Genomic DNA, 1034520 nt, shown 5'->3' with positions numbered 1-1034520 from the left:
AAACATAAGCATCCAACTTCCTCAGCTTCGTTTGCTTCATTACTCAAAGTATACTCTTTCCTCTGTCTTTTTCTTATCCAGTTTAAAAATTTCCATTAAATTACATTTTAAAAAAAATGTCAGAACACTGGGGAAAATGACAGGACTCTAAGTTCAGCAAGAATTTTATATCAGTAACTTGCCTAATGTAAAAACCAGAAAGGAGGAAAGTAAAGTGGGGGAAAAAACATTTAAAGTTGAATCCTTATACCCAAAGGAAATGGAGTTTTAAGTCACAGAATTTGCCTCTATGTCACAACTTCAGTGCTTAGCGAGGATCCCTTCCTTGCTAACATCTTGAACTTTTTCATTTCTGTCTTCATCAGGGATGGCTGATGTGTATTAAAAGAATTCTCAAGCTTGCTCGAATAAAGAGGAAGGTAATTTCAGGTTACAAGAAACACCTGGTTTAAGAAGAACATGAACTTTGGAATAAGACAGAATTGAGTTTGAATCCTATCACTACCAGTCACTAACCATGGGACTTGTGGGAGCACACTACTTAAGCTCTCCAGGTCTCAGTTTTCTCAGCTGTAAAATGGGAATAGTAATAGTTCTTTCTTATAGGGTTGTTTGAGGATGAAATGAAACAATGTATGCACAATGCTGTATGGTTGTGTGTTCAGAAATATTAGCCATTGTTTGTTTATTGGATACTGAGTTTGGATACTGAGTCTTCATGAAGATGGAAATGAAAAGTTGATAGGAATGGAAAATACTTCTGTGTCCGGAATTGGTTCCTTCCTGTGGGTGCTTGGTCTCACTTCAAGAATGAAGCTGCGGACACTTACGGTGAGTGTTACAGTTCTTAAAGATGGTGTGTCTAGAGTTTGTTCCTTCAGACGTTCAGATGTGTCCAGAGTTTCTTCCTTCCGGTAGGTTCGTGGTCTCGCTTGACATGAGGAGTGAAGCCGCGGACCTTCGCAGTGAGTGTTACAGCTCTTAAAGGTGGTGCGTCTGGAGTTGTTTGTTCCTCCTGGTGGGTTCGTGGTCTCACTGACTTCAGGAGTGAAGCCTCAGACCTCAACAGTGAGTGTGACAACTCATAAATGTAGTGCAGACCCAAAGAGTGAGCAGCAGCAAGATTTATTTTGAAGAGCCAAAGAACAAAGCTCCCACAGTGTGGAAGGTGACCTGAGCGGTTTGCCGCTGCTGGCTCAAGTGGCCAGCTTTTAGTGCCTTATTTGGCCCCACCCACATCCTGCCAATTGGTGCATTTTACAAGTGCTGATTGGTCCATTTTACAGAATGCTGATTGGTCTGTTTTTACAGAGTGCTGATTGGTGCGTTTACAAACCTTTAGCTAGACACAGAGCGCTGATTTGTGCATTTACAATCCTTTAGCGAGACAGAAAAGTTCTCCAAGTCCCCACCCGACCCAGAAGCCCAGCTGGCTTCACCCCTTACTTCCATCTCTGTGGGGCCACGCATTCATTCATTTTTGTCTCCTTTGTAGTCTTTCCCTTTTTTCTTTTAGTATTTTCTCTCTCTTGAGGGAAGTACTCAGTTTTCTATTCGTGTCTCTTGACCGACATGGTCCAATGGAACCGCTAATCCTAAATCTACTTGACTATATTTTGGTGCCCATCAACAATTGACTATAGATTATCAATATCTTAGTTCAAACTAAGTTCAGTAAAGACAATCTGATTAGCTGCTGGTCAGCCAATGGATGAATACTCTAGGTCAATTTTTCACTCATAACGTAGTCAAGCTAATGGTTAAGTTGTTGACTTTTAAGGTCAAATAAGTATTGCCATTCATCCTGACTTTGAGACACACCATGGTTCCTTCCACCACCCTAGGTCCTCTGGCCGGTAGTTTCAAGGCCTTGAGTAAAATGCTTTCCTTGTCTAAAATCCAAAAGATCTGTTACTTAATATGTTTAGGCTTCTTGTAAGGTCTGCAAACCTTTCAAAGGGACATTTCAAAAGCTTCTGGACTTAGATAATTGTGTCAAAAGGGAAACAGCTGTTTCTGTATTTGCAGAGAAGAATGAAATTAAACAAATGCAGAGAAGAGGCTCGTGTATAATTAGAATTGGATTTTAGCAGTGTTTGGACTCACCACCCGGCAGCTTGATTCTTCTCTATCCAACCTCTTACCATTTCTTGATTCTGTCTCACGCTGTATACCCATCTTTCATTTAGCATTTCCCTTACGTTTCACTGGAATCCTTCGCTTCTTGCTTCATAGCACATTTCCCCGTCCTTAGACTTTATCACCACTTCTTTCCTTTCAAGTTTCTTTTGTTCATTTGCTTTTTGTTTGCATTGTCTGTTGCGCTTTGCTTTTGGCTAAGAGAAAGATAAAGAAGAAATATAAATTCTTACATTGTTTTTGTTTATTTCTGGGAACAATCATTTTCTCATTTTCTGTGGTGAAATCTCACAGGCCTCATTCAAGCCAGTTTCAAAAACACAGTATTAATCTCTTGCTGTTTACATGTAAGCAATTTCAGTGAGTTTTCTAAATGTTTAAATACATGGTCAGAAGCTGTGGTTTACCTCCCAACTTTGTTTGGAAAAAACAAACTAAAACAGCAAGGCTTTTTCTCTTTAGCCTTGGTTCATGACCACTGAGTTTCTCCCTTGAATCACATTTTCATCATTCTGTTGTATCTTGAATGTTGTAAAGTCACAAGTAACTTACTCTGAAAATCTCTAAGTTCACATCACTCAGAAAATATTTACGTATGGTTATAAAGGTGTGAGCATTTTTACTTTTATTAAAATATCAGCAACTGCGGATCAGCAGTATTTTTAATTAGTTTGTCCCATAAATATTTGTTGAGCACCTACTAAGAACTAGAATCAAAAGGAGGAAAAAAATGTAGAGGGTAGATACATACTGGCAGTTGTTTAATGGAAGAGTAAAATAATAAATAGGTAAATTGCACAAGTGTATGAATTTCCATATGATTGTGGAATAATTATGCTAACGATTATTAGAAACTTTTACACATTGATTTTATCCTTAGAAGAGGAAAGATCACTGAATACAAGAGTTTTGAATGTTCTTTATTCATTTAAAAAACTAACTAAATTTCAATCTTAATGTGAAATGTTAACTTATGTCCACTTTGTATTCACACATTTGACAGTTATTTTCTGAGTCTCTCTTATGAATTATGTTTGGGCTCTGCTTTACAAATACAGTGATATTAAAAAAGTTGTTTATTGCTGAGTCAAGAATTAGGCAAGTAATCATGTACATATATTTTTAAAAATTAAGTTCAATGTTATGAAGAAAAAGTAAAGAAGCTGTGAGAGCATCACAGTAGAACTAATTTGGTTTGCGGTGTTATGATACTCAGCAGCATTTAAGCTTGATTCAGACAGGCCTGGGGGCAGATCTGACTGCACTACTTACTGGGTTTATGACAAGACCTCATCTGTGAAATGGGCACCCAAATAAATATTTCCTATTTCGACGGCTTATTGCAAAGATGGAACAAGCACTTATCCATAGAATAAGTGCCTTTAAAAAGTATTCTTTACTGATAATTCTAATAAGGCAAGCAGACTAGGAATCACAGAACAAGAGGTAGAAAAATAGACATATCTGGAAGCATCTATGCATTCAAAATCCCAGTGCAGGCAATGATGACCTGAATATCAGGCACTGTCAAGCTGTCCTTTATTCTGAAAGCCAGTGTCTCTGTTTTTGAATGTTATGGCTCCATTTCATCTTGATCCTGAAGTGGGGTGGGGGCGAGGCGGGCAGTGTGGGCATCTGTGTGGGCCTGATCGTTGTGTTTTACATCCGTTTCCACTGTTATCTGCACATCATCCATCTTGGTCCTTGACGTGCCTTGAAATATGAGCTTGCCTCCACCAAGCCTCTCTTCACATTCTCCTTTCCAAAGCTATAAGGAAAACGATTGCTTTTCAAATGTATTTGGGGCTTCGGGAAGGTAATAGCATGGACAGCCTGAGACCCAAATGCCCTACTGATTTCTTAAGCATGCAACTCGGAGACAGGCAGGCCAGCTGCTGCACACGGTCCTTTGTGAGGTCAGGTCTAGGAGGCCCTTTCCGTTCCCCAAGCCCAAGAAATGGTTTTGCAAAACTCAGCAAGAATGAGGCAGCTTCTTCACACATCAGTTTCTTCCTTATCCTGTGTCAGAGCTCTTAGAAAAGATGAGTGATGAAATATGTAGGTGCAGAATTCTGTTATATTCATGGGAGTATTATTCTGCATTCGTTAATGGTTTTGAAATAAAGACAAAAGCAGTAATAATAGCCATCATTTTTGAAGCACCTACAACATGCCGAGAAACATGCCAAACAGTGTCCTGGCATGCTCCTTTTTTGTTGTTACAACCTCATGGAGAAGGAACTATCATTATCTGCTTTTCAGGCATGAGGAAAACTGATGCTCAGAGCGACTGTCCCTCATCTAAGGCCTTCCAGTTCATAAGTGGCAGAGCTAGGTTCCAGCCAGGTCTTCCTGTTGGGTCCATTAGAACACAAGATAATGAGATGGTATCCATTGTTGTTTATACTCAGTCATTCACTCACTCACTCCACAATGATTTATTTGTCGAGTACTTATTATCCTCCAGACTGAATTCTTGGCAGTGGAGACTGAGCAATAAGAAACAGGCAAAATCCTTACCCACATGAAGCTTATATTTTGGTGGAAGGAGACAGAAAATAGACAAAATAAGTAAATTTTATAGTGGCAAATGATAGATGCTAAGTAGAGAAATTAAGTAGGAGGGGGCATGGCCTACTTTTAAATAGCGACACCATTTATTATATTTCAAACCTAAAGCTTATTCAGGGACTGACACTGAGAATGCACTTGATATAAGTTCTTTTCCTTCCTCCTGAGGGAATCTCCGGCAGTTTCATCTAGCAAATATACAAGCCATTTGTACCTTGGCCCCCAAATGCATAGATATTCATAAATATCCTGGAATTAGTGTGTTCTTTCATAGGCACCTGTCTCATGAAAGTTACTAAGTATGGAAATAAGTGCTTTAGCCTTGGAAATTCCATAAAGACCTCTTTTGGTTAAGAGCTGATGTTGAAATGGGTTTGGACATAAATGCTGTTTTTCTATCCAGAATAAGTTTGAAGATATATACGTGATGGTAAAACGGAGCTGCCAGATGAATTTTCTATTTGCTTAAAATCCGCCAGCAAAATTTACTAGTGAAGAAAAGCCCTGGTCATGATTCCTACATCTTCCCAATACCCTGAAAAAGAAAAACCACAAAATCAATTGTTTGAGGCTCAAGTTTGCATACTTTCCTCCTAGAATTCAATTAAAAAAAAAAAACAACTTAAAGCAACATAGAAGATGGCAAATATGGGCCTTATACACATGTGCATACACACCCACATGTGCATACATACATACATACATATGTTCCAATTTTCAGCGTTTCCCCAACTGTAACAGTAAGAATTTCTAAGATCATTGGGACCATTTCAATATGACTATCAACGTGAATTTGTCACTCAGGAAAGCACTTGTACTAAAGTAAACTTTTCTACCATTTTTGGAAAAAATGGTCAAATGAACAGCATAGATAAGGTAGCAGGAGGTATGCATAGCTTTTTAAAATCAAACTGTTTTAAAGTGATTGGTACAACCCAAGCACCAGCCCCTGGCCTATAAAGAATGTGCTAAGCGCAAATGATTTTTATCTCTTAGCAGCTCCAGTGGGACCTTGCAGTCCTTTTAAAGTCATTTGTTGTTAGTCTCTGTCTTGAAAGCAGCACCACTACGTGTCCTTAAGAAGTGTCCACACTTCAGGTTTTCCAGTGATTTCAAGTGGCCATCACCCGGTTATTCCTAATTAGTGAGATTTGCTACTTGTGGGCTTTACCGTAGCTGTATGTGAATGTCCTACAAATGACTGGTCACAGATTTTTAACATCCACATTCCACCTCCCTTCAGGTGCTGGCTTTCAGCCTGCCTTGCCCTTTTGCCAGTTTTAAGAGTTAGGTAAGTAGGTTTAATTTCTGTTTCAATATCTCCAGCTGTTTTTGAATCATTAATTCTGCTTTTACTGCAGTAGATTTCCTATTCATTACAGAATAAAAATGAACATGCCTCGGGTATTTCACATTCTCCCGGCCTTCTTTTGTCAAAAAAAAAAAGCCGCTTCTGTACCTCCTAAAATTTAATGTATTCTCTGAGCTAATTTGTGTCTGGTGGTAATATGCTTCTGTTGCTAAAAATCAAGTTACTTCACAGATTTGACCCATTTTATTTATTGAGCTCAAAATTTTCAAGCCCTTCCCAAATTGGTCAATAATATGGACCATACTGTGAACCATGCCAGAAAGTAATTCTGTACTTTCATCGAGAACCATTTCCTCCCTAAGTTTCACATACTATTATATCATCCACCCAGGAGCAATTAAATTCTTATGGGAAAACCTGGCCTTTCACTAGCGAGATGAGGAAAAAATAAGAGGCAGTTAGATTAATAGGAAAATAATGCTGTTGTTGAAGAGAAACTTGGTAAACTATATAGCAAGGGTCAAAAACTCAAGTCTTTCCAAGGGATTGGTCAGTGACTTAAAGGTTTCACCCAGTCCAGGCAAAGGATATCAGAGGCCAGTGGGCAAGGTTGCACACAGGAGACTGAGTGCTCCATTTGACTCATTCGAGTTCAACATTTAAAGGCACAACAACTAGCAGCAAGAGATGCAGGTTGAACAAATCACACCTGTGGGCCATTAGCTTAGAAAACCAGCTAACTTCTAATGATTTGGGCGAGGTTAAGGAATAGGCCATTTAGATAGCTGATATTATAGATAACCAACTCCTAAATGACTTTCCAAATCACTTGTATTTGTCTTTAAGGCTGGATATTATGCAACTTGTTATGCTGTTATTTGGTGTTAGTGTAAGGCTATTTCCAGAGCAGAGCAAAATGGCCTCTTGATGTCAGAAATTCATTCTACTTGATCTTGGAGGAAAGCTATCCAAATGCCAACCTGTGTACTACTCCTTTCTGCATCTCACAGTTTTATAACCTAGCTCCACAAGCCCTCTTGTTCTGTAGCATTCAGCCTGACAACTCAAACCTTTGGAAAAAAAAATCACATGTATGTGTACCTATGTACATATATCATTGTTCTCACAGATAATGCTGCACTTTCTATCCACATATGGATTTCAGAGAAATTGTCTCTTTCACAATACTTCCTTTCACTCTTGCCATGTATGTCTCTAGTAGACAAAAAGGTCATGAATCTGGAAAAATGCCCTTTCATAGACAAGAAATATATTCAGGCTTTTTTTTTTTTTTTTAACATGTATTGAAACCAGACCCAGGAAACTGGAGGCAACTTTAATCATCATGTCAATTAAATGGTAGGGTGTTATTGTCTGTACGAATGAGATGTGCTTCTTGAATTGATGAGTAAAAAATTCCTCTGTAGTGGTTCTCATCTTGCCATTAGCACCTCCATCCCTTAGAGTGTCAACATTTTGTATATTACCTCTGATTCCTCAATAATATACTCAAGATAGCACACCCTGGCTTCACGTTTTGCTTTTCCTTTCAAGTCTATGTTGTCAAAACTTACCTGTCTGGTAGCATTATTAAGCTTTGATATGTGCCACGTACTATGCTTTGCATATATTAGCTCATTTAAAAATGTCTCAATTCAGTTACATGGAAATCAGTTCAAGAGATCTATTGTACAACATGGTGAGTACAGTTAATAACAATATATTATATTCTTGAAGATTGCTAAGAGGGTGAATGTTGTGTTTTCACCACAAAAATAATTATGAGAGCCAATAAAATTTGTTAATTAGCTAGAACTGGTCATTTCACAATGTATGTATACTTCAAAACATCATGGTGTACATGATAATTACATATCATTTTACCAACTTAAAAAACCAAAAAAGTTTAGTTAATAAAACAAAAAAATTAAAAATTAAAATATAAAGATGTTTCATTGTGAAATACACAAAAATACAAGTTATAGGAACGTTTTTGCCAAATGGTTAAAAAGTAAATATCTATATCCACACAAAAACCTGCTCATAAATGTTTATGGCAGCTGTATTCATGATTGCCAAAACTTGGAAACAACTAAGATGTCCTTCAGTAAGTAAATTGATAAATAAACAATGGTACATCCAGGGAACAGAATATTATTCAGCAACAAAGAGAAATGAGTGATCGAGCCACAAAAAACCATGAAGGAATCTTAAATGCAAACTGCTAAATGAAAGAAGCCAATCTGAAAACGATACACACTGTAGAATTCCAACTATATGACATTCTGGAAAAGGCAAAACCATGCGTTGGAGGAAGGGAGGGATGAATCGACAGAACACAGAGGATTTTAGGGGAGTGAAACTATTCTGTATGATACTATCATGGTGGATACATGTTGTTATACATTTGTCCAAACTCACAGAATGTACAACATGAGTGAACACTAACATATACTATGGACTTTGGGTGATAATGATGTATCAATGGAGGTTCATCAATTGCAACAAATGTACCAGTCTGGTGGGGGATGTTGACAGTGAGAACTGTTGGAGTGAGGTGGGATAGGAGGTATACAGGGGCTCTGTATTTGTGCTCAATATTTCTGTGAACCTAAATCTGCTCTAAAAAGTAAAGGTTATTAAAACAACAACAACAACTTACCTGTCCTCTGTCCCGTTCCATCAGATCCCACAAGTGAATGGCTGTGGGTGGCTGAATGTTACCCATCCTAGAGAGCATGTTGATATTTTAAGGCAGGATGAGAGATACTTTCTGGCAGGCCTCATATTGTATCTATATAAGTTAGTAATTATTTTTCTTAAGCAGAGGATTATCTCCAAGAGATGTAAAATACAACATGATGAAGTCTTTCTCCCTCAGCCAAATACCCCTTAGAGCAACAATGCTCAAAGTATAGTCTCCAGCCCAGCAGTATCAGCGTCATCTGGGAACTGGTTAGAAATGCAAATTCTTAAGTCCAAACACAGACCTACTAACTCAGAAACTACAGGTAGCAGTGGTGGGGGTGGGGTGGAGTGGGAGGGCACAATCTATGTTTTCATCAACCCTCTAGGCAATTCTGAGGCATATTAACCTTCCAGAACTACTTGAGAGTATTTCCCTCCATAGCTCTGCAGGTAACCTGTTTTTTTTCCACCAATCTCCCCAGCCAGATCGTAAATTCAAAAGAAGAGGGCTCACCTACTTGTTTATCATTAAACCCCAAGCTCTAGCATTAATGCCTGGCACATAGTAGGTGCTCCATGTATACTTGTTGAGTGTATAAACAAATAAATACATGAGTGATTGGCTAAATGCCTAATCCTCAGTGAGACATGGCAAATACACACTGTAACTTTCCTAGCCCATTATGCAGGCACAATACTGTGGGGTTAAGTAAGGATTCATATGAGCTCTACTGCTTGGGTTTATATCTTTGCTCCATCTATCAACTCTATAACCTTTGGTAAACCCCACCTCTCTTTGGATGTTGATTTTCTCGTCTGCAATATGGGGATGATAATAGTGTCTTAACCTCGTAGGGTTGGCTTTTTTTTCTGTTTATAAGATTAAATAAGTTGTGGTAGCGATTTTTGTTATGATTTTAGCACCATGGTTCTCTCTTTCCCAAGTGGTAGCCAGGACACTCTCCACCCAAACCTGCAGCAACTCTGACAAAGGTCTTAGTAGAGTTTGCCCTGCCCCTTTGTTAGCATAATATTGAGAGAACTAGAGTCCTGCAGACCTCAATCCAACTCCTATTTTGTAATTACCCACATCACAGTTTATTCTGTCATTTATTGCTGCTATTACTATTTACATTGCAGATAATGCATTGTGGAAATGTTTAAGTGGAATCTTTTAATCTGGTTGGATAAACAATATCAATGATCTGATATGACTTCCATGGTAAAGCCTTTCCAATCTTTTCTCACTTCTTGCTAGAAATGAGAAACCTATATTCCTATTACCTTTACTAAGACCTCAAACTGTTGTCATGGTTAAACCATTAAAATACAAACAAGTTTTTTTTTTTTTTTCTTTTAGCTTTTGCCACATGTAGTAATGTGCTATTTATTATCTCTTTCTGACTAATCCTCATTTTGTTTTTGATGCTCAGCATTTTCCTTTCTGTGGAGAGCCATAGATTTGGCAGAAGCTCAAGGAAAGGCTGAAAATACTTCTTAGAAACTATTTTAATCCCAAACAGTTAACGTTTGGAGAACAGGTTGAAGCATATGTAATATAGGCACCAAAGCATAGGCAATTATCTCCAAAGGGCAATAAGGGACAGAGAATAAAGGCTGTAGTGCCCTGAGGTCGAGGGTAAAGAACCAGAGAAATGCCTTCTTTGACTTCCCAAGGGTCACAGTGTCAACTGAAGAATGAAATGATAAGACAAATGAAAAAGCTCGATAACACCCAAATGGGTGTATTTATTCACATAGCTCATACCTGACTACTGGAGCTCTTTTCTTGTCCGCTGACAGCCATTCTGAGCATTATAACAAGATCCAGAACTGGGTGTCTAGAAACCCTAAGGATGCTCTGGACAGAGTGGATGAAAGGTGACAAGGCAGAGGGGAATGCGTGCAGAAGTTTTGGCTCAAAAATCATGTGACTTTCAGAGGTTCTTTGTGTTGGCTTGAACCTTTGCACAACACAAAGACAATATAGTTCCTGTTTAATGTTTCTGAAGATAGAAGTGGATGTCCCAGAGTTAGGATTGCCTTCTAATTAAATAATGCCATTTGTGATGTCCTTGCAGCATTTCATCGGACAGGATGAGCTGCCTCTGCTCTTCCTTCCTGTAGTTTCATCCTGCCATTTAACCACATGCATTTACACACACACACACACACACACACACACACACACACTCCTCAGTAAAGCACTACCCATTACAGTATTGCTGTAAGGCAGTATTAGTTATTATTCAATGTCTGCAATGCAGCTATTATACAATGTGAATTTCAGGAAGGACATACACTATCACAAACATAACACCAACTTGCAGGATCAGTTAAGAAAAATATGAGCTAAGGAGGCAAAAATCCTTGCTTAATATTACAGAGAAATTATGATAAGCTGTGAAAAAGTTCCATAGGTTTTTGTTGCACTCAAATCTTTCCTTTAGGACCAACTTCTATGAAAATATACTACGCCTGGAATTTGCCCTGTCAAAGCCAGACATATTTTTTTAATTGAGTCTTGCTTTGAGAGTAGTGAATTTTTTTCATCTGTAATTTGCTTTTTATGTGAAGGGAGAGATGTTCTGTTTCTCTTCTTTGGGGGGGTTGTCATATTCCTGTAAAAACAATCAATGTTGGATCATTTATCTCCTGCTCCATCAAGCTGTGATGTGGGATGTAAGTATGTGTATGTTCGCAATATAGATTTTTCATTGCTATACTTTATAGTCATATTATTGGCGAGTGGCCCTCATTTATTTTCCAGACCATTTTGAACCCGATGACAACTCTTTAGTCTTTGTTTGTTAACTGTGTCCTGCCTGTCCACCTTTTCATGTAGTAATTGCTTTCACGGAATAAAACAGAAATGGAGTATTGCTTTGTTTAATATTTTTCAAATCAAATACATCATAGCACAACCATCTGTAAAAATACATTTCAGCTTTCATCAAATTCTGCTACAGTTTTTTTGAGGATTAATAATTCCTTCACATGGGTGTGTTTCTATGGCTAATGTAATATTTTTGAACAAAGACTAGGTTATATTTATGTTCTGGCTTAGGTAAAAAAGAAAATGGCTTGTTGAAGAAAAAAATAATAGAATATTTTCACCCTAAAATTTTGTTACTTGCAGAACAAGTGCTTTTAGAATGAAAAATATAGTTGGGAAGCTTTTCTTGGTGAAAAATGTGGGAGTAAAATCATATTCACTTTTTCTGCATGTAGAGCAATTCTCTAGCAACAGGAATATGACTCCTAGTCACATACTAACACAGTGTGAACTGCCTGGTTTCCTTCCAAGGTCCCTTTCCTTGATTGGTTCTGGGGAAGGAGGTTTGTGTCTCAATTATTTTTTGTTGGCAACAGTGGTCCCTGTCTTTTCTGCCTGTCTTTGTCTCTTATATGCCATTCTCCTCCCCTTTCCTTACCCAAATCTTCACAAAGCCACAGCCGTTGCAGGTACCCAGGCTGGGAGGTGGGGCAGGCTGTGGTGGAGATTGCAAGATCGTGTAGAACATGAAGCAACTAGAATTTTATACAGAGACATCACCATCTTTCAAAGTTCCTTGGCAATTGCTTTGTCTTAGTTTGGGCTGCTATAACAGAGACCACTGACTTACGGTGGCTTATAAACAACAAAAATTTATTTCTTACTGTTTCAGAGGCTGGAAATCCTAGAGCAGGTTGCCAGCATGGTTGGGTTCTGATGAGGGTCCTGTTCCAGGTTGCAGACTGACGACTTCTGGTTGTATCCTCACTGGGGGAAGATGAAAGGGAGTTCTCAGGGGCCTCTCTGATAAGGGCACTACTCCCATTCATGGAGACTCTACCCTCATGATCTAATCAATTTCCAAAGCCTTACCTGCAAATGCCATCATTTTGTGGGTTAGGATTTCAACATATGTTTTTTTGTGTGGGACACAAACATTCATCCCATTGCATTCCATCCTTAACCCCCCACCCCAAATTCATGCTCTTCTATATGCAAAATACATTCATTCCATCCCAACATCCCCAAAAGTTGTAACTCATTCGAGCATCAACTCTAAAATTCAAAGTCTCACCTAAATATCTAAATCAGACATAAGTGAGACTTGAGGTATAATTCATCCTGAGGCAAAATCATTCTCCACCTGCGAACCTGTGAAATCAAACAAGTTATGTGCTTCTAAAATCCACTGGTGGGACAGGGATAGGATAGGCATTCTCATTCCAAAGGGATAAATAGGAAAGAAGGAAGGGGTGTTAGTACCAAGCAAATCTAAAACCTAGCCAGCCAAGCCCTATGATATTTTAAAGACTTGAGAATAATCTTCTTTACCTTCATGCTCTGCCTTCCAGACCCACAGGGTGGCAACATCACCCCCATGGCTTTGTGGGACATTGCCCATGTCATAGTTCTCTGGGCTCATGCTCCCAACAGGAATTTCTCACAGAGGCTGTTAGAGTCTTAGGTTCTGAATTCCCATTACGTTGCTACAGCTCCCAGTGGAGGTCCTGAGTTTCCCCTGGCTCCCCTAATTCTCTTTCTGGGTGTTTTGAGAGGAAACAGAATACACTCGAGTTTGAAAACTGAGGAGAATTTAGTAAAGGTCATAGGCCGAGTATAGGGGAACAAATTATGTACAACCATTTCTTTCTTAACACTTGTTTTGAAAATACAGATTTGGTCCAAAGTCATTGATGTATGCAGGGAAAATTTGTGCATAATTTTGTATTTGCTTATGTGTGATTTCATCCATAAGAAACATTAAGTGAACACAGAAAACTATAACCAGGTGAACCAAGCAGTGTAGGGATACACAAAATGCAAGCACTTCAAGCGTCCACCACCATCCACCCTCAGTTCATCACATTCTTGTGAGCCACGCCCACACACATCCTATGTGACAACTTTCCCTGGGACTCCAGATAACCCATTCTCACTACTTCACAATAGCTCACGAGGTGCACCTCTCCCCATGCCCACTCCATAAGCAAATGCAAGGTTTTTCTTAAGGCTGAGTGCCATATTTCTAGTATTTATGTCTTTCTTATTCAACAAGTATAACACTGTACCATTTTTATTAGGTTCCTATCTTCTTAAAACATGTCACAGATGTTGTTTTTGTGTATTTGCCTCTGGCCCCATTTTGCCCTAAGTCCTGTGGTTTTTATTGCACAGTTTTATATGTATGATGATTTTCAAGAATGCCCGTATCGCTTTATAGCAGAACTGACTTTATGTTGAAGCACCCTGTGGCTGGCAACAGCAGGGAGCTATTACCACTCTTAGGTCTGAAGGAGGAGAGCAGAGAAGATGTCATGGGAATCCTGAGGGGGAGAGGGACCCTGCAGGAGAAGGATGCCTTGCTTCCACAAATGCCAAGTGCTGCTAGCCCGTGAAGCAGCAGATGGAGCGCGTGGGGAATAAACACCCCGACCTCACTTTCCAGTCGTTGGCAGTTATCGCATGTTGGCAGAACCCTGCTGGAAGCCAGTGGGCTCAGGAGTCTGTTGAATGCAGTCTCCTGTGGTCAGATGAAACACAGGGCAGAGCAGGGTGGGGAAATGGATATGGAGGCTTCCCTTGCCCAGCGCCACTGGGGAAATTTTAATTATTTATTATGTAGATGAGCTTTATTTTTCTTTTTCTAGATCTCTCTTATCTGGTCGGGAGGGTTGAGGGGTATTTTCAATTCTTTTATGTGATGTTCGGTAAGGTGCAACCACAAGAGGAGACAAGGAGCGGCTCAGGAAAGCAAAGTGTGTTATACTAACAGGTCCTAAAGATGGGGCATACCACGCAGGGACACAGAGGCAAGACAGCATGGTGGTCATGAGGCAGGAAACAGAAACACAAAACAGGGGGTGGACTGGGGCCATGGTCCCTGGGGATTTCCATGGGAAAGGCAAGGCAGGGCAAAGTGAACAATTTAGGACTAGCTGGTTTGAGTAATTTGTGGTGGGTTCTAAATTATAGAGGTGGTCCCTAGTTGCCTGGAATCTGGCTTTGGGATGTTTAGGGCAGAGGAATATAGTCTCCTGGGGTGTCTGGGCCAAATAGAGAAGCCCAGGCTCTGGGCTGCAGATTGGTTAGTTTGCATATCAAAGGCATGCCTGGCTGAGCTCTCCCTATCTCTAAGAGCTGGCTATTCCTGGGACAGGCAGTCCCTCCCCAGCTAGAAAGGTTTTTTTTAACATGTCAAAACGTCAGAATATATAGAAAATAAAAAACATATACAATACAAGGAAACTCATTGATGTGTTTTTCTAAACAAGGGAGAATTTTCTGCCAAAGAAGAGAAACTGCACTCTTCTCAAGTCAACCAATTCAAAGTAGCCAACTTAAAAAAAATACATTTTTCCCACTTCTTGTTAAATATTCACACTTATCTTTATTTATGGTCATTTCCATAGGAACCGCTTTCTGAAGGCAAATATGTTTTCATCTTGAATGCTGGAATAGTGATGAAACACAGCAGAATTTTGCTGAGATTGATTGGTTAACGTTAAATAATTTGTTACCTTTTGTGCTTGGTCAATATAGTGAGAAGATATTTCTGAAATTTCAACTGCGTTTACAGCTATGAAAATAATGTTTCGGGGGGAGTGTTTTTGGCATCTTGTTGTTTTGGTAATGTATTTCTCTTCTTCAGTCATGCTGAGGTGTAAGAGAAAAATACTGAAGAATTGGGATAATTCACTTGCCTGCATACCTCCCCTTGAATAAGGAGATTAATTTTTTAATAGTCATATTACAAGACAACTGCCACTTTAATCTTCAACTACTGGGGTGGGAGGAAAGTAGCTTAAAATGAGCCCCTGTAGGGGCTGCCAATTTATCAGTTGCCCCAGCTTGATCTGAAATTCAGAAGAGACCATGAGCTCAATCTCAAAGGTGATTATACAAAAGGATGTGAAAACTTAAACCAATTTGTCATTGATTAGGATTTGTCTTCCCTGTCCTGCAACAAGCCTGTCAACAAAAGGAGAGAGATTTCATATGGTCACATAGAGCTGAGATGTTTATGGAAAAAAAATACAAAAACTTTAATCTTCAAAAGATGAGTAAAATATATATTTTAAAAATTTCCCCGTTTCCTTTTTTTTAAAAAAAGAGGCTCATGTCTTATTTTTTCATAAGTAAAATTTATTTCAACATTAGCCTTAATTCACTATGTTATATGCTAAGGTGAAGCAGGAAGCTCATATTGGTTAACTGATGACTGGGGAAAATGATTTAAGGATATTGGCAGTGTTAATAGGGATAACGGAGATGAAGTTTTACATGCTATTGGAGGTTCATAGACTTTTACAAGTTGAGATACAGCTCACATATCATAAAATCCACCTTTTTAGTGTACAATTCAATGTTTTTTAGCATTTTCACAATGTTGTACAACCGTCACCACTATCTAATTTCACAACATAGACTTCACCCCCAAAAGAAACCCAATACCTTTAAGCAGTCACTCTTCATTCTCCCTACCGCCATCCCCTGGCAACCATCAGTCTACTTTCTCTCTCCGTGAATTTGCCTATTTTGGACATTTCATATAAATTGAATCTTGTCGTATATGTCCTTTTATGTCTGACTTCTTTCACACAGCATACTATTCTAAGAGTTCACCCACTTTGTGTTATGTTTCAGTATTTCATTCCGTTTTAATTGCCAAATAATATTCCACTGGATGGATATACCACATTTTATCTATTATTCAATTGATGAAAACTTGGTTCTAGTTATAAGCTATTATGAATAATGCTGCTATGAACATTTATGTACAAGTTTTTGTGCAGACACATATTTTTATTTCTCCTGGATGAATATATCCAGTAGTGAAATTTGGGGCCATATGATAATTTTATGTTTACCCTTTTGATGAACTACCAGCCTATTTTCCAAAGTGGATACAAAATCTTATGTTCCCAATAGTATATGAGGATTCCAGTTTCACCATATCCTTGCCAGCATTTGTCAGTGTCTCTTTTCTTTATAAGCATTTTAGTGAATATGAAGTCATATTTCACTGTGGTTTTTATTTGCATTTCCATAACGGCTAACAATGTTCAGAATCTTTTCAAGTGCTTTTTGGTCATTTGTGTATCCTCATTTGTATATTTCTCTTTGGAGAAATGACTGTTCAGATCCTTTACACATTTTAAAATTTGAGTTGTCATTTTATTGTTGTATTATAATAGTTTTTAATGTAACATAGATACAAGTTCTTTATCAGCTATATGATTTGTAAATATTTGCTATCATTTTGTGGATTGTCCTTTTACTTCTTCAGTGGTGCTCTTTGAAGCACAAAAGTTTTTAATTTTGAAGTCCCACTTATCTATTTTCTTTTGTCACTTGTATTTTCATGTTTTATATATAAGACAATATTGCCCAACCTAAGATCTTGAAGGTTCTCCTAATAGTTTTATAGTGTCATCTCTTATATTTAATCTGTGATCAATTTTAATTTATGTGTATGGTGTGAGAAAAAGATCCAACTTTATCCTATTGCATGTGGATATCAAGTTGTCCATTTGATATCCAAGTTGTCCATTTAAAGTACTATTTGTTGAAAATACTGTTTTTTTCTCCATTGAGTTTTTGGGCCCTCTTGTTGAAAATCAACTGATTATACATACAAGTTTCTAGACTCTCAATTGTTTTTCATGTCATGGAATGTAGGAATTACACACTCAAATGATTGTCAAGGACATTGAGGCAGATGACATAAATCTCTTAAATGTAAGACCTAATGCCATAAAAACCCTGGAAGAAAACCTGGGCAATACCATTCAGGACATAGGCATGGGCAAAGACTTCATGACTAAAACACCAAAAATGATGGCAACAAAAGACAAAATTGACAAATGGGATCTAATTAAACTAAAGAGCTTCTGCACAGCCGAAGAAAACTATCATCAGAGTGAACAGGCAACCTACAGAATGAGAGAAAATTTTTGCAATCTGTCCATCTGACAAAAGGCTAATATCCAGAATCTACAAAGAATTTAAACAAATTTACAAGAAAAAAAAACAAACAACTCCATCAAAAATTGGGCAAAGGATATGAACAGACACTTCTCAAAAGTGTCTGTGGCCTTGTGTTCTCATTGTTCAACTCCCACTTATGAGTGAGAACGTGCGGTGTTTGGTTTGTTCTTGTGTTAATTTGCTGAGAATGATGGTTTCCAGCTTCATCCATGGCCCTACAAAGGACATGAACTCATCCTTTTTATGGCTGCATAGCATTCCATGGTGTATATGTGCCACATTTTCTTTATCCTGTCTAACATTGATGGGCATTTGGGTTGGTTCCAAGCCTTTGCTATTGTGAATAGTGCTGCAATAAACATATGTGTGCATGTGTCTTTATAGTAGAATGAATGATTTATGCAGCCAACAAACATATGAAAAAAAAAGCCCAACATCACTGGTCATTAGAGAAATGCAAATCAAAACCACAATGAGATACCATCTCACGCCAGTTAGAATGGCGATCATTAAAAAAGTCAGGAAACTACAGACGCTGGAGAGAGGATGTGGAGAAATAGGAATGCTTTTACAATGTTGTTAGCTCAACCATTGTGGAAGACAGTGTGGCAATTCCTCAAGGATCTAGAACCAGAAACACCATTTGACCTAGCAATCCCATTACTGGGTATATATCCAAAGGATTATAAATCATTCATTCTACTATAAAGACACATGCACACATATGTTTATTGCAGCACTATTCACAATAGGAAAGACTTGGAACCCACCCAAATGCCCATCAATGTTACACAGGATAAAGACAATGTGGCACATATACACCATGGAATGCTATGTAGCCATAAAAAGGATGAGTTCATGTCCTTTGCAGGGCCATGGATGAAGCTGGAAACCATCATTCTCAGCAAATTAACACAAGAACAAACCAAACACCGCACGTTCTCACTCATAAGTGGGAGTTGAACAATGAGAACACAAGGCCACAGGAGGGGAACATCACACACCAGGGCCTGTCAGGAGGTGGGGAGGTAGGGGAGGCATGGCATTAGGAGAAATACCTAATGTAGATGACAGGTTGATGGGTGCCACAAACCGCCATGGCACGTGTATACCTATGTAATAAACCTGCATGTTCTGCACATGTATCCCAGAACTTAAAGAATATATATATATATAAAAGAAATAAGTTATGACTAATGATGCAAATAGTAGACTATAGTGGAACAGAGCAGTAACTTCTAATCAGGAGAGTCAAGCAAGTCTTCACATTGTGTGGACATCTGCACATCCAGGGTGACAGATTAGCACTCACCAAGATGAAAACATGCAAACACGTGGAGACGCAGAGCTAATGGACTCCATCTACACTGTGTTAAATCAGGTCAAAGATTAATGAAAAAAATTTGACCATTCTGAATGTTTACCTGTTTATCATCAATCAACTACATGTTTGATGTTTAAATAAGCAATTGGGTAATTGATGGGATTTTACTTTTAATTCAGTTGTTCAGAATAGCCAATAACATACAATTTGCTAAATGTTGAGAGAAAACTTTATTGCACTCCTAATTTATTTTCAAGTCACAGAGGGGAATTTGGAAGTAACCAAGGGGTTGTTTGGAGAAAGTGAAGTTGTATAAGATGGTCAAGCCTTCTTTCTTGGTTTCACAGAGAGGTACTTTGGGTATTTACAAATTATGTTTACAGCAGGTTGTTTTTACTGCTCAATAAAATTATTGTGTTTTCTTACTTTTGCAGAAGACCTATTTTTCTTGAATTTCTCAGAAAAGGTGGTATGCTAATCTGAGAAGCAGATGCCAAGGTGAAATTAAATGAGCAAGGATTTAATTAGCAGAATCATCTGTGAGGGAAAATGGGGCAGGAGCTGGTAAGGTTGGGAGAGCCATCAGAGAGTAAAATAAATCTGCCCTGAGTGACTGCAGAAGGAAGGAAGGTTGGGTCTAAGTTTCTTAGACTGTCATGCTGTCTAATGAAGTTTTGGCAAGGACATTGGGGAAATCTTTGAGCCAAAGATGCCTGTTATAGGAGTACCAAGTCTCCCAGGAATAGGACTGCTTTAGTATCTCTACCATGCCCAGTCACTATCCAGGAGCAGCTTGTGAAAGCATGGACTGGGTGCAAACATGGTGGGGGATTTCAGACTGTGGCCACTGACTATTGGTGAATTATACTCCTTGTAGTTGAAGTCTGCAAGGAGTATCTCATGGCAGTCAAAAATGGTGATTTCATTAGGATACAGATTAGCTGTCATAAGAGACCCCAAAATACTGTGGCTTAAGCAAGAGAGGATTTTATTTATTCCTCAAACTGGAAGCTCAAGCTGAATACTGGGGATCTGGGTTCCTTCTATCTTGCTGCTCTGCCATTATTCACATAATGGGTGGTGGTCCAAGATAGCTCACCACCATGTCTGCCTTCCAGCCCACCGAGTAAAAGGGAGAGAGAGGAAGGGAGGCTATTGCCTTTCCCTTGAAGGGCATGAGCTGGTGGGTACCTCCTTTCTTCTAATATTTTATTTGCCAAAACTCATACTAATTTGTATTAGTTTCCTATGGCTGCTATAACAAACTACCATAAATATAGTGGCTTAAAGCAACAGAAGTTTATTCATTCACAGTTCACTTTTTTAGGGATTGAACTCAAGGTATCAGCAAGTCTGTGCTCCTTCTGGAGACTGGAAGGGAGCCCCCTCTTTGCCTCTTCCAGCTTCTGGTAGCTATTGCATTCTGCATCACTCCAGTCTCCACACTGGTGGTCACATTGCCTTCTCTTCTGCTGTACGTGATGTTCCTCTGCTTCCTTCTTATAAGGGCATTTGTGGTTGCAGTTAATGCCTCCCTGGATAAGCCAGAATAATTTTCCCATCTCAAGATCCTTAACGCAATTGCACCTGCAAAGCCCCCGTTACCTTATAAGGTAACATTCTTAGTTTCCAAGGATTAAGACCTGGCTATCTTTGGAGGCTGATACAGTTTGGCTGTGTCCCTACCCAAATTTCATCTTGAATTATAGTTCCCATAATCCCCACATGTCATGGGACGGACCCAGTGGGAGGTAATTTAATCAATCATAAGGGTAGTTACTCTTATGCTGTTTTCATGATAGTGAGTGAGTTCTCATGAGATCTGACAGTTTAGTTTTATAAGGCGCTTTTCCTCCTTTTGCTCAGCACTTCTCCTTCCTGCCACCATGTGAAGGACATGTTTGCCTCCCCTTCTGCCATGATCGTAAGTTTCCTGAGGCCTCCCCAGCCATGCAGAACTGTGAGTCAGTTAAACCTTTTTCCTTTATAAATTACCCAGTCTTGGGTACATCTTTATTAGCAGCATGAGAGCAGACTAATACAGACATCATAATTCAGCCTACCACATCAGTCATTTGGCCACACTTAGCTACATGGGAGCTTGGGAATAATAGTCTTTTGCTGGGCAGCTATGCATCTATCATAGGTTAGGGGATTCTTTCAGTAAAGATAGAGGAGGAGAATAAATACTGGGTTTCAATTTTCTTTCTCAGAAGTTTCTTAAAGGTATTGTAGTTTGAATCTTAGAGTAAAAAGCTTCACATCATCAACTCCAAGTTATGCATTTCATTGAGTACTTTGAGATCCAAGAGATGTTGGAGTGAAAGTAAATTTCTTTTGCCTGTCCATCATTTATTATTCATTCCCCACTTTTTCTTGTAACATTACTCTGATTTTCCTTCAGGCAAACACCCCCTCCCAAATTGTAGTTCATATAATATGTGGTGCATGTACCCGAAACCTGGCCAATTTGAATTTTGCATTGATTTGAATTTGAGTCTGAGATCTAAAGGGGTTTTCCAAAGACCATGGGTCTTTTATGGGAACTATTGGGAATGGGGTGCTCTCTTTCCACTGGGATAGCTAAACTAATAGACATAAACTGGAAGTGCTAGTAACTATCTTCCCATAGGATGTGAAAAGCCTGCCTGAAAGTGAAGCCAACCTACAGAAAAAGAGGAGCTGAGAAATAGGGGTAAGGGGGAACATGTTCGTCATTTAGGTGCCTAGATCTAGCCACAGCTGAACCAAATATACCCCCATGCTTGTATGTGAGCCAGTAAATGGCTCTGCCCTACCATTACTTTCACTTGTTCTTTTGCCGGTTGGATTGGATTGTGAAACTTGTAACCAAGAGGCCCATCTACTGAAAAGTGAAATGATGTGCTAATGGAAATATGTCAAGTGTTAAGCAAAGTCAAGGCTACAATTCATGTTTTCTTTTAAACTACTCTCTTTTGACTTTCCTTCATTTCACATAATGGCTGTTGACCAGTTTCTTTTTATTGCACTTTTGATTTTTAAAGATGGCTTGAGTTTTTATGTGATTTCCTCTCATCTAGCCTACAAGTTTCAACAGTTCACGAAAAAAAAATTATTGACAAATAAAAGTTGTGACAACATTGAATACCCTAGTTTAGTTTGGGAAACAAGAAAGGCAAAGAGAGTAATTTCTGGAAACCGACAAGAAGTAAGGAAGAGATTGATGACCTTTTTTTGTTGTTGTTTCCAGCAGATTTATAATGCAATAAAAAATTTGTTCTGCAATCATTTAGCCCATGTGGTCGATATTAAACGTTTTAGTCAAACCCGTTCATGTCTTCAAGAGGCTCTGAAGCTTTTTTATTTAAGTTGAGGATGCTGCTAAAATGTTGAACTCAACATTCCCCCTGAAGTTCTTTCAAGACTGTTATTGTGAATAGTTCAGTTTTAAGAAATTCCAGATGAACTGTACAAACCAAGATGAAAGATGAAGCATAGCAGCAGCTGCGCACAAGAATTATGCAGAAGTATGCAAATTGTAACCCCAGTGATGATGGAAATGTTAACCTTATGTTTCAGTAATAATAACTACTCTGATCTAATAGTGAGCCAAAAGGCGCAAAGGGCATTTGGAGCTAAGAATTAGTAAGTAAAGAAAGCTTTTACCTCCTGCATGACATCAGGTTATTTGTCTGAAATACCTTATTGTTTAGTGCAATTTGCCACAGAAATATTAACAATGACATGTTCATGGCATAGGTACTTGTCATTAAATGTAAACCTGTTTTATAGAATTTTGAGCCCTGAGCTCCCATAAAACAGGGTACTGATTTATTTTTATAGACGCTGAATCCTTGAACTTAATAAACCTTCTGACAGTGTTAGAATTCTGTGGCACTTATAGGTCAATCCTTTCTATGTCAAGAGGGGAAAAAAGAAAAGCTAAGGAGTTTGAGAAAATGGCAAAGAGAGGGTTCTAGAATTGGGAAAGTGCTAAAACATACTGGAAATAATAATTGCCGTCGCTAATTGAGTATGCACTGCATGCCAGGCACAATAAAGTACTTTATAGTTATGATATCATTAAGACCTCAGAATAGCCTTATGGGTTGGAGAAAAATAGAGGCCTCCCTAAGGTTTCAAAGCTGGAAAGAGATGGGACAAGATCTGTTCAGTTATATCGTAGCTCTTAAATGTTTTGATAGAGTGTCAGCACCCTCAAACGTCATCTTGCAACATTATGCCAGAAGCTAGGATGCTGTGTTTTCCTCTTGTGTAACCAAAGTTTGTCAGGTGGACTTTGGAGTACCTTCCTGTTTTCAAGTCTTTCTGTTTTGATTTCTTTTAGGTATTGAAAATCAATGTTTATTTTGTAAGCAATTAAATACATTATTTTATGAAAATAAAATAGAACACTGCAAGTATGTCTTGAGTTTGCTTTGTCTACCATCTCTACCTTGTTCCCTCACTTCCTTTTTGCTGGAACTCCATCCTCACCAGCCCCTAAGATTCATCTTGGTCATGCTTGACACCTATTTCTCAGGCTGGGAAAGTCTAGAGAAGCTCTCCAGGAGGACTCTAACTAGATCCTGTCTTTCTCAGAGCCTCTTAGCTGTTTGTTCTATAGTCTTCACTTTGCTCCTTTCATGTCATGATCTGATGATTTCCAGCTCCTGCCATCATGCTGACTTCCAGCCAGTAGGGAATGAGAACAAAGGAAGAAGAGGGCGGGTTCATTTTCTTTAAAGATGCAAACTAAAGGATACCTGTATGACTTCTGGTCACATCTCTACTACCCAAAGCAAAATTACTTGATTGTATCCCTTGTGTGTTGGTGTAGAGTTATGGTGGATAGTGCTAATAGTTTCCCAGTATCCATTCTTCCTTTACCTTTTCAATAATGGATTCTCCAAATTTTAGCTAGACAGATAAATGACTTCCAGGTGACAGTCTCCATTCTCCAGCCTTCCTTGCTGCAGTTGTAGAATCTAGCCAGTACCTTCTTCTGGCCTGACAATTATGTTTCAAAGCTGACTAGGCAGCCTGTGTGGCTGACCACCTTGGAGTTTCTGTAACACATTACCGATTGCAAATTAGACCTCATCCTCCGAAATTTCTGGAACAAACACCTGGGTGGCTCTGGCCTCCGTGTATGCTCAGCATATGGCCACCCTAGCTGCAAGAGAGGCTGAGAAATATTATCCTTAGTTGGAAAGCATATGCTCATCTAACATTTTGGGTGGGTTTTTTTTTAATAGAAAAAGAGGTCAGGATGGAAATTGGTTAATCAAAACATATGCAATGCAGTTAGATCAATACTCCAGGGTGAACTTTGTAGCCATAAATATATCTATTCAAAAAGAAAACAGAAAAGTAGTGAGCCCAGAACTCAACTCAATCTAGAAAAAGAAGTTATTCCCTAAGAAAGTTAAAAGAAGAAACTAATAAAGGGCAAACATTAGTTAAACAGAAAACAAACAAAAAAGATGGTAATCAAAAACGAAGTCCAGTTGTTTGAAAAGGTGAAAACAATAAAGTGGAGAAGGAGAACAAACATCTGGCAAGACTTAGAAACAAAGACAGAAGGCACAGAAAAAACGGGGTATAATTAAATATGAAATAGTGACTTAAAATATTGGAAGGGTAATTATAATTTGATGCTAACAAATCTGAAAACTTATGTAAAGTTGACTCTTTTTCTAGAAAAAAATTTAGGTTACCAATATGACATGAGTGAAGAAAAACAATTTATGAAGCTGTCAAAGAACTTGATTTAGGAGTCAAACATCTATCCATCCTCACTTCTGACTACTCCCAGCCCCCTGCAACTCACGGCCCAGACCATTTTTAAGTTGAGTTTTATCACACAGTCAAAAGAATAGGTAACTTCTAGCTTCTACAAATTGTTTGACTCTACCAAAGAAAAACTTCCCCAATTCTGGTTTTGAGAAAACAGTATTCTTGGTTACTGTAGTTGATGCTGTGGCAAATTGCCTAGATCTACCTTTTACGAACAGGGCATACATTCCGCCAGCTGCTGGGAATGGTGGCTACTGGCCATGCACAGCTGAGTCTCTTTCCAGGAACTGCCTTTTGCTGGAAGGACCTGCCTTGTCCAAAATTACATTCTTTCCCCGGGGAGAGCCAACTTCCAATTATTGGTAGATATAATGGCACAAGGGCCTGGCCCCCTTGAATCAGTTTGAGACAACTTTGAAAGACCATCTTAGTTCTACCACTGAGGCTTCCACTGCACCTACATCACAGTTTAACTCTACCCTCTGCCCTTGATCTGATAGGGATTGTTACTGAACTTAGCTTCCTGAATAAACTTCCTGCACTTACATGTCTGCCCCAGAGTTTGCTTCCTGGGAAACATGACTGAAGACAATAACAAAACTGGACAAGGATAATAGGAGAAAGGAAACTTATGGGCTGGTTTAACAAATACATTGTGATGAAGTTGGTTTTTTTCTCAGGACTCTAGACAATGTAACATTTGAAATCTGGTAATGGACTTCAACAGCAAAAGCAAAGAGAAAGACTGGATGTTTGTCTCACTAGCAGAAAAAGAATTATTATAATTCAGCTTCAATTAATCAGAATTTTAAAAAATTCTTACCCCTATCTTATGAGAAAAGCCTGGCAAATTCTAATCTAGGGGCATCCTTCACTAAACCTCACCAACACTCCTCTAAACTGTCAAGGTTATGAACAGCAAGGAAAGTCTGAAAAACCCATAGCTGAGAAGAGCCTAAGGAGACATGATGAGAAATCTAATGTGGGATCCTGAAGAGGATCCTGGAACAGAAAAAGGACATTGGCAAAAACTAAGGAAGTCTAAATGAACTGTGGATCATAGTTAATCATAATGTATCAGCATTGATTCATTAATGATAACAAATATTTCATGCTAGTGTAACATGGTAATAAGAGGGGAGCTTGGATGTAGGGTATGAGAGAACTCTCTGTACAAGCTTTTCAATTTTTTTTTTTTTGTAAATTTGAAATGTCCTAACAAAATCTATTTAAAAAAAAAAAGACTGAAGGGAATTATACCAATATTAGTGGCTGTTTTTATCTGGCTTGTTTTGAAGATAAGATAATGCTTATAGGTCCGGGCACAGTGACTCACGCCTGTAATCCCAGCACTTTGGGAGGTTGAAGTGGGTGCATCACCTGAAGTCAGGAGTTCGATACCAGCCTGGCCAACATGGTGAAACCCCGTCTATACTCAAAATACAAAAATTAGCTGGGCACGGTGGCAGGTGGCTATAATCCCAGCTACTTGGAAGGCTGAGGCAGGAGAATTGCTTGAACCCGGGAGGTGGAGGTTGCAGTGAGCTGAGATCCTGCCACTGCACTCCAGCCTGGGTAACTTGAGAGTGAGACTCGGCCTCAAAAAAAAAAAAAAAAAAAAAAAAACGGATAATGCTTATAAAGTGCTTAGCACAGAACCTGACATATAGTGAGCATTCAGTAAACCTATTAATATGACCTGCTATTGATTATATCTTCTTTATACTTTTCTATGTTAAAATTTTTATTATAAACAAATATTGCATCGGTAATTTCTTTTTCAAAGAAGAACGACTCCTAGGATACTACCTGATATGCTCTGAAGAGAGAGTGAGGCAACTCAATGGCACCTGGAACTGCTCATTGAAATCTCACTTGGCCCCTCAATTCTAGAAGCCAGTGTCTTTGCAAATGATAATGGGAGGATTTCCTGTTATGTTAAGTGCTCCCAGAAGGTCTAGCCTTTCTTGAAATAATTCTCTTGTTGAAGGATTTTGGAGGAATTCATTCTTCCTAGGAGTCAGTGTGGAGGTTGATTTTACCCCTAAGGCAAGCATCAAGAAGGACCACTCCTCCTACAAGTGTTGAACTGTGGACAAGGTTGGTTGCCACCATCTTCATGACGTCATGCACTAAGTCCTCTGAGGCTGGAGGGTACAGGGGTGCTGGGTGCTCCAGAAGACAAGAATGCCTGGAATGGCAATGATGAAAGCATGCTAGGAAATGATAAAGTGATAAATAAAGGAACTTCTAGGAAGCCCTATGGATCCATTTGAGGCTGAATGTGAGAAGGGAACTAAAGTTGCAACGTATAGGTCAGGCTGCAGCACTCTGGGGGCTTGCTAGACAGGAGTGGCGAAAGCAGGTGTGAGCATGGCCCACACTTAAGAAACAATATGGTGGTTAGGGCCAAATGGGAAGGAAAGAATCACGGGAGGATCACTTATTAAATATATTTTTTTGTATCTTTTGATAAGCAGACTTATTTACCAACTTCTAGTGGATAATCCCATGCTGCAAGTGGAAACAAAGCCCAGAAAACAGCCAATCCAAGCCAGAAATCCATTGTATACTGCCACATGTTAGGACCACTACGGTCTCACAGCACCGAAAATAGCAAAATGGTACCACAGGCCCAGCTCCCAATCCCTGGAGAACTTCTACTCATCACCCTGGAATGACTCAGTGAGGAGCATTGGTCCAAGCTAACCTTTAGAAAGCAACATAAACAAAATATTCTTTTGCCAATTAAGGTACCATCTCTATCTCTTCTACTTTCTCTTCTATCATTTTATCCTTTTTTCTACTATTAAACTGAAACTGTCATTAAAAAGTTTGTGTACAAGTCCTCAGATATCTGTACTTTATTAATATTTTAAACATTTTTAATAAGGAACTGAATGATGTGATGGAACTCGCACTAGAAAAAATAAACTTTCTTTTTTTAAAATTATACTTTAAGTTCTAGGGTACAAGTGCACAATGTGCAGGTTTGTTACATATGAATACATGTGCCATGTTGGTGTGCTGCACCCATCAACTCGTCATTTACATTAGATATATCTCCCAATGCTATCCCTCCCCTCCTCCCCAACCCCATGACAGGCCCCAGTGTGTGATGTTCCCCAACCTGTCTCCAAGTGTTCTCATTGTTCAATTCCTTTGAGTGAGAACATGCGGTGTTTGGTTTTTTGTCCTTGTGATAGTTTCCTGAGAATGATGCTTTCTAGCTTCATCCATGTCCCTACAAAGGACATGAACTAATCATTTTTTATGGCTGCATAGTATTCCATGGTGTATATATGCCACATTTTCTTAATCCAGTCTATCACTGATGGACATTTGGATTGGTTCCAAGTCTTTGCTATTGTGAATAGTGTCACAGTAAACATACGTGTACATGTGTCTTTATAGCAGCATGATTTATAATCCTTTGGGTATATACCCAGTAATGGGATGGCTGGGTCAAATGGTATTTCTAGTTCTAGATCCTTGAGGAATCACTACACTGTCTTCCACAATGGTTGAACTAGTTAACAGTTCCACCAACAGTGTAAAAGTGTTCCTATTTCTCCATATCCTCTCCAGCACCTGTTGTTTCCTGACTTTTTAATGATCACCATTCTAACTGGTGTGAGAGGGTATCTCATTGTGGTTTTGATTTGCATTTCTCTGATGGCCAGTGATGATGAGCATTTTTTCATGTGTCTGTTGGCTGCATAAATGTCTTCTTTTGAGAAGTGTCTGTTCATATCCATCACCTAATTTTTGATGGAGTTGTTTGTTTTTTTCTTGTAAATTTGTTTAAGTTCCTTGTAGATTCTGGATATTAGCCCTTTTTCAGATGAGTAGATTGCAAAAATTTTCTCCCATTCTGTAGGTTGCCTGTTCACTCTGATGGTAGTTTCTTTGCTATGTAGAAGCTCTTTAGTTATTTAGATCCCATTTGTCTGTTTTGGCTTTTGTTGCCATTGCTTTTGGTGTTTTAGACATGAATTCCTTGCCCATGCCTATGTCATCAATGGTATTGCCTAGGTTTTCTTCTAGGGTTTTTATGGTTTTAGGTCTAACATTTAAGTCTTTAATCCGTCTTGAATTAAGAAAAAATAAACTTTCTTAGTCAATAAAAAAATGTATAGCTAACATTATATTAATGGTTAAACATTAGAAGCATTCCTTTTAAGGAAAATATAAGCAAACATTGCCCTTGGACATTATCCACATTTAATATTAACTGGACATTCTAGTTAACTAAATAAGGCAAGAGAAATAAAATATAACAAAAGTAAAATGGAAGATACAAAATTATTTATTTGCATATGATTTTTAACTTTGCAAATCCAGGAGAATCTGCAAACTAGCAGTAGTTAGAGAATTCAGTACATTGTTTGGATAGAGGATCAATATACAAAAACAATAGCATTCTTGCTTTAACCAATTAGAACAATTAATAATACCACATTCAAAAATCTGTACAGCCCTTTAAAGCAAACGCGAGAAATGATATGCAAGAACTTTTAAAAAAGAATTCTAAAATTATTGAAAGATATAAGACAATCCTAACTGAGAAACCACATTATTAAATAACAAGACTCAATATCATACCCATATCAATCCTCCTCAAATTGATCTATAAATTCAATGTAATACAAATTCAAGATCTGTTTAATAAAAGGGATTGTTAAGTTCTGGTACTTAATAAGGCTGTACCACTTTTACCTCACCTCTTCTTAAAAATCAGCATGTACATGTCATGGGCTGCTTTTTTTTAAAAAAAAAAAAAAAGGGTACAGATAGAGTGATACTAAAAAGTAGCCTCTTGTTCTCTTTTGCCACTGTAATTATTTCCAAATAACATACAAATATTTAGAAAAGATTGTTTCTCAGATCCCCAAATTCATTGTAATTCTCAAGCTGTGTTGAGAGGATTGACTTCAAAGAGAAGAAAAGTAATAATTAAAAACATGCGATTATCATTTTTTAAAAATAAAAAAGTCTTTTTGGATCTATGACAGAATTATGCCATAAAAATAATAGCTAGCATTTAGAAAACACTTTCTATGTGTCAGGCAGTGTGCTAAAAGCCTTATGTAGATTTTCTCATTTATACCTCAAATTAATGTGTCATTATTAATTAGTCTCGATTTATTGGTGAGAAAATGGAAACTTCGAAAAATTAGGGAACTAGCAAGGTCACCTAACACATAACCAACTTAAGGAACAAGGAGTCTAAAAAACAGAGTTGGGTTTTTAAATACAAAGTGGCACAGCCTCTTAAGCATAATTCCCCATATATTGCTTGTGTTAGAAAACAAGATAAGTTGGGGATTAAGAGACTTATATCCTCATCCAAGCTGGATGGCAGTATACTCAGAGGCTTTGTTCTGAGTCTGTCTGTTCATGCACAAAAATCGTATTAAATGCCTAATATGCACAGGACACTAATAGAGGTACTAGAAGAACATATAGTCCCTACCCTTTAGGAATGGACAGCCTTTTAAGGGAGGAAAGGGAGTGTAGTAGTGACTATTGTTTCTCTGGAGAAACATCTATTTAAGTCCTACAGCCTCAGTTGTGACTTTCTTCATGCACAAAATCTAATGTGAGTATCTTATTCTGAATGGTTAATACTTCCTCCTCTTGGCAGTGACAGAACTGAAAATTCCCGAGACATTTCCCATTAAATATATTAAGCATTCAAGACAAATGCATTGGTAATTCTGCTCAAGATACATAATTATCACATGGGAATTATTTATGAAGCATGGATGTCAGCAGATAAAGTTTTGAGTTAGAATTGAGTACGAAAATCTTCAGGTTAGAACACAGTGTTGTGTCTCCATTTTTAGAGGAGAGTGAAAAATGTAGTTAGACTTTTGAAAATGTGGACGTTTTTAAAAATGACTGTGACTATGAATTTTATTCTAGAATTATCCTTTGATACTTAAAAAAGAAACACACATTTGGATTACTTACATATCTGTAGACACAGCAAATTATATGATTTCTTCACCCTAGTTAAGTCAATCCTAATCATGGTACACAGCATGCATTAGCGGGGTGGCTTCTCTCAAGTACCTATTATGAGGTTAGCTCATCCTCCCGGCCAAAACTGTTTTATGAGCTTCCTCTGAACAAAGTGTTATTTTGCCAAGTCAGTCACAGGCCACTGCTTGGTTGTGTTTCAGGTCAGGAGGTGGCACATTCTTTTACGACCAGGCCCAAGGTCATTTTCTCATATCACAGATGCCATGTATCGTATTCTAGATCAGTGGCCCTCACCCTGGAGTGATTTTTCCCTCCAGAGTACACTGGGTAACGTCTGGCAACATTTTTAGTTGTTACAATGGGGGTGGAGGTGGAGAGTGCTCCCAGCATCTAGAGGGTGGAGGCCAGGGGTGCTGCTAAACATCCTGCAGTGCATGGGACAAGCCCCCACAGCAAAGACTTATCTGGCCCAAAATGTCAGTAGTGCTGAAATCAAGAAACACTGCTCTGGAAGGAGAGCATGGCACAGTCAGTTAACATTTTTTTCTTTGTTAGTATACAGACGGAATACTAAGAATATTTAACACATTTGAATTTAGGATTCAAGCTACATTGTCCAGTGTACTACGTAAATTGAACCCATGGCAGGGCAGGTTAGATATGTGAGAAGTGCTTTCCTAATCGATTTAACCTGTCCATGATCTTTGGTCATGGCATGGAGGCCAACCATAGAACAAGCCCTTCATTTTTTAGAGGGCAAGATTTTCCTAGAGCCTCACTCTTCTCCTTTCCCACTGCAGCTCTGTCCATTCAGCAAGATCCTAAGGATTGTGTTCAACTTAGGATTGAACACAGTCCTAACTGTGTTGTTATTCAACACAGATTTGTTCAACAGAATTTTATGTGATGATGAAACATTTTCTGTGTGTGCTTTCCAGTATAGTAGCCATTAGTTACATGCAGCTATGACATACTTGAAATGTGGCTGGTATGCCCGTGAAATGGATTTTTAAATTTTATTTAATTGTAGTCCATTTAAATGTCAATGTAAAGAGCCACATGTGCTACTGGCTACCATATTGGACAGTGTAGGTTTGACATCTTCACACCTCTCTAGGTCAAACCTTCCTTGGGGCTGAAGTCAGGCATAGATTGTCATCATTGTCAACTTCCTCCCATTTTGCTTCTGAATCTTTGGAGAGGGATATATGGGCCCTGAGAGGGAAGGTGGACAAAGAGGTTCCCATGTGACTTGGCCTCCAAAGAAATATCTGCAAAAAAAAAAAAATCAGATATTTTGAACTCTCAAAGTTAGACTCTTGGAATTTACAAATCTGTATGATATATATAGCCTGTCTTCTATAAGTAATTTTGCTAAAGGTTTCTCTGTCTGTCTTAGACTTGTGATTATATGAGTACCCTTCCATTAGAGTGATGGAACCTGGTTCTTAAAGAGAAGACTGGGTCTTCCAAGAGTAAGAGATTGTTATTCCCACAGAATTAGTGAGCACATTATATTTTTCCTTCCCCCTCTTCCAGCAACATTCTTTGAAGTTTGCCTCCCCAACCACAGCCTCCCTCTCATTTCCCCCCTTTCACCTTCACCTATTTCTTCTTTTCTCTCTCTTTCTCTCTTGCTATTTCTTTGATTACAAATCCTCTACCACTCAGCCCATGATTATTTCTTCTACTTTAAGAAAAAACTTCGTTAAATACTCTTTGGGATTCCATGTCTATGCCTAACTAACAGAAAAGAAAATATCTGTAACTGTGCCATCTCCCCCTACAGGATAAGATAACGTGGTTGTCTGGAATTGTTAGTTTGGGTCCTCTGAGAAGCAGATGCTATGACAGGATTAGATGTGTGAGCATTTTATTGGGGGAAATGCCTGTGAAGAAAAATGGGGAGGAGCTGGAGGAGGCAGAAGGAATCATGGAACTGCCCGCAGGTCTCACCCTGTGAGAAGAGGGGAAATGGAGGAAGGCTGTGTAGGAAGAGTCTTGACTACAGTGCTCTTCTGCAAGGCTGAAAAGGGATCTTTCAGCTAAAGCTGCTCATTAGAAGAGCTCTTATATCCCAGGAATGAGTCTGTCTGAGTGTCTGTGCTGTGCCCAGTCACTGGCTAAGAGCCACTGGGAAGAATGGCTTCAGTGCAAATATGCAGTAGGTGGCTTAGAAGTTATGGCTGGTGATCAATAACATCTGTCCTCCATGAAGTAGGGGGTCTGAGATGTATGTGGCCAGCACATCTGGGTTAGACCTAAGCTGTCCTGGACTTGGAGAAAACAGACAGGGCTGCTTATACCATGAGCTGCATCCAAGAAGTGTTTCATGACTGATAGGGTAAAATACTTCTTAGTTTAGAGGAAACTTATAGAATATTTTTGGCCATTCTCTTTCCTGCATTGTGCATTATGAGATCCTTTCAGTTTTTCCCAGCCTCCAGGCTCTTGCTCATGTGTTCCTAAGCACACACATTCTTTCTGCCTGAAGTGAGTCTTCTGCAACCGTTTCCCCAGACCAATTGCTTCAAATTTCCACTAACCTTCTCTCCACAGGAGAGTACGGCTGACTCCCAGACTAAAGTAGATGCCCTCACATCTCTCGGGAATTCTTGTAGCCTAAGTTATTTTTCTGTATTTAATATTGTCCTGTTGTCTACTAAATATATCACCCATGAAGCCATAAGCTGTAGCTGTCTCATATTTACCACTGTATTCCCAGGGCCAGGCATAGAGCTGATTAATACTTCTTGAATGAATGAATACTTTGTGCAAGATGTGCTAAAGTAAAAAAAAAAAAAAAAAAGATGTATAAGGCAGTCTTCATTCTCAAACTTCTTACAATCTAGGATAGGTTTCTCAGCAGATGGTGGTGCAAAACTATCAAAATTAATGAAATAACTGAATTAAAGGGCTTTTCAGAAGACTTAAGGCTTTAATTTCCTAAGTTAAGAGTTGTATAGCAGATAGTTAAAATTCTACCAAGTCAAAATCTTATCAAGCCCACTTTCTTTTTTTTATTTTTATTTTTATTATACTTTAAATTTTAGGATACATGTGCACAATGTGCAGGTTTGTTACATATGTATACATGTGCCATGTTGGTTTGCTTCACCCATTAACTAGTCATTTACATTAGGTATTTATCCAAATGCTATCACTCTCCCCAACCCCACCCGACAGGCCCTGGTGTGTGATGTTCCCCAACCTGTCTCCAAGTGTTCTTATTTTTCAATACCCACCTATGAGTGAGAATATGCGGTGTTTGGTTTTCTGTCCTTGTGATAGTCTGCTCAGAATGATGGTTTCCAGCTTCATACAGGTCCCTACAAAGGACACGAACTCATCCTTTTATATGGCTGCATAGTATTCCATGGTGTATATGTGCCACATTTTGTTAAACCAGTCTATCATTGATGGACATTTGGGTTGCTTCCAAGTCTTTGCTATAGTGAATAGTGCTGCAATAAACATACTTGTGCATGTGTCTTTATAGTAGCATGATTTATAATCCATTGGGAATATACCCAGTAATGGGATGGCTGAGTCAAACGGTATTTCTAGTTCTAGATCCTTGAGGAATCACTACACTGTCTTCCACAATGGTTGAACTAGTTTACAGTCCCACCAACAGTGTACAAGTGTTCCTATTTCTCCACATCCTCTCCAGCACCTGTTGTTTCCTGACTTTTTAGTGATCGCCATTCTAACTGGTGTGAGATGGTATCTCATTGTGGTTTTGATTTGCATTTCTCTGATGGCCACTGATGATGAGCATTTTTTCATGTGTCTGTTGGCTGCATAAATGTCTTCTTTTGAGAAGTGTCTGTTTATATCCATCGCCCACTTTTTGACGGGGTTGTTTGATTTTTTTCTTGTAAATTTGTTTAAGTTCTTTGTAGATTCTAGATATTAGCCCTTTGTCAGATGGGTAGATTGCAAAAATTTTCTCCCATTCTGTAGGTTATCTGTTTACTCTGATGGTAGTTTCTTTTGCTGTGCAGAAGCTCTTTAGTTTAATTAGATCCTATGTTTCTATTTTGGCTTTCATTGCCATTGCTTTTGGTGTTTTCATCATGAAGTCCTTGCCCATGCCTATGTCCTGAATGGTATTGCCTAGGTTTTCTTCTAGGGTTTTGATGATTTTAGGTCTAACATTTAAGTCTTTAATCCATCTTGAATTAATTTTTGTATAAGGTGTAAGGAAGGGATCCAGTTTCAGCTTTCTACATATGGCTAGCCAGCTTTCCCAGCACCATTTATTGAATAGGGAATCTTTTCCCCATTTCTTGTTTTTGTTAGGTTTGTCAAAGATCAGATGGTTGTAGATATGTGATATTATTTCTGAGGGCTCTGTTCTGTTCCATTTGTCTATGTCTCTATTTTGGTACCAGTACCATGCTGTTTTGGTTACTGTAGCCTTGTAGTATAATTTGAAGTCAGGTATTGTGATGTCTTGAGCTTTGTTCTTTTTGCTTAGGATTATCTTGGCAATGTGGGCTCTTTTTTGGTTCCATATGAACTTTAAAGTAGTTTTTCCCAATTCTGTGAAGAAAGTCATTGGTAGCTTGATGGGGATGGCATTGAATCTATAAATTACCTTGGGCAGTATGGCCATTTTCACAATATTGATTCTTCCTATCCACGAGCATGGAATGTTCTTCCATTTGTTCGTATCCTCTTTTATTTCGTTGAGCAGTGGTTTGTAGTTCTCCTTGAAGAGGTCCTTCACATCCCTTGTAAGTTGGATTCCTAGGTATTTTATTCTCTTTGAAGCAATTGTGATTGGGAGTTCACTCATGATTTGGCTCTCTGTTTATGCGTTATTGGTGTATAAGAATGCTTGTGATTTTTGCACATTGATTTTGTATCCTGAGACTTTGCTGAAGTTGCTTATCAGCTTAAAGAGATTTTGGGCTGAGACAATGGGGTTTTCTAGATATACAATCATGTCATCTGCAAACAGGGACAATTGGACTTCCTCTTTTCCTAATTGAATACCCTTTATTTCTTTCTCCTGCCTGATTGCCCTGGCCAGAACTTCCAACACTATGTTGAATAGGAGTGGTGAGAGAGGGCATCCCTGTCTTGTGCCAGTTTTCAAAGGGAATGCTTCCAGTTTTTGCCCATTCAGTATGATATTGGCTGTGGGTTTGTCATAAATAGCTATAATTATTTTGAGTTACATCTCATCAATACCTAGTTTATTGAGAGTTTTTAGCATGAAGGGCTGTTGAATTTTGTCAAAGGCCTTTTCTGCATCTATTGAGATAATCATGTGGTTTTTGTCTTTGGTTCTGTTTATGTGATGGATTACATTTATTGATTTGCATATGTTGAACCAGCCTTGCATCCCAGGGATGAAGGCATCTTGATCATGGTGGATAAGCTTTCTAATGTGCTGCTGGATTGGGTTTGCCAGTATTTTATGGAGGGTTTTTGCATTGATGTTTATCAGGGATATTGGTCTAAAATTCTCTTTTTTTGTTGTGTCTCTGCCAGGCTTTGGTATCAGGATGATGCTGGCCTCATAAAACGAGTTAGGGAGGATTCCCTCTTTTTCTATTGATTGGAATGGTTTCAGAAGGAATGGTACCAGCTCTTCCTTGTACCTCTGGTAGAATTTGGCTGTGAATCCGTGTGGTTCTGGACTTTTTTTGGTTGGTAGCCTATTAATTTCTGCCTCAATTTCAGAGCCTGTTATTGGTCTATTCAGAGATTCAACTTCTTTCTGGTTTAATCTTGGGAGGGTGTATGTGTCCAGGAATTTATCCATTCCTTCTAGATTTTCTAGTTTATTTGCATAGAGGTGTTTATAGTATTCTTTGATGGTAGTTTGTATTTCTGTGGGATCAGTGGTGATATTCCCTTTATCATTTTTTATTGTGTCTATTTGATTCTTCTCTCTTTTCTTCTTTATTAGTCTTGCTAGTGGCCTATCAATTTTGTTGATCTTTTCAAAAAACCAGCTCCTGGATTCACTGATTTTTTTGAAGGGTTTTTTGTGTCTATCTCCTTTAGTTCTGCTCTGATCTTAGTTATTTCTTGCCTTCTGCTAGCTTTTGAATGTGTTTGCTCTTGCTTCTCTAGTTCTTTTAATTGTGTTGTTAGGGTGTCAGTTTTAGATCTTTCCTGCTTTCTCTTGTGGGCATTTAGTGCTATAAACTTCCCTCTACACAGTGCTTTAAATGTGTCTCAGAGATTCTGGTATGTTGTGTGTTTGTTCTCATTGGTTTCAAAGAACATCTTTATTTCTGCCTTCATTTCGTTATGTACCCAGTAGTCATTCAGGAGCAGGTTGTTCAGTTTCCATGTAGTTGTACAGTTGTGAGTGAGTTTCTTAATCCTGAGTTCTAATTTGATTGCATGTCATCTGAGACACAGTTTGTTATGATTTCTGTTCTTTTACATTTGCTGAGGAGTGCTTTACTTCCAACTATGTGGTCAGTTTTGGAATAAGTGTGATGTGGTGCTGAGAAGAATGTATATTCTGTTGATTTGGTGTGGAAAGTTCTGTAGATGTCTATTAGGTCTGCTTGGTGCAGAGCTGAGTTCAAGTCCTGGATATCCTTGTTAACTTTCTGTCTTATTGGTGTGTCTAATGTTGACAGTGGGGTGTTAGAGTCTCCCATTATTATTGTGTGGGAGTGTAAGTCTCTTTGTAGGTCTCTAAGGACTTGCTTTATGAATCTGGGTGCTCCTGTATTGGGTGCATATATATTTAGGATAGTTAGCTCTTCTTGTTGAATTGATCCCTTTACCATTATGTAATGGCCTTCTTTGTCGCTTTTGATCTTTGTTGGTTTAAAGTCTGTTTTATCAGAGACTAGGATTGCAACCCCTGCTTTGTTTTCGTTTTGCATTTGCTTGGTAGCTGTTCCTCCATCCCTTTATTTTGAGCCTATGTGTGTCTCTGCACATGAGATGGGTCTCCTGAATACAGCACACTGATGGGTCTTGACTCTTTTTCCAATTTGCCATTCTGTGTCTTTTAATTGGGTCATTTAGCCCATTTACTTTTAAGGTTAATATTGTTATGTGTGAATTTGATCCTGTCATGATGATGTTAGCTGGTTATTTTGCTTGTTAGTTGATGCAGTTTCTTGCTAACATTGATGGTCCTTACAATTTGGCATGTTTTTGCAGTGGCTGGTACCGATTGTTCATTTCCATGTTTAGTGCTTCCTTTGGGAGCTCTTGTAAGGCAGGCCTGGTGGTGACAGAATCTATCAGCATTTGCTTGTCTGTAACGGATTTTATTTCTCCTTCACTTATGAAGCTTATTTTGGCTGGATATGAAATTCTGGGTTGAAAATTCTTTTCTTTAACAATGTTGAATATGGACCCCGACTCTCTTCTTGCTTGTAGAGTTTTTGCTGAGAGATCTGCTGTTAGTCTGATGGGCTTCCCTTTGTGGGTATCCTGACCCTTCTCTCTGGCTGCCCTTAACATTTTTTCCTTCAGTTTAACCTTGGTGAATCTGATAATTATGTGTCTTGGGGTTGCTTTTCTTGAGGAGTATCTTTGTGGTGTTCTCTGTATTTCCTGAATTTGAAAGTTGGCCTGCCTTGCTAGGTTGGGGAAGTTCTCCTGTATAATATCCTGAAGAGTGTTTTCCAACTTGGTTCCATTCTCCCCATCACTTTCAGGTACACCAATCAAATGTAGATTTGGTCTCTTCACATAGTCCCATATTTCTTGGAGGCTTTGTTTGCTTATTTTTACTTTCTCCAAACTTCTCTTCTCGCTTCATTTCATTAATTTGATGTTCAATCACTGATACCCTTTCTTCCACTTGATCGAATCAGCTACTGAAGCTTGTGCATGTGTCACGTAGTTCCTGTGCCACGGTTTTCAGCTCCATCAGGTTATTTAAGGTCTTCTCTACCCTGTTTATTCTAGTTAGCCATTCGTCTAATCTTTTTTCAAGGTTTTAAGCTTCCTCGTGATGGGTTCGAACATCCTCCTTTAGCTCGGAGAATTTTGTTATTACCAATCTTCTGAAGCCTCCTCTGTCAGCTCGTCAAAGTCATTCTCCATCCAGCTTTGTTCCGTTGCTGGCGAAGAGCTGAGATCCTTTGGCGGAGAAGAGGCACTCTGGTTTTCAGAATTTTCAGCTTTTCTGCTCTGGTTTCTCCCCATCTTTGTGGTTTTATCTAACTTTGGTCTTTGATGATGGTGACCTACAGATGGGGTTTTGGTGTGGATGTCCTTTTTGTTGTTGTTGATGCTATTCCTTTCTGTTTGTTAGTTTTCCTTCTAACAGTCAGGTCCCTCAGCTGCAGGTCTGTTGGAGTTTTTTGGAGGTCCACTCCAGACCCCATTTGCCTGGGTATCACCAGCAGAGGCTGCAGAACAGCAAATATTGCAGAACAGCAAATGTTGCTGCCTGATCCTTTCTCTGGAAGCTTCCTCTCAGAGGGGCACCTGGCTGTATGAGGTGTCAGTCGGCCCCTAATGTGTCTCCCACTTAGGCTACTCGGGGGTCAGGGACCCACGTGATGAGGCAGTCTGTCTGTTCTCAGAGCTCAAACACCATTCAAGCCCACTTTCATAATAGATAAAACTAATAATAAATGCTTTATCTGCATGTAAATGAATATTCCTAGGAGGAGAGTTTTATTTATTTTAAATTTTTGTGTTTTTTTAGTAATTTCAGCTTATTTTAGATTTGCGGGTACATGTGCAGGTTTGTCACATGGGTCTATTTCATGATGCTGAGGTTTGAGATATGAATGATCACATTATCCAGGTAATGAGCATTGTAGTATACTCATAGTACTATGCCCAGTTGTTAGTTTTTCAACCCTTTCCCACCTCTAGTAGTCTGCAGTGTCTACTGTTGACATCTTTATGTCCGTGAGTACCCAGTGATTAGCTCTCACTTATAAATAAGAACATGTACTATTTGTTTTTTTTTTTCCTGCATTAATTCACTTAAGATAATTATCTCTGGCTACATCCATGTTGCTGCAAAGGACATGATTTCCTTCTTTTTATGGCTGTGTACTTCTCCAGGGTGTATATGTAGCACATTTTCTTTATCCAGTCAACTGTTAATGGGTACCTGGGTTGATTCCCTGTCTTTGCTATTGTGAGTAGTGCTGCGATGAACATATGTCTATGTGTCTTTTTGGTAGACTGATTTATTTTCTTTTGAATATATACCTAGTAATGGGATTGCTGGATCAAATGGTAGTTCTATTTTAAGTTCTTTGAGAAATCTAGAAAGATAATTTTAGATGGCATTAAGGAAAGTGACAGTAATAATTGCATTATGTCAATGATACCTTCTTGCCCACTGAATCTGGCCCTGTCACAAGCCAACCAATTATCTTTTTCTTTTTAAGACGATTTAAGATAAAGTTTCTGTTACTCATAACCAAGTAGTGTGCTGAATAAAACACAATAGGAAGAGTGTGAATTATTTAGGAGCATGCATTTTTTTCAGTATAACATTGAAAGCAGATATTAAATGTAAGTAATGAATGTACTAAGAATCATTGCATAAATAAATAACGCTTTACAGCTTCATAACTCTCCATAGTTTATAGAATGCATTCACATACAGTCTGTTCACAGTTGCTATATAAGATGGGCAGTGATTGTCAGTCTTCATCCAGCTTCATCCAGAGACTTCTTCAAAGTCAATGAAAGTCATGTGAATAATCATCATCAAAACGCAGCTCATGTTCCTCCTAACACTTCCATTAGTTCCTAATGACCTTTTGCTAGAAACTCCATGAATCAATGGTTCTAGGTTGCTATGACCATCTAACAAAAGATACAAGTAAATAATGTATATTAAGAATAATTCAAGTGTGTATGTGTGTGTTTCACTGTAAGGTGAACAATACAAAAAAACTTATCTGATAATCTAGACAACATTCATGTACAGCTGCCATTTTTTAAAAACCTGGCAAAAACTTCGAAAAGAAAATATTATTAGTCCTTTTAAAGAGGTGCTTAACTAGCAGTATTTAGCTTTGATCTCATGATCCAAAGTAAACTCAACAACTTTTCTCAAAGAACCAAGACTTTGAAATTAGATCATTGACTTCCAAAATCTTGGCCAAGAAATCTGACATGTAAACTATCTTCTGCTCCATTTATCTAACGTGAAGAGATGAAGGTCCAAGATGAAACCTGGCAGGATTTGAACCCAAGGTTCCAGGAAGTCTAAATGAGCCTAAGATTATGTTTGGCTGAGAATTGTTCCCCCTGGCAGGGAAAACACACAGCTTCAAGCCTGTTGATGCTGACAAAGCTTTTTAAGATAAGGGATTAAAATGCTCCCTAAAAGCAGAAACTCTTGGTGTCTGCCTCAATGCAACAGGTAGATAATTCCAAAACACTTGTGAAAAAGGTCTTTGTTTGGGATATACTCTCCCTGGAAAGGAACAAGGAGCTTATTTATCTGTGACCGAAAAAGAAAAGAAAAGGGCAAGCAAGCAACTTCTTTCCTTCTTTAATAAGAGTAAGGTCCAGGGAGAGAGACAATCTCACACTACTCTGAGAAACAGTTAAAAGCAGGCAATTTTCTCCTCCCTCAGGCTCTGTGGTTAGGTGGTTAAAGTCTGAACCAAAGAGAAAGACTAGCAGCTTCTGTTCACAGCTTAGATAATCGTTTCCTGTTTGTCCTTAGGCAGATTGCCTCATCATTTTCAGGAGCCTTGATTAAGAGTGTCTCAATTTACCCATCTAAAATAATAGCTGTTTCATCAGGGGTATTGCGGTGTTTAATTAAAGCTTGTGAAGGGTACTGAGATTCTCAGATAAGACTCTGTGTAAACACTAAGTAATGTATGTCTGCATATATACAGATATAAGCTAGGCCTGCAAAATTGAATTTATCTGACAAATTTTTTTCATCCCATCAACCTGCCTCAAACTAGTTTTATTGCCCCAGACTTAGAATAAAAATTCCTTCAGGGCAGTGTACTCCAAGAATTGCCAAATGCTTAGATAAGGTGCCTTGGTAAAGCTTTAAGTGTCCCAGCCAACTTTAGGTCACCTACCTTCTTACAGTGCTTCCCAGACCTCAGGTATTCATTTCACAATTTCATAGATTTTACTGTTTCTGCTTACCACCTGTACCATTGTTTAATATTTTCTAAATGGGATACTTATTTGCCTTAAAAAGTTTATTTAAGGCAAAAATTTCATGTGACTATTGTGCATAGAAAACAAGTGCTTTTCAATAACAAAGGCATAGAATCAACCTAAATGCCCATCAATGGTAGACTGGATAAAGAAAATGTGGTACATGTACACCATGGATTGCTATGCAGCCATAAAAAAAGAACAAGATCATGTCCTTCGCAGGAACATAAATGGAGCTGGAGGTCATTATTATTAGCAAACTAATGCAGGAACACAAAACTAAATACCAAATGTTCTCACTTATAAGTGGGAGCTAAATTATTAGAACACATGTACACAAAGAGAGGAGCAACAGACACTGGGGCCAACTTGAGGGTAGAGGGTGGGAGGAAGGAGAGGATCAGAAAAAAATAACTATTAAGTACTAGGCTTAGTACCCAGGTGAAAAAATAATCTGTAAAACAAACCCCTGTGACAGAAGTTTACGTATTTAACAAACCTACACATGTACCCCTTAACCTAAAATGAAAGTTAGCAAGAAGAAAAGAAAACAAGTGTTTTCTAATATACATTAATTTAAGTACATATCTATTCAAAATTTTAAAAGTTTACTCATGTTATTTAAAAATTATCTTGTATATCAATAGTTTATGCATATCATATTTAGATGAAGTAAAAAGTAAAAGATCATTCAAAATTGCATATAATCTGCAGATGATTTATGTTTTATATATATAACACATTTTGATGCTATTCTTTTTGGCAGCTTTATCAATGAGCTATTGTAGTGTAACAAACTACAGAGGTGTAGAATAATAATAATTTATTATTCTTTAAGGGTCTGTGGGTTGGCTGGGCAATTCTGCTGCTCTGAGCCAGGTTTGGCTGATCTTGGCTGGCCTTGGTCACACGTCTGTGATTAGCTGGCAGATTGGCTGGGGCTGGCTGGTATAGGATGGCCTCAGTCACATACCTGGTGATTGTCCAGCTCTTGTCTTAGGGCAATGCAGTGACTGGATCACATGTCATTCATCTTTCAATAGACTATTCTAGATGTTCCCAGATAGGGTTTAGGGTTCTAAGAGAAAGCAGAAGTTGCAAGGCCTCTGGAGGACTAGGTTTGGAAAGAGAACCACCTAGACTCTCCCACATTTTACTGGCTAAACAAAATTACAGTGCCAATTTAGAGTGGTTATGGTGGGGTCCAAAACTCTTTAGGGTTCCATATTCCTCCTAGTTTTACACCAAGCCATCCCTAGGCTGTGGCCGTCATCCTCATGCTCCAAGTAGCTGCTGGAGTTCCAGCCATTACATGCTGAGTTTGACCAGCAGGAGGCTGCAGGAGGCTGGATAATGGTCCCTCAAGACATCCATGTCCTAAGTTTTACAACCTGTGAATATTACCTTATATGGCAAAAGGGACTTTGCAGATGTGATTAAATTAAGGATCTTCAAATTGAGAGTTTATCCTCAGTTACACAGGCAAGAATAATGCAACTACAAGTGTCATTGTAAGAGGGAGGGAGAGGGAGACTTGATTGTAGCAGAGACAGTAGGCAACATGATGACCAAAGTAAGATACGACACTGTTGGCTTTGAAAATAGAGAAAGGAGACAAGTAATGCAGCTCTGGAAACTGGAAAATGCAAGGAGATGAATTCCTCTCTAGAGTCTCCAAAGGGAGCATGCCCTGATGACACTTTGATTTCAGCCCAGTGAAACTGATTTTGGACTTCTGAACTCTAGAACTGTAAAATAATAAATCTCTTTTGTTTTAAACCACCAAGTTCGTGGTGATTTCTTATAGCAGCCACAGGAAACTAAAGCAGAGGCTCACTAGATGTTCCACATAATACTTCCATTTTGACTCATTGGTCAAAATTTGGTTACATGGCTACATATAGCTGCAAGGGTGCCTGGGAAAGGTTTTTTTTTTTTTTTTTTTTTTCCTGGATGTCATTAGTGCCTCCTAAAGAAGAAGTGAATGCTGTTGGAAAACAACTCATCATGTCAGCCACAGATGGAGAGACAGTAATCAAAGTACATTCAATATATACTGAACATTTAACAAATGTCAGGTATGTTCTGGGTTCTGGTTATACACTGGTGAACGATAGAGGCGAAATTTCTGCTCTCATGTAGCTCATATACTAGAGAGGGAATACAGAAAATGAACAAAGCTATAAATATATAATGTAAAAAGGGATGTACGCTATTAAAGAAATAAAGCAGGGGCTGAGTATAGAGTTGGGAGTTTCATGGCTATTTTGGAAAGGATTTTACAAAAGAATATGAGAAGCATCCTGTCATAAGTTAATAGGGTGTAGTAGGCCAGGTGGTCAGCTGGATAGTAACTGCTGTGACTAAAGGTATTTGAAATCAAACTTAGAATCTGCTTCCAAAATGACAATGTGAGGAGCTCTGTGGCTCTCTGCCCAGTGGAACAACCATAATTGATAAAAAATATTTTTTTAAGAAGCTAAAGTCTCTGAAATTGTTATAATGGCATATAGCAGATGATGCAATATTTTTTTAAATCGACTAAATCTTATTAAGAACAATGAGCATCTGTAGCATTTGAGTCATGACCTACTCTCTCCCTATCCTCCCTCCCCTGCCCCACAGTTCAATGTGGCAGAAACTCCATTCCAAAAAGATGTGGCCAAGAAGATAGGGTACCCTCCTCTCTAAGCTCCAAGTCAAGTGGTGTAGAATCTTCCCTGGAGGGGCAGGTTTTTAGCATTTCTGATTCTCCTGTGCTCTGTGATACAGAGGCTAAATTCCAGGTAAGTGTGAATGAGAGGTTGGGGGATTCCCTTTCTCTACTCAGCCGCCAATCACAGGACAGAGGCTCTACTCAGTTATAGCAAGCTGAGAATACTATAGCTCAGATGACACTCAACCCAGATCTCTCATAGATAGAGGTTTTAGGTCAGCTGCCAGCAAAGGCTAGTCCAGAAGACCAGAGGCTACTTCCCTCACTCAGTGTCCTGCTCATAAAGCAGGAGTGTCTCTTCAAGAGAAATGGGCTGCTCTTCCCAATCCTAGCTCCATAGAATAGGTACAGATGTTTTGCCAAGGGAGACAGGTATATGAACAGAGTTCTGAAGTCTTCCTCATAGGAACTGACTTTATTTGGAAGAAAGTGTGGTAAAGAAAGTTCAAGCCTAAGGGTGATCTCAAAAACTTGGAGATTTTTCGTGGTAAGGAGGCTGGTTGCAACATGAGAACAACAAACTAAACTATAGACCAACTAGTTTATTGAAGAGAACCAGGGAAAAAGCTAAGAAGAGCCATACTTGGATCAGAACAAACGTCGAAGACTGGATTTAAAGCCTACCCTTGCAAAGGGGGCCTGAATTTATTTGCATCAGACTATGGGGCACTTTATGCTCCAGGAAATTGCCAAAAAATAATAGAGCAGTGAATCAGCAATTAGTGGAGCCTAACAGCTAGGTGTGATACCAACAGAAGCAGACAGCTTAACAGAAAGTTCAGAAAAATAGACAGTGAAAGAGAGCCCTACTAAAAACACTCTCATCCCAGTTTAACTGTGGGCATGCCCAAGCTTCTTAGTAAAGAGCAACAAAGTTGACAAGCTCCCTTTGGCAAGTCTGATCATGAAAAAAAGAGAGACAGAGAGAAGACACTGATTGCTAAATTAAAGATTGGAGGAGGGGTTATTACCACTAACTTCACAGAATAAAAATGATTACAAACATATATTATAAACAATGGTATATCAGCAACTTAGATAACCCAGATGAAATGGACAAATTCCTGGAAATATACAAAGTACCAAAACTACTCAAAAAGAAATAGGAGAGCTGATTAGATCCATAAAACACAAAGAGATTGAATTCAGGAGTAACAAAGTTCCCACACACACACACACAAAAAAGCCAGAACCAGATGAATTCACTGGTGAATTTTACGAAAACTTAAAAAATTAATATCAATTATTCACCAAATTCTCCCAAAATATAGAAGAGAAAAGAATATTTCCCAGATCAGTCTGTGAGGGCAGCATTACTCTGATACTAAAATCTGACAAAGACATCACAAGAAAACTACAGACCAATACTTCTTACGAATATAGACACAAAATATTCAACCAAATACTAACAAACTGAATTCCATAATATATAAAAGGGGTTATATTCCATAACAATGTGAGATTTATCCCAGGAATGCAAGTTTGGATGGACATCTAAAAATCAATTAATATAATATATCAGTAGAATCAAGAACAAAAAACATATAAGCATTTTGATAGATATAGAAAAAGTATTTGACAAAATTCCAGATCCCTTCATAACAAAAGCAATAAGAATAGAAGGAAATTTCCTCTACCTGACTAAGGGCACGTACAAAAACTCCACAGCTAACAGTTTATTTATGTATGTATTTATTTATTTACTTATTTCTGAGACAGAGAGTCCTACTCTGTTGCCCAGGCTTCAGTGCAATGGCATTATCTCAGATCACTGCAACCTCTGCCCCCCGGGTTCAAGCGATTCTCCTGTGTCAGCCACCCAGGTAGCTGGGATTACAGGCACACACCACCATGCCTGGCTATTTTTTCTATTTTTAGTAGAGATGAGGTTTCATCGTGTTGGCCAGGCTGGTCTCGAACTCCTGACTTCAAGTCATCTGCCCGCCTCAGCCTCCCAAAATGCTGGGATTACACGCGTAAGCCACTGCGCCCAGCTGCTAACAATATATCTAAAGGTAAAAGATGGAAAGCTTTCCCCCCAAGATCAAAAACAAGACAAAAATATCCACTTATGCTATCTCAACCTTATACTTGAGGTTCTAGTCAAGGATATTAGGCAAGAAAAAGAAATAAAAGACATCCAAATTAAAAAGGAAAAGTAAAACTACTTGTATTAGCAGATGACATGATCTTGTATATAGAAAACTCTAAAGAAACTATTAAAACTAATAAATGAGTTCAGCAAGTTTGCAAGACACAGATCAATATTCAAAAATCAACTGTATTTGCACACTGTAGCAGTGAACAAACTGAAAATGACATTAACAGATTAAATCCATTTACAATAGCATCAAAAGAGTAAAATATTGAGAAATAACTTTATGAAAGAAGGACAAAATTTATACTCTGAAAGCTATAAAACAATGTTGAAAGAAATTACAGATAACCTAAATAAATAGAAAGTCATCCCATGTTCATGGATTGAATTACTTAATATTGTTAAGATGTCATTACTCCCCAAAATGATTCATAGATTCAATGCAATCCTTTTCAAGATCCAAAGTAGCTTATTTTTTTTTGCAAATATTGACAAGGTGATCCTAATGTTTATATGAAAATTCATGGAACCCAGAACAGCTAAAACAATCTAGAAAAAATGAGAAAAATGTTAGTGGATTCATATTTTGTTGCTACAAAAATGTAGCAAGTGGATTCACTTGCTAAAATGCCAGTAATCAAGACAGTCTGGTACTGGCATAAGGATAAACATATACATGAGTGGAGTTGAAATGAGAGTCTGGCAATAACACACCACATTTATAGTCAACTGATTTTCTACAAAGGCATCAGAAGAATTAAATGGTAGTAAGAATAATCTTTTCAACAAATGATGCTGGGAAACTTGATGTCTGCCTGCAAAAGAATTAAGTTGGCCGTTTCCCTTACATCTGACACAAAAATGAACTCAAAATAGGTCACAGATCTAAAGGTAAGAATTAAAACTATAAAACTCTTAGAATAAAATAATCTTTGTAACTTTGCTAAGCAATGTGACACCAAAAGCACAAACAACAACAACAAAATAAATAACTTGGACTTAATCATGATTAAAAGCTGTCTCACTTAAAGGACACCATCAAGAAGGTAAAAAGACAACCCACGAAATGGGAGAAAATATTTGCAAATCATATATCTGATAAGTGACTTTTACCTAGATCATATAGAGAGCTCTTACAACTCAACAATAAAATGACAACCCAATTAAACAATGGGTAAAGATGCAAATAGACATTTCTCCAAAAAATATATACAAAATGTCAATAAGCACAGGCAAGGATGCTCAACATTATTAGTTATCAGAAAAATGCAAATTAAAATTATAATAAGCTACCACTTAACACCCATTAAGATGGGTATAATAAAAATTACAAATAATAACATGTTGATGATGATGTGGAGAAATCAGGATTCTAATACACTACCAAAGGGACTTTAACATTTTGAAGCTGCTTTGAACAGTAGTCTGACAGTTCCTCAAAAGTTTAAACTTAGAGTTACTATATGATCTAACAATTGCACTCTTAGATGTATACCCAAGAGTAATGCAAACATATTTACACAAAAAGTTGTATACATATAAATGTTTATAGCAGCATCATTCATAATGGCCAAAAAGTGGGGGAGAAACCCCCAAATGTCCATCAGTTGAAGAAAGGGCAAATAAAATGTGGTATATCCATATGATGGAATATTATTAGGCCATTAAAAATTATAACATGTTACAGCATAGATAAACCTTGAAAACATGCTGTTAAGTGAAAGAAACCAGTCAAAAATGCCCACATATTGTAAGATTTCATTTATGTAAAATATCCAGAATAGGCAAATATATAGAGACGGAAATTAGATTAGTCATTTCCTAGGCCTGTGGGATTTAGCTAAGGTAGATGGGGAGTGACTATTCACTGGCATAGAGTTTCTTTGGGGAGTGATAAAAATGTTCTAAAATGGACTGTAGTGATGGTTACACAACCTTGTACATATACTAAAAACCACTGAATTTTACACTTTGTAAAAGGGTGAATTGTATCATATGTGACTTACATGTAAGTTTATATATATATAAGAGAATATGCTAGCTAAAAGAAAACTAAATAAACTACAATAACAAAAAACACATCTGGGGTTATATTCAGCCCATGCATAACCAAATTGTGGTGCCTAAGGTAGAGTCTTTATAAGATCCCCTTCAACTTCAGGATGTTCATTTTATGGTAGAGAATCCTAACCTAGGAAAAAAGGAATTAATATCTGGTATACAAGACCAAGAAGGGATTATATGTATTCAGCTGACTAGCCTTAAAGAAAAACAAGGAGTAAAAGCTATGCATAATTGACCAAGCGGAGGAAAAAAAAGTTGGCTTCTAATCTCAAACTTCAAACAACATGGTCTGAAGCCTAAAATTTTCTCCATGGCTGAGAACATCTGATCTTATGAACCGAGTGGCAGGAAGGGGTTTCTTGGGAGGAGCGAGCAGTTCTGTGTTGATCAGGCGTTCTCAACCGTGGAGAAAATTTTAGTCTTCAGACCATGTCCTGTTAAGTTTGGGATTAGAAACCAACTCAGTTTAGAAATACGAGTCCTGGCTAGGCGCGCTGGCTCACGCCTGTAATCCCAGCACTTTGGGAGGCCAAGGTGGGTGGATCATGAGGTCAGGAGTTCAAGACCAGCCTGGCCAACATGGTGAAACCCCGTTTCTACTAAAAATATAAAAATACAAAAAAATTTGCCGGGCGTGGTGGCGGGCACTTGTAGTGCCAGCTACTCAGGAGACTGAGGCAGAGAATTGCTTGAACCCGGGAGGCAGAGGTTGCAGTGAGCCGAGATCATGCCACTGCACTCCAGCCTGGGTGACAGAGTGAGTGAGACTCCATCTCAAAAAAAAAAAAAAAAGAAAAAAAGAGAAAGAAAGAAAGAAAAAAGAAATATGAGCCATTGGTTCAAATTCAGGTACTGCCAACCATTATTATAAACTTGGACTTACCATCCCCAGGCCTCAGTTTCCTTATCTATGAAACAAGACAATCAGTGCTATTCTGAAAACTTGTTGGGAGGATTAAATAAATATGGTTACTAAGTGCCTGACATATTAATTTCCATCCATCCTTTTTTGTGTTAGAAAACCAAGCCATAGAGTATAAAATGCTACAGAAAAAATATTTCTTCCAATTCACTAGCATGGATCCAAATCTACCATCCTGTTCCATATTGCCATTTCTCCCTTTTAAAAAATTCACTATGTACGGTCTTTCTGTATTCTAGGGGAAGCCTAATTGGTTATCAGCATAAGAGTATGTGATTTAGAAAATAGTGTTATTTCATCTAAGTGAGAAAGAATTCTCTATCACCACCACTACTACTACCAAATAGCACCAACCTGCTGCCTCTGGATTTCTCTCTCTCTCTCTCTTTTTTTTTTTTTTTGAGATGGAGTTTTACTCTGTCACCCAGGCTGGAATGCAGCGATGCAATCTTGGCTCACTGCAACCTCTGCATCCCAGGTTCAAGCGATTCTCCTACCTCAGCCTCCCGAGTAGCTGGGATTACAGGTGCCCGCCATCACGCCTGGCTAATTTTTGTAGTTTTAGTAGAGACGGGGTTTCAACATGTTGGCAAGACTGGTCTCAAACTCCTGACCTCAGGTGATCCACCTGCCTCAGCCTCCCAAAGTGCTGGGATTACAGGTGTGAGCCACTGCACCTGGCCTGGATTTCAAAGTAAATTGGGATAAAGGACAGAAAATGATTTCCCCAGACAAAATAAAATTCAGCTTTGAACCTGTAAGGTTTCTAAAGAATAATCTGGTATTAAATCCTGTGCATGCAGCCAAGTGCTGCAAAGAAGAAGTACAAGGTGTTGCTGGAGAATATAGAGCAGGAGGACCTAACTTTGCTCAGCTGGGTCTTAAAGGAGCTGCATCACCATTTCTGCTTCCCCACCACTCCCCACCGAACAGTTTGAAAGTGGCCTTTTTGAAGATGGTCTTTTAAGCAATCATTTGCTGTCTTTAAAAAGTTTTAAATGGCTGTCTCAGTAAAAGTGAAATCAATATTCCTTCATCCTGGGCTTTTAGCAGATAATGTCTCCCCATAAATCATGAGCATAATGACATTGGAATAATTCATCATCTCATTACATTTACAGATGATGCGCCACATTGTTCTGAGGCGAAGGTTATCTTCCCTGCCTGGGACTCCATCCAGAAACAAATAAAAGACCAAGGAACCTGATTATTTCATGGTCCGTTTATAGAAGTTGTTGTGGATCAGTTTTCTGTCTGTCAGCTATTTTTTCTTTACAGTCCTTCCTTGAACTCACTGCAGGGATATATCCTTCTAGCTCAAGAATTTCAATAACCTTTAAAACTTTATTTGTTGAAGAGGCTCTTGTCTAGGTTGAAGATGTTCTGTGGGCTTCTTTTTCTATCAGTGCCAGATCTAAGGTCATTGGTAAAACAGTCAAGGATTTATTGAGCAGCTACTATTTGTCAGGTTATGGCACTGGATGCTGACGTGTTCTGTTCTCGTTGAATGTACCATCACAGAGGGGAAGATGATCAAGAACTCTTTACAAATAATCATACCATCATTGCTAGTGGTAAGTACTGGAGAAGGGACACAAAGGGTGCTATTAATAAAAGAACCTTCTACTTGATCGGGTGGGGCATGAATTATAGAAGGCAGCTCTAAAGCAATACTTAAGATCTAAACGTTAGGTATATGATACCTGTGGACTCAATACTTGATGAAGGACTGGATGAATGAACAAAAGCAACAGCAAAGAAGCAAGGGAATGGATACATAGTTCAGATAATGGCTCTAGATGTCGAGGACTCATTCTTTACCCAGTCAAGAAGAGCTGAATTGGTAACTGTCAATGAAGATTTGCGTAGACCTGTGGCATTATCCCTTTAGCACAAACCCTTACTATTTATACAGACTGCTGAAGTCCTGGTTTGGGTAAGTGCTTCAGAAGTAAACAGACTTGAGTGTACATGTCAGTTACCATGTTTGGTTAATTCCATTGAAGCTTTTAGTATTAATTTCTGAATCCCAATTTCTTCAACTGTATAATAGGAATAATGAGACCTCTTAAGGCTGCTGTGAAGATGAAAAGAGAACATGTGTACCAATGCAGGAAGATACAGGGATTAAGAAGCTAGGCTGCGTTCCCTAGCAAGTTTTGTTTGAATCCCTGCTGGGCCACTACCTAGCCATGTAACCTTGGCAAATAGCTATTCTTTAACATAACATGTATGTTCCATAAAATCACTACATTATGCTAAATTGGGCAATACAAACCACAGAGCTTATGAGGAAAATGGGGCTCAGGGCACAACACAAAACAACTTTTTCAATGACATGTTAAAAAAAAGATAGAAACCTAATATTAAAAGAAAAACTTTAGATAAATTAAATTTAGTAGAGTTTATTTCAGCAAAGAATGATTCATGAATTGGGAAGCCCCCAAAATTTGACTTAAGTAATTTTACTAGACAATGAGTGTTACTTCTTGGTGAGCAAGGGATTTGACTTGTTACACAGGAGAGCTTGAGAAGGCTTCATGCAGCCATGTGGGGGGCAGTCAGTATTTATAGACAGAGTAAGGAAGTGAGGTGTAACAATAGCCTGATTGGTTATAGTTTGGTAGTTTGCCTTATTTGACATGGTGTGATCATTTGGCAGCCTGTAATTCGCTGAAGCTCAGCCGCTATGATGGGCTGAGACTCAGCTATTTGTCACAAGAATATACTTGTAAGTTAGGTTGCATTTTGATACATATGGACTCAAGATATGGAGACAGCTTTAGGCCAAATTTAATTTAACGCTAAAAAAAAAAACCAGTAGACAACTTTACACTTGATAAATAGCTTTAAAAAACCATAAATACAACAATAAATATGGCACTCCACCTGGAAAAAGACCTAGGGTTTGCCTATGGAAGTGAGGTGGAAAGGGTTGCAACTTGCCAGCTACTGTGAAGTGGCAGGAGCTGGTTATCTGGAATCCTAGGGAAAGTTGTAGCACCAGTTGAGGATGGCGTGGCTCATAACGCGCATCAACCATGTTGGAACAAACGTGCATTGTAGCAGAATCAGATGTGCTTATCCTTGCTCTGCCTCAGTTCTCTCATCTGTAAATAAGAATGATCATGGCACCTGCCTTGTAGGGTTGTTATAATCATGATTATACTAGATGGTTCCAGGTAAAGTGTTTAGCACTGGGTCTGGCATATAGGTTTGGTGTCTTTCCCTTGGGCATTTATCATTCCATCTTATGTTAAATTTCACTTAAAGAATTTTACTAGAGGGCTGGGTGTGATGGTTCACACCTGTAATCCCAGCACTTTGGGAGGCTGAGGCAGGTGGATTACTTGAGGTCAGGAGTTCGAGACCAGCCTGGCCAACATGGTGAAACCTGTCCCTGCTAAAAATACAAAATTTAGTTGGGTGTAGTGGCAGGTGCCTGTAGTCCCAGCTACTCAGGAGGCTGAGGCAAGAGAGAATCTCTTGAACCCAGGAGGTAGAGGTTGCAGTGAGCCGAGATCGTGCCACTGCACTCCAGCCTGAGTGACAGAGCGAGACTCTGTCTCAAATTTTTTTTTTTTTTTTACTAGAGGATAAGTGTTACTTCTTGGTGAGCAAGGAATTCAGCTTGTTGTGCAGAGCCTGACAAGGGCTCACAAACCTACACAGTCATGATACCTATGCGGGGTCTCCTACTCCTGTTTCTCAAACAGGCCTGAGAGGGGAGGCTGAAGACCATTTCTTCCTGGGGAGGAGGCAGGGAGGAGAAATGGCAGCCATGGCTCCCTAGACTCAAGGAAGAGACAAGGACCACAGGTAAGTGTTCCCAGCCCACCAAGAGAGCAGTTCTATATTAGCCATCGCCTCCGTTCCTACTGTTCCTGTGCATGGTGCTGGAGTTGAGTCATATAACCTCTCATTAGCTGTAATCCACTTCCTGGTGACTCTCCAAACTGAACCTGAATTCAAGAGGTTTCCCTATCAGTTATCACAGTTGGCCCAGCCTGCCCTGAAACCCAGATAGGTAATTTCATCTTTCATCTGTCCTCCTTCCTGAGTGTCTGCAGACAACTGGCTAAGAACAGATATGACGGGGCCAGGGCATGACTCACAGGGTTTTGTTGGCTGAGCTAGAGAACAAAGAAGACCGGCTTGTGTGAGGAACATGAGAGTTGTTTTCAGGACACTCCTGAGGCATCAGTGCAGGGGGCTGTGTGGGCTTCCCTGGTGTGGTTTGCTTCCAGCTAAATCTCCTACAAGCTCCTGAGTCATATACTCCTGAGTCTGTATGTTTCTTCTCCATGGGTTTCTACTCCAACCTGTGTGCTTGGAGGGTACAGTGCTGCCTCCTCCTTAGCCTCCATCCCTGGAATGCCTCATTTTACAGGAGATACCCCACTCTCCTTCCAAGAGTGACCTCAACCCCTACACCTCCATTGCCACCTTCTATTGTCACTCCTGGCTCTGAATTCATCCCTTGTACCCTTACCAATAGCCCCTTGACACTTCATCATGTATGTCTCTGGGACCCCAAGTTCTTTGATCATTGTCTTTTACTGTAACCCCACCTCCAATCATCCAAATAAGAATAGAGGGGTGGTGATTAAGAGCACAGTCTTTGGAGGCAGAAAAATCTAGGCTGGAATTCTGCCTTTTCTGCTTATAAGGGGAAAGACACTTCACTTCTCCAAGAATTAACTTTCTTATCTGCAAAATGGGAATAGTGGTGCCTGCCTCCTTGGGGTTTCTGAGGATTAAATGAGTAATGTCTGTGAAATACACAGAATAGCACCTGACAGATTAAATACTCTATTAATGTAGCTGTTGTTATTGTTAAGATGCTTAACTTCTTATGAACAGTGGCAGTGGCATTGCAGAGCTAAATCTACACAGTAGGAAATTCACAAATATTTATCCAATGAATGAATTATCACTCATCATTAATGTTGAGTGTTCAGTCCGTATATTTTATATGAATGATGCATCCATTCCATACATTTTTTAACAAACCATACTTACATTTGCATTTTATTTTTATTTTTTAATTTCAATAAATTTATGGGGTATAAGTACACTTTTGTTACTTGCGTAGATTGCATAGTGGTGAAATCAACACTTTTATAAAGGGTATCCATCACTCGAATAACTTACATTGTATTCATTAAATAGTTTTTCATCATCCACTCCCTCACCCTTCTGAGTCTCCATTGCCTATCATTCCACATTCTACATCTACATGTACACATTATTTAGCTTCCACTTATAAGTAAGAACAGGTGATATTTGTCTATCTGTGTTTGACTTGTTTCACTTAGATAATTACCTCCAGTTCCATCCATGATTCTGCAAAGACATGATTTCATTCTTTTCTACAGCTGAAGAGTATTCCATAGTGTGTGTGTATAGATAGATAGATGATAGATAGATAGATAGATAGATAGATAGATAGATAGATAGATAGATAGATAAATAGTCATTGCCCCCTGGAGTTTCAAATCCAACAGAAGAAATATAGTTCAGGGAATTTCACATTCTTGACTTTTTCCCCTGTGCAATTGTCTCCTCATGGAATTTTGGCACACATTTACTTAAAAATACACACACACACACACACACACACACAGTATTTGAGCATATCGGGGAATAAAATATAGAACTTGTCTAGCAAAATGATTATATATATGTATATATATATATATATATACACACACACACACCCATCCCCACCCCCTATGTATGTATACATATACACACACACCACATTTTCTTTATCCAATTATCCATTGATAGACAATAAGGTTGGTTCCATATTGTAGCACTTAGTGCTGTAACAAATATATGTATGTATCTTTTGAATATAATAATTTTTTTCCTTTGGATAGATGCCCAGCAGTGGGATTGCTGGATCAAATAATAGTTCTACATTCTTAGAGATCATTTAATATGTGCCAGACTCGAGAAGGGAAAGAGGATATAGGAGTAAAGAGGATAGATAGTCATTGCCCCCTGGAGTTTCAAATCCAGCAGAAGAAATATAATTCAGGGAATTTCACATTCTTGACTTTTTTCCCCTGCGCAATTGTCTCCTCATGGAATTTTGGCACAAATTTGCTTAAAAAAATACACACACACACACACACACACACACACACACACACACACAGTATTTGAGCATATCAGGGAATAAAATATAGAGCTTGTCTAGCAAAATGATAAGTGACATAGTCAAAATATTGATGAACTAACGGGTGAATGGCAAATGCCAAAGCCCTGAAATCAATTAGGCAGCATCACTAAAGGTCAGCTACCAGAGTAATTCCACCCCTTGTGGCCTGCCTGGTTTTCATGAGATTTGTGGTCTGCAGGATTATAAGGTTGGACTTAGAGGCTGCCTTATCATTTTGACTGGATTCCCCATTTAATGGAAAAGGCCTAGTCACATTCAGGAAATATTAGTGAATGGTTTTTAAGATGAAGGAATTAGCTTAATTGGTTGAATACACATTAGACGGAGCAGTGTTTCTGAAAGTATGGATTCCAGGGGACAGCATCCAGTATTGTTTTGGTTTTGTTTTGTTTTTAACAGGTATCTCCAGTCGATTCTGCACAGGTAGTATACACAGAGTATAGTTTGAGAAATACTGCTTTAGAAAAGGTAGATGGATTTAATTCCTGAAAGTCATAAAAATATGGTCAAAATGGGTGTGAGCAACACCGTTAGGCAATCTGAATGAGAGTGGGTGTAAATTTGTACAGTGAGAATTACATCTAGGTGGAGAAATGACTTGGAAGCTTGAGTTGCAGTCTGGATTGCTCCACATTTACATTTTCATACATCCCAGAAGTACGGAATCCATTTCCTCAAACTTTAAGGTTTATTAACTCAACCTTGGTCTCACAGTGCCTCCATAGCACTTTGGAGATAGAAAATACTAAAAAGACTTCTTTGAAGGGCTTTTCTGTTGATTTGGGAGAATAAGGCATGTTCATAAGGCTTTTAAATAACAGCATGGGTTAGCAGATAATTAGTTGTTGATATGAACCCTAGAAATAATCAGTGTAATGGGAATTCAGAAGTAGGAGAGTTCTGGTCCAGCCAGCAGACTAAAGGCAGGCCATGTTGAAGGTGAGGGACTGTATGAGCTCTATAAGGGATAAAGGGTGTATCCAGGAAGAAAGTGACACTAGGGTATCCCTTGTGGGGACAAGAGCACAAATTCTGTGGGAAAGCGTTGGAAAGAGTTGGCTTGATATTTCCATCAGACATTGGTTCTCAGAGGGAATATGACTATCAGAAGGCTTTTCAGAAATCTTTGGGAGTGATTTAGGTTGTCACAACTGGGGAGATACTACTGTCATTTAATGAGTCAAGTCTGGAAGTTGCAGGCATCCTGCAATATGTGAAGTAGACACAGAAAATAGTAAATTTTCCTGAGTCCTGGATGACTTTCAGATGTCCTGCTGGACATTCATGTGGTTGAAAACCTGCATATATTTATTTTATGTATAGCCTAGACTACATGATTGATAGATATAGATATAGGTATATAAACAATGCTTTAGTATTATTATATTTTCCAGGACTGCAACTACAGAGGATAGGTTGTAGTTGACTACCTTCAGAGTTTTACCAAGCATTGTTCACCATTTCAGAATATCATATCACCAATCAACAATGACAGCACCACTCATGGAAATTTCACTTTGAGAAGTGGTTTGAGTTTGTAGCTGTCAGACTCACGGTAATTCTATGCATGTATATATGATTGTCCTTAGTTCTTATTTCAAACAGTCAAATGGAAAGTGAAGGAATGAACAATATTCTGTGTGTATTCTAACTTTTCAAAAATCAACAATGATTTTATATAAATGGATGCAAAGATCAGTATGTTTCTAGTGTAATCATGCCTGAGCACTTATATTTTAAAATGTTATTTTAAGTTAATTTTCCCTATTTCTCCTCTATCTTGTAGTGAAGTCATCATGTTAATGTTTTTCAAACTGTTGGTTATGTTGTCAAATATTCATAATAGAAAGGAGATGTAGGGCTTGATAAGCATTAAAAACTCCTGGATTAAGAAATCAAATCTGAGAATTACAAGATCATATTTGCTTAAATTCACTGTAGTGGGGGCTGGGATGGGCATGGAGTGGGGTGAACTTCTGTTCAGCTTTACATCTTTCTCCCTAGTGCTGCGATAACTGGTTTGCTCAAATACATCAATTTTTAGTAATTTATTTTAGCAAGAGGTAGGTAGATAGGCTTTTTATATTTTTTCAATATTTAAATTATTTATATCTGGTGTGGATGTTTATGGAATAACGGATTTGGCCAAGGAAGTGGCTGTTGTATGGCTTCTTTATCAGCGTCTTCAGTGCATCAAAATGCTTTCCTTCTGTTTAAATACCATAGCTGCAGAGGGGTCTCTGCTGAGAAGTATTATCTTAATAAGCCATTTTTGTGATAAGAACACACCCCAACAGCCTTTCCCCCAGTTCAGCTTATGTTCTTAAGCTCTACAGAGAAGTTTCTCTTTTTTCTTTTTACAAACTAAGCAACGCTTTTCCCCTGAGAGATGGCTGAGGCTTCCCAGAACTCCATGCTTCTCCAGAAACTATCCCTCAGGCAAGTCTGAGGTCCACTTAAACCAAACTTTGGCAAGAGGGAGAAATCTCATGTTTCCTCAAAGATAAAATGAAGTGGCAAGGCATGGGGGTAAAGTCTCCAATAGTTGGAGCTAGAAATTGTTCATAATTATGATGAGAGATTTGGTGTCAGGATAAATCTTAAGCCTGGTTTCCCAATATTCGAGGATGGCAGGATGTATCACAGGGTCTTGTAAGATTTTACCAGGAGAAAATAAATGTATTGCTTTCACTTAGAAAACAAGTATATTTTATGTGTCGCTTTAATAAACAAGAGAATAAAGTCATAAAAGCAATAGTGATCAGTTACAGAAACACGAGCTGCATATTGCTGGTTAGGTGTTTAATAAAAAGATCATGTAGACCCAGGCTCAAAGATCCCCCAGTCGTTGTTTAAGATGGATTTCCATGCTGAGGGCTAAATAACCAGGAAACAGTAAATGTGGTGCTCATTTTATGTTGAGATTGCACCCAGATGCCATCTTTGCTGTTCTTGGGCCTGACATACCCATTAAGGAGAGGTTGTTTAGACCAGAAATGGTACGCTAAATAAATAAAGCTTATTGGTGGTAAGGATGCAGCTTTGATTACTCTGAAAATTAGGCATTTTCACCAAGAAAACGCTTTTTGTAATTTGATATACTCAAGAATTTTGATCCAAGAATCATTTCAGGGTGGTTGCCTGCTGCTGAGTACATCAAATAGACTGACTTTGGTTTAGGTTTTGGTTTTCTAGGAAGCTGTTCTGGCATCAGGTAGACGTTGGCTAAAACTGTCAACTGGGCAATATTCAACAGTATGGTCATGTTTAAGAGCTTGGGCTTTGCAGGCTAATAGATTTGGGTTTAAAACCCCAGACTCTACTCATGAACTAGGGGTCTTCTGGAAAGTTACTATAAAAGCAACAACAATGACAACATTGTATTATCGACAATTTTAAACATAAACAAAATTAGAGAAAATAACTCAGTGGTCTTCTGTGTACCCATCACTAGCTTCAAAAATTGTCAATATTTGGAGCAAGTTACTTAACCATGTTCTCATCAGTAAAATGGAATTCACAATAATTCTCACATTCAAGAGTTCGTGTAGGGATTATAAAAGCAATAGTTTATATATATTACCTTTAAGCACAGAGGCTGAATATAATAAATGCTCTCAAAAGTTTATTCCATTTTGAACTAGGAATACCTTTGGTTTAAAGACACAGCAACCTATGCTGAATTAAAAGTAGGATCTTTGTGGTTTTACTGGCCTTTAGAATTTCACAAAGAATATAGCCCCTTAGCATAAAATGATTAGATCTTGTATTTAAAAAATAACCCCCCAGATGGTACAGGGATCTGATGCTGATCTAGCCAAGGCTGTGTCTCGGCAAAAATTCGAAATGACCCATGAAAGGCAAAAACTTCCTTAAAGAAGATGATACTGTCCTTGAAAAAAAAATTGTTACAACAAAACAAAAAGTTTGTGGCTAGAAACTCTTACCCCAATGAAGGACTATCCTTTCTGCTCAGGTCTACAGGCCACCAGTACTATAGATGACCTCAGAGTGAATAGCAGTCCTGCCATTTCCTTTTGGCTATTCTCAGAGGCCTTTATGGCAGTGAGGGAGAGCATTCTTTTGGTGCGAGAAATAGTTACTGCTCTTGGGTTAGACTAAGAAAGTTTTGCTGAGCTTCAGGATCCAGAGTGATTAATTTACAGAAAGCGCTCAAGGGCCTATCAGAAGGGGCTTCCCTGCCAGGAGAGGTGTTGGGGGAGGCTAGTTTTCTAGGATGAAAACTGAGCTGCTTTGCCGAGTAGATCAGAAAAGGGGGTCCACTGGGGGGAGAAATGTAGTTTTAACCTTGATTTGTAGTGATTATTATGACCATCAAAGGGTCCTTTGGTAGGGCAAATAAGGATATAGAATTTTAAAAATCTACAAATTGGGTTATTTATTTTGGAGCCAAAAGCAATTTAATTTTAAAATGGGAGCAACACCATAGAAAAAATACTTTTAGGTCTTATCCTTCCACTTATACTGGTGTGACCTTGAACAAATTCCTTAACCTATCCTATCTTCAGTTTCCTTGTCTATAAAATGGAGATTGTAATAGTCTTCCTACCCTGAGGTTTTTGCCAGGGAGAAAGAGATAACACAGGTAAATACATGTGCATTGCTTTTAAATACTAGGTAAAGACTCATATCATCATCATCACAATCATCATCGTGGTCATCATTAGTATTATTACTATTTTGGTGAGTTGATCAATGATGCTACTGGATGGAGAACTTTTTCTGAATGGCATTTCTCTTGCCGTTGGCTTGGACATAGGCAGGTAAACTCAATGTGGAAATTTTGATGCAGTAATTATTTGTTTTTCTTGTAGCAAATTGCAGAGAATCCACACATGTAAGGACCGTGCACTAACTGATTGTGCCACTGGAGCTCCATGGAACCCATACATAAAGCACACCTCTTCTCTTCTCCTTGGCATCCAACCTGCTGGCTCTACATCTACTTTCAACAATGAGTCAAGGCTGTACCTGGCAAGATGGAAATTCAAAATCAACAACGAAAGCTATTTATTTTGGTTTTGATCCTAGCCCTGGGCCTTTTACTAAGTATTCAGAACTGATTTAATGAATGAAAAAATGAATGAATGGTATACATTTCCATTGTCTATTCTGCTTCTTTTCCCTAGGGAACTGTGTTAGGCCATGATTTCCTTGCTGTTTTTTTCATATGGTTGTTTTATTTGCACAAGGCTAAATTAAATCAACTAGTTCCATTCATGTATTTCTCTCTTGTTTTATAACCACCTGATTTCTTATTTTTATTTAAACAGAAATTAAATAGTAAAAACTTTGGAGTATTTAATTTTACTTAATTAAAAATTGTTTTAAAAAATAAACATTTACCTGAAATGAGTATTGAATTTTGAAAAGCACCTTCAACAAACCCCTTTTTGGATGAGTTCAATAATGGTTGAAGAGGGCACAATTCATGGTGAATGAATTTGAAAGTGTAATAGATTTAAAAGTGTTTTAAAGGGGCTAATATAGAAAAGCCCAGACAAATTATTCAGGATTTAAGGATATTATTTAGAAAACATGCTTTCTTGTATGACTGTTTCTTATTCTTCTCTTTTGTGGTTGCTTGAGCACCACTAGAGTGACTCTGTTATAATGGAATTGTTTAACACAAAGTATGCTGAGCAGTTAATACTTTACAACTATATTTTAAGGTAGTATTGTTATGCTTTTTAAATCATAAATTTAAAAATAAGCCTCAGAGATATTGAATATCTTGTCCAAGTTTGCACCAGTGGAAAGTTACAAATCCAAGGTTTGTGTCCTGATTTAACCGGCTCTGAATTCCAGATTCTAAATTTGCTATCGAGCAGAGAGTGATTTGCACTAGAAAAGTAAATTGTTTTCCCACTTAGGCAGACTTCTCACATAAGTAAAGGACTTGTGAGATCTTTAACTTTACATTGCCTTTACATTACTCTGGTCTAGTCAGTAAATAGTCAAATGATTGCCCATTCTCCAAAGTTAATTGGCCAGTGAGAGAAATAAGATCAGGACCTACAGCCTCATATTCTTGAGATCTCCTTTAGTGACAAATCAGAGATGATATCTTTCTTGTTAAGAGCAGGTAAATTTTTGCAACTATTCTGTGTGTTGAAACAAATAAAAAATAGATAAATTGTAATTTTTAGTAAAAATATTCATAGGCCATAATTCAAATTAGAGTTGCAGGAAGAGTAAGTGGGAGGTAAAAAAAAAAAAAGGAGAGTGAACTTCTGATTCATTTGGCAGTGAATAGGGAGGGAAAATAACGTGTTTGGGCTATAACTGGGAGGGAAGGATATTGAAAATAATACTAAGTGAAGGTTGGAGATTAAACACTCTCTTCCCCCAATGTCAGTGGTGGCCTAGTCCCAACTTCTCCTCTCCTTCCTCACCAAATTACCTCTCACCATGGTTACCTCCACATTCCTAAACAGACATTCTTTAGTCTTCATCTTAGTTGTCATCCGAGCATCACTGGTACTATTGCCTACTGTTTCTTCCCTTTCCCTGATTTCTGGGCACAATTCTCTCTGTTTTTTTTTCCTAGTGTTCCTTGTCCGCCTTTGTAGGTTCTTTTTCTTTTACCCAGCCATTAGCTGTTGGAGGTCCTAGGCCCTCTGTTCTTACTCTAATTTCTCTACCCAGTGATCTCATCCACCCCTGTGGTTTCAAGTTGCATATATACTCAGATGACTCATGGTTTTATCTCCAGTCTTCATCTTGCCCTTAACTCCAGACCCATATATCAACTGTCTACCTACCATCTTTTGAATGCCTTGAAGGTACCTTGCATTCAGCATGTCCAAGACTGAGCTCATGATCTTCTCTCCCAGGCCTGGTCCTCTTCCAGGATCTCTCTCGCTGAACAACACCACTGTTCTGTCTACTTGCTCACGCAGAAGCCAAACAGCTAATCTCTCCCTTAACCCCCTTATTCATCACCAAGTTCTACTCATTTCACCGACTAAATCTCTCTTGAATCTACCTACCTCTGTCTACCTCCTTGGCCATCACCTTAGGCCATGCCACAATGGTGTCTTTTCTGAGCACTGCAGCTTATCCTTGGGCTGATCTACCTGCATCCACCCTGACCTCTCTACCATCTTGTCTCTACCCTGAATTTTTCAAAATGTAAATTGCATCACGTCACTCCCAAGCTTAGAATCCTTCCATTATTTTTCATTCTTCTTAGGACACAGTCAGAAATCGGCCCCATAGCTCACCAGGTGCTACCTAGTCTAGGGCAGTGGTTCTCAAAGTGTAGTCTTGGAATACATCAGCATCACCCAGTAGTGTGTTTTGAAATTCAACATCTTACGTCTCACTTTAGATCTGCTGAGTCAGAAACTCCGGGGAAGCGGTCCAACAGATTGTGTTTTCACAAGCCTTCCAAGTGATTCTGATGTATATACTCAAGTCTTGAAACCACTGCTCTAGGGCCCAGCTACCTTTCTGGCTATATACAGTCTCTTGCTCTCATGTTCCAGACTCTCATAGCTTGCTTTTATTCCCTCATTAAGCATACGTTTCCTCCTACCACAGGGCCTTTGCACAGCTCTTCCTTGTTCCTTGAACACTTCTCCTTCTTCTCCTTCTCTGGTTAACATCTACTCCTCCCTCAGGTCTCAGCTCAATAAAGCTGCCTAGGACCAATTTCTCCTAATGATATATATTGCTCCTTTATAACACTTAAAACAGCTGTGTATTTGTCATTTTTGTGTGGTTATTGATTAACATCTATCTCCCCTACTATACTATAAACACCGAAAGAATTGAGATGGTATGTGTTTTTGTTTATTATCTGCACTATTTAGTTCTAGGATAGTAATAGTACATACTCAGATATTTGTTGAATGAATGAATGAATGAAGCTTCCTGTATAGTCTCTGCCTACTGTTTGAGAGCACAGGCATATTGGAATCCTCATGGGCAGCTCCCAGTCCCCTCATTTTATAAAGTGGAGATACCTACCTCATAGATTGGTTGAGGCAATTATATGAGGTAATACATAAACAAAACCTAGCACAGGGCCAGACACACAAGTCCTTCATAAATCTTAGCTCTGATCATTATTATTATTATACTCTATTGTTATTATTTCAGTTTCCATACTCTCCCTCAATCATAATGGTTGAGTGTGGTTGAAACCAAACAATATAATTCTTGGTAAATATGTACATTTTAAAATTATAAGATGAAAATAAATGGTTGTACATTTTCTCCATTTTTTAAAAAAATTATGTATCACCCAATGTATTTGCCCCAGAAAGCTCTTGTTAGCCCGGTCACTGGTTTCTAATGCCATTCGTTTATTAATTCAGTTATGACTATTAATAATTCAGTTATGATTTATTCAGTTATTAATGCAGTTATGACCAAGATGGGCAGGGATCCACATGGAGTTCACAGTCAAGTGCAGAATAAGATATTAATAGTCCAGTGGGGAAATACTTCACCACAGTGCCAGTGAAAATGATACAGACAAATACAAGGTCCTATGTGTTTGTGAAACTGGAGGACCAATAGGCAAAGAGGGGATTTTCCACCTTGAGACCACCTTTGGCTTTCAGATAGAAGTCACCTGACATAAACCAAACTAACCAATTAGTATTCATGGCAGCATATGATGCAAACAAATAGGTGAAGTCGATGCATTTCTCCCAATCTGAATCAAACTGGTCTCTGTATGTGTTAATTTGGTGTGTTCCTATGAACGAGGTTTCCGTGAAAACCAGCTAAAAGGGGAACAGTGCTGAGAGCAGTGGCTCACACCTTTTATTAGACCATTTTCATGCTGCTGATAAAGACATATCTGAGACTGGGTAATTTATAAAGAAAAAGAGGTTTAATGGACTCACAGTTACACGTGGCTGGGGAAGCCTCACAATCATGGGAGAAGGCGAAAGGCACATCTTACATGGTGGCAGGCAAGAGAGAAGTGAGGCAAAAGGGGTTTCCCCTTATAAAATCGTTGGATCTCATGAGACTTATTCACTACCGCATGAATTCACTACCACATGAATTCACTACCACACTTATTCACTACCACATGAACACTATGGGGGAAACTGCCCCCATGAATCAAGTATCTCCCACCAGGTCCCTCCTACAACACATGGGAATTATGGGAGCTACAATTCAAGATGAGATTTGGGCGGGGACACAGCCAAACCATATGACGCCTATAATCCCAGCACTTTGGGAAGCCAAGGCAAGTGGATTACTTGAGCTCAGGAGTTTAGGCTTGGAAAAGGAGAAACCTCGTCTCCACAAAAAAAATTACAAAAATTAGCTGGGCATGGTGGCACATACCTGCAGTCCCAGCTATTTGGGAGGCTGAGGTGGGAGGATTGTTTGAGCCCAAGAGGTTGAGACTGCAGTGAGCTGTGGTTGTGCCAGTGCACTCCAGCCTGGGTGACCAAACGAGACCCTGTCTCAAAAAAAAAAAAAAAAAAAAAAAAAGGAAGTGGGGAGGAATACAAGGGAAAAACCAGGTGGGAATCCTGCATTGTCAAGATGCCTCCCAGTTGCTCTCTATGCACACTTAGCATTTGAAAAGTATTCCTTTCTAGGCCCTCTGCCTGATTTCCCTTTGGCTGGCTCTGATTTCTTTACCACTCTGAACACCTGGGGCCAAGGCTCTTTTTCATAGTAGTTTGAAAGCAATCCTTTCTCTTTCTTTTTACTCAGTTTGATCCAGGCCTTAATCTTTGAACAGCATCAAATATTCTTTGCCATTTGATAAAGCTGGGGTTGGAGGAATCCAGAGTTTTCAGAAGCAGGTCTTGCGTTACCATTGAAGATCCAGTGAGTCTTTCAGCAAGACTAACTCTAAATCATCCAGGCTCAATTAGTTCATTTCAAAGAAATACCCAGGTGTTGTTTGACCTTCAAACATATGGACTGCTGAAGTAAATGAAAGTCTTACCTGTTCCCATAATGCCGAGGGAACTAGAAGGGGCAATTCTTTTTCATATTCTCTGAGTTTTGAGGAGGGATTATTAGGTTTGGGCTAAATGAATTATTTGCTTTAGTAATATTCTCAGCAGTGAGCTGCAGTTGCCTTTGCTGAGGGAAAAACCAGATGTGAGCTGTCACTAAGCACCACTAAAATAGGGAAAGGTATGGGCCACTATAGGTGGAGCTTGTGTTTTGAATCGCGGGACCAGCAGACTAGGCTATGTTGAGAAGTAGTGAGGTAAGTGTATGTTTGAGTGTAGTGTGAGGGTTTCAGTCACTTGACAGCAGGGAAACGTTGGTCGTGTGGAACCAGGGCGGCTTTTTTTTTTTTTTCCTTCCTTTTTTCCTGTGTTAGGAGTGGGTGCTGTCCTTTAAGACTAAGACTCCTGACTTGGTATGCAAGGGGTTTTTTTTTTGGTGCTTGTTCAGACTGTTCTATCCAGAATTGTTAGGGTTTTAGTGTAACAACCTATAGCCTTGTACCTTACATATTTTCTAAGAATTGGAGCTCTGTTGAAATAATTGTCCAGTGGCCAAGTGTATGTTTTTGGAGCAAGAAAGACCTGGTTTCAAATCATAATCCCTCCCGCTTATTAGCTGTTTGACAACAGGAAAGTTGCTTAACTTCTCTGAGGCCCAGTTTTCTCAGGTATAAAATAGTGCTGATAATATTTTAGCATTTCACAAAGTACATCTCAATGAAATTTTAATTTGCATCCAATCAAAATGGGATTTAATTGTCAAATACATCTGGAAAACCCTTTAGACTGTTTTCCTCTATCTTAGATTTGATAATGCATATTTTCAGATTAAAGTCCCTGGGAACTTGTGCAGGAAATGAAACTGTTTAACTCCAAATGTGAAAATGTAGTTAAGATCAAGAGGCTTTTTCTTTTGTAGAAATACAAATGATCTCATAGCATGGTTGTAAGGGTTAAATAAAAATTTAATATAAATGCTTTCCACGGTATCTGGGTCATAGTAATCAAAAGTAGCGAGAATTATCAGTGTATAATTATTATTGAAGATTTTTGTCTTCAAAAACCGAAAACTAAATTTGATACACCTGGGTTTTTACTGCAGCCATTAACCATATCAGCATTTGCCAGTTGGAAGTTTACAGAATTCAGCTCTCACTGGTGGCTAATGGGATGGTTGTGATTTATTGAGTGCCTACTGTGTGTCAAGGAATCCATTAGGTACCTCAGTAGAGAGTCATCAATATATTTAATGGTCCCAACTACTCGACAAGCTAGATATTCTTTCGTTCATAGATGTGGAAATTGAGACTCAAAAATAAGCGCACTGCCCAAGGCAGTGTAGACACTCAACTGTGGAGTTGGGAAATTAGCTTGATTTGTTTGGACCAAAGCCCTTGACTATTCTCAGCTGGGATTCTACAAACCCTGGAAGATCTGTGAGGGAGGCAGTGATCTGGAAGATACTGGCGAAAAGCCTAATTGAAATCAACCACTTGACCAACGTGAGGCAGCACAGGACTAAATGTGTTGGGAAGGTCACACTTCAGCCATACCAAAAATGTTTCCTTTATGGAATTCAGCTTGTTCACTCATCCCAAAGACTTGCACACATCATTCCCTTTGTCCAAAGCTTTCTCCCTGTGTTGTCTTTCTTGGCTCTCTCTCACTTATCCTTCAAGTCCTGGGACTGATGTACTTCCTCCAGAAAGTCATTCCTAACTCTCCAAGTCACAGGCAATGCCTCTTCCATAGACTCCCTTAACACTCTGCACTTGCCTTGTCACGGCTCTTTGTCACTGTCATGGCTTTCACTTGTCCATCTTCCCAACAAACTGCGAGCATGAATCAGGTCTCTGTCAGCATTGTGTCCCCAGCATATCACACATAGTACTGCATAGACATTTACTGATGAATGAATGGTGTTCATTCAAAACCTCTATGGGAAAATTTTTTATACCTTAGATTAATAAGAAGTGAAACAATACTTTGTTGAATAAATATCACCTATTTTGTATGCAAGAGCTTCAAAAACATGATTTAATGGAATTTTTGGCAATAGAATGTTGAAAATCCCTGCATTAAACAATGCCTGCTACTAGACTGTAAGGAAACCTTTGTACTACTGTGGAGATTGTTGAGACACATGGCCTGTTTTGGCTGAGTCTGTAGAACAGTGCACAGTTTTCCAGGTTCAGAAGCTCATTTTCTAACAGGCTTCTGAGTTGGAGGTTGTAGAGGCATGCAGTGGCGTGATCTCATCTCACTGCAACATCTACCTCCCAGCTTCAAGTGATTCTCATGTCTCAACCTCCCAAGTAGCTGGGATTACAGGTGCATGCCACCACACCTGGCTAATTTTTGTATTTTTAATAAAGACGGGGTTTCACCATGTTGGCCAGGCTGGTCTTAACTCCTGGCCTCAAGTGATCCATCCGCCTCGGCTTCCCAAAGCGCTGGGATTACAGGCATGAAGCACTGTGCCCAGCCTCTCATTCTTATAATACATTTTTAAATTCCTGGTTGTTATTCCCATTACAGCTGAGGAAGCATAGGCTTTGGGAAGTTTTGCAACTTGACAAAGACACACAGCTAGAGAGTGGTGGAGCCAGCATTCAAATCCAGGTCTGTCTGCCTCCGAAGTCCATTTTGCCCCACTTATGCTGCCCTGTCCTCTAAGATATGAGCTTTCTTCTCCATGGGAGTTACACTGACAAAGTAATTAGTACTGGATCTTGGTGAATAAGTTCCCTCTGGAAATTGATCTTTGCAGCAGAAGGGTCCAGTGAATTTAAAGTAAAAATCAAGGCAAATGCTGCTTAAAAGCTCAGTATTCTTATCCTATTTAGGCTCTTGTGTCATCTCCTCAATGCCAAAAATATTCTGACGGTGACAACAAGAAATATTTCTTAATGTCAGAACACCTATTTCCTTGGTTAATTCTGAATCTGCACTTCGCCTTTGAAATCTTATTCTCCTTAGGTTCCATTTTTTTTTCTTGTTGATTGAGAGTACCGGATGTTAGGCTTATTCTAATTTGACATTAGTTATGGTTTTGTATGCAGGGAATCACCCTGGTTTTAAGGGCCTGCCTATCTCAAAGTTGATGGATTATTTCCTGCAAAGATTTCCATAGATGAATTCTTAGAAGAATTCGATTTTGATCTTACCTACTTCATGGCATAGCTGGAAGGCAAGGGGAATGTGGGAGATTCCCTTGAGCACATTCTCAAAAAGTGGCATATTTTCAATCATATATTATGGTAATATCTTGACACGTTAGTTGTTTCAGTTAAAATGAAAAGATGTTAGGGAAGCAACATGAAAGCAAAGGGCAAACCTGTTCGATATGTGGCAAAAACATCAATGACCAAATGATGGGATGTTAGAAAAGCTAACCAAAGCCTGTCATCATTTGTGATGTGTGCGCCTCACCACAAAGGCCAAAGGCGTCCTTGCTCCCTGGTTGTGACCCCTAGCTTCAGAACCTGACCATGCAGCCCATCTGCCCGTGCAGCCGGCTGTGACTAACAGGCAGTAATGAGGATCAAGTGCTTGGCACGGGGCAGGGCACAGCACTACAGCACTAAAGGGGGATTTTTATTCTGTCCATTTCAATTCCTTGAGATGATCTATTCTTATTTGGCTTCTACGTTCTAAAGGTTTAATTGCGGGATTGAGTCTCCTTTTGATGATTCACAGGCCAGTGGCTGAAGGAGTGGGCCTTCCCAGGCTTCATTCCTGTTTAAATGAAGAGACTCATTTTTCTCAGTTTCTCAAAGCTTTGTCTGAGGAATCCCTCCCTGCCTGAGATTCACCTGGAGTACCTTTTTTTTTAATGTCAGCATTTACAATACCTGCGTTTGGAGAGTGAGTTTAGAACAAGCTCCTCAAGGGTGACTCTTAGCAAATCTTCAGCCTTATGACCACTGGCCAGGATTCAGAGAAGGGAGGAGCTGGGAGAGGCCTGGGAGGTCATATAGTCAGTTAATCCCTGTTATTTGACAGATGAGGAAGCCGAGGCACAGAGCAGAACCAAAGTTGTTGACAGAGCTCATGCAAGACCTGAGTGTGGGCTCTTCAGATCTCTCCCAGGCTCCAAGGCCAAAATCACCTTTCTACACTGTAGTTGACATTTCCTTTACAGCTGTGTGAATTTGTTTTATAAGCCTATATTTTATAAGGAAGAAATGGTAACTTATTTAAGTGTCCATTGCAGTACCATCCCCTTTTAATCTCAAGCAGTAACATCTCAACCTATTCAAAATTGCTTTGTGATCTCTCATTGTCTTCAGAGTAGAGTTCAAGTAGGTAACAGCCCCTCTCTGTGACTGGCACTTACTTCTTCAAAGCATCTGTCATTCCTGTCCTCTCCTCCACCTACTTCACACTCTACTCTCCAGATAATAACTTTTTTCAGTTTGAGAAAGCCATATTCATTCCTCTCAAGGGTTAACACATGTATTCTCTCTGTGCTATTTTTCTAGCAAAGCTCTTTTGGATGTCAGGTGATAGCTTTTCTCCTCTGGGAAGCTTTCTCTGACCTCCCAAGTGTGGGTTACAGACATTCCCAGGAACCTACCTTGCACCCTGTACAGCTCCTTTCAAATGGATTGATACCGTGTTGCAATTGTTTTTATGCTTTTCTCCCCAAATATATTTTATGCTCTATAGGACAGGAAGCATGTTTGATTGAAGTGTACCTAGGACACAGTACCTGGTACTGAGAGGCAGCTAATAAACTATACACCAAATAAATGGCGGGATTGGTAAATGGTAGAAGGTGAGGTGGGTTAGGGAAAGCTGGGGTCCATCATGAAAGGTTTTGGTTCTGAGTGGAAGATGCTTGTCTGGACCTAGTCCATGACAATGATCCATCCGAGGCTTCTTGATGAGGGTGTGGGAGGAATATTACCCTGGCAGCAGTGAGGAGCTTGGCTGGGAGTGAGAAGAAGCTAGAACCACATAAGAATTATGATGTGGCTGCCACAGTCCAGACTTAAGGCCGTGACAGTCAGGAGCAGGCCTATGGCTGTAGGAATGATAAAGAAATGAATGCATCCCAGAAATGCTGCTTGTGAAAGAATCAAGAGCACCTGATAGAAGAGAGTCAAAGATCATTTCTAGAGGGCTCATCCTTTCTTTCACAGATTCATTAATTTATTAATTCAGCAAACATTGATTGAGGTATAAGGCACTGGTATATAGCAGAGAATAAAACAGACATGCTCCTTGCCCTCCTGTAAGTAAGACAGATACTAGATAAGTAAACAAACCAAAAGAAAGAGTGCTTAATATAACCAGCAAGGAATCAACTTCATGAATGAAATCCGATAATTCATGTAAAGCACTTGGTACAGTGCTTGCTTGGCATGTAGTAAAAGCTCAGTAAACATTATCAGGTTCCTCTCCTCCACCAATCATCTCGTGAAAATAGAGGGATCTCCTGTTGTGTCTCATAGCCATTAAATGAATCACAATAATGGCTGCCATATATCAAGTGCCTATTACATACCAAGTTCTATATCATGGGCTTTGCATGTACTATCTTCTTACAACAACCTTGTAAGATAGCTACAATTATTCTTTTTCAGATAAAGGAATGAGAAGCTAAAATAAGTTAATTTTCAAAAATTTCCAGGGCTAGTAAACAGAAAACCTTAGGCATGTTTATCTCACAAATTCTCTTCCCTTTCCATTGTCACAATATGTTTACTGTCAACTAGTGTTTTCACCATCTGCTTTATGATGGATCTGATGGGCTCTTTAGACTTAGCTATCCACTCAGGCAACTGAAAGAATGTACAAGTAATAAGCAGCAAATGGAAGCAATTACATATGGCTCAGCTACCCACATCCAGGCATGGACAACTGTGTGGTCCTTCCTGACTTCCAATGTACATCTTTGAACTGAGAAGACATTTGAATAGAGTCATTCTGTGATTCTTTGAAGAAAGTGTTTATTTCTGTATGTTTGGAACTCTTAGACCATAGAGCATCTACAGTATTGTTTAAGTCAAATTGTGAGTGCCTACAGTGTTAGGACAAAGAGTGTAGACTCTGTTGAAGTCCTGTCTTTAGTAGACTGTGAAATCGAACAGGTCACTTAATACATTCTAAGCCACATTTAGTTATTTATAAAGTTGGAACAAATAGGATCATAACAGAAACAGTATCTCATAGGATGCATTTAGGATTTAATGAGTAAAAATGAAGTATATTCTTAGCTCCTGGCAATTTTGCATTTAGCAATATCTGGAGACATTTTTGGTTGTCACAACTTGGGGAATGCTACTGGTGTCTAATGAGTAGAAACTAAAAATGCTGCTAAATATCCCACTTTGCAGGAGACAACTCCCTCAACAAAGAATTATCCAGTCCAAAGCATTACTAGTGCTACTAGTGCCAGGGTTGAGACACCCTGATGTATATCCTAGGAACACTTGGAAAATCCCCTTGGAAACACTCAGATGCATGGTACCCAGATGAAAATACATCTAGGGTATTGACTAAATATTTCACTTTTCATCTAAATATTTTGAAGTCATGAAAAGAATATTTCCATTAGTCCATTTGGGATGTAGTGTGGGGTGGTAAATTTCTTTGTCAGTTGTTTAAGAGTTTCACAAAGCTGAATTTGCATCAGACTTTAAGCTCTGTTTCTTTCATTTCACGAGTGGCTCATATATTAACATCACTTTGGGAATGGAGGTTTATTTGTTTTTATGTAGTTTTGTGTAACTTAAAAGCATCTTGAATTATTAAACCAGTTATTTTCCAGGCCTGCAAATGTTTTCAGCATGTCGCCCTATTTCCCTGAGTCAGCACATACTATTGTGTCTTGGAAGATCTCAGTCAAAACCATTTCCTTAAGATGTTGCTATTTTTCTTTTGGATTATTATATTTGGGGTGCTCATTCTGACCAAAGAAGGCATGTTTCTCCCAGATCTCCTCATTCAAGGACCTATTGGGAATTCTGCTCAGGGTGAAAAGGGTACGGACCATAATTTCAGGCTAAAGAGAATCTTAAGGGGTCATTTAATACTTTCCCCCGATGCACTGGACTCTTGCTTACTTCTTACTTCCAGCCAGCAGCCAAACCATAAGGTAAATCTTCCAGCTCACATTTTATGAGACAATAAGAGTACTTTGAATTACAACTAAAAAACTCTTTTTCTGCTTCAGAGCCAAATGCTTTTACAAGAGGCAGAAAAAAAAAAAAGAAAAAGAAAAAGAAAAAAAACCCACTCAAGTCAAACTGATGAAAACCAGTCAAAATATATCCTTGTTGTGGCTGATACAGCGCTCCTGGCTGATCCCAAAACACAGAAGGCGTCTTCAGGCACCACTCTCCACACTGACTGAACTAGATTTCTGTGTCAACTGCTTGAAAGCTGCAGTCCTACACCACACATTTCCTGAGATTATTATTGAAAATTATCAGACCTGTTTTGTTCATTACCAGGAAGCTGAAAAATGACTTGCAAAAAGAGGCTGAAAGCTTTCTACAAGCCAGTACAGGCTGACTTTTAAGTAAAGCTCTTGAATCCATCACGCAGGGGCTAAAGCCTCAGGGAAGTTATCCTTCATAATAACTCCATGGAAATTTCTACTGAAATCCGTGGGCCCCCTAGGGATGGTTAGTCCCCCCCCGCCCCCATCTAACTTTGTTCACTTAATATGCACTCATCTCATATGATTTGCTTTTAAGGAGCAAATGTGTTCATTCTTAATTTTTATTTTAAACAATATTTACTCATGCAGAAGCAAGAGAAAGAGATTTTCCCCCTTGATGTCAAGAAATCTGAATTCTGCTTAAGGAAATCATGCAATTATACCCTGTGAGAACCGAAAAGGACCTAGCTCATCATCCAACTGAGTTTTGTAGACCCAGAGAGGCTCCTAAGATACCCAAACTAATTATGCCTGAATGGGGAATAACGGAGCCCAGCCAAAGATCTTTGTGCTGTAATACACATGGCACCCGAGGTCTTACTGATGTTAATTGTTCTCTTTGTTGTTTTCATCTGAGACTAGACTGTCCTGCTCTTATTTCTCCCGATATTCCTAACAGTTCATTAATAATCCCTGTCCCCTTCTCACCCATCTGACTTTGAAGAAACTGAATTCATCTAGGCTTTGATTAGTGGTAATTATTTACCTGTCAGACTCCAGCTGGAGTACATCACCAAAGCTGAGTCACATAGCTTTGCTTCCAGTGACTGCTTTCAAACAATTAAATCAGAGAACCACCTGTGTAAATATGTAATATTTGGCGATAAGAAAATGATTAGGTGATGGAGCCTGAACTGAACTCGTGAAAAATACTGAATATTTCTCCCTCGGGCTTTTAACACATGCTTTTAAGCATTTCTGATCTCAAGAACAAGGTCAGGTTATTTTCCCACCCTTCCTACACCTTGTTTGTTTGGAAAATGTAGCTAATCTAATATCTCTAGATTTGGTTTGTTTGAAAGCATTACAATTTTAAGGGAATCATCTCATGTGGAAGCTGAAAGAGAGGTTGAAATCGGGTGAAACACTAACCAGTAATTTTCTTTTTCAAAGCCAAAATGTCGATCTCAACATATAAACCGACAATGGAAACTCATTTTGGACAGTGATATCTGTCCTTATTTGTATTTAGGATTTCTATGGTGGGATTGCAACGGTAGGATCATGGAAGGAGCAAGAGCTGTTGTAGTCAGATAAACCAGGGATTTGAATCATCACTTTAGCACCTAGTAGCTATGTGACCTTTAGCACATTTTGAGCCTAGGTTCCAAATCTGTTAAAAAACAAACAAAAAAAGACATAATTCCTAACCTTATCTACCATGCCATGCCACATGTAAAGTACTGAGCTCTCTGCCTGCTAAGCAAACATCCACTCTGCCCCCGCTCCAGAATAATAGACGAGAAAAATCTGTCCTCTTTAGCAAGCCACAGTCTTAAATCATTGCTGATTTTTAAAAGTTGCTTTTTGGTGGAGAACAATAAGCAATAAGTGATACCACCAGAAAGCAATTCTAAAGTTTCCTTCTTTACTGTCAAACAGTACCCTGCCCTACGTTTGGCATTTGTTCCTTCTTTAACAGAAATTCATGTAGACTAACCATAGAAAATATCTTTTCAGTTCTATAGTTGGACATCGAAAAATACCATACCTGACTATCAGTTGCTTAGGTTTTTGCTGTTTCAATCCGAAAATTTTTGGCAGAAGGGCATTCTCTGGGTGGGACTTTATGGACCCACTCCTGTTGTATTCCATTTGCATTTATGGGTCATCACTTTATGCAAAGCTCAAAGCCCTGTTTCCTTACTTCCTAAACTCTGTGATCTTGGACAAGTTATTCTTTGTGCTTGGGTTTCTTCAACTGCAAAATAGAAATGGAAATAACTAATGAGTAGGATTATTCAGAGAACTCAGCGGGTTACACGGAAAGGACTTAGAATAGTGATTTGAACAGAGACAACAGTCAATTTTATTCTTTTCTTTTTTTTTTTTTTTAACATTTTGGATGCAGGCGGTACATGTGCTTGTTTGTTACATGAGTATATTGCATATTGGTGGGGATTGGGTTTCTAGTGTATCCATTAGCCAAATAGTGAATATTGTACCAGGTAGGTATTTTTTCAACCCTCACCCCTAACCTTCCTCACTTTTGGAGTCCCCAGTGTTTATTATTTCCATCTTTATGTCCATAGGTACTCATTGTTTAGCTCCTATTTATAAGTGAGAACATGCGGTATTTGGTTTTCTGTTTCTGAGTTAGTTCACTTAGGATAATGGCCTCCAGCACCATCTATGTTGCTACAAAGAGCAGGATTTCATTCTTTTTTATGGTTGCATAGTATTCTATTTTATATATATTCATATCACATAAAATAGGGTATGTGTGTATGTATGTACATATATATACACACACACACACACATACATACCCTATTTTCTTTATCTAGTCAACCATTGATGAACACATAGGTTGTTTGCTATTATAAATAATGCTGTGATGAACATACAAGTACAGGTGTCTTTTTGATATAATAATTTCTTTACGTTTGGGTAGATACCCAGTAGTGGGATTGCTGCATCAAATAGTAGTTCTATTTTTAGTTCTTTGAGAAATCTCCATACTGTTTTCCATAGAGGTTGAACTAATTTACATTCCCACCAGCAATGTATATGTGTAACCTTTTCTCCATATCCATGTCAACATTGACAACAAGAAATAAACGTTAGTTGTAGTTGCGGTTGCTGTTATTACCGGGACAAATGTAGGCAGCTAACAAGAGTTGGTGTCATGGAAAGAGCTAGTGTACACAGCACAGTATTCAAACTCCCAGTCTTGCCAAGTCAAAAAAGTCACTGCTAAAAATGTTATCCTCTTTCATAAAAGTCATTTGCAGTTTCATTTAGTTTTAATGCGGTGTTCTATTTGGGGTTTCTAAATATGACAGTGAAAAGTGAGAAAGACTTCTATGAAATATTACTGTTATTTCTACAGGCAGGTCCAATTGCATTTGGACCTTGACTCCAAAATTAATCACTGACTTCAAGTTGACACACTCGTGAGGGAGTAAACAGCAAAAAGTTATAAAAAGTTGGATTTATTTACCATCACTTTTTAAATGAATATTTTGAACAGCAGTATACAAGGTTTGAGGATATAAACGTGTCTCCTGCTGACTTGAGCATCTAAGTTGCCCACAATTACCTGATTATTTTGTCACTTTGATGGTACCTTCTATTTTTGGTGAGCACTTTGCTTGTTTCTAGATAGGTTTTACTAGTATAAAACATAAACATCCTAAACACCCCCAAATTTTCTGAGGCCAAAAGATATACATTAAGTTGTGACAGGAGAGCTAATACAGATTCGTAGAAGGCTGTGAAAGGAGTTTTAAATGCAAAATATTAAGAAGGATCACTCTTTTTGGAGTGCATCCTTTCACCTCCTAATCTTTTAAGGAAACTGATCAGTACTAAATGAAAAGATGTGGTGCGATGAATTGCTTCGGAACAGAAAAAGCACTTTAAATGATTAGGCTTCCTACACACCTTAAAATAAATTTACTCTGAAATTCCCATTAGATCCCTTTGAATTCACAGGGCAATATGGTCTGCTTGTTTTGTTTAACAGCTATACATTCCCAAGGGTGTTAACGACTCATTGTGCTGGAGTTGAGCTCTAATATTCTTCTTCTCTGAGGCCTTATCACTTATACAGAGTCTGTTGATTAACTCTGTATAACAATATTCCAATTGTCCAATTGAGTAGGCCGTATTATATGAATCTCAATAATAACACCATAAATCTAAGCAGAGAAAGAGAGGGTGCACTGATAAATGTAAGTGCATGCACTGAATTTCTGAAATGTATTTTCTCATTCGGCATTTCAATGCCACAGTATAAACACCCAAATGTTCTTTCTGTACATTTATCAATGTATAATTCTTTACATTTGGGATGCTTTCATAAACATTGGTCCATTTTGTAGGAAATTGAAGAAATCATTCTAATTCCACATTTTGGACACTTTATAATTAACCTAAAATTTTTTCATCTGGTTTAAATATTCTGCCAACTCCTCTTGCACCTTACTTCCTGGTCAATTCCCACATAAATTTCTGCAGCTGCAAACTGCCAGGCTGCTATCGATTCTATGACTCCTTGCTAAAGGTTACTAACTTCATCAACAGTAATGCTATAAACTACATCTGTTAAGATTCTCTTATTCCTTGCCGCTAGGTCACAAGGTACCTTTGGTTTCTGGCTGCTTAATGTTGTTGACATTCATTTTGTCCATCATTCTACAAAGACTATAGAACTGAATTATTGTTGGATACTATTACCAGGCTGACACACTTTCAGCTTCTGGATCATGAGCTGGAACCAAAAATCTGACGTTTTTGGCAACAAAACCCACAGTGTATTATCTTTGGTCCAAAAAGCTTTCAAATAATGAAAGTATGACTACAGCTGTTCAATCTTATTCCAAGTTTCTTTCTGCCTTCCTTCACCCATGCACCCATGACATTCGGATGCATAGACTTGGGAAAACATTCTTAGTTTTTATTCAGAAGAAAAATATAGAGTTGTTAGAGATCTGTGTAAGCAAAAATTAAATGAAGCATCATGGCATTAATGTGAGAAGATTATAGATAGATTCGTAGATCTCAATTCGTATGCTACAAACTTTTCACAGGTTTGCCACCTGATTGGGAACAGTCTGTGCAGTTTTCTTTTTGTACCTCTGAGGTTATTCACTGTCATGACAACTGTCACTAATTATGTTTGTCTGAGATGGTCATGAAGCATGGTGGTGGTAGTGGGGCTGAAACTAGGAGTAGGAAAGGACAGACAGCGTAACACAAATCTGAAAAGAAAAACTGAAAACATGCGTGACATGAAAGATGTGTGGGTGGAAGTCTGTAGTATCTTTTCCCTAGAAGGGTATAAATATGCAGACCTTATTAACTTTATTGAAGTATAATTTACATGAGACAAAATCAATGTATTTTAAGTGTCCAGTTTAAGTTTTGATATATGCATACATATGTATAATGATCACCAAAATCAAGACACATAAAATTCCCAATTCACTAAAATATTATCTTCTGTTTCTGCCCAGGCAACCTCCCACCCTAACCCCAGCTGCCATTATATTTTGTATCAATAAAGACTAGATTTACCTATTTTAGATCTTCAAACAAATTGAGTCATATGATGTGTACTTTTTGGGGATTGGGCACTTTTACTCAGCAAAATATTTTTGAGATTCATTCACATTGTGTTCAACAAGTGTTCATACATAGGTAGACAAGCAGTCTGTGTAGCAGACATACGTTTTTTATTTTTCTTGGGCTGATACCTAGAATAGGGGTTGGTGAGTTATATGATAAGCATGTCTTTAACTTTATAAGAAACTACCAAATTGTGTTCTAAGATGTTTATACTATTTTACACTCTCACTACCCATGTATGACATTTCCAGTACTCCTAAATCCTCTCCAAATCTTGGTAATATCTGCCTTTTTACATTTTAGCTATTTTAGTAGGTGTGTAATGGTATCTCATTGTGGTTTAAAATTGCGTTTCTATGGTGACTATGATGTTAAGTATCTTTTAGTGTTTACTCACCCTTATATTCTTCTGTGAAATGTATGTTCAAATCTTTTGCTCCTCTTAAAAACGTGGTTGTCTTTTTATTATTGAGTCATAAAAGTTCTTCTTATAGTCCAGATACAACTCTATGATGTGCATTGTGAATATTTTCTTTCAATCTTTGACTTGACTTATTTTTTAATGGTGCTTTGTCAGTAGCAAAAGTTTTTGCTTTTGAGGAAATCTAACAATTTGGTCTTTTTTGGTTAGTACTTTTTATGGTCTAAGAAATCCATTATGGCCAGGCCATAAAATTTTATTGTTTTAGCTTTTACATTTAGTTCCACAATCTTTGTCTAGTTTACTTTTTGCGTGTGGTAAGGGGTAGGAACCAAAGTTAGTCTTTTTCAATACAGTCTGATTGTTACAGCACTAATGGTTGAAAAGACTATACTTTCCTCTCTGTTCTATTCAAGCTCACTGACCTTTTTCTTCTGCAATATCAAATGGTTATTGCAACTATCTAGTGAATTTTTTCACTTCAGATATTATATTTTTCTGCTTTAGAAGTTTCACTAGGTTCTTTTTTACAGTTCGCATTTCTCTCATTGCATTTATGTTTTTATACACATACTTAAACTACTGATAGCTGTTTGAAAGTCCTTGTCCACTAATTTTATCATCTCTCTCACTTCTGGGTCTCTTTCTGTTGATGCATTTTTCTCCTGGTCATGGAAAGTAAATTTTTTTTAATTTCTTGTGTGTCTAGTAATTTTTTTATTGCATGTTGCTAAACATTGTGTTACAGTATTGATTGTCTGGATTTAGTTTTGCTCCTTTAAAGAGCATTGTGCTTTGTTCTAGCAAGCATTTAAATTTCATGTAGATTAGCTTAATCTTTTTGAGATTTCTAAAAAGTTTTATTAAAACAAGTATGGAGTACAGTAGCTTCCCCCCCCCCCCCATGGGGAATACTTTCCAAGACCCCCTGTGGATGCCTGAAACTGAGGACAGTACCCCCTGAACCTGATTGCTATTGATTGGAATGCCTCTCTGTTCATGTCTTGCACCCACAAATGTAACTCCTTTTCCATCTTAACTAAGCACTTTGCATGAACTGTGGTGGTAACTTTTGCAGTTTGAGGTGCAACAGCAAAACTAGCGAATATCTTTTTCCTTCTTCACAATTCCCAGGATAGAAGATGTGTTCTTACTGTAGATCTCGGCTGCCTCAGCACGACTTTTTTTTCCTTATTAAGTCAAGAACTTTCACATTTTTACTTAAAGGAAGTACTTTGTGGCTTCTCTTTGGCTTATCCAAATTGCCAGCATCGCTATTCTTGCATGTGGGGGCTGTTATTAAATGAAACAAGGGTTACTTGTGTATAAGCACTGCGATACTGCCACAGTCATTCTGATAACCTAAGTGACCAATGGGAGGGTAGCATATACTGGACAAAGGGATGATTCATGTTCTGGGTGGGACAGAGTGGGATGGCTTGAAATTTCGTTATGCTACTCAGAACAGTGTACAATTTAAAATTTATGAATTGCTTATTTCTGAGATTTTCCATTGAATATTTTTGGACTGAAGTTGACTGTGGGTAACTGAAGCTCCAGGAAGTAAGACTGTGGATAAGGGGGAGCTACTGTAGTTTTTATTGTAGGGACAATTTTGCATTACTACTGAGGCATGAATATTTTGGGGTCTCTACTAAATGATGCATGAATTCAATTGTGTGTCTTGACTTTGGCTGGAACTTGAATATATTTCAGTTCAGGAGGAGATCTGGTAGTTGTTCAGTTTATAGTTCTTCAATAATTGTCTTTCCAAGTACTGTTCTTTCACTTGTGGAGTCTTACCCTATATAGTTTCATAATCAGCCAAAAACTCAAGAACATCCTTTGCATATTCTTTTATTTTTATTTTTATTTTTGAGACAGAGTCTCACTTTGTCACTCAGGCTGGAAATGCAGTGGTGCGATCTTCACTCACTGTGACTTCTGCCACCTGGGTTCAAGTGATTCTTGTGCCTCAGCCTATGAGTAGCTGGGATTACAGGTGCCTGCCACCATGCCTGACTAATTTTTTTTTTTTTTTTTTTTGAGATGGAGTTTTGCTCTGTCTCTCAGGCTGGAGTGTAGTGGAGCAGTCTTGGCTCACTGCAACCTCCGCCTTCTGGGTTCAAGCGATTCTCCTGCCTCAGCCTCCTGAGTAGCTAGAATTAACAGGCATGCACCACCACGCCCAGCTAATATTTGTATTTTTAGTAGAGAAGGGGTTTCACCACGTTGGTCAGGCTGGTCTCGAATTCCTGATCTTGTGATCCACCTGCTTCGGCCTCCCAAAGTGCTGGGATTACAGGCAGGAGCCACCACATCCGGCCATGCCCGGTTAATTTTTGTATTTTTAGTAGAGACAGAGTTTCACCAGGTTGGTCAGGCTGGTCTTGAACTCCTAGCCTCAAGTAACCCCCCCACCTCGGCCTCCCAAAATGCTGGGATTACAGGCGTGAGCCACCGCACCTGACCCCTTTGTGCGTGTTTCTTGAGCTCTTTCCCTACATAGCTCCTTCCTTCCCCATATTCTGCCCTACAAAGTCCAGTCATTTCAGCTTTCCCAATATTGATCCCTGTCTCCTCTACTTAGTGAGGCCCCATGTTTCACCTGAGTTTTCCTTTCCAGAGTAGCAGTTCAGACAGTATCTCCAGGCAAAAAATCAGGGCAATTATAGGCATCACCTCATTTCCTTCCTTTTTCTCGAGGATCATAGTTTTGTGCTGCCTATTGTCCAAAAACAGTGGCTTCATATATTCTATCCAGTTCTCTAATCGTTTATGATAGATGGTCTCTTTAATGGCAGCTAGCCCATTACGGTCAGAAGCAGAAAAAGTATATTTTTTAGAAGTACAACTAAGGCAATTATTTTACCATAAACAGGAATAAAGGGCCCTCAGCTAAATGGTATGGTCACTTGAATTGTGACTTAGTTCCTTTGAGAGCACTAGTGAAAGTCGGGTTTTAAGATACGTGCCGTAAGTACTGACAAAGAGGCCTGTTTCTCAAATAGCAATTGCTTGTGTCCTACCATTGTGGTTTGTGCTACATCTGTGTAGAACTTGCATTATAATTTACTTAAAATATTTTCTTTAAGTTGACTTCCTTGTACCTTAAATTTATGTGAAAAGTAGACTATAATATGACTATAAATGAAATTGAGAAACGAATTCTGTTTTTATAATGTACATTAAATTAAGCAAATGACTCTTTACAGAGGGGGGAATAAAGAGTCCCTGGACTACTGAAGTCATCTCATATCACTTAGTACTTTTCTACACCTGGTTATACTCAAACAGATCACATAGGCACTGAAGGAAGATGTGAGATGGGTGATGGAGATGAAAAAGGAATGGACATTTTTCATTTATCATTTCTTATAGCAACATACAATTTTAAAACTAGAATAAGCTTAGAAAACATCTAATCTAACTGACTCATCTCACAGATGAGAAAACAGTCTTACAGATGGACTAGCTGCTTTCCAAAGTCTCACCACTGGTTAATTAATTCAACAGGTACTTAGCAACAGATACTAAGTGATGGACACTCTTTTAGGAGCTGGGAATACAGTAGTAAATGAAGCAGACAAAATCCTTGTCTTCTTAGAGTTTACATTCTAGCGATGAGTAGAACCCCTTTCCTTGGGTCTGTGTTCAGTTGTGTATTATTTTAATAGGCTACAGACTACAAAGGACAGCACCTGAACACTTCAATAACTGTCCCCATCTTGTCCTTCAGCACTTTTAGGAATCAAGTTCTTCTCTATGTAAAATCAGCCCAGTTTTATAATTATCTCAGTCTAACCTACCTGGAATACACCAACTCACTTCATATTTCCTAATGGAGATACATACCATGCTTTTAAGCTTTATCCCTATAAGAAAAAAATATCGATCATTTTTACAAGAAAGTATCCACGACCTATCACATCATTTAGAATTTTCTTGAGTGTAGGTGGCCTCTGGTTGCAATACATATCAGCCTGTAGACAGGGTCTGTTGGCTTCGTATCTCACATAGCTTTAGGATCGTGTTCCTACCCTATTTTGATCTCTCTTTGTGTATCACTTACCCAAGGTGTTTGTGCTGTTTATCCATACAAGCTCCTATATCCCAGTCCTGTCTCCATTTAGATCTGGAAACTCTTACCCAACCAAGCCCCTTCTGGTCTGAGGAAAAGAAGACTCTACTTTGACATTCCAATCTTGAAAGCCGACTCTGTTCCCGACAGCTTCAATGTTTTTCACAGGCATAACCACCCCCAGAGAGGCAGAAAAGGTAGGATGGAAGAAATCATCAGAAATGAGTTTGGGCACGCAGTTGACTCTCCTTTTTGTCTTTAGATCAGTGGAATTAGTGAACACTGCTATGAACTCATGGAATTTTCAGGCTTCAGAATTCCCAGACGTCTTCAAGTTGTCTTTGAAGAATTCTTACTTTACAATGTGTGTTTTTCCTTAGAAAAGGAGAAAAACAGAGTGTATTTTGTTAGTGGGATAGCTAAAATTTGAGGATAACTCCCTTTTATTATGGGATTGCTATGTCTCAGGCATGATGTTATGTACTTTATCATTTTCACCTTCACGGCAATCCAGTGATATATGAATTAATTATATGTGACCTCATGCTACAAATAAGGAAGTAGAATCTTGGAGAGGCCACTTAGTTTCACTAACATCAAATAACCAGTATATGATTGGGTCAAGATCCAGTTCCATTTGCTACCAGTGAAAGCCTTCTACGATACAGCTCATTAATATCAGTGTTGGGGTAAAAATTATAAATATAAAAATATGTGTAAAACATTAAATGTAGGGTTTTTCCTCATACAATCATCTGTAGCTGAACAAACTGAGTCAGAATCTGAAATTTGTCTCAAAATCACTAAGTAAAGTGGTGATCTGAATTAGAATCCTAGTCTTTCAAATTTTATTCCAAGCTTCTTTTCAACACAGCATTTTAATTCCAGGAAAAAAAAAGATTCAAATTGAATTGGCTGGAATTGTTTGGTTAAAACTCGGTGTTTTTACAGTTAAAACCTAGAAGATTTTTTTATGATGCCAGTATTATAACTCTGCTCTTAAATCCTCTAAATTCAACAAATATTTACTCAAATATTGAGTGACATTCAAATATTTGAATGTCTCTTATTGATTATATTATATTTTTTATTGCTACCTGGATATCCCAAATAAACTGTTCTATTGCCAGACCAAAATAAAAGATAAAATATATTTTTTCAAATTCAAAGAAGTTGTCTTTGGTCTATCTAGACTATCCATTATCCTGAAAGATGTGTAGATGTTTAATAGGTGAGAATAAAGTAGAAAATGCCTTTTTCCTCAAAGTGTTCTGTTGGGATGTGCCAAATGAAAGAAAAAAATCAGTTTAAGGAGCCACATAATCATTAAACAATCTTGTTTCAGTCACTATCACTGCAAATGCAATTAAGGCCAATTCTCCTGAGTCTATGCTAATGGGAGGAGGGTGTAACATGCATGGTTGACAGGCTCAGATAATCTGAATAACTGATTTTCAACAGTTCCCCCTACTAAACCTATTTACCAGCGTTGCTAGCAGGTAATGGAAACTGCCGATTCTCGTTTCCTTCCTCTCCTTCCCACACCCGGTGCCCCAACCCAGTTACCCTTTGATGGAGATGTTAGTGAGCAGTGAATTGGCCAAAAATCTGTGAGAGGAAGAAGAAAGAAGGAAAGTTGATCAATCTTCAAATAAATAAAAGCTATTTTTATGTGATGCTTCTGCAACGGAAGGTCCTGCCACACGTAGAATATTGTCTGGGTTAATGTTCTTATCATACATACTTGTACAATAAACCCACTTCAATAGTTTTATTAAATTCATATAGGTAAGCAAAATAGCAATTCACTTTCTTCAAAAATATTAAAAGTTGCAGATATGGTTGAAGTTTCTTTTGAATTTACCCTCAATCTCTCAGATCTGCCTCCTTACTCAAAAGGAGCCGCATCACTCTGATATCTACTTATTATTATACAAAATGTCCAGCTTTTTATCCAGGTTTTTTCTATGAATTTACATAGAAATTTAGTCAGAGAAAATAAGCATATTCTTTTGTTTTTACAGTAATAATAGCCTACCTACATAGTTTAGCTGTGTGGGGTGACACTGTTATGCATTGCCCTAATCTCCCTTCAGTGAAGGACTCATTGCCTCATCAGGCAGCACTTCCAGCAGACTGTCTGCATCTCTCAGCCCCTTCTTGGACCACTTCTGCCGCAATAGCCCCCTCACCCTCAGGCTCACCCCTGCAGAGACAGGCAATGGTCAGTGGCTGATCCAGTTCCATTTGGTACCAATGTACTAGTTCCCATGCAAGCTCATTGTAAGACTATAAATGTCTTGCCATGTTGGCCAAAACTGGGTTAACTCAGAAAGATCTTCCTAGCCTCACAGCTGCCTGTGGGGTGGCTGAGGTTGCTGTGGAGCCCACATCATAACTCAGCTTCTCCCTTTGGCCAATCCTGCTTCCTTAGATGCTGATGCCAAGAATTTTCCTAACGTACTTCCAGAACAGTAACTTCCATCTCATAGTCGGCTTCCCAGGAAACCATCCTATGACATGTCACCTGCTTAGTTTTTCACAGAATATGTCCTGGAAGGCCCATTTGCTAGTAAACATAGACCTATCTCATTATTTTAATCTTGTATTTGTGTCAGAACTGAGATGTTGTTCATCAAAGCCCTGGTTCCCTATGTCCCTGAACCTGCATCTAGACTACATCATGATTAACTATGCCCGAATTAGTGTGTTCTAGCCAATGGGCTGTGGACAGAAGTGATATATGGCACTCCCAGGCCCAATCTGTTGAAACTTCATGAAATTTTCCACATCCTTTCTCGTCCTCCATGTGCTAACTAGATGAAAGGATCTAGCAGAAGTTTCCAAGGTCCTAGGAAGAGCAGAGCCACAGAAAGCTGGGTCACTGAATCACCACATTGAAGGCTACCCATGAATCTCCACTTCAAATTGTTAACCTGTTGAAATATGTAAGGGCATTTCTTACAGGAATTAGCCTCTCCTACTTAAAAGCGAAAGAACTCTTTGGGTGTTTCCAGTCTCTCACTGTTAAAAAACACATTGTTCTGAGTATTTTGTATATGTCTCCTTGGGTGCAAGTGTTTCTCTGGTGTAAATAGTAAAAACAGAAGTGGACTTGCTAGGTCTTGAAATACACAAGCTTTAAAATTCAATCAATATTTTTGTACCATTTCCCAAAGTGGTTATACTAATTTGTATTCCTACTAGGAGTGCATGGAAATATCTTTCTCATAGCTTTCAAATGTGGGACTATGCCAGGGACTCTACTAAGTATTTTACCTGCCTTTAAAATATTTGAGCCTCAAAGTAACTCTGAAGTGTACATTTCTATTACTTAGCTCTGCTTTTCAGATGAGAAAACTGAGGTCAATAATTTATAGCTGAAAGAGCTAAGATCTAAACCTAAGGTTGTCTGACTCCAGATTTAGAGCTAGATTTCTTTTCTCTTACGTTATATTGCTTATATACAATTCTCCTTCAAAGTTAGAAGCTGTCAGGCAAATTATTTATTAAATGTTATACTTCATTGGGGAGAATTAAGGACTGTAGTAGTCTTTGTGCATGGGGATTAATTGGTCATGAGGAGGTATCATTCATAAATGTCAAGGGTTTATTTTCGTGGGTCAGACAGTATGCAGGAGGGTTAAGCCTTCCATCTCAGCTTTGAAAAAAAAAGTATAAATGTATATAGATGTATAAGTCATTTAAAAGGCTTTTCTAAGAAATAAGTAAAATAAAAGCTAATAAAATCTGCATTCCGGGTGGCTGCTTGCAAAGTGGCTATAATTACTTGGCCAAATCACATCTTGCTCAGTGTTCCTCCCTGAACTTCCTTTGTCTTCGAATTGAACATAATGCAGAGGAGGTGTGTGTGGGTCTGGGACAAGATGGAATTTGGACCAGCTGTTTTCAAAGGTTACATTAGAAACTCAAAGGCTAAAGGGGGTTACTGTGAAAACTGCCTTCTAAAGTGGGAATCTCCCCATCGTGTCACGTGCCTGTACCAAGAACTATGGCGGGGGTGAAACTGGAAACACACAAATCTTCACAAGATGAACAAAATGTTAGACCCTATAGACAAGGCACAGGGACACATTTGACTTCCCAAATTCCTTCCATTTTTGTGGTTTTTGAGGTTACAATAGAATTCAAGTCTCTCTGGGTTCATGTTCATCTAGTTTTGACAAAATATGACTTCCTGTGTCAGTGAAAGAAGGTTTTGATTTACAAAAAAAGAGGCAATTAGATGAAATAATTTAACTAACTGTGAATGAATCAAAGTTAGATTTTTCTTGAAATATGCAGGGGTCAAAAATCTGGGCATGAAACAAGCAATGGACCAATTTGGGGTTTCCTTGGGTCTTACCATGTTGAAAATCCCTGAGTTCCTATAAATACCAAATTTGTTAAGGGGCAAGAAGGCAGAGCAGACAAAGATAAAGAGGGCTAATTGGGTATATATAATTGCTGGGCAGAAAGCTTAAATTTGGTCTCTTAGGCAAATGTGTCCCTTTAATGCTGTTATCTTCTTTCTTTAATGATAAACGTTCATTCATTTAGCCAACATCTATTGTGCTTACTACACGTCAGGCACAGTTAGACATTTGTTCTACATTGGGGGGTGAAATAAACATAGACTTACAGTCTTTGAGTGGACAGAAGATGAAATATATAAGTCAGCACAACTATTCCTAATTAAGTATTTGCAAACTGAGACAGTTGCTTTGAAAAAAGTAATTGGGGTACATCAATGAAGAATGAAAGGAGAGACCTGTGTAGATAAAGTCCTCAAGGGAGACGTGTCTGCAGAGGCACAGTTTGAATGGAGACAGATGCAGAATGAGTCAGGGGTGAAATTTCTCAGGCTGGTAGGCTGCTCACATGAAGACTCTAGGACAGGGAAGAGCTTGGGATAACTGGAGGCTAGAACATACTTGGACAGTGGCTCAAGCAGGAGGTGGAGAGGAAAGCAGGGGCCAAGGAGTTCCAGAGAGTGGAATGATCCTGGAGAGTCTTAATCACAGAGATGACACAGTCAAATTCACATTTTAAAAATATCACTCCAGCTGCAGTGCTCACACTGTATTCGAAGGAAAAAATGGTTGAGAAAGTACGATGGAGGTAGGGAAGTGACATAATGGGTGACTGCAATAGTTGAAGTACTGCAAGGCAGAGGAGCAAAAGTGAGATGTATTTGTGTATCTGTTACTTTGTCATTGGATGTACTCATTTGGACCTCTGTCAAAGCTGCCATGAAAGTGAAATGCTGTATGAACTGACTGTATAGCATGAATCCCATTAAGCTTTCTCAGGAAAGTATACTCAGGCAAGCTGGAAGGCCGTTACTTTGGCTTCAAGCTCTGACGATTGTCAGAGACAGAGTATCCAAAGTGCCTAGATCTGCGATTATAGCAACGTGCAGAACTTCTGAGATTTTGCAAGTGTTCCTATGTGACATGTGGTGCATGAGGTTGCCATGGCAGTGAGCTCCTCCAGCAATGATATTAGGAGGTATACTTGCCTGAGTCTCTTTTCTGTTTCCATGTCATGAGATTGAATGGAGAAGGCAGAGAGTAACAAGTGTAATGAGATTCTGATTTTTCTATGTTTATGCTCATGGAATATCTGAAAAGAAAGGAAAGCATGGCATCTATTTTTTCAAATGGCAGTGTGTGGGGGCTTAGGAGCTGTTCATTTTAAAGCTCCAGTGGAGATTTTTGACTGGCTTTTACATATTCCACTGTTTGTGGATATGCTCCATCACAAGCAGACATTTTAAAAGCTGTAGTGGGCCAAACTTTGTTTTATTTTAGTATTTGTCCACCAAAGATGTCCATGAAATTTCTAATGTTTATTTGTGAACTGTTTTGGAGAAAGTAGGGAATTGGAAGCCCTGCACAGTAGAATTGCCAGGCACTGGTTGAACATGTATTTGAGATCTGTAGCCATGAATTTAAAGTGATGCCAATCAGCACTTTTGCTTTTAAATAGCTACAATGTCTTCTAACGCAAATAATATCTTCAATAGGAAATTGATTTATTGCCCATGGTATCTTTGGTTTGAGGTTTTCTTTTATTGAGTGACAAATATTTTTTGAGCATCTATTTTGAGCCAAACACTGTATGGACAAAATAAGCTAAGGGGAGCAGAATGAGGAAATAAAAAGGACAAAAGACAGAACTTAGGGATAAAAAATAACTCAGGAAAAGGAACTTTAAAATCCCCTTGCGTTCACTTCTCAGTCTTTCATTTTCCATCTGCATCACCTTAGATGAGTCACTTAATCTGTACTTTTGTTGATCACTTTAAATTTGAAGCCTTAACTAAACTACAGAATCTTTAGTGGCCTTTAAGGGAAAGATGTAATCAAAATGCTAGGCATGACACATATATTATATTTCACATACCTCTGAAACAGATAATCTTAAAAGATCTTGGTATCATTTACTAGGTAGCCCCAGCAAATAACTTTGATAAAGTTCTCCCTAGAGGTTGAGAAATTGGTGGGTTTTTTTGTTTCCAAAAGAAAAAAAAAAGAAGTTGCTGTTTGGTGGGCTTATTTGCTCTGAATTTTTGCTGTCTCACCTAGAAAATCAGCATAGAAACTTGGGAACTTGAGAGAGAGAGAAAGGGAGAGAAAGAGAGAGAGAGAGACAGTGTATCTGTGTGTGTGTGTGCACGCGTGTGTGTGTGATGTTGAGTTAAATGTGGGCAATGTTAGCCATTTGTCTTTTTTTACACCAAAATTAAAAAGCACTTAGAACACAGGAATCAAAGGCCCACCTCACTGGCTTTTACTTTCTGAGTTCCCATGCTGACATAATCCCAAATGCTAATTTAGTCAAGTATGGCTAATCCTCAAGAAGCCTCAGCAGTCAGCCATGTCATTCAGTGCCACTTTACAGAACTCTCAATTTAATTTTTCAGATTTGTCAAGGAGAAGGATAAAAGTGTGTTCACCCTATAAAGTAGAAACCACACTGAAGGACCTGCAATAATGTAGAACTTCCTATCATCCCTGATGATGCACCAACCTTTCCAACTCCATTATCTAGAGCTGTGGTTCTCGATCAGAGGCAATTTTGTCTCTCAGGGGACATACACAATGTCTAGACACATTTTGATTTCCGTGATTGGGAGGTAGAGGTAGGTAGAAGCCAGGGATCCTGCTAAACCTCCAAAAATGCACAGGATAGTCTCTTACAACAAAATTCTCTGAACCGAAATGTCAATGGTGATAGTGCTGAAGTTGAGAAACTCATGTCTGAATTGCCCCTTAACCCCATGATCAAATATGTCTGTTTCTTGGGATTGTAAGCATGCTAAAAGAAAAAGCTGGCTGGGTGCAGTGGCTCATGCCTGTAATCCCAGCACTTTGGGAGGCTGAAGCAGGTGGATCGCTTAATCCCAGGAGTTCAAGACCAGCCTGGGCTTGTCTCTATTAAAAATACAAAAAATTAGGCCTGGTGGCATGCACCTGTGGTCCTAGCTACTTGGGAGGCTGAGGCAGCAGGATTTCTTGAGTCTGGGAGGCAGAAGTTGTGGTGAGCCAAGATCATGCCACTACACTCCAACCTGGGCAATAGAGACTCTGTCCCCCACCCCCTCCCCAAAAAAAACTAAAAAATTAATTTAGATTTTAACAGGTATACCAATAGCTTTCTAAAGCAAAGTGCTTTCTAGTTTGTAAAATCAAATGTAAAACATGGTCCATTTACAATACAAATGATATCGTTTATACATATAAGATATTTTATAGTATGCAAAAACAGAGTCACGTATCAGTCAGTTCAAACTGTAAATTTGTTGTGACTCCATCACATTGAAATTTCTACTGCTTTTTTTTTTTTTTTTATCTTTTATTTTGAGATGGGGTCTTGCTTTGTCGCCCAGGCTGGAGTGCAATGGTGTGATCTTGGCTCACTGCAACCTCTACCTCTCGAGTTTAAGCAATTCTCCTGTCTCAGCCTCCTGAGTAGTTGGGATTACAGGCATGCATCATCATGCCTGGTGAATTTTGTGTTTTTAGTAGAGATAGGGTTTCACCATGTCGGCCAGGCTGGTCTCAAATTCCTGACCTCAAGCAATTCAACCACCTCAGCCTCCCAAAGTGCTGGGATTACAAGTGTGAGCCACCACTCCTGCTTCTACTGCAGTTTTGATTTACGTTATCAGTAATAATTGGAAAGGTTTTAGGATATTTTAAGGTAGCCATATATTATTTTGTATACCTTGAGAAATTACATGTATTTTCTCAACAAAAATCTTTCCTTGGGAAGTGACTTCTTTTGCTACTAGCAATTTTTAAACATTGCTGTTGTCATGGTAATGTCTAATTATTATTACAAGTAAATTCTCCAGATCTAAATTTGGGAACATGCAAGACATTCTCCAAGAAAGAAAAATAAGTGGTAAAATGTCTTAGCCCTTCTTCCTTTTGTTGCATGGTTGCATTCAGGTCATTTAATTCTGCCCATGACATCAAGAATGCCTATTTTTATGAAAAGTTGGTTTTACAGCAGGAAAATTGGCCCACCTCTCAGTTATGATGCCTGATGATTCATGGTTGTTAGATAACTCTTTCAGAACACAACAGATTTGATTCACTGATGGAGTTTGCATTCCACAGCATCTCTTAGGATCTTTATGGGGGTCATGGATTTAGATCTTTTGTTGTGTTTGAACTCCAAGATGTTCAGTCCTACTTTCTGCAGTCGCTGAGGGCAACTGTAGAACTGGCAAATAAGCAACAGTGTGAATTGAGGCAAGGTGGTGCTACCCATGAAAAGAACCAGGGGCCACAGAGGGTCTCAGCTCTTAGTAATAGAGGCAGAGATTGCCCCTGAGAAGGGAAAGAAGCACATGCCATAGAGAAAGGAGGCTATAATAGGGGTAATGAAAATGTAAATAGAATGGCTTAAACTTTTTTTTTTAATTATACTTTAAGTTCTAGGGTACATGTGCACAATGTGCAGGTTTGTTACATATGTATACATGCGTCATGTTGGTGTGCTGCACCCGTTAACTCATCATTTACATTAGGTGTATCTCCTAATGCTATCCCTCTCCCCTCCCCTCACCCCATGACAGACCCCATTGTGTGATGTTCCCCACCCTGTCTCCAAGTGTTCTCATTGTTCAATTCCCACCTATGAGTGAGAACATGCAGTGTTTCGTTTGCTGTCCTTCTGATAGTTTGCTCAGAGTGATGGTTTCCAGCTTCATCCACGTCCCTACAAAGAACATGAACTCATCCTTTTTTATGGCTGCATAGTACTCCATGGTGTATATGTGCCACATTTTCTTAATCCAGTCTATCACTGATGGACATTTGGGTTGGTTCCAAGTCTTTGCTATTGTGAATAGTGCCGCAATAAACATATGTGTGCATGTGTCTTTATAGCAGCATGATTTATAATCCCTTACGTATATACCCAGTAATGGGATGGCTGGGTCAAATGGTATTTCTAGTTCTAGATCCTTGAGGAATCGCCACACTGTCTTCCACAATGGTTGAACTAGTTTACAGTCCCACCAACAGTGTAAAAGTGTTCCTATTTCTCCACATCCTCTCCAGCACCTGTTGTTTCCTGACTTTTTAATGATTGCCAGAATGGCTTAAACTTTCTAAAATCACATAGGCATATTCTCCAAGTCTGTTCTTGGATAGCCAAGGTTTCCAGACCTCAGGGGTGTATCAGTGAGGGCTGCTAGAAAATTCTTTCCTGCACACAACTCACTCGAGTTCCTGATTCTTATATTTAGATCTGTACCTAAGGGCTAGTTTTTGGTCATCGTAAGGCAGATCACATTTTGACAAACTGATCCTGTGCATCTGCTACATTCTTTATTTCCCGAGTTCTGCAGATACCATTCATCAAACTAAAGTGCAGAGAAAACACTGAACTAGGAATACATTGTTAGATGGATCCCCAGTTCAGAAACTTAAAAATGTGGGGGAAAAAATTTGTCTTATGATAAGGTACTTATGGGCTACTGGAGACAGTTACATTAAGGATATAGCTTTAAATTCGACTGCCTTGGGTTTAAATCCTGGCTCTGCCATGGATGGATGAACTTGAATAAGTTATTTAACCTCCCTGTGCTTCATATTTCTCGTCTTTAAATCAGGATCATAGGAACTCCTTCCCAATTTTTTAAGAGACTCAAAATAATGTTCATCAAGCATCAATATTCGCATCATTGTTCTAAGATCTGGGCTAGAGATTCAAAATATGACAATTGTCAATACACAGAAACTAGGTACAGGAGTAAACATGGTGATTAAGAATTTGGAACTTGATACCTGGGTTTCAATTTCAGCTCTGCTACTTCCTGGCTGTGTGACCTTGGGCTTATTTAACCTCTAAAGGCCTCAGTTTCCTTACTGGTAATGACAATATCACTGACTTCCAAGAGTTTTAAAAATCTTTAAATTAATTAATGTAAGCATTAAATTAACTTATATAAATGAGTTTAATATTTGGTATATGATATTCAATAAAATTATGTTTAAGCATAATTTTAAACAATTTTTTTTAGAAAATGAAAAATAGTTACTGTGGAACAATATACATACAATTTACTATTTAACCATTTTTAAGTGTACAGTTCAGTGGCATAGTACATTTGCATAGTTATACAACCATCACCACTATCTATCTCCAGAATTCTTACATTATCCCAAACTGAAACTCTGTACCCATTAGTAATAACTCTCCCTTTCCCCTTCCCCCCCATCCCAGCTCCTGGTAACCACTTTCCGTCTCTGAATTTGCCTATTCTAAGTACCACCTTTAAGTGGAATCCTGCAATATTAGTTTTTTTGTGGCTGGCTTGTTTCCCTTGGCATAATATTTCCAAGGTTCTTCCATTCTGTAGCATGTGTACAATTTCATTTAAGGCTGAACAATACTCCATTGGATGAATATACCACATTTTGTATATCCATTCACTTGTTGATGGACATTTGGGTTGTCTCCACCTTTTGGCTGTTGTGAATGGGCTGCTATGAACACTGATGTATACTATCCTTACTGAAGTACAGCAACAGGGAGTGTGAGAGAGAGGGAGCCCCAACATTGAATGGGGCAGGCAAAGGAAGATGCTCTTTTAGAAAAGCGAGAGTCTTTGAAGGCTTGTAAGTACAGGTAGGGTTTGATCACATTCACAGGAGGTTTGTAAAACTTGTCAAGGGTCCGATTGAGGACAGTGGCATTGGTCTCAGGGAAGAGTGAATATATATGTTCACTGAAGAAGTATCACAAAAAGAGATCATACCAGCAAGAAAGACCATAAATCAGAACTTCACAACCCCTTTGAGAAGGATTTCAAATTCCATGCTAAGCCTATTACATCACAACTTTAATCTTCATTGCTGCCCCAAGAAGTATCATCTCTACTTAGTAGATGGGGGAGCAGCATCATTCTGTAACTTCAACAATTTCCAATAACTAGCAAGAGGTCAAACTGACATTTTATCCCAAGCCTGCCTCCTCCTAAAGCCAGGGTTCAAAAAGTAATGTGTTCAATGCCAGTCCTGAATGAGACAAGAACTCATTTCACATTCAGCAAAGACTCTTCTGAAGGCTTGTCTCTGGCCTGATTCTCTCTCAGTGATTTCTGCCCTTAAGGCATTTCCAGAATCAAAGGGAGCCCTTTGAGTGTCTAATGAACTTGACACATTTGTATTCATATATTTTTAGTTTGCCAAGGGGACCTGAACAACAGCTCAGCATCTGATTTCCCTGATCTTTTCTTTACTAAATTTTCAAGTTATGCTCTATGGATCACAGCACAGTAAAAGCCATACAAAGAACAGATCAGAGGCTGGGAATTTTCCTGACCATCACCCCCTCAGTATGAGTTTCTATAAAACAAGGTAATTCAGGAAAGAAAATCACTTCTAATTCATTATTTGCTCTTCAAAAATATGGATGTTTATAAATCAAGCATGTGGCACAATTGTGACACATACCATATAATTTACTACTTGCAAGTCAATCCCTAAAATTCCATTTCCTCCTGGGAAATTTCACTCATTCACTCATGACCAGTGAGAGACACATGAGTAGCCTACACCCTGCCTTTATTTCCTTCTAGAATACTTGACACATGACAGATTTGTGGGTGACTCCTCAATAATTAAGGTGTTACAACAAGTTGAAAAGCCATTTCAAGGGATGCAATAGGTAAAAATAATTTTCTTTCTATAAAATGGTTATGATGCCAGGTATAATTCTTTAATGTGATATGACTGTTTTTGCATGCTATAAAATACCTTATATGTATAAAAGATATCATTTGTATTGTAAATGGACCATGTTTTAAATTTGATTTTACAAAGTAGATAGCACTTTGCCTTAGAAAGCTATTGGTGTACCCTGTTAAAATCTAAATTAATTTTTTAGCTCCTTTTTTTTTTTTTTTTTTGAGACAAGAGTCTCTATTGCCCAGGCTGGAGTGTAGTGGCGTGATCTCAGCTCACCACAACCTCTGCCTCCCAGACTCAAGAAATCCTCCTGCCTCAGCCTCCCAAGTAGCTGGGACCACAGGTGCATGCCACCAGGCCTAGTTAATTTTTTGTATTTTTAATAGAGACGTGATTTTGCCATGTTTCCAAGGCTGGTCTTGAACTCCTGGGATCAAGCGATCCACCTATTTCGGCCTCCCAAAGTGCTGGGATTACAGGCGTGAGCCAACACACCCAGCCAGCTTTTTCTTTTAGCATGCTTACAATCCCAAGAAACAGACATATTTGATCATGAGGTTAAGGGGCAATTCAGACATGAGTTTCTCAACTTCATTACTATCACCATTGACATTTTGGTTAAGAGAATTTTGTTGTGAGAGACTATCCTGTGCATTTTTGGAGGTTTAGCAGCATCCCTGGCTTCTACCTACCTCTACCTCCCAATCGTGGAAATCAAACATTGTGTATGTCCCCTGAGAGACAAAGTTGCCTCTGATCGAGAACCACAGCTCTAGATAATGGAGTCGGAAAGGCTGGTGCATCATCAGAGATGATAGGAAGTTCTACATTATTGCAGGTCCTTCAGTGTGGTTTCTACTTGGAAAGAAGAGGTATGAGCTTCTGTTTACAGAGGGCCTTGAATTACTCTAATCATCAAATATTCATGTTACAAAAACCCCGCAAAATACAAGTTTCTAAATAAATGTCAAGAGTTCAGATGGCATTCAGTGAATGATTCCAAGAGGAGCACAGTGTTTCTTTAATTAAAAGCAAGCAAAAATGATAACTAATTAAATGTCATGATGCAACAGGGAAATGTGGGAAAGAAAGAGCTCTGTAGGAAGCTGTACCAGAGAAATCGAATCTGAATTTGAGGACAGAGGCCTATATGGAAAGTTAAGGGCAACTTCCACTACTGCAGAACCAGGTTCAAACAATACCAAATAGTAAAACACTAGCAAAAATGCATCCATAGAAGGGGAGCTTTAGCATCCTTTTAAAGGGAAGGAAACCACAGTAAATTTAATTGCCAACATATGTTGCTATTATTAAAAATAATAATAACTAGCAATGCATGAGTGCCTCCTCTGTGCCAGGGAGTTTGCTAAGCACTTTACTGAACACTATCTCACTGAATTAATCTTGTGTGGAGGGCACTAGCCAAGCACACAAAATTCTTTTTTTTTTCTTCTTCAAGAAATTGATAGTTTGCATATCTAAAAAAGCATTGAATGAGTCTCAGAGGAAAACTTGGAATGTTGCTGAATTGGTATTGTTTTTATCTTATGTTATGTAACGGGAAAGAGTAGGCAGCACCACAATTTTTTCGTTATTCGAAAGCTATGAAGCTTTGGCCCTAGTCACTAGGTCTCCACTGCCATTCCTTTTTCAAATAGCTGCCATGAGATAATTCCACGAGGAGGCACAAATGAAGGCATATAAGTTTAAGTGAGATTGGACACAGGTCTCCCTCCTATCCTGAACTTGCTCTGAACCACTTGACTGGAACATCTCCTGTGCATCCTGGGTGCACTGCCCTTTGCAAATTTCCCTTGTTGTTTTGATCTGAACTTTGTGTCCGATTCCACATCATCACTCCCCGGGATATTTCTACCCAGGTTGAAAACTCACATCCCACTTCCAGGCATCTGCTTCATGTTTCCTGGATGGCCCAGTAATGTGTTTGTTTAGCTCACTTCTAGTTAGGCTATAGATTTTGCCAATGGCCTTTTAAACACCGGCCTCAGAATGTTTGTTTTTTTAAGTTTTTGTCTTATCTCACTTCCTCTTAAAAGGCCTCACTTTTCACAGCTTGGCTGAAGCCTGAATAAGCAGCTCTTCTGTGAGCTCTGCCTAGATATCTTGCCAAAATGTGGGGCTAAACTATTTGCAGTTTGAAAATCATAACCATTTTGCATTGTAGTATTTCATCAAATGGCCAAGAGAACAATCCAAGATCATGGACAAAAGTACAGTAAACTGCCTTAGTAGTGGTCTGTCTCTCCACACCCCGGTCTTACAAGTGCATAGTTGTGTGGAGTGCGCTGATTCTCAAATGCATGGGAAGCACCTGGGGAACTTGTTGAACTGCAAATTCCCAGTCCACATCCTCAGAGATTCAGACTCAAAACAGCTGCAGGGGGTGGGGGGTGGGGTGTCTCACGGAGCGGGGCTGGAACTCTGTCTTTTTAACAAACACTCCCCTCATCGTTTTGATGAAGTGGTTTGTAGATGTGAACATTGAAGAAAACCCCAGTAAACTGGTAAAAATTGGACACTTGAATGTCTCAGATCTGGCTTTGATTCCTAGCTAGGCCACTGTCTAGTTGAGTAAAACTTCTGAACTCCAGTTTCTCTCAAAAGTTGATGAAATGAAAACATTTGTGAGAATTCAATGGGCTTGACACAATGTGAACATTTAATGGTAGCTTTTATTTTTAAATCATTGTTTTCTAAAGAAACACAAAAGAAAGGACCATAGCTACAAACTTATTAATAGTCTTCTATGAGGAGAAATTGGTCTTTAGTTTGTAAACATAAAGGCAAAACTTGAACAAAAGCATCAAGGATAGAAAGCAAATGTCTAGCTCTGTTATTCCGATGATATACAGCACATATCTGGAGAGGGTGGTACCCTCTCCAGCCTCATCTCCACTCAGTATCCTTCTGGAGGTGTCTTGATTTCCTTTCCTCAGGGAAGTGGCCTTCCTGACCCCTATGTTAAATACACAGCGCCAGTTCCTTCTTCCTGATGCCTTCATTATGTGTTATTGTTAATTACTAGTTGATGTCTGTCTTCCTGCTAGTCTGAGCTCCACCAAAGGATGGGGTCTTGTTGCCTACACATAGCCTTATTTCCAAGGTTCATAGTATGAGACTGATAACATATATTTTGTGAGAACAAATAATCGTAAGAATTTTTTTTTTTAATTCAGTTATGGAATGGAAAGTCTTGGGGGATACCGCCTTACTTGTCACAGCTGATCCATTCAAAGGGACCACTTGGATATCTTGCCAAGGAAATCAGTGAACGTAGTGACTCTTAAGTTTTTTTTCCCAACTGGCCAAATCGTTTTCTGGAGCACCTAAAGGAAATCTTGGGCAGTTTCTTGAAGAAGGACAAAGTCCTAATGAAGAGCTCTGTTTTGCACTTTGCATGGAGCTAGACAAATTGCACCTGGAAACACCAGATGACATCATCAATTTTAATCAGGTCTCAGTGAAACACCTGAAGGTACTATTTAAATGATGTACTGCTTCAGCCCACAGGACCTCCAAACGGTGAAAGGGAGAATTAATGGGGTAGGGACAGAATGATTTTATTTATCAATCTAGTCCCAGCTCTGCTGTATTCAAATGTTTTTTTCCTTATTCGTATGGAGAAATTTTAACTGGGCATTAATATCCCCATAGAGGAAAGGTGATTCGCCAGCTGAAAGAATTAAGCTTTCTACCAGACCTAGTCTCAAAAGTTGGAGAAACTGCAAAAATCACACATTATTTCAAGTCTGGAAAAGCTGAGCTAATATTTTTTTTCTCCATTGTCTTTCCTTTTCTGGTTCTGGCCCCAAACAGAAAGCCCCTTTTATACCCTTTTAAATGTGTTTCTAGGGGGAAAAAGATACTTTCCAAGTGGAAGTAGAAACAGAAAATAAATGCAAAATTCTATTTCTTTTGGCATGTAGACTTCATATGAATTCTGCTCAGATGGCTGGAGTTTCCATTACTGCAAAATAAAGGGCTACCTGGAAGCTTAGAGAAAGTGAGATTAAGAGGCTACATGATTCTTAGCCCTATGTTCTTAATCAATTTAGTTCTTATTACAACTTAACTAGACTTCATCAACAGAACAATCCCTGTTACCGAATATTTATATTCCATTTACAAAGAAAATCAGCAAAGTAACAAGAAATCACAGTTATATGTAAAGGGAGTATACATGTCTAAAATATATCTTCATTTATTTGGCAAAGTCATGAAGCTGCCATTTTAAAGAGAATTCTGCATGTTCCTCTATTCATTTACTTGAGACTATTTGTTTTCTTTCTTCTGAGAAAAGAAAAATACACTGAAAAAGAAGACAAACTATTTTCTGGCGAAGTGCTAACTGCTCCAGCAACAGACTGCCTCTGAGTTCCGGGAAGTCATTTTGCAAAGGCTTTGGACTCAGGTGGATGAAAGCCCATTAGTAGTTTCAGCTTTATCAGGCCGATCGCTTGCCATAAGTAAAAGAAAAAAGCCAGTGTGGGGACAACCATATCATCAGGTGGGAGAGGATCAGAACCCATTCTACATCACACATTCAGTGAAGCGTGGGTGCAGCAGTGAGAGAGAGATTACTGTAGCAATTTGCAGAGCGTATTCCTCAGGTGATATTCTATGGTCGAAAAGCTTTGGCGCAATAGTTCTGTGCTATTTCTACTTGTGGAAAGTCGCAATATATTTTTGTCAGTTACAGGCCCTAGGAATTCCTGAAATGACATATACCTTTTAAAAAACTTGGTTTTCCCCAAATTCATCTGACTCTTTACTTTATAGCACACCTATTAACAGTAACGGGCCTTCCACTGAAAAATAGTACCTTGACCTATAAGCCCCTCTCCAACTCCCGCCCCCTGGCCCTTGTTTTTTGTTTTTGTTTTTTTTTTTTTTTTTTGGACTTTAATGAGAGGATGACCTATGGTAGTTCTAATGCTTCCTAGTTCTTTATATGTCTTTTTACATGGAAAAGGGTAATAAAAATCATAGTAGTTGCATGCTAATGGCTATTAACATCTTTTTCCCACTTAATGTTTTCTTACTTTCTTTACCTGCTATAAAAATATTCCGTGAATTCCTCTATTTTACTGATTTATGAAGTGCCTGCTGTCAGAAGTGCTGGCCCAGCGGTGAGACCATTACCTCTAGGGCTGAGGGGATCAATAGCATAGGGAAAACCAGCATACCATGGCTCAGCAGTTGGGAAATTCCACCCTGAGGAGCTAACATGTATGCAGCGGTTGAACCCACCTGGCTATTGGGAATGTGTGTGTGCTGACTCTGGAGTCCTCTCCACTCACCATCGTTTGGTGTCTTCACGTACCTACTTTTTCCGAGTGTGAGATCAGATCTGAGCACTATGATTGGTGCCTTCTGTTTCACTGCCCACCCCACCCAAAACACTTTACAGGGTTCTGGTACTGTATCATTCAAATGACTACCCTCATTTCCTGTGTTAGGTACATTTCATTTTTCCTGTCTTGGTTTCTATAAGAGGCAGCAGAACAGATGCAGGAGACCTGGGGGATGATCTACCAGCAATCCCTGCAACATGTGGAGGATTTTCACTTCCTTTCAGTTTGGAGCAGGCTGTTCTCAGAGGATCCCTTCACCTTCCCCCACCCCACTGCCCTACTTACTTCCAAAGCAGACAGCCAGAATTCGATTTCACTATCAGAGCTACGCCTGCTGGGAAAGGGGAACCAAGTGGGTGGCCACTGATAGGGAAAAGTTATATTCAAATGGGCTTATCGGAGCTGGTAGGATTCCAGGTGTTTTCCAGATACACATATTAACGAATACCACATTTCTTCTTTCCATTTTGAGATCTCTAGGCTCTTTTTTCATTATTGTTTCCCAGTAGAATATATTGTCTCCTTTTATTTCCTTCAAAAGTAATCCATATTCATTGCTCAGAATTAAAACTATACAAATGAGCAAAACAAAACAAAAATTGCTCATAAAGTCACCACCCAAATAGAATCATAGTTAACATTATAATGTGTTTCTCCCAATCTTTTTTCATGCATTAGCATTCAAAGTTTGTTTTAAAACATTGAAGTATTTGTGCATAATGTATGATAAACATCATCTCCCACCTAAATATATATCTCAATTATCTTTAGAAGCCATGAAATATTCTTCTATAATTTCTAGAGGCTGTATAACCTCTCTTCTGTGTGCAGTGATGTATTTGATCCCTTCTTTTACATAATCCAAAGTAGTGATTCAAAGTATGGGGTTTCCCCCTATAATAAACATAGTTATAGTTAATACTTTATAACAAAATATTTGTGTACACATCCTTGATTTTGTACTATTTTTGCTTCATTTATTATGAAATAGAACAAACACACAGGAAAGTACATATACATACATTTTTATAGTTAGTTGAAATAATTATAAAAATAAATACCAATATAATTACCAATCCCAGCTCGTAAAAGATCGTGGCCAGCAGTCCATGAGCCTGTCTCCTTCAAAACTCCCTCCTGTTCTTCTGGAGGGACTACCATTGTGATTTCCTTTTTCATTTTACCTCTTATAAATGAATCCCCCAAAATGTTCATTTTTGAACTTTTATGGATATGGATTCATATTTTTGTGTCTGGCTTCTTTGGTTCAATATATGTTTGTTAAACTTATCTATGTAACTTGTTCATTTTCATTATTGCATAGCATACCATTGTATGAATATGCCATAATTTTTCCATTCTATGCAGGATGGGTATCCCAGATTTGCACAATTACAGGCTACAATAATCCTAGGGCATGTGTGTACCCATTTTTCTAAAGTACACACCCAAGATTGAAATAATTGAGGATAAGTTGTCTTCAGCTTGAGTAGACAACAAAAAAAGTACCATTTACACCAGCTGTGTATGAGGGTTCCCAATATTTTACATTCTCTCAACATTTGGTATTTTCAATTTAAAGTGATTTGTCAATATTAGATAAGCAAAAGTATTTCATTTTTGTTTTTATATACATATTCCAGATTCATAATAAGGTTGAGAACCTTTTCATGCACAGAATTTATTGGTCATTTGAGTTTCCTCTTTTATAAAGGAAGAGACTGGAGTCTTTTGCAGTTTTTTTTCTATTGTATTGTGCCTCTTGTGATTTAGAAGAGTTCTTCATACCTTCTCAAAAGGAGCCCTTTGTTGGTTATACAGGTTTCAAATATCTTCTCCCAATCGATGGCTCATCTTTTCAATCTTTTAATAGTTATCTTTCTGATGAACAGTTTTTTAAAAATGTAGTAAACTCTATAATCTTTTCCTTAGAGTCAACACTTTTTGTGTTTTAAGACATTCTTTACTACTTTTCACTCATGAAAATGTTCCTCTATATTATTTTCTAAGTTCTATAGTTTATCCTCTCCTATTATCCTCTTCTATTCTAAACTAGTTGGATTATTTTGTGTATTGTGTGAAACAGGTGTAACTTTTTTCTCATCTTTTGAAAAATAAAAATGTGTGAAAATCATTTTTTATATTGTGTAAAATAGATGTGTGATTTTTTTCTCTTTTAAAAAATACACGAATACTCAATTTTCCTGGCAATATTTATTAAAGTCTGTACTTTCCCTACCAAACTGCCACGTAACCACTGCCATACAGCAAATGGCTGTAACACAGGTCTGTTTCTGAACTTGCAATGTTCCACTGGTATTTTGGCCTATCTCTGACTGCAGTTACTTCTAACTTAATAGTCACTCTTGATACCTGGTAGGGGATGTCCCCTCATAGTGTTCTTGTCTCTTATTTATCCTTTGAAACTCCATATACATTTTAGAATCAGCTTGTTGTGTGCAAAAAAATTGGGGAATTGCATTGTGATTTCATCAGAGGACAATTTATATATTTACAATATCGAGGCTCCCAATCTATGATCATTTATCTAGGTATTCTTTAATACCTATTAATAACATTTCATAATTTTACTCAAGTCTTGCAACTCTTTTGTTAGACTTATTCTCACATATTTTTGATGCCATTATGAATGCTGTCTTTTTAATTGTTTATCTTCTGGTTTCTAGTATATAGTACTATAATTGATTCTTGTGTATTGATTTTCTATCCAGATTTTATCTCTTAGTCAAAATAATATATCTGAAGTTTCTTTGGGATTTCATACATATAAAATAGTATCATTTTAATAAGACAATTCTGGTTTTTCCTTTCTAATCTTTATGCTTTTTCTTTTCTTTGCCTCACTGCAGCGACTGGAACCTGCAGTATAATTCTGATAAAAAGTGGTAATAGTGGGCATTTTTGTCTTTATCTTGATCTCAAAATGGGGATTTGCTATCACTTATAATGGGGTGTTGTGGATTTTTTGTAGATGCCTTTTATCAGATGAAGGAAATTAACTCTCTGATCCCAAGTTTTGCTTCAGAATTTTTTAAAATCATGAATAAATGTAGATTTTTTTTCCAAATGGGTTCTCTGTAAGCTTAAAGATAACCTTATACATTTTTTCTTTTAATATGTTATCGTTGTCCATTGTTTTACAACAAACTATGCAAGTAGTAAGTGGATTGAAATAACTACCATTTTTATTATGTTTCACAAATCTGTGGGTGAAAGGGGTCAGCAAGATGGTTCTTTTGCTTTTGTTTGGGTGCTCTCTTGCCATTGTAGTGAGACAATATCTGGGGCTGCAAACATCTGGAAGTTTAATTTGGATGTGGGACTGTCCAAGATGGCCCATTACATGTCTGGTGCCTTGGTAGGGATGGCTAGAAGTCTCAATATAGCTGGTATAATGAAATGACTGAGGCTGTCCTTTCCATGTAGTCTCAGACCTCATTCTCTCTACGTGGTCTTATAAGGTCTTCCCAGCTGGATAGGTGAACTTCTTACATGGTGGCTAAGGCATCCCCAAGTGCAAAAGTAACACTGCCAAGCCTTCTTGAGGCATGTTTCTGGAATAGGCACAGCTTCTCTTCTGCCATGTTCAATTGGTTATAGAAGTCACAGGCCAGCCCATATTCAGTGAGTGAGGAATTTCACAGGGATGTGATGCCAAAGGTCACCTTTAGAGACTATTACAATATATTAATGTGGTGAATTATAGCAATTAGCTTTTCTAATGGCTCTTAACCTTACATACTTGGGAGAAACCCGATTTGGTCATCACAAAGAATTATCTTTAAGCCTACTATATTACTTGCTTAGCTTGGCTCATTTTGATTTTTTTATCATAATACATTTCAAGAAAAATAGTAAATCATCTTTGCCCTAAAAAGAATCCGGTATAATACTTGATATGGTCTGGCTCTGTATCCCCACCCAAATCCCATCTTGAATTGTGATATGAATTGCAATCCCCACGTGTTGGGGGAAGGACTTTGTGGGAGTTGATTAGATCTTGGGGTGGTTCCCACCTGCTGTTCTTATGATAGTGAATTCTCAGGAGATCTGATAATTTTATAAAGGATTTTCCGCCACTTCACTCTGCACTTCTATCTTAAGCTGCCATGTGAAGAAGGACATGTTTGCTTCCCCTTCTGCCATTATTTCAAATTCCCTGAGACCTCCCCAGCCATGCAGAACTGTTAGTCAATTAAGCCTCATTCCATTATAAATTGCCCAGTTTCAGGCAGTTCTTCACAGCAGCGTGAAAAGGGACTAATACAATACTCCTATATGATGAAAGTAGTTGAAACAGCAAGTTCTCTCCTTTCTGAATATATGTCCTGAGACTAAACTTCCTTGATTTCTCCATGGAGGGGATAGGACATTGGGCCAATCTCATTGCTCCCAGCCTGGCAGGCATCAGAACCTTAGAAGCCATGATTTCACTCAGTGAGTCACTGTCACATTGGCACATCCTGTTCCCTGTTGATGGTGCCACCTTTTACACAAAGGTACTCAGCACATCCTGCACTGGCAATGAGATGAGTCTCCCTGGTTGCTCCTTCCTCTATGCGACCTCACAATGATTGCATTGGAAGGATTATGACAGCAACTTCCTACAGTCCCATGGTGCCCAACAAATTGAGGGTGACTCAATGCCTCAGACAAGGAGGTAAATGTTTCTTTTCAATGATTGTAATCGTCACTCTTTCGTGTTCCCTCTTCCCCACAGTTGCTGATACTATATTCCATTATGTTTATAAAAATATTAAGGGACATTAGTATAAGGTGATTAGGATAATATTTAGTTACTATTATAATATATTCTGTTTGAAATACTATAACTTAAGATGTACCAGACATTGCACCACAGGCTTTATACATTGTGGTGGACAAAACATGGCCAGAAATTTATCAACATTTCTGCCATTGAGAGGTAAGTCTCTGACATTTCCCTTTGGAGCCAGTTGAGCACTGTAACAGCAGTGAGCAGGAGGATATGGAGAAGCTATGCTGTGACTGTTTCCAGGGCTTAATAGACTAGCAGCTTTTACTTCCTGTCTCTTGGAACATTCACTCAGAGAAAAGCCAGCTGCCATATGAGAAGTCAGCAACCTTGAGCCCACCATGCTGTGAGGAAGCCCAAGGTAGCCACAAGAGAATAGAGAAACCTAGCTAGACACCATCAGCTATTCTAGCCATCCCAGCCCAGACACCAGACATATGAGTGAAGAAGCCATCAGGTGATCCAGGCTTAAATTCCCACTGCCTGCAACCACGTAAACGACTCTAAGGGAGAACTACCTAGCCGAGTGTATCAACCCCCAGAACCATACAAGATCAATTGTTTTGAGCCACTAAATATTGGGGTAATTTTTTTTTTTTTTTTTGAGACGTTGTCTCACTCTGTCGCCCATACAAGATCAATTGTTTTAAGCCAGTAAATATTGGGGTAGTTTTTTTTTTTTTTGAGACGTTGTCTCACTCTGTCACCCAGATTGGACTGCAGTGGCGTGATCTCGGCTTACTGCAAGCTCCGCCTCCCGGGTTCAAGCCATTCTCCCACCTCAGCCTCCCGAGTAGCTGGGACTACAGGTACATGCCACCACGCCTGGCTAATTTTTTGAATTTTTAGTACAGACGGGGTTTCACCGTGTTAGCCACGATGGTGTTGATCTCCTCACCTTGTGATCCACCCACCTCGGCCTCCCAAAGTGCTGGGATTACGGGCCTGAGCCACCTTGCCCTGCCCAGAGTTTTATTATTACTAAAATCAGTTTCCCCGAGCATTTGAGGAGCAGAGGTTTTGTGTGTTCTGTTTTTTTTTTTTTTTGAGACGGAGTCTCGCTCTGTCACCCAGGCTGGAGTGCAGTGGCGCAGTCTCAGCTCACTGCAAGCTCTACCTCCGAGGTTCACACAATTCTCCTGCCTCAGCCTCCCCAGTAGCTGGGACTCCAGGCGCCCGCCACCACACCCGGCTAATTTTTTTGTATTTTTAGTAGAGACGGGGTTTCACGGTGTTAGCCAAGATGGTCTCGATCTCCTGACCTCGTGATCCGCCTGCCTTGGCCTCCCAAAGTGCCGGGATTACAGGCTTGAGTCACCCCACCTGGCTGGTAATTTTTATGCCTCAATAGAAAACAAGAATATTTGTTATTTCATTTTCACTAAATCTCTGTGAGATAGGGCTGTCATTATGCTTATTTTACAGATGAGGAAACAGAGATTAAGTGATTTCCTCCAGTCCAATTAAATTATAATAGAGCTGAGATTCGAACTCCAGCCTATGTGATTCCAAAGCCTGCAGGTGTTTAGCAGGCATGGTGCAGTAATTTTCATCCTTCTTTTAACAGATATAAAAGCAGTATTGGTTTGTGCTCATAGGATATTTGCAGCCTGCTAAGATAAAAATGACAATAATGACAGCAAAGGAGGGAATATTTGGTGAATTTGATTGATTTTATAAAAATAAACTATGTTCCTATTCTAAGACTGAATGTAGTGAGGGAGACTTATGTGAAAATTTGGAAAGTGTGAGGGAGGCGGTAAGGGAGAGTTCATATACCATGCTAATTTGTCTCCTAAGCCCCATGTGCCTTTTCTTATAAATCAAAGTGCTCCCATCAGTCAATGGGGATTTTGATACTTAAGGTAGTATCAACAATCTGGATCTTTCTTTAGTCCAAGCATTTTAGGGCTATCTTTAGTGACTAGCAATGTTTGGTAGCTCTAGATTTAGAGTGTTACTGAATTCAATTAAGAAAGAAGATGCAAGAGGCCCAGGAAAAGATCACTTCACGTTTAGTAACAACTAATAAGTGGGTCTCAATTGGGATGCACATGATAATCACCTGGAGAGCTCTGAAAACTCATGATGCCTTGGCCACACCCCAACAAATTACACGGGAATCTCTGGGAGTGGGATCCAGGCATCAATATTTATTTCAAGGTCCCTAGATGATTCGAATGTGCTGCTGAGGTTGAGGGCCAATGCCCAGTAGACTAGATTTGGGAGCACTGAAAATGCAGTCCTGTAAGACATCTGCTCACCAGCCCTCCTCCTTCCTATCTTAGTCTCCTCTCTCTTGGGTCCAGAAGTTGATTAATTTGTTCATGTGACAGTTATTTAGTGAACATCCACTACGTGCTAATTTGGAGTCTTATTGATACTGGCATAAAAGATTATAGGAGGAGAAATCAGCCATTTTATGGATAAAGATAAGTTGAATTTTGGTCTTGTGTTTGAGGTGCTGTGGGACCTCCTGGTAGAGAGATTCAGAGAGTACAGATGTCTAAAGCTGAGAGTGAATTAACTGGACTGCAGTTTAGGGTGAATGAAAATCCTAAGTATGAATATGGTTGGTTTTGGATGCCACTGGATATATCCCACTCTTGTGAGGAGTAGTTGCTCAATATGGGTAGGGGTCCCACAACTAGGGCAGTGTGAAAAAAAAAATCACATCTATGGGGAAGACGGGTGATGCGTGCCATAGAACTTGAAAGAACTCCTCTTCCAGGCAATTCTCATGTGTGTCCCCAAGAACAGTACCAACTCTGCTCCTTCCCCTCCAAAAACTCAAGTAAAATGTAACTGAAAACCATTGCATTAGAATATAGGCCATGATTCATGTGACTGGTAAGGTCTTTGAGTAGATATTTTCCCACTGTTAAAGTTATTTAAGACATTATCTCTTCCACTATCTTTTTTATGGTCTGTAAAGACCTAAGCAATCTGGTTCTCAGCTACCACAGGATGTCATTTCCTTCTGTGCTTTACTCCTCACTCATTCCCTTTGCTACAGCCACCCTGACCTTTCTATGTGTCTTTTGAATATACAAGGCTCATTCCTATTTGGGGACATTTGCACTTATTACTCTTACTGTTTAAGATTTTGCTCCCCCAGATCTTCCTGTAGTTCCTCCTGTCTTAGAATTAGGGTGTCACCCCCAAACCCAGATATCACGTTCTTAGAGAGGCTATGTCTACATACTATATTGACACCCTATTTTGCCTTCTTTATAGCTACATATTTATACCTAAAACCTTTTTAAAAATTATCATTTTGTTTGTAGTATTGTTAGTTCTACAAGGACAAGACTTGTGAATTTCTAATTTCTAGTCCCAAATTAGTACATAGCAGATGACTATTGAGTAACTGTTGAGTGAATGAATGTATGAGTGAGTGAATGAATGTATGAGTGAGTGAATGAATAAATGGTCCCCTGACACAGGAGAGAGGGGACCAAGAAAGGAAGGAGGAGGACTGGTGAGCATGTGTCTTACAGGACTAAATTTCTAGTGCTTCCAAATCTAGTCTACTGGGCAATGGCTCTCAACCTCATTTACACGTTAGAATCATCTAGGGACCTTGAAATAAAGTGCTGATACCTGGATCCTACTCCCAAGATTCCAGTGGGTCTCTTGCACTTTCTCACTTAAGTGAATTCTGAGGCTCTAAATCTAGACCACCAAGCAATACTAATCACTGAAGATATCCCCAAAACACTTGGTCTAAAAAGAAAGATCCAGTCTACTGCTATTTATGTTAAATATCAAAGTTCCAATGACCGGTGGGAACTTTTTGGTTTATAAGAAAAGATATACAGAACTTTTGTTAGAGGACAAACATAGGAATGGTAAATGAGACAAATTCAGAATTTTCCACGTCAGCATCTGCCTTGGTCATTGAACATTAAAATAGAATAGGGAGAGTAACTTAACAGTCCTCCTGGGAACAGGAGTGGGTTTTGACATTTTGAAGGTCACATCTCTGTCCCCAAGGGAAGCACAGAGGAAAAGGGAATCAGGTTCACTCCCTAAGCCCATCTCTTGCCTTGTATGGGAAAGGTACCAATGGCATTGATGGAGCCTGTGGAGCACCATGCTGATTGAGAAAAATATTAAAGCAGCGAAACTCTCTTTTCAAAGGGAATCAAACTGTAATCCCAATTTCTAAAACTGATCAAAGAGGAGCAGTTCTGTTTGAAATAGAGTTTGTAGCCTGGAGGCCAGCTCAGTCCAGGCTGCCTCACACAATCCCTATCCCCAGGTGGCCCTGTAAGACTGAAGCCTAAGGCTCTGCCAAATGTAATTTGAAAAACACTGTTCCAGACCATGCTTCCAAGAGGAGCAGTTGTACATTTCTCCTGGTTCGGAAAGCCTCCCATCAGAAAAGCTAAACTAATGACTAATAGATAAGGGGTAGTGTGGTTTCTTTGGTATCAGTGTTGATCATGGTATTGAGATTAACCAGGTTGGACCCTTTCTAAGGACATTTCAATGTACATAAGCATCGTTCCCATAGAGTGTCACCAGCATCCCTGGGCATATACACTACCAACTTAGCATCCATACAGAAAGAAAGTAAAATGTAGATTCTGATTCAGTGGATTTGGGACAGGGCCCCAGCTCTGCATTTCTGATAAGGTCCCTTGTGCTGCCATTGCTTTGAATACTAGGGTTTCAAACCAGAATTGGTGCATTGGAATCTCTTGCGAGACTTCTTAAAAATGCAGATTTTTGGCCCCATCCCAGAGCTTCTGGATCCAGCTCTCTGGTTATGGGTCTGGAGGTTTTTGTTTTTAACAGGCTCCCAGGTTTTTCTGATATTCACTATATTTGACAGCTATACTCTAGTATGTGTTTACTTACATAGCTTACTCTTGAAGAACCCAGGAAGAGAATCTGAGACTCAACAACTGGCAGTGCTGGAGGGGGGTTTGGAGATCATCTAGCTTACCCTCGTTGATTAGAAAATGGAGGTCCCAAAGGGCAAACAGTTCTGCCAAGTGTCTGTCACCAACTGGCTTTACAGCAAGCAGATACCAGAATGAAAGCATCTGACTTTCTAATCCTCGGTTTCCCCTAGAACACAATTGGCCTGCGTTTGTGATTGCTTCTCTATCTGTGCTGTTTATGAGGCCAGAGACCTTGTTTTCTGCTGTATTCCCAAAGTCCAGCACAGTCCCAGGCACAGGGAAGGCACTAAGTAAATATTACTGTTGTGTCCTCCTCCTATGCTTGGGCCTAATCAGTTACTTCCAAAATTTCTTATTAAAAGTTCTCAAGTGATAAAAATAAAAATTCTACAGCTCAGGAAAAGCAGGGAAAATTTTTATTTATTTATTTTTTATCTTTTTATTTTTTATTTTTTAAATATCAAAATATTTTTTTTTAATTTTTTTAAATTTTATTATTATACTTTAAATTTTAGGGTACATGTGCACAATGTGCAGGTTAGTTACATATGTATACATGCGCCATGCTGGTGTGCTCCACCCATTAACTCGTCATTTAGCATTAGGTATATCTCCTAATGCTATCCCTCCCCCTCCCCCCACCCCACAACAGTCCCCAGAGTGTGATGTTCCCCTTCCTGTGTCCATGTGATCTCATTGTTCAATTCCCACCTATGAGTGAGAACATGCGGTGTTTGGTTTTTTGTCCTTGTGATAGTTTACTGAGAATGATGATTTCCAATTTCATCCAGGTTGCTACAAAGGACATGAACTCATCATTTTTTATGGCTGCATAGTATTCCATGGTGTATATGTGCCACATTTTCTTAATCCAGTCTATCATTGTTGGACATTTGGGTTGGTTCCAAGTCTTTGCTATTGTGAATAGTGCCGCAATAAACATATGTGTGCATATGTCTTTATAGCAGCATGATTTATAATCCCTTGCGTATATACCCAGTAATGGGATGGCTGGGTCAAATGGTATTTCTAGTTCTAGATCCCTGAGGAATTGCCACACTGTCTTCCACAAGGGTTGAACTAGTTTACAGTCCCACCAACAGTGTACAAGTGTTCCTATTTCTCCACATCCTCTCCAGCACCTGTTGTTTCCTGACTTTTTAATGATTGCCATTCTAACTGGTGTGAGATGGTATCTCATTGTGGTTTTGATTTGCATTTCTCTGATGGCCAGTGATGGTGAGCATTTTTCATGTGTTTTTTGGCTGCATAAATGTCTTCTTTTGAGAAGTGTCTGTTCATGTCCTTTGCCCACTTTTTGATGGGGTTGTTTGTTTTTTTCTTGTAAATTTGTTAGAGTTCATTGTAGATTCTGGATATTAGCCCTTTGTCAGATGAGTAGGTTGCGAAAATTTTCTCCCATTCTGTAGGTTGCCTGTTCACTCTGATAGTAGTTTCTTTTGCTGTGCAGAAGCTCTTTAGTTTAATTAGATCCTGTTTGTCAATTTTGGCTTTTGTTGCCATTGCTTTTGGTGTTTTAGACATGAAGTCCTTGCCCATGCCTATGTCCTGAATGGTAATGCCTAGGTTTTCTTCTAGGGTTTTTATGGTTTTAGGTCTAACATGTAAGTCTTTAATCCATCTTGAATTAATTTTTGTATAAGGTGTAAGGAAGGGATCCAGTTTCAGCTTTCTACATATGGCCAGCCAGTTTTCCCAGCACCATTTATTAAATAGGGAATCCTTTCCCCATTGCTTGTTTTTCTCAGGTTTGTCAAAGACCAGATAGTAGTAGATATGCAGCATTATTTCTGAGGGCTCTGTTCTGTTCCATTGATCTATATCTCTGTTTTGGTACCAGTACCATGCTGTTTTGGTTACTGTAGCCTTGTAGTGTAGTTTGAAGTCAGGTAGCGTGATGCCTTCAGCTGTGTTCTTTTGGCTTAGGATTGACTTGGCAATGCTGGCTCTTTTTTGGTTCCATATGAACTTTAAAGTAGTTTTTTCCAATTCTGTGAAGAAAGTCATTGGTAGCTTGATGGGGATGGCATTGAATCTATAAATTACCTTGGGCAGTATGGCCATTTTCATGATATTGATTCTTCCTACCCATGAACATGGAACGTTCTTTCACTTGTTTGTATCCTCTTTTATTTCGTTGAGCAGTGGTTTGTAGTTCTCCTTGAAGAGGTCCTTCACATCCCTTGTAAGTTGGATTCCTAGGTATTTTATTCTCTTTCAAGCAATTGTGAATGGGAGTTCACTCATGATTTGGCTCTCTGTTTGTCTGTTATTGGTGTATAAAAATGCTTGTGATTTTTGTGCATTGATTTTGTATCCTGAGACTTTGCTGAAGTTGCTTATCAGCTTAAGGAGATTTTGGGCTGAGACAGTGGGGTTTTCTAGATATACAATCATGTCATCTGCAAAGAGGCACAATTTGACTTCCTCTTTTCCTAATTGAATACCCTTTATTTCCTTCTCCTGCCTAATTGCCCTGGCCAGAACTTCCAACACTATGTTGAATAGGAGTGGTGAGCGAGGGCATCCCTGTCTTGTGCCAGTTTTCAAAGGGAATGCTTCCAGTTTTTGCCCATTCAGTATGATATTGGCTGTGGGTTTGTCATAGATAGCTCTTATTATTTTGAGATACGTCCTATCAATACCTAATTTATTGAGAGTTTTTAGCATGAAGGGCTGTTGAATTTTGTCAAAGGCCTTTTCTGCATCTATTGAGATAATCATGTGGTTTTTGTCTTTGGTTCTGTTTATATGCTGGATTACATTTATTGATTTGCATATATTGAACCAGCCTTGCATCCCAGGGATGAAGCCAACTTGATCATGGTGGATAAGCTTTTTGATGTGCTGCTGGATTCCGTTTGCCAGTATTTTATTGAGGATTTTTGCATCAATGTTCATTAAGAATATTGGTCTAAAATTCTCTTTTTTGGCTGTGTCTCTGCCAGGCTTTGGTATCAGGATGATGCTGGCCTCATAAAATGAGTTAGGGAGGATTCCCTCTTTTTCTATTGATTGGAATAGTTTCAGAAGGAATGGTACCAGTTCCCCCTTGTACCTCTGGTAGAATTCAGCTGTGAATCCATCTGGTCCTGGACTCTTTTTGATTAGTAAGCTATTGATTATTGCCACAATTTCAGATCCTGTTATTGGTCTATTCAGAGATTCAACTTCTTCCTGGTTTAGTCTTGGGAGAGTGTATGTGTCAAGGAATTTATCCATTTCTTCTAGATTTTCTAGTTTATTTGTGTAGAGGTGTTTGTAGTATTCTCTGATGGTAGTTTGTATTTCTTTGGGGTCGGTGGTGATATCCCCTTTATCATTTTTTATTGTGTCTATTTGATTCTTCTCTCTTTTCTTCTTTATTAGTTTTGCTAGCAGTCTATCAATTTTGTTGATCCTTTCAAAAAACCAGCTCCTGGATTCATTAATGTTTTGAAGGGTTTTTTGTGTCTCTATTTCCTTCAGCTCTGCTCTGATTTTAGTGATTTCTTGCCTTCTGCTAGCTTTTGAATGTGTTTGCTCTTGCTTTTCTAGTTCTTTTAATTGTGATGTTAGGATGTCAATTTTGGATCTTTCCTGCTTTCTCTTGTGGGCATTTAGTGCTATAAATTTCCCTCTACACACTGCTTTGAATGCGTCCCAGAGATTCTGGTATGTTGTGTCTTTGTTCTCGTTGGTTTCAAAGAACATCTTTATTTCTGCCTTCATTTCGTTATGTACCCAGTAGTCATTCAGGAGCAGGTTGTTCAGTTTCCATGTAGTTGAGCGGTTTTGAGTGAGTTTCTTAATCCTTAGTTCTAATTTGATTGCACAGTGGTCTGAGAGATAGTTTGTTATAATTTCTGTTCTTTTACATTCGCTGAGGAGAGCTTTACTTCCCAGTATTTGGTCAATTTTGGAATAGGTGTGGTGTGGTGCTGAAAAAAATGTATATTCTGTTGATTTGGGGTGGAGAGTTCTGTAGATGTCTATTAGGTCCGCTTGGTGCAGAGCTGAGTTGAATTCCTGAGTATCCTTGTTAATTTTCTGTCTCATTGATCTGTCTAATGTTGACAGTGGGGTGTTAAAGTCTCCCATTATTATTGTGTGGGAGTCTAAGTCTCTTTGTAGGTCACTCAGGACTTGCTTTATGAATCTGGGTGCTCCTGTATTGGGTGCATATATATTTAGGATAGTTAGCTCTTCTTGTTGAGTTGATCCCTTTACCATTATGTAATGGCCTTCTTTGTCTCTTTGGATCTTTGTTGGTTTAAAGTCTGTTTTATCAGATACTAGGATTGCAACCCCAAAGCAGGGAAAATTTTTAAAAAACGTATGGTCCAAAGTAAAAATAGCAAAGTTCTTTTAAGAGTCTGAAGATATAATAGTAAGCATTAAGAACATGGTCTATGGGAGGAAGAGGGGATGACTCTAGAATATAGCTCTGGCTCCAATATTTGCTAATGTGTAAATTTTGCTCAGCTACTCTGAGTCTTGGTTTGCTCATGTGTAAATTGGAGACGTTGGTAGATCCTATGTCATGGGGTTTTATGAATATTTAACTGGTAAATATAAAATGTTTAACATGGTGCCTCGTACACAGTAAGTGCTTAATCCAGCAATTGTCCTGTTGATCACAAAAGCAAGATAATGGCCAGGCATGGTGGGTTACGCCTGTAATCCCAGCACTTTGAGGGGCTGAGGCAGACCGATCACCTGAGGTTAGGAGTTTAAGACCAGCCTGGCCAAATGGTGAAACCCTGTCTCTACTAAAAATACAAAAATTAGCCAGATGTGGTAGTGGGCACCTGTAATCCCAGCTACTTGGTAGGCTGAGGCTGTAGAATCACTTGAACCTAGGAGGCAGAGGTTGCAGTGAGCCGAGATTGTGCCTCTACACTCCAGCCTGGGCAACTGAGCGAGACTCCGTCTCCAAAATAATAATAATGATAATAATAATAATAATAATAATAATAATGATTCCATCAGTTATACCAGAAGCTAAAGTATTATGTTCCCCTTGCCAATTGCCTACTCATAAGAACTGAAGATAGATCATCTCTGAAGTGGTCATGTACAATGTATAGACCGTAGGATGGCAGTGATCAAATGTGGCTTGGCACTGCTTCCTACGAGTACCTTTCTAAGGCATAGCGTGTCACCTCTACAGGGTCAAGTAGCTACTGAGATGCTGAGGAACCAAGTTACTGAGCTGAGTCACTCCTAGGTGGCCAAGATGGCAGGAGGGCTGAATTCTCCACCTGGGACTCTTTGCAGGGTCCAAACATTGACTAGCTCGCTTAGAGGTGGGGCAAGGGCTCCTTGAGCAGTGTGTTTCACTCTGTAGCCAGACAGTATCAGAAGATATTTTTAGCCCAATTACTAAATGGAGAAATGTGAGTTTGAAATGCATGCCTCAGGAGTTCACTCGGGTAACGAGACTGTGTGATTATGACTCTCAGGACGTGTGTTTCCTTCACATGTCCCAGATTTTCAGAATAGTTCTGATTTTCGAACATTCTTTTCCACACTTCTATTAGTAAAATCCTGTTTGAGCAGATATCCTGATTCTATAGGGAAGTGGTTGGGAAAATATGGTCACTGTAGACCAAGATAGAGATCCTATTAAAGACTTGGTGGTTGAGGAAAAAGTGCCACATACTATAAATAGGTATGTCTTCCCCTTTACCTCACTGATGAGTCAGAAGTGACAGAAACTAACTCCAACTGGGTTTGGCAAAAAGGGAATTTACCAGCCTTGTGACGGAAAAGTCCAGGGGATGCATGGCTGGCTGGATACAGATTCCCGAACCATGATCCAACCGACCTGCCTCTCTTCACCTCTTCACTCCTTCCTCTGCATTGGTTTCATTCTCAAGCAGATTCCTTTTGGGATGTCCCCAGCAGCCCTGGGGGCGTATCCTGCCAGCTTAGCTTCCACAGAGAATGAAAGTGACTTTCTAAATTACTTCAGCAAAAGCTGAAAAAATTCCCTCTGGCTGGACCTGGGTCATTTGTCCCTCCCACCCCCACCCGTCCAGGGAGCAGTTTCTGCAACACCTTAAACGCATAACCTAGAAGATTCCTCAAAGGACAGCAAGGTTTCGCTATCAAAACAGGGACAGCATGAACACTGGGTAGGGAAATGTAATAAATGTTCTTTCATCCTCTCCCTCTGAGTTGGGATTCTGCTTCCCACTATTTCTTTATGCTTAGTTGTCCTAGAATAAAGTTCCTTCACACACCATTGTCATCTACCTGCAAGAGATCTACCTCTTGCCCACAAATGGTATTCATTTGACCTCCCTTTAATTTCTCTGTCTGTGCCCCAGGAACCTCAGTGAGGGTTGGTTCTGCCTGTTGACTCTTTCACCGCTTGTGTAAGATATTCTTTCACACCTGCTCCTTTTCGCCTTACCAGTATACATAAAAGTTTGTTACTAAACCCCCACAATCCTCTTCTAACAGTGGAAGGAAGGAAGATGTCTGTAGCTGCAGCCAGCTGGGAAGAGCTGCTTTTAGGATTTCACAGGGGAAGAAATAGAATTTTTCTACCATATGCAGTATCTGCGGCAAACTACAGAATGGGCCTACAGTTCCTCTTAGCTCACCAGAGCTCAGAGCAAGTGCTCCCCAGTGATCTGCCTGGATCCAACTTGGAAATTTTATTGAGAGAGCTAATTAGATCTGATCTTGCAAACGAGAACTCTGCTACCCTTGTGTGGAACAATTTGCTTTATTAAATGAGAGGTGATGTGTGTATGTTGTATACTTAGCACGTTAAGATTCACAGTTACACAGATGGCGGAAGAACTCCAAGATTGCCCAGTGCTTAACATGTAGCTGAATGTCAAAAGGTTTCAACAGGGTTTCAGAGAGCAAAACAGGGATATTTTTATAAGATATACTTTTCTACCCAGCATAGCACATCAGAGCTTCCTGTGGGATGGATTAAAAAGAGGTAACCTTTATGGACTACTTGTTGTGTCAGACACTAGGCAGAACCCACTCACTTCTCTAAAGCCCTTATAGGGAAGGTACTATTATTATTCCTGTTTTTCAATTAAGGATACTGAGGCACTGTGAGGTTCACTGAAAGCTGGACTGTGAGGAAGATTCAGGCCGTCGGACTCCAGATCCCAAGCTCTAACATACTATGTAGGTCTGATACGATGATCATCTCTAGAGATGATCCATGGTTACCTACCGTTTTCTTAATTTAATTTTTATTAAATATTTATTGTATGCCTTCTTTAAGATAGATATTAGATGTGTTCAATGCTCTGAAAATTTTTGAGAGGTAAGTCCCAGGTAGCACTTGAGATAAAAAGCAATAACTAAAATCTGTTGAATACTTACCAAGTATCAAGCTTGTGGTAAGCACTTTACAGGTTTTCATTCTCTCATGCATTTAATCCTCCTACAATCTTTCTTAGATACTCTCCCCATTTTAGAATAAGGAAACCAAGGCTCAGAGAGGAGAGGAAACTTGCTAAAGGCACCCAGTAAGTAAGTGACAGAGCTGGGAGTTGAACCCAAGTATTTTGACACCATAGCCTTTGTTTTGACTTCTCTTCTACTCCACACCACACCACACCAACCACATCCTACTGGCCACTGGCAAGGACCAATGATGCCTTGTAGAAACCAATCAGTTTTCCACTCAGTATTCCTCAGTCATCATACAAGAGTATTTTTCCTTTTTTTTTTTTTTTTTTTTTTTTTTTGGTAAGCCATCACCTAGCAAAACTTTAAGTGGTAGGTGGTAGGTATTTCATTTTTAAATTCAGTTGCAAAAGGAAAATTTTTTGAAGAATGAGAATTTTATCGCTGAGGAAAGTGACAGAATGCTTACACTATCAGTTCATTTAACAAATTTCCTAAGAGGTTGCCAGTGCCAGGCTCTGTGCCAGGTGTTGGGATGCATGTTAAGACACAGGCAGTACCACAAGAATGAATACAGTTTGGTGTTGAGTTTTAAAGCAGAGGGAGGGCCAAGGTGCCTTACAGTCCTGTTCTGAGCTACCCACAACAGCCAGCAAACTGGGTCACCTGCAGCACGTAATGGAAGACTTGTTATCTTGTCACAGGGATCACATTTTTCAAAGTTGTATGCTTAGACTAAGAATAATTCTGGTTGCAAAATTTTAAAAATATAGCCTATCAGAGATTTAAACAAGTAATAGGTTAACTAGGCAGTTGACAGCATTCGTTCATTGCTCCACAATATCACCAGGTCCCTTCCATCCTGTCTACTCTAAATTCAGCTGTTGGTTTTTCCTAGTGATGTGTTTTACCTTATTATCTCAAGATGGGTGCCGTAGCTCCAAACAACATCAAGGTAGGAAATGGGCAACAGAGTGGTATTGAAAAATATCTTTTCCTGTAGAGGCATTCTCCTTTTTATTAACAAAGAAAAAAGCTTTTTGCATCCCAGAAGACTGCCTTCCCATCTCATTGGCCAGAACTAAGTCACACAGCGATGCTTATCTGCAAAGGAGGATGGGAAAGAAGCAAGTGTCCAGCTTTTTTCCAGTCTCTTTTGTGCAGATTGGACAAGGAAGATAGATATGGCTGAGTTATTTAACCAATAGTTTCTGCCACAATGTGAAAGAATGTGATATATCTGAAGCATCTTTAACCACATAATTACAAGTTCTGTGACCACAAAAACATTTAATTGGTCAGTTTATTGGAGTCAATAATGTAGAAGTGGGTCACATGTTGGAGGCTGGGAAATTCTTGCATTGTTGCTTGTGAGTTTTGAAGACTCTCACCAGGGACATTAATGGATGGAATATTGGGAGCTTAGCTCTTCCTACTAGAGTTGTAAAAGGGCAGAACTGTTTTTCATAACCTAAGACTGAACAGCATCTTCCAAAATTAGCTTCGGACTGGGCAGCAATTTCAGCTAAACTCCATGCAGCTTTTAAAGCTTTGTATTAATTATAGCTTAGGTACTGTGGAATAGCACTGACTTTGTAATTTGTGAAGCTCAGTGCAAAATAAAAATATGGAACGTCTTGTTTAAAAATTATTAAGTATTTAAAGATAGCAAAAGCAAAGTACTAAACCAAACACGGGACACTGTGCGACTGTAGAGATTCCACATCCACGAAGCTGGGCTGGCAGAGGGCAGCTGGTTCACAGGTGAAGTCTTGACTTGCAGGAATGATAAATTGAAGTGCCTGGTTACAAGTGTGGGGTCTGCTCCTCAAAAGTATGGCATGGTGATTAATAGTTGATGCTTTCAAACAGGCCCACTCTGTATTCTAATTCTGCTACTTAATTGTGCAGTGATTTTAGAAACTTGTTTAGTCTTTCGAAAATTGTATTTCCTGGCTGGGTACAATGGCTCATACCTGTAGTTCCAGCACTGTGGAGGCCAAGGCAGGGGGGATCACTTGAGGCCAGGAGTTTCAGACTAGCCTAGGCAACATAGTGAGATCGCAGGTCTACAAAAAAATTTAAAAATTAGCCGTGTGTGGTGGCATACACCTGTAGTTCTTAGCTACTCAGGAGGCTGAGGTGGGAGGATCACTTGAACCCAGGAGTCTGAGTCTGCAGTGAGCTATGATTATGCCACTGCACTCCAGCCCGGGTGACAGACCAAGACCCTGTCTCTTAGAAAAGATTCCATTTCCTCTCTTAAAAAATGGAATCTTAAAAGATTCCATTTCCTCTTAGAAAGGATTCCAATTCCTCATGGAAATCACCACAGAATGCTTTCTTTGTGTTACAACCCATGGTGCTAGTGTTCTTAGGAACACACTACGGGAAAGTGTGGTGTTAACACACAAGCAGGGAGTTTATGTCTTAGGAGCTATTTTCTTCAGTCTAGAGTAGACTGGAAGAGTTGATCTAGTTATTTGCTGTTTGGGTTTTCTTTTTCCTTCTAATCTGTGGTGTGATTTATAAGAAAAGTCTTAGAGAGGCATCAAAATGAAATCTCATTTGATTTTGCACATAAGGAGCTACTTTTTTTGAAAAGAGTAAACTTGAGGAAGTTTGGGGAAATCAAAGACGCAGTCACTCCACCAGTGCACTGATAATATATCTGTATGAAAAATAAAGTGCTTAGACATCAGCTGGGTGTTGCTATGCATTTAAATGCTTCTTATAGAGTGACATTTAGATAAGTGCCTAAAAATTTCACTTTCAAAGGTATGATGCTATAAGACTCATCCTAAGATTGAAAGTCCTTTGTGGTTAAAAAAAAAAAAATCACTGCTTTTCTGTGGCTAGCACACACTGAGTAATCAAATGGAGAACTTCATGGAATAAATACAATAGTTGACTTCTGCTAAAAACGTTTTGAAAAGAGGAAATGGGGACTTTCTGCTCTTTGACATACAAAGCACATTGCTGTCTAATGGATTCCACAGTAAAAGCAAAATCCAAACAAAGCAGCATCTTTTTTCTCTAACCTACATGCAATGTAAGTGAGATTCCAAGTATGCAAATGGTGGGAGGAAAGAAATGCATTTTCACTACCCCAGTTATTACATATGGTTGAGAATATGAATAGTAATTGCCCCTGAATTGGAGGATTAACGTGCACTACTTTTTTTCTCCTTTTTAAATACTCCAGTCAGTCTGATTTTTATTTACTATTTCTTTGATTCTTTTTCTGTAAAAAGTAGTGTTGCCATTAGAGTAAAAAATATAAGCTCCCTCTATCCAGGCCAGTTGTCTCTTTCTAGATGTCAGTAAGACTGTCTCGTGTCTGTCATAAGCTCAGTTTTTAAAGTAAGCCATGACTTCATTTATTCTTTTAGTCCAAGTGTGAGTAAAATTGGTGCCATTTTACAGCAATTTCTGCAAAGCGGGCACTCCAGAACCCCAGTTTTGAATTCTGAGTCTACAGACCTGGACACCCACCCTCCCCCAACCCCATCCTTTTGACTGAGCCCTTACTATGAGTTAGTGTGTAAGTCTAACTCCCCCACTTCACCATTAGACAGGTACCTTGTCTTACTTGTCTTTGTGTCCCCCTCCACTCCTCCCCAGGACCTGAGCCAGTGTTCCATCCCAAGTAGACATTAGATGTTTGTTGACTACTTCACTACTTCTGTAGGGATTGTTTAGGGCACTGTTGAAAGAGTAGGGAAAATGGCTTTAGAGCCACATGTGAGAAAGGAGGCTTGGTTCAATCAGCTGGAATGAAGTAAAGTGGGACGATAAAGGATGTTTGAAGAACTAGGAGGGGAGGACACTAGGGAAAAAAATGCAGAGGAGAATTCTGTGATCAGTCTTTGGAGTTCAATTTATCAAGACTGTCAACCTCAAGGCATTAACAGTGATACCATCTCAAAAATCTTAGATTGCACAATCTACTACAGTTGTCGGTAGCCACAATATGGCAATTTAAATTAATTAAAATTAAAACAAAAAATTCATTTTCTGAGTCATACTAGCTGCATCCCAAGTGCTCAGTAGCCATGCGTGTCTAGTGACTGCTGTATAGGACAGCACAGATGTAGAACATTTCCATCATCTCAGAAAGCTCTGCTGAACAGCATTGTTCTTAGGGATGATAACATCTCCATTTTGTTTTACCCTTTGTTTATTTATTCTACAAATATTAACTGAGTACCCACTTTGTTCCTGTCACTGCACTGAGAACCAGCTGAAATGCTTACAAGCATAGACCCTGGAGCAACCTAGGTTAGCAGCTCACTCACTGTGTGATGCTGGGCCGGGTCACCCATCCTCCCAGTGCTCTAGTTTAATCAGCTGTAAAATGAAGTTAATAAAAGTATCTACCTCATAGGGTTGTTGTGAAGATGAAATGAGTGTGTGCTTTTGCATGAATGTGCACATGTGTGTATATGTATATAAATGTATATACATGTGTATATGTATATGCATATTTTTGTGTAAATATGTGTATGCATATACATATATATTCACATATATTTTAGAACATTTCTTGCACATACTTAATGCTTGGTAAGTGGGAGGTCTTATTATTTGTAAGTGTTTATTTCAGGGTTCTTAACAAAACAACTATGAGGTTCTTGCTGTCCTGGAGTTTACCATCTAGTAGGAGCAGCAGAGAATAAATCATTAAACAAATTAATAATTACAAACCATGTCAAGAATTGTAAAGGAAATGAATGGGCTGAAACAACAGAGAATAACAAAGGAGAAGCCACCTAGAAAGCATCTTAGAGGGGGTGACATTTAAGCTAAAACAAGAAGAGAAGAGGAGGAATGCCAGCCATGCAAAGGGAGAAGGAGGAGAGTGTTCCAGGCAAAGGAAAGCACGCTAGCAAAGAGGACCATGTGACTATAATACAGAGGTCAAGGGAGGGCCTTCAGATGAGATTGGAAGGAGAGATAAAGAGCAGCCAGTTCCTACAGGGCTGAAGCCAGGGTTAAAGCGTATGTCTAGGGGAAATATACATACAGTGATCACTCGGAGGGTAGTGTGAGGCACAGATTGGAGGGGCAGTGAGAGTGAAAGCAGAGAGCCCATTAAAAGGCTATTTTAATAGATCAAGTGAAGGGGAATGATTCAGAGTCAGTAGTCATGGAACTGGAGAGAAATGAGCAGTTTCTAGGCATATTTGAGAGACAGACCCAATGAAACTTTCTAATGGATTACATGTGGTTGACAAGAGGGAGGCATTAAGGCTGATGCTCAGGCTCTGAGTTGATTAACTGGGTAGATGGTGGTTTCATTTACTGAGATAAAGAAGGCCTGAAGAGAACATTTATGAGGAAGAAAAACCAAAACTACTTGATGACAAGTAGTCTGCTGGATATGGAAGTCTGGTGTCCAGGTGAAAGGCTAGGTTAGAGACAGGCACATGGGTATCATGAGCTCATAGATGACATTTAAAAGATAGGACAGAAAACCAACTTCTGGCATGATGGAAGGGGGAGACCAGCAGACTTTCTCCCCCATAAAGCAACCATTTACTTAAAGAAAATTATAGTTTTAAAAAATCATTTAAAGCTTCTGGAAATTGTCCTACAATAATTGGAGAAATATACACTCAAGTATATTTACTAAATCTCAATAAGAACAGTGATAGTCTGTGACATTTGAGACATGACACTTCTCTGCCAGGTCCATCTTATGGAATCATCTGGGAAGGAGTGGACTGCTAACGTTTTCCATCCTCCCCTACAAGCCCCACGTTACAGAAGCTCTATTCAGAGAGGACTAGTGCTCCTTCCACCTAGCCCCCACTTTAAGGAGAGCAGTTATAGTTCAGACGTGGCAGGCCAAGAATTTTGCACTCCAATCATTCTTGATCAGCTTGCTGGTAGGACAAGAGTCCCATATTAGAAGGGTCAATCTAGAAAAACCACGGGCCACTATCATTTCCTAATGTCTGCTCATAGAGCAGTTTCGTCACTCTAGCAGTAGGCTTCTCTTCCCACCCTGAGCTCTTTGGCAGTGGCATAGAGCTTTAGCTGAGGGGGAAAAGCAGGTTGCTGTAGCTCTGCCTGAGGAGACTGACTTCATTTGGAGCACAGCATGGAGAATTTCATTTCTAGAGTGCTGTCAAAAACAAGGGGAATCTTGGTAGAGAGAAATTAAGAGGGTGCTCATAGCTCCATAATACAAGCACAACAGAGCAATTAGAGGTCTACTAGACTGAATCATGGGAAGAAACAACCTAGAAGAGTCCTCCTGGGAGCACAGTCGGCCTTGGGGGTTGGAAAGGCTGTACATGAGTGATTGGTTGTACCTACTTGGGAGCATCAGAACAGGAAATGAAGCAAATCTGAAAAATTTCCCATGCTGCACACAGATCCATCACAAAAAAAACAACGCAAGCTGGCACTGGCACTATGGATTAAAGATAACCTCCAACTCAACACTGGCTGAATAGTAACCTACTGTAACCCTGAAGCAACTCCTAAGAGCTATGCTTCAAAATAAAACCACATGAATCCCTAACAATCTGGAAGATTGTGTGTATGCTCAAAGCTGCACCATCCTAGGAGTGAATGGGGGGGGGGGGGGGGTGGGCAGGGGGGAAACAAAGCGACTAGTTCCTGGGTAGACAGGGAGCAAAAGTGTAAACTTCTTCACCTGTCAGAGCAGCCTCCAAGTTACTTATATGTCTAGTGGTAAAGGGCAAAAATTTAATTGCCAAGGGGGTAACTTTTAATCAATAAGTGGCTTACATGCCAATTCATGAATGATCCTAAATCACTCAGCAAAAACTTTTAAAAAAAGTAAATAATATGAGGAAGGACATCAAAGGCTGCACACTAGAGGGAAAAACACTTCATAGGGTTAGTTAACTAAGTCATTAAACAAATAAATCAATGACATGGAAAACAGCAGCAATATCAACCCCTTAGGTGCAGAGGGGTGGGGGATGGACAGGAACTGGAATCAATATCCAGAGTTGCTACAGTATATTATCTAATATGTCCAATTGTCAACAAAAAATGTATAAGACATTTAATGAAGGAGAAAAATGGGACTCATGTTAAAAGAAAAAAAAGCAGTCAAAACTAACTGTTTAAATAAACTTAGATATTTAAAACTTTAAAGCAGCCAGTATAAATATGTTCAAAGAACTATAGGAGAACATGTTTAAAGGATTAAAGGAAGGAATGAGGACAATGTCTTACCCAATAAAGAATATCAATAAAGAGACAGAACTTATAAATATTTTTTAAAGAGCAAAATAGAAATTCTGGAGTTAAGTATAACAAAATTTAAAAAACACTAGATGGGCTCAGAAGTAGATTTTAGCTGGCAGAAGAAAGAATCTGCAAATTGAATATAATAAAGATTACCCAACATAATAAAAAAAGAAAAAATAATAAAGAAAATGAACACGGCATCAGAGAAATGTGGGACACAATTAAATATATCAACATACAAGTAATAGAAGTACCAGAAGAAAAGCACAGAGAGAAGGTAGAAAAACTCAAAATAATAACTGAAAACTTCCCAAATTTGATGAAAAAAATTGCTTATCCAAGAAACTCAACAAATTCCAAGTTGAATAAATACAAATAGACCACACTCAGACACATAATAGTGAAATATGTGAAAGTCAAAGTGAAAGAGAATGTCTTGAAAGTAGTAAAAGGTGAATCACTCATCACAAACAAACTCCAATGGGATAGATGGCTGACTTTTGATCACAAACAATAGAGGCCAGAAAGCAATAAAATGATATATTTAAAATGCTGAAGGGAAAAAAACTGTCTACCAAGAATTGGCCAAATTATTTTTTAAAATGAAAGGCAAAATACATCCTTTCCTAGATAAATAAAATCTGAGGGAATTTGTTGCTAGAAGACCTGCCTCACGAGAAATGCTACAAGAATTTTTGTAGTCTGAAAACCAAGTGACATCAGACAATAATTTGAATCCACACAAAAAACCAAGGAATAGCAGTAATGGTGTAAAAGACAGTGTAGAGGGATGTCACTGTGTAGGTGACAAAGTAGGAAGCTCCAAAAGTCAGTCCCTCCACTGGAAAAAAAAAAAAAAAAACAACTATTGAGAAAGAGTTAATTGTCAGAATTAACTATTTTTAAAATCTAGAGCCTGGTCAAACACTTGCACTGTCCAGGGGAGTGCTTGAAGTAATATATTTTGGTGAAGTTTAGCATTTCATGGAGTAGCTACCATCTCTTGTTCCCTGGGGCAACTGGTATCTGTGTGGATGACAGTTCATGTTCCTGGTGTGGCTTGCTATTTCCAGGTTGGAGATAAGAAGCGTGTGCTTCAGAGATCAGGGTTGCATTTTTTTTTTTTTAAGGGTCATCTGTTTTGATTTGCCTCGTGGATCACTGAGGGACTAGGGCAGGATTTAGCCATTGTTTCAGCCCCCTTGGACTGAAATGGCCTTCCAGGCAGCATCGGTCAGGGGGAAGTTAAAAGAACAAAACACCTTATTTACTCTTTCTTTATTGGGTTAAAATATCCAACAGAGTCTCTGCCAGGCCATTGGCTGACTGCTGAGATAACAGAATAGAGACATCAGTGCCACACCTGACAAGGGATATAGTCTTTGCAACACAGTTTAGGAAAGTCACTAAACAAACAGATGACTGCACTTCTCAATGAACAGCATCAGCAATTTCTGGAAAAGGAAGATAATCTGACTTCAAGAGTTACCCCATTACAATGTTCAAAATGTCCAGTTTTCAACCAAAAAGAACAAAGCATACAAGGAATCAGAAATGTGTGGCTCACAGGGAAGAAAAAATGAGAGGAAACATCCATGAAGAAACCCAAACATTGAACATACCAGAAAAAGACTGTAAATCAGCTGCATTAATATTTTCAAAGAGCTGAAAGAATCCAGGGATAAAGAACTAACAGATATCAGGAGAACATAATCTGAACAAGTTGTGGGGTACATACTTAACACAGAACAATCAGTTGTGTTTCTATATGCTGGAAATGAACAATTTAAAAAGAAAAAAATCCTTTTGACAATAGTATGCAAAACTATAAAATACTTAGGAATACATTTATCCAAGGAGGTGAAAGACTTATATACATAGAACTACAAAACATTGCTGAAAAAATAATTAAAGAAGACCTGATTAAATGGAAAGCTGTTCCATGTTAATAGACTGGAAGATTCAATGTTGTTAAGATACCAATATTCTCCAAAGTGACCTACAGATTCAGTGCATCCCTATCAGAATTCCAGTGGTCTTCTTGCAGGAATGGAAATGCCAATCCTCAATTTCATATGGAAACATGAGGAGCCCCAAGTAAACAAAACAGTATTTTAAAAGTTGAAGAACTCACATTTTCTGATTTCAAAACTTACTACAGAGCAACAGTAATCAAAACACTATGGTATCAGCAGGACAACAGACATATGGGCCAATGGAAAAAAAATAAGGGTTCAGAAATAAACCCAAACATCTATGGTCAATTGATTTTCAACAAAGTTACCAAGACCATCCAGTGGGGTAAGAATAGTCTCTTCAGCAGATGGTGCTAGGACAACTGAATAAGTACATGTAAAAGAATGAAATTGGGCCCCATCTCACTATATATGAAAATTAACTAACAATGGGTCAACAAACTAACTATAAGAACTAAGAATATAAAGCTACTAGAATTGTAAAGCTTAGGGACACATCTTCATGAACTCATTTGGCAGCAGGAGATTCTTAGATTTGACATCAAAAGCATGAGGGACAAAATAAAATATAGAAAAATTTGACTTCAGAAAAATTAGACACTTTGGGGCATCAAAGAACATTACCAAGAGAGTGAAAAGACAATCTACGAAGTGGAAGAAAATATTTGCAAATCATATACCTGATAAGGGTCTATTTAGTAATTAGAATACATAAAGAACTCTTACAACTCAAAAAGACAAACAATCCAATTCAAAAATGAGCAAAGGGCTGGGTGCAGTGGCTCACGCTGTAGTCTTAGCAATTTGGGAGGCTGAGGCAGGAGGATCACTTGAGCCTGAGAGTTAGAGACCAGTCTGGGCAACATAATGAGACCCCATCTCTACAAAATAAAAATAGAAAAATTAGCCAAGCATGGTGGTAGTTTGTGCTTGTAGTCCCAGCAACTCCGGAGGCTGAGGTGGGAGGCTTGCTTAAGCCCAAAAGGTTGAGGCTCCTGTAAGCCATGGTCATGCCAGAAACTCCAGCCTGGGTGACAGAGTGAGACTCGATCTCAAAAGAAAAAATAATGGGCAAAGGACTTGAATAAATATTTATCTAAAGAAGATATACCAATAACCAAACACACATAAGAAGATATTAAACCTCATTGGTCATTAAAAAAATGTAAATAAAAACCACAGTGAGATACCACTTTACATCCCCTAGGTTGGCTATGGAAAAAAAAAAAAACAGAAAATAATGTTGGCAGGATATGGAGAAATAGGAACCCTTGTATATTGCTGGTCAAAATGTAAAATGGTCCAGATGCTAGGGAAAAGAGTTTGGTGGTTTCTTAAAAAGCCAAACATAGAACTACCATACGACCCACAAATCCATTGCTAGGTATACATCCAAGAAAAATGAAAATATTGATCTGCACAGAAACTTGTACGCAAACGCTTAAAACAGCAGTATTCATTATGCCCAAAAGGTATTATAGAAATGTAAACAATGCAAATCTCCAATAGGTAAATGGATAAACAAATTATGGTATATACATACAATGAGTATACATTAAACCATAAACAGGAAAGAAGTACTGACAGGTGCTAAAACACAAATGAACCATGCCAACATTATGCTAATGAAATAAACCAGACAAAGGTCGCATATTGTATATTCCTTTCACATGAAATATCCAGAATAGATAAACCTATAGAGACAGCAGATTAGTGATCACTAGGGGATGGGAGAAGATGAGTATGGGAAGTGATTGAGTACAAACTATGATGATGAAAAAATTTTTTTAAATGTATTATAATTTATTTGTACGGATGGGGTCTCACTGTTTCTCAGGCTACTCTCAAACTACTGAGCTCAGGCAATCCTCCCACCTCGGCTCCCCAAAGTGCTAGAATTACAGGGGTATGCCACTGCACCCGCCAAAATAGTTTTGTTGTTTTTGTTGATTGGTTTGTTTTTGAGACACAGTCTCGCTTTGTCGCCCAGGCTGGAGTGCAGTGGCACTATCTCGGCTCACTGCAACCTCCATCTCCTGGGTTCAAGAGATTTTCCTGCCTCAGCCTCCTGAGTAGCTGGGATTACAGACGCTCGCCACCATGTCCGGCTAATATTTCTATTTTGTGATTTTTGTAGAGACGGGGTTTCCCCATGTTGACCCGAAAAAGTTTTCAAACTAAAGAAGATGGCGGATGCAATATTATGTGAATGCACTAAATGATATAGAATTCTGTACTTCGATATGTTTAATTTTATGTTATATGAACTTCACCTCACTAAAAAAAAAAAAAAAAAAAAAGATTAAAAAGTCAACGTAGGCTGGGCGTGGTGTCTCGCACTTGTAGTCCTAGCGCTTTGGGAGGCCTAGGCAGGCAGATCACTTGAGGTCAGGAGTTGAAGAGCAGCCCGGCCAACATGGTGAAACCCCATCTCTACTAAAAATACAAAAAAATTAGCCGGGTATGGTGACTGACGACTGTAATCCCAGCTACTCGGGAGGCTGAGGAAGGAGAATCACTTGAACCCGGGAGGTGGAGGTTGCAATGAGCTGAGATCACGCCACTGCACTCCAGCCTGGGTGACAGAGACCCTGTCTCAAAAAAAAAAAAAAAAAAAAAATAGTGAATGTAGCTGCACATTCCTTCTCCCTTTTTCTCTTAACTGATTTCAGAAGAAATGTGTTTATATAAAACAATGTGCATATAACTGTATTGTTGGACTTACAGTGTATGGAAATGTAGTACATCTGAAAACAACAACACAAAGGAGATGGGTGTGAGCAAAGCAGCTTTGGGAAATGATACCAGATGATGTCTCGAGTCCATAGGAAGAAATGAAGTGAATTATAAATAGTTAAGATCTACATAATAAACTATAAATATGTACTTGATCTCCTCCTTCTTCCAGGTTGTGTAAAATACATAAGATTATATAAAGCAATAATTATTTTAATGCACTATTGGGTTTATAGCATATAAACTGAATATATTGAACAATAATATTATAAAATGGGGAGAAAATAGAGTTGTATAATAGCAGTAAAGTCTCTGTTTCACTGGAATTAAGTTAGTATAAATATGAAGTAGATTTTGATAAGTTAAGATGTATATTATAGGCCCAAGAGCAAACACTAAGAAAATAATTCCTTATGAAAAATTATTAAATAATTAAAATGTTATACTAGAAAATATCGATTAATCATAAAGGAAAACATTAAAGGAGGAACAGAGAAACAAAAAAGAATTGAGGCATAGAAAGCCAAAAGCAAAGTGGCAGAGGTAAATCTAGCCTTATCAATAATGCCATTAAATTTAAATAATTACAAAATCCATTTGAAAGTTGGAGATAATTGGATTGAATTAAAAACCATAACAAGGTCCAACTATATGCTGTCTACAGAAAACACACTTGAGATTCAAAGATACAAATAGGATGCAAGCAAAAGGATGGAAAAAGATATCATGAAAACAGCAACCATAAGCAAGATGGAGTGGCTATATTAATATCATACAAGAGATGTTAAAACAAGAACAAAGAAAGGGTGAGATCACCCACAGAGAAGGTAGTGGTAGAGAAGAGCAGGTTTGGGGTGAAACTCTGGATTCTCAAATTTAAAGGTAGGATGGAGAGGTAGGATCTTGAAAAGGAGACCCCCAAACTATATTTTTCCAGGCTATGATGTAAGCACACAAGTTAGGATCCTTCAGTGTCAACCCTAAGAACATAGCAGTTGAACCACTCTGCTCACACATTTATCCTTTTTTTTTTTTTTTTTTTTTTTTTTTGAGACGGAGTCTTGCTCTGTCGCCCAGGCTTGAATGCAGTGGCATGATCTTGGCTCACTGCAAGCTCCACCTCCCAGGTTCACGCCATTCTCCTGACTCAGCCTCCCCGAGTAGCTGGGACTACAGGCCCCCACCACCACGCCTGGGTAATTTTTTGTATTTTTAGTAGAGACGTGGTTTCACCTTGTTAGCCAGGATGGTCTCAATCTCCTGACCTCGTGATCCAACCGCCTTAGCCTCCCAAAGTGCTGGGATTACAGGCCTGAGCCACCATGCATTGCCTACCCACTCTTGACTGAAGAGTCAATGAAAGACATGAACAGTGACTTCCCAAAAGCAGAGAAATATAGTAACAGCTGGAACTAGAAACTACGATCTCTTCTCCTACATCACACACGCTCATACATGGCAATGATACAGATGTACTGTTTAACGTTTCCTTCTTCTCTCATATGAGCTCACCAAATCTGCATCACTGTTTTGGGAGCCCCCTAAAGGTCAGATATGTAGAGGTGCAGCCTGCCTGGGACTCTGATAGAAAGGTTCAAATCAATTGAATTAGCTTGGGTTGACCACACATTAGGTATGTCATTGTGGATGACTGGTTAACTTTCCTGAATCTTAGTTTCCCTATCTGTGACATGGAAAGACCCACACGGTGAGGGAGGTATGATTATGAAGAATGAATGAAGAGCACAGGATCCCTTAGAGTTCAGCCTACATTCCAGGAGCCAAAAAGATTTGAAAACCAGTCACTCTCTCCAACTGTTAAAGGGTAGCATGAAACTTTCAAGAGGTAATGCCTCAGCAGTGAGAACTTATTTCCGTAAATAGAAAAATAATTTGGAAGATTCCAGTGAAAATACCGTGCTATGTGTCAGATGCCAAAGAAGAGCCACCACAAAATTCCCACTGTTTCTGACAGCTAACCATAATCCAGGATTTATTAATATCTACTATAGAATGAATGCACAACAAATCTTGCCATGAAAATGCCAGAAAATTAAAGTGATTTTTGGCACGTAAGTGTGTTATAACCTAAATGGCTAAAGACATCGGGTAAATGCCCTTGTGTGTTTTTATTTGGGTATACCATCTATACAGTCAGGGTGTCTCATCCTCAGAAGCAAAGAGAGTTCCAATAAAGATTAGCCCAGCTTTTATCCTACATAACCCATTTGCCCCTTGCTGTTCACTGTGATAAGAATTCTACCCCAGTGCAATTGTAGATATTACTGCAGCAGCATCAGATTGGTTTCGTAACAACAACAAAAACCAAAACAATAATTGTTTTTAGAATAAAAAATCAATATCATCTTAAACACAAATTAAGCCAGCTCTCCTGAGAACATGAGCAATGATATGGGAAGAGATTAGACAGTTTGGGAAATCATAGGACCCTCCCCCCCCATAGACTATACCATAGAGTCTGATGCAACTTGCACATGCAGAATAACTGCAACTTGGGCCAATTTTCAGCTTAAGGAATTTTTATTGGTAACATCCTATTGCCAGATACCATGGAAGACTGAGCTAAACGTTGTGTTACTTGCAACCTACCATATGTTGTGCCATTAGCCTGGGCTCCAGAGTTAACCCATATATTTTAGTCTGTTCCAATTCTAGGAAATTGGGAGCAATCACAATCAGAAGGATTCTGATTTTCACTGGAAGACAGATTTGGGTGATGCCAAGTACTTTTAAAATATTATCACTGCCAGTGGAAGGAAGAAAATTGCAGATAGAGTAGAAGTTTCTGCTTTCATGCTGAAAAAACAGAACATTAAGATACGAACAAGACTAGAATAGTTAGGTGCTAAATAGAGTGATCTTGACTCATTATTTGATAGTGCTGTCTATAGGACTTTATAAGTGAAGTAAATTGGAGTTCTTAATGCACTTTCTTGGAAGAAATTGTCTCCTCTTGGTTTTAGATGGCTGATGGGGAGTAAGAAGCATCATTTATTTAGAAGAAACTGGGAGGGGGGAGAAAGAAAGCAAAGGTAATCATAATACATTTGATTGCTATTATTCATAAAATTGCTATTTTAGGGTGTTTTGTTTTTTGTTTTTTGTTTTTCCTTTTTTGAGGCAGAGTCTCACTCTCGCCCAGGCTGGAGTGTAGTCGTGCAATCTCGGCTCAGTACAACCTCTGCCTCCCGGTTTCCAGCAATTCTTTGCCTCAGCCTCCCACGTAGCTGGGATCACAGGCACCTGCCACCATGCCCGACTAATTTTTGTATTTTTAGTAGAGACGGGGTTTCACCATCGTGGCCAGGCTGGTCTTGAACTCCTGACCTCGTGATCCACCAGCCTTGGCCTTCCAAAGTGCTGGGATTACAAGCATGAGCCACCACGCCTGGCCTTTAGGCGGGATTTTTAATGGTGCTAATCAACTCTTCAATTAAACAACGAGTACTATTTAAAAAGGGAAAAGGAATTTACTGACATTTATAGGAATTCTTTTTTCTCTTCCTAGCAAGAATAGATGCTCTATTCTTGCCTGTATACGGGTTTTTCTTCTTGTAAGTTGACATTTGCAATTTATGGATATTATATTAAAATATATTAAAAATATAATGTCCTTCTTTTCCTGAATGATAGGAATCAGCTTAGCATGATGCATTTCTTTTTGGTATAAATAAAGGGTAACGGTTGAATTTATGAAAATCAATCTAAAATCACAATTTATTTTGATTAGAGCTGAATCTTTTCTTGAGTTTTCCTTATTACATTATAAGTCCTTTATCCTTTACATCTCTGTTCATTAATGCATGAAGCCAAAAATCATTAAGAGTGCTGCCTCACTATGAATTACTGGGACTAGCTTTCTTTGCTAGAGTTTTATACTGACAATAGCTTCTAGAGTTATAACATTTTCATTATAACTGCTCATGTTAACTGGCAAGCATTACATCATTGTTGACAAGTCTCCAAATCAGAGTGACTGCTGAGTGTATCCATTCAACAAAAATATCATTGCATATTGTTTTGAAGAATAGCCTTAAGAGCAGAAGTGTATCTCATCTTACCAAATGCTTTCCCCATCTTTAACTAGTTATTCTTTCTAATAACCTTATGACAGAGTCCACTATGAACATGCCCACTTGAAAAAAGGAAGAAGAGGAAACATTCTACAGAAAGAGCTGTGTCAGAGGCTACATGTTGCCAGTGTCATGTTCTGTTGGGAACAGCTGCCTTTCAATGATTTGCCTCTTTCAATGGTCAATTATGTTCCAGAATGGCTGATCAGATCAATAATAGTTCTTAAATTGCTGAGGAATCTGAGGCTGGGTTGACAGTTAAGAACATCCTCTCCTCCTCATTTCAGTCAAATCAATCAGCCACAGACCTCCTACAAGGTAACAAAATTGGCAGGGCTGTGAGGTCTGATATTCCAATTGTCCTTCCAGGGAGGAAAATCATCCCTGGAGTCTCAGAGTCACAGACTCTTATACTTTAAAAGAAATATCCAGTGGTTCTTAACCATATCTTGGATCATGGACTCCTTTGAATCCAACACAAGCCATGTATGGCATCTCTTTCCCCAAAAATACACACAAAATCTTCCTGTAATTAAAGCTCATTCATGAAACTCACCTTTGCTTTTTCAGGTGATGAAATACAGACTCAAAAAGGTGAAGTTACATGCCCAGGTTCACATAACTTCCAACCAGGGCCCCCATCAAATTCTCTACTGATACCTCTTGAGAGGTCTGAGGTAATAAGGTCTTCTTCATCTGTTCTAGGAAACAGTACTCTGGTTCTATATAGTTCAGCTTCATTCATGCATTTAACAATATGTGTTGAGTCCTAGAGCCAGGCACTCTGCTAGTTCATTCTCATCTTCCACAGCACTGGTCCCACAAACCAAAGAAGAATCAAAATGGCAGTCTTACATGTTGATTTTACTTGTTGGAAAAGTTACAGAGAATGCTGTTTTGCTGATTCTTTTTGTCAGATGAGGAAAACAGACCTCTAAAACAGGTCTAACTTGCCTTAGAATCCTTAATGTACCTCTGGTACTTTTAGAATCAAACCCAATTCTCTGCCTGGTGTTAAAGACCCATTCATACATGTAAAATTTTATGTTCTGTCTCATCTTTCCAGATTCCTGTACTGAAAACCACTTTGCTTAAGACACATATTCTACTCTGTACCAAATCATTAGAAAAAAATCAGTACTATTCTTTATTCAAGTGATTCCCACCCAGAAATCACTATAGCTTTATCCCTCCTTCAAGGCCTGAGTCCTATCACCCTTTCTCTCTGAATCCTATCCTGATCACCTGACTCAAAATCTCCACCTCCCCTTTTCCTCATAATTCCTGTAGCTCATGTGACTATGTCCACTTGGAGGATAATGGTTGATAGTCCTGTTTTATTTCTTCATGCATATATGACTTAGCACCACTAAGAATGTCTATTGTTCATTATATACCCAACTTCCCTTGATAGATTGGTTCAAATGAAGTCTCATAAAAAATGGCCTCCCTTCAAAGGAGTCCCAAATTATTTCTATTTTTAGTAATTGATGATTAACAGAAAGCCCAGTCTATCCACATGTTGAAATCCTGGAGTCTGCCTTCAATGTGGATCCATTGGCCAAGAATATGCTTCTCATTTTTATTTTCTTCCAGAGTCCAGAAAACCTTGGAAAGCTGCCTTAAGCGGTGATGGAATGAAAAACCAGACCAAACCAGGCAGACATGGGTTCTTCTCTAAATGAACATTCCATAAGCCCAACACAGAGCATCTTCCATTTCAGTGCTCAGCCCCCAAATGCCTCCTGGTTATAATTAAGTACTTCAAAGTTTTCCAAACACCCTTTTAGAAATCCGGTCCCAAATAAAAAATAATGTTCAATCAGATGTAAATCATCGCACAGCAGGGCAGGAGAGGCATGGAAAGTGGTCATCCGCACTTGGACTAATCAGCAAGTCTAGTCCCTTGATGAGGATTTTCATTTTCTCATTTGTCATTCTAGCCACTGAATTCTCAAGTGGCCAATTTGTTCCCTATTAGTAATCAGCTAGTTATTTTTCTTCTCATTTCTCTCTCTGGGATTGTTGGACTGTTTAGAGCAATTCATCACCCATTTGGGACTAATCCTTCTGTGGAGGGAAGTGGGGGACGGAAGCTGTTATCCTAGAGAAGATAAAGTAGAAGACTATTTCCCCATTTATATTTGGTTGTTAAACAATGATTTCCCCAATGAGGTAAGTGAAATAATGACATAACTGCCTAAGAGTGAAACAATGAAAGCTTTAGGGGTAGGTGCCTTATGCAATGGAAAGTATCCCCGGCTGTGAAGTTTGTTACTCCGAAATGACTTGTTCTTAGATTGTCTTTACAACCCCCAAGGGTGCATCATCTTACATTCATTACCTAAGTTTGGAGGAAGCTGCATCTATGAAAATTATAAATGCAGAAAGGAGAGTTTTAAATATGTATAATGCATTGGTGGAAGCAATTTTACCCCATCAAATAGGAAAAAGGTAGCCTTTGAAGGTTGTTTTGTCTGCAACAAGGAAGTTCGAACGTTCTTCCATTTGTTCTCGCCAAGTCTTCTCGATTACAGCATCTCACTTTGGTTTGCCTTTTGTCCTCTCTTCCTCCCTCCAGCAGTTGCTGTCTCTCTCTGTCTCCGATAAAATCATTTCCAAACGTTTTCAGGGATTCCATTTTCCTAAGTTCACGTCAGGTGCCATGGAAAGGTTGACCCCACCACTCATTGCAAACATGTCTCTGGTGTCGGTGCATTTTCTAATTAGTGGGTGTCTAAGTTGATCTCTCAGATTACCTTCGGTCCTTCTGAAGAACCTAATTTCAAACCCTCAAGGCTGACTGTGTTCACCAGAGCCAAAGGTTCACATTTCCGAAGTCCATGTTCAGCCTTAAGAAAGATGTTAGTGTGACACAAATTGGCATTTTCTTGGCATGTTTTTTTGCTCACAGCAAATTCTTTATTCCTTGGAAGGAAGCTGAGAGTTGAAAACCCCTTCTAGCTATTTCCTTAGAGACACTCTGAATTCGGGCAGCAACATGATCTGAATCTTGAAATGTTTATCTTCCTCCACCATTTTTCATTTCTTGAATCCTTTCTTGTGTCCTTTATTCTTCATATAAACATCCACATATGTAACTTCACTTTTAGGTGTGTCTAGCTATAAGGAAAATCAAAGGAGGCAGAGAAAGCACGTTTACACACCCCATATCGAGTGTTCTTGCTTTTCATCTGCCAATTCCCTCCACGCATGGCTGTTTTCACAATGGGTGATATCACCCAACAGCTGTCTTGGACTGGAAACTAAAATGCTTGTATAATTTCAGTTTTTTGTCTTACCTACTTACATTTGTCCCTTTTCCAAAAACACTAAAAAAAATAAAAAAAAAGAATAGTTGCCTTCAGTGGGAAATTATTCCTATAACTGAAAATAAGTTGTTTTATAACTTACTCTGCTAAGGTTTTGTTGTAATTGCCCCTAATTCTAAATTTGCTTTCGAGAATCATTAACTGTGATTATATGGACATGAGTTTTTATATTTGGTATTTGATAAAACAAGAAAATTGATTTTGTAAAAATCTGTTTTCCATCTGCCATTTGTGAGCAGGAAATGGGTGGAAAGAAGTAATGCGTTACCTGCCTGGTGTTCTCAGGCTGACCTAAACCAGAACTTCAATATCTCATGTACTGCCTATTGGTTGTTTAGCCTATGGATTTGCTGAACCCAGTGAGCAGAGATCTCTGTGCCTCATTCTAGGTAATTAATCTGGTTATTTACTGATGTCCCTCGACCTCGCTCCTCTGAAAACAGCAGGTTCCTTCATTATCACCAGAAATTGCTTCCTCACTAAAGTCTTGATTTCTGAGATTCTTATTAGGTTGGTGCAAAAGTAATCGTGGTTTTTGCCATTACTTTTAATACTTTTCTACCTGTTTTTCCATTGTCTTATCTTGGGTCCCATCCTCATTTCAATATCTGTCCGCTGACCCTTTCCCCTGCTTTGAACATTATGTTATTCCCAAAAAAGTGTACTCATGAGAGAGAGTGAAGATCTCCAATGGGTACCACTCCTGAAATCCACAGACTACCACTGTTTCACAGTGGGTACCTGCAGACATTGCTTACTGCTCCACAGATTTTCACAAGTTAAACAAATCTATTTAACCAGCACCTAGATCAAGGACAATTTCTGAATTTTTATGGCCGCTGGACAGAATGTCTGTTGAAACTAATAAAAAATGGGGCTTATATTTTGTCTCTTTATTCCATTTGTAATCATTCAATTTTCTTGAATTTAAAAAAATGTATTGGCCTGTGAATGGTTACAAATAAATAACCAAACAAAATGAAATAAAACTGGTCCTTCGCCTCTGATCATTTGAAAAGAACTGATCTAAATGACCTGAGAACCCCTATCAGATTTTGTGTCTGGTTATTTTCAGCTGCTGATTTGAGCTTTCCTCTGAGAACCAGCCCTTCACATGAGGCCCAGCTCTCTGAACAGTCAGGATAACACCCCTGCTCATCAGAGGCTGCTTCACTCTCCCAAGAGTCCATGTCTGTGGCCTTAAATAGAGTTAACACAATGGGTCTGTTCAAGGCCTTGAGTTGATTTCCTTGGGGTCCCTGCCTTGCAAATATCAGTGGGGCTTGGATACAACAAGGAAAAGAGTCCCTGGCTGAAGGCCAACCTCGAGTGTAATGATTACATCATAGTATACACTATAGAAATTATCTTCCTGGTTCTTATATAGAAGCTGACAGTCAGTACTGGACTTTTCCTCCTCATGTGCCAACATTATCTGCGAATGTCAACTTTTCCTGTTGTGAATGGGTACAAGTTGTGATATTGCCATTCAAGGACTTCCAGTAGCAGTAAGAGGAAAATTACGAAGCAGCTCCCCTCAGAGAGGAAGTGCCTTTGCAAACAGGTCGTCAGTCATGAGCATAGTGGCTGCCTCCTTCCTCCCAGGAAAAGCCCTGCCTCCTAAATTGCTGACTCTCTCCTCACAGGCTGTTTGGATTGGCATGACTGTAGGATGTGTGATAAGAGGCAGCGTTTGGCGTATTCCTACTTATCCTACAAGCACTTTGGGAAAGAATTAACTATGTGTATTTTCCTGGAAAGACATAATTTCCGTTGCTCATTGATTGTGTCTTTAATTTATAACAAATGCCTTGAAAATGGGACACATGTGATGTTATAAGCCTTCTACAAGCCTCATTCTCTAGGTTTTTTAATTCCTTCAGGAATGAATTATTAGAATGGAAGAGGTGAGACACAGAGGCATAAATTTGGAAGAGCTCTTTCTGATCAGCTAACAAATTTCTCTCCCATTTTTTGGATGGTAAAACTGAAGCCCAGAGAAGGCATGTGACTTGACAAAGATGAGTTTCCAAAATACAAATTTGATTTCAGGGCTTTATGTTTTTATTTTTATTTTCGTAAGCTTGTGATGCAAGTAGGATATACCTACAAAAAAGTTACATGTAGCAACTGTAAAACTCAACACAATTCATAAACACATCCAGGCAACCAGCAACCAGATCAAGAAGCAGAACAATCCTGAGCCTGACAAAGCCTTTATAATGCACCTAATTTACTGCTTCCTCCTAAGGGTAACAACTATTCCACCTTCTAGTATCATGTGTTATTTTTGCCTTTTAATGAACTTTCAATAAATGGAATTAGAGTGTGTTACTCTTGAGTCAGGCTTCCTTCACTCACCACTGTCAATGAGATTGATCCATTATTACATTTCATTTTAATGCATTGCTTTTTATTGCTATATGTCATTCTTTTGTGTGAATATAGCAGACTATTCATCTTTTCAACCACTGATGGACATTTAGGTAGTTTTCAGTTTAGGCCACTTAATGGCACCACTAAGATTATTCCTGTACATATCTTTTGTGGAAATATGTATAATTGGATTGGGTTTTACTCCTACTTTGTGTCTAATGATGCTCCCCAAAAATGTTAATAGAAGCAACTGTCAAAATTGTGTGCAGGTGTTTGAGGTGTATGAGACTGTTCCTGCATGCATTCCTGTCTGTGCCAACCATCCAAAGGGGACCATTTGAGGAATTACAGTAGCCTTATTACAGCCACCAATATAACATTTGTGGTTGGGAATATTTGCAAGTACTCTTAAAATCCAAAATAATCAGTTGACATTTTGTTTATCTCGAATTGTGAGTGATTTCATTATTAGCTTTTATTTTTATTTATTTTTAATTACAACTAATATATAAAATCATTCTTGTTCCATACACATGCTTAACAATAATACTAACGCTATAATATTGGCATCATGATCCCAAGGATTTTGGTCCGTTCATCACAGGGGTAGCATCAGTGCCTGGCAGAGAAGATGCTAAATAATATTTTTTGAATGATGGGTTGTTCTCTTGGCTATTGCTCTCCATCCCTAGAACTTCCCCAGAAGTAGTCTCATCTTTGAGTCTTTTGTGTACCTCCGCACTGTTTTTTCTATACAATCGTGTGTGTGTGTGTGTGTGTGTGTGTGTGTGTGTAATTGGATGATGCCATGCTGTATGGGTTTTCTAAATTAACAGTATGTCTTATGCATTTTATTTGTTGTCAGTCATAGAAATTTACCTTTTTGTGAGCTGTGTAATATTCCATGGTATGACATATTACATTTCTGCAATGTCCAATTTTGGGCACCATAAATTATGCTGCAGTGAACACTCTTGTGAATATAAGTGTTTCCTGGTGGTAGACAGCAAGAACTAGAATTGCTGGCTCACAGGTGATATACATTTTTAATTCTTTCAAATCACCTTCCAAAATAGCCATTCCAATTCATCCTTTCATTGGCAATCTATGGAAGTACCTGTTTCTCCTCACCTTCACTATGATCGATATTATCAAAACTCAGAAGTTTTTGCCAAAATGATATGTAAAAAACATCATTTAATTTTAATTCCCTTCCATACTACTGATGTTGGGCATCTTTTTGTATATTTGTGAATGAAGTGCAAGTTTGACTCAAGCTTGCTGCAAAGATCAAATGCATAGGAGTAAGTAAAGCCTGCCATTCCCCCATCAGGGTATCTCTTTATGGCCATGTTCTTTATCCTGATTGTCACGGCTGTTAAGAATCCTAGATAATCCCTAGATTTTTCTCCACCCAAATGCTATGAGTATACAAAAGCGATTTAAACATTTCTTCAAAATCCTGGGGGACAGACAGGAGGGCGTCTTGACCTATCCAATTTATTGGTACAAAGCAAAACATTTGGAGAATGAATTTTCCAGTTAATTATTCTAGTGCTTTCTCTTTGTACCAGGAACTAGAAGAAGAAAAAATGTTGTACTATGAGGTTTAACTATCTGCCACCATAAGGAGTCTCAAGCTGCAACAAAACCTGCAGTGAGCATTTTGATTATATTCCTGAATGTTGGATTCATTACCTAACCAACATTAAGGGCAGAGGTTCCAGAGGCTAACTGCCCAGCCTTTAATCCCGGTCTTTGCTGGTTTGCAAGACTGGGCATATTGAATGAAGTTTGGGAACTTCTGTTTCTCTCTTTCATTTTCTATCAAATAGAGCAAATAATAAAACCCACTTGATGAAATCATTGAGAAGACTAATTGGTCAATATAAATGAAAGGTGCTTAGCACAAAGCCTGGTATATATTCAATATTCAATACACGTTGTTATCGGTAAGGTTCATTTTGATTGGATCTTTGATCAAGGTTTGAATTGGAACTCAGAAAATGTTCAGTTCTTTTCTGCTCTTATACTAGGGAAGAAGATCACTCTAGTGTGCCCTCCACAGTTCATCTATCAGTTTATCCTTACTTGGGATAGAAGAGGCCACGTTGGCCTTTCTTGTTAATCTTATACACAGCTCCTTGCAGGTTTTAGTTTAGGACATGCAAATGAGTATATAATAAATGAACCTGCCAGGCTGCTAAATCTCATATGAATTTTTACCCAGAGCATAAATTGATACAAGTTTCTCAGGCCTTGACTTCATAAGCCCTTGGCTGACATTTTCGGTGGCAATCTAACACCTTGCCAGAAAGTGTCTTCAGTTTAAATAAAATGAAAAAAGATGGGCTTAATTCCAATAACAGACCCAGTAAGGCCAGAAGTTGGTTCCAATTTTTATTGTCTCATAAGAACCTCACCTTCTGGGCCTTGACTCAGAACCTCTCCATAACTGCCTTGCATGCAGGATAGAATAACCAGAGGCTCACAGGAAGGGAATCCTGAGAGAATGAAGTCAGGCCCCAGCTGCCCTTCTTCTCAGCTTCCCCAAAGTTCCTGTTCCTTGAGTTCCAACCACTATTGGTTTTGGTGATGGGGCTGAGTTGATACCCAAGGGTCTGCACGGTACCATTTGAGAAACACTGAGAAAATGCTCTCATCCCATCTCATCACCACTCATTCCAGAACAGGCTGTTCATGTGGAACTCCTTCCCTGTGAAAATCCTAAAGAGGTTAAGATGCATCTTCAATCAGAATCTTGGACAATGTGAGTGTTTCTGAGAAGAGAAACATGAGAAATTATTGTTATTCCATCAATACTTCATGTATTCATTCATGCAGTTATTCCCCCTCTCTTTGTGAGGGCTTAGGCAATGACTGACACAACGCTATAGACCAAGGGGACCAGCAGTTAACAAGGCACACATAGTTCTTTCCCTATATTGCTCCATCTAATGGAGAGACAGACATTGGACAAGCAAATACATCAAAGTGTGATGAATGTAAAGGAGGTACCAGGAAGGGCCCCAAAGGTCTGGGGGTTTGGCCTTGACTCTAAGCAACCTGGATCATCTCTCCCGGTGTGTGAGTCTACACCGTCATGGATGCTATCATACATGCTGCCCCTAGTGAGGATTTTATCTGCTGTAGGGCACTGGAGCATGCAGCCAACTCTGGACTCCAGAGCAATTTATTAAGGTCTCATTACAAGGTCACTCTTGGGGTCCCTGTCACAGGATCACATTGTAGGTAAAATAATCATATAATAAGGCTTTTCTGCACATTCACCTTGGAGTAAACTTAAATCCAAGGTGAGACAGAGAAAAAAGAAGGTGACAGAGAGGAAAGAGAACAATAGAGACAGAGGAACAGGAGAGAGACAGAGGTAGGGTAGGGTGTGATCATCATATACCTATAAACGAATCTGGTATCAAGCATCCTTTCCTTGTCAGGGAAAAAACATGGGAGTTTGACTCTGGACACTTGGACATGAATCATACTCTCATCCTTCTCTGGCTTTGACCTTGGACAAGTTACTGAGCTTCTGTGGTCTCTGTCTCCTCATTTGCAAAATAGAGGTTTAAATCACCACATCCCATTAACTAGGTTGTTTTGATGCTTGAATGAGATTAAATAAATTAATGGCCATGAACAGTGCTTTCAAAACATGAAACTGTTTTAACAAATACAAGCTGTCCTCATGCTATGTGAGTATTTAATATATGTATGTACAGTGGGTGCAAGGAACAGAATCTATGCCTTTGGGGTTGGCTTGGGGTAATAGGGTGGACCGAGACTGTGAAACTCTGGGCTGCCCAGAGAGGATTCTACCATCCTTCTCCCCAGCTGCTGCTGCTTCATTATTTCCAAAGTATATTTCTGTGGTGCTCCTAACTTTCAAAGTACTCATGTCATTTCACATTCATGCCTAAATGTCTTGGTACGATTTTTATTGAATGACCAAATTCACTCAAGCAACTCACTTCTTTTCCTTATAGACTTCTAAGTGGATGTCATTTACTTACAATATTTATATTGTATTATATTTTCATGAGTTTACCACTCATGAAGCTGGAGGGAGACAGAACACAAGTGTAGGCTGAGTAGAACTGCATTCAGCAAGTCCCCTTAGATGATGAGCTCCTAATGTCCACAAGAAGGAGGAATTGCAGCATGAGGAAAGGAGGTCAGACTTGGGGAAGCATGCTGACGAGAGCCACATTTGCCAAGTCCAGAATGAGACTCCAACAAGTTTATGAACAGTTCCTTCAAAAGTGTGCCAGAAAGATGCTTAGCCTCTAGCACCTGGGGTTCCACCATTCCTTGGTGAAAGAGCAACGCTCTTAGGGAGCTGAGGGCAATGAACTTCCAGAAACCTTGCATTTTTCTGACATTTGGAATGGTATAGCTCTTAGGAACTGCATCTTCACATCTGTCTGCTATCACCACTAAAGAAAGAAATGTCAAAACCATGTAAAAGAAAATTTAGGATGTGTAAGACAGAATGCATCACAGGGAAAACTGAGCAGGTCAACCAGGCCGCCTACAGGTGTGAGCACCGAGACTCAGCATCCTTGTCTCAGGGAGTGATGCAGGGTGACTTCTTCAAGTCAGGGCTGGCTGGCTTTGTGCAAGGGTGAAAGGAACATAATCTATACCTTTGGGGTTGGCTTGGGGGCTGTGCATCTCCACTCAGCAGCCCTCAGCCTCCCCATACTCTTTGTCAGTCCAAGAAAGAATGGAAGCTTTGTGGTCGTCAAAAGAGCAGGGGCTAAGGAGCTGGAGGAATGGAGTTTAAATCCTGGTCCCATCACTTACTAACTGATATTGAACAATCTTAGTTTTTTTAAAAAATTATTTTTATAGATACACAGTCTCCCTCTCACCCAGGCTTGGGTGCAGTGGCACAGTCATAGCTCACCATAACCTCAAACTGCTAGGCTCAAGCAATTGTCCTGCCTTGGCCTCCAGGATAGCTGGGACTATAGGTGCGTGCCACCATGCTTGGCCAATATTTTAATTTTTTGTAGAGATGGGGTCTCGCTATGTTACCCAGGCTGGTCTCAAACTCCTGGCTTCAAATTATACCCCTGCCTTAGCCTCCCAAAGTGCCTGGATTACAGGCATGAGCCACTCTGCCCAACTTGGACAATCTTTTTTATTCTTGCTGAGTCTCAATTTCCTTATCTGAAAAATGAAGATTACATTATTCTTATAGGGTTCAATTAGAAATTATGGATAAAGTGCTTAGCACAGCCCCTGAGACATAGTAGGTGCTTAATCAATAGTAGTTTTATTCACTCACTCATCCATCCAATCATTTTAAGGAGGCAGCCCGAACGTGGCATAACATAGCATAAAGACCTCTTAAAAGTCTTCCCTTCTTTCTGCAAATGTGACTTTATAATCAAGGCCTGTTCAGACCACTTTGTTTGAATTGGAAACTTGCATCACAGATGCCATGTCCACAGTCTCGCACCCACTCCCCATCCTTTTTGCACTGCCCTTTTTTTTCCCCTTAGCACTATCTCTCTCTCTCTCTTTTTTTATTTTTTGAGGCAGAGTTTTGCTCTTGTTGCCCAGGCTGGAGTGCAATGGTGCCATCTCGGCTCACTGCAACCTCCACCTCTTGGGTTCAAGCAATTATCCTGCCTCAGCCTCCCAAGTAGCTGGGATTACAAGCATGTGCCACCACGCCTGGCTAATTTTGTATTTTTAGCAGAGACGGGGTTTCTCCATGTTGGTCAGGCTGGTCTCGAACTCCCAACCTCAGGTGATCCACCCACCTCGGCCTCCCAAAGTGCTGGGATTACAGGCGTGAGCCACTGTGCCTGACCTAGCACTATCACTTTCTAACAGATTACAGAACTTAGATTTGACCTGTCTCCTGACAGAATCTAAGTCCCACAAGAACATGCGTCTTTGTAATATATTCCTTGCAATAAGGAAAAAAAAAAAACAAAAAACAAAACATGGTACATACAAGGTGCCCAATAAATACCAGTTGAATGTGCTAAGGAAGGCTCTGAAATCATTGATTAAACCTGGTTCCAATGCGGTCTTCCCTCATACAGATGTTTGTAACATTTGGCATATTACTCTTCCCCTCACTTTTCTCCCCTGATGATACTGATGACGATGATTTCAATCCCTTGGAGTCCAGAGAACTAAATGAGATAATGTCTGTAAAGCACTAGAAATAGCATCTGGGGCCTAATAACTGCTAACTAAATGAAAGCTATTAAAATGAAAACTTTCATATTTCTTGATTTTCATGCTAGTGGAGACACACAAGCACTCATCCAGTCATTCCCAGAAACATTCACCCCTTGTCTTATTCTGAACTCCCTTCCCCAATGTGTGTTAAGCAGCCAATAATGTGAATTCCACCTCCCTTCTGTGCCCCTCCAGTCACCCATTTCCTGAGAATCACAGACAGCATGATGGCCAATGAAGAAATCCAGAGATTATCACAGATATTTGGCTCCATCATGTTTGACTAGTGCTGGGATCCAGACAGTGTTACTGCTCAGAAGTTTATCATCAGCAAATCACAGGACTCCTATGGATCTATCTTGCAGTGGAAGCCAAAACCATGGTGACTGCCTTCAAGGAGTTTATCAACCAAAATTTTCTCAAGAGTAGAACAAGGCCAACAGCCATCTTAGTCTGCAAATGTGTGTGTGTGTGTGTGTGTGTGTGTGTGTGTGTGTGTGTGTTTGCATGGACTACATCATTGGAGACTGAGGGTGTGCAAGAGCCAGACAGGTCTCCAGCTCATTCTAGCTGACAGAGACAGCCTGCAATTTCTTCCTAGATCCTGCCCCCAGTATAAAAACTTTAAGGCAGAAAAACACAATGAATTACAAACAAGTCCTGTAGACTAAGTTCAAATCTCAGCTCTGTTGTGTGTCTTTGGGTAAAACACCCGGCCTCTCTGAAGATTAATTAATAAATTAGAGACAGGGTCTCACTGTGTTACCCAGGCTAGAGTGCACTGGCATGATCATAGTTCACTGCATCCTCAAACTCCTGGGCTTAAGCGATCCTCCCACCTCAGCCTCCTGAGTAGTTGGGGCTACAGGCATGCACCACTAAAGCCTGGCTAGTTTTATTTTTATTATTTTTTATTTTCTAGAGATGGAGTCTTTCTCTGTTGGCAAGGCTGGTATTGAACTTCTGGCCTCAAGTGATCCTCCCACCTTAGCCTCCAGAGTGGCTGGGATTACAGGCATCAGCCACAGCACCTGGCCTGAAAATAATTATAACAGGCAACATGTGTTGCATACTTACTACATGCCAGGTGCTTTACATATATTGGTCATTTGTTCAGCCATTTGTTCAACCAATATTTATGGAGTGCCAGCTTCACACCAGGTGCTGTGGATACTGTAATGAACAGGACAGCACGACTTCCTATCTTATTGAACTTTAGTAGTGGAGACAGAAAGCAAGTAATCCGTTGCACATCTCTTTAATCATAATTAGATATGTATTCATTAAAGAACATGTATTAAGCCTCATACTACTTAATCAATGAATTGTGATCACTGTCACAAAGCAGGAGTATATGAGGTGTTCTCTGAAAATGTATCCTGGGAGGGTGGGTGGCTCGACTGGTCTGAAAGCTCAGTCAAGTCTTTTCAGAAGAAATGACATTTTAATTATAAAATTGAAGGATGAAGAGGGTTAGCTGTGTAGTCCCATTTTGCAGATAAAGAAACTGAAGGTTAGAGAAGTCATATTACTTGTTCGTAAAACCACAGTTAGCATTTGATGGATTTCAAATTTGGAGCCTGGTTTTTCTAATTCACATCTGTGGTTCTTTCTATCAGGCTAGTGAAAATGTATCCTGGGAGGGTGGGTGGCTCGACTGGTCTGAAAGCTCAGTCAAGCCTTTTTAGAAGAGATAACATTTTAATTATAAAATTGAAGGATGAAGAGGGTTAGCTGTGTAGTCCCATTTTGCAGATAAACAAACTGAAGGTTAGAGAAGTCATATTACTTGTTCATAAAACCACAGTTAGCATTTGATGGATTTCAAATTTGGAGCCTGGTTTTTCTAATTCAAATCTTTGGTTCTTTCTATCAGGTTAGTATATGTCAAATTTAACACCAACGATTTCTGCAAAATCTGCGTGCTAGGGTTCCTTCAAGAGATTCTGATTCAGGTTGAGGGTAGTGGCTCTTGCCTATAATCCCAGTACTTTGAGAGGCTAAAGGGGGAGGATCACTTGAGGCTAGGGGTTTGAGACCAGCCTGGGCAACATAGCAAGACCCTATCTCTACAATTTTTTTTTTTTAAATAGCAGGGCTTGGTGGCACACACCTGTAATCCCAGCTACTCAGGAAGAGGGGACAGGAAGATTACTTGAGCTCAGGAGTTGGAGGCTGCAGTGAGCTATGGGCATGCCACTGCACTCCAGCCTGAGCAACACAGTGAGATCTTGTCTGTATTTAAAAAGAGAGATTCTGACTCAGTAGGTCCAGGGAAACAAGGAAAGTGAAGGCATATTTAAAAGAGCTTCCCAAGTGATTGGGATGCAAAACTCTAATAATACCACTGTCTAGGTCTTTCTGCGTCTCTACCCCAAGACTTAGTGGCAGCATAATATTTTGCAAGAAAATACCACTGGGAATGAAGGCTCCACCCTATCACTAATGGTCTGTGTGATCTAAAGGAAGTTTCACATTCTCTGGTCCTCAGTCTCTCCAAAAGAATATGAGTCCGTCAGTACTTCCCAGTCCTTACTGTACATTAGAATCAACTGGAAAGCTTAAAAAAAAAAAAATCCTGTGCCCCACTTCCAAATAACTGCAAATAACTGCTCCAGAATCTCTGGGGAAAGGACCCAGGCAGAGATATTTACTAGAAGTTTCCATTTGATTTAGCACTAGATGATCTCAGAGGTCCCCTCTGACTTGGAAATCCTCTGCATCTACAAAATCCTTCATCCCCTCCTGCCTGGAGAATCGAGAATGAGGGAGACATGACGGAAGCTCAGCTTAGGGGGTGGGGAATGGGGGAGCAATGCATTGCCAAGACCTGCTGCTCCATGCTGGCAGTGTCTTTGTGAAAGTAGTAACCTTTTTTTTCTGACTGATTTATGTGACAGTTGGAAAGCAGTCCTCAGAACAGCCTGTTCCTCCCCTCAGTGCTATTAACATAAATATGTGCATGGGGCCTTCAGCTCCTGCTTCTCTCTGTGTACAGGAGGCTTAAGGGGCCTTGAAAGCCGGAGGCCGAAGAGAAATCAGAGGAGAGGAAGTGTTGTTAGAGGCAAAAGAATGAAAAGGGGAAAAGGACAGGACGTTGCTAAGAGACAATGTCAAGCTGGGCCATGGGATTAACAGCCAGTATCAAAGCAAGTACTTAATGGTATGTTCTTCTAGTAGGGCCTTTTCCAAGCACGAGCGAAGGGTGAGATTATCAAAGTAATTCCATTCCAAATTGGGCGTAAAAGGCCCCTTTCCTTCTTGGGTAGGACCAAAATGTTAAGTGAAAATAAAGAGATTTGTTTAAAAAATTATATCTTCCAGCTTGGGGTAAACTAGATTCTTCACTGTGGAATTTCTCTGGGTCTTTAATATGCTAATAAGCATTGAGAGTCACTGAGAGTAAGTCGGAATTTGCACACATGCTGAAATAATTTGCAACCTTTTCATTTAGAGGGCTCAAGTGTTTTCCAAGACATATTTGGGAAGCCCAGGTATAAAAAACAACTAATATTTAATATTACTGTGCTAACTGTCTGAGATGAATTATTTCATTTAATCTAAATGACGATCCTATGAGTGAGGTTCTTTTGTTTCTTTCTTTGCACAGATGGAGAAATTAAGGCATTGAAAAGTCACTTGCCCCAGATGACACAGCTAGTGGACAGTCGAGGAAATGTGGGCTCTGGAGCTGAATCACGATCTAGATTCAAATCTTGGTCCTGCCATTTGCTGTTGGGACATGTTTAGGCAAGTTAACTAACCGCTCTGAGCCTCGGTTTCCTAACTGCAAAGTGGAGAGAATAAAATGTACCTTGGAGAGTTGCTGCAATTGGCAATAATGTATATAAAGCATGTAGTAAATATCCCATAAATAGTTATAGATATCATCATTGTCATCTTTTCTTTAATGTTCAAAAAGGGAGTTTATAGTGGTATCCAGAAAAGAACATATGCTTTGATTAAATAATGAAAAAAAAATCAGCAGTAGAATTAGACATGTATCACTCTTGCTGTTTTGGGTGCCAAACCTGCTTCTTCTCAGTCACCAGCTGGCATTGAAGCATTCTCCTTTGGGTCATATAAATGGGGATGTGGCAGGCTTGGGGGCCTCATGGGGTGGAGTTGTGATTGGGACCAGGGGTTTGGGGAGGAATTGTTGGCTCCTATCTGGCTGACCATCAGCGTCCTTGAGGAGCTTGTTAAAACATATTCCTAAGCCCTGGCCATTGTGCTTCTGAGTCCATGGGTCTGTGACGGCTCCTGGGAATATGTAGCTTGTGAGAACTTCCAGCTGATTCTGAATATTGGCCTGCTTTTAAAACCACCGGACCTGATGAAGACTTGGAAAACCTTCCTGCTCAGTTACCCTGTGAGCACTCAGAGGAGCCTGCTATGGTTATTTTCAGAGTCCAGAGAGTCTGCGGCCTTTCTTTGAGCAAGAATCCAATATCATGGCAATTGAGGAACACATTTTCTCTATGTTTTGTGGTTAGTACAGTGGCCTGGGTAGGTGAAATAAAGGACCGTGTGAGAAGTGGTTCATTAACGATAATAGCATAGTCTTGGGCACCAAACAGGCCTGGGTTCAAATCCCAGCTCTGGGTAAGGGAGGGAGATATGCCACTGTTCAGTCAGGACAGTGGCAATAGCATAAGGAGCATAGCGGGTGCGTGCCCACCCTGGAAAGCCATGATGTTACGAATTGTTACTGTCTGTGCTGTCACCTTCATGATACAAATGAGAAGCCCAGCAGTATCTTGAATTACATTTTAGTAACTGTTTTCAAGACAACAGGAAATAAAAACATTTCTGTATTCTTATATATTGACATATTTTCTTTTCTTGAATAAAATGCAAGTAAGTTGTATATTAGTCGCTGGCTTTAAATTAATCTTGATTTCACTATCGACTAGACCGAAAATTCACTAAGATATTTCATTTTTTTTCTTAAAGTCATGATTTCAAGCCTCCTAAATATTTATACCAGCCTTTTCTTCTTAGGGAGAAAGAGAGAGGGCTAACCTTGGCCGCTGTTGTCAGCTTATAGTTTTAACATACTCCCTGAAATATTTCATACTTGGAAATTAAATTCTTGTTTAAAATATCACTATAATAAAGTATGTTCTGAGAAAAAAATCAATCTCAGCGCTTCCTTTTGCTAGCTGTGCCATCAGAGGCAATATTCTTAAACTCTCTAAACCTTAGTTTCTTCATTTCTAATTCAAGAATAACTCTGTTCCCAATTTTAATAGGTTTCTAGAAGGATTAAGTAAGATAACCCAAATCAAGTACTGGTATCATTTTGTCCAAATTCAGTTTACTTATAATCTGTATGTCTGTGGACAAATCACTGTGCCCTCCTGTGTGTCATTTTCCTCATGTGGGAAATAGGAATAAGGATACCTAACCATAGTGTTGTCATAAACATTAAATGAGAAATTACTACATGTAAAACACCTAGCACCTCGCTTGACGTACCAAAAGTATTTAACAAATGCTAGCTGATGTTATTTTTAAGACTGACAGGTGTTCTTTGTACTTGGGTCTCTTAAGTCATTCATTCATTTGAAAACACATGTCAGGAACCTCCAATATGAAAGAAAGCACTTGATATAAATTCTTCTTCATGCATTTGGCCACCCTAAAAACACAGTGCCTTAAACGTATGATGTTACCTCTTTCTGCTTTTAGGAGGGCATCCCAGGAGAAGGCAGAGTCCAGGAGGCGGATGTTGGGAAGCAAATCCTGAACTCATCAAGTCCCATAGTCCCTTTGTCTGTGGACCTTCTGCCAGCGTCTTCTGTAAGGTACGTTCTTTTACCCATGGTTGAGTACCACTGTGCACCATGCTAGGTACTAAGAACAGATTGATAAACTAATAGGCATGATCTCTGCCCTCATGGAGGTTCTAGGTAAGAGAAAGGACTCCCCTTTTCTTGGAGTGCAGAGGCTGGAAGTTAAGAGGTATATTCGGGAGAGGCCAGACAGGTGAGTGAAAATGACATGTTTAAAGAACTGAAAGAAAGTAACTATGGCTGAAACATGACAGGAGAGAGGGGATGCGGAGAGAAGAGATTGGAGAGGTAAATGTAGGTCCCATATGCAGGGTCTTCAAAGCAAAGGACACTGACAACCCATTGCAAGGTTTTGAGCAGAAGGTGGCGTAATCAGATTCGGGTTTTAGAAAGACTACTCTGGCTGCCTTGTGGGGAAGAAAAAAATGTATGTATGGAGTGGGATAGAGGAGGGGTACTTAAGTTTTATTATGTCTGATGGCACAATAATTGCTCCATCATCTTGGGTTGAACCCAAGGGTAGTTGGGGAGGTAGGAGAGCAGGAGAGTGTAATGTCAAATATGGCCATCACTTACTGGCATTGAGAAATATGAGGTATAGTGCTCAATAGATATTACATGTGTTTCTTGTGGTAGGCCAACAGTCCCCACCTCCTGCTATTCACACTCTTATATACTCCACTCTTTTTGAGGGTGGACTGGATCTAGTGACTTCCTTCTAGTGAACAGAATACATCAAAAATAATGAGCTGTCACTTCCACACTTGCGTTTAAAAAGACTGTGGCTTCCACCTTCTGGCATTCTCTCTGTTGCTGTCACTTACTTGGTCTGATGAAGCTCTCTATGGAGAGGCCCACATAGCAAGGAATTGAGGGCAGCCTCCAGTGATCAGCCAGTGACTACTGAAGGTTTCATTCCAACAACCTATGAGGAACTGAATCCTGCCAGCAATCAGTGACTGAGCCAGGAAATGGATCCAGCCCCAGTTGAGAGGACTATGGCTCTAGCTGGCACCTTCCCTGTAGCCTGGGCAAGACCCTGAAACAGGATTCAGGTAAACTGTGCCTGGCTTCCTGACCCACAGAAACTGAGAGATCAGAAATACGTGTTGTTTTAGGATGCTAAGTTTTAGGGTAATTTGTTACACAGCAACATAGAACTAAGACACTACTATATGATGTCACAGAAGGCAAGAGAGGTACAGTATTGAGAAGAGAAAGTGACTAGCATTGTCAAATGTGACAGGGAGATCAAAGATAACCCAGGATGGTAAGGAACGAGAAAGCATTGAGTCTGGCAAGTAGGCAGGTAGCATGATTTGCAAGGAAGAAGTGAGAGTACGCTAGGTGGGCTGGGGTAGAAAAGGTAGGAGGCAAGTCATCCATGGATTCATGTTTAGATCCTATGTGATGCAACCCAATGTAAAAAACCATTACTGCTGCAGGTGGAAGTATGGTCTTGTGAGGATGAATAATGTGATCTGTTTTTGCTTTCTATTTCTTGTTCAAATTCTTGCTTCAATCTTATGATCCTGAGCTTCTAAAAACTCTCCTAAAGGCATCTATTAATGAATTTAGCATCTGACTTTGCAGTGCCGATCCAACTTCTTCATTCTCTTTCTCTGGATTCTGTTCCCCGGGATACACTTCCTGTGCCCCCGAAGTGCGTCTTTTCTACGCATGATCTGGTGTCTTTGGAGCCAACTTGGAAACAATGTGGAAAATCTATCCACGGTGACCTGGGAGTGTGAAGTCTTGACAGAGAATCAAGTTCAAGTTGCTTGAATTTGTTACCTAGGAAAAACTTCATGGACTGTCACATGACACCCCAGGTATCTCCCCTCTCTCTAGCCTTAACTATTCCCATTCAGCTCAGAGCAGGGGATTTGGAGATATCACTTAATTGATGTGTGGCTTTGAGGAAATGACTACCTTTCTGAGCATCAGTTTCGTCTACTGCAAAATGTTGGTAGGAATATATCTTTCTCTTGGGGTTGTTTTGAGGAGAATGAAAGGAGCTGACATGTATAAGTAGCTGAGCAAGAGCTTAGCACAAACCCTTTTCTGAACCCCTTGCTGCCGTGATACGGCAGCTAACCTCGAGTTTGCTTACCTGCATGGCAAACTCAAAAGCATTCTAGAGACTGCCAGGCCAGCTGCCTGAAACATGTCATAAACAGCCAGGGGAGGCAATTTGCTTTCAAAGAGAAACAGACAGAAGGAGTCAAAACAAGACCGTGAGCAGTGGGTCCAGCCCCAAGCCAGGGCAAATTTGGCACTTGGCAGTAGCAACAGCAAAATGTGCACCGCCCAGAGAGTATGCCTCTGCAGGTCCTCACAAGTTCAGGACTGTCCTGAAACCTGTATTCTTCACATGCTTGTGGAAAAGATCTGTCAGGGTTACCCATGGTACCTGGACTGACCTATTTTTAAAACTAGAGTTGCTTGGAATTACCTTGCTCTAATTTGATTTTTTTTAAATGCCATAAAGGCCTACACCTTCTTCTGTCAACAGAGTTTGTTTTCTCTCTTTAATTCTCTCTTGAGGGGTGTGGAACAGATACAAGGGCTGCCTGAGAAAAGTATGCAGGACACTAAACAGCTGTCGCTAGCACTTCACGGCACAAAAACTTAGAAAATGACTTGATGCTGGCTGCTGGCATATGAGTTGCCATTCAGGAGTCTTCCCTGGGATACTTATTTTTGTGTTTTCTTTCTTAGAGATAGTTATTGAGTTCCTGGAACATAGATCCTGGCCTCGTACCCTGGATTGTGATGTGGCTGGCTCCATTTCATTGTTGAATTTGCGGGTATCTAACTGATTGCCTCTTCAGAGAGGCCCTCCCTGTTAGCCCTATCTAAGCTCTTACCCAAGTCCCCTTCATAGTTACTTGCTATCTCAATAACCTGTTATATTGTTGTCTTAGCACTATCTGACATTTGTTTATACTTACTGCAGTAAGTTATCCATTGCTCCCCATAGAATATAGCTCAGTGTGGGCAGCAACTTCATCCAACCCACTCATCTCTATATCCTCACCTACCCTATGGTGAAGAAATGATTATTATTATCTCCACTTTACAGATGAGGAAACTCAGGCTCAAATAAATCAGATAGGTTTCCCAAGTTCATAGAACTAGTGAGTGGTAGAACCAGGATTAAGATCAGGAAATATGGCTGCACTGTCCAATATGGTAGCCACTAGCCACATATGACTATTGAGAACTTGAACTGTAGCTAGTCCAAATTGAGATGTGATATATACTGGATTCAGTATGGAATATATACTGGATTCAGTATGGAATACATACTGGGTTTTGAAGACTCCGTACAAGAAATTTTTAAAAATATCTCATTATTAATTTTTATATTAAATGGTGAAATGATTATTTTTTATATACCGGGTTAAACAGAACATTAAAATTAATCTCAATTATTTCTTTTTACTTTCTAAAATGTGGTTACTAGAGGTCTTAAAATTACATATGTGGCTCAAGTTGTATTTCCACTGGACAGCATTGGTCTATACCTTTAATTACTTCACAGAGTATGACCTGAAATGTTGGTAGACCTGAAATAGTGTCTCCATTAGTGCTAATGGTGGCAGTAAAATTCAGACAGCCATCCAATTTACAATTCCCTCTTCTGCTTTCTAAAGTTCACCTGTTAAGAAATAAAAGCAGTTGTTCTTTAACCCACATACATTAGGTATCTACTCTAGGCAGACTACTGTGCACGGTGCTTCTTAATGCAGTTAGAACCTGAATTAATCAGGAAGAGACAGAAACCCAACCTGAACTACTTTAAGCAAAAGAATAAAATGGGACGATTAGTTGAAAGAGTCTTGGGGTAGCTCATATATTTCAAGGATGAGCTTAATGAACAATGCCAGAGATGGGACTCAAAATCCATTCTCTCCCTCTCTCAGTTCTACCTCTTTCTGAGTGTTGGCTCCATTTCCTTATATCACCTTTTCCCCATGGCCAGAGGCAGGATTGATGGCAGCTTCCAGGCTCACTTCTTCCCACATTCATCATCAGAGTCAAAGGGGTAACTCTGGTGTCAACTTCAGACAGGACTCGCATTGGCCTATGTTGATCATGTCTGGGTCTCTTGGGCCAATCCTACGTGGGGCATGATGACTGGCCTAGTTGGGCCACATCCTCACCCATGTAAACAGGTGGGTGTGTTAAACTGATAGGCAACTCCCATTAAAACCAAAGGATTGAAGTCAAGGAAAGAATATTTCCCAACTCAAAGGGGCTTCTTTCTTGATGAAAGGAGATAGGCTGAACATACAGAATGATGGATTCTCAAAGTCTTTCTTGACATCATTGTCTTCTTTGTGGGAATGAATTTGAGAAATTATACAAATCTTGGCTAAAAGTAAAAATAAAGACATTACTGCTGAGACTCCTAAGATATTAGAGAAATTCATTAGAAAAATACAAAGAGCATAGAAGTCCTTTTGTGGATGGCATACAAAAATAAATAAGCATCTCAAGCATGAAGATCCCTGTAAAGGTGCCTGCCTTGGTTGACAGCGGTAGGTCAAGCCTGTAATCCCAGCACTTTGAAAGGCCAAGGTGGAAGGATTGCATGAGGCCAGGAGTTAAAGACCAGCCTGGGTAACATAGTGAGACTTCCTCTCTACAAAAAAATAAAAACATTAGCCAGGCATGGTGGCAGGCACCTGTAGTTCCTGCTAATCAGGCTGAGGTGGAAAGGTGGCTTGAACTCAGGAGGTTGAGGCTGAAGTCAGCCATGACCACCCCATTTCACTATGGGAAGAGAAGGGAAGAAAACACACACTAGCCTAAGTGACAGAGCGAGGCCCTGTCTCTAAAAAACAAAGTGCCTGGTTGCCTTTGTCCATTATGACTATGTTCAAGGCGGCAACTACTGAATGCAGGGACCGGAACAATGAATGTACTTGACTTCTTATCATTGTTGGAATATTGCTTCTAACAATTTATTGAGCATTAACAGTGCGGAACATAGTATTAAAAACAGTTCTGGTCTAGTAGATGAACAATCTCATCTAGGTAATATGTTCTGTTGAACAACGTGCCCCTGAAATATCCCTTTAGAGGAACTAAAAACTCCCACTCACAGTCCGAATGTCTCCCTTTTTCTCAGAAAAGAGACTTGTTGGTTCTTACAGAAGAAAAAGTTGTTCTTCCTCATTCAGGATTCAGATCTCCCATTTTCAGCCTCATGATATAAAGCTGTCAGCCTTATTGTCAGCTAATCACCAACTCCAACGTCCAGGAGCTTATCTTTCCTTTTTCACTTAGTCATGGGAATGACTTTTGGACACATTTCATTAAAGCTGAGAAAAAGAGAGATTCAGGACTTGAAACATAATTCAGGTTGAATATGCAGACACTAAAGAGATCTTGGAATAATTTATAAGCCAATCCATCCATGCCTGGGGAACCCAATGGGTATCTTGAAATACATTTATATTTACATCTATGTTAGCTTCATAGAGATATTTTTAAAAGCGTGTGCTCATATTCATTATTTACTTTTTTCTTTATTTCTGGAAAGATATAGTACGAGTTTACCCTCTTATTTTTTTTCTGGTTGGCTCCTCAGTTGCACAAAAAGACAAAGATGTGAAACTCAAACTTTTCAACCCAGATGATGGGTCTTGCCTAAACTGGAGTGGTAGAAAGAGCTGCTCTTTTGCTATGCATGCCTGAAGCATTATGAAAATAACAGTCAGCTTTCTTGGCTGGAAAGCTCTCATTTGGGGGGAAAAGGGCAGGGAGGGGAGTTGTCTTAGGAGGTAACTTGGGGCTGCTGTTCATTGTACCTAATCATCATCTTTGTAGGAGTCTCTGAGCCCATATTTCCAGTATCTCACCTTCTCTGTGCTTCCTGGAAGCCAGGGACAGGTGGGCACAAGAGACAGCCTTTATAGAAATAGGGTGAAATGAGTTTCCTTTAGAAGTGTGCTGTGGTCAGAGAAAACTTGGGAGTTTTGTTTGTATTAGTCCTCATTACAGTTTTCTGATTTGTGGCAAATGGATGCTTTATACAAATCACTAAAAATTAGTTATCTAATGTGTGTAACATCTTTGGAATGAAGATCAATAGATATATTTTAAAAAGTGGCGGATGGTGGTTAGGAGATGTGTTTTCCTCCCTGGAAACTTTCATGATTTATTAAGTCTGTAAATTAAACCTTTTTACCCTCTCCTTTTAAATCCTGGCTAACTGGTACCTAGGCTTTCTGGCACAAGATGCGAATCTACATGTCTAGCTTTGCAGGTAGTGGTGACTCATTGTTATAACCGAATGGGAGGGAAGAAAAAACACACACAAAAGTTCTCCATCTTACTGCAGAACACAGAATGTCATTTTTGGAACAGTCAGTAATTTCTAGTTAAACACTGCCAGGTTTATCTTAAAGGGACCATTGCATGATCTTGCTTGTGTTCATTTATGATTTTTGTATCTGAGGTTATTTCAAATCATAAGAAAGGAAAGGAATTGACTGTTCATACAAATAGCTGACTATCCCTTGTAATTATTTATTTGCCTGCATAAGATGACATCTATGATGCTAACGGTCATAAGAGAGGAATACCCACTTCACGATATTCCTTGAACTGTTCACTTTAATTTTGGACGTTGAAGGAAACCAGAGCTGTTAGCAATAAAATTATCTGTTAAACTTTTTCTGTTCTATTTCAGATATTTTTCGTATTCTAGCAGATTTAAGAGAAGATTTCTTCTAAGATGTGCCCTGTAACTATGCCTTAATGTTCTGGGAATCTGGAAAACAAATAATGTACTTGTCTTTATCCAGAAGTGAAAGAAGAAATAATTTGGTATTAAATGACTAAGACTTTTCTTCTAATAATGAGCACTGAGCCATGTGGATCTCAGTTGTCAGTAACTCCCCAAGTATAGGGCAGGCAGTTCAGGATTCGGAGTTTCCCATCATATTCCCACCTCATGGTCTTTGCACATGCTGTTCCCTCTTACCTACAACTCCCTCCCCACTCTAATTTCTTCAAATATCTCCTACTCATCACTTCTCAATTTAATGAAACTTCCCTGACATTGACTAGTCCTCATGGCATACTATAATTTTTCTTAGGAAAATTTATAATCCATTAATAAGGTAAGCATTTATAGAAGAGAAAGCGCTTCCTTTTCATTCTGGATGCATATCCCCCATTTTCAGCCTCATGATATAAAGCTGTCAACCTTATTGTCATCTTATCACCACCTCCAATGTCCAAGAGCTTATCTTTCCTTTGTCACTTCACTGGGAGTTACTATTGGGACAGTAACTACTCACTGGGACAGTTGAATATTGGGATGGTTACTATTAAGCAGGGATAGCTACAGTGCCGAGTACTGTGCCTCACACATAGTAGGTCCTCTATAAAAATTTTATTGATCAAATTAATCAATTCACTGCTGTTCCATTTAGTTCTGGGGCAAAGGATCCCAAGCTTAGAAATAACTTGTAAGTAGATCCAAGCTAGATCCCAGACACCCCTTAGAGGTCAAATTGTCCATCCTTTGCCTCCAGACAAGGCTGTATCTGGTCTTGTGATTATTCAAAACTTCCAGCCCACAATCCAGGCTTTGATAGGTTCTACCAAGGGTACCATCTCTGCCCAACACTGCTTCCAGTGCAAGCTCTGAAAACTGTCAGTATATATTGGTGCCTAAGAGAGCCAACCTTCAAGATGGCCTCCAATAATCCTCACCTCCTCTTAGTTACTCCTTTGTACATTTCCCTCCCAGTGAATTAAGTCTGGTCTATGCTGACTTCTGAAGCTATTACGTGACTTCAGGGCTAGGTAATAAAAGAAGGAATTGCAGCTCCTGCCTCAGTCTCTTAGATAACCAGCTTTGCCAAAATCCAGCCACTATGCTGAAAGACACACGAGCAGCCCTGTGGAAAGTCCCATGTAGAAAGGAACTGAGGCTTCCACCAGCACCATCTTGTAGCCATGTGAGCAAGCCACCTAGGAAGTGGATCCTCCAGCCCCAGAGTTTCCTAAGAACACTAAGCTCATAGTTTCATTGACCCAAGTAGAAATAGAAATACAATGGAGGTGGTTTCAGATGCTTCGTATCTTGTCAATATCCTCTTCAGAAGATAGAAAGGCAAGAAAGTTATTTTTGCTCATCATATGTTGGTTGAGAAATCATATGATGAACATTCATTACAACCAGAATAATGCAATAAATTCCCTCTTCTCTCTCTATTCAATTAAAACCAGCTTCTTCGGTCAATTATAGGTTCAAAAGCTTTAATCCATTCAGCAAGCTTGTCTTTATATATTTCACCATTATTTTCTAATGCTCAGAACACTTCAGTCAAAGGTGGCCCTGTAAATTCTTCTTCACTTGGCAAGTAGACTCTAAATTTTCTTTCAAGAGAAATTTCTGTTTTCCCAAACTTTAGTCACCTAAAGTATAGGCCAGACACAGCCATGGACAGAGGAATAAATGTGATCTTTGTGAAAGCCAACACAAAGTACCTTATTCCATTAAAAATGGTGGAAGGGGCCGGGCACAGTGGCTCACACCTATAATTCCAGCACTTTGGGAGGCCAAGGCAGGCGGATCACGAGGTCAAGAGATTGAGACCATCCTGGTGAACACGGTGAAACCCCGTGTCTACTAAAAATACAAAAAAATTAGCCAGGCATGGTGGCGGGCGCCTGTAATCCCAGCTACTTGGGAGACTGAGGCAGAAGAATGGCATGAACCCAGGATGCAGAGCTTGCAGTGAGCGGAGATTGCGCCACTGCACTCCAGCCTGGGCGATAGAGCGAGACTCCATCTCAAAAAAAAAAAAAAAAATGGTGGAAGGTGGGTCTCATCTACTCCTGGCATGAAAAATATTGGGTGTTGTGTGGATGCCTCATACCCTGTACATTTCATCCCATTTTGTATCACGAAACACTTCTGCCTCCTTTTTATTTTCATTTTTCATTCTTTCTAGCAAGAAGTCTTATTTTCCTTTCTGTCCTTTAGGCTTGCCTTGGCAGGGAGCACCTGTTTATTTGTCAAGGATGTCCTGGCCAGCCTGTCCTCCTAGAGACCCCACATTATGCCCCATGCTTCAGGGTCAGTAGTCATTTGATTTGTTCCTTTTACAGTTGTATCTTTATTTTCTTATTATAATAATACTTGCTTATTATAAAGATAAATACCACACAATACAGAAAGATAAAAGGCAGAAAAAAATCACTTCTGTTCCCTATGGTTAATAGTTTGAGTTTAGGCTTCTATGGTGTTAGAAATAAATTTTTGGTGCCGCAAAAGAAATAATACTCGAACGTAAATTTAATTTCTCAGCAAGGCAATTTTACTTCTATAGAAGGGTGAGTCTCGTGGATTGAGCAATGGTGAGAGCACAACTGAACAAGGGAGGGGAAGGGGTTCTTATCCTAATGCAGCTAATCTCTACTGCTGTGTCTTTCACCTATTGGCTAGGGTTGGACCACACAGTCTAAGCTAATTCTGATTGGCTATTTTAAACAGAGCAGGAGTATGAGCTGGAGTGGCAGGGTGAGTAGTTTGGTGGGAAGGACAGTTACAGAACAGGTAACTAAAGGTGACTCAGGTCAGAGCAGGTGACTAGGAGTGATTCAGAATGGAGCAGGTGACCGGGGGTGACTCGGGATGGAGCTAGGTGATAGAGGTTAGAAGGGGGTTTACTGAAACTAGGGGCAAGGAGACATAAAGAATGAGGAAGTTAAACTTTAAAATGAAGAACAAAGAACAGGGGAGCTGAACATACTGACACATTGGTTCTTTGGAGAGGATCCCAGAACTCATTGTACTTAACAATTTATAGGCTAAAACCTTTGAAGAGGAATTTATTATATCCTACAACGTTGTTTTTTCTTTTGTGAGTATGTATTTATGTATAAAGAAAATGTTTCCATAAATGGAATCATTTAATTGTATTCTGTAACTTACAAATTTTTTAGCAATGTATTGGAGACATACTTATATAATAGCAACGTCATACTTTATTGCCTTATTTAGGTGCTAGACAAGTTCTCAAAAGAGCACCATGAGACAGTTACTATTAATGGTCCCATTTTATAAATACAGCAGTTGAGTGTTAGAGAATTTAAGTGACTTGCCTGATGCCACAAAACTCACAGGAGGGAGCTGGAATTCAGCCTCCAGATGTTAAGGGTCTAAATTCTTAGCTGCTACACATGTCAGTGTTTAGAAATGCAACTCTTGCTCTTCAGAGTAGTACATACCACTAATGCCCTTCACATGTGCCATGTACCTTCACTGGCCTTCTGCTCTAGACCCTTGACTTGTTTTCCTTTCCTCTCCTGTGTACCCCTGAATTTACTGTTCCCTTTGTCTACTTTCCCAAGCTTGTTACATTTTTGCTTTATTTGTTCACTCTGAATAGCATTTCCCTTTTCTTGGGGTGTGTTTTGACCTTAATAAACTGGTGCTAGGCTGGTTTTGACAACGACAGGGAGAAGCTGAGGACTTTATACAATTTGGGGGTCCTATTCAAGAGGACTACAAACCCTATTATCTTAGGAATCAGTAGATTTAATGAATAATGTTTCCTTTTTTCCCTCCTACTCTAATTTTGATTCTGCTCATTCCTAACCCAGGTCACTGTCTCCTCTTGAACTTTCACTAACAATGCCTTGGGTGTGTCCATGAAGCTCTTAAATTCTCTTCCCAAGAAAGGGAAAGAAGAAAAGCATCATTATGTGTGGGCTAGAGTGTGTCGGGGGGATGGTAGGGGAACTGGGGGCACAAAGAGGTGAACCCACTGGGCTTGGTTTACGGACTAGGAAGCCAGGGTAACGGCCCTCCTAAATCTGTACTGTGTCATGATCCAAGGGCACTCCCAGCCTTAACCCAGTCGTTTGGCCTATGAGAACACTGTCTGAGAATGAAACCTAAACCCTCAAAGAAAAGGCAGGACTTAAGGCCTCACTGCTGGCACAGAGTAGTGTGCAGTTTTCCTCCTGGGGGAAGCAACAGACCATCACAGCAACCACAAGATGTTGGAAATGGTGGCTTTGCAACTGGCTTGGTGGCAGAGAGCTCCAGGCTCCTCACAGTGCATCCTCTTTTTTTATAAGTGGCAGTTAGGTTGCAGCAGGCTGCAGCCTCTGAACCATCACATCCCAGATGGATTCCATTTCTGGGAGTTACCAAATGGTCCTTATAGAGTAGCATTAATCACACAGCGTTCAGAGTTGACTATTTTTTCAATGTAGCTATAAAGATAAAGGTATTGAGCAGGAGGAGATTATCATAAGTAGCTACTAGGTATGACATTCAGTGTTAGCTGCAGTCAACCGATAGTGGCTACTACCCAAAGTAATGTGTGTATATAAGGATTCTGCAGCCACTTCCAGACTCAAAGGGAAACAGCTCCATAATCAACTAGTAATGTCTGCAACAGCCATGGGTGAAGAGCATGGTTGCATGTGTGTGTCATGTATTTGTCATAAGAATATGTTATGGAATGGTAAAGATCTTCCCAAGGTGTCCAGAACATTAAAACTTTTCAGTAAATGGAAGTTATACAGACATATCACTGAGGATTATAGCACCATAAAATATTACCAGGGCAAAGGAAAAAACAAGTATGTTGACAATCCTATTGCTAAATGTAATAGTGATTTTGAAGATGCCTTTTCCTTCTTTTGATACTGACTGGTTTTACTGTTCTAGGTGACTGTGCCTTAAATTTTAGGATGTGTTCTGCCACCAATAGAAGTTGAGGCTAAGCTCCAAACTCCTATCTTGACAAATATGTTCTTCGTTATAAAACCTGGTATGCAATAACATGGCTCACATACTCACTACGGGTGAAGATGTGAAGATCCACTTTATTTTAGTTGTACGCCCTTTGGGAAAATTGTGTAAGGACCCTGAGGCTCAGTTTTCTCATTAATTAAATGAGCGTATTTAATTTACATGATTGTCATGAGATTACATTTAGATAATCTGATCTTCGTGAAAAAGCTACAGAGATACTATTATTCTACGGTATTAACATTTTCATAATTGTTAATCGATTTATGCACATAACTTCTGAATTTACTTGGGCTAGAGGAACAAGTGAAAACAAATGTCTAGACCTGAAAATAATAATAGTGGTAGGAGTTACCACTTACTCATTCACTAAGGCCCACTCAGGACTGGGAACGAGATTAGTTCCCACCTTATCATTTAAGGGCAGGGTTGCCAGGAAAAAATATGGGATGTCCAGTTAGTTTTAATTTTAATTTCAGATAAATAATCAGTGGGACATATCTATATTTTTAAAACTATTTGTCATTTATTTGAAAATCAAACTCAACTAGGCATCCTTTAAAAAAAAAAAAAAACAACAACTAAGCAGTAGCTATAATCTAGGGCTTGTGAGAGTTTTTTTGTTTTGTTTTGTTTTGTTTTGTTTTGTTTTTTTGAGATGGAGCCTTGCTCTGTCGCCCAGGCTGGAGTGCAGTGGTGCAATCTCAGCTCATTGTAAGCTCCGGTTCCCGGGTTCAGGCTATTCTCCTGCCTCAGCCTCCCAAGTAGCTGGGACTACAGGTGCCTGCCACCACACCCAGGTAGTTTTTTGTAGTTTTTTTTTTTTTTTTTTTTTAGTAGAGACGGGCTTTCACCACGTTAGCCAGGGTGGTCTTGATCTCCTGACCTCGTGATCCACCCACCTGGGCCTCCCAAAGTGCTGGGATTACAGGCGTGAGCCACAGCACCCGGCCGGCTTGTGAGAGTATTAAGAGTTTGTAAACATAAACTACTTAGAAGAGTGACACTCATGTAGTAAGCATGTGATAAATGTTAGCAATTAGAGAGACAGCCCCATATCAAGGTTACAAGGAGAGGCTCTGGAGCCAGACAGCCTGCACCAAATCCCAGCTGGGCCACTTATCAGCCGGGTAACCTAGGGCAAGATACTTTACCCCTCCATGCTTGAGTTTCCTCACCTAGAAGGTGGGGAGAATGACAGTCCCTTCCTCATAGGGCTATTGTGAGTGTCACTGAGTTAATATGTGTGAAGGTTTTAGAAAAGCACCGAAGACAGTGAAAGCCTCCAAAAATGATAGCTCTTACCATATTACTGTCATTGCTGTTCTTATCTGTTTAACTGGCCCTAAGATTTGAGTATTTATGCTTATTGTAATAAAGGAATCCATACCTGCTGCCTAACAGAAAGTTTTGGGACAACTAGGAAAGTGTTACCTCATCCCCAATTCACAAAGGATGTAAACAAGACCGTAGAGGCTACTAACTTGCCTAAGGTCACACAGCCAAAGCTGGGGTTCAAATCCCTGACTGTCTGACTCTAAAACTGAATCTCTTTCCACTCCTCTGAGGAGCTGAGATCTATGATCTATGGGGTGGCAATAACACCGTCTATTAGATGTGTGAGATTTTGTAATTCTGGAGAATGGTATCTAAATATTAGAATAATATTATAGTTCATTATGTTTATTTATAAAAAATCAAAATATTCTAAAGCATTTTATCACCTTTGTTCTTCTTCATGCCTGAGATGAACAGAGCAGGGATTATTGTCACCCCTAGGTGGCAGGTGGGGAGTCAGAATCCAGGAAGGTGAAGTGACTTGTTCCGAGTAACCCAGCAGAATAAGGAGGGGCAGGAATGACCAACATCCTTGGTTTCAAAGCCCATGTTTGTTTTCTGACCTGTGTCATTTCCTTCATTATAAACACATTACTCTGTTAGAGCTTCCAGCATGGTCTGCTTTGGTTGTTATTAAATTAAGTGTGGCATCCACATCCAAAGACAACTGGAGTGTTCTGTATTAGAAAAACTCCCCCATGTTGGATTTTTTTTTCCCGGTTTATCTTCAAATAATAAAAAACAAATAATTCACAAATCCAGGGGAGGGATTAGCAAAACAAACTTTGCTGTTATTTTTGAGCTATAAGGAGAGCAAGTAAGCACCATAATTATTAGCAAATGTTCTATAGCCTGCATTATCTCATCATGCTAATTATAAAGCAAAAGCCACTTCACCTTCAATTTTCTTTAGAAATCACAGGTATAGGCCAGGGGCTGTGTCTCACGCCTGTAATCCCAGTACTTTGGGAGGTCGAGGGGGGCAGATTACCTGAGGTCAGGAGTTTGAGACCAGCCTGACCAACATGGACAAACCCCATCTCTACTAAAAATATAAAACTAGCCAGTCATGGTGGTGCATGCCTGTAATCCCAGCTACTCGGGAGGCTGAAGCAGGAGAATCGCTTGAACCCGGGAGGTGGAGGTTGCTGTGAGCCAAGATGGTGCCCAACAAGAGGGAAACTCCGTCTCAAAAGAAAAAAGAAAAGAAAACACAGGTATAATTCCTACCATGTTCTTACAGGATCATAACTCCAAATGGTCATTTGGCAGCTGAACATATTCTGTGAATCTGTTTTTGGATTCCTGAAACTATTGCCCATGCAGTGTGTCTCTAGATCACTATTAATATATAATAGGCCCATCCTTAAATTTCTTTACACTTAAGGAAAAGGTAGTAAGACATTTATGGAAAAAGCTGATTTTGGAGACTTTACGAGGAAAGGGCTGTGAAAGACCAGTCAGGAGTCCAAGCTGACTTAAGACCAAAGTCTGTCAAAGCTGAGGGTCTCCAGTCTGGCAGCATGGCGCTGAGCAGGAAAGGAGCTGACAATCAGTAAATGTCACGGGATAGTTTCTTGCCCTGTGAAATTCTTCCTGCAGGGCAGAGGATGGTGGAGGTGGGGGTGGGAGGCAGCAGAAGTTCTCTATCCTCTCTCAGAAACACTTGGATGCTAATCATAGGTGGTAAATTTTATAACAGAATCAGGAAAGAAAAAAGTGTTAAAATTTGTAGATCAAGGCCCCTTTTTGTTAAAAAAAAAAAACTTTGTATGCAAGAAAATAAGAGGAAAGAAAGACTGAAAGGATGTATACACAAATGGAAGGGGCGTTCCTTCTGGAAGGCTGGCCAAAATTGCTTTACTTGCAAGTAATAGAATGCCAACTGGAACTAGTTTAGGCAGAAATAAAATAAGAGAAAGTATATTACCTTATGTAATTTTTTGGCTCATATACAGAGGCTACTAATTTCACATATGACTAGATTCAGGTCTTCTGTCTTTGGGGATCTCTCACTCCTTACCCTTCTTTGTCTCCATCCAGAAAGCTGTTCTCTATTGTTCACCATCAGAAGCTTCAAACTTAATCATATGTCTTCCTGGTTCCAAAAGGAAAGATCATGTTTCAGTAGCTCCAACAAAAGTCCCAGAGGAGAGTCTGCTCCATTGGTCCATGCCTGCATCTGGGTCATGTCCACGAAAACCATATGGATCAAGCAGGATTGCTATATAATCAGGAGAATTGGTTCCCAAAAGGGAGGGATGCAGGCACATAAAGATCATACAGCCTCTACTCTGTGATTTTCATCTGCTTTTTGCTAGACTATTTTAATATAATTTTAATGAACCTATATTATTTTATAATAAGGTTTAAACATTTTAAAATTTATTTTGAAAGATACTGTGATGTAGAATAAAGGATCTAGGAGATTCTAAGCACCCAGGAGATACTATACTTCTAATGCCTACAAACGCCTTTCAAGAAAATGGACACCAGTTTACCTACAGCATAAACCATCAGAGTTTGCCCAAGAGAGCCTGCTACCCTGGCTACAGTTAGTGGGAGGGGAGATAATCACCCTAATCTAATGAAAATAGCACTGTCCTGTCTACTTGTGTTAACTCATTTAAATTTCTCATAAAATCCATCACTGGTAGGTACCACTGATATACACCTTTTACAGATGAGGAAACTGAGGCCCACAGAGATGAAGCAAACTGCCCAAGGTTAAGTATAAGTAAGAGGTGATGCTCACACTCAAATAGAGCTTCTGTCTAGGGGGTTGTTGAAAACAAGATACCAAGGAAAGGACCTAGAAGTAAAGGGGACAGCCAAAGCCAAAGGCAAAGGTAGTGAAGACGGGAGAACGAAGCTTCTTTGGAGGGGATGTCAAACTACCCAGCTCTCAGAACTGTTATTCTAGCCTGAGGGACAAGGGCCCATTGTTCTAGCACCTCGTAAGCTGTTTTCCTGTCCTGTTCACTTCCCTGTTCCTCTTCATAATACTCCATCATCTGACATAGTGTGGTCTCTTCCTCACAGCCTGAAAAAACCCAACTCATGAGTGTGACAAGGGACACATGTAGTCCTACATGCCTCTGGTTGGCCTAACTAACTGCCATCAAGTAAGAGAAAGCCAATGAGCCTTTTCGTTTCTCTTCCCTTGCTCTCCTGAAGTTTCTTGTTTGAACATCTCTTCTGACACAGATTTCATTCCGCCTGGTATTACCAGGTGGTCAGATGTTTCCTTCTGCAAGACATCATCTTTAGGATAGAACCTGTGCTTTACTCATTCCTGTATGAGTTCAGTTCTCAATACATACCAGGGACCCAACAACCTCTTGTGATGTAAAACTGAGGTTTGTGTAGGTCCCCAGTGGTGATCCCATGGATGAGAGATCTCTGCAAGGATGTCTGTCTCTCCAGAGACCAAGAGTTGCCCTCTCCTTCCGTCTGTTCTCCTGGCCTTGACCTTGCCAGATAGTGAAGAATCAGCCTTCTTTTCCATACAGAACTAATTGCACTCCCAACACAGATCCTTTAATATTGTCCTCAGGGGCCAGGCCCAGGTGAAGCTTTGTGGCTGCACCACTGGGAATCCTGCCTCCAGAGCCACTGACTAGTGGTCCACAAGAGAACTGCCTGGAGGATGCCTTGAGGGCTGGATAGAGGCCACCCACTGGCAAGGTCAGATTTTGTACACTCCTTCCAACGAGAAGTAGGCCCCAGCAAGACTGTTCCCTGTTTCTTTAAACTACTGCCTTTTGGCACTGGGACACAGGGCCTTTGAAGGGCAGGTTGACTTTCAGCTTTTAGAGACTGGTTGTAATTTGTGAGGCCACTGGAGATCTTGATGGGAGATGCTGAAGAACAGGATGAGACAATTGGCATGGCCACATGGAGAAAGATCTCAATGAGTTCCTTCTGAGGGTTCCTTGGACATCTAGGAATGTGGGAGCATCACTGGGTGTTCACCAAATGTTCTTAGATGCTTTTTAAAGCTGTTTTTTAAGATCAAGGAAATGGAAGACAAAATGCGTCAAATTTCCACCCAATAATTTCTGGCTGCAGCCTTCTTTGCTAATCTTTTCTAATCTCACCCTGCCCTTCACTTATAATACTGCAGGTTCTTCTTTTCATTCCTCAAATATTCTAGTCTTGTTCCCATCGCAGGGCCTTTGCACTTGCTGTTTCCTCCTCCTGCGATGCCTTTCATTCTGACACATTGCATCAAGGCAGTGCCAGCTCATATTTCAGCTCCTCAAAGATGCCATTCTGGATCACTCAACCTAAAGTAATTCTCTGCCAGCTACATTCTCCCTCATTATCCTCTTCATAATCCTTCATAATCCCACCAGCTACAGTGATTTTCTCTGTTGGTTTGTTGACATTATCTGACTTCACTAACATGTAAGTTCCTTAAGAGCAGGATCCTTGTAGCTCGATGTCAATGTCACCATCCATAAGGCTCAGTTACTATGCCATTCTCCCTGCCTCTGGCTGTGGGAAAGATGACTTTCCTCTTTCACAGACAGATCAAGTTAGAGCCTGGCCCTTAGTTTGGAGCCTTAGAAGCCTTTTTGATGTAGCATCCCACAAGCTATGATTTTCCAGGGCTATTTCTGCTGAGCCATGAGATTTATTTGTTTGTCATTTGGTGGCATTTACAGGAATTCCTTTTGGAGTTTGACCAGCTATAGCCTAATGTTGGCTCTGTATGTCTAACTAAATGATAGCTTCTTGAAATTCATGGAACTGCTCAGATGTCTCGGGCATTCTGTTTTCCAAATTATGTTCCTCAAGTACTACTTCCTCAGGTATTACTTGGTGTCCCCCATGAAAAACAAAAAGGCAGAGGGGGACATCTGTGCAACAGACACTGTCCCATTAGTCTCTCCTCAGCACTCACAGTTCCTGTGCATGATGACTCAAGTGCTCTGTTGGAAGCAACTGCTAGTCTCAGCTTAAAGTTGTTCTTGGGGTGCCAGGCAGGGCAGTCTGAAAATGCCAGTGAGTTAGCACCCCTGGAAGCAGCCCTCGGTTTATGATTAATGAGGGCTGTTAGCTACTCGGCATCCTCACTCCTCCTGTAAACACCTCTGAGGCGTGTTCTTCCCAGTCATCCCTAGCAAGATTGAGTACCAGCTGTCCACAGAGGTAAATCTGCTTATTAACATACCCTAGGTCAGTGTCCTGCCCTTTCCAATTTCACTTTCTGTCTCCCCTTATAGTGCTTCCTACAAATTCACCTCCCAAATGAAACTCCTTCCACTTAAATCTTTATTTCAGGATCTGCTTCTGGCACATTCTAGTGTAAGACAGCATTCTACAGCCAAACATGGCCAAATAAACTTAGAAAGAATCAAGCAAAGTCACATTATTTTCTTTTTTTTTTTCTTTTTTCCCCTGCAGGACCTCTCGGCTTCTCTAATGTGCTAATATGCATTGTGAAATTCCATTTCCTTTATTTGGCCATGGAGATCGAGGTGGTGGTGTCCTTTTTCACAAGGTAATGTGTGGAATCAGTGAGCCTTAGAGAAAGACTTTTTAGGAAGCACTTACTCCGCTTCTCCACCAAAATGTATATTTGGGGACAGTTCGGTGGACTTGAAGCTTCATGTTGTCAAAGAAGTAGTTTGAATGCAATAGCACTACCTCCAGAGCCCTCCACAGATTCTCTTGGCAAAAATGGCAAGTGCAGATGCAAGCTTCTGTTCTGAAAGGAACACAGGATGAATGAGTCTTTCAAAGCCCCTTCCTTCCTAAAGTTACCCACAGTTTAATTGAGAAATTTCACTCATCTCTTTTTCTTCCCCCTTGGTCATGCTGAATTAGAAATGAGCTGATGGGAACGGACCATATTAATAGTTAAAGAATTGAGAAGGATATTCACTAATAAGTCAGTCATCCACAGTGTGGAGGGGGAATATGGATGTGAGGGAATCATGGTGTCTCCCTCCATCAAGAAGAGGTGGGTGTCAAACTCATAGTTACAAAATGAACTAATCCCCATCTAAGAAGTGCTCTAAATGAAAGTGCAGGTTGCCAAGAGAGTATATGTCAAGAGCACTAAGAAGGCTTCCTGAAGCAAGTGACATTTAGAAGGAGTGAGTGTTGTGAGGCAGCACTAAGGCTGGGGATGGGAAGGACTCAGACTCTCAGGGAAGTGATCAGTGGGACCTGACTTCCAAAGGCTACTTGAAAAGTGTCGAACCTCAGTCTGGTGATGTGAGCATGGCCAGATCAAGTGCGTGTACATATTTTGTGAGCTGAAGTATTAAACATTCCTTAGTCTCTGTACATACCCTCATCTGCAAAGTAGGAATAACAATGGTACCAGCCTCATAGGGTTATAAGGATTAAGTGAAATTAATACATGTAAGGCCATTAGCAAATTGCCTGCTACATAGCAGATGCTCAATGAATGTTATTGTATTATTAATTTATATATTGTTTATGCTTTCTCAGTAGGAGAACCAGGATTTAAACTCAGGTCTTTCTAACTTGAGTCCTCTCTATTAATTACTATGATGTATATCCTGGCTTGATTTTATGTAATTTCGCAAAGAAGATTTTGTGGATTATTATGTAGCCCTCAAACAGCCTAAGTTTTTAAAAATATTTAGGAATTAAGTATCTACAAAAATGGTCACAAGATTTTTAGTAACAAAATGCATTCTGCAAAAGTTTATACACTATGAATCACAATTTTATTTTAAAAAATATTTAGAGTAAGACCAGATTTTTAAAAATAAAAATGGTAAAAACATTATTGTTAGATCATGGAATTGTGGGTGATTTTCAAAAAATAATCTTTAATAAAGCTTTTATGATTGTTCACTCAAAAGGTGAAAAGCCTGCTGAAGTTCCGGGTTTCCTTCTTGGCCCATTACTTAGGAATTACTCATTTCCCCATTTTTGGAAAAAAAAAAAAAATACATGTGTGTACGACCCATTTCCTACCAGGAATTGATTTTAAAAAAACTATGAATCAAGCTTGAAAAAGAGTTAAGGCTAGTTGACTGTGCTTCCGGGTCTATTTTAAAAGGAAAGGGATGCTTTTCCACTTTTAAGGGAATTCAGTGAAAAAGTACAGGAGTGGTCCATTTCCAGTCCTGGCAAGCAGATCAATGTTCAGAGCATCTGTGGATCAACTGGCTGGCACAAAAACAGAGCGGCTAGATTAGCTTCATCACCTTACTCAGTGGCTTAGCTCAAACGCTTAAGGCATTTTTCAGAGTGCATTGGATCCAGGACTGAGTTTGGATAACACCTTAGAATTATTAAAGAAATCATATACACACCTTGGTTTTTGTCCCAGAGAGAAAACATGGGCCCCCAAGGCCCTGTTTCCCCTTTGCAAGGTGTTAGCTGCAAACATGCCACCAGCAGACTGTGGGTTAGACCAAGCATAAAGCATTCCTCAGGCTTTTCAAGGAACACAATAGCACATGATCCCTTTGAGATTTGAAGTCCATCTTCAAGCATCCATCCATTCTTCTTCTACCTACATACATCATCAGATCAAAATGTGCCCCAGACTGAGAGCTGAAAAATGTTTGGTAAGGAAACTGCAGCGGTATTGAGTCAGAATGTCGAGGCAGCACATGCAGCTTTAATTTGGATTAGGATGACCCAGATAAAAAAAAAAAAAAATTATGTAGTCTTTCCAGATCCGCCGTCCTCCCCATCCACAAAAAGGTGTAGCTGCAATTTCCCAACTTTTGTTCCCCAACAGGTAACTTTTTTAGCATCCTAAAGAGCATCGCAACAGGCAGTCTTTTATTAAATGCCTACTATGTTCATTTATTGCAAAGGTATGCCTCAAACGGGGAGAAACTGGTAATTTTTCTAGCAAGCAGACTCTTGGCAAATGTTTCTGAGGTAAATCAGGATTTATTTGAAGCTTAAGACAGAGGATGTGGGCTCCAGATGGTACTTGTATGAGTGCAAACTTTTAAGTAAAACAGGGCTGACCTCAGAGTGTAAGGAGCACGTTTTTGCAGATTATTAGACCATCCGTCACTTGAGGACATTTGAATAATGTCTTTCATAGGAAATTGGGGAAATTATGTGCCTCTTTTTGAAGGTTTCAGTTCTGAAAGAATATGCTAATGAGGCATTCATTGATTTCAGAAGGTGGACCCTCACGGTATGTAAATGGAGTGCTGAAATCCTAAAAAATGCATGATCCCCCTCAACAACCATGATCAATCGCTGCATTAAAATAATAAATAAATGAAAGACTATTTCCATGTGTTGGTGTAGAAAGCATATGTACAATGGCAGGCTCCAGACATTCAGGGCAGATCTACTGAAGTTCTACTTGGAAGATCCCAAAGCATTTTGAGAGACAGGTAAAAGGTATACCTTGAGGACTTTGAAATCAACAGTCACATCCCTGGAATGCCTTGATTTAGACTCAGAAGCACAATGGTTTTTTTTGCTTTAAACATCCTTCTTTCCCTTTCCTCCTGGATGAATCTTTTTCACTCTTCAAGATTTTCTTGGACAAAGCCTTGTTCACCCAAGGTGTCACCTGCTTTTCTCCATGACAACCCCACTGTCATTATATGGCTGCCTCCCCACATGCCTGTGAGTACCCTGATGTCTGGGAACAAGTCTTACTCCTCTCTGTACCACATAGCACCTCTCACAGAGGCCACACAGAATACAGCCTAAGGTGGTTCTGGCTGAAATAAACTAAAAAGGGAGAAAGACTTCTCCAGGACATTAATCAGTAATTCGTTTCTCATTTCTTTTCTTTTGTGGACCCAAAGAGACACAATGAGAGACACTTGATGATTACCTAGGAAAGTTTTGGAATAAAGCTCAGGAGTCACCTGGCAAAGTTCTTGAAAGCTAGTATTAGGCAGTAGTACAGTCATATGGATGCATGGCATTTGGTAGTCAAACAGGTTTAAACTAAAAGTACTTACATTTGATCCAACAAAACTTTTACTAGGTGCCCATTGTGTTACATAGTAGACTGTGTACAGGGTGCTGGATTGAGGAATATGAGCGGGCCTGCCACTGGATTCTCATAGTCTCCCAGCAAAAACTAAAAGGGAGGTAAATAACGAAAATATAATGTCTTATGTGCTATTAATAGAGTCATAAACAAGGTACTATAGCAGAGATTCAAATAGATGTCGGCTGTTAACTATAGTCATTTTGTTGAGACTGACTGCTTTGGAATACTGTATTGAAGATTCTCCTGTCCTTGAGTTTCACTGAAAAAGGGAGCTGTGATCAATTAGTAATGTCTGCCAGAAATGGAAGTGAGGGGATTTGTGGCTCAACTGCCATGTGTTTATCATCAGAACCTTACCTGTAGAAGAAAGGGTAACAGAGAAGACATCCAGGAGGAGTAGGTATTTGCATTCTATAGCATACCATATTCTTAAATTGAGCTAAAGAGTATTAAGAGGGTAAACTCAAGCACAATATAATTTTTAAAGAGTTTATATGAATAAATAGTGATTCATGAATCCAGGAACTCCAAACCAAAAGTGGTTCAGAAACTCCACCAAGGGAACACAAGGGGGAAGAAGCTTTTATAGGATGAACATGGAAGTAGCGCAGAGAAAATATTTCACTGGTTACAGTTATACAGTTGCCTTATTTGATCAATCCCCGGAAAGTCTGTAGTTATATAATCCTAAGTTTGTTTGCTGCTTCTTACTGGTTGAGCTTAAGTTCTATTTTTCTCTAATATAGGCATTTTTAAGAAATAGTTCAAATTAAGTTTCACTTATGCTTGCAAATCACGCAAGGTTGAGGCCTAACTGGCTTTGTCCACTCAGGTATTCTTCAGGCCTGGTTCCCATTTTAAATTTGCTTTAACGAGGGTCATGTCAAAAAAGCAGACAGTCAAGTTTAAATCCATACTTTGCTTTCTGCAAGTTACTAAGCATTTCTAAGCCTCATTGGCCACCAAAGTGAAGTGGAGGCAATAATACATCCTTATTGTGTGGATTAAATGGGGAAACACCTAGCAAAAAGCCCAGCCCTCAGAAGATGCTTAAAAAATCATAGTAATTATTGCTACAATGATTATGGACTTCCTAAACTTCCTTGGTATGATGACATCTCAGCTTTGCTTTCTGCTCACTCAAATGAAAGACTCATTTGCATTTGAAAGTGCAAGAAAATGGTTAAATTTTTATCTCATTAAAACCACAAACTCAGTGGACAAGACAGGAAGAGATAAGAGAATGAACCGCTTTCTTTCTGGCACAGTTTAGCAACACAAAAATAATCCTCATTCCCAAAGACTCCCTTTTAAAGTACATCTTGTCTTTTTAGCAGGTAAACTCTGTGAAAGCAGGGATTATGTCTCACATGGGTTTTGTAGATCCTCAGCCACACATTGTGGGTGCTTAGTAAGTGATAAAGATCAAAATAGCCCAAGAAAATAGGATGAGTATTAAAATTATTTCATTTAGGGAGTAGAAGTTGTAAAAACACCAAAGTTCAAGTATTTAATGTTGGCATATTACCTAACAGTTTTTTTCTCTATATAATTATTCTTCTTAAATAGCATAGATAATAGGACAAACTCATATATTTGGCACTAATAACAACCACTGAGAAATAATCCATTTTATATGCCATGCAAATAAGCCCTATATTACATAGTGGTTAGATACTGGGAGATATAGATAGTGAAGGTTTACCATGTGTTTGATTTCACCGAAAACTAGAACTGCATTAGATCATGCAATACTTGGTGATGATCCTTTGTCATAGGTACTGTTATCTTCTAAAGGTTACAGATAACAAAACTGAGGTTTAAAGTAATTTCAAGGATTTGATGCTAGGTGCTTCTGATTCCAAAGCCCATGCTCCTTGCCCCTTATACTTGGGGTCCACAGTCCTCCAAATATGTGTGAATAATTTTAATGTTTGCAGAACATTAAATGGAAAATATCTTAAGGTTTACTATTTTAATAATTCAACAGTGTATCTTTGTATGTCTCACTATATCCATTCTGTTAATTCAGACTTTTACCTATAAGGTTTGGCTAAACTACACCTAGGATGACTAGCAAATTATGACTATGAGGGCATCTAGTTAAATGATGACACATTATGCACACTTAATAAATGACTTTCAGAATGAATGGTCAGTTGAATAAAAACATTTTGTTCAGTACATATTACTATGCAAATATCTACATTATCATTTCCAATAAGTCTGTTGTTTTCTGATGTTCTTAACCACCAAATTATTTCTCAACTGTTTCTGGAATTTAACTTATCTTTATCAGCACATTGTCAGCTCTGTGAATTTGAGCACATACTGTGTCTAAAGTCATCACTGGCCCTCTAATGATATTTTTAGAGGTGTGGATCACTTCCTTTTTGGTTAAATGGACACTACTTTGGGAAATTAGTTGATTCATATAAATGGACATACTTTTTGGCAATATGACAATAATTACTTAATTTCAAAATCTATTGTCTACCATAAAAAGTAAACTTGAGGCTGTTCTTGTGAATATCAGTGATTCCACATAAATACAACCCACAGCTGCTTTATCAAGTTAGATACTTAAAAAATTACAGTCTGAAAACATGGAGGCAATATATATTGCCTAATTCAACACTTATTTGAGTCTATAACATGAGTTAATAGATGTTTACACTTTTCATGAAGGAAAAATTCAGTCATTATTCCCAATTCATTCCTGATTCAAGGACAGGCATTGAAGTCCCTTTGTGTATGTTCTCAATGTGAAAAGTAGTTCTGTTCCATTGTGTTTAAGTAAGTGAATGTGAATATAATGGGTATTTGGCATGCTCAGGAAATATGGTATTCTAGTTAATCCAATCTAAAGTTTCTGTACATACTATTTGTGGATGATCACGTGCCACAGGGGTTGAATGCAATACAACACCCTGAAAAACTGTTTCCTGAGGACTCTGATTTTAGTTAAGATGGAATAAACACATATCACGCAGTTTCTCCCATTGATTGGAACCAAAAACTCTGGACAAAATGCATAGAACTTTGGAGAACTCTGAAAAGTAAGCAGTAGCAAATAGATTGAGGAAGGAAACCAGAATTCTATGTACAATTGAGAGCATACATCTCCTGGGTATTTTCCTTCCATGTCTCCCAGCCTGTGCTCAAAGGCAACATGAATCCTGAAATAGAGTTCTCAGAAGTGCTAATAGGTGATCCCTGGCTAAGTAATGTCTACTCATTAGCATAACACGGAGACTCCTGAGATAACATCTCCTACTGTCCCAGGAGCTGTCAGGGCCTAACTTTCTCACGTTTTCTCACTAGGAAACTATGTCCTTTTGGCTTTATGGAGGAAACGCTGTTTTAGGGAGATTGCCCTCCCCACCCCCTCAATTATGCTGTGTTGAGTGTTAGAAACAATAACTCTGATTCATGTTCAATTTATTAAGGGCTTATGATGTTTTAGGGACTGTAGTGGGGGTTTTATCTAATTTAATGCCCCTGGCAACCCTCTTCTTTAGGTGTTATTAGCTAGAAAAAGAGATGCTCAGGGAAGTAAAGAAACATACTCGCAATCAACAGCTAGTAAACAGTAGAAGAAAATTGAAATCTGGCGCTGTCTGCCTCCTAACAAGTCCATGGTTGTAGTTCTCTACATTATCATGGCTGGAAGGAACTCACCCATGGGCTAGTTTCTCAGCTGCTTCAGTCCTGAATGTACATTCTAAGCTTAAATAGCCAAACAGAAACAAGATCAATTCCCTGTCCAGCCGGCTGGAATGAAGCACCGGCATAGAATCGCTACCTGATTCTCTGTGCACTTCACACTGGAGAGTGAACTTTGAGTGCAAACACATTATTTATTTCATAAAGTGGAGCAAGGACAGCTGTGCTATTCCTCTCCTTAGGCAGATGGAGTCTTGTTCTATTACTAAAGATGCTTCTTTGTCACAGGGCAGAGGTCTGACGGTGCCATGCCCCCGTCCAGGAGCCCTTAGAGGCTTCATGCTGAAGGCCGTGTGCTCCACTCCCACACTCTGAGATTCTGCACAGCCTCCAAGGCTTTGGGAGTCTGGAAAGGTCCCATTCTCCTCCTAAGCCTTGCTCAGTGCAAGGAACAGAGCAGCCACTCAGCCAATGCAGGTTAATTTGAAGAGATGTTAGTTTTCCTCCCTGCCTGCCCCTACCTCCCCCAGCACAAATATAAAACTATCCCAGCTTCTCAAAGCAAGTCTCTTTCATGTAAAGTAATGAAGTAGTAGAGGAAGGATACACCAAAAGTGAATGCATTTGGGGAGGCAAGAGAAGAGTTATGAATACATGATGAGGCACAGCCTGAATTCGTAAGAGCCAGGGAAATGGAAGTGTGGTAACAACCTCCACCCGGTAAGGGTGTTCCAGGAAGGCTTCCTGGAAGGACTTGCATGTGAACTCCCTAACCTGGTGTTCTTCAGACTGTGGGTTGTGACCCTAGGGTGAGGAAATCATTTTGGTGAGTCATAAGCAGAGTTTTCTTCTAAATGAAACTGAATAAATAGAATGGAGGCTGAGTATATTACTAGCTCACAGCATAAAATATGTTTCTTTCTGAGGGTTGTGGTCCACAAAAGTAGGAAACCTATTGCCCTATCTTTTGTCTTCTGAGAAGTTGCTCTACTCCTATGATGTAAATTCACCAGCTCCTGCTGACCATGATCTTTCATTCTGCTCAAAAGTGGAGATATGGTATCACTTTCTTGTCTTCAAAAAATCACCACTCTTCATGTTTATGTTGTGTCCAATCCTACTGGAGGGTGTTTTATTAATGAAGATAAGGGATAACACATATGTAGACCAGTACTAGGCAATTTATACACATGACCCACATGTAATCCTCACGTCACCTTTTTCTAACCCCGTAATAACCTCGCAAAGCATGGTTCATCCTTTCCATTGCACTGATGAGAACACTGAGGGACAGGATGAAGGTTATTGCTAATCACTTGCTAGGAAGTAAGTGAGCTGAGATTTGAACTCCATTCTGTCTGACTCTGATGCTAGTGTACAGCCCCAATAATTATTATGCTGAGTTTATGATGCAGCAGTACGGATTTGTAAAATCCATTAGTGTTGCCCAGTAAGACTGAATAACCTTCTGTTTTCTATCTTTGGAGGCCTGTAAATTCCAAGTTATTTCTGAGAAGAATGAAAATATGCATTTTCTAAAATGTTGGTATCTCAGTTCCATATCTCGGATCCAATATCCACTTCTCTTTACCTTCAGTGCCCGTCACCCTGGTCCATGCCACCACCAATCTCCTGATAGCCTAACAGCCTCCCAACTGGTCTCTTCAGTCTAGTCTCTTCTGAACTTTTTGAAGTACAAACTCTGCAGTGGGTTTTCTTTGCTCTTGCCATAAAGACCGTATTTGCCAGATGGCTGTGTGTCTCCATGGTCTGACCTCCCTTTCCTTACCAGCCTCATTTTGTATCAGGCTCTTTGCTTTTATAATCAAGCAGGACTTCTTTCAGTTGCTCTATCATGCTTGTTCCCTTCTGCCACAGGGCCTTCACATATGCTTTTCCTTCTGTTGACATCATTCTCCAAACCAGTCCCTTGCTCCCTTCATCTGCATAACTCCTGCCCATTCATCAGATCCCATTGATTTTACCAGGTCCTGATAGAAGAGTTCCTTGTCTTCCCTGTAGACAAATAACCTATGACATGATCTCAAGGCACTCCTGAGTCTTTGCTTCATTGCGCTGTTCACTGTAATTTTACCTTCATTCATATGATTCTTTGGTTGATGTCTATCTCCCCTCCTGAACAATGAGCTCCATAAGGGCAAAAATTGTGCATGTCTACCTTTTACTCCCAGGGTCTAGAACAGTGTTTGGCTCGTAGAGCAAAGAGTAAGGCATTCAACATTGAACTTATCTGACCTCTGTAGAAGCTCTAGGTGCTCAGATTTGGCCATAAGCAAATCAGAGAAAGGAGATCAAGGGCAAATCTCCGAGGGATTAAACAGCCAGATTTAGTAGTAGGAAGAGCCTTCTGAGTATAAACGTTGATGTCTTGGAGCCCTCATATTTATGGTTTCTCCTCTATTTGGTTTGGACACAAGATATTCCTCTGTCTCCTTCGAGTACTCTCATTTTCTTATTTAGGAATTTAATGAAGTCTGCACCTAAAATGCTACAAACAGCTGGGGGTAGAAGGGTATCTGGTTTATGGCACTGAGAGAAATGTTCACTGTGTACAGATTCATGTGGCCACAAAACTTTCTGTGTGTATAACTCCAAGGTGAATTTGCATGGGGCTCTATTAGCCTAGTCTCAAATTTCAAGCTGCTCCCTTGGTTATGTATCTCCTAAGGGAATCTAAGAAGAGGAAGTAGAAAAAAACAGATAAGACTTCTCCCCTCCATGAGCAAAGAAAGGCATCTTTTCCAAGCAAGCTTCTTATCCCAGCCACCAGTAGACCCTGTTGAGAAAATACTATTAATAATAAATAGTAGTCTTCATAATCATTATTATAACAGTAGCCTTCACTGGACTTTTTTTTTAATGTGCTAAATGTTTTGCCTGAATTTTCTTATTTAATATTCACAACCATCCTAGAAGGGGCTGCATTTACTCAGGAGTAGACTACTTAGAGAAGCCAAGCTCACAGGACCTCAAGACCACACAGGAAGCAACAGGTGGTAAGGGGATTTGAAATTAGGCGAACCATCTTTCTGTCCCCTTGCTCTTGACCACTGTTTTACTGCCCTCTTTCAGTCTTTAACGATTTCTTTAATAAATCTTTCATTTGTTGGCATTTATTGTGTGACAGGCACCGGGGATTCAAAGGAAAGTAACTTATAGATGGCCCCTTCCCTGGGTAAGTTTACCACCCTTTGGGGACAGATCACCAAAATCCTCTTCCTTGCTGACACCCATTGAGCACTTCCTGTGAACCAGGCTCTGTGCTAAGCCCTGTACCTGGGATATCTTATTTAAGCCTCAGAACTCTTATCTCCAGGTAGGTGCTAATATCACACCCTTTTTCAAGATAAGTAAATGGAGGCCTCAGGTAAAATAACTTACCCAAGGGCCCAGAACAAGGAAGCAGCTGGCTAAGATGGAGCCCCAAGTTTATCTGACTTTGTCAGATGCCTGTACTTTCTACCACCACACTAACTTGCAGAAATGTGGAGAATGTACAAACAGAGGAACCTCCAATGCACTTTGAAAGTACAGGGCAGGACAAGCTCAACTCTGTCTGAAAGAGCCAGAAAAGCCTTCCTGTGTAGATGTTTGGGGTAAGTTTGGCCTCTACCTTCCTGTTTAAATACACTTCACAGCTGGCAAGAGGTGGAAGTGGAAGAAAATAAAAGCCAATGTGCAGACATTCCTAGAGGACATATTTGTGTTCAACATTAGAACTTTCTGATAATTATTGTAGAGTAAAAATAGAAGGGGCTGTTTGGGAAGTAGTAAGTTCTCCACCATTAGAGGTATGAAGAGGGAAACTGAACTATCATGCTGAGGATACTTGAGAGATTGAGGCACAGGGTGGATAGTTGGATTAGATCAGGGGTAACCAGTTTAGCTGTGCATATGAATGGGTGGGTGATTTGGTTAAATACCAGTTCCTAGGCTTTCCCACTAGACATTCTGGGTCAGTAGGTCAGGAAAAGATCCCAGGAATCTGCATTTGTAACAAGCTCCCCGGGTGATTCTCAAGGGCACTGTATTAGTCCTTTTTCATACTGCTGATAAAGACATACCTGAGACTGGGTAATTTATAAAGAAAAAGAGATTTATGGACTCACAGTTCCATGTGGCTGGGGAAGGCCTCTCAACCACGGCAGAAGGCAAAAGGCACATTTTACATGGTGGCAGACGAGAGAATGAGAACCAAGTGAAAGGGTTTTGTATAAAACCATCAGATCTTGTGAGATTTATTTACTACCATGAGAACAGTATGGGGGATGCCATATGCCCCATGATTCAGTTATCTCCCATTGGGTTCTTCTCCACAACACATGGGAATTATAGGAGCTACAATTCAGGATGAGATTTGGGTGGGGACACAGCCAAACCATATCATACATGGTCCTTGTGGAGTCACACAGCCACAGAGGGCTAGATGACCTTTAAAATCTTTTTCAATATTGAGGTTCTCTAAACACATGTTTCCTAGGATGTATTCCATGGAATACTCTGCCTCTAACAAGAGAGACAAATTTCTATTTTTTTTTTTTTTTCTGAGGCAGAGTCTCGCTCTGTCACCCAGGCTGGAGTGCAATGGTGTGATCCTGGCTCAATGCAACCTCTGCCTCCTGGGTTCAAGTGATTCTCCTGCCTCAGCCTCCCGAGTAGCTGGGACTACAGGCACCTGCCACCACGCCTGGCTAATTTTTGTATTTTCAGTAAAGATGGTGTTTCACCATGTTGGCCAGGCTCCTGACCTCAGGTGATCCACCTGCCTATGCCTCCCAAAGTGCTGGGATTACAGGCGTAAGCCACCGCGCCCGGCCAGATTTCATCCTTTAAAAGCCAAATAGTGAAGACTTCAGGCTTTGTGGGGTTTTTGTAACAACCACTCAACTTACTATTGTATTAATAGCATGAAAACAACCATAGACAATAGATAAATGAGTGGACGTGGTTGTGTTCCAGTAAAATTTTGTTTATAAAAATAAACAGTAGACCAGATTTGGCCCAGAGACCGTAGTTTGCTGACCCTTGGCCTGTGAAAATAAGTTTGTAAAAAGCTATAAGTCATATCCCTTCATGAATACTCATGGTATATGTTAGCATCTTAAAGGTTCTGAAAAGACCTGAGAAGTAGAGAGACTTGTTTAATTAACCCAGAATTTCTCAAATGTATTTAACCACAAAACTCTCTTAGTACATAACACTCACATCCTAACACACTTTGGGAACGACTCATTTATGTCTTATAAGTGGGCAGCATACAAACCATTTGCATAGACTGTTTTCTGAGAGGTTAGGAAGGAAATGTCTGTAAAATACATGCCTTACCCAGCTCACTGGTGCCTAAACTTGACTCATAAGAGATGGTGTCCGTGGTTTAGGGTGATGTGCCCATATTAAAATGAAAACACTCACAACGTAAATGCAATTGGCAGGTTTCTTCTGCAGAGGTGGTTTTGAATGCAACTGATGAAACAGAGGACATAAGAGTCATTTGGAAAGGGATGACACCATGTGGGAAAGGAAGAGCAAAAAGGAAAGTGAAAAATAAAAAGACTTATTCAGCATTTGCTGCATGCCTACCACTGGACTGAGGCCTTTATCTAGATCCATCGTTTCCAACTGTGGGGCAATTTTGCTTCCCAGGAGACACTTGGCAATGTCTGGAGACATTTCTAATTGCCATAATTGAGAGTGTAGTGTACATACAGTGTTAGGATGTGGCAAGTAGAATCCAGGGATGGCATTCAACATACTACCATGCACAAGATGCCAACCTCCCCCAGTAAATTACCCAGTCCCCAATATCAATAGTGCCACTGTTGGAAACCTTGATCTAGATTTTCTGATTATCTAGAAATGTTGAGAATAGGGCAAAGAGAAATTTAATCTTTTCTCCAGCCTTCTCATAGTTAGTGATGGTTTGAGCCACACTCTTAAACACTCACATTCAATTAAGCTTGGCAAAGACAAATTTCACTTCCTTAGTCATTGATAGCCCATGGCTCTAAGCGGTCCTATCCACAGCTCCTTCACATCACCATCTCCTCTTGCCACGCTGTCCCTTATCTTTTGAGGCTCCTGATACGTTAGGTACCTACATCCAATCTTATCCATGTCTTCAAAATTTATCTCCAATGACCACTAAAATACTCCTTAAGACTTGAACTCCATCTGCTGCCAGCCTGACCAGTTATGTTCAATTACGTTTGTGACACCAGGCAAATGACTTTAACTTAAGGGTCTTGATTTCACCATCTGTAAATGGAAATGATGACAATATGTGCCCTTTCTACCTTAATTCAATTCCACCCAAGCATAAGCCACAGGCTCAGTACTAAGCTTGGGGAGTTGGGGGATGCAAAGAATGTGAAACCTCCCAGGGAGAGTATGCTGAGGGGAGGGGAGAGGATCTTTAAGGAGGCGGCAAATTCCTTGTTTTTATAAGCCAGCCCAGCTCCAGTTTTCCAGCAGCCTCCAAGAATGCTGCAGAGTGTGAGAGTGGGCTGAAGAGGGTCTGGACAACATCACCGAAGGGCAATCATTAGCCCTGGTATTTGGCCTGGGGATAGAGGGAGCTAAGAAGTCCATGTGTGGCAGCACATTATGAAGTTGAAAGTTTCTACTAGAACTGGCTCTCCAAAGGGCAATCAGTAATAAACGTGATTTGGACTTGTTAGGAGACATCATCAGAACTGACTTGGTCCCCAGAACTCCAAGCTATTCTCTCTGGTAATTATGGAACATGAAGCACTTGTACTTTATTTTTATCACGGCTAAATTGAGCAATCAATTTCAGACAGTCCATGAATAAGGAGGTTGCTTCTGGGAAGATGATCCCCATAGATTATCATTAAGCACTGAAACTGATGCTTAGAAAATAAAGCAACAAGATGGCAGGAATGTTTAAAATGATCCCTCATGGAAGACTCGTCTTTCCCCTCCCTTGCTAATCTCCTGCCTGCTTTTGAGCCTGTCAGCTGTATTTCCCTCTTTCCATCCATACAGACTCTGGCTGTTCAACTACTTCATAGTGAGAGGAGAAACTCCTGGAATTGGAAATGACAAAAGAGAACCCACGATGATGATGGGACTTTCTTTTCAGAATCTCAGATCCTCATGGAAATGAGTGATTGCTGAGCATTACGCTCTTGGTGCTCACAAATACTAGGAATTAAATCGTTGAAAAAGCATGGCCCACAAATGGCTGCTTCCCCTCTTCCCAACCATTAACAAGATAATAAATACAAATATGGTGCTAGTGTGGGTGGAGGGCGTCTGACTGGGGAACACATAGGGGTCACTGAGGCGCATGCCCAAGGAGACTCATGGAGACTGACTGGCACATGTGAATTCGGACATGAGTTTGGTCAGTTATCTCGTAGCAAAAGATGTGTCATATGTTACGGATCTGTGTGATAAGTCGTGTTTCCCTTGACTGCTGTGCTGAGTCCCACTCCTTCTTGCTTTTCCTAAGTCTTTTCTATAGTTTCTAGAAACACAATAAGGGGAATGGAAAGACATATAGATTGAAACAGATAAAACTTGAGGTTGATATCTTGGCTGGGCCACTTATTAACTAGGTCTCAGTTTTCTTAACTGTTCAGCAAGGAAGTGTTACTTAGTTCATCGGATTCTTGTGAGAAATAAAGGAAATGATGTATGTTAAGGGCCTAGATTATACTAGGTACTCAAAAACGGTCACTGTTATTTTTTAGTCAAATAAAAGTGAAATGATATTGATGCTGTAGTGAAATCTCTCTATTAAAGATACCTAACCATATACCCCATAAAGGAGAGCTGGTCGTTATTATACCCGGTAACAAGTAACAAACAGAAGTGATTATAATTTCAACTTGTCACTTTTTCTAGAGCCTCTGACCATTCAAACTTTTTTGCAGTGCAAGAAAGAAGGCAGGAATACCTTAGTACATGGACTTACAGGGATTCAGATTTGATTGTAGATAAACGATTTTTAAAAGAATTCTTGTAAACACGGGGTTAACAGCCCTCAGGAGTGCAGTTGATCTGTTTCACGTTATCATTTCTTGATTTCTTAAAACCAGTGACTCAAACTGGGCTGCCCTTTTAGCCTGGGAAATCCCTAAGGCGGAAACGGAGGGGGAAAAAGCCCTTTGTGATTTTTCAAAATGAATCACCAGTGATTAGGGCTAATTTCAATGCTGGATTCATTCAAGTATGTTACCTTGAGAAGTGGAAGCACCCTTGCCTTTCCCTTTTCCTTTCTTTGTTCGCCTCCTAGGCAGGACTCACTCACTTCCACCCACCCCTCACCTCTCACACAAAGACCTTCAGAGTTGGGAAGCTTTAGCAGCCTCCCTAGGGAAGAGTCTAACGGAACCTGCTCACTCCAGCCCCACCCTCTAGTCTCTTCTGGCAGGTGTTAGTTGGCTAAGTTTTCCCTCTGTGCAATTTTGATGTTTTGCTTTTCCTCTCTTTCTGTAACCCCTGCCCCTCCACCATTAGCTAGGTAATCATCATTGTTCTGTGATGTTAGCAAATGCTTGGGTGGGTGAAACCTGCCCTTGTGATGAAGAGGCTCTGAGAATCCTTGGCTAATTGTGTTAAAGTCAAAGAAAGCTCTTTACAGATCCATAAGTAAGCTTTAGAGCTGGATAGAAAAACGAGGAAGAAGACATAAACAAGGGCATCCAGTGGGATTCAATTAGGCTAGGCTTCTGCAGTGGTCTGTTTGGACCACTTGGAGATGTGTTGAGGAGAAGCAGAGCTGTGATTTTCCTTCCCATCTTCCTGCTTTCCCTCTGTTCCAGGGAATAGACACAATAGTGCTTTGAGGAGGGAAAGCTAATGTTGAGACAGAATTTTTAAATTCAATACAGCATGACTCAATTCAGCCAACCATCCCTGAGCACCAGTTCTTGGAGTTACGTGGCTGGTTCAGACCCTGTGCCTGCCATCCTAGGGCTGCCTCCTAGGAAGGGAGAAGGACATGAAGACATTTATGTTAAGAACACATCTGCCTGTTAATGGCCCACCTGGTGCTCAGAAAATATGAACATTCACCCCACCTGCACAAATTCTGATATAAAACCATAGCAAGCAAACTATTATTTACTTACTATTTTTCTTTATTCTCTCATTTTAAAATTTAGATTCATCCTGATCAATATTCTCTGGGAAATTATGGGCAGGATATATGGTTACAATGTTACAAATGCACATTAAAATAAATGAATAAGCAAGTAAACCTGTTCATCTGTGCACCCTGTACTCAAGGCACCTTATATATTCTTAGCAATGTCACAGGGAATCATTGCCATGTGATGTGCTGCACATAGGTACCTGACAGAGGTCTTCCAGAGGCTGATGGAAATGGAACCAGGGAGCAGGGCAGAGGCAGAGAGAGGAAGAAACTGGAAGATGGAGGACTTCCCTGAGAGCTCTGAGCTTTCATCCTCAGGACCCCCATGGGAGTTTCCTACGGATTTCTGGTAGAGAAAAGTGCTCCAGACAAAAGTGACAGACAGCACTAAGCTTAAAGTACTAGGGGAAGGAGTAAGGAAAGGAGTAGAAGATTCATTAATTCATTCCATAATGAGGAATGAATTCATTAATTCATTCCATATTGGAATGAATTTTTATATATATATATGAGATATATATATATCCCCTATAAAGTAGGGGAACCTACTTTGTAACCACATGTCTGCCCGTCTGTTAGTTCTCTACATGATACTGGGAGGCTATACCAGGAAGTATGATAAATGGTCTTGCTCTCAAGTTGCTTGCAGTCAAGTTAGACAGGTGACACACACAAACACACACACACACACACACACACTCTCTCTCTCTCTCAGGCATCCAGAGATAAGCATTCAAAGAGAATGTATGCTTAAGGACCAAAATAGCAACACTGAGAGTTACTGCGAGTTCAGAGGAAAAACTTCTGTAGATAGCACAGGCTGAGAAAGGCCTCCCAAAAGTAGGGGGTCTTTAAAGAATGGAGCAGAACTTGGAGAGTAGAAGTAGTTCAGGCTGGAGAAACACATCAGAAGCAACAGCTGCACATGTAACCTGTATCCCCCTCACTGCAACCTTGGATTGGACCAATCACAGCTTCTAATTCCAGTTCTCAACCCAGTGTCCCGAATGGATACTAAAGGGTCTGTGAATTCATAGACAGGCAAGCGTTTTGTGAATTCACATGTGTGTTTTTTCTGGGGGGAGTATTTCTAGTTTTCATCAGATCCTCCATAGAGCGACTCAAAATCACTTAGGAGTTTTTGTGAGTTTATTCCAATTTATGTCTTTATTATCACAAGAATCCATTTTGTTGTTTCTTTACATAGCACTTTTTTTTCATTACAAGGAGAATCCAGTTTTCACAAACCTGAAGGGAAATAAAATTTCTCACAGTGATTAGATTAGCGCCCAAGGCCACTTAGTGAAACCAGGCCTCCCTGGCAAGGTCAAGCTCTAATGCTCATCCATGCTCATAACCAGGGATTCTCTGCTTAGTCAAGTTTCCCACGGAGAGAATCAACATACGTCCTGACTCAGTCTCACCTCCCCTGTTAGGGCTTCTTATATTCTCAGCTTGGTGAAACTCCACTCCAAGTATTTTGTCTTGTCACTGACCATGACTTGAATGTTAATTTTTTCCCTTTGACAACTGCCTTTGTTAAACATCATGCTCTACTCAGCATAGCCCATCCTTTGGAACCTGAAGAAAGTAAGCATGCTTTAAATATTTTCAGCCCAGCCCATGTCTTTAGCATGATATTTCATTACAGTGGCAACACACAAACCGTACATTCAAAAATGGCATCTCTATTTTAAAATCAGTATTTATATGAACCTGCTTGCAAATCCACTGCTTATACATGATTTTTAAATGGATTACTCTTCTTTTTCTATTTATTATTCAAAAGTAGGGAGAAGATGATAACCAAGCCTTATGTTTTCATTTCCTAATTTCATTCAACTCATGGCCAATCTTGTTTCCTATTAGCACCTCCCACATACTGTCCAAACCCAGATTATTTTGAAGCAAATGTTACGTATCATATAATTTGCCCTTAACTATTTCAGCATTATACAAGATTTTAAGTAGACTTTGTTATTAATAGTATGGGCCACTTGCCAGGTCATGGAAAAGTCTTGTGACAGTGGCATGTGAAAGAGTTTGTGTAAACAGGGCCCTACTTATTTCCCTAAAACATTTCTGTTTGGTAATTTCGATGGGTTAAAAGTCTCTTTGCTAATAACGTCTGCTATACTTTTAAGAATCACTGGTGCTGTAAATTACAGTTTTAGTCAAGTCCATTCAGTGCAATTAAGTAAGTAAAGTCAGTTCTGCTATAAGACTTGTTTTGAAATCATGAATTTGTTCCAACGGTATTGATATATTAGGGAACAATTTGAACATAACTGGATTTCACGTTTGCTTATACACAATTTCATCCCCTGGAAACACTAGATGAATGCAGAAAACTGTACCTAGCTGAACTGCACCTGATAGGAATACACAAAATGCATACACCTCCACCATCTGTCATCTATCTCAGTCCACCACGTTGTCATGAGCCACACCATGCACATCCAGTGCTGCAACTTTCTTTCTGATTCTAGATAACCCCCTCCCACCACTTCACAATAGCTCAAAAGCGGCAACCCTTTCCACTTTGACTTCCACAGGCAGATGCCAAGTCTTTGACAAGGAAAAGTGCAATATTTATTGTATCTATGCATGTCTTAACCATTTAACATGGGTTAAACTGTGCTACCATTTTTTGTTGTTGTTGTTAATTCCTATTTGTTTTGTTATTTATTTATTTATTTATTTATTTATCCATCTCACTCTGTTGTCCAGGCTGGAGTGCAGTGGCACGATCTTGGCTCACTGCAAGCTCTGCCTCCCGGGTTCACGCCATTCTCCTGCCTCAGTCGCCCGAGTAGCTGGGACTATAGGCTCCTGCAACCGTGCCCGGCTAATTTTTTGTATTTTTTTTTAATAGAGACAGGGTTTCACCGTGTTAGCCAGGACAGTCTCGATCTCCTGACCTCGTGATCTGCCTGCCTTGGCCTCCCGAAGCGCTGGGATTACAGGCATGAGCCACCACACCTGGCCTGTTTTGTTTTTTGATGTGTCATTGACAAGTTTTTGAGTTTTGTGCCCTCAAACCTAGGGTTTCTCAACCTCAGCAATGCTGATATTTTGGGCTGGATAATTCTTTGCTGGAGGAGCGGGGTGGGGCTGTCCTGTGCATTGTAGGATGTTTAGCAACCACCCTGGCCGGCATCTATCCACTAGATGCTAGTAGCCCTGATTCCTCTACTCCCCAGTGTAGCACCCCAAAGTGATTATAGACATTGCCAAATATAGCCTGAGGAGAGAGAGAAAGTCATGGAGGATTGTGAGTGGTTGAGAACCACTGCCATACCCCATCTCCCATGATACCTGTGGTGCTTTGCCTAGCATGATGATTTTTACAAATTCATATATCTTGTTATAGCAGAGTTAATTATACATATTATGTGAGTGCCTCTGCATGAGTCTTCATATTAATATTATCTACAGTGTGCTATCAGATTCCACACACTTTGCATTGAGCTCAAAATGTAAATCCCTGAATTAAGGGACTCATTGACCTCCAACAACATCTTTACTTTCAAAGTACATAGACCTTGGACCATATAAAAACTTATAACAAAAATAATATTAGTAACAATAGCTATCATTTATTGGGTCCTTCCTAAGAGCCAAGCACTATGCTGCTAGCATCTATATTCAGTGTTGCACTTAACCTTTACAAGAGTCCATTCTGGAAGCCACTATCTGTCACCCCCACTCCTTACCAGGAGAGAATTCTCAAAAGGAAAACTGAGTCCCTGAAGAGTGGAGTGACTTGCCTGAGGTCAGCCATCTAGCATGAGAACAAGAGGCATCAAGGTAGAGTGTCTCTACTTGTGAAGTCAACATTGTCATGCCTCTGGAGCCTCCTTACTTAAGGATATCAACAACTATTTACTGAACGCCTACTTCTTTTATCAAAGTAGTGACTATAACACTAATAATACAGCTCATAGCCAAAAAAGCCAAAATGCTCAACCAAAGGGGCTGAGCTCAGTAAAAAATTATCTCACATTACTACACTGAAATCGTATGCTAACACTAAAAATATGGTTGTAGAAAAAAAGAACTAATTATATGGAAATATGTCCATGCTTTATTTATCCAATAGCCTGTGTATCTATTTTTACAAAGAAAAATACTAGAAGGTTTTATCTCAAATCAGGAAGCACTATTATCTCAACATGCTAGGATTACTAATGATTTTCTACCTCTTCATTTTGCTTAACCATATTTTTGAAATGTTTAGCCATGCATATGTATTACTTTTATATATATATATTTTAAACACACATGTTTTTAAAGACAGAATTAAAGCTCAAGATAGCACAAGAGATAATAAAAGAAGAACTAGACATTTAATGAGTTCAAGTTGGATTACATTCTAGAATACAGAAAGAACTTGCAGATGTGATTACAAAACCACTGTCAGCAATCTTAGAGAAATCAGAGACTGGGAGCAAGGCCAGGGAATTGGAGACAGGAATATGTTATTCCAGTTTTCAAACATGAGAAAAATGTGGATTCTAGAAACTATAAGGCAGTGTATCTAGAATTCATAATCTTATTATTATATACATTTTATGAACATTTAGGAAAATGAGTTCAGCCAGAGACGGCTGGGAGCGTGCAGAGGTTCAAGTCATCCTGGGATAAATTTATTTCCTCTTTTAGTAGTTTATTTTTGATAGATCAATAAAATATTCCAGACAGCATGCACTGTAATTCCAGCAAGAGCATTTGATAAACAGATATGTGCTTACCCTTTTGGAAAGCGTGGGCTAGATCATAATTTGATGAGTTGGATTCACAGCTAACTGAATTATTAATAATTACTACCAGTGACTGCAAACTGCCTGAGCCAGGTACTGCGCTAAGCCTTTTGCATACACCACCTTGCCAGATGGGTGCCATTGTTATTCCTACCTTTGTAGATGGATAAATGGAGGCTTGAAGAGACTGAGTCATATTATTGAGGACCCAAAGCATGTAAATAAAAGAGTTAGGATTCATGCGTTTAACTACACTACTCTTTTTGCCTTTCTAATAAATAAATAGGGATTGAACTGAGGGCTCTAATTGGAGACCACAGGTCTTCATCCCATGGAATATGTTGATTAATGCCTTGGAAGAGAATGTAGAACTGATATTTGTCAGATTGGCAGATGACATACAGCTAGGAGATGATTTGTCCCTCTCTTGAATTCCACTCCATTTCCTTTGATTAAAGGAATGGACTTCCCAACTGGAGGGGCTGGGTCAGAGTGCTGGAAGTCGGCCTGGTAAGGGTAGGGGTAGAAAACAAACTCCAATCTTTTTCTTCCAAAAATATATCTTTAAGGTCACCGTGAGGTTTGGCCTTTTCAGTACTTTCCATGGACATTTTGCCTGAATAAGAAAGAGGCCTTTGGCCCGTTTATTTCACTAGTTCTTTCAGCTGCAAACAAATCTTTGGCCAAAGGAAAAAAATCTTTCTGGCTCTAAAAATAAAGGATTTCTCTCGTTTTAAAACTTTCTCCCAAAATTATTTGTTATGGAAGGTGGAAGGAATAAAAGAGGAAAAGAGAGAGAAAAGAAGAGGAGGGGGTTAAAAAAAAAGCAAGTCAGGGAGAGAATGAGGAAAAGGAAAAAAGTCAAAGGAAGAAAGAAAGGAGAGAGAAAGAATGAGAAAAAGAAACTTCTTCCTTGTGTAGTATAATCAAATTCTTCTTTAAGGCAGCAGGGCAAAATTAAAGGGGTTGCAGTTTCCCCAGCTGTTTGGTCTGGGATGCAGTATAAACAAGTCTGCCCCTCATCTGGCCCCCAGGAGGCTGAACCTCAGCAGAGCCTGAACCCCAGGCTGCCAAACCACCATGAATTCTCTGGAGGAGTCCCCTGCTTGCTGAATCAGCAGGAGCAACCAGGACAACTTGACTGTTTCCCATTTTAATTCTTCTGAGTGCCAATAGCATAGTATGCAGGTGAAGGGTGATGTCCTAGAACAATCAAGGTCAGCTCCGATTTGGAAATTGGAACACTGCTCTCAGATCCTTCCTGACTCTACAGAGCTTGAGTTTGCAGCAAGATTATTCTTAGCTGGTGTTAGAAATGTGCATAATGAGGATTTGGCCAGGCTTATAATCCAGGACGTGTGCTCTATTGGACTTAACTTTATTTTCTTCTTTGTCAATAGTACATCCTAGCATATTTGCATCAATGGAATGCTCTACAGTTATTTTTAAACAATGATAGAGACTATAGAGCACTTACTTGGGATGAAAAGATGCCTGCAGTATATTGGTTTCCGGAGCACACGTGTAATATGACACAGTTAACATCAGTCATCTCTGGTTGGGAAAATTGTAGGTGGTTTTTAAATTTTATGTTTTTCTGTATTGTTTGCACTTTCTTTTTCTTTTTTTTTTTTTTTTACTAATCATAGCTAATGTGTATAGAGGGCTTTCTGTGTGTTGGGTGTCATGCCAAGTATTTCATGTGAATCATGTCATTGGATCCTTGCAAGAGACATATGAGTTAGGTATTATTATCATACTCTTTTACTGCTGAGGCAACATACTTAAGTCCCTTGCTCAAAGTTACGCAGACTGAAAATGCCGGAAGGTAAGACTCAAACCCAAAACCCACACCAAAGCCACCATATGAGGATTTTTCCCAAAAAACAATAAACGATTTAAAGGTAAGTGTATCCTGATAATTGTTTAAACCAGTTTTCAAACAAAATGCAGCTATTTAAAATGAGCTGGTTGACCCATAGTTAATGATATGCAAAATGTTCCTGATCCTTGATTATGTAGAAAAGTAGGCTACAGGGATCATTCTGTTGTATGTGTCTGTGTGCCTGTGTATGCCTCTAAACATAAAAGTATGAATTCTAATATGTTAAGAACTACTCTTTCAATGTTGGAATAAAGATAATTTTAGACTCTTATGATTTATAGTGTTTGTGAAATTTCTATAATAGCGAGTGTTACATTTAGAGTAAGGAAACATAAAGGACAGAAGGTAGTCCACCTGCCTTTCTGACACCCCAGCGTAGCTACTAAGACCCCGCCTTTCAAGAGAGCTTCTTGAATAATAGCTTGCCCTTTCCTTTTCTCTCTCCTGGGACCTGCCACTCCATGGGCTCTAGCCTTCTTTGGCAAGAACTTGGGCAGGTGCCTTAGAGACAAGGAACAGAATCCATGACATGCATGGAGTTGGCAGAGCCCTGAAAGATAAGCCTGCCTCCAAAGTTTCACATCTCCCTTTTGTTTGTCTGCACTTCGTGGTGGTTCACAGAGGCCAAGGCCTGGCTTGTCGAATAGGGCTTGTTAGAGACAAAGACTCTTGAATCCCAGGGCTTAGGATGGAGGGTGTGGCACTGGACAACTGGACATTTAAAAATCATGTCATAATTTCTGCAAAGGCTTCCATGAATAGCAACTGAATAATTTCTGTAACATCTGAAGGAGAGGCCATGTATCAGGGAATGGGATTTAATGTGAACCAAGTGACCTGCACTTACATAGGCTGTGCCCTTTGGTGAAAATGCATTCATTCATTTGAGAAATATTTATTGAATGCCTACTATATGTAGAATACTGTTCCAGGTGCTTGGGAGGCAGGAGGCAACAAAACTAAGTCACTGGGATACCTATGTTATATAGCCCTTCTACCATCTGTCTCCTTAAAGGACACCTACTCATGCTTTGAGACCCAGAATTTTAGATCTAACCTGGAGACTTCCATGATTGCCTGAAGGAAAAGGGTTAGGCACACTTTTCTTAGATTCCATGGTTTTGTTTGGCACTATATATATATATATATATATATATATATATATATATAACCTTTGTTCATAGTAATATAACCATTTGTTTATGTGTCTTTTTCTCCAAGACCATGGGCTTGACACATGGCTTGAAATCCAGTTTTCAACACTCAACTAGCTCTGTAACACTGGGTCACTTATTTAACTTCCATGAGACCCAATTTTTTCATCTGTATTATAGAGATATTAATATCTACCTCACAAGTATGTTGTGAGATTTACAAGACAAATGAAAACCTGTTCATAGAGAAACAGTAATATTTCAAACAGTGAATATTTAAAGCACCTTATTCCTAAGAATACCAAATCAAAGCCAAATGTCTTTCATCTAATGAATGGACCATTGAACTGTGCTATATCCATTCTACAGATACTACTAGACAATAAAAAAAATTGACACATTCAACAACATGGATGAACATCAATATATTATATTAAGTCTACATACAGTGGGATTCCATTTATGTGACATTCCTACAAAGGTAAAACATAGGAACAGAAGAGAGATGAATGGTTGTTTATGTGGCTGACTAATAATGAGCAAAAAGGAATTTTTTGAGATGATGGAACTTTTCCTTATATTAATTATGATGGTAGTTACACAACTGTATGCATTTTTCCTTACTCATAGAACTGTACATTAAAGAACTGTGTTGGATATGTTGGGTGGATGAATAGAAGGAAGAAAGCAAGGAAGAAAAGATGTGCAACTTGAAACTTCAGGGGATTTAATGTCTCTGAACCTTTTACCAATAGGAAATGAAAACCAATGAATAGATTCTCCAACCATATACATGACCTCTCAGAAGACATGGTCCCACAAGAACAATTGATCTCACTTGATACCAAGAGTCAGCTGACTCAGTGATGCGCCCTCCTGTTTGATCTTGTTCCTTCCTTGCACATTCAATTTTTTACTCACTTCTGCTTCTTGGCATGGTATTCCCTAATAAAATAGCACAAAAGTATTTGCTCCATGCTTTGCTTTGCAAAGAACTTAGAAAAAGGCCCTCTGCATGGCTATGTAACTGGGTTCTTGCCAGTAGAAATGGGAGCAGAAACTATATGTGTGGTTTTGGATTCTGGGCCTTCAACCTGTAGACATACTCTCCTTCATACTTCCTCTCCCCCTTCCTGTGAGCTGTAACCAACTTCCTCTCCCTCTTCCTGTGAGCTGGGTAATAGGACCCAGACTTAAACATGCAGACAAACCCAGCCACTTAAGAGATGGCGGAATAACAGTATGGAGGGAACTTTGGCTCCTGGAGGATCTTGTGGAAAAGAGACCCTCCCAACTTGGATGACAGTTCATCTCAGGACTCTACATAAGAAATAGATACCCATATTATTTAAGTCAGTGTTTTTAGGGGTCTCTTTATTCTAGCAGCATAATTTTACCTAAACTGAAACATGTGATCTTATACTTTATCATTGAAATTGCAACAATTTTAGGGATGAAAGGGGTTATATTAATAATGCTGGTAAAGAAAAGATAAATACGGTAGACATCCTAATTACCCTGATGCAATCTTTACACATTACATGAATGTACAAAATATCACATGTATCCCCCAAATATGTACACCTATTAGGTACAAAAATATGCAAATGTTAAAAAGAAATAATGCTGAGACAATAGGAGTAAATTAGTCTCCCTATCTAAAAGCAACCTCAAACTTCTTCTAAGAAGATATTTTACCTGGTTTTGTACTTATTACCAGAATTGGGAGGAAGGATGGAGAGTAACACTAACATTAATAGCAGCTAACCAAGTGGGGTTGTTGGCCAGAAAGTTACTAGTGTTTGTATACAGAGGGTTTATAGGAATTTCCATTCCCAGGAGATACGCATGTGGCCATTGGTAGCCCTGAAGATCCATGTACATTGGAATCCTAGATAAGCCTAAAAGGATTTCTAACCTGTCTGGCAAAATGTTAAGAGTAAGAGGAACCAAGGATACCTTCATTTAGATTTGGGTGGAGAGGAACCTGTAAAGTAGATCTTGAGACAACATTCACAGGTAGACAGATATGAGGCAGTCCATGGCCCAGTATCACACCTTGGAGTTGAAGTCCTACAGCCCATTTCAGACCATCTTTGAGACACGGTGGCCCCAGAGTGTTGCATTAGGGGCCAGTTGACAAAGTGCTTCATTGAGCTTGAAAGATAGGTGTGTTCCTACAGCTAGAAATTGACTAAATGAAAATGGCAGAAAATCTAGAAAACCCTAGTGCCCCATTGGTAACTGCAGAGATGGCAGTTTGGTGAACCTCAGAGCTCAGTTCTACACCAGTTTCTCCTCTTTCCTTCCTTTCTCCCTAGATGGTCACACACATGTCCATCAGAAACATACATTACTAACTTAATGAAACAAGTTTTCTCTTTAAAGATGCTAAACATGCCACCAGAAAAATCAAGCCATTAGATAAACATAGAAAAATAGTAATAGTTAAGAATACATTTTTTAAAATTTTCACAGCTCTGTGCTTGTGAAATTATTTCCATTACTTAAAAATAGTGGAATGGCTTTTGAATCTTCTTTATGAGGACTAAACACTTATCCACACAAGTTTCCTTCCATTGCAAACCCTGCTGATGAGAAAATTAGGATTATTGTTAAACCCACATGCTCAATTTGACCTTAAATCTATTAATAGTATTTTTGTTCTGTTTTCCACTCTCTTTCCTACTTCTACCCAATCTCATCACTACATGATGCAATGTAGTCTGAGATAGGCCCATATCAAGCAAGTTAAATTTTAGATAGACTAGTAGCTACGGAAAAGGCTATCTATAGGGCCACATTATTAAAGTTACTAAGCAGTTAGTTGGAGAGAGGAAATGTTAGCATTCAGATGCAAGAAATTTTAAAATCATACTTTGCCAAATAAAACTGTTTCCTTGGAGCTAAATAAATATTCTCCCAAGGACAGACCTGAGGACTCAGACAGCTGCATCTATTTATGGTTTCCCCTGTGTTTCCCTCTCTCCTCCAAATCCAATCAGCTGTACAGAAAGCAATGAGGGTTCCTTTATTAAGCCTCCCTATTCCCAGCAAGGGACAGAAGTAGTGAAACAGAGAGCCAGCTGCCATTGAAATGTTCCAGCCATCTGCTTCTTCCTTATTTTTCCCCTTTTCTGTACACATTTAAATGTTCTTCCTTGTTTATCTATTTGTAGGGAGCAGATGGAATCATCATCATCATCACCATATTACATTTACTGAACACCTACCATGTCCTAAGTACCATGTTAGTAGCTTCCTATAAATTATCTCATGTAATCCTCACAAAATTAATAATGTATTATTGCCCTATTTTACTGATGGTGAAACTGAGGCTTAGGAACTTTAAGAGACTTGACAAAGGCTACACAATTATAAGTGGTATCTTCTAACCTTAAGCCTCTCTCTTTTGAAAGAAATTAGGGCTACAGTGATAAATCTTCACAAAAATTTTAAAGTAGGTAAAAGTATTTTTAGCACTCTTTCAATACCCTCTTTTCAAGCCATGTCAACACTCTACTGCCCTCTACCACCTTTCCCCAAACTGCCGAGGATCCAACAGTTCCAAAAGTGTGCTTTCTTAGTGGTGTTTGCATTAGAGTACGAGCTTCTTAAAAAACAAAGTTGAAAGATCCAAATAAATAAACTCTAAAGGCTGAGGTTCAGTCCATGCCAACAAGTGACAGGGAGGGTCTTTGTAGGTTGCTGGACCTCCCCAAGTCTTCTTTGGTGACTCCCGGTGGATAGCTGCTATTCTCAAAATTTTACCAACCCTGCACCCTTAGCAATGTCAAGTTTACACATAAGATTTCTGAAAATAGGCTACACATCAAACTTTCCAGTTCAGCAAAACGAGAACAACAATGAACATCCTTTAAGACCACTGCTATGATTCCACAGTATTTTGAAGGGAGTGGCAAAGGCAGTTTTTTTTTCAGTAGGGTAGAAAAATTCAGATCCCTGACTTTGTTATGATTCAGTGAACAAGGTGGTTGTTTTCTAGCAAATAAAAATGTATTCTTTGGAAACTCTTCTTCCTCGGGTCCCTAGGACATGCCCTCAATCTGCTGTTGAAAATCTAAAGCATTCCAGTTGGCAGAACAATAGACTTTTCTCTTGGTGGACTACTGTGAGTTGAGTTTGGACAACGATTGTTCTGTTTCCAGAAAGTCACTGGAGAGTGGGGAAGAGGGGACTTGGAAACTCAGCCAGGTGTTAGACACCTCCTCAGGGGGTCCTTTTCTGCCAGGATCTGAAATCCCAGCCCTGAAACAGACCCTGCTGACTTTCCCTAAAGTTTTGACTTTATTAAAGAGCCAGAGGCAAGGGATTTTTTTTTTTTCCATGCACAGTCCTTCAGCTCTGGAATTCTGGATCTGACCTCCGGGTTTGAGAGAACTTGAATACATCAACCTCTAAGACACGATGTAGCAATAAAGTGCTCAGTTGTTTTTCTTTCCATAGCCTTTTCTCATTTCCAGGGAGAGAGGTTGAATTAGAGGGGCATTTGGGATGTTACTGGGCTTACAAGCAGGTTGTGGAAAACAATATCACCCTAGGGGTTTTTCTATGATAGGTAAATTTTTCTCCTTCACTAAATGAATAATTAATGTTGTTTTAATATGGAACTGGCCCTTAATGCAGACAATTTATATGCATGAGTGCCCCCTTTTTCTCTCAAACTAGCTGGGTTTTAAATTATATTTTTGAAACCCACTAGAAGGACGGTATAAAATATGTAAACATTTGGGTGGTCTGTTGATATTCACAGACCACATTTGAAATTAACTAATTTGCCTTCTATGAGAAACAGACTTTAGTGCTGTTCAAAAAGCTGGAGTTTTGAAATTAAGTAGCTCAAGTTGCCTTTGCCTATTCTCCAACTTGCTTAGGTTGTTGTTTTAATGGCAGCATTTACTAATGAAGGGAAGGAGGTTGCCAGAACTCAGAACCATGACAGGCCTCCTATATAAAGAGAATTTCAACCACCAGGAGTGAATAGGTAATTAACCATATATTTGACTCTAGGTTTTTAAAACATAGTTATTCTCTCTCTTTCTCTAGAGTAATGGTTCACCTATCTCTTGCCCTGGGAGGCTGACACCTGTAGACTGCATCTCAGGCTCTCCTTGGCCAGCTAGCTTCAAGTTGAGTTCAGCTAGAAAACAACCCTGACAAGGAAGTGAGAAGGTGGGAGAGACAAGTTGGAGGATTTCTGCCTGCCTTCCTCAAATTCTGAAACAATACTTCCTCCCCTATCTTCAGCCCAAGGGATGCTCATGACTGCTTAGGTTTGTCAGTCTCTGGGTGCCTCGCTACCTCCTGTGTGTTTCCTAAGCCACACCCTTACCTCCATTCATTAAAAAATTACTACTTCAACCAACTTACGGGGTAGTGATGCATCCTGTTGACTGCCGGGATCCAAAAAAACACTCAACTGGCTTTTTTCCAAGAAGCCTAAGCAATACTAGGAATTGGCCTCTTTATGATGACCCCAGAGTTGGATCAGTAATAATAGCACTGGGAGTTAACAGTTACTGAGTGCCTGCCATGTTCCCACGCAGTATGCTAAGCAATGTATGGGAAGAATCTCAGGAAGTAGAGGCTGAACAAGTTTCTTAAAATAATGGGCTATAGGGAGCAGAAACCATTTAAAGGGCACTGACAGCCAAAGACTATTTATGTCCAAGGGAAGGACTCTTGAGTAATATGGTAATACTCTTTTGAGTAATATAGTATGGAGACTAATAAAATAAAAGTAATACTAAAGGATCCTTTCAGGGGACTGGGTAAATGTGAACAAGAGGAGTATTTTAGCAAAAATTCTTTCACTTAATACTTGCTACGAATTTACCATTAGCTCTCATTCCATCTAGTGGTAATGCCAGCACTATTCAGCCCCACCACTTCACCTGGTGAAGACATTAGTGTTGGAGCAATGGTATTTTTGTTTTATTGAGATAAGATATAATTCACATGCCATAAAATTTACCCTTTTAAATACAGGTTCAGTGGTTTTTAGAATATTCACCGAATTGTGCAGCTGTCACCACTATTGAATTCTAGAACGTTTTCATCATCCCAAAAAGCAACTCCATACCCATTAACCATTACTCTTCATTCCCTCTCCTCCCAGCCCCTCGCAATCACTATTTCCTGTTTCTATGGATTAGCCTAGTCTAACATTTCATATAAGTGGACAAAGAATACGTAGCCTTTTGTGACTGGCTACTTTCTTTTTTTTTTTTTTTTTTTTTGAGACGGAGTTTCGCTCTGTCGCCCAGGCTGGAGTGCAGTGGTGCGATCTCGCCTCACTGCAAGCTCCGCCTCCCGGGTTCACGCCATTCTACTGCCTCAGCCTCCCGCGTAGCTGGGACTACAGGCGTGCGCCACCATGCCCGGCTAATTTTTGTATTTTTAGTAGAGACGGGGTTTCACCGTGTTAGCCAGGATGGTCTCGATCTCCTGACCTCGTGATCCACCCGTCTCGGCCTCCCAAAGTGCTGGGATTACAGGCGTGAGCCACCGCACCCGGCCACTGGCTACTTTCTTATAGCATAATGTTTTCAAGGTTCAAGCATGTTATAGATTCAGTACTTCATTCCTTTTAATGGTTGAACAATATTCCATTGTATAAATATGCCATAATTCATCAGTTGATGGACATTTGCATTGTTTTACCTTTTGGTTATTGTGACTAATGCTGTTATGTACATTCATACATAATAGTTTTTTCCATTCTCTTCGGAACCAAGACTGCCCAGCATCTTTTAGGGGCACAATTCCTCCTTCATACTGTGGAAATCATGGTCAGCTCCTCTGGTTCAGATGTGCTTGATTTCAACTATTGGCCCCAGGGGTGGTCATGTGACCCAGACTAGCCAATGAAAGTATTTGATTCCCATGACTGTGGTGATTGGCTCATTGTTAGGGGTGCGTTTGAAGATGAGCCAATCAGTGTCCTGTGCTGGATGGATATGGCTGCATAGACACAGGTAGAGGGTGAGCTCTTTCTGTGTGGTAGCTAAACTAACTATCTCCAATGCAAGCATTCCGTGCCAGGAAGAGGGTCTGCTGAAAAGATGGAGAGCACTTATGACATCATTTGAATGCCAGAGTCCAGAGAGAACAAGGTAGAGCACTTATGACATTTGAATGCCAGAATCCAGGTGGGACTCGTCAGATCTGTTGAGCTTGGACTTCCTTCTGAGTAATGGGAGTCAGTGACAAGTATATGGGACTAAAAGATTTACTATTTGCTTGTTTCTCCTCCTATCCTAACTTCTTGAGAAATCTACAGGCACACATAATGGTATCTCCACACTACCATCGGCAAAGCAGCAGAACCTTGGTTATATGCCCCTTGGGGGCTGGGCCTGGGAGAGGGATTCTCCTAGAGAATCTCTCAGGGCTGCTTTGGGTTCTTTGGAGAGGCATTTGCTTATGAACTTCCCTTCTCTGGGATCTATATACTAACAGTCAAATTGCTTTAAATTATGTATTCTAGAAGGCAGAGAAAACAACTCCTCTGCCCCCATCCTAGCCTCTTTCACTTTCTCTTGAAATTCTTTTTCTTTCTTCTTTCCCTCTACCAGCAATAATTTTTCAAAATGGCAAATTCTGGTAAGTTTTAGGTAGTGTCTGGTCATTGTTTGGGTAGTGGTAGTGGTGGTGGTGGTACTGGTACTGGTATGTATATGTTTCTCTGTATCTTATTTGATGTTCTTGATTCTTCAAAGTCAATTAAAATAAGTTTCATTTCAGAAAAATTGAACCCATAACCTAACATCTATCACGGATGCCATACTTTCCTGTCTAGGGTATGTGTACTTCTGATGATACCCTGAGCTTAAGAATAGGTAAAGTCAATATAAATATGGCACATCTGTACTGGATGCATTTGGGAGGAAATTATGTACAAATTAAAATGAAAGCGTGGAGGAGAATGCAAAATTCTTATGAATTTTCAAAATCAGATGGGAGATGTTAGATGTTGCCTTTTCAATGAATTACTTTATGGAATTCTGGGTTTCCTGAAGTGATAACAAGAATAACTGGTATTGATCCAGTCCTTACTATGTGCCAGACATTATCTAATTTCATCATCACAAGTGCCCTATAATCTAGTTATGATTTTTATTTTATAGATGAGGAAACTGAGGTTCAAAGAAATCAGATAAGTTACTCAAGGTCCCACAGCTAGTAAGTGGTAGAGTGTTGACTTTAATCGTGTTATGTGTGATGTCAAAATCTTCTTAGTCACAATATTAAGTTGCCTCTCTGTATATGCAACTTTTATTTTTACTTTATGTATTTCTGTGGGCTCATTACTTTAAAAAATGAAGCTATATAGTATTATACAAAATAGAGAAAGATGCAGGGCGTGGTGGCTCACGCCTATAATCCCAGCACTTTCGGAGGCCGAGGCGGGCAGATCACCTGAGGTCGGGAGTTCCAGACCAGCCTGACCAACATGGAGAAACCCCGTCTCTACTAAAAATACAAAATTAGCCAGCCGTGAAGGCGCATGCCTGTAATCCCAGCTACTTGGGAGGCTGAGGCTGGAGAATCACTTGAACCCGGGAGGCAGAGGTTGCAGTGAGCTGAGATCATACTATTGCACTCCAGCCTGGGCAACAAGAGTGAAACTCCATCTCGAAAAAAAAAAAAAAAAAGAGAGAGAAAGAAAAGTTTCCACCCCCCTCCACTCTTTCTGTTTTAGTTTGTTTCTACTACTTTCTTGTGTATCATCCTGACAGTAGCCTCTGTGGACCTTGACCCAGCTTTTCAAAGTCTGGACTCAATCTCTGTGCCATACTGCTGAGTTGTTGGAAAAGCCAAGAAGCACTTACATAAATTTTGCCAAGAGAACAATCTACCCAATATTGAATTTAGAACCTATTTAAATCAAATTCCTACCGGGTGCATCTGTTCAATCCCTTTGTCAGAGTATAATTTTTAAAAAGTTAGAAACATGATCCTCTCACATATATGGTGAGCACATGTCAAGGATTTCTTTAACTCAGTAGCAAGGAAGAGAGGACACAGCAGGATGACAAAGCTGGTTTAAAGGAGGATATAAAAAACTGATATATATTTAGTCAGTTAAAAATCCTGGAACAAGATTGCAAATTTAGATGCAAAATTGGTTAATTTCCTTTAAGGCAAAAAAAGAAAAAGAAAAAGAGTAACCTGTAGGGCTATCTTTCCTTCTGGATAAAAGTGATTTACATCTCTAGAGAACAAAAGTCATTTGCAATTAACAGCCTTCAACCAGTTAAAGTCTAACTTTACAGAGTCTGAGCTGTAATTAATAGTCAATTTTAAGGGAACCTTCCCTTCCTTTAGAGCAGCTGTCCAACAGAAATTTCTGCAATGACGGAAATGTTCTCTAGCTGTGCTTCCTAATGTGATAGCCACCAGCTTCATGTAGGCATTGAGCCCTTGATGTGTGGCTAGAATGACTGAGGAACTAAATTAATTTTATTTAATTTTAATTAATTCAGGTTTAAATGACTAGTGGCTACCGTAATGAACAGCGCAGCCTGAGAGAGTCATATGACCCTTGTGTGGCTTGTTAGAATAGTTAGTATGACTTTGAAAGGCTCACAGTAATCTTTCTGCCTGATTTCCAAGTTTAAGGGCCTTTTCCTGACACCTTTTGCTCTCCTACAGTTTCTTCAATCAACCCTTATTTTTCTTTGCTGTGAGGACCAGGAAGGAACCAATCTGTTTAAAAACTGTTGCCCGCTGGTGGCTCCTTGCCAGGTCTGAGATAACACTGATGGTCCCTCTGAGGGCTGAGGACGCATTCCCCGGTACTGCAATCAGAGCAGACGCATGTGCAGCTGTGGATGGAGGGAGCTGACGTGTTCTCTCCGGGAGCAGAGGAGCAAATGTCACGAGAAAAGCCCTTGAAAATGGTTCTCATCCCTTTCTCCATCGCAGACAACCCAGAATAAACTGTTCTGAAATGTTGACGTTTAATAATATTAATATTAGTAATGGCTGGGAAGGGCTTGTGGTAAGGAGATTCCAGGATAAATAGGTCACTGGGTTTTCATTGCTTATCAATGAAGTTCCCAAAAAGATCTTTTTTAAGGAAATAGGCTCATGTAAACTTTTTTTTTTAAAAAAACGAAGGAAATACATTGTCTTTATAATAAGGCAATGCGAGAGGGATTTTTGTTGATTTGTTTTGAGGAACTATTTATAAAATGATGAAGATTTTAAAAAATAAAAAAGGCCGAGCATGGTGGCTTGTGAATGTAATCCCAGCACTTTGAGAGGCCAAGGCAGGAGAATCGCTTGAGCCCAGAAGTTCAAGATCAGGCTAGGCAACATAGTGAGACCTTGTCTCTAAGAAAAATGAAAAAAAAAAAAAAAAAAAAAAAATTAGCCAGGCATGGTGGCACACACCTGTGGTCCCAGCTACTCGGGAGACTGAGGTGGGAGAATGGCTTGAGCCCAGGAAGTTGGGGCTGCAGTGAGCCTGTGATTGCACCACTACACTCGTGACAGAGCAAGACCCTGTCTCAAAAAAAATAAAAATAATTTAAAAAGAAAACAAAATTGAGAATCCTCTGCTGGTCCCTGTTAGGTCTTACTCAGAAAGCGACATAGGTGAATTTTATCTTAGGAAAATGTACTGCTACTGTGTTTCCAGCTGTATCAGTGCATTCTTACCTTCCCTAAATTAAAAGCCCATCACTGCTAGCTCCTAAGGACTCCTTGCAGTGCCCCCTTTTCAATGCCACTTGAGCATCACGGTTCTAGCAGTTAAGTCTGGCTTGCTTTGCACTGTAAAATTTGCCTGCAAATAGCTTGGTGGTCTGCCCTGGATTTGCCAGGAGCCTGTTTCTTGAAAGGGGCTTAAGGCACAAGGCTGCTGAGTTTGGAAACATTTTGCCAACCCTGGCAGCCTCTGTGACTCTATGATTTCTTTAATGTTCCCGTCTTTCTCATTTCCCTAAATAAACTGAAGCCTTTACTGGAAGGTCAAGTAAATGTTACTGTGAATCACTACTAGTAGAGGCTCCAGAAAAGGGAATCCTGGTTGCTCTCAAATAATCTTGAAATTTCACTCTTTTAATTATTTTTAAGCCCCTGTTCTTTAAAAAAAACTGTAGAAACATATGTAACATATATAAACCAAAATGTCTACTGATTTTCAGGCTAACTGAAGACTAACTAGAAATAAGTTTATTGCCCCAATGCTGTTGTTCAGAAGCTTTCTGATATGTTCATTCACCTTCCTGCCTTATTAATCAGAGTAAACATGATGAACTGTATATTTCTATGTAACATCATATACCATACTAATTTTCACTTGCGTTCTCAATATAATTTATCTTTTTGGGAATTGGGCATTGAACTACATTAAGTAGTTTGAATATCTCCCCTTGAATATGTTGAGGGAATCTTTTGAAATCAACTTTGTACTGTCATTTCATTTTCTTTTCCTATACAGCTAAGATTTATTGAGTGCTTACTGTGAGCCAGACAATGTGATAAGTGTTTTAAATGAATGATCTATTTTAATGCTTTTTAAAAATCAACATTGACTTAGTAATAGTATTTTCCCTTTATTAAAGATGAAGAAACTGAGTTCAGAAAAGTGAAGTGACTTACCAAGGTTACTCAGCCAGTAAGTGTTGAAATCATAACTAAACTGTAGCTGTGTTTGACCACACAGCCTTGCTTACAACTCACAAAAGACTTGAGTTCCATTCCCAGCTTTGAACTTTATAGACCAAGTAATTCTTGACCTCCCCAGGCATCTTCATTTTTATTTATAAAATGAAGGTAATAGTGCCTCCCTTCCAAAGTTGGGGTACTAAGACTTGTGAGAAATTATTTCCAAACTCTAAAATGCTAAATACACGTAATGTTATTGCTTTTACATGTTTATTAGCTAGCGATGTCTTTAGTTAACTGCATTCTAATTAATATATTATGCTTAGATTATAGATGGGAAGCCTCACTATTAGCTAGCGATGTCTTTAGTTAATTGTATTCTAACTAATTGATATACTATGCTTAGATTATAGGTGGGAAGCCTCACTATCTACCGTAGGGCAGAAATTGGTACAAGACTTCCTGGCTTTGGACTTGATCCAATGTGGCCTAGTTATTGAATTACCACAAGGAACTCAATTAAAGGTGGTCTGGCTAATGAAATAGGCAACTCACAGCTTCTAGTACTGGTCCTGGTTTTGACTCTCTTATTCTCTTAATATTTACAAAGTGTGTGAATATTCAGTAATCCAAATAATTTTTTCATTAGCCTTTGAGATTTTTCTGTCTTACTTGTGTTACAAAGTATGAAAATATTCAGTAATCCAAATTTGTTTTTCACTAGCCTTTCAGATTGTCTATTATGGTGTTTGTTTTGTATCTGTTTAGGTGGGCTAATTAGCATAGTTAGTAATAACACTTTGAAGGGGCTCACAGTAATCTTTTTGCTTTATTTCCAAGTTTGCGATAATTTTTCTTAGTATCTTTGTCCCTCCTACATTGTTATTTTTATCCCAATTATTGGAATGGTCTTCCTAATTTTGAATGGGATTTTTTATGACCTATGATTCTCTTTTCTGACAAAGAGCAAAAAACAGCAAAATGGACTTTTTTTTTTTTGTTTTGAGATGGAGTCTCGCTCTGTCGCCCAGGCTGGAGTGCAGTGGCACAATCTCAGCTCACTGCACGCTCCACCTCCCAAGTTCATGCCATTCTCCTGCCTCAGCCTCCCGAGTAGCTGGGACTACAGGTGCCTGCCACCACGCCTGGCTAATTTTTTTTGTATTTTTAGTAGAGACAGGGTTTCACCGTGTTAGCCAGGATGGTCTTGATCTCCTGACCTCGTGAGCCGCCCGTCTTGGCCTCCCAAAGTGCTGGGATTACAGGCTTGAGCCACCGCGCCCGGCCAGCAAAATGGACTTAATGCAAATCAACCTGCATGGGCCATGCATTCTTTGGAAGCTCTAATGCAATGTTCCTGAAAGCAGAGAGATGCCACTAAGAAATAATCTTGTTTTCTAAAGGTGGCCTTGGTAGGGTGAATTTTTTTTTAAGAACATTACAATTCAACATGTCAAGGGATTGTTTCACACAGTATTGATATTTAGCTTTTAATTTTTTCTATTTAGAAAAACAAATGCCTTCCTAGTTCAAACAATGGCTTCTTTAAGGAAAACTGCAGACAAAGTGATTAAGTCACTTGGAGCTGAACTTCCAGGCAGCACTGCTGAATATTCATGATGTTTAATTTTTAAATCTCTCTCAAATGGAATTCCATGGAGACATCAGACTTCATCAACTAAGAGGCAAATCAGTCAAACATATCCACAGCCATTATCAGAGAATATGATTCATACTGTGTGCATTCCCTAGTCAGCCACTTTTGAAGATACGGTGATAGAGTCTGCACCATCAAATAACTTACTATGAGCAAGAGGATACTGATAGTTGCTACCTATATAAACATTTGTAGAAACAAAAATGAGAGATGCCTGTGACTGTTTGGGTTGAGGGGAACCATTAGAAGCCAAGCCATATTTTCTACTTTCTCAACAGATTTGGCTCCTCTTGCTTTTTTTGTATAAAGTACTTTCAACTAAGTGAAACAAGAGGTTTAACAAAGTCTCAACACTGGCTATCATCTAAGGGCAAGAATAAAAACTCTATTTGGTTCTTGTATTCAATCACCTGACCTCCATGTCTGAGACATACTAGCAGTAAACTAACAGAAAACAATGGTTAAACAAAATACAAAAACCAGCAACATTTAGCTTGGACTGTACATCAGGGAGAGGTTAAACAAAATTTATGGTCAAAGAAGTATTTATCCAGTAAATCCTACTAGTCACCATTACAAACTTGATATTAAAAATCCCACCCATGACTGTAAACTAGTTCAACCATTGTGGAAGACAGTGTGGCGATTCCTCAAGGATCTAGAACTAGAAATCCCATTTGACCCAGCAATCCCATTACTGGGTATATACCCAAAGGATTATAAATCAAGGTGCTATGAAGACACATGCACAGGTATGTTTATTGCGGCACTATTCACAATAGCAAAGACTTGGAACCAACCCAAATGTCCATCAATGATAGACTGGATTAAGAAAATGTGGCACATATACACCATGGAATACTATGCAGCCATAAAAAAGGATGAGTTCATGTCCTTTTTAGGGACATGGATGAAGCTGGAAAACATCATTCTGAGCAAACTATCGCAAGGACAGAAAACAAAACGCTGCATATTCTCACTCATAGGTGGGAATTGAACAATGAGAACACTTGGACACGGGGTGGGGAACATCACACACCAGGGCCTGTCATGGGGTTGGGGGAGCAGGGAGGGATAGCATTAGGAGAAATACCTAATGTAAATGACAAGTTAATGGGTGCAGCATACCAACATGGCCCATGTATACATGTGTAAAAATCCTGCACGTTGTGCACATGTACCCTAGAACTTAAAGTATAATAAAAAATAATAATAAAAAGAATAAGAGAAATGGTGGTGTGTGTGTATGTGTGTGCATTTTTTAAATAAATATTTTTAATTCTTTTAATTATTGAAAACTAAAAAAAAAAAATCCCACCCTCGTGTTTAGGAAACAGTGATAGAGCCAAGTGAAGATAAACAAAACTGCCCATCTGCTTTTATTTAAAAAGATATTCAACTTTCCTTATTAAATATTGTAGGTCTGTTTAGAATGTAACCAACACATGCCTTTTTGGGAAAAGAAATCCAGAAGAGAAAATGTAAGCCCTTTAAAATGACAACATACCGTGTAAAGAAGATAAACCATTAGAAATTTGATTACGCTGACTTTTTTTTTTTTCATTTCTGAAAGGGGAAGAATGTCTTGATTGTTTTTGCTGACTATAGAAGCAAGACCTACTTCTAATCATGTTTCTTACTGATGAAGTCTCAGAGGACAGTGGAGGAGATCGATCTTATCATGATAGAACTTCCTTTTTGATATGATTGATACAGAAAAGCTGAAGCCTGTTGGAGGCTTACAGCCTTCAGAATATACATCAAACATCTCCTTGGCCCATATGGTGCCCCTGAGTTGCAGGCTTTGAGGAGTTCTTTAAACACCTCTCCTCCTTTTCCAGGCTCTGTGTCCACATCAGAATGCTCTGCATCCCCATCAGAACGTTGTGTACCATGGAGAAACAATTTAAATAAATCATGTAATAAAATGACCTTTCCCAAATCACGTTTTGGCGAGAAGATGCTTTTTACAGCTGTCTCTTTGCTCTCCCTGCAGATGCCAACAACAGTGGAACTTTTACAAGTCCTACTAGAAGTTTGACATCCAGTTGAATTCAATTCTGGGGGAAGCTAAATTCAGCATGCTTCCTTTTCACATTTTTTGGCAGATTGAAAATATATACTGCCAATGAACCAGAGTGTGTACAAATAATATCTTCAGCCTTAGAGTTTGCTTGTGAAGAGAAGACAGTTCTGGGAGAAAGACCTTGAGGAGGGAATATAGAGAGGGATTATTTATTTATTTACTGGACTTGTTTATTGGCTTGGTTAAGATAGCTGATTATGTTGTCCTGGGAATTTTTGACCACGGTGATATGTAAATAAGGAAACGACTTGAAAAGTGATATGTAAGGCCTCTGATACATATGAGAAGTGATGGAAAGTGATATGAGACAGTCCCACGTATGCCAGGAGCTGAGACACAGCCACTGAGGGGTTTATTTTCTACAAGTGGTAGTGTTTTGTGGAATATCTGACAGACCACACTATTTGTCAACACAACCTAATCCACATGTCACACAACATTTCCAATATGTTTTCAGAATATGGCCTATTCATGTTGATTACCAGGAAGGTCAAAATTCCCAGAAATCCAGCAATACCCAAAGGGTAGGCTGTAAAGGATGAGAAAAGCAATTCCAGAGAATGCCTGTCGCTTTTTTGTTTGTTTGTTTGTTTGTTTTACTCTCAATTTGCTAATTCAGGTTGTCTGGGCCACTGTATGGCACTGGAAGAAGAACAAGAAAAAGAAGTTGAAGTTATAAACTCTCTCTCAAAGCAGTTCTAGAATGTTCCTTCTCCTTTGCTGTCCTAGTCACTATAAGTTCTTTTGGAAGGAGGTGGGGAATAAAGTCATGATTAAAGAAACAATCTTTACTTCCTTTGTCTTTTCTTATAGTGGCCAAGCCAGTGATCATGTATTAGAAACCATGAGTGCTCTCTTCCTTCTCATTCTCCTCATCCTCTTCCACTTGTTTTCCCTCTACAATTCTCTTCACTTCTTTCCCTCTTTCTCTCCCAGTTCTTCTTCTGTTTCCAATTCCTCTTCTTCTCAAAGTTCTTTGAATGTTCTCACTTCTTCGAATTCTCCTCCATTTCCTTCCAATTCTCCTAATTCTTCTCCTTCTCCTTCTCCTTCTTCTTCCTTCTCTCCCTTTAAGCCTCAGCTTCCATGAATAGTTTACTCATTTGCTAGTTTAGAAATGAAATCTGCTATAGATTTCCACAGAATCTCAGAGTAGACCTAGTAAAACTAGGCTGAAACAGAAGAGTCCATACACCATCACTCCTTCTACTCCTGCCTCCATGGCTTTCTGCATGATCAGTAAGCTAGTTTCTTATTTTTTGGGCCATTTCCACTAGAAACTGTTACAAACTGTACAAGGAAAAAGTGGAAAGAGCAGAGTCTTAAAACTGCAAGTGGACTGACTGTATTTATTAATGAACAACCTTTCTTTCAAATGGAAAAATAACAACTTTCTGTTTTTCACACTAATTCATTATAAATAGACACCTATTCTTGTGTTGTCACTTTCGAATTCAGTTATACCTTGCATTGAGAAGATGATAAAAGATAATCAGTGGCAATTATTTAATAAATGTCCTAAAATAGATAAAAATGTTATCTAATAAAAAAATGCTTCTCATTAAAGGACACTGATCTACTGGCTAAACTCTAGTTTTGACTACGTAACATTGCCAAATACAACAAGTTCTCATCTAGAAAAATGAGAATTTCATGAGATTCAATGTAATAGGCTGACTTTAGGTAAAATGATGATTTGGGCTAAATGTCTTCAGGGTCTTCCAAGTCCTAGACTAGGGCCCACAAGGAGTTGATCCTTGACTCTTATACTGAATCCATTAAGAGTCCTCAGACTTGGAGTCTTTTCTCTGTATGTTGTGAATATACGCAGTTCACATAAAGGTGACAGTTGTAGGTTAACAGCTAAACTTTTACTAGTCTGGTGAGTATTTGAATTGCAAGAGGAGAATCAAAGCCCTAACCCAAAGACATACAATTCTAACAGCTGTATTTGAAGATAGATATGATATTTTATGGGATTATATATTGTTGAAGCTAGAGTCAAACTTAAGTACCATTTTATACAAACCCTCCATTTAAAAAATGAGAAAATGCAAATGTAGATACACCATGAGTGTTAGGACTAGACTGTCATAGGGTGGCTGATGGTGCAAGTTTCGTTGCTACTTCACTTTCCTTAACTCTATTCCACACACCCCGTGCCTATTTTCTAGTCCTTTTTCCCTCCTGACTGCAAATTGCAGATTCTACCTCTATTCAGAAGGAGTGGGAGGAAGGAGGAATAGGAGAAAATAGAGCCATTTTCCCTGGCTCTGTAATAAACATTTTTCATTCCAAGATAGCAAACTAAACACAAGCTACAACCTCTTCCGCCAACCTCGAATCTTCCAGAAATGCCAGCAAACATGTTTTAAATGAGTTTGTACACAGGTGCACTACAAAACTAGAGAGGAACTCTCCATGGGCCATAAACTGTGAGGAATCCCTAAAAGGTAGAAATTAGGTAATATCAGATTGCGAAGTAAAACTACAGCCCAACACATGTCTGGGACAGTCCATTTATACTCTTCCAAATTCCGTCTCTCCCTCTTCAACCAGAGCTGAATCTGACACCCAGTCCTTCCCTCCTCAAAGCCTTCCTTGCCTTAGAACTCTCTTTACTGGCTTGTTCTACACCAGTTTTTATCCACCTTCTTTTCATCATCACACCCTAAGAGTAAGGACTTTTTGCCCCCATGAGCCAATTTTTGCCCCTTAGGGATGGTGTTTCTTCTCTTGAGAATGTCTTATACCCCAAGGATCATCACAGAGCTTCTTTTAGAAGATGCTCTGAAAGGACAGGTTCTCTGACTCTTCTCAAGCTATACCATGGAAGTGAACAATATTTCTGCTCCTGTGGATGGCCAGCTCTGGGTGAATGGTTGTCGTATATGTGAATAAAGTCTTTTTTCCTTAAATGGCTTCAGGGGAAAATTCACAGGGAAAAAATCCAAGCACCAAAACATGGTTTAGAAACATATACTCTTTGTTTTAATTTTCCTCTGGTGTCCCCAGGACATGCTTTGCAGAGATGACTACTTCTGGATAATCTATAGCATGTAGCTATCAGCGTATTAAAAAACAAACTCATTGGTGGTAGGCAGCCTCTAAGATATCCTCAGTGATTTTTTTCCTTTCGGCGTTCATGACCTTGTTTAATCCTTTCCTTCTCCTTGCGCATGGGCCAGACTTACTGACTGGCTTCTAACACACAATTTTGCGGAACTGATGGTGGTATGTTTGGGCTCTGTGTCCCCACCAAAATCTCATATCCAGTGCTGGAGTTGGGGCCTGGTGGGAGGCGAGTGGATCATGGGGGTGGTTTCTCATGGTTAGCACCATCCCCCTTGGTACTGCCATGGTGACAGTGAGTTCTTACTAGATCTGGTTTTTATGAGTGTGTAAGTATCTCTGACCTCTGTTTCTTCCTCCTGCTCTGGCTATGTGAAGCTGCCTGCTCCCACTTTGCCTTCTGCCATGAGTAAAATCTCCTTGAGCCATGCTTCCTGTACAACTGTGCTTCCTGCAGAACCATGAGCCAAGTAAGCCTCTAAATCTCTTTGAGCCATGCTTCCTGTATAACTGTGCTTCCTGCATAACCACAAGCCAATTAAACAGTTTTTCTTTAAAAATTACCCAGTCTCAGGCATTTCTTTATAGCAATGTTAGAACAGACTCATACAGATGGGATGTCACTTCCAAAATTAGGTTATAAAAAGACTGTGGCATCCATATTGAGTTATCCTTGTCCCTCTCCCTCTCCCTCTGTTTCTTAAATTGCACACTCTTGGGGAAGCCAGCTTCTGTGTTACGAATAGTGCCCTGGATGCCCACATGGTGTCTAACTGAAGCTTCAGACCAACAGGCCTATGAATGAGATTTGAAGCAGCTTCTTCTGCCTGTATCATGCCTTATATGACTGTTATCTGGCTGATACCTTGATTGCAGCCTCATGAGAAGACCCTGAGCCAGAATCACCAAACTAAGTCCTTTCAGATCCCTGACCCACATAAAGTGTGAAATAGTTTGTGTGTTCTTTTAAGCCCCTAAGATTTGAAAAAGTTTGTTATCAGCAATAGATATCTAACACATTCAAATTAATTTCCGTGTTTTTTTTCTTTCCTCCAAGATTATTTATTATTCATTAGCTAGTGATATGGTTTGGCTGTGTCCTCACCGAGATCTCATCTTGAATTGCAGTTCCCATAATCCCCATGTATTGTGGGAGGGACCAGGTGGAGATAATTGAATCATGGGGGCCGTTTCCCCCATCCTGTTCTCATGATAGTGAGTTCTCTTGAGATCTGATGGTTTTATGAGGGGCTTCTCCCTTCGCTGGGCACTCATTCTTCCCCTTCCTGCCACCATGTGAAAAACGACGTGTTTGCTTCCCTTTCTGCCATGATTGTTAAGTTTCCTGAGGCCTCCCCAGCCATGCTGAGCTGTGAGTCAATTAAACCTCTTTCCTTTATAAATTCCTTTATAAATTTCCTTTATAAATTATAAATAAATTAGTCTCAGGCATGTCTTTATTAGCAGTGTGAGAACAGACTAATAAAGCTAGTCTGACTGTTTTGTATTAGTTAGATGTCTATTTCTTTTAGACAGACATTGGAGATAGGACTAAATGTTTTACCAAGGCAAAAATAAATACCAGCACATCAAATTAAAATTTAGTTTCCCATGTTATTAGTACGAGAAAAGTGATAAATCTGGTGGAACAAAATGTGACTAGTTCAAATAGAAGTAACCATACTTGGTTGTCCTTTATAAAGTTTTATTATTATTATTTCAATAGTTTTTGGCGAACAGGTGGTGTTTGGTTACATGGCTAAGTTCTTTAGTGATGATTTCTGAGATTTTGGTGTACCTATCACCCAAACAGTGTGCACTGCACCCAATGTATAGTCTTTTATCCCCCATCCCCCTCCCACCCTTCCCCCTAAGTCCATTATGTCATTCTTATGTGTGTGCATCCTCACAGGTTAGCTCTCTTTTATGAAAGTGAACATATGATGTTTGGGTTTCCATTCCTGAGTTACTTCACTTAGAATAATGGTCTCCAAATTGCTTGAACCCACAAGGTGAAGATTGCAGTGAGCTGAGATTGTGCCACTGCACTCCAGCTCGTGTGACAGAGCGAGACTCCGTCTCAAAAAAAAAAAAAAAAAAAAAAAAAGGAATAATGGTCTCTAGTTCCATCCAGGTTGCTGAAAATGCCATTATTTCATTCCTCTTTGTGGCTGAGTAGTATTCCATAGTATATACGTACATATGACATGTATGTCTATATATGTCCACATTTTCTTTATCCACTCATTGGTTAATAGGCAGTTAGGCTGGTTCCATATTTTTTCAATTGTGAATTGTGCTGCTGTAAACATTTGACTATGTAAGAAGACTTCATGAATTCCACTCCCAACAATTCAACATTTCTTATTATTTGGTAGAGTCTGAGGAGTTCATTACCTTTGCATCTTAAAGAGTTAGTTAAGAAAAGTACAGCATAAAAAGATTGCAACGGTAATGTCCACCAGCTTATAGGAATAGTTTTTTCCCCTGAAACTACAGTAGCCCCTTGACCTGTAAGTAAATGAAAAACTATATTCAAAAATCCCTCATCTGTTCATCAAACTAGGCCCAGTGAGTTCTCCACATGGTTGTATTTTTGCCCAGTTGATATCATTTTATATTTTCTGCACTCCAGTTTGATTGATTCATTCATTCATCAAGTATCACAAAGATAATGACTTTCTTTTTTTAACTCATATTTTAATTAAAATATTTTATTAATTCAGAATTATCTCTCCCTTCAATAACTCTAAATTAGTGAGTTCTTTCTTTGAGACCATTTTGAATATTTTTCTTTTTTGGGGGCTGGTGGTGTTGGACTGGTTTGATTGATTTCCGTAGAACCTGTTTCCTTTTTTTAAATGGCTACTCAGAATTTTTCTTTGATGAACAAGTAACCTAGAAAATATCCAGAGATACTGGCTGACTCGTCATATTAAAAATATATATTTTGTTTAGCAAGGCTGTGAAGAATGACTCATTCATAATCTGGCTTAATGAATCAACAAGGCCAAAGGACACAGATAACACTATGTCCCTTGTTCAAATGCAGCAAGCAGAGATACTGGTGTGGAGGAGAGCTAGGTGTGGATTTACATGTCAGAAGAAATATCTTCTTCACCACTGATCTGCAGCTCACCTGCATCTGGGCAAGTGACCAAAAGCTTTGACATTTTGCAGACCTGAGTCTGAAACTTGGCTATACCCCTTATTATCAGGTTATCCAAACTCTCAGCCTTTTTTGCATCTTCAAAATGAAAGGAAATAATTCCCCCTTCATACTGTTATGAAGTTTAGATGAGATGAATGATGTAATACTTAATTCTTTACCTGGGGCCTGATACATTGTAAATGCATGGTGAATGACCACGTTATTATGTAAATGGTGAACTTGAACTCTGTTTCTAATAGACAGGTGACTTCTCAGGTATCAATCATTGAAACAGAAATTGAAGAAATGAACTATTTTACTCCTCTCCTCAATGCATTAGTTTTAAATCTTACGGAATTTCCTTTATAATAGGTTTTAAAAAAGTTCAAAGATTAGTTCACATAGCCCAATCTGCTGATGATTTTATACTCAGAAAGTTACATTCAACTCAATCCTACAAACCAAGGAAAATATCAAGGACAAGAATAAGTTGATTGTGGTTTCCCTTGAAAGCCCAACAAACCACCATATTTGTTTGTTTTTTTTAAAGCAATGATAGGTGCAAACTTTAAAACTACTAATTTACTTATCTTTCTAACTTTCTAACTAGTAGTCTGAGTGTAATAGGGCCAAATGCTTATTTAGACAGTTGAGATAGAAACGTCCAATAGTTTACTGACAGTTGTCCAAATTAATGTGTTTTAATTATTTTCATTATAATTGATCTAAGTTTTTGATCCTATTTTTATAGAGACATTTAAAATCCTCCCTTATTAATTGCTTGCCTCATCATTTGCGTACACTCTCAAGGCCACTCCAACAAAACCTGGGCAATAAAGCAGAATGATGACTTTCTGTATTAAGTTAGAGTCTTGTTTGTTTCTAAACAGTTTCTAAGTCCCCAGGGTTTGTTGTCTTAAGAAGTCAAATTTGTCATTGTCTCCAGACCTTGAGCTATCTAAACATGGAAACCCAAGTTCATGGATAGGGTAATAGAAGAGCAAGCAGAAATCTTGATTTCCAGGCTTCCAGTTGCCACATCAGCTCATCTAGACATCAGTTTAAGGGCAGAGTAAGGACATTTGAGTCCAAAAATTCCTTTAATCCACTTTTATTATCTACTAAATTCTTAACCTACAGTATTTAACCCTCACAAAATTTCATGAAAATATATTCTATTTTTTTAAGTTTCTTTTACCAGTGGGAAAAGTTAAACTCAAAGTATTTAAAGCACTTTCCTGGAGTTCCCACTCAGCTCATAACCCTTAGGCTGGATCTAGAACATTGGTTCTCAGCCAGGGATGATTTTGCTCTCTCTTTCTAGGGGACACTTTGTACTGTCTGGAGACATTTTTGGTTGCCACAAGTGGAGGAAGGTGCTACTGGTGACTATGAGTAGTGGCTGCTAAACACCCTGCAAGGAATGCACAGAATAAGTCCCTGTAGCAAACAATCAGCCAGCCCAAAATGTCTAGTGCCAGAGCTGAGAAACTAGAGTTCTGGTGGACAGAGCACTGTCTACCAGAACTTTCTGTGATGATGGAAATGCTCTACTAGACACTTGAAATGTGGCTAGTGTGACTGAAAAACTATAAATTTATTTAATTTTAAATAACTTAAATTGAAATAGCTCCATATATCCAGTGGGTATTCTGCTGGACAATAAAAGTGTTATTTGATATATTATTACTTCCTCACCTATACAATGTTATAATCATAACAATTTTATTAGGTTGTTCTAAGAACTGAGATTAGTAGGTATGCAGTAAGTTATTAGCTGCTATTTTAAAATTTAAGTAAGTCCATGTATGCATACTAATTATGCTGTTACATATTTATATTCTATGTACATATACACATGAATGAAACAATTTCCAAAGAATGGTCTCAAATAATAACTGCATGTTTTGATATTCCACAGACTATTAAAATGCACCAACCCAAGGTCTCCAGTGCTGCTGAGTCCCCCTGTGTCACCTCCTGCAACTGCCACAGTTGTCAGGAGCTCAAATATTAGAGACCTTCTTCATTAGGTCAGTGAGTATCTAAACTTTAAAAAATAAATTAAGGGGTAATTATTAGCTTGCCCCCCATCCCACCAAGGCCAGATTTCCTTAAATGTCAGTAACTTGGTAAATATAAATATGGTTTGATTTTTAAAAGCAACATTTGTGTGAGCTTTTTGGAAGCTCACCTTTTTTTTTTTTTTTTTTTTTTTTTGAGTCTTGCCCTGTCACCAGGCTGGAGTGCAGTGGCGCAATCTCAGCTCACTGTAACCTCTGCCTCCTGGGTTCAAGCAATTCCCCTGCCTCAGCCTCCCGAGTAACTGTGACTATAGGTGTGCGCCACCACGCCGGCTAATTTTTTGTATTTTAGTAGAGATGGGGTTTCACTATGTTGGCCAGGATGGTCTCAATCTCCTGACCTTGTGATCTGCCTGCCTCAGTCTCCCAAAGTGCTGGGATTACAGGCGTGAGCCACTGCGCCAGGCCTGGAAGCCCATCTTTCAATGGCTTCTAGCCTGAAGGCCTAGCCCACTTCTGCAGTTTGAAGGTGTCTCTGGAAGACAGGCAGAATGGCCCATCAACACTGTTTGCACGAGGATGAAAGGATCTTGGTGGGCATACCAACGACTGAGCACTTTGAGGCTGGCAGTTGGGGCTGGACTCAGATCTCTGCTGCTGGGGAATAAGGTCAATCCTTACATCTCAAGACTTACCTTTGTCAGGCAAGGGGCTCAGTCTGTAACGAGTCTGGGCACACAAACTTGATACGGGAATAAGGACCAGTTAGATTCTTCTGGCCTCAATGTTCTAATGCTCTTTGAGCATAATTTCCTTTGGAATATAGGGTTTGAACTCAAAAAAAGGTTGGGACCAAAGAAGAAATCAGAATAAAAATAAATAGGGTCATGGCCTTTCTTTTCTTCTCTTCCTTTGAGTTTCAGCTTAACTATCACCCCTCTAGAGACTTCCAACCTCACCCTCTGCCCTTTTGTTATTTTATCTCCTTATTAGTTTCCTTCGTAGCACTTTCAAGAATTAGCAATTATGTATTTGTAGAGTTATCTACTTAGTTTCTCTCTGTCTCTCTTACTGGAGTATAAGCTCTGTGAGGGAGGAGACTATGTCTGTTTTATTCACCATGGTGTCTTCATGACTCAGCACAGTGCCTGGAACACACTAAGATGAGTAAAAAAATAAATGTTGGATGAGTGAATAAATGGAAACAAAATTAATTTGGGTTTAAATGCTACTGATGACTCTTCTGATTGGAATAAGCCACAAAAAGCCGTGAAAATATTAATATATTTTTCCATAATCCTGGAAAATAATGCTCCCAACTTGTGTTCATTTTTCCTGAATCTCAGAGCACTTTGATTCAGAAGTATTTACCAAATTGTAGTTGTCCCTAATTCCAGGATCCTGGCACAAGGTCTCTGGGGATGAGGCCACCATAGAAAGAATTATTTGAGCAATTATATGAGACATGTAAAGATCAAGCCCAAAGTCCGCACAGCCCTTAGTTCCTAAGGATTTCATGTCTGCCAAGAGCAAAAGAGAATATGGGAGTTGCCAAGCATTATATTGCCTCCCACCAAAGTCCCTATTTGGGTCCCCTTAGATATATAGTTGCTGAGACTTTCTTTCTGTTCACAAACACTCACAATGAGCCTACTATACACATTGGGTCAGGAGTCGGGGCTGAGTTACAAAGAATACCCAGTAATACAGGTTACGGTTAAGCTTTTAAGCCTACAGATCTGGGTTGAATTCCAAAGTTGGGCACTTACTGGGGACTTTGGATAAGTTACATATACCCCCATCCCTGTGATCCCTTATCTATAAACTGGGGTGATCATAGCACATATTTCCTACTGTTGCGATGAGCTTTCAGTGAGTATCTCTGGTTAAGCATAGATGCAGAGTGCCCAGCACATAGGAAGCACTCCATACATCCTAATCATATGTGATAATTTTAAAACTTGACTCCAGACTCTTTGGTGTTCTTCCCATTGCAAATTGGAGCTATGTCTCCTCCTCTTGAATCTGGAAGTTCTTATGAGTGCTGTAGCAACAGCCTGTGGTGGAGATGACAGTTTGTCTTCCAAAGCTAGGTCAAAAAGACATCAGCCTCCACCTTGCCTGCTAGAAGCACTGATCTACCTTGGAAGAAGTTCCACTTCCCCAGTGCCACCATGCTGAGGAAGGCACATGGAGGACCTCTGGTCAAGAGTCCCATCTTAGTCCAGTCTTCCAATCATTGCCACCAGGATGATAGGCCATGCTGCTTGGAAGTAAGCACTCCAACGCCAATTGTTCATTGCCCCAGCTAGTCGAGTTAACGCCCGCTGAGGCCCCAGACACTGAGAAGCAGACTCAATCCACCCAACCTTTGTAGTCAGAATTTCTTATCCATAAATTCCAAGAGTATAATAAAAAATTGTTTTATGCCACTAGGTGTTGGAATAATTTATTACCCAGCAATAGGCTGTGGAACACTACAATCACTATTCACTCAATATTACAAACAATTGTGATAATTATTAAGAGTAGTCCCAATTATACCATAATCACTAATAATTACTGTCAATAATTGAGTAGATTATTATTCTTACCACCTTGTATTCATTCACCCTTCTCCTGAGAGAAGCCTAGAGATGCCTGGAACTATTTTACCTTTGCTCCTCCTACAACGCCTTTCCCACCTGCCAATCTTTTTCTAACTCACCCTTACTCATCCTTTAAGATCTCAGATCTGGCATCACCACCTCCAGAGAGCCCACTCCCCATCCTGGGTCAGGCCTCCTCTGTAATGCTGCAGTGACCTGTGAGTTTTTCTTTGCACATTGCACACTGCAGTGGCTCCATTATACTAAGAATTTATGTGAGCTCCCTGAGGCAAGGCACTGACTCGTTAATAATATTATTTTCCCAAGGGCCTTCCGTTTGCACAGGAAAGACAGGATGAGGTAGAGGCAGAGGTTGAGAGCACAGGCTGTGGATCTAGACTGCCTGGGTTCGAAGCTTGGCTCTGCTACCTACCAGCTGTGTGATCTTCCATCTGCTTTAAACTGTGTGTGTGTCCCATGTGAAGGAAGCTTCATTCATAAAGTTTCTTTTGCTTCAAAGATTAAAAGCTTGAAGGAATAGAGAGCATTTGGATCAGTACTGAACATATAAGAAGTCTTCAATTAATTACCCTTTATTGATTACAAAATTGTACCTGTTGGTTTGGCTCTAGACAGAGGGGCAGGCCTTCCATCTCATTTTTCTTGTTCTGTCTGCAGTTTTCTCCTCTAGGTATTTGATCTGCTCTATTTTTGTTTGTTTAGCCTGGGATCTACCAGTAATTCCCAAATCTAGCTGTATACTCTAACCTTATCTGGGGAATTGATTGGAAAAGCTCAGGCACTGCTTCCAGTGTTTCTACACAAAGTGATACCAGGGAACCCATAGCGTTAACAAATTCACTCAGCAGTACTGGGGATGTGGCCCAGGGTTAGGGCCAGCATTTGGGAACATTGACCTAGAATTTCTATCCCGTTTAAATGTTACTGCTTTATCTTTCTCAAATTTTCAAGCGGGCATCCCATACACACAATTTCCTCTTCATATGGCAAACTGAAGTCTGTTTAAAACAAACATCCAAATGCCATTTCAATCTCTTTTCACAAGATATCCCTTTTCTCATCTAATTTTGTCCCCTTCACTGGTAGTTAGTAGCTGACCCTGTTCTTGTTCACTAAAAGAGCTGACCATTTGTGGTCAAACAGCTGGTGGCCTCTTTTTTTCTGGAGGGAGTGGGGTGGGAGAGGAGTAAAATTGCAAATAAGGGTGTTAAGGCTGTTTTCTAAAAGAGCCACTCTCTTGGCACATTCTGTGCTTCTCTCTACCAGAGGAGGGGGAAACTGGGGCTTATTCATAAGGGAATGAATAAATGGTCAGACTCACTTCAGAGTCAGATGCTAATCCTCTTTTCAAGTGGGAAATGCTTTTTTTCTATTTCCTATTTGTTTATGAATTTCACAGCATATATTCCTAAAACACCATTCCTGGAGGGAGGTGACCTGTAATTTTGTCAGAATTATATTACCCAATCACCTTAAGTCAGTATATATTTTAGATAGAAGAGAGATAGCAGAAAAACAATCCTTAGAGCACACCTGTGAGACCCTTTGAATAGCGCTTTGTGAATGAATTGCCCTTTATCTCTTTCCCAAATGATGCTATCACAGCTTAACTGGCACTAACACAGCTGTTCACAGCTGCACACAAGATGTTAGCAAGAGCACAATGTCAACCATTTGTCCTCGTGTGGGGCAGCTTAATTTATTTCCTTTGAGGATGAAGTCTGATACTCTGTTCTAGCAAGAATCCAATCAGCAAATCTAAAAGACATTCAGAGGTCAGATTTAAGGGATGAGATGAGATTCTGTTTCTGACTCTTCTTGTGGCTGTCTCCCCCTGCCCCTCAAAACCTACCGAGTTGAGAACTGATCTTGATGATGAATTTGTTTTTAATAGACCCTGAGCAGGAAGTGAACTGAGGTGGAAAAAATGTTCTTATTATTTGAGGGAGAACCATAGCCACTCTTCACCTCTCAGCTGGGTCAGCTGATGCCAGAATGCTCTTCACGTACCAATTAAATGCAATGTGAGATATATATATAGATAGATATATAGATATAGAGCACCTACTGCATGCCAAGCAAATGTGCAGGACCAAAAAAGGCAATAAAAAGTTTTGATTTTCATTGGAATTTAAGTTTCATGTCTTGCTCCTGAATGCCTTTAACATGCCTGGCACAGTTTAGATGTTCAATAAATGTTGAATAAATGAATAAATAATGCACTCTGTAAATCAATCTCATAAGCCAACCCAGATAGATTGGTAGCAGCTGCCCAGAGGGCTGTACCAAGAAAAATCCTGAGGCTATATTTAAGCTCAGTGGGAAATGTGACCTGATTGATTAGCAGTGTCTGTCAAGGGCAGAAGAGGGGTGAAATCAAGTGTGTGATATATTCGCCTTTTGGGGGCTAAACATAAGTAATATAGCTATTCTTACCCTCCCTCTCACTGTATCTTTAAAAAAAAAAATTTCTTTTCCTTCAATTTCTAAAACAAGCTAGGTGGCTGTCATGGTCTAATCAGAAATAAAAATCTTCTGCAGTCATGGCCCCTATCTATTCTGAATCCATCATTCTTTCTCCACTCAGGAGGGAAGAGCAAATATATCGGGGTTTGAGTCATTCAAAGAGACTGCTGAAGGAAATTCTATTTCACTACTGTCACAGTGTTCACTGCATCTTGTTAAACAGAAAAACATAAAAATATAAAACTTTAAATCTCACCCTCAATTAACTCAGCTTCCCTGTTGCAATTCACTTTATCAAAGCCAGAGGAGCAAGTTCTGACACTACTTACTGGGAGAAGATGTTGCAAAACAACATATATTTTAGATGTTGTCTTGAAATTCGTAAAATGGTCTATCCAACTGACCCAGAGCTCTAGTGGAGTGACACTGTGCAAGTAATTTGGCAAAAAAGTTTCACTAACAGCTAACCTCTAGTTACAGAAGCCATGCCAGTTTGCCTGATCTTTAGGCAATTAGATCCAAAAATGTGGCAACAAAACACAGCCAACTTTTTTCTTTATACACTTTGGTTTGAATTTGTGATAACAAGTATGTGTTACTTTATAAATGGTAAAAAAAGAATTCATATGGATATAAATAAAATACATATGGATGTATTTTAAAAGGCAGTGTTTCTAAAAAGATATCTTTCTCTGAGGTTAGAACAAAATGAACCAAAATATTCAAAAGTGGATGTTTTTAAATGGTATTGCAAGTACTTTTATTCTTCTTTAAAATTAAGCAAGAAAAGTGATAGAAAAGCTATATTAGAATATGAAAGCAAGAGGATGTAAAGAATGAGGTTGATATCCATGTTGTATAACAAGTTATTACTATAAAATTAATGTGACATAATACTTGATTTGATAAGATTCTACCTTTTCCTGTTTTTGTTTCTAAAACTATTTGCTAAAAAAGTAAATAAGGGTGAAGAAAGATCAGCTTCAAGTATATCTAAATTCAGAAGTTTATGTATTCTGGGGATTTGGTGGAGATTCATATCATGGGACAGATACAACACTGGAGACTATAAACAGGAGTCAATCTAATTTGGTATTCTGAATATTTCCTTTTTAAGATTTGACAACCAAATGAATATACAACAAATATATAATTGGCTCTCAAGCACATTAAGAAAAATGCTACATAATTCATTAGATACAGTAGTAGATATTGGAAATGTGTCAAAATTTATTCTAAAGTGCCAACATTTTCACTTACATAAAAGAAATCACTGCATAAAAATTGTTGCCCATAGCCCACACCAATAGAAATATAAAATTCCTTAGCTACAAACTAGAGATGATGAAAAAAGGAAACTACATAATGTGGCAGACTAGAAAAAGACTAAACTTTGCACAAAGCATCAATCTCGAGACCTAATTAGTGCCCCTTGGAAACTAGTTTTTCAATTAGAGATTTGAATCAATGCCAGAGACATGAGAATGAATTTGGAAAATGTGCTTCCATCCACCTTTTTTAGCTTGAGGATTTCAGTTACAAGAAAATGTACCAAGAAAATAAAAATCTATTACAGAAGAGAGAATCCTTGACAGACCAATGAAGATAAGAAGGAAATCTTTTGTGTTCCAAAACCCATGAAGGAAGTCTTAAAGACTTCAGTAGACAATAGTTAAAGGAGAGAAGGAGAAAATAAACCTATCTAATGTGTAAACTCCAAGCTATTCAGAGCAGGCCTCTTCAGACCTTCTACGTATTGATTTGGCCTCAGGATTATCATAGGGGATGATGAAATATCATTGTTGATGGAGCAGGATGGTACTTTGGAAACTTGCTTTGGGTCCTCCTTGAGTTTTCCTACTATTAAAGAAGGTAGACAGGCCTCTGTGTTCTCTTCCCTCATGGGGTTTGAGTTATATGGCAGAAAACAGAATTTGCCTCAAGAGAACCCTTGCTGCCTGTTTTTTTTTTTTCCTTTTTTTTCTTTTTTTCAAAAGTCTGCTTATTGATTAGGCCACTATTATTTTGGTTCTTCATCACTTGTAATTGAACCTAATTCTATTAATAAATGAGATTGAAATTACTATCAACCTGAACAGATGGTAGTTCAAAGTAAATTTAATTTGGTTTTAGAGAAATGGTGTTAAATTATTTTTGCATAACAGAGCTTGGGATATAATACCTGTTCTTGTTCTAATAAATTTAGAAGAAGGTACACTTATCCTGGAGATAGTCCCAGTACAACTAAAACTTCAGTATGCATAAGAATCACCTGAAAAGTGTTAAAATACAGATTGCTGGGACCTAGCTCAGAATTTCTAATGCAGAAGATCTTGGTAGGGATAAGAACTGCATTTCTAACCAGTTCCCAGGTGATGCCGATACTGCCGGCCCAGGACATAGTTTTGAGAATCGTTTTTCTAGATCAATTCTCAAACTCTCTGAAATAAAGGACAAGTTTTATTTTGTTTTTCAATCTGACCTGAACTGATGCTTTTGTAAAATACAAGAAAAATAAATTACTAGAAAAGTGAAATAATGTAAAGGTAATACAAATACAAGCCCCATTTTTAAAATTATCATTTGGATCCAACAGACATAAAATTATGCTGCAAATTATTATAAAGGTTTCCAAAAGCTGACTCTCAATGTCTATGCTGACCTGATCTTGGACTGGTTTCAGAAAGTAGACAGATTGGCCCCAGATCCCTGGCCCACTATAGCACTCCCAGCCTGACTGAGAAGTATTGGTTTAGAGGCTCTTCTGATTCTTCCTGTCTTGGAAATTTCTGGAGTAGAATCCAAAGACCTCAAGCCTGGGCCCAAATCTTCTACCCTGACCAGCAATCATTAGCAGTCTTTTTTTCTTGATGACAGTGATATAAAAGAGGTGATTTGTTTGAGGGCTGGTTCAATAATACAGAGAGCTTCCTTTTCTCTTAGAACATTCTAGAGCAGCCTCCACTGACAAACCTTCAAAGGAAGTTCTCAGCAAACAAGCAATTGTCATCTGATCTCTGTCCCTACAATGGGATCTTCACTTTGAAAGCACTACTGACCAATAATTGGCAACATATTTTGAGCACTCACTATGTGCCAGGAACAATAATAAATTGCTTATAATTAATGTGTGTGCTTTACAGGTATTTTCTCTTATAAGTTGCCAACAACTTCACACAGCAAGTGTAATCATCATATTCATTCACAAAGGGGAAAAAAGGAGACCCCAGAAAGTGAAATAACTTGCATGAGATCATACAGTGGGAAGTGGGCACTTACACCCAAGTCCCATGTGTCTTCAGGGACCATGTTTTTAACCTGCAGGCTTTACTTCTCATTTCACCCAAGATCCTCTCTTGCAGAAATCCAGGACAGAGCAAGCTGTGTACTTTGTGCAAAGCATCCTGGATAGGAAGCACGAGACCCAAGCTTAAGTCAGGACTCTGCCCACAACTAGCTAAGAGCCTAGAAGTCATTCTCCTCTTTGGGCATCATTGAGTCCTCATCCATAATTTTCTTCAAGAACTAATGTTCCTTGAAGGGTTATAAGACATTCTAGAACAAATGAGCTCTGTGGTCAAATAAATTTAGGAAAGACTGAATAGAATATCACCCTCTGTCAGATTCATATTGCCTGCATATTAAAGGATCTTGACAGGGCTCAGAGCATAATACCCCAAAAGATGGTACCTTAGCACACAGGAAGTTTAAGCTGAAGGAAACTGGAAAAAAGCCACAGAAGCAGGAAGGTCTCTCTGACCTTCTCTCCAAGCTCTTCCCCTCCCTTCCAAGCAGGCCATAAACTTGAATTCCTGATGCTTTTATTCCCTGAAGCAGGCCATAAAACCAAGGGAGGTTACTCTCTGGCCCTCTTCCTTTCTTCTCCACTAAAGGCTCTGTGACAGTGTCCTGCCCTATACCCAGGGGAAAGGGAAGTCACATGGATGCCAAAAAGAAATCCGAACAAACAGGCCTTGCCGAGAACACCCCACCCCATTTATTACCATCAGACCATACCTTTTTGTCTTCCAATCATACTTTGGCATGACTGTCCATAAACATACATGGTTTCCCCTGTTGTCTTTGCATCTTCATTTCTGAAGGCTCCTGTGTCACAAAAAATTTATATTGAATAAATCTGTATTTATAGTAATACAAATATAAATGTGTTTATGTTAAATATATGACATTAAATACATTTGCTTTTCTTTTGTTAATCTGTCTTTTGTCATAGGGGTCTTGGCCAAGAGCCTAGCGATGTACGAGGAAAAAATAATTCTTTTCCTGAATCCTTGCCCTCTAAAAGACCCTATGGTAAAAACGGTTTTGATTTTATTAAACCTAGCATTTCCCAAAAGTTATTGATCAGAGAAATTCTTTTTCATACAACAAATATCTTAAATAACAGTGGATGTTCATGGAACGTATTTCTGGAAGCAATACTCAAAAGTTCTGAAATTCTGTGAGTCTACTCCTGGTGTTCCTGCTCACATAGAATGCGGTGTGGCAGGAGGAGGGGAGCCAAAAATAATAACAAAAACAATAATAACAGCTAGACCTTATGGTACGTGCTATCATTAACTATGTGCTGGACTAGAAACCCAGACACTATTCTAAATGCTTTACATCTACTAACTTAATCCTTATAACCACCCTATTATAATAATTATAGACATTATTATCCCCATTTTGCAACTAAGGAAATTAAAGAGAGGCCCCAAAAAGAGCAATTATATGTTTCTCAAACTGAATCCTTTCATGAGACTTAGGTTTTCCCACATGCCCTAAGAGTGTCAAGAACTGAAATAGAAGCAAGCCGTTTATATTTTATTTTGTTGCCCAGTGTGCTTTATTTGCATACCAAAAGCATGCTGATGTGACTGTAATCTACACTGTTGAATGTTTCTGACTTCCTTTTAGTCTCCCTATGTTTAGCATGGTTCACACTCATTACTCTCTTGATCAAGTTACAGACAAAAGCAGGCTCCAAATTAGGCCTATTAAGATTTGTTTTTAATGAGGAGATAATTTTTCTAACAACACAGGCCAGATTCATGTGGGTATGATTACAAAATCAGGCCATATTGCAGAAAAGAAAAGAAAAGAAAAGCAGATTTTTGCCTGGTCTTCAAATAATTTCAGCCAGCCTTGATTAACTTGATGACACTTGAAAGCACAAAGCAAATATAGGATCTGGGACTTTGGAGTGATGAAGCAATCACATGGCCTCTGCTCTGTTGTGACAGTGCGAAAGTTTCTGTGTCAGGGATTAGAACTTCTTAGAAGGCAAATGCTCAGATTTAAAATATTAGAAATCACAGAGGAAAAGATAAATGCATTCTTTCCACCAGTGTGAGCTTTAGAAAGCAAGCTGTCTCGCTTTCCTTAAATTCATTTGCCAGTCCTTTTTGTCATTCAGGAAGAAATGCCCTGCTCTGTGTGACTGAGGAAAAGGATTTGATAATTAACCCCAAGCTTTTGGGGTCTCTTTGCATGTGTTTTATTTTCATTTTAGTTATAATATAATAATGTAAAAATAATCTGCATACTCACTTTCTAAAATATTCTTTGCCCAAATCATTTCTACATATATTTGTAGCCCCTGCATACTCATTTTGTAAGTATTGGCTTAAGAAGTCTTTATCTGGTTGGGTGCAATGGCTCATATGCCTGTAATCCCAGCATTTTGGGAGGCCAAGGTGGGAGGATCGCATGAGCCCAGCAGTTTGAGACCAGCCTAGGCAACACAGTAAAACTGTATCTCTACAAAAAATACAAAAAAATTAGCTGGGTGTGGTGGCATGCACCTGTAGTCTCAGCTACTCAGGAGGCTAAGGTGAAAGGATCACCTAAGTCTGGGGAGGTTGAAGCTGCAGTGAGCTGTGATTGTGCCACTGCACTCCAGCCTCAGTGACAGAGTGAGACCCTGTCTCAAAAAATAAAAAATAAAAAATCTTTACCTGTACCATAATAAATACTTAAATTATCTCTTTATATTTAAAATCTACCTAAAGTATCCATTTATCTGACACTCTTTTACAATAATATGTATAAGGAGAATTGATTTGGGCCATCATGCCCCAATTTTGGTCCAAAGCCTCTTTCATCTCTCATTGTAGCACCACAGTGAAGACAGTGACAAGCCTCATTAAATATTTAAAGTTGTTGAGCAATTTCAACTTGTTAAAGTTGTTTGTGCAAAACTGAATTTAGCCTGAATGTCAAGGAATAGTTCTTAACCACAGGCAGGAGATCGAAAAGAAACCTTTAGCAAGACCAATGCTTAGAACACAATACATGACTCTACATGTAGAACTGACACAGCCAAATGGCTTATTCGTTCTGTATTAACATGGTGGAAACCATCATGTAGCATCTGGGGGCTGAGTGAATGAATCACAGGAAAAAAAAAAAAAAAAGGCCGAGAACAGAAGGCCAAGTCTAACTAGTCCTTGAACAGCATCACACCCCCTACACTCCATCCTGACACACACACAACCACACACTCTCACACTCACAAGTGAGTCAGCATGATCACTTGTACAAGGCAAATGTTCAATAAATGTAGTCTCATTTCAGTTCCGTAAATATCCTCGTTTCTTTCCGGATGTAGTCCTTTCACACAGTATTTTGGATTTCTAGAACTCTCTTTACCCAAACATTATATGGCTCACTTTTTCTCTGTCTTTATTTTTCAGCTCAAATAAATCAGAGCAGCTTTTCCTGAGCACACTTCCTAAAAAGCATCTACCCAAACCCTGTTATTCTCCATCTCCTCTCCTTATTTATCTTCAAATATAACACTTACTTGATTTATTCTTTTATTAGTTTTGAACCTGTACCCCTTATTCCAGGGTATGATCTTTGAGGGTAGAGAAAATATCCATCTTATCCACTGCTGTATCTCCTACCCATAATGTGATAAAAGAGACACTTCATGTTTTCTTTACTTGGAAGAATGTATTTTCTTGCTTATCTCTCATTGACCATTTTGATTTTCACTTCCTATTATAAATTGACCTCACTGGAGACAAAAGTTGAGTTTTATGTGGATCCCAACCATCCTTTAATAAATGCCTGTAACCTCCTTCCCCATATATTTTGAGTGTGATTTTACCCACTGTCTCTCAATGAGTGTTGTAGGTAAAGATGTTGGAGAACTCTATCCTTAGAGACTTCACTTAATATTTCTCCCAGATGAACTGACTGCCTCACAAAAGGACTCTTTGTCTTTTGAATTTAACCGGCTCTTTGTCTAGGCTGGCATCCAGCACCACAGGAGTAAAATGTCAATGCTCTCTATTTAATCAATGTTTTATTCTTGGCTTGTATTTCAATAGGGGGGATGAAACAGCAATTCAAATGTCATTGCAGATATATTTTTTGTCCCTTTTTCATTCCGGGTCTATGTTATGTGAATCTCAATAATTTAGAATTTATTTTCAATCTGTACAAATCCCTTGGAGAAATGTGCTATTCATTTGCTAAAAGACACAACAGCTGTGTTGACCTGACACCAAAACCAAGACTGTCTCTCCCCCAACCCAAAGGGTCATTTTATTACATTCAGCATTTTTTTTTTAAGTCAAAATTGCCAGACTCTAGTGTTTCAGACCAATGGTCCCCTAGGTTCATTTTGTGGAAGACTAATCTATAGTGATATTTGGGCAAAAATTGTTGCAATGGGCCAGAGATTTGAGAAACAGAGTATTTGCATATTTAAGTTCTGAGAATACCTGATAGAAAATCACCTAGCTTAATTTTGTTTAACTTTTAGGAGTTTCCTCATTTATTTGACTGTAGCAATGGTTCACGAACTGTGGTCCCCGTGCCACCTGGGAACTTGTTAGCAATGCAAACGACTGGGCACCACTCCAGACACAGAATCCAAAACCCTACAGGGAAAGGGAGACTCGGCGATCTGTTTTCAGAAGTCTTTCAAGTGATTTTGATAAATGCTTAAGTTTGAGAATTATTGGAATGTGGAATCCTTGTATTCGGACCAGCTTTTCAGATATTGGAACCATTATATTCAAATCATCTCGGGAACTATTCAGTCGGTCTGGGGTATGGCCTGAGATTCGGCACTTCTCCCAAGTTCTCAGGTGATGTTGATGCTGCAGGATGGTGGAGCACACTGTGAGTAACGTGGTCTGAAGATACTTCCAAGCTAGCACAGGCATGGCTGACATGCATGGGGATGAATACTTAGAAAGGTTCTTACCATAGAAACTATGGGCCAACTGTCTCCTATGGCCCATCAGACCAGCCCTTCGTCACCTCTCTGTGTATGTTTGATGAAGGATGAGTGGAAATGACAACTTGATGCTCCTCACCTGGCCACACCAGGTGTTCAAAGACAGACACATGGGAAAGGAAGTGGTAAGGCCAGACATTCTTGAGTATGGGAATTTTTCTTGCACTTACAAGTAAAAATTAGTAGCTATGTGGTCTTGGGCAGCTTACATAACTGTTGAGAGACTCAAGCTCCTCATCTGTCAATTGCAACTATTAATGGCACCTGTCTTGGTAGTTGTATTGAAAGTTACCTATGACATTGTTGTAAAATGCTTATACTGTGGTACATAGTAAATACGTAAATGATGATGATGATTCTATTAAACTGAAATATCCTAAAGTCAGACTTATAATTCAATAGAAAAAAAGGTTGTTGGCCAGGCGCAGTGGCTCATGCCTGTAATTACAGCACTTTGTGAGGCCAAAGCAGGAGGATCACTTGAGCCCAAGAGTTTGAGACCAGCCTGGCCAACATGGCAAGACCTTGTCTCTACAAAAGTTTAAAAAATTAGCCAGGTGTGATGGTGTGTGCCTGTAGTCTCAGCTACTCTGGAGGCCGAGTGGAGAGGCTTGCTTGAGCTCAAGAGGTCGAGGCTGCAGAGAGCCATGTATATGTACTCCAGCATGGGCAACACAGCAAGACTCTGTCTCAAAAAAAAAAAAAAAAAAAAAAGGATTTTGAAGCAAAGGTCAAATTATCTTATTTTTCCTTCATTCCTGGGGAATGCAAATGACCTACTTTCACCTTGATTCCCTTCTTACAGCTCTGTGTGCTAAAACCACCTACCTAGGTATCTACTAAATTGTTAATTGTGTGGTTTGTTAGTAGAATTGCCGCTGATTCTTATTTTCTTCTTTATAGTATGACTGTGATAAAAAATAGTCTTATATAAAGGTTGACAACTTGCCTCATCTCAGGACATTCCAAGGGAGATTCCAGGTCTTTTCTTGTGTGGATCTAGGTAATGGGTAAGTCAGCCACATAGAAGAGGTTACAAGGATCTAGCTGGGAAGGCCAGAGAACCACGTGAAGAAGAAATGAGTTGATAGGTGCTAAAGCATAGGCAGGGAGAGGAGGATCTAGCTGGGAAGGCCAGAGAACCACGTGAAGAAGAAATGAGTTGATAGGTGCTAAAGCATAGGCAGGGAGAGGAGACAGGACAGCTAGCAGGGGTCGGAATGTGGGGTCAAGTTGGAGGGAGAAGAGAGATTGTGAAAGAGTAACTGTTGTCTGCTGTGATGAAAGCAATTAATAGATGGTGCAGAGGGAATTGAGGGCATTTCGGTGGTCATGAACAACAATTTCCTGTCTCCATATCTCTTAGAGAGATTTTGGTGGAAAGTTAAATTTATTTTCATTGATTTTTGGATGTCAGACTTGTGCTTTTGTTGAGTGTGACAACATGTGGAGACTGACCTTTCAGTCATTTTCAATAATACCAAATTGCAAAGTAATACCTTGGCATTTTGGTATTATTTCAGTAATGTGTTTCCATATTTTAAAAATATAAGTATTTATTACATTTGTAATCAGAAAAAATAAGAACCCTCACTTTTAATAAAAGAGTTATCCCCTTACATTTTAAACACCCAAACTTGTCTAAATTAGTGAATCTCAACTCACACTATTTCACCTTCCCAAGGGACATCTGGCAAGGTCTACAGACAGTTTTGGTTGTTTCAGCTAGGGGTTTGTTAGTGGCTTCTGGCAGATAGACGCTAGGAATGCTGTTAAACATCCTATAATCACAGGACAGCCCCCATAACAAAGAATTGTCTGGTCCCAAATGTCAATAATGCTGAGTTTAAGAACCCTGGTCTAAATTATTAAAGACTTCCCTCCTTGATTCCAACTCCAGTGCATGATCTGAATATTTCCTCTGGATATAATTTATGCACTTTCAATAATCATAATTCAAAGGGGAAAATATTCTGTATATCAGATAAGAAACATTAACTATCCTTAGGCAACTTTTTCTTCCACCTTATCTGAAATAGTAAGTACCGTGAATAAACTACCAATTTTGTCCGGAGACTCGTACTACGATAATAAAATAACCAATGAATAAAATATCCAATTCTACAATATCAATTAGTTTGGAAATGTTCTTGCCAGTAACAAAATTCAGTTCAGAAATTTTCTTGCCAGTAACAAAATTCATGCTGACCTTTATCTGATTTGCATGGCCGGTGTTTTCCATGAAACTGCCATCTGAAGGAGATGTGGCCAAGCATTTGAAGAGGCAGTGAGGCCAACTGAGTAGAGCCTTGTCTAGTCCTGAGTTTGTTTCTAGGCCCAGCTCTACCACCAGTGAGCTCGTATCCTTGGGCAAGTCACATTGCTTCTCTGAACCTCAATTGCCTCATCTGCAAAATTAACAGGAATTGGATTATATTCACCCTAAGGTTTCTTCTGGTTCACTCTAAACTCTAGTTGAGTGCCTTCTCCATGAGGAATAATGCCTCTCAGTTGGCCTTTGAAAGGGCATCAAATAAAGTTCAGGTCAGCCTCAAGTTCAAGGAAGTGTTTGTGCTATTTCTGAAAAAAATAAGAAATGGACAAGAGTATGGCAACTTGCCACTGGCAAAGCGAATATATCCAAATGGAAATTTAGCATTTTCCTCTGCTAAGACAAATCTGCATCCAAGTAGAATTTGAAAAATGGAAAAATGTAGATTCCTGCTGAAAACAATGAATCAACATTAACATCTGTTGGAATTCTTTTTTTTTTTTTAAGGTCAGGCCACACCATATTATAAACCATGGTCAGTACTTGTTCACTCCCCTTATTATCCCCCTTCCAAAAACAAGTAAAATGACAAATTTTTTAAAAACAACATAAAAACAATTTGCATTGACTTCATTGTAACAGAATGTAAACCAAAACACATCTTTGAAGTTTCCTGTACAGATGGCTTGCCCCTGCTCTCCCATGGTAAATGCTAAGCAAAAAAGTGACTGAACCACAGGAAGTTGAGGGGAGACCACAAATATCTAACACCACAGAGATGGCCCAGAAATGCCACTGACAAACATGAAATACATTAAACCAATGCATCTTTTCATAGCAGTCCCTTTCTGGGTCGTTTGAGGCAAATCTTTTTAATTTGAACTTGTTGGTAGGTTCTTAAGTATCAGCAATAGGACCTGCTCTCTTGAGCCCATTTTTCTAGTGAGAGAGATGGATTTGTGCTGCTTTGTTGATGGCTGACACCTGGTTCCCATGGTGGCTTGTAGCAGGCATTAGTAAGGCTTCCTGAGGTCTGGAGTCATGCTGGGCAAACTTCTTTGACCTCAACATATAGAAATATATTTGAAGTCATTACCCAGTAAAAATGCACACACAACCACACGAGCTCACACAGTAATCTACATACAGTAATCTACATAAGACTTTCATGAACCAGTCCCCTTACATGTGCCAGATGCTGTAATGTTTATGCTGTTTCATTTTTTTCTTCTTCCTTTTTTTAAGTACTGGCCACACTCCATTACATTAATTTCATGACCCACCTTGAAAAAAAGTGATGCCAATCTTTTAATATAATTTTTAGTAATACTAATGATGATTGGTACAAGGTCTTATCTCACCTCTCTGTCCCCAAACCAAACCATTCTCTGTCCAATCTTCAGAGTGATGTTTTCAATGTGTAAAATGTATCATGTATTTCTTCTGCTTATAACTCTTCACTGGTTCTTCCTTGTCCTTAGGATACATGCTTTAAGGCTCATTGGTACATAGTTACCACTCATCCTTTCCAGCTTTAGCTCTTCTACCCCATCCCTGCCCTTGCCTTTCCCATAACACATAGCCACATACAGAGTTCCCCAAAGCATCACAGCCTCTTGGATCTATCTTGGATTTATCCTGTATGCCAGTTCCTTCTGCCCGGATAATTGTCCCTACCCTACTCTCCCATTGCCCTCTCATCCCTCAGGCTGAAATGCCTGCCCTTCTTAATTGGGTCCCATGTCTTTGATCCTTTCATAACAATGACACAGGCTGCATAAACACATACAGAAAAGTTGAATAAACCATGCAAGAACTGAATCTTGAACTGTCTGACTTAGAGCAAGCATCATAGAATTTTTAAGCAAAAAGGGACCATAAAAATTATTAAGAGAAGTGGTTGCCAACTTATGCTCTTTATATTCAGGGGTCAGTGATGGCCACAATGAGTGTCTGAGTACTGTGGTTGAATATTTTAGAAAGTCCAGGGGAAAAGTACCCACTAAGATGTGATAAGAGTGAGCAGGGAACCCAACCTAAGATGGTGAAGAATATTCCTTCCCATGAAGGAATGATTCTAACGTGAGTCATACACGTTTCCCTCATTGTACTTGGTACTCCCCAAACTTATTGTTATTTGTCTGCTATATATTATCCACCTCCCTTAACTGCAATGTGTGTTAAATGGGACTTGGACTGTTTTGTTGGCCTCTATAGCCCCCTGGCCTTGTGGCAGAGTTTGGCAAACTATGGCCAACCAGCCAAATCTGACCCACTACCTGTTTTTTGTAAATAAAGTTTTATTGGAACACTTCCAGACCCACTGGTTTACATATTGTTCGTGGCTGCCTATGTGATAAAACAGTGAAGCTAAGTAGTTGTGTCAGACACTGTGTGGCCCTCACAGACTACACCTTTTACTATCCGGCCCATTATGGAAAATATTTGTCCATTCCTGGCCTAAACCACTGACTGAGAAATATAAAGTGCTTAATAAACACTGATAGAATGAAGCAGTGGAAGAAGAAATGAATACACGTGGATACAGAGTGTAAGAAAATGCAGATAAATCAAACCTGTGAAGGGGATAAGAGTGTGCTTAGATTTTTTTTTCTTTTTAATCCTGTTATATTTTGTTTAACAATATAGGTGGAGCATCCCTAATCTGAAACTCCAAAATCTGAAATGCTGTAAAATCTGAAACATTGTGAGCACCAGCATGGTGCTCAAAGGGGATGCTCACTGGAGCATTTTGGATTTCAGATTTTCAGATTAGGGATGCTCAACCCATAAGTATAATGCAAATGTTCCAAAATCCAAAAATATTTGAAATCCAAAACATTTCTGGCTCTGAGGTGGAGATTTGCATGGGGAGGGCATGGGGTTGAGGGGAAGAATTCTCTTGAGATGAAGCTCAGTGGGAGGTTGCACGAAGGAGAACTGGGCAGAAGGAGATGCTGAATTATAATGCAGTCACAACACGGACTTCAGTTGCTCCCAAGGGAAGCTCTGAAACTAGGATAGTCCCTCAGGTCATCTGACATCAGGGGACTGGGTCTTTATACACCTCTCCTTGCCCTTCCACCCCATGCACATTTTGACCAGTTACTGGATTGTGAGCTCTAGAGAGTTCACATGGCCTGGCACAAGCCACCATTTAGCTGAGGACAACTCCCAGAGAGAGAAACTACAGTATCCAAGACTCTGAGCTTCCAGCGGTTGGAGGTCAGAGGAACCCCAATCCTTTAGGAGGAATCCGAGCAGCATACAGTGGCATCTATCACTCTTACCATCTCTTCATCCTTAAACATTTATGAAGATGATATTTTTCTCCCATGTCACATGCAGCTGATAATTGTGTTTGTGTGTAGTTTTGTTGGTTATTAGAAAAGGGTGGCATATTCGCATTAAAAAAGGGCATGTGTTGACAAAAAATAGACCTATTGCTTTAAATTCATCTTGCAAGTGGTTTTCATTGAAATAGCAGGAAACTAATGTCCTTTTAAAACTTTATTAAAATCATCTGGATATACTCAACCTAATAAAAGCACAGTGCACGGCTGCTGGACTTCCTGCAGCTTTAGATATGGAGCAAAAAGAGGCCTAAGTGATATTGTACATGTGAAATTGTATAGAAAGATGTCATTAGCTTAAAAAAATGTCCTTTATGAAGCAGATTCACAAATAGCATTTCTGCTCCATTTCCGGTGGCATGACTTTTGTGTCTGTTGGCATTTTGTTGCAGTTGGCCTCTTTTCTCTATGTGTACATATACATCAGTGCCATTTTATCAGGCCTGCTGCCTCATCTTGTTCAGTCCAAGACATTTCACCTCTCGCTCAAGAAAGATCAATTATGAAGCAAACCTTACAAAGAGCTGTATCATCCTGAGCTTCAGAATAATTTTATTTCCTCTCCCAAATAAAAGAGCAAGTTGCACCTTCATCATAATTTGATGCTACTTAACCTAGCCATGTTAATGGCTAACTGCAAAAAATGGGAGTTCTGGGAGGGACAGGGTAGCCATATTTAATGAGGTCACTCAAGTGACCATGTCTCTTTCCAGGGTGTTTCATCTATTTTACCAAGTTCTGGTTAAAACAAAGAAAAGTCAGATTTTCCACCCTGTTTTGAGTTGCTTTAGAAAAATACCCCCACTTTAATATTCATTAAAGACATAAATGCATGTAAATTCTTACGTGCCCCCAAAATCCAGCATGCAACCTCAATTGCATTTGATTCCAGGGCTTTGAAATGCAAAGAAAAACACCAAACACAGTGGGGTAAAAGTCTTTTGCAACAGGGAACTAGGAGGAAGTCTTGAATAGCACTACTGTGGCCAACATACACAAGCTTAACATTACTTTTTGAACCTATGGCTATATGCATTAAGATGAATATTTTGCCTGTGAAAAATTAATGTCCCAGAGCTCTTATAACCATTGTTTCTTTGTGAAATGGAGTAGGCAAAATGACTTTTTTAAATGCACCCTTTTGGCAAATAGATTGCTTCTCCTCTTCTGGCTTATGCTACTAGTTGGAGAAGCCCCAAAGGACCATTAAGCAAATGAACAAATAGGTACAAAAGAACCAACCAGATTCACAAGAGCATGAAGATGGATGAAGTCAGTGAGCGAGACCAATTTTTGTCCTTGTGTGAAACAAATAAAATGTCTCTTCTATTTTCTTTCTTTGTTTTTTTTTTTTGATCTTTTAAAAATGTAAAGGCTCATTAATCTTTTCTTGGCTAATAGAGTTTTAAATAAAGAAGGCTTATTATGAAGGCTAAAGTAAGAAGAGCTAAGCTAAGGAGGAGGTTGGAGCTGGTCTGGAAGCTCTGTGAGTTATCAGATAAATGTTATGTCTAGAGGAGAGACTAAGACAACCAAGCCTCATGGGGCCACATATCAATTTAATTTTGATGAATGACCAGGTCGGTCAATATTATTTACATTACTATGCAAGTTGGGTCTGTTCCATTCATGTGTGGACAACCCACGTAGTCTGCTGTAAAATAGCTTTGCACGTAATCCCCACGGGCTTGCTTTCCCCACTGTTAACTTACAATTAGAAGGGCAATTAGTGATGAGGGCACTTTGCTTTTGAACTGAAAACAAAAACATGAGCAAACCACTCAGTAATCTAGAGTTGCAGCAATTCTTCAACCACAAGGCCTCCAAATTATATTCTCAATAATTTACATAGGTGGTAGCATTACTTTTCAAATTTTGTTTCTGCTTTTTAAAATATATATATAGTTTGAGTATCCCTTATCCAAAATGCTTGGGACCAGAAATGTTTCAGATTTTGAATATTTTTGGATATTGGCGTTATACTTATGGGTTGAGCATCCGTAATCTGAAAATCTGAAATCTAAAATGCTCCAACAAGTGGTGCTCACAACGTTTCAGATTTTGCAGCATTTCAGACTTTGAATTTTAAGATCAGAGATACTCAACCTATATTGTTAAACAAAATATAACAGGATTTAAAAAGAAAAAAATTTCTAAGCACAGTCCTATTCCTTTCACAGTTTTGATTTATCTGCAGTTTCTTACACTCTGTATCCATGTGTATTCATTTCTTCTTCCACTCCTTCATTCTATCAGTGTTTGTTAAGCACTTAATATTTGTCAGTCAGTGGTTTAGGCCAGGGATGAGCAAATATTTTCCATAGTGGACCAGATAGTAAAAGGTGTAGGCTGTGAGGGTCACACAGTGTCTGACACAACTACTTAGCTTCACTGTTTTATCACATAGGCAGCCATGAACAATATGTAAACCAATGGGTCTGGAAGTGTTCCAATAAAACTTTGTTTACAAAAAACAGGTAGTGGGTCAGATTTGGCTGGTTGGCCATAGTTTGCCAAACTCTGCCACAAGGCCAGGGGGCTATAGAGCCCAACAAAGGAGTCCAAGTCCCATTTAACACACGTTGCAATTAGGGGAGGTGGATAATATACAGCAGAAAAATAACAATTATTTTGGGGAGTAACAAGTATAATGACGGAAATGTGTATGAATCATGTTAGGATTGTAGTATTACTATTACTACAGTTCAGTGCTAGGCTTTACTCAGTATGATTTTGTGAATGCTTTCTGTGTAGCTACTCAATCTTCCGATTTACTAATGTCTGTGACCTCCTAATATCGTGCCCAGTTGCTATCCCATATTTCACTTAATCCTTCCACTATATTGTACATTTAATTAAACCTAACTTATGAGAATACACATACAGGAGCAAATCAATGCATAATGTGTTCATCTGATAATAAGCTTTTTCTCAATTATTTATTTCTGCTTCTGCCAGAGAAGCCCAACATTCTAGATCAGGAAAAAGGCACAAGTGAGGAAAGCCAATGTAGAAAGTGTTTGCCCTGCGCTAAGAAAGTTTTAGTTAGCTTCCAGTTTCCTAAAATTTCAGGGTGTAAATCAGGATGCAGATGGCCAGAGGGCCCAGAGACAGGGGGTAGACCAAGGGGACCTCATTCTCACTTCCCACTCAGGGCCAGTATATTGCTACCAGGCAGCAGCCCCTCAATATTTAATCCAATAAGAACACAATATCTCAGAGAAAGATGCTCATCTTCAAACCCATCAAGCACTGCTTGAGTGCCAACTGGATGCAAAGCTCAGTGTGTGGCCCTATAGAATGGAAGGATATACTGATGAATATGACAAAGCTCTTTCTCTCCAGGTAGATACAGGGACCTGCAGAGGTCAGGTTGTTGGAGGCCAACTATGTCAAATAATAGAATATGGGGAAAGTAAACCTTTCCTTCCTTCTGCTCAATGTTCAGCAGAGAGGGAGGGCTTCACACCCCACCCCTCAGGAAGGAGAAGTATGGGAGCAATGCTTCTCTTCCAGTCATCTCATTGGCTCTTCCCGTGGGGAGAGGAATAACCTCTCTATTAGGGGGTTTGAAGAGGCATGTATGGAGCAGTGCTTTCTAAATTCTCCTCATAAATATTGATGATGATAAACATATATTGGAGTTTCTATGTTCCAGAGATCAATATTTGCACTCATTCAATCCTCACACTTGTCCTAGCAGGTAGTACGACTATCATTCCCATTTTACAGATGAGGAGACTGAGTCATAGAAACACTGAGAGACTTGCATTGCTGCTTGGCTGGTGAATGCCACAGCCAAGATGACTCACAAAGTCTAGCTCCAGGATTCAGGCTCTCAACTTCTCTGCTCTGTGATTCAGCTGAGGAAGGAGCATGTTCTCCTCAGTTTTTCCCTGATATAAGTATACCTGGGTGAGGACCAGGGTTCATGTCTTGCTCATACACTTTCTGAGGGAGGCAAAGGAGAAATTATGATGTACAGATATACAGGTTTCATATTGTTATCTGTACCAATCACTAGATTTGGCAGAAAAGCCAATCCACATTCTTGAAGTTAGCAATATCAGCAATAAAACTAATAATTTCATCTCTCTTGGTTTGACACCTGTATCTGTTTACTCAAATTTTGGTACCCAACTTAGAGGGAAAGGGATGTAATTAAATCTCATCCTAAACCCCAGTGTAATATAGGCATGAGTAATAGCAGTAGTAAAAAGTAGTTAATAATAAGTATGATCTTGCAGGCATTGTGCAAAATACTTTAGATATATTCTCTCTTTGAATCTTTGCCACAATCCCATAGAGGTAGGTACTACATGATATGGAAGAGGACAGAGGGCTTAAATTTGAGGTTGACAAATGGGCTTTTGATACATAAAAGGGCAATGACTGTTTTATTAGCTATGTAATATATTAATAGCCAAATGCAGTACTTGATTTCAGTGATCTTTGATGTTTACTCACATAATTCTGCCTTTCACAGAGTCACTCGCAATAGTTGATAATTAATATTGCCTGAGAGCACTCAAAAGTCAAAATAACTCAGAGCTACTGGCCAATAAATAACAAAGAGTGAGATTAGGGCACGACATTCCATGTGAAAATCTCTCTGATCTGTCTACTTATCATATTCTTTGGCATTGCCCCAGAGCAAGCCACCACTACCTCTCACGTGTGTTACTGCAACGGCCCCCATCTTGTCAACCATATATGTTCTTGTCCATGTCAAATGCCTTCTCCATAATGCAGATAGTGCGATGTAGCTAAAGGTCACTCTCTTGCATGGGACATCCAATGTCTTGCAATTTTTCTTAGGATGAAGACCAAAATTGTCAACACATTCTCCAAAACCCTGAAAGGTCTGGTGCCTGACTGTCTTTCTAGCCCTGTCTCCTCCATCTCCCATTTCTGCACCCGGGCAGAATTCCTTGGCTATCCTGTGCTCCTGCCTGACCTGCTTATTGTTCCCTCTTTGTGAAACATTCTCCCCAGTCCCAGTATTCACATAATATAAATATACTTAGTCTTCAGGCTTCAACTTAAATACTGCTTCCTCAGAATTTCTTTCCTGCCAGTCCAGAAAAGTAGGTCTCACTGTCAGAGGTCCATAGACTATCCTGTTCCTATACTTCATAGCACTTATTTAAATTCATAGTTATGTGATTTTTGTAATTATTCATTTTTTGTAGGCCCTTATCTAAAATAAATCTCCATGAGGGCAAGATCAAGTCTGTCTTGCTCACTGCTCTATTCTCAATGCCTAGCCTGGAACAGCACCTGGAACACACTCATCCAGTAAATATTGTTTAGTTAAGGCCACTGAATGTGGTTGCGCAGGCTGTGTACTGCTAAGCTCCAGGGGCTTCATCCACATAGACAATGATATGAATGGTGCTGCCTGGAGATGCACAACACAGCAGTCCTGTATTGAGTGAAGGAATGAATACATGAATAAATAAATGGATAAGTGAATGAAACCATTGGTCATTGGTGCAGAATTGTCTCATTGGGGAAAACCAAAATTTGATGTCCAGTATTTCCTAAAATCTACAAAATCCTATGCAGTGGTATATGCCATCACGTATGTCTCACAGAAGCAATTATTTTGGTATTTTATGCGTTCTGAATGAGATCTCTTTTACCCTCATTTGAATTCCTCATATACTTTTTCATAAACTAGAACTTGGTTCACAGTCCTCCAGGCACCAGTAAAAAGTCCCACTTTCACTTTTTAATTGTACAGGGACCTCATTTTTGACTTGCAGGTGAAAAAGCTGAAGCTGCATTCCATTTGTGAGCCAAAGTACATTTTTAATGTGGTAGTTTTATTCAATGGGACCCACGAGTAATATCTGCAATGTATTATAATATGCTGGTAAATTATATACAATCACGGGGGTAGGGGGGAAGTGACATCCAGAAGAATGTAATGGATCATGGTACAAGAGCTGGGTTAACTAAGGCAGGGGATTTCAGATGACTCTGTGTCTATTGGTAACAACAAATTTTGGCCATGACACCAGTCTCCAAGTTTTGCCACAGAGCTACATTCTGTTTCTGACTCCAGGCTTTCTTGCAGCAGAAATTGAGCCATGATTGTTACTAATACCAGTTATTAATAAACTTATAAAGGGCAGTGGGTTAAAAAATAAAATGAGAATTCTGTATGCATTTGAGTTCACTGAACCATGGTTTCTTAGGACCAGGAATCGCTGTATCATTCCAATACTGTCACCTTTCATTTTACCTTATACCTCATATTCCTGAATTCTCCCAAAATGCTATAAGCTCTCTGAGGTCAAGACTCATGCCTTGAATTTGTTTTTGTATGTAACTCACACAGACAACAGTATCTTACATATAGAGGGTTTGCAGGTCTTGATATTCATAAGATGGTTGAATGAAGCTATTAAACCAAACGACTTAATTAAACCAGACTTAAACTTTCACACTGCTTCAGAACGTTACTACAATGATATTTTGAAATGAAGAACAGAGCATTGACTTGAGCAAGTTTCTCCTCTAGACTTTACCCATGAGATGGTAGACATGCCATACCATCCAGAAACCGCTGCAGGAATGAAGGGATTACTCTCCCAGTTACTGGGAGTGTTGTCAGAAGCCAACACTTGGTTGTTGACCATCTTTGCAAAAAGACTCTGCTGAAGAGAGCACCTTGCCCTTCTTGGGGTAGCCTCAGCCAAAAACTAGTAAACGCCGGTGTAGAAAGGCCATCCTCCCTCTCTGCAACTCTGGACAATTCTGAAGGGCCACCCCAGCTCTAGAGCTTCCAATGGGATCAGCTGAGGCCTTTGTTGAGACTGTAACACAGCCCAACTTCTCCCTCTGCCCATCCCACCTCTGTCCCATTCCAATCCACAAGTGTTGATCCCTGGAGCACTCCCTAATAAGCTTCCTGAATGCTAATATTTGTCCTAAAGTTCGTTTCCCAAAAAACACAGCCTACAACCCAATGCCTCTGTGCTTTAAGAGAATCAAACAAAAAGGAATCAATTAAAGGAATATTTTTTCCCCATTAGAAAAATCTAGGAAAGACCAACATTATAATTGGAGAAAGCAAGAGATCTTGGTAGCAGCTGCGGCAGAGGGTTGAAGTCACAGTCTTCGTGTAACACAATGCAACGGCTCTTTCAGAGCCAGGAGTACCAGGCAGCGTTTTCCTACCATGCACGAGAACGCTGCTCTCAAGACCACATTAGGAATTTAGGAAATTATGGTGGTCGACAAAAGCACACCCTTAATTATGGGCAGTGTCAGAGTTCTTGTGTTTCTTAACCTCCAGAAAACCATTCTCCTTTAATGCTTGGTTGTTGTCTTTTGATATGCAATTCCACAAAATAGGCACGAACAAGACAGCTCTTCAAGGAGTCTCCAAGACACAAAGGATTAAAAAGTAATTATAATTATTATGATGAAATATAACTACTGATAACCCTAGTATAATTACTTTTAATAAACTATTAATATTATAACAACTGATGATGCTTTTGTATAGGAGTCAGCAAACTACAGGCCAAGGGAGAAATTCAGGCCACCATGGGCAGAATCCAGCCACATCCGATCATTTACAGATTGTCTTTGGCTGCTTTCATGCTAAAATGGCAGAATCCGGTAGTTGTGACAGAGACTATATGGCCCAGAAAGCCTAAAATCCTTACAATTTGGCCCTTCACAGAAAAAATGTGCTGACCTTTACTCTAATACAATAACATTTAGTGATCCTGATAAGAGTATTAAATGAAATAAGAAAATTTTGTTGAAGGAAAAGTAACACGTTATGTATACATGCCAAAAAAAAAAGCAAAACAGAAGAATTATCATCTCTGGGCATTGAGATTAGAGGCAAATCTTTGCATTTTTTTCTTTTTGCATTTTTGTATTTTCATGAGAAATATACATTGCTTTTATAATAAGAAAATCAATAAATACTACTTGTATTTTCTAAAAAAAAAAAAAAAGAGGCTGAGCATGGTGGCTCGTGCCTATAATCCCAGCCCTTTGGGAGGTGGATCGCCTGAGCCTAGGATTGCTTGAGCCTAGGAGATCAAGACCAGCCTGGGCAATATGGCAAGACCCTGTCTATAAAAAAAAAAAATACAAAATTTAGCTGGGCATGGTGGCATGCGCCTATGATCCCAGGTACTCAGGAGCTGAGATGGGGGGATGGCTTGAACCTGGGAGGTGGAGGTTGTGGAAGGCCAAGATCTCACCATTGCACTCCAGCTTGGGTGACAGAGGGAGTCCTTGTCCCGCCCCCAGCCCCCCCTAAAAGTATTATATATATATATCTATATATATATATACATATCATGTTAAGTGTTTTTTCTTCCCCACCGTTTAGGATTTTGCTATTGGCTAGCTGGGTGTACAGAAGCTCTGAATTTGAGAATGCTAAAGGATTTGTTTCTCAACACCACCTCGTGTCTAAGGAAAATATGTAAACAATGCAATGTAGAGAAGTCAGCCAGCTACTGGATTAAGCAGCCAGTTGGTCATCAGAAGTTTAGAAAAAACAATAGCAACGCTGGGTTGTTTTTGCGACAGCTGGCTCCATTTGGTAAGCTTATACACACTATGCTAGGAAATATGAGTTATTCAGCCTCTGGTTTGTAATGCTTTTTAAATTTCCCAGTAGAAAAACAGCCTCCATTTTCCAAAGCCAGGATATTTCTCGACTATAAAAATAACACAATGGTCATACTAGTACAGCTAACTATTTTTGAGGAATTATTTTTATTCCTCAATAAATATTTTTATTACTTTTTAAAATTTTTATTTTTAAAATGTTATTTTCATTATTATTATTATTTGTTGAGACAGGGTCTTGTCACATTGCCCAGGCTACTCTTGAACTCCTGGCCTCAAGCAGTCCTCCCACTTCAGCCACCTGAGGTGCTAGGATCACAAACATGAACAACTGCGCCCACCCTTGAGCAATTTTTTTAATAAACAGCAAGCCCCAAGCTAGGGACTTTGTACCAGCATCCTCTCAACAAAATGATGAGAAAGAGTCTATCAGCCTATTTTTTACAGATTAGGATACCAAGCTTCAGGCAAGTTGAGAAGGTGTCCAAAGGGCCACCAGCTAAGATGTGGCTCAGCCAGAAGTCAAGCCATCTCTCTGAGTCCTCACTCATTAGCTGTCCTGCCTCCTGACCATTTGCATGTTCCACAGCATAGTTATAACCCTAACACACACCTTGGTGGAAAGGGATACCCTAACATACATCTTGGTGGAAAGGGATAGTCAGCACTAAAAAATATTTGCATAATAACCAAAAGACTATGCTCTTTAACCTGTTAAATAATGACTAGCACAAGGAAGTGGGAGCTGCAGTAGTAAGAAGTGTTGGGAGATAATGATTTTCACGTATCAAATTACTTTGGGACAGCATTTTTTAGAGTTATATAAAGACAATAGCAGACTCATTCTATATGATACCAAAACACTTATTTTAAATAACAGTTTCAGGAAACTTCTTAATATAAACATGATTTCTTTACTCAAATATTAAATTTTATATAGCGTTATATAGAAGTCATATTTGCTGATTCCCATGCTTAATCTATTACATATTATCGTCATATAGAAAAATATCAGAATATGACTTATATTTCCATTTTCTTCCATTCTCTCAGGCATTTTACAGTGATGAGTTTTTGCCCACTGGGAACTGGGTTTTTGTTTTTGTTTTACTATTTGAATTAAAGTAAATATCATCGTATTTCCAATTTAAAAACCATGGATCTGTGTAGATGCCAGTAAATGTACATGTTAAATATTGATCTTTTCTTAGTAACAGAATGGGTTTTTGACATTTTGAAATTAATATTACTTAGCCATACTAAATGAAAAGTTTTCAAATCCTTTGATCTTATAGATATAATTACTTATTTTATATCCTTCTAGTATGCATTAATTTAAAGAGAAAATAAAATATTGGTTTGGAATTAAAATGGAAATGTTTATAGTTTCCCCTCAAAACATGACAGTAGGCATTTCCATTTAAAGTACACCAATATTAATAGATTAATAAAAATAGAAAATAAGTTTAAAACTTCACAACTACCAGGCTTGACAAAATGCCAACAAAGAAGATGCTTTATCACTATTTTCATTTTCTAGAAGAGATGCCTGAGGCTCAGAGAGATCAAGAAACTTGCCCAAGATCACACAGCCACTAAGGAGGAAACCTAGATGTAAATTCAAGTATATCAGACTCTAGGGCAGGGTTTTTCTCAGCCTCAGCACTATTGACATTTGGAATGGATAATCTTGTGGTTTTTTGAGGGGGTGCTGTGCATTCATTGTAGGATATTTAGCAGCATCCCTCACCCCTACTCATTCGATGCCAATAACACCTTCTCCTCTTACCCCAAACTGTAACAACCAAAAATGTCTCTAGACATTACCAAATTCCCCTTGGGGACAAAATCACCCCTGGTTTAGAACCACTGCCTTAGAGCTCCTGTCTTAAGCACAGTGTTTTTCTGCCTGCCTTTCAATACAGGTCAAGGTCACCCTTGCAGAATGGACCCCTGGCAAGCTTGTCATAGTCTATGCACATCTGAGCCTCAGCCAATTTAGTTTCTACCTCATTTTACCTAGAAAGGAAATGCCCGGTGCCCACACTCTGGGGTGGTTTGGGATATGAACTCAAAGCTAGGGTTAATTAAAAAAAAAATGAATTGCCTTCCTCTTATTACCAGAAATGTGAACTAGAACTGAATCCATGTGCTTGGGGATGAGATTGTTAAGAAGTGAGGGGAGTGGGAAGACTCATTTGAGTTCAGAGTACTCACTATTTCACATAGAATTAATCTGATGAAGAAACAGAATAAGAATTGCAAAGTCATCAAAGATGATGGCTTTTCTTTATGACCCTTGGCGCCAGAACAAAGAGCCTATTTTTTGTGGGTTTTTTGGATTTCCAGAATAAAGAGAATAAAAATGTTTAGGTAATGTTTGGATGGTTTAGAGACTGTGCGTACATTAGTGATAGGTCAGTTAATATCGAACAGTTCAAAGAAGCAATTATTTTAATTTATAAATCACTTCAGAGGTAGGGAGCTGCCATCCATTAATGTGGTTTTTACAAATAAGAGAGCTCATGGTTGTGTGTGTTTGTGTGTGCACTTCTCCCCATGTCATTCTATCTGGCCTGAATTTTCCAACCAGATTGCATACCTCCATGATTAATGTATTTGTCTCTAGAGCGCTGCCAAACACATAAAGCATTGAATCTGCAATTTGACCCTTGGCTGAGACCACCCTATTTTTTGAGTTTTCGCTGGGCTGAAAGGTACCACCACGGACAATGTTGCTTCCAGAACTGACCTTCTTATGTTACACTCTAAATGGCAAGGTCTGTGAGCTAAGACTCCCCAGGGGGTTACAATGCCTCCTGGTGATCGTGCAACAAGGAAAGGGGGCCAAAGTGACTTCTGGCATGGTGGGCCTAGCAGACACTCGACAGCTGGTGAAAAGTCTCCAAGCTGAAACTTAGAGATTTCCTAAATAAAGCATCCCTTTATTTTATTTTATTTTTAAATCACTGAGGCTGGATGCAGTAGCTCACACCTGTAATTCCAGCACTTTGGGAGGCCAAGGAGGGAGGATCACTTAAGCCCAGAAGTTTGAGACCAGCCTGGTCAACATAGCAAGACTCTATCTCTACAAAAAATTGAAATAAAAAAGTTAGCCACATGTGGTGGTGACTTACTGTAGTCTTAGCTACTTAGGATGCTGAGGCGGGAGAATTGCTTGAGGCCAGGAGTTTGAAGTTGCAACGAGCCATGATCGTGCCACTGCACTCCAGCCTGGGTGACACAGGGAGACCCACTCTCTTAAAAAAACAAACACTGAGTGACAACCAAGTGCCAAAATCCATGCTCAACACTAGAGGTATGCAAGACAAATGCAACCTAATGAGAGAGGCAAGCTAGGAAGCTGGAAACAGGAAACAACTGTGTAGTCTGAGTGCTGTAGTGGGTAAAGAGGCAGGAGGAGCCCAGATTGGAGACAGGATGATGGCTGGGGAAGCTTCCAGAAGGAAGAGACCTCGGCTTCAAAGCTGAAACATGAATTGGTGTCTGTGTGTTGAATTGGGGGTGTGGGTGGGAATGGGGGTGTTTCAGGCAGAGGGAAGAGCATGTGCAAAGGCCCAGAAGCAAGAGAGAACATGGTGACTTCAGGAAGTGGAAGGAAAAGTGGCAGGAGCCTGGAGAGGAAGAGAATAGTGAAGCTAGAGGTGTGAGCACAGGCAGGATTGCAAAAGATTCTCCAAGGCATGGTAAAGTTTGACTTTATCTTAAAGGCACTGGCTTGTGATGAAACTGAGGAATGACATGGTCAGGTTGGTGAAAACCAATAGGAAGAAGGCAAAGCAGCTGTGGGGGAAGAGGTGAAGGGATTGGAGCAGGAGGGTGGTACATGGCTTCCATCAGTGAGTTCAAGAACTGGAAAGAAGGAGCTTGTAGATGATGTGTAATGGAAATAAGAGAATTTAGTTGAGACTAAAAGAGATTGAGCTAATAATAAATTCACTAATAATATTTCCCATTATAAATGTTCCTTTCCCTTTTAACTTGGGTACTTCTATTGTAAAAACACCCCCGTACCCCCCACCCTCAAAAAACAGTGATATAATCTTCATTTCTGTCCTTGGTTTCATTGCTTTAAACTTCCAAGTATTTATTGAGCATCTACTACATGTCTGGTGCTGTTCTAGGTGCTGATCAGAGACCATTCTTGCTTCCCAGGAGGTTTCCTTTTAGTCATGGAGACCGTGCTATATGTCACAGGGAAACAAAGCACAGGTATCCAGACAGCAATCAGTGCTGTAAAGATGAGAAATCATAAGGTCAACTGGGAGCGGTGGCTCACACCTGTAATCCTAGCATTTTGGGAGGCCAAGGCAAGTGGGTCACTTGAGCCCAGGAGCTTAAAACCAGCCCGGACAACATGATGAAACCTTATCTCTACAAAAAATACACACACACAAAAATTTAGCTGGTATGGTGGCACATGCCTATAGTCCCAGCTACTCGGGAGTCTGAGGTGGGAGGATCGCTTGAACCTGGGAGGTCGAGGCTGCAGTGAGCTGTGAGTATGCCACTGCACTCCAGCCTGGGTAAGAGGTCACGTGAAAGGTCATGCCCAGCACAGAGAAAAGACTCTGAAAAGGTGACATTTTAGCTGAGATAGGATCAAAGATGAGCCAACGCTGAGGAGATCGTGGGGAGAGTATTCCAGTGGAAGGGACAGCAAAGGCCTTAAGATGGGAATGATCATGACCTTTTGGGGGACTAGAGAACTGATCGGCACACCATGGAAGGCCTTGTGGACCATGGTAAGCCATTCAGATACTATTTTGAGGGTAGTTTTAAATCTCGGAGTCAGTGCCTTTTTATGATTAGACATTATCAAATTCATTCCAATAGCTGGAAAAAATAAAGTTCTTTGAGCTGTGACACATCCTGGTATTCAATAACAAAACTTTTTTATTATGGGATTTCTACTTTCTACCTCCAGATGATAAAACTCTTGGTGCAATGCATTTCATGGGGAAAGAAGGCTAGATGGTCTGATTTACAGCTCTTAATTGGAGTAATGATCATTTGTAACCAAAGCCCAGGCTGCTGGGCACTGGCCAATTGCCCCAGCCATTTCTCTTAGGAAGAGCAAAACCATGCTCCACAGTCCATCCAACTCTCCACTTAGAGGCAACATACCCAATCCGAGTGGGACTTTTCTATGTGCTGGCCAGCTGCCTCATCAGTAAGTAATTCAGTTCTGTAATCACACCCAAAATGTTTAGGCAACTGAAGTAATGAGGAAGAGATCACCCACAGGAATGTGTATGTTCCAAGGACCCGCTCGTGTGTTGCCAACTCTCCTGCCCCAGCGTGGAATGACGGCAAGAACGTGCATTTGCAGGGAGAACGATGTGGGTGTCATCTGGGTTCCACTCCGCACTGGTTGTGTGGCCTCAGGAACAAAACAACATCTCTCAGCTCAGCTTCCCCAGTCTATACGATGGAGATAATAACACTAACACAACTATGATGAGAGAAAACCCAGGAAACTATGATCACGCTCTCCATAGAGTATATTTTCTCATACTTACATGGCAGCTTTGCTTCATTGGGTTCCACTTTTTCAGCAGAATATTCGGCTCGACAGTCTCCAAATAAAACACTGATATTTCTTGTGCAGCCAGTGTCCTCAAGGGGAAATGAGAGTGGAATGCTATTAACTTCGCTTCATTTGATCATCACCAAAGGGTGGTGGTTCATCAAAGCACTGTTTATAAAGGGAATCTTGAGATTCTTTTTCTGATGAAAGACTTACCTAAAAGCTATTGTTTGTTGCTGAAATCCTATCAGTGTCTAGTAAAATTTAAAAATATAAAACAAGGAGGAGGTTGAGAGGAAGAATTCTCAGAGAAGTTCAATTATATCTGGCTCATCTCTAACAAGTTGCATCGTACTGTTATGAAAACATCACGGTATTACAAAATGTTTGTGAATGTACTATTAAAATTGTTTTTTGTATTCCAATGGCATTATTTCACCACATGAAAATCAAGAACTTTGGCTACAGTGGCAAATAGGTTAATAGCTTTCTGCTTGGAAATTCAAATAGTTGGTTTTTCAGGGGTAGGGTAAACTTCAGTATTAATACCTTCCACCTTTTCCTTCTAAAGTTACATTTTGGCCAGATGCAGTGGCTCACGCCTGTTAATCCCAGCACTTTGGGAGGCCAAGGTGGGTGGATCACGAGGTCAAGAGTTCGAGACCAGCCTGGCCGGCATGGTGAAACTCTGTCTCTACTAAAAATACAAAAATTAGCCAGGTGTGGTGGCGGGTGCCTGTAATCCCAGCTACTCAGGAAGCTGAGGCAGCAGAATCGCTTGAACCCAGGAGGCAGAGGTTGCAGTGAGCTGAGATTGTGCCATTGCACTCCAGCCTGGGCAACAGAGTGAGACTCCATCTCAAAAAAATAAATAAATAAAAATTAAAAAAAGTTACGCTTCATGGTAGTTAATCTCAGTAAACCGGGCAGTGGGATGGTGTATGACATTGGAAGAAATACAGATGGGAAACTGCTTTGCAATTATCTGCTAATGCTTTACACGATTTGGATGTAGAGCTGCATAGTTGACATCTTGGGCTCTGGAATTAGAAAGACTGCAGTCCAAACCCCAAATCCACCCCTTTCCTGCCCTTTGACCTTAGGACAAATTACTTATTATTGCTAAGCCTCAGTTTTCTTATCCGTGCAATGAGTATAATAACAATAATAGGGTAATCATATTTACCTTAAACATTATGATTAAATTTTAAAATTATAAGGCTCCACACTACTTAGAATAGAACCTGAGGCCATGGCACAGTGGCTCATGCCTGTAACTCCAGCACTTCAGGAAGCAGAAGCAGGCGGATCACTTGGGGTCAGAAGTTCGAGACCAGTGTGACCAACATGGTGAAACCCCGTCTCTACTAAAAATACAAAAAATTAACCAGGCATGGTGACACATGCCTGTAATCCCAGCTGCTCCAGAGGCTGAGGCAGGAGAATCACTTGAACCTGGGAGGTGGAGGTTACAGTGAACCAAGATTGTGCCATGGCACTCCAGCCTGGGAGACAGAGCGAGACTCTGTCTCAAAAAAAATAAAAATAAAATAAAAAATAAACAAAAACCAAAGAAAAGTTAGAATAGAACCTGGTACATAATAAGTGTTCAAAAAAGCATTAACCATGGTTCACACCAATTAACTGTGTTACTTTTAGCAGGTTACTTTACCCACCTGGACTTTAAATTCCTCATTTGTAAAGTAGAAGATTTGGACTAGAATTGGTTTCCCAAATGTAATCTTTCTTATACAGCCTTCAAAATTTTTGCCATTTTGGGGGGAAAATAGTCCCTCAATATAGCATTGAAAGGAATAAAGTCATACACACAGATATTCAGTATGCCTGTGTAAATCTGTAAATTTAAAATCAATCTGTAATTTAACATAGGTGTATTGGCTTTACTTTAGTAGGATAAAACATTATACTTCCCATTCTGAAGATCTTGTTACTGGAGGATTGACCCATTCGTGAGCATACCTGGGCACCATGCCTGTATCAAGTAGATTATCGGTACTCTGCATACCTTAGGCTTATCTGAAGCAATCGTAGCTAGTTATCTTTTTGATTCAAATATCCATCAATATAAACACATGTGAAACCAACAGTAGACGTAGGAGCTGAGAGCACAGACTCTGGAGCCAGTCAGCCTGCCTCAAAATCCCAGTTCTGCCACTTGCTAGCTTTGTGATGATGGGCATGGCATTTAACACCTCTGTGCCTCAGTTTCCTCATCTGCAACATCCAGACAATGTGAGTATCTACTCAGAGTGTTATTGTGAGATTTTACATGACTTAATAGATGTAAAGTGCTTAGAACAGTGCCTGGTCCCAGCACCTAGTAAGCAAGATATGCCTACCCACATAGGAAATATATCACACTTTCACACCATCTTGGATCATATCCATATTCCATTTTGGATCTGAAGTCTTTAAGGAGTTGAGACAGATCTAGGTCCTAATTCTGTGTACATGGAGTAGACATTTGATATGTCTGGCTTAGATTTTTCCTCCTATAAAATTACTATAATACTGTCTCCCGCTAGGTACTTCCTAAGTGTGGTAAGGTCCCTTATGGGTCTGTATTGGAACAGCTTTCACCCCTACAACACGTGACAGTAGATGATCTTATTGTTAACTTATGACCTCGTGACTCTTCATCCTGAGCAGAGGATCAACGTGAGAACCAAATGCTGGTTGGTGACTCTCCACTGCTTAAGCAAAACCACAGGGGAAAGAAAGCCATTTCTCTTGCTATGGCTTTTCCGCCAAGAAAACTGAAGAAAATTAGACATAATGTGAATTCCATATGTCCAAATATATTACTACCCCATTTGGTCATAAAAAATCAAGTCTCTCTGACCTACCATATTTGAAACCAAATCACATATATCTGAGACTCGGATCCTTTCTCTAAATCTTCACACACCTGCATCATGTTGACATCCAAAATAAGCATGATGCATTGAAACAGGAGAGATTTCTGACCGAAAGTAAGCTCCACAAGGATAAGGGAACCGATATGCCTGGAGACTGGAAGTAAAACATGCAGACAAGGTGGTGTGACAAATAGATTCCAGCTTAGTATGTATTGGGAGAAATTCAAGGGACAAATCAAGTGTTTAAATTATTCAAGGACAATTGCTATGTGCTTAATTACTATGTCTCACATGAGAAAGTTTTGTAAATCACAATGAACTGGTAATTACACTCTCAGACACACTGCAGCAAGTTTTAATAGACCACCGAGGCCCTATACCTCTCAGCCTGAATGTGGTCAGGTTTCGTTCTGGGGAATACACGAGTTACCGGGTCAGAACTGTAAGCAGATGGACAAATCCAATCTAAGGTGGCAAAAAGGGATGATTCAGAATGGAGCCAAGTGCTGGGCACACGGTCTTATCCAACGTTGTTTTTTTCAGCTTGAAAAGAGATGCTCTAAAGTCAAGAGAATGTGTGTCATTGGGTTTCACTTCATCTGTTACCCAGCTGATTATGTTTGGGATGATGATTCCCTCATCAGAGATTACCTGATTCTTCAGAATCCACTTACATGTTTTCCACAACCACAGTTGAGGTTGTAGACTGTCCGTTTCTAACAAAATGTGGTAATTTTTTAGATAGGGGAATTATAGGATATAGATAATGTATAGTATATATATACACTACAATTTATATATAATATATAATATAAATATAATTTATATGTAACATACAATTTATAATTTAGTATATAATACATATTATACACTAAATTAAAACCCATCCAATTAAATTTGACATCATCTTTGGTCATGGCTGGTGGAATTTGGAGTGTATAACACCCTCTTCCAATACCTTCATTTTGAAACTAAATCTCCCTCACTCACAGTATTCCATAACTAGTGAATAATATTCATTATTAACCTGAAGATAATAGTGAATTAACTAGAATGAGTTCATCTCTCAGTTCCACTGCAGCATCTTTCCAGCATTTCCCTCTCTGAGATGATCTTTTTGCTCTTTGCACCTGCCTTGGCCCAGGCAGGTGAGACCATGAGGTGTTCTTGGCAGGCATAAGGTTCCTGAATGTTCCTCAGAGAACTTAGTTCTATTGTTCTAGACCAGAGCTGCCTGCCCCATCCTTCTAATGAAATCACATTTTGCTTAAATCAGTCAAAATCAATATCTGTCTCTTGCACTCAACCCCATCTCATATTTAAAAAAAACTAAGCAAAATGTCATATATACATTGTGTATGTAATATATAACTACGTATTATGTGTATATATAATATTTATTGAGAATATATCATGCTAAGCACTATTCTAAGCTCTTAGCATGTAGTTATTCTTTTATGCTTACAAGTTTATGGTGATAATCTTCTCTGCACACATTTCAGCACTTCCATTTCGATTCCCTGATTTTCAATGCATTGATCTCTTTCCAACATACTTTATCATTTTCTTACTAGGTTTATTGCTTGTCTGTTTCCCTCCACTGGAATGGAAGCTCACTGATATATCTTAAATGCCTAGGACAGTCTCTGACACATGGCAGGGGCTCAATAAATATGTCTAATTAATTAATTGGCTAATTAATGAGCTACATTGCTATTGTTTAATTCATTACAAATATTTCTTTAAATCTACAAGTTTCTCTGACTCACCTTGCAGGACCTGCTTACATAAAATGTTTGTTCCCCTCTTTAAAGCTTTTAAAGTATGGGCTAGATTTTCACATCTGTGCCCTTGCCCAGCAACAGGGGACTAGATCAAATGACCTCCTGAGAGCTGTCTGGCCCCTGACATTCTAATTCAATTCCACTTAAATGTCCTAAAAGTAATTTGTGGAGAAATTCTTTTCTTCCTCCTCTCCCTGATTGGAGTATACATTTATCTAATTATTGCCTTCGTAGATTGACCTAGCTTTTAAGAAGCACCGTGTTGGCTTTTATGCATTTTCTCTAAGCACTCACTTTATAAAACTAAGAGACTAAAGATTCAGCTCTCTAGGGAATTAAATTGCATTCAAATAAGATTAAGGATTTTTTACTCACAAAAGCAAGGACAGAGGCTGAGAATTGTTCAATTGTTCAATTGTTCAGCAAACTAATCCAGACATATTATTCACAAAAGGGACTCAGAATTGGTCAGAGAAGAAAAATGGCTGTGGAGGGAGGGGTGGGCTGGATTGAGTTAGGGGAGGCTTCTTCTTTCCAGGGCTGAAACCCTCTCCATTACTTCTAGATGGTGGATGTGTTTCGTTTCTAAATGGAGTTGGTTGGGCCCAATATCTTTTCACTGAACTCAGTGCAAGCCTTAGATGAGATTTTGCAAGCGCAGCAGGTGGTTAGTTCCTCTAAAGAAGCATTAGATTGGTGAAGTGGCATCAGGTGGAGAAACAGTGTTAATGTGTATCTAAGGAAGGTAGTCTGTCACCGCTTGGTTTGGAGCAAGATTTCTTAACCTCTTATGGGCCATGGATTCCTCAGAATAATGCTTTAAATTGCATAAAATAGGTAGCATAAGATCGCCAAGAAACTAATTAGAAATATATTTGTAAAAATATATTTTAATAAACAGGTCAGTATCTACATATTTATCAATACATTAAATATCAAGAGCTAGTAGTAGGACTGATAAAAACTATAGGTTTAAAGTATGGATGAGTTTAAATGATAGTGTGAAGTATCTCGACAATTGGAATGCGATATGAAAGTATCTACAAATTATAGAAGTGCTAAAGTCACAGGTACAGCTAATACTACTGTCGTTTGTTGCCTGCATTCATCATTGAAAGAAATGCTAAATCTCAGACGTGAATAAAAATAATGATGTAATTTTTCTTCCCATTCAAGTTCATGGACATCCTCCAACTTCTTCCCCAGATTAAGAACTCCTGCCGTAGAGGTTGGAGTGACAGAGTCCGTGAAGCCTCTGCTCTAAGCAGCACACCCAGCTTCACTGTGAGATGCCTGTGCTTGCCAACATTTCTTCTAACTATTCCTAGTCCAGTAAGAAAATGTTCTTGCTGGCTTAGGTCAACAATGAGAAAGCTTGAAAAGTTGGAAAACTATCAGTACCTGCCATGTCTGCTTTACACTTAATGAAAAGGCCTCTTTAGACTGGCAGGCAAAGGCCCCAAAGTTGTCGTAATTGAATAAGGAAGAGTTTTGGCACTGGAGTGACCAACTTGTCCTGATTTGCCCAGGACCGTCCCTGTTTTAAACAGGAAGCCACATGCTTCAGGAACCCCTCAGTTGCCAGTAAACCTGGATGACTGGTGGGTGCTTTGGAGTCAGAAATAACAGTGTGATCTTGGTCAACTTACCTATCTCTCTGAACCTCAGCATCTTAATCTCAAAATGGGAACAAGAAGACCTAACCCACAAGGTTCTAATAAGGGTTAAAGGTGGTTAAATTTACACAGTGCTCAGCACAGAGTCTGTCACATTGTAAGCATTCAAGAAACAGTGGCTATTGGTATCAATGCTGCTGCTGTTACTCTGTTAACTTCCTTCACTCTGCTGGAGTCCATCCCCTAGGAAGAGCCTCACCTTCCTTTATGCCCACGTAAATCGCATGCAGCCTTGAAGATCCCCTGAAAGTCCACTTTTTCATAAGAACTTGCTAATATTGTGTGCATTGATAAAACAACGTTTTGGGTTGAATCATAAGAAACTGACAGTTTTGTAGGACAAAAAGAGTCAAATACTAATAACATCACACAGTTCAACCAATTCTTTCCAATTAAGATAATTTGTTAAATGCTTAAGTAGAATTATTTTTAATGTGTCATAAACTGCATTTAAAAATTCACAAATCAGAGAAACTATAATTTTGCAACTGTATTTGCTTGAGAGACAGTAGCCATCGTGTATCCCTTGCTTTGTGGCAATGTATACCATACCACTTTGTATTATTCTTATATGCATATATCTTGGGCATAATCTCAGCCATGTAATATTCTCCTATATCTTTTACAATATCCAGTGTTACAAAGAAACATATTAATTGTGGACTATTGAAAAGGGGACTTTAAATGTCACAGAGACTAAATGGAAAATGTATATAGCTGATGTTTGGGGCTCAAAGGAACATTATTAAAGAAGCCCCACTCACCCCACCCCCCGGACAGGTGTGGTAGCTCACGCCTCTAATCCTAGCACTTTGGGAGGCTGAGGCAGGAGGGTTGCCTAAGACCAGGAGTTAGAGACCAGCCTGGGCAACATAGTAGGAGAAGTCTTACTACAGAAAATCAGAAAACTAGCTGGGCATGTGGAGGCATGCCTGTAGTCCCAGCTGCTCAGGAGGATGAGGTAGGAGGATGAGGTGGGAGGATTGCTTGAGCTCAGGAGGTCGAGGTTGCAGTGAACCATGAGCCATGATCATGCCACTGCACTCCAGCCTGCACAACAAAGCAAGACCCTGTCTCAAAAAAACAAACAACAAACAAAGAAGGCCCCCAACTAAATCTCTGGAGTGGCACTGCCCAGAATAAGGGTCCTAGCTTCAGGTGGTTATTGAACACCTGAAAAGCAGTTAGTCTGAATGAAGATGTGCTATAAGTGTAAAATACACACTTAGTAGTAAATAAAGGATGTAAAATACATCATTAATAATTTTTATAGTGATAACGTCTTGAAATAATTTTGACACACTGCACTAAATATATCCAATATCATTATAAATCTAGAATATATCCAAAAATATAGAAAAATATTAAACTTCACCTTTTTGTTTTGGCTTTGTTTAATGTGGCTACTACAATATTTAAAAATTCATTTGTGAGACAACCCAAATATCCATCAACAGATGAACAAATAAACAATGTAGAACATACATGCAAGGGAATGTTAGCCTAAAAAGGAATGAAATTCTGATACACTTTACAACATGGATCATCTCTCAAAAAGATTAAGCTAAATAAGTCAGAGGCAAAAGCACAACTATTGTATGATTCCATGATGTGCGGTGCCTAGAATAGGCAAATCCGTAGAAAGAGAAAGAACAGATGTGCCCGGTGTGCTGGGGGAGAAGGGAATGGAGAATTATTGTTTAATGGGTACAGAGTTTCTGTTTGGGGTAATGAAAAAGTTCTGGAAATGAATAGTGGAGATGGTAGTACTACATTGTAAAGTGTACTTAATGCCATTGAATTGTATGCTTACAAATAGTTAAAATGGTAAATTTCATATGCATATTTTATTGCAATTTTTAAAAATTCATATGTGGCTCACATGTGTGGCTCACATTCTATTTCTATTGGATAAAGCTGCTCCAGAGCTTAACAAAGGGCCAGGCAAATGTGCCCTTCCATCTGAGATACTGGTGGTGTTTAGGAGCCCAGCCTTGGAGTCAGAAGACCTTAGGGTTTGAGTTCTGATGGCTAAAAAACCTTAGTCAATCCCAGAGCCTCTGACAACCTCAGTTTCCTCATCTGCAAAATGGGGATTATAAAAACATACCTCATCATTTTAAGTTTAGGGTTATTGTAAGGGTCGTTGTTTTCAGTTAGAAACTGAAAACAAGTTTAGAGTTGTGATAAGAGAATGTATGTAGAGTGAGGAGTAGAAACACAGGAGGTGCTACTGAACGGATGGACTCAAGGCCCAGATGAAAGCCGGGCCTTCCATTTTGATCGAGACCTAGCTCTTTTGCAAATGCCTGGGAAACAACCCAAAAGCCTCAGTAGCATTCCACTTACCTGAAACCTTCATCAGTAAATGTGTCCCCCTTTCCGGAGGCTGTGGAGAATGAGTTCAGGTCTACCCCTTATCAATAGCGCTCATTTCAGAACCTCCCTTTCCTATTGTCCACAGGCACATCACCTCATAATGTGATATATGCTTTCCTAAAAATCCTCTGTTGGGCAAAAGTAAGCCCTAACAATAACCAAGATCATGTTTTATAAGGTTAGGGACAGACCACTAAAAACTCACCCACCTTCGTAACCAGAACACTAACAAAAACATTTGGTCTACGGGGACTAACCCAGGCAGGAAACTTAGCATGGCTGCAGGCTGCTGTGACGGATCTTAAAAATGTACTCATATACATGCACACACTCACACATAAAGTGGGAATTCTGGCAGTGCCTTGGCTATAGCAGCACTGGCAGGTGCAAATGGAAGTGGAGCTCTGAGTAGTGGGGCTGCCATTGAGATGGGCATGGGAGGAAGTACAACCTGCCATGAGCTGAGACCTGAGCAAGGCTGGGGGTGCCCATCTCTGAGCCCCAGGTGTGGGGATGTGTGTTAAAATATTCTTCAAAAACAACTGAAATGTCTCCTGCTGTCAATACAGAAGGCCAAGCTGAGGACATTTTCCTTTTTTGCTGAAGCTTTCAGTTGGACTCCTGCTAGTCCAATTCCCCTTGCCTAGGAGAAAAACATCACATATGAACCAATGTCTTCTGCATTACATGAAGGACATTCCCCTATTATGGTAACAGATGGCCTAATTCATATTACAGAACCACACATGTCTGTATTTTCTTCATGCCAAGGGCAACACTATATATATTATTCTACTTAATATTCACAATATCTCTAATAACTTGTGCTACTATATGCCCATTTTAAAGTTGATTACTATGTTCAAGGATCTCACATTAGCTTTGGGATTCACATTCATTCAACTTATCTTGAAAACCATCCTCTTAACTACCACACTGTATTTTCTGTCATTTTAGACATTTGGGTTATGACAAATGTGACCAGATTCGTTAGCAGATTTTAGAGTCAACCTTGCCTTAAGCTCACCCTTCAACAGACTTCTCTTCCCCTTTCTGAATTCACTGTTAATCATATATTATTACTGGAGGTAGACTAAATGATCCAAGCATATATATATTTTTTTTCTCTAAAATACTTGGGGGAGGTGGAAGCTGTGTATCGTTATCTAAGATCTTTAACTCTGAGGCTATGATTGAGTTTATCTCTTGTCATGTATGAACATGAAAATCATTAGGTTATAAGTTTTCTGTGTGCTACTAAGATTTCAAATGGTGAGCTAAATAGAAATGCATCCAAGTAGAACTGGGTGTATGCCCCGACTACCCAATCAGTTACTTTTATTATTCATAATATGCAAGTACGGTGAATACAGCCATACTTAACCAGTATGGCCATACGTATGGTTAAGTATTGCTGTATTCTTAAATTTAAATATTTCTTTAGTAGTGGGTAAACAGCCACTGCCCAAGCCCTCCAAACCGTCCCCTCTACCACCTTAGCTTCTCTGGCCTCTTCTCTGTGTCCCCTAAACCTTCACATATTTCAGGAACAAAATGCCTCACTTCCTAAGGGAGGTCCATTTCTTCAGCTAGCATCCATTCTCAGTGGCATATTCCTCTACCATACTGCCTGTTAAATATTTTCAGTATTTCCCCTGCCTGATTCTCATTCTATAGCTATAGAATGTGCCTGAGATCTCAGTGGCCCATTTTTATATTGACAGATTAGGGAAAATACAGGGAAGTGAAGAACTGGAAAATAACCTGACCCTGCCTAACAATTAATGTGTTATTGGAGTATAGGGGTATATGTTTAAAATAGTTTAAATTCATTTATGTAAAGTCTCTTAATCCAGGTTTAAAAAGTCACATGAACTAGCCAAATTTAGCCTGCAGATGAGTCTCTTGAGTGGCCAAGAGAGTGCACAAATATCGAATTCACTGATTAAGCCAAAAGAAATGCATTTATCACTACTTCTGTCTACTCTTTTATCTTGTCCTACTCCTCACCTGGACATTTGGAATCCCAGCTTGTTCCCGGTTTGAAACCCTTGTTATAAATACATATAATGCTATATCCGTTCTGGTAGTGTTTACTTATCCATGCAGGCTGACACTCAGCATACTGTACATGACTTGCACTGTGATGCTTCTATTTGGTATTAAGAAATGGATGTGCAAGGCTACATGCAGAACAGGTCTAATTAGATTTGATTCATCTCTAATTTTATTATCAATGAGCATATTTTGATGATTACATTAAGTCTTCTTAACTTCAGGGCAGACAAATTCTCATCTCTTCCTTTGGACTGGTTTTCCTTCCCTCATTTCAGTAATGAGATGATAACTCATCTCAAAGAGTCTATGTACCCCCTAAGTCTTCGTGCCATTAAATGAAGCCCATTTGAGAGTGGGGGATGGGATCTAGGTCACTAGGGTAGCTTCTGGCTTCGGGCCACCTCCCTGGATTATTCAAGTGGAGCCAGAGTTGGTGAATGTCCAACCACAGACATCCAGAACCAAGGCCAAGGGGGAGACGCTGGTTTGAAATAATTGCAGAAACCACCACTGGCGCCACTGACTTGGAAGCCCCGAGTGGAACCACATGACTTCAGTTCAGGCCCAGGTGCCCCTTGACCCACTAGACAGCACCCTTGTGTTAAATATGAAAGGAGCTCCGAGGAGCTAAGACCTAGTGTAAACCTGGTCCTTTGAGTCACTCCTCTCAGCTACCCTGCAAGAGGTTTTAGAAAGCTTTGGGATTTTCAGAATAAACAGCAATTCCCAACCTCTAATTTTCCCCTTGCTGCACTCTTGTAATTATCCTATTGGTGTTAAGCTGATTGTATGTTTTTGGTATATTTACTGAGTACCTATTATGCACAAAGCACTGTGAGAGTCCTGGTAGGGGGCTACAAAGGTGAACAGGACACAGATCCTGATCTTCCAGCATGGTAAGTTTCATTTGGAGCTGACCTGATAGTGGAGGCTGGAAGGAAATCTTCAGAAGAGTTCTAAGGCACCAGTGAGAATGGGCGGGAGAGAATGCTGAGATCATGTCATGATGTGTACTCTGGCACATCAAGGGCGGGTGGCAGAGTATCCTCCCTGACCAACAGCCTAATAAGAGAGACAGCACTCTTAAAATCACCCACACATTTATAATCACATACAAGACAGAGAAAATAATCACTACAATTTACTTTGTACCAAATACATGCAAGATGTTAGGTTGGTGCTTAGTAAGTGTTTACTCTCATCTCTTAAGAATACTCGGCATTGTCTCATCTTGGTCACTAATAACTATTTTTATACCCTGAATTTGACGTGCATGATCTTCATGGTTATCCCAGCTCTGGATGCAAAGATACAGACTCTTACCTTTTTCAGTGTGACATAGGAAAAGTGCACTAGCAGTTAGAAGATTCAGATGCTCATAAACCATTTGACATTTACAGCCCCTGGCTTCCAAAATGTAAAATATTAGGGGCAACCTGATGATTTCTCAAGTCCCTTTCAGCTCTGCAAGTCCTATCTCATTTCATTAACGTGTGGATGGACTTAACAAAAGTAGCTGACATAAAATGACCAGAACCATATGCACTCTTCTCTCCATAAATATCCAAGAACCCTAATTGTTTGCTGTCATCCTGAGAAAGAAAAGGGGTATTGCTCAAGTGACCCCACACAATTCGTCTGGGTAGGTTTTGGAGTCTCTTAGGTCTGGAGAAGATACAGTCAGGAAAGTTGCCTAGGGTACAATGACCTTAGCACACAGAGTAAAATGAGAGAGTTATTTGTCTCTAGTAGTTGTGACCAGGTCACTGAAGGCATGTGGGGGGAATATGTTCTGATAAAGGCTACAAAATTCTTAACACTTTTAATTATGTTTGAGGCACATAGCATTATAGAACCAGCTGAGTCGGCATTATTGAAAACCTTGTCAGCTGCCAGTCAGTGACCCAGCCAGCCAAGGAAACTCTTGGGAAAGTTTGCTCATTTCTTTATTCAGGCTGTTTGTCCATCCATGTAATTTTAGGAGTCTTCTTTCGAGCAATCCAATAGCCGTTAATCCTAACAAACAATAGCTTTTTAATTCCAGATTTTCCTTCATCACATAAGAGTTAGGCTAGAAGATAGCGAGGGACTCTTCTGCTTCCATTTTTCTAACCTTTCCAGAATACCGTTTTAAACAAATACAAGGGCATTTGGTATGTGGCAGCAGGAGGGTATATTTCATTTTCTTAGATGAACATCGTAGATATTATTCCTTAGTTAAACTGTGTTGGAAAACACATTAAAACTTAAAGATCTAGAGGGTGTCATTTTATTGTATTGATTTTATATCATTTTGATGCATATTTACATTTGAGCTGAAACAGCAGTTCTTAGGTTAAAGAAAACAGGTTTTGAAAGCTATAACTCTCTAAGCTTAATATTAAATTGTGTAGGTTAGGGGGAAGGAATTTGCATTACTTCGTGGGTAACTGCTTACGTTCTAGTTGAAGTGGGAAAGAAAAACCCCAAAACGTGCTTTGGTAAAGTCACACATTGATACTTGTGCCAAGGACAGCAGTTCATGTTTCAGAATGTCAAGTGTAAGGAACAGGCCGGCCTACAATGATATTAATGTCTTGTCTCAGAACACAATAGCATTCCATTAAAAGATAGTCCCTTGGTGTTTTAAGTGTGTCAGTCAGACATAAGGTTTGGTTCCCTCAAGAAACCTTTTGGGCTAGGTGCAGTGGCTCATATCTGTAATGGGAGACTAAGGTGGAAGGATCATTTAAGGCCAGGAGTTCAAGACCAGCCTGGTCAACACAGCAAGACCCTGTCGCTATTAAAAAAAAAAAAAAATAGCAAGTCATGGTGGCACATGCCTGTAGTCCCAGCTACTTGGAAGGCTGAAGTGGGAGGATCCCTGGAGCCCATGATTTTGAGTCTACAGGGAGCTATAATTGTGCCACTGCACTCCAGCCTGGGCAACAAAGCAAGGCTCTGTGTCTAAAAGCAAACAAAAAAAGAAAGACAGAAAGAGAAGAAGGAAGGGAGGGAGGAAGGGAGGGAGGGAGGGAGGGAGGGAGGGAGGGCTTTTGAAAAATAATGTCTGAGACAGAGAAGCAAGCTTTAATTCCTTAATCTTAACATTCTGTTCTGCTACTCAGTCAAGGAGAGCCCAGCATAGCCATCCAAAAAAAAAAAAAAAAAAAAAAACTGAACAGAGAATAGAAAGATCTGAGAAAGGGAAAGCCATCTCTTTCTTTCGTGCTATCTTATCTTTTTCTTCCTTCATCCATTTGCCCTGTCTTTTCATCTCTTAGCCCCTCACGATGTATAGGGAGAAGTCAGCTGCATGAATATATTAGGTGAACAGCCAGCAATCATGGGATTTGTCAATCTCTACCAAGTCAAGATAGGTGTCTCAGTTATCTATTGCTGCATCCAAAGCTTCTGAGCTTAAAATAACCATTTTATTTGCTCATGATTTTGGGTCAGCACTTTGGGCTGGGGTCAGCTTGGTGGTTCTTCCAGCCTCACACACAAAACTGCAGTTATCTAGCTTAGGCTAGATGGCCCATGGTGACCTCACTCGTGTGTGGGGTTTGATGCTGGCTGTAGCTTGGCTCACATATCTCCAGAAAGATACCCTGGCTTCTTCATATGGTGACAGCATTTTGAGAGACAAGCTCCAATGCATAAGCCTCTGCTTGCATTACATGTTTTGATGTCCCAGTGGCCAAAGCTCAGTGTGAGAGGTGACTGTACAAGGGCACGGAGACAGAAAGGCATGTTTCATTGGGGACCATAACTGAATAACCTACCACAGTAGGCAAGAGTAGATGGCAGAAACAAACTTTTTATAATTGACTTATGTAGCATGGGTAATGGAACAGAGGAAACAGACTCCAAGACTTGGGATACTGCCTCTGGTTTTGGCTTCTGAAAATACAAAGGAGAATGATGCTATCATTTTTTCTGAGTCCAGGCTCTATTTTCCTTAAATATTCATTTCTGATGGGTCTGAAATAGTTTCCAGATATTTCCAAAAGCACCTGTTATGCATAGTGAAAGAAAACAAAACTTCCTTTTTTCTTGAGTGAGGTCATGGAGTGCTATTGCTGTGAGCAGAAAGATATAAGTCTAATGTTTTAGGAGTCAATTATTTAAAAAGCTAACAGTGGCATCAGTGACCCACTCCTGGGAGATCAAAATGGGGAAATTTCCTTGGTATGCCCACTAACCTGAGCTTTCCAGCTATGTAATGGACGTTCTAAAACATACTTGCTTAAGAAAGATTTGTCAAAGTCACCATGTGTAAGATCAGAGAATTGCAAAGTTGAGAAGAATTTCAGCAGTTTCCTCTTTGGTAGTCAACTTGTGGTCTAAGTTATTCAAGACAGATGGACCCTCATTCCATTTTAAAGTCTTAAACTGATGTTTGCCTATTGCCAAATTCCTCTCCCCCATTACACATCCTTTTGTTATGATATAAAAGAAATAGTAATCTCTGGCTGTTTGATCTGTTTATAAACCTATACAAGATAAACGGAACCTGGAAATGTTTTAGAATTTGGCCAAATCCATACAGGTCTTGTCATAAAAGACAGAGAGACAGAGAGAAAAAAAGAGAGAGAGAGAGGGATCCATTCATATGCAACATATCTTCCATAATCAGACTAGCATTTAATTTAAGATGCATGTGCCTCTTCTAAAAATTTCCTCATGTATATAATAACAGGAGCAACAAGTAACATTTATTGTGTGCTTATTGTGTATCAGGAAGTGGAAAGTGTGCCTTGGAATTTGGGATTTCAGCATAGAAGTTGTGTGTCAGGCTAGGTTCATACTGAACAGTAAGCTCACCAACAGATAAGGGAGATATTAACAGAGAAATACAAGCCAATATAGCAGCCATTAGGGACTGGGCAAATATCAGTCCCATCATTTTATAGCAAAATGGAAAGCCATGGGCCAGGAAGGAGATTTGTAGTGATTATTATATTGTGAAAGTTTTTTTCCCAAAAAATATCTGAACATACTCAACAAAATTTTGCACACAATTTCTGGGGTTCTCGCAGAGAATGAAACCTAATCATGGGCACCTTGGACTCCTGGATTAAGAAAAAGAAGGAAAGAGAGGGAGCCTGATTCTTACAAGGAGCCTTCTGTACGGCAGGCACATGACATACGTATCAACTCTCCTTCACAGTGGCTTTAAAAGACAGAGCTGTGGTCCCCATTTGGCAGATAAGGAAAGTGAAATTCCCCCAGAAGTTAAACATCTACAGAGATCACACAGCTGACAGGTAGTAGGTAGGGATTCAAAATTGCCTCTTCCTGTTTTCACAGTCTTAGCATTTGAATCTACCATGAAAGATCAAAGAGAGATTGAAAGACTAAAACACAACAGGGACAGGCATTTTTACAAGAGACAACTTATATTAGAAACTACCTAATTATCCCACAATAGTTACCATTAAATATATCATGACTCATCCATACAAAGGAATATTGTACAGCATTAAAAGTCATATGTTCACACAGCATTTAATGATATGGAGAAATGTTCACAATAGTTAGATCACAGAGTAATATTTACATATGAATATTCAGCATAGTCTACACAGTCATGCATCACTTAACAATGGGGATACATTCTGAGAAATGTGAGAAATGCAACATTGTGTGAACATCATAGAATGTCCTTCCATAAACCCAGATGGAATAGCCTACTACACACTTAGGCTGTATGGAATAGCCTATTGCTCCCAGGCTACAAACTTGTACAGCATGTTTGTACTGTAGGGAGTACTGTAGGCAACTGTAATACATTGATTGGTAAGTATCTATGTGTCTAAACATATCTAAACATGGAAAAGGTAATGTGTTGCGCCACAATGTTATGATGGCTACTGTGTCACTAGGTAATAGGAAATTTTCAGCTCCACTATAATCTTATGAAATCATCATCATATATGCAGTCCCTCTTTGACCAAAATGTCATTATGTGGTGCATAACTGTATATGTAATGTGTGTCTATACACACGCACACACACACACGCGCATGCACAAAAACACACACTTACGGAGAAAACTTTGACAATGGAAAAGAAGCTGTTTTTGTTTTCTTATTCATTCATCCTTGTATTACAATGATCACTTATTATTTTTTTTTTTTTTTTTTTTTTTTTTTGAGACGGAGTCTGGCTCTGTCGCCCAGGCTGGAGTGCAGTGGCGCAATCTCAGCTCACTGCAAGCTCCGCCTCCCAGGTTCACGCCATTCTCCTGCCTCAGCCTCCCGAGTAGCTGGGACTACAGGCGCCCGCCACCACGCCCAGCTAATTTTTTTTGTATTTTTAGTAGAGACGGGGTTTCACCATGTTAGCCAGGACACTTATTATTTTTATAATCAGAGAATAGTCCATCTTTTTTAAGTTGAAGTATAATACTTAGATGTTCTATTTTCTGAAGGAAGCTGGAAATGACTGTAGCACTATCCCTTTTCAGTGATGGGAAAACTAAGGCCCGAGCAAGTGACCTAAATTTCAACAGGAGCTTGCATAAAATTGGTTGCAATGTTGTAATGTATAGCATAGTGTTCTATTTTTCCTTTTTATGGGTCTTATGGAGGAATACAACCTCATCTGGAAAACAAAATATTCTTGAACTGAAGCGTTGTTCTGAATCTTCGTGGTTACCATGTGTATATGAAAACTAATGTAGGGATGTAATTAGAAAGACAGTTTGCCCAGGCCCCTGCGAACTCTGTGTATTGTCCTTCCCTTCTGTAGTCCTTCAGTGCATCTCACCAAGGGGTTGAGGGCAAGGGGCATCCAGTTTCACCCCATCCAAGATTTGAAACCATGAGAGCAAGGAATCCAGCTTCCATTTTGGAAGGCAATTTATTGAAAGGGGCTCTTTCGTAAGAATCTCCTTCCTGTACACCCCTTCTAGAGCCTGAGGCAGCTTAACAGCCAAACACCCAAGGGGCACAACTTCCTGAGAAGAACCCACCAAACAGACTCTTCCTGACAAATGTTACAATGGATAGATTTCATCTTCTGGAGAATATTCAAATATGTGTACATTTGTTTCCCTAATTGTTGTAAATATTTACATTGTCCTTATCAGTAGATTATATTACATATTTATTTAGAACTATCATTTACAGTGCTCTCCTCTAATTGGGAAATGAACCAGCTGTTTGGCACTTAAAAGAACATGTCATGTCCTCTTTGAGTGATCACTTAAAGAGGACAGGGATTATAAGTATTTACTTTAGGATTTCTAAAATAGGGCTGACTGGTTCTAGGCAGAAAGAAAATGATTTCTTAGGAATCTTCTGCTACAATAGATTATAGAGATATATGGGAACCGTGATGAATGAAAGAGCAGTTACTTGGGATTAAATGGCATTTGTCGCCAATTTAAATGGGACTGAGCAATTGTATAGCTGGTGTTTGAGTTTGAATTGTGCTATTTACTTGGTCACAATCCTTCCTGTTGGGTGTGTAATAGTGTTTATGCAAGTCCATGGGGTCACTTCTTGATTTGCTAACTAGTTTGCCTCTTAGCAGCTCAAGGGAACTCTCTTCAAAATTGATTGTTTATTCCAAAGGGGAAAAAAAAGCTCTTTTAAGTTATTTTTGCCATTAATTCAAATTATAAAAACATAAAAAATAAAATGTCTAAAGTTGTTTTAAATGGTTAATTTCCATTATATAATGATATTGTATATAAGTGGGGGAAAATACTTAAAACCAAGTGTTTTATTTAATTAAACTGGATGGAAAGCCAACACTTCTGCTAATATTTATCTACAGGAACTGTAAAATGCATGGTGAATATTGGCTTTTCTGGCCCTGCCCACGTAAAAATGTATTGTTCATATATGAAAAACTGACTATAGTTCGGGGAAAAAGAACTAAAAGTGAGTTCACACTCAATGCAGCTATGTTAATGTAAGAGGAAATAGTTGTGTTTACTAATGTATCTAGTTTACAGAGTGTGAAATTTAATTGAAAAATCTTATATGAATAGTTTATTGTATACAAAATGTGTTTACTTAAGAAAATTTAAGCATAGAAAATTTAAATAATTTGTATCAACATTGCCTTCCAATCCACCATCATTATCAAATTATTTCAGATTATCTTTAAGGGGAAACGGTTTTGCACCCAGTGGTAAACATAGTTTAGTACTCCACTTTCAAGGATTGTGGGGGTTGTGTGTGAAGTGCGGAAATAACTCACCACTTTAGTTCATGGTATTAGACATTTTTGAGTAATAGCCAAAGAGTTCTTGTCAGTTTCAGGAATTTACTGAGTACATACTTTCACTTTTCAGAAGTGGGCTTGGAATCAAACTCTTAATAGAATGAGATCTAAAGTCTGTGTCATAGACTCCAGAAATGGCTTGAGGGCTCTTTTAAAAATTTCCACACACTGGGAATGTTCAAAAGAGTCAATAAAACTAAACTTTGGAGCCAAGCGGTCATGGTGGGAAAATGACCACTTAAAGATTGCCAACAGAAAAGGCGGGCATGTTAAACTTCAAACAGTGATGGAGAAAACAGACAAGACGTATGGCATAGTAGTTCCCAATAGGGCTTCCAAGTCAGCAGTCCTGGATCAAAAGTCAGACTCGTCTTATTTAGGTTGTGACCTGGGACAAATTACAAAATTCTCTCAAAATGATTTATCTTTCCTCTGCAACCAGTTTAATAGCACCATGTACCTCCCGCTGGTAGGCAGTATTTAATGCAGTTGTAAATGTTACATTTGCTTCTGTGGCTCTTTGCTTGATATTTGTCTCCTCTTTTAGACATTATGTTACTTTGAGTCAAGGCCCCTGTTCATCTTTATATTCCACAGCACCATTACATGCCCTGCACTCAGTATGTATTTGATGATGATTTCTTGAATAACACCTGGTTTCTCTGGAAAATTGTGGACAGCAAATGAAACAATTAATGTAGAGTGTTTATCTTTATGGCTACACAGAGTAAGTCTTCAATGCATGTGAAATACCATTATTATTATTATTATTATTATTGGTATAAGTGTCTGTTAAATTAATAAATGTCAGGATCTTTCAGAATAAGGCTCATTATGCAATTCAAATTTGGAGGACTAAGGAACTATACTTTATTAATTCATTTTGTATTGGTCAGGTCTAATGAAATCGCTGAAGTCTGGTTTCTGAGCCAGAAAGGCAATTCATCAATTTATAATAAAAGATATATTTTTTCTAGGGGTCAGGACTTCCTGAAATCAAGGTACTTGAAGCACAGAATTAACAGTCAGAAGGTTGCTTGTGATCTCTGAATGTTATTGCAGGATGTATGATACAGGCCAGAGACTTAACCTGATTCCACTATCATTTGTACTTTTCTGGTGGTTGAAAAGTTTGTAGCCACCAAATCCCAGAACTTTCTCTCTCTCCTTAGACAATGAAAGACAAATACTGGCGTATCTGTCTTATTTATGCCTAATATAATTTTGAAACAAAAAACGTAGAGATATCATCTGTCTCCTTATACCCAATACCCATTTTATAGATAATGAAAGTGAGTCTCAAATAATTGACTTTTCCAAGGAAACCTAGACAAATTCCAGGACTTGAGCCTGGTTTCCTAACTTCTAGTCCTTCCAGTTCACTATTCTGCTTTATCTAACATTCCCTATTGTAGTAGTCTTAAAAATGCACCTCCCCCCAACATTATTCATGTACTAATCCCTGGAATTTTCAAATGGTGCCCTATATGGTAAAAGTATCTTTGCAGATGTGATTAAAATATATATCCGAGATGAGATTATCCTGCATTATCAAAGTGGACCTTAAATGCAGTCACATGTTTCTTTATAAAAGGTAGGCAAAGGGAGATCAGAAACATGTAGAGGAAAGGGTGACATGAAGATGAAGTAGAGAGAGATTTGACGATGCTGGCATTGAAGACTGACATGACATGGCCACCTTCAAAGAATGCAATGCAGGAGCCACCAGAAGCTAAAAGAGGCAAGGAATAGATTCTTCCCAAGAGTGTCTAGGGGAGGGAGGGCCTGCCAACACAGTGATTTCAGCTCTGGGTTCAGACTTTTGTCCTCAAGAACTATGAGAGGTTACATTTCTTGCTGTTTTAAGCCACCAAATTTGTGGCAATCTGTTACAACAGCCACAGGAAACTAATACACTTATAAAAACAGAAGTTATATTTTCCTATTTAAAAAATCATAGATGCCAGGTGCAATGACTCACACCTGTAATCCCAGTGCTTTGGGAGGCTAAGGTGGGAGGGTCACTTGAGGCCAGCAGTTCAAGACAAGCCTAGGCAACATAGTGAGACCCCATTTCTACAATTTTTTTTTAATTAGTCGAGCATGGTGGCATGCACCTGTAGTCCCAATTACTCAGTAAGCTGAGACAAGAGGATGGCTTGAGCCCAGGAGTTCAGAGCTGCAGGAGCTGTGAAAGTGCCACTGCACTCCAGAATGAGTAACAGAATGAAACTGTCTCTAAGTAAATCAATAGAAATCGATAGAAATAAAATAAAATGAAAATGAAAAATCCTAGGCACATGATATAACTACAGGACAAAAAAAGATTTCATATACAGACAGTCATGGAAATTTCACACAATTCTCTGTCTAAAAATCACCTTTTGTAGCATAATGTTCCAGTTAGGTGGGCTATATTGTGTATTGTACAAATATTTACAAGAGATTCTTGCTGATGAGTTTTTTTTTTAGATGCCTTTAGGGGACACACTTGTCTTACAAGCAATGCATATGTGATTATTATTTATTATGTTCCTTTTGCAAAGAACTAATCTCATGATATTATGTTGACATTAGTAGCTTTAGTTTCAGAGAATAATTTTTTGAAAACTTTCTCTAAAACCTGGGTTTACTCCCTTTGGAGGAACCACACCCCAAATTATCCCCATAGCAAGAGTCTCTCACCATTCTTCCCATGCACAGATTCAAATGCATTGCATAATCTTGGCTTGTATGTAATTGGATGATTTTTTTTTACCTTAAGAAAAATACCACTTTTTAACCTTAAATCTTAAACATATGCAACCCAGCATTGTGAAGAATGTGGTAGTATTGGTTGAATATTAGTAGGCTGTGTCTTGTTTTATAAGAAAGCACAGTTATTTAAAGTAAATGTCAGAACAAAAGGGTATTTATGGCTAAAACTAGATGTGTTTTAAAATAACTTTAAACTGAGAATAGTATTTTTAAATAGCCAACAGGGTACTGGAGCAAAGGCTTTGTGATTATTAATAGTTCACATACTTCTAGGCATTAGCTTTCAGTGGCAATCAGATTTTATCTTCTGGAGTTATATTGTTTTGTTTATGTTTATTGAAAGTACCATATGGAAAATATAGGGAACAAAGTTAATACAACTTATACAATTAACTCACAAATAAAAAACTAAATATTGTGACAAAGTTTGTCTACTCATCTGTTAGATATTTCATCAGAGGAACCATCAGAGAAAAATCTGACATCCACCCACTAAAATAAGGAGAAAATACTCACAGGAAAATGGGGAGGAAATGAAGGTTATGTTCTCTTAAAGAACAGCAAGAATCATCTGTTATTTCAACCCTAGGAAATTGTCATTTTGTAGGTCAGAAAAATGGTAGAATGTTAACAATTCCCTGTGGTTAAATTTAGTAGTCTGCTTGAAATCCAATGGCTTCGGATGGTATGAAAGTGATCTTATTCAAAGTTATGCCATGGACACTTGACTCGTTATGATGTTTCTCCACTTTGACCCTTTGAACCAATGTACCTTTCATTTACAAGTGACAGGGTTTTTTTATAGGATTTGGTGTCAATATTTAAAGACAAGAGTGGAGGGTTATTTATTGGATATTATTTATCCAAAAAGATGGGTTTTTTGGCTTTTGAAATGGCTAACCTATATGGAACAATTTTGAGACTCAAAAATGATCAAAAGCCCAATCCCTCTGCCCCCAACCCAACCCAGGGAGAAAAAAAATCTTCAACTGTTTTCATACTGGGTTCATTATCAGGTCATTTATAATCTGTGAAATCCAAGTGAAGGACACACCACCATGCTCCAGAAGAAAGTATAGGTCTTCTTAAGAAGGTAATTATTTTAAACATTAGCTACATTTAAACAAAATGTTTCCATTCAATCTGGGGAATTTTCCCCCTTATCTAAAGAATTACAAGTTCATTTATCTCAGTTGACTTTTTTTCTTTTTTTTAATCTTTTTATTTTATTTTATTTTATTATTATTATACTTTAAGTTTTAGGGTACATGTGCACAATGTGCAGGTTAGTTACATATGTATACATGTGCCATGCTGGTGTGCTGCACCCATTAACTCGTCATTTAGCATTAGGTATATCTCCTAAAGCTATCCCTACCCCCTTCCCCCACCCCACAACAGTCCTCAGAGTGTGATGTTCCCCTTCCTGTGTCCATGTGTTCTCATTGTTCATTTCCCACCTATGAGTGAGAATATGTGGTGTTTGGCTTTTTGTTCTTGCGATAGTTTACTGAGAATGATGATTTCCAAATTCATCCATGTCCCTACAAAGGACATGAACTCATCGCTTTTATGGCTGCATAGTATTCCATGGTGTATATGTGCCATATTTTCTTAATCCAGTCTATCATTGTTGGACATGTGGGTTAGTTCCAAGTCTTTGCTATAGTGAATAATGCCGCAATAAACATACGTGTGCACGTGTCTTTATAGCAGCATGATTTATAGTCCTTTGGGTATATACCCAGTAATGGGATGGCTGGGTCAAATGGTATTTCTAGTTCTAGATCCCTGAGGAATCACCACACTGACTTCCACAAGGGTTGAACTAGTTTACAGTCCCACCAACAGTGTCAAAGTGTTCCTATTTCTCCACATCCTCTCCAGCACCTGTCGTTTCCTGATTTTTTAATGATTGCCATTCTAACGGGTGTGAGATGGTATCTCATTGTGGTTTTGATTTGCATTTCTCTGATGGCCAGTGATGGTGAGCATTTTTTCATGTGTTTTTTGGCTGCATAAATGTCTTCTTTTGAGAAGTGTCTGTTCATGTCCTTTGCCCACTTTTTGATGGGGTTGTTTGTTTTTTTCTTGTAAATTTGTTAGAGTTCATTGTAGATTCTGGATATTAGCCCTTTGTCAGATGAGTAAGTTGCGAAAATTTTCTCCTATTTTGTAGGTTGCCTCTTCACTCTGATGGTAGTTTCTTTTGCTGTACAGAAGCTCTTTAGTTTAATTAGATCCCATTTGTCAATTTTGGCTTTTGTTGCCATTGCTTTTGGTGTTTTAGACACGAAGTCCTTGCCCATGCCTATGTCCTGAATGGTAATGCCTAGGTTTTCTTCTAGGGTTTTGATGGTTTTAGGTCTAATGTTTAAGTCTTTAATCCATCTTGAATTAATTTTTGTATAAGGTGTAAGGAAGGGATCCAGTTTCAGCTTTCTACATATGGCTAGCCAGTTTTCCCAGCACCATTTATTGAATAGGGAATCCTTTCCCCATTGCTTGTTTTTCTCAGGTTTGTCAAAGATCAGATAGTTGTAGATATGCGGCATTATTTCTGAGGGCTCTGTTCTGTTCCATTGATCTATATCTCTGTTTTGGTACCAGTACCATGCTGTTTTGGTTACTGTAGCCTTGTAATATAGTTTGAAGTCAGGTAGCATGATGCCTCCAGCTTTGTTCTTTTGGCTTAGGATTGACTTGGCGATGCGGGCTCTTTTTTGGTTCCATATGAATTTTAAAGTAGTTTTTTCCAATTCTGTGAAGAAAGTCATTGGTAGCTTGATGGGGATGGCATTGAATCTATAAATTACCTTGGGCAGTATGGCCATTATCATGATATTGATTCTTCCTACCCATGAGCATGGAATATTCTTCCATTTGTTTGTATCCTCTTTGATTTCATTGAGCAGTGGTTTGTAGTTCTCCTTGAAGAGGTCCTTCACATCCCTTGTAAGTTGGATTCCTAGAGCTATCTATGACAAACCCACAGCCAATATCATACTGAATGGGCAAGAACTGGAAGCATTCCCTTTGAAAACTGGCACAAGACAGGGATGCCCTCTCTCACCACTCCTATTCAACATAGTGTTGGAAGTTCTGGCCAGGGCAATTAGGCAGGAGAAGGAAATAAAGGGTATTCAATTAGGAAAAGAGGAAGTCCAATTGTCCCTCTTTGCAGATGACATGATTGTATATCTAGAAAACCCCACTGTCTCAGCCCAAAATCTCCTTAAGCTGATAAGCAACTTCAGCAAAGTCTCAGGATACAAAATCAATGTACAAAAATCACAAGCATTCTTATACACCAATAACAGACAAACAGAGAGCCAAATCATGAGTGAACTCCTATTCACAATTGCCTCAGTTGATTTTTTGAGGGGCCCTCATCAAGTTAAGGATGGCATCATGTTTATCCTTAATGTCAGGGCCAGTCAGGGCCCCAGTAGGAAAACAATGGTAAAGTCAAATTGGGTAATTTGAGGAGAAATTAATAAAGGAGTAATTAGCAAAGTTGAGGGCAGGGGGTAGGGACAGCACAAGGGATAGTGCCATGCTGTGAGGCTAGTAATGGTCAGGGTGCTGTGTATGCTTCTGAGCCTTAAGGAACAATGAAAGAAAGTGGTTATCAGGAGAGAGAAGGGGAGTGAAGAAAAGAATGGGAGGTGGGTGGAGAAGGCTGTCTGACAAGAACTCCGATAAGTTTACAGGAAGAGAATTTTTGGAAGATGAACTCCAAATTGACTCTATTTCCTCCCTGCCTCTCTTGCTGGCTTCCTATTTCTTTGAACCTACTTTTAGGTAGAGGGAATGGGAATCAGTTACTGCAGTCCTAAAAGGGCAGCCTCCCAGGGTGCTGGGCACAGAAAAGAATAGTTACGCACAGCCCAATCAGAGCTTCCAATGCTGTGGTCAACAAGTAGTCACTATGTGTGTAATAAAACAAATCAATTTCATGCTCTTATTAGAAACAGTGTGGGTATATACAAAGGAGGAGCGGGAAGAGAGAAAGTAACTGGTATTTAGTGAGTGTCTATTATATCCCAGACACCATTTTGGGTAATTTCCGTGTGTGAACTCAGTTAATTCTCACAAAGACAATATGCAGTGTATAGGTCACCCTCCTGCAGATAAAAACATGAAGGCTAAAATATTTAAATTACTTCTCTGTTGTCATACAGCCAGTAGGTGGCTGAGCTGGGATTCATACCAGGTCTGACTGAATTCAGAGTCTCTGCTGATTTCACCATTGTATGTAATGTGTCCATGCTTATGTATAATTTGACAGCTGAAGGCTTATATATGTGAATATTCAGTAAATACATATATACATCAATGACAGGGAAACATTTCAGGCCTCAAAGGTCAGAAATGTCATATTTGTATCAACCTGTAAGTCCTCAATACACACTGGTCTAACGTTCTCTGGAATGTACCACCCCCTTAGAAATCTCTGAGTATATTTAAACATTGCTCCCTCTGCCTAGAATGCCCTGTTCCAGCCTCCCCCTTATCCTTCAAGGCCCACCACAGATGTTGTCTTTTCTGAAATCCCTCACTGATGTCTAGATTTTCAGAATTAATGGCTTTTCATCTGTGTTTTCCAAATATCTCACTTGAAACACCTACCATCATTAGGTTTTTGTGAGAGTAAGTAGTGTATGTGTCTCCTTCCTTAGCCTGGGTAGTAGACATTTATGAGTTCTGCCCTCACAGCCTCTATTCCCCCTTCTTTGGGTGTCAGTATCCTGGGTTTCCTTTGGGGAACCACCCCTCCCGCAAGCCCCATCCCTGTGGTTAGGTTAGAGCTGCCTCTACTCCAACTCCAGGACTGGGCACAAGATCCAAGCTTAGCCAATCAGAGCAACACCTCATCCTGGACTCAGTGATTGTCTCAGAACTGGGTCCATGACCCAATCACAGCCAATCAAGGAATGTTAGCAAGGAGACCCTGGACTTCCACTGGAATGAACAAGAGAAAGGAGCTGGGGGAGGGGGCAAGGGGAGTCTTTTTCTTTTCTTTTTTAAAAAAATGTCTACTAGAAGATATAAAATCTGGAGCCACCACATAGAGAAAGCTTGTGTAGAAGTGAAGCAGACAGAGAGGACAGAGGAGTAAAAAGACTGGAAGAGGCCAAATGCTGATGACATTTGCTTGAACCATTTGGTTTGGCTAGCACTGCCTCAGATTTTCTGAGTAAATGAGCTGATACATTTAAATCTTCAGATACTTACAACCAAAAAATCCTAACTACAACTACCTAACAGAGCATCTGTTGTATTGGACATGCTCAGAAAACGTTCCTTAAAGTACACAGAACCCTTGAAAACTGACATCTGCCTGTGCATCCAGGTCCTAAAACTAAAATCAAGTGGATAATCAGGTTTACCCTCTTCCATTTGGTTTTCAGACAGACAGTACTTGAAACATGTTTGCTAAAGACAGACAGAACTTCACATTCTCCTCCAGCACATGACACAATCAGGGGGAGATGCACTGTGCTTAAATAATGCATGAGGTAGCAAGGGCCAAGCCTGATGTATCAAGGTGTTGAAAACTGATGATGAGCCTGTCGCTTTTTTCTACCCATCTGCTAAGCTGCCCCCATGGATTATTTGTCAGTTTCTGTGAAGGAAAATGTTTGGGATGCTGACTCTGTAGGAAAATAAAATTGGGATTTTCCTTTCTAGTGTCTTGTTATTGTCCCTTACCCAAATGCATCTGTCCCTGGGCATTCTCCCCCAACAATAGTAGATAATTTCTTGGTGAATCTGAACAGCTCACAATTATTCCCTTCATTTTCACCTAATCCAAAGCAAGGAACTAACAGAAGCTACGCTTGGAAATTTTGCAGCCCACTGGACCAAGGGTGGGAGCCTGAAGTGAGCTGGGTCATTTTTCCCCAGGAATTTGAAACTAGAGCAGAGATAGAGAACAGAATGGATTCCGTCATTCCACATGGTTGGAGCTCTAACAGATGGCCTGGGGAGCTGTGGGTGGGCATCCTTCCCCACCATGCGGGATGAGGAGCAGAGATTGTGAGTCTGCTGAGGCAAAGAAATAAAGCAGATGTGGAGATAGAAGCAGAGAGGAAGAGCATGTTGCCTATTCTAGTATTTCCTGAGCCCTCGCTGTATTTCTGCTTACACTTCCATTGCAAAATCTCTCCATCTTTACACTAGATCCTCATTTTGTGAGTAAGCTAATACAAGTTGATGTCTGTTCCAGGCAATCAAGAAAAAAAAAAAAACCCTCATACATTAGCCGAAAAATTCTTAAGATGGGAAATCACCCAGGTGAGAAGAAATATCCCAGTTGAGAGAAACAAAACAAAAATTATCAAAAAGAGTTGGCAACAGTCATTCCAAAACCATTAAAGAGACGTCACTCAGCTCTAAGAAGAGAAAAATAAAGCTTCACAGTTGGCCAGCTGTGCAGAACTGAAATAGCATGGACCTACTCCATGAATTCACATAGTTGCTGAAAGTGAATTCCTTCCTGCAGCCTTCAGCCTTGCAGCTGAGCCATGAAATGTATTCCCAGTTTAAAATTCCTTTCCAAGTGCTATCCCATGACTTCACAAAGTTGTCTGCACACAAGAGCAACTCTCAAGCTGAGAGATGTCATGTTTGCATCATCGCTGACATGTAGACAAGTATTCAGATGGCCCATTAAGTAAATGCCCCTTACAAGTATGGGGCACATCTGCTGGTTTGACAGCCTTTCTCTGCCTCTATAAGTTGGAAATCCCCAGCCTGGCTCATTAAGGAGAAACAGGCACGATTATTGTGTCAAAACACATTAGTGTATTTTATTCTGCCATTGCAGTTGCTTTTTGGCATTTGATGAAGCTAAAGAGATTTCAGGTTATGAAATCTGCGTTTCCTGCTTGTCTTTGTTTCAAAATTATATGTGGGATGATGTGGAAGAGGAACGTCAGTTAAGCTTCTGGACAATTCTCCCCAACCCACGAATGAATTGACATTATTATAAAAAAATCTGTCCCTGCTCCCTTTTTCTTGTCTGTTTGCTGAGCAGATGAGCTATTGGAAAAAACAGAAAACATGTCCCTTTTTCTCCTCCAAAAAAAAGATAACATTTCCCTTACTTTAATTGTAAGATGATTATCCGTATTATTTGACATCCTTTTAAAATATCTGGATAAAAGTGCAAACAACACGTTAATGAATTCTACAGATGATACTAAATTGGGAAATGCTGTTTTTCTTATTAATGACAACAATATATCAGGCAGCCATACCCAACAATAGCATCTGTGAGAGGGAAGGATGAAGTAGAGAAAGTCACATTTGTGACAAAGGCAGAAGGAGCCATGCAAAATTAAAATTAAAATATAAAACCCAGATGTGTGAGTAGTGGACAGGTGAGCCTTGAAAACTTGTCAAACTAATGTGGCCATGTAATGGATGGACACTTAGAGAACTGCGTGCCCTGGGGACTGAGAGCTGAGCTATTTTTAGTTCCACAAGTAGAGGCATTGTGTCTCAGAACAGATAGTCTTTTCTTCCAGAACTTTAATAAGACCGCACCTGGCATAGGGTGTTCAGTTCTGGAACAGCACCACATGATGTACAAAAAAAAAAAAAAAGAATCCTTATATGTAAGATTTCAGGCTTTCTTTTTCTAGAAAGTAATGTAGCCACTTTTTTTTTTAGTAATTCCTAGCAGTAAATTGGCTGTTTTTACTAATTTGGTTCATCCTTGAGAGTATGAGAAAAATTGGATGCCTATTAAGCACCCCAAAATGAACACATTTAAATCTAAACTCTGGTCCCTTCCCTGATACCTCCACTGAAACCTGCCCTTTCCTCAGTCTTCCTGGCCTTGGTTCTTGGAATTCCATCCCTCCAGTTACCCCGGCTTTAGAATAATCCTAGACTTAATTGTTTTCCTCAAACCCCAAATCCCATATATCAGCAAATCTTGGTGGTTCTTGTTTCGGAATAGATCCAGAATCTGACCATGTCTCACAATCTCCACTGCTACCACACTGATCACCAGGATTCCTCTGATCACATCACTTCTCAGAAGTCTCCAGTGGCTTCCAAATCAGGGTGTCCAGGCCCGTATGATGCAGTGTGGCACTTCATTCCTCTTAGATCACATCTTCTACACCTGCCTTGCGCACTCAACTCAGCCACACTAACACACCTGGCAGAATCTGGTTATGTCTTTATAAATGCGATTTCCTGGTCTTAGAATTCTCTCACCCAGATATCCACATGGTTCACTCCAAAATCACCTCTGTAGTGAGGCATTTCCTGACTGGGAAGGGAAACTGCAGCCCACACTCACACCCCAGGCCTTCTCCACTCTCCCTGCTTTGTCTTTCTTCATTGTCCTTCTTATCAGCCAACACACTATATATTTTGCTTATTTATTCATTGTTTGTCTCTCCCATGATATACACACCCAGAATATGCATTCCTGTTGTTTGATTTTGTCTGTTTCATTCCCACACCTAGAACCGTGCCAATTGCACAGAAGGGGCTCTATAAATATTTGCTTGGAAAGCTGAATGCAACTGGATGCCTGCTGCTAACGTTCGTAATCAAAATACTTGATCAGAGTGAGCAAATTCTAAAAAGTATCTAAGTTCAAATCCAAAGAGCAAATCTATGGCAGAGCTAGGAATAATTTCAAAGTAACTTCCTTTGTCCATACAATGCAAGTACACTCCTTTCAGAGGCTAAATAGAGTTTTCTATACTGGCATCATCTCTAGCTAGATTATTGATCTGAAATTTGTTTAATCAGAGGGAATATATTTACAGAAGCATGTAATAGCTAAGGTAAATAGGCTTTTAAAAATCTCACAAATGGGCTGGACGCAGTGGCTCACACCTGTAATCCTAGCATTTTGGGAGGCCGAGGCGGGTGGATCACCTGAGGTCAGGAATTTGGGACGAGCCTGGCCAATGTGGTGAAACCCCATCTCTACTAAAAATACAAAAATTAGCTGGGTGTGATGGTGCATTCCTGTAATCCCAGCTACTTGGGACGCTGAGGCTGGAGAATCGCTTGAACCTGGGAATCGGAGGTAGCGGTGAGCCAAGATTGTGCCACTGCACTCCAGCCTGGGCTGAAGTCTCAGAAAAAAAAAACAAAACAAAAAACCCTCAGAAATATGGACAGCAAAGCTTGGAAAAGTGAATCTAGTGGAAAGAATACTCACTCACAAATTAGACAAGAGCTAACGGATCTGTGCCACCTGTTTATCATTCATAACACCCCTAGAATGTAGGAACTGTTTCTATATTGCTTATAAAACTAGTGCAGACAAAGTGGGAATAATTTGCCCAAGGTCCAACATCTCTTCCTATATGCCCATCAATGACAGAGTGTATAAAGAAAATATGGTACGCATACACCATGGACTACTATGCAGCCATAAAGAAGAATGAGATTATGTCTTTTGCAGGAACATGGGATGGATGGAGCTGGAGGTCATTATCCTTAGCAAACTAACCCAGGAACAGAAAACCAAATACTGCATGTTCTCACTTATAAGTGGGAACTAAATGATGAGAACTCATGAATAGAAAGAAGAAAACAACAGACGCTGGGGCCTACTTGAGGGTGGAGGATGAGAGGAGGGAGAGGAGCAAAAAAAATAACCACTGGGTAATAGGCTTCGTACCTGGGTAACAAAATAATCTGTACAACAAATCCCCATGACATGAGTTTATTATCTACATAACAAACCTGCACATGTACCCCTAAATGTAAAATAAAAGTTTTAAAAGACCCAGAGATAATAGGATATACCCAGGCAGGCCTGGCTCCAGAGCCCATGTTCTCATGCACTAGGTAGGATCCTCAAAATTTTGCTCTCAGGAACCCCTTACACTCCTAAAAAGTATTAAGGACCCCAAAGAGTTTTATTTATATGTATTATACCTATCAATATTTACTGTATTCAAGCTTAAAACTAAGAAATTTAAAAATATTTCTTTATTCACTCACTTAAAAATAACAATAAACTCCTATGTTAACATAAATAGCACATTTTTAAGAGAAATAATTATATTTTCCAAAATAAAGCATTTGGTACAAAGAGTAGCACTGTTTTACATTTAACATCTGGATTAATAGAAGACAGCTTGATGATCATATCTGTTCTGCCTTCAGTCTGTTGTGATACCTGGTTTTGATTGAAGTAGATGAAAAAGATCCGACTTAGAGACATAATTGGAACAGAGGGGAACTGTTTAGTAGCTTTTTTAGATCATTGTAGCTGTTCTTCTTTAATAGTACACAAAACTTGAAAAGTGATATTTCATAAAGGTTAGTTGTAATGTGGAATCTAAAACCATGTCAATGAACTTTCCAGACCCAAAATCCATGGGTCCATTTTATATTTTCAGCAGTTCTTTTACCCATGCATGATTTTTAAACATTATACAATGGACATTTGGAAGCTCTTGGTTCACTGAGCTTTACAGATCTTCACCCCCCGCCCACCACCAATTTTTTAAAACCAGTCTGTTAATGTCAACACTACTCTTATTTTAAAAGGGCATCAAGAACTAGGAAGCTGACAAGCTCATAGTAGCAGATCCAAGTTTTCCAAAGTTCTAATTTTTGCTTGAAAGCTCTCATGATATTATTGGCAACAATTACTTCTGGGGTGTCATCCCAGAGGCCTTTATGATAATTGATCTATCACATATTTCCAGGCATTTGTTTCCAGTTGCAGTTATGTTTTTATCTTCTGAAACTTTATCTGTGTGAGTGTATTTATAAGAAATCCTTGGCTGGGCCTGGCGGCTCCTACCTGTAATCTCAGCACTTTGGGAGGCCGAGGATAGAGGATCACTGGAGCCCAGGAGTTAGAGATCAACCTAGGCAACATGAAGAAACCCTGTCTCTACAAAAAAATGCAAAAGCAAATTAGCCAGGTGTGGTGGTGTGCACCTGTAGTCCCAGCTACTTGGTAGTCTGAGAGGTGGGAGGATCTCCTGAGCCTGGGAGGTGGAGGTTGCAGTGAGCCAAGATTGCACGACTGCACTCCAACCTGGGTGACAGTGAGACCCTGTCTCAAAAAAAAAAAAAAAAAACCAAAATAAAAACTCTTATATCTAGGGAAAAAGCTACTTCGACTTACACAATTAACATCACTAATAAAAAATTATTTTGCTAAAGATTGACAGCTTTACTCACCATTGCTTTTGAGTCGTCATTACAAATGTCAACACAATTTTCAAAAGGTAAATAACATCTTAGTGTTAGTATGAGAATAGTTTTGATGACCTGCCCCCTGAAAAGGCCTGCAGACTACACTTCGAGAACTGTTGCACTACACTAAACAACCTCTCAAACCCATGCCCTACCTCTTACGAATTTTGCCACTTACCCTTCTCCAAGTTTCATTGTCCCACCAGTAAAATGCAGATATTAATATATAACTCTGATCTTGCAAAATAATCATTTCTTAAGCCTTAGCAAAGTATGTGGCAGACAGAAAGTGCTTGAAAAGTGGTCACCGTCATGACCACTGTCCAAACCCCAGGCAAGTTACTGGCAAAGCTAGGGCCCAAAGTCATGTTTCCTCATTCCTGCCCAGAGCCTTCGCTGCTACATCACACCAGCAGGAGCAGAACAGTTCCCAATATGGCTGCTGTTAAAACAAGGAGCTAAGAAGCTGATACAGTTGATTCAGCAGTCTTTCTGGTTAAAGTCCTGGATGATAACTTGAAGCAGTTAAATGGTTCTGTGTTTGGGTAATGAATTTGCTGTGTGCTAGCTGTGTGACCTTGTGCAAGCTCTCTGAGCCTCAGGTCTCTCCACCGTAACATTGGATAACAACAGCACCTACCTTAGGAGGTTGCTGTGAGAATTAAATGAGATAATGGACAGATATATACCTAGTACTGGCCCAAAGGAAATGTTCAAATCATGGCTAGCTGCTCACTATGATGATAATAATGACTACTGTTATTATCTTCATAGCTCAATACCCTTCCTCAGGGAAACCTTTTCCAGCCCTCTAATGAAGGCACCTATTTTAAGATCTCATAGCACCTGTACCCCTTCTTCATTAGATTTACTACAGCTGCAATATTTCAATATATGATTATTTGATTAAAGTTTGTCATACATACTAGGCTCCAAACTCAGTAAAGACAGGCACAGGGTCTGTCTGCTCACCATTTTATCCCCAACATCTGGCACATTGCCCAGCACAAAGCGGGTTTCAATAAATACCTATTAAAGGAAAAAATAAAACAATTAATTTACTAGATTGGCAAAGCATAGCTTTACTCCATTATATAATTTATCTGAACTTCCTCCAGCACTTGTCACTCAAAGTGATCTGCAGACCAGTAACAGTACCCTAACCCGGAAGCTTGTTGGAAATGCAGAATCTATAGACATATGGAATCAAAGTGTGCATTTTAACAAAATCCACAGGTAATTCATATGGTCATTAGAGTTTCAGAAGTACTAACCCTTGACTGCTCTTCACTAATCTTAAGAGAATGAGAGAGAGGGAGAAAGGAAAAGAAAAGAGAAGATAATCACCAAATTTTCTGAGTAAAACAGCACTCACTTCCAAAATTCCAGGTCTCATTCTATTCCTAATACAAATATTAGTACAAACATTACCATTTCTAAAAACCAGCTGCATTTTTTTCTCAGCCCCAGCCAGGCTGCTTTTATTTTCTATTCACATATGATTATTTTCCAGAGACTATTTTGGCCTCCGTTGAATAATTTATTTCAGAAACTTTACATCCAAAAATATTCTCTGGAGGAGACAGAAACACCATCTGTGCCTGATCCTGGAAAAACAGCCCCCAACCATGAAGTAGGGGTGTCATTTTAGAGTTGCAAAATTTGAATTCCTGTTTGTCCACCACAACCTCAGAAAGAAGAGAGAAAAATACAGCAAAACCCCTTCTGCTATTATAACACCAAACCAGTGCTCCAATAGCCCTAAGAGATTTATAAAAATATGCATGTCATCCATTTGACCCTTGGAAAAATTATAATCTAGCTTTCTAATGAAAAGGTTATTATTTTTAGGATTTATTCCCATGCGTGAATGGTAAAGCATATCTATCATTGGATAATAATATACAAGAACTTCAAGGGTTCTGAAGAATGGTTCATTTTCCTGTGTTCTATCTTATATAATCTGTGGGGCCTGACTTCAAAATTCCCTTTGCTGCAATGTCCTCTCCTCCATAGGGTAGAAATGTGCCTGGCCAGAAGCAAAACACTTCACTGGATTGGGTGCTCCCTCCCATCACTGCATTGGCTTGGTAAGACCTGAGCCGGAGAGTTGGTGATGAGCAAATGGCACTTGAATTTATTGCTGCACATTCTCCCGCAGCTTCTTGCTTGCCTGGGACTCTTCTTTCTCTGACTCTCTCCCTTCCATCTCCTACAGATGTGGGGAATACCTGCTTTGAGAAATAAAGAAGCTGCTGAATCTATAGAATTAGGCTCCATAGAATCAACTCCTATGTGGGTGTTCCCCTGCGGTCGTGGAGCTCCCACCCATAGCTTTTTACATGCGTTCTCGTTCTCCCAGGGTCGCAGGCATAGACATTTGTTGAGAAGATGATGATGGGATCTAGGGCACAAGATAGAGACCCAAACTGAAATCAGAGCTGTCCTGATGGTCTAGTCTAAGCAGGTGAGCCAAGGGGACCAAGGGGCCTTTGCCCCATCTGTAGACACATCAAACAGAGTATCACTGATTGGTTGGAAGAGGGCAGTTACAAGCCACCTCAGTGTAATGTAAAGAAATTGGACTTTGGAATCACATACCTCATAATTTGGATCCTGGCTCTCATTCTTGCTAGCTAGGCTTCCTTAGCAAAATTGTATTTTATAATCTGAGCCAGGTTTTCCTCACTAAAAAAAAAAAGGTATATAATATCCCTTCATGGGGTTTTGTATGGATTAAAGGAGATTCTGTGACATAATGCACCTGGCATGCAGGCAACTCTCAAGGAGAGCTGGTTGTCCTTCCTCTCCCCTTTTCACTTCTCTGCTGAGGGTACCATGATGTATTTTCCTTGCCCCTGAAAGTGCTGATTGGAAAAGAAAAGAAGAAATAGGGGAGGAGCACAGGAAAAGCAGAAAAAGAAAAGAAGAAACTTCGAGCTAGTACTTATCTGCAAGCATGACTTAAAAAACTTGACTGTCAAAGTAGCTGTTGTTCTTGAAGTAGTGTTTAAAGTCTACCTTAGGCTTGTTTATTATTTAATTTTTTCCTCAATATCTCCCCAGTAATTTGAGCATTATTCACATTTTAAAAGCCAGGGTTGCCTCTCCTGCATAATTACTATTGAAATAAACTCTCTTTTCTGGTAGTCAGACATATCATTATTGGTCCTAACCAGAGTTCAAGAAGAGGATGACCGTAGCTCAGAGTCAAAGCTTTGAGTCTTGCTCCAGTGGTACTGGGGCCCCGTCCCAATAAGCCACCTCCTTGCCATCATACTCAGGCTGCTTTATCAGAGAAACAAGGTCAAGAAGAGGGAAACACTTGGAAAGATTGATGGGGAGCCAGAAAAGGAGGCTTAATCCATGGAGTTCTTGGCGCCAGTCATCACAGACAATCTCTAAATTGTAGCCAAGAGAGAATACCAGTCTCAAGATGTCTGTCAGCCTTGCTTCTACAGACAGTGGTGTTTCAGAAACTAAAAGTCTAAGCTGACAGGAAGGGAATCCTCCTACAGTCTTTTGGTGCATTGTTGATGAATGAAGTTGGTTTGCCTGGTGAGGGCAAGAGGGGTGAGCTATGTGGACTGAAAAACAAAATGGAAAGTTAAGGGTAGTTTAGCAGCTACAAGAATCATCCACAGGCTATTATAGAGGCTGGCTGACTTTGGCACCATTCTATTCCAGAAGTCCTAACCATCTGGAATGTTACACTAGTTAAAACATTTCTGTGAACACTTCAGTTGTTTTAGTATGATCACACCACCGCCAGCAGGCTCATCATACTTTAATTTTATCAAAAATAGCAAGACCTGTTGATTTACGTAACTTTTCATCCTGAGCCACAGTTTAGTCTCCCTGTAGGTTTTCTAACCTAGTGGTTTAAACCTACAGCTGGACATTGGAGTCACCTGGGGATCCCATGCCCAAGCCATTCCCCGTGTTAATTATTAATATATCTGACTCTTTCAGGGCAAGACACAGGCATCAGGATTTGTTTTTAAAGCTTCCCAGGTGATTCTCGTGTGAAACCAAGTTTGCAAACCAGAGTCATAGTTTAAAGGTGGTGAAAGTGGATGGGGGAGTGAACAGACCTAATACAACCATGAAATAACTCAGGCAGCATTCTCAATATTGATCACCCTCTTACTGGGCAAATTAGGGAGGCAATACAAAAGTTGTCTGTGTCTTTTTGCATATTTTTTGTAAAGTCAGATTTGCATAGGGTGAGTGTCAAGTTCTACAAGGATTATAGTATATCTGTCCAGAACTCTGACCTTTTAAAAAAATTTTTACACTTATACCCATGTTCTCTGTATCAGGCACAATACAAGTTGCTAAGGATGCGATGATGATGATGATGATGAAACATGGAGGTAAATATTATTAGCATTTCCCTGCGATGCATGAGATTTGAAGAGGTTCAGTATTTTGCCTAAGGTTACACAGCTAGTATATGTCAGTGGGGGAGGCTTTAAGCCAGGGATTTGAAATCTCACTTGGCATGCAATGATGAATTAGGCAAATACGGCACTGTCCCACTTTTTAATCAGAGTTTATTATTCTATTTTGGCATCACCAGAATTAACCCAATGGTAGGCCTGTGATATTTTGTATAAAATATTTGCTGAATCAGATATTTTCTCACCCTCTCAGCCTAGTACGGAAAACAGATACATACATGATGATTATAACATAATGTATCAATGGATGCCCAAAGTATTGTCAGAGGAGAAATAAAGGGGCAGTTAATTCTGCTTAAGTGGAGAGGATGGTGTCAGAGGAGGCTTACAAATAGGAGGGTGTTTTTTGGAAGGCTTTAAAGACTGAACAGGAGTCGGTCAGATACAGAAGGAGGAAGGATGCTGAATGGAAAGAACAGAAAGACCAAATACACAAGAAAGAAAGTGTGAGGCACACTGGAGAAATGATCAGCCTGTATCAGTGTTAAACTAAGAGTGCTTTGGAATCGCTTGGAGGCTTGTTATAAACACAGGTTGCTGGGCCAAATCTCTGAGGCTTCGGATTTAGTAGGGCTGTGTGAGACTGAGAATTTGCATTTCTAATGACTTCTCAGGTGCAGCTGATGCTTCTTGTCCAGGGATCCACTTTGTTGGGAACCTGTGGTGTATATAAGAGCATCATCTGGAAAGCCCCACAGCTTTTGTGTACATGAGAGGCATGCCAAGGTCAGCAAGACTTGCACCAAAAGCAAATTCCCCAAAGAGATGAGGATCTTCTTTTCCTGCAAGGAGTGGAGGTTAAATGTTACTGTTGGTTTTGGGAGCAATTCATACTGAAGCTGTCCAGTGGGAGGAAACGGGAAAACCACAACTTGGGACTGAGACAAGGGAAGCTGGGATTTTATCGCATCTCTGCCCCATCAGTGCCCCTATTCACAGGCTAGTGGGGCCTGAGGCTAAGGAGTTGAAACACACTAGCTCTTTGTTGAACTGGTGAGTGTTTGTGGCACTTTTTGCAGGGAAGATGGCATTTTTCACAGTTCTTCCTCCATTTTTGGCCCTGTGGGCACTGACCATAGGTGAGTTCCTGTGTTAATCACCAAAGTGATCTGTTGACCGTCAGTGCCCGGCCATGAGGGCTGAGGGGATGTGTCGAGAATGTTTTCGTGCAGAGAATGAAGAGGGTAGAGGAATGTCAGGCTATGTTGGGTGGGACTGGGACAGATGACAGCCTTGTGAAATTCTTTTTTTCCCTGCTTCTAATTCAATTACCTTGCTTTGCTTCTCTCATTTTCCAGGATAGAAAAACTTAGGATGCATCCGCCATTGTTCTCCAAACCCTTTAAATGGGATGAGCAACTTGGAAAGGTCAGCCTCCAAGGATGCTCTCTATTTCTCTCTCTCCACCCCATCCACCTAGGACAGACAAAACCAGATCTGGAGGTCATATTTGTCCAATAATTGAACAGGTGGCATCTAGCTCCAGTACTCCCTGTATCCACTGGGTTGCTTTGCCAGGTGACAGCCATCAGAAGTGTGCATTACATTCCAGACAGGGACCCCTCTAAGCCCCACCATAACTGCCAGGAGTGACAGAGGAGAGTGGGAATCACCTGCCAGAGACAGGGAAAGAAAACAAAATCATGAAGTTTGGATTCTGTGTTCCAGCTTTGTTTTCTTCATAATGCAGTTCCCCATGACTCCATTGCAATCTTCTGGAATACTTCTAGAAACCCGCTTAGTAGTCTGCGGAGTTACTTGGCCAATATTGTCCTGGAGATAGTTACATTGCAAGGTTTTAATTTTCCTGCTGTTAAGCAGGAAGCAGGGAGACAGAATCATCACCTAAAAGGTAAATATTCCCTAACACAGGGTGAGCATGGTGCTGTGGTTTGCACTGGAGGCCTGTGCTCCATTTCTCTGGAGGATGGGATCTTTATTATCAAGATTATTGATGAGACTCTGGCTTCCTTTCCAGAGATGAAGTATTTTTGTCATCATGTCTATTATCCCTCACAAGAACCCAATTAGAAGAGATTGCCTCAACAGAGGAGGCTGATTAAATTCACAGATTTATTGCAATACTACTTTGGGAGTTGTGGAAAATGAGTTTCACTGCTAAGCTACCTTCCTTTAAAAAAAAAAAAAATCAAGCTGTGAGCCTGCACCTTGAATTATCCGTCTATAACAGATCATAAAATACCCATAACCTTGCATTGCAGCTTATTCTTCCCCAGAGAGGCTCAAAATGCTTCTTCCAGGCTCATAGTACCTCCCCAAAGAGCAGGTGATGGATTCTATGTTCATGGGACACAAGGGGAAATTCTGATCCAGCAGTAGGGTAGAGAAGACAGAGACCTGCTGCCTGTAGACTAAAGAAAAAAGTCAAGCTTTTAAAGAATTAGAGTTAGCTATATTCAGAAGTCTTACAAGGACTATAGACTGAGGCTGGGTATTAATTCAGTTCATAATAAGGCAATATTTCAATTCACAGTTTACATATAGGTGGTGAATATTCAGTACGTGCAAAATCATGGCAACGTTTGGGTGTGAGAAGACATCTGGGTAGAGATTACAGAAGAGTAATTACTAACTCGGCCATGTTACCTTGAGTGTGAAAAAAGGCAAGGACTAGGGCCCTTTACTTCTTAAAGAGTATAGTGACTCAGGCAAGAGACATTGCGGGTGTGTGGGTTTTGTCTTCAGAGCGTCCCCCCGGAGAGCTGCATGTTGTCAGAGTTAAGGGCTTTGTGAAATTATGCTGCAAAGCAGAAATGACCAAACATAGATTCTTACATTTGCTATTTTGTCTCACACCTGGATACGGGTCAAAAAAGAAGACTTTCCTTTGCAAAGTTTGCAACCAACTTGGGCAAGGAGTCTTTGTTTTAGTTGGGTCCCAGAAAAGCTGCTGTTAAGTGGCAATGATATATACATAATCTGATTCTCCATAGAAATGATGACTGTACTGATGCTGCAATCAATACTGTCCCCAAAACTCATGCCGCAATGTTACAGGAGTAGCCACAAGCACCACTGTCAAACTTCTAATTTTCTATTCAAGACAGCCCCTTTCCCCCAAAGTCTTCTGTTTATTTAAAGCAGCATTTCCCAAACTGTTTTTAGCAGAACCTTAACCTCCCAGGGTGTTCTGAAGGAAAAAACAAGGTTTTATGGAGGTAAATTTTGCATAGTACTGTATGCTCTATACCCCTCAAGATCCTTACTAACATACTAAAGATAAGAGCTAACTCTCAATGAAAATCTACCTGAAGCCAAACGCTAAGTACTTTTTATAGGTTTTATGTCATCAAATCTTCAAAAAACAATACTCTGAGAAAGGTATTAATTTATCCCATTTTACACATGTGGAAATTGAGGTTTGGCGTGGTTAACTGAGTTGTCCAGTTAAAGGTAAAAAGGCAAAAGGTGGAGCCAGGTTTGAAATCTACTCTCATTCCCAAGTCTGTGCTCTTAATTGCTAAGCTTTATCTTCTTCCCATTAACTAACTATACAGACACTTTCTTATATTGCTGTTAATGTCTTTTGCATTACTGCTTCTTTACACAAATGAGTCCTTTCCTAACTGTAGCAGTTAGTCATCTTTTATCTTTTTTTTTGTTTTGTTTTCATGTCATTACACGGGCCAGCTCAGTATCATTTTAGGTAGTATCTTCCCTCAACATCAGGCATTTCCATTCCCATCTTATTTGGCCTTCGTGTAACCGCTTCAAGCATGCTTTAGTGGATTTTCATCTGTATCTTCGACAGTTTATGGATAAACAAAGATGTAAGGAAGACAGGATGTGACTGAGTTTATTTACCCTGCCTTTGGCAAAGGAGGCTTTGTTCAGTAAATGAAAGTCAGTAAAAAGTAAAAGTAGGATAAAAACTGATGCCAAGGGTATATAGCTAGCTCTCCATGTTATGTAGGATATGGATTTCTTCCTACATACCTTCTACATACCTTCCTACATACCTTCCTACATACCTTCTTTGAGGTCTTTGTAATTAGTAGATAAGTCGTTTTATTGTGAGAGGTAGGACAAGGAGAGGGAGAGAGGAAAGAGTGATTTTGTACCCTTCAGTTTTATCTGAAAGTATTCACTAAACTTGGGAACCATGTTGACCCCTAATGGCCTTACCAAAGCATATACTTGCTCAGGAAATGGGCTTTTTGAGAGGAGAGAAGAGAAGAATGTGAGTTATTAGCAGTGGCCCTGTCTCAGCAGGGGCAGGGCCAAAAGGAAAAAGTACTAGAAGTGTTATCTGTGGTTCCATTAGATTGCACACGGTTCCTAATCTCCCCTATCATGCTTGACCCTTATTAAGTCAGCTTCCTTCTATAGCTCTGTGTTCTCTGAGAGCCCACATACGATAAGATTAACCCTCTCTTTCCCCCCTTGATCATTCAGGACTAATTTCGTGAGCATCTACACTGTCCTCAGTGTGTCCTTTATACGCAGGCCAAATGCCCTGTGTGGCTTGCATCATGTTTGAGGAAGTGTTTTGTGGCTGAGACTGTGCTTAATGCTCTCTAGGGATGACTGATCTCCTTCCATCTTCCCGACGGTCTTACCACGTACAGCCTGTTATGAGCTGTGCTTTAGGAAACAGTCCACTGAGTCTGAGAGAGGAGAAATGACCTGAAGGACACTCAGCTAGTAGGGCGTAAGCAGGGACACCAACCTCACTCCTTTGATTCTGAAGCCTGCACCCGTTATGACTATCGCATATCCCTGCCTCCCACATTACATGATACGTGAGTGAGAGCTCCTCCACTGCCATCCCATTCTTCCTGCAGGGTATTCTGTTTGGGAAATGTAAAAAAAAAGAAAAAAGGAAAAAAGAAAACTGACTCATGTATTAAGAGCAAATGTTATTACTAACTAGGTAAGTGGGACCTCCAGTGCTGCTAGGAAAGAAATAAATCAATCAGGTGATCATTAATTTTGGAGGAAATACTAATTATAGGAATATAAATTCTTCTGGGTAAAATTGCCAAGAACACCAATGTTGCCTGAAGCCCAAACAGACCTTCTCTAGTTTTACACTGTGATTGAGATACTAGAATTCACTTTTATTTCTCTAGCTTTGCAAAAGGTACTTGGAACTGGTCTGAAATGTCATTTAATTTTCTCAATGCATACAGTAAGCCACCTTTTAAAACACAGGTAATCTCTCATAATTAGGGAAATACCCATAAAGGAAGAGATGAGGGTGGGGACAACTATACTGCCGTTTCGTTGTTGTTGTTGTTGGTTTTTTGTTTTGTTTTGTTTTGTTTTCTGAGACAGGATCTCACTCTGTCACCCAGGCTGGAGTGCGGTGGCACAATCATGGCTCACTATAGGCTCTAGCTCCTGGGCTTAAGCAATCCTCCCACCACAGCCTCCTGAGTAGCTGGGACTACAGGCGCACACTACCATTTCCAGCTAATTTTTGTATTTTTTGTGGAGACAGGGTTTTATCATGTTACCCAGGCTGGTCTCAAACTCCCGGGCTCAAGTGATCCACCGCCTCCGCTTCCCAGAGTGCTGGGACTACAGGTGTTGAGCCACTGCACCTGGACTATACCGCTTTCTTACATTAAACACTTTGAAAATTAAGCAGAAGCTATTCAGCAACAAAAAGAAATGAACTATTGAGCCACACAAAGTCATGGAGGAAAGTTCAATGCATATTGCTATGTGAAAGACATCCCTCTAAAAAGGCTATTTTATATATATATATATATATATATATACTGTATGACTCCCAACTACCTCACACTCTGAAAAAGGTAAAACTGGAGCCAGCAAAAAGATCAGTGATTCCCCAGGGGATGGGAGGGAGGGATGCACAGGAGGAACACAAGAGATTTTTAGGGCAGTGAGATTCTTCTGTATTGTACTATAATGGAGGATACCGGTTATCATATATTTGACAAAACCCATAGAATGTACAAGCAAAGAGTGAACCCTAATGTAAACTGTGAACTTTAGTTAATAACGTATGGCTGTTGGCTCATCAATTGTAGCAAATGTATGGAAACAGAGATGAAAGGGGTGAGAGAAGATGGGAACTCTCTGTAATTTCCCTTCAATTTTTCTCTAAACCTATAACTGCTCAAAAAATAAAAGTCTTAATCAAAAAAAAATTAGAGCAGAAGAGAAGCACATTATTTCTCAGCATCATAGCATCTCTGTAGATGATGGTCTCCTTGTCATGCGGGAAAGATCCTCTCAACACATTATAACAACTCATTGCTCTTACTGTGACAACCAAGGAATATACGAGAGGCCAATTTAAACATCTCAGTGGGTTGGAAGGACAAAGCAGACTTTGTGTCACAACAGAATTCATCTCTTGGAACGTGGAGATGGCAGGAGATAAAACAATACTCTTTATCACCGGCAGATTAACCGGCAAGGACATGTTCTTTCTGTTTATCCTATAGGCTCCAAAGGACAATGAGCCTTTTGTCTTTACACCTGTTGCGGGGAAGGAGCCCAGGACAGAGGTGTGGTGGGGTTTATGTGAGGCCACGCAGTTCAGGTTTCTTACCTGCGTCTCTGATGGTACACCCTGTTTCATAAAGGAACTTGGAGACTTAGCCCTCAGCGTTTGAAGGGAAAGGAGCAGGTCCAGGTGTTACTTGAGGAGAAAGCGAAAATATACAAATCCTTGTTGGAGAGAAATATAGCAAAGTTGCGTCATGCTTCAGCTTTCAGCCAGACATCAGGGTTTCTTGGGGGTCTTGCTCTTTCCTTATCCTCAGCTTCTCACTCAGCACATGGTAAAGGCTGGACAGAGGCTTCCTGAATGAATGAACCTCGAGGACTTTGCTTTAAGAAAAGAGTATGGAAAAGTGATTTGTCAAAATTGACACCAGGTTTATCCAGCTGTTTCACTAAAGTTTCCAGATACCCATTTTTTGGTGGGACTGTGTGCGTTGATGGCTTCCTTCATTCTAAACCCTTGCTTGTAATGGGATCTGTTGGTTTTGACTGGCTTCTTCAGGAACAAACCTTCCAATTTCCTTTGAGGTAACCAGCCTTTCCCCTATTCTTAGTATGGGAAGTCGGAACTTAATAATTCCTTTTAACACTTTCTTTTTTCCCTGGAAAGCTGCTGGAGTTGCATCTGTTCAGCCGTATCATCCCAAGGGGATGGTCTGTGGCCTCAGCTCAGCCAGAGCACTGTCTTCCTTTGCTGTCAGTAGGATCAGAGAAGGACACATAACTCAAGTTGGACCCATGAGAATTCCACCTGAGATTTTGCTGGAATTATGTGAAGTGTTCTTTTTTTGACTGGGATTAATAAATTAGCAAAACGTAAGCCTAGAGTTCTGAAACCAGCCAAGCCTAAAGTCAACACATTTCCTGGACCCTTAAACAATATCAGCCACTAAATTCCTAGGACTTCAATTACCTTACAATGATTATAATTTACCAATGTGTCCATGTATTCTCCCTTATATTGAAATTCTAAGTCTCCATTGTTCTTTTACATGATGTCCTTCAGATTATAATTTAGAGGGGAAATTCTAACTGGGAGATGGTCTGCCCAGAGCCTCAACCACTGCCTGGTCTAATCACACCTCCAAATGGACAAAGAGAATATCTGAAATGGAGAGCCTTACAAACACCACTTCCAAATTCCAATAAAGGCAGAATTCTTTGCTGAACATCTCACTACACCATGAATTCAAAACAAACTGTGGCTTAGACAAAGTTGGCATGGGGTAGAGTCCTGCTGAACAGATTGAGACATCAGAGAATGGGCCCTTGGGCCATGCCTGGCACACGCTCCGAGGACATGGCCCGATGCCATGGCTCCCTCTCTGTCTCAATGCTCCATTAACACCTGGAGTGGAACTCAGGAGCTACGGCAGCTTGTACTCAAAAAATGACCTCAGCATTCATGGATGGGCTTGAAAAATGAAGAGCAATGTTCTGTATCTCTTGACCCCACTCTAGCCATTAAATCTAGTAAGAACTAACACCTATTGTGTGTTGCTGGACCAAGCAAGGTACAGAGTATTTTTCTGGCATCAGCCCCTCTAACCCCCCTCACAATCCTGTGTGGTATACGTCAAATGGGGCCTAGAAAACCTAAAGAGCTTGCCCTGGATCACTCAGCAGGGCTCAGACCAGGTAGAAGGATCCAGGTGCTCAATCACAATATTGACTGTTCTTTGTAGCAAAGAATAAAAATGGTGCCTGGATCATGGCTTTAAAATTGTGAAAATTAATGTTACAACTAGGAAGAAGCCTCAAAATCACTTAGCATGATGGAAAAGCTGAGGTACAGGGAATGACATGACTTCCCCAAAGTCACACAGCAAGTTAAAGCACTAGATGATGAAATCTGGTCCTGGTCCACCAATTCTTTCTCGGCACACACCCTGTTGTTTTAGGATATATGCACACCACACCACATAACCAGTTATTCAACAGGCATTACCAGTACAGATGCACAGATATCAAAGTTCTAAAGTATTTCCAGACCAGGTAGCAAACTGCACTGTCCAGAGACTATCTCCTTCTCCCCTCATAATTCCTGACCTCCCCACAATTCATCAATTAAAGGGTTAATGTTTAGCATTGCAGGGGGCCCCCAGGACCCTGCTCCATCCCAATGGCCAGCATCCACTCTGAGTAGTCAACACCTCTGCTGTTTCAATTAAGTATTTTTAATATGAGTCTTTCACTAATACAAAAGCCAGCACGGATTATGGGAATGTCATGGGTGAATTGCAGGCCACATCTCAGTCATTAACATTGTTATCTCAAATATAAGAGGTAGACAAAAGCTTATAATGCTAACTGTGCCCAAGACAACAGGGAGAGGCCAGAATGAGGAAAGTTCATCTCTGGCATTCAGGGACTCTGGAGGCCTTTCCCTCCTCTTCCAGGCAGCATTCAAGGGTGCTAGGTTAAGAGATGCCCTCCCTGCAGAGAGGAAAAGTTCAGGGTGTCTGAATTGTCTATGGGAGGCAAGACAGGTCTTGCCTCTCTCACCTTCCCTGTTTCTTTCTGGATGGCAGAGCCATCCCTCAAGCCATGGGAGCTAAACTGACAACTGGGAAATACAAGGACAGGGAAGCTTGCCAGACACAGGGACATGCAGGCCAAGGCTCCTTTCAAAGTCAGCGGGAAGTAGAAATACACATCATCTCTGCCAGTGACTAGAGACCAAAAATGACCAGTGGAGCCACACTTGCTGACTTTTCTTAGCTGCAGAGATGGAGAAATGAATTGCTTATGGAAATGAGGCCCTAATGCATATCTTGCCCACCGTAAGTCAAGTGTGCCCTGCTAGCCAGTCTGAAACCGCCTAGATTCTAACGGTCTGCCTTCATAAGATGATGGTATATTGGTCAGTTTTCACACTGCTATAAAGAACTACCTGAGACTGAGTAACTTATGAAGAAAAGAGGTTTAATTGACTCATAGTACCGCAGGCTGTTAACAGGAAGCGTGACTAGAAGGTCCCACGAAACTTACAATCATGGCAGAGGGCAAAGGGGAAGGAAATGCATCTTATCATCTTACCATAGCAGCAGGAGAGAGAGCGAAGGGGGAAGTGCCACACACTTTTAAACCATCAGATCTTGTGGGAACTCACTATCATGAGAACAGCAAAGGGGAAATCCGCCCCCATGATCCAATCGTCTCCCACCAGGCCCCTCCCTCAACATTGAGAATTACAATTCAACATGAGATTTGGGTGGAGACACAGAGCCAAAACATAGGAGACAGTTAGCAGAGGCCTGACTGAGATTATTGCTGTCTTAAGACCCTGAGTATTGTGGTGTTACAAAGCAATGGATAATGTTTCAAAGCAATGGATAAGGTGATGTCTTTATTTGCATTTAGCTTTATGATTGCATTGGAACTACACTGTATTTATTACAGGATAATGAGAAACGAATCAAGGCAGACTTAATAAACGTATGTCAAACAAGGGATAAAGTTTTCCTGTGGTTTAAATAGAGAAACGTGATAGGAAACTGGCTCATCACACCCAACTCAGTGTTTCAGATGGGCTGATCTCAAATGAATCTATTTTTTCTAAGTGAGCATCTATACTTTTAAAATTGATACATGGTATTTGTACATGTTTATGGGCTACATGTGATATTTTGTTATGGGCATATAGTGTGTAATGATCAAATCAGGGTATTTAGCACTATCCATCACCTCAAGTAGTTACCATTTCTTTGCATTGGGAATATTTCAAGTCCTCTCTTCTAGATATTTATTTTGAAATATACAATAGATTGTTATTAACTATAGTTACCCTACTCTGCTATTGAACATTAGGCCATATTCCTTCTATCTAACTGTATGTTTGTACCCATTAACCAGTCTCTCTGTATCCTCCCCTCAACCCCCACACCCTTCCCAGCTTCTGGTATTTGTCATGGTACCCTCTGCCTTCAAATGAATTTTTGTTCAGTCAAAACCATGCTCATGGCCTGGCACAGTGGCTCATGCCTGTAATCCCAGCATTTTGGGTGGCCGAGGCAGCTGGATCACTTGAGGTCAGGAGTTTGATACTAGCCTGGCTAACATGATGAAACCCTGTCTCTACTAAAAATACAAAAATTAGCCAGTCATGGTGATATGCACCTGTAATCCCAGCTACTCGGGAGGCTGAGGCAGGAGAATCACTTGAACCTGGGATGTGGAGGTTGCAGTGAGCCAAGATTGCGCCAATGCACTCCAGCCTGGGCAACAGAGCAAGACTCTGTCTCAAAACAACAACAACAACAACAAAACCACCATGCTCATGTAGCAAACAGCTACTAGGTTTCAGCAAAACAACTTTGCAACTACATTTAACAAATGCAGTCATTTTTTATTTTATTGGTTTTGTGTTGCTTTAATTTTTCCTCTGATTCAATTTGACCTTTATAATTGTTTACATCTAGTTTTATATGTATACATTTAAGTAACACAAAATGATTCAAGTCAACACCAGAGACCTACAATTATTTTTTCTTTAAATGAAATCTTAAGTTTGAGAATCAGTAAGAAAGGCATAGGTATCTGTAACATACGAGCATCTCATTAACCACTGTTAAATGAAGCACTATTCATCCGAGAGCATTCTTCATAATTGCCCACATATGAAGCAGTTCAGTTGTACATCTTGGGGTTAGTGTATGCACATTTAAATCTCCCAGTTTAAGCCTTGTCTGAAATCCCTGTTAATGACAATGGTTTTCTAAGAATGTTAGTACATAGAGCCCTACTTTTTTGATTGACAGTCATTTACTCCTCCTGTTTACCAGTTGATTGTTTATTACCATAATAACAATACAGGTTAAGCATCCCTAATTTAAAAATCCAAAATCTGAAATGCTCCAAAATCCAAAGCTTTTTGAGGATCATCATGACACCACAAACGGAAAATTCCACACCTGACCTCATGTGATGGGTCCCAGTCAAAACAAAGTCAGAGCTTTGTTTCATGCACAAAAATATTTAAAGTATTATATAAAGTTACCTGCTATTTGTATAAGGCATACATGAAACATAAATTCATACAAATATGAATTTATATATACCAATATTCCAAAATTAAAACCCACAACACTTCTGTTCCCAAGCATTTGGATAAGGGATACTCAGCCTGTAATACCAATCATTTATTGCAGTATGGAAATACTTGCACAAATATGGTGTTAAACATTTTATCTATATTATTTCATTTAACCCACACAATTTACTCAATGACTTAAGTAAAATTGTCATTTTAGAGACTTAGAAGGATGGTCATTTGTCCAAAGTTAACTGGAAATGAAGGAGCTGAGATTGAACCCAGGTATGTCTTCCTTTACCAACTCAGTTTTCTAACTACTTTAAATTCTCTCTGTTGTCCTTACTTTCTGGGTTTACCATATTTCCATAAAGCTAAGTTGTCATCAGTTGTAAGACGACAGTCTATTGTGTATGTGCCAGTACAGTGAGCACAGGCTGACAAACTATAACACTGAGCTTTATCACTAGAATTTTTATTTCACATTGATCAAAAGTGCTCTATTTAATAAACAGTCCTAGTGAGATATATATAATATATATATATATTTTATCTAACATTACTTCTGTGCATGTGAAAAAAAAGAAAAGCAGAGAAGTCCAGCTTTTCTGAATCATTTTTTAAATCAAGGTCACCAGTGTCTGTCTCTTCACAGCATCATTCTCCATGTCAACAAGGGCATTGATGATGCAGTGTTTCTTAAAAGAATGTTCCATTATTGAATCTAAAGTTTTCTTCCAATCTGCTGTCATTCTTTCCACAGGTTTTGATATGTATGTGCAGGCAAAGTCAACACTTCTTATTCAAATATACAAAATACACATCTTGGAGTCAATGAAATATGATATTATTATGCTTACTGTAGACTATGTTAAAAAATCATCCACAAATGTAAGGAGTATTTTACAATGTTTTGGTTACACTGGGCACCTAGATCTAATATCAGATTTTAGCCTGCTAAGAATCATTAGAATGTATTTATGTTCCTTTACTTACATTATCTCTGTTTATTGAATGCTTATGATATATTGGTCTGGAGTCTTCGCATGCATTAATTCATTAAACTCAAGGAAGAGGTACATTGTCCCACTGAAGAAAATAAGGTCAGAGAGTTTAGATAACATGTTCAAAATCACATTGCTGCTTAAGTGGCAAAGCTACAATTTGACTTCAATCTCTCTAACACCAAACTCCATTCTAGTAACTACCACGTGACACTGCAGTCCACATAAACACACACATTGGTAGTGTCAGAACTGGCAGCTGATATTAATGGTCCTTATTATGTGCTGTGTAATAAGCTATTTCTACTTCCCTTAGCCTTCCTTCTGCCTGCATGTGAGTCTATAAAGTATTATGAACACGAATTTTTGTTGACTCCTGTCCCCAAAGCCAAATATGAACAGTAACCCTCGGGGACTGATCTGGAGGTAATGGGCCAGTATTTCCTGCATCCTGGCAATGTATCACTCCCCTGACCATCTTGCTTTAAAGGTTTCTCAGAATTATCTATAAAAATGACCATAGTCCTGGCTGTTTTATAGTACTCTTACAGGAGATAGGCCCATGCATTCCCTTTTTTAAACAAACGATCAGAAAATTTCATTTTGGCAATCATTTTATAGGAAATTCACGTTGGTTTCTTTACATGTTTATGGCCCAAAATATGAAAGGAAAATATGCAGTTGTTTTATGTTGCACTCAAAGCAAAAGATTTCATTACTTAGCTGCTGTGCAATATAGCCATACTTACGTCATTATTTTCCCTTTAAAAAGAAGAAAAATAATTTCAGAGGAACTCTGACCTCATTTTATATTCTGGAAGTCAATGGCACGAATAGTTAGCAATACTCCTAAACTTTTTGCTATGGAAGTAATGAATCTAGGAACTACTTTGAAAATCAAGTGAAACAGCTTTTATAATGTTAGGTCAGGGATTTGGGAAACCTTTATTTAAAGGTTCCTCACGTGGTAGCTGTAAGGAGTCTTTTAATAATTCAGTCCAAGAGTTTAGAAACAAGAATAGGATATCCGCCATTTCTGGAGCGTGTAAATTAGACTTGGTTGGAGAGACGTCAGCTTTATCTGTGAAAGCTTTGAGATACTGTGAACCAATGTCTAGCCAAATGGAATGCGTCACTTAAGAAGATTTGCATATTCTTTCTCCCAAGTGCCCAAGTCTCAGTGTCTGTCACTACTGTCTCCTTAGCTGCCCATATAGAAAATTATTCTCAATATTCCCCTCTTATTTGATACCTATATCCAATCGATCTTTGAGTCTTACTAATTCCACCTCCTCAATAACTCCCTAATCTGCCTACTTCTCTCCATCCTGACTGTCAATACTTGCAGTCACCACCATGGCTCACCTGGACAACTGACCCAGCTTTTACCTCATCTAACTGATGCTTTCTGCCTCTGGTCCTGCTTTTTGTGAAGGAAAAAAATCTAATTATATCACTCCCTGGCTTAAACTCTTCAGTGACTTCCTGCAGCTCTCAAAATAAGGCCCCAAGAGTATCATACATTGTCCAAGTCTCCTAATGATGAGGCCCCTGTCAAATTCCCAAGCCCCATTTCTCTCCCTTCTTCTTACTCCCCTGTTTCCCTGCTCCAGTCAAATGGAACAACTTTTAGCAACTCAAATATTCTACCTTCAGGTTCTTTTTTTTTTTTTGAGACGTAGTCTTGCTCTGCAGGCTAGACTGCAGTGGCGCGATCTCGGCTCACTGCCAGCTCCGCCTCCCGGGTTCACGCCATTGTCCTGCCTCAGCCTCATCAGTAGCCGAGACTACAAGCGCCCGCCACCATGCCCGGCTAATTTTTTGTATTTTTTTAGTAGAGACGGGGTTTCACCGTGTTAGGCAGGATGGTCTCGATCTCCTGACCTCGTGATCCGCCTGCCTCTGCCTCCCAAAGTGCTGGGATTACAGGCGTGAGCAACCGCGCCCGGCCCGTGAGCCACCGCGCCCGGCCGATCTTCAGGTTCTTACGCATGGGGTTTCCCGGCCTAAAATATCTGTCTGTTTGAAGGGCAAGGTTAGATTTTACATCCTCTTAGGATGACTTCCGCCATGCCCAGGCTGGTTTCATGCCCCCTGCCCTGCGTTCTTACTTCTTTATGATTATCCTATCACTTCGTGGATTCTATTATAATTACCCACGTTTGTGCCTCCCCTACCAGCCATAAATTTCTAGAGAGAAGAAGCAGTCTCTGACTCACTGTCATATGACGGGGCAGTGATTTCCATACTTTGTACAGCACTGATGGTACAGAGAATGATTTCACAGATGCTCTCTTTAAAGCTTTTTAAAATTGTTCTACTTTTTGAAATACATACTTTCTCTTTATAAAAAGTGGTGTTTGTTTTCTTCAAGAACCTCAGATGCACAGAAGTAGATTAACTACAATACTTGTTCTATGACACAGCCATTATTGGTCCTTGCATCACCCACTTATATTTATATTGCTAGTTATTTTATACCGTAATCAGTACCCCTAAACTCACCATGCAAGAGAAAAGCTAAGATCTTCACAGTCGTGGACATTATTCATCTACCGATACCACACCTGTTCGGTCCTTTTGCACCCCTCTATCTGACCCTGTGTGCTATGCTCACCGTTCTCTTGCCTTCTTTTTAAATTGTTTAATTGCCTCTGTATTTATCTCTAAGCTTTTTCCCTTATATTTGGTTGTTTTAAACTTTATAAAAAGGGTATCATGCTTACACAATATTTAGGAACTTTTTTCACTTAATATATTGCCATATTGTTGATGTTGCTGCAGGTCATTTAGTTTGACTGCCATATTTCATTCCATTTATGAATATACCACAGTTTATGCACCCACTCGCCGATTGATGAGCACCTGGGTTGTCTACAGGCTTTTGTCATTGTGAGCAGCAGTGCTCTGAACACTCGTGTGCATCTCTCCTGAGTGTGTGTAAGCTTTTCAATGGGGTAGAACTGCTGGGTCAGAGAGTATAGGAATAATGGATAATGGATATGGAGAGGGGATAACGGGTATGGATAATGCCAAACTCGAATCCAATCGGATGGCACCAATTTGTACTCCTACCAGTAACGAATATGAAATGCTGTGGTTCTACATCCTTTCCCATACGAGGCATTGTCAGCCTTTTTTACATTTGGGCCCCTCAAGTATCTATAAAATGGTATCTCATCTAATCTTGATTTGTATTTTCCTGGTCACTAATAATACTAAAAATTTCTTCATGCATCTGTTGCATACATGTGTTTATCTCTTCTGTAAAATGCCTATTGCTGTTTTGTGCCCATTTTTCTTTTGGCTTGTTTGTGCTACTCTTACTGATTTTTAGTCACTTTAACATATTTTGATTTTAATTATTTGTAGATTGTGTGTACCTAGGTATTGCAGATTATCTTATCGCAGTCTGCAATTTACCTTTCAGTATCTTTAAGTTTTCGTAATGAATAAAAGTTCTTACTATACACATTTATCAATCTTTTCTCTTATAGTCAACTATTCTTTGTGTCTCCCTAAAGAAATATTTCCCAACTAGTATTGGTTTTCTTTTTATAAAAGAGTAATATAGCATTTGCTTTAAAACTACATTTGAGTAAAAAGAGACATTTTAAAGAAAAACTAAAATGCTCCAAATTATACACAGTATATAGCACAATTCATAATAGTGATGTGTAAATGATTGAAGTTTGGGAGACATTGACCATGTTCTCATAAATAGTATAAATTTATATTGAATGAATGAGTTCAGTTATACATGCAGTAATTCAATTAACATATGTTGCAAATGATTCTCTCAGAGTTTCTATGTTTGAGACCCCAGCTGGATCCTCTAGAAATGTTTGCTAAAACTATTTGAAGACACTCATCTAAGAGGGGTGTGTATGTGTGTGTCTGCGAACTGTGGGTATGTATAGAAGCTACAAAAGTAGTAGAAGAGAAGCAAAGGCTATATGAGAGCTAGGTGAAACCTTAAGGATGCTTGTTTTATGGTACATATGTGAAAACCAAACCTAGACTTATCCAAGTTCAGGAACAGGTTGCACCAGAGTGGGATTAGAGTATTGCTTAGTCATTGACTCCCAGCACCTCCCCTGGTGAACTTCAGCCATAAGGATATGCTTCTCAGAGTGAGCAGTAAGTCTTTGCATTTATCAGCACTGAAGGCTTAGTTTGCATGTTTTTTTCCTTCTCTTTCCATATCAAAAAATATGCAATTCCTAGTCCTTTGCATTGAACTCCATACCTCACATATGACAGTCAACAATACCAAAGTAGACTTTTCCATAATACGGCAGTGAGTGAAATTACCCAGCTCCTTAACTCATGAAGTAGGTTGCGGTGGAGGTTTCTGTATTTGAGCTGCTTTTGAACTAGAACCTACCGCTGTCCACGCTTCCTTAAGGTGTTAGGCACATCATAGGCATTCAGCCAGAACTTGCTGGAATGGACTAAAATACTCTGTGGAAACAGTCAAACTAATAAGAACATTCACCTTCCAAGTTGTTTAAACACATGGCTTATTTTTGAAAGACAAAAAAAAATGTGTAAAAGAAACTAAAAAATAGGAATGATCTCAGTTGATCCTCATGGTGCTAGGGAAATGGTGTTTTTGGCAGGCTGTCATGTGATTAGATTGGGCCATTTTTCCCCTTTTTCTAAGATTATATTTTCGGGACATCTTGGTACTGGCATTTCTTTACTGACTCATTTGAAAGAGACATACATATATTGTAAACATTATGTCTAGAGCTAAAGAAAGGAAAGAAATAGAATTAAATGCTTCTCTATCTTAAAAGCTACCCATGACCTCAAGTCCACCCCAAATGGACCTACCTGTCTGTTTCTTTTTCTCTCTTTAGCTCTTACGCAGGACAAGGCGGGACACAGCAACATGGTCATTTTGATGTAAAATTGGAATGTAAAATGCTTTTTTCAATCTACTTTTTACCTAAAATATGAGAATAACCAAACTCTCTGAGGCTCATTTTGTGACTCACCCACCCTATACCCATTGCTCCTACCCTCTTCCTTTGAGGGCAAATGTAAGACCCAAGGCAGAGGCAACAGGAAATTGGGTCTGAGGGATGGAGTGAGGATGTCTGTTTTTTTCCTCACTTTGATAATATTTTCAATATGAAAGTTTAACAATGTATTTTTTAATTTTACATTTTATTGCATTTTATGGCTGGATACGGTGGCTCATGCATGTAATCCTAGCACTTTGGGGGTGAGGTTGGAGGGTCGCTTGAGCCAGCAGTTTGAGACCAACCTGGGCAACATGGTGAAACCTTGTCTCTGCAAAAAGATACAAAAAATTAGCCAGGTGTGGTGGAGCACACCTGTAGGCCCAGCTACTCAGGAGGCTGAGGTGGAAGGATCACCTGAGCCCAGGGAGGTCAAGCCTGCAGTGAGCCGGAATTGCACCACGGCACTCCAGCCTGGGTGACAGAGTAAGACCCAGTCTTCAAAAAAAAATTATAACATTTAATAATGTAAAAGTCTATATACTCACATCCATGTAATATACAGAATATTGTTATATACACCCTGTGTACCCATCATCCAGCTTAAGTAATAAAACTTTTCCAGTCCTTCTGCAACTGCCCATATCAATCCCCCTCTCCTCTTATTTATTTCTTCAAAAATGTTTATTTGAGTGACTATTATGTATCAAGTAATCTTCTAGGAACTGGAAAACAGTAACATTAAAAATAAAACAGACAAGAAGCCGCAAACTCATGGAGCTCTTATGAAAGGAAACTACTATTCTGAATTTTGGGTTCATCATTCTCTTTTTCTTCCTCATACTTTTCCTATGTGTATAAGAATTTCTAAACAATTTATGTCACTTTACTATCATACTGCATGAGTTCTTCTAAGTTTTGTTTCTTTCACTTAATATTTTTGTGCATGAAGTTCGAATTCATTAATGTTCAGTTTTCATGGTCTTCCATTATGTGAATATTTCAGTTTATCCATTTTCCTGTTTATGGATATTTGGATTATCTTTAGTTTCACTATTGCAAACAATGCTCCTATGAAATGGTATCAACCATTTGAATACAGGTAGCCCTTGACCAACACAGGAGTCAGGGGCACCACCCGCATCACAGTAAAAAATCCAGGCATAACTTTTGATTTCCTTAAAACTTCACTACTAATAGCCTGCGGTTGGCCAGAAGAAGCCTTACCAATATCATAAACAGTCAATTAACATATAAATACACTAGTATCTACATATATTTTATGCATTCAGGACATACCTTTTCTTAATTTTTGCAACATTTCTAGGCTACGTGGTTTGTCTGTGAGTTTTTTCAAATTGTTGCAAATCTCCAAAAAATTTTCCAGTATATGTATTGAAGAAATGTGCATGGAAGTGGACCCATGCAATTTAAGCCTATGTTGCTCAAGGATCAACTGTATACCACAATGTGTTTCTCCATTCTGCTATTGATAGACATAAGGGTTGTTCTCACTTGTTGCCTATTATGAACAAAGCTGTTGCTGACATTAGTCTTTTAGTGGGTATATGTTTTCATTTCTCTTTGTTAAAGCCTAGGAGTGAAATTGCAGTGTCATATGGTAAATGCATGTTTAACTTTATAAAAAACTGCCAAAATGTTTAAAAAGAAAAAAAGCTGTACCGTTTTACACTCATAGTTGAAAGGTATGGGGGGGTCCCAGTTGCATCCTTGCCAACACTTGCTATTATTAGTCATTTTAGCTCTAGCCATTCTAGTACTGTGAAATGGCATCTTGTTGTGGTTCAGTGTGCATTTTCCAGAAGGCTAGTGATGTTGGGTATCTTTTCATGTGTTTATTAACTTTATATCTTCTTTCATAAAGTGCCTTTTCAAGCCTTTTGCCTGTTTTTTTAATTGAATTGTTTGTCATTTATTATTGAGTTTGGGAGTTCTTTATATAATCTGAATCATATATTCCAGATACAAGTCCCGTGTCAGAGTCGTGTATTAAGAATATTTTCCTCCAGTCTGTGGCTTGCCTTTTGATTTTCCTAAAGGTATCCTTTGAAGAGTAGAAAGTTTTCATTTTGATAAAGTCTAATTTATTTTTTTCCTTTATTTTAATCTAAGAAATCTTTGCCTATTCTAAAGTTAAAAAGAAATCTTTTAATCTACAAATATTATAGTTTTGGCTTTTATATTTAGACCTAAAATCCATTTTGAATTAATTTTGGTTTATGGCATGAGGAAAACATCAAAATTAATTTTTAATATGAATGTCCAGCTGTTCCCACATCAGTTATTATAAGAAAAAAACTTTACTTTCTCAATTTAATTACTTTAAAACCTTTACAAAAAATCAGTTGTGGGTATGCGGGTCTATTTCTGAATTTTCTTCTGTTCCATTGATCTATATGTCATTTCTGTTTCAAGACCACATTGTCATGATGTGAGCTTTATAATAAGCCTGAAAATTAGGTAATGTAAGTCTCCCAACTTTGTTCTTTTTGAAAATTGTTTTGGCTATTCCTGGTCATTTGTGTTTCTGTATAAATTATAAAATAAACTTGTTAATTTCTACATAAACATTTCCTGATATTTTGACTAGGATAGCACTAAATCTGTAAACAAATTTGATACAACTAACATCTAAACAATAATCAGTCTACCAATCCATGAACACAGTATGTCTCATTATTTATCTAAGTCTTTTTCAATTTCACTCAGCATGCTTAACGGTTTTCGATGTGGACATCTTGAACATGTTTCATTCGGCTTCTTCCTAGATACTGGCATTTTTTTAATGCTTTTGGTTTACCTTTAAGATAACCTTTTAAGTTTGAAATATTTTTAGACTTACAAAAAATTGTGAAGCTAGCACAGAGAGTTTCCATATACTCTATGGGAACCAATATATAACCAGTTTCCCCTGTTATTAATATCTTACCTTAGTGTGGTACATTTGTCACAATTAATTAATCAAGATTGAGAAATTATTATAAACTAAAGTCTATACTTTATTTAGACTTCCTTAGTTTTTACCTAGCATCCTTTCTCTGTTCCAGGATCTCATTCAAGGTACCATATTACATTTAGTTCTTATGTATTCTTAGGCTCCCCTTGGCTGTGACAATGTCAATTTACTTTTTATTATCTTCACAATATTATAATTTTTCTCCAAAATGGTAGGGATACTGAATATCTGCGTGTAAGAGAATAAAGCTGGACCCCAACCTCATACAACATACAAAAATTAACACTAAATGTATCAATGACCTAAATATGAAAGCTAAAACCATAACACTCTTAGAAAAAAGCATAGGACTAAATCTTCGTGATCTTGGATTTGGCCATAGGTTCTTAGATAAGATACAGCAACAAAGTAGAAAATAAATAAACTAGACTTCACCAAAATAAAAACATTTTTGTAATTTCAAAGGCCATTACCAAGAAAGTGAAAAGACAGCCTATAAAATACAATAGAATATTAGTAAATCATATATCTGGTAAGGATCTAGCATGGAGGGTATATAAAGAGTTCTTACAACTCAACAATAAACAACAAACCAATTTAAAAGTACACGAATGCCTTGAATAGACATTTCTCCAAAGAAGATATATCCAACCAAGAAATGGACAACAAGTACATGAAAAGACATTTTATATCACTAAGCATAAGCAAAATGTAAATCAGATACACAATGACAGCTACTTCACACCTACTATGATGGCTACAATCAAAAAATGGAAAATAAAAGTATTGGTGAGAATGTGGAGAAATTGAAACACACATACATTTTTGGTATGAATGTAAAGTGGCGCCAGACACCATGGAAAACCATTTGACATTTCTTCAAAATGTCAAATATAGAATTACCATGTGATCCAGCAATTCTCTTGTTAGGTATATACCTACAAGAATTGAAAAAGGTACTCAAAGAAGTACATGTACACGCATGTTCATAGCAGCACTATCCACAATAGCCAAAAGGTGGAAACAACCCACATGTCCATCAACAGATGTATGGATAAGCAAACTGTGGTATATACATACAACAGAACATTATTCAGCCTTAAAAAAGAAAGAAGTATTGATACATGCCACAATGTAGATGAACCGTGAAAAGATTCTGCTAGGTGAAAAAGGCCAGACACAAAAGGTCACATATTATCCCATTTATAGGAAAAACCTATAGAGATAGAACATAAATTGTGGTTACCAGGGGTCAGATTTGGGGAGTAGAGGGTGACTGATTCCCAGGCACATGCTTTCATTTTGGAGTATGAAAATGTTTTGGAACTAGATAGAGGTGGTGGTTGTACAACATTGTTAATGTACTAAATGCCGCTGAATTATTCACTTTTAAATGACTAATTTTATATTATGTAAATTTAACCTCAATAAAAAAAACTTAAAAAATGGTAGGGATGTTTGTCTATTTGATCACTGCTGTATCTCTAGCTACTTTAAGAGTACCTGACATGCAGAAAGCCCTCGATAAATATCACTGAATGAATGTAATACAGCACCTGTTTTTTAAGCTTAGGAATTGTATTGCATAGCTGTAGCTTTAAAAAAAAGATTAATTTACCTCCATAAAAAATTTCTAAACCCAGACGTGAGTTGTAGCAAACATTCAGCAGCCACAGTTTCACAGAAACATAGAAGATAGACCCAGATGCTGGAAAACAACATTCGCATCCGCTGTCATTCCTGTTTCCTTTTGCTTTTCTTTTTTTAAAAAAATTTGATTTTATTTCCCCTGCTTACTTTTTCTTTTTTTTTTTTCTTTTATTATTATACTTTAAGTTTTAGGGTACATGTGCACATTGTGCAGGTTAGTTACATATGTATACATGTGCCATGCTGGTGCGCTGCACTCACTAACTCGCCATCTAGCATTCGGTGTATCTCCCAATGCTATCCCTCCCCCCTCCCCCACCCCACAACAGTCCCCAGAGTGTGATGTTCCCCTTCCTGTGTCCATGTGATCTCATTGTTCAATTCCCACCTATGAGTGAGAATATGCGGTGTTTGGTTTTTTGTTCTTGCGATAGTTTACTGAGAATGATGATTTCCAATTTCATCCACGTCCCTACAAAGGACATGAACTCATCATTTTTTATGGCTGCATAGTATTCCATGGTGAATATGTGCCACATTTTCTTAATCCAGTCTATCATTGTTGGACATTTGGGTTGGTTCCAAATCTTTGCTATTGTGAATAGTGCCACAATAAACATACGTGTGCATGTGTCTTTATAGCAGCATGATTTATAGTCCTCTGGGTATATACCCAGTAATGGGATGGCTGGGTCAAATGGTATTTCTAGTTCTAGATCCCTGAGGAATCGCCACACTGACTTCCACAATGGTTGAACTAGTTTACAGTCCCACCAACAGTGTCAAAGTGTTCCTATTTCTCCACATCCTCTCCAGCACCTGTTGTTTCCTGACTTTTTAATGATTGCCATTCTAACTGGTGTGAGATAGTGTGTCATTGTGGTTTTGATTTGCATTTCTCTGATGGCCAGTGATGATGAGCATTTTTTCATGTGTTTTTTGGCTGCATAAATGTCTTCTTTTGAGAAGTGTCTGTTCATATCCTTTGCCCACTTTTTGATGGGGTTGTTTGTTTTTTTCTTGTAAATTTGTTAGAGTTCATTGTAGATTCTGGATATTAGCCCTTTGTCAGATGAGTAACTTGCAAAAATTTTCTCCCATTTTGTAGGTTGCCTGTTCACTCTGATGGTAGTTTCTTTTGCTGTACAGAAGCTCTTTAGTTTAATTAGATCCCATTTGTCAATTTTGGCTTTTGTTGCCATTGCTTTTGGTGTTTTAGACATGAAGTCCTTGCCCATGCCTATGTCCTGAATGGTATTGCCTAGGTTTTCTTCTAGGGTTTTTATGGTTTTAGGTCTAACATTTAAGTCTTTAATCCATCTTGAATTGATTTTTGTATAAGGTGTAAGGAAGAGATCCAGTTTCAGCTTTCTACATATGGCTAGCCAGTTTTCCCAGCACCATTTATTAAATAGGGAATCCTTTCCCCATTGCTTGTTTTTCTCAGGTTTGTCAAAGATCAGATAGTTGTAGATATGTGGCGTTACTTCTCAGGGCTCTGTTCTGTTCCATTGATCTATATCTCTGTTTTGGTACCAGTACCATGCTGTTTTGGTTACTGTAGCCTTGTAGTATAGTTTGAAGTCAGGTAGTGTGATGCCTCCAGCTTTGTTCTTTTGGCTTAGGATTGACTTGGCGATGCAGGCTCTGTTTTGGTTCCATATGAACTTTAAAGTAGTTTTTTCCAATTATGTGAAGAAAGGCATTGGTAGCTTGATGGGGATGGCATTGAATCTGTAAATTACCTTGGGCAGTATGGCCGTTTTCACGATATTGATTCTTCCTACCCATGAGCATAGAATGTTCTTCCATTTGTTTGTATCCTTTTTTATTTCCTTGAGCAGTGGTTTGTAGTTCTCCTTGAAGAGGTCCTTCACATCCCTTGTAAGTTGGATTCCTAGGTATTTTATTCTCTTTGAAGCAATTGTGAATGGGAGTTCACTCATGATTTGGCTCTCTGTTTGTCTGTTGTTGGTGTATAAGAATGCTTGTGATTTTTGTACATTGATTTTGTATCCTGAGACTTTGCTGAAGTTGCTTATCAGCTTAAGGAGATTTTGGGCTGAGACAATGGGGTTTTCTAGATATACAATCATGTTGTCTGCAAAGAGGGACAATTTGACTTCCTCTTTTCCTAATTGAATACCCTTTATTTCCTTCTCCTGCCTAATTGCCCTGGCCACAACTTCCAACGCTATGTTGAATAGGAGTGGTGAGAGAGGGCATCCCTGTCTTGTGCCAGTTTTCAAAGGGAATGCTTCCAGTTTTTGCCCATTCAGTATGATATTGGCTGTGGTTTTGTCATAGATAGCTCTTATTATTTTGAAATATGTCCCATCAATACCTAATTTATTGAGAGTTTTTAGCATGAAGGGTTGTTGAATTTTGTCAAAGGCCTTTTCTGCATCTATTGAGATAATCATGTGGTTTTTGTCTTTGGCTCTGTTTATATACTGGATTACATTTATTGATTTGTGTATATTGAACCAGCCTTGCATCCCAGGGATGAAGCCCACTTGATCATGGTGGATAAGCTTTTAGATGGGCTGCTGGATTCGGTTTGCCAGTATTTTATTGAGGATTTTTGCATCAATGTTCATCAAGGATATTGGTCTAAAATTCTCTTTTTTGGTTGTGTCTCTGCCCGGCTTTGGTATCAGAATGATGCTGGCCTCATAAAATGAGTTAGGGAGGATTCCCTCTTTTTCTATTGATTGGAATAGTTTCAGAAGGAATGGCACCAGTTCCTCCTTGTACCTCTGGTAGAATTCGGCTGTGAATCCATCTGGTCCTGGACTCTTTTTGGTTGGTAAGCTATTGATTATTGCCACAATTTCAGAGCCTGTTATTGGTCTATTCAGAGATTCAACTTCTTCCTGGTTTAGTCTTGGGAGAGTGTATGTGTCAAGGAATTTATCCATTTCTTCTAGATTTTCTAGTTTATTTGCGTAGAGGTGTTTGTAGTATTCTCTGATGGTAGTTTGTATTTCTGTGGGGTCGGTGGTGATATCCCCTTTATCATTTTTTATTGCATCTATTTGATTCTTCTCTCTTTTTTTCTTTATTAGTCTTGCTAGCGGTCTATCTATTTTGTTGATCCTTTCAAAAAACCAGCTCCTGGATTCATTAATTTTTTGAAGGGTTTTTTGTGTCCCTATTTCCTTCATTTCTGCTCTGATTTTAGTTATTTCTTGCCTTCTGCTAGCTTTTGAATGTGTTTGCTCTTGCTTTTCTAGTTCTTTTAATTGTGATGTTAGGATGTCAATTTTGGATCTTTCCTGCTTTCTCTTGTAGGCATTTAGTGCTATAAATTTCCCTCTACACACTGCTTTGAATGCGTCCCAGAGATTCTGGTATGTTGTGTCTTTGTTCTCATTGGTTTCAAAGAACATCTTTATTTCTGCCTTCATTTCGTTATGTACCCAGTAGTCATTCAGGAGCGGGTTGTTCAGTTTCCATGTAGTTGAGTGGTTTTGAGTGAGATTCTTAATCCTGAGTTCTAGTTTGATTGCACTGTGGTCTCAGAGATAGTTTGTTATAATTTCTGTTCTTTTAAATTTGCTGAGGAGAGCTTTACTTCCAAGTATGTGGTCAATTTTGGAATAGGTGTGGTGTGGTGCTGAAAAAAATGCATATTCTGTTGATTTGGGGTGGAGAGTTCTGTAGATGTCTATTAGGTCCGCTTGGTGCAGCGCTGAGTTTAATTCCTGGGTATCCTTGCTGGCTTTCTGTCTCGTTGATCTGTCTAATGTTGACAGTGGGGGTTAAAGTCATAATGTGTGGGAGTCTAAGTCTCTTTGTAGGTCACTCAGGACTTGCTTTATGAATTTGGGTGCTCCTGTATTGGGTGCATATATATTTAGGATAGTTAGCTCTTCTTGTTGAATTGATCCCTTTACCATTATGTAATGGCCTTCTTTGTCTCTTTTGATCTTTGTTGGATTAAAGTCTGTCTTATCAGAGACTAGGATTGCAACCCCTGCCTTTTTTTGTTTTCCATTTGCTTGGTAGATCTTCCTCCATCCTTTTATTTTGAGCCTATGTGTGTCTCTGCCCGTGAGATGGGTTTCCTGAATACAGCACACTGATGGGTCTTGACTCTTTATCCAATTTGCCAGTCTGTGTCTTTTAATTGGAGCATTTAGTCCATTTACATTTAAAGTTAATATTGTTATGTGTGAATTTGATCCTGTCATGAAGATGTTAGCTGGTTATTTTGCTCGTTAGTTGATGCAGTTTCTTCCTAGTCTCGATGGTCTTTACATTTTGGCATGATTTTGCAGCGGCTGGTACCGGTTGTTCCTTTCCATGTTTAGCGCTTCCTTCAGGTGCTCTTTTAGGGCAGGCCTGGTTGTGACAAAATCTCTCAGCACTTGCTTGTCTGTAAAGTATTTTATTTCTCCTTCACTTATGAAGCTTAGTTTGGCTGGATATGAAATTCTGGGTTGAAAATTCTTTTCTTTAAGAATGTTGAATATTGGCCCCCACTCTCTTCTGGCTTGTAGGGTTTCTGCCGAGAGATCCGCTGTTAGTCTGATGGGCTTCCCTTTGAGGGTAACCCGACCTTTCTCTCTGGCTGCCCTTAACATTTTTTCCTTCATTTCAACTTTGGTGAATCTGACAATTATGTGTCTTGGAGTTGCTCTTCTCGAGGAGTTTCTTTGTGGCGTTCTCTGTATTTCCTGAATCTGAACGTTGGCCTGCCTTGCTAGATTGGGGAAGTTCTCCTGGATAATATCCTGCAGAGTGTTTTCCAACTAGGTTCCATTCTCCCCGTCACTTTCAGGTACACCAATCAGATGTAGATTTGGTCTTTTCACATAGCCCCATATTTCTTGGAGGCTTTGCTCATTTCTTTTTATTCTTTTTTCTCTAAACTTCCCTTCTCGCTTCATTTCATTCATTTCATCTTCCATTGCTGATACCCTTTCTTCCAGTTGATCGCATCAGCTCCTGAGGCTTCTGCATTCTTCACGTAGTTCTCGAGCCTTGGTTTTCAGCTCCATCAGCTCCTTTAAGCACTTCTCTGTATTGATTATTCTAGTTATACATTCTTCTCAATTGTTTTGAAAGTTTTCAACTTCTTTGCCTTTGGTTTGAATGTCCTCCCATAGCTCAGAGTAATTTGATCGTCTGAAGCCTTCTTCTCTCAGCTCATCAAAGTCGTTCTCCATCCAGCTTTGTTCCGTTGCTGGTGAGGAACTGCATTCCTTTGGAGGAGGAGAGGTGCTCTGCTTTGTAGAGTTTCCAGTTTTTCTGTTCTGTTTTTTCCCCATCTTTGTGGTTGTATCTACTTCTGGTCTTTGATGATGGTGATGTACAGATGGGTTTTTGGTGTGGATGTCCTTTCTGTTTGTTAGTTTTCCTTCTAACAGACAGGACCCTCAGCTGCAGGTCTGTTGGAGTACCCTGCCTGTGAGGTGTCAGTGTGCCCCTGCTGGAGGGTGCCTCCCAGTTAGGCTGCTCGGGGGTCAGGGGTCAGGGACCCACTTGAGGAGGCAGTCTGCCCGTTCTCAGATCTCCAGCTGCGTGCTGGGAGAACCACTGCTCTCTTCAAAGCTGTCAGACAGGGACATTTAAGTCTGCAGAGGTTACTGCTGTCTTTTTGTTTGTCTGTGCCCTGCCCCCAGAGGTGGAGCCTACAGAGGCAGGGAGGCCTCCTTGAGCTGTGGTGGGCTCCACCCAGTTCGAGCTTCCCGGCTGCTTTGTTTACCTAAGCGAGCCTGGGCAATGGCGGGCGCCCCTCCCCCAGCCTCGCTACCGCCTTGCAGTTTGATCTCAGACTGCTGTGCTAGCAATCAGTGAGACTCCGTGGGCGTAAGACCCTCCGAGCCAGGTGCGGGAGCGCCGTTTTTTAAGCCTGTCGGAAAAGCGCAGCATTCGGGTGGGAGTGATCTGATTTTCCAGGTGCCGTCTGTCACCCCTTTCTTTGACTAGGAAAGGGAACTCCCTGACCCCTTGCGCTTCCCGAGTGAGGCAATGCCTCACCCTGCTTCGGCTCGTTCATGGTGCGCGCACCCACTGACCTGCGCCCACTGTCTGGCACTCCCTAGTGAGATGAACCTGGTACCTCAGATGGAAATGCTGAAATCACCTGTCTTCTGCGTGGCTCACACTGGAAGCTGTAGACCAGAGCTGTTCCTGTTCCGCCATCTTGGCTCCTCCCCCCCCCCCCCCCCCGCTTACTTTTTCTAGAGAGCTGAAATTGCAGACCATGGCTAACTAAGACTACTGACATTCCACTGTCTTCCTACCAAGTATATCCCAACAAGTATAAACTTTATTTGCTGTATTTACTATAAACGAAACACTATGTGCTTGTCTTAGCTCAGGCTGTTGTAACAAAATACCATAGACTGAGTAGGTTAAACAACAGGAATTTATTTCTTACAGTTCTGGAAGCTGGAAAGTTCAAGATCAAGGTGTTGGCTGACTTGGTTTCCCAGGGAAGGTGCTCTTCCTGACATGCAGATGGCAGCCTTCTCATTGTATCCTCATATAATGGGAAGGGGTGAGAGGTGGGGAAGCTCTTTAGGGTATCTTTTTATAAGGGCACTAATCTCATCATGAAGTACCCATCCTTATGATGTCATCTGAATCTAATTATCTCCCAAAGGCACTATCTCCAAATACCATCACACTGAGGGCTAGGGCTTCACCATATGAATGTGGGGGCAACAAGTTTCAGTCCATTGTGGTACAGCAAAGCTGAGCTATTTTATAAGCTATTATGAGTACTGTGGATTAGCCTTGCCAAGAACTACATAAATAAAACAAGGCAGAACACAGAGCAAGGCAGTTATTCAAAATATGTAGAGATAAATACAGCAGGAGTCTTATTTAGCCTCTACTTTTATTTTTAGCATTTATGATGTGTCAGGCACTCAAAGTGGTACTTTTTTTTTTTTTAATTCTTTAAGTTCTGGGATAAATGTGCAGAATGTGTAGGTTTGTTGCACAGGTATACATGTGCCATGGTGGTTTGCTGCACCCATCAACCCTGCATCTACATTAGGTGTTTCTCCTAATGCTATCTTTCCCCTTGTCCCCCACACCCCGGTAGGCCCCAGTGTGCGATGTTTCCTTCCCTGTGCCCATGTGTTCTCATTTTTCAGCTCCCACTTATGAGTCAGAACGTGAAGTGTTTGGTTTTCTGTTCCTGCGTTAGTTTGCTGATAATGATGGTTTCCATCTTCATCCACGTCGCTGCAAAGGACATGAACTCATCCGTTTTTATGGCTGCATAGTATTCCATGGTGTATATGTGCCACATTTTCTTTATCCGGTCTAACACTGATTTTGGTTGGTTCCAAGTTTTTGCTATTGTGAATAGTGCCACAATAAACATATGTGTGCATGTGTCTTTATAGTAGAATGATTTATAATCCTTAGGGTATATACTCAGTAATGGGATTGCTGGGTCAAATGGTGTGTCTAGTTCTAGATCCTTGAGGAATTGCCACACTGTCTTCCACATTGGTTGAACTAATTTACACTCCCACCAACAGTGTAAAAGCATTCCTATTTCTCCACATCCTCTCTAGTATCTGTTCTTTCCTGACTTTTTAATGATAGCCATTCTAACTGGTGAGAGATGGTTTCTCATTGTGGTTTTGATTTGCATTTCTGTAATGACCAGTGATCACGAGCTTTTTTTCATGTTTGTTGGCTGCATAAATGTCTTCTTTTGAAAAGTGTCTGTTCATATCCTTCACTCACTTTTTGATGGAGTGGTTTGTTATTTTCTTGTAAATTTGTTTATGTTCCTTGTAGATTCTGGATAGTAGCCCTTTGTCAGATGGATAGATTGCAAAATATTTCTCCCATTCTGTAGGTTGTCTGTTCACTCTGATGATAGTTTATTTTGCTGTGCAGAAGCTCTTTAGTTCAATTAGATCCCATTTATCAATTTTGGCTTTTGTTGCCATTGCTTATGGTGTTTTAGTCATGAAGTCTTTGCCCATGCCTATGTCCTGAATGGTATTGCCTAGGTTTTATTCAAGGGTTTTTATAATTATTTAAATCTTTAATCTATTTTTTTTTTTCTTTTTTGAGTCAGAGTCTGGCTCTCTTACCCAGGCTGGAGTGCAGTGGCGCAATCTTGGCTCACTGTCAGCTCCGCCTCCCGGGTTCATGCCATTCTGCTGCCTCAGCCTCCCGTGTAGCTGGGACTACAGGCACCCGCCACCAGGCCTGGCTAATTTTTTGTATTTTTTAGTAGAGACGGGGTTTCACCGTATTAGCCAGGATGGTCTCGATCTCCTGACCTCGTGATCCGCCCGCCTCGGCCTCCCAAAGTGCTGGGATTACAGGCGTGAGCCACCGTTCCCGGCCCTTTAATCTATCTTGAGTTGACTTTTATATAAGGTGTAAGGAAGGGGTCCAGTTTCAGTTTTCTGCATACAGCTAGGGAGTTTTTCCAACACCATTTACTAAATAGGGAATCCTTTCCCCATTGCTTGTTTTTGTCAGATTTGTCAAAGATCAGATGGTTGTAGATGTGTTGCATTTCTTCTGAGGCCTCTATATGTATATTTTGGTACCAGTACCATGCTGTTTTGGTTACTGCAGCGTTGTAGTATAGTTTGAAGTCAGGTAGCATGATGCCTCCAGCGTTGTTCTTTTTGCTTAGGATTGTCTTGGCTATATGGGCTCTTTTTTGGTTCCATATGAAATTTAAAGTAGTTTTTTTCTAATTCTGTGAAGAAAGTCAGTGGTAGCTTGATGGGAATAGCATAAATCTATAAATTACTTTGGGCAGTATGGCCATTTTCACAATATTAATTCTTCCTATTCATGAGCATTGAATGTTTTTCAATTTGTTTGTGTCCTCTCTTATTTCCTTGAGCGGTGGTTTGTGTTTCTCCTTGAAGAGGTCCTTCACATCCCTTGTAAGTGTATTCCTAGGTATTTTATTCTCTTTGTAACAATTGTGAATGGGAGTTCACTCATGATTTGGCTGTCTATTGTTGGTGTATAGGAATGCTTGTGACTTTTGCACATTGATTTTGTATCCTGAGACTTTGCTGAAGTTGCTTATCAGCTTAAGGAGTCTGAGGGCTTTTTTAGATGCGGTTTTCTAAATATACAATCATGTCATATGCAAACGGAGATAATTGGACTTCCTCTTTTCCTATTTGAATACCCTTTATTTCTTTCTCTAGCTTGATTGCCGTGGCCAAAACTTCGAATATTATGTTGAATAGGAGTGGTGAGAGAGGGCATCCTTGTCTTGTGGCGGTTTTCAAAAGGAATGCTTCCAGCTTTTGCCTATTTAGTATGATATTGGCGGTGAGTTTGTCTTAAATAGCTCTTATTATTTTGAGATACGTTCCATCAATACCTAGTTTATTGAGTGGTTTTAGCATGATGGGATGTTGAATTTTATCAAAGGCCTTTCTGCATCTATTGAGTTATCATGTGGTTTTTGTCATTGGTTCTGTTTATGTGATGGATTGTTTATTGATTTGTGTGTGTGAACTAGCCTTGCATCCCAAGGATGAAGCCGACTTGATCGTGGTGGATAAGCTTTTTGATGTGCTGCTGGATACGGTTTGCCAGTGTTTTACTGATGATTTTTGCATCGATGTTCATCAGGGATATTGGCCTCAAATTTTCTTTTTCTGTTGTGTCTCTCCAGGTTTTGGTATCAGGATGATGCTGCCCTCATAAAATGAGTTAGGGAGGAGTCCTTCTTTTTCTATTGTTCAGAATAGTTTCAGAAGGAATGGTACCAGCTCCTCTTTGCACCTTTGGTAGAATTCGACTGTGAATCTGTCTGGTCCTGGGCTTTTTTTGGTTCATTGGCTATTAATTACTGTCTCAATTTTGGAACTTGTTATTGGTCTATTCAGGGATTCAACTTCTTCCTGGTTTAGTCTTGGGAGGGTGTATGTGTCCAGGAATTTATCCATTTCTTCTAGATTTTCTAGATTATTTTCATAGAGGTGTTTATAATATTCTCTGATGGTAGTTTGTACTTCTATGGGATTAGTGGTGATATCCCCCTTATCATTTTTTATTGTGTCTATTTGATCCTTCTCTCTTTTCTTCTTTATTAGTCTGGCTAGTGGTCTATCTACTTTGTTAATCTTTTCAAAAAACCAGCTCCTGGATTCATTGATTTTTTTGAAGGGTTTTTCGTGTCTCTGTCTCCTTCATTTCTGCTCTCATCTTAGTTATTTCTTGTCTTCTGCTAGCTTTTCAGTTTGTTTGCTCTTGCTCTTCTGTTTCTTTTAATTGTGATGTTAGCATGTTGATTTTAGATCTTTCCCACTTTCTCTTGTGGGCATTTAGTGCTATAAATTTCCCTCTAAACACTACTTTAAGCTGTGTCCCAGAGATTCTAGTACATTGTGTCTTTGTTCTCATTGGTTTCAAAGAACTTATTTATTTCTGCCTTAATTTCATTATTTACTCAGTAGTCATTCAGGAGCAGGTTGTTCAGTTTCCATGTAGTTGTGCGGTTTTGAGTGAGTTTCTTAATCCTGAGTTCTAATTTGATTGCACTTTGAAACCAACGAGAACAAAGACACAATGTACCAGAATCTCTGGGACACAGCTAAAGAGACTCTTTGTTATGATTTCCATTCTTTTGTATTTGCTGAAGAATGTTTTACTTCCAATTATGTGGTCAATTTCAGAATAAGTGTGAAGTGGCATTGAGAAGAATGTATATTCTGTTGATTTGGGGTGGAGAGTTCTGTAGATGTCTATTAGGTCTGCTTGGTCCAAAGCTGAGTTCAAGTCCTGAATATCCTTGTTAATTTTCTCTCATTGATCTGTCTAATATTGACAGTGGGGTATTAAAGTCTCCCACTAACATTGTGTGGGATTCTAAGTCTCTTTGTAGGTCTCTAAGAACTTGCTTTATGAATCTGGGTGCTCTTGTATTGGGTGCATATATATTTAGAATAGTTAGCTCTTCTTGTTGCATTGATCCCTTTACCATTATGTAATGCCCTTCTTGGTCTCTTTTGATCTTTGTTGGTTTAAAGCCTGTTTTATCCAAGACTAGGATTGCAACCCCTGGTTTTTTGTTTTTTGTTTTTGTTTTTGTTTGCTTTATATTTGCTTGGTAAATCTTCCCTTATCCCTTTATCTTGAATCTATGTTTGCTTTTGCATGTGAGATGGATCTCCTGAATACAGCACACCGATGGGTCTTGACTCTTTATCCAATTTGCCAGTCTGTGCCTTTTAATTGGGGCATTTAGCCCATTTACATTTAAGGTTAATATTGTTATGTGTGAATTTGATCTTGTCATTATGATGCTAGCTAGTTATTTTGCCCATTAGTTGATGCAATTTCTTTGTAGTGTTGATGATCTTTACATTTTGATTTGTTTTTGCAGTGGCTGGTACCAGTTTTTCCTTTCCATATTTAGTGTTTCCTTCAGGAGCTCTTGTAAAGCAGGCCTGGTGGTGACAAAATCTCTCAGCATTTGCTTGTCTGTAAAGGATTTTACTTCTCCTTCACTTATGAAGCTTAGTTTGGCTGGGTATGAAATTCTGAGTTGAAAATTCTTTTCTTTAAGAATGTTGAATATTGGCCCCCACTCTCTTCTGGCTTGTAGGGTTTCTGTTGAGAGATCTGCTGTTAGTCTGATGGGCTTCCCTTTGTGGGTAACCCGACCTTCTCTCTGGCTGCCCTTAACATTTTTTCTTTCATTTCAACCTTGGTGAATCTGCTGATTATATGTGTTAGGATTGCTCTTCTTGAGGAGTATCTTTGTAGTGCTCTCTGTATTTCCTGAGTTAGAACGTTGGCTTGTCTTGATAGGTTGAAGTTCTCCTGGACAATATTCTGAAGTGTGTTTTCCAGCTTGGTTTCATTCTCTCTGTCACTTTCAGGTATACCAATCAAATGTAGGTTTGGTCTTTTCACATAGTCCCATATTTCTTGGAGGCTCTGTTCATTCCTTTTCATTTTTTTTCCTCTAATCTTGTCTTCATGCTTTATTTCATTAAGTCGATCTTCAATCTCCGATATCCTTTTTTCCACTTGATTGATCCAGCTATTGATACTTGTGTATGCTCCATGATGTTCTCGTGCTGTGTTTTTCAGCTCCATCAGGTCATTTATGTTCTTCTCTAAACAGGTTATTCTAGTTAGCAATTCCTCTAACCTTTTATCAAGGTTCTTAGCTTCCTTGCATTGGGTTAGAACTGCTCCTTTAGCTCAGAGGAGTTTGTTATTACCCACTTTCTGAAGCCTACTTCTGTCAATTTGTCAAACTCATTCTCCATCCAGTTTTGTTCCCTTGGTGGTGAGGAGTTGTGATACTTTGGAGAAGAGACATTTTAGTTTTTGGAATTTTCATCCTTTTTGCACTGGTTTTTTCTCATCTTTGTGGATTTATCAACATTTTGTTGTTGCTATTGGTGACCTTCATATGGAGTTTTTGTGTGGTTGTCCTTTTTGTTGATGTTGATGCTATTGCTTTCTGTTTGTTAGTTTTCTTCTAACAGTCAGGCCCCTCTTCTACAGGGCTGCTGGAGTTTGCTGGTGGTCCACTCCAGACTCTGTTTGCATAGGTATCACCAGCAGAGGCTGCAGAACAGCAAAGATTGCTGCCTGCTCCTTCCTCTGGAAGCTTCCTCCCAGAGGGGCACCCACCAGAATGCCAGCCAGAGCTCTCCTGTATGAGGTACCTGTTGGCCCTTGCTGGGAGGTGTCTGCCCATCAGGAGGTACGGTGGTTAGGGACCCACTTGAGGAGACAGTCTGTCACTTAGCAGAGCTTGAGCACTGTGCTGGGAGATCCACTGCTGTCTTCAGAGCCGGCAGGCAGGAATGTTTAAGTCGCTGAAGCTGTGCTTACAGCCACCCCTTCCCCCAGGTGCTCTGTCCCAGGGAGATGGGAGTTTTATCTATAAGCCCCTGACTGGGGCTGCTGTCTTTCTTTCAGAGATGCCATACCCAGAGAGGAGGAATCTAGAGTGGCAGTCTGAGTACAGTGTCTTTGTGAGGCTGCAGTGGGCTCCACCCAGTCCAAATTTCCTGGCAGCTTTGTTTACACTTTGAGGGGAAACCCGTCTACTGAAGTGTCAGCAATGGTGGACACCCCTCCCCCAACCAAGCTCAAGTGTCCCAGGTTGACTTCAGACTGCTGTGCTGACAGTGAGAATTTCAAGCTAGTAGAGCTTAGCTTGCTGGGCTCCATGGGGGTGGGATCCCCTGAGCAAGACCTCTTGGCTCCTGGCTTCAGCCCTCTTTGCAGGGGGGCGAACGGTTCTGTCTTGCTGGTGTTCTAGGCACCACTGGGGTGTGAAAAAAAAACTTCTGTGGCTAGCTCAGTGTCGTACAAATGGCCGCCCAGTTTTGTTCTTGAAACCCGGGGCCCTGGTGGTGTAGGCACGCAAGGGAATCTCCTGGTTTGTGGGTTGCAAAGACCATGAGAAAAGCATAGTGTCTGGGCCAGAATGCACCATTCATCATGGCATGGTCCCTCATGGCTTCCCTTGTCTAGGGGAGGGAGTTCCCCAACCCCTTGCACTTCCTGGGTGAGGCGATGCCCTGCCCTGCTTCTGCTCACCCTCCGTGGGCTGCACCCACTGTCTAACCGGTCCCAGTGAGATGAACTGGGTATCTCAGTTGGAGATGCAGAAATCACCCGTCTTCTGCATTGGTCTCACTGGGAGCCACCATCTGGAGCTGTCCCTATTCGGCCATCTTGCCCAGGAATCTAGAAGTGGCACTTTTAATACATAATATAACTTAACTTTCATCTTGGTATTCCTATTTTTAGATGAGGAAACTAAAATTCATAGAAGTTATGTAACTACCCTAGGGTCACACAGGAAGAGGCAGTACAAACATTTGAACTTAGGACACTCAAACCCTGAATGTTGGCTTCATTCTATTTTTTGTCACAGTGCTTCTTCACAAAGTGGAGTTTGTAGTAACCAGCAGCCCCAATTCTTATATCAAGGTCCCTTGATCAGAATAAAAAGATGTCAAGTTCCAACACATTTTAGGAGAGGTCTCTGATAGGACTTGTGGGTGTCACACACCAACCTCCAGGCCAAAGGTCAGAGTACTATGATTTTATACTCTCTTAAAAGAAAGTGAAGACTATTTGAGAGATCTAAAACAAAAACATTCTTGCATCTCATATTTGTGTCAGGCCATAGTTTAAAAACATCTGCCAAGTAACACTGTTCATTAAAAACACAATACAATAAGCATTCAGTTTGTTGGTCAATGCTAGTGTGATGAGGAGGGCTCCGGTCTATTGGCAAACAACGTGATAGAATATACTGGAGGTCAGGCTGCTCAGTCTCTCTCTCTCTCTCTCTCTTTCTTTCTCTCTCTCTCTCTCTCTCCTCTCTCTTCTCTCCTCTCTCTCCCCCCCGTCCCCCTGCATCCTCAGGTAAGCTGTTTTCAGCCCAAATACCCCTTTTCTAATCTTTCTTTGGCCTTGCAGTGCTGGTTTTGCTTGTAGAACCATGAACCTTCTAGTTTTAAGGCCTGATATTCACATTCATAGCAGGGAATGTATATATTCCATGCAATGCCCAGCTTAATCTAGCCAGAACTTCACAGAGGGAAATGAAAAACTAAGTCATTGCTGAGTGAATTGAATTCATATAATGGAAAATGGAATAAAAATACAGCTTTTAGCTTTTGCTGGGTCAACATAACTTTAAAGTAATAGAAACTGGGTTATAATTGAGTTCATTTGATCAGTGTAGCTGGAACTTTCTTAGCCTTTTGCAACCCATGCTTTTTTTGGGATAAGCCTAAATATCTCACACCAACCTTCAGCGTTTCTGAAATATACCCCTTGCAGGGAGGGGCTCACCTCTTCCCTCTTCCTCCATTAAATCATTGTAACTCTGAATATAGACTCCTCTTCTATATATCACTACATTGCAAGATTTGACAACCTTTACTTTCCCTCAATTATATTATAAAAATTGTAAGTTGTTTTAAAATTTCCAACTATTGGCCGGGCGCGGTGGCTCACACCTGTAATCCCAGCACTTTGGGAGGCTGAGGTGGGCATATCACGAGGTCAGGAGATTGAGACCACGGTGAAACCCCGTCTCTACTAAAAATACAAAAAATTAGCTGGACATCGTGGCGGGTGTCTGTAGTCCCAGCTACTTGGGAGGCTGAGGCAGAAGAATGGCGTGAACCCAGGAGGCGGAGCTTGCAGTGAGCCGAGATTGCGCCACTGCACTCCAGCCTGGGCGACAGAGTAAGACTCCGTCTCCAAAAAAAAAATAAAAAAGAAAAAAGAAAAAGAAAAAAAAATTCTAACTATTAAACTACAATATTGATGATGCTCTTAGAACCTCCCTGTTCACTCCATATCCCACCCATGGAGAGGAGGGTTTGATATGCCTCCCCAGGAAGAAGTATTCCTTCATTGAGGGTCACAGGTAGGACATGCTTGTTAATAATACTTGCTGATTGTAGACTCTACTTTTCCCCTGATATATTACCTTTTTGTAAACTTCCTCAAGGTAGTTTCTGAACCTCAGTTCCTTCCATGTAAAAGACACACAGCAAAACTTGAAAAGTTTGTTATGAAAATTCCTGGGATTATCTGTGGAAAGTGCTTGGCACAGTGTCTGCAATATAGTACATGTTCAATGAACGCCAGATAATAGTGATCAGGGCTGCTGTGTACAGTTGTATGAGCTGTACTATACAGCTCCAGGGGTTGCAAATTTAACTATGATGTGAAGGATGGCCCCTGGAATTGGGATAGGTAGGAAATGACAGTTAGATGGATAGACAGATAAATAAAAATATCTATGTACATTCATCCCTTGGTGTTGGCAGGGGATTGGTTCCAGGATCCTTGCAGATATACCAGAATCTTCACATACTCCAGTCCTGAAGTCAACCCTGCAGAATCCACATATATGAAGTCAGCCCCCTGTATCTGCAGGTCTCACGTTCTGCAATTACTGTATTTTTGAGCCGCATTTGATTGCAGATATGAAACCCAAGGATACAGAGAGCTGACTGTATTTATTGAAAAAAAAATCCATGTATAAGTGAACCAGGACAGTACAAACCCATGTTGTTCAAAAGTCAATTGTATATGGATTACATAATACTATAGTCCCTGCTTATCTACAGGGACTGCAGTGTGGTTTCAGTTACCTGCTATCAACCACAGTGAAAATAGGAGAGTACAATACAGTAAGATATTCTGAGAGAGAAAGAGCACATTGACATAAGTATCTTGTTGTAATTGTTCTATTATTGTTGTTAATCTTTTACTGTACCTAATTTATAAATTAAACTTTGTCATAGGTATTGTATGCATAGGAAAATCATAGTATATATAGTCTTTCAAACTATCTGTGGTTTCAGGTATCCGCTAGTGGTCTGGGAACATGTTCACTAAATAATAGGTAACTACTGCATATTAAAAATACATTATATATAATTAATATATAATATTAATATATAATTATATAATTGTATATAATTAATATATCATATATTTGTACAATGAACCTTATAAATTGCCAAAGAACAGGGTGACTGATTTATTAAGACTCATTCTCTATTCCTGCTGTATAGTATCATCATCAGAGCCAGGAAGTCCCAACCAGCCAAGTATGTAGTATCAGGCCAGCAGGATCAAATCCAAATGATCTCCCAAGCCAGTGCTTGAAAAGGAACAGCATTTGTGACCCAAAACGAAAGGGGGTATAGAACTGAGGCATTCAAAAGGGGCCATGTGAGGTCTTCTGCACACTTTCAGGCTCCCAAAGAAAGAGTTTAAGTCATTTTAAATATTGGTTGTTTAGACTGGGATGATACTGAGAACAACATGCTGCTATTATTGCAAAGACCGCTGCCCAGAGGAGAGCAGCTCTATCTGCCTGGGCTAGGAGCAAGTGCCTGCCCTTCAGCCTGTGGGCTGTGAGTGTTTCGTAACTTGGGGATGCTTCCGTTCATGCTGGAGACGTGTGACATGAAAACACTTTGAAAAGATGGGACAAGTCGAGGAAGGAGAGTCTGGAGAACATTCAATTTGCCACAGGCTTCCTAGCCATGTGTTTTATGGCATGAGACACTCCAAGCAGAATGTGACATTTAAGGAAGTAAAGGGAGTCTGTGACCAAATAATATTAGTGTGGAAGATTCTAATTGGGCTTCCTATGTAGCCGAAGATCAAATACTTCCAACTAGTGGGAAGTGAATTTCCCAGATTAACCACACATGAAATGATACTGCTGCTCACTTCTCCTTCCTGCTCACCTAATTTGCTGTTACTCAAATATTGCCAAGGTTGGCCTTTCTCAGCAGGAAATATCTAAGCCATTCAATTCCATTTCAAAGAACGTTTATTACTTACCTATTATGTGCTAGGTAAAGGGGTGGAAATAGGGCAAAAATAAAAAGAAGTAGATCCTCCTTCAAGGAGCACACTATCCATTCAGACAATCAACAGAAAAAGAAATGCTTGCAAAATGGCAAGTATGGACTTTAATAGTGATGCCAACATAGTTCTTCCAGAGTGATGGGCAGCAAAAGAAAATAAAACATGGATTCCCAATTTATTGTTATATTAAAGTTAGAAAGAAACTGATGCACAAAGAAATTGTGGACCAAAGCAGAACCATCTTTGTTCAGGGAAAAGATATTTGAGGCATTTTCATGAAAGATGTTCATCAATTGTTTTGAAAGAATTGTGTTTTTGCTTGCAAAACCGCATTTTATATCTACATGGTAAAATCACTTTGCCTTAGCCATTGCATCCGTGATTAATTAGTTAATGAATAAGAAAATCATGCTTTAGCGGTATCTAATTTCTTGAGTGAGCTCAATTTATTTGGGAGGAAATGTGTCCAGAGAGAGCATTTTAAAAAATCTTTTTCCGCAGTCTTATTTTCCAATCATCCAGTCCTTTCATCCTTCAAAAGTAATCACTGCTTTCAAAGAAGAATGGCAAAAATGGCTGAGTTCAGACCTGGGTAAATGAAAGGTTATCCTCTCAGTTTAATATGCCTGACATTTTAAAGAATGATCCAGTGGAAAAGACAGGATTGGACATTTTAAAATAAATCTACCAATTCCAAGGTTAGACAAGGAACTCAAAACATAGCTCTGTCGTGTCTATCCCAGGACTTTCATTGATTTGGCCTGTTTTGTGGACAACCTGTTGCCCTCAGTTATGGCCCCCAGATTAGTATATCTGCGCACTCTCAGACCTTGCCTCCTGTTGTCTGGACATAATAGCAGAACCCAGTTCTTTCCCTATGAACAAAATGTTATTCTTTGTGATCTGAAGACATCATAGCAAAACTCAGGAAATCAAACCATCAGCTGAGCACGTCCAATAAAAATGATTACCATTTATCAAGTACCTACTGTAAGCCAGGCGTGGTGTTTAGATACTCCACGTAAACAATTTAGGCCAGGTGCCGTGGCTCATGCCCGTAATCCCAGCACTTTGGGAGGCTAAGGCGGGCGGATCACTTGAGGTCAGGAGTTTGAGACCAGTCTGGCCAACACAGTGAAACTTCGTCTCTACTAAAAATACAAAAATTATCCAGGCTTGTTGATGCATGCCTGTAATCCCAGCTACTCCGGAGGCTGAGGTATGATAATTGCTTGAATCTGAGAGGCAGAGGTTGCAGTGAGCTGAGATCACGTCCCTGCACTCTAACCTAGGTGACAGAGTGAGACTTTGTTTCAAAAATAAAAAATAAATAAACATAATTTTTATGTTGAGAGTGCTCAGAGTATAAAGCCCGTTTTACAGTTTAAGACACAATTTTATGTTGTGTCTTGTACAAAGTCAGATGGCCAATAAATGGCAGAGTTGAATTACAGACTATGTCTGCTAACTTCATGGAAATACAGTCAACTAGATGAAAGCAGGGCAGGTGCAGAGGCTCACATGTGTAATCTCAGCACTTTGGGAGGCCAAGGCAAGAAGATCGCTTGAGCCTGGAGTTTGAGACCAGCCTGGGCAACATGGTGAGACCCCATCTTTACAAAAAATTTAAACATTAGCCAGGTAAAATTACCTGGCTCATGCCTGTATTCTCAGCTTGTTGGGAAGTTGAGGCGGGAGGATCACTGCAAGCCCAGGAGTTTGAGGGTGCAATGAGTTATGATCATGCCACTGCACTCCAGCCTAGGTGAGAGAGTGTGACCCTTACCCTGTCTCAAAAGTAAATAAAATAAAGCAAAAGTAGGTAAAAGCAACAGGATATATATCTAGGTATATATCTAGGCTCCTGACATTAATAAATATGATCTATTTCTACCCCAAAGTTTGGCCCTGAAGTAAATAAACATCTCAGCTACACTGATCCCCCACTGAGATGCTACTTAATATAAAACATGTGCCTAGAATAAGACTCTTCTGTTATAGGGTAGCAAGACTCTATACTAACATCTATAGAGCATCCATTATATACAAGATAATGGATGGGAAGCTATGCTGGGAAATATAGGACACAGAGATGGGGGCTCTATGGCTTATCATGTAATTAAAGAATAAATTATCATAGACCAGTGACAGGATATCTACACACACACACACACACCAGGGGTGGGGTATATTCATTCTTTCATTTATTCAACAAATATTCCTTGGGTGCTACTTTTTGAGCATTTGAGCCTGTGTTTACTCACCTCAAAAATAAGGACAATAGATTCCTTGCCTGCTTTCATAGGCAAGGTAAGGATCTAATGAAGTAATATGTGCAAAATCATTTGGATGACTCTAAACTGTCCCACTGCCACACACTTAGTATTACCGTAAGGCTATCTGCACAGGGTAAGAACATGCAGTTTTGGAACAACCACGCTAGAGTTTGAGTTCCACTGCTAGGTGACTTAGGGACATGTGTGTCCTTGCTGTAAACTGCCATCTCATAAGGTAATCTGTGAAATGTTTGTTCCTTAACAACAAAAGTACCTGATAAACACTACCATTATGAGGACTCTGGACACAAATGTGACACCAAAAGTATCACTCCAAAGATGAGAGCTGCCCAATATATCAGGAAAAGAGCATGTATTTGGGATTCACAAGGACTAAATCTTGGCTCTGCCACTCACTGGCATGAGACCTTGGACATGTCATTTAAACTATTTAAACCTTCATTTCTTCACCTATAAAATGGATGAATTAATATCAGTCTCATAGAGTTTCAGAACACTTACATGAGAATATGGATACAGAGCACTGGTGTAATTGGAACTGCTGGATAAATGGCGTAAGCCGTATGTTGGGTGAACATGGCTCCTGACATTAATAAATATGATCTATATCTGGTTTCCCCATCTCTTTCAATTTGAATCAGTGAAAGTAGTCTTGGGAAAGCTGGAGAGAATGGACAGAGCACGGCTTCCTCTCAGTATCTCTTACCTTCCCTATTACCTTCTGTGTGTTAACTCCTATCTGGATAGAAAGGTTTGTACATGGCAGGGCAACTTCTAGGCTAGCAGGAAAGCAAAGCATCCACTATTGCAGGTAATCCCTGTGACCCCTTTCTCAACCTCTAGGTCTTTAGTGGGAATCTCTTCCTGATGAGGACCCCTCCAGGCAATCAAGAAGAGCCCATACCAACTTTCTCTCACCTGTCTTATATCTGATCCTTGGGAAATGCTCACGCATCCCTTTCCCAGCATATTCTGGAAATGCAGCCTGTGACAACATTCTCCCCATGATAGCATCAGAGGAGCTGGTTAACACTTCTTTCACCTTTAATTCCCTGAAAGGAGGAGGTCCCTGGGCCACAGTTCTTTTAGTCAGAGTTTTCAGGCCTGAGTTGGACACCAGTCATGTAAATCTTCCAAGCACAGAGGGTACAATTCAAAGCTCTCCAGGGGGCCCTTAAAGATAGATGATAAGTTCATAAATGAGTGCGGCTGTGTGGAATCACATTGTATTTATGGATGCTGAAATTTGAATTAAAGTTAATTTTCACATCATAAAATATGTTTTGATTCCCCACACTCCACTCCAGCCATTTGAAAATGTAAAAATCATTCTGAGCTCACAATACAAAACCAGGCCATGGGCTGGAGTTGACTTGCCTACCGTAGTTTCCTGACCCTGGGTCACATGATAGTAGTTGTACCCCTCTCCCAAAAAGCAAAATGAAGGATAACACAGCACATATTTGCTTGCACACAAAAATCGCTTTGTCAATCTGTTTACACAATCCCACTCTCCATAATTTGGCTTCTTTTGATATCCTCAAAGGTGGGGCTTGAGTGCTATTTTTCAAAGGTGGTGCTATTTTTCAGATTAGAATCAGTATTCTTAGATTCAAAGAGACCTCAAGAGGGTAGGGAGTGGAGGTGAAGGGTGGTCTGTCCAGAGTACTGGATCAGTTTATTGTACATTTTATTTAAAAATCTATCTGGATTTGTCTTACTCACCCTGTTATTTTGAATCTGTCGTACTGACACACCTCAGCTGAAACTCAGGCAGCATTCCATTCCAAAATCGCGCAGCAGTAGCCATGGCTGCCACTCTCGTCACTGCTGTCTAAAATCTATGGGTAAGAGGACAAGAAAGATCAAGTGGGGCAAGTGATGGCACTTTCCATTTTCTTCCATTTCCTTGCTTTAGGTAGATGTAGCTGAAGATGTTGATTCAAAGTGACCAGGAAGAAGCAAAATTATTCTATTTACCTATCCTGGTGTATCTTCTCTTCTATCCCAGAAGTCTGTCCAGGGTGAGATTTGAGGGCACTTTGTCCCCCTGTTGTTGATACAGTCATCCTCGGGAATGTTGGCTTTGGGGAATAATGTGACATCTTGCAAGTTTTGACATCATTCCTCAGAACAGACTCTGGCACTAGGATCAGTTGTCATCACTCTTTACAGGACCAAGATATTTTTGTTCTATGTGGACTCATTTTTGTGTATTTTCAATAGCAGGTTGGTTTTAAACATATTTAAGTAACAAACATATATCTACCCCTGTGGAGGCCATTTTTGCCAAGTCGACTACTCCAATACCAAGCTTCTTTCTGCTCTATGTTTTTAACCTTGGTGGAGACCATGTGATTTACACTAAGGAAAGACAAGGCTCAACTTAAAAGGAAAATGATGGAGTCTGGATTTTTTGTATCCATCTCTTTTTCCTTCTGGAAGCATTACTGTGTTACAATAAAGCTGTAGTACATCTAATGGATATTAATGTGCTTCATATCACAATGATATGAAGCAATTTCTGGGCCACATTTTTATCTGAATATTCATACTTTAGCATCACATAAGATCTGTCTTCTGACAAGTTCAAAGCACTGTAGAAACGTTACTTCATTAATTTGCTCCACATCTCAGAGAGTTAGGAGGGGACAGAAATAATTTTTCTTCCTTTTGCAGGTGATGAAGCTGAGGCCCAGAGAGGTTTTGACTGAAATAGGGGTGCACAGCCAGTGAGCAAGAAGCTTTCAATATAACTTCATTTACCAGCCTATGCACCTTTTTGTTTTATGTTATGATGGACGCTACTCAAAACACAACCACAGAATAACTTCACATAAACAAATGGACTTAATGAAAAATTAAAAGAAAAAAATTGTATCAACATTCCAAATCTGTGAAACAGTGGTGCTGTTTTTCAGATTAAAATCAGAATTTTCAGGTTCAAAGAGACCTTAGAAATCAAAAACTTATTGCTCTTTTATTTTATACTGGGGAAAATGAGACCCAGAGGGAGTAAAAGATGTTCCCATGTTGTCCAGCTAATTGCAGGCAAAAAGACCAGTTCTCCTGACATTTTGTGACCTTTCTACTAGAATCAGGATGACAAATACACTTTCCCATTCTGTGCCTTAGCAGACATCAATAATCGATCATCCTATAATTTTCTGTAAAGCTCTGTCAGGCAGTCATAATGAATTACTCAGAGTTGACACTAGAAATAAAACCTATTTGCCATTCATGATATTAAAATGCTGAATACAATTTTTAAAGCTGCTGATTTTTGATGGGCACATTGTATATGCCAGGCATGGTACATGTAGTATTTCACTGCAATCTCACAACATCTCAATGAGGTTGGCATTATTACAGATTTGAAAACTAAAGTTAAGAGAGATTCTATAACTTACTCAAGATCACACAGCTAGTAGGTAGTAGATTAAAGATCTGAATCTAGGTCTTAAAAATTCACATATATACGCACATACACATACATACACATACACATGTATATGTACACACACGTATACACACACATACACATGAATTTCACTTAAACCTTCTCTATTTATTTTGAATACTCTCTTTTGAATACAATTTTTAGATCATCTTCATCCTATTTTTTCCCCTTCTCTTATCTTAACTTTGGATACGTGAGTTTCTTTTTCCTTGCTGAATTTAACAATGAGATGAGATGCTCCAAGTTCACTAAATTTGAAATTCAAAGCAATTCTCTATTTTGCAGTCTCCACTCAGTTGTGATTTGCTGTAGGTCAGAAACGGCCTCTTCCTGAAAGGCGAATTTGGTAGCACAAATAAACTATCTTTTGTTGGAGATGCGTTGTGTGGCCTTCTCTATACACTACTCCCTCACCCCATCCATTTCCAAACCGCTTACACAACTTCCTCTGCTTCCCTATCCTCAAAGGAACATGAACAAACTCGGCCCTGCTGTGTATGGCATTTTAAATGGAGCTGGGGCCAGGCCAAAATAAAGTATTCCAGCATTTTCTAACAATTCACCAACAAAAAGACTGAGAAGGATTTATAGCAAATTTCAGTTATATGTAAATATCACCAGGGTAGCTTAAGAGATGAGGTATGAATTCTCACCCTTTTGTTTTTATCTTGCTCTATCAAAAGGGAAAAATAAAAATAAAAACCAAGACCTAGGAGAAGTGAAAGTTACACTACCTAAAAGGATTTTTAGCTGTCTCTAAATTAGTTAACAGTCCACCCAAGTCTGCAGGAAAATTTCAAGGAAGATCACAACAAAATGCCGTTTCCTGGACCCAGAAATAAATCCACAGCGATGATCTTTCTTCAGTAAATGTGACCAGTTTCTGGTGGTGACCCAGCTTGGCTCCTGGACTAGAACTTGGGAATTCCCATTAATGCCTCACAACATTAGCACATGGCACTGGGCCTGCTTACTAACAAAAGGACCCAGCTTTTAAACACTGTGGGTCCCTCTCTGTTGCTTGTATCTGAAGTTAAAGGAAATAAATGGCCCCAAATGATCCTCTTCTAAGAGTAAACTACATTTATCTTCCCGGTAAAGAGGTGAAAACAAACATCCTTAGTGTTTGCATATTGAGAGCTGAGATTCTAGTTTCTCTGGTGGAAGCCAAGCACTTGGTTTGTTTCTAGACTGTATTTAAACAGCTTCAGATGCCTGGTTTTACCTGGTTTCTTAGAAAGATAAACTGACTCCAGGCCCCCAAGGGTGTTGACTGTAACAGCCTGCTTTGCCAATGTAAAACATAAGCTACTGCAAAGAGTTCATCCTATCTGAAGGCTAGGGCGTCATCAGCAAACAGTTTATTCTGCACCTTGTTAATACTGAGAGGTATTTAATGTAAACTCTGAATTATTAAAACCCCATGTGGCTTTTAGAAACACAGCTGCACCTCCCGGTGTCTAGTTGAAGTTCCCTTGTTTGGTCTCTAACAAAATCATGTAGCAGTAATGTGTTGGGAAGAAAAGGTAAATAGTTCTTGATTTCCTAATTTTTTTACAGCTGTGTTTGTAAACACGTGGTTGTTTGGTTTGGTAGGCGAATGCCATTTGAGATGCTTTGGTTCAATCATATGGCTGCCATCACTCAGGAAGCCCTGAGTCCACACAGACAAACTGCAAGGAAAATCTAATCAATATAGACAGCCAATCTAAGTTATTGAACAGAAATACATATATACGGATATACATATAACCTATACAGATAACATATTAAGACTTAGGGAAGAGAAACAGAGAGACAGAGAAAGAGCGAAAGATTGAGATTCCTCCTGTGACCCTTTGACAATGTGGAAAGACTCCTCAGGGGATGTAGCACTGGGGGTAGATATTGTATGGCATTTCAGCAGGCATAGATGAGAGAGAGGACATACATGCCCCTGCAACATGATTTTTAAAGAAAAGGTTTGGATGTCTGTGTGTAATTTATACACCTGTTTCTCTATCTGCGCCCTTCCTAGTTTTGTTCTGGCTTTTCTTTTGATACCCTAATATCCTTTCTACACTTTCATATTTTTCCCAAACTGTAATTATAGGAGTTCTGTCCTTGTGGGCATATTTGTGTCCTCTATAACTCTGTACACAAGATCATTGTGCCCTGGAGTATGATATGAGTTTAGTAAACATTTATTTAGTTAAAATTGTCTACCGTCTACTTCTCGTCCCTTCCTTTCTATCCGCACTCTAACTGCTGTCACTCACCCATGGTTTGGACGTAAGATGTGATCCACAAACATTTGATGAAAACATGGATGGAGCAACTTGGTGACAGTGATATTAGGAAACAGTGCCCGTAGCTCTGTAAACATGACCACCTTGTTATATCAAGTAGTGTGTGAGATGTTTGGTTCTTGGAACAGAATTCTAATACCCAGGCGCAGGCTGAACTTTTGCTGTTTGTAATCTGATTGAGTAATCTCAACAACCCTATGAAGTCAGAACCATCCTCTTGGCATTGTAGGTGACACAAATAAAGCTATAAGAGGGGAAATTGCTTGCTCAAGTTCTCTAAGATCATACACAAGGGAGCCAGGAGTTGTACTTCTGCACATCTCACTTTAGGTCCAGAGTTCTTGTCTGTTCAACAATGAAGGCATTATTTCAAGATTCTATTTTATTCCATAGCAAACGAAGTACTAACTAGACCTCTCCTTAAAGAACCCCTGATCCCTATGTAGTATATAAGAAGAAGAGCAGAAGCAGAAGAAGGAAGATTGTCTTAGTCCATTTGGGCTGCTATAACAAAAATGCTATAAACTTGGTTATTTACAAGCAATAGAAACTTATTGCTCACAGTTCTGGAGGCTGTGCAAAGTTCAAGATCAAAGTGCCAACAGATTTGGTGTCAGGTGAGGGCCTGTTCCTCATAAGCAGCACCTTCTATGTGTGTCTTCTCAGGATGGAAGGGTAAAGGGCTCCCTCAAGTGCCTTTATAAGGGCACTAATCCCTTTCATGAGGGAGCAACCCTCACCACCTAATCAGCCTCCAAAGGCCCCAACTCTTCATATCATCATTTGGGAGTTATGTTTCAACATATGAATTTTAGGGAGACACAGGCATTCAGACCACAGCAAAGGTAGAAGGAAAGAGGGGGGATAGAGTATCCGCCTCAGTCAAGTGCCTGAGCTGGCTCACATATGCATACATTTTCTCCAGACAGTTTTGTTCCCACATGAGTTGCTTCCATACACTTCCAGCTGCTTAGTGAATACAATAGTGCAGACAATTAAAAGTTTATCAAGTGAAATCTAAGTGGGAAGGCAAAAGGTGCTGGAGAATGTATTGCAGAGTCATCTCCATGCAACAACCACAAGCAACACATCCCCATTTGTGGATGTATTGCATGTGGTTTTTCCTGCCACTGTTGTGATTTCTGAGTGCATAATTGAGAGCTGTCTGTAAAATAGTTTGGATATCTGTCCCTGCCCAAATCTCACGTTGAATTGTAATCTCCACTGTTGGAGGTGGGGCCTGTTGGGAGGGGTTTGGGTCTTGGGGGTGGCTCCCTCATGGCTTGATGTTGTCGTAGAGATAGTGAGTTCTCACAAGATCTGGTGGTAAAGTGTGGCTCCTTCCCACTTCCCCTACACTGTCTCTTCCTCCCTCTTGCTCCTGCTTTTGCCATGTGAAGTGCAAGCTCCTGCTTTGCCTTCTGCCATGAGTAAAATTTCCCCGAGGCTTCCCCAGAAGCAGAGCAGATGCTGGTGCCAAGCTTCCTGTACAACCTGTAGAACCGTGAGCCAATTAAATCTCTTTTCTTTATAAACTGTCCAGCCTCAGGTATTTCTTTAAGGCAGTGCAAGGATGGCCTAATATACCTCCCTTCTCTCAGCTTCTGATAGGGCAGTGGTACTCCCAACAGCACTGTGAAAAACAAGGTTTGGCCTCAAGTGTCAGCCAGGTATACAGCTGTCTATGAAACTTTATTGTAGAGAAATCTTTGCTTCCTCCATCCACTCTGAATGCCCATTTCTTGCAAGTTGGACCAACTTCTATCTTCTAGACAAGGTTCAAATCCAATTGGCTAATACCTTAGTTATCATTGAACGCTTGACAGGGATTATCAGAACCCTGTCTATTATTCAGCTGAATAGAAGGCCTGGCTTATGACCAAGAAGGGCAAAGGAGGCATGGGAAAGTGCTCCATACCTGCCTGCACCAGGCTTTGCTGCAACAGCCTGCCTGTTATTAAAAGCTCCAACTTTTGAGGTTCCTGTCTGGGGAGATGAGAATGTTAAAAGTGAAGTAACTTTCATGAATTTAAGTTGGAAACATTTTAGCAAGTTTTACATTTAGTAACTTTATAAGTGAAGGAATCAAAAATATGCCTTTAGCAAGAAAGTTTTGTTCCTTTAAATAAAGAAGCAAAAATAAAGCCCCAAAGATATTGAACATAGAGGATAGCTATTAATTATTTTGTAAAGGTATACAGTAGTTCACATTCAGAGATACAAAATATATTTTTTCCCTTTTGTCTCATCCTTAACTTCACCTACTGCAGGTGTGATCTGTCTCTATCCTTTTCCATGTCCCTTTCATAGCGTGACTATTAAACTCGCTTCTTACAATCTGACCCCTTGCCAGGCAAAATCAATCCCTTGTATTTCTCTGCATCCCCAATGGCCCTGCTACATCATGCATTGAAAGGAAAGTCACTTTGAAAAAGGGCAATGAGATTCCTTGCACTGGGCCCAGTTCTTCTGTTACTATTAAATTAAACTGTTTATCCCATTACTGCCACTCAAATTTCTGTCTGGAGGCTGAAGGGGCTGCAAGTGTCAAGTGGAGAAATTGGATCCTAAGCCCCCACTCCCCCTGCTCCTACATTATGCATAGGACCAGGCAGCCCTGAGTGGGGAAGGACAAGACCATGGCAGACTGGAGGGCCACAAGGTCATGTGGGTATCCCCAGGCCACCAGGGCAAGGTCAGGCAGTTTTGGACACTTACACTGGCCTGATTCCAAGAGGCTAAATATTTTGAGAGGTGGAGGAGGGGAAAATGGGACGGAAAGGAAGCAGTCCACTTTCAACCCATCCTTCGCTCACTGTACTCCACTGCAGAGTGAACTTTCAAGAAAGCAAACTCGATCAGCCCTGCCTCTGCTTAAAACTTTCAAGGATCCTCTTGACTTTTGAAGAATCATAATGTGGCCATAGCCCACATCTCCGGTCTGGCCATTCCTGCAATTCCGAGGACTCACTGCGCTCTCTTTTATCTCCCTGTTTTGGCACAGGCAGTCCCCTCTGTCTTGGCCTCCCCAGACTTCTCAGCCTTGTTTGGTTAATTCCCATGCATCCCTCGTGTCTCAGCTTTGGTATTGCCTCCTCTGGGATACCTCCTCAGATCCCACCACCATCTTCCTATTCTGGGATATGCACTATGGTCTGTATCGCGAATTGGAAAACTTTCTCTAAAGATCCAGATAGCAAATATTTTAGGTTTTGCCTTGCAACTACTCAGTTCTGCCATTAATGTACAAGAGTCTATGCAAATGAGTATATTCGTGTTTTATTAGAAGTTTATTGACAAAAACAGATGGTAAGCTGAATTTGGTCCATGGGCTGTAGTGCGTCAATCCCTACTTTATATTTTTGTAGTTTCTTAAGATTTAATCTATTCAGACCTTAACCAGAGAGCATGAGCATCTTGGGGACAAGGACTAAGTAAGTCATCTCTTCACTCCCAGATGACCCAAGGCACGCATGATGTCCGATGACAGTTGAGTGCACACGTGTGTGGATGAAGAAACTGGGAAGGTTTAGTCAATCAGTCAATTGATCTTCTATGACTACTTCCCTCTTTCACAAGCAGTCCTCTCTCTTAGTATTTTCTAAAATATTAAAATTGTCTTTGGATTTGGGGTAGAGAGGAGGGAAGTGGAGTAGTTAGCAAGAAGCTTGTCCTTTTCTGTTCTCTGAAGGGGAAACAAGGACACAGGAAATTTCTTCCTGTCAAATCTCCAGGCCCTGAATAATTGGCTCTTCAAAAGATTCCAGATTATACTTGGTAGGCCTTCCAGCTCCCAGATTGCTGGCAGGATCTGGTCAGCATCATTCCTTGGGCCTACACATCAGGGCTGTCAACGAACGATCTGACCCCTCCAATATCTTGTTGAGGCACATTTTTGTCCATTGATCCTGTTGAATTTCCAGCAAATCTGGGTAGCTCCTGGGCAAGCACTTCTGGCTGTTTCTTTATGCAGTGATAACTAGCTATGGTATTTAAACAGGCCTGGGTATCTCCAGGGACCTTATGGGGAGTAAAGGATTCCCATCTGTCCCCCAGTAGCTCACAACCAAATGAATTTTAAAATGCTCTCATTCTATAGCAACCACCACTACCACTATCATAACAGAAACCACCTCCTAAAGCTCTTTGGAGGGGTAGAAGGAAAGAGAAGAAAGAATGGCAAAAGGATGGTGAATTTTTGCTCTTTTTCCCTGCCCAGTTCACGTCCCCTTTTTTCTGGTGTAAGTACCTTTGTTTTCATATGGGAAATCACTCCTTTACTCCTTTCTCTCTCTCAGTTCATATGGTCTGTAGAAGATGAGACCTAGCACTATGATCGAGAGGTGTGTGCATGATTCAGGCCTCGCCAGTCTGTGTGTTCTATCTCCCTGGCTAGAGAGGCTATTTCAGAGGGATTGGCCTGTGGCCCAAGTCAGGCTCATCAGAACAATTTTTGGTACTTTTGGTGGAACTACTGGGAAAACTTAGGTGAACTAAGGGGATACTATATAAGTTAAGAGTAACCAGCAGCCACTTAGTCAAAATAGGTGGATGCAGGGTTGAGAGACAAAGAAAGTCAGAGTTCTAATGGAATCTGAGCCCCTGATCCAGCCTTACCTGAACCTTGACATCCCCCCTGAACTTTTCAGGATTGTGAGCCAATAAACTACCACCTTTGCTTCAGTTAGTTAGAGTCAGGTTTCCGGCACTTGTGACTAAAAGAATCTTCACTACTAGAGGGAGTGTTTATATACTCAAAGTACTTAAGACAGAATGTTCTAACTTACAAAAGCTTGGGATTCCCCATTCTAAGAATAGAATATTCCGCCATCAGGTTGGCTAGTACTTCATTTTGACGCCTCCTCCTGTGATAAGCAAACATGTAAGTGGTGACCCACTTTCTTGCATGGGACCTTTGTTAGAGCCAAAGATAGACTGGAGATAATTTGGGTCCATGAAGTTAAATGCATTAGGAGCCAGATGCAGTGATGTGCACCTGTGATCCTAGCTACTTAGGAGGATGAGGTAGGAGGATCACTTGAGCCCAGGAGTTTGAGACCAGCCTGGGCAACATAGTAAGACCACATCTCAAAATGAAAAATAAAAAATAAATGTGGCAGAAATGGCCTCCACTGATCAGTCATGGATATTTCCCTTTAGAGTCATTGGGTAGTAAAGCTGGAAGAGACCTTAGACTATCTGGTCTGGCCTCCTCATTTGACAGAGGAGGAAACTTATACCCCTGGAGAGAATGTTTACTGAAGCTGCGTATATACTTTAGCGGCCAAGCCAGCATTAGAATTTAGGTATCCAGACTCATCCCTTGATAAAAAGCCTGCAACTGTGTGCAGGCTTAGAGAGGTGCCATGGGAGATGAAAAGGAAGCTGCATGTGGAGTCAGAAAAGGTATGCATGACCTTGGACAAGTCACTTGATCCTTTGAAGACCCAGCTCCTTATTGGGAGATTAGGGATGGAATTAGCTCTTTGCATCTCAGAGGGATGTTGTGATGAACAAGTGGTAAGTTATGGATAAAAGTGCTTTATAAACTCAAAAGTATGATTTTTGCATTCAGCCAACAAATGATTGGAGGTCTACTCTGTGCTTGATACACATATAAGGGTCAAACAATGCATGAAGTCATGCTCATATGAAGCTTACATTTTAGCACAGGGAGACGGAATAGACAAAACAGAAAAACGTTAAGTCAGGATGTGTTACGAAGAAAAATAAAGCAAAGAAAGAGGTACAAGGGATACACATGTAACTAGGCTGGGCAGGGAAGCCTCACTGGGAAGATGACAGTGGAGCATCACCTACCTAAGGAAGGAGAGAGAACCAACCCTGCAAATGGAAGAAGCTGCTTTGTAAAACACACCTTCCTTCTGTGAAGTCATACTTTCTTAATGAATTCCAAACTCTTGTATCTACTTGGTCAAATAGCAGTAAGCTTTGCTCAAATATATGTCTGATTGTACTTACCAAAGTGGCAATAATAATAAGTAGAGGAGATAAAATAATAGGTAGAGGTTTGGAGCATGGGAGAGTATAAATTGGCATATTCTTTCTTGAGGGGAAATTTAGCAATAGATCATTTCTATTCTTCCATCCAGAATTTCTCCTTCTAGGCACTTGGACTAAGAAAATAACATAATTACATGTTACATGATTTTTTGTAAAAGTAATTACTTTAAAATGGCCCTGGAGAGTCCACAGTTCTTTCAAAAATGTGTGCAATGACTTGGCTACAAAAATATTCATTATCTCAGCATTATTTATAACAGTACAACATTTGAAACATCTTAAACATCCATCTCTTTGGAATTGGCAATCAAATATGGTATTTTCACCAGAAATTCCAGGAATGGCTCAGTTTGGGCTGACTTGGCTTATGGACCCATCCCTAAACTAGTCTTTATGACCAGGAAAACAGAAATTACTGCTTGGTAAGAAGCAGTTCTATGCAGCCATTAGAAATGATATTGTAGACATTTGTCTGTATTTGTCTAAACATTATTCACTTAAAATGGGTGCATTTTGCCGTCTGTGCATTTTATGCTCAATAAAGTTTATCAAAACAAAAAAAGTGAAACTATAGGATTATTTATGGATGTTATTATTGTTCACTTATTTTAATAAATTATTCATTTAATTAATTCATTTAACCAATCTTTCTATGAATGAACACTTAGCTTTAACTCTTTTGCAAATCTCAAATGTTGTCATTATCTTTCCTTAATGTGACTCTTTTGACACATATGTAAATATTTCTCAATGACAGGATGCCCAAAAATGAAATTGCTAGGTCATAGGATATATGCATTATTAGCTTCGTTTCACATTCCTGTATTTCATACATGCTACAGTTACATGTTGTATGACACATTTTTCGAAAAGTGACCATTTGGTCAACAAAGTTTGTCCAAAACAAACAAAAAGGTGAAATGATAGAAGTACTTGTTTACATGAGAGATTTTTATTTGGGAAAAGCATAAATCACAAAATGGATGCACTATATTACCTAATATATGTCACATATAGGTTAAAGCAAAGTCTAGAAAGATAGACTTCAAAATATTAAAAAATGTTCTGACTAGCAGGCTTACAGATTATTTTTATTGTCTTTTTTATTAAGTAATTTTTTACTGGAAAAATTAAATCATGCTCCTGGTTTCAAAAACATCATAGTACAAATGAATACAAAACAACTCTAGCTCTTTCAAATAACCATTTTTTTAATAGTTTCTCAGGTATTCCAATTTTTTCTATGCATATACAAGCACATATCTGGGCATCTGAGGCTTTCTTGATATAAATAAGCCTCTTGTGTATACAAATAGAAGCAAACTGAATACACTATTCTGTAACTTGATTCTTTTTCCTAATTCATCTTAACTATCAATCAATATCAGCACTTATAAATAAATCTGGGTCATCTTCAAATGATTGCAAATTATTTCATTGTAGGGATGTACTATAATTCATTTAACCAATCTTTTTGTGAATGAACACTTAGACAGTTTTAACTCTTTTGCAAATCTCAAATGTTGTCATTATATTTCTTTAATATGCCTCTTTTGGCACACGTATAAATATTTCTCAGTGATGGATACCCAAAAATTGAAATTGCTAGGTCATAGGATATATGGATTATTAGCTTTGTTTCGCATTCCTATATTTCATATGTGCTACAGTTACATGTTATATGACACTTTTAAAAAAAGTTACTTTAAAATGACATTGAAGAGACTAACACAGTTCTTTCAAAAACCCTCACTTAGCTAAACGATTTTTCCTTTGACCCTGCGAGAGAAGGGCCCATGTGCTGGACCTGTAGAACCATGCCCAAAGGACACATTCTTATTAGTTTGCCAATTATTATTATTGGTTTGAGAGGATGACGGGCTGGAATCTGAAACAACAGCCTCAATATGTAGTCCATCTTATCATGCCAGAAAATCTCAGGACTCATTACCAAGGATGTACACCCATTTAGTAAAGCAGCCAGGAAAGACAAGCTGTTGACTGGAGGAAATGGGAAGGTACTGCTATATCTTTGGCATCAAAATTGCCCTGAGAGAGGCAAAATGGTCAAAAACCCATAACACTTTCACAGCCTATTAAGAGTGGCATGACAGGCTTGGCGGAGGCTAAGAAAAGAAGAGATAAACTTGCCTGAAAATGAAAAAAGTGGTGGGACTGAAATGCCATAGACCTTCATTTGTTCAGGCAGAACAGCTTAAAGTTATTGAATCTGATTGCCAAGCAATGTAAATGAGCCAGGGTTGAGGCAACATACAAGTGACAGACAGACAATTCTCATTGCAGCTGGGATCTTAGCAGAAATCTGTTAATTGTGTGTTCAGGGATAACATCAGAAAAGGGCATTAAAACAACTGTCTAAACAGGATGAAATGAAAGCATATTTGGCATGTTCCCTCAAAAGACAGGAGGGCAAATGTTGGCAACTTTCTTCAAATGGTGAGAGGAGTTTGCTCAGAACAGCCAGACACGGGATTAAAATAACGTGATCCAACTAATTATTTTCCACTCCTCGGTATGCCTCTTAGGCCGATAATCTTTTTCAGCCTGTTTAAAAATATATTGTTTGCTTTGTGATTCCACCTCTAAAAATTGTTTGGTTTGCAGTATGTTTACACTGATACCAGAAACTAATCTGAGAAGATTAAGTTACATGAGGAAATAACTCAGATATTAGATTAAATACACTGAGAGCAGTAGAGCGTTTTCAAAATAACTGATAGAATGAAAAGCTTCAGATATGAGTGGACATTTTCTGTGCTGCCCAATATAGGAGTCACTAGTTATATGTGGCTGTTTATCAAGTAATTAAAATTAAATTAGAAATTCAGTTCCTCAGTCACACAACTCACATTACAAGTGCTTAACAGCTATATGTGGCTACCGGCTATTGAACAGTGCAGATCTAGAACATTCTTCTCTTCATAGCAAGTCCTATTGGACAGCATTGGATCAGACTTTGGAAATAATTCTCGAAAACTCTTGTTTGTCCTGCTCAATTTCCACAGATTCCACCCATATTTTCTGAATACCACCACTAGTTGCCCCCATCTTATTTTCTTGCCTCGCACATCACCTGGTGAAAGAATATGAACAGCAATCACTTGACTAACTGGAAGCTCTTGGAGGGCAGACGTGATGTCCCATCTACCATGCCTAACACAATGCGTAGAACAAAATCAGCTTTCACTGAACGTTTATTGAATGATTTACCGATCCAATGAGGAAGGAATAAAAAAGAGAGAAAGTATCTCATGTCAGAATTCAATTTATTATTCTAGACAAAGTATCATCTTATTAAAGGATAGATATCAAATGATAAGTCAGAGTTTAAGCAAGGGTAATTGGACATTAGAGACAGCATTGCTCTCAGACCCTAGTACAGCCTTTTTAATTATACTTCTATAGTCCAAAATATTTTCTACCTAAAAATTGGATTATTCTTTCCCCAAGGGAAATATCAACACAGAATGCTACTCTGAGCCTCCTTTAAAAAAAAAATTCATTCTCCTATTTGATTTTGCGCTTAATCAGCAGCCTTCCGCATTTCAGTTCACTTTCAGAAGATAATGTAATTTCCCCAAATTCCAGAACCTAGAGGGCCTACTTCACGGTACCATCTATGTAACACTGAATTTTATCAGAAAATGCTGTCCGAATCATCTCATTGAACAGGCTGCATTTACAATGGTGTTCCATCAACAGATAATCCCATGCCTGATCTGTGGGCTGTCCTGCCAGTGAAGAAGCTGGTGGCTCTGGAAAGAACACAGGCCTTGCACTCTCCAGATATGGGTTTGAATTTTGGCTGTCACTACCATCTGTGCAAGTTATTTAACTTCTACATGTCTTGGTTTCTTCTTTCATGCCACTTACTTTGGAGTATTTTTGTTAAAATTCAAAATAATGCCAGCAGTGCACTACCACCTTCAAAAGTGACTGACCCATAGTAGGCCCTTAATAAATGATAGCTGCTCTTACAATTATGATTGGTAAATAACTTGGATCAAAGAGCATGGTTTTCCTCAGATGAACATCTTTTTTTGAAACTTGTCCCTGGATTTAAAATTCTAACTCCCTTTTGAATTCTTCCATCACCTACAAATGAATAACCTACCAACTTCAGTTTATCTCTTACTTGCTGTTTCACCCTAGGTTGCATAACAGGGTGTGATGGGCAGAATTCTAAGATGACCTCATGATGCTCACCCCTTCGTGTTACTCCTGTGTTTACATGGTAAAATAATTTTGCAGATGTCATTGAGGTTCCTAATCAGTTGACTTTGAAATAGGGAGATTGTCTGGCTGGGCCTAATTCAATCACATAAATTCTTTCAAAGCAGAGAGTTTTCTCCAGCTGGTGGCAGAAGTTAGAGAGAGTCACAATATGAGAAGAATTTGATGCAAGAGACATACCCCATTGCCTGCTTTGAAGTTGCAGGAGGTCTTGTGGGGAGGATCTGAGAGCAGCCCCCAGGATCTGAGAGGAAATCACAAGCAGGCAACCAGCAAGAAGAAGGTGACCTCCATCCCACAGCTGCAAGGAACCGGATTCTGCAAAATTAAAATGAGCTTGGAAGTGGATTCTTCCCAGAGCCTCCAGGTAAAACTCCAGTCAGGCTGGCGCCTTGATTCCAGCCCTGTGAGACCCTGGGTAGAGAACCTCTACAGGTAGCCACCAAGACTTCTGACTTACAAGACTGTGAGCTAACAAATGAGTGTTATTTTAAGATGCTAAATTTGTAACATTTTCTTTCAAAACTATAGCACGCTAATACACAGGAGGTGGAGGTGGGATGTAGAGAGAAAGAATTTGGAGTGAAAGAAGACGGGGGCAGCTCAGAAGAGAGCAAAGAGAGAATGGCAGAGATTGTGACACGGCAAAAGTAAATGAAAATGGAGCTGGGCTGGGCGCGGTGGCTCATGCCTGTAATCCCAGCACTTTGGGAGGCTGAGACAGGAGGATCACTTGAGGCCAGGGGTTTGAGACCAGCCTGGGCAACATAGTGAGACCCCTGTCTTTACAACAATAAAAAATAAGAACCAGGTGTGGTGGTATGTGCCTGTAGTCCCAACTACTTAGGAGGCTAAAGTTGGAGGATCCCTTGGGCCTAGGAATTCGAGGCTGCAGTGAGCTCTATGATCATACCACTGCACTCCAGTCCTGGAAACAGAGTGAGACCATGTCTTTTAAAAAGTAAAAAATAATAAATACATAAAAATAAATCAATGAAGCTGTAAAAACATTACCTTTCATAGTAAGTGTAAGATTGTGCAATGTGCAAAAATCACAAGCATTCCTGTACATCAAGAGTTAAGCCGAGAGCCAAATCAGGAACAAATTCCCATTCACAATTGCCACAAAAAGAATAAAATACCTAGGAATACAGCTAACAGGGAGAAGAAAGATCTCTACAAGGGAGAACTACAAACCACTGCTCAAAGAAATCCTATTAAACTACCATTGATATTCTTCACAGAACTAGAAAAAACTATTTTAAAATTCATACGGAACCAAAAAAGAGCCCAAATAGCGAAGGCAATCCTAACCAAAAAGAACAAAGCTGGAAGCATCATGCTACCTGACTTCAAACTGTACTACAGGGCTACAGTAACCAAAAGAGTATTGTACTGACACAAAAACAAACATGTAGACTAATGGAACAGAATAGAGAACATAGAGAACCCAGAAATAAGACCATACACCTATAACTACCTAATCTTTGATAAACCTGACAAAAACAAGCAATGGGGAAATGATTCCCTGTTCAATAAATAGTGCTAACTGGCTAGCCACATGCAGAAGACTGAAACTGGAACACTTCCTTCCACCATATAAAAAAATGAACTCCAGGCTGGGCGCGGATTACACCTGTAATCCCAGCACTTTGGGAGGCTGAGGCGGGCAGATCACGAGGTCAGGAGATCAACACCATCCTGGCTAACACGGTAAAACCCCGTCTCTACAAAAAATACAAAAAATTAGCCGGGCATGGTGATGGGTGCCTATAGTCCCAGGTACTCGGGAGGCTGAGGCAGGATAATGGCATGAACCTGGGAGGCAGAGCTTGCAGTGCGCCGAGATCATGCCACTGCACTCCAGCATGGGCAACAGAGTGAGATGCTGTATCAAAAAAAAAAAAAATATTTACTCCAGATAGATTAAAGACTTAAATGTAAAACCCAAAACTATAAAAACCCTGGAAGACAACCTAGGCAATACCATTCAGGGCACAGGCACAGGCAAAGATTTCATGATGAAGATGCCAAAAGCAATTGTAACAAAAGTGAAAACTGACAAATGGGATCTAATTAAACGAAAGAGCTTCTGCACAGCAAAAGAAACTATCAGCAGAGTAAACAGACAGCCTACAGAATGGGAGAAAACTTTTGCAAACTATTTATCCGACAAAGCTCTAATATCTAGCATCTATAAGGAACTTAAACAAATTTACAAGAAAAAAACAAACAACCTCATAAAAAAGTGGGCAAAGGACATGAAAATACACTTCTCAAAATAAGATATATATGTGGCCAAAAACCATATGAAAAAAAGCTCAACATTAGTGATCATTAGAGAAATGCAAATCAAAACCACAATGAGATACTGTCTCACACCAGTCAGGATGGCTATTATTAAAAAGTCAGAAAATAACAGATGCTGGTGAGGTTGTGGAGAAAAAGGAATGCTTATACACTTTTGGTGGGAGTGTAAATTTGTTCAGCCATTGTGGAAGACAGTATAGTGATTCCTCAAAGACCTACAGACAGAAATACCATTCGACCCAGCAATCCTGTTACTGGGTATATACCCAAAGGAATATAAATCATTCTATGATGAAGACATATGTATGTGTTATGTTCACGGTAGCACTGTTCACAATAGCAAAGACATAGAGTCAACTTAAATGCCCATCAATGGTAGACTGGATAAATAAAAGGCGGTACATACACACCATGGAATACTATGCAGCCGTAAAGAAGAATGAGATCATGTCCTTCGCAGGAACATGGGTGGAGCTAGAGGCCATTATCTTTAGCAAACTAACACAGGAAGAGAAAACCAAACATCACATGTTCACACTTATAAGTGGGAGCTAAATGATGAGAACACATGGACACAGAGGTGAACAACAGACACTGAGGCCCTTTGGAGAGTGGAGGGTGGGAGGAGGGAGAGGATTAGGAAAAATAACTAATGGGTACTAGGCTTAACACCTGGGTGATGAAATAATCTGTACAACAAACCCCCATGACACAAGTTTACCTATGTAATAAACTTGCACTTGTACCCCTGAACTTAAAATGAAACTTAAAAAAAAAGTTACTTGGGAAAAGTTAGTCCTCAAATAGTCAAGTTACAGTTATAAAAATAAAAATGAATTACACATTCCCAAAAAATAAAAATAAAAAACATGAGGGATTGTGAAAGTGCAGAGAGGCAAACCTTGGATTTGCCTAGAGACAGAAAAGTATGTCATAACAGAGGGAAGATGATGTGAAGACAGCAGGGAGAACACCACATGAACTTGAAGACAGCCCTCTACAAGTCAAGGAAAGAGGCCTGAAACAGAACCTTCTCTTACAGCCCTCAGAAGGAAACAACCCCGCTGATATGTTGATCTCAGACTTTGAGTCTCCTCATGGAACTATGAGACCATGAATGATGTTGTTTAAGCCACCCAGTCTGTGAAGGTTTTCTTTTATGGTATCCCTAGGAAATTAACATGAAAATTTGTTTCAGTTTGCTAGGGCTGCCATAGTGAAGTACCACAGGTGCCTTAAACATTAGAAACTTCTTTCTCTGTTCTGGATGCTGGAAGTCTGGGATCAAGGTGCCAGCAGGGCTGGTTCCGTCTAAGGGCTGTGAGGAAAGGGTCTATTCTAGGCCTTTCTCTTGGCTCATAGATGGCTGTTTTCTCCCTGTGACTCTTCACACTATCTTCCTCTGTGCTGGTCTCTTTGCCCAAATTTCCTGTTTTTACAAGGACACCAGTCATACATACCGGATTAGGGTCTACCCCAACGACCTCATTTGAACATGATTACCTTTGTAAAGACGTATCCCCAAATAAGGTCATATTCTGAGATACTAGGGTTTAGGACTTCAACATATGAGGTAATGTGAATTTTAAGGGTAATATGTTTAAAATATATTAAAATACTTGCGGCTATAAAGGAAGTTTGTGGTAAGCAGAACCTCATGTTGAGATGGCATGACCTGAAGCCCATCTCAATACTGCTGACTCTGTGACCTTGGGCAAGTCACGTCACCTCTCTGTACCTATTTCCTCATCATTAAAATGTTATCCTTTCTAACACTCAACTATGTTATTGTATTTTATCATATTCTATCATGCTGTGCTTATTAAGGTACTTAGCGTTATGCAGAACCACAGAGTGAAATGAGACCATTTAATTCAGCAATCACTTAATGCATACCTTCTATAAGCCAAGCACCATGCTAGGTGATGAGGACACAGAAATGGGCCTAGAACAGCACTTGACATAAAGAAGCTCTCAATCTGGGATGAGTACAGTGGGTCATGCCTATAATCCCAGCACTTTGGGAGTCCAGGACAGGAGGATCACTTGAGTCCAGGAGTTCAAGACCAGCCTGGGTGATATTATGAGACCCTGTCTCTACAAAAAATTTAAAAATGAGCCTAGAGAGAGACCTTGTCTCAAAACAATAACAACAATGAAAACAAAAACAAAAGAAGGTGGACTCTAGGTGTCAGATTTTTAAATTGGCAAATGAAAGAAAGTCAGCACATTAATTGTGAGAACTGGGTATATAATAACTCTCCTTTTCACTCTAAAGTCAGTGCACAAATTTGGAAGGATTCTAAACCTTCTCAGATCAGAAGAATGAACACTGTGAAAGTGGTGTTACTGAGCAAATTGTGTTCACTGCCCAATGTGCACAGAAGCCAAAACTGTGGCACCAGCTTTTGAGAAAAGAAAGGGTGTACTGCAAAGCCAACTGCCAAGGAGACAGGAAGCACAGCTCAAATCTATTCCCTACAATGTTTTAAGGAGTTGGAGGACAAGAGAAAGGAAATAGAAATGTTGGCTTGGCAGGGTCTTCAAATTTGGAGGGCTTCAAATTTGATCATCTGCGGTAAGGTATGTTGAGGCAGATTTTAGCCCTGGGTGTTCTGGGCCAATGGACCCCTCACTTTTGTAAAAGTTCCAGAGTTCAGGTGCCAGTTATGTTGTTTCTGAGGCCTTCTTGGTTCCATGAGGAGAATGGGAAAAGGTCTTCTTGGTTCCAGGAGGAGAGTCCTCAGTTCTGGGTATTGTTAGAGGCCAAAGCTTTTCCTATTGCACATGTCCTGGCTACATGACTTACAGGCTTGGCTCTTATACCTGCAAGGTACCTTAACATTCTGTTATCAACAGAGTAGGGCCAGTTTGGGCTGGTCCTGCAGTTACAGGGTCACAGTTGGAAGGGAACTAAAATGTATTCATGACGGATTATATATCAGATAGTTTACGTCCATCCTTTTCTAATACTCATAATTATTCCAGGCAGAATTTGTCTAAGAAAAGCCAAATCCAAGAGCTAAAGTCAAGGGAGAAAAATCAATTTCTACAGCAGTGGTATTTTGGGAAATTTCTGTTATTTTTACCTTATATCTAAGCATAGTAGAACCACTGAAAAAAATTATATTTTTAAAGGCACCATACATGAGCATAAAAGCTACGTGCAACCTAAATGCATATAAACACCAATTTCAGCTTTACCGTCTGTGAGTCAAAGTTTAATGGCCAATCTTAAACAGACAAATAGGAGCAGAGTAACCGTTGGAAAAGATCAAGATTGGATTTAGAGCTGGAAGGGCTGAAATCTGCCCTAGACATTTCTAATGACTGCTGCACAGATGATAAGTGATCTGTGTCTTAGTTACAGACTTGAAGGTAAATTGGACCCATTAAAGGATAATTTGGGAAGCAACAGTGATGATGATAATGCTAATGCGGCAATAATAGCATTCCACTCTGACCTTGGCTGGGTTATGGTTCCAGCCAGCTTCCTGCAAGCCCAACCAGTTAGCTTGCACTAGCTTTCAACTGCTAATCCTCATAGCATCTACGTTCATCCCCAGAGTTGCTGAGGGGCAACCTCCTACCTCTGAAATGAGAAAATAAACATGACAATGAGACCTTCAATGAATGCCCACCCATGGTTATTGTGAAGGTTTTGGGCCCGTCTGTTCAGGACAGATTTAAGGGGCCTTTGCCATTTACTGAAAATCCATGTTGAACAGGAAGACTTATTGGAGCCAGTGATTCTAAAACAATAAATACAAAGGACACGGAGTCAAGTCCAAACCCACACAAAACCGCCTGGCAGGTTGCAGAGCAAATCTAAACACACAGCCTTCTCCAGGAGCAAACGTAGAAAAAAACCACCATGCTTTTGTCTTTCCATCCCAACTATTTATAAACATTCTTTTAGCCAAGCTTCAGTTTTAGCTAACTTTCATGCAGGATTTCTACATTTATCTGGAATTAAAAACAAAAGATTACCTTTATCAATGCATTCAGACAAATCTAGGTTTGTTTTTTCACTTTTTTTTTTCACCCAGTAACAAACCTGGGGTCAGAAGTTTGGAAATAAATTGAGGGGCAATCATTTTGTGGACTAGAAATACGGTGCAATAATGGATTTCTCTGATAAGGAAAAAAATACAACACTCACTCCTTATCATCTTCTTTCTCCATTCCTGATCTTCTTCATTTTTCCCCTTGTAAGGCTTTTTATTTTTGGTTGCATTTTCAAACAGATAACTACTTACTGTCATAGGCTATTTATCCTCAGTGAAAGGTTGAAAAAGGTACAAAACACACCCCGCAACTGTACTTGCCAATAATTTCTGGATCTGTTTGGGGCTGATCTCATCCTTATCCTCCCTCCAGCACCCATCAAAATAATGGATTGTATAAATTCTCACTAGCGATGCCGGTATGAATAGTAACATGCTGTGGTAGGGATTTTTTGCTTTTCTCTGATTAATAGGTATTCAGGCATCATAGTCCTTTCACTGTTTTCTTTAGATTAGGGGGAAAGCTGGGCGCATAGGGTTGGAGTCTGAGGGAGAAAGGGGAGCTTTTTGGATCATGATGGAAGGAGTTGCTGTAGTTTACTTTCCTCTTGCAATTTCACCTGATAGACAGTACAACTCGGCTATGGAGAACATGGACCTGAGATCGGACTGACCTGTGTTAAGTTCTTGCTCAGCAAAGAGCCACATAACCTCTTCTCAGTCTCAGTTTCCTCTCTGGGAGGTAGGCAATTAGTCCCTACCTCACAGGAATGGTGAGAGGTCTAAATGCCATAATGCCAGAAAGCCATTAGCACAGTGCCTGCTGCCTGTACACCTCTGTGCCCTTCAGGATCCCTGGGAGCCTGGTCAGTTCCTAAAGTGAGCTCTTCAGTCCAGCTGTGGTTAACTAGATGCTGAAAGGGGGGCAAAGAAGAGCTGCCAATTGCTGAAGGAAGGAGAGGGCTATTTTAGGTTTTAATAGAGGGAAGAATTAAGAGAAAACTTGGGTGCTGGTATGGTTTGGCTGTGTCCCCACCCAAATCTCACCTTGAATTGTAATAATCCCCACTGTGTCAAGGGTGGGGCCAGGTGGAGATAATTGAATCATGGGCGTGGTTTTCCCCATACTGTTCCCATGGGACGGAATAAGTCTCATGAGATCTGATGGTTTTACAAATGGGGGTTCCGCGGCACATGCTCTCTTACCTGCTGCCATGTAATACATGACTTTGCTCCTCATTTGACTTCCACCATGATTGTGAGGCCTCCCCAGCCATGTGGAACTGTGAGTCAATTAAACCTCTTTCCTTATAAATTACCCAGTCTTGGGTATGTCTTTATTAGCAGCGTGAGAACAGACTAATACAGGTGCATAGGCACTAAAAGTGATAATGGAATTACTTTCCTGGATTGAACTGAAAATGATGTCACCCTTAAATAATGAGATTCAGAAAATATAATTAGTATAGAGTTTATTTCAGCCCCTAATGGAAGATGGCCATCCCAGAGCATAGACTCAAGTTGCCTTGAATATACTTTGATTAGCAACAGTTATAAATGGCTTTTTAAGGAAAAAATGAAGAGGCAGTTCCTAAGATGTTTACCAAGAATTTACATTAAAATAACATAAGCTATTGATTGGCTATATACATTGTTCTCTGCATCACAAATTCCAGAAACAAGAAGATAATGGGTAAGGCCACTATTAAATAGGAACAAAATGCCTATAAGCAATTGCTCCCGGACATGTGTGTGGAAGGGTGTCATGAATGAAGTCCCATGTTCATGTTTCTCTGAGACTGATAAATTTTACATAACTCACATAACTCAGACTCCTCTGAGCTATTTTTCTTTTCTCAATGTTTACAAATTTGTGGTCAGATTTTCAAAAACAAGCATGATAAACTATGGACAAATTCTATTCTCATCCTCAAATTGTCAAACAGAATCATTACAGCTCAGTAGTTCTCAAAGTTCAGTCCTTGCAGCAGCAGCACCAAGGGGCTTGTCAGAAATACAAATTCCTAAGCCTGACCCCTGACCTAATGAATCAGAAGTTATGCATGTGGAACCCCAAAATCTGTGTGTTAACAAACCCTCCAGGTAACTGTGATGAACCTTAGAGAAACAACTACCTTTTCTTTTCCTCTTTCACTAAATTCCTAACTTAAGAAAAAATCCTCACTTTTCTAATCTGACAGCTGGTGGAGTGAGGCTGAGCCATCCTTGAAAGAAAGTTTTTAGAATAGGTGTAAGCAAGCAGAGCTTTATGTCTGTGTGCCAGAAGTGATTGGTTTTTCTGAGGAGCAATTAAATCTAAATAATCAGACCTCTTCTGAAAGGCTTTCTACATATGGATGCTAAATGCAGTTCAACCAACTTAATAGTATGTTTATTCACTCTATGCTTTGCTTTGTTTGTTAGAGATTAGCACTAGGAATTAGTAGAGAGTAGGCTTTTAATCCATGAAAACACTGTCACCAAGAGTAAAAGATGCAGAAGTGCAAAATGTTAATCTCCCTATGGGTACCAGCCGTAGAGTCAGATTTGCGCCATGCCTAGCTCTAGGGATGGGCCCCAATGAACTAAATGTAGGGTAATCCTCTCTCCCTTACCATAGTGTTCAGCCAGGAAACCCAGCCTGGCCAATTAAGACAGGTATTCCTGTAGCCACCAGATCAGAGTAGTCCAAGGTGGAGGTGGGGGTAGGGGAGTATTGCTAGAATTAGGACACAGAACCTCCATGTTAACAGTGTGTGGAGGTGGGGAGCTGTCTAGCCCCCAGGAAGGATGGCTACCTGCTGACAAAGTTGACATGGCATCCTAAATGTCAGTTGCTAACTATTATCAATATCCTTCCTCTCCTCACCTACCCAATTCTTGTAGAGAATAAGATGTCTATAAGAGCTTATGAGCAGGGCAGCCTATGGGAAAAAATAAATAAATAACTTGCCACAGAGACTAGAGAGAAGGAAATACTCAAGAATTTCCAAGAAAAAGAATCAGAAGAAAAATGATTGGAAAAAATGTCTACTGACCTGGTTGGTAGTAAAAATTCTAACAATAAAAAATCTTGAGATAGTAATTCAAACGTAACTCTCCCACCTTACCCATGGGAGGGATGGGAGGGATGGGGGTGGTTAGGCAAGCTCTCAGGAGGAGGTGAAGCTCTTGAGATGAAATCTGAATAATAACGCAGAATAGAAGGAAAGACCCTCCTAGCAGGCAGAGATCCTGAAGCAAATGAAAACATGCTAAGTTAACGACTGGAACATTACAAAAGAGCCAGAGGGACTAGAACAGAGAGAGTGAGAAGCATGGTACAGGACATTTGGCACATAGATATGAAAAATGATTATGGAATTGATCTCCCCTATTGACGTGATAATTGTTCAAGAGATGGTCAAGGGCTAGATCACACAGGCCTAGGCCATGTTTTGGTCTTTATCCTAAGAGCAACAAGAAGCTAGAAATTGAAGGGTAGGTGAGGTATTATGATCAGTTTTGGAGGGAGACAAGTCAAATGCCTAGTTCTCATCACTCAATGACAGACTGTTGGAAATGGTGTAAAGACTTTATGACATCTCACACTCTTAGCAAGAGTCCAAAGGGTTTCTGCAATGGCTATGATGATTCTTCAGGTTGACTACATATTTGAGGAAAATAGAGACAAGTTCGCTTCCAGGTACAGGAAGCCCCAAACAGACAAACCACCCCAAAATTTGTTACTAGTCCTTCTTGGCACCAGACCCTGCCATAGCAATGAGTTGCTGCCCATCTGATGAAAAAGACATTCCCAACTGAAATTTTTCTGCTGTGGCTCTAGTCCACAGACCTGCAGCTAGCTCACCAAACCAACGTTGTGTCATCTGAAAACACCAAAGTAATTTACTACCTCCAATAACTATTTTCCTCCATTTTTGTTTTTCTTTGCATATTCATGTTTCTAAAACTAACGTGGGACTCAGAATCATTATACACATTTAATGAAAGATTTTCCTTTACCTGATGTTAAGAAAAGGATGTCTTATAATTCATGATATCTTAAGGAAATGCCACAGAGTTAATGATGTTGATTGTTTAACTCTCTCTTCTCATTTTAATAATGTGTTATATTGCACATTTTTCTCACTGATCTGCCTCTTTAGTTCTTTTCTCTTCCACTGAGCAGTGAGCTCCTTTAAGGACAGAAACTGTGTTATTCATTTTGGTGTATTTCCTGTTCCTTCCAACAAATAGTACTGACTACGACCTGACACATAGTAGGTGTCAAATATTTTTTGAGTAAATGGGTGAACCAATAAGTGATCAATAAAATCATAAATGAGATTCAAGAATATCCTTAAAAAATCTCTTGAAAAAATATAGATTTCTTTTTTCTCTGAAATATGGGCTGAATCTGTAATACCCAACCTTTTTTAGTAGTTACAATAAAACAAGCACTGTGCTGTGCTGTGTATGCAATGTCTCATTTAATTTGCAAATGAATCCTCAACTGACAGTATCATTTTTTTTCACTTACTAGCATATATACTGAGATCAGTGATTATTTGTTCAAAAATAGCCAGCTGTAAGTAGAAATGCCATTTCTCAACTCGGGCCTAGCTGACTTTGCAGCCTATCCTCTTAGGCACTGTGCTGAAATATTTAAAATGCGCCCATTTCAGACCTAAGCTTTAAAATTTAAAAAAAAAAAAAACAGATTCCTCTGAAAGTCCAGTCTTTGCACCTTTTTCCATTCTTCTGGTATTACAGTGATGATGGGATCTGGTTGCTGAGTCAGGAACACTCCACGGTAAGGCATGGATTACCTCCAGTTCCTTTGTTGCATAAAGACCCAGCTCAGGAAAAGATACACATGGTAATAGAACTGTTTGCATATTTCCCTCTATCCAGGGGATTTTCTTTTATCCTATTCCAAGTGGGTGAGGTTTATCTTCACATTTCAACTTTGAATGCAGAAATGTATTCTTGCCAAATCAGACACCGCTTTTCCTTTGGAAAGAAAAGTGGAAAGAATTACAAGACACCATAATGAGATGATGGTACAAAATATGCAGCCTAGATTAAATTTAATGGGGAGATACCAATATGTATTTAGATTATATGCCAAATCACATTCCCTGAAATATGCTGCTAGGAACTGCTGGTTGTTCCCTAATACTTTCTCTGTAGTCAGAGACATCTGATTTTTAGCGGGATTCCTGACCACCCAAAACAAAAACCATACTTCTCAGAGCTGGGGGCCACATGGTTGGGGCCAGGTATCTTAAGTCTAGCCAACAATCCATAAGTGAAAGCATCATGCAGCAGTTCTTTTTTTTTTTTTTTTTTGAGACGGAGTCTCGCTTTGTTGCCCAGGCTGGACTGCAGTCCTGGCGCAATCTCGGCTCACTGCAAGCTCCGCCCCCGGGTTCACGCCATTCTCCCGCCTCAGCCTCCCGAGTAGCTGGGACTACAGGTGCCGGCCACTACGCCCGGCTAATTTTTTTTTATTTTTTATTTTTTTATTTTTATTCTTAGTAGAGACGGGGTTTCACTGTGTTAGCCAGGATGGTCTCGATCTCCTGACCTCGTGATCTGCCCGCCTCGGCCTCTGAAAGTGCTGGGACTACAGGCGCCCGCCACCACGCCCAGCTAATTTTTTTTTGTATTTTTAGTAGAGACGAGGTTTCACTGTGTTAGCCAGGAGGGTCTCGATCTCTTGACCTCGTGATCCACCAGCCTTGGCCTCCCAAAGTGCTGGGATTACAGGTGTGAGCCACCGTGCCGGCCCAAGCGGCAGTTCTAACAGCCTTTCTGAAAGGTCTGCGGCAGTGCTTGTTTTGCACCATCTCTTCATCTCTTCTGATGGCTGGAATTTTAATGAGATAGCAGGAAGTAAAGCAGCCATCCTGGACCATGAGGTCAGCTTGAGAATGGAGGTTAGACACAGTGAAAAGAAATAGAAAAAGTCTAGGTACCTGAGATCTTTATGAAATAGAACTTTTAAAGCAATTCCAGTCTATCCTCCAGATTTTGACATGAGAGAGAAATAAACTTCTATTTTGTGTAAACTATTATTAGCAGTTTAAAAGCTTAAGCCAAACCTAATCCTAACTGACACACATGCCAACAGCATTCAGAAAGCCCTTCATGGTAAAGTGGTCCTAATACCAAGTTAGTAATAACGGCCTGCCTACAAATATGAGTGTCAAACTTATACCATCCTTATAATGAAGTCCTGTTATCTTTCTTTTAAGATATGGATATTTTATGCAATTGCTACTTGGAATTATGATGGAAATACTGGTCATTTATTGAGGGGCTATGAAGTTACAGAATCAATAGAAAGATAAATAAATGGAACACCAAAAGAAAAATCAGTAGTTCAGCTGCTGAGTAAAAGGCAAGAAGGAGAGTCACCTAGGAATTAGGGAAATAAACAAACAAGTAAAAAACTATGTTAGTCCAACCAGAAGTGGAATTTGGGGATGGGTGCAGTGGCTCACACCTGTAATCCCAGCACTTTCTTTGGAAGGTCAAGGTGGGAGGACTGCTTCAGCCCAGGAGTTGTAGACCAGCTTGGATAGCATAGCAGGACCCTGTCTCTACAAAAAAATTTAAAACTTAACTGGGCATGGTGGTGCATGGCTGTGGTCCGAGATGCTCAGGAGGCTGAGATGGGGCAATCACTTTAGCCCAGGAGTTCGAGGGTACAGCAAGCCAAGATTGCATCACTGCACTCCAGCCTGAGCAACAGAGTAAGAACCTATCTAAAAAAAAAAAAAAGAAAAAAGAGTGGAATTTGGAAGCAAGCTTGGGTCAGCCCACTGAGATATGTCTAGAAATCTGTCTGTAACAATCTGCTTTCTACACCTGAGAAAAGAGTAAGGGTGGGGGCTTGTAAAGCTGTTTTTCCTCATCTGACCCCATCTATTCTCTACAAGAGCTGTTCTCAAACTGGGGATTCTATTAAAAATGCAGATGCTGCTTCAGGAAACCTGAGTGGGTCCCAAAAATGTGCCTTCCTAAAAAGCTCAGAGATGATGCTCATGCTGCCAGTCCATCTACAGACCAGGCTTCGAATAGAAAGGCTACACAACTGCCAACAAGATTTCTTTGAAAACTAAATCAGATGGTGTCATGCCCTGCTTAAAAGCCTCTATTGGCTTCCACGGCAATTAGAGTAAAACCCAAGCTCTTTTCTGTGCCCCAGGAGACCCACCAAGACCTGGACCTGGCACTAGCCCAAATCACTGACCACATTTCTACCCACTCCCTGCCTTGTCCACACTCCTCCAGCCACACTGGATTTTCTTCTTGCTCTAAACATGCCATCCTTATCTCAGGACCTTGTTTCATTTTTTATTAAAGGGCACTTATCAATATCTGGAATTCCAACTTAGTCTGAACCTGTAGAATATAAACTCTTGGAATTTAGTCTATAGTATGTACCATTGTATTCTCAATATGTAGCACAGTGCCAGCTACAGTAGGAATTCAATACAAATGAATGTCAGAAGCTAAAGGTTGGATCACAAAAATAGTGAAAGTAATTGATCCTAGGGCACAAAAATTTAGTGGACAAAAGGATCTTGAAGACTGAATGATAATGCCCTTATCTGCAACACACACATGCGCGCGCACACACACACACAGCGTACTGTCCTAGAAGAACTGACTCCAATTTAAGTCAATCCCTACAGCAAACAGCATCAGAACCAAACTCCCAAACTCACAGTAGATGATTCATCCCCAGAAATGTCTGACACAACAAAAGTCCATGACAACAAATGCAGCTGAACACTGCCGTGCTGTTTGTTGTAAGTGCTGGCCTTTGAGCCCCAGGGAAATGCTTGTGTGATACTGACGATTTCTGTGGCAGAGGAGATTGAGCACAGGGTCACCCCAACTGAGATGAATCTCTGAATGTGGCACCATTTCCCAACAAAGCCCTCCTGAAGAGAGTGCACCCAACTCTTTCTTCCTGCCTCCTTACTTGTAATGCTCTAAAATCCAAACAAACATACACAGTCCAGAAAGGTTAGCCAGCTCGTGCCATGGAAAATGGCCATCACGTGTTTTCTTTCGACTCACCCCCCATTCCCTTCCCAAGGGTGGAAATAAAACATTTTGAAGGTCTGAGAACATTCAAAACAAGCCATCATTTAGAAGTAACGACTGCTCATGCTATGCACATAAATAAAAATCCATACTAAGCTTAAACACATTTATAAGGTCTTCGTAAAGACTTTGCCGTTTCTCTATAAATGTCCAGAAAGATTAATTAAGAGCAGGATAGCTCATCCATCTAGATTGATTAAACATATATTTAAGGGTCAGACTGGAAACAATGCCTAGATACATTAACATACAATTTTCCCACAGTCATTAGTCTATTTATTTTACTGGCTGACAATATTTCTGGAATTAAGTCATTGTTAATCTATGTCTGAAAGGAGTGATGAGACCACCCAACTCCCCATCCAAGAAACCATCTTCTCTCACTTTCCAATACTAGCATTCTTTCCCCAAATTTTCAGGCTCCCTTAAGCTTGGGAAGGAATCAAGATATCACAGTATACGGAGAATGTGCTGCATTCCACTCTCAGCCCACTGCCTCTTCCATTAGTCCTCTGCACAAGGTCTTTGCCCTCTCAGAATTTATGTCTCCCTTTTTTACACTGTCTCTTTTCATCAGGGCACATTTTCCAAAAGTCATTTGGGAAGTAATGTACCCTTTCCAAAAGCAAAGCATTGAGTACATGCTAATGTTTAGACCTAAAAAATAATGGCTAACCATGTGCAGCATAGCGTGTTACATCCCTCATGCCCTTTATCTCAATTAATATTCACAATATGTCTGCAAGGAGTCTGGAATGTAAGTATTCGTATCCCTATCTCACAGGTAAGGGAAATGGAGGTTCAGAGGAATGGAAAATATTGGCTCTTTTCACCCAGCTAGAAGGGAGGGAGTCAGGCCTCACATCTGACTGAGTTGGAGTGTCAAGCCTATGCTCTTGACTCCGGGGCCCTGTTGTCTCACAAATGCCATATTGAGTCTGAGTCAGTTCTGCTTCTCCGAGGTAGGCCTCTGGGGCTCCAGGGTGAGCAGTGGAGGACTGGGAATACTTTCTTCCCATCTGTGCCCCTAGTAGGGGCGCATGCACACTCATCATGTATCCAGACACATTTGTTGATTCTTAAAACACACATTACTTTGGTAATTTTCCTTTGGCTGGTCTTTGGTTATGGTGGCCAACTCTCAAACTTTATCTAAGCCATGTTTATTAACATAACTTTTAGGAGGTTTCTTAAAGAGCTGATCATACTTCCAGACTGACCACACAGTTCTAAAACAAGTCTACCAACACAGCTCTAAAGAAAACAAGACACTCTGAGTAGAAAGTAAAAAGAACCAGGATGTAATCTCCCTCATGAAGGTAATGCAAGGCTGGATTTGAGGGGAAGGCTTGGGTTCAGGTCCCCAACCCACCACTGTCCTGGAGCGAGCTAGTTACCTTCTTTAAGCCTCAGTTCCTTTATCTGTAAAAAGAGGTGGCTAATTTATAAGGCAGTTGAGAATATTAAACGAGATAATGAAGGCAAGGCAAGAAGTACCATGACTATCACATAGTACATGCTCAATCAATGAGAACTATTATTATTATTGATCCCTGCATTCAGTTCCAGGTAACATAAATAATAAATGGTGATCATGGCTGGCCATCTATGGAAGGTTAACTATGTGTCAGGTGTTGTTCTAAGCACCTTACTACCTTAACATGTAAATGCTCACAACAGCTCTGTGAGGAAGTGTTATTATTCCCGTTTTACAGATGGATATACTAAGGTCCAGAGAAGTTAACTTACTTGCCCAAGGCCACATTGCCAGTCTTTCTCAGTGCCTCCTTTGGAAACAGGCACTTTAGCTTCAGGATGCGCTCTCTTAACCATAATGCTACGCAGAAAATAGTTACACAGCCATAAATCCAATGGATAAATTACTAAAATAGAAGAGGCAAGATGCCTTAAGATAGGCCCATATGTCTCCGTTCCTGCTCTTCCTCCCCTCCCCTACCCCACTATTTGATTTTTTAGCCAACATGTAGGTAAAGAGAAAATGGAGGGGAGGTGTGTTCCAGAGCTTATTCTCAAAAGTGGAGCCTCTTCAACAGTTTTTAGGATAGTATGATGATATCATGGTTGCTAAGACAACAATGAAAAACCATAGAGAAGCATGATGAAAGTAAAAGTGTTATACACAAAGAACAGTGGCGTAGGCCCTGCATTTCTCCAGTTTAGCCCATCTCCCAGGCTCACTCTCCCCATGAGAGACCTGATATACCTCTGCCCCTACCTCCTCCTCACCTCCAACCATCAACTTGCCCCAGGCCTCCAGTTTCACACAGCTGATTCCTATTTACTCACCAGATCTCAGCTTAGACCTCACTTCCTCCAGAAAGCCTTCCTGGACGCCCCCCCCCCCCCCCCCCCCCCGCATGCACACTCCACTCTGTCAAGATTAAGTGGCTTCTCCTGTGCTCCTGTAGCATCCATCACAGTTTTGTCAGTTCCTATTGCCATTTCTGGGTCTTTTAATAGTCTACAAGCTCCATGACAGCAGGTTCTACATCCAGCAGGCATTCTTCTATATCCCCAGAGTCTAACTTTTTGCCTGACAGATAATTAGACACTTCAGGTAATATACATTGAATGGTACCTTTGCCAACTACAAAGCATGTCACTTATTTTAAGGTTCAGAACCGTGTAATAAAATTATTAAAGATCAAGTTTTTTCATGATCTGAAAGAGATATAGACAATTTCAGAAGAGTAGCAGCAGCCAGTCTGTTTTTTATGTCACTAACTACTATAGTGAAGGTTTAACAGCATTTGCTTCCGGAACATTTTTCTCCAAAAAGACCCCCAAAATTCCTTCTTCCATTACTTAAAATTATTCTACTTCATTTGGTTCGTTGTGAAGATAGTGTTCAGGGGCTTAATTTTGACACTTCTCATTAACTTTCTCTGCTCTGGATTTAATAACACCAGCTTCTTAAACTTTCCCTTATAAAAAATTATTGATAATTTCCATCGCTTCCCCACTTCTCCATATTATTTATCTCTTAACTCTGACTGTTAAATGTTATTAAAAAAAACAAGTTTGAAGTTCATATTCTAAAATTTGTTCTTTGAAGGCTTAAAGACAAAAAAATAAAAACAAAAAATAAAAGTCCACATCTGTTTATCTACAAAGTGAGGAGTAAGATAAGGGTTCAGTTAATGGTCATTTGTCTCAGTTAGTCTAACCAATTTTTTTTCCTATTTGAGGCTCATATTTTGAAACATGCTGTACTTTCTACAAAGTTCTAGAAGGCAGAGATGACGTTCTATTGAAATATTAGAAATCAATAGTAGATATTAAGATATTAGAAATCATTCTATATTCTTCAGAATGGCTGTATTTCAAATATTCTGTTTTTCCATGAGTGGACTCAAAAGCATCATATCCATTTCCTAATTTGAGGCTCAAAAAATATTGTCAGCCTACACATGGCATACAGTCTCTAGGTAATGACATTAATCTCAATAGTCAACAGTGATTGCAGTCTCCGTCTATGGCTGGTGCTATGTTAGCCATTCCATAGGTATTATCTCTTTTAATCATTAACATTTTTAGGAGACAGAGATAGATGCTACTTGTGTCCCCATTTACAGATGAGAAAATCAAGGCTCAGAAAAACGTACACAGAATCACCCATCAGTAAATAGCAGGACAGGGATCCAACAAGCCTGTCTTAGAGCAGGCTCTAAGCTCTAGGCACTCTACTTAAGGCTCTGGAAGCATTCATTTGGGGATTTTCTTAGTCTGTTTTTCATGTGACCTCATCTGGCATCATGCTAACAGTAGATTCATCATAATAATTTGATTCTGACATGAGGAAGCAGAACTGTATTTTCCTTCTTGCTTTTATATGTTTTATATATATATATACACACACACACACACACACACACACACATATATATATAGAGAGAGAGAGAGAGAGAGAGAGGGAAGGTCTCACCATGTTGCCCAGGCTGGTCTCAAATTCCTGACCTCAAGTGATTCTCCCACCTTGGCCTCCCAAAGTACTAGAATTACAGATGTGAGCCACCACGGAACTTTCAAACTTCATTGGTAACACTATAAAATGGGTCAGCCATATTGGCAATCATGTTGTCAATATCTAGAAGTCCTGGGGAGATGAATATCCTGCAGTTCAGCCATTATTCCCTGGGTAGTAAGGCAGATACAACTGGTCAACTGATCCAGCTTCCTTGTACACCATCCTGCCTTCTAGAAAGTTTCCTAGAATTGGCTAAGGGGCAAACCATGTGACACTGTGCTGGCCAGTGGGGTGTAAGTGAACATCATTCTGCCTCACTGAGTGGGGTTTCTAAGAAAACTTGTTTGTGAGGACAGTATGACTAATTGCTCTATTGGCCTTTTGCTCCTTTTCCTTATTCCTGACTAGAACATAGACATGATGCCTGGAGGTGCTGGAACTATTTTGTGACCATGAGAAAAACCAAACCTGATGATAAATGTGCACCTGTTAAAGATGGCAGACCAGAGAGAAGGAATAAACCTGGATCCCTCTGGCATCACTGAAGTGCTGTGACAGTCCTGAGATACCTATTGCTATGTTAGGAAGAATATGTGCCACTAATCCACTCATAGTCAGAGTTCTTTTCATGCATGGGCACAAGGTGACATACATAAATGTTTGTGATATGAAAACTTGGAAACAAGCTTAAGCTTAATGCTCATCAATAGGGAAATGGATACATAAATTGTGGCATATTCATGCAATGAAATACCACATAACAACTAAAAAGAAGTTGATTTGGCAGGGCACGGTAGCTCACGCCTGTAATTCCAACACTTTGGGAGGCTGGGGAGGACAGATCACCTGAAGTCAGGAGTTTGAGACCAGCCTGGGCAACATGGTGAAGCCCCGTCTCTACTAAAAATACAAAAATTAGTTGGGCATGGTGGTGCATGCCTGTAATCCCAGCTACTCCAGTGGCTGAGGCAGGAGAATCGCTTGAACCTGGGAGATGGAGGTTGCAGTGATCCAAAATTGCACCACTGCACTGCAGGCTGGGTGACAGAGCAAGAGCCTGTCTCAAAAAAGAAAAAATTTAAAAAGAGTGAATTAGATCTACACAGATAATTCTTGAAACCATAATGTAAAGTGGAAAAGGGAAATTGTGGAATGACGTGTTCAGTACAATACCACCTAAAAATATTTTTAAAACACATAGAACAACTCTATATATTGTATGGTTATGTGCACATAGACTGAAAGTATAAAAACAATGATATGGAGGAAACACATCAACTTTACGGAATGAGGAAGGGGATGAAATTGGGAAGTGATACAGAAGTCACTTCAACTGAACATGTAGTATTTTATTTCATAAGAGTAATCTGAATCAAATATGCCAAAAATCTTAACATTTGTTAAATTTGGGTGGTGGCTATGTGAGTATTTGCTAAGTAATTGTCTGCATTTTTCTATTTTAAATGCTTTACAATTTTAAAAATTAAATGAAAAAAGAAACAGACTACTTTGCCAAATGTAAGGTGACCGGTAAAGCAGTATATTTTATTATTGGCCATTATTGGTATTTTGGTATATGACATTACCATTGACCAAGAAGGCTGCATTGAGGAGTGAACTTCCCTTGGACCATGAAAAAAAAGGAGAATGAGAAGATGGTTAGGCAACAGTGTCAGGGGATGTTATGAACTAAGTTGTGGCTTCTCAAAATGCTTATGTTGAACTCCTAATCCCCAATGTTACGGTGTTTGGAGATAGGGCCTTTAAGGAAGTAATTAAGATTAAATAAGGTCCCTGGGATGGGCTCTTCATCCAACAGGAAGAGAAAAAGACACCAGGAGCATGTGCACACAGAGAAAAGACCATATGGGGACGGAGCAAGAAGGTGGCCATCTGCAAGCCAAGGGGAGAGGTCACAAAAGAAACCGAACATCCAGCCAGGCGTGGTGGCTCACGCCTGTAATCCCAGCACTTTGGGAGGCCGAGGCGGGCGGATCACGAGGTCAGGAGATCGAGACCATCCTGGCTAACACCGTGAAACCTGTCCCTACTAAAAATAGAAAAAATTAGCCGGGCATGGTGGCGGGCGCCTGTAGTCCCAGCTACTCGGGAGGCTGAGAGGGGAGAATGGCGTGAACCTGGGAGGAAGAGCTTGCAGTGAGTCCAGATCCCGCCACTGCACTCCAGCCTGGGAGACAGAGCGACACGCCATCGCAAAAAAAAGAAAGAAAGAAAGAAAGAAACCAAACCCCAATACTTGATCCTAGACTTCCAGCCTCCAGAGCTGTGAGAATATAAATTTCTATTGTTTAAGCCACCCAGTCCGTGGTATTCAGTATGGCAGCCCTAGCAGGCTAATCCCGGGGGGCATGTCTAGTACTGTGCTTCTCAATAGGAGATGTTATTGTGCAATGAGGGAAGCATTAGAAATTAGGGGTGGAGGTATTTTTTGGTGGCACAGAGACTGGGAGCGGAAGAGCCATTTAAAGGGCAGGGACCAAGGAGGCGAAACCTCTGTTAGTGCCCAGTTTAGTCCTCGCAACGAAAAATAGTTCTGTATACCAAATGCCTTGAAAATATCATATAGGACACTCATATAGGTGGAACACCTTTATAATTACCTAAAGCTACATAAAAATGGGCTAGGTGATATACATTAAATTTTCCAGAAAAGTAACTACTCTATAGATGGAGAGGATTTCACTTTGTTTTCTTCAGAACTTTGCCAAAAGGTACCACCATTTTGAAAAATCATATCACTGACAGTAATACCCTTAATGATGTTTGAATTGTCCACATAACATAACATATCCTTATCAGTCTTCATCTCTAACTGTTGTATACAGTAGGAGTCAGCAAACTATGGTGAGCTGGCCAAATACAGCCTACCATCTGTTTTTGTAAATAAAGTTTTATTGGAACGCAACCATGATCACTTATTTACATATTACCTATGGCTGATTTCACACTACAACAGCAGAATTGAGTATCGCCCACAAAGCCTAAAATATTTACTATCTGACCCTTTGCAGAAATGTCGGCCTACCTCTGGTATAAACAATGATTCTACATATAGTACTAACATCCAATTATTCCTGTACCTAATCTAGTTGAATCTTAGAAAATTTACCTATTAAAATATGCATGATTGTACTACAAGTTACTTCTCCTTTAAGTTCTCCTTTTTGTTATAGCTAGTACATTATGAGGTTTTTTTTTCCTTGCAATTGTGTAGATTTCTATGTATCTGTGAAATTCATCTCAGGACAGTGAAGGTGGGGTGGGGAGAGTGTTTCTAAATATTCTCAGTGAGTTAAGAACAACTCTTCTAGACCCAGTAAACAAAGACCATAAAGGACAAAGTAGAGTCATATGATTAAGGAAGAAAATTGAAAACAGATGTCATGCTGGAAATGAACTGACTATAATCTCCAGGAGGGAAGCTACTAGGTTTATTTGTACCTCTCTTAAATCAGGGCCTAGTGCACAGAAGGTGCTCAATAAATACTTGCTGAATGACTCAATGAATGGAGGGATGGCTGAGACATATGGGTGACTGAAGGGAAAAAGACTGGAGTAGTGAGATTCTGTCCAGTGCAGTCATCAAGCAGACTCTCAATGGTCATTTGCTGGGCAATTAGTAGAGCAAACTCCTTCCCACAAGAGGTAACTGACTAGACTAGAAAATTCTCTAGATCCTTGAAGCTCCATTTCTTTCCTTTTTTTTTTTTTTATTATACTTTAAGTTATGGGGTGCATGTACAGAATGAGCAGGTTTGTTACATAGGTATACATGTGCCATGGTGGTTTGCTGCACCCATCAACCTGTCACCTACATTAGGTATTTCTCCTAATGCTATCCTCCCCTAGCCCACCACCCCCCGACAGGCCCTGGTATATGATGTTCCCCTCCCCATGTCCGTGTGTTCTCATTGTTCAACTCCCACTTATGAGTGAGAACATGCAGTGTTTGGTTTTCTGTTCTTGTGATAGTTTGCTGAGAATGATGGTTTCCAGCTTCATCCATGTCCCTGCAAAGGACATGAACTCATCCTTTTTTATAGCTGCATAGTATTCCCTGATGTATATGTGCCATTTTCTTTATTCAGTCTATCATTGGTGGACATTTGGGTTGGTTCCAAGTCTTTGCTACTGTGAATAGTGCCGCAATAAACAAACATGTGCATGTGTCTTTATAGTAGAATGATTTATAATCCTTTGGGTATACACCCAGTAATGGGTATATATATCTCATGCCAATTAGAAGCTCCATTTCTAAGGTTGAGATTTAACACATCACAGATGCAAGGCTCATTACCTGGAGCAGCAAGAACCTCGTGTAAATTTTGGACCCGAATATGATCTAAAGCTGTCAGGATCTGCTGGGTTTCCTGAACTCATCCCTCAACCAGTTACATGAAGCAAAATAAAGAGGGAGGAGGGTGTGGTAGTTAAATATAGAGACTCTGGAATCCAAAACAGACCTGGGTTGGAAGGTAGATTAATGGTAAAGATGGACACAAATATTTCTCATATACTTGAATGCACATCCCTTTGAAATGATGTTGCAGAGCTTTCCATCAGGAGGCAAAGTCTACTGCTCCACCCTTGGATCTGGGCTGGTGGAGTGATTTGCTTTGACCAACAGAATGCTGTCTGACTTCTGTGCCTAGGCTTTAAGAGGTCTTGTAGCTTCTGCCTTGACTCTCTCTGAATGTGCAGCCTTGTGTGATAAAGTTTGGGCTAGCTCAGGGATCAGCAGAATATAGCCCATGAGCCCAATCTGGCATGCCTCCTGTCTGTAAACAAAGTTTTGTTGGAATCCAGCCATGCCCATTTGTTTCTGCATTTTCTATGATTTATTGTATGCTACAACAGGAGGGTTGAGTAGTCCCATCAGAGATTGAATGCCCTGCAAGGCTGAAAATACTATCTGGCACAAGAAAAGTTTGCTGACCCCTGGTCTAGGTGCTGGAGGATGAGACCCCATGAACAGAGAAGCTATCCTAGTTTAGGTCTCCCAAGAATAAGTAGCTCCCAGTTAAGCTACCAGATAAGTACAGTCCCATGAGTAACCCCAAGTGAGATCAGCAGAAGAACGGTCTAGATGAACTCAGCCCAAATTGCACACCCATAGACTCATGAATAAATATAATGGTTGTTTTAAGCCACTAAGTTTCGGGTTGGGTTATTCTGTGACAAGAGGTCACCAAGAGCGTTGTGGCCTTGGCTTTTCCATTAAGTGTATGTAGCAGGAAGTGTTGGTTCTTAACAAATTCTTTGATGTTCACTACTTTGGTGCAGGCTGGCTGGCTTCCAACTACCAGTATCTGGATCTCTCAGGCTGGGGGCTTTCTAGGAATCCCTGGTAGGAGTTTTGTCCAAACCGAAGAATGAACACACCACTTCCACACCATCCACCCTTAACCAATGGACTGGCAGAAGCTGGTGTAAAAATATACTCCAGATTTCTCATCCTTTGGAAGGGGTGACTCTGGGGTATCTGTTCTTACACTGTTTTCCAGAGTTTCCCTGTGGATTGACACTCTGGTTTCTCACGGGTATATTATGCCCTATATTAGCAACCTTCTCTTCCATGTCTAACTTTCCCATGGCCCTACTGGTACTTCTGAACATCTCAAATAAGCTCTTTTCACTTGAATCCTTGTCATGAGTTCTGCTTCAAGGCAGAATATAAACCAAGATACCGTGTAACCTGGGACAAGTTTCTTTATCTCCCTGAACCTTGGCTTCCTTATCTGTAAAATGGGAGTAATGAGAACAATTATATTATGGGAAGTGGCAGTGAGGATTTATTTGAGATAATACCAGTAAAGCCACAAGCACTGCCTATGGTAGTGATGATGTACAGATTGAATATCCCTAATCTGAAATTCAAGATCCAAAATGCTCTAAAATCTGAACATTTTTGAGCACCAATATGATGCCACAAGTGGAAAATTCCACACCTGACCTCATGTGACAGACCTCAGTCAAAATATAGTCAAAACTTTATTTTATGCACAAAACAATGAAAAGTGTTGTATAAAATTACCTTCAGGCAATGAGTATAAGGTGCATGTAAAACATAAAAAAATCATGTTTAGACTTGGCTACCATCCCCAAGAGATCTCATTATGTATACACAAATATTCCAAAATCTGAAAAAATCTGAAATTAGCAACAGTTCTGGTCCCAAGTATTTTGAATAAGGAACACTCAACCTGTACATCATTGCTACCATGAGCAGTGCTGGCTGCTTTACTATCATTATCTCAAACAATTACTCACAACCATTTCCCATGATATAATTATTCCCATTATTCCCATTTTGCAGATAAGGAAACTAAGGTTCTGGGAGATAAAGCTGAGGCTCCTCTCTCTGCATGGACTCATGGTCAAGACCCCTCTAAAGATCCAGAATACTATTTAAAGAAAATCAAATACAGGCATGCGTCACATAATGATGTTTCAGCCATGACGGACTACATATGTGATGGTGGTCTCATAAGATTATAATACCAAATTTTTACTGTACCTTTTCTATGATTAGATACACAGATAATTATCGTTGTGTTACAATTGCCTACTGTATCCAGGAGAGTACCATGTTGTACAGGTTTGTAGCCTAGGAACATTAGGCTATACTATTAGGATAGTAGGCTATCCCATCTAGGTTTGTTAAGTACACTCTTTGATATTGGCTGAACCTCAAAATCACCTAATGACACATTTCTCAAAACATATCTCTGTCATTAAGAGCCATGTGACTGTACCATTGTAGGGTGGCAGAGAGGCAAAGGACTCCATGAATTCAGCCACGGTGTGTGTGGGCTTATTCTGTCTCCCCAGTCACGTCCCAGTTCAGAAGTCTGAGCCCCGCGTGACAGATCAGTGTCTGAGGGACACCGTGGCTCCTGAGTTCTGAGTTGGCACGCTGGGCTGGAGCCTGCTGCGTGCCTGACCACAGGAACCTGTCTCTGACAGGAAGAAGGAATATAGTCAAGGAAGTGTGGCAGACCTGACTCCAGACAATTGGAAAAACATCACCGTGCCTCACAGTGGAAGGTGAGTATGACTTCAACTGTGGCCTTAAAAAGAAATGGGGGGAAGGCAGGGAAAATGTTTTTCCTCTCCCTTTCAATAGAGAAGTTTATCTACCTAAAACCCTGTACTCCTTCTAACAGCCTATAAATACACACCCAAACCTGGAGAAAAAATTAACAACACACTTCTGCCCCACCTGGCATGTTCCATTTGCTCTGGTTCCTTCTGTTCTTGTTTAAAGGTTGGCTCCTTAACTCTCTTTGCTCATGACTTGCCCCAAGACATTCAGAGGTGTCTAGGGGAGAGCTGGTCTGCAGAACTTGCTCAGAATGTTCAGCTGGTCCCCACATCTGGATGAAAGGGCTCTATCAGACCCAAGATGAAGAAGCAGGAGGTAATGAGAGCAGAGTCGTGGATCACAGCCAGGCCAGGAATAATGGCAAAGCTATAATTACCCTGTAAGACTTCGGATGGAAGTGACTATTTTAGAACCTGACAACATCTCAATGACATCTTGGAGTCACATTCGGGAAAGCCCCTTCTTGCCACTGTTGTCTTCTTGTCATGCAATAGGATGTCAGTGTCGGGGACATTTCCTATCAGAAAACCATCAAGGGCTCTGTATAGCACTTGGAGAAGCTTAAAAGAGTGCCATGGTGTATAAGCCTTGGCTCTGGCTAAAAATGTTATTATTTCTCCCTTTCAGGAGAAAATATTTTCATTCTGTTGTTCATTGAGTCAACACGATTTGGACAGTTTGTGGCCATGGGCTCTCCGATCACAGAACATAAAGTCTTTACCATGTATCTTGGTATAGCCACACATCTATTTCTCAGCCTTATAACTGTTAGTTGCTTGGGGAATATCTGTGGTGGAAAATAGAATGTGTTTGGGTTATGCAGCCAGAGAGCTCCTTGAAAACTTTAGGTAATCCAGCCTCTCAGAGCCTGTCAGAGCCTCCGTTCCTTCATCTGTTGACACTGTGAACGCCTTTCCTCCCCTCCTAAGGCTCTTTTAATATAAAAGAGGAATTTTTGTGTCCATAAATAAAGTTTTGTGGGAACATTAAAAAAAAAAGAAGTGTAAAAGGAGAAAGGGGGGGGGGAAATTCCCAGCACATACTATGTGCCCAAGGAATGTGAGTTCCTATCATTACAGCATCCCTTATCATTCTTTAACATGTAGGAAAAAGAATATGGAGGTGGGTAGGGAAATGGCAAAGCAAACATAGACTATTGGCTGAGCACAGACTCTTAAGTTAGACTACTTGGGTTCAAATATTAGATTTGCTATATCCTATTTGTATTTTCATGGGTAGTTTACTTCATCTTTTCTTACCTCAGTTTCCTCAACTATGAGGCAGTACAAGGACTCAACTTACAAGATTGCTATAGAAAATCACACAAATGTGGCACAAAGTCTAGACAGAGTAGCCACCAGTAGAGGATAGCTGCTCCCATTAGTATCATAATGATTATTTAAAAATTATTATTATTGAAGACCAGTCTTTTTTCATGCCTAGGAACTTGAGCTGTCAATCACAGAGCAGGTACTTGGCAGCCATACAGAAGGACACAGTGCAGTTGGTAGCAATCGGGTGACTGTCCCAGACCAGTACACCTGTGTGAACATGGTGTCATTACAACCCTGGCGGCTCCCAATCAGCTGTGTAAAGATCAGCAAAAGAAATGCATTACAAATTTTACTTACGGCATCAATGTATATAAAGGCTTCTATTGGAAAAAATAAATTGGGCCAGAAACAAGATTATTCAGACCAAGCACACTTTCACTTCTTTGCATTGTGAATCATTGTTTTCTGAGTAGGAGACAATGGAGTGGATTGCAGCTAGTCACGCCTGAAATTACCCAAGACCTTGTGCTAATGATAATGATAAGCAATAATGATGATATGATTGCAGATAATGTTAACTGACTACTTATGCCATATGCATTACTGCATTTAAGTACCTAGTTTTTTAAATCTGATACTCATCAGCTTTCCCTGTATTATCTCACCTGATAGAAGGAGGGAGAATATTCTTATTGTCCTTATTTTACAGATAAGATGACTAAAGCTCAATGAGGTGAAGTAACATGCTCATGGTCACACACTGGTATGTGACATCTGGGAATCTGAACTCAGCCCTGCAAGAAATAGGAGTCTCAAGTTTTATCTGTGCCAAAGCCCATATTTTGGGTATGCCCTGACTGGCAGAGCATGGAGTGAGAAGACAGATTTCCAGAGTGGACCTCATTCATCGTTTCCTTCCTTTCCCAGAAAACTTCTAAAGAAGCTGGGAAGTGCTGAGAAGTCAGTAGATTAGTAAGTCAATTTCTTGATCCATCACAACCAAGAAGCAGTTTAATGGGCAGAAGGATACTGTATACCTAGTGATGAAATAGCGATTTAAAACCCTCACATTTGCATAGGGATTTGCACTTTGCAAAGAGCTTTATCTATGTCCTCTCACTGATCCCTTAAAAAATGAACATAAAACCACTGGAGACACAAGAAGAACTGGCAAGGAAGAAAACAGCTTAGAAACTCTAATATGCAGAAGTTACATATGAATGACTATTCAACCCAGGGCTTTGCAAATGTGATAAACACATGTTGATTTACCGAATAGCACAGTTACACTTACTGTAGTCTATTTTTTAAGAAGAAATGATTTTAAAGGACCTGGATTGCCCATTAGTTGTATGTCTGCAACACATTGTGGAAAGTTAGCCAGAAGAAACACTTCATCTCAAAGAAGTCACTGGGTTTCTTGCACATTGCTGAGCAGCTCTCTCTGCCACTCTCTTGGTGTGTACCAAGGACATCCAAACAACATCACTAGTAACCTAAGAAAATTCAAGTTGAGAAACCTGCTGGGCCTGAGGAATTATGATGTAAAATACATTCCAAAATCATCTAGCAGCAATGTTTTTAAAATGCCCACTTTAAAAAATAACATTGTTACCCAAATAGACATCTGTTCAACACCAATTACTCTGCCTACTAGCACAGATGGTTTTGGAATTTGTAGGATCAATAGGAGGAGGAGGTAAAGTGGAGGCAGAAACAGGGAGCCAGGAAGGAGATCTTGTGTGTTAGGCCAATCCTTTTCAAGATACTGACCAAGGGGGCAAAAGCCATACAGCAAAGGAACTGAGCTGTGTAAAGCCTGCTGCATTTAGTCACTAGCCAGGGCTGGGTATGCATGGAGAGGAGGTAAGACACAGCCAAGAGCCCTTTCGGCCATACTAAGGAGAACTTAGGTATTGTCCTGTAAGCTCTAAAGAGTCAATGAAGAGATTTCAAAACAGAAGTGGCAGGATCAAGATTTGCTTTCAAAAGATTGCTCTGGCAGTGATGTAGCAGTCAAAGAGAGAAGGCTGTCGTCTGCTGTGTTTGAAGACCACGGTCCCAGCACTTTTAGCAGCCACAAAGAGCTTTTTAGAGCTGGGGACTTCTTCCATCGAATGCAGATCAGGAATAACTATGCCTGGCATTTGCATAGGCCCTTTTACTTCTAAAACTCTCTGTTTCAGTTCACCAAACAACAATTTGGGGAGGTGGGCCAAGTGGAATTATCCGCCATTCACAGATTGGGAAGCATCTGTAAGTAGCTACAGAACCACAGAACAATTTCCAGTTAGAGTAATTGTGTGCTACCTCTGCCACATTTAAGATTGGAATTTGACTTGTGTGGCTAGAAAATAAGGCATGTTTAAAACTCTGGGGAAAAAAAAGAACCTTCAATGTCCATAAGTAGAAATCAATACTAAATAATAACCTTAAAAACACTGGTTTCAAAAAACAAAAGACACACACAGCATACCTGAAAACCAAAAGGCTGCTAGCTAGGGATCTGTTTTGCAAATTTAAAGACATTTGATGGAAAGTACTATAATTTTGTGCATCTAATATGCATCGCTTTTTAAAATATGTTCAAATATAGAAGTTAAGCTTGCCTAATTGTGCACATTATAACTCTTATCAAATTCTGCTTAGACTTAGCTTAAAAACCATTCCAAAATGAATTACAAGTGAAAGCCAGTGGTGTAATTCAGTTTGTTTGAAAATCTGAGCCCCAGAGGAGCTGATGGAAGTCCCAGTCCGGAGGTGTGAGAACCAAGAATGCCAGCATGCAAAGACAGGAGAAGATGGGTGTCCCAGCTCAAACAGAGATCAAATTTGCCCTTCCTGCACCTTTTTGTTCTATTTGGGCCCTCAATGGATTGGATGATGCCCACCTGTATTAGTGCTTTCCTGTACTCAGTCTACTGATTCAAATGCTAACCTCTTACCAGCAACACCCTCACAGACACATCCAGACATAGTATTTTAGCAATACTCTGGGCATCCCTTAGCCCAGTCAAGTTGACACATTAAAATTAATCATCACAACAAAAGAATGTCCTTCAGCTTCAGCTCACCACCTCTTTCTGCACTTTCTCCAAAACATATCTATCTATATAGTCACAGCTTAGAAAAAGAGAGAATGAAACATCTTTAACATACAGTAGAATTAACATATTGAACTTTTGGTTTCAGCAAGATGAACCAGAAAAGCATTGGGCCAGGTTTGTAACATGGATCTATATAGTCAACAGAAATTCCAGGTGGAAGTAAACCAGAAAGGCTGTTAATGCTCTTAAGCAGCTTCCAGAGTGGAAGAGCAGTGTGTTTAGATTAGGCTTGGTCACGTATTTTCTCTAGGCCTGAGTTCCTACATTGTAACATGGCCCTCAGGGCCCTAACTAATCTGGCTCCTAGCTGTATCTCCACCCTTTGCTGTTACCATCCTTTCCCTCACTCACTCATCCTCTGCCACGAGGGAGATCTAAATGTCTCCTGGACATGCCAAGCACACTCCAAACTCAGGGCCTTTGCACTTGCTGTCTTCACTGCTTAGAAACAGCTGTTCCCTCAAGTATTTGTAGGCTTACTCCCTCACTTCTTTCAAGTTTCTGCTCAAATGGCCTTTCTGCAAGAAGCCTTCCCTTGGTCCCTAAGAAGAATCTGCTACCCCTTAACTGTCTATCTGACCTTTCATGTCTGTTTTTCTTCACAGCATTTATCTCTACCTGACCTTATTTATTTTCCTGTTTATTGTCCACTCCTGCTAGAATGTAAAATCTGTGAGTGCCAGAACTTTGTTCTCCTCCCAATTCCCCAGATCTTCAAAGCGTGCCAGTAAACAAGTGGAAGCTCAATAAATAATTGTAGAAGGGAAGAAGGGAGGGAGGAAGGGAAGGAAATCTCATTGCTCCATTTTTTTCATCTAAATTTCCAAACTGGAACCATATTTCTAAATTATTTCCATTGACTGGTCTATACTGGTCAATTAATTGATTAAAATAAGTAATAATAATTACCTCCTTTTAAAATTTTTTAAATTTTTGTTTGTGGTAAAATATACATACCATAGAATTTACCATCTTAACAGTTTTAAAGAGTACAGTTTAGTAACATTAAGTATGTTCACAGTGTTGTGCAACCATCAGCATCATCCTTCTCCAGAACTTTTTCATCTTGCAAAACTGAAACTTTAAACCCCATTAAAGGATAACTCCCCCATTCCCCGCTTCTCAGCCCCTGGCAACCACCATCCTACTTTATGTCTCTATAAATTTGACTTCTCTAGATATCTCATGTAAGTGGAATCATACAATTTTTATCTCTTTGTGACTGGCTTATTTCACTTAGCATAATGTCCTCCAGCCTCATCCATGTTGTAGCACACGTCAGAATCTTCTTCCTTTTCAAGCCCAAATAATATTCCATTTTATGTATCTTCCACACATTGTTTATCTATTCATCTTCCGATGGGCACTTGGGTTGCTAATTATTATCTCTTTCATTTATAATGTGCTTTTTGAGTTACAGAGTTTCCAAAAAGAACCTCATTCTGGTCACATTCAATCACCATAGGAATTTCACAGAGCACCTCAGAAGTCAAAAAGGGCCCAGGTCTTTTCTTTTTTTGAGGTCTCTAGTATTTTTTAATGAAGAAATGCCCAGTATGGATGAGACACATACCAGCAGCCAGGGTGGAAGTCAATAGCTTTAACTCTTCTGACCTCTACCAGTGTGCTCAAAGCCCTTCCAAGTAAATTAGGATACAAGTAAAAATAGCAAGCTTCTACGTAAATGCTGCCTGAAGGGGAGACCCCAGCCCAGGCTTCCCATTGCACTTCTTCCAAATCAGCTAAAGACATTCTAGAGCTGCCCCAGTCAAGAAAAAAATAAGCTACATACTTAAATATTACATTAAGCAGATTAATACTTTTAACAGAAGGAAAATGCAATGCACCATACTTGTGCTAAAGCAAGACAATTGCAGAATTTACAAAACATACATATTAATTTTTAATATACCTAAAATTAATAGTGTGGTCTAGCAATGGAACAAAAATCTAAAGCAATATAATTAACTTCTTTCCATCTTAATTTTTCTAAGGAACATTAAATGAAACTTCATTTGCTGATTATGTCAAACATCTATATTTGAGACTCTTTACAAACATGAGACTTGTTCAGTGACCTTTCTGACACCACTGTTCTGGGTCAAGAGATCTATCCCTGATTTACAGATGGGGAAACCGAGCCTCAGGAAGGTTATCACTTGTTCAAGGTCAACACAGGGAGGATCCAAACTGCCACTTACACTTAGGTCTTCCAATAGCAAGTTCTTAGACTCTCCACTATACAAGCCTGCAAAACAACATGTCTGAATGTAACAGGCTAATTTTTCCACCTCCTTTTACTGGCTGCTTTGCTATTAAAGTCATTCTATACTGAAATTTCTTTTCATTTAAGGCTCATTTAAAAGGGTAATTTTTTGTCTTTGTTTTTGTTTTAGCCCAAGCCATGAATATTTTGAGGCTAGCTTCTGAGAAATAAACAATACCTTTCCCCACAAAGTGGCCCTACATGCTACCTGGAAGCTCAGACCTCATTTTAGGAAATACAACTTAATTTAATGGGGTGCAAGGAGGCAGGTTTGGGGTGCATCCAGCATTTTCAAATAAAGTTTCTGACCAGATGGTATTCACTTGCTCCTGAACTTATCCTTCTATTATTGTAAGACTGTTTTTTTTTTCCATTACTATAGCAATAACTAAAGAAGTGAAGGTGATGGTTTTGATCCATGTAGGGGGCAGTTCCCTTTACTCAAGATCTAAGATGTTATTGCTATGATTGGCCCCACTCCATGGGCAGCCCCATTTCAAATAACAGAGTGGAAATGGGTGGATGGGTCAGTGCAAATCCATTACCAGGGAGTGAAACAGCAAATAGTCAAATCAGGTCAAATCTTTACTCTTTCAGCCAAAGACCACTCTAGAAATTTCCAATGGAAATTTATTTTATTTCCATTGGAATATATGAAATATATTTGAGTATACGGTAGGCATCTAACATAGTTCAGGATACAGCGAATGGTTACAAAGCAAGTTTTAGTCCAAACTCAATGTTAATTAACTATTAATAATGAGTCCCTACTATATTCTTGGCACTGTGCTGGGTACTATGCATACAGCAAGAATCAAAGAAGACATTACCTGTGGAGAGCGTAAACTAGAAACTATAGTAAGTCTGCTGCTATAGTAATAAGTCAGTATCATCTGATAAGTAGTTATTATGTACAAAGGACTATAGGAGCTATGAGGATCAAATATCATTGCTGCCCTTAGAATCCCCACATAAATAAAAAACAATAGGTAAACTAAAAATTATCTCCTATACATGTGTTCATAAAACATTTAAATCATTGACTGATATTCTCCTAAGAGCATGGATAAATGCTCAATAATGTTAGCTACTGTTATTATTAAGCACACCTTCACAGTGTCCCTGAAATAGAGCCACTGAATCTTCACCTCCCTTCCTTACATGCAAAAATAAGGGACATACTCTTAGAAAAATAATTCTGGCTGGGCGCGGTAGCTCACACCTGTAATCCCAGCACTTTAGGAGGCCAAGGTAGGTAGATCACTTGAGCTCAGAAGTTCAAGACCAGCCTGGGCAACATGGGGAAACCCCATCTCTACTAAAAATACAAAAAGTAGCTGGGCATGGTGGTGCATGGCTATAGTCCCAGCTACTCGAGAGGCTGAGGTGGAAGAATTGCTTGAGCCTGGGAGGCAGAGATTGCAGTGAATGGAGATCATGCCACTGCACTCCAGCCTGGGCAACAGAGTGACACCCTGTCTCAAAGAAAAAAAAAAAAAAAAGGAAAGAAAAGGAAAGAAAAGAAAAGACAAGACAAGAAAGACAAAAGAAAAGAGAAAAGAAAAAAAATCCCCAAAGACTTACATTTTTTGGTTTTTCTTGTAGAAAGGCAGAATTTATCTCTACGGCATTGCTGAGTGTCAGATGTCTAAGAGGCAGCTTTCATTTCATTTGTACCTAGGCATAGACTGAGCACTGTGCACTCTTTAGGGGAATTGAGAAATATGTTTCACAATGTATTTTTAAGGGTATCAGTTATAAGCTACCTGGGAGAATCTAGGTCATGAGAAATTGGGTCACTGTAAGTTTCCCCTCAAAAGAGTTTTATACTTTCCCGCAATAAAGTGTTTTTAGAAAGAAGATAACTCAATCTTTGGACACACAGATCGCATAGAACAGAAGCTGGCAGGCCCATCACTCTGAGGTTAGCATACGCATGTAGGTGTTCAGATCATGAACTTGAGCATCAGAGAGACCTGGCTTTGAATCCTCACTCTGACATTTACTAACTGGGTGTTCTTGCATGAGTTGGACAGTCTCTCAGATCCATGGTTTTGTTAACTATAAGATGAGGATAATTAAGCCTACCCAAATAAATAATTAGGAAGATTACATTAAATAATGTCATCTAGTGCCTGGCTCATAATAAGAACATTAGAGCAGTGATGATGTTGATGATGATGTCGATGGTGATAGTGATGATAATTATGATGGAGAAGACAACCAAGATGACATGTTGATGAGCATATTAATAAGTTGATTCTCCTTCTCTCCCACCCAACCCCTACCTCAAACTATTAGGTTGGTGCAAAAGTAATTGCAGTTTTACACTTAATGGAAAGAACCACAATTACTTTTGCACCAACCTAATGTGTGATGCTATCCTGAAGTCTGGTTTAATATATATGCATAGAGAGAGACAAAGATATACAGACATACATTGCCTTGAAAAATAATAGAACCCTATCATTACAGGACAAAACTCTTGAATAGTATGTTTTGACTGCTACAGACAACTTGAAATTATTTCTCTAGAGTCCCTAGGCCAGGCAGCCCTTTGAACAAGAGCTTTTGCTTGTAAGATGGTTATTTGCTTCCACAAAGCTAACAGGCCCAAAGAGGGCTACAACTTGGATAATATGGTGCCTTCCTAGTATCATCTCATACCCAACTGAGCTAACTAGTCTGACATGAAGGATGAATGAAATCCCAAACTAGTTCCTGGGTTATTTTCTTTGGTTCCACCATAGAAGTGACTGCCAAAAATATTTTTATTATTTGAGTCCTTTTTTTGTCCTCAGTAAACTTTCTTTTGGAATATTTTTCTTCCAATTATAATGGCTCCTTGGGCAAAGGCTTGGGAAGGTGGTAACGTACCTTCTTGGGACTTTAGAATAAACACTGCATTTCATTGTGATGATCTAATGGGCACAAAAATATAAATGTCACAGAAAAATAAAGAAGTCGGGGCAATTTGAATATCTAAAGGGAGAGCAGCAAATGGTAAACAACTACTCCATTTTGTAACTGTAACTTCTTTGCAGTGTGAAAAATAATCCCTTACTCCGTACATAAGAAATGGTTATCTTCAAGACACTCTTTATTTTTTCATATACGACTTCATCTAGGAGGTTTTAATGCCTTAGATGGTAGAATTTCAGCATACTGGATGAAGTGAAGGCTGTAAATAGCTTGCAGCTTGAAATATGCTGAAAAGAATCAAAGCAACGTGTTAGCTTTTGACACCACTGCTCGAGACTTGGCTTCTATCTTGGCAAAAGGATACACTGAACCTGTAGCTATTCCAAATTAGTGAAATGTGTCATAATATCTTCACAGTAATAGGGCTTTTGAGAAACCCTAATACATTTAAATGGAGTTGGGACAATTTTCAGATAAGTATCTCATTATATGACATTTTTATTTAGGAATTAGAACATCAAGGATTAACTTAAAGTCAATCTAATATTTTCATTAAACACTTTATTCTTCAAATCTTAGTTATTTTATTTTGTACATGATCACATTTTGATAAGGGTCAGAAGTTATATGTTTCAATGCAAATAATGAAAACCCTGGGCAATGCAAATGGAGTCATTCAAGGGAAATGTGAGTTAGTAGCACTTCTCAGCTTTAAACTACTTCCTCTAACCATTTGGGTAAGAAGGCTGCTGTAAACTGAATTTTTCAATCATAATTTAATAGATTAAAATAAGAATTAGCATTTAGTATTTCTAACTGCCTGACACTGTTGTACTAAGCACTTTGCAGGCATATATCATTTAATTAGCACAACTATTTGAACTTGGTAACTACTATGGAATGAGAAGAACTGTTTGCTGAGCTACCAAGTTTAAATGGTATCATGGGAAAGGAACATCCAAGCCTCCCAAATACTGTTAAAAAAAAAAATAAAAATACAAAAAGTATTATTTATTTCATTTGGCACCCCCTAGTGCAAGAAATGGGGAAAGCGATTACCAACCAAAACTACTTTTATGTTTCATTCATTCATCACTCATTCATTCTACAAATATGCATTGATTCTGTTATGTGCAAGACACTTGATGCATGCTGGCATTGAATAAGGGATAAAAGAGATTTGCTCCTGCCTTTAAGGAACTTATAGTCTCGTGTGAAACAAACAACAAAACTAAGGTTTAAAATGTGCAACTGAAAATTGTGATGAGGGCATTTTTGGAAACAACCAGAGTCTTTTGATAAAAAGTAATAGGAGGTTCCTAGGTGGATGAGTGCTGAGTCAGACTGCAGAGAACTCTGGGCAGTGAGCAGCACGTGGGAAGGTGCTGAAGTGCACAGATGCTTGGTATAGGTTGGAAGAATTCCACCATGGCTGGAGCACAGCGAGGCAGGTGCACAAAACCAGGCTGGAGAAAGGACCGGGACTCCATGAAGATGAACGCAGTGGAAAGTACTTTTCCTATCTACAAAGGGAGGCAGGTAAAGTGTTTAGACTGAGAGATGAACTGATGAAATTTACATGTTATAAAGACCTCACTGCTACTCTTACTCTGTGGAGAAAGGCTTTAAGGAGTATAACGATGGGTCTTATTCTTACTGGGGAAAGACCAGTAAGAAAGCTCTGTAGGAGTTGAAGGAGAATATGATAGTAATTTGTACTGGATCAGAGGTTTCCAACTGGGAGAGATTTTGCCCTCATAGGACACTTGGCAAATATTTTTGGCGGGGAGGAATTCTGTTGGCATCCAGTGGGGAGAGAACGGAATTCTGGTAACAATCCTACAATGTCCGGGACAGCCTCTCACAGCAAAGAACTGTCTGGCTTCAAAATCTCAGTAGTACAGAGGTTGACAGCCCTGGGCTACAGGTTTGGCAATAGGGATAGAGATCAGTAAATAAATTCTGTATTTTTTGAACTATGAAATGAAGAGGGCTCAACAGAGTGGCTCAAGCCTGTAATCCCAGCACTTTGAGAGGCCAAGGTTGGAGGATCATTTGAGGCCAGGAGTTCGAGACCAACCTGGGCAACACAGCAAGATCTCATCTCTATTATACTTTTTAAAAAAGAAAACAAATGAAGAGGACTTAGTGATAGATTAATATAGTCTTGAGAGAGAGAAACGTATTAGGTATGGCGCTCCAGGTTTCTGGCTTGAATAATGTGGGATATCATTTACTAAAGAGGGCTTTGGGAGGAGCCAGATTTGGAACAGAGACTAAATACCTCAACTTTGAATGTGAAAAGTTTGAAATACCTGTGAGACAGCCAAGTTGAGACATCAAATAAGAAACTGACTTTCTGAGTCCAGAGCTCACTAATAATAGCAATTAAATTTATTGAACAGTTACAATGAGCCAGGCATCATTCTAAGAATTTTTGTACATTGTAATATTAATTTTAGGGATATTAAATAACAGCATTCATTCTTTGAATCCTCTCATTGCACACTTAAGTTTCCAAGTTATGGAGCAAAGGCTATCATTTCAGTTTTCAAAAACTTTCCTTCCACATAGGAATACATTGCTGAAAGCTAGTAGTAAATATTATGCCTTCCCTAATAAAACAGAATATGTCAGTAAGAAAAAACATCCTAACCACCATGCCATCAAAATATTTAAAATCAAATTTACCATTGTGTGAAAAGCTTTCATTGTTTTTATTTTAAAAACTATCCTGAAATTATGCATGTTCTTTATCGTTTTTGGTTTGGATAAAAATAGCAAAATTTTGCCCCAAAGAGGACACTAAGAAATATAAGCATGAACTCCAGAAACAATGAAGTATTCCAAGACAGCCTTCTGCCATTTAATATTCTTTCAAAGCCATCTGGCCCTCCATTTTCTTGGCCAAATGATACAATATCTTCAAAACACATTTCTAGCATTAGCAGATACCGCTAACTAAATTCAGGAAGCCTGAAGGAATCGAACGACCCAGTTCGAAGTCATATGATATGCAAGTTGGTCTGTGATACTCATGATGGATGTCTGGGAGCAGTTTTGCTTATTTAGTCTGAGAGAAAGAATCTTAAATAGCAGGGCTATGAAAGCTCATATTGTTACAGTGAGTCCTGCGGTTGTAAGGTTCAGCTAGACCTTAGTCAAATGGGACTCCAGTTAGGAATTTGTGAACAAGGCCAAGTCCTAGTAGGGTATATTTGTAACTTGGCTGGGGCCGAAAGTTTCAGGTCAACTCACACTAAAGTAGAAAATAAAGTACTTTGTTCAGTTAAGAATCCAGCTTAGAATTTAGGAATACAAAGATTTGTGATCCTCCCATGTGTCAGGGCAAAACTATCAGAGATTTTTCTTGTTACTCACTTTTCCACTCCACAGAGAACCTCATGGAATTATGTCAGGTAACAATGCTGACAGGCTGGGAGTTTAATTTAATAGATTAAATTAATAAGCGCGGTGGCTCCTGCCTATAATCCCAGCACTTTGGGAAGTCGAGGTGGGAGGATCACTTGAGGCCAGGAGTTCGAGACGAGCCTGGCCAACATACGGATACCCTGTCTCTACAAAATTTAAAAATTAGCTGGGTGTGGTGGCATGTGCCTATTGTTCCAGCTACTTGGGAACTGAACTGGGAGGAAGGCTTGAGTTCAGAAAGCTGAGGCTGCAGTGAGCCGTGATCACACCTTTGCACTATAGCCTGGGTGACAAAGTGAGACCCTGTCTAAAAACAACAAACAAACAAAAAAAGACAAACAACCTTGACAAGCATGAGTCCTTCCTCATCATCACTGAAGCTACTCATCCATCTGCAGGAATGACAAACAAGACTTCAAATTGCATAGTGCCATATATTTTATGTTTTCCTGGGCTCTAGGCCTGCCAGTATTTCAGAAAAAAAAAAAAATCTAGAATTTCTAAGTTCTACAGTTGGTTAGATTATATTGAAAACGCCTTCCTTAGAGTTAACAGCCTTTCCTGCCCATCATTACACAACTTCCTTAGCTGTTCTAAAAGTGACTTAAGGATTTTTCCCCACTAGGGAAGGAGGAGGATCAGGAAACAGGGTTGCAAGATAAAAAACATTGAAACTGGCCCTAATTTCAATCTCACTACCAAAATTAGCCACATGTCCTGAACAATTCCATAGCACCTAGATATTCTTCCAGTGTCTTGTGTCAACTTACAAGGGCAGCCCGATTCAAGAAACAACTCTCTTACTTATCTCAATGGTTCCAAATGTATTTTACACCAAGACTCTACAATGCCTTTATAATTTTTTTTATTTTTGTTTATTTGTTTTTTTGAGACAGGATCTGGCTATGTCACCCAGGCTGGAGTGCAGTGGCATGATCTTGGCTCACTGCAACCTCCGCCTCCTGAGTTCAAACAATTCTCCTGCCTCAGCCTCCACAGTAGCTGGGATTACAGGTACCTGCCACCATATCTGGCTAATTTTTGTATTTTTAGTAAAAACGGGGTTGGGTTTCACCACGTTGGCCATGCTGTTCTTGAACTCCTGACCTCAAGTGATCCACCTGCCTCAGCCTCCCAAAGTGCTGGGATACATGCGTGAGCCGCTGCGCCCAGCCTAGAATATTTTTTGATTGAAACTTCAAGGTTGTATACTATTCTAACTTGCAATATATTATTTACCTGTCTACCCATCTTTCCAGAGGAGAGTATCTTTTTGGGGGAAGGGGTGCATTCATGGCATTTGCAATTCCACGAAAATATATAATTGATAAATTCCTAATAAATATGCCAGTCTACCATTGAAGAATACAAAATATAAATTCACTAAAAAGATTGAATTCTACTAATTTTAAAACCTACATAACCTCTCCTCTACCTCCTAACCCAAATTTTAAAATTGTGTTGACTCCCAGTTTTGTGTCTCTGGTAGTACAATCATTAGCTAACCCTGGGACACCTATATCCTGCTGTATGGTTGGAAACCAGTCTGAACTATGCATAAAGAAAGAATTCACCTTGACTGAGTTCATACCCTGGACTCAGCTTTAGGCCAGGTGTTTACACCTGGTGGTCAGCTCATTTATTTAGTAATGTATAAAGAACTCACAGATATTTTCATACTGGCTGTGGATAATTTTCTTTAATTATAAAAGTAATACATGCTTATTAAAGAAATGAAAGCAAAGATGAAAACGAGCTGATGGGAAGAGGACAGTTATAATCCCATTCCCCAAAAGTAATCACTGCTCAGTATATTTTCTTACATTAATTTTTCTAGGATTAGGCTTTTTTTAAACCGAGCTGTACAATTATAATATATATACTCTACATACAGTTATGCATAATTGCAATAATACGCATATAATGATTTTAAATTATTCAGTTAACACTAAAAATGTTTTTAAAAATTCATCGTTGATTAGAAGGCATAAAAATGCTTTTGATATGACATTGTTACTTAAAAAAAAAACTGAATTTTATTCCGTCTATGGCTGTATTAGTCTTAATCACTCTGGGGTTGAGCCTGGAAATTTTAGGCAACTTACATAGTTCAGGGAAAAATCAAAAAACAAACAAACAAACAAAACCCTGTCTTTTTAAGTTAAAAACAAACAAACAATTAGGACATAGAACAAAGAAGTCAAAACCTTTTAAAAATATATTAATATTCATTTTTAAATTATCCTATAGTCTATGCATGATTGAGAATTTTATTAAGCATATTAAAATGCATTCAAATTAATAAATATGACCAACAAACATTCTTGCTTCCCTTCCCACCAAAAAATAACTCTACTGAAACCTGAATTCCCTGAGTTCTCTATGCACTTTTAGATGACAGCTAAGAAAGTACAACAAAGAGCTATGGAAGGCAAGCTGCTGTTCTCTCCTCAAAGAGTGACCATGGCCCATTGGCAACATCCTTTGGTGAAAATAGTGATCTGACTTAGTATATTAGATTGCAAGAGCTTCCATAATAAAGTATTAAAGACTGGGTGGCTTAAACAACAGGAATGTATTTTCTCACAGATCTGGAGGCTAGAAGTCCAAGATTAAGGTGTCGGCGGGTTTGGTTTCTTCTGCGTCCTCTCTCTTTGGCTTACAGATGGCTACCTTCTTGTTGTGTCCTCATATGGTCTTTCCTCTGTGTGTGCACATGTCTGTGTCTAAATTTCCTCTTCTTATAAGAACACCGGTCATATTGGATGAAGGCCCACCCACTTGAGTTTACCTTAATAAGTTCTTCAACGGTCCTACGTCCAAATACAATTACATTCTGAGGTTCTAGGGGTTAGGATAAATTTTAAAGGAACACAATTCAGCCCATACTACTTCTGTAATATTACAATGACATGATATCTCCTTTTTTCTTTCCTGCTAGGATGTTTAACGAGGAATCTTCCTTTAAAAAAAAAAAGAAAAGAAAGAAAAGAGAGGAGAAAAACAGATGTGGCTTTTCTCTAACACTCCCCCAGCCTACACCACCATGAAAAATGTTTTTTTGAAGTTACTTTCTTCATTTGAAGTATCAAATCACATCTGCATTGGGCACATTTTCAAATCTTGGGCAAGATCTCAGAGTAGCAAGGGGCACAACTTTTGCACTAAATTATTTTAAGAAATAGCCACAGACTTGTTGCAATCTCAAAAAAAAAAAGAAAGAAAAACGAAGAAATTGAAAGAAAATTCTAATAAAAATGGTGCTGCTGACATACTCGAGGCCATTCTTTTAAACAGGCCCCTGGTACTTGCTGCCACCTTGACAGTCTCCTAATTGCCTGACCCAGTGGGGCCCCAGACCAAAAGTAACCACTGTTTTCTTCCTGGGACCTAATCACAGCATTTCCTACCAAATCTAAACACCCAAAAATCCTCCATGAAATGCATCCTAAACAGAAAACAGAAAGTAAAATAAAATACCTAACTTCGTAAAGATTTTCTTAAACAAGCAGCCACCTAAACTTCTTATGTAAGAAAGCAGTCGCTTTTGAATAGAAACAGTGCAGCAAAGGCTCTTCTATTTTTGCAGGAGGCACGGTGAGCGATTTTGTATCCCTTTCCATATCTTTTTGTGAAATCTAATCCTGTTTTGCTAGAGGCTGCCTTCTCCGTTCAGTTTAGTTTGCGATGCCAGTGGGGGTGAAAAGTTGCATTTAACCCAGCATAGAGTTCTCTCAAACTTATTATAATAACATGGTGCTGCTGAAGAAAGTCAGTCTCCCTGAGACTGCCTTGGTTCCCGGGTGAAATATCCTCTTTCCCTATATGTTATCATAAATATAATACTGAAAGATTATTATATTTTGGACGAGGTGGCTGATTCTGAATTTCCTGGCATTGCTGAAATGAAAATAATAGATGACTCGATCCTGTAATGGAAACACATTTGGAAAGCCCATTTTTCCTTTCTTGCGGTTGGTGATAGAAAGGGTTAGAATGTAAGACTTTTGCGTCTTTCCACATTTTGTTACTCTGAGCAGGGAAAGGCAGACCTGGTTCTCCTGCATGGGTCATGAATGGCCTCTCCTTGGGTCAAGAGCCTACTATGAATCAGTTGTGAGACAGGGAATAGGACAGACCCTGTATTGCTTCGGTCTTCTGCTCATCGTGTTAAAACATAAAAAAAGGAACCCCAATCACCAGACCAAATGTGGTCATTTCAGGCCAATTGGCTTTCTCTGCTCCCTTGGCTAACAGCTGTACTATAAAGCCCAAGGTGTCCACTTTGTAAGAAAACATGATCACAAGTGGAAACATTTGAGAATGAACAGATTTAGGGAAATCCCTAAAAAATTGACTCATGACTGATTGCCTGCCACTACCATCAAATCTATTTAGTATAATGGCAAACTGAACCATTTGTAAGATAACTATTTACTAAACGTGTTCTCTTCTAAATTGTAAGTTTTGTGAGGGAAGAGATGAGTGAACGAGCAAAGAATTGGATGAAAGAATGAATAAGAACACATGGAAAAAGCACAGGATTTGGATATCGAAGGCTTACATGTGATTCTTAAAGGCTTAATTCTGCAGCCAGCACAGTGATGTGTGCCGGTTAATCCCAGCTACTTGGGAGGCCAAAGCAGGAGGATGGCCTGAGGCCAGGAATTTGAGACCAACCTGGGCAACATAGCAAGACCCCATTTCAAAAAATAGGTTTAATTCTTTCACCATAAAAGATGGTTTTTAAAATGTGTTCCTCACATCATGCTAAGTATTTAATCTTCACTTTTCTCCTGTGAAATAAAAATAGCTAATCCTTCCTGAGAGAGTTGTCTGAGTTTGTGACTCTTGGCTGACCAACCATCCTAGTTTGCCTGGGATTGAGAGTTCCTAAAATGTGGGATTTAGGGTACTAAAACTGGGAAAGCTCCAGGAAAACTAGGATGAGTTGGTCATGCTGCAACACTGAACTAAATACTTTTTCATCCTTTTTATTTCATCTAATCCTCACCAAAGCCCGTATTCGATACTTTTATTGTCCCATTTTACAGATGAGGCTATGGAGGCTCAGGCATGTTAAGTAACAAAAACTCAGGATCATCTTGTTGGAGAAGCCAAGGCCAGTCATCATGGTGTCTTATCAGTAAAAATGGTAACCATCGCAATGCACTTCATGGATCTCACCTGGCTATTGAGATAATGATAGTAAACTCACAGGTAGCATTTTACTATCTGCAAAACCTGTCCTCATTTAAGCCAACAGTGAAGGGAGGCCACTAAAGCCAACTTATAGTCAACCTCAGTTGACCTCCACTGGGAATTTCGTGGCCCATTACTCTGGACTCTGCTCAACCATTTTCTTGCTTTTGTTTTTAAAGAAGACACACATAAAATAGGAGAGGAAAGGAGGAGAAAATCAATCTTAATCAGCAAGTTATTTCCTCCAAAGGGACTTTTTAATCATTATTATAACGAAACACGTTTCTTTTTCCAAAGTCTGCGCTAAGGTTGAGAGAACAACTTTAACTGAAGAATAAATGAGTGCCTTGAAGTGGTGAGGTTGTAAATTGCCCATCGGGTCTAAGGATTCATGGTTGGCTGCATTCTTTTTATTTATCTCTGAGAGTTCCCTGGTCCTCCACCTGGGATTGCCCATACTAATATGTATTTTTCAGTTTAGCCAAACCCTGAAGTTACAGGCAAGAGGAAATTCAATAAACTAGTGGAGATAGATGCATTCAACAAATGTAAAAAAACTTCCCAGTAGTAGGTTATACAAGCTTATATACTTTAATTGAAAATAAATGCCTTCTAAATGAAGAATAACTACATACTAGACCCTGAATAAAATAAAGAAAATGAATTGATTTTAAGTTATACTTGATGATGTATTATACTTTTAATACGTGATGATATTTTTGGACACCTCTTTAACTCCCTATTGTTCTTAAAATTGGGCACAGACACCTTACTATGACTCTCAAGACTTTCTACAGCACATTTCCAGCTTGATTTTTCTCTTTTCCCCAGTCTTCCTGCCCATCTGAACTTCCTGTACTTGCGTATCTCCATGCCTTCATTCAGGCTGTTGCTTTCACTTGGAACTCCTTTCCCATTCTTCAGCACCACCTGTAAAACTTGTAATGGACATCTGTTGTTCAGTTTCTCCCCTTTTTCTGTTTTATAGCACCCTTTTGTTCTTTTGGAAAACCACTTCTGCCCAAGCTCAGTCCATGGGTTTGATGTAGCTGGGCTGATCTTTGACAAAGTGGGCATGAGATCCAGACCTGGCCGGATGGGAGCACTGTTTGCATATTTTGCTGGATTTATCAGGAGAAAGGCACTGGTTGTTTGTTTGTTTGTTTTTTGCTGGAGTAATGAAGCTGCTAACAAGGTGAGCCTGGGAGAACTGGTATCCATTCTTTCCTCCACCAGGAACAAGCCTATCTAACACCAAAACCAACCCAGGGCAAAAAAGCCAAGAGATGGGGAGGGACCTCTCTTTAATGGAGTCATTAACTATCCTGGATCCAACTGTGCCTGAAGCAGGATACCCCTTTTTCAATTAGCTAAGCCAACACATTTTTCTATTTTTGCTTAAACTAGTTTGAGTTATGATTCTGTCACTAAAGACTAGAAACTAAAAATCTTGATTATGTAAAACCCTATCCATAATTATGGATTTATCTTAAAGGTCACTGAATTTCTAAAGCTTTCCTGGCCTCAAAAGAAGGGTGGCTTTGATCACCCAAGAATAGCTTTCATATTGTTTAGAAGTCAGAAAAAAATTAAGTAAGGAAATTTGGGAAAAGGTATAATTTTAGATATTTATTTGTGTATCTTCAACAATGTGAATATTGTGATTTATAATGTGTATAAAAATATTACCATATAGTCAGCAAGGTAGAGGTTTGAAAATTAGGTTCCTACAAAGGTGAGACGTAAGAAAAAATATATTTGGACTTTGTGATTCCTCGTACACAGCTCCTAAAACCCTTGGAATTTCCTGAGCAACAGGAGTGTCTTTTATTATTCCTAAGGAGCCCCAGGTAATCACACCTGATTTTATGCTAATGAGGTGATTTAAGATAGTTTCAGGATGGGACTGATCACCACAAAAACCAAGTGATTAGAGGATTAGAACTTTCACCTCCACCCACAGACCTCTGGGAAGGAAAGGGAGGGTTGAGATAAAGCTTTATAAAAACTCTTGAACCATCAGACCAGAATGAAGAGTTAAGACAAAAAAAAACAAAAACAAAAGACTCTTGAGCAAGAAAATCTGATAAGCTTCCAGGTTGGTGATGACATCAAGCGGGTGCTAGGAGGGTGGTGCATCTGAAGAGGTAAAGTCTGTGCCCCTTCCCCGATACCTTGTCCTATGCATCTCTTCCACTTGGCTGTTATAATAAACCTGTAAGGGTAAGTAGACTATTTTCTTGAGTTCTGTGAGCTATTCTAGCAAATTGCCAAACCCAAAGAGGGAGTTGAGGGAACTCCCAATGCATAGCTCGTCTGTCCTCAGTAAGGGAGGTTTGGCACTTGAAATTGTCATCTGAAGTGGGGATGGTCTTACAGAACTGACCCTTTAACTAAGCAGATCTAACACTAACTTCAAGTACAGTATCAGAATTCAACTGAATTGTAGCACAACCAGTTGGTGACCATTTAATCAGATAATTGCTTGTTGGCATTAGAAAACATTCCAGAAAAGGACTATAAATTCTTCAGGAAAAGAACGGTGAGAAAACATGGACTTTGCAATCAGACCCCTGGATTTGATCTGGACTTCCCTGTTATGTGAAGCCCTGAGGTGAATTCCTTAATATATGCAACCCTCCAATTTCTTAATTTCTAAAATAATTAACACTAAAGGATGGAGTGAGAAGACAAACATTGTGTATGAGTTAGGGTACAGGTCCAGCTGCTGTCACAGAGATCCATAATACTGGTGGTTTAAATAAGAAAGATTTTCTTTTTCTCTCCCATATAATGAATAAGCCATGATAGTCTGGGGCTGGTGTGGTGGTTCCATACTGTCATGGACCCAGGCTCCTTCTGCCTTCTGGTTCTGCCATCTGACCTCGGTTGTTCCCATCTTTAATTGTACAAGATGTTTTCCCACCATGCTGTCATTCCAACCAACAGAAAGAAGAAAGGCAAAGTGGAAAGCACGCTCCTTTCTTTTAAAGGCATGAAGCGTTTTCCATATTGATTGTTCCCATTTTACTGGACAGAATGTAATCATGTGTCTAATATGTAACCATATCTGGCTATGAGAGAAGTTAAGAAATATAGTTTTCCTTCTCAGCAGCAATGACTCAAATCATACTATACATTTTTAAAGTATCATTATTACTAGAGATGAAGGAGAAAGTAGATATTAGTGGACAACATAGGATTTATTTAAATTACCAGGCAGATTTCCCAGCACAATGACATTATCTCTTTCTGTCTCCTTTTTAGTTATAGGTATACTGAAAATTCTGAGTGGCATTTGCTCATTGCTGGTAACTTTGTTAATTGGCAAAGTCCTCTAGTAAGCAACATACAAATGCTTAGGAGTTGTTATAATCTAACTCTTAGGGATTTATCCAAATGAAATAACACAAAAGGAGAAGCTGTTCATTTCAGTGTTACCTGGGAGAGCACAATTGTAAAGTCTCGATATTTTACAGTAGACCATAAGCCATCCCTTCCATCTCTAAGAACAGCTTGCTGGACCATGGGAGAATGAGCACCTCAGTCCTGAAGTGGGGATCTGGGCTGTGCAGTACTGTGGCCCTACAGGGGTACACACAAATCCATGCTGAACCGGTAAGATACTGTTGTATAAGAGCTTGAAATGAGAGATGAAGAAACCAGAAGTGAGGAGGCAAGTTTACTGCAGTGTTTCAGGCAGTCTACAAACTCATGCAATCCTTAAAGCCACCTGGTTCCTATTCTTCCTAATGCCTGGTAGTTAAATTATTCCTTAAATGTAATTGATTTCTGTTACCAAAATAATCTTAAATAATTTGCCAACAATCCAGGAATGACTAGGAATATGACAGAATAGTATGCAGCCATTAAAATAATAATAATGTGTAGACACACAAAAATGTGTCCAAGATACAATTTTAGCTGAAATTAGAACAGAAAATAAGAATATTTCTCTCTATAAATATGAGTAACAAGTACATCAAAGGACGTTTCCAAGAAACTGAAAAGACAACCTATAGAACCTTTTTCTCCCTGGAGATGAGAGAAAGTATTTGCAAATCATCTATCTGATAAGGGTCTAATATCCAGAATATATAAATAATTCCTACAACTCAGAAACAAAAAGACAACCCATTTAAAAAACGAGGAAAAAACTTGAATATCACTTTCTCTGAAGATATACAAATGGCCAATAAGCCATTATGCCCAATGTCATTAGTCATTTAGAAAAATGCATATCAAAACCAAAGTGAGGTACCATTTCATACTCACTAGGACTGCTATTTTTTGAAAATGGAAAATAAAAAGTGGTGGAAAGAATGTAGAGATATTGGGACCCTCGAACATTTCTGGTGGGAATTTAAAATATATCAGCCATGTGGAAAACAGTTTGGTGGTTCCCTAAACAGTTAAACTTACAATTACCATATCACCCAGTAATTCCACTCCTCGACACACACACACAAAAGAATTGAAATCAGGGAGTCAAAACAGATATGTGTACACAAATGTTCATCACAGCACTATTCACAATAGCCAAAATAATAGCCCAAATGTCCATCCTGAATGAATGGATGAACAAATTGTGGTATATTCATACAATGGAATATTATTCAGCCATCAAAAGGAATAAAGTACATGCTACAATATAGATCAACCTTGAAAACATGGTATATGAAAAAAGCTAGACACAAAAGGCCACATATTGTATGATTCCATTTCTATGGAATGTCCAGAATAGGTAAGTCCATAGAGGCAGAATGCAGACTGGTGTTTGCCAGGGGCTGGGGAAAGAGAGAAATGGGAAGCAACTGCTTAGTGTGTGCAGGGTTTCTTTTTGGGATAATTAAGAAGTTTTGGAACTAGGTAGAGGTGGTGGTTATACAACATTGTGAATATGCTAAATGCTAATGATTGACTTAAAAATGGTTCATTTTATGCTATGGGAATCTCATCTTGATAAAAAAGTAATAAAAAATAAAAACAATATTGTAGGGGTAATTTGATTAGAAGTAGTTTTTAAAAGCATTATATCACCATTCATATATATATATATATATGTGTGTGTGTGTGTGTGTGTGTGTGTGTGTGTGTGTTATCTATGTATTATGTGTATTGTTTTTGATTTGGGGTAAATATTTACATACTTCCTAAAAAGAATAAAAATAGTTCAGTATGAAAGTAACAATTCTCAGAAAGTGTTAACACATTCCATATGTAGACAGTGCCCATGATCCCGCATCCTTTGACAATACCACCTTGGATATAAAGTGATTGGCAACTGGCTCTTGTCCGTCTCAGAAGTCTCAATTCTGTCGTTTCATCAACCTCAATTTAATGCAGCGCTGCTTTTTATGCAGCTGAATTTTCAGGACCACACTTATTATATTTTAGCAGGATTTACTTGTAGTACCTTTAGAAAATATTCTCATTAATTCTTTTTTTTTGAGACGGAGTCTCGCTCTGTTGCCCGGGCTGGAGTGCAATGGCACAATCTCGGCTCACTGAGACCTCTACTACCTGGGTTCAAGCAGTTCTCCTCCCTCAGCCTCCCAAGTAGCTGGGACTACAGGCACGCACCACCACGCCCAGCTAATTTTTGTATTTTTAATACAGACTGGGTTTCACCATGTTGGCCAGGCTGGTCTCAAACTCCTGACCTCAGGTGATCCGCCTACCTTGGCCTTCCAAAGTGCTGGGATTACAGGCATGAGCCACCACGCCTGGCCTAATTCTTTTATTATAAATTTTCTAGCATAAAACATAAGCCTAGTATAATTCCTTTTGGAAATCCATATAAGAATGAAAATTAAAAAACAAAATCCATTATTCTATTACCTAGAATAAAAGTGTTAAATTTTGGTTTTATACACATGTGAGCATACTTACACAAACAGTTATATAGATGATTTTTGGCAACAAATATTATTAGGATGTACATGCTGTATACTTTTCACTTAATATTATGAACAATCTCCTCTGTCATTAAGTATTCCAAAATTGCTTTTTTAATATATAGCTGTACCATAATTTATGCAGATCCTCTATTTTAGTTTTTTAATTTTTAATTTTTAAATTTAATTTAATTTTCATTTTAAGTTCCAGGATACATGTGCAGGATGTGCAGGTTTGTTAGATAGGTAAACATGTGCCATGGTGGTTTGCTGCACCTATCAACCCATCACCTAGGCATTAAGCCCCACACACATTAACTATTTTTCCTGACACTCTCCCTTCTACCACCATCCCCCCAGCAGGCTCCAGTGTGTGTTGTTCCCCTCCCTGTGTCAATGTGCTCTCATTGTGGAACCTCTATTTTATACGTCTAGTTTTTATTTTGTTTTGTTTTGTTTTTTTGAGACGGAGTCTTGTTCTGTCGCCAGGCTGGAGTTCAGTGGCGCAATCTCGGCTCACTGCAACCTCCGCCTCCCAGGTTCAGACGATTCTGCTGCCTCAGCCTCCTGAGTAGCTGGGACTACAGTCACGTGCCACCATGACCAGCTAATTTTTGTATTTTCAGTAGGGACAGGGTTTCACCGTGCTGGCCAGGATGGTCTTGATCTCTTGACCTCGTGATCCACCCACCTCGGCCTTATGTGTCTAGTTTTTTCCCAATATTTCTGCAGTCCAGGCCTTCAATGTGCTCCATTATAGCCATACATTCACTGCAAGGTTACATTCTTAAAAATAAATTCTTAGGACCAGAAATATGTATTCAAAAAGAAAATTTGGAAGCTTTTGACATGTTTTGACAAACTACCTTCTTGTTATGTTGTCTGAATTTACCCTTCCAATAGTACTTTGTGAATTTATACGATCGTTCCACAACCTTGGCAAAATCAGGGGTTTCTTGCCCAAAGTATTATTTTATATATATTTAAAATTTTATTTTTGATGTGACAATACATAATATGGTTCAAATATCAAAGGAACCACTGGTTATACAGGAGAAAGTTTCTCCTGCCCATGTATACCATCCCCCTCTGGGACAAACAAATATTCAGTTCCTTGTACAACCTCCTAGAATAATTTCTGCACTCATAAGTACAGTAGTCTAAACACACTGCTCTGAACCTGATATTTTCCACTTATCTAAGATATAGTCCACTTATCTACAGATCTTGAACACAGAGAGCTTCTTCATTCTTTTTTATAGAAGCATACTTTTCTATTGTTAAATGTCATATACTTAACCAGTCCCCTTTTGACTGGTTATGGCATTTAGGTTGCCTTTAACCTATTGCCATTCATACACTGTAGCTGTGAATTACCTTGTAAATGTATCACTTTGTCCATGGACAAGTGTGTGTGTGTGTGTGTGTGTGTGTGCGTGCGCGCGCGCGCCTGTGTACATGCGCATGTGTCTATGTTGAATTTCTGAGTTACTAGGTTCAAGGATTTTTAAAATGTTTTTGTTCATTTTATCAAAAAGTGAATGAGGGAGAGAAAGAAAGAAGGAGACAGAAGAGAAAACATTAGAAAATTTAGTGAGTCTGGTGGTATTAAATGGTGGGAAATGTCACATATTTTTCCTAAATTGCACAGTTCTGAAGTTTCTGGTTTTCTTTCACTATTCTCTCTTGTCTGTTTAACTGTTTGGAAATTTCAAAAGATTAGGGGCAAGAAAAGGCATGGGTGCTAACAAACAAATAGCAGAGCTGCCTCCAATTCTACAAGAGCTGTTTTACCATCAGCTGAATTCTGATAAGAAAGAGCAAAGGCCTCAGAACAGAGAGAGCTAAGCCTTTAAGCCCTGGACTTGAGGTTACACACTTCATATCTTCAGAAATGTGAAATGAAAATATGTTTAGAGATGGAAAGTAATTTTCCAAAGATAAGATCAACCACAACATAAAGGATCAAAATTTCAAAACCTCAGTTAGTTGCTTTTATTTGACAGTGATTTTTCTTTTTCTGGAAAAAGTTGATTTGATTTATGTTAAATAAATCCTAAAAACAACATGCAAAGTGCACAAATCATAATTGTATAGCTTAATGACTTTTCACAAAGTGAACACATACATGCAACCACCACTCCAATCAAGTAACAGAACATGACCAGCATCCCATTAGCTTCCATTATTCCCTCCCAAACAACTACCCCTGCAAAGTAACCACTTTCTATCACTATCAATTAATTCTGTCTGTTTTATAACATTCCATAAAGGGAAAATGTAGGGTGTATTTTTCTGTTTGATTTCTTTTGCTCAACATTATACAGAATTCATTCATGATTTTATTTTTCTGTTTCTTTTGTGTGGCTGCGTTCATTCCACAAATACTTACTGAGCAGGTACTATATGCCAGGTGCTATGCTAGCCACTGGAGATACAATGCCAATGATACAGATAAGGTCCTTGCTCATCTAGAACTTACACATGCGGAGATTGTCTTCCCACTCTGAAAATGAATACTTGAGAATTTAAAAGTCATTGCTTTTCAGGGAGACAACTGAGGTTTCTCAATACAGGTAGCTCCAAGGTATTCATCTTTCTAAAAAGTCAAAAGTATATTCAGACTAAAGTCAGCTTCAGTGAATTTCTTTATCTTTACTTACAGAATCTTCCAGCATCATTTACCTGCTGTATAAAGGCAGAGGAATGCAACATATAAATCTCGGTTACATTTTCAGAGCCGCATTCAGTGCAGCCCCCTGACTAAATAACTGTAATACGTCTGCCAGTCAAGACTCTGGGGAAAGGATGATGTCTGTATCTTTGAAATGCTATGTTAAACACACTTTTTTTTGCAGACAGATTCACAGAAGAGTAATGGCTAAGCAATGTTTTCATTTTTTCTTCTTTCTTTAAATTATAGTTTTTGCCCTATTTCGGTTTAGGAAAAGGATTGGGAGATACATTCCTTCTGATCAGTGAAGACTTTGAATTAACCCAGAAATCAGAAGGGGATATAGGTTGCATTATTTCAGAACCCCAAACAAAGTAAAAAATTCTAGTGTATACATACATTAACTTTAGACTTGATAGGTGTTATTGACATTTGTAAGCAATGTTTAAAAGTTTAAATTAGTACAACATTGAGGTAGTTCAATATGTGCATTAATCCTAAAGGCTTAACAATTTTAAGAGCATTACCAAAAAATCTAAAATGCTTTTACCTATCCTCCACAAACTTGTCTCCTCTTCCATTCACCAGATAAGAATTGGGAGTACATCCTTCTAGACCTTTTTTATATCTTTATACACAAACACATACATGTGTAAGTTGTTTTTCCTATAAACGATATACATATCATAGTGCAACTTGGTTTTTTTCCCATTGACAATATTTTTTGAGATCTTGAAAGTTGATGTCTACCTGGTTCACTCTCTTTTGAACTGCTGTATAGTGTTCCACTATACGAACATGCCATTTTATATAATGTAGCCATTCTTTGATGACAGGTAGGCTCCAGATTTTCACTCTTACAAGCAATGCTATGAACATCCTTGACATGAGTCCTTGAGCATATGAGAAAGTGTCCCTCTAGGACACACATCAAGAAGTGGACTGATTATGCCATCACTTCTTTAGAAGAGTGTCTTGGCCCTTAACACTAAGGAAGCTCTTGAAGGCTGCATAGTTCTTATTTGTATCTGTGTCACCAGAACCCAGTGTAGATGGGTGGGAGTTAATGACTGCCTTCCATGACACCAGAGTACAGGTCCCAGGTTTCCCAATGTCTCTCCACTTCTCAATCTCTTGGTTGGTTCCTTTTTTGCCTACTAGTCATTTAGAAGGCAGACATCCTAAAGCCTTTGTTCTTGGCCTTTTCTCATTTCTCTGGCATCTTTCCCTAGGTCCGAAGCTCTCAGCTCAAGCTGCATATCAGACTTAATGCGAGAGCTTCTGAATATTACTAGTGCCCAGGCCCGGTCTCCAGAGGTTCTTACTTAGCTGGTCTGCAGTGGAGTGGGTCCCACATAATCACATTTTTTTCCCTCAAGACTCTCCGTGTTATATTAATGTGAGGCTAGAATGGAGAATCATTGGCCTAGGCTGATGGTTCTCCTAGTGGGGCCCCCAGTCAGCAGTATCCATATACCCTCAGAATTGTTAGAATTGCAGACTCTTGGACCCTACTCCAGACCAACTGAATCAGATATCTGGAGGATAGGGCTGTACAACCTATGTTATAACAAGCCCATCAGATAATTCTGATGCATGCCAAATAAAGTTTGAGAACCACTGCCTAGGGTGATCTGATGCAGTCCCCCTGACTTTGTAACCATGCAGAAAACTCCTTTTTTCTCACCTCCAACCTAGACTCCTCTCCTGGACACCAACTGCCTCACTGACATTCTACTGCAATGTCTCTCCAGTATCTCCACCCTATTCCCACCTTATCAAACTTTTTTTTTCCTCAGTCTTCTCCAGCCCAGTGAATGGCACCATCCTCCAAGTTGCTGGAAGCAGAAACTTGGAGTTCATTTTTAAGATATTTAAAAATAGATAATGCATTTAGGAAGCTTAAAACCAAGAAAGTACAAAAAGGTGAACAATGGCAGTCTCCCTCCTACCCTTATCCCCTGCTATGGACTGAATTGTGTTTCCCACAGAATTCATATGTTGGAATAAATTCTAACCCCCTAACTCCCAACGTGACTGCATGTGGAGATAGGGCCTTTAAGGAGGTAATGAGATTAAACTAGATCATAAGAGTGGGGCCAGAATCCAATATTAGTGTCCTTATAAGAAGATGAAGAGCTAGAGAGGAAAGGCCATATGAGGGCACACAAAAAGGTGTCTGTCTGCAAGCCAAAGAGAGAGGCCTCAGAAGAAATCAACTGTGCCAGCCCTTTGATAGTAGACTTGGCCTCCAGAACTGTGAGAAAATAAATTTCTGTTGCTTAAGCCACTTAGTCAGTGATATTTATTTTGTTATGGTAGCCTGTGATGGTTAATTTTAATGTGTCAACTTGACTGGGCCACACGGTGCCGAGATATTTGCTCAAACATTGTCATGGGTGTTTCTGTGAGAATATTTTTGGATGAAATTAACATTTAAATAAGTAGATTGAATAAATCAGATTGCACTCCTTAATGTGGATGAGCCTCACCTAATGAGGACTGAATAGAACAAAAAGGCTGAGCCTTCTGCAAGTAAGAGAATTATTCCCACCTGACAGCTTTCAAACTGAAACATTGGCTTTTTTATACCTTGGGACTCAACTGAAACATCATTTCTTCCTGGGTCTCCAGCCTGCCAGCCTTCAGATGGGAACTACATCTTTAGCTCTCCTGGATCTCAGGCCTTTGGATCCAAAATGGTGCTATACAATCAGCTCTGCTGAGTCTCTAGCTTGCCAATTCACCCAGCAGGTTTAGGGACTTTCCATCCTTCCTAATCATGTGAGTCAATTACTTATAATAAATCATATATACACACATACACATACATACACATATAAGTGTGTGTATATATATATGTGTGTGTGTGTGTGTACACACATACATTCTGTTGGCTCTGTTTCTTTGGAGAACCCTGACTAATCCATAATGCACAACCTTAGCAAATTAATGCATACCCCATCTTCCCAATTCCCCATCATCTGCACACAGTAACCACTATCCTTAGTTTCTTACACATTCTTTCAGAGTTTCTTTAGAATATAAACACAAATAAAATTATGTAATACTATTTTCTCCAGTTTTTACGTATATATATACATGCTTTTTGCAGATGCATTATATTTCATTGTCTGCAAATATCTTTATTTGTTAAATCAGTCTGCTATAGCTTAGGTTTTCATTGTTTTTGACATTAGAAATGATACTGCAGTGAGGAAGCTTGGGCATGCCATTTTCCACACATGCAAATATATCTGATATATAAAATGTAGGCTGCTGGGTCAAAGGGTATATGATTTTGCAGTTTTGATAAATGTCAAATTGCCTCCTTAGAAGTTATATCAACTTACTCACTCAACAATGCATAAGAGTTCCCCCAAAGCCTCAGTAATTGACTGTGTTTATCAAACTTTATAGTTTGCCTATCTGATTACTGAAAAGCTCACATTGGTATAGTTTTATGAGCACCTTTTCACAAATTTGTACTGTTTGTATTTCCTTTCTTGTGAGCTATCAATTGGTATCTCTTGTAGGTTCTTATTGTGTATCGAAGGAAAAATCTCTCTTTGTGCTATGAGATCAAAATATTTTTTCCTCAGCTTGTCATTTAACTTTCAATTTTGATTATGATGTGCTATGGTTTGAATGCGTCCATCAAAAAGCATATGTTGGAAACTTAATTCGTAATGCAAAAACACCGGAAGATGGGGCCTAATGAGAGGGGGTTAGGTCATGAGGACAGGGAGAATCAATTAATGCTGTTATCAAGGGAGTGGGTTCATTATAAAAGGGAGCAGTTTAATCTCCCTTCTCTTTCTCTGTCTCTCTTTCCCTCTCTTGCCCTTCTGCCATGTGATGACACAGCAAGAAGGCCCTCTCAAGATGCCAGCACCTTAATATTGGACTTACCAGTCTCCAGAACTACAAGCCAATAAATTCCCGTTCACTATACATTACCCAGTCTGTGGTATTCTATTACAGCAACACAAAATGGGCCAAGACATAATGTTTCTTATCATGCAGAATTTGTTTGTTTTATAATACAGTTAAATATTTCATTTTTTTCTTTTATGGCTTGTGGATTTTGAGTCATAGTTAGAAAACCTTCTTTATGCCACAGATATAATTATTCCTTCCTATTTCCTTCTAGATCAGTTTTGGTTTAATTTTTTACATTTATTTATTGATCCATTTGATATGGATCAAGTGTGTACTTAAAGTATGAAGTATAGATTCAACTTTATGATTATTTGTGTGAGTGTGTGTTTTATCAGATGGCTACCAAGTCATTTCTGGCAGTGTATATTGGGTAGCCTAGACTTTCCCAATCAGTTTGAGAAGCCATCTCTATCAGAAACTAAATTCTCACAGTTACATCTCTTTCTGGATTTTCTACTTTCTCCCATTGGGTTTTCTGTCCATTTACAATCCAGTATCATCCTATTTATTTATTGTAGCTTTAAATTCTCTATTAATATCTGGCATTAATACTAGATTTTCCATATTGCTCTTCATTTTCAAAGTTTTTTGAGGTGTTTTTGTTTGTTTATCTTCCCAAATAAAATTTTGGATTAATTAGTCTCATTCAAACAAAATGAAATAACAGAAATAAATTATTGGCATTTTTATTTCTAGTCATTTTATAAACTATCTTAGAAAGAACAGGCATCTTTGTGATATCCAGTCATCCTAAGAATATGGTGTCTTTCAATTTACTCACATCTCCTCTGAGGTCTTCATTAGCGTTGTAAAACATAATTCATATAGGCCATGCAGGTTTCTTGTCATTTCTATTCCCAGTGATTTTGTTGCTGTTGTTTATGGAAATTTTATTATTTTATATTCTTTAGCTGGGTGTTATTTGTATATAGGAGAGAGCAATATCTGCATATAATTTTGGAACTCATTCTTGATACTCCCTTACTTTCATCCCCATCATAACATCCTTCATCTTGTCCTATTAATCCTACCTTTAAAATACACTTTTCATGTATCTAATTCTTGCCACCCCTACTAACAAATACCACCCTAAGTTCAAGCCACTTCGATTTCTCATCTGGATAGCAGAATAGCCTCCTCGACTCTGTTCTCCACACAGCAGCCAGAGTGATCTTTTAAAAATAACAAAAAGGGCATCTTGCCATGCCCCTGCCTAAAATATTTCCATGGCACTCCTTCTCCTCTAAATAAAATCAGATTCCTCACCTTAAAGGCCCTATATCAGCTGGTTCCTGGCTCTCTCTCAATTCCATTCTTTTGTCTGTTTCTTTATTTTGTAAATTTAAAAACTTTTTTTAATTTTTAATTTTTATGGATACATAACAGTTGTAAATATTTATGGGGTACATGTGATGTTTTGAGACAAGCATACACTGTAATGATTAAATCATGGTAATTGGAATAGTTATCACCTCAAACATTTATCATTTCTTTGTGTTAGGAACATTCCAATTCCACTCGTTCGGTTATTTTGAAGTATACCCCAACCCCATTCTAAATCATCTCCTCCTCATTCATAGAACCCTAGGTGCAAGGGCTTCTTGGGTTCTGAAAAACTCCACCTTCTTTCCTAGCTCAGACCTGGCCCTGCTGTTCTCTCCGCCGGGAATATTTTCCCTGCTATTCTTTTAGGGCCTGGCTGCTTCTTATTCTCCTTCTTATTCTCTAGGTTGCAATTTGTTTATCACTTCTCAAAGAGGTTTTCTCTGTTCATCTGATCTATACTATCTCTCTTTGCATCTCTTTTACAATACTTAGCACAATATTTAATTATATACTTGTTCATGTATTAGCTTATTTTCTGCTTCTCTTCCCCAGTAGCTGTGAACGCCTCTGCTATCTGCAAAGTGCATAGCAGGTGGTAGGTGTTTGAATAATGTATTTATTGAATGAAGAAACAAATGTCTTTCTTGTTTACTAGTCAAGGGCTGGGAAAGCTTATATATTTTTTCCTGTTATTCAGCTATTATTCTCCATTCATGTCTTAAATCCAGGGTTACTGTATATCTAATACTTGTATTTCTAAGTCACAAATTTCCCTCAAAAGCCTGACTCAACCATCATAAATCTCTTCCTTGTATTTGTTCTCATATATGCAAAATATATAAGGTTATTTTCAAGTAATGAAACACGTTGAATATTACAGAAAAAGCTAGGCCTATATATAACTTATGAGAAAAGTTTTCCCTAAGAGTGGTGATACTATCATATATATTTTTTGTATATCATCTGTATATTTACAAAGAAAAACATAGTTTTTCTCATTAAAAATATAGTATATTCTTGTTGTAAAAATAATCAAACAATATACAAATTGGCACCACTGAAATGTAGAAAGTGTAAAATATCTCCAAAATTCTTACTCCAGAGAGAACCACTGGTGACAGGTGAATGTACCTTTCTAGACATTTTTTCTCTGTATATCATATTTTAAGCACAGGCTGAGATTTTGTTGTTGCTATTTTATTTCATTTTTACTTCAGTAGGACCCAATTAGACTAACAACACTATGAGACTTGCTTGCTGAATAACACATTTTGGACACATTTATATGCTAAACATATGGTTCTTCCCTCCTCTCTTTTTTTTTTTTTTTTGTTTAACAAGTGCCTGATAGTTCATTTATTTACTGTGTCTAGATGGTTCCTTTCCCTTTTCACCTGGTCAGTGTGGAGGAGAGGGTCTCGAATTTTGTCAGGTTTCTTTCTTTTCTTTTTTTTTTTTTTTTTGAGACCTCTGCCACTCCTCGATGCAGGGACCAAAGTCACCAGTCAGAGAACAAGTCATTTCTCTACCTCAGCCACCATTTTGTTCTAAAAGGTAACATAGAACAAATGTTGAGTTTTCCAAAGTCCAGATTTATGATCAGAGTTAATGAGCTGAATAATCAGCTGTAAGAAACACTGATTAAAAACATTTACGTGAGTTAATTTGTGTTACTGACTTTAACTAGAATGTAGGCACCCTCACCACCATGGTGAAAACCATACTTCCAAACTCTTGCTTTAGTAACTGTACCGCTTACAAAGAGCCCAACAGTAGCTGAAGTTTATTACCGTTATGTTGCTGTGAATGCCACCAATATGTACTGTCAGACCTGTTTTCAGTGAAAAAAACAACTGCAAAACCAATTTTTTTTTCTAACATCTGATAGGGACTTGATGAAGCACTAATTGCTAGGTTTACATTTCAGGAAACAACTTATTTTATGTTATGGATGCTAATTAATCCAAAGGCAGTACATGGCAAATACACTATTTACAACTAGCATTGATTTGATGCCCCAAAACCTCATTACCAGGTCGAGTTGTCACATGCAACACATCTACGTTTTTGTACATTTCAAATGTATGCACATTAGTTTGGATAATGAAAGTATTATTTCCTGCTCCCAGCCCCTTGCCATTGTGTTCCGTAGTCACAGTAGTTGAGATTATTTTGAGAAGTTTTCTGAAAATCCTTGTAGTGGGCCCCCAAATTAGCTCATCGTGGGGAATTTAAATCCTACACCACTTTTGCAACTACAAGACAGGCCTCTTTGCCATATGCTATTTTTAGAGCAGGGCCCACAGCACAGCCTGAACAATACAAAGTCTTGGGCTGGGCTGAGGGCAATGGGAGTTTGTGAGAATGGTTGTGGCAATGAGACCAATAAAGAAGAATAGTGCTCCCAAGGGCCAGTCTAATTGTTAGGCGAATGAGTGGTTTGGGATGCTGGGAAGACATTCTCCTCAACTCCAGTTGTCCTGATATCCAGAATCCCACATCTGTGAAAGACTCCCTAAACCATACCCCCTTTTGGCCTCCTGGTCCCCATCTGTCCTGATACCTGAATTTCTACTACTGTCTGAATTTCCACTCTTTGAGACTACATCCCTAAGCATGACAATTTATCCTATATTAAGCTTGATAAAACATAAATACATATGAGAGTCAGTGTCACGTAGCAATTTAAGAGGGCAGGCTCTGAAATCCAACAGCCTAGCACTCAACTCCCACTCAGCTGCATATTGGCTGTGCAACCTCAGGCAGGTTACTTATCTTCTCTGTGCCTTCATTTCCTCCAGAAAGTAGGACTAATGACATTACCTGTTTCATGGGGTTGTCAGGGGGACTGAATATGGTATTATCCACTGTTCCTGAAAGTAAGCATTAAGATAAAAACCATTAGGACAGACTTATTAAGCATCATCTGGCAGAAGTGCTTACTTTTGAAAATTACTTTTTTGCATGTGTAAAAATTATTTGTCGTGTAAAAATCTTTTTTTGTTGTTGTTTTTTAATATTCAGAGGGAAAATTATGTTTTGGCTATTTGAAAAATTCTGCCAGAAAAAAGCCCAGTACTTGAGAAAATGCTAAATTAAATCTATATAAACTACTAATCCAAGCAGACTGTAAGGAGTAAATCTGTTTAAAACATTAAACATTTTATAGAGGGATGAAGGGCTAACAGTAAAGATGAGTATGAAAAAATACATACCCATTTGCACACAAATGGCTGTTTTTTTTTTTTTTCTTTTCTAGGGGAGAAAGGCCCATAAATTGGTTATGGAGTGGGGTTGTGGGGAGGTTAACTGAGAAAGGAAAGCTAGTCTGCTAGCAGCTCTATGGGTCAGGAGTCAGGAACCACTCTTCCTTGACTAGTGGGTGGGTTCACATAAGCCCGCTGATTTGAACATTCTTACTTCCTGTATGCCAGGCACTAAGCCAACACTTTCATTGATCAAGTCATTTTCATAACATCCCTATGAGGCAGGAAACCATTATTACCTTCTCTTTAGGACATGCAAAGGATACCAAAACTGCCCACAGCATAGGTGTAACTCTTACTTGCTGTGCTGAGCAATTAAGGGAGGCCCTGTGCCTTGTCACTCATGATCCTGAAGTACCCACTGGGGAAAGCCTAGCTCTGGAAATGTCTCATTCCAGAAAAAAGGAATCATGATGATTCTGATTAAAGCAGGACTTGCCTCCTAAGAGTAATAATAATACAGTAAGAAACAGAAATTACTTCAATCATTCCTGGGGTGTGTGTGTGTGTGTGTGTGTGTGTGTGTAAAAGAATGGCTTTTCTAAATTAAAAACAAAAAACCTGGCTCTGAAAACTAGAACCAAATTAGCGGCAACAGTAAGCTCATTTAAGGCATATTTGTGAAGTGCCTACTATGTAACCATGGAGAAAATAGATTTGTCCTTTGCCCTTGTGTACCTTAAAGACTAACAAAGGACACCAAAACACAACAACACATGTGAACCAAACTAGGAAAGGGAAAATTCTGGACTCAGGGAGCATAAAGCACTCTGGCATGATTCAAAATACTCCTAGAGTTATCAGATTCCCTGCTAGTTAAAGATGCTATATATTTAACAATTGTCTACATCAAATGTGCACTTTTAGAGAATAATTGTATTTGCACACATTGTGTTGCTAATTTGGCTGCAGTTTGGAAGTAGTGTGGATCAAAGCTAGAAGCCTAGCACTTCTGAATTCCATTTGTAGTTATGATGTTGAACCCCAGGTGTGAAGCTCTCATTTCAAGGATAGTAGAGGGAGGAGAAAAAGGATTTGAAGCCCTAAGAATACAGTCAAAGGAAAGATTAGTGGGATGCATATGGAGTTTTAAAGCCTAAGCAATAATGTGAGTATGGTCTTCTAGAATGACAAGTCAACAAGGAGCTCCTGCTGAGTGAACAGGCTGAAGATCAGATCACCTTCGTAGAACTGCTATAAGCTGGTCATGAGCTATACAGAGCCACCTCCAAAGTGGAACTATGACTTTCAGAGTAGGGTCAAGAAAAGCTAGTTAGAACTTTAGATTTAGCATTAGAAGAAAAAATGATGTTCTTACAGATGGTATTCATCAGGCCAAATATAAGTGCTGAATGATGAAGATCAATTAGGCGAAAGTCTTTACGTTACTAGGCTGCTCTGATTAATGGAGATCACAAGCTTTGGAGGTAACTGGACCCCAGTGTAAATCCCAACTGCACATTCTGACTCCATAATGCCAGGCAAAGTCACTTAATTTTGCTGGGTCTTATTTTCATTGTAAGTAAAATGAGGAGGGTAAAACCCAGATGGCAGGATAGCTATGAGGACTGAATAATTAGCACAAAGAATTCAGTGAAGGGAATCTACTGTTATTATCAATAATGATACAAACTACTTTCTCTACACTACCTGTTGCTTGAAGTCAGTAGTTAGAAGACTTTTAAAAAATACACTAAGGTCGTTCACTCACAGGGCAAACAAAGACAACACAGTTTCTAACCCCTGCAGTCTGCAAATAGGAAACTGGATCAGAGAGGACATAGTACACATGGTCTGGTACATAGTAAGTACTCAAGAAAAGATTCTCATTATTATTATTCAGACAAAAGATTGGAACCCAAATTATTTAGTTAGCACAATTGTCCTTTTCATTTCTTGTCATGTAAAACACATCTCCCTAAGATTCTTTAGGCCCAAGGTCACAGAGCTCAGCCAGCACCAGGTCCCAGCTTGGTGATTCACTCACCAGAATGCAGCGCTACCAAGTACCAGGGGCTTATCTGTTCCCCAAATCACCTGACGCTGCTGACCACTCAGGAAACTATTCACTTGAATTCTGGCTCCTGGGCCCTCCCTACCATTTGGGTGTGGGTTTCCCCTTTCTGTGGAAATTGATGGCTTTGCTTCAAGTCTCCTTCCTGCTGTTTCCAGTGGCATTAGGCAAACAGAGTCATTTGTGATGTCATCACTGTCATTTCCATTGGCCGGATTATCTCTCCCTAGTGACTAATATCAATCATCACTCCTCTGGGATCTAATTTTCATGACGAATCAGCCAATGAATACTTCCACTTAACCTACAATACCATTCAATTTCAGTAAAGTCCCAAGAAGAAAACGGGCTAAAAACTGTCCCTCCTTTAACTCCAGGTGACCTTGAAAAGGTTTGCTTCTTTCAGAGCAAATTTTTATGAGGGTCCAATTTATTTTATTTCATTTTATTATTTCTTTTCTCTTTTTTTGTAGAGACAAGGGGTTGCTATGTTGCCAAGGCTGGTCTTGAACACCTGAACTGACCTCATGCAATCCTCCCACCTCAACCTTCCAAAGTGCTAGGATTACAGGCGTGAGCCACCATGCCTAGTCTTAATAAATACTTATTGACTACCTACTATGTGCCAGATCTCTTCTAACTGCTGAGGGAAAAGCTGTGAAATATCAATGAAATCGCTGACATGATTTTCATTAAATACTTTGCATGAGAAGAATAAGAGCTAAAGAAAAGTTATACATAGAATAAAAGCTTGAGGCAATTCTCTGAATGAGTTTAGCCATTTTCCCACAAAGCAACCCTCCAAAAATCTAGCAATGCTTCTGATTAATCAGTTATTCATGACATATGATAATAGTTATGAACTTGGATTGAACCACTGAAATGGAGTTTGAATCGTGTCTCTCACTTACTGGATTGAGGGGGGTCAAATTGTTTCACTTATTCAGATCTCGGTATCCTTATTGGTAAAATGAGATTACTGACACTGACTTCCTGAAAGAGCTGTTTTGAGAATTAAATTAAATGCTATATGTTACCCCATGGTAAGTACTGAATAAGGGTACTTATTTAGACAAAGAGTAATTATTCAGACAAAAGATTTTTGCCTGACTTGCTTAGTTAGCTCAACTGTCTTTTTCATGTCTCACGATTTAAAAGACATTTTCCTAAGATTCTTTAAGACTTTTTTACAGATGTAAATGCAGAAGCCAGCTAATACACTGAAGAAAAGATGGGTAGACTCACTAAGGATGAGAAATTCGTAAACCTAGGTTCTTGGTCACCTCAGGAGGTCACCAAGAGATATTTTGTATCTTTCTGGCCTATCAGCTCTTGTGGATCAATTTTTTAAAACTGTAGACAAAGTTCATTCTTCAAGCAAAGTCCTAGAAAGAAAGCAAAGGAGAGAGAGTACACAAAGGAGGCTTCTGTCCCTACATATCGTAATTTCTATACCATTAGTTAACTTCTCTTTGTCAGGAAGGATTTGAACTGAAAGAGAAAAAAAGATTTAATGGGAAATACTGGAAAGTGCTATATTTTTGAGTAATTTTACAATGGAAGTACTGGAATATTTTCCACAGGAATCAGCCAATAGATTGATTTCTTGATATTTTTCTGTTCCTTACTAAATTTTCAGCAACTCCCAGACACTGTGATTGTGGGGAATGTTGTTATAACAAAAAGAAAGATTGTGTATTAGAAGAAACGTATTTTAGTGAATTAATTTGGAGGTTCAAGGTTTAAATGCCATTCTCTAAAAATCTCTAATTGTGCACAATACATGTGTTATTTTTCCATCCTTACATTTTATATACCCATTATGAAATTCCAGTAATAAGACGATGGTAACATTATCAATTTGGGTTAACAACTATTTAGCAAATTCGTCTTGCCAAGTCATTTTTACCCTTCACCAGAAGAAATGTATGTATTAGTATCTCAAGAATAGTTGACATTGCTAGCATATTGCGATTTGGTTCCTGGTGTTGGCAATCTTTGGTATTTCTAGTCCTGAGTGCTAACCTACCATGCAACAGAACCTCAACCCCCGTTCTAGGATACTTGGGCAAATATATATTTATTAGTCATATATTTATATATTTTTAACGATATTGTCATGTCTTTCCTCTTGAAATTATCTTGAAATTCTATCTTCCTGAGGGCTGGTTAAAGAAAAGGCGCCACTGAACCACCCATGATTGAACAATTCACACACACACACACACACACACACACACACACACACACACACGAAGGTGTAGCTTGAAGCGCCTGCTTTCAGTCTTTCCCAGACTTTCCAAGCATCTCTCAGGCTGAAAGCAAGCGGAAGTGATTGAGAAATCCCTCCAGGGACTGGTGCTTCCCACAGGGATCTACAACTTTACACTCCATCCCCTCTTCCCCTCCCATCTCTAAACCCCCGGGTAGTGAGGGGCGCCAGAGTCCCCGCCCCTTCTTGCTGCCAAAATTTGTTCTTAACCTTTTTTGGGGCAGGGGACCTACAGAATGCTATGGACCCTCCATGAATGGTGACAGAGGTTGGTGGAAAGCACAGCTTAAATATTTTGCGAAATTTTCAAGAGACCACTTATTAGAAACACACTCCGACCTGCAGGATTAAGAACCCCATTTCTAAAACTCTTGACTTGGGGCGATTAAATCGAGAGCGGAGCTCAGGTGCCAAATCTCCTCCCGAGTGAAAAAGTGTAGGAAGGGAAGGCGCTCCGGCGCTGGGCCACTTTCACTTGTAAGAAACCAAAAGAAGGGGACTGGTGGCAAGAGATGGGGACGGAAGAGAAAGGAAAGGAAAAGGAGAAATGTGAGAAACAGACAGGGACACGGTGGGGCGGGGAGAAGACAGACATCACAGGGGAAAATGGGGAGAAGGGACAGAGTCCGAGAGGCACAGCAGCAGAGAGACAAGGGGGAGGAGAAAAAAGAGACTCGGAAGGGAGGAGAGAGAGGAGAGGAGAGGAAAAAGACGAGAGGGGAAGTGGCTGCACGCGCGCCAGGAAAGGGAGAGAACTTTCCCTGCTTTCCCTCCCCGGGGCAGGGAATCTCAGAAAACCCCACTTCAGCGAGGTGGCGGAGACCAGGAACAGCTGCCCCGGCGCTGGTGACGCCTCTGGCCTCCGCCTCTTGCAGCCGGCAGGGCCTCCGGCTGCGAGTCCCGCACGGGCCGGCCGAGGAGGGGACATGGTCTGGAAGGAGGCGGTCCCCGTTCGTCTCGCTTTCTCCTCCCCTCTCCTCCTCTTAGAGGCGTGCACCGGGGGCATTTGAGAGGCTGTGGACCCGCGGCCCCCCCGCCTCCGCCCCCCCAGCCCCCCATTCAAGAAGCCGCTCAGCTATCCCGGCCAGCACAGGGCGCCCGGCGCGCCTCGGAGCGCAAGTTCCTCGCCTTCTCCTGCCCGCTCGCTGGGCATTATGCGGCCAAGCAGCCGAGCCCCAGTCCTCCTCCTCCTCCTGCTCCTCCGGCTCCTCCTGCGGCCCGAGCGGCTCAGCTCTCGGCAGGCGGCGGCGTTGCTCAGCCGAGCGCAGACGGGACCCTCGCAGCGAGACCTCAGCGACTCCTAAAGTCAAAAGTTGGCGGCGGGCGCCGGGCTCCGCGCGCTCTCCACGGCCGCTGCCTCGCGTCGCCGCCGCAGCCAAGGAGGGCAGGAGGGAGGGGGGTGGGGGCAGCGGAGGGAGGGGTGGGAAGCACCATGCAGTTTGTATCCTGGGCCACACTGCTAACGCTCCTGGTGCGGGACCTGGCCGAGATGGGGAGCCCAGACGCCGCGGCGGCCGTGCGCAAGGACAGGCTGCACCCGAGGCAAGGTAACCAGGCTCCGGCCCCTGGGACCCCGCCGGCCCCGACGCCGCCTCCCGGTCCTCGCTCCCGGGCAGGGGCACCCCGCAGCGGAGGCTTCTCTCCTTTTCCTAGAAAGAATTATCTCCCGCTTTGCAGCCTCTCCCTTCTTTGGGTCATCCCCAACCAATTGCTAGGGAGGGACACTATGGAAACAAATTTAGGCAACCCCCCCCACCTTGCTGTTGCCAGATATATCCCCATCCCCACTCCCACGCCCCAAACTAAAGTAACTTAGTAATTGGGGGCACCAGATAGCGTCATGTTTTATTTTATTCAGGTTATTTATCAATATCTGAAATCATATATATTTTGACTTGTTAATTGTCTGGCTCGGAATAGTGTATCCTCAGCACCTAGCACAGGTCCTGTTACTGGCACATAGTAGGTGTTCAGCAAATATTTGTCCACTGATTAAGGGTGAAGGGATTGACTCGAATGGGCTGGAAAATAAGGTCAGAACAAAGTCCCCACCTTCGTTTTAAATTAAAGCTTAAGGAAAAATGAATTATTGGTTCATATACCTCTGCTTCTCTCCGCAGTGAAATTATTAGAGACCCTGAGCGAATACGAAATCGTGTCTCCCATCCGAGTGAACGCTCTCGGAGAACCCTTTCCCACGAACGTCCACTTCAAAAGAACGCGACGGAGCATTAACTCTGCCACTGACCCCTGGCCTGCCTTCGCCTCCTCCTCTTCCTCCTCTACCTCCTCCCAGGCGCATTACCGCCTCTCTGCCTTCGGCCAGCAGTTTCTATTTAATCTCACCGCCAATGCCGGATTTATCGCTCCACTATTCACTGTCACCCTCCTCGGGACGCCCGGGGTGAACCAGACCAAGTTTTATTCCGAAGAGGAAGCGGAACTCAAGCACTGTTTCTACAAAGGCTATGTCAATACCAACTCCGAGCACACGGCCGTCATCAGCCTCTGCTCAGGAATGGTAAGTGGGCGCGCGCCACCTCCTCTCTCCTTCCGCCTCCTCGCTCGCTTCTAGAAGACTTAATTGCCCTCTAAACCTAGAAACCCTCACTGTGGCGAGGCTCCGCTCCTCTCCGGCGTTAAATATCAGCTAGAAACTCGTATGGTTTGGGTAGCTAGCTCTGTGCGTGCGCGTACACTGGCGTGGAGCGCACGCACCCGCCCCCAGGGGCTTCTGGATGTTTCAGAGCTTTCTGGAGTTTGGACTCGGTTCAGCGGCGCGTTGCCCAACGCTGCGAGGCGGCCTGGAAGTCAGTTTCCAAACTCGGAGAAAGTTACTGGAGTTGCGGTTCCCTGCAGCAAACTTGGCCACCCGGGAGCGGAGCAGCTGAGCAGCTGAGCGCAGGGCGGACCAGACTCCTTATTGGTGCGCCTTGCATCGGGGATGTGGGGCTGAGGATCCCCTGCCCAAGGCACTGGGAGTTCCTTCAGTGTGTGTTGTGGAGGGCGGTGCGTAATCTAGAGTCCCCGCTTTCTCTCAGGGCCTTTATTCACGCGCCAGGAACCCTGAGGCTGAACTGGATTGACAGGGAGCAGGTCCCGTCCCAGGAACGGAAGGGTGGGCCTAGGGCTCTGGGGGCGGGGGAGAAGGCGGAGCCTACCCCGGACGCTTTGAATTGGGGTGGAACCGAGAGTGGGGGTGCAGCGCAGTCCAACTCTGCACCCTACTGGCGGGGTGGCCGGGAGAAACGGGATAGTGGGAGACAGCCTGGAGAGGCTGTCCGGACGTGATTTCGGTTCCTCTGGGGTTTCTACTACTCACGGGTTCCAGGGAGTGGAGAGAGGGAGCCTGCGGCGCACGTTTCCCTAGGGACTGAGGCAGGGCGGGGAGGCCGCCTTCTTGCGCCGCCAAATACGCATTTAGCAGGGAATCCACGTTGGTTCCCCGACTCTCTGTCGACCCCCGCATGTGCCCTCCAGTGGATCTTACAAGGCATCTGCCCCCCACTTCACGACATTTGAGGAGTCGCTGCGGTACGGTTCTGGCCCGAGCAAGGGTGGTCCTTGACTTTCCCAAGCGACGTGCGTTTCTGCCACGCGCGTGTGACGCAGAAACTTTCCCGGGTCAGTCTCTCCCAGCCGCACGGCGCTGTAGGCGCAATGGGGTCGTAGGCACTGTGCCCGGTGATGCCTTTACTCTTCCCGAAGCACCCACAGCCCCTCCCTCCCTTTTCTAAGTGGGGCCTTGGATACTCACCCCCGGACACTGGGCTGCTCCATCAGTGCGCTGTCGTTCGTGGGTCTTAAAGTTCGCAAGCACATCCTTCCTTCTCTGCCTTTCAATGGAAGGATCGGGTGGAGAGCGTGGCAAGCCTGAAGCCTGGGAGGGGGTAGTTCTAGCCTGCTGGGATTCAAGGAAAGGGATAAACCCATTTAGCCCCCAGCAAAGCGCCCGGAGCCGTGGCTCCTGAAATGCGCTGTCGAGATTGTTTGGGGGTGGGCGGAGACGGCAGCTTGGCGAAGTGGGAGGGGGTGCTGCAGTGAGTCATCGCTGCCCCAGGACCTAGGGCAAGAGCTCTGGAATCCTTCGGGTCTTTGAAAGGTTAAGGCTCTGGTAGGCAGAAGTCAGCCGTCTGAGCCCAGAGCCTGGAGTGCCCCTAGATTCTAAGATAGTAACCCCCAATTCCAGGACCGTAGGGATAGGACTGCGTGTGTACGTCAAGTTTGTAAACAGTCTTTACTCCTCCTCTCTCCCCGCCTCCACACCCGCTGAAGCCTAGTGGCCCCAGCAGTTGTATAAATATTTTACTGCGCAGGACCTTCATTTTCATTGGCAGTTTTAGGTGGTAGTGCGCACGTGGTTTCTTTGGGAACTGAGGACTAGGGCTTCAGAAACGACTACCTGGACTGTGATAACCTCATTTATATTGCGTTTAATTCGCAGTCTGCCTCTTTTGGGGAAAAGGGCCCTCATACATCTTAAAGATATGCGTTCTGGTTCTTCGTATCTTCAGCCATTAATCTAGCTCCAAAACCCCTGCCCCTTTGTCTTCCTTCTGGAAGTTATCTCTTCCCAAGACTTCCCCTTACCACTTCTGCAGCAGTGGCATCAAGATGTTGCTAGTTCTCCGCCTAGGAGTCTTCCAGGAAATCTTGAAGAGTCTACCAGAGTCTACCAGATTTTGGAGTGGGCTGTGCCATCTGCCACCCCTAGTCAGTTGTCAGTTTTTCTGAATTTCATCTGAGATGGGTCGCCCACCTCTCCTGAACATCTCTACCCTAAATCTATCCCGCTTCACTTTTCTCCCCCTCTCTCCTTAGGACCGATGTCTAAGAAATATTACACTGGGCTTCTTCTCCAGTCTTTCTCCTCGATCGCTAACTCCATTTGGCATTTAAGACTATTTACAGTGCACTCACTCACATCCACATGTCCAGTCTCAGCTCCCAATCTTTCCTCCACAAATCCTGCATTTCAGGCCATGGGTTTTACACTGCTTTCTCTGCACCCCACCCTCAATCCTAGTCTTCATTGCCTTTGTGCCTTTGAATTTACTTGGTCTTCTCACTCATCTTCACATGCTCAAATCCTACCCTTCTTTGGAGGTGTATATAATTTATATCTCTTCTTTCCCAGAAGACCTTTTCATAGTTCCCCATGTTGATGTCATCTCTCCCCCTCCCCCTTCATAGACACTTCTGAGAGTCTCTCTTATGATGCTTTGTATGTTCTCCCTTGTGTCAAGGTTCTTGGTAGACATGTTCTATCCTTTTCTCCTTGGCAATAGGGTCAGCATCAACTCATTTTTCTCCTATATTGGAGCTTTGTATGTTGTATATACTTAGTATATATGTTTGAATAAATAGTCACCTTAACCAAGAAAAGATAACTCTTAGGCCCACCTTTGTGAATCAACAGCACAATTAATGTTGGCATCACATTGATATGATTTATTGAGTTCTTGCTATTAATGTCTGCCTGGCACTACTATAAGTAGTTTACATATGTATTATCTCATCCAAATCCTCCAAGAACCCAATCCTCAGAACAACACATTTTACTGACAAAAAAAATCTGAGACTTTGAGAGCTGGAGACTTGCTCAAGATCTCACAGCTGGTAAGTGGCAGCGTTGGGATTTCAACCGGGTCTTTCTGATCCATGCGCTTAACCATAGACCAGAGACTGATCCTGTTCTCCTGAAGAGAACCTCAGGGTTCTTTTATAAAAAGGCACGGGACTAAAGTCAGGTTACACTCAGCGCTGTCCAGGTGCTTCTGTACCATTGAAGGGGAATTTGGGCCCAATCACTTCCTCCTTCTGTGTCTTGGTTTCCCCATTTACCAATCAAAGGTGGCAAATTGTCACCAGCTGAGCTCCCTGGCTCTTTCCCAGGACTCATGTCTCTGATAGGCTTCACATGTTGTGATATGCTCTCTGATTTGTGCTCAGAGAACACGAGAGTTGTGTATTGAACACAGGCAGAGAATAAATTTATTAAATCACTGCTTCTCTGGCAACTAGCTACTCTGTCTCTTAGTCTGACCACATCTGAGCTGCCCTTTTCTTAAACCAGGGGCTCATGAATCATGTGGAGAGCTTTTAAAAGAAAAAACAAAAACATTCTAGATCCATCCCTAGAAATTCTGAATCTGTGAGTAGAGGGTAATGCCCTAAATCTAATTTGAAAACAAAAACAAAAAACCTTCCCAGGCAATTTTGAAGCTAGCTGTTTTGGGGAACCAACGTCTTAGCCTAGTGCTGCTCATACTTTATCATGCGTAAGAATACCCTGGGAGCTCATTAGCATTTCAATTCTTGGGCCCTACCCCTAGAGATTTTGATTCAATAGATCAGATTTGGGGTGGAGCACAATTATTTGAATTTCTAATAAGCTCCTGGATGATGCTGATGCGGATGTAGCTGCTGATGTTCAGGGAGTCATTTCTCCTGTGTCAATGGAAGGATGCAAGGCATCAGATTTTTTTTCCAGCATGGGAAATGAGAAAGCGGAGGAGAAGAGTGGAGCTTGATTTCTCCTCTTAAACACCACTCAGCAACTTGGCATGGGGAATTTTTCAGTATTCTTGTAATTTTTAGTTTGGGTGGTTCAATCTTGAGGTATCATTTATCATTTGTAAAAACTTGGGTATGTGGGGTGAAAAGGAGCAAAAATGACTTGCAAGGTGCTTAGAATGATTAGTAAAAGCAAATTTTATCCTAATGGTTAGAGGCTAACACTGGCAACACCAAAAACCGTTCACGAGTTCTAAGCCTTTGCAAGGTGTCAGGCATTTTGCTAAGCACTTAATTATCATTATCTTATTTAATCTGCACAGTAACTCTTTACATTAAGTATCTTTATCCCCAGCTGACGAACAAGGAAGCTTAAACTCAGAGTGGTTAAGGAACTTGCCCAAGGTGAATGGGTAGGTGCTGGTGCTGAAATTGGAACCTAGGGCAATCTGGCTTCAAAGTCTTGCAGGACGTCACTCCCCTATTTTGCAAAGGAAAGGGTTGGTGAGAGGATCATGTGCCAGCGTTACAGGTGGTACCACCTTGAATGCATTGTGGCCAACATATGCTTCTTGAATTTGAATCAATGGGAAGACTTCAGTAGGCCAGCTTTTCCTGCTGGAGTGCATACTTGTCCCTAAGTTTCCAGGCTCTCTAAGTTTCCAAGACTCTTTTGACAGCCTGCAGGAATGATTGGAACTTGAGCTCTAAGGAAGTATTTCTTAGAGACAGATTTGGATAGCAGGTACAATCAACTGAAGTCAAATCAAGAATAAGTTACTGATATGACACTTTGGGAGGCTGAGCCAGGAGTTCAAGACCAGCCTGGGCAACATATTGAGACCCCCATCTCTACAAAAAGTAAAAAATTTAGCTGGGCATGATGGCATGCACCTATAATCCCAGCTACTCAGGAGGCTGAGGTGGGGGGTTTGCTTGAGCCCAGGAGTTCAAGGCTGGGTGAGAGAGCAAGACCCTATCTCTAAAATAATAAGAATAGTAAATAATAAATAATTTTTAGAAAATGTACTGATATGACAGAGAGTGGAAATAAACCACTTCTCCGCATATGTTGCAGCATTTTCAGTTGAAACAACCCTCCTGAAAAAGAGATTGGGTAAAATGACACCATCTCTACTTGAAAATGTTCTTTTGGTTTTTTTCCTCCCAATGACTGAGTTATATTAAATCAACCTCCCATCTTTCTTCATTTGCAGCTGGGCACATTCCGGTCTCATGATGGGGATTATTTTATTGAACCACTACAGTCTATGGATGAACAAGAAGATGAAGAGGAACAAAACAAACCCCACATCATTTATAGGCGCAGCGCCCCCCAGAGAGAGCCCTCAACAGGAAGGCATGCATGTGACACCTCAGGTATTTGCTTCTTGCTTAAGTGGAGAGCCCAGCTCTTTGAGATGGATAAATTGCTATACTACAGAGATGCAGCTCTCTTTCAGTCTACAAAGTGCAACCATATGCATTATTGTTTATTCAGTCCTCAAATGAGGTAGGGATACATACCCCACTGTACAGATGTGGAGACTAAGGAGAGGTTTAGTACCTTGTCTAAGGTGCACAGCTAAGAAGTCATAAAGTCAGGATTTGAACTCAAAGCAGTGACTCCATGCCCTCTATGGGCAGAGCCACCTTTTCTGTTGAAGTTGCTAATTTTTAGGCTTAACCTTGAGTAATATTCAGGTCATGATAGTAGCACCCTCAGTCACCAAATGCATGTATTTTTTTTTTGGCATCTTCTGTTCATTTGGGTGTTTTTTGTTTGTTTGTTTCACCATGTAGGGTTACAGAAATGTCTTATAAATGGAAGTCACGAAAACATATATGTGTTTGTTGAATGTTTCCTATAAACTTCAGGTTTGCTCATGTTCCGTGACTTAAGGAACTGTAGCAAGGTACCTGTACGTTATGCTGTGAGGTACCAATCAACCAGTCAAATCCTATTTGCCCACTGCTAGTCTCCTTCCATCCTGGCCAGATTCTTTGAGGTTTTGCGCTGACATGTTTGGCCATTGTCAAGGATATGTCATTCTGGGCACCCTGGAAAGCTTCTGTCTGTGTTTCTTCATCTGCAGTCTTGTAGCAACACTTCACTGCCTCAGAAGCCTGGTTACTTTCTGCCTGATGATAGGTTATGCTATGAAATAATTCCTCAATTTGGTCTTGCGTCTTAGGATGTTCGTGAAAATACTTAAAAAAAAATTCTTGGACTTCCTGTCTCTAAAACTTTATCTTTCTTTCTATTCTTTATTTTTAAAATTGCTTCTCCAAATTAAATAGCATCTCAGGGTCTTTCTGGTATCTCCAAACAAGGCCTAAATTCAAGACCACCAGGGAGTTTCCTCAAATGCTCCCCAGAGGATCACTTAATTCATCTTATACCTGTACCAGGTTATTCACTGGGATAGCATGTGGTGTCCTATTCTCTCCTGGAATTATTATTTCTAAAGTGAATCCTTTAATAAAAGATAACATTGACCATTTATAACCTACAAGTAGCCAAATTTAAGGGTGTAACATTGTAGGTCTTTTGGCTTTATCCCATCTAGTTCTGTGTTCTTACCACCAAAACAAGATGGAATATAACTAAAGCATTCTGTCAGACTCTAAAGAGCCAAGGGATATGAGGAGTAGAGGGGCAAGTATACTTAGATACATCAAAAACAATAGTTTCAGCAGCAGGTATACAGTCAAGACTGCCAGCCACCAGCAAGTTTAGTGGACAGGACATTTATCACAGTTTTGACCGTGCTAGTAAGACCATTGACCTAAACTTCTTGACTTCCCAAATCTGTATTAGCAAGTACACATTTTAGACATGTGTATAAATGTAAACATAACATGAAATGTATACATAACATACAGAAATGAAATTTGCAATTCCCCTCCTTCCATCTTATTAGTATATATTCAGAAGACACTGAAATATTTTTTTCACTGATGAATTTATTGACCAATGACACTTCATGATATTCTTCTCCCCTAAAGCGGCTACAGGTCAACATTTTTAAAAATGACTATTTATTATTGTTTTATTCTGTACATGCATTATGCAAAGCACTGTACCTGCACCACCTTGCTTAATCCTTATCACAAACGTATGAGGTAGTTACCATTCCTAACTCTGGTGTATAATACCTGGAAAAGGAGCTGAGATTTACAGAAATGAAGTAGTTTGCCCAAGATCTCACAGGTAGTCCACAATGATGACCCATGTTTCTCTGTCTTATTCCGTGACCCATTTTCTCTGTGCAGGAGTCTGTGTGGAAAAGAGAGAGGGGGCAGAAAGAGAAAGTCTTAATTAGTACTGTGATTCAAAAAAATCTTCAAGGTTCATTTTAAAATATTAATTATGCAAGTTAATGGACATTTGATTTCCTGGGCTGGAGGAAATGGCAGTGTCAAATCCTGTTAAAAACACAAAGAGGAGTGAATCTTAAAAATGTCAAGCTCGAAGACAATGAAGATGCCTTAGTTAAAAAAAATAAAATAAAAGTCTATTTGGGTTCCAGTCGTTATTAAGGTTGGGGCCTTTAATTACCACCTTCCAAATCACAATGCCAGTACTTTTAGTTTTCCTCCTAGTGTTTGCTTGCTCCTGACCAATATGGTGTGCCGTTCCTTCATCCCATGTAATGAACCAGGAGCCTAGCAGTTTTGATCAGCTCTTCCAAAGGTTGCTGCTGGGCTGTGCCGCTGTGCCACTCTGGTCTCTCTCTTCCAGCTACTTCTGCACCCCTTCTTTGAATTCAGATGCAGCTTCTCAGAACAGTTTAGAATATGGCACGATTCACCAGCAGGTATCAGAGGAATGGACCAATAGGTCAAGGACACCTCTGGAACCAGGTAGCCTTTGCACTGGGAGTGAAAGTAGGTTGAGGTGGGAGTAGTCCCTCTTGCCAGAGAGAAAAGGGGCTGCCTAGCAATAGCAATCCGTTCAGATTCAGTGATTCCTCTTCCCTCCCAGCCCCCAGTCAAGAGCAGTGGTTGGTAACCAAAAGTAACCTTTAGAAGTACTCTGGGAGCCTCATACAAATGCAGATTCTTTAAAACAAAACAAACTCCTCTCCCAGGCAAATGTGATGAAGCAAGAATCAGTGGTTTTAATAGGGCTCCAAGTGATTCAGATGTTTAGCTAAATTTGAGAGTCACTGCTAAAGTTGGGTTTAAGGCAGTAGTCATTATCTGTCACTTGCTGTTGGCATTGCTGTGGACTTGACTTTCTACATCAGTGCTTTCCATGTCTCCTCTTCTCATAGGATGATAGGATATTGGAACTGGAGTAGTCCTTAGCAGTCTGGTCTAGGCCAACAATCTAATTCTGTGCAGATAAGGAAACTGAAGTTGCAGGATGTTAAGATGCTTCCTCCCAGGAGTGATATCCTATATATTCAACACCAACCCATCTGAACTTTCCCTAGCCTTGGGAGAGAGGTCTCCTGCTGAGCTCAGTGTAACCCTTTAGTTACCAGATCATGGGAGTAGGAGCAGGGCAAGACACAATGACTGTGACACTTTCACACGCAGATGGAATATGTCTTGGTCATTTCTGAATCTTGAGGTATGCCTAATTTTCAAAAAAGGATTCTGAGATAACTTACGTTAAAAAGGGAAGCATAGAAGGAGTCTACTGCAATGAAAACTTTATGGGTTTAGGAAGGAGTGTACAGCTCCGTTTCTTCATTCATGTGTGCATTTATTCAGTTATCCATCAAGTCTTTATTGAGCAACTTCTCTGTGCCAGGAGGAGAAAACCAGGAACTGTCCATATTCCTGGTTAGTTGTATGACTTCAAGCACACTTTAGAATATAAAGTAAGGTACATGTACCTTTCAAGATTGAAGTTAGGGCTGAATGAGTATGAAATAATGAAAGCTCCCAGGACAGTGTTTATTTAGCATGTGGTAGACAATCACAGAATGATAGGGGTTTTTTAAGGTTCATGAAAATAGAAAACAAAACACCACAATGAGGAAAGGAAAACTCCAAATATTAAAATTCAAAGGTAATAGCCTAGTGCTTCTGGGTAATCATGAAGGGTTTAGGGGACTTGCTCAAGGTCACCCTGCCAGCTAGTAGCAAGGCTGAGGGTGCTTTCTGTCCCCTTGTTTCCTCTGTACCCAATGCAACATTTAAATATTTTCTTTCTTGCAAGTTTCTCTTGGCCCAGTGGCTGCCCTTCCTGATTGTCTCTGTTTTGTCATCACTGGTTATGTCTATGTGTATACATTTGGGTCATTTGAGTGTCTCTGCATTTATTCGTCTTTTCATCCTATTTGTGAGTTCTTTAGGGTTCACGATGGGAAGTGGGGTGTCTTCTCTCCCTGTGGCATGCCCTTGTGACTGCAGTGTCCTTTACATACTGGGTCCTCAGTAAAATTCACTGTGCTCACTGCCTGCTAGCCCCACACACCAGGGGGACAAGCAAAAGGCCTGTGGGAGCCCTTTGGAGAGTGGCTTGCTTTTATAAGCCACTTCCTGTGGATCCTTCCCATTGCTTGTTTCCAGATGAAATCCCAAGTTCTGTTTCACAGACACTCTCTATTTGACCCTGAATTTTGCACAAGAGGATTTAGTGGTTCTTATCAGTGCTTCCTGGTAGGTGGGTGAGAGAAAGGCAGGGAAGAAGGCTGTTTTGTTTGCCTGGGCCTGGAAGGCAAGTGTTTTTCTCTAACTCAAACTTCTCCCTCACCTTCCCATCTCAGCAAGGCCAGGTAATTTTTGTTTCTTAAGGCATTTAAGAACTGTCTACTCTGTGACCCATCAATGCTGTGCCTAAGGAAATAATCGGACAATTGTGTAAAGGTGTTTATGAATGAGATCCAGTACAGTGTTGTTTATTATAGCAAAAGACTGGAAACAGCCTAAGTGCCCTTTGGGAGGAAGATAGATCAGTACATTATGGGGCAGGCATATAATGGATTCCTATGCAGCTGTTAAAAATGATGGCCTGAATTTATGTTACCAAACACAGAATATATATTCAGTGAACAAGCAGGTGATAAACTAATATGTTTGGTAGGATATTATTTTTTTTAATGATAAGCTCTATTTGGGTACATGTGTGTAAACAGAATATCTGAAGTAAAGGTATGAAAATATTAACAGTGATTATTTATGGTTACTAGGAACATAGGCAGTCTTTACTTTTGCACTTTTATATTCTTCTATTTTGTGACTCCTTTGCCATGTTTCTTTAATAGTTTCATAATCTGAAAATACAGATAAAATGAAACAGGGATAGTGGCATGGATTTATTTTGCTACACCTATTGAACTTGTCACTGGAGACCAATAGCCAAGCCACATTTTGGTCTCTTAGGATCTTAGGACCTTAGAAGTGGAGATTATCGGTCCTTTATTTTCTTGGAATGAGGCAGTCTCAATAACCAGACAGATAAAAATCCTGCCTTGTGTCTACTTCTTTGGGACATCTGTGGCTGGTTAAAGTTGAATCTCTCATTCAACCCAGCTAAATTGCCTTGTGCCTGTTGGACTGACCCTGGTATTATTAAGATTTAATCTCCATTAGGCACTGGGGACTCTGTTTATCACTCCCATTAGAAGGTACCATCACTTCCTGATTGGGATTTCCAGGCTGCAGTTATAAAGGCTGGAAAACATAAGATGATAATTAAAGCCATCATCTGTTAGGCCCTTATGTGCATATGGGATCACTATGCTACACACTTTACACACATTATCATATGTAATACATTGGTCAGCATTGTAGGGTAGGTATTATTACCCCTATTTTACAGTTGAGAAAATTAGCTCAAAGAGGTTGAGAAACTTGTCCAAAAAGTCACACAGCCAGGAAGAAGAGAGTCTGAGCCTTAACCCAATCTGTTTCCAATGTGCTATACTATGGGCCAAATTGCATAGAAAACACAAATGGAAACTGCTATCTAGAAACCCCTCTTTTGGTTTGTTTGGTTTTTTGAGACAGAATCTCATTCTCTTGCCCAGGCTGAAGTGCAGTGGCACGATCATAGATTACTATAGCCTTCAATTCCAGGGCTCAAGGGATCCTTACACCTCAGCCTCCCAAGTAGCCAAAACTAAAGACATATGCCACCACACATGACTAATTAAACAAAAAAAACTGTAGAGACAGAATCTCCCTGGGATTACAGGACTGAGCCATCATGCCTGGCCTACAAACCCCTTTTTAACTTCAGTTTTTGGAGCATCTTCTTTGACTACCATCTAATTTCCATTCCCTAGATGATACTAATAAGAGTTGACATTTGCTGAGCATGTATTATGTAGTAGCCTCTCTTCCAGGTACTTTACATGGATTACATATTTCAGTTCTTACCGCAAACTCCATTTTGCAGATTGGAAAACTGAGACACAGAGAAGTCTGTAATGTTGACTTGCCTGAGGTTATAAAGCTCGTCAATATACCATTTTCTTCAGCCCTTATGTCCTGGTCTAGTTAGGGGATATTTTTTGGCCTCGGTATTGATTTGACTGCATTCATATATGAATTATTTTTGCTGGCAGGAATTTTTAAATGCCTGTCTGGAATTTGATTTGATTTGAGGAAGGCTGCTTGGTGCCTGAAATTCCCACCAAGACTCTAATGACTCACAGAGGCCTTGTGTCTGTCTCCAGCAGGCCTCTGATGGAGTGTATGCTTGTTACACATTAACCTCTTGGATCCCATTAATAATTTAGCATAGATTAGCTGATTAGATTAGCTGCCCTTCGAGTGGTACCCAAATGGAGTGAGAGACAGAGCTGGGGAGCAGACCCCTGAGGGGGCTTTCGGTAAAACATTCTGGGGCAGCCTGTGGGTTCCAGGCAGTGACAAAAGCTTTGGCTGACTTCAGAATCCTGCCTGGGCCCCAAGCAGGTCAGTGGTTGGTGGCTAATTAGTGACTTATGCTAGGAACTTGTCTGCCTGCACTTTCACCACACACTTTCTGCATTCTTAGACCCTTTCAGCCTTGTAAAGATCAAGAACAGGCAGCATTTAAGGAACTGTGTACTTGGCAATGTGGAAGCACATTATGATTATTTCATTTACTCTTGCAACAGTTCATGGGAGGAAGATGCTCTGATTATTCTCATCTTACAAATGAGAAAGCTGAACTCAGAGAGGTGAACAAACTTGTCCACAGCTTGCAGAAAGGGAAAAAGCTGGCACTGCAACTCAAGACTGATTATGAATTTTTAAAGTTAGTTATTGCCATTTGGGATTTATGGTTTGAGCCTGATTTCCTTTCATTTTCCCCTTTTTGTTCTTCATCGGTGTTTATACTTTTTTTCTCTTTTTTATAGTCTTCAATGACTTTCTGTCTAATAAACAGTCAATATAAGCAATGACCTCTAAAATCCTTGGTAAATTATTAGAAAATCACTGTTTTAAATACATTAATTCTTTATTTCTTCAACTTGATCTACTGAATGGTACTTATAAAAATTCTGCTTTCCTTTTTTAAAAAGAAAAACTTTAGTATTAATAGTGCAGTGACTCCAATAAAGTCATTAAGACGTAGTAAAAAAGAAACTTCTAATACAGGAATTGTACCTTCTTTCATTTGTTGCCACTTATTCATTAAATTTTTTAAAAAAATTATCATTTTGTTTTTAAAAACCATTTTATTATGAACATCTTCAAGCATACATAAAGCTAGAGACAATAATAAAATGAACCACTGTAAACACCATGAATCTTAATAATGACTAAGATTTTTCTACATTTGCTTATTTTTCTTTATGCTGAGTATGTTAAAACAAACTCAAGATACCATCTCTAAATATTTCATGATAAATCTTTGAAAAGTGGGGATCTTTTCCTAAGTAACTATAATATTATTAATATTTGATACATAATATTATCAAGTAATATTATAATGTTTCAGCAAAATTAACAATTCCTTCATATCGCCTACACAGTACCTATATTAAAATTTTTCTCATTGTCCCCAAAATGCCTTTTTACAATCATCAGTTAGATTGTGATCTAAACAAAGTCCACACATTGCAACTCATTGTTGTCTCTTACGCAACTTTTGACTTTGTTGTCGTCATCGCTATTGTTAAAATTGCTATTTTCGTTCTAGTTTGAGATTTGCTGCATATAGCCCCTTTTTCCCTTCCATTGCTCTTAGTCTTTGCTTCATCTTTATCATCAACAGGTCAGGCTGCAGTTGCAAGGATTAGAAAAGCAAGGCCAGTCTCCAAGGCCAGAGCACGTACCCAGAGCAAAGCCCCTGGGCCATTAAGCCACTTCTCAGAGTGATTTAATTGAAGGGAAAGGCAGTATCTTTGGGAGGTTTTTTGACTCCTTGTCTGAAGTGCCTTGATGGCTGTCATTGTGATGTTCCTATCAATAGGAAGATCCTCAATTTACAGTGCCGTCATGCATAGGGTGTGTGTGACCCATGCATTCTTGTTAGGTAATTTTGTGAACATCACAGAGTGCACTGACACAAACCTAGATGGGATAGCCTACCACACACCTAGGCTATGTGGTACATAGCCTATTGTTCCTAGGCTACAGATCTGTACAGTATGTGACTGTACTGAATACTGTAGGCAATTATAATGTGATGTTAAGTATCTGTGTAACTAAAGATAGAAAAGGTACAGTTAAAAATTTAGTATTACGATCTTAGGAGACCACTGTCATATCTGCATTCCATCATGGACTGAAATATTAAACTACCTTTTCTATCCTTAAAGGATCTCCCTCACCTGTGTTTAGAAGCCCAGAAGGGCCAGTTTGCAATTAGGAATGTAAGGTGGCAAGTTAGGTTTGTACCTGAGATTAGGACTCATTTACATATGAAATATGCGTATTCCCCAAAATCTTTGTTGTTGTTGTTTTGAGAGTCTTGCTCTGTTGCCCAGGCTGGAGTGCAGTGGCGCAATCTTGACTCACTGCAAACTCCACCTTCCAGGTTCAAGCTATTCTTGTGCCTCAGCCTCCCAAGTAGCTGAGATTACAGGTGTGCACCACCACACCCAGCTAATTTGCATATTTTTAGTAGAGACAGGGTTTTGCCATGTTGGCCAGGCTTGTCTCAAACCCCTGGCCTCAAATGGTTCATCTGCTGTGGCCTCCCAAAATGCTGGGATTACAGGCATGAGCCACCACGCTTGGCCCCTAAAACTTTTTAATTAAGCTTCTGGATCCAAAGACAGCCAGAAGAGCTGCCTGCTTTACACCTTCTGTGCCATCTCAGGACCTTTCCCTGTTTCTTGCTAATCATATTTTAGGGATTCCTGACACTTTGCTTCAGAAACCCCATTCCCTGCTGAAGAAAAGGGGTGCTACAAGGGTGAATACTTGACAATGTGTTCCCCTTCATAGGAACCATCTGAAACTGGCTAAGATGCACATCTTTCTTTAGAAGGGACTTTAGAATCAGCAGAAGGCTCTGGAACAGGGCCATCTAGCTGACAGAGGCAGGAGGATTTTGGTGTTAACCTGAGAACCCTTCAGACCTTTCACTTGAGTAGGCTGTCTTTTTAGAGTAAGACATGGCAAAGTTTCTTGAGTTTCTTCATATGAGGGGATAAGCCCACTTTGGTTAATAAAGTGCTATTTTATCATACATTGAGGTTTAACATTTGCACCTTTGTATCTGCCAAAGATGGTTTCTTTATGATAATTGTATCATAAAAGAGTCTTTATTATAGCCATTTATGGCTGTGTTTTCTCATTTGACTTTTTACCTGTGGACCAGATATCTGCATGGATGTTCTGTGCAACTGAAAATCATTAATAAATAATCTGAATATCACAAAAAGAGCATGGGTAAATGCAAGATCTGATGTGGTATGCACATGTGACTGAGTAGTGGGCTTTGAGAAGGAGCAAAGTCAAACGTGAGGCAAATGTTGGCACAAGTCTTCCTTTTTATTGATTCCCAATTCCTATATGACATTAGAATTAGAATGAAAGTTAAAAATGCAGTTGCTGTGTGGAAAAAGTTCAAGTTAATGTTATTGGCTTGAGAATTTTTCTGCTAATTATTTTTTATTTTTTGAAAAATCTTTTTATTTTCCATTCGTGTTTCCTAGTGTTTTCCTTCCATTTTTCTATTAATGTATAATTTACATGCTGTGACATTTACCCTTCCTAGCATACAGTTCTGCAGGTTTTGGCAAATGTATACAGTCATAGAACCATCGTGATAATCAAGTTAAAGAACAGTTTTTGGTGTCCTTTGTAATCAGCCCCTCTCCCCACCCCTGTTTTCTGTCTCTGTAGTTTTGCCTTTTGCAGAATATATAAATAATCACTAAGCACAGTGTGTTTGAGGTTCATCCACATTGTTGCCTGTATCAGTAATTCATCCTTTTTTATTGGTGAGCTGTATTCCATTGAATGGATATATCACCATTTCTTTAAACATTACCCACTTGAGCGACAGTTTTTGACCATTACAAATAAAGCCACTATAAACATTTGCGTACAGATTTTTGTGTGAACATAAGTTTCCACTTCATTTGGATAAATACCTAGGCATAACATTACTGGCTTGTGTGGTTAATGTGTGTTTCACTCTATTAGAAACTGCCAATATATTTTTCAAAGTGGTTATGCCATTTTGTAGCTCTACCTGCAGGGTATGAAAGTTCCAGTTCCTCTGCATCCTTTCCAGCACTTGGTATTGTCAACATTTTGTTGTTCTGCTTTTGTTTTTTGAAGTTTAGCTATTCTAATAGGTGTTTAATGGAATTTCATTGTAGTTTTCATTTGCATTTACCTAAAGTCTAATGATATTGAGTATTTCTTCATGTGCATATTTGCTATCCATGTATCTTTTTTGGTGAAGTGTCTGTTCAAGTCTTTCAGCCATTTTTTAAAACTTAGAATATTTGCTTTCTTATTACTGAAGTCTGAAAGTTCTTTATTCTGTATATAAGTCCTTTGTCAGATATAGTTTGTAAATATTGTCTCCCAGATTGTGGCTTGTCTTTCAAAAAGTCTCTTAATTTGCAAATGCTTATTTCATACATAGCTTCTTTATTTTATCGCCAATACTTCATGCACCATAGATTTCATGCAGTCCCAGAACTACATAGCAAGAAAGTATAGTGGAGCATGCAGTATAGAGCTTGTCCAAAAAATGGAATAGGAGAGGTGTATTTAGGATTTATTATTCAAAGCCATGGTCTAGGCCAAGAGAAAAGGCAGTTGTTATTTTTATTGCTCATCTGTATCCAGAAACACAACTCTCCATGTCCAACCAGTGTACTTTTTGATGGGAATGTGTTGTCTTAGCTCATGGGTGAAAACAGGTCCAGGGGAGCCTCTGCATAGGTAAGAATGCAACTGTGTTGTTTTGCATGTATGTTGCATGTGTGTATGTGCATGCAGACAGGAGAGAAAGAGAGAGCCAGAGGGACAATGAGACAGAGACAGAGGTAGAAGGGTTTGGTATTAATAGTATGAGATTCAGTCCTTATGACCACATGCCCTGCTGCTGAAGAGGGATAGAAGATATAACTCCATAAATCCTGAAAGCTTCCATTCTGTGCTTTGTGGACAATTTAAATGCTTTTCCAGCGGTATCTTTGATTGTATACTTTTTTTTCTTTCAAGCCAGTTTCCTAATTCTCACATTTCATGTTATTTCATTGTAACAAGTCAGATTAGAGAAAATAGAAGTGGTTTTTCAGAAACTATTATCTGTTTTAGCAGGTCCGAAATAAAATTTTCCCAGTGAGTAATGGAGATGTGTAGACTGTACTCCCCTTAATATAATTTAACATCAGCAAAAGTCCACTCCTTTTGTGTTGTTCTCTCTCTTTTGGAGTTATTCTGTCTTATTCTACCCTGCCACCCTGCTGACTGTTTCATCCATACCCTTTCTGACAGTGACAGTGGCTCGGGGGGGGGAATCTCTGTTGGGTTTTGCCCCTTTGGAAACTTAGGACTTCATTTTTAATCATTATTCACTTTTATCTTATAAAATATAAGAATTCATAAATTTTTAATACTGGAGGAAACTTTAGAGAGAACTTCTATTCCAGGCCTTCTCTTTATGGATAAGAGGATCAAGGCCCAGAACTTCGAAGAGACTCCTCATCTTGGAGCTAGAATGAATGGCAAAATTGAACACAGGCCTCTTACTTCCCAGTCCTGTGTTCTTTCCAGGCTGTAACAAAAGGAAAAGCTGCAGATGGTGCCTGGAAAGGGGATGTTCAAAAGTATGACTCAAATGAGCTTTGGGAAGTGCCATTGTATTTAAGTGTGAGAATAATTAAGAATGAACTGGTGAGACTGTTCAAGAAGTTGTCTCAAGCTTATAGAGAAAGATAGAAAGCTTTCAATTCATTTAAGGGATTAAGTTGTCATATCAAGAGCTGAGTGTACAGCAACCAAATATGATTTTAAAATAAATAAACCAATCAAGCCTTTTCTGAGCTGGGCCAGGGTATTGGGGAAGGTGGCCTGTGGCTGGGGAGGAAGACCAGTGAGGTTCACTGGTCATTGGAGCACAGCATGCCCCTGTGGTCACTCACTTCCGTGGTCATGGAACATGGACATTGTGATGCGAAAGGGTTTCAGCTGCAGGCCTTATAAACCAGTCCTCAGTGCCTGTAAACTAGGAGACCTGTGTATCAAAAGAATGTGGGAGATACACTCCCTACAAGTTGCTTAGATGCCTTTTTAAAGAGCTCCAGCCCAACTGCGCTTTAATCTCTGATATGAGAATGATACCTAGACCCACCACAGGCATCACATTCAGCTTCAGGGCCACCCACGAGCTGCAGTGAAATGTCAGATAGCAGGCAGATCCCAGCAGCAGGCCTGGGAGCCACTTCGTTCCAGCAGCCTTAACCTGCTGCTCATTCTAAGTAATGAGAGTCAGCACAGCCCGTGCCTCCAGAGGACTTCCTACCCACCAGGCCCTGTTCTGACACTTTATGTAGACTAAGTCATTTCACCTTCCCTACTGCCCTATTAGGCATGAACTATCATTATTCCCTTTTCACAGATGAGGAAACTGAGGCACAGAGGGCTGAAGTGACTCACCAGAGGTCACACAGATTGAATGCAGAGCAGCTGGGATTTACACACGGGTCTCTCTGATTCCTGAGCTCACACTCTTATCTCCCGCAATACGCTCTCTCTGGTATCCACTCTGCAAACACTTCCTGCCTAGAATGCACCATCCTATACGGTCACCAGGAGGCCCTTGAGATGTGGCTAGTGTCACATGTTGAAATAATATTTTGCATAATTGGGTTCAGTAGACTCTATTATTAAAATTAATTTCATCTGTTCCTTTTGACGTTAAAAAAACGTGGCTACTAGAAATTCTTAACTTTCACGTGTGGCTTGCGTTTTATTTCTACTAGAGAGTGCAAGCTTGGGAGATGCCAAGCCGTGGCACAAAGCAGCCTGAGAGGCAGCCATGGCAAGTGCACTGCAGCCAGGACAGGGTGTCTGTGGGCAGTTGGCACCCTGCCAGGCGGAAAGGTCACTCTCCCGCTACTGCTAAGAGATGGAGTGAATCGAAACCAACATTTCCTAAAGGGTACTTTGCAGGATATTAATAGCAAAACTAAATAGTCTCTTAGTAAAACACAGGCCCTGGGATGTTCAGCGTCTTATACTACTTCAAATAGATACTTTAAATATTTTCTCAAGTTATTTCAAGTGTCCCTCAGTTTCCTCATTTCTGAAATGAAGGTAATAGTTCCTACCATATCGGGTTGCTTTAAGGAATAATCAAGTTAATCCATATGAAGTGCTTAGGAGAGTGCCTGACACAGAGAAAAGCACTCAACAAACGTTGGCCAGTATGATTATAGACTATAGTCATTGTTGTTATCACACTTAGTTGAAGGAGCTACAGAATGGAGAATGAAAAGGACACAGAAGGGCTTTTGGGGGTAGTGCACCCAGCTCTCATGCCCAAGTCAGCAAACTTAACTCCCCAGGTAGCTGGAGGCACCCACCCCCTTAGAAGGTAGTGAGGGGACCCTCAGACACCTTCCACTGCCCACCACCGCCCCTTAAAAGCCAAGAAGCTTCTCAGTTGTTGCCTTCCACTCGCACGCCCTTCTCTCCCTGAGAGGGAAGCCCATCCACACATCCCACCTGCGTCTTGTTATAGTTCTAGTGATGGTGCTGTCCCCATCACTTGCCTCTTAACTTGGCAAAGATCCCGTAAGTTTGGCAATCATGCGACTCAACACATGTAAACTGGTTTCTTTCCTGCAAGACTTCTCAGGGCTCTTAAAATGCTAATGTGCATGGAGAAAGTTCCAGATGTGCATGCTGTGTTAAGTGTTTTGCAAAGTTAATTGATTTGTTTTTGAAACTATCTTATGGGACTAATGTTCCATAAACCACTCTCATGGAAACATTGTTTATAAAGGTTCAGGCCAGCCCAAAGTGAGTCTTAGCCACAATCTCTTCTGCCACCACTGTTTGTATTTATTTACTGTCAGCACTGTGCATGTAGCACTACTTGACACTGGGCACATCACTTAAAAAAATAATAATAAAACAAAAAAACAACAGCTCACACTATTGTTTGTTTGGTTGATTTTTGTTGAGACAGGGTATCCCTATGTTGCATATGCTGGTCTTGAACTCCTAGCCTCAAGCATTCCTCCTGCCTTCACCTCCTAAATTTCTGGGATTACAGGAGGATCCACTGCACCCCATGAAAGATTCTTTCTAAAACAAAATTGTTTTGTATGAGAATGTCAATATACTAATTTATAAAGATCAGATGTTTTGCATGCTACAAGTAAAACAATACCACTAATAATTATTATTATGTTAAATATGTAATGGACCTGTCCTCTGTGTCATGCCCTGCTTTAAGGGCATTTTATGTATTATCTCTTTTAATCTCCACAGTTGCTCTTTGCAGTATGCTGTTATTACCATCATTTTACAGATGAGGAAACTGAGGCTTTAAAGCAGGAAATGACACAAGAAAGGGCAACTAGAGTAGCTTTAGGGGAGGAATGGGAACCAGGGTTGGCCTGGCTCCAGAATCCAAGTGGAACACCACAGATGATTCCTGTGCAGACTTCCTTCTCTCTGTCAAGCTTGGGTGGAGCAGAAAGGGGTCTCACCTTGCTCCTGAATCCTCCCTTTGGTCCTGTGCTCTGTGAAGTCACAAGGTAGCCCAGCGCCTTGAGGAAACTCAGTTAAATTTTGATAAACCTTACAAAATAGAGAGCAATAATTAACTTTCCAACTGTTAATGTTAACATTCAGATCTCCTCGGCCCAACCCCATTTGGTGGGAAACACTTCAGTGAGTAACCACTGAATAACGAGGCCTGGATGGTATTTGCTGAAATAATCCCAGTTATTTAGTAACATACTGTGCATTTTATTGTATTGCAATGTGAAGTGAAGCTCATTTAAAACATTTTTACCAATAAATCAGTAGATGTTAAAGTTTTTTGCTGTGAGGTTTTTTAAAATAAGGATACTATCTTAAATTTTTATAATCCTTTTTTTAAAAGATTGGACCCACGTTTTATTCTTGTTTTGTCATTGCTGTTGTTTATTTCAACTTATCTAGCCCAGTACTTGGCACAAAATCGATGTTCCAGGAGTGAATTTTTTAAAAATTTAACTTATAATTTATAAGAAATTCTCTATATGCTTTCTTACTTAATTCTCAAAATAGCCATAAGATGGAAGCAAGTATTTATATGCCCATTTAAAGGTCAGGAAACTGAGGCCCAGAGAAGTGACTCAGAAAATATCCTTCATATGGGATAGTAGGGTGAAGACCAGCCCTCAGCAATTCTGGTTTTGTAGTTCCTCCTTTCTTCACAGTATTAAAAAGTTGGATGTCAGAAATGCAATCAGGCACACTCTGTGCTGATTTGCCCCACTAGGAGTATACAGCTCATGGCTTTGAAATTGTTAATGTAAGCCAGAAAATTGTTTTTAAGCACACTTAGTCACTCTACCTTAAATGGTTCCTTTTAGTTCCAACTCACTTTATGACTTTGTGACTGGCAAAAAATAGAAAAATATGATAATGATATTTATTCATTCGTTCCTATGCACTAGGCACTGTGCTAGCCCTTTGCATGCATGATCTCCAATTATTCCTCAAAGCCACTCTATGAAATAGGTACTGTTCTTACTCCACATTATAAGTGGGAAGACGGAGCGTGAGCAGGAGTCAGTTATGTGCCCAAGGTCAAATAGGACTTAAATCGGGCCTCCCTCCCTTCATTGCATGAGTTCTTCAAACATTGGCTGTTTGTGGCGGTGTAAGCGTGACTACTTCCCTTTTGTGAGCATCGACGCTAAAGTAGTTGAAAAAGCCAATATTAACTCATGTCCTTGTAATAAAATGTTAGAACTGTAATACCTATGATGTGGCGATAGGAAACATACAGTTGCCAGTTAGAGCTTTTTTAAACATGTCTAAATTTATTTAGATGCATATATGAGGATTCAGATTGCTAAGTATTACACTTTTCTTCTAATGCAAACATGCGTTTACTACTTGGAGGCATCAATATGCTATTTTAGGATTTGAGCTGGGCCAGGTTCTTCATAAGCTATTTAATTAAGTAAACATGCTTAATTTTTGAGGAACCCTCAAAGAAGAAGAAACATGAAAAAATGATGTCCTGTTTCGAAGTGTCTTATTTGAACTTCAAGAAGAAGCAAGAAAATGGTGTAACCACTTTGGAAAACAATTTCGCAGTTCTTCAAAATGTTATACATAGAGTTACTGTATAACCTAGCAACTCTGCTGCTATGTATATACACAAGAAGAACAAAAATATATTCACCCAAAACCTTGCACATGAATGTTCATAGCAGCAATGTTCTTATTCAGTTGGGTTGAATGTCCACCCAAATGTCCACCAACTGATGAATGGATAAACATTATGTGGTATATCCATACAGTAGAATATTTAACAGTAACAAGTAATGGAATACTGATGCATGCTACAACATAGACGAACCTTGAAAACTTTGTGCTAAGTGAAAGAAGCCAGTCACAGAAGGCCACATATTGTATGACTACTTACATGACATGTCAGAATAGGCAAATTCATAAATACAACAATATAGGTTAGTGATTGCCAGGGGCTGAAGAAAGGGGAAAATGGAATGGCTGCTAAGAGGTATGGGATTTCTCCTTGGGATTATGAAAATATTCTAAAGTTAGATGGTGGCCATGATTGTGGAACTCTATGAATATCCTGAAAACCACTGAACTTCATACTTTGAAAATTGTATGGTATATAAATAATCTTAAACTATTATTAAAAATTAATCATAAATGTAAAACTATGTATGAGGAAAAAAAGAAAAGCAAGAATACACAGACCATTTTTACAGTGCTTTCCAGGACAGTGAAATTTTATTATGTAGCCCATTCTGATTAAACTGTAAGCAAAGTGACTTTGCAAATTCCTGAAACACTAGCCTCTATTCCTCCTTTAGCATTACACTAAAAGCTCACAAAAGAGAAATGTGGATCACTTTCTGTTTATCCTAACAGTGTGTACTCCGTTGGTGAAAACTATTCTGTTATTACAACTCTATTCAGAAGCAAGAGAGTTGAGTGGGTATACAAGATATAGTGTCTATTTTTAATGCTATTTTTAATGAGAAATTCAAAGTTGCTTGCTAAAATGGTTAATGTGATAGAAATTAGTTGGATTAATTAGGTGAATAAATATCATTCTAACTCATTAGGAGAAAAAGGTCAGATTGATAAAAGACTGAGGAGCATTCTGTTTTAGAAGATATTGCTTTTGATCCTGAAGAAATAATTTGGGTTTTACATTTTCATGCCACCTAAAGTATGCTGAATTATTTCTTTGATACACAGATTACTTGTGGGTGAAATATCCTCCAGAAATATTACAATTACATGAGTTGTTTGCTGGTAGAAATTGTAGCCTTTTTCTGATTAATGCCTTCATTTCTTTGATTTTATTTGTAAGTATACTTTGTTTCCAGTTATGGCCTTGATTCATCTGCAGGTTTTCTTGTGCCCAAGTTCTCTCTGATGATTCTGATAGTACATTTGTTTTTCCCCTTAGTGGTCAAAAAAAAAAAAAAAAGAATTCCGTACAACATTTCCTGAGTGTTGTTCTCACTGCAGTACTCTTCTCTAAGTAAATCCAATAAATAAAATCATGATATTTACAGAAAACATTAAGGATTATTTACTTTTCACAAACTTAGTGATATAGTTTCTCTTTTTTAAACAGCTTTATTGAAGTATAAGTCTCATACGTATTATTCACCCATTTAAACTGTACGATTTAATGATTTTTTGGTATATCCACAGATATGTATAATCATCATTTCAGTCAGTTTTAGGATATTTTTATCACTTGAGAAAAAGAATCTGCACTTTTTAGCTAACCACACTCCCATCTCCCCACTCCATCTCTATCCAAAATGCTTGAGACTAGAATTCTTTCAGATTTTGGATTTTTTTTGGATTTTAGGATGCTTGCATATACATAGTGAGACATCTTGAGCGTAGAACCCAAGTCTAAACATATATCTTTCATATACACCTCATACACATAGGCTGAAGGCAATTTTATTCAATAGTTTTATTAATTGTGTGCATGAAATAAAGTTTGTGTTAAATGCTTATGTGTGGAATTTTCCACTTGGTGGTGTCATGTCAGCATTTAAAAAGTTTTGAATTTTGGAGCATTTTGGATTTGGGGTTTTCAGATAAGGGATGCCCAACTTTTACTACTCTACTTTCTGTCTCTGTAGATTTCCTGGTTTTAGACATTTCCTATGACTAGAGTCCTTTGATGTGTGGTCTTTTGTGACTGGCTTCTTTAACTTTCCTGGTAGAATAAAGTCCATCAAAGTGTTTTATAATGATAAAAAAGTCAATTTATAAGGAAGATATAATAATTATAAACATGTATGCACCTGATAACAGAACACAAAATGCCTGAAGCAAAAACAGACAGAAATGGAGGGAGAAATAGACAAATCAACAACAATAATTGGAAACTTCAGCACCCCACTTTCAATAATGGATAGAGCAGCCAGGCAGAAGACTGACAAGGAAGTAGAAAAGTTGCCCAACACTATAAACCAACTACTAAGAGATATCTATTGGACACATTACCCCATAAACAGCAGAGTATTCTGAAGTGAACATGAAACATTCTCCAGCACACACCAGATGCAAGAACATAAAACAAATTTCAATACATTTAAAAGGAGAAAAGTAATACAAAACATATGCTGATCACAATGTAACAAAATTAGAAATCAATTACAGACAAAAAATGAGAAGCTCAAAAGTATGTGGAAATTAAACAGCACACTCCTAAATGAACAATGATTCAAAGGAGAAAGCAGAAAATATTTTGAGATGAATGAAAATGAAGACTCAATATACCAAAACATGGGATGGTGCTAAAGCAGGGCTTAGAAGAAACTTCATAGCTGTAAATACTTCAATGAAGAAAGAAGAAAGGTCTCAAAGCAATAACCTAACCTTCTACTTTAAGACAACAGAAAGAAAAGAGCAAGTTAAAACTAAAGCAAGCAGAAGAAAAGAAATCGAGATTAGAGCAGAAATCAACAAATGAGAAATAGAAAACTAATAGAGACTTTAAATCTTCTAAAATGTCTAACACTTTACTTACTATAATAAATCAAATTATAATATTTACCGAAGACATTAAGCAAGGATTATTTTTCACAGTATAAGTGACATACTTTCTTAATGTATTAAAAAAATTTAATTTTCAACATAGCTTCCATACACCTGTTGTAAAAAGCAAAAATCTTCGTGAAAATATCCACCAGGCACTGCCTTTTTCTCAATTCATATTTACTTTGGAAGCTGTTCACCAAATCATGAGCTCATTTCAAACCGTAGCTGCTGAGAAAGCTCACCTAATCGAAAGAGCACAGTTTCGGGAATTGAGCAAATCTACGACTGATTCCTTGTACCTCCACTTCCTGCAATGTGACTTTGAGTAAGTTGCTAATTTCTTTGAGACTTATTTTCCTCATTGGAAAAATACAGGTAATTTTCTCGCTTTGAAAGGAGTAAGATAACATACATAAAAGAGCCGAATTCAATGCCTGGTACATAGTAGGTGCTTGTTTAATATCTAGTCTACATTCGTTTGATGATTTAACAATTGATTTGGTCCTGGTATGCATATATTGAAAGCTCATATATGTATACAAATGCCAGTTGGTAGACATGCAATACCCATTGGCATTGGTATACATATATGAGTGTTCTTGAAAGAAAAACTAGAAGAAGAATCTAATGTTACATCTTATGTACCAGGTTTTTGGCTAGCGATATTATCTATAACTGGACTGCATAAAACTTGGTTGACAGTTAGTTCAGATTTTACTATAGTAGTCCTCCCTTACCCTTGGGGTATATGTTCCAAGATCCCCAGTGGATGTCTAAAACCACACATAGTACCAATCTGATTGCCATCAGCCAGAAAGTTTTCTGTTCCTGTCTTCCAACCACAAATTTAATGCCTTTCCATCTTAAATAAACTGATTGCGCACTGTATCCGTAACTTTTGCAGTTTGAGGTGCGACAGCAAAACTAGCACCAGCTTCTTTTCATTCTTCACAATTTCACAGAGGGAAGATTTGTTCTTACCATAGACCTTAACAACCTCAGCATGCAACGTTTTTTTTTTCTTTGCTTATTAAGTTGGGAATTTTCACCTTTTTGCTTAAAGGAAGCACTTTACAGCTTCTTTTTGGCTTAATCCGAATTACCAGCATCACTACTCTTGCACTGTGAGGCTGTCATTAAGTAAAATAAGGATTCCTTAAACACAACACTGCAATACCTTGACAGTCGATCTGATCACTGGAATGGCTACTAGGTGACAAGGTGGGGTGTGTATATAGCTACCTTAAAGGATGATTTCCAGCCCCAGGCAGGGTGGGGCAGGATAGTGCCAGAGTCCATCACACTGCTCAGAATGGTATGCAATTTAAAGGTTATGAATTGTTTATTTCTGGAATTTTCCATTTAATATTTAAGGACTGAGGTGACTGCAGGTAACTGAAACCAAGGGAACCGAAACCATGAAAAAGGGGGGACCACTGTATTTTAATAATGACTAAAACACTCAGGCAAAATGTGCATCCTGGCCTAAACTGATTCTTTTAGCAATTGGTTATAATGGTCAAATATTTAGGCCCTTCTAATATGAAACCACTTAAAATTTAACTGTTTTTAATTTTTATTTTTACCTTTGGTATTGATGTAACAAATTCTATTCCTTATGTGTTAGGTAAGCATACTTCTTCATTATACAATTCTGTTGCCTATTTTAGACCACAAACTGGTGGCATTAAAGCATTAAAGCACATTTATGATCTGATTGTCAAGTTAACTGATTAAATTCTGTTTTTACTCAAAGTATATTTTGGCAGGCACTTTAATGCTTATTCTGTTTATTGCATAGTTGATGATGCAAAAATTCAGTATTTTCATCATTAATATAAACTTCAAGCCAAGTTGGAAACTAGTGATTCTCAAAATTTCAGTGTTAATATAAGTCACCTGGGGATCCAGTTAAGTTTAGATTCAGGCCTGGGGTGGGGCCAAAGAATCTGCATTTTAACAAGCTTCTAATTGTCAATTTTGCTGGTCCACGGACCCTACTCTAAGCAGCAAGACTGTGGAGAACCCAAGAAGAGGCCTAGGCATGAGCTGGAAATGAGTAGAGCTAATCTGACATTATAAATCATGGTCCTAGCTGCCTGCCCAGACTCTCGGAGTTTAATTTATTTCCTTAACTGAGCCCTGGAGTAAGTTAATTAAAAATTCAGAGACATTGAATTGCTGTGATTCTAATATTTTAAGTATTGAAATGATCTAATAATGTAATAAAATACCTGGTTGTGCATTTTCTACAGTTCCTCTGTATCGTCTGTTAGCCTGTCCACTTCTCAGACCTCTTTGTATTAGAACTCATTGAATAGCACGAGTGATATATATGAAACATTTCCTTTTTTTTTTTTTTTTGTTTGAGAGTATCCCTTTGTCTCACCCAGGCTGGAGTGCAGTAGCGCAATCTAAGCTCACGTGAGGCTCTGCCTCCCAGGTTCAAGCAATTCTCGTGCGTCAGCCTCCTGAGTAGTTGGGATTACAGACGTGTACCAGCATGCCTGGCTAATTTTTGTATATTTGGTAAGGACAGGGTTTCGCCACGTTGGCCAGTCTGGTCTCAAACTCCTGGCCTCATGAAATTCACCTGCCTCGGCCTCCCAAAGTGCTGGGATTACAGGCATGAGCCACCATGCCCAGCCTCCATTTAAGTTTTTTAGAGCTCTGTAGCTGCATTACTGGCCCTTACTATATCTGTGGCAAATAACAGTAAGTGTGAGATTCCTTGAATCAATCCCAGCAAAGCTGTTGTTAACAAATGAATAAGAATCACGTGCAATTGTTTCCCTTAAGCTCGGGCCTGATTTTCTAATACCGTAAGTGAGCAAGTATGAAAGCTTCCCAGGGAAGCTAATCTCAAATCCTTAGTCACTTAGGCGGGAGTACGGATTGAGGTGCATCTGTAGAGTCCATGGTATGGAGGACTTGTTTTTATATGTAGTTTGACCACAGAGGGATCAATTTAAAATGTGTCAAATTAAATTCTTAATATAAAATAGATGTGGCTTGAAATGTAATGCATACCATCTGATTTGTTACAGAACACAAAAATAGGCACAGTAAAGACAAGAAGAAAACCAGAGCAAGAAAATGGGGAGAAAGGATTAACCTGGCTGATGACGTAGCAGCATTAAACAGTGGCTTAGCAACAGAGGCATTTTCTGCTTATGGTAATAAGACGGACAACACAAGAGAAAAGAGGACCCACAGAAGGACAAAACGTTTTTTATCCTATCCACGGTTTGTAGAAGTCTTGGTAGTGGCAGACAACAGAATGGTTTCATACCATGGAGAAAACCTTCAACACTATATTTTAACTTTAATGTCAATTGTAAGTACATTCAAACGAAGGTGATTTATGAGGTCTCTAAATGTGCCATTGGGGAATGGGTTTCCACTCAGTGCTTTGGAGGACCATTCAGAACTGGCATTTCAGCCATTCAGGCAAGTGACTGAAGAGAATATAAGATTATTTGTTGGTTGCCTTTTTAAACTGACAACAGTGGTTATCAATATGGAGTGTTTATTCTGTGTTAGACAATGTGCTTCTTACTTAAAAGGTATAATTTTGAATCCTTCTGGCAACGCTGCCAGGTGAGATTATCAATCATGCCCATTTTATAGATAAGAAAACTGAGTCTCAGAGGAGTTAGGTCACTTGCCCATGGTCAGGTAAATCACTCTTAAATCACTTGGACACTGCCTGTGGCCTTTAGCTTGTCCGGTTCCGAAAACCAATGCTTTTTGCCTCACTTAGGAACTTTGTACAGCCAGTTGTGGATATTCAGTAGTATTAGGGAGGCTGGTTGTGAACCATAGTCACCTGTGGAACTTCTAAAAATAGCCTCTTCCCCAGGATTCTAATTAAGTAGCCTGGGGAGTGAGGCCTAGGAGGCTTTCATTCTATTTTTCTACTCCCATTTTGAATTAAAACCACAGTAAATTTGCATGATTTTTTAAAAATCAGAACCAAAGACTATTGTTAAAAAATAAGTATCATTCTCTATGCAGACTTCCAGGCCCCTTCCCAGAGGCAGCCACTGTTGAAAGTTTTTGTATATGTTTCTAACAAGCACTGCCCAATAGAAATATAATGCAAAGCACATATTTAATTTCAAATGCATTTAAATTTAAAAAAATTCCTAATTTTAAATTTTCATGTAGCCACATTAAAAGAAAAAGTTTTTAAGAAAATGGCCAGGTGCAGTCACTCATGCCTATAATCCCAACACTTTAGGAGGCTGAGGTGGGACAATCTCTTGAGGCCCAGAGTTTAAGACCAGCCTGGACATTATAGCAAGACCTGGTCTCTATTTAAAAAAAAAAACCTATTAGCCAGGTGTAGTGGCATAGACCTATAGTAGGCTCAGGTGCTCGGGAGCTGAGGTGAGAGAATCTCTTGAGCCCAGGAGTTTGAGGCTACAGTGAGCCTTGATTGCGCCACTGTGCATCAGCCTTGGAGACAGAGTGAGACCCTGCCTCAAAAAGAAAAAGTAAAATATAAACAGGTAAAATTAATTTTAGCAATATGTTGTATATCAAATATTATTTTAAAATTATTAATGAGATATTTCACTTTTTTTATACTAAGGCTTCAAAATCCAGTGTGTTTTACACTCTCAGCATACCTCAATTTGAGCTAGCCACATACCAGTGCTCACTAGCCACTTGTGATGAGTGGCCACTGTTGGGCAGTGCAACTCTAGGTATTTCTTATGCAAACATGTTTGCATATACAGCTTCTTTTCAAACAGGAGGCATTTTCACATACTGTATTACACATTGCTGTTTTTTTGAACGATTCGAGATGGTTCCAGAAAAGCCCGTATAGACCTCCTCTTTCTCATTTTCAGCCGTAGCATAACTTTTCTTTTAATAGATGAGCCCTAATTTACCTGAACTAAAACTTATTTTTAATAAATCCCCCGGATGAATGTGAAAAGCAATCCTGTTTGGGCATAGCTTTAGGGTTTCTTCTTCCCCCCTTGTGGCCTATGGTACTCCTTGCCTTTTTGTTCACTGCTGTGACCCATTCCCCTCTGCGCCCCCCAACCCTGCCTGGCCTCCGTGCCCCTCTCACCCCCACATGCTGCTCAGTCCCAGATACTCCAGCCCTCTCATGCCCATGAGGGAAGGGAACATCTAATCAGGCCCTGCACATATGCACAGCCTCATTTTCACCTCTTAATTTCAGATCTCTCATAAGAATTTTGATTATGAACATGGACTTTGGGTCAAACTGCCCTAGGTTGAGAGTTCTGGCTCTGCTACTCACCAGTGTGTAGCCTCAGACAAGTGACTTAATTTCTCTGAGTGACTTAGTTTCCTCATTTGTTGAACAGAAATTTTAATAGTACCCAGCCCAGAGTTTTGCTGTACAGAGACTAAATGCATTTGTGTATTTAGTTTTCAGCCCAGAGTTTTGCTGTGTAGAGACTAAATCCATGTGTGTATGTAGTTTTCAGCCAGTTCACAATAAGCATTTAGTAAATGTTAGCTCCTATAATTAATTATAATACTGCAAAAATAAAAACCCCACCAGGTTAACGAGGTTGTCAAGGACACAATGGGTGGCAAACATTAAAGAACAGCAGTGTCGGCTAAGATGCACCCAATGTGAGATTCTATAAGTTGGCAATCCAGGACTTCAGATGAGAGGAAAGAGCTTGATGGAAAATTAATATCCAGTGTTCTGGTACAGAGAACTGTTAAGTCACGTGGCAATGCAATTTCAGAGGAATTTAAATTTGTTTGAATTCACTGTTATCTAAAACTGTGATCTATGAATTTTATGAAGAGACTTTACAAAAAGTAGTGTTGAGTGAATGAAAAATTCACAACCACAAAATGCATACGTTGCAAGAAACGTAAAAAAGAGGTGGAGCCCAACGTAAGACGTGACTTGCTTATTGCTTACACGGAGTTCACAATTAACTTTGAAAAATTTATCTCGGTTGCAGGTAGCCTCTATCTATAAAGACCCAAGTATTGGAAATTTAATTAATATTGTTATTGTGAACTTAATTGTGATTCATAATGAACAGGTAATAAAGTTTTTTTCTTTTTTCTTCTATCTGTATCCGAAATGGCATATCTAATTGGGATTGGTACAACAGATTAACCATAATTCTTCTCTGTATTTAGGATGGGCCTTCCATATCTTTTAATGCTCAGACAACATTAAAAAACTTTTGCCAGTGGCAGCATTCGAAGAACAGTCCAGGTGGAATCCATCATGATACTGCTGTTCTCTTAACAAGGTATATGGATTTCTTATTCCTCAGATCTTTCAGTCTCAGGTCAAGTTGATGGGATGTGGTCATGCATTCCTAATAGTCAGCTGGTAGTGGAGGGTTTCTCAGCTTAGGCACTGTTGACATTTTGGGCTGGATAATTCTTTCTGTGCATTGCAAGATGTTTAGCAGCATCCCTGGCCTCTGCTCACTACGTATTAGTAGTACTCCCTCCCCTCAGGTGTGACAACCAGCAATGTCTCCAGACATTGCCACTGCCCCCCGTGGGGAGGGCAGAATCACCTTGGTTGAGAACCACGAACCTATAGATACCAAGTGAGGAATAAATGTGTTAGGCAGACCTGAAAATACATGCCTTATATAACAGGCAAGGGCAGCTGCTGTTCAGATGGACCTGGCGTTGCCATGTAGTATATGAGTTCGGTGTTGCCAGGTTTTGTGATTTTGCAAAAGCCAGAAAAATGAATTTTTTAAAAATGTGAAACCTCCCAAGTTTTCTATGGTAGCTACTATCTCAAAATGTTAAAACACTGTAGCAACAAAGAGGCGTGCTGGCTTAATTGTGCCTCCCACCTCCTGCCATCTCAATTGTGGTCATGAGCACGTCCTCTTAAATGAAAGTAAAACAAAGGTATCTTGCACCTTCTCAGGAATGTTCTCAAAGAGCCTTTACGAAACTGGAATCATTTACCCCAGGGTATTGGGAAAATCCTGGTTGGAGAGATTTCTTACTGCTCTGTGACCACCCTGACCACAGAAGAAAACTTCTTAATGTAGTAGTTTATAATTCTTAAATCAACAATTCCAAAAATTTTTTGAGTTTTGAAACTCTGGTCTTATGAATTTGCTTTTTTTAACCCCCACCCCAAAGTGTGTACTGTTGTGAATGCCTAGACGACCCTAAAGTATTTACTTGTATTGACATTTACTCTTTGATGTCATCAAGGCCTAAGTCTGCTTTGCTTTCAGACAGGATATCTGCAGAGCTCACGACAAATGTGATACCTTAGGTGAGTTCTCTGTGCGTATCTTCTATGGCTAAAACAGTTTACTACATGTTTTTATTTCAAGCCACAGTTGCTTTTTAGAGTAAATCCTTGTTGGTTTTTTTCCTTCTAATAGGCCTGGCTGAACTGGGAACCATTTGTGATCCCTATAGAAGCTGTTCTATTAGTGAAGATAGTGGATTGAGTACAGCTTTTACGATCGCCCATGAGCTGGGCCATGTGTGAGTTACCTTTCAGTAATTTCATTTAATTTGGAGTGACCTAAACCTTTTATTCCTTCGCATCAGTGAGCATTTACTTGACTTTCGAGTGTGTAAGAGACTTCCCGAGTCATAGTAGAGTTGCAGGGTTGAAGAGCTTTGAACCTAATTAGGTGAAATGACTTTGACTTCCGAAAGTTGAGTAAATGCAGTGCACTCTCTTTAGTCATAGCTTGTGTGTATCTTCAGTTTAACTGCTCAAGTTTAATACATAAGGTCTAATATTCTCCCTTCCTACTGGGAACTGGAGAAATGGGGTCTTTCCATTCCTTCTACTGAAGCAGAGGATATATTAGCCTAGAGAACTTTCCTGATTTAACACCTTTGTCTAGGAGGGTTCCCCACCATTTCTGTGGCCCCGAAGATTTTTACAAATCCAGACCATTCCTGATTCTAGTTATACATAGCTCTAATTCTGATATTTAGCACTGGGAACAGTAGTATCCCTTTTTTCAGGAAAGAGAATGAACAAAGATAGAAAGAAGGAAATCATTTCCTAATTATGGTCACTAAGTGGCCGTTATGAAATGGCCTTTCCCTTTTGTTTTTTAGAGATAGAGCACGGTTAGAACATGGGGCAAAACACTGCAAATTTACTAGAAATTATTCTGAGTTTTGATCTGCATTATTTTCTTTCTAGGATGATTACTTATACTATCTATTTTGAAATAATTTTCTGAAAGGATATTAATAGATCAATTTGTGTGGCAGATGATAACTTTACTTAGAGCTAACATCATTTATTAGGCAAGATTTTCATTCATACATTTAAGGTCGCCTATGTGCAGTGTAGTGTATGAGGCACAGAGGGAGCTGCATATACACAGGTGTGTCCAATTTAGCTCAATATATAACAGGTATATTTTTAAACTAGTACCTTTCAAACATATATTAAGAGCACACCCCTTTTCTTTTCTCCAGAGGAAATACAGTCAAATACCTCATATTTAGAACATAAAAGAGGTCTGGCTTTCCATTAAGCATTTGTGGCAGGCCCAACCTGCTTAGTCAGCATCGTCTCTATCCTCGTGGTTTCTGAGGCACTTTTGTGAAACTCAAGGAAGTCTTGAAGAGAATTCCCATTCCAGCTTCCCCAGCTTAGTGGCCATGGGACTTGATCAAGTAATTAAAGCTCTCTATGGCTCAGTTTTTTCATCTGCAAAATGCAGATAATAACAGTACAGGTGTAGAATTCCTTACCCAAATGCTTGGGACCAGAAGTGTTTTGGATTTTGGATTGTCTCAGATTTTTGCAATATTTGCATATACATAATGAGATATCTTGGGGATGGGACTCAAGTTTAAGCAAGGAATTTATGTTTCATGTATACCTTATGCACATAGCCTAGAGGTAATTTTATATGATATTTTTAAATAATTTTATGCATGAAACAAAGTTTGTGTTACACATTTATGTGTGGAATTTTCCACTGGTGTCAGGTTAGCACTCAAATAGTTTTGGGTCTTGGAGGATTTTGGATTTCGGGTTTTGAGATTAGGGATGTTCAACCTGTACTATTCATTGGGTAAAATAAGTGATTAAATGAAATAAGGCATCTAAAGCATTTAGCACATTTTCTGGTGCATTGTGAATGCTGAAAAGTTGTGGTTATTATCGTTCGTAAGTGTCCAATAAGCATTTATTATTATTTAACTCCTGCAGTGAGCAAATGTGAGTAACATTTGAATGAAAATAAATTTTCAGCTTATTTACATGATGTAATAAACTTGACTTTATCAAGTAATTGTGGGAGTGGGGAATAAACCTCATCTGGGGATGGGAAATAAACACCACTATAAAGAAACCACTAAGATTTGAATGCCTTGCTTGTTTTAAGTTTGTCAATGCAGGTATTGCATTGATTATGCATCAGGGAACTGGAAACCAAGGCATTCGTTCTTTTAAGAAAATAGATTCTTAAGCATAGGAGTCTCACGTTTTAAGAACTAAGTTCAACTAAGATCGAGTTTTTCTGTCTCTATTGGCAAGTATTAAGAGGCATAAACTTTAAAGAAAAAGGGAAAATGTGATAAATTAATGGAATAGACTCCATAGGCTTTTATTCCAACTTTTATATGATGCAAGTCTACGTGCTTCTGTCTGACTCACTTATTTCTGTAATCAAGATGAACTAGTGAAGGGAATTTCTCTCTCAGTGCTAAATTAATTACATGCATCAATTTTGTGATTGGGGATAGTCATCCAGAGAGAGGGAAGGTGACCCTTCTGAGATTGTCACCCAGTAGATAATTGCCTGAGCTGAGAATGGCATGTGGGTCACAGAATTGGTGTTTCTGGATTTAGGAAATACTTCCTATTTTTTTTCCACTCCTTCTGGCTAAGCCAAGAATGGCAAATATGTGTTCATGCTGCTGCATTCCCTTCCAGGCCCATAAGGACGCTGGCAATCCTTCATAGCCTTCTCACAGGCGGAACCTGGATTAATTTAAGAACCCTTTTGTGCCTGGCTTTTCAGGAAGCCAGTACCAATCAATTGGTGTTGGCATGAAGCATGAAACTATTTGCCATCTCTGAGTTATGCCAGTAGAATTGGCATGCTTCTGGTTTCCATGCATACCACTACCTTTCATGGGTTTTACTGTGCACAAACTTTGCATGCCTTTAGAATGATATACCTACACAGGTATATAATTTGTCACCCTGATCCAAAAAGGGGAAGATGCCAAGACCCATAGTGAGCCTCTTATTAGAAAGCTCTTGGCTTCAGTTTTTGACACTTCCCTGACTCTTTATATTCACGTTATCATAAGCTGCCAAATTCTTGACTCTATAAATTGCCCTTTAACAGCTTATTAGGAATTCCAACTACTGTATTCTAGCACCAACTACAGCTTATTCAGAGCCTCTGCAATTCCTAAAAGTACACTTAAACCAAATACATGGGCCAGCCCGCATCTTTTAAAATACATTTTATGCCTTTACACTTCGTATTAAGTTGGGTGAGAATTATATTTTAATCTACCCTCTATCTTGAATTGTCTTACATTTTATTCTGCTTACCAGGGTTCAGGTTCTTATCCAAAATGAAGTTAAATTTTTTTCTCTTAGATAGTTGCATTCCTGAAGCAATTAGAACAGCATGATCCCTTGGTGTTTATTGACATTCACATCATTGTCTCATTGGCTTTAGGTTTAACATGCCTCATGATGACAACAACAAATGTAAAGAAGAAGGAGTTAAGAGTCCCCAGCATGTCATGGCTCCAACACTGAACTTCTACACCAACCCCTGGATGTGGTCAAAGTGTAGTCGAAAATATATCACTGAGTTTTTAGAGTAAGACTTGAACGATCTTTTAGCACAAACTTCTAGTGCCTGGCCTACACGTAGTGAACTAATTGTGGGAAAGACAATATAAAGTCAAACATTCCTTTTGAATTATTTTTGTTGACATTCCTTGGAGAAGGCAAAAAAAAAAAATGCTCTCTGACATCTGTGTAGTTCATATCCTTGACAGAGTTTAGAAGATTACAGACTGAGCTAAAGAAAAGGTTGGAGTCTTAAAGAGGATGTGGAAATATTGCTTCATTTTGGGTAAAGTTTTGAGATTTGTTCAGACATTGGGAGAGGGACTATGAATGTGATTTCTTAATGAAGGCCACAGGTATTTATGCACTTCTAATTTAGTAATTTTGGCCTGAAAAGGGGTGGGGTAGTGAGATGATCCCAAAGCAGATTCCGTGGATGAGTGGAAATTACAGCAGCTCCCACATTGTTGAATTGAGGACATTATCTCTCTGCGTCACTCTTCCTCTCCCCCTCTTCCCTCTCCCTTTTCTCTTTTTTCCCATTTCCTTTCTTTTCTTGTTTTGTTTTTTAAGCTTCCTGCTAGGCTGCTCAAAGATCCAGTTACATTATACAATGCCCCTGTGTCACAGATTTATTGCTCTTCTCACTCAGAAGTATGAAAGGTTAAGTGATTGTCCCAGAGTCACTGGGTGTATATTTCTGCAACCACAGGGAAGAGGAGGCTTTATTAATCAGAACTCAACGGGTGTGAATTTTCTGAGAGAGGTGTTTGCTGAAAACGGAAAGAACCAGAGGGTTGCTGTTTTTCTTTTTAACCAGATGGTGTAAGGTGTTTTCTTTCTATGAGTCATTGATTCGCTCACGCATCCCTTCAGCAAACATTTACTAATCACCTGTTGTCATGGACAGGGCCCTGTGCTTTGATGAAAAAGACACTATCTTTGCCCTTAGAAAGCTTACAGTCTATTGGGAAAGATCGTCAAACATAAACAGATAATTGCTGTGAAGTGTGATCAACGTTGTAACAGGTGTATATTTCCTACTGGCTATGTTGTATTCATTGCATGTGGTTCTACAAAGTAAACAGCAAAAATGTAACTTCAGCATCTGGATTTAATCTTGGATGTAAAGAATAAAGCACATGTTAAAAAGTAACTGTCCTCTCTACCATTACAATGGTGGGGTGGCCTTTACTGTTACCTGGGGGAGACCTTGACAGCCACTGTTCTCACCATCTGTGTGTTTCTGTGTGTTTCCGTAGCACTGGTTATGGCGAGTGTTTGCTTAACGAACCTGAATCGAGACCCTACCCTTTGCCTGTCCAACTGCCAGGCATCCTTTACAACGTGAATAAACAATGTGAATTGATTTTTGGACCAGGTTCTCAGGTGTGCCCATATATGGTAAGTGTAGGAGGGCCACTTCTGCCCTCATCTACTGATTCTGCACTTCTTTTTATTCATAGTTTTCCATTGCATTCTAACTCGACTATAAACTACCCAAGGAAAAGCTGAGAGTAAAATTGCATATTAGTGATCATCATAATTATGAGGATGACACAATAGTACTACTGCTCAGTGTTAAATAGTGCTTTACCTGCACTTTCTCATTTCATCCTCGTGACAGTCCAAAAGGAAGATGCCATCATCACTTTCATTTTACAAGTGAAAGTGAGGCTCAGAGGCAGCAAGGTTACAGAGTTGGGAATTACAGAGCTCAGCTTTTTTCTCTCCTTGCTGCCTTTAATGCCCTTCGACTTGTCCAGGTGACCTAAATTATAGGGACTCTTCTAGATTCAGAAGAGGTAATTCATAAGACAAACATGTTTCTGTGTTTTAGCTTGTCAAGGTAGCAGCCTGTGACCACCTGGGGCTTGAAATCATTTCTGGTGGGGTCTCAGCTGGGGTGGCTGTGTGATAGTTTTGCTGCATGTGTTGGGGATGTTTGGGCCAGTGGTAACATCTAGCAGTTATCCGGTTGCAGATGAGCAGAACTGTGTTTCTATGGGGTGGCCCATTCTGTCTCTTTGGGGTGGCGTGTGTGTATTTCTTTTGCTGGGAGTGTCTTCAGAGATTGCCTGGTGAATTGAGAAGTACAATAGTATTCCATGGAAATAATAACAAAATTTTGAGTAAACTTGATTCATGGCAATATTTGTTTTTGTGTTATTCGTGATAGGAAAAATTAGGAGTCATTGAAATGCCAAGCAAAAGAAAGGTTAAACAAATTATAGGGTCTCCCTTTTATAGCGATTGAAAATGATCTACATCTGGGAGCATGCTCCTGCTATAATTTTAAGTTAAGATAACAAGATAAACAATTTTATAAAGTATGATCTCAACTCTAAAAGGGGAGAAAAAGCTACAGAAAAGACTGGGTAGTTAGAAACTTTTTCTATTAAAAAAATAAACTTTTAATACTTGTGCAACTTTTCTACTATAAATGTGGTTTATTTTAATAATTAGGAAAGATAAAAAATCTTTTAAAATTGTGCCCTGAAATAGAGCTAAATATAGCAAATGGAATAAATCTAAAAAACAGAGTGTTTAGAGGAGGAAGAAAGCAAGTTGTAGGATATGTCAGTATGGTGCAGTTGTAAAGCTTAAATGCTGACTATTACTGGAGATTTATATGCATTTGTAGTAAAAGTGTTGGAAATGATGAAGTGATGAACAGTACTCAGGACTGTGGTCACTTCTGGCAAGAAAGAGAAGGGAAAGGAACCTAGGATGAGTACATAGGGACTTCAGCTGTGTCTGTGAAGTTTTCTTTCCTTAGCTTGGTGGTGGGTACATGGGTATCCATTACCAGGGATAGAAATGTGTTTTATGGGCTGCTGTCTATATTTTAGAATTTATCATACCAAGAAAAGAATTTCCTTCCCCACTTACCCTATGTCATTGGCGAAACATTAGTTGAAAGCAAGCTTTGCCTTGTTTGATACTGCCAAATAAATCACTTGTCCCTCAACTGCCATTTCATTGAATTGAGCAGATGCAGTGTAGACGGCTCTGGTGCAATAACGTCAATGGAGTACACAAAGGCTGCCGGACTCAGCACACACCCTGGGCCGATGGGACGGAGTGCGAGCCTGGAAAGGCAAGTAATGCCCTGTTCTGTCCTTTTGTCTTAGGGCAGAAATGTGCAAGATTTTGGGTGTATGATCAGACACCGATGTTTAGAATATAAGACAATGCAGTCTGTTTTAGCATGCATAATGTTTTTTAGAGGACAGACGTTTAGAAGTTAGACAATTAAAAATTGTGAAACTTAGATTATAGCATAATGCTGATATCAGAGAATATACCTATCATTATTGTTTCAATATTAAGACATTCTGTCAACTTAAGACTTTCTCTCATTTAAACATTTCTAAAATTACAGTGTGCCTATGGGAACATTTAATGTGAGATTTTGTTTATTTTTCTTCTCTTTTGGGGATGGCACTGGAAAGCTATTGGTAAGTTGATGGAACAGTTTAGAATCAAGGAAATATAGAAATATAGTACATCTATTGCAGGTACTACTATGATACCAGGCTTTTGCCAACCGGTGTTATTCCCTTTAAGGAGCTATAATGTCCTTCAGGATATATCCAAATCCAAGTTCTCATGAGCTGGTTATAATTGTTCCTACTGATTTGTTAATAGATAAACAAAATCTGCTACTTTTGTGGCCCAATGGTAACAGTGTCTCATGCACCTAGGAGTATGATTAACTTAACCTTCTGTACCTAGTGTGCATCTAGAAAAAATGGTGGCATGTTAGTGATACCATCATCAGCCCAAAAATTTGGTTACAGAAAGTTTTAGATATAAATCCTGATTTAAAAAAAATACACATGGAAATTGGCATTCTATCTGTAACTTACCAAGGATACAATCTCTGAATGATATTTCTGAGTGTTTTGTTGTCCTTATATATATTTTTCCCTTTTTTCTCTCCTCTTTCTATTGTCCACTTTACTTACTTTTAATAATTTATTGTCATCTCATTTCCTTTTCCTCCGCTTTACCTTATAGAATTGGTAGCACCCAGAATGTTTCTGTGGAAGAGGTCCTAAGAGATGATGGAACTTAATTCCCTGTTCCCTGATCTTATAAACAAGAAAATTCTCAGTTTCTTGTCTCACAATGAGTGACTTGTCCACAGTCACTCAGATCATTTGGTGCAGCCCCTCCCCACCCTCATTTCCTCTACTGCTTTGTCTGAAGGGGCAGCAGGGCCTACTGGAGTGGCCCTAACTCAAGCTCACTGAGTTCCTCCAGTTTCTGCTGGTCAAAGAGGAAGACTAGTGGGTTTTTCAGTGTTAAAGGATCCTGAGGATATGAAAGTTTAAAAATATAAAGTCCAATGCAAAAATAAAAACTTACAATGAAGATACTTTTGTATTTGACTTAAATTGGCAACAGAGTCACCTCATGTTCTCATTTCTCTGTGGCTGGGACCTCATCAATTAAGAATACAGCTTTCCTCAATAGCAACCTAACACAATCCGTATAACACAAAGTTTATACGGATACAAGCGTAATAGCTTCTAGAGCTTTCATTGGTTTAAAGGGAAATATATCTCTTTGGCCAAAGAGTGAATCTTTGCAAGACATGTTGAATCTTTGCAAGACATGTAACTTAGTGGATTGGTGGCCACAAAATCATATTTTGGTCTAAGAATCCATGGCAGCCATTAAAAATTGAATATGACACTCATTCTTACAAAATCAAGATGTGGCCTCAGAGTCCTTCTAAACACAAAGACCCAAACAACTGCTACCAGTTGGTAGGAGATGACAATAAACGTGATACCTATTTGACAACTTGGTTAGTTGGCTTGGGTTAGAACCAGCCCATTATATTACTTAAATTGAATCCGTTTGATCTCAGTGAAATCACTGGTATTTAGTTGTGGTTCTTAACCTGATGGATCCACCCACTATGTCTATTTCTGACACATGTTATTGCTGCAAAAGAAACACAACAACGAAAAATTTTCAATCATGTGATGAAATGACTTGCATTTAGTAAAACTGTCATGAACGTGCTGTCAAGCTCCAGATAGCAGTATGGTTACCCAACCAATTCTGGAATGCAGAATAACTTGGAGGATGTCAATTGTGTCTTTTCCCAATCTTCTGTTTTTGCAGAACAGGAGGGATCGTAGAGTAATCTTCTATCTTCTGAGGGATGGGGAGCTTCGGGAGAGCTTTCAGCAGACCCTGTTCCTGCTAAACACAAGCAAGTGGGTGTGCTTGTAGCAAGAGCAGGAGCCTTCAAGGCATTCCCAAGGCAGGCTCAGGATGCTTTTGGAGGAGAACTGTGCAGAGAAAATGATAGGTCCATTTTTAGTTGTTTTAGAAAAGTGGCCATGTCTAGCAGCTTTTATTAAAGATGTGGATATATATAAATATCCTGAAGAGTATTTACACATTGTAGAAATGCCAAAGAAGGTGAATATGTTGGCATAGAAATTATCTGAGTGTTTTGCTTTGTTTCTTTTTCATAGAGTTGCCAGTATGTGCCTTTTCTCTATATGCTAGCACATTCTGCCTCCCTTGGCTGCTGGGTTAATGTTTTTTCTTTCTTTTTCTTCTTTCTGTTCTGCTCCTGCAGCAGTAATCTGTCTTGAGCTGCTGACACAATGTTATTTTGATGAATGACTCACTAATGTCTCTTTATTTTCTCCACTCTCTCAAGTCCATTAGCATTTTCCTTTTAACCTTATTTGTGAGTCTGAGGTTTGAAACTTTTGTTTCAAGTTTCATTTGGACAAAATCAACCTCCAAGTCCCCATTCCAACCTCTTAAAAAGATACATTTCTATAAAATATTATTTAAATGGTTTTGGACATTTTTAATAAAGGCTGACTTTATTTTGGCTCTTATTTCACCAGCCACTTAATGTTTTGTTATAATGTAATAGTAATTTTGCTATGTGATTATTATTTGTAGAATTTGCCTGGTAAAATAGATTATCTTGGTGCATGTTTCCCAAACAGACCCCATTCCCAGCATCTGTCATATCAGACACTTTTCATATTCCTCTGAAGTTCTTCCTTTCTTTTGGACACCTGTCAATGGTCATATTACTGAGAAATATTTAATTTCCATATCAGTTTTGAATTAGAAGTTTTCTTTTAAAAAGCAGCTATGAGGACATTTGAGTGCAGTGCTAGATGGTAGTGCTCTGATAAACCTACCCGCTTGTTTTGTTCTGAGGTTTATAGTAATGCTTAATGAGAAGAGTGGTCATTTGGAATTTGCTCTTGTGTGGAAGTAAAATCTATAGAATAAAGAGATCCAGAAACTGAAGTCTGAAGTGTTAAGAGGGAAAAAATGTATTTCCAGAAAACTCCTTAATTTTGTCCTCAAGGTACAAAATGGCTGTGGTTGCTCCAGCCATGGAGTCTGACTTCCCCACAGAATGAAGCCAAAGAGTTCAAAGGGCCTCTTCAGGAATCCTACCCAGTGAATTCTGCTTACATCTCTCTGACCACCTCTATCCGTAGGGAAACTTTGGAAAATATAGGTTCTATTGCCAAGATAAAGGGGAGGATGGATATTGAGTGAATAATCTGGAGACTCAGTCTTACCTAGCCATCTCGTTAATCTTACTTTTGGTGAAAACTTCAGTCCTTATTTAGATGTCGGAAATTGTCCCCTTTGCTCACAGTTAAGAGGCAGCATGTGTCCCAGTTAAGAGTATGCACTGTTAAGTCTTGTCTATATTTCAGTACCATTCCTGCCTCTTTGTGATGTTTGGCATCAACTCCTCTGTCCCTTCATTTTCTTTTCGTAAAAATGGAAGTAATAATAGTACCTACTTCATAGTGTGTTGTGAGGACTAAGTTTGTATATATAATGCTTAGAACAGTGCCTGACAAATATTAAGTGCAGTGTACACGTTTGCCATTATCATTGCCACTGTTATTTAAGTGGGGTCCCCCATGTGCTAAGTTGTATACTAAGTATGTTACATACTTTGCCCCATGTTATACTCCAAATAATTTTGGCCAGTAGGTCCCCATTTTTTGGTTGTGGAAACAGACTTTAAGGACTCACCCAAGGCCACAGAGTTATTTTGTGAAAGAGTTACCAGTCCCAGTGAGACCTGTTATATTTTGTTAAGTTTTGTCTGTCTAGACCTGCTGTGTCCAATATGGTGGCCACCAGCCACGTGTGGCTATGTTAAAATGTCGACATGAACTGAGATGTGCTTAGGTATAAAATACATCCCAGGATTTGAAGACTTAGTATGAAAAAAAAAGCATTAAAAAATCTAATTAGTAGGCCAGGTGTGGTGGCTCATGCCTGTAATCCCAGCACTTTGGGAGGCCAAGGACGGCAGATTGCTTGAGTCTAGGAGTTTGAGATTAGCCTGGGCAACATACTAAGACCCCCACCCCTAACTGTCTCTATAAAAGATAAAAAAATTTAGCTGAGCATGGTGGCATACGCCTGTGGTGCCAGCTACTTGGGAGGCTGAGGTGGGAGGATCACTTGAGCCTGGGACGTTGAGGCTGCAGTGAGCCATGATTGCACCACTGCACTCCAGCCTGGGTGAGAGAGGAAGACTGTCCCAAAAAAAAAAAAAAAATTATTGAGTAATGTTATGTTGACTACGTGTAGAAATAACAATGTTTTAGATAGATTGGGCTAAATAAAATATATTAAAATTAATTTAAGTTTTTTATTAGTTTTTTATGTGACTTTAGAAATTCTTAAATTATATATGTGGTTCATGTTCTGTGTCTACTGGACAGAGGTACTCTAGACAAAGCCATCCATCTGTTCATTTATTTTTATACGTGTATTTTCTAAGAAATGTTCACAACCACTGTAAAGACAAATATGAAGTGATTTCCAGAGAGTGACGTAGTCCCCACTGCATCAGTGCACATTTCATGGGTCCTGAGTCACCCAGGGTTCAGATGCAGAACATCTTAAGCCTCAGCCAAACAGCCCAGGGAAAGGGACATGCCCTCAGATACTGTAAGAGGATAATTACAAGGGAGGAGGCCAGGCAGACTGGAGAAAGCTTAATTGCACTGTTTAAATAATTGTTTACCAAGCCTTGTGTGGGGGTGGGGCCTGCTATTCCCACTGAGACCTTCACCTACCTCTTCTTTTTCCACCTTCCCTGCATACTGCCCCACCCCCTGGCGTTCAAACCTCTCTGCCTCTCCCCTCTTGGTGGCTGTGTCCTCCCTGGGGATAAATCACGACAGCCGCCACCAGCTCCGCTTCAGAGATCTGAGCGAGCCGCGGGGCGTCACCCTCCTGTGGCCACTGCCGCCACTTTTCCTTTGTCCACTGCTCAGTGACCTCGGCTTTGTGTCAGGGCTTCACACCCCAACAATGGCAGAGGGTCAGAATGGCTTCTCTCCTCCCTTGTCCTGCTGAGGAGTTTTATTTTGTTTTATTATTATTTTTTAAACGTCATGGCCTTCTTCCTGCTCCAGGCTGGAGAATCTGAAACCGCTAGTAACAAACAAGTCATAAAGTTTAGGGCTCTCTGTAGTGTGTCTGTTTTGCTTTCGTCTCATCCTGACGGCTTTCCTGGAGTGTGTTTATAGGAATCATGTAACTCGCTTTTTTTCTTCCCCCGCTCCAATATAATTAAAATTGGGAGCAATAAAGCATTATAGTTTACCAGACTTGTAACTTCTCTGGGCCTTGTTGATGGAAATTCACTATGCAAATCTTATAACTCATTTTGGCCCTGTCTATAACCACCCTTCCCATTTCCACTCCTGGTTTTTCCAAGTAAACTAATTGAGCGGTTTGAAGCTTGCCATTGGAGTTACCCTGTCAGCCTGGAGCCAGTCACTGGCCAGTTTTATTCAAGCAAGCTGTAAAGGAAGACCCAGCCTAAATTCACTAAGTGTGAGATTAAAATCCCTATAGTTTCCATTATTCATATAGATGATGAACCTGCAGCATTTCAAACCCACACATGGAAAAGAATTACAGTATGGTGTGTTTAAAAGGACAGCCAGTCCTGTAACAACTCACAGCGCCAAGTCTCCCTCACTATTCCCCTTATTAAATACAGCACTGCAAGTATGGATTTTGTGTTCCCAAAGAAATGGATGTCCCCGTGACAGATGGATCCTGGGGAAGTTGGAGTCCCTTTGGAACCTGCTCCAGAACATGTGGAGGGGGCATCAAAACAGCCATTCGAGAGTGCAACAGACCAGAGTAAGTCCTAGAATGTATAACTGTTATTACTGCCATGGCAGGAACATGAAATTCCTAAAGGGAATAATTTGGTGGATGAAGAGCACATTCCAAGTTAGAGAGCTAGAAAGAAAGTAAACTTCAAGGGCTGCTTAGACCCACGGTACCCAAAGTCTATTCCCAGGCACTTCCCCCTGTATTATTGTTTACTCTCAAGATCCTTTGTTATTCAAAGTTTTATCTACCAAACAGATGATGGTTTTGTGGTCGGTCTGTTTCCTAGTGTTGACAATCAGGCAGGTCTCACTCTCCCCGCTACACTCAGAGCTTAACAATGAGAACACATGGACACAGGAAGGGAAACATCACACTCTGGGGACTGTTGTGGGGTGGTGGGCGGGGGAAGGGATAGCATTAGGAGATATACCTAATGCTAAATGACGACTTAATGGGTGCAGCACACCAGCATGGCACATGTATACATATGTAACTAACCTGCACATTGTGCATGTGTACCCTAAAACGTAAAGTATAGTAATAATAAAACATAAAAAAACAACAAAAAAACAAAAACAAGCAAAAAAAAAAACAAAAAAAAACAGGCAAAAAAAAAAAGATAGCACACTAGTGGAGTGACTAGATAGATTTTCACATGGAAACAAAAAAATTGGACATTTTCATCCAGTTTGTAGACTAATATATTCCTTCTAGTTAGACCTCAAGGGACATGGGACCCCAAATCAAGAATTACTTTTTATTTTTTTTCTTTTTTTCCCACCAATAATGTGTTCTGTGATAAGGAATTACTTTTTTAATCAATCTAGTTGTATTACAGGTGAGACAGCTGAGGTCCCCATCCCACAACCTGACATTTTACAGATTGGGAGTCTCTTGCCTTTCAGAATAATTCTCATTGTGTGACCATGGCAACCTCTACCAGCCTAACCTTGTTAGGACTGACATGTTTAAATAAAGTCCATGGACTTTTTTCCCACCATTTGTCATAGCAGACATGGGCGGGGTGGAGGGTGGGGGAAGGTTGTTTATAGATAATAAATTGCTATCTTCATTATAAAAAATGACATCCAATTTTACATGGATCTAAGACATACATAGTTGAAAAGGAATAGAAAATAATAGGTAAGTAAAAGTAAGTAATAGTTTGTATGGCACTTCCTCAGACTTGCCATGGAACCTATTTAGGCTGGGAACCAAGAAGTCTATAGGAATAGTTTTTTGATGTAAAAACCAACAACCGCTTTTAAGACCCCATCTGCTTTGGGATTTTGTAAAATGATTTCTCCTAGCAGTCTCATTTATTTTTAATAGCTTAGATCACGGATAGCAAACTCTATTGTACTGAGAAGCAAACAGGTGAAGTAAAGGAACTAAGTAGGCTGGGGTAATACAATAGTTGTATTGTAGAGACCAAGTGCAGGGCACTACTCAGGTCTGGCTGATTGTTCGGCAGTAAGAAAAGAGTCTAATATTGGCAAAACTTCCGAATCTTTTCTATGAAAAATCTGAATTGTGTGAATCAAAAAGAATATAGCTGTAGGCAACTGGTTTGCAAGCCCTGGTCTCAGTACTCTGTACTACAAATCACAGATGATGATTAATTAACTTATTTTTGTTCATAACCCAACCTTATTTCATGTCCATGTAGTGGTCAATAAGGAAGATAACTAAAGGGCTGTGAGATACAGACTCTGTTCCATAAAACTAACACTGTAGCTATGGATAAAAATGAATAAGCCTTAAATTTTCTATATAGCCTATATTTTGAATTAGTTTTTAAAATATTAGTATAAATATAGATCATGCTTCAAAAAATTCAGACACAAACATATAGAATATTTTAGAAGTTGTCACACTATTCCTACTTCCTGCCTACTCCCCGTGAGAAATAATCACTGAAAAGTAATTCAGTGTGTGTCATTTCAGACTTTTCAGATTGTGCATGTAAATACATATTATATGAAATAAGTACCATATAATATAAAATAAGTATCATATAATATAAAAGAAGGCTCGTACTGCTTTTTAAACTCAGCTATACGTCCTTGTTGCTTGTATTGTTGAAGCTTTAAAAGAAAACCTTGTATCGTAACAACTAATATGATGAATTTTTTACATATTAAAAACTATTTGGTGGCTACATTGAGCAAAGTTATTAGTTTATAGTAAATGCTATCATGAGGGTATGGATATTGCAAACAGTGACCACTTTATAAGCACTTTAAACATTTTTGACTCAAGGATATTCCATTCAAAAGAAGTGTTTGGCCTTTTTTTAAAATAATACTTTGTTAAGTCTTGAGCAATTCTAGAAGTAATGTGAAAAGTGGAGAGAGATAAATCACTCCATAATTGGAATGGGCTAGACAAAGAAAATCACCCAGTGTAAAGATCTCAGCAGAAAAGGATCTTGAGCTTCAAAGTGCAACAAAGATCCTCACATTCAGAAGTTAAGAACCGATCATTAAAGACCTCAATTAGAGGTCCTTGTCCGTGCTGTTTGCTATGGGAGGTTTTTTTTTTTTTTTTTTTTTTTTTAAAAAAAAAAACAAAACAATCCACCTAGTTGAGTGTCAGCACTGACATCATTTCATTAAAACTCCTCCAAGTTATTTGCACTTTAGGATGTCCCTGTTAATTGAGGAAGGAGACTGCCTCTGAATACGGAGGTTACAATGGCTCTGGGGGAGTCAATTTGAAAAGAGAAAGGAACACAGAAAAGGGAAAATCAGATCCAAATCTCAGTTTAAAAGCTTGTTCAGAGAAATTCACAGAGCAGATGGTTCATTATGTAGAACGTAGAAGTGGTTGCTGTCATGCTTCTCAAGGAGTTTGAGGGGAACAGCTGCCCCCCTCACTGGGAATATGCCTTTTGTCAGTTCGACGAGCCCTTACAATATAATGGAGAGCTCTGTTTTTAGAATCCAAGGTACAAGGTATGTCTCTATTAAGGACACTGGATTGTTTTTTTTTCTTTTTTCACAATATTTATCTGATTCAAGAGTGTATTTACTTAGCATCCAGAGACTTTATAGTATATTCTTAAGAGTTTTTTTCCCCGTGAAAGAGTAAAAGCCAAAAAAAATAAGTAGCCTTGCCATGTACATGAGATTATGCTCTACTCCATGAACAAGCTGTAGAGACCATATGCTTTCTAATTTTGGTCACAAGATATTTTGGTCTCAACTGGTATATATGGTGTTACAGGTGGGGCCCTCATATTTTGTCTTTAAGTGCTTTATTTTTTTAATCTCAATTTTGATCCATGCCCTACAGATAAGATGATCGTAGTTCTGGTTTGCAAGGACAGTCCCTCGTTCTATCTGTTGCCCTGAAGGAATTATTAATGGCTCCCATTTTCACTCTCAGAAAACGTTCTTGATTCGGCAATTAATTATATGGTCACCCAGCCTATAAGACGTGTGTAATAGAGTAAAATTTAAAATCAGAACCTCCAAAACGTAGCTTAACAGTACCAAAACCAGACTGAGCTTCGGAACTAGAAGATGTATTTTCGGGCTTTTGGGCCCTATACTTGTTTTGTGCTCAAAATTTGGCTCAGAGCTTCCTTGTGGCTGAAACAAAATGGTACGTAGAATTGTTACAGTCCATCAAAAACAAAAATCGTGTCAGTTCCTTAGGAAAGGCACAGCATTTTCTTTTTCCAGTGCTTCTATTTTACTTTTAAATTAGGAGATAGGTTAAAATTTAAAAATAATAAACTCATAGATTTGAGGAAAAAAAGATTATGAACTAGGTATTTCCCCCTTAGGCTCTCTCCATAGCAACTGCTTATGAAATCTTACTTTAAAAACATATTCAAGACATATGTCTATTTCATCCAAAAAAATGAATTTCTCATTTGGCTGTAAGGAATTACAGCAAGGCTTTTTTTGAGGCACTCAGTTTGGATGAAGTTGTTTCGAAATGTTGAGAATTGGTTACTGTGGAAGAGCCATTAACTAACGAATACATAAAAGAATCCAGTTTCATAGACTGCCCCATTTGGAAAGATCATTAAAGATGGGCTGGTACAGCTCCCACCCCATCCCATCTAATCTTTGAATAGCCTTTCAGCATTCTTCATAATTGGCCATCAGGCCCCTTCTTAAAAACCTCCAGGCACAGGAATCACACTACCTTCTGCGGCTGCCTGTTGTATCTTTAGAAATGTCTTGTGCCAACCCTAAATCTGACTACCCTAATTCATCATACCTAAACGTAGAAGTTGATTTCTGTTCAAACACTTTTGCAGACCAAAGTTTAGCTTTCCTTGAGGATAGACTGTACCTGTGATGACCTCTGCAAAAATTTCTTTGTAGCTTTGGTCATGCATCATCTTGAATTTCCTTTCTATGTATTAACAGGCATGGCTGTGTAATATGTGCTTGAAAGAAAGATCCAATTTGGCTATGCAGAATAGTAATTACTCTAGCAATTTCCTTAAACCCTTCCTATCCCTATTTGACATGCAATATTTTAAAAGGATCTTAATAGTTGGGAAGTGTGGTTACTATTTTTTAAAGCTATGTTTCCTATTATTTTCAATATTTGCCTACTAGAAAAAATATTCCTATTCAGCTAAATAATTAAATTATAAAATGATTTTTTTCCATGCTGAAAGATGAGTTTGGTTGGCTAAAGCTTTCTCTATTACATAGTCCATGTAAATCAGGCAGCAATCACATTGTCTAGGAGAGAGGAAACATATGTAGTTCAGAAGGCCAATTTATATTTGTTAAAGTCATGTCAATAATTAAGGAAGAAATTGTAACCTGCCTTTACATAAAAGCAAATCAACTTGCAGACCAACTTTTGATATGGAAAGAGGCCTGTCTCAAGGGAGACAGCCTGGAAGAGAGGCCAGGTCTTGAGCTTCTGGTCAGGGAGAGTTGGGTTGGGCTTCCCTCTCAGCAAAGTCAGTGACAGAATTTGGAACATAGGACAGTGACACAAGAATAGTCCAGGGATCAGGAAACCTTTTCCATCAGGGCCAAATAGTAAATACTTTAGGCTTTGAGGTTTATGTGGTCTTCATCACAATTAATCAACCTTACTGATACACGGAGAAACAAACATAGACAATGTGGGTGTGGCTATGTTCCAATAAATCTTTATTTATGGACACTGAAATTTGAATTTCCCATAGTTCACATGTGTCCCAAAATCTTCTTCTTTGTAAAAATTTTTTTCAATTACTTTAAAATGTAAAACTTATTCTTAGCTCACAAACCATGCAAAAATCAGTGGCGGGCTGGGTTTGGCCCACAGGATGGTAGTTTGCCAAATCTTGTAATAGCTAAACTTTTATTAATCACTTACTGTGAGCCACACTTTGTGCAAGTGCTTTGAATGTATTAATCTAGTTAACCCTCACTACAGCTTTATGAAATAGATATTAGTATCATCTCCCTTTTACAGATAAGCAAACGGAGGCTTGGCAAGATTAAGCAACTCGCCTAATATTGCATCATTATTAACAGGCATAGCTGGGATTCAAACCCTGTTTCCAGAGTCCATGTTTCTAACCATCAGGAGTATTGCCTCTCACATACAGTATTTTTTGTGTGTTTATAAAAAATGTTTTTTATAAAAATAAATCCCAAAATACTACTTGCCATGTTATAGTGGTCAAAGCAAGCAAAGGTGGAAACTGTTACCATCTGAAGGGAAGCCACCTATAAATAATAACTATTTGCAGTCCGAAGAACTACTGCACTTGATAAATTTCAAGAATCAGCTAAGACTTGTTATATAAGAGAACAAAAAAAAATCAATTTAAAAAACTTTATGTTCAAAGGGAAAGAAGTATGAGTTACTTTTAGGCAATAAATAAATGATTGATCCACTATAGTCAGCTGGGACATCTAAAAAGATTCCAGAAAGATAATTTCAACTGGAGGAAAAATTGAAGGGGGTCTTCCTTGTAGCACATTTAAAACAAGTTTTACCTGAGCAGGTATACAGTCCTGATCTATTATTCATGGGTAATCTCTGATATTTTATGCATGGGACAGGGGTGCCTTGGTACTGAGAAAAGGGCTTGGATCTAGGAAACCCATTCTGCATCTCTAAATGGCACCAAAAAAGAAAAGAAAAAAAAAAGACTCTGAAACACAGCATATGGATAATGTAGCAGACGTGCACAGAGAAGAGTCTGGGAGACTTGGATTCCAGTCCTGACTCTCCTCCTTTGTTAGCTGTGTGACCTTTGGGCAAAGTACTTCTCTAAACATCCTGTCACTTGGTATAAAAGCACCTCATCTTCCCTAGCCTTGGACAAGATATGAAGGAGATTTCCCAGTTTGAATGAATAGTGCAGATGTACAGTATATGGGCTTAATTGTGCTTAATGCAGAAGCAGACAGTCATAACACTACTGTGTTATGTGCCATTTTGCATCCCTAGATGCAGTCTTCCTTATGATAAATAATGGTGAATGTTGATCAGACTTCTTGCTAAGTTCCTCAGAGTCACGACAAGCCTTTTAAGTACACAGCATCGTCTCTGTTTTACATGTGAAGATAGAGGCCAGGAAGGTGAGACAGCTTACACAAAGTCACCCTCCCCAGCTTGTAACTGCAAAGCTGGTGCTCTTACTTTATGTTGCAAATCTTTGATCGAACAAGTACGTTTATAACAGTATCAGGACAAGCTTCTCTAGGAGGGCCTTTGTGGGACCTGGGCACGCTGCAGGAGCATTGAGTCCTGCCTCGGTGCTCAGAGTGGGTGCTCAAGCCAACTGCAGGATTGGATAAGATTAGATTGGGCAGTATTGACATGAAGTATCATAGTAGGTAACATTTTATGGCATCTACTATGTGCACTTATTGTAAAGAAGGGGAAAAATTGAAAATCAGGAAGACTGAGAACTTAGTCTAGGGCCACACAGTGAGGATAGGGCCAGATTGGAACCAAGATCCAACTCTAGAGCTCTTTCTACCTCTCATTCTATATTTCATGAGCAGGGATATATTTCTCATTCCCCAAAACTCCTGTTTCAAACAAACCAGCCAAAAACCCATTTTTTATAGTCCGGATTACTCTGAAATATTGATTCTAAAGGAAAGAAGGTGAAAAATGTCCTTTCAGTTGCAGGGGTGTCCTAGGGCAGTTGTGAAACCCGAGCTGTTTCAGCCCTGGGTGAGTGAGCCCCAACGTCCTACGATTCTGTGATCTTCCTGTTCCCATGATGAATTTGGCATGCTGCTTACTGCTGGTAGATGTGTTGTATAATTTACTCTCTGGATCACATCTGGAATATACATGCACAGGGTTGCATGCGGAGATTAAATTTGCACTGTGATGCTTTGCAAGGCGTATGCCATACACTCGTCACACAAAAGCTAATGAAACCAGTATGCTCTTTCCTGCTTCTCCTCTTAAGTTAGTCAAAATATGAACACATTCCCATTATTCCATTGTATTTGTGAAACAAAAAAGCAAAAACAATGGTTGTCTGGAGAGAGGGAGTAGAGGGACAGAATGAATGGAGGTGTGAGGGAACAAGTTTATGATGGTCTCCTGTGAATATGTCAAGGTACAAAAGGAAGATAGGGAGCATTCCAAACTACTCTTGGGTACGTTTCACCTTCTACATTTTAAACATTGAAGCACCGTGAATGTTGGGAAGAAAAGGAACAAAAAGTGGCCTAATAGATTCAGATTCAGGCTTCGTATCTCATATTTTAAGCTATACATTCTAACATTTATTCTCACAACAGCCTACAAGATAGCTACATCCCATTTTGCAAATATAAGGGAAGATTGCGGAGGCCAAGTGACTTACCCAAGGTTATACACATCATGGTATTGAAGGCAGGATGAAAAACCAGGATTCAGAGCTCTTGCCCATTCCTCTGTCATTTGCTACCCTAGATTTACTTCTCTAGAAGACAGGAAGTCATGAATGAGGGAGTGATGTTCAGAGGAATACATGATAATACAGTGTGTGTGCTCTTCACATTTTTTTTTTCAGACCAAAAAATGGTGGAAAATACTGTGTAGGACGTAGAATGAAATTTAAGTCCTGCAACACGGAGCCATGTCTCAAGCAGAAGCGAGACTTCCGAGATGAACAGTGTGCTCACTTTGACGGGAAGCATTTTAACATCAACGGTCTGCTTCCCAATGTGCGCTGGGTCCCTAAATACAGTGGAAGTAAGTGTGTCTGGTGTATCTGTTCACCGTTGGCCGGCCGGCACTGAAGCCAGGCACAAAAGTCAAGTTGTATTGTTTCTCCTCTCTAGTTCTGATGAAGGACCGGTGCAAGTTGTTCTGCAGAGTGGCAGGGAATACAGCCTACTATCAGCTTCGAGACAGAGTGATAGACGGAACTCCTTGTGGCCAGGACACAAATGATATCTGTGTCCAGGGCCTTTGCCGGGTAAGTCCTAGATGGTGTCTTCTTCACTGTGTTTTCCCGCTGCCAACCTGTGATTTGTGGCTTCCTAGATAGAATAGCAACTGCTAGTATCTGTGCACTATTGCCAGGGCAGTGGTTCTCAAAGTGTGGCCCCAGGATCAGCAACAGCATCAATATCACTTTTTTCTGATGCATGTAGTGCCAAAGTTTGGGAGCCATTGCCCTGGATTTTTCTTGACATTTTCAGTCTCTGTGGGGGTCTTGCACAAAACCTCTCCTTAAAAATTTATTGTAACAATTTACACCCACACTCCTTTGCTATAACCTCAATGCTTAAGCAAATGCTTCCCAAATGCTTCCTGACAGCAAATTTTTTAGATTGAATAGCTGAGGTTGAGAAATATGTCAGGAAGAAGAGCTGGCCTCACTCAAGTTTCTCTTTGCATTTTTAACCACGATCATTTTTACCTGAGACATTCCTGTTAATTAATTATTCTTGAAAGGGAAATTGAGAAACTTCTGGGAAACAGCAAAGCATCAGAGCAGTGATTTCTCAGGGGCTAGATACCATTTCACCGTTCTCGTTAGTCAAAAATTATTCCTAACCCGGTTGAGCTCTGAGATGATGCCTCTGGTTGTTTTGTTTGTTTGTTTGTTTGTTTGTTTTGCCTGTGGTCCAAAGGCATATTGGAGTTCCTGGTTGGAAGGATTTGATTGAAAGAGCCCCTAAGGGCATCACCCACTGACAAATAGCTTATATTGCAGATTTCCTTGTTTGTCCATTTCACAGCAACACATTGAGTTTTTCCTCAAAGATTAGTTCACACAAATGAACAAAACGGACAAGAATGTGGACTCTGTTCTTCTGGTCTTCTGGTCATTGTCAGTGTATGTTTCAGAGTTGAGTGTACATGGCTGCATTGTGTTAATATGAGGAGAAATTCAGCAGGCCACTCGATGGAGCCTCAGGCCTCAAAATGGAGGCCCATGGTCATACTTTGGCTGGCATTCATAGCCAATATTTAAACGTATGGGATTTTACATAAAGTCAATTTTTCCAGCTTCTTTGGAAAATTGGGAAAAAATGTCAACACAGGGCCCCCATTCCCTCATAGCAGCAATAGTCTGGAGTGGACAGCAGCTACTCCCTTAAGATGGGGCATGAGCTCTTTAATTAGATACAGTTCTCACCTATTCCCTTTTTTTTCATTGCTAAGCAATTTTTAAAAAAATTACTGTGCTTACTTACAGACTAGTGCTTTTCAAACTTTTATCTGTAGATGAAGCACCTGAGGAATCCTATTAAAATGCCAACTCTGATCCAGTAGATGTGGGTGGGTCCTGAAATTCTGCATTCCTGACCACATCAAAGGTGCCCATGGCTGCTGGTCCAAGGACCACATTTTAAATAGCAAGGCAGTATATAATTTCAGTTTTCAACCTTTGCAAGTTTTAAAGGACTTGACTTTCTCGTCATTTTTAGTGCACACGATTAAACGAAACACATTATTTGCCATTTTATAATCTCTATAATACTTACATTTATTTCAAATCTTTTCTTTTTAAAAGCAAGCTGGATGCGATCATGTTTTAAACTCAAAAGCCCGGAGAGATAAATGTGGGGTTTGTGGTGGCGATAATTCTTCATGCAAAACAGTGGCAGGAACATTTAATACAGTACATTATGGTAAGAATCTGCTCCTAAGAACCATGAGAAGGAATATGGTCAAAGTTTGAAAATTGTTAACCACATGTAATATGCAAAAATGTTAATGTTGAGCATAAAAATCAGTCTTGTTATGGTGGATTATCCATCGACTAGAAGGCACCTGATAGAATTATATGAGAGTTATATTCTATTCCTTTGTTGTCCACTTTTTATTCCATACTTAGAGAAAGCGAACCATTCTGTGGAGTACTGAATTTCTGCTAAATTCTTTTCAGGTTACAATACTGTGGTCCGAATTCCAGCTGGTGCTACCAATATTGATGTGCGGCAGCACAGTTTCTCAGGGGAAACAGACGATGACAACTACTTAGGTGAGATGGGATGCCTCACTACTTGCGAGTTCTGGTTCTATGGAGCAGTGGCCAGATACTACTTCCTTCCTTCTCTGGCATGCAGAGGGAGAGCTTTCAGATGTCATGGATTTTCATAAAATAAGTGGCTCTCAAAATTCACCATTGTATTTCTCCCTCATACATACGCCCTCAGAGTATTGATTGAAAAGTTGTATAGCTGCACTATTTGATATCAAGGGATTTACTCTGGATCTTAAAAAATACAAAGGCCCCAAGTCAAATTTTGAAAGTACTTATCCTCTAAGTTTAGCATAAAATCCTTGCTCTCATTGAGTCTTTTCAAAAAGCTGTCCTGTGGGGAACTGACTTGCAAATGTTTTATTAGAAGCATTACTTGACTTAATTTTTATGTTATCAGCTCTAACCAGTAGCAGACCACTGGTAGACTTATTCAGTATTTCATTATGCCTGTTCATTGCAAAAGATTCTATGGTGACACGTATTTTTCTCAAGTCATTACTAGAATAGCAATACTATACAGACTTTTTATCCTCTTCTCACTGAACCTAGGTGCATGATTAATTCATATCTATTCCTTATATTTAAACCACAACATACCGATGACCCTGTGTTGATTTTCAACAGTTTGCTCAGCCCAGTCCTATCTTATTTTATTATTTATTTATTTTTTAATTTAAAGTTCTGGAGTACATGTGCAAGATGTGCGGGTTTGTTACATAGGTAAATATGTGCCATGGTGATTTGCTGTACCTGTCAACCCCTCATCTAGGTATTAAGCCCAGCATGCATTAGCTGTTTTTCCTGATGCTCTCCCTTGCCCACACATCCTGCATCCCACAGTCCCCATTGTGTGTTGTTTCCTTCCCTTTATTTTTGGGACAGGGTCTCACTCTGTCACCGAGGCTAGAGTGCAGTGGTGTGATCACAGCTCACTGCAGCTTCAAACTCCCAGGCTCAGGTGATCCTCCCACCTCAGCCTGAGTAGCTGGGACTATAGGCACTCACCACTATGCACAGCTAGTTGTTTTTTATTTATTTTTATTTCTTATTTATAGAGATGATGTCTCACTATGTTGCCCAGGCTGGGCTTGAACTCCTGGCCTCAAGCGATCTTCCTGCCTTGGCCTCCCAAAGTGCTGAGATTCCAGGCATGAGCCACCATGCCCAGCCCAGTCTCACTGTAATTTGTTTTTCTGTAAATTGCTGTAAGTGATTGTGAAATTTGCCTAATTGCCATTTAAAAGAAAGAGGACATGGAGAGTAGAGTCATGACTGAAAGGGATTTAACTGGTCACCTTACACAAAACTCTTCCCAGCCGTGAAGAGCAGCATGGCTTACACTCAGATCTAGAATAAATTAGAGCTGTCTTGCTGGGCAGTCAATCTTTAAAAGCAATGAATGTACTTTCTTTATTGTAATATCCAGGCTGGAACTCTATTTATTCATCTGAATTCAACCTGTATAGAGGCCCTTAATCTGAGCATTTGGACATATTCAGCCGGTAAATGAGTATTTGTTGAATTGAATTAAAGTCTATATCTCTATTTCGGAATGTCTACATGAAGCTGCATAGATAGACAGTGAGCCTTCAGCTAAGCATGCTAATCAAGTATGATATTTATACATGACTCCATTATGGCATTTGCTATCACTATTCATTCACTCACTCACTCACTTATTTAATATGTGCCAGGCACTGTTCTAGGCACAATGAACAAAACAGATAAAAAAAAAATTTGTGTCTTCTTGGACATTACTTTTTAGTGGGACAATAAACAACTGGCAATAAACAGTAACCTGACAGATAAGAAAACTCCATAGTGTTATGGTGATAAGTGCTGCTAGAAATCAGAGCAGCCTAAGGCAAATCGGGATACCAAGGGTGAGATGTGGACAGTAGAGTTGAAATGTTTGAATCATAGAGCAAGATAATAAGCTATTTAGGGGAAGAGCATTCCAGGCAGAGGGAATAGCCATTGCAAAGTCCTTGAAGTAGGGAAGACGGAGGCAGTGTGGCTGTTGCCAAGTGAGCACAGAGGACACTCCTAGGTAAGGTTAAACAAGACTAGGTCATACACGACCATATAACCATTATAAGAACTTTGGCTTGGACTCAGAGACATCAGGAGCCACTGGAGGTTTTGAGCTGAGGAATGACGTCTTACTGCATTTATGTTTTTAAAGGAGCACTCTGGCTGGTACATTGAGAAGAGATGGTGGGGGAAGTGTGTACAGGACAGAAGCGGTGCCATTGATTAGGAAATCATTGCAGTAATCCAGGAGAGAGATGCTGGTGGCTTGGCCACAATGGGAGTGGTGAAAGTGGCAGTATGTAGTTAGATTCTGGATATCTATTGAAGTTGGAACCAATATGATTTGTTGATGGATTGAACATAGTGTGTGAGTTAAAGGTACAAAGGAGTTGAAAGTACACAAGACTAAAGGTACAAAGGAATCTCAAAACTCCAAGGTCAAAACCTGAGCAATGGGAAGGATGGAGTTGTCATCAACTGAGATGACAAGACTAGTTACATATTTATTATACGACCACTAGTGTTTTAAAGTTAGGGCAGGGTCTTTACATCTTCAGCTACTGATATGAAGCCTACATATGATTGGTACAAAGCAGATGATTGCTGAATTGTTGAAAAGCCATTGTCAATGCTGTCTTTAATGACTACCTACTGTGCGCTTAATGGAGAATGGGGTTACCTTGAAAATGTACATTCATCTCTTCTTTCAAGGGCCATAAAGCCTTACTTGGAATTAATTACTCAATCACTACATCAGCTTTTCACTACCCCAAACATCCAAATGAGTGACAACTTTATAAGACAATTAACAAAGTTCTTGGAGGACTGTTTTCAAATTATTTTGAGGGGGAATCCGTTTCTCCTTGCACAGCTGCAGAATGGGGCAAGTATTTTTCTTTGTACACTTGGTTATAAATTTGAGCATGTGGCTGCAGTGTCCTTACTACTTCCTAATTAAATCAAACAGCATTGCATGCAGCCTGCTTTATAAATTAATTTCCTGAGACCTGAAGGCCATGTTGAGTTGCTCCTTTCTTCTCTTCGAAAGAGAGAAGGATTCTCTGCTATTCTTCTCTTTCTTGGAAAAACAATCTCATTCCAAGTAGTGGCCTCAATTCAAGTCAACTTAATCAATGCACATCAAGCGCCTGAATTCAGGGAGGGCCTCCTGATAACCTTTTGTTATTCAGTGGAGGTTTCTTAATCTCCTTGTAAAGAATAAAAACAAAATTAAAGAAGATTTGTCATGTGGGACAGGCAATCTGAGCCAGTTATGACACTTTAATGGAATAGAATGGGAAAGTCACCTGTTGGCATAAGGAAGTCTCTCTAGAAGCAAATGAAAAGAGTGCAAGCCTACATTGCAAGTCACAGTCCACTGAGTGTGAAAGTCGAGACCTCAGAGCCTTTGAACCTCATGGTGGTTACTCAACAAGTTAGGAAGAATTTGATGTTGTCATCAAGTCTGGCATGTGTAAATATTTACTCTTGGCTTGAGGGAAGATGCAGCACATGCACTGAGAAGGTTTTACAACCCACACTGAGTCTCGCGTTGAGTCCAGTCACAGCTGTTCCATTGCTAAGCAATATTCATCCTTATCCCTTATGTTTTTTTCCAGTGTCAGCCAAGCCATACTTTTCTGTGTATTCTAGGAGGGAGCAATTTCCAGGAGAGAGGGCCTTTTGTAGCAACCCAGCTCTGATGGGTGCAGTGGGAGGGAAACCAACCCAGGAAATTAGCTCCCTTAATCGCATTAGTGGGAGGTTGGGCATTAGGCTCTTGTTTTCAGGAAACTATTTGTTTCACAAAGTACCAAAGCAGAAAGCCTTCCTGTCAAAGGTCATCCTTTCACATGGACCCCTTCCTCCTGTTGAGCTAAAGCCAAGTTGTACCCAGGGCCACCATGTTCGTATCTCTTCAGAAGAAAAAGTAGCCATTTCTGTGATACTTATTTGTCTCCAGTACACTTAGCTCTTGTTTAACTGTGGCAATGGGAAGATGGGAATCGATGCAGTGCAAGATAAAATAGGATTTTTTTTCATCTGATGATTTTAAGGATGTCTGGGGCCAAACCATTTATCACGGCAGATCGTAAGAGGAATCCGATATCATTTGTGCTCCTCTCTTTCTCCCTACTCACATCTACTGGAATAAAGAATATGCATGGAAGGGTGAAATACCCTGAGTCAGCAAAGCATGAAAGGAAACCTGGAGACATTGGAAAAGACCCCCCAAATTAACCCAGAATAGACTATCACTCTTTGCATATGACCACACTGGATTATCAGTTGATTTACAGAACCAGCATCTGACGTTTTATTTCCTCCTTTTTATCAAGACATCAGCTGGGTAGCTAGCATGCAACTTCATTTGAAAGAATTGGGTGATTTTGTTGACAGCACATCATACTGTCACCATTTGAATGACCCGCATTAGGGAGCAGCCTCAGGATGCCCAAGGTGCCACGGAAACAACCTTGGCTTCAGTGACCCATTGAAACTCCTGCCTCTTTCATGGCTGATGGGTCTCGCGCTGCAGGAGCTGCAGGCAAGACGAGGTTGTCAGAGGTTTACACTGACTGAGAAAGAGTCATTTGGCTGGAAGCACTCTATCCTCCTTGTCATGAGTGTCAGACTCCATCAGTCGCTTATTTTTTCAGCATCATCGATTGAGCACCTACTATGGGTTGGGATCTTTCTTGGGCTTATAAAAGTAAATTTTTATTTTATCATTTTATGTATTTAAGGGGTAGAACTACAGGTTTCTTACGTGCATATATTGGGTAGTGGTGAAGTCTGAGCTTTTAGAGTACCCATTACCCAAATAATGAACATTGTACCCAATAGGTAATTTTTCAACCCTTATCCTCCTTTTATCCTCCCACCTTTGGTACTCTCCAATGTCTATTAGTCGAAAAAGTGGATTTTTAAATGGCTGCTTTGCTCAAGGGCTCATGCAGACTAACAAAATGAGCAATTTACATTTAAGAAAAATCTACAACACAAACATACTTAGTTTCTATTTGTATACAAGAGAACGAATGCGTGAACTCATTTACTCATTTAACAAACGTTTGTTGACCCCCTTCTTGGAAAATTTTAGTAGTTTATAGACTCTGGAGATGGATTTCCATGATTAGGAGCCACCTGGCCTTGGGAAATTAAGTATTTTAAGTCATGCCTTTCTCATCCGTAAATTAGGCTTCTATAATAGACACTACCTTATAGAAGTGTGATAAGGAGACAGTACATACAAAGGCATTTTGATCTGCCAGGAACTAAAGCTGATATGGATTCTTATTTAATCCATATAACAATCCTATAAGAAACTCATTATACAGAGGAAGAAACTGAGGCTTAGAGAGGTTAAGTAATTTATCCAAGGTGATACAGATAGAAAATGGGAAAGATTAGTATCCTTATTGGTCGGACTTCAGACGCTACACACTTAACCAGTTCACTTTACTGCCACCGTGTAGAATGATATATGGCTGACCTGGAAATATACAGGACTTGAAATTTAGGTTTATTGGTGGGAGTGAATGGTCAGACTAGGAAGATAGGTGAAGATTAAAATTTGTAAAGTTACAGGGAGGTTATGCTAAGGAGGTTGTACTATCTTATAGGTAGTGGTGACTTCCAAAGGATTTTGAGCCAAGAAGTTGGAGGGTATTTTATACTTTTAAAAGCTAATCTTGACATTTCCCAGTGTCACCACATTCTTCTCAGTCATTTCAGATGAAGGCACCTTATTCTTCTCTTGGGGCCAAATGTTGTTTACGTGGGTGAGAATTCTGGTAAATGAAGTGCTGGATTAGAAACAGAATTCAATGCAGTTAATTCCTAATCCTGGAACGAATAGCCCTGCGTCAGTAAGGTGTCCAATTGCATGAACTCTGTGAGGTTCCCATGTCTATGAAAATTAAGGATCCTGCTGCTGCTGAACCACAAATATTCAGAGCTTCATCTCAGCCCTCTTTAATATCCACATAAGGGTATAATATTTACTTAACCTAAATCCTTGGAACCTCTTCTGTGTACACATTGCTTCTCTCCTGAGTGGTGAAAGATAATGTGTCACCTACATTGATGAGATGGCCTGCATCAATGAAAGATGAGTTAAGATCTAGCTAATACCTAAGACATCTTGTCCACTCCTCATTCCACAACCAAGACAGGTATCATCAATATGATGCTAAGACATGATGCTGTCGGTGAATCACGTTCAGCATGGTTTCTTGGGCAGCTGTTACCAATTGATTGACATTGGCACCGGGGATGAAAATTATTTGCCATCTGTGAGTTAAATGTCCTTGTTCCTTTTATTCACCTAAATATATGGCCTGTACCTTTCAAGGGCATCCTCACTACTAAAATTTGCTACTCTTGCACAAATTACAGACGGTAAGGGGGGCCTTTCTCTAGTCTTTGTTCAGAGCCCAAATTTTTAATAGCTCTGATTTATTAAATACCTGCTTCATGTCAAGCCCAACACTCAAGAGGACTTATTCAAGGAGCAGTGGTACCAGGGGAGAAAAAAGCAGCACAATCAAAATTTTGAATTAAATACTAAAAGGAAAAGATGTGATTGAGATTTTATCTTGAGAAATTAATCAAAAATTATGAAAATAAATTTATTTGTATTTGACCATCAACAAAATTACATCTCCATTTTAATCATGCCAAGGTTTTGAAAAGAATAAAGCAATTGATAAATATTTTTGCATACATTTTTCATATCAAGTCACATAATAGCAAAGTAGTATATTCTTGACTGAAAGTCTGAATTTAACAGTAAAATCTGAAAGGGAGTCAATTTTAGAAAAGCTTTCTAGAGATTTATTAACTTTCCCAATAAGCTCTCTTGACCTTTTAATAAATAAATAATTTCTTCTGAAGCAGCTGTTGTCTGATCCTCCTTGTCAATTTTCTTTCCTGTTTCTTTTTTCAGCTTCATCAAGGGATACTTGACAAATAAAAATTGCATATATTTAAGGTGTTCAACTTAATGTTTTTATACTCCTGTACGGTGTGAAATAATCACCAAAACCAATCTAATTAATGTATCTATCACCCACATAGTTACCATTTCCTTTTGTTTTCTTTTTTCTTTTCTTCCCTCCTTCCTTCCTCTTTCCTTTTCTTTCTTTGTCTCTCTTTTCCTTTCTTCTTTCTCTCTCCCACTCTCTTTGCTTATTTCAACACTTATAATCTACCCTTTAAGCAAATTTCAAGTATGCAATACAGTAAAGTTAACTATAGTCACATTGTTGTATACTAGATCTCCAGAATGTATTCATCTTGCTTAACTGAATCTTTGTATCTTTGACCAACATCTCCCCATCCCCCCTCCCTCCTGCCCCTGGCATTTACCACTCTACTCTCTGCTTCTATGGGTTTGACTATTTTAGATTCCATAACTGGTCTAACTCTGCCAGGTTCTCATTTGGCCAACATTTTGGCACTCGATTCAAGCAGTTCTCCAATATCACTTTTGCAGCATCACTGATTTTTTTCATCTTTTGCAAGATCTGGAGTAGATTCATTCATTCTTCCCCAAAGATACGTATTTACGGGGCACCTGCCATGTGCTCTTTCAGAAACTGGGATACAGTAGTGAATAAAATGATCCCAACATTCTTACCATCATGGGTCTTACATTCTTGTTTGGGAAGAGAGAGTATAAACAAAGTGCCATGGAGAAAGGTGAGAAAGGGGATAGAGAGTATGTAATATGTGCTAACAATGGGAGGCAGTTGCAGGTTTAGAAATAATGGTCTGGGTTGGTGTATTAATCTTTTACCGTGTAACAAATTATCTCATATAATTTAGTGGCTTAAAGCAACAAATGTATACTATCTCTCAGTTTCTCATGTAAGGAATTTGGGAGCAGCATGTATGGGTGTTTCTGGCTTGAAGTCTCTCATGAGGTTGTAGTCAAGATGGCAGTTAGGAATGTAGTATTATCTGAAGACTCAACTAGGGCTGGAGAATCCACTTCCCAGATTACTCACTCAGAGGGTGCTGGCAGAAGGAATCAGTACTTCCCTGCTGCTTGCAGGCCTCTCTGTGGGTTCTTTAGTATCCTCACAACATGGCAGCCGGCTTCTTCCAGAACCAGAGGTCCAAGGAAGAGCAAGGCAGAGCCAAAGTGCCTTTGGCCTTGCCTTAGAAGTCAGGTTCTGTTGTTTCTGCATTGTCCTAGTGATTGCAGTCATTCCTATTGAATGTGGGAGGGGATGACACGCAGTGTGAATACCATGCCGCAAGGCTCGTTGGGGCCATATTTGAGGCTGGCTACCACAGTGAGCTACACTGATAAGGAGATCTTTGAGCATCATATTAACCATGGATTTTCAGATTTCAACATCTGTCAAACAAAAAAGACTTAACAAAGATTCAACAGGCTTGACTAATTCTAGTATATATAGATTTGTCTAGGAACCAATTTTGTAAGTGTTCAGTTCACTAATGCATATTTTCAAATCATATAAACACTTTTGTTTCCATCTATAATTCTGTAACTGTGGGTCTTGTATAATAAGATCAAGGTTTATTAGGACACCTAGGTTACATTTTATTTTTCACAGATACCACAAGGGAGTAGGTGCTTTTATCTCCACTTTAGAGATAAAGAAATGGAGATGGATGGAAAATGATTCCCAAAGCGACACAGCTGGCAAGTAGCAAACTTGGGACTTGAAGCCATGCCTGTCTGGCTCAAAAGTCCCCATTCCGTGCACAGCGACTCTCTGCCTATCCAGATGTTACTTCATATTTCAAACAGCTAGTCATTGACAGCAGATCAATGTATTATTCTGTTTCCTCACCTACAGCTTTATCAAGCAGTAAAGGTGAATTCTTGCTAAATGGAAACTTTGTTGTCACAATGGCCAAAAGGGAAATTCGCATTGGGAATGCTGTGGTAGAGTACAGTGGGTCTGAGACTGCCGTAGAAAGAATTAACTCAACAGATCGCATTGAGCAAGAACTTCTGCTTCAGGTAAAAACTTGACCATGAGCCCACCACCCTTTTCTTCTGCTTGGCATTACTAAGCCCACCCAGTTCATTTCTGTTTTGTCCACACATTCTAGGTTTTGTCGGTGGGAAAGTTATACAACCCCGATGTACGCTATTCTTTCAATATTCCAATTGAAGATAAACCTCAGCAGTTTTACTGGAACAGTCATGGGCCATGGCAAGCATGCAGTAAACCCTGCCAAGGTATCTGCTTTGAATTTGAGTCCTGGGGATTTGAGAAGTTTATTTTATTTATTTATTTATTTTTAATAACAGCCAAATGCATGCAAACTGCAAACCCTTCTATCTGCATACGTTCTCTAATCTCTTTTCTTTGAATGTGTCTGGTCATTTTTGGATGGGAAGTTGAACTTTTTAAGGGATTCAAGAAATTTTAGGTTTCTTCATCCTAAGAAATTTTTGTACACATGTGTAAAACCAAGCAAAAATCACCTCTGCCATTGTAATTTTCCAGAGCATGGTTTTAGTAGTCATAGCATATGTTATTTATTTTGTTTTCTTTTGTCTAAATGAGGAATCAGCAAACCACAGCCAGTAGGCCAAATCCAGCCTACCGCCTACTTTTTTTTTCTTTTTCTTTTTTTTCTTTTTTTTTATTTTTTTGAGATGGAGTCTTGCTCTGTCGCCCAGGCTGGAGTGCAGTGGCACAATCTCAGCCCACTGCAACCTCTGCCTCCCTGGTTCAAGCAATTCTCATGCCTCAGTCTCCCGAGTAGCTGGGATCACAGGTGCATGCCACCATGCCCGGCTAATTTTTGTATTTTTGGTAGAGAACGGGTTTCACCATGTTAGCCAGGCTGTTCTCAAACATCTGACCTCAGATGATCCGCCCACCTCAGCCTCCCAAAATGCTGGGATTACAGGTTTGAGCCACTGTGCCCGGCCTACCTACTTTTACAAATAAAGTTTTATTGGAACACAGTCATGACAATTTTGTTTATGTATTGCCTGTGAGTGGCTGCTTTTGCCCTGTAATGTCAGGGTTGAATAGTGCAACAGAGATCATACGCTCTGAAGATATTTACTGTCTAGCTCTTTAGAGAAAATGCTTGCCAATCCGGGGTCTAAAGAGTTTATGGAATAGATTATTTTCCCTGAATATTTTTTTTTTCCCTTTCTGCTTAGGGGAACGGAAACGAAAACTTGTTTGCACCAGGGAATCTGATCAGCTTACTGTTTCTGATCAAAGATGCGATCGGCTGCCCCAGCCTGGACCCATTACCGAACCCTGCGGCACAGACTGTGACCTGAGGTGGGCCACAGTTTTCTCAAGGCCTTTATTACTGAATTGTGAGAGTCTTGCAGGAGGTCCCAGCAGGAGAAGCAAAAGGAGGGGATGCTGGTCTTTAGTTCCCCTTTCTTGTGTTTCAGTGAAATAAGCTTTAACCAATTCTCCATCCCTCTGGAACTGATTATCCAAGACATACATGTGCAGATTTCTTGTTCACCTAAGAATTAAAAATAGCTAATAGAGTATGGCACTTGCCAAAAAACATTCAGTTGATCCTCACAACTTGCTGGGTAGGTATTAGCATTATGATTGAGTCACATTGTATGTGAAAACTTGTTTTGAAAGTCAAAAGAAAAGGGGGAGAACCTCATCCCTCAAAGTACCCATAACGACCTGTATCTACCGAGAGTGTATACCACCCAGTAGAAGAACTCCTACACACCTGAAAGTTGCAGTACACTAAGGTAGCATCATGGAAGAAACAAGAAGAAAATGTATATATGGATGTCTGAGATATTCAAACAATTCTGCGTTTAAGAAAAGTGTAAAATCCGAGGCAGGAAATACTGGGTGGGTAGAGCATTCTAAAGCTTTTCTATTTGCCTGCAAGGTTGACTGTGTCATATTGAAATATTAAGTAGTCGGGGCTTGCATTTTATAGTCTGCATGACAGTTAAATGCAGTTAAAGTGAGTTGCTGTTTTGTTCTCCTTTTAAGAAGGGAAATTCAGTGGAGAGTGGTATAGGAATGTGTTAAGCTCTCACCATTTATAAGCAGAAAAGTGAATACTTAAGCATTTTGAAGGCTCCACATTACAATGCCAAATCCTATCAAAGGGTATTGGCTGCCTATAGTGCTTTAGTGCAGATTATGAGGCCTACTTGAGGCTCTGAGAAAACAGAGGAGTTCTGAGATTGACTACTAATGTCTGCCATGGGAGTGAGAGGAGCAGTTATGGTACGAGTGTCATATTTTTGCCAGTTCTGACTGAAGGCTCTGACTTCAAAGCCCAGGATCTTTCTAGCCTCTACCCAGTGTCGCTGACTTTCTAGCTCATTGCCCTAGTGAAATTGGCTTGCCAAAATATATTGAGAAAAGTCATTGTAAAAAAAAAAAAAACAGGAAGACATTAAAAGGCAGACATTTATACTAGGCAATATTCTTCTTGTAGATAGTGTCCATATAAACCCATTGTTTCAGCCAATTGAGTTAAATTAAAGTTCAAGTCTCTTCAGGAAAAAATAATTAACCGCTAAACTGAATTAATCACTAAAGTTTGGGGGAAAAAATGAATTGGTGGATAGATTCCTTGAGGCACAACCTTAATAAATTGAGAATGGTGACATTTTCTGAGTAGCCTTATATCAAATTATCACTATATTCCCCAGTACTCTGTAATGGTTATGGTAATAGAGTCAACCATTTACTAAGAACTATTTTTTTAACAGTTATGTATTATCCTATTAATATTCTTTTACTAATAGGATAGTTCTTATATTATCCCATTATCTATTATCCTGTTAATATGATTAATACCCTACTAATTCTTCAAACAACATTATGATTTATATATTATTATTCTTACCACTTTACAAATAAGGAAAATAGAGGCTGAGAGTCGTTAAACAAATTGCACAAGCTCACACAACTAGTTAGTGGAGTGACAGAAATCTAAATCTGCACCTAGATCCTGTGCTTAAACCCTAGGAGAAAGTTATTTTTATTCTTAATTCAGTTATAATGATGAGTGTTACTCATGGATTCTATTCTGGGTAGCTTCTCTTCCTTTGTGAAAAGAAATAATTCCCATGAGTTTTTTTGCCCCATCCCTGTTCCCTACCTTGCTTGGAGCCCCTTACCTGTTTTTTCTCCACTGATTGAGTCAGAACGGGACTGGTTGAGTCTCTGATGATAACTATAGATACAGCAGAACTCCTGCCTACAGTGCTAAGTATGCTCCTATGATCGCACAGATGGTGGATTTATACATAGCATTGCGAATAATAGAATGTGATCTAAAAAATAAATAATTCTTTAAGAACCCTCTTTTTAAGTTTACCCATGGAGCACCAATTTGAGGGTGGAGATAATGTTTGAGCTGTTATTTTGAAAAACTATTTTTCACTTTGAGCAGATTCCAAAGTGAGCCACTATTTAATTTGTGATGATGCTGGCTTATGTGGTGTTCTCCAAAGTTTCTCCTGCATTGGAAGCCTTTAGACATAAAATGTAAACAGTGCTTATAAAACTAATACATTAAATAATGTACCCCCGAAGCCATGAGTTTTTGTGTAAAATGATGCAAATGATCTCAAATAGATTTCCGCTCATTGGTTTACATGGAGTTACATGATACTTAAAACTTGGATGAAGAATGAAACACCAAGGATAATGATAATAATAATAATAAATTGTAACAGGAATAGCTACTTTTCTTGAATGTCTGCCATATGTGTGAAATGCTACACATGGCTTGCCTCACTCAATCCCCCAAATATCCCAGTGAAATAGATTGTTTCCCTCCATTTCACAGATGAGGAAACTGAGGCTTAGTGAAGCTAAGTGACTCAACTAGGGTCACTTAATTGACACTCACATCCAGGTCTTTCTGATTCCATAGTTCATCCTCTGATTTTTATTAAAAATAATGTCACAATACCTAGGTGTAATTAGGGCTTCAGTTCTTTGTGTTTCATATAGTAGGTATGCTAGCACACTAAGCTATTCTAAATTCTAAACTTCCCATTTGGAGAAAGTCACTATTTTTTTGACACTTAACTTTTATGTATACTCTACTCAGACCAAATAAGGACAGCACGTCAGATCATAGGCCAATGGTAATAATAGCACCTCTAGTTAAAGAAAAGGTAAAGGGATTATGTCCAGGTCTTTTGGTAGATATGAAGATCATAGGGTTAGGAATTTTAAAATGCAAAGAAAAACCAGGAGTTTAGGATTAGTTTCCAAGGCCTCATTAGACAGGTGCATGCTCATTCCTAAAATTAACCAGAAGATCATGCCTATTTGTCAGCTTTCAAATGCATAGCTTACTGGCCTGTATAGATTGTTGGGAAAATAAAATTGTTCACTGAAAAATACACCGACACAAACCAAGCCTAAATAAGGTGTTCTATCTTGCATCTATCAAACTGACAGTCAATATAATCATGATTTATAGTAATTATTGTCAAGTAGCTGTGTCCAAAACTGAAAGACTGAAGAGAGGATTGTTACTGATTTGTCAAACTCTGAAATAGCTTTTCCAAACGCATGGTTTTGGATCACTCATTTTGAACGATGGTCCATGGCACACCAGTATGTCTGACAAGACTTACCAAGAATCTCCTTCCCCATGTGGAGGTTAATAATGCTGATCAACATTTTGAAGGCTTTGAAAAGTTCTGTAATATATAAAACCTTTTGAATTCAGTCGTTCTTAAAATTATTTAATCCCACAACTTCCCCTGCAATAAAAACACACAGGCTTACACTTTTTTTTTCTCAGTTTCTACTTATTAACAACACTTTGGAATATGGTTTCCTGAAATATAGTATTAAAATACAATTGTATTTTATGTCCCTTGAAATGAACTAAACGAACACGAAACATTGAAGACCACCATCCAGGGAGAGACTACAAAGCAGGGGGTAGCATTTTGAGAACTTTTCTAAGGCTGTGCTATGCCCTTTCCATAGACTCTTCAAGATTCTCTGCTCAGATTCTGGGGATGATGTTACTGTCAGGGGCACTTGAGCCACTCTGCCATGCTAAGCTGCTGGCATGTTTTCTTGTGGAGGCAGGACACCTTCCTTCTTCATCCAGGATGGAAAATAACCTTTCCACAAGGAAATGGTGACGAAGGCAAAGAGAAGGTAGCCAAGAATCAAAGGGCAGATGAAAGTTCCAGATGCTTCTGTTGAATTGGGCCACATTTTTGCCACACTTCCTGAAGGAAGTGAGAGTTTGCCCCACTACACTGTGACAGGATGAGATAAAGCATTGTTTTACAATTTCTCATTGAACATGTTCCGGGTTAGAACAAAATCCCCCAAATATGGTGTCACTCTATTGGAAAATCTCCATAGCCCACTTTACTTGCCAGATGGTCAACTCTGACCTACTTTTGGGCATTCATGAGAAATTCCAAGATAAGCATGAGGCCAGAACTCTTTTTTACCCTGAGTTCTACCCTGGACAGGTACACATGGAAGTAGTCTCAGGACATTGGTAACCAACAAACCACACAATTTCTAAGCAGTGATGAGTGAACAGTCAAGAGTGAAGAGTACAAGGAAATCACCCTTTTTGGATTTCTAAATCTAATCAACAAAATACATTTTAAGGTCGTTTATTTAGAATATTCTATTTAGTTTAAGAATATTATTTATTTTCTTTTTAAATTTAAGCACTGCTGATCATATTCCTAGGGTATTAAAAGAACCAGACGATTGGCCAGCACACGCTGAATACCTGCTATGTCCCCCCATAATCTCATTACAGGTAGTATGGATACAAAGGTGACAGAGATTTATAGATTCAAATCTAATTTTAAAGTGTATAATTGAATTGTATAAAATATAGTCCATGTCTTCAAGGAATTTAAGAGCCTTTATTTACAGATAATAAAGTACACAGGTTTTAATACACTTGAAAAAAAATTTTTTTTCCTTTTGGTAGCTTGAATTTCAGATTGACTATCGGGGTAAAATCATCACAAAGATAACACCTCTGGCTGTCATTCTGTGACTTCTATGTACATTGGCAGCCATGAAAAACGCATGGATATGTTGGTTTAAAATTAGATTTCAGCAACTGACTGTGGCTTTGGGCTTCATGGTATTTGAGTTAAGAAAGAAAAAAGAACTCAACTCTTCTATGAATACCAGTTGACTATAGATAAGGCATATATTTTTAACAGAAATGTTGGTTTTGCCCCATTATTTTTGCATAGGTGGCATGTTGCCAGCAGGAGTGAATGTAGTGCCCAGTGTGGCTTGGGTTACCGCACATTGGACATCTACTGTGCCAAATATAGCAGGCTGGATGGGAAGACTGAGAAGGTTGATGATGGTTTTTGCAGCAGTCATCCCAAACCAAGCAACCGTGAAAAATGCTCAGGGGAATGTAACACGGGTGGCTGGCGCTATTCTGCCTGGACTGAAGTAAGTTGGCTCTCACTCAAAGAGTCTTGTTGGATGCTGTCTGATTAGTTGATGGTGGCTCCTTGCAGGTGTGTAAGCCCCATTTAGGCTGTGTGGAAGAGATGACCGTGATAGATTTGTAATGCCTGACCCCATTCAAGCTGTCCAGAATAGAGTAGCATGGTTGATTTGTAATGTCTGACATGGGCATGACGTGTGGAAAATTGGAAGAAGTGGAACAACTCAACTGATTTCTTTTGCATACTCTATAAGCCATTTCCAGTTTTATTTTTATATGCCAATGAGCTAATTTTGAGTTTAATTATAAACCTGGTAAGCAAACTGATAACATGAAAAGATCTCCACCAAAATAACAACTAGAGTTGGCCAGCTTGTGTGATTGTTTCTTAAGAGCTGGAAGGGACAACATAGCCAGGATCTTCAGCATACTTTATAAGAAACTTAGCAACAGTTTTATTTATTTATTTTGTCCCTACAGTGTTCTAAAAGCTGTGACGGTGGGACCCAGAGGAGAAGGGCTATTTGTGTCAATACCCGAAATGATGTACTGGATGACAGCAAATGCACACATCAAGAGAAAGTTACCATTCAGAGGTGCAGTGAGTTCCCTTGTCCACAGTGGAAATCTGGAGACTGGTCAGAGGTAAGATGGGAGGGCTGTTATTTCCCCTAGGTCATCTCTTACATTCTAGTTCTGGTGCTCTCTATCTGTTTAAGACAAACCCTTGTGCACCTTTCTCCCGCCTCTCCCTTTCTCCCTTGTCTCCCTTGAGAAAACAACTCCAGTTCTCTGCCTGCACCACGACTGTCGTACTGGATGTAACTAGTCTACCAGTGACCTCAGGGCACTTTGGGCTTGGCTAGATCAGTCACTGTTGTAGCTTCTGTTGTGATTTTGAAGTTCCAGTCCATCACCTTCCCTCCTCTTTGAGCCCTAGCTAAGTCACTGAAAGGAAATCATGGATTTATTAATCATAAAGCTATACTAGCTCACATCTGAAGTCAACATGAAGTTTCCTACTTCCTTGTCTTTGAAATAAGAGAATTAGACCCCAGGGAGTGACCTCTCTGACTTACCCATCCAACTGCAAGAAAAAAAAATAAAACTCAGAAAAAAAAAAGGAAAAGAAATGGACCAGACTGAGTATTCCAGATTTATGCCTTTCTCATCCTTTACTTTATGAAGCACAAGGCAAACCCTCCATTGCTTAGCACAGATGGTCCCAGGACAACAAGAGAAAGAAGATGCAGCCTCTTTCTTGCTTTTATGATATAGTATTAGCACTCACTATTAACACAGCCCAGTGTTAACACAGCCCAAGGAGATTCTTACCAAGCAAGGACTCACTCCACGTTCCTTAAGGGGAAGAAGGGAAATAAGAAATACGAAACAGAAGTTTCCTTTTTAATGGGCCAAATCAGGAATATGGGGAAAGAAAAAGTCTCCCTGCTACAGCTCCTACATCCATGCTGTTATCCCATCCTTATAAGTACAGTATTAACTGCTTATTTTTACCATCAAATAAATCTGAAAAGGATAGTATTAATGCCCCGGAAATGGTAGTCAATTAACAGTGTATTTGATTAACAGTGTCTGATTCCTGGACAAATAAACTGCAAACCTAGTGCTTTAGTTCTAGGTTAACAAATTACCTTTGCTTAAAAATCTCTAGTATTTGGTTAAAATAAGATAAGTAGTAGGTTTAAATTTTACTTAGATAGCTAATACTAAAGTATAATTTCAAACTAAGTAGCAAACCTTTTCAACAATATGCGATAAAATGGGGGTTGGGAGATCAAACTGTAAATTCACCATAATCCAAAGTTGCTTAAAAAGACTGGAAAGAAAATAATAAAATATTGATAATGGTTATCCTTGGGTAGTGAGATTTTGGATCATTATAATTTTTTCATTTATGTTTTTCTACAGTTTTCAAATTTTCTACAATAAGTATGGATAAAATGATGATTACATTTGGCATTTATTGAATGAACATTGTGCCAAGAGCTTTACTTGTATTTGTTTCATTTAGTTTCCACAACCCTTTGCAGTAGACACTAATTCTCATTTTACAGATGAGAAAATTGAGGTTCAGAGAGATCTTGTGACTGGTTATATAAGTGTTAAAACCTAGGTTGATGTGATTTATAATTCCCCATGCTTAACTCTTATGCTATAAAATTATGAATGTTGTTTTTCAAATTTTATAGCATGGAGCTATGTTGAGTGTATTTTGTGCTCGAAACTGGCCCAGAGACTATAAATATAGAATGAATGAATAAATGAACGAACAAAAGGAAAAAAATGAGGCTTAGTATATTTACAAATTGCTATGGGAGAGGGATTGCTGTGGGAAAAGGACACACCTGTTCCTACTCATAAATAAATAACCCCAGAAACCACAACACATTGATCAGAAATGACCCTGACTAGCTCCACTTTTCATTACAGTGCTTGGTCACCTGTGGAAAAGGGCATAAGCACCGCCAGGTCTGGTGTCAGTTTGGTGAAGATCGATTAAACGATAGAATGTGTGACCCTGAGACCAAGCCAACATCTATGCAGACTTGTCAGCAGCCGGAATGTGCATCCTGGCAGGCGGGTCCCTGGGGACAGGTATTTTGAACGATAAGATTCTTAACTGCTACATTCTTTCCTTCTTATCTGGAGAGGACTTGCAAAGGAGCATTCCAGTGGTGGAGATTTAACCGCTGTGCCGGGTGGCATGCAGGACACCTCCATGGCACTGGATCAAGGACATGTAACTCTGCAACCATTTTGCCCCCCTTCCAAGGATTGCTGCCTGCCCTCCTGGAGCTGATTACCCTTTTACAGACCCACGTGCCTATCTTTGCCCTTTAGCTTGAGCAGACGAGCGTTTGAACAAATTCACAACAGATTTCATGTCTGGCTGATGTTATCTTCTAGCGTGCCTCTGTGGGTCTGTTACAGAAGGTGATCCAGCACCAGAGTCTCTGGCAGGAAGGTCTGGAATGAGATTTGGAAAAGATATTTTGGCTCCCAGTGTCACAATTACAAAGCTCACCTCTCATAAATAAGCCAGACTCTTCAAACATAATTAATTAGATCAAAGGTTGCAAAACCCTCATGCTTGGAAATAATCTTTTCCGAGTCCTCTAGTCTGTAGGTTCCACATTCTTAACTTGAGCTATTCTTAAAGGAGAGAGTGAAAGTCTCCCTTGGGCTTGCATCTGAGAAGCCACTACTCTCGGAATTAAGTCCTTCCTAATATAGAAGCAGAAGCGTTCAGGGTGCTATTTAAGTAGCACTCTGAGTTCCCATTAGAAGTAGAACAGCTGTCTGCTGTCACTTACGTAATCTCTTGAAGAATGACCCTCCCTTCACCCTGACCAGCCACAGCCACTCAGTCTTTTAGCCTCTATCTTCATTTCCGAATATGCATGCAACAAGTGGAAGCAGTTTTATTATGGCACCCTTACAATTTCTATCACTGATATGGGCACTTTTCTGAATCTTCCCCATTTCATAGCATCCACAGTCCAAATAGCCAATCATGTCTGAATTAATAGGGAGAGTTCACTTACACTTCTAATCTCATCTTCTTTTTGTCTGTATCTGCATAACTTTTAGGGAATAATAAGAGGAGGAGAACACAGCTTAGGGTCACTGTCAAGATCTGAATATAACATCTATTAGAATTGACAGGCCTATTTTTCATCTGTCTCTACACCAGGCCATTCCTAGCACATCTTATAATCAGAGATCTTTTTTTTTCCTTTAACTGAACATGCAGTTCAGGGGAACAGTTTTTTGGAGGTGTTATTTAAGGGTCGTAAATATTCATAGGAGAAATTTTGCAAAATGTAATTCAGCAAAAAGAAGAAAACCAAACCCAGTCCTACCTCTACACTGAAGAAATTAGTTGTTGCTAAGATGTTTATGATTTGCTTCTAATTTTTTTTAATTAATATTGTGACTGTACTCTGCCAATTGTTTGTTTTAATGGAAATGAAACTCACGTAATACAAAATGAACCATTTTAAAGTGAACAAATCAGTGGCATTTAACATATTCTTAATGTTTTGCAACTACCACCTTTACCTAGTTACGAAACTTCATCACCCCAAAAGGAAACCTTGTATACATTAAGCCAGGGGTCCCCAACTCCTGGGTCATGGGCCATGGGCCATGGGCCATGGCCTGTAAAGAACCAGGCTGCACAGCAACAGTTGAGTGGTGGATAAGCATTACCGCCTGAGCTCCACCTCCCGTCAGATCAGCGGCAGCATTGGATTCTCATAGGAGTGCAAACCGTATTGTGAACTGTGAGATCTAGGTTGTAAACTCCTTATGAGAATCTAATGTCTAATGATCTGAGGTGGAACAGTTTCATCCCAAAACCACCCCCACCCACCCCATCTGTGGAAGATGTCTTCCATGAAACTGGTCCTGGGTGCCCAAAAGTCTGCGGACCACTGAACTAAGCAGTTGTTCCCCACCCCAGTGTTCCCTCGGTCCCTGGCAACCACCAGTCTGCATTGTCTTTATGGATTTACCTATTCTGGACATTTCATAGAAATGGAATCATGCAAATTGTGGCCTTTTGTGTCTAACTTCTTTCACATACCACAATGTTTTCTAGATTCATCTATATTGTAGCATGTATCAGTACTTGGCCAAAGAATATTCCATTGTATGGCTATACCAAAATTTGTTTATCCATTTATCCCTCAATGGCCATTTCAGTTGTTTCTACCTTTGGCTATTGTGAATAGTGCTGCTATGAATATTTATTTCAGGCATTTATTTCAGTACCTGATTTCACTTCTTTTGGATGTGTATCTAGGATTGGAGTTGCTAAATCATACAGTAATTCTGAGTTTAACTTTTTTTTTTTTTTTTTTTTTTTTTGAGACAGAGTCTCACTCTGTCGCCCAGGCTGGAGTGCAGTGGTGCCATCTCGGCTCACTGCAACCTCTGCCTCCTGGGTTCAAGCGATTCTCCTGCCTCAGCCTCCTGAGTAGCTGGGATTACAGGTGGGTGCCACCACGCCCAGCTAATTTTTTGTATTTTTAGTAGAGACGGGGTTTCACCATGTTAGCCAAGATGGTCTCTATCTCCTGACCTCGTGATCTGCCCACTTTGGTCTCCCAAAATGCTGGGATTACAGGCCTAAGACACCGTGCCCGTCTCTGGGTTTAACTTTTTAACTACCAAATGATGTTCTACAGCAACTGCATAATTTTGCATTTTTATTATAATATAATACAAGGGTTCCATTCTCTCCACATCCTTGCCAAAATTGTTATTTTCCCTTTTTAAAATTCCAAGTAAGATAAATTTATCTTACTATGGTTTTGATTTGTATTTCCCTAATAACAAAAGATATTGATCATCTTTCCATGTGCTTGTTGGTCATTTGAATATATCTTCCTTGGAGAAGTGTCTATTCAACTTCTTTGCCAATTTTTTAAAAAAATATGAATTGTGTTAATAGTAAAATAAAACTCATAGAATTTCTCTTAACCATTTTAAACGTATAGTTCAATAATGTTCCTTTTCTCATTTTTTGATCTGTTTTTCTCGCTGTTCTTGAGTTGTAGATTCTAGATGTCAATTCCTTATCAGAGATATGATTTGCAAATATTTCCCCCATCCCCTGTGTTGCCTTTTTACTTTGTTGATAGTGTCCTTTAATGCACAAGGTTTTAAATTATGATGTAGTCCAATTTGTCTATTTTCTGTTGCCCTTGTTTGTGATGTCAAAGAAGTCATTGCCGAATCCAATGTCATGAAGCTTTTCTGCCATTTTTTCAAAGAATTTTCTAGTTTTAGCTCTTATGTTTGGGCCACTGATCCATTTTGGGTTAATTATTGTATATAGCATAAGGCAGGATTCCAACATCATGCTTTTGCATGTAGGTATCCAGCTGTCTCAGCACCACTTGCGGAAGAGGCTGTTCTCTCTCCATTGAGTGGTCTTGGCACTCTTGTTGAAAGTCACTTGTCCGTAGATATGTGGGTTCATTTCTGGACTCTAGATTTTATGTCAGTAGTCTATACATCTATTCTTATGCCAGTAGACTGTTTTGATCACTATAGTACGTTTTGAAATTGTGAAGTATGATTCCCCCAGCTTTGTTCTTTTTCAATATCATTTTGGCTATTTGGGGTCTCTTGTCATTCAATATGAATTTGAGAATCCGCTTTTTCATTTCTGCAAAAATGCTATTAGGATTTTGATTGGGATTTCACTGAATCTGTGGGTTAATTTGGGGAATATTGTCACGTTAGCAATACTAAATCTTTTAATCCATAGACATGTAATATCTTTTTGTTTATTTAGGTCTTCTTTAGTTTCTTGAGCAAAGTTTTATAGTTTTTAGTGTAGAAAGCCTTTTACCTTCTTGTTTAAACTTGTTCCTAGGTATTTCATTCTTTTGGATGTTGCTGTAAGTTGAATGATTTTTTTAAATTTACTTTTGGGATTGTTCATTGCTGATGTATAGAAACACAATAGGCTTTTCTGTTTATCTTGTATCCTTCAATGTTGCTAAATTTGTTTGTTAGCTCTAGTAATAGTTTTAATGGATTCTTGGGATTCCAATGTATAGTATGATGACATCTGCAAATAGAATTAGTTGTACTTCTTCCTTCCCACTTTCTTTGCATGTCTTTTATTAATATTTCTTTTTCTTTCCAAATTTCTCTGGCTAGAACTTCCAGTACAATGATGAACAGCAGTGGTGAAAGAGGGCATCCTTGTCATGTTTCTGATCTTGTGGGGAAAAGTTTTTATTCTTCTACTATTGAGTATGGTGTTAGCTATGGGTTTTTTTCCTAACTGCCCTTTATGATATTGAATAAGTTCCCTTTTATTGCTAGCTTTCTGAATTTTTTTATCATGAAAAGATGTTGAATTTTGTCAAATGGTTTTCTTTAATTTAGATAATCACTTTTTTTTCCCATTGTTCTATTAACGTAATGTATTGCATTGATTGATTTTCTTATGTTGAGCCAGCCTTATGTTCCTGGACTAAATCCCACTTGGCCATGATGTACTATCCTTTTAGTATGCTATTGGATTCAATTTGTTAGTACTTTGTTGAGGATTTTTACATCTGTATAAGCAATATTAATCTGGTGTGTGTGTGTGTTGTCTTTGGCTATGGTATTAGGGTAATACTGGCCTCATAGAATAAGTTAGGATGTGTTCTCCTATTCTTTGATTTTTTTTTTCTGAAAGCATTTGAAAGGGATTGGTATTAATGTTTATTTAAATGTTTGGTAAAATTCATGAGTGAACTGGTACAAACTTTTTGAGGAAGCCTTTGATTAATGGTTCAGTCATTTTACTTCTTACATGTCCGTTCATATTTTTTGTTTCTTCTTGAGTCAGTTTTTGTGATTTGTCTGTTTCTGGGCAATTTGTGTAAGTTTGCATGTTTTATCTAGATTCTCTAATATATTGGCATACAATTGTTCATAGTACTGTCTTATAATCTTTTTTATTGCTGTAAGGTCAGTAGACATGTTCCCTCCTTCATTTCTGATATTTAGTAATTAGAGTCTTTTCTCATTTTTTCTTAGTCATGCTAGCTAAAGGTTTATCAATTTTGTTGATCTTTCCAAAAAATCAATTTCTGGTTCTGTTGATTTTTTTCTATTATTCTTCTACTCTCTATTTCATTTATCTCCATTCTAATCTTTATTATTTCCTTCCTTTTCTTGTTTTTTTTTTGTTTGTTTTAGTTTGCTGTTAATTTTGTAGTTCCTTAGGAAGTAAAGTTAGGTTGTGGATTTGAGATCTTTCTTCATTTATTTTTTTTTCTTTATTAGTGTAGGTGTTTGCAACTATAGATTTCCTGTGAACATTGCTTTCATTGCATCTCACAAATTTTCTTATATTCTGCTTTCATTTTAATTTATCTCAAAGTATTTTCTAATATCCCTTATGATTTCTGTTTTGACCTATGGGTTAAGAATATGTAGTTCAGTTTTCACATATTTGTGAATTTTCTAGTTTTTCTTCTGTTACCGATTTCTTGCCTCACTCCATTGTGCTTGTGGGATCTCATTCTTTTAAAACATATCGAGACTTGTTTCGCAGCCTAACGTATGGTCTCTTTTTAAAAAAGATCCCTGCACATTTGAGAGGAATATGTAGTGTGGTAGGTGGGTAATCAGAAATGCCAAAATTGAGTGGCTTCTTTTTTTATTAAGCATTCACCTAGTTTCTGCAAGGTTTTGTTTAAATTCCACAGTTCCAAAAAGTTGATTCCAGTTTTTGCCAGCTTAACAGTTGCTTCAGTGGAGGGACCAATTCTTGGAGCTCCCTAGTCTGCCATTTCTGTGGCATCACTTCCTCTACTTATTGTTTTTAGTCTGCTTTTTATAATCTAACATTTTGCCTTTTAGTGGCTACATTATTTTCCTAACTACCTGTATGCTGTGATATTGAACTTTTGGTTGTTGCATACTTTGGCGGTGTCCAGTTTTTTTGTCTCTTATAAAAATATCGATGCAAACTCCAGTTATTTCTTCAGGATAATTTCCTAGAAGTCAAATAAAATCACAGAGCTCTATTAAGTACCTATTTTAGCCACAGCACTCTGCTAGGTAGTGTGAAAGATGTAAAAATGATGGAGATGCAGTCTGCTCCTTCTAGGAGTTCACAGTTAATGAATTGAACCCCTATAAATATCATTTCAATGGGAGGCAGAAATAATTCCAAGGGTCATCATAATAATGAATCAGTATAATTTGTACAGAGCAGGATTGCCCACTTTGACCTAGTTTATTTGAGCGCCAGCCCTCTGGCCTACTGTGATGGAAGTATTTCTCTCTTGCAGAATGTTACGGGGAAAGTAAGGGAAAGAGAAGATTTGCTGAATTGTATATACCTTTTGTCCTCCTTCTTCCAGTGCAGTGTCACTTGTGGACAGGGATACCAGCTAAGAGCAGTGAAATGCGTCATTGGGACTTATATGTCAGTGGTAGATGACAATGACTGTAATGCAGCAACTAGACCAACTGATACCCAGGTAAGTTTCCTTTGTCCAATTCAGTTATTGACTTTGGGGACCAAGGTACCAAACTGCCCAGCTGTTTAGACAAAATTGAAATCCTTTCATAGATGTCAGTAGAGCAACCAGTAGATTAATTTGTCCAGATTTACCTGTATGTTACATTTATAATCAAATATCTTGTGTCAGTTTTGTTCTTCTCTGGTTATTTGCAGTATATGTAGATTTGCTTTTGATTCCTATTGGATGATGAATGTTGGGTTTGGGGCTCATTTTCTTAAACTCATATTTCTAAAATGATTTCAATGTAGTATTCAGTAACTAGTGTCACATGTTCAGGCGGTGATTTGCTGGAGCTAACTTGTACCAGCTCACAAAAGCCAATCGATAAATTTTGCAGGAGTTTTGCAAACTGATTATTAAGTATAACCATTACTAAAAACTGAAAATATAAACCTATAATTAAATGTATGGTATTAAAAGCAAAGTTTATAAACACTCAGAACTTAACTTATACAATGTACGTATGTGTCTGTATGGTGGATGTACTATGTAAGGGTGTGCTGCCACGTATCTCTCCCCAGCTCTGTGTTCATTGACATCAAGTTCATAGCTTGAAAATGGCCATGATGAGAGTATTTACACCACAGGAATCAGCAAGGGCTACAATTCAGGGCTTAATTTATTATTTGGTTGATTGGTTAGACTTAAGAAAGTAATGGAGAAAATGTTAATGATGCAGATTAAATGTAAAAGAGTCTTGTGTCTGTAGCAGTTACATTGTGAATAGAACAAAAGGATGTGGAAATATTCTTCTAATATCTGAAAGGTATCTGATTCAGCAAAGATATCTTCCACATCACTGGTCAGTGAGTCAAGTTCTGGCCATACATCTTCATCATTCCACTTTCATCCTACCCTTAAACATAAAGAAAATATCAACTAACATTCATGCCTGAACTACACTCATTTGGCAATTACAAACATAGGTGGGCAACAGGTTCAAAAGTTCAGCAAAAATCAACAAATGTATTCTGTGAGAATCAGTTGGCTGTATGGAATTTAAAATAAATAATTGTATATTTTATTGTTATTTCAAAATTGCTATACATCCTTTATATCAGTAAAATTTATAATAAATAAGCATATATATACATATGTATGTGTATGTACATGCATATAATATGTGTGTGTTTGTGTACGCAAAATATCTATAAACACACACACATCTTTTTTCTCAAGAAGCTGGTGGATAACCACTCACCAGCATGCTGTTCTATATGGGCCTTGATTTTGGCATCATGTATGTAAAGAGAATACATAAAGAGAACACTCGGGTTTGCATAGCAGCTTTGCTAATTGCTGAAGATGGCATTTGAACCCGGGCTATTCCCAGAACTCACACTCTGAGTGAAGCCCCATGTGGCTGATGTACTGTCTCCATCCTGAACACCCTCAATCTGCTGCCTTTCAAAGTGTGTTGTTAATGGATAAAGAGTGTTAAAAAATAAATTAATATGGCAGTGCTGTTCATGTTGTCATCATTGATCAATTAACCAACATATGTGACTTATAATAAAAATATATTATTTTATTGAAATGTTCCAAATGATGAATGCCTGGAAAATGTTAGCTATGGCATCTAAAGCAATCATGAACTGAAGACTTGGCTGCTCCCTTTCAGATTCAAAATATATTTCCCTTTAAGTTATTCTATTATATCCATTTGACTATGGGATGGCTCCCACCATTGCAGTATGTGAATAATTTCTTCACTTTGTAAAAAGTTCCCGGTGGCTTTCTTTGGACCAAAAACAGAGGAATAGGCAAAGTCTGGAGCCACGTAACAAAATTTCACATTCCACACATAGATTTTCTAAGGCAAAGATGTCTCAGTCATATTTGACGCCAAGCCCCAGCACTTTTGCACCGTGCCTCAGCACTTTTGCACTGTGTACAGCACACTCAGGCATTTGATGAATATGTATTAAATCACAGGATAATTGCTAACCACTGAGGCTGAGAGTGAATATGAGCAGGTGTGTACTTTTGTTCCTGTTTGCATATCTTGAAATATTACCTGTACACAGATGACCTCAGTTCATAACAGGGACTTCGTCTGCATGATTGAGGGGTGTTATATGAATTCCTGGCATTGGCCAATTGAATACACCTTTTATATCTACATTTGACATTCTGGGATTCTGATGTTATCTTTAGGCAAACTGGGAAAGCAAGTTCATGATTAGCAAATTCTGATTAAGAAATTAATTGAAATGTGAGAACATCATTTGGCCTTCAGAATTTTAAAACGTTAACAACTAATGATTTTAAAATGATATCCTGCTATTTCATGACTTACATGTCCTTTTACAATATTTTCTCTTTTTATACAAACGGATGAATAAATATGGCTTTAAAAATCCTCAAGCTGACCACTGCCCTTTATTAAGGCACCCACAAAGGGACTAAGATTATATCTCATTTTGCAGTTGAAGACATTGGGACTGAGAGATGTCATGTGACTTGCCCAGATTCACACAGAAATCTGAAGCCTTAGAATTCTTAGCCTTTACATTTTTATCCACCATGACCATTAACTTGAAAGTGCATTGACTTGAAAGTGACTTTGTTTTTTTTCCCCCATCACGTCTAGGACTGTGAATTACCATCTTGTCATCCTCCCCCAGCTGCCCCGGAAACGAGGAGAAGCACATACAGTGCACCAAGAACCCAGTGGCGATTTGGGTCTTGGACCCCAGTAAGAAATAGACTGGGAGAAATGGGGAGGGCAGGATGGGGGCTAACATTCTCAGACATGGCTATAGAAAGTGGGCTACTGTCCAGTAAGCAGCCATTCCACGTAACATAACTGCATGATTTTACTCCAACACCCAGTGCTCAGCCACTTGTGGGAAAGGTACCCGGATGAGATACGTCAGCTGCCGAGATGAGAATGGCTCTGTGGCTGACGAGAGTGCCTGTGCTACCCTGCCTAGACCAGTGGCAAAGGAAGAATGTTCTGTGACACCCTGTGGGCAATGGAAGGCCTTGGACTGGAGCTCTGTAAGCCAGTAGATTATTTGGAATTAGGGGGAATGGGGGAAACATTGAGGGGTATGAGGAGTCAGCGGAAGGGGGCGCCACTTGGAAATGTCAATGGGTAATATTTCAGAGCTGGATTTGTCTTACGATTTAAATTGTTCTGCTCCACTTATGTGTAGTTGGCCAAGTGTGCAAGGACTCTTAGCTAAATGTTTAAGGAATGCACATTTTCAAAAAATGGATAAATCAGTTTACAGTCTGCTTGAGTGTCTGTCCTGTTGGGCTGATCAGAAATCCCAGTCTTTACTGAGTCATATTAGTATGCAGTAGGTTTGTAGAGGACCAAAAATGTCAGGAGAGTGAGGGGAGAGGCTCTTACTCTGAGACTAGATTCCTCCTGCATCCTGTGGTCCCTAAAAATCAAGTGGCTCTTGGTTTCCCCTGACAAGAATGGGAAGTGGGAATCCTCATCCAGTGCTGTGAACCTGCCTGCTGTACACCAAGCACTATCTATGGGTTTTTATACAAATAGAACTTTAATCTTTAGGCAGCTTCTTGTTTTCTGCCCTGCAAAAAGCCCAGAGTTCAAGAAATAGATTAGTATAGGTGAGGAGAGGGCATAAGAAGAATGGAGATTAATATCTCAATAAATATCATAATATAGAGAAATTTGAGAGGTGCAATAAAATAGAGCTGTGTACAAACCCAGACCTTGGCATTTACTTGTTGCATGGCCTTGAGCAATCTGGTTTAAGTCCATGAGTCTCAGTTTGCTCTGCTCTTAAAGAAGATGGAAAAGAATACTACTTTACAGGGCTATTGTGAGGATTATTTGAGATTATGTACGTTAAATGCTTAGCAGAAAGTACTACTCAATAAATAGTAGATAATCTCACTCTCATGTCTTGAGCTTCCAAACACTTATCCGTGCATCCATTCATCCATCTGTCCATCCGTCAGTTCATCTTCTCTAAGATCCATCTGCCTACTCACCAGATATTTGTGAAAGCTTGCTAGAGAAAGAGCAGTGAAGAATGAATAATAAAGCCCCTACCTTCATGGAGATTATTCCAATGGATGATCCAGTCAATGAACAAATAAGGAAGTATGTAATATAGCAACAGGTACTGATAAGTCCTAGAAAGAGGTCAAGAGGAGAAATGGAATAGAGAAAGATGGGATGTGCTTTTAGAGAGGGTGCTCAAAAAAGGCCTGACATTGAGCAGGACCTGAGTGAAGTGAGGGAATGACCCGCATGGGTATTTAAGTGGTACAGCAAAAGGTGCAGTAGGTATGAAGTACCTCAGATGGAAGTGTTCTTGGCTTGTTCAGGAAGCATCAGTAAGGCCAGCATAGCTGGAGTGCAGTGAGTGGCGAATGTTAGATGGGTCAAAGGGGTAGTCAGTGGCCACATCATAAAGGGTCTAGTAGATCAATGTAAGGATTTTGGGTATTATTCAAATGAATTGGAAAATCACTGGAAGGAAGGATAGGATTTGACTTTTGTTGTAAAGGGTTATATTTTGTGATTTTGAATACGGAGCTGACAGATTTCTCACTGAAATGGATATGGGATGGGAAAAAAAGAGGAGACAAGGGTGATTCCAAGGTTTTTGGCCTGAGCAATTTGGGAAAGTGGTGGGCCATTTACAGAAATGCACATTCAGGAATTGTCAACCCCTCCACCAAATGACTGACCCTTTCTCTTTCTGAACATTCAACCTAGTGCTCTGTGACCTGTGGGCAAGGTAGGGCAACCCGGCAAGTGATGTGTGTCAACTACAGTGACCACGTGATCGATCGGAGTGAGTGTGACCAGGATTATATCCCAGAAACTGACCAGGACTGTTCCATGTCACCATGCCCTCAAAGGACCCCAGACAGTGGCTTAGCTCAGCACCCCTTCCAAAATGAGGACTATCGTCCCCGGAGCGCCAGCCCCAGCCGCACCCATGTGCTCGGTGGAAACCAGTGGAGAACTGGCCCCTGGGGAGCCGTGAGTATTCCCTGAAGTTCGCTTGCTTCTCTTTCACTTGAGGTTGGGTTTAGGGGAAAAGAGACTAGAAACACCTTTAGAGCATATTTTTTTCTTTACAAGGGATTGACATTGTGCATTTTCATTTGCTTTGAGTAACTCGTAATGGGTTAATTACAGCCCTTGATGATACTGATACTGCCTGCGTCCACCTATAAGCTGTCTTGATTGGGTGGAGAAAGGGGATATCGTGGCTAGGTGATATGATCACATGGCCTCCTGGAGGTACTGTAAATACCATCATGATTCATCCTGGAGGCCACAGGCAGCTCATACCTGTAGGGGAATTAAGAAGACAGAAACTTTTCTGAAAGGGAATTCTTAATGAAAGTCACTTTCCCTTCTACTATTTTCCAGAAGGGTGCAGTCTCAAAGTGGCATGGTTGCTGTGTAATTTGTAGTAGTAGGCCATTGTCCTGGATTAGGGGGAAATACTAGTCTAGGTAAGATTTGTGCTTGGGAGAGAAGTACCCTAACCTTAAGGTTATCAGCACAATCTCTGAGGGAAGATGCCTAGGTTTGATCCAAAGACTTACACTTCTAAATTTGGGGACCTTCTGCAGGTCCCTTCTCCTCTTTGAGCCTCAGTTTTCTTATCTGTAAAATGAGGATAACAATAATTCCTGCTTTCTTGGGTTGCTGTAAGAATTAAATAAGATGATGCAAATAAAGTGCTTTGTGCCCTGCCTGCCACAGAGTGAGAACTTAATAAATGTCGACAGTTGTCTTTATTATTATCATTATCATTGTCCTTCATATTAGGAAGGCCTTGACAAATATCTGATATCAAAGGAAAAGTATGCTTTGGAATGTTTTAAAGTTTTTACTAAATAATTAAAAAAATATATGCTGTGCAATACCAGACATGTTAAATGGAACTGCAGGAGCGGGAGGGTTTTAAAGGATCCTGGGTAGGGACGTAGTTAGGTGTTTACTAATTATTCAGGGGTCTTCTTTTTAATTGTTTACTGTTAGTTTCCTTCTAGTACTACTAATTCTGTTTAATTGTTTCTGGGCTAAAAAGAATTAGAAGGAAGCTGTCTGTTTCCCACCGCGGTTATGTTTCAGTAAATTAGATGTACTTTCTGATGAATACTAATTAGCCACTGAGCATTTGCACCCACTGTCTTTGCTGGTTGTGTGCAGAACAGCTGCCAAGTTGCCCAAGACCCTCGCTATCCCATCCCCCTCTCTTGCTTTCCACTTTTGGGCTTCCTTTGCCTAGATTAGAAGAGATTTCAGTTCTGAGAAAGTAAAAGGTGATCCAAGGAAGTAATCACCGAGTGTCTCATGGTTTTTCCTTGTTGACATAATTCAAAACTCACACATGTGTAGTCTAATGATAGCGCTACGATTTAAAGAAAGCGTTTTAGTGCTGTGCTTATTTAGGACTACATTTGGGGATGATGCATTCCTTTAAGATGGAATGATTCTGCCCTTGGGCAGAGCTCCCAATTAGGGAGGATTAGGTAAGCTTTTTGTGGCGATGGGTAATACCATTCTTTTCCTCATTGTGCCTGTTTTTTGTTTGGATATTTTTTCCCCTAAGTTAAGTGAGGCTGAAGCTGGACAATGTGATTTTCAGCCCTAGCTTGACGTGTCTGACCTATTCCCAGGAAGATGAAGGATGTACGTCATCTTTGCATTGCATTGCATGGTACCCAAACTGTACATGGTCTTCCTGCCTTCCATGGCAGAAAAGGCAGCAAAGTGTTATAAACACTGGGGAATGGGAATCAAGTTTTTCAGTGGTTTCTGGAGTAAAAACTTCATTTTATAATAGATTTCTGTATACACTTGAGCAAGGTGTGTTAGCAATTAGGAGTTTTGCAAAAAAAAAAAAAAGAACAGAAACTGACTCAAGTGAAAGAAAAACAAACAAAGCTGTTCATTTAGCCACAGTAGGGACAGGGACCAGAGCATCTTCAGGGCCCTATCTCAGGGGCTGGCAAGTTTTGTCTGCAGAGGGCCAGATAGTAAATCTTTTCAGCTGTGTGAACCATACAGTCTCTGTCACAGCTAATCAGCTGTGTGTTGCAGCACAAAAGCAGGCATAGACAATATGTAAATAAGTGCACATGGCTCTGTTCCAATAAAACCTTATTTCTAAAAACAGGTGGCCGCACACATTTGGTCTTTGGGCTGTGGCTTGCCAACCCTTGATCTAGATAGAGGGGTAACTAAGGGATAATTTCTTTAGAGAGTTTCTGTCTTAATGAATCTCTTTTAAGCCTTTGCCACTCTTGAGTTATTCTGCTGAGGATTCAAATTCCCAGGAAAGTCCGGTTGCCCACCTCTGACCACAATAGGGCAGAGTGTCTTAATTGATAGACCAAGATGGCATCTGCCATGAGGAGGAATGTTTTCTTAAAGGAAATTGAGCTTCCAGATGTAAGGAAAAGGATGTTGATTTGAGCAGTTAGAAAAAAACAAATGTCTGTCTCCCTTTGCTTCTCTAAAGGCCATTCTCCTTTATTTTGTCCATTGTGGATGACAAATTTCAAGTACGTTTTACTAATAGATACAAAGTTTGTTCAAATAAATGTTTACCTAAGAAAATGTTGTCATTTAAAGAGGACAGGGACTTTGTTAACAAAAGTCCAGACTGAAAGTCTGCAACATGGAGGAACGGAACTAAGAATCCCTGTTAATCAAATAATGGCAAAGTTAGACCTGGAGAAAGGTTATGTACAATACTTCATCTGTCTGTGGCAATGTAAAGACCCAAGCAGGCTCAGGATTCAGACAGCTCAAGAATGTGCAGTGCAACTGCTTGGCCCAAGCTGAGAGCTATCACCAGCACTTCAGTTGGATTCTCGGTAGGAAGCATCCAGTCACTCCCTGGGTGGCCAGTGGATTGCTTGACCATGGATCAGGTGTTCATCCTTGCACCCATCAGCCATATTGGAGAGAGAATACCATGGAGTTTCTAGAGCTGTTCCTTCCAGAATCTTTAACTGGACCAGGTAGCAAATCCTGTGACCAGCACTATGGAAGGTAATAGGGACACAAGTTAAAACATTGAGCCTTTCCTCAAGCAGCCTGCCATTTTACTGGGGCAATAAAGCTGACAGGTGACATAATAAAGGAATGATACAAGATTATATTATCAAGGAGAAAACTCGAGGACCAAGATATAGATGACAAATCTATTTATACCATGAAACGCCCTTCCTAACATTTAAAATTCTGGTCCCCAAACAAAGCTAATTAAAATAATAGTTCTCTGTTTTTTATTATGTACTAAGCTGCTTAAAAGTAGGAAGGTAGGAAGTAAGGCCAGGCATGGTGGCTCACCCCTGTAATCCCAGCATTTTGGGAGGCTAAGACAGGAGGATTGCTTGAGGCCAAGAGTTCGAGACCAGTTGGGGCAACATAGTGAGACCTTGTCTCTACGAAAAATTTTAAAAATTTACCCAGGTGTGGTAGTGTACACCAACGGTCTCCAGCTATGCAGGAGACTGAGGTGGGAAGATTGCTTGAGCTGAGAGGTTGAGGCCGTAGTAACCTGTGATCGCACCACTGTGTTCTAGCCTGGGTGACAGAGCAAAACCCCACCTCAAAAAAAAAAAAAAAATAGGAAATGAATATTTTGAGATTTAGAGTAAGTATACCAGAATCATTAAAGATAGAGGTAACATTTTTATAACTTGAAAAATACCTAAATATTTTCTCAAGAGGAACTAATAAATCTATTATCCAGCTCTACATTAAAAAATTAAACACAATATAAAATGAAAGTGTAGGTACTGATTTAAAAACACTTATAATTTGACCAGCATGGGCAGGGAAATTAACAGTGGTCCAGTTCAATAAGCAACAAAATGAATTCACATCTTGATACAGAAGAAGCTGACCGGCAAGAAGCAATGTTTGATAGAGCCTGTTTTGAAATAACACTGATATGAGCTACAATTAGCTAGAAAGCAAAAATCAGCCTTCAGAACCTGGAACTAACAACATACTTGCAAATGCAGTTTGAGTCTTGATAAATCGTGAGAAATACATTGCTTTGAGGACCAGATGATTATTTTATAGGCAAACTGATTTTACAAGGGTCAGAGTAAAGGACACTAGCAAACATTTTGGGTTTAAAAAGATAAAGAAGTTATGGAAAGAAGAAAACACTTCAGGTGTAAATAAGTGAACTATGAGAGGCTTGTATGGGGAATGAAATGAAATGCAAACATAACACCATGACAAACCATGAAAGAGAGGGTGTTAGGCTGAAAGCATGGCCGAAGAGAGGTTTGTCATGATGAAATTCAATTAAGTTCATTGGGGAAGTAAAAAATAAATAAAACAAGTCTTACTACCATTAGCCACCGAAGTTCAGGCTGTTGTAAAGAGAGAGAAAGGAACATTTTGTCTGCTAGGAAATGATGTCTAAATGACATTCCATGATGTTTTCCTGGAGTAATTGAATGAGTTCATACAGAAGCTTAATTTCAACAACTGGCAATTCATTAGGCATGTAATTTGACCTCCACGTTGAAAGGAAAATCAAATATTGGTTCTAAATAGGCACTTGAAGTTTTGAAAAGAATTTCCAAATAAACTGTGGTGTCCATCAACACCTCTGTACCTCTTAGAGATGCAGAGGGGATAAAGACAGTAAGTGGCCTGCTTTGGAAGTCACATTAGGCATTTATGGAACCCCTGTAGAGGGCCTGAGGCACGCCAGAAGAGAAGAGACATTTCTGCCCTCCAGGTGTGTCTATAGGATGTGTACATGAAACAGCCCCACAATGGGGAAGTTCTTGGGTTTTCCTGATTGCTTTTTGTCCTTCGTGGATGACTTGAGAATGCTTTTCAGCACATTTGTCTTAACCTTTCAACCAGCTGCTTTTGTGTCCCTAAGATGGAGATTGAGGTGGGGATTAACTTGTCGACTGATGTGTTTAGTGTTCCAGTACCTGTGCTGGCGGATCCCAGCGGCGTGTTGTTGTATGTCAGGACGAAAATGGATACACCGCAAACGACTGTGTGGAGAGAATAAAACCTGATGAGCAAAGAGCCTGTGAATCCGGCCCTTGTCCTCAGTGGGCTTATGGCAGCTGGGGAGAGGTGAGAGTGAACTATCCGTCTATAGATACAGAGGAATTGTGTTAACCAAACTGTATTTATCATTCAGATTTTATTTTCGAGGAGAAGAACTAGCTCTAGTAGAAGCTTCTGGGGTGGGGATTAACTAGGAAACCTGTCTTCTTAACTTCTGGACTATTTTAAAGTGTTCCTATTACCACTAAGAGACAGTTTGGGTACACAGGTGAGGAAAATTCGGTGAGAATACAGATAAATACTGGTTTAAGTTATTTGTTCACCTCTGATGAATAAAAAATAGATGCTTTTAAAGTGATTGAAAATATGTGTTAAATCGGTCCATGGAAGTCTTGCCCTCTTCTTCATAGTTTTTGGGTGTTTGTGTTATGCCCTGTTCCCATGGCATAATGTCTCCCAACATTCCAAGTCCCTAATGAAGCCAGATTGAATAGGTGTTATAATTCCTGTGAAAGATGATGTATTTTTATTGCAGAAGTGAGTAGTTAGCTGTTTTCTCAAATATGGAATTATTTAGCTGCTACCTTTTCAGGGTTGCCTGTGACGACTGATAAGGGACGACTTAGTATTGGAAGCTGAGAAAACCGTGTCCTGTTCTCAGCTCTGGCTCTTAAAAGTTTTGTGACCTTGGCAAATAATGTAGTATCTTTGGCAAATATTTATATCCTCATCTGTAAATAAGGATAGTAATAGCACCAACTTCTTAGTATTTATGACCATGATATGAGGTAGTATCTATCAAATGCGTAGCACATAGCCTTTAATCAATTAACTGCTACTATAGTGTAGTAATAATTAATGTTAAGAATAATTATTAATAATACTGTGATTAAGTGGGGGTTTGAGCCCCTATTATACATAGGGCCTAGATGCTTATTGTTTTGTGTTTAATTAACTAAGAATATATCTCTCTATTCTTGAATCCACAGGGAGAGCACATATTTAAAGTTTGTTGAGTTGTTCTGTCTTGACTATAACATTTATCAAATAAAACACGAGAAATAACACTTTGGAGGTCCCAGTGCCAAGGGGGGAGAAAGACAAATGAGATTGATGGGCATGTTAGTCCACATCCTTGGCTGAATGAAGTCACGTGTCCACATTTCATGGTTTCAGCCATATAACCTAGTAGTCATAGGCAGTCATAACGGGATTATTGTTGACTTTCATTGACAGTTATGTCATTCTGGAGAGCTTTGTTGAAAGGAAAGAAAAGGGAATGAGGCTTTGTGACTCATGTATTGTGGATTTCCCAAAACCTCCTCGCAAAGTTCTGTCCTGTGGGGCCTGTGATTAAGCTTCTGTAATTGGATTCAAGCCAGGAGAGTACACGAACTTGCTGGGATGCTTTGCTGTCAGCACAGACCAGATCATTCCAAATTCTGTGGGAGATCTGGCCTTGACACAGCAGGGAAACCAAACGTCAGTGTTGCTGGATTTGAGTGCAGCATCACTGTCCAAGAAATACAACGTGTTCCTGCCTCAGAAGTTTAGATCTAGCCAGGAGTCAGAACCTTATCCAGCGTTCCCACCATGCTGTTTGTTCATCCAAGGGGAAAGTCATAGTTGTCCTCACATTCAGAGATACAGTAAAATAGGTTAGTGTCATAAAGGGCTATGGAGACGGAGTCAGAGAACAGCCAAGGATTGGTGACAGCTTCTTAAAAGTTGCCAGAAAATAGAACCAGTTAAGTCATTATCTCCTTTGTTTGGTATTGGGTAGTTTTTGTTTGTTTATTTTTGTTTTGTTTTGGTTTGGTTTGGTATTTCTCAAAGAATCTTTGTTGGGAGGCCGAGGTGGGAGGATCATGAGCTCAGGAGATCGAGACCATCCTGGCTAACACGGTGAAACCCCATCTCTACTAAAAATACAAAAAATTAGCCGAGTGTGATGGCACACGCCTGTAGTCCCAGCTACTCGGGAAGCTGAAAGACAGGAGAATCACTTGAACCTGGGAGGCGGAGGTTGCAGTGAGCCGAGATCGTGCCACTGCATTCCAGCCTGGGTGACAAAGCAAGACTCCGTCTCAAAAAAAAAAAGAAAGGATCTTTGTTACTTGCTAACAGATTGGACTTGATCGAGTTAATTAACCTCCCTTCACCTTAATTGCTTCATATATAAGATGGGGCAAATAATTACACTCCTCTTGATTAGATAATATATGCAAAAGTCCTCGGTGCAAGTTAAGAGAAAGCACTTAATAACTAATACCTGCCATTAAGGTAGGAGAGCCTTGGTCTGTTTTATGTATCACTATTGGTAATTCACCTTGGTTCCATCTGTCAGAGGCTTACCTTGCCCAATGCCATAATTGAGTTTGGCTAAGAAATTAGGGAGAAAGAAAATTTGTCATTGGCCTTTCAGACAAAATAACCGCAGCCTTCCTTTTCCTTCTTCCAGTGCACTAAGCTGTGTGGTGGAGGCATAAGAACAAGACTGGTGGTCTGTCAGCGGTCCAACGGTGAACGGTTTCCAGATTTGAGCTGTGAAATTCTTGATAAACCTCCTGATCGTGAGCAGTGTAACACACATGCTTGTCCACACGACGCTGCATGGAGTACTGGCCCTTGGAGCTCGGTACGGCCCTAACTATTCATGTTTGTTAACAAAACTATCTAATTACAAGGTATTCTGGGACATTCCTCTGTGGCAGATAATTGTCACACTTACAAGGACATCCCAGAAACTCTGCTATAAATAGTCTATTATTTTCTCCATATTGGCACATAATAGAATTAACTTTTTATGATATTGCCAAAGTGACTTTAAAGAATAAGTGTACCTCATACAGGACCTGGTGCCAAGAAGTAGCTGCCTTTTCTTAGCCTAAATACACACACACACACACACACACACACACACACATAGTGATTTTAACAGACAACTCAATAGCACACATTCTTTCCGTTTCTAAGCTGTAGTAGTTTTGACTTTTTGGGAAAGATACCTGCTTATTGAAGCCAAAGCAATTTTTCTTCAGTGACTGTAATTTGCCTGTGTGATTCGGGTACAGCTCTGAACATAATTTTTACAAAGTCTGTGCCCACAAAATAGACTAAAATCATTTAAAAATGCAAAAGACCAAAAATGGAACAGGTGACCTGGTGCCTTTTAGGGTGTCGGAAATGTTCTCTCTCTTGCACAGAGACAGGAAGCCCATTTGGGACTATTTTTTGCTTTGGTCCTAGTCTTCCTTTGCTATCTGCTTAGCCAGCAGCTGACATGGTGAGACAGGTTTGCCACTGCAAATATGATGCAAACTTCTGGGGCAGCTCTTGGCAAACAGAAGCATCAGCTGTGTCAAAACAATACTTTGGCTGAGTTGTGCCCATAAGCTGTGGAACCGTTAGGGCTGTTTCATGTAAATAGAGGAAAAATGGTCCTGTAAATACATTAATTGCACTGAAGCTGAATTTAGTATTGTATTAAGTCATATCCAGAATGTTTTTTTACCCAATATGGTTCTCAGAAGTCTTAACCATCCCTGAAACCAGCTAAAGAGCAGATTAAGTGAAGTGACATGGTTAATACCTGTTGACATTTCTAAGAGTCAAGGGTTTCAATGGCTGGGGTTGTGTCTGCAGGTGTAACACTAACTATATAATCACCATACTTTGTATTAAGTAGAAATCTAGAAGAATTTGGAGCATTATCTCCACTGGTACTATTTAGCTGGACTGTAAGTATTTTCTTCCATAACTTAAGAAACGCCACTCTGAGTCAGAGAGCTCCGGTCTGTTGTATCTCTAGTCAGTTCAGCAGGAGCATTTTCCCTACAATAATGGCACCTTCCCCAGATGAACATTTTTGAATATCAGAAATAACCTTAGAATCTCAGGAACATCTTCTGACATTCCCAACTTCCCTCATCTCCTATTATATATTATTTTTCATGAAATTCCCTCTTAAGCTCATTGTATTATCACCCAGTTCACTAGACCAACAGCAATACCAGTACCAGAGTTATGTTTTAGAAAGTCTACTAGCTCTCCACAAAGTCGTAGTTCATTAACTTTGACCCAAAGAAAAAAAAAATCTCTTAACCCTTAGGAAGAAACACACAAGCCTATTTATTGCATGTTCTTGTGGTTTGGTGAAAAAAAGAAACCTGCATTTCTCTTCCCAGACTCAATTCCACTGATCATCTCAGTTCCATTGATTATTCTATATTTACCTCTCCAGGAAGAATTATTTGGGAAAACGGGGAAAAACATAAGTCTTAGAGAATTATAAATTAATTTCCATGGTATTCTCTTCCTTAAACACTTTCTAAATACACTAAATTTTTTTTCACACAGGATCACTACCCTCCCCTGCAGATATTTTAAGAGCATAAATGTTTAAATTTGAAAACATGAACTGCTAATTATTGTAACTGAAAACATAAGGTTTATTTCATGTAGTTGTTCTCCTTGGGCCTGCACACAGTTCTCTGAAACAGAGGAAGAAAGAGAGAGAGAGAAAGAAATTATAATGCTCTAGTATGCACAGAAGCAAGTGCATGCATTTTTAAAATCATTTTGCTGCCTATATGATTTCAGTGGTTTCTTTATAAAGTGATCATTATTCAAATATGCGAAGCCTCTACAGTCTAAGAGAAAGGCCACTTCTGCAAGGCTTTTAATTGTGATCTTAAAAAATTAAATCAAAAGCATTCTCTTTAAAATACCTTTGTAATATATTACTTTTCCTAAATATATGAGTGAGAGGGCAGTCTTTCAGATTCTTACTGTAGAGTTTTGATTTTAATTGTATGTTTATTTCTGTGGATGCTTTGGTATAATATCTTGGTAATTCCAAATGTAAGCATACCTCAGTAATTGTGTTAATAGCCATAAAGCCACTTCCATGGTGCTTCATCATTGTAACTGACGGTGAAACTAACAACAATAAAAAGTATGTTGGAGGTGCTAACATGTTGCTTTCAACAGAAAGCAACTTAGATTTATTAGGGACCAAGGGTAGCAATTAATCCTTCTGCCTGGTTGCTTTCTCTCTCCCAGTACTCCCATGCATTAGATGATGTCAAGAAGCAACTGCTGCTGTGTGAATTAGCCTTCTCCAAGGTCAAAATGGAGATAGCCTACTTCAACACTTGTTACTAAAGAGCAGTATTTAGGAAAGAAACCCCAAATCACTATTAATATAGCTTCCAGCGTCCCTAAAATGAAGCTTCTGTGAACCTAGGGTTTAAGTCACCATCTTAGATCAGCCATTGGTTCTGGCTCAAGTCATTGCGGATTTAAGAATCGTGATGGTGAGAAATACCCTCCAGAAATTCAACCTTTTCTATCCTTTTTAAAATGGGCCTTTGGACTCTTTTTTTGGTAATGTTTGTTTTTGAAATAAGGTTCTTTTTTTTTTTTTGAGACAGAGTGTTGCTCTGTTGCCCAGGCTGGAGTGCAGTGGTGCGATCTCGGCTCACTGCAACCTCCTCCTCCCGGGTTCAAGTGATTCTCATGCCTCAGCCTCCCAAGTAGCCGGGATTATAGGTGCCCACCACCACACCTGGCTAATTTTTGTATTTTTAGTAGAGACGGGGTTTCGCCATGTTGGCCAGGCTGGTTTCAAACTCATGACTTCAGGTGATCCGCTGCCTTGGCCTCACAAAGTTCTGAGATTACAGACATGAGCCACCATGCCCAGCCTGAAATAAGGTTCTTAAACTCACATGCCTTTCAGTCGACTCCTGCAGTCAGTCCCAGGAGGACACTAAGTAGTCAATGCATATGTCCTATGACTTGAGGAGTAAATTGGAAAGAGACCTCTATACTGTCAAACCACAGCAGAAAGTAGGCTAAAAATCCAGAGCGTTCTAGAGAAAGCTAATTCATCTAGATAATCACAGATTATAAGTCTGCTAGGTGATACCATGTATCCAAGATGGGTCTTCGGTGTTCCTTTGTGCATTGCCCTGTCAACCTGCTTGCTGATCACCTTGGAAACTGTGCTTCTCCTTAGGAGAAATTGCTTGTTTGGGTTTTTCATGACAAACCTAAGAATGTTCTCTGAGCCTTGCTTTAGGTGCATTGGAATAATGCTTGTCGACCCAAGTAATGAGAATTTATGAGCTCATGAAGGAATTGTGCTTTTGTTTCTGCCTGGCTAACTTATGAATTTTTGTCTACCTCATTTTCGTATTAAAGTTTGCAGCTTCTGTAGGTAGGAAGAGAAAATGTTTGATACCAGTATTTTATAACCTCACTGCTTCTCTCCCTAGAAGGAATAAAGATTGTAAATATCACTACCATATTTTCTAAACACAGTTTTAAGCAGCCACACCTAGAATTTTCTGAATATTTTGAGCAGTACAGATTTCTATGTGTTATATAATAAAGCATATTTATTTTTTCATGTTATTTAATTTTATATACAATGTTTAAAAAATCAGTGTTTATCAGCAGACTGTAAAGGCAAGTAGGCTCTGTGGATTAGAAATGAATGTATATGTTTCTTTCGGTTTTAAAAAGATACATTTTAATTTTGTAAATTCCCTCCAACCTGTACAACCCCTCCCTCAAATCTGAATAGCCAAATATCTAGCTTTGTGTAATTAGACAGCTTCAAGTATGTATTTTAAAGGGATACTTTAAAAACATATTTCTGAGTTGGAAATGATGCTTAGATTTATAAACAAAAATATATGAGGCTTAACATTTTGTTGGGTATTTTTTCTTTTCTAATACTGTTGTCCTGAGTTATTGAGTCTCAACTATGAAATATGCATGCTCCATTTATTGAATTTGTAGATAATGATAAATTATAGCCAGAAGACAAAAAAAGGTGATTGGAAGAAATGGTTCTGAACACATAAGAGACAGCTAGGTACAGGAAAAAGCAAACCTAATGTGCATAAATTTGATTACACTTTATTCTGTGTGTTCAGATAACTGTAAAAGGCTTACAGCATTTGTCAATTTTGTTATTTGTTCACTGCAATACATTTCAGAAAGCATTTCTTATTAAAGGAAAATAAAGTACTACAACAACTACCTTGGAAGTTTCAAGAGAGCCTACCCTTTTCAAAAAATACCTAAATCATAAAAATGTCCCGGAGGCCTATTGATACCTCATCCTCCTCCTGAGCCTCCTTTTTGCAGTATAGGTTATTATGGTATTCATGGGTGAAAGGACCAAGGTAAGGAGGGTCCCTATATGAGTTAGGGTTTATTTTTAATAAGGTGAGAAATAAGATAACTTCTCCAAAGGAAATGACGATAACAATAGCTAACGTTTGCTGTGTGTTTACTGTATAACAAGCCAAATTAAGCAAATGCACATCACATTAACCCTCTTGTTTTAACCCATGAGGGAGGTGCTGTTAGGAACCCATTTGACTAGCCAATAATCTACTTCAGTGATAGGACCTCGTCGTTAGGGTACTGACTATTAATATTGTTTTGGCAGAAAGAAACAACCTACGTTCAGAATTAACTTTTAGGTTCCTGTTTATATTCCATAAAGGATGTGCCTAAAACTCAAACTTCATTTAGCCTCAACATTATTTAGCTAATTATGACATTGTCCATTTGATTCCAGCAAAAGAAAATCCAAATTCATTCCTGTTATTGGTAAATTCCCATAACCAGCAATTACAAAAGCTTCAAACAACTGTTGTTTAGGGAATGGCAAAATATTCCTCTCTTTCATTTTACAGATACATTTTTAGCCAGATTAGGAGGATGATATCAAGATTTTGACTATAAGGAATATCACATTAAATGCATATGTATTTTTTATAAATATGATACTTTTACTACAATGAAGACATGTTTAAACATATTGCTAGCATCTTTAGAAAATAAGAGCCACATTATTTGGCTGTATCAGTATGGAGTATAAAAAATAAGATAGTTTTTTGTGGAACAAAGTGTTATCACATACAAATTTACAAAGTTTACCTTAGTTCTGTGTAGCACTCATCTCTAATGTGTTCAGAACAATCAAAATACTTGCCTGCATCTATTTCACTGGAGACAAAACTTAGCAGGCTTTTAATAATCTTTTTTCAGTATTTACAGAGATTGTATGCCCATGAAAGACTGATCCTGCCTTCTGATGCTATTTTGTGGTAGCTTGACAGGTTCTATTTTCATGGATTTAAAAAGTCCACAGGTTGGGGGAGCAGGGTTAGGAGTGTTATTGGACTCTGAGGAGGAGTCCAGGTCCTCTCCCTCACTCTTGTTGTGGAGTTGCCCTTCTGGAATGGAAAGAAATAGAAACTTTGGAATGTGGAGTGGGAGGTAGAGGTTGAGTCCAAGCATAATTGGCTAGGAGGGAATCCTGGTGATTAGTGATGGCAGTTGAGGAAGATTTATTTTAATGCCAGGGGTTGGGGGTTGGGGCAGAATAAAAAAACTCTGGGTTGTTTCTTTAAAAAAAAAAAAATCAATTTTTAACAAATACTTTCTAAGTGCCTACTGTAGGCCAGGGACTGTTCCAGGTGCTAAGGATACAGCAGTGTACGAGTTAGAGCTCTTTGTTCTAAGGGAGCAAGAGAAATTTTAGTATTAAATCAATACTAAACAAATGTAATTAAAGAACTGATGCTTTGGTTTTCCTGGCAGCTTCGCCACCACCATAAAAATAAAAATACAACTTGCTATTAGGGTAGGTACCTTCATGGACACTGCTGATGTTTATTCAGTAAGTATAAATTAGCAACTTTATCTTTGCTTTTAAACGTGCAACTGGCCAGTCATTTTAAATGACAGATGCTGCCTGGCTGATGGAACAGAACTTTTAAAAACCTCCTATTGGAGAATATGCTTCCAATCACCATTCCATTAGAACCCAAATGTGAGTTCAGTGGTCTGAGAGCCAGGATGAGTGGAGAACCTAATCTTCTGCCTTCTCCCTGCTGGGTCCTTGGCCTCCACACAAGGTGGAGAGTTGTGGTCTGAGGGTACTTTTTCCCTTTGTTATTTAATGGGTACCAATTAAAAGATGTGGAATGTGCGGATCTCCACACCATCTTCTTTGCTTGTTGCTGTTGTTTTCTCTAAAGTGGGATCATTGTCATGAATGGTTTTACAACCATAATCTCTCTTTCCTGAAATTTATAAAATAGAAAATTGGCAGCCAAGGAAAGCATGTCCAGGGGTAGTATGGAAGATGACTCATGTAGGCTGAACCCAGAAATCCATCACTCTTAGCAAGATCTGCATCCCCTTTCTCTTATGAGAAAGAGCTTATGCCTTGGCCAAAAGAATCTAGTAGCTTTCTGCAGCGATGTAAATGTTCTCTATTTTTGCCTTCCTTTATGGAAGCCACTAGTCACATGTGGTTAATACTGAGCACTTGAAACATGGTTAAGTGACAAGGAAACTGCATTTTTAATGTAATTTTTTAATTACTCTAAATAACTACCTGTCGCTGGTGGCTACCATATTGGACAGGGCAACCTCAGGCAACAGGACATCTCTAACAATTAATAACAAACTAGCAAATAAATCAATAAATTTATAAAAATAAATTGGGGAGAAAAACCGTATTCCACATGTAAGGGGTTCCCCCATAGGATGCCCATGCATCCGGTGATTAGCATTCTCTTGCCTTTCTTGTGTTTCGTGCCTTTGTTTTGGAAAACTTCAGTGGGTGTTCCTTGACAGCTGGGCATTAGAAAATGCAGAGGACAGTGAAAAGATGGCCTATCAGAACCAGAGGTCTTGAGAGTAGTAACTCCAGGGCTTCATTGTAAAAGCAGCTGTTAAAACAAACTCTCCTCTGTGAATCTCAGAGTTCAAGTTCATCGTGGCCATAAGTTCAGTTAAGGAGAAAGCATGTTTATGTGTTCAGTGGGTTGAAAGGGCAAGGCTTGATTGATGCTTTTTAGGAGACGGCAAAAGTGGAAAACACCAGGTAGCCACCTTGTAGAAGCTTGAATTCCAGGAGATCATTCCCTCTTTGAAGGAAAAGTTTCAGGAAGGCAGCTTTTCATATTCATTGAACCCAGTAGGTGAAGGTTGAGCAGATTAGCTTTGCAGGGCTCTGTTTCAAAGACACATCAGAAGAAACCGAGTTGAGGCAATGTCTCTCCTCCATGACTGTAAATGTAGTCATTTAATTTTGCAAAACTGAATGTCTACAGTGTCAAAAAAAAAAAAAAACCTCTTATTCATTTACATTTTTACTCTGTACTGAGGGCCCCAAGAAATTTAAATTTATGCAACAACATTGACTGCAAATTGACTGATAATTGTCATCAGTTCTCTTTCTCAGTGGCCAGATAGAGTGTTTTCCCCCTGTTTAGGGCAACATCCTGAATTAAATTATAATCTGACAGATGGTCTGTTTTTAGAAGCACTGATTAATCTACTATGCTCACTCTCAGGTTGTCTATGCACTAAAATGAGAAATAGTTCAAATGATTCTCCCTAAGCCATTTTCTTCTGAAATATCTCAGAAAGTGAATGAATTGGTAGCTTCAGTTATCCACAAAGGAGCAGATTTTTTTCCCCACTTAATTTTTCACACGATGTGTTTCCTCCCATAATTATAGGGAGGACTTTGATTTTTTTTTTATTATAACAACCACTTACATTTTGGAACATTTACTTTGTGCTCAGAATTATGCTAAACAATTCACCCACGTTTGTCTAACTTAATCCTCTCTACTTGATGAAGTCAGCACCATCAGAGAAGTTGCTTAGTTGATCTCACTGCTCAGTAGTGGTCTCTAGGTCTCACTGCTGGGAAGTGGCTGAACCAGGATTTGAACTTAGGATTTTTTGAATTTTAAGCTAGTGGTTTAAGCCAAGATATAATCCCCTCATCTCATTGTTTAGTTGATGAAATGGTAAAATGTAACCTGAGTGGAAAGGGTATGTCTACAATGTAGGATTTTATGTTATCCCAGAGTGTAACTATTAATATTTGAAATGTTCTGAAGCTAACTGAGCCATTTACAAGTTTTGCTTAGGGGATAAGCAAAGAAAATTGGGAATGAATATAAGAAAATTGTCTTAAACCAAGTAAAAGAGCAAGATTTGGGGTTTTCAGAAGATTTTAAGAAAAAAGCAACCAGTATTAAGCACATATTGGGTGCTATCTCTGGCATTTTTAGTAGAAATGGAATAACTTGAGGTAATAAATCTAAGTATTTTCTTTATTTAGTAGATATATAGATAGTCAGGATGATAGATTTTATTAGAGCCAGTCAGGTGACTTTACAGATGTTCATGGTGATGAGGCTCCTTGCAGAAAGTAAGATGCTATAGCACTTACAAGTGAATTATGAAAAATGGTAAAATTTACTAAAATGTGATCTCACCGTAACTCTCTGGTTGAAATAAAGCATATTCAATGCATTGGAACGTCTTCCAAACTATTTATTGAGCTAAAATTAAGCTATAGGAGCTGAACTCTGCTTTTAGCAATGCTGAGTCTTGTTCATTCCCATTGGTAAGACAGTCAACCACCTTGAACCCTGTTCTTGCATCCTCTTCCTCTCATCACCCCTCATTCTCACAACTACCTCTGTATTCCTTAGTCCATGTGGCAGGTGAATAATAAAACAGTTACGTTTGGGAACTTGGTAAGATGAACAGAGGGAAATACAACAGGGAAAAAGCAGACTGTGTTTGCTTCCTTTTTCTTAGCTAGGACAGAGGAAGAAATATAGACAGAGCCAACACATTTTAAGTGAAAAACTGTCTCCCCAACCATTTATTTAATTGCCCCATACCTGAATTTCCTTCTGCCTAATGAAACCCACAGTTCAAACTGGGTGCCTCTCTCAAACTAGGCATACTATAAACAATGTTGAAATGAATGAATGAGCTCAGCTACTCAGGTGCTGAACTCCTTATCACATTAGCCCAGAAATATGGAAGTAAAGAGCTAACTGGTAGAAGGGAATCATTAAAAAGAAAGGCATAGGATTATTTAGTGCTGTTGTATTAATACTGATGATATCCTGACTTAGAGAGTTGTATGGTATTTACGTAAAAGAGTGTCCTTGATTTGAGGAAAAAAGAGTTTTAGAGATGATGGGATGTTATGTCTCTAAATTACTCTCAAATTTTTCAGGGAAAGACAAAATAATAATAGCATATAGAGAGAGAGATGGGGGGAGCAAATGTGGTGAAATGTTGGCAATTGGGGACTCAGGATGAGGGGATAAGGGAGATCTTTATGATATTCTTGCAATCTTTCTATAAGTTGGAAAATTTTCAAAATAAGTTACTTTATAAAATTTCTTAAAGAAACAAATGTATTCAGAGTGTGTTTTTTCCTTCACAAGGAAGTAAAGAGTAGATCTGGATTTATTTCACAACTTTAAAAATTCTGACACATTCCAGGAAGCTGTTTTTAATCTGAGATTTGCACTGTAATGTGATAAAAAAAGGGAGTGGGGTGTGGCAGAGCTCAGCAGAAACAGAATCTTTCCTACTTTTTTATTGGCCTTTTCCCATGATTTTCTCTTTCCTAAGCCTTCTCTCCTCCTCCCTCCTCCCCATCCCACCCATGCAGCTAAACTGAAAGGCCTCTGAGAATGGTGCATTTTTTTTGCTTCCCTTTTCCCAGGGGAATCTAGACTTTTATTGCATCTCTTCCTAGTAAATTCCAGTAAATATCTGGCCATATGCAAACTCCCCCTTTTCTTAATCGACTGCTACCCAGTCCACATCCAGATTCCTTTGAAAATGAAAGCATTTTCCCAAAAATGTGTGCTGTTTGTTTTCCTTGAGATTAATAAAAGCCCCACCTAGCCCACTTACCTATTCCTGCCTTGGTATGTGTCCTTTCTTGGTGAAATCATTATTTCCTTCTTTTTGGTTGTCTTTGAATCAGACGTAACATATCCGAGCCCCCCGCAGGGTGCAGGGTCATGGACATAATGTCAGGGAGGAAGTGCTGTTCAGAAGAACGTGTTTGTTCATTGTAATTGGGATCTTCATTGTTGTGCATGGGAATTGATTTCACGTTGTACACGGCACGTTTTCTATAGATGGGGGCTTCCCAACCCTTTTAGCTGGAGCCCCTGACTTCATTGAGCGGATGTTCAGCAGGCCCCTTACAACTCCCATCAACAAAGAATCTCTGTGTGCCCTGACCTCACCAAGTCAATTTGAATCAATTCAGTTTTGAGAACTTGCTGAAGGACTTTCTGAGAACCTTAGTATAATTGAATAGTTCTCAATTGGGAGGTGATTTTAGCCTGCGGTGGACATTTGGCAATGTCTGGAGACAGTTTTCGTTGTTACGATGGGGATGCAGGTGCTATGGGCATCTAGTGGGTAGAGGCCAGGAATGCTGCTTAATAGTCTACAATGCACAGCAGAACCCCAACAACAAAGAATTGGCTTACCCCAAATCTGGAAATAGTGCCACCATTGAGACATTTGGAGCCTCATTCAAAAGTGAAAGCTGAAAGTGGTAGTTGCAAGTCCCGTAGCTATCTGAAAGCTCTTCTCTCTGGAGAGTTGAATTTCCCATAAAATGTAGGTGAGATTCCAGGGAGCCATCAAGGTCAGTCAAAACAAAGAAAGGTTTTCAAGGATGAGCTGAAAATATGAGATCTCAAACTTGTCTCACCAGACTGTGAATCTGCAAATCAACAAGCACCATCACTCATTTTGTGGGGCGGGGTTGTGGGTTAAAAGAGGTGGCAGATATTGTAAATGTGTGCAGATGTGCCCAACTGACCAACAGACATTCTGCATGGCAACTTTGACAAGAGTAATAAACTAAAAACAGCATAAATGTGGGTGGGCATTTCTAAGAAAACAAGGGTTATATCCTCATCATGTTCATAATGTTAGCATTGTCTGATAGCACTGATGGTTCTTATATAGAGATTCCTTTTTAAGTTTATGTTTCAAACAGAGCTTCCCATATCAGTGATAGAATTTGAATATATGAATAGGTCAGCAGCATCTAGGAATTGGTCAGACTTGAGCGTCAGAGTTGAGTATATAGGTTTCTCTTTTGAGAACTCTTCTGGAAGTAGGATTAATTCTAGTGAGCATTTTACCTGATAATTTCTGATTAGGGACTAAGACAGCAGTACCTAAAGTGTTCCGTGAATTGTGAATAGGTATGAAGCAGGGTTTCCCAACCTTGGCACTATTCATGTTTGGGGCCAGATAATTTTTTGTTGTAGGGACTGTTTGGGACATTGTAGATGCTTATCAGCATCCTTGACCTCTACCTACTGGATGCCAATAGCATACCCCCTCGGTTGTGACAGTGAAAAATATCTTCAGACGTTGCCAAATGTTCCCTGGGAGGCAATATCACCCTTCCTTTTCTGCCAGGTAGTTCTATGAATTTCTCACAGCAGAATTTCTCTTTCCATATTCCTGTGGGCATTAGAGGGGTAGAACATCAGCATTTACCAGACGTATTTGATACTAAGTCCCTATTTGTTAAGTCAGAGAAGTCTGAGGTTATAAAATCATTCCCTTCCTCCTCAAAGGGAAGTGAAATCCTTATATTGTAGAGATCACCAAGTTTTCATAGTCAGAAGTTTCCACTTTGTCTGGGTTTTTAAAAAACCTATCAGAGAAGACTATACATAGGGGATCACCTTTTCCAAATATGTGGCATTAACTTGGCTTTCCTATACATGAACTTCTGGGGAAGCAAGTTTCTGCAGTTCTACCTCCTCGCACCTCCTCTTTTCCACTCTGCAAATCTTTGCTCCTCCAGCAGATGGCAAATGCTATATATTTCCCAACCCCAACCCCCATGCCACACAAACACACTCAAAATGGCAGGCACAACTCTGAGATCAGAGGGTCAGAAAACATTTTAGATGATATGTCTTGGTCCCCAGAAGGAAAATCAATCTCAATTCTTTTCCTTTAAAAAGGTCATTAACAATGGCCATAAACACTAGTAGTGACTCCAAAGCTTTGAGACTGGAGAAGAAATCTGTTGGTAGAGGGAAGGCAAAGAAAATAAACCCAAGACACTGTCATCAACCTCAGAAATTTTATGGTGGGACCTACACTCTAATGAAACATTGGATTTTCTCTGCAATGTTCAAACTTTATTTGATGGAAGACCACAGAAATATCTATTAAAGAACAGACTTATGCACTGGTGCCCAATGTGGAAGAGATCTTGGTTTTCCATAAGGAAAGTGGATGCTGTCTTTCAGAATTAATTGGAACCTTAAATTACCAATTGGCTATGTGAAAAGCCCTTTAAAATTAGAAATTGAATTTTGACTTTTGCCTAACTGTAATCTTACCGGTAATTCTAGGCTATAAATTGAGCACATGCAACTGTTTTGCCTGGGAAAGAATCCCTAAAAAATGAGAAATCTTGGCCAGGCATGGTGACTTACTTTGGGAAGCCCAAGGCAGGTGGTTTGCTTGAGCCCAGGAGTTCGAGACCAGCCTTGGCAACGTGGTGAAATCCCATCTCTACCAAAAATACAAAAATTAGCCAGTCTCACAACCTGGTCTCTAAATAAATAAATAAATAGATTAAAATTTTAAATAAAATTAAAAATTTTTTTAAAAAGAAAAATTGCCCCTAAACAAAGACAAACCACCACCACCAAAAAGCTCACTGCTCTGAATGAATGACCTTCTCCACTTCAGTAGTTACCAACTGATGGACAATTAATTGTCTTACATTTCCTGATGTGGCACATAAAGGTGCCCATTTGCAGTTGGCCAAATGGATTTGACTAGAAGTGGAAAATAATAACAAAGGCCCTCATTTATTAAACTTCTGATGTGAGCCCTGGCCTTGACCAGGTCCTTTGTGTGCATTATTGCCAATCCTCTTATAATCCTTGCAAAATAGGTCTCATGATGTCTATTGAGCAGATAGGAAAACTGAGATTTAGGGAAGTTAAGAAAGGTTCCCAATAATTATACAGTCAGTAATTATTGGATCCAGACCTGATGGACTCCAAAGCCCCATGTTTTTCCACTGCCTCTCTTGGGGAGCTTTCAAAACTTCTAGAAACATGAATTTTGGTTTGTGATGCATTAAAGAAACAAGCCTGAGTAGAAACCAGTTCAGCCCTCTTTTGCTTTATAAAAGTCCCTGGGACTGAGTCCTTGGAATCTGAATGTTTCCCAAGGGTTTTTAGCCAGATTCCTGATTTTGTTTGTTTTACTTATCACAAGTCAGAGATAGCTGAATATTTGCATTTCTGAATAGGATCTTTTTTTACATTTCACTTAGTTTTGAATGGCTTTCAAAGAAACTCAAATTTGGACTGGATCACCCAGCAACCTCAGGCCAGAGCTTTGAAATGGATCAGTTTCCCCCTGGACTTTTACAGCATCCTAAAATGATGAGAATTAGTACATTTGTAAGGAAAGGTCCTACTGAGCTAAGAAAATGTGGTCTTTCTGGACACGGCCTGATCCTAATATTTGGGTAAAAAGTCCCCTCCATAAGAGGTAGACTTGGTGGGGACTGGCTGTAGAGAGTTTGCAGGAGGGTGGCTATGATTTCATTCTATCAAATTCACTCTACAAAATCTTGGGCTCGGTGTTGGTTTTAGAGTCCTGGATATCCTATACTTAGAAAGCAAGGCTTTTTCTAAATGAAAGAAAACTTATTTAAAAAATTGATCAGGATCACTGAGACACATTGTTTTGGAACAGAAGAGTGAATCTTCAGTTTTATGCTTTTAGATGTTTCCAGCCAGAAGAAAGAAAATACCTGGCCTGGATAAAACCCATTCTTGAGTATTGCATTTCATTGTATTCTGTTTTTCATATATATATATATATATATATATATATATATATATATATATATATATATATATATATACACACACACACATACATTTTTGCACCCATCTGACAAAAAATGTCACTCTAAGATGACATCTTCAGGGAGAGGAAACAACATTATATGACACTCAGGGTATGTGGTGGGATCAGTGGCTAAGAATGCACTGTCAATGTTTCTTGCATTTACAGGGCAGTGTAGTATTCTGAGTTCCTAGCTTCTGCCTCGTCGGCTTGTTTTATATGATATTCTCAGATAATGTTCCCTTTAGATGTCACCTGTGCATTTAGTTCTGTAGATATGAGTTGTTAAATATTAAACCACAAGAATATGTGGCTAGTTTTGGACTGAATGGATATAAGAGACAGGAGACAGCAATTGTTATTTATTTGGTTCTAACAATAAACTGAGCATTGTGCAGAATGTTTACTTAATCTTTATTCTTGCGAGATAAGTGGTTCTAGGTTCTATTGGATATTATTTATTCACTTGTTTCATGCATTCATTTGGACATTCCATAAATGTTTGAGCGTTTTTTATAAACCAGGTACCATTCTAGGCATTTTGGATATAGGAGTGAAAAAAAACACACAAAAACCTTTGAACTCATTACGCTTACATTCTAGTGGAGAGTGGAGACAAGCTACGAATCACAAACAAAACAAAAAAGTCAAATATATATTATGAAAGAAGATGACAATTGCCATAGATAAAAATAAATTAGGGAAGAAGGATAGGAGATAGCATAGAAGAGTAGGTGAGAATTAGATTAAATTAATTTAGAGCTTAATTAAATTAATTAAAAGGAGGTTTAGGGAGGTCTCCATTAAGAAAGTGACATTTGAGCAAACGTAGGGGAAAATACAAAAGGAAGCCATGTGAGTATCTGGGAGAAGAGTATTACAGGTTAAGGCCTGAAAGCGGGAGTACACCAGGCATCTCTTAGTGATAGCAAAGAGACTAATGTGGCTAGAACAGAGGATGTGAATGATAGGATAGGAAATTACAGATGAAACTGAGGGAGACGAACATGGAGGCAGACTGTTGGGCAAGTAGAGAAAGGAGGGTTAGCCTATTGGAAGGAGTTTTTGTTTTCACTTTGAGATAGGAAGGGACTGGCAGTGAAAACGTGGGTGGAGGCACTAAGTAGGAACATGAATTTGTTTTTAAAGGTTGACTCTGGCTTCTGAATTTAGCAGAGGGTACAGGAGGAACACAGATGGAAGTGGTAAGACCATTGTAGTAACTCAGATGAGAGAAAGCATTGCTCAGATGACAGTGGTCACAAGGGAAGTGGTAAGGAGTGGTAGGATTTGGAAGAATTTTTGAGATAGTGCCAAAGGATTAGCTGAGAGTTGACTATGGGGTGCAAGAGTCAGATAAGGGGTCAAAATGACTCCCGTTTTATGGACTGGACAAGTGAAAGGATGGAGTTGCCACCGATTAAAATGGGGAAGCCTACAGGAAGAACAGATTTGTGGAGGAAGAGCAGGACTTCTGTTTTGAACATGTTAAGTTTGAGATGTGTAGGCGTCATCACTTCATATCTCTGTTAAACAGAATTGAATATAGATGTTTGCAGTGGTTAAGCATCCTGCCAAAAATAACAAAGAAAGATATTTCCAGTCAGACCAGGTCTGACTGTCCTAACACCCTGCTGCCTCAATCTTTTGATTTCCATCTGAATACATCTCAGAGTAGTGTAGGAATCATTTGAATTTGCAGAAAACCATCAAATGTAATTTTAGCCTTTTTCAATGCCAAGTCTTCTGTGCTGTGAGCCATTTACATTTTATCTGGTTATTACTGCTCATCCCGTCCTTTCATAGTGGTACTTTTGAGCCTTTTTTTTTTTTTAACCAAAGGAAGGCAGGAAGAGGAGACAAGAAAAGCCACAAAGGACTTGAATAATGCATATCGAGAGTGACTGTGTGCTGTCCAAACTCCCGATAGAGCAATGCTAAATTGGAGGATGGCATCTAATTTGATAATGGTTAAAATGACCTTTATCCCTGCTGCTGAGATACATTTCTCCGGATACAGGCTCAGACACGTATGCAAATCTTAGTTCTGGAGTTGGCATTAATACCCACCCACAAGTAAATTAATTACATAAGCTGCTTCCCAAAAATGTTATACAATTTTCAGGATAGTCTGCCTGACATGCTGGCCTGTAAAGATGCTCCTTTCACAATGAGCTTACAGAAGAAGGGCCAGACAGGCAGAGAAAGCAAGACTGGAGGAAGCAACTGAATTAACTGTGTCCTGGTGTCTTTTAAATGACTTGTTGACACATAGATAGTTCTTTGGGAAGAGAGCAAGATCCAAGGGGCAGACATTGGTTAGGTACATGGATCGCTTCTCTACAGAAGCGTTTCAGAAGGTGGCTGAAGCTTTCCAGCTCTGTCCCCTGACTGCTTTTGACAGTAGCATAAGTCATGTCAAGTGGGTCTGCCCCAGCACTGTCATCTCCTAGCAGACTGACATCTCCAGGTAGCCTTGAACTCTCCAGTCCAGGCCTTCAATCACAGTCCACCTTGAGAGTACCAAGAAACTTTGGTCACTGTTCCTACCAGTCATAGCTTTCCCACCAATTACTTACTCAGACACAACTTCACTCACCTCTGGAACAAATTTCTCACCCACCGCCCTCCCTGTCTTCCAGACGGCTTTCATAAATAATCCCATGGCAGGCATAGAGTGGGTCCTTGTATTATCTTCGCCTCTTTCCTGAAAAATGTGAACATCATTATTCTGCTGATGTCAGGTTACAAATAATCACCAGGTAAACCTTGAAAGGGAAAAGAAGTCCTACAAAAACAGGCAATGTGTTTGGGAATAAGGAATCAACAGGGTAATAGAGCCCTGTTACCCACATGAGGGGTAACACTGCCTGGTGATTATTGTCATCAGTTCCCCAGGGTACCCCTGGATATAGCCATGATAGAATTCACCAGGTGCTACATTTGCAGATTTCCTTGGTTTTTGTTTCTTTCTTGATGGGGAAGACAACGGTAAAATATTTCCACTCTTGCAGAACAAAAAGAGCCCTAATTTGGGTTTCATAGCTTGCATAACTAATTTCATATACTGCTACATTTAATGTTAAAATTTATTTTCCCCTCTAATATGAAGTTGTTACATTGTGAGATCGAAGGTTGGGGAACTGGAGAGCCCTGTCCCCCATATTCCTGGGGGCGATGGGGTGGGAGTGGAAGATGTGAGCCCCTCGTTGTCTCCCTTTATTTGCCTGGCCCTGCCATCTCCTTTACTAAGCATATGCAGGGCCACCTACTTGGTTCTCATATTGACAGCAGCCTTCGACTGTGCTCCAAGAGTTGACATGTGAATCTTGGTTCCTTTTCTTAGACCTTTGTAGCATTGCAAAGGCTGGAGTGTTGGGGGGCAGTGGGGATGGGAGGATGGCCTAATGCCCCATCCGGCTGGGATGACCGTGACTCCCACATCCGCTTTCTTCCTTGGTGTTCCCTGCCAATCTCAGGCGCTCTCAGCTCCTTTTCATGGTAATAAGTGCCAGGGTGGTCCCAGACATAAACAGCCATCAGGCAGGCCTTGTCAACACTGGCTTTACGCCCTGAAGTCACAGCCCTTGTTTCCTGGTAAAGCTTTCTCTCCATTTTTCCTCAATATTTTGGTTGTCGCTGCCACTGTTCAGAGCCATTCTTGTTTTGTGAGAAGCCTGTAAAACCTCCCCTAAGTGAGTTCATTGCCAATAAGGAGATATGTTTTTTGACAAAGGACTGTGACAACTCTCACAGCAGAGCAGGGCGTGGCAGGGAAGTGAGTGACTGTGGATTCTGTAATGGTTATCATTGACGCTGCTTCTGTGGCTCAGGACATTTAAAGAAATGGCATAACAAGAGACAAGGGAGAAACGCAGGAGTTCTTGAGAAAACCTAAGTGTAAGCAGGGAATGATGGAGTAGAAAAGGGATGTGGCATTCAGATATAGCATCTTTCCTCTCCTTACTCTGGTGAGAAGAGACAATACTGGTAAGTAATAGTCTCTAAGAGAGAAAAGGGCACTACAGAAGGAATCTTCAACGTATATAACTGCTCTGTGGATTGATTTCTCTGGGACCTTTGGAAAGAAAAGCACTTTGCCCATTCACAGGGATGAGATCTTGCCAAAGTCCTACCTTTACCTATCAATGCCTCTGTTAGAATGTTAGACTCCATTAGTTAACAAAAATTTTTTAAACTCACCTTTTAAACTTCGTGTTAAGAGATATTTTAAAAGGGTCCACTGAATAGAAATAATAGTAGTAATGATGCAAAAAAAAATGTACCATTTGTATGCTGTCTGGCTGAAACACAAAGAGCTTTGCATGCATTGTCTCATTTAATTGTAACACAGTGATATTGGGTACAGATACTACTATTCTCCCATCTTACAGAGAACAAATCTGAGCTGAGAGAGGTGAAGTCACTTGCCCCTAGTGGCACCTTGGTAAAATGACAGGTAGGGTAGGATTCCAGCCCAGGCCTGTCTGACTCTCAAACCTTTGCAACATTTTAGAGCAAAATGAAGACAAGCACCCTCCCCACCACCCCAGCTGCCACTTCCTGTGTGGCAGCACCAAAGCACCCCTTGGAATTTGCTCTTCGCTGGTGCTTTGGAACAAGAGGTTGTTACATTCTTGCTTGGGGGTGAGAAAGAATCAGAGTGCGTGGTTAGCTGTGGTTTTTGAACAACACCATAACCTAGCCCCAGGCCCCCATTGCAACTGGAGCCAAACAGCATTCTGTGCTAGGGACAGAAGCTTCTTCAGCCTGCATTTTCTCCTTCCCTGCTGTGTGACCTTGGGCACAACATCTCTCCTTTTCTCTAGTCTTGAATTTGTAAAATAAATAGATGGACAGAATAATCTTTGAGATGCCCTGCAGATTGAGCATTCAAGAGATTTTTCCTTGGTGAATTGCCAGGGGGCCAAAATGTACAACCTGCAGCCTTCCCTTCTTGACCATGTAAAGAGCATTCACCCGTCAATGGAAATAGTAATTTACTACGTGGCATCTGGCAGGCCTCAACGAGTTAATAAACCCTGAAAAATGTCCAAGAGAAAAGTAGGGTAGCTTCAGTCAAGGGGAAATGTGGCCCTTTATTTATGGGATTGTGTGTTTGCTTTTTGTAGTGTCTTTCTTCACAGGCACTAAAGGTGTTGTGAGAAAAGGCATTAAAGTCAGAGCTATTAACATTGCGTAGCTACTCTCTTCGTGGGAGAATGAGGAATCAGGCAACTCTAAAAGTCTTAAGAGACATTTCCTGAGGTCCTTGCTTTCTGTTGTTGTCATGGGTAAGTAGAGGTGAGCAACTGGTTGTCTTAACCAGGCCATTTTTCCAGTGTAGCTTAAGGATTAAAGTGGTTGGGGTGTGTGTGTGGGGAGGGGTGCGGTGTGTGTGTGTGTCTTGCCCTCTCAACCAGGCTGGAGTGCAGTAGCACAGTCATAGCTCACTAACCCCAAACCCCTAGGCTCAATCAATGCTCCTTACTCAGTTGCCCAAGCAGTTGGAACAACAGCTGTGCATCATCATGCCCAGCTAATTTTTCTTTTTCTTTTTTTTTTTTTTTTTTTTGTAGAGATGGGGTCTTGTCATGTTGCCCAGGCCGGTCTCAAACTCCTGGGTTCAAGTGATCCTCCCACCTCTCCTCCCAAAATTCTGGGATTAAAGTCATGAGCCAGAGTGACCAGCCATGCTGTATGTAAAGCCTAACTCTCCTGCTTCCTGGTGCTATGACCCTGGGCAAGTGACGTCACCTCTTTGACCCTCAGTCTCCTTATCGATACAAAAAAAATCCTAATAGCTCCTGAGCCACCAGACTGCTGTTGGAATTAAATGAGAGAAACCAGTGTTCTTTATCCCAATATCCTGCTCGTAATAAGAACACAATGAAAGGTAGCTAGTATGATTTTCAGGAGTTCTGCTCAAACTGAAAGAGAGTGCTCTTGGGGTGGCCTTTTTGAATCTAAATAACTTGTGCCAAATGAGTTCAGCATTAGCACCGTGAGTCGGATTCCAGGTGGTTCTTTCATTCCGGCCTTTACAAAAACATGACATTGGTTTATAGTACACCTCTGTGATGGCTATAGTTTTCATATGTCCATTCATTTCCATAAATATTTGCTGACTGACTACAGTGTGGAAAGCAGCAAGTAAACATGTATGAGTTGCAGCTACTATCTTTTTTCCATGTGGTAAGCCCCACATGGTTTTCCAGGCCTTCCACTGAGCAATGTTTGAAACTTTGATCACTAAATCTATATCCTTGTGTTTATGGTCTTTCTTCAGTGGAATAGTAGGTACAGGCTGGCATCTCCTTTGCCTCCCCCAACAGTGTGATGCTGATGCAGTATTCACTTCATTTGTCACTGTCATTGGGAAAGGCAGTCCTGAACCTTGGGCATATGCGTTGCATCCTTTCTGATGACATACTTTCCAGAGGAGCTGTGATTTTATGTTTTGTTAAAGTTAAAAGGAGAGTGGAATCAAGAAGAGTTTGTTGTTGTATGAAAAGATACAACTGAATATTTTTTAAATGAAGTGATTTAGATGTTATTTTCATAGTCTGTAGACTCACAAGGGAAAGGCCTTGAATAGTAATTCCTTCAGTCTCCTGTCTCAAAACACCTATCTGAGTGATGGTTAGCCATCTGTTGTCAAAAATCCTTAGATCAGAAGAGCTTTGACAACTTGGTAATAGGTTCTTGTGTATGACATTTCTCTTGGCCTTTCAGTGCTTGTTATTTCTCACCTGCTGTCAGCCAGTCCTGTGGCTGGAAATATGGACTAGTTGGTCAGCACCCCCATTTCATATTTCACGTATACAGAATCTCATCAATCCAGACCGCTTGGGGATGGGAATCACCTAGATACATAGAACTGTGCCCAGACACTGTGCTAGGGCTGTCCCCCTGGCCCATGCATTAGTCCTTGCATAGCAGGCATCTGCTATAACTCAGGCAGTCCTGGTCCTCATTCAGTCCCCTTCTAGTGCTTTTTCTAAGCCCCTGCCTTTTTTTTCTTTTTCCTTTTTTTTTTTTGAGATGGAGTCTCACTCACTCTGTCGCCAGGCTGGAGTGCAGTGGAGGATCTTGGCTCACTGCAACCTCCACCTCCCAGGTTCAAGTGATTCTCCTTCCTCAGCCTCCTGAGTAGCTGGAACTACAGGTGCATGCCACCATGCCCAGCTAATTTTTGTATTTTTGGTAGAGACGGGGTTTCACCATGTTGGTTAGAATGGTCCTGATCTCTTGACCTTGTGATCCGCCCGCCTCGGCCTCCCAAAGTGCTGGGATTACAGGCGTGAGCCACCGCACCCAGCCGCCCCTGCTTTTTCTAAGCCCCTGCATCTTCCAGCCCCACCCAGAAGCCTCTTTCTGGCCAGATCCTGTGTACATCTCTGACCTCTACCTTCCCCTTCTTATTCCTTCTTGGTTCCTCATGGTATCTTTAGCAACTCTGTGTAGAAATCCATCTTGTTTTGGATGTCCAGGTCCTTGGCAGCCTCAGCAACCCCAGGGATCCCATTCTCTTTAGTTCTCCAGCCCTTCTCATTCAGGCAGACAAACCAGGGCTGTTTTCTGGCTTCTCAATAACTAAGAAACCACGTTCCTCGGTATAAGTGAAAGGACCAGTGTGGGGCATCCCTAAAACCAGAGACAGCACACCAAACCCAAATTCGTCTGCACCATATCCAGTGCTACTGCTTGAGAGAGAGCCCTCGATAGAGGTTAAGAACAGACGGCCCATGTCTTGAGTTTCCTTTCCACCAGATGAATTGAAATGCAAGGATTTCAGGCTCTTAGATCTTAATTAGTGAAAAGTGTTAACACAATCTCCGAACAAAACACCACATTTCAACATCCCCTTCAAGCCACCCCACAGAAACAAAAGCCTGAATACCCAGGCACTTGGGATGCTGACCTTGGTGCTGCTAAGTAACAAACAGAGATTACATTGTCTGGGAGTCTTGCTCAAAGTTGGGAGGAAAATCATTCTGTTACACAAAGTTGGGTTGTTTCCCAAGAAAAAAAAGTCAGAGTCCTATTGGCAAAGTAGGAGGCTTTTTGGCTGTGAATTTGAGGAATTAAATATTCCCTAGAGCAAGAACTATCAGATGTGTAACCAATAAATAGCACGTACTAGGTGACACACTAAATTTAACGATTATGTCTCAGTGACACATGGTGATGTAAAAGTCAGTGCCTGAGAAAGGACTGGAAATGATCTGATGGAAATTTCCCTCAGAATGTAAGAGCTGAAACTTGTGTTTATTTGATTATCAAAATGATAGCCCCTCTATCAGGTCATAGTAGGCCCATTAATAAACCTGTTAGATTTGAACATTTCCACGAGCAGCTGCTTTTCTTCACTGGTAAGTTAGAAAGCATTAAAAGAAGAGTATTTGCTATCAGATTAGATACCTTGAGAATTTCCTAACTGCCTTTAGATCTTAACAATATTAGGCAGATAATATGTATGGCAAGTGCTGCATTGTTTTTTCCAAGTCAATTCCAGTCAAGTCCCCAAATTTAAAAACAAAAACAAAACCCTGGAATGGGTAGGTTGCAGCTAGTCCAGATAGTGAAAAATAAGGCATTGTATTTAGAAGCTACTTCATCCATCTTCATTCCATTACCAATAGATGTCAGTTATACCTCAGATGAATTTTTATCAGTGAGGTTGGTGATAATTTAACTATTTTTCATTGTGCTGTTATTGTTTCCAACAGAAATGTATTCATTTGTGTTGAAGTCATGTGGGAAGCACTATATAAAGCATTGTGGTTATGCCATTCTGAAAACACCGATTGTCTCCACTAATAGTACCTATCTCTATTACTGAGTTTCACTGGGTTATTGGGATGATTAAATTAGATGATGCGTATAAAGTCTTCGGGCAGTGCCTGGCTCATAAATGTGAGAGAGTTGTACCTTTTCCAATTCTTCCTCTACAGATTGTTGCCAACTTTTAGGCTGTAACTTCTGATGACCACAGTAGATTACTAAATTAATATTTCTAACAACTCTCTTTTCCCTTATATATTAAGAGACAGCTTGTTTGGACTATTTGTATATTGAAATGACTGTCCCTACAGATAGACTTGTGTTAAGGTCACCCATGTTCATTTGATTACTCTGACACAACTATGTTTCTTCACCCTAGTCAAGCAAATTTTACCACCCATGATTCTATATCCTTTAAGTTCAACTCATTTCCTAGAAATAAATATATCTTTGACTCCCAATGCTGTATCTCCCAGTTTTCCCCATCTCTGTAACTGTTATCACTATCTACCCAATTGCCCAAACCAGAAACCTGAAAGTTATCCCTGATACTGCCCTTTCCTCTCCACCCTAGAGTAGATCCATCATTTCTACTTCAAAAACATACATCTTTTTTTTTTTTTTTTTTTTTTTTTTGTGATGGAGTCTTGCTCTTTCGCCCAGGCTGGAGTACAGTGGCGCTATCTCAGCTCACTGCAAGCTCTGCCTCCCGGGTTCACACCATTCTCCTGCCTCAGCCTCCCAACTTCCCCTACCTAAGCATTCCTGAGTGACTTTCTCATTTCCACTCACACTGTATTCCCACTTGGGATCTACTCAGGCAAAGTAAATGTTTTGAAACAAAAATCAGACCATGTCTTACTCTGACTTGAAACTCTTCAGTGATTTTTCATCTTGTGCAGAATAAAACCCAAACTCATAATTGTAGCTCATAGCTTTGCTGCCTGACCCCAGGAAGTACCTCAGTGAGCCCTCTTCCAACCATTCCAGCCTGTTTGTTTCCTAGTACTTACCTCAATGAATAATCATATATTTATTTTTGTCATCACTTAATTAATGTCAGCTTCCCTCACTGGTCTGTAAGCTCCATGAAGACAGAGACTTGTCAATTTTGTTTATCGCTACATTTCTAGTACTTTGCATAATTTCTGGAACATTGTAGGTGCTCTATAAATGTTTGTCAAATAAATAAATGAATTCATTCCAAATCTAATTGAACCCTTATATTATTTTCTTTTCAGAGAAATGTTTTAAAATATTAAAATTGGTCACTATTAATAGGGATTATCTGTGTGCAAGTCATCAGCACACTTTTAGAGATTTGTGGAGATACTTCTAGGAACTTCATTCTAAAAGCCTTCTAGAATTATATCGCAAAGTCTTTATATAGATCAAACACTATAGGTTGAATGATGAATATTTTTGTTTTGGTATAGATATTTCAAGTTGGATGGCTTCCTTCCATCCTGTATACTCCATTAAGATTTTCAGAATGACTACTCCAAATCATAATATTCATAAGATTAGAGCTCAAATGAAAACAGCAATATTTTCACCTCCTAAAGTTAAAAAAATTAAAGCCAAATGTATTAATATACGTACTTCACATTTCTCTATGAGCAACTATTGAACTTTTTATAGTGGTTTGTGTTTACTAGAAAAACATGTCTGGTACATTTATGAATGGATAACTGCGAGCATGCTTGGTAATAGTGGTTGAGTTAATATGTTTCATGAGTTACATGTTTCACATGGTGCTATTTATTAGGCATAAACGGGCATGTTGGTAATTTAACAAAATCACAAAGTTAGTGGGGGAAATAAGAAATATTGAATAGAAGGAAATGACACTTGAAATCTGTTTTCATTGCGTTTTCACATTTTGTTCTTCATTCTTAAATTCGTTTCCCTCTAAAAAGCAAGACCATTATATTGGGAAATAATGTGTCTTGAAAACCTGAGCCAGCAGCTTATGATCTGAGTGGTAATGACTTCTGTAATCACTAATGAGGCAATGGACATTGCATATCTCAGCACACTCACTGGGGCCAGCCTCTTGCCTGTTTTACAAGAAGCTGTCATATCAAATTTTTGTCCCGACTCCGTGGGCACTTTGATTCCTAAACCTTTCTGAGAAACCTAATCTGAAATCAAAGTCAGGTTTCTCAGATGTGGTCAGACAAGGTCACATTTAAAACAGTCCAGTGAATCTGCAGATCAAAGTTGAAAGGTAATGCCTCCCTCCCAAAATTGGCACAGACTTACCTGCTAGCTTACCTTTCAGTTTCTAACGTGCCTTTTTCACCTCTTCCCAATGGACTGGGAAAATGAGAGCTTATCCTCTGGAAAATGGTTGAAGAGTTTTATTCTTAAATCATTTAATTAAGAAATTGAACATAGTTGTATTTTGGAAATGCACCTTTATCCCAGTCAGTGAATCACAAGGCATTTTGTTGAAGAAATATATCACTATTTCATAGTAGGACTTCTTAAAATCAGAATTTCATGGTAATTTCAGGTTCATGAGCTTTATTTTTGGCTCCAGTTCTCAGGATTTACCCACAGTCTTGAGTGAGCCAAAAATGCCACACAGGATTGCTGCTGTAATGCTGTGGACATTTTTTTTTTCAATGCCACCTTCCTTCCCTATTAAGCCTTGAGATATTATCCAAACTGGCGCTGTAAAAGAGGGGAATGGTAACTCTTGTTAGGCATTGTCTTAACATCTCAAGACGCAGGTTTTTTCTCAAACTCCATGTGATTAAAAAACAACAACAACCTTGCCATTGCTTTATATTGCAGTGTTCTGTCTCTTGTGGTCGAGGGCATAAACAACGAAATGTTTACTGCATGGCAAAAGATGGAAGCCATTTAGAAAGTGATTACTGTAAGCACCTGGCTAAGCCACATGGGCACAGAAAGTGCCGAGGAGGAAGATGCCCCAAATGGAAAGCTGGCGCTTGGAGTCAGGTGAGCAATGCTTCTCCTCTACTGACTGCTTCCTTACGTTTGGCCACGTGGCTGACCCCAGTGTGTTCACTTGTGTTTCTATGCACGGTTTTGGTTTTACCGAGGGGAGCTCGGGGACTGGGAGGAGAGAATCATTACCTAGATAGTCAGGATACTTACTAGCTGTGTGACATTGGGCTCCAGCCTCTGGAGCTTTGGATAATACCTATAATTAGGGGTGGCTGTGAGGGTGAATTCTAAGTGGAAATAGGGATCAGATGGAGCACAGATCAGCCCCTCAATACTTCACTGATGGCATTGCATTATCACCACGTAGAAAACTACTAACTCAGACTGCACTGAAGCTGACTGTGGTCACCTGGCAGAAATTGAGTCTCAGTTTATCTTGGAGGTTCTTGAAGAAAGGGCTATTGACGAAAGTACTAGAAAATACCTCTGCCCGTTTGCTTGCTTACAAAAGGTGAAGGACAGAAGAGAGAGTTCTCTGTTATTTTCTAGCTATATGACCTTGGGTAATTTAATTTTCCTGAGCCTACTACACATGGCTCTTATGACGATTTAATGCAATCATGAATGCCCAGCGCTTTGCAGGGGTCTTCACTCTAGTAGGCTCTCAAGAGTAATATTTTGTTTGGACAAGTGTGATGTGTGTATGGGATGGAGAAGGGTGTGAGTACCCAAGATACTGATTACAGTTAGACTCCACTAATTCTAAACATTTCATAAGCTAGTCAGGAACTGGGTGTGAGTTTCCCTGTTGAACTTGAAACAGGAACCTTAGAAGCTTCTGTTTAATCTATAAACACTGGATATGTGAACTAAAGCCATTCATATCAAATCCTTAGAGTAGATCTGGTAACTCCACACTTGCACATTTTCTTAGTTTGGTTGAAGGTGCTAACTTAAAAGTAATAAGGCTCAATTTCTTTTAAAACATGCTGTATTTAATGCTGCTCCTTCTCTCCACTGATCTGAATCAATGAAGTTTTACTGTATTTCCGGTGCACTGATCTGAATCAATGAAGTTTTACTGTATTTCCGGTGCTTCCATGCAGTGGAGAATCATTCAGATGACTCCAGATAATCGATGGGAATCTAGGTTCGAGGTTGGCGGGCTCTAGCATGGATTCTTCCAGAGCCTAGAATCTTGATTCTTAAGGCACCAAAGCAGCTTTGGTCATAGCGTACATTAATGTGGGGAGGATTCGAGAATCCTCCATTTCAATATGACTAATGGAAAATTCCTTCAGAAACCTGAATGTATTTTCAATGCCCTGATCTGGCATCACTGCCCTCCATATCCTCCAGTCATCATTCCTCAGGGCAGTGACCTCATCCCTCTGAAGGCCTTTATCATAATGAAACATGGGGGTTTTGTTTGTTTTAATTTAACAATGAAAAAAAAAATCTATACCCAGCCAAAGCTAGTTCCTCCTTTGCCTTCCTTTGGGGAGCATATTCAAGGCAATATTTCATACCAGTCATCCTTCTTAATGTTTTTCTAAGTGATCCTTGTCATCTGTTAACTTCCATCCCTTTTATTTTTTGGAGCTATTCGATTCATGTAAAAGCTTGCAGCTAGCATTATTTAAGATACCACGCTAATTAGCTTGTCTCTTGTGGACTTTCATGATCTGTTACTTTTTTTTTTTATGTTCCTTGGCCTTTACTTATCTGTTTTATTTACCTCTGAATATTAAGTTCAGAGCATGTAAATGGTGCTCATGTTAAAAGCCAATATTCACAAAGGATAATTAAAAGAATCTTTTGCTCTTTATTGGTAAACACAGAGTGAGTTTTAATCCAGCATCATGTGATCTTGATGGCAAGCCTAAAATTGCTTACAAAGCTGAAATGATTAGGTTTAAACCCTGGGGGTTTTTGCCAACATAAGGTAATAGGATTATCAGAATGCCTCCCCAGAATAAACTGCACCTGTTCAAAATGATTGCTCGGAAAAGTCAAGTCACCTTTGTAGAAAATGCAAGTAAACACAGTTATATAATGGTCTGTGGCCAGCCTTATAATGTCCTGATTTGATTTGTAGAAATAAATAATAAAAGCAGGCAAGACAAAGTACCTCATGGGTAAAATTCAATTTGGGCAATTTAGAAGTGTACCTGAAAATAATCAGACCCAGTGGTTAATGGAGAAAGACGGTCTGCATGATTAAAGATTATTGGCTTCCTAATGATCCAGTGGTAAACAAGAATATCCCTAAGACTGTGATAGTAAGCAAGAGTAATGATTGTCCACTTGCAGCAATATTTAGAAGATTTTATATCTGGTCTTTCTGTTTTCTGCTGGTAGTTACAGCCTAGTCATCCTGTCTTCAAGGTAGGAAAAATAATTGGTTTAATTTCTCATCACATCGAAAGGTTTGATGATAATATGATATATAGGATATTCGGATAGAAACTACAATAGCCATGCTAATCTTTACAGTCTCTCTGCTAGTATTGCTGTTTTGAGATTTAAGGTGGAATATTTCACTTCTGTGTCTTCTGAAATCTTGAATTTGTAAAGAAAATCAGCTTTTCTTGAAGGAGGGGTGGAATTATCCTTACTGAAGCCTTAAAGGGTTTTTCTCTCTCCGAAAAGGTTACATTTCATTTGTTTACATATTTTTAATCAAGAGCTAAGGAATGCCTATGAACTTTTACGATAAAAATTAGCATCAAGTTCTTGATTCAGACTGACAAATGTGAAGACTCAATGTTCCCATGATACAAAAAGTGTTTCACAGTAAAACTTTTTTAACTTATCCTATCTCTATAGAGTTTTTAAAATAAAGATCAAAAATAAAAAGAATAAATTATCAGATTAGAATGAAAGTAACACACCAATACATTAATCAATCATGAATTCATGCAATCAAGTCATTCATCAGTTCTGAGATGCAGGTCTTCTTCACAGTTCAACACCTCTGTTGTCAGGATGGGCTTCACAAACTACGGAATGTCATGATTTCCTTAACAGCCCTTGTTGTCTTTCTTAGTGCTACAAAATATAATGGTGTGTTTTGCAGTCAGTGTTGTCTTACATTCAATGAAATAAGCATCAATTTTTAAAAGATCTCCAGCGCTAATGCTGAAATGGAATCTACCATCCATTCTTGATTAGGACTTTTCTTATAATTATAATTAGAGCAGCTGGATTGTGGTGTCATTCTGAAGTGTCCTTCAAGTGTTTAATGGAGAAATGTGGCAAATGTGTGGCTTGTGTTCTTTGAGAAATTAAGGAAGCCATATGCACATGGTCAGTGAGGAGAACTAGAGTTGCTTTAGTATTTTGTGCTTTCCATTTATTTTGTTTGTATTTGAAGCATGAGCATTGGTATTGAATTGTTTGAAGACAGGCCTCTCACCCACACCCTCACTGACCTGCTACAAAAGACTGCATCATATTAGCACCAATTTAAAAACTGGGATCACAAATGCACATTCGCAGTAGCTATGCTACGTTGTCTAAGACAAATTTTACTTTGTGCTTTTGGTTTTGTTTTTGCTTGAGTTAGGGTGATTATCTCTGTTTTTTTGTTTTATTTATTTATGAACTATCTGCCTAAAAGGTTTATTGGGAAGTATCAGAGGTATTTTATGTAAAATGCTTAGCCTAGAGCTAAGCTTTCAACTGGGGGTGATTTTCTACCCCATGGGACATTTGGGAATGTCTAGAGACAGTTTTGTCACAACTGGGGGGGGAGGGGAATAAGGGGGAACTAGCATCTGGTAGTTACAAACCAGGGATGCTGCTAAACTTTCTACAATGCACACGACAACCCCCCCCCCAACAAAAAAAAGAATTATTTAATTGAGAAACCTCAGTATACTAGCATATACTGTATGCTAGTATAGAAACCCCAGCATATAGTGTTTAGTAAAAGTTTGTGTTATTATTATTATTGTTACTTATAAAAGTTGGTTTATATAGTTGTTTTTCAAACTAATTGCTGCTTTAATGTCATCACCATAATTTCAGCAGTAATCCTGGAAGAAAGTATATAAAACTATTTCTAGGTTTTCAAGTATATATTATGATTCCCTAAACATCAAAAGTTCAATGGAGATTCTTTCTCTCTATGGAAATAAGCATCAAGTTCCCCTTTTAAGTTAGTGAGTTCTGCATACTAGCATTGCACAGTGGGGAGTAGAGAGAGATGAAACATAGCTCCCAGCTCAGGAGTTCAGAACGAAAAACATCTACTTTGAAACCTGCACGAATAGACTGTGGTGGTGGGATGATGGCTGTGGGGGGAGCACATTAACAGAGGCCATTCAGATGTTTTCATCTGCAAACGAACTAAAAGGTGTACTGAACAGAACAAGAAAACTTGGATTTACACACACATACACATACCACCACCATCACTGCCTCCAGGGTCACACAGAGGTCTTTCTGCTGCTGTTTTATTCATGGGGTGCCTGCACAAATCTCTCAGAATTCCAAGCAAGCCTGGCTGGCTCTCTATGCAAACTGTTGCCTCCCTTGAGATAGCACAGGAAGAAAAGTTGAACACAGAAAACTAACTCCAATGGAGTGCACCTCATTTTGAGCAAAGATTACTGTGAATGCATTATTCAGAAAGGCAGGCTTGTACCTTGCTGTGAGCACTTAAGTCATGTAGAAACTTTTGAATGTGGTGTTTCAAAGCTGGCTTTGCATCATGAAAATCAGAAGCCAGAATGACATATCGTATAATTGAACCTTCCTGTGTCTTAATTTGTCTTTTGAAAAATTATCAAACATTGTAGGAAGTGATTTTTTAAATGTTGGATACTTATGGCTCTTAGTACCGTGCCTTCATTGAACCATAAGTAATTTTTTCAATTACAATAGCTTCAAAAAGAGGTTTCATTTATTTAGTAGCCTGAATAGTCTTATACATTCTAAAAGTCTTTAAATATGTTTTCATTTTTCTTTAGGTTATTAAAACATTATGAGATTCTGCATATAGTTGAGCCCTATACCAAACTCGAATTTGTTTACAATATTCTTTCTGTATTTGTATTTGGATATATTGTTCCAGAAACGTGCTCTTTTATATTTAAGACCCCAAATTGAAATAGTCAAAAGACTTTTTGGTTGTTGTTTATTGATGATGATAATGTTTGAACATGTCCATCATTTATGGGGTAACTCTACCATGTTACAGTACATTCTTTTCCAGTGTAATCAATGGGAAATATTATTCATGTAGCTCTAATGAGCATTAAATGGCCATTCTCTATAGATAGGATCATCACTTGTGTTCAGGAATCCTCCCATTACACCCAGGACATAATGACTTTAAAAGTCTGGTTTCTTGTGGGTCACAAACTCATTCAATCCAATTAATACAATTGAACCCAAACAATAGTAGCTATGTTGATCCAAAATATTTTCTTCTGTTCAGCTAGCTTTGATGTGAACATATGGTTCTCCTCTCTGGCATAGATTTATCTGAAACAGTATGATTTCTCAAGTTACCTTCTAAATATCGTTACCTTTTTTCTTAAAATCTGAAATGGAGAGAAAATTACCATTCAGCAGAATACATTTGGGTGTGATTCTTGATAGTAAATTTCCATTAATAGCCTCAGAGAAAGTTGAATGTTGCTACAGGTTAATTGGAAAATAATTTTTTCAAGTTTGAAAGGTCATGATTCTATTATTTAAGAAGACTTCCTCTTAGGAATATGGCTTTGATGTATGTTAAGCTTATTTTCTCAACACCAGACCAAAAAATGGAGGCTGAGCTATCACAAAAATTTGGAAATAATTTTTAATAGCTAAGTGTAATAATATGCCATTTCTTCCAAATGTTGCCTTTAGTTTCTGGCTGTCAAAACCTTAATCAAGACAATAATTCTTGGCCTTGCCATAAGTGAGATTATGAAACCCAGCAATGAGGAAACCATTAAAAAATTAATTTAGAGGAAAGTTAATTGCAGATTTAATATGGTGTTTTGCAAGTTGGTCAACAAAATGTTTCAACATGATTAACAATATTTTTCAAGGGCTGAAAACATTAAGCCCGAGGAAATGGTTTTTCCTGTCAGCTTTTATTCTTCATATATTCATCTGAGGTTGTAAATAGACAGAAATTCTTTAGTGAATTCTGTGGTTAAAAAAATATCGCCTTATCTCCATGAATAGGAGCAAGAAAAGGAAGAGACTGGAGAAAATAATTCTACTTATAAGGTCCTAAAATCTTCAGTGGTTTACTTCTCCTTGGGTTATATTTTTAATCTGCCAAGAAATTCTTCTTGTACAACACTGCCTTTCCAGTTTTCATGAGTCTCAAATCCTCCAGGATAGAAATCATTTCAAGTTTTCATTTCTCATGGCAGCACTATTTCCAGGTTGTGCTAAATGATTCAGAATGATTTTTATCAACCTCTTCAATCCTCTAAGAATTTCATTAACTTGAGGGATTCCTCCAAACTTGAGCACCTTCCTCACTCTCCAGCATGGATAAGATAAGCAGTGAGTTTCCAGGTTTAAGACATGATCTAGGATCCCTTTCATTGCAAATTAGAAAGCGATGTGATAGCTATGAAAGTCATTGGATTAGGAGTGCATTCCCCTCCTCTGTGACCCTCGACACCCCCCGCCCCCCCAAAAATAAATGAGCCGAAGCTCCCACTTACATTCTCTGTCTTCTTAGTGCTCTGTGTCCTGTGGCCGAGGCGTACAGCAGAGGCATGTGGGCTGTCAGATCGGAACACACAAAATAGCCAGAGAGACCGAGTGCAACCCATACACCAGACCGGAGTCGGAACGCGACTGCCAAGGCCCACGGTGTCCCCTCTACACTTGGAGGGCAGAGGAATGGCAAGAAGTAAGTAGAGCCACAAAGGGGTACCTGCCAGGCATTTCACATGTGCGCCCCTTGCTATCCTCACATCTGTTCCCTATAAAGCCAGAGAAATCACCGAGCACGGTTACAATGCTGGCTCTTTCCCAAAAGGTTCACTGTCAGACTCGCGCGTTCGCTCCAACAAGGGTGGGAGAACTTCTTCTTTTTAAGCAATTCCTACGTCTGTCTGTATTCCTGAGTGTTCCAAGTCTGGCCGCCTCAAAAAAAAAAAAACTTTAACAGGCCATGGGCCGAATGCATTCAGATATCTTTCACAGAAGGAGGGGGAGATAGAAGGAATATTTTAAATGCGTGTCTCCAGATTTGGTCATTCTGTATTTGTTTAAATAGCCACAGGGCAGACTTTAGGTAGAACCTACTCTGTATTTTTCCTCTTTCTATGACTTTGGCTGTCAGGTAGAAGATAGGCATTCATGTGAAACCTTGATTAATTAGTGAAAGATTTCTAACATTTAAAAAAAAAAAAAAAGGATGGTATCTGAAGAAACTGCTCCGTTGATGGTCCGTGCAGAAGTGGACAAGCCTTGCTTTTTCCCTGGCTTCAAGTTAATGTTTGGTTAAGGAAAACATTGTGTCCATGGGGAAAAGTTTGGCCAGGGAGGTTTTATAGGAGGTAACCTCTGTTTCCAGAACAGAAGATTAAACTGTAGAAAAGGTGGGGAAAGAATTAGAAAGCAAAATATCCACTGATGTTGGCATAAAAAACAAAATGCATGCTGCTTGAGGTGCAGAGATAATGAAAAATAAGACAGGAAATTCCCCACCATGAAGAGTTTTTCAGAACATAAAGAAAGGGTATGGTTTGGAGAACAGTTAGACTGTACCCCTGGCACTGTGCTGGGTACTTTTTGTTCATTGCCTCCCTTAATCTTTTTAACCACCAGACAAGGTGAGCATTATTATTATTATCATCATCCCATTTTGCAGGTGAAAAAACTGAGGTTCACAGAATCTGTGTCATTTGTCCAAGTGTCACATACCTAGCACCTAGCAAGTGGAAGAAGCAAGACTTCATGCTAAGTTTGTTCTCTTAAACCATTAAGAAATACTAGAACTGCATTCTTTACCCCATTGGGATTCAGCCGCCCAGCCCTGTCTTCCTCTTCCCTTGCCTCCTCATGGATTACTTCCATTGTTTGCAGTAATTTCTTTTCTTTAGGAAACTCACCCTCTCCATCTACTCAGTCTTTTTCCTGTTTTCCTTCTTTACTTTTTTATTCCCACCAGACAGTGGCAGGGAGGAATGCCTAAAGCAGTTACATTTCAGATTAACAGCTCTTGAGCCACACGAGTTATTTGGAACCCTAGAGACTATAAAATTCTACAGACTTGGTTCATATCCTAGCACTGCCACACATTAGCCAAGGCACTTAGAACAAGGATTCTTGATTTCTCTGAGCGTTGGATTATCCATTTGTAGAATGGGGATAAAATAACTTTGCAGAGTTGTTCTGAGAAAACTGGAGATAATAGTGTTATCTATTATGGTTTGGGGATTGGCAACGTCAGATATAGAAGGAAGAGGGGACTCCCTCATCTCTCTCTCTCTCCCCCTCAGTGTGACCTCTTGATTCTTTTTTTCAGACCTACCATGGCCTGCTCTCTCCATGTCCCTCTTTGTGTCATGCTAAACTCAACCCTGCTCCGAGGAGCGGAAAGTAAGAGAGTGTTCAGAAATGAATCTAAGCTGACTGCTTGTGCTTTAGCCAGCTTTTGAAAATGCTAGAGCCAATCACGAAAATGCACACTCTGTTTACAATTCCTTTTGCATCCCAAAGAATGGAAAAACCTTGCCACATATGCACTGAGGAAATTCCTCTTCTCTGATCATGCAAAATATGCCTAAAATTTACTTCTTTGCATGTGTCGTGCAGATGGATCTTTTTTAAACCTTACTCAAATATTCCTGTTAAACTCTGTGGAAGAATAGACGGCTTCAGGAGATAGCCTGGCCTGGGCCTCTATTTAAGAAGCTTACTAGAGGGTTGCCATTCTCACAAAGAGAAAAGACTCTGTGAGTAACAGGAAAAGCAGAGTGTAATAGTCACCCTCCTGGGAACACGCTTTCTCATCTGCCTTCACCCAAAGTGGAGAGTCTAAGGAAGGAATACTGGGGTGGTGAAAGTGGATGGAATATCATAGGAGTATCTCCTTTGATATTCCTATGGTATTCTACAGGAGGCCTCTCATTGGCAGAGTGAGGCCCAGGGCAGCTGGAGGTGGGGAGAAGCCCCACCAAAAGTCTTCGTGTTTCCCATACATGCAAGGCCTGCTGACAGCCTGCTCAGAATGTCCCTAAAGCAGCAAGACTGAGTGTGAAGGACGACAGTAACTGGGCAATTACCTTAATTGATCAAATCAGGAAAAGGGTAGCCACGCCTCCTGTTTGCCTGGGGTAGTCCTCATGTAATTATTAATTCTTCCTACTTTTATGATCAAAAGCGCCCTTGTTCAACAGTAAATTGGGTGGTCACTTGATAAGACAGAACCCTTCAGGCTCCCCTAAATCACAGCCCTCACCTCCGATCTTGCTGCCACCTCCTCTCACATCCATTCTTTCAGCCACCGTTTTACCTGATATCCACTGATGCAGGCACACGTTTCCACTTTTCTCCCACACCTAGTGATGTCTTGACCTGAGGTCAGAGAGTGTGCCACAGCACAGGGCAGCCTCTCAGCCCACTGAATGGGATGTGCGGGAGCCCCCCATTACAGGATACCCCTTCTTTCTTAGCAGTCCCTGGCCACCACCTCAGAACTCTTGTTTGCTTGAGTATGCACTTTGCCTTTTGCTTCCCCTTTTAATAGTCCCTATGTGGACTAGTAAAACCCACCAGTTTGTTGGCAAGGTGTATTACATGCTAGGTCCGTAGGATATGGCACCATCCTCTTTTTGAGAAATAATCCAGGCATCTGCCTAGAGAAGCACAGTTTCTGCACCCTCACCATGGCCATGGTCATCAGGGATGTTCTGTACAGCCACACAGGTTGTATACTGCACAACTTTGAGGGATGCCATTTTTATACAATGTGAGGAGCATCCCCTAGAGTTGTATAGTACAATGGCCCTAATACTGAAGATAATAAAAATAATAAAGCTTATTGTTTACTAAGCTACAAACTAGGCACTATGTTGAGTATTTTCACATGAAGTACTTCATTTAGTCCTTTCCATAACTCTCTGATGTAGTATTTATATTTTTATCCTTATTTAATAGGGGCAACTTGGGGCTTAGGTAGGTTAATTTATCAATGATCATGCATTTAGTAAATAATATGGCTGGAATTTGAAGCCCAGAAGCTTGAACTCTGGCACCTACACTCTGAATCATTATCTTCACTAATCTGATGCCAAATACACCTAAAGTGAATTATTTTATTTTCCTCTCAATGATTTGCCAAGCCTCTTACTGGAGAGTTGCTATCAAAGTGTATTCCCTTTACTGGGTTGTAACACCTACCCCTTCTAAAAAGGAGATTCTTGATCTAGTTAGCTATCAGACTGTAAGCCATGTCACCAGGCGAGTCTTGATGATGTTGGAGCCCCTCAGTGGACTTCCTGTTCATTGTGAGGCCCATTGGTTGTTCAGGGGAAAAGGGCATCGGGGTGCCTTCTTGATACCATGAGAGTAGAGCCCAGACTTTCAGATATAGGGCAGAATAATTGGACAAGAGAAAAGTGCTCTATCCACACATCCACATCTCATTTTGTTTACACCCTAGAAACAACATGTTGTAGGCAAAATTCTATTCAGTGTGTGGTTCTGAAAAGTTGACTCTGAATTTCTAGACTTCACTTAGCTCATCTGCAAAATGGGAATTCTATGGCAGACTTTGCTCCAGGGTCACAGTGAGGATTTGGTGAGATGACATGATTCGACATGGTGACTAGCACATTTTAGGCCATCCCAAAGTAGACTTCTTTTTAGTACGGTGGCCTTCCGATGGAGGCTTCTGGTGATGACAGCAGTTTGGCTCAGCCTGCACCTTATAATGTTGGGCTTCTAATATCACCAGCCAGCTTCAGGTGAGTAATTTGTCCTCGCAGTGGTCAGTTTTACCCACTTTAGAATTATAATGCTCATGAGGCTGTTTGGAAGAAAAAAGTTAAAAAAGACTTTTTAATTCTTTTGAGAATTATTATCACAAAGGATTTACTTGTTAATAGTATCACAATCTGACATATAAATTCACTTAGAGCAGCAGAGGTCCTTCTGGTCAAATTTGAATTGTGATCGTATGGGGCTATGCATCTGCAGCATTGAGGAATAGATCTCACAGGTCCTGCATGTGTTCTTTTCCCCCTTTACCTGGAATACACTCTTCTCTTGTAGTACCTCTTCATCATAAGACCACCTTGCTCTGACCTTCACCTCAGTCACCCTTTCTTATCCTTCAGGCCTCAACCTAGATGTCACTTCCTCTCAGAAGCCTTTGCCAATCACACCACCCCACTAAATCTGAGTCAGATGCTCCTCCACTCAGCTCTCACAACACACTCAAATTACTGTACTCTGGCAGTTAGCACCTGGAATTCTCCTTGCCTGTTTTTCTCATCTATGTTATCAGTTATTTAAGGTCAGGAAGCTTGTTCACCAGAATCTTCTCTATCATTTAACGTGGTACCTACAACATCAAAGATACCTGTTAAATGAATGAATCTCTGAATGAATGAAGGAACAAAATAATGGATCGGTGGAAGGAAAGAAGAAAGGAAGGGAGGGAGAAAGGAAGGAGGGAAAGATGGAAGCAAAAAAGGAAGGAAGGAGGAAGGAAGAAAGGGAGGGAGGAAGGAAGGAAGGAAGGAAGGAAAATAACATAGAACAGTGCCTGCTAATTGATGGACTTTCATCTTTCACTCTACAGAATAAAGGCATTCTAAAATGACTTTTAGAACAGTTAAGCAGGCTGGACACAGTGGCTCACACCTGTAATCCCAGCACTTTGGGAGGCCAAGGAGGGAGGATCATTGAGCCCCAGAGTTTGAGACCAGCCTAGGCAACATAGTGAAACTCCATCTCTACAAAAGATAGAAAAAATTAGCCAAGTATGGTGGCATGGACCTGTAGTTCCAGCTACCTGGGAGGCTGAGGTGAGAGGATTGCTTAAGCTCAGGAGGTCAATGCTGCAGTGAGCTATCATCAGGCCACTGCACTACAGCCTGGGCAACAGAGCAAGACCCTGTCTCAAAAACATTAAAAATAAAAAAATTAAAGCACAGTCAAACTCTGTTTTTCCTGTAAGAACAGCTGTTTTATTTTCTTCTCACAATGCCATGGACAAGCTGTGCTCAGATATGTCTGACTGTTGCAGAACTGCTCACCTCGTTGCTGTTTGGTGCGGTATGGGGACTTGGGCCACTCTGATACATACTTGGAGTCTGAGGGCTTTTATTAAGATCAGCTGTAGAATGATTTCCAAGTGCATCTCCTTAACACAGAAAAGTTAGAAATGAGCAGCAGGTCCTTGGTCAGTTGATTTAAAAGATTTTCCTGAAGTTAACAGTAGGGAATGACCAGGTTTTGAAGTGCGCACAGAGCCAGATACGAACTTTTTATTGCTCATTTTATTAATTTATTCAACCAGCGTTTATCAATCCCTGGTGAAGTTCCAGGCATTAGGCATTAGGGATGCTCTAAAAATCCCAAACCACAAATAATCTGCTCTGAAAACCCCAAAATGCTGTGGTCATTCTGCTCCCCCGCTTCTCCACCCATGCCATTTCTCACCTCCAGCCACCATGCATGCTGAGCCCCTCCTAAGAATGTCCTCTTCCCCTCCTTGCCTGGTGAACTGCTGTCCTCCATCATTCCTCCTGCTCATCTCCTGCTACCTGGGCCCGCCTTTGCAGCATCATGGGAATTGCCCTGTTGTGTTTCCTCTTCTCTCCCTGGTGGCTTCTTACTCAATTACACGCTCTGTTACGAACACAACTGCTTACACAACTGCACAGGTAGCCCTAGGTGTTAAACCCCAGGGGTCACCAGTTAGCCAGCTGAGCTAACACATGAGAACCCAAGCTGGGAATAGCTGCCACCCTGGGTGTCCTAACAGGGAGAGAGGCAGGGTATGAAGCCATGGGGGCTGCCTCCCGGGGCCCCAGCATAGACCTTGGCTCGTTGTAAAATACTGATTGAATGAATGAATGACTTTAAAGTTACAAAGTGTCTCCATAGTATTATTTCTGCCTCCTTCTCCCCACCGCACCCCCTAACAAAAATATACTATTTGGGAGCAAAAATGTCTAAATTCTGTATACCTGACTTTAAAATGAGCTTTAAAGTAAGGACTGCTTTTTTTGTTGTTGCCATTTAAAGCAACGCTAGACAAACCGATTTGTCATTGCTGCTTCTCATGACATAAAAGCCCAGGAACCCTGTGGTTCTGTGAGTTGCCGTCCATACACTGTGCAACAATGGTAACCCGGCACTAGAGAAGACAAGGTCTTTCATCCATGGAGAAAATCAACAACCTTAAAAGGTAGAGCCTGTGACTATCAAGTGGTTTTCTTCCCCCCATGGTTAGGGAATTGCACCAAAAGATATATTTGAAAGTGTAAAGCAACTTGATTATAATCTTTAAGCAAAGAAAATTTCTACCCATTGCATTAAATGATCCTTTTCAGACCATCACTCTGTGGCCAACCTACCTGGCTGAATAAAATACCACCTTCAGGGTTTACTTTAGGTCTTCCTCACCCTCAAATTTGGAAAAGTTCTTTTCCCCCTGTTAATTTCAGCACATTTAAAGGCACATGTAGCTTGCAGAACAATGGGCGAGCTGCCCGATTTAGTCCAGCACTGTGATTATTTTCTTTTTGAATTATAGTGTGTGATGAAATGCAAGGAGGCTGGTGGTGTTACTTGTGTTAGAGATTTTTCTAAAAGCCATAATGAAATTAGAGAAAACCTTTTGGAAATTAAAATGAGGCTAATTGAACTTTCCAACTGTTTTTCAGAACATTCTAGATCATATTCCAGGACAGGGGAAAGAGTCATAAATCGTAGAGGGTTGAGGGGGAAGCCATATTACAAAAAGCTGATAAAACCTGATAGCATGGGCTGGATTTGTTTTCTGATTACCCAGCCCCCATACCCTAGTTAGGATTTAAGATTCCAGGAGAAAACCCTTGCCATGTGATTTTCAGAGCTGCTGTTGACTAATTAGGAAACACTGGGCAAGTCACTTATTTACTTAGTTTAATTTTTAATTTTGTAAAAGTTATATTCAAGGTAAATTTTTCCAGCTCCCTTTTCCACCGCTGGCAAAATAGTTTTTACGGTAGTTAACCATTCTTTAAGACAGAGAGAGAAACGCTTAACAAGCATAAAGTATTTAGGATTCATTGTATTTCTGCTCTGAACTGTTACTTATTGACGCAGATTAAAGCCTTGTGGATTAGTGAAAACAAGAGAGGATACTGGAAGGTTTAGTCCAGGTTTAGCTGCACAATAATTAGGATCTTCTCAGAGTCACCTAAGTCCTAATTTTCTAAGGAATTACTTTTTCTATGGGTGGTTAAGTATTTGCATATATCTACACATCACAGATTAAATTTTTCTTTTCTTTTTTAACATTCAGTGGCCCTCTATCTCACCTTTTTAATGATGAAAAAAACACTTTTTTTCTAGGGGAATAGAAAACCCCAAAACCACTGAGCTAGGGATGAGCTAGGGAACTGGGCTCAGCCGGCCTCCTGCACTAATTTGAAATGATTCTGCTCCTCCATGCTCACCTCACAGTGGTTTCAAGTTATGTTTATGCTCCAGAAAAATGAGGACTGACTCCGTATTCTAGATATTGAGGTTTACTCCCAAGCAGCAGAAATTTTAAGTTTAGTTTGCAAGTGACAAGGGGCTACCAGGAAATGCCAGCATATCCCTTCTCCTTCCTAAAGGAACAGGGTAGCTCACGAAAGACACGGGGCATACTATATGACCCAGCAATTCCACTCCCAGGTATATATACCCAAAAGAATGGAAAATATGTGTTTAAATTTGTACATGAATGTTCATAGTAGCACTATTTACAATAGCCCAATGAGAAACAACCCATATGTCCATCAACTGAGGAATGGATAAACAAAATGTGGTATATCCATACAATAGAATCTTATTCAGCCTTAAAACGGAATGAAATATTGATACATGCTGCAATATGGAAGAACCTCGAAAACATTAAGGGAGAGAAGTCAGGTAATAAAGGCCATATATTGGATGATTCCATATATGTGAAATACCCAGAATAGGCAAATCTACAGAGGCAAAAAGCAGATTGGTGGTTGCTAGGAGCTACAGGAAGGAAGGAATGGGGAGGGACTGCTGAACGGGTGCAAGGCTTCCTTTTGCAGTGATGAAATATTCTGGAACTAGATGGGGTGACGGTTGCATAATATTGCAAAAGTACTAAAGGCCACTGAATTGTATACTTGTGATAGTTAAAATGGTGAATTTCATATTTTGTGTATTTTATCACCAAAAAAAAAAGATATAGGGCATATCATAGAAGACATTTCTGAGTGAAGCTGAGTTCCAAACACAAATGACTTTGAGGCAAGGCAGAGATAAAAGGAAAGGCTGCCCATTAGATGAAAAAGAGAGGTGGGGTCTGTAGTTCTCCGCAAAGAGACTAAAATTAGACATTTTAAAAGACAGTGTGCTAGCTGGGCATGATGGTTGACGCCTGTAATCCCAGAACTTTGGGAGGCCAAGGCAGGAGGATCCCTTAAACCCAGGAGTTCAAGACCAAACTGGGCAACGTAGTGAGACTCATCTCTACAAAAAATTTAAAAATTAGCTGGGCATGGTGGCTCATGCCTGTAGTCCCAGCTACTTGGGACTAAAATGTAGGAGGGAAGTCGAGGCTATAGCAAAGTGTGATCACATCACTGCACTCCAACGTGAGCAACAGAGGGAGACTTTGTCTCAAAAAAAAAAAAAAGGAAAGAAAAGACAACATTGTAACCACACAACAAAAATCACTGTTGTTAGATAAGCCCGTTGCCAACAGGGTATTCAATCCCTGGCCTAAATTAAGAAACTGCAGCAGTCCTTGGTACAGGTTTCAGTTAGCTCACTGGGGCTTCCCAATGAGTCTTGAAATGTTGGGTGACACAGAGGCTTTAGATACAATAGGCTTTCAGTGACCTTTAGCAACACAGAGCACTAAGGATAAACTTCAGGGGTGGGGTTTGCTGTTGGTTAAAGCAAAACAAATAAGAATCTGTGGACATAGAGATTATCCTAGAATGAAACATACCACTTGCTCTGTAATCATCCCTTGGCTTATGGGAATAAACATAGCTGTCCCGTCTACCTCACAAAGAGATGTGTGACCTGGGGCAAGTAACTTAGGCTCTCAAAGTCCCATTTTCTTCATCTGGAAAACGGAATTACAGTAATTGTTAAATCTCACTACCTAGCTATCTTCTTTGTTGTCTGCCTTTGCTACTAACATATAAGCTCCTCTCTGAAAACAGAGAATGTGCCATTTGTATGCACTCTTGTTCACCCAGGACCCGTGACAGGGCCTGACACCTAGTAGGAACTTAGTGAATATTTGCAGAATGATGTGGGATGAGAGCAGTTCCCCTGGAGAAGAAAAGGCACCTGGGGCTAAAGGAAAGCCCTCTTCAAATAGCTGGAGGAGATTACTTGTGAGAGCTGAAACTTTCCTTTATGCGTCCCTGGAATAGAAAACTAGGACAAGGGCCTGGAACATACAAAGAGATTTGTTTGGTTCCATGTTATGAAATGAGATGGCTACCTGGGAAGGTACTGATGTCCCTGATCCTGGAGGTATGTAGACACCAGTTTGGTAAACATTTGGCCATAAGTGTTAAAATCAAGTCACTTGTGAGTAGGTGTTTGAAGTAAATAGGATTTAAGGTCCTTTCTAAACTGAGATTGACTCATTTATACTTTCCTTCCTTCCTTTAGACAGCTGGGTGGTGAATGCCAGGAACAGAGTTGTTAGGTAACGGGTAAAATGAGGAGTTCTCGGCCAGGAGTGGTGGCTCACGCCTGTAATCCCAGCACTTTGGGAGGCCGAGGTGGGCAGATCACGAGGTCAGGAGATCGAGATCATCCTGGCTAATACGGTGAAACCCTGTCTCTACCAAAAATACAAAAAATTAGCCTGGCGTGATGGTGGGTGCCTGTAGTCCCAGCTACTCGGGAGGCTGAGGCAGGAAAACGGCGTGAACCCGGGAGGCGGAGCTTGCAGTGAGCCAAGATCGTGCCACTGCACTCCAGCCTGGGAGACAGAGCAAGACTCCATCTCAAAAAAAAAAAACCAAAAAAAACAAAAAAACGAGAAGTTCTCTGGCAATCCCTGCCCTCAGGGCTCTTATGATCTTAAAGGCTATGTAGACAGGTAAACACATAATTACAGTCATAGGATATAAGGAACTATGGTTTATTCTTCTCTTTTGCTTGTCTTTAACAGTGCACCAAGACCTGCGGCGAAGGCTCCAGGTACCGCAAGGTGGTGTGTGTGGATGACAACAAAAACGAGGTGCATGGTGCACGCTGTGACGTGAGCAAGCGGCCGGCGGACCGTGAAAGCTGTAGTTTGCAACCCTGCGAGTATGTCTGGATCACAGGAGAATGGTCAGAGGTACCGTCCTGGGAACTGTAACCATCGTCAGCTCAGCCATGGCCTGAGAGTGGCAGAGGGATGAGTGGAGGGATGAGTGCAGGAATGTGGGAGACTTGAGGCTACCTGCCCGATTTGCCACCGTGAACTGTGTGTTTTCTGACAAGTCCTCAGCTTTCCCAAGCTAGAATTCCTTGTATGCAAAGCGGGAGAGATGTATGAGATGGTCTGTAAGTCCCTTCAGGTCTACATTCTGTGATTCACCTTGATGTCCTATTGGCATAAAGAAGAAATTATTACAGGGGCTGCAAACTCATAGGATGCTTTGAGGTGCCTGAAGACAGTTAAGTATAAGAAAATATTGTAGTGCCAGGGATACAACAGGGAGAGGTGGCAACTGTGACAAACTAGCACATGCTGTGTGAAGGGAGCAGAATCTCTTTCACTCCAGCTGTGGCCATGCAGAAATGTGGTCTAGCGTTACCAGACCTGATTTTTCAAGAGAGGCTAAAAGTCTGGACTAGTATGTGAGATTTCCTAACTTGAAAATGGGGGCTCAAATTTTTGGTTTTAAAACATTGTAAGGGGCAAACAAACCCCTTTCATGAACCAGATGTGTTGCGCCTGTTTAACAAACAGCTTCAGAGGAAGAAAATAATTTTCTATAATATCCAAAGTATCTCAAGTACCATTTTTTCATATATCTTCCTGTGCACAATGCTTATCTAGACCCTTTTTAATGGTAATAAACCAGTAGTAATCATAGCATGATTATATTATTTTCAAACATCGTAATATGTTCATATCTGTATAAGAGATCTGTAGCAGTCAAACCAGTTGTCATTTGCCCAAAAGCATTTAGAGATTCGAAAGGGAGGCATCTGGACTCACAGTAAAGGTACTGAAAATTGTTAGGTAATATGATTGCTGCCACTGGGTCTCTTCAAAGTTTGACAGGCAGCAATTTCACATGTTAATGAGATGAATATTTGCATTTAGATGATGTGTGTGTTGGGTGTTGAATTGCTTCCTGCACTAGAGCTGATCCCAAAGTCTTTTCTATTTATCTCGCCCTATCCTTTATTCCTGTGAATTTTGTCCTTCGAGGGGACATTTGGCAGTGTCTAGAGACAGTTTGGTTGTGACAGCTGGGGAAAGGGGACCCTACTGGCCAGGGTTGGAAGGTGGAGGCCAGGGATGGGGCTAAGCATCCTACAGTGTGCAGGGCAGCCCTCACAATACAGAATTATCTGGCCCAAATGTCAGTGGTGCTGAGGCTGGGAAACCCTGCTCGACCCCAACCCTGCATCTTCTCGGTATGCCCTGAGTAGTACCGTATGCCCTTAGAGAGTGAAGAGGAGACATGGTTCTGATCTTTACGAAATTGATTTGCTCTTGGCCAGCCAGGAACATGTGGAATCCAAATGAGTGTTCAGAATAGTTCTTGATATTGGGTTTGAGGCATAGGTTCCAACCCATCCAGATCCCAACGCAGGGGGATCTCACCTTTCACCTGGCCAAGATTGACATCTTCATCTTAGCTTATCTCTTGTGTAGCACTTTTATTATGGGACTTGAGTCATATTACTCCTATAGCTTTAATATAACCCTAACCCCCAAAAGATAAAACAGGGAGAAGATTGAAAAGAAAAAAGGAAGCCTTCCACATTTCTGTAAATTTGAAGATGTATCATGAATTGAAAAGTCTGCAAATTTATGGGCAACAACTACAGGGTTGGAAACAGTATTTAGCACAGATACAGGGACCACAGGGAAGGAAACTTGCAATGAGGGGAGAGGGGCCGAAAGGGACTGGCACCAGCATTCTCTCTAGAAAAGATGACATGCCTTCTCTCTGGGACCTCTATTACCTGGAGGCTTCTTTGTGTGTTTTTCTCTGAGCTCTACTCCACCTGAATTGGCAGAGGCCCGAGCTAGACTGGCAAAGAAGAGCTCTGTCAGTCCTGATTGACACATGCATTTTCTAGCAGGGCCTGAAGTGTACAGCTCATGCAGGGAGCCCACAGTCTTATTGTTTTGCTTTGCTGTTATTTTCAGTTTAGAAGAGTAATACATGCTCATGTGGAACCAAGCACATACACCAAGGCATGCAGAGTCTACAGTATAAGTTTCTCTCTGAAATGGTTTGAGGAAACCAGCAGCAGTCAACATTTTCACAATGCTGATATCAGCTAGCTGAGAGCATCTGTTCTTGCCAGCTTCTTTATAGAGATGTGGAGGCCTCTGCGTTTAGCCTGACCGTATTTGGGGCTCAGTTCCATCAGCAAATGCCTGTCTCCCACTGGGCCCCCCCCCCCCACATAAATAGCCAGGGGACTACTTTTGCTGCTGGTTTGTAGGGGTCAAGAGTCTCATTCCTTGCCCCTCTCAAACGCACAACTTTGTTTAAGTTAGTATGGACTGATGTCAATGCATGCAACACTGGGTCAGACACTAAGATTACCCACAGCTTGGACAGAGTTTGTTAGTCATCTGCATGAAACACCCCGGGCTGGCCTTACACTTTCCTGGCCTGGCGTCAACTTGGCCTTCAAACATTTGAACAGCAGCAGCCAAAGAAGGAAGAAATGTACACAGAGCATTTCTATGTCTCGAGCCAACTGGAAGGGAAGGCCTAGGGATGCTCTGCGTGCCTCTAGCTGGACTTGTTCTCTCCTGCCTCTGGGATTTCTTCAAGGAGAGCCTTTTCCCTGGAAAAGTTGCAGGAGAAGAAAACTATGTGACTAAAAGCAGCAGGAGACATTAGGGCAGAGCAGACACTGTGGCTTCTAACTGCCCTTGAGAATTGATGAAAGCTGTGGTCCCTCACCCCAGAAAAAGCATAACACACCAAATGTGGCATACTGTTTTGGGGTATTTATCCCACCCTCACCCAAGAACCGTAAGTCTAGAGAATACCGGCACTCTACCCCAAGTTTATGAAGCACGTTTACAAAAGATGACCAGTTATTTGATGCTGTTGCCTAAAAATATCATCAAAACTAAATTAATTGTAACTCAGTTTTATTTTTTAAATAGAAAATGATTAAAAAAAAACTTAGCTAAGGAGGTTGAAAGTTGGGACACTATAACGATGTGTATTTCTTCTGCATTTCTGTATTGGTAGAGTATGTTTAAATGCCATAGACTTAGGATGAAAGAGTACAGATGAGTGCGTGATATAGAGCAAGAGGTAGAAAAGCAGAAAGGTAACATGCCAGTCAACATCTATAGCCTAGCTGGGTGTGGTGGTGCACGCCTGTAATCCCAACTACTTGGGAGGCTGAGGCATGAGAATCACTTGAACCTGGGAGATGGAGGTTTCATTGAGCGGAGATCATGTCACCGCACTCCAGCCTGGACAACAGAGTGAGACACAGTCTCAGAAAAAAAACAAACAAACAAACAAAAAAAAAAAAAACTATAGCCACGGAGAGAGAGAGGAGAAAGAAATTAAATGGAGGGCAGGTAGGAAAGCAAACAGCACCACGGAGGGAAGGAAAACAGTCCCAGAGTCCCCGTTGGCTCAGTGCTTGGATTTCACACTCAAAATGCCGACTCACGGGTCAGCTGCTGTCTCCTCTTCCCTTCCCAATTTGGTGGTCATCATAGCTTTAGAAAAGAGCAGTTTGCCAACCTGTGCAGTTGGGCTGAAGATGCAAACTGAATGAATGACAGCTGGAGCACCTCCCCCTCCTCCTCCCTTCGAAACCTCCAGAAGGGGCTTGAGGCAACCCCACCTGCAGTGGGGGCTCAGAAGATGCCAGTGGAAGCACCAGATCCCAGAGGCACCCTGTAGGGTTGCCTGTCTCCTGTGCGCTCAGGGCCTGCCACTTGAAATGAATAAATAAGCTAATGAAGTGGGAGCTTTCTGCAGCATAGTCACACGGTCAGCGCTTGGTGTGGAGGTCAGGGGCCTATTGTGGGCTGCCCCCAGGAACTGCTCGAACCTCTCCTCTCAATCCCTGTCTTTGCAGTGCTCAGTGACCTGTGGAAAAGGCTACAAACAAAGGCTTGTCTCGTGCAGCGAGATTTACACCGGGAAGGAGAATTATGAATACAGCTACCAAACCACCATCAACTGCCCGGGCACGCAGCCCCCCAGTGTTCACCCCTGTTACCTGAGGGAGTGCCCTGTCTCGGCCACCTGGAGAGTTGGCAACTGGGGGAGTGTAAGTAGAAGACTGAGCACTCAAATCTGAAAGCCCTTGGATCTCAACCCCGTCTTAAATATGTCCTGCCTAACCCACTCTCCTTAGTAACTCTACTTCCAGGAGAAACCCTGGAGTTAGCAACTTGAAATGGGCTAACAGGGATCAAAGGGACTTCTTTCTGTTTACCAAAGTGGCTTGGTGATTAGAACATGGGCTCTGAAGCCAGACAGTCTGGATCTGAACCCTGGTTCTGCCACTTCCCAGGTGAACAACCTTGGGCGAGTTGCATAACCTTTGTGTCTCAGTTTTCTCATCTGCAAAACTGGTAGTTGTGAAGATGAAATGAGGTTACACAGGTTGAGCATCCCTAATCCAGAAATCCAAAATCCAAAATGCTATAAAATCCAAACATTTTTTAGTGCCGATATGACACCATAATGAAATGTTCCGTGGAGCATCTTGAGTTTCAGATGCTCAGATTAGGGATATCCAACTAGTAATACTGCAAGTATTCCAAATCTGAAAAAAAAAAAAAAATCTTAAATGCAAAATACTGCTGGTCCCCAGCACTTCCAATAAGGGATACTCAGCCTATACATACAAAGCACTTAGGTTATAATGGCAAATGTTTTATATATATTTTACTGCAAATTTTTTTAAAAAAATGCTTAAAATCTGATACTCATAAGAGTTACAGAAGGAGTAGTTATTGTTGCTTATGTTGTTAAGAAGTCTGTATGTTCTAGTGCTTCTATGTAAGAAATACTTCATTGCATTGGGATACAACAAGGGAGAATATTTTAAATTGGGACTGCCCTGGAAGACTGTCACAGCCCCCTGGCTCTGGACCAGGCAGCTCTCAGTCTTGAAAAATGATCAGGCAGCCAGGCACGGTAGCTCACACCTGTAATCCCAGCACTTTGAGAGGCCGAGGTCGGCGGACCATGAGGTCAGCAGATCGAGACCAGCCTGGCCAACATGGTGAAATCCTGTCTCTACTTAAAATATAATTTTTTTATTATTATACTTTAAGTTCTAGGGTACATGTATACAAATTGCAGGTGTGTTACATATGTATACATGTGCCATGTTGGTGTGCTGCACCTATTAACTCGTCATTTATATTAGGTATATCTCCTAATGCTATCCCTCCCCCTGCCCCCAACTCGATGACAGGCCCCGGTATGTGATGTTCCCCACCCTGTGTCCAAGTGTTCTCATTGTTCAGTTCCCACCTATGAGTGAGAACATGCAGTGTTTGGTTTTCTGTCCTTGCGATAGTTTGCTAAGAATGATGGTTTCCAGTTTCATCCATGTCCCTACAAAGGACATGAACTCATCCTTTTTATGGTTGCATAGTATTCCATGGTGTATATGTGCCACATTTTCTTAGTGCAGTCTATCATTGTTGGACATTTGGGTTGGTTCCAAGTCTTTGCTATTGTGAATAGTGCCACAATAAACATACGTGTGCATGTGTCTTTATAGCAGCATGATTTATAATCCTTTGGGTATATGCCCAGTAATGGGATGGCTGGGTCAAATTGTATTTCTAGTTCTAGATCCTTGAGGAATCGCCACACTGTCTTCCACAATGGTTGAACTAGTTTACAGTCCCACCAACAGTGGAAAAGTGTTCCTATTTCTCCACATCCTCTCCAGCACCTGTTGTTCCCTGACTTTTTAATAATCGCCATTCTAACTGGTGTGAGATGGTATCTCATTGAGGTTTTGATTTGCATTTCTCTGATGGCCCGTGATGATGAGCATTTTTTCATGTGTCTTTTGGCTGCATAAATGTCTTCTTTTGAGAAGTCTCTGTTCATATCCTTCGCCCACTTGTTGATGGGGTTGATTTTTTCTTGTAAATTTGTGTAAGTTCTTTGTAGATTCTGGATATTAGCCCTTTGTCAGATGGGTAGATTGTAAAAATTTTCTTCCATTCTGTAGGTTGCCTGTTCACTCTGATGGTAGTTTCTTTTGCTGTGCAGAAGCTCTTTAGTTTAATTAGATCCTGTTTGTCTATTTTGGCTTTCGTTGCCATTGATTTTGGTGTTTTCGTCATGAAGTCCTTGCCCATGCCTATGTCCTGAATGGTATTACCTAGGTTTTCTTCTAGGGTTTTTATGATTTTAGGTCTAACATTTAAGTCTTTAATCCACCTTGAATTAATTTTTGTATAAGATGTAAGGAAGGGATCCAGTTTCAGCTTTCTACATATGGCTAGCCAGTTTTTCCAGCACTGTTTATTAAATAGGGAATCCTTTCCCCATTTCTTGTTTTTGTCAGGTTTGTCAAAGATCAGATGGTTGTAGATGTGTGGTATTATTTCTGAGGGCTCTGTTCTGTTCCATTGGTCTATGTCTCTGTTTTGGTACCAGTAGCACGCTGTTTTGGTTACTGTAGCCTGTAGTATAGTGTGAAGTCAGGTAGCATGATGCCTACAGCTTTGTTCTTTCGGCTTAGGATCGTCGTGGCAATGCAGGCTCTTTTTTGGTTCCATATGAACTTTAAAGTAGTTTTTTCCAATTCTGTGAAGAAAGTCATTGGTAGCTTGGTGGGGATGGCATTGAATCTATAAATTACCTTGGGCAGTATGGCCATTTTCATGATATTGATTCTTCCTATCCATGAGCATGGAATGTTCTTCCATTTGTTTGTGTCCTTTTTTATTTCCTTGAGCAGTGGTTTGTAGTTCTCCTTGAAGAGGTCCTTCACATCCCTTGTAAGTTGGATTCCCAGGTATTTTATTCTCTTTGAAGCAATTGTGAATGGGAGTTCACTCATGATTTGGCTCTCTGTTTGTCTGTTATTGGTGTATAAGAATGCTTGTGATTTTTGCACATTGATTTTGTATCCGGAGACTTTGCTGAAGTTGCTTATCAGCTTAAGGAGATTTTGGGCTGAGACAATGGGGTTTTCTAAATGTACAATCATGTCATCTGCAAAGAGGGACAATTGGACTTCCTCTTTTCCTAATTGAATACCCTTTATTTCCTTCTCCTGCCTAATTGCCCTGGCCACAACTTCCAACACTATGTTGAATAGGAGTGGTGAGAGAGGGCATCCCTGTCTTGTGCCAGTTTTCAAAGGGAATGCTTCCAGTTTTTGCCCATTCAGTATGATATTGGCTGTGGTTTTGTCATAGATAGCTCTTATTATTTTGAAATATGTCCCATCAATACCTAATTTATTGAGAGTTTTTAGCATGAAGGTTGTTGAATTTTGTCAAAGGCCTTTTCTGCATCTATTGAGATAATCATGTGGTTTTTGTCTTTGGCTCTGTTTATATACTGGATTACATTTATTGATTTGTGTATATTGAACCAGCCTTGCATCCCAGGGATGAAGCCCACTTGATCATGGTGGATAAGCTTTTAGATGGGCTGCTGGATTCGGTTTGCCAGTATTTTATTGAGGATTTTTGCATCAATGTTCATCAAGGATATTGGTCTAAAATTCTCTTTTTTGGTTGTGTCTCTGCCCGGCTTTGGTATCAGAATGATGCTGGCCTCATAAAATGAGTTAGGGAGGATTCCCTCTTTTTCTATTGATTGGAATAGTTTCAGAAGGAATGGCACCAGTTCCTCCTTGTACCTCTGATAGAATTCGGCTGTGAATCCATCTGGTCCTGGACTCTTTTTGGTTGGTAAGCTATTGATTATTGCCACAATTTCAGAGCCTGTTATTGGTCTATTCAGAGATTCAACTTCTTCCTGGTTTAGTCTTGGGAGAGTGTATGTGTCAAGGAATTTATCCATTTCTTCTAGATTTTCTAGTTTATTTGTGTAGAGGTGTTTGTAGTATTCTCTGATGGTAGTTTGTATTTCTGTGGGGTCGGTGGTGATATCCCCTTTATCATTTTTTATTGCATCTATTTGATTCTTCTCTCTTTTTTTCTTTATTAGTCTTGCTAGCGGTCTATCTATTTTGTTGATCCTTTCAAAAAACCAGCTCCTGGATTCATTAATTTTTTGAAGGGTTTTTTGTGTCCCTATTTCCTTCATTTCTGCTCTGATTTTAGTTATTTCTTGCCTTCTGCTAGCTTTTGAATGTGTTTGTTCTTGCTTCTCTAGTTCTTTCAATTGTGATGTTAGGGTGTCAATTTTAGATCTTTCCTGCTTTCTCTTGTGGGCATTTAGTACTATATATTTCCCTCTACACACTGCTTTACTAAAATACAAAAATTTGTTGGGCGAGGTGGTGCGCGCCTGTAGTCCCAGCTACTCAGGAGTCTGAGGCAGGAGAATCGCTTGAACCTGGGAGGCGGAGGTTGCCGTGAGCTGCGATTGTGCCGTTGCACTCCGGCCTAGGCAACAAGAGCAAAACTCTGTCTCAAAAAAAAAAAAAAAAGAAAGAACTGAAAAGTGATCAGGCAAAAGTGTATAACGACTTGGAAGCAGTTAGGGTTTGAATCCTGGCTCCACTATGACCTTGAACAAATTCCTTAAATTTGAGCCCCAATCTCCCACCTGTAAAAATAAGATAATGGTAATACTATCTCATAGGGGTACTGTGAGGCTTAAATGAAAAAATTATGTGTGTGTGTGTGTGTGTGTAAAATTACACAAATTTTATACACACATTTAAGTGTTTTATACATATATATGTTTGTATAAATGCATGAACATGAATCTATAAAGCTTACCACAGAGACTGGCCCATAGTAAGTGCTCAGTAAATGTCAGCTTTTTGTATTCAGCCACACAGGGTCTGAAGTGACACCCTGTACATGATGACATCAGGGCTCTGAGCTCCACACCACCAGAAGCCTATGCCTCCCACATTCCATAGCCACACCGCTGACTCTCATTTGTCTTACAGTGCTCAGTGTCTTGTGGTGTTGGAGTGATGCAGAGATCTGTGCAATGTTTAACCAATGAGGACCAACCCAGCCACTTATGCCACACTGATCTGAAGCCAGAAGAACGAAAAACCTGCCGTAATGTCTATAACTGTAAGTTGGCCAACTGAAGTTATCTTTCTTTAGCATGAAGAACAGGATATCTTTGTTCATTTGATTGCCTGCCCTTTTTAGAAATATAGAATTTTTTCTGAAGGAAATCATTCGCTTTGCTAAAAAGTTTTAGTGTGAACAATGTCATTCATTCTATAGGCAGATAATTCACATCTCGGATCATCACACCCTATTTTTTGTGATTGGTGTTTTCTAGGTGAGTTACCCCAGAATTGCAAGGAGGTAAAAAGACTCAAAGGTGCCAGTGAAGATGGTGAATATTTCCTGATGATTAGAGGAAAGCTTCTGAAGGTGAATGTCAGATACCAGTCATTATTTCAAGAATATTTTTAGAGTGAGTGATCACCGCTCTCATTACCTCATTTCTGAGCCACTCTTCATGGGTTATTTATGGTCTTTCAGATATTCTGCGCGGGGATGCACTCTGACCACCCCAAAGAGTACGTGACACTGGTGCATGGAGACTCTGAGAATTTCTCCGAGGTTTATGGGCACAGGTAGGAGAGCCAGGCTCAGAAGATCTCAGAGGCCTGGAGATCCCTGGAAATGCTTTCCCATCCTTACCAGAACATTCTCTGTATAATTTAGGTTACACAACCCAACAGAATGTCCCTATAATGGGAGCCGGCGCGATGACTGCCAATGTCGGAAGGATTACACGGCCGCTGGGTTTTCCAGTTTTCAGAAAATCAGAATAGACCTGACCAGCATGCAGATAATCAGTAAGTTAGTGAGGAGTCCTTTGGGAATGTGTGCGTTCTTCTCTCCATTCAGACAGCAAGCATGTCTTGCACATTGGCTAGCAGGGAGGTGCACATTGCACATTGCACATTGGCTAGTATGGAGAGGAAGAACACTGGGAGCTTACAGTGCAGCGAGGATAGTCCTGCAGGCAGTTTTGTCTCTTGTTCACTGCTGTATTCCCCAGTGCCTGGAAAGTGGCTCGCACAAGGCAGGTGCTCTCTCCGATTTGTGATGAATGAATTGAATGAATGAATGAAGTAGATGAAAGTGCATGAAAGAAGCACCACTGAAATGTGGGAGGTCAGGGCAGCATTCCAGAAAATATGACATTGAAATAGAGACCCTAAGGTCAAGTTAGGGTTAGCCAGGCACAGGGGTCAGTGTGGGGGAAGCAGAGGTGGTAGCAGAAGTGTTCAAGGTAGAATAAACAGCAGATACAAAACCCCAAAGCCAAGAAATTCATGGGCAACATTCACCACCCCCAGCCCAGCTTTCGCCAGCACAGTGTACATGCTTACACAGACGTAAAACTAATTTTATTCAATCGTCAATGTGCAGAAGAAAAATGGAACACAGAATTACCTTTTCTGAACTAGCCTGTGTGTGGGCTGATTTCATACTCTCGCCAACACTGCATCTCTGCTGGGGACATTAATCATAGGAGTGGTTAAAGACAGCTAAAATACCTCAACATGTTCCCTTGCATAAAGGAAAAACAGAAATAATGAATAATTAATTTTTCCTCATTAACATTATACCCATAATATTGCATTACTTTTCTCTTGAGGTAGATTAAACGTGATTTGTACCAAGATACTTTAAATTTCCTTGAGCTAGAATGATGAGGGGTAAAGGCAGAGGGTCTGCAGTTTCTCTACTTAGGAAAACACCCCAGCTAAGACCCAAGGGTTCTACATGCTGAAGCAAGCAAGGGCCCCTTTCCTTGCAGAATGGAGCACTGGGATTTCCCTCTCACCAAAGTGTAGTGAACTGTAGGAAGATTAAGGCCATTCCTGAAAGACGAGGCAGAAAGATGAAACCTGCCTCTGGCCTCCAATCTCCCTGGCAGACAGCTTTTGCAGGATTCTCAGGTTAACTCCTCCCTTTGCATGTGCAGAGCTCATCTCAGGAGCTACAGTAGGGGTTAACAACGTACACTTTGGGTTGGCCTTGTATTTATTGGCTCTTTAAAAAATAAAAAATTACAGGCTAGCCCCGAACTTGAGAAACTGCCATTAATAATTTCAAGATGGGGGTTCTAATTGCACCACATTTTGGCAATAATAGTGCCTAGGCCACGGGAGGACAGAGGAAACCTCAGGGAATCGCTCCTAAGTAGCTGGAAATGCTCTCTTCCTGGCTTATTTCCCCCTGGCCTGAAGCCCGTGATGCAGGATAACAGGAGGTTCTCAACCAGCCAATTACGCTACATTTAAGTGAGGTGATTCACATATTTATTTATGTAGGAATCAATTCCAAAGTCATTTGAAACCCCCTTTTTGGCTTCCATACTGTGGGGAGACAGACATTCGGGGCTGATGAAGCCCGGGGAATGAAGCTCGCAGAACCACAAATATAATCAGGAAAAAGCAAGTGAGCATCTGGATCCATTTGCCCACTAATACTTCACATTGCTTCTTTCTCTCCCATTCCCTCTTATTCTTCTTCTTCCCTTCTGTCTCCGTGTTAATGTCCTGTTCCTTCCTTGCCTTTCTCCCACTCTTACCTTCCCCTGCCTTTATCCCCTTCTCCACCCCACAGCCACTGACTTACAGTTTGCAAGGACAAGCGAAGGACATCCCGTCCCTTTTGCCACAGCCGGGGATTGCTACAGCGCTGCCAAGTGCCCACAGGTATGTCCTTGGTGCCTTCCCCCTTGCCAGGGATTCACCTCCCTCCTTTCCCGGGAACATCCTCAGTTGCATCTGTTCCTGGGAATGTGATTAGAACAGTTGCTCTGGAGGGCAGTTTGGCCACATGTATCAAGACCCTCTCAAACGCTCTGGAGTCTAATCTCGTAATTCAGCTCCTGAAACTGGGTCCTAAGGAAATGATCATAGCTACATGCCTAACTTCTGCATTCAACAAAACACGCCAACTTAGAAACAAATTAGATGTCGGTTAGCGAGGGCTTGGTTAAACAAATTATGGTGGTTAATAAAATGAATATTGTACAGTCAGCGGAGTGCTAGTAAATATTTAATGACTGACTCTTCTAAAAAAAAAGGTTCTGCTTTGTAACATTTGTCAATTGCCATGGTGTAAATATTCTCCCTATAATTGATTTCAAGCCGTCAACATTATGTCACTAAATGGAGGGCTAGGAAGAAGGAAGACAGTTGACTCTCAAAAGCCAGTTCAAGCAAGTGCCAACACACCACTGTCAGCCTTTATGAATCTGAATATTGCATGATATAGAAAAACACTTTACGTGGATTAGACAGAAAAAACAAGATGTAAAACACTACATGCAGTATGATCCCATCTGTATTTTCTTTTAATGTATAAACAGAAAAAGTCTGGAAGGACTTTTTCAAAATATTAGTTGGGTGCATTGGTAAGGTTTTTTTTTTTTAAATTTAATGTTTAACTTTGCTGGGTTTCCTAAATTTTTCAAAGTAAGCATGAAACCAATTTTTTAAAAAATAAATAAAAGTTTGACTTGGAGATCTCAAAATTTTCAAGACTTATCTGGGTTTCCTTCGGTTCCTGAATGGTAGTCAGAAATGGCTCTAGAATAGTCTTAGCAACAAATCAGCTGACCTTTCTCAAGTGCTCACTTTGTGCCAGGCACCATCCTTTTTACTGGAGACTCACAAACATTCATCCCTTGAGAAATCTGTAGCCTATTAGAGAGGATGACAGGTTAACGAATATCCATGAGATAATAATATATTCTAGAAGTCCTCCGGGACCAAGGCTTGGGGCTCTGTGGATGTCATTGACTCAACCTGTTACCCCTACTTCAGTTCTACAAAGTTTGCAGTGTTCGGACCAGAAGTGCAAATTCATCATCTTCTGTTGGATGGCTTTTCAGCAGAGCCACTCAGCAGCAATCTTTCTGCCCATTCTGTGGTTCTACACTTTCTTGCCTGAGAGAGGCGTGGCAAGTTTTAGCTTGTCTTTTGAAACATGCTGTCATAATCAGCTCGGGCTAATTTTGCAAAGCAGATGTTAGTCTTTACAAGAAGCTTCTGCCCTTGGAAGGCAGGACAAACATAATGAACTCAGTGATTCTGGGCAGGAGAACTTGGCCAGTTTTCTCTTAGGTTTAAGGGAGGTCTTCACAAAGCTGTTGTTAAACTCTGTCAAGAGTTTCTCACTTTGCCTGTGAACCTTCAAAAGTCTGAAGACTGGGATTCTGTGATGCATTCAGAATCCCAAGCCCTGTCTCCATAGGATGGATTTACCCCCAACTACAGAGAACGTCCGAAGACAAACACATCTGAACGTTGTTTTAACGAGGCGTTTTTTCGGCCTCAAGCTTTAGAAGAGCATTGCTAAACGTTTTAGAGAAGTGGAGAGGAAGCTCTCAGGAGAGAGGGAAAATAAACAAAGGACATAATGATAAAAAGAGCCTTTCTTCCATTACCCAGGAATCAAAAACTTTTGAAGTACAGTTTTTTTTAGGGCAATTGATGGCTTCAAAAACCCCATTGGTGTCTGTTGCATTTTAGTGGCTAATAGATTGGCCCTGTCCTGCCTTTTTCAAATGTCTCAGGATTTTCTTGTTTCTATTTGCACATCCTTTGGGAAGCTTAAGTAAATAAAAAGTAACTTGCATTCATTTATTTTAATAATTCAGAGACAAATGAACTGATTGATTTGCTAAATCCTGACAATGAAGCAATTCCTAAATGGGAAAACCCAAAGCTTGAGAGAGGCTAATTTGTATTTTTTCCCAGCTCATTCTTCAAACCATATTGGGTACTTTAAGAATTCAATTCCTTAGACACATATTGAGCACCAGCTACACTGATGCAAGATGTGAGTTTTTCAAATCAGTTTTCCAGGAAAAGGTTTGTAGAAAGCGCGATTGTGGAGACTGCTTCGGAGTAGGTGGTTCAGCCTTTGACCTAGTGATTGCACAGAAATCAAAGCAGAATGATGTTGTGTTTGAGAATTTCTTTCTTTTACCTCACTGACCACTATTGCTTTGTGGATGTATTTATTAATAAGAGTGGATTCCCCGACAGCCCTCATCTTGAAACATAACCAGAATATTTTTTATCCTGATGACAGTAGATGTGACACTATTATTATTGATGGTATTAATAGCTACCATTTATTATGCGTCTATGCTTTAGTCACTGTACTCAGTATTGTCTACTCAATGTAGCATTTAAATCACCACAGTATTCTATGAAAATGCCTCCTTTTTAAAGAGGAGGAGGGTAAGGAGTAGAAATTGGGAGGATTTGCCCAAACCTACACAGCTGCCGCTCAGTAGAGTCTGGATTTGAACCTAAGTGTGTGTGAATTCATATCCATGATAGTAGACGTGTCTTTTTGATTCTGTTTTCAGGCAAGATTTCTGCAACATTTGCTCTTGTACAACAGAAAACAGGATTATCCTTTGGTCTAAGCACATCTTTGGCAAACCTTTACGGACCAACTAGTAAACGTATAACTCTTAATCACTCTTCTTTAGAATAGGCAACAGAAGGTGGTATTTACAACTCGTGTGCCCTTTAGACCTTGAAGATAAGGCCTTTAAGGGCAAAGATGTCCCAGAGCAGAGCCAGAAAGAACATTAGGTCTTTACTTCTCTGGTGGAACTCAACTTTCAGAGTGCTAACAATCAGCTAGGACATTTGCTGAAATGCAGATCCCTAAACTGGAAAGGGCAGAAGGAGAATGAGGAGGACGATCTCCTGTTGGATCTGGGTTCATCAACCCCTCTGGGAAGGCAGACTTAGTAGACGTATATATTGAGTATGTTCAGACACTGGACGCCCAGGTCGGCTGGGGGCTTGTCCAGAAAGAAGTTGGGTCAGCCGCCTGGACCTCCGGAAAACTTCAGTGCCAAAGCAGATCAAGTCTCCTTTCTCTTGCAGTACAGGTGGGACAGGCAGTCTGAGTGGAAAGCATAATGGAGGGAGAAAAGAGGGACATTCTTGGCACTAGGATGGCCTGGGCACTTTGAGTTATGTGGACCCACTCCTGGGGGCAGGAATGATAGTAAGATAAGAAAATTTGGAGGGGAGGGGGTAGCAGGTGCGGTGGGTCATGCCTGTAATCCCAGCACTTTGGGAGGCTGAGGGAGGTGGATCACTTGAGGTCAAGGCCAGCCTGGCCAACGTGGTGAAACTCCATCTCTACCAAAATAAAAATTAGCTGGGCGTGGTGGTGCACACCTGTAGTCCCAGCTACTCAGAAGGCTGAGGTAGGAGAATCATTTGAACCCGGGAGGCAGAGGTTGCTGTGAGCCAAAATTATGCGACTGCACTCCAGGCTAGGTGACAGAGTGAGACCCTGTCTCAAAAAAAAAAAAAAAAAGGAAAAGAAAATGGCCAGTGGAATAATGCAACATACAGAATCCGGTGTCTGAGGGGGCGTCAGTGCAGCTACAGTCAAAAACACCTGAGCACGGCAGCCATGCCACATAAGAACCATGACCCTCTGTAGCATATTGTCATAAAAATGTCATATGTATATATATGTGAGATGGAATCTCACTCTGTTGCCCAGGCTGGAGTGCAGTGGCACAATCTGGGCTCACTGCAACCTCCACTTCCTGCCCTCAAGCTATTCTCCTGCCTCAGTCTCCCAAGCAGCTGGGATTACAGGCACGCACCACCATGACCAGCTAATTTTTGTATTTTTAGTAGAGATGGGGTTTCACCATGTTGGGGCTAGGCTGGTCTTGAACTCTCAACCTCAGGTGATCCACCTGCCTCAGCCTCCCAAAGTACTAGGATTACAGGTGTGAGCCACCACACTCAGCCCAAAAATATTTTTTAAATATTACCTACTGTCTGCCAGGTAATGAGTGACATGCATTGTGTCTTCTGTCTAATCACCTCCTATTCACAGGTTAAGTCTTACTAATCCATTTTACAGATGGTCTCCTTGCCTGAGGTCATGCTGAAAGTAAAGAAGGGAGCAAGATTCTAGGGTAAATCTACCCTTTGTACCAGGTTTTCAATCAGCCTCAGCACTTTTCGGGCTGGAGAATTCTCTGTTGTGGGCTGTCCTGTGCATCGCAGCAGCATCCTTGGTCTCTACCTACCAGATGCCAACAGCAGCACCACTCCCTGCCCCCCACAGTTGTGACAAACAAAAATGTTTCCAGACATTGCCAGATTTCCCCTGGGGTCAAAATCGTGCCCTGTTGAGAACCACTGATTTAGTCCAAACTAAGTCCTCTGGTCACCTCTATCTTGTGGAATCTAGCACTCCAGAAGTGTTTATAAACTTTTGTTAGTCAATATTTATGGAACTGGCATTGAGAGACCTCTAAGCTACACTTAGTCCTGGAAATCTTAATTGAGGAGCTAGGATATAATATTTAAGTGGCTAGTCGTATGTTACAAACCATAGCTGATTCAATAAACAAAGCAATAGTAAGGCCCTGCTCTCAATAAGCTTACTGTTATATTGAAGAGATCACACGAACACTTACAAAACAATTAGAAAATGTAAGACAGATACCATCTTTTTGCATATCTACTAAGCGCCAGCCATAGCTGATTTCTTTTAGTCCTCTGTACGGTGCTCAGAGGGAAGAGAGTTTTAGTGCCTTCCATTTTACAGATGAATAAACTGAGGTTCCAAGAGGTGAGAAAAGATCTGGCCAGGATCTAATCACAGGTGAAAGAACTTTATTTACACGCGGGTCTGATCAGCTGTGAGCTCCTCCTTGCCTCTCTTCTTGTTTATAAAAGACTGTTTTGACAAAGTGCTGGTTTGTCAGTTTCAGAGAGAAAGCAATCAGGAGTGTTCATGTGGAATATTTTTAGCTCTGAAACTGCTCATTGTGGAGTAGGAAGCCTCAAGAAAGTATTTCAGATGCCTTTGCGAGTCATTTTTGAAAGAGAGAGTGAGAGAGACAATTGGAGAAAGCAGCGAGAGGGTCTTTCTGCTGCACCGTCTCTTTAGAAATCAATATTGAGGCACCAGAGGCCATGTTCTCAAAGGCACCCTCGGAGGGGAGGGGTTTGGGAGATCTCCCTTACCCGAGCCTGAAAGCCGCATCCTCCAGGCCCAGGTGGTCTTGAGCAGGCCAACCCTGCCCTCTGCTGACCGTCCTGGGGAAAGCGCCTCTTCTTTGAAGTCCCGCCCTGCTGTGCTTAGTACGCGGTGTGCTAATCGCCCCAGGGAGCTGGAAGCCCAGGAAGCTTGGCACCAAGATCTTGTTAGAAAAATTACACTGTGACATTTTGTTCCTGAAGGAATCTGATAATTGTGAGCAACATCAGGACTGCTGTGTTAGGGAGGCCGAATGGAGCAAGGACTTTGAAGTCAGGAGGATGTGAGTTGGACTCCTACCGTATCCTGGAGAAGTTAATCACTTCCGCTAAGCCTCAGTTTCCCTATCTGTAAAGAAAACCTCCTTCATAGAGCTCTTTCGAGGATGACTAACATGATGCATGAAGAATGGCTGGCCTTGAACAAACAAAACTAAATACCATCAATAATTAGTAGCTATCACAATTAATCAACATCCTTCTCTTTTCCAAAGTACCTTTTATTGTATCACCTTTGCCTTTGCTTTTTTGGGGACATCACATGGACTGAAAATCTCTTTTGTTGATCGTGTTTTCCAGGGTCGTTTTAGCATCAACCTTTATGGAACCGGCTTGTCTTTAACTGAATCTGCCAGATGGATATCACAAGGGAATTACGCTGTCTCTGACATCAAGAAGTCGCCGGTAAGGTTCTACAGATGGGTTGGGAGATCAATTTTTATTTCTTTCTTTCGTTCTTGTCTTTATTACTGTGGTAGTGGTGCTGAAGGAGCAAACGAATGTGCTTTCCCACTTAAGCCATTTTGTAGCGTCAGGAACGCCATTTAGGAAATAAACCTAGGGTGCAGTGTTTACACGTGATTAAAGTGTGAGAGCCTTGTTCACTTCTGGTGAATTCTTCCTTGAGAGGTGAACATACGAACCATCCAAGTAATTAGAAAAACCACCTAACCAGGGAGGTAAAAGCAGGAAGAAGCCTCTGTCGAGAGTGTGGCTCAGACATCTTTCAGTTAGCCAGCTTGCGGTTCGTTCTGTGAACCGAGGGGAAATGACCTCTTCTTTTTATTTAGAAAAATTGAAATACATATGGAGCTAGAAGACAGATGACTTATTAAGTGATATATCTGGAGAATTAGAGATACACACACAGGGTCTACAATAATAAGTTTTTCACCCTGTAAAATCTGGGTGGTTAAGGTGTGGTCTACACAGTGCATCAGTGTCACCTGGGGGCCCGTTGGAAATGCAGGTTCTGGGTCCCAGACCCTAGTGAGTCAGAGTCTACAGCTGAACAGTGTCTCAGGTGGTGATGGGCACAATACAGCTTGAGAAACACTGTGCTGTGCAGATGGTCCCTAACTTACGATGGTTCCACTTGATTTTTCAACTTCACCATGGTTCAAAGGCAAAACACGCTCGGTAGAAACCCTACTTCAGGTACCGATACAGCCGTTCTGTTTTTCATTAAGTACAGTATTCAATCAATTACACAAAATATTCAACACTTTATTATAAAACAGGCTTTGTGTTAGATGATTTTGCCCCGCTATAGGCTAATGCAAGTGTTCTGAGTACATTTAAGGTAGGCTAGCCTAGGCTGTGATGTTCAGAAAGTTAGATATATTAAATGCATTTTTGACTTAATGATATTTTCAACTTGCGATGTGTTTATTGAGACATAACCCCATTGTAAACTGAGGAGCGTGTCGACTGTGTACTGTTTCTCACCGTGGGTGTATAGTAGAATCACCTGAGGAATTTTTAAATGCACCTGCCCAAGTCCTTCCCACACAGATGAGCTGAATTGGAATCTCTGAGGGCGGGGGGACCTGGCAGGAGTAGAATTTAAAGCTCCCCAAATGATTCAAATGTACAGCCAGGTCAGAAACCGCTGCCACTTAACAGCCTTTCCTCTGAAGTCCTGAGAATGTGGGGCAGAAACCCGGCTCATGGAAGAATGTCTAAGTTTACCCAGGCATGGCCCATTTCTCCCGTCCCATCTCAGCCAGGAGCCCTGCCTGGGGTTGCCTCAGAAATAGGGGAAGACAAAGAAGAGAGCTGGGAAAGTAGGGTTTTATTACAAGGCAGAACTGCCAGATAAAATACAGGACACCCAGTTAAATTAGAATTTCAAATACACAGTGAGGATCGCCTGATCCTAAGAGTTCGAGACCAGCCTGGGCAAGGTGGTGAGACCCTGGTTTTGCAAAAACTTTAAAAATCAGCTGGGCATGGTGGTGCATGCCTGTAGTCCCAGCTACTTGGAGGTTGAGGTGGGAGGATACCTTGAGCCCAGGATGTCAAGGGGGCAGTGAACCATGATTGCACGACTGCACTCCAGGCTGGGCTGCAAAGTGAGACACCATCTCTTTTTTTTTTTTTTTAAGTACACAATGAACACTGTTTACAATAAGTGTACTGTTATCACTACATGGGACATAGTTGTACTAAACATGTATATGTTGTTTATCTGAAATTCATACTTAACCAAGCATCCTGTATTTTTATTTTCTAAATCTGAAAACCCTATTGCAAATACTTCTACCTAATCAAAATAACACTATAAAAAAGCAGCTCAACCTGCCTCCCTCACCTGAGAAAGAGGAGAAATGTCCAATTGGGACATTCCAGGAAAATCTGTTTCCTGATCTCTTTTTCTAGCTGCCATGATTAAGTTTGTGTCTGTGAAAAAAAGCTATCTCACTCTCTCTCTTCTCCATCTAAGCCAATCAATGTCCTCAAATCCGATTAACTAAATAGCCATATTGATTACTTGTAAATTAGTCATTAAATATTTTTCCTTGCACTGAAAGGAATAAAGATAGCTGAGAGAGAGTGCATGAGCTTTAGAATGTGCCCCGAAATTATAATGTTCTTTTCCCATTCCTTCCCTCCAAAATCTATACATTATGTTTCTTTTCTCTTGACAAATAAAAATCGTATATTTTTATCGTGTACAACATGATGTTTTGAAATACACTGTATGTTTCAGTGACCCAGAACCAAAAAATTTGCCTGTCTAGTGCCACTGCACTGCAGCCTGGGTGATAGAGTGAGGCTCTGTTAAAAAAATAAGTAAATAAATAAATAAAAATGTGATTGTAGGAAACCCATGTAGATAAACTGTAACCTAAATTATAATTCTATTCGTTAGATAGTTACTACCGTTTCAGCCAGAAACTAAAAATAATTAAAGCCAGGAGCGCCACCTTATGGAAAGAATGATCACTACACTGGCTGTTCCCCAAGGCTTTTGGGAGATGCCTGGGCTGGAGGGAGCTGGGTATGACAATTGCCTGTCGGCATTTTTTTTTTTTTTTTTTTAATCTTGGTGTTCTTTGGCAGCTCAGAGAGTCTGAGCTGAAAATTAATCTCCAGGGCCTGTCGAGTACTCCTTATGAATATCTGGGAGCTGGGACTGACGGAGCCCTCTCTAGCCCCCGGCTGTCTGGAGAAATGCTGTCTGACTTCCCCCGTGTGGTCCAGAGAAGCATGTCCTAGCAATGCTTCCTGAAAATAGGCTTCCACCGCCCAACACGTTTGGGAGAAAATGCTAGTATATTGTATTTCCTTCCTGAAGAGTTACAGTAAGCATTAGCATGTGAGGTGGGACTAAATTATACAGGAAATAAACCTGTGTGACTTTAGCCAGCATTCCACTAAAGCAGTGGTTCTCAAACTCAGGAGTGCTTCACCATCACCTGCAGGGCTTGTGAAAACACAAGCAGGTGGCCAGATGTAGTGCCTTGTGCCCATAATCCCAGCACTTGGGAAGGCTGAGGCAGGAGGATTGCTTGAGCCCAGGAATTCAAGACCAGCTTGGGCAACACAGGGAGACCCAATCTCTACAAAAAAAAAAAAAATTAAATAACTGACTGTGGTGGTGTGCACCTGTAGTCTTAGCTACTCAGGAGGCTGAGGTGAGGATGAGCCTGGGTGGTCAAGGCTGCAATGAGCCGTTATTGTACCACTGTACTCCAGCCTGGGCAACAGAGTGAGACCACATCTCAAAACAAAACAAAACCCACCACATGATCAGTCTGAGGAGAGGCCAGAAATTGACATCTGTAACCATTTCCCTGGTGATGCTGATGCCCCTGATCTGGAGTCACATTTTGAGAACCACTAACCTAAATGAAGCCAACCACAAAAACTTCTTTTCAAAGTTACAGCTTGTAATTTCCCCCAAATAACCAGGGTTCCATGAAACACACTTCAAGAATTGTGCCATATCCTGTTCCCACTCGATACCTACTACTATCTGTCCCCAGAGGGCCTGTGGCCCAGTCTTCTGTGGGATGCTCAGACCCTGGCCAGTTATAATACTCTCTTTTCCAAATAGCCCTGTTTCAGCTCTCAAATAATCATTCCTCACTTTCTTTTGCTTTTCTGCCAGGAGTTACAGAGGGGGAAAAAAAAATGAAAACCTCAATTTTCCAAACCTCCTTGGCAATAAAATGTTTTCCCCAAGCAAAACTAAAGGAAAGCTGTATTCATTCAGGTAAAACTAGATCTCCAGTACCACTTGGAGAACAGCAACGCTGTCTCACTTCCAAGAGCAGAACTGGTCAAAATCAGTCTCAATATCAAGTTCACTGTTGACTTCCTTGTGAACAGTGGAGAGCACTCTTTCTCTGGTTTTAACCTAATTATGGTTAAAATAGCTACTATTTATTGGGCAGCTTACATACATTAAATCTGTGTCTTCCTCCCAGCTGTGCTGTCACCAGGAGATTGGGATAACAAGGTGAGAATAAGGTCAAATTCTTGGGATGTTAAGTTGAGCAGGTGGTGGGATCAGCCTCTCTAACCTGCCGTAACTCAGCCCTTGGTGCCACAGTGAAAACCGTCAGTGGCTGCAGAGCCCAGAGGTGAAGCACGTGGACTCTGAAATCTGACTGCCAGAGTCTGTGCCCACTGGCTCTGCCATCTTGGGCAAGTTATTTAACTTCCAGGAAAATGGGGGTGGGGAGAGGGGGGACTCAGTTTGTTCATCTATAAAATGGGGACTGTAGTGGCCTCTTTCTCATTGACTTATTGTGAAACGTAAATGAAATAAAAATGTAAAGCTGTTGGTATCCTACTGGACAAATAGCAGGAGCACAAGTACTGGCTATTAATGTTATAACGTTTTCATAGCCCTGAGGTTTGCCATATTGTTTCGGAAGTTGGCCAAGGTGACTAAGGAAGGGAGCTGGCTTGAGATAGCTGGTGGGAAGGACATCGAACTGCAGTGTAAGCCCGGGCTTAGCCTGTCCACATGGCTGCCACCTGACCCCAGGAATAATTCGTGTGAGACACCCCTTGGTTGGGGGTGGACTTCAGGGCAAATGTTTTAGCTGCACCAGCTCAGCTAGGGGTCGTAAAGTTTCTCCTCACTCTGCTTAGATCTCTGCATGAGGGACAGACAGACAGAAAGGAGGCCATGGCCCAGAGATGAAGGCTGAAAGAAAATGTCAGAATTTCAAGCTCCTCTGCCAGCAACGCTGTATACCCTCAACTCTCCATTGTGCCGGAATGTGAAAGTTCCCTTCAGCCCCACCCAGAATTCCACCACAGCTCCCCATGCCCATTCTCAGAGCTACCCAATTTGGTCTCCTCCAGGTAGAAGATTCTGGAATAGGCCTTCAGAGACAGGCAGCATGAAAGGATGATCACGTCCTGGCTGGGTGTGAGAGGCGCTTACAGGGCTTTTTGTCTTCCTTGTGTGCCAGAGGAATTTTCAGGGTCAGGGAAGAACTAGGGCCACTGTTCTAAGAGACATGGTCTAACAGACATTCCTGGGCTAGAGCAAGGGCGGTAAATCAAAGAATTGCTTTGAAATTAAAAAATAATGAAAGTTGTGTTACCATAGAGGAGATGGATTCAGTTCCTATCCTTCAATTCACTTGCAAACAGTGGAGTTCAGGCACCTGAAATAAACACACATGTGTACACACACACATGCTCAGTGCAGCCCACTCTCATGTTTCGACCTGGGCTGCCTCCGAACTTGCTGTCAACTTATGAAAATCCAACTATCCACCAAGTATAAAAATCATACCACAGACCAGTAGAGTAAAATGCCGTACATTTACATTTTAGGTAGTCTAATTTTTATTATGTATATTCCTATAGAAATTAGACATTTATGCATATGTTCATATATATATAAGTGTCCAGGGCTATATTCAGAAAAAAAAAACCCCTATATGCTGTGTTTTACGGGCAATTTCAGGGACATTCAACGATAAATTTCATTGCATGTAATCTTGACCCAGGCAGATTTTAGCCCCTATAATCATTATAAACATTATACCATAATCATTATAATCTCTGTTCATTACTATGTGTATGGATTTTCTTATCAAAATCCCCACCTCCACCCCCAACTCAGCTTGTTTCTACCACCAGCATCCTCTGACGACTTTAAATAAGTCTTTAAATTAGCACACTCCAGTCAAAGGTATGCTGGTCTTCCTAAATCAAAGAAGCCAATCTGCCTTCCTCGTATAGATTGAAAAAAATAGAAGAATTAGTGAAAAGTGTGAAATACAAACTATTCTTAATGGAACAGAGATTCATTCATTTAATTATATGTAATAGCTCAAACCAGGCTAACAAAATAATCATCGAAAAGAGATTTTTAGAAGGCCTGCTTTAATGAAGAAATAAAAATCAGTGTTTTAAGGAATGTGAGTGGGTGCTTCTAATATATTTCTTTTCTGAAATAGACACTGTCTGCTTAACAACTGGGTTTTTGGTATTTACTTGCTCCGTGTGGCTGTTTTTATTCTTTAGGATCAATAAGTTTTAGCTCAGCCTTTATCTAAATTAAATAATGGAATCCCAGTTAAGGAGATAGCAGTAATGGTATAAATCCAGTATTGGCTTTATTTTTTAAATTTTATAGTTTTGTAATTACCCAGACTTTTACTCATTTCCCTGAAAACAGGCTATGATGGATATTTACACATTAAAAATACCTTTATGATAATAGCAGTTAATATTCATTGAGCACATATATTAGGCCAAGTACTATGCTAAGCACATTACATGCATTATCTCATTTACAGCAAACCTGTGAGGGGGTACTGTTATTATCCCTATTTTACAGATGTACCAGGAACTGAGGCGTAAAGAGGTTGTTCAAGATGTAGTGCAAGCTCCAGGCAGTCTGATTCAGGTTAGCTCCTCTGCTGGGTCAGGAGAGTTTGAGTAAAGTATAAGTTTTAATGATACAGAAGACATTCTTTGTCTGCCGGTATCATGAAGGCCCTGGCCCTATACTTAAGCCAGGTGAGAAAGTTCCTCACTGAAGACCAGTTAGTCTGGCATCAAATTCAGTTGCTGGTGGTATGGGCCAGCTCCAGAACTACCACAGGCCTCTAAAACCAAGACCAGGTGGGAGGATAGAAATAACTCTCCCAACTCAGTTCCATTCATCATCAAATGCCTACGAATTTTTAAAAATTAAGATAAACTATTTTATCCTATTTTATTGTTAAAGTGGCACTGTTTTTCTTTTGTCTTTCTTTCTTTGGTATTTTTATTGATATATCATAGTTGTACATATTTTTGGTTATACTAGTGATATTTTGATTCGTGTATACAACGTGTAATAATCAAATCACGGTAAGTGGGATACCCAACACCTCAAAACACCTTATCTTTTCTTTGAGGTGGGAACATTACAATTCTTCTCTTCTAGCTATTTTGAAATATATAATTATTGTTAACTATCTATAGTAAATATATTTATAATATATTAATATATACTATATATTGTATTATTTTATTATATAGTATAGCATATCACACATAAGATTATAATACATTATACTATATATTATATTATATAAATATATTAAATATATAAAATATTTATATATAAATTTTATACATTAATTTTATATAAACATTTGTTATATTTATATATTATATCGGTAAATATAATTTTTCTACTGTACTATTAAATACTATAACTTGGCTGGGCATGGTGGCTTACGCCTGTAATCTCAGCAGATTGGTTGAGGTCAGGAGTTCGAGACCAGCCTGGCCAACATGGTGAAACCCTGTCTCTACTAAAAATACAAAAATTAGCCAGGTATGGTAGTGCACACCTGTGGTCCCAGCTTCTCAGGAGGCTGAGTCAGGAGAATAGCTTGAACCCGGAAGGTGGAGGTTGCAGTGAGCCGACATTGCGCCATTGCACTCCAGCCTGGGTGACAAGAGCAAGACTCTGTCTCAAAAAAATAAAAATAAGATACTATAACTTATTTATTCTAATTATATTTTTGTATTCATCTTTCTTTTTTAAAATGAGATTATCCATTGTTTTCAAGAGGCTTTCTTAGTTCAGCTGTGTGAAGCAAATCTTCATGACTTTTGACTTAGTTCTGAGAATGTAACCCCAAAAAATCCTAAAATGTAGGCACAAATATGTTCATCATAGTGTTATTTCCAGAAGTGGAAAATATGCAATATTGTGCAGGCGCAGAGGGTGGAGGGGTGGAATTATGTGACATGGTAATTATACAAAATGGAATATGAGGCCATAATTACAGAAGGACTTTTTCATAGCATGGTAAAGTATAAGGGGAACTGATTAGCAGGGCATTCTTAACTACACTTCCAAAAGAAGAATTCAGCTTCAGCCTTTCATTCATTCATTCATTTAACAAATGTATATTTTGTATCATTATGAGCCACACACTGTGGTAGGTTCTGGATACTCCCAGGTTTTAACAAGGTACTGGTCTTGTCATAATGGAGCTGACATTGCAGTAGGAAGACAGATGTTAAAGAAAGAATTACCCATTTACAGGGTGCTTTGCAGCAGATAACCAGGTCAGGAAGGTTTCTCAGAAGAGATGGGCTTTGAACTGAGTTCTGAAGAATTTACCAGGCCAAAATTGAGGTGGTACAGTATGCACAGAGAGGGAGAGAGAGGAGAACTCCAATCAGAGAGAATGGCACTTGCAAAGGCCTTGTAATGTATGGGACATATCAGAAGAACAACAGAAAGAAATGCATGTGTTGAGTACAGAATGGTACCAGATGAATCTGCAGAGGCAAAGACAGACTCTATGGAGCGCAGGTCTTTAGACTAGGAGTTGGCATACTTTGTCTACAAAGTGCCAGATAGTAAAGATTTTAGTCTTGAAGGGCCAAGAGGCAAAATCAATGGTATATTTGTATGTCAAGAGAGAAAACAAATTTGCACAAAATTTTTTTATTGGTCAAATTCAAAATACAATCATAATAACTGAGTATAGCTTTTTCTAATACAGATCACCTGAGGAGATGAATGGGATATTGGGGGAGGAAAATATTTCGCTTAATTAGTGTTCTCTATTATCAAAATAGATTGTAAATGTTTATCTGTTAATGCTGACGTGAAATGAGATATTATGTATTTCAATCTTTCTAAATGCCTTTCTACATGCATTGATATTGCCAAACACTGATATCTGTCCATAACCATATAATGTTAATTAAGCATATTCATGGCTTGGCAGGCATGTAAAGAATTCTATTAGAGTTTTCTCTTGATAGTTGCCTTTTAGGATGTCACTACATTGCATGTTAATCACTTGCAATTGAAAATGAGATTGAAGCTCCTCAATTGCTAGTTAAATGGATTTTGACATAAAAAGATTTCCTTTGCATTTATATCAAAGTCTGAAAAACAGTGCTGGAACTGCAGTTTAAGCTCAGAAAATATATCCACTTTAAATTTGTGTGTAATAGAGAAGTCATTTCCTGTTTTAACTTTTGACAGCATGGGAAGTGTATAAAACAATCTAACATTACTTGTGATCCAAACAGTATTATCAATGAAATTACTTTATCACTGTATAAGTTTTGCCTATAAGAACAGTTTTGCCTTTTAATTTTAGGTACAATCCATTAAGAAACATGATCAACTCTGAAGCAAAAGCTAATATTCAGAGCCATTAAGTGTTGAATTACAGTGATTGAGAGCAGTTGTAGTTCAAAAAACTTTAATCTTGACCCTGAGCTCAAAAATCAAAATAAAACTTTACCCCACTGCTAAGCCATCAAATTGCTTTGTAGTAGGACAAGTCAAGGTATTGAGCTTTCAGTTCTGACAAAAAATTCACAAAATGGTTGATGGGTAAGTCCGTGGTAGAAAATAAAGTCCACTATTGACACTACTAGTTCTATAGCACTTGATAGGTCAAATATTTTCCACAAAGTACCTGCTAATGAATAATACAGTGAATAACCACAGGCTTTAAACACCTAACAGTTTCACAAGCTTTGTAAATTTGTCCGATTAAAGCTTTTTATGCTCCACACATATTTTTACTACCATCAGTTGTCAACACATCTTAGCAGATTCCACTTCAGTTGTTCTGCAGTTCTTTCCCAACCTTTTTGAAATATTCTCACTTGTACTTGTTCCATAAACTATTCCACCATTCCACAAATTGTTCCACTATTCCACTAGTTCCACTAGACTCTTCATAGAGTCTAATTCTTTAGTCACTTCAGACTGGGCATTTTCTCCTCAAAGAAATGATAACACCTGAATAACATCAGTAATATGTGTGGACCCATTAAGAGCCAGTGAAAACCACTCAAAATAATCTGCTTTGCTTTTTTAATTGACTATTAATGTGGTTCCCAATGTTATTAGCTTTTCAAGCAATAGTCCCTGCCAAAAGAGTAGTTAAGTTTATTTTCTCTGGACACATTTCTTCAGATGTTGCCATTAAACAGGATTTAATGAACTCGCCATTGGTAAATTGTTTTCCTTGCTTGGCTAACAAATGAGCAACTTGGAAACTTACTCATTTTCATGTTTTTTAATTTTATATTTTAAATTTTCTGAATTTTTGACCATTGTTTTTCTGTGACTTGGGAATATTGTGATGAGTATTTAGTTTGGTGATGATATATATTGTATTCTTTTAGCACAGCTATAGTGTCGTTTCATAATAATCACAATCCTTTGTCATCTAAATTTGATAACAAAATAATCCACATGCCATTGTACCTTAAAAGTGCAACATTTAAAGTCTACCTTTCTCTTCTTTTCTTGATTTGTCATAATGGTATACACTGGTAATAAGCACATAAATTGTAATGATCTAGCAATACACACATCACTCAAAACACTCTCAAATTAAAACAATGTCACTGTGATTTGTTGTGCACCAAGAAGCAGTATGAAGCTGAGACTCAGTTCTTTTTTTGCAGCATGAAAGCAGCTATAGACATCAGGTAAATTAATGAATGTGGCTGTATTCCAATAAAACTTTATTAATAGACACTGAAATTTGAATTTCATATGATTTTATGTGTCAAGAAATATAATTTTTGGTTTACTTTTTCTCAATTATTTAAAAATATAAAAATCATCCTTAGCTTGCAAGCCATACAGAAACAGGTGGTGGGCTGGATTTGGCTCACAGGCTGAAGTTTGCCAGCCCCTGCTTTAGACCATGGTGAGTATGTTGGGCTTCACGTCAGTTCAGAAGGCCTGTTTACTGTGTGTATAAGAACGTTTTCCCAAAAAGCCAGTGCAGGCCCTGAAAGCATTAACCAAGCAGGTAGGCTAACATGATGCATCTCCTTGCAGGATGGTACCCGAGTCATAGGGAAATGCGGTGGTTACTGTGGGAAATGCACTCCATCCTCTGGTACTGGCCTGGAGGTGCGAGTTTTATAGCTAAGGTAAGTAGTCCTATGTCTGTCTGTCTGTGTGTTTGTCTTTTATTTTTTTCTGTAGCCTATATGAGCAAATGTGGGAGGATCAGGCAGGGTTACAGTTGAGCATCTTGAAGCTGACCCAATACAGTTCTACCTTTTTATCTCCTGCTCCTCTGTCCTCACATGACTGAAGCCATCAGTTCTCTGCCATTAGACATGGCTTCCCCTCTACAGAGCTGGCCTATTTATTTATTTGCTTTTAGATTTTAGATTCAGGAGGTACATGTGCAAGTTTGTTACACTGATATAGTGTGTTGAGGTGTAGGCTTCGTTTGAACCCATCACCCAAATAGTGAAAGTGGTATCCAATAAATAGTTTTCCCTTCCCTTCCTCCTCCCTTTTGGAGTCACCAGTGTCCATTATTTCAATCTTTATGTCCATGTGTACCCAGTGTTCCACTCCCACTTATAAGCAAGAGCATATGGTATTTGATTTTTTGTTTCTGTGTTAATTCACTCAGGAAAATGGCCTCCAGCTGCATCCATATTGCTGCAAAGGACATGATTTCATTATTTTTTATGGCTGCATAGTATTTCATCATGTATACAGATCACATTTTTAAAATCCAGTCCACCATTAATGGGTACCTAGGTTGATTCCACGTTTGCTATTGTGAATAGTGCTGCAATAAACATGTGAGTGCAGGTGTCTTTTTGGTTGAATGATTTATTTTCTTTTTGATATATACCCAGTAATGGATTGCTGTGTCAAATGGTAGTTCTATTTTTAGTTCTTTAAGAACTCTCCAAACTGCTTTTCACAAAGGTTGAACTAATTTACAGTCCCACCAACAGTGTATTCCATTTTTCTCTGCAATCTCACCAATATCTGTTATCTTTTTACTTTTTTAAGAATAGCCATTCTGATTGGCATGAGATGTTATCTCAGTGTGGTTTTGACTTGCATTTCTATGATGATAAGTGATGTTCAGCATTTTTTCTTATATTTGTTGGCTGCTTGTGTGTCTTCTTTTGAGAAGTGTCTGTCCATGTCCTTTGCCCACTTTTTAATAGGGTTATTTGTTTTTTTCTTGTTCATTTGCTTAAGTTCCTTATAGATTCTGGATATTATTCCTTTATCAAATGTATAGGTTAAAAATGTTTTCTCCTATTCTGTAGATTGTCCGTTTATTCTGTTGATAGTTTCTTTTGATGTGCAGAAGCTCTTTAATTTAGTTAGGTCTCCATTATCAATTTCCATTTTGTTGCATTTGCTTTTGAGGACTTAGTCATAATTTGTTTGCCTAGGCCAATGTTCAGAAGAGTATTTCCTGGGTTTTCTTCTAGAATTTTTATGTTTTGAAGTCTTACATTTAAGTCTTTAATGTATCCTGAGTTATTTTTTGTATATGGTAAGAGGTAAGAGTTCAATTTCATTCTTCTGTATATGGTTAGCCAGTTTTTCCAGCACCATTTATTATAGGGTGTGCTTTCCCCATTGTTTATTTTTGTTGATTGTGTTGAAGTCCAGTTGGTTATAGATGTATAGCTTTATTTCTGGGTTCCTTATTCTGTTCCATTAATTTATGTGTCTATTTTAGTACCAGTACCATGCTGTTTTGGTTACCTTTAGTTTGCTGCCTTAGAGTAGAGTTTGAAGTCCGGTAATATGATACATCTGGCTTCGTTCTTTTTGCTTAGGATTGCTTTCGCTTTTAGGCTCTGCTTTGGTTCCATATCAATTTTAGAATAGTTCTTCTTCTAAAACTGTAAAGAATAACATTGGTAATTTGATGGGAATTTTGTTGAATCTGTGTATTTCTTTGGGCAGTATGGACATTTCAATGCTATTGATTCTTCCAATAGATGAGAATGGAACGTTTTTCTATTTGTGTCATCTATGATTTCCTTAAGCAATGTTTATAAGTCTCCTTGTAGAGCTCTTTTACCTGCTTGGTTAGATGTATTCCTAGGTATTTTATTCTTTTTGTGGTGACTGTAAATTGGATTGCATTCTTGATTTGGTTCTCAGCTTGAACGTTATTTGTGTATAGAAATGCTTCTGATTTTTGTACATTTATTTTGCACCCTGAAAATTTACTGAAGTCATTTTTTAGGTGTAGGAATCTTTAGGTGGAATATTTAGGGTTTTCTTTGTATAGAATCATATTGTCAGTGAAGGAAGATAATTTGACTTCCTCTTTTCCTGTTTTGATGTCTTTTCTTTCTTTCTCTTGCCTGATTGCTCTGGCTAAGATTTCCAATACTATGTTGAATAGGAGTGGTGAGAGTACACATTCTTGTCTTGTTCCAATTCTTAGGAGGAATGCTTCCAACTTTTGCCTGTTAAGTATGATATTGGCTGTGGGTTTGTTAGAGATGGCTTTTATTATTTTGAGGAATGTTCTTTTGATATCTTATGCCTTGTAGGTTTTTATCATGAAGGGATGTTGGATTTTATCTAATGCTTTTTCTGCATCTATTGATATGGTCATATTGTTTTTGTTTTTAATTGTTTGTGTGGTGAATCACGTTTATTGATTTGCATATGTTGAATGATCCTTGCCTGCCAAGAATAAAGTCCACTCGATCATGGTAGATTGTCTTTTTGGTATGTTGCTGGATTCAGTTTGCTAGTATTTTGTTGAGGATTTTCATGTCAATGTTCATCAGGGATATTAGTCTGTAGTTTTCTTTTTTTCTTGTGTCTTTGCCAGGCATTGGTATCAGGATGATAGAGGTTTCATAGAATGAGTTAGGAAGGAATATCTCTTCTTCAATTTTTAAAAAATTGTTTCAATAGGATTGGTACCAGCTCTTTGCAGAGCTTATTTAAAAGGCTGTTTGTTGGGCTGCATCTCTAGGGGTCCTGCTTCATTAGGTCTCTGGTGGATTCAGGGATCTGTAATTTTAATACAGAGAATTCTAATGCAAGTGAATCACAGCTCATCCTTTGAGAAATACATCCCAAGAATGTAATAGTAAAACCACAGTGTCATTTGTTGAGCAATATTTCATTGAATCCTCACAACAAAACTGTGTGGAGGAGCTGCTATTTTACATATGAGGAAGCTGAGGCCCACAACAATTAAGTAACTTGCTTAAGATCATGATGAGGCTGGGCACGGTGGCTCATGCCTGTAATTCCAGCATTTTGGGAAGCTGTGGCAGGCAGATCACTTGAGGTCAGGAGTTCGAGACCAGTCTGGCCAACATGGTGAAACCCCATCTCTACTATAAATTCAAAATTTAGCTGGGTGTGTTGGCGCATGCCTGTAGTCCTAGCTACTTGGGAGCCTGAGGCAGAAGAATCTCTTTAACCTGGGAGACAGAGGTTGCAGTCAGCCAAGACCACGCCACGCCACTGCACTCCAGCCTGGCTGACAGAGTAAGCCTCTGTCTCAAAAAAAAAAAAAAAAAAAAAAAAAGGGTAATGATAAATTCCCTCGGCAGAACTCAGAGTGTCCTACACTAAAGCCAGTGCTCTTAATCACTCCACTGTGCCACACCCCTGTTACTCATAGTGTGGTCCAAGAATCAGCTCGATCAGCTTTACCTAGGAACTTGTTAGAAATGCACAATGTCAGGCCTCACCCTATACCTGTGAAATCAGAATCTGCATTTTAACAAAGTCCACAGGAGTCATGCATGTTAAAGTTCGGCAATCCCTGACCTGAGTACGTTATGCCAGAAAGTGATTCTTCTGCTGAGTAAAAGACGGAACTGGTCAGTCTTTTTATCATCCCCATGTCTTCAGCTACGAGGAATGAGCTCAACCAATTCATGTGGCCCTCCTGCATCTTCCCTCAAGCTTCCAGTAGCCCATTACCATGTAAGGCTCTTGAAGATCCTGATACAAGAGTGCCTATTTGACATTTAGGATTATTTCTGTTACAAGGAGCTAAGGAAATGAAGGAAATTTGTTATCTTAAATAACTGAGATATCCAAGAAGTATGCTAGCTTCAGGCATGGCTAGATCCAGAAGTTCAGTCATCAGTACTCTCTTTCTTCATCAATCAGCAATGATTGCCTCTTAAATGGCTTCATTCTCAGGCAGATCATTGCCCCCCACACCATGGTCCTGGGCAGCTCTAGGATTACATCATTCTTCCAACTTATGATTCAAGTAAACACTCATCCCCTAGCATGCATTCTGCAAAATAACTCTGTTTAGCTCTGGTTAGGTCGCATGGTCACTTTTGAACAAATCACAACATCCAAGGATCTGAGATCATGTACCCACCTAGAGTCAGGTGATTGACAGCTTCAGTTGGAAGAGGGATCGTTCCCAAAGGACAAGAAGGCATTTTGTTATCAGAAAGGGGGAGATGGGATGGAGGCATGCAAAAATCAGCAGGTATCCACTGGAGATCACCATTATATATGTACTTTATATATTTTGTATCTAAGAAGATAAATTATATAGCACATATATACAGTATTTACATATATAAACATATATTTATAGAAAAAAGACTAGAAGGAAATACCAAAATACCAATATATGAAGAGCAGTTATCTCAGGTGGGGGGATTTCAGGCTAGTGGGTTTTTAAATTTTATTGTTCATTACTTCCCTGAAACCTCCAAGTTTCTTACAGCAAACAAACATTACTTTTAAAATCCAGGGCCAGCGTGGTGGTTCATGCCTATAATCCCAGCACTTTAGGAGGCTGAGGCAGGAGGATTACTTGAGTCCAGGATTTTGAGACCAGCTGGGCAATATAGTGAGACTCCCATTTCTGAAAAAAAAAAAAAAAAAATTTTAATTAGCTGGGCATGATGGTTTGCACCTGTAGACCCAGCTACTTGGGAGGCTGAGATGGGAGGATTGCTTGCCCAGGAGGTCAAGGCTGAAGCAAGCCGTGATCATGCCATTGCACTCCAGCCTCGGTGACAGAGTGAGACTGTGACTCAGAAAAAATAAAAATAAAATCTAGAGAAAATAATAAGTGTTAATTTTAAATTCTATATGTAAAAATTTATCAGTTGCCTATTCTTAACTTGTGGCATTTGAGGCAGAAGGTTTATATTTTCTGGTTTGTTTATTTCAGGTGCTTTGAAGAGGAAGCCATTATGGATGGATGAAGGATAGTAATGCAATACCTCCACCTTAATTTGGGTGCATGTGTATGTGTGTGTGTGTGTGTGTGACTTGTATGCTTGTGTGTGTGTAAATGTGTGTACATATACGTATATACATATATACACATACATATATACACATATATGTGTGTATGTATATATGTGGACTATCCTAATGATGTAAAGTTTAATATTTATGTTTGAAATTATTTATTGTGATGTAATATTTTTGTACGTAAAATGATTCTATTATGACTGCCTTTGCATGTAGTAATATGACAAAGTGATCCTTCATTATCACGGTACACTATTGTTTACTTTTCATCTGTAAATGTTTTATTGTTACTTTTTTAAAATGAATTTTTTTAAAACAATCTAGCCATCATCAAGGTGCTATAAGAGTTGTATAAAAGATATTTTTGGCATTTCTAGGCAAGTATCAGCCAATAAGTATGTTAGTGATATCACAGATTGTACCAACTATTAACTATGTTAAATAAGTATTCAGTTTCATGTGATCTCTGGGAAAAAAATATGCTGCCTCGGTGCTAATATTGTATGTATTTAAATGATCATCTGACTCAGAAATATAAACACTTTTAATGAAAGGGGGGAACAGAAGGACAATTTCCAGTGCACAGAATCACTTGGATGAAATAAGACCAGCTCTTTACCCTTATTTTTGGATATGCCTTTTTTGGAAGAGACTTAGACTTTATCCTTATTGTTGTTAGTGTTGTTAATATTCGTTGCTTCAGCCCACGGTGCCTTGGTCTCTCTACAATCAAATGGAGGATCCCCCAAGCAGCTTCATTACAGAGTGATATTGGGAAAGTGAGATCCTCTCACCATTTTGCCAAGATACTCTAAAATGACATCCAAGTTTACCAGTAGAAAGACACAGGATGCACAGAATGGGCGTGACCTTCAGCTCATGAGCACACCTGGAGAAATTCAGAACCAGGTTCTGAATCATCACGATTGCCTTTTGCATGAAAACATCAGCTTGGTGACGTGACTTCTCTTCAGGCCATAAGCCTAACACCCTGCCGGTTTTCATGCCCGCTGCAGTAATGGACATTTGTGTGAAGAAATGAACTGTGGAGTACAAAATGCTTTGAGTCTTTCCAATTGCTCATTAATTCACTTTTTTGTTACTTCTTTCCAAAATGGAAGTGCTGAAGCCATGGTCTTTCTGCCCCTCCAAGCTGATGAAGGGAAGCCTTTGCCAATGGCCCATGGAAGACACTTGGTTTGAGAAACCCTGCCCACTTCCAAAGACCAAAGAGATTAGGAAAAGCCTGGCAGTATTCTCCAACTCCAAACAAGCTCTAGAGTGCTCCAGGAAAAGTTATATTCAGTATATGAATAAGTGTTATTCTCCATTATTAATGTGTTCTGAAAATATATTATGAATAAATACATCACCACACCCAAACCATTTGTGTTTCGCATAGTTTCTGGACTCTTGAGTCAAGTTGGAGTAAAAATGTCTCTAGTTTCCAGATGGAGAAGAAGTGAAGATTTTATTTATTTCATTTATTACAATTGCCATTCTAGAGACAGATGGGGATGGGGCTTGTCCATAAGATCTGTCTTTTCATCATGCAAGTCAATTAAAGTGGTTCTTCTGGAAACTAGGAACTTTCCGCTCTTGAGAAACAAATGAGCAAAAAAAGAAAATATTTAGGTGGGCTTTGGGTGCTTAATTGTTCATTTTGTGCATAGTTCCTACCCTGTATGGTGTCCAGGGAAAAAAGAGAGCTTTTTAAACATGTTTACTAGAAGCAAATGATCATCAAACAGCCACCATACGCCAGGCCTTTCACTTTTATTGTTTCATCTCATCCTCACAACCACAAAATACACTAGGTAATAGACTAACCTTCATTTGATGGTAAGGAGACAGAGCCTTAGAGTTACCAACAGGCTCAAGTTCACACACAGTGAGTAAGTAGTCGTCTCCCAAAGAACTCTGGCTCTGATTGGGTCACATGACCACTTCTGGACCCATCACAATATCAAGGGGCCTAGGATCCTGTGCCAGCCTAGAGTCAGGTGATCAACAGCTTCAAGTGAAAAAGAGATGGTTCCCAGAAGAGAAAAGGGGAGATAGGATGGAGACACGAAAAAAGCAGGCACCCACTCAAATTCCCATTGTGTGCGTGTGTGTGTGAACACATGCATGTGCCTGTGTACAATCTCCAAATCCCAGAGCTTACACCAAAGTCCTACCCCTTGCCATCACTCAGCATCATTTGAGGCCTCAGTTCTCTTCCTTTCTCTGGTGTTTACTAACTGTATGATCTTGAGCCTTAGTTTTTTCATGTGTGAAATGAGGCTATTGATAGTCCTCCCACTTACCTTCCAGGATAGTGTTTTCTCATATCCCTTTTAGCCCTGCATCAGTGCTAGCAAAATAGCTGCCCTCAATATGTGCATCAGCAAGCTTAAGCTGACAGCAGTGAAGGCATGGGCTCCCTAATCAGTTAGGAATTGTGTTCAGCAGCTAATTAGAGATCTGACTGCAAGGGCTTACATATTTAAAAGTGTATTTCAGGTCGGGCACGGTGGCTCACGCTTGTAATCCCAGCACTTTGGGAGGCCGAGGCGGGCGGATCACGAGGTCAGGAGATCGCGACCATCCTGGCTAACACGGTGAAACCCCGTCTCTACTAAAAATACAAAAAAATTAGCCAGGCGTGGTGGCGGGCGCCTGTAGTCCCAGCTACTCGGGAGGCTGAGGCGGGAGAATGGCGTAAACCCGGGAGGCAGAGCTTGCAGTGAGCCGACATTGCACCGCTGCACTCCAGCCTGGGTGACAGAGCGAGAGACTCCGTCTCAAAAAAAAAAAAAAAAAAAAAAAAGTGTATTTCATTGTTATGTAAAAGTGTATTTCATTGTTATGTAAAAGTATATTTCATTGTTATGTAGGAGGTAGGCAATCCAGAACTAGCATGGCAGCTCCACGACTTCATCAGGGACAGAGTTCATTTCTCTTTCTCCTTCTCTCTTCATTCTTCCGTATTTCAGTATGGCTGCTAGAGCTCCAGCAATCACTCCCAAATTTCCAGGTGACTGGAAAAAAAAAAAAAATAGGAGTAGGGAAAAGAGTAGAAGGTGGCATATTTTCAGGTCTCTGTTGTTCTTTTAAAGAGGTTTTTCAGAAACCTTACCTAACAAATTTTACTTATATCTCCTTAGCCAGAATTTAGTCATGTGGCTGTAGGAGTAATAGGGAAATGGGGTTGTTTCACACAGTACCTTGCCATAGAAAATAAAATGAGGCATCTGTTCCTAGGAAAGAAAGCAAAATGAATTTGAAAGAGGCAATTACCGGTCTCCGCAATAGATCAAATACAGAGATTGAAGAGAGAAAGTTTTGGAAGCATTTGTAGAGTCAGTAAGAGATAAATGAGACCTGGAGTGGTGATCATTGTAATGGTATGGAAAAAAACAACTATAGAGAGATACAGGTGGTAAAATTAATAGGAGCTGACAACTGATAGATTTGGGATGGGCTGTGGGAGTGAAGGAAACAGTAAGAGTTCAAAGATGAGACTTTATTTTCGTTGTAAACACAACCAGGGTGACAAAAAGATGAATGGGTGGGTGGATAGACAGATGTACAATCTATGAGAGTCCAGTAATCATTTATATTTGTGTCGCACTGCACAAATTAAATATTGTCTTTGCTTTGTATTTATTTAACCAAGTAATATTCATTGCATATCGACTAATTTTGAGGCACTCATCTAAGGCCTGGGTGCAGCAGTTTCAGTTAAGGTCAAGGCTAAGAGACAGCATGAGTTTGCTCAGGCTGCCTTAGCAGAGTGCCACATACTGGGTGGTATCAATAACAGAAATTTATTCTCTCACAATTCTGGAGGCTAGAAGGCCGAGATCAAGGTGCTGTCAGGGTTGGTTTCTGGGGAGGCCTTTCTTTCTGGCTTATAAACAGGCCTCTTTTCCCTGTGTCCTCACATTGCCTCTCCTGTATGTGTATGTGCAGAGAAAAAGAGACAGAGATTTCTGGTGTCTCTTCCTCCTCTTAACAAGGTCACCATTTCTATCAGATTAGAGCCCTGCCCTTCTGACCTCGCTTAAACTTTATTACCTTCTTATAGGCATCTCCAAATACAGTCACATTAGGGTTAGGGCTTCGATATAGGAATTCGGAGGTAAGGACTGGGGACAAAATTCAGTCCATAACACAGGCTGTAACAAAGAGACTCCAAAATAAGGTAGACTTTTATTTCTCTTACTTGCTGTCCAGAGGTAGCAGGCACTCTGGGACTGGTAGGTGACTCTGCTCCATAACATCAGAGGACTAAGATCCTTCTGTTTTGTATCTTGGCCATTCTCAAAGCCATTGTCCTCATATGGTTCCTCCTTGCAAGGTCTGTATCCAGCCTGCAGGAAGGGAGCAATTCATTGAAGGCAAGACAGGGAAGGTAAAGCATAATTTTTATTTACAACATATTGGCAATATTTTATTGGCATAGCCACACCTAGCTGCAAGTGAGGCTGGGAAATGTACTTTCCAGCTGGCAACCACATGCCCAGCTCATACTAAGTGGAGGTGGGGGGGTCTGTTACTATAAGGAAGAAGGAGAGAATTGTTACTGAGGAAATTAGTTGCTTCTGCCACAAATAGTGAACAAAAGTTACAGAAATCTCTTTCCCTTTGGAGCTTACATTTTGGCAGTGACAGAAGAGAGAGAAAACAAGCAAATCAACAACTAAACCACCCTGCAATTATTTTCCAGTAATAAATCTGACCATATTGTCCATGATGGCCGCTCATCTACCATCATGGCCTGGGATGGCATTCCCTGAGCACCAAGAACTTTCATACTCCAGAGTGTGCAAAGATGCCATGGTTCCCTTTGCCTAGGCACACTGATTTTTCTTTATGCTCTGATTGGTACAGAAGTGAAAAATAGCAAGCGAAACCTAGTGTGTCAGAAGGTGAGAAGCATCAGAGAGAGAGAGAAAATAGGGAAAAGGAATTGGGAATGCCAGATGTCATGGGGTGAGCATGTTGCTGTTTTACATAGGGTGGTCAGACATTTCTTCTTTGCAAACTTCATAGCTATGAGCAAAGCTGTGGGTCCCCATCAAAGCCTGCCACTAACCTCGCTGAGCGTGGGAAACCACCTATCACCAACAGATGGCGGGAGAGGTCTTGCTCTATTATGCCTGCACCATTGCACTGATAATCTGCTTATTTTATTTTATTTTAATTTTTTAATATGGAACACTTCACGAATTCGTGTGTCATCCTTGCACAGGGGCCACACTAATCTTCCCTGTACAACTCCAGTTTTAGTATATGTGCTGCCCAAGCAAGTGCTCTGCTCATCTTAGAGGTGATTTTGCAAAGCACCTTATGATCCTTAGAAGTCCTAAGCCCTAAAAAGATGATACTGCTCCCCTCGAATATGTACCTCAAAATGACAAATAACTCCAAGATGCATCTCAAAATGCAGTGGCTCAGGCTTATAATCCCAGGTAGGAGGATTGCTTGTGGCCAGGAGTTTGAGACCAGCCTGGGCAAGATAGAAAGACCCTGTCTCTACAAATAAGTTAAAAAATTAGCCAGGTGTGGTGGCACGTGCCTGTAGTCCTAGCTACTTGGGAGGCTAAACTGGGAGGATTGCTTGAGCTCAGGATTTAGTGGCTATAGTGAGCCATGATTGTGCCACTGCACTCCAGCCTGGATGACATAACGAGGCCCCATCTTTTTTTTTTTTTATTTATTTATTTATTTATTTATTTATTTATTTATTGATCATTCTTGGGTGTTTCTCACAGAGGGGGATTTGGCAGGGTCATAGGACAATAGTGGAGGGAAGGTCAGCAGATAAACAAGTGAACAAAGGTCTCTGGTTTTCCTAGGCAGAGGGCCCTGCGGCCTTCCGCAGTGTTTGTGTCCCTGGGTACTTGAGATTAGGGAGTGGTGATGACTCTTAACGAGCATGCTGCCTTCAAGCATCTGTTTAACAAAGCACATCTTGCACCGCCCTTAATCCATTCAACCCTGAGTGGATACAGCACATGTTTCAGAGAGCACAGGGTTGGGGGTAAGGTCACAGATCAACAGGATCCCAAGGCAGAAGAATTTTTCTTAGTACAGAACAAAATGAAAAGTCTCCCATGTCTACCTCTTTCTACACAGACACGGCAACCATCCGATTTCTCAATCTTTTCCCCACCTTTCCCCCCTTTCCATTCCACAAAACCGCCATTGTCATCATGGCCCGTTCTCAATGAGCTGTTGGGTACACCTCCCAGACGGGGTGGTGGCCGGGCAGAGGGGCTCCTCACTTCCCAGTAGGGGCGGCCGGGCAGAGGCGCCCCTCACCTCCCGGACGGGAGGCCCCATCTTTTAAACAAGAACTCCAGACCAGGAAGTTAGTCTTTTTCCATGAATATTACTTTTTCTTTTAAATATCAAATACTGATTTTTCCAAAAAAGTTTTGAAGGCAATTTTTGCTGTAGCTCTAGGGGCATGTTGGTCTGCCAGGTAGGCAATCAACTGGTTTTACAACATTATTCACCCCAGTGATTTCCAGTAGGAACAAAAGGAACAAATATTCAAAGTGCTAATAAGAAGGGCATCCAATTACAATGGGAAAGAAAAAGTGACTTTGCACAGAAATGTACATCGTCATATGTGACTTGCATCCTGCCACTTGGTTTGGTCTTAGGATCAAATGCCTTATAGGCCACTGATATGAGATGTCACAGCGTGGTCAAGGATGGTATTAGGTGTAAAAAAGAATTGATATTCAGTTTATTACATTTACAGTTCAGAAACCTAGTTGTTCCTTAAACTTTTGATTCAAACTTACAAATTCTATCATTTATTTACTAGCCTAGTTTTCTTCAATTACTTTAAAAAAACCTTTCGACTAATGTTTGTCTTATTTGTGACTTAATTAAAAGGCTTGAAATATTTTGTATCACATTTGTACATTTAACAGATTATATTTCTGTCTTATGTCCTTCAGTTATCTCACTCAGCAAACCTTTCTGAATACTTAAATGATTTAGGCCAGGCGCGGTGGCTCACACTTGTAATTCCAGCACTTTGGGAGGCCGAGGCGGGCGGATCACCTGAGGTTAGGAGTTGGAGACCAGCCTGGCCAACATGGTGAAACCCTGTCTGTACTAAAAATACAAAAATTAGCTGGGCCTGGTGGTGGGCACCTGTAATCCCAGCTACTTGGGAGGCTGAGGCAGGAGAATTGCTCAAACCATATATATATATATGTGTGTGTGTGTGTGTGTGTGTGTGTATAAATACACACATATATAGAATATGAATATTATGTAAATCAGTGGACTTAAAGTTCTTTAAAATATTCCAAAATAGAAAATTAATGTAGTATAGTTTTGACTTAAAATCACAAATCTAAATCAAGTACTCAATGACACGTTTTAAACTGGCATTATAAGCTGCCACTCTAAAAGTTCAAATTTTTAACATCATGACGATATAAACCACTAAGTTTTAACATATTCTTCTTAATATTTCTGATGTCTTTGAAGATTTTTATGTCTCAGATCTCACTCTTGGCATGAATAAAAGTTGTGTGCTCATATACCTATTGTAGAGCCAGAGGTTACCTTGGGCACAGGTCTGGGGTGGAAGACAACCAGGGAAATTCTTTTTACTCCAACTAAGGAAACTATGAGATCATCCCATGTAAATTTGAGGGAAGCCTTCTATATTGGTTTCCTATGTTGCTGCAGCAGATGACTTCAAATCTATGTGGCTTTAAACAACACATATTTATTATCTTACAGTTTCAGAGGCCAGATATTTAAAATGGGTCAGCAGGGCTGCGTTCCCTCTGGAGGCTCTAGGTGGAGAATCTGTTTTCTTGCCCTTCCCAGCTTCTAAAGTCTGCCTGCATTCTTTGACTGATGACCCCTTCTTCTATCTGCAAAGCCAGCAGTATAGTATCTTCAAATCTCCCTCTCTCTCTGACCTCTGTTTCCATCATCATGTCACCTTTTTCTGGCTTTTACTCATTTGTCTTTCTCTTGTAAGGACCCTTGTGATTCCACTGGGCCTGCTGGGTACCCCAGGATCATCTTCCCATCTCAACATCCTTAACTTAATCACATCTGCAAAGTCTCTTTTGCCATGTAAGTTAATATAAAGGCATGTATACAGGTTTTGGAGATTAGGACATGGATATCCTCGGGAGGCCGTTATTCTGTCTACTCCCCCTTCTGCAAACATTTAAGGACCGGATGCTGGTCTGTCCAAATCCCCAACAAGCCACACTGGACTTTACGTCAATGACCCTTAACTTCAAGCGAGGGATGTTCCCATAGCCCACGTTCCTGGATTCATATTCCATGTATTCCCTAATTTTTCTGACTACATTCCAAAGTCTGCAGCCATTTTATTGCTTGATTGATTTTGTATGTGGCTGTTATATACAAATCTCTTTCTGCTTTGATCCAAAGACTTTTGAACTTGACAAGAATTCTGCAGTCTTACACATACTTCCTAGGACATAGAACTCTTATACTGCTAGGCGATGGTACACTGAATTCTGGATGTCTCTCATGACTTTGTCAAGGCCCGTAAGACCTCTCTTATGACAGACTTTTAGTACGTGAGCCATTATTAGGTACAGAAACTTCCATGGGCGTACTTGGCAGCAGTGCTGTCTTCATCTTTCTTAGTGAGCTAGGATATTTCTTCAGTGCTTATTGCTCAGCTTCACAGTTCCACAGAATGGATGCACCTCTGAGAGCCTTCTGAGCCCCAGCATGACCAGGGCAAAAGCAGGAGACTTAGCGGGATCCCAGGTGGATCCTGGACACACCCCAGCCTTACTCAATCAGTCTCTCTAGAGGTGGGACCTGAGAATCCACGTTTTTAACAGGCTCTCCAAGAGACCTTTATGCACACTACAGAGACTCACCTTTACAGTGTCCTTGCCACACAGCAGTGGAATCTCTAGGCAGCGGCAATGTCCCTCATCCCATTGCTTTAGCACTACATTTTTTTGCATGCTGGATGTGCGGTCAGGACCTACAGGCTCTAGAACAGGACACAGTGGCTTACTTGGGTCCCCCTACTCCCTAGTTGTATAACTTTGGACAAGATCCCTACATTCCCTGGACTCACCTTCCTCATCAGTGAGATGGAACATATTGGCAGCGGCATCTGCATTATATGGTTGCTGTGAAGCTCATTGTGTTGATTAAAACATTCAGAACACTGGCTGGTATATAGTAAGTACTCAACATCTCTTAGCTATTTGAAGTTTATGTAATACGTACATGCTACATATAATCTGTGTTTTAGTTTGGGAAAGGTTATTATGGAGAAGGTGTTGGCCCAACTTTCATCTCAACTCCATGACCAAGTGTTGAGAAAACTGGATTTTCCTGTTTATATCCTTCTCAGGTTCCATTTGCTTGCACAATACTGCAGTTCTTTCTGTTTCCTTTCCCTAAACGCAGATCCATGTTGTTCAACAGAAGATATCAAGACTAAAAGGGGCCTAAAAGGGCATATAGATAGATCAGCAACTACAGAAATAATAACTATATCATAAGAAGAATATTAACTCATTTATTGTCCATGCCTTAGTCTGTTCAGGCTACTATAACAAGATAGGGTGCCTTATAAACAATAGGAATTGGCCAGGTGTTGTGGCTCATGCCTGTAACCCCAGCACTTTGAGAGGCCGAGATGGGTGGATCACAAGGTCAGGAGTTCAAGACCAGCCTGACCAACTGGGTGAAACCACGTCTCTACTAAAAATACAAAAATCATCCGAGTGTGGTGGCAGGCACCTGTAATCCCAGCTACTCAGGAGGCTGAGGCAGGAGAATCACTTGAACCCAGGAGGCAGAGGTTGCAGTGGGCTGAGATCGCGCTGCTGCACTCCAGCCTGGGCTCCGTCTCCAAAAAAAAAAAAAAAAAAAAAAAAATCACAAAATAGGAGTTTATTTCTCACAGCTCTGGAGGCTGGAAAGTCCAAGATCAATGTGTCAGCAAACTCAATGTCAGGTGAGTGCCCGCTTTCTCCTAGACAGCTGTCTTCTCATTCTGACCTCACACGGCAGGAATGAGAGGTCTCTTTCAAGCATCATTCATAAGGTCATTAATCCCATTTATGAGGGCTCTAGCCCTATGACTTAATCACCTTCCAAAAACCCCATCTTCTAATCTCATCACCTCAGGGAGTAAGTATTTCAACATACAAATTCTGGGGGAACATGAACATTTAGACCATAGAAGACCACTTACTATGCGTAATGGTTAATTTTATGTGTCAACTTGAATAGGCCATAGTATCCAGTTTTGGGCCAAACACCAGTCTAGATGTTGCTGTGAAGGCATTTTTTAGATGTGATCAACATTTGAATCAGTACTCTTTGAGGAAAGCATATTACCCTCCATCATGTCGGTGGGCCTCGTCCTGTCAACTGAAGGTCTTAAGAAAAAAAGATGGATGTCCCCAAAGAAAGAAGGAGTTCTGTCTTCAGACTGCTTTTAGACTCTAGCTGAAATGCCAGTTCTTCCCTGGGGTGCCAGCCTGCTCATCTGCCATGCAGATTTCGGACTTGTCAGCCCCCACAGTCACATGAGCCAATTCTTTAAAGTCTCTCTTTTTTTCTCTCTCTCCATAGGTATAATAGATAGACAGATAGAGATATAGATAGATAGATAGATAGATAGATAGATAGATAGATAGATAGACAGATGATAGATAGATCGACCTAGAGATAGATCTCTCTCCATTTCTATGTATTCTGTCGGTTCTGTTTCTCTGGAGAACCCTGACCTAGACCAATGCAGTACGTGACAGGCCAGAACTGATCCTCTGCACAACTCTGGAGGGCACCACTCACCCTGAGCTGAAACATGCCAGGAGCTTTGTAAATGCTTTGCACATGGCCTCTAGTGGAACCCTCATAATAGCTCTTTGAGGGAGCTGCTATTTTTATTCCCATTTTAAAGATGAGGGAATCAAAGGGTAAGAGAGTCAGCTCTCAAACCCGGGGTCTTAACAGCTCAGTGTAGGTGTGATTCAAAGCAGCTGTGTCCAGGACATTAAAGAAGTTAAAGCGCAGTGCCAAGACTAGAGCCAACACCTCCTCATTCTTGCCACACTGCCTTTTCACACCAGCAAGCTACCTCACAGAAAGAAGAGAAAATTTATAACCTTGCTTCACAAGAGCAAGCGGAGAAAGAAAGAAAATTAGTCCCAACTGGAACGTTTCCGGTGAGTGCTCAACTATGTTTCGTATTAGCTGCCACTGGTTAAGAGCCATAGGCCCCTGAGAACTCGAGATAAAGCAATTTTCCAGTTAGTGACTTCGACTTGCCTCCTATTCTCTTGCTCTTTGTATCTCAACTTTCAATATGACTTCAAGGCACATAGAAATGCCTGCCTGGGTGTCCTTCTGGGCTTTCTGCAGGAGCTCTTTTTTTTTTTTTTTTTTTTTTTTAATTATTACACTTTAAGCTCTAGGGTACATGTGCACAATGTGCAGGTTTGTTACGTATGTATACATGTGCCATGTTGGTGTGCTGCACCCATTAACTCGTCATTTACATTAGGTATTTCTCCTAATGCTATCCCTCCCCCATCCCCTTGCCCCATGACAGGCCCCGGTGGATGATGTTCCGCTTCCTGTGTCCAAGTGTTCTCATTGTTCAGTTCCCACCTATGAGTGAGAACACGTGGTGTTTGGTTTTTTGTCCTTGCGATAGTTTGCTGAGAATGATGCAGGAGCTTTTCAACAAGGAAAGGTCAGGGAAGAAGTGCTGGGCTTATTTGCATCCCCTCAATCTTGAGACTGAAATGAAAACTCTTTGTCCAAGGAAAGACCCTAGCTCTTCTCTCAATGGTTGTCTGAGGCAGAGAGACCTGCAGCTTTTAAGAAGCCCTAAGTTGTCTTTCTGAAGTGAGGTTTGTTTTCTATCTCCCCACCAGGTATTAGTCCATTTAGGAAATACTGTTAAAAGCAATTGCTTGGCCAGTTCGGGCTAATCCAGGGGTTGCCAAATCCATGCTTCTTGCGCAATTTACAAAATATTTTCTTTGTAGTTGTCCTTGAAGCCCAAGAGGAACTAATGGCTTTAACTACCAGCCTACATGTTTCAAAGTGATCTCCACATCAGGAAGCCATTGTCGGCTTCCCCAAACACTTAACTGGTATAGGATGTGAGCAATTCTGAAAGGCCACGCTTCTTGTTCCAGCCCCAATTCATCGCTCAGATAAGAGCCGGTTTTCAGCAACGATTTCCATTTCTGCCTCCTTGTGTTTGCTAAATCATTTATGGCTCCATTTTTCTATGGAATAAAAGACTTCTTTGGTCATGAAAAAGCATTATAATTACCCCTGGCACCCAAGAAATGGAGTTGGCTTTGCAGTCACAAAGACCAAAGTGCTCTGTGTTGGCATAAAACCCACGAGGAACAGCATCAAAAACAGCCTTTGCAAGTGCATGGTGGTAAAGAGCACAGCCTCTAAAATCTAGACAACTTACTTCTCTCTAGACCTCGGTTTCCTCATTTGTCAGTTGGGGTTATAATGGTACTTCCCTTACAGGGTAATTCAGGGATTAAGTGAAATATGCACAAAGTTCATAGAACAGTAACTGGCACATAATATATTACATAAAGCAAGTATTTATCATCCTCCTCCTCTCTTCCTCCCTCCGGCATCACCATCATCATTCTCATTGGCAGCATCTTTGAGTAAGAACATCTTTTTAGAAATTATGCAAAACTCAGAAGTTATAAGGAAGAAAAGTTAAAAATTTAACCATATAAAAATAAAATATATATATGTGAAAAAATAAAGAAATCCATAAACAAAGTCCAAAGATAAATTCTAAACTGGGAGAAAAATGTTCTCCACACATTTGCCAGATTAAGGCATTATTTCCATTTACAAAGATAAATAACTTGCTTTTAAAAAAAGTGTTTGCTGAAGAAAAATAAAAGAACAGTCAAAATAAAGAAAGAGAAAGAATGAGAATAAAAGGAAAAAGAAGAAATATGGTGAAAAGACACAGGCAATTTTTAGAAAACTTAAAGGAAATGATAAGCAAATGAATTACACCCAATTTATTTCATAATCAATGAAATATACATTAAAAGATCAATGAGAATTTTTTTCATCTATCGAATGATGAAAACATTGGTAGTACTCAGTATTTGCAAAAGTGTTCTCCACCTCTAGGGCCACGTATGGTGGCTCATACCTGTAATCACTTTGGGAGGCCAAGGCAAGCATATCACTTGAGGTCAGGAGTTCAAGACCAGCCTGGCCAATGTGGTGAAACCCTGTCTCTACTAAAAATACAAAAATTAGCTGGGTATGGTGGTGCATGCCTGTAATCCCAGCTACTCGGGAGGCTGACACAGAAGAATGACTTGAATCTGGGAGGCAAAGGTTGCGGTGAGCCAAGATAGCGCCACTGCACTCCAGCCTGGGTGATAGAGCGAGACTCCATCTAAAAAAAAAAAAGTGTTCTCCACCTCTGCAATGGGCAATTTGTTAATTCTCAAAATCATATATTTTTAAGTGTAACTTAAAAACAATTTCCTTAAAATATAATAGGACTAATAGAAGTGTATTGTAGCATTCTTTTCAATAGCAAAGTCTTAGAAATAACCTAATGCCCCTTAATAGTAGATTAGTTAAATGGGCTACCTATATAATGGTATATTAGTTATCTATTGGTGCATAGCAAATCACCCTGAAACTTAGCAGCTTACAACAACACACATTTACTGTCTCATCGTGTCTGTGGATCAGGAATCCAGGTATGGTTTAGAGACCCTGAAAGGTCACAGACTACATAGACTACAATCAGACGTTGGCCAGCATTGTAGTCATTTCTAGGCTGACTGGAGAGGGATCTGCTTCCAAGCTCACCCCATGGTCGTTGGCAGAATTCGGGGCTGTTGGCCAGGAAGCTGCCCTCAGTCCCTTGGATCTCTACATAGGGCAGTTCATGACATGGCAACTTGCTTCCTCAGAGTGAGCAAGTGGAAAGAGCCTGAAAGAAAATGACAGCAAGATGGAAGTGACACCCTTTTATAACCTAATCTCAGAGGTGACTATATTAGTCTGTTCTCACACTGCTAATAAAGACGTACCTGAGACTGGGTAATTTATAAATGAAAGAGGTTTAATTGACTCACAGTTCCGTATGGATGGGGAGGCCTCATAATCATGGCAGAAGGCAAATGAGGAGCAAAGTCAAGTCTTACATGCTGGCAGGCAAGAGGGCTTGTGCAGGGGAACTCCCATTTATAAACCATCAAATCTTGTGAGGCTTATTCACTACCACAAGAACAATATGGAAGAAACCATCTGCCATGATTCAATTATCTCCACCTGCCTTCATCCTTGACATGTAGGGATTATTACAATTCAAGGTGAGATTTGGGTAGCGACACAGCCAAACCATAACAGTGACATGCCACCCCTTTTGCTAAATTCTATTCATTAGAAGCAAATCATTAAGAAATTCAAACATCATGAGTTTTCACTCCTAACTTCTTCAATATTCATCTTTAAAAAATAAGAACATTCTTCTCCTTAACCACAATGCCATTATGACATCTGACATAATTAAAATAATTCCTAAGGCCTTGTTTCCATCCTAAAATGTTTCCAGTTGTCTCAAAATGTCTCTTACAGATGGTGTATTGGAACCGTGAGCAAATTAAGATCCACATGTTGCATACATTTGATCGTTATTTCTCTTAACTCTCTTCTCATCTTAAGCACCTCCTTTGTTTTCATGCTACGAATTTGGTGAAAAGGAGGCCAGTGATCCCATCTTCTGGATTTATCGGTGTACTTTCTCGTGATGTACTTTAACTTGATCCGCTAACTCCTGTGTTTCTTATAAACTAGATGCTAGATCTAAAGCCTTAATTACATTCAGCAAGACTATTTCATAAGTGACACCGTGTCCTCCAAATTCTAGGAGGCACAAAATTGATGATATTTAAATTGATCAGAATGATCGTTTTAACTATTCATATCACTCCCCTGCTTAAAACCCTGTAAACTCCATCACAAATAGAATAAAACCCTAGTTGCTTACCATAGTCTTGCCCTTGTCTACTTCTTTCCCCATTGGTCACTACACATCAACCATACTGTTGCTATCCCTCAAATGGACACTATCCCCCTAGAACTTTTTGTGGCTGGCTACTTCTCAGCCCTTTCCAAAAGCCCTTCTTCCCAAGCCACTCGCTGACTCATAGCCCTATTTTATTTTCTTTGGCATTTATCACAACTTGAAGCAATTTCAGCTTTTTTTTTTTTTTTGGCTTGTGTATGTCTTTAAGTGTTTATGAGTCTGTCTTCCCACAATGAAATATAAACTCCTCAAGGGCAAGCTGCTCACTACTGTACCCTAAAAATTTGAAACAAGCCCTGGCACTTAGTAGATTTTCAATAAATATTTGTTGAGCAAATAAATGAATCTTACCAGCATTTTTTCAGTGTGGTTTATATTGATACAGTTTCTAAGACACCTAACTTGATGAGAATAAAAACAAAGCATTGGCCACTATCTGTATTTTGGGGAGGGGATTGTTTGTTTGTACTTCTGTCTTCACTGCTCTTTTTGGAGGGATGTATAATGCTTTCATACCAGAGAATGTTGCTATTCAAAGTGTGGTCCACAGACCAGCAGCATCAACATCACCTGGGAGCCTGTTAGAAATGCAAAATGTTAGACCCCCAGCACAGACCTATGAATCAGAAGCTGTACTTAACAAGATCCCCAGCTGATTTTAATACATTTTAAAACTTAAGAAGTACTGATCTGAAATCCTGGTCTATTCCACTTCTCCTTCCCACCCTACTCTCCAACTGCACCCAACCTCCCCATTGTTAAGCCTTACTGGCCCATCCCAGGAAGCAGCTTCTGGTGCCTCTGGAACTATTTACCTAAAGGCTTATCTTCTCAGGCTTCTTCCCTCCGGATTTTGTTCTGTTTATAAATACTGAGGCTGAAATGTAAACCATACTGAAGCTCTTCTCTAAAAGGCCTGCGTGTCCTGGTAAGCCTTCACATCTGCAGGTATCTATTGACATATCTTAAGCAAACAATTTTAAATGATTCCGCTGGTGCCCTGAGTTTAGCTTTTCCCTTTATCTTGCCTGGCAAGCAGATTGAGGTTAATGTTTATTTTTAAAGCATGCAATACTCACAATATTTCTTAAACATGGGTTGAAGTCACATACCACCAGCCTCGGAACTGGGGTTTGAGCTCATTCCGTCTGATTCTAAAGCCTGGGCCGTTAATCTCTATGGAGCAATAAGCACAAAAGCATGCTTTACGAAAGCACCATTCGTTTGTCCATTAGTTCATTCACTCATTCAAAAGGCATGTGAGAGAGTTGGGTGATAAAGAAATGTAGAACTCTTCAGCTCACCAGGAGAGGAAACGAAACAAGCACAAAAGTAACCTTACAATGTTGAGTCATGTTACATGTACCCAGTGTAACATACTCTGGGTACAGTGCAGGACTTCATGGAGGAGGTAGCAGGCATAGGTGCCTTTGAGGAGCAGAAGGCCCAGGAAATCAATGTCCTAAGACTGTCCCCAAACCCTTGGATCTAACTTGATTCAGGATCTTGGGTGTCTTCTAGGCAATCACTGGGCTTTAGTCTCTTTAGGATGCACCCAGCAATCCTGTAGGACTCAGGGCAAAGGGTATTTGCCTTCATGCAACAAAATTTTCCTAAGCACCTACTACATGCCAGGCACAACCCTAAGAACTGGGAGTCCAGCAATAAATTAGGCAAAATACTCATTCTTGTGGGGCTTATTTTCTAATGAGGCATAAAAGAGATAAATAAATAATGTTTGAAATCCTCGATGGTTTTGGTGCACAGAAAAGACCATTTCAAAGTGTATCTTGGTTTTAGAAATTAATGATTATTTATTTATTTATTTATTTATTTATTTATTTGAGACAGAGTCTCACTCTGTCGCCCAGGCTGGAGTGCAGTGGTGCCATCTCGGCTCACTGCAAGCTCCACCTCCCGGGTACACGCCATCCTCCTGCCTCAGCCTCCCGAGTAGCTGGGACTACAGGCGCACACCGTCACGCCAGGCTAATTTTTTATATTTTTAGTAGAGACGGGGTTTCACCGTGTTTGCCAGGATGGTCTCAATCTCCTGACCTTGTGATCCGCCCGCCTCGGCCTCCCAAAGTGCTGGGATTACAGGCGTGAGCCACCGCACCTGGCCATGATTAATTTACGAAAGGCACATGTTTTTAAAAAGCAAGGGTTTAAGCTCAGCTTATATGCCTACTTGTAAGTCTCAAAAACTGTGAGCCGTCATTTTTAAAGATCATTTGAATGTTTGAGTCCATTTGTGAACTCAATTAATTCCAACACTATCAAACATTTTAAGGTACATTTATAAATTCTTTGTATTCAGTTTCACTTTTTAGTAAGCTCATTTGTGTTATTGATAAATCTTCCTAGATGCCTAAGTAATTTATATAAATCTATTAAATTAAGAGAATAAATGTAATTTTTAAAGTGTCTTAAATATTCTAACAATATGTATAAACTTAATAAGGTCTCAAATTAAAATTCTAAGCCAAGATCAATTATTACTCAATTACATATTTGAAATGAGTATTACTAGGCTGATCTGTTCATTCTAATAGACCAAATTCTTGTAAATATAATAAGCACATAAAGTATACATTTTAACATGAAATATTTATACACATATTAATATTATGACTTGATTATCTTAAATATTTTAAAAATCATAGATTTCCCCAGGGTCGAAATATGCTTAATCTTAAAGGAAGCAGTGATATCGGCACTTTCAAGTTTGGGGTTTGCTGAGTTTAATAACTAAGGTATGGCTAGATCTTGGGGTGTCTAATGGGCCAGCTGAATTCCTTCTTAAGAGAAACCTTAAGAAGAAGTGGTGGCTTCACCTACATTCTTTATATTCATGTAACTCATGACTTCTCACCCATACACTGTTGGTTTTTGCATTTCTTTCACTCTGTAGATAAAGGTGTGTGATAGTTAATATTGAGTGTCAACTTGATTGGATTCAAGGATACAAAGTACTGTTCCCAGGTATGTCTGTGAGGGTGTTGCCAAAGGAGATTAACATTGGAGTCAGCGGACTAGGAGAGGCAGACCCTCCCTCAGTCTGAGTGGGCACCATCTAATCAGCTGCCAGTGTGGCTAGGATAAAAGCAGGCAGAGAGACGTGGAAAAACTGTACTGTCTAAGTCTCCTGGACTCCATTTTTCTCCTGTGCTGGATGCTTCCTGCTCTCGAACATCCGACTCTAAGTTCTTCAGCTTTTGTTCTCTTAGACTTTCACGAGTGGTTTGCCAGGGGCTCTCAGGCCTTCAGCCACAGACTGAAGGCTGCACTGTCAGCTTCCCTACTTTTGAGGTTTTGGGACTCAGACTGGCTTCCTTGCTCCTCAGCTTGCAGACGGCCTATTGTGGGAGTTCACCTTGTGATCGTGTGAGTCAGTAGTCCTTAATAAACTCCCTTTCATATGTACATCTATCCTATTAGTCCTGTCCCTCTAGAGAACACTGACTAATACAGAACACATGAACTTGACCAGAATTTGGCTTTTTCTCCCCCTTCAGAATCTAAAGGCCACAGAACTCTTAGAGATTTCAGATTAAACTGTGGATATCTCTCAGGAAGGTGTGGAATTTTTAAGCCTAATGTCCAAAGTCATTCTATGGACAAGCCATGCAATACGAAAAGAAGAAAACTAAAGCAGAGGGATCAGAGAGTGACAGGAAAGGCACTGTTATATAGGGTACTCAAAGGTGGCCATGGGGTTAGATCCTGAATGATGAAAGTGATGGGCCTATGCTGGTGTCTGGGGTAATAGTGTTCTAGGTAGAGGGAACAGGAGATGCAAGGAAGGAGTATGCTTGGCTTTTCTTTTTTTTTAATACAGAGTCTTGCTGTGTTGCCCAGGGTGGAGTGCAGTTGTGTGATCTTGGCTCACCGCAATCTCCACCTCCTGGGCTCAAGTGATCCTCCTGCTTCAGCCTCCCAGGAAGCTGGGATCACAGGTGCCAGCCACCATGCCCAGCTAATTTTTGTGTTTTTAGTAGAGACAGAGTTTTGCCATATTGGCCAGGGTGGTCTCAAACTACTGACCTCAAGTTATTTACTTGCCTTGGCCTCCCAAACTGCTGGAATTACAGGCATGAGCCATCTTGCCAGCCCCACAGTTGGCATTTTAAAGGAGCAGCAAGGAGGCCAGGGGACTTGAGTTATGAGTGAGGGGAGAGTAGTAAAAGATGAAAGCAGAGGAGAATGGGGCAGGATATTGGGATGGGGGCAGTCCACACGTTTACCTAGGAACCAGGATCAGGAGCCTGAATTCCTTTCTGAATGAGGTAGGAAGCCATTTGACTTGACTTGGGTTTTAAAAAGCTTTCAAGCTTTCTCTGGCTGCCTATTGGTGAATAGAATGTCATCAGGCTGGGAGAAAAGCAGAAAAACTAGTTAGGAAAAAGCTCTTAAAATAGACCAGTCCAAGCTGGGTGCGGCTTACGGTTGCAAGCCACGTAAGCCGCACCCGGGTGCTCACACTTGTAATCCCAGCACTTTGGGAGGCCAAGGCGGGTGGATAACCTGAGGACAGGAGTTCGCGACCAGCCTGGCCAACACGGTAAACCTCATCTCTACTAAAAATACAAAAATTAGCCAGGTGTGGTGGCACATGCCTATAATCTCAGCTACTCGGGAGGCTGAGGCATGAAAATCGCTTGAACCTGGGAGGTGGAGGTTGCAGTGAGCCGAGATGACACCAGTGCACTTCAGCCTGAGTGACAGAGCGAGACTCTGTCAAAAAAAAAAAAAAAAAGGGAGGGGGGAGGTCCAGAAGTCACAGTGATCTGCAGTGCCAGTGGAAATTGTGCCAAGTGACTATATTCTAGATGTCTTCTTAAGGCAGTACCACCATGATTGGCTGAGGAATGTGAGACCAACAGAGGAATCCAAGAGAACAGTGTAACTGGAAGAACAGAGTGACTTGTTTCTGAGATGGAAGACACTGGCGAAGTAACAAATGGGGTCGGGGGATCAGGGGTTCAGTCGGACCCCTGATCCCCCGACCCCATTTGTTACACATGCCAGGTGGGAGACATCCGGGGGGAGAGTCAAGGAGCAGCTGGACACATGCACCTGGAACTCAGGCTGGAGATGGGAGCCACGCTGTGGGCTGACTCTGATCCACCCTGAGCTCTAGATTGAATTTCCAGCTGCTCTTTGGTGCCTCTATCAGGATGTTTACATGGCATCTCTGATGCTCAGCAAGAAGCAGTTACTATCTATTAGCACTCTCTGCCATGGGTGGCTGGTCTGGGTCAGGCTAGTGGAAGTACCTGGTGTATTCTTCCAGGAAAATAAGTAGTGTCATCTGAGTGGCTTATCAGAATTTCTGGCTCCTTTTACAATGGAATTTCCAAGGTTGATGTACTATACCCCAAATTTCTAGATCATAGTTGAGCCAGCTTGGATAACATGCTTTGGGTGTACAGTAGAGTTTAAGGATTCGATATCAAAACATGAGTCCAAATCCCTTCACTTGACACTTCCAGCATTTAAGCATTAAGTTCCAGTGTTAAGCATGAGTGCCTCCTACGTGCTGGTGTATTCATTTACTACGGCTGCCGCAAAAAATGACCACAAACCGGGTGGCTTAAAACAACAGAAATGTATTCTCTCACAGTGGTGGAGGCCAGAAGATGGAGCAGAAGTCAGACCAACTGTGCAGGGCCATGCTGCCTCTGGAGGCCTTAAAGGGGAATCTCTCCTTTTGCTCTTCCAGACTCTGGTGGCTCCAGGTGTTCCTGTGGGTACATCACTCCAATCTCTGCCTCCATCTTTGCATGGCCTTCTCCTCTGTGTCTGTGTCTTTGCCTGTGTCTCTCATGAGGACCCACTGGATTTGGGTCCTACCCAGATAATCCAGGAGATCCTTATATTAATTACATCTACAAAGACCCTTTTTCCAAATAAGGGTCACATTCACAGGTTCTAGGGGTTAGGATGTGGATGTATTTGGGGGTGGAGCAGGGACTATTCAACCCACTACTGCTGGTTAGTGCCAGATAAAGGAAAGACGTAACCCATTCCCACAGTCCTCTGTTAATTCAATAAACATTTATTGAGTACATACTTTATATAGGACCTCATATTTGGCATTGCAGACACCAAGATGAAGATAATAGACAAAGGCCTTACAAAGACCTCACAGTTTTATTGGGTGAATGGGATCAAAAAGGCTCAGCTCACCTAAGTATGCTGAGTCTTTCTGATCCCATTCCGCTAATAAAATATATTAAAAATAGTAGGGTATTCTCATATTATTTAATCCCCCCAACTCTGGAAGGTAGCTATTAGTGTTCTCATTTATGGATGCATATGCTGTGGTTCAGAGAAGTGAAGTGACTTGTACAGGGTGATGATTAGTAGGTGGTACAGCCAAGATTTAAACCTGGGTCTGCCCAACTGCAGCATACCCTGTTCTGTGCAATTCAGCATCAACTCCCCAATTATACCCACTGGGATATCACACATGCACATAATTAAATGCTGACTTCTGTGACACAGAGTTCAAAATGGATATAAATGGATTTTTAAAATTGATTCTCATTTAAATATGCAAGGGAAATATTCTTGGAATCTTCTGGTCAGCACTTTCTGGGAAGCACTCACTTCTATATTCTGCAAATCTACATGTGCCGGTCTTAGGTTTGCTTAAAATATGGTAGTCTCAGAGGCCTTGATCCTATTAAAGAACAGAAGAAAGATAAAACTTGTCTTTGCCTGGGCTTTGGCAACCCAGGCTCTGTATTTTGTCTGAGAGAGATACTCTCAAATATGTTGTATCAAAAAAACTATTAATTATAATCAATATTGTTTTGTAATTGATTATAATTTGATTGGACACAGACTCACCAACCAGTACCCTGGAAAAGTACCCCTTGTATAAAGACCAAGTAATCAGAAACACGGGTTTCATGTACAATTCTTACCTGGTAAGGAAGTGAGGTTTCATTTTCTTTTCTTTTTCTAGTGTGGCCTAGCAAACAGGAGACCTGGGTATACTCTTAGCAATGACCTGAGCCCAGTGATACAGGGCACATTACTTTCAACCTCTGAGCCTCAAGCTTCTCATCACTAAGGTGAATGTTTGTACTAGGTGATCTTTGAGGTCCCTTTTGGCTCAGAAGTATATTAACTGTGAGGCTAAATGTTTAGTGCTAATTATATTTGCTGGGATATGAGTTCTTTATGGCTAGGCTTAGTTTACATTTTTTATGAGACAGATGAATGAGGTTAATAAGAATAGTTAATTTAAAAAGATATTGAATTCCCAGAAGGTATTTTATTATGAATTTAATTATGAAAAGTACTAATGGCTTCACTCCAAGACTTGAAATTTGTCCAATTGCTCAGTGTACAAAGTAAGGGACAGTTTTCCTCAAGCCTGCCTCAGCTCTGTACTAATACCAATGATGCAAGAACATCTCGCTTTAAAAAACATTTTTTTTAGAGATGGAGACTCACCATATTGTCCGGGCTGGACTCGTACTCCTGGGTGCAAGTGATGCTCCTGCCTCAGCCTCCTGACTAGCTGGGATTACAAGTGCCAATCACTGCACCCAGCTTCACTTTCTAACTATAGAAAGAAAGAGTGCAGGAGAGCTAGTCAGTTTGCGTAATGGGTCTCTTCTCTTATCTTCAATGTCTTTACAGGAGACAAGAAATGTACATGTTAAAATGTAGCTCCATTACTATCAACCTACTGTGTGTTCTGACTATGGGGTTGCCACTAGCCTGTGTGGCACCTTCATTATAAATTAGCAAAAATAACCCTTTTTCAAAGAGCACAGCTCTGCACAAAAACAGCTTGGGAAGCAGATGGCTCTGCACCAGGGTGTGGTTTGACAAGTGGAGCTTGGGATGAGTTGCAGTCCCTACTTGTTTCCTTAGCTGAGCGTGTCTGTGCAGTGCATACACTACCCCAGTGGACAAGGCGGTCCTGCCTGGCTCAATCACTTACGTTCTTTCTGCTTTTCCAGCGAAGTGGCTGGTCTTTACTTGGAAAAAAGCCCTTGATCACTGCTTTGAAAATAGCCTTGTCTGAGGTTGCAAGCAGAGGGTCTGGAACACTTAAGGGCCTTGAAATTAGGAGGGGGAATGGTATCTTTGAGAAACGGAGAGAAAAAATATTGTGGCTGAAATTAGCAAACAAGATGAAGTCAGGAGACAGGCTGTAGAGATGGACCAGGGTCATGTTTGTTTAATCTCTAGCCCATTGGTGAAGGGCATTTTCCTAAGAACAATGGGACTTGGTAGACTGGTTTTAAGCATGGAAGGATTTAAATAGATCAAACCGGCTTCTCTGTTGAGTGAGAATTGCAGGAAGCCTTATTCAGAGGTAAGAGATGCCGGTGGTTTGGGCAAGGGTGATGTTGGAGAAAGGTGGGTGGATTTTAGAGTAAAATTATCTCATGAATTAAAATTATCTAGAATTGATGATGGATTTGGTTAAGGAATGAGGGGAAGGTAAGGAGTAATTTAAAAAGTGATAATAATAGCTAATATGGTGCCAGGCATCATTCTAAGTCTTTACATATATTAGCTTTACATATATTAGCTCATTTAATCCATGAAGGAGAAATTATGATTTTCCTCACTTTATAAAGGAGTAACTTGAGGCACAAAAAGTTTAAATACCTTGTCCAAGGTTCCATAGCACACAGTCTGAGTTGAGATGTGAACACAGAGCCTGAGGTTCAAGTCCTTTTTCTAAACCAGTGATTCTCAAAGGAGACATTGTTGGTTGTCACAGCTGGGGCTGGAGTGCTACTGATATCTAGGGATAGAGGACAGAGATGCTGCTAAATATCCTACAATGCACAAGATAGTCCCCACGACAAGAAATTACCCAGCCCAAAATGTCAGTAGTGCCCAGGTTGAGAAACCCTGTTGCAAATTGCTACATTATATTAATACTACCTACTGAGGGTAGCCGGTAGGCTTCTTAGACAACTGGTTTACCAATACTGGGCGAAGACCAGTTTGAGGGAGACTGAGTTGCTTTCTGGACACATCCAGTCGAGGTCCTTTAAGACACCTAGGAAGACAGAGCAAGTAAACTGCTGGATGCTCGCTTGGCTTTGTAATTCAGAGAGGTCTGGCACTGCTTGGAGTAGGTTTCTATTCCTGGCAACTGGATACACCAAAATATCCCCTGTATTTTCATCGTGTATTTGTTTGTTTGTTTATACCCCCACCCTCTTCCAGAAAGGATGCAAAGCTGCTTAGGAGGATAAGGAACACGCAAGAGTCTGATGTAAGTTAAAAGTAGGACAAAGGAACACATTCACGTAAGGGTGGAGACATAGGATGGAGCCAGCAATGAGGCTAAAAGGAACCCTAATCCCATTCCTGGCAGCTGCAGGGCTCTTCTTACAATCTTACTGGACTCCTTTATCCCAGTCTCTGCTGAGATCTCTGCCTCCTCTCCAGGAGATGAACCCCAATCCTTACCTCTTGGCTGCCCTGCAGCTGAGATGAAAACTGAATGTGCTTACTGTCTTTTAGGTTCCTGGCACCTAGTGGGAGAACAATACATAGTTGTAGAGAGAAACTCCAGGGATGGGGTTGTGAACAAGACCCAAAGCCTCCCCCATAGAGCTTCCTTTTGAATGGCGGAGACAAACCAAAAAGGGGAGCAACCATTGATGTGAGCATTCGTGCTTTGTTTTGCTTATCAGATAATTTAATAGCTAGTTCCAAGGCATCTTTCATGCTATAAAGAAACAAAAAAGGACCCAAGAAAAAATGATGAGGAGAAGTATGGTGGTTGGGGAAGCCTCTGTGAGAAGGTGATATGCAACCTGAGACCTAGAAGAGGAGAAGGGACAGAGTTTCATAGAGTCGGGTGAAGGCATTCCAACCAGGAAACAGTGTGGACAGATAGCCCTGGACGGGAAACAACTGTGGTCTTTGAGAAACCGGGAAGAGGCCAGCAGGCCTGAAGCAGGATGAGTGAAGAGAGAAGGTGGGAAAACAGCCGGGACCTTGCAGGCATAGGAAAGAGTTTGGGTTTTATTTCAAGTGCAGTAGGGAGCTATGGAAGGACTACGTGGCAGAGATCAACAATTGTCCACAAGCATCCATTCTCCCCTTTGTCCTCATTCATAAAATCCACAAAGTTGAACTGGGCATGTGGCTGCCTGGAATAAGAACAACTTTTCCCAGTCTCTTTTGCAGATGTGGTCATGTGACTTAAGCTCCGGCTGCTAGAATCCAAGCTGGGGTGGTGTATGCAACTTCTGAGTAGTATCTTTGAAAGGGGGATGTGTGTCCCCACTCCTCCTTGCTGCTATATGGGGTATAGATTAAATGGCTGGAACCCCAGCACCATCTCAGACTCTGAAGTGACCTTGGAAATGAAAGCCAGGATTGGAGATGCCACAATGTAGACAGAGCCTGGATTCCTGACTCCGTTGAACTGCCATAGTCTCAGCCAGCTGCCAGATGCTTCTGGGAGGGAGGGAAAAGCATCTATCTTGCTGAAGCCACTGTCAGTGTGCATTTTCTGTCACAGCTAAACCTAATTCTAACTGATAAAGGCTTTCAGGAGGAACCACATGATTCTGTTTATCACATCAGAAGCTCCCTTAGGCCCTTGTGAGGAGCAGAAGATTGAAAGGGAGTGAGTACAGAGCAGGGAGATAGGGGCAGAGGCTGCTGCAATCATCCAGGCAAATGAATGAACGAATGAATGAATGAATTATAACCGGACCCAGGTTCAGTTGCTCTCTGCTTGAAAGCCAAAACTCAAGAAATGAGACTTGGTGGGAGGAAAAACAGGTTTGTCGGGAAGCCAGCAAACGGAGAAAATGGTAGACTACCATCCTAAAATGCCATCTTAAGTCAGCACAAATTTCAGGCTTTTTTTTATGTTAAGGGCGGGGGAAGAAGAGGGAGTTGGGATCAAGATGTAACTGATGACTGCAGACATCTGGGTGCCAGTGAGGGCCTGAGGAGTTTGGGAACTTCTTTGTCCTTGGTCAGGTCACAATGCTCCTGTAAATCTTTAACAAAACACAGTTGTTTACATACTTTCCCTTTAACCCCAGAGTTATTTTTTAAAACTACATAATTGCTGTTTTTGTGTATTATCTATATGGATCTTTAACAAAACATAATTGTTTACATACTTTCCCTATAACCCCAGAGTTGGCTTTTAAAACTACATGATTGCTGTTTTTGTGTATTATCTCAGTGCTCTAAAATTATCCTAGCCTACATGCGGGGATGGGTTAAAGCCCCTTACACAAATACGGTGAGTGTTACATTCTTTTGCTGTTTCACTGTTGCTGAATGAATGACTGAATGAAAGCTTCTCCCAAGGCTGCCTGCTTGCTTACCTTCTCACATGATGCTTCTTTGCCTCTCTGTTCCTTAAGGAGCTTTCCCTCCCTTCTTTCTTGCCCCACAGTCCCCAAGCTCACCAGTGTGGGCAGAAGGAGAAAAGGAATGTTCTATCCAGCCCCATACCCCAGCACCTGCTGGGCAACTTTGTCTTCCCTTCTGCAAAAGAAAAGAAGTCCCCTCAAACACAGGAGGGGATGGGAAAAGGCATCTCTCTAAGCAGTAACCCTGGCAGGGCCCTTCAGGATTCCCAAATTCCCAATTTATAGACAGGGAAACTGATCCCTAGAGAAGGGAAGGGACTTGCCCATGTCCACACAGCATGTTAGTGGGACACATCATGAAACATAAAAGCAGGAAGAGGGTCTAGAAACCATCTAGCCCTACCCCCTCATTTAGAGAAAGGAAAACCGAGGCCTGGAGAGGGAGAGTTAGTGACAGAGCCAAAACAAGAACTCAGAACAGGGGCAGCTGGTGTGCAACCAGCTCAGTGACACAAAAGCCTGTGCTAGGGATTTAATGTTCTACTGTCGTGTCTTGAAATTCTTCATAATCTTATCTGTAAATGTGTAGTTTGTAAATGAAGTCTGTGGGATAACACAGCAGGCACCCAGGCTAACAGCCTCAGTTCAAGTGCAGTCCGGCCCCTCCCTCACCAGGTGGGTTCTCAGTGCCAGCTTCCCCAACCCCCTGCTATCCCCTCCTCACATCCCTTCTTCTCTCTCTTCCCCCCAAGAGCTGCCAGTCTGCTATCTGCAGGGCACTGGCACGGGAGGCTGAGCATGCACATCCCACAGCATTTGGGTAGGACATGACTGCAGCCCTGCCTGCCCTAGAGGTTGATGACATCTTGGTGCCTTCAGGGGGGAAACTGGCAGGGCAAGCCTTTCCCCTATGCTAGAGCCTCTGACATGGAGGTTGCAAGATGTGGGGGTACCTGTCCACCATGGATTGGGGTGAAGGGCCTGTGGGAAAGGAGGATGCCTGGCTTCCCTTCCCCAGGTCCTCTTGCCTCAGTGTAGGGGACATGGAAGCAGATGGGCACTTGTGGGCCACACTGCAGGGGAAGGCTCCTGGGTGCCTTGAGGGCTTCCGTGCTCCTCTCCAGTAGTTCCATGCCCAAGGGAGCATAGCATTAAATAGCAAATACACAGCACAAGAGGGGCCACAGAAGTGGGGTGGGGCTTTATGTTTGGGTACCTCTCTCCTGCCTGTGGGACAAAAGGCATGTGTTTGCATTGTGCCCTGGGCTGTCACATTAGGTAGCTGTCCTGACTCAGGACTTCTGTTGCTCTGGCCACCAGCCCCCAGCACTCAGCCCCGCTGGACAACACCGGTGTATTCAGGTTCAGTCTAGTGCGTTCCCGGCCCTGTGCTGGGCCTCTTTTCCCTGTTTTCTTGTTTGCAGCCTTGTCATAACTGAGTGAGGTGTGCACTATTATTAGACTCATTTTACAGGTGAGGAAAGACAGGTGCCCATAGGCTGAGTTAACTTGTCCACGTCCTCCACCAGGGAAGCAAGAGAGCCAAGCTCCCCACCCAGGTGGCCTGGTGCTCCTGTCCTGGCCCGACATGCGGTCAGTCGAGCCGTCGGGAAAGGAAAGCGCAGTGTAGAGGAGCTGCTTCTCACCGCCTCTGCTCCCCTCCCCGCCTTCCCCGGGAACTCATGCCTCTCCCCTGCACTCCTGCTCCTTGCCCGCTCGCCCTGGGCCGCTCCGAAGGGAGGAGACCACGTGACCCAGGTCACCGGTAACCAGGCAACCGTTCCAAGACACTGCTTTTCATCCACTCTGGCTTCTGCCTTATTCAATATCTGCCAGGCGGGCAAGGCTCCTGGGAGCATCCCTGAAGTAATTCTAAGAAATAAGGCTTGCTGGGGAGGCCTGCGGGGACATCTAATATTCTTTCTCTCTGAACTCTGTGCCCCAAAGTCGTGAACTTGCCTGTTGGGGATTCTGAGTGAATGCTGGAAATCCAGATTCTTTGGGGCCAGAGTTTGCCCTGCGCATGAGGAAGAGGGTGTGGGTTATGGGCAGAGGTGGCAAGGGAGGCTCTGTGAAACGTTACACTCTGCCTCCTCAACTGCAGGCCATTTCTCTGGGCCAGGAGCCAGCTGTTCCCAAAATGGCCACGATGCCTCAGGAGGGAGGTTGACACCCTGTGCTCTCAGAAGCAGCTCAGAGCTCGGAGGCAGACCTTTACTCATGCAATTCTGCCTTCTGTGCATGCAATGGATTGCTGCCATCTCCAATCAGGTGGGGACATTAATGGGGTGACCAAGGTTTATTAAGCCCCTATTATTTTCCCTGTGCTAGACATTAGGGAGAGAAAAAGTAGCAAATCCGACCTAATTCCCATTTCATAGATGGGAAAATGGAGGCGCAGATAGGCAGAAAGAGTTTCCCTGAATCTGGCTTATGAAAATATCAGCCCTTTCCATTTGCCATGCTGCTTTTACAGAGGAAGAAAGGAACTTCAAGTACATCTAGGCCAGCTTTCTTACGTTGCAGAAGAGGAAACTGAAGAATAGGGAGACAAAGTGTCTCTTCCTCCAGAGTCACACAACTTGCTTGGCTTCAAAGTCACTTTTTAAATTACACAGGGGACTCTTAACCCCAGTTACGACCTGTTCTTGGATTCAGTTAACTGTTTTTTGTTTTGTTTGAGACAGGGTCTTGCTCTGTTGCCCAGGCTGGACTGCAGTGGCACTATCATAGCTTATTGCAGCCTTGCACTCCTGGGCTCAAGGGATCCTCCCTCCTCAGCCACACAAGTAGCTAGGACTACATGCACGTGCCACCAAGCCTGGCTAATTAAAAAAAAATTTTGTAAAGATAGGGTTTCACTATGTTGCCCAGGCTGGTCTTGAACTACTGGCCTCAATCAGTCCTCCCACCTCGGCTTCTCAGTGTTGAGATTACAGGCGTGAGCCACTTCACCCAGCCCAATAACTGTTTAGAACTCTAAACCTCCTTCTATTTTCCAAAGCCAATTGAATTATGCCTGTCTCTATGTGCAGACAGCACTGTAATTTCATAATACAGGCAGTGTCATGTAGTTAAAAATCATTCTTTTCTCTTCTTGGGAGCAATTGAGATTTTGGACAACTATTTCATCTTTTTAGGTTTGTTTCCTCTTCTGTAAAATGGGGGTAATAATAGTATTTACCTCATAGAATTATTGGGAAGATTCAATGAGATAATTTATATCAAGTGTTGAATACAGCCCTGGATATTATTATAATTGTGTCAAATTTTTATTACTAGTGTCTTCAAAATCTCAACCGGATGAAGAATAGAGCTGACTTCACCTCATATTCATTCATCCCTTTATTTGATATCCCAAAGGACTATCCCTAGGACTATGTCTGCAAACCTTTGGATGCTCAATAAATGTTTGCTTAATTGGAGAAATTCTAAAATATCTAGAATTGACTTCAAGGTAGACTTTGTTAACAACACCAAAATGGTGGATAGAGACATCTTCCTTTCTTAGCCAGGCCTGGACTTGAGCAAATTGTACGTTTAACCTCTTCTTCTTTCCCCTGCCCTTCTCTAAACCTTCAGCCTCCTCTGCAGGAACGTTGGAGACCCGTCGTTACCTCTGTATGATCTGAATTTAAGGTCAAGGTGGCCCTTCTCCTGGTTGCATTTGAAGTCTTCTCTATAATTATGATAATTATTTTATCAGTGAGAGGAGATGTCTGGGGGCAGTGGGGCAGGGGTGGGGGGGGAGGTGGGGGGACGCAGAAGCTCATCAGACTCTCAGGCAATGAGACTAGTTGGCTGTGAGATAGCTTTGGCCACTAGGTTCTATTTCGAAGCTTTTTTTTTTTTTTTTTTTTTTTGCAGTTAAGTATGACCATGTCGCTGAATTCTGGCCAGTGCATGTGGGTGGAAATGACATGCACCACTTCCAGGCCTGACCCATCTCATGCTCCTCCTTCTCCTTCCCTAGCCACAATGGGAGGCCACCTGCTAGACATGGAAGAGCCACCGGATGGAAGAAGCCTGGGTCTCTGAAATGCTGCTTGGAGGAGACTACTCTGCCTGCAAACTAGGAGCACTGATTTTGGACTTTTTGGGAGGTGAAAGAGAAATTTGTATTACGTGAAGCCATTGAGTTTGGGGAGGAGACTGGTTATCTGCTACAGCATCTAGAATGTTACCTTAACCAGCACAGTAAGGAGGCGGGGCACTGCAAAAGAACGTTGAATGAGATACTCTCTGTGCTGTGTGCGAAAGCTTGGGCAGGCTGTGCAGGAAGTTGGGCTAGGTTCAGATCCTGCCTTGCCATTTCCTGCCTGTGCTATTCTTCCAAAGGCTCTGAGCCAGCAATTTTAAAAGTCTTAAAAGTTGAGACACCCGTCATTGCCTGATCACTCTCTTCTGAAGAGGTTCTGGGAGAATCAGACCTAGAAAGTAGGGCAAGGGTTCTTTGATTTCAGCTCTGTTTTAATATTTTTACCTTGGCTACGAGTTTAGAGCAAAATAAAAAAATGCCCTGCGGGAACAGCTTTTCCAGTTCTCCTTTTGCTGCCTCTTTTTTCCTTCCTTCCATATCTTAGGATGAATGTGGATACAGGCAGCCTGAATTCATGGCCGGCTCTGCCATTTTTATCTGTGTGACCTCAGCCAAGTGTCCCTGCCTTTGTAGGTCTCCATTTCCACATGTGTAAATTGAAGAGAATATGACCTTACCTTGCCCGGTTGTGTGAATTAAAGATGTAACATTAAAAGATGAGCACACAGGAAGCCCTCGGGGGATATAACAGAAGCAGGACAGGGCTCCCACTTCTATTAGTACCATTACTTCTAACCTTTACTCCCTGATTCGTGCTTCTCTTCAACCCTTCATTCAGTAACCATTTATTGGGTACCTACTATGTCCCAGGGAGTGAACAAGAAGGCAAAGTTTCTGCCCTCTTAAAGTTTGCCTTCTGGCAGAGAGGTAAATGTATTTTAAGTGAACAGAAATAACATAATCGCAAATTGTAATAGATAAAGGAAATAAACAGTTTGCTGAGATAGAGAACAAGGGGTGAGGGGAAGGTGAGACACATGTTGAATGTGACATTCAGGGAAGGTCTCCCTGAGGCGGAGACATTTGTATGAGCCCTGAAGACTGAGAGACAATCAGACAGCAGAAGAGCTAAAGGGGGCACCATCTGAGCAGAGAAAGGCTCTTTCAAAGGTCTTCAGGTGACCACCTGCGGTGGTCAAGAGGCAGATAGGAGGCCAGTGAGTGGTTAGCAGAGGGTGTGAGAGGCCAGGAGCTAGGAACCCAGCAGGACTTCTAGATTGATAGGTCTCACCCTGCCTGACAGGCCATGGTACAGAAGGTGAATGTTTAAAATACACGTATGTAAGTGTAATAAGTCATTTAAACAGGAGTTTCATGGTCCACCTTATATTTTTACAACAGTATTTCTCCAAGTGTGAGCCTCAGCCCAGGAGGATCACCTGGGAATTTGTGAGGCATGGAAATTCGCAGGTCCACTTCTGGCCTAATGAATCACAGGCTCTGGGAGTGGAACTCAGCGGTCTGTATTTTAACAAGCCCTCCAGGAGATGCTGCTACTGCTGGTCTGAACTGGAAGCTCAGTGATTCTCAATCCTGGATGCACAAAAGAATCATCTAACTTTGGGAGGCCAAAGCAGGTAGATCGCTTGAGGTCAGGAGTTTGAGACAAGCCTGAGCAACATGGTGAAACCCCATCTCTACTAAAAATACAAAAAATTAGCTGGGTGTGGTGGCACACACATAGTCCCAGCTACTTGGGAGGCTGAGGCCAGAGAATCGCTAGAACCCGGGAGGTTGAGGTTGCAGTGAGCCGAGATGGCACCACTACACTCCAGCCTGGGTGACAGAGCAAGACTCTGTCTCAAAAAATAAAAATAAAAAGAATCATCCAGGAGCTTTCATGAGCTACGAATGTTGAGAGACCTTCTACCCACTACCCCTAGATTCTGATTTAATTAGTCAGGGTTTGGCCCTTGGGTGTTGGTAGGTCTTGAATGTTCCCCAAGGCATTCCATAGCTACAGCAGGTAGGACCACAGCTCTAGCTGCTGCGTGAAGAATAGACAACAGGGGGAAGGGAGGAGATGCAAGAAGATCAGGAGGCTAATGCAGTGGTCCAGGTGAGGGATGATGGTGGCAGAGAATATGAAGGGGCTTAGACAGATTTTAAATATATTTCAAAGAGAAAAACCCAACAGGACTTTTAGATTGATAGGATATGGGGTGGAGAGGTGGGACTTATACTCAGCATCAGATCGAAGGGAATGCCAGCCATAATAGTAAAGACCCTGTGCTTGTAGATAGCCTGCAGCTAGAAGACCCGGGCGACATAGCCTAACGTTGAGCACAGGGCCCCAAAGAAGTCCATCTTCTCTATCTGCCTGGCAACAAAGAAGATTTCAGCAAACTTAGCAAGATCTAAGCTTATCCTAAGTTCTCAGAGGAGCCACAATGTGAAAGGCACTTTACAAAAAAAAAAAATCTGAATACTCAGATAGGATGTTCCTGTTTTACAGCCCAGTCTCCTGGGAACACTCTGGGCACTGGCCCTTCTGGGGAGAACAGGGGACTGGATGGTATGTCCAGGAGTGACCAGCAGGTGGCATGCCAGACTCAGAAATGTGTATTGCAGGGAGCAAGGCAACTCTTGCTGTTTGCTGCTTAAACAGAAGGATTCACTCCGGAAGTAATACTCATGTGTGCCATGTACTAAATGGCTACTGTGTGCCAGATACTGTGCCAAGTGCTTGTGTGTATATTCTCATTTAATCCTCATAGCTCTACAAGTTGAGCTCCACCACTGTACATATATTCAGAGATCTAAGTGGCTTGGGCAATGTCACTGACATGGTCATTGGCAGAACCAGCCTTGGTCCTCTAGCCTGTCTGACCCCATGGCCACTTTTCCTGTCAAAAGGGCCAGGATCCCCAGCGGCTCTTTCTTGTCCACAGTGGTGCTTTCACTCACACCTGGGGGCAATGCCCTTGGAAGGTGGGGCCATCAGAATTAGCAAAGCCTTTAAAGTCAAACCCCCTGGGCTTTGCCGCTCACTTGCTGTGTGATGGTAAGAAAGCTACTTGGCCTCTCTATCCTCAGGTTTCCTCATCTCTAAAATGGGGTGAGGCTGGGCCCAGTGGCTCACTCTTGTAATCCCAGCACTTTGGGAGGCTGAGGCAGAAGGACTGCTCGAAGCCAGGAGTTCGATACTAGCCTGGGCAACAAAGTGAGACCACTGCGCTACAAAAAAAAAAAAAAAAAATTAAAATGGATTGAGACGTGAGGCAGTGAGCTGTGGTGAGATGATCTTATGTAACTGACCCAGAATCTTGCTTGCTTGGCCCAGAGGAGTGCTCAATGAATGGCAGCTTTTCTGCTTAAAATGACTTCACAGGAGGTAGAGACAACTCTGAAAGGTCTAAAACTGTGCTATCCAATGGTGCTCTCTGCAGTGATAGAAATGCTCTATATCTGTGCTGTCCAGCAGCATAGTCATAACCACATGTGGCTATTGAGTGCTTAATACATAGCTAGTGCAACTGAGAGATTGAATTTTAAATTTTACTTAATCACAATAAATTTAAATTTCAATAACCGTATGTGGCCAGTGGCTACCATATTGGACAGTGCAAGTCTAAAATGTGTCTGCACTCAGTCTGTGTGTCCTTTACAGCCCCTTGGGTATGAAACAAAATAAGTTATGTTCAACATTTGAAGCCTGGCATATAGCAGGCACCCAGTAAATTTGAGTTTGTCAGAAATGGGAGAGAAAGGAAAATCAGTAAGTGAAGCCAAAGCAAAGTTTTACATTTAACAAATTGTGTAAAATTGTAGAACTGGACTCTCAGACTTCTCCAACAAAATCTTCCAGAGTTCAATAACCATGGGGGACTGACTGGGGCAGGTTGTTAGTTTTTTACCCTTTCAAGCCAGAATTCTCTAAATATTTCTTCAACCTGTATTCGATGGGGACAGAGAACAAATGTGTTCAAGTTAATAACGTGTGTGTTCAATACAAATTCCTTTCATCTATTCGCTGACTAAAGAACACTTCCTCCTTTTCTGTGCCCCCTCTTCAAATTTTTTTTTGCAATTTCACAAATCAGACAACTGCTTAGAAAGTTTATTCTCTCTCTCTCTTTGTTTTATTTTGTTTTGTTTGTTTGTTTTTGAGACAGGGTCTCACTCTGTTGCCGAGGCTGGAGTGCAATGGTGAGATCTCAGCTCACTGCAGCCTCAACTTTCTGGAGCTCAGATGATCCTCCACCTCATCCTCCCAAGTAGCTGGTTCTATAGGCATGTACCACCACACCGAGACTATTTTTGTGTTTTTTCTGTAGAGACAAGGTTTCACATGTGGCCCAGGTGGGTCTCAAGCTTCTGGGACCAAGTTACCTGCTTGTCTTGGCCTCCCAAAGTGCTGGGATTACAGACATGAGCCACCATGCCATGCCAAAAGATTTTAAAGGTTCAAAGTATAAATAACAAAACAACTGGCCCCCCAGGAAGCAGCACTATATCATGCATTTCTCACTTCCAAAATTTTATCTATCCAGATTTTGTTTTTAAGTGATGGTCATTTGGCAATTCTTGCATGTTCCATAGTTGAATCTTGCAGTTTATAAAAGCTAGTGGCAAACATTTTCTCCAGAGGTAGGACTGCATTGGCTGACACTGTCATTTGCTTCTATCTGAAGATAATTTCTATGCTGTCAATATTGGGACCAATTTGCATTCCACCTGTGGTTTAAGAAAAATCTGAGTTAATAGGCATCTTATTTCCAAAGTATCCCAGTGATGTGTAGTGGTCCTTGTGGACTGGCCCCCTGGGCTGCTGGTCCATTTCCTAACCTTGCTGTGACCCAGTTAAGACCAAGCCCCTCTCATCCAGAGCATCCTGTTCTGGCCACAGGGTGGACATTCTTACCTATACCAGGCAGAATCTTTCTTACCTGTACAAGGCAGAGCCATTCTTTGCTCCTCACCATTCTGAAGACTTGTACTCTCTCTGGGTGCCCTAGCTACCAACGTGAAGTAGCGGTGATCACAGCTCCTTGAACAAGACCTATGGCTCTGACAACAAACAGCCCCATGAAAGGAGTTGCTTTTGCTTTTTGTATTTTTAACTTTTCCCTTCACTATACCTCAAAGCCCTCTAGGAACATAGAGAATCCTCTGCCGGAATGACATGTTCATCTGTCTTTTATGGCTCTTAGATTCTTTTTTTTTAAATTTTATTATTATCATACTTTAAGTTTTAGGGTACATGTGCATAACGTGCAGGTTTGTTACATATGTATACATGTGCCATGTTGGTGTGCTGCACCCATTAGCTCGTCATTTAGCATTAGGTATATCTCCTAATGCTATCCCTCCCCCCAGCCCCCACCCCACTAACAGTCCCCGGTGTGTGATGTTCCCCTTCCTGTGTCCATGTGTTCTCATTGTTCAATTCCCACCTATGAGGGAGAACATGCGGTGTTTGGTTTTTTGTCCTTGCAATAGTTTACTGAGAATGATGGTTTCCAGTTTCATCCATGTCCCTAAAAAGGACATGAATTCATCATTTTTTATGACTGCATAGTATTCCATGGTGTATATGTGCCACGTTTTCTTAATCCAGTCTATCGTTGTTGGACATTTAGGTTGGTTCCAAGTCTTTGCTATTGTGAATAGTGCCGCTATAAACATAAGTGTGCATGTGTCTTTATAGCAGCATCACTGATAATCATTTGGGTATATACCCAGTAATGGGATGGCTGGGTCAAATGGTATTTCTAGTTCTAGACCCTTGAGGAATCGCCACACTGACTTCCACATTGGTTGAACTAGTTTACAGTCCCACCAACAGTGTAAAAGTGTTCCTATTTCTCCACATCCTCTCCAGCACCTGTTGTTTCCTGACTTCTTAATGATCGCCATTCTAACTGGTGTGAGATGGTATCTCATTGTGGTTTTCATTTGCATTTCTCTGATGGCAAGTGATGATGAGCATTTTTTCATGTGTTTTTTGGCTGCATAAATGTCTTCTTTTGAGAAATGTCTGTTCATATCCTTTGCCCACTTTTTGATGGGGTTGTTTGTTTTTTTCTTGTAAATTTGTTTGAGTTCATTGTAGATTCTGGATATTAGCCCTTTGTCAGATGAGTAGGTTGCGAAAATTTTCTCCCATTCTCTAGGTTGCCTGTTCACTCTGATGGTAGTTTCTTTTGCTGTGCAGAAGCTCTTTAGTTTAATTAGATCCCATTTGTCAATTTTGTCTTTTGTTGCCATTGCTTTTGGTGTTTTAGACATGAAGTCCTTGCCCATACCTATGTCCTGAATGGTATTGCCTAGGTTTTCTTCTAGGGTTTTTATGGTTTTAGGTCTAACATTTAAGTCTTTAATCCATCTTGAATTAATTTTTGTATAAGGTGTAAGGAAGGGGTCCAGTTTCAGCTTTCTACATATGGCTAGCCAGTTTTCCCAGCACCATTTATTAAATAGGGAATCCTTTCCCCATTGCTTGTTTTTCTCAGGTTTGTCAAAGATCAGATAGTTGTAGATATGCGGCATTATTTCTGAGGGCTCTGTTCTGTTCCATTGGTCTATATCTCTGTTTTGGTACCAGTACCATGCTGTTTTGGTTACTGTAGCCTTGTAGTATAGTTTGAAGTCAGGTAGCGTGATGCCTCCAGCTTTGTTCTTTTGGCTTAGGATTGACTTGGTGATGCGGGCTCGTTTTTGGTTCCATATGAACTTTAAAGTAGTTTTTTCCAATTCTTGAAGAAATTCATTGGTAGCTTGATGGGTCTGGCATTGAATCTATAAATTACCTTGGGCAGTATGGCCATTTTCACAATATTGATTCTTCCTACCCATGAGCATGGAATGTTCTTCCATTTGTTTGTATCCTCTTTGATTTCATTGAGCAGTGGTTTGTAGTTCTCCTTGAAGAGGTCCTTCACATCCCTTGTAATTTGGATTCCTAGGTATTTTATTCTCTTTGAAGCAATTGTGAATGGGAGTTCACTCATGATTTGGCTCTCTGTTTGTCTGTTATTGGTGTATAAGAATGCTTGTGATTTTTGAACATTGATTTTGTATCCTGAGACTTTGCTGAAGTTGCTTATTGCTTATCAGCTTGAGGAGATTTTGGGCTGAGACGATGGGGTTTTCTAGATATATAATCATGTCATCTGCAAACACGGACAATTTGACTTCCTCTTTTCCTAATTGAATACCCTTTATTTCCTTCTTCTGCCTGATTGCCCTGGCCAGAACTTCCAACACTATGTTGAATTGGAGTGGTGAGAGGGGGCATCCCTGTCTTGTGCCTGTTTTCAAAGGGAATGCTTCCAGTTTTTGCCCATTCAGTATGATATTGGCTGTGGGTTTGTCATAGATAGCTCTTATTATTTTGAGATACGTCCCATCAATACCTAATTTATTGAGAGTTTTTAGCATGAAGGGTTGTTGAATTTTCTCAAAGGCCTTTTCGGCATCTATTGAGATAATCATGTGGTTTTTGTCTTTGGTTCTGTTTATATGTTGGATTACATTTATTGATTTGCATATGTTGAACCAGCCTTGCATCCCAGGGATGAAGCCAACTTGATCACGATGGATAAGCTTTTTGATGTGCTGCTGGATTCAGTTTGCCAGTATTTTATTGAGGATTTTTGCATCAATGTTCATCAAGGATATTGGTCTAAAATTCTCTTTTTTGGTTGTGTCTCTGCCAGGCTTTGGTATCAGGATGATGCTGGCCTCATAAAATGAGTTAGGGAGGATTCCCTCTTTTTCTACTGATTGGAATAGTTTCAGAAGGAATGGTACCAGCTCCTCTTTGTACCTCTGGTAGAATTCAGCTGTGAATCCATCTGGTCCTGGACTTTTTTTGGTTGTTAAGCTGTTGATTACTGCCTCAATTTCAGAGCCTGTTATTGGTCTATTCAGAGATTCAACTTCTTCCTGATTTAGTCTTGGGAGGATGTATATGTCGAGGAATTTATCCATTTCTTCTAGATTTTCTAGTTTATTTGTGTAGAGGTGTTTATAGTATTCTCTGATGGTAGTTTATATTTCTGTGGGATCACTAGTGATATCCCCTTTATCATTTTTTATTGCATATATTTGATTCTTCTCTCTTTTCTTCTTTATTAGTCTTGCTAGTAGTCTATCAATTTTGTTGATCTTTTCAAAAAACCAGCTCCTTGACTCATTAATTTTTAAAGAGTTTTTTATGTCTCTATTTCCTTCAGTTCTGCTCTGATCTTAGTTATTTCTTGCCTTCTGCTAGCTTTTGAATGTGTTTGCTCTTGCTTTTCTAGTTATTTTAATTATGATGTTAGGGTGTCAATTTTAGATCTTTCCTGCTTTCTCTTGTGGGCATTTAGTGCTATAAATTTCCCTCTACACACTGCTTTGAATGTGTCCCAGAGATTCTGGTATGTTGTGTCTTTGTTCTCGTTGGTTTCAAAGAACATCTTTATTTCTGCCTTCATTTCATTATTTACCCAGTAATCATTCAGGAGCAGGTTGTTTGGTTTCCATGTAGTTGAGCAGTTTTGAGTGAGTTTCTTAATCCTGAGTTCTAGTTTGATTGCACTGTGGTCTGAGAGACAGTTTGTTATAATTTCTGTTCTTTTACATTTGCTGAGGAGTGCTTTACTTCCAACTATGTGGTCAGTTTTGGAGTAGGTGTGGTGTGGTGCTGAAAAGAATGTATATTCTGTTGATTTGGCGTGGAAAGTTCTGTAGATGTCTATTAGGTCTGCTTGGTGCAGAGCTGAGTTCACTTCCTGGGTATCCTTGTTAACTTTCTGTCTCGTTGATCTGTCTAATGTTGACAGTGGGTTGTTAAAGTCTCCCATTATTATTGTGTGGGAGTCTAAGTCTCTTTGTAGGTCACTCAGTACTTGCTTTATGAATCTGGGTGCTCCTGTATTGGGTGCATATATATTTAGGATAGTTAGCTCTTCTTGTTGAATTGATCCCTTTACCATTATGTAATGGCCTTCTTTGTCTCTTTTGATCTTTGTTGGTTTAAAGTCTGTTATATCAGAGACTAGGATTGCAACCCCTGCCTTTTTTTGTTTTCCGTTTGCTTGGTAGATCTTCCTCCATCCCTTTGTTTGGCGCCTATGTGTGTCTCTGCACATGAGATGGGTTTCCTGAATACAGCACACTGATGGGTCTTGACTCTTTATCCAATTTGCCAGTCTGTGTCTTTTAATTGGAGCACTTAGACCATTTTTATTTAAAGTTAATATTGTTATGTGTGAATTTGATTCTGTCATTATGATGTTAGCTGGTTATTTTGCTTGTTAGTTGATGCAGTTTCTTCCTAGCTTTGATGGTCTTTACAATTTGGCGTGTTTTTGCAGTGGCTGGTACCGGTTGTTCCTTTCCTTCAGGAGCTCTTTTAGGGCAGGCCTGGTGGGGACAAAATCTCTCAGCATTTGCTTGTCTGTAAAGTATTTTATTTCTCTTTCACTTATGAAGCTTAGTTTGGCTGGATATGAAATTCTGGGTTGAAAATTCTGTTCTTTAAGAATGTTGAATATTGGTCCCCACTTTCTTCTGGCTTGTAGAGTTTCTGCCAAGAGATATGCTGTTAGTCTGATGGGCTTCCCTTTGAGGGTAACCCGACCTTTCTCTCTGGCTGCCCTTAACATTTTTTCCTTCATTTCAACTTTGGTGAATCTGACAATTGTGTGTCTTGGAGTTGCTCTTCTCAAGGAGTATCTTTGTGGTGTTCTCTGTATTTCCTGAATTTGAATGTTGGCCTGCCTTGCTAGATTGGGGAAGTTCTCCTGGATAATATCCTGCAGAGTGTTTTCCAACTTGGTTCCATTCTCCCCATCACTTTCAGGTACACCAATCAGACATAGATTTGGTCTTTTTACATAGTCCCATATTTCTTGGAGGTTTTTTCGTTTCTTTTTATTCTTTTTTCTCTAAACTTCTTGTCTCGCTTCATTTCATTCATTTTGTCTTCCATCACTGATACCCTTTCTTTCAGTTGATCACATCGGCTACTGAGGCTTCTGCATTCATCATGTAGCTCTCATGCCTTGGTTTTCAGCTCCATCAGGTCCTTTAAGGACTTCTCTGCATTGGTTATTCTAGTTATCCATTCATCTAATTTTTTTTCAAAGCTTTTAACTTCTTTGCCACTGGTTCGAATTTCCTCCTGTAGCTCGTAGTAGTTTGATCGTCTGAAGCCTTCTCCTCTCAACTCGTCAAAGTCATTCTCCGTCCAGCTTTGTTCTGTTGTTGGTGAGGAGCTGCGTTCCTTTGGAGGAGGAGAGGTGCTCTGACTTTTAGAGTTTCCAGTTTTTCTGCTCTGTTTTTTTCCCATCTTTGTGGTTTTATCTACCTTTGGTCTTTGATGATGGTGACATACAGATGGGTTTTTGGTGTGGATGTCCTTTCTGTTTGTTAGTTTTCCTTCTAACAGACAGGACCCTCAGCTGCAGGTCTGTTGGAGTTTGCTAGAAGTCCACTCCAGACCCTGTTTGCCTGGGTATCAGCAGTGGTGGCTACAGAACAGCGGATATTGGTGATGATCAGCAGATCAGGCAGATGCTGCTGCCTGATTGTTCCTCTGGAAGTTTTGTCTCAGAGGAGTACCCGGCCGCGTGAGGTGTCAGTCCGTCCCTAATGGGGAGTGCCTCCCAATTAGGCTACTCAGGGGTCAGGGACCCACTTGAGGAGGCAGTCTGCCCATTCTCAGATCTCAAGCTGCGTGCTGGGAGAACCACTACTCTCTTCAAAGCTGTCAGAGAGGGATATTTAAGTCTGCAGAGGTTACTGCTGTCTTTTTGTTTGTCTGTGCCCTGCCCCCAGAGGTGGAGCCTACAGAGGCAGGCAGGCCTCCTTGAGCTGTGGTGGGCTCCACCCAGTTCGAGCTTCCAGGTCACTTTGTTTACCTAATCAAACAACTAACTCGGCAATGGCGGGTGCCCCTCCCCCAGCCTCACTGCTGCCTTGCAGTTTGATCTCGGCTCGGACTGCTGTGCTAGCAATGAGTGAGACTCCGTGGGCGTAGGACCCTCCGAGCCAGGTAAGGGATATAATCTCCTGGTGTGCCATTTTTTAAGCCCGTTGGAAAAGCACAATATTAGGGTGGGAGTGACCCGATTTTCCATGTGCCATCTGTCACCACTTTCTTCTACTAGGAAAGGGAATTCCCTGACCCCATGTGCTTCCTGGGTGAGGCGATGCCTCACCCTGCTTCGGCTTGCACACGGTGCGCTGCACCCACTCTCCTGCACCTAGTGTCTGGCACTCCCCAGTGAGATGAACCTGGTACCTCAGATGGAAATGCAGAATCACCCATCTTCTGCATCGCTCACGCTGGGAGCTGTAGACCGGAGCTGTTCCTATTCGGCCATCTTGGCTTCTCCCCCAGCTCTTTGTTTCTTAACATAGCTCATTCCCAACTCTGACATCAAGGGCCCTTGGGAATAGGGTCCAGATATGAATAAAGAGGCTCCCTCCATGATTCTGCCTTTGAGTGATGAGTAAAGGGACCATTGCGTCTGACACCTTATCCATCACTCCTCTCACCTCTGTATATCCTCCCAGCTCCCCAAATAGTTGGGCATCCTTTTCCCAAATAGTCATTTTCCAGTATTAGAAACGCAGGTAACTGTTAATACACTCCCATAAGGCAGTGTGTTACATGGTATCAACTAGGTGAACATCTGCACGACTCAAAGAATCTTCACCCAAGTGATAGCTAACCCACTATTAAAACAGCACTTCCCACCCAGTGGCTGAATGTGTTTTCACATTACATTATCACTTGTAAATATCAGAGACAAAGTGCAACCTCAGCTCTCTCCTTCCCCTCCTTCAGACTTTTTCTACTCAATCCACTTCACACCTGTCTCCAGGTACCAGCTCTGCCCTCCTCTTCTGTGCTGGGTATCTTGGGATTCCCCTCCAGATCCCCTCCTCTGCCCCTAGTGGCTGACCATTTAGTCTAGGGAACCCTTGCTCTTTGGCACTTAGCTGGGTTCAGCTAATGCAGAACCCCCACAGGAGATTGCAAGGAGGGAGAAGAAAAGATGGGTGCCCTTCCTTCCAAGGTCTCAGCCAGCCTGTGTGTCCCCAGAATAAGGTCTCTGTTCCTCTCAAGCTCCACAACTCCCTAAGTTTCTGCTAACAGCTTCCTTCCCTTGTCCCTTAGACCTGAAGATGGTGAGCTCTTGCAAGGTTACTTCGCTTGCCTTCATGTTCTCCTGCACATGCACCTCTCTAAATGTCCCCTTTCTAAATAAATCTTCCTCCATTTCTCCTAACTCAAGCGTGACAGCTGTTTCTATTGGGTCCCTGATTGACATACCTTCCTTTGGCATATGGATGCATTCTGGTTTTGCTGTATTTCTATTCCTGGTTGCTCTGTGAACCTCATGACTAAGATTTACCTCCCCTTCCAAACATCACTTGGATTCAAGGTATTTGCTGTTCTTAAAACTGAATTTCTCAATTTCACTCTCTTTGAACTAAACATCCACCTGTTCTTTTTCTTTCCTTCTCTCTTTTTCTTCTTGCCTCCTTCCCTCCCTACCTCCCTTCTTGCTGGATAGTGATGCATGAGAGCACTAGCATTAGTCTGCTTGAGTTAAATTCTCAGCTCGTTATGCAACCTCACCCCCTTAAGCTTAAGTTTTCTCATCTGGCAAATGGGGACAATGATTGTATTGTCATGAAGATTAAACAAGATCTTAAGGTGGTGTTTGGGCCTGGAATGGTGGCTCACACCTGTAATCTCAGCACTTTGGCAGGTTGAGGAAGGCAGATCGCTTGAGGCCAAGAGTTTGAGACCAGCCTGGCCAACATGGCGAAACCCCATGTCTACTAAAAATACAAAAATTAAACTGGCATGGTGGTGGGGGCCTGTAATCCCAACTACTCTTGAGGCTGAGGCAGGAGAATCACTTGAACCTCGGAGGTGGAGGTTGCAGTGAGCCAAGATCGCACCACTGCACTCCAGCCTGGGCAACGGAGTGAGACACTGTCTCAAAAAAAAAAAAAAAGAATTGTGTCTGCACAGTCTGAGGTTCCTCAACATTTGTGGAATGATTATTTCTGTGTGTCAAGCTACTCTCTAATCTCCGATATGATAATCTAGATTTCCAAAGATTCTCTTTCTTGTGCCTCTAGCTGGTGGATGGCTTCTTCCTGCAATACTTCTCATGGTCCTGAATTGACCTTTTGAACCCTGGATTTTAAAGGCATCCTTAATTTCCATGGGCCCAGTACAATCAGAGAGCAAATTCTTAACCTAATTCTTATACTTTAGTTTGCTTCCCCTGGCCCCCACAGTTACTGGTAAAGAAAAAGAAAAGGAGCTTTAAATTGTCTTATTATTTTTAGTATCTCCTACGAAGTACTAGATATTCAGAATGCCATAGAAAAAAGCATGAAGAGGAATTTTTTTCTTATGGAGGTGATGGGCATAGCAGGAGGGAGAATTTGACACCAGTTCTAACAGGAACAGGGGAAAGAAAAGTACAGAATGCTTTGCATGTGGAGACTATGGAAGTATTTGTGGTTTTACAGTGGATTTGATCAAGATTCTAGAGGAAGTAGTTGAGACCAAAGGTTAGCTTGAAGATTTAGGAAGATCTGTGCCTATAAATTCTCCATTACATGTCTGTTCCATTAATCATTCAAAAAAGTGTTGATTATATGATTTTTCACTTCTAAACTCCTGAGAATTGTAGGAAAGGGATTAGGAAGGAGGTGTGTGTGTGCGTGTGTGTGTGTGTGTGTGTGCAACTCACAGAGAAAGAGTTAAGGATGCAGTTACATCCACAGCTGAACTAATTTTCTTGATGCTCCGTTTATTTCATATTTTTATTTTCTCAAGAGTCCCCCAAAATAGCAATTTATACACATTTGTCTTCCCACCTAATTTTGCTTTAACAATAGTTAGGAAAACACAACCAGATGCTTTTTTTTATAAAAAGGCATCTACATGTTGACATCAACGTCAAAATTAGCCCTCAGTCTCCAGAAAGTCACTTTTTTCAGTTCAATTAATAATTAAGTTGGAAAACTCACCTCTTAAGTTCTGGGACAACATAGCAGGGGTCAGAACACTGACCTGTCCTCAGGGAAATCAACCAGCTAAGCTTCTTTTTCTTGCAGTTCCCTGGGCAACCATTCCCTAAACAAGGTTCCCCATTTAACAATTAAATTTTAATTACCTAAGCAAGAGATAAATACATTCTCTTTTTTAAAACTTAATGTATCACAGATGAAGCTAAAGTTCACTTGGACCACTATTTCTAATCATGATCTTCTTTACTGAAGGTTACAAGTTTGGGGCGTATCTTTATAGAACTTTTACTTCGCATTTTCCTAAATCTATATACGTGTCCACATAGCAAGTGAGTAGCATTACTGTGTGCCCACTTTTTCCCTTGGTTTCTTACAATCCATGGTAGTTTTTCCTGGACCCCTGATCTTGAAGAACACCAAAGACCAAACTGCAAAACCCAACGGTTGATTGCATCTCATTCTTCCCTTGGGAGTAGGGAGTTGACTTAAGCCCATTGTCTTTGTATGGTAAATAATTGATAATAACTTAATATGTATTGGGGATACTTTATTTTTATTTCTATTTTATAATTTGTTGGTCATTAGGAGAAAATTAGGGGAAAATCCCTCTAAACCATATTCATAGAATTTGTGTGCTGGAAAGATCTTAGAGAGTATCTATTTAACACATCAAAAAATGGGTTCCAGAGGGGAAATGGAGCATTTGCAAACGTAGCAGGCCTGGGTCCTCTCTATTTAAATAAGCAGCAACAGGAGGAGGAGGTCAGACTCTGCTCTATACTCACCTTCAGATTGTAATGAAACATTATTTTCCATGTGTGTCCTTTCTCCTTACCCCATTCCACTCCTCCTAGCCAGTCTTTCTTAGCCACATTCTCCTTTGTAAATCCATCTCAGCTATTTAGTGACTTTCTTCTTCAGATTTCTTAGTAGCAAAAGCTGACTGCTAATGTTCACTGTCCTTATTCTGCAAAGGATTATACTGCGTGCTTTCGATACATTTCCCACTTTATCCTCACAGAGCACTATTTGAGGTTGGCACTCTTATTATCCTCACATGAGAAAACTGAGGTTCAGAGAGGATAGGAAACATGGCCAGCGTCTCTAAGCAGGAAGTGACAACTCAAAGGTCAAACTCTACAGGCTTCTTGACTCTGCAGCTTGCACTCTTGATTCCACCCTATACTGCCACATGTTTAGTTGTATTTTACAACAAACAAGAGGAAATATTCAGAGTAGAATGGGGAGAAGCAGGCTAGAGACTCCCAGTAGGTTTTAGCAATAAATGTGCAAATATCACAGAAGGCAAGACATTTCTTGTCCAGAGTCACAGGTCATGGGAGTCAGTGGTACTATTGAGGTAATTTTAAAAGACCTTTCTGAAATATCACCTTCAAGCAGTTGAGGGATTTAGGTTTGCTAACAAAACCATCTGGGACATTCTAGTAATTAGAACAATCACAGCCAGGACTCATGGGAGAGAAGGTTTCAAATCTTCCTTATTATTGAATTTTGGAATTTGCAACCAACTCCTTCATCCCATTGTATTTGCTTTTGCCATCTTTCTTACTCACCAAACCTATCATTATTTCTTCCTTTCCAGGGACTTCTATGCCCTCTGCAGTTTGCTTCTTCCTCTGCTACTTTTTCATGTATGTGTATGTTTTTTGCCTGTATTTGAAATGCCAGCCATCATTTGCCATGTCTTCTAGGGGCAACCTGCATTTAGCCCAGGTAAGTAGGCAGCAAATCACATGCTATCCACCCCTATAACTTCCCCAGCCATGGTAAATCAGTTATGGTGAGCACTTGATCTTTGAGGTCATGGTGTAGTATTAGGACTGGCCGCCGTCTTGGGTCAAGTGCAAGGTAAGAAAGTGGACAGACAAGCCTGAGTGAGACAGTGAAGTGGCCTCCACTTTTGGTTTTCTAGTTCTAGTGCCTATGTTTTCTATTTCTTGGATTCCACATCCTTTTTCTTTGTTTGTTTTCCTTACTTGAGTTAAATTGAGTGAGTTTCTGTTACATGGATCCAGAGGGACTTTCACTAGATGCTTCCTAACCAAGCAATTAAACTCTTTGAGGACACAGTCCCTGTGTGCCCCTCAGTGTGTAATATACTGCCTGGTACATTGTAGGTATTCAATAAATATTTCTTGTTAATGCATATTTTATGGAGTGAGAATTATCTTGATCTGGGAATTTTGATTATAGTTTGTTTTTGTGACAGAGGCTGTATACCAATAATAATAATCATTCATTTGTTTATGCAAAGGCATTTATTCTGGATAAAATTGAGAGGTAAAATAAGGCCCAGTTTCTTACGTTAGGTTCCCTGTCTAGCAGGGGAGATAGTAATGTACAACAGATAAATTACCACTTGATTGACAAGTGTAACCCAAACAAAGTGTTCTCTCCCTAGATCTGCTGTGATTGTTCCTTTTCACTAACCACAATGACTCTGGAAAACCTGGCTGTAAACACCAGCACTGCCACCAGCTAAGGATGTGATCAGGAGTGCCATCTCACGGTAACAGAGTAAGTGTCCCTTCCCCCATTTAATTCTAACTGGAATTCCTTCCATTCTGTATTACTGTTGTTCACTTCAAACTAATCACCAACATGTCTCATTCTTCTGGGCTGTTGGTCGTGTCTGAAGTTCAGTAGTCGATATTTGCATGTGCAGGATTTTTAATAAAATGCTGGTATATCTTTCAGTCATCTTTTCCAGACTTCACAATGAGTTGGACTATGTTCAGAGTCAAAGGATTTTTCCTTCCTTTTGTTCCCCCTTATAGGGTGAACCAGGTGGCATCCTTGATGCCATCCCTTCTATACCCCAATTCAAATACTCATCCCCAGTGGGGAAGATTTGGTACAAGCTTCTATCACTGATGAATGCTTTCACTTAATTATTATGAATGACTGAATGATGGATTCATATATATAATATATTTTTTGAGTATTAACCATGTGGTATTCATCAGGCTATGTCCTGGGGACAGTGGAAAATAAAGTAGATCCAGTCAGTACCTGCCATCCTGGAGCTTGGAGTCCAGTGGGGGACAATGGATGTTCCACAAACAGTTCACACAGAACAATAAGACTGCAAATGTGATACATGCTGTGAAGAAAAATTGCCAAGTGATATAAGTGCATGTAACAGAAGGGTTGATGGATGTGGAGTGTCTGAAAAGTTATCATAAAGTCATATTGGAGCTCAGCCCTCTGCAGGGGTGAACTAGGTGAAGAAAAGAGGGGAGAATGTTTGGGTTCAGGGAAGAACATTTCCAAAGGCCCCAAGCAGAGAGGAATAGTTAGAACAACTCAGGAATAACACCTTGAAGCTTTGGGAAATGAGAATAAACTACTCATCAAATTGCTGCCTTTCAGAAAATACATGCTCTTCTGTTTTAACCAAAATACCTGGCTGGTGGGTGAGAAACCCATGATCAAAACAAGTGCCCCAGTTGTCCCTGAATTGGAAACTGTTTTATTGACATCAAGATGTTTAAAAATATGCATAGCTTTTTTTTTTTTTTTTTTTTGAGATGGAGTCTCACTCTATTGCCAGGCTGGAGTGTAGTGGCGCGATCTCGGCTCACTCCCAGGTTCAAGGGATTCTGCTGCCTCAGCCTCCCAAGTAGCTGGGACTACAGGCATGCGCCATCACGCCCAGCTAATTTTTGTATTTTTAGTAAAGACGGAGTTTCACCGTGTTGGCCAGGATGGTCTCGATCTATTGACCTCGTGATCCGCCGACCTCGGCCTCCCAAAGTGCTGGGATAACAGGCATGAGCCACTGCGCCCGGCTATGCGTGGCAATTCTAATATCATCCATTCTTCCTTCCCTGCCATCTTCCTCTTTCCCAGTCACCAGAACTCTAGACAACCCGGGGATCCCAGAGCATCTTTGTAGGAGAAATAATAGAGCCACTGAGGCGTGGAGTTTCCTGTTTTACCTTTATGAACTTTTGGCTTCCTGTCTTGGGGGAGACAATAACAACAAAAAAACCTGAAGGGCAAGATTTGAGGGGAAACAAGCAGATTTGGCAATCAAGTCCAAAATCCACCACTGAAAGCCTCTGGCTGCTCTTTCCGTTCCCTTTGGTTTGTGCTTTGACTTCTTAGCAGTCATGGTCATTGTCATCCTAGTAGTAGCACTAGCAATTAATATTTACTTGTCATTACCTTGTGGCCAGGCATTATGATCAGAACTGCCGTGTACCATCTCATTTAATGCTGACAAAATTATATATGGTGGGCTCTGTTAGGGTGATGTGAAATTGTCAATATTCAGCAACTTTTTTGATCTATAAAAATGTCCATTTTATAAGACTGAAGCTAATATTATTATTTCCCAGGGACCCAGGGATTTACAAAAATTGTCCATCTGTCCATGTTTTTATAATTGGGGAGTGGCTGAGCTGAGCTTCGTGCCCAGGTGTGTATAGTACCACACTGGCTGTGTTCTTTTGCATGATGCACGAAAGGAAGAGAAAGGGGAAGAAAATTATACCATAAAGGTTTGTCCTTTTCTCTTCCCATGTCCTAGTTTACTAATTATGTGTCTCGTGAGTTAAAAGAGGAGAGAAAAGCCAGAAGATGCTGAAGTCTGAAGATATTAAAACAATTCTCACTCCTTTTGCTCTGCTGCCCCACCCCTGTCCTGACCCCATTTAAAACTGACCTTCGGCCGAGCATGGTGGCTCACGCCTATAATCCCTGCACTTTGGGAGGCCAGGGCAGGCAGATCACGAGGTTAGGAATTCGAGACCCGCTTGGCCAGCGTAGTGAAATCCCATCTCTACTAAAAATACAAAAAAAAAAAAAAAAATAGCCAGGAGTGGTGGCAAGTGCCTGTAATCCCAGCTACTGGGAGGCTGAGGAAAGGAGAATTGCTTGAACCTGGGAGGCGGAGGTTGCAGTGAGCTGAGTTCACGCCACTGCACTCCAGCCCAGCCAACAGTGCAAGACTCCGTCTCAAAAACAAAAAAAAACCCTGATCTTCCCACAAAAGGGAATGACTGGTGCATGCTACTGGAAAGCCCAGGGGAGTGGTGACCACAGCCACAGCCAGGCCCAGGCCTTCACACAATGCTGAGAAAAATCTGTCTCTGGACTCATCAGATCTTCCTTCTACTAAGAGGTCCAACCCCATATCCCATAGCACACCACCCCCACAAGAGAGAGGAAAAGAGAGAACCACTTTCTCAGTAGTCCCCACAAAATCCTAGCAAAGATTCCCATTGGACTGGCACGCCACATGCCCATGTGAAGAGACTGAGGCACAGAAATAAGGTGAGCCCCTGAGGACACACGGCCCCACCCCACCACACTGTGCCTGTCTGAGGTCATGGACTGCACTAATCAGCAACTATGGCCCAGATGCCTACCCCTGGGGTGAGAAGCAGGGGTATAGAATCAGCTCTGCAGGGTCAGCCCCACGTCCGTCACCTAGACTGAAGGTTGGGGGAAGTGATTTTTCAAAGGAAACCTGGCTGCTCTTACCAGAAGAAGGGAGACTGGGTGCCAGGCAGGGGAAGCCACAACTGCTCTCTACAATGAGACTGTAGAAAAGTTTTTGACAGAGAGGATATTTTTCTCTCCAGTCTGATGCTGGGCCCAAATTTCAAAGAACGGAAGGCTATTAAAAGGGCAAAGGAAGGAAGTACTAATTAAAAGGTCCCTGCCAAGCTCTAGGGTCAGACAGAACAAAGAATCATCCATTAGGGAGGCTCCTAGCCTGGTGTTAACTGCAAGAGCTTTGGGGCGGGACAGAGGTTCAGCTCAGGGCCCTTAGATGTCTGAAACCTCCCGGACTTCATTTTTCTCATTTGTAAAATGGACATAAAATACCTACTTCTATGGTTTATTGGCAGGATTGGATGCTTTAATATATGGCAAATCTTTAGGCTGGTGCTTGGCACATGGCTTGTTCTTAATACGTGGTAATGGCTGTAGTGAATGTTGCTGCTAAGGCTCCTCAAATGTTTGAGTCCTAGAGATTCTTCCTCTTAAGCCAAAAGTCTCCTCGGCTCCCCTGAAATCTTTGGTTCCTTATTTTTATTTATTTATTTAGAGCCAAGTTCTCATTCTAGAGTGCAGTGGTACTATCATATCTCACTGCAGACTCCAACTCACAGGCTCAAGCGATTCTCACAACTCAGGCACCTGAGTAGCTAGGACTACAGGTGCACACAACCATGCCAAGCTTAATTTTTTTAATATGTCATTTTGTAGAGACGAGGTCTTTCTATGTTCCCAGGCTGGTCTTGAACTCCTGAGCTCAAGTGATCCTCCTTCCTCGGCCTCTCAAAATGCTGGTTTTACAGGAATAAGCCAACCACACCCAACTCTGGTTCTTTTCTTTTTGAGACAGAGTCTTGCTCTGTCACTGAGGCTGGAGTGCAGTGGCGCAGAGTTGGCTCACTGTAAACTCCACGACCCAGGTTCAAGCAGTTCTCCTGCCTCAGCCTCCTGCGTAGCTGAGACTACAGGCATGTGCCACCTTGCCCAGCTAATTTTTTTTTTTTTTTAATTTTTAATAGAGACAGTGTGTTTCTCTACATTGGCCAGGGTGGTCTCAAACTCCTGACCTCTAGTGATCCACCCATCTCGGCCTCCCAAAGTGCTGGGATTACAGCTGTGAGTCACTGTGCCCAGCCTCTGGTTCTTTTTTTAATAATCCCAAGATCAAAGACTTATTCTAGTACTTATGTTCCCAGAAGTCCTTTGACACTTTTCCAGAACTTTTGCTCTGACTTTGGGATTATGCAACATGGGCCACATCAGTGTGGACTACACTGGTGTTGTTTGTATCTATTAGATGCTGGAGAAACAAGAGCCCCTATATTCCTTTGATCCGGAGTATTCAAATGATGCAGTGTCTTTTCCGTATTTCCTTCATGTCAGCTGGCTTTCCAAGGGCACCCTGAACAGCTACATTCCATAACCCACGTACAGTTGCCTCTGGCCACCTTTCTAGGCTCTTCCTGCAGGACCCGCTTCTCTATCTTGCCTTCCCATCAAATCCTGCCACGGCTCTCAGACTTGACACTCTAGACCTTCCTTGTTTGCTGACTGATACAGTTGGGTGAGGTGTCTTTTTGTAGCAAATCACAGACACCAGTTGAAACAGACTTAATTATTTAATTGAAAAGTCAGAACATAGCAGGATTCAAGGACTTGAACAATATTATCAAGTCTCAGTCTCCATCTCTTGCCTCTACTTTCCTTCCTGTTGGCTTCATTCAGGGAGACTTTTCCCATCCCATAGCAAAATGGCTACCAGCAAAGGCAGCTTACACTGTGGGGGTGAATGCGTGATTTTTCCCAGCTCCTCACCCATCCTGCATGCCTGCCTTTTGCCAGTGACTTTGTAGTCTCTTCCACCAGTAGAGTGCATTTGCCATCTCACTGATGTTGGGTGTAGCCATGTACTCTATTTTGGCCAAAGAAATGTGGTTGTAAATGACAGCGTGCCAGTTCTGAGCCTAGGTGTTAAGAGGAACTGCCTGTTTCCATATGCTTTCTCTTGTGCTTGTAGAATTACCATGAGGATATGCTGCAGGTAGCCTCTTTAAAAAAAAAAAAAAAAGACATTTAGAGAGAAGCTGCTTCAGTTGAACGCAGGCTTGCAGCTGGAAGCAGAGGCATGCCAGCTAATCTGAGGAATTGTTAGCATGATAATAAACACTTTCTGATATGTGGGGCTGAGCTATATGAGGGCTCTTTATATAGCATTGTTGTGGCCATAGTTGAGTGATGCATAAACTATTTCCATTGCCACCAAAAGAGATTTCTTTTCTTCCTGACGGTTTCAATAAAAATCCTAAAATCCATTTCAATGCACCACGCTTACTTACAGGGCTGAAAGTGAAGAAGAGATGGCTCCCCACAGGAATTTGTGGTGCTCTTACCGGAAGACGGTATAAAGAATGTTGAGAAGTCAAAATGACAGGTTCTCATTGCATCATCCTTGAAGGGGCTGCAGGTACCTGTGTCCGATATTAAGCCAGGAACCAGCCTTTTCACATCTATACCCAACCTTATAGGGCAGAGCTCTACCAGATCTAAGAACCAGTTACCAGCTGGCCAGCTAGGGATGCCCAATACATAGCCATTGGTGCCCCACCAAAATCAAAAAGACCTAACCTCTAACTTCACTCCCTTTCCAGGCCGGAATGGATAAGGTGGGCTTGTTCGGCTGGCAAGCTGCTATTTGGTAACTCACTGCCCTCCTCTGCAAGGCCAGTTCAACTCAGAAAAGTTGTCGGCGGAATGGTTGCTGGGTCCTGATTTAGAGCAGTCCTTTCTTTGCCAGCTCTGGTCTTCAGTTGTACTCTGGGGCTTTAATCTCTAGTGGTGTGGGTGCCCCACCAAGTCTCTGTTCTTGAGAAAGAACAGACCTGAATTGAAAGCATGATGTGTAATAAATGGAACCCCTTTGCCCTGCTTTATAGGGTCTATTAAGTCTATTAAGCTTCCTGGTGAATATCATTGAAAATTAAGCTGATTTTTAAAACTGCAGTGGCTCTATTTTGCTTTCTTCCCCCAAATCCCACCTTTCTACCTTGACCTTTTTCCTGCTGTTTGGCAGCTGCTGTCTTTAAGGAATGCCACTTGGCTCCACGATATTCATGGGGCATTTTTGATGGGCATTGCTTTGGGAAAGGGCAAGATTCTGCCTCTTTCTGACAGTATCGTCTTCCAAAGCTGCATGGCAACTCATCCTTCGGCAGGGCATCCATCGTGTAGAAGCTCTTGGAGCTATGAAAAGAAGATTCTGTTTCCTCTACTCCCCAGGGATTGCCCATCACTCTTGCGGTACTACACACCATCCCCATCCTTTGAATGCCAAACCTCTTCATCGAGCTGGGAGAAAATGTTGGGAGAAGGCTGGGGAGGGGGAAAGCAAACACTAGTCAGTGTGTTCACTCTGATTACACCATTGTGGGTGAGACAATAGCTACTGTGAATACAAGCAGGCAGGGTTCAATGCCGCTTTCTTCCCCTCCTCAATGCAATTTTGATCCAGCCAGGGCTACCCTGCAATTTTGATCCAGCTCAGTCTAACTGGGGCAGCCCAACCTGGAAACCAAGCCTCTCTCTGTGAGGGGGTGGCTCCTCTCATCATTTGGGAGGTTATTGGGACCATGGTTGGAACGTCCCATGAACGTGGGCCACTCCAAACCCACCAGAGCCTCCATGAACCAGCCTAATTGTTATTAAAACACATCTTTGATATAGACATGATTGCAAGTACCAGTTACTAAGCTGTTGTCCCTCACCCCAGGGCCCACCAACCACTGTTTTGTGATGCAGTGGTTGGGGCTGCCATTTCTCCCGACCAGCTGGTGCCACATTTGGTTCTGCCACTAGGAGGCACCAGAGGGAGATGGCAAAATTGAAGGATTTAAGAGGGCCTCCCACCTTCTAGTTTGCATCAGCTTCACCCTGGCAATAGCAGTTTGTTTCAGTCTCTAGCTTTCTCAACACACTCAGTACCAGCCTCTTAATCATTACTCTGCTCCGTAATTTACAAAATGTTCCTACTTAACAACGCCAGCCAGATGCAATGGCTCAGTGTGTAATCTCAACACTTTGGGAGGCAGAAACAACAGGATTGCTTGAGGCTAGGAGTTTAAGACCAGCCTGGGCAGTATAGCGAGACCCCATCCCTGCAAAAAGTTTGAAAGTTAGCCAGGTGTGGTGGTGCACACCTCTAGTCCCAGCTGTTCAGGAGGCTGAGGTGGGAGGATCACTTGAGCCCAGGAGTATGAGGCTGCAGTGAGCTATAATTATGCCACTGCACACCAGCCTGGGCAACAGAGTGAGACCCTGCCTCAAAACAACAACAACAAAAAACACCTCTGGTGTTTTTTTTTTGTTTGTGTGTGTGTGTGTGTGTTTTAAATCTCAGCTCTGTGTGTGCAATTTCACTCACAACAAAGAAGAGAAGCATCAACAGCTGGTACAATAGGGAGCAGGGTCCCCTCCTTCCTAAAGATCCAATTTCATCCCGGCTGGTGGATAAGGCTAAGAAGATAAAAAAATGACCTTTCACCTCTGGGGACAGTAATGTAAAATTAATTCGAGGCTTTGAACCTAATGAGCTGGCCCATCCTGGTGCGTACCCCATGAATAACACAGTATGTGCACAGCCAGCAGCCCAGCGATCTTTCTTCCTCTGATGGGGCTTGAGATGAGAGGGGGGATGAGAAAGAAACTCATTTTGAAAAATAATCCTCAGAGGAGAGAGGTCTGCTAGGTCTTCATAAACCCAGTATTAGAGGGAGGAAGGGGGGGAGGGGAGGAAGAGAGAGAGAGAGGGAAAGAGAGAGAGAATTATGTGCTTTTAATCTGCTTAGCTTTTCACTGCTGAATAGCTAAAGGGCTCAGACAGGCAAGAATATTGTGAGGTGGTTAAGTCCATGAACTTGGAGTTAGACCCCTTGGGGTCTAGGCTTGATTTGTGACTTTTTAGCTGTGTGATCTCCAGCATGTTTTTAAACTTGTGTTTTTGGGATGTTTGGATTAGATAGTACATAGAAATTGCTTGTGTTTAGGCTAAGAATCTGGTGATTTTTGCATTTTTTGGTGGTGATTGAGGAAGGGGGGAGCAAATCGAGGGTGATTTATCTACAGAATATGAAGTCTGAGGTTTCTGCTCTGACAAGAGGAAGTGTCTAACAGCAGAAGACAAAAGTGAAACCGGGCTGATGCGAATCACTGGGAAACGGGCTTTGGCACCTCCAGAGAATGAACTGTTTCATAGCCTAGCTGACCAGCCATGAAAATGGCTGCCTGGAGAGGCAGTGATCAGCCCATCCCTGCAGGTATGCAAACAGAAGCTCTCTCCACTGTATGAAAGGATGTGTTCACTTCTTTCTTTCTTTTTTTTTTTTTTTTTTTTTTTGGGGGACAAAGCCTTGCTCTGTCGCCAGGCTGAAGTGCAGTGGTGCTGTCTCGGCTATCTGCAACCTCTACTTCCCGGGTTCAAGTGATTCTCCTGCCTCAGCCTCCTGAGTAGCTGGGATTACAGGCACATGCCACCACACCCAGCTAATTTTTTTTTTTTTTTGTATTTTTAGCAGAGACAGGGTTTCACCATGTTGGTCAGGATGGTTTCGATCTCTTGACCTTGTGATCCGCCTGCCTAGGCCTCCCAAAGTGATGGGAGTACAGGCGTGAGCCATCGCTCCCGGCCTGTGTTCACTTATTTCTAAGGATCTTTCTCCCATTCAAATGCTGGCTATTCCACTTGCTAATTGTGTTGCCTGGGTCATTGAATTTCTTGGAGGCTGGGCTGCTTTATCTGTGGAATCAGGCCAATGGTGCTATAGGCCTCCCTCTTAAGATCTCCCTCCCTTTCCCTTTTACTCCCTCCCTGCCACCAACTAATGCTCATGATGTGCTGGGCACTGTGCTAGTCTTGGGAGATACTCAGAGGAAGAAGATGGTATAAGCACTCCCTTGGAAAATACTCAAACATTTAGTTTTAGGTTTAGAAGAAGACAGACAGATGAACAGATAATTATAAAGTAATTCCATAGATGCACTGATGAGATATGCATTGAGTATTCTGGAAGCACAGGGGAGTGCATCTAACTCTTCAGGTGTGAGGCAGAGATGGGGTCAGAGAATGCTTTGGTATTGGGCATTAGTGTAATAATTAGATGGTGGGGTATCTCTGGCAGAGGAAGCCATATGAACAAAGACCCAGGGACAAGAAGACAGCATGGTGTGCAGGGAACTATATAAAAGGCAGCACAGCCAGGATAAAAAATGTGAGGGAAGGGTGACGGGAAATAAGGCTGAAGAGGTAGACAGGGGCTAGATCACAGATGCCCTTCTCTTCCATGTTGCAAATGTGAACCATGAAACATCAGGCTGATTTTAAGTAGGAGACTGGCATGTTTGGGTTTCCATTTGGAACGACCTCTCTGGAGACTGTATAGAGGATGAGTTAGGAGGAGGCAAGGCCAGACCACCAGCTAGCAGTGTTGAAGTCAGGAAGTCATCTAAGCTAGAATGACGATGCCACGAAACATGCTTCTTACGGGGTTGTGGTGAGAATCTGATGATGGAATGCCCCGGGAAGCCTGTAGTAAGACATGAACTGCTTCCCACAAGCCAAGGGTCATTATAATTATGATCACTCTATAAAACATTCGTTTGGGTGCCCGTCATATAAACTGGGTCCCCCCATCACTTACCCAAACAGTGGCAACAAAATCCATACATTTGGTCAAAACCAGTGTAAATGGTTGTTGGGCTTAACAAGAACCCTTTAAAAAGTAATGAAACCACTGGGTTGAGAAATAATTTTGCAGATGCTTCTGGGATACAAAGGACTAAATTTTGGTGCTGCTGGAAAGAATGGGGGAGAGAAGCACAATATTAAATTTTGGGCAAACTTGAAATGCACAATTAAATGCAGGCAAACTGGGAGGGCAGATGATACTCTTTGAATAAAACTTATAATAGATTTGGCACAAGAGGGTACTGGAGATGGGCCCAAATGTCTCAAATTTGCTGAACTGTTTTTGCAGACAGCTGGGAATTTACCAGCATTTTCTTTTTTTTTTTTTTTTTTTTAAACCAGAATATTTTGGATTTTGTAGATATGCCCTGGAATGCCCCATCTCAGGGAAGGCTAGAGGAATGTCTCAGTGCAAGTGTGGTGTCTGCTTCTACTGATGTTTATGGCAGAGCTGAAAATTGTCTTTAAAATTAACAATAGATGTGCATAAATCTTCCTCAGTTACCTAGCAACTGATACAAGACGATGCTGAGGTTCACAGGGCTGGGTGGAGGTAAACCTGTTTTAGGAAATACCTGGGAACATTTTAGTAATGCCTGGAGATCGCTTGGAGGGAATGGAAAACAAATTAACATGACTAATTAAATGTTTGAATTCCTTTGTTTTTTGTTTTTGGTCCTGGGTTTTTTTGTTTGTTAGTTTGTTTTTGGTTTTTGTAAAAATCAAATCAAATAACAAAAAGGTTTCCTAAATCTCTGAGGTTTCTAGCAACAACGAGGGTTTTACAAAGACTAGCTAATTTCTGAGGCCCCTTTCAAGGCTAAAATTTTTAGCCACGTATTAGCCGTATTGCCTCATGAGTAAAATGAGAGGTTAAACTAGGGGAATTGTAGTTTCATCCACATTTCTAGGGTGTATGGTGCAATAGGGCTTTTAGACCAGTTTTGCTGAATCAGACACCAAAGGCATGAATCTGGAATCAAAGTGAATTTTTTTAAAAAGAAAAGATGTTGAAATAATGAAGCAAAGAGACATGGGACTTAAGGAATACATACACACACACACATACACACACATACATTTATTCTCCGTGTGTATGCGTGTATGTATTTTTATTTATAAAAATCAGTTTATACATTAGGGTCCAGGTTACAGATTCAATGCTACACGGCCCAGTAGGTGACACAGCTACGTCCCTTGCCCAGGAACCACAGTGAGCCAGAGAATGGCGGCCTAGGGCTTCCGGATCTGTTGATTTTTCAAATAGCCAGAAATCCAGAATTTGTGTAGAATCTCCTGTTGTTAAAATATTGACAACTAATTTGAAGTGTTTTTAAGAAGCACTGTGTGGGCTCAAAGTGAATCTGCCTTAAAGCAAAAGTTCCAAATGTGTAATTATCTTTTTACATATTATATGGTTAATTAAGACTCGCTTTATTTGACAGGGTGAAGATAAGCTTGTACAGGCCACTGGCTAACACAGTTCATCCCATGCCTCCTACATACCAAGCACTGTGCCAGGCGCTTTTCACATCTGGCATCCTCAGAATCCTCCAAAAGGTGGGTGATATGGTTTTGCTGTGTCCTCACCCAAATCTCATCTTGAATTGTAGCTCCCATAATCCCCACATGTTGTGGGAGGGACTTGGTGGGAGATAATCGAATCATGGGGGCAGTTTCTCACATATTATTCTCATGATAGTGAATAAGTCTCATGAGATCTGATGTTTTTATAAGGGGTTTCTGCTGTGGCTTGGCTCTCATTGTCTCTTGCCAACATCATGTACAAAGTGCCTTTGGCCTTTCTGCCATGATTGTGAGGCCTCCCCAGATATGTGGAACTGTGAGTCCATTAAAACTCTTTTTCTTCCCAGTCTCAGGTATCTCTTTATCAGCAGCTTGAAAATGGACTAATACAGTGGGTGTTATTTATCACAAGAGTTTGGTCTCTAGTATAAAGATGAGGATGCTGAGGCTGGGATGCTAAAATTTTTGGCCACATATTAGCTCTATTGACTATGTAGCCAATATGTAATACGTAGCCAAAAATTTCAGCATGCAGGGGCATGCTGAAGATCAGGTGGCTCCTGAGTCCTAGACCCTCCATTTCAAGTCCCTTCTCTCTGACTCTAACTCTCCAGCTGCCTGCTCTTAGGACTCTGACTTACCTGAAACATTTCTCTGAAGATGTGTTAGGAAGCTGTCTTAGTTTGCTAGGGCTGTCATAACCAAGTACCCCAGACTGGGTGGTTTAAAAAACGGACATTTATTTTCTCCTAATTCTGCAGGCTGGACGTCCAAGATCAAGGCTGGTTTCTTCTGAGGCCTCTCCCCCTGGCTTGCAGTTGACTGTCTTCTCCCTGTGTCTTCATATGGTCTTCCCTGTATGTGTGTGTGTGTGTGTGTGTGTGTGTTTGTGTGTCTGTGTCCTGATCTTTTCTTATAAGGACACCAGTTATATTAGGTAAGGAGCCACCTGAATGACCTATGTTTATCTTACTTACCCCTTTAAAGATTCTATTTCCAGATACAGTCACATTCTGAGATATCAGGGATTAGGACTTGAACATATGAATTTGCGGGGGGAGGGGTGGGGGTGGCATAATTCAACCTGAAACAGAAGCCATCAAATTTTTCCCCTCATTTCTTTCCCTTGAATATTATTATTGGAAGGACAGAGAGAGATTTTCTGAGCCCAAGGAATTGGAGCACCTGAGGGGAGGTGCTTATCTCCTGACCCCCACCCCCCTAGGTGACCTGGCTGGCCGCAGCTCAGCCCAGAAGAAGTGGTATATTCGCACACTGGAGCCACAGTTAACCAGTTCCCAAACCACAGTTTCGATATTTTAGAATGCATAAAACATGAGATCACATTTAGCAATGGCACTGTTTTATTTGGCATCGCTGGGTATATCCGCGTGTGTCTTCATCTAAAATAATACTGATGCAGATGAGAAGCATTATTTATCATGTCAAAAATTAGAAACAACCTCAATGTCCAACAATGGGGTTTAATAGGATAGAATTTTATGCAGCCTTTGGAAACTGCTGTGGAAAAGTATTTGTGGTGTGAGAAAATAATCACGACAGATGAAGTGGGGGGAAAAAGCAGGTTGCAAAGAAATAGGTATAGTTGGATCCCAATTTTTTGAAAAAGGTTTATTACATGTACATATTTATATGTATATATGTGTGTATATATGTGTTCACCTGGAAGGCTATATCCCAAAATATTTAAAATTGTTTTCTTGCAGTGATGGAATTATGTGTACTTTAAGTTTTTTTTTCTGTTTTTCTAAGTGTGTGTCCCATATTTTCTAAAATAGACATATTACTTTTGCAATTCAGGGGAAAACCTTAAAGATAAAAATCTTGATATCCACTCGGTTTATAGAAAGTTTCCTCTAACTTAGCCTTTTTCATAAGGAGCTGCCTCACAGCTTTCCACATATGGCTGCATTTACAAAAATGTAATTTACTCACCATTTTCCAGATACAGCTCTCAGCCACAATTACCTGGATTCTAGAATAATTTTTGTGACTGGCCTGAGAACCTCTTCTCTATTTTTGTTTTTCCACCTGGCACTATTTTCTCATTAAAGGAGTTTTAGGAGTGAATGCAGAGAAAGCGTGGAGCCCCAAAGACCTGGAAAAAAAAAGCCCTTAAAATAAATAAATCAGTGGACTAGTTTAATGTGTCTAAAATATCATCCAAGGAGACCCAAAAAGAAGCAGGATGTACCTTCACAGTGACTTTGTTCCTTCTATTTCTCTTTACTTATTTGAGAGATCCTTTAAGCACACTTCCCTTTTAACAGAATGTGCTTTGGCTAAATACTCCTATGATGTTATGCTTTTACAAAGGAGAGGTTCATGGAGGATAATGCTGTCAGGCTTGGAAGCAGCAGTAGAGATCACGTTGCCCAGCTCTTGGCATCATTGGTTCCCAAAGCTCTGAATCCCCTGGAGAGCTTTTGTAAAAGGTCAGTGCTCCACAACATGACAGAAATAGAAGGGGCCTGGGGCTGTGGGTTGTGAAAGCTGTGATTCTTTTGATGCTCAGCCAGGTTGAGGAACCCACTTCCCTACAGCTCCTGCATTCCCTCCTCAATGTCACAATAGGTGATTACCTGAACACTTGTAGAGATGGAAAATTCTCTTCCTCAAGAGCTAGCCTTTTCCATTCTTGGACTGCTGTGCCTATTGTAATTCTTTTTTTTTTTTTCATATAATCTAGATTCCTCCAATTCAGGGAGCAAAAAATGGAGACATTTTGTTAGTGTAACCCAAATAAATCCCAAGGCCCCATGTAGTCCAATCTCTGCGTAGAGCCACATCTTCCAAAGTGAAAATAATTACAATGGAGACTTTACCTGCAATACCCAGAGAATGTTATAAGGGGCCCAGCTGATAACCCATGGTAGCATTTCTCAAAATCCTTTTCTCTTTCTTTCTTGATTTTCTCAGTTATACCAAAGCTTCTCATTCACCACCCCAAACCCAAACATCTCCAAGAGCAGCCCACTTGCCTTTTCAGGCTCTCTGTCTTTGACCTCTGTTCTCTCTCAGCAATACAGTATTTAGGTTGATTTTGCCTCTCTGACTGCCTTCATCCCTCTCTCTGCCTTGCCCATTACCCAGACTTTTCACAACAAAGGAGAGCCCATGAAATGTCTAATAAACAAAAATCTTTCCTCCTTTCTTCCATTCTACCTGGGCCTGTTTCTTTTTGCCCAACATCCTGATTTTGCATTTTTTTAAGCCAGAAACTGGGGAAAGGAGAAGCAGATATCAAAGACAAAATTCCCTTTATTGAAAATGACAGGAAAGGGTTAAAATTGGGCACTGTTGCACATTAATAAGCCTTGTGTTCATCACAATAATTACTTCCCCATCTGCCATTGCAAGACCACAGACCCCTACATGGTTTACACATTTGCTCCTCATTCTTCTTGCCATCTCCCCACCCCTAACATGTGTCATAGGTGTTCACAAACAAATCCCATCAACTACCAACTCAGGTATGTATTTTTTTTCCCCATGCCCTACTCTAGTTCCCTCCCTCTGATAATGTCTATGGCTAAGTTCTTCCCTGATTACCATGTTGGGGGATATTAAACAATACTGCTTCATGCACCAGTGACTTATAGTGAATTATGCCATCACACTTAGAATTTTAGTCTCTTCATGAGCTAAACCTGATGACTTAATTTCTCTGTGTGTCAGCTTCCTCATCTGTAAATGGGCAACCATAAAAATCTTTCTCAAGGTGTTGTGAGAATTAACTTGAGTAAAGTGCTTAGCACTGAAAAATGTTGGCTCTCTACATATACCAACATTTCCATTCTTCTTTTTACCATTCTTTTTTGGAGGGGACAGGAAGAAGAGAAAGGTGAGTCTGCTAGGAAGTGAAGAGGACCTGGTGAAGACTTAGAGCAGGAGCCAGCAAACTATGCTAGACCAAACTGGACCTACCGCCTGCTTTTGTAAACAAAGCTATATTGAAACACTGTCACTCTCCTTCATCTATGGCACTTTTGTACTACAATTGTGGAGTTGAGTTGTTGCAATAAAGACTGTATGATCCACAAAGCCTTAAATATTTCCTATCTGACCCTGTACAGAAAAATTTGCCAACTCCTGATTTAGAATATAAAAACAGAATCACTTTTTCATACACTTTGCCATTGATGAGATGAATGTCATATGAGGCTTTCTCTTTCAAGTGAAGTGGTTAACTATTGTCTGAGTTTCTGCATCTGAGTCAACCCTTACCGACAGCAAGAGTTAACATCTCTGAGGCCTAATCCAAAATAAGGTTATGTTCTTTAGAAGCCTGGCCAGTTCTCCTAGGAATACAAGGAATGCAGTGTGAGATAGTATTGCAATTCTGATAAGGCCACTGGGACAGGGATGCCCAAGGGCTCATGCATGTCCGTGCTTCTCCTCTTCTTAGGCCCAAAGCTAGATGATGCTTTCCAGTTCTCTTGCAGTAAAGGAGGCCATGTCTCAAGCTTGTGCCAATGAAATTTGGGGAAAATATGTCCACCAGTCCTCACTGACTCTTTACCTTCTCTTTTCTTGTCTGCAGGTCAGATTCAGACAATCCGGTGGAGCACTCTGAAATTTAGAGGAAGTGGTCAAATAGAATTTTCTGGAATTATGGAAATCTTCTATTTTGTGCATCTAGTATAGTAGAATCTAGTCACATGTGGCTTTTGAGAACTGGAAATATGGCTAATGCAACAGAGAAAGTGAACTTTTACTTTTGATTCATTTAAACATAAATGGTCACATATGACATCACTGCCATATTGGACATTGCAGTTCTGGAAGATGGCAGATGCAGCCCTCAGAAGAATTATAAGCCTGAATGTCTGGGCGGAGCAGAGCACTACCTTCCCACTCGCTCTTCCCCTCCTCTCGCCCCCTCCCCTGCCTCACTTGCATCAGACTATGATGTGAGCAAATGCATGAAACAGCTCTTTTGATAGGCCTGTGAGACTTGCTGTTCATTGGACTAGCTAGGCTGCTCTGACTCATACAGATCCAAATCCTGGCAACCACTTTTATGAAGAAATGGCAATTCAGTCTACTTGTCCATTTTACATGCCCAAGGAATGTGAGGGGCCTCTGCTTGGATCTAGTTTTCAACCTAGTCTATGGCATTGATTATCCTTTTAAAAGACAAAAGAGGTGACTTCATGGGCACTTAACATCTTGGCCATACTGACCCCAGTTGCACGCTATGTAGGAAGTTTTAGTCCATTTAAACTGAAGTTCCAATTTTTTTTTTTTAACAACCATTTAAAAATTGTACATGTCCCATACATGACAGAGAAAGGGTTGTCTGGTTGGATGATTTTTGGCTTGCAAAAAGAGAACACAAAAGAAAAGCATACGTTTTAATACTCAAGAGACCAAATTCTCTGCTGAAGAGGAAATGAACTACATATCCAGAAGGGTCCTACCAAGAGGCCAAACAGACTGTGTTCTCTTGGGGGAGTTCTCAGTGTTGATGAGAACACCACTTTTTTTTTTTTTTTTTTTTTAGTCATTTCCAAGGTGAGATATTGACTTGCTGCTGGAGCAGAACAACTAGTCTCTCTTTTATTGCTAGCAGCAGATTAAGGGTCTTGCAAGTTTCAGGCAGCAGCAGAGAAATGGTCTTGCAAGTTTCAGTCCAAAGCAAGAAGAGCTAGGATTGCACCAGCTGTCTCACCTACTCTGTGCTCACCTGTTTCTGGATGAAGCACGGTGACATCTGTTTTATTGTAAATAGAACCAACTTTGGAATCAAATGGAACCTGTATTAAAATCCTGAATCCGTCAGTAGCTTGGACAAGTCACTTCACTTCTCTGAACCTTGTTTTATTCCAGTTAGGAATAATAGTAAGCCAGTCCCACAGAGCTGTAGCAAGGTTAAAATGAATGGTTGTCTGTAGAAGCATTTAAAATAGGGCTTCATACAGAGCCAGTACCTGGGGAGACTGAGGGTTTGAACCACATAGTTCCACTCTGGCAAATCACAGAGGGGCTGTAGGATGGTCCTTTAAGGGGGATGTGTTATGGGTTAATTGGAACAGTGCTTCTTAAACTCCAGTGTGCATTCATATTGCTTAGGGGTTTTGTTTAAATGCAGATTCTGAGTTACTAGGATTATGCAATTTGAATGAGCTTGCAGATAATTTCATGGCTGCTGGTCTCTGACATCACCTTTGAGAAGCAAAGAATTAAAAGTCTTGTCCTGATCTGTCTCCTTCTCCTGTTATCTGTGCAAAAGAGATATACTGTCTACTTTGCATAGTGAGATGGCAGGTATAAAAGTAAGATGAGGATAATGTAGCATGAGCACAGAGAAGGAAAACCTAGGAGGATGAGTAAAGAAATCATGGGAAAAGAGATGGATTCAAGGCTTTCAATCCTGACTAGACTTTAAATTCACCTGGAGAGCTTTAAAAAAACTAGCCATTGTCTGGTCCCAGGAATACTGATTTAATTGATTAGGATGGGACCAGACATGACATATTAAAGAAAATAACTCCCCAGATTATTCTAGTGTGTAGCCAGGGTTAAGAACTTCTGGGCTAGACAAATGAGACAACTTTCCCAGATGGAAAGAATCAGGAAGGGGCCTTATCAAGATATTATGTCAGGTTTGGTTTTCAGGGGGCTGATAGGAAAGAAAAAGAAACGCTTCATGGAAATTGCAGGTAAGACAGTCCAATTGGTTGAAACCTTGACAAATCAGACCATTTGATCAAATTGTTCCCAAAACATGAAAACTCTGTCTCAACCGAAATAATCACTTAGCTCTGGGACTTTAAAGCAACCTGTTTGTCTGTTGGGAAGCTAGGGTAAATGTGAGAAGTGAAATCCATGCCATTTTCTGGAACTGGAGACTTTTTAATAATTTCATTAACATTGTCCGTTTGGTTGTCCTCTGTGATCAGAAGCTGTCGAATGATGTTCATTTGAGTACAGAAGCCAGCCTTTTCTGTAGCATTAACCAGGCCTCAGTCCACTGGATCTCTACAGGGTGCCACGAGCCCAGCACAAGTGCTCCAACACATTCTGACCAATGAGCTTAATTAATTTGTTGTAATTGACTTCACACTCTTGAAGCCCAGGTGTAGACTTCCTTCTTGTTACCAGAAGCCAGCTCAGACATGGCCCTTTGCCAGCCTCAACACAAAGCTCAGCTCTCTTCCAGGATTCCCTAAGATCTAGGCACGTCAAGCATCTGAAAATAATATGGTTTTACGGAAGATTCCTTACATCCTGCGGTGGGGCCAGCTCAGGCACTGAACAACATTTTGTTTGAGCAATCCCCATTGGACACATCTCTCCCCCTAATCCCTGTCTGCACAGCCAATAAGGTGATTCTCCTCTGTCACCCTCCTTAGCCCTTGCCCATTCTTTTATTCCTTTACAAGACAGCTGGGTTTAGCCCTGTCCTAAGTGCTCCACACTCAGCTGCCTGCACCCAGGCATAGCAAACACAAAGCCCTTCGGAACCCCAGGCCCACCCTCTTTAGATACATGTTATAAACTGTTACTGTTGATGAGGTCACTCCAGTGGGTGTCAAGCTGGGCACAGCTTCTGGTAAGAAGAAGAAAGCATAGCAGATTCACATCTCAGCCAAAGAACCTGGCCGTGAAAAGCCTTTGCCTAAAAGGTCATGCAGTCCACAGTTCTGCCACACAACTGCAGCCTGGAATCACATGGGGAGTTCTTAAAATGCTGATGGCTGGGCTGTACCCCTGAAATTCTGATTTAATTGGCCTGGGGTGTGGCCTGGGCATTAGAGTTTTCTTAAAGTTCCCAAGTCATTCCTGCCATGCAGCCAAATTTGAGAGACATTGTTCTAAAGAGGCTTAGCGATAAAGGCCAAGTGAAAAGGACAACCAGTCCTACGTTATAGTTACAATTGCTTTGTCCTCATTACTGACCTGTTTGGTCTTGTTTTGAGTCTTTTAATCCCTTCAATTGAACTCTCCAAAATTCTACTATTGGACAGTATAGCACAGAAAGTTTGGGAACCACTCAGTAATTCTGAATCTCAGTGAGACAGAGGCCGTTAAATTTCTCTCTCTCTCTCTCTCTCTGTGTGTGTGTGTCTGTGTGTGTGTGTGTCAGAGAGAGAGAGAGAGAATTTATTTTTGAGTTAGAATTGAGGAGAAAAATGAGCTCTGTGTGGCAAACCAATAACCTTGGTTTCTTGATGACGCTCAAGCATAGACTAGCGAAATAGGGGAAATAGTGTGCGTGGAAACTGCCTCTCCTCCCCTTTTCATGGTTTCTATTCAATTAATGGAAGCTATGACAAACTCAGTCAATGCAGAAAAATGATACAAAGGCTGGAGGAGAGCTCAGGGAAACTAGCAGCTTTGCCAGGTGAGCTGGAGAGAGTGGTTGGGGATTATGGGGAAACAAATGCAGTCAAGGGGAAAACAGCAAGAGAAAGTCCACCCACCTCCCCCAAAATATGCTGTTACCTCAGACCCATGCTGGTCCTTCAGATGCATTTTTGTGTGAAGGGGCACTGGGTACACCCAGAAGGTGCACAGCAGGGCAGTCTTGTGTGTGTTTGCATGTGTGTCTGTGTGTGTGAGAGAGAACATCTTAACAGAAAGCTATCCCCAAAGACGGGAAGGGATCATGAAAACTTGGGACAACACACCTAGGTTTCATTCCTCCTGAAACCCCCTTCTCTTACCAGCATACGTGTCGGGGAAGTCACACAGCTTCAGCGAGTGTTTGTTTTCTTTTCTGACCTCACTGTGAGTCTTGGAGTCCCAATATAATACTTTTGAATGTATTCTGCAAACAGTGGACTGGGACACAAGTGAAAGGGATTATCAAAAAGTCAACTTTGCATATTTGTGCTTGTTTAGGAGTATTGGGAAAACAGGGAGCACAGTACTCAAAAGTCCTCAAATCCCTGGTTAAAGGGAGTGATAGAAGAGCTGCACCAAAAATATACTTTTTTTATTATTACAAAAGACACATATGTTCATGGGGAAAACAACTCCAGAAAATTGTGAAGAAATAAAATTTGAAATTTTTTCTTTCTAAAGAAAACTAGTATTTGTTGTACACGATAATTATGAATATTTGAAACCCATTTATATTTCCAGTTTCAAAGTGTTTCTTAATTCAAAACAATACTTGCTTCCTGTAGAAATTAAGAATATATAGATAAGAAAAAGTAACAAAAGCCCTCTATATTTTATCATCTATAGATAACTCTTAGTCTTCAAGAACTTCAAAAAGTCAAGTAATTATTTTATATTTTCACTTTTAATTATTATAAAAGGAAAACACATTCTGTTTTAAAAAATTAGATAAGCAAAAGAGAAACTATTAAATCACTTGAAATTCAATCCCTAAAACAATCCTAACCAGTAACATTTTTTGTTATAGTCGCTGGACTTCTTTTTTCCAAATATGTGTGTATCTTTGAAAGTATAAGAGGTACCCCAAATCTTTTGCAAATGTAAATTCATATTGTTATTTTGTAGCCTGGTTTTAAAAAATTTTCTCATATCCTACATCGTTTTTAACATCTGGGCAGAATGCCATTGGAAGGATGTACCATTATTTATTTTTACTTAATGGATCCTTTAATGTTAGGTATTTACATGTGATTTTTCTTTTCGTCTTAGAAACAACACTGTCATGACTGTCCCTCAAACTACAGTTTTCCTTTTTCTTTGTAATTTGCTTTTCAGGATAAGCTGAGCCCATGGCACCACACAATTCCAAGGCTTTTCAAAGAGAAATATATATGCTGTTTAGTGTAGTACTTTATATCTTTTCAGATATTTTTGCTTTAAGTATATTAGGATATACTTATACATTTAAGATTATTTAAATCCTGTGAAACAGCCCACCTGCACTGCTCTCTTTATTCCAGTTATCTCCTGATTTAATTCTTTCTGATGACATATGTCTGATTCATGCCTAGACAAGAAAATGTATAGACTACAGAAGAGTGCTCATTGGGAAGGAGGAGGAAAGCCCCTCTATAAACCCACCACTAAGAAAAAAACCATCTTTCCAGTCATCCTGAACTCCCCCATCACCATGGCTTTAAATACTCTTTTTAAAATTACCATTTGTAGACTTCTGACTCAGAGGACGCTTTGATAGAGCTGCTAAGTGTTGGCTACTATTCAGGGAGATTTTACCCCTTTTGCCACATTCAGAGTTGTTTCTGGTAGGTCACGGAAATAAGTGTGCACATGTGTGAAGCTGCTCTGAGCTACTGTGTTCTTTCCTAGTTTAGAAAGTACTTTTTGGACACATTGCTGAGGTTTCCCGCAGGTATGTGAGCACAGTGGGCCAGAAGCTTTGCCTGGCTTAAAAGTCACAGATTTATACAAAAAAAAAAAAAAAAAAAAAAATAGAAAAGCCAAACTACACAAGACAGGAACCTATATATAGGTCAAAAGAAGGGGAGACACAGAGCTTCTCGCTGCAGCTGATCCAGATTTGATGTAAGAAGACCTCAGGCAACAAGGGCACAATTCTCAATTTAGATAAATACTTTTACATTTCTGGTTATGAAATGAACAGAGGTTCATTATAGGAAACAGATTTAGGAGGCAGAAAGGAAACAAAACCTTATAATTTCACGATCAATACATTTTAACGTGTTGTGTATTTCTTTCCAGTTTCTTGATGCATATTTTAGGAGCAATTACAGGCAAACAGTCTATTCGGGTTTTGTTTTTCCACCTTACATTATAGCAAAGGCGTCTCCCCGTGTTGACAATTATGTATGAGGATCTCTTCAAGTTCCTTTAGTAACTGTATTGCCTTAAGAGATGAAGAAAAAACATACATCAAAGATGTCGATGAACAGCAAATGCAGTGATAAAGCAAAAGAAAACTGTCTACTATTCACTTGCAGCTGACAGCAAGAATGTTTTTTTCCTTCCTGGGTTACTAAACTTTGTCTTTCTAAGCAAGATAAGGTGGTTGTTCAATAGATAAGGAAGATACTACCTCTCATACATGAACCTCAGGGGTAAATAAGCCCATAGAATACTGGCTCAAACTCAGACGAAATAGAGCAGTGGGGACTGGGCTTAGGAGGGGGTTCTTTTTATGGCAAGCATCGGGAGAAACCCTTGGAGCACTGTTTGTGGGTTGGGATTGGGCCACATGCACCTGGCTTATTCATACAACATTTAAAGTCCACTCACATCTTCTTGGCATCTCCTCTTTGACCACACAATAAAAGTTAAAGGCCAGAAACACTCCACACATGCTCCCAATGATGTTGTTATCATTGCACCCTCCACCAGCCACATCCGAGGCAAGACACCTGCTCCTAGCTCTTGTAGCTCCTTTGAGGGAATTTGAATAAGGCAACACTTCCTCAAGATATTCACCCTCCATCTGTTGGAAACTTGTAATGCACTAATTTTGTTACTGACCTTTGCTAAAAATTTTCATAATTAAAATACTAATAGGCGATATCCACAATCACAATACGAGCACTTCCCTAACCTCCTGGCATTTTCCTCCAGATACAAGGCCACGTGCAGTACAGAGCTGGGTGTGTGGTGCCCTGCTGAGAAAGCCAGGTGAGCATCCAGCCCTGGTACTGACTATAACCTGGGGCTGTGATTGCTTACATCCCCTCCCCCAACCCCTGCCTAATCTACTGCCTTAGATTTAGTTATTTAACAAATGTTTGTTGAGCATCTGAAATGAGCCAGGTGCTGTGCTAAGCCTGGGCTAATGAAGAGATAGAAAAGCCGGGGGCATTTACCCTCTGGGGGTATATCATCTAATGGTGATAGTTGGTGGTGAGTAACTTAGATAAAGCAATATAAGGAAGTCTATCCTTAATGTCCCTGAGTTTTGGAACATTTTTACCAGGGCCAGGATTAAGATAAGGTGAGTGAGGCAGGGTTATATAAGTATGGGGTAGAATCCTGTCTTTGTTTAAAATGATATTCTGTTCATCATGGAGTTTTTTTGCTGTTAACTTTTATTCTTTAGAATATTGAATAAAAACATGGTTTATCTTGGTTACTGAGTTTCTTAGCATCCCAGTACATTTTGCTCCTAAAGTAAAGGCCTTCTTTGCCTCACCCTAATTCTGGCCCAGAAACCAAACTGAACTTTACTGTCTAGGCATGAGGACAATCAGCTGACACTGATACACTGGGTGTGTCTGAGTTGTGGCCCCCTATTCTTTTGAATTTCGGGTGTAGGTGGTTTGGCCTTGCCACTCATTTGCTGTGCCACTCCAGGCAAACACCTTTTCTTCATCAAAGTTCAGTGTCTCATCTGTAAAACACTAAGTTTGGACAGTTATCTTTTTTGACAATGAGAAGAATGTCTTCTTTCAAGAAATATTTATAGAGAACCTACTAGAGGCAAGCATTGTTACAGGCTCTAGGGCAACTGAGACCAAGAAGACAATGTCCTTTCTGTTGTGCAACTTGAGTTTGGGTGAGGACAAATAAATAAGCAAACAAGATCACTTCAATGTATGCTACACATTATATTAATGTGTGCGAGATCATATTAGTACGAGAGATGTTACAGCGGGGGCGAGGAAAGTTCTCTCAGGGAAGATGGTATTTGAGTAGAAACATCAATGATAAGCGGGCATGTGGCCTGAACCTCTCAGACTTACTACGTTTGACAGCTAATCTTTATTTTTATTTATTTTATAAGGACAGGGTCTTGCTCTAACACCCAGGCTGGAGTGCAGTGGGGCCATCATAGCTTACTGTAACTTCAAACTCCTGAGCTTCAGCGATCCTCCTGCCTCAGCTTACCAAGCAGCTAGGACTACAAGTGCACACCACCATGACTGGCTAATTTTTTACTTTTTATAGAGATGGGTCTAGTCAGATTGCCCAAGCTGGTCTGGAGCTCCTGGCCTCAAGAGATTGTCCTGCCTCCCCCTCTGAAAGTGTTGGGATTACAGGCGTGAGCCATGCTAGGCCATGACAGCTAATCTTTAATGAGCCTGAGTTTGTGCCTGTTATAATAACTATACATGCCCCAGCTCAGCTCTCTCAACAATGGTGTGAGATAAGGACTCTTGTTACATCATTTAAAAAAATTATTATCGATAAGGAGACAGAGGCACAAAGAGGTTAATTTGGGGAGATCACCAACTAGTAAGTGATGGAAAAGGTAATGGGAAAAAAGGCACTAAAGGCACAATGGCTTCAAAGCTTGAATGCAATGAATCAACATTTACTTAATGAGCATCTACTATATTCCAGGCATTGTACAATTACATAGGGGCATAATTCCTCCTCCTCCTCCCCTTCTTCTTCCTTTTCCTCTCCCAACACCTAATGAACACTAGATTCTAGGCATGGTACAAACTTTTAAAATAATCCATTTTCGGGGGTGAGAGGGCTGTTCTACAGCTCGATTGTGGTGGTGGTTACAGGTCTGTACGAATTTGTCAAAACTGGCAGAACTGTGCACTAAAAAAGGGTGAATTTACTGTATGTGGATTATACCTTAAACAAACTCAACCCTCATCCTTCCATCTCCACTCCCCTACCCCTGCTACAGCGGCAGGGGGGTGTGAAACGGTCCCTGCCCCTAGGCTGGGGACAAGGGTGAGGGACGAGCCTTCGGGGGCGGGACCAGGTAAGCGCCGGGAGTTGTGCCCAGTGGGCCTAGAAGCCAGGGAAAGGGAGAAAGTGGCCCCAGCCGGGTGCGGGGGAGGGATGGGAAGAGCCGGTGGACCGCGGGGCGAACCCGGGAGGGCGGGGGGATGCCGGGAGAGAGGGAGGGACCTGCGGGCGTGGAGGGAGAGGCAGAGGGAAGGGAGGAGGGGTAGGCGTGCGCTCCGGAGCGAGCCGGGGGCTGCAAGGCGGAGACAGCCAGGCCAGCGGCCGCCGAGGGTGCCCGCCCAGGCTACCCGCCCTCCCGGCCGCGGCGCGGACGGACCGACGGACGGCGCTGCGAGCAGGAGGCGTCCGGCCATGTTCAGCCGGAGCTCCCGGAAAAGACTCTCCAGCCGCTCGGTGAGTGTCCCCCGCTCGAGCGGGGCCGATCGCCGGGCACCTCCAGCCGGCCGCGAGCGCCCGCGCGCAGCCCCACTGCGCCCCGCGGCTGCGCACCTGTGGCCCCAGGTAAGCCGGCCCCGCGGGCGGGGCGCGTCCAGGGCGCGAGAGAGCGCTCCAAGGCGCGGGAGGGGTTAAGTTCCGACCCCCCGCCTGGGCGACAGTGAGACCCGAACCGTGGCCCTCAGGGTCACAGTCTGGGGGATCCCTGGAAAGCCCCCTCCCTCCGGGCAAATCGGAATCCCAGCACCAAAGCTCCAGCGTCCAGCCACTTGGAGCTCTAGCGGGGACTTGGACTTTAGGGCCGTCTTTTGGGGTGTCCTCTGCTGCCCCCTTTCCGGGAGCACCAGCCCGGTCTAGGGCAGGCGCCCGATGCTCGCTTCTTGCGGACTCCAGGGAACTGAAGGGTCTTGCTTTTGTTTCTTAGAAACCCGTGACCAAGGTGTCTGGGGGAGACAAAGCCCCAGCCGTGGCCATTTCGTGGTGGTGTGGTGCCCATGCCGGAGGCAACCTGCCTGGGTCCGCGCACCCTTCCCCAAGCAGGCGGGAGACCACCCCTGGGGCACTGGCAGTGCCCCGCCCCGTGTCCCCCATACAGAAGAGGAGCAGTTGGGTCAAATCACAGGAGGGGGTGGGGGTGGGAGGGGCAGGCCATCCTGCCAGGGACACGAGTGGGGCTGTGGAGGGAGACCCCGTGGTGGAGACATGCGTGTGTTGTCTTTTTGTTTTGAAGTTGACCGGACTGGGGCGGATAGAGCGAGGCCAGCCATGTAACGCCTGTGGTGACCAGTGCCCTGGGTTCGCCTTGCATAAATGGAGGTAGGAAGCCGTAAATGCACAACACTACAGAAAGATAAAATATGCAATATGTAATATACATACATATATATATATATATATATATATATATATATATATATATTCCCCCCCGCCTTAAATCTCACTTGTAAGTCACATGGAAAGAATGCAAAGGCTGTTTCTTTAAGAGCGGAGCTACATCTGCTACAAATATTGGAGGTGGAAGTGGTGGCCAGACACTGGGAGATGCAGGAGAGCCGGGCTCAAGGCTGCGTTTCACTGATGTGAGAACTGTGGATCCCTAGCACGGGCACTATGTGTCTAGGTAACTCACTCCAAAACAATTCACCCTGGGCATGGCAGTGTTGCCAAGTGCCACAGTGCTGTATGTGTAGGATTCCCTGGACTAGCTGGTGTTTTCCAATTGTGTTTTTAATTCAGCGCCTGTAACTCTGGGTCCCAACCACAAATCCATTGCTGCCCGCCTGGGCCGTGTCAACCCTCTTCGGTGGCCAGATGTTTCTTATTAAATGTGCCTTGAGTGTTGACTTCCAGGCAGCCCCAGCTTGGATTGGAATGATTACGTTTGGGAGACAAGGGAGCTGGGTGCCCTCCCAATGCATCTGGCTGCTGGGACTCTGGCTGGGAAAAGTTGGGGTGCAGGCTTACGAGCTGTCAGTTTGCTGGTTTCAAGCAAAAGGTGAATCCTCCCTGGCGTCTTCATAAAAAGGAAAAACTGGTGACAGGAGAAAATTGTGCAATATCATAACAGATTCTCTCTTGGATTAGCGCATCTTTCCCTCTTTCTCCACCACTCAAGCTGCTTATGAAGAGGGCTTTTTCTGGATGCTAGGCAGAAAAGCCTGCTTTGATTCCACACCCCGCCCCCCGCCCCGTACCCTCACCGCGTTAGTGCATCTCTACTTTTCCCCATTTGTAATGTGTGCTGGGCACCCAGTTATAAGAAAACTCCCAACCAGCTCCTTCAGAAATTAAATGCTTTTGTTCCTGCTTCAGATGGGTCTGGCAGCCTCTTTGCCTTTGTTTCAGGGCACTGAGCGCAACCCTTATGGCTCCCGAGCATTTAATAACTTCTGTGTCAGAGTCAAGGCAGGCGACCTTATAAATATGTAATTGGCAGACATAGACATTCATCAGTGGTACCGATGTGGTAGCCCAAATAGGTGTGCTGTAGCCCAGCCCCTTGTTTGTCCCAAATATGAACATGGGTGAAAAAATGAGAATAGGTGTAGAAGCCTTATTTTGTAAACCAAATCCAGCATGACAAAACTACAGAGTGCTTCCTTTTTGATGCATCTTGTGCTCTAGTGGGGGTGGGAGAGGCAGAGTAATGAACAGCAGAGTAAGTGATTTCCAACTTTCCTTTCCTCCCCTACTGTGCAGCCCTTGGGTCAACTTCTGAACAGGGGCTTTGCGGGGCAGTGGTGCAGGGTGGGTGTGTAGCCTGACTTGTCTCCTTCACTGTGTGATCCCTGACCACCTGTCTGTCACTACTCTCCCTAGTTCCCAGTTTCCCTACTGTTAAGTGGGCATAATAATGGCATTTAATGCAGAGCATGATTGTAGGGATTAAATGAGATCTTGAAAAACACATGCTTTGTCCAGTCCCAGGCATATCATAAATATTTGCTAATTTTGTTAATGATTTTTAGCATCCCCTCAACCACTGCTCAGGAGGAGACATAACTAGTGTATCTGGGAATCCTAGGGGTCCAGGGCCACTCTAGACCTTCATGATCACAGCCTTTTGAAGAATTTTAAGCTGTTTTAATCTAGCTGATTTTGCAAAGGGAAAACAAGTGTTTTATTTTCAGCCCATTATGGAACTATTCTTTTGGAAAGAGACCATTTCAACAGGCTTTACAGATTTTCGTGCTGAAGCAATTGCCCTACCCCAGCAGAAAGACCACTTTGGCTCCATGAATAGGGTTTTTATGGCACTTCCAGCCATTGCTGGGAAGGCAGCAGCTGCTTGCTCTTATCCCCTCATTTTCCCCATGGGCATACTTTTGGGTGACCTTTCAGAGAAGAGAGATAACTATTTCTGGGTTACACAGCACGGTCTTCTTTTTGGCAGTTTGAAACCCACTTTACACCCCTCTCACTGGGGCAAGCATGAGCCCCTGGGAGAGAGAGTTGGGCCTGGGTAGGAAGAAAAGGCAGGCCTGACACAGAGGCCGAATGCTGCCTTTCGTCTGACCCAGGGAGAACGGAACTGTTCTCACCCCAAATACCAAGGAACCCTAAGATGATCACTTGTTGCCCTTGTTCACAACATCATCCCCTTCACTGGCCTCTCTGGTCCCCTTCCAGTACTTTGTCCACACAGCAGGCATCTCTTAAAAACAGGATAGAATTGTGTTACTGCCTCCCGGCATGGCGGCACTAAAGTTCTAGGGAGGAAGTACGTTGTAAACAAACTTTGCTTCCCTCTGACGTGGTGGGGCTTTGAAGTCCAGACAGAGCAGGGCTGGCATTTGCAATGGCTTTAGCAAGCTGTGTGACCTTGAGCAAATGACTTAGGTTTCCTGAGTTCCATCTTCCTCACCTGTCAAATTGGCAGCTCTCTAATGAACAAATATTTGAGGGCTTGCTCTGCGCCAGGTGCTCTGGTGACACAGCAAAGAACAAAACAGTATTCCTGCCCTTATTCCACTAATCACATTTTAGATACAGTAGTCAGGAAAGGATTCTCTGAGAAGGTGACATCTGAGCAGAGACCTAAATGAAGCAAGGGAAGAGTATCGTGCTCATTTGCACCTGGTGCAGGTACCGGCAACATCAACATCTCGTGGGAGATTGTTAGAAATGCAAAGTCTCTGGCCCTGCCCCAGACCTCCTCAATCCAAACCTGAGCTTGAACGAGATCCCTGGCTGCTGCTTTTACGCATTAAAGATTGAGAAGCACTGAGTTAAAACACCCAGCACTGTGTATGGCAAATTACTTTTCCTACGTCGAGTCTTCCTCTGTGTCAGGAAAGATACCCATGGTCCTGTTGAAGTCTTGTATATTTTATGGGGATTTTCTTGAGTGATCATATACCCTTTACATTTTTGTTGTCACCCACACTTTTAGGTAGCAAATGTGGGGTTTTTTAGAATTTCTAAAAAGAACAAAAACAAAAAAACAAAAACCTCCAAGACACAGGTATTTATGGGTCTTAGAGTACAAAGGTCTCACAATTGTCAGCAGGACCTTTCTCCTCCACCTGATGTAAGGCAGCTGGGGAGCAAAGGTGGCCACGGCGGAGTGCTCCCTGCAGGTGACCTATCCTGGAAGAAACATCACTTCAGGGTGGCCTAGGGGAGACTCTGCAGGGCTGGGCTGCTGAGGAAATTTTCATTAAGGAAGATTAGGGTATCTTCATGGACTGCAGCCAGAACAAAATCATTAATAACTAAGCACTTAGCTTACCCTGCTACAAGATAGCTTTCTGAGTGGGTATTAATTGGCCTTGCTTGTTTGCAACCAGTTTGAACAGGGAGAGAAAAATAGCCATTTTTACAGTGAAGATTTGCGTATCTACATACCAAGAACTGATGGATAATAATAGTAATAATTACAGTAATACCAAAACAGCATCAGCAATAAGAACGAGTGCTTGCTTTGTCCGGGATCGTGCTTCCGTGTTTTACATACATTTTAATGTAATCCTCACTAAACCCTATAAAATAGATGTGATTATTTTCCTGGTGAGAAAACTGAGGCTGAGGGTTGTTAAGTAACTTAACCCAAGGTCACCTGGCTAGGGAGAATGCTGCTGGGATTTGGCTCCAAACCAAATTTGGCTCATTTTCTTGTGAGTCACTGCCTCTTGTTACTTGCTCTAAAGCAGTGCTCACAAACTGGAAGCCCTTGAGTCAAATCCAGCTTGCAGATAGGTTTTGTTTGATCCATGCAACATATTAAATAAGGAGGCTTTTTCTAACATAAACCCAGGTTTCCGGCTTCTGTTGAAAAATCCAAAGACCAGGTAACATTAGGGCTACTTTCCTGCATTTCCGACAGTATCTGGCAGGAGCTGAGTAGTTGCCCCTTAGATGGGCGTGACCTCAGTTCACCATCCTCTCCAGCAATCTAGTTGAGTTCAGGGAACTCTTCAAATATTTAGGTTACCTGTCAGGGACTGGAAGTGATTGAAGCTTGCAAATCCTGAATGAGCTATCTCATCTCCCCCAAAGAGAAAGTAAGCTTCTCTATCAGCTACCATTTTAAAGCTTGACAATGCCAGGAAAGTGTTTTACATCTTTTCTACCTTATCATTCATGACAGCCCTAGAAGGTAAGTGCAGTTATTTACATCCATTTTAACAGGTAAGGAAACTGAGTCTCAGAGGAGTTAAGTAATTTGCCTATGGTTACACAGCCAACTGCTTAATGGTATTTTGTCCCCGTCTGACTTCAGAAGTCTGTGTTCTGGGCGGGGACTTCTCAAACTTGCATACAAATTACTGAGGGCTCTTGTTCAAAATTCAGATTCTGATTCTACAGATTTGAGGTGGGGCCTGAGATTTTACATTTCTACCAAGCTTTAAGATGATGCTGTGAAGCTGGTTGAGGGACCACACTTTGAATAGCAAAGGTCTAGACTGGTGTCAGTAAAATACAGCCTGCTGGCCCAATGTGACCCTTTTCCTGTTTTGTATGGCTCATGAGTTACATTTTTAGATGGTTGGGGAAAAAATCAAAAGAAGAATATAATATTTCACAACATATGAAAATTACGTGAAATTCAGATTTGGGTACCCAGAAAAAAGTGTTATCTGAACAAAGTCATACTCATTTACTTACATCTTATCTGTGGCTCAGATATTTAGGTTACCTGTCAGGGACTGGAAGTGATTGGAGCTTGCAAATCCTGAATGAGCAGGTTTTCGTGCTGCAGTGGCAGACTTGAGTAGCTGCAGCCGAGATTGTATAGCCCAGAAAACCTAAAATATTTAGTATCTGGATCTTTACAGAAAATAATTGCTGACCCCTGGTCTATATCACTACCTAGGGGAACATGCAAATAGCTTCTCTTAGTTTAGAATAAAGGGATCTGAGAATCTTTTGGAATCAGGGCTAGAGGAAACACCCCCTCCAACTTAGATGAGAGTGGTGGTAAAATCAAAGGCAACCAAAGAGCTAGGGAACAGACCAAAGCATTTTCTAAAGGGCGTGTGGAGATGAGGCTTGCAAGACAAGATCAATGAACCTCCAGTGGATTCTAAGCCCCTTGTAATCCCTTTAACGTTTCAGCTTTGCTGATAAATGTAGATTCAACTTGAGCATTAAAAGATGGGCTTTCCTAACAAGCCTCCTGGAGTCCCACTTTCATGGGCAACTGACATGGAATGCCCAGTGCAGGGGGAGTGTTGTGAGATCGTTATAATTATGCAGAGCTGTTTGTCTCCAGACAACGGCTGCCTTTCCAGCTGGGATGCTTTGGCCGGGTTGCAGTTGCTCCAGAGGCAGCACTCACTGGGCTAGCCAAGACTGCGACCTGAAAAGCCTCCCTCCTTAGTTGCCTGGGCGATTGTGTTGATTGATGACTGAGGCAGCAATTCGGGGTGATGCCGGCCTGGTTTCCTTTAATGTATTGTAATTTGGCTAAGAAATGGGTTCCCACTGATTATTTTGCTTGGAGAGGAAAAACACTCTCCCTCAGTCACTGACATGCCAAGAAACGGGAAAACAAGGAAAGGCGTTTTAGGGGGTGGGGGTGGGGGGAAGCATAGATTGAATTATGGCTAACATCAAGACAGGGAAAGATACTTAGCTGATAAGAAGGTTGCAGGTTGGCTCACTTTATGTCATTGGCATTTAATAATACCCCTGATAGAAGTTGAAATACCTTACAGGGTTTTTTTCTCTACAGGAAATTTATCATTTTATGCCAGTATATCTGTATTATTACCTGTTTTTGGAAATAGACATAACTATTTTAAAAGACATTAAAATATCTCACACATGTGCAGAAATTAAAAAATACATATCATAGAGGAGGAACCCCTTCTTTTTCATACCTTCTAGACCAGGGGTTGGCAAGCTGCAGCCTGTGGGACAAAATTAGCCTGCTACCTGTTTTGTATGGCCTGCTAGCTAAGAATGGTTTTCGTATTTTTAAATTGTTGAAAAAAAAAATCAAAAGAAGAGTAACATTTTTGTAGCATGTAAAAATGATACAAAATTTCAATTTGAGTCCATAAATAAAGTTTCATTGGAACACAGCCATGCCTGTTCATTTAGTAACATCTGAGGCTGCTTTTGCAGTAGCAGAGTAGTTGAGACAGCCCTTATGGCCTGCAAAACTGAAAGTATTTACTATCTGGCTCTATACAGAATCAGTTTGCTCACCCCTAAGCTAAAGATATATGTTGTTTATAGGCTGATATTATTTCCTTACGTTCATTCAGATTATTTATTAATATTGCTTTAACAGAAAATACACATTCTACATATTGCCTTTTATAGCTTACTTTTTTCGTACTTAGAAATACTTTCTGGACATTTTTCCATGTCAGTATATAAAAGCCAAAAACATCTAATGTATTTATTAGTTTTCAGAATCCATTCTATGGATTATGATTGAGTCAAAATTTCTCCCTTCATGACCACGTTGGTTGTTTTCCATTGTTCCTAATTATATATCATATAATGATAGCTTTTCTCATGCTACAACATGCCTGTGTGTTTTTACCCAATTTTATGCTTCTGTGGTATAATTGGAATTACTAGGTGGGAGGAGGTTAACATTTAAAATTTTAAGCGCTCTTGCCAAATTGTTCTCTGAAAAGATGGTGCCAATTTGCACCCATATTCTTTTAAAAATTTGAGTACATTTATGTGCTCTTTGGGCTGCAACTTTGAAACATCTCAACTTGTATAGCAACCTGGTAATTAATCCTTGTTTAATCACCCCGAGTGACAATTTGTGCTTGATGACTACTGAGAAAACACAGAGCATTGATGTCAGTCATCTTTTGTTCAAAATAAATTTTATTTGTTTTTAACCATGAAAGCGATACCCACATTCTGTTGAAAGGTTGTCATTCGTCCTAATGCCTCTGTAGTTTAAGGTTGTTGGGATGAGTGAGAGCCTAATAAATTTGTTATTTCGTGGTTTCTTGGTTCAAAAAACTCAAAGGTTATCCTTTAACCATGTGATTAATGAGTACCCCAGAGGGATTTCCCTATGGAGAGAGGAAGCATTCCCTAATGGGAATGACTTTCAGATCTTGAGCTTTTTGAGATCAAAGGGGTTGAACCTGCCTGTGTATGGGAGAGTCATGGGGAATGATCTCTGGGGGAAATGTATATTTCTAGCCAGTGTCACAGAAACTTCTATGAAGCTTGTAAGGGTTTAAATGAAAGGATTATAGCTGAGTGGTTAAAGAGACTGGCTTTGAAGACATTGTTGGAATTGTAGATTTGGCTTTGTCTCTTACTAGCTGAATGGCCTTGGGCAAATGAGTTAATATTTTTGAGCCTTGATTTTTCTCATCAGAGAAATGGGGATACTACTGCTTGTCTCGTGAGGTTGTGGTGAGGGAATGCATGTAATGTGTCTCCCACTGTTCATGGCCTGTAACCTGGACTTGATATATGTTTGTGGTTTCAAGAGGGTTTAATAAAGACAGGGTGCATGAGGAGGAAGAATATCTGGGTTCAAGGGCCTGGAAATTGTAGGTTATATAATCTATAACAAGTTACTTCCCCACTGTATTAGTCCATTTTTATGCTGCTAATAAAGACGTACACCAGACTAGGCAATTAACAAAAGAAGGAGGTTTAATGGACTTACAGTTCTGTGTGACTGGGGAAGCCTCACAATCATGGCAGAAGGTGAAACTCATGTCTCACATGGTGGCAGACAAGAGAAGAGAGCTTGTGCAGGGAAACTTCCCTTTTTAAACCATCAGATCTTGTGAGACTTATTCACCATTATGAGAACAGAGGTGGCTCATGCCTGTAATCCCAGCGCTTTGGGAGGCCGAGGCAAGTGGAACATGAGGCCAGGAGTTCGAGACCAGCCTGAGCAGCATGGTGAAACCCCATCTCTACTAAAAATACAAAAATGAGCCAGGCATGGTGGCACACACCTGTAATCCCAGCTACTCAGAAGGCTGAGGCAGGAGAACCACTTGAACCTGGGAGGTAGAAGTTGCAGTGAGCTGAGATCATGCCATTGCACTCCAGCCTGGGCAAGAGAGTGAGACTCCATCTCAAAAAAAAAAAATAATAATAATAATAAAGAGAACAGCACAGGAAAGACCTGCCACCATGATTCAATTACCTCCCACTGAGTACTTTCCACAACACATGGGAATTCAAGATGAGATTTGGGTGGGGACGTAGCCAAACCATATCATTCTACCCCGGCCCCTCCAAAATCTCATGTCCTCGCGTTTCAAAATCAATCATGCCTTCCCAACAGTTCCCCAAAGTCTTAACTCATTTCAGCATTACCTCAAAAGTCCACAGTCCAAAGTCTCATCCAAGACAAGGCAAGTCCCTTCTGCCTAAGAACCTGTAAAATCAAAAGCAGTTTAGTCACTTCCTAGATACAATGGGTGTACAGGCATTGGGTAAATACAGCCATTCCAAATGGAAGAAATTGGCCAAAACAAAGGGGCTATAGGCCCCATGCAAGTCCCAAATCCAGTGGGGCAGTAAAATTTTAAAGCTCTCAAATGACCTCTTTTGACTTTATGTCCCACATCCAGGTCATGCTGATGCAAGAGGTAGGCTCCTATGGCCTTGGGCAGCTCTGCCCCTATAGCTTTGCAGGGTATAGCCCCCTTCCTGGCTGCTTTCACAGACTAGTGTTGAGTGTCTGCACCTTTTCCAGGCACACAGTGCAAGCTATTGGTGGATCTACCATTCTGGGGTCTGGAGGAAGGTGACCCTCTTTTCACATTTCCAATAGGCAGTGCCCCAGTAGGGACTTTGTGTGGGGGCTCCAACCCCACATTTTCTTTTTGCATTGCCCCAGCAGGGGTTCTCCATGAGAGCCCTGTCCCTGAAGCAAACTTCTGTCCTGGCATCCAGGTGTTTCCATTACATCCTCTGAAATCTAGGCAGAGGTTCCCAAACCTCAGGTCTTGACTTCTGTGCACCCGCAGGCTCAACACCATGTGAAGGCTGCCAAGGCTTGGGGCTTCCACCCTCTGAAGCCACAGTCCAGACTGTACCTTAGCCCCTTTTAGTCATGGCTGGAGCGGCTGGGACACAGGGCACCAAGTCCCTGGACTGCACAGTATGAAACTCTGGGCCCAGCCCACAAACCCATTTTTTCCTCCAAAACCTCTGGACCTGTAATGGGAGGGCCTGCGGCAAAGTTCTCTGACATGCCCTGGAGACATTTTCCCATTTGTCTTGGTGATTAACATTCAGCTCCTCGTTACTTGTGCAAATTTCTGCAGACAGCTTGAATTTCTCCTCAGAAAATGGGATTTTCTTTTTTAGTGCATTGTCAGGCTGCAAATTTTCCTTTAATGCTCTATTTCCCTTTTAAAACTGAATGCCTTTAACAGCACCCAAGTCACCTCTTGAATGCTTTGCTACTTAGAAATTTCTTCTTCCAGATACCCTAAATCATCTCTCTGAAGTTCAAATTTCCACAGATCTCTAGGGCAGAGGCAAAATACCTCCAGTCTCTCTGCTAAAACATAACAAGAGTCACCTTTGCTCCAGTTCCCAACAAGTTCCTCATTTCCATCTGAGACCACCTCAGCCTATACCTTATTGTCCATATTGCTGTCAGCATTTTGGGCAAAGCTGTTCAACAAGTCGCTAGGAAATTTCAAACTTTCCCACATTTTCCTGTCTTCCTCCAAACGTTCCAACCTCTGCCTATTACCCAGTTCCAAAGTTGCTTCCACATTTTCAGGTATCTTTTCAGCAGTGTCCCACTCTACTGGTACCAATTTACTGTATTAGTCCGTTTCCGTGCTGCTGATATAGACATACCCAAGACTGGGCAATTTTTTTTGTTTGTTTTTTGACTGAGTCTCACTCTATTGCCCAGGCTGGAGTGCAGTGGCGTGATCTCAGCTCACTGCAGCCTCTGCCTCCTGGGTTCAAGTGATTCTTCTCCTCAGTCTCCTGAGTAGCTGGGATTACAGGTGTGTGCCACCATGCCCAGCTAATTTTTGTATTTTTAGTAGAGATGGGGTTTCACCATACTGGCCAGGCTGGTGTCAAACTCCTGACCTCAAGTGATCTGTCTGCCTTGGACTCCCAAAGTGCTGGTGTTACAGATGTGAGCCACTGCACTGGGACCAAGACTGGGCAAGTTACAAAAGAAAGAGGTTTAATGGACTTATAGTTCCACATGGCTGGGGAAGACTCACAATTATGGCAGAAGGTGAAAGGCACATCTCACATGGCAGCAGACAAGAGGAGAGAGCTTGTGCAGGGAAACTTCCCTTTTTAAACCATCAGATCTCATGAAACTTACTCATTGTCATCAGAACAGCTTCAGAAAGACCTGCCCCCACGATTAAATGACCTCCCACTAGATCCCTCCCACAACATGTGGGAATTCAAGATGAGATTTGGGTGGGAAGACAGCCAAACCATATCACCCACCATGAGTAAAAGCCTTTCATTTGGTGAACGGGAGTGATGATTCTTGTCTCATGGACTAAACTTAGAAGAAATAGAGTGGAGGGCCTCCTTGTGTAGAACTTTAGGTTCGAAAGGAATGAGACTTCTGATGGAATAATAGATTCATATTGCACGTTACACACTCACTTTAGGTGGAATGGAGTTTGACAGAATTGGACCCTACAACCTCACAATCGTTTTGCCTAAGTGAATTATGCATATGATGTTTATAAAAACAGTTTGTAAACTGTAACAGAAAGGTAACTTTCAAACTGTGCCCCTGGGGTCAGTACATAAAAAAGGGCCTTTCTTAGACCCTGCGTCCCACCAACTGGACAATGGAGATTCATGTCTGTGATGAAAACCGCACATCATCAAGGCAATACTTAATCAGTTTCCCTCTAGCCTGCTTAATGAGTTTTTTTGACTCCCATTGTGCCACATTAAACATTTCCATTTACATGGTCACAAGTCCCTAAGTAGAAGCTCCCTCTTCTGAAGCATGAGAAACATGGATATTTATATAAAATTTGAACCTGAGATCACACTTGGAAAACTCCTGAGATTAGATCTGGCCTGTAGGTGTATTTTGTTAGCATTGCACAGGCTTTAAATTTTAAATTAGTGGCCAACATTTAAGATATTGTGTAAAAATTCAGATTTGGGCTTTCTCTGGAAAGATGACACTATCTGACAAAACTAGTCTAATATTTCTTCTTTTCCTTTAAGATGAAACATGTGTTCAACTTTTTCACAGTTTCCACCATTCCCTATTGTCTTACACCTGGCCTGCCTTGCTCATTTACATTACTGGTCGGCCACTGCAGACATCAGATTTTGTGACTACTGATTTGAAAGAAACCAGTGAGTGAGTGTACATGACTGGAAGGATGAAATGAATGGTGGGGTGGCATAAAGTCACTACCTGGCAGGGGCAGCTGTGCTAAGCAAGTCATCTCAGCAGCTAAGCCCTCCCTTTCTGGGAGATACAGTAAAGGAGGAGCAGACATTATTGAGGGCCTGCTGTGTGCTTGATTTCTTTCAGGAATCACTTCATTTCGTACTCAAAACAGTTTCCTGAGGCGTGTCTTTTATCTTTCACTTTTTAAATATGGGGACTCAGGGAGGTTAGGTAGCATGCATTCATTCACATTGGTAAATGAGTAATGGAATCAGGATTTGAAGTCAGGTCTTTGAGGCTCCAGATTACAAGCTCTTGAACCCAGAGTGTGTTGAGCTCTGGCGTTTGATTCTTCTGGTCTAAATATAAACCTTTACCTTGGGGAAAACAGTTTGATATTCTCTATGGCCTGGGGATGAGATCTGACTAGTGTCTAAAACAGAACAAAATGTCTGAAGAACCCTGGACTAGTTGGTTTATTTGGGGCAAGAGTCTTAAAAGGGAAACTCCTTCAGATTAGAGGTTGTGGGGTTGAGCTTACTGAGGTGTCTGAAACGTGCCACCTTGAGAAAAACGGAATCGAATGCAACGTGACTTCCAGTTCCATAGGAGGCCACTTGCAGTTTTCTAATCAGATCTGACTACATTCAGCTTGTTAAAAACTTGGGTGTCATTTGGGCTGTCTGGGAGAGTTTGTGTGGGGGGAGGGCAGCTTTAAAAATGCCATTTGCATAATGTTTCCTAGAGGAAAACTCTACAAAAGGGATCAGTCAAGGGAGGGAATGTACAGTACCTCCTTTCAGCAGCCAACTATACATCAACAAGCATAAAAATAAACAAGATGGTCGTTATCCAGCCTTTGGACCTAGGCTTTTGAATATATGTAGCGACCTTTGGTGTCACATTGGCAAAACAGACACAAGCACATTTGACTCTTGGAAGGCGTTTAATGAGCACATTATTTGATTTTTGTGTTTGGTAAACTCCTTGGTGATGCAGAAACAGCTTTCGCAATTCTTAAAAACCGGCTCATTATATGTACCTATAACACCCAGAGTGGGTTCTCCTACTTTGAGTGCTGAGGAATTAGGCCTCCAGGGGACTTATTGAAAGAATGCAGGTGTTTGCTTTCTTCAACAACACTATGAAATTACCCCGATAATATAATTTCCTAAAGTCTTTTGTTCCACAATCAGGCACCCAGGGGTACTCCCTGTTATTTGCATCCTTGGTGACTCGGCCTTTGAAACTCCTCCAGCAACATATTGAGTTGTTTGGAAACACAGTGACAAGCTCCTCTCATTTTTATGAAGCCAAACGTTTGGAGACAATAGATAATTGAGGAAAGTGGTCTTCATTTTTGGGTTTGGCATGTTTGTAGCCACAGAGAAGGACACATTACATATGTTTTCCTGGGTTCTGGGAGATGGAACTTTCTTTTTTTTTTTGTACAATTTTGGTGTAACAGCTTTTTTTTTTCCTGTAAGACTTCCATGTATTTTTAAATTGTTTTTGAGCTTTGAGTTGGTAGGAGGTGCTCCTTACAACCTTTGATTTGCAAACATTTATTCTTGGTTTAACCCATCATCATTATGACCACCATCACTCAACTGACTTACCACAAACTGGGTAAATGCTTATCTTTCTTTAATTATCTTGGTTTTTAATTAACCTTTCTTAAATGTATGCATAGCTTCCATTTTATTTCAATGTTTAATATTTGAAGCGTTTTGGGTCTTTATTTAGAAGTGTGGTTTTTTTTCCCCAAAAAAATTCAACTTTTCTTTTAGATTCAAGGGGTACATGTGCAGAGTTGTTACATTGTTATATTGCATGATGCTGAGGTTTGGGGTACAAATGATCCCATCATCCAGGTAGTGGGCATAGTACCCAATAGGTAGTTTTTCACCCTTTGCCCTCCTTTTTCTTCTCTACCCTCTAGTAGTCCTCTGTATTTCTTTGATAAAAACATTTTTAAGGCAGGTGTATTCCTTATTCTAAAATAATTTTGATCAAATTGTTGGATGATAAATATGCAGTTTAGACAATTTGGAAAATGCAGCAAAGTCCGGTGATTTATGCAAAAAACAAGCACAACTTTATAATCCAATCACCAGTACACTTAGCACTAGTCTGTGATTTCCTTCTAGTCTTTTTTTGTGGAGGCTAGAAGTCCAAAATCAAGGTGTCATTAGGGTTGGTTCCCTCTGGAGGCTCTGAGGGAGACTGTTCTGTGCCTCTCTCCGAGCCTCCAGTGGCTGCTGGCAATCCTTGGTGTTCTTGGCTTGTGGATGCATCACTTCCATCTCTGCCTGCATCATCACATGCCATTCTCCCTGTGTATTCTGTTTCCCTTCCCTTCTCTTATAAGGACCTATCACTGGATTTAGGCCTACCCTAGCCCAGAATGAGCTCATCTTAAGATTTGTAATTACATCTGCAAAGATCCTTTTTCCAAATAAGGTCACATTTAGAGGCAGACATATCTTTTGAAAGGGTACCATTTAATCCACCGTAATAGTTTTGGTAATAAAGCATATGCAGTTTTATATTCTTTTTTTTTTAATTTATTGTACTTTAAGTTCTGGGATACATGTGTAGAATATGCAGGTTTGTTACATAGGTATACATGTGCCATGATGGTTTGCTGCACCCATCAACCTATCATTTAGGTTTGAAGCCCCACATGCATTAGGTATTTGTGTTCTAAATGTGTTATTTGTAAAACCACTGTGGCAAGAAAGGGCTGGGCCTTGACTTTGGGGCAGCTTTGTGAGAAATATGCTATACTTGACTTTTCGAGGCACAGTTGTATGCTTGCAACAGGAAAGGTTTGTATTGGTTGGTGCAAAAGTAATTATAGTTTTTTGCCATTAAAAGTAATGGCAAAAGCCACAGTTACTTTTTTACCAACCTAATACATGCTACTAATAGTGGATGGAATTCTGTGATGGAATTTGCTATCTGTATTGATGAGTTCAGCTCCCTGAATCAGTTGACCCTCAGGTCACCCTACAAAGTCCATCCATCTTCTTTTAGCTTTTGTTGGGCCTTGCCAGGGGAGTGTGTAGGAAATGAACTAATAGTGTGTGGACAGTTATTTGTGGGAAGAGCTTTTGACCCTGGGGCCTTTTAATTATTGTCTATGTTATATAATTCACTTTCAAAGGAAAAAATAGGCATCCTTAGAAAAGGAAATTCTTAGCAATTTTAGAAAGGAGTCCCAACTCCACAAAATCCTGCCAGAGATTGCTGTCTCCACCCCTCACTTCTCTGTCAACACAACCAGAAAAAATATGTTAATTGTACTACCCCATTCCCTGATTTCTTTTAGATCCAATATGAAAGGATCCAGGTTTAGCAGAGTAAATTATCTGAAACAAAATAAAAATAAGTTCTGAGTTTATTATCATCATTTTAGGTACATTAACTAAACATTTACAATGTGCCAGGAATATTATATTCTAAGTAATTATTAAAATCACTTATGAGATAGACACCAATATTCATATTGTTCTCATGAGGAAGGGGATGCTACAAGTTTAAACGACAGGCATACCTCAGAGATATTGAGGGTTTGGTTTCAGACCACTGCAGTAAAGGCAATATTGCAACAAAGCGAGTCACACACATATTTTGGTTTTCCAGTATGGATAAAAGTTATGTTTACACTATGCTGTAGTCTATTAAGTGTGCAATAGCATTATGTCTTTAAAAAAACAATGTGCATGCCTTAATTTAAAAATATGGCTGGGTGCAGTGATTCATGCTACCTGTAATCCCAGCATTTTGGGAGGCTGAGGCAGGAGGATCACTTGAGCTCAGGAGTTTGAGACCAGCCTGGAAACATGGCAAAACCCCATCTCTACAAAAAATACACACACACACACACACACACACAATTAGCCAGGCATGGTGGCATGCGCCTGTAGTCCCAGCTACTGGGGAGGCTGAGATGGGAAAATCACTTGAGCCTGGGCAGAGGTTGCAGTGAGCCAAGATGGCACCACTCCACTCTAGCCTGGGTAACTGAGTGAGACCCTATCGTCAACAAATAGAATAAAATAAAAATTTTATTGCTATAAATGTTAATGATCATTTGCGCCTTCAGCAGCTTGCAACCTTTTTGCTGGTAGAGGGTCTTGCTTGGGTGTTGGTGACTGCTGACTGATCTGTGTGGTAGTTGCTGAAGGTTGGGGTAGCTGTGGCAATTTCTAAAAATAAGACAACAATGAAGTTTGCCACATTAGTTGACTCTTCCTTTTGCAACAGTTTTCTCTGTAGCATGCAGTCCTGTTTGATAGCATTTAGCCACAGTAGAATTTCTTTCAAAATTAGAGTCAGTCATCTCTAACCCTGCTGCTGCTTTATCAACAACATTTATGTAATATTCTAAATCCTTTGTTGTCAGTGCAACAGTGTTCACAGCATCTTCAAAGAGTACATTCCATCTCAAGAAACTACTTTTGTTTTCCTTACCTATAATAAGCAAATCCTCATCCATCAAGTTTGATCACAGGATTGCAGCAATTCAGTCACATCTTCAGGCTCCCCTTCTAATTCTATTTCTCTTGCTATTTCCACCCCATCTGCAGTTCCTTCCTCCACTGAAGTCTTGACCCCTCAAAGTCATCTATGGTTGGAATCAGTTTCTTCCAAATTCCTGCTAATGTTAATATTTTGACCTTCTCCCATGAATCACAAATGTTCTTAATGGCAGCTAGAATGGTGAATCTTTTCCAGAGGATTTTTAATTCACCTTGCCCAGATCCTTCAGAAGAATCACTATAGCAGCTGTAGTCTTATGAGATGTAGTTCTTAAATAATAGACTTGAAAGTCAAAATGACTCCTTGATCCATGGGCTGCAGAATGGATGCTGTGTTAACAGGCATGAAAACACATTCATCTCCTTGTACATCTTCATCAGAGCTCTTGGGTGACCAGGTGCATTGTCAATGAGCAGTAATATTTTGAAAGGAATATTTTTCTGAGCAATTGTTCTCAACAGTGGGCTTAAAATATTCAGTCAACCATGCTGTAAACAGATGTGCTGTCATTCAGGCTTTGTTGTTCTATTTATAGAGCACGGACAGAATCGAATTCTTAAGAGCCCTAAGATTTTTGGAATGGTCAGTGAGAGTTGGACTCAAAGTCATCAGCTGCATTAGTCCCTAACAAGAGAGTCAGCTGGTCCTTTGAAGCTTTGAAGTCAGACCTTGATTTCTCGTCTCTAGTTAGGAAAGTCTTAGATGGCATCTTCTTCCAATAGAAGGCTGTTTCATCTACATTGAAACTCTGTTGTTTTGTGTAGCCACCTTCATCAATGATCATAGCTAGACCTTCTGGATAACTTGCTGCAGCTTCTCTATCAGCATTTGCTGCTTCACCTTACACTTTTATAGAGATAGCTTCTTTCTGTAAGCCTCGTGAACCTACTTCTGCTAGCTTCAAACTTTTCTTCTGCAGCTCTTTCACCTCTCTCAGCCTTCATAGATTTCAAGAGAGTTGGGGCCTTGCCCTGGATTAGGCTTTGCCTTAAAGGAATGTTGTGGCTGGTTTGCTCTTCTATCCAGACCACTCACACTTTCTCTATATCAGCCATAAGGCTGTTTTGTTTTCTCATCATTTGTGTGTTCCCTGGAGTAGCATTTTAAATTTCTTTTAAGAACTTTTCCATTGCATTCAAAACTTAGCTCTTTGGCGTAAGAGGCCTAGCTTTTGGTCTGTCACGACTTTTGACATTCCTTCTTCACTAAGCTTAATCATTTCTAGCTTTTAAAGTAAGAGAAGTGCAACTCTTCCTTTCACTTGAACACGAGGAGGCCACTGGAGGGTTTTTAATTGGCCTAATTTGGATCTTGTTGTGTCTCAGGGAATAGGGAGGCCTGAGGAGATGGGAGCGAGATGGGGAATGGCTGCTCTGTGGAGCAGTCAAAACACACACATTTATCAATTATATTTGCCATCATATATGGGCAGAGTTTGTGGCTCCCCAAAACAACTACAATAGTAACATCAAAGATTACTGGTCACAAATCACCATAATAGATATAATATTAATGAAAAGGTCTGAAAGAGTTCAAGAATTAGCAAAATGTGACACAGAGACATGAAGTGAACACATCCTGTTGGAAAAACAGCAGATAGACTTACTTAACAAAGGGTTGCCGCAAACCTTCAATTTGTAAAAAATGCAATATTTGCAAAGTGCATAAAGGAAAGTGTGATAAGCTGTGGCATGCCTGTACTTTCCTGTGTTACCTTGGTCACACGGCTAGCTGGTGTTGAAACTAACATTAGATCTTAGGACTCTGACCACAGACTTCCAGCTCATGTAATACACCTGGCTCTGGATGGGTGGTATAGACCCAAAATCAGTGGTTTTTAACACTTTATTATACACTAGAAGCACCTGGAGGGTTTCTCTCCATCTTCAGAGTTTCCCATTTATTAATTCTTAGTTCGGGCTTAGAATTTGCATTTCCATAAGTTCCCAGGTGTTGCTGCTGGTCCAGGATCACAGTTTGAGAACCACTGGTCCAAACCCTAGCCCAGCCCTCCAAGACTTAACAGTCACATCAGAGAGACCAAATAAACAGGTAAACATATGTGGCTTAAATGATTTAAATGACTGTTCAGTTCAGCAATCCACATGCTTTCTTATCACAGTCGTTTAGATTACAGTTAAACAATAGGTAGGTGTTGAAGGCTAGGAGTTTGGTTTGGAAGGAAAGTTCGTTTGTTTGCCTTGAGCTTGAGTAAGTTCTTCACCTCCTCTTCACTATCACTTAGAGACTATGGAGTTTAATAAATGATCTTTAGGATCTTTCATCAGATGGAAAATATAATAGAACCAGCAAAGGTGTATGAAAATGACTAAAGATTTTTGAGAGGTTAATCGTAAAATGCAGGGTAAGCCTACAGAAATCAAAATACTATGGTACTGCGTTAGGAATAGAGAGATCCCTGCGACAGACTAGAGCATCTTCAAAACTAGATCCAAGTTATTATGGGACAATGGTAGATGAGAAAGATGATGTTTCAAAGCCCTGGGGAGATGGAAATATAACAATAGACACGGGAATCCTAAAAGGGGGAGAGCTGGATGGGGGAGGGTTGAAGAAATACCAGTTGGGTATAATGTTCACTATCCAGGTGATGGGCACCTTAGAAGCCCAAATCTCACCATTGTGCAATATATCCATGTAACAGAGTGTACCTCCTAAACCTATTTAAAAAAAAGCCCTGGGAAAAAAGTACAATAAAAGGTTGAAGTAATTAAGAGATGAATCAAAAACTTTTAAATAAAAAAATTGGAACTGTATTATGGATGAATGCCTTCACAAATTTAGTAAGTAAAAGCCATGTCTACATTTAGATATTTTCTCTTACATTTTCTTCCCCTTACTGCCTATCCTCTGGCCACACTGGCCACCTTGCTGTGCCCCAGACAGAAGGCACATCCCTACCTCAGGGCATTTGCCCTTATGGGTACCTGCCACAGATATCCATGAAGTTTGCTCCCTCACTGCCCCCCAGGATTGTAAAATAACACTCCATTCACTCACTCCCTTTCCCCTTCCTCTCTTTTCTATTTTTTCATAGCACTTATCACTACCCGACATATTATACTTCTAGTGGATTGTTTTTCGTTCTGCCTTAAAATTAATTAATTTAGCCTACACAAGAATTTAAACCTTGTAAGCATGTTTACTTCCATGTCTCTTTGGTTCAATTCTCTAGCGCCCAGAAAAATCCTGGTGTTTAGCAAAAATCCTGAATATTTTGAATGAATGAATACATGAATGGATGACATGAAACTGGGAAGTCATAAAGGAAGATGAACTATTTTGACATGAATAACTTGAAAATTGTCAAAAGTCAAAAAACATTGAGAAAATTATTTGGAGCACCTATGTTATGGAGAGACCCAATTTTTAAAAAATATGAAAAACAACTCTAATAAAAATAAACATTAAACAGCTCATTAGAAAATTGGGCAAAGTATCTTAGCAGACAGATGTGTGAGAAATTATCATTTGTTGTCTTAATGAAGATGTAACCATTTCTAATGTTTCCATTTATTTGTGAGTCCAATCTAAATATCCATTAGATAATAGGTGTAGAATGATGAACTCTGTGTTCTGTGAATGATAGCATCTCTTTTCCTAGAAATTATTTATTTGTTTTTAAGATGGGGTCTTGCTATGTTGCCCAGGCTGGTCTTGAACTCCTGGGCTCAAGCAGTCCTCCCACCTCAGCTTCTCAAAGTGCTGGGATTACAGGCCACCTTGCCTGGCCTTTTCCTAGAAATTATTAAAATAGTAGACATACTCTCATGTTTTGATTGAGCTTGTTTCACTTCTGTCAATAAGATTAAAAGATCTCTTAAGTTTCCTTAGGATTTGGAAATGCCCTTGGTTGTAAACAAGATTGACAGCTGTGATAGTGTAACGCAAAAGAAGACAGGAAAATAACTATAAAACAACAATATCTACAACATCAAAAAATCACTTCTATATCTAGAGACCTGGGCATTTGGACACTCAGAGGTACATTTCTGTTTTTCACGTTACAGTGACATGAGAGTGGTGCTACTGGCATTCAGTGAGCTGGGCAGTGATAGTAAACATTCTATAATCTGAGAGAGAGCCACCAAATAAAGGTAGTCCTGCTCAAATGCCAGCAGCAACCTCCCATTCATGGAGATGCATCAGACACTCTTGCCAGCAGCAAATCCCTTTGGGAAGTGCACCGTACTCCTCTGGAAGTGGAAACCTACTTAAGTTCTCTAGACCTCAGTTTTCCTCATCAATAAATTGAGGGAGATAGACTGCAGAATCAGGAAAGGCCCCATCATCATTAGCACATAGTGATAGTATTGCTGGGCTTTATTGTTGAGATAGCCAACCAAGAAGATTTTGGCAAGAAGAAATTCAAGAGAACAGAACTTCTTTACTCAACCCCCTTGATTTCGTGGAAGAACCAGAAAATCTCCATTCCTTTTGTAAAACATGCAGTTAGTAGGTCCCTCTCCAAAGTTCTCATTCTTTTGATCCCTCTAGTTGTGTTGTAGAGTTGTATGTTTACCAAGAGTGAGTTGTGTTTGTTTTTAAATAGGTGTATGCTGTTATAGCTGCTGTTGTAATTACGTAAGTTATTTTTGTGAACCCATGAAATATGAATGTGAAAAGAAAGAATTGTTGTTTCTCTGGAAACTCAGCTGAATGCTTGGAAATGTCTCAAAAATGTATGCTAAACAAACAAACAGTTGAATTAGGTTTTGAGAAAAACAACTATAAAAGATTAGGGATGAGGCAGAAATTATAAAATGACCTAGATTTCAAAAGAAAAAAACAAAACAGTGCCTTTAAGTTTTGACACTGCTCTTAAAAAATCTTTTAGACTTGGAAATTGAAGAGAATGCATTATATGTGTGTCTTATGCATGAAATGTAAGGTACTCTAATCTGTAAACTCATGGGCAAAACTCCTCCCCCACCATAAAATGAATGTATGGTTATATATCTCAGGAAGGACATGTAAGATTTAACTTATATACGTATTTTGTGAGTTCTTAATGTGACAGATCTGCTAGTTGTCACCACATTCATTGTTTATTTCTTTCTTAGAAATATAACCTTCAAATTATTGTCTGGCACATAACCTGAGAATTAAGACAATATTTCCCAGCCCTCGTTGCTCCTACGGGTTGCCGTTTGACTAGGTTCTAGCCAAAGGAACATAAATGTGAGTGGTATGTACAACTTCTGGGAAGTGCTCTTCAAGGGAAACCATTTACCTTTCTTTCCTGCTTCCTGCCCACAAGAATGTGGATGTGATCGTTGGAAGCCCTGTGTTGAGGAAAGCAGAAAAAGATAGGCAGAGCCTAGGTCTCTGATGACCATAGAGGTACCACAGTAGCCCTGAACTGCATAACTCCAGACTATATTTAAATGGGAGGGAGTTAATTTCTATCTTGTATAAGCTGCTATTATTTTTGGTTTTCAATTGTTCACAGCTGAATTTCATCCCAAATGGATTTTTTTTTTTAAATTACTGACTGCAGATGTTTCTTATATTAGATAAGAAGCTCTATCATATCAGGTACAGCCCAAGGGTCAAGAATTAATTTTGACTACTTCAAAAGATTTGCTAGAACAGTCATTTCTAACAATAGGATACACACTATATTCTCAATGGTTGAAAATCCAAAATCATTCTTTTCATTTTCAGAGCACTTGCTAAGGGGCAAGTGTGCTATTGCAGAATATACTGTTTTGAAGCAGGATGACTTCATTTGAAACTTTGACTTTTCATAAGTTACTAGATATAATAGATATTAAAAGGAAAAATTTTTTTCATATTCAACTTCTCTGTAAATTTATGCCATTATCTGTCAAGGAATAACCTGGGACATTTCGAGAATGTCATCATGTAACGCTAATTTCACCATCTGAGAAAGCACATATGCTGTTTTGGAATGCATTTAGAACTGCTTATTTTAGGATTAAAGGGTATAGAATGAAGGAATATGATTAATCCCTTTGATAGCCCCTATCATTTTACCAGCAGACTAAGCAGAGAGATTGAGTTCACATTACATATGTGGAGAAGTATGCCACAGTGCTACTGTATGTGAGCGTGGGTTAGGGCTGAAACCTTATAGCTTTTGTGCAAACACAAAACGGCATGTGCCTTTTTAACCTCTTAATTAAGTAATCATCATCCAAAAAATTTTCTTTCTAGAAAGTCGATCTCGTTGGTTGTGTCCCAGGATAGTTTTGTGTGAAAGTCTTTAAGCTGGAATTATCTTTCTGAGGGTTATTACTGACAGCTTTCTCAGATTATCTGAAGAGTGTTAAACTGGTAATAAAAAATGTCTGAGAAAAGTTCGGATGACATTTTGGGGTCAAGTTTTCACAAGTAAGGGGAACGCACTGGGAAATTGATTTATAAGGAGTTTAGAGGGAATTCATTCATTCAATAAAATTTGTTTGCCTACTATGGCTTCATATGCCGTGAAATACTATAATATTGATATCATAAATTTATATATCTAAAGTTAGATGGCCTTTCTTGATATATATATAGTATATATGTACATATAAATAATACTTATGCCAGTATAAATATATATGTATGTATGTATGTGTGTGTATATGTATTAATACATATGCTTTGTTTTTTTTAACACAAATGGTGGTACACCCAGATACTACCCCTTTTTTTGATCTTTAGCCATAGATCTTGGAGAGATTTCAATATCAGTATACATAACTATTTTTTTTTCTTTTTGAGACAGAGTCTGCCTCTGTTGCCCAGGCTGGAGTACAGTGGCACAACCTTGGCACACTGCAACCTTTGCCTCCAGGGTTCAAGCAATTCTTGTGTCTATCCTCTAGACTAGCTGGGATTACAGGCATGCACCACCATGCCTGGCTAACTTTTGTATTTTTGTAGAGATGGAGTTTCACCGTGTTAGCCAGGCTGGTCTCGAACTCTTGGGCTCAAGTGATCCACCTGCCTTGGCCTCCCAATGTACTGGGATGACAGGTGTGAGCCACCACACCTGGCCAACATAACTATTCTTAATTAAAAATTTAAAACATCCATACAATGTCCCTTTATATAGCTTTATTATAATTTATTTTTTACCAGTTCTCCACTGATGATCATTTAAGATGTTTTAAGTTTCTGGTGATCACAAATGGTGCTTCAGTATACATTCTTGTCTGTACATCATCGCCTCTATGTGTGAAAATATCTGTAGGATAAATTCCTAGAGGTAGAATTATGGAATCAAATCGTATATGCATTTTAATTAGGTAAATATTGCTAAATAGAAAAAAATTGGTTTTCAAAAATGTATAGACTTATCAATTTGGTTTACAATACATGGCTGGCTAATTTTAAATGGCTAAGCACTTAACTTCAACAAACCTTTTGGAATCTCATTTAAAAATTTTTTTTATTGTGGTGAAATTTACATAACTGGAACACCATTTTTATTCATTATTTTCATTTGTCAACTTCACGTTCTTGCAAAACCACTAAATTGGATTTCATCCGCTTGTACTTAAGATAGAAACTATTAAATAATTTTATCCTGGTAGAGTCTCTGTGGAAATAAGACCTGGCATCCTTATCATAGATAGGGACCAACATGCTGTCAACATGTAACTCTTGATAATGCAATCAGCTACTGAATTTTGGTGTTAGCAGACTGTGAATTTGTGTTCAGTGTGAGTTTGTGTTCTGCCACAAGGTCGGGTGGAATGAGGCAGAGGGCTGGGTGTTAAGGATTTCGGTACTGGTCTGTTTTGCCCCCTCATTTTTTCAACCCATCTTTGGGTCTTGATTTACACATCTGTAAAAGTCAAGGGGTTAAGTGGATTAGGGAATAAAACTCTTCCCCCTCACTTTTCCCATCACAACCTCCAGAAATGTTTCTTTAAATTAAACCTTGAACCCAGTTTGGAAATGACAGGATAAATGTGCCTGGAAGCATCTGTTTCTCTCCACTCCCACCACAACACTGCTGTAGTCCAAACCTCCACTACTTCTTGCCTAAACAACTGCCCTCACCTCCTAAATAGTTCTCTCTACTTCTGCCTTTCTCTTCCTCTAATCCATCCCCCACAAAGCAGTCAGATACAAAGAAATGGTTCTTATGAAACATTGAGCAGATACAAAAATGTTGATAAAATATGTATAAGGCATAAACAATGGTGATATAATGGACACCCCTGAGCCTACCACCTGGCTTTAGGAAAAAGAACCTTGTTATTATGTTTTCTGATTCCATTCTCTTCCCACCTCCCCACCCTCCACAGGAGGTGTACCACTCTCTTGAGTTACAAATTTATCATGTCCTTGCTTTGCTTTTTGCCAGAAGTATGTCTCCCTAAGGGTATTTTCTTTGGTGCTGCATGTGTTCTTTTTGGACATACATGCAAGAGCTTCTCTGGAGCATGTACCTAGGTGTGGATTTGCCAGGCTATGGTGTATGTACCTGTAACTTTACTAGATAAGGATGTGTTGTTTTCCAGAGGGGTTATGTTAGTTTATTGTCCCATCAGCAGGTAAGATTCTCTTTGCCTCTCATCCTCACCTGCACTTAATTTTGTCAAACCTCCCTTCAATCCTTTTTAGAAGTGTTTTTTTCTGTCTGGAACGTCCTTTCCCCATTGATTCCCAGCGCTGGCTGCTTCTTCTCTCATCCTCCAGGTTTCAGATTAAATGCCACCTTCTTGGAACATTTCTCTGACCCATGTCCTCCTTGCCCCAAGACTGTAAGCTCCAGGAGGGCAGAGCCCATGTCTGTCTGGGCCACTGTTGTATTCCCCAGGGCCTAGAGCTGCACCAGGCACCTGATAGATGCTCAATACATAATTGGTGAAATGAATAAGTGACTGTGAGTCAAGTCCTTTCCAGTCTGAAGTACTCCCTGGTCCAGTGAAAGGAAAGAAGGACATGAGAAAGTTAAAGCAAACTCACTCCATGTTTGCTTCTGGCTTCAAGGCAGTTTCATGATGGAGCTGATATCTGAAGGCTTCTTTCAAGGAGTGTAGGTGCTAAGCTACTTTGATGGAACAGATCACTTCCAATGCTGAATACTAAAAGTGATGTTTGGATGAAATAAATGAATAAATAGCATATAAATAAGCAGGAGTTGTAGACTTGATTGTCTTCAAAGAAAGAAGGTGAGTGAGGATGCTTTCAGGGCATAGAATTAACTTATATTCCAGCCATCAGAATGTGGAAAAACATATGTTAAGCCTAGATGGGAGGCCTGGGGACATTTTACTTAAGAGCCCATATTCCCATTGTGGACATCCAAATTTGCTTATGGGTGTTTTTGTTTTCCAGCCTGTGCTGGTGGGAAGTGGATTCTTTCAGTCCTTGGCAGGAGCACATTGGCTGAGAGCTGAGCATGTTTGAAGCTGGGCAGTACAGCTGCAGTATTGGACAGACTGCATGGGGATGCCATACCACAGTTTGAGGTACCCAGATTTGACGCAGGGAGGTAACCAGAGTACCGTCATAAAGAATGAAATGTGTTACATAGCCTTTCACAGCAGGCAAGGTATTTTCTCCTACATAATTTTATCAAATTAGATGTGGGAGAAAATCGACTGGTGCCCAATATTCCTGTGAAATTCCAGCAGCAGTGATGCCATGCAGAGGGTATGTAAAGGCTCAGACTGGAATCTGTTTGCTCATTCACTAGCTTTGTAAACTTGGGCAAGTCACTTAGTTTCTCTGTGCCTCAGTTTTCTCATCTGTAAAATAGGAGTATCAAAAGCTAACAGGTTTCCTGTTGGGAAATGGTGGTATAATGAAAGTGAAACACTGAGCATAGTATCTAGCACATGAGAAGTTCTCAAATATTTTTTTTTCTTTTAAAGAACTGTTACCCTTATTTAATACATGAGTAAGTAAGGGTTGACTTATCCTTATTTTATACATGAGGAGGTTGACTTACCGGAGTTATGTATTTGAAACTGGGCCCAGAACCCAGATAATAGGGACTTATTGCCAGTGTTCTTTCGACCCATTACTTCCCACCATGAGAATAACTCAGATATCTTAAGCCTCTCTTAATTAAACTCTTTGTGAAGAGGCAGCTCTTTAAAAAAGTTGTACACGTCTTTTTTTGTTGTTTTGTTACATTCTTAATCACTTATGATTTAAAATGGGAGGATTAAAACTGAGCAATTGGTAGCAGCCTGTAGGTACAGATGACTTTGAAGATGTGATGAAAATGAAGCAAGAGGTAGCAAAAGGTGAGGAGAGCTGTCTGAGCGTCAGCCGCCAGACTGCAAGCTGGTGGGGAGAGAGGCTTCAGGGGGCTTTCTGTGGCTTTGCTTGCCTGCCGACCTGGGTAGGCCCTCTCTAAGCCTGTGGCTGGGAGGAAGTGCCTTTTTGTGAAAAGTCAGCTTAGTGTGAAAGGACGGGCAGGCTGCCTTGTAATTAGTGACTCAGCGAAGCAAAAAAAATCCTTTCTCAGGCTTCTTACCCCCATAGCCAACACATCTCCCCCTTCAGCCCTGACCTTTTCTTGGCATTTTTCTAGAACAGGGTTTCTGAATCTGAGAGTCTACAGATAAAACTCAGAGCACCCCTGAACTCGGATGGGAAACAAAAAAATTGTATCTTTGTTTCTACTAATCCCTGTTTGAGCTTTAGCATTTCCCTCAAATATGAAAGAAGACAACAAATCATAGTAATTGCATTAGCAATACCTGTGGTTTTGTCACCAACAAAAACCCTGGATGTTTTTCTATCACATAGAAAAGTTATCCTGAAATACTGTTTATGCCCATTACCACTTGGAAATTATGGTAGTTATTAGACTTGTGGCTAGATCTTTGAATATCATGTGTTAATAAATATAACCATGTGTACTAAGTTGTATGTATTATTACCATATGTGCTGAGTTATATGTTATATGATAATGTTTTATAATACATATAACTGATATCCTATATAACGTATACTATATACTAAGTTATACAGTGTGTATGTATATCCATTTACCCTATATACTAACGTATAAGAAGGACATATATTACTGCATCCTATGTTAATTTTTAAAAATAATTTCAATTTTTATTTTAGATTCAGAGGGTGCATGTGCAGGTTTGTTACTTGGGTATATTGCCTGATGCTAATATTTGAGGTATGAATGATCCTGTCACCCAGGTAGTGAGCATAGTATCTAATAAGTAGTTTTTTATCCCCTGCCTTCCTCCCTTCCTCCCCCTTCCAGTAGTCCCCAACGTCCATTTTTGCCATATTTACATCCATGAGTACCCAATATTTAACTCCCACTTATAAGTGAGAACGTGCAATATTTGTTTTCCTGTTCCTGTGTTAATTCACTCAGGATAATGGCCTCCAGCTACATCTACATTACTGAGAAGGAATGATTTCATTCTTTTTTATGGCCGTGGAGTATTCCATGGTGTATATGTAACACATTTTCCTTATTCAATCCACCATTGATGTGTACCTAGGTTGATTCCAGGTCTTTGCTATTGTGAATAGCGTTGCACTGAACGTGAGGGTGCAGGTGTCTTGTTGGTAGAATGATTTATTTTCTGTGGCGTTTAATTGCTGGGTCAAATGGTAGTTGTGTTTTAATTTCTTTGAGAATTCTGCAGACTGCTTTCCACATGGCGGAACTAATTTACATTCCCACCAACAGTGTATACGCATTCCCTTTTCTTTGCAGCCTCACCGGCATGTGTTGTTTTTGACTTTTTAAGAATAGCCATTCTGACTGGTGTGAGATGGTATCTCGTTGTGTTTTTGATTTGCATTTCTCTAATGACTAGTGATGTTGAGCATTTTTTCATATATTTGTTGGCTACTAGTGTGTCTTCTTTTCGGAAGTGTCTGTTCATATCTTTTGCCTGCTTTTTAATGGGGTTATTTGTTTTTTGCTTGTTGAATTCTTTAAGTTTTTATAGATGCTGGGTATTAGTCCTTTGTTGGATGCATAGTTTGCAATATTTTCTCCCATTCTATAGATTGTCTCTTTACCCTTTGATAGTTTGTTTTGCTGTGCAGAAGCTCTTCAGTTTAATTAGGTCCCACTTGTCAAATTTTGTTTCTGTTGCAATTGCTCTTGAGGACATAGTCATAAATTCTTTCCCAAGGCTGATGTCCAGATGGTGTTTCCTTGGTTTTCTTCTAGGACTATTATAGTTTGAGGTCTTACATTTAAGGTTTTAATCAATCTTGAGTTAACTTTTCTATATGGTGAAAGGTAAGGGTCCAATTTCATTCTTCTGGATATGGCTAGCCAATGATCCTAACACCGTTTATTGATAGTGAGTCCTTTCCCCAATTGCTTATTTTTGTCAACTTTGTTCAAGATCAGATGGCTGTAGGTGTGTGGCTTTATTTCGGGGTTCTCTATTCTGTCTCATTGGTCTATGTGCCTATTTTTGTACCAGTACCATGCTCTTTGGGTTACTGTAGTCTTTATAGTATACTTTGAAGCTGGGTAATGTGATGCCTCCTGCTTTGTCCTTTTTGCTTAGGATTGCTTTGGCTATTTGACCTCTTTTTTTGGTTCCATGTGAATTTTAGAATAGTTTTTTTTCTAATTCTGTGAAAAATGACGTTGATAGCTTGGTAAGAATAGCATTGATTCTGTAGATTACTCTGGGCAATATGGCCGTTTTAAAGATATTGATTCTTCTAATCCATGACCATAGAATGTTTTCCCATTTGTTTATGTCATCTGTAATTTCTTACAGCAGTATTTTATAGTTCTCCTTGTAGAGATCTTTCACCTGCTTGGTTAGATGTATTCCTAGTTGTGTGTGTGTGTGTATGTGTGTGTGTGCGTGTGTGTGTGTGTGTGTGTTTCTATTGTAAATGAGATTACATTCTTTTTTTGTTTGTTTTTGAGACAGGGTTTTGTTCTTGTTGCCCAAGCTGGAGTGCAATGGCACAGTCTCGGCTCACTGCAACCTCCGCCTCCTGGGTTCAAGTGATTCTCCTGCCTCAGCCTCCCACGTAGCTGGGATTACAGGTGCCCACCACCATGCCTGGCTAATTTTTTTTTTTTTTTGTATTTTTAGTATAGATGGGGTTTCACCATGCTGGGCAGGCTGGGAGTTCGGGATTGTATTCTTGACTGGGCTCTCAGCTTGAACGTTATTTGTGTAGAAATGCTACTGATTTTTGTACCTTGATTTTGTATCCTGAAACTTTACTGAAATCATTTATCAGTTCCAGGAGCCTTTTGATGGAGTCTTTAGGATTTTAGAATCATCGTCAGTGAAGAGAGATAGTTTGACTTCTTTTCCCATTTGGATGCCTTTTATTTCTTTCTCTTCCCTGATTGCTCCAGCCAGGACTTCTGCTACATCAAATTTTTTAAAAAATTGAATAACCATATTTTAATGTAATTGATTTTCCCTATAATCTGATATATCTTAATCACTCATTTTACTTTGAGAAGGTGTTCCAGGCTTTACCAGGTGCCCAAAGGCATCTAAGGTTCAGAAAAGATGAAGAACGCTGACAGGAGTTCAGGGGTGGGAGGGGGGAGTGGGAGGATGTGGCCTCAGGTATTTTTCTTGTTGCCTCTCCTTAGAAGTCTGTGAACACAGCTGATGGTTTTGGGATAGTTTTGGCTTTTCTTTTATATATGTTTTTTATTTTTGTTATTATTTGTTTTTCACACTTGGCTTTCCATGATTTTTTTAAAAATTATTTTTATTTTTTTGAGACAGGGTCTCACTCTATCACCCAGGCTGGAGTGCAATGGTGCTATCTCAGCTCACTGCAGCCTTGACCTTCCGGGCTCAATCCATCCTCCTACCTCAGCCTTCCATACTACAATGCCCAGCTAATTTGTGTATTTTTAGTGGAGACGGGGTTTCACCATGTTGTCTAAACTGGTCTTGAGCTCCTCAGCTGAAGTGATCTGCCCACCTTGACCTCCCAAAGTGCTGGGATTACAGGCAGGTTTTGGCTTCTCTCAACCACACTACTGAGTAGTCTTTATTTTTAAATCAAACTTTGCTTTTTACAAAGAAAAGCATTTTGCTGGTCGGAGATTTGTCCTCCTTACTCATGTGTTCTGTGAAGCGTCTATTTCTTTGAATCTTTTAGTACAGTCAAAATGAGAATGTCCAGAGGTGAGTCGGAGCTTCTCAAAGGACATTTGTGTGTTTCCACTTTTTCCAATAACCAACCCATTCTTCCTGTGCACTAACAACAACATAATACACACACGCATGCCCTAAGGATTCCCTTCCTCTTCTCTTCACTGCATAATGAACATTTTCTTGCCAATCCTCCTCCTAATCAGTGTTCAAAGAGGGGAGAAGGCAAAACCAGGACATCACCAGAACCCTCCGCGAACACCTTCCTCATTAAGAGAAAACTATTATGTGCCATTTGGAAAGGGGCCAGGCCTGGCATCTCCATCTTTTCCTCCCAGACTGTATTGCTTAGAACATTTCTTCCCAAGCCCAGTCACTCATGGCCGCCTCCTTGCCTCTGGCCATGTCTAAGGACCTTTCCTATTGCAGAGAGGAGCTTCTGCGTTGTGCTTCTGTTAGGAGCTCTGGCTCGGTGCTCAGACTGCATAGGTTTCTAGCCCAAATCTGCTCCTGAGCCCCTGTGTGTTTTTGGGCAAGTCGTTTCACCTCTCCAGGCCTCAGTATCACTTTCCTTATCTACAAAGCAGGGGTTGGAATAGTACCTTCCTTAGGGGGTTGCTAGGAGGACTGAATGAGTCAATACACGAACCGTGTTGAGAGCAGTGTGTGACACATAATAAGCACTCAGCAAGCATTGGCATTAAAATGAGTGATTGTTGACTTAGCATTTTGTTTAAAACTAGCCCTTAAAATTCAACATGAGCTTAATTTAGAAAGGAAACTAGAGAATAACAAGAGGGAAAAAGAGACATGTGTAAGAGTAGGCAAGACCATGGTTTCAGGCAGAAAGGGTTGAACTCCAAGGGCAGGAAGTGGGAATTCTTGAGCCAGGTAGAAAAGCTGGGCCTGGGCGTAGTGCCTGTGGTGAGAGAGGTGGTGGGAACAAGGAGGGCTGGCAGGACCTGGGGCATCTGACTCTACATGGAGATCCGGGGTTCAAGGCTGGGGAAAGACAAGCTGGGTGAAAGATTAGAGAGGGTAGGGGCAGAAGTTGAGAAACACAGGTTCTGTAACTGGGGTGAGGTGCCAAGATAAAGGGTCATGGGAAGAGGGAGATGTAAGTTGGAGCCTAAGGACAAGCTCTAAGAAAGGACCTGAAGGACTGGGAGGCTGGAAGAGGCAGGGGCTGAGATTGGGGGCAGGTGGTACCTTAAGGCATAGTATTAATATATGATTAGGGTATGAGACCCAATGGCATATAATGAAGACTCTTCCAAGGGATGTGCAAGCATGGACATCCTTTTAACAAACTTTGTATTGAAATACAACATGCAGAGGTAAAAGTACACAAATCCTAAGTATACAAAAAGAAAATTTTTCCCCAGGTCGAACACTCAGGGCCTGGACCAAGAAACATTACCAGCCTCACTACATGGTGCTCCCATCGTCGATACGTGTGCCACACATTAGAAGACACTCAGAAGAATAGATTGGGTGGGCATAATCCTCTTAGTAGGGACTTTGTTTTCATGCTGGAGTCGTGAAATTCGGATGCACATTGTAGCAATGAGGAGGGTTGAATAGCTCTTTCCTCAATAGTCCTAGCAATGAGTAAGGACAACTGGCCAAGTGTAGGCCTAACATTTCCCCATTAGGCAAAGAAAGAAAGAAAATAACCAAACATAAAAGAAAGGAATGAGAACGAATGTTTGCTGGACCCCTACTTTGTGGTCCCTACTGTGGTAGGTGCTTATTAATATGCCTTCCCTTCAGTGCTAACAACAGCTTTACAAGGTAGGTTGCCATTTTACAGAATAAAACTGAGTCTCAGAGTCCCGGTATTGACTTCACTCACACTGCTGATAAATTACAGAACCTGCATTCAAACCCAGCTCTGTCTGGTCCTTAAAAGCTGGGACAAATTGCTTAACTTTGCTGATCCTTATTGTTTCTCCTGTACATGAAGACAAGGATACCTTCCCCAAAAACACTGTTATGGGATCTAATGCAGGAGGAAGGCTATGAGGTTCATGGAGTTTTACAAGGAGTAAATGAGATAATACACATTAATAAGCTTAGAAAAGTATCTGGCACATATTAAACTTTCCCAGAATTGCTAATTACGACACCTGACAAATAGAGGTATTTAATAAACATTAACTTTTGTTGTCAAGCCTGTAGACTCAGAGCTTTTTGTTGAGTCTCATTATTGAGCATATGTCTTTAATGCTATTTGTTAATGGCCACTGCTTGGGGCTAAAACATCTAATTGCACAGGGAATGTTTTTTAATGGTGATGCCTGGTAAGAATGGAACCTCTTTTTACTCATCGACTCTCACTGAACAATTAGTTCACTTTCAGTTTTTGTTTTTCGTGACAGTAGGTATGGATTCCATGAAAAGAGCCCTGCATATTTTGTTTCTTAAAGGTTGTGATTTTTTTTTTTTCTTGTCCTGGTGCTCACACCTGTCCTAGCTACTTAAAATTAAAAGAAAAAAGTGGTATTTGAGAAAGCCATTTTAACATCATCCATGTAGAAAATGAAAAACTCACAGTAAGATATTCAATTTAAAATACTATGAAAGATTAGCCCTGAAAAATGAAATGTATTCATCTAAAAAAATTTAAAGGCATATTACTTTCACTTAAACTAAAATAGCAGCAGTGATTTTTAATTAGATTGTTTTTAACACCCAAAGTTCCCAAGCTAGAATAGAAAAAGTCAGGACAGTTTTTGGAGAAAAAGTGATCTAAGTTTTATTTTTCTATTTTCTAATCATATTCTTGTTTTTTTCTTCTCTCTTTCTCTGCAGTAGCCAACATTCTAAGAATAATCTTGTGTTGGGTTTGTAAGTTTCCTCAGTCTGGCCTAGGATGAAATTTTTTTTTAAAAGATGTTATCATCACATTTGGTTTCCAGTGATAATTTACATGGACTTAGAAGAATTCCCCAAGCAAAATCTTGTGAGGTCAGCCAGGGCAAATGTTTAACATTTCAGCAACTTGTCTCCATGTTTATTTAGCGTTTCTTAGCCTTTGAAGTTTCACATAAATAGTCATGAAGTTATCACAGAGGAAATCAGCTGACATGGATTGATGTTATTCCCAAATGCAAGTCTAGTACCAGACGCTGGTTGGTATCTTGGAAAGATGGCAGCAGGAGCAGTATTATCTGCATCGTGGAAAGTCCCTCTTCATTGCCTGATAAACTGTGCCGTTAGTGGTTCTCTTGATGGCTAACCTTACTGGACCTTTGATAGATCTTTTGAATTTTTATTTCATCCTGGTGGGATAAAGTATGAATTGAGGCTGGGCACCGTGGCTCACGCCTGTAATCCTAGCACCTTGGGAGGCTGAGGCAGGCGGATCACTTGAGGTCAGGAGTTCAAGACCAGCCTGGCCAACATGGTGAAGCCCTGTCTCTACTAAAAATACAAACATTATCTGGGCATGGTGGTGCACACCTGTAATCCCAGCTACTTGGGAGGCTGAGGTGGGAGGATAGCTTGAACTCAGGAGGTGGAGGTTGCAGTGAGCCGAGATCATGCCATTTCACTCAAAGTGAGTGAGATTGAAACAGAAAAACTATGTTTTCAAACTATACCATTAATTTACCAGTTATATGAGTTCCTCTGGTTGGGGAGGGGAGGATGTAAGTACCTCCAAAATACTCCCTAAAATACATGGCCATGCGTCAATTCTGCCATCAAGTACCCAAGGAATTCAGAATGGAAAAATATATCAGACTCAATGGACTGGATAATTGTACTAATTACCTACTTTGCTTTGACCGTAGAGGCTGAATGTTGTGAAACATGTTGTGAGGCAGTTGTATTGCTCTTTGCTGAAAGTCATGCCTCAGGCACCAATGTCAGCTCCAGAAAAATGATGATCCGGAGCTCTTGGTGGAAAATACAGCACTGTGAAGGCCTTTGTTGGAATCTGCCCTTTCCCCTGACCCCTTGTCCCCTCTTATAGCCCAGTCTGGAGCATTGTGAGGCTTGAATCTGTGAGCCGTTTCAGGATAAGAATCCTGAAAATTCAGTGACTGATTCATGATTGAAGGATTGAAAGAGAGGAAAAAGTTCTCCATTGGGAAGCTGAGTGATGCTGAATACCTGAAACAAGAAAGCTAGGAAGAGGAGGAGAGCAGATGTTGGGAGGGGAAAAAGAGACTAATTTGAATAAGATGGGGTTGAGTGACTTGTAGACATTCTGATTGAGATATTCTGGCCTATCTTAGATTAGTTTAAGACTATGACTAGGGCCTGAGATAAAAATATTAGAGTCCTTAGTGTTTAGGTAGTTGCTGTGGTTTGAATGTGTCCCCCCAAAAGCCTGTGTTGGAAACTTAACCCCCTATGCAACAGTATTGGGAGGTGAGGCCTAATGAGAGGTGATTTGATCATGAGAGCTCTGTCCTCGTGAAAGGACTAATGCCATCTCTCAGGAGAGCGTTCTTTATAAAAGGACAAGTTGGGCCCCCTGTTGCTCATGTGTGTTCCCTCTCCCTCCCTCACCAGATGCCAGTGCCTTGATCTTAGACTTTGAAATCTCCAGAGCTGTAAGGAATTAAATTTCTGTTCTTTATCATTACCACCTCACGTATTCTGTTATTGCACCAAAAACCAGACTAAGACAACAGCTGAGGATTGGTAGTTGAAGCCATGAGAAAAACATGACCAGCAAAGGGTATAGACACTACACTGTAAAATAAAAACGGTATAGTTATTGGCTACAGTGAACACAGACCCCTACCTTCTCAAAACAAAGGGTAGCTTAAATGGCAATTAGTTGTGTGTGTGTGTGTGTGTGTGTGTGTTTGTTTTTGAGACAGGGTCTCACTCTGTCACTCAGGCTAGAGTGCAGTGGTGTGACTGCAGCCTTGACTTCCTGGACTCAGGTGATCCTCCCACCTCAGCCTTCCAAGTATTAATAGCCGGGACTACAGGCGTGCACCACCACACCAGGCTAATTTTTGTATTTTTTGTAGAGACAAGATTTGGTGATATTGCCCAGGCTGGTCTTGAATTCCTGGGCTCAAGTCATCTACCAGCCTCAGCCTCCCAAAGTGGTAGGATTGCAGGTATGAACCACCTCGCACAGCCAGTTGAGCATTCAGGAGTTGTATGTGAGCTTGATGCCTCCTCTGGAACCCATGCTTCTCTCTCTGCTCATCCATCCTCAATGTGTCCTCTCATTCTCAAGGGGACAAGAGGGTTTCTTTCTGCCCAGCTCCCATTCCCCCACCTTGCACAATCACTATACTGTGTTTGAGGCAGAAAGAAAGGAAAAAGGAAAGGGGAAAGCAGTGTTTCAATTGAGTCATCTTCCTTTCATGGAGATCCACCCATGACTTCTATATATACCTCACTGGCTAGAATGTGGTCACATGACCAGCGGTGTGGGATATTAGGAAATGAAGTTGAGCTACATTTATTGCCATCCTGGGTATAAAATTAGGGTTCTGTTTAAGGCATTTGGGTCAAAGCAATGAGTAGATGAATGAATGAAACATTAAGCACATGCTTATTGAATGCCACCTGTGTGTACAATGTGTAGGTATTCTTCCTCGAGCAGCTTTCTTTTCTTTATTTTGAAGTCTTCTTTCAACTGGATCACGGCCAGCCCTAAATAAAATTATAAACTGTTCACTGAATACTATGGGTCAAGAACTGTTCTGTATTACTGCATTACGGAATTTGATCTTGACCCACAACCTTCTGAGGCTGGCACTGCTATATCCATTTTATAGGTGGGGAAACTGAGACACAGAGAGGTTAAGTCACTTGCCTTGTGTCACACAGCTAGTGATACTATTTTCAATACTCTTTACTTCTTTTTTGGCCCCATATACCCAATCCAACTTCCCACCTTCTACAAAGTCCCTCATTTTTTGGTGCCCAGTTTTCTTATACCAATTCATTTCCTGAGTTAAAAGAAACTCCTCTCTACTTAAAGGTAAGGTGCTACTCACCATTTTTAAAATAAAAATTACTGCAGATTCATATTTCCTAAGAAAATTTGCATTTTAAGGGGCTGATTTTATATGAGAAATGGTGGATCCAAAGGAGTGCATCTCTAATAGTGGAATTTTTACCTACCTGAAAGTGGGAAGCATTTAGGGGATGTGGATAGAGGGAATCCAGTGGAGAGAAAGCTGGCTCTTTTGGCAAGATTGTGACAGGAGAGTTCCCATTGAATCAACTCATCCCTGTGGGAAAGACAGTGAGAGAGAATTAATAATTTAGATATGCATGGACACTTTTGCCTGGCATTCTACTCAAGGTGCCTAGCCCCAGCGTGAGTAAGACAGAAAGGACATGACTTTCCAAGTTCTAGTTGATTTCAGTTTTTTAATGCCTCCGGTGGTGTTGGCTTCTTGCCATGCTAAGTGAGATGTTAGTGTTTAAAGATACATATTTTTTAACGCACTATGGCCCTTTAGTGCAAGCCAGCAACTTTCTTTAGTTTTCAACTGAAGCAGTAGCATCTGTTTCAACATTGGAGAAAAACCTGCTGGGATAGACCAGGAGAGGTGGTTATCACTCTGCAAGATGGCATAAGTGGATCATGAGGAATATTTACAAAATCATTTCTGAAATGGATCATTAAGGGGAATGTTCTCTCTACACCAGAGTTTCTGAACCTCAGCACTATTGACACTTTGAGTCAGGTAATTCTTATTGTGGGAGCATTCTTGTGCATTGTACAACATTTAGCAGCTTCCTGGATGTCTACCCACTAGATGCTGGCTGTGACAACCAAAAATATCTTCAGATGTTGCCACATGTCCCTTGGGGGCAAAATGCCCCTGGTCGATCACTCTCTACTTGATCTGACGTTGTGTGCTGACTTTAAAATCTAAGCCCTACCTAAGCTGTAGCTCTAGTCCATATTTATGAGACTCCTGTAAAGATGCCATAGATGTGGTGATAGGTGCTTACAGAAATATCATGTCTTGACATTGGGGAGGGAGAGACAGGTAGAATCTACCTGTGACATTCTCTTAAATCATTCATTCATTAAATATTTACTGAGTGCATGTGCAAGGCACTGAACAAAGGCCTGGGTGCAGCAGGGGAAGGCGGAGATTTAGTCCCTGCCCTCATGAAGCTTCTACTCCACTTCTTTGTGCTCATGAAGCATGAAGCATCTAATTATAGATTAAATAAATTGCAGCAGGTGCTCTATAGGGAAAGTCAGGATGGCCTGACCAAGCTGGTGGTGGGGTGAGGGCCAGAGAAAGTGCCATTGAACGTGAGACCTGAAAGGTGACCAGGTGATGGGGCGGAGGGAGCATGAGTGTCCCTAGCAGAGGCGACAGCAGGCGCAAAGGCCCTGAAGCAGGAAGCCTCTTACCACATTTGATGGGCTGAAAACTAGGGTGGCTGCCATGCAGGAAACAAGGCAGAGAAAGAGATGAGGTGGAACAGGATGCCCGGACCAGACCGTCATGGATATTAGGGATTTTATCCTAAGAACAGTGGGAAGCTGTTGAATGCTTTTACACAGGGGAGTGACATGATTCTGTTTGTGCTTTAAAAAGATCCATCTTTCCCTGTCTAGGTCCAGAAAGTGCAGGTTTCTCTCCAGACCATGAGAGATTGATTTTGTCCCCTGCTGGGCAACTCTGATATGGAGTCTTTTGAGGTTACCACTACCATTAGTGCCTGTACCCAACCTCCAACCATCCTAATTTGGAACCTTTTAAAACTTTAAATAAAAGAAGCAATTTCTGTCCGTGTTCTACCTTTGTTCTCCTTCTTTAAACCGTGATTGAAGCTGGGCTTGGATATCTTTGAAAACCCCAGAGAAGAAAATGATTTCCATAGCAGCTGTAACCATGGGAAACCTTCAAAATAGCTTCCGTTCCTATATTCCACTCTGCTCCTTTCCCCTCTCTATTGGTTGACTAGAAATGAGGGCTGGCATTTTTGGTCGTCTTCTTTTTGTCCAAATATGTGTATATGAGAGTCTTCTTTTCACTTCTACATCCATCTTATCATAGCTTGAGAATCAAAGGCTGGCATATTTGGGGAGGAAAAGAAAAGAGAAGCTTCTAGGATACCTTCGTTTTTTCATAAAATAGAGGAACCAAGTGGAATGTTGATTTAGAAGATGAGATCTCAGGTTTCTTTTCCTGCTGTTTGTTTCTTCCCAGGTCACATGATAGGACCAAGTACATCATCTTTCAGACATACAAAGATCAAAGGCTTTTTTTTTTTTTTTTCGGAGACACTTAAAAGTGGTTTTCATGAGTTTCCCTTCCATTCTGCTCTCACATGGGCTTGGTAATGAGCCATCTCGTAGTCAGGTAAGAGAGATGCTCAGAATTCTTCCAGAAACACATAATTCCCCTTTAGAGAGTTTCTGTTGTAAAAATCATCACAATTTGTGAGCTTAATTTCTGGTCCAGAGCAAAAACCTCTGACGGGTACAGGGCAAAAGTGGGCTACTCGGTGTTTCTCTTGATGGACAGATTTTAATGAAATGAGGGCATGACAAGGAATCTGAAGTTATTGCTATAGAAGTTAATAAAGAGATGGGAACATATGAGGATACTGTTTGCTTCTGGAATTTAGCCAGGCCACTGGGAGAGGCTCAGGAGGAAAACTGAGAAGGGAAATATGAAGTTCAGGCAAGTCTGTTACATGCATTCTCATTTCCACAATGTTTGAGAACCATGTCAAGAAATGCATTGCATAAGTTAAACCAGCTGCCAGCAGCTTTGTATTCAGCACTTTCCTGGGTCACCAGATAGCAGGGAAACCTCTCCAAGATCTCTGTGTATTATAGAAAACGAGGGGAATTTTCTTTATGCAACATCCTCATCCTAACAGGGCAGCATCCTTTTGTCTCCGGAACTCACTGTATAAAAAGAAGTAACAACTATTGTTGGGTTGTGCTTATCTTTATTGTTGTATGTTTGGGTTTATGTTTTCAAACAAGGGACAGAGGACCTGGCAATCAGTCAGAATCATGATGCTGGCATTTAAGAGATTCATTCTGGCTCAAGAGCTTGGCCTGGCCTTCCAGAGCTTTCCCATTGACACCCATGTGCCTGATTAGAGTACACTTGTAAAAATTAAATAAGATGACCTATGCAGTGTGCCTCACATATGCTCCATAAATGTCAGTTCACATTTCTTGTTAAACTTTTATAAGGTTGATCTTAAGAGACGACAATTGAGTCTGTCTAAGTGAACCATCTGGGGGGTGAGCATGTTGATGTATCTTCCACAGCTTTAGTTTTCCAGGAAGCACATGGGATATAGTCAAATCAAGAGACAGGATGGTACTGATAGTTTCTTTAGTCTCTTGCTTGCTTGCAGTTAAGCTAGTTAGCCTGAATGCAGTCCTTCTCTCATAGCAGTCTCCAGAGTGACTCTGTTAGCTCACCTGGCTAGCTTCTGTGGCCTCCTTGAGGCGTCTAAAGTTGGCTGTCACTGCCTGAGTTACTGGTGCCTCAAGCTTAGAAAACTCACTTTACCAAAGTCAGCCTTCACAAACATGTTATTCCTGGTATGAAAGTCCCTAGTCTTTAAATAACAATTGCCTCTGTTACCTTTAGACTATATTTTGGCTCATTAAATTTTTTTTTAGTATGCATCATCTTCCAAGAGTGCATTGAGAAATTTCTAGATTTAAGACCTCCTTTCTTCCCAGACCCTATTGCTCAACTCGTGATAAACAAAAGATTTTACTTAAATAATTTCAGAGAAAACTACCTTTATTTCTTTGACTTATATAGAATCTTAGATATTGGAATACTCTTGGGAAGTACCTGGTATATACAATAAAGAAAATTGATTTATAGGGAGAGTAAGTGACTCTTCCTAAGGAAACATATTTGGTGGCATAGCTGAGACCAGAATCTGGGTCTAATGTGGTATTTTTCAAACTAAGTGTATAACTCTTCTAAAAATTTAAGAAATTATTTTAAAATATTAATATTTTAAAAATTATTTTACTAGTTATAAATATAAAACTTCTATTTTATAATGGGCAGTTCAGAACTGATAAATGTTTTAATTGCATAAGATTTTGGTTGCCTACATTTCTCTCAAACTAAGCCCTAACCCATAGAGACTGGCTGGTGTTGGTGAGAGGGTTGAGCAGATGAGGGCACTGTGTGAGACCTTTCTCCTTTAGGAGTTTTTTTTTTTTCCATAAAAATTGATTTTGTGCTTAAGATATCTGATTCCAGATGAACAGAGATTGATGTTTCAAATCTCTTTGTGGATATTATTTGGGGGAGGTTTTGGTTTTAGACAGGCCTGGGTTTAATTTCTGGTACTTCTGTTACCTGTTTGTGAGCAAGATACTGAAACTCATTAAGGCCCCATTTCCCTCTCAGCATGATGAACTTCATAATACTTATGAAGTTATTGTGAAGATTAAATTATGTATAGTATCTGTAAAGGCTGTAGCATAGTGCCTGGCAATAGCTGAAAGTATTATTAGCTGTTATGGTTGGTGCCTGATTTCTGCTCTTGAAATTGAGTCCATGCTAACAAAGAAGGCCCTTTCTACTTCCCTGTAATAGGAAGAAGTTTTTCTAACTGGCTGAATTTCTTTTTTCCTCTTTCCTTTTTTTTTTTTTTTTTTTTTCTAATCTCTCTCACCCTGACTGAATCAGACTATTCTTACCACAGGAAAAGATGATATTTGTTAGTTACGTGTTAGCTTTTTTCCCTTTAAAGTCTCCTGTGTCCTTATTCAGATGAATCCTCTGATTTTAGGCTATTTATTACCAGGGTCCTGATAGACCTAGTGTATCTACATATTTTGTTTCCAGCCCTTTCGTTTATCCTTGGGAATCTGAGTCCCACAGCAGGGATACAAAAGTGCTATTTAAAACTATGTGACGATGAAAAGAACAAGAAATCTAGCAGGAACAATGCAGAGATGTATAATATCTCACCCCTTCTCACACATGGAACTAATTGTGACATTCATCCTAGAGCCCAGTTTCTGCACACAGACCCCAGAGTCCATGCTGCAAAGATGTTTTGGAATCCCACCTCTGCCAATGCCCAGTTGGAGAGCCTGCGACATCAGCTCACAGCTATGCGAAAATAATAAAATTGAACATTTTTTCGGAAAGATGACCCATATGTTTAATAAATTTCAGTATGTGAACCAGAGACAGGTTTGATTACAAACCACATAAAGGCTTCACTTAGATGGTGGTTCTTAGTTTTCAGAGTGGGGACTTACTGAGCTTGATTCTCTGTGTGGCAGTTGCTCTCCCTGCCACTGTTCACCCATTCTGTGTGCCCATAAAATGAGGAAACTTTGAATCCTGTATTCACTCTTTTATGTTCTAGGATATGGATTCGTAGACATCATCTCTTCACACCAAAAGAAATGTTAATTATAATATTGCAAATAATAGAACTATATAGTTTTACACTCTCTTATAATACTTCTTTAAATTGCATTTTCACTTTTGATTGGCCAGTTCTTAATAAATGGATCTCATTTAAGTTCATAGGGGTTTTCATAAATAGACTTCAGTAGTATTTATTAGGTATCCATTATTAAGCACCATTAGTTAAGTTTCACTTATTAAGCACCATTGGCTGGACATGGTGGCTCATGCCTGTAATCCCAGCACTTTGGGAGGCTAAGGCAGGCTGATAGATTGAGCCCAGGAGTTCGAGACCAGCCTGGGCAACATGGCAAAACCTGATCTTTACAAAAAATATAAAATTAGCCAGGTGTAGTGTCACACACCTGTAGTCCCAGCTACTTGGGAGAATGAGGCAGGAGGATCACTTGAACCTGGGAGGCAGAGGTTGCAGTGATCCAACACCACACCATTGCATTCCAGCCTGAGCAACTGAGCGAGATCCTGGCTCTCTCTCTCTCCATATATATAATTTTTTTAAAGCACCATTAAAACAGAAGTGCCCCCTGAACATGTACATGTGGCCCATCCAGGAATAAGAATAACGTTGTATTTTCCTGGCTCTTTACAGTTTTTAAAATTTTACATATTTTATGATACACCTCTGAATTTTTTGGTTTTGCTTTTTGTTTTTAAAATTACCACTTTCAAAAGATGAAACCAAAGCTCAGAAGGGTGAGTGGCTTGTTCAGCATAACTGGTACGTGGCAGAGCCAGGATAAGAATCCAGTTCTGACTCTGAAACCCGAGCTCTTGCCCCTGCCCTGACTGGTGTCTCCATACTGCAACTCAAGTCCATGTCGAAAAGCACAGCAACATGGAATTTTCTGGGCACCTTCCATAACCAAGTAATGTACACATTACTTCGCTTAATCTTCTCTATCACTCTCTGAAATAAGTAAGAGTCCCATTTAGTGGATGAAGAAATGGGCTGATAGAGGCTAAGTGTCTTGCACAAGGTCAAAAATTATTCAGTTGTAGACTTTAGATTTATTTCAATAGCCTGTGTTCCACATTGCCTTTTAAAACAAAATTATAACTGTGTGCTATATGTTCTGCTTGCTGAGGTAGGCAAGGCTATAAAATATCTGGAACAATTACAAGTAAAAATGATTAAAGGTGGATTTCAAAAAGATAATCTGCAAATATTTGAAAAACTCACACATCTATTGGAGTTCAGCGACCAAAATAACTGAATATGAGGACTCAGCTCATTTGTTTTTCTTTGCTTGAGGAGAGGGGACTTAACTTGCTATTAGAGCCAGTGAATAGGCAAAGATCCAGAGAGCTTGTATAGAAGCTGGGTGGGAATGAGATGGAGAAAGAAGCTGCACTGCATCTCCTATCACCATCTTCTACTCTGCCGTAATGGCATCAGTTCACCCTCTTCTACTCTAGGAAACTTCTGGAATTTGGGTCCTGTATCAGTTAGCTATTGCCGTTGTAAGGATGTGTAACAACTAATCTCAGAATCTCAGTGGTGTGCAAAACTAGGCACTTATTTCTCACTTGTGAGTTTGTGGATTGGCCGAGTGGCTGTGCTTCTCACATCTTTCATCCTCTTCCTGGGACCAGCCAGGGTGTGCTCACCTTCTGGCAGGGATGGAGGCACAAGAGAGTAAGCTGGGAAACATGAGGCCTCCAAAGGCCTAAATTTGGAACTGGCACGTTGTCATTTCCACCCATTTGCTGTTGGCGAAAGCAAGTCATGAGGCCAAGTCAAAGGTGAGGAAGGAGTGGTAGTTATACTCCATGAATGATAGCCATGATGAGTAAAGGTGTGGATGCAGGGAGATGTGAAAATTGGGGCCAGTATTGCAGTCTACTACAGGTTCCAATAACATGTATTTTGGAATTCATCCTTTTATATCGGTGGCTTTCCATTTTTGAGTTCATGGGTCCTTTTGTGAACCTGTTGGAAGTTCTGCACATGCTCAAACAAGTGTAGTCTACACCTAATTTAGTTTTCAGTTTTCAGGGAGTCTCTTAAGTTAAACCACAAGGCCCAAGTTAAGATATCCTGTACGGGAGTGCTGCCCTGCATGGTGCACTGTCTTCTCCAGGAGCAGGAAGTTAAGACAACAGGTGCTGTTTCTGCCCCTTCTCAAAATCTTCTGCTCTGCTGATTCCAAATGCTCAAACATGTTCAAATGCAAACACTCGGATTGGATGGGATCTTTTTTTTTTCCAACATGAAAATAGCTTTATCAACATTTTTGACTATTGAAGAAAGTTTCTGCAAAGGTAATGGATAAGCAAGTGCTGCTCTGTTATAATATTTTTGTTGGATCACTTTAACAAAATGTGAAGATTAAGTGTTGTGAAGTGCATTCAACTCCATTCATTCAATGTAAAGAATAATGATGCCTGTTTTTGTTTTTGTTCCTGTGTTTTTCTTTCTTTCTTTTTTTTTTTTTTGAGACAGAGTCTCACTCTGTCACCCAGGCTGGAGTGCAGTGGTGCAATCTTAGCTCACTGCAACCTCTGCCTCCCAGTTCAAACTATTCTCCTGCCTCAGCCTCCCAGGTAGCTGGGCTTATAGTCACCCGCCACCATATCTGGCTCATTTTTTTTTTGTATTTTTAGTAGAGACAGGGTTTTGCCACGTTGGCCAGGCTGGTCTCGAACTCCTGAGCTCAAGTGATCCACCCGGCTCAGCCTCCCAAAGTCCTGGGATTAAGGCATGAGCCACCATGCCTGGCCATTAAATGTGCTTTAAACACTCTCTTCTTCTAAGAAGTCTTGGTCATATTAAATAATCATTTTTATAAATGTCTTTAAACCCTATGTAATTTCCCAAAATTATTTTGGATGTTTTTCTGATCTGTGAAGTCTCAAACTCTGAGAACCACTGATGTAGACTAACTCTCCTTCTGGAGCTGGAATCTTGAGATTTCTCTCCGTCCCTAAGGAATCATCCAGAATCTGTTTGATTACCTTGAGAGATGGAAGCTCATAATCATTGGTCAGCTGTGACCACTGGATCATTCTTTCTTATGTCAGTCTGAAATCCTCCCCTGGGTCGCTGCACCATAAGAGACATCAGAACAGCAGAGTTATCTTTAAGAATTTTCCAACCACTTTATCTTTAAGAATTTTCCAACCACTTTTAAATATGGAAAGAGGAGCAGACTTATTTTCGTATGCCTTTGGCTGTTTCCTTAAGCCTACCACTTTGGTATTTTGTAACAATTTGCTCTCTCTCTGAAATTTAGGGATGCTTCAGGGGGCTGATTAGCCTTTATTCTACTTGTGAGCCCTTAACTGGCCTCAAGGTTGAGATAGCAGGGATGTGTGTGTCAGTCTGTAGCAACATCTCCTGTATCTCAGCTGCACCCCTAGAATTCTTCATTTGGTTGAGAACCCTTAGGGTTGCCCTTTTCCATTTCAGTGGGGACAGTGCTGGAAGAACAAGTCAGTGTCCTCCACTGGCACAGGTTCTTCCAGACTCATGGACTTAGATCCCCTGCCTGCCCCAGGTCTCCAAACCAACACCTACTGCACTAATGAAAATTCACAGTAGAGGGCAGTCTCTCATGCATAACAAGGCTTCCTTTGTGGAGATGTGTATTTAATTGAAGAACTGATAGAAAAGTTTCTTTAATTAGGCTGACTTCATAAAGGGGAGACAAATCCCTTGCCATCCTAGAAGCCATCTTTGTCTGTAGGAAAGGCCATTTTGTTTTTGAACGGCAGATTTCCCTCTTCTTATTTCCCCACTGTGGGTCTCATTTGTGAAGTTCAAAGATAGAAGGGGGTTAATTTTAGAGAGTAGCCTTTCTGATTTTTTTTTAAACCAAATATGCATGGTGGTAGGAACATTTGAACACACTGCAGCAAGACTTGCTGATTTCTCAATCTTTTTTTTTTTTTTTTTGAGACGGAGTCTCTGTTGCTGTGTTGCCCAGGCCGGGGTGCAGTGGCGTGATCTCAGCTCACTGCAACCTCTGCCTCCTAGGTTCAAGTGATTCTCCTGCCTCAGCCTCCCAAGTAGCTGGGACTACAGGCATGCACCACCACGCCCGGCTAATTTTTGTATTTTTAGTAGAGATGGGGTTTCACCTTGTTGGCCAGGTTGGTCTTGAACTCCTGACCTCAGGTGATCCACCCACCTCGGCCTCCCAAAGTGCTGGGATTACAGGCGTAAGCCACTGCGCCCAGCCTTCTCTGACAATCTTAACAGCTTCCCTGACTACAAAGGATAAGCCTGGAGAGGATTATTAATGCCAAACATCTGTTTTGCTTTTTATGGTCAGGCTTGTGCTGAGTCTGTCTAACACAATATTTAATAGTCACAGAAACCCTACAAGGGAGATCAGCTTGTGGTTGTCATTTATAGATGGGGAGACTAAGATAGTGATATTGAGAAATTTGCTGTGTGACCATGAGCAAGATACTGGACTTCTCTGGGCCTTACCTTGTTTATCTGTAAAACAAAGACATTGAGATTAAATAGCTTCCACCATCCCCATTTTCTCAGGCTTGGGACAAAATAAAATCAAAAACACTAAAGCCAGACTTACCGTGGCAGTGGGATTGTCTGGGGGTGGAGGTGTTGATGTTATTGACAAGGAAGCAGGCCCATGCTTTTGTCATTGGTTTAAAATTCCTTGAGCTGAGCCTATGGCATGTTGGAAACCCAGCACTGGCTTGGTTTAACATCCATAAATGTTAAGACGCTGAGCCTCATCCAATTTTAGCAGTAACCTGCTTCAGTTCCCTAGGAATGTTAAAATGGGAACTGCGTTAGTGGCTCTGAAAGCCTGGCCACTGAGCGTATGCTTCTGCTCTTCCATGAAATGCAGAGGCGAATTGTGAATGTACTGAATTATACCAAGGAGATTAATTTCATTTTGTTCTTCCCAATAAGACTCACCAAAATGACCTGACTTGTCCCTTATTCTTAAAAAATTTCCAAAAAGGAAACAAAAGAACTTTTGGTGGTCAGTCTTGTTAGATGGAAGTTTTATTCTCCCAGGCATGAACCAACTGTCAGAAGACTTATTCTGAGCAGGTTTCTAATCTTTTTATATTCTCTCATACATCCCCAGCCTGGCCCTGGATGCTGGGTGCTGTTTAGCAGAAGTGGGATAGAGGCAGGAGTGAGAAAGCCATGCTTTCTGAAATACCAGTGAGTATACCTAGGTTGCATCTGAACTCATCACTGATCCACACAGGTTATATATAACATAGCGGTGGGTGATTATTTAATGATTTGGGGGGGTTTACAAATCATATGACTAGAAGGAATCATTTTAAAGAGAGCAAAAAAATGATATGAGTGAGAGGTTTTTTATTGGTTGCTATATTAAGCCGTACCATATGAAATTGCTCTTTGGTAGGGAGGGTCTGAGCTGGGGAAAATAAATTCAGGAATCATCAGCATATTGATGGTATTTAAATCTGTGAATGAGATCATTTAAGGAGAGAATGGAGCTAGCACTGAGGGCCGGCTCAAAGCCTGAGGCTCTGCAATGTTTAGAAGATTTACAGAGGAGGAGGAACGGCTAAGGAATTAGAGCGGGGGAAAATGTGTCCTTGGTTAAATATTCTGCTGGGGAGGTTTAATACACACACACACACACACACACACACACGCACGCACACACACACACACACACGCACACACACACACACACACACACGTGCACACACGCGCGCGCACACACCCCTACACACAGTTACAGGTCCTGGTTCCAGCGTTTCTTTTTATGAGTGAATCCTCCCCTCCTAGATAACCTTGCCTGGCAAAGATGCTATTTTGTGAGAGGAAGCAGCAGGAGCTGTTAAGCTGAGATGATGATTCATTATCTGTTAATGGTTTCCCCCTGTGGTTTTTCTCTATCCCTCAACCCCCTACCCCTTTTAGTGGAGTTTCCTTTGTGCTAGAAAATTCATCTCTGTAAAATCTCCAGAGTTCTTAAGTCTTCTGGACTTTTCTTGACCCATGGAACATGGAAACTTCTACACTAATCCGCAACCAGTGACAGTTAAGCTATGCCTGATTTGTGGCTGTTTGTGATGGTTAATTTTATGTGTCATCTTGGCTGGGCCTTGAGGTGCCCGGATATTTGGTCCTATATTATTCTGGGTGCTCCTGGATGAGATGAACATGTAAATCAGTGGACTTGAGTGAAGCAGATGGCCCTCCACCATGTAGGTAGGCCTCATCCAATCAGTTGAAGGCCTGATTAGAACAAAAAGACTGACCCTCTCCTCGGTAAGACAGAATTCCGCAGCTGTGACTGCCTTTGGAGTTCAGTTGCAATATTGGCTCTTGCTGGCCTTTGATGGGACCATCAGCTTTCCCTGGGTCTCCTGAATCACTCTGCTGATGTTGGATTTACCGGCTTCCATAATTGTGTGAGCTGATTCCTTATATTTCTCTATATATCTCTACCTCTATTTCTATCTCCATCTCTCCAAGTCTCTATCGCCTATTGGTTCTGTTTCTGTAGAGGGCCCTGATGAATAGAATGTTTTCTACTGCTCTTCTATACCATCTGCCTTTCTATTCCCATGAACTTCAAAGGCCTTGTCCTGATATGATCTATCTCTTGCACTCAGGAGATCCCCATTTGTCCTGGGACAGCATCAACAGGAGTGGAGGTCTTGGGACTGTCACATCTAGTGAAAATATTCACATTTACTACACAGACCTTTATCCTGGGAGTGGTGCCCTTATTAGATGATGCAAGCAGGCCGTGAAGGACTATTTTCACCCCTTTCTATTAACTACTTGAACTCTGCCTTACACAGTAGTAGTGCGCTAACAAGCTTAGCCCTTTTCATTTATTTTACATGCTTTGCAGATTCGTAGAGAAGGGGTCTTACTATGTTGCTTAGGCTGGCCTTGAACTCCTGTGCTCAAGCGATCCTCCCTCCCCAGCCTCCCCACTAGCTGGGATTATAGCTCCACACCACTGCACCAAGAGAATAATGAAGGACTAACATTTCGAATTTTCTGTGCTTTACCAAATGCACATTTGGTGATTAAAAATCATGTTTAAGGCAATATTTACTGTTTGTTTTAGAAGACATTTTCTCACACATTAGCTCCTTTAAACAACACAGGAATCTATACAGCAGGCAAAAGCAAGTATTTCTCAGGGTTGAGATTTAGTCACTGGGCCCCAGAACAGCTGTACTGTGGTTACGCTGTTTATTGACTTTGGTACCAAAGCAATGTGGTGGTGAAGACATCCTGGGAGTAGCACCAACAGAGAGGGTGATAGGTCCCTAGGGGCTGAGTGGACTGAGGTGGGACCAATACAGCACCTGCCCACTGTTCCAGAGTGGCCAGCACTGGGCGGGGCTTCAGAGAAGGAAGCAGGGCAGGGGGTGGTGGTGTGCATGTCAGTAGAGGCCAAGGTTGGGTCCCTACAATCCAGGTCATGTGGGAAGAGCTGATACTCAGTCATTGGCCAGGATGCAGCAGTAGCATCTAGTCATAACAAAGTGCCAGGATCCAGGGTCCTAATGGCTATTGATGAAATGTCATTGAAAGAAGTTAGTGTGGTTCCCTATGCCAGCTATGGTTCAGAAGGGGCATCATTTACCAGTGACAACTGTTTCAAACAAAAGTATGTGCCAATACATCTCAAAATCTACAAATGATTTAGAAAATCTTAGAAGAATTTGATACAGAATATGTGGTACAGCTTATATCAAATAGCAATTTCTGGCAACAGCTCACTTTAATGTACACATACACAGAATAAAAGAATACATTTTAAATTTTGGTATACATTTATATATCAATTTATATTAATTTATATTTGGGATATAATCAATGAATAGTCTCATTTTACAGAAAAGGAACCAAGGATGTCTGATGCCAAATGCTGGGCTCTTTTCCCCTCCATTCTGCTCCTTGGAGCTTTGTTGATTTCCTCTCTGCACGATTTATATTCATAGATTGGTAGTAGCCAATCAGACATCATGTCTTGAGTCTTGTCCTAACTTCTCCCTAGAAACTGTCTTAGTTAATGTACAAATGGAAGAAACGCTGAATTAGACTAGTCAGGCATTGGGTAAAATGTAGGCGTTTTTAGACAGAATAGACTTTCTGTCAGTAACTGAAGAGGATTCAGAAGCTCTGGAATTGTCTATAAATAAAGACAGCAGCATGACAAGCCCATTGAGGCTCATGTGACTACAGAGAGGGATGGTATAGCAGAGTGGTAAAAAGCATGGAACTGGACAGACCTGGGTTCAAGTTCTCACACCTCCTTTTACTATTTGTGAGTTGTTGGCCCAGTTGTTTAACCACTGGCTTCAGTCTTTTCACTTGTAAAATTGATATAATCATACATATGAGAGAGAGAGAGAGTACGCATACATAGTTTTATTGTGAAAATTAAGAGGAATAACGGGTAGAACGTGCTTAGCACAATGCCCAAGACATACTAATTGCTGAATAAATGTTTGTAATTATTGTTGCTATTTCTGTTTTTAAGCAGTTAATAGACAGTAAATAAACTCTACTCTAGCTTTGTAAGAAATGTACAACCTTTGTTTGGAGGTACTTTAATATTTCCATTTGTTGGTGACATCCCTCTTAGTTCTCAGTACAGTCCCAGTTTATAAATATAGTCATTCCTTGGTGTCCTTGAGGGATTGCTTCCAGGACCCCTGGGGATACCAAAGTCTGAGGATGCTAAAGTCCATGGAATAAAATGGTATAGTATTTGCATATAACCTATGCTGATCCTCCCACATACGCTAAATCATCTCTGAGGTATTTATAATACCTAATATGATGTAAATGCCATGTAAATAGTTGTTATACTGCATTTTTAAAATTTGTATTATTTTTTATTACTGTATTGTTATTTTTATCGCTTTTTTTGTTTTGTTTTGTTTTTTGAGACAAAGTTCCACTCTTCAAGGCTGGAGTGCAATAACGCAGTCTCGGCTCGCTGCAACCTCTGCCTCCTGGTTCAAGCAATTCTCCTGGCTTAGCCTCCAGAGTAGTTGGGATTATAGGCGCCTACCACTGTGCCCAGCTAATTTTTGTATTTTTAGTAGAGATGGGGTTTCACCATGTTGGCCAGGCTGGTCTCAAACCCCTGACTTCAGATGATCCGCACGCCTCGGCTTCCCAAAATGCTGGGATTACAGGCGTGAGGCACCATGCCGGCCTTTATTGGGTTTTTTAAAAAAAATGTTTTTGATCCTTAGTTGGTTGAATCCATAGATATGGAACCCACGGATACGAATAGCTGACTGTATTTTTCCACGTGACTCATGTATCAACTGGAATACACCAGCAACACATCTCAGAAATGTCCACCTTTTGCCATCTAGACTGCTCTTCCCAGGATGTGTTTTTCAGTTGGAAGAACATAAAAATCCTAGTTGAGCCTACTGTGGGTTTTAGAGCATATGGCCACTGTCTCTCTAATTTACCAGGACTAGCATGGTCTTTTATTACATCAGTCACCCTGATTCTTCCTTGCTCCTCCTGTCCATGCTATCTGTGTTGCCCTCCCACTCTGACTCCTAGCTCACCCATGGCCATGGGACTGCTTTGGTCAATAGGATATCAGCAAACCTGAGGCAAACAGAGGCTTGAGGAAGTGCAGACATACTTCTGCTCTCACTCTTCCACTCCCCCATCATCACAAGAAAGATGTGCCTAGTGAGCTGACCATTCCAGGGAAAGAATGAGAGGCACACACAGTAGAGCAGAGTAGACCGGCCAGACTGAGCCGTAGTCAGCCAACCCCCAGGTGTGTGAGGGCGTGCAGCCTAGATAGGCTGAACTCTGTAGATGCATGGAAAATAATTGCTGCAAAGGTCTTGCATCCGGCATGGTTATGCCACAGGTAACTCATAAAACCAGGTTTGGAAGCTTTTTCTACAGCGAAAGTATTGAATTTTTAAAAAAATGTTTAAAAAATTTATTTTCCAAATATGTTTAAGCCTTAAAGGGAATGTAGCTGCAAGCTGGCAGATTTTCAGGAGTGCCTACCAGATTTTCATCTCATGGCAGGATGTTGTTAAAGTCTGTAGGGAAATAAAACCTGTGTACTCATTTGAAGCTGCTTGTAAGTGCCACAAACAATCCTCTGTAAAAATAAGGAAGGGGACTTTGTTTCTCTGCAGGATTCTACTTATAATTGCTTAGAATAGTGAGAGCTTGGGCCCTCAGATCACTACAAAGCAAACTCTTGGGGGTGACAGTGGCTGGTACAGGAGTGATGTGGACTTCTTGTGTGCTCTGCTGCTGAGGACACAGGATAGTACCAAAGGGCAAGTCATTCTTGCCCTGAGTATTCTGCAAACTGGGGACATTCAGCAGAAGACCCCATTGCCAGGGACTTTAGCAGGGGAAGACACTCATGACCACCTGAATCTACCTCCTTTGGGATGCCTGGTCCCTGAGCTATTTAGGGACCTGAACCTCCCCCATTATTGCACCTTCTACTAAGTGCTTGTTTGGGGGAAAGTCAAACTCCCACTTGACTATGATTGCTTAGAGGGCAGTGGGTGGGACTTATTCTTCTTTTGTTTATGAACTGTCTGGCATGTAATGAATGGGTGAACCAACAAATGAGCAAATGGATGAATGAATTATGTTCCAGTAAGTATTTACAGGTTGCTAGTTTGCTCTCCGTGGACTGCGAAAAGAGAAAGAGACATGTGTGATACCAGACAAGCTACGTAATCTTTTGAAGCTTTAGTTTTCACATGTGTAAAAGGCAGTAATAATAGTCATTGCTTCATAGGGTTGGAATGAAGATTATTCAACCAGGCCTAAAGGATGTGGCATAGTGCCTGGCACACTGTACGAGGCTGATACTAAGTCAGTGGTGGTGGTGATGATGCTGATAGCATTTATACTTTGATACTATACATTATGCTTACAGACATAATTTCCCCCAAAGAGAATCCATCTGCCAGCATTCAGTGGAAACGTCACCATGAGAAAGACAAAGTCCCAGTGGGAGTGAGGGTACTGCAGCTGGGAAAGGCGGAGGGGGCCATAAAATGGCACAGAGTGGGCAGAGAAGAGGACATCTAAGGAGAGACACTAAGAAGTAGGTGGCATTTGAATGGTGGGTGAGATTTTGACAAAATCTAGTTTATGTGACACAGACTTCGGGCCTTCAAGGAATTCTGAGAAGGTACAGATCTGCCTTGGTTTGTGGACCTAGAGCTGGGAGAACTTGGTGAGGAAAGTGTAGCTGCCATGGGCTTTGGGAAAAAAAGAAGAGAATTCCCCTGGGAGTGAAAATAGAGGAGAAAGCCTTACTTTACTTCTCTTATTCCTTATAATTTTGCTTACTTTCCAAACAGGTATAGCACGTTACAGAATACCTCCTTGGTTTCTTTTCCTTATTTCTCCTCCTGTTTCTTTCTCCATTTCTTTCCTTTCTTTTCACCACTCATAAAAGACCACAGACTGTGTCTGGACTCTAATTTCAGACACTGCTGCTTATTTATATTGTGGCTTCAGGAAAGATATTTTGCTTTCTGGGTCTTGACTTTCTCATCCGTGAAATGGGAAAATAATTCCTACTTCAAAAGGTTTTGGGGAAGATCACTTAAGGTAGTGTATAATAAGGGTTAGGTTTAAGTGTTCTTAATGAATTATGGTGACCTTCATCATTCAATTTTTATTTCTTCTGCCACTCAAGTAAAAGGAATCCTGTTCACCCTACCTGAGATGCTTTTAATAAATCAGTATAGACCCAAAAGTTCCAAATGACTCAGCTTTATTTTGTGGCTCAGTGACCTCACTCTTCATCTGAGTGGTCCTCCCATTGGACAGTGAGTTGGTTACCATAATATGCCATCATATGCCCATGGATGTTTCCTTTGAGCATGTGACTTCCCTGAGCCCTTGCCTACCACTGTCAAGTGGCTCCACATTCCACATCTTGCCTTTTAACCAAAGGGTGCCACTCCTGTAGCTGATACCCAGTGTGCAAGAAGAAAGTCTAGTCCCTTAATTTACATAGACCTCTCTTCTGATTCCTTGGTGCTTGTTACTAAATATTTTAATTATCACCCCAGGCTGCCAACTTCGCAGGCATAGATTTGCAAGAGGAATCATTTAGAGGTAACTAATCCATGCCTATCTATGAGGAATATAATTCAGACACTGGAAACACCTAGCCTGTGACCAGATGTCCAGACACAGGTAAAAGAGAGTGAGGAAACTGGAGAGAGTTTTCATTAAGAAATTCATTTTCTAGAAAAGTTAAGTTCATTAGAGAATCCGTGTTTCTGAGGCATCTGAGTTGGATCAGTTCTCTGTGGTACAGAACTGAATCACACATAGAACACATTTGTCCTTCACTCACTAAATACCCGTAGTACCAAAAATGCCCCCAAACATTTCCAGATGTTCTTGGTGGAAGGGTGGTAGTGGAGGGATACACAGTAATGTCCTTGGTGGAGAAGCCACATGTGATTAGCTAAACAGAAATAGTGAACATTTTATAAATATAAATTTAAAGTACAAAGGGCTACTTAATAAAAATAATTATTGAACATTTAACTTGCCACCCAGCCTAACCTTTGCCTTTCAAGACTGACAGGTAGCAGCCCTGAACGATTTCATTTAGCACAATAATGGCACTGTTGTGGGGACTGGGCTGGGAACTAGGGGCATGGCAAGGAATAGGATGTAGTTCTTGCCCTTCAGGAGCTGACATCTGTAGGCGGACCAGGGTATATAAACACTTCAGCTTCAGAGCCCTGGCAGCAGAGGCCTGGGCAGGGAACTCCCACTTACCTTTCCATCCCATCCTAAAAGAAATAGATATTTATCTAATTTGTCTGGGATCTTATAAAGCAACATTTACCTCTATAAGGTCCTAGTTGATGGGTTTATCCTCCTCTTACCCTTGAAGTAAGACAGGGAATGAAAAGGAAACTTGAAGTTCTTTCATAGTCAGGTACATATTCAAAATATTTTAATATTCAGGCTATTTAATAAATACTATGGTACAGATTCCTGAAATTACCAACCAATACTGGCTATAGTGCTAGAAATGGATTTTGGAGACCCCTTAATTAACCCTCTGGAGGCCATGAATTAACCCTTTGGTGATGGTGGGGTTGCCTCAGGGAAGGTGCCAGAGAAATGGCTACGTGTCAATAAGTATTTCAATATTTTAACAACTGGTATGGTTATTCATGCTCACCATATGGTTATTCATGCTCACCATGGAAAGGCAACCCTGCAGGTCGGTCCTTGTAACCTTTCCTTTTCAGGGATGAAAAGATTGCCCATTAAATTCTGAGCGCTGTTTAAGTCTGTCTACCAGGTGGCTTGCCATTTTCAGCCCGTCAGCAAGATGGCCTTATTAGGCACTGTTAGTGACACACAGGCTAGGTAGAACTGCATTTGGAAAGAATGTGTCCGTGTACCTCAGGACAAACATTACAAACACGTTTAATGAGGACGTAAGGGGTTTTAAGCCAAAACAAAGTGGTTTCTCTCCCATCAAGCACCAGGGCTAGTCTTTCTCTCTCTCTTTTTTTTTTTTTTTTTTTTTTGAGACTGAGTCTCGCTCTGTCACCCAGGCTAGAGTGCAGTGGTGCCATCTTGGCTCACTGCAACCTCCACCTCCCGGGTTCAAGCGATTCTCCTGCCTCAGCCTCCCGAGTAGCTGGGACTACAGGTGCCACCACACCCAGCTAATTTTTATATTTTTAGTAGAGGCGGGGTTTCACCATGTTGGCCAGGATAGTCTGGATCTCTTTACCTAGTGATCCACCCACCTTGGTCTCCCAAAGTGCTGGGATTACAGGTGTGAGTCACCACACCCGGCCATCTTTCTTTTTTATTTAAGCTCACATGGTATATTTTTAAAGGTGGCTCCACCCTCCCTGGGACCAGATCACTTGCACGCAGCTGGCTGTCTGGGAATCTACTCCCAGTCCCGCTATTTAGTGTTTTTGTTTCTGTGGTTTCAAGACAAGCCCCTAACATTTGTCCAATGTAGCATTTTGTGGTCTCATACATGCATGCACAGAGCTTATTGAAGTTGATTGGCATTCTTGTTTTACAAATTGCTAGTTTTGAGATTTTCTTCTGGTTTTCTTTGGCATAGTAACTTCGGTGTTGAGAATCTTGGCAACATCAGATGTCTGTGTAGCTTTTGTGTGTTTAATATTATAATTGCTTTGATATCTGTTCTTCTACCTCCAACTTCGTAGGAATGTTTTTGCCAGTGCCTTTGGTGTGCAAAAAGGATACTGTAAATCCGTAAATGTGTTTGATTTATGTTCACTGGTTTGTTTTAAGATGGCTTTTTAGTGTAGCATGGTAGAAATGGATGCCTTTGAATCTATTTGATAATTGTCAACAACTCAAATGAGAACCTGAAAAGGAGTATTGATCTCAATCATAGTCCCTAAATGCATATTAGCATTTGAAAGAAAAATGTGCCTGAGATGACAGAACTACAAAATGGACTGTTTAGCAAACATTTGCCGAGTTGTAAGTCATTAAGACATCTTTGTTCACGACTTTAGGGGAAAGAACTTAATTTGTTATCTGCCTTACAGAAAAGAAATTTGTGCCTCTATAGCTTGGTAATTTTAGTCGAATCAAGTCTTTGTTGACATGTATTGCTGAAACTCTGCCTAGGAATTTTTTTAATTTTTTTAATTTTTTTAATTTTTTGAGACAGGGTCTTGCCCTATTACCCAGGCTGGAATGTAGTGGCATGATCTCAGCTCACTGTCACTTCTTCCTCCCAGGTTCAAGCGATTCTCGTGCCTCGGCCTCTGGAGTAGCTGGGACCACAGGCACACACCACTATACCGGCTAATTTTTGTATTTTTTGTAGAGATGGGGTTTTGGCATGTTGGCCAGGCTGGTCTCGAACTCCTGGCCTCAAGTGATCTGCCTTCCTTGGCCTCTCAAAGTGCTGGGATTACAGGTGTGAGCCACCATGCCTGGCCTCACCCAGGAATAACTTTTAAATAATTATTTAGTCACAAATCAAAGCCTCAGTAAAAGAAACATGTCAACTGAGCATGATGGAGAGTGCTCCCTTTGATAAGTGATGTAGCTCAGTGTGCTTCTCTTCTGAAAGTAAGAGAGATGCATTCTGGGTCATTTTTTTCCTGGTCTCTTGTGGTTCTGAGCCGTTTCTTGATTTCTATTCTCAAAGTCCCTATTGAAGGCCTCTGAGCACTAGATAGAACATAGAAAGTAGGGGTCACTGGAGAATTTGAACACAAGAAGTGGTATTGGATAGGAAAGGAGGCATAATTGCGGATGGAGAAGGGAGGGCAGAGTGAGAGGTTGGGGAAGGTAAAAAGACAAAGAATGAAGGAACATTTCTATACCTGGCTGAATTTCTGTGGCAACTCTAAGCACAACAAGCCTGGCACAATGAACTTTTTTTGTTATGTTGAACCATGGTAGAAGTTCATAAAAGTAGTAGTAGTAGTAGTAATAGTAATAGAAATGGCAGCTAACTTATTATTGGGTGCTGACTATCACCCTTTAACATGCTGTATTTTAATTGGTTTATCTTATTTAATCCTCATAACTTGAAGAGGATGAAATTTATTATCCTCATTTTCCTATTGAGAAAACAGAGGCTTAAGGAAAGAGTTAGAAACTCAAAGTTAAAAGAAGTAATCATTTAAGTTGGAAAAGGGGATTTGTAATATATACCCTTTTCTTTTTATGTGAGGTATCTTTAGGTGCTCGTTTGAGACCATCTCCATGAGAAAATTCTTATCCAGATGAGATAGAGATGTCATGAATGTGAAAGTGGAAGATATCGTGAGGTGGGCTTCCACTATTTGGGAAATATTACATTACAGTGAGTCAAAGAGAGATCAGAATTTATCAGTTTCTTTGCTTGCTTTATTTTTTATTACAGGACTTGGAGCTTTAAATGTAATCATTTGTGTCACACATTTTCTAGAAGGGGATCTAATGTACATTTTTCCAAACTTACTTGACCATAGAACCACTTTGTTCTTTCCTTTCTTTTAGGGACTATCTATTGACTTCTTTCTCAAAAATAAAAATAGATGAGGCACCTTTTGAGAAGCATGGATGAAAGCGTAGAATGTGGGACTAGAAGGAAAACAGCCTGAGGCTCCACCTGGTTTCATTACTGACTCTTGTTGGTTCAGGGAAAATTTTCACTTTTCTCTGCCAAAGGTTTTCCTCCACAGCTTGGAATGTGCGCATCTCTTGTGCTATGTTATAGAAATGTGTTATCGTGAGTGGTTTAATGAGAATCAGAACATAGTTTCTGGTGGGCACTAACTGATATGAAAGCATTTTGTAAAGAAAAATGTGCTAAAAATATGTTGTCATTTTTTAATCATAGCCCCATAGAAAAAGGAATTTGAATTTTCTTTCGTCACCTAAGAGTTTAATGATCTAAACTATTGAAATCAATTGTTTTTCTTTATGCTTGGGAAGTTGGAAAGAACATTTTTAAAAAGATGATTGAGATGATCAAATCCTGACATGTACGTGCTGGTATTGAATCAGTTGAAAGCGTCAGATGGAAGGCAATCTACTTGGAAGAAGAGCCCTCGATTCTGAGATGGAGTCCTCCAAAACCATGGTCTGTTCTTCAGATGTAGTGCTTATGGTGATGCTTGAACCCAAGTGAGAAACAGCTAGACAGCAGGCAACTAGACCAAGGGCAGTCAAAGAGGAAAATGTCACACCTCCCAAAATCCCATGGGCCAAAAGAGCCTGGACCAATTTCGGTATCCACAGAGCAAGGGAGCCATCATGCAGGAACTCATCCTTGAGTGTTGCATGGGGTTTCCTTTCTTTTCTTTTATTGTATGAGTTGTGGAGCCAGCAGAATTCAGACACTTCCCTAACAGTAAATGGGAAAATGTAGTAGAGTCTTCTGAAATGAACTGTAAGAGAAACAGATGTGTGAAAAGAAGAATGCATTTTATCCTCAGCAAGGTTATGTTTTTAGCAGCTCTTTAACTGTACTTGACCTCTAAAGCATAACTGTAGCACATTTACGTTGTTGAAACAAAAGACTGCACAGAAGGCTAGGGAAGCAAGGCCACCATCTCACCGACGGTCAACGGTTCAGCTCTGGTTAGAAAAAAATGTGAAATATCTTTCCATCCCAGCAGTGCCAGGCTGGTGGTGGGTTTTTGGTTTTGCTTTTTCCATCCTTCTTTCTTTTACAGTTCATTGACAATTCTGCTCATGCTTTAAAATAATCTGGGCCCGAAATGAGGCTTGCGTCTCGCTGATTTTGATTACTCCCACATACTGTATTTATTTGCCATTTAAATCATCGTTGTCTGGAGGAGATTCAGTTTCTGCAGCATCTGATCTCTGCTGTTGTGTACTAACGAAAGGCGAAGGGGAGGCAGGTCCCTTCAGTGGGGACGATTGTATGAGGAGGCCTCATGGGAAGGGGGGCAGATGAAATTGAAAATGAAGAGGAGGGGTTAGCAGTGCACTCCAATCTTTGTCTGGTGCCTTTCGCTCCTCTGGGGGTTGATGGATGGGTGCGCCTTCAGCACTGTTCTTATCATATGAAATACACAGTGCTCATTGTTTCCCTGCCAGCTGGGCCTTTCATTCAGTTCTGCAGGCTCCTGTCCTGGGGCTCTGGTCTCCTTTGTCACACCTCAGGGTGACATGAGGGGCTGGGTGATGAAGAGCCTCCCAGTTTCCCATGAGTGCAATAATCTGTCCCCGCCCTCCTGGCAGAGGAACAAAATATCAAAGGTTTATATAAATTAAATCAATTTTAAATAAAGACAGGACATCAACAGTGCAGTTCAGTGCCGTATCAGAGCCTGCGCCCAAAGAAAATAAGTCATATTAACCCTGATTTATTTAAGATTTTGGATATTTTGCTCATTGTTGACTTTTTTGGCATTAATTTCAATCTTTAAAAATAGTGCATGAAAATATTTTTTTGATCACCGAGGTTTTTAGTGTTTCTTAAATTTTGCACCCAAGATGAGTGTCTCACTTTCTCCCCCCAGGCCCAGGCCTGGTAATAAATTCTACATGAGTGCTTTTCATAAAATTATTATAATTAATAATGTTGCTAATGCCATTTATGTTGTATTGAGCTCCTGTGCCAGGCACCATGGGAAACATTTACAAGCACTGACTCATGAAATCTGCGTGAAGTAGGCACGGTGATTACTCCTACTGTAGAAATGAAGAAATCAAGGCACTGATAACTTATTTACCTAAATTCACTTCTTTGCCAGGCTGGAAGGGTAGACACAGGATTCTAGCCTTGATATGTCCAGCTCTAAACCTCTTCTAATCTAGGCTGTCTCTGAAGGACTGAATGTTTTTCACCCATGGAGGTTAATGCTCTGTTTCATCTGTTCAGCAACTTGAGGTGTTCTTTAAGGAGGAAATGTCTCGTCTTGATTTTTGCCCAGGAGATAATGCATTAAAGTCAAGTGGAACCTGAAATATAAGGTATGACAAAAGTATGTGGAAGTCCTTGATTTTGTTAATCCATAGAGAAAGGGTAGGTGGGTGTTAGCCCAGTTTCCTTCCACTTGTAATGGAGATGGTTTTTATAAAAATGGTTTTTATAGCTCTTTTAAAAATATGTAATAGAAAATATCTGTGTGAGTGTTGACTGGTTCTTCAGCAATATTGCAACACGGTTTCTTTGCCTTCACTGGCTTTTTCTTCTAATACGTTCCTCTCAGAATTCTTGTTAGGACGTTTAGGTCTTGACTTGAAATTTTACCAGTCCTTTCTATAGATCTACATTGTCTAGTACAGTAGTCACTCGCTTCATTTGGTTATAGAACACTTGAAATGTGGTTTATTCTAATTGAGCTGTGCTCTATTTGACAAACACTCTGGAGTTAGAAGGCTTTATGTGATCAAGAGAATATAAACTATTTCATTAATAATTATTCTTATTGATTACATATTGCAATGATATTTTAGATCTACTAGCTTAAATAAAATGTATTGTCAAAATTAATTCCATTTGTTTTTATTTCCCATACAGCCAGTAGAAATTTAAAATTACATACGTGGCTCACATTTTATTTCTGTTGGACAGCACTGCTATAAAATATTACCTCTCAGATGTTCCATTTGTGAGGCAAAGGTTGATGTGTTTTGTTTGTAACTGTCACAGAAACACGTAGAATTTGTCAAAAAACACACAAAAGAGGCCAGGTGCGGTGGCTTACGTCTGTAATTCCAGCACTTTGGGAGGCTGAGGCAGCAGATCACAAGGTCAGGAGATCAAGACCATCCTGGCCAACATGGTGAAACCCCATCTCTACTAAAAATACAAAAATTAGCTGAGGGTGGTGGCACATGCCTGTAATCCCAGCTACTTGGGAGACTGAGGCAGGAGAATCCCTTAAACCAGGAAGTCGGAGGTTGCAGTGAACCAAGGTTGCACCACTGCACTCCAGCGTGGCAACAGAGTGAGATTCCGTTTAAACAAACAAACAAACAAACCACACACAAACAAAACAAAAAAGAACCTTTTTGGAGCTTAAGACTCTTAGCCAACAGATAGTGATTTGTGCCACCTCTGCAGATACTGAATTCTTTAGGCAGTAGCATTCACTTATATGCCAAGAGATTTGTAAACAGCCCAGTCTGTTTTTCAGATCAGCTGCTTTTAAATGACTTCACTGGACTCTACATAGTGTTTAGATGCCCACTTAGGCATGGTATATTGACAACACTGCCTGCGTTTGCCAGGTTCAGGACTTTGTTGCCTCTTCTTCAAAGCCAGGGAGCAGAATGGTTGTCTGGGTCCTGGCGCCTGGCATCTTTGCTCTCATTTAGTCCTTTTGGGCCGCTGTAACAAAATACCTTGGACTAAGTAATTTATAAGCAACAGAAATTTATTTCTTGCAGTTCTGGAGGCTGGGAAGTCCAAGAACTAGGCACCAGCAGATTCAAGGTCTTGTGAGGACTTGCTGTCTGCCTTAAAGATAGTGCCCTCTTACTGCGTCTTCACATGGTGAAACTCATGCTCCCTCCAGTCTCTTTTATAAAGGCGTTAATCCCATTTGTGAGGATAGAGCCCTCATGATTCAATCACTTCCCTAAAGGTCCCACCTATTAATGCTGTCACACTGGAGATTAAGTTTCCACATATGAATTGGGGGGAAGGGGACATTATCACTACTATAGCAGCTCTCAAACCGTAGTTGGCAAAAGAATCACCTGGTGACCCTGATGAACATGCAGATTCCTAGGGGTTGCTCCCCGGAGTAGAGTATCTGCTTTAGTTTCTCTGCACCAAGCACATTAGCTGTATTAGTTCTCACAATCTCCCTCCACCACCTCTCCTCTCCATTTTGACATCGGTATTCAGGCCCTCTTTTTACTCTGTCTTGGGCATATCTTTGCTCTTTCCAGAAAGCATTCCTCAGTAATCCAATTCGTTTCCCATTCTCCTTTTTTTCCACACTCTGTAGGGTCTAATTTACTTCCAAATAAATATTGGCAACTCTTAGCTTATACTTGAAAGCTATTCCTCTAAGTGCATGGAAGGCCGGAGATGGTTGGGGAGGGTGTCTTTGTTCTTTTTTCCTCTTAATTATCTTATGGATCAGTGAGGTTTATTTAACTTGAAAGATATCTGAAGTCCCCTTTGACGTAGATGAGATAAAATTTTTCAGCCAATGTTCAGCTTTAGTACTTGGCACATAGAAGGTACTCTATAAATATTTATTGAATGAATGAATGTGTTTCCTGTTTGTCTTCCTTGGAAGCTGCATTAACCCCTCCTGGTCACCAGGGTACTGACTCTAGTGCCCTAAGGCAGTAATTAAGTATTAAGCAAACGCTATATGTGGAGAAATTGAGTGGAGGCTTTAATGCCACATTGTAGAATGTGCCTTAATGCAGCAAATAAAAAGGACCTTCAAGAGTAACTGAACATACCCACCACCCTCATGTTTTTCTCTAGCCTCTCTTCGTTCACCACATGTACCCATTCTCCATCTCTCACTTACAGTGGAAATGTATTTGCTGACTCTGTGTTGCAGGTGACAGAATCTTAAAGGAGCTTAAGTAAAACCATGATAATTTTTTGATTGAGGTTGTTGAGATACCCAGGCAAGGCTGCATCCAAAGTCTCAAGTAGCATTGTTAGGGCACAGCTCTCTCCTTCACGTTAACTCAACACTCAGGCTGTCTGCACCCTTGTAGGTCAGATGGCTTGTCATTGTTAAATCTCTCCTCAGCACCCCGAGGAATCAGAAGACCCTGGCTCTCCAGATAGCTCCAGGAAAAATTTCTGGGATTCTGAACCTCCCCGTAAAGTGTGGCCAAGATGATTAAATGCTCTGATTTGCTGTATCTGGGTCACAGATCCTCCCGGATCAGGATATGAGAGCAGCCTCATCCAAACTGCTTGCATTGAGAGAAGGGAAGGAGAAGGATCCCAAAACGAATTCAAGGTTGATTTATCACTGAAAGGAAAAGAAGGGTGCTGAGTCAGCAGAATATATCAAAGGGTCATTGTAAAAACCTACAAAGGAATCATTTTTCTGTTTCTGTTTGAGATTGAATCTTGCCACAGAAACACAGACCTCCCCCCAACCTCCAAAGCCATTGTGCCCGGAGTTCTCCAATCATCAGTAGGCCAGGATCTCCTTACAGGCAGAGGGCACACCACATTGATTTTTTAACATAGTCTAGTACATTGCACACAGGAGCTTTTAAATAATTGTTCCAATCAATAGAATTTGACTGTGTGCCTACTGTGTGTCAGGACTGTTCAATCAATGAAGCATCTGTTCTTGCAATAATCAGTCAGATTGGTTTTTGCACCATAGCCTGCTAAGAGCATGAGCTTGGAGATGATGGAAACACAGCTCCAAATCTGACTCTGCCATTTACTAGCCCTGTAGATTTAGGAGAGTTTTCAGCCACTATAGGCCTCACTTTTCTTCATTTATAAAATGAGGCTAATATAGTACCTTCCACATAGAGCAGGTGTGATGAGTAAATGAGATGATGTGTGTACAGTGCTCTGCACAGCAGCTGGCTAATAGTTAGTGCTGATATATGGCAATTAATATTTATATTTATATATTTAAAACAGCAAATATTTGTTAACCATTTATGTTCATTCATTTAGCAGTTGTTTAATTTTTTTATATGCTAGGCCCCTTAGTAAACATGGCATAAAGATGAGTAAGATAAAATTCTTGTATTAAAAAAATTTGTGGTTTCTTGGTGGAGACAGTCGTGGGAACAGACAATCAAAGATAATGGTTATAATCCCATGTGGTCCATGGGATTATATGGTCCCCAGAGCTGTGTACAGCCAAAAGTAATTTCAAACTAGTTCACATTTCTAGGATACCATGAAGGAGAAGCATATGTTCTACCAATACTTACCAGCTTCTCTTTTGTTCTCTCATCAACGATCCTTAGCCCACTCAGACAAGCAAGTCACTTTGTGTCATGGGCCTTGCTGGACTCTTCTGGCCCACCCCAGCCATGCCCTCCTGCCAAGACTCCCTGAAGATGCCATTCTGTTTCTTACCTCAAGTTCTCTATAGCCATTTTTCTCTGCCCAAAAGACTCTCTTTATCTCACTGTAACCTGACTAACACCTAATTTTCCTTTAAGACTGAGCTGGAGTGTCACCTTCTATGATAGGCCTTGCTGGTCTTGTTAGATACCTCTCATCTCCTCCTCGTTCCCCCAGCACCCAGCGCAGGCCACCATGACATTGTTTAACCCTCTGATATTGTAATTGTCAGCATCCCTCAAAGCCTTCTTGACTGTTGTGTGTGGATTACAAGCTGATCCTCCCAAGGGGACATCATGATTTCCTGTATTCCTTGGCACCCTAGCACCATATGGAATGGAGGTAGGAAAGAAGGAAAGTGGCCCAGAAGCCATGCAAGGAGTCCTCCAAGTTTGGCAGTCATCCGTGGGGCATTTCTAATGTGGTCTCCACCTGTAACCTGTAAATGATGATTTCTGGTCTAGGTTATGTAGTGACAGTAAGAGCAGAATAGTTTCATCCAACCACTACACAGTATAGGCGTTGCCATCAGTTAGAACTGGAATGGACTTTTAGCTTCTGCTGGCAATGAGCAATTTACTTAACCTTTTAAACCTCATCACTAAAATGGACCTGTCATAGGTTGCTGTGAGCATTTAATGAGGTGATGCAGGGAGAGCCCTTGGCAGAGTACTTAGCACCTAATAAAGCCCCCAGTAAGAAAGGATGCTATTGTTGTAGATGTAGAAATATATTTTTGGAGATTGCCAATGCTTTTTCAAGATGAACCACCAATAGTTTCCTTCCAGGAAGTGGCTTGATTTTTAAAAAATGATAATTAGGAAGAAAAAACAAACAGCATATTGGTTGCAGAGAAGGAAAATTATTTTGTTTTGGTTGTTTTTTGCTTTTGTTTTTCACACCTGTTTTCTCAGAGGAATGGGACTTAGTGTCTCGCCAAAACATGACAACAAGTAAAATCCGTGGTTTTAAGTCCTCAACAGTCCTAGCAAATGTGAAATCAAATCTCTCATTTGCTTTGGAGCATCCGGACGGCAAGGACAGCTGGAGTGTTGCTATTTTTTATTTCAAATAAAAGAGTCAGCTCCTCGTTACCATAGAAACCACCAACCTAATTATAAGGAGTTTTGTTCACTGGATAAAAGTCATCATTTCTCTTTCCTCCCCACACTCAGACAGGTCCCCAAAATATTGGCGTGGATTTGATCGTGGATAAAGGGATTTGCTCTCTTTCTTAAAATGATTGCAGTGCACTGACCACTAACATAGGAAAGAAAGTGAATGGCACTGACCAGAGACTGGGAGAAATAGTGTCTGCATCTTGTCTTCTACTTTGAAAACAAGCATGAGCATTTCGTGAGAACAAGTTAATGTTTTAAAAATACAGTGCAAAGGAAGATGCTCTTGATCTATCCTACCACTAGGTAGATGTACCCCTTTTTGTCTGGGGGTAGAAGGATGGACTCTATTCCATCTTAATGTCCATTCTAGCTCTGGGATCCTTCTGTTCTAGGATTTTATACTGGGACTCTAAGGTTAATCATATTATATAATATTGCAGTGTTTGGAGAGGAAATGCTAAACCATGGGTTTCTAAGAGCTCACAGGCAGTTTGATATATGTTCGGGGCTTGCTAGAATAGTAAATACTTGTATCTCACCATCAAGCCTCAATCCAAAAAATGTGGTGGTTTCTTGTGCATGCTTCTCTCTTATTTTGGTTGGGGGAGGGATTCTTTTGATAGAATGTACCTGCTGTAGGTTGATGCTGTTTTTTGGCATATCACTTCAGCTTTGTAGATACCGAAATACTCATTTGAGACTTGAATTTTCTGTACATACGTGCCAGGAGTTTGGGAAGATGCATCAGGCTATTTGGGATTGAAGGATGGAGGGACATGTTTTAGAGAGGGGTTGGACTAGGATGTGGCCAGGTAAAAGTCTGTGAAGACAGGGGTCCCTGAAGGGATTGTAAACATCAAAAGAAGGTTACATGAATATGTGTGGAGGATGAGTTGGAGAAAGAGTGGTGGAAGAAATGAGTTAGCCTGTGTAACTTGGGTAACATCCCATGATAGGTCAGCATTTCACTTTATGCATGTCCAGAGCAGATTCCTTGATTTGGATGCAGATTTCCTTTACCTGTACTCATTTCTTCCTCCTCTCCTCTCCTCACCTTGCCTCACCCCACCCTGCTCCCCTCCCCTCCCATCCCCTCTCCTCGTCTCCTCTCCCTTCCCCTCTTCTTTCATTGTTTGACAACAGGGTCTTGCTCTGTCACCTAGGCTGGAGTGCAGCAGTGTAACACAGTTCACTGCAACCTCAGCCTCCTGGCCTCAAGCAATCCTCCTCCCTCAGCCTCCCAAGTAGCTGGGGCCATAAACTCATGCCACCATGCCTGACTAATTTTTACATTTTTTATGTAGACAAGGTCTTGCTGTGTTGCCCAGGCTGGTGTTGAACTAGGTTCAAGTAATCATCGTGCCTTGGCCTCCCAAAGTGCTGAGATTACAGGCATGAGCCATCACGCCCTGCCTTGTACTTATTTCTTATGTGGTTCTCTCTCCTCTTCCTGCCTCTTCTCCGCTGGTCTGTCTATATATATATGTGTGTGTGTGTATATATATGTATACACATATATATACATATGTACATATATACATATTTGTATACATATACACATATATGTGTATATATACACATATATGTGTGTATATTTGTATATATACACATATATGTATATGTATATATACGTGTATATATACATACATACACATACGTGTGTATATATATACATATATACGTGTATATATACATATATACGTGTATATATACATATATACATATATGTATACATGTGTATACATGTGTATACATACTATATATACATATATGTATACATGTGTATACATACTATATATACACATGATGTATACACGTGTATACATACTATATATATGTATACATGTGTATACATACTATATATACATATATGTATACATGTGTATACATCATGTGTATACATACTATATATACATATATGTATACATGTGTATACATACTATATATACATAGTATGTATACAGGTGTATACATACTATATATACGTATATGTATACAGGTGTATACATACTATATATACGTATATGTATACAGGTGTATACATACTATATATACGTATATGTATACAGGTGTATACATACTATATATACGTATATGTATACAGGTGTATACATACTATATATACGTATATGTATACAGGTGTATACATACTATATATACGTATATGTATACAGGTGTATACATACTATATATACGTATATGTATACAGGTGTATACATACTATATATACGTATATGTATACAGGTGTATACATACTATATATACGTATATGTATACAGGTGTATACATACTATATATACGTATATGTATACAGGTGTATACATACTATATATACGTATATGTATACAGGTGTATACATACTATATATACGTATATGTATACAGGTGTATACATACTATATATACGTATATGTATACAGGTGTATACATACTATATATACGTATATGTATACAGGTGTATACATACTATATATACGTATATGTATACAGGTGTATACATACTATATACACGTATATGTATACATGTGTATATATGTGTGTATATATGTATGTATACGTATATGTGTATATACACACATGTATATCATGTATATACATATATACATGTGTGTATGTATATATACACACACATATAAAAATTGAGTGTTTGAGACAGGGTCTCACTATATTGCCCAGACTTCTCTTTTTTTTAAAAAAAAATTTCATTTTGTTTTTAATTGACAAACAATAACTATATATTCATGGGGTACAATGTAATGTTTTGATACATGTGTAGATTGTGCAATGATCAAATCAGGGAAATTAACATATATGTGACCTCAAATATTTATTTTTGTAAGAACATTTAAAATTCTCTCTTAAATATCTTGAAATAATATTGTATTGCATTATTATTAACTACAGTCACCATGCTGTGCAATAGACCACCAAAGTTATTCTTCCTGTAAAAGTGAAACTTTATACCCTTTGACCAATGCCTTCCCCTTTCTCTGTCTGCTTCCCTCTGCCCCCAGCCTCTAGTAACCACCATTCCACTCTCTACTTCTGGAAGTTTGACTTTTTTGAATTCCACATATAAGTGAGATCATACATTATTTGTCTCTTTGTGCCTGGCTTATTTCACTTAGCCTTTAGGTTCAACTGTGTTGTCACAAATGACAGAATTTCCTGCTTTTTAAAGACTAAATAGTATTTCCTTGTGCATGTGTATATATTACATTTTAAAAATCCATTTGTCCATTGGTGGATGCTTTGATTGCTTCCGTATCTTGGTTATTGTGAATAGTGCTACAGTGAACATGGGAGTGCAGACATCTCTTTGACATTTCAATTTCAATTCCTTTGGATGTACACCTAGAAGTGGGATTGCTGGATCATATGGGAATTCTATTTTTAGTATTTTTGAAGAAACTGCATACTGTTTCCAAAATGGCTAATTTACAATACTAGCAACAGTGTATAAGAGTTCCCTTTTTTCGTATACTTACTCATCAACACTTGATAGCTTTCATCTTTTTGATAATAGCCAATTTAATAGGTGTGAGGTGATAGATCATTGTGATTTTAATCTGCATTTTTCTGATGATATTGAGGATTTTTTCATATATCTGTTGGTCATTTGTATGTCTTCTTTGAGAAATGTCTATTCAGGTCCTTTGACCATTTTTGGATAGGGTTATTTGTTTTCTTGTTATTGAGTAGTTTGAGCACCTTGTAGTATATTTTGGGTATTAGCCCCTTATCCAATGTATGATTTGGCAAATACTTTCTCCTACTCTGTGGGTTGTTTCTTCACTCTGTCGTTTCCTTTACTTTGCAGAAGCTTTTTAGTTTGATGCAATCCCATTTGTCTATTTTGCTTTTGTTGTCTGTGCCTTTGGGGTCATATCTAAGAAATCACTGCCCAGACCAATGTCATGGAGCTGTTCCCCTATGTTTTCTTCTAATAGTTTTACAGTTTCAGGTCTTACATTTAAGTCTTTGATCTATTTTGAGTTAATTTTTTATAAGTGGTGAGATAAGGATCCATTTTTATTTTTCTGCATGTGGATATCCAGTTTTATCAACACTTATTTCTTTCCCTATTTTCTGCTGTTCTTGGCATCTTTGTTGAAAATTAATTGACTATAAATTTGCTGGTTTATATAGGAGCTATACATCCTATCACATTGGTTGATGTACCTTCTTATATGAGTACCATGCTGTTTTGATTACTATAGCTTTGTAATATACTTTGAAATCTGGTAATATGATGCCTCCAGCTTTTTTCTTTTGGTACAAGATGCCTTTGACTCTTCAGGATCTTTTGTGGTTCTATATGAATTTTAGGATTGTTTTTTCTATTTCTGTGAAGAATGACATTGACATTTTTGGCACAGATTACATTGAATCTGTAGATTGCTTTGGGTAGTATGTACATTTTAACAATAGTCTTCCAATTTATGAACACATGATATACTCCTATTTATTTGTGTCATCTTTAATTTTTTCCATTGAGGTTTAATAGTTTTCAGTATACAGACCTTTCACCTCCTTAGTTAAATGTACTCCTAAGTTTTGTTTGATGCAGTTATAAATAGAATTGTTTTCTTAATTTATTTTTCAGATAGTCTATTATTAGTGTATAGAGATGTTACTAATTTTTGTAAGTTGATTTTGTATCCTGTAACTTTACTGAGTTATTTTATCAGTTCTAATAGTTTTTTGGTGGTGTCTTTAGACTTTCTATATATAAGATAATGTCATCAGCAGAAAGAGACAATTTCACTTCTTGTTTTCCTGTTTGGAAGTCTTCTATTTCTTTCTCTTCCCTAATTGTTCTGGCTAGGACTTCCAGTACTATGCTGTCTTTTTGCTTTTGATGGTGGTGGTGATGATAGTGATTGTCATGATGGTGGTAGCTGTAATGAGGGTGGAGGTGGGATGGAGGAAATTGTACTAATAATGGTAGTTATAATGATATTGGTAATAGTGATAGTGGCAGGATGGTGGTTAATATTTTTTGAGTACTTTCTCAGTTCCAGACCTTGCTCTAAGCAGTTACATCTGATGTCTTGTCCTTCTGCTTTGGGCAGAAACCCAAGATTGTTCCTTCCTGGATTGTTCCTTTTTCTCACACATTCCGTAAGACTCTCAGCAAGCTTGGATCAGCTCTGCTTTCAAAACCCAGCTCTATCTTACCTGTGTGGACAAGTCCTTTGCTATCACCATAGGTCCAACTACCTCCCTCTTTTACTATCTTTCTGACAGTGACCTTCTCCCTGGCCTTCCTGCTTCCATTCTGGCCTCTTATAATCCATTCACACCACAGGCAGTGTGATCTTCTAAAATTATATATCCCCCCTCTACTCAGAACCTTCTTAATGGCTTCCCTTCAAGCTGACAATAAAATCTAAGACCTTATGACCATGGTCTTTAGTCCCCAAATTCCCATTTTACCAGCCTCACGGCCTTCCACTCTCCCCATTGTGTGTTCTGCTGTTGTCAGATATGATCCTTGAGTACACCACATCTTCCAGTGGTGGCTCCTGCTGTTCACATCTTAGCATGACGTGTTCCCTTGTTTCATTTAGGCTTTCCTCAAATTTGACTTCCTCAAAGAGGACTTCCCTGATCACCCTCTATTAAATAGCAGCCTGCCCTCCCTCATCCCTCACCTTCTATCTATCTCATTTACCCCATTAATAATTTCTTCACAGCACTTAACACTCAGCCATCATATTGTAAAGTTTAATAATAGATTAGATCTAGCAGAAAATGTGTCCTTTCTAGAATAAAACTTTGTAAGGACGGGACCTCTCTGAATTATTCATCTTTGTATAATTTTGGTTTAGAACAGTGTCTGGCTCATATTATGGCATTCCATCATAAGTCTTGGTGGAAAGAATTAACCAAATGGGAGCTTATATGATAAAAAATAACTCTAAGAGTTATAGTTTCCTTTTACAGATGAGGAAACTGAAGCTTAGAAAGATAAATTATGCCCTAGACTTCTGAGAAAAAAGCTAAGCACTTCAATTTTTCTGGGAAGCTGACTGTATAGAATCTTGGGTTTATGACTCATTTGGACTTTTCATTCAGAGCTCCAACCCTGGCAGGCCTAATATAATGTTTGCCCAACTATTAAATATATAATCCTTGGCATTTGTTGTGTGCAAGGTATTTTAGATAATTAATTGATGAGGCATTTCTGTCTTAGTATGTTTTTTGCTTCAGTAACAGAATAACAGAAGCTGGGTAATATATAATGAGCAGAAATTTATTGGCTCCCATTTCTGGAGCTGAGAAGTTCAAGATCAAGTAAGCAGTGCCTCGCAAGGGCCTTCTTTCTTTGTTATTCCATGATGGAGGGTGGAATGGCAGGAGAGTACTAAAGGAGAGAGACAGAGAAAGAAAGAGATAAAGGGGGCCAAACTCCCCCTTTTATAATGAACCCACTCCTACAATATTGGCATTAATTATTCACTTCACTATCATGGCCTAATCACCTCTCATTAGGCCCTATACCTCAACAGTGTCGCATTGAGGATTAAGTTTCCAGTGCATATTTTTGGGGTGCATATTCAAATTATAGTAATTAGTATTCTTTATTTTTTATTTCTTGCAGAGATGAGGTCTAGAACTCCTGGCCTCAAGTGATCCTTCTGCTTTTGCCTCCCACAGTGCTGGGATTACATGTGTGAGCCACTGTGTGCAGCACGGCAATTACTATTAAGTCACAGCGAATTTACTGGGATGATATATATATATTTGGCAATGGCATGTTTTAAGTTTTCATTGTATTTTTAACCACTTTGTTGAGATGTAATTCATGTCGTACAGTTTACCAATTTTAATTATATAATTCAATTTTTTTTAGTATACTCACACAGTTGTGCAACTGTCACTACAATTTTAGAATAATTTTATTACCGCTGAAAGAAACCTCCTAATACACAGTAGCAGCTGCTTTCCATTTCACCCTAACTCAAAGCACTGTCCTAGACAACTTCTAATCTACTTTCTGTCTCTTACAGGTTTGCCTTTTCTGATCATTTCTTACAAGTGGAATCATACAATATGTGTTTTTTTGTGTTTGATTACTTTTAGCAAAATATTTTCAGGATTCTTCTATGTTGTAGCATGTATCAGTACTCCATTTCTATTTATGGTTGAATAATACTCCAAAATGTGGTGTATACATATACCACATTTTGTTTATTCACTCATCATTTGATGGACATTTAGATTGTTTTCACATTTTGGCTATTATGAGTAATGTTGTTATGAATATTTGTGTACATATTTTTATGTGGACATGTTTTCAATTCTCTTAGGTATAGACCTAGGGGTAGAATTGCTGGATCTGGCCAGACGAAGTGGCTCACACCTGTAATCTCAGCACTTTGGGAGGCCAAGGCAGGCAGATCACCTGAGGTCAGAAGTTCAAGATCAGCCTGGCAAACATGGTGAAAACCTATCTCTACCAAAAATACAAAAATTAGCCAGGCGTGGTGGCACGTGCCTATAGTCCCAGCTACTCAGGAGGCTGAGACACAAGAATGGCTTGGACCCAGGATATGGAGGTTGCTATGAGCCAAGAGTGCACCACTGTACCCAAGCCTGGGCAACAGAGTGAGACTCTGTCTGGAAAAAAAAAAAAAAGAAGAATTGCTAGACCATAAGATAATTCTATCCTTAAGACAGAGGAAGCACCAAACTGTTTTCCAAAGTTGCTGCACCATTTTATATTCTCACCAGCAATGTAATGAGGATTACAGTTTCTCCACATCCTTTTCAACACTTGTTATTATCTGTCTTTTTTTTTTTTTTTACTGTATCCCTTTGAGTGTGTGTGCAAGTGAGTTCATTTTTGCATTCCCTTTTTTAACAGAGAAGGTGGGTCCTCAGATCTGTCAGCAGAGAGATTATAGGGTTTAAGGAGAATTTTGACTTTTATTGTATTTTTTTTATAACAAGTCACTTTCCTGTTACTTTGCCATTTTAAGTTGAGGGCATTAACTTTTTTTAAACAGCTTCTTTGAGATATAATTTACATTCTAAACAATTCAGTCATTTAAAGTGTATAATTCAATGCCTTTAATATATTCAGAATTATATATCCCTCACGGCAATTCTCAAGTATTTTTGTTACTTCAAGAGGAAACCGTGTAACCTTTAACCGTCATCTCCCCAATCCCTCTCCCCCACAGCCCTAGGCAACCGCTAATCTAGTTTCTATCTATAGATTTGCCTGTTCTGGACATTTCATGTAGTTTTTGTAAATGGTCCGTTTCCATTTATTACAATGTATATTGTTTTTTTCTATGGGAATATAAAGTTTCCTTTTAAAATAAATGTATTATGCTGAGCACGGTGGCTCACCCCTGTAATCCCAGCACTTTGGGAGACGGAGGTAGGCAGATCACGAGGTCAGGAGTTTGAGACTAGCCTGGCCAACATGGTGAAACCTCCTCTACTACAAATACAAAAATTAGCTGGGTGTGGTGGCAGGTGCCTGTTATACCAGCTACTCTGGAGCCTGAGGCAGAAGAATTGCTTGAACCTGGGAGGCGGAGGTTGCAGTGAGCCGAGATAGTGCTACAGCACTCCACCCTGGGTGACAGAGCAAGACTACGTCTTGAAAAAAAAAATAAATGTATTACAATAAAAATTTAATAAGCTTAAACAATAGTAAATACAAATAACAGAGGTGATGTATATAGACAAGGTTGAAATTGCTACAGTGATTGGTGGTGGGCTACAAGCAGAAGAGATAGCCTCATGGTTGAATGCAAATGGCCAGGATTTGAGAAATGGTAGTTGATAGATCTTGGTCTAGACGGGTCAAGAAAAAGACTTCATCTTCAGACTAGAATGGAGGGAGCCTTCAGTGCCTACTAGGCCCACACATCCTCATTGCCAAAGAACATCTGCCTCTCGGGAGCTGTGTGACCTTATACATCAGTGTCTCCATTTGCCGATCTAGCCAAATGGGTATGGGTAATAGCAAGATCTACTTCATAGAGCTGTCACAAGGAATAGGTGATTAACATGTGAAGAGCATTTAGCATACTGCCTGACACAAACCGAGTGCTCGCTGAGTGTTAACTGCTAGCCAATTTCAATCACAGCCAAGGGGAAGCTCTGATCCCTCCCCATGTTCCATCCCATCCCAATTTGATCTCGCAGTCCTGTCTTCTCTCTGCCCATGCTGCTCACCTTTCCAAACAGTGAGTTCTACTAGAAAAGTACCCCCTTCTGAGAGTGAGGAAAAGCTTTCTTCAGTGGAGAGTATTTGAGTAGCTGCATTGTCCTGCTGAAACATGCCAGCCAGCTTTCAAGCCAGAAACACATTGCCCTTAACCAAGTTTACAAAACCACAGGTTACCTCTTTATGTTTTGGCAAACTGCATCAAATCAAACCCTGAAAGCCAAATTCCATGGGGGAAGAGTGCCTTCGTTATCAGTTTACCAAGGAACCCTTGGACAAGTACACGTGTCCTTGTACCCCAGTGTTTGGAACACATCAGTAGACCAGACACATGATAAATATTTTTTACAAAACCATTCTACAAGCAAGTCGGGATTTACAAAATGCATTTGTAAAGTGTTTTTCTTCAGTTGGATCAACCATATGTTAAAGTAAGCTTCACCTATGGCAACAGTTTTCATCTGAGGCTTATTTTAGCTTAATAAAAGAGTGTGTGGGTGGTAAGCAGAACCTTGTGCAGAGCTGCTAGAAAATCGAGACTAATGGCTTTTGCCTTTCTGCCTTGTTGATCTAAGATGGCTTGATTTTGATCTAAGATGCCTTGTTGATCTAAGATGCCTGGGTTGTGGATGGGTGAAGCCAAATCACCATTTCTGCAGGACTTAAGCTAGGCTCCGGAGAAGCACTCCTTTGGGCACGTGCAGAATGCCCTTGGATATCGGTCCGTCTAATTGCATGTAATTGCTACATTGGCCTCTTCTCTGTTTCTGGAACACCAAGCTTGTTCCAGCCTCAGAGCCCTTGCACTTGCTGACTCTCTTGCCCAGCTGACCATTCCCCTGGCCCTTCACATGGCAGGTGTTTTTAAACCTTCAGGTCTTCTGCTCATACCTCTACCCCACCTCAAGTACTCTGCCGTCTCACTGTTTCCTTTATTACACTTGCCCCCACCTGAAATTACCTTCTCATTTGTTTGTTTCCATGTCTGTTGTCCATCTCCCTCTTAGAATGGAAGCTCCATGAAGTCAAAGTCTTCATCTGTCTTATGTGAGGTCATATGGGCAGCACTCAGCTCAGTACCTAGTACACAGTAGGCACTCCTTAAACATCTGCTGAATTTCAATATATAACTTGGACTTCAAATACAAAGTTTCATAAGTAATGAGATAGGACATGAAGCTTTAAAATAAGTCTTGAGCTAGAAAGGCTGCTTAAATACTTTAAAAGCCTGTGTGCTGAACTTTTCAGTGTTACCTCTTCCCCAGCTCTCCCCTTGATACAACTTGACACCATAAAAAGTCAGGCAGGAAGGGTGACAGTGACTATTGATGAAAGCAATTAGAACAGGCTTAAAGGCTATTAAAGGGTCTGGCTTTCATGCTAAAATATAGAAAGGCATATTTCACCTTGGGCAAAATGCAGATGAGGCGATGGACCGTGTTGTCATCTTTTCGGCTAGTTAGTAGATATTTCAAGGGAGCCATTAAAATGGTTATAATGAAAATTTTATAGTGCCTCAAATGACAGGCATTTAGGGGGAAGAATGTTCTTTGGGGGCATGATTGTCATGAGATCTGTGGTGTTCCATTTCTAGTTTCCCCATATCATTAGAGATGGAGATAAGGAAGTAAACTAATAAATATACATATTATTAATTGCTTATTTTAATAAATGCCATGGAGAGAAAGTACAGCTAAACTATGGTTTCTAGAAGGGAACTAATTATTGCAGAAGACCAACTTTAGGTTAAGTGATCGAAATAAATGAATGAATTCCTTGGAGAAAGTCTGTATGGTTTCCTGTATTTTGGCCTGACAACTAGCTGTTACACCAGATTTCTTCTTCTCCATTGTTGGCACAGGGCAGAGGGGAGAGCACTGATTTTTTAAGCACTGAGTTAATTTCTCTCCTTTTCAGACTTGCAGTGGAAGCTCATTTCTCTCTATGCTTGTTTTCCTCTCCCTCCCTGCCACCCTTCCCAGCTGATAGGAATGAGCTTTTATGAGGTCCAAAGCCACACCAGAGACTTGGGTCTGCTGGACAGCCAGCTGCTGGGGCCCGTTAATGAGAAACCACATTCTGTTGGGAAGGAGTGAGGACAGTGGTGGCTTCTGGGCCATGTGCTTGGCAGGGCACAAGCTTACATGCGGTGTTTCAGATGCCTCCAGAGCAGATCCTAGTGCTGTTTGGAATCACACAGATGTTTTGGCAAGTGGCTATCCCTTCTCCCATCTCATTCACCCCACCCAGCTGGGGCTGTCTTACTGTTCAGATGTTGGAGAGCAACCTGTGCACATATGTTCTGGCAATGTTGTCCGAAAGAACATTGTGTGCGTATTTGTTTACTGATATCCGTTTGTTTCCTTAAACCTGCTTCTGTTTAAAAGTTATCGATTTATTGGAGGGCTGTGAGTCAGCATCTGGGTTAAGCGCTTAATGTGTGTTGGCTCACATCAGCCTCACAACAGTACTATGAGAAAAGCATGATTTTGAGACCTGACTCCTTTTTCAAACGGGGAGATTGATGGCTGAAGGGGATTATTTTTCCCAGGGTCACATCGATAGGAAGTAGCTGAGTCCAGACCTGCACAGCACAGCCCTTTCTCTTAACCACAGTGTTCTCTCTTCCCTGATCAGCATCACATTTTCATTGTAAATAACTAGAAACTAGGGACGGGGAAAAGAAATTTAAAAATATACCTGTAGATCACTCATAATTCTACTACCTACCACCTACCCACTCATAATTCTAACCACTGGTAAATTTTTGGTTTCTAAAGTCTGCGTGGGTGTGTATATTTATATGTGTATATACATGCATATCTGCTTATGTAAAATATCTAATTCATTTACCTCTATATAAACATGTTATTATAACTTGCCACTTTTTAAATAAATAGCAAATAGTAACTCCTAAGATAAATATGTATCCACATTGCTGTTTCAATAACAGCCTAATACTCTATGCATGATTTACTGTGATTTATTTCACCACATCCCTCATACTGGACACTCACTGTTTCTTTCCTCCAAGATGACAGGAATAAGCATCATGTGGTACCCTTGTTTACTATTTGAAACAACTGCAATGGGTGTCTTTTTACATGTGACTTTTTTGAACTTGTCTTGTTACTTCTGTAGGCTAATTCCTGGCATAGTATCGACCACTTACCACAAAAAAGATTTCAGAATAATTACGTGGCCACAGACAATCATACCTTGGAAGAATACAGTTGTGATTAGCATTTAACCTGGCTCTCTGCTTCCAGGATTAGTAAATGCTGGTTGGCTGGCTGCTTCTAAAGAGCCATCAGGGTAGAAAAAGTCTGAAGCGTGGTGTTATGTGACATGGTGGGTTCAGCAATAGAAATATACTCAATATGTGGGACAGAGAGAAGTTGCAACTACTTAAGTCCATGTAAGCCTCAGGTGTTCCTATGGAGTTAGCCAGGTGAAGAGGTGATAAGCAGTTTATGCTTATTATGAGGTGTCCTAAGCACAAAGTGGCCAAAGATGGGGCTAGAGAATGTCAGAGCAATAGCTGATCAGAGAAGGCCCGCCTGATGTATATTATTGAGAGTAATAAGACCTACCTCTGGATTTGATACCACAGGTGATGAGGGGATCTGGACAGGCTCTGAGTGAAGGATGATTTGTATTTTAGAAGATCCCTTCTGACCAGAGGATGGAGGATGGTTGGATGGGAGAAAATGTTGGGGACAGAGACACGTTGGAAGGAGGGTGCAGTTGTCCAGGTGTGAGATGATGGAGGTCTAAACACATGCAGTGGTCAAATAGATAGAATGGAAGGGCTGGATGGAAGGATGTTTAAATTTGGAGCTTCAACCTAGATATGGAGCCAAGCTTACAGGAGTACACCCCTAAAACTCCATCTAAAATTATGCACATATACAAGATATTATTCCAAGTTTTTACAGTGATAAGACTTGGATGCTGGGCATAAACAACCTATAGGATTGTACCTGTTTGTTACAGCCAGAATAAGATTTTCAAAAGGATCTGCGTACATGAGTGATCTTTCTGGAATGATAACAGTCCTTTAAAACTGAATTACGGTGATGGCTGCACAACTCAGTCAACGTACTAAAATCACCAATTTATACACTTAAAATGGGTGAATTTTGCATGTCCCCATAGTCCGAAGATTAAAAGCCACTAAATTACATGTGTTGAATTAAGGTATGACGGTTAATGTGTCAGCTCAGCTAAGCTATGGTATCCAGTGGTTTTAGTTGTCAAAGACTGGTCTAGGTGTAGCTGCGAAGGAATTTTTTAGATATGATTGACATTTACAGTCAGTTCACTTTAAGTAATGCCTATTACCTTCTATAATGTGGGTGTGCCTCATCCAATCAGTTGGAGGCTTTAAGAGGAAAGACTGAGGTTCCTTGACAAAGAAGGAATTGCCTCCACACTACAACCTGGAATCCCTGCCTGAGTTTCCAGGATGCTGGCCTGCCCTGCAGATTTCAGACTTGCCAGCCCTGACATGAGCCAATTCCTTAAAATCAATCTTTCTCTGTGTGTGTGTGTGTGTGTGTGTGTGTGTGTGTGTGTATGTTAACATAATATATATAAAATATAATATATATTTTATAAATTTTTATATATTATACATATATAATATTTATATATCATATTGGTTCTGTTTCCCTGGAGAACAGTAACTGATACATAAAGTGGATTGAAATATTTTGGTTGTTTCGTTAAGGTCCTCAAAACTATAGGAAACATATTCCAACCTACTGTTCCCAGGTGTGTCATATGTAGCCATTTGCACATTGGGCAGCCCCTGTCTGGGCCTGGTTATTCAAGTGAGTTTGGCAGAAACTTTGAGTTTCTGGATCTGCTCCATGCCAATGTAGAGTTTCAGCTCCCATGTACTGTGGGAAGGTGGGCAGGCTATGTAACCTGACGTTCATAGGGACAGAGTCTTGCTATGTTGCCAGGCTTATGGAAAGCAGGCGGAAGGCAGGCCAGCACACTGACTACTTGTTGTGTGGCAAAATACCCAACTGAATCACGGGGCAAGACAGTTCTCATGTGACTGTGGCTCTCAAAAACCTAGCCACCCTCCTTGGCCTTCTGTCTGAGTGTGTGCTTTGAAAGAACACAACCCAGTGGTGGTCAGCTATGCACTAAATTTTATTAAGGGCTAGCCAGAAACCACATGAAAATGACAGCCAGTCCTCAGATGAGCTCTGGTTCTTGTCCAAGCTGCTGTCCGTGATTCACCTTGTGTCCATTTTACAGCTTTGCCCTGGAGAAGCTAATGGTTCCTTTCTCCTGGTTCAGTTTTTGCTATGGCTTTGAGGAATGGCCCCCTGCCCTGGCTGAGGGATGGCAGGAAGAAAATCTAAGCAGTCATTTCTGGACAAAACTCTTAGAAGGGTGGAGACTTATTATATAGGACAGACTAGGATCTAAGTCCACATCGGGTTTGAAAGATTCAGTCTTTATTGAATGCCTACTCTGTGCCAGTAATTGTGCTGGTTTTGGGGGTCTGCTGGTCCATACTTTTGATGTGCTTGCTGTCTTGCTACCAGAAGGAACAAAGGAAGAAAGCATATCTTTAATATCAAAATTGGCCCCAGGTTTTATTTTATTTTATTTATTTTAGAGACAAGGTCTCAAGCTGTGCTCAGGCTAGAGTGCAGAGATGATAGCTCACTGTAACCTCTAATGCCTGGGCTCAGATGATCCTCCTGCCTCAGCCTCCTAAGTAGCTAGGACCACAGGCACACCACTACACCCAGCTAATTTTGTAAAAAAAAATTTTGTAAAGACAAGGTCTTGCTATGTTGCTCAGGCTTGTCTTGAACTCTTGGCTTCAAGTGATTCTCCCACCTCGGCCACCCAAAGAGCTGGGATTACAGTCATGAACCACCATACCCAGCCCCCAGTTTCCATTTTAAAACAAAGAAAGGGAACGGATTTTAACCACCTATCTGATTAACCTATAAAGAATTGCCCAGCAATGGTGTCTGAGAAAGTCTTGGATAGAGACCCCGCTGGGTTCTACATGGTGTTTAGTACTATCCAGATTCTAGGAATATTTGTGGAAGGTCACAAAATGGTTTACTGGAAAGATAATGTTGAATTGTATGTAGTCTCTGGTATTTCCTGGCTCTTTGGCCTTTTCCAAGTCCTTGCTCTTTTTGATTCCTTATTCCCTCATCTATAAAATCCTTTTCCTCACAGTATTTTGGCAAGGAACTGATGCATTTATGGCCATAAAAAGAACTTGCATGGAGGTACTGTGTGCTGAACACCAAGAGCCATGTTTTAATAGTTCAAGAAATGCTCCCTGAACTTAGTAAAATTGCACTGCAATGAAGGGAGTGCATTTTGGTCTGTGTGTGTATTTGGTGCATACATGTCAGAAACCGGTGTGTTTAAGAGAGGTGTTGTGATCAAAGAAGCACATTTGACAACTGAAGGTAACTGCAAGATAACATCCATCCTTTCTCGCTCTTCTCAAACATAATGAAGGGATACTCAGAAACAGTTCTTTACAAACCCTATTTTCTCCACCTATCCGCTTCCCCCTCCCATTGTTGTTTCCTGTCTATCTTTCTCTTGCAAGTGCCTCAGAAAACACTATTCCTTCAGCACTAGCCCTCACATCTCTCCAGTTTCTCCTGCTTCATTCTCACTTTCTCTCCATTCAGCTTTTCAGAGATCTAAACAAAGTCCTCTGGAAAATGCAGCTCCTGCTCAGTCCTCAGACTTCATCGTCAGGGTACAGGGAGGGTATAAGGTGGAGATGAAGACACCAGCGGGGCAAATCCAGGACTTGCATCCATAGGGTGAGGAAGGGTGGGAACATTTGTGTATCAGTATTTGTCTCATCACATGGTCACCTGTACCTAATGCTGCAGTATGACCTTACAAGATGCTATGGGATTTCATAGTAATGGCCACCAACTCCATCTGGAGAAGTCCTGGGAAACCTCCCACTGGAGGTCTTAGGCTTGGAACTTGGAGTTGAGAGCCAGTGCATTAGCATGACAGCATGAAGCAGCGCACTGTGAATTAGGGAAGAGAAAGGCATCCTGGGTGACTGGAATGTCAGAGACTTGGGAAGTGAAAGATAAATGAGGCTAGACAGGGTTTTGGGGGACTGAATATGGTATGAGCTAGCTCAACCCAGAAAATCTCTATTCCCTTGTTTCAGATGGCTCCTTAAACCTGCTAGTTGCAAATGATACTTACCTCCTATGACCCTAAGGTGAGGGGTGTGAGATGATGTGGGTCACCCTGGGCAGCCAGGCCTGACCCCCACAAAAACTACAGATGTATGCTGGTAGCACCTTCCGTTTTCACAGAAGGTAGTGTTTAATGTTTATTTTCCTGGTTTCACAGTCAGATCACTTTAGGTCACAAGGGACAGAAACCAAACTTAAAGTGACTGATGCAAAAAAGAATATCAGCTCATTTAACTGAGCAGTCAGTGATTGGGGAGGTGGGGTGGGTGTAGCACTGGCTTTAGGCCTGCACACAGGTGGTATGATGATTTCAGTAGAGTTCTCCCCACCCATGAGGTTCTCTCTCCTCTCTCTCCTACTGTCCCTGGTCTTACCTTCTCTTCGGATAGGCCCCCTTCTTGTGCTTGCAGGAGGGCCCTCAGCAGCCATAAGCTTACATCCTGTTAACATAGTACCCCAGGAAAAGAGAGATTTCCATTTCCAGACACTCCTGCATGCCTCATGAGATTTCCTTGCTCTGAGGTGAGGCACATACCCATCCCTGAACTTTCTAACCATAGGAGGATGGATGGACTATGCTGATCGGCCAATTCTGGCTCAATTTGTACTGCTGTGGGAGCTACCCACAGAGACTGAGAGCAAGAGGCAGGCGGACACCCAGAGGAAAACCTAGGTACTATTACCAGAAGAGTGAATGGATCTTGAAGAGATTTAAACAACAGATGGCCCTAACATACAGCTTCCTTTTCATCTCATATTATCATACGGATGAGCAGTGAGAAAAACGACCCCACTAGAGATCATGAATGTCGCAATCATTAGGGCTTTTTATGGAGGGGAGGGGAGAGGTAGAGTGACTGCAAGGAAGTAAGTATAGCAGGAAAAGATTTGCAAAGCAGCCCAGCCACTTATTGTTTTTTTTTTGTTTGTTTTTTTTTAGTATCTTCTTTGCTGAGGAGTCTTAAGCAAGAAGAGAACTTGATTGCATCTAACTGCTTGTAAAAGTGTTCAAAAGACATTTCATCACGCAATTTAGATGGGTAAACACCTGGGAGGTGAACACTATGCATCCAAAGTGACAAACGGTGGGAAAGCCTTTCTTCATATTGCAGTTATTTAGGCTTTAGCCATTGCAGCCTGTATTCATTGCTTAAACTAGAAGGAGTTGTGTTAACTCAGGACAGATGGTGCTTAATACTGACCACACATGAAGACTGGTGGCCCCAGGCTCCAAGGTCAGACAGAAGGCAAGACAGATTTTCCTTCCATATGGGATGGGTACCATTAGATGCTAGGATGCTGTAGCTTAGGAGTGAAATTACGGTATTATTTTGGCTACGTGGATATTATTGTTAATCTTGGTAATTTTAACAACCTTGTCATAGCAGGGCTCTCCCATTTACCTAATGCTTTCAGACACCTCTGTTCACTTTATCCTCACAATAGTGGTGTGCAATAAAGTTTGTTTATCTCCATTTCCATAGATACTGAGTGACTGACTCAAGATCTCAAAGCTTTATTGTGTTTGGGCCAACACTTGAGGATTTGTATCCATGGCTTTGACTCAAAATCCAGGATTGTTTCTACCATTTCATAATCACTTGCCCAATAGCCCTCCTCAGTTATTAAAGTGATGCATTTCTTTATGTGTCAGGCTCCATAATTAGACTGTCCACATTCAAGGCTTGGCTCACCTTTCTATCCATAGGAGACTTAGTAATCTTCCCCAGCCATCCTTGACCCCATTCTTTTATCTCCAATGCACATACACCCAATGATTCAATGCAGGAGGGAAGAAAATATAAAATCTTTTATTCACATTTATTTTTAGATAACTAAACTTCAGTAATCTATAAATACTTTTATTTTGGAATAATTTTCAGAAAGTTGCAAAGGTAATACTGAGAGCTCCTACTTACCCTTCTCCCTGCTTCCCCTAGGGTTAATATCTTACAAAATCATTGTACAATATCAAAACTAGGAAATTAACATTAATGCAGTGCTATTAGCAAAACTATAGACCTTATTCAAAATTCAGCAGCTTTTCCATGCATGTTGTTTTTTCCTGATCCTGGATCCTAGCCAGGATCTCACATTGCATTCAGTCGTTCTGTCTCCTCTAGTCTCGTCCTCCAGTCTGCCACAGTTCCTGTCATTGTCTTTCCTAGAGTGTCCTTCCATCTGAGTTTTCTGATATGTTTGCTTGATTAAACTGAAGTGGGCTTTTTTTTTTTTTTTTTTTTTTTTTTTTTTTTGAGACAGGGTCTGCCTCTGTCACCCAGGCTACAGTGCCGTGGTGCGATCTTGGCTCACTGTAACCTCCGCCTCCTTGGTTCAAGCGATTCTCCTACCTCAGCCTCCCAAATGGCTGGGATTACATACATGTGCCACCACACATGGCTAATTATTGTATTTCTAGTAGAGATGGGGTTTCACCCTGTTGGCCAGGCTGGTCTCAAACTCCTGACCTCAAATGATCCACCCGCCTCAGCCTCTCAAAGTGCTGGGATTACAGGCATGAGCCACCATGCCTGACCTGAGGTTGGCTTTTTTGACAAGACCACAGAAGCGATGCTGTGCCCTTCTCAGTGCAGCATGTTGGGGGTAGGTGATATGGTGACATTACTGGTTATGCTTACTTTGATCACTGATTTAAGGTACCGTCTCCTAGGCTCCTCCACTGCAAAACTCTTTTTCTCTTTGTAGTAAGTATCTTGTGGGGAGACACTTTTAAGACTTTGCAAGTATCATGTTTCTCATCATACTTCTGCCCACCCAATTTAGCCTCCATTAATGATTTTTGCTTGCAACACCTATTACTGTGCTGTTTGCTTAATGACCTTGACTATTTTAATACATAAATTCTCTTCAGTGCTTTTACTTAGATGTCATGTTCCATGGTCATATGCCAAATATATTTTTCCATTTTCTTTTCCTGTTTCCCTTCACACATGTACACATTTCTTACCCATTTACAATAATAGTTCGTGGACAAGTTTATAAATACATTGCTCCTTTACAAAAAAAGACACACACAAAAATTTTTTGGGAAGCCTATCACTGACTTATAGAATTGACAGGCGGCTGTTTCCTCAGGCCACTGAGCTCCTGAGTGCTGTGTTTCCATTCTGTTTCATGAGCAGCTTCCTGAGGCGTCTTGCTCAGTGGGCAAATCAGCATGGCGGGGGCCAGCGTCTGGCAGCACCAGTCTCCATGCATCTTGGGAAGCAGATTAGGGGGAAGTGATGGATGCTGAGATCGGTTTTGACAGATCTCTAATTTTCTCTCTAATTGAAAGCTGTTGTTGGAGGTGGTTCTCAGTGGTGCCTCTTGTGGGAATTGAGTTTCCGTCGCCTTCTGAGCCCTTGCAGCTTTCTTCTCCTGCTGGCCTCTGTGGACTCTGGGTACTAAGGGATGAGAAGGATGCCAGGGCAGAGGATGAGCAGTCCAGCAATAATTGTATTCTAACTTGGGGAGGAAGAACCAAGTGTCTCTTCCGTAGATGGGAGTGGATTATCTGGCATTAAAGTTCACTTGTTAGTGCTAGGTTAGCAGTAAAAAGATGAAGTTTAAAAAAAAATTAAAGATTAAAAGGTGGGAGCAGAACCTATTCTCTTTTTCATAAATGATGGTTGTTTGCTTTCAAAGTGCCTTCCAGATAGGCAAAGAACATGAACAGAAAGAAAATGTAGAGAAGCTGAATCCACATATAGATAGGGATATGAAAAAGTTCAGCTCTTGAGCAGTAAGTGCAGTGCAAATTCAAGAAAGAGTGAGATGCCGTTTTACCTGTTAAGTCAGCAAAGGCTTTTGCGGGGAGGGAGATTTGTTTGTTTTTTATTTGGTAACCATAATGCCCGGTGCTGATGAGGTACAGGCAGTAGACAATTTCATACATTTGATGTTGAGTGTATATATTGGTTCAAAATTTCTGGCAAGGCATTATCAAAAACCTGAAAAATATTCATGCCCTTTGACTCCACATTGTCATTTCCAGGAATTCTTGATAAGGAAATAATCCAAAAAGAGGAAAAAGAAAAAAAAGAAAAAAAAACTGTATCACTTAGGTATTTATAGCAATGCTATTTTTTCATAATTATGAATTGGAAATAACAAAAATATTTAGCAGTGAGGTTATGAAATGGTCTAGCAATAGGGGACTGGAGTATTAATCAAAATAATATAGTGATTAACAATGATGTTTACAAAGAGTTTTATGAAATGGGGAAAGCTTATGATATATTGATAAATGAAAATTGTATATTTGTTCCTATTATTTTAAAAACATTTAGAAAATACAGGAAGAAAATATGCCAAAATTCTAATGATGGTTTTGTCTGGGTGGTGGAAACTCTCCCCACCCCCACCTTTTTAAAAAATTTCTTGCATACTTAGTTTGTTTAACTCTGCTCTATTCAGCAGTTTTTCAAAAATTAATATTGATTAAATGCCAATGATGTATCAGCATTGATTTATTGTAGCTCTGTTTGTGTTAGAAGTATTTTAGTTTTTATATGTTCATTGATTGATTACAGCACTGAGAGTTGCTTTCTCATGACTGCTCAGTGGAGTGTCTTTCAGCTGATGAGGACTAACGTGCCCTTGTTTTGAATGAAACTCTGAGTTTCTCTATCGACTTAGCTGGTAGCAACCATCCCCAGCAGCCTGGACAAAAGTGCACCAGCAGGAGATCCACCTGCATGGGTCCCTGTAGGTGGCCTCAGTGTAAGGGTGGGGCTCGGGGATCTGATGGCTGCAGGGCTTCAATGACACAATTGCAATGTGAAAGTTTAAGAGGTTTTATTACTTACAGACCCTGGGGGCACACAGCAAGCCTGGAGGCCGCCACACACAGGGAGTTCAGGGAGCCCAGGCAGGGAGACAGAAGAGAATGTGGCAAACATCTATACATATTTGGGAATAGATGTGGGTCACTTTAAGTTCACAGGCACATGCCTAAATGGTTCATTTAAAGGAAACTGCAGGGAAAGCTGGAAGCCCAGTCTGCTAGGTGGGCTAAGTTCTTATCTCTGCTAAGTTCTTACCTCTGGCTCCTGGCTTGAGCCATTTGGGTGTGGTATAGAACTGGAAACTGTCAAAAGTGACACTGAGCTCTGTCTCTGGCATGAGAGAGTTAAACTTATATTTAGAATGGATGCCAAGGCAACAGAAAATTATAAGCATTCAGCACAGCCCTTCTATGCTTTCCACAGTACGAATATGCTGTCAGTCTGTGACTTCTCCATCCTCCTCCCCTGCCATTACTGCATGGTCTCACGACACTATGGCCCTGTGATATCAGGAAAGGGCCGCAAAAAATGGTGCTAAAGGTGCCATGAAGATGCCAAGGAAATCTATAAACAATAGATGTCAAAAATGCAAAATTCACAGGAAACTGCTCTTTAGGAAGTGGCCAGGGAAACAGCATGAAAATCAACTGGTGATAGGGCTGTGGTGATAGGGCTGTGGTGAGAGTCACCTAGCATCCTGCAGGCACCACAAACATCACAGCTGGAAGAATTAACTAACCGTTGTGTAGAAAAGTAAGTGGAGGGTATGAGAAAATATAGCTAGAGAAATGACATGGCTTTGAGGGCTTAGAATACACAGAGGAGGGTTGCCAGCGTGCTGATGCAGAACTTTATCTCCATAAGTCCTGGGCTATAAGGATCCCGTATAAGTGGCTTAGTTAGCCCTTCTATTTCTAGGAATTCATTTTCCAAACATGGTGAGTATACACACACACACACACCCCAAATTTGCTAAAACTGGCTATGCACATGAGTTTTATATTGGGGAGTGGGGTCACATATTTGTAAAACAAGGGAAGAACAGAGGAAGGAAAGAAGGAAGGAAGGATGGAAAAGAAGGAGAGAGAGAGGGCAGGAGACAAGGAGAAGGAGAGAAAGAAGGGGTTGGGGGAAAAGAGAGAGGAAGAGAGGGAAGAAAATAGACAAAAAGAAGAAAGTGCTTTTCCAGTGAACTGTCAGTGTCACACCCTGGTTTCATGTGGTTGCTTTGGATCTGCTGGACAAGTATGGTTTGGAAACTGAAAGTTAGGTGAGTTCATGATTTTGTAGATTGTAGATGTCACCTGGCTGGGACCTGGGGAAATCACTGTCACATGAAAAGAGCTTGTTTCTGTAAATGTGGATTTGGGATGTGGGCCTTGTTCTAACCTTGGGTGACCCTCAGCTGCTTTGGCCTCAGTTTTCTCATCTATAATGTAAGGGGTTTGGAAAGTGATCTTCAAGCTTCTTCCAGTGATTTTGTGGCCCAATATGAGTTATCTGGAGATCTTCTCAACTTTGCAAGAGAAGGAAACAAACCTTATTCTGCCAGTAGCCCTGGAGTTAACATGTTTCTTCTGGTATAAGTAAGACTTCCATGAACTGTGGTTGGGTGCCTGAATAAGCAGAGTCACCTCAAGATGATCTTTTTTTAGATATTTGCAAGAGGTTTTAATAGCTCCACAAATAGTTGGAGGTCAAAATAAGGATATTTACAACATGGACTATGGTAAATTAAATGTCATGCCTTGTCAACATTCATCCTCTCAGAGGTCCTGTGAGGTAGGTATATCATTATACCCATCTTATGGAGCTCTAAAGAGGTGAAGAAGTCTTGGAAAGTCACATCACTGGTAAGTGTTAGAGCCAAGAGTAGAGTCCAGCTCTAGTGTACTCTAAGATCTGTGTATTGAATCGTCATCTATACTCTCTCTACTGTTTTCCTACCAGAATCAATGGAATTCACAAAATACCTAAGCCTTGGTTAACTCAAACAATGGTACCAAAATGGCGGTACAGACAACAATACTCCTGCAAATGTGTTTGTTTGACCCATAGAAATTTTCTTAAAGAATGGAGTCAGTTGCTAATGTTTAGAAATTGGCAGTTTCACATTGGGACCACAGCACTGCAAGGCTGGTTGGAGCTCAGTAGCTGTTGCCCCCTTCAGGTGGGACATTTGCCTCTGACTTGCCTCCCTTATTGTTAGTTCTCAGTTTGAAAGAAAAATTCAACCTTTTGGATAATGAAAAAAATGGTACAGTCAGTTCCCAAATGATTACAATGCAACCACAGTGACAATAGAATTGAAAGTGCTACACATGTAAATAACTCCTCCTTTCCCCTATTCCCCCTTTAAAAGTAACTGAATACCATGTCTGAAAATAAAAAATGTGCAAAACATTATCAGGTACACACTGTGCAAAAGTATTCTCATATTTGCAAAAGGCTTTACCAGAATATCCTTAAAACGATGAGCTCATTTAAGTTATTATTCTTTTATAAAGACTTTGAATTTAGTGCAACTTCTTAGAACCTCTGATACGCAGACTGTGGTCCCCCTGTATTTAAATAGTTTCTATTTCTCAAGGGACCATGACTAGTATGGCAGTGCTGGGGAGGGTGAAGTGGTAGCAGTGTATGTAGGTGTTAGAATTGCTTAATATTTTGGGGGCCTGAGAAGCCTGAGTTCAAACCCTGGCTCTTACATGTACTAGCTGTGCATTTTTGGGATACCTGCACAACCTCTCTGGGCCTCAGTTTTTTGTTTTGCTTTTGTTTTTGGTAAAATGGAGTTGTGTGAGTAGGAAAGTATATTTGAGTAGAAAAGTATAAATACACATATATGTGCTCATTAATGTATATGTTTATATAATGATTATCTGTGTTACTTTAACATGCTGCCTGGCACGTTGAAATAACACACCCTATTATAGCTATTGTTTTTCCCTTTATGGGATTCCCCAAGAAACCCTTTTTGAAATTTCTCTCAATCCTGACCTGACCACCTCCTAATATTTCTTGAAAATCTTTTGAACATTTGAGAAAATAGTGCTCTACGGTAGGTGACTTTTCCCTTCTATTGAAAGTAAGAGCAGGAGTAACTGCCTGTGCTTAGAAAGAAGGAATTACTTGTGAGCAATATCATAGTGATGGCATTTGGCAATAAGGCCAGTGACCTCAGTGAACTGGCTTCGGGCTGAAATCCTGTGCAGTGCCTGGGATAGCAGTAGGCCCAGTTCAGCTCTGGCTGCTCTGAGTGAGAGCCCCTCCCCTCCACCTTCAAAAGGGTTCACTTCCTTCTAAGTCATCATCCTGTTAACTCTGTACATCCCACTTCTGTGCAGGAGATTGGTGTCCAGTGTTGTTACTTGGAAGTAGGAGGTTAAACAGTGGAACCCTGTTCTGTCCCTTCTCTTGTGACTTTCATATCTTTTACTCTGCAATCCTTTGAGTGTTCTCTGTCACTCTTACTATTTCCTTCCTCTTTGTGCCCTGGGCTGCTGGAAAGAAGGCACTCAGCAAGAGAAAGTAGCAGAACGAATTCTCTTTTTGTGTGTCATGATAAGGCCTTGAGGACCTTATTTCTTACCCCACTGTGCCACACACTGGTTATCTTTTTCCAATATCCTTTCTTCCTGTCTTCTTTTATGCTGAAATTTAGGAGGGCACAGCATAAAGACTGCATTTCCCAGCCTCCCTTGTAACTAGGCAGACTTCGTCCGTCAGTTCTCAAGGGTGGATGACTGAAGTTACTGGCTCCTGCACTCAGAAGGAGAAGCAAGTGCCCCCCGCCTCCTTTCTCTCCCTTTTCCCAGCAGCTGGAATGTGGCTATGGTGCTAGGGAGCCACCATTGACCTGTGGATGATGGTAACACTGTACTGGTGTGGCGCACTGGGGATGAAGGAGGCTGGGTTCCTGAAACTGTGCAATTTCCAAATCAGCCCTGGTCTGCATATACTCAGCTGGTACACAGGAAAGAAATTAGCTTTCTCTTCTTTAAGCCACTGTTACTTTTGTCTTTGTGATGACTAAAGATCTTGAAACTTAGACACACACAAAGATAATGCCAATCCTTTGTGATTAAGGGTTTTATTTGGATCTATAACTCATGTGGCCAGACGTTGCTGCTGATACATCATGGGAGCTTTTGGCCATATGTGGCTTGATTCCTAAGGCACTGTAGAAAGACAGAATTTGGAATTAGAGAAAATTGGATTCAAGTTTTGGCTCTGCTACTTATGAGCTGTGTGACCTTGAGCAAATTAATGAACATTTCCAAGCCTCAGTTTTCCCATCAGTAAAATGGAATAGTAATGCCTAACTCACAGAGTTGTGAGCATTTCTGTAAAGCACTTAGCCAGTTGCCTAGCATATGTGGATGATCAATAAATGGGTAGATACATGTATCTGATGGGGCTATCCTTAGCGAAGAACGCAGAGGTGGTCTCTGCACGACTGAACAAAAATTTCAGATGGCCGTAGGGTTTTGAGTGTTGATTGTAATAATGAGTCATCAGGCATTCTTTGATTCTTTGATTGTTGTGATAGACAGAGGCATGAAGCACCCAGCCACAGGTCTGGAGGAACTCTACAAACGGCTGACTGTGTTCTTCTTTCTTCTTTCATCCCATCTTTGCTTCATGTGGTCAGCACCCCAAAGTCATTCATTAAATTATGAATTCCTTTACATATTCCTCTGGTCATGCCAAAGCTCTTCTGTTGTGCTAGAAGCTAGGGCAGTACTTTTTTAAAAAAATGGAATAACCCCAAACATATTTGAATTCTGTCTTATGGATTTCGTTTTATAAAATTATGATTTTCCAAGTCTTATTTATTTGGGTCAGGTAAATATGTTTACTTTCAGAAGGGAGCCTATCTCTCTGACACATCCTTCAATGTGTCATAGGCATATGTCTAGGCATAGCTTAGATAATCTTTCACGTTTGACTTATTGGGATTATAGTTCCATTATTTTCATCAGTATGGAGGTAGTAATAAATACCTATTCATAGGTGACTTTCAGATTATACATTTGTGCCGTGTTTGTAGAAAGCAGGAGAGGCTAGGGATTTGAATATAAATTCTGTAGTTAGGCTATCTGAGGTCACATCTCAGCTCTATACTTAATAGCTTTGTGACAACAGCAAGTTTCTTAACCCTCTGAGCCTCAGTTTCTACATCTGTAAAATGAGGAAAATAATTTAAATCTCAAGGGATTGTTATAAGGATAAAATAAGTTAGTGTTGTAGCCTCTTACTTTGCAAATATATGCCAACCCCAATGGTAACAAAATGGTATTTGTGTGTTAAACATAGAAAAAGTACAATGAAAACATGGTATTATAATCTCATGAGACCACTATTGAACATGTGAACTGTCATCCGAAATGGCGTTTATGCAGCTCATGACTGTAGTTTGCAACAGATGTTGTACAGCTTGCAAAGCCTAAAACATTTTCTTCCTGGCCCCTTACCAGAAAGGGCTGATTCTGGTTGTTGGTAAATTAAAGGTAGAGTTTGACATGGGAACATGAGTCTAGTCTTAACTCTGCCACCAAACTCGCTTATTTCCTTAGCCTGTTTACTTTACACTTGGTTTCAGTTTTCTAATCTGTATATGTCATAGGATTACTTTAAGAACCTAAAGAAACTGTGGCAAGGCACTGAAAAGAATCTGAGTTTATGATACGTTGCTAAGTGGGGGAAACCTAGCCGATACAACAGTAGGTGCCATTTGAAACCATTCTTTGTTTTAACATGTTTCTGGAAAAATTAATAGAAAAATACATCAACTAAAATCTTAAGACGGGGATGCAGGGGTAGTGGGATTGTGGATGATTTTTCTGTGATTTAGTTCTCTGTCTTTGGTATTTTTTCTGAGTTTTATGCATTGACATATAATTAGAGAAGTTATTTTAGAGTAATAAAAGAAGTTATTTTAGAGTAATAAGAACATGATATAAAGAGAGAGGGAGCAGGAATAACCTAATTTAACAATGTCTTAGGCCTCTTTAGCCCCGGTTCTATGTTGTGCTGAAAAGAAAGAAAAGATTCCATGCCAGAGAGTGTCTCATGCAAACCACATCCCAGTGTTTTAAGTGCCACCTGGAAACAGAGAGACATACTGTTCTTTTCATAATTTTTCAGTCTTGGCACTTGAGCCTGGCATCACCTATGTGGCTTTGGAGATTGTGCTGAGTATTTGTGACTTCCTTAGAACCCCACAGAGCTCTCAGATGTTGTAGGACCTCTGTGCTCAGCAGTAAGCAACAGACACACCCATTCCCACTTGTAAAACTGCTTCCCACCAGTTCCGCTTTTTAACAATATCCATCTAGGACTTACGAACAGGACTGCCAGGTCCCCACAACCATTGGCTTTGAACATTAGATGTCCATCCATAGGGGTGTTGCATAGAGAGCTGAAAGTAGAGGTGGAATGGGCTGGTCTAACCGAGACTTCCCCACTGGTAGGCATGCCTGATCTTGGAGAGAAGGAATTCCAGTTATGGGAGACACCTCACTCAGTCTTGGACTTATCACTCCCATGCAGGCAGCCTGCTCAGTCTGTCAGGAACCACCCTTCGTATGAGTGTGTTGTTTTGGAGCCTCCAAGATGAATGTGGTTTATACAATTCCTCCTTTGTTCTCCAGGGTCTGGGCAGACCAAATGCTCTCCAGAAGGCATCTCAGCAGGTGTCCTTGGATGTGTGTGCTTTATTTAGGCTTCCTCAAGCTATAGGAGTTAATGGACAGCCTAGCTAGAAAATGCAGCAGCCAAAAAAGAAAATTCAAGAACAGTGAGTATTGTTCGACTCCATTAGAGGGAAACTCATTCGCCATCATGTATCCTCAGTTCACACTGTGTTTTTGATCCCAGGATAAAAGACAGTCAGAGGCAATATAACTCAGTGGTTAAGCACTCAGGCCAGAGTCAGGTGTACCAGCCTTTTAGTCCTGGTGCTGTCACAAACTGGCTGAATGCCCCTGGGCATGGTCCTTGGTGTTGGTACGCTTTTATTTCCTCATTGGTAACAGGAAGATTTTTAAAAGTACCTACTTCATGACACTGGGACAATAATGAGGTGTTGTGATGTGATGCTTGGCATAGTATGTGGCACACAGTAATCAGGAGTTCAGTGTTGGTCTATTAGGACATCTTTGGCACATTTAGCCCTTAGAACAGTTGCAGAGGTTGCATGTATCAGTCATCTGTCTGAACATTGTATGCTTTCTAAGTTTAAAAACCTGTCATGCCCAAAGTTGAACTTGGGTACACCTTACAGTTTTTTTATTTCTGTTTACCAGTAAAATCTTTCTCAAACCCAAAGTTCCTGCCATTCTCCTATTTTATCAATAGGACAATAATAATAATACCAACAGCAGCAGCAAATAGTTAAAATCATGCATTGTACTAAGTATTTTACTCATTTGATGATCACATTAACCCTATGAAGTTCAAACTTTTATCCCCATTTGGTAGATTAAGAAAAGGAGGTAAAAAGAGTTTAGTTAACTTGCCGAAGGTTATACAGCTAATAAATTATAGAGTCAGAATTGAAACCCAGACTGTCTGGTTCTGGACCCCTGACTCTTAACCACTAGGTGAAGAATTTCCCAAGTAGCAATCTTTTTATCATTTCCACAGTTGAATCTAGCCTGCCCCTTTAAGAAGACAGAGACAGTAATAGTTGAGCATATTCAAAGCAAGGTTTCACTCTGGCCTTGGAAGGAAATGAATCATGCTTATTCCTTGAATGCTTTTTTTTTTTTTTTTTTTTTTTAAGGCAGAGTTTCACTCTTGTTGCCCAGGCTGGAGTGCAATGGTGCAATCTCGGCTCACCACAACCTCCACCTCCCGGATTCAAGCAATTCTCCTGCCTCAGCCTCCCAAGTAGCTGGGATTACAGGCATGCACCACCACGCCTGCCTAATTTTGTATTTTTAGTAGAGACGGGGTTTCTCCATGTTGGTCAGGCTGGTCTTGAACTCCTGACCTCAGGTGATCTGCCCACCTTAGCCTCCCAAAGTGCTGGGATTACAGGCATGAGCCACCACGCCCAGCTTTTTTTTTTTTTCCTTTTCTTTTCCTTTTTTTTTTTTTTTTTTTTAAGTTTCACTAGCTTTGTGAAATGCCAAACAAAATGAATCAGATAGATCCTTTGGTAGGAAAGTAAACTCTCTCTAGGTAGCTCAAGAGAAAAATTAATTGAGTTATTGAGAATAAATATCTTTCTGTACCTAAATCTTTGTGCTTCTATTTCTTGGTCTATCCATGATGAAGGCTTTCAATGGAGAATTTCCTAAGGCAAGGTTCCTCAATCTCAGCACTTTTGACCTTTTGGACTGGAGAATTCCTTGTTGTGGGGCCCCTCCTGTACATTGCAGGATGTTTAGCAGCATCCCTGGGTTCTAACCTCTAGGTGCCAGTAGCACCACCCACTTTCCTCATGCAGCACCCAAACATATCTTCAGATGTCCCTAAATGTCTCCTGAGGTGCAAAATTGCCCCTGGTTGAGAACCACCATATTAACATCCCACTAGTTCTCTTTTGGAACTTGGGTACTGACGCTTCCATAGCAGGCCATTGTGACCTTGGGCATCTCATAACCCCTCTCAGCTTTGGTTTCCTCATCTGCATTCAGAAGGGCATGCTAGTCCCTTCCTGTAGGATGAGTGAGAGAATGAAATGAGAAAGCCTAATTAAATTACAGTGGATGTTACATATAAGTATAGATATTTTACAGTTCATTTCCTTCCAGCTCCAAAATTCAACAATTCTAATCATAATTATAGTTCTTAGTTTCACTCCAGATGCTAACATATGTATGTGATAAATCAATTTATGTTTCTATAGAAGACAACTCCTGGGAATGAAATTGCGAGTAATTTTTCTCCTTTTTCTTTTTTTTGCTGAATTTATATATTCCTTTCTTTTTCTTCTAACGATTACAGAAAAGTCCTTCATATTATTTAGTATGAAGGATTGCTTCAAAGATCAAGGCCAACTCCTTTGAATATCCACTAGCAGTCGAGGAGGAAATGAGTTTAAATAAGCCCCTGGGATTTAAGTTAGATATAAGAAGGAACTTTCACACAAAGCTATCAAACAGTGAGAGTTCATTGCCAGGGCAGATGAGAGAATCGCCTCCCTTGGATACTGGTAAAACCTAGAAAGCCGTTCATCTGGAACGGTCTGGAGTAAGACTTCTAAATTTGGGAAGCATTCTAAATCTTGCCCTTTTACCCTTGAATAATCTGTGAAGCTTCAATCCCTCTCAGCTTCTAAGAAAGATTCTGGAACAATTTGATGAGTGTGTTTTGTTCTTCCTTGGTGGTTTTACCCCTCCTCCCCCTCCCCCTCGTCACATGCTAAAAGCAGAATCTGAGAAACAGTTGGCTGAATTTTAGCACCTAAGACCTCGACAAAGGCAAAAACAAAAGCAAGAAATAATGATTCCTTAGTTGTCACCAATTAAATGTATTTTGAATGTAATTTTTTAATTACTGGAGACCTGGCCAGGCAGAGATTCATGGTTCTTCAACAGCAGAGCACACCTGAATCACCCCTGCAGCTTCTTAAAAAAAGATGAGTACTTGTGCCCTAACTCTGGATTTTGAATTCAGGAAGCCTGAGGAGGTGCCAGGTAACTGTGCCAAACACACACACACACACGCGCGCACACACACACACACACACACACATACAATTCTCATCTCAGACCTGACCCTTCAAAGCATGGACTTTGAAGTATCTCTCCCCGTCTGTGAAATGATGATAATGATAGTACCAACCACACAGAGCTGTTGAGATGGTGGCATAATTCAAACCTTGTGCTTAGCACAGAGCCCAGCGTAGATGCGGCTTCAGTTTCCATTAGCTGATGTTGCCATTTTCATCGTCGCCACCTCTGTCCTAGAAACCTTGGGCTGTTCTTGACTCCTTGTTTTGTCTATTTCCTAATTATCCAATCTACTGGCCAAATCCAGATGATTTCAAATTTTCTTCAGTTTTTCTATAGCCTACCCCTCCCTTTTTCTATTCTCACCTCTCTGGCTCATGCCACTATACATCTTGCCTAGACAACAATCAGCCTCTTCACTGATCTTGTTGCTTCTCCCCTTCCTGACTTTTCTCCGAGGTGCAGCCAGAGTGATTTTTTTTTTTATTGTATTTTATTTTTTTGAGACAGAGTCTCGCTCTGTTTCCCAGGCTGGAGTGCAGTGGCATGATCTCGGCTCACTGCAACCTCCGCCTCCCGGGTTTAAGTGATTCTTCTGCCTCAGCCTCCAAAGTAGCTGGGACTACAGGCACGCACCACCACGCCCGGCTAATTTTTGTATTTTTAGTAGAGACGGGGTTTTGCCATATTGGCCAGGCTAGTCTTGAAATCCTGACCTCATGATCCACCAGCCTCGGCCTGCCAAAGTGCTGGGATTACAGGCGTGAGCCACCGCGCCCAGCCCAGAGTGATCTTTCAAATGTACATTGGGTGCTACTCCCTGGCTTAAAATGCTTTATTGCATTTAGGGTAAAACGAACTTCTTCCCACGGTGGCCCTGCCTGCTGTGATCCTATAGGCGTCACCTCATGCCACTTTCTTCCCTGCTCCCTGTGTTTGAGCCACAGTGATCTCTGGGCATATTGGGCTGTACTTCAATTAGGCTGGGTTCTTTTCTGCCTCAAGATCTTTGCACAGTGCTCCCTCTGAATATCCCCAGCTCTTTATGTCGGCAACTTCTTCTTACTTCAGGTCTCAAGCATTAGAGAGGCCTTACCTGACCACACCCATCCAAGTCTGTATATTACTTCTAATCGATATCTTATTCTTTCATAGCACAATGCGCTTTGTGATTATTTTGTTTGTTGGTTTACTTGTGTTTTGTCTCACTCTCTTGCCATAATGTAAAAAATATGCAGGCAGCGACCATCTTTGTTTTATTCACCAACCTGTCTCCAGCAGCTAGTTCAGTGCCTAACACCATAGCTTATGCTTAGGAAATATTTATGGGATGAGAATGAATGAATGACAAATGAATGGGTGACTGAGTTTATGTTTTTTATTTTCCATTCATTTATCCACAGACATTTGTTGAATAGCTCCTATAGACAGGACATAAGCTGAGAACCCAAAGAGGAGAAGGGATGATGTTATTTAGGATGCATGTGAGTGTTTTAATTTTCCCAGAGCACTTGGACTGATTTTACTTTTTGGACACAGCAAGTTGTGTAATTGTATAATTTTTCCTTTTCCACATTGGCTGCTACAAACTTAGAACCAAATTTGTGGCCCATACGTCTTCTTGGTATGCAATTTAGCCTCATTCTTGGACCCATTTCATGTTCCCGTCCTCGTTTTTCTTTTCCTTTTGTTCCTACTTTTAATTTATGCCATCTTGTATTTTTTATATCCTTATAAGCTGCCTTAAATTCTCCCTGAAACAAGACAAAGTATCAATCAATCAATATATTAAAATGTGAAGAGAAGGGCTTTATGAGAGGTATAAATAAAGTGCTTCTTGCATGAAAGAGGAAGATATTTCCCACAGCTTCTGTAACCCTAGGGAGCAGGGAGGAGAGGTGAGAGCCTTCTCCAGGGGAGACCCAAACACTCAGTAGACACAGGAAATATGAATTCAATTGAGAATTTAATTCGAGTAACTGGTTATTTTGCCTGTTTTGACTGCACACTGGAGCTCTAGACTTCATGCTGTTTTTTCCCATTATCTTCTTTCTTTAGAAGTACCATATAATTTTCAAAAGAATCGGGAGTGATCCACTCTACTTTCTCGGAAAGGCTCACACAAGCTTTCACATAACTCTGTATCTTACTGAATTCTCAGCTGACCAAGGCTGTGATTGATGTGTGCCAGAGTTTGCTGGTTCTCCTCTTCTGTCTGTTGTTGCATTTGTTTAAGGGGCATTCTGATTCAGAAGTGGATAGTGAGGAGAATCCAAAACCTTTTCTGGATTTGGAGGGCTTTGTAGACAAAATGCCTGTTACCATGGTGAGCTCACCCTTCTCATGGCTCTAAATCCTCCATGTGCCCCCAACTCCCAGATTTGTACCTCCCTGAACTCAGACTTGCATAGTCAGTGGCTGCCTCATTGTCTCCTCTTCGTTGGCTACCAGACATCTCAAGCTTAACAGGGCCAAATTTGGACTCCTGGTCTTCTCCCCAAATCCCATCCCAACCGTAGAAATTGATGACAATTCCATTTATCTCAGGCCAAAAACTTTGGGGTCACTTTTGACTCTTCTCTTGCTCTTGCACCTCACACTCAGTTCACCAGGAAGTGCTGTTGGCTCTACCCTTAAAATATATACAGACTCTGACCATCTCCCACCACTTCCATTGCTACCACCCTGATTGTGGTCACTGTCATCTCTTGCCTGGATTCCAGCAACAGCATTGCTTCTATCCCAGCCCCCAGAGGGGTCCTTGGAAAGCATGTCAGGTCTCTAATCAAAACCCTCCAGTGGCTCCCCCATCTCCCTCAGTCATCATGTGATCAACAGCTCCTTTCTTCACCCCCAGTTTCTTTCATTTCTCATCTAGTACTGTACTCTCTCAGGCCCACTGTGCTCCAGCCACACCGGGCTGTTCATAGTTCCTGGAGCATGCCCCTGCCACAGGACCTTTGCACCAGCTGTTCCTTTTGCCTAGAATGCCTTCACTTCCTTCAAGTCGTTCCCTGGTCTACTTGGACAATCTATTTAAAATTTAACACTCTTTCCCCGATGTGCTCAATTCTCCCAGTGTACTGCTTTTCTTTATGCAAAGTACTTACTACATTCTAATATATTTAGCATTTACTTAGTTATTTTTTGTTTGTCTGCCCCTGCTAAATGTAGTCACTCCCTCCCTCACTAAATGCAAGGTCAGGAATCTTTTTGTATTAACTGATGTATCTCAAGGACCTAGAACAGAGCCTGGCAGATAGTGGGTTCTCAGTAATCCTTATTGAATTAATGAGTGAAGCATTATGTCTTCTCAAGTGAGAGTGATTTTAATCTCTTATTCTCATTTAACCTGGTGCACTATCCTGCTTTAGGAGGCACTCTATAAGGTTTTAATTACATGATGAGGCTGGGGCAAATTCCTCCTAAATAAATTGTAACTTAACAGCACCTTTATGTGAACCTCGCATAATTCTTTAGTAATTTCTCTCCTTGAGCCTCCTGGATCCATCTGGAAATCATTCCAACAAACATCCATCCTATATAATAGATCACTATTTTCCTTTTTAATATGATTCTGGCTCCCCAGAGCCTGCAGTCAGCGTCAAGATGGATTTCTTATCTCTGTTGCTTCATTAAGAGTGTACATATTTGGTTGCCAATGCTACGGTCCTCCACAGTGCAGTTTGTTGCAACAAAAGAAAGTGTTTGCCAAATGATTTGTCAGCATATGTTATAAAGCCACACAGGCACTCTTTATATAACTGGAAAATACTGATCCCAATTAGTGACAGATGAAAGACCAAGAGGGAAAGGCTGTGTTGCTTTATTCAAAGGAACTTAAGGGGTTGATGCAAAGGTGTAGGGGTGGGGTGGAGAGGAAGAGGGAAAGAGAGGCAGAGAATAGAAAAGGAGCAGATTGTGGGTGATGGAATAACATTTTGGAACCAAGGAAACGGGGATTTAGCATCATAGGTGCCAGTTATCTGTCTTCTTGACTCCTAGCATTCTTCAAGGTAATAACCTTTCCAGGCCAACTGGTCTTATGCATTAGCTCTTTGGAAGAGAAACATTCATGGGCTTTCTGAAATGCCAGTGATTGGAGCTGACCTCCCCAGGAGCAGGAGCTCAGCCTTGGTGTCATGCTGAGCCCCAGGTGGGTTGGTGAGCTGTGATGCATGCACAGTTGGGGAAAGAGGCCCTAACTCCTGAGGTTGGCAGCCATTTGTGAACTCAGCAGCTTGTAATCCTTCCTGCCTTTGGAAGTGACTCACCTACACATCGGGAGAGCATGTTAGGCGAGCCTGGCCTCTTCTCCGAGAATAAATATTTGACCTGTTGATGTTCTCCAGGCGTCTTCCTAATTAGGAAACTCAGACAGATCTCTAAGAACAAAACCAAACATGGCTTCCCATTGCAGGGCAAAGCCCCTTTCACTTGTGTTAAACACCAAAGCCTGCAGCATGCAGATTGTTGGTGTCTCAAAGGCATCTTTTAGGCTCATCTCCTGTGAAAAAATGTAACAGTGGCATTTTCGTTTGCTTCCACTGGGAAAAGAGATCTTCCCGTATCAAGACCAAATGTTTATCGGGTAAAAAGTTTCCTTTGTTTACCATTCTTTGGGCAATGTCTGCCTGTAGTTGTAGATGCTTGCAGGACAGACAAATATATCTTTTCAGGTGGTGAGGTAGCTGACCTCTAAATTAATTGACCCATGAGGGATGATGCTTTTTTCTAACACTTTGCATGCCTTGGGGTGCTGTGAAAATAGCCTCTTGTTCACGCTGAAGCTCCCTGGAAGGTTTTTAAATTGAGTGAACTGAAGAATTTACAATAGTTAGGTCATGGAGGGGGTTTTTTAATTGTATGATGTAGCTGAGAAGATATCTGTAAGAGGAACTCAGACATCTGAATCACAGACTAAATGGGACACTCAATGTGCTCATCTTGTCATATGTGGTTTGGGGTTCAGACTCCTCTACTTCAAGTTACTGTCCTTTAGCCAACAGTTTCCTCTGGATGAAAACCAGCCTTCCCCCCACTCTCCCTCTCATGTCAACAGGAAGACATTTTACATTAAGAAAAGATTCCTGGGAAATGAAGAAAGAGAGCTGGGAGTTGGGCTGAAAAACTGCAAACGGTTCTTGAATCAAGTGATTTTTGTCTTTCTGTCTGGTTGGCAAGGTGACTTCACCCACATCCCACTCACACATTCATCCGAGAGTAAGTCCAAGCTAAGGATACAAAAGGCAGTCTGTGGCAACACCTTCCATAGAACAGCTACGATGAACATTAAACATGTTTAATTATCAGCCCAGATGTATATCCTGTGTGTTGGATAGCGCAAATCTAGCAGAGGAGGGATGAGAAACAGGCTCTTCTCCATGGTTAATAATGTCATATCTATCTTTGGGTAGCATCTGATTACAACCGTGTCTATTATTTAAAAGGTTCTTTAAAAAAACATGACCACAGGGGAAAATGGAGTGGCTGTTCTCTTCCTGCCGTCTGCAGATTATGTTTTAATCATGCCGCATCTAAAGATGCAGTCTTTTCTCATGAAATTTGTCAAAACTAATAAGGCAATTTTCTAACCTATGGTAACCCCACTTAAGTAATTTATGTAATTACTTAGGACAACCCAGGCCTGCTCTAGGTTTTTAGGCCATGTTATTCTTTTTCTTTATTCCCTCCAAGACCTACTTGGGATGAACCAATACCCCTAGGTTAATCACTTCCACTCGAATCTTGTAAATGTATGTGCAGCTGCATTTTCAAGGGATGAAAACATTGCTGTTTAGACAGTTAGGTTCATTTATATAGAAGGAGATTTTAATGAGAACAGCATAGAGAGCATGATACTTTTAGGGTCTGGGGAGAGAGTTAAATGAGAGAGGAGCAAGACCTCCTTGAAGCTGCCATAGTCCTAGAAATCTAGACTACTAAGCTGTGAAGGTATTTAGCCAAGCCTGGGATGGTGGAGGGGCAGGGGGGCAGAGGGTTGTTGGGGGAGCTTGCAGGGAAGAAAGCATTCTTGTCAGACTGCACTCTGTGGAAGCCTGGGGCCCTACATGTTCCCTGAGTGGGTAATGACTCATGGTGGCATACCAAAACTCAAAGCAAGGGTCAGCAAACTGTAGCCCGTTTTTGTAAATAAAGTTTTATTGGAACACAGCCATGTGATTTGTTTCATTATATGTGGCAGCTATTGCGTTACAGTGGCAGGACTGAGTAGTTGTAACAGAGACCATATGACCTCCAGAGTTAAAAAGATTTACTATCTGACCCTGAAAAGAAAGAGTTTGCTAACCCTTGAACTAAAAGGCTGGATTTTTAACTTACAGGCCACAATTTCCCAAGGGTATCCATTGATGGGCATCAGTGTAATGAATCCCCTGAAGTTATATGCAGAATATTTTATATGTGCACATGCCCACATAGGATTTTCTGGCGAGAGAGTGCATGGATTATAATAGGTTTTCCAACGTGTCTGTGATCCTAAGATGAAGATCCTTAACTTGAAAGGATATGCAAATTTTACCCCAGTTTACACTCTTGACTTCTGCTTTCCCTTGTATTCTTTTTTTATCCTAAACTCTTTAGGATCCTGCTAAGTAATTGGTCTGAAAAATAAATTATATCTGAAGTCTAACAGGAAAGTATTTTATTCCATAAGAACAGTTTTATTTTAACCAGGGCCTTTCATGCTAGAACCTTAAGGTGTATGTTATAGGGACAGCATGAGAAACTGGATCACGAATGGGGTGGGAGAGGGGGCTGCATGGCCAGGAAACTGCTGGCTGGAGGGGTGTTGAAGTTTGCATCCTGCCTAAGGAGACGGTAAGGGCAGTTATCTTTCTGGACAAATAAGGACATAAAACCATAATAGTAGCTTGTTTTTAACAATGTGTAAGGCAATATGCTGAGCATGTTATATGAAATATCTGACTTCATGCTCAACATCCCAGCAAATGGATGTCTATAATATTAGAACAGTGGCCAGCACAAAGTATGCACAATGTAATTGTTAGTGATTATCCTTTATCATCCTCAGCCTCACCATTCCCATTTATCATTTGAGGAAATTGAGGCTCAGACTTGTTCAAGATTTCCCAGCACCTAAATAACAAAGGAGGAACTGGAAGTTGGGTCTGTCAGTTTCAGAGAAACTGGAAGCCAAGTCTGTTCAATTCCAAAGTTTTCACCTTTTAAAAAACCCTATTCTGACCAACTCCACATACCCCAGTATGTGAGTCCTCTTTCAAAAGGCACCCAGAAAGTCTCCTGTGATATTGGTGTTAAGAGACACGTCTTCTCCCACATTTCCACCTTATCTCACTTCCTTGAGAACCTTACCTTGAGTATCTTGGTTCCAAACCAGTGGGTCTCAAGCCTCGCTGTCCATCATTGTCACCTAGGACAGATTCTCAGTTACCATGCCAGGACCTTCTGCATCAAAACCTCTGGGGGTGGGCCCGGGAAATCTGTGTATTTCATAAACCTCAGTGGGTAGTTATGTTCTGGCCAGCCAAGCATTGGTCCATCAGCTGCCACTTGGACATCCCTATTCTAGATGCCACCTAGACTCTGGCCATGTAAGGCCGTGGGGGTGAGGGCGGGAGTGTGTAACTGCTGCTAAGAGCTGACTGCTTGAACCAAGGTGACTCACCCCCCTTTTGGAAACAGGCAAGATGTTCCCTCTTTGCAGTTGGGTCCTCCTGTCCAAACAGAGCCAGCAGTCTGTGGGTGGTCCCAGGCATGCAGGAGGGCTCCCTTCTGGCAGAGCCGAGAAAGAACAGGCTGAGATGCAGTTGGTTCTTAGGAAAGGAATAGAGAAAGGTGGGGGTGGTTGGCCCAGAAACAGCAGGATTAGGAAGTCATTCGGAACTCCAACTGGAGCTGGAGGAGGAAGAATTTTTGTTTTTTCCTTTAGGCCTCATTTTAAGGTCTTTACTACATCTTCATTTAATTCATAAGAGCCATGGAAGTTTAGAACTGTCCTGAAAAAAAAAAAAAAGAGAGAGAGAAAGTAAAGAAACGCACATTATAACAAATTATAGCCCTGTAGTTTAAATCCTCACAGGTCTAAATTACGTACAGACTGAAAAAACGAGAGGAGAAGTCTACGGGGTTGGAAATGGCTGTGGAACACAGCAGGCGAGCTTGCCAGATTCTCCATGAGAAACCTGCACCCCTCTCAAAACAATTAGAGCAAGGTGCTCTGTGTGTGCGTGTTTGTGTATGTACGTATTTGCTAGTCTGCACTGGTCTTTTGCGGGGGTCGGAGCAATTAACCTTGTTTTTCCTTTTAGCTAGAGGTCTGGAAAGAACTTGCAGCATTTAAAATTTGGAAAGTACACAGGGAACAGACGTATTTATGTTAAACTCGATATTTGAGAGTCTTCTTTCCTCCGAAGCAACATGAGTAACTACCAGTGGGAATTGAGTACTTTGAGTCATGCATGTAGATTTCTGTCTGGCTTTTCCTGGTGAGCTGATGTCCTTGGAATCTCAGGGGTATATGAAAATGTCATTCCTAGCGTTTTGCTGAAGCGCTCTTCCCCTACGTTAACTCATGCAGTGGGGGATGTCATCAGTGAAGTGTAAATTGCCCATAATATCTCGGCTAATTAAATTATTAGACAAGTATGATCCTTTCACAGTCTAACTTCTCTAAATTATTTGCTGCTCAAACGCATCCAGATAGAAAGTTTGGATTGGGATGCAATCTCATGTTCTGTTAGTATATGGATTTAAGAAGAGATGGCGGATGGAGTCAGCCTAATTAAAATGAAAATCTCATTAGGTGAGGAGAAAGAGAGAAATTCAGTGTCACACTTGTACTACGTTAACAATCACTTCTCTCCCAACCATCTTCCTTTGGCTGAATTGTTCTTATTTAGAGACCAAGACACAAGCTCAGTTGGCTTGCTGGCTTCTCTGCCCCCTTGGGGAAGGGGGACCAAACTAGAAGCTTGACTCTTCCATAGAGAGTATTAGAAAATTCCAGGGAGAACTGGCTTCAGAGCTGGTGGCTGTGTTAATTATAGCCCAGGGCCTGGAGGGACCTCATTGCCTGGCCACTCATCATCATGTTCATTTTTCCTCAAGAATAAAAATATTTCTGTTTTTAACAGCAGGCAGGTACAGAAGTGGGGCTGGGCCAGGCTTAAGGGGAGCCACTGAGCTCCAGCCTCCGACCTGAATCATTAGAACTGTCTTTAGGATGGGTAAATAATGGAAGTGGCCCTAGGCCCTTATTTTTATCCAGCAGCTTTATTGAGATATTATATATTTCACGTACCATACAACTCACCCATATAAAGTATACAACTCAGCGTTTTTTGGTGTATTCATATGGTTGTTCAACTGTCACCATTAACTCCAGAACATTTTTATCACCCAGTGATTAGCATTCACAGCCAGGCACAGTGGCTTATGCCTGTGATCCCAGCACTTTGGGAGGCCGAGGTGGGAGGATCACCCAAGGTCAGGAGTTCGAGACCAGCCTGACTAATGGTGAAACCCCCTCTCTACTAAAAATACAAAAATTAGCCAGGTGTGGTGGCAGGTACCTGTAATCCCAGCTACTCAGGAGGCTGAGGCAGGAGAATTGCTTGAATCTGGGAGCCAGAGGTTGCCGTGAGCCAAGAAGGCACCACTGCACTCCAGCCTGGGTGACAGAGCAAGACTCCAACTCAAAGAAAAAAAAAAAGATTAGCATTCACTTTTCCCTCCACCTCTCCGTCCCTGAGCCCTAGGCAGTCCCCAATCTACTTTCTTTCTCTATGGATTTGCCTATTCTGGACATTTTGTATAAATTGACTCATACAATATTCAGTCTTTTGTGACTGGCTTCTTTCATTTAGCATAGTTTTCAAGGTTCAACCAAGTTGGAGCCTGTATCAATATGTCATTCCTTTTTATTGCTGAATAATATTTCATTGGATGGATATACCACACTTTGTTTATTCAAGTGTTGGTGGGCATTTGGGTTGTTTCTGCTTTTCAGCTATGATGAATAATGCTGCCATAAACATTCATATATAGGTTTTTGCATAAACATATGTTTTCTTTTCTCTTGGATCTGTTTCCTGGAGTAAAATTCCTGGGTCATATAGTAACTCCATTTATAACATCTTGGGGTCAAACTGTTCCAAAGTGGCTGTACCATTTTACATTCCCATCTGCAATGTATGAAGGTTGCCAGTTCTCTGTATCGTCACTAATACTTGTTATGGTCTGTCTTTTGATTATAACCATCCTAATGGTTGTGAAGTCACATCTCATTGTGGTTTTGATTTGTATTTCCCTGATGGCTAATGATATTGAGCATCTTTTTATGTACTTATTGGCCATTATATATCTTATTTTTCTGAGAAATGTCTGTTCAGATTCTTTGTCCATTTTTGAGTCATTTATCTTTTTATTGTTTTAAAGTTTTTTTTGTATATTCCACATTCAAATCCCATATGAGATATATGCTTTGCAAATATTTTATCCCCTTCTATGGATTATCTTTTCACTTTCTTGATGGTATCCTTTGAAGGACAGATGTTTTTAATTATTATGAAGCCCGAGTGATCTATATTTTTTTGTCACTTGTGATTTAGGGTCATATCTAAGGAACCATTGGCTATCCCAAGGTTATAAAGATTTACTCCTTTATTTTCTTCTAGAAATTTTACAGTTTTAGCTCTTATATTTAGGTCTGTAATCCATTTTGAGTTAATTTTTATGTATGGTGTGAGAAAGGGGTTCAACTTCTTTATTTTGCATGTGGATGTCCAATTGTCTCAAAACCATTTGTTGAAAAGATTATTGTTTCTGCCATTTAATTATCTAGATACTTTTTCCAAAAATCAATGGACAACAGATACATGGGTTCATTTCTGGTCTCTCATTTATATTCCATTGATCTGTATGTCTGTCCTTATTTCAGTGCCACACTGTCTGTATTATTATAGGTTTGTAGTAAGTTTTGAAATAGAGAAATGTGACTCTTCCTGTCTTGCTCTTCTATTTCAAGATTGTTTTGGCTATTCTGGGTCCCTTGAATGTCCATATGAATTTTGTCAATTTCGGCCAAAAAGAAATCGATTTGTATTTTCACCTATGCTCCAAATTTAAGATGGTCCCAAATTTGTTTTCTGTAGGTGGGAACTCGGGTAGGTGGTTCAGAGAGAGCCTAAAGAAAATGGGACATGAAAGATGAGCAGCTGCCTTTTGTTGCTAAGGTTAATGCTTGCACATGCACACACACATGTGTGCACACATATGCACACATACCTCTCAGCCTCCTTCATGCAGGTAGCTCCAAATTTTCCTTTACCTTCACTGTCACCTGAGTGACACTATGAGCACACAACCTGCTATTGTGTGTGTGTTGGGAGTAATATCATTGTTCCCATTTTACAGACCATATGAGTCTTAAGTGAGATGATGTCAATAGTTTATCACACTGTCTGGCATACAGTGAGCACTTGGCATACAGTGAGCATACATGTTTGCTGTTGCTGTTGTTATTGTTTTCATGAGTGGTATCAGTCTCAAGGAAGCAGCAAGTCCTTATACAAAATAGGGACTTCAGTAGATAGTCTTTCTTTATATGACATAGGAAATCCTTCTCTTTGCCTGCTCTTGAATTTCCTCTTAAGCTCAAACATTAAGAAATCTAGAGCAAACATCTCAAATTTTAGAGTATAAGAATAACTTGGGGAACTTATTAAAATGAAGATGCCGGAGTGGGGCATGAGATCCTATATCTCTAACAAGCTGCTGGGTGATGCCAGTCTGAGCAGTAAGGTGGCAGAGGTCCTGGCGGCACACCAAGGTAAGATGTGTTCCAGGTGGTCTCTGCCACTGGGGCAGACTGGAGACCAGGAGGAAAGACTTGAGTCAAGTTAAGGTGAGAAAGCAACACCTTGAGACTTGGATTATCCAGTTCGTTGTGACTGAGATAGTTTTCCTTTTGCCATCCTGCATTTTTTGATAAGCATTGCCTGAGTCAGGGGTCTCCAAACTCTTTAAATTGCACTCTCTCTCTCTCAGTAGAAAATGTTTGAACATAGGCTACCAATCCATGTATATTTACTTATCCATAAATTATACACACATATTCCTATTATTAGCTAAAATAAGCAGTACTTGCTTTGCATGGCAGTATGGAACCATAAAAATAACATTGCAAGCCAGAACTTTGCAAAAAATCTTAATAAGCAGTAGGAAAAAATTAAATTTTTACTGTGACCTTTAAAATTTTTTTTAAACCGTTAAAACTTTATTACTGTTGGTTATACATGCATAGGGAAATAAGAAAAATAGTAAAATGACTATTTAGTATACTGCAATTTAAAATTAGTAACACTGAAAATCAAAATGTTTTATTTCTTTGTAAAAAAAATGTATCAAGAGTGGTTGAATAGTGCTTATCTTTCTCTTTGTCATATTATCTGTGATACAGAGCAGGCATGTTTTCTATAACTTAGCAAATTGTCATACTTCTTTTTAAGTTGGGATTAGCTTCCAACATTTTATGTTTTGTAGTTTGAATATCTTGACATTTCTCTGAGAGTTTACCAGTGGGAATGACACTGACCAAAAACTCTACATTAAAGAAACTCCCAGAGAAATTTCAAGATATTGAAATGTGACTTCTTGTCACAATCACTTTCCTATTTACATCGGTAAGTTTGCCTTATTACATTCTTCTGGCTGCATAGTCAAACCCTGTTGACTAGTAATGTAATGTAGATATAACATCTATTATGTTCTATTTAAATAGAATAGTTATTAAATAGTCTTAAGAATAGTTATGTTCTATTTAGAAGATAAATAGAATTCCATAATTCTATTTTCTGTTTGAATCTCACTCTCAGCATGATCACTTTTTGGTTTTTGCCTGCACTTTAAATTTTGGTGGCCAATTCACTTACTTTTTAAAAATGTCACATAGGTGTATATCACTGGGAGACAAGGAGGCAGCACAGCTACATGCTTTGCTGTCAGAGAGTGAACCAAATAACAGATATGCAGTGATCATTCATTGACAGACTTTGAAAAAAGGAAATGTGACTGGTCACTAATCACAATACACGTGTTATTTGTATTTTTATTTTTTTGCGATAGAGTCTTGCTCTTTCCCAGGCTGGAGTGCAGTTGCACAATCTTGGCTCACTGCAAACTCCGCCTCCTGGGCTCAAGCAATTCTCCTGCCTCAGCCTCCTGAGTAGCTGGGATTACAGGCACCCACCATCACACCCAGCTAATTTTTGTATTTTTAGTAGAGACGAGGTTTCACCACGTTGGCCAGGCTGGTCTTGAACTCCTGACCTCATGATTCGCTCACCTTGGCCTCCCAAAGTGCTGGGATTATAGGCATGAGCCACCATGCCCAGCCCCATTTGTTATTTACATAGCGATTTGTGGACAGAAGCAGTAAAGCTTGTACTTCATGCAAATTGCTCACAGTTAAAATACCATGGAAACTGAAATTGGAATCATGCTGAGGGACTGGTGTTATTTAACTAAACTAGGGTAACTAATATTTGTACATATAGGAACTGTGCACATTGAGGACCGTCTCTATTCCAAAGCATGAGATAATACTAATTCAAGGTTCATAGTCAATCATAGTATGTAAAATATATACTTTAAGAGCCATCTTGAAATTTTTGAGTTTTTTTTCTTTTTACCAAATTATGGTTACTGTTTCTTGGTATTGTTTTTACTTCATAATGTGTCATTCAAAGAGCTTATGTTAGGAGTAAAAATTGCATCAACTCAACCCCTCTCTCGTTTTCTTGTGCTTGCATTATTACAATTATACCCTATCTAAAGATTTTTTTGTAACAATCTGTTTAGGTCATTTGTAAGTGTTAGTTCAGTAATATCAGATAGCTACAAATGCATAAATCCAGTTAACTTGGCAAACTCAACAGTATGTCACAGGGCACTAAAATCTAATCCTCAGTGTCCCCACTGTCACCTATCCCACAATGTGGCCCTCCCACCCTTTTTTTCAAGGCATGCCACAGGACTGTCTGACAGCAAAATCAAGTGAAGACCTCAGTGTCAAGCCATGTATTAAATCTGTAAAGTCTAATCCCTTAAGTTTTAGGTAAAAATTAACTTAAAGATAAACTTTAATGTTATCACTTAGTCCTCCATCCTAAACATTTGAGTTATACTTGAGTTGTGCTCTAGCTAATGGAAGGATCCTTTGCTAGAAGGAGGAATGGCTGTGTGCCTAATGCTGGCATGATGATTGGCACTTGAAGGTCTTTGAAGGTTCACAATTCTTGCATAACAGATTCACCTGGGGAACTTTTTAAAAGTACTGATACTGAAACTCCCCAGACCCTTTAAATAAAAATCTCTGGGCATGGGGCCCAATAATGTATTTGTATTTTTAAAGCCCGTAGTTGGTTCTAATGACAGATAGGGTTGGGAACTACAGCCCCATGGGGAAGGTCAATCTCTAGCAAAATCTTCCCTGTACTGCCAGTATTGAAGGACCCTAGTTAATAGATATTGGGGCATCCTCCTCTAACAAGCAGGTTTTGTACTGCCTTCTTATTGATATATATTTGTCAGAGAGAGTGGTTCTTGCAGGCACTTAAACGCTAGTAGAAGAAAGTTCACTAAATGTGCAGTCATTTCTGGTGGCTCTGCCCTTCAAGGATGGCTTTGATTATAGTAAAACCATGCAAATGCTGGAATGGGTCTTGTCCTCTTTACAGTGTTGAGCTTTAGTTTTTTATCTGAAGTTTGTTCTACAATTAAAATCTAAAGCACAAGGCAATCCCGGTGAGTAAGAGTTGCTACAATGACCATACAACAAAAGATAGTGTTATCCATCAAGAAGTTCTGAAGCAAAATGAAGTACAGTCAATTCCCCCAAAATGGGGGCCAGGGATACCCAAGAAAGGGAGAGTTGCTTTCCGTAAATAAACATTTGAAGAGTTTGGTGGAGTTGTCTAAGGCCTCAAATGTGCTGCAAAGCTAGGCTCTTGGTTCCCAATTCCCTGTCTATGCTCCTGGATATGTTTAATGGAAAATATGGCCTGAGACCCACCTGCATCTGAATAACCAGGGAGTTTGTACAGACTTAGACTCTTGGGCTCTGCCCTAAGCACGTTGAATCAGAACGGGGTGCTAGGGAGGTTGGGAGTTCCTTTTTAGCAAGCTTCCCAGGTATATGCTCATTAAAGCAAGCTAGAGTTGGACAGTTATGGTCCTGGCTTAGCTGCCACTATGCATTATCATTCCACCCCTGCATACATCTCCCCAGTCAAGTTCTAGAATTTGAAGAATGAATAGGAAGGGTTTCTGACATTCTTGTAGGATTGAAAACTGGACTTATATTTTGAATACTGGACCAAAAGAATTATGTCTCTTTGGCAAGAGGAATACTTTCTTTTTCTAATTTTATTATTATTTTTAGATATAAGGTTTTGTTATGTTGCCCAGGCTGGACTTGAATTCCTGGGCTCAAGTCATCCTCCCACCTCAGCCTCTCAAGTAGTTGGGATTATAGGCTTGTGCCACCATGCCCAGCAAGAGGAATATTTTTGTAAGAAATATTTATAGAAAGAACTAAGTTTTTCATAATGCGTACAAGTAAGTTGGAAAGTTACTAAAAATGTAATGGACACTTCGATTCACAGCCATGACAATCAACCAACCAAGCTTTGCATGACTTAGAGGGAAATGGGGGAGCTTTGGATTCAGTCAAATCTTGCCTCTGCTACTTATTAGTTGTGAAAAATTGGACAAGTTATTTAAACTCTCTGAGTCTTGGTTTCCTCATCCAAAAATGGGGATAGTTATATCCGTCCTGAGGGACTACTATGAAGATTAGGTTGGAAAATGAATGCAAAGATCTCAGTAAAAGGGATACTATTTCTATTCTGGAACTGAAATTCTTCTTTTATATTTATTGAGCAGTCAGATAATATTTTAAATGTATTGTCTGAGTTGACTAAAGAGAACCTTAGGTGAACTCTTGTGTAGCGGGACAAAGATTTTTACAAACTGACAACACCCACAAAGCCTACTCTGACATTATTATGTGGTTACAATGTGGTAAGAGGTACAAAGAAACTAAGATGACGTCTTTTTACACAAGTGGCTCATAAGCCCAGCTGGGGAGAAGACCGTGATAATAACAGCCTTTCTTTAGTTTGTCTTTAGAATTGTCACTTTCTAGTTTCCAATGTGGTATGATATGTTATCCTCCTGGCAGCTTGAGGAGAGTAGACAGGGCAGCTGTGATTCTCATTATCATCTCCATTCCATAGGTAAAGAGACTGCGACACCGAGGGCTTCTACCTTGAGCAGTGCAACTAATACCCAAATCTTAAATTTTTCCCATCCTCCCTTTATCCACCCCAAAACATTCAGAGAACACAAAGCCATGTTGCTAATGGCCAGGTGCACACCTTGCATTTTGATGGATTGCGTCTCTTACACCCAGTAGCCTGGCATGCTTTGTTTCCAGGTGCAAAGTTCGACTTGTGCTGATTTCTAAAATGGTCCATAATGTTGTAGAGGGCTCTGGAATTTACTTATTGACATTCTTTTTAAAAAGAACTCTCTCTGCCTTGGCGTTTTCGTTCCATTCCATGTCAAGTTTGTAAAAGCACATACCACTGGCTACAACTCATCTCCTTAGTGCTGACTTGAAAATAATTAAAGCACATGTAAAATCAGTGTATCTGTCTTCCAAGTATTTAAAAAAAAAGGGTGGGGGGAGGTGTTTTCTTGAAATTGAATTAGCTGCTGGAATCAAGAATGCAGTAATTATTTTAAGAAATTCACATAGACTTTTTTGAATCTGTTTAAATAGGCCTACGGCTGCTTACCCCCCTCAGACTAGAATGCTGTGGCTTTAATTAGGGAATATTTGGTAAGTTGCAGACCTGGTCAGCAACACCATCATCATCATCACCATCATCATCCTCTTCTTTTTCCTTATCATTATCACATATAGCTCGTTTACATCATGACCGTTCTTCAAGGACACAAACGTTTTTCTTTAATAAGCACCAAACTTGTTTTTTCTCTTCCTCCCAACTACCTTTCCATTTTTGTTGCTCTGGGATTTGGCAACCCAGTTTAATTTGTGATGAGAAGACACTCTGGAAAATTGAAATGAGATAACATGACTTGATTGGGGGAAGAAAATAACTTCATCTTAACTCTTGAAGCAGAAGACATCAGGTTCTCTAATTCCTTCCTTTCGTCCTTGAAAATAGAACTTCAGCCACAGAGCGCACCTGTGCTGAGTTCGAAAATGAATCTGTGGCAGCCGTTGCCAGAGTAGCAATTAGACAATTAAAGCTAAATTTCACCTGCAGAGGCAGACTGCAAAATACCAGCGGTTTGACCTTCCACACTGGGGATGAGGTAAATAATCGATGGGCGGTGGAATGATGTCACAGAATTGGTATTAGCGGGTAAATCAGGCAGCAGTGTTGTTCTGACCTCCACAGCCTGGGGCACTTTGGCTGTGGTGCATAATTCAACTCCTATTTGTCTACCTTTCATCAGTGATAGAGGCATGTTACACTTTCCCTTCCTCCTCCTAGAGCTGCAAATAACCAAGGAAGTCACCAAGCCTATTACTCTGTCGTTTGTTTTTTAGAGAGCTTACCATAGCTGGAAAGATCCCCTTGATTTGTTTAGTGATTTTTTTTGTCTTCTCCATGCTCCTCCACTCCCTCGTCCCAAATGTAACCTCTACAAAAAGAGATGTTCTCATCTGACTTGGTCTCATTCTGTATGCCCAGCTCCCAGTATGTCCCCCTGGCATGTAGCAAGTGCTCAATAAACATTTGTTGCATAAATGTGTTAAAAATACTTTATACACACAAAGCAGAAATCACAAACCAACAGCCTAGAGGCCAAATTTGGCTTGCTAACTTCTTTTCTGTTTGTCTGTGTGGTTTCTTTTTTTTTTTTTTTTTTTTTTTTTTGGCTTGCGTAGTATTTTTAAACATATTGAATTAGTGGCCAGCATTTAAATATAGTGAGCCCTCATACAAAAGACCACATTTCTTGCTCCTCTTGTAATTCAGTCAGAAGATCTAGAACACTGGACCAGCCTTAGAAGTGGAAGAATAGCCTAGAATGGTGATTCTCAGAGTGTCCCTGGATCACCTGGGAACTTTTTAAAGGTGCATTTTCTCTGTCCTTCCTCCTCTAGTGACTGAATTGGCCCTGACCATTTTTATTTTAACAAGCCCTTCCACACTAAAATTTTATTTTAACAACCAGTTCAGAATCACTTGAAGTGATTCTGATGCACCCTAAACCTTGAGAACCACTCATTGCCCTTAGTGGATAAAGAAGGCTGATCGGCTTTGGAAATAGAATGTCAGGCTTTCAATTCTGGTTTTGCCGCTTCCTAGCTCTGTGGGGTTAGACAAACTACTTAATCTCATTGTGACTGTTTGCTCATTTATAACCTGGGGATGATAATAGGACCTTCCTGCTAGGGTTATGAGGATTAAATGAGTTCATATGTGTAAAGTCCTTAGACCCTTAGAGTGATAACATAACAAAGGTTACTTGCTGTTAACGTCAGCTGAGGCTTAGCAAGCAGGTGCCTGCTTAAGATGGAACCTTCGCTGGATTGCTACTTTATTAGGACACCATCCAGCACGCTTTCCTTTTTCATGTGACCTGCCTTGTCCCTGTGGGCTTTCAGGTTGTCATGCCTGATGATGTGAGATGGCATGCCCAGTTGTCAGCAATGATTCCCATACCCACCCATTGTAGAGTAGTAACATATATTGTGTGCCTACTGTGTACCAAGCACTACACGAGGCCCTTAGCATACTTTATTCATTTCTACTCCCCAACAGCTCAACAAGGTTAATATTGTTATTCTCACTTCACAGATGAAGAACTGAAGACTCAGAGAGGTTAAATAATTTGTTTAAACACACACAGCTGGTAAGTGGCAGCGCAAGCATCAAATCCAGGTATCAAACTCTGTTTTGTTTTCTTTTCATCCGTGTTTCCAAAATATGGAACACATGCCACAGTAGCTTCCAGATGATTTTATATGGCATCGAGATGGTTTTAGGTGGTGAAGAAGGTGGTTTTAGTTGGTATAAAAATTCTGCATTAAATTAAACAAAGTACACAGAAAAAAGTTAATATACTTTAAGTTCTCCCACAAACTTGAGGGGAAAGTCTGAGTTGGTGCTGATGAGTTTTTTTTTCCTTTTACATAAATTCCAGTGCAATAATAATATTTAAGATTATGCATTTTAGTTACATTAATTGAAGGTGTCTTTTTAAGAGACTGTATAAACAAACTAGGAAAAGAAATTCTATATTTAAATTGGCACTTAGGAGCATCTAGAAAGGTTTTCCTTTATTTTGAAACATAATTGAATTAAATGCCAAATATTTTTATTTAATCATTTCTAATGGAACTTGTACTAAAATAGTTTGTCAACAGTAACCAGCACAGGATATGGCATAAAGTAAGTGGTCAGTAGAGGTTTTACTGAACTAAAGTGATTCGTATACTCTGGAGCCTTTTCAAATGACATATCTTTTAGTTTGATCTTGATTTAGAATTACAAGATTGTTAACAACTCTCTATTACCTGTAATCTCCTTTAAAAAAAAAAGAGAACCAAAGGCCCAAAGCCTTTGATAAACAGGGGTGTCTAGAAAAATTGAATAAGTTGTCAAAATTTAATTTTTACAAGTTATATTTATGGCAAGTAAAAATGGTTTTCATATATAATAATTTATTACATAAAACTTTCTATTCAAATAGTTTTCTTAATAAAACCAAAGCCAGTTAAAACTATGCTCAATAAATAATATTAAGGGTGGTCTGCGGATACAGCATATGTCATGAAGATGGGATGGCAATGCCAGATGTGTGGAAACTGCTGCTGTTGTCATAAGAAGGAAGGATAGCAATGGCTGGCATTCCACCCAGAGAGAGTCCTGTAGTCCTCTGCATAAACCTCAGAGGGAGCTGTCCTCAACAGCTTGCCATTAATCTGACAGCCAATTCCTGGTAAAAAGTCAAGTCCTGTCAGAGGAAGGTTAGAGAAGGTGTGAGTCTATCAACTGAAGACAGTGAGCTAAATCAGCATTTTAGACATTGGAGCTCAGATCCTACTCTCCAGGGGCAGAAACCATGGCCTTTTGATTCAGTGACTCGCTGTAGAAAAGCAGTACCCACAGGTAGATGTTTAAATTGACAAACGGATCCTGATGGGGAAGCAGTGCCGGGGGAAAGGGGCAGATGGTGTAGAGTATCAGTCTGTGGTCTCACTTCTTCTTATAACTTTACATCTGCTGCCCCAACTCTTTGAAAAAGAAAAGCGCATCCTCAGGAATTTTCTCCCAGAAAATGCCTTTTAGTTGAGTTCTCCCAACTTGCCTTTTAGTGGAGGTCTTTGGGGTGGATCAAGGGAGGCCTGAATTGGCTTCCTGGGTCTCTCAATTACCAGCATTTTGACCTTGAGCAAGTCACTTAATCTCTTGTTATCTGTAAAATGGGAAGGGTATATTTTATTAGATGTGAATTAGGCTGATGTAAGAAAGCAAAAGATGTTGCACAGAACCTGGTGTACAGTGGGTATGACTGTTGTTGAAGATGGAGGTAAAGTTGGGGAAAGGAATGCAAACATTGTGTTCTTCCTACCTAAAACTCTGAAATCCTGCACGTTGTCTTGGGATCACCATTTGATTGCGTATTAGTGGAGGTTGTTCAGAGAAACAAGACCAATAGGATATGTATACACACATAAAAGTGTAGAGAAAGATATTTATTTTAAGGAATTGGCTCATGTCATTATGGAGGCTGGCAAGTCCAAAATCTGCAGAATTAGCTAGCAGGCTGGAGAACCAAGGAAGAGCTGTAGTTTGAGACAAAGTAGTCTACTGGCAGAATTCCCTCTTCTTAGGAGGAGGTCAATCTTTCTCTTTTTAAGGTCTTCAATGGATTGGATGAGGCCGATACACATTATGGAAAATAGTATGCTTTACTCAAAGTCCATCGATATAAATGTTAACTCATCTAAAAAAAATACCTTCACTGAGACATGTAACATAATATTTGACCAAATATCTGGGTACTGTGGTCTAGGCAAGTTGACACATAAAATTAACCATCACAGACTGTGTTGCTGTCACTGGGTGACCATTAAGGGAAGCACTGGCGGAACTCTACTGATTGCCTTCCATGTTAAGCAGAATTCTTTATATTGCGAGGGGCAGAACACTAATACAAACTGGTTTAAGCTGGGGGGAAGGACAGAGGAGGCACAGGAGGAGATACGAACAAAATAGCTCAAACTGTCAGGGATTCTAGCTTCTAGACCCAGAGTCCCATATGTTACCATGGGATAAAACCTCCTCTCTTATCTGCATTATCAGGCAAGTACTTTTTTGTGCTAGCTAGATTGCTGACAGCTGCTCTTGGCTTAAAATCTTCATAGATTCTTCTTCTTCTTCGAACTTCCAACGGAAATCCTGAGCCTGAATCTCATTGGCCCAGTTGGGTCATGTGCTCACCCCTGAACTAATCAAGATGTGAAAGAAAATGAACGCACTGATTGGCTGAGACCAGGGTCACGGGACCTCCCTTGGCGCTGAGCTTCAGCCCCACCCAAGCCAAGTGGACTGACGCAGAGAAAGAGCATTTTCCCTTGGAAAATCAGACAGCTATTTGCAGGAATAGGACAGGATGCTGGACAGGCTAAATCATCATGTGACTACTCCTGCCTCCTGTACATGTCCCTTTTCTCCTCCCTGCCTGTTCCATTCCCCTCCTTTTTCTCTTTTTTCCTCCTTTCTCCTCAGCAGCACATAAACCACTTTCTATCCCTTTAAAAACCTGGTTTCTTCTTTCCTCATCTGAAACTCCCAATTCGTCTGAGAAAGCAGATGCTTCAGAGGCAAGCTGCCTCTGAGAGCAGTTTCGAGCCTGATTCTGTACGTGTGATCATTGCCCGGGGACAATTTGGTCCTTGCTGATCAGTCAGTGCCTTGCGCTTATGTTCCCAGTGTGGGAGGAAGGAACTCAGAGTGACTTGATACTAACTGACGCTGGAAGGAAGGAGAGTGATGCTTCTTGTCTCCTTTCTTTGTCTATCTACTAGGCCAGAGGTCTAGAGTAGAAAGTTTAGAAGGGAAAATGGAGACTTATCTCTGAGTTGCAGCAAACAGAAAGAAATCTCATGCTAGAAAGATTTAAAAGTAGGGGGAAAAGCTTCCTGCAAACACCTTAGACATAATTGTATACGTGTGCGTGCACACACACACATTCACTTGGCCCTTGAACAACACAGGTTTGAACTGTGCAGGTTATAGGAAGATTTTCTTCTGCCTCCTCCATCCCTCAGACAAGAATAACCCATCCTCTTCCTCCTCCTCCTCAGACTACTCAACTGTAAAGACAAGGAGAATGAAGACCTTTAGGAAGATCCACTTCCACTTAATGAATAGTAAATATATGTTCTCTCTGTTATGATTTTCTAATAACAATTTTTCTCTAGCTTTCTTTATTGTAAGAATATAGTTTATAATACATATAACTATAAAATGTGTGGTAATCGGCTGTTTCTGTTATCTATAAACTTTCCAGTCAACAATAGGCTATTGGTAGTTAAATTTTTGAGGAGTCAAAAATTATAGGCAGTTTTTTTACTGTCCAGGGGTCAGCACCCCTAACCCCTGCGATGTTCAAGGGTCAACTGTATATATTTTTTAAGGCGCTTTATTTAGATAAAATTCACTTATACAATTTACACATTTAAAGTATACAGTTCTGTTTTTTAAGCAGCTTCACAGGGTTGTAAATAGCATCACTACAAATCTAATTTTAGAATATTTTCATCACCCGAAAAAGAAACTTCATACCTATTAGCAGTCACTCTCCTCCTCTTCCAAGCTCTTGACAAGTACTAATTTACTTTCCATCTTCATAGATTTGTGTGTTATGGACATTTCATGTAAGTGGAATTATACAATCTGTAGTCTTTTATGATTTGCTTCTTGCACTTAGCATAATGTTTTCAAGATTCATCCATGTTGTAGTATTGTATTAGTCCATTTTCATGCTGCTGATAAAGACATACCCGAGACTGAGCAATTTACAAAAGAAAGAGGTTTAATTGGACTTACAGTTCCAAGTGGCTAGGGAAGCCTCACAATCGTGGTGGAAGACAAAGAAGAACAAGTCACATCTTATGTGGATGGTGGCAGGCAGAAAATGAGAGAGCTTGTGCAGGGAAACTCTGCCTTATAAAGCCGTCAGATCTCGTGAGACATTTTCACTATCACAAGAAGAGTGCAGGAAATACCCGACCCCATAATTTAATCACTTCCCACTGGGTCCCTCCCACAATACATGGGAATTCAAGATGAAATTTGGGTAGGGACACAGCCAAACCATATCAAGTGTGTATCAATATGTCATTCCTTTTTACTACCTAAGCCAAATAATCTTCCGTTGCATGGTTATGCCACAGCCAATAGACATTTGAATTGCTTCCACCGTTTTACTATTAGGAAGAAATGCCACTGTGACCATGGATGTACAAGTTTTTGTGTGTACATCTATTTTCACTTCTCTTGGGTATTTTTTTAGGAGTGGAATTGCTGGGTTGTATGGTAACTTTATGCTTAACTTTTGAGAAACTGCACAACTGTTTTCCAAAGTAGCTACACCATTTCACATTCCCATTATGTATGAATGAGGATTCCATTTTCTCCATATCCCCATCAGTCCTAGTTATTATCTTTTTAATTATAGCCATTCTAGTGTATGGAAAGTGGTCTCTCTTGTGGTTTCGATTGGCATTTCCCTAGTGGCTATAATGATATTGAACATTTATTAATGTGTTTATTGGCCTTTTGTATATCTTCTTGGGAGAAATGTCTTTTGCCAATTTAAAAAAAATAGCATTGCTTGTCTTTTTATTATTGAGTTTTACATGTTCTCCGTATATTCTAGATACAAACATTTTTGACATAGGTACTTGGAATTTTATTAGGCCTTGACAGCTTCTGGGTTAATGAGAATATCCTTATTAAAGTCTGAGGGAAGACCAAAGGATAGGCTAAGCTACAAATTGACCATATGGACAGCAACTTGGTTGTGTCATTTAAAGATTTCTCTGAACTTGATTCTTTATTTTTCTGCAACTTTTAATTTTGAAAAAGTGTCAAAATTACTTAAATGAAACAACAGCACAAGAATACCCTTATACCCTTCCCCTACATTCACTAATCATTAACATTTTGCTATATTTGCTTTCTTGTTCTCTCTCTGTCCGTGTGTGTATACTCTTTTTCAGAGCTCAATCATTTATAAGTAATTTGCAGACATTTTGATTCATTAGCCTGAAGAATTTTAGGATGTATAAGCTATGAACCAGGATATTCTCCTATGTAACAACAATACCATTTTCACACCCAAGAAATATTACATTAATTCAATAATATCTAATATAGAGTCTATATTCAAATCTCCCCAGTAGTCCTCCAAATGTCCTTTCATGCCTTAAAAAAAAAACCTCAGGATTCAATCAAGGTTTACATATTACGTTTAGTAGTCACGTTCTAATCTCTTATAAAGTAGAAACATTTTCACTGTTTTTTGGTCTTTTGTGACATTGACACTTTTTAAAGAGTCCCGGCTAGTTACCTTATAGAATGATTTGCATTCTGGATTTGTCTGTTTCCTTATGACTCGAATCAGGATAAACATTTTTAGGCAAGAATATTGCATGGGTGATGCTGTGTACTTCCCCTACATTGTCGCTGGAAGTACATAATGTCTATTTGTCCTGTAATTGGTAATGCTTAGTTTGATCACTTGATTAAGGGGATGTCTGCCAGATCTCTCCATTGCGGAGGTAACTTTTATCAACTATAGTTAACAAGTAATCTGTGTGAAAAAATATCTTGTTCTCTAAAAACTTTCCACCCAATTTTTGTAGGATCCATTGATACTTCTTGCTTAAATAAATTATTACATTAGGACTTGCAAAATGGTAATTTTCCAAAAATAATGAATACAAATTCATTCTGTATTTCTTAACTGATATTTTTATGTTGAAAGGAGGGTCACCATTTATTTTCTCATATTTTTTGTCTCCCTATTTTTTTGCCTTTTTCTTCTTTTTTTTAATTATTATGCCTGTGGACTCAATAATTATTTTAGTCACTGTTGTTTCCTAATTTAAAAAAAAGGCAAGTTATTCACTCAACGGGCCTTTTCTGAGTACCTTCTATGCACTAGGCATTTTGGTTTAAAAAATTAAATTACATCATCTTTAAGGTTTTTTTCAGGCCTAAGTTATTTTGTGATGCTATAACCAGTAATTCACGTCATTGTATCTACCTTTTTCCATTTCATCTCTTTCTTCATATTGTGTGTTTAATTCCATTCAGAATTTTCTCTTAGCATTTTGTCAAATATTTTCATAGAGTTGTATGTGTTTTTTATTCAGGGATGCAAAAACAAGCAAAGAATTTTAGAATAATCTATATGTCTTAGTGTTCAAGGCCTACAGGAAGTCTAACTTTGTGAAGACCTCATGAAGTTTCCAATGTTATGCAAACTGGTGGTAGCTTACCTAATAGCAGCCAAGTCTCCTTGATAAAGTAAATTGCTTCTTAAGATCACAGGCATTATGTTAGATACTCTTTTAACTTGCATGATCTAGATAGTTGGCCACTCACCTGCCTCCCAAAATAAAAATAACACAATACTACAGGTGATTCTGTCCACCATTCTATGCGTAAGGTTTGTCTCACATTGGATGTGAGACAAAAGATGTGCATCTAGTCTTATGGAACCCACTTGCTTCTCAAAGTGATTTCATGTGTTTCGGATTCTGTCTGTCCTATGTAAGTAACAATAATGTAAGATTACACTCTGCATATGTACTCCTATATACATTTTATATTTTAGTCTATGTAATACTGTTATAATAATATATCCCTGTATGGAATCATCAATTTTATTGTACCTTATTAGAGATTCAAGAGATGGTGTAAGTTAATTTTAAGTCTACATTATTTTTGCTTTATATTCTGACTTCAGAACGTAATCCTTGAGTAAGATATCTCTATTATGCTACACTTGCAAATCCATATCTATATAGTTCTGACATACATCTCTCTTTCTTTCAAACTGTTCCTTTCTTGTATGCTGATAAAAACCCATAAGCTTTGTTAATTAATCCCGCTAGAGTCCTAGTCTATCAGTTACATCTGTGCCCTTCTGCTTCCCTCTCATCTCCACTCTTCCCCAGGAACTGGCAGACAGAATGAGAGTTACTAACCCTCAGATAGCCTAAGTGCCAATTTTCCTGCTGTCTTGAAAATAGCTCCTCGCCTGCCATAAATAGTAGTGCACACCTGGTAAATACAGTCATGCACATTTTATTCCTTTTCTGAACTGATACGCTGTCCTTGGAAAGGCTAGATTTAGAGCTTATATCATTTTGGATTCTTTGATTGCAAGCTACAAAACTGATTCTGCTAACTTCAGTAAAGAGGAAAGATATAGAGTGCCTCACAGTTTCAAAGACAAAGCAGAAAAAGCAGACTTCAGAAGAACAGGGCCTAAGGATCAAGGAAGTAGGAACTAATATTTGTTGGTGCAACTTCTTCCATCTGTGCCTCTGCCTGAAATTCTTAATCACACAAGAAAGAACTAAATGGGCTTCACTGGGACCATGTGCCTGGTTGCAAGGAAGGATGGAAGTCGACTGACATTCGCACCAAAACTGGGGAAGGAGCATGTTCCCAAGGGAAACTTTGGCTGCTCTTTCCAGAGAGGGAAAGGAGGTTGGACCGGCATAAGTAGTATTGCTCTTCACTTAGCACCACCTTGCATCTTTGTAAATTATTGTCTGTGATGCTCAATAATTTGGATAGCAAGGCAATTCTGCCATTTTCCCTCTACAGCCGCCCATCTTACAACAAGCCTCGTCTGGTAAACCATTTACCTACCCCCTTCCATTCACCCTCCTGCACCCTGATTCGTCCCTTAGAAGAAACCCTGGTAGTCAATTATAGCTCTATAGGCCAGAAAAAAAAAAAAGTATAAGGTAAGAGAAACACAAAGAACAAAGGAAAGGAAAATGACTGAGAATGGGTTAAAATGATTAATTTTCCTCTGGAAACTTTCACTTGTCAAATATTCATTCCTGAAGACTCACACCTTTCTCATTAGAAATTCACCAGCTTGGTCACTGCTGCCTAAAGCTGTGGCTATGTAAATGTCAGCTCTCTCACTGTCAAGTTGGTGGAATTTGCTGATGACACAAATCTGTGTTGGTTTGGGAGCAGGCAGGAATCTGAAAAGCTCCAGATGCATCACAGCAAACTGTGTGAGTCACTCAGATGGGTCAATGGAGAGTATGCTTGTTGGTGGCAGTGGGTAGGGAAAGAGGAATTAGTATATTTAGCACCAGAAGGAAAGAAGTCAAACTTGAGGGCAGCAGTGTTATTAAATGGCCTTCTACGAAATCATCTCAAGTTTTTTCTTGGATCTGTGTACTAAATTTGACACTTCCTATGTCAGAAAGAAAGAGAGAGAAAAAAGGAAAAAAATAGAGCTGTGCATCTGTGAGCAAGGCTCTGAAAGTCCCACGCCCAGAAACTATTTTTATTGATAGAAATGTTGATAATAATAATGGTTAACCATTTATTGATTACTTGCTAGGTACTGGGCACTGTTATACAGCATATCACATATATCATTACTCTGCTCAGTAATTACATGAGGAGCAAGCTAATTGTCCAAAGTGCCACAGCTAGTTAAGTGGTAAGGAAAATGTAACAATAAAGACCTTAACACTTCTGCCACATCAGTAGCAGGTGCCTGATTTCTTAATGCCTCCTACTACATTAGTGGGATTCATTCTATTGGAACCTGGGAAGCCTGTGATGAAGACCCCCATATCAAAGCCCTACACCTAAGATTTAAGTATCTTTTAATATTTTCATTTAACAAGTATTCAGTTTGTTCACATTGAACAAACAGCTCATTTAAAGTGAGCCATTCTTCCATGCTGGAGAGATACTCTAATAGCCAGAGGGGGTCCCATTAGAAAAACCAGCATTTTTTTGAGGCAGGGTCTTGCTTTGTTGCCCAGGCTGGAGTGCAGTGGCACAGTCACGAATCACTGCAGCCTCAATCTCTCATGCTCAAGCAGTTCTCCCTCCCGACTCAGCTCCCTAATTAGCTAGGACAACAGGTGTGCACCACCATACCTGGCTAATTTTTAATTTTTTTTTTTTGTAGAGGCGGGGGTCTTACTGTATTGTTCAGACTGGTCTCAAGCCCCTAGACCCAAGCAATCCTCCCACCTTGGCCTCCCAAAGTGCTGAGATTAGAGGTGTGAGCCACCACACCTACACAAAACCAACTTTTTAATTCCAACTTTTATACCCACTGGCCAGAAGCTTTAAGATGTTTTTCCTACTTGGGGGCTTCTTTGAGCCTCTCACACCCTTATTTAACCTTTTGTAGGATGTGCATGGAATACTATGCAGCCATAAAAAGGAATGAGATCATGTCCTTTGCAGAAACATGGGTAGAGTTGGAAGCCATTATTCTCACCAATCTAACACCTGAACAGAAAAACAAACACCTCCTGTTCTCACTTATAAGTAGGAGCTGAATGATGAGAATACATGGACATATTGGAGGGAACAACACACACTGGGGCCTGTTGGGGAGGTGCTGGGGAAGGTAGAGTATCAGGATAATAGCTAATGGATGCTGGGCTTAATACCTAGGTGATGGGGTGATCTGTGCAGCAAACCACCATGGCACATGTTTACCTATGTAACAAACCTTGACATTTTGCACATATACCCCTGGACTTAAAAGGTCAAGAAAAAAAATTGTAGGGTGTGACAGATTATCTGTGTCGGTCCTCCCCTCCCCATTTATAACTGTAACTTGAGTTGGGTTTTATGTATTCTTTTAAGAGCAGGGCTAGGAAAAATAGGAGGTTATAATAAGAGGAGGAGGGATCTGGCATTTAATAGCAAGCATGCACTATTAAGCAACTAGGAAAACAAAACTGACAATTTTGGAGCACCTGCTAGATTCCAGAACATATTACCGTATTTAATTCTCACGAAAACCCATGAGGTCTATGTGAATGCCCTATTTTATTTTACCACCCAATAAAGTATGGAAAGTTCTAGTGGTTTGCCCAAAGATACGTAGCTTACAGATGCTAAAGCCAGAATTTAAAACAGGTCTTACTGACTCCAAAATCCTTTCTGCTTTTGTTTTGTCTTTCTGTCATCCTGTGGGTGTCACCTTTAAAATACATTCAGAATGTGACCACTTTAAGTTAGCCCTTCTGTTACCCACCTGATCTGAGTCACCATCGTTTCTTGTCTGAATTATTCCCACAACCCCATGACTGCTCTCTCAGCTTGCCTGTCTACAGTCTCATGTGAGCATGGTAGCCAGAGTGATGCTCCCAATTGTAATTCAGAATACAGTCACACAGAGGCTCCCAGTTTTCTCAGATTGAAAGCTGAAGTTCCTTACTTTGTCCTGCAAGGCCCTAGTAGGGCCTGTGTGATTCAGAACCCCAATGGATTCACAACCTCAGCGACATTGTCTCCTACTGCCCACTGCCTCACTCACTCTGCCGCAGACGCCTGGCCTCCTTGCTGTTCCTCGAGTGTGGTAGCTGAGTTCCCTCCTCAGGACTTTGCTCTTGCAGCTCCTTCTCCCTGGAATGCCCTTCTCCCAGACACCCATGTCACATATTTGCTTGTGTCCTTCAAGCCATTGCTCTCATGTCACTTTGAGAGTAGCCCTGCTTTTAAGTAAACACATAAAACCCAACTCAATGAGGTTGGTTGTGTCCAAACTATTTAAACTTGTAGCTATACAATAAATAGGCCTAGGCTAAGTGTGATACAGTAGGCAGAATGTTAAATGGTTTCCGTGACCTTCATTCCTGGTGTTAGTCCCGTGATTGTGTTATGTTATGTGGCAAAAAGCACAAGGGAGATCTTCCAGGTTTGGCCTGATCCAATCATGAAAGCAAAGAGTAACGAGGAAAGAGATTTCTCTGCTTGGCAGGACCTGGGGAAGTCAGAAAGTGACAAAGCACAAGAAGAAGTTGACATGCTGTTGCTGGCTTTGTAAATGGAGGGGCCACACACAGCAACCTGAGAGTGTCCTGTAGGGGCTGAGAGTGACCCCTGACTGACAATCAGCAAGAAAATGGGGACTTACTCCTGCAACTCCAAAGAAGTCAGTTCTGCCAACAGCCTCAAAACTTGGAAGCAGACTCTTCCCCAGAGCCTCTAGATAAGAAGCCAGTCTGCCAGTGCTTGGTTTGTCCTGTGAGACACTAAGCAGAGAGTCCAGCCAAGCCCCTTGGACTTCTGACCCACAGAACTTTGAGGCAATAAACGGGTATTGCCTTAAGCAACTAAATTTCTGATAATTTGTTATACAGAAATTAAGATCTAGTAGAGACGGCAGTTGTCATTCATCTGTCATGGCAGATTTGATCATTCTGGAGTGCCCACCCATAGAGCTGTGTTGAGAAGGATTCTGACTGCATGCAGGTTCTGTGATGGTTCAGCCACATCTGGAGCAACTTCGTGTTTGCCACAACATATGCATGTTATTGTTAGTCTGGGCTGTTTCTACTGAGCTGGGATTGTGAGGTTAGGTGGAGTTAGATTAAGTTGTTAGGCTGGGGTCAGAAACGGACCATAGGATCATCAAAGAAAACCAGTCAGCAATATAAGCATAAATCAGGGCATGAAATTTTGCTTGTTTTGGTCACTGCTTTATCATCAATGCCTAGAACAGTTCCTGGCATATAGTAGGTACAATAGAAGTTCTTGCTTTGAAGACCTAGATGACAAGGGATTGGAGTTAGAAGATGACCTAGTAGCTAATTGAGTGTGCTTTTGTACTACAGGATGCTGAGGTCAAATTCCAGTTCAACCACGTAACAGTTTCCTCATCTCAGATAGAGACAAGAATGGTTTCTTTGCAGTGTGGTTGTGAGAATTAATTAAGGTACCATGCATGAGATGCCAAGCCCAGTGTCTGGCATGTGGTCAGCAATTCACCCAGTGTTAGCTGTTTTAAGGTGGTTATATCAGTCAAGGTTCTTAGCTGCAAGCAACAGTACAGTCACGAAGTCAGACTGATTTAAGCAGTAAGATAATTATTCAAAGGATATCGTGAAGCTCACTGAATCTCTAGGAAGGCTGGGGAACCAGGATCTGAGTGAAGACCGATTTAAAAAAATCACTCTACTGAGTCAGACAGCCAGAATCATGCCCAAGAATGGGTCCACATGGACGCAGCTCCACTGTGCAATGGTGGAGGCTTCAGCTCACATACCTTGGTGTGCTGACCCGGACTCCGCCCTGTTGATCCTGGGAGCCCATGCGATGGTCAGTTAAAAGACCCACAGCATCACCCCCATCCCTGATCTCTTGTACTATTAGACCCAGATTGTAGACTCTGCAGATTCATGTGATTGTTCCTGCCAGTGCCCCAGCTACCAGGAGAGTTGGTAAGTGAGGTTTTGAGTTTTCACTTTCTCTGGTGTGAAACAGGCTCTGTTTTCCCCTCATAAAGCAGAATTCTTTAAACAAAAGGAGTTCAGATGCCAGACAGCACCCAACTCCTCCGTGCCAAAAGAAAATCACCTACATTCATCAGTAGGTTGCTAATCCAGGGTCAGAAATACTCCCTTTTTAGAGGGCAGAGGAAGTTCTAGGGTTCAGTCTCAGGACTATTCTAGATAGGAGGGTCTTAAATACTCCGATATATGGGAGAGTGTCTTGTCTTCTATCTGATCCTTCTTTCAACTTGACTCCTTCTGATTGATCCTGCACAGGGGTCATGCATAATTAAAAGGTCACTTTAGCTTTAGAACGCAGTTAGTCCAGGGAGGTACCTGTAGGCTTGAGCTTTCTTTGAATCTGATAAGAGAACTCTCTGGCCTCGTGCTCGTAGTAGGATCTACAGAGGCCTGTGAAGTGTCCAATGATGAGTCATTCCATGGTTATACAGTCAAGCCCTGACTGTTGTTCTTTATCATGATTTTTATGCCTGAGAATACCTTCTAAAAATATCACATGATAATAGGTAACATATACGCCTGTAATCCCGACACTTTGAGAGGCCAAGGAGGGTGGATCGCTTGAGCCCAGGAGTTTGAGACCAGCCTGGGCAACATGGTGAAACCCCATCTTTACAAAAAATACAAAAATTAGCTGGGCATGGTGGCACACACTTGCAATCCCAGATACTTGGGAGGCGGAGGTTGCAGTGAGCCAAAATTGCAGCACTGCCCTCCACCCTGGGCACCAGAGTGAGACTCTATCTCAATAAAAAAAAAAAAAAAAGAAAAGAAAGAAAAGAAAATGATAATAGGTAACATTTATCTAATGCTTATTGTTTAGGGAAAAACTCTCTTAAACCAAGTTTTCCTCTACTCTCATACCACCACCACAAAAATCATCAACCCAGAAGACTTCTGTGACCAAATATGGGGCTGGTTTTCCCTAGACACCAAGCAGCAGACACCAGCTAGGTGTCCTTCCAGTTAATTCTGACACTGTCCACCTAGAGATAGTGTTGAGTCCCACAGGTTGGGGCTCAGTCCCCAAGACTGCCCCTCACTCCTAGACACCAGTTGCAAGCCTGGGCCTCTGGAACCTCTGACTTCCAGGCTTCAAGTTGGGGTTCTCACGACCCCCTCTTTGGGTTCATTTAATTTGCTGGAGCAGCTCACAGAACTTCAGGAAACAGTTATGTTTACCAGTTTATTATAAAGGATAAAACAAAGAATACAGATGGAGAGATGTATGGGGCGAGGCAAGGGGGAAGGGGTGTGGAGTTTCCGTGCCCTCTCTGGGCACGCCACCCTTCAGGAACCTCCATGTGTTCAGCTATCCAGAAGCTCTCCAAACCCTGTCTTCTTGGGTTTTGATAGAGGCTTCATTACGTAGGCATGATTGACAGGTGTGTAGAGATGTGATTGGTCAAAAAGCACGTGATCTAAACCCAGCAAGGCCTGTTTGCTCAGACTTGTCTTGGCCACCTCTCTGTGTAGCATTCCTTCTTCTAGGGTATGGGGCAGGATGCTCTCTGGATTGTGAGTCTTTTGACTCACAATCAGAGTCCGGCCTTGGATAGGTGAAAGGAGGACAAGAAAAGGCGAGAGAGAGAGAGAGAGAGAGATTCTGGTTCCTGAGGCCTGCTTCTGAGGCTTAAAGTGCTCCAACATTAAAACAAAAGACCACAAGAGTCATGGGAGCTAGAAGCTAGAAGCCATGGATGAAAACCAATATATATACATTGGTTTTATATAATATGTATAATATATATTGTCAACTTATATTAAATATGTAATACATGTATTTATACAATATAAATATATTTGGTTTTATATATATTATATATTATTATATAAATAGATATTTATATATAAAAAATATATAGTATATATTATATATAAAATATATATAATAAAATATTTATATAATATATATAAAATATCTATATAATATATAATATTATATATATTATATAGATATTTTATATATAATATATTATATATAATATTATATATTATATAGATATTTTATATATAATATATTATATATAATATTATATATTATATAGATATTTTATATATAACATATTATATATTATATATTATATATTATATATATTTTATATATTTTAAAATATATATTTTAAAATTTATATGTAATATATATTTTAAAATTTATATGTAATATATATTTTATATATTTTAAAATATATATATTTTAAAATTTATTATATATTTTATATCTATTATATATAATAGATATTTTGTATATAATATATAATAGATATTTTATATATATTATATATATTATATATAATATATACTTATTTTAAATATATTGTATGTATTTATAAAATATATTTTTTACATATTATATAAAATCATAATCACATACTTATTTTGTGGTCACAGGCTAAAAGTTATGTTTTAGCCCATCTCATTTAATCCTTAACTCTGTGAGGCTTGGTAAAATTTTCCCATTTTATAAATCGGGAAACTGAGGTTTAGGGAACAGGTCAGCCAGGTTGTAGATGGTAGAACTTGAACTCAAACCAAAGCCTGTCTGATACCAAAGCTTGTGGTCTTAACCACAAATTTATATAAAACTGATAGAGTGTGAGAAGTTAAATCATTAAGTATGATGAAATGTCAATGTTGGATACAAGTTCAACATAAAGTCTATAAAACATCCACAGAGATCCTTTTAGATTTGGGATGGGACTCCTGCAGTATTTGGATCTCCAGGTCCTCAAGGTTTTGCCTACAGATGAAGTTTCTTTAAAATAGTAGTAGCAGTATGAGAGAACGTGTAATTTTTTTCTGTAATCAAGATAATGAACTGAGATGCCGATATTTATTTCCATTAGCACAGTGATTACATATAATTAAAACTAAAGCATCATCAGAAAAGGTCAGATAACAAAAACTATAAGAAAGAAAAGACAAATTATCTTTTCACAGAAGAGACTTGGTACAGGCCCACTAAGTAGAAATGCCTGTATCTGTATTTCTTCTGATGCCAATCCTTAATATTTTGTTCTACTGTTTCCTTTTCCATTGCACTTCCTTTGTCACATACTGTCTACTTTTTTATTATTTACTGCCATCCCCTCCTTTTAAAATGTGAGCTTTCTCAGGGCAGAGGCCTTTGACTCATTGTACAATAGATCTCAAATGCCAAGAAAATCGTGCTGCACAGTAGGTACTCGTTGAATATGTGTGAATTACTTGATGAATGTAATAAACAGTAGAAGTAGAATAAGGTGAGGGGAAATTCTCTATTCAATGGCATATATTTGCATGATTGTTTCTGTTATCTATTGTTGTGAAGCAAACCTCCTCAAAATGTAATAGCTTAGAACAACAACTGACCCATTGCTTACTCTCAGAAATTGGGGCAAGGCTCAGCTCCATGTGCTGTTGGTTGGGGCAGCTCCTCTGGTTCTGGAGAATCCAAGGTGGCTGGGTACTTTGGGTTCCTGGTGCTGGCTGGTGGCTGAGGTACTTTGGTTTTTCTCCACGTGGCCTCTCATCCTGTGAGGGCCTTTATCTCCATGTGGACTCCCTCTCCAGCCAGCTAGGCTGGGCTTTTTTACATGGTGTATGGGTTCCCAGGGTGCAAGTAGAAGCTCCAAACCCTCTTAAGACCTCAACTCCCACATCCCAGAATGTCACTTTCAACACATTCTGTGGGTCAAAGCCAGTCCCAGAGCCAACCCGGATCTGAGGGCAGGGGAGATGGACTCTGCCTCTTAGTGGAAGGTTCAGCAACGTCACATTTCAGAAAGTGCCCCAGTGCAAGGGAAGAGGCAGAGGGGACTGTTGCTTTTCTTTTTCAGTTTACGTTTTTATTTTGGTAAAATGTATGTAAAAGAAATTTACCATTGTACCATTTTTGTTTGTTCATTTGTTTTGAGATAGGGTCTTGCTTTGTCGCCCAGACTGAAGTGCAGTGGCATGTTCACAGCTCACTGCAGCCTCGACCTCCCAGGCTCAGGTGATCTTCCAACCTCAGCCTCCCAAGTAGCTGGGACGACAGGCATGCACCACCATGCCCAGCTAATTTTAAAAATTATTTGTAGAGATGTAGTCTCCCTATGTTGCCCAGGCTGGTCTCAAACTCCCGGCCTCAAGGGATCCTCTCCCCTAAGTCGCTGATATGGTTTGGCTGTGTCCCCACCCAAAATCTCATCTTGAGTTGAATTAATCCCCATGCATCAAGGGCAGAACCAGGTGGAGATAACTGAATCATGGAGGCGGTTTCCCTCATGCTGTTCTTGTGATAGTGAGTGAGTTCTTACGAGATCTGATGGTTTTGTAAGGGGCTTCCCTCTTCGATGGGCACTCATTCTCTCTCCTGCTGCTAAGTTTTCTGAGGCGTCTTCATTCATGTGGAACTGTGAGTCAATTAAACCCCTTTTCTTTATAAATTACCCAGTCTTGGGTATTTCTTCATAGCAGTGTGAGAACAGACTAGTACAGCCTCCCAAACTGGTGGGATTACAGGTGTGAGCCACCACACCCAGCCTAACAATTTTTAAGTGTACAGTCTGGTGGCATTAAGTGTATTTACATCATTGTACAACCATCACCACCCATCTCCAGACCTCGTTTCTTCTTCTGAAATTGAAACTCGATCCTTATTGAACAAGGTCTCCCCATTCTCTTCTCTCATCCACCTAGTCCCTGGCAACCATCATTCTATTTTCTGTCTCTATGAATTTGACTGCTATCAGTATAACCTATCTAGGCACCTTATCAAAGTGGAATCATGCAGTGTTGGTCTTTTTGTGACTGGATTATTTCACTTAGCATGTTTCCAAGTTTTATCCATGTTGTGGCATATGTTAGAATTTCCTTCCTTTTTAAGACTGAGTAATATTCCATTGTACGTATGTATAGATTACATTTTGTGTATCCATTCATCTGCCTGTGTACTCTTAGACAACTTTGTCCTTTGGCTATTATGAATAATGCTGCTATGATTGTGGGTATTCAAATAGCTCTTCATGTTCCTGCTTTCAATTCGATTGAGTATACCCAGAAGTGGAATTGCTGGATTACATGGTAATTCTATGTTTAATATTTTAAGGAACTGCCATACTGTTTTCCACAGCAGCTGCACCATTTTATAGAGAGGGAGCTCTTTTTAACAATCCATAATACTACAATATAGCCTGTGTTTACCACTTTTATGGGATTTTTTTTTCTTTTGAAATGTATTCTAATGCACATTTTCTTTCTTTCCTTTCTTTTGAAAGGTTTCTTCCTTTCTGTTTCCATGTGCGTTTATTGTCCTGGAGAATTTAATTTGTGTCAGGTTTTTCATTATTGCTAGGGAAACTCCTCCCTATAGTGCAGAGAAAGTCAATTCCAAATTCAGCTAAATGGCAAGGGTCAGTAACCCAAGGTCTCTGCTCTGTGCCTCACTTCAACTCTGCTGCTCACACAGATTTCTAGGCTAGGGTGGCATCATTTTCCCTGAAAAGCTTTGGAGCATTGCCTCAGAAGACGGCTCTGAAATACCCTCAACTTCTCAGCATTTTGCCAGCCCTCTATGACTAATCTGAAAATGAATCTTTTGAGAGAAAGGAGGAGGAAAAAAGCAAAAAGCCACCCTCCCAAGACAAACAATGAGAAATTGCTAAAAATAATAGATGCTTTATTGTTTCTCTTTCTAAAGGCCATATTTTTGGCTGGCTTTAGCTATTATTTATTCCCATGGGGCACATTTCATTTTCCCTGAAAGATTGTGTAGTAAGGGGAAACAGCTTATAATTTGGGCTACAAATTGTGTGTGACATTTCCGTATCTTATTTGGTGCTTTTCTCTATTGTTATCTAAGAAGAGCGTTTTCTTTCACAGGCATTGTTTGAAGCAGGTAATGCCCCTCCCAAACAAGCATGCCCCTCCTGCTATAAAGAGGTATAATATGGCTCATTTCTGTGTTTTTTTTAAAGAATGGATTACTGGCCTTACCTCTCACATTTACAGTACTGTTTTGTACCCCACAGCATAACAGGAATAGTTATATTCTTCATGTCCCTATAGCCTCCAATATTGAGAGGAGATCTATAAAGGTGAGTATATTGGGATTTCTCCAGGCCTTTTTGAACTGAGAACATATATCCATTTTCCTTTGAATCTTTTATTCAAACTCTAATTTTAAAAGTATTTATTTAGGTTGGGTACGGTGGCTCAGGCCTGTAATCCCAGCACTTTGGGAGGCCAAGGTAGACGGATCACGAGGTCAGGAGTTCGAGACCAGCCAGGCCAATATGGTGAAACCCCATTTCTACTAAAAAATACAAAAATTAGCCAGGCATGGTGGCACACACCTTAGTCCCAGCTACTCAGAAGGCTGAAACAGGAGAATCACTTGAATCAGGGAGGTGGAGGTTGCAGTGAGCTGAGATCACACCACTGTATTCCAGGCTGGGTGACAGAGTGAGACTCCATCTCAAAAATATATGTATATATTTATTTAATATATAAACATAAGAAACTCATTACTTCTTAACATACATGTTTTCCAAAACAAACAAAAAAAAATAGTGCGAACAATGACATTGTTTCTTTCTTTCTTTTCTTTCTTTCTTTTTTTCTTTCCTTCTTTTTTCTTTCTTTTTTATTTTCTTTCTTTCCTTCCTTTTTTTTTTGAGATGGAGTCTCGCTCTGTCGCCCAGGCTAGAGTGCAATGGAGCAGTCTCAGCTCACTGCAACCTCTGCCTCCCAAGTAGCTGGGATTACAGGCACGCACCGCCATGCCCAGCTAATTTTTGTATTTTTCTAGAGATGGGGTTTCACCATGTTGGCCAGGCTGGTCTCAAACTCCTGACCTCAAGTGATCCACCCACCTCGGCCTCCCAAAGTGCTGGGATTACAGACTGTTTCAAATACTGATGTCTAGCTTAATAAAAGACAGGCTAGTCATATCTGCTTCTGCATTAAATTTGTTCTGATATCGCAAGTTTTAGCCTCTAGAAAACTCCACTGAACATTTATTAGAGAATGAGTGAAAATGGGCCAGGCATGGTGGCTCATGCCTGTAATCCCAGCACTTTGGGAGGCTGAGGTGGGCCGATCAGGAGGTCAAGAGATTGAGACCATCCTGGCCAACATGGTGAAACCCCGTCTCAACTAAAAATACAAAAATTAGCTGGGAGTGGTGGCGTGCGCCTGTAGTCCCAGCTACTTGGGAGGCTGAGGCAGGAGCATCGCTTGAACCCGGGAGGTGGAGGTTGCGGTAAGCTCAGATTGCGCCACTGTACTCTAGCCTGGGCAACAAGAGTGAACTTGGTCTCAAAAAAAAAAAAAAAAAAAAAAAAAGAATGAGTGAAGATGACAAATACCATCTTGGTTTTATCATAAAAATATTTTTTACTTCATGCACCCCCTGGAGGGATTTTGGGGGTTCCTGGCACTCTCCAGACCATACTTTGGGGGCCACTGTCTACTCTGTCCTGCTTTTTTAGTAAGAAGTTTATGATCTAGTTAGAGCAGAGAAGGGAAGGGGTATGAGGAGCTATTTTTAAGCCACCAAGTGAAACACGGAAATGGCTGGTACAGTCAAGTTTCACCTACTGTTTTTAATTTAGTTTACCTAATTGGCCCAAGGGATAAATATTTTTATATCCATTTTATAGTTAAGAACAATGAGACTAAAAGGTTAAGCCTTGCTCAAAGACACCCAGTAGAGCTAAGATTTGAACCCATATCATCTGAGTCCACAGTTGCCTGCTCATCCTGCCATTTCCTAGTAAGTAGTTGATGTACTACATCGTTATGTAGATCACTATGAGAGTGAGCCCTGTATTAACTGGGACTTTGGGTTGTAAGTGACAGCACTCCCATGTAAGCTTGTTTAAACCAAAAAAAAGGACATTTGCCAGCAAAAGCAAATGGTAGATTAGCTTCAGGCACAACTAGATCTATGGGCTCATCTAACTAATTCAGAGCTCAGATTTTCTCTATCCCTTGAGCTTGACTTCCCTTTCAGTTGGCATTATTCTCAGGCAGGATTTGACGCTAGTAATTCTAGGCGTTATCTAACCAGTTTGGGAACGCCTGTGTCTGAGTTTGTTCTGCTACAACAAAATACCTGAGACTGGGTACTTTATAAAGAACAGAAATGTATATCTCGCAGTCTGGGGCTGTGAGTTCAAGATCAAGGTGCCGGCAGGTTTAGTGTCTGGTGAAGGCTACTCTCTGCTTTCAACATGGGATCATGTTGCTGCATCCTCCAGAGGGGAGGAAAGCTGTGTCCTCACATGATGGGATACAGAAGGACAAGAGAACTGAATGCTGTGTGAAGCTTCATTTAAAAAGGGTTTCATCTGATTCCTGAGAGAGGAGCCCTCCTGACTTAATTACCTCTTAAGCCCCCACCTCTTAATCTTATCACATTGGACATTAAGTTTGAACACCTGAATTTTGGAGTCATACCATAGCAGGCTGTAAAAAGAGAATCTGTTGTTTCCAAATATTCCTGGGGAAGACTCTCATTGGGCCACTTGGGGTGCAAGTCTGTCTTGGACCAGTTCCTGGACCCAAGAGGTAGAGGGCTGCAACTAGCCAGGTTTAGGGCCGGGCGCCAATCCTTGGAGCCTGAGGGAGTAGTAGGATCAAATCCATCTACTCCTATGTTAGACACAATTATCTCATGTAAGAGTGGTAACGGGGTAGTTCCCAAATAAAAACTAGGATACTCATCACAGAAAAATAGAGCAAGGGATTTTCAGCAGGCAAAACCCCGTAAATGTCCACAGTGGGTCTTATTTTTCTCATGCCTATTCTTTAAGCTCACACCATAAATGGAATTCATTGTTGTTTTTTTTGTCTCCTCATTTCTCATTCTACACGGTTATTATATAGAATGCTGTGGTCATATCAGAATGTTCTTTGTTCCTCTGCTGTAAAGGAATTTACAGTTCTTTTTTTTTTTTTTTTTTGAGACAGAGTTTTACTCTTGTTGTCCAGGCTGTACTGCAGCAGTGCAATCTTGGCTCACTGCAACCTCTGCCTCCCGGGTTCAAGTGATTCTCTTGCCTCAGCCTCCAGAGTACCTGGGGTTACAGATGCCTGCCACCATGCCCAGCTAATTTTTTCTATTTTTTTTAGTAGAGATGGGGTTTCATCATGTTGGCTAGGCTGGTCTCGAACTCCCAACCTCAGATGATCCACCCACCTTGGCCTCCCAAAGTGCTGGGATTACAGGTGTGAGCCACCATGCCGGGCCTGTAGTATTCTTTTCAAGACAAATCAGACATGCACACAAAATGCTCTAAAAATAAGTACCAAGTGATTAGCATATGGAAATGAAATCATAGCTCAGGTTAAATGTCTGTGAGCCAAGGGATTGTGTAGAGGGTCACAACAGACAGAAATTAAGAACAGAGAAGCATCTCTGATGTATAAATTACATGGTAACAGATACACTTTGGTCTGTCTTTTGCAAAATAGCATTCTGAAGTCTCTTTTACTCTTCCTGGGAGATAATGTGTTGAAGTTGATAGAGTATGAGTTGGCAGTCAGAAACTCAACAAAAATGATCACTTCCTTTCTCTCACATCACCTAGTGCTGGTGTTGACTTTCTAGACAGAGTTTTCAGGTCCAAAGAGAACCTGAGAAGCATGCCATTCCTGTTCTTTCCCTTTTTCTGCCCTCACACATGGAGTATGTACCTATCTCAGCAACTGGTGTCCAGGTATCTATTCAGACATTGCCTGTTGATGAATAGGAAAAGGGAATAACTTGTGGTAGTGTTTGTTTTCACTGGAAAGAGGTATAATCCTGAAGAGTGTATAGTTGATTGTGGCTGGAATCAGAGAACTCAGCAATGCTTACGCTGATAAACTGCCACAGGCTGAAATTTGTGATTAGATGCAGGTAAATTGCAAGAAAAGCAATATTAAAAGAAAACTCTTATTAATCCAAGATGCTATTTAACAATGTAGTATTTCTTTTTAAAGGCTATTTTAAAAATATTTCAAACATTTCATATGTTGTGACCTAGAAGTATTATTAACTGGTGGGATGCATTTGCTTTAAGGAGGGTAGGAAAAATGTATAGCTTGTATTTATTGAAACCTGTTCAGCTGTTAACTGAGCTTCAGGAATTCAGATATCGTTACATTTATTTCAAGACTCAAAAACAGCTCATTCTGAATTAGTCTTTACTTAAAGATTTTGCTTTGAAATTTTCAGGGGTTGTTTTCTCCAAAGCTCGCTTTTCCAACCCAAACATGCACAGATCGAAATTTCTTGCTTAACAATTGTAATACTTGCTCCAGCGCAAACAAGAGAGGAAATTGGCATTTCTACAACCATTTGGAAGCTTTTATCTCCAGGTTTTTGGTCTGGTGCTTAACAACTGTGCCACGTGCATTGGCCTGAGCTCCACTTTCACTCTGAGTCTTGAATGAGGTCAGCAAAAATAACTGAGTTAGACTTTTCATTCACAACTTGCCTCCTGATGGCACATGGTAGGAGCTTTTCTCCCCCAGCTTCTATCACCCACTGCCCCCAACTCCACCACCACCAATTTTGATAGAGTAAAAGTCTCCACACTGTAGCTGGTAGAACTCCACCTGATAAAATGGAGACCCATTTTTTAAATGCTTAGAAAGTGCTTTCAATGTCATTATATTAGTCAGCTTGGGCTGCCATAAGAAAATACTACAGAATTGGCGACCTCAACAACAGAGATTTATTTTTTCACAGCTCTGAAGGCCAGAAGTCCAAGATCAAGGGGCCAGCAGCGGTGGTTTCCAGTGAGGGCTCTTTTCCTGCTTTGCAGTCACCTTCTTGCTGGGTCCTCCTCCGCCCATGCACACACACACAGGGGGATCTTGGTTGTCTCCTTTTTATAAAGACGCTAGTCCTATTGGATAAGGCCCGACCCCTATGACCTCACTTAACCTTTACTACCTTCTTATAGGCCCTATCTCTAAATACAATTACATTAGGGGTTAGGGCTTCAGCATATGAAATTGAAGGCAACACAGTTTATTCCACAACAATTAGATATGTTTTTTCTTTCAATAAGGCTAAGATAAAAGTCTTTTCTGTGCTTCCAATACATGTGGTGTTCTTGTCTACCACGATCTCTGCTAGGAGAACTCAGCAAGCATGCTGTGGGTGGAAAAAGGATACAGTAAACTATTTCAGCTGGTGAGAATGACATGCAAGATTAAAAACATAAAAAAAAATGGAATATCATCTCCTCTTGTTCTTCTTCCCTGTAAATGTAGCCTGTTGTATTTGTAACTGCCTGTTTATTTCACAGCCCTCTTCTGATAGATGCCTATTATTAAAGTAGATTGGGCCCTGAAGTGGTAATAGCAGAGGTGACTTCCCAGGGTGAGGAGGTTTCCTTAGTGTGGAGATTAGCCTTGTGTTCAGCAATCTAGTCCTTATCTAGAAACTGGGAAAGAAAGGCCACAAGTAGGACTCTAGCTTACTTCCAGCATTATTTTTACCATTGAGTTAAATGTGTCAAGGCATTTTCCTAGATAATTAATTGGCTTTGGCCTCTAATTCTATGTATTCCTGTATATGCCTACTTGTTTATGCATTTGTAATAGAATGGTGTTAGGGACCTGCCGGAAGTTATCTTCTGTTGTTCTAGAATTTGGGCCAGGTCCCAAAGTAGGAACAGGGGGCAGGAGTATCCCATTCCAACTTCAGAATTTGGGATCATCCAGGGCTTACCAAAGTGTTCTATTTCAGGAGAACGGACCCTGCCATCCTCACCCCCAACCTAAGTTGATACAAGAGCCAAACTGGGGAAAGAGAAAGGTAGTCTTTTTAGAGAGAAGAGTATGTATCAAAAGCTCTTATCTCCCTTCCCCTCCCATAAGAGAGGTGAGTGGGATGCCCACTTGCTGTGAGCTGACCAAAGCCAATCTGATCCCATCCCTCTTAGATTCTTTTGGAAGCTGCTGAAGAAGTTAGAGTTGGTGAGTGTTCGCTGTTCTTCTTTAACCTTGCTCCAATTTTAATGAAAGCAGGCCTCAGACCAAATTCTCCCACACATACAGACATTTACTAAATGAATATTCATTAGCAGAGCAGGCTCAAAACAGCTCATAAGCCCACTCTGCAAGCCTGATGCCATCCCAGCTCACTGTCCCGTAGAGTAGTGATGCTCATCCCTGGCTGCACGCTGGAATCGTCAGGGGAGCTTTAAAAAGACACCGATACCGGTCCCACTTTGAGAGATTCCCACGTCACCTGTCTGGGTGAGGCCTGGATGTTCATCTAAAAGCTCTGCATGCCATGCTTATATTCAGGCAAGGTTGAGAACTAGTGTTTTAGAGGCTGCAACCACACCCTGTAGGAAGGGTTCATTTAAGGCCAACCCAGCAACATCTCAGTCCTCTACTCAGGACTCTTCAGTCGGAGAACCTCCTAAACCAACTGGTTTTAGCTGGACATAGTGTTGGGGATTAAGTCATGGGTGTCATAATAAGGGGTACAAGGTACTGGCTCATGTAGATTCTTATTTCCAGTTCATGCAAGGGTGGGAGGTGTCTCCAAACTATTTGAGCCGCTTCACACATCCTAAATACCTTGCAATTCACCAGAGAGACCTTATCCCTAACATCCATCATGCTAATTAAGAAGTCAGTTTCACCAATAAGAACCTGTTTTAGCTTCCCTGATGCTAATTAAGAACAGCTGGTCATTGATGAAGCTAGGCTAAGAGAAGTGTGCATATGGTAGCTGTCCCTGGATTGTAGCCCTTATCAGTGGGATGCTAACTGACCTTGCCAGGTCTGTATATTCTTGGTAACATGTTAGCTGACAACCCCGAAAATCAAGGCTAACCTAACTGGCATATACATGATATCATAATGATTATGCAGATATATTTTATAAGTAAATTACAGTCATAATAACACTGCATCTTCCCAGAGCCGAAGGAGGAATGTTGTTTGTAATGAGGGTTCTTGGTAAAGTCTGAACATGTCCCAACCGTCAATCATTCCTCTCCACCCCCAGTCAAGTCAGGGCCTGAGGATTTCAACCTGATGGAACTATAGCAAAAAGATGTGGCAAAACAGCAGATGATAGCTGAACAGTGGATGGCCAGGCACAAATGGGGCCAGGGTGCCCTCTGGTTCTGGAGAGTATAGACATTGCCTCCTTCTGCCTACAGGCACTGGAGTTGGAAAACAGAGCAAGTAGATGAGGTAGAGGCCATAGACTTGTTGGGGAATGCTGCATAGGGCAGGATGCACATGCATTAGAGGAACGGCCCATGACCACCAGCTGGGCGTCAGCTAGGAGATGTGGCTGACATCTCTCAAGAGGACCACCAATGACTAGGGCAGCTGGGTGCCATCTATTCACACCAAATGCACAGAAAAGAATCATGTTAGCTATCCCTGTTTTAAGTGTAATTCGAATGTGGGTTAGCTTTTTCTATAATAATACAGCGTAACAATCCACTCCTAAGTGACCTGTAATGGTGATCCTTTCTTCCTTTTCATGTCAGCTTCTCTAGGATGGATTGGCCGAGGGGCTCTGTCTTAAGGTGTGAATTGAGCTATTTTTGTTCATGTGAGTTGGACTCTCATCTGCTCCTTTGTATTTAATCTGGTACCCAGGCTGCAAGGACAGCGACTACCTGGGGAAATTTTTCCTCATGGCAGGGAATGAAGTACAAGAGAGCAACCTGCAATGCTGATGTGTGCTCTAGGACTCGGCTTCTATCAGGGCTACTAACATCTTGTTAGCCAAAATGAGTCACATGTCCAAGCCCAACATCAGTGAGGTAGAGGGTAATCTTCCTAAGGAGGTATCTTGCAGAGAGTGAACATTCTTTTTTTTTTAGACAGAATCTCGCTCTGTCACCCAGGCTGGAGTGCAGTGGTGTGATCTCCGCTCACTGCAACCTCTGCCTCCTGGGTTCAAGTGATTCTCGGTCCTCAGCCTCCTGAGTAGCTGGGATTACAGTCGTGTGCCACCACACCCAGCTAATTTTTGTGTTTTTAGTAAAGATGGGGTTTCGCCATGTTGGCTAGGCTGGTCTTGAACTCCTGGTCTCAAGTGATCCGACCATCCTGGCCTCCCAAACTGCTGGGATTACAGGCATGAGCCAACATGTCTGGCCAAGAATGTATATTCTTGATCAATCATCTAATCTGCCACAAAGGCCAAAAAAGAGGCACATCTTATCTTTCCTATCATCTTCCTTGTCCCCAGTATCAGAGCAGGAAGCAGGAATTTCAGGGGTATTCATGAAGGAAGACCAGATCCCACTCCAAGCTTTTGGGCCACTCATAATGGTGGGATGGAGGAAAGAACGTTGATCAAAGTACAAAATAGAAGTTTTACAAAGATCAGGGCTTAGCTTTGAAAAACCAGAATGAGCTACTTCCAATAGTTGGAAGTTACTGAAAAATTATAGACTTGAATTAAGATGTTTGTTGAGACAGCTGTCCACCCAACAGGACAGGGGAGTTTGACACAGCACAGTTGAATGCTGAGATTAGTGAAAATGATGTCATTCCATATTTATACCTCCGTGTACCCAAGACCCCTTGGTAACCTGTTACATAGGTTTGCTTTGATGTCATTGAGGGAAATGCTTTTGTAGATCTTTGTCTGGTGGGTAGTTGTAAGTACATTTCACGTGAGTTGTGCCTGAGGAAATTCACTGAGTTGGCAAAACAAAAAGGATCAAAACTGGATGTCTCTATGAAGTCTTTCCCTTACTCTACTGTAAGAAGTAGCTTCTCCTCTTTGTGATTCTAGTTGCCAATCTGTTCATGATAGATAATGCTGCCTTTTCATAGAGTAATATTCCTCAAAGTATGTTTCGCAGGCCTCCAGTTTTGAATCATGTTAAAAAAGGCTCTCTGGCAGAGAGGATTCTATGGTGAAATGAATTTGGGAAAGAAATATAATAGTTATCTTCACTGCAGGTCTTTTCAGAGCCTTTAATATGCTAATGCTCATTGTAGATATCTAACAAGGGAAATAGTTTGTACTGATTTTTAAAATATAATTTTTACTAGAAACATTTTTTTTTCTTCAAGGGATACCAAATCTGCCGATGATGATGCAGCACATGCTGCCCTAGGGAATGTATGGGATAAATTGTATTAAATTACTTTGGGTTTTGGACAAAAGTGCTAAATAAGTTCATGGGTATTTGTTTCATTTTTACTGAAGACTTCTCTTTAATAAGATCTGTTTAAAACAGATCACCTCCACTAAAATCTACATCAACTGTGAGCCTGGCAATAAAATCAGTTTCCAACCGGAAAATCTGCCAGTGGTAGGATCTGGGAGAAAATGTTGAAAGAAATAAAATCAGTGGAACAATTAACACATATCATGGTTGATTTTTCTCATTTCCAGGCTAAAGAATCATAGTTTTTTCCTACTGTGTAGCTAAGTTTTGTTTCAGACTAACCATCTCTGTTGAGAAATTTGATGGAATTGTTTGATTCTTGGCTCCATTAACACAGTTTTCCTCTCTTCTCAGCTGCAACTCCATTGCCAATCCCTCAGTGACATTTCTGGGCATATTCATTTTCTCTCACTCCATTTTTCTTTGCCCACAGCCCCAATCAATCAACAGCCCTGGAAAAGTCCTGCCATCTGTTTCATGCTATTGATCCTGTGTTGCCATGTTTTCTAAGGGAAGACTCTCAGCCATGTGGACGACATTCCTACACATATGTGGTTTCCTATTTTAGCTGGTCCTCTCTTCCACTTGTCAGCTTTGCCATGCCGAGTCTTCAAATGGGTCCTTCTTTCCCACTCCATTCCTTCCCTCAGCATAAAAAATTAGAGGTACTCATGGGTGATATCCTCAGCTTCATTCTCTTTCAATTCTAGACATACCTGCTTCATCGTTTCCCCCCCTTGCTTCTTTCTCATAAGGGCAGAGAAAGCCTGAAAACAACCCTCCATAATAAAAAAAAAAATAGCTAATTGATTTAATATCCACAACTCCTTAAAGTAGGTACTATCATTATGTCTACTTTACAGATGAGGAAACTGAGGCACAAAGTAGTTAAATAATTTGCAAAGGTCACACAGTTAACCACACAGTGGTTAAATAATTTACAAAGGTCACACAGCTGGGATTTAATCCAGTAGTCTGGCTGCAGGATCCAGGCAATGTTTTTTTTTTTCCCCTCATTTCTACCAGTTTTTTTTTTTTCAGACAGCTTTGTTGAGCTTTGATTCACATGGCATAAAATTCTCCCTTTTAAAATGTACAATTTAGTGGATTCTAGTATATTCACAGAGTTGTGCAACCAACACCAGTATCCAATTCCAAAATATTTTCATCACCTCAGAAGAAACTTTGTGTCTAATAACAGTCATTCCCCCATTGTCCCATGCTAACCACTAACCCACTTCCTGCCTCTGGATTTGCCTATTCTGGGCATTTCATATAAATGGAATGATACAACATGTGTCTCTTTGTGGCTGCCTTCTTTTCCTTAACATAATGTTTTAGAGGATCATCCATGTTGTAGCAGGTATCAGTATTTCATTTCTTTTTCTTGCTGAAAAATATTCTCTTGTATGGATATACAACATTTTGTTTATCCATTTATCAGCTGATGGACATTAGGATTGCTTTTACTTTTTGGCTGTTGTAAAGATGCTGCTGTTAATATCATGTCCAAGTTTTTGTGTGTATGTATATTTTCATTTTTCTTGGGTATATGCTTAGGAATGAAATTGCTGGGTCACATGGTAACTACAGATTTAACAGTTTGAGGACCTGTCAAATGGTTTCCAAAGCAGTTGTACCATTTTACAATTCCACCAAGAATGTCTGAGGGTTCACATTTTTCCATATCCTTAACAACACTTGTCTTTTCATTATTGCATGCCAGTATGTATAAAGTGGTATCTCATGGTTTTTATTTATGCTTCCTTAATGACTAATGATGTTTTACATCTTTTCATATGTTTATTGGCCAATTGTATATCTCGTTTGCAGAAATACTCATTAAAATCTTTGCCTTTTTTTGTTTTTTTGAGACGGAGTCCCGCTCTGTCTGTCGCCCAGGCTAGAGTGCAGTGGCACAATCTTGGTTCACTGCAACCTCTGCCTCCCGGGTTCAAGAGATTCTCCTGCCTCAGCCTCCTGAGTAGGTGGGACTACAGGCACATGCCACCACCCCTGGCTAATTTTTTATATTTTTAGTAGACACAGGGTGTCACCCTGTTAGCCAGGATGGTCTCGATCTCCTGACCTCATGATCTGCCCATGTTGGCCTCCCAAAGTGTGGGATTAAAGGTGTGAGCCACCACGCCAGGCCATCTGTTGCCATTTTTAATTGGATTATTTTTCTTTTTGTTGTTTAGTTGTAAGAGTTCTTTTTATATTCTAGATACAAGTCCCTTATCGAATATATGATTTACCAATATTTTTCTCCTCTTCTTTGGTTGTTTTTTTTACTTTCTTGAAACACAAACGTTTTTTAACTTTGATGAAGTCCAATTTGTCTATTTTTTCTTTTGTTTATGATTTTGATTTTATATCTAAGAAACTGTTGTCTAACGTGAGGTCATGAAGACTCACTCCTATGTTTTCTTCTAAGAGTTTTATAGTTTCAGCTCTTACATTTAGGTCTCTAATTCATTTTGAGTTAATTTTTCATATAGTATAAGGAAAGAACTCAACTTCATTCTTTTGCATGTGAATTTCAGTACATCTTATAGGGCATATCTGCTAGCAATAAATTATCTCAGTATTGGTTTATCTGGGGATGTCCTAATTTCTTCTTTGTTTGTAAGGATAGTTTTGCTGGATTCTTGGTTGACAGTCTATTCCTTCAGCACTTTGAAAATGCCATCCCACTACTTTCTGGCCTTCATGATATAAGATAAGAAATAAATTCTTCATATTGTAGAGGATCCCTTGCACATGATGAGTCACTTTTTTCTTGCTGCTTTCACATTTCCCTCCTTGTCTTTGCCTTTTGACAGTTTATGTTGTGCCTAGAAGTAGATATTTTTTAATCTATTCCATTTGGGTTTTGTTGAGCTACTTGGATGTGTAGATTAATTAATATTCCTCATTGAATTTGGGAAGTTCTTGGCCATTACTTCTTCATGTATTCTTTCTGCTCCTTTCTTTTTTTTTTTTTTTTTTTTTTTTTTGAGACGGAGTCTCGCTCTGTCACCCAGGCTGGACTGCAGTGGCGCGATCTCGGCTCACTGCAAGCTCCGCCTCCCGGGTTCACGCCATTCTCCTGCCTCAGCCTCCCGAGTAGCTGGGACTACAGGCGCCCGCCACTACGCCCGGCTAACTTTTTGTATTTTTAGTAGAGATGGGGTTTCACCTTGGTCTCGATCTCCTGACCTCGTGATCCGCCCGCCTCGGCCTCCCAAAGTGTTGGGATTACAGGCGTGAGCCACCACGCCCGGCCTCTGCTCCTTTCTTTCTCACCTCTCCTTCTGGGATTCCCCTTATGTATGTGCTGATATACTGAATAGTGTCTTGCATGTCTCTGAGGCTTTGTTCATTTTTCTATATTTTTTCCTTCTTCTTGTTCCTCAGACTAGATCATCTCAATTGGTCTGTCTCCAGCTTGCCAGCTCAAATTTGTTCTTCAACCCTCTGGTATCATTTTTCTTTCTGTTATTATGCTTTCAGCTTAAGAGTTTTAATTTATTTGGGGTTTTTTGCTTGTTTGTTTTGTTTTTTACACTTTTTATCTTTTCATTTATATTCTCCATCTATTTCATTGTTCATGAAAACAATGAGTTCATGAGAACTTTCCTTTAGTTCTTTAGATGTCGTTTTCTTTAGTTCTTTGAACATATTTATAGTAGTTGATTTACAGTCTTGTCCTGTACATGTGGCCAACAATCATATGAAAAAAAAACAAACATCACTTATCATTAGAGAAATGCAAATCAAAACCATGATGAGATACCATCTAACACCAGTCAGAATGGCTAATACTGAAAGGTCAAAAAATAATATATGCTGGCAAGGTTCTTGTGAAAAAGAAACACTTATACACTGTTGGTGGGAGTGTAAATTAGCTCAACCATTTGGAAGACAATGTAGCGATTCCTCAAAAACCTAAAGACAGAAATATCACTGGACCCAGGAATCCCATTACTGGGTGTATATTCAAAGGAATATAAATCATTCTATCATAAAAGACACATGCATGTGTATGTTCATTGCAGCACTATTCATAATAGCAAAGGCATGGAACCAACCTAAATGCCCATCAGTGATAGACTAGATAAAGAAAATGTGGCACATATATACTATGGAATACTAAGCAGCCATTAAAAAGGAATGAGATCATGTACTTTGCAGGGATGTGGATGGAGCTGGAGGCCATTATCGTCAGCAAACTAGCACAGGAACAGAAAACGAAATACCACATGTTCCCACTTATCAGTGGAAACTAAACGATGAGAACACATGGACACATATAAGGGAATGACACACACTGGGGCCTACCTGAGGGTAAAGGGTGGGAGGAGGGAGAGGATAAGGAAGAATAACTAATGGATACTAGGCTTAATACCTGGGTGACAAAATAATCTCTACAGCAAACCTCCATAACACAAATTTACCAATGTAGCAAAACTGCACATGTAGCCCTGAATTTAAAAGTTAAAAAAATTAAAATAAAGACTTGGTCTTATAAATCCAACATTTGTGCTTCCTCAGGTACACTTTATGTTGAATGCTTTTTTTCCTTGTGTATTGACCACACTTTTCTATTTGTTTTCCTGTCTCATTATTTGGAATGAAATCTAGATGTTGGAAAAAGTATAATATTACAACCCTGGAAACCATATCTACTCTGCACCCAAGGGTTTGTTATGCTTTTGTTGTCTGTTTGCTTAGTGACTTTCTTGGATGAATTCTATTAGGTGTATATTCTTTGTCATATATGTCCATTGAGGTCTCTGATCATTTGCCTTAGTGGTCAGCTAATAATTGGACAGATATAGTCTTAAATACATAAGACAAGTAAGTCTTCCTTTTGCCAGTGGGCTGTGTGTGTGTGTGTATGTGTGTGTGTGTTGGTGCACATCTTCAGTACTCAGCTCAGGCAGTTTACACTCTGCATTGGCTTTCACTTCCTGCTTGTGCAGGTCAGATAGAAGTGAGTGATTTGAACCTTAAGTCTTTCAACAGGCATGTGCACAGTCTTTTGCATACTCTTGACTTTCTAAGTCCCCAGGAGTATATTGGAACTTTACAAAGCTCTCTATACTCATCTCATTCTCTAGACTTTTAAGTTCTTTTTTTTTTTTTAATTTGGCCAGCCTGGTGTTTTCCCCCAAATGGTATTGTTGCCTCAGGTACCTGCAATGATAAACAACTGCTGCTAATTGTTTTCAACAAACACCTGGGAATAGAGCTTTTCCTCCTGAGCTGCTCTGATTCAAGTCAACTGAAGTAAGCCCTGCTCATGGGGCAGTTCCAGGGAACTGCCAAACTAGTCTAATAGTGACAATTATCTGGGGATGGGACTCTCTGGGTGCTCTAAGCCCATTCTGTCCCCTTCCAGGGGTTGCTAGACTACTGTTTTTTTCTTTTCTTTTCTATTCCTTGTTTTTACAGCTACCATTCTTGCCAGACTGCTGGTTTTCAGGGCTGTTGCAGAGCTGAGAGGAGGATGAAAATAGTGCAAGTTAAAATGCCACAAAGCTTGCTATTCTTGCTGAGATTCAGCTGTTTTTCTCAAATAAATGATCCTCTGCTTGTTGCAAGCCTTTAATTTCCCAAGTTCTGAAAAAGTTAATTTTGACAATTTTGCCAGTGTTCCTGTTGCTTTTATAGGGGAATGCATTTTGGGAGGTATTCACTCTGTTATTCTGGAATTGCTTCCTCAGGCAATCCAATTTTAAGTTATAGCACAGATTTTAGTAAATCCTTAATAAGTACTCTGAAGACCTAGTTTTGAATGAAGGCAGAAGGCTATAGGATTGTAAGTAATTTGTGTAAAAGAGCTCAAGAAGTGTTTTAATATTTTCCCTAATGGTTCAAGATCATCAAGAGGACATTTATAGCCAGTATGTGCTTACCACTTCAAGTAACATTTTTCTGTGAGTTAATTTTTCATGAATGTATAGTGTTCCTTTTGTCTGGAAAAATCCTGATTTATTGTTGATGAACATTAAGGTTTTTTTCCCCCCAAGCTTTCACTGCTTCCAATAGTGGTCCAGGACTTATTACTGGACACAGTTCTTTGTGTATATAAGCCAATTGGGCCATTAAATCTATTGAAGTATACTTACTAGCTCAAAAGGTATATGTTGATAGCTAGCATAGTGTATTTATCTTTTAATCTTGAGAGCTTATATATTCTTTCTCATGCTAGTGTTGGAAGTATTTTTCTTTATGGTTCATTCTTTGTCCTTCTTTATTTTAAAAGGGCCTAAATATGTATAGAGTGTCTGAATATTTGGGAAACAAGATAAACTAATTTTAAAACTGTGTGTTAATTATATTTTAAAATATGTTTTTCTGTACCTTCCTGACATCTTTTTAGATGAAGTAACCCTAAATTGAAAGCAGTGAGGCCAATTGTTGATCTGAAAAGAGGATGATGAATATGCTATCCCCCCACCACCCTGCAGAAGTGTGTAAACGTTTTGGATAGCCTGTGGACTAGAAAGCAGTTTTATGTCATTTGGCACATAACATCTATACCAGGTATCAACTTGAATGGCAAAGCCTTTCTTTGCATTTGAAAGCCTAGTTTTTCAGCTGCTCCTTTTGAATATTTTTCTCTTTCCAATGAGTTGTAGCAGGATGACTCACCTTTCTGGGTTTGCTAGCCAAAGGACTTGGCATCCTAAACTATAGCATGCATGCTCCTTAGTTGGGTAAGATCAGAGCGTGATGGAAGTCATGCTGTACAAGGAGAATCTGAGTGCTCGTAGTGCTTTTTTAAAAGAAGTGTTTTGAGGCCGGGCATGGTGGCTTATGCCTGTAATCCCACCACTTTGGGAGGCTGAGGCAGGTGGATCACGAGGTCAGGAGATAGAGACCATCCTGGCTAACACGGTGAAACCCCGTCTCTACTGAAAATGCAAAAAATTAGCCGGGCGTGGTGGCAGGTGCCTGTAGTCCCAGCTACTCAGGAGGCTGAAGCAGGAGAATGGTGTAAACCTGGGAGGAGGGGCTTGCAGTGAGCCTAGATCACGCCACTGCACTCCAGCCTGGGCAACAGAGTGAGACTCCATCTCAAAAACAAACAAACAAAAAAGAAGTATTTGGAGTTGTGATCTACTCTTTCTCATTACATAAAGGGAGAATAAAAATGACCTCTTGTCAGCAACCTTAATCCCCATTCCCCTAATGTTTATCTCGCCATCTTTTGATACTTTATTGCTTATCCTACCTTCTGAGGAGTAAAGCAGTAAAATGTGTTTTAGAAGGACCCTGTTGAGGTATTAATTGCCTCATTAGGAGAAAGCTGGTTCTTATATCAGTAACTTCTGGCACCAGGATTCACGAAATAAAAGTGTCCATTTGCTAATTTCCAGTTCAGCTATAGGCTAAATCCCATTGCAACAAATCCTAACACAATAGAATCTTTACATGACAACAGGGTTTCCACATCTCAGCCAAACAATGGTCTGCTCGTTGCAGGCAACAAAATCTTATGCCTACATATGCATCAGAAGTTTTTCATAATGGAATTTGACCTGCAGTTATATTTGGAATCAGAAATTATGCTTTGAGAATGGTGATTCTGCACATGAATGCAAGGAGTAAAAGGACTTGAGTTTCTCTGAAATATGCTTTCAGTGAACCGGAGGAGCCCTATAATAACATGGTGAATCCTTGTAAGTATATAGGAGATTAGTAAAAGCCACTCATCAAAATGTGATCAATGGCTCAGGCTCCTATAATAAATGGTAGCTGCCAATCTCTGCCCCTGGCACCAAAGTTGCATTTTGGAAATATCTGTTGAATGAAGAAGAGACTAAAAACAACTTTGACTTGCGTTTCCATAGTTTCTGAATGGAAAAAGGTCCACAGAATAGATTTGACTTTCCAAGGAGGCTGGATTTTAATCAGCATTGCAAACAAGCCCAATCTTTTATTAGTGTACTGGCAAAGGTTCTGAGAGTCCCTTATCACCCTCCACTCTGCTCCAGAGGTGCACAGCTGATGGAACAGGACTATTGTCATGAACTCAGGAGTTGGTTCTATGGAACTTGATCAAGGGACCATTTGTAAAGCTGCTTTCAGCCCTATAAGGACCTTAGGGATGACATGGGAGTCTGTAGAATGTGAAAATGGATCTCCTCCCACAGGACTTGGAAGAAATCAGTTGTGTCTGCTGTTATCACCTGTGCTGAGATCAGAAAAAAATGGCCCCATTACCTTACCCATCATGCATAAATAAAAATATTACTAGTAATAATAACAATAATCATAGCAGCAAATTCTTATATAGCACTTTTCATGTCCCAAGCATGGAATGAAGACTTTATACATTTTCATATACTTTATAGACCGGGATGCCATGAGAGTAGTTACTGTTTTTCTCATTTTACAAGTGAGGAAACTGAGGGACAGGGAGGGTAAGTGTTTTATCCAAGGTCTCGCAGCTATTAAGTACCAGAGCTGGAATTGAACCCAAGCAGTTTGATTCCAGAATTCATATACTGAGCCATTTTACTTCAGGGCACCTCATCGGCAAAACCTCTATATTGTGAGAGGGTGTCTCTCGGTTAAGTTACTGATTATGCATGTGTAGTCAATAAGCATTCACTGAGTACTCACCAGGGCCCAGGCACTGAAATTACAATAGTGAAGAAAAGTAGACAGGGTGGCTTCCCTCTTTTATGATAAATGGTCATGTTGAGGAAGGCTAGGAAAGAATGAAACTTGGTTCCACGGGGACCTTGAACAAAGGAACCTGCTTTAGACCAGGAAGAAGCAACACGTGTGCTGAGGTCCATAGGCAGGACAGGGAAATGGAGGGAAAATGGCATTCCACAGATGTGGAACGGCATATGGAAAGGCCAAAGGGCAGTGGCATCTGGACCTTTCAAGGAACTGTAGCACAAGTAGTGAGAGGATGAGGCTGCAGAGATTGGCAGACCATTGAGGGCTCCATAGGTCATGTCGAGAAGTCTTGTTTGATGAGCAATGGAAAACCATTGGAAAGCTTTAAGGAGGATAGTAGAATGAATAGATTGGGCTTTGAAAACTCTCTTGTATCTCAGCAGAACAGATGGGTGGGTCACCAGGGAGGGTACCGGGAAATCAGTCAGGAGGCTCCTCTGCTAGTCCAGACGAAAGACGAAGGCGGCTGGCACTAGAATGGTGGCAGTGATGATGCACAGGATAGAGCTGAGAGCTATTCTGGGGATAAAGTACGAAGGAGTACTGTGTGCCATCTCCTTTGTTAGGTGGTAAAGAAACAATGACATAGACAGTTATCCTGTCCTCAAAGGTTTTATAGCAGTGATTCCAACCAGGGGCAATTTTGCCTCCACCGTGCCCACCCCCCACCCCACACCGGGAACATTTGGCAAATGTCTGGAGATACATTTGCTTGTTACAACTAGAGGGTGGTGGGGTGGATAGAGGGTTTCTGCTGGCATCTACTGGGTAGAGGCCAGGGAGGCTGCTAAACATCCTGTAACGCATAAGACAGCCCCCTTCAACAAAGCATGTCCTGGCCCCAAAGCTTCATAGTGCACAGGCGGAGGTGCCGTAGTTTATCCATTGGATAGCAAGGCAGAGGAGTAGACAGTGCAGTGTAGAGGGCATGCTGAGGTCAAGTGGCTTCTGGGAGCACGGGGCACTTAACCCTGCCTTGGTTGGGGCAGAAGGGGAGACTGGAGGCTTCTGCTCTTAGCATAGGTTGGAGAGGGCACTGCAAAACTACTGAACAATACTTGAGTTCTGTTTAATGCAGATTAAGTTAGGTTCTGAGGTCTAAGGGTTCAAATCCATGCACTGTCTCCACTAGCTCTGTGACCTTTGATCTCACTGTGCCTCGGTTTCTTCCTCTCTATATTGGTTCTCCTTCATAATACATGTAGAAATGTGGGGAGATGAAGGTAGATACTCCTCATGAAGGCTTGAGCACATGGCACCTTGCATATGGTAATCACTTAATGAATGCCCATGATAAACACCATTTTCCTCAGTTGCCTGGTTTACCTTATTTTTATTTTCTCCAAATTCTCCTGAATAAGTGGAGGACATGAAACTGCTTGGCTACAGCACCTTCACAAAACCTTTCTTAAACCTCTTTTGCCGAGTTCCCTGCCAATTGTGAGAAGCCCCTTTCCTGCTCATACCAGGAAAAGTGAAAGAGAAGAAAAAATGCAATTCCTGTTGATTTAAATCCTGTATTCAGATTTTTTGTGGGAACATCTGATGGAAAAGTTGAGACTTTGCAATGGGATGCATGGCCTTTACTCAGAGTTGAGCAATAAATGTGCTCCCTAATGCGAGAGTGGGCTAATCTGTGGAGCAAAATAGTCCAGTTACGGAATGGCTGTCCAGCATGTTTAATCATCGTGTAGGAACTGGCTCAGAAGTTCTTGAGAATTTGAGGCATTCCAGTCTGTTAATGTGCTAAAGCCAGTTGCATTTATGCAATCGTGTTTACTGAAAAACAAGGCCAATTCTTTATAACTCCCCAAAGATCTTACTGCATTTAAATCTTTTACATTTGATTTATTTATACAAAAAGGATTTTTCTTTTCTTTTTTTGGGGGGGTGGGGGGTGAATTTCCACTGTCCCCTTCAATATTGGGCCCACCATTTGAAAATGATGTTAAGACTGAGATGTAATCTTCTGACCTTAAGAAAATAAAAGTGTTGGACGAGGTTGGCAAATGGTATTACTGTGAATCTGCTGCTTGCTACCAGTGAAAGAGGAGTTGGCTGGGCTTGCCTTCCAAGGTGGAGAAGGTATTCAGTTTTCTTCTAGCAGATCAGAAAACATATCCATCTCAGTGGTGTAGCTACTGTACACTAGATCATGGGTTGGCAAACTGTGGCCCATGGGCCAAATCTGGCCCTCAGCCTATTATTGTAAAAATGAGTCTCTGAAACACAGCCATGCTTAGTCATTTGTGTATCATGGCAAAGTTGAGTGGTTGCAACAGAGACCACACGGCCCTAAAAGCCCAACATGCTTTTCCTTTTTGGCCTTGCAGAAAAAGTTTGCCAATCCCTGCTCCAGGAGACTGCTTCTCATACTCTAACGTGCCCAAGAATCACCTGCAGACCCTCATTCAGTAGGGCTGAGGATCTGCATTTCTAAAAGCTCCCAGGCAATGCCAATTCTGATGGTTCCCTGGACCGCACTTTGAGTAGCAAGATTCTAGAAATTCACTAGGTCGATGGGATATTTTTCTTATAGGAGGCAAATGGGTGGTGGTTGAGAGCACTGGGTTCAAGTCCCTTTCCTGTCATCGTGGCAGGTTACCTAACGTCCCTAAGCTTTGCATTGCTGCTCTATGAAACAAAGAGGTGCCGTCTACAAAGTGCTTTAGCACAGGGCCTGGCCTGCAGCATGGATTTCGTACTTGTTGGCAGCTGATATACTGGGCCTACCCTGAGACATGTTACATTACCACATATTAATCAGCCCCAATCCCTACTGCGGCCTTCACATCAGCCCTTGGAGGCCACCTTACAAGCAGAGGTTTTTATGAGTTTTCTGAGCCCCTGGAGGGCAGTTTTTCTTTAAAGGAAAGATTATTTACAGGTGGCTTTGGTTTTAAAAATTAACATTCAATTAATTAACCAATTCTTCCTAAAGTTCAACATTCAGTCTTACTATTCTATCACGTTTATAAATCTTCAGTCTGCGTTTACAAACATAAATAACTCTTTATATTTTGAGATGCATTCATAAACACGAAGCAATTGGTTTCTTTTTAAATCATCTGGCTTGGCTTCTTCCTTCCCCAAGGAAAACATCTTTTCCTGTCCCTTTTAATAATTATTATAATTCTCATAAATCAAACTTATAAATGTGGTGAACATTGACCTAAATATCCTAAAACTATATGTAAATTTCATGAGATTTTTTTTAGTTTCAAATAAGCCTGTACTCCTTACTCAAGTAAACTGGAATAACAAGATGTTTTAAATTGAAATAACAAAAACAACCGGTAATTTGGATGGGCCAAATTCTCTTAAATGTTAAAGTGATTAAGTGCAAAATATTTACAGATTTCATAACACAAACAATATAAAGTTTTGTGATAAGCTTCCCTTAGACATGTCTGTACCTCATTGTAAACCTTTCTGAGGTCAAAAGGTGCTTATTCACTAAGGAAGCACTTGTCTTCTAAGGATACCTCGTCAGCTGGTTGAGATTGCACGATGATTGAAAACTTCAGGTGCAACGCAAACTGGATTCTTGTCCTTAATGCTGTTGGGATACCCTGAGTCCTATTTATATTTACTATGTCGTTGACTTCATAAATTAATAAAGTGAGTGGTCAGATAGATAGCCTGTGACCCTTAGATTTAAGCTAGATGTTATAGAAGTCTGGAATACTCCAGGCTGCTCTGTATTTCCTGCATGGGGTTTGCATTTCTTTGTCTCTTAAGGTATCTAAATGTCATGCCAGCTAACTCTAATGACCTTTGAGATTGTTGGAAAATGGCACCTTTTCAAAAACTTTCTCTCTTAGGGCCACACATTTTCTAGATATTATTTCTAGATATTAAAGTGAGAGCCTGTTTAACTTTGGATATCTTGACTCACATGTTGTCACAGCTTCTAAGATTTTTTCTGCCAGTGGGGTTGATTCCCAGTGGGGTTGTTAAACTCCTGTGGTGTTGAAGGCTATCACAACAGTTCAATATTATTCATGTGGTGTCTTTGTCTAACCTAATTATATAGTGGAAAAGTATTCTAGTTACAGTTGTTTGAAACTGTCTAGATTGTGCTATCTAATTCTTTCATTTTAAAGAAGACAAAAGACAGATGTTCATTGTTCAAGTTCAAAGTCAGGCAGAAAAGACCTAAGATATGCCCAGGTTTGTGTTAGATGAAGTGGTTGAGTCTTGGCTTGGGAGACTAATGCTATCCACAACCTCCTCTTTCCATATCCTAATTTTCTATAGACAGTTGTCATAATTTCTATGAGAGCAATGATGCAAGACAGTTATTTAAATTTTTGCCTATGTTTTATTATTTGAAAATGTGAGCATGTCTTAGATTATATTGCCATAATTCATTTGAAAGATATTTGTGTAAAAGATACTATTACTCCAGTTTTGGCCATTTGAAAAATGCTTGGATTGGGTACCTGATTTAGATGTTACCACTGAAAACTGCTCTTCTGGAATTGAGTTGAACTTCAGGTGCACACTGTAACATTTATTCGTTTCTGTTACAAAAATGTACTTCACTGATATATATTCTTATGAGCTAAGGCTTTCCAAGGAAAGAGTACTCTGTATCTTGCCATTATATTTACCTAAGGAGGGCACATCTCTGCAACCAAAAGCAAACCCAATTTTGTGTGGAATTCACACTTAAGTATCTCTTGCCTAACAAAGCTTTCTCTGTTGGGTATGGATTTATTTTTTAGCTAAGAGTAAAAGAAAGTTTTTAGGCGTTTATGTTTGGTGGTTCCAGAAGTTGAACCTGTCATTGTTGTTATGGGTAACAAATACAACCCTATTTCCTTGAAAGAATAAAGAAATGAAGCCATTATCTTCTGTTCATGGTTACAATTAAAACTGCTGTGGTGTGGTCAATCTCTTTATCTTTTTTTGCAACATGTTTATCCACAATTGACAATTTTAAACAATGAAAGATTCTTTCAAACGACATAGGCACAGTTGTGTTGCACATGTTGTAAATTTTTGTAGAATGCCAAGACACTTGACTTTCTCCCTTTCTCAGGAATCCATCTACCTTGCATTTGAATTTCACACTACCCTACCTGAGTTCTTGCTTGGGCCTCAGTGTTGTTCTTGTTCTTGTTTTTATTGAAGCACTTGAGAATAAAATCAACCTTTAAAATTTTCATTAAGGTTCTAGATATAGTCATTGCTCCTCAGAGTATTTGAATGTCCTATAGTTCTGGGAGCTTTAAAAAATGATTGAAGTGCAGTTGAAAAAAAAAGAGAGATGATTTAGTAAATCTTAAAAAGAGGTCAACCTTATCATTTTGACTTGAGTTCCAAATTCAAGTTCCCAAGTTAGCATTTGGTACTTAAAAGCACAATGGTGATAATTAGGATCTGACTCTAGTTCTTACAGACTAGGAACGACTTTCTGTTTAGCTAGAATCTTTTAGAATCCTGTCTGATCTACTTGCTCCTATCTGTCTTCTATGCCATGTCATCAATGCCATCCTTATAGGTAATAATAGTAAATCTGTATTTCTCTGAGTAAGTCCCATTCTGAGTGCAACTTTCCTAAGAACAGTGTCAGGGAGGGAAGACTTTCCCTCTACCCTCTGAGGGTTCAATAATTGAGTTTATGAAATAAACTGACAATAGGCAGATTAACAAGAATAAAGATATGCATGTGCATGAAGGCACCACGTGAAAGAAAAGTGAATATCCCAAACCCAGTGATATTTGAAAGCTTATATACCCTTTCCTTAGGGAAGAGGATAGGAGGTGGTGGGCGACGTAGGAGACAGTAAGTGATTCTTGGGAAAGATGAGTAGGCCTTCCGAAGAACAGGCTGTGACAAAAATCTGTCTGGGTGTGGTATCACCTGGAGGTCTCTTCTCCTATAAGCCAAAGTTCCCTGGTTGGTAAGATTCCCTGGGAGAGGATTCATGACAATTGACTCCCTTTTGCAGTATCTGTCTTCAGACAACTAAGAGGAGCCCAGAGAAAGCCCCTTCTTATATCCACTGTCTCCCAAGTGCCCTCAGTTTGAAATCATCAGCATACCAAAGTGACATATTCGCGGTAGTATCTCCTGAACTCCTTCAGCAGTAACTGTTTCCTAGCTTAGTTTTATCCACTAATTTCATCTCTGTTCATTCAATGAATCAATAAATATTTGAGTACCTTCTGTGTTCCAGGTGCTGGGCTGGATCTGGGGTTGAAGTGATGGATAAGTGTGGGCCCTGCTATCATGTAGTTTTATATTCTGGAAGGGAAGACCAACATGGAACAGATAACCATGGGATCATTTAGCCACAGCTGTGATGAGCAAATACCATATTGTGCTTAGTACAATGACATTCACTTGCAGACCGTATGATTAAGAATTATGGGTAACCATCGGAGAGGAACTTCTGAGATCCACTTAGTTCAATTTAGACTTCCCTGCATTGTTGGCTAATGGGTTTTTAGAGCAGTTTCCTAGGTGTTTGTCACTTATGCCAAGGTTCAGTCCTAGAAAGTTTTTAAAAGTTAAGACTTAAACACTATCAGCCAACAAACACAAATACGATGAGTTATCCTAACATTCCCAAACTCTGTTTGAGTCAAGGGGATATGAATTCTCCTTGTTTGTTCTTATTCTCACAAAATTAATATGTCTGTGTGTGGCATGATCATGTGTATATGTTAATATGCATATGCCCTAAACTCCATTTTTTTGGCTCAGGTTTAAGCATTTATTCCTTGTCAATGATTTATTTATTTATTTTTTAAATTTTACTCTCTCTCATGTCACTGACTCTAAGAAAATGCTGTTTTGGTCTAACAATTCAGCAATGACAGGTAAAGATAGATTCAAGCCCTAGAAAGGCTCATAAATATGGCCCCAGTAAAGAAAAGTAATGATGAACAAGATGTATGGTGGCAGGCACAAACACAAGAAACTGATCTGATTTTCTTTTTTTACAAGCCCTAATTCTGGTCCTACCACTGTAATAATAGATCTTGCTCATCATAGGAAATGACAGACACATCAGGCATCAGAAGCATCAGAGAATAAGTGATTTCTGGTATACTTTTCATCAATTGATACTAAAAATTTTACCAGTCCATTTCACTTTGTCTGTTAATATGTGGATAGCAGGGATGTCTCATGAGGGCGTCTGGCAATTGCAGAAGTCTGAACCATGAAGCGGAACATTTCTATCTGGTCCAAATGAAGAGACATCATTCAAATACAAAAATAGCCAAGTGCCAGCACACAGATTAATATTCTGCCATGAAAAGATGTGCACTCTGTCTGCCAGCGCCTACTCACACATTTGCTGACAAACATGTTCTCCCCAGGTGGAGTCCCTCCCCCACCTCTGGCCAAGACTCGTGTTTGAGAAGTGTTTCCAGATGCCTTCAGTTCCTGACATCTTAAAGAATGAGAGTGGGCTCTTAGGATCCAGCTGTGCAATCTCACTGTCCACACAGGTCCTTCCATAAATGCTGTTATCCCCTTAATGGGGTATCCTGAAATGCCACCTTGGAGCAGTTCAGGCATTTGCCAAGCCAAATGAATTTGGCAACAGAGAGCTGTGCTGTTTCCATACAAAGCTATAGGTACATTCTTAGTATAAATTAATGGTGCCAATTCCTGCCAGGTGAGCGGACTACTTCTGGAAGCATGTTGGGTGGTTTGGTGCGCTGTTAAGTTTCAGGCTGCTAGAACCTGAGTTACAAATACCTAAGGGGGTGGAAGGCATGTAGAGTGAAGTCAGTGGAGGTAAGAGCTCCCATGAAAGTAGAAGGAACTGGAGAAACCAAAGATCACAGGTCTCCTCCCCTGTTTCTGGCTTACCACTGCCTTGTGAAAATTTAGCGCCCAGTTGGTCTGATCTTAAATTTCTCAAAAGAAACAGGAAATTCTGCTTTTTACATAAAATGTCCTAATTTTAAAAAGTCAGCAGCTAATAGAGATGTTTTGGAACACTACATGGGCCAAACACAACACATCTGTTGGCCAGAGGGCTGTTTTGTGCTACAGCCTCGCTGCTCCAAGTGTGGTCCTCAGCCTCAGCATCACCTGGTTACTAGTTGAAAATGCAGAATCTCAGGTCTCACCCAGGACCTACTGGGTCAGAATCTGCATTTTAACCTGATCCCAGGGAGTTCCTATGCACGTTAAAATTTGGCAATTACTGTGATAGAGGTCTTATGTAGGTACTTGCTCACTCAACATAAGAAGCAGCTTTATTTTTTTTTTTATCATTGGCTGGAAATATTTTTAATGGAATTCCATTTTAAAGTCCAAAAGAACTTCAGGCTTAAAGTATTAGCTTAGATGTACCTTATATGGGGAGACCTCCTCCCTAAAACCAGGTTGTGTGTTCTTCCTCTGTGACTCCGTACCACCAGGTTCTTGTTCATATTCGTCTGTTGACTTGAGGACCCTATGAAGGCAAAGCCCATGTCTTATTCTTTTAGTATTTCCAGCACTGCCTGGCATATAGGAGTGTTCAATGAATGAATGAATTCTGAGAAATCCCATAGTTGCAATTATTAAACATTTCATGTTAACTTGAAGAGTCTAATTAGACTTGTTAGGAGGAAAATTCCTTCTGTAGCTCCACTGCAGCTGTACCATCTTCTTATCTTCTTGTTCATTCCTTTGGGGTATATCTTCTGTTCCACTGCATGTCCCCCTCACTCTTATATTCCTAAGACTTGTCCCATGACCTGGCATATAGTAGACGCTCAGTAAGATCCATTTGGTGTTGAATGGATGAACTAGTAAAACAAAGAGCTCAGTGGTGGCTCCTGTGGTAAATTAGTGCTTCTCTCATCATGATCCTTTAATTACTTATCCAAGTTAGAGACTCCTGGCTTAATCATGGACTTAGAAAAAAACTACGGTGTATATCATATATATGTACATATATTCTAACAGAGTGCTCACTAGCTCTACCCTAAATTTTAATGGGGCTCTGGTGCCCTTAAAGGTGGAGTATGTATTCCGTTATGGAAAGATTGGGTTGCATCACTTTCATGTGTATCTTATTCAAACAGAACGATCAGGAGACCTCTCTTTCTTAAGAGTACTTACGAAATCTGAATTGAATCTTCACCATCCCCACTGATCGCATTCTTTATCTACAGATTCTTTAAAATAGCATGTTATTTAAGAAGAAGGAAAATGGAGCCAAGCAGATACAAAGATAACATTTCCTATGTTAGTGTTGACTTTTTACATATTCCCTAGAAAGGCTATGACATGGCTTGGCTGTGTCCCCACCCAAATCTCATCTTGAATTGTAGCTCCCATAATTCCCACATGTTGTGGGAGGGACCTGGGGCGAGATAATTGAGTCATGGGGGTGGTTACCTCCATGTTGTTCTCATGGTAGTGAATAAGTCTCATGAGATTTGATGGTTTTATAAGGGATTTCCTCTTTCACTTGGCTCTCATTCTCTTTTGCCTGCTGCCATGCAAGACATGCCTTTTGCCTTCTGCCATGATTGTGAGGCCTCCCCAGCCAGGTGGAACTGTGAGTCCATTAAACCTCTTTTTCTTTATAAATTACCCAGTCTCAATTATGTCCATCAGCAGTGTAAAAATGGACTAATATGGGCTATTTGTCAGTGGGGTAAAACCTTTTGATCCAAATAAAAATAAGTTGGATTTTTTAAAAATTACAGTGCGATATGTTGGGATGCTGTCATTTGATAGAAGTTGACATCTCATAGTTCTTATCTACATGCAATATATACTGACACTCTTGTCTTCTAAGATAATTTATTCCAGTCAGCTACACTCTCTTGTCCTGAAGTGGGATAGTATCCCGTTTTTGTATTTGTGCATGTGCTGGGTTTTCTGTTGTTGTTGTTCGTTTGTGATTTCAATGACTTGTTTTGGACCTCCAGGGCTGCCTTCTAGCATGGCCATTCTGAGAATCAGACTTCAGTTTTCAAAGGCGTAGTAATGACTTTCGGTTAAGAATTTTATTTTAGACCAAATAGAGCAGAAGACTGGCTTTTGGTTTGTGTTGTGAAAGCTAACCTTTCTGTTGATTGTATAAAGTGAAAGAATAATTATTACTTTTGAGAATTAAAATACAGTTAATAAAGATACTTGATTGTAATGAACTAAGGCTTTTATAAAATTTCTTTGAATGACAAGGTTGTTAAATATGCTCTTGAGTTTGTAGCCAACTGTTTTTTTTTTTCTTATTTTCAATGTTAAAGAACAGTAACTTGGTAGGCCTTTAATAAGTGTTTGCATGATTAGAGGAAGAGTATAAAAAGATACACATTAAATTATTAATAGTTTGTTACATTAGCAAGGTGAAGTTGAAGGGTAAGAGAAGGAGAGAGAATCATTATTACTTTATATAATTTAGATTTTGAATTTAAAAAGCTTGTATTGTTTTGTAATTCAGTTGACTGAAATAAAATGTATGAAGAATTGAGGAAAAACTTAAAAATGTAAATGAATAAAGTCTGATTGAACCTTACTCAGTTTATGTTTTTGAAGTTAATTCTGAATGTCATATGTATCAGTGAGAATCTTTTAATGAAATTTGGTGTGTGGATGGGTGGGCACACTTTTGGTCTACTGTGTTCAAGGTCCAAAATGTATTCCTGTGAGATTTCCTTAGGGCACAATAGGATTTTGTGGTCTTGATTATTGACATAACTACTGACATTGATAAATTTTTTATAACTATGGTATAAAATAAATATTTCTATTGGAGAAAAATGAATATGTTAACAGTCAGTGTTGTATAGTTTAGGAGCCAGACTGACTGGGTTCAAATTCTGGCTCTGTCACTTTCTAGTTGTGTGTGACCTTGGTCAAAGTTACCAGATCTCTGTGCTTTAATTCCTTCATCTATGAAATAAATAATAGTACTGCCCCCAAAGGTTTGTTGTAGAGAGATGAATTACTTTGTTCAAAGCCCTTTGAGGAATGCCTTATATGACATAAATACTGTTATGAGTTAGCATATGCTGTATAACAAAACATCCCAACATTTAGTAGCTTAAAAAAACACACATCTGTTATTTCTCATGATTTTGGGTTGGCTGGGCAGTTCTTCTCATCTGGGCTGCCTTGACTGGGGCTGGATAGTCCAGCATGGCTTCGCTTACATGATTAGTATAATGGCAGTTGGGCTAATAGCAACTGAGCTTGTTCTCAAGTCTGTGGTCATAAGGTTCTCAATAGCAGCAAAATTCCATTGGTTGAAGCAAGTTACATAGCCAAACCCAGAGTCAGTATGGGAGGGGACTACTCAAAGCACACGTACAGGTGGGGGACTTAGTCAGACAATTTTTGCAGATAATCTACTTCAAACACTTTAGAAGCATTAGCTGCTATTATCATTATTATTATTACTATTACTATTATTATTATCATCTTTCCAAACATAAAGCTACTGAAATTAACTGCTCTTGACTAAGTCTTTAGTCATTAGCATTTGCTGTTTCCAAATATTATGGGAGCCTCAAAAATTAATACTTGCAACAAGAGAGTTTTTAAGAGAGCTTATTCTGCAGGGCTGAAATTATTATTTTTGTTACAAACTGTAGCTGTCCCTACTGGTCTCCCTGGGAGCATTTTGCAGGTTATAAAATACAGCGATTACTATGGTAATCATATTGCAAGTATAAAATGGCTTTGACCTACTTGTTAAAATGCAGTGTGTATTAAAATAAAGACTGTGAGCTTAAAGCTAAATGAACTCAGAATAAAAACAGAATAGCAAGTCCAAAGTGCTGAGGCGATCTTCAAAGGAAAGGAGGGCATTTGATAAAGAAGATGCATTTTCCCTTATTCTCTTCATTTTCCCCTTGGTGTGATGACTGCTGAAAAATGACACCAGTCTCAGAGAGTGTTTGTGTTCCCAGCCTGACTCGAAGGCAGAAATTTTTTTTTTTAAATAATAAGAGCTACCATTTGCAGAGCCATTTACTGTGAACCAGGCAGTGTGCTGGGTCTTTCTACACACTCAGTTCCTCATCATGACATGTCCCTAAAGCAGAAATTATTTTTCTGCTTTTATAAATGAGGAAACTGAGGCACAGAGAGAATAAATGACTTGCCCCAAACATGGGAATTGTTTCCCTCAAAGGCTTAGATCACTGAGGACCCATGAATCAGAATTGTGAGACCAAAAATAAGTTAGCCACAATTACATGAGTTGATTCAGTTTCCAGAAGACTCTATTTTGGGGACATTTTCATTGCTTTTGTCAATTGAATTATTCATTTATTCAACAGATATTCATTATATGCCTATGGTTTGCCAGACAGCATGCTAATTGCTGTGTCAGTCCACAGACAGGGCCCCTGAAGGGCTTTCCTGTGGTCAAAGAAGGCTTCCCACATGTCCAAGGTGGGACTTGGCATATAAGAAGACATTACTCAAGGGTAAGAACCTATCTGTTTCAGGAAGCAGTGATAGTAACAGCAAGAACCCGAGAGGACCTGCAAACAGCTCAGTTTAGCAAGAATGTGGAGACCAGGATCTGTGGGACAATTTTGATAAAGAAAGTTGGCATTGTAAGCAAGAGTCATATCTCAAAGGGCTTTGTGAGTTGGGTTTCTTTATCCGAGAGCACAAGGGAGTCACAGAAGAGTTTGAGCGGAGAATGACATGATCAGATGGGTCATTTAGCAATATGACTACAGCCACAGTATATAAAATAGAATTGAGATGTGGGTGAAAAGAGGAGAGGCAAGATCTCTGGCAGACAGTCCAGTTAGTAAGACCGATTCAGCAGTGTCAGAGAGAGATGATGGTGCCTGGAGCGGGGCATTGCATCAAGAACAGAGAAGGGCAATAGAGAAGCAAAGAGCATTGGAGATACATGGAAGCTGTTTGGATGTGGAGGGGATGAGAGAGGTTGAGGGTGGCATTTGGCGTCTGACATGGAGTCTTGGTAGATGGTTCCCCTGATGAAGGGAACTTAGAGGGAAGAAGATGATGCGTCAGTTGTGGAAAAGTTGACTTTGCACCTGTGGGGCTTCCAGGCAGACACACCCAGAAGATAATTAGGACACCTGAGTATGGACCTTAGGAGAGATTTCTGGGCTGGAGATGAAATTTGAGGTTAGCAGCACTCTCTCCTCTAGCACTTCTTTGCCTTCCCCATCCTCTCTGTCTCCTCATTGAGCTTCATTTTACCCTTGGAACTTATTTGCTTATTGTCTTTCTGTACCACAGTAGAATTTAAGTTCCATGCAAGCAAGGAATGTGTCTGTGTGGTTCACAGCCACATCCTCAACACTTAGAACAGTGCCTGCCAGGCACTTAAATGAGGGGTCAGCAGACAGAACCTGATAGATGCCACTGGAGAGAAGGAGCCAAAATGAGCTTGCCTTTGGAGAGTGGAGGCTCTGAGAAGAGACAGGGCCCATGGCAGAAACTTCTTTGAAAAGGAAGGGCAGAGAAAGAGGAGCCGTCAAAGAAAACTGAGAAGAAGCCTCCTCTCTTTGCTCTGAGAGAATCTTGAGAGCAAGCGGGGAGGTTGAATGACAAAACATTCAGAACTTTCAGGGACCCAGAAAAGAGTGGCTCTTGGGGACCTAATGATTTCTAAAAACAGTGGGCAGGACAGATTTAAGTATATACATGTTCTTCAGTTTTTTTTTGTTCTATTTTCTCTCTCTTTCTCCCCCCCGCTATATTTAAAAAAGTTTTCAGTGAAATGCAAGTGTGGCTTTAGCGCACAGGAGAAGTGGGATGACTGTTACCACATTTAATTCAGCAGGACGCAAATGGAGTTCATCTTGCAGGCCAGTTGGAATCAATTGATAAGGGCTTTATTTATTTATTTATTTATTTATTTATTTATTTATTTATTTATTTATTTAGAGGCAGGGTCTTGTTCCATTGCCCCAGCTGAAGTGTGCAGTGGCCCATTCACGGTTCACTGCAGCCTTGACCTCCTGGGCTCAAGAGATCCTCCCACCTCAGCCACACAAGTAGCTGGGATTACAGGTGCATGCACACCACCATACATGGCTAATTTATTATATTTTTTGTAGACATGGGTTCTCCCTATGTTGCCCAGGCTGGTCTCGAACTCTTGTACCCAAGCAATCTGCCTGCCTCAGTCTTCCAAAGTGCTGGGACTGCAGGCTTGAGCCACTGCACCTGTCCCAAATAAGGGCTTTCTTTATCAGAGAGTTGTGTTAAGAAACATTCTGAGGCTGGTTCCAGGCCCAGCTGGAAAGAGTTCTGTGATCATGTGGTGGTATTTGCTATGGAAGCTGGACCTGGGTGGTGTCATAACTGACAGGCCTTTGCCACCCTCATCAAGAAAATGAGTTGCTATGAGTTACAGTTTTCCAGAAACACGTATACTCCATCTCTTACAGTATATGTTTACCAGATGTGACTTCTGCCTTCCCAAGGCTGTAGTACTCTGCTTGGTAACTTGTGGACCTCTGTTTGGTCTCATTGGCATAACTCACTAGGGAGTTAAATCAGGACAGACTGAAGGTTGACTTTTTACAGCCTGGTAATTTTTATGCCACCCCAGGAAAGCTGTGAATCCATAGCTTTCAATTTTGTTCAGGCTTTCAATTTTGTCCATAATTATTTATTCTTTAGAATAGATAATTCTGAGAAATAATCAACCCCACGCATTGCAATTACCAGAGTCATATAAATTGACCTGCTGATAATTACAGAAATGAAAGGAAATTGTACATTAGCTGGTAAATTCAGGTCTTACAAGCACCAATTCTAGAATTCATCTTGGAAAATAAATCTGAAGGTGAAAGCTTCATATTATAAATAGATTTTTTAAAAGTGTTCAATTATGAATTTTCAATTCCGTGGTAAAGGGCAATCGGGTCAGTAGGGATAAATGACGTCTTTGGATTTAACTTATTTTAGTTAATAGTTGCTCTACATTCCTCTACCTCTGCTGATCATTCTAGGAAAGGCAAATTCTTGAAATTCTTTTGTTGCTCTTCCAGATGAGGGCAGAGTGTTCAAAAGGCAATGGAAATGTAAGGCTTTCTTTTGGAAACCTCCCAAATTCCGTCACCTAACTAGGAGTTCAGTAACTGGAAACCTCAAACTTTATATCCAGAGGGGAGCAGCAGCAAAGAGACTACAATGCAAAGAGCATTGAGACTTTATGATTGGCAGCTTATGGTAATTGTTCATCACTTGACCCTGAGAGAGAGTGCTCTCTTCTGTAAGTAACTACTGATATATTAATAGTTCTTTGAATGCGAGCAAGTTGCTCCAAGTCATTCACTCTGAAGGTGGGTTTTGGCAGTAGCATGCAATACCTCTTCTCCGCTTATTCAGAGTGGTAAGTGGGGATTCTATGGCCATCAATTAGTAAAGATTGAGTAAGTTTCTACAATTGGCTTAGCGTTGTTACAAGCATTGTGAGAAATTCTAGAGAGCCTTGAAGATGTGACCTCTATCTTCCCAGTGCTGCTTTTTGCAGGGGGAAGGGAGGAGAGGAACAGATCAAAAAAACAAAAAGAAAAAGCTCCCCAAAGTGAAAAGTCATGCAACCATTCAGGAGATAGTCAATGGTAGGCAGGATAGTAGTTTATCAACATGAGACATCACATAAAGGAGAGTGTTTGGTGCAGCAGGTTCAGAAAGAGAAAATGAGAGAAAGAGAGAGAGAGTGCACACAAGAGAGAGCCAGTGGATTCCCGTCAGCATGGCCAAATGTGGCGTACACCTCCAAAGTAACGTGCCTAAAAACAGAGGGCCAAAAACTCTTTCCACAACTACCAAGAAAAGAGGCATCAAGATTTAGGCCCAGAAAATGCAAATACTGACACCTAGATTCCCTGCACATACAAGTTACCTCTTCTAGAAATGCTCTAAGAGCTTAAGAGGCATCTGTTTCCCCTCTGTCCTGGAATGTTTGCTTTTTCAATTTAGGGGCAGTCAAATTTAGATAATATAAATATTTCAATTTCCTCCCTCTTTCCCTCCCACAAACGTAGCCAAGAGATTCTATTCAGTCTTTAGAATTCATTATCAATTTACTAACCTACTTAATGATACAGTGGAGAAATAATAAATATATTAGTTGGGTTTTGAGAAAGCTTTAAAAATGCAATTTCTAGATCCTGTTCCAAACATAATAAATTTGAATTTCCAAGAGTGAGGCCCAGAAATCTATGGAATTGTCAAATTCCCAGGGTGGTTCTTTTGTTGACAGTCATAGTGAAACATTTAGAAATGTATAGAATGGATGGTACATGGCAGTAAGAAGCAGACTGCAAATCCCTAATATCTGCACAAGTAGGAATGATCTAGGTACTTGCCCTTGGTACTGATTTGTTTATTGAAAGGCTGAATGAAAAATTTAAAAATGAGCAGAACTGCCCTTGAAGTCAGACACCCAATTACCCAGCTGTAGAATAGACAGTGTAGTGAAAGATGTGTAGAGGAAAAAGAAAACACACACATACACACACACACACACACACACACAAAAAACACAAATGAAAAGAAAAACAACTGGCCAGGTGTGGTGGCTCACGCCTGTAATCCCAGCACTTCGGGTGGCCGAGGCAGGTGGATCACGAGGTCAGGAGATCAAGACCGTCCTGGCTAACACTGTGAAACCCCGTCTCTACTGAAAAATCCAAAAAATTAGCTGGGCGTGGTGGCGGGCGCCTGTAGTCCCAGCTACTCGGGAGGCTGAGGCAGGAGAATGGCGTGAACTCGGGAGGCGGAGCTTGCAGTGAGCTGAGATTGCACCAGTGCACTCCAGCCTCGGCGACAGAGCGAGACTTCATCTCACACACACACAAAAAAACGAAAAGAAAAACAACTAATCTTATACAGGTTTTGGTCAACTGTTCAGTGTTTATCAAATTAATATGATGTTGAAATCATGTGTTGGGAATGAGGAGGGCATAAACCCACTCCACCCTGCCGTGGACAAATCATGCTTGAAGGTTTTTTACTACTAAGACCATTTTCAAACATAATAAGAAATCAAAAGAACAGTACAGGCCAGGTGCAGTGGCTCACAGCTGTAATCCTAGACCTTTGGGAGGCTGAGATGGAGGGTTACTTAAGGCCAGGAGTTTGAGACTGGCCTGGTCAACATAGCAAGACCACGTCTCTACAAAAATTTTAAAAATTCGCCAGATGTGGTGGCATGTGCCTGTGGTCTGAGCTACTTTGGAGGCTGAGGTAGGAAGATGGCTTGAGCCCAGATGTTCAAGGCTGCAGTGAGCTATTGTTATGCCACTGCACTCCAGCCTGGGTGACAGAGTGTCACCTTGTCTCTAAAATAAATTAAAAAGAGAGAGCTGTACAATGTATCTCCACATAACAGATTTAACAATTATCGAAGTCTAGCTACATTTTCTTCCTATGTCCAAATTTCCTGTTGCTTGACCTCCCTTCCTTTATCCCACCTTCCTGCTTCCTTCCTAAATGTTTCAAAGCACATCTCAGATGCTGTGTTATTTTAGCCTTAAATATTTCAACATGTTTCTCTGGAAAGCATGGATGTGTTCTTACGTAACTACATCTCACCTGACAATATTGACAATAATTCCTTGTTCTTGTTTAATTGGATGTCACATTTTGAGTGGCTGGGGTGGTAAAAAAGGTTTGAAACAATGTCCCACAAGCAGCACTTAACAGAACTGAGTTGCTAGAAGACAAGGCTCAGGTTTGGAAGGATGTTGAGCGGAAGAGGGGCTGGACTTGCTCTCTGTGATCTGCAGTGGAGGAATGCCGGCTTGTGATGAACTGCGCTGCCTCAGGAGTTTTCTCACCTGGAGGGTGGAGTGTGAGACACTGCAGAGAGGTTTCACATGCTCATTTTATGGATATTTATCAAGTGCCTGCTGTGTTAGATACTGAGGATGATGTGAACAATAAGACAGGTGTAATCTCTTCCCTCATGGAGTTCTGGATCTATAGCACTGTTTCCCAAAGTGTGAGGTGGGTGAGGGGGATGCAGGGTCAATTCGAGAACTGACATTGAGTTCTATGTAGTTACAAACATTCTCTTTTAAGTCTTCCAAACCTTGTAAGGCATCAAGGAGGAGGTCTCCTTTGAGGGTTAGGGTTGACACACCTCTAAAATTTCATCATTTTCCTTTCTAATGAAGAAAGAGCAACTTTAGGTTCACAGTTTTTAGCAGGCAACAGTACCTCATGAACTATTTTTTGAGCAATTCATTAAACATCTTTATAAGAGCAAGTAGCAAGTAAGATAACAGGCAAATATTTAATACAGGAATAATTAAAACCAAAATGTTACGAGGGATGGTTTTAAGTTTTGGGGTTTTGTCTGTTTTTGTTTTCCACTTTTTATATTTGCATACAATAAAATTAATTCTTAGTTTATACTTGCATGAGTTTTTGCAAATGCATATAGTAATATACAGTATGCATAGAGTAATATACTGTCATATAACCACTCCTTCACTCAGAATACAAGTCAGTTCTACCACCTTCCAAGATTTTCTCATGCTACCTGTATGTTTATAGAAATTTCTGCCCCCGCCCCCAGGGCATTTTTAATTCTCGAGCATCCTCACCTCCCATCCCCAACTCTTGGCAACTACTGATCTGCTTTCTGTTTCTGTAATTGTGCCTTTTCTGGAATGTCACATAGTGCCTTTTCTGGAATGTCACATAGTACAGTCATATAGTATATAGCCATTTCAGTCTATCTCATTTCATATAGCATAATATATTTGAAATTCATCTGTCTCATTGCATCTATTCATTTGCTTTTTTTTTTTTTTTTTTTTTTGAGACGGAGCCCCACTCTGTCTGTTGCCCAGGCTGGGGTGCAGTGGCAAGATCTCAGCCCACTGCAACCTCCGCCTCCCAGATTCAAGTGATTGTCTTGCCTCAGCCTCCCGAGTAGCTGGGATTACAGGCACCTACCACCATGCCCGGGTAATTTTTTTGTATTTTTAGTAGAGACGGTGTTTCGTCATGTTGGCCAGGCTGGTCTCAAACTCCTGACCTCAGGTGATCCATCCGCCCCAGCCTTCCAGAGTGCTGGAATTACTGGCATGAGCCACCACGCCCAGCTTTATTCATTTCCTTTTAACTGCTGAGTGCTATTTCATTGTGTGGATGTATCACAATTTGTTTATTCATTATAAATAATAATATAAGGTATATTCAATATGACAAATGACAAACATGGTACTTAGTGAAAGCAGATTTAGCAGATACACTGAAGGTGATATGCCAATGACTGAGTTTTGGGGGGGATTGAAACTAGTCTAACAAATGTATGTATTACAGAGTTGTTTGAGTAGGCCGTCTTTTAATTTCTTATCTATACCTTCAACAGTGCATTTGATTGAAGTATAAATATGATTCCTGTTGTCTTAAGTCAGAATATACCTTTTGGGTTTTTTTGTTTTGTTTTGTTTGTTTGTTTTTGAGACAGAGTCTCACACTGTCACCGGGGCTGGAGTGCAGTGGCGCAGTCTCGGCTCACTGCAACCTGTGCCTCCAGGGTTCAAGCGGTTCTTCTGCCTCAGCCTCCTGAGTAGCTGGGATTACAGGCGCCTGCCCCCATGCCCAGCTAATTTTTTGTATTTTCAATAGAGACGGGGTTTCACCCTGTTGGCCATGCTGGTCTCGAACTCCTGACCTTGTGATTCACCTCCATCAGCCTCACAAAGTCCTGGGATTACAGGTGTGAGCCACCGCACCCAGCCTTGATTCTTAAAGTAACCCAGGATCTCCAGAGCATCCTTTTCATGATCTTCTCACTTATTTTCATTCATTCCCTCCTTCCTTGCTTCCTTCCTTCTCCTTTTCCTTCCTAGCCTCCTTCTCACTCTCTGTCTCCTGTCCCTTCCCCCTAATATTTCACTGGAGTTTATATAACTGAATTAATTAGACCTATTTCTCAAGGAGTTGGTTTTCCAGAAAATTCACTTTGCAGTTGGCATGACAGAAGAGCTGGCATATTAATCAAATGCTACAATTTGTTCTTTGTATCTGAATGAGGCTGAGGTTGGACTTACTGCTTATCTGTTGTCTGTTTTTACCATTCTGTCCTTTGCAGCCAAGGAGCCTGGATTGGATTCTTTGTGATTGGACTGGGTGATGGTTGTAAGTGTTGATAGATTGGGCATAGACCTGCTGAATGGGGACAAACCCTATCTCCTTAGTTACTGTTACAGAGTCCCCAGGATATAAAGTGTCTGTATGAAAATAAATAAGAGCTTTTCTTTTCCTTTGTTTGGCTGATGATATCTATACCATTTAATAGAATAAAATGATAAAAATCTTTGTCCTTTCTTAAATAACATGTTAATTGCTGTTTTATGTATTTGTTCATTTTGTGTTTCTGAAATATATTCAGTTTATAGACATTTCTGTCCCTCAATGCATTTTAAATTCTCAAGCATCCTCAAATTATGTATATTGAATATAATCTTGTATATGTGGAGGGGGATACACTTTGTAGCTAATGGGGAGATCAGAGTTACTAGCTTTCTCCATTTAGTCAGCTTGTTGCAGAATACAAAGGCTGCTCAAGGATTTGAGTTCATATCTTAAAAGCTCATCAGAAATATTCTAAGCTATAGATTTTTTTCTCTCTCAGCAACATTTCGGATATGGAGGTTCTCCTCGGTTGCCCTTGCAAGTGTTGCTGAATTTAAATGCCACAGGAAAAAAGAAAGATCTGTTCTGTTTTTTCATCTGTGGAATGAGGGGGTTGGACTAGATGGAAGGTGTCAAATTTATAGCATTAGTGCTGTCACTCCTTATCCATCCACATGACAGACATCACTAACCAATCATAGCGTGCTTTCCTGCCAACGCAGCATGACTTCTTGTGAAGTCAGCACTCCAGGAAGCCACTACTAATCAATTGATGCTAGCCCAAGACATGAGATCTATTTCCATTGTGAAACAAGTGGTGTTTACTCCCAGGAGTATACTCAAGATGGTTACAAAAGTTAGGTACTCATTGGACAGTAGAAGGAAGAATGTCAGAATGCCTTGTTTTTCAAGAAAAGAGGATCTCAAATTACTACATTTTATGCTCCTGAAGGCAGGGATTGTGTTTTAGTCTTGTTTCTCCCTGTGTACCCAGCCTACATGGTAAACTATATCTCATAGTAGATACTATATTAATGTTTGTTATGTAGTGCACGAAGGAATTAATGGAAGAGCATGCCCTTGCCCAATTCTTTCCTAAGACTTTACAGTTCAGTGCTTCTTCCAAAGGGCAGGCACAACCTTTGCCATTACTGAATCTCATACACTTCAGTTCCGGCAATTCCCCCAGGTTGGCTAGATAGGTCTGTGTTCTTCTCCACCAAGCACTGGCACAGCCCGGCAATGTTTGGCTGGACTTTACAAGTTTCTTCTCTATCTATCATCCCCATCATCCACAAACCTATTGAGTAATGCTGAGGAGGGCCCATTTAATCCTCCTCCTGCTTGACGCTGAATTCTTTCAACTTGATGTGTAATTGGGAATCTGAAGGTTTAATGATATGAACAAGAATTTTGTCACAGATTCAAGATTTAACACTGGAGAAAATCATTTATTTGACACTTAACATAGGAAGCCCTTATTAGTTGTATTTTGGGAAGTAGATTTGAAATTATTTTATGGAAAAGACCAGGTCTGATAACTCTGTATTTTGGTGATGATATGTCTTTCATATGATAGATACTCAGTAAATGATTTATATTTCTCAGGGTAGTTTCATGAAAGTAGACTGAAGTCTCTGTCTTTAACTGTTAGAAGAGAATCATCTTTGAAAACAGAAGGGTTTTTTTTTTCTACCCAGGCACTGGATTTTATCTAATAATAATATTGGATACCTATTTAGTAGAAATTAATTATGGGCTAGGCACTCTGCTACATGCTTAATATATATTCTCAAAACAGCCCCAAGACTAGTGATAAGAATTCCATTACAGATGAGATAAATGAAGCTTGGAGAAGTTACACAACCTGACCAAAGTCACAAGATAATAAGTGGCAGTACTGAGGTTTAAAGGCAGATCTGATTCTAATCTTTTCCCCTAAAGATACCAGGTCCCTCATTGTAGATGTGACTTCCTGCAAGAAGCCTTCCCTGAGCTACCACCTCTCCCTGCAAAGCTAGTTGAGACATTCTTCCTCTGAGTTTCCATAGCAGTTTCTATTCCCTTATTATGACGTTCTCCATTGCGTGATAGCTGCTTCTACCACCAGAGTAAGACCCCTGAGGGCAGGGACTTGGGGCTTTTTGTTTTGTTTTGTTTTCTGTTTTTTACTGCTTTTGTTTGGTGGCTGAATAAATGCATCTTTCCCAGGAGATCTCTGCCACTTTGCCCTGGGCACCTGGACACCATAGAATACAAAGCTAAGTCTTCAAGAACATGCTATTGTTTTGTATTCCTTATATTTGGGGATGAAAAATTCAGGAAAATAGAGTCCAGCTTCAAATGTGGGATGGCAGAAGTTGCCTCTCTTCCGGACTACAAAGTGCCATCTGCTACTTACCACTGTCATTGCATTATCACACCGCTTTATTTTTCCCCACTTCAGTTTTTTATTAACTGTTGTTTTTTGAATAATTAATACTTGCAAATGTTCTATGTTTATCCTGTTTGAGATGGCTTGTGCTTCTTGAATGGGAGGATTCATGATTTTTAAAAATTTCAGAAAATTCTCAACCATCATATCTTCAGTTATTGGCTCTTCCTGATTTCTCTGGTCTCTCCCTATGGGAGTCCTATTACACATACATTGGGCCTTCTCATTCTATTCTCCATATCTCTTTATCTTTCAGATATTTTTCAACTCTTTATCCTTTTGTGCTTTATTTGTGTAGTGTCGTGAGATCTACTTTTCTCTCTTTACTAGTGTCTATTTAACCTGTCCTTTGAGTTTTTAATTGTAGTGGATCTATGGAGAGGAGTAGTCATCATGTCTTGTTTTTTAAGGGTTTCAATTTTAGCTTCAGTGTTTTAAATCCTTATAAACTTTCTCATTCCATGTTCCTTTTCAGAATTTCAGTTGTTTTATGACCTGTAATTCTTGAGCCTCTTATTCTTTTGTTTGTTGACTTGTAACATCAGTTTCTTGGATGTTGTATAATTTACCGTTGGGATCTCATGCTCGTGGGATTGGTTGTAGCCTGGATTGTAGAAGTGGCCAGAGAAATCTTCATTTGTTTCTATAAGGCATTCCTGGCATGTCACGAACAGGACTAATTTTAATATTAATTTTTTTAGTCAGAACTTCCTGATTTTGACTTTTGTTATTCCTAGAATCTCATGAAAGACACAGCCCTAGGATTTCTCCTTCTCAGTTAAAACATTTCCCTCTCACCCACAATACAGGTAGAGACAGACAAGTTTTACCTAGCTGGTTGTCAGTTTTTCCAATCTATTTGTTCATTGACGGTGCAGCCCTCAGTGAATATTTTTGGCTTTCTACAAAGGTCTTGTAACAGCTTCCTGCTTCTTTTTGTCCCAAGGCACTGTCTGTCTCCTGTGTGGGCATTACAGTCCTAACCCCTAGGGAACCAAGACAACCCTTTTGTCTGCCACCAACCACTCTTCCCTCTCTCTCATAGCCACAGCATAACTTTGCATGCTTCTTACTCTTGTTTTTAATTACCTCTTTATTTCTTGGTATTTTCCTGGGTTTTTTTTTTGTTTGTTTTTTTTGTTTTTTTTGTTTTTTACGTAAGGTCTCATGCTGTCACCCAGGTTGAAGTACATTGGTGCCATCATGGCTCAATGTGGCCCTGAATTCCTGGGCCGAACCAACCACCTCAGCCTCCTAAGTAGCTAGGACTACAGGTGCACACCACTGCACCCAGTTAGTTTTTTATTTTGTGTAGAGATGGTGTCTTGCTATGTTGCCAAGTCTGATATTGAACTCACGGCTTCAATGATCCTCCTGGTGTGGCCTTCCAAAGTGTTGGGATTACAGGTGTGAGCCATCGTGCCCAGCCTTCCTTTCTTTATTGTGAGTCAGCTAGGCATTTAAAATAATTTTTGTTATATTTTATCTAGCATGTCTAGGTATTTGAAGAGTTGGAATTTTCAGGTTGTCATCATTTGCCATTTTGCCAGAACCAGGACCTTATTACAAGCTCATGGTAAAAGGTTCAAATAATATACAAGGACATATGATGAAACGTCAGTGTCCTTATCCTCTTAGATCTGCCTAGGCCTCAAATCACCTTGTCAGTAACAACAACCTTTATCATTTTCTTAGGCATGGTTCTTGAAGTACTTTTTGCATATACAGCATATGTATGTGCACATACGTAATACATGAAGATGTTTTGTGCCAGCAGAAATATGTTTTACTATCTGCACTGTACTTGGCAATGTATTGTGGAGCTCAGTGCATACTGGTGCACTTAGTTCTTCCTCTTCTTTCTCATGACTGTGTAGTATTCTATCATATGGATGTATCATAATTTACTAACGTTGTCCTCTATTATTGGATAATTATGTTTTCAGTTATTTTGATATTATAAACTATCCTACAATAAACATTCCTTTACATATGTCTTTGCTTGTATATCATTTAGCATAATTCACTTCGTCTGTTTCCTTCTCTCCCCTCCTCCGCCTGCCACCACTATGGGTTACTTGTGGTCAAGGACTTTATCTTTCATTGATGATCCTAGTACCTGGCATGGGGCCTGGCACTGAGCTGGCACTTAATTCACGTTTGTTTCATTAATAACTGTGCTCACTACAAAGTCAAATCCGCAGTCAGACTCAGTCCAAATCTCCAGCAAATGTATTTTAATTGCAGTGATAACAACAGCTGTTGACTATTCAGGTGTCCGAGGTTATTGACTGAGCGCCTCCTCTGGACTAAACATGAGCTCATGCAATCTTTACTACAACCCTTTGAGATGGTAAATTTCATGATCATGCTTTACAGACAAGGAAACTAAAATGCAGGTTACCTACCTGTAAGAGGGAGAGTCCGTATATGAACACAGTTTTGTGTGAAATTAATGCCTGGCCTTTTGACTACTCTCTTAATTAACAATTGTACTGGCACAGCCAACATGGGACATATTTCCATTGTTCATTCTTTCGTGTATTCATTTATTCAATCAATCAACAAACATTTACTGAGAGCTCACGACGTTCCAGGTAGGGAGTGATATGTCTTGATAAAAACATTCCTACCTAGGTAGAATTTACAGTGTAAAGGGAGTGACAGATTAAGCAAAAAAGTGAAAATGTGATGAGTGGCTGAAAAGAGACATAAGCAAAGGCTTTAGGAGCACCAACAGCAGAGAGCCACGAAGGCCTCCAGTGTCTGTGATAAACTGGATGAGCCTTGAAGGACAGCAGTGGGTTGAGGGGGGCACAGGAGGGGTGAAGCCTAGGAGTCCAGCATGCCCCCTGTTCCTTGTGTGCGTGGCACAGTCGAATCTTTCTCTTCCAGCCACTGCCAGCTCTCAGGACCTCTGGTCTGAGGGCCAGAGAGCCTGTGTCCTTCTGCTTTTGAAAGGTGGCTCAGCACTCCATTAGCCCTTTCTAATTTTAAAGTAGTAGCTCCCTTGATTGAAATCTCAATTTGGGAACAGGCCTAGGATTGGCCTGTGGCTCGAGATTTTCACCAATAAGCGGAGTGGGAGGTGGGGAGGTGTCCCTTTAAGCAGCCGGGAGGCAGCCCAGAGAGCTTGGAGCTCCTCTACCCAGGACCTGAGCGATTTTCCTGGATCCGGAGCTGCGCACAGAGCAGCTGCCGCCCCGGGAATGTTACCCGCCTTGTGCGGAGCCCCTGCAGGGCCCCCTTCGGCTCCGGGCAGTTGGCTGCCGACGCCCCGCTGGGTTCCTTAGCTGCGGCCGCTACCCCTGCCCCTGGGTCTCCATCCCCCTTTCCCCGGCTCCCCCCAGTTTCCCGGGCCGGCAGAGGCGCCGCAGCGTCGGAGCAATGCAAGGCTAAGCCGGGTAAGTGGCCCCCCCATAGCCGGGGAGCACAGAGGGCGGCGCAGGGGCATGTTTGCTCCTGGTTTCAGGAGCTCCCCTGAAAAAGGGGCCTTGCAGCTGGAAACTAAGCTCTGGGAGAGATGCGCTTTGCCACCCAGACGCTGGGAAGTCAGGAGCCCCGCGGTGGGGACCTGGTGAACTGAGGGTCTGAGTGTCAGCCACCTTTCGCGCAGCCACTTTATTAACCAGCAATGGTAATCATAATATCACGAGGCGATGGTGGTATTATTGTATTAGGACTACTTAAGAGGGGACATGAAAACATCCCTGGACTTGCTTTTTAAATAGCCTTTATTCTCTTAGAATTCATTTTCCCCTAAATATTTAAAAGGTATTTACTGTTAATGACCTAGTTATTTTCTATTCAAAATATTTCTTAACATCTCCAGGAAGATCTGCTTTAAAACATGACTTACTTCTTCCCACATACCTTTATATTTTGAGCTTATATCCCCGAAAAGATAAAAGTTGTTTATTTTCCCAGAACTTTAATAATCCATTTCTTTGCTTCTTGGTGGACTTCGGTAATGAAGCAACTCTGGATTTGTTAATGTGTTCTTTCTGAATTGGGGTAGGTGGAGAGGGCCCTTCTCCTAGCCCTTCCTAGCTCTACATGGGGGAGTGTATAGTTTGGAGATGAGAGAGTTAATTCTTACTTTCCAAGTTGCCAAATGCACCCTCTCAGATGCTGGAAGAGTCAGGACTTGGTGAAGGTTGGGATTACAAATCTGGGGTGCCTGGGCAGCCGTGCCCTGGGAAATTTTAAAACCAAAATAATCAGGAAAGATTGTGGGTAGGTGCTGGGTAAGATTTAAAAGATGAGGTTTCAGCTCCCCCCACCCATCTGTTCACTTGTGTGTACCTAAGCAAGAGGTTGAGAATCGAATGCAGAGGGTCAGAGTTTACTTTTTTTTTTTAAGATGAGGCAGCTGGAAGACATGCCTTCCAAAATTGGAGCAGAGTCTGATGTGTGGATTGCCAAATTCCATTTCCGCCCATATTAAATTATTTTGGCTTCTAGAAGCCCTTATTTTGCTGGGCTGGCCTTTATTTGCAGTTGTTTAGGTGGTGTGAATCATTTGTATACTTTGAGTTCCCTGCTTTCTGTACACAAATGTTTTTATCTGTGCAGCTAGTTGAGTAATTAGAGACATGGACATGGCCCTGTCTGTACAGACAGAACAAATACCACTTGGGGAAGATCTGGGCCTTTCCTTTTCAAATCATCAATTGCCAAATCTTCCCAGCCTGTTGGGCAATTCAGATAAAGGTGTCAAGTGAGCTGGGCAGTGAAGAATTTATATATGCAGCTAATTCTGCTCATCCTACCATAAAGCATCTTCCCATGGGGCCAAAAAGTGGGGGTTAGGGAGGCATATAAAAATGATCCTGTGTTCTTAAGTCACTGACTACCCAGCTCTCTCTGGATTTCTGAGAACCTGCCAGGAGAAACTGTTGACTGGATGGAAGTTTCAAGAAATGCAGAACAGAAATCAGGACAAGCCCTCCTTGAGCAACTTTTATTTCTGTTTGGAGGAAAGGAACACTTTGTTAGAATAACAAATTGTGGCTGCTTTTCAAGACCAGAAAACGGTTCTTCTTCTGAAGGCAGATTCGTTTTAAGAGTGTGAATCATTTGGTTTAGCTTTTTTTTTTTTTCTTTTGCGGTGGAGGCTTGGAGATGATTAAACGTCCTGTCTGCAGGAAATTACCAGGAGATTTGAGTATTTTCCTGAATCAGCCTCAGATGGTACACAGCTTTGGGTGTAATACAAGAAAGCTGTGTTACAAGGCAGTCTTTCCTCAGTGATACCCTCAATCTCACACAGGCTTTCAAGCCTCTGCATCAACAAGGCTTTTATTTTTTATTTTCGGGGTTGTACTTCCATTTAAGAAACTGAAATAACTCTCTCATTCCCTCTGTGAGCTTAAGATGGAACTTATTTTTGAGACAGTTTTATCGAGCCCACTTCCCCACTAGCCTCCTCCCACTTAGCTTCAACAGGAAAAACTCTTGGCTCCTTTTCCCAAGATTTCTTTTAAGCCAGAATTGTTATCCTTAGGGACACAGATGTCTCGAGGAATGAGAGAGGTGCAAAGGTTTGAACTAGCACTCACCAATTTGGTGGTGACATTTATGGTCTTTGTAGAGCTGTTTGCAGAGCAGGCTAAGTGGTCCTGTGTTGGGTTTGCCCTGAAGTGCATCAACAATATAGAAAATGGGCAATGAAAAGATGGTAAGGGGCAACTGAGGGACATGCGTGCTGCTTTGTGTAGCTGTGTATGCAGAGATCTGTGGGTTTTTAAAAATAATTTAGAAAACCAAATCTCAGAGATGCTGTGCTCCCCAGGCTGTTTTTCTTAATCTTTCCTGAAAAGTACTCAGTCACATTAAGCACTTCCTATCACTGTCATAAAGTAGGAGAGCGCTAGGTGAATATAAACTCTGTGCGATATTCTGATGTCAATGAGAGGAAGCAGAGGGAATGATTTTTTTTAGCTACTAAAACACAGAATGGTAATCCTAGTTGAATATAATGAGACTTTATGGAAATTGTGTTGAGGGTTTAAATGTGATGTTCCAAAAAAGTTTCTTTGATATTTTTTATTTTCTCAAAATCTGAATGGTGAGGAATTCTTTTCTGGGATACTTAGCATTTGATTGCCATTCAGTTGTTTTTGTTTGTTTGTTTTTTGTTTTTCTTTTTGCTTTGTTTTGTTTTGTTGGTGATGTTTTTTCATATCCTGCTCCTCTGTGTGACCAGCAAAGGAAGGCTCATTTTTGCAAAGATTGTAATCTGGACAACTTCCAGAAGAATGGAAGATGTAGGGGTAGCGGAGGGAACAGACACAGATACTGTGGGACTCAATGTCTGGGAAAACTCATGAATGATCTCCCTGCAAGATTAGCCCAGAGGCCTTTGAGAATTGCTTCATATTTGACTTTTAACAGCCAGCCTGTGTAGAGAAATCCTTGTACCTATCACTAGGGTCTCTCCCTCTTCACAAAGCATCTTCCCAGGCAAGATGCTAATCCACAGGGAGCGTGTACGTGACATTGCTTATCACATCTTTCAAAGGTTGCTTCTTACTACTTTTTCTTTAAAACAGCTACTATTTGATCTCTTGGGAACATTTGCAAAAGGTTACTCTGCATTCACCCAGGCTGCTGTAATTAGTCACTGGTTTTGTTTTATATTTTCTGATGATTGAGGCTCTGTTCAGGCTTCTGGGGATAAGCAAACATCTGTTGAGTTGGATGTTAGATAAATTCTAATTTTGAACACTAAGTTGTCCAGGCTGGAGAAGAGGTCTCATCTTGCCATATTATAAATGATAACATCAATAAACAGAATGATGCCTGTTAACTTACTGAGCTTTTGCCAACCACAGACTTAATGTCTTACCAGTCTTTCTCAGACTTTATAGTGCATAGGGATATCCTTCAGGGAGTCTATTTCATAGGTCTGTAGTATGACCTGGAAATCTGCATTTAAGAAATATCCAGGTGGAACTCTGGACTTTATCTTGAGAAGCACGTTGCTGTTTGCTCTTTATTACTGAAAAACCCTTACGACAACTCTATGAGGTTTGGTGCCATCAGCCAGCCTATTTCACAGATGATGAAGGATAAGCTCAAAGAGGTTTGGTAACTCCCCTGAGACACGGGGCTACCAAGTGGCCATGCGGGGGACCTGGACCTACAACTGTCTAATTCCAAGCATCTACCTAGGATGCTTCTTAAATGCAGCCTGTGCTCTCAAGCATTTGCTCTTGGTGGATTGTTGGCGGGTTGCGGGGCGGGGGGCGGGGGGCGCGGTCTTCTCTTTATAATTTGTACCCAGTAACCACCCTTCCCACTGCCCTGCCGCCACTCTGCCAAAGGCTGCTTCTGTAGGATGCTGGCATTCTGTAGACAGCAGTCCATGAGGTCCCCATTTAGACAATCCACTGTGATGGAATTGAGGGAGACCACATGGGGCAGAGGCCCTTGTGGCAACAACTTGAGGAGTGTTCAGCTCATTTGCCTTGGGTTCTTTAAGTTCTGAACCAAGATGACCCAAGATAAGGCTGGTTGACTGTGAAGTGCTTTTAATTCCTGCAGCTTTTGGAATTCTTAAGACAGTTATGTTTCCATCAAGGGCCCTTTCTACCTGGATGTAGGTGCCACTTTCTTTCCTCCAATCCATAATGCCTCCCACAGGATCCTTTCACAAGACCTCACCCTACACAGCCCCAGAAAGTTGAAGCCATTTCCTAATGCTCAAGGCCTGAGCTCACTTGCAGCCCTTCCTGCATTCTCTGTATATCCCCCCATTCTGAGTGTAATCCTGTGGAAAGTGAACTCAAAGGGAATATTGTAAAGAGGAGAGGCAGAGACTGAACAAAGCCTCATTTAAGCTTCTTGCCTGATTCTCCCTTGGCCTGACCTGATTTCTCCTACTCTTTGGGGCACATGGACCGGGAATGATTTTTCTTGCTTAATTGCTGCAGAATTGTGGATACAGGACAGACCACTTAACCTCATGAGCTTCAGCTTCATTATCTGTAAAATGGTATGTTCATGTCGACCCTTTCTCCTTCGGGTACAAGTGATGTAATGTCCAAGAAGGCACTTTGGACTTTGTTTAAACACATTTTGAAAACTTACTCATGTTGCCTTCTAGCAGTGGTTCTCTTACTGTGATATTGGGAATACCTGTTTGGTGAATTGCTCTTCTAAAAAACAAAACAAAAAAAGGCACCATGTGTGCGTGGAACATACGATGTTTTACATCTCCCTCTTGAGCCATCACAATTCAAAGGCTATGAGAAGGCCTGGAGTAGAGAAACCCATTGAGCCTTGATGTTGCATGTTCTGTGCTAATGTGACCCTGGAACCCCCTTTCAGCCTCACCTCTTAATGTGCCACAGAACACACTTGGGGGAAGCTGTTAAACTTCAAAACGGTGGCTCCACCACTTATTAGCAATGGGACAAGTCATTTACATCTCTGAACCTCAGTTTCCTTGTCTGTAAAATGGAAATAATTGGGACACCTACCCTATGGAGTTTTAGGGAGGGTTAAATATGTTAAGAGATGTCAAGGCCACCCTGTGCCTGTCAGCAGGGTTTGTCCCAGTGGATCATTCCCTCCTCTTGCTTCCTTCTATAACTTTCTGTCTCCTTCTTACTTTATCTTCCCCCTACCTCCCAATTTCCTTTGCTGCTCTTTCTCCTCTTCTAATTTTTTTTTTTAGGTCAGCCGCTCCTGCCTCCTTCCTGCTTGCTCATGTCTTTTTCATCTTTATTGCTCTCTTGTTGACGCCATCCAGCCCATGGCTTCATGTTACACTGGACTCTTGACTAGTGGAGTCACTTCTCCAGCCTGGACCTCTCTCCTGAGCTCCAGACTTAGATACACATCTCTTCTCAGCATCTTCATTAGATGTCCAATCGGCTTCTCAGACTTGCTGTGTCAAAACATAGTGCTAGCTTTTTCCTTTCCTTAAGCCTTGACTGTTTCAACAAATGGCACCTCCAGCTACCCAGTTGCTTGAGCTAAAAACTTTTGGCACCTTTGATTGTTCTCTTTCTCTTTCTCTTACCCTCCCATATCCTATCCAATGGGAATAAGTCCTTTCAGTTCTACTTCAAAAAAATACCCCGAATTGTAGCAGGTGAGGGGGAGAGGGAGGGAGGACTGACTAGAAAGGAGCTTGAGGTAACTTCCTGGGGTGCTGAAAATGTTTGATATCTTGATAGAGTGTGCGTTACATGGATATAGGCATTTTTCAAAATTGATGAGACTCTGCATATAAGGTCTATGGATTTTGCTGTATGTAAATCACACCTCTGTAAAAAAATATGATAGAAAGGATACATATCTCAAACCTCCACAGGTCCAACTTTAGTCCATGCTGCCATCATTTTTCACCTTGATTACTTGACAACCTTTCCAAACACCTAGTGGTTCTGAAGCTTAAATCACATCATAACATGACCCTGTTTAACACCTTCAGACAGCTTCTCATTGCAATAAGGACAAAACCCAAATACTTTGCCGTGACCTGTGAGACTCTCCCACCTTAGCAAGTTCTAGCCCGTGCCTACCTCTCAAGGGCATCTTCCTACCTGGCTACTGGCACCCGTGCTTCAGTCACAGGCCAGACCAAGTTTCTGCCTACCTCTGGGCCTTTGTGCTTGCTGTTCTTTCTGCTTGGAATGCTCTTCCCGTAGATCTTTGCCTGGCTAGCAGCTTCTCATCATTGAGATCTTAGCTTAAATGTCCTTCTGTCAAGAGAACTTCCTGCCTAGCCTTGCTCCATGACTACACTCCACAGCCCACATTTTTCTTGGCCACATTATCTTACCAACTTTTCTCCAAAGCACTTTCCAAGATCCAAAATATTTTATTTTCAATATGACAAGCCTGTCCCTGTCCCTTCTTGTCCCTTAAAGGCAAGGATTGCATCATTTAAATCCCATCTTCAGTGACAGTACCTTCCTTCTAGGAGGGCTCCCTAAACAAATTTTGACTGACTGATTAACTGGTACCTGGGCCAGTGTCTAACACTGCAAGAAAATTATTAGGAAATTAAAAATTTTTAAGTTATTTTTATTACTCTCCTTGTTTCCTCATCTCTCTCTTGCTTCCTGGGGGATGTAGAGATTAATGTGCTTCCCCATGCTGCTAAGTCCATACACTTCACATTTCTGTGCCTTCTTTTTCTTTATTAATTGTAAACCAGATCAATTATAGTTGCCCCTTGTGGAGGTCTGTAAACCCCTTGGAGTGAGACATTATTTCAGCACTCTGTACAAGTGAGGCATGAGTGTCTCATCACCTTTTAAAAATTGCAACCCTAGCTAATGGTTTTCTCTGAAGACCCCAAGCTTCTGAACTCTCCTGCCTAGGAAGTCTGATCAGATGCAGCTGTCCTGGGAATTGATTTGGGATCCAAAAGTTTTTAAGATCTACTACAACTCCCACAAATGGCTTTGGAACTCAGAAAACAGTAAACATATATATTTTTTAATCTGTCAGAGCTGATCTTTCCCAGGGAACAAAGGTTGAACTGTATGTTTAGTGCCCCAAACGTGCTCTTCTCTCTGGCCCCAAAAGCCACAACCTCTCACTGAATGTTATTGGTGGAGTACTAATTTAAAAATCAGAGCAAAGGGTTGTGTATTCTAAAAGTGGAAAAAAAACATCAACAGATATTGGCAGGGAAGAGGATGTCCTTCCCCGGATGAGAAGAGAGTAATGCAGGCATTTCTGAAAACCCATAAGCCGTGGTTTATTTATTTGGACTGTTCATTGAGTTACTAAGACAGGAATAGCACAGAGGTTTTATTTGCCTGCAGCTCTGGTTAAAAAGAATTAAAGGGGCCCCTTCAGGGCTTAGGGAAATAGTGCTGCGATTGATTAGCAGTGTCTGCCATGGGCAAGAACTGTTGTTGTACATAAAGAATTAGAGAATGTTAGATTTGGAATGAACCATGGAGATTATCTAGTGCAACTCTTGCCCTCGTAGCTGCTGCACTGTGTTAGGGGGCTTTAGAAGAATAATCATGAGCTTGGCAAAGTGATAACTCTTAGCTTTTCAGGCTTTTGTTCCCTCTTGGGTCCCGTCAGTGTGTTCAGTGTGGTGTACTGCAGCACTTCCTGAGAATGTGCCAGGGGAGCCTCACAAGAGAATTCTGAGGCTGGTCAAGTTTGGGAAAGTCTATGGTACCATATCTCGTTCTCAAAGATTCATAAGGGACAATAAGCATGACATAGGGCCTGAGAAGTCCAATCATAAAGAAACCCACTTAACATTGTTTTCCAAACCTGGTGATTCTGGTGTGTTTTTCAAGGACACCTGTTGCCATTTTGTAGAACACTCTGTTTAGATGCTGCTGTGTTATGTTTAGGGAGAGTGTTCATTTCCTAGGGCTGCTGTACCAAATTACCACAATCTTGGTGGCTTAAAACCACAGAAATTTATTCTCTTACTGTTCTGGAAGCCAGAAGTTTGAAAGTCAGGGTGTTGGCTGTCTCTGGGAGAGAGTCTGTCCCGGCTTCTTGTGGCTGCCAACAATCCATCCTTGGCATTCCATGGTTACAGCCGCATCACTCCAGTAGCTGCCTCCATCTTCACATTGCTTTCTCCTCTGTGCATGTGTTAAATTTCCCTCTGCCTCTCTAAGGATACTTGAGGTGACATCTAGAGCCCACTTGTATAATCTACATAATCTCTTCATTTCAAAACCTTCAATTTAATTATATCTGCAAGGGCTTCTTCCTCAAATATGTTACGATTTTCAGGTTCTGGGGATCAGGACATGGACATATATTTGGGAGGCCATTTTGCAACCTACCACGGAGGCACATTGACTCAAGCATTAGGAGACTTGGATCAAGTTCTCACTTAGCTACGAGCTCCTTGGTCCCAGGAAGAGGCAGCAAGGGTGTTTAAACCAGGAGTCAGGCCTATTTCCTCACCCCTCAGAACTTCAGCGTCCTCAGCTATTAGTGGGATATACCTGTATACTTCCTAGGCGTATTATAAAATTAAATGAGATAAAACTTGCAGTGCACTTAGAACCAGTGAATATCAAGTAAATATTGGCTTACTGTTATGTATTTTTACTACTGCTGTGTTGCTGCCACTGTTATCATGTTCCTTCTCTTTGAGTCTTATTGTAAAATGAAGTGATTAAGGCTAACTCTGGCCCAAGAATTGTCAGGGATCCTTTCAAAATTAGCAGACTGTGGGTTCCAGATCTCTCAAAGGCCACATTACATCTTCTAGATCTTTTCACTGAAGTGTAATATATCCATATAGGAGAGTGAACATATCATAGGTGTTCAGCTGAATGAAATTTCATAAGCTAAATATACCAGTGTTACCAGCACACAGAATCAAGAAATAAAATATTACCATGCCCACAAGCCCTTTTTGCACCCCTACTTAATTCTAACCACTCTCCTGATTTCTTTCTTTCTTTCTTTCTTTCTTTCTTTCTTTCTTTCTTTCTTTCTTTCTTTCTTTTTTTTTTTTTTTTTTTTGAGACAGAGTCTTGCTCTGTCGCCCAGGCTAGAGTGCAGTGGCATGATCTCGGCTCACTGCAAGCTCTGCCTCCCGGGTTTGTGCCATTCTCCTGCCTCAGCCTCCCCAGTAGCTGGGACTGTAGGCACCCGCCACCATACCTGGCTATATTTTTTTTCTTTTTTTTAGTAGAGACAGGGTTTCACTGTGTTAGCCAGTATGGTCTCGATCTCCTGACCTCATGATCCAGCTGCCTTGGCCTCCCAAAGTGCTGGTATTACAGGCGTGAGCCACCGCACCCGGCCTCCAATTTCTAACATCATAGATTTTATCAGTTTTTATACCTTACATAAAGGGAATTATACAATATGTACTCTCACATACCTGGCTGCCTTTACTCAACATTCTGTTTGTGAGATCCAATTGTTTTCTTGTGTATAGTTGTAGATCCTTCATTTTAGTTGTTGTGTAGGGTTCCATTGTTAAATAGATCAAAATATATTCATTCAATTGTTTCTGGGAGTTTCCTTAGTTTCTGGTTAGAGGCTATTACAAAAAGTGCTGTTACGGACATTCTAGTATATATCCTTTGGGAGTGCATGCAATGCTGGGACAAAATCCACAGTACTTTCATCCAAGATGTCTTCCCACCCCCACCCGCTAATTGCTTGCTTCAGATGCTTTGCAACATGACAGCTTCTTATAACCAAGGGTATCTTAGTCTGTTTGGGCTGCTGTGACAAAATACCATAAACTAGGTAGCTTATAAACAACAGATTTTCTTTTACGTTCTGGTGCTTGGAGGTTCAAGATCAAGGTGCCTGCAGGTTCGGTGTTTGATGAGGGTTTGCTTTCTGGTTCATAGATGGTGCCTTCTTGCTGTGTCTTCACACAGTGGAAAGGAAGAGCTAGCACTTTGGGGTCTCTTTTATAAGAGCACTAATCCCATTCATGAGGGCTCTATCCTCATGACCTAATCACCTCCCAAAAGCCCCATCTTCTAATACTATCACTTTAGGGGTTAGGATTTAAACCTATGAATTTGAGGGAGAAGGACACAAACATTCAAACCATGGCAAAGGATAATAGCTGATTAGTAGGGATGATTCTCATCCTCTGGCCCACCCACTGCCCTCCCAAGCCATTGGCCATGCCTACATTCTCTTGATGTGTTGAAATCTTTTGAGCCACCACTCTTTCCATAAGACTTTCCCCTTGGCTTGCCTTCCAGTGGGCTGGGACTGGATGTGGTAATTTTGAAGGAGTAAACACCCAGCTAAAGACACAACTCCACCTTTCTGCATCCCACTCAGGGCCACCTCATTCATTTGCTCACACCCCCACTGCCATTGCCAAGTCAGCCTTTTCTTCCCTGACTGCCTTAAGGAGAGACATGATGGGCTGCACATACGCCTTTTCTTCTCCATCAGGCCTCCACTGAACTGATCCTACACTCCCGTTTCATACTCCCAACCCCAGTGTTTGGAACAGCCCAGACTGTCTTACAGATTAGAGCATGTCCAACTGAGGGTTGGGAACAGAAGGGTGGAGGGAGGAATTGGCACAAACTGGCAGAGTGATGTGAACATGAGCCAGAAGCTTGGCATCATTGCCCAAAAAGGTTGGGAACCACGGTTTAACTCAGCCAAATAATTTTTCTTATATAGGGGAAGGCTGAAACTCATGCTTCAACTGCTCCTGGTGACACATGTATGAGAGACTTTTCCTGGATCCCAAATGAATGGGTGAAGCATTACTATGATGTGTTGAATATCATGTATGTGACTTTGCCCAGGGTTCCATTAATTGGCACCAGGTTGGCAACTTATACATGTCAATTCTGGTATTGGGAAATATCTGATGGATATTAGACTCAGTTACCAAACCATTCCAGAAAAAATTTAAATGAAATTAGACTCAGTGCCAAAAAAGACTCATATCCATTTTGTCCCTTTGTGTTAGGTGGCCTTAAAAATGCATATGTGACTGATGGGGTAGGGAGGGAGACATGGGAGACGGTGCATTCTAAGTGTCTTTGTTATGCTGTCATGTTTATTTTTTCTTGCCTGATGACCAAGAAGTAGGAAAGAAGGTGGGGATGCTTGGAAGGGGTGAGGTTGACTCTGGAAATTTTTTATCTCTTTAAGTCAACAAAGAGTTAAGCCATACTTTTCTATAGGATTATAATATCTCACAAAAATGAATAAATAGTTGAGTAACTTTGTGCCAGGCTTTTTTGGAGATTTAATTATAGTAGCAGGTATCAGTTATTGAGTTATTTTCTTTATGATCAGCAGCATGTTGGAGACTTTTCTACATCATGGGTCAACAAACTTTTTCTGTGTAGAGCCAAATAGTAAATGTTTTAGGTTATGCAAGTCAAGAGGCAAAATCAAGACTAGTATGTAGGTACTTGAGTAATGAGAAAACAAATTTCTACAGATTTTTTTTGACAAAATTCAAAATACAATGATAATAATTGAGTATAACCTTTCCGAAATACAGGTCTCCTAATGAGAAGAATGGAATTCATTTTTGAGGAAGTGAGGTTTAGAGTTACTGTCTCCTATTACCAAATAGATTGCAAATATTTATCTATAAAAATCACTCTTAGCTCATGGGCCATATAGAAACGGGCTGTGGGGCTGGACTTGGCTTGCAGGTCATAGTTTTATTTACATTCTGGCTGAGCCTTATATGTAAGTAATGATCAAGTTGGACTGCACAGAACAGTGAAAACCTCCATAGTGGCATAAATGAGTCAAGCCTTTATTTGTCTCTCGTCAAAGAAGTTTAAAGGTGTCTGCCTAGGGCTAGTCTAGCAGCTTCACTATGTCACAGAGACCCAGCTTGCTTTTTTCCTGCCCTGCCAACCTCGGCATATGGCTCCCTTCCTCAGAGTCGCTCCATAGTTCAGCTGCTGCCACCATGTCTGCATTCCAGGCAACAAGAAGAAAAAAGGCTGGGAAGCAGTATACAGTTACTTTCTTTTAAGGAGACTTCCCCTTGTCTCACCCAATGCTACTACCATCTCCTTGGCCAGAACTTTGACATATGACCACACGTCTTTGCAAAAGAGGCTGAGAAATGCGGTTGTTTACTCAAGTTGTGAGTGTGCTTAGATGAAAACTGGAATCCTGCTACTGAGGAGGAAGAGGAGATGCTGAGGTAAGTAACTAGAGTTCTCTGTTATATTCAACAAGGTAGAAAATGAGCGCTAGAGAGATTTCCATCTGCCCTGAGGCCTTATGGCAGCAGACTGGGATTTGAACTGAGGCCTGCTTAACTCCAGGCTCTCCTCTCCCTCTCCCTGCATCTGCCGTCAAGCACTGTGAGGAGGTCCATATGCATCCTGCTAGGAATGAGGTGTGGTCTTGATTTGTATAAACCCTTGCTCCCTCCAAAGATGCTCCCAAGGAACCTATAAGGAAGGATGGCAACATTCCCCTTTAGTGGAGGGCCCTGTAAAAACTGAATCAGGGCACATGGCTGAGGTTGAAGCCTACACAGGGCCTCCTGATCACTCCTAAACATAAATGCAAATCTTGAGATTCTACCAAACTTTTTCTCTAGTCACATGGAACAAGAAGTAAGTTCAGTGACCAGCAAGCTCAGGCATGCACACAGAGAGTAAACTTGTGCATGGAGGGAAGACATGGGACATGGAATGAAAGCAGTAACTGGGTATGTGATCTTTTAAAGTGACCCTACTCACTACTATGGCTTGGAATTTGGCCAACATGGCTCACAGTTTTTTTATCCTAAATGGGAAAATGTGGGAGGTAGATAGGCGCTTTCAGGTTCCTTCTACATACATATGGGCATGTATATATCTAGCTGTTAGGGAGAATATCTAAATGCTGGCTAGGTACTGAAACATTTATCTCAGGTGATCTCACAGCAGTCCTGTAGGGGCATCATCATTCCATTTTTAAGGATAAGTAAATATGGTGTTGAGAGGTTAACATGCCTAAGACGATACAACTGGTAAGTGGTAAACCCAGGTAGTTGGACTCAAATCTTCATTTTCAACTGTACTATTTCTGACTGTAATACTAAAGGCAATCTGTGAGATAAAAGCTATGATAACCTTATCAACAAGACATGTGGGTTTACAACAGAAGGAATGATTAATTTTGACTTGAGAGGAGGGATCAAGAAAGCTTCCGTGAGGTGATGACATTTGATCTGGGCTCAAAGAATGACTAGGACTGCGTGGGTGGAAGAACAAAAATCCATGAAGAGAAATTATTGTTGGTCAAATGTATAATGTACTCTAATAATAAATAGTCCTGGCCAGTTAGGAAGTGAGAAATAGATTGAGGGTCCCTGTCTTTTTGTTCACCTTCCAAATATCACCATCACCATGAAAACAGCTGATCCATACTCCTGGGGCTGTTTCTCATCTAGGTGGTTTCTTGTCTAACTCTGTTTCAATCTTGTCTGTCGCCTTGGGAGACAGGAGCAATACCTCTTGCCAGAAGCTGAGTTGCACTGAGTTTTGATGCTCTGGTATTGAGTTGTTGCTTCCTCTTTCCACTGTATTCCTGACTTCAATTTGTCTAAACCTGGCTGTGTGTTAGTGTAAAGGAATCAAGCTCATAAATAAAATAGGAGGTGAAAGTAGATGTTAGTAATGAGGCTCTGGCTTAATCGCATCAGCAAGCTAAGGAAAGAGCCATTAAATATTTATCAAATTGTTGCATTAACATTTTCACTGTGCTTGCTGTGGACATTAGAACACTCTGGAGAATGCAGCTGTCTACCACCAAGCAAGAGGAAGGGAGTTGTGGCTGCCCCGAAACATATACCTGTATTATTACAAACCTCCATCCATCTGAAGGCCCCAAAGAGACTACATTAGTGATCACTCATCTCACGAGGAGACTTTGTTGAGGTTTCGGAGAGTGCGACAGTGCACAGGCGTTGATGGAGCTCCAGCAGGCCCCTCACCTTGAAACGCCTCTCATGACACTGGCCAGCGGATCTCATGCACATTCCACGCTACCCTTTGATTTTTTTCCAAGGTCACTGTTTCTTGAGAGCTTTGTTTATGATTAGTTTAACTGTGATAAACTGTGGTAAGAAGTAAGTCCTTGAATTTCTTCCCCCTTCTTCTTAGTTTAAGAATTCTTTAAATAAGGCTGTGTTTGCCTGGATGAGAGATTGCAGATTCCATCAGCAGATCCAGCACTTGTCTCACGGTTGCCTTCCAAATAAGGCATGTCGAAGGTATTCTACCAGTATAAGGTCTTGAGCCGGTCAAAGAACCAGTTATTATGATTTAAAAAGCAATTCATCTTCTAGAGTAGTGAACTTGGGTGTTATTTTTAGGCCAATCTTTTAATGTATGTGACATGCAAGAATAGGGTTTCTCATGTGAACTTCTTGAGGGTTCATGAGAGAGTAACTGGGGAAGTGGGTAGGGTGACCGGCAGAGGTAGGTGTCTGAACAGCTGTGTGATGGTCCCATAATTTAGTACTTTTGAACAAGAACTCAGGAGTCAAACATCAGTTCCAGTTTCAGCTCTGCCACTTACCAGTTATATGATGTAGAATGGATTACTTAGACTGCTGAAGTCTCAGCTTCTTTACTTATAAAATAGATTAAGTATGGTATCTACCTCAACAAATTGCCCTGAGAATGAAATGAGATAAAGCACATTAAAGTCATTAGCATAATAGTTGGTACACAGCAATCACTTAATAAATGATAGCTGTTATTATTTCCAGAGCTTTTATTTTTAACCTAGGGCTTCTAGTCTTTAAGATTTTCTGTAAGGTCAGGTGGGAGGTGAATCTTATACAATCAAGTTATGGAAAGTTGGAACTGGAAGGTACTCATAGATTGTCTAATCCAATGGTATGCAAATTATGACTCTCTGGCTGAATCCAACCTGCATCCTGTTTTCGTAAAGTTTTATAGGAACATATCCATGCCCATTTACTTTTGTCTTGTCTTCACTTGTCACACTACAAGGGCAGAATTGAATAGTCATGACAGAGACTATATGGCCCACAAAGCCTAAAATATTGATCCTGACCCTTAATGGGAAAAAGTTTGTTGACCCCTGATCTAATCCAATGAGGTTTTACCCCTGAGGAAATCAAGATCCAGAGAAAGGAAATGACCTGCCAAAATACATAACCAAGTCTTTCACAAAAGTTTCCTGACTCCCATGCCTCTTCCCACCGTCATGCGTCCTGGGTCCTGGTTTAGTAGGGAAGGGCTGGGGGAAAAGCTCATGCTGCTTGTGTGCTGAAAACTGTGGCAAAAGTTCTATTGACCATAAATAACCAATTTTGCCATGGAGGAAACCACTTTTTAGAGGTAAAGAATCGATGTTGGGATGATGCTGGCTCATGCCCAGTACTCTGTTACTGCATCGGCTGAGAGCTTCCAATTTTATGTTCAATTTTCTCCAACAGTTCACCCAAGGGATGTAGAGGGGTTGTGCTTCCAGCTGGCCCCCGTAGCATGTGGTTGACCTGAGTGGGCATAGTCAGTGGTGACCAAGTTTGAACTTTCCTGGGAGAAAGGAGAGTTGGTATAGGAGCCCTTATGGGGGTGCAGGGTGATTCGAATAAGCTTTTTTACCTCAGAGTATCTAATCATGGTGATTGCCTCACATTTTTCATTTTTAGTTTCCTGTTTGAAGCACTTCATTTAATCTTCCCAACAACTTTATCAGGTAGGAAACTATGGGTGTAGATTATGCCTATTACTTACTTTTTTTAGACCATGTTGGGTTGATTGAAATGCATTCTTAATCACTTTGCCATGTCTCCAGTGTGTTCCATTAAAATGTGAATTCACCCATAGGAAGGCCTGACCAGACAGGCAGTAAATGATGTCTATGTGCAAATGGCAAGAAGCCCCCATCCTTAGGTGGTACATCAGGGCATTTATGTCCCATGTGCATTGATGTGTCCCCAAAGCCTGGAACAGAGCCTGGGATGTAGTAGGAGCTTAGTAAATATTTGTTGAGTATTTGATGAACCAGATTTCATGATGTGAAATGTTCTTAGCTTAAGTCACCAAATATAACTAGATTGCTCTGCAGCAAGGGAAAACCCAGTCTGGATCAAGGGGCCCAGATGCACATTCAGAAATGGAACACTTGAGACTTGCAAATCAAGATGAAAGGCACTGAATAAAAGACACCTAGGTGTGAGCTAGCCCCAAACTCTGATGTCTGTCCAATCTTCTCCCCTGCCCTGTAAACAAAATGAACTCTCTGCTTCTTGACCAATATGTGAAGGGGAATCTCATAGCTGGCTCTCTCCCACCACACTGAAATTTTCCCTTTTTTGTCAAAGTCGGCTGTATCAGGATTTGTCATCTTATGCATACTGATTAGGTGTAACATGATTGCTTGGTGGGAACTTGGATTTCTTGCCCCCCGTCCCACTGACAAAGAACCAGTAAGGAGCCTACTGTGGTGGGGGAGTGGGAGAGGACATGCAGAAGTGGTGGCAGAGTGGGAATTGCCAGCTCCTGGTATTGTTTTTGACACTCAGATGCTCTCCTGATTCAAAGTGGACTGTGTTCCTTTTGTGTTTGCCTGGAGCAGGGACTACCTGGAGCAGGGATGATTTTGACTCATCTTTAAATGTTTCAAATTGCTAAGCCTTATATTGCTAAGCCTTTTAGTCATGGAAGTGAAGATAACCAGCCTCCCTCAGACTGGGCACCACATGTTGGATTGATTGATTGATTCATTTAATCAAAATATCTTTATTGAGCACCTATTTGCATATCCAACATGTGCACAATAGAGACAAAGTCCCTGCCCTCGTGATCTGATATGTCTAATGGGTGAAGATAGACAAAAAGGAAATATATAGCATGTCAGATGGTGACTGCTATGTTGCTGGGGGTGGGCTGAGGGTGCTCCTGCAAAGAAAATGTCAGGAAAGGCCACATTGAGTTTAGAACTGGAGGAAGTGAGGTGTGCTGGTATTGGGGGAGTATCTCTGGCAGAGGGACCAGCACCTATATTAGCACAATGCAGGAAATGCCAGTGTCTATAAGACCATGCCAATCTGGAAAAGGACTTAGGGTTTCACTCTGTGCTAGGAGGGGAAGCCCATGTTGGACTCCATGCACTACAATGATACAGTGGATAGATTAATCAGGCCTTTCTGGGTTGCAAGGTTCAACATCTCAAGTCAAACCAGTATAAACCAAACTACAAAGTGCCATGATCTCATGAGTGAGGCCTTCTAACTCTTTTAATGTTCTTATCAATGCCCTCTCCACCAAAAACACCTACTGATTGGCCCTGCCTTGATAACATACACTCATGGACTAATCAGGGATGGGGGAAGAGTGTGGGATGCTCTGGTTGTCAGTTTGGGTTGTATGCCCACCCCCATGCCAGGTAAACCTGGCCTCTGCAACAGCCCAGTAGTTCCTAGCTGGTTTGAACTCCCCACCTGGCCCACTCCCCTAGATATTTGGTAATGTCTGGAGACATCTTTTATTGTCACAATTTGGGAGATGAGGCCACTACTTGAATCTAATAGGTAGAAGTCAGAGATGCTGCTAAATATCCTACAGTACACAAGACAACCCCCTCCAACAAAGAATTATCCATGGAAAATGTCAGCAGTGTTGAGGTTGAGAAACCCAGATCTAACTCCATGAGGATATTACTCCACAGGAGAGCATGTATTGCAGGCCTGATAAAAGGCTGACTCTCATAGCCTTCCATGAAGCTTGCTGATTGGTGATGCTGTGGTTGAGAGGTAAGACCAGTGCTTGCTTTGGTGGTAAAAGAAAGGGAAGGGAAGTGAATGTGAATGTAGCATTTGAAGTCCTAGGTTCAGTTTTACCTCTGCTTCATAAGAATTTTCAGGCCTTGAGCAAGTCATTAAGCTTCTGTCAAACCATCTCACCAATCTCTGGGAGGGTTGAATTAGAAATGCCATGTGAAAGCAATATTGATATGCTACACATTGCATGCTCTCTAGTAAAAAACATATTGTGTGCAGGGCGCTATACTAGGCGCTATTTATTTCACAAAAGAGAGTCTCCACCTTCAAGGAGCATTTATTATAGTCTGGAAGATAGGAACATACTTGAACTACAAGACAGCAAGTAGAAAAGTAGCCCTTAAAAGGTGAGAGGGATTCAGACCTGGATGACATAACATTCTGGAGGTAGAATAGAACAGATGACCAGTAGGGTTCAAGGAAAACGGCTATGGAGTCTTCACATCATTTATTTTGTAACTTTCTTCCCCTTGGGGTTGAGCAATGTGGCAACAAGTGGTTCGCTGTGTGGTTCACCCATTGGTGCATATTAATCTTTTGTACTGAGCCTCCATTTGACAAGACAATGACAGTTAATATCTTGCAAGTCTACTACAGTTACTGTAGCAGCTATCACCCACATTGGATTGTGATATGGTTTGGCTCTGTGTCCCCACCCAAATCTCATGCTGAATTGTAATCCCCCCATGTTGGGGGAAGGGCTTGGTGGGAGGTGATTGGATCATGGAGGCAGATTTCCCCCTTGCTGTTCTTGTGATAGTGAGTGAGTTCTCATGAGATATGATGGTTTAAAAGTGTGTGGCAGCTCCCCCTTCACTTTCTTTCTTTCCTCCTCTGCCATGGTAAGAGGTGCTTGGTTTTCCTTCATCTTCTGCCATGATTGTAAGTTTCCTGAGGTTTCCCAGTTGTGCTTCCTGTTAAGCCTGCAGAACCAAGAGCCAATTAAACCTCTTTTCTTCATAAATTACCCAGTCTCAGGTAGTTCTTTATAGCAGTGTGAGAACAGACTAATACAGATTGTTAATGTATTTATTTTCCTTTATGTAATAGGAAAAGATTGTCAGAGTTTTAAAAGTAGTAAATACTAGTGAAAATAACTTAATAAATCAAAGATATTTAAATCACAGCCTTAAATTACAGCTTTGGGTAAGGAATTTAAAAAGAATTTCCCTTAAGAGTTAAATTCTCAACTCATTTTCAGCTTCATTTCAGGTCTGTTACTAGCACAGGTAGTATGTTATCATGGTCTGTTATTAGCGCAGGTAGTATGTTATCATGGTTTCTATAGAGTCTTCTGTTATTTGATTTGGTTTCCAAAGAATGTTCATTAGGATCAAAGATTTGCCACATTTTGCAATATGGAATGGGATGGGGAGGGAAGTAATTTTTTTTTTTTTTTTTGGTTTTGGTTTTGTTTTGTTTAAATAGATGATATCAAATGAAAGGACAAAGTTTTTCCAGCTGGGTTTGTCTTAATGGCTTCACCTCTTACTCCTTTGATGTGAATGGTGATTGATCTGTGGTTCAAGTCACCACCTTCTTGACAGCTAGAAAGGCTGACCTTTTTTGGTTTAAGAGGTGGACTTTAATGATTAGCCTGCAACTTACTGCATATGTGGGTGTCCCGGCATCCACAGGTTGGTTACACATTAATTAACTCTCTGATCTTTTCTGATTGGAAACTTATTGGGGAAAGGAGTCAATTTCCCTTTGAGTTGACTGGCAAGTTTTTGTTTTTTTGCCTAATTATTTGCCATTTGCCCCTTATTAAATGCTTTCCTTGAAATGAATAAGGAGCATTGAAGAGGAGTCTAGATGAAACCATTTGCTGCCAAGGCAGATCATTAGCAAGAAGTTAGTGAGAATGACTCAGAAAAATTAACTAACGTTGAGTGAATTATTTCTAATATGCATTTACATTTTCATCTGGTGAGATAGTGGGCTGCCTTTTTAAAACTGAAATGTGTTCAACTTACTCCTGCAAAAATTTTCAGTGAGTAAAGTTTCAGTTACATAAGTTTTATAGCGGATGGTGGGGTTTTAACGTTTTGTGGATTGAGGTGCCCAGCATGGGGAAGATGTTAGTTTTTCTGACCCTTCTAAAGAATAAATGGCTGATTTCTTAGTTGGTAACAAGCTGGCAAAAACCAGTCCAGACCCAAGGTCACTTTGATCTCAAAATGACTTTTTACAACCACTTGTGTTTGAGGCCCATTAGAAAATGAAATTCCGTGCTATAACTCCTAATTAAATTAATTTCTTTATTAAGAAGCAATTTAAGTTGTCATGAAGTCTTTGAATCTCAGTGCATTGCTAAAGAAATTTTGTCAGGGGATAGGGGGAGTTAACTTTCTCATATGTCATAGTCATAGCCCAGGTTGTTTAAGTTATGATCTACAGTACTTCAATCTTTGCACTCCTTCTTTTGAAATAATGTCTTATTAAGTAAAAGGAAGGAACTTTTTGCCTTGCTCCTAATTGCTGAAAAATTTTGCATAGCTAAACAATGGATTCAAAAGAATCCGCCTACAATTAAAGCCTGATTCAGTAAGATACAGGAGATTATGTATGATGTAAGACAAAAAGATTACAAAATGAAATGTCTTTATCCCCTGAGAATAATAGTCATTTAGAGTGTTGGTTACTCTTTTAAGATCAGAATACTTAAGGGTAATCTGTAGCCTATAAATACATGGAAAGGTAGTATAAATAGGATGGTGATGCTTTAAAAAAAACTCACTGATACCTTTTGTGCACATTAAAATGCATGCATAGTAATAGTTGCTATTATCAAACTATATTTTAGGAGTCTTCTGTTCAAATGGGGAAAAATATGATATACATAATTAAAATGTGTTGTCTAATCAGGGAGCCTGGCCTGCTAAAGGACGTTTTACTAGAAGGTGACCAGGCAAGAACCCTAGATTCTAGAGGCAGCTCGGCCAGTTGCTACCAGCATTGTGGCTTTGGACAAGTCACATGACCTGTTTTGGTTTCAGGATTTTCATCTACAAAATGAAATGCTTAAATATGTGGTTTTTACAAAATGGTCTTCGATTGAACCATGGAGGCTGTATTTCGGAGCTTCCTGTGAAAAAGTATTGCTGAGAATGAATGAATGTGGCTATATCGTGCCCCTCCTCTGGGATTCCTCAGTGTATTAGAAGGCAGGATAATCCAGGGGAACCAGAGAACTTTATGAGGGTACTTTCTACCAGTAATTTTTGAAATGAAGGCAGACATGTAGCATAGGAAAGTAAAACCTTTGGCTGTGAACTGGACCAAAGTCTTTAGACATATCTTAGCCTTTCATGCTTAAGCATCTAATTTAGTGTTCCTCAAAGTGTGATCCACATATCAGCAACATCGATTTTACCAGCACCTGGAAAGTCGTCAGAAATGCAAAGTGTCAGCTCCACCCACCTCAGACTCGCTGAAAAACACATTGGGGTTTGGGCCAGGGGCCCAACAATCTGTATTTAACAAGCCTTCCAGATGATTCTGTTGCACATTAAAGTTTTAGAAACACTGATCTAACTGAACTCAGACCACAGGCATTATCAAATAGAGAAATACGAAGATCAAAAAGAAAGAAGAGAGAATTTTATTCTTATGTTGGAAGGTAGGGGTGTGGGGGTGCTATAGGTTGGGTCACGGTTATCTGAGATCACTAAAGTCTTTTCCGACTTCAGGGCTCAGTTTTTAATAGCATCATCAAGATCCCTTGGACAGCGTTTTTTAAAGATAATTATAGCAATGAAGTTTTCCAAGGAAGAGAGGTGTACAGTTTTTTTTTTTTTTTTTTTTTTTTGAGACAGAGTCTTGCTTTGTCGCCCAGGCTGGAGTGCAGTGGGATGATCTCAGCTCACTGCAACCTCTGCCTCCCAGGTTCAAGCAATTCTCTTGCCTCAGCCTCTTGAGTAGCTGGGACTACAGGCATGCACCACTACACCGGACTAATTTTTGTGTTTTTTGCAGAGGGGTTTTGCCACGTTGGCCAGGCTGGTCTCGAACTCCTGGCCTCAAGTGATCCACCTGCCTTGGCCTCCTGAAGTGCTGGGATTACAAGTGTGAGCCACCACACCCAGTGGATTTTAAATGATATTCAGGAGAGCTCATACCGACAGGAAAAGTCTCAGTGAATTATCATTTAATGAGAGAGAACCCCATCTTTGCAGAAATAACTAGGTTATTGGCAAATTGAGTGCACACGTGGTTATTCAGACACCTGGGCCTTTCACTCCTGCCTTCTTTTAAACCTAAAAGCTCTGAGACTAAATGTAGATTTCAAACCCTGGATCTTCAGCTGAACAATGCTTAGCTGCCCATTCCGTTGGATTTAAAACTTTCTCAGGAATCATCCATTGGTACAAAAAGAGGAATCCTCCCCCATGCCTCTCTGGATTTGAATGGTTGGCCCAGACAGGAATACTTACACTGCCTGGGCAAAAGCTCCAGAAATGCTCAGTGCAACCTCCTAAAGTCTGTTGCAACACACGTCACCTCTTCAAGGTTATCATTTTCCTTTAAGATCTTCTATTGTTATGAGGGCGGACACTGATTCCAAACGGAAGCAGCAATCTACATGTAGAATATGTGTTTCAGAGTACTCTGAATGCTCTGTCTAAAAGTGGAAAGATGAGACTGAGAGGTGAGGGCCACTAGCATTGAGATAGCCGTGACTACAAAAAAAGACTTCTAATCCAGTATTTCCCAGTTTTCCCAGCCTGAGAAACCCCATAATTCTTGCAGAGATAGCTTTCCCATCCTTCCTTATGTGACCCATCTAAGCTTTTTTGTTGTAGAACACTTTCAAACACTAGAATTTTTGGCAGAACATTTTAAGGAATTGGAGTTGAGCTTTATTTTTTCTTGTTAAATCAAGCTTTGGAAAAATCGAAAAAAAATTCTAGCATTATCCAGTGAACACACATTTTTTCTCTTAGAAAATTCGGCTTGAAATTTTCTGTGCTTCTTACCTCTTATTAGTAATAATTTACCCTATTGACAACAAGTGGCTAAATAACTTAATTCCACATTCTTTAGATTGGTAGCGATGTTATGGTAGGCATCTATGATTGAAAAAATAATTTACACACATGGATCAAAACTTGGCAGCCTGGTTTTGAAAGATTCGGGGTATATTCATGTGTGCTATGACATACTGGTTGAGAACCATTGGTCTACCCACAACCGCAGTAGAATCATACCTGTGTATTACATATGTAATGATACTGTTCTTTTTTGAGCCATCAGCCACTTGACCCAATTACCGTGCTATATTTCTGCTATATGTTGGTGACCAGATGAAGCCTAGATCATGCTGAGTTGTGTTTTGTGGCATGTATGAATATATCCATTCCCATTTTTTCTTTCTGTCTCTCTCTCCCTGTCTCGTTCTCCCTCTCTATCAGACACACACACACACACACACCAGTCATTCACTTTTTCTCCTCTAGGTTTATCATAGTTTCCCCTTTTATCATCATCGCCTAGTGGCCAACATCAGAATGTCTAGCATATGTTCACTAAATCCAGGGTAATTGAACATCAGCCCTGGCCAGGGAGAGCTCCTTCCTAAATAGGACTTGGTAATTATCCCCGACATTTTCAAGTGAGAGACTAATTATTGCATCAGTTACTACATAATTCCCTTTGCCAGTTAGCTCATCTTATATCCTCCCTGAAAATGACAAGACACAAATAAGTATACAAATTGGAGCATGTTAAGATGGTGTTTTTGCATTTGAACTGAGATTCCAGGGTATCCAGCCTTGGTTACCAGTGGCAGCGCAAACGTTTTCACTGAGTAAAATTAAACAGAAGGTGTTCCAGGACTATGGTTGGTTTCGACAGAATATCAAGGCCAAAATACTGTAACTTCCCAAATGCTATAAGGGTTGCTCTGAGCCACTGCTTTGATTCCATGCAAGTTAACATTGTTATTCATCCTGTTAGTTTTTCTATTGTCTTTGATTCGTCATGGCATCAAACAGGTGATAGGTCTTCCCTGAAAGATGCAACTTTTCCTATTCCATAATTTGGCTGCCACAAATTGGAATACTAACAATTATGACATGAAAGAGCATGGGTAGTACAGAAATAACATACTAGGAGGCTCACAGATACCATTTTATTGGGGTAAAATGAGACAGGGCATTGAGAACAGTGATCAAATATGTATATTTCTTGGACAAGTAGACTGGGTCCTAACCAAAATTAGTCTTCTTGTTTCTGAGCCTCGGTTTACTCATCTCTGAGATGAAGTGATTAAATCTGACATCTTCTAACATCTGTTTTTCTTAATAACCATAACTGACATTATTATAGCACTATTAGTATGTGTCAGGCACTCTGCTAAGGGCTTCATCTGCATAATCTCCTTTAATCCTCAGAATACTATTATCTGTCCCCGTTTTACACTGAAAGCCTCAAAGAGGTTGAATAATTCACACAGCTAGTAAGTGACAGAGCTGAGATTTCTACCCAGGTATGATTGATACCAGAATCTGTGTTCTCATCCTCTACCTTATATGAACCCCAAAGTAGCATGTGACAAGATAGGATTTCTAAAATGATTCTAGACCACTGGTTCCCAAGGGGGGCAATTTTGTCCGTCAAGAATATTTGGCAATTTCTGGCGATATATTTGGTTTTCACGACTGGGGAAAGGGTGACCAGTGGCATCTCATGGATATAGGTCATGGGTACTGCTGAACACCATGCAATACATGGCACAGCCTCCAACAACAAAGAAATTGGCATGAATCGTCTATAATGTCAAGGTTGAGAAATGCTGTTCTAGGCCCAATGAAGAAATGGGTACATCATTGAAACTTTCTGTTTTCTACTGTCCACAGACAATTTTTTAAAAAGCTGTCTTCAAGGGATGACATTCCTGTTTTTAGAGTTTTTGCACACATGCACATTATATTCCCACTCTCAGTACATGGTTGTATTTAAAAGCCACAGGTTTTGGTATAAGACAGACCTAAGTCCAAATCCCTGCTCTCTCACTTTCTGTTTTTCTTTGGGGCCATCACCTAAACTCTTAGGCCTCCTGTTTCTCATCTCTCAGATAGAAACAATTATTCTCTGTCTTGGGATGACTAGGATATGGTAAGTGCTCAATAAATAGTTATCTTCTTTCAGCAGTGCTTCTCTTTCCTTTTGTAAATATCTCAGTCAGACTGTGCTCCTCTTACAGATGACCAGGTACGCTCTTGGCCCCATCATTAATGCTGGCAGGGTGCACAGATTGCCATTCACAGACTGATGCTCACTGTCTTAGACACACAGGAACTGGAGTGGGTGAAGTGTACCCAAAGAGAAGCATCTGTAAAGCAATGATGGCCCAATGTGAGTGTAGGGGGAGGAGTAGTAGAAACCAAAGAATCTGGGAATCTTGGCCCCTGGCCAAGTCGTCCACTGAAGTGGACTCTCAGGGTTGGCTAGTTTTATTGTAGAATACATTGTTGCTCCATACTGTAAATGGAAAATTAACTTGTGTAACCAATCAAACAATCTTTGTGATTCTTTGTGGAGCATACCACCCAGATAAGCTGAAGATTTATGTATTTTCTTTTAAAATATCTTTTCTAGGGTAGACACGGTGGGAAAGAGGGTATAAGTTGAAGAAAGGGGGTTGGGAAGTGATTAGGTGGAGGAATTTCCTTCATGGAAACACTCCTAAGGAAAATGTGCAGTTGGATATGCTGCACTTAATTCATGAAATGTAAGTTAAAATGCGAGGTTCTAGCTAGACTGCTAAGAAGGTGACATTAAATATGCCCTTTTCCTTCTTTGAGAAAAAGATCATTATTATTACGTGCACACTATTTATTTATTTGGGGTAGTGTGGGGACAGAAGAAGAGGAAAGAAAAACGGGATGAAGGTGGAAGGCTCCAAATAAGACCTCTGATCCCTTAAGCTGCTTGCAAAAAAGAGAAAAGATAATTAGAAGGCACACCTGGCATCCCAAGCTTCCCAAAGAACCCTTCAGCTAATCTGAGCAAAATAATATACATGGAGGGATTTCTCCTCCACGATCTCTCATTTGCAGGGTATGAGATGGAGAATGAGAGGACTGATGTGGTAGACTATTATCCATTTTAATTTCAGGACATGTTTAGATACCTGGTGGGTTTTGTTTTGTAGGGAAGCAAGACAAAATAAAACATTTTCCCTTGCTTTGGCCAATGCTGAAAGCATGATTGGGGCTGCCGACAATCAGGCCCTTTTGTGTTGCCTTCCCAGACAGTACTGCTGACGTGCTCTCACAGCATTCCTCTGAAGGAAGCAGAAGAGGGATGATTTCTGCAGCAGGACACAGGAGGAAACAGCCTCTGAGATGGTCAAGGTCTTGCTCAAGTTGCAAAGTCAAGGACAGATCAAGAGCTGTGGCCCTCATCCCTGAATTCTAAACCAGGCTTCATACCATGGTGGTATTGGAGCACTTTAGAGACAATTGAGATGAGGGGGTGGGGATTCATATAGTATAAAATACTGAAAAGCTGGTAGGTATTAAAATATACATGCCTGCACACGTAAGTACATAACCATGTTACTTACATATATACATGTATGTGTATGCGCACATTCATTTATGTCAATATAAGTAGATGAATAAGAGAAACAAGCAGGGTAATAAATGTGAGCTGACTCTCCGCCCTGGTGTTTCAGAGAGAAGAACTGGGAACTGTGGAAAAGTGTAGAATGTGTCCCCACTAAAAGAGGGCTGTATCAGTCAGCTCCAGCTGGTGGCTGCCTCCTAGGAGCTTGAGCTCAGCATATCCAGATGTTATTGTTAAGAGGAGCCATTGTATAGGTAGAGAGTTGGGAAACTACAACTGGTAGGTGCCTGTTTTGATAAAGTTTTATTGGAATATAGCAATGCCCATTTGTTTGTATACTGTCTGTGACAGCTTGCATTCTATGACAGCAGAGTTGAGTAGTTGTGACAGAGACTAAGTGGCCTTCAGAACCTAACGTATATACCACTTGGTCCTTTACAAAGTTTCTCGACCTCTGGTGTAGACCCAATAGTATGCTTATGTGGGCCAAATTCCAGCTCCATGCCACCAACTGGCCATCCTGGACCCTCAGAGGCTCCTCTAGCCTCTGCCATTGCTCACCCCTTCCTCTTCTTGGCCATAAAAAGCAGTTGTTGGGGATTATTTAGACCACTGGTTCTCCAGATGAAACCTGTGTGCCTAATCCCCTGGAGAGCTTGTGGAAACTCAAATGACCAGACTCCATGCTCAGAGTTACAGATTCTGTAGGTCTGGGTAGGGCCTGAGAATCCACACTTTAAATAAGTTCCCTGGTGATACTGAGGCTGCTGGTCCAGGATCATGTTGTGAGAACCGCTGGCTCAGACATTCCATGCTGTGGGGGAGATCTGAAAGCACCTGGCCTACCAAGCAAGTGACTAAGTTGTCCAGAGGAGAGGAATTAATTCTGTAGGCCCCATGGGACCGATTCACTGAGGCATTTCATAGCCCACACAGGGACTTTAAGCAAAGAATTCTGTGGATCCCTGGAGTCCTGCAGAGTTCCTATATTTCCTCAATTTGAAGAGTATCCCTTGGGCTCCATTCAGGCCCAACTCCATTTAGCCTGCAAAGAGGCATTAGCTGTATAGAAAATATTCAGTATTGCCATCATTGGTGGTGCTATGCAGAGGGGCTGTAGCTCGTTTAATCCTTCATTCACTGACAAGCACGAGAAACTTGATTAGACCTGGAGTACCTGTTCTTCCAACTGTTTTCCTTGGCCTGGTCAATCTCTTGGTGACCTCATGGCCTCCCCATGTAACTGGCCAAACCCAGGTGTCCCTTATATCACATTCGACTCAAGCCTAGGATGGAATGGAAAGAACAGATTCAGCAGGCTAAATGAAAATTTTATTTATTTTTTGAGACAGGGTCTCTGTCGCACAGGCTGGAGTGCTGTGGTGTGAACACAGCTCCCTGCAGCCTCGACCTCCCAGCCTCAAGTGATCCTCCTGTCTCAGCCTCCCAAGTAGGTGAGACTATAGGCACATGCTGGGCTAATTTTTTTTTTTTTTTGGTAGCGATGGGGTTTTGTCATGTTGCCCAGGCTGGTCTCAAACTCCTGGGCTCAAGCAGCTACCTGCCTTGGCCTCCCAATGTACTGGGATTACAGACATGAGCCACAGCACCAAGCCCTACATGGAAAATTTAAGAACAGTAATAAATAAAAGAAAAAGGAAATCGATTCAGAAATTAGATGGATGCTTACACTTAATAATTATTTTGATTTCTCTGAGCCTCAGTTTTCTTATCTGTGATAAGCAACTATAGGTGTAACCTTGAAGGGTTGCTGTGAGGGTTGAATTAGATTTGTGTCTGTAGTAAATGTCACCTACAAATCTGGCTTATAAATCACCTCCCCTCCCCTGTCCCTGTGGCTGGGAGTACCTGATAGCAATTATCTTAGAGAGTCCCAAAGGATTACAGGATTACAGGCCTTCGGAGTGTCTGTGGATAGCACCTGGTGGCTCAGATTTGGCTCTGCCAAAGGATCCCTCCAGGAAGCATCTCCATGTTCCCTGGGCAGCTATCTTCGGCCACTGGCTGACTGTAACTTTCTTTCATTCCTGGTGTTTCTTATTGCAGAATATGTCTCCCCTCATCCCAGCGAGCTGAACCTCCTCTGTATATCTCTGTTTTGGCCACGCTCCTAACAGCCCTTCCTTCCACAGCTGCCCCAGCTGTGATGAGTTGAGCAGAGAGGACGCTGCCAGCCCCCCGCCCCCCAGCAGGGCTCTGTGTGCTCCATTTAAGGGAAGAGGAATGTGGTGCCTGACGGATGAGTCAGAGGCTGCTACCTCGCCGTGTGGTGTGTGGAGCCGGCTGTGAGGTGCGTGCCTGGCCCCCTCAGAGGAGGGTGCTAAATAATTCGCCAAGGCAGTCTGCTCTGACATCCATCTGGACCTGTCCCCTGGTGACCCTGAGGATGCACCAGCAGGGCTCCTGCTTGCTGTGGCATCTCAGGGAGCTAGAAGAATAAACAGGCAGCCTGAAAACTGCCCTGGCTGCCAGAGATTCCATGGGCTTGGGTTGGGTGGGCTGACTGGTGTCTGCTGATGGCCACTCAAATCAGAGGGCTTCAGATGCCCTCGCTGTACAGAGCAAGATTGATAGTGTGTTTATACTCAGACTTGATAAACATTTAGTAAGCACCTGCGGTATGTTTGGCAATTTTACCTGCATTACCTCATATAATTCAGAAAACCCATGTGGCAGAGATTCTTAGATGAGACTCAAAGAAGGAAAGTGACTTGTCCCAATTCACACAGCTAATAAGAAGGCGTAGGGACAGAACTTGCCTTACCCCACCTCCTGCCTGACACAGTGCCTGTTATCCAGAGGTCCTTGGCAGCAGGGGACCTTTTCTCCCTCTTACAGACACTGGCTGTCTTGGTGATTCAGACCCCTACATGTTAGTCCTAATTCTACCAAGTTTTCTTTTTTCTTTTCTTTTTTTTTTGTTTGTTTTTTTTTTTTTTCTTGAGATGGAGTCTCGTTCTGTTGCCAGGCTGGAATGCAGTGGTGTGATCTCGGTTCATTGCAAACTCCACCTCCCGGATTCAAGTGGTTCTCCTACTCAGCCTCCCGAGTAGCTGGGACTACAGGCAGGCACCATCGTGCCCAGCTAATTTTTGTACTTTTAGTAAAGACGGGGTTTCACCATGTTGTCCAGGCTGGTCTCGATCTCTTGACCTCGTACCTGCCTGCCTTGGCCTCCCAAAGGGCTGGGATTACGGGCGTGAGCCACCCCACCCAGCCAATACTACCAAGTTTTCTAAAAGGAAGCACGTTGTGGTATATAACTAAACCTCTTCTGTTCATTTCAACTGTTTCAGGTTCTGATACCTGCTTCTTATAGTTTGGACCCTGCTTTGGTCTGGTCCTCCCCTGATCAAGATGGTGGCTGCGAGGCCATTTTCAAAATGATGGCCTTGTCCACTGAACTTCTTGCTCTCAGGGAAGGTTGACAGTCTTCAGGCAGAATTCCCAGCAACCTCCTGCAGGGTTTGAGTTAGCCTAGGGGTGGAAGAGTGAAAGGCAGACTTGGAGGAGGAGAATGATGGACAAACAAACAAGAAAGGGGCATTTTCTCATCCTGGCAAGCCAAGAGGAGTTAGTTCTGCAGTTCTAGGAAGGTAAATTTTGTACAGTACATCCCACAGAATTTACCTTCATGGCTACTGTCTCCTTATGATATGGACAGGAGTCAGGGAAATACTAGGCAGAAAAGGGTGGGGCCCCCCGGTGAAGCCCTACCCTCAAGCCTGGATGCGTGGCCCAAAGTGAGAACATGCATTCCTGTTTTCCTGCCCAAATTTTGCCTTTTCCAAAACTAACCTGGCCTGCCCCTCCTCCCATCCTGTAACCATAAAAACCCCAGGCTCCACTGGCAGAGGAGCAGGGCAGAGAGGTGGAGTGGCAGAGTGGCAGGAAAGGAGAGAAGAGAAGGAGCTAAATGTCCAAGAGAAGCAACTTGATTTCACAGGGATGGCTTGGCAGTGGGACCTCGGAGAAGAGTTCGGCCGGAGATGGCCGAACTCCAGGGGAAGACTGCCTTCCCACTCAATCCCCTTTCCAGCTCCCCAACCCACTGAGAGCCACTTTCATTGGCAATAAAATCCTCCACATCTATTATCTTCAATTCATTTGTGCAACCTGATTCCTGCTGGATGCCAGACAAGGACCAGGGTGCAGATGCAAGAGGCTGTCACACTGACCCTCCACTGAGCTAACACTTAAGCCATCCACAGATGCCAAAACTGAAAGAGCACATTGTAACATACGCCCTCTGGAGCTCTGGGGCTCATAGACAATCCCTAGACACTGCTGCGGGCTTGCATGGAGTTCTCCTCCTGCCGATTGCCCAGAAGTGCTCATCCTGGCCTCTGAACCCACTCACCTGCGTGCTCCCCATCCTGTGAGGGGTTGAGAGCTGTAGGCTGAGTAAATGAGCCAACCCCTTCATGAGTCCCACAAAGGGGTTAAGGGAACTATCCCATTTCACTCAGATGCAGAGATCACTGCAGCATGATAAGTGGGAAGATCTATGATTACTGTTTGGCAGATAATAATAGTACCTTACACTTACTGAGCACTCCTGGTGTATTTGACACCATACAAAGTGCTTTGTGAAGATATTACAATTGTCACCGTCATTCACGTTTTTCAGAGGAGGCTTCTGAAGAGCAGAGAGGTTAAATAACTTGTCCAACATCACACAGACAGCAAGAGCCATAGCCCAAAGATCAAACACAGACTTCTTAATTCTAATACCAGGGTGAGTTCCATTATAGCAGGACTTTCTTTCAAACCAAGATAAATTAGATGTCCTTTATTTATTTATAGCAGGTTATTTATAGGTCTTGTGGAATATTTAAGATTAGAAGGAATGGAGCTAGGATCCAGTTCAATGGTTTGAGGGATATGTAAGCTGCAGCTACATTCCTCATTCTCTTTTTTTTTCATCAGTCACCTGGCTAATGAAATTCACAGATGTGACAGTGTCCCTATGCTGTGATTAGCTTGGGTTACTAATTGTCATAACCATGGATAAAGAACATCAGCTGTGGCAGTTTATGGTTGGCTATGGCATACATAGGATAGGCTGTGGGTCATGGGCATTTCTTCTTTCATTTCTTTATTCAACCCATATTTATTGAAGACCTACTATGTGCCAGGCATTTTTCTGGGCCCTGGGGATCGAGGGCTGAATAAAACTGACATAAAGCAGCATAAACAAGTCAAACATATCATGATCTAAGTATGCTAAGTGTTGGGCATCAACTTCCAGTATGGCAGTGTGAGGAGCATGGTAGACTCTTTAATCAACAAAACAATCATTTGCCGAAAATTATTTTAAAATATAAGCAACCTTTTAAAGTTTCTGGAAATTGTCCCAAGGGTATACAACAAATGGAAAAACACAAGGAAATCTAAATCTTAGTAAGAAGAGTGAGAGTCTATGGCATTTTAACCATGATCCTCTCTTCTCCAGGTACCCCTGCCATGTACTGCCCTTCCCCCCCACTACACACACACAACACAGATCAGTGTGATGGAAACTCCACTCTGGGTGTGTTCAGTCAAGCAGATTGGGCTCTTTCTCCACCTAGCTTCTAGTCTAGGGCTATGCTTTCACACTGGGAGGGGCAGCCTGAAAGACTGGCAACACCCTACCCTTGCAAAGGAACCCAGCTTTCATCAGATCAGACTGTGGAACAATTTATGCCAAAAGGAATTGTCAAAACAATAGAACAATCAGCTAGTGATTAGTGGAGGTTAACTGTTGGGTGTGATATCAATAGGAAAACTGGTCTCAGGCCCTCCAGAGGGACATCAGAAGCTGCACACTGCCAGGGAAACAGACTTTGCTCAACTTGTCTGCCTAGCCACTAGACAAATAAGCAAACAACAACAAAAAGCTCCAGAAGGGGGGCAGGGTGGTGGTGCACAGCCAATATCCAGAATTGCTATAATATAGTATCTACAATGTCCATTTTTCAACAAAATATTTTGAGACATGCAAAGAAACAGAAAAGTGTGACCTATATACAGGAAGAAAACAAAAGTAACTGCCCGTGAGAGGGTCCAAATGTTGGAGCTAGCAGGCAAAGACTTCAAAGCAACATTATAAATGTGTTCAAAGAACTACATGAAACTTTCTAAACAATTAAAGGAAGGCGTGATGACAGCATCTCATCAAGTAGAGAATATCAATGAAGAGAAATTGTTAGAAAAGAATTATAAAAATGAAAATTTTGAGTTGAAAAGTATAATAACTGGAATGAAAAATTGACTAGAGGGGTTCAAGAATAGATTTTAATCTGGTAGAAGAAAAATGTTGGCAAATTTGAAGGTAGGTCAATAAAGATTGTGTACTCCGAAGAGCAGAGAAAAGAGAGTGAAAAGAAATAAACAGAGCTCCTAAGAAACGTGAGATACCATCAAGCACACCTACATATGCTTACTGGGACAAGCAAAAGAGGAGAGAGAAAAAGCTGAAAAAATATTTGAAGAAATAATGGTAGAAGACTTCCAAAATCTCATGAAAAGTATTAGTCTACACATCCAGGAAGCCAAAGTACTCCAAGTAGGTAAGCTCAAAGAGATTCACACTCAAACACCTCATAATCAAAATGTTGAAAGACAAAAAGAAAATCTTGAAAACCGCAAGAGAAAACAACTCATCACTTACAAGGGAACGACAGCTGACTTTGTAGTTCTGGCAGAGACCTAGAAGAATGCTCTTAAAAAGCAGAACTGAAGTACAAGGGAAAAAAGAAAAAATAGATAAATGAACTTTATCAAAATTAAAAATCTTTATGCTTCAAAGACACTATCAAGAAAAAGGATATACCCCACATGATGGGAGAAAACATTTATAAATCATATATCTAATAAGGGACATGTTCCCAGAATATACAAGGAACTTTTATAACTTACTAATTTTAACACATGTGTGCCCAATTTTAAAATGAGCAAAAAATTTGAATATACGTTTCTCCAAAGAAGGTATGCAAATAGCCAACACACATATGAAAAGATGTTTAACATTATTAGCCATTAAGCAAATGCAAATAAAAACCACTATGAGGTATTACTTCATACCCACTAGGATGACTATAATAAAAAAGACAATAACAAGTTTTGGCAAAGATATGAAGAAATGGGAAGCTTCAGGTATCACTTGTGAGAATGTGAAACTGGAGTAGCACTTTGAAAAACTGCTTGATGGTTCTATGAAATGTTAAACCTAGAGTTATATGACCCAGCAATCCCACTACTAGATATGTATCCAAGGAAAATAAAAAGCATGCATCTCCACAAAAACTTATACATGAATGTTCATAGTAGCATTATTTATAATAATAAAGACTGGAAACAACCCAAATATCCATCAATTGATGAATAGATGAATATGATGTATATTAGTACAATGGAATATTACTCTGTCATAAAAAGAATGAAATTCTGATATAAGCTACAGAATGAACCAAAAATACACTAGGTGAAGAGCCAGGCACAAAGGGCCACATATTATATGTTTTCACTAATATAAAATGTCAAGAATAGGCAACTCTATAGAGACAGAAAGTAGATTAGTGTTTGCCTAGGCCTGGAGCAGTGGGACAAGTGGGGAGTGACTACTGCTTACTAGAGGGTTTCTTTTTGGATTGAAGAAAGTTTTAAAGTAAGATTGTGGTGATGGTTGTACAACCCTATGAATATACTTAAATGGGTGAGCTGTATAGTATATTAATTATATTTCAATATAACTCTTCTTAAAAGGATCTAAGGAGAAAAATAAAGTAGGGAATTGTTTGGCCATGTTAGTAAGACGCGAGAAGGATGACAATCTCAGATAGGATGGAAAGACTTATACCTCACCAAGGTGACATTAGACTTGAAATAGTGACAGAGCAAGCCACATGACTTTCTGCAGGAGGAATATTTCAGACAAGTGCAAAGACCAGGAGGCACACATGTGCCTGGCATGTTTGAGGGCCAGTGTTCATGTGACAGGAAGGGAGACAGTAGCAGGAGATAGTGTCAGAGAAGCAATAGGACCTAGATCTCCAGGGACTTATTCTGAGATGAGCAGCATCACCAATGTAGTCTTGAGCAGAAGCGTGGCATGCTGCAATGTTTGTTTTCAGAGAATCAAGATGACTGCAGTTTTGTGAATAGACTGAAGGGGAGCAATAATAGACCAGGTAGGAGGCAAGAGTTGATGGTGACTTGGAACTTCATCCAGGAGAGAAATGGCAGTGGCATGGACCAGTGGGATGATGGTGGAGGAAAGATATTAGATCCTGTGTATATTTTGACAGTAGAGCTAACGGGATTTGCCAAGGGCTGGAAAATGTTCAGTGTCAAGGACCAGAGGGTAAATGTATTGGGCTTTGCAGGCTGTACGTTCTCTGTTACAATGACTCAACCCTGCCATTGTATCATGAATGCAGCCATAGATAGCACATAATGAATGGTCATGATTGTGTTCCAGTAAAAGTATTTGCAAAAACGTGAAGCAAACCAGATTTGGCCTGTGGGATATAGTTTGTCAACCTCCTCTGGATTAGATGTCAGGGGTGAAGGATGGCTCAAAGGTATTTGTTCTCATCCATTGGGAGTGTGGAGCTGCCATTAACTGAGATAGCAAAGACTACAGATGGAGCAGATTGTGGGGGATATGGTGTGGACTCAATTGGGGATTAAGAGATGGAGATGTGACATAGGCAGTTGGTCTTGAGATCATGGAAAAGGTCTGGCCTTGAGTCATCAGCCTAAAGGTGTGTTTAAGACCCTACCCTAGACCAGAGAAGCAAATGTAGATATACAGGAGTCCCAGGACTTAGCCGCAGGTTCTCCAGCATTAAGCTCTCAAGGAGATGAGCATGAGCCAGCAAAAGAGCCTGAGAAGGAGCAGCCAGAGGGTAGGAGGGAAAGCAGGAGAATGTGGCATCCTGGAAGCAAGGCTAAGAAGTGTTTCAGTGAGCTGAACCCCATCCTTTCCTTTCCCACTCACAAGAGTATGTTGGAATGCAAATGAACAGAGAGATATTCTTACAGGAATAATCCTGAAATTCCTCTAATTTCTAGATTAGAAGAGCATTGTCAGGCTTTTTGTTAATTCAAAAAATGTTCATTAGCTGTCAGGCCACAAAGCAGTAGATCCTTTGAATAGAATGGTGAGCCACAAAAGGCATGGTCTCTGCTCTTAGGCCACATAGAGTCTGGTTAGTAAGAGAGAGAGGTTAATCACATAATCGTTAACATTGACCAAGGATGGATCATCATAACTAACCAAGGATGTAGAACTGTGAACCAGAATGAGAGTCCTAAGGGAAAGGACACACATCTAAGAGTGCAACACTCTATGTACTCTTCCCTTGTACAAAGGAATTGATCTAATCTGATGGCCCAGGGAACCTTCTGTGTTTTTCTGTTTTTAATAACACATTATTTCCCACACTTCACACCCTAATGGGAACACACCTGGTTTTTGTTTTTGTTTTCGTTTTTGTTTTTAGAGGAAATTTGTGATCCTCTGAAGTAAAGGAAAGAATATGGGTTTTGTCATCACACCCAAGACCAAACTTCAGCTGTGGACCCCTGCATCATTCTTTTATCCTCTTTGGACCTCTGTGTCTTCATCTGTATGATAGGGGATAATAAATGCTACATTTTTGGTTTATGGTGAGGACTAAATGAGATAAAGTATGCAAGATGTCTGGTATGTCCAGTCCTCCTCATTCCTTTAGAAAAACAATATTTTAGTTTGTACATCTGTGACATTTTGTAGTAATAATTTTTCTTGAGCAGATCTTTGTTGCCAGTTTGCTACTTTATGAGGCAGAGAGTTGTTAGCCTTTTTCTAGGATATCATTCATTTTGCCAGTGTTCTCTTCCAAGAGAAACGTGTAGGAACCTGAGTGTTCATTGTTTAGGGAATACTGAAAAACCAAAGCATCCCTGTACAGATCTTTGTTGTTCTCCTAGTCCTTTACATAAAGAAAATGCAGGTTTCAGCTGTTTAATGAAAATTAGTAGTTCCCAAAACCTGCCATTATAAGTGCAGCTTTCTTTGTCTAAGGAAAAACCATTTGCTAGCACATCATGTCAGTTTAACAATATTTTCATGGAAATGTGCGATGGTATGCCTAGTGAAATCATTGATGCAATCTTTAATCTTTTTGAGGGGAGGGAGCAAAATCTTTAGCACTCTTTCATTTTGATGTGCACAGTCTAGCCTGTCCATATTTCTCAGTTTAATTAATGTAATTAAAAGAGGATAAAAGGCTGTGTTAAAATTTTGTGTGTTAGATTATCGGGATCAAGAATAATTAAAATGTATGAAATGTGACAGATTCCTAAGATGATAGGGAAAAAGGAAGGCCCCTTTTCTGAATTTAAAGTGTACCAAATTATTTTTCACAAGATTTAGAAATGTCCATGGATAAGAAGCGTTTATGATATGGAATCTTCACAAATGGACAAGACAGAAGGCTTGAGGGGGTGCTTGTCCTTATGTTATCATGAACAGTTTTATCATTTATATTTGCAGCTCTCCTTCCTGTTGCCTTCTTTGGAAACCAAGTGGAGAATAATATTGATTTAACACCTACTATATGCTAGGTACTCTACACAGTACTTTATATATCTCAGTTCGTCTAATCTTACCGAAGCCTTTGATAAAGAGATGTCTCCATTTTATAGATGGTGAAACTGAGGCTTAAAGGTGAGGTAGCTGTCATCTGCTAGGTCATGCTGCTAGGAGGTAATTAAGCCAGACGTGAATTCAGGTCTGTTTTGTTGGAGTTTTTCAATGACAATACTCTGCCCGTTGCGGGAGGCAGATTATCAGTATGGATTAGAAATTGGCTAGAAACTGTTGAGGATAACTCTTTTGAGCATTTCTTTTTTATGAATGCAGTTCCACCTTTGTGGGTGCTTCATGCATCTTTACCTACATTGTAGAAGCTTCACATGTTTCAAATATTTATTTTCTGTATGGTTACATGGGTTGCCTGTTGTTGCTTGAAAGTTAATTAAAATTTACAATATTTTCTTTTTCTTTGTTCTGAGGTGAAACAGATGCAACTTTGATCTCTAATACTCATTTAGGACTATCATAGTTTTTTAAATGTTAAACATTCCTTTGTTTAAAGGCATTATGTGTTTAATAGATTGTATTTTGTTTTGTTTAATGTTTTTACATAGCACAAATTAAAATGGACAGCTATGGCAGACATTACTGGGGTCCTCCATTGTCTGTTTTCCCTGTTCTTTGTGAGCATGCAGTTCCCAGCCTCCTTGCAGCTGGGTGAGGTCATGAGACTAGTTTGACCACTAGAAGTGATATCATTCATCTCCAGGCTGAGGCACCTAAAAGCCTCTTCAGTTCTCTCTTCTGCTGTTGTTGTAACTTGGAAATTATTCACTGAGCTCACAGAGGCACAAGAAGGAATCAGAGTAGATCCCTGAGTCGCTACTTAGAATGGAGTACCTGGAAAACCTCTGGGCCTCCAACCAACTTTGCCTGAGAGAGAAATCAAACTTTCTTGTGTTAAGCCATTGACATCTGGGATCATACGTTACTGCATCATCACCTGTGCTAGACCAACTTACATGACAATTCTTTGTCAGCCTCCTCTCCCACATTTAGTTTATTAGACTTTGAAATCTAAATATCAGGATTACTCTTGAGTAAAATATTTAAAAGCACTCACACACAGAAATGCACACATTTGAAAAGGGAAACCTTATTAGATGAGTGGTTTGAAACTTTGGTAATATCCCTTACAACAATTAGAATTTCCCAATAGCAGGGCCAGAAGGTAGTAATCTAAATGAGCTAGGATGAGTGATGTCTATCTTTTTAAAGTTCTCCAAAAACTGAAACACTGCCATTTCCTTGAGTGACCCATGTCAGTTCTTATCTCTATATTCAGAAGTCTTCCTTAGGTCCAAGAAAGATTTTAAATGACCTAAAGAGGAATTGAGGACCCTCTCTAGGTCATTTAAATCCATTCCTTCTTATTTTATACCTGTAGAAACAGAGATTTAAAACTTGTTCATTGCAGCCTTCCTCATTACAGCTCTTCATCTAGGAGGCTACCACCCTTCCTGTCACTTACCCTTCCCTTCTGTAACCTGACCAGTAGAGATGTACTTGACCTTTCCCTGTAATCCTCTAACAAGATACTGCCTAAAGCTGTCTAGAATGGAAAGATGATTTGATTATCCAGCATGCATGGAGCTGTCTCTCTGTTATTACCTGCCAGTGTCATGTTGGTGCTGTTTTGCTGTCTTGTGTCCATTGCAGACGTCTCTTAATTATGCATTTGTGTTCATAATTTTCCTTCCTACTCATGTTCTTGTTCCTGCCTGGAACACCTCTAGCAGAAGGTGAATTTGACTAAGGTCAAATTTTTGCAGCGTTTTTATACTTCTGGATTTTGTGTCATGCTTAGTAAGGCCTTCCCCCACTATAAAATTGTTTTTTAATTCCAAAAAAGTAAAAGCGTTTTTGACCTTGGGCCTGACCCAGAGCATACTTTTCCTGGTTCCTGATCACCTCTGCCATAATTAATTTTGTCTTCCTTGTCCTTTTTCCTATATACTATATGCAATTATGGTCATTTGTATAAATATCCTATCATTCTACCTAAACAGAAAGTTCTGAAGGTCGACAGTTGCATCCTTGTCTCCTGACAAGAGTGTCCTCCGCTTCACAAATCCCTAATAAACATTTGGTTGAGTTTCTCATATGTATTACCTGTTCTTCCCTGCCTTTACTCACATGAAGTTTGCTGTCATGAATGTGGAATTTCACTGTTTTTTAGAAAAACAATATGAGTTTTGTTCCTATTTACTAGGTCTCTGAAATTTTTAAAGTAGTTTTTTCTCACTTTTTCTAATACCTACCAGTATAATTTGTAAAAAAAACAAAAAAAACCTCATTAGAATGGTCTCCAGGATGAAAATAATGACCACAGGGAATTAACAATCTTTGGATTTTGTAATTTTAATATTCTGTTTAAGTGTGATGCATAGATATCCAGCTTCCTCATCACCAAGCTGAGCTCACAGAGCATGTGCTGGCAAAAGGACTTGGGCAGCATGCTTTTGTGCCATCCCTCTCTTGAATGCAATTAGGCCTTTGAGGACTCTGCATGCCTCCTACCATAACACACACCCCATTCTACTCTAATTGCCTACTTAATTGTCTTCTCTTTGATTGCCAAGCTCTTTTAAGGCAGGATCCATGTGTATCTTGGTCACCGTGTTGTCCCCAGACCCTAGCACAGTGACTGGCAAATAGTAGGAGCTTATTTAATGAGTGAATGGATATATGAATGAATGGGTGAAGCATGTATTCATCTCAAAAATATAGTTGTCTTGTCCTGGTGTATAGTTTCAGAAGAGGGAGCCTGCCTCTTGGTCATTTTTACTCCTTTATTTCCTAGATTCATAGCAATTCAAAGCATTTGTATTGTATCATATGGAAAATGGCATATCAGTGGCTCACCCGCATTAGATAGAACTTTGAGATGTGCTCTAGGAATAAAGATGATTTTGCAGTCTTCCCTTTACCGCTTTCTCCCCACCTTTTGAATTTTAACTGGTTACTTAACTAATTTGCGCTGAAGTTAATGGTGGAAGCATGATTGTTTCTATTAATATTACCAATAGCTAACACTTATTGAGTGTTTGCTATGTAACAGGCTCAGTGTTAAATGTTTCACATTAATTCTCATTGGATTCTCCCAACGGCCCCATGAAGGTAGGCACTATCATTATGCCCTAGGTTACGTGTAAGGACCTCAGGCCTCAAGTCATAGACCTAGCAAGTGTCAGAGCCAGAGTCTGACCCCAGGCAATCCATTTTAGACTCCATGTTATGATGTTAATTCTTATGAAGTTGGTAGTGATGTGTCACATCTGTTCCAGGTGAAGAGTAATCTCTTGCTATGTTTCAGCTGTCTTCTTTATTTCATTGTTGATCACCTGTGAATTGTCTCTTATATGACCATGCTGATCATGAGTAGATGAGAGAGTAGTGTACCCATTTTTAAGAAACTGAGGCATGGAAAGTTGAAGTGAGTTGTTCGTGGCCACACTGGGTTAGAATGTCACTGCTTCCACTTGGCTACTGGGGGCCCCAAACTGTTAGACTTGTTAATTGACTTTTTGAAGGATGTTGAGGTCTGGGGAGACCATCTACCTCCCTACACGCTCTGAGTTCTGTGTGATGGAAACTGAAGGCTGAGTGTTATTCATTTGCTTCTATTTTATTTCTCTTACTGAGAAGTTATTCCAGGTCTCATGATTTTCACCATGAAAGGTCTTCTGGGAACTAGAGAGAAGCATTCTGAAAGAAGTTATTAAGCATTATTAATACAATTACGTACAACAAAAGACATAATTTAACTTCCCCACATCCAACAAAGAAATTCATTTGAAGCTTCAGGAACTGCAGCTGGAAGGGCAGAGCTCATCAGAGTGGGTTCCCCAGGCGGGGGAGTGTGGGCAAGGAGCCGTGCTAGCTGCTTTGTCCTTTGGGACACTTCCGTGCATGATGGAATATTCCTCACTCCCAGCCTCCCCAACCTTTCCCTCACCCTTCACTTTCGCTCACAGTGTTTGCTTATCACAGGCACAGAGTCCAGAATATTGCCTGGCTCTTGCCTCTCTCCTGGCCCGGGATACTGCACAGGCAGCATTGAAGGAATATATGATTTTAAGCAATTAAAGATGACCATGGAAATACTCAGATGCTAGGAACAGTGATCAGCCTAGTAGATAGTATGCCTCGGTGAATTTTTCTAACTTCATTCAAAATATCAGAAATAGCTATTGAGTATGTGATATTGTGTTAATCTTCACCATAGTTCTATTCAGTATTTTACTTTCTTTAATTGCAGTAGCCCATAAGGCCCTTGAAAGCAGAGACTGTGTTTATACCTAGTCTTTAAAGCTATGCATGGCATAGAGTACGTGCTTAGTAAATATTTATTGAATGAGTGAATGGTACAGATGAGGTTATTGAAGATCCCACAAGTTAAGTTACTTGCCTAAGATCACACTGCTAGCAGGAAGGAAAGGCAGGATTTGAACACAGGGCTCTCCAAATGTATAGATTCCTTTCTTCCAGATTGCTTGGTTAGGCCGCCTAGTGGTGTATAAAAATGGAGATCGGAGACCCCAAATGTATTCAACAAAAGCTCTATCTGAGGTCTAGGAAATGTGGATTCTGACCCATCCTTGCTGAAATCCTGGTGTGACTTTAGAAAAGTCCTTTCTCCAGTTGTCTCCATTTTCTAATCTGTAAAATGAGGAGATGGAAGCAATGCTCTCTGAGGGTCTCAGGGTCTTCAGATGCCCCGGGAAGGTTTATGCTTTGTCTTCTTCTGCATGCACTTGGAATTGGGGCAAGGGGTTAAAGGACAGCTGACTAACTCACCACCCAAGCACATGAGGAAAGGAGTCACTTGTGCTTTATTTCAAGGCGCACAAAAACTCAAAGGTGACGTAGTCAGGCCAAAAAACAAGCAACATCCGAAAACGAAAGTTGAACAGAGAAGAGAAAGAAAAAAAAAAAAAGGAGAGGCATTTGAAGGCTTGACACAGCATTTAATTAAAAAAAGAGTGCTCTGATTCCACTCCTAGGTTGGTGCAGCATATAATCTGAAACAGGCGCTCAGGTTGATAATTGTGCCCAGATCTGAACCTTGGCACATAAGAGCATAGCTTTTAAGAACAAAAAAAATAGGCATGTGTCTTTAAAGCCTCTCTTCTTATATGTGATTTTTTTCATGCTCATTTGGAGGTTACGTAGCTGGGCCTTTGCATCCAGCAAAGGCTTCCTTCCCCTCTCCCTGGCTTGGGGATTATTGATTTGGAAGGCAAGGCTAATTTACATGTAAATAAATCTCAGCACTGGGCAGCAGGATGGGACGTCCAGATGCCGTGACTGACTTGCTGACATCACAGCTTCATTAGCATGCGGAGGATGCAAGCACTGCAACAGCGACTTCTCAGGCACCACCAGCAGCGCCACCGACAGTTATTATTATTTTTTGACCAAGCAGCACATTTCCTGGTTCAGTGGCTTGAGCTCTGTGAGCAGCTGACTAGTCACCCCGGGTCTGGCTCAGGATCAGCTGGTGATGCTGGGCTGGAGTCTATGACTTCTTCCTTCAGATTGTCATGAAGAAGGGGAGTTAAGAGGAAACTGGGGGTCCTCCGGAAGGCGATCTGAGCACTCAGGCTGATCTAGAGGAAGAGTAGAAGTCATACTTTTTTTCCCCTGCTTGGTGAATTCCCCAGCAGAGTCTGGATCCAGCAGTGCTGTTTTCCCTGAGGGAATGTGGAGCAGCTCGGCTTGAGTCTGTTGCCAGCTTCAGGAAGGGTTCAGACTGAAAAGGGGGTTTGAGGAGAAGATGCTTTGGCTGCCTGAGGTCCTGCTTGCGTTCTTAGAAGTCAGATCCAGGGAGAAAGTGAACTGGGACAATTGACAAGCTCCAAGGGTCTGGCAGAAGCTTCCTCCGAGACTGGGCATTTCATCCTCCCTGGAGGTGGGTAAGAAATTTGCTCTAATTCACAAACTAAACAGCAGTATATTTTCTAAGGAGGATGAGAAAGCCAGATCTAGGGCCTTTGCATTGGGGGAGGATATTGGGTCTTCGTTTTCTTGGCCAGGTAGCATTTTTGGTGGCCCTGCGACCCCTTTTGCCTTTTCTATGCTTATTAGAAAGCTCGATTACAAAGTGTTATGTCACAGCTCTAGGGAGTCCTGAAGAAATGCTTAAATCTTGATGCTTAAGAAGAAGCAGCGTTTCTCTAAAAGTGTAGCTTTCTTTAAAAAACCATAATAATATGGGGAAAGGGGCTAACAGACCAAATACCTGATAGTGTTCATGCACAGTAGTCATTTCAACACATGATGTCAGAAACCATTAGGGGATCTGAGGAACAAGGACTCAGCTGAGACTTCCAGGTAAAGAAATGGCTTTCAAATTATTTAGGTTTAATTTTAGACACTGCTTTCAGATTAGAAATGGTGACAGAGTTTCAGAATATGACTGCATAGCCTGGCTGAACACATGATTCGGTTTGCCCTCTATGCTGGGTTTCTTGAGGGAGTGATCATAGTTAGTTCTCCTCACTCTTGGCTTCTCGAAAACCAATCATAGCATTACTAATTTGCCATGGGGGTCTTGCAATGAAATACAGATTTTTAATCCCATGGTTTTCTGTTATGTGGTCTTGGACTATGCTGGGGTCCAGTGGGACTTTTATGAATCATAAATAATCCAGGCTGGGCCAAATCACACTGAGATTAGCGATCCATACCAGATGTGATGCCATCCGCTGGTCCAAATGTGGCTCTTGTCTAACTTAGGCACATAGATTATTTCCCCAGTGAGAGAGTTCTGCTTCCCATAGCAATGCATGTATGAGCACAGTCAGGGGAGGGCTCCAGTATGCCATGAATATGTAGACATAGACTGCCGTGTACTGAATCTGCAGCTGGTAAGGCTGTGATTTGCTTTGCCTGCACATCTCTTCCCAAAGAGTGTTTTAAACCATCTCAGTGAGACTTAAACTAAACGAAGCAGCCTTGCCTCTTTGCTAGAGGCCAAATTGGCTGCTGTAATCCTGCTCCTCAGAAGGCTTACTGCCTGCTGATGGCTTTCACAGATGGGTCAGGATGAGTGTCCCCAAGGGCTCCAGAGTAAGTCACAACTTTGACATAATTACCATATTTTGGAAATTTGGATTTTAATGCCTCGAGTGCTTATAAAGGTTTTGCCTTTCCATCAAATGCTCCTTCCCCTTGGGAATTCTGTTTTTCATGTGAAAATTAAAACATACTGGCTCCATCGGGCATCTCAGTCTATAAAGATTCACGGGGCAGCCAGAAATAGTAAAATAGCATTGTTTGAAATGGTGTGTTTATAAAGATTTACCCATGAAATGTGAGGGAAAAAAATAGAAATAGAGGAAGAAAGATGCATTTATGGAAGCTTAAAGAGTGAGAAGGGAACTTAGAGGTTAGATAGTATGAGATGATATTTATCCAGGGCTCAGACTCTGGAGCTGGAAAGAGCTGAAGATACTTAAAGCTACCCATTCCTGCCAGTAAAGTGGAGAGAGCAATGGAATCTATAGTTAGGGTGATAGGTGTAAGGATTTAATGAGATGACCTATGCAGAGCACAGTGGCAGCCACATAGTAAATATTCAGTAAATATTAGCTGCTATTGTTGTTGTTGTTGTTGTTGTTGTCATTGTTACCATTTTGTCATTATCATTATAAGTGTTGTTGCGAAAAAATAGTATTGAAAAGGCAACATGTTCACATCCATTTGCCTGCAGAAAGGTTTTGCTAGCAGAAAAGATGCCATCTCTGGTACTGTTATATCCAAATGATTCCCACTCAAAGAAACTTTCCACCCTATTGATTGAGTTGACAGAATAAAGTATATTATCCAGAACTACTGTATTTCACAGAACTGAAAGTGACCAGCTGGTATAATGAAAATCATTTAGAACTAACTGGGGCTTAGGCAGCCTTAAAGAAGGCATCCTGTTTTGGCAGCTGACAAGTCACATGTAGAAAGCTGTGGGGTCCCAGTTGGAATCAATGCATTTCTAGATTTCTCTTCTGCTTCAACTATGCATGTGAGAGACAGTCCTTTTCTTTCTTAATTCTTTTCAGTGCAGATATTGAGCATTTTCTTCTCTATCCAGGGAGGCCATTGAATATGTGCTTAACCTGCTGATTGGCTCCTCAGAAGTTCCAAGGCTGAATTTTTGCCACCATCTGGGTGCCTTCAGCTTATGGGTTGGCTGCTAAGGGAAAGGAATAGGCCTCCCCTGCCTGCCTGCCTACCATGGCCCAGTCTGTCTGCTTTTGTTTTGTGTCACTGCTATGGCACAATTTTGCCAGGCTCGTGGTCTGCCTCCTTCATGCCGGTGGGCCTACTTCTGTCACACAAGTGGACTGCTGTTTCTCCCTTTCCTCCCAAGATCTTTCTTTTTAATTTTGGGGAATTAGAACTCTGACACAGGGATCTGAGAGACAAAAGTGAATTAGAAGAGTCAGAGGAGTCTGCCATAAAATTCTTTCCCAAGAAACTCGGAACTGGGAGTTGGTCATTCCTGGTTGCTACTGATCTTTAGTAGAGTTGTGTTTTGCACGGAGAATAATATTTATACCTTAACCACAGCCCACCTCCCTTACTTCCTGATGGGAGGTATGATCTCAGGAGAGTTGCCTGACCTCTCTGAACTTTGGCTTCGTCATATGAATATTGGAAATAAAGTCCCCTGAATGCATGGGATTGCTGTGAAGATAGCGGCTATAATGCCCTTGCCCAATTCCTGGTACTGACTGGATGTTGAGCATATTTCCCAGTTAATCCCGATCTGTGAACAACAGGGGGCAGTAATTTTAATATTTATTTAACAGAGAAACTGAAGGCCAATAGAATTAAATTAGAAATCAATAACAACAAGGTATTTGGGAAATCCAAGTAAAATGACATAGCAGATGACAAACCGTGGTACTTCTAGTGCTTCTTTTAATAAACATCAGTTCCAAACGCTCTGAATTTGAGAACGGCTCAATGACCCAACTGCACTGCCTGCCTCGAATTAGCAGAAACCTCTTTATTTAGTAGCCCCCAGGCTGTGGTCATTTCTTCTGTGCTGTCTGTAAACACACAAGAGTCAAAAGGCTCTGTCCCTCAGATAGGAATTCTGGGTGGCATTTGGATAAAGACTTTCTTTTGTGCTTAAAGATCCACTGAAACCTTTCTCTGTTCATTCCCTCCGTGACTGTGGTGCTTATAAACAGGGAACTGCTGGTGACCATGAGCTATTTGCAAACTAAGAAGCTTGAGGATGAGGTATTGGCCAAATCTGTTTTCTTTGTTGATGCTTTTGAGTGACATTTGCCCCTTTGCTCTGTCTTAACCTGTGAACATTTAAAATGAAATGTTCTGGTTTTTATGCTGTGTGTGTGTGTGTGTGTGTGTGTGTGTGTGTGTGTATGAATCAAGCAGGGGTGAAGATCTCTTTTGGGGATTGAGTCAATTGAGTTTGGAGACTTCGTTTTCTTTTTTCTTTGGCCTATTGTCTGAGCAGTTTATTATTTGGCATCTGAAAACCATAGGCTTGCTTGCTGTGTTATTTCCCTGGGGATAAGGCAGAGGAGAAAAAAGCAAGGCTGGAGAGAGGGGAGAGAGTGTGTGAGTTTAGATGGAGCTTTAAGAGGAGGGGAGGGAAAGGAAGACAGAATGGAGAAGCAGCTGGGAGAATATCAGAGCAATTGCCAATCCACCATGAAAGTGCAAAGCTGAAGCTTCCCTTTGGGTGAAGTTGCAACTCAGAAGGCAACTCTGTTCTCCTTTAGCTAAAAACTCCTCTCCCCATCTGTCCTACAAAACTCACAGCGAAGCCATTTTAAATCCGAAAACCCTCCTTATGACTAAGCACTGCACATGTTTTCCACTAGAGCACCATGGACCATTTCTAAAAGTACATTAATTAAAAGGAGCAGATTTTCAAGTACAATATGAGCCTGCCTTTCCCTGGTGGGTGTAGGGGGTAAACTTTAGCGCATGTTTGGCTATGAAGTCTATAAAGATCAAATTGGCTGAACCAAGCACTCAGATATGAGAGTTGACTTGGAAGATGAAACCTAACACTCCAGGGGGCACAGAATCCAGAGATGTCGCTGGTTGGAACTGGAGGCATGAAGAAAATCGGGGCTGGCCTCGTTTGACAAAGCATTGCCAGAGTCATGCTCACTCAGAACAGCAGAGTGAACCTACAGGAGGAAGCAATAGTGGGGGGTTCTCTGATAGCTCCCTTCTTCCTGGTGCTAGTGTTTGAGCTGCTGTATGTGTTTGAGCTGCTGTATGTAAGTGTTTGAGTGCTGTATCCTGGGGCACTGAAGGCAGCACAGGAGTCCTTTCTTTATCTCTTTGGACATGGAGCAAGATCCACTTCCGGTTGGTATGTTTTCCAACCCAGCACCCAGCCTGCCTCGAGTGATAGGAGGCTGACTTGAGTTGCCTCGATTCCTCTCACACTGGGAGTGCTATTGTCTTCAAGTCACCCTCCTCTCCTCGACTCCTTAATATCAAACCTTGTAAATATTTTCCAGCCCCATCCAGGGTTAAGGGTAGCCAGGGCAGAAATTCTTAGCATTTCATTTCAACTGGGCAAGATGCCAGTTTTTCCAGCTCTTTTCTTGGCATCCATTCATCAGTTATGAGTCCTTAGAGATGCCTGCTCATGAAAGTTCTAAGACTTAACTAAGAAACAGCCTATTTTCTATGGTCACAAAATCTGGTAAGGTTTTAAGGTAACTGTTAATATAGAAGGCAATGTATATTTTGGGTGTCTATGTGTCTGTGTATAGTCTGTGGTTAATGTTGATGTGGATGTATGATAACTGTCATAGACTGAGCGCCTACTGAGTGTTTGCTATGAAAGATGCTTTATGTAAACTTGCCTTGTTAATTCTTACAGCAATCATGCAGCTAGATATTATTGGTTCTATTTAGTAATTGAGAAATCAGGACTCCTGGAAGTTAAGTAACTCGTTCAAGCTTACACAGAGAGTAAAGAGTAATGCTGGGATTCGAACCCAGGATAATTAGAGTCCAAATCCTGTCCACCATTCTAGGCTTCTTTATACTTTTCATTATAATGTCCCCTGGGGATGTGTTTGTTTCTCTTATATAGCTCCTTTATGAATCCCTCATTTGAGAAACACCTCATTATTTAGCCATTGAATTAAAATCTCGTTGGTTGATCTTTGGTAAAGTTGGAAACACCCAAGAAAATATGTCAGACTTGAAACAGAACATAGTGGTGTCTTCATCTTCTGCTTTTAATGTGGCTTTTGGAATGAAAGTGTGAGATTGCTAGGAAAGTCAGAAGACACCCTGAGATGAGAAGTAAAAACTGCAGGCAGGTGGAAGAAGTCCTTTGCTGGACTACAGGGAACACAGGGAATTCTTCTGGTCTAAACTTGTGACTGTGGGCAGAGAGATGGGAGTTCAGAGAGAGGGAAGCCAAGCTTGTTGCTCTTGATCACCAGTTGTGTGCACATCAGGTTCTAACTAAAATGTATGTTTCCGTTTTCTGAGCCTCAGTTCTTTCATCTTGAACATGAAGGTCCTAAATCAGGTGATCTATATGTTGTCTTCCAGCCATGACCTTGATGAGTGCAAACTTTCAGAATGAATTCAGCCTCATCAGGGAAGGAGTGTAATTTGCACTGTCGGCCACTCTTGGTGGGGAACTAAAAGGTCAGGTTTTAGATCAGGACGTGACTTCTCTGTGTTGTGAATATGTGCTGGAATATGAGAAGTGGTAGCCCCCCAGAGAATGGCGGGAAGCTTCCTGGAAGAACGTCTGACCTTTGGATGCTTTGCACTAGTGAAGAGGGGGTGTCAGTGGGCAGTGTGTTGGTGTTGCTTGTTCACTTTCAGAAGCTCTCCAGGGCTTTGTTATGTATGCAAGCATCCTACAGAGTGCTAGAGACCAAGGCTTCTCAAGTTTAATGTACATCTACCTGGGGGCGTTGCTGAAATGCAGATTCTGAATTTTTAACAAGCTCCCCTGGGATGCTGATGCTACTTCTAAACTACCTTTATAATAGGCATAGAGGAAAGAAAATTTGACTAAATTCAGAAAGTCCAGAGTCTAGTTCCAATTGTCACTTATTTGAGTAAACCCCAAATAAATCCCTCAGCTGCACCATGACTCAGTTTCTCCATCTGCAGAGTAATAAAATAATATTTAATATTTAATGATTACTTTACTGTGTGCCAGGCACTGTGTTCACTAGGTGTTCACTGTTTTATGTGCTGTATTTTACTTGATCCTTGCATTAGGAGGAAGGGTTTGCTACCATCTGCATTCTGCAGTAACTAAGCACAGAGAGGTTGAATAACTTGACCGAGGTCACACAGCTAGTTAGTGGCCAACTTGGGATTTGAATTCATATCACCTGACTCTGGAACTGTCACAACTTATAGACATAATAGATGTGAAATATCTTGGGACTTACTGTGTGAATGTTTGTGTAATTATATTATATGTACAATTACAAATATTTGAGGTACTTGAGATTATAAGAAGTAGATGTTTCCCAGATGAGGTTTTATTGTTTTTAAGTAAAAAATGTTCTAATTTATATAAATTAAAGTAAAAGGCATTGTGAAGTTTCAAAGAGCACAGGTGTTTGCTCTGTTGTCACCTGGGGTGGGGAGGAAGTGGTACATGAAAGGAGTATTCTGGGGAATGGGGGGTTCTGGTTAACTGAGGTTTTGGCTATTTTAAATTAAATCCCAGTTCATTATCCGTCTTTGTTTTGTAAATTTGTACAGTATGACAGATACTTTTCTGCCTTAATAGGAAAAGCAGGGTTAGCCCAACTGAGTATATCTTGTGATTCAGGCTGTGGCAGCCATGCAAATTATTGTCCTGAAAATGAATCCCAGTGATCCTATTTTGTAAGGAAGCCAGAAGAGGTTGATTGTGAACATTATCTGAGTTTGATATTTGTCACCTCACTAGACACCAGGCTGTTTGGACTTTACTCTTATAAATGTCCTGACCATATGATTAGTATGTCAAATACCTGGCACCTGTATCACCGTGCTCCAGTCTCCTTAGTCCACTTCAGACCTCACAAATAATCGACGTTTTTTTCTGTCCAGCCCCAATGCATCCTCAGAGTCCTCAACACAGCACTGGAGGCAGCCTGTACCCATGAGTTACAGTTGGCCCAGGAGATTTACCCTACATGCTAACCCAACCCTTGGATACCCCCTGGAAGTTGGTTCTCTTTCCAGTTTAGTAAATACGTATTGAACACCTACCAATCGCCTAAGTGTGCTGGAATGAAACCCTATTTTCCATTTACTCTGTATTTTATTTGTTCTCACGAATGTGAATGTTCTGCAGGCTTACTGAAAGTTTTAGTTAATTACTTAATGGGTACAATGTACACTATTTACGTGATGGATATACTAAAAGCCCAGACTTCACCACTATGCAGTATATCCATGTATCAAAACTGCACTTGTACCCCCTAAATTTATACAAATTAAAAAGAAAGTTTAATTTTTGGTAACTTAAAGTTTTAATAGTCTTTTTTTCTTTCTTTCTCTGTAATATACATCCTTTTATTCTGATTAATACCTTAGGGCCCCCGTCCCTTTTCATTACCAGTGATGTAGGGTCTTTCTCCAGGTCTCCTGCTGTGATGCTGTCAGAGGAATACCTCCTTTACAAGGGGCTGTTTTCTGTAGGCATCCTCCTGGCAGTCCAGCCATTGGTTAGGTAGTCAGGGGATATGAAGTGCGTGCTCCTGGCACAGCAACTGCCTAGCCCTCAGCTAAAGCTCTCCCCTTCCCCTGACAGCTTATCCATCAAGAGTCAGAACTTCATTTAAATCGCTGCCTGAGTCTATTACTTGCTTTTGAGTTCATCATCTCAGAAGTTGCCAGGAAAGCCTGTCAAGACTAGAAGCTTGCCACGGACTGGAAAGATGACACCCCCACCCTTGCATCCTGTGGAGTTTGGGCCACTCCGAAGTGCCTGCCTCATTAGGAAGGAGGGTGAAAATGCACAGCAAAGAATTCACGTGCTCCTCTCTCAACAGGAGCTTCGATTCTTGCTAGACTGGCTTCTGAAAGGGGAATAAGTAGAAAGCAGCATAATCACAGGGCCTGACTGATCAGAAAGCTTGAACCTGCCTTCTTTTCACTGTGTCAATTTGGCTGCCTAACCAGCTGCCTAAACACTCACGTTGTTTGCCCTTGTAATGCTCAAAAATGGTTTTAAATCCTGCTCCACTGAATTGCTAAGATGCAGCATCCTAAATGGTAACTATGATATCATGTGCTATTTTGAATTTTTAAAAGAATGTTACAGAGAGTGAGAAATAGCAATTGAGCATCTGCGAGATGTAAGGCGCTGACTTTGGCCCTGTGGGTAGTTTAAAATATCACAGCCGGTCTTTTGCACTTAACCAGTTTTCCAAACCAGATGTTTTTAGCTTAGGATCCCTGGACAGCAAAGGACTGGACAGAATTGATGAACTTTCTGAAATTTAATGCAAAATTTTCTGTGAATGTGCATATGTCCATTTTTTAAGGGAGAGGATCCCAGCTTTCATCAGATTTTAAGGGCATCAAGTCACCCAAAAGGTTTAGAACTGCTAAGTTGGCTGGTAGGTTGTTGTAAACTCATCCAGAGAAATCTCTACAGGTTAATGTGAGACTGGGAAAAATAATGTTTTTCTGCCCCAGAGCAGATAGCCCAGAGAAATGCAGCATTTTTCTACATGATTACCCAGGAGCTAATGTTAAACCCTGTGGAGCTAGAAGGAGAGAGTTACCTGATTTTCTTCCATTTTGTAGATGAGTAAATTGAGGGTCATGGTCTCAGATGCCAAGGCCACAGGAGTTCTTGTTCCTTCTATCTCTCAGATACTTTTTATTGTTCACTCAACAGTTTAACAACCTTTTGAACATTTGCTGTGTGCTAGGCCAGAGTTTTTCAGTATTTCTGTACTTGAGGCATTCTTTCAAATACTTGACATTTTGCAGTACAGTAACAGAATTAAATTACTACGCTATAGTTATGGTACATTGTCAGCTGTAATACATTTTTCTCTACCTCATCTTAAGCTTTTGCATACTTTCATTTAATTGAAGACAAAGGCAGTCTTTCTTTAATGTGATCTTGGCCAAACGCTACTCGTCATGTAGTTGAATCACATTCTACATTTTTGACATCATTGTAGCAATATACATTTTCAGTTATTGTAAAAAAATAAATATGAAAAATAAAATTTACGCTTTGGTCATATCTTGTTAGTAGCTCACTGGTTGCAGTTAGATTTCAGACTAAGTATTAGTCAAAATTTCAAAGAGCTACTTATTGAATGCTTATTATTCTAGATAAAGGATTTTAAAATTTACATTACAATGGGAAAAGGTATTTTAGACACACCAACAAATGAAATGGCGTCTGATGTTAAGGAAAAGATGTCTTTGGTTGATGATGGGAGTAGTGAAAAGCAGGCCAGCTCCTGAAGTACTGAGGGAAGGGTGTTTTGGGCCGAGGAGCAGCTGCTGCAAAGATCCTAAGAGAGGGATAGCCTTGGCAAATTCAAAGGACAAATAAAGACTGCTGAGGCTGGAGCAAGATGGGGAATAGAGTAGAACAAAATAAATTTGGAGAGAGAGGAACAGACCAGGTTATATAGGGTCTTGTAGGCTATGGTTAAGGAGTTTGTGCTTCATTCTCACTGTTGTCAGAAGTTAATGGCACATTTTAAGCAGGAGAGCTGAGTGTTATCATCATTGTTTAAAAAACAAACGGTGGTGGAAATTAGATTCTAGAAGGGCAGGCATGGAGGCAGGAAATTATGAAGTAGGCTATTGTAGTAGCTCAAGCAGGAGGTAATGGTGAATTGGACTAGGAGAGTAAAGATAGAGGTGGTAAAAAGAGATAATGAATAAATGACTAAGACTCATCCCGTTCACCAAGGAAGTCCACGGTCCCGGCTCCTCCTTGTTCGTTTCGTCAACTATGCTAAAAGTGTGTAGGCGTTGCTACATCTAGCAGGCTTGGGACGCAGTGCGGGGGCTGGGATGGAGGAGGGGTACGTCCTTCAACCAGCACCTTGTCAAATCGAAGTAAAACAAATTTTTTAATATTTTCAAAACCTTACTCCTGTAGACATGTGAATCCAATTCATCAAGGGCTTCTTTCCAAAAAATCATGAAACCAGGAAATGATATTTTCTTTCTGTGTACTTCCCTCCTTCCTTTCACTGCTGTAAGAATGAGGAAGCGAGTTGTAGCTCAGAACAAAACCACAAAAACCTTTCCATAGATCCAGCTCAAATCAGGGAAATCAGCATCTCACTTTTGCTGCCTGTCCCTCCTGTAGAAAACCCTGAGAATTTTGTTTGTTTTGTTTCTTTCTTTGGACTTGACTAAAGCCAGGTCTCTCCTGAAAATAATGTCTTTCCCTGTTGTGTCTAACTCAATCTGAATTGAGGGGCTTTACATCCAGCATTGGTGTCTGGTAAACCTCCAATCGCTCGATTCTCTTGTTTCGCAAGTCCACTGGGGTCGTCCGGAGCCTCTGGCCTCCTTTGCTGAGCAACATGGATTTCTGGGAAGTTTTTGCCTCCAGCACTTCAGCACAGATATTAAAGGGTCCCTGTCAAGTTTTGAAGGGTGTGACCATTGCCAGAATTCCCACAAGCCAAGCCCCTGAGGGATTCCGCTGCCAGCTGGCTCACGTCCATACCAGAGATGGCTGAATTTCTGTGGTTCTCTGTGCATGGAGCTGGCCCAGTTCCCCTGGATGAAAGGCGGCCTAATATAAACTGAAAATGTTATTAATAAGCAGCCACTTAAGAATTTCCTATGACTTGCCAGTGATTTGGGGGCCTCTGTGTGAACAGGGGAAAAAGCACATCTTGTTTTACATGGATTAAGGGACCAGTGCAGCCAGTCTGGAGGGGCTGCCAAAAGGTATTCAGGTGTTTGGTGAAGGGCTTTGGGTAAGTTCCACAAACTCGTTGAGCCTTGGTTGTCCTATCTGTAAAATGAGAAGGATAACAATAATTTTCTTCTCATAGTGTGGTTTGAGGATTAACTAAGAAAAGCATGGAAAATGTTTGACACAGAGCTTGGCACATACTCAGAAAATGTTTTCTGAAAAAAATTGGAGAAATCACACCCCCAAAATGAAGCCAAACTGACCTTATGCCCCTGGGCTCAGGGGAAAATGAGTAAACTTGGAGTTCCAGATACCTCCAGCGTTCAGTAGTAACCACAGTACTTGGCTTCTCTGAATCTCACTTTCTTCATCTATAAAGAACCCCTGCTCTTCTGACTAACCTTGTAGAGATTATTGGCATTTCAAAAGTTACATGAAATGAAAGGGCTTGGTAACTCTAAAGTCCTTGATTCATCCAACAGGTCATTAATTTACTGTCTAACCTGTCTGCCTTATTGCATCTTGGTATGAAAAGAAAGTTATGGCCGGGCGCGGTGGCTCACCCCTTTAATCCCAACACTTTGGGAGGCCAAGGCGGGTGGATTACCTGAGGTCAGGAGTTCGAGACCAGCCGGGCCAACATGGTGAAACCCTGTCTCTATGAAATACAAAAAATTAGCTGGGCATGGTGGCACATGCCTGTAATCTCAGCTAGATGGTGGAAGGCTGAGGCAGGAGAATTGCTTGAACCCGGGAAGCGGAGGTTGCAGTGAGCCGAGATTGCGCCATTGCACTCCAGCTTGGGCAACAAAAGAAAAACTCCATCTCAAAAAAAAAAAAAAAGAACAAAAAACAGTCATTAGTATGACCTTGAAGAATTAAAAACTTGATCAAGGATACATAATCCTTTGGTAGGGATAATAATGAAATTACCTTGCTCAGTCCAGCACACCTTTAAGTGTACACTAAGGATTTGCTAAGATTTATCAAAATGAATTGTTCACCACCCGTCTGTTTTCCATTGATCTCTTTCCAACCTAGCTGGAAATAGATTAGTAGGGTCTAGGTTGACTTCTAGAGAACAAGAACCCTAACTACTTTTGTTTGTTTGTTTGTTTGACTTTGTATCCCTAGACATAGGGTAGGACCTAGCACACTGGCACATAGTCAAGTTTCATTATACCAAGAATGTTGTGTATATTAAGTTGTTAAATCCTAGTGGCAACTCAGTGAAGTTAGGATTTGAGCCCAAGTTATGGTAACCACAGAATCTAAGATCCTAACCCACTGTGGTATACTGCCTTTAAGTACTTAGGGAATATTTTATGCCTCAGATCTTGTCTGTATAAGTTTAGCCAACCTCGTCCACAAAGAAGGTAGAGACTAAACAAGTACTTCAGCAGGTGGCATGGAAGAGAAAAGCAAACAAAGAGGTGTTTTGTGGAGTCTTCTGATCCTTGCCTTGAAGTTTGGAGATGAGGTGTGTTAGAATTCAGTTTTCATTCATTTCCTCAGAAACTGGTCCCCCAAAGGATTTATCTGGAAAGGAGGGGCTCTTAGAACTTGCTCTGATAAATGCCCAATGAAGCAAAAGTGTGCATGCCATAAAATCACAGGTGGCATGTAGACAAAGTGAAGTGGAGAAATATATCTAGAAGGAGTAACCAACTCTATCTACTGTGGTTTATTCTTTGCAGAACAGCAGGTCTGACAGGCAGCTGAGGAAATCGGAGCTTTTCTAGATACCCCACAGCCTTGCACAGGAATACAGTGATGTGGGGATGCAGGTAGTAGTGTTGCCATGGAGACACCATCAGTGGCCAAGCTCGTCTCCTTTGAGGGCTCACTCCGTCTACTCATCACGAAGTTGAATTAGCTCTCTATGTGCTTGGTAGGCAGATTCCTCACTGGCTTGTGAATGCTTTTAAAATAAAGCCAAAACTCCTTCCCAGCTGCCATCTTGTTACCATCCTAGACTCCTGTCAACATCTCAGTGACAGCATGTTCTCTCCCCCTGCCATGACTTTATTCACCTGTTAGGACTACTCTTTCATTATCTTTTTTCCTAGAACCCTCTCCTACTCAGTAACCTTTGGGTCCAGCTTCCTCAAGGAGGCCTTCCCTGATTTGTTGTTAACCAGGAACCTTCTGTAGCACAGTGGCTGACACATTAATGATGGCCTAACAAAAGAGTCGCAGTACCAACCACTTTCTTTGTTTTAAAACTTTTTATTTTGTAAAATCGCAAGGTTAGATCAAAGTTACAAGAATAGTATAACAAACTCCCAAACACCCTTCTAGATTTTTCTGTTAACATTTTGCCACATTTGTGCTGCTTATTCTCTCCCTCTATTCCTCTCTCTTTCCACACACACAGGCATATACACATATCATTTTTGTTGAACCATCTGAGAATAAATTGCAAACATCATCCCTTATCTGTATATATTTCAGCATCTTTCTCTTCAGAACAAGAACATTCTTTTAAATATCTTTTTCACAAGAACTCTCCACTTTGAAATTTATGGTCTAGCTATTTCTGGCTATATCATTGTGTCAGATAGAAACTCCTTTTTATTTTTTTAACTCCTTGCAACACCTACCACAATGCATGGTACATGGTAAATTTTCAGTGAATTATTGTTTAATAAATGAAGTTGACTGCCACAAGTATTTCGGCATTGCCTCTGTTCCGCCTTTTGGACTCATGGTTCCTGCTTCTGTAGAAACTCTACCTTGTTGCTTGAGCCTGCTTGTCTTGCCTGTGGGAGAGGGCAAAGAGCACCAAGGAGTGGTCTTCAACCAATGGCTGTTGAGAATTGGTTGATAAGTACCCCTACTTCCTTGACTCTCAAGGGGAATGTATCTGAGGAATGTTCTGTACTGTCTCCCAGAGGTCCTCAGCTGAAATGAGTTCTGGTTGCTCAAAGCTGCTACCTGTTCATTAACTTACACTCTATTGGCATCCTACCCTTCCCCACTTTCATTCTTCTGTTCCCTGTCAGGCTTTTTTGGGATCTTCTCCCACAAGATTCAGATACCTTCCAAGAGTCTGATTCTGGGGAAAACCAATCTAAGATACTGCCCCTCAATGACTGAGGCATATTTCTGCAAATCAAAATACAGTAAGAGATCTTTAAATTACATGTTTCCAAGCAAAGTCACCCAGAAGGCTTATTTTTAAAAGGGAAGGAATTTCCACTGCTCAAAAGTTACAAGACAAATTAGTCTAAAGTAGGGCACTGCATATAATTCTTCATTGAAGCATGAATTGGCATATTAAAAAGAGGAAACAACTACCCCTGAAAATTACCCTGTACCAACTTCAGCAACCCCTGGGAGAGAGAAGCACTTCTTGGTGCAGATGGCCAGAGCCGCTGGAGCCCAGCCGGAAGGGAGGGAGTTGGATAGGACCAGGCAGTGTGGTCTTGGCACTCAGCACACACCAGCCTCATACCCAGCTGGCCCCGTCACAGTCTCCGCCCTTGAGCTTCTGTGTTTATTAGGAGACCATTTTTCCTTTCTCACAGAGATAGAAATCTTGCTCCCAGACATGGCAAGTGTCAAGGTTCATGCCTGGGTCCCTCATTCAGACTGAGTGTTTGCCAAAAAAGGGGAAAAACAAAGTATTGTGGCTAGGGGCAGGGAGTTAAGGAGCCAGTAAGGCTGCAAATAACAGGATATGCTGACGTCTGGGTATCAAGACAGAGGGATATAGAAATTCCAAGGAGAAACGGGTTAGGGAGGATGCGAAGTTTCCTACACCCACTAAAATGGCACCGTCCCCTGAATTTCACATCTGTGCTTGGGCTTTGGGACAGGCAGTGGCCCAGCCAGTTTGGTCACTGTCATTAATCTAGACAGTGGTGGAGGAGGAGGGAGGCCACAATATCACCTTCTGAGAATGACTCACACAGTGCTCTTCCCCACCTCAGGACCTGTGTGCTCAGTTCTTCTCTGCCTGGAAAACTCGTACTCTGATTTTTCTCATATCTGCCTCATAGTCTTCTCATCACAACTCAAATGTCACTTCAGTGGGAGGCCCGTCCTCACCCATCCTCAGTTCCTCTCTTTCTGATTTCCCTATTTCTGTCATAACACTTATCACAATCTGTAAATGGCAGGTTTATCTGTTTGTTTACTTAACTGTTGACTGTCTTCCTCACTTGGTTCAAAGCTCCACGAAGGCAGGCATGTTGTCTGTCTTAATGACTGTTGTGTGCCCAGCATCTTAGTGCAGTGCCTAACACACAGTAGCTGCTCAGTCAATGTTGGTGGGTGAGTAGGTGGGCAGTTGGTTGGTTGGTAGGTTGGTTGGCTGGATGGATAGGTATGGATGTATGTATGGATATGAATGGATGGATAGATGGGTGGATGGATGGATAGATGTGGATGTATTTACAGATATGAATGGATGGATAGATGGATAGATATAGTTGTATGTATGGATATGAATGGATGGGTAGATGGATGGATAGATATGGATGTATTTATGGATATGAATGAATGGATAGATGGGTGGATGGATGGATGGGTAGATATGGATGTATGTATGGATATAAATGAATGGATAGATGGGTGGATGGATAGATAAATATGGTTGTACGTATGGATATGAATGGATGGATAGATGGGTGGATAGGTGGATAGATATGGCTGTATTTATGGGTATGAATGAATGGATAGATGGGTGAATGGATGGATAGATATGGATGTATTTATGGGAAATATGTATGGATATGAATGGATGGATAGATGGATGGATAGGTGGATAGATATGTATGTATGGATGGATATAAATGAATAGATGGGTGGATGGATGGATAGATATGTATGTATTTAAGGATATGAATGAATGGATAGACAGGTGGGTGGATGGATAGATATGGATGTATTTATGGGATGTATGTATGGATATGAATGAATAGATAGATGGGTGGATGGATGGATAGATATGGATGTGTGTACGGATATGAATGGATGGATAGATGGGTGGATGGATGGACAGGTAGATGGGTGGATATGGATGGAATAAGAGAAGGAATATTTTGACACTGTACCTAAAACAAGGTAGGAGAAAGCACTGGTTTTAGAGTCAGATGACATAGGTCCTTAACTTCAGTCAAGTCACTTATGAGTTTATCAGCTAAATTTTTATATCTGTGAAATGGATAAAAATGCCAACTTTATAGTACTGCTGAGAGAGAAATGAGATAAATTAAGTGAAAATTATTGAATATTATAAACCTTCACAAGTATGAGCAATTGTGTTAACAGTAGAACATAGCTGCTCTGTTCACCCCTCACCTGCCATCCTCAGTCAAAGCACAGGTTGAGCTAGAGCAACAGGAGTTAGAGCCTGGAGGTCACACCTGCCACCTGGAGGCCTTGATCTTTTGGAGCAGATTTTTACCTCTTGGAACATTCCCATTTGATTTCAGGCCAGCCTCTACGAATATATTTTCTTCCTTCCTTTCTGGCATTCTGACTCTCCGCTTACCCCTTTTGCGAGGGATGTATAAGGTAGGAGCTGAAGCCCTGTGTGGGGGTCACATGACCCATACAGTTCTTGAGGAGGGTTGCTTGTGTTTTTTGTGATAGCTCAATTTTAACAACTCTGACCTGTTCAAGGCAGGATTATCTCAGCAATATCTTAGGGCAGGCAGACCTTGCTTCCAGTTCTTACGGACTCAGTGAAACACAACCAGGGAATGCCTTTCTTGCTAACAACAGGCACTGTCCTTTCATTTGCTTACCTTTTCTAGGCAGCCTGCAGTCTAGAAAAAGCTCTCTTTACCCAGGCACCTAATTCCCTCCTAAAACCTGACGGAGGTGTTACTAAAGGGCAGTACACTTGAAAAGAATGTTTGGTTCATTTTAGGCTGGTGTCGTGCGTGCATTTCAAGAGTTGATGCTTTCGTTGGAAACTCAGGGAAAATGGGCTACAGAGCAGATGGGGTAAGTCAGGTTGCTGCCCAGCTCCTCCTGCGTCAGCCTTTCCCAGAGATCTATTATATGGTTTGAAGTGATGTATGTTATCGCAGCATTGGAGGTTATATGACTGGCGTACAAAGACACAATTCAAAGCCAAGTCTTAGTGGTTTTAAATTATCTGTGCCCCATCTCTCTCCACTTGCACAGAAAATTGCAAGTTGATAGCTAGTGAAATCTGGTTGTCAGATTTTTTTTTTATCGAAGGGACCTAACTTTTAACTCTGTGATACCCGTAAGTATATGTTATATGTAATTCCCACATTGGAGGTATCTTTTACATTACATAAGTGGATTCTTGATCCTGCTACAGGGCACCAGTTCAGAACAGACCCGCTTATCTGGATTGAATAATGCACATCTATTTGCTGAGAGTGTTGTGTGTGCATGTGTGGGTGGCTCTGGCTCATGTCTTGTCGTTACCGGCCAGAGTCTTATCCCCTGGCTCTGGCTGATGAGGAACACGTAGAATGAAGTCTGGTCTCCAGTTTCTTAACACTAAGGGAAAAAGAGGACCAGCAGCTGTTTCTGTTTAATGGTGATTATCTTTGGGATTGTGAGTGTTTTGAAAATTTTTTACTCTTCCTTCTTATCTGTAGTTTCTGATTTTTTCTACATTAGTTGTATATTGCTTTTTAAGGATAAGGAAGTAATAACTTTATAATAAGTATAATAAGGAAGAAAATGTTTTCCTCTTTTTTTTCTTATTAAGAATGAAAAGAGAGCTGGGCACAGTGACTCATGCCTGTAATCCCAGCACTTTGGAAGGCTGAGGCAGGAGGATTGCTTGAGCCCAGGAGTTCGAGACCAGCCTGGGTAACATGGTGAAACCTCGTATCTACAACAAATACAAAAATTAGCTGGGCATTGTGGCATGTGCCTTTAGTCCCAGCTTCTCAGGAGGCTGAGATGGGAGGGTTGCTTGAGCCCAGGAGGTCGAGGCTGCAGTGAGCCATGATCACACCACTGCCCTCCAGCCTGGGTGACAGAGCAGACCCTGTCTCAAAAAAATGTGTTCTTTTGCCTTTAGTGAGCTAGAGTCATGGAAGAATTTAAATACCTAGGATACATCTGTTATTTAGCAAAAAGCAATGGAGAGCTTTGGGTTATTTTAGCCCTTGTTTTTAACAAAAGTGTGTTTTCCCACCTCTGGCCTTGCCTGCCTTGGGCGTAGCCATGTTGAATCCTATGTTGTGCATTCCTTGTCAGTCACTTGGTTTGTACTGGGGCTGAACCACTCTTTAAGCAGTCTGCCCCTTGTCCCTGTGCATGAAAGTGGCCTGAACCTGATCTAGCCATGGACTTGGGACAGAGGAGCCCACACCACAGGGGAGGTGGAAGTCAAGACAGATGGCAGGGCTGGCAACAAGAGACACTATTCTCATGTCTGATGTAGTCTTGCCTTTCACCAGTGCCTTTTCACACCCCACTGGGTACCCAGCTGAGTGGCAGGAGGGCCTAGTGATGCAAGAGGTTAAGACATGGTGGCAAGGAAGGGCTGGCATAGATTCTTTGGGACAGTTTGAAAATGTACATTGCCCAGAGTTGCTGAGACCATCGAGTATATTGGTGAAACCCACACCTGTTTTTAAACCACACTCTACTGCACTCCTTTCTAACTAGGAGGCTACTACAGAAGAGTGGCCTTGAGCTGTGCTTGGAGGACCAGCTGCATCACAATCACCAGGCACACTGGTGAAAATGCACATTCCTGAGCCTGCCTCAGACCTATCCAATTAGAGTCACTGGGACATCCTACTATTCCCCATGCATCTCCATGTAATGTCTTGGCAACCAGATATACAGTTTCTCACAACTAGAATTATTATTTATCTAAGAGCTTCATGATTAGGAATTATTTATTTCTTAAAAGCCGTTAATAGCCTCTATATTTTTTCTTCTTTCCATCTAGCAAATTACCAAGCACCTACTTCATATTTTGGCACATGCTAGAAATGACTTCGTGGAGTCTAGGAAATATGGTGGTTTTTAGCCTTGTGGCTTTGGAACCTTGAGAACTTCAAGGCCATGAATGTGCCTGGAGTTTGGGGAGGAGGTTGAGCTTAGGAGAAGTTGGGCTCATAGTCTTCTTCTCCACATCAACTTGGGCAGCCCTGTTTTCTATTTTGAGTTGCCACTTATGAGTTCTTTTACAAAATGTATTTTCCTCTTATTAAGAAAGGGGGGGAATAAAAGAAACAGAAAAGTAAAAAACAGGCTTAATGATGTTTGCAATCCCATTCGAATCTCAATTTCTACAAATTGCTACTTGAACTTGTCAAAAATCATGTTCTAAAGGAAGATCCCTTTTTTGCCTTCATCCTATCACTTCTCACATAAAACAAGACCTTGTGGTTCAGGGTTCGGTGTTGTAAATAACCTGTCAAAATCTCAAGGATAAGTATTCCTGCCACCAACCCTGTCCCCAGTCTACTCATGATGAATCCTTTCATGTAATGGCAGGCAAGTTAATTGGTATAGATTGTTAGTCATTTTCCAAATGATAACGGCCACTGGTGCAGGTGACCAAGCTACTTGGAGATAGTTAAAGAGAGGGTCTCTGCCTGACAATACTGTGTATGCCATGAAAGGGCCGATTGTGGCTTCTGAGATATGGAAGCCATGATTTAATGCTGCAACTTTGGGGTAGAGGATTTGCAGAGGTTGTTTTGGGGTAGAGGAGAATGCAGAATCTCCCCTCTCTGAATCATGGCTTATTCCTCAGAAACCTGTCATTCACAAACCCAATTATGTGCAGGTAGAATGTCAACTCTGACAGAATGAAACCAATGCACCCTTTGTATGTTTTTTTTTTTTTTTAACGAAATCCTGCTTTACTAGCAGGTTCTATTTTCATAAATGTCTATTTTAAAAAAAATCCAAATCATATATTTCCCCACACACTTCAGAATATGTTTCATTCAGGTTAAAAGCTTTAATCAGTGTGTTGAAAGAGAGCTGTTGGGTGTTGCTGTGTGCATTTTGCCAAAGGGGGAGAGATGCAGGAATGAAGAGAAATCCTCTTAGCATTACTTCTGACCCTCTGCCCCCTTCTGAGGGTCTGGGCCTTGGGTTCCCAATTTATACGTGGAGGTTATTAAATTAGCCATTACCAAAGGTTGTCATGGAGTCACTCAAAGGTTGAAAATTCTTTACAAAGAAAAATGTCTTGCCACGGGAGTGCCAGTTAATTATAAATGAGAAGTGGAAGGCAGGCAGCTAGCATGGAAAACAGATAAGGTCCTTGTGGCTTTGAGTTACTATTTAGGGTTTTGTTTTTTTTTTTTTCCTTTTCTTCCCCTCTCCTTGGTTTTGCTTTTGCGTGTGTGTGAGGTTTTTTGTTGTTGTTGTTGTTGTTGTTGTTCAGAAGTAAAAGGGTATTCTGTGGTTGGAATCAGATAGATTTTCTATAAGTAACTTTTTGCTTCAGTGGTCAGTTAGAGCCTACTTTGAGTCCGTGTTCTGCTCACTATTTAGGGTTGATCAACTGCTCTGAATAGTTCAGTTGCTTAACTGCTTAGAAGCCACTTAACCACTCTGGGCCTTTGTTTTCTTCTGTGGGAAGTGGAGATAATATTTCCTTTCCTGGAGGACCGATGGAAGAGTCTAGGATCATGTATGTAAGGTATAAAGCAACCCAAATGCCAGGCATATGGCTCGGTGTATGTCCCCTCCCCATCCTGACCTCCCATATCCTGCTTCTTTCTGGTTTTCAGTAGCACTTGCTGCCTTTAACATACTTCGTGATTGAATGGCTTCTTATGTGTATTGTATGTTTCTCCCCTCTGAGAACGTAGGCCAAGAGGGCAGGGATCTTTGTCTTGGTTAGGTACCCAAGTACCTAGAGCAGGCCTTGGTACATGGTAAGTGCTTGATAGTTATTTGGGTTTTTGTTGTTGTTGTTGTTGTTTTGTTTTTGTTTTAGAGAGAGAGAGAGAGAGAGAGAGAGAGAGAGTGTGTGTGTGTGTGTGTGTGTGTGTGTGTGTGTGTGTGTGTGTGTGTTGAGACAGCATCTCGCTCTGTCACCCAGGCTGGAGTGTAGTGATGCGATCTGGGCTCACTGCAACCTCCACCTCCTGGGTTCAAGCGGTTCTCGTGCCTCCACGTCCTGAGTAGCTGGGACTACAGGTGCCCGCCACCATGCCCAGCTGATGTTTTTTTTTTTTTTTGTATTTTTAGTGGAGACATGGTTTCACCATTTGGCCAGGCTGGTCTCCAACTCCTGGCCTCAAGTGATCCATCCACCTCGAGTTCTTTGTTGAATGACCACATAGGGCCTCAGCCCTCCCCATCGTCTCTTTTCTGTTTATCCTTCTACTTGTCGATGCTCATTCTGGATCTGATTCTGCACTCCTCCTTTGTTTTCTTGTTATCTTTATTCCTTCTCCCGGAGCCTCAGTTCATTAAATCATGTCCATCCGGCATTAGTGTGCTCTTCCCTGCATAATTAGTATGTGAATACATGAGTTTAATTGGTGGATATTTTGGGACTGAATTTGGTAAAAGTTTTCTACATTTTGATGTTCAAGTATGACTTTCTAGTAAAAAGCATTAGTCACCAAAGCTTAGTCAACTTACTTAAACACACTGAAACTTGTTTTTCCTTAAGTCATAAACTGGCATAAAAATTTCTTGGAGAAATAAACTGACTGCTTCCCAACAGACCTGACCATTGTGCAGTAGCTGATTAATTAAAGAGTTACTGTTCAAATGAGCTCTGACTATTTTTAAAAGCAACAACCAGGGTTTGGATGGAACTTCTTTGAGTTGGAGATGCAAACGAGATCCAAGGTGTGCATTCCGTCTGGTGTATATTTCTGATCTGATGAGAAGCAGAAAGTGGGGGAATCTGACAAGCCAAAATCAGTTTGGTTAGACTAAACTGATTTTGTTTCTTCAAGTACATTTTTATGTCGAAATTTAGGCACAACACATTAATAGAATAAAGACATAAAATAACTAATCATCTTGATAGATGCAGAAAATGCATTTGACAAATTCCAACACCCTTTTGTGGTAAAAACAACAAACTAGCATAGAAAAGAACTTCCTCTACCTGATAAAGAGCATGTACAAATAACTCATGGCTAACATAATACTTAATGCTGAAAGACTGGTGCTTTCCCTTAAGATCAAGAACACGACAAAGATGTCCACCCTTGCTACTTCTGTTGAACATTGTACTGGAGGTTCTAATCAGGGCAATAAGATATGGTAAAGAAATAAAAGACATCAGATTAAAAAGGAAAAAGTAAAACTCTCTATTTGCACATGATATGGTCTTATATATAGAAAATTCTAAAGAATACACACACACACACACACGCACACACACACACGCACACAAGTACCTACACTAATACAACTAACAAATGATTTTAGCAAGATTGTATGATTTAACGTCAATATAAATATCATTTATGTTTCTATACAATAACTATCTGAAAGTGAAATTGAGAACAATTCTAATTACAGTAGCATCAAAAAGAATAAAATACTTAAGAATAAACTTAAAAGAAGTGCAAGCCTTGTGCCTAAAAACCACAAAATATCATTGAAAGAAATTAGATTGAAGTAAATGGAAAGGTAGCCTGTGTTCATGGATTGGCAGACTTAATATCATTAAAATGGCAATACTCTTCAGATTAATAAATTGATCTACAAAGTCAGTGTATCTCTATCAAAACTCTAGTTGGCTTTTTTTTGCACAAATTGACAAACTAATCCTAAAATTCATATTTTATGAATGCAAATGCAAGGGATGAAGAAGAGCCAAAACAGTTTTTTAAGAGAAGAACAAAAATTGCATGACTCATATATACTTCATGATTTTAAAACTTACCACAGAACTGCAGTCATCCAGACAGTGTGGTACTGGCACAAGGATGGACATACAGACCACTGGAATAGATCTGAGTGTCCAGAATAAACTCTTACAGCTATGGTCAGTTGATTTTTTTGACAAGGGTACCAAGACAATTCAATGGGAAAAATTATTCTTTTCAATAAATAGTGCTGAAAGAACTGGATAGCCACATGAGAATGAAGGTGGACTCCTACTTAGTGCCATATACAAAAATTAACTCAAAATGGACCATAGACCTAAATGTAAGAGCCAAAGCCATACATCTCTTAAATTAAAATGTAAGAATACATCTTTATGACCATGAGTTATGCAATGGCTTCTTAGAAATGATTAAAAAAACAAAAGCAACAACAACAACAAAATTAGACTTCGTCAAAATTAAAAACTTTTGTGCTCAACAGATGTCATCAAGAAGGTGAAAAGACAGTCCACAAAATGGAAGAAAAAATGTTCCTATCACATATCTGATAAAGGACTTGTATCCAGAAAATATGTGAAGAACGCTTATAACTCAACAATTAGAACACAACCCAATGGAAAAAAATGGACTAAGGATTTGTATAGACATGTCTCTATTCTAAGAAGATACATAATAAGCACATAAAAAGATATTCAACATCATTAGCCATCAGGGAAATGCAAATCAAAACCACAATTAAATACTGTTTTATACCCACTATAGTAGCTACAATAAAAGAAGACAGACAATAACAAATGTGACAAGAATATGGAGAAAATGGAACCCTCATTCATCAGTGGTGGGAATGTACAAAGGTACAGATATTTTGGAAAACAATTTGGGAGTTCCTCAAAATGTTAAATCTAAAGTTGCCACATGACCTAGCAATTTCATTTCTAGGAATATACCCAAAAGAATTAAAAACTTTGGCCAGGCGCGGTGGCTCATGCCTGTAATCCTAGCACTTTGGGAGGCCGAGGCAGGCGGATCACGAGGTCAGGAGATCAAGACCATCCTGGCTAATATGGTGAAACCCGGTCTCTACTAAAAATACAAAAAATTAGCTAGGCATGGTGGCAGGCACCTGTAGTCCCAGCTACTCGGGAGGCTGAGACATGAGAATGGCATGAACCCAGGAGGTAGAGCTTGCAGTGAGCCGAGATCGTGCCACTGCGCTCCAGTCTGGGCGACAGAGCAAGACTCCATCTCAAAAAAAAAAAAAAAGAAAATTAAAAACACATATCCGACTGAGGGCAGTGGCTCATGCCTGTAATCCCAGCACTTTGGGAGGCTGACGCGGGTGGATCATGAGGTCAGGAGTTCAAGACCAGCCTGGCCAACATGGTGAAACCCCGTCTCTACTAAAAATACAAAAATTAGCTGGGTATGGTGGTGCATGCCCGTAGTCCCAGCTACTCAGGAGGCCGAGGCAGGAGAATTGCTTGAACCTAGGAGGCCAGAGGTTGCAGTGAGCTGAGATGGCGCCACTGCACTCCAGCCTGGGCAACAGAGTGAGACTCTGTCTCAAAAAAAAAAAAAAAAGCCAGGCATGGTGGCATGCCCCTGTGTGGTCCCAGCTACTTGGGAGGCTAAGACAGGAGGATTGCTTGAGCCCAGGAGGTCAAGGCTGCAGTGAGCCGTGATTGCATCACTGAACTCCATCCTGGGAAACAATGAGAACCTGTGTCAAAAAACAAAACAAAACAAATATCCACACAAAAAATTATACATAAGTAATCAGAGCATCATTATTCATAAAAGCCATAGGTGAAAATAGTCCAAATGTCCACAACTGATCAATGAAAATGTGGTATATCTATACAATGGCATATTATTCAACAATAAAAGGGGATGAAGGATTGATACATGCTATAACTTGGATTAACCTTGAAAAGTCATTCTGTGTGAAAGAAGCCAACTTCAAAAGAACCACATATTATATGATTGCATTTATATGAAATGTCCAAAATAGGCAAAACCATAGAGACAGAAAATAGATTAGTGGTTGTCAGAGCCTGGGGGCAGAGGGATATGGGAAATAACTGCCAATGCTCCTGGGGTTTCTTCTGGGGAGGGGATGAAAATTAGATAGTGATGATTCACAATTCTGAATGTATTAAGAGTCCATGAATTGTACACTTTGAAATGGTGAGTTTTATGGTTTGTACATTGTATCTTCACAAAGCTGTTATCAGAACGTTCAGGCACATCTGGGGATTAAAATTCTGGGCTCTTTTATCACCTTTATAAGGTGCTACTGAAACTAATAATTTTAAAAAGAGTGAACATGGAATAACTTATTTCCTTAAAATTTTCCTCCTCTATTCTTTTTTTCTCTCTTTTTATTTTATTGGTGGAAGCTAGAAATGCTTTTGTGTTGCTGACATCAACATATTTATTGCTTCATCATTTCTGTAGCTATGGATAAGAGAACAGATGGTAACCTTAAAAGAGAAATGTTCAGTTTGGGAGATTTTTATCTTTGGCTGCTACCTTTTGAAATAATTCACATGCATGATCTTCTTGTATATAAAAAAACCCACCAACATAGGGAAAATTTGGGTTTCTAATTAGAATTCCAAACCTACAGGGATCTTTAATGGAGGTGAAATTGTCTTTCCTATGAGATCTTAGGGCCAGATACGTTTCATGAGAAAAAATATGTATGTTTGCTCTTCTTCTTAAAGAACATTTTACCTGCATTTTTTTTAAACCATTTTCTCCATTTTCCAGGGCTTAGGAACCTTTTATAAAAGCAGTATGTTGTCAGTATTTGTTAAATCTACAAGTAACACTTCTGGTCAACATATGTATTATGTATATTTAATTGCTATTGCAGTCAAGGAAATTGTGGTCATGGGCCATATCCAGTGGTCTACTTAGTAAAATAAAAACTATATTACCATTCCTCTTGGGGTATTGATTTAGAAGAGAAGGCTGGGGTCCACATGTAAACACCCTTAGCATGCTTACCTGGTGGCCTCTGACCTTTCATGCTGTTTTCACATGCGTGTACCACGCCCTCTGCAAAGACAGTCATGTTCTGGAACACTGCTCGCGATGCCTTTGCCTGATGCCCATTGCCAAGGAATGTGTTTATGGTTTGGGATCCAGGGGCTAGTGACTGGTAGGCTCTTGAAAAAAAAAAAAAAAGGTTTTTTCTTCTTTCTCACCTTCTACCTTTACTGCCTGCAGGAAGATCTGCCTGCACTGCAAGTGTCCCCAGGAGGAGCACATGGTGACAGTGATGCCGCTGGAGATGGAGAAGACCATCAGCAAACTCATGTTTGACTTTCAGAGGAACTCGACCTCAGACGATGACTCAGGCTGTGCTTTGGAAGAGTATGCCTGGGTCCCGCCGGGTCTGAAGCCTGAACAGGTACCATTCTGGATGGGAGCATGCTGGTGGTTTGGGTGTTTCACTTTGCCTTACTGGTCCTTCCTCATTCCAGTTCTGTAGGAAGAGTAGACTTTGCTGATTCAGAGAAGTGGTAGGGCTAAATATGTTGAAGATGCCAGGGGCCCCAGTGGAAAATGAGGAAGGGAAATGAAATTGAGCCAGGAGTGATCCGTTGCTAATTCATTCTGTATTGTCATTATTAACTGTTACCAGGATTGTCTAGAAACATCTCAGAGGTGTACCACATTTTTCTCAGTGAAATACAGCCTCTTGTATTTCTTGGTACTTAAAATTTTCTCCTCCACCAGCCCCATGTTGTTTAAGAAGCTCTTTTATAAGCTGGGTATTTTCATGATGTTTCCTGTGAGAATCTGAAGTGCCAGAATCTGAAGTGTTTGACCACTGTTGACTTCCTCTGACACATAAAATTTCTTTCTCAGGACATCTTCTCTATGTCCGACAAAAACATTTTAAAGTTTAAACAGCCCTTGAAATTTTTTTTGTTTTATATATTTATTTATTTATTTATTTTAGATAGAGTCTCGCTCTGTCGCCCAGGCTGGAGTGCAGTGGCGCGATCTTGGCTCACTGCAAGCTCTGCCTCCCGGGTTCACGCCATTCTCCTGCCTTAGCCTCCCGAGTAGCTGGGACTACAGGCACCCGCCACCACCCCTGGCTAACTTTTTTGTATTTTTAGTAGAGATGGGGTTTCACCATGATAGCCAGGATGGTCTCGATCTCCTGACCTCGTGATCCATCCATGTTGGCCTCCCAAAGTGCTGGGATTACAGGCGTGAGCCACCACACCTGGCCATCAGCCCTTGAAATTTTAACTTGGAAACTTTAGGTGTGATAATGCTTTTATGGAAAATTCTTTTTTTCTTTAACTTTTTTTTTAACTTTATTTTCAGTTCATGGGTACATGTGCGAGTTTGTCACACAGGTAGACTGGTGTCATGGGAGTTTGTTGTACAGATTATTTCATCACCCAGATATTAAGCCTAGTACCCATTAGTTATTTTTCCTGACCCTCTCCCTCCTCCCAGCCTTCACTCTGTGATAGGGCCCAGTGTGTGTTGTTCCCCACTGTGTGTCCATGTGTTCTCATCATTTAACTCCCACTGCATGAGAACATGCAGTATTTGGTTTTGTTTCTCCATTAGTTTGCTAAGGGTAATGGCCTCCAACTCTATGCATGTTCCTCCAAAGGATATGATCTTGTACTTTTTTATGGTTGCATAGTATTCTATTGTGTGTATGAGTCTAATATGTAGACTCTTTAAGGAACTTAAACAAATTTACAAGAAAAACCAAACAACCCCATTAAAAAGTGGGCAAAGGTCATGAACAGATACTTAAAGGAACGCTTATACATTGTTGGTGGGAGCATAAATGAGTTCGGCCATTGTGGAAGACAGTGTGACAATTCCTCAAAGACCTGAAAACATTAATACCATTTGACCCAGCAATCCCATTACTGGTTATATACCCAAAGGAATATAAATCATTCTGTTGTAAAGACACATGCACACGTATGTTCATTGCAGCACTATTCCTAATAGTAAAGACATGGCATGAACCTAAATGCCCATCAATGACAGACTGGATAGAGAAAATTATTTATAATAAAGAAGAACCCAAGAATTCACCCATAACTTAAGAGTAGTGATACTAATATAAACTCATTGATTAGCCATTGCTCATTTTCTTCTAATTTTGAAGTTGCAAATTGGCAGATGAAATCAGGGACACGGTGGGATTTGTTTAGCCAGCAAGGTATTGTTTTAAAATTTAATTAGCTACTAATACTTCAAAATTAGAGATTTTTTCATGTAAAAGTTTATATTTATGTCTTGAAATTTTGAAGATCTGGAATCTCATTCCTGTAAGGATATAATTGGTTGGAGTTGAGTGATGGCCATTCCTTTTAGACAAAACAAAACTTGATTATACCGAATCATCCGAGTCTCTACAAAGTCCTTTTTATTCTTTTGTGTTACCTTCCTGAAACCTACAGGCACTTCCGTTTTGTGATCTCTGTTCTAATTCTCACTACAGGGGAGAAAATGTCTTAGAATAGAAACACTCCCAGAAAATAATCTCCATGAGAATTGAAGGCAATTCTCTGTTGGGTTATTAACAGGAAGAAATGAGTGCTTTCTCCCAGTCTGTGAGTTGAGGTTATATCTTCTGTTTTAGTAAAGATTTTATTATTAAGTTGAGGTTATATCTTCTGTTTTAGTAAAGATTTTATTATTAAATAATTAGTTTAAGAAGAATGAGAGTGTTTGATTGAGTTTGTTTAGACACTCAGAGAGGTAGTGGCTGACCGCATAACTTTGTTTGACATTGCCATTCTACCACCAGTACTTGAACAGTGTGTTTTCATACCTAGATACACCAGTGAGCCTGTTTCATTTTCTTGCTAACCTTATTTCCAACAACTTCTGCTTTAAGCAACCCATCTTTTTTTTGTTTACCTGAAGGATGTTGCTTCTTGCTAAATTGGGCTCTGAATTTTCCAAAGTTAAGCTTTTGTCAGTTTCCTGCTTAAACAGAATTTTCTCTAAGACCATTAAACGTCATTCCCTGAAATGCAGATTCAGAGAAAACGTTCTACTCATATTGACCCAAGAAAAAAGACAATTGCAGAAGCTAGGGTTTTGATTAAATTTATGATTTCAAAAGTGAGTGCTAATGGTATATTTGGAGGTCCCTTGACTCATCCAAGATGAATGTCTTTGGGAAGCATAAATCTGAAATTTCTTCGATTTGTTTTGAAAGAAAGTCATTAGTGCCATTGAACAAGTGGTTTGAATTATGTCAAATGAAAGGGTAGTCCTATCTCTAATAATTCTGTTGTTCTTTGGATGGTTTTCCCTATTTCCTACACTTACTCAAATCTTTATGACACAGATGATTAGAAAAGGAAATAGCTCTGCAGAGAGAGACAATCTTCTCAAGTTATTTTAAGAATTCTATAGCGCCTAATAAAATATGCGTCTATATTAATGGTGTTTGAAGGGGTCATATTGCATGTAAGAAATGGGCTTCAAATTTTTAAATTGGAAGATTTTTTAAAGTCTATTACGTATAGCACTGTTTATGAATTTAAAGGTTTTTTTTTTAGAAAGCTCTATAGTATGCTGTAAGAAAAAACTGAGTTCCTAAATGCCGTTCACTAATAAAAATTCTGATGTTTAATATCATATTAGCTGTCTGAGAAAGTCTATTTTTCTATCAAGAGAAATTATAGTGAGTGTAAAAATGCTTTGTCCTGGAGGCAAAAATATTAAAGACTAGTTGGGGTTGAGAGTAATGTACTTTCATTTTTGTTAGAAACCTTTCATTTCACTCCCAGGTTGTAGGTTGGTAATATACCTTCAGGTGATAGTCTTTATTATTTTATTTCTCCTGAGAAATGCCTTCAATTGAATATAATGTAAACGAAAGTCCCCTCCCTTTTAGGGAAGTGTTCTTGAATACGGGCATTTAATTTCATAAAAATGCACTAGCTGTAAAACCCAGCCTTTTAAAAATAGTGGGAAAATAATAAATATAACAGATGATGCCAGAAAGGAAAGGCATTTATCTTGTGATCTCTAATGACTGAACTGAAAACTGATCAGAGAAGTTGTTCAGATCCTTTGCCTCTGCTCACTCCAAATAAGGGGTTTAATGGTAGCAGAACAGAGGGCTGGAATATGCCCCTAGTTGATCATCTGAAGTCTTTTTTAATTTTTTGTTTATTTTTATCTTTTTAAGAGACAGGGTTTTGCTGCCACCCAGGCTGGAGGGCAGTGGTACGATCATAGCTCACTGCAACCTTTAACTCCTGGGCTCAAGGGAATCCTTTTGCCTCAGTCCTAAGTAGCTGGGACTGCAGGCACATGCTGCCACACCCAGCTAATTTTTGTATTTTTTGTACAGAAGAGCATCTCACTATGTTGCCCAGGCTGGTCTTGAACTCCTGACCTCAAGCAATGCTCCCAAAGTGCTGAGATTACAGGATGGGCCACCACGCCTGGTCTGAAGACATTCTTAAGGCTTCAATTTCATTTCAAACTCAAACAGTGAATAGTGTATACCCTATCTCTTTGAGGTGCTAGGATGATACATTTATAGTAGATAATATTAAAATAGGAACTTAGAAAATAATTAACAAGCTATAAGAAGGGCAAATGATGAAGAGGATTTCTCAGCCTCAGCACTATTGACATTTTGGACAGGATAATTCTTTTCTGTGGTGACCGTCCTCTGCATTGTGTAGGATGCTTATTAGCAGCATCCTTGGCCCCTACCCACTGGATACTTCCCATTTGAGGTAACCATACATGTCTCCAGACGTTACCCAATGTTCCTGGGGAATAGGAGGACCACTGGGTGAATGTGATGTTAAAAACTGGAGGGCATCTCAGCAGAATTCTGGCCCAATCAAGACAAAAAAGGATGACTCAATTTAGCAAACATTTATTGAGCACCTACCATGCTCTAGTTCCAGCTTAGAACAGTTGCTGCCTTGTAATATGGTCGAGTATTCAGCAGAGTGAAAAAGTGGGGATCCCACACTGCTCGAACAGATCCCTGAGGCAGATCCTGCCATCTTCACTAAATCAAAATGAGAATTGGAGCTGCATGACCAGCTGGCCGTGGAGGGTCACTTTTTGTTCTCTAAACCAAAAATAACTTTTTCCTCTTTTATAAAAGGGAGACTTGTTCATTAAAAAAGAAAAGAAAAAATGTGAGACATCCAGGAAAGCAAATAAAAATCACTCACAATTCCACCAACCAAGGAAAATTGTGTTTCAACCTTTTTGCCTGTGTATTAGTCTGTTTTCACACTACTGATAAAGACATACCCAAGACTGGACAATTTACAAAAGAAAGAGATTTAACTGGACTTAAACAGTTCCACATGGCTGGGGAAGTCTCACAATGATGGCAGAAAGCAAGGAGGAGCAAGTCGTGTCTTACATGGACGGCAGCAAGCAAAGAGAGCTTTTGCAGGAAAACTCCTCCTTATAGTAACCATCAGATCTCGTGAGACTTACTCTCACGAGGCCATCATGGGAAAGACCTGCCCCAATGATTCAGTTACCTCCCACTGGGTACCTCCCACAACACATGGGAATTCAAGATGAGATTTGGGTGGGGACACAGCCAAACCATATCAGCCTGTATATTCAAGTTTCTATGTGTGTAGGAGTATATTTCTGCTTTGATTTGGACAAAAATATGATGACGCTCTCCACTTATCTTGAGCTGTCTTTTCTAGGCCTTATATTGTGAACATTTTTCTGCATCAGTATATTTCGATCTGGATTATCCTTTGTAATGGTTCGATAGTTTTCTATTGGTAGGTTCTAACCTGGAGTGGTACCACTACCTCTAGAGGGCATTTGGAAATGTATGTTTGGGAGAGGGCAATTACTGTCTAAATGACTAGGGGACTCTACTAGCCTATGCATGGGGCCTTGAGATGCTAAGCATCCCGAAAAGTACCAGATGATCCTGCGCAAAGGAGAATGGACCCATCTCAAATGCCAAGATACCATCATTGAGCACCATGGAGCTGAGGGTTTAGTTTTGACCACTTGCATTTATTGGCAGCTTTCCTCTATATTACAAGACAGCAGCAGCTAACCTTATGCATTTTATACATGTGCCTGCTCCTTTCCATAAGCATAATTTCTGGAGGTGTAGTGGTCATGTGTAAGCTTCTCTAAGGTTTTAGATTCATGATGCTACACCACTCTCCAGGAAGGTCATAACTGGTATGTCTTGTGGGTGGATAGCTTTCATTGGATGCATGTGGATTTTATATTAGTTCTCATCCTTGCTGCTCCATGAAACTCTGAAGAGGCCATCAGATTGTTTCTCCTGAGTGGGTGTCTTTTTCGTTGATGTTTTGGATGCTCCCAAGTGTTCATGGAGGCTTCTCAAATATGAATATCTCCAAAGGTTAGTAATTTTACCTTGACCGTAACTATGTTTTAGCACAGAATAAGTTGCAATTAGATTCATCATCCAGAACACTCAACTTTCACTTCAAACTGTCGCGGGAAGGATGAAGGGTAGATACCAAGTGTGATTGCCTAGTTTTTGGCTTTCCAAAGCATTGTCTCATAAGTGGTAAAATAGAACATCCAGTACTACCCAGAGAAAGGGGTGAATTAGTTGGATTTGAGCCCTGTAAAGCTGTAAAATATCTCTTTTGGGAGTGTATAAAATTCTTTATTTGGCTTTTATTTTAGTGACTTTTACTCATCCATCAGGTGTCAGATTAAATGTATCTCCTCAAAGAACTACTTTGGCTGGCCCCTAATACAAGATTAGGTCCTCAGTTACATGCTTTGTAGCAAACCCTGCAATTTTTGTTATTAACACTTATAAAACTTGTAATTAGATACTTATTGGTATAATTATTTATTTAATGTTTGGCTTCCCTACTTTCCTTTAAGGCCCAGGAGGGCAGGAATCTTGCATGCTTTGTTGTTTAGGAATCCTCCCAGCACCTAGCATAGTGCCTGACACATGGCCAGCACCCAGCAAACATCTGTTAAGAGATAGACCAACGACAGGGGTCCTCTGTAGAACCAGAAATGTTCAGGTCTCATCACACTGAAGAGATAAAAGCCTGTGGCATTATTTTCAACATAAAGGGTTATTCCATATCAATTATTTCTGTTCCCTCGGCTGCTCCTAAAGATTTGTATTCTAAGCAGATTCCCCTGAACATCCCAATTGCTTCAGAGTTTGCTTAGGTTGCAAAAGGCCAGAGAGGGTGACATCTTGCCAACGGCTGCATTTAGCAAACCTGAGGCAGCTCCACCAGCTCCAAGTCTCTGGGTCTGGAGCAGGGTGGGAGGAGCAGTGGGTCTGGCAGAAGCCCACTGTGTATCCAAACCCAGGCATCATTTATGTCCCAATCCGAATCTCGGGAGCCCAGTGGGAGCCATGGCATGAGGAGGAAACAGCATGGTCCAGTGGGAAGAGCCTTGCTTCCGGAATCAGGCAAATCTCTCTACTACTCCACCACTTTCTGACCACAGTAAAGCTGTTAAATCTCTGGGACCCTCAGTTTCCTCTTGATGAAGATGACAATGATGATGGAAAAGTAATTAAACTCTCATTGAACACTTGCTATGGACCCACCATCCTTTTAAACACTTTGCATGCATTGTCTCATTTAATACTCAACCGACCTTATTTAGTAATTACTCTTCCTGTCTTCATTGTAGGGTGAGTAAAGCAAGGTTCAGAGGAGTTAAATAACTTGCCCAAGATCACACAGCTAATGAGTAGCAGAGACAGATATAATCTCAGACAACCTGACTTTGGAGCCGGTACTATTAGACCTGGAGATCACAGGGCTGATCTGGCCATGGATGAGAGAGTGCTTATAATGCTCCTGGCCCTCTGTCTGCACATAGAAGTTGCTCAATAAGTCAGTTGTTTCCTTCCCATCTTTCTTGTGAAATAGTAGTATGTGACTAACTAATTACTATTGCCCTGAGTCAACTCAAAGAGGAGCAGAAGGAACGTTTGGCTTCCGGGAAAGAGGGAGGTTACGTGGAGATGGAGAAGGCGGCTTAAGCATAGGGTTTGTAGCAATCCTAGAGTCCTTCTCAGCCTTCTCAAAAGGTTTTCATAAGGTAATTTTGAATTCTGCCAATATGGGAACCTTTCTGTTTCCCAGGCCTTCTGCTGTGGGATTGTTATAAAGATACAAGTTCGTCCCAGTGGAGTTCTCTGGCTCTATGGAGCCTGAGGAAGTTATTCAGGGCTCCAGATGGAGCCTCTTGATTCCATATTCTCTAATACCGCAAGCAGGCTTTGGGATTATCTGCTGAAGTACTGAGCTCTGCCACCCACCTTCCTTGGTGCCTGAGATCTCCTGCAACCTCACAGTCCTCAGACCTGGGAGGAATGAGTCCTTGGGGAATTTTCTGTAGGCTTCTCAGAGTGCAAAGGGAGTCTTCCCACAAAGAATATTCTACATATCTCTCTTAGGGGATCAAGAGGTCAGCAGAGGCTCCTTGATTTGGCCTCTGTGCCAGTTGGAACCTTGTTAGTACCTGTCTCTAATGGTTTGGCTATGGGCTTCTTGGCAGCATTCCACTTGATTTTCCCCATGAGAGTCCAAGGAATGAATCAGAGAGCATGCTAGAAAATCGGGTGAAAAGGAAATGGCCATTGGGCTTTTTCTGTTCACTCATTCACCTATTTAAGGATATTTATTTTATACCTACTATGTGTCAGGCAGTGTTCTGGGTGCTGGGGACAAAACAATAAACAAGAGACTTAAGGTTTCTACTGCACTGTAGTTATGTGAAGAGTAAAGACAAATAATTAGAAAACAAGTAAGTAAGATAATTTCAGGTTGTGATTTAAAAAAAAAAAACATAGTGATGTTAAGAATAGGAATGTAAATATTTAGAAAACTCTTACATGTGTCAGATATTTTCCTGGGTGCTTTACAAGTTGCTTCTCACTTAATGTATCCTATAAAAACAAAACAAAACAAAACAAAAAAACAGCTTCCGAGATCACTGATGTGGAGCGGGGTGCTGGGGGGATTGGCTAATTTAGCCCGATGGGTCAGGTCCGGCATCTCTGGGGAGGCAGTATTTGAGCTGCTACTGAAGAAGCCTACTATGCAGAGATCTCATTTGTTATAGAAGTTAACGTATTCATTTGAGTGAAACTCAGAAGTGAAATAAAATCAGTACCAACTTTGTGCACAAAGAATTTGGGGAGAGTGTTGGCAGACTGGGGAGAAATGAATGGAGCCCATGCAGTGCTCGGTGCTTGCCAAGACATCCCTGGACATGAAGGCGGGACAGTCCAACTACCTTGCTTGCCCCTGGAAAATTGGAGGCGCTTAATCATCCATCCCCTTGATGTTTCTGCCCCAGGTGCAGATAGGGCAACAGAGAGCCCCCATTTGACTACAGAGGTGACATCTTCCATATGTTAAATTCATAGCTAGTACTCTACTTACATTTATTTATGTCCATGCTGCCTTCCAAAATGTGAGTCTGTTAGAGACGGACATTGTCTTATTCACCACTCTATGCTCAGTACCAAAAATAATGCTGGGCACATACTAGCCATTTAATAAACAGGGTTTGCGTGAATAAACAATCCCATTTAATCCTTGGTACAAAATCTTCCATTTCTCCATTGAGATCATTGAGGCTCACAGGATCAGAAACTTGACCAAGATGCCACAGTCAGCGAGGGACAAAGACAGCACTTAAACCAGCCATTTGTCTGACTCCAGTGCCCGTGTGGGCTCTTCCTCCTCCACCCCTTCCTCATGCACAGTGAAGAGCATGCACATTGCTCCACTCAGGGAATCAGATCCAAGAAAGCAGACTTGGTGTGAGTTGGAGGAGGGGAACAGCATGAGTCACACAGGCTCTTTCATTCTTAGGGATGGGAAATTTCTCCTAATCTGAGGTTGACCTTGGTGACTAAGGAATTCATCTTTTCCCCACCTCCAGTTTCCCCACCACTGCAGGAAGCAGCATGGCCCTGCTTCAAAGATTTGTTTCCCTATCGACAATCTCTGTTTATCCTTATCTCTTCTCACTCTCTTACCCTGGCTTTACTGTACTTCCTCCAGGGGCTCTCATGTTACTGGTACAGACAGCATCACGTACCTGGGCACTCAATAGTGACATTCATTCAGCAAATATTTTTTGAGTGCCAACTACATGGCAAGTACTTTCCTAGGCACTAGGGGACAGCTGTGAATAGAAAAACAAGTACTTCTGCCTTTGTGGAGCTGACAGTTTAGTGAAGGATGCAGACAACTTAATAGCTGAATAACAAGACATATTCAGAGACCGATGTCTATTAACAAAGCAATAAGAAAGGGTGATATGATCTAGAGCAAGGAGTTGACAGGCTTTGTCTGTAAAGATCTAGATAGTAAATATAGGCTTCATGGATTGTGCAGTCTCAATGGCAAATACCCAACTCTGATGTTGTAATGTGAAAGCAGGCATGGACAATAGGTGAACAAATGGGCATGGTCATGTGACAATAAAACTTTACTTACAAAAACAGGAAGGGGGCCTGATTTGAAACACAGACCCCTGATTTAGAGAATCTATCTACTTTATATTGGATGGCTAAGAGAAGCCTCTCTGCAGAAGTGACATTTGAGCTGAGTCTTTACATGGAATGATGGCTTGATTACCCAGATTTGGTCTGCCTCGTCCGGTGGTTTTCAAAACGAGGTTCCCATACCAGTAGCACTAGTATCACCTGGGAACTTGTTAAATGTAGACTCTTGGGACTTGCCCCAGACCAAATAAACCAGAACTCTGAAGATGGAGCCCAACAATCTGTTTCAACAAAGCTTTTAGGTGTTTCTCATGCATGGCAAAGCTTGAGAGCCATTACTGTCGGCTAATGGAAAAGCCACATTGCTAGGAATAGATGAGGCCACATCTTGACTCCATCACTTAACTCTGTAACCTTGGGCATCTCGAGCATCAGTTTTCTTAGCTGTAACATGGGGATGCTTCTGCCCAAGTCTAAAGTAGCTAACAGAGAAGAAGTGAATTCATCTTTGTAAGGATCCTAGGAGAAAGCAGACACAAAATAGGTCCTCAGCAAATGGTAGCTGCTGTCCTCATCAGAATCATTATTTGAATCTCCAAGATACTGAAGCAGATTTGCGTGCAGATACGGATGAAGGGTGTGCCCCAGAAGCTACCCAATCCCATTCCTGTCTTTTTGCCTTTGACTGGCATGCCCTGGATATCACCCAAATACAAGACTGATTGTTAAAGGAAAACTGAAGATGCTTTTAAAAGTCTTTCACTGGCCCTGTTTCTTCAGCTCCCTTTCTGGCCTGTTAACCTAGAGCATGCGCTGATACCTTTTACTGCAGGACGGTGAATTATACAGCTGTGACTCACCACCAGCCGGCTGGGGCCACAGTGCCAGGCGTCCAGCTTTACCATTAGCTTTCAGGCTACTGACAGTTTGCTCTTTTATGTGAGAAGCTATTTATACCAGGAGGGACAAAGGCTGGCAGATGCTGGGGGAAGGGAGAGAAGAATGACGAAATGGTTCATCTCCCAAGGTCTGCTGGGTGGTTTTGGCTTATAGGAAAGGAATGCACAATCTAATAGCCCTTCTAAAACCCCCATAAAAACCATCATTAGACTCACCAGCCATTTGCAGAGTGTTGTCTTTATTTCATTACTCCATCAGCACATGCTGAGATCAAAATGGAATTTCATGGTACAGGGAGATGCATGTCTCTCCAACTGAATTGGATTAAATTCCCCCTAAGCTGCATCTCCTAGTTAGCCTTCACTGTCACTCACCTCGGTGTTTTCAATGCAGTTTGAGAGATGAGTTGGGAAGGGAGGGAAGAAGGGGGCAGGGCAGGAGGAGGCTTCAAAGCAGTCCACCTCACTCTTCTTGGGAAGCTGGTCACATGAACAATGCTGTATTTATCTTGGCTCCAGAAATACACTGATGTCATCAGATGGCAATGGGAAATATGCCTGTGTGTGCAGCTTTCTATAAAACTGCCTGTTAATAAACTTGTTTTCAACGGAGCTGTCAGAGTTGGGACTAGAACCTGGGTTCCCAGGCTTCAGGGCCTCTGCCAGATGAAGTCAGCAGCAACATGGCCAGATTCCACCAGCAGGGACTTGTCAAGGCTTGTGTGCAGATTATGAGGCCTGGAGAGGCCAAGGCTCATTTGCAAATACAGGAAGAGAGACCTGCAATTGGAGCTCTAGCTTTCAAGACAGGTATCTCCAACCTTTACAGTAAATTCACTCTGGGGTCCTAAAGTTTGGGACTTGGCCTCTTACTTAGACTTCCTGCATAAATTCACAACTGCACACCCTTTCTGCTGACTGGGCAGTCTACACTGTAGCCTGGTGTGAGAGTTGATGTAGTATCAAGATGATCTCCTCTGCCTTATGACGCAGGAGATATTTTGAGTAATTTCATGGGATGATTGGATTAATCCACCACCAAATCAGCAAGTAACTAACTTCCTTCCTCAATCTGTTTATCTGCCTGTGCCTTCATTTATTCATTCATTTGTGCATTCAGCCATTTATTCGTTCAACAGTTGTTTATTAAGTACCCATACGTGCAAGCTGTTAGTATAGGTGTGATTTCAATATGGCAGTTTTCCGGGTCCAATCAAAAACTGGAGCTTTCCAACACCAGTCTTTATATGTTGCTTTAGGTGGCCTGGAGCCATACAAAGGTAGATGTAGAAAGTGTTTCATGGAAGACCCATGCAGACATCAGGCTTTGTGCTGGTCTCCGATAACTTCTGTCTTTTGAGTAACTATCCTTCTGGGCTCATAAGTGTTTGAGAGTCTAAGCTTCGATGATAACTAGCTCTGTGTTCAAATTTTAGCTGTGCTGCTTTCCAACATCGGCCAAGTTAATTCACCTCCCCAAACTTTCATCTCATCTTCTGAAAAATAAGGATGTCAGTACTTAACTACAGCATAGTTGTGAAAATTAAATGAAACAATGTTTTAAACATTTGTGGTTTTTAAAGTGGCTGCTCTTAGTTTTCTTTTCCATAGTCAAAAATTGGAAATAACTCAAAAGTCTATCCACAGGTAAATGGATAAACATATTGTATTATATCCATGTAGTATACTACTACTTTACAATAAAAGTGAATGAACTGTTGATCTATGCAAAGTGAATCAGAGTCTGAGAATCATTATTCCAAATGAAAGAAGCCAGGCAAAATAGTACACACTATGACATTTCATTTATATAAAACTCTAGAAAATGCAAACTAATCTGTAGTGACAGAAAGCAGATCAATGGTTACTTGGGGATGGGGAAATGAGAGGGAGGAACGACAAAAGGATTGACGAGAGTTCTGGGGGTGATAGGTACATTTGCTATCTTGATTATGTTGATGCTTTCATGGGTATATACATATGTTGGAACTTACCAAATTGTATACTTACATGTGATTTATTATATGTTGATACCTCGATAAAGTGATTGAATAAATGAATGAATGAAGTTACTCTTTAGCAAACAGGAAGGCAAGCTTCCTCCCATGCCAATGGTGGAGGCTTCCTAAGGTTTCATCAATTGCCTCAGGGAGTAGCTCAGTCTTTTGCCAAGCTTTTGTCAGAAAGAACTGCTCAGTATTAATCATGCACAATGAAAAGGAGATTTGGGGTAGAAACTCATCAACATCCAGATGGATGGCACAAGAAAATGAGTTCCACAGACTGGCTCATTTCATAATCTCTAAGCTCCCAAGGACAGTGCCTAACACGTAGTTGGCACTCAGTAAATAGTGGTGGTAGTTGTTATTGGTATGGCAATTATTAGAGTGGTACAAAAGTAATTACTGTTTTTGCCATTACTTTTATCAGATAATCTAGCTTGGGGACTGACTTTTCCTAATTCTTAGTTGGGAGGCTGTCTTTTCCTAACTTACTGAAAGATACCAAAAATTCTAGCAGCAACCTAGGGGGGTCTGTAAACATTAACTTCCCTGCAATCCTCGGGTCCTGAGAAACCTTTCTGACTCTTGCCAAAGGGAGTTAGGAAAAAAGAGGTGGTGTCTCCATCCTCACTGGATCCAGTGTTTGGTGAGAAGGTAATAATTTCCTCAGGGTTGATGATCAAAATTGTGAACACTTAATCTCTGTATGTTCCCAAGGACAATATCTAACATGTAGGCCCTAACATTTGGGCTTCTATTATAGTCTCCTTTCTCTTCCATCATTATGTAAGTTATTGCAAGAATCATAGCCTTAGAGAGGCAACCAGGGAAAAAAGCTGCAGTGCCAACCAACTAAGTTTGCCAACCACTTGGCAATTCTATGTGTGTTGAGAGAGAAGGTCAAATGACATGGATAAATTTGAGGTTGGGCTTGAACATAGTTGTGAAATATCCATCTTCTTTTGTGCCCCATTGCTGTGTGGATAGTCAAGAATTCATCTGGATGGTGAATATGCCATGAGAAACAGCTCTTCTGGCCTGGAACAGTGACTCATACCTGTAATCCAAGCTACTTGGAGCCTGAGACAGGAGGATCGCTTGAATGATGGCTTGAGTCTAGGAGTTTGAAACCAGCCTGGGCAGCATAGCGAGATTCCATCTCAAATTTTTTTTTAAATCAGTCGGTCATTGGTGTGGGCCTGTAGCCCCAGCCATTCAGGAGGCTGAAGCTGGCAGATTGCTTGAGCTCAGGAGTTCAAGGCTGCAGTGAGCTATAATAGCACCATTGCATTACAGCTGGGTGACAGAGCAAGGCCCTGTGTCTTAAAAAAATAAAATTAAAATAACTAAACATAACTAAAAGAAACAGTTCTGCTGAAATATGGTCAGTGGGACCATTTACTGTGGTCTTTCTCAAGCACAGTAATTAAGAGCCATGGCTGTGGTATCAGACGCAGCTGGGACCTGATCCAGTTCTGCCACTGTCCAGCTATATTTATGATTGGAGCAAGTTGTTTTACCTTGTTGAGGTCATTCTTTCTCATCTATAAAATGAAGACAGTAATGTTTCCTGCCTTATAGAGCACTTAATCAGTACCTGGCATTTCAAGAAATGTGTATCTTTCCAGACTAGAATGGCCAATTGTTTTGAAAACACTTTTCTTGGTAAGGCCTATCTGGGGAAACAAGACTGAGATCTAAGTCTGAAGTTCTTGTCCATAGATGTTGGGGGCAAGAATTAAAGCATTCTAAGATATAAGCAAAACAAGACAGAACAGAAATTCTTAAGCCCAAACCTTGGATTTAATATTTAAGAAAACAGTCTCAGAGAACATACGTGACTTGCTCATTGTCGCATAGGGCCAGTGCTTAGGGAGCAGTTAATATACCACTCTTCCCCTACGACATCAGGGTAAATACCCAGGGAATGTAGACTGGGAAGATACACAGAAAAGAGAGCATTCAAGTGCAGAAAAAGTCATGGATCAGAAAAGTTTGTTTTCAGGCAGTGATCAAGTGGCCTTGACCAAGTTTCTTTGCATCTTCTAGCTTCTATTTCCCATCTGGAATGTAAAGATGTGAAATATTTTCTTTCCATTATAAAGTAAAAATAAACATGGCAATGTTTCCAAATTGTTAGAAGAAAGATGATAGAGTTCATGAACAGTAATTAGTTTTGCTATGATATACTCTATAGCTTTCATAAGTTTTGCCTTTTTGGTCTATCAATGTCGAATGAAGGCAACTTAAAATCTTTCTCTGTAATTATAGATTTGTTTTTCCTTAGATTTCTGTTTTTGCTTTATGCATTTGAGGCTATGTTTTTAGGTGCCCACAAGTTATAGTATGTAATATATAACATAACCTATGGTTATACTATAGTTTTGATAGATTATTCTTTTGTAACATTCCTTATAAATATATGTGTTATTTATTTTTAGTTTATTTTAACATAAAATAACTTTTAAAATTTTATGAACAGCTACATAATATTTTTTAGGAATAGAAGTAGTAAACTGGTGGCCATTATAAAACTGGTCAATAAATTGTATCACTAATAATTTTGAAATGACCAAGGTTCTATTAATTGTAACATCCCTTTATATCCTGACTAATTGTATTTGTTCAAATTCTGGTTTGTATAATACTAACATTGCATACTGGCTTTCTTTTGGTGAGTAATTGCAAGACTATGCTTTTCCATTCTTTTATTTTAAGCCTTTTCTTATGGTTTTAAGTGGGACTGTGCAAGCAGCACATGATGGATATTGCATTCCTATTATTCCAAACTGATAATCCATCTTTTAATTGATGGGTATAATACATTTAAATTTATTATGATAACTTATATAATCATTCCTACCGCTTTATTTTCTATTTGCTATCTTTTTTCCTCTGCTTTTTTCTGTTTTCTTGGGTTCTATTTTTTTTAATGAAGCCTTCCCAGTTTTCTTCATTTTCCTTTGCTTGGTGGAAAGCTATAGAATATATTTCTATTCTTAGAGTGGTTATTCGCCATTTCTTAACATCCAGCCACACTGGATCCTTGTCTTAGTCTGTTAGCCACTTGTCTTAGTCTGTTTTGTGCCACTATAACAGAATACCTGAGACAGGGTAATTTATAAAGACCAGAAATGTATTCTCTCACAATTCCAGAGACTGAAATGTTCAGGATCAAGGCACCAGCATCTGGTGAGGGCTTTCTTGCTGCATCCTCAGGTGGTGAAAGGCGAAAGGGCAAAAGAGGGAATATATCCCCACATGGCAGAAGAGCAGAAGAGATGAACCCACTCCAGCAAGTCCTTTTTTTTTTCTTTCTTTCTGAGACAAGGTTTCATTCTGTCACCTAGGCCAGAGTGCAGTGGTGCAATCACAGCTCACTGCAGCTTCAACCTCCCTGCACTCAGATGATCCTCCATCCTCCCACCTCAGCCTCCCAGGTAACTGGGACTGTAGATGCACACAACCACTCCCAGCTACTTTTTGTATTTTTTGTAGAGACAGGGTTTCATCATGTTGCCCAGGCTGGTCTCTAACACCTGGACTCAAAGGATCTTCCACCTTGTCCTCCCAGAGTGCTGAGATTACAGGTGTGAGTGACCACAACCATGCCTGGCCACAAGCCCTCTTTATGTCCGCATTAATCTATTCCAAGCAACTTCCAAAAGGTCCCATCTCCCAACACTGTTTCATTGGGGAATAAGTTTCCAACACATGAATTTGGGGGGACACATTCAGACCATAGGGCCACTCTTCAAGAACTCCAAGCTTCCTCCCACCTTATGCCTTTGCACTTGCTGTGCTTTCCTCCTTCTTTCACTTTTAACAAAGCTCCAGTTATTCAGCATTTTTGTCTTCCTTCTTAATAGTGATCTTCTGTGACACACGTTTTAATGCCATATCTTAGATTACCCATGAAAGATTTTTCTTCCCATCTTGAGTAGCCTGCATCTCAATATACTTCTGAACCAATTCACCAGACCTTGGGTTCATATTCACTCAAGCCAAAGTAAAATATAATTTTGGGTAGTTTCTCTTTAAAACAAAATCATATGAATACTAAGAATTTTAAGATCATTTTATGTCTGTTATTTTTCACACATCTTTGCTCCCTTCACTTAACACATTAACAACGGATTCTGAAACTCCCATTTTCAAAGGTTACTTCCTAAACATGTGGTAGAAAAGTTAAGATTGGTTTTTTTTTCTTTTCAATCCATTTTCTGCCTAGTTTCCGAAAGGGTCTGGAAGAGCTGTCAGTAGAATAACTAAAACAAGGGGAAAGCATGCTATAGGCAACAAAGAGAAAGGACATAATTATAATAGATAAGCAAAACTAAAGGGCACTAGTAGAGTAAGGCAGTGTTGTTGGCTAACCACCTAACAGTATCTCCAGTTTTGGATGAAGACTGTGATAGCAAGAGGATGAGCGTTGTTTTAGTCTGGATGTTGGGACTGTCGGGATGCGGAAGGGTGCCTGCCAGAACTGCTTTTTTGGGTCTGAGCCTCATTGATGCTGAGTGCTTGTCTCTCACAATTGTTGGCTAACACCTTTGGTTGCTTCTCATGCCACTCCTAGAGCAATCAGAAGACTCTGTTGTGAGCCAGGAAGAGGTACTGTATAAACGGAATTCTATAATCTGTAAAATATAACAAAGTGAATGGCCTGAGACTAATAATTCAGAAGCTATAACTTGCCCAATTATCAGTGGTGATTTATTTCCTAGGTCTTCTCAATGAAAATGCTACACACAAATGAGTTCCCAGATCATTTCATTTGTTATAGATTCTGATTGCTGGGGCCAGCATCTTCCCTGTGATCCTTGATTGTCTTATTAAAAACAGAAGGAAAGTTGCTTATGAAAGGACTTAAATGTAAGTGTAGACACACTGTCTGACTCATTTTCTCCCCATTGATTTTCACCATAATTTCAGAGAATTTACCACAGAAAAACATTTGTTCCCAACACGTAATAAAAATCACTCTCGGCTGGGCAGTGGCTCACGCCTGTAATCCTGGTACTTTGGGAGGCCAAGATGGGTGGATCACGTGAGGTCAGGAGTTTGAGACCAGCCTGGCCAACATGGTGAAACCCCGTCTCTACTAAAAATACAAAAATTAGCCGGATGTGGTGGCACATGCCTGTAATCCCAGCTACTCAGGAGGCTGAGGCAGGAGAATTGCTTGGACCCAGGAGGTGGAGGTTGCAGTGAGCAGAGATAGTGCCACTGCACTCCAGCCTAGGTGACAGAGTGAGACTCTATTAAAAAAAAAATCATTCTCAAATTGTCAAATTTGTAGATACTGAAAGGAAAATGGTGGCTTCCAAGGGCTGAAGGGGAGGAGAATGGGAAGTGAGTGGTTAATGAGTACAGAGTTTCAGTATGGGAAGATAAAAGAAGTTCTGGAGAAGGATAGTGGTGGCGGTTGCACAACTATGTGAATGTATTTAATGCTGCTGAAAAATGGTAAAAATGCTAAATTTTATATTCTGTATATTTTACCGCAAAATAAATAAACACATACATACATAAATAACTCTCAGGAATTGGAGCAGTCCCTTCAAGGACCACATGGTCTTTGTTGAGGATGAACCTGGGCACGTTAACTTCTCTTGCACAGACCAAAGAGGAAACAAATTCACCAAGCCTGAGTTAGTTCCCATAATCCTCATTATATAACATACGCACATAACATTCAAAGTATGCACATTACTCAATAATGCAGTTGATTTCTACCTTCTTTGGAGTTCAAACTGATCCATGTGGCTTTCATGATTAAGCAGCCACTCTGGCCTGTTTAGTATTTAAGGTTTTAGCAGGAATTGCAAGCTTGAAGAATGAACTGTGACTACACTGCTCATTGATTCATCAAATACATAGGACAGAGTGTAATCCTTTGACTAGTTTTGGGAGACAGTGGGGTGAAATGGATAGAGAATGAGCTTTGAAGTCAGACCTAAATTTAAATCCTGGCTCAGCCCTTTACTCCTTGATGATCAAATGGTTTATAATTTTGTTGATCCCCATTTTTCATGATTCTGTATTTGCAAATGTGCCCACTTGCCAAAATTTATTTGTAACCCCAAAATCAATACTTGCAGCAGCACTTTCATGGTCATTTGCAGACTTTACTTGTACCCTCAAAATCAATATTTGCAGCACTCTCGTGGTCATTAACAGGCATACACTGAGGGATAAAAAATTTGAATTGCCTAATACATACATGGCCAGCTGAGGTAGAACAGCTAATTCTATGCTTTCTTATTCCAGCTCACAGACTGAATAAACAAGTGGTCTATTTAGGGCCACTTTTTTGCATCCTATGCTTTTTGTTGGTGATTTCACTGTTTAAAATAGCCCCAAGCATAGTGAAGTGCCATCTAGTGTTTCTAAAAGCAAGAAGGCTGTGATGTGCTTTATGGAGAAAATACGTATGTTAGGCCAGGCACGGTGGCTCACACTTGTAATCCCAGAACTTTGGGAGGCTGAGGCAGGCGGATCACCTGAGGTAGTGAGTTCGAGTCCAGCCTGACCAACATGGAGAAACCCCATCTCTACTAAAAATACGAAATTAGCCAGGGATGGTGGTACATGCGTATAATCCCAGCTACTCTGGAGGCTGAGGCAGGAGAATCACTTGAACCCAGGAGGTGGAGGTTGTGGTGAGCCGAGATCGTGCCGTTGCATTCCAGCCTGGATGACAAGAGCGAAACTCAGTCTGAAAGAAAGAGACAGAGAGAGAGACAAAAGAAAAAGAAGAAAGAAGAAAGAAAGAAAGAAAGAAAGAAAGAAAGAAAGAAAGAAAGAAAGAGAAAAAAGAAAATATGTACGTTAGATAATCTTCAGTCAGGCATGAGTTATAGTGCTATTGGGCATGAGTTATAGTGCTGTTGGCCATAAGTTAAATGTTAATGAATCAACAATACATATTAAGTAAGTTGCCCTTAAACAGAAACACACATGAAACAAGGTTATGGATTAATTGGTTAACGAAAATGTTGGGACCAGAGGCTCACAGGAACCTAACCCCATATTTCTCCTAGGAGGAATGTTTAGTATTCAGAAATTCAGTGTTTGCTGTGATTTTATAGCACATAACTGCCATGAATAAAGAGAATCACTTGTGTTTACCTTTGCAAAATGTAATATCCTGTTTACATAGTACTCTGTTCTTTCCCTGCTGTGGCAGGGATTATGGCTATTTACAAATGGTTGGTTCCTTCTTCTTCCAGGCACAAAGGGGGAATGTACTTTCTCATTCCGTTTAAAGTTAGGCATGTCCATGAGACTTGCTTTCACCAATGAAACGTGAACAGAAGTCACATGTATCATATCCAGGAAAAAAGCTTTTCACTGCCAGTGTTCAGCTCCAACCATCCTTTTCTCTGCTGCCATCCTCATGGAGGCATATCTCCATATAGAGCCCCCATCACCTGGGTCTCTGCCTACCTATAGGAGGATACAGTGTGAGACAGAAATAAAATCATGGTATAGATAAGGGTTTAAGATACAGAATATATACAGTTCAACAAGAAGACAACTCAGTTAAAAGATGACTGAAGGACTTCAATCAACATCTCTCCAAAGACAATATAGGGTCAGCTGATAAGCACATGGAAAGATGTCCAACATCATTAGTCATTAATATAATGCAAATCAAAACCACAATGAGATACTGCTTCACACCTACTAAGATGGTTATAATTTTAAAAACTGGAAAATAAATGTTGGTAAGGATGTGGAGAAACTGGAATTTCTGTGCATTGCTGGTGAGAATGTAAAATGGTGCAGCCACTTTGGAGCACTGTTTGGCAGTTTCTCTAAAAGCTAAACAGAATTACCATATCATCCAGTAATTCCACTCCTAGGTATATATGCAACATAATTGAAAGCAGAGATTCAAACATAATTGTACGCCAACATTCACTGAAGCATTATTCACAGTAGTGAAAAGGTAAAAACAACCCAAATTCCGTCAACAGATAAAAATGGATAAACAAAATGTGGTATATACATGCAATGAAATAATAGCCACAAGCAAAGTTCTGACACATGCTACAACAGAAATTAGCCTTGGAAACATACTAGGTGAAGTAAGCAGACACAAAGGACGAATATTGCATGATTCCACTTATATGAAGTATCTAGACTAGGCAGATTCATAGAGACAGACAGTAAATTAGAGGTTACCAGGGGCTGAGGGGAGGAGAAATGGGGAATTATTATTTATTTGGTGTAGAGTTTCTGTTTAACATGATGAAAAAGTTTTGTGACGAGATAGTGGTGATGATTGCATGATATTGTGAATGTACCCAGTGCCACTGAATTGTACACTTAAAAATGGTTAAAATGAGGCCAGGCATGGTGGCTCACGTCTATAATCCCAACACTTTGGGAGGCTGAGGCAAGTGGATCACCTGAGGTCAGGAGTTCGAGACCAGCCTGGCCAACATGGTGAGACCCTGTCTCTATTAAAAATACAAAAAACTAGCCGGTGTGGTGGTGAGTGCCTGTAATCCCAGCTACTCGGGATGCTGAGGCAGGAGAATCACTTGAACCCGGGAGACGGAGGTTGCAGTGAGCCGAGATCATGCCATTGCATTCCAGCCTGGGCAACAAGAGTGAAACTCTGTCTCAAAAAAAAAAAAAAAAGGTTAAAATGGCAAATCTTGTAATGTGTATACCACAGTAAAAAATTTTAATTAAAAAACACTGCAGTACCAAACTAGTGATATTTTGGTGGTGTTTGAGATATTGTGTCATACTCTAGCTCATCCAAACCAAACCTTCTTTCCTGTCTGTTTCTCTAAAGTGGCATAATATAGGCCCTTTAGGGTTTTATGGCTATATGCAAACTATAAACCGCAGGCCAAGATATTACCTTCACTGATCTTTTGGCGTTTTGGAACAGGAAAGACTGAATTCTCACAATTGTTTTTATGATTCATTTGAAACTTAGTGGGCAAGGCAAGTTACTCAGGCTGAAAGTAGCCGTGGTAGTCAGAAATATATCCTTTGTAATGTATAAGTGAGTTCCTTCATTTTCATATTTTCTGGTCACTTCTCAATCATGTATTTAATGTGCAGAAATGAAACTGCCTTAAATGAACTGACTTGAAACAAAGGTTACCTGTTTTCTAAAATGTGTTTCCAACAATGTCCTGTGATCAGTAAGCTCCAGTCTCTTGCAAAAAGAATTCTTTCTTTGGATTATAGCATGTGTCATTATGAATCACTTTGGACACTTGAAAACTTGAATTGGTCCTAGAATTTCCTTCTGTCTTTGCTTTCTAAACTTTATTTAAACTGGCTTTGCATAACCCTGTGAAACTAATAGTAATAGAGGAGGGTAATGGACTAATTATGTTATATGTGAAGTGCAGAATCAAAAACAATGATTTAAAATGCACAGAAAAGATACCATGTAGGACACTCCTAAGGACTCCACATAAGAAACAGATAACTCAAAATTCAGATATTCTTTTGAGACAGATTGCTAGGTGTCACCCAGTTTTAGCATCTCCTCTTTTCCTACTAATGGAAGCTGATTGTATTCTGGGCAGCAGTATGCCCTACTAAGGACCCTGTTTCCTAGCTTCCCTTGCAGCTAGTCCTGTTCAAGGAATTATAAATAGGAGGTTAGTACTTCTAGTAAAACTCTTTAAATGTTGTTGATCCATCTGCCTCTTACCCTTACCCACCTTCTTACCTCGAACGTGAATGTGATGGTTGAGACTCCAGTAGCCATTTTGCAATTTTGAGCATAGATGTCACTAACACATGGATGATGGGTACAGAAAGACAGGAAGAGCCTAGATGCTTCATGGTTTTTATAAAATGCCAAACCAGTCCTAGGCCACTATTCTCAGGTCATGATTACTAGCAGCCCAAAGCAATTATAATTTCTAGTTTTGTTGTTATTTTTAATAATAATAAAACTAATCTGACAATTATGTACAGCCTTATAGTTCACAGTGTATTTTCATTCTTTTGTCACTTTATTTTAAAATATGTTTATTTTTATTACATTTTATATTGAACACCAGCAAAGAAAATAATTGTAATAATTTCAAATTGCAATACCTGGATTCAACAAATATCCTGTATAATCAATTATACCAGTCAATATCTAGAAATGTATGTAGATGTAATGAACAAAATGACTAAACTATAAATCTAAGGGAACTTAAAGCTGTGATCTTTGTTAACTTAAAAAAATTCAGTTTCATATGAAGAAATTCAAGAAGAAAATTTCGGGACCCTTGATCAGAAGCTTGCAATGGTTGTTGTACTACTTTGGTGTAGACAAATATTCAAATAAGGCCAAGAAAGAAGAGTGTTTCCATTGAAGACACGATCTAAGAAATAGGTGAACTGGTGTTCTGTAGAAACTAACTAGCTAGCCATCAAGATATTTCCACTAAAGACTCCTTACACTAGCAACTAACCATGTTTAAAAAAACCTTAGCCAGTATTACAAAAACAAAACATTTAGAGTAGTGTTCGTGAATACAACCATAATAGGTTCCTTGCCTTCTACAAAAATAATCATCTTTGAAATGCTAAAAGCAGGTTCCAGCTGGGGTTCCTCTCTGTGATGAGAAGGTGCAGATACACATGGGGTGATCCGCTGATTTACCTTCTCAAAGTATTCTTTGGAAACAGTTTGATTTGACTTGATTGTAGGAGACTCTAGTGTCCAGTTTGCTGGGCAGACTTCTCCATGGGTTTTTTTACAAACTGGAATGCCTTTACCAAGCAGAGGGTGTCTTCCACGTTTTAGCCCACTGGGAGGTCACTGACACTCAAATGCTTGATAAATTCATGGGGTCAATTATGAAGACTCCTCTTAGTGCAAACCAGGACCTTCTAACAGCACACCATAGTCTCAGGAAATGTGTTTAATTAAATCTGAGAAAAGTGTGATGTTCATGTGGCCCAAACCACCATTCTTTCTTGGTATATTTATCCAAGCAAGATGGCTAAAGTGGGAATCCACTAAGACTGCAACAACTTCACAGTTCACATTGTAAAATTCATTCTTTATCACTAAAAGCAAGAAATTGTTGTCGACACACAAAGGTGAAATCCAAAGGATAGAAGAAAAGCACCAAACATTTCCCCTCATTATCATCAAGGCTTAGATCTTTGAACTCTCCATTGACAAAGGCTGTACCTTTAAAATAGAGTGACAGCAAGTGCATGGTATGAGGAAACTTGTGCCAAAGGCGAATTCTGCTCGACCAGAATCAGACCACAATATGTTTGTCAAACATGTTTTCCCCAGAAGCCACAGTCCTAAGGACTGCAGACACAGGATGGTGCGCACATGTCGGTCAACTGAAGCCAGGGACAACCTTCCCACAGTGGCCACCATCTTCAGTGCATGCAGGAGCCACCTTTTCATCACTTTAAATCCTCACAATAACTCTATGAGATGAATACAATTATTCTAGTCCTAGAGATAAGGACACTGAAGCCCAGAGAAGGTAGTTAACTTGGCCAAATATTGCACGCTTAGAATTTGTCATGGTTAGGACTCAAACATTCAACATCAAATGCAGTTTCTTTCTCCTATACTGTAGGTAAATATTAACTCAGTTGATACCGGAGTAGCTATTCCCAAAGTGGAGAATCTTTTTTTTTTCTCTATTAAGTAAGAATCACTGACCTGCTAGAACACAGTTTGATAACAGCATACTAGCATAAAAAAGGAGTTTTATTAAGGTTTGGGCGGGGGTTTTGTTGTTGTTTTTCTTCTTCATGGGGAACTACACTATGTTTAACTCACATCCTCTTTACTTTGAGAAAACAAAATACCTGCCGATACATAAATAATTGTGAGTGTTCATCAGTTCTTATTATTCCTGGGAGTTTAGAAAGGAAACAGGAGGGAGAAAAGAAAAGGGTAGTTTAGAGAAAGGGCAAAATTCTGGAGATTCGGAAAAGGCTGGGAGACAGAAGAGCTGTGACTATTCTGAAGTATGTGTCAACTGAGATAGACAACTTGGCTTAATGTGTGATTTGCTGGGACTGTTGAAGACAGAGTTGGGCAACAGATAAGTTGTCATCATACTCTTCGAAGTGCTCTTTAGCTGTTTAATCTCATTTACAGCTCTTCTACTGCTCTTTTTACTTTTTAAAAGAGAATTTGCCAAGGATACTGCCCATTTAGGCTTCTGACAGAATGCTAGAGCTGGCCTCATACTGCCTTGCAAGAGCCAATTGGTCAGTTTTCAGGAATTTTGTAAATCCAATGTTAAATACAGCCATTATGAAAATTTAATTATATAAACTTATAATTAAATAAATTATATTTTTTAAAGATGACAAATACTTGAAATTCATCACTTCCTAATTAATTTATCCTATTTCACTGTTATCTATGTTCTTGAGACTGTTTTGCCTATTATATCTGTATAGTGGGAGTACTGTGTGATGGTATGCTATGTATAGCTCTTCCCAATTCCACATCCGATGACATCACATTGGTAGCTTGAATGTGGGATTCATAGTGGGATCACATACCCTATGGAAATTGGCAAATGCTACAAATCAGTACCTAACTTATTTTTTATTGAATCTTTGTAGTGTTTCTGTCTACCTCTTATGGCTTTTGCATTATTTTAACTTTGTATTGTAGTCATTTGTCTACTTGTCTTATACCCTCTGCCAAATATAACCTCTTTCCACCTAGGGGTGGTTTCCCATTCATGTGTGTATTCTTTCCCCACAAGCACTCAACAGTTCCTTACACTTGCGTATCACAGATAACAGAATAGCACAGACTGGGTGGCTTAAACAACAGAAATTTATTTTCTCACAGTTCTGGAGTCCAAAAGCTCAAGATCAAGTTGTCAGCAGGGTTGATTTCTGGTGAGGCTTTTCTTCCTGGCTTGCAGATGGCCTTTTCTCTGTGCATGCTCCTGGTTATCTCTTCCTCTTCTTACAAGGACGCCAGTCTTATTGAATAGGGCCTCAGCCTTATGACCTCATTTAATCTTAATTACCTCCTTAAAGGCCCTATCTATAAATATAGTCACACATAGGGGTTAGGGATTTGATATGTGAATCACAGGGGATACACAATTCTGTTTATGACATAGACATTGATGAATTATGCATTAGACTGCTTCAAAGCCAAGAAATATAGAGCCTTCAGCCTGTGCCTCTCTCTTTGTTAGTTACACGATATCATTTGAGCCTCTTATTAATGCTTCAAGGTAGATATTATTGTCCCCAATTTACAGATGGAGATATTAACTTTCTACAAGAGATAAAATAACTTGCCCAACTACATGCAGATGGTAAGTGTTACATCCATTATTGGAACCCAAATAATCTGACTGCAGAGTCCAAACAGGTTACCCCTATAAGAAACTGCCATCCTGCTTTTTTCATACTTATGTATGTGTGTATTTTATCTAAAGGCAGTATTGAAACTGTTGTCAAATGAAGTTAGCAACTGTTGGGGAATTTTTAATAGGGCATATACGCAAATGCGTAGACAATCTGCAAAGGGTGTTTTGATAAAATTGGGATGAGGGAGTCTATTTAAGTGTAGCTTAAGTAGAAAATGTTCAAACCCCAAGTTCTTCCATTTCTGCAACCTTTTCTTTAACACAAGATAAAATAAATGTCAGATAATGCTCCAGACTAAATGGAATGTATTTTCTAACAAAACATTGAAGTTTAATATTCTAAATAAAATAATAAACAGGGTTGGAAAGAGTGGGCATGTGAGAACTAACAGGCATAGGAGCAAAGCAACTCATGTGATTCTGAATTATGGTACCGGCTTAGGGCATAACATAATTATTTTCCTTAGTTTGTTCAAACGAAGTTAACTCAACTTGAAAGAAATTCTCTGGCTTCAAATACAAATGGGTGTCGCTTTTGTCACTTCCTCTGAAATAAACAGTATATTGACAGTTATTCCATGCATCCTTTACTTAGCATCTCCACCCACCCCACAGCACTAATCTTTGGTGAAAAAGCAAATGCTTTGATGGAATGAAAGAGAAGCTTAATGAGTTTTCTCTGTTTCCTCTTGAAATCTCACTTGTTTATTCTCTTGCTGTATGTGTCTGTCTAGATCCTCTAATAACCCAGACAGCTAGAAAGGTAAGGTTTGAATACAGCATGCATCCATTCAACAAACACTTATTGAGTATCTAGTACATGCCAGACCCTCTTCTGGGGGTATACAGCAAACACAGTCCTAAGTACTTACATTCTAGAGGGAGGAGAAAGTCAACAAACAAATAGATCATTTGTCAACAACTGATAAGTTCTTTGACAAAAAGCAGATGAAGAGTTTATCAGTTTCAGCACTGTTGGCATTTTGATGGGGATCTTTTGCTGTTGGGGCTGACCCATGTACTGTAGGAAGTTTGGCAGCTTCCCTGGCCTCTATCCACTATATATGCCAAAGCGGCTCCCTCCCCAAGTTGCAATAACAAAAAATGTCTGTAGACATTGTCAAATATCTCTTGGGGGGTATTATTGCCCCCATTTGAGAAGTACTGGGTTGGAAGATAAGGGATAGAGGTGCTAATTTATTAGGATAGTCAAGGAAGGCAGCCAAGGTGGCCATTGAGCAAAGACTGGAAGAAAGGAGGATGACACCATGTAAATATCTGGGGGGAATAACCTTTCAGGCCGAGGGAATGGCTGGTGTAAAGGCCATGAGATGAAAGGAACAGCAAGGAGGTCATTGTGAGCAAAATACCTGAACAAAAGGAATATGGTAAGAGACAGAGTCAGCCAGGTTGTAAGGGGGGGGGGGTCATGGTGCTATAATGAAGACTTTGGCTTTGCATTATAGAGGCATGGGAGATAATCCAGGGTTGTTGTTTTGGGGGGTTTTGAGTTTTTTTGTTTTGTATTGTTTTGTTTTGTTTTTTTGAGATAGAATCTCACTCTGTCACCCAGGCTGGAGGGCAGTGGCGCATTCGCCACTCACTACAGCCTCAACCTCCCAGACTCAAGTGATCCTCCCAGCTCAGCCTCCAGAGTAGCTGAGACCACAGGTGTGCACCACCACAGCCAGGCTGTTTTTTTTTGTTTTTTTTTTAATGTTTCTAGAGGCATGGTCTACCTTTGTTTCCCAGGCCAGTCTCGAACTCCTGGGCTCAAGCAATCATCCTGCCTTAGCCTCGCAAAGTGCTGGGATTGCAGGTATGAGCTACTGCACCCAGACCATCCAGGGTTTTGAGCAGAGCAGCGACACACCCTGGTTTATATTCCAATGGAGTTGTTATTGCTGCTGAATAGAGACTCGACTGCAGAGGCACAAAGGTGAAAGCCGGGTCCAGAAGCAGCCACAACAATAGTTCAGGCGAGCACTTAGTCATAGCTAGACTGGTCCTGCAGGGGTGGTGGAAAATGACTGGATTCTGGATATGTTTTGAACCGACATCCAACAAGAATCACTGTTGAATTAGACATCAAGTGTGAACAAAAGAAAGGAGTCTTTGAAAGATTCTTCTTTGAAAATACTGCAAATGAGCTTTTATTTCTGATTTTGATCCTAATCCTAGGGGAGTTCAACATGATGGAGACATTGTTTAGGCATTAGGCATTAGACTGTTGTTTCCTAAATTGCTTCCTGAGTAAACCAATTAAAATTATAATGTGGGTCTCCAGGAGAAAAGGGAAGGAGCCAAACTTGGTACAATTTCACCTCTTAAATGCCACTTAACGGCACTTTTCTCCTATTGCTTGGGTAATGAAATTCTGGCAAATAGGGGCAAAATGAACACAGGGGCCCTCATGGGCAGCCCATCCCTATTTACTCACAGCTGTGATGCTACCTGATGGTCCTCCAGGTCCCCATTTGGGAACCACTGTGTACTTTTTTAAAGACCACCACGTGCAGCAAATTCAGGCAGCATCTTTCCCTTCTCTGTACAACCTGCCTTTTGAGATGCTCAGGTGCGTTTTAGATATTACCTCCCCGAATTGAGGTAGATTAAACAAGGTTCCAAGCTTCTCAAACTGCAGGTGAGGGGGAACGTGAAATAAAGGATCAGTGTTCGAATTAGTCCCTGGGTTAAGTTGGATTTTATAAAACCTTCCAAATGTATCAGCTCATGTCTGAGATTACACTTCAGGAGGGTTGGCCTTTACCTTGTGGTTGTGTTTGCCTTTTCCTTAAACTAGTGTTTCTCCTGCGTGGTCTGAGGTGTTAAGAGTGCATAGTTCTGGCCTCCTTTTCAGACCCAGAGGGATGAAAATGGCAATCATCTTTAATAAAGGCCTCAGATGATTCTAAAGTATGCTACTGTTTGAAAACCACTGCTGTATCATTTAGGAATTGCATTCACTTCCTAGCAACAGAGTCTGTAAATAAAGAAATAGCTTATTTCTCTCACTCAGAAGTTCAGAGAAAGGCAATCTAGGGTTAGTCTGGTGGCTCCATGGTATAAAAATTTTAAAAATTTTTTGAAGTCCAGGCTCATAACTTTCTTTCCTACTATCCTCAGGTTACAGCTTCCATTCCCATTTGTAAGGTTACTTCATGACACAAGATGGCTGCTGGAGCTCTAGCCATTGTGTTTACATTCCAGACAGGAAGCAGGAAGAAGGGGGAATGGGCAAAAAAAGGTCTTGGCTAACAACTGTCTAGCCTCCTTTAAAAGAGCTTCCCAGAAGTCACACCCTTCCGTGTCATTGGCCAGAATGTGTAAGGCCACATGTAGCTACTAAGGAGCTGCAGAAATATTATTCTTAGCTGAGTATATTGATGCTCTCAGTCAAATGAGGGTATTGTTAAGGAAGAAAAAAAAATGGATATGGCTGGGAAAACTCTGCCACAACTCTCTTACCATCATGCCGTGGTGTTGTGAAAAGACTGTGTAATTTGGAGATTTTTCACTTACTGTCTGTTCATTTTGGCTTTATTTGGGAGCTGTGTGTTGGTTGTGTTCTGGAGAATACCAAAGGAAAATGTGTTCATCGTTTCTGTGGTCAGCCATGCAGACCTATTGGGAATCTACTGTATCTGGGTATGATTTGGTTTTTTCTTCCTTCTTTCCCATCCATCTGCCAGTCTCTTCAGTCTCTTTTTTTCTTGATAAAGGAGAACAGAAGGAGAGGGTGGGGAAGTCAAGCTCAAAGGTGGCTCTCTCACTTTGTAACTATGTGATATTCAATCTGATGAGTGTGAAATACCCACCTCCAGAGTGTGCAGAAGGTTTATGAAATACTGTGTATAAAAACGCTTCAAACCTTACGGTCACTCAGTAAGTCAATAGTTCGATGACCGCTTCCTTCATTCAGATCAGGCTTGTCCAACCCGTGGTCCACAGGCTGCATGCAGCCCAGGATGGCTTTGAATGCGGCCCAAAAGAAATGCATAAACTTTCTTAAAACATTATGAGATTTTTTTTTTTGCAATTTTTTAAAGCTCATCAGCTATCATTAGTGTTAGTGTATTTTGTGTGTGGCTCAAGACAATTCTTCTTCTTCCAGTGTGGCCCAGGGAAGCCAAAATATTGGGCCCCCTCCCCATCTAGATGGTGAAGAACAATTGATTCTGAAATCGGCCAAGAAAGTCTAACTTCTCCTTTGTGGGTTCCTGCTCTAAGAAAATAAGGATGCTTTTGATAAGGAAAATGTTGCCACCCAAAAATGTGAGCACTTTGCCCTTAGGATTTCTTGTTCTTGCCAGAGCTGGTGGAATCCCCTGCTGAATCATATATCTAGGTGTGGAAGGAGACACCTGAAAAATTGGGTGAGGTCCAACAAGTTCTCTTCCCTTTTCTGGGCTTCCTAGATCTCTTGAAGAAAGTGGGAATCCTACCATTTGCCTGGCAACTGCATAATGTTGGTTGTTGTGGGAAAACAGTAGAAAGCTTTAAAACTCACAAAGTGTGTTCCCTGGACTAACAGCAGGACCTGAAGAGGAGTCAGAAATGCAAATGTCCCCATCCCAGGCCTACTAAATTAGAAATCTGTGTTTTAACAGGCCTTCCAGGTGATTCTGATGCAAGCTATAGTTTGAGAACCAGTGCTCTAAATAAAGTGCTTTGCACACTTCTTTATAAAAAAAAATCAGCTTACTTTTCGTACACTTTTCTCCCAAATGCAGAGTCATTGCTTCTGCAGCCTCCATCTTCCTGCCCAGGCAGAAATGCTATCAAACGTGCAGTTCCTTCCAACAAGCCTCATCTTTCCAGCTGGGCGAGGCTTTGCTTTGTAGACTTTATATGCGCGCTGACTAAAGCGCTTGCGATCTGTCTGACACACACTGAAGTTGCTGCCAAACCTTTCCTGTTGCAGAGTTACACCTTAAAGGCCTTCGGTGATTTCATTTTCATAAGCCAGTTTATTGTGTTCAAAATGCTTTTGTTTAGGGGAAAGTTACCTAGTATGATTTCACCTGGGGTGGAATCACAGGGCACCTTTATCTGGGAATGTCTAAATGGAGCAAAGTCTTTAGCACATTCAACAGACGTGCTTTTGAATAAATATGTTCAATACACACAGAATGAAAAATACAGTTATCAGCATAATGGGTAATAGCTTGGTAATGATCATCATTGACAAAATTCTATTGGATTTGCTTATTTACTCCAAAAAATGAACAAGTGAAACATGTTTGGACTAAAATGAACAATCTGCAGGATTTTCAGGGATTGTGCCAAATTTAATTTTTGTAGTGCCAGAAAGTATACTCAGTATTTTCCCATTACCCTTGGTTCACTTGATGTTTGTTTTGGGCCATACAGTAGTTTCATTGTGGAGAATGCCAGAGGAAAATGCAGGCAGCATTCCTGTATCCAGCCAAAGAATTCAGGAGAGCTGTTTCTCCCTCCCTCCCATCCATTAATGCCCTTTGCTCAATGAAAAATTTGGAAAGTCCAGCATCTAAACACCAGGAGGCGACACAAAGCTAACGTTAGAGGGATGCGTTTTTCTCCTGGACTTCAATGGACTTTGAAGAGGATTGGAAGTCCTGAAAGGACTACATCATTCTCCTTCCTCAGAGCAAGCCACATCACCTACCATGTGATATGGGAGTGATTTGGTAGGTTGTTAATTAATATTAACTTATTTATTTTAGAAATGGGGCATCTTGCTACCTAGGTAAGTTCTTAAGTCATCCATCAAATTATTAGTTACCTTGTGAGAAGATACTCTAGCATATTCTATATTTGAGGAATTACTGGAATAATTTTGAGTGGTTATCAGTAGGCTTGAATTATAAAAGTTGACAAAAGATGTCCAGGAAAGGTAGAGTTGTGTTCCCAAAAAGTAGTCACTGCCTCTGTTGACTTCAGAATTCAGTCTTTAGGATGGATCTCAGCACACCGAGGGACTTATTTACTCCTGAGTTTCTCCAGAGTCCTCCATCACTGCTGGCTGCACCTTCACTCAGTCATGTCATGTTGGGATTCATTTATTCTCCAGTTTTCAAAGTATTGAATGTCTTTAATCTCATTTCTGGGTGTGGACGCTGCCCAAGACAGGGTAATCAGGGTCCTTCTCTGGGGAATTTGGAATTGAGAAAAGCGAGTCACTCTAGGACAGACTCTTGAAATGATGCTGTGCAAACTCAAGTGCTGTGGGAAACCTTAACCTTTGAGAAGGTGAGAAGCAGATCTGCAGGAAGAGAAGAGAGCAGAGGTAAGAGGACAGTGGGCTCAGAGAGAACAGAAACTTGGTACAATCACCTTCCAGTGGCATATTCTGTTTCCTCATGAGACCCTTTTATATACATGGCTAAGTTTCTAAAAACAAAAACAAAACAAAACACACACACACACACACACCCCTTTATAACAGTTTGCCATTTTTCCCCTGAAGTCAAACTAGCTTTAATACCATTGTATTCCTTGCAACCTGTTTTTCTTGCTTTGACTAATATAAGTGGCTTCAGGGTTTGGTCTCACTCTACAAGCCAGCAGTGTTGCTGCCCATTCAAAAGTGGGCCTGATGGGGTGGCTCACACCAGTAATCCCAGCACTTTGGAAGGCCAAGGCAGGAGAATAGCTTGAGCCCAGGAGTTCAAGACCAACTTGGTCAACATAGCAAGACCCTGTCTCTCCAAAATATTTTAAAAATTAGCCAGGCATGGTGGCATGCGCTGGTAGTTCCTGCTACTCTGAGGTGGGAAGAGTGCTTAAGCCCAGGAGGTCAAGGCTACAGTGAGCCATGATCGCGCCACTGTACTCCAGCCTGGGTGGCAGAGCAAGACCTAGTCCAGGAAGCATCTGGATTGTTCCATTTACAGTAGGCCAGGCTTGATAGTATAATTATTGTCATGTATTCGTGTTATTTATTTTTATTAAGAGCCACATGCTTGTGCCTACACTCTCATTTAATCATCACAGTCTTATGATGAGTATTTTGAACAGCCACATAACTTGCTCAGGAACCCGGAGATGGGAAACAACAGAGCCTTGACTCGGGATCCAGATCTACCGGCCATGCCCTAGACGGTGCAGGGAAGATTCCAACTTGGGCCAGCCTTAGACAGTATCAGAAAGGGCTTGGTTCAAAGTACCAGTTTAGAAGGGCTCTCAGGCATGACTGTGCTCTAGGCAATGGACAGGGGGTATGTGAGTAATTAGAGGTGATTAAGAGGAGGGTCGATGGAACCGCAACTAGACTCTGCATTTTCAAGCATCCATAGTAATTCATCTCATATTAGCAATTGTCCCTAATGTTCCATAACGACAATGGAAGTTGGGAGAATGACAAAGTAATGATGGAACAAGGCCTTTCTACAAGCAATCTTCTGACTTGGGAGTCAGAAGCCCATTCCCCAAGACATGAGACTGGGCGTGCTTTTTTATACCTGGCCTTTGTCTGATGAGGCATATGGCACAGGGACTTTTCTGAGGATGGAATGCTGTGCAAGTCTCTAATAGGCAAATTGCCAGCTTCTAATCCCAAACTAACTAGTGAGCTGGGCTTTTACTTCTTCTCAGAGTACTGGTCAACAGTGGGCTGTCTTCAGAACCCGGCATCATTCATTCCTGCCCCTGGGCATAGCTCTCTGCCAGCTGCCTATAGGGAGGGGCTTATACAGACCCTGCCTTTGGAAATCTAGCTAGTCTAGGACAAGAATTCTTTTTATAGTTGCCTCTGGGATTTGATTAAAAGGATGATAGGCACATGATGGTTAATGGTTACCATCATTAGTTATGAAAATAAAGATAGCTTTCACATTTTTTAAGGCCTTGTCATTACAAAGCCTTTTCACCTCCTCTTCTAACATTTATGACTTAGTTTCTGGAGATCAAAGTAGACAGAGCTTTCGCACCTCTTCACCCCAGCATTCCCAAAACATGTGTTCATACCCACGGCTCCCTAAATGCAAAGGAATTAGACCAAGTTTAGACCAAGTTTGTAGAATGTAACAAATTTTATTTTTTTCATTTTTGTTTATTTTTTTTGAGAAAGAGTCTCGCTCTGTTGCCCAGGCTGTGGTGTGTTCAAGCAATTCTCCTGTCTTAGCCTCCTGAGTAGCTGGGATTACAGGCATGCACCACCAGGCCAGGCTAATTTTTGTACTTTTAGTAGAGGTGGGGTTTCACCGTGTTGGCCAGGCTGGTCTCAAACTGCCGCCCTCAGGTGGTTCTCCCGCCTGCCTCAGCCCCCCAAGGTGCTGGGATTTCAGGTGTGAGCCACTATGCCTGGCCAAATATGATGACTTTCAGAGCCCTCAGTCTTCCATCTTCTCCATTTGTTGAGTGAATGTCTTGTTTTGCAAGAGGTGGTCATGTTGTTAAATAAGAGATACTTGAGAGTATTTTCCATGATGTCATCTGGGCTTGTGGGTTTTTTTTTTTTTTTTTTTGCCTCTCCTATATAATAACATACCTTCTGTATTAGCCAGTTTTTTCTTTCTCTAGTTTTGCATGTAGCTGAATGGTGGAATGTCTGTTTTCTTTTCTCAGGCAAAATTAGCTGCTTGGTGCTTTCCCCAGTTGTTAGGGTTGAATGAGCCTCATAAAGTACAAGAATATGTCCTAACAGTCGTAAACAGGAATGTTGTGGGATGTGCAAAAATCCTCATGTTAGTGACAATTTTTAATTACATGCTCTGCATCCCAGATTTAGTGAGTCTATTTCTGATGGATGTCAGCTGCTGCCTGCCTTACAAAAGTCTCGAAACCTGGAGGGCTTTAAATGTAGGTGGAGGCTGAGGTACCTAGGGGTTTGCCGAGTGCCAAAGACTGGCTTAAACTCCATTGCCGAGGCAGGTGCTGACATATCCCTTTGGCTAGGGAGGCACGTCACATGCTGGAGACTAACAGAGAAAATGGTAAAGCCAGCTCTCAGGGGAGTCTGCCGAGAAAGCCCTACCCTCTGGTTCACCAGCATGTCTGCTGAATTCTCTGTTTCTAGGAAAATTTACTGGCTTTATTTTTCCCTCATAGAGAGAGGGAAAAATCCCAGATGTGGATGATTTGCCTGACTCTTGCTTTAAGGATGAATTTCTCTGCTTACCATAGGAAACTCATCTGCTGTTGACTTTCATAAAGAGTCAGGACTGCAGAAGTCAGTTACATCCTGCTGGGGGAATCATCTTCCCAGTAAGTGGGAATAGGCACATGGTTTGAGAAATGGGCAAGTCATCTATATGCTTTCTGTCCTTCAGGTACACCAGTACTATAGCTGTCTCCCAGAAGAGAAAGTCCCTTATGTCAACAGTCCTGGAGAGAAACTGCGAATCAAGCAGCTACTACACCAGCTGCCGCCACATGACAATGAGGTAAGGGGCTAGAGGGGACTTATGCAGAATTTTCTTAGTGCCTTCTGTGAATTGTTACCTTTTTCATAATCTGCCACCAATGAGGTAGCCGAAGAAGAACTCTGGCAATTTATTTCAGGTTTCAGCTTCCTTAATTAGAGCCAAAATAAACTGGCCAACAATTTACTTCTAGAGAGTATTACTAAAAAAGCAGAATCTCGTTATAAACTGGATTGACCTCTATGCCTGGCACTACTAGCTATTTGGGGGTAGCCAGGGAGCACTAAAATTCAAAAGCTATGATTCCAAGTTTTCTTACTTGAAGAATATGCCATGTGGGTTGCCTGTGTATTTTGGAGAGATGATTGAGATCCCCTGGACCACTTCAAGTCCTACAAAAGCTTTGTGACTCTCCTGAATTTTCAGCATCATTTCATATTAAATGAGTGTGCAAGTTTTCCACACTACACTGCAGGAGAATTACATGTCCAGATTTGTAGCTTCGAATGCCTGTGTTTTTGTCATGGTGAAGTCTGACTTGCCGAGGTTGTTCTTTGTACTCTTGAAAGTGTGGACTAGCAGACTGTCCTTTTTTCTGAACCCAGAAACATGGCACTGTAAGCGGGCATCTCTTATCCTTGAAATCTGATTGCTCATAAAGAGAAATTTGTAAACATGGTTTTAAAAGATCATTATGCTGGAAGGGAAATCAGTTTACATGCTAGAAATTCATTTTTAGGTATCTGGTTTTTAAAAATAGTAATCCTATGGAACTGAACTGTCTACTTGACTCTGACTGCATTTAAAACAAAAATGTAATTTTTAATTGATAGGAGAAATAACCCCCTTAGAGAGCTGGACACCAGCTTTCTACCAACTCTCCAACCCAGGAGCTGGATCCCAGCAGCTCCGTCCCAGGGGAAATGAGTGCTTTTCAGTCTTATTTTCCCACATTAGAATGAAAGGGGATCATTTGAGAGCCTCAAAAATAAATTTGAGTAAGCAGGACAAAAACTTTAAAACTGAAGCAGTTCCCTAGAAAGAGAGCTATGATCCTCTTTACTGCTGCTTATTTCAGACATCATAAAGCAAATATAAATAATGCTTTCTCCTTTAAAGTTGAGAGCAAGCATTGTAACCTGATGCCTGGTTAACTAATTTGGAAGTGAAAATGCGGGTTTTTACAAGCAGGAAGGGTGTGCCTTCCTTTGAAAGCATGTCCCTAAAATGTCAGTGGTGTAACCATATATTCTGGGCTGTTCAGGTCACTGCAGTTCTCTCTGGGACGTTTACATGGAGACTTTTTTTTTTTTTTTTTTTAACTCTTTTTATTTGACAGAGAGAAGGGATTGGCTCTTCTCTGATTTTAGTGGTTTGTTGTGTTTATGGTTAACTGTGCTTTTATGAAAAGAGACACCATTCAGATTACAATGTCCCATTGGTAGGAATTGTGTGTGTGTGACCCAGTGGGCAGATTTAGCCTATTTGAAATGGCTCTCTTGAAGACAAAGGGTGATTGTGATTCTAAAGTAAATATTTGACCATTTTCTTTTTTGCATAGATAAGACAATTTTGATATCCACAGCTGTCCTGGTTTTCAAATTAGGATGTGACAGTCCTAGTTCAAAGGTTTCCCTCTAACCATCTGTGTAACAAATCATCCAAGCAATTCACTTAACCTTTCTGATGTCCAGATTACTCCAAAGTATAACAGGAGACGGGATTAGGACCGTGTTTCCCAAAGCGTGGTATATACATGACTCTGAGTGTTATGTGGACATGGCAGTAAATGAAACGAAACCACATACTGAGAGAGTTACTGTCTTTTAAGTTGTATTGTATTCCTTGTGATAGAGTAGTTGAATAATCAAGGAGGAAATTTCAATTTAGTGCTAGCAGGTGTCTCATATCTCTCTAACTCACACTGGCCTCCACTTTTAAGTAGGAGCATCAGGGATCTCTGTTTTAGGATTTCCTGCAAGCAAAGTGACCAGCTAGAATCTAACAACATGGTTCTGTTCCCAGTCTATTTAGGTTTCTTCTGGGTTTTTTTGTTTGTTTGTTTGTTTTTGTTTTTGTTTTTACAGGTGATATTGGTTTTCCATTTATAATTATAATATACTTTCTTTTGAAATAAATGCATCCAAGTTTCCAAAAAACTGAGTCAGTATTAAAAACAGCATTGAGTAAATAACAGTGCAAGAATATAGCACAATTCCCAAGGTGTGCATAAGTAAGGGGAGATACTGGATTCAAATTATCTTTAATGTTCCTCCTTTAATTCTCTGAGTTTCTATATTTAACAAGAAGGAAAATGTCTCTTGCAAGTCAACTCAACTGAAGCCTAGCAGGCAGCTTGTTCCTCTCTCTACAAAGATAAACATGCAGAGACTTTTGTGCAGCATCACAGATGCCTGGTCCAACTCCTCAGGCTCACACCTTTGTTTCCCTGTTTTTCCAAAATGAGACGGGAGAACAGAAGCTGTGAACACGTGGACACCTGCTCTGGCTCACTGACTTAGAGTCATTCTTGGTGTCAAGGATCACTTGCATGGGCACATGGAGATGAAAGTATCAGGTTCCTGCAGTTTGGAAGGAGAACTTCTCAGCTCTTTCCTGGCAGCTGAGCCACCGCAGATGATTTGATCTTAACATGGTGAGCAGAGTGAGGCAGTCAGGATAAGGAGCAGGCACCTTTAGCCTGCCCAAGGCTTGGGATCCAGAATTCAGAGCCTTTGGTAAGCTCTTTTGGCTGTCCGCAATCTTAGTAGAGACTCACCTTAAATCTCTCCAAGGCTGTTGTGGTTAAAGTTCAGGCGAGGGCTATAAAACCAAATGAGAGTGTATTTAATGAGAAAACTCAGAGTCATGGGCTTCAGAAATCTTAAGGAGCAAGGGTGACTTTTTCCATGCCATTGTCTGTGTCTATTCAGGTTCGATATTGCAACTCCCTGGATGAGGAAGAGAAGAGGGAGCTGAAGCTTTTCAGCAGCCAGAGGAAACGCGAAAACTTGGGCCGCGGGAATGTCAGGCCTTTCCCAGTCACCATGACAGGAGCTATTTGTGAACAGGTAAGCATGGATTCAGGGGAGTGAAGAGGCATTGTTCTGGCATCTTTTCACCCATTCATTCATCCAACAATTGTTTTACTGAGTGCCTACTATGTGCCTGAGATGCAGTAGTGAACAAAAGACGGGAAAGTTTCATCTTGCCCTTCTAAGGAGTTGGATTGTAGGGGAGGAAGTCAGACAATATATGTAATCAACAAAATAGAAAAAAATACAGCAAGGAAGGAGACTTGAATGTACTGGAAGTGTGGGGAGGCTGCAGTTTTAAGGAAGGTTGATGGGGAAGACCCCACTTAGAAGATCTGAGCAAAGATGTGCACAGATGTGCAAGAGGGAGAGAGTCTTGCAGATTTTAGGGCAGAGGGAATGCTAAGGCAGAAGGAATGACCGGCTTAGAGGCCCTGAGACAGGAGGGTGTCTATTATGTTCAACAGTGAGTTGGCCAATGGGCTGGGGCAGAGGGAGTGAAGGGAGATAATTCAGATAAAGTCAGAGTTCTGGGTGAGCCATTGGAAGAATTGAGCAGAGCAATGGCATGATGGATTTATGTTTTAAAAAGAGACCTTTAGAAAATGGAGTTGGCTTGGGCCATGGGTCAGCCTCCCTCCCAGGATCATCCCAGAACGAGAGCCATTTAAAGGGGAGGTTAATGATCTTCTCCTGAGAATTGAGAGTTCCTTATTGAAGTGCATGAAGCCCTTCCCAGTCATGTTGACAGGAGCTATTTGTGAACAGGTGAGAGTGGGTTCAGGGGAGTGAAGAGGCATTCTCCCTGGGACCTCACTGCGTTCAAGATTCTGGATTTCCTGTCTCCTCTGCTCCTGTTGAGTGCTCAGGGTGTGGTGAAGAAGAGTTTTAGAGACTGCAGGGTGGGAACACACCTTGCCCCACCTCTCAGCTGCCACAGGCTTTCCAGTGCTGATCGTCAGTCTTGGTACTTCTCTAAGTCCTACAGCTTTTTGAACATTCCTATCTAACTCCTTAAGCTCTGCATAGACCCCTTGAGAGCTGAAGATATGTTAACTGGATCAAAGAAGAGGAGGTGGGATGCTGCCCAAGGGAAGCAGATGTCATTTGAGGCCCTTTTTTGAGATTTCAGAAAGGGGTAGAGTGAGAAGGTTCAGTTATATGGGATGGGGGAGCTAATTGACCAGAGATTTGGCAGTGGGATCTTTATTCTTATGAAGTATATCTGGGACCCACCCTTAAGGTACAGGTGGTCAGTGGTTGTGATCTGAGATTCACTGTGCTCCATCCAGGCAAGCTGAAATCCTTGCTCCTCTCAGATCAGTCTCCTGGAACCAGGCAAGCTGAGTTTGCCTAAGGGAGAAGGAAGGTTGGGCATTTTGTGGGCAGGTGCCAAGAATTGTGTAGAATAGTGCCAAGAGTGTGAAGGCAGAAAGAGCTTTCATAAGTTTGACTCATGTTTCTTCCAGATGACCTTGACCGTGTTACTTTCCTTGGTTTTGTCATCTATAGAATGGATGAATGATGACTCGTGTGAGGGTTATATAGGATTATGTCTGCATGCTTTAGCTCTGCTAACATTATCATGGAAGGTAAGGATAACATGATGCCTTTCTTTTGTCCAGTCACATACGTGGATGAGCTCCCACAGACTGTTTGTGAGGTCTTTACTTCATTTTCTAAGATACATTTCAACGCATAGCATGGGAAAGATTTGGAGGTAGCTTCTCTGCTCTTTAGACATTGTCCCCTGAGCTCAGCCGCTCTTGTATGACCCGAGAACTATACTCAACCTGTGAACCTCAAGGCCCATACCATGGTCAGCAAAAGCATCTCCTTAGACCTACTTTCCACACTTTATTCTTCCCTCAGAGTCCCTCAAACCATATTCTTTTTGTCCCAACCCCAACTGTAAGCATAGGTGGCCAGTGATTCTGCCTTGTTTCTTTCAGGATCAAGAGGGAACTTGAGAAAATGAGTGAGAAGGTAGGGAAGGGATAGGAAGAAACTCTTTCCGTAGTTTGGCCTTAGAAGTGGTGCCGTGTCAATCAAGACTATGTAGAAAGATGTTAGACGAAGCAGACTAAAAGCATGCCTGAAAGGCACACAGAGAAGGTAGTTAAAGGTGAGCGTGCTATTATGTACCCACCCTCCCTCCCATATAAGAGTATAGGCCCCACCTCCTCCAAGCCCCGTCCTCCCACCCACCTCCCTCCCCAGCCACTCCTCGTGGTGTTAAACCTGGCTGTGTCTCTGCATGGAGTTTAAAGTATCTAAAAGATAATGAGGCTTTCCTCTGTGCCAGTTTGCCTCCTGCCTGCAGAGCCCCTGTACGTTATTGTGCTAAAAGAGCTTTTCTTTCTTTACCACCTTTGTGATTCCTCATTCTCCCAATGACTTTCTCTCTACATTATTTGTAAGCCTTAGGAAAGGAGAGTTCAGGGAGGACAAGAAAAACCTGCCCTGCTGCCTGTGTAAAGCAGGAAGCGTAGTGACTGCTTTGAACATAAGCACTCAGTAGCCAGCTAATGGTGGTTGTCCTTTATCATTTATGCACAGCACTGGGAGATGGGGGCTAGTGTGACTACTGATGTTTCTGTTTGCCTCACAGTGCGGAGGCCAGATCAATGGTGGAGACATCGCTGTGTTTGCGTCACGCGCTGGCCACGGCGTTTGCTGGCACCCACCGTGCTTCGTATGCACTGTCTGCAATGAGCTCCTGGTGGATCTGATCTACTTTTACCAAGATGGGAAGATATACTGTGGCAGGCACCATGCTGAGTGCCTGAAGCCGCGCTGTGCTGCCTGCGATGAGGTTAGAGCAAACTCCAGCAGGTTTACCTGCCCATCACCCCTTCATTGCACCATAGCCAACACGTGGTCTTCTGGCTTTCTGCACTGAAGAAAGCCATAGGCAACTTCATTTTCTTGCATTAACCCTTTTGGGAGAGAAGCCCCACCCATCCCTGGTTACTAGAATGTCTGGGGTTGCGGCCTGCTTTACTGAGCGTGGAGGTCTCATAGCTTCGTGTTGGGAAGGCAGTTTCTATATCCATGAAGATCCCCAAGTGACATATAACTGGCCCTAAGTAAGTTCAGAACTCTAAAAACAAAACAAAACAAAATTGCATTGTGCATCTTTAGATATTAACCCTAATCTCATGGAATAATCAGTAATGGAGTGCCACTTACATCTTAAAATTGTTTCATTTTCCAAGATTCACTGCTGCAAAATGATTAGAAAAGAGAAGAAAATGGGTAGCATGATTTGATTTTTCTACAGTTTATCAAAGTTCTGAGTGAAAATTCAGGAGGCAGATGTATACTTCATTTGGATGTCTCTGCCCCATGCTCTAAGAAGTACCCTATGTAAGAAAGCAGGATAGAACGCAAAACCTCTGCCTGGCCTTCTTCCCCTACTAGAAGCACACCCTACTGTGTAAGCTGACAGAATAGAAAACCTGGTTTAGCTTTATAAGTTGGGAGCAGAAAAAAGAATGTTCTAAATCTGACCACTTTTATGGGAATAATTTGGGTAAAAGTCCTAGACAGAGGTTTCCTCCTGTGCAAAGGAGTTTTTTGCATCTATCTTTCTCTGTAAATAGCAGTGTGGGAGGTAAGTAACACTCCCCTTTTTCAGCCAGACAGCCTACTGTTACATGGGCATTTCTTTCTTACAAACTACCTACGAGGGACTCACTTTCTAGGAGGAAGCTGATCAGGCTTAACTAATTTGAATTCTAACACTAATGGTGATGTTCTGGAGAGACCTTCTAGAAAGATAGCTGGAAAACTAAATTCAGGTCCAACTCTGTGGTTCTAGAACACCTTTTAACCTTCATGCCTCAGTTTCCACATCTGAAAATTGGTGCTCAGAATACAACTTTGTGTTGTCTAATGGCAATTAGAATATGATTGAAGCACACACTTTGAAATTTGTTTATTGAGATATAATTTGCATAGCATTAAGGACCCTTTTAAAGTAAATAATTCTGTGGATTTTAGTATATTCACAAAGCTGTGCAACCATCACTGCTGATTCCAGACCATTTTCATCAACTAAAGAGAAACTCTTTATCCATTAGCAGTCACTCCTCATTTCCCCCTTTCCCTAGCCCCTGGCAACTTCTAGTCTATTTCTGTCTCTGTGGATTTACATGTTCTGGACATTTCATATAAATGAAATCATATGTGACCTTTCAAGTCTGGTTTCTTTCGTTTAGCATGTTTCCAATGTTAATCCATATTGTAGTATATGTAAGTACTTCATTCCTTTTCATGGCTGAATAATATTCAGTTGTTTGTATGTATCACATTTTGTCTAGCCATGTATCAATTGATGGACATTTAAGTTGTTTCCACTTTTTGGCTACTCTATGCTATGAACAACGCTGCTATGAACATTTATGTACAAGTTTTTGTGTGTACATATATTTTTAGTTCTCTTGAGTGTATACCCAGGAGTGGAATTGCTGGGTCATATGATAATTCTAAGTTTAACTTTTTGAGGGAATGCCAAATTGTCTTCCAAAACAAGTATAACATTTTACATTCCTGCTATCAATGAATGAGGATTCCAGTTTGTCCACTTTCTCACTAATACTTGTTATTATCTGGTTTTTTTTTCATTATAGCTATCGTAATGGGTATGAAGTAGTACCACATTGAGGTTTTGATTCATATTTCCCCAACAGCTAATAATGTTGAGCATCTTTTCATGTGTTTATTAGATATTTGTGTATCTTCTTTTTCAGAGAAATGTCTGAAAAAATTTTTTAATTTAAATTTTTTGACTACCTTTTCAATTGGGTTATTTTTCCCTTTTTTTTTTTTTTTTTTTTTTTAAGACAGAGTCTCACTCTGTCACCCAGGCTGGAGTGCAGTGGCATGATCTTGGCTCACTGCAGCCTCTCCCTCCGAGGTTCAAGCAATTCTCCTGACCGAACCTCCTGAGTAGCTGGGATTAGAAGCATGCACCACCATGCCCAGCTAATTTTTGTATTTTTAGTAGAGATGGCGTTTCACCATGTTGGTGAGGCTCGTCTCAAACTTCTGGCCTCATGTGATCCACCCACCTCAGCCTCTCAAAGCACTGGGATTACAGGTGTGAGCCACTGTACTTGGCCTATTTTTCTCATTATTGAGTTGTAAGAGTGATTTGTATATATTCTGTATACTAGTCCCTCATCAGATAGATGATTGGCAGATATTTTCTCCCATTCTATAGCTGTATTTTCACTTACTCAATGATGTCCTTTGAAGCATAAAGTTTTTAATTTTGATGAAGTCTACTTTATTTTTTGTTGTTTATGCTTTTAGCATCATATCTAAGAAACCATTGCCTAGTTCAAGGTCATAAAGATTTACACCTGTGTTTTCTTCTAAAAGTTTTATTGTTTTTTTGCCCCTAGCTCTTTAACCCCATTTGAATTAATTTTTTTTTTCTTCGAGATGGAGTGTCACCCTGTCACCCAGGCTGGAGTGCAGTGGCACGATCTCAGCTCACTGCAAGCTCTGCCTCCCAGGTTCACGCCATTCTCCTGCCTCAGCCTCCCGAGTAGCTGGGACTGCAGGTGCCCGCCACCACACCTGGCTATTTTTTTTTTTTTTGTATTTTTAATAGAGACAGGGTTTCACTGTGTTAGCCAGGATAGTCTCAATCTCCTGACTTTGTGATCCACCTACCTCGGCCTCCCAAAGTGCTGGGATTACAGGTGTGAGCCACCGCACCCAGCCTTGAGTTAATTTTTATGTATGATGTAAGGTAGGAGTTTGAATTCATTATTTTACATGAGGCTCTCCTGTTGTCCCAACTCTCTTTGTTGAGAAAACTATTCTTTTCCCGACGGAATGGTCTTGGCCTCCTTTTCAACAATTAATTGACCATGTATGTATGAGTTTAAATCTGGATACCTATTCATCTATATGCCCAGCCTTATGCCAGTGCCATACTGGTTTGATTACTGTAGATTTATAGTAAATTTTGAAATCTGTGCTTTGAAATTTTAAAAACTCTATATTGGGGGAAAATGCAAACACTTGTGAGGGCCTGGCAGGTGCTGTAAATGAAGGTGACTTATTTTAAGGCAATAGGGAAGGGTGAAGAATATGACAAACTGGAGAACTTGCCACTCATTAGAAAGCAGCAGCCTCTCTTCTTAGCTCTAGTTTATTATTGCCATGTAGGAATGTGCACTGAGCATTGCAAATGTTGTGTTTTCAAAAGATAAACCAGGATTACAAGTGTTAATATGATATTTTCCATTTAAAAAAATAATATGGCCAGGCCAAATGAAGCAGATATGTATGTCCAATGTGCCTGTGAGCTGTCAGTTTTTGATCCTGCCTTATATTCTCCAGGGTAGAACATTCTTTCTCTTATTAAATGTGGTTAAGTTAATTACTGGCTAGGCCAGAAATCATGTTTAATTATGCTTTAGGTAAATCCATGTATATGAACTGATATACATACAGAATAAACATATCCATATGGATTTTTGTTTAATTATTTGTGAGTAGGATCTGCTTTCTTACCCTTCTAGTTCAAGGACCCCATAGCTGTCTTCCTTTAAAATATGTTCTGGATGGCTTTTACACACTGACCATTTGGCTTCCCCATCTCCAGATCATCTTTGCAGATGAATGCACAGAAGCTGAGGGGCGACACTGGCACATGAAACACTTTTGCTGCTTCGAGTGTGAGACAGTGCTGGGCGGCCAGCGCTACATCATGAAGGAGGGAAGACCCTACTGTTGCCACTGCTTCGAGTCCTTGTATGCAGAATATTGTGACACCTGTGCCCAACATATAGGTGAGGCAATATTTGGCAGTCAGCTTGGTCCTTCTGTGATGCGGTCACCTTTGTTTTGGGTGTAGTTAAAATATCTTTGATTGCAAGTGTTAGAAACCCAACTCATCCTAACTTAACTGAAAAAGGGAATTTCTTGATTCACAACACTAGAAAGGCCAAGAAGTATACTAGCTTCAGATAGGGGTGGATCAAGGGTTCAGACAAAACCGATTTTTTTCTCTGTATCTCTGCTTAATTTGCCTTCTGTTAACATCATTTGGGAGAAGCTGTCTTCACCTAATGGTCGAGATGACTCACTAGTGATACTAGTCTTAGTATTTGCATTCTCAAAAGGAGAGGAACTGTGTCTCTTCCAGTTTTCAGGTCAGTTTTTCCAAATAAGAATCTTTTCAGCCTTGCTTTGGTCAAGGGCCCACCTCCAAGTGGGGACTATGTGCCATACAGTCCCACATCCGAGGCTCAGGGCAGTAGGGGAAGCTCAGAAGGAAAATCTAAACAGATATCTTCCATAGCCTCCTTGGGACAAGTTGGGGATTTGCAGAGGAGGAACCAAAGTGGTCTCTAGGTGGGGAGGGATTGTCAAGGAAACCCAGTGGCTTCTGGCAAGTATGTCTTTAAAAAAAAAAAATTAGCAAAAGCTACTCCAGCCAAATGCAAAGCAAATGAACCTCAAATAGTCCATAAACTATTAACTCCCCCAATAAGTGGCAGATCTGAGATGGTGAAAATCATTTCCCCTCTGCAAATACCCAATTTGTTCAACCCTTTAACGCTGTTCCAGATCATACTGCGCTGTGGCTTATTCATTCAACTTGCCTTTTCTGGCACCTTGGGAAGGAGCCAACCTTGGGGGGAATAAAAAAGTTGGCAGTGGCTGAATGTCTGTGAGATCACAGCCGGATCATCCAGTGGCTTGTGCAATCCCAAGAAGTCTGTTCAGAAGCTGCCAATTTCTTACCTAGAGTGAGGAGATACAGAGATAATCCATTTTGGAGCCCATTTTGCCCCACTTAAAAGGTTTTATCAGGACCAAAAAAAGTGGCTTTGTTTTCTTGGTTCATAAGAAGTGATGTATTCAAATAAAAAATTAGCTAGTATTTGGAGAGCTCTGTGCGCTGATAAAAACCCTGGCTTTGTGGACAAGACACCTAGCGTGTGCTCAACAGTGCTTTGTTATTGGGCATTCTTGTCCCACATACTCAGGCCTGGGCTTAAGCTCTGCTGTGAAGACCTCTGTTCAGCTGCATTTCCTTCTGGGGGCTTAGGTGATGGCAAATTCCCCATCCCCTAACCCCTAAAAACCTCACCCCTCTCACAGCCTGTTGCTTCAACTCAGTACCCAGGAGCTTTCATGTCTCACAAGATCAAAGTAGTCAAACAGATAAACCTTCTTTTTGCTAAGAGTTAGGAAATGCGAAGATCAATTGTGACAAGTGGCAAGACGTGTGTGGAAGGGGAGAGGTAGGACAGTGTCAGGGAAAGTGGTGCAATGTCTTGACTCAGTATTGCCCAACCGAGGATTCAAGTCTGCAAGTGCACACTTGCTCAGATGAGAGGGGCCATGTGTGCAGAATACCAGTCCATGGCAACAATACCCCTTCCCATCCATATTTCTGTTTTTCCTGTTTCTGTCCTTGGAGGCTAAGAGCCTCTCCAGAAACTGCCACTTAGAATTTTTGCTCAGTACTTGGCAGAGAGAAAAATCTCTCTGTTGCTGCAGCATGTACACCTCAGATGGCCCCTCGGTTTTCTTCTCTTACGGTCGCCCTTTGGCTGCCCAGCACATTTATTGGCATTCTCTCCTCCTTTCCTATTAAATCCATAAAAGGGTGTCAGTGTTTTATCAGAAAAGGTGACCATGGTGGCCTGCAGTATTATTGCTGCTGTAGTTAAAATGCTGTCCCTAATGTTTGTTTTAAATCCACTTTTTTACCAAACATAATTTTCCTGTGACAGTGAAAGAGCACACTCTATATAGCATGCATACCTCAGTCACTGGGTGCTTTGCCTCTGACCATACTGTACATATATTCCATATTTATACAGCCGCTCAGAGCAGGCCCTGCGTCAGGCAGCCGTTGCTAGGGCAACGGTACTTTTGCTTGTGCACAGCAGAGTAAACAGTCCTATAAACAGACCGAGGCTGTGGTAGCAGTAGACACACACACCCTCCAAGAAGTACTTAAAGGGCTTAGAGAAGGAATAAAAAAAGAACGCTTAGATGTCGAACAGCAGAGCCCTTTTCCAGATGTTTAGAGTTCAGGAGCAGTTCAGAGGACCATCTGACATCGATGTTTATCGGGGACCACGTTCTGCTGCCTGCCAGGCCGCTTTATGATATGCCTCCCCTCCACTCTCCCAAACTGAGCCCTTTCTTCCATGAGGCCCCCATCCCAAGGAACTAGGCCCTTGCTGCTGCATCTGAGCATGTGTCCTTGCCAAAGCGTGGAGAAGCAGCTGGTGGCAGACAGACCAGAGGGACTGGACTTCCTGTGTACCTCTAACAGGGAGTGGGGATAGCCGCAGCTGCTCTGGATGCTGTGCTGATTAGAGCTCACCAAAGGACCCAGGGATGCCATCATGAGCTCTCTGCACTCTTGGCATTTGAGAAAGGGAGTGAGAAGAAGGAGGAGGAAGAAGGAGGGTGGGAGAGGGCAGGAGAGACAGAGCAGCCTCCTAGTTATTTCTTGGACTGCATCTGGGCAGTGACCCTCAGCAAAGAGAGAGACAGGCTTTCAGACCTAATGCAATAAAAGAAGAGTGGTCAGTAGGCCCAGTTCTCAGCACTCCATGCATGTTAACTCAATTACCAAGTACTATGATTATCCCCATTGTACTGATGGGGAGACCAAAACAAAGAGAAATGAAGCAATTTGCCTAGGGTCACACAGCTGGAATGCAGCAGAGTCAAGATTTGAACCCAAGCAGATGGCCTTCAGCATCTTTACAACCAGCTGCTGTGGGATGGAACTGGGATTTGAACCTGTGTTCATCAGAGTCCTGAAGGCTTATGCTTAACTTCTACAGAGTCCCGTGTCCCTGTGATGTCTGCCTCGGCTTTCTCCCAAGGGTCTGGGGAGGAAGTGTCCATGGCGCTCGGGGTTGTCTGTTTCTAGCCCCGCCCCAGCTGGTTATTTCTCACTCTGCTGGGGAGCACTGGTGCTGTAAGAAATGGAGTTGATCCGTCTCAAAAAAAAAAAAAAAAAAAAAAAGATGGAGTTGATTCAGTTGATTCACACAGTTTCCTCTCTCCCACATGGGGTGACCCTTGTGGCTGCTCCTATCCCTATAAAAAAAATCCCCTCTTAGTCTCTAAGGCCAGGTTTCAAAATGAAAAGAGAACCCCATAGTTTGGGAAAGAGTTAACAGGAGAAGAATTGCCCTCATTCCTCTCTCCCTGGGCTCCATAGACACAAAAGTGAGTCAGGGAGGAGAAAGATAGGCTGCTTGGGCCGGTGGCCTTTTGTTCTTGCAATTCTCTTCTTCTCCCTAATTTCTTGTTCATTGCCTCTTTAGACAAGTCTCCAGAAGTTCTTCCTTGAAAGTCCAGGCTCAGGAACTCTCAGCCACTGAAGATAAAGGCCACATTAGTCCTTTTTTCTGGGAAGCCGTGTATCATTACGCATCAGGAGAATGCAAGGGTCCTGGTCCACCCTACAGTCATAGCTTGAGGCTATATTCCCAGCAGGCTCTCCCCATGGGAGGGGGCCCCAGCAGCTCCCAGTTTCCATTCTGCCAGTTTTACAGCTGCTATAAAAAGAGCCTGCTGTGTGACTGCCTTAGCAAAAGTCCTGCCTTAGAAAAAGCAGTGAGAGGTGTTGGCTTAGTGCAGGTCACTTGCCCACCCCTGAATCAGTCCCTGGGTGCCAGGAGAGCAGATTTTTTTTGCTGGCCTATGTTGGGCCCCAGATCAGCTTTTGCCCCACCAAAAGCTCACGGCCTGAAGATGGCAGGGAAATGGTGTCCCACAGGGAGAGGAAGTCCTATAACCAGAAGAGGGCAGAGATAATGAGAAGGCAGAACCCCTGGGGCTGTGGGAGTCTCCCTTAGTATGCAGTGTGGCCAGGCTATATAAACCTGGCGCAGTCCTGTCACAGGGAGGAATCGTACCTCTTCCTTTCCTGATGAAATTAAGCAAAGGGTACTTATGCTCCCAGAGGGGCAGTAACTTTGGCAATACCGTGTCTAGGTTTTTCTTTACCAAAAGCAGATTTTTCCTTAACAAGAGTTGAAATCCACATTTTTATTTCCCACTAAGTCTGTTGAGACTGCTTTAACGGAATAGCACAGACTGGGTGGCCTCTGAGTAACAGAAATGTATTGCTGACAGTTCTGAAAGCTGGGAAGTTCAAACTCAAGGCACCAGCAAATGCAGTGTCTGCTGAGGGCCTGTTTTTTGTTTCCCTGGATGGTACCTTCTGGCAGAGTCATCATATGGTGGAAGGAGCAAACAGGCTCCCTTGGGCCTCTGTTATAAGGGCACTAATCTCATTCATGAGGTCTCCACTCTCATGGCCTAGTCACCTCCCAAAAAGCTCCATCTCCTAATGCCATCACTTTAGGATTTAGGAGTTCAACTTAGGAGTTTTGAAGAAAACATTCACCATAGCATCCACTAAGTTGCTGCTGTGACTTACCCATTGGAATAGCATATGCTAGTAATGGGATTCACTCGATCTATCTATACACAAAGAGCCCTGTCATACACCAGGCCATGTTCCAGGTCCTGGAGATGCTGTAGAAACTCAATGAGTCTGTCCTCATAGAGCTTCACTTTTAGCGGGGGAGAGAAATAATAAACAGATGCATATATATACTGTTGCAATGTAAAGCGGTATTAATGCTATCAAGAAAACTCCAGCAGGTAAGGGTGGAGAGTAATGGAGAATCACTATTTAGTGTGGATAGGAAGACTTCTCAGAGGAGTTGGCTTTTGAGCAGATGCCTAACTAGAGTGAAGGAGATAGTGCCAATGTCATGGTTGAGAATAAGACTTCCTGGGTACAGATCTCGTCTCTGGTTCCTAGTTATGTTACCCTGCGCAAGTTACTTAGCCTCATCTGCCTCTATTTTGTCATGTGAAAACTGCAAGTAATATTAGAAAGCTAGCTCAAGGAGCTGAGTGATTAAATGAGTTTACATATATAAAGCTCTTAAAGCAGTACATGATCATACGTTAATATTACTATTGCTATTTGTCAGGGGGAAATGTGTCCCAGGCAGAAGGATTCATAGACAAGCCATTTTAACCTAGAGTCTTTGTGCTTGGAGCAAATGAGTTAAGGTGCATACTGGTACAACAAGGAGTTCTCGTAATAGGACATGAATACCATTTACATAAGGGTCTGATTGTTGATTTATTGACAGTTTATCCTGCCGCACCTGGAATCCTGAGACAAACCAAGGTGCTATGTGTTTCACGTCCCAATGCAGAGCTCTGAGCAGCTCCTCAGCCTCTCCAATGTCTCTCATTTTTTTAGGTATCGACCAAGGTCAAATGACCTATGACGGCCAACATTGGCATGCCACTGAGACCTGTTTCTGCTGTGCTCACTGCAAGAAATCCCTCCTGGGGCGGCCATTCCTCCCGAAGCAGGGCCAGATATTCTGCTCACGGGCCTGCAGTGCTGGGGAAGACCCCAATGGTTCTGACTCCTCTGATTCCGCCTTCCAGAACGCCAGGGCCAAGGAGTCCCGGCGCAGTGCCAAAATTGGCAAGAACAAGGGCAAGACGGAGGAGCCCATGCTGAACCAGCACAGCCAGCTGCAAGTGAGTTCTAACCGGCTGTCAGCCGACGTAGACCCCCTGTCACTGCAGATGGACATGCTCAGCCTGTCCAGCCAGACACCCAGCCTCAACCGGGACCCCATCTGGAGGAGCCGGGAAGAGCCCTACCATTATGGGAACAAGATGGAGCAGAACCAGACCCAGAGCCCTCTGCAGCTCCTCAGCCAGTGCAACATCAGAACTTCCTACAGTCCAGGAGGGCAAGGGGCTGGGGCCCAGCCCGAAATGTGGGGCAAGCACTTCAGCAACCCCAAAAGGAGCTCATCACTGGCCATGACAGGACATGCTGGCAGCTTCATCAAGGAATGCCGAGAAGACTATTACCCGGGGAGGCTGAGATCTCAGGAGAGCTACAGTGATATGTCTAGTCAGAGTTTCAGTGAGACCCGAGGCAGCATCCAAGTCCCCAAATATGAGGAGGAAGAGGAAGAGGAAGGGGGCATGTCCACTCAGCAGTGTCGGACCCGTCATCCCATCAGTTCCCTGAAATACACAGAGGACATGACGCCCACAGAGCAGACCCCTCGGGGCTCCATGGAATCCCTGGCCCTGTCTAATGCAACAGGTAGGTTCTGTTCACCTTGAAAACAGATAGCAAGGGGGTAGTGTCTGGGTGACTGGATGCTGGTCCCCAGGAATTTTTTTTTTTTTGAAATGGAGTCTCGCTCTGTCCCCCAGGCTGGAGTGCAGTGGCACGATCTCCGCTCACTGCAAGCTCCGCCTCTCGGGTTCACGCCATTCTCCTGCCTCAGCCTCACGAGTAGTTGGGACTACAGGCGCCCGCCACCATGCCTGGCTAATTTTTTGTATTTTTAGTACACACGTGTTTCACCGTGTTAGCCGGGATGTTCTCGATCTCCTGACCTCGTGATCCACCTGCCTTGGCCTCCCAAAGTGGTAGGATCACAGGCATGAGCCACCGTGCCCAGCCTGGTCCTCCGGATTTTAATGTTGTTTCTGCCACGTGCCCTCTTCTAATAGGCTGCTGACGAAGGTAAACCCAAGTTTGAGATGGCTTCTATCTTTGATGGACTTCCCTGTAAACAAAGCCTGAGACAGGTCCAGATGCCTGTGATGTACTGAGGGAGTGCTCTCAGGAGAAGGGGAGTGAGAGAAAGAGGACAGAGCATGGGGAGGAGCCAAGTGAGGAATGGTGTCTTCACTGGGGTCTGGCTTCTGCCTGATCCCACAGGGGACTCTGATGGATGAGTTGCACTATAGAGTCAATTGCTTCTTGTGACGAAGGGGCTGATGTTTTGTACCATCGTGTTAGTTGGTCATCAGCTTTGGGCTGCTGAGGAGTGACAAGGGGATGAGATAGTAGATGTGGGCTTGGGGCAAGGCAGCTCCTGTTGGCCAAAGGCAGCATTAAAGAAAGAAAATACTATGGTCTGAATGTTTTCCCCAAAATTCTTAAGTTAAGATCCTAAATCCCAAAGTGATGGCGTTAGGAGATGGGGCCTTTTGGGAGGTGACTAAGTCATGAGAGTGGAGACCTCATGAATGGGATTAATGCCCTTATAAAAGAGGTCCAAGGGAACTTGTTTGCCCCTTGTACCATATGAAGGTGGAGAAGGTGTAGCTGTGAGCTGATGGCAGTACTCACAGCACCTGGAGCCCAGTTGCCCCAGCGTGGTGCTGCCTGGGGCACCAAAGCATCCATGACAGCTTCTGAGACTGTTCTGAACCTGTTTCTCACCAGGGAACTGGCTTCAAAGTGCAGATAAAGACATAAGAAATGTCTGGCTAGACAAGGAGAAGACAGGCAGGCAGAAAAGAACAGAAGTAGAGAGAGAGAGATAATGGCATGCTTCTCTCTCCAGTGAAGTTGTCCAGCTGGTTTTGTGTGCATGGGAAGACTGATGTTGGCCAGGCATGGTGGCTCATGCCTGTAATTCCAGCACTTTGGGAGGCCAAGGCAGGAGGATCACTTGAGGCCAGGAGTTTGAGACCAGCCTGGGCAACATAGTGAGACTCTGTCTCTACAAACATATGTGTGTGTATATATATAAAATATATAATGTGTGTATATATATCATATATAATATATATTGTGTGTATATATAATATATAAATATATATGATATAATATATACAAATATATTATATATATATATATAAATTAGCTGGACTTGGTGGCACATGCTCATAGTCCCAGCTACTTAGGAGACTAAAGCAGGAGGATCATTTGAACCCAGGAAGTTGAGGCTGAACTAAGCAATGATCCCACCTCTGCACTCCAGCCTGCGCAGCAGAGTGACAACCTGTCTCTAAAAAAAAAAAAAAAAAAAATTTAATATTATTTATTTAATATTTTAAACATTATTTAAAAAATATTTTTAAATGTGGGAAAAAATAGAGTAACGTAGATTTTCTCTGTGATAGTGCTACTTAAAGCAGAATCTGAGGATAACACTGGCTGAGAACTATCACCCATCAGCAGCGAGATTAGTACTGAAACTGGAAGTGTTAGAAACTTACAGCAGTTCGATGTTGCAGTGCCATCCAAGTGCGTTTTCAGCAGGCTTGTCTTATTGATCAGGATATAGACCCATCAGGGTGTTATAGAACTCACATACTGAGCTCTTTGTGCTTTGTGCTGTGTCTCAGACATGCTCAGCGGGGCCATATGTCGGTCCACAAGGGATTGAAAATGAAAACAAACTGGTCCTTCACCACTGATAGCTTGAGAAGAGTAGCGCTCTAAGATGTGCTAAGTATATCTGCCCCTTTGTGGGCAAGGTACCAGAGGAGGGAGATATACGTCTGCCCCTTACAGCAAGGATTCCATAGCCGGTGGTGTCTGGATAGAGACTGTGATAATGTTAGCCCCATTTGAAGGCGACGGCCACTGCTCAGCTCCAGCTGCTTGTTGCCGTGTGCTGGGATATTTATGTATCCACCTAACCTTTATATAGCTCTTGCAATGTGTCAAACATTGTTCTGAGCACGTCATAAATATTAGCTTGCTTAATTACATTGTCATAACACTGTGAGGGAGGAATATTGTTATGATTCTCATTTCAGAGTTGAAGAAACAGAAATGGAGAGGTTGAGGGACTCACCCAAAGTCACTCAGCTTTTAGAGTGGTAGAGCAGGGATTTGAACCTGTGCATATGATTTCAGAACCTTGCTCTTAATCACACCGGGCTGCCAGTCTAATACGAGCCCCATCCTGTCAGATCTTCCAGTTTTTCCAGAGAAGTTAAAAATGTGGATTTTTTAAAATATGAAATCTATTTCAACACTGCTAGACAAACAAAATGAGGCTCTGAGTTGTAGCTTGTCCATGCAGTGGGTTTTACTTTCTATCCTCCTCAAATACATCCACATCTGTGTTCCCATTTGTCCAAGAACAAAGAGTAGATGTCCTCATCCCCATGTTTCAGATGGAAAAAAAAAAAGAAAAAAATGAGGCCTTGGTGACTAAGCGCCTTGCCTGATGTCTTAGAAGGGAGCAATTAGTGCAGAGTGATGACTGCCTGGCTTCCAGCCCAGGTTATGTTATTCTCGAAAGATTTATGTGCTATAATTATTTAAGAGGACAGCAGATAAATATATACTTCAGCCTCTGAAGAAGAGTTTCTCAAAGCTAGACCACCTGCATTAGAATCATGGGTGTGCTTGATTCAAACATAGGCTCCTGGGCCTCCCCCTAACCCCTTGCGTCAGAACTCTACAGAGGTGGGGCCCAGGAATCTGCATGTTAAGCAGATCTCTGCTGAGGCTGATGTGCACCATTGTCTGAGGGGAGATGTGCCTGGGTTTGTCTGCTCTGACTGTATCATCCTCACATTGTGGCTCATGAGGAAATCAGGAGGGCTAAAGGTTGAGGAATGCTGGAAAGAGCGAGTGAGGAAGACACTCAATTTCCATTCCTAAGGAGGGGGTGGACGCGGTTTCCATTCCTAAAGAAGACATCATGGGAGATTTACTCTCATGATTTTCTAGGATCCTTGGGCAAAGCAACTAATGCCCCTTTGCCTCAGATTTTTGGGAAGCAACCCTGGCCATGCCTGATAAAACTGAGGGAAAAAAACTCCTGAGATCAACACTGTCTAATATGGCAGCCATATGGGGCTGTGGAAATTTAAATGAATTAAAATTAAATGAAATTAAAATTTCAGGCCATTAGTTGCACTAGACACATTTTAAGTACTCAACAGCAATGGCCTGAAGTTTAAATTTTATTTAATTTTAATTCTTTTAAATTTCAGTAGCCTCCTGTGGCTAGTGGTGACCCTGCTAGAAGGTGCAGATGACAGAGTGAACTGATAAGATGGGCACGATATTAAGCCATCGTTAGTCTCTGAGGTTCTTACATGAGCCCTAATTTTTTGTCTTTCTAATTAATTAATAGTTAGGATTAGTGGTTCTGGAGTCACACTTGCTGGGATGAGATCAAACCTTCATCATTTAGGAGTTGTGTGGCCTTGAACAAGTCACTTAAACTCTGCAAAACTCAATTTCCTCATCCATGGAATTTTGTGAATAAATGGAAAAAGGTGTTCCTGTAGTACTTCCTTTGTATAGCTTTGGTAGGGGTTAAATGATAAATGCGTTTAAAATCATTCATATAGTCTTTGATACATATGACCTTCTATAATGGTTACCTGCGAGTTTTTATTATTATTAATTCTTTCTCCTCCCAAACACACTGATTCAAGTTTTGACCTGTTGTGGCTACTAACTTCTCCCACCATCCACCAGCTGTGCAGGTTTGCATTTTAGATTTGAAAATACTCCTGCATGGGCCAGGCGTGGTGGCTCACACCTGTAATCTCAACACTTTGGGAGGCCAAGGCAGGCGGATCACTCGAGGCCAGAAGTTCAAGACCAGCCTCGCCAACATGGCAAAACCCTGTCTCTACTAAAAATACAGAAATTAGCCAGGCATGGTGGTGCATGACTGTAGTTCCAGCTTCTTGGGAGGCTGAGGCACAAGAATCACTTGAATCCAGGAGGCGGAGGTTTCAGTGAGCCAGGATCACACCACTGCACCCCAGCCTTTTGACAGAGCAAAACTCTGTCTAAAAAAAAAGAAAGAAAGAAAGAAAATACTCCTGCAGGCTCCTTTTTTCCTAACCAGCCTGAGAAAACCATGAAAAACAGGGAATTAAATCAAGTCATTTTGTGTGCGTTTCTATGGTTCTGTCAGATATGACAGTGTCAGAAGAAAGATGGTGGCTAATATTCTAAGCACAGCTTCATCATTCCTCATTGGAGCAGACCCTAAATAGCCTTTCACATCCTACTCTGCACACCCATACACCAAGGACTAGACTTGGAAAGTTGGTGTTTTTGCTGCTGTCCCTCACTGTTTACATTTGAATTTTGCTAGAAAATTCAGTAGTTTTTTTTTTTTTAATAGCATTCTAAACTATCTGCATATCTTTAAATCCTAGAATCACAGTCTGAATACCAGGTACGTGCCACAAAAGGCTTAGTGAAAGCACCTTGATCCTTCAGATAAAGCTAGATTTCAAGATGATGGATGCTTTTTTCTTCCATGGTCAGTAACTTATGTTATTGAATAAGTCTGTAGTGTTTAATCTGGCATGAAGTGTGATCTTTCTGTGGGCAGCATTTTTCCTCAGAACAGATCTGAAAAAACAGATAGCTGCAGTGGCTTGTCAGCCTCAGATCTGGGCTTTGGCCCCTCCCAATGTGTTTAGAACTGGGAGTGTACAGTCTCTTCTCCTTGGAAAACACAATTCATCCCTTATGCTTACACAGAGTGACTCAGGCTGGCACAGCCACCATTTATACCACCGCAATGCAGAAGCCTTGCAGAAGCGCTTTAACTTTGCCAGTCCCTAAACATGCCTCTAAAGCAGCTTGCAGCCTGCGTAATCATAGCATCAGAAGTAGAAATAATAACAACATCAAGAACAACTGACATTATTGAGTGTTTATATAGACTGGATGTTTTTCTAAGTACTTTCCATAAACTAAACTCACTCAGTCCTCACAACCCTATGAGGTAGGCATGGTTGTTATTCCCATTTTACAGATGGTATACATGAGGCACTGAGAGGCTGAATAGCCCAAGGCCACATTGCTTGGAAGTAGAAAAGCAGAATTTAAACTTGGGCATTCTAGCTACAGAGCTTGTGCCCTTAAACACTGTGCTATGGCTGATGTGAATGACCATGGTAAATGTACTGCTGCTTCTGATGTTGATTGTAACCAATGATAATCGTAACAGACCACTGGCTATCACCTGACATGCTAATGGCTTCATGTAGAATGCCTCTTTAAATGCTGTGAGATAAATCTGATCATTATACCCATTTTACATATGGGTACACTAAGGTTTATAGAAGTAACCTTTTTGTAGTCGCCACAGATGGCGAGGACTTGATCCCAGGTGTGATCAACTGCAAAGCCATGCACTTAACTGGCCTGATATTCCTCACAAGAAGGGTCATAATCGCAGTCAGAAGATTTGCACAACGGCTTTAGCTGAAGGGATGGGCATTTTCTCTCCTGTGACAGCTGGCTTGTTGATTTGTCTGTTTGCCAATGCTAAAGAGAAGCATGCGAGCACAGCTGTGAATGACAGAAGTCAGAGGTGGCAGTCCAAGATGATGTGCCAAGGTCAGAGGTAGGAAAGACAAGGCAGACAAGCAGAGATGGTCCAGGGGCTGGTGCCTGGGCAAGAGACACCAAGGGCAGAGGGGGTGACCAAGGCATTAGTTGCAAATTAGAGGTCAGGGCTCAAGTCACACACTGGGACCAGGTATATAGTAGAGCTGGAATTGGAACTGGCTGCCTTAGGCAGAGGCCACACCACAGGACAACTGGAGACTGTGAGCTGGTCCCTGGTGAAGGATGCTGGTGTGGAATGATGAGGCTGGGAACATGACCATTCCTTAAGGATCAGCCACATACTGTAAGGGGTGGCTGGTCATAGAGAGCTGGGTCCCATAGGAAGGACCTCTAGGTAAGGATGGGAGTGAGGGAAGGGGAAAGAACATTTCTGTTTATTTTTTGATTCACTTAGCAAATATGACATGAGCGCCTACCCTGTGAGTTATAGCAGAATAGTATGAGAGCGTGGGCTGTAGACCAGTATGCCAGAGCTGGAAACTGGACTTATAGTTTAATAGCTCTGTGACCTTGGGCAACTGATTTATCTATTCTGCACCTCACTATCCTCATCTTTGAAATGGAATGACCCTACTTTTCAGGGTTGTAATGTGAATTAAATGAGTGAGTTCATAGAAAGAATTTAGAACAGTGTCTAACACCCTGTAAGTGCTCATTGAATACTGGTTGGTATTAGTATTTGTAGGTGCCACCTATGCAAGGTGCTGGGAATGCAATGCTGAGCTGAATTGGACATGGGCCTTGCCCTCTTGTACCTCACAGTCTAGTGAAGTTGATAGACAGTAACCATCCAATTGTATGATATAAGTAAGTGTGAGGCTAGGAGGCCTTACAAAGAGGGATGTGGCTGAGTCAAAGGACATCCTGAAAAAGTGATGCTTCAGGGATAAGGGAAGGGTCATTCTAGGCAGCAGGAGCAGCATGTGTAAAGGCCCTGTGGTAGGAATATATGAAGAGTTGTCAGAAAGTCCTATGGCTGAGTGAGCATTTAGAGTAATAAGACTTGGAAGGAAGGCAAGGGCCAGATGGTGCAGAGCCATTTAGGGCTATATTAATGGTGTAGGCCTTTCTAATAAGGGCAACGGAAAGCCCTTAAAATGTCAGGCCCTGCAGTGAGGGAGATGACATGATCCAATTTGCATTTTGAAAAGATGGCTTCAGCTGCTGTGTGGGGAATTGATTGGAAAAGGGCAAGTGCTGATGCAGGGAGTCCTGTTAGGAGGCAATCTGGGGCTTTGTAGCCCAGGCTAGAGGTGAAGGTTAATGGCAAAGTCCAAAATAAGTGGATGGATATGACAGTGACTTAGGAGAGGAAATTGGCAGAGGTTTACAGTGTCCCAAGGGGAGTGGGTCCTGGGAGACAGAGGAAAATAGATATGAAAAAATTAGCAATAGTTAAAGGTTGGTCTACTCTGTGTTTTTTTACTCAGGCCAGCATCAACTGCAAGTGCATGTTTTATTGGCCTGAATAAGTGGAGACACGGAGCAGGAATCTGAAAGGGCTTCCTACCTTCTTTGATCAGTGTTGCATTGTTGTGTCAAGGCCATGCCTTTTACACACCTCATCTACACACCTTGGCAAGGGAAACTTAGTTGTGCAATGCCAGAAGGTAACAGGGTAATTTTTCAGCGTTGCTGACAAACTGGGAAAGAACCGGAAAACAACAACATGAGGATATAAAGCAACAACTGGAACCACTCACTTTACCAAGAATGTCTGAAATGTTTTTTAATCCTTGCAATGCAAAACATTTCTATATTTAATTTAAGGAAGGGACAGGTCTATTCTTCTGCATAACTTGGATAACCATCCTCTAACCCAATTTCTTTATTTAAATATTGGGTAGAACCTCTTAACCAGCTGGCACCCATTACTTCATTGGCCACACCTCAGATGTGCTTATGTATTGTGTGGCCCAGATCTTTTTGTTCATTCCCGTCACTGGGGAAGATGTGTGGTCCAGTCTGGAATCACAACCTTGAATCCTATCCATTGACCACAGGGCCCTGGGATATACTTGGGAAATGCATAGAGATTGCCTTTGTTCATTGGTATTGCAGAACTCTTTTGTTTGGAAGTGTCAGAATTCTAACTCCAATGGGTGTAAACAAAATTTTTTTGATCAAGTAACTTCAAACTTCACAGATCTTTACTTCCAGGGGCCCAAATGATGTCATCAGGACTCGGTTTCTTTCTGTCTCTGAGTTCTTGTTCCCTGTACACTGGCTTCAGTCTCAGGCAGCCTCTTCCCAGGGATAGCCAGGAGGGCTGTCAGTCACTGCAGACCAATGTCCATCAACATCAGGTGAAGGGGAAAAAGAATTGATCTTCCCTATTAGTGTCACCAAAAGTACCAGAATTGAGTCTTCTCATTTGCCTGACTTTGGTCATCCAACAATTCTTAAACTAACCACTGTGGCCAGGAGAATGATAGCTCTGGTATGTCAGACCTGAGTCATGTCCCATCCCAGGAACTAGGCAATGAGGTCAAACCCATCAAAACTTCAGGACTTACAATGGAGAAGGAAGAATGTTCAAAGGGAAATCAAGGTCATGTTTTCCAAGGAAGAGGGATTACGCTGCAAGGAGGTAAAACCACAGGCACCATAGGTATCCCATCCATCCAGGACTGACGTTTTTATCTGATCCCCTCCTCTAAAAGCCCCACCATATTTGAATTTAACATCAAACACCCATTGTGTATTTCAGCTATGGTTTTCTGGAGACAAAGCTCTGGTCTTTGGGGTGTGGCCTGTGATGATTTTAACGTAGGGGTTTCAGACTGTGAGGAGATATTTTGGAGGGAGAGATTAGATGGAGCCCAGCCTTCTCACTCAATGGTTAGTACATCCTAAGGAGCATCTTCTCACTGGTCCCATAGATCCCCAAGGAAGCTGTGCCCTGTTGTTGGCATTTCATGACTCTGAACATCACCCCTAGCTCACAGACCAGGGGCCAGATGAAAACCAGCAGAGTGAAAGTCCCAGGAGAATCTGTCCCTCATTTCTTTTTCTGCTTTGCTTTCCTGGCATGTGGGAAGCCGAGGACAATGTCAGAGCAAGGTGGGACAACAGGGAATCAGTGGGCAGTTGGAAGAGAGCTCAGCCCAGAGCAGGCGATATACCCCTGCTACAATGTTGTGGTCTCACTGACAATTTCTGGGCCCGGAGAACCTTTTCCAGTGTCCTGGTTTTTGATAACTGTTCAAAAGTCTTATTTATAACCTCCTTGGGCGTGAGCAGTCATCTATACCCACAGTCAGTAACCATGGCTGCTGACAGGAAGAAAAGATTGCTGATTTTATTCTCTTTGTTACTGAAAAGGCAACACTGGAAAATTCGTCCAGGGTGGAGGCCGGCAGTGGTGGGGTTGGGGCGTGGTGTGTCGTGATGGGTTCCCCAGACTGGTGCAAGATTTTATAGAGTGATTTTTTTTAAGAATGTATGAACATTTCATTTCTCTTGGAACTTTTGAATTTGTTAATCTCACAAAGGGAAATGAGAAAGCTCTTATCCACTTGGAAATGGCTTTAAAACTCAAGCCATTTAGTTTTTAAAATATGGAGAGTAAGGAAAACACAGAAAAGAAAAATTCTGGAAAAAGATAGAAATAGAGAAAATACACCCCAAATCTCACCACTTGACCAGTGTTCATATTTTCATGAATTTTGAAGTTTCTTCCCTACGTATTAGTTCACTATTTTTCTCTAACTTGGTTATAAACATAGTGAATAGTTTGTGGCCTGCGTTTCTTCATTTGCATTCTATCTTTAGCTTATCTGTGTGGCATTTGTAACCATCATTTTTAATGACTGCATTAATATTCAATTGAATGGGTGTTACCACACCTCCAGAATTGGACATATAGGCAGTTTTTTTAAATGATCTGTATTTAAATCCTGATTTCCTTTGTCTGCCATCAACAAAATAATCTATTTTGCCTTCCTTTTTTATTGACTTGACCTTGACCTTCCTACCTTCACCTTCCTACCTGGCCACTTGGCAAAACTTCTTTAGCATCTCCCTCCCACAGTGTTCTAGTGGTCATATGAGACTTATGGGTGATTCTGCACCGACCATCACCTTCCTTAACCTCCCCTCCTCTGCCTATACGTAAAGTGCCTCCCAGAGCAGTGGAAAACTAACATGACTAAAACCCTACTTCCTACTACAAGCAGCCTAAGCTAGCTTTGGGGAGTCTATTTCTCCATGTAAACAATAAACTACCCACTCCATCAATTTGAGTATTCTAGGGATCACCTACACTACGTTCATCTAGGATGCTTGTCAATTGTGCAAATTCTTGGGCCACATCCCACACCCACAAACAGAATCTCTCAGGGCTCAGACTCAGCAATCAGCATTTCGAACACACACCCCCAGAGAACTCATAGGTTCACTAAGTTTGAGGACCACTGAGCTAAGGAAACCCAGACTCCTCATCTTATATATGGGTGAGGTATCATACTCATGAGCTCGCCTGTAGTTAGAACTTGCATCTGTCTACACTGCCTCTTCTCTTAGCCCTGAGTCTAGCCGCCTGCTGAGACAAAAGAAAAAGTGGATTATATCTCCTCTCAAAATTTCTGAAGATGTCCTTGACATCAAATCACTCTTGGTGTAGTAAATAGCACCTTAGTGAGTTAAGAGCACATTATCTGAAGCATGTGGATGATACATATCTTAATTACATAGTATGGATTAAATAGGAAAGAGGGTAATACTTGCCAAGAGCATTTGATGGTTTTGGAATCATCATTGACTGCATCAGAAAAGGTGGACAGCAAAACACTCTAATCTTGAAATAGGACCTGTTTCCACTCTAGAATCAATGTGAAAATCAAAAGATCATGAGCCGAAAGTTGCATAAAAAATTTCAAGGTAGCTTGGTTTGTTGTGTGTTTGATTGTTTAACCTAGAATAGTTTCCACCAATAAGTTTCACTCTCCCCAGTTTTCTACCAGCATTACCTTGAGCACCCAGATAGCCCTGTGTGTGTGTGCGCAGGTGTGTGTGCGTGTGTGTGTGTGTGTGTGATCTGTGATCGTTCCTCGTCCTGTTCTGCCGGGAATCTCCTTCAGCCTGCCCACCCCAAATCAAAATCAGACCATCACACATCTCTGGGAGGCAGCTATCACAAATCAGGCTGAGCAAACAGGCAGGGCACCATTTAGAAGATAAAGTCTGGGTCTTCCACTTCAAAGTCACTAAGAAAACACGTAGTGTTTTCCTTGGTGCAAAAACTTTTAATGGCTTAAAAATGTCATCCAGAATTCCCCCATCCATTTAGCTAAAGCAGGCGTATTTCTCCCATTCTTTCTCTCCTAGAAAATTGCCTTTCTCAACTCTTTGTTACCCAAGGATTTAGTGTTCTACTTTGCAGATTATTCAGACCCTGTCTTCTCTTTTCTCTCTTATTTTTCCCATGCACAAGGAATGGAGGAAAATACTCATTCATTTTGCTTCTTACCCAGCAGAGTAGAGACTGTACCTCTGTGCATTTCTGTTATCTGAGTCTTTCCTTGGAATAAATCCTTGACTCTCAGCTGTGCTAAGTCTGAGGGATTCTTGCATATTCTTGCTTCTTCAAGTCATTTATCCAACCCACTCAAATCTGCCCCCACCGAGGGTGTTATCAGTCCAAGAACACCTGCAGGGATTTGTTTCTGATTTTGACATTGTGCTTTTGGTGAGACCATCCCTAGCAGTGACTCTGCTGCCTAGGAGTGAGCAGCTCATACCTTGCTAGGGTTTCTCATCCTGGCAGCAGCAGACTTCCCAGTGGCTGCCTTTGAAATCAAAGGTGCCAATTTTAAAAGGCAGAAAAGTCCAGTTCAGTCTTTACTTTGGGAAGCAGATTGAGCTCATAGCTGGAAATGAGAGAGGAGAGGAAACTGACTAGAATAACTCACTCTTTTTCTTTCTTTATACTCAAATAATGGGTCCTAGGTAAAAAGATGAGGGGGGAAATTCCCTTTGCCTAAGGTACACACTCATACACAAACACTACCCCAGGGGAAACAGAGTGGTCTAGATGAATGATTCTCAACAGAGATGGGTGGGGGTAGTTACTAGGGGTGGTGGTTTTTCCCACCCAGGGAACACTTCGAAGTTTGGAGGCATTTTTGGTTGTAATAACTGGGGGTGCAGGACACTACAGGCTTCTGGTAGGTAGAGATCAGGGGTGCCGCTAAACCTCCTACAGTGCACAAAATGTCATCCCCCTATACCCAGTCAACAAAGAATTATCCAGCTCCATAAGCCAGCAGTGCCAAGACTGAGAAAGCCTGGCCTAGACACAGGGAATTCCATTGGAAATCATTAGTCCCAATTTAAGTCATTCTGAACCACATCTGAGGGGAGTATGATGTCACGGGAAGGGACCTCCTCAGCTGGGTGCTTCGGAAGCCCCGTCTGCAGCTGAGAGAGCTTTTTTTACTTCTTGCTCTGTCCCTAGCTGCAACACACATTCACACTTAGTGTTTAAGGGCCCAGTTGACCTGGTTGAAACTGTACCACCTCTCTAGCTGTGTGACTCAGGCAAGTGGCTTAAATCTCTCAATCCCTCAGCTTCCTGAGTAAATGTAATGTCTGCTGCAGTGGGGCTGCTGGGTGGTGTGGGGTAACATGCGTGGAGCACTTCACCGCCTGCCCAGTACATGGAAAATTCATTATTTGAGAGTAACTGTTACTTGTATTATTTGGTACCCTGACCTCCTGCCACCTTCCTCTTAACTCTGTGTCGGCCCATTGCTCACTTAACAGGGAGAGGGAAGATTGACCAGAACTCAGGAATCATTCTAATAGAAAGGGATAGAAGGCAAGAACCAGCATCAATGGATGAGTGTGAGATTTGGCGATTCTGTACATGTCAATGATGCAGACCCATGTTGACCCCCATAACTGGGGAGCACTTTGCTTGCATTTCTAGGAATGCTTGCAGCCAGGAAGATGAGCTTTGTCTCCTTGAATCTGATTTACAACCTTGTCTGAGTCAAAAGAGGCTACCAGAATCTGTGGCCTAATTATGCCCATGTTACCCCTATTAATGTTAATAGAGCCCAGCCTTCACATGTGAGAAAGTAGACTGTCAGTTCACAGAGCTCAGCCTTCCTGCACTGATCCCCCTGGCTCCCCACCCCAGTATCAATTAACTTCACAGAGAATTCCCATTTGCCACAGCTTAGAGGAGTTAATTTGTTCTTTGAGTCTGTGGATGAGAAACAGGCCCAGCTTTGGTACCTAAGTGAGGAAGACAATGAGGAGAGTACAGTAATGGAAGTTTTCCACTGAGATCATTATCAGCTCCTGGAACAAGCCCAGCCAGGCCCTTGGCTGCAGATCTGTTTCCAGCTCTGGCTCCTCTTCCAGGAGAAAAATTCGAACCTGGCCTGAGCTTCCCATCAAGCTCCCCTTTATACAACCCAAGGCTCAGCATCCCTGAGTGAACCATGAGCCGTACATGTCCAGGTCCTCTGTCACCCATTGTGCCTCTCTTTCTACTCAGGAGTTAGGACTACCTAAGAAGCAGGTGGCTTCCTCTGTCACTTTCTGCCTTCTGAAGCGGTTTACTATAGGGGCACGTTAGGGTAGGGGAATGTGGATGACACACCTTTATCTGGCAATACTGGATGAAGCACATCAAATCAGAGGACATCTTTTATTCCAGCTTCCTCTGAGCCCAGGGATTGCTGCAAAAGAAGAATTTTAAATCCTCTTAGTGGGTTCATAAAGCACCATTTCCATTCCCACTCCTACCCCTATTGTCTTCCGGAGATGAACTCAAAGTCTTCCTGGAAACATAGAGTTGTAAATATCATTTAGTCTGAACTCAGCCCCTAATATTGTGTAGCTCAATTAAAGAAACTGTGTAAGGTGCCACATCCTCCCACATGGCATCTGCCCAAAATATATCTCTAATGTACTGGGTTTCTAGAGTAGCAATTTAAGAGGGGGCCATGCTGGTGGGCTACCCCATCTACCCTCAACCCCAGCCACACTGTTTTATCTATTCTCTATACCAGAGTTTGATCAAGATCTTTGTGGAAACAAAAAGAATGGGGAAGAGAAAGATGTTTTAAATTTTTGATTCTGAGTTGTTTTATATTCATGTTTTCAACAAATATTTATTGAGTGTCTACCATGTGCCAGGCACTCTGCTAGTTGCCAAGTGTACACTGGTGAATAAATCAGACTAGTCCTTCTGTGGGTCAGGCCCCAGCAGGAAGCAGATGGCATATTCAAGGGGTAATTAAAGAAAACCTAGTGAAGGAGATAGATAGAAACTGAGGCCTTAGGTAGAAAGCTGCAGCCTAGCAGGAGGGAGCCAGGACAATAAATACTTTCTACCCTCTGATCTTTTCCCATTGGTCAAACCCAACTAGCAGCCAGAGAGCAAGAGAGCCATTCAGGGCAGAGTAGGGTGGAGAATGGCTTATAATGTAGGAGGGGACATACAAACACACAGAGAAGGACAGATTGTGATAAGTTGCAAAGAAAAAAATAAGCAAAGAAAAGAAGAGCGAATATTGAGGGTTAACTGCATTGAAAGGATGGTCAAGGTAGCTCTCTGAAGTGATGGGTGAGCTAAGACTTGGATGAGAAGGACTTGGCCTTGCAAAGGAAAGAATTGGCAAGGAAGAAGGTTATCTTATATGCAAAGGCCCTGAGGCAAGAGAGAACTTGTCCAGTTCTAGGAGCTTAAAGGAGGCCAGTGTGTTGAGAGTATAGTTGTCAAGAGGAAAGAGCTATATTTGGAGTGGTAAAGCACTCACATTTTATTGCTGGCTCAAATTCCACCTCCTGGTATCCCTCTGAGAACACTGCCCTGGTCCCCTTTTTTAGTGGGATGTCTTAAAGTAGAAAAAGTCAGATGATTTACAGAGGGGATTGAGAAAGCAAATGCAAGACTACAAAGAGGCAGTAGGTCGGGAATATCATGTGCATTGAGAAGTACAGGGTGGAGAACTTTCCATTTATAACAGAAGAAAAAATATCTGTGAACTCTTTCTACTGTTCTTTCTATTGCTATAGCTTATTTTTCCTTTCAGGGCTGATTTCTCTCTTGGTTATATCCTGGATTTCATCTACACAGTACATTTGAATTTTACCCCAGGTATCCTGGCTTAGCCAAGTAACTAATATACAAATCTGATTAAAGCACAAAACCTTTCCTTAAGTAAACAGTAAGCCTTGAAAACATATGGCTAAACAGAAGTTGATTCACAAATCCCCTTATTTTTCTTCTCTTGCACCAGTTAGCCAGTATTAGCCATGGCAGATTGTTATCAGGGCTCTTTGGATATTTCTGTTGGTCCTTAAGAAGAAAGATTGAGCAGTTGTCATTTTTCCCAGGTGGGTGTTGCCACAGTTACAGAAGGCTTTCTACTGTCTCTCAAAGATCTGGATCCCTCCATCCTACCTCAAAAATCCCTTTCTAAGGCTGAGGTCCAGGAGTTCAGCAGGAAGAGTTTCCATTACTGGGGGGAAATCATGTGGAATATTGTCCTCCTATGGTCTTATCGCTTGTGATGAAACAGATGAGACCAAATAGGCTCACAATTTGGGGCAAATTCAGCGACTGGGACCAAGGCTCAGCCTTACAAATCTCAAGAGCCATCTCAGGTTTGAGGCCTTTTACCACACTCAGCTTTGCTCTGGTTAACATGGAAAAGGGAGACAGTATCTCACTGGAACTCCAACCTCAACCTCAACAGGTTTAGAGTGAATACTTCACACTTACTCTAAACAGTCAGCAGGCCTTCTCCATCTCTTGTAAGAGAGAATTAGATTGGGTACCCACTGGAAAGATGCAAGGCAGAGGCTAAAATACCCAGGCACTGGTTCTCAACTTTGGCCACACTTGGAGTCATCTGGGGAGCTTTAAAGAAATACTGATACCCGGACCCCACCCCCAAGATTCCAATTTAACTGGTCTGGTATTTGGCCTGGGTGAGGGATTGTTTTAAAATTGTCCAATAATTCCACCAGTCAGACAATATTGAGAACCATAGTATTAAGACCAAACTAAATTCTTCATCAGGTGCCTATGTTTCCAGCTTCTGGGATAATTCGTGGGTGGTTCTGCTCCTAGTGCCCTAGTTTGGTTCTGGGTGTACATGTGTGAGACAGAATTAGCACTCATCCTAAGAGATAGAGAGCTCATATATGAGCACACAAAATGCTCTCCTCTAGTAACCTTTGCCCTACCAAAATCTACCCAAAACACCTAGAAATTGCAGAGAGTCTAGCATTACATTGCCTCTCTCAAGAGGATCTTGAGAGTTAGATAGACCACTGTTCACCCTTGGCTCTGTCCATTACTGGCTCTGTGGCCGTGGGCAAGTTATCTAAACTCTGAACCTGAATTTCCCACCTATAAAAACTTTTTCATGGGATTAAATGAGAAAAACTTAATACAACACCTAGATCACAGTAAACACTCAAAAGCATTGGCCATAATTAGCATCAACAGAGATGTGGAATACTCTCAGGACATCCAGATGTTAATGTTGTGATAGCTAAGGGCTGAAGTGGAAAAGTCAAGTGAACTACAGTAAACGTCAACCACATTGATAGTGATTATCCCCATCTTGGAGATGAGCGAACAAAGGATCACAGAGTTTAAGGTCACACAGCTAGTGAATGGATGAGTGAGGATTAGAGCAGTTTGCCAGTGTGTAGTTTGAACCACTACTCCACATTTCTGTCCATAAAATAAAAACTCTTGGTGACATCAGCCCTTAATCTTGGCTGATAAAAGGGGCTTGACACAAAGCCCGTTTTATCTTTCTGATGGGAAGTCTTCTGATGGGAAGGGGTTCCCCAGAAAGGGATCAGCAGATAAAGCCAAAATGAGCTGGGTCCACTGACTGCCACAGACACCTCAAAAATTATCTTCCCTCCCTTTCATTGTTTGTTTCCTTTCCTCACACCTCTCCAGCCCCTGTGGCACCCCACAGCAGCCAGGACACAGCCCTTGACTAATACGTAAATCTGATTATACATTAAAGCCAAGTCTCAGCCCAAACAACCTCAGTAGCTGCCAGTGTAAGATTAAACTCCTAGGCTCAATGGGTCTCTCTTCTCCTTGTTCCTTCTGTCACTCCAGGTAGAAGCAAGATCCTCTGCAATTCTGCTTTCAACAGCCACAGTTCAGACCGGTGTTTCTCAAGTCTTTCTTTTTAATGCCCTCTTTTTAACTAAACATGAGACTCCCACCCCGCAACATTCCCGAATTTGTTATTCTTTGCATTCCCAATCTCTTGTCCAGAGACTGTCCTCTTTTCATCCCCAAGGTGACAAAGATCTGCTGTCATACATAGAGCTAACAGCTATGAAGCCTTCCAAGTGGGACACTGTGTTAACTACTAATATATTGTTATCTTGGTTAATCTTTACATTAATGCTGTGAAGCATATACATGATGTCATCTCCATTTTATAGATAAGAAAACCAAGACTGGGAGAGCATAAGTAACATGTTCAGGATCACAGATTAGCAAGTGGTTAAACGAGGCATCTCAACACTTGAGTCTTGTATTTTTACAACACTTGAGTCTTGTATTTTTAACCATAATCCCATGGTTCTCAACCTGGATGATTTTACACCCTGATCCCTGCCCCAAGGGACATTTGACAGTATCTGTAGACATTGTTGGTTGTCACAAGAGAGAATTGGATGCTACTGGCTTGTGATCTGGTGGGTAGAGGCCAAGGATGCTGCTAAACATCCCACAATGCACAGGACAGCCTCCACATCAAGGAATTATCCTGCCCCAAATATCAACAGTGTCGAAGTTAAAAAAAAAATAAAAAATCCCTGCCATAACCCCAAACTACTAAGGTTTTTGTTTGTTTGTTTCTTTCTTTCTTTGGTGGAGGGGAGAGGGAGGGGATATGTATTGTGAAAATAACACTTTTTTTTCTTTTAAAATGTAATATGGTGTCATAACATTGAATATGCCTTTTTTTTTTTTTTTTTTTTTTTTTTTTTTGAGACAGTCTTACACTGTTGCCCAGGCTGGAGTACAATGGTGTGATCTTGGCTCACTACAACCTCTCCCTCCCGGGTTCACATTATTCTCCTGCCTCAGCCTCCTGAGTAGCTGGATTACAGGTGCATACCACCACACCCAGCTAATTTTTTGTATTTTTAGTAGAGATGGGGTTTCACTATGTTGGCCAGACTGGTCTCGAACTCCTGACCTTGTGATCCGCCCACTGTGGGCTCCCAAAGTGTTAGGATTACAGGCGTTGGCCACCGCACCTGGCCAAATACGCTTTTTAAATTGCCCATGCCCCTCCCCTTGCTCTACAGTTCTCTTCTAGGCAGGGAAGCATTAGCCATTCCACTCCCGACTTTGAGAATCCCTGGCTTTGGCTTTGGCAAAATCACTGCATCCTGTTAACAGCTAAAGTTGAATCTGTTTTCAGAAATTTCTTTTTGCTTGCAGAGACATTCAGTTGCCGTGCTTTCCCAGCTCCAGTAATTCAGTTGTTCCACGTGTGGAGAAAGCGATGGGTGCCTGTCACCCTCTGAATCCGCTGTGGGCGCTCTTAGACCAGGCCAGCCCTTCCTGCCCACACTGTGACTCCTCCTGCCACCTCTAAAGCCCCCAATGCTGCCTCCTCTCCTTAAGCCTGGGAGCTCCTTCCATGGGAGCAACCCCCAACTGCTGCAAAGGGCAGTGAACAGAAGTGGAACTTTTTCTGATCATATAAAATATGAGGAAATCCTCTGGTTGCTTGACCTCAGCTGTTCAATAAATCTGCCCTGCTCAAGCCCCACTCTCTTTTCAAGGGTTCTGGCTTAATCAGTGCCTGCTGCCCTCTTCCTGTAGGGGAAAACGTTCAAGATAGGCAGCTGAGTCTCTTTGGGAGATCCAAAATCACAAAATGGGACCAAGAGAGAGAAAACAAGTCAGGATTCCAAGTTTGCCTTTACAGGTTATCTTGAGCATCGGGGCCTAGCATAGCTCACCAAGCAGGAGATGGCGCTGGAGGGCACTGTGGGCTGACAGCTCAGGTCCTCAGGAAGGGCTGAGGATGCCCTGAGATGGACGCTGGGTACAGTCTTGCTTTTGCACCTGGGAGGCAGAAGAGCTCCCCAGCTGAGACCTTAAGCCTTCAGTCAGGCTAATCAGGATTTGAATGTTCCCTGTGTGATCAGGGCAGCCCCCAACCTCTTTGAGTCTCAGATTCCTCTTTTGAAAAAATGAGAATAATGATACCTGCTCTTAGGGGTTCATGAGAGTCAGATGAGGTTGGATATGTAAAATTGCCCAGCACCATGCCTTGCCCATGGAAGATAATCACAATGGTACCTCTCATTAAATACCAATAGAGGAAAACTTACAGAGGACCAGCGTTGGCTGCAGGAGGGAGAGTGACCGTGGACAAAGGTGGTAGTAATAGTAGTGGTGGTAGTCATGGCATGAGTTATAGAGTGGTGACTATGGAATGGGGGTTCTCCCTAGAGCATTATGTTGCACATTATCTTATTGGGTAAGGCTGAGCTTGTATTGCCTGGATGTTGTCCTCCGTGAACTGCTCTTCTTATTCCTTTCCTGCCTTATTTTCTCTATAACACTCAGCATCATTTGACATAGTGTATATTTTACTTATTTGTTCTGTTTATTGCCTGTCTGCCCTACTGGAATGAGTGCTCCTTAAGGGCAGGAACTTTATCTGATTTTATTTTGCTGCTGTTGCCCCAGCAGCTGGAGCACTGCCTGATGCATAGAAGGCATTTGATAAACCTGACAAATGAGTGGGCATTCATGAACTATTTGCGAATGAATGAGCCTCCATTTTACAGAGGACAAAACAGAGGCTTAGTGAGGTTAAGAAACCTGCCCACAAGGCCGGGCACAGTGGCTCACACCTGTAATCTCAGCACTTTGGGAGGCCGAGGCGGGCAGATCACAATGCCAGGAGTTCGAGACCAGTCTGGCCAACGTGGTGAAACCCCGTCTCTACTAAAAATACAAAAATTAGCCAGGTGCAGTGGTGCGCACCTGTAGTCCCAGCTACTCAAGAGGCTGAGGCAGGAGAATAGCTTGTACCTGGGAGGTGGAGGCTGCAGTGAGCTGAGATCATGCAACTGCACTCCAGCCTGGGCAACAGAGCAAGACTCCGTCTAAAAAAAGAAAAAGAAAAAGAAACCTGCCCACAGTCACATGGCTAATGAGAGGCAGCCCGACTCCAGAGCCTTTAACCATCATGCAGTGTTGTTTGGTCAGTCTCGATGACCATTTAAAACCAGCTGCAGAGGCAGTGGATCCTCTTTCTTTGGGTTTTGAGCTTTGAGGCAGAGGTGTGGGTTGAGATGGGATGGTTTAAGATGCCTGCAAGATCTGAAACTACCTGCCGTGGTTTCTCATACCTGCCATGGCTTCTAGATTTTCTCTTGTAAAACAGCTGTGAATAACTTAGCACAAGATTTGGGGAGGAATTTTTCTTTGCTGCATCTCCTAGTGTTTCAGAAATGATAAATATTGGGCTAAAAATTCTTGTCCCAGACTGTTTCAGCCCCAGAAAAAGCTTCAGATTCTCTTGGGAGATAGGCCAAGATGGTAGAGGGTAGGCCCCCCAAGTTTTTCATGAAATTTTACTGTTTTCTCTAATTACAAGCAAAAATAGCTTTTAAAAAATTACAAACTACAGAAATATATAATGTATAAATTGAAATTGTCCACAATTACTCTCCCCCCATTGACTATTCCTTTGGTATTTGTTGTTAGGCATATGCTGACACGTATATAACTAAAAACAAAACAAAAAAAAGACTCATGATAATGTTTTGCAATTTGTTTTTTCAGTTAACGTTATACAGGTTAGGTATCCCTTATCTGAAATGCTAGGGGCCAGAAGTGTTTTGTATTTCAGGTTCTTTGTCAGATTTTGGAATACACACATACCTCAGAGATATTGCAGGTTCAGTTCTAAAACACCTCAATGGAGCAGATATCACAATAAAGTGAGTCATGCAAATTTTTTGGTTTCCCAATGCATATAAAAGTTTTGTTTACATTATACTGTAGTCTATTAAGTGTGCGATACTATTCTGTCTAAAAAGTGTACATTAATTTAAAAATACTTTATTACTAGAAAGTGCTGTTGATCCTCTGAGCCTTCAGTGAATAATGTTTTTGTTGGTGGAGAATGTTGCCTCCATGTTGTTGGCTGCTGACTGATCAGAGTAGTGGTTGCTGAAGGTTGGCTTGGCTGTGGCAATTTCCAAAGATAAGACAGCTATGAAGTTTGACACATTGATTGACTCTTCCTTTCACAAAAGATTTCTTTGTAGTATGTGATGCTATTTGATAGCATTTTACCCACAGTAGAACTTATTTCAAAATTGGACTCAATCCTCTTCAACCCTGCCACTGCTTTATCTACTAAGTTTATGTAATATTCTACATCTTTTGTTGTCATTTCAACAATGTTTGTAGCATCTTCACCAGGAGTAGAATCTATTTCAAGAAACCACTTTCTTCTCTCATCCATAAAAAGCAACAATTCATCCATTCAAGTTCGATCATGAGATGGCCCCATCTTCAGGCTCCACTCTTAATTCTAGTTTTCTTGCTATTTCCACTATACCTGCAATCTAGAACCCCTCAAAGTTATCCGTGAGGGTTAGAATCAACTTTGTCCAAACTTCTATTATTATGTATATTTTAACCTCCTCTCATGAATCACGAATGTTCTTAATGGCATCTAGAATGGTGAATTCTTTCCAGAAGATTTTCAGTTTATTTTGCCCAGATCCATCAGAGGAATCACTATTGATGCAGCCCTGTGAGATTTATTTCTTAATTAATAAGACTTGAAAGCTGAAATCATTCCTTGATCCATAGGCTAAAGAAGGGGTGCTGTGTTAGCAGGCATGAAAACAACATTCATATTCTTGTACATCTCCATCATACCTCTTGGGTGACCAAGTGCATTGTCAATAAGTGGTAACATTTTGAAATGAATTTTTTTTTCTGAACAGTAGGTCTCAACAGTGGGCTTATAATATTCAGTAAGCCATGCTATAAGCTTATTTGCTGTCATCCAGGCTTGTTGTTTCATATATACAGCACAATCAGAGTGGACTTAGCATTATTATTAAGGGCCCTAAGATTTTTGAACTGGTCAATGAGCATTAGCTTCAACTTAAAGTCACCAGCTGCATTCGCCCCTAACTAAAGAGTCAGCCTGTCCTTTGAAGCTTTGAAGTCAGGCATTGAGTTCTCCTCTTTAGCTAGTAAGGTACTAGATGGTATCTTTTCCATAGAAAACTGTTTCATCTACATTGAAAATCTGTTTAGTGTAGCTATCGTCATCAATCATCTTATGTAGACCTTCTGGATAACTTGTTGCTGCTTTTCCATTAGCACTTGCTGCTTCACCTTGCACTTTTATGTTATAGCGATGGCTTCTTTCCTTAAACCTCATGAACCAACCTCTGTTAGTTTCTAACTTTTCTTCTGCAATTTCCTCACCTCACTCAGCCTTCATAGACCTGAAGAGTTAGGGTCTTGCTCTGGATTAGGCTTTGACTTAAAGGAATGTTGTGTGCTGGTTTGTTTTTCTATCCAGCCCACTTAAACTTTCCCTGAGTCAGCAATAAGGCTAGGTCACTTTATTTTCATGCATGTGTTGGAGTATCCCTTTAAATTCCTTCAAGAACTTTTTATTTGCATTCACAATTTGGCTAACTGGTGCAAGAGGCCTAGCTTTTGGCCTGTCTTGACTTTCAATATGTCTTCCTCACTAAGCTTAGTCATCTCCAGCTTTTGATCTAAAATGAGAGGTGCACGACTCTTCCTTTCACTTGAACACCTGGAAGACATTATAGGGTTATTAATTGGCCTAATTTCAATATTGTTTGGTCTCAGGAAATAGACCTGAGAACAGGGAAAAAGATGGGGGAATGGCGGGTCAGTGGAGCAGTTAGAACACACACACATACAACATTTAATGATATTGTTTACCATCTTATATGGGTGCAATTCATGATATCCCAAAACTATTATAATAGTAATATCAAAGATTACTGATCATAGATGACCATAATAGATATAATAATAATGAGAAAGTTTGAAATATTGTGAGAATTACCACAATGTGACAGAGACACAAAGTGAGCACAGGTTGTTGGAAAAATGGTGCTGATAGTCTTGCCTAATGAAGGATTGCTATGAACCTTCAATTCGTAAGCATCACAGTATCTGCAAGATGCAATAAAGTGATGCTCAATAAAACATGGTATCTATATTTGCATATGACTTACCAGTTGAGCATCACTAATCTAAAAATCCAAAACTTGAAATGCTCCATTGAGCATTTGAGTATCATATTGTCACCCAAAAGTTTTCAGATTTTAGAACATTTTGCATTTTCAGATTGGAGATACTCAACTTGTACCTTGTTCATCCTTCACTGTTGGTCCATATAGCTCAAAGTCATCTGAAGTTGTGCTTTATTCCATTGTGTCCTAATTATTTTAACCCACCTCTTCTTGTTGGATACTTTGATTTTTCCATAGCATAAATTCCTAGAAATAAGACTGTTGGATCAAGGAGTGTGCACATTATAAATTTGTACAGTTAATAGCAAATGGTCCTTCTAATGGCTGGATCAGTTGCACTTCCATCAAAAGGGTAGGATCTCTGAGTTGGGTGCTTGACAGAACCACAAATCCTGCTGAGGACAGGAGCCACATAGCATTCCCAGAGTGTTCACACAGCTGCTCTGCTTTTTTGGGGTTGTAAGTGCTCACAGAGCAGAGAACAGCTCTGATGGCCAAGAGTTGGAGGCAAACCAAGCAAAGTTCCTCCCTCTCTTCTAGGTCTCTAGCATCCTGTTGGGTTTCTCAGGTGCCGACCATCTGAAGAGTTTCCAGGGGAGCTGGGTCACCATCTACCCTGGTTGGGTTGGCACAGGGACCACATTTAGTGACAGGAGCAGGGAATTAAGTCATCAGTCTTCACCAGCCAGGATTTGGCGGGAGGAGTAACACAAATTGTCCTGGAAAGCCTGCGTCTGACAGTGGCCCGGGGCTTTGGCAGGTCACAGAATCCTCACACCTTGCTTGGCACTGACAAGGCAGAGTTACCTAACAGGCAGTTTTTCAGAGTCTGAATTCTAAGGTCACCCACAAGTGAGGGCAGCCAGTGCTGGGAAACCTGATCATTTGTTCACACCCACATGACTTCAAAGCAGTCATTTTTTGGATCTTTAAAGGCATCAAAATCAACTGAAGAACTGGCTGAAAATGCAGATTCTTGGGCCTCCCAGAAGTTCTGGTTCACTAGGTCTGGGACAGGACTGGGGAACTTGCAGGTGATTCTGTGATTCTGACACAGCAGTGGTTCCCAGACGACACCCTGAAGTGAGCCTTGGCTGTTGGGTTATGAATTTTTGGGGGCGAAGGGTGGGCTAGCAGGGACATCTACTTGAGACCTGGTGGCAGGTTTTGACTAATGACAGATGATGAGGTAGACAAATCTTGGGTTTAGGTTTCTCTTTCTCTCATTTATGTTCCTTTCTGTCAACAAACTACCCCCTGGTTATCTAGGAACCTCTTAAGTGTTTTCCATTCTGACCTCTCTGGCAGCATTCCATAACTCTTCTTTCCCTCCCTTTTACCCCCTTTATGAAAACTTACTTTGCTAGACAACATTCCCTTTGCAAAGATACTCTGCAGATATTCCTCAACCATAATCCACACTGATCTGATAATGGGTGGTATCTGGAATCAAAATCACAGACTCAGCTGGGAGGAGCTTGGAGCATCTCTGCTAGAGGTTCAGAAGAAAGCCAAGGTTCAGAGGAGAGAAGTGATTTATTCAGGATCTCACTGGTATTTATGGCAGTGTGCTCTACTTTCCGAGCCAGTCATTTTTTTCTGCTACCCTGGAAAGCACTGTTTATAGCAAATATACAACACATGGAACTTCACAAATGAAAATCAAAGATTTGACTAAGGTGTAAGGTGAGTGGCCTGTCTGCCCAGCATGGGACTAGGGGGCGGCAAGAAACACCCTCCCCCATGGCTACATAATTTAAAGGGGTGCCAAAAAACTTAGCCATCAAGATAAGGAATATTTTAAGCATTAAAATTCATACAAAAAAAATTGTGACTAACAAAAGAATACAATTTGTAAATAAAGACAGGATCTGTTTCACTGATTTTTTTTTTTCTTTTGCCTTAGGCTCCAGTTTGGCTGAACACAGCCGAGTTACAATAACTGAGACAGAAATTATAAGCAGATATGTTTCGATTTTAACAGGAATCAATGTTGGTAAACCACTATTTCTCAAAACATGTTTATGAGTCAGGGTGGGGCTGGGTAGAGAAGGGGTTCTGTTTCCAAAGTATGGAAAACAATGCATTTTCTATCTTCTTTCTGAAAATTCCTACTGCACTGAAGCCTGTTTTTGAGAAGTGGCGTAGAAATTCCCAAACCTAATTTTCCACCCAATCGTTTTTTGCATAATCCAGAGAGGATAGTTTGGAAAGGCTTCCTTTAGCTCACGAGCTGGATCGATATAAAGATTTGCAAGGTGGGAGGAAAGATTTGAGGGCCCTGGAGGACTCTCCAGGTACTCAGCTCCTACCAGGTAAGCAGCTGCTTATTCCATCTGTGCAGAGGGGGAGCCCAGCCAAACCCACGTTGCCTCAGGAAGCCAGACGAAGGGCACAGGCTGGCTGAGACAGAGATTGGAGACCAAGAGCAGGAAAAGAAGTTTTCATGGCCCTGTTCAAGGTCTTTATGCTTTCCAAGAATCCAGTCCTGGCTTTGTTGTTTGTTGGCAGAGACAGGATAATGGGTTCGTGGCAGCTTCACTTTTGCTGAAGGGAGAAGTAGGACACGGCATAGTGCAAAGCCGTGCTTTCTCTCCCTATTCCTGAGGTTCCCTAGCTGCCTGGCCAGAAGCCTGGGAGTGTGGCATGCTCAGGTACAGCCCCTGGTTGGTCTCTATGATATATGCCTTCCTGGATATGTTATGAGAAACCAGGGGAGCTAGGCTTTCTTTCCACACTCATGAGATAAAGGAAAGCACCCCAGACCCTTTGCTGTTCCAAATGTGATCTGTGGACCAGTATCTTCTAGAAGCTTGTCAGAGATTCAGAATCTCAGACTTAGTGGATTCAGATTTTCATTTTAAGAAGATCCCTGGGTGACTTGCATGCTTCTGAAGCTTGAGAAGAGGTTGCCTTAGAGTCTGGAGACCTGCTTTGATTCTTGCCTCCATCACTGACTCCTACCCTCACCCATGACCTTGGGCAAGGTGCTCATCTTTTTTCTGTTTTCAGTTCCTTATCTGCCAAACGAAGGTCCATCTGCTGTCTTTCCAGATTTCCGGAAGCACCGGTGCATTTTATGCTCTTAAAAAGTATAAAGAGCTCTATAAATGCAAGTTAATAATACAAGCAGTAATGATTATCTGAAAACTTAATTCTTACCTAAGACCTTTATTCCGTAGCTTCTATTTTATTAGAAGTTGAGTTTTTCTTATAATTTCAACTTTTATTTTAGATTCAGGGGGTACATGTGCAGGTTACCTGGGTGTAGTACGTGATGCTGAGGTTTGGGGTATGATTCCTCCTGTCACCCAGGTACTGAGCATAGTACCCAATAGTTAGATTTTCAAACCTTGCCTCCTTCCCTCCTTCCCCTCTAGTAGCCCCCATGTCTCTTGTTGCCATCTTTACATCCGTGAGTACCCAATGTTTACCTCCCACTTACACGTGAGAACATGTGGTAATTCGTTTTTTGTTCCCACCTTAATTCACTTGGGAAAATGGCCTCCAGCTGTATCGATGCTGCCACAAAGGACATGATCTCATACTTTTTTATGGCTGCATCATATTCCATGGTGTACATGCCCCACATTTTCTTTATCCAGTCCACCATTGATGAGCATCTAGGTTGATACCATGTCTTTGCTATTGTAAACAGTGCTGTGATGAACATATGAGTGCATGTGTCTTTTTGGCAGAATGTTTTATTTTCTTTTGGATATATACCCAGTAATGGGATTGCTGGGTTGAATGGTAGGTTGGTTTAAGTTCTTCGAGAAATCTCCAAGCTGCTTTTCACAGTGGCTGAACTCACTTACATTTGCACCAATCGTACATAAGTGTTCTCTTTTCTCCACAGCCTCACCAGCATCTGTTGTTTTTTGACTTTTTAATAGTAGCCATTCTGACTGGTATGAGATAGTATCTCATTGTGCTTTTGACTTGCATTTCTGTGATGATTAGTGACGTTGAGAATTTTTTCCTATGTATGTTGGTAGCTCGTATGTGTTCTTTTGAGAAGTGTCTTTTCATGTTTTTTGCCCATTTCTTTTAACTTTTATTTTAAGTTCACAAAGTTACATGCAAACATTTGTTATGTAGGTAAACTTGTGTTATGGGGGTTTGTTGTACAGATTATTTCATCACCCAGCTATTAAGCCTAGTACCCATTAGTTATTTTTCATGATCTTCCTCCTTCGACCCTCCACCCTCCAATAGATCCCAGTGTGTGTTGTTCCCCTCCATGTGCCCATGTGTTCTCATCATTTAGCTCCCACTTATAAGTAAGAACATGTAGTATTTGATTTCCTGTTTCTGCCTTAGTTTGCTAAGAATAATGGCCTCCAGCTCCATCCATGTCTCTGTAAGGGACGTGATCTCATTCTTTTTTATGGCTGCATACTATTCTATGATGTGTATGTACCACATTTTCTTTATCCACTCTATCATTGATGGTTATGCAGATTGATTGCATGTCTTCGCTAGTGTGAATAGTGCTCAATAGACATAAACACCTGCATCTTTCTTTATAATAGAACAATTTATATTTATTTGGATATATACCCAGTAATGGGATTGCTGGGTTGAATGGTATTTCTGTTATTAGGTCTCTGAGGAATTGCCACACTGTCTTCCACAATGGTTGAACTAATTTACACCCTCACCAAGAGCGTACAAGCATTCTTTTCCTCTGCAACCATAATCCGTATTTTTTTTGCCTTTTTAATAATAGCATCAGTAATTTTTTGCCTTTTTAGTAATAGTCATTCTGATGGGTATGAGATAGTTATCTCATCATGGATTTGATTTGCATTTCTCTAATTATCAGTGATGTTGAGTTTTTTGCATGATTACTGGCCACATATATGTCTTCTTTTGAAAAGTATGTGTTCATATTCTTTGCCCACTTTTTAATGGGGTGGTTTGGTTTTTTTCTTGCAAATTTGTTTAAGTTCCTTATAGATGTTGGATATTAGACCTTTGTGAGATGCTTAGTTTGCAGAAATGTTCTCCTTTTCTGTAGGTTGTCTGTTTACTCCATTGATAGTTTCTTTTTGCTGTGCAGAAGCTCTTTAGTTTAATTAGATCCCATTTGTCAATTTTTGCTTTTGTCACAATTACTTTTGGTGTCTTCATCATGAAATCTTTGCCCGTGCCCATGTCCTGAATGATATTGTCTAGGTTTTCTTCAAGGTTTTTATAGTTTGGGTTTTTACATTTAAGTCTTTAATCCATCTTGAGTTAAATTTTGTGTAAGGAAGGGGTCCAGTTTCAATTTTCAGCATATGGCTAGCCATTTATCCCAGCACCATTTATTTAGCAGGCAATCCTTTCCCCATTACTTGTTTTTGTCAGGTTTGTCTAAGATCAGATAGTTATAGGTGTGTGGCCTTACTTCTGTGTTTTCTGTTCTGTTCCATTGGTCTATGTGTCTGTTTTTCTACCAGTACCATCCTGCCTTGGTTACTGTAGCCCTGTAATATAGTTTGAAGTTGGGAAGTGTGATGCCTTCAGCTTTGTTCTTTTTTGCTTAGGATTGTCTTGGCTATTTGGGCTCTTTTTTGTTTCCATATGAATTTTCAAGTAGTATTTTCTAGTTCTGTGAAGAATCTCAGTGGCAGTTTAATAGAAATAGCATTGAGTCTATAAATTACTTTGGGCAGTATGGCCATTTTCATGATGTTGATTCTTCCTGTCAATGAGCATGGAATGTGTTTCACTTGTTTGTGTCATCTCTGATTTATTTGAACAGTGGTTTGAAGTTCTTCTTGTAGAGATCTTTCACCTCCCTAGTCAGCTGTATTCCTAGGTAATGTATTCTTTTTGTGGCAATTGTGAATGGGAGTTCATTCCCGATTTGGCTTTTGGCTTGACTATTGTTGGTATATAGGAATGCTGGTGATTTTTGCACATTGATTTTTGATCCTGAGACTTTGCTGAAGTTGTTTATCAATTTAAGAAGCTTGTGGGCTGAGACTGTGGGATTTTTTAGATATGGGATCATGTCATCTGCAAACAGGGGTGATTTGATTTCCCCTCTTCCTATTTGGAGTGGCTTTTATTTCTTTCTCTTGCCTGATTGCCCTGGCCAGGACTTCTAATACTATGTTGAATAGGAGTGGTGAGAGAGGGCATCCTTGTCTTATGCTTGTTTTCAAGGGAATGCTTCCAGCTTTTGCCCATTCAGTATGGTGGTGGCTATGGGTTTGTCATGGATGGCTCTTATTATTTTGAGGTATGTTCATTAAGTACCTAGTTTATTGAAAGTTTTTTACATGAAAAGATGTTGAATTTTATCAAAATCCTTTTCCACATCTATTGTGATAATCATATGGTTTTCGTCTTTAGTTCTGTTTATGTGAGGCGCCACATTTATTGATTTACATATGATGAATCAAACTTGTTCCCAAGGATAAATAAAGTCTACTTGATTGTGGTAGATAAGCTTTTTGATGTGCTGCTGGATTCGGGTTGCCAGTAATTTTTTACGAATTTTTGCATCAATGTTCATCAAGGATATTGGCCTGACTTTTTGTTGTTGTTGTTGTATCTCTACCACGTTTTGGTATCAGGATGATGCTGGCCTCATAGAATAAGTTAGGGAGGAGTCACTCCTCCTCAGTGTTTTGGAATAGTTTCAGTAGGAATGATACCAGCTCTTCTTTGGACATCTGATAAAATTCAGCTGTGAATCCATCTGATCCTGGGCTTTTTTTGGTTGGTAGGCTATTTATTACTGCCTCAATTTCAGAGCTCATTAATGGTCTGTTCAGGGATTCAATTTCTTCCTGGTTCATTCTTGGAAGGGTGTATGTGTCCAGGAATTTATCCATTTCTCCTAGATTTTCTAGTTTATGTACATAGAGGTGTTCATAATATTCTCTGATGGTTGTTTATATTTCTGTAGGGTAGGTGATAATATCCTTCTTGTCATTTCTGATTGTGTTTATTTTAATCTTCTCTCTTTTCTTATTAGTCTAGCTAGTGGTCTATCTATTTTATTAATTTTTTCAAGAAAACCAGCTCCTGGATTCATTGATCTTTTGAATGGCTTTTTTGTGTCTTAGTCTCCTTCAGTTCAGCCCTAATTTTGATTATTTTGTGTCTTCTGCTAGTTTTGGGATTTCTTTGCACTTGATTCTCTAGTTCTTTTAGTTTTTATATTAAGTTGTTAACTTGAGATCTTTCTAACTTTTTGATGTGAACATTTCAGTGCTATAAGTTTCCTGCTTAACACTGCCTTAGCTGCATCCCAAAGATTCTGATATGTTATATCTTTGTTGTCATTACTTTCTAAGTACTTCTTCATTTCTGCCTTAATTTCATTATTTACCCAAAAGTCATTCAGCAGCAGGTTATCCAATTTCCATGTAATTGTATGGTTTTGAGTGAATTTCTTAGTCTTGATTTCTAATTTGATTGTGCTGTGGTCTGAGAGATTGTTTGTTATGATTTCAGTTCTTTTGCATTTGATGAGGAGAATTTTACTTCTGATTATGTGATCTATTTTAGAATATATGCCATGTGGTGATGAGAAGAATGTGTATTCTGTTTTTTTGGGTGGAGAGTTCTATAGATATCTATCAGGTCTGCTTGATCCAGAGCTGAGTTCAGGTCTTGAATATCTTTGTTAATTTTTTCTTGATTATCTGTCTAATATTGTCAGTGGGGCCGTAAATTCTGCCACTATTATTGTGTGGGAGTCTAAATCTCTTTGAAGGTCTCTAAGAACTTGCTTTTTGAATCTGGGTGCTCCTGTGTTGGGAACATATATATTTAGGATAGTGAGATTTTCTTGCTGAATTCCACCCTTTACCATTACATAATGCCCTTCTTTGTCTTTTTTGATCTTTGTTGGCTTAAACTCTGTTTTGTCAGAAACTAGGATTGCAACTCCTGCTTTTTTCTGTTTTCCATTTGCTTGGTAGGTTTTTCTCTATCTATTTATTTTGAGCCTGTGTGTGTCACTGCATGTGAGATGGGTCTCTTGAAGACAGCATAATAATGGGTCTTGGTTCTTCATCCAGCTTGCCACGCTGTGTCTTTTAATTGGGTCATTCAGCCCATTTACATTTAAGGTTAGTACTGATGTGTGTAGATTTAATCCTGTCATCATTATGTTAGCTGGTTATTTTGCAAACTTGTTTATGTACTTTCTTTATAGTGACACTGGTCTGGGTACTTCAGTGTGTTTTTACAGAGGCTGGTAATGGTCTTTCCTTTACGAATTAAGTACTTCCTTCAGGAGCTCTTGTAAGGCAGGTCTAGTGGTAACAAATTCCCTCAGCATGTGCTTGTCTGAAAAGGATCTTATTTCTTCTTTGCTTATGAATCTTAGTTTGGCTGGATATGAAATTCTGGGTTGGAATTTCTTTTCTTTAAGAATGTTGAATATTGCCCCCATTCTTTTCTGGCTTACAGGGTTTCAGCTGAGAAGTCTGCTGTCAGTGTGATGGGCTTCCTTTTGTAGATGACCCGATCTTTCCCTCTAGCTGCCTTTAACATTTTTTTCTTTTATTTTGACCTCAGAAAATCTTATGATTATGTGTCTTGGGGATAATCTTCTTTTGAAGTATCTTAAGAATGTTGGCCTCTCTAGCTAGGTTGGGGAAGTTCTCATGAATGATATCTTGAAGTATGTTTACTAAGTTGGTTCCATTCTCCCCATCTCTTTCAAGGACACCAATCAGTCATAGACTTGGTCCCTTTACATAATCCCATATTTCTCAAAGGTTTTGTTTATTCCTTTTCATTCTTTTTTTTTTCTATTCTTGTCTGCCTGTCTTATTTCAAAAACCCAGTCTTCAAGCTCTGAGATTCTTTTCTCCAGTTACTCTATTCTGTTAATACTTGTGATTGTGTTGTGAAATTCTTGTAATGGGTTTTTTAGCTCTATAAGGTCAGTTATGTTTTTCTCTATATTGGCTATTTTGTCTGTCAGCTCATGCATTGTTTTATCATCATTTTTAGCTTCCTTGCATTGGGTTTCAGTATACTGAGCTCAATGATCTTCATTCCTATCCGTATTCTGAATTTCATTTCTGTTATTTTAGCTATCTTAGCCTCAGCCCAGTTATGATCCCTTGCTGGAAAGGTGATGCAGTTGTTTGGAGGAAAGCAGGCACCCTTGCTTTTCGTATTTTCAGCATTCTTGCCCTGATTCTTTCTCAAATTTGTGGGCTTATCTACCTTCAATCTTTGAGGTTGCTGACCTTTGCATGGTTTTTTTTTTTTTCTTAATCCTATTTGATGACTTTGAGGGTTTGATTTTGGTATAAGATGGATTCAGCTGACTGGCTTCATTTTGGGGAGGTTTTAGGGGGCCAACACCCAGCTCCCAACTCCTAGACCGTGCTCTTACTCTGGGGGACTTGTATTGGGCCCCAGCTTTGTTATCTGGCTCTGCGACATTTGGAGTCCACTGCACTGGAGGTGTCAAGGTGTGGCAGCTGTAACAGTGCTAGCAGATGCAGGGGTGCCTACCTCCCTGTGGGTGTTCACCACAATGACAGAGGCAGCATAGCTGGGTGGAGTGGGGGGCCCCTGCTGGAGATTATGTGTGTGGTTGTACTGGATATGGTATTGGCTTGGGGCAGGGTGCTGGCTGGGGCAGGTTTGGGTGCCTTCTCTGTGCCCTGCAAGCAGGAGTGATCCCTGAGGGTGTGGGGGTATCTGCTGTTCTCTATGCAGTATTAGTATAAGGGCAGGGTGCTGGCAGGGGTGGGGCTTGCTGGCTTTATGCCCACCAAAGCTCCATCTGCAGTGGTGGCTGGGGGCTGGGTGGGTGCAGACTACACTCCAGTGTGCTGGCAGGGCAAGGAAAGCAAAACCTATCTGTGCAGACATGTGCCAGCAAAGTGATGTAGGGCATTGCCATGGGCCCTGGGGAAGCTGCAGTATGGGGAGGGAGCATGTGCATGGCTGTATAGGCCACACCTCCCTGGACTTCTCCACCAGTCAGGCAAGGTTCACTGGCACAGAAGCTATGCTGTGGGCCCCCAAGGTACCCAAGACTGCCCTCTAAGCAGGTGTGGCCAGGCTGGGGCCCCAGAAGAGGCCAACAGACTAAGGGGTGCACAGGTCAGACCAGCCCCATCTGATGTGCAAGACCACCCTTCAGCGATCAGGTCCAACAATTCTTCTAGAGCTAAAGTATCTTATGGGAGCAAGTTGAGTCTAGGGGAATGGCCACCCCTGCCCGTGCTGCACTGCAGACACCCCCACAGCAAACCCTCTGGGCTGCACATCAGCTGGCTTGTTGCCCCAACACTTCCCTAAGCAGCCCTCCCTGCCACCTCAAGTGTCCATGGTGGTCAAGGGGTCCCCCTCCTTCTAGGGTTCCCAAGGCCTGTGACGAGAGCAGGTTGCTCCTTGCCAGTTCAACTCACCCATTCCCCCTGAGCTGTTGTTGTTCAAAAGTGAGTCCTGCTGCAGGGTAGCCCATGCAGGGTTCCCAGCTTTCTATGTCTTGCCTCCATCCATTCTCAGTGCCCTCCTTCTGAAGATCTGTTAAAAGCATGCCAGTCATCTCAGTCCCTCCGTGGGAGCTGTTCCACTTGTCTCCATCTAGTCGGCCATCTTGCCTTCTCCCCCTTTGCTCATTTTTTAATGGAGCTGTTTTTTGCTTATTCAGTTAAGTTCTTTATAGATTCTGTATATTAGGCCTTGTCTGATGCATAGTTTGAAAATATTTCCTCCCATTCTGTGGGTTGTCTGTTTACTCTGTTGGTAGTTTATTTTGCTGTGCAGAAGCTCTTTAGTTTAATTAGGTCCCACGTGGAGATTAACTTTTTTTGAGAGCCCAAAACTTTGTCTCTCTTGTAACTACATCACTGTTGCACCCATTCATTGATTAATTCAGTTATCCTTCCATTTATTTATCCCCACCCTTTATTATCCTTTATACCATACACCCATCCATTTAAAAATTATTCCATCTTCTTGTCCATTGTACCCACTTATCCATCTGTCAGCCAATCTAGTAATTGGTTCTATTGTACATGAGGTCATGAACTGCTGTCCCACAAATGGCACTTTATCAACCCCCACCTGTAGAGAAGGGAGATCTTGAGAAGCAAAGATCCCAGGCCTAAAAGAGTACATTGTATTTTGCCTCTTAAATCCATAAACCACTTTTATCCAAACATCTAACCCACCTCATCAAGTTGGCTGACACCAGTGGGAAATGCATATGTCTAATGGGGAAAGGAGGGGTGTGGACAGGCAGGTATAATAAATGTGTAAATTTGGCCAGGGGTAAGAGCATAGGTGATAAAGGTCCTGGTGTATCCCAACTTAAAAAGGCAAAAGGAAATTTAACCATTGAGATTAAATAAAGCTTAGTGTGTTGGCCACCAGGTGGAACCATGTGTGCCAGCCATACAAGTCTAGTGTATGAGACATGCCGTTGAGGAAGTGTGTGTGTGTTGGGATAGGGGATTGTGAGTTCTGCATATTTACCTTTTACATTGTCATGAGTGCATTCTTGCCTCTCAGTTATAATTTCTCATAAACATTATATAGCTGTATAACAAATAGAAATACGCAAAAATCGCAAGTGACACCTCAGTGAATTATTACACTGATGGTACCATCTCCCAAGTCAAGCAATAGGCAGTGCCAGTACCCTAGAAGCTCCCTCATGCCCCTTCCCAGCCGCTGCTCTTCCTTCCTCTCCAAAGTAAGCACTATTCTGACATCTAACAGCATAGATGATTTGAGGTGGATTTTAACTGTCTATAAATGGGATATACTGTACATGTTATTTTATATCTGGTATCTATTACTTTATGAGATTCATCCATGTTGCTGCATGTAATTCATATTTATACAATAGAAAACTATACATTAATAAAAAGGATTTTTTTCATTGCAGCTGCTGGTTAGAAGCTGGGGAGTGTCACTGGATCTGTACTTCTCTCTGCCTCCTGCCCCCTCAAATCTCTGACTGCTAGCACTCTGGCCACATTCCTCTTACTTTTTGTATTCACAGTAATAAAAGGCAGGGGGTGGGAGAAGAGTTCTCAAGTAGCTTCCGTATGACCTTGGGCAAATCATCCGAACTCCCTTTTCCCACTTAGAAAGATTGTATAACAATGCCCAGCAATTTCATATATGACAACATGCGTAAAAATGCTTTAAAAGTGACAGATAAATATGGAGTAAAGGACAGTAAGAAGATTGAACATTTCATTGGTGTCCCCGCACCAGCACTGTTCTAAGTACTTTGCGTTTTAACTGATTTAATCCCTTCTCCCTTAGGTTGTATGATTATTCCCATTTCACAGTTGAGGGAACTGAGCACAAAACAGTCCAGGCCTGCCTGAGAAGGCACAGCTTCAAGGGACAGAACTGGAAGGTGAACTCCAAAGCCAATGCTTTCACCAGTCCCCTGTGCTGCCTCTCAGTTACTTTTTTTAATTTGGCAGCAGCACGTGAAAGACACTTTTTTTTTTGAGATGGAGTCTCTCTGTCTCCCAGGCTGGAGTGCAGTGGCACGATCTCGGCTCACTGCAAGCTCCGCCTCCTGGATTCACACCATTCTCCTGCCTCAGCCTCCCAACACTTTTAAAACCCAGAGTGGCCTAGGAAGAACCTTCGTGTGGCTCCTTTTCACCTTCTGAGCCTCATTCCTGCTGCTGTCCTCCTTGCTCACAATGTTCCAGTGTCATTGCCCTTCTGCTACATCTTAGAGCATGTGGCACCTTCTCTAGTACAAAATATTCTTGCTCCCTCTGCCTGGAACACTTTTCCCTGCCCTTGGCTGGGTGGGCTCCTTCTCATCCTTTAGGTCTCCCCATAGTCGTCACCAACACAGAGTTCTTTTCCAGCACTCAAAGTAAGTCCAGTCTTTATTCTCTGCCATAGCATCCCCTTTATTTCCTTCCTAGTGATTATTATCTGTAATGGTCACCTTGCTATGCTGACTTGGTTATCTGTTCTCCCTGCACTAGGTCATATCCTTCTACGTTGTCCTCTTAAAGGGCCTTGTTCACAGTTGTGCTCCCAGTGCCTGGCAATAGCAGGGCTTTGTCAAAGATCTTTGAAGCAACTCAGTGGGTCCCCAGGTTCTTGGCTGCCCACTGTCTACCACTTGGGAGCCATTTAGCTTTTGTCCTCGTGTAGTCAAGTGTTTCCCAAGTAAATACAGCATGGTCTGCTTGTTGACCCAGACTAATGGGTTCTAGAAAGCAGCATGGGGTCAGTGTAAACCCAGAGCAAACTCTGGCAAAAAAATCTTCAACTGGTCTGAATTTGTTGTGTATCCTTTCAATTAGCAATATGCTTTGTGGCAATACAACCAGAATCCCCCATGGAGCTGAGTGGTAGTAGTTAAAACTGACTCCACATGATTCTGGAAGATGTCCCTTCCTGGTTTCCTCCTTAACTTTTACAAGTGGTATTAGTTAAAATTGACTCCATCTTTATTGGGGTCACTGATTTATCAGGAAGTTAATAGGATGAGCAAGTAAAGGGATAGAAGGTAAGCAACCTCCAATCCACACTCAAGTTTTTATCTGACTTGTCCTTGTAACTGTACAGGGTCTGTCAGAGAAGTGATTCTAGTCCCATTATAATGCTTGTCACTCCCCAACCTCCAGTTCAAAGGCAAGTCCCTAGAATGAATGCTGCTAAAAAACAAAGCCGCTATTGTTGGGAAAACCAAGATCAGTCCATGACCCTCTTTGGAAGCAGCTGGTTGTAAAGAGGCTGTTATTTCGTTTGGGCCTAAACAGCCCCTGCCTGAGAGGGAAGGCAGGCCAAGCCTGGGGGGTGGGAGTGTGAAGTAAGAAGTTATGCACACTCCCCTCCTCCCCCACCCCTGCCCCAGGGCTTGGCCTCCCCCTTCCTTTTCCCTTCCCCAGTGCAGCTGGCAGAGGAAATCGTTCCTTAGACTACCAGCACTGCTCCTGGTAGCACCAGAGCAGATGGCAGATGTGTAACTGACTGCAAGCCAACTTGTGATCTGCTGATCACCTGAGACCTGCTAGATAGGCCAGTGGCTGGAGTAAGGAAGTAAAAGAGATACATCAAAAACTCAGGATTTCAAAAGCTTCAAACCTGCCAGGAAAATTAGACAGCAAAGGCCTTAACTGGGGAGTTCTTGATACCCACTGAGAGAAAGGAATGTGAATTTTCTGAGTAGAGTTTAGAGAGAAAATAACTTTTAGAGTTCCCCAGTTTTGGGGACATACCACACCCAACCAGGCAGAGCCCTGATAATCCTTCTCTAGAAAGAAGGAGCGGCAACCCCCATCATGACGAGGCTCTTGTCTGCAGGATGGGGTAGAGCAGGTTTAACTCACTCCAACAATTGGGTGGACAGGAACAGAGCTCCCCTTGGGCTATGGTCAAGCAGCAGGTGGAGGACAGGATCTGTTAGAGCAGCGGTCCTCAGTTGGGGCGATTTTGCCCTCCAGGGACATTTGGCACTGTTTGGAGACATCTCGGGGCTGTCACAACCAGAGGGATGTGCGACTGGCATCTAGTGGGTAGAGTCCAGAGATACTGCTGAACATCCTGAAGTGCACAGGACAGCCCACCAAACAAAGAATTATCCAGCCCGAAATGTCAGTAGTACTGAGGTTGGGAAACCCTGAATTAGAGTCTCTGAGAGTATGAGGCTCTTGTTTCCTGGAGTAGAAGCACCCTTGTGTTGCAAAGAAAATCGTCCTTGAAACTCCTATCATCTTGGTGTTCCTCTAACTCTCATGAACATGAGAATCACCAGGGATCTCATGTTCAAATGTGGATTTGAATTCTGCAAGTCTGGTGAGGGCCTGAGAGTCTGCAACCAGCTCCCAAGGGATGGCATTGTGGCTGGTCCACAGATCACACTTTCGAGTGCATTCATATTGTCCCACTCTTCTCTTTCTGTCCCCACCCCCAGGCTTCTTTGTCATACTCTGAGCCATTCCATGCCCTGTCACCAAGAAACATGTGGTGGCGTTTAAGCTCCACTGCCCAGATGACAGTATCTCTCCAGCTGTTGCCAATTTGAAGTTCGGGGTGTTGATGAAATCGATTGACTTAGTTGGAAAAAGGATCCCAAGGGACCTGATCAAGCTACCGCCACACGTGCTTCAAACAAACAAATATGTACCTCGGGACACTTTTTGCACGGTCTGAGAGGCTTCAACTGTGTAGCGCCCATGACTTCGGGGCTGTTCAGGCTTGCTGCAGCATGCTAAACCAGAGGTTGACAACCTGTGTCTATAAAGGGCCAGAAAGTAAATATTTGAGGCTTTGCAGCCCATACAGCCTGTCACAACTCCCCAAATCTGGAAAGCAATCACCAACAACATGCAAATGAATAGGTGTAGTTGTGTTTGAATACAAATTTATTTACAAAAACAGTCAGTAAGCTGGATTTGGCCTACTGCCACTGTAGTTTGCAAACCCCTGTTCTAAATAATTCCATTTTCTCCATGTTTCTATCTCAGCAAAAAAGAAAATAAAAATCATATAGGAAAGACCCTAATGAAAGGGAGCTACATCATCAGTATAAGTTGTAAATGTCTGGAGGGCATGGCTGAATAGATACTATTTCCTTTACTGCACAGAAATGTGAAATATGAATGCTTAAAAAAATTATTTTTTGAAAGGCTCTGGAGTGCAGTGGTGTCATCATAGCTCACTGTAACCGTGATCCTACTGCCTCAGCCTCCCCAGTAGCTGGGACTACAGGTGCACACCACTATGCCTGGCTAATTTTTTGTTTTTTGTTTTTTGTAATTAGGGGGTCTTAGTATGTTTACAGGGCTGGTCTCATACTTCTGGGCTCAGGAGCTCCTCCCACCTCAGCTTCCCAAAGTGCTGGGCTTATAGGAGTGAGCCACCGTGCCTGGTAATGTATCTTTGAAGTTGGCAGAAACACAGCTCTCTGTCTTCTGGTGCAGAGTGGGATAAGACAGGACAATAAATAAGGAACAGAAAGATGTGACTGAAGTCTGCCGTTCAATCTTAGTCTTTTTCTTCTTTCTGGACTTGCATGCATACATTTTGCCCGCAAAGACGTGGGGGAGGGGAGCCAGCAAAGATTTTCTTTCCATTCCGTCAGACCTTGAGCACTCTTTGAAGAACATTGATTTTCTTGCAGAGGCCAGTTTCTGTGAGACCTCCTATTTGTAGAGAGGGAAACATTTCTCGGACAGAAATGCCAGTGTACCATAGAATGCCCCAAATGCACCTTCGTGTTGGCAGTTAAACCACGGAGAACCGCAGGCTGAATTGGATGCTGACCTCTCTTTGTAGAAGCACAGTCAAGGATCTTATGGGAACCTGCACCCCTGTGGTGCATGGACATTTGCGTAGCTCCCAGTCACACTGACCCTTGCGATATGGATAAATCACTGCGTTTAACTCTATCATCACCCTGAGCACCTCTCATAAAGCCTGCATTATTTGGCAGGGAAAAAACCCTCTCTGTTAATTAAGAAAACAGAGCTGTGCTTGAGAGGGAAATGACCTGATATCTGTGTCTCCTTGCCATCAGGTGGGATTCTTCTGCCAGATCCTCCAGAGGATGTGGGGGTACTGATACTGCCCTGGACTATGTGCTGCAGCCAGAGTTCTCTGGCAAATTTAGCTTGCAGCTCCCACCTCCCTATCACACATGTGCTTGAGCACGCACACACAGACACACACACACCCCATGGCTTAAACAACAAGAAAAGAAAAATGTGTTTATTACAGGAGAGTAAGGGCATGTTAGAGCCCCATTAGGTTGGATTCTATTGATTTGCAATATTTTGACACTGTGTCGTGTTCAGCACAGACAAATGGAATGAAGAGTTGAGCTTCATCTGTGTAGAGGAGGAATCCCAGCCACGGTTTGGAGGCACAGATAATTTACAACAGTGGCTGGCGTTCAAGTGAATATCAGTGCATCAGGCCCTGTTTCTCAAATTCATTAATCCATACAATCATGCATTCAATGATATTTGTTTGCCTGTAACATATTTGAGTCTTTGCAGGTCATACAGTCTGTCACAACTCCCAACTCCAGAGAGCAACCCTCGACAATATGCAAATGAATAGGTGTGGTTGTGTTCCAATACAACTTTATTTAGAAAAACAGGCAGTGAGCGGTGAGCTGGATTTGGTTCACTGGCCATTGTAGTTTGCAAACTCCTGTTCTAAACAACTCCATTTTCTTCATGTCTCTGCCCCAGCACGTAAATAATAAATAATATAGGAAAGACCCTACTGAAAGGGAGCTAAATCATCAGTATGAGTTGTAAATGTCTGGAGGGCATTCACAGTCTTGAGGCATGCTTTCTTTCCTTGGGGAATTTTAGGCCTTACTAAACCTTCTTCCTGCATACTGAATACCAGGTACTGAGGTCAGGGCTAGCAAACAGGAGCACAGTTTCTGCCCTCTTGGAGCTGCTGATCTGTCAAGAAGACAGACATGAAACAACAACTACACAGATGCACCATAGTCATGATGAACCTTAAAAAGGAAAGATATATTTTTCCTCATCTAATCATCACTACAGCTTTAGTACTCACTTCCTGTCATTATGCCCATCTTACTGATGCATCTCAACAGGTTTAAAAATTTCCACAAGTCACCCAGCCAGAAAGTAGCTCTCCAGTTCTGTTGGTAGTTAGAGGGGGAAGGAGTGCTTCTCAAGTTGGAGTGTGACCTGTGACAGTACAGTTCCATCTTGGGGACAGTATCAGCTGCTAATTTAAACACATCAACAGAGCTGTGATTAGTAAGGAGAAAACATTTCTGCAGCGCAGGGAGCTCATTATAAATCACGTGTACTTTGACTTTAAAATTGGAGAAACCCCAGATGGTGGGCTATATAATGAATCACCAGAGATGGAGATTGACAGGTGTGATCATGGTATTTTTTTCTGGATGTTTGGAATCCCACCCATGTGGATCACAGCACTGACCCACTCCAGGTTGGAGGGTGGCTGCTTTTTTCCAAGCTGTGGGTAACATGAGAATCCATTTACGTTTATTCCATGAGTATGTATTGAGCACCAAAGGGTACTGGGCACTGCTAGCTCTGCAAGAATACAGTGAAGAGTAGGGAGAAGATCCTGGCTCCTAGGGGATTCATTCAGCTACAAACTTACATATGACCTTAATAAGTCAGGGTGGGTAGTTTAAAAAAGGGTCAAGTGCAGTAGCGAGTGGTTGGCCAGAAGACAACTAACTTTGCTACTTTAGAAGGAGTGTTCAGAATGGACACTGCTGAGGAGGTGACATCTACACGAGGACTTTAACAAACAGAAGTCAGGCATGCAAAGGGAAGAGTTTTCCAAGGCCTGCTGGAATAAGCTTATTGTTGTGTTTGGGGAGAGGGGGAGGAATGTAAGCACAGCTGAAGCAGAGTTAAGCGAGGAGAAGTGTTTAGTTGATGATCTTGGAGAGAGAGAAGGGAGCCAAGTCACGTAGGGCCTTAAGGTCTGCATAAGGATTCTAGATTTTGCCAGTAATGAAAGTAACCACAGAACTACCCTTTCTAGGGGCAAGTACACAATTATTGCTCATCTTTGGTCAACATTGGCCTTTCTGTTCATGCCCTGCATGCAAGAAGACCCTGGAGGAAAATCTGAGTTAATGAATCAGAAGAGAGGCATTTCTCCTCTCTAGAGTGAGCAGGTAGTATTTCCAGTCCCACCCACACATACTCCAGGGGAATGAATAGCTTACATTTAGGTAAAACTGATAGTAGATGCTGGGCTTGTGCAACAGGACCCTCCTGCTCTGATCAAGCTCTTTTGTTTTTCAAGGGGGTGCCTCAGGGTATCCCGAGCTTTCCCGGGATGCAGAAGCCTGATACCAGAAGGCAGTACACCTCCCAGCAGAATAGAAGCTGCTCTTCTTCGAGGTCACCTCCTCACGGAAATAGGAATCTGTTCATAAGCAGGATGCTCTCAAAAACATTTCACTTCTGGGCTTATGAAAGACAGGTTCGGGAAAACAGCATGCTGGGGAATTAATAGTGTTTGCTAAGTTATTTATGCTGACCCTAATTCTACTCAAGAGCTAGGGTGGAAAGCCCTGCAAAGATCATTGTGTCCACCTTTTGTTTCTAGACATGAGTTTGAAGATGTTTTCTTTCCTTTCTTACTAGAGTTCATCCACTCAAACCACTCATTCATCATCTTAGGTTGTTATCCTCTCCTCTCTGCTTTCATATTGGGGAGGCTCTGGAAGTGATTAGGCTGTTGTAAATCAGCTTTTGTGATTTTTATGTAAGAGATAAGTAGCAGAGTAAGCAAGCGATTGGAGGGCCCAACTGCTATTGCCCTGACAGTTATCCCAGGAACAAAATTAAAACAAAAAATGACTGGAGTATATGATATTTAGCAGATTAATTTCTTTATAGGCATATCCAATGTTAAAATTTGACCCTTTAACAAACATTGTTTTATTTTTTATTTATTTATTTGTTTATTTTTTGGAGACAGGGGCTCACTGTGTTGCCCAGGCTGGAGCACAGTTGCACAATCTCGGCTCACTGCAGCCTCGACCTCCTGGGCTCAGGTGATACTGCCACCTCAGTCTCCCAAGTAGCTGGGACTACAGGCACGCACCACCATGCCCAGCTAATTTTTGTATTTTTAGTAGAGACAGGGTTTCACCATGTTGCCCAGGTTTGTCTTGAACTCCTGAGCTCAAGCAGTCCACCCTCCTTGGCCTCCCAAAGTGCTGGGATTACAGGCATGAGCCACCACACCTGGCCAAACGTTGCTTTACTTTTACTCCATTTTATTGAGATATAATTTACACAAAATAAAGCAAACCAATATTAAAACTACACCTCAGTGAATTTTTACACATGTGTATTGTTTTACAGCCACCATCCAGATTTAGTTATAGAACAATTGCAGTGCCCTAGAAGCCTTCTTCATACCCCCTCCCACTGCCCTGACCTGTATCACTATAGATAGCCTCAGCCTGTTCTTGAACTTCATATAAATGGAATCATACAGCACATATTCTTTTTGCATGTCCAAGCATTTTCTATGAGATACATCCATGTTGTTGGGTGTAGTTATTCGTTCTCATTATTGTGTAATATTCCATTTTATCAGGGTTTCTTCTGAGACTGTTGACAGTTTGGTTTGGAAAATTCTGTGTGGAGGCAAGGAAGCCATCCTTCACATTGTAGGGTGTTTAGCAACATCTCTGGCCTCTACCTACTAGATGCCAGTAGAATCCCATCCTAATAGTGACAACCGAAAATGTGTCCAGATGTTTCCAAATTTCCTTCAGAATTAAAAACCATCATATCAGATGAATATATTCCAATGTTAAAGAAACTTTTTATTTGGAAATAATTTCAGACTTAAAAAAAAAGTTATAAAAATAGAACAAACAACACCTGTAATGTACTCTTTACGTAGATTGATCCATTGTTAACCTTTTGCCACATTTGTTCTTTCATGTTCACATGCACGCACACACGCGCACACACACACACACATTTTATTTATAAACCATTTGAGAGCAAATTGCATCCATCTGGGCCATTTACCACCATATCCTTCCATATATATTTCCCAAGAATAAAGATCTTCTCCCACATTATCACCATTATTAATTGACCACAGTAAATTTAGCATAATACTTTTATCTATTGCCCATGTTCCATTTTTTTTTCAGTTGACCAAAAGTTATCCTTTATAGAGGCAGTCCCCAACCTTTTTGGCACCAGGGACCAGTTTTATGGAAGATAATTTTTCCACAGACTGGGGCCAGGGGGTGGGGATGGCTTTGGGATGGTTCAAGTGCATTACATTTATTATGTACTTTATTTCTATTATTACTACATTGTAATATATACTGAAATAATTACACAACTCACTTTAAGGTAGAGTCAGTGGGAGACCTGAGCTTGTTTTCCTGCAACTAGACAGTCCCATCTAGGGGTAATGGGAGACAGTTATGGATCATCAGGCATGAGATTCTCATAAGGAGCACACAACCTAGATCCTGCATGAGCAGTTCACAATAGGGTTTACACTCCTATGAGAGTCTAATGCTGCTGCTGATCTGTCAGGAGGCAGAGGTCAGGCAGTAGTTGGAGCAATGGGAGTGGCTGTACATACAGATGAAGCTTCCCTTACTGACCACTCACCTCCTGCTGTGTGGCCCTGCTCCTAACCAGTCTGTAGCCTGAGGTCTGGGAACCCCTACTTTATAGCATTTATTTTCCCTACAGAGCAGGTTCCAGTCCAGGATCAGGTATTATAGGTAATTGCCATGTTTCCCTCATACCCTTTCATCTAGAACATTCTCTCAGTCTTGTCTGGTCTGAAGACTACAGTCCCTTTTTTCATAACGAATGTCCCTCCTTTTGGCATCTGTCTAATGTTTCCTCCTGAATGTATTCAGGAAATACATTCTTGACTGGAATACTACATATGGGATAGTGTGCCCTTCTCAGTACATCTCAACTGGAGGCATGCAGGGTGCAGTTGCATCTCACCGGGGATGTTAAGTTTGAACTTAAGGTCAAGGTGTTGTCTGATTTTACCTTTGTTTAGTTACTAATTCTTCCCTTGCAACTAATAAGCAATGTGGAGGGAAACACTTTAAAACAATGCTCTCTCCCATCAAATTTTACCCCCTAAATTTAGCACACTTTTTGATTCTTGTGTGAAGCACTCTACCTCCAATGGTTATAAAATGACTTTCCAAATCTGGCACCCCCTTCCTCCTTGTGAGCTTACTCTACTGACAGCGGTTGGCATTCCACTATACATAGAGCCCTCTCTTTTCCCCATTTGTATATTTATTTATGTTTTTATTTATCTGCTATCAGCATGGACTTGTGAATTCCTATTTGTTTCAGTGGTTTATAAATCATTACTTCACTTAATTATTTTAGTGCTCAAATTGTTCAGATTTGGCCAGTGGGGGCCCCTTCAAGTTAGGCCCTGTGTTCTTCTGACAATCCCCTGCCATATCTTATTTTTAATACTTTCTTACTTTATGGCATAACGAGATCCTGGTTCTTTTAATTTCCTTGCCTTTATCCTGGAATTGGCCATTTTTCTAAAGATCCTAGATTCCTTTTAGTGGGGAATGGTAGAAAAGCCACAATATATTTATCCATTTTCCTGATAATTGACATTTGAGTTGTTTCCATTTATGGGCTATTACAAGAAAGCTTCTCTGAGTACCCTTGTCCATTTCTTGGACCTTCTTACTAACTTCTGTTTAATATATAACCAAGAGTGTAGATGGAGAATTGTGGAATTTCTACTCTTGGTCGTACACCCAACAGAAATTCATAAGTCCACAAAAAATGGCCAAGGATATTCAGAGCGGCTTTATTTATAATTCATATATGTATATGTGTACTTAGCTTTAGTAAATATTGCCAAGTAATTTTGCAAAGTGCTCGTAACACTGCTTTAGGTTTTGTCACGGAAGAGGAAGTTGGAGGCCCCAGTAGGAGACAGGAATAATCAGTAGCAGGGGTGATAATGGGCCATTGCAATCCAAAGGTATGTTGTCTATGACCAGAAATGGCAAATTGCTGATCCTTGCAATATGTAATGAGTGGAAAATGCTGAGACTTTGCCACCTGGCCCATTCTTAAACATCTCCTTAGAGAGCTCTGCTTGAAAATGAGCAAAATGGAAGTTACTGCAGTCAGTATCTCCCACTACCTTCAAAATGGTTTTCATCTCAGGGATGCCAGGAGCTCATTTGACAGCAGTTAAGAAATGGAGGTCCATTGCTGGGGCACCCACTGTTTGAGAGCATCAGACCCACTGCTTTACTTTTGAAAGTCCCTCCCCATGCGACAGAGAGGTCCCCTGGGGTCCCACACACATCTTCTGGCTGCTAGAGACCCATTTACAACCTTGGAGCATTCACTGAATGGTCTGAGAGAGTAAATATTTCTCTATCTATACCTAGGGAGTCACTTAGTGTCCAAGACACTTCTGATAGGGAGCCACCTGCCACTTAGGGACAGCAGGCAAAGCAGGAAACTGCTGCAGGCTAACAGAGAAGTGAACTGGCCCAATATTGTGGAACCAGTGTTTGTTATTGCCAGAAACAGCTTGGGCATCATCCAGCCTCTATAGCTTAAAGTTTGCTCATCCAAAATATCTGTCCTATAGAGCTTATAGTGCATGATTAGAATCAAAAATGTAATTAAAGTACTTTGCAAAGTGAAACTCCAAACAGAGGAAGCATCATACATAAGATACACAGTGGGCTCTTAGTAACTTTGATGAGCCTTTGGAGGAACTAGTAACTGGTAAAATACATCTCTGGATGCATTTTAAGCAAGTGCCCTCTCTAGGTAGATAGTGACCTACTGTGGAGTGGAGAGAACCCCCTCACAGGCACATGTGCCCCCTGAGAGGGCCTTTGTGCAGTACACAACTTCACAACGGTATATAATGACCCTAGATAGATGACCAGCAGTGACAGTGATACCCATTGCTGCACATCTCTATTAATCTCTGTGGTCCCCTCCTCTCTTCCCCAGGCCTCTCTGCTGATGGTGGTGCCAAGCGCCAGGAGCACCTATCCCGATTTTCCATGCCTGACCTCAGCAAAGACTCTGGAATGAATGTGTCTGAGAAGCTGAGCAACATGGGCACTCTTAACTCGTCCATGCAGTTCCGGAGCGCAGAGTCGGTTCGCAGCCTGCTCTCTGCCCAGCAGTACCAGGAGATGGAGGGAAACCTCCACCAGCTCAGCAACCCCATTGGCTACAGAGACCTGCAGTCCCACGGAAGGATGCATCAGAGCTTTGATTTTGATGGAGGGATGGCGGGCAGCAAGCTGCCAGGGCAGGAGGGCGTGAGGATCCAGCCCATGAGCGAACGCACCCGGAGAAGAGCTACTTCACGCGACGACAACCGCCGTTTCCGACCTCACAGGTCCAGGCGTTCCCGACGCTCTCGCTCCGACAACGCCCTCCACCTGGCCAGCGAACGCGAGGCCATCTCCCGGTTAAAAGATAGGCCCCCTCTGAGAGCCAGGGAGGACTATGACCAATTTATGCGCCAGCGGAGCTTCCAGGAGAGCATGGGGCATGGGTCCCGGAGGGACCTGTACGGCCAGTGCCCTAGGACTGTGTCGGACCTGGCTTTGCAGAATGCCTTTGGGGACCGCTGGGGACCCTACTTCGCCGAGTATGATTGGTGTTCCACCTGCTCGTCCTCTTCAGAGTCTGACAACGAGGGCTATTTCCTAGGAGAACCCATCCCCCAGCCAGCGCGCCTGCGATACGTCACAAGCGATGAGCTGCTGCACAAATACAGCTCCTACGGCCTCCCCAAATCTTCCACATTAGGTGGCAGAGGACAGTTGCACAGCAGGAAAAGACAGAAGAGCAAAAACTGTATCATTTCTTAATATGATTGGGATCAGGGAATGGGAGAAGATGGGAGCTAAGAATGTAAAGTCAGAAACTTGCACTGTTTTAAATGTTAAAGCGCTTTTGGGGGTGGCTTATGGGGGAGAAAAGGGAAAATGCTGTCAGGAGATGGAGGCAAGGTTACAGATTGACTCAATAGGTAGTCACAGTTCTTGGCATGTTGAATATTATTTGCACATTTCACTTTGGAAACACAGTAGACTCTATCGAGGCCAGGGTTGGTCACTTCCTTCCCATCAGTTCTGTGTTGAGTTGCCATCTCTCAAGATGGTAAATTGTTTCCTGCTCGCTTTTATCCTCTCTGGTTCTCTTACTTTTAGGACCCTTTTTTCAGTAAGTAATTTGTTTATTAGCCAGGACCCAAGACTAAGTTATTTACATGTCCATTGTAAATGCAATGTAAATGAGAGTTCTGATAAAATATTTTTGTATTTTGTAATATCAAAGGAATTTCTATATCGTAGGACTCAGTGGGGACTTGCATGCACATCCACCATTGTCTCTGAGTAGTATTGAAATGTGGCCCGGTACCACCTTTTTTTTTTTTTTTTTTCTATACAAATTTGTTACATGTCAGTGAGACCTTTTTCAAAGGAACATATTCAATTTGGCTTTTTGTGGCTGAAAAAACATAACTATTAGACCCAAAGCATTTTATGCTCCGTTCCATCTTAAGGAGCCATCCTTAAGTCTGCTCCCACCCTCAGTAGAATTTATTTTCTACAAAGTGGTAGTAATTTTTTTTAAATTGCAAATGTAATTTTTGCCAATTAGAGAAACCAACCGGTGTCAGTAAAATTCTGTGAGAAATGCCATCCCTGCTGGGAATGTTGAAGTTACTTAATGTTGATCTATCCCTTGGGGAAAGTAAAAGTGACTGTGAGTGGTGCCGTTGTGTGATGTCAGCATGACGTTGTTTTGAATGTGGCATTATGTTCTGGTGCTCATGTTTCCTGGATTGTATTATCTGCTTTCCTTTACCAAGGCAGACAGAACTGCTGCCTTAGCCTGACAACCGGTTGTCCTCAAAGCAAATGAACTTAAGCATTTGGGATTGAGGGACAGAAGGATTCTGAGGGGGCTCTGCGAGGGACGGTGTGTGACATGTCATGCCTGGAGAAGGAACAAGCCTATTTGAAAACAGAAAGCAGGTCAAGGGTAGAAGTTAAAGGAGAATCTGAAGGCAGGTCAGGGAAAAGAAGAACTGGAAATGAAACAGAGGACAGGTGACAACCACCTCGAAGAGCTCCCAGAGATTGTAGAAAGAGTCCAGTGTAACCAGCTTAGTAACCAGAGTATCTGGATTGCCCAGGAAGTTTGAGCTGCTGAGATTTCAGTGGTGCAATGTGTTCAAAAAAACAGGCTTTGTTGGGAGGGTATTTCCATTTTGAACTTTGAGGACTGTTGGTCAGAAAATGGGCTCAAAAGTGAGTTTGCTTAATGAAGACATTTAACGGTTGTGCTGTTTATAGTAAAATAAAACTCCCTACCTTGCTTCAGTTAAAAATGAAGCACTTGGTTTCTTCCATCCTCCTCCTCCCCTTAATAGATTGTGGCAGTTGAAATAATCCATCGGAGGACCCACCTGTAGTGAGACGTACTGTCAATGTAGTGCCCGGTGTATCTCAGTGGCCATCTGCCATGGTGAGGTGAGCGTGATCTCTTTTCAGTATAGTAGTTAACATTTTCTAGTATTTTTTATGGAGAGAATGTCAAAAGTGGCATTTCAGACCCCGTCCCAGATGGGTCTGAGGAAAGGAAGGCTGTAAAGGACATGGTAATGGCACTCCATTCGGGATGTATTAAAATAATTTGCTTTTCAGGTATTAATATGACATTTGTCATTGTCACTGATTTTTTTAAAAAAGCAATGCACATGTTGGTTGTGGCTGTTTTCCGCATGCTATCTTCATATCTAAATGCTTCATTAATTATCCGAGCCTCCGGAGAATTAACTCTATTACGTTTGTATAGTAAGTTTGTAAACTGCTTGGCAAACTGATTAAGAAATAATTTGCAATACCGTGCTACTAAAGTGGCAGGTTTCTGGTAGAAATTGTGCGAGTCCAATTTGGAGTTTTAAGTTCCTTGATTGATGAAACTAAAAAGGCAATTTTGGAAAAAGAGAGGGGGAAAAGTAGATCACTTATCTTAGCAAACGGTTGAAAATATGTCTGTCCTCTGTGGCCCCAAATCCAGTGAAAGAAATTCTCCCAGTAAAAGTTGCTTCCTAACTCTGTTTTTCTCAGAATACCTCTTACATTTCTCAAAGAAAGCTTCAACCACCATCATCAGAAAGAAGGTGGCCTAAAAACTGACACATGGCCAGTGCCCAGAGGGGTCTGGAGGCATAAGTCTAGATGCCCAGAGAGCATCCAGGCACTGAACTGCTCAGAGCTTGAGATGAAATGACATACAAGCTTCAGGGTAAAACTGTCTACTAGTAAGATTACCTCGCTCTATTCTACCATTGCAGATTTCTTCTGACCCCAAATGCAACCTTACAGAGAATGCTGAATGAGGAAGGCCAGTTCCTTACAATGATGGCAGAACCTCCAAGCGAATGCCCTATTGAGAAGGACATCATTGTATTTGGAATTCTGCCTGCTAGTGATAGCTCACACATCACATCCCAGAATCCCACTCCCAATGCATTCTTTCCTGAGGCAAGAACTTAAGGTCCTCACCTAATTCCTCCATCACAACCATTAACTCTTATTGGACAAGCTCCTCCTGTGAGTGGGGCCTGTACTCACTTCCTCTTAGATCATAATTCCATCTTCAACAGACTGATTTCCAGAATAGTAATCTTTTTCCAGTGTTCTCTCTTCTCCAATGCCCTGGTTGTTATTTTTCCCACCTCTCCTAATATTGATCTTCTTGTCTTTTGGTTAGAACTGCAACTTCGGAGTTGAGTTCATTTCCTATTGCTGCTCAATTCAGTAGCAACATAGCTGGCTTGTTCCCAGACCCAGGAAGTATAAGTCATTGACAGTTTCCTGAGTGGCTCTGCCAATCCATACCACCCTTGGTACTGTGAAAAGGCTTCTTGGCAGCCAGGTGGCATTGAGGATGGTATTCAGGGCGCTTTCCTTCTGTCATGTAGTTGTGGGATCTCTACCAAGTGTGAAGGTGAATGAGGTAAGGGAGATCAGAACCATGCTTCCTGGTTTTTCATACGTCCAAGGAAGAAGTCCTGGTGTGGGCTGTTTGACACCTTCTTTCCACTTTCACCTTTTATTTTTTATTCCTTCCTTTCTACCCCCAACCAGTCGAGCAAATGAGCAATTTTGTGTTTCTAATACAGGATCTGGAAGTAGTGCTTTCTAATCCTCATTTCCTGTAGGATGTTCCTGCACTATAACACGATTATGTTTTCTTCCTTCTGCAGCAGCTTTCTGCTTCTTGGGTACTACTAGCTATTGTTCAATTCAGGTGAGGCCTGTGGTGACATATATGTAGCATGTGCTCTGCGCTCCCTGCAAGCTGAGCAGATACAACCAATGCATCACTGTATACTCTTACTGAGAGTGTGGATGCAGCCTCACAGATCTTCGCAACACTCCAACCAGCCAGGACCAGTTGATCAGAACTGATCTTATTGGTCTGATAACCAATCTTATTTGTGAACTGATTCATATCTGTCTTTCCTCTCTTGGTTCTCTTGCCATAGAACAAAAAACAGTTTAGGAAGCATAATTATGAACATTTAGGAATCAATATGTATAAGTAATTCGGAGACTCCAATTCACCCGCCCCTCCCCCATCCCAGGTTGTGGAGGCTCGAGGAAGCTGACTTCTTAGGCTAAAGGACAAAAAAATCTCTTTACCTCCTTTGCCATTTTCATGTTCTCTGCCAATTACTATAGGCAGTCTTCATTTTGCAGAGGTGAGGTAAGACTTCATCTTATTCTTCATGTAATCCCACCTTCTAACAAAAAATAAATAAATACTTAAATTCCAAGGAGAAGTGTTCTTTGTGTATTTCTAGCAGAAAACAGATGCTTAAGCCTAAGAAGGAAGATCCGTCCATGACAAAGGAAAGTGGAAAACTGAACCAGTTATCTGAATACTTCATGCCAGGACAGTTGCTATTAGCAACTGTTTTGCACCTTCAGGGCTTTAAAATGGGCTCTGCAGACAGCATTTGCATGTGCAAGACTCAGTAGCCAAGCCTCCACTGCCAATTGTTGAAGGCAGTTTCAGATCGCCACCTTTTGAGGTACATTTCTTTAAGCACAAGAGAAGTAGAAATGGCCTTTGCCTTGTCTCCAGTGGTTTGTCCCTCTGGTGCCTCAGCAGATACCAGAGCTTATTCTTATGACCATTTGGAAGTAGTCCTCAAAGTAAAGATCAAGAAAAAATTGGATTCTTTTTCCATTTTCTCATAATAGTAGCCTAGTCAACACAAGACTCCCATAAAATATGACTCACTATTGGGAGCCGTACTATTTTATAAGCTTACTTCCTGCTGACAAAACTAGCTTTCCTCAAGGAAATATAAAGGAGGGGAAAGTCACATAGAGTTAGGAAAACATTTCTGTGTTTTGAATACGATGAATCCATAGGATAGAGAAAAATCTTCTTGTTCTATTCTGAGAGTTCTTTGAGATATCCCTTCACTCTGCTCGGCATTTGGCCATTGATATTCAACAGGTCACTGACCAAGCTTTTCTAAATTTTTCAGAGAGAGTTACTTACCAATAAGGTCTGTTCTTAAACCTACCTAGTTGATTTTCATATCTTTCCATAAAGTGTCATGATTCTATCATAGACCCTGACTTAACATTGTAAGGACTATGAGTCCTCCATTTTTTTAATTAATTTTTTTTTAGCAAATTAGGACTTCGGCAGGTTTTCCTCTCCTAAACTCATTCTTTCCTCCACAGGATTGCTTTGTCCATCTCCTGCTTTCATTTCAAGTGCATAAACAAAACCTCAAAGGGCCTGGGAAGGTGAGGCAGGCCAGAGTCTGTGTTCTGTGTTGAGTGTCAAGCTATTTGTTAAGAAGGTCTGCAACAGGCCTTTGGTGTGGGCTCTGCCAGAGACTGTTCTGAACACTTTGCTTGAGATCCGTGCCCTGTAAAATGGATATGATGTTTTACTGATGTCTGTAATACATTTGTAAACTTCCAATAAAATTTGAATAAAAGAAATGTTGCCATTCTTCTCAGCCCTCCCTCACTTTCCAGATTTTAGGGGTGGTCTCTGCCTTTGAGCACTTCAACAAAGAAAAGAAAGGACACAGGTATGGAGGGATGAGTTTTACTATGAAATATTAACCTGATTGTTTAAATCAGTGTTTCTAAACCTCAGCAGTATTGACGTCTTGTGCTAGTTAATTCTCGGTTGCAGAGGGCTGTCCTGTGCATTGTAGGATGTTTAGCAACATCGCTGACCTCTACTCACTAGATGCCAGTAGCAGCCCCCAGAAACTGTGACAACTAAAAATGTCTCCCATCACAACCATTAGGATGGCAATTATTAAAAATAACAACAAATGTGGGTGAGGATGTGGAGCAATTGGAACACTTGTACACTGTTGGGAATGTAAAATGATGCAGTGCTGTGGAAAACAGTATGGCAGTTCCTCAAAAAAAATTAAAAATAGAATTACTACCATATGCTACTTCTGTGCTATACCCAAAAGAATTGACAGCAGGGTCTCCAAAGAGATACTTGTACACCCATATTCATAAAAGCAGCATTCACAATATCCAAAAAGTGGGAGCAACCCAAATGTCCACTGATGGATGAATGTGTAAACAAGGTGTGGTGTATACATACAATGGAATATTATTCAGCCTTAAAACGGAAGGAAATTCTGACACATGCTACAACATGGATGAACCTTGAGGACATTTTGCTAAGTGAGATAAGCCAGTCACAAAAAGACAAGTGTATGATTCCATTTATCTGAGGCACCTAGAGTCAAATTCATAGAGACAGAACGTAGAAGAGTGATTGGTTGTCAGGGACTGAAGGGAGGAGGGAATGGGGAGTTACTATTTAATGGGTGTAGAGTTTCATTATGGCAAGATGAAAAGAGTTCTGGAGACGGGTTGCAGAACAATGCAGATGAACTTAATACTACTGAACTGTACACTTAAAAGTGGTTAAGATGGTAAATTTTATATTATGTTTATTTAACCACAATTAAAAATGTCTCCACACATTGTCAGTGTCTCCTGAGGGCAAAATTGCCCCTTGTTGAGAACCACTGGTTTCAATGCATTGCCTTCTTAGTGTCCTTGTTCCTTGAGAATTCTTGAAACTGATTCCTACCCAGGCCACACAGTTAATTTTCAGTTATTAGCAAGAATTGAAACCAGCAGATGACCCAAAAATATTTGTGTTTGCTTTTAAGCAAATAATAAGTGGTCTGTCTGGAGAATTACATCCATGTCTGTGTTCTGGTTAGGGCAGCATTAACACTGACTTGGAGCCAGGACCAAGGCAGCATGTAAATTCAATTTCCCCGTGTCTGATCCACAACATTAGGGAGTTGCTGGATGCTATAATATCATCTATTCATTCATTCAACAAATATTTATCAAAAGGCTTTCTCTAGCCAGGAACTGTTCTAGGTGCTTGGAATACAATAATGTGCAAAACAAACAAAAATCCCTACCTTAAAGGAGTTTATAAACTTTACTTTCAACTAGGCAAGACATTTGGAATAGTAAGTAGTCTTACCCACCCTAACTAATCACAAGGACTTGGGAGTGGCAGACAACAAGAGTTGTTTCATTGTAAGACATTCTAAGAGTTTTTGAATAAAAACTTGAACTGGAAATGGCAATTGTGCCTGTTCTGCTTACAGACATGCCATAGAGCATGGCCTGCAGGCAACCATGGTTTTTAATACACAGCCTCCCTCTTTCCCCTCTTCAGCCAAAATGATTGTAGTCAAGTATAGCACCCTACCAGCAATCTTATAAGCATGATAAGCTGGACTTATCAGATTCGATCTCTCAAGAATACAGGCTGGGCACAGTGGTTCATGTCTATAATCCCAGCACTTTGGGAGGCTGAGGCGGGAGGATCACTTGAGGCCAGGAGTTCAAGACCCGCCCCCGCCCCCACCGCCTCCGTCTCTATGGAAAAAAAACAAAAACAAAAACCAGTAGCTGGCATAGTGGTGCAAACCTGTAGTCCCAGGTACTGAGGAGGCTGAAGCAGAAAGATAACTTGAGGCCGCAATGACTTATGACTGTGCCACTGCACTCCAGTTTGGGTGACACAGCAAGAGACTTTGTGTCTAATAAGATTAAATAAGATTATAAACTAAGAAATTCTGAGAGAACGAGGCAGCTGGCAGTGGGAGTGGAAGCTAAGAGAATGTATGGGGAGGAACCAGGAGGTGGAGTCCAGCACAGGAGCAACAAGGTAAGAGGAAGGATGAGGAAGCAGAAGCAACAAATAAGCAAAAGTCTAGGCTGAGAGCAGATCTAAGAGCAAAGACAAGAGATCAGAATGGACCCAGAGGAGCTGGTCCTCAGGACTTCCTCACCTCCAAACAGATCCTAGTTCTGCCCTGGAGGTACCCCTCTAGGGTTACCATTTGATTTTGGTCCTTCACATACCCCTCCCTACTGTGCCTATGTATTGTGACAGTACATACCTATGTAACCTCTTTGGGCTCCAGAGTTCCTTGCAATCCCAATTAAAACATATGAAGGATCCCATATGCACTAAATGCCAGTTGTGCACCTTTTATTTTGGCCCCATGTTCCTTTAACATTTTAAATGTCATCTCAGCCACTTGCTACTTGTTGATCTTGGGAAATGTCCGTATCCTCTTTGAGCCTCAGTTCTTAATCTATTAAATGAGATAATAACAGAAGAGTCATTATTGGGTTATTGTGTGGATGTACTGGAATAATACGTGTAAAGCTCTTAGTGCTACCTGTCATCATAAAAGCTCAACACACATTAGCTATTGTTATTACTATCATTAGTATTTCTAGTCTACCCAAAGAGAGATGCTGGCAAGAACTAGATACCAGTGGTATCTAATCTAATAAATAATGCTCTTATCTTTTTTTATTATACGCGTTAAATAGGATTTAAAGACATTCAAGGAAAGTCTGAATCTTCACTACGTGTAAAAAATGCCCACTGAACTTACTGAAAACTCCTCATCCTCCTGAAAGACGTTCTGGTTCAGTGGATCTGAGGTAGAGCCCCAGAATCTGCTTTTATAACAGTGCCCTTTATATCTTTATGATCTAGGTGGTTTGAGAATCACAGCTCAAGAAATTCTGCCTTGGCATTTCTTGTTTTCTTCCAAGTCTCTGAAACAAATAAACACATGATGCAGTATTTTTGCTCCATAGCTTAGGCCTGGGTTCTTGTCTCACCACCAGGAAGGATTGGGCACGCACACACTCGAAGAGTGAGTTAGGCAAGAAGTTTGCTTGAGTGATGCAATAGCTCTTGGTGGGGAGGGGATGCAGGGGTGGTCCCCCTACCTGAAGGCAGGAGAGTTCCCAATATCACTGAGCCATATCTAGTCTAAGAATGCTCTTATCTTTTTTTAATGTAAGCATTAGATAGGATTTAGAGACACTGGAGGAAGGCCTGAATCTTTACTACGTGTAAAAAATGCCCACAGAACTTAATGAAAACTCCTTGTCCTCCTCAAAGAGGTTCTGGTTCAGTGGATCTGAGGTTTTTTCATGGGCTCAGAATAAGGAGTGCATCCTGATTGGTTTGTGAGTAGGCAAAAAAGGTTAAAGCAAAGACATCACTCAAAGGTGGGCATGATAGTGTAGAAAACCAATTAGGAAAGGGTAGGTATATGTAAAATAGGTGAAGGGTGGGGAACAATCAGAGGAAAGCGGCCAGGCACAGTGGCTCACGCCTATAATCCCAGCACTTCAGGAGGCCGAGGCAGGCAGATCACCTGAGGTCAGGAGTTTGAGACCAGCCTGGCCAACATGGCAAAACCTCATCTCTACTAAAAATACAAAAATTAGCCAGGTATGATGGCACATCCCTGTAATCCCAGCTACTTTGGAGGCTGAGACAAGAGCCTGAGACAACCCAGGAGGCGGAGCTTGCAGTGAGCTGAGATGATTGCACCACTGCACTCCAACCTGGGTGACAGAGCAAGATTCCATGTCACAAAAAAAAAAAAAAAAAAAAAATCAGGGCAAAATGTGCCAAGTTCGAAGGCAGTTTCTCAATCCAGTTCGAGGATTTACCCGGGACTATTTCCGGCTTGAAAGCGGGGTTTTGCTGGAGACCCACCCTTATCTGCCTAGACATTTGTCTGCCTCCTGCCCCTATCACAAACAAACAAACAAAAACACATCCCCTAGTCCCTGATGCTTCAAGAGAACTTAACAAGCTTATTAGTTTGAATAAAGAAACTTGAGCCAGTGACTTCCATTCCAATTCTGGAGGATCTGGAGTGGGTTCACTTTTTTTCAGGAGTGGCAGTCATCAAAAAAGGAACATACTTCAATTGGCTTTAATTTTTATGATAGATGTATACCACTGCTGCACTGAAGAAGAGAGTGAGCTTATTGTAAAACACAGTCTAACAATTATGTTTGGATTTGAGAATTGCTACTTGGGCTCATAGCCAATGGTTTTCACACATCAAAATTAACTGGGTAGATTATGTACAATTCAGGATCCCCAGCCCCATCCCTAGAGAGTCTGATTCAGCAGGGCCCTGGGTCATCACATTTTTCATAAACATTTGGAGATCTAGGGCCACTCCTCTCACCATGGGAAAGTCTTTATTTTCTGTGAGTCCTTGTATGCTAAGGGCTCAGTCCTGTTTGTGTTATAGAGCTTTGGGGTTGAAGGGTCTGCTTCTCAAATACTCATCTGCCCTATGTGTAAAGTAGATACTGGTTTTACTTTTAGCTTAGAATGAGAAACACCAGCCCCTTTGGAAAACCCATCCCAGCCTAAATTCTAAATATAGCTAATTTTGACGGAGACAGACATCCAGTCATGAACCTAAAAAGGAAAGCTCATTAGTAGATGCAATAGATAAATAAAGGCAGACAGAGCCTGAAGTTTAGGGGGAAATGGTTAAGCTATTAAACGACACAATTATACCCAGCAGGAGATGAGATGATTTAAGAGCTTTCTCAGCAAAATACTAGCAGATACTTGTTTCCTCTGCTTGGCTGGCTGATTCTGAAGATAAAACAGATCATCAGGGCTGATGGATGGCCTTGTGTCCTTAACACACAAGAAGTTCACAAACAGATGGGTCTAGAAATACTAGAAAGTAAACTGAATAACCTAAAGAATTTGGGCCATAAGGGGCAATTTTTTTAGGCTAGGTTCTTTGGCTTTTAAGTAATCAAAACTTACTTCGAACTAACTTGGGCCACAAAAAAAAAAAAAAACAAAAAAAGGAATGTTTGTTTCAAAGATACCGCGTATCTTGCAAGAAGCCAGGGGAAACAGTTTCTCGAGGGCCTGGAGCCCAAAATAGAAAAGCCACCAAGAGATCAGAAAGTTTCTACCCTAAGTTTTAAAGCTCAGCTTCTCTTCCATAGTCTGCTTAATCTTTCCCCTTTATTACGTTGCTTTTTCAGCTTTGGGGAACTCATGGACATATGTGGTTCTCCACAGCTCCCAAGTTGCCATCTTCTTCATTTAATATCTTATTCTCAAAAAATACTCTGATTGACCCAGTTGGGGTCAGGTACTCATTCCTGGTCTGATCAACCAATGTTGGAACAGGGGTGAAGTGCTAGGTGCTAGCATGCTGGCAGAGTGCTAGTTCTATTTTTTTGTTGTTGTTTGTTTTGTTTTTTGTTTTTGTTTGTTTTTTGAGACAGAGTTTTGCTCTTGTTGCCCAGGCTGGAGTGCAATGGCGCGATCTCAGCTCAGTGCAATCTCTGCCTCCCGGGTTCAAGTGATTCTCCTGCCTCAGCCTCCCCAGTAGCTGGGATTACAGGCATGCGCCACCATGCCCAGCTAATTTTGTATTTTTAGTAGAGATGGGGTTTCTCTATGTTGGTCAGGCTGGTCTCGAACTCCTGACCTCAGGTGATCCACCCGCCTCGGCCTCCCAAAGTGCTAGGATTACAGGCGTGAGCCACCATGCATGGCCAGAGTGCTAGCTCTTATGGGTGAGGGAACAGTTTTTTGGATGCAGAAATTCATGAGCTGGGCAGACATCCCCAAATGTATCTCTTTAGGAACTATCCTAGTAATAACCCAAGAGTAAGAACTGAGATTATCTATTGGCTATATTTCTAAACAGTCATCTGCACTCTACTTAGCAAGTTGAAGCTACAGTCTCATGAGAAAATTTCTACAACCCTGTGAGCCCTAGGGTTCCAACTGGTCCATTCTCAGCCAAGTACTGCATTCAAAGAAATACAAATACAACCAGAAAGTATTATAACTCTATATTCAGCATTTCAACTCTGTCCTGTCTATCAAGGAAACACCGAAGTAGGAGGTAAATTCTTAATGCATAGCAGACATTTAAAAAGTCTCTCTCACCATTGCTGCCCAGTCACTACCCTGCATGTGAATGCCAGCTTGTCTCTTGAGTTGTCTCTTTCCTATTCTCAACTTCCACCCCCAAACACATTTAGAGCACAGGTCTTTTCTGTCACACTTGCCAGTCTTCCTTGCCTGCTCTTATTATGTAAATCAAATTCACCACTCTGTCCTGTTTTGTTTTCATCTCTGCTTCACTCAATACCCCGACTCCCTCAGGACCATGTTGCTTCTGCCCTGAATGAGTTCTTTTCTCCCAGGCTGCAGGGACCACAGAGGTCTTCTTCCTATTACTTCATGGACTGTATGAATTCCACCCAGCTGGTGACATCATGGCAGGTAGGAGGATATCTGTGGGAAGGTTGTGTCTGTTGTTCATAGTCAAGACCCAAAACCCTCTAGGATCCTTTATGGTAGACAAGGTCACAGGTCTGGCATCTTCTATCTGTCTTGTCACCCCCTCACACAAACCACAATTGCTGGAAAGCATTGCATAATGTGCATACAATGAACAAATGCCATGAATGTCCGGCCAAATTGATCTTTCAGTTTCTCATCATGGTCTCTCCCTTGCACCCAGACCTTTGGACTTGCTGTTCCATCTGCTTAAAGTACTCATATTTCTACTTTCCCTTTTCCACCTATTGATCACCTGGTTAACTACTTCTCATTCTTCAGGTCTCAACGTAGATACACTTCTTCTAGGATGAAAAGTCTGGTCTCAGCAAGTTAGAAATAGGATCTCTGCCTTGGGCTCCCCTGGGATTCTGCATATCTGCTGGCAACATCTTGTAATTCCGAGTTTCCTTTTCCCCCTCATTAGAACCAGTACTCCATGGGGGTAGAGAGCCCAGCTGTCTTTTCTTCTGGGACCTAACACATAGTAGATGCTCAAAAAATTTTAAAAGAGTGTCAAAAGAAAAAATCCTAACAATTCTGGTTCAGTAAATTAAAAGGAAGAAGAGGGAGTATGGCTTTAACCTTACAAACCTTTGAGTATGAAACACTGAAAAACAAAACAAACAAACAAAAAAGTTTCAGCCTTCCTTCCAAGGAGAAGTCTTTTTCTCTCTGGATAAGTCGCTGCAAGGCAAAATTTCACTCAAAGTTCCTGTTAGTGGTTACGTCTGAGATCAAGTTTGCATTACTGAATTTCCTCCAAATTGGTTTCTTTTCTAATAAACTCCAGTTAGGCAATAGCGTTTTCCAATTTCAAAGAGTAATAGTGTCTTTGGATTCCATAATGAAGCTACCAACATTTCAAGTACTATCAACTGCAAGTTAAAAAAAAGAAAAAACACGAAGTCAAGAGTTTATGCCACTGAATTATAATCAGATAATTTATAATATAATGAAAGAACCATCACTAGGAAGTGAAGATTTAAGAATAATCAAATCCATGTGGCTTTGGAAAATACTACCAAGGAATAAACGTATATTAGCAAATGGAATAAATTATCATATTTCAACATATTTCTTTCATGGGTCTAGTGCTAATTGCAGGACTATAGTTTATTGGAGAATGTGCCTGAGCAAGCGAGGACACAATCAGGGCACACTTAGGCAGAAATCTGCCGCTGAATTAGAAATAAATGACATGCTACAACATTTAATTTAATAAAAGCCCCAATAGCAGAAGAAACACAAAGAAACAAGTTGATGCTTTCTATCCAGTAACAAAAAGTGACTCTAGAAAAAGCAAATGTTATTCTAACATTTCAGACACAATCCGCTAAATATTTATTATAAATAGGAGTCCAGTAGACAAAGGGTTGCAAAGGAAACACTCAGAAGGCAGGTAATGCTACTACCATAGAGTTTTAAGAGAAAATAAAACAAATTTACAATCTAGAGTGTTATCTCTTTTTACCAGGATGAAAAAATAAACCTTACCACCTGAAAATATGCAGCATAAGATGAAGTTTTCCTGACCTAAGAAAGAAATCAAAGAATGATGGATGTACAACAAAGTCAATAGTGAATTCCTCTGACCTAGAAAGAGGAATAACTAACTATATTCCTTTAATTTCCAAATTAGTCTCAGATAAATAGCCTAGAAAGGAAATTGACTCATTTATTTGAAAAATCTATTCTCTACATCTCATCTATCAATTGTTTCAATGTTGTTTCTCAGTTCTTCAGAATGATAATTCAGGGGGAGTTTTGTGTAAAGAATGAGTGTGGCTGAGACATTTACTGCTCATCAGATATCCATGTGTTCCCACCCACCTCCCAACCCCCTCCCAGTTGCATGTGGTCATGTGACTAGTCCTAGCCAAAGAACTGTGAGGGGAAGTGGATGTGTCACTTCCAGACTAAGACAGTGGACAGCCTCTAGGCATTTGCCTACAATCTTTGATCTCAAGTCATGGTAACATGGATGCCACATATTTAGATGCTGAATCATTAGATAGAAGCAGACTAGATCTCTGAGTCACTGTGTGGAAGCAGCCATCCATAAGGAGCTTTGCTTAAACAAGGAATATACCTTTGTTGTCTTAAATTGAAGAGATTTCAGCGTTAATTTTTTACTGCAGCACAACCCAGCCTATTGTGACTAATACATAAGGGCCAGTCTAAAATGTCCTCTCAAGGTTCTTTCTAACCTAGAGGACTGAGTCGTGTGTATCATCTGATGTTCATGAGAAGTTCTGAAGTTCAAAGGGGCCAGTGCTTTGGATGTAGTTTTTTGTTTGTTGGTTTGGTAGGTTGCTTTGGCTTGGTTAAACTGATCAGTTAATTAAAACCTGGAATTCTAATAATGGTCTCAGAGAACTACAGCCTATGAGACTGCATGGTGCACACAGTCTATTTTGCTTACCATTGTATTCACATATACTAAGCTTATTACCTATACAGTACTAACTGCACAATAAATATTTGCTGAATGAAAGGAATAAAATAACTACACAATTAAAATGACCCATACAAAAATTATGTATTGCATAGAGCCCTTAGTCACCCCAAGTGTTCCCTTTGAAAGATGGAGGACACTTTCCCCTTTCATAGAAAAACAGAGGCTGTAGAAGAAAATCGCTGCACTGAATTCACTGGGCAGCCTGCTCATTCCTCAGATATTTATGGAGCACCTACTGCGTGCATTATTCTAAGTCTGAGGATAAGACAATAAGTCAGTAAAATCTCCTATCTTCACGGAACCCTGCTTTGCTTTTCTTACGTATCTTTTTTAAAAGCCAGAGTTTGGCCTGCAAAAGGAAATATCCCAGATATCTAGTTACCTGGTATAAAAGTTAAAGCATGGCAGAAGGTCCATAGTGCAGCAATGTTTCACCTCAACAAATCCCACTTCCCCAGAGCCCTTGATAACTCACCTGCCTGCCTTGCTTTACCCTTCTACTGCCTCCCCTTGGACATTCCCACCTCCCTAGTTCTTGTTTGACTGAGCAGAGGGTTCCTACCCTCCTGACTTGCCCAACCTCATTCTTAAGAAATGAGCATTTGTGCTGCTTCCTTGTGAGAGCGTGTCTTGATCTCTTCCTAGGTTCACTCCCTGCTGTTTTCTGCCATAGGTGGTTTGGAGATGAACTGGTAACCTGCCCTGTGTTAAACGTCCTCAGACCGGAGCTCAGAACTTTTGAGTATTTTCAAAAGGGTCACCGTGTCTCCAGAGAAATGCTCCCAACAGTCCTAACCGAAGTCAGCACTGAACTGGGCAAAGGACTCAAGAAAAAAGTTTCCTTCCTCCTCGATGTGTTGCTCAAAGCACTGCATGAGACCACACAGAGCAGTATCCAAGCATTGAGCAACACTCAGAAGGGCAGCAGGACAAATGCATAGCTGCTAATGACCCCTCTCCTGCCAATGCTTTCCTCCCTCAGCCCCCTCTAGGGTCACCGAACAGCTGTAAATACAAGCTGACCACCCTCAAGGAGCTGGGATGGAGGGAGGTTTTCTCCAGTCTCCAGTTCTGCCTTTGCACCTCTGTGGCCTCTCAAATGCTCAGCCAGTATTTTGAGTACACCCAGCCTCACCCAGGAGATATATGTCACCCAGAAACATGTGCTCTCCAGAGAGAAGTCTTCCTGACATCATCGGGGCAGTCCTCCTCCACCTCCTCCTCTTTCCAGCAATTCGTTCTGCAAATTAATGCCATCCAAACAATCCTGTAAGTGAATTCTTTTTTAAAAGGCTAAGGCTGACAGCTGAGCATAATAACCCAGGGCACACCAACCCAGGGCACAAACAAGATTTCAGCCTTGCATGCTGACAGCTGCAAATAAAATCCTTAGTTAGAGTGGGGAGTAAAGTTCCCTGCAAAGAACAAGCTGTAGAAGCCTGGAAAGAAATAGGATCCCAAGGAGCAGGGATGTGGGGGATCTCCAGGTCTTCCTTTGCTCTCTTCCTGGGGCCTCTTCCTCTTCTTGCTGCCTCCTCCCCTGCCTTGAACATGTGCCCGTGACCCACGAGGGACAGCAAGGCTTCTTCTTTCTATCTGCTAGGCCATCCAGGTAAATAACAGGTATAAAAATGAGTGAAAACACTTCCAAAATGTTGATAGTGCTTGGGAAAAGGAGGCTTTGTGTTACCTTCAGCAAGGCAAGCATGCAGAACTTTCTGAACTCAGATTTCAGCTGAGAGTGTGAGTCAGCTACAGGGAAAAGGGAAAAGAAGGAAGAGGGAGGACACAGGCTCCTCCAGTTTCCAACACTGATAGGTCTACAAGTTTGAAATCTGTATAGGACATATCTCTCCCTGCCTTCTGCAGATGGGTCTTTGTCAACAATTATGACCGCAGCAGGGGAAAAGCCCATTTCTAGTTTGGGCCTAGAATACTCTATAACCTTCTCAAATGATTGCCCTAAGGAGCAGACTTCTAAGCAGTAGGTGTTTGTTAATTTTTTTATAGATCATGTTCAATGGAGTGAAATTAAGGGAATCATCTATATTTTGTGTAGGCAGATCAATTCCATTTTACTATTTCTATTGAATATTTGATTTTGCTCCTCTTACTCTCTTCTCTGAGGCAGTATCATGACAAAGAAAAGTTGGTTGTAAATAGACCTTCTCTCTCTTGCATCCATCATCTGCCGTCACAAAGGAAAGTAGTTTAACAATTAAGTAGCCAAGGATGACACCTGTGTAGTAGAGGTTCTGCATTCAGCTGCACCCTGGATCCTGGGAACATAATTGGACCCAAGGCCTGCCCCATTGTACACCAAAGAATGTTAATAACATGCCTGCATGCATGCATGTGTGCACACACATGATACACTCGCTACACATTTGTAAGGATCTGTTTTTTTCAGGAATTATATGTATCTACCAAAGCAGATAGATTTAATGTATTGTAATAAGTCCACCAACAATATTTTCGGTTTAAGGGCTTGTTAGTGAAAGTTTTATAAAAATTTCACTTATTTACTGTTTCTGGTTTTTTTGTTTTGTTTTGTTTTGTTTTTGGTTTATTGTTGTTGTTGTTGTTTGTTTGCTTTTTGAGACAGGGTCTCGCTCTGTCACCCTAGCTGGAGTGCAGTGGTGCTATCTGCCACTGGCCCACTGCCACTTCTGCCTCCTGGCTTAAGTGATTCTCCCACCTCAGCCTCCAGAGTAGATGGGACTATAGATGTGTGCCACCACACCTGGTTTTTTTGTACTTTTTGTAGAGATGGGGTTTTGCCATTATTGTCTAGGCTGGTCTCACACTCCTGGGCTTAAGCAATCCGCCCAACTCAGCCTCCCAAAGTGCTGGGATTACAGGCTTGAACCACTGAACCCGGCCTCACTTACCTATTCTTAGAAACAAGCTTGTGGCTAGAATGAGGCATATGTGACTGGAAAAGCATGCATGTAACAGCCACCACTAACACATATCTTAGGTGCTGTGAGTCAATCAAAAAGAAGTGAGGATTCTGTGATATGAGAGGACATTCCTCATTTTGCCCCAAAGAGCATCCTAAGAGTGTTGGTTATTATATTTCTATACCTTTGGGGCCTAGAAGGGAGCCTGACCCCATAGTAGGTGCTCAATAAAACATTCTTAATAAAATCTCATGAAGAGCCTACTGTGTGCCAGCGACTGCATTGGGCAGCAGACATATTTAAAAGGATATAGCTCTAGTCTTGATGAGTCAATCTAACAAGAGAAATAGTCGTAATGATTTCTTGAAGGAACTATTTGAGTTTCTTTTGAAGGATGTGTAAGAGTTCAGCAGGGGGAGATGGAGTGAAAAGACAGCTCATAGGCATAAAATGCTGTGATGTGTTCAGGAAAGACTGTGACTTGAGTGTGGCTTGGATCCCAGGTTCTAGGAGACAAGGTCGAGGAAATAGATGAATAGATAGCAAAAGGTCTTGGGTGTCATACAAAGGAGCTCCAGCTTTATTTTCTGGGCAGTGAGGAGCCTCAAAACTTCTCATGCAGGAGCACAGATGGATTCAATGTGTTTTGCAGAAAGCTTACCCTGGCAGGAATATGCAGTATAATTTTGGGGTGGAAAAAAATTAAAAACTGAATCCTGAGGTCAGAGAAACTGTGGCTTCAATCTGAGCAAGGGAAGTTGAGATCCTGAAGTGTTCCATGTTCCATTTGCCCAGGACATTTGGCATCAGATGGGAAGATGTGGGAAAAAAAGCTGGAAAGAGTGGTGAAAAGAGGCAGGGTGGTGAAACTATTGAAGATGGGCAATGGGAAGAACAACCTGGAACCAACCAGGAGGGAGAGTATTTTGCTGGTATTCAGTGGGATGCCTCTTTCAGTAGCTGTGGCCTTCTGGGAGCCCGGGATCACTTTCAAGGGAACCATGCCACAGATTCTGACTGTTCACATTGTAGATCTTAGCTCCGTCCCTTGACAATTGTGTGCACGTGAACAGTTTGTTGCTCTCTTTAGGCCCCAGATAGGAAAAGGTATGACACCTGAGAGGCAAAGAGAAGTGCTCCTTTACTAAGAGGTGAGTGGATACAAATGAAGCCCTAGTAGGCCGAACAAAGGAAAGAAAGAAAATGGGCCGGTGTGGTTGACTCTGGTTGCTACTCCTTCCTGCCCTTGCTCCTACTCAGCTTCTTCATTTTCAGGTGACATTCATCACCCACTTCTACACCTGGGAGCCAGCTCTGCTGGGGCTAGTTTAGAAGTGTGGAGGGAGAAGGGGAGGTCTTTTTTGAAACACTGGTTGCACTGCAGACAGACAGGCCTCCATTTATTTTCCAGTGGAACACCATATTGTTTCCTCTCACTCTCTTCCAGCGAGAACTATCTAGGAAAGGACGAGGACCAAATTACCAAGCCTTTGGATCTAATCCATGTGGCATCCCATCTGTGAGCTCCAGGGAGATTCAAAGTTGGCCAGTGCTGGAGGCCAATCATATTTATACCATTTCCATATGGCATCTTTTGATTGAGACTTGACAAGCACATGAGTAAGTTTACTTTCCCTTTTTAAAAAGCTATATTTGTTCCTAACACTGTAATGTCTACAAATGTCTTTTAATTGTTATACTTGTAACCAGGATAATAAGATTGGGCAAGCTTGAATAGCATTTAGTTTGGGACCTCTTAGAATGTCAGAGCTTTTGGGAATTGTCTTCCTGGGGTGGAGCTTTCCCTGAAGGGAATGGATGGCCCCATTACCAGCGAACTTGGACTATAAGTCACTCTTGGGGGATGAGAGAACTTTCTTCACAGTCAGGCTGGAGGTGAGTCAAGCCAAGAGGCATTAAGAGGTTCCACGGGAGGAATCAGTTTCCTGGCTGTGTCAGGGCTGTTGTTGTGTATGGTGTGTGAGGGCACCATTTTCAGAGAATATGATGTGAATGGTGCCCCTTGGAATTGAGCCGAGTGGCCCTGTGCCACACAGAAATAAGGAAGTGGCTCAGTGGGAGGACCTGGAGTATGTCTGGGCTTATGCATAAGTTGAGAGAGCCTGTAGCCATGCTTCGGTAATGTGGTAGAGAAAAGACCCCCCTCACATCTCCACTCCCACCCCCACACCTACACTTGCCAACCCCACTGCAGTCAGATTGGAGGAAGACAGAGAGCAAGATGTTGGAACAAGCAGCAGGGGTGGAGCCTGGGACACAAGGTCAGCACATAGCAAGCCCTTGCATTGGAGCAGAGGTGGCCGGTTTCCAGGGCAGTGAGTATTTGAGGCAGTAATTGTGATCTTCAGCTTCACTGGTGCAAGTATCACCTGTGAGAAAGCAGGCATTGGGTGTGATTAATTAGTATGCTTCTTTAGCATATGGAGTGAGGGAGGGACAGGGGCTAATTTGAGCAGTCAGGGACAAGGAGTCAACATCAGTGTGGAGTGATAACGTTTGTATACCAAGCTGGTAAATAGACATCCTAGTTACATATGATTCTATTGGCATTGCCTACAGAAGAGAAAAAAGTGATCAAGTGGTTGTGGATTTTATGTTTGCTTACCTGTTTTTTAAAAAAAAGGTGAATAAGGAATTTTATAAAGATGTTGGATTCCAGTATGTTAGACATTGTAGTGGATTGAATTTTGATCCCCAAAAAGATATGTCCCAAGTCTTAACCTCACAGTAGCTGTCAACGTGAGCTTATATAGAGCCTTTGCAAATGTATTAAGTTAAGCATCTCCAGACGAGATCATCCTGGATTCAGTGTGGGCCCTAAATTCAATGACTGGTGGTGGTATAAGAGAAAGGAGAGAGAGACAAACAGACCCAGAGACACACAGAGGGGAGGGCCATCAGAAGACGAGGCAACTATTGGAGTTAAACAGCCAGAGCCAAGGGATGCCAGAAGCCAACAGAAGCTGGAGGAGTCAAGGAAGGATTCTCCCCTAGAACCCTGGAAGGGACTGTGGCCCTGCTGACACTTTCTGGGCTCCAAAACTGAGTGAGAATAAATTTCTGTTGTTTTAAGCCACCGGTTTATGATCATCTGTTCTGGCAGTCCTAGGAATGTAATACAAGCATATTTAGTATTTGCTGATAGAAAAGTGAAGATTGATTTATTACTTCATGCCCATATTTCTAATTCAAAGTCCTAAAAACCTGGCTGAGAGCACCTGATAGATTTATTTAGTGCTCTAGGCAGCAATTCTCAAACTTGAGTATGCATCAGAATCACCTGGGGGGCTCACTGACATAGATTACTGGGCCCCACCCCCACGCGTTTCTGATTCAAAGAGTCTAGAGTAGGGTCTGATAACGCCAGTTTCTGAGAAGTTCCCAGGTGATGATGCTGTTAGTTTGGGACCACACTTTGAGAATCATTGAGCTAAATTTGCAACCACCTCAAGCAAATGAGTGCTTCTAATTTTAGAAACTAAGCAGAAATTCTGGGAAAGGAATCCCTTCTGGGATAAGTGGATAATGAAAAGAATAAAATTTATTTTTGTTTAATTTGCTGTGGTTTGCAGGAGTTGAAGTTATAAATGAAACAAGTAAAAACTACCCTTTTATGAGCAGTATTGCCTCTTCTCCCCATCAAACCCCTGTTTTTTCCCCTGAGTGTAGACATGTCTATACACTGGTCTGGAGCTTCATGGGCAGCCCTATGGAGGTCCCTGGGAAGATGCTGGATCCATGCAGTAGTCTCACACTTGCTTAGAATTGCAGGATTATTTCTGACTACACTGCACCCCTCTTGTATACCACTTCACATCATCTTGGCCCTACCTCTTACTGCACCTGCTGCTATGCCCCTGAGGTCAACCCAGCCTTCTGTTTCATGTAGGTGCAGACTGACAATGCATTCTCTTGGGTCTTGGCCCTGGGCTACTTGCCTCTCGCCTCCTGTCCTGGGTCAGCTCTGACTCCTTGCACACTCAAGCCAAAGCATGGAATGCCCACGAGGCCATTCTCACCAGCAGGGAACTGAGCCGATGCACAAATATTTCCCCTATTCAATTCCTAGATGAATTGTTCTGGATTCTCAGCTATATGCTTCTCAAAATGTTCTATGGGGTTATTTATTGCCCATCGAGGTGTCCAACTAAGTAACGACTCTTAGTATACCTAGGCTTTTCTCCTTCCCCGTTAAGCTCATCTCCATCCCCATCCCCATCCCCATCCCCGACTCCTCCTCCCCGGAATCACTTCCCAAATAAACCTACTGGCACTCAAGCCTTTGTCTCATGCTCTGCTTCCTAGAGAACTCAGGATAGGACACTGAATACACTGAACTGCACCCACCTTCCTCCTTTCCCACTTTTGGGAGATTGGTGCAAATCTGAAGATTCAAGGTGCATATGTGCGTATGAAATTTGGAGTATCTGCTGAAGGGAATGCTGGCATGTGTTGGCTTCTATCTGACCCTAAGAAATGAAATTACCCATAAGTGATCCATGGAAGTGGGCAACAGGAACTGAAATATACCGCCATCTGCCACCTGTCCTGGAGAAAGACCTTGGATTTCACTAACCGTTTTTATCAGAGGGAAGCCCCTTACTGACTCAGGCAGATATCAAAAAGGTTTGGAGCTTATCTGTCCTCACAAGTAGCTATATCCCAAAAGTACATCCTACAGTGTCTTTTTGTTTAAGAGGCAGATATTTACACAACACAGCTCAGGGTCTTCCTGGTTGACAGTGATGGCGACATCATCTGCACCTGGCTTTGCCCTATACAGGAGAAAGCATGCAACCACTTTGGCTTTTTTAGCCTGTGAAACATCTAGAGCTGTAAGCTCTATAAGCTATAAGCTAGTCCAGAGGTTCCCCAAAACTGCCTATGGGAATAGATATTTCTCAAAACAAGACATACAAATGCAAACAGGTATACGACAAGGTGCTCAACATCATTGATCAGAGACATGCAAATCAAAACTACAGTGAGATATCATCTCACCGCAGTTAAAAAGGCTTTTATTCAAACATCAGGTAATAAGAAATGCTGATGAAAATGTGAAGAAACATGAACCCTTGTACACTGCTGGTGGGAATGCAAGTTAATACAACCACCATGGAGGACAGTTTGGAGGTTCCTCAAAATCAAAAACAGAGCTGCCATGTGATTCAGCATTCCTGCTGCTGGGTATATACCCAAAAGAAAGAAAATCAGCATATCAAGGAGCTATATGCACTCCCATGTTTATTGCAGCACTGTTCACAATAGCCAAGAATTGAAAGCAACTGAAGTGTCCAACAGATAAATGGATAAAGAAAATGTGGTACATATATACAATAGAGCACTATTCCACCATAAAAAATGAGATTCTGTCATTTGTAACAACATGGATGGAACTGGAGGTCATTACATTATGTGAAATAATCCAGGTACAGAAAGACAAACATCACATGTTCTCACTTATTTGTGGGATCTAAAAATCCAAACAATTAAATTCATGGAGATAGAGAATAGAAAGTTCCCAGAGGCTGGGAAGGGTAGGGGGAGGGAGGTGGGGATGGTTAATGGGTGCAAAAAAAAATAATAGACTGAATAAGACCTAGTATTTGATAGCACAACAGGGGGACTATAGTCAATAATTTAATTGTACATTTTAAAATAAAAGTATAATTGGATTGTTTGTTACACAAAGGATAAATGCTTGGGGATGGGTACCCCATTCTCTGTGATGTAATTATTTCACATTGCATGCCTGTACCAAAATGTCTTCTGTACCAAAATGTCTTCTGTACCCCATAATTATATATACCTACTATGTACCCACAAAAATCAAAAATTAAAAAAGATTATTTAACTGCTCTGTGGACTGACTGCTTTAAAATCAGTGAGAGAGCTTTTTGTCTTCTTTTAAAAAATTGTGGTCAGATATACGTAACAGAATTTACCATTTTAACCATTATTAAGTGTGCCTGCCATTTAGTGGCATTAAGTACATTCACACTGTTGTATCACCACTGTCTATTTCCATACCCATTTCTTACCCCAACAGAAGCTCTATGACCATTAAGCAATGACTTCCTATTCCCCACCCCCAGCCCCTGATGACCTCTAATCCATTTTCTGTTGCCTTTTCTAGATACTGTATATAAGTGGAATCATATAGTAGTTGTCCTTTTGTGTCTTTATGTTTCATTTAACAGAATGTCTGCAAGGTTCATCTATGTCGTAGCATGTATCAGAACTTCATTCCTTTTTATGTCTGAATCATACTCCATTATATGGATATACCACCAGATTTGTTATCTATTCATCTATTGATGGAATTGTGGCGTTTTTCCCCTTTTGGGTTTGTGAATAATGCTGCTACGAATATGGATGTGCAAATATGTTTGAATCCTCGCTTTCAATACCTTTGGGTATATACCTAGAAATGGAATGGCTGAATCATTTGGTAATTCTATGTTTCACTTTTGTGGAACTACTACACAATTTCCACAGCAGCAATACCATTTTGCATTTCTATCAGCAATGCATAAAGGTTCCAATTTCTCCATATCCTCACCAATATTTGTTGTTTTCCCTTTTTTCTAAAAAAAAAATAACCATCTTAATGGCTTCTCCCACCTAATGGTAGTGGACTGGTGTCTTATTGTGGTTTTGATTTGCCTGATGACTACCTTGGAAGCTTTTAAACAAATGCACATTTCTGAACTCTACCTCTGGAAATTTGGCTTGGCTCTGAGGTTGGCACTATGGAGCTGGCTGGTATGGCCTCCCACCCAGGTCAAAAATGTATTTTTGTAATTTCCCAAACTGCTAATCTGGTCTCTGCACACCTCTAATAATATGGAACTTTGGGGTTTTCTGAGGAAGCCCATTCCATTTTTACAGTTTTAGTTATTTATCTTCTAATCAGAACTTGTGTAATTTATAGCCACTGATATAGCCTTGTGTGGCATGTTTCATGTCTTAAGAGTTCCTTTCCCTCACCTCTACTCCATCCAGCCCCTTCAGCCTATATCTGTTCCTCCTCAAGCTTTCTCAGCCATCCCCATAGCAAGGCTGCATCTGACAAGCTTCCTCTATACTCCCATAGCATCTTAAGCTTTCTCCATCATGGTGTTTCCACGTGTGTCGTAATTTCCTGTTTACTTGTCTGCCTCCCTTATGACACTGTGAGTTCCTTGAAAGCTCACAGCTGTCTACAACACTGTTCACTGATGTCTCCTCACTGGCCAGTGCATAAAGTGGGCCCTCAACAAATGGTGGTTGATGCATTTGTTGAAAAACACAAGTTCTGCACTAAATACATAAGAAAACACTTTGGATATTCTTCAGTATGTAATAAATTAAACTTGTTAACATTAGGAGCTCCTCAATCAGCAAGCAAGAAAGAGAATTTACAAAAGCACGGTTTTCAAATTGGATGATAGAATCCTAAACCATAAAGAAATTGCATCTTGTAAGCACAGGGAGCTGAAAAGGCTGCCTACTTCCTTTCTCTCTCCACTTTTCTCTCTTCAACAGACTTCTTGGCAAGCACATACAATATTTGTTCAACCTGGGCTTTCTGTGTGCTAAAGAAAAAGTACCTTAGGGTGTATTTAAACAACCACAGAGTTATATTTTTACTTGTGCATTTTACCTACAGCATTGGAAAAAGTAATTTTGCCTCAATTAGTGTAGGTCTTTTCAACTGCTGACATATGTTCATAGAGCATCTGGATATAATCTGATTAGCATCTGTTGTAAGCCTGTGAGATACTATCTATCTCCTGAGGTCTCCCTTGGAGAAGGAAAGGCATAAACGTGCACTCAGCTGGACCATCCCAGTGCTGACATCTGCTGTTGGGTCACACATCTGGGCCTCCCATCCTCCATCACTTTGCCGAAGTTCATCTGGACAAAGAATATCACCCCCACACTCTCAAGGTCCCACTTTAATTGGAGCAGAAAACCAGTGTCAGCACTCTGGCCAGTGAGAAAATCTTAACTTTCTTCTCTCTCCTTTTCCCCTGCATATGTTAGAGCCAGCATGGAATGAATCACACACATCTAGAGAAGGAAAAGTATCAATAATTGATATGCCTCTCCCTGCTCAAGCTGCAAACATTGCCAGCTCTTTGGTTTATGTATTCCCCATTCACCTTCAGTTTGCATCCTCAGATAAAGTTACATGATACCTCTCTTGAGAATTCCCTTCCTAGTTTTTTTTTCTTTCTTCTCCTGCATTTTGGATGCAAAGATTTAAAGGAAAATAATTTCATAAGGTTGTATTTGTTTATGCTTGTTTTTTAGAGCAATAGAGCTACATCCCAAGATGTAAATACATGGGCACCCTCTCCCCCACCCACTGCTCAATTATTTATGCTTAATTAATGCACATAACTGAATTGAGGATAAAGGAGCAGACACCTCACATTCATCACCCAGCATAGAACAGCTGAACTAGGAAGGCCTAGAAAGTTCATTCTGTATAAGAATAAAGGAGGAAAAAAAGGGAGGGGTGACTTTAGGTATTGATAAGTGGTTAGTTGTGCAGGATCTGATATAATCCTACATTCATAAGTTTTTGTGCTGGGTTTGGGGAGAGAGGGTGTCTCCCCAGACCCAGCACAAAAACTTATGAATCTAGGATTATATCAGATCCTGCACAACCGGGGATTTACATCCTCAGTTTAACTGAGTCTCATATACCCTTTACCTGTTTAAGTACCATAGCACCAAACAAACATACTAACTTATTTTAGAGATTCAGGCAATAGATATTCATTGAGCACCTCTAATTTGTCAGGTACTAGATTGCATGCCAAGCATACCAAACGGTGCATCTGTCCTTACCCTAGATGGAGTCTAGTGAGGAAGACTGGCCATCAGAAGTGATCACACACATCAATACAGTGTGCTGAACTGTGGGGAGGTTGTGAGTGAGAATGTAGAGCCCAAGAAGAATGGGTGGAGGAGGTGCTCTGAATGAAATGGTGAGGAAGGACCTCTCTGAGGATATGACATTTCAGTTGACACCTGGCAGCATTTCAGCTAACACTTGGCAGTGTCATTCAGCTGGGGGCAGAGAGTTCAAGACAGAGGGAACAGCCTGTGCAAAGCACAAAAAGAACTTGACACATTCAAAGAATTGAAGTAATGCCAGTGTAGGTGAAGCCAAGAATGAGAGCAAGAGAGATGGGACTTGGAGGAGGAAGGAGGTTGACAGCACTGCTAAGTTGCACAGGCATTCTAGTTCTTACTAAAATTTGTAGCCTTGTCCTAAGGACAATAAGAGCCATTAAAGATGTTTAAATTGGGAAACACAGCATAATGTATTTAGAAACAATGGTTGTTTGGAGAATGAATTGTAGGGGACAACAGTAAAAGCGGGGAAAGATTATACTTTCAGGAATCATTTCTATAGTTTCTTACTAGAGAAAGTTCTCTGAATGTGTAAAGCATGAAAAACCACAAGGAGACACAGTGTCTGCTCCTGACTGAAAAGCCAGCTCTTGGTGTTGCTCTGCTGCAACTGCTATTTGCCATTGATAACCATTCTTCTCTTCCTCTGGGATAGTAAGAGGGAGAGACTGCAGTCTGAGTGGTTCCCATATTTGTAAAAAAATAAAAACAGGAAAACAAGTCATGGAAGAGAATGCTAATTGCCCACCTAATAATCTTTTTCCCCTTTACACAGATGTCTGATTTTACTTCAGTTAATGATGTGATTATATATCCCAAACTCCCTTGCAGCAATTACTGAACAATGACATATAAATAAGTGAAGTTCTTGGGTACAGCTTCTGAAAGCCATCTGAGAGGGACTGCCTCATCTGGAAGGAGGCCCTTTTGCACTTCACCTCCTTCCCCTAACCTGCTCCTTGGAGTGCAGATGTGATGGCTGGAGCTCTAGCAGCTGTCTTGTCTCATGCCGTAATCAGAAGGTATTATGATGGCTTGGACCACAGAGGTGGCAGATGGGATGGAATGATGGAGTAGGAAGCGGAGGGCATGTTTAGAAAGGGTTTTAATAAGAGGTCGTACTTATATCGCATTTTGAAGGACCGGAATGATTTGATCAAGTAAATAAACATTGGGGTCCAGTGTGGTGGCTCATGCCTGTAATCCCAGCCCTTTGGGAAGCTGAGGCAGGTGGATGATGAGGTCAGGAGTTCAAGACCAGCCTGGCCAAGATAATGAAACCCCCATCTCTACTAAAAATTCAAAAATTAGCCAGGCATGACAGTGGACGCCTGTAATCCCAGCTACTCAGGAGGCTGAGGCAGAGAATTTCTTGAACCCAGGAGGTAGAGTTTGCAGTGAGCTGAGATCACACCACTGCACTCCAGCCTGGTCAACAGAGCAAGACTCCGTCTCAAAAAAAAACAAAAACAAAAACAAAACAGAAAAAAAAACCACACATTGGAACAACCATTAATAGTTCTTGCTGTTTTTATATATTTCTCTAGTTTTGTTTTTATTTCAACATATATGATAAATAAAACCAGATGTTGAAAACTGTAGCTCACAGTCATATCCAGCCCTGTGACATACTTTATTTGGACACAGGGGTTGGTTCTAAATTTTTTGAAATCCTTAAAATTTAAAATCAGGAAAGTTTACGAAAGTCTAGGACAGAGAAAATTCTGAAAACAGCAAGAGAAAAACGTCAAGTCACACATAAGGGAACTTCCATCAGAATAACAGTGGATTTCTCAGCAGAAACCTACAGATCAGGAGAGAATGTGATGAAAGAAAGAATGTGAGAAACTGCCAAAAGAAAAAAAACTGTCAGCCAAAAACACTATCTGCAGCCAAACTATCCTTCAAAAATAAAGGAGAAATAAAATCTTTCCTAGACAAGCTAAACCTGAGGGGATTCATTACTAGGCTGGCCTTAAAAAAATGCTTAAGGAAGTCCTATATCTGGAAGTAAAAGAGCAATATCCACTATCATGAAGATACACAAAAATATAAACTCACTGGTAGAGAGCAGACATAGAAAGAGAAAGGACCCAAATGTTACCACTACAAAAACAAAACAAAACAAAACAAAACAAAAAACCCACCATAAGCAATGGCAGACAAGAAAAAAAGAAAGGAACAAAGGTTATACAAAACAACCAAAAAACAATTTTTAAAATGACAGGAATGAGTCCTCACCTATCATGAATAACCTTGAATGTAAACAGATTAAATTCTCCACTAAAATAATACAGACCGGTTTAGTGGATTTTTTTAAATGCCCCAACTATATGCTGCTTACAAGAAACTCATTTCACCTATAAATAAATGGGATGAAAAAAGATATTCCATGCAAATGAAAATCAAAAGTGAACAGATACTAGATAAAACAGACTTTAAGTCAAAAACGGTAAAAAGAGACAAAGAAAGTCATTATATAATGATAAAGGGATAAATTCAACAAGAAAATATACCAATTCTAAATATACACATGCACCCAACACTAGGGTCCCCACATATATAGAGCAAATATTATTTCATCTAAACGGGGAGATAGACTCCAACACAATAGTTGGGAACTTTGATACCCCCTTCTCAGCACTGGACAGATCAGACAGAATATCAACAACAAAAAAAAAAATTGAATTTAAATTGTACTTTAGACCAAATGGACCTAACAGATAATTACAGAACATTTTACCCAACAGCTACAGATTACACATTCTTCTCATCAGCATATGGAACATTCTCCAGGATAGATCATACATTAGGCCACAAAACAAGTCTCAACAAATTTTAAAAACTCAAAATCATATCAAGTATCTTCCCAGACCACAATGGAATAAAACTAGAAATCAATACCAAAAGGAATTGTGAAAACTGCACACATACATGGAAATTAAACAACATGCTCCTAAGTAACAATTGGGTCAATGAATAAATTAAGAAAGAAAAAATATGTAAAAACAGATAAAAATGGAAACACAACATGCCAAAACCTATGGGAGACAGCCAAAGCAGTGCTAAGGGGGAGGTTTATAGCAATGAATGCCTCTGTCAAGAAGGTAGAAAGATTTCAAATAAACAACCTAATAATGCACCTCATGGAACTACAAAAGGAAGAATAAACAAAAACCAAAATTAGTAGAAAGAAGTAATAAAGATCAGGGCAGAACTAAATGAAATAGAGACTAAAAATAAAATATGAAGGATCAACACAATGAAAAGTTGGCTTTTTGAAAAGATAAACAAAATCATAAAACACTAGCTAGACTAACCGAGAAAAAAGAGAGAAGACCCAGATGAACAAAATCGGAAATGGAAAAGGAGACATTACAACTGATACCACAGAAATACAAAAGATCATAAGAAACTACTATGAACAACTATATACTAACAAACTGGAATACCTAGCAGAAACAGATAAATTCTTGGACACATACAACCTATGAAGAATGAACCAGAAAGAAATATAAAAACCTGAACAGACCCATAATGAGTATAGAGATTGAATCAGTAATAAAAAGTCTCCTAACAAAGAAAAGCCTGGGACTGGATGGCTTCACTGCCAACTTCTACCAAACTTTCAAAGAGGGACTAACACCAATTCTCCTCAAACTATTCGAAAAAATAGACAGAAACTTGTTCCTAAGACCAAAGCCCAAGTGAGTTTTCCCCAAGACCCAAGATGCAAGACAAAAGATGAAAATCTGATATATTTCAGTAATAAATTAGCAATAAAAAAGAAATACATATTTTAAAAATTGATATGATGAAACAGTCCCATTCCATCATCCTGAAATCTACTTTTCTTCCTTTCTACTCTATTAAATCCAATGTCACTGCAATCATCTTGATGGCTTTCATTTATCTTTTGCTTGATTGTCTATGTGTAATGCTTTGTAAAAATCCTCCCTTTGGTTTTCTCTTCTTCCCTCTCCCCTCTCTCTTTGATTCTCTTTTTTTCTCTTTTATTCCAGTGAGCAGTGATGTACACCCAAATATCTAAGTTTCTCTGGAATTCCTTTTGTACTCATTGAAGCTACCAATCCACCGTAGTTCTGTGTTACTGGCCCCATGTCTTCCCCACCCTTCAGAAGCCCACACAGATCTAGGGCTCAGTGAGTTGGGGCACACCTTCAGAGGTCACTCAGGAGGCCTGGGCTAGCTGAGTCAGGCAAGAGCATTGGAACCACCCAGGCAGCTCTGAACTCCAGAAAAAGTCATCCTGCAGCTGCCCTCAGCAGTCTGTTCCAAGATCTGTCCACAACGGCAGTCAGGAAGTTTTCTTAACGACTCACCTAAGACATACCATCCAGATTCGGCGAGGACAGCGGCCATTCATGCTGGCCTCTCCCAGTCTTCTTTTCCAGATATGAAAAGCTTGGACTTCCCCATGCACACACACCCTCCACTCTGCTCCTCCAGGGAGTGAGAAATTTGGCTTGAAATTAACTCAGGACTCCCAGCTTCAGCGGGCCATCTGGAGTGACTGCTGCCTCCAAATTATGTTCACATCCACGGATAACCAAGTGGATTATCTCCAGGAATCATCTTCTCAGTGAGGAGAGAGGAGGCGGAGAAAATATCACGTTCATTTCTTGCCTAGAAAAGACCGCTGACATCAGCTATTTGCCCTTTCTGGCAATAATATTTGGTTGCCGCTCCATAATACAAAGCCTAAATCAGGCTTATTAGTGTCAAATTAAAAGGCCCTGAAGGGCAGCCAGATTTTCCAGAACTGGCACTCGTTGCAGCCTGGCACAGTGATAGAGCTGACAGGCCCCAGCTTGGGAGAAGTCAGCAAGGGTTTAGAGTACCCGGAATGCCTCACTGGCCCATTAACCACTGCAGGTATAATTAAGACGCATGTCCCTCCATTTCTGGATGCCATCCCTTTGTTGACAAGTTGCTCAGAGAATGAAAGCTAATGTTTACTAATTAGCCCAAGCAAAACATTGTCAGGGAGGCAAATCTGGGACAAACACAATGTCTTGGTGGTCTCCCTTAGCACATAATAAAATCGATATCAGTACATACAGCTGGTAAGAATCTGTGTCCATAAACTCAAGACACACAACCTTTCTTTATGTTCCCTTTAATCAGTGGTTCTCAGTCAAGTGCAATTTTACCCTCCACGGGACATTTGTCAACGTCTGGAGACATTTTTGGTTGTCACGCTGGGAAGGGGATGCTACTAGCATCTAGTGAGCAGAGGCCAGGGATGCTGCTAAACGTCCTACAGTGCACAGGCCAGCCCACCAAACAAAGAATTATCCAAAATGTCCATAGTGCCAAGGTTGTGAAACCCTGCCTTAAATCAACATAATTTCTACTTCTAGCCTCCCGTTCTTCTGGCAAAATGATTAATGTCAGTTATTATCGCTGTTTTTTGAACCAGAGCTGCACCACAGTTCTGTGGTCTCTAGGGCTGAGCCAAGGTTAGATGAGGGGTACTATGCTTAGAAAACATGGAATCTTAGCCAGATGTGGTGGCTCATGCCTGTAATTCCAGCACTTTGGGAGACTGAGGT

The 1034520-nt window shown here is 40.5% G+C and overlaps 2 protein-coding genes, 4 long non-coding RNA genes and 2 other non-coding genes across 18 annotated transcripts; 4 read left to right on the top strand and 4 right to left on the bottom strand.

The window, feature by feature from the left end:
- Positions 1 to 59625: 59625 nt before the first annotated feature.
- On the bottom strand, positions 59626 to 415564 carry LOC115933979 (uncharacterized). 7 transcript variants are annotated; one of them, XR_010132864.1, is made up of 9 exons: positions 415131 to 415564; positions 331942 to 332057; positions 294978 to 295258; positions 251005 to 251101; positions 226987 to 227076; positions 83086 to 83469; positions 82823 to 82888; positions 75012 to 75221; positions 59626 to 60874 (listed from the first exon to the last, which is right to left on the bottom strand). It is a non-coding gene; the product is annotated as an uncharacterized lncRNA (long non-coding RNA). The 7 variants fall into 7 exon arrangements; XR_010132860.1 differs by lacking the exons at positions 59626 to 60874; positions 75012 to 75221; positions 251005 to 251101 and adding exons at positions 220916 to 221010; positions 233436 to 233634 and having other exon boundaries at positions 75237 to 83469; XR_010132862.1 differs by lacking the exons at positions 59626 to 60874; positions 75012 to 75221; positions 251005 to 251101 and adding an exon at positions 284940 to 284996 and having other exon boundaries at positions 75237 to 83469.
- On the top strand, positions 412147 to 584758 carry ADAMTS9 (ADAM metallopeptidase with thrombospondin type 1 motif 9). 2 transcript variants are annotated; one of them, XM_031009301.3, is made up of 40 exons: positions 412147 to 412920; positions 413494 to 413894; positions 419107 to 419269; positions 441586 to 441875; positions 444505 to 444588; positions 444689 to 444804; positions 445768 to 445808; positions 445921 to 446026; positions 449218 to 449364; positions 450599 to 450740; positions 452332 to 452436; positions 458386 to 458531; positions 466507 to 466688; positions 466778 to 466914; positions 468463 to 468580; positions 468838 to 468933; positions 477807 to 477973; positions 478066 to 478195; positions 479138 to 479264; positions 484196 to 484406; positions 484885 to 485049; positions 486859 to 487023; positions 493314 to 493433; positions 496072 to 496176; positions 496314 to 496481; positions 498187 to 498456; positions 503401 to 503562; positions 505958 to 506134; positions 531883 to 532050; positions 538700 to 538873; positions 549359 to 549529; positions 553486 to 553680; positions 558487 to 558619; positions 558837 to 558931; positions 559043 to 559137; positions 559229 to 559362; positions 561146 to 561237; positions 567154 to 567258; positions 578165 to 578259; positions 583290 to 584758. In XM_031009301.3, exons 1-39 carry the CDS (start codon positions 412806 to 412808, stop codon positions 578252 to 578254), a joined length of 5808 nt encoding a protein of 1935 aa, XP_030865161.3. In that variant the 5' UTR covers positions 412147 to 412805; the 3' UTR covers positions 578255 to 578259; positions 583290 to 584758. The 2 variants fall into 2 exon arrangements, with proteins under 2 accessions (XP_030865161.3, XP_030865162.3); XM_031009302.3 differs by lacking the exon at positions 444505 to 444588 and having other exon boundaries at positions 412148 to 412920.
- On the bottom strand, positions 506862 to 539431 carry LOC109026334 (uncharacterized). 2 transcript variants are annotated; one of them, XR_010132865.1, is made up of 6 exons: positions 538683 to 539154; positions 531346 to 531759; positions 522893 to 523000; positions 517735 to 517863; positions 516870 to 517108; positions 506862 to 513547 (listed from the first exon to the last, which is right to left on the bottom strand). It is a non-coding gene; the product is annotated as an uncharacterized lncRNA (long non-coding RNA). The 2 variants fall into 2 exon arrangements; XR_008678716.2 differs by lacking the exons at positions 516870 to 517108; positions 517735 to 517863 and having other exon boundaries at positions 538683 to 539431.
- A 3811-nt stretch (positions 584759 to 588569) lies between the features above and the next one.
- On the bottom strand, positions 588570 to 588672 carry LOC115934126 (U6 spliceosomal RNA). The gene has a single exon (XR_004069971.1). It is a non-coding gene; the product is annotated as a U6 spliceosomal RNA (small nuclear RNA).
- A 49942-nt stretch (positions 588673 to 638614) lies between these two features.
- On the top strand, positions 638615 to 647511 carry LOC129532786 (uncharacterized). Of its 2 annotated transcripts, none has more exons than XR_008678708.2 (3): positions 638615 to 638752; positions 641625 to 641739; positions 646271 to 647511. It is a non-coding gene; the product is annotated as an uncharacterized lncRNA (long non-coding RNA). The 2 variants fall into 2 exon arrangements; XR_008678709.2 differs by lacking the exons at positions 638615 to 638752; positions 641625 to 641739 and adding exons at positions 642583 to 642643; positions 644044 to 644162.
- A 186175-nt stretch (positions 647512 to 833686) lies between these two features.
- Positions 833687 to 1007922, top strand: PRICKLE2 (prickle planar cell polarity protein 2). 2 transcript variants are annotated; one of them, XM_063703891.1, is made up of 8 exons: positions 833687 to 833984; positions 902943 to 903126; positions 938745 to 938858; positions 941771 to 941908; positions 944484 to 944687; positions 948498 to 948684; positions 954165 to 955037; positions 1001870 to 1007922. In XM_063703891.1, the coding sequence occupies exons 2-8, from the start codon at positions 902983 to 902985 to the stop codon at positions 1002742 to 1002744; spliced, it is 2535 nt and encodes an 844-aa protein (XP_063559961.1). In that variant the 5' UTR covers positions 833687 to 833984; positions 902943 to 902982; the 3' UTR covers positions 1002745 to 1007922. The 2 variants fall into 2 exon arrangements, with proteins under 2 accessions (XP_063559961.1, XP_004035898.1); XM_004035850.5 differs by lacking the exon at positions 833687 to 833984 and adding an exon at positions 867785 to 876954.
- Positions 900344 to 914401, bottom strand: LOC109026379 (uncharacterized). The gene is made up of 4 exons (XR_002005401.3): positions 914340 to 914401; positions 911599 to 911652; positions 907633 to 907755; positions 900344 to 903201 (listed from the first exon to the last, which is right to left on the bottom strand). It is a non-coding gene; the product is annotated as an uncharacterized lncRNA (long non-coding RNA).
- A 21493-nt stretch (positions 1007923 to 1029415) lies between the features above and the next one.
- Positions 1029416 to 1029628, top strand: LOC115934269 (small nucleolar RNA U3). The gene has a single exon (XR_004070079.1). It is a non-coding gene; the product is annotated as a small nucleolar RNA U3 (small nucleolar RNA).
- Positions 1029629 to 1034520: the final 4892 nt, after the last annotated feature.

Source organism: Gorilla gorilla, chromosome 2 (genome assembly GCF_029281585.2).
Source record: "Gorilla gorilla gorilla isolate KB3781 chromosome 2, NHGRI_mGorGor1-v2.1_pri, whole genome shotgun sequence".
NCBI lineage: Eukaryota > Metazoa > Chordata > Mammalia > Primates > Hominidae > Gorilla > Gorilla gorilla.
The sequence above is the reverse complement of the archived record's forward strand: the minus strand, read 5'-3'. Positions and strand labels throughout refer to the sequence as shown.

Bases quoted from the DNA above. Each gene is read 5' to 3' on its own strand.
- PRICKLE2 (XM_063703891.1), top strand. From the start codon at position 902,983: ATGGTGACAGTGATGCCGCTGGAGATGGAGAAGACCATCAGCAAACTC. The intron at 903,127-938,744 runs GTACCATTCTGG...TCTGTCCTTCAG, and splicing joins CGGGTCTGAAGCCTGAACAG to GTACACCAGTACTATAGCTG. The intron at 938,859-941,770 runs GTAAGGGGCTAG...GTGTCTATTCAG, and splicing joins TGCCGCCACATGACAATGAG to GTTCGATATTGCAACTCCCT.
- ADAMTS9 (XM_031009301.3), top strand. From the start codon at position 412,806: ATGCAGTTTGTATCCTGGGCCACACTGCTAACGCTCCTGGTGCGGGAC. The intron at 468,934-477,806 runs GTGAGATGGGAT...CCTCACCTACAG, and splicing joins AGACGATGACAACTACTTAG to CTTTATCAAGCAGTAAAGGT. The intron at 559,363-561,145 runs GTAAGTTAGTGA...TCCACCCCACAG, and splicing joins GACCAGCATGCAGATAATCA to CCACTGACTTACAGTTTGCA.